Genomic DNA, 1,153,433 nt, shown 5'->3' with positions numbered 1-1,153,433 from the left:
GCACTACATATATGTGATCTCATTTGATTCTTATAACAAGCTTAGAAGGTAAGTACTACCATTATCTCCAATTTACAGGAAACTGAGGCTAGCAGAGGTTACCTGACTTGTCCAGGGTCACACAGCTGGGGAGTGTCTGAGGCTGGAGTTGAACTGAGGTCTTTGACTCCAGCACTTTATTCACTATGCCACCTGGCTTCTGAGATCACCTCATCCAACCCCCTAATTACAGATGAGGAAATTGAGGCTCAAATAGGTTCAATGACTTACTCAAAGTTACCCGGATAGAAAGTAGTAGAGCCAAGATTCATACCTAAGACCTCCGATTCCAACACAATAAATATTTAAGTGCAGAGCACCATGCAAGAGCATACATCCAAGTTGTATGGTACTTTAAAACCTTTTCCCAAAGTGTATTCCTGTACATGAACATACTTGATCCCCAGGACATCCCTATGAGGTAGGTAGGGTAGTTACCATCTTTATTCTCTAGACAAAGAAACTGAGGCAGTTAGGTGGTGCTGCAGTGATTAGAGCTTGGAGCCTGGCATCAAGAAGACCCGAGTTCAAATCCGGCCTCAGAGAATACTAGCTGTCTGGGCAAATCACTTGATCTCTCTCCGATTCTGTTTCCTCAACTGTCAAATGAGGATAATAATAGCACCTATCTCACAGGGTTGCTGTGTGAGAACCAAATGAGACAATATTTTTAAAGCACTTAGCACAATGCCTACCACATAGCAGCTATTGAAGAAACATGTTTCCTTTCTCTAAGAGCTCGGGTCTGTATCTCTGTGCCTCATCTGTAAGTGCTGGATAGTCGTTTGAATCAAAGCGATGGTATCTTTTTGAGAGGCTATCTCATCTAACCCCCTAGCTAACTAGGCATGCTCTCTCCCATATTCCTGATGTCTGACCTCCACCTTTGATTCCAAGAGTGTGGAAGATCTTTGGAAAGCATGGTTGGAGAAGGTCAGCATCAGCACCTCAACCTCTACTGGAAATCATGGAATTCAGGTTAGAAAAGGGATCCAGCCTTGGGACTGAAAGGGCACTTTTTACAGGGGCCTACTTTTCCTCAGGCTGTCGAAGGAGGTGGGCGTGGTTCTAGCCTTTCTACCATGAAGAGCCTGTGCGCATGAAATTGCTGGGAGACTCCAGTGAAGGGTTTTAAGGCTCTTGAAGGATTAGAGACAATAGGATTCAGCTGAACCTGGCATCCCAGTGATAGGTTGTCACGCCACTGGAATTTGCTTTAATCCCAATCACCTCTGCTGCTGACTGTGCTAATAGGTCTCCTCCCTTCTTCTCACAACGACCTAAAACCTGAAAATTTAGAAATTAAGCTTTAGTAATGAGGTTTGCTCCCCATCCGCTGGAGGTTGGATTCAAACCAGTGACCTCAAGGGGAAAAAATGTTTTTAATGACTTTTGCTGCTTCCTCCAGGCTTTCAGAAAGGAGCTTGGAACTATACTTTTCAATTCATTTCACACACCACAGATTTACATTTTTGAAAGTTGGAAAATGTCAACACCTCAGAAAAATCAAGGGTAGAATATGTTTGGACATCTGCTCACCTGGAACAGCAGGAATCACAGAGAAAATATTAGTCTTGTGGGAGAGGACATCATTAGACAGTGAGGCCCTGAACTTCCCATCACTTAGGGCTACCTTAAATGGACTTCATTTCAAGCAACATAAAAGCCTCAAAGGAAGATTTCTCTGAATTACTGCTGCTTTTGAAAACCAAAGAATGGGCCAACCCAACTATCAACAATGGCACACTTAGTTCTTTTTTGTTGTGGGGCAGTGAGGGTTAAGTGACTTGCCCAGGGTCACACAGCTAGTAAGTGTCAAATGTCTGAGGCTGGATTTGAACTCCTGAATCCAGGGCCATTACTCTATCCACTGTGCCACCAAGCTGCCCCCTGACACATTTAGTTCTTACTGGAATGAGAGTGTTTTTGAAGAGGTCCATTTCCCAAAATGCCCAAAAGCCTTGAATTAGACTTCTCCAACACTAGAATTATAGTTAGAGTAGAAAGGATGCGTATTATGTCTCATCTTGTCCAGCCTCCTCGTTTTGCCAGTGAACAGGCTTGAGTCTGGAGCCATAACTAAGGTGGTATGATCAGTCTGCCAACATTCTGGGCCATACTTCCCCAGCACTTCAAGGTTATCTTGGGGCCCTGTACCACCCTCCTCTCTGGTCCCACCACCGGATGCCCATTTTTACCTCTCCTATTCCTTCCTTCCTCTACCAGTGCAGATCAGCAACTCCTCTGCAATTGAGAGTTTTATAAAGTTGCCTGGACACTGAGAGGTTGGTTAGGTGTCTTGCTTAGAGTCACACAGCCAGTATGTGCTAAAGGTAAATCTCGAACTTAGGTCTTGATGACAGTGAGGCTGTGGTCCTTTCATCCTCTCTCTTGATTACAGTTTTAGAAAACCATAGACTTCAATTGTAACATAAGGAATTGAAGGTATCTGTAATGTGCACCTGAGTGTTAAACAGCTGAATTGGGAGTGGGGAAAATCTCCTTTTCTGAAAATCTTCTTGGCTTAGCTGGGATTCTGTCCGATGGCACTGGGATAGACCACCATAGGTGGTGCTCTTGGGTTTTTACTGACCTAGGCTCTGGTGAGACATGTCAAAGGGCTCCTGGAAAGTAATGGTGGTCAAGGCAACAATGCTTAATTTCTATCTACTCACCATCTGCTTCCTCCATTGCTGCTCATATACTGCTGAATGGAACTGGAGGAAGTTCCTGTGCATGTCTGGAGCTGACTGGGCCTACCACAGATTTGTTATTTAATATCAACTGGACTCTCATAACAGCAATTTTCTTCTTCTTAGATTGGTTCTCTGTTCCACTCCCACGTTAATTCAGACCCTCATTACCTCTTGTAATAGCCTCCTAATTAATTTCCTTGCCTGATGTCTTTCCCCTCTCCAATCCAACAACCTCCAAAGAGCTTCCTGACTGATTGTCCTTAAACTCAGGTCTGATCAGAACACTCTCTTGCTCACTTATGTCCAGTAGCTACCTATTGCCATTCTCTGTTTGCCTTTTAAAGATGTTGATAACCTAACTCCAATTTCCCTTTGCAAACTCATTATAAATTCTGTACCTTTATGATCTCTGGAGTCCAGGCAAATCAATATTCTTGCTGTTCCTAACACATGATCCTCCATTTCCCATCTTCCTGCCTTTGCATGGCTGTCTGTCCCCCATTGCCTGAGATTCACTCTCTCCTCATCTATACTTCTTAGAATCCCAGTTCAAGGACCACCTTCTGCATGAAACCTTTCCTGATTATTGCACTGCCCCCGGTTGCCAGTCCCTTCCCCCCCAAACTATTTTGTACTCATTTTGCATATAGTTGATATATGCTTATATAGCTTGTCTCAAAAATCTTAGTGCAGTTGAAAGCTTTAATAGCATTACTAGCTAGGACTTTTGGGATGCCCTATGCATGTATCTATTGTATGCTTTGATAGAATATAAGCTTTTTAAAGAGAAAAATGTTTTTATATTCCCCTTTGCCTAACATAATACATGGCAGAGAGAGTAGCACTTAATAAACATTTCTTGATTGATCACTAAAAAGAGATCTCTTCAATCTTCCCTGGTGTGTATATATAAATATATGCATATATATGGCATATTCACGAAATAATTACATAAAATTAGTGTGTAAAATATACTGGGTTTTTCATGTCTTTTGATTGAAATTTTTTTTGGTACTATCACTGTTCTCCGTTCCGTTAATTGTTATTGTCTTACTAAGAGCATAATTATAGGACATACTCAAATGTTATATGAGCCAGATTTGGGGGGAAAATGTGGCAATATGGTATGAAGCTTGAATCAGTTTATCTCAACTAATTTACTAAAAACCTATCTGTAAAATGTGTAACACTCAGTTAAGTAGTAGGATACAAAATAAACTCACAAAATCATTAGCATTTCTATAGAACAATAACAAAATCCAAGAGGAAATAATTGGGAAATGCTATTCAGAATGTCAGATATCTGGTAGGCAATCTACCAAGGCACTCTCAGGGCTTCTAGAAATATAATTAGAAAACACACTTTAAAGAAATAAAGAATTATGTAAATAATTGCAGGGGTATTTGTTGCTCATGTTTGGGTTGGGCTAATATAATCAGTGACAGTACCACCTAAATTAATTTACAGATTTAGCATTATGCCAGGCAAGCTGACAAGGGATTACATAAAGAGAATAGTGAGAAAACACACTTCCCTCTGTTCATTGCAGACGTGGAGAACTATGAGTGTGGGATGTTATAGCTACTATCAGACTTGGGGGATGTGTTACTGCTTTTGCTGAACTGTTTTTTTGAACTGTTTTTTTAATGCTTTATTACATGGGAAGCCTCACTGGATGTGAAGAGGGATATAATAATAAGACATGAATGTGATGGGAAAAAAGTCAATGATAAAAAAATGTAATGGCTTTCTTGCTTCTGGTACAGAGGAGGAAAGCCTTGGGGTGCCCCTCATTAAGCACACATTGTGTTAGCCAAGCTGATGGCCACCTATCATCGTAGACTGGGCCTCTTCCTTTACTACCAATTTGCTTAAGAAGACCAACAGGAGCCCATCCAGCCAAACCTCCTGCCCTTGAACACAAACAGATGGGGCAAACTCTTTGGGCTCCCCAGGAATGGAAGCCTCTGGATGTCACAGAAACTTCAACATGAGTATGAGAAGGGCTGGAAGACTGACTACCAGGAATGCAGGAGATTTCTCAATTTCTTAATGCTGTCTGGAAAGACAGGAAAGATGTTCCTTTTCCCCTTGAAGCTGTCCTGCCATTACTTTCCATTTTGCTCATCTAAAGTGGCTCTCAGAGCTGTCAAATTGTGTTGTATTATGTGATTTTACCTTATAATGCTCACGGCCTCTGGCCCTCTGATATCTTAAGTCTTTCTGGCATGGTCAAAGTAGACCTTTTTACTTCTCTAAAGTCTTCATCTGATGCCTCTTGGTGATATAAAAGCAACCCCGGGGGCTCAGAAGCTGTGCCAGTGGGATACTGAGAGTATGATGCACTGATAGGTCCTTTCAAGCAGGAAAGGAATATAGGATCCTAGATTTAAATCTGAAAGGGACCCCAGAGGCCATTGTACAAATGTGGAAACTGAGGCCCAGGGTCATTGTGACTTGCTCAAGGTCACACAAGTAGTAAGGATTTGAACCCAGGTGCTTTGATTCCAAGTTTAGTGCTTTTTCCTCAACTATGAGCTATATGTCTACTAAGTCAGAGAAGGCTTGTGATCTGCATTGATGGAGGGAGTACTCCCCAAATCTGTGAACTATCAAAGTATCTTTAAATTTTTAAAAAACTAAATGTGACTTTCTCTTGTGGCAAGAAGATTCTACATTGTATTCTGAGCCCTTTATGTACCCTTTGTGCATCCCAGTGGGCCACAGATATGTTTGGCATACAAACCTGCTGACTGGAATTGATTTGGCAGAGATCTCTGCAAACAGGTCATAAGATCCGTGCTTTTACTCACCAGCAGGTGAATTGGCCAGCTGGAAAGATGATAAGGATCTTAGTTGGAATGGTCATTATCCCTCCCCCCTATTAAAAGCTTGACAGTTGGGGCTAGGCCTAGTATTTCTAATACTAATAGCAAAATTCTGCAATATAAGGACTCTTCCCTGGAAGAAAGGAGTGTCCACAGAGTGCTAGTCCCTTGGGAAACTCTCTCCTATTTTCATTATTTAGAATAACCACACACCTTGTAAATCTGCCAGTCATCCCAAATCAACTGGTTTGCCTTGGGCCTTTATCATTTCCTGCATTTTAAAAATGAACTATTTGGCAAGCTGTAAGACAATGAAGGCAGAACCAAGCCCTTAAATCAAGACAGAAAATAAGTTTTTTCCCCTCTTAACAGATCATTTCTTTGCTACCTTCATGTTGCAACCCATTACAAAGATAGTGTCACATTTCTTTCAGTTTGGAGAATTCCAGTTGAATTTTCTCGTTTGGATTTGCCATCTGGTCTGCTGCTAACAGTCTCAGAGAGTAAGAGGCCATCTGTTAATACTTTTCCAGGAAGCTTTTTATAGAGCAGTGAAGTGGCAAATCTCAAAAACACATTGTAATGACTTACAAGATCTTGGCTATGTGTACAAAAAGACTGGTATTTTATTTCTACCAACAGTATTTTCTCCCAACTAGGAGGTATATGCGAGAGGTGGGGTGGGGAGAGAGAGGGAGAGAGAGAGAGAGAGAGAGGGAGAGAGGGAGAGAGAGGGAGAGAGAGGGAGTGAGAGGGAGTGAGAGGGAGGGAGGGAGGGAGGGAGAGAGAGAGAGAAGGAGGGAAATAGTTTATTCATGTGCAAAAATACTTATCTCTAAGTAATTATATGGTAGGACTGGAGAGTTAACAAATGAATGGCTTTATGGTATTTGAAATACTGTAAACCTTAGCTGTCTTTAATTTTCATAACTATTGAGGATACCAGTAAAATGGGTTTTCAAGTATTTGAAGGGATGTCACACCCAGGGACCAGAATGAAAACCAATGGGTAGAAGTAACAGGGAGGCAGATAATCAGCTCAGTGTAATGGAGAACCTCCTATCAATTAAACAATAAAATGGGCTACATTATCTGGTAGTGAGTTCCCCATCACTGGAAAGGTGTTTGCTGAGGCTATATCACTAATCCCTAATGATTTATACTTCACTAGTAGTGGATAGAGTACAGGATTTGGATTTAGGAAGATGTGGTTTAGATCTGGTTTAAGACACTTGCTTAAATAGCAGCTAGGTGGTACAGTAGATAAAGAGCTGAGCCTGGAGTCAAGAAGACCTGAGTTCAAATCCACCCTCCTCATTAATTTCCTGGTTGTGTAACTCTGGACAAGTCACTTAATTGCTGCCTGCCTCAGTTTCCTCACCTGTAAAATTGGGAAATAATGATATCACTTATATCACAGGATTATTGTGAGAACCAAAAAAGATAGTGGATGTAAGGTTTTGGTTTTTTTTTGACAAATCTTAAAGCAGTGCCTGATATATTATAAGCATTTGATAAATGCTTTTTGGTGGATTTAAACTATAACGAATTACTAAACATTAAAGACAAGCACAAATTCATTAAGTGGAGATTATAGACTCATTAGTTTAAAGCTGGAAGGGGCCTTAAAGGTTATCTAAAATGTTTTTATTTTATTTTTCTCAATTACATGTAATAATTTTTCGCATTCATTATCTTTTTTTCTTTTTTTTGGGGGGGGAATGAGGGTTAAGTGACTTGCCCAGGGTCACACAGCTAGTAAGTATCAAGTGTCTGAGGCCAGATTTGAACTCATGCATTCATTTTGTATAATTTTTCATTTCCAAATTCCTTTCCTCCCTTCTTTCCATCCTCCCTTCCTGAAAAGACAAGCATTTTGATATAGATTATACATGTGCAGTCATGCAAAACATTTCCATATTAGCCATGTTGGAAAAGAGCACACAGACTAAAAAAAAAGAAAAAGACAGTAAAAATATACTTCAATCTGCATTTAGATTCTATCAGTTATTTCTCTGGAGGTGGATAGCATTTTTCATCGTATGTCCTTCAGAATTGTCTTGGATCATTGCAATGCTGAGAGTAGCTAAGTCATTCACAGTTGATCACTGTACAGTACTGCTGTTAGCATGTACAAGATTCTCCTGGTTCTGTTCACTTCACCTTACATGAGTCTTCCCAGGTTTTTCTGAAACCTTCCTGCTCATCATTTCTTATAGCACAATCATATTCCATCTCAATCATAAACCACAATTTGTTCAGCTGTTCTGTAACTTTTGGGTATTTCTTTCATTTCCAATTCTTTACCACCACAAAAAGAGCTGCTATAAATCCTTTCGTATGCCACTGGGCCTTTTCCTTTGTCTTTTTTTTTTCTTTCAGGGCAATGAGGATTAAGTGACTTGCCCAGGATCACACGGCTAGTAAGTACCAAGTGTCTGAGGCCAGATTTGAACTCAGGTCCTCCTGAATCCAGGGCGGGGGCTTTAGCCACTGTATCACCTAGCTGCCCCTCCTTTGTCTTTGATCTCTTTGGGATACAGACCTAGTAGTGGTATTGCTGGGTGAAAGGGTATGCACAGTTTTATAGCCCTTTGGGTATAGCTCCAAATTTCTCTCCAAATAGTTGAATAGGTTCACAACTCTACCAATAGTGCATTAGTGTCACGGTATTTCTACATCCCATACTACATTTGTCATATTTCTTTTTTTTTGTCAAATCAGACAGTCTGATAGATATGAGGTGGTACCTCATGGTTGTTTTAATCTGCATTTTTCTAATCAGTAGTGATTTAGAGCATTTAAAAAATATGACTATAGATAGCTTTAATTTCTTCATCTGAACACTGCCTATTCATATAATTTGTCCATTAATTGGAGAATAACTCCTATTTTCATAAATTTGACTAATTTCAGTCATTTGACTCTCATATTTGAGAAATGAAGCCTTTATCAGAGAAACTTGCTATAAAATTCACCCCCCCCACCACCCTAGTTTCCTGCTTCCTTTCTAAACTTGGCTGCATTGGTTTTGCTTGTGCAAAACCTTTTTAATATAATCAAAATTATCCATTCTATATCCTATGATGCTCTCTATCTCATTTGGCCATAAATACTTCCCTTATCCATAGATATGACAGGTAAAGTATGCCATGCTCTCCCAATTTGCTTTTGATATCACCCTTTTATTTCTAAATCAGGCCCATTTTGACCATATCTTGGTATATGGTATGAGATGTTGGTCTATGCCTAGTTTCTGCCAAACTGCTTTCCAGTTTTCCCAGCAATTTTTGTCACATATTGAATTCTTTTCACCAAAGCATGGATCTTTGTGTTTGCCAAACATTAGATTACTGTGGTTATTTACTACTTTATATTGTGTACTTCATCTATTCCAATGGCCCACTGTTATATTTCTTAGTCAGTACTAGATTATTTTGATGATTACCATTTTGTAATACAATTTGAGATCTGGTACTGCTAGGCCACCTTCCTTCATATTTGTTTCATTGCCCCTCTTGACATTCTTGACCTTTTGTTCCATTTGAATTTTTTAATGTTTTTTTCTAGCTCTATAAAATATTTTTTTGGTCATTTTATTGGTAGGACACTAAATCAGTAAATTAACAAGTAGATTTGTCATTTTATTATATTGGCTTGTCCTACCCATGAGCAATTAATATTTTTCCAATTGTTTATATCTGACTTTATGTGAAAAGTGTTTTATAATTGTGTTCATATAATTCCCCAGTTTGTGTTAACAAATAAACTTTTAAGTATTTTATATTGTCCGATGTTATTTTGAAGTGGAATTTCTATTTCTATCTGTTGTTGCTGGACTTTGCTGTTAATATATAGAAATGGTGATGATTTATGTGGGTTTATTTTATATCCTGCAATTCTGCTGATGTTGCTAATTATTTCCACTAGTTTTTCAGTTGATTCTCTAAGATTCTCTAAGGATCACACCATATCTGCAAAGAGTGATAGTTTTGTTTCCTTGTTGACTGTTTGAGAACTTTCATTTTTTCTTCTTTTATTGCTATAGTTAACAGTTTTAGTAAAATATTGAATAGTAGTGGTGATAATGGGCATCCTTGCTTCACCCCTGATCTTATTGGGAAGGCTTCTAGCTTATCCTCATTATAGATGATGCTTGCTGATGGTTTTAGATAGATACTATTCTGCTTTTTAAGGCATTTTTCTTCTCAGTGGATTTTTGTGCCTCCTTTACCATTTGGACTATTCTTTTTTTTAAGTTGTTATTTTCTTCAGTGTTTTTTGTGCCTCTTTTACCAAGCTCTTGACTTCTTTTATGTTTTTCTTGCATCACTGTCATTTCTTTTCCCAATTTTTCCTCTACCTCTTTTATTTGATTTAAAAAAAAAAATCCCTTCCAGGAATTCTTTTTGGACCTGAGACCGATTGACTTTTTCTTTCAGGCTTTGCATGTAGATTTTGGGGAAATCATTGTTGTCAGCTTCTTTTTGCGTTTGTTCATTTTCCTAGCTTATTTCTTGACTTCTTAAAGGTGGGCTATGCTCTAGGAGTGGAGGGGACACTGTCCCAAGCTTCAGATTTTTCATGCTGATGTTTTAAGAGCTAGTTCTGGGGGTCTGAAAGTTTTTAGTTTTTCCAAGGTGGTATGATCTAAGGTGAGATTTGATCACTGTTTTCCTGGCCTTTGCTCTGAACTAGGAGCCTCCACAAGCATTCTATGCCCCTGGGGACTGCTCACCTGTGGCCATGAGAACTTTAGATTTTTCTGGCCCTGTAAGCAAGTGATAGTGCCCATCTTCACCCTGGACTTGAGACAAGGGCCCCAAGTCTCCCATGAGTGACTCCAAAGCACTTCTCTACACCCTGGAACTGTGACCAGGGCTCCAGTGCTCCTGCAGCAGGAAGTGCCAGTATGCTAATATTCCTTGGGACCATGATCCAAAACTATGTATGTATAAGGCAACAAGGTCTTACACCTAGTGCCAGCAAAATGTCCTCTGTGATCTCCTTCTGACCACTTGTCCAACCCCCTCCCACCTGTGTGATGAGACCTCTGAGAGCTCTCAGAGCTGTTTCCCTGCTGATGCAGTCTCCCCCAAAACTCAATGTGTGCTGCCTGAGCTGTGTTCCCAGGGCCCCCCACCACCCTGGTGAGACGGATCTTTCCTGCTGACCTCCTAAGTTGTTTTGGCTGGAAAATTGTTTTTGCTGATAGTTTTGCTGTTCCAGAATTTGATTTGAGGTGTTATTTTAAAGTTATTTGGAGGGGAATTTGGAAGAATTTAAGTGAGTTCCTGTTACTCTGCTATCTTGGATCTTAAAGGTTATCTAGATAAGCTTCCTCATTTTATAGATGGGGTAACTAATACTCAGAAAGGTTAAGGAATTTGCCCAAGTTCACACATATAGTGTGCAGTTGGGTTTTGAACCCAGGTGCCCTGACTCCAAATCTAGTGCTGAATTCACCATCTGTAACATTCTATTAACATTCCCTGCCCCTTCTCTGCCTTGAAGTCTTTGTTATTATACTGTAATAATCTCTATAAGCCAGAGGGACTGTGTCTTATCTAAACTTTGTATCTCCCTCAGCCCCTTACGTAGGTCTCTGTACATAGTAGGCAGGTTCTTGATAAGTGTTTATTGAATTGAATTTGTTTCTTAAGCATTTTCTAGTTTGCGATTTAGATGAACATACCTTCATATTGACTGGTCTATAACATATTTACATTGATTCCCCCCCTCCCCGAAGTCATTAATTATTTTAAAGTGATCAGGCAGATCATCTTTGAATAGCCCTAAACCAATTTCTCCTTTGAATCTGCATCCAATATATGTGATGAGCCACTTGGGAGACTATCTGAAAATCAACTCAGTATCACTTCTCTCAAAAGGAGTCTAACATAAGATGGTTTCAAATCATATAAATTATATTTTCTTTTTACATCACATCATTCCAAGATCTATTACTTTTTTTCAAATTTCTGCTCCTAGCAGGTCCCCAGTACATTCTAAAAATAATTTCTTGTTGAACTTGTGCTGTAAGCCAATACCTGATTTATTGATGTTTTACCATCAAGTTTAAAATAATACTTGATGAGCAATTTTGACAAGATGGTTGCTAAGGTTCCCCTTAGGAGCCATGGTGGGGCTCCCAGCTCTTGCTGATATTAAGTGCCAATCACTGATTGCTTCAGTCATCTGGCAAAAATGGTTTGATATGCACAGGAACTGAAAAGTCATTCTGCCCTTATAAAGCAGTACAGTCTTTGTAAGACTGAGTTCAGAATCAGCCATTTTCTAGTGGTTTGGGTCAAGCTTTTATTTGAAAGTAGCTTGGGAACAACCCTTGAGAGGTTTCTAGATTTCTAAGTAGACATTGGAACACATTTTTGGATGACTGTCTCTCAAAAGTGGGCTGTCAACATAGTGAACAGAATTAGGCTTCTTGAAATCTCTTAATTGATGTTTATTGAATTGAATTTGTTTCTTAAGAATTTTCTAATTTGAGGTTTGGATGAACTTCCCTAAACCATACCTCCTCATTGACACCAGATCTATAACAATGGAATTGAGGCAGAGTCCCCATCAAACTTACCAGCAAACATTAGAGGGGCCCCTTCTATGTAAAAGGCCCTGTATTAGGGGATGTGAGTACAGAGAATTGTAGGACATGACCTCTGCTTTCAGAGTTGATGGACAAGATGGAGAAACAGGACATGAACACAGAAATAGAAATGATATTGTAAGGTAACATATATAAGATGCCAAAGAATAGTATAGGCAGGAAGTGTTAGGACACTCAGGAAGACAGAGCAATTTCTGAAGGCTGTGGCTGTCAGTGAAGAAAACGAAACTTGGTTTGGGTCATCAAAAAAGGCTAGAACTTCTGATTAATAACCTGTTTGTATTTGTTAATGAACAAATATCAGTTGGTAAATGCCTTCAGATTCTCTATCGAGAACTGAGGGGAATATGGATTGTTTCATGAAAATGGACATTTTCATCTAGCCACTAATACCATAGATAATTGAATCCTTTGCCCTGCCTCTAAACGGGACCATACTTCAACTATCACAGGCATCGTTATTGACCTCACTCTTAAGGCTTCCCAGTGAATAATATTCCCTGTTTGCAACTGATAATTTTCCCACTATTCTTCTGAACAGTATATCAATACCTCTCGAGCTGTTCCTTAAGTCTGTTTCTTTTCATTCCATCTTCAGAGAATGTGGGGTAGTATTTGGTCATCTGTTTATTAAACTAGTAGTTCAGGCACTTAATTACAAAAAAGATCACTTTCTCTTCTCTTGGAAATGTATTCCTTTTTCTCTTTAGGGCATTTCTTTTAAAAGGTATAATTGTAACTCCACTGAATATAATGTTTGGATAGGGCCCTTTTCTGAAAGGAGGTTATTTTACAAGTCTCATAGCATCCTTGAGTACAATTTGGAGAGAAATCTAAAGGCTCCCAGAAAATCATAGGCCTGTGAGGGACTTCTGGAGATCAGCTAACCCACCCCCCACTTAATACTATGCAGAAGGGGCAAATAGATCCATCAAGGATGGAGCCACATACCTCTTTTGTATCCTCAGCTCCTCCCACAATTTCATGCATATAGTAGACACTCAGTAAATATTAAATGAACACTTTTTGTTATCTTCCATAATGCTGATCGCAGAATGGGCAGTGTGACATGGAAGAAATAGCTGGGTAAAATTTGCTGGTGTCTGAGGCTGTTTATAGTGGGAGCTTAGAGCAACAAAGAAGGAGAAAGTAACACCATGGAGGCTGGCACTAGGCAGGACTTCTAAGGATGGCAAACAAGCTCACCCTGTTTGTGTCTTGGTCAGGACACTATCTATAATCACTCAGTGTAAGGATCCAGCAGATGTTGGGCAACTCTGAGAGGACAAGGCAAGGCTCAGAAGGCCTTGTCAACCTGTTGTTTGTTACACAGAGTCATCATCACTCAGCCCTTTGTCACGTTATTTACCTATGGCCTTAAGCAGGAGAACATATGTCTTGGTCCAGATTTGAACTCAGGTCCTCCTGAATCCAGCGCCAGCACTTTATCCACTGCGCCACCTAGCTGCCCCTGGGTACCGTTTTAGGGGATTTTCTTCCTTCACTTTGGACCACATTTTAAATCCCAGTGCCACCATATTGCTTGAGTTGTTAAGGACAAATTTCTTTTTTTGTGACAAATTTCTTAATGTCTCAGGGGTCATGGATTCCCTCTCACTGGAGATCTTCATATAGAGGCTGGTTGACCCCTTCTTTGTGATGTTGGAGAGAGGATTCTGGCCCAGGTACCAGCTGGATTTGATGACCTCTAAGGTCCCTTCTGGTTGGGTATTCTGTTATTCTGTGACTGTGCTGACCTATTTCTCCAGATTCCCAATAGACCTTCTTCCTCTGTTCCCTACTCCATTAGTGTCTTGTGATAATGGACCCTTTTGTCGGATCCTGTACTGCTCTAGGGCCCCAACACAGAGGCCATCCAAAAGGGGGAGGGGTAAAGGAATAAGCATTTCTATATGCCAGGTACTGTGCTCCTTTCATTCTCCTAATAACCCTGGGAGGAAGGTGCTGTTATTATCTCCATTTTACAACTGAGGAAACTGAGGCAAACAGAGGTTCAGTGACTTGCCCAAGGTCATACTTATTAAGCATCTGAGTTCAGATTTGAACTCTGGGCTTCCTGACTTCCAACCCAGCACTCCATACACTGTGCCAACTAAATAGAGGCCTCTAAAAATAACAAGGGCCTAAATGATTACTAAGGTACTTCTGAAGCCTATGTCATGGGATCATATATGTAGAGCTGGAAGGGACCTCAGAGGCCATCTAGCCCATTTCTCTCATTTTACAGATGAGGAAACAGTGACTTGTCCAAGGCCATACAGACAAGTAAATGTCAAAGGTGGAATTTGAACCAAGACCTTCTGACACCAGTGCCTGTGTTCTTGCCTCTGCACCACACCTATATGAATAGATTCCTTAACTGGTGCCTCACGTGACATCTATGATTTGGAAATAATAGTCTATAAGTCGTGTTGTGATGTACCGGCTTTTATTCAATAGAAAGGACTGCCATCAAGCTCTGTGCTTTTCAAATGGAGAATTTCATGTAAATGCTATAAACATGATGGGTGCACACACAAAGAGAATGAGAGGATGAGGAAAGGAGCCTCTAAATTTGTACCATTCAGCTGTTATTCCCATTTGACATTTCAATTGCTTCTGTCGGGGCAGCCTGGCATGTCCAACCAGGCAGTTTTCAGCTGCTTGGAAAAAGTATGCACAGGCTTTTGTTCACCAGGGAAGAATTTTTCCCTTTCCATAGACAGTAATAGCCAAGGACTGGGCCAGTGACACATTCCAAAGACTGATTGTATTTCCTTGTGACCAACCTGCCACATAATGGGACTCTGCTCTGCTCTAGGGAATCTCTGTGCCCTAGAGCTGAAGGAAGGGTCATGATCACCAACAATAAGGCAATGGTTAATTCTTATGATCATTATTCATGATAGCAACTGACTCAAAGGTAAAAGAAAGAAGTAGATTTCTTTTCAGCAAGACAGCTGCCTTGTTCATTTTCCATGAAAGGGAAAAACCCAGAATATTAAGTAATGGTTTGAATAGAGAGTGCAGACTGCCAAGGCAATAACTGCCAGAGAGGAGTTATTAAAATATTATTGACATCTTTTGTTTTTACGTAACCTATATTTCCCAATATTGCCCTCTCCTTTCCCCTCTCTTAGAGCCCCTTAACACAAAGAAAAAAAAGAGGGGAAAAAACACCTCAGCAAAAGTTACAAATGTTTCCAGTAAGTCAAACATTGCATTCAGTATTCTACATCCATAGGCCCCCACCTTTGCAAAGAAGGAGGAAAGTTGCCTTCTCATATCTCTCCTTTAGGGCTAAGTTTCATCATTCTAATTTCACAGAATTCTGTCTGGATTTTGTTGTTCTATTGTACTGCTATCGTCATCATATACATTGTTTTCTCAGTTTTGCTTCACTTTGCATCATTTCATACATATACCTTCTCTTTTTTCTCTGTATTCTTCGTATTCAATATGTTTTATAGCACAGTAATATTTCATTCTATCCGTGTGGTATAATTTGTTTCCAGGATCTCTTAACTGTTGTTTTTCTGTGTTAAGGACACCTTTGGCATTCTGGTGAAGCTTATGGACTCCTTTTAGAATCATGTTTTGAATATATAAAATAAAATACCTCGGATTACAAAGGAAAGCATTATACTGAAATACAATTATCAAAATGTATCAAAATACATATATAACCCATATCAGATTACTCCCTGTCTTGGGGAAGGGGGGAGGGAAGGGAGGGAGGGAGAAAAATTTGAAACTAGAAGTCTTATAAAAACAAATGTTGAAAACTATCTCTACATGTAACTGGAAAATAATAAAATATTTATATGGAAACAAAAGAAAAATGTAAAAGGGTAAATAAACATGAGTTAATAAAAATGTATTAAAATAGGGAAGATTGTGGACCTCAGGTTTAAGAAGCCTCAACTTTGTTTCTAGTTCTTTGCTTCTAGAAAAAATGCTGCTACAAATATTGTGGAGTGAGTATATGGAACCTTTTTGTTATTTACCTCCTTGGGGTAAATGCCTAGCAGGAGGATCTCTGGATGAAGGAGTAAGGATATTTGAGCCACTTTCTTACATTATTCCAACTTGCTTTCCAAAAAGGCTGGAGTAAATCATAGCTTGACAAACTGCTCTAATGTGCTGGGATCTCCACAGCCTTTCTAACTAATCGTTTTCATCTTTTGTCATCTTCAGCATTTTGTTGGGAGCAAGGTTAAGTCTCAGGAGTGTTTTGATTTGCATTTCTGTCAATATTATTGATAGTGAGCCGTCATTCATATGGTTTTAATAGTTTATAAATCTTTTTTTAAGAGCTATTTGTTCATATCCTTTTACTACTTATCCATTGGGGAATGGTTTGGGGTCCTATATTTGTATTAGTTGCCTATATGTATCAATATCAGATTCTATTGGTAGCTATTTGATGGAAAGTTTCCCCCCACCCCCAATCTAGCACTTCAGAGAAGAGCTATTGAAAGATAGAAATGGTGTTTATAATGACCAAGGTTGGCCCCAGGAAAGAGTTGAGAAAATGCATTGGCTTTCCTTCATTGCAGAGATGAGAGTCTATGGCCATGGAATGTTAGATATGCAGTCAGGCATGTTGTTTTATTGTTGTTGTTGTTGTTTTAACTGCTTCCCTTCCCCCCATACTCTTTTATCTTTGTTATAAGGGATGACTTACTGGGTGGGTGAGAGATTTATTCCAGAAGGAATGTGATGCACAAACAAAAGGCATCAACAAAATTCAAAGGACAAAAAGGAGAGGTGGAGGAATAAAACCAATAGGAGTGAGTCAAGCCCAGGGACAAAGTGGGTCTAGTAGGGGTAAGTATCCTGGACCTAATTCTGGAAGAAAGAAAGAAGAGCCCAGAAATTATCTCTCACTCTTCTTTCCTAGAGGCAGTTCTCATAGAGGAAAAGCATACTGTTAAGATAATAATAATTGACATTTATTTAGTGTTTTAAAGTTTGCAAAAATATATTATCATTTTTGTTTTTTGTGGGGCAATGAGGGTTAAGTGACTTGCACAGGATCACACAGCTAGTAAGTGTCAAGTGTCTGAGGGCAGATTTGAACTCAGGTCCCCCTGAATCCAGGGCTGGTGCTTTATCCACTGCGCCACCTAGCTGTCCCCCAAAATATATTATCTTTTTCAAAATATATTATCATTTTTTGAGCTTTACAAATGCAGTGGAAACAGTACTGGTTTGGGATTTAAGAGAACTAGGTTCAAATACAACCTCTTTCAGGTACTGTCTATATAACCTTAGGAAAGTCACTTTCCATTTCTGGGCCTCATTTTCCACTAGATTTTCACCAAGGTTCCTTCCAGGTCTAGACTTATAAATCCTGTGATGTAGGTACTATTATTACTCTTTTACTGATGAGAAACCTGAGACTCAAAGCACTTCTGTGATTTGCCTGGGGTTGCACAGTTAACAGTGATCAGGAACAGAATTCAGACCTCTGTCTTGAATAACTACTTGATCAAAAATAATTTAGTCAAGGGGCAGCTAGGTGGCGCAGTGGATAGAGCACTGGCCCCGGATTCAGGAGGACCTGAGTTCAAATTTGGCCTGAGACACTTAACAATTACTAGCTGTGTGACCCTGTGTAAGTCACTTAACCCCAATTGCCTCACCAAAAAAAAAAAAGAATAATAATTTAGTCGAGTATGAAAAAGAAAATCAAAGCCAAGCAGGAAAGTAGCAGCCTTGAAATGGTCACTAAGTTTGAGGCTGTGTACTTTCAATTTTGAGGAGTTAGGTACAATGCCACCTGTGTGGGAGGGGTCACTGTGGGAGGAGGCACCAGAAGCAACCCACTCATAAAAATCATGATGTTGCAAATGAAGGAGACAGACTGGATGGGGCTGAGTGTTCCCTGAGTGTTTGTGGAGTTGAAGTGTGAACCAAAACCACTTGTGACAGGGACTGAACACCCCGCTGGCCAGCGACCGACCAGATGCTGGTGAGGGCCTCACACGTCATACATCCTCTCTGATGTTCCCTGCATGTTTCTGGAATGGACATGTGAACTGAAAACACATGACTGGGGAGAAAAACTAGGCAAAAATGGCCACCAGATGGGAGACAGGATGGCAGCCTTCCATTTTGTGTGATTGCCTCACGTGACCCAGGAGGACCTGAGAGACAAAATGGTCCCTGTGCATGTCACTGCGGGCGGAGGCACCAGAAATGATTCCCTGGAGAGAATCACGCTGCGGGTTAGGCTAGCGTGCTGAGGGGGAGGAGTGTTTAGAAAGCACAGACAAATTTCGAAACTGGGAGGCTTTTAGTTCCTTGAGACCAACAGGATGAGAGTGATCACCTCACGGATAATCTGTATTTGCGGAGTGGAAGTGAGAACCGAAAATACTTGTAGCTGAGGAGGAAACGAGAGACAAAATGGCCGCCATACTCGTGTGTGTGTGTGTGTGTGTGTGTGTGTGTGTGTGTGTGTGTGTGTGAGAGAGAGAGAGAGAGAGAGAGAGAGAGAGAGAGAGAGAGAGAGAGAGAGAGAGAGAGAGAGTGAGAGTGAGAGTGAGAGAGAGTGAGAGAGAGAGAGAGAGAGAGAGAGAGAGAGAGAGAGAGAGAGAGAGAGAGAGAGAGAGAGAGAGAGAGAGTGTGAGTGAGTGAGTGAGGCGGGGGTCACTGTTGAAGGAGGCACCGGAAGTGAGTCCTTCAGGAAAAAAAAAATCAGGCTGCCGGAAGTGAAGGGGCTGTGGGGGAGGAAGGTGAGGCTTCCTTTAAGGGAGTAGGAACCTTTAAGAAGCTTCCACACTAGGAGGCTTGTAGTTACTGGAGACAGACAGGATGAGACTGACTGCTTTGTGTGACTGAGGAGGAACCGAGAGAAAAAATGGTCCTATGTGAGTGTCAGTGAGTAACCATGGGAGAAGGAAACGGAAATGAGGTCCTCGGAAAAAATCATGCTGCCGGAAGTGAAGGGTTTGGTCCAGCCCTCTCTTGTTTCCCCCTTTCCCTCAGAATAGAACCCCCCCCCAAAAAAAAACCCTGAAACTAGAAGGCTTTTAGTTCCTAGAGACAAACAGCATGTGGGTGAGTGTCTCACACTTAATATGTTCTCTCTGTGGAGTTGAAACGAAAAAGGAAAAGACTCGTGACTGAGGAGGAAACGAGACAATATGGCCATGAGATACAAAATGACTGTGTGTGTGTGTGCGTGCGTGCGCTCGTGCAGTCACTGTGGCAGGAGGTGCCAGAAGTGACTCCTTTAGAAAAAACATGTCAGAAGCCAAGGGCTTAGTGCCCTTCCCCCATCCCCAGAAAAAGAGAATAGAAACTCCTGAAAAGCTTCAAAATTGGAGGCTTTTCCTTTCTGGGGACAGACGTGGTTGTGGCCAAGCGCCTCTCACATCTGTCCTCGTCTCCTGAATCCCATGGCTCTTTATTATTCTCTCTTTCTTCTGCCTTTTATAGCTAAAATCCTCGAAAAAGGCCATGCACAGTAGACGCCACCACTTTCTCTCCTCTCACTCTCTTCTTAACCCCTTACAATTTGGAGGCTGACTGACCTTATCATAGTACCGGAACTGCTCTCGCCAAAGTTAGCAGTGAGCTCAGTTGCCAAATACAGTGGCCGTTTTTCAGTCTTCATTTTCCTTGACCTCTGCAGCCTTTGACACTATTGATTATTCTCTTCTCCTTAATATTCTTCTCCCTAGGTTTTCAGGACACCCCCTCTCCCCTGGTTCTTTTCTTTTTGGGGGGTGAGGCAATTGGGGTTAAGTGACTTGCCCAGGGTCACACAGCTAGTAAGTGTCAAGTGTCTGAGGTCTGATTTGAACTCAGGTCCTCCTGAATCCAGGGCTGGTGCTTTATCCACTGTACCACCTAGCTGCCCCGTGCTCCCATAGATTTAATTGCCATGTCTATTGCTGATGATTCTCAGATTTGCCTATCCTGTCGTAATATCTCTGCTGACCTTCAATCTTGAATCTCCAACTGCCTTTTAGACATTTTGAACTGGATGTCCAGTAGATATCTTAAGCTGAATATTCAAAAGAGAACTCATCATCTTTCCCCCTAAACCTTACCCGCTCCTGTCTTTTCTATTATTGTAGAGGGTAACACCACCCTCCCAGTCCCATAGGCTCAACCTATGAGTCTTCTTGGACTCATTGTCTCTCCCCTTCCCCATATCCGAATTGTTGCCAAAGACTATTGGTTACAACTTTGCAACATTTCTCAAAAGCACCCTCTTCTCCCCTCTGACACTGCCCCTACTCTGGTGTAGACCTCATCACCCCATACCTTGATTATTATTACTTTTTGTTTGCGGGGCAATGAGGGTTAAGTGACTATCCCAGGGTCACACAGCTAGTAAGTGTCAAGTGTCTGAGGCTAGATTTGAACTCAGGTCCTCCTGAATCCAGGGCTGGTGCTTTACCACTGTGCCATCTAGCTGCCCCCTCCCCATACCTCGATTATTGCAACAGGCAGCTAGTGGGTTGGCCTGCCTCAAGTCTTTCTGCATTCCAATCCATCCTCCCTTCATCCACCAAAGTGATTTTGCTAAAATGCAAGTCTTATCATGCCACTCCTCCCCCCTCCCAATAAATCAATAAATTCCAGTGGCTTCCTGTTGCCTCCTGGAGCAAATGCAAAATGCTCTGTTTGGTCTTTAAAGCCCTTCATAAGCTAGCCTCCTGCCTTTCTAGTCTTCTTACACCTTACTCTTTGACATATACTCTTCTCTCCAGTGACATTGCTCTCCTGGCTGTTCCATGAACATGATACTCCACTTCTCAGCTCTGGGCATTCTTTCTGGCTGTCCCCCATGTCTTCTCTCCCTTCTCTACCCTGACTCCTGACCTCCCGGGCTTCCTTTAAGCCCCAACTAAAATCCTATCTCCTACAAGAAGCCTTCCCCAACCCCTCTTAATTCCAGTACCTTCCCTCTATTAATTAGTTCCTATTTATCTTGTATATAGTTTGCTTTATATATATTTGTTTGCATAACCCCATTAGATTGTAAGCCCTTTGAGGTCAGGGAGGGTCTTTTGCCTCTTTTTTTGTAGCTTCAGTGCTTAGCACAGTACCTGGCACATAGAAGGTACCCAATAAATGTTTATTAATGGATTGATAAGTGTATGCATTCATTCATTCATGTATATACAAAGCACACATACGCACAGATGTATACATATACATATACATATACACTTACACAATGCATATATGTATATACACACTCATTGTATATATGAACAGAATATATATGTGTGTGTATATGTATGTGTGTGTATACACACACACACACACACACACACACACACACATATATATCTGTATATGAAATTTTTACTGTGGGGGATGTATGTGACCAATCCTTGAGAATCAGGCTGTTGGAGGAGACGTGGGAGGTAAAAAGTCCTGAAAACCAATGAAGAGAATAGAGAATGGCATTGTGACTATAATGGAGAAAAAGAAGAAAATACTGGTGAAAGAGAGGAGAGGGAGGAGAGAAGGTAACTAGTGACAAAGCTTGGTTTTCTGTAGTCTGTGATAGGATGGTTTTGACTTGTTATTAAACACAACAAAAGGAATTGTAGGGACTCATTGAAAGGCAATTCTTTTAAGAGTGAATATGGGAAAATGGGAGTAGAACTTCTCCCCCGCCACTTAGAAATGCCTATTTCCTCCTAAGGTAATGCTACTCACAGCATGACAGGCTTGTTCAACTGAAGCTAATTCAAGGGAAACTAGAAAGTGAGGCTGACCTCATGCACTGGGACATGAAAACATGCCAGTGCCCGCAGGAAGCTAAATGCTGCAAATTGTCTTGCCATCTCTTCTGAACTCAAGTTTTCTCTGTCCTTGGAGTACTCAACCCTTCTGGCTGTCCTAAGACTACAACATTTTTGTTTACTGAGCTGAACTTTGGTGCCAGTTCCTACTTCTGATCTGAATGCTGCCTCCTGTTTCTGGACCATTGGCTCAGAAACCGGTATCCTTGGTAACTGAACCCATATTCTACATGACTGATTTGATGCTCCGGCCCCTCCCTGAGTGAAGACTGTAACGACATAACTTTTCAGCCTGTTACTCAGCTTGGGAAATCCTACCTGGTGCTATGGGGGACTCCCTGACCCCCCAGTATAGGCAGGTTCCATCCTTAGCCCCACCTAGGAACAGAGCTATGGAATGGAATACTTGTACATGTACACATGTTTAAAGAATTTTCTACCACACAGGAAAAATTTCTAATAAAATCTTTGGGAAAAAGGAGCTCGGATATTTAAATGTGCTTGGAGTTCTTAGATGGTAGATGAATTCCAGGTACTCTGTAATCATTTTCCCTACACCCCAGGCCTTCTTACCTTCCTCTCAAGTCTGACCCTGACAGATATCACTTTGTGTACATACACATACACACCTGACCCATTAGGGGAAGTCAGTTGCTGAGAGAGTACGCAGAGGGAGCCATCACATGATGATGTTGCTTACTCTCCCAGTAAAGGAGACTAATAAAGCCCCTGGCCTGCGTGGCATTCCTACTGAGAGATTAGTTGTTAGATTAGAGGTTAGTTGCTTTGCGTAGATCTGCTTTGGATCTCTCTCATCATATGAAAAACTGAGTTAAGTCTTTAGTCTTCCAATAGCATAACCATAATTACAGAACTAGAGATTGAGAAATTGCCAGGGATGATAATGGAGGCTTCTTATGTTTTTCCATTGGCAGAGGCAGTAGGGTGTACTAGAGGTCCTGAGTTCTGTGGTCCTAGTTGTGACTTTATTTTGCCTTCATATATCTTCATAATTTTGTATCACAGACCATGAAATGATCATGGACATGTAATGGGTCCTGGGGTGACAGTTTCTCTCATTTTCCCAAAAACTTTAGTCTTGTTGGAGTAGAAGTATTCTCCACCCCTACCCCCACCCCAGTAAAAAATACCCAGGATGTTCCATGTGTAGAATTCTTTCTAATTTTATGATTCTGTCCTCATCAGGGACATAGTTGGTCAAATTAATGTCATCTGGCTGTTGCTGAAATTGAAGCAGGGTACAAATTAAACCCAGTTGGAAGATTTCAGAGTTCCTGGAACCCAACATATTTATTTCACAGCTTCCCATTTTTTAACTCACAGATTCAATCTCAGTCTCTCTCTCTCTCTCTCTCTCTCTCTCTCTCTCTCTCTCTCTCTCTCTCTCTCTCTCTCTCTCTCTCTCTGTAAAATAGGAGTGTCTAATGGAGTTAGGTGAAGGACAGTGATAAATGTGTTTGCTACTAAACATGGATCTCCAAGACTCAACTCAATTCCCTTCCTCTTTGGGATTCTTACCAATTTTGCTTAGTCTTTTTCATGGAGCTCTGATCAAGCATGTGGTAAGAGACCCAAAGCATCCTGGGTATTTCTGACCTTTCAGGGGAATGCTTCTGCTTCAAGAAGGCTAAAGTTTCTGGGGGGAAATCATAGAAACTGTCACCCTAGGACCCATTACATGTCCAAGATCATGCTGTGACCCATGATCCAAAACCGTGAAGGTATATGAAAAATGACAGAGGGCTTCACATTCATATAGTTCACATAGTTAGTAGGTTACTTCTTTTTTTTTCCCTTTTTTTTGCAGGGCAGTGAGGGTTAAGTGACTTGCCCAGGGTCACACAGCTAGTTAAGTGTCAAGTGTCTGAAGCTGGATTTGAACTCAGGTCCTCCTGAATCCAAGGCCAGTGCTTTATCCACTGTGCCACTTAGCTGCCCCTCAGGTTAGTTCTTAGTGAGAAGCAAATTCCTTTTATTTTCACTTGTTCCAAGGGAATCCCAAAATGCATATGTCTAGAAGCATATGAAATTTGACCCTCAGGGGCAGCTAGGTGGCACAGTGGATAAAGCACTAGCCCTGGATTCAGGAAGACCTGAGTTCAGATCCAGCCTCAGACACTTAACACTTACTAGCTGTGACCCTAGGCAAGTCACTTAACGCTCATTGTCCGGCCCCCCCTTCCCAAATTGACCCTCAATCTTTAGAAACCTGCTAATTTCATGAAAAGACATGATTGGAATTGTCTTTTACATTAGAACATGCTGAGTTTTGGTTCTGAACTGACTTCATGCTCCTAAGACAGGAACATCTATTATATGATGCTGTTGCTCAGTCTTCTATATAAGTATGATGCTTTGAAAAGCCCCAGATGTCACGCTCGGCTTCTGGGCAAATGTGCCGATAGAGGTTTACAAAGCACATTTTATAAATGAGAACTAATTGTTGGCCACACATGATCATGGTCAAGACTCCTATTTCCTATGCCCTTAATAGGACTTTGCTGGCCCAGCCACCATTCATAGAATATTCATTGGTCATCGGATTTAATGCTGGAAGGGACCTTAAAGATGATTGAATTCAACTCTCTCACTTTACACATGGGGAAAAGATCCAGAAATATTAATCAGCTTGCTCAGTTACATCAGGTTAGTGAGAGACAGCATGATGTAGTGGAAAGAGCCCTGGATGAGGGCTCCATAGACCTGCGTTCTTAAGCCAGTTGTGTTTACTTTACTAGCTTTATGATGGCAGATCACTTCATCCTGTTCATTTAATCTTGCCTTTTCTTTTAAGGAACTGTTCAGTCTTCCTGATAGTGTGGGTGGTGTTGCTTCAGTCTTTTATCCTTCTTTAGGACTTGCATGAGGTTCCCCTGGTAACATGTAGCAAAGCCTCACCCGAATTTGAACCTAGGTCTTTTGACTTGTAATCAAGAGAGGACCCTGTTTAAATGCAAAGGCTCTTTACTATACTGAGGCACTTTTCTCCCTAAGTCCAAATTGTTGAAGTTTAGTTTCTTTGAAGCTCAGTAGGAAAGGAGAAGCTGCAATGATGACTCATTAATATAACTGGTTTGAGTGGCTTCAAATGCCTCTGAGTCAAGCATCCTGTCAATTAAAACTCTAAGGGAGAGCATGGATAGAATCTCAGAGTTGGATGTGACCTCAGAGGCTGTCTTGTTCACTACCTGTAGAGCATAATCAGACCTTTGGAAGAATGGGAAGGATGGTACAGGGAGAAGAGAAGATTTTATTGCTCAGAGATTCATTTTCTCTTTTATCAAAACCTTAATGTAGTAACAGATTCATTCACCTTTGCTCACTCTTCCTTTGGCTTTGAACGTTTGAGTGGAAAACCAGATATCTCTTAGTAGCTGGGATAGGCATCTCTCATTAGTCAATAAGGCAAATTTTATTTACTGCCTACTACATGTGAGGCAAGGTGCTATTGAAGTTTATAATTCTAGTTGAGGAGATGGGGCATAAACTCCGAAATCCTTACTAACAATAGGCATTTTCCCACAAGAATGTAAATTCCTTAAAAGCAGGAGCCATTTAAAAAGTAAGGCAATTGGGTTTAAGTGACTTGCCCAAGGTCACACAGCTAGTAAGCATCAAGTGTCTGAGGCCGGATTTGAACTTGGGTCCTCCTGACTCCAGGGCCGGTGCTCTATCCACTGTGATACCTAGCTGCCCCGGCCATTTGTGTTTTTTTTTGGAGGGGCAATGAGGGTTAAGTGACTTACCCAGGGTCACACAGCTAGTAAGTGTCAAGTGTCTGAGGTCAGATTTGAATTCAGGTCCTCCTGAATCCAGGGCCGCTGCTCTATCCACTGCGCCACCTAGCTGCCCCTCAGTGAGGCTCTTTACCAGAGGTTTGGCTACCAGGGCATGATTGGTTTTTGGACACTGCAAATCATGAAATCATCCACTAAGGTGAGCAGGGATAACAGTCTGTATGAGTAGAGTGATGAAATCAGATTCCTTAACCATGTGTATGTGCCCAAACCATTATATTCACTTTTGGTAGCAGTCAACTAGATTGGGTGATGACGATGATGCCCGATGATACCATTGTTTCCAGCCCTGGGTCTGTATCAGAGCTGGAGGGATTCTAGGTAAGTGAGCTTGGGACAGCTGCCAAATGCTAGAATTACCTTCAAAGAATATGGTCTCCCTTGCTCCTCGATACCTCCTCTCCCCTGATGGCACACACACCCTAAACCCTAGACCTATTTAAAGACAAAGACAGCTGAACTTTCAATCAGATTTTAATTTAATCAAGTTAAAAGAACAATGTGCATCGCTCCCAGTAGCTTCCAATATTGGGTGAAAGGGGTTTTTAAAAATAGCTCTTATTGTTTTTAGCTTTAACCCATCGTTAGAAAGAGGCTGGGAGTCATGGGAGTTGGATGTGATAAAACACCATCTCTACTGCCACTCCTGAATGTTTATTTCTTCCCATCACAGAGATAGCCTAAGCAATCTATAGTATAATTGTATTCTGCCACCAAGCTATCATGAATTCCAGAATGCAGAAAGAAGCTCCAAATGCTTAATGTAGTCATTAGCTGTGCAGTCTAGTAGAAATTCAGAGATATCACGGAGGGCTGGAGAGAAGCAATTTTTTAAAAAACAGAGACAAATAACAGAACATCTGTGGCAGTCCTCCAGGAGACCCTTTATGTTTTCTTCCAAAGAGAGCAGCTGAGAGATTAGTGTTGGATTGAACAGACAGCCACGAAAGGAGGCGGATTCAAAGGAAATGATCTAATAATCTTAGGGCAAAATGGCTGCAACTCCTCTGTCTTCGGTTGAAGGCCAGAAGGGACAGAGGTACTCCATTTCAAAAGAAAACTGGAGCCAAAAGGTGGAAGAAGCCCTTTGATATGCGGAGTGGGAACTGGAGCAGATGGGAACATATGATTTCAGATACAGCATGTTTACTGCCATTTAGATTCAAAGGGTAAAAAGGCTCCTAAGAAAGAGGAGAATCCCTTTTGGAGAAAGAAAGGGAAACCGAGTCTGAAACCAAAGACAGTAGTTTAAAAAAGATTCTCTTCTCGTGAACTTTAGGATATATGTTATTCTGGGGCAGCTTGACATAGTGGATCCAGCACTAGAGTTGGAGGCAGGAAGAATTGGGTTCAATTACTGCCTGGGCAAGACACATAACATCCCTACGACTCAGTTTCCTCATATGTAAAATGAGGTTAGATTCCAGGGTCTTCAAAGTCCCTTCCAGCCCTAAATCTATGATCCTCTGAGCAGAGGCGTGGGGCAATGGGAAGGGTGTTAGATCAGTCAGAAGGCTTGGGTTCAAATCTTTCCTCACTTGTTGTACATATCTGTGTGACTTTGGGTGAGTCATGTTCCTTTCCTGGGCCTCAGGTCCCACCTCTACACAGTAAAGAGGTTGGTGTAGATGATCTCCCAGTCTCTTAGATCTCTCACCTTAGTCATGATTTTATAATCAGTGAATGACTTCATTAGACTTAAAACAATGAAACCCATCTGAAAATAAAATAGGCTGCCTCAGGGAGGCAGTGGGTTGCTTTTCACTGGAGAGCAGAGTGGAGGCTGCTTAGCTGATTTCTGGGGACTAGGAGCTGTCTGAACTCACTTCCACTTCTGTGATTCTGGGAATTTGTGATAAGGGCAGGTTGGCCTCAAGTCCTAGGAATGCTACTGCCTGACATGTCGGGGAAAGAGGCCCCAGCAAGCAGGTGCTGGGCCACAGACAAGTGTTTCTCCTCAGAAATGATGAAATTGCCTTGGCCAGGCAGGAGGAAACAGGTGAAGGAGATTGTCATCATCAGCTGCCTCTTTCTCCATGCCTCTTAGGGGTTACAGTGATTCTCTCTCACCTTTGGCAAATAGTGTTCTTATAGTGGGGAGAGCACTGGGATGAGGGTCAGAATACCTGGCTTCAACTTTGGCATCTGCTCCCTGTGTGACTTTGGGTAAGTCTCCATGTTTCTGTGCCTCTGGACTAGGTGAGGTGTGAGACCCCTGCATGTTTTAAGCCCTGGGGTTCGGGCCTGTATTCTTTTATCCTGCTACCTCATCACGAGAAGGCTTTGGGGTGTCTTGGGCACCAGAGTGGTCAGTCCCGACTAGGGAGGGGCTAGCTTTAAGATCTGCCTCTTCATTGCGCAGAGGATGTCTCTCAGGGCTTCATTTCTTATTCAATTTCCCCAGCTCCCCTGGGATTCCCTTCTCTTGGCAAATAGGCTGCCCTTATTTTTGTGGCAAGGTTCCTTGGCTGCCAATGGAAATGTTTCCAAGAAGGGAAAGAGATGCCTTGGGGCAGTGGTGTCTGCGTGCACTTCCCTTTGCTGGAAGTTAATGAATTTCTTGGGACTATTTCTTGCACATTTTTGATACACCCCAAAGACATTACCAGACATACTTAGCAGTGCTAAGTCCAAGGAGTGGCATAGAATAGTGGATAAATTGCTGGATTTAGATTCAGGGACACATGGGTTCGCATCTCACTTCTAAGCTTACTAACTGTGAATCAGACCAAGTCACTTAAAGTGACTGAGCTTCAGGTGACTACCTAGGACTTCCCTGCTAAGCTACAGAGTGGTTATTTTCTTTGCTGATGGATGGCCTTCCTACACCAGAAATTCCACATTTGAATCCATTAACTGCCTTTTTTTGAGGAAAATATAAGAAAGAAAGGAGCAAGCTTTCACAGAGTATGTTCTATATTGGACCACATTTTCACAGTCACATAACAGGCTGAGGGAATATGAGAACCTAAGATCCAGTTATGTACATATTGTTTACTGAGTTCAAGAAAGCACCTTCCTTGATAGAAAAACAGGCAGTCTTAAAGATCCCCTCAAGCAACACTGGCCCCATGCATATATAGGCCATATGTGAACAGAAAATGTGATGAGATGAGATGAACCTGTCATAGCAAGGATGAGGCATGACAGTTGGTGTAGTGTGAGTGCAGACAGCTAGATTCACAAAATAATAATAAAAAAATCTCTAGATTTTGGGCACATTGGGTGGATCCTCTATAAAGGAATTCTGGAAAGACGTGGATATGAATGACACATCATGAGAGAGCATGGTGGGATTGTGCTCAGTACTTATAGTGGATACCTGGATGAGATCTTTCCTATTTACTGTTGGTTCCTGGAGCATTGCATATTTGTACTCTGTGCTCTCTTTGGGATGGCCAAAGACAGAATTTCTGCTTCTGAGGTATTCTGTAACCAGGTGAACAGGCTATCTTCACTAATGGCTCGTTAGTGGAAAGATAACTGCATAAAAGCACTGAAAAATTTTGTTTCATTTCCATTGTCACTGAGCTCATGCAGGCAGCTGTCCATCGTAGCCAGCCTGAGTCATAATGTTTTATTACTTTATTCCAAAGTCATTTTCTACCATCTCTTTCCTCCACGTTCTTTCTGTCTGGGATGTTAGTATTTTCTTCAAAGGAATAAATACAAATTTGTGCATAAAAAACTAGAAGAATCAATAGCTTAAAAAACCCATCAACCACTGGGGGACAGAGAGAGGATAGTTAAAGTGGAGCAACATTGGTTTTCTTTGGCTTCTTTTCTTTTGTTCCTCCAGAAAAATCTGCCTTTACTGAAAAAAGTGAGCAAGTGAAAACTCAGGGATCCTCCAAACACTTGGGTGCTTTCCTAGAACTAATGGGGGAGGGGAAAATTTCCTGGTAGATTAATTTGTGAGAGGCACTGTTGTATATTGAATGGAAGGCTCATTGCCAAATATGTTATTGAGCAAAACTCAATCTAAGAATCGAGTATTTTTTAAGTATCCATAATCACCTCTGCGGAAGTTAACAACGGCAAGGCAATTAATGTCAGTATTCCCATAAATAGTAATGCTAATAGAACCTTGTTAAACAGTATATTAGATATGGCAGCATTGGGACAATGGCAGTAAGAAGGCATTTCTTTACCCAGTTTCATAGACTTACAAAATGATAGCATCCTAGAGTTGGCAGGGACTTAGGAGGCCTAACAGGCCAACCTCAGCCTAAACAGGAATCTCCTTCACGACATACTGACAAGTGCTCATCTAAACCAGAGTACAGCACTCACTCCCCGGTGCCACCAACCAAATTGAAATGTAATTGGGAAATAGTTAACCAAATACATAAAAACGCAATAGAATATAAATAATGTTATGTGGGGGTTTAAATCAATATGTAACCTGAGAGGGAAACCACTATAGCCTGAGGCAGCCCATTCAGTTTTAGGGATTAGTCTAGATAGGATCTACAATTTCATCCACGGCTTCCGATTCTGCTCTATGGGGCTGACAAGTCTCGTCCCTTTTCCATTCCCACTTTCTTCCATGGCTTTTATTTTAGCATGGTCTTGCTATCTCTGTTCCAGAAACAAGACACTCCATGTCAGGGCTTGGAGCATTTTCTCCAGCTGTCCTCCATGCCTGGAATGCCTTCCTTCATCATCACTGCCTTTTGACCTCCCTGGCTTCCTTTAAGTGCCAATTACCATCCCACTTTGTACAGGAAACCTTCCCCAATTCCTCTTCATTCTAGTGCCTTCCCTCTCTTAATCATTTCCTATTTATCCTGTATGTAGCTTCTTTGTACATATTTGTGTGCATGTTGCTCTCCCATTAGATTGTACACTCCACAAAGGCAGGGCCTGACTTTTGCCTCTTTTTGTATCTTCAGCAAATAGTATAGTGCCTGATGTTTATTGATTGGCAAACCAAGACAAGAGAACCCTGTACAGACAGTAGCACTTGTCAATAACATCTGGTTTGTCTAGCCATTCTTCAGTGCCTGAGCCAACTGAACAACAGTGGCTGAGCATTCACTTTCTTCCAGTTTTTTGCTCTCATGAGGTTTATTCCTAATAGTGGTATCACTTGGTCACATGGTATGTTCAGTTTATTGACATTTTTCCAAATCGTTTTCCAGGATATTGGGACCAATTCTCAAGTCAATAAGCATTTATTAAGTGGCTGCTGGGGATATAAAGGAAGACTAAAAAACTCCCCACAAACCACCTCCCCCCAGTAGTACATTAGCATGCTTGTTTCTTATGTCTCCAGCATTATGTCTTATGTCATCTTTACCAATATGATGCTTATGAGGTAAAACTTCAGAGCTATTTAAGTTGGCATTTCCCTTATTATTTGGATTATTCTTTGTTAGCTTTCACTTCCTTTTTTGAAAACTTCCTGTTCACATCCTTTGATTACTTATCCATTAGTGGGTGACTCTTGATCTCGTATATTTATATAGATTCCCATCATAGCCTGGATATCAGACTTTTATCAGAGAAATTTGCTGCAAAGTTTTCCCCCCAATTAACAGCTCCTTTTCGAATTCTAGTTGCTCATTAGTTTATATCCAAACTTGCCAATTTCATGTAACCAAAATTGTTTATTTTATCCTCTGTGATTGATTGCTTCTATCTCTTGATATTTAAGAATTCTTTGAGGGGCAGCTAGGTGGCGCAGTGGATAGAGCACCGGCCCAGGAGTCAGGAGGATCCAAGTTCAAATCCGGCCTCAGACACTTGACACTTACTAGCTATGTGACCCTGGGCAAGTCACTTAACCCCAATTGCCTCATCAAAAAAAAAAAAAAAAGAATTCTTTGATTAGTCATCGTTGTATAAAATACCTGCTTATATTATCCTCTATTTCTTTTGAAGGATGTGATTTGATGCTGGATTTGAACTCAGGTCCTCCTGAATCCAGGGCCATTGCTTTATCCACTGTGCCATGTAGCTGCCCTGAATGATGTGATCTTTTATATTTAGTTCAAATATCTATTTGGAGTTTATTGTGGTCTATAATTTAAGATGTTGGTCTAAGTCAAAGATTCTTCAACCTTTTTGTCTCAGTCGGGTGAAGCCTATAGACATCTTATAATAATGTTTGCAAATACCTGAAGGAAATTCTAAATTTCAGTCAGAAATCAGTAAAAATAAAGATGTAATTTTCCCTGAGTCAAGTACATGGACCCCCTGAAATCTATCAACAGACTCCTTGGATCTCGGGTGAAGAACAGCTTTTCTAAGAGAATTTCTTTGAAACTGTGTTCAAGTTTTCCCAGTCCTTTTTGTCAAATAGGAAGTGCTTATTCCAATCATTGGTCTCCTTGGGCTTATAAAAACTTAGGATGCTATGTTTGATTGTTGCTGGATCTTGCTTACCTAGTTTATTCCATGGATCAATTTTTCTTTTTCTTTAACCAGTTATAGGTAGTTTTGATGATTACTTCTTTATAGTATAGTTTGAGATCTGGCATCCCCTTCATTCATGCTTTTGTCATTGTTTCCTTTGAAATTCCTGACTACTTGTTTCTTCATTTGAATTTCGTTATTCATTTATTTTGGTCTAATTCTATCAAGTAATCCTTTGGTAGTTTGGTGTAGCAGTAGATCTGTTGGAAAAAAAGTAGTATTTTTATTATGTCGGAGCAGTCAACCAAGAGAATTTAATATTTCTCCAATTATTTGTCTCCTTTCATTTCTGTTAAAATTATTCTGTAGTTGTTTTTATATAAACCCTAAATGTGTCTTGGTAGGTTGAATCCCACCTATTTTATGAATATCATAGTTACCTTGAATGGTATTTCTTTTCCTTCTAGGTTTTGTTAGTAATAGTCAGAAAAGATGATGAATTCTATGCACTTAATTTATTTCCTGCCTCTTAACTGAAGTTACTAATCATTTCAATTAGATTTTTTTGTGGAAACTTAAGCATTCTCTAAGTAAACCATTGTATCATCTGCAAATACATATATTTTTGCCTCCTCTTGACTTATGTTTTCTCAATTATTTTTTATAGCTATAGCTAGTATTTCTAGAGCTATATAAAGTAGTGCTAGAACAGTGCTGTCATTAGAAAAGTTTTTATTTTTTCATTATAGATAATACACTTATTTTTAGACAAATGCCATTTATCATAATAAGGAAAAGTCCTTTTATTTCTATATATTTTGTTGTTCAAAACATGAAGGCATGCTGCATTTTAACAAAGGTTTTTGCATTTATTCCCATCATATAATTTTTATTGTTTATGTTATTAATATGGTCTTCTATGTTTATAGTTTACCTAATATTGAACCTGTTTTATGTCCAATCTGGTCTTAATGAATAGTCTTTCAAATATATGTCTGTATAGACTCAATATTTTTGATATGAATATTATATAGTAATATTATTCTGTAGTTCCCCCCCCCACCCCCCTGCTTTCCTCTTGGTCTTGATATCAGGACATAACTGTTTTATGAAAGGAGTTTGGTCATGTGCCTTCCATCTCAAGTTTTGCAAATAACTTGTGACAGGGTAGTTAGCTATTCTTTGAGAAAATTTACTTGTCCATCTGGCCCTGAATTTTTCTGGCGGAAAAGGGAGGAAAGGAAGAGACCATTTATGCCTCATTCAGTTTCTCCTTCTGAGACCAGGTTGTTTGAAATCTATATTTCTTGTTCATCTTGTTATTTTATGTTTTTGTAAATATTCATTTGTTTTCAGTTTTGTTTACATGTAATTGGTCATGAGTTTAATGATTTTCTTTCCTCTTCATCTCTTGTGAATTCTTTTTTTTTAATGGTTTTTTTGTTTGTTTAGTTTTGGTGAGGCAGTTGGGGTTAAGTGACTTGCCCAGGGTCACACAGCTAGTAAGTGTTAAGTGTCTGAGGCCAGTTTTTGAACTCGGGTCCTCCTGACTCTAGGACTGGTGCTCTACCCACTGTGCCACCTAGCTGCCCCGTGAATTCTTTTTATATTTTGATATTTCAATTTTCATTTCTCTCTTGACTAGATTGCCTAATAGTTTATATAACTTATTAGTCTTTTTTTAAAGTTCCTAGTTTTATTTATTAGCACAATAAGGTTTTTTTGGTTTGTTCTTATCTATTCTTTAATTTCCAGAATTTCTTTTTTGTGTATTTGAGGGTTTTTTTTGTATTTTCTATTGTTTTTCTATATTCATCAATCTCCTTTTTTATTGGTGAAAGTGTTTAGAAATATACATTTTCCTCTATAATGACTATTTTGGCTATATCACAAAAGTTTGGGTATATTGTCTCATTGTTATCATTTTCTTGGGTGAGATTATGTATTTTTTCTTTGATCAGTTTTCTAATGCACTCATTCTTTAGGAATATATTATTTAGTTTCCATTTAAGTTTGATTGCCTTGATTGTAATTGTATTGTAATCTGTGAAGAATTTGTTTAAGTAATTGTTAAATTGCTTTTCTGCATTTGAGTTCTTTATGCCATAGCACATGGTTAGTGTTTTGTAGTTGTACCATGCAATTTTTTTTATTGAGGTAAGTAGTTTTATGTAGTTTATATATTAGTTACTATTTTTAAAGCATTTTATTATTTTCCAGTTACATGTAGAGATAGTTTTCAGCATTTGTTTATATAAGATTTCCAATTTCAAATTTTTCTCCCTCCCCCCCCCCCAGACAGCAGGAAATCTGTACCATGCAAAATTAAGAAATGTTTGCTTCTTGTGATTTTCATTCAGTAATCACCAGAGATCTAGCATATCTTTTTTTCCCCTAAAATTGTGTTCTGGTTCTTAACAGTATAATATAATAGAACAAATGTTGGGTTTGGTGTCAGAGGATCTGGGTACAAATCTTGGCTCTGCTGTTTATTACTAGTGTACCCTTGGGCATGTCACTTAATTTCTTTGGGCTTCAAGTTTCTTCAACTGCAAAATGGAAGTGAAGAGGGTAGACTAAATGATATTGAATGTCCCTTCCAGCTCTACAACTATAATACTATGATCTAATGGACTACTCTCTTTCTGATAGATTTATTTAGGTCTGAAAGGGTCCATTGAGGTATCTAACAATTATTGTTTTTCTATCAATTTCTCTTTGTATTTCGATTAACTTTTCATTTATACACTCAGATACTAAGCCAATCTGTGTGAATAAATTTCATGGGTTTTTTTTGGTGGGGCAATGAGGGTTAAGTGACTTGCCCAGGGTCACACAGCTAGTAAGTGTCAAGTGTCTGTGGCGGGATTTGAACTCGGGTCCTCTTGAATCCAGGGCAGTGCTTTATCCACTGTACCACGTAGCTGCCACCTAAATTTCATGTTGATATATTTGATTGTCTGTAGTGGTTTTAAAGCATATTGTTTCTTTGATTATTTCTTTTAGCCTTGTCTGTTTTTACTTTTGTCTTTTCTGAGGGTCATGATTTCCATCCTCTACTTTTTTAGTCAGCTGAGACATAATAGGTTCCACTCCATCTCCCCATTTTAACTCTGTGAATCTTTAGCTATATTCATTATAAACAACATACTATTGGATTTTGCTTTCTGATCCACTCACCTACTCTGTTTTGCATATTTATATTCATGGTTGTAATTAGGCATAAAAACAGCCTCTTATTTCATTCACAATGAAATCACTTTCCATGTGAGGAAACTCCCTCTACAAATGCTGGTTGGCACCTTCTCTTCAACTTTTTTAGTCTTAGCTGCCTAGGGCACTGAGAGGTTAAGTGACTTGTCCACAGTCTCACAGTCAGTATGTGTCAGAGGTGAAACTTGAATCCAGGCCTTCCTGGTTTTAAGGATGGCTCTATCACCCATATGCCAAGCTACCTGTCATGGTTATGATTAAGTTTCTTTTTCTCTCTATTGTACCCTATTATAATAAATATTTCTTCTTTTCCCTCCTACCCCCTTCCTTACAAAGAAAAAGGTGGTAGGGAAATGAAATCAATACTTGTATGTTGGAACTGTATGTACCCAATTTTCTTCTTTCCCCTTCTTCACCCAGCCCAGACCTGGACCACTAGGTCTTTTTCCCTCTTCCTCTCCTTTCTTCTCTTTCTTCTCACCTTTCCTCTGGACTTTTAATCCCTTCTATTTAATTAGCTCCATGTAATTGAAATTTTGTTTTCGTTGTCACTCTTTCCTCCCCAACTTTACTCTTTTTTTCTTAAAAACGCCTAGATCTTTGTCAGACAAATAATGTCAAACCATCCCTCCACCATCTTCTATTTGTAAAGGTGATTTTTTAAAAACCTAAGTGTAAGACTTAACATTTATCCCAATTTCATTTCATATGATTAGATTCAGCTCAATGTTCTCACCTGTCAAGATGTTTTTGATACTGACTCTGTCACCTACTGTGTTAGCTCTTCCTCCCAGTTGTATGTCATCTGAAAATTTGATAAGTGGCCTTCTATTCCTGTATTCAAATCATTGATTAAAATTGTTCAGTTTAAAGGAATTAATTCCCGAGAAGAGGAGACTTAGGGGAGAATATGATCGCTCTCTTTAGATATATGAGGAAGAGGAATTTGGCTGGTTGTGTGGTGTTCCAGACTGAGATCTAGGTGATGGATGTTATGGGGAGATCCATTTTCACTCAATATAAAGAAGAGAATTAGAATTATCTGACAGTAAAATAAGCTACTTGCTGAAATAATTGGCTCCCCACCACTGGAATTACTCATTCAGAGGCTTGCTGGCGTTCTCTGGGGAGAGTGTAGAGGAAGGGATTCTTTCTGCATCGGTTGGGCAGTAGCCATCCCAGAGGTCATGTGGTCTTTTCCAACTCTATACCTCGTTTGGGTGTCTAGTGCTATTAAATGAGGGAGAGATATCATGAACAGAGCAGGAGAAATTGCATTGTATTGTTAAATGAGAAGCCCTCAGTTTGAATTCTGGCTGTCATTTAGTGCATGTGAATCCTTGAGTAATAACCGGTCTAGGCCTTATTTCCTTATCTGTGAAACGAAGGAATGACATTGGATGAGCTCTTAGGTCCCTTTCTGCTTTATACCTATGATTCCATGAATGTGTCATAAGTCAACAACAACTGTTCCCATTTCTATATCATTTTAGGGTTTACAAAATGCTCTCTTAACAATAGCCCTGGGAAGTTTCTTTTTCTCCTCCTCCTCCTCCTCCTCCTCCTCCTCCTCCATCTCTTCCTCTTTCTCCTTCTCCTCCTCCTCCTTCTCCTCCTCCCCTTCTTCTTCTTCTTCTTCATCATCATTATTATTATTATTATTAAAAATCCTCCTTAGAACAATGGAGTTGAGACTTAGAGAGGGAAATGACTTCTCCAAGTAATAGGACTGGGAACCTGGGACTCTGACCCAGGTCTTCTGACTCCCAAATGCACTGTATAATTTTCTAGCGCTTGTGCAACAACCCACAAGTCTTGGGGTTTGTTTTAGTACCTTCTTCCAGGAAAGTCTCCCGTGGGCCAAATTAATAGTCAACCCTTGTCAACCTCTTTGAGACCTCTTGGTATTGATGGGATGGTTTTGAGAACCTTGGCAAAGCAATGAAGTGGAGCTAGAGCTAGAGCTTGGGATCCATGGTATTAGTTGGAGCTGCCCAATGTTGTCAGCCTACTTATTTTTCTACTATATAGCTCTTACACAGAACTTGATGTCCCCTACATTTTACTACATTTGGAAGAAATAGAAATATGTATTTTCATACTTAACATGGCCAGAATATTTTTGTTGATACTCTTTGTCGTCTTTTCCTTGGAAAATCTCAACGGCTGTCCCATTTGGCTATCCAAAGCTCTCATAGGTATCCCCAACACCATCTGTTATAACACATGTGATTAGTAATATCTGTCAGTGTTGCAGCTTTCTGTGGGGAGGAAAAGTGAGAGAACCACAGCTTCCATTGTAAGCCCAACATGCTAAGTAGCTTTTATGCTAATAAATTAAAGATTTGCTTTTGTGCTGCTATGGAGATGTGTATGGGAGGGATGGTTGTGTATGTGTGGGGGGGAGCAAAAAGGACTGTGAAGAAAACCTCTGACTTCCATCTCTTCTCTGCCTTGCCTCCGTTCTTTCTTCTGTAGCAATGAAAGGACTGGACAAAATCCAAAGGCTACTTCTGGCTCAGATATCTTATGGATATTATCTGATACATTTTCCAGAATCCTGCTTTCCTCAATTTGTACCCTGCTATTTGCAACCCAAGACACTTGCTTCACAAAGTTGTGAGGGCTGAACAGATGTGAAAGGAGGTGGTACAAAGTAACCAAATGAGAGAGGAGGAAAGTGTGGAGTGGGGATATGATATCATCTCACATATAGGTGGAGGATGTGAATAGAAAAGGTCTGTTAAACAATGGTGCATTAATCTGTTATATAAAATTCCTGCCTCCAGCTTGGTACTTGGTTGCTGAATCGCTATACCTGCTGCATTTGGTCTTCATGTCACTGTTGATAAGGCCAAAGTTAGGAATTTCACATCTGAATTAATAAGAGAAATCTTTATAATGCTTTAAAGTTTTTGGGGTGCTTTGCAAGCATCCTCTTATTTGATCCTCACGATATCTTGGTGAAGTAGTACTATAGGTATTATTATCTTCATTTTTACTAATAAGGAAACTGAAACTTACAGTTGTTGAGTGACTCTCATAGGATCACATAGCTAATAAGTGTCCAACTCCAGTACTCTATCTATAGTACCTACTGACACTTAGCTGTGTTTTCTATCTTAAGAGGGACTTGGATTGAGAGAGTATGTAGATTGTCAAAGCTCCTTGTTGCCCCCTACTCAAATAAGTGACTTGAAAGTGGGTTATCATCTTGACATTTTAAGGGCAATGCTTTTTCCTATGAATTTTTGAATCCCAAGAATAAGCAAAAGTGTGAATGATGTCTTCTAATCCACTACCACTTGGGTTTCCTCTGGCACCAATTAGGTTAGGTTTAAGGCTTAAGGATTTTAAGTCCCTAGCATGCCTTGTTATTTCACTAGTGACTCTACTAATTGGTAAAAAGTTTAGACTGTTCAGCTGGTAAGGACCTTGGACATCACCTTGTCCAACACGGTTAGTGGCCAAATTAGGACCAGAATCCAGATTTCTTGGCTCCCAGTCCTATGTTCTTTTTCACTTAATACAAGATTTGGAGGGAGGGGAGGCTGGCAATGAGACCAGCAGGGTATAAAAGGAACCACCAGCATGGTTTCTCCACCCTCCTCATTCTCTCCAGCCTGTTAGCAGTTGCTAACTTTTTTTTTTTTTTTTTTTTTTTTTTTTTTTTTTAGTGAGGCAATTGGGGTTAAGTGACTTGCCCAGGGTCACACAGCTATTAAGTGTTAAGTGTCTGAGGCTGGATTTGAACTCAGGTACTCCTGACTCCAGGGCCGGTGCTCTATCTACTGCGCCACCTAGCTGCCCCCAGTTGCTAACATTTTTTAAAGGAAAATATGGTGGGGAAGGCAGGGGTGAGAATGGAATGAGAACCAGAGGAAGGTTAGGGGGGAAACTTTGTAAGGATTGTTATCTGTTCAGGAATGAGCTGAAAAGCCAAGAAAAAGGGGAAATGTGTTCCCTTCCTGTTAAATTATTGGTTTCTCTTCACTAATTCCTTGTAACCTACTTGGATTAAGAAATATAGAGTTAATGTCCAATCTTGGGCTAATGACTTGTTTTTCCTGCATGAAAAAGTTTTCACATGGTTTCTCTTTTCTTTGGACATGGGTCAAACCCAGATTCACTGGATAATAGGCAATCATAACTGTACCAGCCACACATCTAATTTGTGGGTATTCATAGGATTGTGTATTTAGAATTAGAAGGCACCTAAGAGGTCATTGAGTCCAACTTGCTCATTTTACAAGTAGAGAAGCTGAGGCCTAAAGAAATTAGGTGATTTGCCGGATACTATACAGCTAATAAATATACGAGGGGAGAACTTAGGTCTTTCTGACTCCAAATTTAGTGCTCTGTTCACTACATTTTTTCCTCTCTCCTCTCATGGTTCATTGAAATATGACCCTTTGCAGCACTGATTTTTGCCATGAGTCATTTGGGAGGCTGAGATTTCTAGGTGTTTTGGTTGTTTAAGTGACTGTCAAGAGTGGCTGCCATTGGGATCCAAAACAAATCCATTGAGTTCTTTTTCTTTCTGATAATTTTCAATCTGTATCCTAGATTGACCCTCTTCTCTGCTTCCTGTGTGTTAGGGATATGATTTGTTGTCTGTGCTAGGGATTATGGGACCCAGTTTTACATATTATGATCATTGACCCCAAATGTGTTTCATGTGTAATGTGGCATGGACTGCCAATTAGGGGAGGGTTACAGTGGCAGAATTCTGTCTTGTGTGGCTGTGGTGGAAAAGAAGACCTGTGATCTGGGACAGCATTTACAAACCAGACAAAAACCTGAAATGGTGAAATCAATTCTCCATTCCCCTCTCCGAACATGTCTTGATTTACAAGCTCAGACTCTCAAGCTGATTGTACAAGTGCCTAAAATGATCTCTGGACTCTCTTAAGTAAGAAAGAAGATAGTGCCAATTGATGTAGGGTCATGGACTTAGAGCTGGATGGGATCTTACAGGCAATCTAGTCCAACCTTCTTGTTTTTCAAATGAGGAAACTGAGGCCCACATAGAAGAAATTTGCCCATGGTAATAAGTAGCAAAGCCAAGATGTGAACCCAGGTCTTGTGACACCAAATCTAGCTCTCTCTTGGTCATAGCCAAAGCCTCAGAATTCAATTCAACTAATATCAAGCAATTATTGGTAATCAAAAGATCATTTTATGCTTGTGTGGTGGTGTCAGGAATTGGGCACCTTCCACAGTCGAAGTAAAATATCCCTTTGGTCACCGTGCAGTTTTAAGGAAGAGTGGGACCTATACCCCCCTTCTTTGACCCATAAAGCACTGGTTACACCACCTTGAAAATGTTTGAGCCTACAGTGCATGCCTAGGAGGCACAGAGACTTGGGCTCTTCTGTGTATTTTGAAAGGAGGTGAGTTATGTTTTAGGGAATAAAGAGGGGACCAATAAGAAGGAAAGACACTTGGAAATTCACCCCTTTTTCTATCATTAACTGATTTTCCTTCTCACTTATTGGGAAAGCTCTAGGCTAAGCCACTTGTTGAGGGAGGAAGGCTGGTTCAGGGATGAGAGGTGATGATATCACTTTTGGAATAATACCCTCTTAATGAAAGGTCAGACCAAGGATTTCAGTACTTTTGTCAGTGCCTTCTGTAGCATGGCCCCAGAAGGCTGCTGCTCATACCCTCTTTACCTTGTTCTTCTCCATAAGTGATCTACCTGTCACATCAAGTATTTCATTGAAAGCAGTGGAAATTGTGAAGCATTCATGTTTTCCTGCCTACTTTGCCACATTAACACATCCTTCCCTTTTCAGAAGATGATAGTGCCAATCACTGTGATGAGCTGAAAGACACCATTCATTGTTAATTAATTATTACCTGTCAACTCAAAGACTTTATTGAACTAAGAACATTCAGTCAGGTTGTAGATTTCCCCCTTTTAAAAAAAATCAACAATGTCGTTTAGAGGATACTAGACACCTTTAATTATCAAAGTGCATGACATCTTTTCACTTCTGGAAGTGAGTATTTCTACTGATAATTAATATTGTAATTGAATGAATACACTAGAGGTGCTTAGTGCGTGCTATTTTCTCTCTTTAAGTGTTTGTTGAATGAATGAATGAATGAACGAATGAATGAGTAATGTCAGGGTAGAAGAAGAAGGAGATGCTCTTTGTCCTCAAGCTGTCTGAACATTTGAAAAGTAACAAACCTGAAAAAGAAAACCTGATGTTCTTTGGGTTCACTACAAGCTTCCAAACAGTGAAGTGTAACCTCTCAAAATGGGATGCAGTGACTAAAGTCTCAATCTTTCTAGTATTTTTTTTTGCTCACATGATACTTTAAAAAAATCCACTTGAAAATAAAGTGTCCCCCTTTTGACCACTAAAACCTCTTGAGAAAAGTATGCTTTGTGTAGGTGGATGTCATTTTATGTAACCACAGTGATTCTGAGAAGTTGTCTATGATATTAATATTTGTAAATTGTCATATTAGAAATACATTGAGAGGGGCAGCTAGGTGGCACAGTGGATAAAGCACTGGCCTTGGATTCAGGAGGACCTGAGTTCAAATCCAGCCTCAGACACTTGACACTGGCTGTGTGACCCTGGGCAAGTCACTTAACCCTCATTGCCCCATAAAAAAAACAAAAAACAAAAAAAAACCTCCAAACTTAAAAAAAAAAAAGGGGGGCAGCTAGATGGCATAGTGGATAGAGCACCGGCCCTGGATTCAGGAGTAAAAAAAAAAAGAAAAAAGAAATACATTGAGGAATTTCCTCGTCATAGTAATCTTATGGTGAGTAGAATCAAAGAAAAACGGGATTTAGAGCAGGAAAGGACCATGGAGACCACCTAGCCGAGCACTTTTATTTTTATGGTTTCTATGACGACCAGTAAAGTAGTAGGGGTCTCTGGAACTGAATCCTAGGCCAGATTACTATAGAATGGGCAAGGCATGCATGATCAGGAAAGTAAATATGTCTGGTTCTCTGCGGGTCGTCTTACTGTTCCACAAGCTTTCAGAGCCCTCCCTCACCTCTCCTTGCCCCTTCCATTGAACAGCTAGAAGGGTGATGGGAAACCAGCCTGGAATTGACTTTTTGGTCTGTTTTGATTGGATGTTGTCATAAGCACTGTTATAGACTTGCGTAAGACAGTGGTGAGAGGTTGGGTCACCTTTAAAATTTTTTTCAACTTTTAACCCTTTCTTAGTTGGTTCCATATAGTATGACTAAGCTACCTTTCCAGGCTTATCTCACTTTATTCCTCCATGACTCCATGTTCCATCTTAAACTAGAATCCTCACTTCCCCCTGAATGTCCTTTGGGCCTATCTTTGAAAGTATACTCGTGCCATTCCTCCTTCCCAGATTGCCGCTTATACTACCTACCCCCAGCTATGCAAATCTATACAGCATTTAAAGTCTCAGCTTGAGATGAAGAGTAAAGTGGGGTGAGTTTCAGTCCAGCTCTGCCATCAACTGGCTGTGTCACCTGATCATATTCTTTCTTCTCTCTGGACCTTAGCTTCCTCATTTATAAAAAAAGAAGGTTGAATGAGATCAGTGGTCCCCCAGCTCATGGATCATGGTTGCCTTGGACGGGAGTGGGAGGTGGGGTTGTGGAACATGGAACATGTGTCCTCAGTATTATCATATTGTTCTTTCTTTAGCAGCATGGGAGCATCTTCTGTATAGCCAACACTTGGCATAGAGCCTGCCGCATAGTAGGTATTTAGTAAGTGCTTATTGAATTGAATCAAGGCATTCGTTGATTTATGCAGTCCAGTTAATGTGTTCCTGAAAAGTGTTTTGTAAATGGCGTTTACATAAATTGAATTCTATGGACTGGGGAACCTTTTGGTGAATCCTTTAATAAACTGAATAATGGCTACTTATTGCTGGCTTGTAAGTTTGGAATTTCTGATACTGGATATTCATAGCAGGCTGCACCTTTATAGTCGGATGTTCCGATGGATTGTTTTGATATTATATAGATATAGCCTTCAGATTTCAGTCATGCATTACTCCCTATGCTCTGTGGTTCAGCCAAACTGGTCTCTCTGCTGTTACTCATATACACTACTTCATTGACTTGCTGTCACCTCTACCTGGAGTGTACTCCCACTTCACCCCCATCTCTTAAAATCCATCATTTCCATCCAAACTCTTCCAATACATAGAGACATTTTCTAAGTGATGTCTTTAGTGTCCCCCTGCCCCTCCATGCTGCTAATGTCTTTCCCCTCCAAATTACCTTTTTAAATTTTCTATATATTTTGTATATGTACATGTTGTCTCCTTTGATCAGATGTAAGCTCCCTGAGGGAAGGGATTATTTCACTTTTGTACCTTAGCACCTAGTGCCTCTAACATTGGAGGCAATTGAGAAATACTGATCGATTGGTCAAAGTTGGTATCCTCTCTGTGAACTCATTATTTTCCTCATTGTTATGTCCATGTTTGGATGAACTTTGAAGTTCTTTTCTGCTATTCCACGATGGAATGGAAGTGACCCTAGGTCTCATTTGCTCCAAGGACCAGCCTAGCTAAGTTTAGATGCTCATTACCAGGTTGGGGGAAATGATGCACTCTGCAGTTTTTCTTCATGATGGAAATGTTACTTTTTATTAGTGTTTCTTTTGCTACCATTGTTATTATTCAGATCCATGAAGACAACATTGAGCTCTATGGAATAATTTTGCAAGAGAAAGGAGGTCAATGAAAAGCTAGAGAATGTTGTAGGAAGCGGGTAGAGTTTGGAAACAAGGGAAACCAGAGGAAAAGAAGTAAAGCAGGGGCAGCTAGGTGGCTCAGTGGATAAAGCACCGGCCCTGGATTCAGGAGTACCTGAGTTCAAATCCGGCCTCAGACACTTGACACTTACTAGCTGTGTGACCCTGGGCAAGTCACTTAACCACCATTGCCCTGAAAAAAAAAAGAAGTAAAGCAGGAGTTGGTGGTATTAAGTAGAGTTCAGTTCTTCTGCACCTAATTCATATCATAAAATTTACTCTCAGCTCACAGCCATTCTGACATTAAATCTATTGATGGACCTTCAGGGAGAAAACAAGACCAGGTATCAAAAGACTTGAGCCTCTGCCTGATGCAGTGCCCACAATCATGGACAGATTGATCTATTGCAGAGACAAGGAGTCGGTCCACTTGGTGGCTTTCTAATGGACCACAGCTGCCCTGCTACATGGTGGATTTGATAAAAAGCATGCGTTTATTAACCATGTGGTCCACCATAGTGGCTTCTCTGTCTTTTCTTTTTTCTTATGAAGTTATATGAAACAAATATACACAAAAATTTCCACACTGGTTCTTTCTGAAACTGTATGTCTTATTCTTTACCTCGAGTTCATCCTCTTTCTGTCAAGAGATGAGCAGCCTGCCTCATTATCAGCCCTCTGGACTCATAATTGATCATTGCAGTCATCAGGGTTCTCAAGTCTTTCATAGTTGGTTTTTTTATAATGACAGTGATGCTTAATCATCAACAAACCCAAACATTTAAATATTCCAGAACAAAAAAAGATTGTATATGAAACAATGAGTTTTTAATGGACTATTTGTTTCAAGGTACATAGCCAATTTAACATAAGAATAGCAAAACTGTCTGGTCTGTGTCTCCTTTGGAATCTTTTTGTCTTCTTTAGAGCAACTCTTGGAGACCCTCTATGAGGGGGCAGCAAAGTTGCAAATTATGTCTGTGGAGGAAACGAGTGCAAACATGCTAAGAAATTAGTTTCTTGAAGTATTGATCAATTAAAGGGAGTCTGAATGAAGCTGAAAGGACTGGCTCAGTGAAAGCGTTTTTTAGATTTTGTAGAGTTTCCATTTTTGATCACATTACCAGCCATTCTATCAGCAAGAGCTGATTTCCCCCAGCCCTCTATTTAATTTACACATGCAACTTCCTCATTGCTTGTCCATGCTATCCTGAGTGATGTTTGGGCATGTCTGTATAAATCACAAACTTTGGCATTATCAATTGCCCATAAAATACAGGCTGCAACTTGCCTAGAAGTGGAGCCATGACAAATCTGAGTCAGTTTGGCCGTTTGCTATTTGCTGTGTTAAATTATTGGGAATGCCGACATGATGTCTGGGTGTCTGTAAGGTCATTCCTTACGAGGTAGAAAATCATTGTAGAAATCTGAAAGCACAGTGCAGAGATTGCTCATGTCCTTTGAGAAGGAACCATTTCTAGGAATAAATCATCTTTCCAACCTGGTTGGTGGTTGAGGGACTTTTTGCTGCCCATGGGTAGATGGAAAGTAGTGGAGAGAGAATAGGAGCCTTTCCCTCTCCTCCCACTCTTAGCCTGATGTTGACTTCATTGGTATATTTCCATACAGCTAGGGTTCACATCTCTGCTTTGACCACTGAAAGTTGAAAAAACATTGAAAAGACTTTGTCTTGTGTCTTGATATTGTGGAAAGGGCTCGGCGAATCCCTTACACAAAGGACTTACATTCTATTGGGGCTGGGTGAATGATGAAACATGTACATAAAAAATTTGGCATAAATCTATACAAAGTAAGTTTTGGGAGAAGGGTACCAGCGACTGGGAGGATAAAAAGAATTTTCTTGTAGAAGATAGTACTTGAGCTGAGCTCTGACGGAAGCTAGTGATTCTCTGAAGGGAAAGGAAGGAAGGGCATAAGCATTTCGATAGTGCCTACTTTGTGCCAAGCACTGTGCTAAGCACTTTTTACAAATACGATCTCATTTGAGATATGCCTCTATGACATGGTGGTGAGGAGAGAGAAGTGGGAGGGCATGGAGATCGGAGATCGGAGATGGGATGTTGTGGGAGAAGAACTGCAAGACCAGTTGGGCTTAAATGTAATGAGAGTCATCAATCCCATTTGGATATTAAGCTTGAAGAGGTAGTCTGGAGCCAGGTTCTGAAGGGCTTTAAAAGCTAAATATGGGCATCTGCATTTGATACTAGAAAAAAAGGCCATTTGTTATTATGGTTGCTTTTGTTATCGTTGTCACTGATTAGGTCTATGCAGACAACATTCAACTATGCAGAATTACTTTGCAAAAGATATCAACTCAATTAAAATCCAATTAAAATTTCATCTAGAGGCAAGAAGAGCCATTAGAGTTTATTAAAGAGTGACCTGGTCAGATCTATGCTTTAGAAATCTCCCCTTGACAGCTTTGTGGGTGATGTATTGGAGTGGAGAAAGACCAAAGGCAGGGAGACCAATTAGGAGGCTATTTCTATACCCCAGGTGAGAGGTGATAAAGGTCTGAACTGGGATGGAGGTCCCCCCCCCCCCCATGTGTGACTGAGAAAGAAGTTGTGGGAGGGAAATTTGCAAGACCTGGCAACTGATTGTTGTCTCCCCTATGAATGCAAGCTCCTCGAGGGCAGAGTATTTTTGCTCTTTTTTATATCCCTAGTGCCTAGCACTGTGCCTGCCACATAGTAAATAAATAATGCTTGGTATTATGTTGATTGGGTGAGGAGGAATGAGAGGAAGGGAGGGGCCAGAGTGGAAGGTGATTCTAAAAGTCGGAAACCTGGATGACAGGAAGCATGCTGAGGGCTTCACCAGAAATGGGTGAATTTGAAAGAGGAGAGAATTCTGGGGGAGAGATGATGAGTGTTGCCTATGTTGGGTTGGTAGTGTGGAACCTGGCGTGTGGGACAGACACAAATAGAATGCTTTGAAGGTGGCAGAATTCTTTATGCTCCCTCATGTGACCTAAGCATGAGGACCTGAGCAGCCCTGTGAGGTAGGTAGACTCATTTTGCATATGAGAAAACAGATACTAAAGGTGAAGTGACTCATCCACAATCATAGATCGAAGTGTCAGAGGTCGAGTTGAGCTCAGGTTTTCTTGGCTGCGAGTCCAGCATTTCAGCTAGTGTGTCAGGCTAACTCTCATAATGCTGTTTCGATATTGGAAGGAGAGTCCCTAGGAAGCCCCGAGGAACAGGAGGGGGTCACTTCTCCAATATTTTCGAGCTTCCCTTCTGTAATAAGCAGGTTGGGTTGTTATGGTCTAGAGGGAATGAGTCTGGTGCAAAATGAGCACAGGTTATGAGCAGTGGGTAATAAATTGCCTCTGAGGATTTGAGAGAAATGCAATAAGATCGAAAAAGGATGAAATATGAAGTGTGTATCGAGCTGCTTTCATTGACTTCTTGAGGCATGTCTGTCTTGGAGGAAAGCTTTCTACAGAGAAAATGGAGGCAGTGGTAAAGTCAGCTTTTGAGGGGAGCTACATGAAGCTTTCCATGAGACTTGAGGATTGAGCAGTCCACAGAAGCCCTATTTCACCAAAGCAGGCAGGTTGGTGTTAAGTCATTTTGAGCTGTTAGATTTGATTATTTTTCATAACTCATCCTCTTGAAGAAGGAGAACAAAGTACCTGCAGCCTGCCATTGTCATCTGTTCCTTGGTGAGGCATTGACTTTTTCCTCAGATGGTTTCTAGGGTCCTGTGAAAAGGATGTGAAAAAAATGAGATGCATCCATCCCTCCCCTCCACCTTCCCCATTTTCCCTGAATGATGGATGTGTTCTTGAAATGAGTCAGCAAGAGTTAGTTATGCTACCAGCGGAGAGTAGTGAATGACGGGTAGCCAGGGTTCCCGTTGACCTACAAAAATCGATTTATTATTGGGACTGCCTGTTGTTAAATCCTGTTTCAGTGTCTTCTCTGCAGCTCTGTATTTCAGGTCTGAGCAAGAGGGTGGCACGTAGAAATAATAATAAAGTATATTACTAATTAGCAAAGTCATCTAACCTATCTTATTGGAAAATCTGTCGCTTGAAGGCAGGGAAAGACATTTGGTCCAATGTCTAGGGTATCTGGCAAAGAACAAGTCCTAAAATTGAGTTTAGAATTTATTAAAGGAACTTAGGGAATAAAGATGTCATTCTCTGCAAGAAGAGTGGCCCATTGGTTAGAGTGCTGGGTTTGGGGTCAAGAAGACCCAAGTTCAAATTAGGCCTCAGACTTTAACTGGATAACTACTTAATTCCGTTCTTCTTCTGGTAAAATGATGATAATAATAGCACCTACCTTCCAGGGTTTTTGTGAGAATCAAACAAGATAGTATGTGTCAAGTACTTAGCACAGTGCCTGGCACAAAGTAGGTGCCTAATAAATGTTTCCATCCTTTCTAATGTGTTTGAGTGGCATCCCGGATGTCAGGAATCTCATTCCAGACAGACCAATGAATTGTAAATTCTGTACTTGCTGCCCTCCAATGAACAACTTGATTGTACAAACATTTATTGACCAACAACTTATGTTCTAGGCAGTGACAATACGAATAGAAAAGTGCCTTCAAGGAACGGCTTTCTGTTGGGTAGAGCAAGATTCCTGCTCTGCCCACTTGCCATAGGGAGGGGGACTGGGAAACGGAGTTCAAAGCTGAATAATTAAAATCTAGTTTTTGTGATTGTTTCATCTTTTTTTTTTTTTTGCGGGGCAATTGGGGTTAAGTGACTTGCCCAGGGTCACACAGCTAGTAAGTGTTAAGTGTCTGAGCCCGGATTTGAACTCAGGTACTCCTGAATCCAGGGCTGGTGCTCTATCCACTGCGCCATCTAGCTGCCCCTGTTTCATCTTTTTATATTACTTCCTGCTTTTTAATGTGATGTATTTCTGATAAGGTGTGCATTTTTTACAGGGTTAGTTAGATGCTGACAAAAGAAGAAAGGTGTCTGAGTTGCTTTGCTATTGCACTGATTCATGTCTTTCCCAGAATGAGTTTAGAAGGATGAATTTAGTGAAGAAGTTTTGGATTCCAATTGTATGCAGTGGAAGATAAGACAAAGATCAAAATACTGGGGACTGGAGCTGCTTACATCCTGAAGGCAGAGCTTACTTGTTCAAATGGCTCTTGCAGATTTCTTCTTCCTGGAGATGAAGGATAAAAAACCCATACCACCAGACATTCTTGCTTAACGATGTCATTGTCACTTTATAGTTGAATGGATTTGCTTATGACAGTATGGAAGCTATAGGAATTTATTCCAAAGCTTGGTGAGTAGGACAGAATTTTAAAGTCATTAGGCTAGTTGTCTCCTTCCCTAAGGAGAATTCTTCCCTTTTTGAACACTCATAGGAGGCAGTCGCTGCATTTTCCAGTCCTGGTTTCAAAAGAGGGGAAACAGGAAAGGAGAGAGACCTGGAAAATTGCTGATGGAAGACTGACTAAACTTTTCTATTGCTTTCAGGAAGATATTTTCAACTTTTTTCGCTATTAAATTTAACACATAAAACCAGGAAAAAGGAAATGAAAGGACCGTTAGTCTCCTGAGACAGATTATTACATTAAGACTAACTGTAAAAATTGGAATCAGTCCCTCCCTCCAAGAAAGAAAATATCTCCTCCAAAGCGAGCAAGCCTGAGGAATTCTACTTCGTCCCCACTGCTTAAAAGTCCCAGAAGGAGGGAAGAGGTGAATTGAAGTGGTGACCTCAAAGATGAGACTCTCTTAAGGAGACTAGCACTATCAAATGTCATCGAGATAAATAAGGACCCCAACTCCCAGTATCTTAAGTAGCCAGACTATTGATTAAAGAATCATGATGAATGAGTAGAGGGCTGTGAAAGAAATCAATACTGTGAAACTTCAAAGTCAATCTTTTGGCTGGACTATTGGAACAGGAACACCAGAAAACAGCACCCTAGAGAATGACTCATCTTGAGTCTGATGGATGCCTGGAAGACTTTTAGATTCTCTTAGAAGTCCTTTTGAGGAATATATATATATATATATATATATATATATATATTTTTTTTTTTTTTAAAAGCAGTACATCTGCATGTATAACCATTCTGAGTGGCTTGGGATGCCAAATGAGACAAGGATATATTCAATCGTGATCATCTAGCCAAATATTCAAATTGTAAATCACCATCTTGTCTCGGAATAGAATTAAGCAGGAATCTAGCATTTTCAGCAATCTTCAAATGACAATTACTATGAAGTGCAGCAGCAACTCCTAGGGGGAAAAGTGGAGAAAAGATGGGCTGCAAAGCAGTCAGGGAAGAGAGAAGATGAGGGGGAGAATGGAAAACTGAATATTGTGATGCCTCCTTTCCACTTCATAGTGATTTTCAAGAAATGGAGAATTGAAAGTCGAGTAAGTGGTAAAGATTCCATAGGTGAATGTTGTTGGTAAAGAGTCTAAAGAGAAAGAATATGCAGGAGTTTTTGATCAGTCATTTGTGAAATTATTGAAACTTCGCTATATTCCCCTTATCCTGGTTTTGCTATTTACTGTCCACAGCAGAGATTCTTAACCTGGGGACCACGTACCCCAAAGGGACCCCTGGATTGAAATTGGATGGGAAAAATTACATCTTTATTTTCCCTAACAATTGTAACTCTATGTATTTTATTCTGTGCATTTAAAAACATTCTGAGATGGGATTCATAGATTTAACTAGAGTGCCAAAGAGGGTCCATTACAAGAAAAAAAGTTTATGAGCCTCTGCTATTATAGGACTATAGGCAGGTCACTTAACTTATCTGGGTCTCAGTTTCCAAATCTGTAAAATGGTAGGTCTGGCCTAGATGCCATGTAAGGTCTCTTGCAGCTCTGGACCTGATCATTACTATTCTATTCTATAATACCAGATAGAGTTGACCTTTGAGCTCTATGAAATGGCAGCCACTATGATAATTGAAAACGATCTCTCCAATTGGGCTTTAGAAGGCATTAGGTGATTTTCTTAACAGGAATCTTACTTTCCTGGTTCCTGGTTTGCCTGCTCAGGCAAAATTTATAAATGTCAAATCTCCATGCTGAAATGGGGACTCCTCGTTTCTCAGGGATTAGTTAATTAGCTTGTAGGCTCCCAGCATCTGGAGGGGACGGATGACTGGGGAAAGAAGGAGAGGGGAGGGAAAACTTCCCACTTGCTGAGATGACCCCTTTTCCATAAGCAAACCCCTAAGGTCAGTAAGCCACAGGTTGATAGAGTTCGGGTTAGGTTGATAGCAGGGAGGGGAATGCCGCTCAAAGACTTGCTTGGCCTTGATGTGGTTCTCAGCTGTTTGTTATAATCTTCTTAAGAATATAACTTCTCGTGCAGCTAGGTGGCGCAGTGGATAAAGCACCGGCCCTGGATTCAGGAGGACCCGAGTTCAAATGTGACCTCAGACACTTGACACGTACTAGCTGTGTGACCTTGGGCAAGTCATTTAACCCTCATTGCTCCCCCCAAATAAAAAAAAGAATATAAATTTTAAAAGAGCATCTTTATATCTGGGTATGTTATATACACATTATAAAAACCCATTTGATCCTAGAGGGATTTAATGGTAACTTCAACTGATTTCTCTGTTTCCTAGAGCTGTAGAGCTGGAAAGGACCTTAGAACTCACCCAGTTCAAGGCTTTCATTTTATAAAGGAAATGGAACCTGAGGTATAGAGAGGTGAAATGACTTGCCCGAAGTCATACAGGGAGTAAGTGGGATTTGAACCTAGCTCTTAGACTCTTTCTGGTGTGTCCTGCTATGGCTGCAATTAACATAGTAAAATCGTCCCTTTTTATAAAATCCACACACATAGTATAGGAATGAGAGGAAGGCCCCTTGAGAGCACAGGATGGCTATGAGGATAGGTTTAAGTACATAGAAGCAGGCAGATCATTCAGCTCGAGTACACAAATAACTCCTACCTGCCTGTTGACTTAACTCAGCAGTGGTCAAATACATTGCAAAATGCAAACAATGCAGTGCTATCCTCTGAAGTAAGCAAAGGCCAAGTCTAGAATGTCCAGACTCCCCTCCCCTTGCCCGACTCCGTTTCCCATCCTCCTACTCCTATTTGTGTTATTTCCTGGCCCCTCATTCCTCTCCAACCCCTTCTTCCAAGGCTACAAGGAGCTAATCTGATAAAATGGTTGGCCTAATGGGGAACATACTTCTCTGGTTCTTTTGAGAAAAAAGACTTTGGAATTTGTGCTGAAAAGAATATATGTAACTTGATGATGTCTGTCTTAAGTGGATTCATTCTCTCACACTCCCTAACCTTAGCTGTACTATTAATTCATTTAATAAGATAGGACAGGGTGCAGGGGACATCCCATAGGGCAAGCTCAGAGTTGCCCTTCTTGGTTCCAGCTGACCACATGGGAGGGTATGGCTTCTAGTCATATGGTGGGTGGCCCAGTGCTGGAAGGACCAGGCAGGTTGGTATGATGGGGAACGCCCTGAGCGATCACTTTGTTCATTCCTTGCCCCATGACAACAGCAGGTGACAGAGTGCCTCATCAATAAAAGTAGAGACAGCTTCTTGGGGGGGGGGGCCCCCCCGCATTGCCTCAACTCTCCCACCTGACAGGATGTAATTGGACCTTGTCTCTGGGTTTCCGATGAAAGGATTTGAAGGGAGTAGAATGGGGAATGCTCCTTACTCAAACACTGCTATCCGAGTGGATGTGTTTAGACTTGGCTGTGACTTGATGAGTTTGAGAGGTCTGGGAATTTGGGTCCCATTCGGATGTAGTTGATTGGAGGCAGGAGGAACTTCTGTATTAGAGAGGATGGCCACTGGCAAGAATAGAGTTCAAGCCTTGCCATTTTACCAGCAGTTATGCCTCAGGACTTGTTTGGACAGTGAAGAGCTGAGGTGAAATGTAAAATGCCTAATTAACAATCTTGCAAACTGCTTTATGTTCTCTTAAGGTTTAAGTATTAGCTTCCCGACAGATTTTCACAGTCGTCATAAATTGTTACTGAATCCTGTTTTAAGTCATTCTATTAATGCACCCTGAGTCTTTTATGTTTCACATTTCTTTTGTGTATAAGGAATAAATGATGTGAGCCATAACCTAAGCTATATATAAAATCATCCCCAAGCTGCTGGGTGGGGACTTAATGAACCAACAGCGAGTAAGAGAACAGGGGACCTAGCCCCCCTCCCATTAGCAGGCAGAGGCCCCAGAACTGAACCTGGGCCAAACCACATGCCGGAGTACAGAATGGGGAGGTGCACAGGAAGAGTACTGAGAGGCTAAAGAGCCTCTGGGGGGTCAGCAGCAGTTCTTCAAGGTTAGAGTAAAAACATACTTGATAATTAGTGCAAAGGTAAACTTGCAACAATGCACCTCAGGGGGAAAAGCAAAGCTCTGCTGCATCTTTGCAAATTAAATTCTGTGAAAACGTTTCCATGCACTCAAAGGGAGAGGGAATGGGCCCTGGGCTCCACGGTGGCCTTCTCCAGAGGCCTTGTGGAGTGAAGTATTACTGCCTGCCCCAACATGATTGGCTTTCCCTATGCGTTTCTCTCTTCCAACCAATTGCAGTGTGGTTTGAGAAGGGAAGCCACTGTGATGTTACTATGGAAAGAGAGAGGAGGGGAAGCAAATGGAATGGTGGGAGAAGGAAGGCATCTGCACAGGAAGGCGCTCAGGCCCGGGTTGTGTTCCAGGAGCTTCCCTTTCCTTAGCCCCTCCTTAAAGGGTTACAGCTATAAAGCACTCTGCATAGTGCCTGGCTCATAGCAAGTGCTTCAGAGATGTCATCATCTTTATCCTCATCCCCATGGCAGAGGTGTGAGGTGACTCCTGTTTTCAGGCCTGCTACAAAGTTGTGCCGAGCTCAGAGGATGTTAGCAACGCCGACTGAGCTTTTCCCCAAATCTTGTAGTGTGTTTATAAAGAGCGAAAAGAAAAGGCAAAAAAAAAGTCACTCCATTAGAAGTGCTAAATGAGGATCATAATGAGATCTCCAAAGTCTTGCCAAGTGAATTTAATCACTTTCTGATCCCAACAGCCACACAATTCAACTTTCTTAGCATAATTAAGCAAGTGACAATGAGGATACTATTCTAAGACATGGTAATGAGATGCTGTGGGGCCAGAATTCAGCTGGAGGGGAATTCCTATTAAATATTTATTAGCTCTGCAGCTTTTCTAATAGCTAGAAAAAATAGAAAAGGAAATTTCGTTAAGTAAGGTCCTTTCCCTCAGAAATGAGACTGAGGCTCCCTCATGGTTGTGGCTGGAGGGCTTTGTTCAGCTGTAATAAAAATCATAGTTTAGTCTGAGCAAGGCCAGAGGTGCCCAGGTTAGGCAAGGAAATGAAAATGGAGGGAGAGTGAGACTTAACCAAGTGGCTGGGCAATGTTTTAGGAAATTCAGCTTCCTTAAATTGCCCACTTTTGTCAATTCTACCTCCAGAACATCCTCCCCATCCATCTCTTCCTCTTTAACTCATATGGCTACCACCCTAATTGAGGTACCCATCCCCTCTGACCTGGACTAATGCAGTGACATCCTACTGTTCCTCTGATTTCCAGGTTTTCTCCGCTCTCTTTCCACATAGCTGGCCAGTTGGTATTTGTAGGTCTGAGCATGTTATTCCCCTTGCTCGAGAAGCTGCAGTGGCTCACTGTCACCTCAAGGATAAAGTGCAAAGTCTTTGGTATAGAAAGCTCTTGACAAAGATGATCTTACTTGGTTGATAGAAACAGAGCCAACCTCTGTTTAAGGCAGTGTAAGGTGCCCGATCCCTCTTTGGTGGCTTTAATTCAGTGTGTCCCTTCACTTTGGAGAGCATATAATTAAGTTCTCATTTATTAAGTGTCCACTATGTGCGAGATACTAGGTGGTGGTAGTATGATACTATATTTGTCATCTCATGCACGTGGCTCCTCACCATGTCTAATCTAACTCCGGAGATGGTATGATTAAATTAATGTTTATTACGTGCCTACTATGTGTAAGATGTAGTTTGCCATCTATCCACAACCTCTTGTACCGACCACCTCTTATCCATGTTCTCCCTTTAATCCTCTGAAGGAAGTCTACCTGACATGTTGGGGACCTTCTAGTTCAGGGATTCTTAACATTTTTCCACTGGCAACCCCTTTATGCTTGAGAAATTTTTATGCAACCCTGGGGTATATAGGTATATAAAATAGGTATACATAACCTTTTGCTATTGCCAAATTTTTGTCACCCCCCCCATTTAGTTATATGACCCCATATGGGGTCCCAAACCCATAGTTTAAGAAGCTTTGTTGTAATGGACCTGACCTCAGGCAGCTTACGTTCTTTTCATTGTGAGATGTGACATAAATAGATAAATATAATACAAGGTGGGGTCCCTCCCTGTCTAGGTGTGACCTAGACAAAGTACTCTAGGAAAAATGGAGGAGGAAGAAAACAAGTTTAGCTGGAGGTGGGTAGAAATGGTTGTCTAAGAGCTGTGCCTAGAAGGAAAAGTTTTGGTAGGTGGAAATGAAGAGGGAGTGAATATTGTTGTTGTTTGTCCTTTATACTCAGAGGATCATGACATTGAAGTGATGTCATGAAGTGCAGTGAATTGGATTTAAGTGATGGAAGGCTGTGCAAAGTCACCAGCCTCACTCTTTCTTCCAGAGCCATCTGGGCCCAGTGGCAAGATATACATCAAGATGACTGGAGTTGGCCCCAGACATTTAAGGCAATTGGAGGTAAGTGACTTGCTGAGGATCACACAGCTAGTGTCTAAGGTGAGATTTGAAATCAGGTCTTCTTGATTCCAGAGCCAGTGCTCTATCCACTGTACCACCTAGCTGTCCAAGAAAAGGAAGTGAATGGGGAAGCTAGGTGGAAGTTTAAATCTGATCTCAGACACTTGACGCTTACTAGCTGTGTGACCCTGGGCAAGTCACTTAACCCTCATTGCCCTGCCCCCCCCCAAAGGAAGTGAATAAGAGACATAGCGGATGAACTGCATTGAAGTTAGGAGACTACATGTAGAATTTTGGGAACCGTCCAGTTTACTTGGATTCTAACAGGCATATGTGAGAAGAATTAAATCAGCATAGTAGATAGAGAGATGGTGCTAAAGTCAGGAAGACCTGGGTTCAAGTCCACCTCAGACATAGACTGGATCTGTGGTGAAGTGCTTAACTTCTCAGTGTTCCAGGCAACTCATGGAGAAGGTGCTAACGTGCCTTGGGAGAGGAATTTCCTCATACAGGAGTTCCCTGTAACAATCAAATCACAGTTCTAATAAAAAGAAATGAAACTGGCTAGATCAAGGCCAGATCAGTTGGGGCTCAATGCCAAGATGAAGAGGTTAGACATTATCCAAGATGCACTGGGATGCCAAACTTTATGAACGGAGGAATAATATTATTTGACCTGTGCCCACCTTATTTTGGCAGTTGTGCAAAGGATGATTGGAGATAGGAGAGACTGGAGGCAGGAAGACCAGAGAAGAGGCTTTTCTAATGATTCAAGTTGGGGGCAGCTAGGAGGCGCAGTGAATAAAGCACCGGCCCTGGATTCAGGAGGACCTGAGTTCAAATCCAGCCTCAGACACTTGACCCTTACTAGCCGTGTGACCCTGGGCAAGTCACTTAACTGTCATTGTCCCACACACAAAAAAAGATCAAATTCTAATGACTCAAGTAGAGAGGGTGGTGACAATGGGGAGTGGATAGCTATTCTTAAATGCCCTTCCTATTTTCCCTTTTCTTCCTGCTTGGCCCCTTCTCACTCAGTTTTTCTCTCCTGTATTCTTTCCTTGTTCTCTTCACCTTCATCCTACCCTCTCATTCATCCCTCACCTTCCCCCCAAATATTTGAAAGCCAAGGTGGGGAGGGGAAACCTGGAAAAATTAGTGTAATTTTTTTTCCCTTTTGGGAGCCTTTATATGTTTTTTCCCCCAGGAAAAATGTAACCTATTGGATCATTCTTTCATTTCTTTATTTTTTAAAAAGACTGTTGAATAAAATGTTTAGGAGACATCTTATTCTTTCCTTCTTCAAATGATTTCAGAGAACTATTTCTGAGGCAAGTTGCATTGCTGACTTAGGATATGGTTGATGGAACATGAGCCAGGCTTGGCATTCAAGAAACCTGAGTTTGAATTCTGCCTCTGACCTCCTGTTCATCACTGCCCTGTGCTTCAGTTACCTCACCAGTAAAATGGAGATGAATGTTTGAATGGAGTAGTTGAAAGGAGCATTGTGCAGAAAGGACTATCGAAATGCCAGCTCTTATTGTAACTAGGTAGTAGGAAGTTTGACATGAAAACCAATGTTTAGGACCAGTTCATCCTAGTTCTTGTATGTTGTGGAGAAGCAACAGAAGACAATTATGAAAAGAACGAAGAGAGAATTTCTGCTCTCAAAAGGGGCTGTGCAGTCTTAGTAAGGAGACGGAAAAAAGAAAGGCTCATGGCCTCGTTACTTGTGGCATCTTTGTTGCCTTTGGATTGGCATGTCTTCTCTTGATTAGGCCTCAAAGTCCTCCAAGTAGAGCAGTAGTGTCCCATTGGACACTGTAGAGATGAGGAAACTGGAGTCTGCCACCTCTTCCTTCTCTTTACACCAAATCAAGACATAAATTACTCCAAAAGGCAGAGAAGCTTATCTCAATTTGGGCACACCCCCCCCAAATTTTTGAAGTCCCAAAAGATCAGAGGAATGAAACATCAGAAGGGGGAATATTTGTTGACAGTAAAAATTCCTAAAAGGGGGGAGGGGACTAAGGAAAAGTAATATGTGGTAAAACATTATATTTCATTTATCTGGGATGCATCAATTTTCCTTTTTTTTCTCCAAGCTTCTTTTGTGGAAGTCGGGGCTTTCTGGGTAGGATTGACACAATAGAGGATATTAAGTTCAGAGAGCACACTAACTTTCTTTATTCCACTAAATTTTATTTTCTCCTTTTCTCAGACTGTTATTGCTTATAACTTGACAAGCATGAAGACAGTCCAGATTTTAAAAATTGTAGCTGATGTTTCCATGGAGAATAAAGGCTTACAATGCACTTTATCTGCATCATCTCCCTTGAGCCTCAAAACAGGCTGTGAAATAGGTACTTCAGGTATTTTTATCCCTATTTTGCAAATGAAGAAGCTGAGGCATAGAGAGGTTATGGGACCATCATAGAGTTAGATAGATCTGGACAAACCCATGTTTCTCTGGGCTCTGTGACCAATGCACTATTTTTGTTTGTTTGGTTTTGGTGAGGCAATTGGGGTTAAGTGACTTGCCCAAGGTCACACAGCTAGTAAGTGTCAAGTGTCCGAGGTCGGATTTGAACTCAGGTCCTCCAGACTCCAGGGCTGGTGCTCTATCCACTGTGCCACCTAGCTGCCCCCCAATACACTATTATATCCCTTAAAGCATAATAGCTTGTAGTTCCATTTATAACAAAAAGAAAACCTTTAAAAGTAAATTCAATTAGGAAATTTGTAATTGTTTTCTGAATGTTAGATATTTTAACATGCTAACAATGATTTTATTAGCAAACCCAATTATATAAAGTATATCTTATGTTTTTAACTACAAAAGTGACTTTAAATCTATCTTTAAGGAGGGGAGAGTGGGGTAAGTAGCAAGGGTACGACATTTAGAACCAGAGGAACTGTGACCTGTGTAATTCTGAGCAGGCCATTCTGTATGGGCTGCCAAAAAAGGGAATCAGGTTAGATGATTTTTAAGGGTTCTTCTAACTGTTTAATTTCATAGGATTTTTTTTTAGTGAGGCAATTGGGGTTAAGTGACGTGTCCAGGGTCACACGGCTGGTAAGTGTTAAGTGTCTGAGGTCGGATTTGAACTCAGGTACTCCTGACTCCAGGGCCGGTGCTCTAGTCACTGCACCACCTAGCTGCCCCAACTGTTTGATTTCAAGTAGTGTATATGTTTGTTTTTTCTCCAAATTGCAGTCTGTACCCTCTGCCTCCCTAAACAATAGTACCAACAAGACAATCTCCCATGAAGATGTTTTCCTGTGGCTTTAGCATTTTCGCAAAATTTTATGTCTTCTAGCAATCTTGATCTTGAGGACATGGTTGATGTGGGACATTTAGAGAGGGATATTTTAAAGTTATTGTTCTCCTCTTTCCACCGCCTGTCTAGCCTCCTCTCTTGTAATCTACAAGAATATAAAACATTGTTTGTCCAGAAAAAGTTCACAGGTGAAAATGGAAAAGAATTGAGGAGGGCGAATGTGATGAGAAGGAACACCTATAAATTTACCACAGCCCACTTATGACTTGGTAAAAGGACAGTGAAGCCCATAGGAAAGGGACAAAAAATACAAAGGACTTGTAGGATTATAAAGGGGCCTTATGGGTAATCCAGGCCAACATCCTGGCCTCTCTCTAGCGGTGAAGTAGGCAAAATGACTTACGCCAGGTTATACAGCTAGAAAGTAGCAGAGCCAGCATTCAAATGCAAGTCCCTGACTCTCTTCTTTCTATCATATAGATGCTATGATGAAACTCTTATGATCTATATTTATAAACCTTTTAAAATGTTTTCTTCTAGCAGTGATATAAAGTCTTTGAGAAATGATTTGTATTTATATTTCTACCAACAGTACATAAAAAGTTATTTAGGTAGAAGCATTTAAAAATATCAAAGCGGGAAAATATTCTCCTTGGATTTCTAATGACAGGCAGATAAACCCTCATCCACACTAGGAACTTGCCTTGTTTTCCTTTCCCATGAAGATTGGATGCATGATTGGAAAAAGGGGCAAGGTGAGATTTTCTCTGTATTGATACTGTCAGTCAATCACTTGAAAAACATTTATTAAGAGCCTACTGCGTGACAGATACCGTGCTAAGTATTTTCAGAGCTGGTATTTGAAGCTGATATAGGACACAACTGCTCCCAAGTTGGTAAAACTAGATGGCATTAAATTAGATTCATTTTAATTCACGAAAGGAGGAAGCTCGGCGGTACAGTGGGTGAAACACCAGACACTTATTAGCTAAGTGACCCTGGGCAAGCCACCTCACCCTGTTTGCCTCAGTTTCCTTATCTGTAAAATGAGCTGGAGAAGGAAATGGCAAACGACTCCAGTATCTTTGCCAAGAAAACCTCAAATGGGGTCATGAAGAGTCAGACGTGACTAAAACAACTGAAAAACAACTCACAACAGAGAGAATTCCAGTCTCTGAATAGTCCAAAAGACCTTACAGTAGCTTCATGTGGGAGTGGAGGTTGCTCTGTAATTGTTACCATCTGAAAGGAGAATGCCTGCAGTTGCCTGGGAGTTTTTGTTCGTAAGAGAATAGGATTTAGAGCAGTGATTTTGTAGTCTGACCCCCTTGTTTTACAGGTGAAGAAAGTGAGGCCAGGGAAGCTAAGTGATTTGTCCAAGGTCATGAAGGTGACAGAGCCAGAACCCCTGTTCTGTTTCCAAATGGATGCTCAAATTCAATCAGGTCCCTTGACCATTCTGAAGGCATGTTTAAAGAAATGATATCACTGAGTAGAGTTTGGATTACCAACAAAAAACTCATAGTGTGTGTTTTAAGGAGTAGGTGGGTGGGGAGAGAAAGGGATAAAGGAGGGAGTTATCTTTATAAGAGATCCATGTGTCCCTTGGTAGTGCCAGAGGGTCAGTGGAAGAGTTCATGGAGATCAGATTTCTGTTACTTAAAAATGAGCTCATGTCTAGGATCTCCCTCAAAGGAGGGAGGACTAGCCTCTGAGGTGCCTTCTAGCTTTAGAGGTAGGGTCCTATGAACTTAAAGAAGGAACAAGAATAATGTAGCTTCATAAGGCAGCTAGGGTGCACTGTAGTGGATAGAGTGCTGGCTCTGGACTCGGGAAGACCTGAGTTCAAATTTCACCCCAGATAAAGCGTGTGACCCTGGGGAAGTCACTTCACTCTGTTTGCCTTAATCCACTGGAGAAGGAAATGGCAAACCACTCCAGTATCTTTGCCAAGAAAATTTCATGGACAATACTGCTGTGCCCATGGGGTCATGAAGCATTGGATGTGACTGAACAACTGAACAACAACTATTATGTTCTCTTGGGAGGTTGATACTTAAGACATTAAGACATAATACAGAGGGAAATGACTGAAAAAATTGTGGTATATGATTGTGATTGAATACTATTGTGCTATAAGAAATGATGAGGGGGATGGTTTGAGAAAAATCTGGGAAGACCTATGTGAATTGATTCAGAGTGAAGTGAGCAGAACCAAGAGATTATTGTACACAATAATAGCAATATTGTAATAATGACCAATGGTGGAAGACATAGCTACTCTTATCAGTACAGTGATCGAAAATGATTCCAAAGGACTCATGATAAAAAATGATATTCACATCCATAGAGGCAGCTCATGAACTCTGAGTACTGAGATATATTTTTTTTCACTTTCTTGTGTTTTGGGGGCATTATGTCTAATGTGGAACTGTTTTGTATGATTTCATATATACATACACACTCGCATATATATAACTGATATATTATTTGCCTTCTCAATGAGTGGGGAAAGGGGTAGAGGGAGAGAGAGAATTTGGAATTCAAAATTTTTAAAAATGAATGTTAAAAGTAAATCATAAAAGTTTATAAATACAGGGGAAACGGCAATACAATTTGTGGGACTGGTAAAGAGGCATTTTACATTTTACCTTGGCTTTGTGCTGTCCAAACAATTTCCTCCCAGGCTCATGTCATCTGGCAAACTAGGCCAGGGTTTGAGCTCATATTATTGATAGTTGTCTCATTCTCCCAGAAGCTCTGCAGTAGATGTAGATAGGGAGAATGCTTCCTAGAGTGCCACTGACACTTGGTGAGGACCAAGTATCTCCAGACCTCTTGAATTCACAAGACTGCTTCCAAGGCTGAACATGTCTATCTTTGCAGTGCTGTTAAGTCACCTAAGATGAGGAAAGAAACACAAAGGAGAAAAGATGGCTAGAGCCCCAATGCCTAGGTTTGATTCACTTAGCTGAGTCTATGCTTTACCTGTCATGTATTGCTGGGGTGGAGCAAAGGGTTCCCTACCTTCCCTACCCCATCATTAGAAATCTAAAGAGGAGAGCTACATGGTAAAGGTGAGGGTCAAAGGAAGAGAGAGCTAGAGGGTGAGGCCACTTATTTTAAAGGCCCACCAGGTTGACAGTCTTCCTGCTTAATGGCTGATGAGTGTATTATTTCATCTTTTCAGAGCAACATGTCCTTCACAGGTGAGTTAATGTGTTTCTTTCTGTTTAAAAAATGTATTTATTTATTTTTTGAGGGGCAATGAGTGTTAAATGACTTGCCCAGGGTCACACAGCTAGTAAGTGTCAAGTGGCTGAGGCTGGATTTGAACTCAGGACCTCCTGAATCCAGTGCTGGTGCTTTATCCACTGCACCACCTAGCAGCCCCCAGTGCATGTGTTTCTGGAAGGATTCCCATTAGAATGACTACTCTTGTGATTTTTCAGGTAACATAAAAATGATCTCCAAGAACTTCCCCATTGATCTACTAGAACTGTCAAGGGATATTTCTTGGAACCAGTGAAAGGGTTAGGGGAGCAAAATATATGTATATACACATGCATACATATATACACAAATATGTGTTTGTGTATCTTAGATGGATCTATTATATACATATATACATATGTATGTATGTATGTACGTATATATATTTTAGATGGAACATTTACCCTGGATATTTGAGGTGAATGAAAGTTCAGCTGGATTTCAATGAGAACTTTTCTTTGTATTTTGTATGAATGATATTGGGGAAATTTAAAACTTCTGGATAAAATTTTTGGCCTCTTTTATAATAAGCTGAACAAAGTCTGGTGGTGTACCTGAATGATATAATGGGAAGGAATATTTGCCACCTGGTTGGGAGCATCAGGAAAGACAAAGGTACTGACAGAATAGAACACAAGAATGAATCTACTAAGATGACATTTAATAAGAACAAATGTTATGCTGTACATTTGGGCTAAAAAATTAACTTCACAAGTACAAGATGGAAGAGGCATGGTTGGATAGCCCTGAGAAAGAGCTTTGGCTTCTATTGGACTGCCCACTTAGTGAATGGGCAAAACATCATTCATTTCAATATTTAGATAAACTGACAATAACTGTGGTAAACAACAACAACTTAATAACATAACTCAAGTTCTCTCATCACCACTCCTTTGGGAGAGGTTACTTTACACAGTTATTTTTTTTTTCATTGTGCTTTTAATCCTTTCAAAGATGTTGCTCCCCTAGAGATTAAGACTCCAGGAACTATGTGGCATTTGGTCGTGGGAAAGATGCCAAACATGGGGCCATCACGATCTGAGCCATATTGACCCAGGAGCCTCTGAAATATCAGTTCAGGGGCTGTTCATAGGCTGCCCATTGACTTTCCTTTTGAAAAGGTGTATGCAGAGCAGATCAAAGTCTGAAGGGAAGTTAGTGATCACTTGATCTTACTTATTTTACAAATCAAGAAATCAAGACAGTGCAGGGAAAGGAATTGGCCAAAGTCAAATGGTTAGTTAGTGGTAGAGCTGAGACTAGAACTCACATATTCTGGCTCCCATCCTAGTGCTCTTTCTATTGGTGGGTATCTGAACTAACTAGATTGGTGGAGAGAGTACCCAAGTACTGTGTTAAGTCCATATCTTCACTGTTTCCAAACTGTGTGTGTATGTATGTATATAGGTTTGGGAGATTAATGCATACATAAGCAAAGCAACTTGAGAACAATTACAAAGTAATGAATGATTCATTCAGCATCTATACTCCACAGTTCTTTTTTTTCCTGGATTTGGAGATCCTCTTCTATCATGAGTTCCCTGGAACTCTTCTGCACCATTGCATTGGTGAGAAGAATACTATTTCTTTTGTTTTTGGTGCTGATGTTTTTCTGTTTTGAGGTTTTTTATCATCGCTCTGATTTTTCTCTTATAACATGACTAATGCAGAAATATGTTTAATGTTATTATGCATATATATACATATATACATATATACATATATACATATATACATATATATATATATACACACATACACACACACACACTCATATATAAACCTATATCAGATTACCTGCTGTCTAGGGGAGGGAGGGAGAAAAATCTGAAATTGGAAAGCTTGTATAAACAAAAGTTGAGAACTATCTTTACATGTAATGGGAAAAAAATAAAATACTTTATTAATTAAAAACAAAACAAAACAAAAAACCAAAGTAATGAATGAAAAGTGACAGTAGAGAATCATCTTCAGCTGGAATCCCAGGTAGGCCACTTACTAGTTAAGCAGCCTATCATTGACACTGGCCTCATTTTCCTCATCTTTAAAATGGGAATAATAATACCCACATTTTCTGCCTCACTGGGCTGTTGGAAGGAAAGTATTCCTTAAGTCTTAATGTACTAGAGTACTGTGAGGTTGTATTAAGTACCTCCTATGTGCTAGACACTGTTCTAGAAGCTAGAAAGTAATAGATTGGAGCATGGGGCAAATGAGAACAGAGAAAGAAGTTCTAGTTCTACATTGGGACAGTTGGCTTTGTTGCATTCCCTAGCCATGGCCTAAATGGGTACTATTGGAGTCCAAGAGGGGCTGCCCTTGTGGACTCTCAAAGTGCCTGTCTTATTGATGAAAAGTTAATAGTGTCTTTGGCTTTACATAGAAGATACCATGGGCTTACCCAGAGGAATGTACCCATACCTTCCAAGTGGCTGTGAATTGCCTTATGTTTAAATTTATATTCATTTTTGGATACAGTTTTGGTATATATTTTGAATCTGTATATATTATAAGTTCCTAGGTTAGGTTGGATTATATTTTGCCTCTAGTTTGTGGCTGATCAGTATGTGCTGAATAAAATAGCGAATCTCTAGGTTGAAAGGACTATCCTGCTATCATGTAGTGCAAGGGAATATTGCTCACTTGATCTCTCTTGATAGATTACCTCTTAGAGTTATTGGACTGCCAAAACAATGAGCTTTGCATAGGCCATTTTTGAAATCTTTCTTCCCTCTCTCCTAAATGAGCCTCCAGATGGACTGGCGGTCAGCCAGATCATTTAAGGACGGCAGATATTCTAAAACGTTTTTATTCACTTAAATGTTCCAAAGGTCCTTGCAAAAAAGAAATCTTGATGGTGTGTCTAGGATATAGACAATTTCCCAGCCCTTTCACCTACATTCTGCTATGCATACTCTATTAATTGAGCTTCACGATAGCAAAGTTAAATCTTGGTAGATAATTTCCTGAAAGATTTTAATTTTTCAGACTGTTCCATGATGACAGTGATGATTTAATGACAAAATCACCTTTATTTAGAATCCTACTGAAACGTGTGTGTGTGAGTGAGAGAGAGAGAGAGAATGAATGAGAATGAGAATGTCTCTGAATAACTGAGCCGATCATAGGCTTTTCCCAGTATTTCCCTGGAGACCATAGTAAAGCCTCACTAACTCACACTTACTCTAAGATGGAAACAATGACTTGTCTCTAAGACTCATGCAAAGCACCAACCTAAGAGATTCCCTGCTGAAAGTATTCCATGCCTCTCTTATGCACTTCCCATACTTTCCTGTGTTTTATATTTATTTATAGGCATATTTTATTTTCCTTTCTAGATTATAAATTCCTTGAGAGTAGAAACCCATGTCTTATTCATTTTTGTCTATCCAGTGCCTGGAACAGAGCCATGTACACAGTAGGCACTTGATAGATATTTGTAAGATGAATGAAATACAGCATTTATTCAAAAGTATGAATAAATGGTTACAAACAAAACAATTACCTGGTATAGCTTCTCTTAATTTTTTCACCAATATCCTTCCCCAAAACCTCATCTAACATCTATGTGACACTGGGTTCTTGAATACTATTTTCCAGAGGAGCTTTTATTCAGGGCCTGACAGTGAACTGTAGATCTGTCATAGGGTAAAAGGTTCATCACCAGATCATGCATGAGCCATGAAATGATGAAATTTTCAACTAGAGTAAGTTAAGAAGGCCATCTAGCAAGGCATGGAGGATCTTCATCATTGGACGGAGTGTTCATACCAATGAAATCATGGATCCCAGCAGTCCTGGGGTAAAGAAGTTGTCAAATCCTCAAGCAAAGTACCATAGGTGTGGTCAACAAACTTAAAAACAACATTTGTAACTAATAATGGCTAATACTAATTGCCAGTTAGTAAATTTTACCTGCTGATCTTTGAAAAGTGACTATTATGAAAGGTACTGAAGTCTCTAAGTTCCTTCCTATTCTCCAACTGTGAGCCCAGCAGAATTAACATTTGATTATTTGGCCTACACTTTTTTTCAGGCCTGTGGCCTTTGGAAATCCTGTTCACCGGCCGGAATCCTGGGAAATGGCCTTCTGGCACTTCAAGGGCAATTGCCCCATGGCCTGAAATAGCTGACATCACCTGTGAAACAAGAGTCATTGATTTTCTTTCCCTTCGTGGAATCAGCATTATTATTTTGAGCAATCAATGAACAAGCAGCTACTGATTACCATCCATGGCAACTGCTTATGTATTTAATATCCTCATTTTGTACCTTTAGGCAGCATGGCATAGTGGATTGAAGATTGGAATGGAACTAGGTTGACCTGAGTTCAAATCTTGTCTCTCAGTGGCCATGGACAGGTCAAACCTCTCTGAACCACAGGCAACTCTAGGACAATACATTAGAGATAGATGGTGACATGCTTAATGTTGGGTTTGACATATTGACATTATATATCCTCAATTCTCCTCACCCCCACTTCCCTTCCTTCTTCTCCTCATGCCTCACTCCCCTCAGTGGTGGTGGGAAATTATATTAACAACAGCTATTTGTAAAGAGTTTGGCTGACCTTGGAAGAAAGGTGTTGGATACATGGCGATATTATTACCGTATGTTGAAAAATGTCCAACTCCTTTTCTTTCATCCCTACCGCAGGCACAAATTGCATGTGGTGTGTTTTTGATTCCAAGCCCTGTTTGCATTTCTCAGTGGTTTTAGCTCATTAAATGGACCAGCCTATGAAAAAGACCAGGAGGAAAGAAATAGAACTCTGGGTAGTAGTCATACCAGGAAAGGCGCTAGAGGTCTGTGCAGCTTCCAAGAGCCCCTGGCTGCTAACACTTGTGTGGCAACACAGCTGAATACGTGGCTGAAATGAATCCCAGTATCCGAAGCCACTGTTCTTACTGTTATCTGAATATCTAGCTGTGTCCGATATACCTTTCCTATCTTGCTGCATGTGGTGAGATCCATTGAAACCCCTAGTGCCTTGGGACAGTTAGGACGACCTTTTCTATAATCCCTGTCAAATGTTGTATCATCTGCTCCTGTGGAAAAAGTAAAGGCTTGAAACTCTCTGTATATTTGTGTTAGAAGGAGTTGGTAAAGTTTGCCTCATTCCAAGGTTAGGGCAGAGATTGGGGTTTCCTTGAGGGGGAAACATCTACTCAGAGCAGGGAGAGAGCCCCATTCTTCTTCTTATTTTCTGAAATGCAGGGGTCTCTAATATGACAGCAGTGGTTCCACGACTCTGCTTTTAATGGAGTGAGCAGATTGCAGTAAGAATGTGATGCTGTTCAGTAAATGTAATGACTTTATGAAGATAAATGTTTCCCTTCTGAGGCCCCTTCTTGTCAGGATACATTTAATACCACCATCGCTTTGAGGACTAAATTCCTGTAGCACTTTGCAGCATATTAACATGTTTTCCTCACCACATGAAATTGCACGAAATAATAATGTTTCGGCATCCCCTTGTACATTTTTATTACTGCCAATGAATAGGAGGAAATTAACCATTATGGCCAACATTATTCACAGGGACAAATTCCTAACTCATTTCCCGGAGAATAATAAATAACAAAATGAATAAGATGCCTTTAATTTCACATGTGAATTATCAAAGATTCCTCCAAGCCACAGAAGAGAGCCAGTCATGTTTATCTGCAAAATACAAATATATGGAAAACATTCTCCATGGCTGCCTCAATAATACCCAGTCTACCCTGGCCTCCTGTGCTAAACAGCAACACGATACTTCTTTTGAATGTCCCAAGGGAATTGTAGTCTCATTGTGAGTTCCCTTAGGTAGGGCAGGGCTTCTTAAGCTTCTTTAGATCACAGACCCCCTTCTCAGAATCATGTTTTGAAATGAATAAAATAAAATGCATAGGATTATGAAGGAAGCCAATTATACTGAAATAGAGTTGTGTATATATCTATATATAATATAAAGAAAACAAACCAAAACCCCCCAAGAAGTTCTTGGATCCCAGGTTAAGAACCCTTGCTCTAGGCAAACCTGGCACACCCTCCAATTATAAACTTGAGGAGCTGTAATTAACTTTGACGCTTTAGCCAGAGTTTGGGGTTCTCATATTGACCTTTTTATTCTAGAGACTTCCTAGAGGCAAAAATTAAAACGGGTCAACTGTATAAAAATTAATTCTATTATATGAAAAATCCCCTGGTAATGACAACATTCTAAGCCTGGCCCAATAACTCACTTATTTTGAGCTTGCTCAAGTGCACCTAAATTCTAGGGTAGTGAATTAACATGAATACCCATTTATAGTTTATTATCATTAGATGTCTGACCTGGAAGGTATCTCAGTGATGATGTATTCCAATCTTGTCAATTTATAGAGGAGGAAACTGAGGCCCAGAGAGGGGAAGACGGTTCCTCAAAGATACGCAGTCAATAGGTGGCAGCATAGGGATTAAAACCCAGGATTTATGACTGAATCCAGTGCCCTTTCTAATACCTTAGAACCTCAAGCTATACTAGGAATTCGATTGAATTCAACAAGTACTTATTAAGGACCTACTATGTACATACTAGGCACTGGGAGTTCACAGAGAAAAGTCCTTACTCAAGGGGCTGATGTTTCACTGGCAAAGGATAATCAAAGATTGAAAACAGGATAAACAATTTCTGTATTTGGTGACCTTTTTGGGCATTGTCCTCAGCACTATTTAGTACCTGCTACATATAGGTGCTGGATGTTCAGAGAGGTGTAAGATGTACAGTTATCCCTCCCACATCGCAGGGGTTAGGAGTGCAGCACCACCACAATCCGGAAAATCTGCGTAAAATTGTTTGGCCCTCCCTTCATATTAGAGGAGCCTGAACTTTTTCTTTTATAGGTCGTTTACAGCATCTTATTGTAAAATTTGGGTTAAGCATTTGGGCATTGTTGTCTGCTGGCCTTTGAGTCTTATCTGTGGCTTCCACAAAACTCCCCCCACAACATTCCCAATTAATTTCTTATGCTGACCTAGGATATATTGTAAAACCATAATGGGGAAAGTCACAACGTGGAAGAGATAACCATAGTTCCTACTCTCAAAGAGCTTACAGTCAAACTGGGATGACAGGGTGGATAAGTAGAAGGATAAATGATTCTAAATAGCATATGTTAAGCCCTAGGAGTTCAGAAAAGGCAGCATTTGGCAAGGACTATAGTGGTGGGGGAAGAACTCAGACGGTATCATATAATGAAAACTGACATTTACATGGCAAACTTGAAAGTTTGAAAAGCTCTTTACAGATGTCATTTAACCCTCACAACAACCACATGAGATGATTACTGAAGGCATTATTATCTCCATTTCATATTATACAGATGCAGAAGTTAAGTGGTCCATGGTAAAAGTGCTAGTAAGTGACACTGGTGGGGAGTAGAAAGTCAGACAATCCGTGTACAAATACCAACTTTGCGACTTGCGTTCAACATTTATTTTATTTACCACATATATGATTTTTTTCAAGTTACCTGACATCTCGGGCCCTCAGTTTCTGCATCTGTAAAATGAGGAAGTTGGGCTAGATGATATCTAAAGTCCCTTCTAGCTTTAAGTCTATGATCCCATAATTGGAATTTGGTGAATGTTAAGACAAACACAAAATGGCAGGCTGGAGGAAAAGAAACCAAACAAAATAAAAAACCTGTCTTCGTCATATCAGTAATGGCATATAGATGAGGGGTAGGCAGTGTAATTTGGCCTGGCCCTTTCTCTTGGCATGGAAACTATGAAATGGAATTTAACACAATGCATATTATATGCAAAGGTCTTTAAGCTAAAGCTACTTTTTCACTTTCTTTTAAAAAATATAATTTATTATTTTAACATTCTTTTTTAAAAATTCTGAGTCCATGTTCTCTCTCTCCCTTCCACCCTTCTCCCACCCACTGAAAAGGTGAACAATATATCAGTTATATATGTGAAATCATACAAAACATATTTCCATATTAGCCATATTGCAAAAAAGTAATAAAAGTAAAGAGAAAATTTTACTTCAATTTGCACTCAGAGTTCATTAGATCTCTTTGTGGAGGTGTATAGAATTTTTTTCATCATGAGTACTTTGGACTTATCTTAGATCATTGTATTGATCAGAGTAGCCAAGTCTTTCATAGTTGATCATCATTACAACATTGCTGTTATTATTGTGCACAATGTTCTTCTGTTTTTTCCCATTCCAATTTGTATCAGTTTATATATCTTGTGATGGTTTTCTGAAAAAAAAGTCAACAAAACCCTTGTCATTTCTTGTATTCCTATATTCTATATACAGCTGAGTGTGTTCTTCCTTCTTTGAACCAATTCTTATGAGAGTGAGGTTCAAACATTGCGTGCCACTCCCCCCCCACCCTGTTTTCCCCTACAATATAAAAGCTCTTCTTGTGCACCTCTTTCATTTGAGAAAAATTTCCCCATTCTACCTCTTCCCCCTCTTCTCCAATGCATTCCTGTTTTCACTCCTTCATTTTTTGGGAGATTATTCTAACATAATCAACTCGTACCCTTGTCCTCTGTATATGTAAACTCCTTTGAACTGTCTTAGTAATGATAAAGTTCTTAGGAGTTACATTTATCATCTTCCCATTTAGGAATGTCAACAGTTTAACTTTGAGTCCTTTATGATTATTCTTTCATGTTTACCTTTCTATGTTTCTCTTGAGTCTTCTGTTTGATTGTCATATTTTTTATTCATCTCTGCTCTTTTCATCAGAAATGCTTGAAAGTCCTCTATTTCATGAAATATCCACTACTTCCCCTGAAGGATTTTACACTCAGTTTTGCTGAATGGGTGATTCTTGGTTGTCATCCTAGCTACTTTGCCTTCTGGAATAGTATATTGCAAGTCATCTTCTCCTTTATGTGGAAGCTGCTATATCTTGTGTGATCCTTGACTTTGGCTCCATGATATTTGAATTGTTTCTTTCTGGCTGCTTGTGATATTTTCTCCTTGACTTGAGAGCTATGGAATTTGGCTGTAATATTCCTGGGAGTTTTCATTTTAGGATATACTTAAGGAGGTGATTGGTGGATTCTTTAAATTTCTATTTTATCCTCTAGATCTAAGATATCAGGGCAGTTTTCCTTCATAACTTCTTGAAATATGATGTCTAGGCTCTTTTTGTGTGTGTGTGTTTATTTTAAAAAATTTTTATTTTTAAGTATTTTATCATTTTCCAGTTACGTATAAGGATAGTTTTCAACATTTGTTTTCACAGGATTCCTTGAGACTTTTTTAATAGGTGTTTTCACACTGTTGTTGTCTTCTGAGTTTATGAATTGGTCTTCCCTGCTCTGTAGCAGCTTTTTTATGGTTGAATTATTTTTTGTTGTTAGCTTATTTTTCCAACTTATTTCTTCACTTTGAACTTTATGTTAAAGTTGAGCTCTGCTTACTTGGGGGTGGGGAGGTACTGTCCCTAGCTTCAGACTTTTTTATGCTTCTGTTTTTAGGGCTAATTCTGGGGATCTTCAAGCTTTTTGTGCTATGTTGCTGTCACCAGATCCCTGGTGACCAATCACCAGCACTCCTCTTAGCCCTGGAACTATGACCCAGAATTGTGTATGGGAAATGAGTTGAAGCAATGTCAGTTGTACCCAGTGCCAGCAAAGGGTCCCCTATAATCTTTCTGACCAGTTGTCTGGCCTCCTTACCATCTCTGTGCTGAGAGTTGCCAAAGCTGCTGGTGCTGTGGCCACATGTGTGAACTTCAGGGAGGCCTTCACCTCCATGACAAAAACTTCTTCCTGACTTCTTAAGTTTTATCACCCTGACTTTTTGTTGGCTCTTGTTCCAAAATTTGACTTGAGGTGTTATTTTAATGTTGTTTGGAGGGGAATGTCGAAAGAATTCAGCTAGGTGGCTGCCCATAATACACCATCTTCTGCAGTCTGCCAAAACTACTTTTTAGAGATATTTAGTCACCCCTTCTCTGAGGGGGATGAGATTTGTTATTTAAGAATTTTAAAAATGGGGCAGCTAGGTAGCGCAGTGGATAAAGTACAGGACTTGGATTCAGGAGGACCTGAGTTCAAACCCAGCCTCTGACACTTGACACTTAATAGCTGTGTGACCCTGGGCAAGTCACTTAACACTCACTGCCCCCACACAAAAGAAAGAATGAAAGAATGAAAGAGCACACTAGACAAAATTACCTTTGCTAGTGAAACTTTTGGGACTTGCCAATGGATCCCATAATGACCCTAGAAAATCAAGTATATTATCCCCATTTTACAGATGATGAAACTGATGCTCAGGTTTGTTAAAGTGACTTACTCAGATTTGTACTGCTAGCAAATGTCAGAGCTGGGACTCTGGACACCTTTACACCTGCATTTTATGATAGGATGTACTCAAGGAACTTTATAATCTGAGACAACCATGGGCCCCAGACCATACTGTAGGTAGTTGAGAGGATGATCTGAGAGACATCATGAGATAACTGGCAGATTTCAGGATTTGGAGTCATTTATAACTGGGTTAAAATCCTGTCTTTGATAAAGCAGTGTGATCCTGGGAAAAGCACTTCATCTCTCTAAGCCTCAGTTTCCTTATATATAAAATGAAGGTAAGAATAGTAGAGGCTCATATATAGTGGTTATGAAGGGCAAATGGGCTAATGCATGTAAAGTACTTGGAGAGCCTTAAAGAGGCAGCTCTCTCCATTCATTGGAATCCATAGAAGACTTGAGCAGTGATTGAGATTAAGTGACTTGCTCAAGGTCACACAGCTAGTGTCTGAGACTGGATTTGAACTCAGGTCCTTCTGATTCCAGTGCTGGTGCTCCATCCACTATGCCACCTAGCTGCCCCATATGGAAGCGTTTTTGTACCAGTATTAGAAAGTAGGAGGACCTCCTCAGATGAGGAAGAGAAGCAGCATGGCGCAGTGGATAGAAAGCACACCTTGAAGCCAGTGAAAGCTGATGGAAGTCTTGCCTCTAACATACTCTGGTTTTTTCGGGTGAGAAGTCACAGAACCACATTGGAAGAGGAAGTTTCTTCGCCCAAGAATCCCCTATACAGATGCAAATCCCAGATGCGATCCCCATCCCCATTCTGTCAGGTGCCGGGGAAGGAGGCAGGATGAAAATTGACACCACGGGATAGTCTTAGTGTTCGATGTGAATGCCTGCTAATTCATGCCCACGTGTAAGGTCCAGAGTTCTTTGGGGCTCTAACTTATACAATAATGGTGAAGACAGGTAGCATTTTTGTGGCATTTTAGAGTATGCAAAGTGCTTTAAAATATTCCCATTTTACCCTCATTCCACTGGGAGGTAGACGTTATTAATATCTCCATTTTACATATGAGGAAATTGAGGTAAGCAGAGGTTAAGTGACTTGTATAGGGTCACATAGCTAGTTAAATTCTGAGGCTGGATTTGAACTTAGGTCCAATGCTCTATCAACTATGACACAGGGTCAGTGTAATATGAATAGAAGACTGCTCTTATATCTATAGGATCAGTAAAGTGAGGTTTTTTTCCTAAATTGCTTGATAAGAAGTAAGGAATATGGGGCAGGGATGTAGGGAACTTAACATTAATTGTGTCAATCGAGCAAGAGGCTTAAGGGGGAGGCATTAATGCCCAATCTCTGGATTTATTGGGCTTGGCATGCTTGCATCCTAGGGGGCTTGAGCTATACCAGTCAAACTAGTTTTCACTAGTTAACAGTGTGTGACCTTAGGCCAATCCCTCCCCACTAAGGTCCTGCATTTGTAAATTGAACTAGTTAGGTCTGATGTTGGTATTGTTGTGTCTGACTCTTCGTCACCCTATTTGGGGTTTTCTTGGCAAGGGTACTAGAGTGGTTGACTATTTCCTTCTATAGCTCATTTTACAGATGAGGAAAGTGAGACAACCAGGGTGAAGTGACTTGCCCAGTATCACACAGCAGGTAAATGTCTGAGGCCAGATTTGAACTCAGGAAGATGAGTCTTCCTAATTCCAAGCCTAGTGCTCTATTCTCTGCACCACCTAGTTTGATTAGGGGTTCTTTAAGGTTTCTTTATGTTCTCAAGTTCTCTTGACTATGAAAGGAAACAGACTTTTTCCGATCACTTCTAACATTGTGTGACACAGACATCAATTGGTCTAAGAAGAGCTTGGAATTAGAGAGCCATAACATTGTAATAATCAAATTGATTCTTGTTTCCCCAGTGCTGTTTTTTTTTTTTGGGGGGGGGGCGGGCCAGTGAGGGTTAAGTGACTTGCCCAGGGTCACGCAGCTAGTAAGTGCCAAGTGTCTGAGGCCGGATTTGAACTCAGGTCTTCCTGAATCCAGGGCCGGTGCTTTATCCACTGTGCCACCTAACTGCCCCCCCCCCCATGTTGTTTTTAATCATGTGAAATGCGTTATTTGGATTCTTATCCAATTTCTTTTTTCTTTTTTCTTTTTTTTTTTTTTTGCGGGGCAATGGGGGTTGTGACTTGCCCAGGGTCACACAGCTAGTAAGTGTCAAGTGTCTGAGGCCAGATTTGAACTCAGGAACTCCTGAATCCAGGGCCGGTGCTTTATCCACTGTGCCACCTAGCTGCCCCTCTTATCCAATTTCTTGCTGAAGACTGGGATGGCTATTTTTTAGGGAGCAAATATCTTTTCTTGTTTGAAGTGATAATACCATTTATTTTGAAGCTCCACACAATGTAGACTTATTCTGTTGACATTCCTAGCTCCTAACCTTATCATAGCTGAAATAGAATCAGAGGACAGCAGAGAGCTGGGAAACAGGGCTGGCCTCCAAGGTGGGTGGTGGCAGTGACTGCCTACTTGCTGTGTCTTCTGGGTGCTGGCTCAGGCCTCCCTTGACGCTCTCCTGCCACGTCTGTGAAACTCAAAATGCCCTGAACAGAATGCATTACTCCAGCCCCCCCCCCCCCATCCTTTCTCTGTACTTCCCTGTTTCTCTCAAGGATATCCCAAGGTCACCTAGGTTTTTAGCTTCAGTGTAGTTTTTCACTCCTTATTTTCTCTCAGCCCACATATCCACTCACTTATTAAATCTTGTCATTTCTCACTCTACAACATCTCTTGCATTTATCTTTCTCCTCTTCATTTGCATAACCACACATAACCTTTCTCCTGGCCTATGACAATTGTCTCCTACCTGGTCTCCTTGTAGCTGCCAAAGTGATTTTCCTTAGGCATAGGTCGAATCATGTCATTATTCTCTTAATAAATTTCAATGGCTCCATATTGCCTCTAGGATCAAATATAAATCCCTCCGCTTGGCTTTTAAATCCCTTCACGATTTGTTTCCAACCTACCTTTCCAGCATTATTATATGTTACTTCCCTTCCCACACTGAATAGTGTGGCCAAATTGGCCTTAATGCTGTTCCTCAAGCCCAATCCTCGATCTTCTGAGTCTTTGCTTTTACATTGGTCATCCCTCATACCTGGAAGTCCCTCTCTCGTTACATCTACCTCTTAGAATCTCTTCCTTCCAGAATCAGTTCACACACACCTAGGCTTACTTGATTTTCTACCTCCCCGACTTTTAGTGCCCCCTCCCTAAATTACTTTGTATTTATTCTGTATATACTTAAAGGATATACATATTGTCTTCCCAATAAAATACAAACTTTTCAAGAGCAAAGCCTGGTTCAGTTTTTTCCCTCATTCTTTCTTTTTTTGTGTGGGGCAGTGAGGATTAAGTGACTTGCCCAGGGTCACACAGCCAGTAAGTTTCAAGTGTCTGAGGGTGGATTTGAACTCAGGTCCTCCTGAATCCAGGGCTGGTGCTTTATCCACGGTGCCACCTAGCTGCCGCAGCCTGGTTCAATTTTTGCCTCTGTATCCCCAGACTCTAACAGAGTGGAGGAGCTTAATAAATGCTTGTCAATTAGTTGACTGTTCAATCATAGAGGGGAAAGGGACTTCTCCATATATCTTGGTGTGTGCCTACTACACAAATGCTAAGTTCCTAAGATCATAGAAGATTCCATGAAGGGTTTGATCACAGAGATCATTCTGTGCAACAAGTCTTAATGCATCAACATCAAGTGAGACCAAAATCAGGGAGATAAATTTTTTTTGAGCAGGGCAGTGAGGGTTAAGTGACTTGCCCAGGGTCACACAGCTAGTAAGTGTCAAGTGTCTGAGGCTGGATTTGAACTCAGGTCCTCCTGAATCCAGGGCCAGTGCTCTATCCACTGTGCCACCTAGCTGTCCCAGGGAGATATAGTTCACTCATGGATGTTCTGCCCAAAGTCCAATGAAAGAGATTCTCCATAGATGGTGAAGCCCTTCAGATGTTCCTGTTTGCCAAAAATGTTATGCTGACCTCATCAAGTCCCAGAACAACTAACAATATTCTTAGGTCTATTCTTTTCGTGAGGGTCATAGAGATGAGTCACAGTTTATTAGGTGGATGGAATTTTGTTGCCCTTCATCTGATTTTCTTGTGTTTCTATTCTCAACTAATCCCCAAGCATTTAAGTGTCTACTACCTGTTGTAAATTTAGAGGACACCAAGATAAAAAATGCAACTGGCCCTGCTCTTTCCAGGCAGATATGTACATGGATAATTAGTATGTATAAAATGCAAAATAACTACTAAAGGGTGGGCATCAGTAATTCTGGGGACAATACTCATGGGAGAGGTGATGTTGGAGCTGAGCTTTGAAGGAAGCTAGGGGTTCTGAGAGATGCAAGTGAGGAGAGAGTAAATTCCAGGCTTTTGCCTGCGCAGAGACAGGGAATTCAATGTTTTGTGATAGGGATAGCATGAAGGCTAATTTGGCTGAACTTTTGGGTGCACGAAGGGAAGTAATGTGTGATGAGCCTGATATACAGAGTGGTAACAGTTTGTGTAGGACTTCAAATGCCAGACAGAGGAGTTTGTATTTGATCCTATAGGTTATGGAGATTAACTGGGGTTTGAGTAGGGGAGTGACATGATCCCATTTGTGCTTTAGAAATATCAGTGTGACAGCTGTGTGAAGGCTATAGAGGCAGAAACACCAATAAGGACGCTCTAAGAGTCCGGGTGAGAGATGGTGAGGGTCTGAACCATCGAGTGGTGCCATCAACAAAAGTAGGTAACTTCACCATAGGAATGGATTTGGGCAGAAAGATTCCGTGTTCTGTCTTGGACATATTGAGTTTGAGATGCCTAGGGGACATGAAGTTGGAAATGTCCAATCAGGGGGGGTGGCTAGGTGGCGCAGTGGATAAAGCACTGGCCTTAGATTCAGGAGGACGTGAGTTCAAATCCAGCCTCAGACACTTGACACTTACTAGCTGTGTGACCTTGGGCAAGTCACTTAACCTTCATTGCCCTACCAAAAAAAAAAAAAAAAAAAGAAATGTCTAATCGGCAGCTGTTAATGTGGGAAACACATAAGGCCTTTGTCTGAATTCTAAACCAGTGCTCTAGCCAAGAGCCCACACAGGTTCTCCATGTGTGAAAAATGTTTATTCCTAAAGGAAGTATGGGGAAGTGCCCCCTAGCCTCAGGTATAGAACACAGCCCACAAAACTGGGTGTGCTAAGATAGGTGAGTGCCAGTTCTATTAAACACAAAGCATTGAACATTTATGGCTTGGCTTAAATCACCCAATTGTGCCAAATAAAAATGCAGTACTGGATTATGCATGCCCCGGAGACAAAACCTTGGTTTTGAAGGGGAAAGTAATGGGAAGAATAGCATTAACTCTGACTTTTCCTCTCAGAGCTGCTTGCTTTCTTAGCAACATACCATCATCCACAGGGTTCTCTTGGCTTCAACTCAACTCCTCATGAAGAACTCTGCTGAATTCATTCCTTGCCCATCCTTTAATGCTAAAGTAGAAGGTCAGATGCCAGGTTGAATTGATGTTGAACTTGTGAGTTGTTGGTCTCCGTACACTTTGGGTCTTCATATCTAGGGATGGCATTGGTCCTGAAGCCTGAAGTAGGGTGGAACTTAGAGCTGAATTATACATGACTCTGGTTAGGAAAGTTAGCGAGATGCAGAGGCAAGGAGCAGGCTAGATCATCTCACTACCTCACTGAAGCTTTTAAGGATGAGTAATACCAGTTCTTATTTCCGTACCACTTGTTCCGGTTTTCAGTTCTGAAAGTTGAAGACATAAGTGAATAGGTAAGGCTGGCTGGCTGTTTCAGCCTGGGCCTCATGTGGTGGTGTTATCACTATGCATTATCTGGACCTCTTATTTGTAGATTCAGAAACCAGATGATCACTGCACCCAAGGGCAATCCAATAAACATTTATTAAACACCAGCTGTGTGTGCACAAGGCACCATACTGGGTACTGAGTCATTAGGCCCTGATGCATTCATTCATGCTAACCAAACTTATAAGAGATTAAATCTTTAACCAGAACTTAATTTAATTAATTTACAATGAGAAATATAGCTGCCAAATGTACTCAAAGCATAACCTCATTTCATCTTGTATCCTCTGTGCCTAACACAGTTTTCCGCATACAGTAGACACTTAATAAATGTTGATTGATTGATCACCAGAACCTACCTGCATATAAAGCAGCCATGAGCTCTGTCCTCTGCTGATGGGGAAGTAAGAGTTCAGTCCCCTGTGGTGGTAAATAACAGCACCAAAACCATAAAAAGAGAAGTAGGATTAAAGGGCAAACAGGTGCGGCATGCTCTTGTTTATCGGGCTAGCTTAATTTAAAAGGAAATACACAAGTAGTGCTTTAAGAGGAAGCCAGGGTTGAATTTTCCAATTGAATAGCCACCAGTTCCATCAGAAAGTTTTTATATGAAACACCTTTTATCTATTAAAGCACTGTATGAATCACCAAGGCCTCTTATCTTGGAGGTCAAACCTTTACCATTAGATTGGTGAAGAACGTACATCCAGTGTTTAGATTTGGGGAGAAAAAATCCAGAATGGGGGGAAATTACATCAGAATATGCTTTGTCAGATGATAGCCAGTACCCAGCACACAAAACAATGCTTGTTGATTCCAGGATAGCACTTGATTTGGTTAGCAGAACTCACTCTTTCCAGGGATGTATGTGTTTGGCCCAGTTCTGCCACTGATTATTTGTGTGATCTTGGACAAATCACTTCGGGCCCTGGGGCCTGTTTCTTCATTTGTACAAAGAGGCAATTGAACCAAATGGTACCCAAGATCCCTTCCAGCTCTGCATCTATGATCCCAGGATTTCGGATTTCACAAAGACAACAGCTAAACTGCTGGCCCAAGTAGTTGTCTTCTCTTTGAAAAGCCATACTGCTATAGTAGCTTAGAGATGCTTAAGAGATAATGTATAAATCCAATTGATAATGACAGCCAGTTAAATCACTTTGGGAAAAGCAGCCATCACTATTGTTAAATCTTTCCAGGTCAGACAAAGATTACCCCAATTCCCTGCATATCTGTAGCTCCTCTCAAACCGACGGTAGCCTCAGCTGCTTTCCCATATCATTTTTTTCCTATTGACCTGGATTCTTGTAACCCAGGATTGATTGGATCTTTAGCTTCTGGCTACCTTATATTCATTGTTGCTTCTTATAACTCTTGTGCTCTTTCACCTCAGGCCTACATTGCAGGGTATGGAGGGCAGGATCCCATCGATTTTCTTAGTTCAAAGCTCTATATACACAGTAGGTGCTTGATAAATGGTGGCAGACTTGACTTCCAATATTCCCTAATTTTCTTGCCTAACCAAATGACTTTCTGAGGATTGAGGAAAGGGCCAGAAAGTCCTTTCTCCAAAGGACCCTATGATATGACTTTTTTCTACACTTTCACAGATGACATTTGTTTTTCAACAATGTGCCTTTGAAATCCACAAAATTTTATTAAGTACCTTTCATGAAAAGGCCCCATGCTCAGTGCTCTGAGGGCAGCAAAGATGAACAAGATTCAGTCTTTTTCCTTATGAAACTTCTAGTCTAGTGGGTGGATAAAGACAGGCATGTAAATGACTATGATACAAAAAAGGAAGGACTAGAAAGTAAAATCAAAGGTTGCAGTTTGCCAGCCAGGAATGCAAACAAGGAGATGGAGTTAGGGCCAAAGAATATGGTGATACTGTAGTTTTCATTGAAGGGAAAAAAGCTGCCTTCTCTCGCCCCCTTTTGAAAGTTTTCCAGGCTTTTAGAACCCAATGCCTTTTTTCTTTTTTGGAAAAAGCTGACTTTTCTTTCTTTGCCAATACATGACTGTGTATGTTTTCTGACTCTCATTTGCCCATGGCTACTTCCCTTTTCAGCTGACTGCTATTTCCATAAATACTGTGACATGTTTTCTTACAAAATGGTGAGATTTCAAAGCAGAGAAGACAGGACAGTGACAAATGAAAAAGATTGCTTTGATCAGTAGACCGTTGACATCAGTTCAATATCTGGCAACACTGTACAATTGGGCATTTCATTTTTGGTGCTGAGAGACCAGTTTTCTGATCTGGACTATGTGGTAATTGTTCAAAGTAGGGGTGGGGATATGGGCTTGTTCTGGTCTTGGTTAGAGTGACATCTACAGTTTATTTAGCTCATCATGGCTCTTAATTTATCTCCATTGATTTTGCTAGATTGCCTAGCGCTGGATTATAATTTCTATGGACGCATATCCTCATTCTTCCCCTTCTTCAAAGGTCTAGGCAAAGTCTTTCAATTTCTTGGACATCTACAAACCCTACTGCCTACATCCTGGCTTTCCTTTCCCTCCCACCAGGACTGGGAGTATATCCCCTGGGCCCCTGGGTTCTTAGAGATGAGCTTTTACTTTATCTTGCCACAGGAGTGCCCTCTTCCCCCTCTTCCATTCACCCTCTGCTTCCCTTTCAAAATTTTCTATGTTTTATCTAAGTTTCCTAAGGGAAGACTGTTCTGTTTTTGTATTTCTATTCCCAGTGCTTAGCATAGTACTTGGAATGTAGTATTTAATAATTTTCCTTCCTCCTTCCCTTTCCTCCTGTCTTCCCTCCTGCCTCTCTTCCTCCCTCTTTTTACTACTTTTTCTCCTTTTTATTCTTTTTCTTCTTTCCCTATATGCTTTGGTCTTCCTTCACTTCTCCCTTGCAAATAGCATTAATTATACATACAGAATACATGCATGTGCGTGCGCGCGCGCACTCACACACACACACACACTCTAAGTTTTTATCTTGGTCTGTGATTGTATCAGTGGTAGAGAATTTCTATAGTGGGACTTTACTTCCTAGATGCAATTCACCAAGTAGTCTGTCATAGTCTTAAAGAGTGGCCTGGAGCACCTCCTATGGTATGGTAAAAAAAAAAAAAGCACCTGGGTGAGAAGCCAGAAACCTGAATTCAAATGTGAGCTTTGCCATTTATTCCTTGTATGACCTTGGGTGTGTGTCATAACTTCTCTGCATTTTATGACTTCTAGTCCTTTCCTTCTGCATGCGTGTGTATCTGAATGACTTGGCCATGGTCCTATAGCAACTATGTGTCAGACAGAACCAGGTCTTTGAGACTCCAAGGTGACTGGCCCTCTTGCCACTGCACCGTTCTATTTCCCAGTAGTAATACTACCTCCTTATATTTGTATAGCACTTTACACGCAAAAATTCTCCCAAGGAATTTTCTAGAGAAATGAAAGGGAAAGGAGGCAAATATGCATTTATGTAGCACCTACTGTGTGCTAGGCACTGTGCTAAGGCCTTTGCAAATATTTTCTTATTTGATTTTTCCAACAATCCTGGGAGGTTGTTGTTGTTCAGTTGTTTTAGTCATGTCTAACTCTTGGCAAATAGAATGCTTGGCCATTCCCTTCTCCCGCTCATTGCACAGATGAGGAATCTGAGGCAAACAGGGTGAAGTGACTTGGCCAGGGTCACACATCCAGGACATGTCTGGGCACAAATTTGAACTCAGGAATGGAGTCTTTTTGACTCTGGGCCTGGCACTTTATCCATTGTAGCACCTGCTGCCCCTGCCATTGACCCCATTTTACAGCTGAAGAAATCGAGGCCACCATAGGTTAAGTTACTTGCCTACGGGCCCATAGCTAGTTTCTGGCTCAGAATTTGAATTCAGGTCTTCCCGACTCCAGGCTCAGCACTCTGTCCACTGAAGTGCCACCCAACTGCTCCTACAGAGGGATCCAGGCTTACTGAAAAGAACAGTGGCACTTCAGAGTTAAATTCAGACTCTGGCGCTCTCCCCATCCCTGTTTCCTAACTCTTATTTTCCTACTTTGCAAAATGTGGATCACCTGTCTCCCAGGAATGTTGTGTGAAAAGTGCTTTGCAATCCTTAAAGTCAAAATGACATGTAAAAAAGCAATGGAAGCTATCATCTTTAGGTTTTTCACACGTATTTGAAAACAAGGAATCCTCAATTGATTTATGAATATTTTGGCATGAGATCTTGCAGGAGGGATAGCCTTCCCAACCAGGCTGAATTACTGAAGTCTGTGTATAGTGCCCAAGGTGTCAGGAGCAGATGGCAAAGGAGGACCAGTCTCCTCCTCATTGCTGTCTGCTCTCACGCAAGCGTTTTAATCTGTTTCTATGAGGAAAGTCTTTGTTCCTGCATTGTATTTGATTTTTAAAAATTTTTGGTAATGTTTTCCCCTCCATAGAATTTGGTATTTGTCTTACACGGGTCATTAAGAACCCCCCCAACTTCCACCCCACCTGCCACACACACATTTTCACTCATAAGGAGCAAAAGACTTTTTACCATATTTACATTCCTTGATACATATTTTGAGCTCCCTTTCACCTTGTATCTTATTACAACAATGTGCCATTGTGTCTTATAGTGCAACTATAATCTTGGAATTAAATGTTAAGCAATTACATTTTTAGAAGGCATCAGGGAAACCTTTGATTTATCTTCTAAATACAGCTACCGTTTGAAGCAGGGTTCCCACAGTTCAGTGCTTTTGCTACTTCTCAAAACCTTTAATCCCAGAGAACCTTCCCCAAAGCTTTTTGTCAATGAAAACTCCATAGGATCTAGTTGAATAGTCAAGGGTTAACCATTCTCCCATTTGAAACTTCAGGACCTGCCTATTTCAATTTTTAAGAGGAGAAACATTTTCTTAATAGCTCTAAAGAAAAATAGATATTTCATACTAAGCGGAGTCCAGGCAGCAAAATCTGTCTGCCTGCCTCAAAATGACAAAAGCAGCCTCTTGTAAGCAAGACTCAATATAATATTTCCTCCGTCATCTCTGTGGTATATTATTTCTATTCAGCTTTGGTTAGTGTTGTAACTGCTGCCAGACATACATTTGGCATATAATAAGAGAGGCAAGAGGGCCTCACTAATGACTTCATGCTTGAAAAAAAAGGAAGGTAATTGCACAGGGCTCCAAAGATAGATTAAGAAAAGCTATTACAGTACAATCCTGAAGTGGGGACAGAGGTTCAGTGCTTTCTGATACCAAAGGACAAACAACCATAGTATTCAGACAAGAAAACAAGGTCCCAAGTGTCTGATGAACACGTGATAGCAGTCAGCATTGCCTTCCTGTTTGATTCTTCTGGGTTTTAGACATTATAGTTAAAATGGAGATCTGACGTGTGGAAGGCTTATCACATGGGAAGCTGAGAATTGCTTGCAATGGCTCTCTGATCCCAGTTACCTTTGGTTATTATCCAATGTTACCATGATATATTAAGGCATACACTGTCATTCCAAAAATGGAAACCAGTGTGGAATTAATGACTTCTCTCCCAAGGCTCCAGTATATACAGTCTGGTGACAAGCAGGTACTGGTAAAAGAATGACATGTGCTGTCAGACCCATCAAAGCATCATCTCCGACATCTGCATCTCTGGCTCCACTGGAAAGGCCATAGTCCCACCACCTGTGCTGGGACTAAAGCTGATCCTGAATTTTAATATATGGTCCTTATGATAATTTTTAGTAGGAAGCCTCCAGCCATAGGCCAATGTATTTTTCTTTTTAGTCAACATTTTCTCTTACTGATCTCTCTGCGTCTTCTAAATTATATAACCCTCCCATCAGTTGAGTTGTCTCCTTCTCTTAGCACAAGTAAGCTTTTAGGTGATGGGAAAAGAAGTGGAAAAAACAGAAGAGGGGGGGCGGCTAGATAGCACAGTGGATAAAGCACCGGCCCTGGATTCAGGAGTACCTGAGTTCAAATCTGGCCTCAGACACTTGACACTTACTAGCTGTGTGACCCTGGGCAAGTCACTTAGCCCACATTGCCCCACAAAAAACAAAACAAAACAAAACCAGAGGAAACTGAACAATAAGTGTACAGGCAACATTCATGAATATTGAAATCTCATAGTTGTATCAGAGCTTAAAAGGACCTGGGTAAGCCAATTCCCCCTCCTCCAGTTTTAGGTCAGAAACTGGAGACATAGGGAAGTAATTTGCCTAAGGTCACAAAATGGTAGAGTGAGAACTAGAACCCAGGTTCCTTGGGTGCCTGCAAGTGATACTCTTCTATGAATTGTAACAGTCTTCTCCCTTGAGTTTCATATCAAATCAAACCAGTGGGTGGGGTCGAAGAGTGATGAATACCCTAGAATTTTGCTATTAGGCTCCCCTTGAGGCACAAGCCCTGAGACTTCCTATAGGTAAAAGCTTCTTATAACAAATTCTTTTAGTATTTTAGAAGTCACCTCCCTCTCTTGGATGGGGGTGAATTAATTCTCTGTAGTGATTCTGTCATAGTGAAGTAATACTGTGGAATACTTAAATGGTAGGTGGAGGGAAGGCAGAACAAACAAGAAAGTATTTATACTTTCTGTGACATCCTGCACAAATGATGTTTTTATGTGAATAGGGATATTGAAACCTAGTTACTGAGTGACTGGTGTGGAACAAATTTATTGCAACACACAGCTATCTATTTAATTTTACGTTTACCATTTTTCTATAAAAGTTATAGTTACTGAGAATGAAAGCTCTGGAAAGAAAGAAAAATTCTCTAGCTAAATCTGTACACTTGGGAGAAGTTACAAACACTGTTGTGAGAAGTAACTGAGGTATGTTTTAAACACCTAAGGTTGCTTCTAGCTCTATGGGTTTGAGACTCTTCTCTTTTGGCTCTGGCCAAAAGAGTGCTGAGGTGAAATGAATCTCATTCCCAATCTCTCTCCTTCTCTTTTTTCTTTGTCTCATCTCTTTTCTCGCATCCCTTTTCCTTCCCCCTTCCTTTCCCTCGCTTCCTCCTTCCTTATCCTCCCTCTTTTTTGTCACACACGTCCACACAAGTCTTCCTAAGTTGAGAGCATTTTATGAGGATCCGTAAACTCATGGACTTGGGAGAAAGGTTATATAGCTCGATAAAAACATGTAAAACTATTGATAAGGGCCTCTCCATTAAGAATATGCATTTCAGGGGCAGCTAGGTGGATAGAGCAGTGGATAGAGCACCAGCTCTGGAGTCAGGAGTACCTGAGTTCAAATCTGACCTCAGACACTTAACACTTACCAGCTGTGTGACCCTGGGCAATTAACACCAATTGCCTCACTAAAAAAAAAGAATATGCATTTCAACACTATGTCTAAAAATATAGACCCAAACTCATGCAATTTCTGCAAAGAGAGTGGAATTGGCTTATGCTGCTTCCTTTCCCTGGCCTCCAAATGGGGGTTATTTGACCTGAGGTTCTCTTACTTAACAGTTCTGCACACTGCAGGTAACAGATTGAGTCAGATTATTGAAGATCATCCTAGCTAAGTGCAGAGGGGCCCTGGCCATAGGCTGGGCAAGTGGTCCTGAATGTGAGGAGAGAAATCTGAGGGGAAAAGAGAAGAGAGAGCAAAAACAGAAGAAAAGGAGAGAGTTGAATGCTACTGAAGTAGATGCCCAGTAGTGAAAGAGGCCATGGAATTTGTTATGGCCTCTGTCCTACCAGAGAGAATGTGAAAAGAAATCTTTTGTTCTTCTTTACTGTGGTTCCCACAGTTCCACCCTCTTTAGGTCAAGTGTAGGAGTCTAAGAAAATGACCTCTCCTTGTTAACATTTCTCTATCTTGCTTCTCAACAGCCCTTGAGATTTGGAGAACAAAACTATGCTTTCCATTTTGTAAGCTAAGTCTGATAATCAGAGTATCCGGTAGTGGGGTGACTATTCTTCCGGGACAGCCTCGTTTGGAATCAAAAGGGCCCTCCCCTTTTATCCTTCAGTTCAGTTGCATGGCCCATTTTCAATTGACACTTACAGAATTACTGATCACTGAGGCACTTGTAAGGAGATGAGACAGACATTGAAATCCTTACGCATGTGCTCTGCTTTCTAGGCAGTTTGCAGTGACTGTTTTTAGATAGGAAAGGAGGATCAATATGTATACATATACAGTCCTGAGTCTGCTTGAAACTCCAAATATCATAGTGCTATAGGATTTAGAGCAGAAATTCACCTTTGAGACCATTGTGGCATCGGTTTAGAGCTGGAAGGGACCTTAGTGGTTATTTAGGCCTGGTGTTCCAAGCCAAACCTTTTTTTGTTCAGAATCCCTTTGGTAGTCTGAAAAATCCCATGGCTTCCTTCTCGAAATAATGCTTTTAAATGCATAAAACACATAGGATTACCAAAGAAATCAGTTGTATTGAAATATGATTATCAAAACATTAAAAAATTTTATGGATAAAAAGTTTAAAACTCCTTCCTTTTACAGAAAAGGGAACTGAGGCCCAGAGAAGGAAGTGACTTGCCCAAGGTAATGGAGCCAGTAAATGGCAGAGGCAGAATTTGCACCTGTGAATCATCTAACTTTGGACCTTTCCATTATACAACACTGCTTCTTACTTGTAGAGCCATCCTTTGATTGCTTGTGTGGCCCTAGGTGTTGTGAAATAGTCAGAAAGATGTTTTGAGGAGGTAGTGACTTGTGTCCAAGGTCAGTTCCCACGAATCATGACTAATTGGCACTTCTGGGAAAAGGGCTTTTGGAGTGGTGATCCTAGAGACTGTTGGAGATGTGCCATATCAGATCCTGGATGGAGTTAAATAGGACACTGACCAAATACCAAACACCTGAGTTCTAGTCCTAGATACATCACTTAGTAACCATATGGTCCATCCCTTTCTTTGGACTTGGCCATAGATGATGGCTTATGTTTAGCTCTGAAGTTACTCTTTTGGTTTTCATTAAATTCATGAACTTCGTCAGAGTTGGAAGAGGCTTTTAGAGATTACCTCTTCGAAGAATCTCATTTTATAGAGGAGAAGACTAAAGCCCAGAGGGGTTTCTCAAGGTTACCTGGTGAATTACTATTGGAAAGGGATAGATAAAAAAATTTCTTTTAAGTGGCATAATAAGATCCATCACTGGGTGGGTTCCAGTCTTGCCAATTTGTCTGTTTGCATGATAAACAGTTGGGCAAATCATTACTGAGCAAACTGCAAGATAAACCCCCTTGACATTTGTTAATACTGTAAACACCATTTGTTGGCAAATGATAAGCTTTATTGATACCTCTAATGTGCGTATTTGTAAGAACAATGTTCCACAAAATATTCACATCTGTCAACCTAATGCAAACTGTTCTAAGTCACTGTCTTTTAACGCTGGAATTATGCGGTAACAAAAGAAAGGGATGAAAATTAATGTGTTACCAAAATTAGATATAAATAATAATTTTGCTCAGCAAACAAGCAAAACTTCTCTGCCAAAACCATACTCCCTAACCCACTACCGAACAAAGTCTGGGAATTGAGATTGGTTATTAAATCTGACCTTGATCAGGTTTTTATTAAGTCAGGAGAAAAAAGGGTGCTTAAAAGAGAGAGTTGTCATGGGATTAGAGTCCACCTACAGCAAGTTGTTTCCATGGCAACAAATCCGACACCATTTCCTCCAGCTCTGGTCTCCTACTTCAGAACTATGAACTTAGCATTGAATAATTATAGCAAAATGCAGTAATGTGGCATGAGAACCAAAAAAGAAGAGAAAAAGAAAATCAAGCTGGAGGCAGTGATTTATGTTAAAATGACAATTAACCCCCTCAACTTGGTTGTTTTACAGCCTGTTCTTGTGGTGACAGGTCCTGAGTAGGTATTTGATTTTACAAATTGAAAACATAATTCTTTTGGCACAAGGAAAAGTTGATCCATAATTCTATCCAAATGAATGAAGTCTGAAAGCTCTAGGTAATGGCTATAATAGAAATGCAGAGTTGTGTCAGAGTGTTCCAGAGGCAGGAACATATGATGCCCTACCTGAATTTTTCTCATGTTTGAAGGATCTGAAAACATACTTGATCCTGGTGCGTGGTTAGTGTCCCACAACCAATGAGCTATCTAAATTCATAGGCTTCAATGTCACACTACGAAAATCTTGGGAGAAAGTTAAACTGGTGAGCACCATACCACTTAGAACTTGGAGAATAACTTAGAGCTATTTACCTTATCTCTGGCCACACCATATTGCTGTCTAATTGCATTCCTACTGTATGATTCTTCTCCATTGCACTTAGCGCAAGAGTTCATCTGCTGGATGACAGGTGAATCATTCCTTTGTGGATGAGTCCAGCTTCTCTTGAAGACTTTGTTATCTTGAGGGGGAAAAAGACTAAGTAGACATCTGGAAGCCTCAGTCCCTATGAAAGCTTTTTGAGGGCAGGTGCTCTCTATTTACCTGTGTATCACCGGTGCCAAATATATAGCAAGTATTTAAGCATTTTTGGATTTGTGGCCTCCCTGTGATTTTAATTGCAAAGTAGCAATATATGGAAAGTCCTTCCTAAAAGGAGATGAGCAGACCTGGACACGATATTCCAAATGTGAGCTGGCTTGCACCAAGCAGCGTAGGTTTATCATTACCCTGGTCCTGGAGAATATGCCTTAATGCAGCTTGACTTCACCCTGTGAAGTACTTACATATGGTTGTGTATTGTTTTCTTCCTGTGTATGTGTCCATGTCTTATTTCTCTTCTTGGGAGCTGAGGCCCTGTATGATCCACCCGTTTTCCTCACAGAGCCTAAACAATGCTATGCACACTGTGGATGCTTTCAGGGATTCTTTGTGGATTGAACGGAATCATACTCCATTTCCATCAGTTTTGTGAGGTAGAAAAGTGTCTTTGGAGGTATAGCCAGAGACAGTAAGACATACACTAGGAGTGACCATTGCCTTGGAATTCCACTGTGATGCTGCCTTCAGGGTCTAGACCGTAAGAACACCTTGCGATGTTATCTTTTTATCATTTCAGCAACTAACACTCCCTTGGCAGGGACCCCAGTTTATATGAAATTCTGTTCTGAAAACTGAGTATGACTTTTGCAATCCAGACTGTATTGTTGTTAAACTATTCATATTCATATATGAGTATGACACATAGATATACATAAAGTATTCATGTACTTTAACTGAGACTGGTGTTTACATGGTATCAAAATAACTAGCTGAAAAGTGGGGAAGACCAGTTCAAATAGACTCTTTTTTAGTTTCTTTTGTGAATGGAACAAAAGCACCATTAATTTTGAGGGAAACTGGCTTATGATTTTTAATTAAACTTGATGAAGCTGGGCTGAGTCAATAAGACTTCGTCAACAAGACCATAGACACAGGCATGGATTCTGTGACTATCACTGAAATCTGTAATATTTAGTATGTCCTGCAGACACAGTGCTTCAGAAGACCCCGTGGCAGTCATTTAGTCCATCTTTTGATGTCTGTGTGGGAAAGCATGAAAACAAAATCGCAAATATTCTTGTCTTCTCCCTCTCCTCCCCTATCCTATGGCATTTTTTCGAATTGTACAAAATCTAATTGGAATAAAATGGCCAAATCTTGAAAGAGTCAGTTCCAGTTGGAACAAGTATGTAAGATACCATTTTGCCCCATCTCTATGAACAAGGACAATGTTTTATACTGGGGGAAGGAGCAGGCCCAGGAAAGAGCAATGAAAGAGCTGCCCAGAATGATTTCCTCATAAAATAAAAGAAAAATGATCCCTGCATTACCCTTAAAATGGTATTTATATGATTTGGGGTAATGAGAGCAATAATGATTATATTACTCCAATAATAAAAACAGAAAAGCACTGCACATCTGAGCTGACCATATGGGAGACATAAGGACTGTAAGTACATACACTTGGCGATGCCATTCCATTATGGACTCCTAGTTGCCAAACAGGTAAGAGATGTGAAAGTGGGCTTTCTTTGGGACTAGCTTCCCTCCTCCTCTTTTTTGGGGATTGAAGGAGTAAGTGCCTGAGGTGCCAGAAGTGGGGCTGGACTTTCATTGATATCAATATTCCCTCTTTGATGCAGATCCCATCCCATCTCTGCCTCCCCGTGACCCATGACCCCTGCATGACTCATGTCTTCTCCTAAGTCAGCCTGAGAGAGTCTACCCGACGTGATGGAGGCCCGCTTCAGCTCGCCTATTTTGGCTCAAGTACGCCCTGGCACACATTCCAGATCCAGGATTCAAGGGTACCCTGTGGTGAGTCTCTTTTCTGATGCCTCAGTAAGCCGAGGCTCCACCCCGCAGCTGTATTTCCCCCATTGTTGGGGACCAGTGGCTAGTGCTCCAGTTCCTTTTAACCACTTAGGATCAGTTAGTTTTTACAGTGAATATTTACTTCAAAGATGTAGCAAGAAAAAAAGTACATTCTATACCCTTCCCCCAAATATCATCAGGGGACACTTCATTTTCTACATAGCACTGGCCTTACTAAGTTAACATCTAAAGAGGCATGGATGACAAATGAGTCTTTGTCTCAGTTGTCACTGTTGTCCTGGATTTCAGAGTTCACTCCTGAAGGTCCTTCGTAATGTTGATACCTTGCTGGATGCAGACTTGAACACTGAAATGTTAGGATATGGGGGTGTCTTGACTTTTTTGAAACTTACAAGTTTGAAGGCTGTACTCCTATCACTTAGAACAGAAAAGAACACAGAGGCCAATGAAGGAGTCCCATTTCCCAGGACCACATGGTCTCATAGGAGAGAAAGTCCCAAGACATCCCCCCTTATAGCATGGTCTCTCACCCAAAGCTGTGAATGAAGAAGTTCAATAATGAGCAGAACATCCAGAAAAAAAAGGCAAGAATGATGGCCGAAGGCAACTAAAGCCTTTTGAATGCCTAGACAGTGAAAAAGCCTCCCATTCACATGGTGAGCTGGCTGGAACCAGGTACGGAGCATCTACATGTTTTCCATGGTCTCTCCAAGACATCGCTCTTAGATGTCACCATGGCTCTCCCCAAAGCAAGCTGCTCAACTTTTCCACATGGGGAAGTTGCATCAGCTGAATGAGCAGATTCACTCTGAGCAGTTTTTTGGTCATTAAAGGGATTTCAATGGATTGTCCATCGATTAGCCCTCTTTTTCCCTGTGTGGCTGACTCACCTTACCTGGCTTCCTTTAAGACTTGGCTCAGATGTCATCTTTTGCAGGAGACCTTTTCTGGACCCCTGCCTCCAGCTACTAGATTCTTCCCTTCAAGGGTTACTTTTCACTGAAACTCTATGCATATTGTATATCCCTAGTGGTTTGTGTATTCTCTCTCCCATTAGAATAGAAGCATCTTGAGGGCAGATGCTTTTCTTTGCCTTTCCTTGTATCCCCACCACTATCACAGTGCCTGGCACATAGCAAGTGCTTAATAAATAATTGTTGACTGAGTAACTGTTTTTTGGGGGCAGGGCAATGAGGGTTATGTGACTTGCCCAGGGTCACACAGCTAGTAAGTGTCAAGTGTCTGAGACCGGATTTGAACTCAGGTCCTCTTGAATCCAGGACCAGAGCTTTATCCACTGTGCTACCTAGCTGCCCCTGTTTTTGATGCTAACTTAGATAACATCCTTTACTTTGCTTCTCCTGCATGATTCCTTGTTTATAATGTTTTACTGCCTGCTTGTGCCTGTCATGTAGCTCTCCTTTGCTCAAGGTCATTTTTTTTTTGGTAGATTGTCATGTTCCGTGTCTTAAAATCATTGGATCATAGATTTTAGAACTGGAAGGAGCCTTAGGGATGCACACCATCACTGGAAAAAACATTAGTGTTAAATTAGCCCTTGTTTTGGGGAGCTTAGGGTTAGGAAAAGAGCTGTGCAATTTCTTAAAGGCAATCCATACCATAGTCCTCCTTCCATTTAGTTCCAGATCAGTTTATTGTCTCCACAGAGTGGCTGTCCATTTGTTACTACTCTCGTACATTATTTGCTTCCTTTTCCAAGAAGCTTTCCATGGTTTCTTCCTTCTCCTTCCAATATCAGTGTTCTCTCCTTCCTCATATCATCTTCTGTTGATTTAGCTGTGCACATGTTTTACACAAAATGAAAGCTTCTTAAGGGGAAGTTGTTACTAGGGAGGGGCAACACAGGATTTGAAATTTAGAGGCTGTATTAATGTGCTTGTTTTCCTGCAGCACTCTCCAACATTTGTCATTTTCCATTTCTGTCAACATGGTCATTCAGGAAAACATTCTAGAAGTATGCCTCCAAAGGTACTAAATTATGACCCTATGGCCCAGAGATGCATTCACCCCAAAGGATCAAAGAAACATGAAAAGGACTCCTATGTACACAAAAATTTAGCAGCTTTTTGTGGTGGTAGAGAACCGGAAATTGGGAGGAGTTTACCCATCAGTTCGGGAATGGCCGAACAAGTGACAGTATGTGGATGTGATGGAATAGTATTGAGCTGTGAGAAATGATGAGGGGGATGGTGTCAGAAAACCTGGAAAGATTTGAATGAAGTGATGTAGTGAGCAGAACATTGTCTATGTTAACAACCACATTGTAAAAATGAACAACTTGTTTGTAGACTGGAAAAGAAGTTTTTTCTTTCCTCAAACTCATACTTTTCTTTTTAATAAGCTTTCATTCCTCTCCCAGGTGAATAATTAAAAAAAGAAAAAGAAAATATAAATAAATAAAAACAAAACCTCTTAACAAATATACATAAGCAAAACAAATCCCCACATCATTTTCTCCATAACTTTGTCTTTTCTGCAATTTAAGTCAGGAGGTGGGCAACATTTGTCATCATCAGCCCTGTAGAATTGTGGTTGGTCTTGGCATTGATCAGAGTTCTAAAGGCTTTCAAAGTTATTTTTCTTTATGATGATGTTATCTCCGTCTAAATTGTTCTCCTGATTCTACTCACTTCGCTCTATAGCAGTTCAAAAAAGTCTTCCAGTTTAATTTAAATGAAAAAATGGCCAACTTTGAAAGACATGTTTCTAGTTAGTATTGTTCCTATCCACGATTGCAGAGACCAGATGACAAAGAATACAGGGGACTGCCCGAGCAAATATACAGACATTTTTTTGGATCATGGTTAATGAAGAAATTTGTTTTGCTTGATTATGCATATTTGTTACAAGGTTTTTTTATTTTGTTTTCATGGTAGGGGGAAACGAGGGGTAGAGAGAAAATGCTTTTTAAAAGAAAATATTTTAAAAAAGAAATGTAGAGGGCGCTGATAGCAATTGCAAGCCAACCGAACTTAGCACCAGTTAGTACTAATTAGATAGAATAGGAAAGATTTCTTTCTTAGGATACCAGTTCCCATTAATTAAGACCCACCCCAGGTTATTGCAAGGTCTGCTGGTAGAGACCGGTATCCTGGGGTACCCCTTAAACTAAATTTGTCCTAAAAAGTTAAAGGATTGTTCCCACAGTGTTTGGCTCCAGTGCATTCTGTGAAATTTGGTGCCAAAATTGCTAGTTACAGTTCTGTCAGTGACTCTCAGTTTTGGCTTTGTATTCCCATTCCCTAGCGTAGGGCCTCACGATCAATCATTCAAACTGCGTTTATTAAGTACAAAGTTAAAAACGAAACAGTCCCTGCATTCAAGGAGCTTATACTCTAGCAAGGGAGATATGTCCATAAATAAGTTAAACCATCATTTCCCATAAATGCAATTTTTGAAGGGATGACAGTAGAAGCTCAGGAATCAAGAAAGGCTTCATGTATAAGGTAATGTCTGAGCTAAATCTTGAAGGAACTGAGAGATTCTAAGAGATGAAAGTGAAGGATTATATCCTGTCCGGGCCGTGCAGAGACCTGTAATAGAGTGTTTTGTGTCAGGGACACCAAGAAGGCCAGGCTGGTTGGAGCCCAGAGTTTGAGGGAGGTTCAGCTTTCAAAATGTCAAACAAAGGAGTTTTTATTTGATTCCAGACACAATGGGGAGCCACAGGAGTTAGCTGAATAGAAGAGTGACGCAGTTCGATCTGGGCTTTCGGAAAATCACTCGGGCAGCTGTGTGGTGGGTGGATTAGAGCAGGGGTTCCTCACCTGGGGTCTGGGAACTTGTTTTAACAATATTTCAATAACTGTGTTTCAGTCAAATTGGTTTTCTTTGTAATCCTCTGTATTTACTTTTATACATTTACACGTATTAGCCTCAGAAGGGGGCCGGGGGCTTTACCAGTTTGCCAAAGGGGGCCACAACACACAAAAGGTTAAGAACCCCTGTATTAGAGTGTGCAGAGTCTTGATGCAAGGAGCCTAATTAGGAGGCAGGAACAGTGGTGGCTGTGCAAGGAGAGGAGTAGGTGCATTAAGAAAAGATGTTTATTGAATTGACTTGAATGTACCCCTTTCCTGGTCTTTGTATATAATGATGGAACTACCTCTCTATGAAAGGTACGCGATTTGAGGATTTTTTTCAGTACTGGCTTTCACTAAGCTTTCTACCTGCTAGAGGAGGCAGTCTCCTTTCATGGCTAGTGGCTTCTGTTTGCTTCTGTTGGGATGAGGTTAGGGGTGCTGTCTGAGTATGGAACAAAACAGAGTGTATATTCATTAGGGCCTGAACCTATGAATTTGGCTTCATTAGAATCATATTCAGATCTGCTGGGGTAACCAGCCACAGATGTGATATACATATGAAATGATGACAGTTACTGAGTGTATGGTATAATTTATGATTCAAAATCTTTTTATCAAAATTTGAAAAAGATGAAGCTGCCCTGCCCTTTGAGAGTCGTTAGTGGCATGGCTATAAATAACAGAGCAGATTGTGCCTTTGTCTGGCTATACAAATTGCTAATGCTGGTGGAAGTCTTGGGGAGGTGAGAGCAGAGATAGCAAATAATTGGTCAAGCGGCTGCAGTAGTACTACCTTTCTATCAGCAGATGGAGTTCCCCTCTTTCCATTTGCCAAGTAGCTTAACTTCTAGACAAAATTATTGTCTGAACACTAAGGTCCCCTAGGTTTCCCAAACTCCCATTTAAAGATCTAATCACCAATGTTACAGTACAAGAAGTACCCTGCAGGTTGCAAAGAATTATTTTCATTCTGAGGAAGATTTGCTGATATTCTGCAGATTGTCAGTAATGGTAAGCTACAGTACTAATCAAGGGTAGCAAGAGATTGTCAAATGTAAGTAATGGGGCCCTGAAACAGCTTTTGAAAAAAGCTTTGATGAAAAGTCTATTGTCTTAACATTCCACAGGGGAACAGAACAGCCTTAATGATTTTCTTCCGAAAGGAATACTACTAGGTGGTGTTAACCTGAAAATTAATGAAATAATCAATATAGGAGAAATAAGGTCTTTAATCTGGGCAGAGAAACTCGTGGTATCACAAAGCAAGATGCTAGGAATACCCAAAGAGGACTGAGGATAGGTTGATATGGGGTAACAGAATAGAGGGAGCTATGAGACTGCCCTTGGGAAAAGTAAGTTTCTTACAGACAGAAACTACTTAATATAAATGAACCTTTTTACATAATAACCTAAAGTTTAGGAAGTAAGCTTGGGAATCTTTGGGAGGGGAGATTTGTTTGGGGAATTGTTTGGGGGAGATCCATAAGACAATCAAGAGTCTGGAACTGACCGAGATTGGTTAGTCCCGGGCCATTCATTGGCCCGGGAATGGGGATTAGGTGGGGATCAGTTAGTTCTCAGTAAATTGTCTTTATCAATGGATATGTACATTTCCTTCCCATCCATTACCTTGACATATTAAATTCATCTTTAAATTTCCCAGGTATCTATGTATTTACCAACCTCATTCAATGCATTAAAGTTGAAACCACATGAATCATTACATTTGTTTGGCATTGTACTATCGTTTCCTAGACCTGATCACTAAATTGATCATAACCTAGTTTGGTATTTTCCTCTGTACTAACAACTGATTTCCCACAGTGGGACTGACCCTGTGGCACTGCTATACTCTGGTTCAATAGTACAGAGGCAGTTTAATTTCTTTGCTTTTATGGCTCTTCTCCTTAAATAACGAAGGGAGGGATGTGTCATGATGATGGAAGAAGTGCCTTTGTGACCGAAAAATCACAGCACAGAAAGTGGCATTTTTGTGAAGTATTAGGGGAAACTTTATTTTGGTGGCACTCCTACCTCTCAGCTCCAGGTATTTTCTCTGACTGTCCCCCATCCTTTCCTCATCACTTACTGATTTCTTTTAAGTCCCAAATAAACTCCCATCTTCTACAAGAAACCCCTCTAAATTCTTTTCATTCTAGTGCCTTCCCTCTCTTAATTATTTCCTATTTAACCTGAATTATAGCTTGTTTGGACATACGTTTGCTTGTTATCTCCCCCCTTTTTAGTTTGTAAATTCTTTCTCTTTGTGTCTCAAGCTCTTAGAATAATGCCTGGATTACATTTTTTGGTTTGGACCAGGGTTTTCAGGAGTTGTGAGCTGGACCATAGAATAGAGCAAAGAAGTAAAAATAAGCAGTTATGCTGTGTGTTACTTCTGGACTGTCCTCATAAACTGCATGAAGCATCATGTTGTGCTTCAGAAACTTTCAGTCTCTTTTTCCCTAATGGGGGTCAAGTATGCATAATACAGAAAGGGAAAACTGTCACGGGCTTACTTGAAAACCCAAATACTTCTCCATGTGTTGGCAAGTGCCAATCCTGGATGCTATGAAATCTTGGCTTTTATAGGATGGGAATAATTGGAGTTTCAGATGATATTCTTTCCTGCTAGGAGGGTACTACTTGCATGCCCATACAAGGACTGAGTCCCTATCTTCCTTTTGAACTCCCCACAGCTACTAGGATGGGGTTTTACACCCCAGGAACACCCAGTAGATATTGACTGACTGACTAAATTATGTTATCAATGTGGTTTAATGAATAATAATTACTTGTGAGAATTATAGATATGTACCTATGTCAACTACAAGGAAATTGAGGTGTCTGTTATCCTCAAACTATAATTAGATAGATTTCTTTTGCTGGTTTTCCCAAGATAAAATATGATTATGTTTTCTGTAGAGCATTGAACATTAGCACTGGAAGGGGATTTAAAGAATATAGAATTTGTCCCAGAAGGGGATATTGGACATAATTTAATCCAAACTACTCATTTGACAGATGAGGAAACAGACTCAGAGAGAGAAAGTCACATAGGTGGTGAGCAGCAGATCTGGAATTGAAAACAGATATTACTGCTTTAAATCTAATATTTTCCCAAACCATTGTTCTTTACACACACACACACACACACACACACACACACACACACACACACACACACACACACACACACACTGCAAACAAAAAAGCAAAGACATTAACTTCATAAGAATTCAACAAATGTTTATAAACAGCCTGTGTATAAGACAGGACACTAATGTCTAAGATAAACTTCTATTTTATTAATATGCTACCACACGTATATAGGTAAGAAAAACTTTGATCAAACAGCAAATGCGAACCTTGGAATTCTTGACTATTGGAGTTTTTAAGGGCCTTTAGAAGTCACCTATCCAGTCCAGAGTTTTCAAGAACTTTCAGAAGTCACCTATCCAGTCCAGTCCTCTTGACTTATAGATGAGCAAACTGGGGCCCCAAAAAACAGTTCATAATTTTGTCATAAAGGGAATGCAAAATGTTTTTGGAAACAGTTCAAACAATCCAGATGAACAAACACTTGAAGCCGACTTCTATTTGACTCTTCAGCTCCCCCCCCCCCTCCCGTACACACTGATCCTCTTCAACTTGCTTATGAGTCATTTGGAAGGCCAAACAGTTTCACAGTTCCCGCTTCCCGGCAAGCTTCTGGTTGACCTTTTTTGTCGTCACAGGCAAAAGCTAGCAGTGGAAATTTGGGGTGCCAGGCCACACTTAAAGTTCCAGACTGACACTGTATCTCCCAAATCTTGTCTCCTGTCTCCACTTCAGCAATATCAATGAGATGATCCTCAGATGCCGATGCGAGCATTTTCCCATCATGGCTGAAACTGAGGGTTGTTATTGGCCAGTCCAGCCGGGAGAGGCACCTCACACACACCAACTCGCTAAGATCCCAAAGACTCACCAGGGAATCAGCACTTCCGGTCGCGAAATACTTGCCGGTTGGATCAAACTTGATACAGATGCAGTTGGAAGTATGGGCATTGAGTGACTGCACAGGCTTTAAGTCCGGGTAACTCAGGATAGTGATGTAGCCATTGCCATTGGTGAGGAAGAACAAGGTATTTTCATTATTCCAGGATATCTCATTGACCTCATGCTTAAAGCGTTCCTCCGCCTTGGCCTGGTGGGTGCGGGCGTCAATGAACGTAACTACGTCCTTTCTGTTGCCCACTGCAATGGTACGGCCGTCGGGGCTCCAGCATATGTTCAGGTTCTCACCTTTGGTTCTGATGGTGCTCACACACTTGGTATTGCGCACGTCCCAGATGCGAATGCTTCTGTCCCCCGAGGCCGTGACGAACAGGTCAGGGTTGCTGGGGTGCCAACACAGCTGGTCAACACTGTCCGTGTGGCCTTGGTAGCTGTGCTCCCGCACCAGGCAATTATCTTCCAGCAGGAAGACGTTGGCCGTCTTATCAAGGGAGCCAGAAGCAAGGCGAGCCCCGTCACAGCTCCAGGCCACCGAGAATACCTTGGCGGTGTGTGCCCGGTACCCTTCCGTCCTGCCATAGCTACCGAACCGCTTCTGCATCTCAAACACAAAAGGGGAAGGAGGTTCCTCTCTCCCCCAACCTGCTGCTGCCATGATAGCAAAAAAAAAGTCCTTACTGTTGGGATAGGAGGAGGGTTTAGGCGCGGCCCAGATATGCGTGCTGCCCCTTGAGGTGGCGGGAGTTGGAAGGCTGGGGGTTTTGGGGAGGGGAGAAGTGGCATTTGCGCAGGCGCAGTTGGAGGGATGGGCGGCCATTAGGAACACGTGGACTGCTTGCGGCGGTGGGAGGGGGAGTTGAACAAACCCCGCCCAGCGGATGAGAAGAGCAGCTCAAAAATAATTGAAAGTTACTGGGTAGTTAGTCAAGGTGCCGGAAGTGACTTATTCTAATTCCCAGGTAGGACAGTTTCATATCCACATATTCCAAGCCCCTTCATTTTGCAGGGGGCAAAGGTCAGAGTATAACCTTCCGCAGTTCACACAGAGAGGAAGCAGCAGAGCTGACGTTTGAACCCAGAGAGCCTCTGACGCTTTCTGCGTACCCTCCAAAAGCACCCTCATAGACTACTTTTAAATGAGTCAAGTTGACCCGTAGAAAGCACCAATCTTTTTTCCCATATAAATATTTTATTATTTTCCAGTTATATTTAGAGATAATTTTCAACATTTGTTTTTGTAAGATTTCTAGTTTCAAATTTTTCTCCATCCCTCCCCTCCCTCTCCCCTCCCCAAGACAGCAAGTAATCAGATATAGGTTATATATGTACAATTAAATCACATTAAACATATTTCTGCATTAGTCATGTAATGAGAGAAGAATAAGAGCAAAAAGGAAAAACCTTAAAAAAGAAAAACAACAACAACAACAACAACAAAAACATTAGCAATAGTATATTTCAATCTGCATCCAGATTCAACAGTTATTTTTTTTCTGGATGTGGAGAGCATTTTCCATCATGAGTCCTTTGGAACTATCTTGGACCACTGTATTACTGAGAAGAATCAAGTCCATCACAGTTGATCAACATGCAATGTTGTTGTTACTGTGTACAATGTTCTCCTGGTTCTGCTCATCTCACTCATCAGTTCATGCAAGTCCTTCCAGGTTTCTCTGAACTCCTCCTGCTCCTCTTTTCTTAAAGCACAATAGTATTCCATTGCATTCATATACCACAACTGGTTCAGCCATTCACCAATTGATGGTCATCCCCTCAATTTCCAATTCCTTGCTACCACAAAAAGAGCAGCTATAAATATTTTTGTACTTGTGGGTCCTTTTCCCTTTTTTATGATCTCTTTGGGGAAAAGACCTAATAGTGGTATTGCTGGGTCAAAGAGTATGCAAAGCTTTATAGCCCTTTGGGCATAGTTTCAAACTGCTCTCCAGAATGTTTGGATCACTTCACAGCTCCACCAACAATGCATTCGTGTTCCAATTTTTCCACAGCTTCTCCAACATTTATTATTTTCCTTTTTTTAGTCATATTAGCCAATCTTATAGGTGTCAGGTTGTACCTCAGAGTTGTTTTAATTGGTATCTCTCTAATCAATAGTGATTTAGAGCATTTTTTTCCTATGGCAACAGATAGCTTTGATTTCTTCATCAGAAAACTGCCTGTTCATATCCTTTGACCATTTCTCAATTGGGGAATGACTTGGATTCTTATAAATTTGATTTAGTTTTCGATATATTTTAGAAATGAGGTCTTTATCAGAAGTACTGGCTATAAAAAATGTTTCCCAGTTTTCTGTCTCCCTTCTAATTTTGGATGCGTTGCTTCTGTTTGTACAAAAACTTTTAAATTTAATGTAATTAAAATAATCCATTTTGCATTTCATGTTCTTCTCTATCTCTTGTTTGGTCATAAACTGTTTTCCTTTCCAAAGATCTGAGAGGTAAACTACTCCTTCCTTTCCTAATTTGCCTATGGTATCACCTTTTATGTCTAAATCATGTACCCATTTCGACCTTATTTTAGTAAAAGGTGTAAGATGTTGGTCTGTGCCTAGTTTCTGCCATATTATCTTCCAGTTTTCTCAGCAGTTTTTGTCAAATACTGAGTTCCTATCCCAGAAGGTGGAATCTTTGGGTTTATCAAACAGTACATTATTAAAGTCATTTACTATTGTGTCTCCTGTGCCTAACCTATTCTATTGATCCTCCACTCTATTTCTTAGCCAGTACCAGATAGTTTTGATGACTGCTTCTTTATAGTAAAGCTTCAGATTTGGTACAGCTAGGCCTCCTTCCTGTGCATTTTTTTCATTATTTCCCTTGATATTCTTGACCTTTTGTTTTCCAGATGAATTTTGTTATTATTTTTTCTAGCTCTATAAAATAATTTTTAGGTAGTCTGATTGGTATGGCACTGAATAAGTAAATTAATTTAGGTAGAATGTCATTTTTATTATATTAGCTTGGCCTATCCATGAGCAATTGATATTTTTCCAATTATTTAGATCTTATTTGTGTGAAAAGTGTTTTGTAATTGCGTTCATAGAGTTCCTGGGTTTATCTTGGCAAGTAGACTCCCAAGTATTTTATATTGTCTACCATTACTTTAAATGGAATTTCTCTTTGTATCTCTTGCTGCTGGACTTTGTTGGTCATGTATAGAAATGCTGATGATTTATGTGGAGAAAGCTCCAATCTTAAGGCCCTTAAGAAATATGTGTTATGATTGGAAACTTAGTATGCATAAGTTGCAAATGATTATAGTTGCAAAAGACAGTGCAAAAAACAGAAATTGTTGCCTCCCTGCAGGATTTGCTATTGGCATTAGGAGAACTTTTGTCCTATAGATATGAGCTTTGCAGAAATCCTTAGGGGGATATACAAGGACCCAGGTACCATGTGCATTGAGATAAGTGAACATATAGATGAACATCCTGGTGTTCTTTTTTTTTGGTGGGGCAATGAGGGTTAAGTGACTTGCCCAGGGTCACACAGATAGTAAGTGTCAAGTGTCAGAGGCTGAATTTGAACTCAGGTCCTCCTGATTCCAGGGCCGGTGCTTTATCCACTGCGCCACCCAGTTGCCCTTGTTCATTTTCTTTTGCAGGAAATTAGCATGCTTTTATCTGGAAATAAATGCTTCTGCAATTAAATGCATTTGATTAGTAGAGACATTTAGTTCAGAAGTAGACAGCGACTGTATTACAAGCCTTTCTTGATTCCCTTAATGCTAGTGCTTTCCCTCTTTTGATTATTCCCAGTTTCTGATGTGTATATATTGTTTATCAATTAGGAAAATATTTGTAAAGAGCACTTGCACAGTGCTTGGCATGCGGTAGGTGCTGCATAAATACTTCTTCACTTCCCTTCCTTCTCCTTGTTTGTCCATGGGGCAGGGAGGTGGTACAGTGGATAGAAACCTGGGCCTGGAGTCAGGACAATGAGTTCTAATATGAAAGGCTAACTTGGCACAGGACCTGGCACAAAGTAAGCACTATAGAAATGTTAGCTATTTATTATTGTTCTTGTTGTCTCCCCCATTAGACTGGGATCTCCTTGAGATCAGGGACTAGTTGTTTTGCCTTTAAATTCCCAGGGCTTAGCATAGTGCTTGGCACATAGTAGGTAAATGCTTACCATTTGAGGTTGACAAATAGTTATGCAAACCCTACACAATATAAACTTAAGGTAAATGCAACTCTTTCAAATTATTCACCTGGGCAGGGCGGGGGGGTGGCGCAGCTGGGTGGCACAGTGCATAAAGCACTGGCCCTGGATTCAGGAGGACCTGAGTTCAAATCTGACCTTAGACACTTGGCACTAGCTGTATGACCCTGGGCAAGTCATTTAACCCTCATCCCCCCCCCAAACAAAACAAAACAAAACAAGCCAAATTATTCACCTGGAGGTAGATAGAACTTCATTTTTGAAAACCCATGTTTGAGTGCTACTTAACACATCAGGGCTGCTAGGTGGTGGTGCTGCAGTGGCCAGAGTGCTGGGCCTGGAATCAGGAAGACTCATTTTCCTCAGTTCAAATCTGGCCTCAGACACTTGCTAGCTGTGTGACCTTGGGAAGTCACTTAACCCTGTTTGCCTCAGTTTCATTATCTGTAAAATTAGCCGGAGAAGGAAATGGCAAACCATTCCAGTATCTGTACCAAGAAAACCTCAAATGGGGTCACAAAGAATCAGACACGATTGAAAAATGACAACAACATTAGGAAAGCTTTGTGCATTTTGGTGTGAGGTGAGTGCTACGTAGTGGTAAAGGTTGAAAGATATGCTTCAAAACCAAAATAATCATTTCCCCCTCCTTTATAATTTCTTTCTTCCTGCCCCTCTTAGTGATATCACTGTTCTTCCAAATACTGAGACTTTTTTCTTAGAGTCTTCTCTCTCCTTCATATCCATTATATATTTAGTTACCTGACCTTGTTAATTCTTTATTTGGAATCTCTAATATTTTGCTTTTTAAAAATGGATTTTTATTAATATCATCTATTTTTACATTCTCTAAATTTCTCTGTGAATCTAATACCTTCTAATCCCATTCCTTTAAAAGAATTTCTAAAAGAAAGGGAAAATGGGAAAAGAAAAAAATTAGCAAAACTAATCAATGCATTGAAAAATTGTTATCGCGTGCAGTGTTTCATACCCTAACCTGCCACCATGCAAAGGAGTGTATATCTCTTCTTTTTTCTTGGTCATTTTTGCATTATTCATTTTTGATTGTTTTGTGTTTGTCATTCTTTTCACTTGTGTTGGTATGTGATTTCTTTTTTATGATGTAAAAAGATGATTTTTTTCAGTTTTTAATACAAAGGGGTTAATGAGGACACTAGGCAGGCAAGTCCAGCCTGGGAATCTGCTCTCTAATGTAGCATTTCCAGAGGTCCCAATAGTGAGAGAACCATAAAGTATTTCCTTCTGTGTTTAAAGTAACAGATTTCCCTGAGTGAAGGTATTTGTTTCCATAAGACTGATATGCAATTCAGCAGGAGCAGCAGGGTGGCACTGGAACAGAGGCCCAGGAATGGGAGGACGGTTTGGACTGGGTTCCTAGCTGGACCTTTATCTTATACTAGATACAGCATCTGGGAATCCACCTCCAGGGAATGCCCCTAAATCCCTGGGCTAGGATGGTCACTCTTCCAGGAAAGGGACTTCTCTGATTTTGTCTTTAGAAGCAGTCCCTGACCTGGACAGTCTGCAATATCTTCAAAAGCTCTCTTCTTGCAGTAGCCCTGGCAGAGGTTAGAAACTCATTTTTTGGCCTTTGGGCTTCCACACTGGTCACATTTTGCATATTTCAGTTTCAAGGAAGGGCCAGAGTTTTTGCTTGTGTTCCTCAGATTCTTTTTCTGCTTGTTATAGGAGGGAAAAGTCTGATCTGCCATCCTTCTCCTTCAAGGCTTGCTTGCCTTGTCTGCTGTGATCAGTTCTGCCATTCTTTTTGCTCACCTCTCTAGACCCAGGTCAGCATATAGCTGACAGGGCCAATGGAAGAGTCTCCTGTTGGCCTTCTTCCTTCTGGCTGGCTACTTCCTCCTGATAACATAGCTTCAGCTCTCTGAACATTCTCTGAAGCAATCCCTTCCAAGGTCTTGGCTTTAGCGAGCTCTTCCTGAAACTGTTGACATATTTGTAGTGTCTGATGTATCAACCTGGATGTCGGACAGGGGATGGAGGTGCTGCTGCAGAATGTCTAGATCTTCCTCAGCCGTCTCCCACGCCTCTGGCTTTTGACCCTTCAGGCTGGGGTGTGTAGGTTACACTCTGCACTCATCACCCCGTGTAGCCCTGTTTCTTGGATGTACTTTTGCATGTCATTGAGGTATTGGATGTTTGTTTCCATTTGCAAATACAGGGATATTCACTGCCTTCCGCATGGCCTTTGTGTGCTCCCTGGACACAGTTCCAGATAGTGGACCCTTCTCTTCTTGGTCTTGTCCATGAATTGTTACTAACTGGCATCCAGCTTTCTTCAACAATTGAGCATATTTCATAGTCTTATTTATTTATTTATTTATTTTTCATATTTCATAGTCTTGCCAATTTCTGGGAAGACATGGCTTTTGCAAGTGACCCAGAGAGTTTCTCATTTCCAAAGGAATTGGATTCTGGAGTTGATCCCACTCTTCTTGTAAGAAGGATCCATAGTATCCTCTCTTGGTGATCATTCGAGGAGAGCCCCAGTTCAGATCTGGCACATTACAATAATCTTGAGCCAGGAGAGTAGCCTTGACAAATACCTCTGCCTCACTGGCACAACAAGGAGTTGATCCTCAGGGCACACAGCTCGATACAGATTCTCCTTTCAATAGTTGGGATCTTGAAGAAAAACTTGAACATGAAACACAGCTATGTAGCACAACGGAGATGGATCGTGACAGCTCAGTAGTCTCCAAGACAATTTACTTTGATCTACCATGGCAGGGGGGCTACATAATACACCCCTTGTTAAGTATGTCTCCAGAACTCAAATTTCTGCAGCTTTGGCGTCTTTTCTAGACTACCTCTCCCCTAGTGGCTCCAAGAGCTCTGTCAGGGCCTGTGGCCATCACCTCCAGGACTCATGGTCCCAGTTGCCCTTTGCTGGTTAGGCCTCGCACTCTGGTGACACCGTTAACTGCGGGGCCATACCTCTGCATGGAGGCAGCCAGAAGCATGTTTACTTTCTTTAAAAACTGTTTTCCCCATTAACAAGCATTTATTTTCTCTCCTTTGCACTTCCCTCTCTATTGGAAAAATAAAACAACAAATGCAAAAAAAGCCTGCAACAAATATGTAGTCAGCAAAAACATTGCCTTGTGGACAATGTCCAAAAAGTTGTTTCATAAATCATCTTGGAAATTGGAAATCAAAGGAATGTCCATCAATTGGGGAGTGGCTAAACAAGCTGTGGTATATGACAATGATGGAATATTATTGTGATATAAAAATGACAAAACAGGATGATTTCAGAAAGGCCTGGAAAGACTTGTATGAACTGATGTATAGTGAAGAGAGCAGAACCAAGAGAATGTTGTGCACAGAGACAGCAATATTGTCTGATGAAGAATTGTGAAATACTTAACTATTCTCAACAATACATTGATCCAAGACAATCCCAAAAGATTGTTGATGAAACATACTGTCCACCTCCAAAGAAAGAACTGATGTTGATGGAACACAGACTGAAGCATGCTATTTTTTACTTTCTTTCATTTTTTTCTTTTATTCAAGTTTTCTTATACAAAATGACTGATATGGTAATGTTTTACATAATTGTACATGTATAACCTGTATCTGATTGTTTACTGCCTCAGGGAGGGGGGAAGGGAGGGAGGGAAAGAGGGACAAAAATTGGCACCCAAAACTATTAGTAAAAATGTTCATTACTTCTAAGTAAATGAATGAATGAATAGATAGATAAATAGATTAATAAGTTTTAAAAAATAAGTAAAACAATGAAGTTGTATTGCACAGAAAAAAAATCATCTTGTATCCATCAGATATGTTAGGAAGTAAGTACCATGCATCATTATCATTCCCCTAGAATCCTAGCTGGTCATTGGATTGATCAGTGATTAAATATTTAGACCATGTTTGTCTTGACAATGTTGTTGTTATTGTATAAAAGTTATATTCTTGGTTCTTTTCACTGCACTCTACGTCAGTCCATACAAGGTTTCCCAGGTTTCTTTGAAACCTTGCTTTCCTCATTTTTTTACTACAAATAAAATTCCTTTACATTCACATACCATCATTTGTTCAGCCTTTTCCCAATTGATGGGAACCCACTTAATATCAAGTTCTTTTGTACTATGAAAAGAGGAAGAGAAATAATGAAAAAAGTGGGAAGTAAAGGGACCTAACAGTACCAAATCTCAAAGTCTGCTACAAAATGTGTATTATTTTATTACTTCTGCTTACTTCATTTTGTTGTTCAGTTTTGTCCAAATCTCTGTGACCCTGTGAACCATAGCATGCATTCCAATGCTGTCCCTGGGACTTTCAAGGCAAAAATGTTGGAGTGGTTTGCCATTTCCTTTTCCATTGGATTAAGGCATACAGAGGTTAAGTAATTTGTCCAGGACCACACAGCTAAGGCTAGAATTGAACTTCAGTCATCCTGACTTCAGGCCCAGCATTCTGTCCACTGAGCCACCTAGCTGCCTCCTTTGCTTCATTTTACATCATTTCATCTAAGTTTTTCCTTGCTTTTCTGTACTTCTCATATTCTTCATTTCTTACTTACAGTTCAGAAATATTCCATTACATTTATGTGCTGCAATTTATTTAGTCATTCCCCAAACAATAAACGCTTACTTTGTTTCTGTTTTTTGGTTAACAAAAATGCTGTGATAAATATAAATGTGGATCCTTCTTTTTTGTAAATTAACTTCTTGTGGTATATGCCTAGCAGTAGATTTCTGGATCAAAGACTGGATGTTTTAGCAACTAATTTGTATAATTCCAAATTAATTTCCAAAACGTTTATACAAATTCATAACTTCATCAACAAGACATTAGTATGCCTGTCCTTTTATGACCTTTTGAACATTTACTATTTCCATCCTGTGTCGTCTTTGCCAATTGGTTAGACATGAGTGATATCTTGGGTTTCTTTTGTATTTGTAATGATTGCTAATAGGTTGTAATTTCTTTTTTGAAAACTATTTAAATCATTTGATGACTGTTCATCCTTTCCTTTTTATTCCTTTATCACTGGTTATCCCTATGCCTGGAATTCTCTCCCTCCTCATCTCTGCTTTTTGGCTTCCTTCAAGTATCACCTAAAATCTTACCTTTCACAAGAAACCTTTCCAACCTCCCTTAATTCTAGTGCCTTTCCTCTGATGTTTAGCCATTTTTCTGCATATAGCTTGTTTGTATGTAGTTGTTTGCAAGTTCACAGTTCTGATACCTGGAACAAATTTCACTGGGGAGAGAGAGAGAGAGAGAGAGAGTGTGTGTGTGTGTGTGTGTGTGTGTGTGTGTGTGTGCATGCACGCGCATGCATGCGGGCAGGTACTCTTTACTTCCATGAGCTTTCAGTCCATGGAAGGAAGTGGCAGAAAGGGAGAGGTAGGTGGTAGGGTTGGAAATAGAGGAAGGTGAGCCTATGAAGACAGGTAAATTCCTTGGTGGTGACTTCATTTGATATGGAGAGGGCAGAGGACCATAAAGCATGAGGACAGTGGGCCAGAGGTCCATTCTGGGATTCAAATATACTCACTGGATGTTGAAATTCTTTGGCAAGGCTCTGGTTACCCTACCCTCGTTAAAACTTTGGACTGTGGCATAGATGATACATTCACTAAAAGATTTTATGTTTATTTGCGTATAGTGATTGGAACCCAACATTGACTATTGGTCATGACTGTGAAAATTCTTAGAGTGACTGTCATGGTGTGAGTCAGTTTGCTGCCATGACAAGACCATAATGTTAAGTGGTCTTTCGTCCAATATGAAATGAAAGCAGGAATTAGTTGGGAATAAATTATAATCTGTTGGGTGATTTCAGCCCACTAGTGCCTGCAAAAACCAAATATTCCCAGACGAACTTTCAGACAAAGGGTCCAAATGGAAGCCAAGCGATCAGATGTTCTGGCCTTTGGTGGGCAGGTAGTCGGGCCAGGTGCTGAGTTTGAAAGTGTAACCTTGGTATCGATTCTTGTCTCAGCCTCCCTTGATTCTCATCCTTTCATTTCCAGCCCTGAAGTAAAAGCTCTCTTGGAAAATGAAGCTTGAAGAGCTCATTTTAAAATAACCTGTGGAAGTTTTTTGAAGATATTACTGCCATAAGAGATAAAGGAAGTTCAATGGATATGTCATGCTTAGATTTTCAAAAAGGATTTGGCCAAGTTCTATATCAGAGATTGATGGCGAAGGCAAAGGGTAATGGGTTAGGTTAGGTTAGAAAGTGGGTTGAATTAAAAAGAGGTTTTGTTTTTCTAACACCTAACTTTGGACTCCTGGTATTAAATCTTCTCTGGTATGTTGTATTTCTTTCTGTGTTCCTAGAATTGATTCAGGATTGCAGCATGCGACAGTGAGTTTTGGTCACTGATCTCCTGATGGATTTCTCTGCATGTTTTGCTTCTTCATCCCTTTACCCTATGGTAACCATCAGGAGAGAATTTTGTCCCACTTACACTGGAGATTCCAATTTTCTTACAGCAAAACAGGAGAGCACTATTGCTTGGTACTCTATTTTAAATTATGATACACAAGCAACTGGTAAAAATATTTCTGCAGTTTAGTCTTTGCATCTGATACTGTATTTTCACTTCATTAAAGCACAGGAAAATCCAATGGTTTACCAGAGATTAAACTTCAGATTTCCATGTTGGTTTGGGATTCACAAAGCAGAATTTGTCAGGGTTATGAAAGTCCCACAACCATCTAGGTCTTTTCTTTTGTTCTTCCAGCATTATAATTTTGAACATAGAGACATAATGGAGCATTTTATCATGAAATTATAGGAAGACATTAGATGCAAAGGGGTGGGATCTACATTATGTCACTGAAACTTCCTTCAAGACAGTGAGTCAGTGCTAGTACTGTAGACTGGAACTCACCGAGAAGAGCAGTGCTAGGGTTTGTAGTAATGAAGTGAGATATTAGATCTGAAAAGGCCCCATGTGTTTTCAAGCTCACTTTTTACTGAACTCTCTACTTTTCTCTCAAACCATTTTTAGGGGATCTGCTTAGAATTTTGCCCTTCCCATCCAGAAAAATTATGCTATCATGTCTTCACAAGTTTGCTTTAATTATATCATAATCCTGACAAGTAGTCATCCAGTTTTTAAATTTCCCCTTTAACAAGCATTTATTAAATGCTATGCTTTATGCTGTGGGTACAAAGACAGAATGAAACAGTTCAAGGCCCACTAGGTGCTTATGTTCCAGTTAGCTTGTTCTCTAATGATTGGAAAGCCCCTAACTCCTAAAGGAACCCATACCATTTTTTGAAAATTGGAATTGGTAGGAAGTTTCTTTCACATCAAGCCTACATTTGCCCCTTTGCAACTTATTTGTTGTTGTTTGGTTGTATCCACCTCTTTGACCTCGTTTGGGGTTTTCTTGGCAAAGATACTGGAGTGGTTTACCATTTCCTTCTCCAGCTCATTTTGTAGATGAGGAAACTGAGAAATATGGGGGTAAATGACTCACCCAGGGTCACATAGCTAGGAAATGTCTAAGGCTAGATTTGGACTTAGGAAGATGAGTCTTTCTGATTACAGGTCCGGTGCTCTATCTACTGCAGTGCTACCTAGTTGCACTCTGCAATTTCTGCCCACTGTCTATTACTTCTTCCCCTGATATTTCTTAGGATACATGAAGACAGCACTCATGGCCCTTCTTCTCATGTAGATGCTGAGCTAACTTGTCTTTTTCACATCAAATGCCTCTGCTTTTCATGTTTCCTTTTTCTGTTTTTTTCTTCCACAAGGAAAACTTCAGAACCATCTCGAATTCTTAGTCCATATACCAGTCTCCTCTTAAGATACCTTTTTTTAGTTTCAGTTTGGAAGAATTTCCCTCATTCCTCTGATTCTCAGTAAACAACATGTATAATGATTTGATGCTATGTGAATCATTGCATTTATTTGTCTTTTTTGTATTTTTAAATGATTCTATATCATTTTCTGTTCAAAGATCACTTGTATTATCAGCCTTGCATATGATTCTGCATGGCACAAAAATATTGCTTCTTGAATCAGGGAGGAGATAATTGTTGCTCTAATGAGAAGACTCTTTGCCATTCTTATGTACTTCAAATATTGTTCTGTGGTTTATAGCCTGACAGTAAAGCTCCAAATAAGAAGAGTGTTCCCTGGATGTGACAAGGCAACCAAAAAAACTATTGTAATTTCAGGCTGTTTTTTAGGCCTGGATTTTTTTTCAATTTTTTTAATTCAAAGTTTTGAGTTCTAAATTCTATCCCTCCCTCCCTCTCTCCCCTTCCTCTTCCCTGAGATGGCAAGCAATCAGATATAGGTTATACATATGCAAGTATGTGAAACATTTCCATATTAGTAATTTTGTACAAAAAGACTTGAATATAAGAAAGTAAAAGAAATAAAACAAGTGAAGCATGCTTCAGTCTGTATTCAATTAATATCAGTTCTTTCTCTGTAGGCAGATAGCATGCTTCATCATTAATCCTTTGGGAATGTCTTGGATCATGGTATTGCTGAGAATAGCTAAGTCATTCACAGTTCTTCATAGAACAATATTGTTGTTACTGTGTACAATGTACTCCTGGTTCTATTCACTTCACTATGAGTCAGTTCATATAAGTCTTTCCAGGTTTTTCTGAAATTATCCTGTTTGCCATTTATCATAGCACAATAATATTCCCTTACAATCATATACCGCAGCTTGTTTAGATATTCCATAGTCAATATGCATCCTTTTGATTTTCAATTCTTAGCTACCACAAAAAGAGCTGCTGATGTAAATATTTTTTATTTTTATTTATTTTTTATTTTTTGTTGGGGCAATGAGGGTTAAGTGACTTGCCCAGGGTCACACAGCTAGAAAGTGTCAAGGGTCTGAGGCCGGATTTGAACTCAGGTCCTCCTGAATCCAGGGCCGGTGCTTTATCCATTGTGCCATCTAGCTGCCCCTTGTAAATATTTTTATACAAATAGGTTGAGGCTTTAAATTTTTTTTCATAAAAGTATTTTATTATTTTGAGTTACATGTAGAAATAGTTTTCAACACTTGTTTTTATAAGATTTCCTGTTTCAAATTTTTCTCCCTCCCTCCCATCCCTTCCCCCTCGCCAAGACAGCAAGCAACATGTGTGTGTGTGTGTGTGTGTGTGTATATATACAATATACATATATATATATGTACAATCACATCAAACATATTTCTGCATTAGTCATGTTGTGAAAGAAGAATCAGAGCAAAAAGGAAAAACCTCAAAAAATAAAAACAAAAAAATAGAAATAGTATGGTTCAATCTGCATCTAGATTCCATAGTTCTTTTTTTCTGGATTTGGAGAGCATTTTTCATCATGAGTCCTTTGGAGCTGTCTTGCACCATTGTCAAGCCTATCACAGTTGATCAACACACAATGTTGTTGATACTGTGTACAATGTTCTCCTGGTTCTGCTCATCTCACTCAGCATCAATTCATGTAAGACCCTCCAGGTTTCTCTGAAATCTGGGTTCAGGCTTTTAAAAGAGAGACACTGTGTCCATGAAAAGGAAGGGGTTAGTCTTGTGGTTTTCTGCCCTGGTTAGCCACTGCTGAGGTACCATGTTGAGTTTTTATTCCTAGATTGGAGAAAGGACATTAACAAATTGGAATATGTGTAGAAGAGGGTAACCAGGATGGTGAAGAGCCTAGAGAAAATCCCATCCAGGGATTTATTGAAGGAACTGCCAGTGCTCCGCTTGAAGTAGACAAAGCTTATGGGAGGCTTGGTACGTGGCTTCAAGGATTTGAAAAGATGTCATGGAGAGACTGCTTAGACTTGCTCTGCTTGACCCCAAAGGGCAGTACCAGGAACAATGACTAGAGGTTGTATGTGGACTCGTAGACTTGGCCTTGATATGAGGAAAAAAATGGTTTCTAAAAATTCAAGTTGTACAAAGTAGAAAGGGCTGCCTTAGGAAATAGTTTATTCTCCCTTGCTGGAGTACTTCAAGCTGAGACCTGATGATGACTCACCAGGGATATTATAGATAGAGGAGATTCTGACAGAGGTACAGGTCGCACTAGTTGCCAGCCGAGAGATGCATGTAGCTCTGTGCTATGAGAGGTTGGTCTCTAATGCTAAATAGCAGAAATGAAGCTGAAGGGGTGGTAGTGGTGTGGGGAAGTGATGGGCTTCTAGCCAGAGTCAGGACCAAGTGGGGTTCATGATCTCCTTTGGTGAAATGGTTTCTAAGTGAACTGCTTTTGTTTCTACTGATGTAACGCCTTTGGCTACATCGCCCATTTACTGTACCTTCAGGTCCTCTGAGCTGCTTCCTTAATTGCTGCATTGGCATTCACCAAACCAACTTTGGCTCAGGGCCGCTTATGCATACAGGCCAAATGGAGGAGGGAGGCAGGAGGATAAGCTAGGAGCACATTACTCAAATAGCTCTGTTCTTTTTTATGCATGAAAGGCTTTCATATCACGCAGAAAAAAAAAAACTGGCGTGGAAATCCATCATCTCCTGGCATTTAAGTAGAATTATAGGGAACATGTATATTTATCAGAAAACAAATGGGAGCGTAGCAGGTATCTGAACAGAATTTTTGTGTGTAATTGTTATTTTCCTCAAAAAGCTTGACAGGAAAGTCAGGGTTATATGAAAGACAGAGAGGCAAATTATTGCAATTCTAATCCCCTTTATTGCTTGAAATGTATGGCAGCTGTGGGGAAAAAAGGCAACCCATCGTCAGATGTAAAATTGTCCAGAATCAATAAGATGTGAACTGCAATCTGTCAGACTCTTGGATGTGGCCACCATCTACCACCACAGCTAAAGAGGAAAAGGAAGAAGAAAAATCTGTTTTATTCAATGCATCTTTGTGATAGCATTCTAACTGTTACTAGTGATGTAAATCATGGAGATTTCTCTGATGTTAATGCTGAAGAGGAAGGTCATTATCATGAATGGTGGGTAAAGGGTGAAGAGTGGGACAGGAAGTCAGAGAAGGCTTCCTGGAGGAGGTGGCATTTGAACTGGGTTTTTAAGGATGAACAGGAGTTCTCCTACTTTGCTAGAATATTTTTCTGGTTGTCTCTGCTACAGGTCAAAGGGGTCAAAGGATTACAGCAACCTTTTGCCTTGGAGGTGAATATATTCTGCGACTGAATAAAGATGGCAGGTCTCAGGAAGTCATAGAAAGGAGCACATTTAAATGAAATGCTGCCTTCTAGACCAACCACACTATATGCAATATGAGGAGCTAGTGAACAACAGTTTTCCCTGCTGTCGGTCTGTGTCTCTGTCTGTGTCTCTGTCTGTGTCTCTGTCTGTGTCTCTGTCTGTGTCTCTGTCTGTGTCTCTGTCTGTGTCTCTGTCTGTGTCTGTGTCTCTCTCTCTCTCTCTCTCTCTCTCTCTCTCTCTCTCACACACACACACACACACACACACACACACACACACACACACACGCGCACACACACACACACACACACACACACACACACACACACACACACACATCAGCCCAGGAAATGGGAAAATAACTTGAAATTCTTGCAAGACTCACTTGCTGAAATGAAAAAATTTTCAATATTGCTTTAGAAAAACCTAGTTTAATTATTTTCCAAGATGAATGACCTACAAGGTACCTTGACAGAATTAGGTATATTGACATTTGGAAACAGAGGAGATTGAATTTGGATGATGTCTTACACTTTTTTCAAAGGTTATGACATTCATTCTCTCATTTGATCTTCACAAGAGTCCCAAGAACTAGGAAAGGCAAATGGTGCTATTCTCATTTTTAAAAGAAGCTGCATGAGGAAATAGACACAGGTCTGAAGCCACTTGCGCAAGGTTGCACAGCTAGCTAGCAATCAAAACAAATTTATTAAGCACCTACCATGTGTCGGGCAATGTACTAAGCAGTGAGGTTACAGAGACCAAGGCAAATTAGGCCCTCCCCTTGTGGAACAAAGATGTGGATGTGTAGGGATATAGAAGGCATACATAAATCATATACAAGGTGACCTTGGAAGGGAAGGATCTAGCCCCTGGGGGCTGGGGGGACCAGGAAGGGCTTCATGTAGAAGCTTGCATCATTGGAGCTGAGTCTTGAAGGAAACCAGGGGTTTGAGAGAGAGGAGGGGAGCAGGGAGACCATGCTAGGCCTAGTGCTAAAACTGATTGTTGGGGCTGTAGAATGGGAAGTAACAGATGAAGACATTAGAGAAATAGGAAGGAGCATAATTGTGCAGAACTTTAAAATGCCCATCTACAATGTTGGCATTTGATCCTAGGCAGTAGGCAGTAGAGAGCCACGGGAGCTTATTGATGGGGGAGTTGGGGACAGGGTTAGAAGCTTCCAGAGAGTCACCTTTGCAACTATGTGGAGGCTGGATGACAGTAGGGAGGAGAGACTTGAGGTAGGGAGCCCAAAGAGTGTCATTGTAATAGTTGAGGCAAGAGGCATGAAGGCCTGAAGTAGGCTAGTGGCCATGTGGGAGTGGAGGCAAGGGGACAGATGTAGATGGATATATAGAGAAAAATAAGATTTGGCACCTGGTGGAATATTTGGGGAGGAGAATGAAGAGACAAAGATGGAGCCAAGGTAGTGAATCTGGGTTGCTGAAGGGATGGGGTGCCTTTATCATTAATAGGGAGGTTCAGAATAAGGATGAGTTGGAGGGGCATAGATAATGAGTTCTGATTTGAACCTGAGGTGATTGTGGGATATACAGTTAGAAATGTCTGATTGGCTGTTAGGAGTGTGCCTTGGGAGCTCAGGAGAGAGGCTAGGCATAGATATAGACATATGGATATATGAGAGAAAGAATAGGGAGACAGAGACAGAGAGAGGGGGAGGGAGAGAGGTGGAGTTGGAGGAGAAAGAGAAAATAGGGAGAAAGTGAGGGAGGTGTGGGGAGAGAGGGAGAGTGAAAGCGAGGGAGGTGGTGAGGAGGAGAGGGAAAGAGCTAGCATTCTCCTGGCCAATGTCTAGGTCTGGTTCTCTTTCTGCTATTTGTTATAGATAACATTTATATAACCCTTTAATGTTTAGAAAGTACTTTGCATACATTATCTCATAAAGAGACTGAGTTGGAGCTCGAGTTGGACCTGGAATTGGAGGGTGAGGCTTTCAGGGGTTGTGAGTTGCCTAAGGTCATACAATTAGGAAGGAGCATCTAGGCAGCTAGGTGGTACAGTGGTTAGAGTGCTGGGCCCGGAGTCAGGAAGACCTGATTTCTCAAGTGGCCTCACACACTCCCTAGCTGGGTGATTCTGGGCAAATTCCATGGCTCAGTTCCTCTGCTGTAAAAGGGAGATAATAGTAGCCCCTCCCTTGCAGAGTTGCTGTGTGAGGCTTAAATGAGGGAACATGTGTAAAGTGCTTAGCACAGCTCCTGGCACATTGTAGGCACTTAATGCTCGTTCCCTCTTCCTTCCCAAACCTGGCCTTCGCACCCAGGTATCTTCTGACTTCCTGCTTAGTTACCATGCTGTCCCTATCTCAAGTTAGAGTCTACTGTACTGGAACATCAATGCATACAACTGTATTTGCTTAGATACCGTTTACATTTCAGTTCATTTCAATGCATAAAATGTTAGACCAATTTTTTCAGATTTTCTTGAAGTCCCCTAGAGTATCCTTTGTTCACTCATTCACTTCACCTCATGATAGGGTTTAGTGGATAGTCTATCATTTTGTTTGTTCGCTTTGTGTTATTTCAGAAGAGGCTTTCCAGATTTCTTTATATGTCTTATGATTGTTCCTTTTAATCTGTTCTGTGGTAGCTATTTTCTTCCCGTCCACTTTGTCTGCTGCTATAGCCCCCGGACCACTCATCCTTGCCATCTGTCCTGCTGCCGAACCCTCCTGGGGCCTTAAGTTCTTCTGTGCTTGTACTCCCACTTTGGGGGGTCTCTTCTTTCCTAACTGATGGACATTCCATGATTGAAGTGCTCTTCGCCATTTTCTTCTCATCAGCCCTGCCTGTCACAGAACCCTCCAGACCAGTAGACTTGGCCTTCTGCCCTGTTTCACTGTGCTTACCCTCCTGGACACCCTTTTTCCACCCCTGGAAGTATAATCAAATCAGTAGTGCTATTGCCATTATGAAGGTGGTGTCAGGCAAACCTCCTGTAGGTACCTTCACCATCTCTAGTGTTTAAATACTTCTTCATTCATTACTTTATTCATATTTTATCTTGCAGCCATTTCTCTTGATTTTGAGGCTTTACTTGTAGATGTTTTTGAGTTGTTGTCCTCTGTGATTGAGTCTTGAGCTTCTCTATCACCATAATAGCTCTTTATCATTGGCCTCTTTTTTGTTTGCTCATTACTGCAGCTTACTTCTGGTCCTTGGACTTTGTTGGTGCTGGGCTGGGCTGGGCTGGGCTGCATTCTGGGTGAGATGTGTGGCCTTAGCTTCTATCCTTTTACCCATCCTTCTTCTGCTTTCACAGTTCCAACTGGGGGCCTGCAGGCTTTCAGTGGTCCCAGAATGGTCATCCAGGGGATGGTATATTCATTGCCCCACTGGTCTAAGTTCTGAAAGTTTCTGACTTTGGTCCTGTTGGCTTGTTTCTAGTTGGGAGGTTTTTTTTTTTTTTTGCGGGGCAGTGGGGGTTAAGTGACTTGCCCAGGGTCACACAGCTAGTAAGTGTCAAGTGTCTGAGGCTGGATTTGAACTCAGGTCCTCCTGAATCCAGGGCCGGTGCTTTATCCACTGCGCCACCAAGCCGCCCCCATCTAGTTGGGAGTTTTAAAAGATTGCTGCTGAACTATCTTACTGTTGGACCATTGGAAGGCTCTGTGGGTTCCAAGCATCTGAATTGCCTTTGGTCATTGATGCTGTGCTGTGCTCTGGGGATAGGAGTCACACAGCTACTATTCGCTTCCCAGAAGTTGTTCTTAGGGCCAACCTCATGATCACTCCTCTCCACTCTAGATCTTTGACCCAGCTCTGGCTGGTGGGTGATATATTTGGCATTTGGCACCCATTTCTTCACCCAGTATTTACTTATTGGTCCCCTGGGATCTCTCTCTGCTGCCTTGTCTTGGCCCTCTTTCCCTTCTTGGGTGCTGAAATTCTTTCCCACGGCTAGCCAGATTCCCCCACTCTAGTATATGGAGACCTCTCCTTCTCTTTCCCTAAGCTCACTCCCTGGGTGGAAAAATACTCATGGTGAGTCCTTGGGTTTTCCCATCAGAATTCTGTTGAGATATTCTCTAGAAGGAATCTAAGTATGTGAGACAGGGAGTCAGGAAGACTCATCTTCTTGAGTTCAAATCTGGCCTCAGACACTTGCTAGTTGGGTGACCCTGGGCAAGTCACTTCACCTTGTTTGCCTCATTTCCTCATCTGTAAAATGAGCTGGAGAAAGACAGGGAAAAACCACTCCAGTATTTTTGCCAAGACCCCAAATGGGGGGCAGCTAGGTGTTGCAGTGGATAAAGCACCGGCCCTGGATTCAGGAGGACCTGAGTTCAAATCCGGCTTCAGACACTTGATACTAGCTGTGTGACCCTGGGCAAGTAACTTAACCCTCATTGCCCCCCCCCCAGCAAAATATCTACCAAAAACCCAACCCCCAAAACAAAAAACAAACAAAAAAAGACCCCAAATGGGGTCACGGAGAGTTGGACATGGCTGAATAACAAATTCTCTAGATTTTTGTAGAAGGGGATGTGTGAGGGGACAGCTTAACTCTATTTTTTCCTTTCACTCCGCTATCTTGGCTCCACCTACTGTTTCTTCTGTTTTGTGTGTGTGTGTGTGTGTGTTTTTTTTTAAGTGAGGCAATTGGGGTTAAGTGACTTGCCCAGGGTCACACAGCTAATAAGTGTTAAGTGTCTGAGGCCGGATTTGAACTCAGGTACTCCTGACTCCAGGGCCCGTGCTCTATCCACTGCGCCACCTAGCTGCCCCTGTTTCTTCTGTTTTTAAAGTAGCTTTTATCGATTATTTTTGTTGTTTACATCAGGCCTTTCCTGAAGTTTCAAGCCAGTGGTATACTATACTAACCTCTCATTATTAGTATCTGTGATTTCCAGAAAGGCTTTTAACCAGTTGTAGGGGGCAAGGGACCCTCTTGTTCCCTTGGTCATACCCAAATTCCTGGGTTACCCCATTTTTTTGTATCTGCCTTCTAGGTAGTGCTAATATGATTGGTTCACTAAGGACATTGGGCCTCTTCTGCTGTGTAAGGGTCAGGGGCTTGTGTCAGGCTATCAAAGGGAGGGCTGTCAGAATGCCAGGTTGTGGGCGTTGAGTATATAGCTTCTCACCTCAGCAGCTTGCTCTGACTCAAAAGGGGGCGTTCATTGTTAATTTGAATCTTCATTGGGATGAGTCACTGTGATTAAAAGTACTGGAAAAAACCAATTTGGCTAAAAGCAGCAGGACTGGCATTCATTCACCTTGGCTGTCTCTGCAGAGAGAAGCAACCCTCTGCTTCCTCAGATAACTTGGGGAGGAATAATTTCTGAAATACCTAAATGAGAATTCACTTGAGTTCAGCTCAATATTGAGTCCTGACTATATGTGGTGCTTGGTACTGGGCATAGAGATGAGATGAGACAAGGTCCCTGCCTTCATGTAGCTGACAGTTTAATGAAGCATCGTGACATGTACAAGGTGGAGGGTGATAAGGATAGAGACCCAAATAAAATGTCTTCAAAAAATCAGGGAGAGAAGGATCATTTTCAGCTCCTCCCACGAAGAAGTAACAACAATAGTAGCTGATATCTCAGTGAAAAAGCGATGTCATTTTCTTTATGTAGTTGATATTCTTCATGTCTTGCATTTGCTATTCATTCACTCAAGAAAAAATTATTCAGTGCCTATGTGCAAGGTATTGTGCTAGAGATAGAGAAAAAGCCAATTTGCCAAGGAGTCTACAGTCTTTGGGGAGGATACCACATTAAACCAGAAAATCCAATATTATTTGAGGATGGAGAAAGGCTTTCTGTAGGAGGTAACACCAAAGCTAAGCTTTGAAGAAATCCTTGGATTCTAAGAAGAGGAGATGAGGAGGGAATGAATTCCAGGCATGGAATTTGTACACAGCCTGTGCAAAAGTATGGAAGTAGGAGATGGAATGCCAAGTTCAGTGAAGCGTTTAGGAGGCCAGTTTCACTAGAAAGTAGAATATGTGACGAGGAGTAGTGTGAAATCAATGTAAATATAGGTAGCCTTGTGTCAGATTGTTCAGGGTTTTAAATGACAAAATGAGGAGTTTGTGTTTTATCCTCCTGACAGTAGGGGACCACTGAAAGTTCTCCAGTAGAGAAGCAACATGATCAAACCTCAGATTCCAGAGTCAAGTGTAGACTTCATGTAATAGGAAATGAGGAGTCTCTGTAAGACTTTTTGCCAAGAGTACATGCTGATGAAAGTGGTATTTATGGAGCCTTAGTTTGGTATCCTTTGCTGAAGTTACCACAGAGGGAGGAGACTAGAGAGATATAGAGACCATTCTAAATGTTACTGGGATAGGGCAGATTCCTGACTCTGGTGGCCACTGCTTTTTCCACTGCTGCATGATACTTCATAAATTAAGAGCAATTAAGAACTTGATTAGGAGATTTTGTTTTGATATTGTCCTAAATTAGACTCCTGGACGTGTCTGTACATTAACACCAACCTGACCATATTGTCAGGATCTTAAAAGCCTATTTCCGTAGCAATCTGTTACCATTGTTGAAGGCCAAAGAATCTAAATTAACTGCATTGTGGCCCCATTGGATTTGGTATCCGTGAACTTGACTTGGGATGTACTATTATCCCAATTTGAAAGTAAACATTTCTTGGAGATTGTCTTTAACCAAAAAGAGGTTTGAATATAGAATCCATTCATTCAACAATATAAAAGAAATGAAAGAAAACTTTTTTGGGTTAGCTCTCTTGTACATGATCAATGGACTGGACCTCTCATTTAGAGCCGTTTCAGTTTATTATGTCAAGGCCTACTAAGGGATTATTGATACTAAACGACTACAAATCATGTCAAGATCTGCTTGGGGACCCTTTAATCCGTGGAATATTGACACCATAGACCATAATGGTTTCTTCAGAGGGAGACTGCAATAACCATGCTCTCTTACAGGAGCCCCACCACAATGGAGGTTGTAAACTTGACAATGTGAATTAGTTTTATTTATTTATTTTTATACAACAGATGTTGTTTGACCTAGAAGAAGGAATAATATTATAGAAATTGAGATCAGTCTGAGGGAAAAATAAAGATGTCTAAAAAGAAAATACAAATAACAGCTGCTGGAATTGTATTTCTAATATATCAGTGTTGACAGTTTTCTTATTCTCAATTGAGTTTGGCATTCATGGGGAAGTATTTGAATGGGAAGAATTATTATAGGAGGGCACAGACAGTGGGAAGGGAGACAACACAGATACATGGGAGGTGTTCCTCAGTACACTCAAATTGCCTATTTTTAGGGTGTCCTTGATATTCTGGCCTGAAACTCTGGCAGCAAACTCAGGACCTAGAGCAGATGTGCCCAGCAGCAGGTCTTAAAGGGCAAACTCATCTCCAGCAGTTTGCCATGTGGTTTCCTGGAAATTCAGGAGACCTCAGATCTGCTGATTTTTTTGTCGTATACATTGCCTCCTTTGTTTGAAAATTGCAAATCTCTCTTAGACTAGATATCAATAGATTGGCAGCAGATGCAGTTATAAAAACTTCCAGTGGTTCCATATAGAAAATTCAGGACAGAATTTAATGCCAAGTTGGATGGCATTAAGTATGGAAAAATACAAATAGCTCAAATGTGACTGACTTTTTGAGGAAGAACTATGTATGTCTCTGCATATATAGAGATCTCTGTTGATGTCCTCCTTGTGCCCTGGAGATGACCCTAGGCTCTTGGAAGCCCTGCCAACAGGTCATACTAAGTTTGAAAGCCTTCAAACATGGGTTTGGCTGAGAATATTGATCATCCAAGGACCAACATAGCCAAGTACAGAGAACTCATTTTCTGAAAAATGAGCACCAGGTGATGAAAATTTTCACCTGTAGCAACTCACAAAGACTATTTGCTAAATTATAGAGAGGCTAAATGTGTGCACACTGACATCACAAATCTTTGAAGTACTTCCTCCAACAACATGGAACACCTACCCCAGCCCTTAGTAGCTGATCTTTGTGAGCTTTCCTTCTCTGCCCTTAGCTAGGCTGGTCCTTTCTAGCTTGGTACTAGGCCTTACCTGAGCTTGGATTTCACTGGCATGGCCTTAAAGAACCTAGGTCCACCTCTGTGCTACAGCAAGGTATTTGACTAGGATTTGAGTGTTCAATGTATATATATACATACATACATATACCCATATGTTTTTCTTTGTCTTTCTATCTATTCACTCACCTTTAACAGTCTATAATATGGATGCACATGTATATTTATAGATGGCTAGAAACAGCACATATAGAAAAGAACTGTTTGATAAGCTGAAAACTCAATGTGATGATGAGACATTGGCCCAGCTATTTGGATAAAGATGGAAACTCTAAGCATAGGATTATTAGTTTTGGTGTTTAGTGGCTCAGCTTTTGAATCATGATGAGCAATAACAGGGTTGAATATGAATATCCAGTGTTGCCTTTAATGTCATTGCTTGTAAAACAAATACCTCTTCTTCTCTGCTGCCTGACTAGGCCTTGGGTACTAAGGCTTATCCTTTCCCTGAAGAAAGGCATCCATTTGTTGAAAATCATTTGTTCCATATGTTGTTGTTTCCATATTTTGTTGTCCTTTGTTCTCAAAGAGGACCCATGACATTGGGGTGATGTTATGACTTGCAGTGAATTGGATTTTGAGCGGGGCAGGGCTGTGCAAGGTCACAAACTTCACTCTCTCCCCCAGAGCCATTTAGATCCAATGGCATGATCATTGGGACAACTGGAGGTGGCCCCAGGATGTTTGAGGCAAGTGGGGTTAAATGATTTTCCCAGGGTCGCAGAGCTAGTAAGTGTCTGAGGTGAAATTTGGACTCAGGTTCTCCTTACTCCAGGGCAGCTCTATCCACCGCAGCACCTAGCTGCTCCTGAAAATAATTTACTCAGTTTGGGAATGACTTGTATGACTCTGATCTGTCTGGGGAAAGTGTAAAAGGCAACAGAAATCACGATAGTCTGATGAAGGATAATGTCTCCTGTAAGTTGTTTCTATTTTCTCTCTCCATAGATAGGTATCTATAGATAGATGCTACCCTTAAAGCTCATGCATTTCAGGTGGACTGGACTCCTGCTGATTTTGAAATTAACAAATGGTAAAGGAACCCTTTCTGAAGTTTTCCTGAAAAATTCCAATTATTTTTTGCTACGCTACTGACAGGTTTACTACTAAAGATTTGCAATTTGGGTGGATGTACAATATGTTTTTAAGTTCTCAGAGCTGCCTAAATCCATATTACTGGTAAGTGGATGAATTCCATCTTTAATTTTTATACAAATATGCTTAACTTCATTTTTCGTGGTGGTTCTGTTATGGAAGGGGAATTTATGATGTTCATTCGCCATTAATTGGACCCTGGCTCCCTTGATTTCCAAGGCAAGTATTGCCCTGAAGTTGATGGCACAGTTTCTTCCTAGGGCAGTATTGTCAAGTAATATCCCTAGATCTGTGGAGTCTATTGTTCTATTAAGCTAGAGAAACATTGCATTGATAAGGAGAGAGAATGATCATGAATGCCACGGTGGCTGAAAATAGAATTCTTCTTCAGTGCCGTGATCCTTCTGAATGGACCTTAGATTCTTTTGCCAGGATGGCCTGTATGTGGGGGATAAGAGTGTACCCCAAGGATGGATCTTCCTATGTTTTTCTACCAGACAGAGTTCAGTCTAGATCACTCATTAGATAAACACAGAACTGCTGATACGGTCTCTTTATAGGAGTGTCAAAGCCATCACTGTGGTCCTTGACAGCATGACAATCCACACTAATATAGTTAAATCCCTTCTCTAATGTAAATCCCACTTCAATTTTGGCTTATCTCCTCTAAGTTTGTCCCCCGGGGAAAGGAAAATGGGTGGCTCTCATGACCCAGCTCAGCCTGGGTACAACTTAACATGAAGTGTGGGAAGCCACATACCAAGGTGGGAAGCCAACATATTTGCTTTCTGTTTGGAATACGTGATATGCCAGCTGGCTGAAGAGCATGCCCTACGGGGTTTGTATGATGATACATTTTCTGAGCTCTTTTTTGGCATCCTGGAGTTGTTGGGGAGTTGTCTAAGAAGTGGAAACAGTGTTCTTTTTCCTGGTAGATGTCATCATTGCTGCAGGTGCCATTGCAGATGGGTTCATGGCAAGTCCCCCTCTACTTCTCAATGAAATTCAGTTGGCGCTCTGTGTTTGCACTTATTATGGAGCATAAGGGTTCTTTAACACCACCTCTGAGGCCTACCTAGGCACAATGTAGATGGAGTTCACCATTTCTATTCTTTTTCAGTCCTGCCTCTTCTGTCTTCTTTGCTTGCCTTCCTCATCATTTTCACTATGATGTATCGTTGTATAGTGGCTGCCCTGGGGTTTACATAAATTGTAGGTCTTCCCCTTTCCCAATTTTTGTTTGCCGCATTAGAAGTTAGCCTCAAGAAGTACCCAGAGCAGATATTTGGCTTGCTCTTGGTGATTTCTTCTTGTCTTTCCCCAGGTGCACAGCTCTCAGGTCCCCATTAACTCTTCTTTTTTCAAGGTTAAACATTTCCAGGTCCATCACCCTGTTCTCCTATGTCAGGGTCTTGAGGCCCTTCACCATTCTGTTTCCTCCTTTCTAGATGACATTCAACTCATCAGTGTCTTTCTGCAGATATGATGCCCAGAAATGAATATAATACTATGGATGAGATCTATCCATAGCAGAGTGCAACAAGACTGCCACTTTTCTCGTCCTGGAAGGCCTCTTAGGAGACTAGTGCAATCAATAATTCAGGCAGGTGATAATGAGGTCCTGTCCTAGGGTTGTGGCAGTGAGAATAGAGCTTGGATAGACAGAAGAGATGTTTCTGCAGTAGATAATGAGATCCTGTCCTAGGGTGGTGGCAGTGAGAATAGAGCTTGGATAGATGGGAGAGAGATTTATGCAGTAGAATTGACAACACCTGGTAAGTAATTGGATAGGAGAGATAAGGAGAGGGAATAAAAGAAAGTTAACACTGAAGTTTGGAACATAGAAGAATGGGTAAATAAGTAAGGTCATGGACAGAAAAAGTGAGACCAAGAGAAAGAGTAGGTTGGGACATGCTGAATTTTGTGAAGCTGATTTAGAGTTGAGAATGGAAGCTGAGTCTGGAATTAGAGTCTTGGGTGTCACTTTCATAGAAGTAGTAGTGAAGCCTTGGGAGTTAACGAATTTGAAGAGAATTAAGATTAGGGAGAGAAAAAGGAGGGCCAAGGACAGACTTGGGGAGCACCCACGTAACAGTGTTGGAAAGAGGATAAGCTAGTGAAGGAGAAAGGGAATGAAGAGTTAGAGAGGTAGAGGGAGATTGAAGAAAGTGTGATACCTCAGAATCCAGAGGAGAGAACAAGAAAATGGATATCAAAGTGACTTTAAATGTTACAAATGCAATGCATGTTAATTGTTCTTGGACAGATTTGGGGGTAAGAAAATGCCGGCTTATTGTAATTTAGAGAGAAAATTGTGTTGCCGTATCATTTTGTAGAGAATTGGAAGTGTTAGCCTTTGCTGACACTTGAAAGCCATGTAAAGGCTCAGTTAGTTGAGAGAGAAAAAATCCCTTCATCCAGTTCTTAGTCTGAAGTATAAACATGGAGAGAAATGGGCAACTGTCGAGAGATTTTTTTAGGGCATACACTGAATCATAGGTTCTTTTTTTCTGTGTATGCTTTATTTTTGGTGGGGTTTTTTTGCAGGGCAATGAGGGTTAAGTGACTTGCCCAGGGTCACACAGCTAGTAAGTGTCAAGTGTCTGAGTAGGATTTGAACTCAGGTCCTCCTGTATACAGGGCTGGTGATTTATCCCCCATAGGTTCTTTTTTGAAATTTACTTTTTTTTTGGTGAGGCACTTGGGGTTAAGTGACTTTTAAGTGACTTGCCCAGGGTCACAGAGCTATTAAGTGTTAAGTGTCTGAGGCCGAATTTGAACTCAGGTCCTGCTGACTCCAGGGTCAGCTCTCTATCCACTACACCACCTAGCTGTTCCTGAATCATAGGTTCTTAGTGTCAGGGTTAGAATGGACCTCTTAGAACATTTGAATCGGAGGTCCTGGGTTCAAATCCTAGCTCTACTAAATACTAGTTTGAGCAAATCACTTAAAATCTCTGCATGTCACCTGTAAAATGAAGTGGTTAGACAAGTTATTCTCGAAGAGTCCTTTCAGAAGTAGATCTAGTGAAATCTAAGCATTTTATAGAAAAAGACATTGAAGCTCAGAGAGGAAAAGTGAATTAGAATAATAAAATGTCAGATCTGGAAGATACCTTAGGGATGATCTAATCCAGTTTGTTGTTTGTAAGAGGAGGAGTTTGAGGGAAGGGACTTACTGTTATAGGATGTTAGTATTGGAAGGGAGCAAAGAGGTCCTTTAGTCCAGGGCTTCTTAAACTCTTTCCACTCATGATCCCTTTTTGCCTGAGAAATTTTTACATGACCCTGGGTTTATAGGTAGGTATGTATATAATATTTTACTCTTGCCAATTTTTTGCAACCCCCACATTCAGTTATGCGACCCCATATGGGGTCGTGACCCACAGTTTAAGAAGCTGGGGTTTAGTCTAACCCTGCCTCCTCACAGTCCCCTGCTCATTTTCCGGGTACTAAGGCCCAGAAAGAGGAAGTGACCTATTCAGTGTTATACATCAAATTAGTCTGTGCTGAACTAGGCCTAGAACCCAGGTTTCCTGACTGCACTGCAGCATGCTGCTTCTCATGTTGGCTTGTGGGTACATGTAGGTAGATGAACATGAGTTTTAGATCAGAGGTCAGTGGATGTTTACTTATGCTTTGTAATTACTGATATGGGATTCGGATTAAAATATGTGCTCTCAACTATGAAATGCCACTCATCCACCACCCCCTGACCCCCCTGCCCCGGGAATATTAACCTCTCAATATAATGGCTTATGTTTCATGATATAATTTCTGAAGGAGGAGGTGGGGAGAATATATTCAAGATGCCTTAATATTATGTATTTGATATTAAAATCAGGGAGAAACAGAATTAGAAAGCCAGCCTGGATGACAGAGACTATGTTCGAGAACCCTGGCTCTATAAATACTGCAAGTAGGTAAATTAACTGTCAGAGGGCCTCTGTTGAAATTCTGATAGCCGACTTGTAAAACTCAGTCCTTCCCCAAATGCCTTTTGGGATTCTGTTGCATGTGTCAGCTCAGAAGACTCTACTTATTAGCTAGCCCTTTGCTTTCATGAGTGACTCAAAACAAATGACAAACTCACAATTACTGCTTGGTTGCTGGCTTGGGGAGAAAAAGGAGGGAAGAGTTATTAAATTAATGGTTGAAAGATCCTTTTAGAGAGAAGAATTTTTACTACTTCAGGGTCACAAGATTAGCCATCTTAAATGGATTTAAATAGTGAATTATTCACAAAGTAGCTAAACAAATAACTGTCTACCTTGCTTGGAAATCATTGCAGGCCCATATAGATGATGCTATCTAGCCTTATCCTGTCTTTGGGAAGCAGGGACCAGGGATGTGTCCTTTATTGACTTGGAATTTTAGTCCCAATGGTGAGGGTCGATTCATTGGTATCGTTGGACAATACATTATCTTGTCCCCTTATGAGAAGTACAGTGCATTTGCCAGAGTATGGGGATATTGTTTGGGCAGAAAACCCAAGAATGTTAAATAATCACTAGTATGGCATGGTATGGTGTGTGTGTGTGTGTGTGTGCGCGCGCATGCACGTGTGCTCGCACATGCCATGTACATGGGGGAGAGAAGGAGAGAGAACTAGCATTTCTTAAATACCTACTATGTGCCATGCATTATGGAAAGTAGCTGTTATTGTTATTCTCATTTACACTTGAGGAAACTAAGGCACATAGAATTTAAGTTACTTGCTCAGGGTCAAATAGCTAGTAAGTGTCTGAGGGTGAAATTGAACTCAGATCTTCTTGACTCCAGGCCCAGTGCTCTAACTCCTATACTAACCATCTGCCTAAAGAGAAAGAAGAAAGAAAAATATCCATTTATGTATTGTGGCTAGGGACTGAACTTTGTTTTGTATCCACAGTAGGGAAAAACCAATTACCAGATTCATGAATTGTACTTCTATGTGCACTCCTATTCCCAAGGCTAATTATTTAAGAGTTTCTGCTCTGATTACTGTACTTTGTTAATGAAATCGTGTTTATATTTCACACTAGGGAGTAAGGTTCAGCAAATGTGTTCTTATGCTTCTGACTTGAATCATGTTTAGAGCCTAACAGAGAGTTACTGAAGAGCTGTGTTCTATGGTGGCAAGAGTTTGAACTTGGAGACAGAAGACCTGAACTAAAAATTGGACTAAAGCACCAACTTTGTGAGCCTGGGCAAGTCACTTAATGTCTTTGACCATCACTTTACTTGTCTGTAAGATGGGGATAATCATATTTGCCCTACTACCTCCCACAGGTCTTGCAGGGAAAATGGTGTATAAATAATAAATGGGTGAGAGAAATATTGTAAAATATTAACTAAAATTGGACTCCCTTTTGGCAAATTCAAAATATAAGCAATTGACACACGTCTTAAGTGCAAATTACTCTATCTCTTGCTTTCCAGATCATTTGTTTTCAAGAAGCAGATACCTTACCACTTCTTCCTTACTAGTTTTTCTGTCTTTTGACTTTGCTCTAATATTTCTTGTTGTGTTATTGAGTTATTGAGTTTTGTTTCTGCTAAACTTCCCTTCCCCCCTTAAACCTTGCTTTACTAAGTTTTTTTCAGCTTCTATTTTAAGTAATCCATCCCACGTCTCGTCAGTTCTTTTATTAGTCCTTTCATCCCTTCTTGGGGTTCTTGTGGCTAACTTACTCTCTTTCCTGAGATTCTGATTGTAATTATGGAAGAATTATTTCCTTATTTTGGGATTCTCTTGTTCTATATTATTTCTTCATTGTATTATACGTTTTTCTTTGCTTGTTCATTTACTCGGTATGTTTTGTTGCTGTTGTTGGTTCACCCCCCCCCCCGCCCCCTACAGTGTGCTTAATTTTTGAATCTCTCCAGATTGAAAAATGGAGAAATCTAGTTGAACAACTGCCAAGGTAGACTTGGTTAGACTAGGAGTAGCTTGGGAAGGCCTTTGGTATGGATATATACCTCTGCCTCTACCAAGGAGAGGGGTACATGGGCACACAAATCCTGGGACAATGATGGTTTTTAGTATTCTTTGGGTGATTTATCTGCTGTGAGTGTTTCTTCCCCCAGGAGGGATGGATAATCATGAGCTTCTCCAAACACAGTCTACCCCTGGACACTTAGGCTAAATTTTTTGTAGCTTGGTAGGATCTGTTGATGCTTATATTCTGTCAGTATAGCTTTGAGAATCCAGAGTCACTTCCATGCTAATATGAGGCGTAAGAGGATTATGATAGTGAAAGAGAGGTAGTCATGTCTTATAAGAGAGGTTCATGTTTGCCCAAGAGGATTGTTGGCTTTTTTCTAGAGAGAATCTATTTCTAGAAAGATACTGAACCTACAAACTCCAGAAAGTACTAGGTTTGAACCTAGTAATAGGGAAGTTCAAAGCCTCTACTGGTAAATAAAAATGGCGTACCTAGAGATTATTGAGCTCCAGAGAAGATTTCAGATCCTAAGGTATTTTTGAACATCCTTTGATGCTACAAAGTAATGCATTTTGCATATTATTTCTTTGAACATATTATTTATGTCTAGTGTCCCACTTCCTCCACCAGGGTAGCATTATTATACAATAAGGCTTTTCTATGCCACTTCTAGGGTTTGTAACATAGAACATTCCTCCAGATTTGAGACTCTAACTTAATTTCGATACTATTGAAAACATTACAAAGCATAAATCAGTTCAATTTTGAAAGTTCCTCTGTGATATTTTGAGAGCAGCCAGATTCCTCCCTTCATCTGGACTCTGTCCAAGGCCCTGCCACGGCTTGTGGCAATCTAAATAACTGTGGAGAAAAAGCAGATTTCCAGTGCAGCCTCAGATCATTCCGTCACCCTTCCCTCATGGCAGACAGGCCTCTGATGAACATGGGGAATGGGGACCAGAAAATGAGTTCATTACATTATGTCCTTATCACTTAGAAGCATCTAGGAGTTTGGCCCATCTGCTAGCTAGGACCAAGCCTTTGGCATGTTTCTGAGTTATAAAAACAATAACTGTTTCTTCACCCCCCTCCTCCAGGAATCAGCAGGAGGAGGTTGTTCAGATCCCTGATGCAAGTAGTCCCCCTGCAGTCTGATTATGTCCAAGTACAGGGATATTTCATTGTTTGATTCTGAAGGCTGGCTTTTTTCTTTTGTAGAACTCTGTCCTATATGAGAATGGCTATAACCATTTCTTTGTTGTTAATTGTGTGCAAAGCAGTGTTTGGTAGTAGATAGAGGGGAAGCCTTTGAATGAGGAAGATCATAGTTCAAGTTCTACCTCTGATACTTTGTTACCTCCCCAGGTGAAGTCACTTAAAAAACTCAATAGAACCATAATTAGGAAATTTTCCACCTGAAACAAAAATTGCTTTTGTTATTATTGATGATTTTGTACTGTTTCTTGGACCTTGCTCTTCTGGGGGCTTCAGGGGAAGCCAGGTACTGAAATGGGGGTACAATGACTTCCTAGAAATGATTATTCTTTGAGCCAGTATGGACCAGTGGAGAACTGTGAAGCAAGGTGTGCAGATGGTGGTTGCTATGGGAAGATGGCCCTACTCCGAGGGAGTTACTTCCTCAGTTGTCAATATCCTAAGGCAGTCCCATTTGCCCTATGCTAGTTATTGCTGTGGCTTTCAGTATATCAGACAACCTACCAAGACTGTGAGACTTTTCCACACTGGTGGTTCTCAACACCAATGAAACCACAGGTCCACTGACACTGCTCCCCCCAATTAATCATGTAACTAAAATCATAGAATCATATATTTATAGATGGAAGGGACTTTGGAGGTTATATAGTCCAACTATTTCATTTTATAAGAAAGAAAACTATGGCCCAAGGAGAGAAGCAGTTTATCCAAAGTCACACAAATAGATTAAGGATTCAGTCCCAGGTCCTTTGTCTCTAGCCTCTTTTCACTCTACCACATATGTTTTGTTATTATGATTTTTGGACATCATTTGGCTACTGTGGATACACTTGGAAATACCAGTCTTGCATCTTCCAGCTGACACCTCTAAATTTAGCATTTAGGCCATTGACTGTCACTTGCTTTGGGTAAAATGATGAATGGAAATTTTTTTAAAAAGCTTTATAACATCATTGTTGGTCTTCCAGTTTCAAAAAGGAAGAAGGGAGAAGCATTTTGATTGAAATTGAAATAAATGGATTCCTTTGGCTAGCTGGTATTTTCCATTATTGATGGAATCATTTGTACTGTTTACCCTGAAATGTCTATTGGGAATCCTAATTTAGTCTCTGACTGCCACTGCATGATAATTGCTGCTTTCAGAACTTGGGGGAGCTTGAGAAGTGGCAGTAAATAAATTTAATTCCACCAAGAGGAGGAATGCCTATAATTCCTGCCCTCCTGTGATAGTTTAATATCCAGACTACTTTTTTTTAATTTCCTCCCGGGTGCAAATGCAGGTAATTTATCCAATTAGACTTAGGCCATGTGCAGAGAGCAGAGCAGGACTACATGGTATAGATATAGCTGAGTTTGGAATTGCATTAAAATTTTGTTTCTGTCTTAAGAGCTGTGTGATCATGGACAAGTCACTCAGCATCTATCTACCTTAGTTGTAATTTCTGTAATATGGGGTTAATTATACTTGTTGTGAATGCCAGACAGGGTTTTTAGGGGACTTCACTGAGATAATACGATATGATATGCTAAACATTTATTAAGTGTCTATTATGTGCCAGGCACTGTGCTAAGAACTGGGGATACAAATAAAATAAAGGACAATCCCTGCCTTCAAGAAGCTTCATATTTAATATGTGGAAAATGCTTCAGAAACTATAGGTTATTATTAAATTGCCAGTACTTTTGGAGGACAGAGGATGGAACATGGTGGCCAAGTACTGTAATCAGTTAATTTTGAAAGAGCTAAACATGCTGCTCCACTTTGAAATCGGAAGAAATACAGCAATGTTAATGGATCTTAGGAATAGGTTAAAGAAGAGGCAGCTTCATACATGTTATGATTTGAAGGGCAACAGGAAGCACCTCTTAAGTACCCTACCACCAAACCCTATAAATAGCTCAGCAAATGACTCTACCAGTTTTCTCATTTTCCCAATGGAGATCCATTTCTTTAGGTCTTGAAGTCTTCTTGGTTTTTATAAGCTTCCTATTAAAATTCAGGTACTCGGGGGAGAATTAACAAATATCATAAGCCATAGTTAGCACAAAATCTCGTAATTGGAAGATATTTACTAGTCCTTTTAATCCAACCTCACTCCCCATGAAGGAGTACGAGAGTTGTTCCTGACAGGTTGTCAGTCACTCATCTTCTTGAGTAAGAGATCACTTACCTTGCACTGCCTAATAGGCAGCTCATTCCATTTTAGTATGGTTTCAGTTGTCAGAAAGTTCTTTAATTTGAACTGAAATCTACCTTCTTGTCGTGTTCTTGACAAATCTAGTGGCTGTTTCTCAGTTTTTATCCTTCTTGACCTCTCTGTAACAACTGACACTTTTTACCACCCTCTCTTGGATTCCCCTTTCTTCTCTGGATTTCTCCTCCTTATATTCTTCTTTGCTGGATCATTGATAACATACCCCGTAATGTTCTGCCTTAGTATCTCCTCTTCTTTCTCTGTGTCGTCACAATTGGTGACCTCATCAGCTCTTGTGGGTTTAAGGATCACTTTGAGATTCTTGATCTTTTGTTCCTCCAGATGAATTTTGTTATAATTTTTTCTGACTCTATCCAAGTAACCCTTTGATAGTTAAATTGGAGTGACATGGTATCTATAAATTAATTTAGTTGGTATTGTCAGCAACCTCTCATGGTTGGTTATGCCAATATAATACAAATGACAGTACTGTGTAAGTTATTTTACAGATTTATTACCATGCCATGAGGAAATAAAACCATCACTTTTTGCAGATGATATGATGGTTTAATTAAAGAACCCTAAAGAAACAATTGAAAAACTAGTCAAAACAAGTAACAACTTAAGCAAAGTTGCAGGCTATATAAAAATAAAAAACCCAAATCATCAGTATTTCTATATATTCCTAATAAAAACCCAACAGGAAGAGATAGGAGAAATTTTATTTAAAATAACTGCAGAAAGTATAAAAGACTTAGGAATCTGCTTGCCAAGACACACACAGGAGCTCTGTGAACACAATTACAAAGCACTTTTCACACAAAGACAGATCTAAATAGTTGGAGAAATAATAATTGCTCATGGTTAAGCCAAGCCAATATAATAAAATGAGAATACTACCTAAATTGATGTACTTATACAGTGCCATACCAAACTACCAAAGAATTACTTTATAGCTTTAGAAAAAATACTAATGAAATTCATTTGGAGAAATAAAAAGTTTAAGAATTTCAAGGGAATCAACGAAAAAAGGAAGGGGGAGTCTATAATAGTACCAGATCTCAAACAACATTACAAAATGGTAATCATCAAAATATTTTATAGTGGTAATCATCAAAACTGGATAAGACATAGAGTAGTTGATCAATGGAATAGAATAGGTACGTGATATACAGAAAAAATAAACACAATACCTTAGTGTTTGAAGATCCCACATATTGGGGCAAGAACTCACTATTCGACATAAATTGCTGGGAAAACTGGAAATCATTTTGGAATGAACTAAGTAAGCATAGACCAACATCTTACACCATATACCAAGATAAGATAGGTACATGATTTTGACTTAAAGAATTATATAAGTAAATTAGGGGAGCATGGAAAAAATTATCCAGGGGGCAGCTAGGTGGCGCAGTAGATAAAGCAATGGCCCTGGATTCAGGAGTAACTGAGTTCAAATCCGGCCTCAGACACTTGACACTTTCTAGCTGTGTGACCCTGGGCAAGTCACTTAACCCCCCATTGCCTCGCAAAAACAAAAACAAACAAAAAAAAATTATCCTTCAGATCTATGGATAAGAGAAGAATTCATGACCAAACAGGAGACAGAGAGGTTCACAAGAGGTAAAATGGATAATTTTGATTACATTAAATTAAAAAGGTTTTGCACAAATAAAACCAATGCAGCAAAAATCAGAAGGAAAGCAGGAAACTGGGAGAAAATTTACAGCAAGTTTCTTTGATAAAGGTCTCATTTCTCACTGAGCCAAATTTATAAAAATAAGTGTCATTTTCCATTTGATAAATGGTCAAAAGATATGAACAGGAAGTTTCTAAAAGAAATAAAGCTATCAATATTCATATGAAAAAATGCTCTAAATAATTAGAGAAAAGCAAATTAAACACTTCACACCGATGAGATTGGCTAACATGACAGAAAAGGAAAATGACAAATGATGGAAGGGATATGGGAAAATGGGTACACTAATGCACTTTAGGAGGCAGCTAGGTGGCTCAGTGGATAGAGTGCTGAGTTCCAATTTGGCCTTAGACACTCATTAGCTGTGTGAACATGAGCAAGTCTCTTAACTTCCGTTTGCCTAAATCCGCTGCAGAAGGAAATGACAAACTATTCCAGTATCTTTATCAAGAATACATCATACAGAGTCATGAAGGGTCAAAAATGACTGAACAACTCCACAAGAACAAATACAGGTGTTGCTGCAGCTGTAAACTAGTCCAGCTGTTCTGGAGAAAAATTTGGAACTGTTCCCAGAGGGCTAAAAAAAAATTGTACTTACCCTTTGACACAGTAATACCACTACTAGGTCTGTACTCCAATGAGATAACAAAGGAAAAGGACCCATATATACAAAAATATTTATAACAGGTCTTTTTGTGGGGGCAAAAAGTTGGAAACTAAGGGGATGCTCATCAATTGGGGAGTAGTTGAACCAGTTATGGTATGTGATTGTGATGGAATACTGTTGTGCTACAAAAATGATGAAGGGGATGGTTTCAGAAGAACCTGGGAAGACTTATATGAATGGATTCAAGTTTAAATGAGCAGAACCAAGAGAACAACGGACACAGTAACAGCAATATTGTAATGATAATTAACTGTAAAAAAAAACTTGGCAACTCTGATCAATACAATGCACCATGACAATTGCAAAGGAATCATGGTGAAAAAATGTTGCCTACCTCTAGGAAGAAAATTGATGAACTAACTCTGAATGCAGATAGAAGCATATTTTTTCACTTTATTTTTCTTCTTCCCCCCAACAACATGGTTAATGTGGAAATATATTTTGAGTAGCTTCCTATGTATAATAGGTATTGTATTTCTTACATTCTCAGTGCAGTTGGAACCGAAGATAAAAATAAATTCAGATTAATTGCCATGATGATCAAACTGACAAAAGGTTACTTGATAGAACTAGAAAAAATGATAAAATTCATGTGGAGGAAAAAGGGTCAAGAATCGCAAAGGAAATATTAAGAAAAAAAAGCAAGAAGGAAATGCCAGACCTCAAACTATACTATATAAAGCAGTAATCATAGAAACGATTTGGTATTGTTTTAAACAACTGACCAGAGGAAAAAATAGATACATGAGGTGCAGAAGCAAATGAACATAATGGCATAGTGTTCCTGGGGTAAGTACTCACTTTTGTTGTTGTTCAGTCATTTTTCAGTCTTCCTGCATCCAGGCCTGGCACTCTAACCACTATACCACCTAGCTGCCCCAAGTACTCACCATTCAACACAAAATGCTGGGAAAATTAGAATGTAGTATAGCTGAGATCTCAAACCATATATCACAATAATCTCTAAGTGGATACATGACTTAAAAGGTCACATCCTATATTAATATATAAAATTATATATACACATATATGTATGTAGTTATACAGTTGAAATGATATAGTTACATAAAGATCACATCATACATATATACATATACATGTATTTAAAATTATGTATGGTTATATAGTTATATATAGTAAAATACATATACACATATGTGTATAAATAAATACATCATATATAACTAGAATATATCTTTCACAATTGGGGATAGGAGAAGAGTTCATGATCAAATGAGGGATCTAGAGAATCACAAGAAATGAAATGAAGAATTTTTGCTACATAAAATTGATAAGTATTTTTTTTACATTAATACAATCAATGAATTTGAAATCAGAAGGGAAATAGTTAATTAGGAAAAAAATCTTTGCAGTCAGTTTCTCTGCTAATGAAAAAGAACTATTCCTCAGGAGATGTGTGATTGAAGGATATGGACAAGCCTCAAAAGAATAAAAACAGGCTATAAACAGCTGTATGAAAAATTCTCCAAATCACTAATAATTAGAGAAAAGCAAATTAAACAAATCTGAGGTTCCATGTCACACTCATTAGACTGCCAAAGATGACAAAAGAAAAACAATTGTTGGAGGGGCTGTGGGAAGAAAGACACAGTAACATTCACTGCTGGAGCTCTAAATTGATCCAGCCAGTTTGTTTTGTTTGATGATGCTGATTTGCTATAAGGGAGAGATCTTTTGTGTGTGTGCGTGCAAGAATTTTTAAGGGAGTGGGAGGTATAGTGATCATGAAAGGAGAAAAGGAAAAACATGAATGAAACCTTTAAAATACGTAGGAGAGGGGGCAGCTAGGTGGTGCAGTGGATAAAGCACTGGCTCTAGATTCAGGAGGACCTGCGTTCAAATCCGGCCTCAGACACTTGACACTAGCTGTGTGACCCTGGGCAAGTCACTTAACCCTCATTGCCCTGCAAAAAACAAAACAAAATAAAAAAACCCGCAAAATACATAGGAGAATAGAAGAAAGTTCAGAAGGAGAGAAGGGGACACATACAAGCAAGGCAGTGTTGGAATTACTCTGTTGTGTTAACTATATACTTCTTAAAATTTGAGATTTGGAGTGTCATATACATTACTATTTGTCTGGTTTTTGTGTGAGGAAATGTATGTTTTTGTTTATGATTGTCACATTAATATAAATAAAATGAATTTTATTTTAAGAGCTCAGTATCTAAATCAAAAGTGTGATCTGGCAGCCCAGAAAGCCAATGGGATCTTAGGTTGCATGAAGAGAGGCACAGGTTGTAATAGGACCACTGTACTCTCTTGGTACAACTGAAATTGACAACCAGGAACATGCCCAGAGGACGCTGGCTTCTATTTTTAGAGGACTAGCAGAGTTACCTTGAAGGAACTGAAGATGTCTAATCCCAAGAGGAGAAAAACTGTGGTGGACAAGATAGCTGTCTTGAAATATTTGATGGCTTATTATATGGAAAATGGATTGTCTCTGTTTTGCATGGTGTCAGAGGGTAGAACCAGGAACAGTGGATTGCAGTTGTAATGAAACAGATATTAGCTCAGTATGAGGATACATTTTTTAAAAAAATTAGAACTGTGGAACCATCAATATTGTAGAATGGGATACCTTAGCAGGTAGTGAATTCCTCATCATTAGAAGTGATCAAGCAGTGGCTTGAATTGGGGGTGTCGTAAGGAAGTAGTATGCTCAAGTATGAGTTAGACTTGGTGACCTCTAAGGTAGCTTCCAACTCTGGAGTTTGATGATTCTATGATCTCTTGATGGTTAGCATGGTATAGTGCAATGGGGTCAAACTTAAAAAGAAATAAGGGGACAGGAAACTCTATGCAGGGATCCCTGTGGACCACATGTTGACTTAGAAAACGATATGTTAATATTATCTATGTATTATTCCAGACTTCTGAAGGATTGGCCATATCCAATGCTTGTGAGCATACTTAAGTGGGAGTGGTATATTTAGTTCACATGTAGATTTTGTAGCATGCACAGACATTCTGGTTCTGGTCTGCTAACAATGAAGTAAAGAGAGAGACTTTTGTTTGGCTTCTGACCTGTAAATAGGTATGTTCAAAAGACACTAAGAGGCCAAAGTGAGCTTTTAAAAATTCTTGGCTGCCTGGCTATGCTGCAGAGAGACCTATTTGACCCAGCACAGATCAAAAGCAGTCAAGAGGGAGCTACAGTAATTGATCCATTGGCTATGCTGGATTTGTTAAGTAAGCTTGGTGTGGCAAATGCTGTGAGGAAACTCTTTTCAGTTTGAGCCCATTAAGCCCAGGTATTGAGGTGGTATAGGAGAGAGTATTCCCCTAGGTTTTGGAGGGAAATGCTTTATGACTTCTGTTCTTGCTGTGTCTACAAAGTAAATAACCTTTTTGTGAAAGGTAATTAATTTAATTAGTTGAATGAAATTGGGAAGCTAAACACCAGTGAACATTGTGGGGAACATACCATAATGAGTGTTGGAGCTTATAGCATTAGAGAAAGGCCCTCTGCCACAACCCTTATGGGCATCCCTGAGAGGGAAGATAAAGCCTTATTATTAGGGACTCCAGGTGGAAATTGGGATGAGGATCTTGAGAGTGTTATAGGGGCAGCTAGGTGGCACAGTACATAAAGCACCAGCTCTGGATTCAGAAAGACCTGAGTTGAAATCTGGCCTCAGATACTTGACACTTGCTAATGTGTGACCCTGGGCAAGTCACTTAACCCTCATTGCCCTGAAAAAAAAGAAAAAAAGAGAGTGTTATAAAGGCTACATGCGGAGGCTCATTTGGAGTATATTTGGGTGCCCTCTGTATTTTGGGGGTCCCAGAGAGATTCTCCGTCTAGGATTGTCCTTCTTGGATGCCCAAGTTGTATGAGAGGAAAATGTTTTTTTCTTTTATTCTATCCTATAATTGGGTAGCTTATTTTCTAGTATGTTTCCTTTTAAAACCAAACTAATTCCTTCTGATGTAACTTTTGCTTAATTGAATATTAATCTTAAAAATTATATATTTTTAATATTCTTTTAAATTTTTACTTCCAAATTTTCTCCCTCCCTCTAACACCTTCCCCTACCCACTGAGAAGGCAAGCAATATAATATCAATAATACATGTTCAATCACACAAAACACATTTCTTTATTAGCCATATAGCAAAAAAGCAAGAAAAATAAAGTGAGAAAATTATATTTCACTTTGCCCTCAGGGTTCATCAGTTCTCTCTCTGGAGGTGGATAGCATTTTTTGTCAAGTCTTTTGGATTGTTTTGGATCATTGTATTGATCAGAGTATCCAATTCTTTCACATTTTATCATCATTACAACATTTTTGCTGTGTACAATGATCTCATTGTTCTTTTCACTTCACTTTACATTAATTCATATGTGTTTTGCCATGTTTTTCTGAAACCACCCTTGTCATTTCTTATAGCACAATAGTATTCCATCACAATCATGCCACAACTTGTTCAGCCATTCTCCAGTTGATCTCCAATTCTTTGCCACCACAAAAAGAGATGCTATGAATATTTTTGGACATAAAGGTCCTTTTCTTTTGGTCTCTTTGGGATACAGATGTAACAGAGATATTGCTGTATCAAAGGGTACATACAGTCGCATATCCCTTTGAGAATGGTTCCAATTTGTTCTTCAGAATGGTTGGACCAGTTTACTACTCTACCAGTAGTTTATTAGTGTACTTATTTCCCCCTTTTCCCCTCCAGCATTTGTCATTTCTGATAAGTGTGAGATGGCAATCAGTTAATTTAATTTGTATTTTTCTAATCAATAGAGATTTAAAGTATTTTTTCATATTTGATTTATTTTTCTGAAAACAGCCTTTTATATACTTTGTCCATTTATCAGTTGGGAGATACCTCTAATTTTTATAAATTTAACCCAGTTCTATACTCAGTATATATCTGAGAAATGAGGTCTTTATCAGAGAAATTTGCTGTGTTAAGGGTTAAAATTCTAGCTAAACTGTCTAAAATATCTAATGAGTGGTCGCCAATAAATTATAAGCTTTAGCAAGAGTTAGACTTTTAAGCATTTATTAAGGAGAATAAGAATTTGGTAAAGAGAGAGAGAAAGGCCTAGATTTCTATCTATTAAAGGGAGAGCACATTTTTAGCTCCCTTCTCCGCCAGCGTCCTCAGGAAAGAGCGCGAGACTGAGCGCCAGTCTCTTCCTTCCTCCTCCCACTAGCCCGCGTCACTTCCTGACTCCTGGTCTTGACCTCAAAGACCTTCCCTTCATGGGCAGAACTCTTCTACAGTAAGTATCCAGCAGGTGGCGTCATTCCAATCGTTACAGTCCCCCCTGTTGTTCCTCAAGAAACAAAATGTTTCCTTGACGGAACAGTAAAAACAATATAATAACTATTGCTAACTAATAATATGTGAACAACAATATAGAAAAGGAAGAGAGGAAAGTTTTGTCCAGAGGGGCGATTTTTTGTCCTCATGAACTGACGCTTTGACATTAGTCTTGCAAAGGGAGGGCCTCTGCAGAGAATACATGTTACAGATGGTGTATATTATAACAGAAAGAGAAAAAAAAAACAACAAAAACAACAAATCAAAACTGTTCATTTAAAGTCTCTGAAAGTCTTTTCTCAGATGTCCTCTAGGTGTAGTCGTGGAATGGAAGTCTTTTCAGGGGTTGATGTGTGGATACTGGTAATCAGCCAGGAAATTTCCTACAAAATTGAGCTTAACACAACTTTAAAATAGCTTTGTCAATAATCAAATCAAACAATGAAAGTTCTCAAAAACATGTCTAAGGGAATACAGAATCTTAGTTGTTAACACGTGAAACATACAATAAAACAAAAATTGAACCATTCTTTAAAATTACATTATTATTATAGTCCCCCCTTATGGAGAGTAATTGAGAAGACAATTGCTGCGATATTAATTTTTAAAAATAATTTTTATCTTTGTTTCATCACTTTTTGCATCATCTGCCTAATTATCCTCATGCCATTATGAGAAATTAGAAAATCTAATATAATTGGTAACAGGTGTCAAGGCCAAATTCAACACTGTTATTTATCATGACACCTGAGATAATTATGGGGGTTACCATAAAAGAACAGAGAAATGATGGGATATGAGCATTCCCACACTTGAGCAATATGTACTGTCCATGCAGTATGCCAGGCTTAAAATAGGTGGATGGAATATATGTCCATGCCACCGAACATATTGGAGGAAACTGAGTCAGACTTAATCAGATGCATGGGATTGAGATGTCCATGGCATCAGGCATATAGGAGGGAGCATAGAAGCCAGGTGTAGAAGTGAGATGGGTGGGATGAATACTTCCAGCCATCTGTACAATATTGTGGGGAAAAATAAAATAAAATATTAAACCAAGAGAATCCAACCTCAACATTTGTCAAAAGCCGTTCCCTCGGCCATACCTTGACTTCATGCATGTCTCCCCTCATGTGACAGTTCAGTGTCTGCTCTTGCATGTATTCCTCTTGTGATTGGATGGCATCTTGGCCAACTGGCATCTGATAACTCAGAATAAAGGCAATTAATGTCTTAAATGATAAGTTCCCATAATCCAAGTCTCATATGGATTTAAAAATTGAGGATAATAAATGATTATAAAAAATGTGAATACATCTTGACTCAGAACACAATATATAATTATGCAACAATTTCAAATAATACCCCTTTTTTGTACTTAGTATACAATTACTTTTGTGAAAAATCAGAACATATTTAAATACAAGTTAAAGCACAACAGAATCTCAAAGAAAACTTTTTTTAAAAAAAGAAAACTTTTACAAATGTTCCCCTCTTTTTTTTTTTTTTTTGGAATATGCTTATCAAAAATAATACTTCTAGAATCAATTTACACTTGCCATGGCAACCAATTTGCCAGGGAAATGCTTTGAAGAGTTTGATCAAATAATCAGTTGAGAAAAAATAACAAAAACAAACAACTCAGAACATGGGAGCACAATACTCCTAGAATTAACATTGTATTATGAAATCAAAACCATCTTGCAATTTTTAAAAATTAGATAAATGTATAGAAGAAAATACACATGGAACAATAAAAGACAGTGAAATTCAAACTAAGGAAATCTAAATGAGCATGAACTTAATATTAATGAGTATTATGAAATATAAACTTGATCACATGACTATAAAAAACTTTTACAAATATTCTCCTTGTTTTAGAAACTAAGTATAAGACACAATCTCAAAAGCATTAAAATCTCTATGAAAATAAACCTATACCATTAATTCCAAAATGTATATGTAATAGCATAGAAATCCTATGTAACCTCTGAACTGACATTAATAATCTGAGTGAATTCAGAACACTCTTGATTCCGATATCTAAAATCCCCAATACTCATATCAATACCTTGCTGCTTACTTCTACATTTCTGTAAAATATATACCCTTCCATGGCAAAAGAAGCAGAGTCTTGAACTATGTTGACTGTCATTCTTATTCAGCTTAAGTTTTTCTTCTTTAACCCCTCTATATTGTCTGTCGGGCTTTTCACCATACAAATGCTTTATAAGATTACTAATTAAAGACAAAAGCAGGTTAGCAAAATTATGAACAAAACGAGCATATCTGGAATTTAAAGAGTTTTCTAAGATTGTCTCAAAAGCACAGCCAGGCCGGGGAAGGGCTGAGCCTGAAGCTGCAAATGCAGGTAGAAAAAGTTGAGCATGCGCACCAGATCTCTGGACTTCCCAGGCAGGGGAAGCTATGGGCTTGGCCATAGGAGGAGTAGAGGGTGGGGTCTGGAGAGGAGGGGAGGGACCAGAGCAATTTGAATCAGACTTGATTTTGAACTCAGGCCTGGATTCCTCTTCCCCCACTTTGCCTCCAGGTGCTAGGGGATTAAAAGCTTCTAGAGGGTGGGTCATTGCCTCCAGGCATGCAAAATTAAAGCAACAATTAGTGTTAGAACTGGGAAAAGCTGCGGGAATCTCTTCAGGTTTCTCTGAAAAAGCATGGTTGGGAGAGGGAGAGATATTTCCTTGTGTGAGTAAGTTGCTGGCTCTTTTAACAAAAATAAAAAGAAAAAAAGAAAATCCACAAAAACAAAGCATTAACATGATCTTATCTCCCATTTGTCTGGTTAAACAGACTAAAATCAAAAATAAGATAATTAGGGTGTTTCAAAGGTCCATTTGAAAAAATTTAAAGGGAAAACACAGCCAGTACACCAGTACTTAGCAATTTAAAGGGTAGGGGAAATTTCTTACCCAACCAGAAGATCAGAAGAAGACTGAGGTTTAGCTTTCCTCTTCGTGGTCAGCCATCTGTTAAGGGTTAAAATTCTAGCTAAACTGTCTAAAATATCTAATGAGTGGTCGCCAATAAATTATAAGCTTTAGCAAGAGTTAGACTTTTAAGCATTTATTAAGGAGAATAAGAATTTGGTAAAGAGAGAGAGAAAGGCCTAGATTTCTATCTATTAAAGGGAGAGCACATTTTTAGCTCCCTTCTCCGCCAGCGTCCTCAGGAAAGAGCGCGAGACTGAGCGCCAGTCTCTTCCTTCCTCCTCCCACTAGCCCGCGTCACTTCCTGACTCCTGGTCTTGACCTCAAAGACCTTCCCTTCATGGGCAGAACTCTTCTACAGTAAGTATCCAGCAGGTGGAGTCATTCCAATCGTTACAGCTGGAAAATTTTTTGACATTACTTCATTTTCTTTGGGTGTATTTTAGCAAAATGTAGTTTCCCCTAGGATTTCTTTTTTTTTCTTTTTTTTTTTCCTTTTTTTTTTTTTTTTTTTTGCGGGGCAATGGGGGTTAAGTGACTTGCCCGGGGTCACACAGCTAGTAAGTGTCAAGTGTCTGAGGCCGGATTTGAACTCAGGTATTCCTGAATCCAGGGCCGGTGCTTTATCCACTGCGCCACCTAGCTGCCCCCACCTATGATTTCTTTTAATTAGGTCTGCTTTTGTTTTAGTTTTGTCTGAGATAATGATTGCTACTCCTGCCTTTTTCACTTTATCTGAAGCATATTAAATTGAGCTCCAGCCCTTTGTTTTAACTATATGTCTTTCTGTTTCAAGTATGTCTCTTGTAAACAACATATTATTGGATTATTGTTTCTATTCTATTCTATTCTGCTTCTGTTTTATGGGTGAGCTCATCCCATTTACATTCAAAGGTATGACTACTGACTATATTTCCCTTCATCCCATTATATTCCGTTTCTTACTTTTGCTTTTTATCCTGTCTTTCCTCAAAAGTCTATTTTTCTTTAAACACTCTCTCCCTTAATCTGTCCTCCACTTTATCATTCTCTCCTTCTCTTCTTACTCTCCTATTTCCCTATTGAGTAGCTTATTTCTATACCCAATTGAGTGTGTGTATATATTTTTCCCTCTTTGAACCAATTCCCATGAGAGTGAGGTTGAAACGTTGCTCACCACCCCTCTGCCATTCCCCCCTCCATTGTAAAAGCTCTTCTTTGTATACCTCTTTATGTGAGAAAATTTCCCCATTCTACTCCCTTCTCTTCAGTGCTATCCCTCTTTCTTACCCCTTAATTTTTTTTGAGATCATTCCAACATAATTGGCCCACACCCTTGACCCCTGTCTATGTAAACTCTTTTTCACTGCCCTAATAATGATAATGTCCTTAGGAGTTACATTTAGGAATGTAAACAGTTTAACTTTGAGTCCCTTATGATTGCTCTTTCATGTTTATCTTTCTATGCTTCTCTTATGTCTTCTGTTTGATTGTCAAATTTTCTATTCATCTCTGGTCTTTTCATCAGGAATTCTTGAAATTTCTCTGTTTCATTAAGTGTCCATTTACCCTCTGAAGTACTATACTCAGTTTTTTTAGGTAACTTATCCTTAGTTGTGATCCTAGCTCCTTTTCCTTCTGGAATAGCATATTCCAAGTCCTCTGCTCCTTTATGTGGAAGCCACTAAATCTTGTGTGATCCTATCTGTGGCTCCATGACATTTTAATCATTTCTTCATGATTGCTTGAAGTATTTTCTCCTTAACTTGGGAGCTCTGGAATTTGACTATAATATTTCTGGGAGTTTTAATTTTGGGATTTCTTTCAGGAGATGATTTGTGGATTCTTTCAATTTCTATTTTACCTTCTGGTTTTAAGATATCAGGGCAGTTTTCCATGACAATTTATTTTTTTGTGGGGCAATGAGGGTTAAGTGACTTGCCCAGGGTCACACAACTAGTAAGTGTCAAGTGTCTAGGTGGGATTTGAATTCAGGTCCTCCTGAATCCAGTGTCGATGCTTTATCCACTGTGCCACCTAGCTGCCCTTAACAGTTTCTTAAAATATTATGTCTAGATGCTTTCTTTGATCATGGCTTTCAGGTAATGCAATCATTCTTTGATTTTTTCTTTTTTTTTTTTTCCCTTAGTGAGGCAACTGGGGTTAAGTGACTTGCCCAGGGTCACACAGCTAGTAAGTGTTAAGTGTCTGAGGCCGGATTTGAACTCAGGTACTCCTGACTCCAGGGCTGGTGCTCTATCCACTTGCACCACCTAGCTGCCCCATGCAATCATTCTTAAATTATCTCTCCTAGATCTATTTTCCAGGTCAGTTATTTTTCCAATGAGAAGTTTCACATTTTTATTTTTTCATTTTTTGAATATGATTTGATTGTCTCTTGGTGTCTCATGGAGTCATTAGCTTCCACTTGTCTAATTCTAATTTTTAAAGAATTGTTTTCTTCAGTGAGCTTTTGTACTTCTTCCATTTGGCCAGTTCTACTTTTCAAGAAGTTCTTTTCTTCAGTGAATTTTTGTATCTCTTTGTCAATTTGGCCAATTCTACTTTTGAAGGAGTTTTTATCTTCAGTGAATTTTTGTACCTCTCTTACCATTAGGCCAATTCTGTTTTTTAAGGTATCATTGTCTTTAGTAATTTTTTGTGCTTCTTTCAATAATTTACTTGCATCACTCTCTTTTCTTTTTTCAATTTTTCCTCTATGTCTCTTATCTCTTTAACTCTTTATGGATTCTTATTTGGCTTGGGTCCAATTTTTTTGGTAGCAGTTTTTACATTGTTGTCTTCTTCTGAGTCTATGTATTGGTGTTCCCTGCCCCTGCAGTAGCTTTTTATGGTCAAATGATTATTTTTTGTTGTTTTCTCATTTTTCCAACCTATTTCTTAACTTTGAATTTTATGTTAAAGTTGGGCTTTGCTCACTTCAGTGTGGTGAGGCACTATCCCAAGCTTCAGACTTTTTTGCTGCTTTTTTCATAACTAGTTTTGGGGGTCTGCAAGCTTTTGTTCCTTCAAGGTGGTGTGATCCAGGGAGAGGTGTGGTTACTGCTCTTTTGATCTATGCTCTGGTCTTAACCCAGGATGGGCCACCTGCAGCTGCACATACTACTGCTCTTCTCTGTTTTAGTGCTGTGATCAGGGCCCCTGCTTCCTTGTGACCTCCCACTAGTGCTCCTTTCCACCCTGGAAATGCAACTCAGACCTGGGTGTGGACAGTAGAATTGCTAGTAAGAGCCAGTTTTACCCATTGCCAGCAAGGGGTCTGCTGTAATTTCTTTCTGACTAGTTATCTGATCCCTTTAATGTCTGTGGGCTGAGAGCTCCTGAAGCTGCTGCTGCTATGGCCACTGTTGCTACTGCCATGTGTGTGAGCTTTCGACAAGCTTCCACCATAGTGTCACAGACTTCTCTTTCAGACATCAAGTTTTCTCACCCCAACCTTTTGTTCACTCTGCTACTCCAAAATTTGATTTGAAGTGTTATTTTAAAGTTGTTTGGAGGGGAGTGTTGAGAGGTAGTTGTGTGGCTACTGCTAATCCCCCATCTTGGCTCTGCTTCCTCCTTCATTGAATATTTTATACTGATAGACCTATTATATTGTGTATGTAACAAGTGTGAGAACTGATTTGAGTGAAATAGATATTGTATTCCTATAGCACTGTTGTGTAGCAATGAGACTACAGCTACACAAACATCTAGTTAGTGAAATACTACAGGACTTGGACAAGGATACTGAGAACATTTTTCAAGGTGCTATTAAAACTTTGGGGAGTTGTTAAATAGTCACTGAGGAAAATAATGCACTATCCTTTTTCTGTAAGTTATTTGAAGAGAATTTAAAAACTCATGATAAGATAGGAATTTTAGAAAGTTTGTTGGGGTGTATACCCCAACATGATTGTGCCAGTCTAAAGCTATTTACTTCCTCAGATATTATTGCTCCTCACTCTCTATTAGTCATTGTAACTGATTAAATTACAAAGTCAGAGGACCTTTCCCCTTCTTGCTGGAGCTTCGTGTTTATCTAATTGGTATTAAGGAGAAATAAAAGTGTCTAGAGTAGGATCAGTTGCCAGACACAGTAAGCCAATTTATGAAAGATTTCCAAGCTATAAAGAATAATATAACTTAGTAAAATTCTAATTAGTCTAGCTTCAGGGTATCTTTATATATCGGGACTATAGGAACCAGGCAGGAGTGACCACCTCTTATCACCCCCATTCAAAAGCAAGTGCCCACAGAAAACACGCTGAGAGAGGGAGCAGCAGAAAGTACTGTTACATTAAGAAAAGTTAGAGTCAAGAGGTCAAAGGTTGTAACTATTAAATTCAAGCACAACATCAGCAGAGAACAGGTTAATGGACAGAGCTATCCTCTGCTTCATTTATAGCATTGTTGGACTTTAGAGTGACACAAGAGAGGAAGGCTTAATTTGTATGGGAGAAGCTGAATTTCTGAAAATAGAGATGAGAGTAGAGTTGGAGTTTACTCCCAGGCCCCAGAGACTCTAAGCTTTACCTCAACACCAATTGCTTGTGGGTTCCATCCACCTGGATTCATATGACTTCATGCAGACGTGACAACAAATACTTTATATGTGAAATGCACTACTATACTGGACAGCACATTCCAGGTGACTATTGTGCTCCAGTCATTCTACAAAAGATACTTGAGAAAAATTCAGTGGCAGCCCCATAAAGGGTTAGAAATCTATCAACTAAGTGACAAGTACTATTCTACTTGGGCTACATTATTGTGAACCTGAATTTTGCTAAGGAAGTTATTAGTGTTGATAGGGAAGTGGATACTTTGGCTTTTATTATGTTCAAATCCAGAAAATACCGCTATGTCAGCCTTGATTGGGATTAACTCCAGTTTATTCAAGTTCCTGGCAGCATACTGTAAGTAGCATGCTGGGACTCAGAATCTGAATATTTTAACCATCTGTACAGTTTTTGCTAAAGCATAGAAAAATAGAAAGAAAATTGAAACAAGTGGTGACTGAGAGTACCATAAGAACCCTGATATTTGAAATTCTGTAATGTATCCAGAGAACTTTGACTTGGGTTACACCCCAGTGCTTGAAGAGTCAAAGGACCATTTGATGCAGCTGCTGAGTGAGAAGATGAAGTCATTCTCATTGCAAGAGTCAGATGTGAGGTGTGCCCGAGAAACAACTATCAGAGTCTATGAAGTAGACTAGATCTTTTTGAGAAAGATCAAGGAATATTCCCGTATCTGGGAAGAAAGATCTCTGAAACCATCTGAAAGAACAGCTCATAAGTGGTATTGTCACTGAATCTATCAGACTGTAGTGTCACCTGTCATGATAATTTGAAAGAAGATTGGGAAGATCCAGATGTTTGTGAATTACTAGACTTAGAACAAGTGGACTACTGCCTATGTGAGTCAATTGACCAAATATTTAAACACTTGACTTTTATACAGACATGAGCAAACCCTTATGTAACTGTAATCTGGGCTTGTCTAAACATACCTAGTTCAGGTAACAAGGGGGCATCTTTGAAGGGCCTTTAGAGTATGTTTGGATTGTTTCTGTTTCCCTTACCATATGGATAGGAGTAGCCTTTTGGGATTGGTTGTCTGCATCTTTCAAACTAGCAAGACTGAATTAGTCACTCTTTTCCATCACTCTTTTCTTCTGTTCTCTTTGCCATCAGTCCGCCTGCCACCTCTAGAGATGAAGATCACAGCTTACCCACCGTTTGGGTGCTGTGAACTGAAGTGGTGGGAGGGGAAGGACTTCCTTCCCTTGCTCCCTTTCTTTTACTAGGGCTCTGAGAAATGGTACTGGGGTTTTTTGTTTCTGTTCTGTATTGCTTGTCCTTCCCATTATCAGGTGCCAGAGGCGGTCCCCATAGGACACAGGAATTCAGTCATGGCAAGCTTGGAGCCAGGATTTCAGGCAAGGTGGTGCAGCCAGCCTACCCAGCATGGAAGCCCTGAAAAGCCAGAGTGCCTGGAACCTGAACATGAGCATTGAACAAGTTTTGCATTTGAAACTAGGGAACAGAGGACTACTACAATTTTGAGGAACACAGTTGATGGGGGTTCGAGCTAATGGCACAGTGCCTAGACCCCTTCAAACCTCCTTAAGTGTACCAGAAAACCCTGTGGGAGGGGTGAACTGTAGCATAACTGACCTTTAAGCAATAATTATGAAGAAATAATATACCCAAATCTCTGGAATGCAGTTAAAGTAGTCCTCAAGAGAAAGTTGTTATCCCTACCAAGGTACATCAATAAAATAGAAAAAGAGAGAATTGATGAGCTGAATGTGCATTTAAAAAATTAAAAAGCCAACAAATTTAACAAGCACAAAGAAGAGATATTAAAAATTAGAGGAAAAAAGATAAGTCGGAAATCAAAACTAACAGAAGACTAATTAGAGATCTTAAATAATCCAATCGCAGAAAAGATTTTAGAACTAGCTGTAAAAGAATTATCAAAGAAAAAGATACTCCTCTCCTTGATTGATATGTGTAGGAGAATGCTATCAAACTATAAAAGAACAATTAGTACCATTGCTACGCAAATTATTTTCAAAAATTGAGGAAAAAAGCACCCTATCAGATTTCCTTTGCGAGAAAAATATAGATCTTATACCTAAACCTTTGAAGTATAAAGCACAGAAGGAGAACTATAGGTAGATCAATATGATTAATGAATATCGATTCAAACATTTTTAAAGCAAGAAATCATTTATCATGACCAAGTTGGATTTATGTCAGGAATGGAAGGGAGGTTCAACATTAGTAAAACAATCACCACAATCATTAAGAACAAAAACATTCAAAACCACATGTTTATTTCAACAGATGTAGAAAAAGCATTTGACAAAGTACAACACTCAATTATACTAAAAACTCTACAAAGCATAGGCATAGAAGTGCTTTTATATCATAAAAAGCTGCTATATAAAACCAAAAGCAAGCATCATATGTAATGGGAATATACACTAGAACCTTTTCCAAAAAATAGAGTAAAGCAAGCACGCCCTCTTTCCCCACTATTAATTATTTGACATAGTTCCTGAAATGCTAGCAATAGCAATTAGGCATGAGAGAAAATAAAGACATAAAAATTCATAAAGAAGAGCCAAGATTATTCATATCCACTCATGATATAATGATTTATGTAGGAAATCCCAGGGAATCAGTAAAGATACTAATTGAGACAATAACTTCAAGAAAGTTGCATGCTACAAAATAAACCCACAAAGGGAAAATTGAAACACTATTTCACTGTTAGTGAAGTTATATACTGATTCATTCATCCTGCAGAGCAATTTGGAATGATGCCCTAAGGGCTATAAAACCATGCATACCCTTTGACCAGGTAATACCACTGCAAGATCTGTATCCTAAAGAGATCAAAGAAAGAGGAAAAGGACCTATATGTACAAAAATATTCATAGCATATATTTTAATGGTGGAAGGAATTGAAAATTGAGGGGATGGCATAAATTGGGGAATGGTTGAACAAGTTGTTATATGTGATTGTGATGGAATACTATTGTACTGTAAGAAATGATGAGCAGGATATGCTCAGAAAAACCTGGAAAGACTTACATGAATTGATGCAAAGTGAAATGAGCAGAACCACAATCTAAAGTAACAGCAATATTGTATGATGATCAACTGTGAATTACTATTCTCAGTGATAGCAGTGATCCAAGACAATTCTGAAGGATTTATGATGAAAAATGCTATCCATCTCCACAGAAAGAACTGATTGAGTCTGAATGTAAATCAAAGCATACTTTATTTTTCTTTTAAAAAATGTTTTCTTTCACAACATGATTAACATGGAAATATGTTTTGCAGGACTGCACATGTATAACCTATATCAAATTGCTTGCTTTCTCAATGAGGGGAGGAGGGGAAGGAGAGAATTTGAAACTCAAAAGTTTTAAAAATGAATGTTAAAAATTTTTTTACATGTAATTGGGGAAAATAAAATATTAAATTGAAAAACAAATGAAGGAAATCAAAAGCTTCAAGAGAAGGATTAATGTTTGCTACAAACATCACCAAAAAATTATCCAAATGAAAAAATAGACCTACAGAAATGAATAGTGTATCTATATAGTAACAAAATATAAAGGCAATAATAGAAAGGGAAATCCCATTCCAAATAACTTATGAAATGTAAATAATATTTGGGAGTCAGTCTACCAAAGTACCTTCAATACTTGTACTGATTCAATTACAAAGTGCCTTTTAAAGAATGCATAGCTGAAAAAATGTTCAATGTTCATGGCTGGGTCATGCCAGTATAATAAAAATGACAGTATAACCAATTAATTTACAGTTTTAATGTCATACCAATGAAAATATTAAAGGTATATTTTATGGAGATCAATGAAATAATAAAATAATTAATTTGGAAAAACAAAAGGTCTAGAATACTGAGGGAAATGATGAAAAGAGGTAGAGATTAAAGCAAAATAATACTTTCAGACCTCAAACTGTATTACAAAGCAGCAATACTATACAAGAGAGTACTAGAAAGAATAGAACTAAGTAACACAATGGTCTAAAAACCAGAAGACATTAATTATTTATGAAAAGCCTTCCTAATTGGTTAAAAACTGCTGGAAAACTAGTAGACAGTTTGGCAGAAATTAGGCTTAGATCAACACCTTATAACACCTCTGGCACAGTACACTTAAATAAAGGTGTGACCTTAATATTAAAGATCATACTATGAAAATATAAAAGATAAATAGATCATATACCTCTCACATCTCTGGGTAGGAGATGTATTCATAACCAAACAAGGGAGAGAGACAATTACAAAAGGCAAAATAGATAACTGATTACTTGAATCTGAAAATTTTCTACACAAACAAAATGAATGCACATAGGAAATGAAAGTGGTCAAATGGGGAAAAATCTTTGTGTCAAATTTATCTGATAAAAGCTTGTTATATTTAAGATATATAAAAATGAACAAATCTATATATATATTTGTGTTAGTGTATCTCTATTATATATGTGTGTATGTCAATAAACAAAAGCTGTTCACCAATAAATAAATGGTCAAATGATGTGGCCAAACAGTTCTCAAAAGAACAATTGCAAATTATTAGTGATCACACAAAAGAATTTTCCAAATCATTTCATACAAGAAATGCAATTCAAAATAATCCCGAGGTTTCATCTCACACTCTAAAAATTGGCAAGGATGACTAAAGATAGGAATTGTGGGAAGGGAGGGATTATGGGAAGATAGGCAAGCTAGTATATTTTTTTGTTGGAGCTGTGAAGCAACACAATAATTTTGGAAAACAATTTAAAAATATGGAAATCATGTGACTAAAATGTTCATGCAATTTGACTCCAGATATTAAATTTCTAGACTTATATACTGAGAAGACATTGATAAGAGGAAAGTCCCTATATATACCAAAATATTTATAGCAACACTTTTATTTTTGCAGGGTGATGAGGGTTAAGTGACTTGCCCAGGGTCACACAGCTAGTTAAGTGTCAAGTGTCTGAGGCTGGATTTGAACTCAGGTCCTCCTGAATCCAAGGCCAGTGCTTTATCCACTGCGCCACCTAGCTGCCCCCTAGCAGCACTTTTTTGTGATAGCAAAGAATTAGAAAAATATGTGGCTGTCCATTGATTGGGGAATGGCTAAATACAAATTGTGGTACATGAATATAATGGAATATTACTGTGTTGTAAAAATAATGAATATGATGAATACAGAGAAGGATGGAAAGATTTACATGAATTGATGTAGAGTGAAGTAAACAGAGCCAAGAAAACAATTTACACAATGACTATAGCAATGTCATAACCTCAAAAAGATTGAAAGCAAATGTGGCAAAATTATAATGAATAAACATGGCTTGAAAGAAGGGGTATGAGATAATACTTTACCCTACCCCTTGGCAGAGGTGGTTGGTCCTCAAGTGTTGTATGTTAACGGCACATATCTTCAGTCTGTGTCCATGTATCATTCAGTTATGTTATATTTTCCCCCTCTTTTTTGTCTTTAAAATAAAAAGAAAACTTAATTGCTCTATGGGATAGCTCTCTGGGAGGGAAAGAAAAGGGATACTGGAAGAGAATTATGGTAATGAAAAAAAATCCAGAAGAGATCAATAAAATTTGCAAAACACTTGTGACATTTATCTAGTGCTTTCAGTTTTGCAAGTGCCTTTCATGTGTTATCCAATTTGATCTGCACAATAACCCAGCAAGGCAGAACAGATATCTCCATTTTACAGATAAAGAAACTGAAACTTGACAAGGTGAGACTCAAGCTTAAGTCTTTGTGGAGTTCTAGTCCAGCACTCTTCTCGTCATGCAACACTACCTCCCCACAAGATTTAACCCAAAACAGTGAACAAAATGTCACCTTTCATCACATGTTGTTGGGTTGAATGGACCAAGAGAATCTTCTTTGGCACATTTTAGTATTTTTCTCTGAAACTGGAAGTGCAGGAAAGCCACACAAAGTGACCCTTTGGTTTTTCTAATAAATTTAAGTTTTAGTAGATGTGAGACAGTAGCCTTTGAGGAAATGTGGTGCTGTCTAGCATTATATATGAAATGATCTCATATTATCCTCTACAGCACAAATATAACATACTTTGCACTAAGTAAGTAGTCGGGCTTAAATATTTTTTGCTAAATAGATTTCTTTAAATATGTCTATTTTCTATAAAGAATGAATATGTTATCACTTGTTTCTTGCCTAACACTGTGTAGGAATAAAAGGACTATTACCCCCAGAATCCTTATTATTGTGAAAAATAACAAGGTGGAAGTAGAAGAATGATTTAGTGTATGTCCTATTTTGTTTTATTCCAATTCCATATCTCCCAGATTTGAAGAGTAAAGGAAGTCACATTCTGAGGGTGGGGGTGGAAGGGATGCAGTTGTTCATGGGAACTGAGCTCTGTTAGTTTACCACCTGGACATCGTTTTCAAATCATGGCAGAGGAATTACATTTTTTAATACTTCAGTTCACTATCTCCACCCCCCTTCTTGCCCCCCAATATCAATTCTCTTGTCTTCCCCCTGAAGTGAGCCCTGTGAAGCTGCTAGAACTCTACGAGCATGAAAGCAAATGCTGCAGCTTGGAGGTCAGCTTGGAGGTCACGCAGCAGGTTTGATGTGTCAGTGGATAAATGATGGGATCACATCTGGAACAGTTTGGTGAATAAATAAAATGGCAAAGCTCATATATCACTGCCCACCTTCCAATCTGTAAGGGAAGGAGAAAATAAATCCTCTAATAACCTTGTAAAGCACATAAAAGATACCGAAGAAACTCTTGAATTTTTGTGGCTAAAAGTGTCCATATTAAGCAACGAGCTTAAGAGCAACCAACTAGTTTGAAATATGGTATGAGTTGTGCTCATAAACTGTTGCTTTATTTTATGGGTTATTTATTAGTTCTTACTTGGATAGCTTTGAATAATATAATCTGGGGTCTAACTAGGTATTATAGAAACACTCTTCCTTTAGAGGTATTTTATATTTATACTTAGGGAAATGAGTTCTCCATTTTTCTTAGAGAGCTCTATATTATGGCTTTGTCCCTCCATGCTGCCACCTATAGCCAATAATAATTTATGCCTGTTTTCTGGTGCCATAAGCAGCAAGTCTTAGGGCCACAGATATAGGAAATCCTACTACAGAATCAAAAGCATCACCTCCTCTCCCCTGACCCTCAACAAGGCAGCATTATGTAGTGGAAAGAATCCTAGAATTGAATTTGATTCTGGCTTCTGTTGAAATCATAAGATGTTCAGATAAAAATGAAGTTGGAAGCAAGTGAAGAGATGTGAGTTTGTCTTGATTACCTCTCCTATCTAGTCATATGAACTTATATAACCATTACAACTCCCTGAACCTTACAGTTTCTTTCTCTGTGAAACAAGAATTATAATCCTTACTTTGCCACATTCTGATGATAGCAGGGATTAAATGAAACCGTGAATGTGAACGTACTTTGAAAACTGGGAAGAGTTGACTATATGAAGGCAAAATGGTAGCATTATGGTTGTCTGAACTGAACGTTGCACCAACACAGGTTTGGGTAAAATTCATGTCTTTAGTTGTTATTAGGTCTTTAGTTGATCAAAAATTGACAATTGGTAGGCTTTTAAAAATTAAATTATATTTTAAAAAGAAAATCCCCTTTTCTCTCTTCCCCTCCACCTCATGGAGAAATATGGTATAACAAGCAAAACAAAACCCTTGTTACAAAAAATATGTAGTTGAGCAAACCAGATTTCCACATTGCCCATGCCAATAAAAGGTGTGTCTCAATTACTATTCTGAGTCCATCACAATCTTTAATGGGAGGTGGATAGAATGTTTTGTCTTGAGTTCTCTGGAATTGTGTATTGATCATTACATTGGTCAGAGTTCCTAAGTCTTCTAAAATTCTTTGATTTTACATTATTTTTATTAAATCCGTTTTCTTCCAAGTTCCGCTTCAGTTTTCATCAGTTCTTCCAAGTCTCCCCACATTTCCCTGTACCCTTTCATAATTTATTACAGCACAATATTATTCCATTACATTGGTGTATCATAACTTGTTAATCCTTTCCCCAATTGATGAGCTCCCCACTCAATTCCTAAGTCTTTGTCAGTGTAAAGATATCTAGTAAATATATTTTTCTACATTCGGATCTTTCTCTTTTGTCTTGGATCTCTTTAGGATATTGACCTCACAATGTTAATGCTGGGTCAAAGGGTATATTCTATTTAAAAGCTTTTCCAACACAATTCCAAATTTCTTTCTATCATAGCAGGACCAATTCATATCTCCATTAATGTACCTGTTTTCTCATAGCCCCTACAGTATTTTTCATTTTTCCTTTTTATTAACTTTGTCAGTCTGATGAGTGTGAGGTAGAACCTCAGAATTGTTTTAATTTACATTTTTCTGGTTATTGGTGATTTAGAGCATTTTTATATGACTATGAATAGCTTGGATTTTCTCTTCTGAAAAATGCCTGTTCATATCCTTTGACCATTTAATATATGGGTCAGTCAGTAAATATATATTATATAGGTACTATGTGCCAGTCACTGTGCTAAGTAAGCCCTGGGAATACAAAGAAAGGAAAAAGACAGTCCCTGCTCTCAAGAGGGGAATTTAGTGGAGGAGACAACTTGGAAACTAGTATGTGCAGACAAGCTAAATACAGGATATAGTGGAGATAATCAACAGAGGGAAGGCACTAGAACTAGGAGAGAGAAGTAAATGTTTCCTGTAGAAGATGAGCTTTTAATTGGGGCTTGAAGAAAATCAGGTAAGTCAGAAAATGGAATTGAGAAGAGAGAACATTCCAGGCCAGGGGGAAGCCATGAAAATGCCTGAAGTTAGGTTATGGAGTATCTTATGTGAGGAACAACAAGGTGGGGAAGTGTTACTGGATCTCAGAGTATATAAGATTAGAGAGTGCAAGGATTAGAAGACTGGAAAGGTAAGAGGAATCCAGGTTATCAAGGGCTTTGAATGCCAAACAGAAGATTTGATATTTGAAATTGGAGGTGATAAGGTGCCACACTGCCAGACCTATACTTTAGGAAGATCACTTTGGCAGCTTAGTGGAGGATGGACTGAAGTGGGGAGAGACTTATAGCTGGAATACCTATCGGGAGGCTATTACAATAGTCCAGGAGTTAGGTGATGACCTCCACTAGGATAGCAGCAATGCCAGAGGAGAGAAGTGGTTGTATAGAGATGTTAGTAAGGCAAAATTGACAGACCTTGACAGCAGATTGACAGAATCATGTGATTTTTCAATAAATTACTCAATAAACATGAAGCACCTACTATGTGCCAGACATTAGGCTAAGTGCTAAAGATACAAAAAGAGACAAAAGACATCCCCTTCTTCCAAGGAGCTTACAATCTGATGGGGTAGACAATATGCAAACAAATATATATAAATGAAGTTATATAAAGGATAAATAGGAAAATTAACAGAGAGAAGGCAGTAGAATTAAGAAGAGTTTGGAAGGGTTTCCTGAAGGTGGAGTTTTTAGTTGGTACTTAAAGGAATCAAGAAGGTCAGTAGTTGTAGCAGAAGAGGGAGAACATTCCAGGCATGGGGGACAGCCAGAGAAAATTCCTGGAGCCAAGAGATGGAGTGTCTTGTTTGTGAACAGTCAGGATACCAGTTATTAGAATGGTCAATTATATTTATAGTTTTCCTAATATAGAATCAGACCTGTATTCCTGATATAAATCTAACCTGATCATGGTGTACAGTCTTTGTGATATGTTGCTTTAGTTTCCTTGCTAATATTTTCTTTAAAATATTTGATCAATATTCATTAGAGATATTTGCCTATAGTTTTCTTTCTCTGTGTTAGGAATCTAGAGAAGCTAGGTGGCATTGTGGAAACAGTACTGGGCTTGGAGTCAGGAAGACTCATCTTCATGAGTTCAAATTTGGCCTCAAACACTTACTAGCTCTGTGGTCCTGGGTGAGTCATGTAACCTTGTTTACCTTAGTTTCTTCACCTATAAAATGAACTGGAGGAAGAAATGGCATCTCTGCCAAGAAAATCCCAAATGGGGCCACAGAGAGCTGAATATCAACTTTGTTCAAGCTTGTTAATCTTATCTTTAATTTTTATTATTTTTATTAGAGATGACTGGGGAGGGGCTTAATTCATTGGTTTTCTCTTTTTAAAAAATCGCACGTTCAGTTTGTTGATGTCTTTCTTTTTTTAATGAAACTGTTTATGGATATAAATTTTCCCCCTGAGTATTGCTTTGTCTGTATCCCCAAAATTTTGGTGTTGTGTCTCATTGCTGTCATTATCTTTAGTGAAATTATTGTTTCCATGATTTGTTGATTCATCCACCCATTCTTTAGAATTAAATTATTTAGTCTCAATTAAGTTTCCTTCATAGAATATAACTTTTATCACATTGTGGCCTGTGAAAGACATATTTAATATTTCTGTTTTTCTCTGTGAGGGTTTTTTGCCCTAGTACATGGCCACTTTTGTAAAGGTGCCATGCACAACTGAGAAATGTGTATACTTCTTTCTATTCCCATTTGATTATTCCAAAGGTCTATCATAGCTAACTTTTCTAAAATTCTATTCGGGTCCTTCACTTATTCTTTTTTTTTTTAAATTACATACATCTAGGTCTGAAAGGGGCAAGTTGAAATCACTCACTATTTTAGTATTACTGTCTCTTTCTCCTTATAAGTCATTTCCCTGTTCCTTTATGTATTTATATGCTGTGTCATTTGAAGCATATATTTTGAGTATTGTTTTTAATTCATTGTTTATGATATCTTTCATGAAAATATATTTTCCTACTATCTCTTTTAATTAAGTCAATTTTTGTTTTTAATCTAAGATCATGATTGATACCCCTGCCTTTTGCATTTTTGAAGCCTAATAGATTTTGCTTCAGCCCCTTATTTTAACTGTGTGCTTCTTCTTTCTCTTTCTCTTTTTTGTTTTTTTGGTGAGGCAATTGGGGTCAAGTGACTTGCCCAAGGTCACACAGCTAGTAAGTGTCAAGTGTCTGAGGACGGATTTGAACTCAGGTCCTCCTGACTCCAGGGCTGGTGCACTATCCACTGAGCCACCTAGCTGCCCCCTTCTTTCTCTTTCCATTGTGTTTCTTGTACATAATATATTTTTGGATTCTGCTTTCTTTTTTTAAAAAATAAACGTTTTTATTTAAAGTTTTGAGTTCTAAATTTTATCCCTTCTTCTCTCCCTCCCCTCCCCTCTCCCTGAGGCAGTAAGCAATCAGATGTGGGTTATACACATGCAATTATGTAAAACATTACCATATTAGTATTTTTCTACAAGAAAATTTGAATAAAAGAAAAAATCAAAGAAAGTGAAAAATAGCATGCTTCAGTCTGTGTTAAATCAATATCAGTTCTTTCTTTGGAGTTGGATAGTATGCTTCATCATTAGTCCTTTGGGCTTGTGTTGGATCATTGTATTGCTGAGAATAGTTGTCATTCACAGTTCTTCATCAGACCATATTGCTGTCTCTGTGCACAATGTTCTCTTGGTTCTGCTCACTTCATTATACATCAGTTCATACAAGTCTTTCTAGGCCTTTCTGATATCATCCCGATTGTCATTTCTTAGAGCACAATAATATTCCATCAGCATCATATACCACAGCCTGTTTACCCATTCCCCAATTGATTTCCAATCCTTAGCCACCCCAAAAAGAGCTGCTATAACTGTTTTTGTCTTTTTCTCTCTTTTGGGATGTCTTTGGGATATAAACCTAGCAGTGGTATTGCTGGATCAAAGGGTATTCACAGTTCTATAGCCCTTTGGGCATAGTTCCAAATTGCTCTCCAGAATGGTTGGATCTTTTCACAACAACACTGTCAACAGTGGATTAGTGTCCCAGTTTTCCCACATCCTCTGCAACATCCAACATTTTCCTTTTTTGTTAAATCTGCCACTCTGATAGGTGTGAGGTGATACCTCAGAGTTGTTTTAATTTGCATTTCTCTGATCAATAGTGATACAGAGCATTTTTTCACATGATTGTAGATAGCTTTGATTTCTTTGTCTGAAAACTGCCTGTTCATATGCTTTGATCATTTATCAATTGGAGAATGACTTATATTTTTATAAATTTGATTAAGTTCTCTATATATTTGAGAAATAAGGCCTTTATCAGAGATATTTATTTCAAAAATTATTTCCCAGTTTTCTGCTTCCCTTGTAATCTTGGTTACATTAGTTTTCTTTGTGCAAAACCTTTTAAATTTTATATAATCAAAATTTATGTTTTACATTTTGTTTTGCTCTTTCTATCTTCTTTGGTCCTAAATTCTTTCTCTGTTCATAAATCTGACAGATAAATGATTCCATGTTCTTGATTCGCTTATGGTATCACCCTTTATCTGTAAATCATGTACCCATTTTGACCTTTTTTAGTATACGGTGTGAGATGTTGGTCTATACCTAGTTTGTTTTTTTAAGTATTTTATTTTTTTCCAGTTACATATAAGGATAGTTTTCAACATTTGTCTTCATAGGATTTTTAGTTCCAAATTTTTCTCCTACCATCCCTTCCGTCCCTCCTCCCCAAGATGGAAAGCAGTCTGATATAGGTTATCTATGTACATTAAACATATTTCTACATTAGTCATCTTGTGAAAGAAGAATCAGAATGCAAGGGAAAAGCCTCAAAAAAGAAGGAAAAAAAGTCCAAAAGTAGAAACAGTATGGTTCAATTGGCATTCATAATCCACAATTCTTTTTTCTGGATGTTGAGAACATTTTCTATCATGAGTTCTTTTAAACTGTTTTAGATCATTGCACTCCTGAGAAGAGCCAAGTCTATCCTCATTGTTCATCATATAATGTTGCTGTTACTTTGTACAACATTCTCCTGGTTCTGCTCCTTTAGGTCAGCATCAGTTCATGTAAGTCCTTCCAGGTTTCTCTCAACTCCACCTGCTCATCATTTCTTACAGCACAGTAGTAGTCCCTTACATTCATATACCACAACTTGTTTTGCCATTCCCCAATTGACGGACATTCCCTCAATTTCCAATTCTTTGCCACCACAAAGAGAGCTGCTATAAATATTTTTGTACATGTGGGTCCTTTTCCCTTTTCTATGGTCTCTCTGGGATACAGACCTAGCAGTGGTACCACTGGGTCAAAGGGTATGAACAGTCCCATAGCCCTTTGGGCATAGTTCCAAATTGCTCTCCAGAATGTTTGGATCAGTTCACAGCTCCACCAAGAATGCACTAGTGTTCCAATTTTTCCACAGCTTCTCCAACATTTATTATTTTCCTTTTTGTTATATTAGCCAATCTGATAGGTGTGAGGTGGTACCTCAGAGTTGTTTTAATTTGCATTTCTCTGATCAATAGTGATTTAGAGCATTTTTTCATATGGCAACAGATAGCTTTGGTTTCTTCATCAGAAAATGTCTTTTGACCATTTCTGAATTGGGGAATGACATTCTCATAAATTTGATTTAGTTCCCTATATGTTTTAGAAATGAGGCCTTTACAGATTTTAGAGAAACCTGGAAGGACTTACATGAATGGATGCTGAGTGAAGTGAACAGAACCAGGAGAACATTGTACAAAGTATCAACACCATTGTGTGTTGATCAACTGTGAAGGACTTGACTCTTCTCAGCAATGCAGTGGTCCAAGATAGTTCCAAAGAACTCATGGTGGAAAATCTTCTCCAAATCCAGAAAAAAAAGAATAACAACTATGGAATCTAGATGAAGATTGAACCATATGATATCTATTGTTTTTGTTTGTTTTTTGAGGTTTTTCCTTTTTGCTCTGATTCTTCTTGTACAGCATGATTAATGGAGAAATATGTTTGATGTGATTGTACATATATGACCTATATCTGGTTGCTAGCTGTCTTGGGGAGGGGGCCGGGAGGGGAGGGAGGGAGAAAAATTTAAAAGTAGAAATCTTATAAAAACAAATGTTGTGAACTATCTCTACAAGTAACTGGAAAATAATAAAATATTTTTATGGAAAAAAAGAAATGAGGCCTTTATCAGAAATACTGGCTATAAAAATTATTTCCCAGTTTTCTGTCTCCCTTCTAATTTTGGATTCATTGCTTCTGTTTGTACAAAACCTTTTTAATTTAATGTAGTCAAAGTCTTCCATCTTGCATTTCATAATATTCTCTACCTCTTGTTTGGACATAAATTGTTTTCCTTTCCATTGGTCTGAGAGGTAAACTATTCCTTCCTCTCCTAATTTATCTATGGTATCACCGTTTATATCTAAATCTTGAAACCACTTTGACCTTATTTTTGTATAAGGTGTAAGACGTTGGTCTATGCCTAGTTTCTGCCATACTCTCTTCCAGTTTTCCCAGCAGTTTTGTCAAATACTGAGTTCCTATCCCAGAAGCTGGAGTCTTTGGGTTTATCAAAATTATTAAGGTTATTTACTATTGTGTCTTCTGGCCTAACCTATTCCATTGATCCACCACTCTATTTCTTAGCCAGTACCAAATAGGTTTGATGACTGCCGCTTTATAGTATAGCTTTAAATGTGGTACAGCTAGCCCACCTTCCTGTGCATTTTTTTTATTAGTTCCCTTGATATTCTTGACCTTTTCTTTTTCCAGATGAATTTTGTTATTATTTTTTCTAGCTCTATAAAATAATTTTTAGGTAGTTTGATTGGTATGGCACTGAATAGGAAATTAATTTAGGTAGAATTTTAATTTTTATTATATCAGCCCATCCTATCCATGAGTAATTGATATTTTTCCAATCACATAGATCTTATTTTATTTGTGTGAAAAATGTTTTGTAATTATGTTCATAGAGTTCCTGGGTTTGTCTTGGCATGTAGACTCCCAACTATTTTATATTGTCTACTGTTACTTTAAATGGAATTTCTCTTTCTATCTCTTGCTGCTGAGCTTTGTTGGTCATGTATAGAAATGCTGATGATTTATGCGGTTTTATTTTATATCCTGCAACTTTGATAAAGTTGTTCATTGTTTCAAGCAGTTTTTTAGTTGATTCTTTAGGATTCTCTAAGTATACCATAATATCATCTGCAAAGAGTGAAAGTTTAGTTTCCTCCTTGCCTATTCTAATTCCTTTAATTCCTTTTTCTTCTCTTGTTGGTATAGCTAACATTCCTAGTACAATATTAAATAATAGAGGTGATAATGGACATCCCTGTTTCACCCTTGATCTTATTGGGAGGGCCTCTAACTTATCCCCATTACATATAATGTTTGCTCATGGTTTTAGGTAGATACTGCTTATTATTTTAAAGAAAGTTCCACTTATTCCTATGCTCTCTAGTGTTTTTAATAGGAATGAGTGTTGTATTTTGTCAAATGCTTTCTCTGCATCTATTGAGATAATCATATGATTTTGGTAAGTTTTGTTATTGATATGGTTGATTATCTTGATAGTTTTTCTAATGTTGAACCAGCCTTGCATTCACGGTATAAATCCCACCTGGTCATAGTGTATAATCCTGGTGATGAATTGCTGTAATCTCCTTGCTAATATTTTATTTAAGATTTTTGCATTGATATTCATTAGGGAAATTGGCCTATAATATTCTTTCTCTGTTTTGGCTCTGCCTGGTTTAGGTATGAACACCATATTTTTGTCATAAAATGAATTTGGTAGAACTCCTTCTTCACCCATTTTCCCAAATAGTTTGTATAGTATTGGAATTAATTGTTCTTTAAATGTTTGGTAGAATTCACTTGTAAACCCATCTGGCCCTGAAGATTTTTTCTTAGGGACTTCATTGATGGCTTGTTCAATTTATTTTTCTAAAATGTGCCTATTTAAGGATTTTATTTCCTCTTCACTTAACCTGGGCAATTTGTATTTTTCTAAATATTCATCCATTTCATTTAAATTATCAAATTTATTGGCATACCGTTGTGCAAAATAGCTCCTAATTATTGCTTTAATTTCCACTTCATTGGTGGTGAATTCACCCCTTTCATTTTTGATACTGGTAATTTGGTTTTCTTCTTTCTTTTTTTAATCAAATTAACCAAAGGTTTATCTATTTTATTGGTTTATACCTAGTTTCTGCTTTCTAATCCAGTCTGCCATCTTCCATTTTATGGGTAATTTCATCCCATTCACATTCACAGTTATGATTGTTTATTATATATTTCCCTCCATCCTATTAATTTATCCTCTTCTTACTCTATTTCCTACTTCTTCATAAAGATAAAGATGGTCATAGAGGAGTGAACTCAGATGCTCTGGGAGTGTTCTAGGTTTGATGCAATCTGCTTCTGCTCCCCTGCTGTGTACCCCACTTCTTTGTCACCTGGAGTCCAAAAACATATCCTTATCCTTTTTTTGTGAGGCATTTGGGGTTAAGTGACTTGCCCAGGGTCTCACAGCTAGCAATTGTTAAGTGTCTGAGGCTGGATTTCAACTCAGGTCCTTCTGAATCCAGGGCCAGTACTCTATCCAGTGCACCACTTAGCTGCCCCTATCCTTATCCTTTTAAAAAAATATACACTCTTTTAAATCTACCTTCTTTGGAATTTATTTTGCTTAAGGATAATCCCTCACTCAATTTACCTTCCTTCCCTTTTATTCTCTCTTTTCTTTCTTTCTTGAGTTAAATGTATTTCTGTTTTCAGCTACTTGTATTCTTTCTCCTTTTGACCAGTTCAGATAAGATTGATGTTCATATCAGCCACTCCCCCTACTTCTTCCTGCTTATTTGTATAGACTTATACTTGAGTTAATCTGTTATGTAATATAAATTTCCCCTTCCTTTTTCTCTCTCTCTCCCACCCTTCACCTTCCACCAATTTATACTTCATCTTTTCCTTTTCTATTCTTCTTTTGGTGTGGGACCCTTGCCTTGGTTATTCTGTAGGCTTTGGACTACATAGGAGGCTGGAACTGAGACCCTGTTTTACTATTAAGTGGGATTCCTAAATCATAGATCCTACCACGTTACTCCCCAACTCAGTAAGTTGCAATGGCTCCCTCTTGCCTCTAGGACTATATACAAACTCCTCTGTTTGGAATTTAAAGCCTTTTATAGCCTGCCTCCAACCTACCTTTGCAGGTTGATAATAACATAGTCCAAGCAAGATGGCTTACTTGTCCCTAAATCATGACATCCCATCTCTCATCTCTCTGCCCTTTCAAGGCTGTTTCCTATTCTTAGAATGTGGTCACTCCTCACCTTTGTTTACTAGGATCCGTGTCTTATTTCATAGGTCAGTTTAAGCACCATCTACTAAATAAGGCTTTTCCTGATTATCCCAGCTACTAGTGTCCCCATCTACCCCTTGAAATTGCCTTGTATTTATTTTGTATGTATTTAAATGAGTACACATTGTTTACCCTGATAAAATGTAAGTTTCTTGAGGGCAAAGAGCTGCTTCATTTGTGTTTTTGTACCTCCAGTGTCTGACACATAATAAGTACTTACTAAATACTTTTGGAATGATCAAATAGATCATAGGTATACATAACCTGAGACCTGTTTTATATATCTATATACCTGGGGCCACATAAAAATTTCTCAGGCAAAAATTTGTTGTGAGTGAAAAGGTTTAAGAAACCCTGAATTGGATCATTTCCCTTTTTGGGGTGTCAATTTCTTTTAATACAACCTGTACTTACTGATTGAACAAGCTAAGAAAAATCCTACTATGTGGGATTGTTACTCCTGGAAAGGACGCTTGGAATTCATGAAATCCATTTCCCTCGCTTTTTTTCCTTATTCAATGAATTTTAGATGTCAATCTTATTTTTTCATTATAAAAATATTTTATTATTTTTCAGTTACATGTAAAGATAGTTTTCAACATTTGTTTTCATAAGATTTTAATTCCAAATTTTTCCCTTCCCTTCCCTACCCCCTCTCCAAGATGGAAAGCAATCTGATATAGGTTATATATGTACAATCACATTAGAAATATTTCTACATTAGTGATATCGTGAAAGATGAATCAGAACACAAGGGAAAAACCTCAAAAATGAAAGGAAAAAAACAGCCAAAAAGTAGAAATAGTATGGTTCAATCTGCATTCAGAATCCACAATTCTTTTTTCTGGATATAGAGAACATTTTCTATCATGAGTTCTTTGGAATTGTCTTGATTCATTGCACTGCTGAGAAGAGCCAAGTCTATCACAGTTGATCATCACACAATGTTTCTGTTACTGTTTACAATGTTCTCCTGGTTCTGATCACTTTACTCAGCATCAGTCTACTTAAGTCTTTTCAGGTTTTTCTGAAATCAGCCTGCTCCTTATTGAATAACTTTTTTCCTTGTTCACCTTTTTATACTTCTCTTGATTCCTGTATTTGAAAATCAATTTTTTTGTTCAGTTGTGGTCTTTTCATCAGGAAAACTCGAAAGTTCCCTGTTTTGTAAAGAATTGTTATTTGTGGTTTTTATGACCCCATCTTTTGGCTAGAATTTTTTTAAAAAAACCTCGGTGTGCACACTGGCCTCTGGGGCTCTGCAAATGGCATGGTGCTCCACCCACTGGTTGTAGCCATCACCATGGTGCTGGCACCTCACATCATCACCGCTTGCCTACACCTACATGGGCCTGGCAAAATCATAATGATTGCAAGCCTAGTGAGGGCAGTCATGTGACTGTCAGAGAGGCCAGCCAACTGACTGGGGGCTGTGTGTGGTCAGACTGGGGTCTGCTGGGAAGGAGGGAGGAGATTCGCCATTCTAGCTGGAAGCTGGAAGATGACAGGATGCTGCTGTGTATTCTCAGCTGATTCCTGGGCGGTTGTGTTGTACAGGTTGTATAATTTCCATTTCCCCATTTTATTTCCTTTATGTTGATCCTACTGATCCTGTTTGTGTTTTTTTAAGTTCGTTCTTATTAAATAAATCCTACTCTGTTTTGAGGGAGGCTGCCGGTCTTCTTCCTTGCCCCAATATTGTGGTGAGCCACTTAGCTAATACTCCCCAATTAAAAATTGGCCCCCACAGTTTCAGCGAATGTCTATCTTTTCCCCTGAAAGATAATGCTCAATTTTTCTGGGTAGTTTATTCTTGGTTGCAATCCAAGCTCTGGAATATCATATTTCAAGCCTTCCAATCCTTTAAAGTTAATGCTGCCAGGTCCTGTGTAATCCTGACTGTGGCTCAATGATATTTAAATTGTTTTTTTCTTACTGCTTGTAGTATTTTCTTCTTCACCTAATAATTCTGAAATTTGGCTACAATATTCCTTGGAGTTTTCCTTTTGGGGTCTCTTTCAGGAGGTGATCAGTGGATTCTTTCAATGACTATTTTATCGTATGATTCTATAATATCAGGGTGGTGGTTCTCCTTGATAATTTCCTGTTATAGTTTCTAGACTCTTTTTTTGATCATGGCTTTCAGGTAGTCCAATAATTCTTAAATGATCTCTTCTGGATCTATTTTCTAGGTAAGTTGTCTTTCTGATGGGGTTTTTCGCATTTTCTTCTATTTTTTTCATTCTTTTGATTCTGTTGGACTGATTCTTAGTGTCTCATGGAGTCATTAGTTTCCATCTGCCTAATTCTAATTTTTGTCATTATTTTCTTCAGTAAGCTTTTGCACTCTTTTTCCATTTGGCTACCCCTCCCCCCAATTTGGCTAATTGTATTTTTAAGGAATTGTTTTCTTCCATCAGTTTTATGCTTCCTTTTCCAAGCTGTTGGCTATTTTTCGTAATTTTCTTGTGTAACTCTCATTTATCTCATTTCTTTTCCCAGTTTTTTTTCTAACCCTATCATTTTTTTTTTTTGCAGGGCAATGGGGGTAAAGTGACTTGCCCAGGGTCACACAGCTAGTAAGTGTCAAGTGTCTGAGATCGGATTTGAACTCGGGTACTCCTGAATCCAGGGCTGGTGCTTTATCCACTGCGCCACCTAGCTGCCCCTTATCATTTGATTTTTAAAATCCTTTTGAGCTCTTCTAAGAAGGCTTTTTGGTCTTGAGACCAATTCATCTTCCCCCTTGGAACTTCTCATGTAGGCATTTTGACAGTCCTAATCTGAGTTTGTATTTTGGTCTTCCCTGTCACCATAGAAGATCTTAATGGTAAGGGTCCTTTTCTTTTTCTTACTCATATTGTAGTCTATTTTTTTTTTTTTACTTTTAAAATTGAGGTCTGCTCCTGGGGCACAGGGGCCACTGTTGCAAGCTTCTTGTGCTGGGGGATAGGGACCTGGTCACTGACTTTCTGCGCTGAGGTCTCTGTGGCTTGCACATTCCTTACTGCCCTGGGCTTGCTCCCTGTGCTGGGATGACTTAGCTTAGTAGCGCTTGTCCTGTGGGTGGTTCTCTAGCTGGCAGTTTGCCCTCTAAGCTGGGGCTGGTGGGCACCATAACTAGCCTTCCATGCCACCAGCCTGCTGAGCCAGGACCAAGGGGCCTCAGCTGCTGATCTGTGCTGTGGCCAAGAGCCTCCTGCTGACTTGTCCAGACCCATTCTGTGCTGCGCTGAGGTGCGCTACACTCCCCTTTTGCCCAAGTGAGACCATCCTTTCCTGAAGTCTTCTAAATTATCTCAAGTTGGAAGATTGTGTCTCTCTGTCTTTTTGTAGGTTCTGTAGTTCCAGAATCCATTTAGAGGCTTGATTTAATGTTGTTCCTGAGGGAAACTCTGGAGAGTTCAGGCTACTTCCTGGCTTCTTTCCATCATCTTGGCTCCCACCGCCCTCATTTTATAGAAGATGAAACTGAGGTCTCTGAGGTCCCTTTAAGCTCTAATATATAGAACTGTGACTAAGATTGAGGGTGGGGGTGGGATGTAGGTGTAGGGGACAATCTAACCATTTCTATAGTAATGACAGGAACACAGCTTCCCTATCTCCCCAGAGTCCAGAAAATACCCCTATACAGTTGGGGAATAATATAAGCCCTAGGGAAAGGGGTGTTATTGTGGTGGGACTCTGGGCATCAGTATTGACTGGGTAAAGGAGCAGGCTCATACCATATAGTCTGTTGATTATTCAAATTTATCCCGTACATGGCTTATTTATACAGTTATTTGCTTACTGGTCTCCTTGAGAGAAGTGACTGTCTTTTGCCTTGCTTTGTATACCCCAGTGGTTAGCACAGTGCCTCACATATGGTAGTCACGTAATAAATATTTATTGACTGAATTTTTGACTAATTGAGACCAAGAGAAGTTCATGGCATGTGAAGGTAGCCGACTCACATGAGATCTCCAGCCCCCTAAATGTTAACATCCTTGGGCAACATTCTAGTTGCTCTGCTCTAGTTTTACCTCTTCTGCTGTCTGACCTCAGTTGTATTATTTTAAGAAAATTTTAATGTAAATATTTTTATATTTTATTTTTTCCAATTACATGTAAAATAATTTTAAACTTTCTTTTTTTTAAAAAAATTGAGTTATGAATTCTCTCCTCTCCCCTTCTCCCTCCTTGAGAAGGCACAAGCAATTTGATACAGATTTCTTGTATTATTAATAAAAATTAAGATTTGATCTAAATGATTGATAATAATAGACACAACTAATAGATATTTCAAAATTAAATTCTAATGGCATTACCTTTCAAGATAGCTTTTGTAACTCTTTCAGAAAAGAGATAATGCTTTAAGCCAACTCTTACAATTTTAAAGTCAGTCTTGCATTTTCTCTAGCCATTTATACATGTTGATTTCATCATATTCAGCAATTTTGAAAGCCAGGGCAATGAATTTAAAAAGAAAAATTCCAATTTCACATTTTTTCTTTTGATCAACTCCCATTATTGCTTTGTAAGTTCTAGTGCTAGGTCTAAGGGGCAGACAAATCTACCCTTTCCCCCTTGTAAATTAAGTGGGTCTGACTGATTGCTTTCTTCCTGAGTTAGAGCTCTTGAGACCCAATTTTCCTATGTACTTGAAGCACAAGATAATGTGAAAATGATGCCCTCCCCGTGGCCTTTTCCAAAGGGTCTCCTTTTTATGTTTTTAAAACATATCTGCTGATACTTAATTGAAGGTGTAATTAGACAGCTATTTCCCCTAATGACATATGACCTCCTAATGTCCGTAATTACACCACAATATTGAAAAGTTGACTCAGGCACCAAAAAATCACCCACTCTTGCGAGAACCAAAATGATTGGCAGACCCTTATAGAGTGAGTTCCTTGATTTGGGTTTTTCTCCTTTTTTCCTGTTTTTTTTTTTTTTGGTGAGGCAATTGGGGTTAAGTGACTTGCCCAGGGTCACACAGCTAGTAAGTGTTAAATGTCTGAGGCCGGATTTGAACTCAGGTCCTCCTGAATCCAGGGCCGGTGCTCTATCCACTGTGCAACCTAGCTGCCCCTTTTCCTATTTTTGAAATGAAGTCCTCTACCAAAATATTTTCTCTTCGTCTCACTGTGGTGTGCAAGGGATTCTGGGTTTCTTGAAGGCTAAACCAGTTAAAGCCCAAGTTCTGAAAGGTTTCACTAGACCCCAAAGGCTTCAGGCATAGGCCTAGTAGCACACTCATTTTGTTCTTTGTCTGGACTTGGAGAAACGCCTTTACTGAATGCAGATGGAATAATTTATAGGGTGTGGGGATGGGATGCTACCAGAAGATGAATTTTTTTGTCCACAAAACTTAGGAAGACCATATACTAAAGCTGTATGATCCCTTGTTGTTTTTATAGAGGTAATTCTTGGTCAGGTGTGGGCTGGTCCATGTGGTTTCTGAGACTCCTTGAGACTCTGATCCTGCCTATACTTGCAAAGCCTTTCTGATCACCCTGGCTGTTTGTGCTCTCTTCCCCCTCACATTATCTTTATTGTTGTTCAGTGCTATTCCATTCTGTGTGATCCCATTTGCCCATTTCCTTGGCAAAGATCCTGAAGTGCCTTGCCCACGGTCACACAGATAATAAGTATCTGAGGCTGAATTTGAACTAAGGTCTTCTGGACTCTAGGTCTGTGCTCTATCTACATGACTACCTACCTTCTATAATGTTGCTGATCAGTCTTTTCAGCCATGTCCAACTCTTCCTGACCCCATTTGGGGTTTTCTTGGCAGAGATATCAGAGCAGTTTGCCATTTCCTTCTCCAGTTCGTTTTGCAGATGAGGGAACTGAGGCAAACAGAATAAAGTGACTTGCTCAGGATCACACAGCTAGTAAGTGTCCTCTATCTACTGTGCCACCTAACTGTCCCACATCTTAAAATTTGTTTATCTGTGTACATGGCCTATCCTCCTATCCCCCAGTAGACTATGAGCTAGAGTCAGATAGGGATTGTTTCATTTTTATGAGTATCTCCAGTGTTTATTACAGTGTCATTCCTATAATATAATCCCTGGCTGATTTTTAAAAATGGAAAAAGGTACTGAGAGGTAGAGGTGAAGAGGAAATATGTTTGAGGCACAGAATAGGTATATAATGTACAAATGCAAAGAAGTGTGAGATAATGAATGTTCAGTTGGGTTGGAAGAGATCAAGCAAGAGGGGGAATAATGGGCAGTAAGGCTGGAAAGATGGGTAAGAATCAAATTCTCATGAGCCCAGAAAGCCAGGATGACGAATTGACTTTTTATCATAGAAGCAACAGAGACTCATTGATGATTATGGAGGAGGTAGAATAATGTGATGGGGAAATGTTGACTTGGGAATGTTGTTTTGGCAACTTTGTGTAGAAGGAGAGGAGGGAGTCAAAGTTGGACCTTAGGAAGGGGTAGCATTGTAATAAGACCCCTGATAGTCAGAAAAAGCACCTCTCACTTCGTCAAGTGTAGCATTCTGCATGGCTCCTTGTTCTTTCTCCTTCTGTGGTTTTGCCCCTTTTTTCCTGACCACCACTACCTCCAGGGAGCCAAGCAAGAAGGGGGAACAAAGAAAGCTGAAATTAATCACTGTAAAGAGTTAGAAACAAACAGTGGATTGGAACTCAGGATACCTGACTGGGTTCAAGTCCTAAGTCTCACATGAAATAGCTGTGTGACTTTGGGCAAGTCATTTCAATTCAGCATTTATTAAGCACCTACTGTGTGTAGTGGACTATAATAGGAGATACTATAGGACTTTTCTGTAGACAGGACAAAAAGGAAATGGCTTCTGCCCTTAAGGAGATTGCATCGCTTGGCCTCAGTTTTTTCATCTGTAAAAATGAATGTTTATCCTTGCTCTGCTTCTTTCATTGAGTTGTTTTTAGACTGAAATTAGGCAATGAGTGTGAAAGTTTTGTGAACTATAATGCTCCATATACATGAAAATTGTGGTTATGATTGGTTCCATCATCAAACTGAACTCTTAGAATACTTTTTGGTCTGGAAACCTGACATCTTTCATCTGAAAAGCCATTTTTGCTCATACATATACAGAACTCTGGGAGAAGCATGCTAAACTAAGGAGGCAATCAACAACTATTTGTAAAGGACAAACATGAGTACAGAATGTTTTTGTTGCAGCAGATGGTCAGTATTACCCATGTTTTTTGTTTTTTTTTTTCTATAGAGTAATGAGTATTTTTGACATCGTATCAGAAATAATTTCTGCAGATAGTGACTTCTAAACAGATGATGACTTAGTGGAGGAGAGGAAAGGTTGTGAAGTGCCTCTTGCTGCCCTATTTAGCCATCCAGACATCATCCCAGGGTTCACTGCTATCCTTTCTAGTGACTAGGACTGAAGAAGGGGGAAAGGATGTTACCAAATGATGTCTTAAGAAAGGAGTACTTGTTCCCTCTTTCTGTCTCCCTCTTGCAATGACTTTGCACGCACTTATTTACTTGTGTAGTATTGAATCTTCCCCAGTAGAATGTAAAGTCCTTGAGGACTGATTTTTGTTTGATTTTCGGTTTTGTATTCCTCATATTCTAGGACAATGTCTGGTACATAGGAACTTTAGTACCTAGGTGGCACTGTGAATAGGGTGCCAGACTTGGAGACAGGGAATAATGAGTTCAAATCCTGTTTCAGAAACTTACTAGCTAGGTGACTCTGTGTAAGTTACTTTATAACTTAAAAAACAATATTTTATTTCCCTTCAATTACATGTAAAATTTTTAAAAATATTATTTGAAAATTTCGAGTACCAAATTCTATCCCTCCTTCTGCCTCCCAGGGACAGCAATCTGATAGAGGTTATACACGTGTAATCATGTAAAACATATTTCCATATTAGTCATGTAAGATTCGAACCCCATTCCCCCCTCAAAAAAAAGAGAGAAAGAAAAATGAAAAATAGTATGCTTTGGTCTGTATTCAGACTCCATTAGTTCTTTCTCTGGAGGTGGATAGCATTTTTATTACGAGTCCTTCAGAATTGTCTTGGATCGGGGCAGCTAGGTGGCACAGTGGATAGAGCACCAGCCCTGGAATCAGGACTACCTGAGTTCAAATCTGGCCTTAGATATTTGACCATATATATATATATATATATATATATATATATATATATATATATAGCTGTGTGACCATGGGCAAGTTACTTAACCCTCATTGCCCTGCCTAAAAAAAAAATTTCTGATAAAAGTATTTTATTGTTTTTTCCAGTTACATGTAAAGATAGTTCTCAGCATTTGTTTACACAAGCTTTCCAATTTCAGATTTTTCTCCCTCCTTCCCTCCCCTCCCTCCCCCCTCCCCCCTCCCCCCTCCCCCAGACAGCAGGTAATCTGAAATAGGTATGTGTATATATATATATAACATTAAACATATTTCTGCATTAGTCATGTTATAGGAGAAGAATCAGAGCAATGAGGAAAAACCTCAAAATAGAAAAACAACAGCACCCAAACCAAAAGAAATAGTATGGTTCAATCAGCATCTATACCCCACAGTTCTTTAAAAAAAAATTAAGAATTGTCTTGGATCATTGTATTGCTGAGAGTAGCTAAGTCATTCACAGTTGTTCGCTGTACAATATTGCTGTTACTATGTAGACTGTTCTCCTGGTTCTGCTCACTTCACTCAGCATCAGTTCATGTAAGTCTTTCCAGGTTTTTCTGAAATTTCCCTGTTCATCATTTTTTATACCACAGCAATATTCCATTAGTCATGTACCACGACTTGTTCAGCCATTTCCCAATTGATGGACATACCCTCAATTTCTAATTCTTAGCCACCACAAAAAGAGCTGATATAAATACCCTTTTTACAAATATGTCCTTTTCCTTTTTTATCTCTTTGGAAGACAGACCTAGTAGTGGTATTGCTGGACCAAAGGGTTTGCTCTCCAGAATGATTGGATCAGGTCACAACTCCACCAACAGTGCATTAGTGTCACGGTTTTCCCACATCCCCTCCAACATTGATCATTTTACTTTTTTGTCTTATTAACTAATCTGATAGGTGTAAGGTGATACCTCAGAGTTGCTTTAATTTGCATTCCTCTAATCAATAGTGATTTAGAGCATTTTTTTCATATGGCAATAGATAGCTTTGATTTCTTCATCAGAAAACTGCCTGTTCATATCCTTTGACCATTTATTAATTGGGGAATGACTTGTATTGACAGAAATTTGACTCAATTCTCTATATATTACTTTATAACCTTTATGGCCTCATTTTCATCCTCTGAAAAAGGGGGATATTAATAGCTCTTACCTCATAAGGATGTGAGAATTAAGTGATAACAACATATATTTTGTAAACCTTGAAGTCATATATAAATACCAAGTATTAATATTATTTCTTTAATTTAATTCAGTTGAATGCTTACTCAGAAGCCATTCTATGTGATTATGAAAGGATTGACTGAATTTTCTTTTGGAAGTTTAAAAGTGGACTGACATTTCTTTATGGATCTATCACCATGATGACAATAACTTCTCTTGCTTTTATGGGGGGAATCCCCAAATTAAGTCTGAAGAGTTAAAGACTTGAGGAAAAGTGCTTCTGTCCAAAGGCCAGGGCATATGAGTTAGTCCCCAGTCAACACACGTCCATCTGATTCTTCTAGAATGTCCTGCTCCCATGAAGGTAACCAGCTTCCCTAAAAAACTTGAAGAGTTTCAGTTCTTTCCCTCTCTTCCCCTTTCTGAATCCATGGCCTTACCTACTATGGGGCATGTTGTGCAATCCATTGAGCCATAGCTGAAATCCAGACAATGGTCTTCTCTTAACCCAGCAGCAAACTTTGTACCTTTCCCTTAAGAGGTAGTTGTGGGGCAGCTAGGTGGCGCAGTGGATAGAGCACCTGCCCTGGAGTCAGGAGGACCTGAGTTCAGATCTGGTCTCAGACACTTAACACTTACTAGCTGTGTGACCCTGGGCAAGTCACTTAATCCCCATTGCCTCACTAAAAAAAAAGTAGTTGTATCAAGTATTACTTCCATAGTTTCAATAACCTGAGAGATGACCCCACATGAGATTGATCTCCACTTAGTGCTGACAGGGTTCAAGGATGTAGCAAGAAATGTGTGTTCTTTTTGTGGCATTGGGAATGTTAGGTTTTCCCTTGGGGTGCCCTCTAGGACCAAGGTATTCCTGGCCTCCTATTCAGTGCCTGGTGAGACCTGTGCTGGAAAACTGATAAATTGTAAAAAACTAAGAACCCGTTCTTTGTGCAAGGAGAAAAGGCCTGAACTCTTTTACTCACCAAAGTTCTCCCATTCTGCCCAATAAAAGAGGTTCTTACTTCTGAGGCTGTTGATATCATTGCATTTGCTCCCTGGCCTACTTGTTCCTCCATGAGCCATGCTTGGTAAGTGGAGTCAGGAGTTTACTGCTAATGCCCGTGTCCCATTGTTAATGGGCTGGGGAACAATGATTTGAACACTCTGCTCAGACTATGTCAGTCCTTTTTCGAGCTTTGAGGGTAGGAGGTATGGTCTTAAATACATAGGTTTGTAAATATATGGACAAACTTAGCTGACCAGAGTCATCACTAGCAAATTTTACATCCAGGGCAAGTGGCAAGAAACACATTTGGGACACACAGCATTAAATGTCCTCAAATCAAACCCCATAGGCAAGGACCTCTATATACCAGGAGGCCTCTTTTAGGGAAGCTGCTGGCCAGGGGGAAATTCACCTGTTGAGGGGCATCTGATTATTTTAAAATTATTATTATTAAAATTAAATTATTTTAACTAATTCCTACCAACTAGGAATTAGTTAAATCAGTTGTTTTCATCATGTGGGAATTGCAAGTGCTGTCAACACCCTCTAAATTTCATAACCTGGGACCAAATCCTAGGTTTCACCACCCTAATTATAGCTCTGGGAGCCAGTTATCATCCTTCAGCTACCCCCTCCCCCAGCAAGTCTTGAAACCAAGGATGCACATCGTGATTTCCCCTTCTCCTTTTGGGACCACTTAGACTCAGTACCTTACTAATCATTCCAAGGAGAATGGGGTCACTGACCTCAGAGCTCCATGTGTTTGATAACTCCTATCTGTCTCATATCTAGGCTTTGATTTTCATCCATAACAGTATCATGTTTCATTTTTTCTTTCTATTAGCTGCATATCATCATGTTTCACAGATAAAAGATGTCTTCTGGGGCACTATGTCTGTAGGCACTAGTGGTCCATATTTCATGTGCACTCATTTCTTGTTGCCACCAAGGGACAGGTAACATGACCAATCAGATAAAGCTGATTATACTCCCCACTGTCCCCCACCAAGTGGCCAGGGATGGCTCAACGTTATAATCATGAGTCTTTCCCATTATAGTCTGTTAGCAGTAGAGTAGGAACTCTGTTTTATTCAGGGTTCTGTTTCTGAAACATACCCAGATCTTTTCATTCTGAAAGCAAGAACACATTGGCAATCCCAAAGAAGCTACAAATCATAGGATCAGGCCAACAATCTCCAGAGGATTAGCACTGGCCCTGGATGGAGAATGATTGTGCATGCAGAATGTGAAAATATGAAAAACAAATGTGATACCCCCTTGATTGGAGTGATTTATTAAACCACAGCTCTGGGAAGAACTAAATTGTATTTGGGGATCAGATAATTTCATGTTTTAGTTGCTTATAAATAAGTAAGTCTCAGATAAGCGTACCCATCCAATGTAATGTGGGTTTTATTATTTGGAGACTTAAATGGCAGTCCTTTAAAATATTCAGGAGCCCCCCCCCCCCCCCGAGCCAAGTTTACTGTTGTTGTATATGCATCCATGCCTAGAGTGTCAGAGCCAGTTTTTATAGAACATGTGGTCTTGGAAATTACTGGTTTAATTTATTGCCAAAGAGGACCCATCTCGATATTTATCATCAGTCACCAGTGGTTCATTCTTGGAAAGAGATGCTTCTTGACTGGACAGCAGTTGTATAGGGTTGGTTGTTTCAAACATTTCTGTGGACAATGATAGTACTGGCTCAACACCAAGTTTAATGACCTGAAAAGTCACCGAAGGTTTTGACAGACATCTGGGGTCATAAATTGAAGCAGAGGAATAAGGTCTATCAGGATTGTTGCCATCTGTTAGGCAGCAAGCTCCTTGAGGGCTGGGACTGGGATTTTTTTTGTTTTCTTTCTATCTCCAGTGCTTAGCACAGTGCCTGACAAGTAGTGGGAATTTAAGAAATGCTTATTGACTAATTGATCTATCTCAGTAACAGCCAGTGAGTTTTGCTTAATGACAGGCATCTTTGGGAGGCTTCATGGCCCAGTGGAAAAAGCAATTGATATGGAATCAAAGAACCTTGATTCAAATCCCTACCCTGCCATTTAATACCTTTCTGACCTTGGGTAAGACATTTAACCTTTGTTAGCCTCAGTTTGCTCATCTCTAAAAAATGAGAAGGATTGGATTTGTGGATCTCTAAGGTTAGTTCCAATTTGAAATCTAGAATTCGATTGTTTCAAATCATTCTTTTAAACTTAAGAAATGTCAGAAGAAAGGTCATAATATCGGTCCATCTTTCCTAGTGTGCTCAGGCCCTACCTAAGGAATAATTTGCTGGGAAACCTGAGTTGCTCTTCATGGTGCCATGTGTAAAAGGTTAGGGGTACGAATGCCTTAGACATCATGGACTTGCCTTTAATAATCTAGATTGAATCTCTGATTAAAGATAATATCTAAACTCTTCTTGAACCCGTTTTTGTTTTCCGACTTTCTTTGGGGCAATAGTTTCCAAGTATTTACATGTCAAAAGTAGTTCCTCTTTTTATTGATCCTGAATTTATCCATTTTTGATCTTCAGAAGGTGCCCCTTGTCCTTGTTCCTGAGATGTGGCAGAGAAGTTCACATTCATCCTTCTATGCCATTTTTGATTTTCTAGATTTCAATCCAATTCTCTTATATCTTTTGTGTTTCTTCTTTAAAGTCTCAGTCCCTTTAGCATTTTCTCACATAATAGTTTCTCCATCCTCTTGATCATTTCTGTTGCTCTTCCTTGGATCTTTTCTTCTGACATCAAAATTTTTGTTAAGTGTGATGACCAGATTTGTACCCACTGGTCCAGGTTTGTGTGGCCTCATGTTGATTTTGGGCCAGGGTAGACATATGTTGGTTTCTTTCTGGTGACGCTGGCATTTACACTTCCTGTGTTTGTATGATGTTGAATACATCACTTAATATCCCTGGGCCTCAGTTTCCTTATTTGGAAAATAAGGAAGTTGAACTGGATGGCCCCTCAGGTCTCTTTGAACTTAGACATCCTGGAAGATTTTATGAGCCTGCTAATATCCGCCATTTTGTTTGGCTTTTGGTTTCTAATAGGAGTTTTTCGTGGCAACAGCATCCCATTTTTACTGTCCTGCTTTTCTTTTGTATTATCCTCATATTATGGGCTCCTTCCTATATTTCCCTTCTGTACCTTCTGCACTTGTGGCTTGTGGAATGGGAAGGGTGTCTGTTTTCACTTTCATCTCTCCCTGGCATGTTTGCTGACTTGGTCTTCAGTAAAGCATACCACCTGATTCTGAAGGCTTCTTTGGCTAGAACCATTCTGTTACTTCACCCTTTGTACAGGTCTGCCTTAAACTTTTTGCCAGTTTCTGGGATATCTGTTTAGGTAGATTTTAATTTTAAGCTTCTTGGGTGGGGCTTACCTGGTGGTGTTTTAAAGTTCTGTTTATATTAACATCTCTCTATTAAAAATAGCTTTTACTTACATGCATGACGGTTACTAAGGAAACATCAAAAAATCCTTGTCTGGGATCTTTTCCTTTTTCCAGAGAGGCATGAAGCCTTGTCTCTGGGTTCCCAAGGTGTTTTCTCTGTTGTTTAGATCTATTTTAAGGATCATTAAGTGCAGTATTTGGCTGGGTGCATTTGGCCATCAAGACTAGAAGGGGGGCATATATGCAGCCACTTTAAACCCCAAATTTCAAAGAAGGCATCTACTTGGAATTCAGTTGGACAAACATTTATGAAATACCTACTGTGTACCAGAGAAAGCATGACATAGTAGATAGGGAACCACCTTTGGAATCATCATGACCTGTGTTCAGGTCTCAGTTTTGACATATCTTGTCTGTAGGATCTTGAGTAAGTCACTTAGAGGGTCAGGGCCCCAGGCAAAAGGAGGTGTCAGTCTGCCTTGTTTGATTAGGTTGCCTCATTGGAAGTTGTCTATGCTAAGGATGTCCCAGGTGTGGTCATAACAAAAGAAAACAAAACAAAGTTCTACCAGGCCCTGGGGAAGAAAGATAGTCTCTGCCTTTGAGAAGCTTACATTCCATCTTGATGATATTCATTTTATTTTTGAAAACATTCATTTCCAAGTTTGTGTTAAAATTCAAAATGGTGTCACATATCCAAGTCTACGTGATGATTTTGCTTCTGTTCAGTACACTGTGAAGCCTACAGAGCATGACCTCCCCTAAAGTAGAGCTTTTCCATGCTTTCTGACCAGAAGACTGAATTTCTGGGAATGGAAAAGCCCTCTCTTTTCCTTTCCTCCAGATCTATGCACTAAAGATAGGCTCCCCCCAGTCTCTCTAAGAGCAGGGAATCAGTCTTCTGTTCCATTGGCTCCTGGGAATAGCCACAGCTGCTCATTGTGGGAGCAAGAAGAACTTCTGTGGATTTATCTCTAAGAGATCCCAAGAATACAGACAGGCCCCATGTGGGATGAGGCCTGAGTGGGAAACAGCCTCCAGAGCCCTCCCTGTGGGTTATTACCACAAACAAACAAGCACCTGGTAGGGCCAAGGCCATGTTTATTTCCTCTGATTCTGAAGTGGGCAGGATTCCATTTTCATTTCTTCATAGGTTTCTAGAATACCATTTTTCTTGTGTTACCTTCTGAGATAATGATTCTGTAAAAATCTTCTTGCTGCAGGAGTGTGTGATATTTATATTAGGAAACTGAAATTGGAGGGGGGTGGTTAGTGATAGTAGCAGCAGCTGTGGCCTCTTTGTAACTGCAGCCTTCAATCCCTGCAGTGTCATCCCTAGCTCTGAGCCCTCAAAGGCAGAGAAATTGCCTTCCTTGTGTGGGAGGCTTTCTAAGGGTATCTTCAAAACCCAAATGCTACATGGGTGATCTAGATCCTTCGAAGGAAAATCCTGGCACCTGGCCAAGGACAGGCTGGTGTGTGTGTGTGTGTGTGTGTGTGTGTGTGTGTGTGTGTGTGAGAGAGAGAGAGAGAGAGAGAGAGAGAGAGAGAGAGTGTCTGTGTCTGTGTGTATATGTACGTACAGTTTTAGTGTGGCCTTAAACCAGAAAAAAGTTAAGGGTTACATTTTCTGTCAGGCCATTTTAAACCAGCTCCCGATTACTACCTAAACAGGTGAAAGTCACTTGTTCAGTCTGGAGTGTACCCTGACCTCTCCCTCATCCATTACCCTCCCCTCCACCTCTTAATATACACACACAGTTGTTTTTTTTAGTCATTTCATAGAAAAGCATGTGTCTTACCCCTTGATTTTTTTACTGCCTGATTAATCTGGGCTTCCTTGCAGTAAGTAGCCCATCAAAACACCTGTTTAATCTGTTGTGGAGCGCTCCAATATACACAAAATTCCCCACACAGCTATATAGGAGGAGTCATATGGAAATCAGTGTTAGCACATGTTTGTTGTTTCTTTTTTCTCCTTACCAAATTGGTTTGAGCTAATCAGCTAAGCAGAACATATGCTGAAATTAATTAGTTAGTTTTGAAAAATGATTTGTGGGATTGTTGCTTTTAACTGGGTGGAACGGGGCTTCCCTAACATCCTTTTAAACCAACAAAATCATCTGGCAGGTCTGCTGAAAAGTAACTAACAAGTTCCTATGTTATCTTAGCACCCCGTCACCTTTCCTTCCCATTCAGCAACTCACCTGAGTTACTGATGTGGGCATGTGCAGTGGATAGATCAGCAGGACTTGAATCATTAAGACCTGAGTTCAAATCTAGCCTCAGCCACTTACTAGCTGCATGACCTTGAGCAAGTCTCTGAATCTCAGTTTCCTTGTTTGTAAAATGGGGACAATAATAGCACCTACCTCCCAAAGTTGTCATAATGAAGTGAGATAATAATTGTTAAGTGCTTAGCAGAGAGGCTGGCATTATGGAAAAGTTCACTATTATCATTAGGATAATTACATACACACTCTCAAAACACAGACTCTAACCCTCTCCTCTCCTCTTTCCTACACTTTCACTTTCTCTCACATCCAAGGATGACTTGCATACAATTCCAGTAGGATGCCTGAGGAGGTAATGGAAGACCTCTGACATCCTTTATAACTGAGTTTCTGTGATTCTGATATAGTTAAGTATCTAGAGGAGTGTTTATTCCTCTAGGCTAGATTTTCCAAGAAGATATGATTGGTTCATATCAGCAGGGCAATGGTCAGCCTCCCTGTTTGCAAATGGACCAAAATAATTGACTGATAGGAGATGAGAATTTCATTTGGAGTTGAGAATGTTGTTACAGTAGCTCTCACTGGTCTCTCTAATTGTTGATTGGGAGAGTAGGGTGAGACCAAAACCTTACAGTATCCCCATTTTTCTCCTTTTTTCCTAGTGTGGCCTTCTCAGGCCTGGTCATCCTATTTATTCTAGATAACTTTTAAAAATTATACATTCATTCATCTATTTATTTATTTATTTATTCATTTACTTATCTATTCATTTATTTATCTATTTGTTTATCTATTTATTCATTTACTTAAGTGACTTGCGCAGGGTTACACAGCTAGTAAGTGTCAAGTGTCTGAGGCTGGATTTGAACTGAGGTCCTCCTGAATCCAGGGCCAGTGCTTTATCCACTGCGCCACCAAGCTGCCCCCTCCAGATAACTTTTTGACTGAAGGCTTACTGGTTTAGTGTTCCCAATTTCCCAAGTCTTCTTTTCTTCCCTTTTCACTGTGCCAGCATCGTTGGCTTCAGTGATGGACAGTTCTGCTCCATTAATTTAATAAATCCAGGAGGAAGGAATATTTTCCTGGAACCATCCTAACAAGTCAGGCAGTAGACAAGCCTCAAAATAACGAGATTGTTGCTTTTGAAGCAGTTTTGTCTCAGCTGGAGGAAATTACAATAAAGAACAATGTGTAAGGAAGTCCCGGACAATGGCCAGCTTTGTGGGCCTTCTGCCTGAGTTTCATGGAAGGAAGTCACTAGGTGCTGACCCCGTTGTGAGCATTTGAGTCTAGGTTAGTTCACTTTGTTTAAACAGATGCTTCAGTGGGCTCTGCTTCCTTCTTTGGTTTTAGATACAAGTAACACAAGCAAGTCATTGCCATTTTCCACGCAGACTTATGTTGCAGCCCTCTACTAGTCAGCTTGGAAAAAAAATGTTCATCACATTCTACACCAATTATGTAATTCTGTCTGTGTGCCTTTGATTTATTGCCAGTCATATGATGATCTGAGCCTATGAAGTTTACCTGGACAATATATTTAATGATAGTCACCATGCTGGCCCCCAAATCCTCAAAGCCTGCTTTGGGACATTTTAAGCAGATTCAATTGCTCAACGGCAGAAAGGTTGGTCTAATGTACTGGTGTGATAGCTAATAGATTAGGAGTTCAAATCTATTTATCAGCTGATGGCTAATTAGCGTGACAGGAGTTTGCTGTGCTAAGTGTCAGATAATCATGAGCTGATGAAGTGGGCAGTGGTGAATTTCAGGTACTAAAAATGATCTTTCTGTTTCTGGGAGGTAAAGACCACTAACTCCAAATTCTATAGACTCCGCTTAGAACTAATATATCCCCGGTAACTTGAAATCTGTGAGCCCATGATTCCATTTAGAAAACTAAGACCAAGAAGAAAAGATTGATGACTCTGTTGTCTGGGTTATGTGAAGCATCAGAAATGAAAATGACAAATAGGGAAGGAAAGACAGTGTTGTTAGAGGTGATGGCTTAGAAAAAAGAATTGAGGGGTGGGGAGGAATGGAGGTAATGATAAAGATGAAGAAACAGAACTAGAATTTTTGTCAGGAAAGTTAAAATGATGCTGAGTAGGGAAAAGTGGAGTAGATTGATATGTACCATCTAGGAACAATGGTAGAGTTGATTTTACCATGGTTTATGGTTCCAGAATTGGAGAGTGAATCAGGGAGGAGGAAAGAGTTTCAGAAATAAAAGGGTTGAAACATTCAAGGTGTTGTCTCTGGTATGGGTGGCAAGGCAGTTGAGGGAGCTATGGAAGAAATAGTTGGAGAGGAGAGAATAAAATGAAGCATGTCTGTAGCTTTCCTGAAATAACATTTCTATCAAAGAAATTGAGGCCATAAAATAGCAAACCCTATTCTAGCAGACTTGAGAGGTATTTCTGTAATCACTGATCTATCTCTTCTTAATAGTAAGATGATGAGGCTGAACATGATTATAATCTTACTACCTTATAAATATTTGTTCATAAGTTCATATTAGTCCTTTTTGAATATATGTCAGCATATACATGCCAGGATCTCAGACCTTTTTGACTTTGTGTCTTCCAGTAGTATTTGAAGCTGCTTAAATTGCTATTCATATTATTCACCTCTGAGAGCCTTTCTCTTTTCCTGCCTAGAATTATGAAATAGCTGGCTTAATTTATCAGAATCTTTTAAAAATATTTGAAAGGCACATACATTGGGATGGGAGAAAAAAATCAATTGATCTGATTGATAATATATGTGAAAGTGGCATGTGCATTGTAAAATTCTTTACAAAAGCAAAGTGGAATTCAGGGCTTAGCTCAAATACTGTTTGCCATGAAGCCTTTCTGGAAGTAGAATACAGGAAGTGACCTCACACTTCTGTACTTCCATCAGATACCCTTCTTTTGGAACTTGTCAGTTTCTATGTGGTGAAGCAGAAGGAGCCAGTGGACCCAAGTTCAAATCCCATCTCTGCCACTTCAGGTCTGTGGAACCTTGCGTGACTTTCTGTCAACATATTTAACCTCTTTGTGCTTCACTTCTCTCATCTTTAAAAGTAGGGAGTTGAATTAGATGATCTCTAAGGTCCCTTTGAGGTCTAGGTCTGTGATTCTGCGAGTCTGTGAATTTGTATTCTAGTTATGTGTACATGATTTTATTACTTTAATAACTACCACTCTTGTTAGAAAGTTGGAGAGCCTTGGAGACAGAAGACCTGGGGATGAGTCTTGGTGCTGTAATTCACTCACCATGTAGTCTTGGGCAAGACACTTCAATTTAATTCAATTCAGTAAACATTTATTAAATGCCTATTTGTGCGGGGCACGGTGCTAAGTGCTGGCAGTACAACTAAAGAAAGACAGTAGCACCTTCAAGGAGCTTAACTTTGAATGGGGAAAGACAATACACAAAAAGAAGCTCAATGGTGGGGGCTGGTGCACCAGGGAGTGCTCAGCACAGGGGCATGATGTCCCATGGAGTAGAAACAAAGTAGAGTTGTTGATGGAAAATATAGTTACTTGGAGAGTTCCCAAAGTTCAGAGCCCAATGTGAAAGACTATTTTGGGAAGAGTTTATTGCTCTCCTCTCCAGGGAAAGACAGCTGAAGGATTGAGGTGTTGAGTCAGTCAACATGGTGAAGAGATTTCAGGTGATCATCTTCTCCTGGGGAGGCACAAGGTTCCATGGAGTTGAAACCAAGCAGAGTTGCTGATGGAAAACAGAGAGTTACCTAGTTATTACACCTCCTTGGTCTTCAGTTTCCTAATCTGTAAAATGGAAAACAATACTTGCATTGACTTTCTTAAATAGTTTATGTAGAGAAACTGTTTCGTGGGCTTCAAAGCCCCATCGAAGTGTGTTACTACTAATTTTGAGAGCTTGATCATGAACCTGTTCATTACTGTACCCCATACCGGGTTTTACTTTTAATAGGTGCTTGATAAATGTTAGCTGAATAGATTCTTTAATTCTTCTACATAGTTTAAGAATATACCCACTGGAGATATAGGGGATGACAGTTCTTTATCTGCTATTTCTTTATAAGAAAAGAATATTGTAGAAAGAATGCTGAATTTGAAGGCAGAATACTGGAGTTCAATGCTTGACTTTGGCACTTATTCCCTCTGTGACTATAGGCAATTCATTTAATTCTCTGGATCCTTCAGCTTTTGCACCTTTGAAATGAAAAAGTTGAACTAAATGACCTCCCCTCTTGCTCTAAGTTCTATGAGTTATTTTCCTGTGGGATTCATTTCTCCAAGTTGTGAAAATCCAGTCTACCCTCAAAAGAAGATTTGTTACCATTCAGGAGATTTTTACAGATGGTACCACAGCCTTTGAAGGCAGTCCCCAAAATAAATCTCAAAATTCTTTGGAAAATGGGAACCTTGTAAGAGTCACTGCTCAGGTAGGAATCACTGCTCAGGCTTCCAAAGTGACTTTTATGGATGGGAGAGTTCTGGACTGTTTTGTTCTATTATAGCATCTCTACGTTATGGGCCACTTTGTATGAATGATCTGCTAAATCAATCCATCAACAAGTGTTTATTAAGCACCTACAGTATGCCAAGGACTATGCTAGACACAGGCTATACAAGTACCCAGAATAAAACAATTTCTATTGACCTTGATTTTACATTCTAATGGGGGAGACAATTAGTACATATAAAAATATATATAGTATAAAGTTAATAAATATAAAGCTATACAAAATGGTTAAATACAAAGTAGTTTAAGAAGAGGAGAACTAGCAATTGAGGAGAATAAGGAATGACTTCCTGTAAAAGATGGTTCTTGAGGGGGCAGCTAGGTGGTGCAGTGGATAGAGCACTGGTCCTGGATTCAGGAGGACCTGAGTTCAAATCCAGCCTCAGACACTTGACACTTACCAGCTGTGTGATCATGGGCAAGTCACTTAACCCTCATTGCCCTGCAAAACAAACAAAGATGGTTCTTGAGCTGCATATTAAAGAAAGAATGGAGACAGGAAATGGAATCTTAAGAATCTTATGTTTTACAGAGAGAAGATCTGGTTGACTGGATCACAGAATGCAGGTGTAGGAGTCCAATGAGGCATATTTTCGGACATGGCCAATGTGGCAATTTCTGGTGCATTTCTGGTGTTTGTTTTTTAGTGAAGAGGGAAAGAGAGAGAAAATAAATGCTTATTAATTGATAAAATAAAATTTAATTAAGATAAAATTTAAAAATCTAAGCAAGAGGTGATTAGGACTTTAAAAAGGTGGTAGGTATGTTATTGGAAAAAAAGATCAAGATGTTATGAAGGTGGAAATAGCAACTGATTGGCAGAAGTTTGGGGAACACATTGTGGATGATGAGAAAAAGAGACTGAGAAGAAAGGCAGAAATAGTGAGCCTTATAGGTAGAAGGAAAACCAGAGGAGAGTACTGTCATGAAAACCATGAGGGGAGAGAGTACCCAGGAAGTAGTCAACAGTGTCAAATGTGGTTAAAAGGATTAGGACTGAGAAAAGATCATTAGATTCATCAATTAAGAGATCATTGGTGTGGGGTACACTTAGAAACTTTCCCAGTAAGAATAAGAGTAAAGTAAGGATGCTCACTCTCTATGCTTTTATGTGATATACTTCTAGAAATGCTAGCAGTAACAATAAGAAAGAAATTAGAGACAACCCCCCCCCAAACTTGTCTTTGTGTGCTGATAACATCACAGTTTACTTAGAATATCCTAGGCAAATACTGAAGAAACTGATTGAGACAAGTAATAGTTATTTTTTAAAAAATCAACATAGCAGCCTACAAAATAAATCCACAAAGAGAATTTCTATAAAATAGCAAAGGAAAGGGAAATCTCATTCAAAATAATTACAAAATATTTAAAATATGTTGGAGTCAACCTACCAAAGTAACATACTTGTATAGATTAAATTACAAGATATTCCTTAAAGAAATAAAAAATAACTTAAATGACTCGAAGAATACTTATGTTCATGGCTGGGTCACATTGATATAATAAAAATGACAATACTACCAAAGTGAATGGAGACAAAAATTGATTTTTGTTAATTGAAAACATATTTTTAAAAAGGATTTAAGCAAATGTAGCAGTACCTTACATTCTATTGTGGGGAAAAGTGTTTCATAAAATCTTCAAACACTATATAAACGTTAGCTATTATAACAAGAAGAATATGAGTTTACATAGAGCTTACAGTCTAGATGGGAGAAATTCTTAGCTATTTCTTTGAGTTTTTCGTGGGATACCTGAAGATGTTTCTGTTTCCTCTCAGGGATCTTCATTTGGGTTTCCACCCAAGTCTGGGAACTAGTACCTTATCGTGACAGGCTGCCTTTATGCCTTTCCTTGCAAGTGGATTCACTTCCCTGGCTCTTAGCTCTAGAGCAGGGCTTCTTAAACCTTTTCTACTCTCTATGCCTTTTTGCCCAATGTTTATGTGCGACCCCGGATAAATAGGGATAAATAGATCTACAGAACTTTTTACTGTTGCCAAATTTTTCATGATCTCCACATTGAATTTACTTGACCCCATATGGGGTTGTAACCTCCAGTTTAAGAAGCACCTTTGTTGAGCCTCATAATACAACAATCCAGTCATTAGAAGAGAGACAGAAAGAAAATTTTTGTTTAGTTCAGTCATATCTGACTCTTGGTTACCCCATTCGGAGTTTTCTTGGCAGAGATACAGGAGTGGTTTGCCATTTCCTTCTCCAGCTCATTTTCTAGATGAGGAAACTGAGGCAAACAGGATGAAGTGACTTGCCCAGGATCATATAGCTAATAAGTATCTGAGGCCAGGTTTGAAATCAGGGAGAAGAGTATTCCTAATTCTAAGCCCAGTGCTCTATCTACTGTACCAACTTCATATATCATATCACCAGGACAATTCACCAAGTCACATTTGACTTTAGCCCATGCTGTGGGCAACTAGGTGGCATAGTGAAAGAAGGGGAAATCCCAATAGTTAAGTCTTAAGATATGCTAGAGCTGAATTTCAGTTTACACCAACTCTTTCATAGACATTTAGTTAAACTATCAAAGTAGTGTAATTTCCCCCAACTTTTACTCCATTCAGGAATTCATTCAGTCATAAAGTACAAACAGCTCTCCACTTGGGGTTAGGGGACTAGAATTCTAATCTTGACTTATTATCCATGTTACCTTAGGGAAGATTGCTCAGCATGGCTCCTCAGTGTCTTTCTTTAACAGAAACTGGGATGTTCATAGTGTGCTCTGCTGTTACAGTCTCTGCCCTGTGGAAGAGGTTGGAGACCTGATTGCTGGGAGAGCTGTGATGGTGTGGAACCAAAGTGTCTCTGAAACATAGCGCAACCCACATAAACATTTTTTTAACTTGTTCCGTTCTGCTAACTACATGATTTGGAGAAGCCTTTTTCATATGTCTAGGTAGCCAAGCTTAGGGATGTCATCAAAAAAGCTTAAGTTAGCCTCTGCCTAGTCTTTTCTCTCCACTCTCTGTGGCCATGCTTTGTGGGTTTGACATTTTCACTGACAGTGTCTGGTAGGAGACAGTACTGTAAGGTGAGACCTGGGGACCTTCTCCCTGTTCAGGACAAGAGCTCCCCCCCCAAAAAATGGGCCTTAATCGTTGGCCTCTGCATTTGTTCTTTACTGTTCCCAGTGAAGGGATTGGAGCCTCTGATCTTGTGAGTTTCAAAAATGTCAAGAGAGTAAGTAACTGGAATTCCCAGAGTTGAAGTTTTGCAACCTATTCATCATTGTTGCCCAGAGGAGCAACTACCTTTGGGACCCAGCTCAGTGATAGCCAAGACAAGGACTAATTCAGCAGTCATGTTGTATCTGGTTGTGAACTTGGTGGGACCGTTGTTATATAGAACTGAATTAAGTTTGAGCCTGTTTTCCTTAGAGACCTAGATGGAATAGGGGAGAATATATTCCTTGATGTATTTGAGGAAGTATTTGTACTTTCTGTATCTTGAAAATAAATATCCCTGTGTCAAATGGAACTGGAATACTATTCACTGGTACCTGACAGTGGGGGAGCTCAGCCAATAGGGTCTCAAGCCAATGGCAGTAGAGAAGAAACACCCTCTGGAATTTTACAGACCTTCTGGGTTTGAGGAGGCGATATGACCTGACTACTGATAGTAAGTAGCTAGAGAATACTCGCTACCATCCTAATCCATGAAATTCCAAAGGTTGGACTATATGGTATCAAAGTCTCTTTCAGATCTGTGTATTCATTTCTCTCACAGTCTTTGCTTGAAGCCTTTCAGTGATGTGGAACTTGCTACCTCATGAGGCATCCTATTCTGTCTTTGGAAAGTTGAAACTATGAGGGAGTTCTTTGTTATATTGAGCTGAAATCTGTCTCCTTATGACTTCTACCCATTGATCTTCATTCTGTTCCCTGAGGCGCACGTCTACTAGTTCTGTGAGATCGTGCCTCAGATATTTGAAGACAGAGATTGTGCCCCACCTATGTCTTTTATCTAGACTAAACAGAACTCAAGAAGGCAAAATGGTCTCCAGGAATATGACTGTTTTCTAGGTGGGTGTCACAAACCGTTTTTGATGGATACATCTGTTCATGGATATGTGTAGATTCCAATTTTGGTGCCCTTTGATTCTTTTTCCTCTAACTGTCCCCCATAGACCACCCATACATTAAATTCCATAGAAAGCCCTCTTTCTACTCCCTCTTTTAAGGCCTCCTTGCTGAAGGTTTTGCAAGCTACAGTCTCTTGAGGAAATGCTGATAAATGGCCAACATAGTCTTTTTGGGGGCAGAACTCCTTAAAAAGGCCAAAAGCAAGGGCAAGATCTGGTCCAACACAGAAAAGGAGAAATATTTTTCTATATATAGCAAAAGTGGCTTACACAAGTTATTGTATAGATATGGTTGTAAATTTTAATAAAAATATGTAACGGATGGGAACAATTTCTGAACTTAAAGTTATTAGTAAGGAAATCGTCATTCTTAACCAATGCTGTCCTCCCCTTTAGAGATTGCTGTGACTGCCTCACTTGATAGATGAGCCACATTTGCACATGAAACTCTGTTTTAACTCTGTCACACACCTTGTGAAATGATTTAACCATGCTTGACATTTCTCTAGAGGAGCCTTGTCCTTCCTGCTGGCCAGACATATTGCCTCAAAATGGCTGTCAATGTTATAAACTGTAAAAGTTTCTCTCTTGTCCATGGTCTTCTTTTCATAGCGCTCTCTCTGCATGCCTTAAAACTAGTTATAAGGAGCAAAATGTAAAAATTATCAATAGACCATTGTACTATTTAGAATAACACCACCCCATCTTGTTCTGTTGCAATTAAGGTAGGAAATATAGATATACTTCAATAACACAATGACTATATGATTTCGTTGATGTGGGTTCTCCTTCAAGTGATACAGATGGCAACTCATCCATACTTGGCCATCCTGTGTGACTCTTATTCATGTCATCTTATAAGTGTACTGTAGTGGATCTATCTAGTATGCTAGATCAGCGCTTCTTATACTTTTTCTCCTTGTGACCCATTTTCTCCCTAGAAATTTTTTGAAGACCCATGGTATATAGGTATATAAAATAGGTATACATAACCTTATCTATCTATCTATCTATCTATCTATCTATCTATCTATCTATCTATCTATCTATCTATCTATTTATTTATTTAGTAAGGCAATTGACTTGCCTAGGGTCACACAGCTAGCAAGTGTTAAGTGTCTGAGGCCGGATTTGAACTGAGGTCCTCCTGACTTCAGGGCCGGTGCTCTATCCACTGTGCCACCAAGTTGCTCCTATACATAACCTTTTAATGATGGCAAGTGTTTCACAAACTCCCACATTGTTATATAACCCCATGTGGGGTTGTGACCCACAGTTTAAGAAGCTAGGTACTAGATTTGGTTGGTTGTTCCTTATCTATCTGTCAGCATGGAGAACTCCAGTAGGAAAACTCACTTGTGATTTATAGCCTTATAGAGTTGCCAGAGCACTGAGTGTTTAAATGGCTTATCTGTAGTCCCACAGTTAATATATGTCAGAGATTGGACTTGAAGCCAAGTCTTCATGATTCCAAGGCCTACCTGCCATTCATTTTGCCATATTATTTTTTACGTATCTATATGAAACATTTTTATTTCTTCCTTAGCTCTTGATTTCTAATTCATTTTTCTCTTGCCTTCTGTTAGGTCCCTGTGTGTCTGGATACTTTTAATTCTTGAGACTACATTGACTCTCATAGGAGGTAAGTATCCTAGGTAAGGTGGGGATGAGGGTATTTGACAATAAGGATGCCATGTTGGTAAAGGAACAGATAACTTAAAGGTTTAATAACCCTGGAAAGGGTGCTCCATCCCATCCTTGTTATTTATAGATTTAAAGCCAAGGAATGAACTGACCCTCACCTGGAAATGATTAAAATAGATTTGCAACCACAGAGATCTATCCAGGGACATTTTTCCCTCTGAGACTTGAATAAGTTAAAAAATATGCCCTTCACTTAGATGGATTGGGTCTAGGTTTTCCCTAAAAAGTTGTGTTGAAACTGGAGACCCCCACTCAGATGGGAGAAGTGTCTTCATATCAAGTTCTCTGTGTGTGGAATCAAGTTTCCCTGCTTTCAAACAGGATTGAACAGTAAATGTTTCTTGGTTTGAATGAATTGAACCAAAAATGAGAGGAATCTGTGATACCATTTCTCTTTACTCCCCTCCCACCCCCAAATTTGGAACCTAAGAATTTTGAAGTCTTGAACCTTAAATGGTACTAAAGCAAAACAAAACAAGACAGTGCAAACCAGCTCCAACTGTTTTTGTTTGAATCCATGTTGGCTTGAATCCCAACCAAATTGAAATATCTTTGGTTATAACTAACCTGAAATCTTTTTTTAAATGACCATTTTGACTCCTTGGGTGTGTATCTCTCATGTATACAGAACCACAGAAAAAATATCGATTTCCAAACCACAAGCAAACCCTTTCTGTGGTTTGGGGGAGAGCCACTGTGAATGCACCAATATATCTTTCAGGATGTCTGAGTCTCATTTGTTATGGTCAATCTTTTGTGGTCAAATACAAATAGATATGAAAAGACATAAGTGAAGAACCTTTCTTTTTGGTTGAAATTAATGATCCTGTGGATTTTTTCATCACCAGGGTAAAACACTGCAAGTCTCCACATTCGCTTCTGTAGTAGTAACTTGCTTCAAAACGTGGGTCCTCATTGTGGGATTCACATTTATAAGGGAAACTAGCTTTCTTGTGACAGATACTCTGCTGCCACCTGGTTTTGCAGCATCTGGAAAGCATGTGGCTAGTCCCCAGTGTGAGAGAAGCCTTGGTTATTTGACTAGACAAGGGAATTAATTCCGTGAGTTTGCCTGCAGTCACTCAGTGCCTGGAATTTTGAGGTAGAAATATATGCATCTGAAAAGCTAGAATATTGTATGAGATCTACATGGCTCCCAGTGACCTTGGTAGAATGTGAGCTCCTTAAGGGAAAGGACTGTTTTGTTTTGTTCTTGATTCCCTGGTATGGCGTTTAATAGATGCTTGTTGAACTGAAATGAATTGAGAAGCCATATTCTTCAGAACAGAAAACCTGGTTTGCTCTTGCTAACTCAAATTAAGAACTTGAATTTCTCTTAACAGGATATCTGAATCTTAACAAAAGATGTCAGAAAGGCAATGGCAAAAGCCCGCTTATTGGAAAAGTCATGGTTTCCAGAATAAAAGGCTGCAGCTTGCAAACGAACAGAAACGGAATCCCATTTGAAAGGAGAAGGCAACACTAGGTAGCAGCTGCCTGGTGAGTCTGCAGGGAATTTTGTTTTTCCAAGTTACAAATTAGAAGATATTCTTTGGTTTTAAAAAAAATTAGTTGGAGAGGTGAAGCAAAAACCCAAAATGCTATAAATCAGAGACCAACAGAAGTCTATCTGTGGAGTAATGAGAGACATTTGGAAACAATTCCTTGCGGCACAGTATTCCTCGTGGGGAGGTTGCTTGGCTTTAGGGAAATAATCATAGTTTGGAAAGAAGGCCCCTTGAACTTTTAGAATTGCATTCAGTTGCACTAAGTACATTTTTCAAGGTTAACAAGGCTGTCTGGTGAAATTTACGTACCTTTATGGGCATATATTATGTATGATAACCAGATTCTGGTTTTCCTGGGCCTCCCGTCACTGCTTCTTCCCTAGTGTTGAGTCATTACAGCCTCTCAGGTCACCGCAGCCGGTCTCCATACATCATTGGGACTGGAATCTATCACTTCTGACTGGCCCTTATTTCAAAGACTGTGAGCAGTGGTAGAGAGCTTAGCATCTGTTGACCTGTGCTGTAGGAATCTTAACAGAGCTGACTTGTTTGGCTTTTACTTACTTCGTGCTGATTAGACAGTATGGTTGATGTTCTTGGACGTTCATTTGAAAGCTATTTAAGTGTTCCTGTTTGAGAAGGTGTTAAGTGCCACAAATGGACAATCAACAGCTCTCAGACTTCTCTAGTCTTGCTGCCGGTGTGGGTGGTTGGTGACACGAGTCGAGTCGCCAACACACGTGGATTTGGAATCCTCAGTAGTTAATGTACTGAGTTGTTTTCAATCCAATTCATCAAACATTTATTGAATGTCTACTGTGTACCGGGCCCTGTGCTAGGGCTGGAGACACGAAGACAAAACCAAAGCCCACCCCCGACTGCTCCTCCTTCAAAGAGCTTTGACTTTAACTGGGGCCAATGCAAAATGGAAAACATAGAACTCCTTCAGAGAGTTCTGATTGTTTAAGAAGCCATTTATCCATTTGGTTAATCTTAGAACCTCATTTAATTTGCTTCTCTCAGCAGTGGTTCAGAGAAGCATATCAGAGGAAAGAAATCCTCTTTAACTATGAAGAAGCAAATTAAACCTAGAAGCCAGAAAATTCAGCACAGAGTGAGGGGCAGGAAGAAAAGGAGGAAAAAAGGCCTGTTTTATTTTCTAGAGGCTTGAGAAGCCCCTAATGTATCTATCGTCTATCTGTATTGAGTGGTTAACAGCCTTCAGCACGCTTTTGTGACAGCAGGGCCTGGAAATCAGAGTTTAAAATGAAAATGCCAATTGACCCCTTGACAAAGAGCAAGGGGAAACAATTCTAATTTGTAGAAACTGCCATGAGGACATATTCAAATGCATGTTAAAATAATGATCACTTTGCTGTGGTTCATCAGAAAAAATATTTTAATCCCTGGTTAATTACAGCTGAATTACTGTCACAGACGTTCTATAATCCTAATGAAATAATAAGGGCTAGGATCATCCAGCTAATGAGAACTTTGACTAATTAGGAAAATCCCACAAAAAGAATTTCCACTTAATGATGATGGACTTATTTTCACTTATCAAGAGATGGTGTTTTCAGGCAAGTTAATAGAGAAAGCCTGTTTTTAAATGACAGTGGGATTGATTTCTACTTAGTACCTTCTGCAGTCCTCAGGATAAATGATAATAAAAATGCAGTATCCCTTGCAGGAGAAGTGATAAGTTTCCTCACCAAACATACATACCTATATACCTATATATATATGTGTGTGTGTGTGTGTGTGTGTGTGTGTTTGTATACATAGATGTACAAATAAGTCAATATAAATATATGTGTATATAATATATATTATACATGTATATTTAATATATGGGATTGACTTCAGAGAAGAAACTGAAAAGCTCTTAACATGGAAAGGGAAATGTATACAGAAATCTAAGGATGTCCAAGACACATGTATATCTATGGTTGCTAAGTTTTGCTGAGACTCCCTCTTCCCAATACGTTTTATACTCCCTTTTCTTTATTTGAACAGCCACTATCCTAATTCAAGCGCTGATCCCTGCTTCCATTGATTGCTGGAATAGCCTCTTTGATCTTTCCATCTCTAACCTCTTTCCTTTCTAATACTTTATCATTTATGTGGCTGCCAAAGTCATCCTCCTCAGATACCCGCCTGACCATGCCACTCCCCTGCTCAAAATCATTTAGTGGTTCTCTATTGCTTCTTGGCTAAAATATAGACTCTTCATTCTGGCATTTAAGACCTTTCATAATCTGCCTTAACCTTACCTTTACAGACTCATTATACATTACTCCTCTTGATGCACTATGTATTCCAGATAAATTGGCCTATTTGCTATGTCCTAGACTTGGTCCATGCTTTCACACAGGCTGCTACCTACACCTGGAATATACCACTTCTTTGTCTGAATAATAATAATAATAATATTATTATTATTACTATTTCATTTTTGGCTTTATGTGCATTAAAGATTAGATAGCCGTGGGCCTAGAATAAATAACTCTCCTACTATTTTTCTTTTATGTTTAATGTTCATCAAACTATTGTGCAAGCATATGAAACATTTGCTTTTTATAATTTATGTGCTGAGATAAGAATTCATCTTCTCTATACTCCCAGAAAATACCTTTAGGGAAATGCCACTAGCAAAGACGATGATGAGAATGAGGTATATGCATATGCACATGTGCACACACACACACAACACACACACACACACACACACACTTGTATTTTCCTCATTTAAAATTTTTTCTGTATTTATATACTTTGAAAGCTCTCTGTTCCATATAGTATGGAGTTTATGAGTATTCAGTATGACATCTATTAAGAACATTGTTATTAAATTTTTGTGGGCATATGTTATATTCAGGTGATGATGAACAACATTTTTGTATGTAATTCCAATTCTAGGACAGTTTATTTTCTGATTTCTCAAAGACATTTGGAAATTTGAATTTCTATACTGGTTTTGCCATCTATTAGTTCATGAGGCAATTTAATTTTGTAGCGTATACCTCTGACTATGTGATCTTGTCTTTCTAGGTATTATGTAGGTGCTACATTTTTGCAACCTTCAGTGATGCACTATATGGTTTCTTGTGTTTCTTCACAAAGTCTGTATCAATCTATATGGGTTCAAGCTGCTAAAACAACTTTTTTTTTCAGGACAATGGGGGTTAAGTGACTTGCCCAGGGTCACACAGCTAGTAAGTGTCAAGTGTCTGAGGTCGGATTTGAACTCAGGTACTCCTGAATCCAGGGCCGGTGCTTTATCCATTGCACCACCTAGCTGCCCCTAAAACAACTTTCTTAAAGGTTCTATATGCATCAAAATATTTATTTCAGCATTGTGTGTTTGTGCACACGTGTGTGTGTGTGTGTGTGTGTGTGTGTGTGTGTATGTTAGCAAGGAACTGGAAACAAAATGGATGCCCACAATTTGGTGATTGGCTAAATAAGTTGTGACATATGGATGCAGTGCTGTATTACTATACTTTAAGAATTCACAAACATGATGAATGCAGAGAAGCTTGCAAAGACATATGAACTGGTGCAAAGTGAAGTAAGAAAATCTAAGAGAACAATCTATATAATGATGATTATTCTGTAAATGGAAACTGAATGTGATGAAATTATAAGGAACATGTTCATGTTTCCAAAGAAAAGATCTGGGAAGATGACTCATCTTACTCTAGATATTTTACTCTGTTTTTTAATGTTTTGTTCTAAGAGACAGCTCTCTGGGAGAAGAGAGGGGGAGGGACATTAGGGAACAGGTATAAGTAAAAATCTTTAAAAAAGGAAAACCTTTGTCATTTTTGGAAACAGTGACTAATCTTGTAGTGCTGTCATGAACCCCTTGGTTTCTCTTTAAAAATGCTTGACAAGACCATTTGTTTGATACTTTATCTATTGTTGGTTGAGCTCATGTGAATATTCCATTTTAGTTCATTTATCTTAACCATTTCATGGGTTTCATTCAGTTGCAAGACAGTATCATTTATTAGAACAAGTGGGACATGTCTGTCATTAACTTTGCTCTTCTTCTATGGAATATTGTCTGTTTAAAGAACACACTTTTAAAGGTTAGGAATCAAGATAGGGAATCTACCATTCCTCTTTCTCTGTTTTGAAAAAGGTGTGGTATTATTGTTGTTATTAATATGAAAATGAAAGCTGATATATTTATAGCACTTTACTTAAAAGTAGCAATGAGGGGCAGCTAGGTGGCGAAGTGGATAGAGCACTGGCCCTGGAGTCAGGAGTACCGGAGTTCAAATCCGGCCTCAGACACTTAACATTTACTAGCTGTGTGACCCTGGGCAAGTCACTTAACCCCAATTGCCTCCCTTTAAAAAAAAGTAGAAATGGTTTACTAAGGTACCACTCAAATTCTTTTTTTCAAAAAAGGCCGTATGAAGTCCTGAAGAACACCAATACCCACTGATGTCTTTTATACATAGCACATTGGGGAGCAGAGGCAAGATGGCAGATTAGGATCAGTCACTCAGCTGAACTCTCTCAATATTCCCTTCCAAATAACTTAAAAATAATGTCTCTAATCCAATTTTGGAACAGCAGAGTTAATAAGTCAGAATGAGATTTTTTTCTGGCCTAAGAAAACTGAAAAGGTAGGCAGGAGAAGTCTGTAACACTGAGGTAGAGGTATGATGGAAGTCTGTCCAGATCCCACACATATGGCAACAACAACAGTAGCCTCAGTAGCAGCAGCTTCAGGAATTTTCAGTCCAGAGACAGTGTGTGTGTGGGGGTGTCAGACAATTGCTCAATCAAGAAATTACAGAGCATAGCTGACATTGATTAGCAACTTTATTGCCCATACACAATTCTGGGTCACCATTCCAAAGCTAAAAGGAGTTCTGGTGGCCAGTCACAAGGGAGAAGGGGCCTTGGTAAAAGCACCATAGCAGAGAGGAGCACTAGCGTGCAACTGTAGGGACTATTCTTGGTAAAGACAGGAGCACAGACCAGGAGAACAGTGATGACATTTCTCCCAGGAACATGCCACCTTAGAAGCACAGAAAACTTGTATATCTCCAGAACTAGCTCTGAAAAAAGCAGCACAAAAAAGCCTGAAACTGAATACAGTGCCTGCCCAACCCCAACTGAGCTGAGCCCAAAATTTAATGTAAAATTCAGTTTAAAAAAATAGACTGGAAAAATAAGCAAACAACAAAAAGAGAACTTGACTAGAAAAAGCTACTATGGAAGCAGGCAAGACCAAGTCATAAACTTAGAAGACAGCAATGCAAAAATAGCTATCAAAAAACGCCTCAAAGAAAAATGCTAATTGGACCCAAGCCCAACAAGAATTCCTGGAAGAATATAAGAAAGAGATGAGGGGTAGAGAAAAAATTTGGAAAAGAAATGAGGGTGATAGAAGAAAGTTATGAAAAAAGAATTAATAGCTTGGAAAAAGAGGAATAAAAAGTACTGAAATAGATAACACCTTAAAACCCAGAATTGACCTAATGGTAGAAAAGAGAAAAATTCAATGAAGAAAGGAAATACTTAAAAACCAGAATTGGCCAAGAGGAAAAGGAGGCACAAAAATTTACTGAAGAAAATCATTCCTTAAAAATGCAAATTGGCCAAGTGAAAAAAAGACGTACAAAAACTCACTGAAGAAAATAATTCCTTAAAAATTAGATTTGGGCAAGTGGAAGCTAATTACTTTTTGAGACATCAAAAAACAAAGTCAAAAGAATGAAAAATAGAAGAAAATGTGAAATATCTCTTTGGAAAAATAACTGACCCGGAAAATAGATCAAGGAGAGAGAATTTAAGAATTATTGCACTACCTGAAAGCCATAATCAAAGAAAAAGCCTAGACATCATATTTCAATAAATTATAAAGGAAAATTTCCCCAGTACCTTAGATTCAGAGGGTAAAACAGAAATTGAAAGAATCTACTGATCACCTCCTGAAAGAAATCCCAAAATGAAAACTCCCAGGAATATTATAGTCAAATTCCAGAACTCCTTTGACAAAGGGAAAGTACTCCAAGCTACCAGGAAGAATTAATTAAAATATCATGGGACCACACAGGATTTAGCAGCTTCCACAGTAAAGGAGTAGAAAGCTTGGAATATGCTATTCAGTAAGGCAAAGAAGCTAGGATAGGATTGCAACCAAAAAATCACCTATCCAGCAAAACTGAGTATAATCTTTTAGGGGAAAATGGATGTTTAACGCAATGGAGGACTTTAAAATATTCCTGATGAAATACCAGAGAAGTAAATAGAAAATTTGACCTTCAAAGGAAGACTCAAGAAGCATAAAAAGGTAAATATAAAAGAGTAATCATACAGGACTCAGTAAAGTTAAACTGTTTACAATCCTATATGAGAAAATGATACATGTAACTCATAAGAACTTTATCATTATTAGAGCAGTTAAAAGGAGTTTACATAGACAGAGATCATGGGTATGAGTCAATTATGTTGCAATAATATAAAAAATGAAGGGGTAGGGAAGAGGGATGAACTGGAAGAAGAGGAAAAGGAGAAGAATAATGGGGAAAATTTTCTCACATAAAAATATACATAAGGAAGAGCTTTTACAATGGAGGAGAAAATGAGGTAGGCAGGAGAAGTTTGTAACATTGAGGTACTCTCATCAGAATTGGTTTGAAGAAGGAAGACTATATGCACACACACATACAATTTGTATAGAAATGTAGCTTACTCAATGAGAAATAGGAAGGTAAAAGGATTAAAGAAAGGGGTGGGGAATAATAAAGGGAAGGTCTAATTTGGGGAGGCAGTGGTTAGAAGCAAAATAGACTTTTGAGGAGGGACAGGATAAAATGAGAGAGAGGAGAAGAAACAGAAGAAAATGGGATGGATAGAAATGCAGTTAGTTATCATAACTGTGAATGTGAACTGGATGAGCTTACCCATAAAATAGAAGCATGAATTCGAAACCAAAATCTAACAATATCTTGTTTACAAGAGACACACTTAGAAAGACACTTAGAGACACACTTAGAAAGTCACAATAAAGGGCTGGAACAGAATCTAATATGCTTCAACTGAAGTAAAAAAGGAGATGGTAGAAATAATATCTCAAAGCAAAAGCAAAAATAGACCTCATTAAAAGAGATAATCAGGGAAATTACATTTTGCATAAAATTATCATAGACAATGGAATAATATAAAAAATTTCCAGTTAGTTTCTCTGAGAAAGACCTCATTTCTCAAATACACATTTAGTACAGAACTGAGTCAAATTTATGAAAATAAGAGCCATTTCCCAATTGATAAATGGTCAAAGGATATGAAGCTTTCAGGAGAAATCAAAGATATTAATAATAATTTGAAAAAATGCTCTATATCACTATTGGTGAGAGAAATTCAACTTAAAACAAATCTGAAGTACTGCCTTACACCTATCAGAAGTGACAAATGCTGGAGGAGATGAGGGGAAAATAGGCTTACTAATGAATTGTTGGTGGAGTTGTGAAGTGATCAACCATTCTGGAGAACAGTTTGGAACTATGCCCAAAGGGCTATAAAATTGTACATGTGCTTAGACCCAGTAATACCAAAAATAGGGCTGTATCCCAAAGAGATAAAAGAAAAGGGAAAAGGACATATGTATAGAAAAATATTTCTAGCAGCTCTTTTTTTTGTGGTGGTAGAGTTGGAAAGAGAATGGATGTATATCAATTGGGGAATGGTAGAACAAGTTGTGGCATATGATATTGGTAGAATACTATTATGCTATAAGAAATGAAGAGGTAAGTGGTTTCAGAAAAGAAAAACATTGGAAGAACTATATGAACTGATGCAAAGTGAAGTGAGAAGAACTAGGAGATCATTGTGCACAGTAGAAGCAGCATTGTAATGATGATCAACTGTGAAAGACTTGGCTACTCTGATCAATACAATGATCCAAATCAGTTACAAAGGACTCAGTTAAAAATAAGTTATCTACCTTCAGAGAGAGAGAGAGAACTGATGAACTATGAGTAAAAATTGAAGCATAATTTTCTTCCTTTGTTTTTCTTGCTTTTGGGGGGGAAATATGGCTTATATGGAAATATATTTTGCATGATTTCACATGTGTTATATCAAAATGCTTGCCTTGTCAGTAAGTGTGGGAAGAGGTGAGTAGGAGGCAGAAAGAGAATTTGGAACTCAAAATTTTAAAAGTATATTTAAATAAATAATTAAAAATAAAAGTAGCACATTAGAGTTAGAAAGAGAAGTAATGATCAGTTTGAGTACTACACTGGATTAGGCCTTTTGCATATGAAATGAAATTGAGCAGAACGAGGTTATGTTAGAAGAATGAATTTAAAGAAATGAATTCATTGTTATTTTTTTTCCTAGACTAGGAGATGTATCCTGGCAAATATCTGGCCTGCTTAGCTTTCTTTCCTTTGCTTCTCTATGGTATAAAATACTCTTTTAGTGTGCTTTTTTTGAGGACTCAGAGAAAAGGATCCTGGAAGTCATGATTATGAGATATAAATTTTAAAAATGGGTTTGAATCAATCCCATACCACTCCCTAAGTATTCTTTAAATCTGCCATCCAGGCATCTGGTTGCTTCTTGATGGAAACAGTGGTACATTTCTCATAAACATTGTAATAAATACCACAATAAAAACATAGCCATAAAAAAGTTCTCAGCAACCAGCATGAATGGTTTGAGTAGGTTGTTATGTCGCTGATACTCTCCTCATTTCTAACAGGTACAATGGTTCACTTAACTCAGCAACTCATCTATTTGAGGGCTTTGTCATTTATCTTTGCATTTCCTTCCTAATGTCGCTCTCCTCCACATGTTATTCACCCATTGTCAACTCTCCAAAATCCGAGGAGCTAAGGCTACAGAGATTATTTTTCTAAAGATGAATCTTTGCTATTTTCATCAAAAGGTGGGTCACAGTAGCTGTTGTAGGGTGAGGGTGGGGGTGGGGATGGAGAAGAGGGAAGAGGAGTGAAAATGGTTTACATTGCTACTTAGCTTTTAGGCATCCCCTTCTCTGATCCTGGATACAGAAGAGCAACCTTGCTGGTGATTACAGGGAGCACTAGGCTTTTCCTCCTACAGAAATCCTTATTGCTGCATATAAAGCCCAGGATCAAATTTCTATGGGCCCTCGGTGATTAAAACTGGGTTATGCTGACTTTTTATTTTTATTTATTTAATTTTTGAATATAGTTTAAAAAAATTTACTTTATGCTCACTTTTGAAAGACATCAGGGCTTGGCGTATTTACAGGGTTGAGTCATAATTTAATTGGATATATGAAGGGAGGTAAACATCAAGATATCAATGCTTCTAAGGTATGCAAGAAGGCTCTGGGTGATCTTACAATAGTAGTACCAGAAGTATGGGAATCAAACTAAATTAAACTGGCCTTATGTAAAGATTCACATGTACTAGACAAAATGATACAACCTGTTAAGAGACAGGTTATCGAGCATTAAGATCTCCAGAGATTAAATGGACATTCTTCTTTCAACCAAGAATCTTTCTAACATAGTTTTAAATAAATGTTTGATTGGGTTACTTAAAAATTATTGTTATATTTTATTTTCATATCACAGTTGTTTCTAACCATCTCCCACTCTCTTATAACAAATAAGAACACTTAAGACCCTTGATCCAGTGGCCCTGAAGGAAGGTACTTTCCTTACTACTTCTTCATTAGTAATGTGATCAATTGAACTACTTGTTAAGGTTTTTATGATTTATATTATTATCTTTGTGCTTATTTCCCTTTGGATTCTCTTCATTCTACCTTTCTTCAGTTTTTCAGAATTCTTGAGATAGCTTTTTTATTGAAGAAAATCCATCACCAAAAGAATTTAACTCAACCAATCTTCACTGAGTACCTACTCTGTGCTAGATACACTCTGTGGGGTATATATTGAGCCCATATCTCCCCATATCCTGAAAAACCCCATTTCTGCAGTCATCCTGCTTTTCTTTTGCACTTTGTGGGTAAAGTCCTGAGAAAGGCTGCCTATAATAGGTGCCTCCATTTTCTCTACCTCCTTCATCCTTCCCCTCTCCTTCCCCTCCCTCTCCTCTTCCAAATTTTAACATTTTATTTTCCCCAGTTACATGTAAAAATAAATTTTAACCTTCATTTTTTACAGTTTTGAGCTCCAGATTCTCTCCCATCCATCTGCCCCTCCCCCATCATTGAGAAGGCAGGCAATTTGATGAAGGTTTTACATGTCTCACTCTCCTCTTAATCCCCTACAATACAGCTTTTGACTTTGTCATTTAACCAAAAGTGCTTTCTCCAAAGTGACCTCTTAGCTGCCAAATCCTATGGCCTTTTTGCAATTATCATTCGACTCAACCTTTCTGCTGCCTTTGACAGTATTGATAACTCTGTCCACCTTGATTTTCTTTTTCTCTAAGTTTTTGGGACATCACTCTCTTTTGATTCTTCTCTCATCTCTCTGACTCCTTCTCTGTTTCTTTTGCTGGATCCTTTTCCATATAATGCCCTCTAAACATAGATATCTGTCAGGGACCTCTCCTGGGCCCTCTTCTTTTTTCCCTCTAGTCCAGGGCTTCTTAAACTTTTTTCACTCGGGACCTCTTTTTGACTGAGAAATTTTTACACAACCCTAGGTACATAGGCATATAAAATAGGTATACATAACCTTTTACTATTGCCAAATTTTTTCACGACATCCATATATAATACAACCCCATATGAGGTCACAACCCCCAGTTTAAGACGCCAGGCTATAGATTACTTCATTTGATGATCTCTTCAGGTCCCATGGATGTTTCTCAAATCTATCTCTCCTACCCTCATCTCTCCGTGGACTTCCAGTCTCTCATCTCCTAATGCCTCTCAGACATCTTGACCTGGATATCTAGTAGACATTTTAAATTCATCAGTTCAAAACAGAACTCATTATCTTGGCCCCTATAAACAGACCCTCCTTTTCCCAACTATATTTCCATCTGTTGACAAGACTTGCTGATTTCACCTCTGCAACCTCTCCCCTGTACTCCTACTTCTCTCCTCTGACACTGCCACCACTCTTGTGCAGGTTCTCATCAACTCACCTGGACTATTGCAAGAAATCATCTACTGTTGGGTCTGTCTGACTCAAATTTCTCTCCACTCCAATCCATCCTCCATTCAACTACAGTGATTTTCCTAAAACACAGGTTTGATCATGTCACCCTTCTACTCAATAAACTCCAGTGAATTCCTATAACCCCCAGGATCAAATACAAAATGCTTTAGTATTCAAAGCCCTTCTTAACTTAGCTCCATCCTACCTTTCCAGTCTTATTATACCTTAATCCCCAACATGTATTCTTTGACCTAGTGATACTGGCCACCCAGCTGTTCCACAAACAAGACACTCAATCCCTTGCCTCCAGGTATTCTTTCTGTCTTCTATGCCTCAAATGCTTTCCCTCCTCTTCTCTGATTACTGACCCCCTGCCTCTTCCTCCAGCTTCCTTTAAATCCCAACTAAAATCCCATCTTCTCTAGGAAGACTTCCCTAATCTATTTTAATTCTAGTGCCTTCCCTCTGTTAATTATTTTTTTTTATCCTATATGTAGCTTGCTTTGTATATATTTGTTTGCATGTTGTCCCCCCACCCCCGCCCCCGGCCCCATCGTAAGCTTCTTGTAAGCTGTCTTCTGCCTCTTTTTGTTTCCCTAGTGCTTGGCACAGTACCTAGCACAAAGTAGGCACTTAACAAATGTTTGTTGATTAAGTCCCCCCCTCCATGAGGTATGTATATACCTCATTGCTGCTGAGTGCAGCAGATTAATCCTCTTTTTTTCTTATTAGAAAATGATTTATGTCATGACCATCTTGATATCTTGGGCCTCAGTTTATTTGTAAATTAGGGAGTGGGACTATTGGACTTTGTGTGTATGTGTATGTTTATTTAGGTTGTAGCCCCTCAGAAGGCATATTGATAATCAAATAATGGGCCCTGAATTGATGATTTTTGCATGTCTAATTCTTCAGATTTTTCATCTTTAAGGCCAATTTAGACATCAGAGAAAGTGATGATATTTGAAATACTGATATCTGACAGTAATTGCATTATCTAAATTTCAGAATTTTCCAGAGAAAGCAATTAATTTAAAGTAGGAAAACTGGATTTGTCTATTATTAGTTGTGTACATATGGGCAAGTCACTTTATCTCTCTGAGTCTCAGTTTCCCCATGTACAAAAGGATAATACTTATACTGTTTTGTCTCCCAGGGTTATTGTGAAGAAAGTGCTTTGTAAACATTAAGGTGCGGGGGCGGCTAGGTGGCACAATGGATAAAGCACCAGCCCTGGATTCAGGAGTACCTGAGTTCAAATCCGGCTTCAGACCCTTGACACTTAACTAGCTGTGCGACCCTGGGCAAGTCACTCAACCCCCATTGCCCCGCAAAAACAACCCCCCCAAAAAACCCAAAAAACCCCCATTAAGGTGCTATAGGAATTTGTTACTATTATTTCTTTTTTTATTTAATTTTTTTTTGTTACTATTATTTCTAAGATGGCTGCCTGGATCAAAGGGCACATTCTGGTTCTGGACTAGAATTTTTCTTTTCTACATGACTAATTAGCCCACATGGGTGTCAAAGTCATGACATTGATCTCATTAGCACTATACATTAAATTACATTGAATAGCTGAGGTACGTTAGCCCATTCCAGTAGAATATATGCTCCTTGAGGACAAGGACTGTTTTGTTTTTGCTTTTGTATCCCTAGTACCTAGTCCCCTACTTGTTAGATACTAGGTACTTAATATGTTGGTTTTAAAAAAAATTTGTTAAATTTAATAAGCTTGTTGAATTGAAATGACACAAATATAATAAACTGATCTTTGGCATCTAGTAATTATATTTACTAAGAGAAATTATTCGCATTCCAGAGGTCTGAAGCATATCCATGAGAGAAAGGGGACAAACATTTATTAAGGGCTGGTTGTGTGACTCATGCAGTTCTAAAAATATATTCCTGAATCTTCACAACAATCCTGGGGTGTAGGTGCTGTTATTATTCCCATTTTACAGTTGAGGAACCTGAGGCAGGTGAATTTAGGGTTAGTGACTTGCCCAGAGTAACACAGTAAGTGTCTGAGATCAGATTTGGACTTAAGTCTTCCTGACTCCAGGCCCAGTGCTCTGTCCACTGCAGCACCATCTAGTGGTATGAATGTGATCTTATTTTTGAAAGCAAATTATAGTCAGGGGAGATAAATACCATATTGGTTGCAAAAAGCTAATATTGAAAGCCAAATCAGAGTTTACTACTGAGTATTTTTCCCCAGACAGCTATTGAAATTATCAGACCAGGTCTTGAACTGTTGGTTCACCATAGGCTTTTACTGAGACTATAGAAAATAATACAGAGGGAGAGAAGCTGATTATAGGCATTGGGGAACTCGACTTTTTTCTTTCACCTTCCTTGTGCTTACTGGAGGTAGGGAAGGATGCCTGCAGTGTTTTACGGAGCTTAGATGAGAGAAATGAGATCGATGCCTTGCAGTATTGGGCACAGAAACAAAGGGCTATGTTGTTCTCTGTGTGTGTGTGTGTGTGTGTGTGTGTGTGTGTGTGAAATCAGTTCAACAATTTTTTACTGGGTAAATTCAGATTTTCTTCTTATGAAATCATCTATTTGATGGAATTAATCTTATTCCTGCTTATTTACAAGCATAGTGGTAGCCAAAGCATCGACTGAGGGATTTTAAATGGGATTTGCAGTACTTCAGTGACCACAGCTTGGTGCTAGGGGTGGAGTATTCTTTATCTCTGTCCTCTTATTTGTCTTATGGGGAAGTTTAGTTATACCATTTGGTGTCAGATGTCTACAGAAATGATCTCCACGCTCACAGCCTACATTTCTACACACAAATGTGCAAAGTATACGTAGTAAGCAGGGAGAACTAGAGATCCTAACAAAAGGGGGGGGGATAGGCAATATCACTGAGAATGGGTAGATTAGGACCACGAACAAAATATCCCTCTGAAAGAGTGTATGTGATACAAAAGGAACAAGATAGGTAAAGGGATAGAAAATAGCTTCATTTTCAATGAAGAAGTTGCATTCTTGTGAGTTCAGGGAAACAAATTAGAAGTCTATTATGATGGAGTAGTGGTTGGGATCTTAAATGAGCTGTGTATCTGCTGAAGCTCCCTCAGGGGACCAAAGATTCAGATATTGATGTCACTTCCTGGTTGCCTGAGTACAAAGGAGGCACCAGGAACTCTGGGTGTTCTCTGAAGAAAACCAATGTTTTCAGTGCAGATCTTTGTTGCCCATCCTTCTCTATGCCTAAGTAAATCTCCTTTTGTTAACTGTTGAATGACATGCAAGGATCTCATTTCGTACCAATGTTGAGTATAAATTACCAAGGAACTGGCCAAGGCTCAGCCCTAAATCCACATCTATATCTGGGGACAGTGGACATCTGGAGGAAATGTAATTCTCTTAGGAACATCATTTTGTGTCCACGCAGTGGATGCCAGCATGTAAAAGATAGATCAGGCTTGAGTTTAATGATAAATGAAACCCGCTTCCGGTGAGGGATAACTTTTTGATGTTTATAATTAGTCATAATGAACTGTAAGATTTCCAAAGCACTTTGTCCATTCTCTGAAAAGACCAAAGATTTCAGGTTGAAAGGGGACTTTGAGATAATATTGTCAAACCTCACCACTTTATAGAGGAGAAAATGGAAGTTCAGAGAGATGGTTATTTCCCTAAAGTCATACAGGTAGAAGGTGTCAGGGCCGAGATTTGAACAACATCCCCTAATGCCACATGCAGCATTTATGCTACTACACCACAGCAATGTCCAAGTATAAGCTTCTTGAGGACGAGGGCTATTTTCTTTTTTGGTGAGGCAATTGGGGTTAAGTGACTTGCCCAGGGTCACACAGCTAGTAAGTGTTAAGTGTCTGAGGCCGGATTTGAACTCAGGTCCTCCTGACTTCAGGGTTGTTGCTCTATCCACTGCGCCACCTAGCTGCCCTGAGGGTGAGGACTTTTTGATTTTGGCCATTGTAGCTCCAGTGCCTACCTATCACAGTGCCCAACACCTGGTAAGCTCTTAAATGTCTTTTGATTGATTGAATATGTTGAAGCTCAGATAGAGGAAGCAAGTTACTCCAAAGCATATGAGTAGTAAGTATCCATCAGGATTAGCAGTCGGGTCCTTGGCTTCCAAATCTATCACACCACAAAAGCTTGAGCTGGTTGGGACTTTATAGTCAGTTATGTGTCTATTATATCCTTTGACTTTTACACCAACTTTGTTTGATAAGGAGCGAAGGATCAACATCTCAAATTTACATAAGAGGAAGCTGAGGCACAAGCTTAAGTAAACTCATCATATTAAGGGGACATAGTTTTATAGCTTCAGTATGTGTTAACGTGGCCATGGTTGGGGCTCCCACAGGGGAAATGACTTGCCAAAGGTTACATAGCTAGTAAGTACAGAAGCCAGGGCTACAATCCAAATTTTCCAACTCCTAGTTTAGAACAGAACCATGCTATAGTGGATTGAGGATTGGTTTTAGAGTCAGGAAGACTTGAGCTTTATTCCTGCCTCAGATACTTAATAGCTGTGTGCCCCTGGGTAAGTCACTTAATCTCTGTTTGCCCCAGTTTCCTCATTTGTAAATTGAGGGGGTTTGGACTCATTGTTCTCCAAGGTCCCTTTAAATTTTTGCTTTGCTTTGTTTTGTTTTTTTGTGGGGCAATTGGGGTTAAGCCAGTTGCCCAGGGTCACACAGATAGTAAGTGTCAAGTGTCTGAGGCTGGATTTGAACTCAGGTACTCCTGAATCCAGGGCTGGCGCTTTATCCACTGCACCACCTAGCCGCCCCCCTCCCCCCTTTAAATTTAAGACCCTACAATGCTTTACTGTTTACTTCGTAATACATTCCTTGTAATAATAGAATCCTAACCATGTCTGAGTAGATAGAGATTCAATAATATATTAGCACCTCTACAAAATGCATGGAAAATACTGTGATGAACACGATCCATACTGCTCTCTGGAGGTTAATATGCCATGAACATATTTCCATTTCTTGAAGAGAGTGTCTGCATTTGATCATACCTCCTTCCTTGTCTTTGTCTTGCTTTTAATATTAGAGGCCAGCCAAATGCTCTAAGAGAACTATGATTTATACATTAAAGATATTGTCAAGAATGGTTGGAAAAATTTATGAGGAAAAGGGACATTTGATTTTTCTTCTTATAACTATTTAAAACTGGTGAAGGTAGCAAGATGGCCGCATTCAATAAACCTTTGATAAAGCATTAGGAAGCTGACATGGTGTCTTTTAATGGGCCATTACTACCTGCTTTGGGTGCCAGGCACTTATATCCACTCTCAAAATGTATTAATGAGCCAGTAAAATGTAGCTCTGACATAATAGCATCACATAGGCCATGTTTTTTTCTTTTTCTTTGTTAAATGCCATATATTTCCCTTTTTTCTTTTGTACTTTAAAAGTTCATCTTGGCACAGAGGAGAGCAGGTAGCATGATGAAAATTAGGGGGAAACGTCCATTTCATATAGTTTTGCCGGATTTTTCAAAATGTGTACAAGGGTTGCTTATTTTGATGTTCTCTCTTGGGTAAAGGCTCCTTGGCTGTTTTCCCCCATTTGTCGTCATTTTCTCCAGTTCTTCCTTTTTGACTTTTTTTTTCAAAGGGCCAAACATCCAGCCCATTCCCAAATGTAACCATTGAATTTTTGTAATAGTGGCTCATAGGCCTGGCAGGGGCTATGGTTTTGCTTGTGGCACTGGAGGGACAGTGCAGTTTAGAAGTACTACTGAAACTCCTCCTGTTCACATAGCTTTGGAGGCAGATAGTATCACTTTTAACTCTTTGTTAAGCAGGGGGAAAAGGAAGTCAGGAACATTATTTAGATCTCAATTCACTAGGAGTTCAGACTGTCTTCTTCTGCATGGAAGCCTGTGTTAATACATAAAAATTGATTTATGACACTTCCAGTTAGGTGTTTGTGTTGAGATGAGACTAGATCCTGAGAGATGAAGGAAGGCTGTTAAAAAACATTCATGGGGGGAGGGCAACTAGGTGGCGCAGTGGATAGAGCACCGGCCTTGGAGTCAGGAGTACCTGAGTTCAAATCTGGCCTCAGACACTTAACACTTACTAGCTGTGTGACCCTGGGCAAGTCACTTAACCCCAATTGCCTCACTTAAAAAAAACCCCATTCATGGGAAGAAACTGCAACAGAATGATGCCAACCTGCTTCCCTTTCTTTTGGGGAAAGTTAAAACCAGGATTTGTGTGTTTTGTAAAAAATAGTGTTTGTGGAATAATCCTCTTAATGAGAGTCCTTAATCTATAGAATAATCAGTATGCTCTGAGTGGGAAAGATTGAAAAAGTATAGCCTTTTAGCTACAAATGTTTTTTACTAAGGGAAAACCTCTGCTTTTGATATCAAAATCTGTGAGAATATGGTAGTAAAGATGTGGGTGAGGGAAGGGTGTATAGATAAGAATGAAAAGAGAAAAATTAGTATAAATAGGATATTAAAGAGAAGCATTTATTTGTGATGAAGAGATGGACAACAGTTAAGAAAGAAAGGAAGTGTAAATAGAAATGAGGGGGACAGCCAGGCAGGAAACAATACTTCTGATAAAATCAACATGTAGGGAGAAAAACAAAGTGGATGAAACCTCTCCAAATGGAGTTATTATAGAAACAAAACATCTTGAAAGGAAGAAGACAGGAACACATAAATGATTGTTAAGTCATTATCCTCTTGGTTTGTGGAATGTGAGTCATTTAATAAGTAGTTGAAGCAGAGAGTGAACCCACTGGCAGCTGTAGAGAGAAGCATGGTGCTGTGGCAATGGGACACTCTTTGTTCCTTGCGTGGTACCAGGAACACAGAATAAGAAAAAAATATATCAAAGGAGTGTGTAACAGTGACATGCCAATCAAAAAGTTCCATAATATAAGGAGGAGTCAGGTTGGGGGAAAGAATTCCCTCCCACCCCCCATACCATATTACATAAAGTTGCATATGCCATGAAATGAAATGTCAACCATTAAAAAATATCATGTTACCTTTCTAGATATGTATGTAGATTGTAACTAATCTATACTCTTATGGGTCTTCCTAGGAAATCTACCATGTTGGGACTATACTCAACATTTTGGGGGTCTTTAGTTCTCTTGTCATTGTGTAGATATCAGTAGAATATGTATGCTGCCCACTGGTATCCCTCATTTTTGTTGCATGACTATCCTACCTGTTCTGGTCACATTTGTCTTATGACACCCTTTATGCCACTTCTCTTAAGCATTTCTTGGTTGGTGATATGTTACAGGGTATTCTTGCTCATCAGCATATTTCATTTGCCTTTTGGATAATGCCATAACTACAAATCTTTGGAGATTATGGTATTTTATGACTTCCAGCCATGCAACATTACTGGAAGAACATTGGTATTAAAAATATTGTTTGGTAGAAGGCATTGCGTGGGGTCATTAAAACATTGCAGTTTTATAAAGGCAATTCCATTCACTCTAATTCTCCTGTTCACTTGTGGGCCAAACTCATTGTTTTTTTTGTTGTTGTTGTTGTTTGTTTGTTTTTTTAGTGAGGCAGTTGGGGTTAAGTGACTTGCCCAGGGTCACACAGCTAGTAAGTGTTAAGTGTCTGAGGCCGGATTTGAACTCAGGTACTCCTGACTCCAGGGCCGGTGCTCTATCCACTGCGCCACCTAGCTGCCCCCTGAACTTATTGTTAATACACAGTGTTTGTACAAGATATGTATTCAGATGCCCAGCTTTATGTGTTGGAAATATAGATTAAAAATTTATTGAAAACTAAACAATCTAATCCTAAAAAATAAATGGGTCAAAGAACAAATGATATAAACACTTGATGATTTCATTAAAGAAAATGACAATGACTTACTAGCTGTGTGACCCTGGGCAAATCACTTAACCCTCATTGCCCCACAAAAAATGACGCTGAGATAACATACCAAAATTTATGGGACACAGTCAAAGTGGTACTTAGGGGAAAATTTATATCTCTAACTGCTTACATTAATAAAATAGAGATAGAGCACATCAATGAATTGGGCATGCACCTAAAATAAACTAGAAAAACAACAAATTAAGAACTGTGAGAAAATAATGGGCTTAGCCAATGCCCAAAGCCCCCAGATTGATTTAGACAGATTGGATTGACTGAGATTGATTGACTTCCCTGATTAACCCACTTAAAGTTAATTTGATTGAAGCCACACCTGCCTGACTAATGAATATTGATACAAAAATTTAAATAAAATATTAGGAAGTAGATTACAGTAATATAACTTAAGGATCAAACACTCATGACCATGTAGGGTTTATACCAGGTGTAATGATTGGAATCCAGCCCCCTGCTGGAGACTTACTGTAGAAAAGCTCTGCCATGAAGTGAAGGTCTTTGAGGGCAAGACAAGGAGTCTTTTTTTTTGGCGTCAGGAAGTGACGTTTGCTTGTGGGAGGAAGAATGGGGGAGCGGCAGCTCTGACTGGGACTTTTTTCCTGGGGACTCTGGCGGAGAGCGGAGCTAGAAATGCACTCTCCCTTTAATAGATAGATGAATGTAGGCCTTTCTCTCTCTCTTTACCAAATTCTTATTCTCCTTAATAAATGCTTAAAAGTCTAACTCTTGCTAAAGCTTATAATTTATTGGTGACCACTCATTGGATATTTTAGATAGTTTAGCTAGAATTTTAGCCCTTAACACAGGAATGTAGGACCAATTCAGTGTTAAGAAAATAATCAGCACAATTGGCCATATCAATAACAAAAACAACAAAAATCATATGATTTATCTCAATAGATGCAGAAAAAGCCTTTGACAAAATACAATACCCTGTGAGAAAATAATTATTAATAATGGATTTCTTGGGGGGACCCAGGGACCCAGTCTTAGTCAGCTTTCTCTTCACCCACACTCAAAAGTTTAGTTAAGGAACTTCAGATGGTCTCTTTCAGAGCCAGCCCAAAGGTACAATAGAGATAAGACTGACTAGCTCAGTGAAGTAAGGAAATTAAAACCACACCTATTTTAATGCGCCCTTGCTCCTAGGGGTTTGTCTTCCACTAGACCCTGCTTGTCATCATGTATAGTACAGCTCATTTTAATATGAACTACCCTCAAGTCACATCAATCAATGAAACTAAATGACTCTGACGAATTGCCTTTGATCAGTGTGTAAGGAATGGCCTCCATTGGAAGGAAGAAGAGAGACTAGATGGCAGGAGGCTTTCTCTATCTTCTTTCTGGGACTCTCTTGAGCTCTTCTCTCTCTCTTGGCCAAATACAGTGGGTATGTAAGTTTAGGCCTGTAAACCTGTGACTAGTGAAGAAGTTAGGGAAATGCTACATGGTTAATTGTTTACTAATATTTACTATACTTTAATAATAAATGCTTAGTACATAAACTGGTAAAATAGCTCTTAATTTAAAAGTAGTAATAATTAAGCTAAACCTAGCCTAGTTCCCCAATAATTTAATAAATACAACCTATTCCTATTAAACACAACAGATACCATAGGAATAAATGAAACTTATCTTAAAATGATACATAATATTTACCTAAAATCATAAGCAAGTATTACCTGTAATGGGGATGAGCTAGAAGTCTTCCAATACAATCAAGGGTGAAGCAAGGATGTCCATTATCACCTCTATTATTCAGTATTTTACTAGAAATGATAGTTATAGCAGTAAGAGAAGAAGAATAAATGAAAGGAATTAGAATAGTCAATGAGAAAACAAAATTATCACTCTTTGCAGATCATATGATATTATACTTAGAAAATCAAATAAAAAACTAGTGGAAATAATGAACAACTTTAGCAAAGTTGCAGGATACAAAATAAACCCACATAAATCATCAGCATTTATATATATTACCAACAAATCCCAGTAGCAACATATAGAAAGAGAAATTCTATTTAAAATAATATAATAAGATAATATAAAATACTTGGGAGTCTACCTGCTAAGATAAAACTAGGAACTTTATAAACACTATTATAAAACACTTTTCACATAAATAAAGTCAAATCTAAACACTTGGAAAAATCTTAATTGCTCATTGGTAGGCTGAACCTATATAATAAAAATGACAATTCTACCTAAATTAATCTATTTATTCAGTGCCATACCAATCAAACTATCAAAAATTATTTTATAGAGCTAACCCTCCCCCCAACAAAGTTCATCTGGAATAACAAAAGATCAACAATATCAAGGGAATCAATGAAAAAATGTGAAGGAACATGCCCAAGCCATATCAGATCTCAAATGGTATTATAAAGCAGTAATTATCAAAACAGTCTGGTGCTTGCTAAGAAAGAGAGTGGTAGATCAATGGAATAGGTTATGTATACAATACGTTAGTAAATGACTATAGTAATCTAGTATAAACTTTTGGAACAAAAACACGTTATTTGATGAAAACTGCTGGAAAAACTGGAAAACTGTTGGCAGAAGCTAGGTATAAATCAACATCTCACACTATAAACCAAGGTAAGGTCAAAATGGGTACCTGATTTATACAGGAGAGCATAGAATGATTTATCTCTCAGATATATGGATAAGGGAAGAATTTAGGATCAAATAAAATATAGAGAGCATTGCAAAATATAAAATAGATAATTTTGATGAATTGATACATTTTTTGATAAAATTGAAAAGTTTTTGCACAAACAAAACCAATGCAACCCAATTAAAAGGAAAGTAGAAAACAGGGGAAAATTTGTGACAAGTATGTATGATAAAGGCCTCATTTCTCAAATATGTAGAAAACTGAGTCAAATTTAAAAGAATGCAAATCATTCCTCAATTGATAAATGGTCAAAGGATATGAATAGGCAGTTTTCACAAGAAATCAAAGCTTATAGTCACATGAAAAATGCTCTAAATCATTATTAATTAGAGAAATACAAATTAAAATAACCCTGAGGTAGAACCTCACACCTGTCAGATTGGCTAATATGACAGAAAAGGAAAATTATAAATATTGGAGGGGATGTGGGAAAACTGGGGCACTAATGTATCGTTGATGGAGTTGTGAACTGATCCAACCATTTTGGAGAGCAATTTGTAACTGTGCCCAAAGGTTATAAAACTGTGCATATGTACCCTTTGATTCAGAAAAAACACTGCTAGGTCTATATTACAAAGAGATCAAAAAGGGGAAAGGGACCTATTTCCACAAAAATATTTATACCAGCTCTTTCTGTGATGGTTAGGAATTGGAAATTGAGGGGATTTCCATCAATTGGGAAATGGCTGAATAAGGTATGTTATATGATTGTGATGGAATATTATTGTATTATAAGAAATGATAAGTAGGATGATTTCAGAAAAACCTGGAAAGACTTACATGAACTGATGCAAAATGAAGTGAGCAGAACCAGGAGAATGTTGTACACAATAACAATAATATTGTATGATGAACTGTGAATGACTTAGCTATTCTCAGCAATGCAATGATCCAAAAAAAATCCCAAAGGACTCATGATGTAGCATGCTGTCTGCCTCCAGACAAGGAGCTTACACTGTCTGAATACAAACTGAAGCATGCTGTTTTATACTTTCGTTCTTTTTAAAAAATTTGTCGTCTTGTACAAAATGACTAATATGGTAATGTTTTACATAATTGTACAAGTCTAACCCATATTGGATTGTTTATCATCTCAGGGAGGAGGGGTGGGAGGGAAGAATAGAATTTGGAACTCAAAACTTAAACAAATGTTAAAAAATTGTTTTAACATTTAAATGAGGAAAAATAAGATGCAAAAGCCCCAAAATGAAAAAAGGAGATTTCATGATAAAAGGTCACATTTTAAATAGATTAGAGGAATAATCAAGAAGTTATCTTTTAGATATATGGATGGGAGAGTTCAAAGCCAAACAAGGAATAGAGAGGATCATAGGAGATGAAATGAACAATTCAAATTACGTAAAATTAAAATGATTTTTTGCATAAACAAATCCAGTGTGGGTAAGATTAAAAGGGAAAGAGTTAACTGGGGGAAAATATTTATAGCAAATTGATAAAAATTTCATTTCCAAGATGATATACAAGGATCTGATTGAAAATGATAAGAATAGTAGCCATTCAGCAATTGATAAATGGTCAAAGGAATGGTTGAATTGGGTTTTAAGGGAATAAAATCTGAGCTATCTGTAATCATATAAGAATTCTCCATTTCACTAATAATTAGAGAAATGCAAATTAAAGCAACTCTGAAGTTCTACCTCATAGACATCAGATTGACAAAGTTAACAGAAAAAGAAAATGACAAATGTTAGGGGAGCTGTGGGAAAATGGGCATATTGTTACATTCTTGGTGAAACTGTGAATTATGTCTCCAAAGTAACTGAATTTTGCATACCCTTTTACCCAGCAAGACCACATCTGGGGCTATACCCCAAGGATATCTAAGAAATAGGAAAAGATCGTATACATGCAGAAATATTTATAGAAGCTCTTTTTTTGTGACAAAGAACTGGAAACTAAAGGGTTATCTATCATTTGGGGAATGGCCAAACAAATGTTGATATATGAATGTAATGGAATGCTATTCTGTTATAAAGACTAACAAAAGAGACTGTTTTAAAGAAACTTGGGAAGGCTTATATGAATTGATATGTAGTAAAGGGAGCAGAGCCAGGAGAACAGTTTATACAGTAACTACATCACAAAGAAAAACAAGTGTGAAAGCCTTAAGAACTTTGATCTATGCAATGATCAAACATGATTTCAAGTGAATGACATTGAAAAATGCTACACATCTTCTAACTGAGAGATGATAAACTAATATTCTGAATGAGACTTGTGTTTGCTTGAATATGCTTATTTGTTGCACGAAAGTTTTTTCTTTCTTTCTTTGTTGTTTAGTGGTTGGCAAAATAGAAACTCCCCACTTGGCATTGAGGTCCAGTCCTCAGGGGATACACCATATAAAAGGAAAGGAGTCAGAAAACAATAGAGGAATATAAGGAAAAAAGAATAAAATTATCAAAGATCTCTGAGGAAGAAAACAGTTAAAAACTGTAAGAAAAAGCAGATAAATGGAAGGGAAGATAGCCTGCAACATCTCTAAATGAGTCCAAGAATCTCTTAATAAATATTAAAAGACAAAGGAAAATGAACTGGCCCCTGATGAGGCAGAGGACTTCGTGAATTCCCAAGAGGGCATGGAGCCAGAGCAGGATGTTTCTGAATGGTTTTAAGAGAGAAACAAGAATGTGAAAATAATATAATTTATGGCCTGAACAGCAGAAATGTTCAGAAGAACAGAAAAATTTGAATCCACAGCAGTGAGAAACAAAAAAGAGAACAAGTGATTGGGAATATGCACAGAAGCGAAGGACGATCCAGAAGAATAGAAACAAAAGCAATAAAGTTATAAGAACACATGGTCTTTATATCTTAATGACAGAATGGATAAAGACAACTGAAAGATCATAGGTCTTCCAGAAGAACAAAACATGAAAAATCAAAAAAGTTGATATCATAATTCAAGAAATTATTTTTTAAAAGAGTCCAGTCCTTCTGAACACATAAAACAAAGTGCATTTGAAAGAATCTACTGATTGCCTTCAGAAGAAGAAAGCCCTATGCTACCAGCTAACAGATTTGAATGATTTTGTAAAAAAAGATAAACAGATGTCAATAGATTATTTACTTTACAAAATTCCCAGACAACAGAAACACAAAGAAGGTAAATACAGCTACCAAGGAAAGTTCAAGTAACAAATTATCCCAGAAAAAAGGGAAAAAAAACTAGAAAGAAAAGGTACCTATGGGATTAACAACAAGAACAATAGCACAGAGGAACCATGAAGTGATTCCTTTTGAAAAATCCACAAAAAGATGAGGGGCAAAGCAGAGCTTCATTACAAGTGAGTAGAGGAACAGACCTAGAAAATTAAGATCATGGACAAGACCTTACAACACTCCACTTCCAAGGAAATCAGTGTGTAGGGGTGTGTGTGTGTGTGTGTGTGTGTGAGAGAGAGAGAGAGAGAGAGAGAGAGAGAGAGAGAGAGAGAGAGAGAGAGAGAGAGAGAGAGAGAGAGAGAACTTCAGAAAAGAGGAGCGAGAAGGAAAAAGAAGAGAATGTATGATGTACCCATATCAAGTCATTGGTTAATAATGAGGGAAAATAACTCCTGTAGTCTCATAGAAAGAAGACAGCATATAGGAGAATGGGTGAGAAGGGAAAGTGAAGAATTGAAACAGGGGAAAAGAAAGGGGAAATCTCACTTCAGTGGTGGTAATGGTAGGGGTCCCACTGAAGAATGTTTCCAAGGGAGGAGATATTGATTATGTAATGGATGGGAGGAGGGAATCTTATAATGAGTATAATCTGTAGGGATTTGATGCTTAGAGAGACCCATGCCTCTCAGAGAATGTTGTGACTCCATTAGACAACATCTTGTCTCAGAACAAGAGGAATTAGAACTCTTGGGGGCAACAAACATCCAGAAGGGTGGGAGGATCAGGACCCAGAGAGGAGATTTCATGACAGGTGGGAAAGAAAATAGCCATAGGGAGGCCAAGGGGTGAGATGGACTACACAATCAAGGACACAGGAAATTTTGTGCCATGGAGCAATACTTCTATACTCTCTATTTCTGTTGGTAATGGATATTTCTAAGAGTAAGGCATAACAGAAAATTGGAAGGGAGAAAGTTTTGGAAAGAAATAACATAGAAATTTCTAAGAAAAGGGAATTTTTAAAAGGTGCTTTAGAGCTTCTTAAACTGTGGGTTGTGATCTTATATGGGGCCACATAACTGAATGTGGGGCTTGCAAAAAATTTGACAACAGTAAAAGGTTATGTATAAATACTTTATATACTTATATCCCAGGAGTCATGTAAAAATTTCTCTGGTGAAAAGGGGTTGTGAGTAGAAAAAAGTTTAAGAAGCCCTGCTTTAGAAGCTTTAATTACATGAGGAAAACAGATGTTAATAAACAAGTATGATAATCATGAATCAAAGAATGAATTTTAAAATACACAGAAGGGGAGTAGAATGAGGGAATAAAAACTTTTTTAAGAAAAAGGTGCAGAAAATGAAAAACATCTAAGAAAAGGAATTGAAGGGGAAGGAGCAGCTTACTTAACTGAGAGGAAAAAGGAGAAGGATTAGATAATGGAATAAAAGGAAGAAAGAAAGAACTCATAATTTAAGTAAAATTCTAAAAGGAGGAAAGTGGTGACTAATAGGAGGGTATGGGGCTTTTGAGAGTCAGAGGGGAAAACTTGTAAGTATAGGGTTGTCTTAAAATAGGTAAAGCAATATCTTTAGAGAAGAAGAGAGAAAGGTCCTAATTCAGAAAAAAATTGGAGGCAAATGGAAAAAAAATATAAACTTACTGCTTATAACTCTAAATGTAATGTATTGAATTGCAACTAAAACAAAAGAGAATGGCATATTGGATAAGAAATAAAACCCCACAATCCATTGCTTACAAGAAAGACACTAAAATATCAAGAACATACACAGAATACAAATTAAGGACTTAAACAAAATTTACCATGCATCAGGTAAATCAAAAAAGTAGGACTTGTAATCATGCTATGAGACAAAATAAAAACAAAAATTCACAACATAGAAATAAACAAGGAATCCACATAATGTTGAAATGAACCATAGGAAGCAAACCAATATCAATATTAAAATTAAATGCTTCAAATGCCTTAGTATTTAATTCATGATGGAAAAATTAATTGAACTACCAGAAGAGGTGACGTGACACAATATATAAGAGCAGTATGCAATAATAGGTGGAGACTCTAATGTCCCTCTCAGTTTTGGACAAATCTTAACAAAGTTAAACAAAAGGGAAAATACAGAATTGAGTAATTTGCTGGAGAAGCTTGAACTAAAAGACTTATGACATTATCTAAATGGAATTCCTAGAGAATGTACAATTTTATAAAAATTTACTATGTATTAGGGAGTGGAGATAATGAAAATAAATGTAAAAAGGCAGAAATAGTAAACACATCCTTTACAGATCATAACAAAATAAAAATACCAATCAATTCAGGGAGCACAAACAAAAGATATGTACCTAAATGGAGCCTTAAAAATAAAATCTTAAATAAAGCATATGTAATAATTTTTAGATGATTCCATTACAATGTGCTTCTTAAAGAAGTAATAAGCATCTTAAATATCTGGAGGACTGTTTAGTACACCTGACTGAAACATACCAATGTAATGCAAACAAACAATACTACCAGGGTTAATTTACATTTTGATGCTATACCAATTACTCTATCAAATGGATGTTTCATAAAAATCAACAAAATAATAAAATTCATTTGCAGAAACAAATGATCTAGACTATCTTGGGAAATAATGAAAAAGATAGGGATAAAGGTAGCATAGCACCTTCCAACTTCAGATTGTATTTTAAAGCAGTAGCCATCAAAACCATTTGGTATTGGTTAAAAAATAGAGAGATATATAAATGGAATAGACTAGACAAGGGAAAATCAGAAACACTGGAACTCAGTTACAATCTTTGATAAGCTGGAAAACATAACTTAGGAGAGAATTTCCTATTTGAGAAGAATTGCATGGAAAATTAGAAAGCTGTCTGGCAGAAATTAGGCTTAGACCAACACCTTACACCATATTCCACAATACATTTTAAATGGGTATATGATCTTTTTTTTTTTTTTTTTTTTTTTAGTGAGGCAATTGGGGTTAAGTGACTTGCCCAAGGTCACACAGCTAGTAAGTGTTAAGTGTCTGAGGCCGGATTTGAACTCAGGTACTCCTGACTCCAGGGCCGGTGCTCTATCCACTGCGCCACCTAGCTGCCCCTGGGTATATGATCTTAATAGCAAAGATCATATTATAAAAAATAGAAGAGAAGCAGATCACAACCCATGGGTAGTAGATAGATTTTTTTTTTTTGCGGGGCAATGAGGGTTAAGAAACTTGCCCAGGGTCACATAGCTAGTAAGTGTCAAGTGTCTAAATTCAGATTTGAACTCAGATCCTCCTGAATCTAGAGCTTTATCCACTGAATCACCTAGCTGCCCCAGGAGATGGATTTTTAATCAAAGGATAGAGACAATTAGAAAAGATAAAATAGATAACTTTGAGTACATGAAACTGAAAATATTCTGAACAAATGAATGCATGTAGGTTAACAAAGGGAAGTTAACAAAGGCAAGTGGTTAAATGGGAAAATGTTTTCTATAAAATTTCTCAGATAAGGCTTTTGTATATAAGATATCTAAACAACTAATACATATGTGTATGTATATGTATGTATGTATGTATGTATGTATTTATGACTAGAAGCCATTCTCTGATAGATAAGTGGTCAAGGGGTATGAATAAATAAGCAGTTCTCAACATTCATTTTCATAAGATTTAGAGTTCCAAATTTTTCTCCCTCCCTCCCTCTCTTTCCTCCCCTCTCCACAAGACCGCAACCAGGTTATATATGTGCAATCCACAAATGTTCTTTTTATCAGTTCTTTCTATGGGGGTGGATAGTAAGCTTTGTCATTAGTCTCTTGGTATTGTCTTGGATCATTGCATTGCTGAGAGTAGTTAAGTCATTCACAGTTGCTCATTGAACAATACTGCTGTCACTATGCACAATGTGCTCCCAGCTCTTCACTATATATCACTTCATGAGTCTTTGCAGGTTTTTCTGGGATAATGTTGTTTGTCATTTCCTATAGCACAAGACCATTCCATCACAATCATATAGTACAGCTTCTTCCATCATTCCGCAGTTGATGGACATTCCCTTGATTCTCAATTCTTAGCTACCACAAAGAGTTGCTATAAATATTTTTGTACAATTTTCCCCTCTTTTCTCTTTTTCATGATTACTATTGTTAACTGTTTCCCTTCCATTCTATTCCCTTCCCCATGATATTTATTCTGTTATCCATCTTCTTTCATCCTATCCCTCTTCAAAAGGGATTTACTTCTGTCTGTCCCCTCCCCCAATCTGCCCTTCCTTCTTTTGCCCCTCTCTATCCCCTTTCCCTCCTATTTTTCTGCAGGATTAGAGAGATTACTCCACCCAGTTGAGTGTTTATGTTATTCCCTACTTGAGCCAATTCTGATGATATTGAGGTCTTTGAGCCAATTCTGATGAGTATTAGGCTCATTTACTGCCCAGATTAAATAGATTACTCCACCCAGTTGCCTTGAGGCAACTCTGATGAGTTTGAGGTCTTTGAGCCTTTTCTGATGAGTGTAAAATTCATTTACTGCCCTGCTCCTCTCCCATCTCTTCCCCCACTCCATAAGTCTTTTCCTGTTTCTTTCATGTAGGATTTCACCTCTGTCCTTCCCTCTCCCCCAGTGAATTCCCCTCACCCTTCAATTTAACCCTAAAGATGTCATCATGGGGCAGCTAGGTGACACAGTGGACAAAGCATCCACCCTTGACCCAAACCTGTCCTCAGACACAAGACAGTCACCCACTGCATGTCCCCAGGTATGTCCCTCAACTCCAGTTGTTTATGATTCCCTAGGGTCTTGTATTTGAAAGTCAAATTTGCCATTCAGTTTGGGTCTTTTTATCATGAATACCTGGAAGTTTTTTCCATTAAAGTCTCATTTTTTCCTCTGAAAGATTATGTACAGTTTTGCTGGGTAGGCAATTCTTGGTTGTAATCCCAATTCCTTTGCCCTCTGAAGTATCATATTCCATGCCCTCCGGTCCTTTAATGTAGAAGCTGCTAGATCTTGTGCTATCCTGACTGGGGCTCCATAGTACTTGAATTCTTTCTCTTTGGCAGCTTACAATATTTTCTCCTTGACGTGAGAGCTCTGGAACTTGGCTATAATATTCCTAGGAGTTTTCCTTTTGGGATCTCTTTCTGGAGGTGATTGGTGAATTCTTTCAATTTCTATTTTATCTTCTGCTTCTAGAATATCAGGGCAATTTTCCCTGACAGTTTCTTGAAAGATGATGTCTAAACTCTTTTCTTGATCATGGTTTTCAGGTAGACCAGTAATTTTCAAATGATCTCTCCTGGACCTATTTTCCAGGTCAGCAGTTTTTTCCAGAAGATATTTCACATTGCCCTCTATTTTTTTAAATTCATTTGGATTTGCTTTATTGTGTCTTGGTTTCTCATAAAGTCACTGGCTTCCATTTGTTCAATCCTTATTCTTAGGCAATTATTTTCACCAGAGAGCTTTTGTACCTCCTTTACCATTTGGCCAATTTGGCTTTTCAAGCTTTTGACTTTTTTCTCATGCCTTTCTGCAGCACCCTCATTTCTCTTTCCATTTTTTCCTCTACCTCTCTAACTTTATCTTCAAAGTCCTTTTTGAGCTCCTCTATGGCCTGAGACCAATTCATATTTTCCTTGGAAGCTTTAGATATAGGAGCCCTGATGTTGACATCTTCCTCTGAGGGTGCACCTCGATCTTCCTTGTCACTAAAGAAACTTTCTATGGTCCTCAACTTTCTCTGTCTTCTCATCTTGCCTTTCTTTTACTTGAGTTTTTGCTCCTTAAAGTGGGACACTGCTTCCAGGCTACAGTATCCCAAGCTTCAGAAGTCCCAGGTGGTATGATTTAAGGAGGATCAGATTCTTCACTGGCCTGGCCATAGACGACCCCAGACCAACTTGCTAATCAATCAGTTTTGTGTGTCGTGGTTGTCAGCTGCCATGAGCCTGTGTCCCTCCCCCACCTGGGCCACTGCTACTCAAGCCTACCTCCTGGTTCTCAGCAGGGGTGAAAAACCCAAGTTCTGCATCAGCACCAGCATAGATCCCTGTATTCTCCCCCGTGCCAAGGGCTCAGCCCTCTCACCAGACTGTGAGCTTAGTTCCAGATGACACTGGCACTTCAGCTGATTCAGAGGCTCTTAGGGTCTCCTTCTCTGGTGAGGCCTTCTTGGGACTGGATCTGTGTCAGAGTGACTGTGGGGTTGGGCTCGACTCCTGTATCAGCACAGCAGTTCCCTCTTTCTGACCTTCCAAGCCGTTCTTGGTTAGAAGATAATTTCAGCACATTATACTGTGGGTTTGGCTGCTCCAGGCATTGTCCTATGGCATTATTTGGATGTTTTTTGGAAAGGCTCACTGCCTTTGCTCCATGTCTTGGCTCTGTCCCTAGTTCTAGCAGTTCTCAAAATAAGAATGGCAAGCAGTGAAAACCATATAAAAATATGCAAATCGTTAATGATAAGAGAAACACTTCACACCCAGAATGTTGGCAAGGATGACAAAAGATACAAATAGTCAACATTGGAGTAGATGCCAAAATATACTAATGTATTGTTGTTAGTGCTGTTAATCAACATATCCATTTTGGAAAGCAGTTTGGAATTATGCAAATAAAGTAACTAAAGTGTTTATACCTTAAGCCCCCATATATATGAAAATATTTATAACAGCACTGTTAGTAGTAGCAAAGAACTGGAAACAAAGTAGTTGCCCATTGGGGAATGACCAAAGAAATAATGGCACATGTTTGCAATGGAACAAAATGTGATAAATACAGAAACTCATCTAAAGAATTACATGAACTGATGCAGAGTAAAGTAAGTAGAGCCAAGAAAATATTATAGACAATGACTGCAACAAAGTAAACACAAAGAACTGCAATCACAAAAAAAAAATCAAATGTGAATGTTGCAGAATTACAAAGAGCAAGCATAGCTCCACAAAAAGGCATATGAGAAGACAGGGATGAAACATTGAATACATTCTCAGACTTTTTCAATGTATTGATTGGTCTTGGTGAATTTCTCTTTTTCTTTTTCATTTCCTTAAAAATATTGTTTGTTATATGATATGAGTCTCTGAGAAAGGAAAGGAGTATCTAGACAGTATCAGACTTTCTTCCCAAAAGCTCAATCAGCATTTTGTTTGCACCTCTCTAATATAGTCATTTTTTTTTTTGGTTAGGCAATTGGGGTTAAGTGACTTGCCCAGGGTCACACAGCTAGTAAGTGTTAAGTGTCTGAGGCCGGATTTGAACTCAGGTACTCCTGACTCCAGGGCTGGTGCTCTATCTACTGCGCCACCTAGCTGCCCTCTAATATAGTCTTATATCATTGTTTATCATAATGATCTGTTTCTATGTGTCTTGTCCCCTCTCCCAGACTATAAGCTCCATGAGAGCAGGGATTCTTATTCAAACTTGGCATGTTGTCCAGCATCCAGCATAGTGTCAAGTACATAGAGTACTTAATATGTTGGATTTGAATTTATTCAGCTAACTTTTGCTGAGCACTTGGTATGCAGTGGTACCATACAAGAGAAATACAAATAAAACAGAATCTGGCCTTAAGGACTTTTTGATGGGGTATGGGGGACCTTAAGATATATCACAAACATAATTCAACAGAATATGTTGAGTATAAACAGGGTACACATAAGGTGCTATGGAAATTTATTTTAAAAAAGAGCTTGGAAAGTAGCATCAAGGAAGGCATCAATCATGGAAGAGGTAGCATTTAAGCTGGCTTTGAAATAAGGGGCTAGATTTTAACAAGCAGAAAATTTGAAGGTTCCAAAAAGGCAAGTCAGGAAGATGGAAGCATGCGATTTCTTCCTCTACTGGATTTGGGAGGGGGATGGACAAGATGAGTTCTGAGGTTCCTTCTGACTCTAACCTTCTGTATTTCCAGATACTGGTTTGAGGAGAGAGAATACTTGTACTATGGCTTTCTCTGTGTTAAAAGATACATTAAACTTTACTCTTATCAGGGAAGGTTGTACATAATTGGAAGCTGCAAAGCATCAAATTTAGACTTGATATCATGAAAACCTTTCTGATAATCAGAGCTCTCCCAGTGTGGAATGGGTTACCCTAGGAGGTAGTGGCTTCCCTCCTTTTTGGGGGGCTTTAAATAGAGGCTAGTTTGTTGGGTGTAGTATTGAGAGGATTTTTTTTTTACTTATGAATTGGACTAGATGGCGTCTAATGTCCTTTCCAGCTTTGAGAGTTTATGATTTCTTGACTTAGTTTTTCTATTCTGTTGTATTCCTAGTATTTTAGAAAGGATAATTTGTCACTCTCAAGACTATTGGCTTGCCACTGGTTATCCCCTGTTGAGAGCATGGTCTTAGACTCAGAACAGTGAAGCATTAGTGCCCCAAGGGTTTTCTCTCAGAGGGAGCAATGTTGAGGCTAATGGATTTGGCTCCTCATAGAGCAGATCTGTCAGATCTTGGCTGGGCATCTCTGGTGACTAGGCCACTGTGATCACACTCTCTGTGCTCATGGGATAAAGACCCCCCAACTCAAGCCATCTTGTAATTCATTCCAAACCTCCAGCACCATTGATACTGAGAAATAGCTTTACTAAATGACTCCCTTGGAATTGTCCTCTGAGTACACTTTGCTAATAGCACTTATACCTCAGAGGAGAAAAAAAGAAATCACTTACAACTCCCATTCAAGCAAATTAATGATATCAACAATAATAATTACTAATATGCATTCCAGCTCTTTTAAAGTCAAATTATATGTTACTCTAAGCCAGACCTAAAATATTACTTTCTCGCCTTGTGAAAGTCTTAATTAAAATGATGCATTTTAATATACTTTTGCTACATAATATAAATTATTTCTCAGTGACTCAATTTCCGTTTTCTTCTCAGTAATAATCTTGGCTGTGCAGTGCAAAGGAAGAAGAAAATTGGTGATTAATAAAAGAATGAACAGGTGGTTACATTGCTCCTAAAAAGATCAGCAGTGTAATAATTTCTTAATTATTATTATACCCTATAAGGGTTTTTAAATACATGATAATATATTTCCTTCTCCTACTGCTGGCACCCTATTGCTCCTGGCATTTGGTTTAATTCAGAATAATAATTAATGAGAACTGAGGTATCTCTATACATTTTCTTCCTTCTGTTTTAGTCTCTTAAGTAACCATCTTGTCACATTTATTATGCAAATGTTGCAGCCTGCATGTCATTTCAGCAATATGGGCGAATGCCTTGAAGTATTTGGGGGAAATTAACATTTTATTCCTGAAAGCAGTATTTTCCATATGTCTTTCAAAGAAGCAGATGAAAGCGGCATAATTGCTTGGTTTTTATCAAGGTGAAGGAACCAGGGAGAAACATTTAAAACATCAGATAAAGGGGAGAAGAAGAAATTTCCTTGCAAGATGGCCATGCTGAGCAAAAGGAGTCTAGCCTCAGTGACAGGGTACTTGCTGCATCCTTAGATTTGAAGGAACGGACGAATCTCTAGGACTCTCTCGTTGTCAAATAAGATTCCTGGAAGTCTAGATGAAACATTTATCTAATGAGAACAAAGATATCATGAAGGTGCTGGACCACAATGAGGCTGGAGCTCGTCCATTATGTAGGTGTACAGCTTGTATCTTTGGTCAGTAAACTTGGTTTGGCAAAATCACGGGACCCTTAGGAGTTCCCTCAATAGGTCCAACTGTTTCCTTCTGGCATCTCATAACTGTGTCACTGGACTTTGGAATTCCCTTTCCAGTTATTTCATGAGATTGATGGTGTTCTAAACATTTGCTTCAGTCCAGTTCAACTAATACTGATGAATGACAGTGGATGGATTTAGGATGCATTAGACTCAGTGTAATTTCCTTGAGGGCAAAGACTGCCATGCTATTTTGTTTGGGGGCCAATAGAGGACTTTACCAAAGAGTTCTACCATATGATAAAGACAGAATGGGTACCCCTCAAAGGAAAAGACATTCCTGAGTGATGGTGACAAAGGAATAGGCTGAAAGTGGGAGCAAGGAGCAAGGAGTAAGTGAACTGCTCCTTGTGACCTGGTGTGTTGGACATGAGAGGTTGGCCAGGGATGGAGTATCTTCTGAGTAGAGCCAGGTTTCTTTTTTCTAAAGAAGGTGGAAAGAATGTTAAGCGAAGATATCTAGGCTAAAGGGGAGTTTATTCAAAATATAATGTGGATTCTCAAGACATTTAAATAGAAAGGCAGAGGAGGAGGATGGACCACAGAGAGTTAAGGCTGAAGTGGGTAGGGATGAGGCGAAGGAGAGAGCCAGATAGAGGAGAGAACCTTTGTCTCGGCAGAGATCGACTTGTCAGTTAATAAGCAGGCTGTTGGTGATCCCAGACTAGAAGTTTAGCTCCCTGCATCTGGCTGGTAATGTCATGTGGAATTGATAGCCCACTTACCCCCAGCCCCACGGGAATCAAGGCTCTTAGCTCTGTACACTATTCCTAACTTTCTTATGTCATGTCCTCACATCCTGATCTGTCAGCAAATGGGTATTGCTCTAGCAGTATGAGTAGCCAGAGACTATTCAAGTGACTTTTTCAATGAGTTGCAAGATATATAGTCTCATTGGGTGCCCACAAGAGGGTAAGCTTTACCAGCAGTGATAAATCCATAAAGTTTGTGAAAGATCAGGGTTTGTGTGGGAAATACTCCTGGCTTCACATTGTTGGCCATTCATTCACCTACTAGTCTGGCTCCTGGTCACTCTTCCCTACTGATACTCTTCTATTTTCCATCTATATTACTTCACTTGGTGATCTCACCACCTTATGTAGATTTAATTACATCTCTCTGATGATTCCCAAATTGATGTATCATGCCCCAGACTCCCTGGTGACCTCCAATCTCACTTCTCCAAATGCTTTTCAGACATCTGGAACTAGGTATACAGTAGCCATCTTACTTAACATGTCTAAAACTGAATTCATTATCTTCTTCTCTAAACCTTCTCCCCTTCTCCCACCTTCCCTTTTACTGTAGAAGGCAACACCATCCTCCCAGTCTCTCAGGCTTGCAACCTAGGAATTATCCTGGATTCCTTACTACCTCTCCCCCTCCCCTCCCTATATTCAAGCTGTCACCAAGGCCTGTCAACTTCACCTTTGAAACATCTCTCAAATATATCCTCTTCTCTCCTCTGACATTGCAGTCACCCTGGTGCAGTCCCTCATCACCTCACACCAAGGCTACTGTAATACTCTGCTGGTGGGTCTGCCTGCCTCAGTCTGTCTCCACTCCAGTCCAGTCTTTGTTTAGCTGCTAAAGCGATTTTCCTAATGGACAGGTCTGATCATGTCCACTCAATAAACTTGTTGTTCTGTTGTTTTGAGTTGTATCTGACCCTTTATGACCCCATTTGGGGTTTTCCATTTCCTTCTCCAGAACATTTTATAGATGAGGCAAACTGGGTTAAGTGCCTTGCCCAGGGTCACACGGCTATTAAGTGTCTGAGGCCAGATTTGAGCTCAGGAAGAGGAGTCTTCTTGACTTCAGACTGGGTTAACTAGTCCCATCGAAAATCCCATCTTCTACAGGAAGCCTTTCCTAAGCCCTTTTAAGTCCAGTCCTTTCCTTCTTTTTAATTATTTCCTCTTTATCTCATGTATAGTTTGTTTGTACATATTTGTTTGCTTGTTTCTCTCCCATTAGATTGTGAGCTCCCTAAGGACAGAGATGGTCTTTTGCCTCTTTCCTGTATCCCTAATACTTAGCACAGTGCCTTGCATGTAGTAGGTACGTAAATAAATGTCCATTGACAGACTTATCACAGGTGCAGTCAGGGTTTGGGATTATTGATTATGCCTTGAAAAGAAAGGAATGCAAAACAAAACACTATCATAGCAAAGTGGGTGACAACACAGTGTACAGTCTGTTGGAAAAGATCTGAGTACAACCCATATTGATTGATCGAAAGAAAACAAAAATAATTTTAGGATCCAACAATGTTAGAGCTAAAAAGGGCCCTTTAGAAATTTTTGTTCAACCCACTTGTTCTGTAGAGAAAGAAATATTCCCAATGGAAGGAAGAGACTCACGGTCACACATCTAGTCAGTGACAGTTGGAATTTGAATCCAGATCTTTGAATTTCAGATCCAGGGCTCATTCCTCAATACTCTTTCAAGACTTGTCAGGAGAACTCTGGCTTCAGGTAGGAAATGTTTTAGAGATGGCTCCCTCTGACGTCCCAACCTGTGTACAGCTATGGCAATAGGATAGCAGAAAGATTCAGTGTACCTCATTTTTATTAATGCCTTTGATTTTTTTATATTATAGTCAATTCCAAAAATAATTTCCCTTGTGATAGAAAAAAACGTTAAGCAAAATCAAACAGTTCAACTACTGTGTCTTATACCTTGTTCTGCACCTGTGGTTTCTCACCTTTAATATTGCCTTGCCAAAATTGACTATTGCCTTTCATTTATTGTCTGTGAGATGCCATGATGTAGTGGCTAGAGGTCTTGGGGTCAGGATGACTATGATTGAAGTGTTCCCTCTGACAGATTCTATGTTACCATGATGAAGTCACTTAACTACTCTTTGCTCCCAGCCAACTCTTTAGGACTAAAAGTTGTAGACTGGTTGTTAATCTGCATTGGTAGAGGAACTTTCCACATTGGTTTATTCCCTACTTCAACTAAATCATAGATCTGGACTAAGACTCATCTTTGACAGATGGGTATGAGGTAAAACTTCAGGATTATTTTAATTTGCATTCCTCTTATTTGTATTTGGAACTTTTTTTTGCTGATAGTTTGTAACTCTTGAAACTTCTTGTTTATGTCATTGGAACTTTTACCTATTGGAGAAGGACTCTTGGTCTTGTATATTTGTATCAATTCTCTATATATTTTGGATATCAGGCTTTTATAAAAGATATTTGATGTATTATTACTCCCCCCAACCTTCACTATACACAGTTTGTTTTATTCTAGTTACCTTGAGAGTGAGTTTGTTTATGCAAAATCTTTTAAATTTTGTGAAATAGAAATTATTTATTTTATTTTATGTAATCCTGTCTATTACCACTTTTGGTTGAGTTTTAAAAGAATGGGGCAGCCAGGTGGTGCAGTGGATAGAGCACCAGCCCTGGATTCAGGAAGACCTGAGTTCAAATCTGGCCTCAGACACTAGACACTTCCTAGCTGTGTGATCCTGGGCAAGTCACTTAACCTTCATTGCCCCGCCCAAAAAGAGTTTAAAAGAATATGACCTTTTATATTTAAATTATGAATACAGTTGGAGGTTATTGCGGTATATGGTATAAGAGGTTGGCTTAAATCTTATTTCTTCCAAAAGCTTTTGAGGTTTCCCAGCAATTTCATCAATCAAGGCATACTTTCCTCCTGTGGTTTGTGTTTTGAGGTTTATTAAACAACCGAACTGCTCAATTGCTTCTGGTTCTTACTTAGGTAGTTTGTTACACTGCTCTACTTAACATTTTTTTGGTGCTTAAATAATCACTGTCACTTCCCATATCCCCCTAATAGAACTCACACTTGTAAAAAAAAAAAAAAGTAAAGTTAAATAAAACAGATATACCAACTATATCTAACAGTGAATGCTTCATTTCCCTCATATACACTTTGCCTACTTCTAGAACCTTTCCTTTTAATAAAAAAAAAACAATCAAGCTAAACTGACCAGTACAGAAATTTTATCTGTCCATATTTGCTACTTATTCTGTATCTGTAGTCCCCTTTCTCTCCAGCACCCTCCCAGGAGAAGGAGAAGTGTTTCCTCATCTGTTCTTTGAATTTAATTTGAATGCAGTTACCTTTTTGAGTTGTTTTCATTTAAATTGTTGTATATTGTTTTCTTAGTTCAGTCTTTCCTGTACATAAGGTTTTTTTGTTTGTTTGTTTGTTTTTTTTTTTTAGTGAGGCAATTGGGGTTAAGTGACTTGCCCAGGGTCACACGGCTAGTAAGTGTTAAGTGTCTGAGACCAGATTTGAACTCAGGTCCTCCTGACTCCAGGGCCAGTGCTCTATCCACTGCGCCACCTAGCTGCCCCATGTACATAAGTTTTTAAAAGTCTTTATTAGGTTTCTACCAATTCCTTGCATGTGTTGTTCCTTGAATCACTGTGTTTTGTTAAATGTTTAATTTAAAATCTCTGTTGATATCACTTTTATATCACCTTCATTTCCGAATATATCCCATTCTCCATCCTTCCCAGAGTCATTCTCTGTAACAAAGAATAAAAAGGATAAAGAGTAAAGAGAGCAGTTCAGGAAAACAAATGTATGGACCAAATCTAATAGTATATACATTGCTCTTTACTGATAATCTCTCCCCTCTGCAAAGAAGGAAAGGAAATGATTCACATATACCCAGCTTTGTTCAGTCATTTGTGTATAGCTTTTTGCTCTTACAAAAAAGTGCTGCTATGATTATTTTGTTATTTATGGAATTTTTTGTCTTAGACTTCCTTATGCATGCCTAGTAATGGCATCGCTGGGTCAAAGGGTATAAATAGTAATTTTAGTCCTATTATTCTGAATTGTTTTCCAGAATGGTTGAACCAATTTGCAATATGCCTGACTTTTCACAGCCAATCCAAGATTGACTGTTTCCTTCTTTTATCATCTTTTCCACTTTGAGGAATATGAAAATGAAACCTCAGAGTTTCTCTAAATTAAAATTTCTGTTTTTCACTTGACAAACACTAAGAAATATCAACATTTCTGTGTTCAGAGAACAGAAAAAAGGAAAATATATAAAACCATGTATTTCTTATTACACGTACCTCGTGTATGTGTGTATATATATATATACATATATATGTACATATATATATATATGTACATATAAAATTTAACATAATAACAACCTGGTTCTGCTTGTCTATGTCTCCTGAACTTCTGATCTCTTCTCTGTATTTTTACATGCTTCCTTGATGCTCTTTCCTTTCTTTCCTATCGCTACTAGTACATTTTCACTCCCTCCCTCCAAAATAAATGTACATTATAACAAATAAGTATATATATGTTGGCTTTATCTGAAAATGAATCCTGTTCTGTGCTTCAAATATATGACATCTATAATGTGATTGGTCATTAATTTGATCAGTATTCTTAAGATTACTTTTAAAATTTTATGTTATTTTCCAGTGAACAGAAATTTATTTTATTTCCCTTTCATCCCTCTACCCCATTGGAAAAAAGAAATAAAAACAAAAATCCTTGAAACAAATGTGCATAGTCAAGCAAAACAAATTCCCCCATTGGTCTCATCCAAAAATGTTTGTATAAGTTTCCATCTTAAATCCATCTACTCTCTGTCAGGAGGTAGGAAGCACAAATGAACATCAGTCCTCTGGCTGGTCTTAAGACTCTCAAAGTTGCTTTTCCTTACCATGTTGTTATTATATATATATTTGTTTGTATGTGTATGTATGTATGTATATAAAATTGCTCTCCCGATTCTATTCATTTCACTCCATATTATTCATACAAGTCTTGCAAGGTTTTTCTGAAACTGTATTTTCACAATTTCTTATGGTATAGTAGTATTCCATTATATTAACATACCATAGTTTATTCAGCTATTACCCAATTGGTGGATGGGCACTCCCTTAGGTACCAGTTATAGGCACTAAAATAACACTTTTATACATATTTTGTGTATGTGGACCATTTTCTCTATTTCATTTCTTTGGGAGTATAGGTTTAGTAGTGGCATCACTGAGTTAAAGGGTATTAATGGTTTAGTAACTTTTTGGGCAGAGTTCTAAACTGCTTTCCAGAATGGCTGTACCAATTCATAGCTTCACAAAGAGTGCCTAAGTGTATATGTTTTCTCACAGCCCCTACATTTGTCATTTTCTTTGTTTTTTTGTCATCCTTGCCAATCTGATGTTGTGTGAGGTTAGACCCCAGAATTGCTTGAATTTGTATTTCTCTAATTATTACTGATTTGCAGGATTTTTAATCAGGCCAAAGATATCTTGGTTTTCTTCCTTTGAAAACTACTTGTTCATATTCCTTGACCATTTATCTTTTGAGGAATGATTTTCTGTGCTTGTAAATTTGAATCAATTTCTTACATGTCTTTCTTACATGAAACCTTGATAGTAAATTTGCTGCAAAGATTTTTCCTAGCTGATTATTTTAGCTGCATTTATTTGCTTGGGCAAGAACTTAAAATTTTTTTGTAATAAAAATTGATGATTTTTGTTTTCTACGATCCTCTATATCCCTTGTTTGGTCTTGACCTCTTCTATCAATAGATCTGATATATCTCTTGCCTGTTCCTCTAATCTGTTTATCACGTGTCCTTTTATAGCTAAGTTTTGGTTCCATTTGGAGATAATCTTGGTATATGGTATGAAATGTTGCTCCATACCAAATTCTGACAGATTGCTTTCTTGTTTTTCTAGTAGATTTGTTGGAAAGTGAATTGTTATACTAGTAACTTGGGTCTTTGGGTTTATTATGCCATAAGCCACTAGGTTAATTAGATTCTATATATTATATACCTAATTGATTCCACTGCTCTACCTCTTAATTTCTTTGTTGTTACTGAGTTGTCCAACTCTTTATGACCCAATTTGGGGGTTTCTTGGCCCAGATACTGGAATGGTTTGTTATTTCCTTCTCGAGCTCATTTTATAGATGAGGAAACTGAGGCAAACAGAGTTAAGTGACTTGCCCAAGATCACACAGATGATAAATGTCTCAGGCCAGATTTAAAGTCAGGAAGATGAGTCTTTCTGACTTCAGTCCTGGCACTCTATCCTGTGCTACGTAACTACCCTTAATTTTTTTCATCAGTAGCAAATCATTTTCAGGATTACTGTTTTGTATAATTATTTGTGATCTAATACTGCTAAGTACCTCTCTCCCAACCCCTTTGGTGTTTAATTAGTTTTTTAATTGATTGGGACTTTATTATATACAAAATGGATTGAATTGTTCTCTTTTGTTTACAGACATGTTTAGAGATATACTTTATTCCTAAGGACTGTGTTGGCTAAATCACACAAAATTTGCCATACTATTTCAGACTTGTAATTTTCTTTGATGAAATTTTTTGATTCTCTGATTGTACTTTGACCCACAAATTCCGTTGGTTTAAGTCTCTAATTATTTTTAATCCTTTCTTCAGTGGCTCTTTATTGAATATAATTTAAATTGCTATGTGGTAAGTAATGGATATGCTTAATATTTCTTATTTTCTGCATTTATATGTGGTGCTATAATGTTCTAATATGAGGTTAATTTTTATAAATGTGTCAAGCAGTGCAGAGAAACACATCTGTTATTTTTTATTTCCTTTCGGTATTCACCAAAGATCTGTCATATTTAACTTTTCTAAAATTACATTTAGGTCCCTAAGTTCTTTCTCTTATATTTTTGTTAGATTTGTCTGGATCTGTAAGTAATACATTGTAACTATTTCTCTCTGATTCGTTTATCTTTTTCTTTAAGTATTTAGCATCTATGCCTTTTTATGCATATATGTTAAATATTGCTATTAATTCATTGTCTATTGTCTTTCACAATAGTAGTTTTCCCTATTTTTCTCTTTTGATCCATTTTATATTTGTTACTGACTTTCCTGAGATCATGGTGGCTACTCCTGCCTTTTTGAATTTAGCTGAAGCATAATAGATTTTAGCCCAGCTCTTTATTTTAATTCTCAGTATTTATGCCCCAATTGGGTTTTTTGTAAACATCATATTGTTGGATTCTGCTCTTTAATCCACTCTACTATCCTCTTCCATTCTCTTTCATCTTAAGGGAGAGTTCATTCCATTTATATTCCTATTTATAACAGTTGATTTTTGTACCTCCCTGTACCATATTCTCTTATACCTTTTTTTCTTTGTACTCTATGCCCCCTTTTCCATAAAAGAGTCTAGTGAGAAAGGAATGTACTCAGAACCAGTGTTTTATGCTTGATGCGGTCTACTTCTGTCCCTCTTCTCTTCCTCTCTCTGAGGTTAGAGTTTTTCTTATGAATAATCTCTTTTTCTTTTCTTCATCTAAGATAATGAAATACCACAAAACAACTCCTAGTGATGGTAGAGTATGGGCTGGGACCTAAGTGAACTCTCCCAACATTCCCTTCCAAACAACTTTAAAATAACACCTCAAATTAAATTTTGGATTTTCAGAGCCAATGAAAGGTCACGGGGCAGCTAGGTGGTGCAGTGGGATAGAGCACCAGCCCTGGATTCAGGAGGACCTGAGTTCAAATCCAGCCTTAGACACTTGACACTTACTAGCTGTGTGACCATGGGCAAGTCACTTAACCCCAATTGCCTCACAAAAAGAAAGAAAGGTGAGAGAGAGACATTTTCTAGCCTAAGATAACTTAAGAGGTCCACAGTAGAGGGCTCTAACACTGGGGTGGTCAGGCACAGGCCCAAAACACCAGCAGTGGACCTTGGAGATAGCATTTACAGCAGCAGTAGATGCTTCAAAAGCTCTCAGCTCAGAGAAGCTATAAGGCTCTAACAACTGCTGAGAGAGAGATTATAGGGGACCTCCACCAAGAGGTGAGCAAAGCCCTCCTTTAACATAAAGTTCAAAGTGAAGAAATAGGCTGGAAAATGAACAAACAATCAAAAGAAAACTTGACTATAAAAAGCTTTTACAGTGACAGGGAAGAACAAGACATAAACTTACAATGTGAAAATAGCTATAAAGCCTCAAAAAAGTGCTAATTGGACCCAAGGCTAGTAAGAATTCCTGGAATAGTGTAAGAAAGAGTTGAGTGGTAGAAGAAAAATAGGGAAAAGAAATGAATGTCACAATAATGTTATCAAAAGAGAATTAACAGCTTGATAAAAGAGGCACAAAAATACTGAAGAAAATATCACCTTAAAAACACAATTATATCCTAATGGTAAAAGAGGCACAAAAATTCACTGAAGAAAAGGAATGTTTCAGAGTGACAGGTATAGGCTGTTGTTTGATCCATACCCCTTGATCTTATTCACTTGCTCCTGAGCCATGCCTAAGATTCTGATCTGGTGGGATAAGAGTTGCTGGCCCACCCTTGTTCTTCAATTCATACCCTGAACACTTGACTTTGTACTAAATTATGTGATCTTTGACTGTAAAAATGACCTATTATGGTTTCTCCTTAGATTTCTTGATCATAACTTGCTTTGATGCTTTTCCTCTATATTTATTGAGGGTAATTTGGGAGACAACTGTGTTGTACTTCATCCTACTCTACCATCTTTGCACATCTCCAAACCCTGAAATTTTCAGTGAAAGATCTAATTAATATTATTGTAGTCTTTGTATAAGTTGCTCTACTGGTTTTGCTTACTTCACTCTGTGTCAGTTCATGCCTTTCAAGTTTCTTTGAATCAATCCCTTTTATCATATCTTATAGCCCAATAACATATTCTATTTATGTACAATAATTTATTCTGCCATTCCATAGTTGATGAGAACCCACTTAGTTTCTACTTCTGAGCCACAGCAAAAAGTATTGTAAATCTTTTCGTACATGTGGGATCATTCCCTCTGTCTTTGATTTCTTTGGAGTACGCCTGCAAGAGGTGTTACTGGGTCATAAAATATGCACAATTTGGTGACTTTCTGGATAAAGTTTAAAATTGTCTTCCTGAATAGTTTAATCACTTAATAGTTTCACCAGTAGTGCCTGTTGTCCTTCAGCCTTTGAAACAATTGTCATTTTCCAATTTATCTTTGCCAATGTGATAGTTGTGAGGTAGGAGCACAGAGTGTTTCTAATTTACATGCCTTTTATTTGTAATTTGGAAAGTGCCTCTTCATATCCTTTGGCCATTTATCTATTAGGGAATGGCTCTTAATATTATGTTTTTATTTATTCACATATGAACCTTGTGTATGAAATATTTATTTTTAAAAACTTAATCCAAATCCTCCCATTTATTTTTTTCCTTTTAACTGAATTGATTTTGTTCAAAAAAATTCTCTAATTTTCTGTAACCAGAATTATTCATTTTATATTTTGTCATTAACTCTATCCCCTCTTTGTCCAAGAACTCTCCCCCTGCAACATCAGTTTTATTTTTTTCTTAATGCTTATTTGGAGTACTTTTCCATATGGTTGCTTGTAGTTCATATTTCTCCTTTTGAAAACCATGCAAATTGCTTCCTTAACTATCGAGAATTTACTATTTCAATCTTTATGTCTGTTCCTAGCATGAAAAATCATACTTTTTCAAGATATGTTAGTTTCAAAGATTTTCTTAAAATTTTGATTTGAATTTTTTTCTTTTTCTTGTTGTCTTGATTTTGATCATTTAGAAGCTTTAAAATTTTCCGTAATTGAAATTGTTTGTTTCATCTTTTATAATCTCCTTTCCCTTGTTTAAGATATCTCTTTTCCTAGTTGTAGCTGTGAAAAGTACCTTCTTCCATTCTCCTTTATTTATTTTTATGTGACCTTTTATTTTTTGGTTTAGTGTCTATTTGGAGTTATTGTGGTAGATGTTGTGTATATGTTGGTCTAAACCTAATATCTGTAAAAGTGCTTTTCAGTTTTTCCTTGCAGGTCTTGTTAAATAAGTAGTCCTTCCTTGAGTAGTCAAGTGTTTTTAGATTTATTGAACGCGGGGCTACTATGTTTATTTGCATCTAGGTAGTTCCACTGATTCTCCTGTTTTATTTTTAGTCATTTTGCTAACTACGCCCTTACAATGTAATTTGAGGTCTGGTGATGCTAAACTCCCTTCTTTCTTCTTTGCATTTTCTTCATTATTTCCCATAACACTCTTGCCTGGTTTCTCTGAATAAATTTTATTTTGTTTAGTTCTATAATGTACCCTCTTTTCTGGTTTGTCATAGTACTAAATCTTTAATTTACAAAGTACTATTTTTTATTGTATTAGCATAACCTAGTCATGAAAAATGAATCACTTTCCAATTATTTCTTCATTTCTGTAAAGACTGGTCGTTGTAGGTGTATTTACATAAATCTTGAGTATATGTTGGTAGTTTAATTCCCAGGTATTTTATGCCTTCTGTAGTTACTTTGAATTGAATTTCTCTTTCTATCTCTTCTTTCTGCATTTTCCTGGGGATTTAAAGAGAAGCCAATTATATATCTGGCTTTATTTTGTATCTTCCTGCCTTAAGTGATGTCATTAATTAGTTTTCGTTTCTTTTTTAGTGTTTTGAAGTCAAATGATGTATTTTATTAATAACCATTTACATTTAAATTCAAATTCAAATGAGGGAATATTGGTAAAGCACTTAGCACAGTGCCTGGCACATAGGCACTTAATAAATGCATGTTCCCAATTAATTCCCAATCATAAAGTATTCCAATACTTTTTCATTATCTCCTTTTAAGTCTACATCAAAATTATGTGTTCTCTCATTCTCATTAACTTTTCCTCTTATGATCATTTAGCATGTGCTTCCTTCTTTTGGTTCTGCCTTTTCATTATGCTTCACATTATTCCATCAGGCTTTTTCTGCAGGTTTCTTTGTATTCCATGTACTCATCCATCTTAATTGCTCTTTATTATTCCATTCCATTAAGATTCCATAATGTATTTTAAAATGGACATTTACGTTGCTTCTAGTTTTGGGGGGAAAGGAAGATGGTTGCAATTGCAAATGATTCTGCTTTGAAAACCTTTGAATAGAATATTCTCTCTCTTTTAAAAAATAATGTTGACATTAAAAATAATGTCCTAACAAAGGAATTACTGACTCAAAAGATTCAGGCTGGTCCTGTGGTTCAGACTCTGGATTAAAATGAAATGAGAGGGGCAGCTAGGTGGTGCAGTAGATAAAACACTGGGCCTGGATTCAGGAGGACGTGAGTTCAAATGCGGCCTCAGACACTTGACACTTACTAGCTGTGTGACCCTGGGCAAGTCACTTAACCTTCATTGCCCCGCAAAAAAAAAAATGAAATGAGAAACACTTTGATCATTAAACATTAAATAAGTAATAATAAACTTGCTTAACAATAGCATGGAAAGGATATTCTGCAAGGATACAAGATGGATCCAGTTGAGTGCAGCTCCTCTACCTCTGTATTTGCCACTGTGATGAACCTAGGCAGCAGAATACTTCAAGCTTGAGGAGCCCTTGATTCCTATTAGAATGAGACCAGGAAGCTACTCCAGTGGTTCCAACCTTGGTCCCCTGAACTGATTAGGTTCTGAGAACAGTTTTATGAAATTTTTGTGAAAAACTATCCTAGCCTTAGTGGAGAAGATGTGGTCCCTACTGCAAAAAGGTTATGATTAGTGTTATAACATTGACTGCATACTGCCAGGTTATTCTCCAGAAAGATGCTATAATCAATCAATTAGCATTTGCTAAGTTGAGTAGCATTTATTGAGCTCCGACTATGTGCCAGCCACTGTGCTGAGGACCAGGGATACAAAGAAAGGTAAAAGACAAGCTCATAATCTATTTTCAGTTCCACCCATAATGAATGTGTATACCTGCTCGTCTGCAATGTTATCAACATCGTTTTGTTCTTTTCAATTATTTTTGCCAGTTTGACAAGTGTGATGTCGTAACTCAAAGTCATTTTCATTTTCATCTCTTTGATTATTAGTGAGATTGATCATTTTTCATGGGGTTATTAACAATTTGTGTTTCCTCATTTGAAAACTGACTGTTCAATAATTAATCCATAATTCCATAAAGGATAGTGCAGAAGCTAATTAATCCAGGAGCCTGAGGGCAGCCTAGTATTGGAAAGATGCTTTCTGTCATGCACTGATGCCATGTATTTTGTTATGCACAAGTTATTAATTCACATAAGGTGTCAGTTACATGCCTTTCAAGATGAACCTGTGTGTTTGACAGTTTGCATTATTCCTACCATAATGATAACTCAAAGAATATTAGGAGAAAGGTTTGGTTTTTGGTTTTGTGAAAAAAAGGAACCAATTGATTAATTAGTTCTGCTTTAAAAAATTATGAGTGGACATGATTAAGCAATAGGCTTGTTGTACCTGTTAACTCTTGGTTCACTCCTCTGTATCATCTTAAAATACCTAAGGAATTATCCTTTTGTTTTTAATGGTACATAAATAGAAGTAATGCTAGTTGGCAATATTTGGTTACAAGAAGTCAATAAAATGTTTTATAATGAGAAAAGAAAATTGGATTTCAAATTATTTGACTCTTTATTGTGGAATTTGATCAATGTGCCTGGGGGCTTTTAACGGTTGCTTATATTTTTGATATCAACTTTTTTTGGTTTTTTTTGATGAGGCAATTGGGGTTAAGTGACTTGCCCAGAGTCACACAGCCAGTAATTGTCAAGTGTCTGAGGCCGGATTTGAACTCAGGTCCCCCCGAATCCAGGGCTGGTGTTCTATCCACTGCGCAACCTAGCTGCCCCTGATATCAAGTTTTTATCTGTGATATTTGCTATGAATTTGTCCTAGTCTGTTGTTTTTCTTTTAATTATATTTTTTACTGTACAGAGGCTCTATTTTAATGTAATCTAGTACATCTATCTTGTCCCTAATTATTCTTTCCATTTGCTAAATGGAAAAAAATTCTCCTCCACAGTTATTTTTCTATAATGAATGTAACAAACAACAACAAACATGATTTTTCCATAAATATAGAAGAAAAGGCAATTGTGTATAAAATTATGATTTGTATTTCACATAGATTTTGTTTGTTCTTTTTTTAAAGTGTGGGCACATTCCAGGACTGCTTTCCCAAATCTCACTTGCATTGGCTATCCAAGGGTCACAGAGGATGGCTGGCTATTATTCCCTTCTTCATTATAGGAGTAACCCGAAAGGTTTGGGTTTTTCCTAATACTATTTATTGCTCATGAACCTTCACCAGTATTCTTTTCTTTGATTATCTAATTTATATTAGTTAGCTAGTCAAAACTAATTAGATTTTTAAAAGGGATACTTACTGACATGGTCTAACAAGAGCAATTAGTACAAAACAAATTTGTCCCAAATCTGGGACATACTCTCCAACAGATACTTACAGAATCCAGGGGAAAGGTGGGGCTCATGCTTAGAGAGCACATGTATGTAAGGTGTAATACAGCTTCTGATTCGATAGAAGTAACTTTTCCTTTTCTATAGAACTTTCTGCTGGGCTCCTAGACTCAGAGACCTGAAGCTGTATTTTTTCTGTTCCAAAGAGTTCACTCTTCCCTAAGCTATCTTTCCCCAGTTTGCCTATTTCATCCTCTCTTTGTTCCCAGTTTCATGCATTGCTTGTTACTCATCCATTTTCTATGATGACAGAGATAAATGGCATTTCTGTTGGGATCATTTCCAACCTCCCCCATTCCAATCTCTCTTCCTGTTCTCTGATTACAGGTACCAGGGTCTACTTTCTTTTAATATACCTGCGCCCAAAGGTGTGTTTCATTTTTTTCAACCAATCCCATACATTTCCTTATCCTATTCAACCCAGTTCCTGAAACACTTCATTTCTCATTGATGGATTGATTCAATAGAGGTATCTGGGAGTTGTTCATACCTAGTTGATGTTTTCACTAACTGTCTAACTTAATCAAAAGTGCTCTCACCTGATAAAGGTTTGTATGTGTATAGGGGTAGAATATTGATTAATTGGGGTTGTATGTGTGTGAAACATACTTTTTACAGAAGTATTCATTAAATTTAACACAGAATGATGAATGATGCCCTGTGTCCCCCTTCGAATTGTCTTCTGTTCTCTATGATTTCTAAATGCTTCATTGATGTTCTTTTTTATCTGTCATTCTGCCTCCACTCTCTCTTCCACCCTCCAAATAAAACTGTAGCTTGTAACAAATAAGTACAGTCAAGCAAAACAAATTGACACATCGACTGTGTCTGAAAATGTACGTCCTCATTCTTCACGTCTAGTTCATCACTTCTCTGCTGAGATGTGGGAAACTTGATTGATCATCAGTCTATGTCATAGTGATCATTCATTGCATTGATCATAGTTCTTAAGTCTTTCAAAGTTGTTTTCCTTTGCAGTGTTATAATCGTTGCTAAAATTGTTCTGGTTTTGCTCATTTTATTTGGTATTACTTAATATAATTCTTCCCAGGTTCCTTTGAAGCTATCATTTTCTTAATTTTTATGACCTGATATATTCCATCACATTTCCTCTTCTCAACTGAGATTAAATAGTCAATTTCATTTCTTCCATCTCCTTTAGAGGTCTTTTCTTTGCTTGTCACTAAACCAAATGGAATTCACCACCAAAGATGTGTATCAAAATTCCTTTCTCACCAAATTGGCAGCCACTTTTCCTATGTACATTTATTAAATAATGAGTCTTTTCCCTCAATTTTTTTCTTGCACCTCTGGAGGTTTCTAAGTCAGATTGTCATATGAGCTGTAATAGAGAGAATTTTGCCTCCTCTTTGCTTATGCTTGTTACCCTCGATTTCTTTTTCTAATTATATTGCTACAACTAGCATTTCTAGCATCATTTTAAACAATAGTGGAGGCACCGTATATCCTTACTTTCCAGTGTTGTTGGGAAAACTTTCAGTGCTTGACTGTTGCAAATAATGTGAAGTGCTAGTTTTAAATACTTTGTACATGTTAACTAGAATCTTGAATCGCTTTATTCCTATGCTTTTTAATTTTTAAAAAATGGTGCTCTATTTTGTCCTTTTCTGTGCCTGTTAATATAATTGTAAAATTTTTTATTTTTGTTATTAACATGTTTATTAAAGTTATAGTTTTCTGAATATTAAACCATCCTTATATTCCTGTAAAAATCCAGTCAGGTAATGTGAACAATTCTTTGGATATGTTACGGTAGCTTTTATGTTAATGTTATTCAATATTTTGTGTCAATATTCATTAATGATATTGGTCTGTATTTTTCTTTTTAAGTTCAAATTTTCCGATGTGGGTATTATGACCATATTTTTATCATATAAGAATGTTGGCAACCCGCTGATTTTCTTTTTTTTTCCCCTACAAACAGTTTGTGTACATAGGGGTTAATTGTTTTTGGAAGATTAATAAATTTCACTTGTAAATCCATTTGGTCCTGGGAGTTCTTTTCTTTGGAAGTTCCTTTATAGTTTGCTTAATTTCTTTCCCTGAAATTGTGTTGTTTAGATTTTCTCTTTCTTATTATCTTAATCTGGATTCTTCTTATTTTAAAAATATTCATCTATATAGAGTTTTCACTTCTTTAACATGCAGTCATGTATAATTATTTTTTATTACTTTAGTTCCTCTCCATTTTTTGTGCTTTCCTTTTTCTCATTTTTTTATTTTGGCATTCTGGTTTTTCTCATTTATAAAATAGGCTTCTGATTTATCTATTCATGTTTTCTTAAAAATCAGCTCATAGTTTTATTGATGACATGAAAACACTTATTTTCAAATTTCTTCCTCTCCTGCAATAATTTTATTTTTGTTAGTTTGAGATTATTAATTTCTTTTTTTCCTTTATTGCATACTTAATTTTCTTTTTTTCCCTTTAATATCTTTATATGAATGTCCACAGATAGTAATTTTCTTCAAAGTACTGCTTTAGCTTCATGCTACACATTTTAGTATGTCTCGTTATTGCTGTATTTGTATAGCTGTTGGTTCTATGAATTATTCTTTGACCTATTTATCCTTTATGATTACATCATCTCATCTCCATTATGTCTGTTTTTAGTTCATCTTTCCCTTATTCAGTTGATTTTTTGTTGTGCTAGTCCATTAAGGATGTATTCACTATTTTTGCCTTTCTATGTTGAATAATAAGTTCTTTATGCCCTGTACTAACACAGAGTAGTTTTTGTCAAAGTAAAAATAAGTATGCTCCCTGAGATTCCTGTTTAGTCATAACCACATAACCAAAGGTCAACAATATCTATTTTTTGGGGGGGGCAGGGCAATGGGGGTTAAGTGACTTGCCCAGGGTCACACAGCTAGTAAGTGTCAAATGTCTGAGGCCGGATTTGAACTCAGGTCCTCCTGAATCCAGGGCCGGTGCTCTATCCACTGCACCATCTAGCTGCCCCCCTACAATATCTATTTTTTCAAGATTCTGTTCATGTCTATAACTTTCTTATTTCTTCTTCATATAGATTTATCTAAGACTGGGAGGAGCATATTAAATTTCTCGATAATTATTGTTTTTATATTCCAAAATTCAATTACATTTTCATTTGAATACTTAAATGTTATCAGATACTTAATAGATGTGTGACATGGGACAAGTCACCTAACTTCTCTCAGCCTCAGTTTCCTCATCTTTACAATGGGGATGGTAATAATAACTGTCTCACAGGGTTTTTGTGAAGATCAAAAGGAAGAATATGTGTAAAGAGGTTTGTGAACCCTAAAATTCTTGATGTTCTTCTTTGGTGCACATATTCTTTTTTACTTTATTTCTTAATATTGTATGTTATTATTTAATATTTAATTTCCCCAATTCCTTGTAAAATAATTTTTAAACATTTTTTAAAATGTTAAGTTCCACATTCTCTCCCTCCCTTTCTTCCTCCCTCATTGAGAAGGTGAGCAGTTTGATACAGGTTATACATGTGCGGTCATGTATCTTAGTCATGTTGTGAAAGAAAATACAGAGCAAAAAGAAAAAAAATTAAATTTTTTATCATAAAAGTACTTTATTATTTTCCAATTACATGTTAAGATAGTTTTCAACTTTTTTCATAAGATTTTTAGTTCCAAATTTTTCTCCCTTTCCTCCTCCTTCACCAAGACAGAAAACAATTTGATATAGGTTATATATGTACAATCACATTAAACCTATTTCTGCATTAGTCATATTGTGAAAGAAGAATCAGAACACAAGGAAAAACCTCAAAAAAGTAGAAACAGTATGGTTCAATTTGCATTCAGAATCCACAGTTCTTTTTTCTGGATGTGGAGAACACTTTCTATCATGAGGTCTTTGCAATTTTCTTAGATCATTGCACTGCTCAGAAGAGCCAAGTCTATCACAGTTGATGATCACACAGTGTTGCTGGTAATGTGTACAATGTTCTCCTGTTTCTGCTCATTTCACTCAGCATCAGTGCACTTAAGTCTTTCCAGTTTTTTCTGAAATCTGCCTGCTCATCCTTTCTTATAGCACAATAGTATTCCATTACATTCATATACCCCAACTTGTTCAGCCATTCCCCAATTGATAGGCATTCTCTCAATTTCCAATTCTTTGCCACCACAAAGAGAGCTGCTATAAATGTTTTTGTACATGTGGGTCCTTTTCTCTGAAAAATATATATTTTTAAAAAAGCATTCTTCAGTCTGTATTCAGACTCCATCAGTTCTTTCTCTGGAGAGGAATACCATTCTTCATCACGAGTCCTTTGAATTTGTCTTGGATCATTGTATTGCTGAGAATAGATAAGTTATTCACAGTTGATCATTGTACAATATTGTTGTTTCTGTGTACAATGTTCTCCTGGTTCTGCTCATTTCACTTTCCTCCAGTTCATATAAGTATCTCCAGTTTTTTCTGAAAGCATCCTGTTCACCATTTCTTATAGCATAATAGTATTGCATCACATTCATATACCATAACTTGTTCAGTCATTCCCAATTGATGAGCATCACTTTAATTACCAATTCTCTGCCACCACAAAAAGCTGCTATAAATATTTTGTATATATAGTGCCTTTTCCTTTCAAATAAGTCTCTTTGGGATACACACCTAATAGTGGTTATTGCTGGGTCACTTTTATAGTCCTTTGGGCATAGATCTAAATTATTCTCTAGAATGGTTGAATCAGTTCACAACTCCACCAATAGCTCATTAGTGTCCCAATTTTTCCATATCCCTTCAACATTTGTCATTTTCCTTTTTTGTCATATTAGCCAATCTGATAGGTGTGGAGTGATACCTCATGGTTGTTTGAATTTGCATTTCTCTAATCACTAGTGTTTTATACTTTTTTTGTATGATTATATATATAGCTTTGATGACTATATTGGAAAACTGTTCATATTCTTTGACCATTTATCAATTAGGAAAGAGCTCTTATTTTTTATAAATTTCACTCAGTCCATTTGAAAAATGAAGCCTTCATCACAGAAATTTGCTGGAAAAATTTTCAGTTATGATTATTCACTATGTTTTTTCCTCCATCCTGTTTTCCCCCTCCTGTTTATCCTGCTCTCTCTTCCCTTTCACCCTGTCTGTCCTCAGAATTTTTTTGCTTCTGACTACTGCCTCCCTCAATCCAGTCTTCCTTCTATTAGCCTCCCCGTTCTCTTATTACTTTCCCCTCCTACTTTTCTGTAGCGTAAGATAGATTTCTGTCCCAATTGAGTATGTATATGATTCCTTCTTTGAGTCATTTCTGATGAGAGTAAGGTTTAAGCATTCTCCCTATCTCCCATTATCTCCCTCCACTATTAAAACTCTTTCATACTTCTTTTACATAATATAATTTAGCCCATTCAACCTTTCCCTTCCCCCTTCCTTTAGTGCATCCCTCTTTCTCACCCATTAATTTTATTTTTTAGATATCCTATCATATTCAACTTGTACCCCTGCCCTCTGTTTATGTATAATCCTTCTAACTACCTTAATAATAGTAAAGTTCTTAGGAGTTTTCCTAAATGGATTTTTGTTCCTCTTTTACCATTTGGCCTATTCTGGTTTTTAAGATGTTATTTTTTTCCAGTATTTTTGTACCTTCATTACTGAGCTGTTGACTCTTTTTTTCATGATTTTCTTGTATCACTTTCATTTCTTTTCCCAATTTTCCTCTACTTCTCTTATTTTACTTTTAAAATACTTTTTGAGCTCTTCCAAGAATTATTATTTGCCTAAAATCAATAGACATTTTTCTTTGAGGCTTTGAATTCAGCAGTTTTGACTTTATCTTCTTCTGAGTTTGTGTTTTGATCTTTTCTGTCACCAAAAAACCTTCTATGGTCAGGTCTTTTTGGTTGTTATTTGCTCATTTTTCCAGCCTACTTCTTTTTTTGCATAGCTGTTTTCAGAGCTAGTTCTGGGGGGGTCTATAAGTTTTCAGTTCTTCTAAGCTGGTATGATCTAAGGGGAGGCATGTTTACTTCTCAGAAGAGTAGTTTCTGTCCTCTGGTCTGTGAGCTACCGCAAACACTGGAACTGTGACCAGGGTCCCTGTTCCCCATGTGTCTGCAAGCTCTGGTGCGCTAGTGCTCCTCTTCTCCCTAGGACTACAATCCAGGACAATGGCCTGGTTCTGAATTTGGGCAATGCAAGAGTCCTGCACCCAATTTCAGCAAGGGGGCCCCTGTAATCTCCTTCTGAACAGTTATTCAACCATCTTACTGTCTGTGGGCTGAGACCTCTGGAAAGCCACTGCCGTTGCTGATTGAGTATCCTATGTTTCTCTGGGGCATAGTCTGTGTGGGCACAGCTTGTCTCACCCTTTTGCAACAGACCTTTCCTGTTGATATAAGTTGTCTTGGGCTGGAAAATTGTTTCACCCCATCCTTTTATGGGTTTTGCCACTCCAGAATTCATTTTGGGGCAGCATTTAAAGTTGTTTGGAGAGAAATTTGGGAGAGCTCAGATGAGTCCCTGCCTTTACTCTGCCATAAGATTGTCCTTTAGCTCCATTCCAATGTGCATATTGTTAACATTTTACTATTTCATTACCACTGAGGCATCTAGGTGTTAAAGTGGACAGACAGCTGGATATGGAGTCATGAAGACCTGAGTTCAGATTCTGTTTAAGTCACTCATGAGCTATGTGAACTTTGGCAATTCACTTATCTTCTGACTCATGAGCTATGTGAACTTTGGCAATTCACTTATCTTCTGACTTCTTTAGATTCCTCATCTGTAAAATGGGAATGCTAATAGCATCTGCCTCCCAGGGATGTTGTATGATACTACTTGTAAACTGCTTTATAAATCCAAACCTTAGAGTGCTATATAAATGATACCTATAATCATGATACCTTAAAGCATAATGTAAGTTCCTTCCTTAAGTTTTAACCATGTCTATTTTTATTGTTACCTTGTCTGAAATCAATATTGTTACTTTAGGTTTTTTTTTTAAATCCAGCTAAGGCACGATAGATTCTGCTCTATCCCTCATTTCAGCTTTGTGAATATTTGTTTTTTAAGTGTTTTGCTTTTAAACAACAAAACATTGTGTGTTGCTTTCTAATCCATTCTTCAAGCCTCTATTTTATGAACAGGTTCATCCCATTCACATTCACATTTACAGTCATGATGATTTTATTTCTTTTTTCTTCCATCATATATTACTATGATGTTTTTTTTCTTTACCCTGTCCCTCCACTTTCTTTTTTTCCCCTGAGTCCTCTGGACAGCTTTCTATTTTTTATTTTCTGTTTAGAATTTTATTTTCCAAAGTACATGTAAAAACAAATTGTGACATACTTTTTTTAAAACTTTGTGTTCCAACTTCTCTTCCTCCCTCCCCACCCCCAAAACTCAAGCAATTCAATATAAGTTATACATGATTAGTCATGTAAAACATTTTCACATTAGCCAGGTTGTGAAAGAAAATACACAAAACAAAACTTCAGATTTAGGAACTATCAAAAAATTATGCTTCATTCTGTTTTCAGATACCATCAGTTCTTCCTCTGTAGATGGATTCAATTTTCATAAGTCCTTCAGAATTATATTGGTTCATTGCATTGCTGAAAATAACCACATCCTTCACAGCAGATCATCTTATACTATTGCTGGTATTTTGTATACAGTACATTTCTCTCTGCTTCAGTTCATGTAGGTCTTTCCAGGTTTTTCTGATAGCATCCTGTTCATCATAACTTTTATATAGTACCTTAAACATGACAAAAATTTTTCTTCACAATAGCCCAGCACAGTGAGTACCATATGTTTTTTCCATTAAAATCAATCATCATAACTGTTTTGCTCCATCCTATTTCCTTCCCATGATATTTACTCTATTTTCTATCTTCTTTTACCCTATTCCTCCTCAAAAGTTTTTTGCTTCTGGGGTTTCTAGGTGGTGCAGTGGAGAAAGCACCAGCCCTGGATTCAGGAAGACCTGAATTCAAATCTGGCCTCAGACACTTGACACTTACTAGCTGTGTAACCCTAGGCAAGTCACTTAACCCTCGTTGCCCCACAAAAAACAACAAAAGAACAAAAAAGTGTTTTGCTTCTGACTGCTCTGCTCTGTCTTCCCTTCTTTCACCCTTTCCTCCTACTTTCTTGCAGGGTTAGATAGATGACTCCACCCAATTGGGTGTGTATATTATTCCCTCTTGGAGCCACCTCTGATGAGGTTAAGGTCTTTGAGCTAATTCTGATGTGTATAAGGCTCCTTCACTTCCCCACACCTTCCCCATCTCTCCCCCCACTCCATATGCCCTTTCCTTCTTCTTTCATGTGAGATTTCACCCCATTGTGCCACTCCCTATTGCCTCCTCCAGTGTATTCCTCTCTCCCCTCAATTTTACCCCCAAAGATTTCATCATGGGGCAGCTAGGTGACACAGTGGACAAAGCACCTGACCTGGACCCAAGAAGAATCGAGCTCAAATCTGGCCTCAGACACAAGACACTCATCAACCCTGACTGCCCCCCACCCAAAAAAAGAGAAACAAAAAAATAAATGCTTTGCAGGTATCATCCCTTCATAACCAATTCCCACCTATGCCCTCTGTCTAAATGTATTCCTATCATGTGCCCTAATACTCAGAAGGCTCTTATGATTTAGACATATCATCTTCCCATGTAGGAATGTAAACAGTTTAACCTTTTAACATCTCTCATGATTTCTTTTTCATTTTTACCTTTTTAAGCTTCTCTAGGGTCTTGTATTCGAAAGTCAAAATTTTTATTCAGTTCAGGTCTTTTCCCCATGAATACCTAAAAGTCCTTTTTTCATTGAAGTCCCATTTTTTCCCCTGAAAGATTATACACAGTTTTACTGGGTAGGTGATTTTTGGTTGTAAACCCAATTCCTTTGCCCTCTGGAATATCATATTCCATGCCCTCTGGTCCTTTAATGTAGATGCTGCTAGATCCTGTGCTATCCTTACCATGGCTCCACAGTATTTGAATTGCTTCTTTCTGGCTGTTTGCAATATTTTCTCCTTGACCTGGGAGCTCTGAAATTTGGCTATAATATTCCTAGAAGTTTTCCTTTTGGGATCTCTTTCTGGAGGTGATCGGTGGATTCTTTCAATTTCTCTTTTACCTTCTGCTTCTAGAATATCAGGACAATTTTCCCTGACAGTTTCTTGGAAGATGATGTCTGAGCTCTTTCCTTGATCATGGTTTTCAGGTAGTCCAATAATTTTCACATTACCTCTCCTGGATCTATTTTCCAGTTCAGCAGCTTTTCCAAGAAGATATTCCACATTGCCCTCTATTTTTAAATTTATTTGGATTTGCTTTATTGTGTCTTGGTTTCTCATAAAGTCACTGGCTTCCATTTGTTCAATCCTAATTCTTAGGCAATTATTTTCTTCAGAGAGCTTTTGTATCTCCTTTTCCATTTAGCTTTTCAAGCTGTTGACTCTTTTCTCATATCTTTCCTGCACCACCCTCATTTCTCTTTCCATTTTTTCTTCTACCTCTCTAACTTTATTTTCAAAGTCCTTTTTAAGCTCCTCTGTGGCCTGAGACCAATTCATTTTTTCTTGGAAGCTTTAGATGTAGGGGCCTTGGCATTGCTATCCTCTTCTGAGTATGCACCTCGATCTTTCTTATCACTAAAAAAGCTTTCTATGGTCCTCAACTTTCTCTTCCTGCTCATCCTTCTCATCTTTCACTTGACTCTTAGTGTGGGGTTCTGCTTCCAGGATATACTGTTCCAAGTTTCAGGGGGTCCCACATGTTATTATTTAGTGAGGGGGAGTTTCTTCACTTGCCTGCCCCTTTCTATGGTCCATAGATAACCCCGGCCAACTTGCCAATCAACCAGGCAGCAAAACTTTATGTGCTGTGGTTGCTAGCTCCAACAAGCCTGCACCCCTCCCCCACCTGTGCCGCCACTGCTCAAGAGTTCTTCCTGGTTTCCTGCTGGGGTATAACATCCAAATCCCCCTTTAGTTCCTGCATACACCCTTGCAGACCTCCCTGCCCCCAGGCCAGCCACTCAGCCGTCTTGACAGACTGCGAGCTCAGTTCCAGAAGACACCAATTCTGCAGCTGATTCTGAGGCTGGGAGTAAGTTTCTCTGGAGCAGCCTTCCTGGGGCTGTATCTGTGTTGGCGCTGGACTCCACTCCCAGCTTGGCTCCCCCTTCTGCTGAACTTCAAAGTTATCTTTGGTCGGAAAACAATCTTAGTCGTCTTTTCGTGGGTTCTGCTGTTCCAGGAGTTGTTTTCTGGCTGTATTTGGAGTTTTTTTGGAGTAATTGTGTTCAGGAAGTCTGAGTGTTTACTGCCTTTCCTCTACCATCTTGGCTCCACCCCCTCCACTTTCTTTTCTTTTCTTTTTTTTGGTAGGGCAATTGGGGTTAAGTGACTTGCCCAGGGTCACACAGCTAGTAAGTGTCAAGTATCTGAGGCCAGCTTTGAACTCAAGTCCTCCTGAATCCAGGGCCAGTGTTTTATCCACTGAACCACCTAGCTGCCCCTCCACTTTCTTTAAAAGAAAAAAAGAAAGGACTCAGCACTGTGTATCTGTAGTTTATGATGCTTAGGGCAATCTGATCCCAGCTTTCTTCCTCCCTCTCCTGTCTTTGCACAGACCCCAATCCATGAGTTGTGCCTTTCTTCTCTTTTTATCGTTTTATAATGCAGTCTCTGTATCACCCCACTTTCCCAATTCTACCTGCTGCCTCTCTGCCTCATCCCCATCCCCTGCTTACTTAATTTTCTACCATTCTAGTTTTTAAAAAATCTTTTTTGTCATTTAAAAATTTTCCCTTGCCTATCTCCAGTAAATGGGTATAATGAGATTTATATTTCCCCTTGTGCCCTTACTACAAATAAATTGTGGTACCCTAATTACAAGAAATGGCAACTTATTTCCTCTTCCATTCTTTTTCCTTAGATTTTTTTGTTTGTCTTTTCAGCCCCCAATTCAATATCTTGCATTTTTTTCTCTCACTAACTGAATCTTAGAGATGATGGAACTCTGAGGAGACAATAATGTCTACACTTTAGGGATAAGTTAGTCTCACCCCCTCACTTTGTAGAGGAAAGATTTGAAGCCTAGAGAAAGACAGGAATTTCACCAAGGTCACTCAGGTAGTAAGTAGTGAAGTTGGTAGGACTTCAAATTAATTCCTCTGGCTCAAAGTCCAGTGTGCTTCCCACTACCCAGTATTGTCTTAAGGATAGAGACACCAGGAGTCCTAAGAAGAAGCAATCCTTTCCTACATAACACAGCATCTGAGTTTTAAATTTTAGAATTACTGAAAACAATTGAAAGCATTTAAGATTGTTCTTTGGCAAACCCATGAAAAATGACACCATAACTCCTTGAGGCTAACCCATATTTTGTTTCTGCAACCCTTAATTGGGATGTGGGGTTGAAGAAGTTAAGGAAGCCTCCCACGTCCAAATTGCTGAGTGTCTCAAGTGTGCCTAGGAGTGTTGTGAAACTGAAATGAGATAATGGATGTAAAGCACCTTGCAAGCCTTAAAGCACTGTAGAAATGCCAGTTAATGTTGTTATTATTAGCCTCCAGTCTTGTGACTTGATTTTCTGAGTTTTATACTGCCTGCAGTCCTGTTGAGCTCAAGCAGTGTTTGTAGAGCAATGCAGAGGTGTGCTAGTAAGTGTTCAACAACCAGGCTCTATGCTGGGAAAATTAAGTTTAATCTTCATTATTCACACATTCTTAAGTTTTGAAAATTAACAAAACAAATCAAACCCTGATTTGTAGTGATTACTGATTTCCAATGTGTAAATGCTCATATGGAAAATTTAATAATAAGCTCTCTCAAGCCATTTGAGCTGGCTCTAGTTTATCGTGTGTGTGTATGTGCATGTATGCATGTGTGTCCAACTCTACTGACCAGCTGCTCCAGCCATATTTCACTTTCTTCCCCAGCCATGTGCATAACCTTTCCCTGCTACCCATCCTCAATCCCTTTCCATTTCTGGAACTGTAGAACAGTAGTACCATTGCCACTGGAAAGAATGTCCATATGTATCCCTGTTCATCAATGCAATAACTTTTTGAACTAAATTAGTGCTTCTTGCCCACTTCTCCCCTCCAGGGGCTGTCCTCTGCAATTACAATATAAGTTCCTTGAAAACAGAGACCATTTCACTTTTTCATTTTTCTCCCTAGTTCTTAGTGTAGCGTTTGATACATAGTAAGTGCTTAATCTGATGCTTTTTCATTCATTCAGTTGGTCAGTCAGTGTAATCTTGCTGGCCCAGCATAGCAAAAGAAATCTGTCCTCGCTGTGAGCTTGGCTTGGTCTAGCATTTACAAGTGTAGGCAGCTTGGCTCGTTGGAAAAATATTGGATGTAGAGACAGGGACCCTTGTTGCCATGCTGGCTCTGCCACTTAGCAGTTGGGTGACTTTGGGCAAATCACTTCTTCTGTCCAAGTCTCAGTTTCCTCATCTGTAAAACGAGAATATTAGCACTTACACTCATTACATGGCAGGATTGAAGTGCTAGGAGAGAAATGGAATCATGATAGCAGGGGCGAGCTTCTTGCTCCTTTTTATGTGTGATCCACTTCTGGGTTGATTTCACCAAAGTCCTATAATCCTTTGCAGGCTATTGACCAAAAAGGTAAGAAGCTGCTCAGATTCCTCTCTTGAAAGTTTCTGGGGACATTTTCAGATGAGCTTTTCACAACTTTCCCCACTGTTCTGCTATTTGCTTCCTGTGATATGGACTGTGCAGATTTGGCATCCTTAATTTAGGGACTAAGGCCCCAGGAAGGTGTGAATTTTGAATCCTGGTTCCAATAAACATCTTTTCTCTAATCTGTAGCTGTTTTTCAAATATTAATGCATGTTTTAAATGGAGTAACTCATCTCCCTGGTGTTTTTGTTCTCTAAATCATTGGAAGTGACAATACAAAGAATGATGATGATTGAACTCTCTGTGCAAAATAAATATAATGTTAAGTCTGCCCTCGGAGGCAAGCTGTCTCCTCTTGAAGTGCTGTCTCCTAGGAGGTGGCAGGCACTTCCACACACAGAACTCTGTTCTATTCTCGATTAGCTTTTAAGTTCTTGTTACATATTAGATCAGGGTCACTTTGCGAAAAGAGAGTGAATAGTCCAAACACCAGTGCTAACTACAAATGGATAGAGGCCCTAGCTTGTGGTTTTCAAAAAGCATACTTTATTGAGGTGGAATGGAAGAGTCTATTTCAATCCAGGTTCTAGGTAACTTCAGGAAACACAAACCTACTATATTAGGTGCTCTTGGGAATGCAGAGATCAAGAAGATCTTACTGTCTGAGCTCTGCTCCTAAGGACCCATGTGACTTGACTCACTTCCCATTTATAAGCCAAGGAGGAACAAGGTGAAGTAGGTGGTCACAGTGGAAGACCATTGGAGCTCCAGATTCATATTCCTTCTAGAGGTGGGACAGATGGTAACAAAACTAGGCAGCTTGGGAAATTTCCCTGACCGGTCTGGGTCAGTGCTCGCCTTGTTGAATGCTTTGGTCCTGTGACAAAATTGGGAACTTAATCATTTTTTTCTGTTTGAAGAGAATTTGTTTCTACTCTGATGGGCTTTTCAATTCTTATCATAAAATTATCTTTTTGGAGTCCTGTGCTGTTCACAGGTATATTAACCATGTGTATTTTTACATAAAAACCTTATTTTCTTCTGCCAAATTAACACATAATGTGTTTTTGCTGTCACCTGATAAACACCCTTTTCCATTTAAATGACTACTAAATAGCATGATAATTTGCACACACAATTTAGCTGTGATTCTGTAAGCACCTTGGAAGGCAAATTGCAAGGCATTCATGGAGTGGGGATTGTGTATCACTTACTGCCAATGTAGGTGGCTGATGCTGGAGCAAGAGCTGGATTGGGTTTCTCTACAAAGGCAAACGATGTGCTTATCCCCCAAAGGTTGTTAAGTAACAGTGGAGGCTTAATGTGCATAGATTGGAAAGAAGTTCAGTGGGGATGTGGACACTCCTATTGCCAAGGTCATAAGGCCCAGCCCAATTTGTAGGCAGTTGAGATGATAATCCAGATAGAAAAAAATAATAAATCCCCATTCCCTTCCATTCCTTGGTAAATAGAGACATGTTGACAATGTGATCTGCATAATGATTGTCCTGTAGGCTTATGACACCATGCACAGTATCATTAAAACCACCAGGAAAGTAAGAAATGTCAGGCAGTACAATGGTCACTTAGTGTATACTCAACAAGCAGTTAGTAGTGAAAGGATACTGTTTGGTTTTACAGACACAAAGCAAAATGAAAACCAGTCCTTCCCTCAAGGAGTTTATATTCTACTGTAGTCTGGCAAATAAGTGGTTTCACTCATTTCACACTCACACCCACACACATACATATACACATGCACACTCGGGCACATGAATGTGCATTTACCTCCCTTTCTGTTGCTTAGAATCAGACAAGAAAAAAACACACTTAGAATTGTCTGTTGAACCGTTTGTGCTGGCATCCCAGAGATACATAATCTGGTACAGTGCCTTCCACACAGCATGTACCCCATAAATGATACTGACTCCTGGAAGGAGTTGCGAGACCATCTAGATAAATAGATAAAGTATTTATTAAGTGCTTACTGTTTACCAGGCACTGTGCTAAATGCTGTGGATACAAATGCAGAGGTAGGCAAGGTGAGCCCTTCTCACAAGGACTTTCATTCTGGTGGTCCTTGTATAATGTATAAAGAAGAGCTAGAAAAGGAGGTGAGTAGAAGGGAAGGATACTTGCATGAGGTAGTACATGAGGAGGAGGAAAAAGGAGAGAAGTCTGGAAGGTTGTGTTGTGAGGGAAGTGAGGCATGGCTGGGGATCATCCTTAGACAGAAGTCACCAATTAAGAGAGTGGACCCTGAGGGCAAAGGTTTTTCTAGGACAGGAAGATGGTGGAACTGAAATCCAGTCTTTTTAATATTTGTTTTGCCCTTAGAATAGCACCTCGTAGTTGGCAGGTAGGAAGTTAGTGAGGAAGAGAAGAAGGCAGAGAAGACCTCCAGTCATCCATCTTTCCATGTGACAGATAAAGAGATGATGGTCTAGAAGTTTGTCTTGCCATTTTACCTTAAGTCTAGTGTTAGCAGAGTGCAAGTTTGAGAATGTCTGGGCATTAGAAAATATGCTGGGGTGCAGCGAGGTGGCACAGTGGATAAAGCACCAGCCCTGGATTCAGGAGGACCTCAGTTCAAATCCAACCTCAGACACTTGACACTTACTAGCTGTGTCACCCTGGGCAAGTCACTTAACCCTCATTGCCCCACAAAAAAAGAAAAGAAAAAGAAAATATGCTGGGACTACAGACTACAGGGGAAGAACTGAGTCATAGTGAAGTGGCCAAATGAAGAGATTGTCTCTGTAGAGGAAGGTCCATTGGGCTTTCTTTTTAAAATCTGTAAATTCTAAAAATTGATATCTGTTGTTTTTAATATTACCTTAATTCCCAAATTCTCTACCTACCACCACTTCCTGGCAAATAGAAGGAGAAGAAATGGAAGCAGTGTCAGATTATATATTCTTGGGCTCAAAGATCACTGCAGCCATGAAACTAAAAGACACTCGTTCTTTGGAAGGAAAGCTATGGCAAATATGAAAGAGCAGAGACATCCCCTTATTGACAAAGGCCCACATGGTGAAAGCTATGGTGACTTGCCCAGGGTCACACAGCTGAATGCTGAATTTCAACTCAGATCTTTCTGACTCCAGGCTCAGTAGTCTAACCACTGTGCCACCTAGATGCACTCTCTTGTACCTACCATGCTGCTAAAAGGGATCTCTCTCTTCTCACATTTTTCCTAGAATGTGTTGTCTTAGTCTTTCTTATGCTTCTGTCTCATTCTGCCCTATATAATACTTACTTCTGTACATATCATATTATCCCTACTAGACTTTAAGTGTCTCCTGCCCTACAAATCCTATAGAGGTTAGAAAGATAGCCCGGCAAGTTCTCCAGCTGATGAAAATCTGAGAGTTCACACGGTTATTTCCATGAAGGCAGCAAACATAGTGATGAGCACCATACTTGCCAAGGATTTTTAGCAAATTTAGAGGGTGGATTGGCTGGTACATGGATGGCCTTAGGACTTTTAGGTTCATTTGTCCTAACTGAATGTGACAGATGATGTTCACATGCCATCTTCCATGTCTGCAGATGTATTTTGTACCTTGAATATGTTCCTTTCTCACCAGAGGCATAATTAGGAGGGTTTTGTGCCCAGGGAAAGCCTCACTTGACTGGGTGATGGGATTCTTTGGTGCTCTCTCATTGTGTGTAGACACTTTATAACATGAATAAGGCAGGAGGGATAGAACAGAGCAGGATGGGCAGGGAGCTCACTCCCTTCAATGTACCTGATCACAATAGCTGCTGGCATTGCCTTATAGATGGAAGGCCTTCTAAATCTGGCACTTGGAGACAAAGCCCCAGTCATCCTGCCCTAGGTATAGCTCTTCTCTTAGAAACCTTCTCTTCCTTCAAGGAGAAGGTCAGACACCACCTTCTATAGGAACCTTTTGTCCCCCCACCCTCCAATTGTTATTGTTCTCTGTTTCCTGGAATTGCTGTTTCTTAAAATCTGTATATGTTGTGTCACCACAGTAGAATTTAAACTCCTTGAGGACAGGGACTTTCTTTCTTTGCCTTTGTATCCTCAGCATCTATTATGGTGCCTTGCTCTCCATAGTAGGCTCTTAATGAATTTGAAGTGTAGGATAGGGAAATTGTTCTATCTAATGCTGGGCCTTAGAGATAATTTAGTCCAACCCCATTTTACAGAAGGGGATACAGTCCCATAGGTAATAGATATTGGAGTCAACATTTGAAGTCAACTCCCGTGATTCTAGTCAGTCAGCAAGCATTTATAAAGCACTTACTAAGTGCCAGGGACTAGAAATACAAAGAAAGGGAAAACCACCTGCCTCTCAGCTGGATGGAGTATATTTAGACAGAGGGCACAGGTGTGAGTTGAATATGAAGGGGTGATATCTTTCAAAAAATAAAATTAAGGGGTGAGAGAGGAATGCACTGGAAGAAAGGGAAAGGAGAAGTGGAATGAGGTAAGTTATTTCACATAAAAGAAGCAAGAAAAGTTTATGCAGTGGAGGGAAAGATGGGGGAGGGGCAGGGGAGTGAGTGAACTTTAGTCTCATCACAATTGGTTCAAAGAGGGAATAACATACACGCTCAATTGGATATAGTAATCTATCTTACCCTACAGGAAAGTAGGAGGGAAATGGGATGGGGGTGATAGAAGGGAAGGCAGATTGGGGGGGGAGGGGACAGTCAGAAGCAAAACAGTTTTGAGCAGGGATAGGGTGAAAGGAGGTAGAGAATACAGTAAATGGAATGGGGAAGGAATAGGATGGAGGGAAATACAGTTAGTAATAGTAACTGAAAAATTTTGAAGCAAGTTTGTCTGATAAAGGTTTTATATCTCAAACACATAATGAACTAAGTCAAATTTATTAAAATAAGAACCATTTCCCAATTGATAAATGATCAAAAGATATGAACAGTTTTCAGCGGAAATAATCAAAGCTATCTATAATCATATAAAAAGAATGCTCTAACTCACTGTTGATTAGAAAGATGTAAGTCAAAACAATTCTGGGGTATTGCCTCATAACTATTGGATTGGATAATAGAACAGCAGAAGAAAATGACAAATGTAGGGGATATGAAGAAAATGAGACATTAATGTACTGTTGGTGGAGTTGCAAACTGATTCAAACATTTTGTAGAGCAATTTGGAACTATGGCCAAAGGACTATAAAACTAGCTCTTTGAGCTAGTAATACCACTACTAGGTCGGTATCCAAAAAGAAATAAAAACTAAAAAGTTAAGGGACCTATATGTACTAAAATATTTATGGTAGCCCTTTTCTGGTGCAAAGAATTCAAAATTGAGGAAATGTCCATCAATTGGGGAATGAATGAACAAATTGTGGTATGTGATTATGATGTAACACTATTGTGCTTTGAGTAATGATGAGAAGGATGCTCTCAGAAAAACCTGGAAAGACTTACATGACCTTATGTAAAGTGAAATGTACTTTATGCAAAGTAACAGCAATATTGTAAGATGATCAGCTGTGAATGACTTAGCTATTCTCAGCAGTACAGTGATCCAAGATAACTCTGAAGGACTTATGATGAAAAATGTGATCCATCTACACAGAAAGAAATAACAGAGAAAGATTGAAGCATAATTTTTAAAGTTTATTTTTCTAGAGGTTTTTTGTCTGTTTTCTTTCACAACCCAACTAATATGGAAATGTTTTGCATGACTGCATGTGTAAAAAAAAAAAGACCTGCCTCTAAATTGAATGTTCTCCATTACATATGTCACATGGAGGCCTCAGTTCTAAGTGTGACTGGTTCTGAGCCTATACTTGACTTGGCTTGCTCCAGACCCTTGTGAAAAGGTTAGTTCACCAAAGCTCTCTGGAGCCTGGAAGCATAAAATGTAGAAGGGGTCCTGGCAAGAGTTGCTCAGGCAAGTGTCTGAGGACCTCTGCTACTTTGGAACCATAGTACTACCCTGCCTGACCAGACCCTCCAGGTTTAAGTTCCTACTGTTCAGTAAGATTTCCTTACTATGGGTATGCTTTTGTTAGGGGTACTTCCCACAGGGGAATAAGGGACAGAATAGAGAAAAATGATAATTCCAGTCCCAGAGACCCCGTGATGGAGAAAGTGACTGGATCAGGTTCTGTATGTCAAAGCTTCTTAAATTGTGGGTTGCAATCCAACATGGGGGTCATGTAACTGTGGGGGTCATGAAAATTTGGCAATAAATGTTTGATTTGTACACCTATTTTATATACCTATATACCCTGGGGTCACGTAAACATTTCTTGGGCAAAAAGGGGTCACACTTCCCTCCCCTAACCCTCCACTAGCAAGCACAGGGTAAGGCACTCAATACCTTTTAATTAATTTGAGTGAAAGTTCACCACAAAAGGAAGTAAACAGTAGCATTTACCTTCCTCAGAGAAACAGTACCTAACAGCTGCCTAGAAACGTCGTTTTTGGAAAAGCAAGAGGAATTACATGTGGCACAGTTAATCCCAAATACCCTTTGGCAGGGCACCAGGGTAGAGCGGATTCCTTGGCTGGGAAAAGGTTTAGTTCTCTCACTTTGAACTTGGTGGGAAAATTCAGAGCCTTTTCTCAAATTCAGTGAGGACTGTCAATTCATCTTTTGTATTTATGCATCAGTATAATGGTCTACAATGTTGGGGAAATTAGGAGGCTCAATTGGTGTTTATTGCTTTTAGGAGGATAAGTGTGCTGCTTATTGAATCCAGAGACCATGAGACCACTGCTCACATTTTCTTCATATTAGACTATTAAGAGCTTTAGGATGTTAATAATTTTCTAATACTCTTTAAGGGGAAAAGCTCTCAGCAACACAAGAAAGGGCCAATTAGAATTCAGTCATCCCAGGTGCATTATGTAATTTCATTTCACACATACCATGTCTTGCTTCAAAATTCAAAATGGCACTTGGATGAACCAGGATTCATGAAGGATTAGCAGTCTTGTAGTTCTCATCTCAAAATGGCTGTTTTATTTTATTGGACTTGCTTTATAGCAACGGTTTTCTAAACCCTATCTTTGTTTTGCAGTATTTTTTTAGAAACCTGACATATAAAATAGAAATTTTCTTCTGAAGAACAAGGATGGGGGGATTGCAAGGTATATTAAACTGGTAGCTTGCTCATCTTGGCAGACTAACCTCTGGAAGATGTAGAAATTTATTTTGATTTGGGGATCCTACCTTTGGGCTGAGATTAGAAAGCCTTAGGCCCTCAGGGTCTCTTCTGTGTGGGAGGTGCTGGTGCCCCTCCCCCTCAGCTTCAGCTGAGCAAAAAAAACCCCCAAACCTGTGGGCTATATGAGACCCCAGGTCAAACAGCTGGGGGGAGAAATCCCCAGCTCCCTCCACCCTGAGTGGATCTATCTGAGAGATCCAGGGCTTGTTCAGGCCGGGCTCTGGTGTAGCCTGTGCTGAGGCATGTGATGCTCAAGCGTCCCCCCAGCCCCAGCTGCAGCCCTAGCTGGAGGATTAGCTTGGGGTCTATGGGGGTGCAAAAAAAGCCCCGAGATTTGAGTGGAGAAAAGGAAAATATATATATATAAGCCAGAAGGTTAAGAGGTTGGAGAGGAATGGACAGAAAGGGGCTACAAGGAGGTAACAGAGACTAGAGATGCTGGAAGGAGGCCAGAAGATTAAGAGGAAAGTTAGAAGAAAGTAGCTGAGCAGTGAAAGTGGAACATACCCTAAGGCAAGAGGTGGCAACTGCCCTAATTGTATTAAAAAAGTTCCAGGCCCAGCAGGTGGAAAGAGACCCAGAATGCAGTCAGGTTGTACATTTTATTTCCCTGTATTCTTAATTTTAAACAGTATCTCCCAAATAGACTCTGCGTTGATTATTTACTTAAGAGCCTTCTTAATCTTTTGCTTATCAATTTTGGGAGTGGAGCAGTGTGGTGGAACTTTATAAACAACCCACATTAAATTAATAGCAGTCAGATAGCCAATTAGTCAAAAGTCCCCAGATTAGTCCTCCAGTCAGTTTAGTCCCCCCAAATTAGGCAAGCAAGTCAAAATATTTCAACATTTGAATGGCGACCCAGATGGGACTTACGGCCCAATTATAATTTTTCTAAAGCTTATAATTTTTCACAAGTCCAATTATATATATTTTCAGATTAGATTAGCTAATAATGAATTTTTTTTATGAAGAGACTCAAGGAGTGGCTGGTTTACTGGTGGAGAGTTTTCTCAGTGGCCATGGAAACAGGGGTGGTTTGAATTAATTGTCTCCTCTGGTCCCTTGATTTTGTTCCTGGTGGTCATTCTTTTTGAAGCAGCCTGTTGATATTTCTAATTACTAGAATTGGAGCAGGGACCACTCTATGTGGTATGGGATGTCCCCAAAATGACCCAAAGCCATCAACAAGGATGTGAGAGGGAGGCAGGCTGTGTCAATCTAAAGCTAACATAACCAGTAGAAAAGTACAAAATCCAGTGAACTTTCTGCTCATTTATCTGATGCCCAGCAGCCTCTATTTCACCAATTTAATTTCCTGGCCAGTCTAAATTAACTAATTTGTCTAGTGGTTTGAACACTGGGTAGAGACATCATGAGTTTATTTAGATTTGTAAGCTAATGAGGTTCCCTTTGTTAGCTTGGCAAAGTAGCAAAAATGTTCTACTTGTAGTCACAAGAGACTTATGTTTGAATCTGGCTGCTGCCACTGACTAGCTCTGGGACCATAGATCAGTCTCTTTGCCTCTTTGAACCTTACAGAATCATAAAATTGTCAGGGACTTGAGTGACCATCTTGTCCAACCCATGCCCAAGAAAGAATACTATCACAACATATTGACAAGTGGTCATTCCAGCCTTTGCTTGAGGACCGATGAGAAAAAATACATTCTCTGCCAAAGTACCTCATTCTATTTTTGGATACCTCTGTTTTTTCCTCTGAAATGCTCTAATGTATCCCATCTATATTTGTATGTTCTCTTTCATAATGCAGATGACAACAAATCATGTTTTCTCACCCCTGTGCAACTCTCATCCATGTCTTCCCACAAGTTCTCTACAGGTAATCCACCTCACGTGCTGTAGGCTTTTCTTCTGTTCTCTGCAAGGGTACCAATCAAGCTGTCCATCAATTAACTCTTTTTTTGCTGGGCAGTGAGGGTTAAGTGACTTGCCCAGGGTCACACAGCTAGTAAGTGTCAAGTGTCTGAGGCCAGATTTGAACTCAGGTCCTCCTGAATCCAGGGCTGGTGCTCTATCCACTGCACCACCTACCTGTCCCCCATCAGTTAACTCTTGCCCTTGTTCCATGATCGGCCAATCATCTTTTTGATCGTGCATTTCTTTGACCTTCTTTACACCACTGGCTCCATGTAATTCTCTGTTTGTGAAGGGTTGCAGTCTGTTCACATCAGCTGTGTACCTCTCCATTGCCTTTCAGTTAAGTTTGAGCTTTGATTCTTTGGAGAATGTAGTTTTTCCCTGCAATTTTCCAATGGAAACAAAGCCTATCTTCTGCTCCTGTTCAGTTCTGGGTTCAGCTCATCCATTTGTAGTGTCTGTCTAACGTATATATAAACTTATGGAAGACCTCTGTAACTCTTCTGGAAAATGTGAATAATTTGTACTTCCTACCTTATTTTAAGGACAGTCATTTGTAAACCTTATGCAAATTGTGAATGTATTACCCATGTCTGTTATGTATGACCGCATGGGTCTGCCTAGAATTGCCTCAGAGGGCAGTATGAATATCTATCTCTAGAGTCCCTTCATTCTATCTGTCTCCAATGGACACTTTGATTCCTATCAGGAGGGAATCAGGAGATGGGTGTCACAAGGCTGGCCATTCTGTTCTCCTCAGAGAGGGAACACTCAGCTAGAATTACATCTGCTTGCACCCTAAATATTGATAATTTAGAGAAAAATGATTTTAGGTTCAAGTCACTTTCCTGATTTCCATTCCTTAAAGGGGAAGGAATACCCCCAAGCTATATAACAGAGGTCTCAACTCCCCCAACAAATGCCAGTTACACAAAGACAGAATGTAAAGCGAACAAACCCACTTATCCAAGTCAATATCTAATAGAAATGGGAAAGGTAATACAGGTTAGAATATGCCAGATAGTACGAAAGTTCATATACAAAAGGTCATCCATTGAAAAGGAAATATCTCAGCTCAACTATCAGGAAAAGATAGTACCCAATCTCACTCAAGGTAAAATCTCCCAATGTCTCTAGGTTGGTAGACTGGGTATAGGGGCATAATCAAGGTGCCACATTCTCTATCTTCTGGCTTCTTCTTGGAAACTTTCTCTCCCTCCAGAGGCCTCTTTCTGATGAGAACCTGAAAGCATATGTCCTTTCTCACAGCTGGAAGCCAGAAGGGCAAGCATCTCACTTTTCCCATCAAATCAACTCATGTAGATACCATGCTACTCAAGTGATTATTTTCCACCAGTGAAGAAAGTTTTATGCAAATGTCCATGAGCCCCAAGTTATACTTAAAAGGCCAGAGAAATCTGGGTTATGATGATTAGTTTTTAGCTCCTGCATCTTACAACTGAGGCAACTCAGGCCCAGAGAGAAAGAAATTACTTACACTGGATCTCACAGCTTAGGGCCAAAGCTGGTACTAGAATGCTCAAGTCACCAGATTCCCAGGATGTGACAATTCCTCAATCTGGAAAGGATGACTATGACGCAGAAATTACTGTCATCACCTTAACATTCTCGTCTGTTTCTTGCTAAGCACAAGGGAGCACGATTTAAGAAATGGATCTTGGTTAAGATATGCTTCTTTGAATCCTTTGGAGAGGATGGGATTGTCAGTTGTGTCTTGGCTTATTCCTTTTTCCCAGGGATTTCTTGGAAAAAGAGAAAGACGAGTAATTTATAGCCTAGTTGTGGATGGGTGTGTGACTTGGGACTATTATTAAGGTCTTACCGGGAAGTCTTAGTACCACATGCATTTGAAAAGAGTCTTTTGTGTTTTAAACATTCTTTTCTTTGGGGAATGTTTTTCTCCATTAAATATGAATTCTAGGTTATGTTATGGGGTAGGGTTTTGATGGTAATAATTTAGAACACTATTGATATGGTGACCCACAGCAATGGCCTTCATATATGTCCTATAGAAAGCCAAGCATTGAAGGGTAGGAGGCCTATGAAGGAGCAGCAGCAGCCGCACCAACAAAGACTATGAAAGCAAGAGCAGATCACCTTTTCACAAAGCTGGATAATTACCAAGAACAAAAAGCTGGAGACAAATGAAGCAGGTTCAGAGAGAGGCTTGGGAACATGCCAATGTTTTGTAGCTTTATCCAAAATAAACCTATAACTTTTCCTGATTCCTCTGCCAGCAAATAAAAAGAAATCAGTGGCCCACTTCTAATCCTAATGGGTCTTTCTCCAAAGAAACTGAGGGAGAGAGGGGCAGAAACCCTAAAGATGCCTCTTCTTAACAAGAGAAATGTTTTGTAAGAAATATCTGGAATAACTATAGAATGATGTCCACTTCATTTGGATTTGGTGTCAAAGGACCTGGGTTCAAATTCTTGCTCTGCCACTTATATGTGTGACTTCGCAAGTCCCTCCTTATTTGTAAATTGAAGTAAGCAAGCATCTATTTGTTGGAAAACATTTTATTATTATAAACTATAAAATCATCAACAAATATTTCCAAAAACAAAGAAGGCCAGAAAAAGAGAATTATATGTGAAACTTAAATATATATATATATATATATATATATACACACATATACACACACACACACACACACACACACACACACACATATATATATATATGTGTGTGTGTGTGTGTGTGTGTGTGTGTGTGTGTGTGTGTGTGTGTGTGTAAAATTCTATGTGGTAGTACCAACAATGCCCCTTCTGGATTCCTTTTTGCTTTCCTCTGGATTAAGTGTATCAGTGGAACTTCTGGTTCAAATGGTTTAGACATGTTAATCTTCTTATTCAGGTAATTCCAAATTGACTTCTACAATGACTGGACCAACTCAAAGATCCACCAACAGTGCCTGGTTTTCCCCAACCCTTCCAGCATTGCCCTGTCCTTTCTTTGCCAATTTGCTGGATAGGAGGTGACACTTCAGAGTTGTTTTGATGTAATTTCTTATATTAATAATGTACAACATTATAAAGAAAGGGTGAAGTCACAGAGATGATCAGTGGAGCCATAGGACAATCAAATGACACATACATGACGGGGATTTATTTGATGACTTTTCCCAGAAGCAGTAGAAAGGGGAAAGGGGGTGGGGCAGAGAGGGAGGAGGTGTACCCTTATGCAGCACAACATAAAGATGGTCTGTTAGCTAAATACATTGAGTACACTCTTACCCCATCAGCATAACTCCACAATAGGAACTGGACATCAAATTGAGAGGGCATAGTAACAGTGGTAGTGGACCTAATAACTGTGAGATCTTTACTCATCTGAATATTCAGGAAATAAACACTTTCCTCTGGATAAGTCAAATGTGATCTAAATTTTTAAGCTGTTTTATGTACATCATATAATACAATAATAACTATAGTACTTGCTTATTTATATTAATCTAAGGAATAGTGTTCCATAATATATTCCAGAGCAACACCTAGAATGGAAGAGAGATCTCCTTATTGAAAAGTATAATTGATATACTTGTCTTTTAGGAAAAAGTGCCTTTTCCTACTTTATAAGTATATTTAGCCCCTTTTAAAGGAAGTTGCTTTTATTCTTGCTCTCCTTTGACCTTCCTTTGTGATTCCAACCTAATTGGCTATGTCTATGAAGGAAACAGGGGCTTTAATGCAGGGATTCTAGATCTTTTATGTGTCATGAACCTTTCTAGGAGTCTGGTTAAGCCTATGAACCCCTTCTAAGAAGCATGTTTTTAAATGCATAAAATAAAACCCAAAGGATTACAGAGGAAACCAATTATATTGACATATAGTTATCAACATTAAAAAAAGCAAACAAAAATAAGTTAATGAACCCCAGGTTAAAAATCCTTGCTTTAATGGACATCAAGCTGAAAATTTTGTTTTCATTTATCCATTCTAGTAAATAAAAGGAACAGCTCCTTTAACAAAACACATCTTATAAGCATAAAGTAAGTAATCCTGTGTAATTTGCCTGCTTCCTCTGATCTCTTGTAGCATTTGGGTTATACCTCTCTTGTGTCACTTAGTGGATTTTGTCTTGGGTTATAGGTAGTTGTTTCTCTGTTTAATCCCTTTACTAGACAGCTCTCTCTTTTAGGATAGGAACTTTGAAATTCATATCTTTTTTTGTTTGTTTTTTTGGGTTTTTTGGCAGGGCAATGAGAGTTAAGTGACTTGCCCAGCGTCACACAGCTAGTAAGTGTCAAGTGTCTGAGGCCAGATTTGAACTAAATTCAGGGCCAGTCCTTTATCCACTGTGCCATCTAGCTGCCCCAAACTTCATTTCTTATCGACCTCTTTGTCTCCTTACCTTCACAGGCCTCCTAAAGGGCCACGCACTTACTGGACACTTGAGAAATGTTTGTATGTAGGAATGGATGGATGAATGAGTGCAGCACTAGAGAGAACATCAACCTTAGGAATTCTTTCAAGTTGCTCCCAGTTGGGTCACATCTGCTGTGTAACCTTGGACAAATCACTTAACCTCTCTGAGCTTCCATTTCCTCACTTATAAAATGGGGATAATAATAAGAATAATCTACCTGCAGGGGTGCTAACTCAAATTAGATAATTTTGAAAAATGCTTTGCAAACCTTAAGGTGCTCTATCAATATTGGTTGTTAGTGTTGTGGGCCTTTGGGGTGATTTTTCTTTCCCAGTGATATAGCAGGAATGAAGTACAGCATTCACTTTGTGGGAATGTGAAAGAAATTGGGTATCATATGGGCCATTATATGGCCTGGGCCATATAAGTTATCAGGTGCCACCCCCCCACAAATACTAGTAGAGGAATGGGAACAAGGTAAAGAAGATGATAAGATATTGAAAATACCTTACCTTGACTGTAGTTCTACCATGGTCCAGGGATAGGAGAAGAAACTCTTTATGACTTCATGAAGGAGTCAAAGAGTTCTATGTTGGGAATTTCATTCAACCAACATTTCATTCAGCAAAGAGCCAGTTTATTCCCCACAATGCAACCAATGGTACTCTTTGAAACAGTATGACATGGTAGCAAGAGTGGCTTAGAGTCATCATGCCTCTGACAGACTGAACTACAGTCAATCCATTTCAACACTTCAGAGCCTCAGTTGCCTCATCTGTAAAATGAAGACAAGAATGTCTCTAGCAGTCACCTCACAGAGTTGTAGTGAGGCCCAAGTATGCTCATGTTGGCAAAGTGCTACAAACATATTTAAAAAGCACTATACAAGTGCCAGTTGTTAGTAATATACTGCCCCCTCCCCATATGCTATTTTCCTTAGAACAGTCCTGTGAGGTGGGGAGGGAATGTGCAATATGGTCCACCCTATTTGACAGAAAAAGAAACTTGGGTTCTGAGAGGTTGGTTTTGGTTGAGATCTATCAGAATAAGACTGCTGAGAAAGAGGAGATCAATGAATTGGGCATGCAACTAAAAAAGCTATAAAAAGAACAATTTAAAAATTCCCAATTAAATACTAAATTAGAAATCCTGAAAATCAAAGGAGAGATTAATAAAATTAAAAGTAAGAAAACTATAGAATTAATCAATAAAACTAAGAGCTGGTTTTATGAAAAAATCAATAAAATAGATAAACCTTTGGTAAATTTGATTTAAAAAAAGAAAGAAGAAAACCAAATTACCAGTATCAAAAATGAAAGGGGTGAATTCACCACCAATGAAGTGGAAATTAAAGCAATAATTAGGAGCTATTTTAATCAACTGTATGCCAATAAATCTGTCAATCTAAATGGAATGAATGAGTATTTACAAAAATATAAACTGCCCAGATTAACAAAAGAGGAAATAAAATCCTTAATAAGCCCATTTTAGAAAAAGGAATTGAGCAAGCCATCAATGAACTCCCTAAGAAAAAATCTCTGGATCCAGGTGGGTTTACAAGTGAATTCTACCAAACATTTAAAGAACAATTAATTCCAGTACTATACAAATTATTTGGAAAAATAGGTGAAGAAGGAGTTTTACCAAATGCCTTTTATGACACAAGTATGGTGTTGATACCTAAACCAGGAAGAGCCAAAACAGAGAAAGAAAATTACAGAGTAATTTCCCTAATGAATATCAATGCAAAAATCTTAAATAAAATATTAGCAAAGAGATGAAAGCAATTCATCACCAGGATAATACACTATGACCCGGTGGGCTTTATAACAGGAATTCAGGGCTGGTTTAACATTAGGAAAACTATCAACATAATCAACCACATCAATAACAAAACTAACCAAAATCATATGAGTATCTCAATAGATGCAGAGAAAGCTTTTGACAAAATACAGCACTCATTCCTATTAAAAACACTAGAGAGCAGGAGCAGCTAGGTGGCGCAGTGGATAGAGCACTGGCCCTGGATTCAGGAGGACCTGAGTTCAAATCCGGCCTCAGACACTTGACACTTATTAGCTGTGTGACCCTGGGCAAGTCACTTAACCCTCATTGCCCTGCAAAAACCCAAAAACCCAAATAAACAAACAAAACCACTAAAGAGCATAGGAATAAGTGGAACTTTCCTTAAAATAATCAGTATCTACCTAAAACCAAAAGAATGAGACTGCCTCCATGGTCCCATTACTCTAAAATGAATGATCTTTCTACTACTCCCTGTTGCCCATCTCCTAATACATACTCCTCAATGTTATTCAAGCATGCCCCATTACATCAGAGGGCTCAGGATGAGGAAGCAAATAAGGAGTAGACTGAACTAGGAAGAAGGGCAGCCCAAATTCATTTTGCCAGTACTCATTTAGCGTCTACTGTGTGTATAGCCCCATCCTAGGCCTTGGGGGGAACATAGTGGGGAAGGAAGCACAAAGCAAGAAAGTTAGAAGCATGGGCTCAGCCTTTAAGGAATACGCAGTGTAGTGAAAGCCTTGATCGGTGCTGCAGATATTCCACCATCACTCCCATACCCCATGGCATGACTCAGTCGCTTGTTTTCCATGATTATCTTTGTTCCTCTATTGTGCCATGCTCTACTTGCCGTTAAGGACTCTGGGTTCTCAAAAGCTATCCTAATAGAACATGAGAGTTCTGGAAGGGTCAGCCATAACCCAGCCTAAACTTTGAGATGATGATGGAAATGAGGGATTTTTTTTTTAATCCACAACAACTCACGAAGACCATTTCCTAAGATTGTAGAGGAATTACAGTCTTTGTCAGTGAATGGTGTGCTCAAATTGGGGAAACTGGGAATTCTGAAGCATTGAAATATTCCTCTTGTTATTAATTAATCCATGGATAGCATCCAAAAAGCATTTAATAAGTGCCAAACAATATGCTAGGCCCAAAGAATACAAATAGCAAAAAACGGTCCCTACATTTGGATTATTCTCATGAGTTGATCATACTTTTGGTGACCTTCTAGGATTTGAGTAAGGCTAGTAATATTTCTTTCTTGGATGTGTTTCTGTATTAAGATAATTCAGAAGAAGCTATCCTTTACTTTGTTTTCTAAAATGTATTTTCAGTGGCAAAAATTTCACATTGAATACTTGGGGAGCTCCTGACTGCCATGTTCTCTCTATAGCTTTGTAGCAGTTCTTATAATTTCCCAATTTAATTTAGGATTCTTAATTATCTAAATTGCTTTTTTGCTATTACAAGTCGGCATCCTATAATTCTAGGAGCTCTGCACAGCATGTGTGCTTTCAGCCAGTAAACATGTCAATAAAATCCAAAAAGGTACTGTTACATTTCAGAAAAATCTGCTCCATGTGGAAATCTCCTGTTAATGTATTGTTGTTGAGTCATTTTAGTCTTGTCCAACTCTCTGTGACACCATTTGGGGTCTTTTCTTTGGCAAAGATATTGGAGTGGTTTGCCATTTCCTTCTCCAGTTCATTTTACAGATGAGGAAACAGGGTTAAGTGACTTGCCCAGGGTCACACAGCTAGGAAGCATCTGAGTGAGGCCATATTTGAACTCAGGAAGATGAATCTTCCTGACTCTAGGCCTGGCAACCTATCCACTGCATCACCTAAGCTTTACTGTACTAAACTTTAATCAGGAGATTTTCCTGTCTTACTTCTTGGTGGGGAATAAAGAGATAAAGAGAAAAATGGACTCTTTTGGATATGAGTTACTAGTATCTGAGTCAGTGTGATGAGGGAATTGAGGTATTTGGGACAGCAAGTGCTTAATTGTGGGAATTGAGTGACCCACACTGACTCCATCTTGTTACTCAGTTTTGGAGCTAGCTCAGTTCCCTTTCTATTCAGTTATGAGTCTAGTCTTATTTCTGTCTTGTGAGCAACCTTTTTTCAGTTATGCGAATTGGGAGAAAACCTTATTGCATTATTTTAACCTAGCTCTGCATGCCTGGGAAGCTGGACCACCTCTACCTGCTGCTTAAACACCATTAACTAAAGACATATGTTATGCTAACCAGAAGCTCAGATCCAGAGATCAGTGAACACAAGGATTTTTCTCACAATCGTATATCTTAAGCAACCTATATGTCTTATCTGAAAACTGGCCCCATCCTGATGAATCAGTTTTTGTTTCCATGTTCTTTTGATTGTTTATAGGCACTGGGGAGGGACACCTCTTTTTCTGAATTCAGGGAATTGTACCTGTTTGCTCTCCTCCTCCCAAATCTTTCATCCAGTTAGAAGTCAGATTATCTAGGGTTGCCTTGTTTTCTTTTAATTAATTGACCTTATTTGATGTTTTTAACGTATAAAATCTTTTCCCTCCTCTGTTTGGGATCTAGTGCCAAAGCTGATGAAGGAGCATGTTGCCAATTTGTTGGGCACTTGGTTAATAAATTGCTTAATAAATTGAAATGCTCAGAAACTTGAACTTTGTTTCCTCAGTTTCCACCACAGTGAACACACAGTCCTTGGAGGGGGCAGGGGAAGGAGGCGCCTTGAGCTGTAGGATACATTGATATAATGGAAGCAAAGATGGCATCTTTCATTGAGGCAGCTCTGGATTCTTTGCGCTGCTATAGCTTCTTTCCCAAAGCTCTCATTTAACCATCTTTCCTGACCTACAGAAACTCAGTTCATTTCAACAAAGTAATATTAACCATATTAAATACCTCCTATGTAGAAGGGTCTCTGTTGGTGCTGGAAAAGGTAAACACGAGGAAGACATGGGTCCTTCTCAGGAGACAGCAGTCCAGAGGGCAAAAGACCTCCACACAAATAGCTATAATAGAAAATGAAATAATGCACAAGAAAGGTACAAAATGTGGAAGTCCTTTAGATGGAGAGATTGTTCTCCACAATTGGGATTAGGGAAAGCTTTTTGGAAGTTGATAGAATTTGAGCTAGGCCCTGAAGAATGGATGGGGTTTCTCTTTCTCCTTCCCTCCCTCCTTCCTTTCCTTTCCTTCCCTTCCCTTCCCTTCCCCTTTTCCTTCTCCTTCCCCTTTTCCTTCTCCTTCTCCTTTTCCTTCTCCTTTTCCTTTTCCTTTTCCTTTCCCTTTCTTTCTACATTTATTGTTTTTATTTTGAGTTCTAAATTCTCTCCCTCTCTCTAGCTCCTCCCCCATCCATTGAGAAGGCAAGCAATATTATACCAATTATACATATGAAGTCAAGAAAAACATAAGAATTTCTTTCTTTAGACATTTTATTGAGGGAGGAAGATAAAAGGAGAAGCAATCGGCATTTATATAGCATCTACTGTGTGCCAGGCACTATGCTAAAGACTTTAAAAATCTTATAATCATAACCATAACCCTGGGAGGTTGGTGGCTTTATTATCATTTTACAGATGAGGAAACCAAGGCAAACAGAGGTTAATTGACTTGCCCAAAGTCATATAACTAGTCATATAAGTCATATAACTAGTAAGTGTCTGAGATGCGATTTGAACTCAAACTTTTTGATTCCAGGCCCAGTACTCTATCCAATTTCCTTCCAGAGAGTCACTCCTTATAACAAGGAATCTTTTTAAAAAAAGAAAGAAAAAAAGAGTGAAAAAATCAGCAAAACCAGTAAACACAGTGAAAAAATTGACATCCTATGTAATGTTCAACAACCATGTGCTCCAGCTTCTCCAAGGAGTAAGAGGGAGTATCTTCTCATATTTCTTTTTTGAGGTTGTTACTTTAGAGTTCATAACATTCAATCTAGATTGTTTTATGGTATCTGTTCTTTCCATTTATATATTTTTAGTCATTGTATATATATTCTTGCATCTGCCTATTTCACTTTTCATCAGTTCTTGATAGTCTCTCCATTTCTTCTCTTTGTTCACCAGGTTTGTGATTTCTTTTTTTTTTGGGTAAGGGGATTGGGGTTAAGTGACTTGCCCAAGGTCACACAGCTAGTTGTGTCAAGTGTCTGAGGCCGGATTTGAACTCAGGTCCTCCTGAATCCAAGACCGGTGCTCTATCCACTGTGTCACCTAGCTGCCTCAGGTTTGGTATTTCTTAAAGCAAAGTAATATTCCATTATAGTCATACCACAATTTGTTTAGCCATCCCTAAGTCAATGAGCATCTAGTTTGTTTCTAGTTCTTTGCAACCACAAAAGATGCTGCTGTAAGTATTTTGGTCCATCTGGAACCTTTCTTTTTGTCAATAACATCCTTGCAACATATGCCTAGTAGTTTCTATCTCTGGGTCAAAGAGTATGGGCATTTTATAACTTTATTTGCATAACTACAGAATGTAGGATATTGGGAATGATCCAAAACTAAGACTTAATAGGGAGTAATTGGAGACATGATAAAAGTTCTAGGGATTCAAGAGAGTAGGAAAGTGTAAAGTTGAACTGATTCACCAAGAAATCAAGATGAGGAAAAGAGGAGAGAGTGCTAGTGCAGGGAAGATGGCCTGAGAGAATTGGGAGGTCAAGGAATTGGAAATTATGGTGGAAACAAAGAATGAAGCTTTGAAAGGGAAGGCAGGGAGAGGTGAAAATCCAATAGTTTATGGTTAGATAAAGGCATTTTAGAATTTTTAAATGTGGTGGTACTACATTTGTGGGTGTGGCTGAGCTGGGGTGGAGAAGTAGGTCTTGAGAAATGTTTGTCCTTTGTTCTGGAAGAGGATTATGACATGGAGGGGGGTGATGTCATGACTTGTACTGAATTGGATTTTTAAGTGAAGTAGGGCTGTGCAAGGTTACCAGCCTCACTCTCCCCCAGAGCCATCTGGTTCCAGTGGCAAGATATGTATCAGGACAACTAGACGTGGCCCTGGCTGTTTAAGGCAATTCAGATTAAGTGACTTGCCAGGGTCACACAGCTAGTAAGTGTCTGAGGTTGAGATTTGAACTCAGGTCCTCCTGACTTCAGGTCCAGTTCTCTGTCCATTGCACCACCTACCTGCCCGCATGGGGAATGAGTAGATTGAGGAACTGATTGATTAGGGGATTTGAAGGGGAGTCAATATGTATATTAAAGCCCCCTACTAATGAGGGCAGGAATTGAGGAAAGAAAAATTGTGAGCCATGTATGGAGCTCATTGAGAAAAAGGGAGTGTTCTGGAGGTCTGTAGTCAACAGCTACCAGGATTTTAGACTCTTCTGCAACACTTGATTGCAAATTACCTTTTAGGTATAAGTAGGGAGTTTGGGCTTTCTTCTGTAAGCAATGGAAGGTATTAACTATGTTCAAACTTACACATTTAATGTTGATTTTTGATGGTGCTAAAGTAGTGCAAACTTCTTATTTCTTTTCAAAATTAAGATGAGCAAGCTACTGGCACAAAAAAATATTGCTCTACAGAATATCTGAAACAGTTCACAGTTCTACCAACAATGTATTAGTGAGCCCGTCTTTCTATAACCCTTCAAATACTATTACTGTATTTTGTAATATTGGCCAGTTTGTTAGGCATCAGTTAAAAATTTGTGTTATTTTGATTTGTATTATCTTATTAGTGATGTAGTTTGAAATTTTTTGAGAATTGTTTTTCCCTTTTCTTCAACCACTTCTTTATTGGGAAATGACTTTTGTTCTCATGTCATTTGTCTACATATTTGGATATCATTTGATACAAAATAATTTTTTTACAGTTGACCACTTCTGCAGCATTAATTTTGCTCGGGCAAAAACTTTTCAGTTTCATGTAATTAAAATTATCTATTTTATCTTTTGTAATTGCTTCTACCCTTTGTTGGTTAAGAATTCATCCCCTACCTATAGCTGTGAAAGGTTTTGCTTCTCTTCTTATTATAGTATGAACCTTAATATTATGGTTATGGATGTATTTTTAATTTATTGTGGAATATGGTGTAAGAAGTGCATCTAAGCTCTACTTTCTGCCAGCTGCTTTCTAGTTTTCCCAGTCATTCTTATTAAATAGTGAGTTCTTTCTTAGGTAATTTACATTTTCAGGTTAATTCAACACTGAGTTATTGAATTCATTTATTTATGATGCTTACTGATCTAGTACATTCCATGGATTTGTTCTTATATTTTCTAACCAGTATCAAATTACTTTGATAACTACTATTTTATAGTACAGTTTGAGGTCTGGAAGTTCAGCTCTCCCTTCATGTGTACTTTTTCACTTTGTTAGGTTCCTATTTTTCTATTTTGCTAACTTATGTCTTTAGGGATATAATTTGTTCTCTGAGAACTATTTTAGCTGTATCCCAGAAATTTTGGTATGGTATTATCATTGTTTTTCATAATTATTAGTTGTTTCAATGATTCGTTGTTTCACTAGTAAATGGTTTTTATTGAGGTCTATATCCTTTCTGCTCCATTAATTGATTACTATTTTATTGTATTATGGTTTATGAAGCATGTATGTAGTATTTTTTCTCTTTTATTTTCATTTATTTGCAAGTTCCCTGTTCCTTGATCCATGATTGATTTTTGTAAAAGTGACATAAGGTACTGAGTAATATGCATATTTCTCTTCAGAAGGCACCCTAAATTTTTTTAGTTTTAATTATTAGAACAATTTGTTTTACTCTCTGTTTTCCCTTCTGTTTATTTTTCTATTAGATTTCTATAACACAAAGAGAGGAACATTAAAATCACCTACTCTTATTGTTTTACTATGTATGCCTTTTTACAATTGAGTTAATTTCTCCTTTATGGATTTAGATGTGCTATTTGGAGCATGTTTAATATTAATATTGGCTTGTTGTCTGTGGTTCCTTAAGTATAATGTAATTTTCTTGTTTATCTCAGTTTATATTGTGAATTTTATCTTTATTTTGTTTAATAGTATGCATTCACTTGATAGGTCATAAATTTTGTTAGTCTTTGCTTTTTAGGTATGTTTCTTATAAACCACAAATGGTGGGATTTTGTTTTTATAACCAATTTATCACTCTCTTTTGTTATATTGGATTTCTTAATCCATTCACATTTAATATTATGAGAATGAGATTTATATTTTCATCAATCTATGTCTCTAGTATTGTTTACTTTTTAAATTAGGATTTCCCTTCTTTTAAATCAATATTTTGTTCCTATAATTAGTTTTGCTTATTCTATTTTAATGTAATCCTATTCCCTCAGACTGTTCTTTATTTCACCTCTCCTTTTCCCACAATTTGTCAACCCTTTACCTAGATTTGGAGTTGTACTTAAGTTTTTGGTTTTCTTTCCTTTCTTTACTGTATTTAGTTATTTAATTATTCCCTCTCCTTATTTTTGCTCTCTCAATTAGGTGATTAGTTTAAAATCCCCTCTCCAGCTTCTTTTGTTCATTAGATTTTTAAAAAGGATTTCTTTATCTTAAACTCTTCATTAATTCTATTTCCTTTCTCTTCTAAACTTTTATTCTTTGAATCATGGTCTTTATATTTTTATTCCTACTTTAATTTCTTTGAGTTCCTCCTGGAATTACAGCTTCTGAAGTTCCAAGTGTGAGCTCTCTCTTCTAACCAATTTCCATGTTACTGCCTTTGTAGAATTTGTTCCATCACCCTTTTTACTATCATGCCTCTCATTCTTAGAAGTATTAACTAATGAGGGAAGTAATGAATAGAGAAACTTGATTCATAGTAGAAATTATCCTGTCTCCTAAATGATGCAGTCAAATTCTACTCCCTGCCCTTCACATGATCATTTTCCTTCCAATTTTACACACAGATTCATCTTTGAGTCCGTATCTTCCTGTCTTTAAGCATGCCATTTGCCCACCAGAATCTCTGATTTCCCATTTCCTGAAGCAGGATATTGACCCTAGAGATACAACACTATGTCTGAGGAAATGGTCCCACTGCACACCATCTCTTTTCATATTAGATCAGTTTTAAATTCCACACCTTCTATTATAGACATCTCCCCCCACCTTAAAAAAACAACTTACCTCTTTCCAGTTTTCCTGTTACTGTTTAGAGTATCACAATTCTACCATCATCCAGGTTTATAACCTTAGTGCCATCTTCAACTCAGTCTTCCATCCCCTTTCTGACCATATACTAGTTCAGTTCAATCATTTTCAGTTGTGTTGAACTTTTTGTGACCACCATTTTGGATTTTCTTGGCAAAGATACTGGAATGGCTTGCTATTTCCTTCTTTAGCTCATTTTACAGATGAAGAAACTGAGACAAACAGTTAAGTGACTTTCCCAGGGTCACACTGATAGTGTCTGAGGCCACATTTGAGCTTGGGAAGATGAGTCTTCTTGACTCCAGACCCTATACACCATCTACTTCACCACCTAGCTGCCCCTGACCATATGTATACTAAGCACAAAATAAATATGTTACTTCAGGGGCGGGGTGGAATCAAGATGGTAGAGTGGAGCAAAAACTCAGCCAAACTCTCCCAACCTTCCCTTCCAAAAAACTCCAAACAAATACCTTAAGTTGAATTCTGGAGTGGCAGGGCCAACAAAGATCAGAGTGAGACATTCTTCCAGTCCAAGACAGAATAGGAGGTCAGAAAAAGAAATCTGTGACATATTGAGAAGGATACCCTGGAGCCCAGATGGATGAAACAGCAGTAGTGGGACTGAGTAGTGGCGATAGAAGCAGCAGCAGTTTCAGGATCTCTCAAGCCAGAGATGGTAAGAGGACTTAGAAACTGGCCAGAAAGAGATTACAGGAGATCCCTGTGTTAGCACTGGACATAAGACTAAAGATTGTCTGGCAATTCCACTCTCTATACCCACTGTTTGGTCATAGTTCAAGGGTAGAGAGAGGAGCACTTTCAGTCAAGAGGAGGTGGAAATCCTAAGAAGCAGTATAAAATCCATCATGAAGAGACCAGGCTCCTGAGGAACAGTATTATTTTTGATCCAAAGAGAACAGGGGCCCTGAGAAGCAATATTAATTGCAATCCCAAGGAATTAGGGACCCTTCCTGGATAAAAACCAGTGTGCAGACCAGGAGAGCAATTACAAATCTCCCCAGATCATACCACCTTGGAAGCATCCTAAAGCTTCCAAAGCCCCAGGACTAGCTCTAAAAACAGGAGTGTAAAAACTTGAATCTTATAAGACAGTGCCCTTCCCCCAAGCAAACTAGGAACAGAGCCCAACTTTTACAAAAAGTTTTGAATCCAAAAGTAGAGAGGAAAAATGAGCAAACAACAACAAGAACCTGACCAAGAAAGGCTACTATGGAAATAGGGAAAGATCAAGACACAAACTCAGAAGACAATGAAATCAAAATAGCTACAAGCAAAGCCTCAAAGAAAAAATGTGAATTGGACAGAGGCTTGACAAGAATTCCTGGAAGAGCTAAAAAATTATTTTCAAAATTTAATAACATAAGACTGGTGAAGGAAAAAATAGGTAAGGAAATGAAATCAAAGGAAGAAAATACAATAGCTTGATAAAAGGCAGAGAAATACTGAAGAAAACAGCTTAAAAATAGAATTGACAAAATGGAAAAAGAGGTACAAAAGCTCAATGGAGAAAATAATTCCTTAAAAATCAGAATTGGGCAAGTGGTAGTGAATTGATTATGTTGGAATGATATAAAAATGGATAGGAGAGAAAGAGGGATACTCTGGGAGAAAAGGTAAGGGAAAGGTAGAATGGGCTAGATTATCTGGTGTAAAAGAGGTGCACAAGGAAGAACTTTTATAATAAAGGGAAAATGGGGGGGCAGGCAATGCTTGAATCTTACATCTAAATAGGTTTAAAGAGAGAATATGCACACACACATTGGGGAAGTAGGAGAGGAAAGAGATAAGAGAAAGGGAGAATGTTAAAAATGGAGGTCAGATAAAAGAAAGCAGTGTTCAAAAGCAAAACAGATTTTAGAGGAGGGACAGTATAAACTTAGAAAGACACGAATAAACAGAAAAAAACAGGTTGGAGGGAAATGCACAAGTAGTGATCATAACTGTGAATGTGAATGGAATAAACTTACCCATAAAACAGAAGCAGATAGCAGAATGGATTAAAATCCAGAATTCAGCAATATGTTGTTTATCAGAAACATACTTGAAAGAGACACACACAGAGTTAAAATAAGAGGCTGGCTAACAAATAGAATGGTGGATCAGTGGAATAGATGAGGTACACAACACAGAGAAGTAAATAATTTGACCATAGTACTCTAGTGTTTGATAAACCCAAAGATCTAAGCTTTGGGAGTAAGAACTCAACATCTGACAAAAATTCCTGGGAAAGCTATAAAGCAGTTTGGTAAAAAGTGGGCATAGTTTTTTTGTGGTAGCAAAGAATTGGACATTGAGGGGATGCCCATTAATTGGGGAATGGCTAAACAAGTTGTGGCATATGAATGTAATGGAATAGTATTGTGCTGTAAGAAATGATGAGCAGATGGATTTCAGAAAAGCCTGGAAAGACTTACATGAATTGATGCTGAGTGAAATGAGAAGTACCAAGAGAACATTGTACACGATATCAACAACATTTTGTGATGATCAACTGTGATAGCCTTAGGTCTTCTCAACAATACAATGATCCCAAGACAATGCCAAAAGACTTATGGTGGAAAATGCTCTCCACATTCAGGAAAAAAACTATGGAGTCTGAATGCAGACTGAAGCATACTATTTTAACTTTTGTTGTTGCTTTTTTGTTATTGTTCTGATTTATTTTTTCTTGTGTTTTTCTTTTGTTCTGATTAATGTAGAAATATGTTTAAGGTGATTGTAATGTATAAGCTATATCAAATTGCTTGCTGGCCTTGGGAAGGGGGAGGGAAGGGAGGGTGGGAGAAAAATTTGGAACTCAAAAAATATCTTTACATTAAATTGAGAAAAATTAAAAATTTAAATTAAATTTTAAAAAAAGAAAGTGGGCATAGACTAACATCTCACACTGTATACCAAAATATGGTTCAAATGAATAAATAATTTAGACATAAATAGTGATATCATTAGTAAATTAGGGGAGCATGGAAAAATGTACCTGTCAGATCTATGGATAATGGAAGAGTTTATGACCAAAAACAAGAAAGAGAAGATCACAGGAAGTAAAACAGATAATTTTTAGAACATGACATTGAGAAGCTTTTGCAGACACAAGACTAATGCAGCCAAAATTAAAAGGAAAACAGGAAATTGGGAGAAAATTTTATAGCAAGTTTCTCTGATAAAGGCCTAATTTTTCCAATATATAGGTAACTAAGCCAAATTTTTTAAAAAAGCAATTTCCAAATGATAAATGATCAAAGTATATGAACAGGTAGTTTTTAGAAGAAAAAAAAGTCAAAGCTATCAAGAGTCACATGAAAAGAATGCTCTAAATCACTACTGATTAGAGAAATATAAATGAAAACTCCGAGATACCACCTTATGCCTATCATATTGGCTAAGATGACAGAACAGGAAAATGATAAATGATCGAGGGCATGTTGAAAAATTGGAATTTTTGGTGGAGTTGTGAACTAGCCCAACTGTTCTGGAGAACAATTTGGAACCACACCCAAAGGGCAATAAAACTCTGCTTACTCTTTGATCCAGCAATATCAACACTAGGTCTGTATTCCAAAGAGATCAAAGGAAAACGAAAAGGACCTATATGACAAAAATATTTATGGCAATTCTTTTTGTGGAAGCAAAGAATTGGAAAGTGAAGAGACACCTATTGATTAGAGGATGGCTCAACAAGTTGTGGTATGTGATATATATTGTATATGATATGTGATATATGATAGAATACGACTTTGCTATAAGAAATGATGAGCAGGAGGGTTTCAGAAAAAAACCTGGGAAGACTTCTATGAACTCACACAAAGTGAGGTGTGCAGAATCAGGAGAACATTGTAAAGGAACAGCAATTTTGTAAGAATGATCAACTGCGAAAGACTCTGGCTATTCTGATCAAGCCAATGAGTCAATATAATTCCAAAGGACCCATGATGAATAATGCTATCCACCTCCAGAGAAAAAAACTGCTGAACTCTGAAAGTCGACTGAAACCTATTTTTTTACTTTTTAAACTTTGTGTTTTCTTTTTCAACATGGTTAATAAGGAAATATACTTTGCATGACTTCGTGTATAATTGATATATAATTGCTTGCCTTCTCAAGGAAGGGGAAGAGGCAAGATGGAGGGAGAGAATTTAGAACTCATAATTTAACAAAAATAAGTGTTAAACATTTTTACATGTAATGGGGAAATATTTAACGAAATAAAAATAATTTTTAAAATAAATATTTGTTGAATTAATTCTTCTTACCAGAATATCAGAACAGCTACAAATCAGTTCTGACAATGGATAAACATTAGAAGCTTTCCATTTAAGTATAAAAGTAAAACAAAGATGCACTGGCTCTCCCCTATTATTTTTATGTAGCTATAGAAATGGATGGCAGTTGGTGCATGAGAGGTGCTTGAGTGTGTTAAGGATTAGTGTTCCCCAGTGTTAATTCATAAGACTGCAAATCTTTGTTGGAATTTCTGGCATATAAAATCAATCTCTCTCACTCTTTTGCACTCTTTCCTTCCTTCCTTCCTTCCCTGCCCCCTCTCCCATATTTCTCTAGTAATGACTTGAAAAAAGGTTTATATTTTGATCTTGTTGGCTGCATGACCCAGAAGTCTGTCCTTAATCACCTCTGACACTATGATGCATTTTCTAGCTATTTTGAATTGAATTTCTCTATCATTTCCCCTTGGTCTTTGTCAGGTTTTTAGAAAGATGGTGATAACTTGGGGGCAGGTTTCTTTTTCACTTTGCTTCTTTACTAAAGCTATTATTTATCTTGCTGAGATTCTTTACTGATTTCTTGGGGCTTTCTACGTAAGCCATCATGAAATCAGGAAAGAGATAGAATCTTGTCTTCGCTTTGACCATGCTTATGTTTAATTTCAGTTTCATCTTATGGCTACTTATGGCCTATCTATAAATGTATCAAAATTATTGTGGGGAGCCAGAGCATCCCTGTTTTACTTTTGTAATTAACAAGAAAACTTCCTGCTGCCAGAACTGATATACAGTTATTTTGATATTCCAGTAAGAGGAGTTAATTTATTTAACAAACATGGATTTTGTGTTTACTATATAGTCAGACACTGCGTTAGGCACTTGAGATCCAAAGAGAAAAATGAAACCATCCCTGCCTTTACTTACAATTTGTTGGAGGAAACTTCTTGTGCAGAGAAGTAAAAGCAAATATTTATAAAATAGATACAAAGGCATTTGGGAATGAATAGGAAGACTATACTAACAACTAGGGAAATCAGAAGAAAATGAAATCTATAGTTATAGGTCTTGGAGCTTGCATTAAATTTCTGGAATAGATCATTAAAAGCATAGCTAGTAAACATCTGGCAAGGGAAGTACTGACTACCCAGAGCCAGCATGACTTCATCAAAAACAGATCACGACAGACAAAGCGTATTTTCATTTTTATAGAGTTATTAAACTGGTAGATGAGAAGATGGTATAGATAGAATGTGTTTAGATTTCAGCAAAGCTTTAAACCAAAAATCATTTACTCTTCTTATTGATAAAGTGCAGAGATATGAACTGGAGATTAATCCAATTAGATGGATTTCCATCTGGTTCAATAGTCAGACTCAAAGTAGTGGTGCAATGTCAGCATGGCAGAAGGTCTCCAGTGTACTTGCCTCAGGGACTTGTGCGTGGCCATGTGTTATTTAACATTATTTTTCAGTGGCTTGGATAAAGGCATAATGGCATGTTCATCACATTCTCAGGGGACAAAGCTGGGAGAGTTAGTTAACACACTGGATAACAGAGTCAATATACAAAAAGATCTTGACAGCCCAGGGCATTGGGCTTTGTCTAAGATGATGGAATTAAGTAGGGATAAATGTCAGTTTTGCAATTGGGTTTTATAACAATCAACTTCACAAGTACAGGGTACAGGAGGCATGGTTAAATGGTCAATTTTTCTCATAAAGATCTGGGATTTTAGGTGACTACAAAATCACCCTGAGTCCATAGGCAGATGTAGGAGGAGCCAAAGAAATGAATAGAATCCTAGGTAGTCACTTCGAGGAATAAGGAAGTTTTATTCTGTCTGTACTCTGCCATTGTCATACCACATTTGACATATTGGGTTCAGTTCTAGGTCCCACTGTATGAGGACATATATAAATTGTGGCATATACAGAGGAAGATGGCCAGGATCATGAGGGGCCTTAAGTCCATGTCATAGGAGCAATATTTGAAGGAACTAGGGAGGGTTAACCTGAAGAAGAGAAGACTCAGGGAGGTTATGATGGCTGTCTAAAAACATCTGAAGGGGTATTGTGTGGGTTTTGTACTTAATGCCATAGATAGACCTCTTTATTTTTTAACCTGTACCAAGTAGTTTCAGTATGTTCTGCCTTATAGTATAGTTTGTGATTGTGGACTGATAGGTCCCCTTCTTTTGGACATTTCTTCATTATTTTCTTTGAGATTCTTGACTTTTTGTTTCTACAGAAAAATTTCATTATTATTTTTTCTGACCTTAGAAACTAATCTTTGGGTAGTTTGATTTGTTTGTCACTAAGTAAATTGGTTTATGTAAAATTAAAATTTTGGTTATTTGAGCAATTAATATTTCTCCAATTTATTTAGGTCCGTCTTTATAGAATATTTTGTAGGTGTAGTCATATACTTCCTGTGTGTATCTTGGTAGACAGACTCCCAAATAGTTTCTATATTTTGTGTATTGTGTTGTCATTTTGAAGGAACTTTTTCTTCCTGTTGGATTTGTTGATAATATACATAAGTGCTGCTCTTCTCTTTATCTTTTGTAATATTGTTATTGTATAAATTGTGCTGTTTCTATTCACTTCATGTCATATCAGTTGATATGTCTTCTTATGTTTCTAAGAAGTATATCTTTTTAACATACATCTTTAAAATTTTTAGTTCCAGGGGCAGCTAGGTGGCACAGTGGGTAGAGCACCGGCCCTGGATTCAGGAGGACCTGAGTTCAAATTCGGCCTCAGACACTTAACACTTACTAGCTGTGTGACCCTGGGCAAGTCACTTAACCCCAATTGCCTCACCAAAAAAACACAAAAAACAAAACAAAACAAAAAATTTTTTAGTTCCAAATTCTCTCCCTTCCATCACTGTTCCCCCCACCTATTCTCTTCTCTCTATCTTGTATTCCCTTCACATCATGCCCTATTCTCCCCTCCTTTACATCAGACTCTTTTGTGGAGGTGACTCTTCTCCTTAACACGACCACTTACCTATTCTACCAAGGGTACTTCCATCCTTCTGGTTACCCAAATTCCCAATTTGGAGGTCATTCTTGAGTCCTAACTAACTCTCCTTTACCCTCAATAATCCAACCAATTGGCAGATATTATCATCATATCTTGCTTTTGCTTTGGCCATTCCATTTTCCAAGAATTAATTCCCTCCTTCCCTCCCCTTCTTAGAATTTGTTACTCCCTTCAAGGCTCAACTAAAGCACGACCTTCTACACATGAAACCTTTTTTGAACCTCCATAGCTATCAGTACCTTCCCTCCAAAATCATCTTGTATCTATATTCTCTATATCTATCTATGCTCATGTTGTCTCTTTCTCTTTAGACTGTAAGCTTCTCAAGGGCAGGAGACTATTCCATTTACGTTTCTGTATCACTACATTGTACGGTGATATTATTAATTTGCACTCAAATGATAGTAAGATTCAATGCATACTGTGATGGTGGGCAAGTCACTTAAGCTTCCTATGCCTCAATTCCCTCATCTATAAAATGGGGGTGATAAGAGCACCTCCCTCACAGGGTTGTGGTGAGGATCAAATGAATAAACATATGTAAAGTGCTTTGTACATCTTTAATATTACCCATTGTTATCATGGAATGAAATTGACTTCATTGTGACTTTTATTTTCAAATATCTTAAATTGTATTGATCCTTTGTTGCTGTTGTTGAGGAGGAGGAGGAGCACAAGAAGCTTTTTCCTTAAATATTCAACTTAGTTTGGAGACTTAGTAATATTTATTTGGGTTATTTGTCTTTCATGCAAGTCATGTCATTATCTCTCATGGTAGGAGAGCATAGTTTCTTTTCATTAATCACTGAGCATATACCTTCCAATTTGGCAATTTCTAACTCAGTGTGTCTTTGCTGTGTTAATTCACCAGAATCCCACTGAAAGAGATTTCTATACATCAATGGACAGGCAAGTTCTAACAAGGGAAGAGTTCCTTGCAGTGGTTTGGTATTTGGATTTTTCTAAAAGAAATTTGGACGTTATTTATGTTATGCATGTATGCTCTGGAAGGACGTTTTCCAGTTGGCAGGGGTCGGAAAATGATTTACAAACCACTGTGCATTTCTCCTTGTTGATTTGGTGCTCAGGACATGTAGCAAATCACCTAGGCAAGTTGTAAATGGGTTTTGAAATAGGCAATTGCTTCTCTCTGGACCTCCCAGTTCAGCCCAAAGAAAATTCAGGCGGTGTTGGGACGTCACTCTGTTTCTGCCTGGCAGCTTTTAAAATTCAAAGTGCGTCCTGGAAGCAGTGATGGGAACTACTGGTGGCTTAAAAACACTGGATTGTAGCTCTGCATCTCAGGTCTACCACTATTGTACTCTCTAGAGCATTGCATTAACTCCCTAGAGAGTTGAGCTACTGACATCATTAAGAAAACACTTTATTAAGAAAAACACTCTGGTAATTTCTTATTTCAGTGGATGGGGTTCCTGTAACCAGCCTTCTAAAAGCATGGGGAAATAATATGGCCTCTGTCGCAATGACAAAAAACAGGGAAATCCTTAATGATACTTAGCAATGAAAAGGGGGAGAAAAGAAATATTTGCAAGATCTAGGGGACTACTAGATGTTACTGTTCTTTCCCATATGACCATCCTTCTTTGGAGACAATATATAAGATATCCAGTTATGTGTTAATTATTTCTATGTGAGAAATTTCTTCTAGAAGGCAACTTGGGTTCTCAACACTAGTTCTGTGACAGACAGACAGACAGCTTATAGGTCTCTTCCAATTCTAGAATTTTGTCTTTCTGGTCTAACTAAGCAATGGTTTCTGACACATACTAGTGATAGGACCCTGAGCAAGTCATCTAACCTCCCTATTCCTCAGTTTCCTATAAAGAAAATAGGGATAATAATGTCTCTGGAACCAAACTATTGCAAGGTTCAAATGGGATATAATATGCAAAAGGTGCTTTATTAGTCATAACGTGCTATATAATTCTTAGCAATTAGTGTTACTCTTCTGGCCAGTTCAGAAAACACAGCCATTACTTCCTGTGTGATGCAAAACAGATGGTCAGAGAAGTCAAATTGACCCTCTGGTTAGAGGTATCCCCTGAGGACCCTGCCAGACTCATGACCTCTGCTTGCCTGTCAATGAGTCCAGAGTAGACCACACTTTACCCTTAGTACCTCTTCCAGGTTGGTGATTGTCTAGAGGTGGGGAAGGGTTTTGGGGGTGGGGCAAGAAAAAGGACAGGCAAATGACACTGACCAGAAGCTGTGAATGTGAGGTGCCTCAAGGTGAGGCACTGACTATTCTGTAAGTTCCTTGATGGCAAAGGCCTTCATCAAAGTACCTTCATCTGTGGCTCCCCCAATTCTCTTCACATAAACCTTGCACAAAGTAGATTCTCTGAGGACTTGAATTGAACTCAGAAAAAAACATGGACTGCTAATCAGTTCTCAGCTTAGGAATTCAGTTCAACAACAAACTTTTATCTTGTGCTTATTATGTGTTGGGCACTGGTGATAAAAAGAAAAAAATCAACTATCTCTGCCCTAAAGAAGCTCAGATTATATTGGGGGAGTCAATACACACAAGTATGTAAATACAAAGTCCTCCCAAGATATTGAACAAAGAGGAAAAGGACTGGTATGTACACATGGATTTAGAGCAGCTCTTTTTGTGATGACAAGGAACTGGAAACTAAGACAAGGGGGAAATAGCTGAACAAATTGTGGTATATTAATGAGATAGAGTACTATTGTGCTGAAAGAAACGATGAAGAAATGATAGTTTCAGAGAAACCTGAGAAGATTTATATGAACTTAGACAGAATGAAGTGAGCAGAACCAAGAGAACAACTGATACGATAACAACATTGTAAAGAAAAACAACTTTAAAAGACTTGGGTGGCAGCTAGGTGGCGCATTGGATAGAGCACCGGCCCTGGAGTCAGGAGTACCTGAGTTCAAATCCGGCCTCAGACACTTAACACTTACTAGCTGTGTGACCCTGGGCAAGTCACTTAACCCCAATTGCCTCACTAAAAAAAAAAAAAAAAAAGACTTGGAAACTAATAAGTTCAATGACTAACCACAGTTTCAGAGGATTCTGGATGAAAGATGCTGCCCATCTCCTGTTAGAGAGATGATAGACTCAAGATGAAGAAGGAGCATACAGTTTTGGATTTGGACAATGTATTTTTTTGAGTTTTTTCCTCCAAAGGAGGGAAAGAAAATAGACCTGTTAATTAAACAATTAAATTTTATTTCAAAAAATCAAAGTAAATCTAAAGGAATAGAATCATTTCAGGAAGTAGAGAATAATAAGAAAGTGGGTGGGATGATCAGGAACAGCTTTTACTAGAACACATTTTGAAGGAAGCTACAGATTCTTTGAGACAGAGATGAGAAGGGATTATACTCCATCTAAGGAGGTCCACCTGGGCAAAGGGACAGAAATGAAAGGAGTAATGTTGTCTGTGAGAAGCAGCCATCAGACCCATTTGACTAGAACAGAGAGTGCATGAGGGGAAGTACTATGAAAAAATGTAGAGAAATTTAAATGGCAGATTGAGGATTTTGTATTGTGTTCTAGCAGTTCTAGCAGTTCTGGGCTAGGGGTGTGACTGTGTCAGAATATTATTTTTTAGGAATATCAATTTGGCAACTGTGTGAAGAATGAAATGGAAAAGGGAGAGAATGGAAGGTGGGAGACTATTGTGATGGTCTAAGTGAGAGAAAGTGGAAGTCACAGGAGGAGAAAGAAAGAGTTGAATGCAAGAGATATTGAAGAAGTAGACTCAGAAACTGATTAAATATGGAGGATGAGGGGAAAGAAAAAATCAAAGATGACTTCATGGTACTGAACCTGGGTGATTGGAAAGATAGTGGTACCCTCAACAGAAATAGGGAAAATTGTTGGAAGGGTGTATATGGGTAGGGGAAGGTAGCAAGTTTGGTTTTGGCCATGCTGAGTTTGAGGTGGCTATGGGACATTCAGATGGAGGAAGTTGGAAAAGAGATTTCAGAAGAAAGATGAGAGCTGAATATATAGAGAAGTTATTGCTGAAGTGATAGGCCTCTTTCCAATAACCCCCTCCATTTCTACATGAGGCCCCTCTTTCAAAAGTAGTTATGGCCTATCAGTGCCAGGAAAAAGAGACCTAACTCTTCATTATTTCTTGTTGCTAAAGAACTTAATATTGTAAGGGAAGGTTTGATGAGTGGTGGTGTTGGAGGTAGCTCTAGCTCTTTGATTTTCACCTCCTTCTCTCCTCAAAAAAGTCAGTGAGCAAAAAAGGGGGCAGCTAGGTGGCACAATGGATAAAGCACCAGCCCTGGATTCAGGAGGACCTGAATTCAAATGCGACCTCAGACATTTGACGCTAACTGTGTGACCCCGAGCAAGTCACTCAACCCCCAATTGCCCCACAAATAAATAAACAAGCAAACAAACAGATAGATATATAGATGGATGGATAAATAAATAGATTAATGGATGAATAAATAAATAAATTTTAAAAGAGTCAGTGAGCTTATTATTTCAGTTTTTCAATGAGATTTTGTCAAGACTGGAGACAATGGCTGATTATATCTTGATTAGACTTACTTGGTAAGAAGGCTGGCTGGCTGCCTTGTTCTGTGCCTGCATTTTCTACTGGTGTCAGTCAGCTTCTTTGATCTTCTGAGTGTTTTTACTGAGCATGTGTCCTTAGGGATTCACTGTTGCTTCCCTTGGTGCCACAGATGGATTAGCAGCTGCTTCTTGTAGAAGTGAGACTTACTTCATCATAGCCCATGCATCAGTGCGTAGTCTGTAGGACAGTGCTGATTTCTTTGTGTGTTACCTGAGGTGAGAGAATTGGTCTCATCATCATCATTGTTATCACCTGTATTTAGGTAATTCTTTACAATACTCACAATTTAGAAGTATAAAGTAGTGGGTGGAGTGACGGACTTGGAGTCTGGAGGACCTGGGTTCAAGGTCTGCCTCAGATACTAGCTGTATGAGTCTGGGCAAGTTACTTAAACTCTCTGTGCCTCCATTACCGAATCTCTCGAATAAGGAGATTGGACTTGATGGTCACTAAGATCCCTTCTGTTTCTTCATCAAGAATGCTTTTGAGATGGGCACGTATTATTTGCCACTTTGTAGATAGCATGTACAGCATTCTCTATTTGCTGCTGTTCCATGTGGAGGCTTAGTGAACCTCTTTCTGGAGAAACATGATTTCCAGTTTTCCTAGGAAACAGGTAGACGTGTAGAGGAGTGTATGCACCCACTTCCTGAGAATGTTCTTGTACTCTGGTCCTTAATATACTTTCTCAGTCCCTGAAGATATTGTACTCAAATTGAAAACGGTTGTTTCTATGTATGTTGTCTCCTCCATTAGATTGTAAGCTCCTTGAGGACAGGGACTGGCTTTTACCTCTTTCTGTATCCTCAGACATTAGCATAGTGCCTGGGAAGTAGTTAGTGCTTGAATAAATATTTGTTGATTGAGAAAATATTCCCAATCTTTCCTTATGAAAAAGTTACTTAATGGATCTAAGAATCCTTTTACTTCTTTGAGAAATCCCTCCTAATAATACATAATAACAATACATACTTCTATGTGTTATATAGCTAATAGTGGGGGCAGCTAGGTAGAGCAGTGGATGGAGCACTGGCCCTGGAGTCAGGAGGACCTGAGTTCAAATCTTGGCCTCAGAAACTTGACACTTATAACTGTGTGACTCTGAGCAAGTCACTTAACCCCCGATTGCCTCAAACATCAGTCATCCTGATGTATAGCTTGACACTGGACCCAAATAGCTCTGGAGGAGAGAGTGAGGCTGGTGACTTTGCACAGAAATGTCATGGTCCTCTTCAAGAACAAAGGACAAAACACCAACAAAATAGCTAGTAACATAGTTATTCCCTTGGCAGGACACAATGTTGCCTGGGTCCAGTGTTCCTGGATCAGTCCACTGAAGGGCTTTTTCAAGAAGGCCACTCCTCAGGACTGGATCATTCCTGGACTTGGCTACTGCTGCTACCAGCTCTGGTTGGTTGGGAACCACTGAGGGCTTTTCTGACTTTTTGAGGCTCACAAGTTTGTTCATTCCACCTCTGATAGTCATTCACTTAACATTAGGGAAGAGTGGACTCAAAGAGATAAAGGAAATAATGATGCCATGTATAGATAGGCAGCAGGCAAAGAATATTGTATGTGTCCTGAGGGCTTGGCACTCACTGGCTAGTCCTCATCATGCCTCATTACACATATACATGTATATACACATTTGTGCATGTATGTATACACACATACATATTTGTGTATCCATGTATATATGTATATAGAGATTATGTTCCTAAAGTCTTATGCAGTTTTAATTTTCAATACTTTTGTAAATATAAATACTATAAGCTTAAAAATATCATTTGACAGTTTGATTATTGAAATTTCTTTGACACTTATTTAGTTTTGTGAATTTAGGGTAACAGACTTTAAATTTTAACAGGATTGGCTACCCTCTCATTATGCATTTAGTGTAGAACAGTGGATGATACTTTCTCAGACCAGTAGATTAGTTATAAGAGGGCCACTTCTTTGGCCACTTGGGTCTCCTGATCCTTCTCCATTAGAAATTTTCTTGTAGAATCATATCAGAAGAATTGCATATACTTCAAAATCTCATTCTTTGGTTGACCTTAAGGCTAGGATTACAAATGCAGTACTTTCACTGAGCAGCAGTTGATGGAAGTTTGTAGAAGTTAAAAAATTGATGAGAGCAATGTATAGCACAAGTTGGTGGCTGGATTGAATTTTCCTAAGGATCAAATCAATATCTTAAAATTTGAAATAGTTAACCTTTCCAGTTTTTTGGTAAGTTTGTAGCATTTATACTTCTGAAGTTATAAAAACTTAAAAGTGCACTAAGACTTTTTGGACCCCAGCAGATTTTGATTTTCAGTTTTCACACCTCTCCAGGGGCAAGGATGGTTTGTAGATGGAATTCGAACTTGGCAAGCTCTTGAAATAGAAGAGAAAACAATCAAGAGAGGGAGAGGTGACTTCTCCTAGCAGGCAGAGCAGCAGTGTTGGAGTGGATGGAAAGCTAATGAGAATAGTGTTGTAAAAGCCTTGAGGTTGAGATAGAGCTTCCTCCCCCTCCTCCTCCCCCTCCCTCAAGTCCATTGGAAGAAAAAAATCAAAAGCCAAAGGGACAAGAAGAAAGGTGTGAGAATGCTTTTTATTGTGGTTTCTCACTAGGATGGATGGAATGCTGATAAAATCAGTTGTGTTATAGGAAAGCTGAAGGAGCTATAGGCCTTGGAAGGGAAACTGCTGCTCAGCTATGATGTTGTCCCTGGGTTTCAAAAATTGCTTTCAACTGCTTTTTATCCTCTCTGCTCCTGCTCTTGCCACTGTGGGAGGGATCCCCTCCTCTCTATCTGCCTCTCTCCCCCTCTCTCCCTCTCTCTTTGCCTCTGTTTCTGTCCTGGCACCCTCATCCCCAAACTCTCCGATACTTACTTGCCTCTAAAATGAACAAAACTCAAAATCCTAGAAATTCAGGCTGATTCTCTTTCTCCAGAGGAGGTATGATAAATTGAAAAGCTAAAACTCAAACTTACCTCTTCCGACTTGAGTTCAAGTCCAGTCCTCTCTTCCTGTCAAGAAATTCTACTATGGGAGTTCATTATGGGATGAATGTGGCCCCTGGGTTCTCAATATCTAGACTTGTAAAGTAACTATTATGCCAGGTTTTATCAAGCCAGAAAAGTTTTATGTGAAATTAGCTACAGACTGAATCTACTGTCTGTGGGACTAGTCTGGCTCAATAAGGGGGGTTATTCATAGATTAACCAGAAAGAGAATACTTTTTTGGCCTTTATAATCTATGAAACAAAGAAAAATGAAAAACGTCTTTTGGTATGGTGCTGTCACCTTTTGTTCCTGCAGTGATGGTGGTAGAAAAGGTGGCAGAAGGTGCTGAGGATCAAACAAGCTTTAGAGTATCTGCCAACATGAATTTATCTGTGTGTAATCTCTGTATTGGATCATTGTCCAATGACCATTGAATTGTCATACAATTGGAAGAACTGAGCTATATAAAAATTGTTATTTTTACAATAAATAAAACCAGAATCTAGTGGGAACTTATTGCAAAACCTAAAGATGGCTACAAAGTTCTCTTTAGAAAGACAAAAGAATTGGTGGCATTAGTTGCTTGTTGTGTCCACAAGCAACAGAAAATATAATTTCATGGAATATTTGGCCACGATCACAAGCAGAAACAAAAAGGCCTTAATGAAGAAAATTGTAGCTTCTCCAAACATGTCAGAGAGAACATAAAGAGGTAGAGAAATTCTCTGAAAAGTTTGGATGGCTTCTCCGAAGCCATTATCTACTTTGGTATTCAGTATTTTGGTTAAAGATGATGGTGAAAAGTATGTTGGAAATTATGGTTCGGGTTTGAGAAAGAGACCAAAGGCTCTTGCGCACACGTGCACACACACACACACACACACACACACACATGCACATACACATGCACATTCATTCACTGCATATCACATAAATATTTCCTTACAGAAAAGAGGCTCTGAAAAAAGAGGGGCTGAACAGTGCTACAAAAAAGAAACTGAAATTTATAGGAAGGAAATCGCGGTATACTGGTATAAGAATTTCTTTTTTATTTTAAAGTAAATTTCTTTGTTTTACTTTTTTACTTTTTTTGCTTTTTTGGTTTTTTTATTTTACTTTTTAACTTTGTTTTGTATCACCTACATTTCCCAATGTATCCCTCCCTCTTCCCCAGAGAGCCGTCCCATATAAGAAAGAATTTTTAAAAAGTAGTGTGGGAGGAGGGAAGACAGTTATTCAAAACTAGCTAACATATTGAAAAAGTCTTGCATTATATTCAGCGTTCCACACCCAAAGTTTCCCACTTATATGAGCATATAGGCTATCTTGTATCTTACTGGGGCCAAGCTTAGTTCTTGTAATTTGTAGCAAGCAGTTTCAGTTGTTATGCCCTTCCCATTTACAGTATTATAGTCATTGTGTAGATTGTTTTCTTGGCTCTACATCCTTCAGTTTGTATCAGTTCACCTATGTCTTTCTGGGCTGCTTCGTAGTCATGTTTATTGTTTGTTCTAGCATAGCAGTATTTCATCATATTCATGTATCATAACATGCTTAGCCATTCCCCTATTAATAAACATCTCCCTCCCCCACATTTCTTTGCTATTACAAAAATGTGTTGTTACAAATATTTTGTGTATAGTGGACCTTTCTGTCATTGACCAGTAGGAGTCATTTATAACCAGCTGTCTTCATATAGTCAGATCATCAACTACTTAGAGCAAAAGCCAGAAATCAACATCACATCAGGAAATAAGAAATATACACTGCATACAGGTTTTTTTAATTAATAAAGTATTTTATTTATTTTTTCCCGTTACATGTAAAGGTGGTTCTCAACTTTTGTTTATACAAGCTTTCCAATTTCAGATTTTTCTCCCTCCCTCCCCCCTCCCCTAAATAGCAGGTAATCTGATATAGGTTTTATATATATATATATATATATACACACACATATATACGTAATAACATTAAACATATTTCTGTATTAGTCCCATTATAAGAGAAAAATCAGAGCAATGACGAAAAACCTCAAAATAGAAAAACATCAGCACCAAAAACAAAAGAAATAGTATGGTTCATTCAACATCTATATGCCACAGTTCTTTTTTTTCCCCTGGATTTGGAGATCCTCTTCTATCATGAGTTCCCTGGAACTCTTCTGTGCCATTGCATTGGTGAGAAGAATATAGTCCATCACAGTAGATCAACACTCAATGTTGATGATACTGTGTACAACGTTCTTCTGGTTCTGCTCATCTCACTCATCATCAGTCCACACAAGACCCTCCAGGTTTCTTTGAACCCTCCTGCTCATCATTTCTTACAGCACAATAGTATTCCATTGTATTCATATACCACAACTTGTCCAGCCATTCCCCAGTTGATGGGCATCCCCTCAACTTCCAATTCCTTGCCACCACATAAAGAGCAGCTATAAATATTTTTGTACATGTGGGTCCCTTTCCCCTTTCCATGATTTCTTTGGGCAAAAGAACCAAAAGTGGAATTGCTGGGTCACAGGGTATGCACAGCTTTATCGCCCTTTGGGCATAATTCCAAATTGCTCTCCAGAATGGTTGGATCAGTTCACAGCTCCACCAACAATGCATTGGTGTTCCAATTTTTCCACAGCTTCTCCAACATTTATTATTTTCCTTTTTTGTCATTTTAGCCAATCTGATAGGTGTCAGGTGGTACCTCAGAGTTGTTTTTATTTGCATCTCTCTAATCATTAGAGATTTAGAGCATTTTTTCATATGGGAATAGATAGCTTTGGTTTCTTCTTCAGAAAACTGCCTGTTCATATCCTTTGACCATTTCTCAATTAGGGAATGACTTGGATTCTTATAAATTTGATTTAGTTCCCTATATATTCTAGAAATGAGGCCTTTATCAGAAGTACTGGCTGGGGCGGCTAGGTGGCGCAGTGGATAAAGCACCGGCCCTGGATTCAGGAGTACCTGAGTTCAAATCCGGCCTCAGACACTTAACACAAGTCACTTAACCCCACTTGCCTCACTTAAAAAAAAAAAAAAGAAGTAGTTCTGGCCATAAAAAATGTTTCCTAGCTTTCTGCCTCCCTTCTAATTTTGGATGCATTGCTTCTGTTTGTACAAAAAATTTTAATTTAATGTAATCAAAATCATCCATTTACACTGCATACAGTTTTAAGAGCATTAACTTAACCTGTTCAAATGAGCTTTTGATGGAGCATTCTTTCATGGTCTTATCAATAGTTTGACATTCTTCTTTTGAGAACTCATATCCCTTGACTACTTATCTTTTGGGAAATGGCTTTTGGTTTTACATATATCTGTCCAATTTTTCTGTGTCTTGTATACCAAGCTCTGATCAGATAAATTTGATACAAAGGTTTTTCCCCAGTTGATTAGTCCCCTTTTAACCCTAGGTACATTAATTTTCTTTGTGCAGAAGCTTTTCACCATCATGTAAGCAAAGTTATCTGTTTTATCTTTTGAAATTACTTCTGTACCTTGTTTGGTTAAGAACACATATCCTCAGAGCAGTGAGAGATAGATATCATCTGTTTCTCTTCCAATGGTTTTTAATATTAAGGTCTTTTATCCATTTAGAATATTTCATGGAATTTGATGTAGTTATACTTTTAAAACAAAGAAATGTTTGGTCACTTTTGCCTTGATTGAGGGTATATTTGCAGCTCACATTTATTCCTTCTCCAAACCCTTTGACTTCACCGAATATACTGTCACTGCAGGCTTGCAGCACATGCTACACATGATAGAACTAATGGAGAGTATAGTTCCCATCAGAGCTTTACTATATGGACAAATTCTCAATTCCTGGGAAATAAATGCCTAGTCTATAGGTGGTTTCTTGATGGGGTTCCAAGTGTTAGAACACTGTCCCAAACTCCCCTTCAGGCTGAACCTAGACAAGACTTGCATGAGATTCTTTGAATAATTCTTCATGTCCTGCATCTTTCTCAATCCCCAGTGGCTCACTAGAAGCAAGCCATGACAGCAGACAAGGAGAAAGGAGGCTTTGAGAGTTTCTTGGACATCATGATTTTTTATTAGAAGAATCCATTTTCCAAGTTAATGGATCCCATGGCCACACGAACCAAGGAAGAGCTCTCACATGTTTATTTTGGGGATGTCAAGACAGAGAGGTCTGGCTTGCCTTTTCTTATTAGAGAAGTGGAGGGATATGGGGGAAGAATGTTGTATACATTGTATATAATTGTATGTAATAGCCATTATATTAATCCATAGGCTCATATCTTTCATTATCCAAGTCACCAGATCATAGATTTATAAATAGAAGGGACCTTAAAGGTTACCTAGCCCAGCTTCCTTATTTTACAGATGGGGAGACTGAGGCATAGAGAGGTGACCTACATAAAATTAGGCAAGTAGGAAGTGTCAGCATTGGGATTTCAACTCAGGTCTTCTCCTTCCATATCCCTCACTGATTCCATCGAGTAGTTTTGTCTTTATTTCTTTTTCTTTGTTACAAAAGAAGATTAAATTTGGGGGTAGTTAGGTGAGGGGGGAAAAGCTATATCCAGCAATGACTGAAATAGGGAAAAAAGGGAACACTGAAAGTTACTTTAAAAAATAAAGGTTTGGTACATGTTTTTTTTTATCATTGATATGGAAAGGAATGATTTTGGCTACTCATTTGCAGCCTCCTCATCTTGGGTCATAACCTCTACTTGAAATTGGGGGGGGGGCTAGTTCAGATTCTACAAAGCTTATTCAAGCCCCCACTGAGAGTTTCTGAAATTTCAGTCCTAACCAGCTCATAGGCTCATGATATCGTAGGGTTTAGAGCTAGAAATGAGCATTAGAGATCTAATCCAATTTCATAATTTTATAGAGGAGTAAACTGAGGCCCAGAGAGGAAAAGTGACTTGTCCAAATTCACGCTGAGAGGATATGGCAGAATTGAGATTTAAAGCAAGGTCTTAGACTCTAAATGTATTACTTTTTCCATTAGGGAATTATAATTCTCCATTCAAGTGGAAAGATGCCATCCTTCCTTCCATAAGCATAAAGTAAGAAAGACTTGTAAGCTCCCTTTTCTCAAGGGCAACTCCTTCAGCATTGGTGGTGATAGTAGGGACAGAGATCCCCACACATTAAAGTCTCTCTTAATCCAATGGCCTATTTGGGTTTGCTTTAAGCTTCTCCTGGTATAAGGTCTCCCTTGGACAGCTTGCCCAAGACTCTCTTTCCTCCCTAAATAGCTGTAAATGTTTCAAATGGCTAGCCATTCCAGTAGAGTCTCCTACCTCCTCTAGTAACTTCTGAATCAACTCTTGTCTTCAGGTCCTTTAGGTGGTGAACAGAGCTCATAGCAAAGCAGAGAAAATCTAAGTGGTCTGTGCTTTAAGAAAATCCAATTTAGAAACATCCCAATTTATAAAACAAATGAATTAAGGCTTGATTCTTTACCTTGAGAAATGATTCTTGTCTCACAAATGGCAGTCCCTCTAGTCATTTAAATATTTGTGGAGAAATTGGGTAGGGGTGCAGGAGGGGAAAGAAACTTAAAGCTAAAACCTGAAGGAGGCACTGTCCATTGAAGATCTATCTGAAATGGAGATAAAGCATCTCTGAAAGTCTAATGTCAGTCAATAGGAAAATGCGAAATTCACTTTACATGTGACTTTTCAGGAATACATTAATTGTCTAGCCAGAGGCATATCTGGACTTTCATCCTCTCTTTCCATTGTAATACAACCTTCATTCAGGACATTTAGTTAACTCTATACCTAGTGAATTATAGAATGCTTGAGCTAGAAGGAACTTCAGAGATCATGTAGTCCAACCAACCCCCTCCTTTTGCAGAGGAGAAAACAGAGGCTCATGGAAGGGAAGGGACTTATCAAAGGGGGGTCCCTTGTAGTTACTGGTGGATGTGGGGATGAGACCACATCAGGAGGACTCTGTGTCATATTTTAGAAAGGATGTTGACAAGCTGGAGCATGTCCCAACAAAGGTTACGAGGCCATATCCTGTTCTTCCCACTCCATTTCAGGGGACCCAGGGATCTGCTGAGTGTCTTCCATGGTGCACGCTGTGGTTTCCTGAGTTGAGGAGCCAAAAAAGGCCTTGGCCAAAAGGTTCGCAGTCATGGAGGGGCCAGAAGTATCGAGTTGCTTATGCAGAGCCAAGGATCAATTACTGGAGATATGAGATGCTGAGCCAAGGGGCTGGAGACAGGAGGCAAGGAAGCAGTGGGTCATCCAAGATGAACAAAGCTGGGAGAGCAAATGAGGAGATATGCTTTAGGATGTCTCACCAAAGAGTACAAAAGCAGGATGACAGAGGGAGTTAGAATTCCACAAAGAACTCAGCTCATCTTCTTTTGTGCTTTGGTCCAGCCTACCCTCTAACTTTCCCAAGATTAACTGCAGTAAGGTAGCTCCTTACCACTCCTAGGAAAATTTATGTTTGGGGAAAGGAAATAACTGTCTATAGGAAGCAGTGGACAGGATGGCACAGGGACTGGAGAGGATTGGTAAAAGGAAATAGGGGTGTTTGGAGAGGAGCTGTCTTCAGGCATCTTAAAGGCCATCCTCTGCAAGAGGGTCTAGGTTTGTTCTGTCTTGTCTAAGAGGCAGTGGGTAGATATCAAGGAGAGGCAGAATTAGGCTTGATGTAAGAAAAACCCCAAATCTTCCTAATATTTAGAACTATGCATAATTGTAATAAAGGGAGAGAGGAGGCTTTGAGAGTTTCTTGAACATCATGATTTTTTTGTCAAAAGAATTATTTTCCAAGTTAATGGATTCCATAGATATGGTGAATTAGGAGTTCTCACATGTTTGTTTTGGGGTTGTCAAGACAGAGAAATCTGTCTTGCTCTCTCTCCTTAGAGATAGTAAGGGGCATAGGGACAGAATGTTGCATATATTGTATATAGCTGTGTGGCAAAGTGTATAGAGCACTGAACCTGGAGTCGGGAAAATAGAGTTCAAATCTGACCTTAGACTCTAGCTGTGTGGCCTTGGGTAAATCACTTAACCGTTTGCCTAAGTTTCCTTTTCTTTAAATGAGTTGGAGAAGGAAATGGTCAACGACTCTAAATAGAGTCACAGGGAATCTTGACATGACTGAAACAACTGGACAACAGCAAATATAATGAGTTCCCTGCCTGTGGAGGGCTTCAGTTGAGAGAGATCCTGGTATAGATGATTAAGTGATAGAATTGGAATCAAGGAGACCTGGGTTCAAATTCTGCCTTTGACTCTTACTGTGTGACCATGAACTGGTTGCTTCACTTCTTTGTATTTCAGTTTCCTTATTTATAAAATGAGGCTAATGATATTTGTAGTACCTATCTGACAGGCTTATTATGAGAACCAAATGAGATGATATATATAAAACATCTTGCATAACTTAAAAAGAAGTATTTAAATGTCACCCTTCCTTATTATTCATTCTCTCTCTCTCTCCCTCCCTCCCTCCCTCCCTCCTCTCCCACCATGCAAGCTTTTTGAGGGCAGGGACTATTACATTTTTTTCTTGTATCCTCTGTATCTAGCACACTGCCCTATGATAAATGCCCATTGAATGGATGAGCCTGGATGAACCACCATTCATACAGGGACATTGTTAGGTGGGATTCTTGTGTTGGATGGGGTTGGGATGAGATGACTTTTAAATTCTCTTCCAGCTCTGAGAGTCTGCCATCATCAAAGTCATCACCCTACCTTATACAGGGTCTTGCACATATTCAGGAGCTAAATACCTGTTTGTCACCTTGCCAAGTCTCAGACATTGCTCGCTTTTAGGAAGGCAATGAAGACATGGCCTTGGAATCATCTTGTGGGAAGGTAGGGTAGTGCCATGGAAAGAGCCCTGAATTTGGAATCAGAGGACATGCATTCAAATGTGCTCTGTGCTCTAGTTGTATGACCTTGGACAAATGACTTCTCCTCCCTAGGGTCAGTGCTGGATCAGTGTTGCACACTCCACTGCTGTATGCAACACGTCCCAGTGGGCCTGAACCAGATTCGAATGTTAAAGGGAAATAGTTAACAAAAGAAATAAAATACAATGGAAGATAGAGACTGGTGATACGTAGTTTCCTAAGTTATACCACCTTCAGGGATACTTATGTCCTGATTAGTGGCTCCCAATTCTTTGTGAGTTTGACACCATTAGAAGACAAGATAATCTCTAAGTCTATGCTTTTCTGTACAAGTCTCTTGGTTACTGGCCAAGAGACTAAAGTGGCCTGGAGGCCTGACATGAGGGAGGCGGCATATTCCCAAGCCATCTCAGGTCCATGAACCACTCATTAGAGGGGCCACAGCACAGCCGCACATCAGTAACCTTGATGTCTTCGATATTTTGAATAAGTTGGCTGGAGGGAATAGAAGATTCTGGGCTCTGTGTACTAGGCTTTCATCTGTATAGGAAATGAGAAAGAGTCTTTACAGCACTCCCCTCACTCCCCATATGCCAAACTATGACCCAGAAGAGAAAGTTCTAGGGAAGGCTTGAAACAATAGTATATGGTATGATAGATAATACCCTTGTCCCTGCGGAGAGGGGTTGGGAGAAAGGCATGGGGAAGGTTGAAAGCTCCAAGATTTTGTAGCTGTTTTGTCTGTGAGGGAACTTTATAGTAGTAAAAGCTTGGTACAATTGCTAATGAACTTTGGTTGCCTTTCATGATTATTCATCCAGCAAGCATTTCTTACGTGGTTACCATGTGCCAAGCCCTATGGTAGGTATTGGAGATTCAGAGACAAAAGTGAAATCCCTCCAGTCTTCAAGGAAACTACCTTCTACTACATGGATCCAACATGTCCACAGATGGGCAACTGTGAGCTGATGGACAGCAGGGCACAAACAGTTGGAGAAGTCAGAGAGTCAGATGAGTGCTAATACCAAGAGCTTTTTCTCTGCCTTAAGAGGCCTCATGCTTTTTATTCCTCTTTGGAAGGTGTGGAAAATAGGTCCAAATTCATAAGATCCTAACATCTAGACTTTGAAGGGACCTTCAAGTTGTTCTAGCCCAACCCATTTTACAGAAGGTTCCAGAAGGGGAGGAAATGACATATCCAAGGTTGCACAGGGATTTTGAACTCAGGTCTTCAAGCTTCAAACCCAGGGCTTGTTCTGTTTTCTAATAATTATCCATAATCATTTTATTTTTTGAAGAGGAGAAGGAAAATAACCCTCTGCTGTTTACTTTTCCTTAAGTTGCTTTTGCTTCTTGAATGATTTCCCTGAGAGCTTCCTTTGCCTTCAGGGAGGTGTTTGAAGGTAGGTAGGTAGGTCTCCAAGGAGTTACACTTCCTAGCTCTAAGATGGGATTTCACAGTCACGTTCTTTGTGTCTCCAGTCTGTACTCAGCCCAATGGCTGGTATGCCCCTTGGCTGATAGAAAAGGAGCCCTCCAGCACAGATGCTGCTTCATCTTTGGGAATTTGTGTCCTGTTAGCACACTGGGATAATCAACATGTTGAAATGTGAATCAGAGTGCATTCTGAAGTAATAATGGAGGAAACCTTCCTCCTTACCATTTTTCTTTGTTCACCTTTCAGTCAGTATCCCCTCTGTCTGCAAGGGGTTCTGGGAATGGCATTTTGGAAATGGCATCACAGCAGTAGAGCATATCATTTAGTTCTAATTTACCTTTGAAAAAAAAGTGATTGTTTTTTTTCTTTTTACATCACCTCCATTTCTCCCTGTATCTCTCCCCCTTCCCTTCCCTTCCCAGAAAGTAATCCCTTATAACATAAAATTAAAAGGAGAGGGAAAAAAGCAACAAAATGAATTGACACCAAAAACGTCTGATGTTTTATGCAGTGTCACGCACATTGGAGCCCTACCTTTACCATAGGATTGGGGGAGGTATGTTCTTCTATCTCTTCTTTGGGCCCAGCCCTGGTCACTATAATTTTACCACCTTCGTTTTCCATTTTTTAGTTTTTTCCTTTTGCATTAGGTAGTGCTGCAATGGACAGAGTGCTGGGCCTTAAGTCAGGAAGAATATCTTTTCCAGTCTTCTTACATCCTGACACATTCTCTTTGATTCAGTGATACTGGTCTCCTGGCAGTTCCATGAACAAGATATTCTATTTATGTCTCCCAGAACCAGGCATTTTCTCTGGTTGTAACCCATACCTGGAATGATTTTCCTCCTGAACTTACTGACCTCCTTGGTTTCCTTCAAGTTCTAACTAAAATCCTATTTTCTACAGGAAGTCTTCCCCTACCATTTTAAATTCTAATACCTTCCCCTTGTTAATCACTTTCTATTTGTCTTGTATATAGCTTGCTCTGTATATATTTATTTGCATGCTGTCTCTCCCATTAGATGGTCAACTCCTTGAGGGAAGGAACTGTCTTTTGCCTCTTTTGTATCCTCACATAGTAGATATTTGACAAATATTGATTGATTAAACTTTTCCATGTTATAGGCATCAGTCCATCCCTTTGGAGAGACAGCATGGATCTAGGCTTGGAATTGGAAAGGAAAGCCTTGAATCACAACCTCTGATACTTCTTCACAGTGTGATTGTGGACAAATAACCTTCTCTCAGCCTCAGTCTCCTCATCTATTAAAGAGGGAGGTTCAATCATTTTTCAGTTGTGTCCAACTCTCTGTGACCCCTTTTAGGGTTTTCTTGGCAAAGATACTGATTTATCATTTCCTTCTCCAGCTTATTTTACAGATGAGGAAACTAAGGTAAACAGGGTGAAATGACTCACCCAGGGTCATAGAGCTTGTAAGTGTCTGAAGCTGGATTTGAACTCAGAGAGAAGAGTGCTCCTGACTCCAGGCCTGGCACTCTGTCCACTGCATCACCTAGCTGCCCCTTCAGTAGGGATACTAATAGCTATAGTGCCTCTCTTGCAAAGTTATTATGAGGTGCAAATGAGACCATGTGGATAAAGCACTAGTAAAAAGATGATACGGATGGCAGTTGTAGTTGTTCTTTTGTCTCCCTTTTTACTGCACAGCTTCAAACACTGCCATTAGTTGGACCATTCTCTCTGCTTCCAACCATAGAATGTTGAGTTGAAGAACAAATCAGATGGCCATTCCATTTGTAGTGACTCCAACTTGATGGAAAGGTCCCAGGAGATTGGTAGCCAGAGTACTGGGCTTGGATTCAAGAAGACATGAGTTCATATCTCTTTTCTGCCATTAACCATAGCCAAGTGACTTCACCTTAGAATCTGTTTCCTCCTCTATGAAATGGAGATAAGAATAATACTTGCAGTGCCTGCCTCCCAGGCTCAAAGATGATGGTGGAAGCAGAGTATTATAAACTCTTATCAGCTGTTATTCTTCTAGTCCTGGTTCTGACACCAACTTGCTGGATGACATTGGGCGTGCATCTCTTCTGCTTTCTGGTCCTTACTTTGCTACTCTGTAAAATAAAGAGGCTGGACTAGATGGCCCAATTTTTTTTTAGAGGGGCAATGAGGGTTAAGTGACTTGGCCAGGGTCACACAGATAGTAAGTGTCCAGTGTCTGAGAACAGATTTGAACTCAGGCCCTCCTGAATTCAGGGCCAGTGCTCTATCCACTGTGCCACCTAGCTTCCCCCTAGATGACCCACTTCTAAGGTCAATCCTTTCTAGTTCTGACATCATGATTCTTTCAGTGACAGATGATTCTATGATCGTGCCACTGATGGCTCATTGTTCCCTGAGAGTGATGTCCTAGCTGAGTGTTTCTGACATGCTTAATGAGTACCTCATATATTTAGGCTCAAGCCTGGATGCTTGAGGCCTTTGGTTTTACTGAGGATGAGGATGAGGCCGACAAGGCCGAGCAATGGAATGAAATTGACTTGGGACAGAAATGAACAAAGATAACTTCATCTGGAAGTCTGTTTCACTCTCTATACCTGTGTGTGCCCTTCAGTAGCCTAATGAAGTGTCCTTACCTCTTCTTTGGTTTGGTTCCAGTAGGTTGAACCCAATATTCCCTTAATTTCTCTGCTTCCTACTTTTTCTGTTTCTGTTGGAAAAACTGGAGAAATTGCCTCTACCCAGAGAAATGTCTTTCCAAAGCTCCACAGCACACTCATTTCACAAATGAAAATTAGTGGCTGCTCCCCCCCCCAAAAAAAATCAAAAAACAAACAAAAATCACTCAAAATGATATGTGGAAGTTGTAAAAGATCCTCCCCTCTGAAGCCCTAGGCAAATGGAACTGCATGTGAATAGATAAAGGGCTGTTTGCTTATGTGTGTGTTCTTTTCTGAGAGGAGAGCAGTTGGGTATAGTTGGTGGAGAAAGAAAAGAACTCTTGAGCTTTTGGGGCTTCCATTTCCTCTTCAGTACAGTGATTTAGTAATCACTAAGTGGTAGTGAGGAAGGGTTTTTGTTCTTTCCTTACTCCTGTTTGTGGATTCTGACTGCCTTGCTAGGTAGGACACACATCCTTCACTCAAAGGAATCTAGTGAGTGATATGAGAGTAAGTGTACTAAACACAAAGTAGAGGACCAGGTAAAGCCTGTGAGTTATTTGGGGGAAAAGAGATCGATCACTTTTATCTGGGAGAAGGAACTATCAGGGAAGATTTCATAGTAGGTTAGGAAGTCAGGTGGAATTCTGGCAGACAGAGCCCAGGGCAGGGAGTCCATAGCATATCTGAGGGGCCATTGCGGGCAAATGCATTGGGATGAGGCCAGACAGGATGAAGATGGGGGCCAGCGAGGTAGTTTGGCTGAGACATAGGAGTAGCATAGGGTAGATCAACCTGGGAACATAGGAGGCTGGAAGCAGATTGTGGTCATCTTGAATTCCTTGAATATTCAGACATATACGTGTTGTTCACTGGGCAATGGGGAGCCAATGGAGTTTTTTGAGTAAATGAGTGATGTGATCTGAATGTTGCATTAGGAAGAGTAGGGCAACAGTGTGAATGATGTATTGCAGAGAAGATGAACTAGAGGTGAGGAGACCAGTTACTTAAGGGCTTGAACTAGAGCGGTAGCCACTGGCAGGAATGGAACAAACATTTATTAAGCATTTCTTGTTGTTGTTCAGTCATTTCAGTTGTGTCCAACTTTCCATGACCCTGTTGGGGGTTTCTTGGCAAAGATACTGGAGCGGTTTGCCAATCCCTTCTCTGGTTCATTATACAGACAGGAAACTGAGACAGACAGTGGGAAGTGACTTGACCAGGGTCACACAGCTAGCAAATGTCTGAGGCTAGATCTGAATGCGGATCTTCTTGACTCCAGGCCCAGCACTTTATCCACATAGCTGTGGATGTTCTGTGTGGGACTAGAGTCCAAGTCTCTTACCATGTGCTAAGTGCTTTACAATTATTTCATTTGATCCTAACGGAGTATCATAGAAACAGAAGAAAGGAGGGAGGGACAGAGAGAATGGGAAGGAAGGAATACACATTCTCTCTTTTCCTTTCAGTGATTGAAAGCTAATCCAGACTAGTACGAGTTTGTACAGTGTCACTCAGTTTATCAAATAAGTGGCAGAGACCTTTGTGATTGAAATCCTGTCATTTCACAAATGGGACCCAAGTTCCATCAAATCAAAAGCTGGAGAGACTGCCCGTTCTATTCTCATTCCTGCACATTCTTTCTAGAAGATTATTTCCAAATTAGTTTGAATGCAGGTTTTTTTATTATCCTGTGCACAGTAAAGGTTATAACTAATCTTAAATTCTTTCATATGAGAGTTCCCTTAATTTTCAGTCCTTCATTTTGCACCTAAAGCACCTTAAATGAGTTCTTATCAGTCCTTTCTAGGACAATGTTCTTTATTCCCATCCCTCCCTCTACCTTGCTGAACAGCTCCACCTGCCCCCAGTTGCTTATGGAGCAGTAAATAACTTTGCATGGTGTTGCCCTTATTGTGTTAGATATCGTGTCTGGATTCCTGGAGGTTTTGATGTGGAAGGCTGTGGGATCTGCTGTGCAAGCTTGGGCTAGCCTTCCTCAGATCCATAGGCATGTTACAGCCTGCAATCTTCCTACACTAAGAGGTCATTTTCAAAAAGTACCATGGATAGGAATGATTAGGTCTTTGTGTTATTTGCCAAGTTAGAAACTCCTGGCAAAGAGTTTTCTCCTTTGGAAAGAGAGGCTAATGCCCTGAGATGAAGTAACCTAGATCCCGGGTCCTGTGGAAAGGCAACCATAGCATGGGGATGGAGAAGTCATAGCCAATCAGGTGATCTCCAGCCCAGGCCCCACCCTACCCTGACTTCCCCCAACCAACCAACCAAACAACCACACAACCAATCAAGCAGCGTGTGGCAGCCACATGGTACAGTGCATAGAGCAGTGGGCCTGGTATTACTTGGAGCCTGAGGAAATATCATCAAGGAGCACTCAAGTACCTCATCTGACAAATAACAATGTGCCCATCCTAAAAGGCACTAAAATGGTCTAAATTCACTCAAAATGATATGTGGAAGTGCCTAGGGTTCTGCTCCCCATCACAGTCTCAAACTTTCATTCATACCTTTATAGTCCTAATTATCTATGTCATCTCAAACAAAAGGGCCCAGAAATAACAGCCTTTGAATTAACCAGGCCCAAATCATATTGAACAAAGCTGAGCATTGAGATAGACTCAGGATTTTTATAACTTGGAACCTGCATATGTCAGATTTGAGGAAGAGACCTCAGAAGGGGCCTAGGAAAGGGCCCATTCCAATGTCCTCATTTTTACAGAGGAAGAAACTGAGACTCACAGAGGGGAAGTGACTTGCCCAAGGTGCCACAGGTGGTTAAGTTGCTGAGCCAGAGTCTAAACCCAGCTCACTTTGTAACCACAAAATATGCTTCTTTTTGGGGGTTAGTGGTGTGGTTGGAGAGATTTAAGAATGTACTCAGGTCATCCATTTTATAGTTGTTAGTATCTCTTGTGACTCCTGGCAGGCAGGGCCGATGCCTCACTTATGTGCGTATTTCCCATGGTCCCAAGCACAGGGTTAGATACGCAATAGATCTGAAAGGAAAGAAGATGCAGAATACTATGTCAAGGAGTGCATGCTACCCACTAAATCTAATCCAGGCTCACTTAGCAAAGCCAGAACTTGTCCCACGGTGTGGTGGAATGGCCACTGGTTTGGGAGTCAGGAAACCTAGCATCCAACACCACCTTTGCTGTTTACTGCCTTGTGACCTGGAGCAGGTCACTTGGCATCCTCGGGCCTCAGGTTCCCCCTCTGTAAAGCTGGAGTGCTAGTGAAGAGATACCACCATGCTAAGTGCTGCTGGGTTTCTCTGGCCATCAGTCTGCAGCCCTGTTTCCCCTTCAGTTTTTTTCTTCCACTGGAGAGGTCAGGGCACACCGGATCAGAGGGAATCAGTTAAAGCCAAGCCATTTCCCCAGCCGTTTCCAGAGTTTATACCTGAGCTCAAAGAAAATGTTTTTGTCCAAACCGCAAATACACACAGCAGTACATGTTTGCTGGGTCATTGAAATACCAGCACATGAATCCTGCCAGCCAAGTAAAAAGAAGTATAGACAAAATCAGGAGAGATCAGAAAAGCTGGCACATTGTTCAAAGTTCCTTGCTGCCTCCAACTTGCAAGATGTTCCTGTTAACCTGGGAATTAATCCGAATTTTCCCGTTTCCCTCCCTTCGTTCTGAACTAGAATGAACACTTGAACTGTGTAAATAAAAAGATCTCAAGCAGCACAGTGTCACAAATGGTGATCATAGGCCTTGTGAGGCCTTCCTATTACCAAGCCACTCGCAGCTGGAAGCCAATGATTCTCTCTCACACTGTAAATAACCTCCCAGCCCACTCCTAATTAAACTGAAGCCGCACTTTCTCCTGGGCATGGAATATATGAACCAATTAAGGAAATATCATTTCTTTCCTGAAAGGGCTGTGTGGTCCTTCCCCCCCTCCCTTTTTTCTTAAACCAGAATTCCCAGCCAAATGCTCTTGTGTAGCCATAACGAGACATTTCTGCTTTAAGCAAATTGTGCACCTGTAACCTGCAGAAATATAGCCGTAGCCCTTGAAAAATTACTTCAGCGTTGCACAGTGCCAGGAAAATTTATCTTTGAGATGATTTTATTGCATGGTTACCCTAGGCAATTAAATCAATAAATCTTAACTGTCAGAAAGGTTGGCCTCATGCCAGAAATAAATGAAATGCACAGAATCAGTAAATAAAAGGGTCCTGACAACTCACTCCAGAAATTATTTAGCAGTTGGGGTTGTGAGGTTTTGGGGTTTTTTCCCATGTCTCGCCTGTTCAGGGGGTGTTTATTGACAACCTTTCTGAGGAATGATTATACTAACAAATACAATAGATCTAATAAAAAGAGAAAAAGATGTCAGGGCAGTAAGTAAATCACCATCTTTGAAAAGGGCCTTCCCTTATTGGGGCAACCCATCTGTAGAGGTGAGGGGGGTGCATGTGTGCATGTGTTGGGTTGGGTGAGGGGGTCAGTTTAGCCAGGCCTGGTTTAGTTTTGGTCTGTTGGTTCAACACTTCCTGGGGGACAGGTCCCAGCTCTCCGTTTGCACCTTGGTGCTAATGGAAAGTACCCAGGGATTCTGGATTAAATTTAGGGGACCATAGATTTAGAGTTGAAGGAAACCATTAGGATTATCCAGTTTAAATTCCTCATTTTACATATAAGGGAGCTGAGGTGCTAAGAGGCAAAGAACATAACCAAGATTGTATAGTTTGGGAGTGGCAGATTTGGGATTTAAACCCAGAATTAAAACCAGAATCCTCTGATTCCACATGCTCTTTCTATCACACAGGCTGAGCTACAGGCCCCCACCGAAATTTTGGAGAGGAAACCCTTGTCTTCTGAAATTTCTCTGATGGTTCAGCCACTCAGAATGAGTCAGTCAGTTAATAAACATTTTTAAAATACCTACTACATGTCAGGAACTATGTTAAGTATTGGGGATAAAAAAGGGCAAAAGACAGTCCTTTCTCTCAATAAGTTAACAGCCTGATGGATTTAGGCAAACCAGTATTTGCCTGGTTTGGGCTAAAAGGAAATATCTTGAAACCCCAAAAGGCTGGTGTTTGTCCAGTGCCCTCTGTTGCTAAGGTCGAAGTTGCAGGAATTCCTCAAGGAAATAGGCTTTTCCTCTGCTCTAGCATCTAATTAGATCTCCTCTTTAGACCATGTTTTGTGGGCTTGTATTCAACAATTCCCCTTGGTCTGTTTTAGACAATAGAAAAATTATGGGAAGGGGGCAGGAAAGGGCAGGGTGAAAGGGCACTTCCTGGCCAGGGGATTCATATTATATACTCCATATCTGCAGTGCCACCTAAGCAGTGCAGGTGGAGTGGGGGTGGTTGGACGGTCAAGGCTATTATCTGAGAAACTGGAGCCAAAAAGGTCCCTTGCCTGTGTCAAAAGGGCACCCTTGGTCAGAATTATTCAGATGATGGCCTCGAGGCTCCATAACCCCAGAGAGGGCAGACAGTTGCTTAGGGTTTAAATGTGGCTCTCATCACTTTGCTATTTAAAGAATACTGTGGTGGAGATGCATAACTTTCAGTACACACATGCACACACACACACCCCAGTAATCTTGGATTTAGGATAAGTGCTGGGAGAATCCATCAAAGCATTGAAATTCTATGCAGACATTTTTTTTAAATTCTTAACTGAAAGAAGTTTAAAATGCCCCCCCAAGCCCAGGGTTGGGGAGGTAGACACATTGGAACACTATTAGGAGCTGGCCCATTGATGCGTTCGGCTATGTGGCCCCAAGGTCTTGTCTCTGTTGGGCTTGGGCATGAACTGAGGAAGCTGGGCCTAGGAAGTACTAGCCCTGGCTCCTGAGAGCTAAATCAGGAAGGAGTCATGCTGAGTCTAGATCAAGCACTAAAGATGTTGACAGAGAGCTCAGACATTCCTGTGCCCTAGCCCACGTTTTAGCCTCAAGCCAGGGGTGTGCTGGAACCAGCTCTTAGCAGCTCACAAGAGCTGAATGGAAAATATTCAGTGTGAACATTTATACTTTGGAAATCAGCAGAAGCTTTTATTTATTATTTTGTTGATTGTCTAGATCAGAGGTGTCAGACACGTGCCCTGGCAAACAGCCTTACTGGCCCCCAACACTGCTGAGCCATGCCTGAATAATATTAAAATTTAATAGGGAAGGACAGCTAGGTGGCACAGTGGATAGAGCACTAGAGTCAGGAGAACCTGAGTTCAAATGTGACCTCAGACACTTAACACTTACTATCTGTGTGACCCTGGGCAAGTCACCTAACCCCAATTGCCTCACCAAAAATAAATAAATAAACAAACAAACAAATAAATAATAAAAATGTAATGGGGAAATATTTAACAAAATAAGTAAAAAAGTACAATAAACAGAGATAATATTAATATGTCATTTGCTAAGTCAATATCTGGCCTGCAGGGATCCATAAGTGTGGTTTAGAAGCCCCCATTTCTATTTGAGTTTGATACCACTGCCCTATAATTAAAGGAAGTAATGGACAAAATGTTAATAATGCAGATTAAAATGAAAAGTGTGTCCTGCATCTCTTCTCCCCCCTGCCCCCAAACCAGTTGTTAAACATTTACCAGCACCCCCAAGCCTAGAAACTCATCTGTCAGCTGCCTCCTTCCTGGTCCCCTTCTTACCACCCTTGTTTTCATTCTCTCATGAGCAGAGTTGGCTTCCCCAAAGATTATGGGATTGGGAGTAGAGGGTGATGTAGATCTGGAAGAGACCTTGGTCTAGATCATTTCCTGTTGCCATCCTCAGCCCAAGGACCCTTGTATAGTCTTGTAAAGGGCACATTGAAGTCACCCATGAGTCCAGTTTGTGAAGGTGGAAAGGGGAGATTTGATGGTACTGATGGTAATGGTGAGGGCAGGAGAAGCTTGGATGAGGTAGAGGAAATGACAAAAGAGGCTCAACAGAAGCCCCTCACCTGCATCCCAGGGCAGGAGGAAAGGCCTGGCATAGAAGCATAAAGTGATAAATGAGGGCTGCAAGATGCGCATTCAGCCCTAATGGCTGCTCAGGCTTAGAGAAAAAAGCAATACCTTTTTGCTTCTTTCTGCAGTTTAGTTGTACTTGACTCTTTGTGACCTCATTTGGGGTTCTCTAGATAAAGATACTGGAGTGGTTTGCCATTTCCTTCTCCAGCTCATTTGACAGATGAGGAAACTGGGGCAAACAGGGTAAAGTGACTTGCCCAGGGTCACACAGCTAGTAAGAATATGAAGCTGAATTTGAACTCAGGTCTTCCTGACTTCAGGGCCAGCACTCTATCCACTATGCCTCCTAGTTACTCCTTGATGGCTAGACCATAAATCACAGGAAGCAGGGAATGTGTGTGTCCTTTTCTGTCAATCAGTAGACATTTATTAAGCACCTACTATGTGCAGGGCACTGTGTTAAGTCCTTGGAATACAAAAAGGCAAAAGATATCCTTTGCCTTCAACTTGCTCACAATCTAATGGGGGAGATGCGATGTAAACAAATATGTCCAACCAAGCTCTGTACAGGATATATCGGTGATAATTAACAGAGGCAAGGCACTGGAAATAAGAGGGGTTGGGAAAGGCCTCTCATGGAAGGTAGGATTTTAGATGAGACTTGAAGGAAGCCTGGAAGCAGAGATGAGGAATGAGAACATTCCAGCAATGGGAGGCAGGCAGCAAGGATTCTGGGAGCATCTTTTGGGAGTGACAGGGAGCCATCTTAGTCTCTGCTGCTTGCTATGACCTGTGCTCAATGTGGCCTCCTGTCCTCAGGCCTGGGGCCTCTCTTCCTGCTCTGTTCTTGCCTCAGTGTAGATGCCCCTTCCTAAGAGGTTTTTCCTCACCCTCCCTGCTGTTAATGCCCCTCACCCTGCCCAAGTAGGTATATTTTGTGTTCCTCTTATTTGGGGAAAGGGACAACTTTGTTTCTGTTGTATTCTCAGAACTGGGCTAGCTTAGCGTAGTACCTGGCACATAGCAGGCACGAAATAACTATTTGTCGAATTGAATTGAATGGGGGGGGAGGGGGGAGAAATGGTTCGACTCCAAGCTGGGAGGATGGCCTTAGAGTGGCCTGCCAGAATCCCATTAGGAATGGAATGTGGCTTTTTTGCAAGGACTTTGCAGCCTGTCTGGAAAGCCTCTAAAGATCACTCTTGCCAGCTGTTTGACCTTTCCTGAAGCTTGACACGGAGAGGACACCATGTAGTCATTATCCACAAATGCGAAGTGGAGGAGATGGCCTTGGGAGAGGCCCTGCATTCAGCCACAAATGCTAGGCGAAGATGCAGCTAACTCAGACACTGCATTGATTTTTCTGGCACAGAGATGCACTTTCCTCTCCTCCATGCACCCCCTCACCCCACTATGATGAGACACATGCTTCTGTGTGCCTCCAGTGCCCACCAGCTACCATGCTGCATTAAATAGAGTGGTGAGGGGAAAGGGGGGCAGGGCCTAGTATCATTCCATTCCTGCCAGTCCATAACAGCAGCAAGAAGGGGAGGTCGAGGAGTGGGGAACCGTTTCCTCTTGTTTTCAGATAGAGTCCTGTGTCTGAACTTCAGTGAATGCAAATCTCTTTGGCTAATTCTTGCTGGCAAGTTCCCAGGGCAGTAATTCCCCATCCATGCATTGTGAGTACCAAGGTGGTTATTTTCCAATTAGTGGCTTTGAAGCATTGTTATTGAATTTTGGCTTGATCGATGGCAGGCACGCAGTTTCTAATAACCAAGTGCAAATTTTCCAGTGACAGCGGCAAGATTTCAAAATAATAATCTGCATTTCTTTAGTAACTTTCATCTAACTAGTGGGTTTATTACATTAATTATGCCCCACTAAGCACTGGAATAACCAGGGTGAATAAACTGAGGCAGTAAACAGTGACTTGTCTAGGAAGGGCCTTGTTACCAGATTTTGATTTGGTCCCATTCAATCCAGTGCTCTTGAATTCAATAAATATGGTTGTCTTAAGGGTGTTGTGCCTATGAAACTTAAACTGTGTACCGGAAAAAGTACACAGGTAGGATACAGTTCAGCTAAGACACAGTTCCTACTGTGAGATTAAAATTTGGATATTAGATCATAAATCTCCCCTACTTAACCTTTCCCTTAATTTATCTCCCAGACTAGTAAATGGAAGAAGCTTCTGGTTTTCTAGTTAGAGCTTTTATTGTATGGTAGTCACAAGGTGATGTTGATTAGAAGGATAGGAAAGTAGAAATACAATACAAATCGTCTTAAGTCTCGGCTTAGTCTATATTCCGTATAAAACTCACCAAAACCCAAGGCCACCTTTGGGGAAAGAGACCGAGTCAAGCGCGTGCTGTTAACCGAGAGCCGGGCCGAGTCAAACTCCAGTCCGCGTCTGTCTGTGTAGCGTAGCCAGCGGAGCAGGAAAAAAGGCCCACTTCCGTTCTCTCCTTGCCTTTTAAGCTCGCACCCCGGAAGTTGAATGCTCAGCAGGCAATCTGGTGTGCGTCGCAGGCGGACTGGTGTGCGTAGCTCATGCTGTTGGTCTCCTCCCCAAAAGGGTGGTCCTAAAAAAAAACCTGGTATCTCTCCATTATCTAACCGACTGTTAAAACTTTTTACCACATTCCCCCCTTTTGTTCCTCAAGAAACAAAATATTTCCTTGACGGAACAGTAAAAATAATATAATAACTATTGCTAACTAATAATATGTGAACAACAATAGAGAAAAGGAAGAGAGGAAAGTTTTGTCCAGAGGGGCGATTTTTTTTTTGTCCTCATGAACCGACGCTTTGACATTAGTCTTGCAAAGGGAGAGCCTCTGCAGAGAGTACATGTTACAGATAGTGTATATTATAACAGAAAGGAGATAGTAAAAACTAACAAAACATATAAAGTCTCTGAGTTCTCTTGTCTTCTCGAAGTAGTAAGATGTCATCAGGAGGAAACTGGATTCTGGTCTGGAAAACTGGATTCTGGACTCTGGTCTGGATTCTGGTCTGGAAAAACTGGATTCTGGACTCTGGTCTGGAAAGCTGGATTCTCTTCTTTAACTGTTTGAATTGCTGTATTTTTACTAAACCTTAGCATAGCATTTATATCCTTAGACTTCTAATAGAGGGTTGAAGTAGTTATGCAATCTGTAACACTTTTTACCACCATGTGTCTGGATCAAAGCCAAATTTAGTATGTGTTCATGACACCTGAAAATGTTATGGAAAGGTTATCATACCATATCTCATGGTTCCGAGACAGCCAGTGATTGTGCTAGGCCACAGGTGAGTTCAACTGAGTGAGATAAAAAGATAAATAAGTTCAGTTAAATTAGGTTAAATTAGGAGGGAGAGAGGATGAATACTGGACTGTGCCTAGTAATTGTGCTCTACATAGTCACCATCATAAGCAAACCATGGACTTACATATACCTGTCTCTCCTTTTGTTGCACATATATTCTCTCCAGGGCCTGCATCAGAGTTCACAGCAAGTTCGTCTCTGAAATGATAAGTTTCCATACTTCCAAAATCTCATATTAATTTCACCAAAGACAGTATGATGGTAAAAATGTGTGCTATGCTGCATAACTGAGAACATATTAGTGATATATACAATAATTCCAAACCATACCCAGAGTATAATGACATATAAATAATAAATGAATGTAAATAGCTGATTATATTAGACATTATTACATAATCTTCTTTTAGCAAGTAAACCACATCATCTTATACATGACTTCTCTAGTATAACAGTAGCAGATACTTAAAGTGGTGATTAATTCATCAAAAAGAAATAAGACTTCAATTAGCAAGATTCAATATTAAATGTTTTCAGTGAGGTATCAAGCAATAGGGTTCAATAACCCTTTCTGGTCTTTTTTAGTTAAACAGAACACAATAAAAGAGAAAAGAGAGAAAAAATAATAAAATAAAACTCATTAGAACTCATGGTTCTCTCAAAAAGAAAGAGTAAAAAAAAGAAGAATTCTGGTAGCTTCTGAGGCTGGATGGTCTCACCCACAGCATATACTTAAAATGCCTTTGAAAAGTCACTTAGTTTACAAAATCGGGTTTTTAAAGAAAAGCAAAAGAAACAAAAGTCAAAACAAAGCAAAACCAAAAACCAAAAATAAAAAGCAAAAGATTTGCTAAGCACCCTTTTGTGCTCTTAAAGAACTTAAAGGTGTGGTGAATTCCAGGTCTTTTCAGTGACTTTCAAAAGTCAAAACAAAACAAAAACAAAAACAAAAAGGATTAAAAAAAATAGGTATAGGGTAGGGAAAAGGGTGGGAGAAATTGAGGTGGGCCAGAAAACTAGGCCATGTACTTCAGTGCTTTTGCCTGTAGAAGGAAATGCTTGTTAAATTTTAAGGTATTTAAGCTGCTAGAGTTTGGGGTATGCCACATTGTTTTAACTGGTTCCCCAATTCTCTGCATGCCAAAGTGGCAGGGGTTTCTGAATTGTCATTGATCTTTCTAATGCTGTCATAATGTTCTTTATGGTAGAAAATGTGGAGTTCTCTAGCATCAGTTTTGTCTGTGCCACTGATTTTCAATAAAGGCTGATTTAACTGATGAACTACCACATTCAGCTGATGCTGCTTAGCAAATGCTACAATTGTATCATTTCCTCCCCACTTTCCAAATTTCTTTAATTCGTCAACATATTCCTCAAAAGGGGAGTCATTTACTCTAAAAGACTCAAACTCTTGTCTATGGTTAATCATATAAGAAGCAGCTTCTTGTCTATGTCTGAGATGATTTCTACAGTGACCTTCTAGCTGGTCTGCTAAAGCCCTAAAAAGGCAATTTCCGTCTCCTGATACTTTACGAAGACTGAGTCCCAAAGCATTTAACTGATCAGTGGGATTATCAAATGGGAACTGCCTATTTCCTCTGGACTCTCTTTGCTTTTTAACAGTTGCTATCATTAGGGTTTTTAGCTCTTTAGCGTCTACCTCAGGTCTATCTGAAATCTCTTCACCTATGAATGGTGCAGGCTTTACATGAGAGCAATGAATCCATGAGTCTTTTTCACCAATTTTAATGGCAGTAGGAGTTGTCAATAATACCTGAAAAGGTCCTTCCCAGGCAGGTTGGGTTCCACTGGTTCTCTGAAAATTCTTTACATATATTTTATCTCCTGGGTTGAGGCTGTGCAATGAAAAGTCTAATGGGCCTGCCTGGACCACAGCTCCTGCCTCATGGAGTTCACGTAGCCTGGTCTGTAATTCCTGTATATAGGAGGCAACAGAAGTATCACCTCCCACCAGTGATGTATAAACTGGGGGAAAAGTTTTAGCTTGGATTGGAGGGTGACCAAAAAGCATTTCATAAGGAGATATATGAAGTTCTCCTCTTGGTCTACTTCGTAGATAGAAGAATGCCAATGGTAGAACATCAGGCCATTTCAAATGGGTTTCAGTACATAATTTGCCAATCATACTCTTAAGATCTTTATTCATACGTTCAACTTGGCCTGAACTTTGTGGATGGTAGGGCGTGGGGAATTTTGGAGTCACTCCCAAGAAAGAGTAGATTTGGGATAAAATCGAATCAGTGAAATGTGTGCCTTTGTCAGAATCGATGCGGGCTAGTGGGCCAAAACGAGGTACTATCTCTTTAAGAAGAATTTTGGCAACAAAGGCAGCTGTGGCTCGGGGGCTGGGAAAGGCCTCCACCCACCGAGTGAGCTGATCAACTATAACAAGGCAAAATTTATAATGTCCTGCTTTTGGCATAGTAATATAATCAATTTGTATGTGCTCAAAAGGTATATATGCTAGGGGACGCCCTCCATAAGCTTTGGCCTTAAAAGCATACTGATTATAAGACTGACATGTGGAGCAGCCCAAGCAGATTCGAGATGCTGTATTAGTCACACCTGGTGCTATCCAGGTTCTCTTAATAGAGTCTACGATGCCTTGTGTACCAAAATGACCTTTTCTGTGAACAGAGAGGCATACCTGGTGGTAGAATTTCCGGGGAAGAAGTGGCTTACCTTCCGGAGACACCCAGGTGCTGTTGATCTGTTTCACCTTAAATTTCTTTTTCCACTTTTCTACTTCAGAATCTTCATAGTTTAGGTTGGAAGGAATATCCTCAGAAGGTGAAAGGTTAAATACATGTTCAGGAGCTTCTAATGCAGCAAGCTTGGCTGCCGAATCGGCTCGTGCATTTCCCTTTGAAACAGGATCACTATTCCCTGTGCGGGCAGGGCAGTGTACAATGGCTAGGGAAGAAGGCAGTTTCAGGGCATCTAAGAGGTCCTTGATAAGGTCCCCATTGGCAATAGCCTTGCCCGAGGATGTTAGGAAGCCTCGTTGACGCCAAATCATACCAATAAAGTGGCATATGCCAAAGCCATATTTTGAGTCAGTAAAAATAGTGGCACTCTTACCTTTGGCTATATTACAGGCCTGTGTAAGAGCCACAAGTTCAGCAGCCTGTGCACTAAAATGGGAAGGCAGAGAAGCTGCCCAGAGGGTGTCATAATCAGAAACTACAGCAGCTCCAGTAAAACGGGTTCCCTCTCTCATAAATGAGGAACCATCTATATAGAGGACAAGATCAGGATTTTCTAAAGGTGTATCAAAAAGATCATCACGGGTTTTTTCATCCATATCAACTAAAGAAGCACAGTCGTGCAATGGTTCTCCCGAGAATGGTAAGTTAGGGAGTAGCGTTGCTGGATTGAGAACTGTGCAGCGTTTTAAAGTGATATTCTCATTACCTAACAGGGTTATTTCATACTTAGCCAGCCTTTGATCTGAAAAGGCTTGTGTCCTGTGACATAGTAAGAGAGCCCCTACTTCGTGAGGGCATTGCACCGTTAGAGGGTTACCTAGGACCAAATCAGAGGCTTTTTCTACCAAAAGGGCTGTGGCCTCCACTGCCCTAAGGCAAGGTGGCATTCCAGTCGCTACAGGGTCCAGCTGAGTTGAATAGTAGGCTATAGGGCGTTGGTTAGGCCCCAGTGATTGAGTCAGAACTCCAGAAGCCATCCCCCTTTGATCATGCACAAAGAGAGTGAAAGGCTTACTATAATCTGGTAGTCCTAGGGCAGGTGCTGATAACAAGGCCCATTTTAATTCTTTTATGGCTGAAAGATGCTGGGGATCCAACTGTAAAATGTCTGGGACAGAACTTTTTGTTAGAGCTATGAGAGGTTTAGTAATTTCACCAAAAGAGGGTATCCATTGTCTACAGTACCCGGCTGCTCCCAGAATGGCTCTCAACTGCCTCTTAGTAGTGGGGGCAGAGAGTTGTTGAATGGCCTGGACTCGCTTAGAAGAGACAGAGCGAGTTCCAGCATCCAAAATAAATCCTAAATATTCTACCTGGGGCAAACACCATTGTACCTTTGACTTGGAAACCTTGTGTCCTCTCTTGTGTAGCTCCAGCAGTAAGTGACGGCTATCTTCCTGACAAATTTCAGCATTAGGAGAAGCCAAAAGTAAGTCATCAACATATTGTACTAGTGTGGAGCCTTTAAAGGCAATGGAGGCCAGATCCTGCTGTAAAATTTGGGAAAATAATGTGGGACTGTCTACAAATCCCTGTGGGAGTCTAGTCCAGGTCCACTGTCTATTTTTCCAGGTAAAAGCAAATAAATATTGGAAGTCCTCATGTACTGGTATGGAGAAAAAGGCAGAGCAGAGGTCTACCACTGTGAAACATGTAGCTTCATAGGGAATGGATGAAATTATCGTAGCCGGGTTTGGAACTATAGCATGTCTAGGAATAACATAATTATTAATCGCTCTAAGATCTTGCACAAAACGATAAACAGGTTTACCATCTGGATCAGGCTTGGGTTTTTTAACTGGCAAAATGGGAGTATTGCATGGAGAGTGATGACATGGAATAATAATACCCTGGCTTTTCAAAGCCTCAATTATAGGTGTGATCCCTTCTATTGCTTCCCTAGACAATGGATACTGTGGAATGGAGGGGGGTAGTCCCCCCTTAACTTTAAAGGTAACAGGCATGGCAGACTTAAGGAGCCCCACCTCATTAGGGGATGAGGCCCATAAAGACTCAGGAATGTCAGAGGGAATTTTGGATACTTCCCCTACTGTTCCTTGAGCTTCTGTAAGTAAAATTGGTAATAAATGAACAGTATCCTCTGGCAATTGTAGGGAGACAGCCCCATCTGGAGCACAAGATATGGTTGCTCTAAGCTTGCAAAGGAGATCACGACCTAATAGATTTACAGGGGCATCAGGCATGAGTAAAAATGAATGTTCTACTGTTAAGGGCCCCATAGATACCATGCGAGGATTCAATTTTGCCACTCTCTGGCTCTTTCCTGAGACTCCCACTACATTAAAAAATCCTACAGGTCTACACCCAGCATCTGGTTTGCTTACTAATACTGATTTAGAGGCTCCTGTGTCTAGCAGACAATTGTAATAAGTCTCCCCCACTTTTAGGGTGACATGTGGTTCATTACTCTGGGGAGGTGAATGGACTGGTACAAGTGTATTCTAAAAATCCGGATCTGGGAATATATGGCTTTCATTATCTATGTTCCATTCCTCCCCAAGACCCCGTCATTCCTGTGCCCTCCTCTGAGAGGGACCTTGGTTACCATTATTCTGGTACTGCCTTTCTGTATTCCTCCGAAAAGATCTATTTCTATTTTGATTTCGCCTGTAATTAGAATTAGAATTTCTTCTCCAAGTCCTACATTCTCTCAATTCATGCCCCTCCTTACAACAGTAACAACACACCTTAGTGTCCTTGTTCTGGTGTTCACATGGCTGACTAGGAATCGCCGGTGCCAGAATGCTCTGTTTAGGGTGATCTGGACCTTCCTCACGTGAGTCAAAGACATAATTTGCAAGTTCCTTAATCCTATCTACTGTGAGAGTTCTCCAGTCTGGACATTGTGTCAGAAAGTATCTGTGTATTTCTGGCAGTGAATTATAAACAAATGTGTTGAGAACGATATAGGAATCTCTTAAATCTACTGGATCCAATCTGGTGTACTGTCTAGCGGCCTCACAAAGTCTATCATAAAATCTGTTTGGTCTTTCATTAGCCTCCTGAGGTAGGCTTAAAAATTTCTGCCAGTTTTCCGGTTTTCTAGAGCAAGATTCCATTCCCTTCAGAAGTGTTTTTCTAGCATCTTTTAATCTTTAGAAATCCCTATCATTATTATAATTCCACTCTGGATCCTTTAGAGGCCATTCCACATCGGCCTTACCCTTTGCAACAAGGGCATTTCCTGCTGAGATAATATCTTAATCTCAGTTGGGGACAGTAAAGTTTCCATAAGGCAAGTAACATCAGCCCAAGTGGGTTGATATATATTAAATATAGTCCTTAACTGTGAAATTACAGTGTTTGGACTTTTCTCAAAACTAGGGATGATTGATTTCCATGCGCTCAAGTCACTTGGTTTAAAGGGGCTATATTTTCTGTCTTGAATTGGTGTTCCTTTTTTGGTATGTTCTATAGTTTCCTGCAGGGGGAGCAGTTTCTGCTGATCTGATTCTAAACTTGGATCATCTCTAGTAGAAAGAGCCATCTTGATGGCTCTCTCCATATGTGACAATTTCCCCCATATTATAACAATGATAATAGCAAAAATAAAATCCTTAGTCGTATGAACTATGGATGTGGTATTAAAAGGTATTTCAATTGCAGGCATAAAATTTCTACTTATATTAAACGTATTTTCCCAAAGATTCACACTTAGACTATTATACAAAAAACTTTTTGCTGCCTGAATGAAGAAAAAACCAATAATGTTATGAAGGACCATTGAGTAAACTATTCCTCTAAGTCAGGACATTATGCTGTCCCAATACATTCCGATGAGAAAAATCAAAGGGATAGTAGATTATTCGAGCATCTTGCCCTTTAAATGGGGCTGGCTTTTCTGTTTAAAGCAGGGCTTTTAGAGGCTTAAAGCAAGGGAGATTAGGCAAATGAGGCAAAGTCAGTGGGGGTATTTAAGAGAAAGTCCACTAAATTAGGTGGCTCATGGCCAAACTAGGGAGGGTGGGAGGGTCCTTAAGTTCCCTTCAGTGGTCGCCAAACTGTGAGATTAAAATTGGATATTAGATCATAAATCTCCCCTACTTAACCTTTCTCTTAATTTATCTCCCAGACTAGTAAATGGAAGAAGCTTCTGGTTTTCTAGTTAGAGCTTTTATTGTATGGTAGTCACAAGGTGATGTTGATTAGAAGGATAGGAAAGTAGAAATACAATACAAATCGTCTTAAGTCTCGGCTTAGTCTATATTCCGTATAAAACTCACCAAAACCCAAGGCCACCTTTGGGGAGAGAGACCGAGTCAAGCGCGTGCTGTTAACCGAGAGCCGGGCCGAGTCAAACTCCAGTCCGCATCTGTCTGTGTAGCGCAGCCAGCGGAGCAGGAAAAAAGGCCCACTTCCGTTCTCTCCTTGCCTTTTAAGCTCGCACCCCGGAAGTCGAGTGCTCAGCAGGCAATCTGGTGTGCGTCGCAGGCGGACTGGTGTGCATAGCTCATGCTGTTGGTCTCCTCCCCAAAAGGGTGGTCCTAAAAAAAAACCTGGTATCTCTCCATTATCTAACCGACTGTTAAAACTTTTTACCACACTACCCTACTGGAGCTCACAGACTACGGGGATAGGACACACAAAAATAGATAACAAATATAGTATCGGATTGGCTAAGGGCATCAGAGAGATGCAAACTAAGTACTTTCAGAAGTCCAGTGAGGAAAGATGATTCTATGAAATAGGAAAATAAGAAAAACTTCATAGATGAGGTGGCATGTAAGTTGTGTTGTAAGAGTCTGTAGGAATCAAATAGGCTGAGTGAAATTTCTTTCCTCATGCCTTTTTTAGCATCAAGTTTGGTCATCAAGTTATTCAGAATTCAGCATCTTTTCACTTACATTATAGTAGTCCTTGTGTATATTGTTCTTTTGGTACTGCCTACTCTACTCTGCATCTGTTCATTCACATCTTCCTGTGTTTTCTTTAAGTTCCTTACATTAGTTATTTCTTAGCAGTGCAATAACATTCCATATACCACAACTTGTACAGCTATTCCCCAATTGATGGGATACCCACTGTTTCTAATTTTCTGCTACCACAGAATGCTCACATGAATATTTTGATAAGCAATGACAATCTCTGGGCTACTTATCTTAACTACTTTATATATGTATGTGTGTGTGTGTGTGTGTATATATATATATATATATGTATGTATGTATGTATATGCGTGTATGTATATATACACAATACATACTTTATGTATGTGTGTATATGTATATACATACACACATATACATATATGAACTACTTCAGAGGCTTTTCTTATAGTATAATTCTTAATTATTTTTCACAGTGGTTGGATCAGTTCACAGCTCCATCAACAGTAGATTAGGATAGATCTCTTCCCATAGTTCCCTTCCACATTGACTATTTTCATTCTTTGGACAACTTTGTCAATTTGAATAGCTGTATGGTAAAATCTGGGCAGCTAGGTGCTGGTGAAGTGGATAGAGTGAACTCTTCTTGAATCCAAATCTGGCTTTGGACACTAGCTCTGTGATGCTGTCATATAACCCCATTTGCCTCAGTTTCCTCATCTGTCAAATGAGTTAGAGAAGGAAATGGCAGAACACTCCAGTATCTTTGTCAAGAAAACTCCAAATGGGGTTACAGAGAGTCAGATATGACTGAAAACAAAACCAAAAACCTTCAAGGCTTACCTTAACTGTCATTTCTCCATCAAACTTTCCCTGGTACCTACCTATCCCTAGTTGAATGTGTTTTCTTTTGCTGTCTCTCCCTTCAAATTTTCCTAGATCACTCTGTCTGAACCTCTCCTTTGTCTTTCATACACTAATTTTTGTATCTTGAGCCCCAACCCGCCTCCACTGCTACAATAGAAGAAATTCCCTGAGGACAAGAATGGGCTCATTTTTATGTTTGTATCTCTAGCATCTGGCAGAGCACAGTGCCTTAGATACACATAGGGTATGGAATCCTGGACTTGGACTCAAACTTACTTGCATTTCAGTTTCACCATAGACACTAACTGGACAACTATCAGCAAGTCACTTATTCTCTCTTAGCCTTAGTTTCCCCATCCATAAAATGGGGATAATAAGAACTAATACTTCACAGGATTTTTGTCTCAAAATAATTAATGAAAGTGCTTTTCAAACCTTGAAGTGCTATATAAATGTCAGGTTTTTAAAAATTATCCTACAAGATAATATATATTTGAGGATAAATCAATTAGAGAATAAATCAAGATCACTTTTACTTCCTTGCATTAATGTCTCTAATTCATTCTGTTTATCAGTGTTCCCTTGTGATTTGGGTGTGGCCATCTGAGTCCAATGATTTTATTGCGCTCGCTCTCTCGCTCTCTCTCTCTCTCTCTCTCTCTCTCTCTCTTCCCCCTAGCTTGTTAATTGTCTTCACTGTTGCTCTTTTTCTTCAGTCATAATTGGCTTGGTAGATATTTGTGAGCAGTTTTTCCCTTGTCTGCTCTCATTTGAGTTTAACATACTCTTGATCAGATTTATAAGCCTTTGGGCAAATGTATATTTTTACCAGCTCTCATTCATTCTATGCACTCCATCTCTGGCCAAGAGCCCATCGTTCTTATAACTGTTCTTGGTCCACTAATCCCAATCCCATTCACAAACACTCTTGTTAGCCAGATATGTGTTTACTCCTTAAATGCACCTATCCACCTTTCTGCTCTGAACTTCCTTCCTTTAGTTGATAGCAATGTTGAAAACCCAGCTGTAGTCCCAAGATCGTGTTTCTTGTCTAGAACTTCATAATCACCCTTCTGGAGACCAAGATGCATTTTATGTACACTTACCTGTGGCTTGGCCCAGTGAGTGATCCTCATTTGTGCTGTCAAACAAACCTTACCAGTTTGGCCCCTAAGTCATTCATAACAGTCGGCAACAAGAACAATAGAGCTGAGATAAAGGGGATTTTAAGGTGATCTATGAGATTGGGCTAGGTTTGACTTTACTGGTGCTCTGATTTTCTTATGCATTTCCCCTTTGCCATCAGCTGAAACTGGGAAGTTAGGAAGAGGATTTGGTGGGAATAACAAGTTTCCTTGTGGATGCCTTGAGTTCAAGACATTTCTGTGACATCCAGGCAGAAAATCTTGATAAAACAAGGATGATAAGGATGTCCTTAAGCCAGGACTGAACCAACACCAAAGGGGAAATGCATGTGAAAATCACACCACCAGTAAAGTCAAACTGGCTGGCTCCCTTTGGCTAGCTCTTGGCACACAAAGTGGGCCCTGAGTTTGGGGCCTGTTCTCTCACTCTTTCCCTTGGTGATCTTATTTCTCATAACTTCAACTCTGCTCTCTACATTGATGACTAAAAACCTATTGATATTTCTTTCAAAAAAATTGTTTTATCTTCCTGACTCCTCCACTCTCACCCAATAGAATTCTCTTGCGATAAAATGCAGTTAAGACAAAACAAATAAACAAAATACATTTGTCCTGACAACAAATGTTGGGTTGCATACCTGTAATTATCTCACCTTTCTGCATGTTTTTTTTCCTATCAGTCTCCAAAATTGGTCACTGCTTTGATGAAAGTTCTCAGAGTGATAGATGGAATTGTTTTACACTTGGGACCTCTAGGAGAAGACAGAGACCCTAAGACACCCTGAGGACACTAATGGGGAAGATACTCATCACTGCCCTTCCACTTTAAGGCTTATTCTAGCCTGCTGACCCATTTCATAGATGTAGGACTTCAATATATGAAGTGTGGAACAAAAGGACTTGAGCGAATGTTCACCTGTTATTATGTGTCTGTGCATGTGTATATGTGTGTATGTAAGGGGTCCCAAAAGTCTTAGTATAGTTTTAAGCTAGTTAAGCTTACATAGTTGATGGAATAATCTTTTGCAGAGCCCAAGTAGAGCCTCAGCAACAGACCCACACATCTGCGAGCATAGCCCCAATAAATTTTTCAAGTTGGCTAATGGGGTGAACCAGACTTCTCTCCCATTCCCCTCTTTTCTTCTTAGTTTCATCAACTCATTACAATGCTCAAAGATCCCAAAGCATAGAATTCAAAGGAGAAATAATACATAATATCTTGACTTTCCCTAGCGGTCACTGCCCTAAAACTATTGGGAAACAAGGAATACTGGTGTTACATAACTGATGTGCATCAGAGATGAATGATCTTTACTCTCCAGAAAGGGATAGCTGGGGAGTTTTTTGTTTGTTGCCAAATTTTGCCTCCTCCTCTCATTAAGATTTGTAGCATCCCCAGTCTACAGCCTTCTCTGAGCTATAAAGACTATTTTTCAATAAATCTCATTTGGTTACATGTGTTATACATTGGCTCCCTTTTTCCTTTATTAGCATGGATGTTTGTTTGCCCCCCAAATCATCACTCATTTAGAATTTAGAAAGGCATTTTCCATTAAATGTAGGAAATAAAGTGAGTAGGAGAAAATTGTCAATTATTTTCATTTTAAGAAAAAAAAATTGTACCTAGAAAACCACACTAATTTATTCCTTCCCTTGACTTGCCGTAACTTAAAGAAATCCTACCCACTTTAAGATTGGCTGGGAGACTTCCTTCCCTAGCTCTCTGTTGGTCACTGGGTTGCCTCCTCTCCCTGGTGGCAAGACATACTGTGAAGCTGCCTATGTCAGGCCACTTGGTGTCTACACTGAGGGGACTGGATTGCTGTACCAAGGTCATCAATCCCTTCCCACCTTTCTGCCAGTTTAGAGCTTAGGTCCAAACAGCCTTGGCCCAAGGAGTACCCTGAGACAGGCAAAAATATTCATTAAAGATAGTGGTTTATAGTTTTCTTTCTCTACTTTTTCTCTCCCTGGTATTGGTATCAGGGCCATATTGGTCTCAGAAGGAGTTTAGTAAGATACTTTTTATCTCTGCTCTTGTAAATAATTTATGTACTATAGGGGTTAATTGTTCTTTGAATGTTGAATAGAATTTTCCTGTAAGTTTATCTAATTCCTGCAGTTCCCCTCTTTTAAGAGTAAATTTATGACTTGTTCAGTTTCTGTTTCTAATATTTGGGATACTGAGATTTGCTACTTCTGATTTGTTAATATTTTTAGAAATATTCATCTATTTATTTTTGGTTTTGTAGGCATATAATTGATAATATAGTTTCTGACCATTTTTATATACCCCCATTTTCATTTTTGATTTTTGTAATTTCATTTTCTTCTGTTTCTTTTTGGGATAAAATTAACTGATTTGTTTATTTTTTGAGTCTTGTTTTTTTTTAAAAAAAGATTAATTTTATTTTTTTGTTTTCTGTTATGCTTTTCTTTGATTTTCAGAATTTCTATTGTGTTTGCTTGGAGGTCCACTTATTTATTTCCTAGACATCTCTTTTTCAGTTGCACACTCAATTTACTTATCTCTTCTTCCTCTTTTGTCAATGAAAATTTTTAGAGATGTGAATTTTCCCATAAGGATTGTTTTGGCTATAGACCTCATGTTTTGGTATATTATATCATTTTTATAATTATTTTGATGTAGTTATCTCATGGGTTGAAATGAAACCATGAATGAATTAAAATACTCATATATAAAGATCATTCAGGATTCCTTGGAAGATCCAACAACAGAGGTAATTCAAGTCTCTTAATATTTTTGTCAAAGGCAAATATCAGGCTTTTCAAAGAATGAATTTTAACCAACTTCAAAATGCCACTTGGGACTCCTGTTAGAGAAAAGACTTTGGAATTAACAGAGCTGAATCAAAGGCAGTATCATCATGGCATTAATCTGGGGTATTGACTAAGTGCAGAACAAAGGTAGATCAGGGAGAGGAAGGGTGCTGGAATAGTCATGGAGCATATAGTCTGACTGAGTGCACTAGTAACTTCCTTATGAAATTTGCAATGACTCTAAGTTGTGTTGGCAGCAGGAGGAGTGATTAGTGATCCTTGCCAAAGGCTTTGTTCATTCTTTAGTGAATTGAAATTATTCTTGGTATCTTGGCCACATGGGAGCCATGGCCTAGTAGAATATATGTTTCCTGAGGTCAGGGGACTGGTTTTCTCTATCCCTGGTGTCCCTACCACTTTCCTAATGGAAACTTAGTTATACTTCTCTTTTATGAGAGAAGGGCTCTTGGGAAGGGATGCTGGTTATTATCCCACTTTCTGTAGCCTGAAGCCAAGGTGCCAGGCCTGAGATACTCCTTGTCTTGTTCTGGTGATTATATTTCAGGCTGGTCTTATATCACATAAGAAGAACTGAGGCTGGGATTATTTGAGACAATCCAGAGGAAGAATGGTGCAGTGGAAAGAATGCCAAGCATTAGGTCTCTGCTCCTACCCTTCCTAACTGTGTGACTCTGGGCAAGTCACTTAATAGTTCTAAGCCTTGATTTTTCTCATCAGTAAAATGGGAATAAAATACTTGTAATACTTAGCTTTGAGGCCAAGAGAATTAAGACTGCTGCTCGAGACTTTAGTGGTAGGACAAGGGGACAACGTGTTGATGTGTGTGTGGGAACATGTTATATAGCTATATGTGAAATCTGAAAGTGTTTTGTCTTAAAATTTGGGGGTAGACATGCGTTGTATAATGGATGAAGTGCTTGCCTTGGAGTTGAAGAGACATGACTGACATATTAGCTGGGTAATTGTTCATTTATGTCAGTTGTGTCTGACTCTTGGTGATCCCATTTGGGGTTTTCTTGGCAGAGATACTGGAGTGGTTGGCCATTTCCTTCTCCAGATCATTTAACAGAGGAGGAAACTGAGGCAAACAGGGTGAAGGGACTTCCCCAGGGTCACACAGCTAGTAAGTGTCTGAGGCCAGATTTGAACTCAGGAAGATGAGTCTTCTTGACTCCAGGCCCAGTACTCTCTCTACTGTGCCACCTAGCTGCACACTAGCTGGATAACCTTGGGCAATTATTTAACCTCTCAGTGCTAAGGTAACTGAGACTATGAAGTGTAGACAAGTTGTCCATCTGCTTTGGTGGAGCACATTTCTACACCTAAGAGTTAACCAGGATTAGGTCCCCCAAACAAATAGAATTTACCTCCTAGGGATGTTTTGGGGCATCAGTGAGATATTTTTAGTCTGCCAAAATAACCCTCAATCTTCACTTCAGAGAGATACTGCTTATCATCTTAAAAAACAATCCTTTTATTCATTCCTGTGCTTTTTGGTGTTAAGATACAAGAGTAGAATCTCTTGTCAAACCCTTTTGTGGGAGCATCTGCTGATGTAATCACACAACTGCCGTGGTTTTCCTCATTGATATGAACTATTGAGTTGGTCAGTTTCCTTAGTGTTTAATTCTCCACACTCTTGCCCTCCTTCAAAACATCTGGATTTAGTGAAAATTGGAGAAGAATCATTTGCTTATGAAAAAGACTTGTTAAAGTCCTTTTGAAAATGTAAAAACCTTTTCGCTGTGGGCAGGCCTCCTGTTCTGTCCAACCTAATCCCTTGCTCTTTGCTGGTGAACCCATTGAGGCCCAAAGAGGGACAGACTCACTGGGACTGGAGCCCACAGGTCTTCTGGACTCTTGGGCTGAGGCTTTTCCTACTACATACATGTGCCATGTTTGGCCAGTGGTTGGGCCCAACAACTGTCTGGTCTCAGTGGAGGAGAAGGGATTTACTATTGGAACCACAACTGTTTGGACAGCAGTTGGAAGTAAAGAGCCGCAGGAGCTGCTGTCCCCAGGACCGGCACTTATTCTGAGCTCAGTTTCTTGCCTGCTGCTAAGACTCAGGCTGTTTTCTTGGCTGCCTGCCTAGATCGTGGCTGTCAGCCTGGGGAAACAGGACCTCTGCTAGACCCCCGGGGCCCACAGAACCCTTTGGCTGTTCACTTTCAGGCCCTCTCCCACCTTTTCCCCTGCCCTGCCCCAAACAAACCAGTGAACAGACTTCTTCCAGTATAGCATATGTTTATTTTTGAAAAGAAAGCAAATGGAAATGTATTTGGAGAATCTTAGAGGACCTCTTGAGGTAATCAGAAGCCCCCTGGAATGCTGCAGAAACTGGAATTAAAAACAACTGTCATAGAAAAGAATGCTATGACCTCTGGTTTATACTGGGCATTTTTCTCTGGAGAGGTCTAGGCCCTTATAGCTGTATTTTAGTAGTTCCCATATTTGTGCACGTACACACATATCCACACCACACACACACCCCCCCCCATATAGTTTCCTATACTCTCCCAAATACTATCCTAAAAGGGAGTGTGGGAAGGCAGAAGAGAGGACTACAGGGTGATATTGTTCTCACAGTATGCATTCAGACAGCTGCAAGTGAGGCTGTTTTCCCTTTAGGAAGTCTGTGTAGCTTTGGAAATCAGTAGACCTCTAGTTAATCTGCTTTGTAAAGGGGACCGGGACCCATGTAATGTAAAAGGATCCTACCAGAAATTAGGATGAGTAACAAGTTGTGTTAGAATCCTCTAGAGACTAGACCAGATTTGTATTCTGGATAGGGTTTAGACATTTGCCTTGATCCCACAGAAACAAAATGCCCACCATCTGTGTCCTATTGAAATGCAGCAAAACCACTTTTAGTGGCCCCTTCCCAAGACTTAAAATTCCATTAGGAAAGTCTGCTGACTGGTGCTCATCTCTAGTGACTATTGTGAAAATAGAGTGCTGTTCATTTCTTAAATCTTATGAAGCAGTGCACTAAAAGACTTCTTCCGGAAGCTGGAACCACCATGGAGATACTGGATGTTAATGATGTTGCTCTCCTTGTGCTATTGAAAGTACTCGGAATTGTCGACCATGGCTCTGAATGTCCTCAGAGAATGAAGGCTGTTGCTGAAGACTGTGCTGGGATGCCCAGGCTATATGTAGGGGGCAAGGACACAAGAGGAGGGAGACAGACATACTGTATCTTAAGTGCTTTGTCTTCAGGATTGGTGTATGAGCGTGGGGGGGGGCGGGTAATGAAATTTGTCCATTGCAGTGAAGTTGACAAATGTCTCCAATTTTTTAGAATGGAAAGGGGTATAAGAAAGGTTACATAACTTGCATAACCAGAAGCCAGCCTAGAATTCACGCATTTTGCCTGTTAGTGAAGACCTCTCTGCTAAAATAGTTTACCTTTCTCACTATGATTTGTGACATCTGCCTCTCCACTGTGCCACCAACATGTACATGGGCACTCATCTCCCCCTCTTCGTGTTGACTGTGGATCTAAGGTGAGGGAAGCTGGAGCTTACCTCCAATCCCAAATGCTCTTGTGCCTACCATATATAGGCAAGGAGGAGTGGGCAGCAGGAGGGAATAAAACATTGTAGACCATGTACAGTAACCCCAGTAATGTCACAGAGGAGGCCCTACCACGAAGAAAAGCGTAAGAATAGGAGCTTATGGTGAGAGTCTTCCCTTTCCCTCTCCCTTCCCTATCCTGGCCTGGGCTTGGATGGTAGGTACCAGGATGTTGGTGCCACTGCAGAAAGGAGGGGTCTGGCTCTGACCTCAACATAAGTCGGGGTGTGGGGAGGGCATTACAATTTAAAATAATCCAACCTGTGCAAACAGAATGCGGGACAGTTCCTCTGTAAGGAGAGCAAGTTACAGGTCTAATGCAAATGAAGCTTTAATAGAAATTTTATTTAACTTTATTTTTAAATAATCCAATGCATTAGCACTATAATCCCTCTAGGAGAGAAACCAATGCACTAGCTTAGCCAATATTATTTATACAGAGACGCTGTGTGGAAAAATCACAAAACTACATTGAAAATGTTTTTACACAGAGTATTACTGTATTCAGAACCAAATGGAAACAAAACGTGTAACTGGGCAACACATCGGAAACACAAAGCTGAAAAGAAAGACCCAAACCAAGCAGAACACGAACAATTCTATCCATAGGAAACAAAAGAAATCCAACCGGCATAACTCTACAACACTGTAGTCATTGCTTGGCATTAGAACAGTTACCCTGGCCTGTACAAAATGGTGCAACTTACTGAAGATTTTACAAGAATCACATGCTTGATAAGAACAAAGACACCTTGTGGATTGCTGTAAGGAGAGCTGCACAAAAACAGAAGGCAAATTGGCTTCAGTTGAAATGAGATTTCAAGCTCAAAGGGAACTTATGAAATGATCCTCTAATTTGAATGGTTACCCGGGGTGACATCATTGTGGAAATGGATCTTACTTTGGTCTGAGGACCTTTGAGACTTCATGAGGCTTTGTTTTGAGTAACCAGGCCAGGCGACATACAACACTCAGAGTATAGATTAGAGATGGTATAGTGGACACTGGTGGATCCCAGTTCCAACATCACAACATCAAATGAGACACTTTTCCACAGCCCGGGCCCCTTGCCATGCTCTACTAATGTCCTCTGCATTTCCTGGAAACTTTGTATGGAGTAATGATACTTCTCCAGCAAGGGCCAGCACCATCCCCCAGGGGACAGAAAGAATCACACTACCAGGCAAAGGGCACCCAAGGGAAAATCACTTCCATTTCCACTTTCGTGGTGATGTGTCCATAGCCTTCTGAGAAATGGGTTTGGGGAAAGAGAAAGTTCTATTAAAGCAACACATCCAGCCCAACAATAGCATAGAAATAGCAAGCTGAACACAAGTTGTTATTTGTTTGATATCCCACGGGAGTGATTTCCCAGTATCGTGCTTGTTTGTGAGTGTCCTCACCTCAGAGAGATGGTGAAAGATACGCTTCCCTTTGCATCCCTGGAGCTGAATGCGTACTTTCAGTGACACTCAATCATCTGAAAAATGCCTGGTTCCCAAAGTGTGCTAAGAAGTGAGAACAAGAGAATAGTGACAGTGCCCTGTCATCATTAAAGCACAATGAAATTAGCCTTCTGCTCCTTACACACAGGCTAGTGCTGACATTAGCAAATACTCTTGAGTGCAAGAGAGAAGCCGCTGTGTGCCTTGGAGTTACAAACGAAGCATCCGGACTGAGAAGCCGGGCAAGAGAGAGCCCCCAAATCTCTGGGGCTTGTCTGATTCTGAATCAAATGTCTCAGTCATGAGAAAATAACTTGTACTAGAGTTTGTAGAACAGCATGAGCACATAAAGTATGTTACGAAAACATACGGTCCAAAACAATTTCTAAGGATCCTTCCCTCTGATTGTGAATGCCTAAGCGTGGAAGGGCACAGTCAAAAGGACCCATCTGTCCTCTGGGAGGGAACACTAGACCTTGATCAGTGTCTGTCTGTATTTCACTGGTAGGCAGCAGCAGCCAGTATCACATAGCCTTACCAAGTACCCTAGATGACATCCTTTTCCAAAGGAATTCGGGGCTGGGGAATTAGTTTACAACTAAAATACTCTACCCAACAGGCAAAAAAACCACAACGAGGACAACAACAACAACAACAATGACAATGACGGCAACAACAGCAGCGGCAAGAACAACAAAACAGCAGATTTCCTGAACAGAATTTTCCCATTCAGATTTTGGTTGGTTACAAGAAACATCTAAGGAAATTGGCTACTGCTGGATGTCCGACTCAAGCTCATCAACAAATCCTGCCTTCTTGGCCAGCAGCCATGTCACTCACTCCAGATTAGTCACAACCGTAAGACACTGTGCCATGGAGCTCTAAAATGGGACAAATGAATGCAATGAAGTTGCATTTATGCTGTGATATCATGATGCAATTTTTAGGGAGCTGTGACTGGCATGTTTGAAATCAGGACACAACTACTGCTCATTCTCCTGTTACCCTTAGAAGCATGAACAAATACAACTCAGAGACTCAACATTTACCTAGGCATTTGTCCAAAAAGAAAAAGAAAGCAACAGTTCTTCTGAGATCTATCATCAGACGCTGGGGAAATGTCACGAAACAGCCCACGTCTGCCAAGTGAAAGGGGTTTATGTGCCCTTCGATCCCAGGGACCATTTCTCTTCATGGTATCTTGGCCAAATTCACTTGTGACATATTCATATTATCTGAGGAGGATGCTAAATCAAATAGTCTTTAAAAGCACTAATCCAATGAACACTGTCAAGAATAAAAGCAGCTAATGCAGAATCCAAAAATGTGAAGGATTTGGGCTGAAAGATTTCTCTTTTGGAAATATCCAGTGGGACAGAATTTTCTGGGAAGGAAAGGGGCTTAAAAAAGACTCTGGGGTTTGGATCTTTCCAAAGAGTTGCACTTGTAAGATTTAGAGGTGAAGATTGAGATTAAAGACTCATGTTTTGATACTGTCTTGCTTTGAAACACAAAAGATGGACTTGGTGGCCCTGTACACTTGTCACTTGCAGTGTCTATGCAAGCCAACCCATCTACTGCTGAGGGACTGATTTCATCTGCAAGGTACTACACCAACGACCAAAATCCAGGCACTGAAATACTTCATTAAGAAAAAGAGTTAGAGGAGAGTCCTTAGGAAATGGAGGACCCCAAAGTCTGGATTTCACACCATCCCCAGAATTAATTACTGATGGTGAGCTCCTCAATAGCAGAGGACTTAGCTAGCATACATTGTTGCTTTGTACATCACCGGTACTCTGCGTGTGTTTTAAAACTGACTGGATGAGAGGTAAGAATGAGGAAGAGATCATTCTCGATCAATGTTGAATACTAAAAGCAAAAGTCTTAGTTCTTTTGCTATAAGCTAGAAGAACAAATTATTTCTCATAACATTTTTGACTATGATTAATTTAAATTGACATAGGAAAGATTAGAGTTTGAATTCAGATGTAAGCTAACCAGTAGATAGTTCTTAATTTGGGGAATTTGAATACAGAAACTGAATTTCTAAATCAGTAAAGTAAAAGCATAATTAAATGAGAGGTCTGGGATGATAAGTACTGAATTTCCATGTTAATAGGAAAAAAGCACGATAAATATTAGCTTACACTCATGTCTAGTTAGAAATGACACTCTAGGTGTTAAAATAAAATAAACCACCAAACCCCAAACAACAAATACTACCCACCCACCTCCCCACTGACCCTGTTGTGATTTGGGCCTAGGTGACTTCAGAGCCTGTTACCACCACTTACTCTAGAAGCAGGAAACCACAGGTTTCCATCTCTGGGACTCAGCCTACTTTGTCTGCTAACAGAGGCTTTCTTCCATCTTACCATACTCTCTTTCCTCCTAGGGATCACATATCTGTGTTTTAGCCGCCTCACTAAACCAGAAAGCCAAAAATACTCCCATAGTTAGGAAAATATAAAAAAGTGAGTCATCTAAAAGGTAAAATGACAACAACTTCTGCTGGTCTATTCTCGTCTAAAACCAATCTCACAGTATGGACACTGATCCATATGCACGTGTGGGAAAATCACTGGCCTTGCTGATTGAGTTTGGGATAGAAAAGCATCTGTCAGGCAGGGAGAGAAGGAAGAATAATGTCAGCTTAGCTTGTTTCAGTGTTTCTTAGATGGTTACTTGATCAGAACTTGCTTCTCTTGTAGGCCCTTAGGTGGCCCTGGCATTGTAGAAGGGAATCCAGTTAACTGATTACTGAAAGAGGTGATGGGATTTGGCTGTTGGGTGAAGTGTTTCCTTAGCAAGCAAGAACTGGGATTTCTCCTATTCATAAGCCCAGTGGTTTAACTTAATAAAGAACCAAATAGGTAGGGAGCATCTAAGATTCTTATTAAGGCACCGAGTCTGGGGACTTTGTTCCCCCCTTACACCCTACCCGCTCCAGCTTAAACATGAATTGTTGAGGAAAGAGCACAAGTCCTGGCAGAGGATGAGAAATATGAAAGGGCTCCTAGTTTGAAAGCTTTCATTGGCCACTTTTCATAAGGGGTCACACTACCTCACTTGTACGTCAATGTCCTCCTTTCTTCCATCTTTTAGAGAGGGCTGGGGTTTTTAAAGGCCTCCTGATTGTACCACCCCCCCCTACCTTCCAGCTCCCATCTTAAGGTCAAGGAAAAATTCCAAAGCCAACTTTTCCACCAAGGCTGTGGGGGTAAGGTAAGGAGTACTACTCAATAGCCAACATGCATTTGGCATCTTAAATAACTTTTATCAAGCATTTGCTTTTCTACACTGCAAAGATGATAAAATGGAAAAGCTCCAATCTCTTAGAAGAATGATTATTTATAATGATTCTGACAATGCAGTTCAGTGTCCCCTGACTTTGCATGGGCCTCATTTGAAGGTTTCGATTATCCCTGCTTGTCAGGATCCAAATGGGGCAAATACTGCAGTCTGGCTCACAAAGGTTCCCCCCACCCCTGCCCATCCCTATAACTGCAATCTGGCTCAGAAAGATACCCCACCTCCCCCCTCCCCCCAATCTGGCTCAGAAGGGTTATTCCCCCTTCCCCCCAACTGCAATCTGGCTCAGAAGGGTTCCCCCCACCCCATTCCCCTCATATACACAAAATGCAATCTTCGGTTACTTGTCTGATTACTGAGAAAAACGGGATGGCATTTAACAGGGCTTCCATGTTCATGAGGTGGAAAACAGAAAGGGAGGTAGCTCTCTTTCTTTACCCTAAAATATCCAATGCTGCAACTAATCTTTGACGCTAGCTGATCTACTCACCTACCTCTTGTTGGATATCAAATATGCAGATGCTATTTCTACTGCTAATCCCAGCGAAAATGATTTGATTTGAAGTATGCAAATAAGGCTGTGTTAAGGTAGTATCAGTTGAAGTGCAAAAAGAAAAAAAACCAATCTATCATTCAGCCAGCTGTTTGGGCTGCCTTCCATCAAGCAACTGGGTTAACTTCATTGTAATTCAATGTAAGGGATTGTTTTGTGTGTATGTATAGGGTTGTGAATGGTAGGGACCTAGTGTTTGAATCAAAGGGTCATCAAATGCCAGCTCCTTCACCCAGAAACATGGAGGTAGGAGGGGCCCTAAAGAGAGAACCAAAAAGGGCAGACGACTGATCCAAGGTCATGCAGTCCCATGTGTCCGTTAAGAAGTTGGTTATTTGGTAACTAGGTCCCTGGGAACTCCACTCAGGATTTAAAAATTGCTTTCTAACACCACCTCCAGAAGGGGAATTTTACTAAAACATCAGAAGTTTGTGGCAGGAAAGATGATCAAAAATCTCTTCAAAGCAGCTAAGATGGGGTGAATGAATGGAATCTGTATGGTTCAGTGGTAGAATGTCCCAAAGTATAATCAAAACACTATTTTCACTACAAGCTCTAATCTAGCCACTTGCTTACTGATTGAGGATGTGCATCATTCTACTCTGATGGAAAAAGGGGACCTCAAGCTTGAATTTTTTCCCACTAGCAACAACTAATCTACCTTTGCAATGATGTCATCCAATCAAAAGAAAGACCACTGTTTTCTCAAATTGTTAAGTGATCAACAGTCTACATACAGGTTTGCTAGCAACATACATACTTAATGGCCAAATTCTATCCTTAGTATCAAACTAGTAAATTATTTTCAAAATAATCCTACCTACCACACTGAGACAGGAAAAGGACACCACCACAAACGAATTTTGTAGCTAATGAAAATTATATCCAAGTCGAAAGCCTGACAGAAACATTTTACACTGCCACTAGTGGTATTTGGGATTATCAAAGCGGGTATTGGACTATGACTGGGTGGTACTCAGAGAGAATAGGCTTGGGGTTTCTCTGTATTAGCACTGATGGAGCTTAGAAAGTACTTGGCAATCCTAAATGTGACTGGCAGTTGAAGTAAATTCCATGATTCTGCTCTGGAGACATTCCCTTGTTAAAGAAGCGACAGGAAAACAGAGCTAAGGAGATATGACTTCTCTCCACCATCACCATAAGGGATCCCAGGCTCTCTTCCCTCCTGAGCATTTGAGCTGTGGAAATGCACTTAACACATCAGCATGGGCAACCCTAGAATGTCTGCCTAACTAAGACGCATTCCAGACAACTCTAGTCACCACATTGCAAATGATAAACCAGTACGAATCCTTAACAACAGAACCAAAGGCATCATTCCCTCTGGATAAGAAAGTAGTTCACTGTCCATGTTTAGCTGATCGCTAAACTGTTTGTGAAACAGAACTGGTCAGGTATGGTTTGGCTGCTAAGTCTAAACTCGCCTTTCAGAATTTAGGATTCTGCTGCTGCTGCTGCTGTTGGCAGAGCCTTGACATTTAGCCATGGGAGGTGACAAAATCAGGTAGGAGATTTCTTTGCCTCCTACCTACTGTACGTCGAGAGATGAAAATATCCTGAAATCAGAGATGAATCTTTCTTCTACAAGTGTCAAGGGAAAGTTAATACATAAGTTTCCTTGAGAAACTGCCCCTGGCACTCTGATGTGGTGTTGTTGGAGATTACATTTTGCAAAGTCTCTATTCAGTAGTCCACAGTAGTCTTGGATTACAGTTGTCTGTATTGAATGTACAAGCCTAGACTTGGCCTTGCATTATGTAGAGCTGATGGATGGAAAACCTGAATCCTCTCAAAACCATCAGGCTGGTTTTCTTACAATGCAGACACTCATGTGTCCCTACCTCCAGAAAAATTACCATTCTGAATGTGCCTTCCTTAACTCTTCTCATCCCCAATATGTAAGATCAGATTTAAAATCACATTTTTTAAAAAATCCGGCTATAATCTAGTGAACAGCAGAAGAGAATATTCTGGGTTTTGCATTAGGAGGCAGTTATGATTAGCTAATGTTTGGATGATACCTCATAGGTGTGTGGTAAGATGGAGAGCATAATTTTCCACTGCAGTATTTTGGGACATAAATTCAATTTTAAGCATGGCAAAAAGGTATGGATGGTTAGTTGTAACTGATGGGGAAACGTGGCCAAATTGAGTGATGTGTTTGGTGATGAGATCTTCAGGATTTTCTTAAATGCACCACTATTTAAAGTATTACCATACAAACCATGTTTTTTTTTTCCTTCAAAGCAAAAAAAGGGCCCACAAATTCTTAGGTCATTGGTAATTTTCTTTGGGATTACCTCTGAATTGTTTCATGATGGCATAGACTTGAACAGAATCAACCCCAATTGATTGTATGACTGATCAGCAAAAATATCCATATAACAATGGGAACTTTGGGGAGCTGATAGGGCCAAGAACAGACATTCAGATCATAAATCATCAGACAGTATAGTCTTACTTTTAGGTAGTGAAAACTTGGATTTTGTCATCTATTTCATGAAAGAGTGCCAACCTGCCAACAGAGTATGAGGGATGGCTCCCATCTGTAGTAGCCATGTCTATAGCGTAGTATTAGATTTTGCACCTCTCATTGAGGCAGGCACACACACACACACACACACACGCGCGCGCGTGTGTGTGTGTGTGTGTGTGTGTGTGTGTGTGTATCAACCAAGCTCTATTATCAAGGAGAGCCCTTCTCCAAGGGAAGTCTAGGGAAAGATGAAAACTTGGTCAAGTCCCAGAATGGAAAGGGAATGTGCCAGTAGACTGCCCAAACCACTCAAAACAAATGCTGCCCCTCTCTCCCATCCTTTTTTTTTGTTCTTTACTATTATAATTTGACAGCAGAGAATTAGGACAGGTGATGAAAGCAAAACAACAAAACAAACCCTCTAAGAGCATACTGGTTAGCATCTTTAGAGTGGCATTGCTGTGTTGCTTTGTCTTCAAACACTGTTGGTTCTTAGATATTATTGGGACATCTCCCAGGAAGTTTCACAATGAAAATTGTCACTGAAGATCACATGTATGGAAAGCACAAAAGCTCAGCTGTGAATCCTGACCAGTAATGAAGCAGTGAAAGGCTTTTTTTTCTTTTTTTTTTTTCTGGCTCATATGAATATAGATTTGGGGGACAGCTATATGATTTATAAAATTGTAATCTCTGCAGGTTCTCTGTGTCTAAATTCTCTTCTTTTACATAGGTAAGACATTTATGCTTTACTTCTCAGGAATCCGTCATCTTCACAAAGTGCTTTCTTTCCATTTTTAGTTTTAGGCAGTGTGGACATGAAATAAGACTGCAGGGAATGTAGTATTCTGTAAAGCATAGAAGGGGTACACGGTTGGAAAGATGTAGCTAAAATGACCCAAAATAGCTAGATGACTTAACATATACTACTCTGGAGGTGTAGTGTCCACTTACATTGAGTGATTCCTGCTTCCCACAGATATCAAAAGAGGCATAAAAATGAACACGCAAATCAAAAAATATTTCCCAAATGAGTGAAGTTCCACCAGTGATCGTCAGTGCGCTGGTAGAGGTAGAACTATGGGATGATGAAGATGACGGTTCAGCCATTAGGACAGGTGGGCTTCTAGGCGAAGCCAGTACAGTCCTTGGCGGATGTAACGAACCAGGTTGGTCATTGTGCTGTGTTGCGTCAAAGGCCCCATCAGTGAATCTAAATCTGCAAAGAATTCTGGAAACAAGAATACAGATCAGTTAAGCTTATTCAATGACATTAGGCAGATTTGCTTTGGAGAGCCAAGCCAGGTTTGCATGGTACCTCCCCTTCTCCCTGCTCCCCAGCCCCTAAAATTTAAAGAGTGGAGAAATCGATTACTTGGCTCCTTACTTAGCCTATCTACCAAATTTAATTTATCAAACATTTCTTTATTTTCAATTTTATTGATATCATTTGTTTTTACATCACCTACATTTCCAAATATATCTTCTCTCCTACTCAGTAAGCTATCCCTTTGTAATAAAGAATAAAACAGAGGGGAAAAAACAATCCAGAAAAACTAAATTAAGTTTAGACTGAATTAGAAAGTCTCCAAATGTTGGCCCTTCTTCAAAGAAGGGAGGGAGGGAAGGAGGGCTGTTTTCTCATCCTTTCTTCAGGGCTAATCTTGGTCATTATAACTACATAGTGTTTAGTTATGGGTTTTTGGGGGTGTGGTGCATTCTTTCTATTTACATTGTCGCATTAAATTGTGGATATTGTTTTCCTTGGTTGAGCTTACTTTATTCTGCATCAGTTTATGTAAGTCTCCCCATGCTTTTCTGAGTTCTTCATATTCACTATTTCTTATGACATAAGGATATTCCATTATTTTCATCTATCTGCCACAATTTTTCTCTAGCCACTCCCCAATGGATGGGCATCTATTTGTTTCTGATTTTTTGCTACCATAGAAAAGTGTTGTTATAAATATTTTGCTGTATATGGGGTGAACTCCTTGGGGTACAGATTTTTAAGATTATAAGATTTCACACTTGGACTGGACTTAGTATCTAGTCCAACCTCTGAATTGTATTGAGAAGGCAACTGAGAGTCCATAAATGGCAGTGCTGGGCTATGAACCTATGCTATAAGGGTTTGGGGAGTAAAAGGTTAGTAGTAGGTTTACAAAGCACTTGATATACATTATCTCATTTGATAATCACAATAATCCTGTGAAGCAGGTGCTGAAATTGTCCCTCTTTTTACAGATGAGGAAAATGAAACTGGAAAAGGTACTTGGCCAGATTAAATGAGATAATATTTCTAAAGTGCTTAGTACAGTGCTTGGCACATAGAAGATGTTATATAAATGCTGATTTCTACCACCTTCTCCCTCCCCTCTACCAGGGTCACAAAGCTAGTAAGTCTCTCAGGCAGAGTTCAGACTCAGGACTTCTAAAGTCTTAAGTCCAGAGCTCTATCCATTATGCCACCTAGCTGCTTTAGACCAGTGTAGATTGGGAAAAATTTGCCCCTGATTGAAGACTTGTCTATGGGGACCCAATAGTGGTTGAAAGGTTCTTATCAAGGGTATGGGAAATGGATGAGTGACAGTCCTGGGGATAAAAGAAGAAGATGGGTCAAGGTGTACACTTCTTGTCAATGGATAAAAACAAAAGCCTAAGTGAGTATAACAAATGTGTAATAGGCAGGGTTTACGGGAGGTCAGAGCTGTTCTTCAGGGACAGAAGTTATTCATTTGAGTGAAGAAATTTGAAGCAGAAGTCCTTTACTTGAGAAGAGAAGGCAAAAGGAAGATAGGGTGTATAAAGAAAGTGAAAAGCAGAATAGTGACTAACTCAGATGTAAATTCAGATCCTGGAGAGAAGGGACTAGTTTGGTTTTTGTCTTTTGTGTCTGGCAGACAGACAGACAGACAGACAGACACAGACACACACACACACACACACACACACACAGTGGGCATTTCCTAAATGCTTGATTGCTTGCTGAATGAAGCAGGTCAAGCCACCTTTCCTTCTCAGGAAATATCTGAGACTTACAGCTTCTTGTAGAGATTTGTAAAATTTCTTGTCATTTGCCTTTTGGGGTTTTTATTTGAAACTCTTATCTGTTTTTCCTGGAGTGGCCAGTAGTCAAAAACCCTTGAGAAACCTAAAGAAAGTCTGTGTGATTATTTGAGAAATGTGAAAGTAAAGGGGAAGTTGCGAACCTGCGTCATGTCTGGCAGCAGATGCTAGCACAGACAATCTAGCAGGGGCAGAAATGCCAAAGAAGCAGGTGCCTAGGTCCTGGGAACCAGGGGGTTCATCTGTAAGAGAGCAGTGTCTGGGGGCCTTCATGCTGGCCAGAGGCCCTTCCTTTGCTTGCACTAAGGCTGTCTGTCAATGAGCTGAAGCCCTGGATAATTTTTCCAGTTGGAATGCTAATCATTCCAAATAAAAGCAGTAGCTTTGAAGAAGACCTGGGCTTGCCTCTCTCCTCTGCTCCTTGTGGCCTCGTGCAAGGTACTTCCATCTCCTCTCTGGATCTCAGCTTCCAAGCTCGAAATTTCCTGCCACCTCTAAAGCCTGTAAACCTATGATCTGACTGTATACTTCACTGCTGGCAGATGGAAAAGGCTGTGATGTAAAAATGACTTTCTGAGCATTTCAGCAGAAATGACTAAGAATGGAACCAGATGATGCCAAATTTGGTTCTCTTCCCTTTGAGCTTATTATAAGCTGACTAATATCTGCATTTTCAGCAGTACTGGCTAAAGGCCAGAGCTCTTTTCGGTCGACATCAAACAGCTCCTTGACCAATTGTGCTAATGATAAGATCAGCACCATCTCCCTCTAACAACAGAGAAGGCACCACCCATTGGTGTGGCCAAGTTTGTTTCAAAAAGAGGGCTTGATGCAATGAGTACAGTGTCAATTATCAATGGCATTTGGAGACTCTCGCTATCAAAAGGAATGGTTTTCGTTTGGTGGATCTTACCCAGGACATCTTCCACAACACTAGACAACACATTTAGGCCAATGTCTAGCTTTTCCTGTTAAATACCTTGCTTCATATCTATACTCAATGGGTCTGTTTGTGATGTTCCTGTAATGGCTCCTTACACCCTTTTCTGAAAGGTACTTTGTCTGAGGAGAGCTTTCAAGATTGCATCCTGATCAATCAAGTGAGAAGAGGCAGCTAGGTGGTACAGTGGATGGAATGCTAGAGTAGACTCAGGAAGACCTAAGTCCAAATTCAGTCTCAGACATTTACTGGCTGTGTGACTCTGGGTAATTCCTTTAACCTCTGTCTGCCTCCATCTCATCATCTATAAAACTGTCATAATAGTACCTACCTCCCAGGGCATATTGGGAGGATCAAATGAAATAATATATGAAAAAGGCTATATAAATGCTAGCTGTTATTAATAAGTTTTCCTGAAATTAAGAAACAGTAGAGACAGTTGGAATGGACTTAGGTCCAGCCACTCTTAACTTCATCACCTTAGGTGCCTTTTCCATTTCTTTACTATATGTGCGTGTCAGTCAATAAACACTCATTCAAGATCTGCTGCATGCCAGGCAATGTCCTAAGCTCTGACAATATAAGTATGAGCAAAGGATAGTAAATGCCCTCAAGGAACTTACAACCTAGTGGAGGAAGACAAGACGCAAAAGGAAGCTGCAAAGTGGGAGGTCAGCTGGAGGTACAGCCTGGGAAAGTGCCCAACTGGAGAAAAAGGGGCTGCTGGAAAAGTCAGAGGAGGGCCTAAGAGCCAGGTGATAAATGAAAAGTTCTGAGTTGGGCTCTCAGACCCTTGCTCACTTGCTCTCTTGCTCTCTCTGTCACTCCCTTGCTCACTTGCTCTCTCGCTCTCTCTGTCACTCCCTTGCTCACTTGCTCTCTCCATATGTTCATATATATATATATCGATACATATGTGTTGTCTTCCCCCAGCTAGAAGAGCACTAATTTTGTAGTTAGGAGCTGGATTCAGATTCTGCCTCTATGTCTCTTCTAGACCTATGATCCTGTGATTGCTGAACAAACCAGTGAGCAAGGAATAGTTTAATTTTGTTTTTGAATCACCAATGAGCAGCCTAGTGCCTGGAACACAGGAGGTCTATAGTAGGAAGCGCATGTGTAGGGTATGGGGTAGGGAAGGAAGACAAAGCTCAGAGAACTTGAGAGCTCATTTCCAGTATTTGAAGCTCTGTCATGTTGAAGAGGGATTCAGCTTGTATTGGGCAATAGAGGACAGAGCCAAGATAAAAAGACTTTAAGTTGCAAATGGGCCATTTTTGATTAGATGCCAGGAGAACCTTTGAAAGAATGAGAGCAGCCAAGGATGGATGCCCACTTGTCGACTTCAGTATAGCAGGGCTTCCTTTTGGGGAATGGCTCCAAGAAGAAATGTGCCAACCCCTAATCCATCTGCTCTAGAGCGTTTGGGGTCTTTTGAACTCTTACATTCTCAGATCCTGTACTTGGTGCTGTCCGTATCTTTTGGATCCAGTAACCTAGAGAAGTTCCTAAGGCTTGGTGGATAGAGTGCCAGACTTGGAGTCAGCAAGACCTGGCTTGACTCCCCCAACACTTAACTGGTTATGTGCACCCATTTAAGGCATTTAAGTTCACTATATCTGGGGGATAATAATAATATCACCTATAACATCATTGGGAGGACCAAAATCAGTGAATGTGTATACTTTGCAGATCTCAAGTTTAAATGGGAGCTGAATGATCATGTTAACTGAAGTAAATGATAGCAGAAATTGAGCTCCAGGTCTGTCTCAGAGAAGGTTCTCATGAGATATATAGCATAAGAGGAGTATTAACAGGCCAGAATTTTAGAAAATCCCCAAGTGCTTTGAGTTCCCCGGAATAACTGAGAGTGAAGTAAGTATGCAAATCAGAGTCAATTCTTAGCTAAACAAGATAAGTACTTACATCTGAATATCTGTGGCCATATGGCCCAAAAATCTTTTCTAAAAACCCTGGCTAAGCAGCAATACAAGTAAGTCATAAGTTGAGAACTTGGCCAGCTCATGCAGAAAGTGGAGATATGTACATCTGTGTACATGTGTGTGCCTGTGCCTGCCTAGAGGCATACACTACATAGTGCTGTGGTGACCAATGGTATTTGACCCTAAAGCTGCCAGCATACTCTTCACAAAGCCCCTGTCTCTGGCACACGGTTCATCCCTGCCCCTTTATCTGTGTGGCTAATTGCTCCCTCTGATGTCGTTTTCCTTCTCATTGTTTCTGTGAAACCGCTGACATGCAGTAGGTGGGGGTGCTTGTGCATGTGCTTCCCTGGTGCACGTATAACATCCAGGTGTGTCAGGAAGCTGTTCGCAAGGTTCCTAGCCAGGGAATTTGATTCTTCCAAACTCCTGTTACCCACTTGATGTGTCTGCAAACTTGAGAGCAGAGCAAGCCTCCTGAAAAAAGCCCAGATGCACTCAGATAGCAGATGTAGCTGCCAGGCCGAAGGCTGGCAGTGATATCGGGGCCATCTCCACATGCAGATGTCGCAAGGGTTGGGGTGAAAGGAGTTGTTCTTTTTGCCTGTGGATTTCCCATCAAAACTGAGCATTTCTTCTCCCCAGCCCCTCGAGTCAGGGAAGACAAATTCAGGGCTCAGGGTCATTTTGACCGGGGCATTATGAAAGCTGATGGATGGTTCCATTGGGAAGACCACTGTCATCAGCATGGAAACATTGATAGGAATGGAGTCCTTGCTCTGAAAAGCATGATGTCTTTTCATTACTGACAGACACTAATGACTACAAGGAAGGTAGAAACACCTTAGCTCAAATGAGAAAAAATAAGAACATTTTGTAGAGCCCTAATTAATTTGCTAATCATTCTGCCCTACTGCCCTTGTTCCTCTGTTTTAGTCTTTATTATAAAGCACATAATGGAGTGAGGTTCTACAGTAATTATGTGCACACATGTCCCTGTTAAGTTCACTGCAGTCTCCTCCTTTCCCCTCCCCCCAGATCCAAAGAGTTAAGGGGCCATCCACATCTCAGCCCTTGAGGCCTTCACCTCCTTGGAAACCTGAGTGAGTGGCTATTATCAAAGAGGTACTGAAGATCGAACACCATTCTGCCTTCCCCTCTCCTCCCCCACCAATACAACTCCTTAAAAACCCCATAATGGAGGGAGTGGTCAAATAGTCACCTCTGTTCTCTCTAGTCAGTCTGTCTGCCATGTCCCAGTGTTCATAGCCACGAAGCACGTTGTTAGTGATGTTGACGTGGCTGGCTGCCATGTGATGGATTCGGTGAGGAATGACAATAGGTCCCAATGATGGTAAAGCACTTGATGATGAAGGGCTGAGGGACAAAGGTGATGGTGCATCGGTGCTCCTAGGGAAAGGAAAAAGAGTCATTTTCATAGTCACATCGTCTCCCTTCTTTTGTCAAATATTACAGGAGTCTTTTTTTACTGTTTTTTTCAAATGGATAGAGATACTTTTTGACTAATAAAATATAAATTCATTTAAAAACAAAAAAGTTATGGTGATGTAAACACGAGAAAACAAAGATGACATCTTGGAGGCAGGATTTTCCTGTGGACTTTGGGACCTTACTAATGCCACTGTCTATTGTTCTCTCATGTCTGCATCACCATGATTTCCTCCAACCCCAAATTCAAGTGCAGTTTGGCTTCAGGAAGCTATATCTCAAGTTGGGTGTATTTGAGACAAGCCCCCTAACAGTTTTACACTGAGGCTCTATCATAGTATCTTCATCATGATGTCTAGGGAGGTTGGGATTTCACTAACCCCACCTGTGGTAGAGTTGAGGTGCAGAGCCTGAACTAGAGTTTGGTGTGCTGGGGACAAGCACCCTGAGCTTCAGGGTAGACAGTGGGCCTGGAACACCAACAAACATCTGGGGGAAGTCTACTACAAAAGAAGAGCTCATCCCAGTGCCCCAAAGGACTGGAAGTGCTAGAGCAGTGCTGTCAAACTTGAACAGAAACGGATCTGAGAAAACCACAACTGAATGCTATCTATGTCGTATTTTTTACTTGATTATTATTTTTCTTTATTTTGTTAACCATTTCCCAATTACATTTGAATCTGGTTTAGCCACTCCCGGGAGTTCAGTGCAGCACTTGCCTTATGGCCTATGAATCTGACACCTCTGCCCCACAGTAAAGGCCACTTGTCCAGCCTCAGGTACGTGATGGTTCCCCCTGGATTTTGAACATTCCAAAGTGAAATGCTCACCTTCTTCAACCACAGTGCCTGGCTATGTACACAGCACTGTTCTAGGTTGGCAAACTTCGTTTTGTGGCTCTCACTGACCCCCAAATGACGCTCTCCAAATATATACATAGACGCATGTGTACATGACTATAATGACGTTTAGGGAACAAATCTCATGGTCTTTCAGAGGAAGCAAATTTCTCCTGGTCATGGTTTTCCTATCTGCTACCAGAATCAGTGATTGGCAGTTAGCAAACACCTGATGGTCCATTATTGAAGTGTTTTGTGGAAACCACAATAACAGTTTGCTACAAATCCAGGCACCACAATAAGCAAAGTTCAACTCTTAAAAACCCCCTGTGGAGCCACATTAGAAACTTGAGGCCAAGTAGGCCCGTGAATGTCTCACTAGGGTTCTTGAAGCCCTGCTCTGGCCATCTGCTTTTAATTGCTGACAGTTCATCTGTGTGTTGCCTATATAAAGAGGAATGTTTTGAGTTATCCACTTAGTGTAGAACTAATGTCCCGATAGAGATTTTCTTTTAATTCTAACACTAGCAATTAGGAATCATCTGCTGTCTGCCCATGGTGTGGGGGGGTCTTCTGTGGCTATCTCTCCTCACGTGGTTTAGATTCATGTGGCTGAAAAATGACTTGGGGCCATTCTCTTTGGAAATGGCTTTCCAAATCCAGATAAAGGTTTGTAAATTCCTTAGCTTCTCATCTTCCTTCAAACTGCTTGCCCAGGCAAATATATTGGCACATCCCTGGAAAACCCACTTAGGAAACCAATGCGAGAGAAGAGAAATCCTTTGTTAGGAACACAGCATGCCTCTCTCTACCTTTTCTTTCTTTCTTTTTGTCTTTCAAAGGAAAATGTCACAAGAAATCCTGATGATTCATTCCCTCTTTATCAACTGTTGCTACATATAAGAAATGAGGGTGAGCGGGTCTGACACTCTCCTGCCAGGCAAGCCCCTTCACATCACTGACAGTGAATACTTCCTCCCTGAATGGCCATGTGTATACCCTAAATGGCAAAAATGCATGAATGAATGAATGAGGGGCTGACTCCTAATAATCTTCAGTCCCAGTAAAGCCAAATGTTTGTAGATGAGATCTGAGAGTGTGCTCCCCGCCTGTGGCTACATACAGCCCCTTCTGTTAACCATGTCTACACCTATGAGCTCCCTGTGACTTCAGCTGCTCTGTAGGGGAAAGTATAGAATGGCAATCAATAACTCTTCATGCCTCCATGTTGGGCTTCCACTTGTCTGGTATAAAATGATATGGGATTCTCCCTGCCATCTTAGTAACCAGTCACGAGAAGCCATGGTTTTAACATAAAGGCATGTTAGAAAGAAATGTTACATTCCTTGTCGATGGGAAAATACACAGTATCATTGGCTTCATCTGGGCAGTGGACACAAGTGGAGAGAGGATTCAACATAACTCCATTTGTTTGGTTTCCAACTGCCGTATAACAGAACTTTTCTATGGCATTAGCGTTAAGTAGGAGAACCAGGAGGGAAACGCCACTGAATTTGATTTGGAGCATTTTTGTTTTCACACTAGGCTATGAACTGACAGAGTATGGATGTCTGAACTCAGTATTTGTACCAGTGAAATGAAAGAATGAATAATCATCATGATCTAGAATTGTTATAGCCCCATGATGTCTGGGGAAAAAGGTGTCAGTAGATAGATTAGCTCCCTTTTGGAATTCCTCTGTTTGAGGTCAACACATCTGGAACCACTGATATTGTCAGAAACCCTTCCACTTCTCCCTAGAACTAACCATCTAGAATCATAGATGGTCAGTGTGTTGCTTAGGGTCACACAGCTCATGTCATCAATGGGACTGGAACTCAGGTCTTCCTGACTTCAGGACCCATTGATTCTCTGATTCTTTGATTCACCCCATTGTACATTGTATATGGTTGCTTTAGAGTTTGTCTTTTCAGGTCACAAATCCCTTTCTGCTGTGGCTGACCTGAGCAGCTAGAATGTTTCAGGGAGATGCTGTGGTAGATCCAAGTAAGGTTAAGAGCTTGTCCTTCTCTTCCAAGTCCAGCAGAAGAGAGAAATGTGGACAGAAGTAACTATAATACAAGGTGGGACGTGACAAAGCAAGGAGAAACAAAATGCTCTAGGGGCTTCAGAGGAGGGAGGCATCATCTCTGGCTTTCACAGCCGAGAGGATAACCCAACCTCTTTGTTTCTGAAAAAATGAATGAGGCCTGAGTTTCTTTTTCTTTTTTTTTTTTTTTTTTTTTTTTTTGCGGGACAATGGGGGTTAAGTGACTTGCCCAGGGTCACACAGCTAGTAAGTGTCAAGTGTCTGAGGCTCGATTTGAACTCAGGTACTCCTGACTCTAGGGCAGGCGCTTTATCCACTGTGCCACCTAGCCGCACCCCCCCCCCCCCGGCCCCGAGTTTCTTTATTCATGTGAATTCTTCCCTCCAGTTTCAGAGGGATTTCTTTTTGGTTGTACTAATGGCCAACTGTATCCCATTCCAGGCGTTTTCCTAAAGGCCTTTACTTTGCAACTTTGCTGGCAACATCTTCAAGTGCTGTTGTCTCTACTGCCTACAAGCATCCCCCCATATGTCATCAGACATGTACAGTTGCTTCTCTTACTTTTAAAAGCAGCCCAAACCAAACCCTGTCATGACAAGTGCCCTTGTAGCCTGCACATTTTTCTCCTTTGTTTCATATGGAATTTCACAAATGAGTAGTGTCTAACCATTACCTCTTTGCCTCCCGTTCTTATTTTGCCAATGAAATTGCTCCTTTAAAGATCAGGAGTCATTTCTTTCTTCCTTCCTTTCCTTCCCCTGCCTTACTTCCTGCTTTCTTCCTTCTCCCTGTTCATGCCATCTGACACTACCCTGTCTTGGTTCTCTAACTTCATTTCTAACAGTTCCTGTCTCTCCTCACTTTCTAACCGTGGGTGTTTGCCAAATTTCAGTTCTTTGATATTCTTGATGGACTTGGCCTCCAGGACCTATATAAGGAAAATCTCCCTGACTAGAAAGGTGGTAAAATGATGGAATTGCTGCTAAGGGATGCTGAAGTCCCTCTTTTTGGAGAGTCAAGCCCATCTGGCTAGAATGATTGAAATTCAGGCTTGCTTGGAGGCAAGGAGACTGCAATAATTGACCTACAGAGGTTATTTTTCATCTCATCATTCAAAAGCTTTAAGACATAAGTGAGTGGGCTTTCTTTATAAAGAAGTTGCTTTCTTAAAACAAAACAAAAGTGTTTGAAGGCCCTTTTAGCATTGGACTGACAGGCTCAAGTATGTATTTAAGCTCATTTTGGATTTAAAGAATGCTATTATTTCTTAAGAGCTACTTGTCTGACCCTGCTCAGTCTCTATTTGTGTGCAGAGAATAGGTTTCCCCGGGCTTTTCCATTTTTAATCTTCTGAACTCAAATGGGAATCTTTTCTCCACTCTATGTATCAATATCAGAGCAGACCCTAATTCAACCATTCTAATGTGATAACTTATTGCTCTTTTTTTTAAAGAAGGAAGCTTTTCCTTCATTATGAATATGGAAACGATGTTGAGGAAATTATGTCTGCACCTGTAGTAAGTATCTCGTCTGAGTATTTAGAGAAAGAGGATCAGTTATACTTGAGATAGGAAAGTGTGAAAAGCTACTGACAACAGGAGCTTGTATTTATAAGGGTACTTTAAAGTGTTTTCCACGTAATTTAATTTACTTTCACATCTGTGTGAGAGAGATGAAGGGCAGGTGGCATCATTTTTACTTGACTGTAGCAAACACTGATTAAACGCTTTGTGTGTGCCAGAAATTGGGGCCATGGAACCTGAAAATGAGCTTAACACCAGGCCTCAGGGAGCTCCCCCTTTGGTTTGCCATTAGCTGTGCCCTTCTCCTTTATCCTTCCTATCCATCCATTCTTATAGGGCACCTTGCCCTAATGCCCTTCTCTTCATTACCCCCTTCCCACTTTCTTCTCTCTTATTTTGTTCATGTTTTCTGAGACAACATTTTTTTCCTCTGAGGACACTTGAGCTGTATGTACTCCCTCCTCTTCTTATCTTTTCCTTGCACAGAATCTCCCATTATCTGTTTCCTTGTTCAGGATTCTGTTGGTTAGTTTCTATCTGTGGTTTATTTTTGTTTTTACTTGTGTTCCCCGTATGAATATTTTGATTGTATTACAGAACATGTTTAGCATTTTTGCTTTTTTACATTTGGGCACATAAAATTTTTTTTAAACACATATTTTAAATTTTAGTGTTGCTTCCCCTCCCCCTGAAATTCATGTGGTTTATACTATTTTGATCTCAGTCTTATGCCTTCAGCTCTCCATTTTTCTGCCCTGTTGCAAGCTTCTTGGATTTATTGAAATTATTCTGCTTACAGTTAATTTTCTCCTTTTTACTCTCTTCTCTCCCTGCCCAAATAAGAGTATTTGTTCGGAATACCATTTTTCCATCATTCCCTTCTTCTCCTTCTTTTCACTATTGCCTTTCTTTCCCTAGAACCCTCCTCAGGCGCTCTCTTTTCTTCCCTCTTTCTTTCTCTTTTCTCTCACTCAATTCCCTCCTTTTCTACTGATTTTTTCCTCATCTCCTAGAAACACGCCCAGGCTTATTGCATCCTGGTCCCTTCTAACTCCTAGAGTTATCTTCTAGAATCCTCTCAAATGCCCCTTCTTCAAATGCCTATGTCTTAGTGGCTCCACCTCTAGATTAAAACTTTGAGCTGATTTCATCTTTGACTCCTCATTTGTGCCTATGAATTGAAAAATCATCTCTCCGCAGAAAATTCCCAAGTTTCTCTATCCAGTCACATATTGTTGACTGCTTGCTCATATACATTATTCCTGGACGTCTGACAATCATCTCAAATTCAACATGTCCAAACCAGAACCATTATCTTGCCCCACTCCACAATTCTCTGCTTCTGTTGAGTGGGTCACATCATTCTCAGTCCATTTCCCAAGCTGGGAATCATCCTCAACTTTTTACTTTCCCATATTGTCCCCTCGGCCCCTGCTAAGACTCGTCCATTCTGGGTCCATAAGCTCTATCTGCCCTCTTCTCTTTCCTCATCCATCCAGCCCTTGGCTCCTATTGCCTGGTCTCCTTGCCTCCAGTCTCTCTCCTCTCCAATCCAGCTTCCACACAGTTGCCAACAAAATCTTTCTAGGGCGGTTCTTCCCTATGACCTCAAGGATAGCACTGAAAGACTTTCCCAGTCTGGCTCTGCTCTGTCTTTCTAGGCTGACTTGCTCCTTTGCAAGAACTCTAATTCTCAGCCAAACTGGCTACTCCTCTCCTCTTCCTATGTGAACAATCAATAAGCCTTTTATTGAGAGCTTCCAGCGACATGGCCCCTGCCCTCAAGAGTTTCCATTTTATTGGAAGGGCATAATAGGTTCACAGGCTCTAGACAGAAGAAAGACCCAGTCATTTGGGTGTTGTGGGGCACTAGGACCTAGGAGAAGTGCGCGCTTTTGAAGTGAGTGGCACCGGAACTGAGCCTTGCTTGGGAGCTAGGGATTCCAAGAGCCAAAAGTGAGGAGGGAAAGTATCCTGGGCCTCGAGGACAGCCTATGTGCAAAAGCATTGAGATGGGAGATGGAATGTCACATATGGGGCAAGTGGACCAATTTTGTTCATAGATGGAGAGAAATGTATGATCAGCTTGGAAAGCTAGGACAGGGCTTAAGGTGCAGAAGAGATAGTTTTGCATTTATCCTAGAGGTACTGGGGAGCCATGGAATCCTCTAGCTGTACATGGACACTGTCATTCCTGTGCTTTAGGAATAGTAATTTGGCAGCTGCGTAAAGGATGAAGAGGAAGGGAGGAGACTGGATGCAGAGAGACTAATTAGAGGAAGCTATTGTACTAGTCTAGGCCAGAGGAGATGGGGGCCAGAACTAGGCTGGTTGGAGACAAGTTGAGGAGACATGATTGACAAGACCTGGCAGCTAATGTCTTCCCTCAAGGTCCACTGCAGATGCCACCTCTTTGGTGAGGCCTTCCTTGTTAGTGTTTATTAATGCATAAGGAAGTACCTTGTGCATATTCAAAGTCTGAAGGGTCTATTGGGAAATTTTGATGTGGGGATGCCCTTAAGCCTACTTGCTGGTGACTTTGTAGATGAGTCCTCCAAACTGGCTGGCACACAGCCCACACAGTGTCAGAGGTGGAATCTGAACCCAGGGTCTGATGAATCATGCCATGTGCCTGGAATGAAGTAGGTACTTAACGAATGGGGTTTCTTGTTTTTAACTTAGTTGTTGTTACAAGTAATAAAGTCCAGAGATTTTAACTGAAATCCGTTAGTGCCATTAGCATATGGTCTCTCTGCGGTCTCTGAATTAGACTACGTGGCTTTCCAAGGGCTTCAGAGATTGTGTCCAACTTTGAAAATCTCCCTCTTAAAAGAATCCTTTCATAGAGGTAGAAAGGACCTTAAAAAGAACTAGTCCAGCTGCCTCCCAAGGCAAAGGAGGAAACTGAGGCACAAGGTGCTTAAATTGCTGGTCCATGAGCAACAGCTAGTCAGTGTTCTCTAGAAGTGGGACTGGAACCCAGGTTTCCTGATGCCCCCTCTAAGAATGAGGGCCCTTGAAATACTGATGCTCATCCAAGAAGGCCACACGAGTGATATGGTTTCACGGAGCCCCATATCATCATGACATGATATGATTTTATATTTGAGGTCAGGGTATTTTAGCATTAATATAAAAACTGTCATGATGGCTCAGATAATTGGTTGACTAAGTGCCTTTCCATTTTCACCACTATTCTGTCTTTAGTTTTATTAAACAGCACTTACCATATATCAATGAATATTTCATTGGTCTTTCATTACTGCGCAAATTATTGAAAAATTGTTGTATTGGCAGTTAGCTCTCCTTTAACTCCCTGAAATGGTGGTACTTGCCACTCAATTAGTGGCTCTTTTATGACCCTCATTTGGCTTAAAGATCAAAGGGACCCAGAATCTGGTATCAAATCAGCCTTCAACTCTTCAGTTCTGGCCTTTGCTGAAGCTTGGGCCTAGAGCTGTGGGATACATGGCAATCTCCCTTCATTAAAGAACTGACCTTCAATCCAGAGTTGTAAATGTAAAAGTATTTTTGGCCTAGAAAACCATTCCTTTTCATGAAGAAGCAAGGCATTTTTAGAAAATACTTACTTTCCACAGCTTCCCCATGGAGATGGTGTCTGGGCAGCCTTGGAAGAAGTCTGTTAAGAGAGAGAGAAAGTAAAAAAAAATGAGGAAATCTATTTTGTAATTTATTAATTCAGAAACAGATGGAAGTGTGATTTAAAGTACATTAATATTGATTACAGCATTCCTGGCTGCCTCCTGTTTCGTTAGCAGAAGCTGGAATGTATGTATGCAGCATGTCAGCACCCAATGCACGGTGCTTGATGAAAATAGCTGGTTAGGATAATTAGTGGGCCCCAATCAGGACCATGAAAGTCACTTGATGAAAGATATGAGCGACTAAAAGGCCCAGTGAAATCAGAATCACTTTTCTAAGAAGTGCTTAATGATCCTTATATGAAATTGAGTCTGCAAAACAGGTTCTTGGGAGTGTAAGAAGCTGCTCACCTTTAGTGGGAAGAAAAAACGATTCCCAGGTGGAAAGATGCCACCTGCAATGGGAGCAGGCCGCTTAAAGTGGGAGGGAGGAGACACTTTGAGATTCTGGAGGAGCAGGGGCATCTTTTCTGTGTCATTGGGCCACTTGGTTCACTTGAAAGTGAAACTGGTTTTCTACTTGCTGGTAGAACTGGGATGCCCTAAAGAACAGACTGTCTGTATAGTTGTGCACATGCATTCTTAGAGGAGAGAAGCAGTCTCATCCCGTTGGAGCTTAGTCAACTGTCATCTAGTTTGGGAAGCAAGTCCTTAGGGGAGGAGCTCACCAACCCTCCGCCCACCTCCTCCAGCCCCCAGCTCCACCCACTGTCACTGACCAGTGGCCACTGATAGGCAGGCAAGGCCAAGAGCCCTAGGAAGGGCAGCATCCCCCCAACCAGTGGCTCTGATTCCAGCCTGCCCCTCTCCCCCCCCCCCCATTTAAAATCCATGGAGGCAACTCTGGTGGAAATAGAACCTAGCAACTGCTTCTGAAAGGGCTAGAGCTCTCACCTCTTCAACAGCCATAGCTACTGAAAACCCAGAAAAAAACAGTCTGTACTGTCCAGGACCTTGGGACTGTCAAACAGTTGGACACCTGGAGCTTGTTGTTGTTCAGCTGTGTGTCTGACTCTTTGTGATCCCGTTTGGGGTTTTCTTGGCAGAGATACTAGAGTGATTTGCCATTTCCTTCTCTAGCTTATTTTATAGATGAGAGAACTGAAGTAAATGGGGTTAAGTGACTTTCCCAGGGTCACACAGCTACTAAATGTCTGAGGCTGGATTTGAATTCACAAAGAGGGGTCTTCCTGACTCTGGGCTCCTCTATCCACTGCAGTACAACCTAGCTGCCCTGACATCAGGATAACTGGCATTTATATGTCACTTTAAAATTGTCAAAGCTATCTCTCTCTCTCTCTCTCTCTCTCTCTCTCTCTCTCTCTCTCTCTCTATCTGTTTGATCCTCACAATAATTCTGTGAAGTACATGCTAGTATTTTTTCCATTTTATAAAACTGAGACAGGTAGAGCTTTAGTGACTTCCCTAAGGTCACACAACTAAGAAGTATCTGAGGTAAGATCTGACGATGGGTCTTGCCAACTCCCTGTCTGAGGCACTACCCACTTCTCCACCAGCTAATAGGGTTTTATTAATGGAAATGATTTTGCAGAAAATTCATTTCCATCTGAATTTCCATGCTACTGGAGCAGGAGTCCTTCTAATGGGCTTGTAGTTGAACCCTCCTTATATAGGTATCCATTCTCCTTATTATAGTGTGAACCCTTTGAGAGAAGGGTCCATCTTGCTTTTCACGTCCAGTAGTTAGCACAACGCTTTGCACATAGTATCAAGTTGGACAAAGGCATAAGAAATGTGATTTTTCAAATAACCTCGTTTTACTCTGTACATTATAACCAAGTAGCAGTCAATCCCTAAGGATGAGCCCAGCTCAGGCCCCAGATATTGCAGACAGATGGTAACTGTCTTCCCCCCAAAAGAGCCCTTTTCAGTAGCAGTTGCATTTCCATGAGAGGTGCTTCACACATATGAGTTAAGGTTTTGAATACTTTGGGCCCAACTCGTATGAGATTGAAGTCACTGTCCTACTTGGTAGTTCTAATTCTTCCAGTCACTGGAAGGAGGAAGACCAGGTACTGATTCCTCAGCTCCAGGTGCTAGCTTGAATTCCCTTCTCACTTTCCATAGGCCTCAAGAATTTTCTGTTGCTTTTCCTCAGTGAATACGGATCCCCTAGGTTTTGTCGTTGGGGAAGCCTATACAGACTTATCTAAAAGTTGTTCTCTCTCCTCAGAGCTTAAACCAGAAGGGATTCTGCTGAAGGAAAAAGCTACCTCTTCTTATCCATCTTTTCCGATATTGCTGGATTCTTTGGGTTTTGGTCCTTGGGTCCCTGTCCACTGCCCCCTCCCACCTCAGCATGTTGCCTTGGCCATTAGATATCCAATCCAAACAACCCCATCATAGCCTCAGATATCTCTGAAGAGTCTGATTTTCAGCTTCTTATAGTGAGATTTGGGGCTATGCAATAAGGTCTCTTAGCCATTCGTGCCATTTTTGTTATGAGACTTAAGATATTGTTTCTCCTAGAGTTGAGCTTCAAGCCAAGTCAGCAGCAGGCAAAATGATTAAGCACTTCTCATGGGCCAGGCAGGCCTAAGTACCCTAGCTGTTCTCCATGATGTTGCCGGTAAAACAAGTTTGGCCGAATACCTTTCCTGGGGAGTTGGGTGTAGCAGCAGGCACAGTTGTCTCTTCTAGCTTCCGCCAAACTCCCCTATGGAAGCTGAGGAGTGGGGGTGTCTCTGGAACCTCCTGGCCCTAGAGAAACAATATCATCTCTGGACCTGTACTTCAAGTACATACACAGTGGCAAAAGGAGCCAGGCTCCTGGCCCTCCCAACCACTTAGATCTGGTGGAACCACCCCAGTTGATACCATTCTCCTTCTTCTTCTCCTTCTCCTTCCGATGTGTTGTACACAATCCGCCAAATCACCTTGTTATTTTATAAACCATTTGGTTTAGCTTTGAAAGCCCCAACCCATCTTTTTAGCTTCAATAGACATTACTCCTCTTCCTGAACCCTGTAATCCAAGCAGAATGCTTTGCTCTTTGTTCCTCAAACACTATATATACACATATAAATGTAACACCCATACCCCACACCCCTCTTCCTAGCCACTTCCTATCTCCAAGCCTTTGCTGATCCCCCACCCTTCCTCTCCGACCCTCTGGACTGGTTCTCCTTATATCTGTCTACACAAACACATCTGTCTCTGTGGTCTCCCCGGCAGAACGGAAGTTCCCCACAGGCTCTCGTTCATTACATTTGTAGCCCCCGGCGCTTGGTACCAACTACCTCGTCACCCTGTAGCAGTGCTTGCCAAGGCCTAGTAAGCTGCCTCTGGGGAATTTGCATCATCAGTCTCCTGCCTCTACTCTCCAGTGCCCTCTCTTGGATTCCTCCTTAGAAGCTTCTGGGAGACAAGGAGGTGGCCGTTTCCTTTCTTGGTAGGGCCCAAATTGCTGCTCTAAGTGGTGTTGTTGAATGAACCTTTTGGTTTTAGGTTGAAGCCCAGAGACCCTCAGGTGACGGGACTTTTGGAAACCTGTCAGATTTTGTGTTTGAAGACTCCCCAGGGGGTTGTGTGGCCTACTGGGCAGACTACTGGCCTCTGATGAGGAGCCATGCCCCCACCACTTAATACTAGCTGGGAGAAAGCCTTGCTTTCCTTATTTGTGAAATGGATCCAGTAACACTTGTATCCCCTCCTTCATGGGATTTTGGGTGAGGATCCCAAGAGCTAATGGGGGAGAGAGGGCTTTGCTAGTATAAAGCATTCTACAAAGGTGCGCTGTAGTTAAACTGAGGGACCAAACTCTGGCTCCTACCCTGAGCTTTCAATAGCCTTTTGTGGGAAGGATTGATGATAAATCCTTGCCCTTTCTCTGCTAAGAGAGACAGTGGACCTTGTACCTGTTTAATGGTTATTGTCCCTATTCCCACACACTCACTGCTTTTCCCAAAGGGACTTCAGTGCAGAGAGGGACAGAAGGCATGCTCTGACTGTAAACATGACTTTCAAATATCACTGAAACTGCCAAAGGCCATTTTTGTCAATCAGGACAATATTGAGGTGACTGAACCGTTTTATTTTCTCTTCTGTGACCCAAATCAAATGTAAGCGTAGCACTGGGTCCCTAAGGAGGGGTGGGCAGGACCCTGCAGAAACGACAGAGGCAATGGCTTCCGCAGCCAGGGTAACCTTGCTGGCAAAAATCCTGTTCTTTCCAAATTGACATTGAATAACGTGCCTGTCAGCTCTCATTAGTCACTTCATTCAGCAGCTCTCTCCAAAAGATACAAAATAAGAATTACCTTAAAATATTCCATCAGAGATCTGGAATACTTCATGGCGTGGTCCCTCTTTAGTTTAAACATCCTCAAGTACAAGAGTGATAAGCATCGGTAGCTGTGGCAATTAGGGAAGAGTCATGTTACTGCCGGGGTTTGATGATACACTTTAACAAGCTATATACATATACACACACACACACACACACAAACATATATATATATATATACATATTATAGAATATCTAGTTTCTATATGAGAAATCTAAGAAAATAATGGGGAAAATGGAGGAGGGGAGGGAGAAGCATTAAAACCCCATCTTGCTAACAGTAGAAATGGGAAAGCTAAGAGCCCATCCATTAATTACCCTTTAATAGTGTAATAGAAAACAAGAAGAAAGGTATGGAATCAGCAGCTTATGGAATTCTGTACTTCTAAAGTCTTTTTTCCCCCAGGCTTCTAGTTGCTTCCTCCTGGTGTCCATGGGACTCACCATAAAATCGCAAGTCTTTTGTCCCATTCTGTGGCAGAAGAGCAGGTGAAATTCTTGAGCCTCAGGGCGTACCTTTGGAAACAAAGAAAACCAAATGTTAAGCACTCCTTGAGGGCAGCTGGGAGCTAGAGTCTGTAGACTCTTGGGTGCTGAAACATGAAGATAAGCACACAAGATGGAGGGAAGAGTAGTCAGAACAGTTTGCTAGGAGAGGGTTGATGTAATATCCTGAAACTAAATCAAGCACAGCTCTTTTCTGGGATAGCGGCAGAATGACCTTCTTAAAAACCTTGGGAACACGGGAATCCTCCCAAACTCTCTGGGAGCCAGGAGCTCCTCCATCAGGTTTCCCCTCTTGTGATGCTGATCATGGCCCAGCACAGGCCCCTTGCGGCTGTGCCCTCCCATAAGCTTACTGATGGCGTTCTGCAGATGGGAGGGGGGAGGCATGGCACCAATGGGGTTTGTGGGTTGTTCCCCATTCCCCGAGAAGCCCTCCATTTGTTTCTGGTAATGCCCTTCCTTCTCTGATGACATTCTTCCTATAATTCTGCATAGTTCTTTCTTTCTAATGCACTGCAGTCTGCTTGGATTCTCTAGTCAATATTTTTGCAGAGTCTTTTGTGGACATTCTCTCTTTTACATCCATGTATGCATGCTTCATACATACGACATCACATATTAGAAGCCCAAGTTCAAGTCCCTTTTTAAATGCCTGCTGACCCTGGGACCCTCGGCAGATCAGATGCCTTCTTTGTATCCCAGGCCTCTCTCTAAGGCAAGAAGTTGTGGAAGAGCAGCCAGGCTGGCTGTGGCAACTTCCTCTCCTAATGCAGAGTCCCTCCTCTGAGGAAGGCACTCGTCAGGCTGGCACCCTGAACTCCACCTCTCCACAAAACACCCATGTATACCTACACTTGTACTCATCTTTGTGAGATCCAATTCGATCTCAGACACTTCCTAGCTGAGTGACTGTGGGGAACTCACTGGACTGCTGTCTGTCTCAGTTTCCTCATCTGTAAAATGGGTATCATAATGATGCCTACCTCCCAGGGCTGTCATGAGGATCTGACGAGCACATAGTAGGTGCTCTATAAACATGAGCATTGCAGCTCCAGCTGGCTGGGTCTCTGAGATCACTTGTTACAGAGAAGTAAAGGAAAGCGATTGACTCCAGCTCACAGAGAGAATGTGGAGGGAAGTGAACCTATGACAACTGTATCTTGGGGGAACACTGGCGGTGCACTGCGCACGCGCTGATGGGCAGCTGCTAGGCCAAAAGGCAGGCGGGTAGTAATAAACCATATCTCTACTACCAGCACTATGGCTTTCATCTAACTAACCGCTCTGAATCGCTTCTGGAGTCTTTTCTATACAAAGCAAGCATTTCTAAAGGAGAGGGCAAATTCACCCCCAAGATCTGTGCCTCATTCACTTGGAGGGCTTCCTCCTCGTGGGTGCTGTTCTTGAAATTCCCTCCTCCTTCCTTATGAAACTGTTACTTTTTCCCCTTGGGGCGATGAAAGGGGGAGGCTGCCTCCTCCCCTCCCCGTCCCCCTCCCCCTCCCCCTCCCCCCTCCCCCTCTCCCTGTTCCCTTTTAACTAAGCACACTCCATTGGGGCATTGAGGCTCTTGAAAATCAATTCATCGCATAAAATCATTGTACTGAGCTTTAATGCAATTTCACAGGTACTTGTGCTAGAATAAGTAATAGGGTTCAGTGTTGCATAAGGAAGTTTAAAGGTATATGAAAGCTTTGATGAGTGCTCATTTACAAGGAGGTAATGGAGTGCAGGCAGGAGCTCAGTGCCATTGGAACCCTAACTTCCCTCACGTCCCCCCCCCCCCCAGTGGGATACTCTCTTGCTCTGTGACTGCTCTGGTCCTGGGGACCGCCCATTTTCAGATACAGGGACTTGATGCATGCGCCCCCCCCCAATGTAAAGCACAGTTTTATCATGCAATAAATCCCACTTCCTTTGGCAGCTGGAGCAGAGGCCTATCAAGGGCTCTGAAACATTTTAAGTGCCATCTAACTGTAAGGGGCTAGTGGCAATGAGGAATGAATTTTCCCTGGCGTTATTTTCCTAGTAAGGTCTAGAAAAAGCATATAGCTCGCAAAATAAACAGGTGGGGGAAGGCTTTACTAGAGTCTCAGTGCTCTTTCATGGAAATGGGACACACACCAAGGCAGTGGGAGATTTCTCGTTAATCCCCTTTTCTTTGGTGAAGTTGACCTGGCCCCTTAGTTTTATCTTGCTTAATTGAGACTGCTCTCCAATCATTAGTTACACTCTGTTTCCATCCTACATGCAGATACTTGCTGCCACTCTGTTAGCAGACGAGTGAGCATTATGAACTCAGAGACCATGGGGGTCTGATACAGGAAGGACTTTTCACGAGCTGGGGTGTCAAGGCCCATTTCTAAGTGAGTTGTTAGAGGTGCCACTGGAAAGGGTCCTTGGATTAGGAGGGAGGAGACCCGGACTGGAGTCCCAGTTCTCTCGTTTCCCAGATGATTTAAGCATGGGCAGTGCCGACTCCTCTCTGCACAAGGTGGGGGTCAGAAGGGACACTCTCTCAGGTCCCTTCTGGTTCTCAAAATAGGTGCTCTGCAAAGATCAGAGGGGATGCCTTTTCTTTTCTTTTTTCCCTTCTCTGTGTGCCTTAAATGACTTTTGTCTCCTGCACAACCTAGACCAATAGCCTGGAAAATTTCATTTTTTAAAAGTAAATGAAACCAGGAAACTTTGTAGTTTAATCTCTCCCCTCTCCTCTTCCCCCCTTTCACCTTCCTCTCCCTCAAATGCCAGTACAAATGGAAAAAATAAGTCTGTTCTCCATCTGTGACCTTAAATGCCAACTTGGAGCTCAGAACCATTTTTTATAATCAGGACAGAAAACAGGGTTTATAATGGAAATCCTGATAGCCCCACTTTAGGGTTTTGAATTATAAAACTACACCTTTTAAAAGACAAGTGTCGTTGCCAAACGGTGAAATGACTATACTTTATTTCCACCCACTACATTTCCATTTTAATTTTATGAATATTGCAAATTATAACACTCACATTATAACCTCTAAAGGGGCTAATTTATAAAAGCAGTGTCCATCAATTATAAATTTTCCATGACATTAATAAAATGGCAAGAACTAATTATGATGACTTCAGAAATGAAGATGCCTTGGACAAATCATTAATATGTTGAAATGATATTTTTTAAAACATAGCAGGTTCTAATTATGACTGAAATGAGATAATGAAAATGATCACAGTAAGGACATTAACCTGATGAGCTCCACGGTTTCAGAGTACATGGTGTATGGAGATTTAGCCTCCAATGGGTCCCGCTCCATTGCATTACCGCACTCGATGAAGGAGAGGGCTGCATCAGTATAATATACGGCTTTGCCAAACTTCTCTACCTGAAATAGACAAGTGGTTGTTCAGCTTTTTTCCTTCAAAAAGCGAGATCACGCAAAGAACGAGACACTTTTAAAAAGGTGTCCATTGCCCTCAAGGATAAATGGGCTGACTTTTGGAGGTGACTATATCACACAAAAGCTGAAAGAGATTTTTTTAAAAATTCAGTCCATCCACCCTTTCCGCTACTCCCCGGATGGGGGAGGGGAGAGAGGAGAGCAGAACAGAGCAAGAAGCAGGGTATATGCTGGACTGGAATTGTAGCCTAGAGTCCATTTTCCCCTTCGGCTTTGATTCACTGCTCATTGTGAGTGCCCTGCTACACAGGAGAGAAGTAACAGATTGGTGCCATTTGTCATGAAAATTGTGAAGTTGTGGTAGGGCTGTTGACAAAAATCTCATCCCTTTCATTGGATATGATGCCCTGCAAGAGCCTCCAAAAGCCCCAACTTCAGCATTCCAAAATCGTTTCTTTCAGGAGAATTTAATGGCAAAAAAGGGTTTATCCCTGATAATGGTCATCCTGAAACGGACTCAGGCATCCCAATGTCTTTTGATGTGTAATGAATATTGTATATGACATTTTCTAGGGAGGATTTGATAAGAGTATTTAACATTTTCGATTTCTGCTAGCTAGATGTGTGCACTTGCCACTAAGACGGTCTTTTATGTTAAACAACCAATATAATGCTCTTTGACAATTTCTCTGGATATCTCTTATCAAAATATTTTCTAGGCAACTGTAAGGGTTGGAGTTCTCCAAATGGCATAGTAGCTATCTGTAACAAAGGATTAAGTAACTACTGGAGACTGATTCGAGTTACAGATCCAGCTGAATGTGTGGGGACAATGGCTCTCTCTTCTTAAAATGAATGCATGTGCTTCAGCTTTTATGTACTGCGAAAAACCATAGCTTAATTTCTGTAAACTGTTGGGTAAATATTTATTTGCATGAAATTCAGCCTTTCAATCAAAGCTATTCTCGGAAAACCTGTGCATCCATGTGAGAGAGATTTCTATGTTATTGTTCTTGGTGGGTTTTTTCCTTTTCCCTCTCATCTCAAAAGGTAAATGCCTCTTAAGTCATTATCTCCCAGCCTCATGTCAGGCCATCCTTTGGGGTCTCTTATCCCCCAGTTGTGCACCTCTTTTCCCTGGAGCTGGCCAGTGCTCCTGCAGTTGCTACGGTGGCAGACAGACCCAGCCTTAGAAGGGTAAAGGCTAGCGATGCCTGGTCTTGATTTCTAAGTCTCGCTTATTTGAACTTTTGGGGAAATATGACTTCCCATAATCTCAGGGCTCCAGCTTGGCTGGGTCACAGCTGCTCACGTAAAGGAGATTTCATTTACTCGCTTGTTGGGGTTCTAGCTGGGCATGGAAGACCGGAGTCGTCCCTCACTTGTGCTAGCAATCCGACGACTTCTAAAGAGAACCCACCACATGCCTTTTAGTTCTGACTCAATGCTTGCCCATGTCCCATGCCTGGCCCTCCCAGCATCTTGAACAGAGCTGGCAATTTTGCATGTCTCCTCCTGTCAGTTCAGAGGCTCATGGACCAATTATTTCAGAGGAGATTCAGAGCAGCGGGATGTTAGTCCCAGACAGCAGCTGTATGACTTTATTTGACCAAAAGAGGAACAAAAATGACAGCTCGGGAGGCACATGCTGCTGGCTGGTTCTTGGGAATCAGTGGTTGGTTGCCAAGAACTCGTACGTGGCACAGCAATGGCTTGGTGCCCCATTAAGAGCTCTCTCAGGGTCAAGCTTCCTGTGGCAGAGAAGTTCTCCCTCTAAACCCTGCCCTGCTGTGTAGTGCCTTCTCGGGTTATTTCTGCTTGAACACCTCTCCTAATGGTGTCAGGCTCAGTCAAAGGTGAGGAAACAGAGCGCCACATGCCACTCTTAAAGAGACTCCAGAACAGAGGACAGAGGGCATGGCATTCCTCTTTGGTGCACTTGGCTGAATGGTAGCACAGGGCAACAGGTTCATGTTGAAATGAAGAGGGTCTCCCCTGAAGGGCTCATGTGTGGGTGGGGGGCCTCCTGGAGCTGTTGGTGTTACCTTAGTACACGTTCTTAGCCTGAACTCACCGTGGGACACCTACAAAAAGGCATCTCAGGAAATCGCGCTAGCTTGATGCCGATCAGAGCTTCTTGCTCCAATCTGCCAGTTTTGTGTGTGAGGGAAAGGGGCTGGTTTTCCTAAGGTCAGCGGAGAGGCCAAACAGATGTTATGGTTCTCTTGTTGCTCTTCCCACTACATCTGAATGGGGCCAGGTGTGGCTTCAGAGGCCTCCTGCTATCTCCTTGGGGGGAAGTACAAAATTCTCTTCCTAAGCCTCCAGGACTTTTTGGAAACTGATTTTCAGTTGAAAAAACAAAGCAACAACAGAGACCATTGGACAGGAGGAAGGAAGCAATTTGTGTATCCATCCCAAGTGGAGGATGTCAGGGCATGCCAAGCCTCCACAGGTTAGGAATGAGTCCACTGGGGAAGCGGCAGCCACCTTGCTCCTTTCTCAGCAGAGGCACTGCCAGGCAAAGGGAGCTTGGGGCAGGCTGCTGGAAATGTTGGTGGCGGGGCCGGTCCCCAGTGGGTTCTCTTCAGAAGCATACATTGTTCAGGGAAAAAGCAGAAAAAAAATCTCTGGGAACCTACCAGTGCATCAGCTTTGTGCTTCAGCTTCTTGGCCTCCTGCATGTAATAGTCGGCATTGTGAGGCCTAGACAAACACAATTCATTCTTTCAGCAGGCTTTGTCATCATTTGATTAAAAGACTGACTAGCCCAAATATTTCTGCTATGAATCCCCGTATAGTGCCCAGCAAAATGCAGACAAACACACCTATTTCCATTATGACCTACCTAGAAAGAAATGGGCAAAATGGCTACTAGATTGAAGAATGGCCCATTTGAACAAATTCTGCCCTCCCCCTTCCCGTCCTGAGTAGATGAAATAGATCAGAAATTCCTATTGGTCCCCCAGCAGACATCTCCACTGGAGGAAGCAAGCACAAAAGTGGGACAAAGCAAGCTAGAATTAAAGCTCCTTCATTGGAAACATAGAAATAGGAGCAGCACCATCAGAGTAGAGCATGTGGGGGAAATGACCAGGGTTGTCTGGGCCTCTGCCTGAGCCTGTCCTAAGGGCCTCGTTCTGATCAACAATTTTCCTTGATTTGATTTGCACACAGAGAAAAGGATGTGCCCTAAGCCAGGCAGGAGGCATTTGGAATGTCTCTGACAACATACATGTCATCAAAATGAATCCGAGGTCTTCTGGACTCAGAGCTCCCATTGGCCAGGGATGACATTGAAGACCAAGTAGCCATCTCCAGTTGGTTACTATCCAGAAGCCCAATGCTGGGCCCCCGATTGTAGGTATCTTCACCCTGTAAAAAATAACTTGTATTAATTCAGGTTTTCAGCAAAATCCCTCACCACAAATGCTTCGACCAAACAGAAGTGACATGTCAAAGTTAAAATGAAGACAGCTTTGGGTTTGGGGTTCTTTTGCCTCATGGATCACTGGGTCTGTTTCTCCTATAACACTCAACTCTCAACCAATAAGCTTCTGTAATTACATACCTCTGGCATCTCAGGAGTAGCCATTCCCAAAGGTTTAAAGTTAGCAGGGAGTCATTCAACAAATTGGTGAATGAAAAGGTGGCAGGATGAGAGAGCTTAGCATTGGGAATCCTTTCCCAAGCTCCTTGTAAAACACCCTCAATTTTGTAGCATTGTAAAGACCTTTAAACACCATATTTACCATCAGTTCATGAGCTGCCTCTGTGGATGAGCCTAACCTCTGCTGGCCTTCCTAGTGGCTATCTGCCTAGGGGACTCATACATGCACCCTATTTGCTCCTGAGGTGGACTGATATTTTCTTTTTTCTCAGCCTGGACCAGTGAGAGTCAGATAGCAGAGAAGAGACTGAGAAAGGAGTCAGGCAAAGAAAGACAAGCTCACTTGCCCATCAGTGTCCAGGTGGCCATTGGCTGAAAAGATTCAGGGACTAGTGAGACTCTAGTGCTTAGCCAAGGGTCATGCAGGGAGTAGGCACTTTAAAAAGAAAATGCCCAATGTGTGTCTTCAATGGAATGTGACAACCACAGATACCACCATGATTTTGTGTTGAATTCCAAAAGGCACACGCATTTTCTGGGGTCGAGAAGATGGTAGAGCCACTGTATTCTGTTCTGGCCCCTACAGTTTCAGAGTGGCATTGATAAAGGGAGAGTGTACAGGGGAGGGCCGTGAGTCTTTGTCATCAGAGGATGGCTTGGAGGAACTGGAACATTTTATAGCCCGAAGAAGAAAAGGTTCCGGGTGAAAGATGCAACAGCCAAATCACTTGTTCTCTGCGAAGTGAGAAGGGTTGGTCTGGGCAGTGGCCAGTCTTCCCTATCATTGGGCAGCGGTTGGTAAAGGCTGATGGATGGCTAGTTGTTGGGCATGTTGTAGAGGGAATTCTTTTCTGGGTATGGATCAGCCCAAATGGCTGCTGGAGGTCCCTCTCGTAACTCTGTTTTGTTTTTGTAGTTTTTTCTTGTGGGGTTTTGTGGGGTTTTTTTGTTTTCTTTTGTTTGGGATTTTTTTTGCAGGGCAATGAGGGTTAAGTGACTTGTCCAGTGTCACACAGCTAGTAAGTGTCAAGTGTCTGAGTCTGGATTTGAACTCAGGTCCTCCTGAATCCAGGGCCAGTGCTTTATCCACTGTGCCACCTAGCTGCCCCCCTCTTGTAACTCTGAAATTCTGTGATGTTGTCTGTGGAATTTGAGACTAATATGGATGAGGTCAATGTAGCGGGTAGCAGTACCTTCTTATTTGGGTCTCATCGCTTTTTTTTTTCCATCGCTTTTTAAGTGGATAAAAAGTGACAGTGCAGCCCTAGACTAAAGGAGGCCTCAAATCTCTCCTGCCCATGTGGAGGGGGCCAGCAGGCCCCAGAGCTCATGGATTATCATATTTGTGTTCTCATTTTGATGCAAAGTGAAAAAGTGAAAAAAATTGGGCAGGCACCATTACCTCCATTGGACAGATATGGAAACAGAAAACTGGAAAGAGTTCAATGACTTGCCCAAAGTCACATCAAATTTGTAACAGGCCAGAACAGAGCCCACATCTCTTGCCTCTGTTTAGTGAAAAACAAACAAATTATACCCACACTGCCTTACAGACGTCAAGCTTGGGTGCCTGGGAGAATTGTGGCACTATGAACAGAAATGGGATTCTTGTAGAATTGACATTATAAACATTAGCATGAAAAGTTTTATGGCTATTATATTAAAAAAGCTTTTATTAAGCACCTAATTAGCCTTGACAATAGACTCTTGCAGAGTAAAAAACAGAATTCCATAGATATATACTATGTGACTTTAGAAGGGCTTATCAAAGATAACCATAGAGGCAGTTTGTGATGTTAATTATAGTCATTGTACCAGACTGGGTGAATAGTAAGTACTGTTTCTGTTTAGAGCAAGTGGGTTTGACACAGCTGTGTGACTGGACAGGTCTTTTGGTCTTTCTGAGCCTCAGTTTCCTCATCTATAATGTGAGGACAAAGACACTGGCACTGTTCACCTCCCAGGGTGATTGTGAAGAAAAACCTGAGTGAAATGCTAAGTCAAAATGGGGTATTCTTACCTAGTCAACATCTCTGATTAGGGCTGACATTATTTATGTATCAATTCAGTATGAAGCATTATCTCTTCATTCTATCACAATTGCTGCTGTGAGTAACTTCAGGCCCTGAAAGCTCTGGGGCCCAATGGCCTTTTCTGCAGTGGACAAGGTCCTTGGGGCCCAGGCTCACTCCACATTGGCCACATTACCAAGAGAGAGCTGGGGCCTCCTTTTGTCTAGCTCAGCACTGTTGTTGATTGACATGATCAGACCTTAATAAACATGACACCTGGAGGTATGCGTGCCTTTCATTGTTGGCTTTTAGTAGATGGAACTTAAAATTTTCTGTCCTCTTCAATGGTCTATAGTAGTCACTTAGTAGCAGTGATAAGTCAAACCAGTGGAGAAGCCCATGTGTGGCTCTGACAGCGACAGGTTTTAGCAGGAAACGCCTCAACCAGGTTTTGATTTAAGTCAAAATGAAAGCTTCAGAGCTGGAAGGGACCTCACACAACATCTAGTACAATACCTCCATTTTACAGAGGAGGAGTAAACTGAGGCCCAGAGTATAGAAGTGACTTAGCCAAGGTCACACAGATAAGTAAGCAGCAGAGCTAGGATCTGAACCCAACTCCTCTAATTCCAAACCCAAGGATAATTCTATTCAACCACAAAGTTGAGCTTCTGTTTTTTCAACCTCCTTCACCAGGGAGTGGCTGACAGGCGTGTGTTAGGTGAGGGACAAGCTGACCTGGGATGAGAAATGCATCCCAGAGAATCCATCAAATGGGGGCACCTTTCACATACTCCTTCCCTTCTTTCTCCCCACCCCTGCCTCTAAATTTGAATCAGATGAGCTTTAGCTTATTTGTTTAGCCTTTGATGGAAGTCAGAATGAATCACAGGCACTGTGGGTTCTGCCCCAAACCTCCCTACTGAACTAGTTCCCTTGTCTTCTGAAACCATCTTGATGGTCCTGCCTGGGGTGGGTCTCCTCATAGAGGGAGGCCTGGGATCCCTTCCCTCCCACAGTCAACTCATTTGTAAGATGGGGGTGGCCATACGTCAAAGGGTGATGAAGAGGAAAGTCTTTTGCTGTTGGGTTTGTACTTGAACTGGAGGCAGCAACCCCACCTTCCTTGCAAATAACAGATGCTCAATACATGTTTGTCTGATGAGTGCTCAAGGCTCCTGGCTTTCCATTACCTCTGGTGCTCCCCTCTCCCCAGGGCCAATCAGTTGTCAAGGCCCCAGCATCTCTCACACTGGCCTCTTCTTGTCCTGCACACACGGTCACTACTCTAGATCAAGCCATTCTTACCTGGACTATTGCAAAAGCCTCCTTATTGTCCTCCCTGCCTCCCTCCCCTCTCTAATTCATCCTCTGTAGAGCTATCACTGAAGTGCTGCTCTGAACCTGGTGCTCCCCTGCCCAATAAACGCCACTAATTCCTTCCCTCCTACTTCGAAGAGCAAAACCAGGTAGGCTTCTGTTACCACCTGACATGTTTTCTGCACTTATATTCTTCAACAGCTGCCCAGGGTACCAGAGGTTAAGTGTAAGGTTAAGTGTACCAAGGTCACACAGCCAGTATGTGTGGGAGGCAGAACTCAAACTCAGGTTTCCCTGACTCCAAGGCCAGCCCTCTATCCATTATTCCATGCTGTCTCACTCTATATGTTCTTATACTGATACATATGCATAGAAATTATATGCTATAGGCTCCTTGAAGTTAGGAACTACTTTATTTTTGTCTATGTATCCCCAGTACTCAACATAGTGCCTTGCACATAGTAGGTGCTTTAAAAACACTTGTTGATTGACCAAGTATTGTGCATATAGTTATCTCTTACAAAGTCTAAGATAAAGTATCTCCTCTAAGAACCAGCAGGAAAGAAACTGAGGTTGCCTACTTCAAACTGCCCACTGTGCAAAAGCACTCTAATATCTTTGCCCAGAAAACCCCATATGGGGTCACTAAGAGGGGCAGCTAGGTGGGACAGTGGATAGACCTCTGGGCCTGGAGTCAGGAAGACCTGAGTTCAAACCCAGCTTAGCTGTTTGACCCTGGGCAAGTCAATTCACTCTGTTTATCTCAGTTTCCTCATGTGTAACATGAGCTGAAGAGGGAAATGGTGAATGATGATTTTGTGGGTGCTAGAAGATCTGTGAGAGTTATTGTACCCAAACACATTAATCACCCTGAAGTCAACCTGGTGAGGAGTTTCTCAGAATTGAGCTGGGATGGTCCACAGACCCCAGACCTATTTTGGTCTATATCACCGGGCACACTGTCACCAGCACATTTTCCTCTGATGGTTCATTACATTGGGAGGGTGGACCTGGTCTAAGGCTTTGCCAGCAGGTGGAAAATTCTAGAAGCCTTGATCATAAAGGACCTCTAGACTTCATTAAGTCAATCCTCTTGAGAAAGGTCTTTCTCTCAGAGTAAAACATCTCCAGAGAAAGAACCTCTCCAGTCTCCATTTCCCCCAAATCAATTCAAGGCAGGATGGGACATTCTAGAACTAGTGGAAAGGGGGTGGTGATGATCTATCTGTGTTGTTAGCCAATGGGAAGGTATAAAATCAAGGTGGAAGGAAACCAGTCTGCTGAGCTATGGCAGTTGACTCTGTCCAAATGTCTTTTGCTGTTCTAGTCAGTCTCTGACTAACCCAACTCCTGTCTCCTTTGACAGCCCAACCTCTCAGCTGCCCAGTAGCATGAGTTCTCAGGGCCCTCATGCTCCCCACCTGCTGCCTAGCAAAGGAATTTGCCCTACATATGAACATGCCCCCTTAAAGCTCTGCTCAGGATTGAATGTTGCCCCCCTCCAATACTCACACATATTCTGAAGTTTAAGTGGGTCTTGCTCTCATTCTTTCTGTGTCTGGCAAAGGAACAACTGGCAGCTGGAAAAGCAGTAGGCATGTGAGCTTCCTGACTGGAGGAACTGTTGCTGTCAGAACTGATGCGTCGATGTAGGGGTTCATCCGACAATGGGGACAGTGGAGGTGGGAATAGCTTGTCATCTCTCTTCTTAGTCACTTTTTTGGCTAGAATATTTCTGTTGGAGGAAAACAAAAATAGTTTTGTGTTCTAGGCCCTCTATTCTCCTCCTATTTCTTGTCATTTAGGGCAGCATTTGAGGTGATGATATATGCCACAGTACCTTACTGATGATAACTTCCAAAGTATACACGCAACCTCCGTTGGAAGCCCACGTTTGGGTCTTTGAAGGGTATATTTAATGGTATAACTTAGACCACAGTGTGATGTAGTCAAACTTTCAAGGCTAATTCAATTCATGCTAATTGGATTTTTAGGGGAAATGCAATGTATCCTTTAATCCCTCCTCCTTCTCCATTTAAAAGGAAGGTTTCTCCTTATTTTGAAGTAGAACTTGGCAGATGCACTCAATAAAAAATGGGATAATGATTTGAAAGAGCTCTTCTTAAGGTAGATGTGCTTGCACCTTCCCCACATACCTATGGGAAAAAATGGCAAATGAGAGTGAACAAAACTGGTCGCCTCAGCACCAAAAACATCATAAACACTTTGGTGCCTTTGGGTGCAACAGACTGACGGCCAAATCTGAGGCAGCCCATTTTCCAGAAGATGTCTCTTTTTGTCATAGGGAAACTATGCATCTTCAAATACAAGCACACCTTATTTTAGAACTTGTAGAAATGGGGCCGTCTGACAAAGAAGCAAGGCCCCCCCCCACCCAAAGCCTGACAAAGGAGCTCAGGCCCTGGAAGTTATTTACTACGGGAATGCAGGCATGGATTTTTTTTTTTACTTACTGTTCTAGTCTAATCAATGAGGATTACTTGAATTTTCCTTTTTTCTTGCACAACTAATATTGCACTGAATAGTCATTTACTTTCCATGATTATTGACAAAAATTTTCAGTAGCAAATTAAGTCAACAAGAATTATGTTTTCCTCTTGGTCAACTTCAGTCAGTGTCAGAAGATATAGATTTACAATAACTCATAGCAGCAAATCAAAGATGAACAAGCAGTGGAGCAGAATGATGTCTTGAACTGGTGGAAGTCAATATTGGCTCCATGTTCCAGTTCATTGGGGTTGCACAAATTTGCCAACTTGAATAATATCTGTCATTCTCTCTCTATCTCCTGTTCCATAATTGTGCCTCCCTCACCCCCAAAGTCAATTCCCACCATGCAGAAGAATTTTAAATCACTTTAGGTGTTTTTACCATTATTATAAGTGTCTAAAATTAATTTTTAAAAATTTGATGCTAGTTTTTTTTTCCAAATTGCTTTTCCCCGTAGAAGCAGTTTGAAAGCAGTCATACTGTGTGATTGAAATGATCTCTAACATAAGGTTTGCAAAAGCTCTCCAAAATCAAGGAGCAAGCCAAGCCCAAGGAATCCAGGGGTAGCTGAGCTTTAGAAATCCCCACATACAGCTATCAAGAATGGCTTCAGGGGGTGGCTAGGTGGCACAGTGGATAAAGCACTGGCCCTGGATTCAGGAGTACCTGAGTTTAAATCCGGCCTCAGACACTTGACACTTACTAGCTGTGTGACCCTGGGCAAGTCACTTAATCCCCATTGCCCCGCAAAACCCAAACTAAACCAAACCAAACCAAACCAAAACAAAAAGAATGGCTTCAGCCCGAAGTAGGTGATGGTCTGAAGCCTGAAGGTTTCTCTCAGCTTCTGGTGGTCTGGGTCATACCTCCCAGAGAGGCAGCGTGTGCGCGCGCACACACACACACACACACACACACACACACACACACACACACACACACTTGTCAACACAGCGCTCTACACGTCACATAGGTTATTGACAGTCCACTGGAGCACACCGTGGATGAGAGCCTTTCCTTCTCTACCCAAAGACCTGGCAACCTGGAGATTGGGGCATTTTACTTGGTAGAAGTCCTTGGATGATGGGCATGTCCTAGTGTTGTTGGCGGCATCAGAGATGATGCCCTAGAGCACTCTCACTTCTTACAGCCAAGGAGAGAAGGGGTGATGACAGGGAATAGGTCCTCTAGCAAGTGAATCTTTAGGGGCCAGCAAAGACCTAAGATCATATTCTAGAACCACGTGGAAGAGAGACCTTGGTCTTCCAGGGGCTTTCCAAGGCTGGCTTCTGATGTACAGAGAAGAGTGGTTGCAGGGAAAGCCTTCAGAGAGGGACATTGGTTTTGTTCATCCTGTTTGTACCCCTGATGTGTTATATTCTGATTGGTGGATTTAAAGTGACAAACTAGACTTATTTTCTTCTTCTGTCCCTTCTACCTTCCTCCTCATGGAAGTTTAGAGAGAGTAGAAATATCTTTAGGGAAATGAGATGTTTGCTCAGGGAAACCACCTCTGTTTTCTGGCTTAACACCCCGCCCCCTGCCATATGTAGCATAAAAAGAAATGCATACATGGTTTGCTCATGAAAAATAGATGGTTGTGGCATAGTGACGAGAGCAAAAACATCCCAGGACTTGCCACTAATATTGATTACCTACAGGAATTCTGCATGAGGAATTTCCTTTCTCACAACCTCATTATTCTGACTGGACTTAGAGATAGTCTAACGTATCCTATGTCCGTGACTGCTTTCTGCCAGCTGTCTTCTGGCCTCTAATCCTTTCCTTTCTCTGGAAGATGTCTTGGAATGGTTTGAGCCTGGCAGCTGAGGAATTTTTAAACATTAGGTATGATTTTGAGGGGGAGCTCCAGAATGCGCTTCCCTGTCCAGAGGCAGTCCACAGTCTCAGGGAGTGAAGGTCTAGCTACTTTTGTTCTGAGTATGAAGTGGGAGCTGGAGTAGTATGTTTCAGGAACCAGGAAGGTGTAAGCAGTGAGAGAGCTGAAGTGCACAGTGGTACATAAGATTTATGCCAACTCACTGCTACTAAACAACAAGGTGGGAAATCCATTGCTATCAGCATTTAGCTAGACTGGTGCTAGACTCAGGTACTGCCATTTGATGGAAGTCATCTTTACTTCTGAATGAATCTATGGCAATCATTATCCAGGGTGAATACTTTCAGCACCTGGCAGGACTGTTAGTTAACTTAGATTTAGAATTCAGGAAGAAATACGGTCAAAATATTGGGGAGGAACAGAGAGCTGGACTTTGTGCTAGAAAGTTTATGCAGTTGGAGGAAGAAGGGGAAGAGGTCCACTGGCAGACAACAAAAGGGTCACAGCCTAGAAACCTCCTGCCTTTTGAGGGTGGTCAAAAAGGTACAGAAAAGTCAGCACCATTTAAAGCAGCAGATTCCCCCCTTAATTTGTCCCCAGCCCTACCTGATGGCTTTTCATTAAGGCCTGAGAGGGCCATTGATTCTGTTGTTCTCATTAACTGTTCTCTCTTCCCTCCCCTTTCCCAGATTGTTTTAGACCTCAAGATGGGGGAACAGCAAGTTACTTTTTTAGTGATCTGCTTAATCAAAGTTGCCACTGGAGACTGTTGGTCAATTGGGTTGATGGGTAGAAGTGTTAGTGTTGGCCTGTGTCAGGTCACTTGTGCTTCTGCTCTACTTAGGGACAAATACCATTTGAGGCTTATTCGTGGGTCTATGTAATGGTACGTAGAACTGCTGCCAGGATAAATTTGGGGGTAATGCAATGATCTGCTGCTATACACACCAGCCCTTTAGGCTCATCAGTTGTGCTCTTACCTGAAGTTCTTCTGGGAAGGGGTTCTCGCAACTCTTCAGGCTCTTAAAGATCTTTAGAACACTTAAATAACAGAATGAAAGTACAAAGAGAAAAGCAAACTCACTCTTTAGTGCTTGGAAATCTGTGACTGCTAGGTATTGGTGAAATGCAAGGTGGAAGCAGGCAGGAAGGTGGGATATCTTCTAGCCGCTGCTTCTTGTTGTCAGCAAATAGGTCCAAATGGTCAGATGGCTTTAATAAAGAAGAAAACTTGAATAAAATAGAAGCTACTTATAGGGAACAGTAAGTTCTAAGATTAGGGCAGACTGCTTTTTATCGACAGGAATATGGGGCTTATGTAATTAAGGGTGCCTTTTATATGCCAAATCTACCTGAGCTGTCAGCCATCAGACAGTACAGACAGAGCTTACTTGTGGTCTGAATGCATGATTGGGGATGTGATGGAACGTTTGGCCTGCCTCTTGTCGCTCCCATGACGCTCCCCAAATGAACAGTATAGAACCAAAGTTGTAGCCACAGGTTCACATCTTTTCCAAGCAGATAGCTAGTACACTGGCAGTGATGGGGGAGGTGGGACTGGGAGGGTGCTAGGACCCTACTCCAGTTCCTCTGTGATCCACAAAAAGCATGGGCTCTCTTCTCTGGTCTTTTTCCTTGGGGGCCCATAATTTAAACCTAGGCTACTGGAGGTAGCCATTTTAACTAAGAATAGAGCTCCAGGTTCACCTATCCCAGAATTTCTGTCAATTGCAATGCAGTCACCAGGCTCTGAGATTTCACTCGGCTCACAGAGGTTGTTCTCCCACCCTTCAGCCAGTAGAGCAGGTCTGCTACTGACGGGATGCTTAGGAGAGAGGGAACGAGAGAGCCCTTCCTGCCTCCTAGGTGGTAGAGCATTACTGGGTACCTCCTCATTAGCTAAAAAGCCATGAGGTTAATTTGCCTTTTCTCTGAGAAATAACCTGAAGAGGTGGCACCAGGATGTGCTGATTTGATCAAGGAGAAAGACTGAAAAGCTTATTCTACTCTCCATCTTCAGGGGACTTATGGCCTATTGATGCTTTCTAGGCTATTCCTAAAAAAGCATCCTAAAAGATGCCTGGTGCTTGGAATTTTGTCTCTGCCTGGAATGAGGAGAACTGAAGTGAGTGTGCTGGGGTACGGGATCGCTCATCCAGAAAAGGTAGTTAGTTACGCTGCCCCTCTGTGGCACTACGGACACTAACGAAGGAAGAAGGGGGGGAGTCTGAAAAACTCTGGCCGTTTTGACAGTCTGTGGCTTCCGTGGTGGGGACAGCAGAGAACACATCTCAGGCTCTAAACCTCAGACTGGGGGAGGGGGGAGAAGCAACTCTCTCTGTCCATTTCTTTCCTTTGGCAGAAAACGCTGCTGCAATGCCTGACTAACCTGGAGAGTACAACTTGTCAGTAGGGCCAATGCCCCAGTCCTACTTGATTCCTTACAAAAGGCGTTTGGGGCTGTGCTTTAACAAGCTCACCACCTGGTTTCATAGTGTGACCCTGAACCGTGGCCAGGCCAACAGCAGAAGTGAAGTGACTTCCTCCTGTTCAGACCTACCTTGTACTTCCTCTTGTTCTTGGCAGGCACCTTTTCAGCAAATGAAGGGCCAGGTGACTCTCGGGACTGTGCTGGCTGTGTCTGTGGTGGTTTGGTATTATTCTCTCTGGGCTCGGTCTTGGTGGAAGTGGTTTCAGGCGGGTCTCGGCCAGGTACTCGAGACAGTAGGCCAAGATCTATTTTGACCCAAAGTGCTTTCGCGTCGTCGTAATCACGTATGGGGGACAGAAGTTCAGTTTGCACGATAGGCAGAGGTGAGAAAAGCTGCTCCTCCACCTCAGTGGTGGTGCCATCCATACAGAGGCTGCTGTTGCTGCTGCTGCTGCTACTTCCCGTTAAAGTGCTGACGTTTACGATGCCATTGCCTGGAGTCTCCTTAGGTTTGAGGGTGCTGGTCAAAGGGGGACCAGGAGGCAGCGATTTGACCTGTAAGGCTTCATCTTGGTCAGTGTTGGAGTCTGAAGTGGAGGAATCGGTTTCGACAAATTCTCGAGACTTGGGGACCATTTTCCCAGGGCCTCGGAACTTCTTCTTTTCAGCAATAAATGCTGCAGTAAGTTTGGGTTCTTTCCTTGGGGCCAGTTTTCCAACTGCAGCTCTATTCCGTGCTTTGGCCTGCTCTGGGTGTTCCTGGGTGTCTCTGTCTTTGGGAGCGTTGCTGGGATGAGGATTTGGTCTAGGCCAGGGGCATTCTTCTGTGCTGGGTGTCCTTTCGACCTTTGGCGGTGGCTTTTTGCCTATGGTCCTTGGGGGCGCTGCTTCAGTTTGAGCAGGCGACTTCTGCCTGGCGTTTTTGGCCTCAAGAGAAGGAGGGGGGGGGGAGGGGGAGGGGGAGGGGGGGGGAGGAGGAGGAGGAGGAGGTGGTTTCTGGATAAGCCGTTGGCGAGCTTTCTCCCGAAGAGGGCTCAGGAGGGGCCTCTCTTTGGGTTCAATCTGGAATAGGCCAGAAGTGACTTTTCCCTTATTCTGAACTTCAGTTTGGGGGGTGATGGAAAGTAGAGAACTGTTCTCACTGGAAGTTTCATTTTGGTTACTTATAATTGTCTTGTTATGAGGGTTTACTTTGTTCAGCCATTTGTCCAGCTGCCACTTGTTGGCTGAAGGGGGCTCTGGCTGTTGAAGGCAAAACAACAGAAAAGTAATTCGACACTGACTCAGTGGAAGCCAGCAGTGTACTCAGCATACTGACACTTGGCTAAAGAAAACAAAAGTACAGACTCACTTGCATGGTTTGTAGACACGGCATTACCTCCACTTACAAAACCTTCCTGGAGGCCTTGTGTACTATCTAGGCCATATTTTGGGTTATGGAACTCTTCTCAAAATAATGTTTTTAAACAATTAAAGGAAATGCCAAATTTCAGTTAGAGGTTGGTAAAAATAAAGATTGAAGGCTTTTTTCTATCTGAGTTCACAGACCCCTGGAAACCCAGGTCCTTTGTCTTAGAGAGCTAACCAGGACCTGAGAGATTCAAGGACTTGCCTGTGGGTCACATCGCTATTCTGAGGAATGACTTGAACCCAAGTCCTGCTGACTCCAAAGCCAGTCCTCTATCCACTAATCAAAAGAACTCACAATGATATAATTTCAGTTTTACAAAGCACACTCCTCAAAATGCTCCTTTGAGGTAGGTAGCACAAATATCATTAGTCCCATTTTACAGAAAAGGAAACTGAGGCTAATATTAGAGATGCCCTTAAAAGCAAATCTCCCTATGCCAAGAAGAATGACTTGAGTGGAAGAACAAAAGGAAAGGAGAAGCAGCATCTGGGGCAGGGAGTCAGTTACCTCTGGCGTGTTACTGCGGGATTCCTCGTTGCCCTCGCTGTCACTCGAGGTGCTCTCGCTGTCAGAATCAGACTCAGAACTGCTGTCGGATTCACTGGAGCTTTCTGACCCCCCACTGGAGGGGATGAGCACAGGCTCAGGGGCAGGTGGCACTGTCGGGCTGAAAGAGACAAGTGGCATTCTTGGCACTGGACATAGTGAACCATCATTCAGTGAGTATTGTCCGCGCCTCCCATTTGCTTGACTAGCAAAAGGAATATGAGCCACGCTCTGGGCCCTTTTGGGATTTATGTCATTGAGGACACAAGACACCCATATAGAAACAGTGACGTCACGGTGTGACTGACTCAGGAGGTAGCTGAAAGGGATGCCCAGTGGATAAGAGAGGTACAAGCAGGTCCACACCAGACCGTATTAATAGCATCTCTTTATGGACATTATTTGAAGTCCGATCTTTAGCGTGTGGCTAGGTGTCTGGGTATAGGACTTCATTCCTCACTTTTATGTTGGGAAAAATGCCTGTTAAGGAAGGAAGGAGGGAAAGGAGACAGACATTTGTCTAATGTCCTAATGTTTGCAAACCATCATAAAGACACTGCTTTTCATTTTGAGCCTCACCCGCTTCTCTGGTGAAGTGACTACAAGATATTCTTATTCCCATTTTACAGATGAGGAAATTAAGTCCTCCTCCCCCTCCCCTTTTCAAAGTAAAGTGATGGCAACAAAGTAGAAAAGGCAAGATTCAAACCTAGGTCTCTCCTGGCTCTAAGGCCATTATTCTTTCAATTAACTATGTCTTACCTACATTGCTTGGCAATACATAATACCCTAGATGACGTAATAAATCAAGGTGCATTCATTAGACTGAGAGCTTCTCAAAGGTAGGGTCTATCTTTTGTCTTTCTTTGTATCCCTAGAGCTTAGCATAGTGCTTGGCACATAGTAGGCACTTAAGAAACACTTACTGAATGACTGACTGCAAGACTCAACAGATCTTTAAACCTGATATTTTTAAACATTGCAAAAAGACGTTGTAATTAAAAGTGAATTTGCAGTAATGGTTCTAGTGGCATTGAAAAAGGAGGCAATACAAAGTTTACTGGTTGGTAATAAAAGAAAGGTCATTTTGAGTTACTTTACAAATCAGGTACAGCCTAAGGTGGTGAGTTACCAATCTGCTAATACTTGGGATATTAAAAAGATCCCATTATGATGTACCATGGTTTTTCCCATATCTCTTCAAAAGAAGTTCAGAATAGTTTTTTTTCCCAAGGAATTGATCACACCTGAAAGAAAATGGGCATTTCCACATACAGAACTTTAGAATAGAGAAAGAGTACTGCATGTGAAACAGTGAATCTCGGATTTCATTTGTATTTTTAAAGCCACCAATTCCTCTGAGGACATAGACCAGATTCAGTCTTTGTTTGGCACTTACATTTGTTTTCTATCTATTTCTTATAAATTCAGTGATCAACAAACACAGACATTTGGGCATACAAAGAACAAAAGAGGATCACCTAGGAAATCGTGAACATGTTCGTTTTTCAAGTGCCGAAATTGCCCTGTTTAGTTCCTTCTGAACTTTTCCATTTTATTATCTGCAGTTTTTGTTTTCTTGACCCTTCTTTCCCTTTTTTGGTATCTCGAGCAATCCCCATAACCAGCCCCTCTAATGCACTCTCTTTTAACAAAGGCATGGTCAGCTATACATGTTTTAACAGTTTTTCTTGCTTTCTCAACAAGGGTGAGAGAGGTCCATGGGAGAGAGAGGAGGCAGTTTATTTGAAAAAAAAATGGTTTAATTATAAAACAAAAACAAACAAAAATAAACTCTCCATCAGTTACTACTAGGGTGTAGGAAGCCTTTCTATTAACTGCTCCTTCTATTCCTTAAGAATTCTCCTTTAATCTTTCACAGTGGCATTTCCTTTTATATAGTCAAAGCCCTCTTTACAATACTACCTGCAAAAAAATACTATCTGCTAAACTCAAACTCTTCTGTAATCTGTACCAAAAGATCAAGAGGACTAAACAGAATAAGAAAGAGCCCTAAAACAATGCCTCATTGCATAAGTATTAACATTAGTATGTGCTTTTTTGGCCTCACTGACAGATTAATAAATGGGCATTAAATACAACCAGTAGTTTCTTAGATTACTTATTAAATACTGGTGGACACAGGAGATTAAACCAGTACAGAGACTATGAGAAATGAAGACATCTGGTTTCCATTTACCCTGCTAAATGTGTGAACCGCCATTTTCTGGGCTCTTTAGAAAGGTAACATCTCAGGAAGCAAGCTGAAAGCCAAGGAATAATCCAGATTGACTGGGATGAGCCTTCCATAAGTATCAGTATTGTCTATTTTCATCTAACTTTCTAAATCCAAATAATAGTGATGCTGAAAATTCCAATTGTCATTATTTCATATTTACGATTCGAATTAATATTACTTCAAACCTAGAAGTAACTTGCACTCAGTCTTGAAATGATTTCCCAATGATCTCCTAAAACTAAATCTCTCATCTTATTCTTAGCTAGGACCATATGCCAAATCAACTTCAAATACTGCCACACCAGCCAAACAAATGGATCATATTGCAGTGGCCATGAGTATAAGGAATTGGGATATGGACAGAAGTCAAATCAATAAGCATTTATTAAGCACTTACTGTGTTCTAAGCACTGTGGATTCAAGGAAAGACAAAGGTCTGTTCTCCAGGGAGATAACATGTGCTACCCACATCCCGAAGTCTGCAGATACATTGGAGTATTAACTGGGCTCAGTTTCTATGTGGATGGAGATTTGGAAGGATTTACATTCACGAAATTGGCAAAATGCACAATGAATTGACTCACTGTGGGTGCTGCCACTAACCTCCACGTGGTCTATAGGATACCAGTGAAGTCTATACTGCCTTACAACTGGCCTTTCCAAGGGGCAGTGTGCTTTGATGCTTCCATGATCTTTTCAATGTGGAAACTCCCTCCAAAGGGTCACAACCCAGCATTGATAGAACAAATAAGTTGTTTTGAAAGATCGAGGTGAGAGGAGGCCTGAAATGTTTTAAATCCTTTATGAAATAAATCCGTCTCCAGAGCAGTGGAATAAGCTGTGACTAGTCTTAAGCTGACATCAGTACATAACATGTGTAATGATAATTGTTCATAGCTCTAGACATCTCCCAGCAAGATGGGTGCACGGGGGGAAGGTGTATTTTGAAGCTTTCTAAGTCGTGTAGCAAAACATCCATAATACTTTGTTAGCAAAGAGCTCACAATGCATTTGATAGAAGAATTAAAACAGATGCTTAAAATGCATTTAATCCCTCTGTACTTTTGGCTTGAAAGGCAAGTGGAAGCCAGGATGAAAGAAAGACTTGACTCAGAGGGTAGTTAGTACCTCCTTCTGTGAGCCAAAGCCTGGGCGGAAGCAGACCCCAGGTGACAGACAGCTTTCCAAGGGAGTAGGAGGAAGTTGCTAGAAATCTAGAACAAGGCAGAGTCTTCCAATAAACAATCACATTAGGCTCAAAGCCTAGAGAGAACAGGACAGGTACAGCTGTTCCAATGACTTCGCCTCCCAGTGTTTCTACTCTGGAATCTCATTGCAGTTTATCTAACAGTTCTGATAAGAGACCTTGAGTGTTTACATATTCAAACATCTGAGGCAGATAATCTTATTGGGGAAAAATCAAGTAGAGGGAAGAAAGGACATTTTAGTAAGCCACGCTAAGGGGTTGATGTGGAAAAAGTGGAGTGGCGCCCCCTGCCAGATGTCTCCTTTCATGTTTCTGTTATAGACAAAACTGCAACTCTCTCTTTGTGACAAAGGAAAGTTGCCTGCCCCAGGCAAGATCAGGATTTGAGCACAAGTCCTCTCACTTCCCATTGCAGCATTCAGCACCTGAATGGGGATGTTCCACATTGGAGGACTCCATCAGAAGGGGACTTAGAGGTCATGCAGACCAACCCCTTCACTTCTGCCTCTAGTGACTTGCCTAAGGTCACACGAAGAGGGAACAGAGGTGCCAGGACTTGATCCCAGGCATTCTCACTTCAAAGTCAGGGCTTCTGCCTCTCACCAAAGAGTTAGCAGTAGCATATAAAGAAGTCCAAGAGGACTAAGACAAAGCCATTCGATTTGTTAATTAAGACATTGTCAGTGGCCTTTAAGAAACAATTTCCAACCTAAGGTAGAGAATCCAAATTGTAATGGGTTAAGGAGTGGTGGGTAAACAGAGCCAGTGACAGGGAGCTTCTGATTGCTCTCGACAGAACACAGCATGCCTATGCAGCTAATACCTCAATACCTTGGCCCCACCTACCTTCTTCCAAGAAAGACTACTGCCCAAGATTGCTATACTTTGTTGACACAGAAATCCATTATCCAGTAAAAAAGCATGTTGGGGTTCTGTACCTGCCAAAATTATCTCAGCATATTTATGGTTCAATCAGTCCCATAAGAGTCTTCACAGAGGTATCAGTAAATTGATTCACATGCCAAGAAATTGATTGTTGTGACTATTTGTCTTGGATCATTACTCTATAGGAAATCCTAGGGATCACTAATGGGGCCTCTGCCACATGCCTGCTTACCACGAAGCTTCCTTGCTTAAGAACCTACTACAAGAGATCATATCCTACCTCATGGTAAGTCTAAACTCTTGGGCAACAGGCCTTTTAAGGTCCTCTCTGACCTCCCCACCCTACTTAGCCCAGAATATCTTCCACCATCCCGGGCCCCTCATTCTCCCTCTAGATGTTACTTTCAATTCAACCTTCTGTGGAGATTACTCTGGAATGCCCTCTCCCTTTTCCTTTGCTTATCTCAACACTCCTCCATCTCTCAAGAGCTGTAGGACAGAATGAGATAATGTGAATAAAATACTTTGCAAACTGTAAAGCACTATCAAAATATTGGATAATATTAAAATGTAATGATACTTCCCTTTTCTGCAGGCCTGGTGTAGTACTAGGAAGGAAGGAAGGAGCTAAGTCAAATCCTGGCCTGTGTGTTAAGGTTCCACAGCTACAGTATAAGCTCCTAGGGGAAAAGAACCATATCTTGGAATTCAGTTGTATTTCCAAGAGTGCAGGCCCTCACTCTCCTGCTTCTCTTTCCTACCCTGATATCTTTTCAAGTGTCTCGTCCCCTTGGCCCTGATCTGCTGGTATTTGTTGTCAGGCCTGAGGCCTGAAAAGAACAACCTTCTGTTCTGCTTTCTAAATCCTGCCTCAGAGAAGGAAGGTACTCCTCTCTAGCTTTAGCAAGTCTCTTTCTGTGAAATAACAGCCCCAAGCCTAGCTGCATCACTCAGAACATTTCTCCTAAGCTTTCTTCTGGATCACTCATTGTTAGCCTCACCTTTAAGCCTCATCTTAAATCATTAGTGCATGTGTGAAAATCATCTCCCCCTCCACTCCTCTCTGAACCCATAGCCTTCTCTGGCCTCTCAAATCTTCACTCCATTGTTCAGATTCCCCTCTAACCTCAATCTCTTTCCCACTTCCTTTCACTCGAGAAACTAGGTCCTTCCCAGATGTTTCATGCCTGGCTACTCTCTCTACTTCTTACATCCACTTCCAGACTATCCCTTTGCCACCATCACCAAGTAAGCTTTGGGGTTCCTCCCCATCCATCTTCATCACATGGTGCAACTCTGTACTGTACTCATATACTGGCCTCCAGGTAAATCTCTTTCCTTCCTTAAAGAGTTTAGATTCACATGAGTCCTATTCACTCCAACTATTGCCCTAATTCTTGGGAGATTTCAACACACAGTCAATGTCCCCTCACATACCTGGTCTTCCAATTAATCAAATTCCTGCAGAGTCTAAAACTCATACATACACAGGAATGGTCATACTCAAGATCTGACCCTTACCCATTAACCACTCTGCCCCTAGGATTCAGATCTTTCTCTTCTCTCCTTCAAAACCTATTCTTCATCCTCACTGCAACCTCCATCCAGTCCCTTTGGCCCACCAACTTCTCTGTCCTTCACGCCTATCCTGGTATTACTAACCTTTCCTTCACAGCCTCGACAGGGCAGCTCAGTGGCACAGTGGATAGAGCAGTGGCCCTGAAGTTGGGAGGACCTGAGCTCAAATCTCACCTTAGACACTTACTAGCTGTGTGACTCTGGGTAAGTCACCTCCAGTTGTCCTGATATATATCTCACGACTGGACCCAGATGGCTCTGGAGGAGAGAGGTTGGTGACCTTGCACAGCCCTGCCTCACTTAAATCCAATTCACTGCAAGTCATGACATCACCTCTCCATGTCATGGTCCTCTTTGAGAAGGGAGGATAAACAACAATAATCACAGTCTTGACTGCATTTGACCAGTTTGACTTGAACCCTTGCCCTGTTGCCAGTTTTCTCCTACCTTTGCCAAATCCTAACCTTTTCCACCTCTTCCATTCCTTTCCATTGCTGTATGCTGCTGAATGCTCAGGAGGAAACTCACAGTGACTGTGCCAAATGGTTTTATTAGAATTTTCCATTATCTGATCTCTTATTATCTACCTAGCAATTCTTTTGTTAGTCCCTGACTCTCCACAGCAGGTGTCAGAAACGTTTTTCTTCTCTGCCACATTATATCCTCGACTGTTGGTCCCTTCTCAGCAAAGGATGCTACCTGAGGCCATCTGATTAAACTGCCTCTTTCTCTACTACTCCATACCTCACAAATACATCTTCATCATCCCCATCCTTTCCTCCATTATGCCAACTCTGTGACAAGATTTGGTCCTTTAGCATGCCAAGGCTGACCCTGGCACTTTTTTCTTAATCCCATCCTCTCCTGTCTCCTTTCAGAGTTTGCTCCTTTGATCCTGCCCCTTTCTCTCTTCCTCAATCTCTCATAGTTTCCTAGCTCCTCTCCAACCCTCTATACATTTCCTCAGAACTTTTCCATCCTAAAGATATCTCCACTTGACCTTGCCATTGCTTGAAGTTAGCATATTAACTTAGAAGATTTTCTCTCAAGGAAAAGGACCCACATTTACAAAAATATTTATAGCAGCTTTCTTTGTGGTGGCAAAGAATTGGAAACTGAGGGAATTTCCCATCAATAGGGGAATGGCTAAACTAATTGTGGTATATGAATGTAATGGAATACTATTGTGCTGTAAGAAATGATGAGCAGGAGGAGTTCAGAGAAACCTGGAAGGACTTACATGAACTGATGCTGACTGAGAGGAGCAGAACCAGGAGAACATTGTACACAGTAACAGCAACATTGTGTGATGAACAATGGGGACAGACTTGGTTCCTCAGCAGTGCAACGATCCAAGACAATTTCAAAGAACTCATGATAGATAGTGTTTTCAACATCCAGAAAAAAGAATTGTGAATTATGAATGCAGATTGAATCATACTGTTTGTACTTTTGTACTGTTTTTTCCTTTTTGTTTGAGGTTTTTCCTTTGTGCTCTCATTCTTCTTTCACAAGATGACTAATGTAGAAATATGTTTGATGTGACTGTACATATACAACCTATATCAGACTGCTTTCCATCTTGGGGAGGAGGGAGGGAAGAGAAGGGGGGGAAGAAAAGAAAAATCTGGAACTAAAAATCCACTGAAAACAAATGTTGAAAACTATCCTTATATGTAATATGTAACTGGAAAATAATAAAATAAAATAAAAAAGATTTTCTCTTTCATAGCCAAACTCCTAGAAAGGGCTGTCTATACTCATTGTCTCAATTTCCTAATCTCCCACTTACTTCTTGCTCCCTGGTCAATTGGCTTCTGCCTCTAGCACTGCCCTCTCCAAGGTTACCAACAATATTTTACCTGCTCAAGACACCAACTTTTTTATTCTGTTTTAACCTTTGTAGCCCGTGAAACTTATAACCTCCACTCCCTTCCCCAACACCTAGAAGTACAGTATGAAGCAGTAGAGCCCTAGCATCAAGAAGGCTTTTGTTCAGATGTCACCTCTGACACTTAAAAGCTGTGTGACCTTGAGCAAATCACTTAGGCTCTCTGTGACTCAGTCTCTTCATCTGAAAAACAAGAGGTTGGATTTGAAGGCCTTTAAAGTCCCTTCCAGGGGCAGCTAGGTGGCGCAGTGGATAGAGCACCGGCCCTGGAGTCAGGAGGACCTGAGTTCAAATGCGGCCTCAGACACTTGACACTTACTAGCTGTGTGACTCTGGGCAAGTCACTTAACTTCAATTACCTCACCAAAAAAAAAAAAAAGAGAGAGAACAAAATATAAAGTCCCTTCCAGCTCTAAATCTGCAATTGCATGGTATTATGAGATTTATCACACTTACTTTGGCTTCTGTAACACGATTTTCTCTCTGGGCCCTCCTCCTCATGTTGCTTGAATGCATCCTCCTCCTCTTACACTTGCACACACGCCCCTAGTGAACATCTTTAGGGTTTTACCCTAGTCCTGCTCTGCTCTCTCTCTCTCTCTCTCTCTCTCTCTCTCTCTCTCTCTCTCTCTCTCTCTCTCTCTCTCTCTCTCTCTCTCTCTCTCTCTCTCTCTCTCTCTCTCTCGGTGATCTCAGCACCTACCATGGATTCCATGAACTCTGGTGACTTCCTCAGCTATACCTCCAGCCCTTATTACTAACTGTTGTTGGCATAGTTCTACTGGTTGTCCCATGGGAATTGCAAACTGAGGTCCAAAACACAGAATTCATTATACCCCATCCCTCTTCCTAATGTTCCCACTTATGTTCCAGTCACTCAGTTTCACCTTAATCTGCAGGGAATTTTTTTTGTGCTTACTTATATCTAACTGGTTGTCTAGCAAAGGATTTTCCACTTTTCAACTAGTTGCTTTGCCACTGGGTCTCACAGTCTAACTATACTTCAATATATTTTTTTCTACTGAGTAAGCACCCAGCATGTGTGGTTTGATATTTTAAAAACCACATCAACATGTCCAGGGTTCACACAGCTTGCACACGTGAATGACTAGGAATAAGAAATGGTACAAAAGCCATGGTCAGGGTGAGTATATCATCAAATATCAGCACATCATCAAAATGATGATTTTCATTTGAATAGCAGGTGAAATTCTTGTCTCCTACTATTTTGATGCTTTCATCAACCCCCAATCTACTCTCTTGGGTTGATTATTATTCTGGTGCTGTAACTTATTGCCTGATGGAAGAAAAAATATTTCATCAATTTGGGATTAAATTCTAGTTTGGAAGACTTCTGTAAGGGCCAGTGCTATGTCACTAAGACTATGGGCATTGCTAATTATGACATACCCAAGCATCGAGCACATGAAGGTGTTCTCTTCCATGATAAATTGGTCTGAAAACTACACCCAACATTTTGCTATAAATCACAGACTACTAATAAAAAATCAGAAACAATAACAATTCCTACAAAGATTCTCTCCCATCTGTTGCCTGCGACGATCAGTGTCCTATTTAAACCCAATATCTTAAATCTTCTACATGTAGAAATCTCTTAAGTGCAAAAGCTCAGTTATTTTTCATCAGTGCTTCCTAGGCCTGTTATTTTGAAGGACAGCCAAGGAAATGCTGGATCCCTAATCCTGTAACCTTATCGGACTGAAAAATCTTGCCCTGCAGCTCATATTCTCCCTTCTCATCAACACTAAATTAAAGAGGGTCAAGTGTGAGTGAGAAGAGTTGAAGAGCCCCCACTCTGCGCACACGGAGGGAGCTAGTTTAATCCTAAACCCAACTCACCTTTGACTTCGTAATGAAAAGACTAATCACGACTACCAACCAGTAAGAAGGCAGCTGGAGTAGGGGGGGGCCTGCTCCATGCATTCCAGCCTGCTCTGTTCGAAGGACAGGATCACCTACATTTCCATCTAGATCAATAAGCAGAGGAATGCCAATGTCCAAGTTCAGAAAGAAAACAGAGCCACTTAAAATCTGACCCAGAAAGAAATGGAAACAAAGCCACAGTTTTTTCTGTGAGTTGGAAAAGCCTTTGATATGTGGGCTTGTAACTGTGAATACAGGGAAATTTTTGTCATTAAGCTAGGAAAGGAATTGGGCAATCTAACACTTTCAAATGAAGTCTGACTCCATAAATAGTACAAGAAAACAAAAGCTTTCTTCAGTTGCAAGCCCCAAACTATTTTTTTTCTTTTGGTATATACGTGTTTACCTCTTTCCCTGAAATAGCTATTCAGTCATCTTCTTTGGGGAATTATCGCATAGGTTTCTGATAGGATATTTTCTTTCTGTTATAAGAAAATCATAATTATACATATTTGCCATCTACTAGCTAGGCCAAACAAATGAATAATCACATGGCTTATGGCCTTTGCCTCTGCAGAGGTGTACAAGTCCCCTGGGACCTTCTGCCTAAAACACAAACAACAAGCAAAATACGTTTGTTCACAAACTTATTACTGTTTTTCAACTCGATAACTGTGCATTTATTGAGATGCAAATGTGTCTCTATCCTGACCAGGGTTGATCTCTCCAAATCCAGGTGGCTTTGCTACTTAACTGCCTGCCCAATGGAGCTTAGGCAGTTGTTGCTTGTTAATGACAAGACCAGTAGATCGCTTTGCTAGTGAAAAAACTTGAGAAATTAGTTTTTAAAAAAATAAACAAAAGTATTTCTATGTTTTAAAAAAGTTTCCACATTTAATATTTTTTTCTTTGAATAGATTTTGATTCAGGATGTATTTGATGCCTCTATGACCAAAGCATGTTCTCAATTTAGTCTTATAAATGCTTATGAGTCAAATCTAAGACATATTGTATACAAGCTAACTTCACTTAAGTTGATGTTGGTTAGGTAACGTTCATGTTAACTAAATTCAGATTTTAGCCATACATTACTAGCTGTGTGACCATGAGCAAGTTATTCAACTTCTCTGAGCCTCAGTTTCCTCATCTGTAAAATGGGGTCGTACTATTTGCACTACTCACTTCACTGGATTGTGAGGAAAGCACTTTGCAAACCTTAAAACACCATACAAACATGCAAGGCTGGTTGTTATTATTATTGCTGTTATGTTGTTGTTATATACACAGATAAGCATAGCTTAGGGTGAGCCAGAACTGATATTTCAAATGGTACCCCTACACTCTGGTTGCATACTTAAGGGTTAGTGAGTGAATGAAGAACACTTAAGTACTTACTGTAGGCCAGGCAATGTGCCAAGCACCAAGGATGCAAATACGAGAGCTAGCCTGTCCCTGCCCTCCATGAGCTTGTCTTGCAATGGGGGAGTGGTGACTAGGAAGGATAGTGTCATAGGATGGGTAAAAGGAGTCGAGGGGCAATGGTCTGACATGCTCTTCCCACCCAGAAGCAATGAGATTATGGATGTGGTGTGATCACCATTTCCAGAGCTGAGGTGGGGGGGGGCAAGGGGAGGGAACGGTGCTGAAGGAAAGACCTGGGAGCTGATGATGCCAGGGAGATTATAGGAAGGTCAAGGGCCCAAGAAAGTGAAAAGATGGTTCTTTTTATGTCTACAGACCCTGACTCATCTCATCAAACATTTAGAAGGACCACCTGAGGGGGAGCTCTTCAAAGACAAAGGCCACTGCCAGTTGGTGGCACACATCATCTCTGGCAGAGGAACTGGTCTTCATTTTGAAGTGAACTCAGCCTGGCTTGCAAGGCCTGCTTTCTTGGAGATCCTCAGTTCTTTCATTTTCACTGAAGGGAAGGATAAGCTTGAAGAGCTCTCATTTATCTCACTTTTTAAGGCTTGTTTTTCTGAGCCTGCTTCTAAAGGTCTCCTCCTTGACCATCTCTGGAGAACACCCATTTGGAAGCCAAGGAAACGATCAGTGATTTGGGGGGAGCTGGGCCATCCAGTGCCTTGTGACACACATCGAGTTTTAGTAATGCCTCCATTTCCCACAATTACCTTAGTTGCTTTGATAGGAGGCAAAGAAAGAAAACATAAACCAAACCTTCTAAGCATCTTGGACTCCACTCCACTACCAGAAAACAAAAGTAAATAAAATATTATGGGAACTCCTAGAATACTGTGTGTCCCAAAAGGCTGCATGCAGCTTTACTAAGTTAGACTTGCACTAAGACTTTTGGGATGTCCCGTATAGCTACATGAAAAACAGCCCAAACCATTTTTTTTCCACAGAAAAAAGTGGCAAGAGATGCGACTAACACCTTAGGGTTCACCTTGCACCGCATACATTTTGGTGTAATAGACTCAAAAGGGTAATGACACTATCCATGCCCTGCGAGGAAGAGATTTTTTCACTAGATTCTTTTCCTTGATGTATTTATTGTTGCTGCCATTAGTTGCACTGCTGAACGGTACGTAATAATGGAGCTGGGAGAGAAGACAAAATCAACTTGGATCCCATGGCTTGACTTTGCCTTAATACTATGGCTTCCCTATGGTGGTTTATTCATTTATTGGTCTGATGGTTTTTATGAGTTGTGATTCAACACAGGTCCTCTCCTAGTATTGAGTTTTATAAAGATATGGAGAATGTAATATAAGTCAGATACAATTATTTTTATGTGCCATGCTGGCAATACTGTAAATATGGGGACAGGAGGCAAAGCTGCTTAGCAAAATGATCTTAATATCCAAGGCAGTGTGAAAATGGAAAAGGAATCCATAAGGACGACCAAGATTAGCCATTTGCTCTCTAACCTTATTTACAGAAGCAATCAGAGGTATTCAGGTCGAGTTAATGACCCCATCTCCAATTAATTCAATTGTTTACAAACAACACTGATGCAGTGGCTGTCTCCCAGTCTGCCACCCAGGCTCAGAGGGAATACAGAAGACTCCATTAAAAGTGACAATAACAATGCATTTCTTACTGAACCACTATTGTATTATAAATAAATTCCTGATGTTAAATTATGCTCCACGCTTTAACAGAAATTCAATTACGGAAATAATAAAAAGACCGTGTATTTGCCAAGCGCTTGGACGGTAATTTGGCTGCTTAGTTACCAGGAGTTGGCTGTTTTGCAATTTCTTCTTTGCAGCGCATTTCTTTTGAATAAATGCCAGCCTTTTTCATACACATTTTATGAACAAGTTGCAAAATGAAATTTTGAGCTTTTGAATCCAATTATGAAAGACATAACTAAATCTATTATTGAAAAAAAAAGCGTCATAGAAGCCCTCACCACCGTTGTTCGGAACCGTAGGGTAATTGAGGTAAGCACAGGTGCTGCTCATTATGGGCCATTGTGCACCATCTGAATTCTGGGAACTGTAGAATTCAGATGGTTTCCACTCTGTTTGTGTGAATAACAAACAGGCATGATTCGGAGGTTGTTTGTACAAGCTTGTACACAGCTCATTTGGGACTCCTAAGACACCTGCTTACCCTTTGGAAGCCAAAACAGTATCATTTATGTGCTGGCTATCCTTGCTATGACAATTCTGGGGAAGCAACATATTTTATATGTTCCCTCCATCCTGTCCGCCCCCTGCCCAACCTCTCTATCACATCCCTTGCCTTTAGGCTGTTATCAATGAAAAAAAAAACAGGAGAAAAACAAATCAAAAATGGAACAATTATCTACTGCAGAGGGGTTCAGGGAGCTCTGAAACAGCTTTTGACTTGATAAGATTTTGACTATTTGGAGAAAACAAGGGCCACTTCTCCCTTATTGTCTTTAAATGTGTCATATGGAGGAGGAAAGAAAACAAATTTCCCTCCACCAAGACACTTGGGTCCTGCTGTCAGAACATAAATGAAAAGGGGGGGCTTCCTCTTCACATGGAGACCACTGGAGTACATAAGTGCTATGCCTGTGAGCATAATATACATTTCCTCTTTGTATTTCAACCCCTAGCATCTTCTCCCCTTTATTTCTAACTGATTCCATTTTGGTAACACATTTTGCAGCACAGGAAGATGTGGTTGCCTCTATTCTGCTATATGGCAAGCTAGTTCCATCAATAATGATACCACCTTGGGAATGATGGCAATTGGCACCAGGAATTCCCCCGGAACACAGAAAACTAAACCTGGGTTTCCCTTCTGCTTCTTTCTCAAATGGATTTCTCAAACTTAGGGGCAGTGTGTATATTCCAACTGGGCTTTCCTTTGGATGTGGGAGCCAATCAAAGAGAAGGGGAAGAATAACTAAAATCAACACAGGAAATTATATAGAAAGGCTGTGGGACTAGAAAAAGAGTCTATAAGGAAACAGTGTAATTCCCTCCCAGTATTTCTGTATCCTGGGATATCATTCTTGCAGTTTACCAAACTCTTGTACTGCAATGCCCAGAGCAGCCGGGGAAGCCTTGCATTAATGAAGAACAGTCAAAGACAAGGCCATTTGAATAAGTCTTATAGAATATTATGTGGAACAATCCAGACTGAATTTGTCCCACTGCTATTTACTTTCTAGATCACACAGGTATAGATGTGACAATGACAAAAACAAATCCAATAAAAACGTAGATCAGCCAAAGGAAGTCCTGGTATGGTAGGTATTAAACATGACTACTGTGGTTTGCCATCGCTCGAAAGGAAGGATATTGGAATCGCACCTCTCCACCTTCTCATTATCTCAGAAAGAGTAAGGTAAAGTTATGCAGGCATATAAATAATTTGGAAACCCTCACAGACAATATTCTAGCGTGTGTCTCATTTGCACTTAAAAAAGCTGCCCTTCAGACCTTATGTACTTTTAAGATTTATCTGAAAGATACATGAAGAAGACTTCCAGCCAAAAATGTACATATTTAATGGAATTAGATCTCTAGGCAAGGGAATGTCAGAAGAAAGGAGAAATAATAGAGAAAACGCAAGGTGCTCCTTTCTTGTGCTTTCTTGCTTTGATAAATATCTTCTGGGATGTCATTTACTAGAAAGTCATGATTTTAGGAAAAGAAAAACTAGAGGATAAAATATCATCTATTGCTGAAATAAGTTGCTATTTTCAGATTTCCCTTGGAATATTCTTTTTGTCAGCTGGGGGCCTTGATGTTTGTTGAAAACCTGGGAATTACTGTGAAATACCTAAATTCTAGACAAGTATCTGTGGCACGGTAGGGGGTGAAGGCCAGGGATCTCCCATCAAAGCCTAGGTCATGGTGGCCAGAATGATGCATGCAGAGTTGGCTTAATTAAAAGACCAGAACTGAGAGTACCGCTCTCGTCAGCCTTCCTTGTCTGTCCTTATGTATCAACTAGGATACATGTGATGTAACAGCATCCCTTTCTAGCCTTAGTGTCCAAATTCTAGGTGATTAGATGCCTCCTGCAAGGAGAAGCAACCACTGATATCTGAGTGTGTATTCTAACCCCTGCTAGAGCTTTGGCTGCCTGTCTTTCGATCTTGGAGGGGGAAACAAAGGTTAGTTTAACAGCGTGGGCCCTTCACACAGTGGGAACTTAATCAACACTGGCCACATTGATGTGAATTCCCAACTAGTTACTGTGTGTGTGTTAACATGGCAGCTAGATTTGGAGTCAGAAAAGTGGGCTTAAAGCCCAGCATTTCCGGTTTGCTACCTGGGTGACCCTGAACAAAGTGTTTCCTTTTCCTCAGCCTTGCCAGGACTAAATGATCTCTGCAATCTATAATCCTTTGGCTATCTAAAGACTTTCCAATGAGGTGATAAGAGATTTGCTCATTTGCAACTGCCAAAGAGAGATACTCTCTTCCTGAAGCTTCACATCGGGACTTGATTGTATCCAAGGGCTCTTCCACCTCTAAATTTCCCAACTCTCTGATCTTGGCTTAGGACCATTCCCTATACCTCCTTTTCTTCCTCTGGACCCTATCCATTTGCATTAACCCCCATGTGCTCCAGGTGGAAAATCGGCCCATCGATTGGGCCCAGACATGTGCATTTTCATATTGATATAGTGAGACCTGCCTCCACCTGAACAAAAACATCTAGCTGGGAAGCGAAAAGTTAAGCCAGGCATTGGAATATTATTCTATAGCCACACGATAGGTTCTAGAGACATGTGACAAGAAGCATCGAAATTTCAGGACTGATATCTCATGCAGACATCTGGACATTGGGAGCTACTGCCTCTCTCCAGGTCCCACAAAGACAAAAACATCTTGGATGGCATGCTCGATTTCCTTTCACTTCATTGGATAGGACTTGAACAGCAGTCTTTAAAATATGTAATTTCAGGGGCAGCTAGGTGGCGCAGTGGATAGAGCACTGGTCCTGGATTCAGGAGGACCTGAGTTAAAATCTGGCCTTAGACACTTACCACTTACTAGCTGTGTGACCCTGGGCAAGTCACTTAACCCCAATTGCCTCACCAAAAATTAAAAAAAAATATCTAATTTCATTGTTTCATTCTAGGATACTACCTTACACATAGTAGATGGCTTCAATGCTGGGATTCACCCCCCTCCCCTTTTGGGAGCTATGGTGTCATTGGTATCGAAGAAGCTTCTTCTGACCATGCTGACTGGCACCTCTTCAGAAGTTTGTGGTCTGACAGTGTTGCTTGGAGCAGGGAGAGAGAGCTGAGATTTCAACCCAATTCCTGGGACTGAGAATCTCACTGGCCACAATAGCCATCTGGGAATTCAGTTGAGGACTAACTCTTAAATTCATCCAAATTCATCCACTTGTATGATTTTTCAAATGTTATGCTTACAAACTCAGGGGCAGTGTGTGTGTGTGTGTGTGTGTGTGTGTGTGTGTGTGTGTGTGTGTGTGTTTTCCAACTCTGTTTTCCTATTGGATGTGGAAGCAAATCAAAGAGAAAGAAATAATACAGAAAGGGTTTGGGACAAGAAAAAAGTCTCTAAGGAAATATTGCTATTCACTCACAGTATTTCTGTATTCTGTACCAAACATTTAGCCTGCAAAGCCCAGAAGTCCTGGGGAAGCCTTGCATTAAGGAAGAGCATTTGGAAAAGTGTAATAGAATCAGTTTATGAATTCAAATGGTTCATTAATTGCAACTTCCTTGGTGAAGACCTCCTGGGGATTATTAAAGGGCAAGAGCTCGAGAGCTGGAAGGGACCTCCAGTCCAACCCCCTCATTTGACAGATGAAGGAACTGAGGACCACAGAGAGGTTCAGTGACTTGTCAAAGGCAGTAAGTAGCAGAACTAAGATTCAAATTCAGATCCTTTGGCTCTGAATTCAAGATCCTTCCACTGAACCATGCCAAAAGCCTTTTTTGTGACTGAATCAAATCACCCTATTTGTGTGTGTGTTTTTTTAAAAGGAAACCGTTATGCATATAAAGAAGCAGTCCAAAATGGGCTACATTTCAGGCACATACTAACAGGCTGAAGCTTTGGAGACATGCCAAAGTGACGAAGAGGAGAGGCGTGGGGAGGATGACACAAGTTAGTGTGACAATGAATGAAAAAGAATGGATTAAGTCCTTACTATGTGCAATCCTACTCTGTGTTAAGATCTAGGGACACAAAGAGACAAAGGGAGGCAGTTTTGGTTTGATGAGTCACATAGATGGTAAGTTGGCACATATGATACATTCTTGCCAGAAGTAATAGCACTCATGATTTAATTACAAGCTAGGTCCAGAGGCAGCTAGGTAACTCAATGGACAGAGCTCTGGACGTGGAGTCAAGAAGCCCTGAGTTCAAATCCAGCTTCACACACTCACTAGCTGTATGACCCTGGGCAAGTCACTTAACCTCTGTTTGCCTTAATCCACTGGAGGAGGAAATGGCAAATCATTCCAGTATCTTTGCCAAGAAAACCATACATGGGAACACGACTGAACAACCACCACAACAAGTCCCGACTAGTGTGAATGATGAATCCCCTGAATTCTGACTGCATGTTTCCAGTGGTCTGGAGCCAGTCACTATACCTTATAGAATTATAATTTTAACTAATACAAATTAGAATATGTAGCCACTTGAGGAGATTCATTATTCATTATTCTCACCAATCAAGATCTAGCCATACTGTGGCCAAAGTAAAAGGTAGAGAGGAAGGGGTTGTTGGCAGAATCTGATGAATGAAAGAACTTCCCCAGGAACTAGAATGGAAAATCCTTGAGGGCAGGGAATTTTTTAAATCTCCTACACAGGGCTAGGCACATACTAATTACTTAATAAGTGACCAAGAGATGGAAGGGATCTTGTAACTAATATAGCCCATCCCTCTCATTTTACAAATGAGCAAAGTGATCCCTAGAGAAGGTTCCAGTCCAGTGCTCTCTCCACAATATTGTAATGGAATAGGGATGAAGCTGGGCCAGACCAAGTAAACTATCATGAATGAATATTTAATGATCACCTAGTAGATGATAGGCTCTGTGGGGTAAATAATGATTGGTAAAGTCCTTTGGACTTGGTAGTACCAAGTGCTACCTATGAGGCAGGCAAGGGGTAGTGATTAGAGCTGGCCATGGAGCCAGGACGACCTGGGTTCAAGGCCTGCCTCTTACAAAGACTGTGAGATCTTAGGCAAGTGACTTAAACTCCCAGTGCTTTAGACAATTCTCTGTGAATTCTAAGATGCAGAAAAGGTGCTGCCCCGAAGTGGTAGAAGCATTTCCCTTTATCAGTAAAATTACGGTCCAGTCCCTATCCCTTCTTCCTAATAAGAGTAATTCCTGGCCCTATTGGTGTTCCACAATAGTCCTTTGACTCACAACCATTCAAAGTACAGGACTTCCTAATGTTTTCTTAGAATTAAATACCTAATTTCCCCCAACACTGAGGATGATATATTACCTAGAGCAGGGAAAATGCTTTTCAGTCTCCACCTCATTAACACTCACAAGGGAGAAAGAGATAATTTGCCTTTGTCTTTCTGAGTCATGTTAAGAAATGTATTCCAACAACATCAGTCATTATAGATGATAAAAATGGTCCAAAATGCAAATGAGAAGATGCTAGCTTGGCATGCTTTGTTTTTATATAATGACTAAGGTTACTAATTAATTGAGGAAGTGCTATTTATAATTGTCCCTCTCTGATAAATGGTTTAAACTTGTTATTAGATCTTCTCTCTCTTCCTCTTTATTCTAAGAATATAACTTTTATTTAAAATACCAATACAGAGCAATAGGCATATACTGTGAAATAACTTAGGAGTGAGAAAATCAACCAAGATCCTGGTCTTGCATACCAAATCAGAAATCCCCATAGTCACATGCAATATGTGATGTCTCTGACTAAACGGCTGTAGCCCATCACTCAGAAGTATTTGCAGTTTGCAAAGGTATCCTTCATCCCAAGCACCTGACCTTGAAATCCTATTGTGTGGAGCATTATGGTGAAATAGGACTGGCTTATCTCAGGGGTCTAACGGGATGAGGTGGGCAGCATTCTTTTACCCACTGCTCTCTTCTCTCCTCCCCATCTAACTTTTGGACTACACATAGGCAATTAATCAATCCACAAGAAAAAAGTTCAGTTTGGTAGGATTTCAAATACAATTTTCTTTGTGCTGTCCATGGTTTGGAACCTACAGAACTGGGCTGAGATGTGAAGATCAAAATGTCAATGGTCAACAGACTCTGAGGGCTGGAACTGAATCTATCTGACCTCGTTTCTTCATTGCTAAATGGAGAGAATTCCAGCAGCACTGGGATCACAGTGTTGCGAGTCTTAGGTGAAATAGTGTACACAGAAAACACTTTCTATAGCATACAGCTGAGGTCCGTTTAAGTCTCTTACTCTTTAAATCACAATTTCTGGGTAAATGGCTTCCACTCATTATCTCATTGTGAGCTACGACTGAGGCTCCTGGTTGCCAAAGTTTGTGCGACACTCACGATCTCTGGCATAACAAGGCTGTTATGACACATGCACATGCATACGTGCAGAGGCACAGGCTGATTTTGAGACCCAGAGACCCTTGGGTCTATCGGCCAATGTCCATGGCTGACAATGGAGTCACAGGACTGGCAAGTGACCTAGGGGAGTTGGCCCTTCCAACGGCACAGCTATCACTGGCAATACAATCGCATTCGGTCTTGCAGGAAATGTGAGATTCAGGGGGTTTTCCACTGCCCGGACAAGGTACAATGTGCTTAGAGATCAACTCTCCATTCAGTGTTTTCTTTTTTTTAAAACCAGTTTTATTTTTTTTTACTGTGGTATTAGAGAGCAACTGATGCAAGTCCTTTATTTGAGGCCCAGAGAAAGCAAGTGACAGAGCTGGAAATTGAAGCTTAAGGATTTTTACAAACTACAAGAATGACAACAGTCTCTCTACTCTACCCTTAATCCATGCCATGTTTTTCTCCTTTCAACCAATTCCAGTGACATCCCTGTCCCCACCCCCTCCAACACTCCCAGTAAATGGCTTAGCCTCCTTCACAGAGACTGGGGTAAAATCTCTGGATCCCTTGTCAAAAGCATGTTTTTAGATGCACAAAATAAAATTATGAAGGAGACACAATTATATTGAAATAGTTTAGCTGAATACCGAAAACCAAACCAGGTTGTTCATGGACCCTAGGTTGAGAACACCTAGTCTAAACAGATTCCCAGAAAGACCCTTGAACATTGCCTTTGGACTCAGTACATGCAATCTATATCTATCAATAACACATGTCTGGAAGGTTCCAAGCCAAGCAATCACACAACACTTGCAGCCCTGAGTTATTACTGGTCTTTCCTAGAGAAACTTCAGATTCTGCTTGACCTAGAAAAACTAAAGAATACAAGAGAAAGGCCATTGCAAGAGCAAAAGAAACAGTCACTCGTCCATCCTAGGTGCTGCTAACACTGAACACTGCTAATAATCGCCATACTTTGCTTACAACCACCCATTTTCTCTTGGTGTGTCCTTTTCTTTCTCTTTCGAGGCTACTAGAACCTAAAACGACTGAAGTCATGTTAGATTACCAGCTACTGACTGGGGCTGGCCAGAACCCCCTCTATAGCCACACCTACCTCTCAAGACTCCTTCTTGAGACAAGAGAACAAGACCTGGGGATTGCCCCCTGTTCCCCTGACTTGCTGCTTTTATGGGACAGGTGGGAAGAAGAGGTTTGCCCCTGTACCTCATGCCCCCCTACAACATAAACAGTAAAGGGAAGGACACTTACTGTACCTTACTCTGTTTTCTCAAATAAATTCTTCATATACAACTTCTCCTTGCTCATTTACCTCCTATAACAATAGCCCCTTGGAGGGGAGGACTGTTTTTCCATCGGAAGAAAGCTCCTTAGTATATCCTAAAAAACTTAGAAATATTGGGACTCCAGCCCCAGATAATGCAAACTGAAAGAGAATTCTGGGATGTCCATTTTTCTAATGATATTTTTTTATATCTAATGATATTTTTAAGTGACTATTATTTCTCATTGTTTGAGGTAATTTGATTGAGGAGATAGAATTTCATTTCACATTAAAATGATATTGCTCTTTATGGGAAAATGTTTGCTAAAGAGAAACCAGAAACTATTTTTATTGCTCAGCTAGGAATAAAAACCTAGGTAGATGAGCTCTACATTACCTTGTAATCAAAAGTGAATCATAAAGAGCCTTCTTAACAGGCTTGCAATTGTAATCTAATTAGATTTCTTATTGTTTGAGCAATTAATTTAGAGCCAGTCCATGGAATTTTCCAGGCTGTGAAATGAGAGCGCCTGTCTCCTCCCATGGAAAAAGTAAATGAGAGTTATTGATTTGTCAAGGGTGTGCAAGTCTATGATGACCTGTACTGAAGAATGGATGGGGCTCTGATATGTGCAGAGGAAGCAACTGTTGGACACCAGTCTAGAGGGAGTCTTGACAATCCTAAGTATAGCCAAAAAGGCTGGCAGGCTTTCTGACTTCTGCTCTCTCGTCAAGAGGCTTTGAAAAGTCTGGATTGTGGCGTCACAAATATAGCATGAAAAGTGACAAAAAACTGTCCTATGATAGATCCCACATGGCTACCAACTATCATCTTTGGCAGCTAGGTGGTTCAGTGGATAGGATACAAGGCCTGATGTTAGGACGACTGCTCTGGGTGAGTAAATCTGGCCTCAGACACTTACTAACTGTGTGACTCAGGCCAAATCACTTCACCCCGTTTGCCTCGGTTTCCTCGTCTGTAAAGGAAACATCAATCCACTGTGGTATCTTTGTCAAGAAAACTTCAAATGGGCTCAGAGAGAGTGACTGAAAATGACTGGACAACAACAACGAAATCATCTTTGGCGCCACCTTCCTCTTCTGGTAAAAACAGAAGCCACAGAACCACTAATTGGTTTGAAGTGAATAAAGACTTTATTGGCTTCAAATAATTGGTGTTTGGTTAGCTGCCAGGATGATTGTTATCACAAGCTCACTCAATAACCTAAGCTGGCAGAAGTTTCTACCTTTTACAAGTTTTAAATCCCCAAAGAATTGACAGAAAAAGCTATAACCACAAATTGGTTTGCAATTTTCCTCTTTCTTCTCAGCAAGTCCGGGATGGTTATATTATGAACCTTGCTTCAAACAAACTGCTTCTGACTTTTATGGTCCTTTTGTGATCTAAATGGTGAGCTCATAAGCTATTCCATGGCCGCTTCTGTTTTCAATTGCTTTTGCTGTGAAATGGCCTTCTGGAGATTTCTGGGGACCGTTTCACACTCTCACAGTATTGATTTGCTAAACCTGATGATAGGTTTCTATTTAAGATACAGGGTAGTATATGAACAAAGTGGGAAGCCTATGAAAAACTCGGCCAGTGCTTTCAATCCAGAAAGGCGAGGCAGCACCGCTGGGTTCAAAACGATGTGGGGAGCCCCTAAATCATCCTCGTGTTAATTTCATAGAGGAAGTGGTGGGAAGATGTTCAAGAAATGCCCTCTGAGAAAGGCCAATGTGGTTGACTTCATTCTTCCTCTACCAACATTTTAGCAATTTTTCATAAATGGTGAATATGTACAAACACTATAACCTGATTTGTCAGGGTGGCTACATGCAAGGGATTTTCATTCTGCCCAAGAAGTCCATATTAGGCTAGAATGGGAAAGGCAAGATTTTTCTGACTGGGAGAGGATCCTTGCTCAGTCCTCAAAATACTAACCTAGATATTTTAAAGCAGAGCAATAATGAGACAAAGCTAAGAAGAAATAGATTAGTTAGAGGCACCTTATTTCTATTCCTGATTCCAAATGGCTTTTATTTTTTAAATAAAGGGGTAAAGGGGTGAGGGGAGGGAGGGAGGGAGGGAGAGAGAGACAGAGACAGAGAGAGAGACAGAGAGAGACACAGAGAGAGAGAGAGAGAGAGAGAGAGAGAGAGAGAGAGAAGTGAGAAGTGAGAGGAGAACTATTTGTTCTATTTATTTAAATAAGAACATGATTCAGTTTTAAAACTTGCTGCTGTTTAGTTGTTGCTAACACATCTCCCCCCAGCATTTCTAGTGTCTGCCTTGCTCATGCTCCTTCCAAAGTAGTCTTTATCAGAAGCATTAGTAGTAGTATTAATAAATGACTATGTCCAAGGCCCCAATTCCTTTTCCTTCCAGAAACCTATTAGTTCTCTGGACAAATTGAAAAGTACAAGTCCCAGGTAGACTATAAAGAAAACAGCAGCATTACTCAAAGAGGTAGAGAAAAAGAAAATGGTGATTAGAATTTGGAAGGAAGCTTTTACCCAATCCAGAGGGAAAAGTGATGCTCCAAGGTGTGGGGATCTGGAATATAAACATAGCGGAGAAGAACTGCAGCTTCTGGGAGGTGAGCAGCAGAATGGGTTGAGCTGCTTTTAAGCATCTAGGAAGAATCTCTAAGCTGTGTTTTCTTAAGGACACTTGGGCTTTGAGTCGAAGAGGTCATCCAAATTGATTCCCCAATGAGCTTCTGTTTGAGGAACTGAAATCAATAGCTAGGTATTGAAATGGAGTGCCTGGTCAGTCTCTGGGAAAAGCAGGAAGAGGTCAGTGCGCCCTGGCAGTGCCCTGAGCTCTTCTCGAACATAGTCCTATTTCTTATAACTGAACACTCTGAATTCTGCTCTTTGTGCTCCGTACAGGATGCCTTTACCTAGAAATTGTGGCTTCCATTAATATGCCAATCTCTAATTGAAAATGAATGTGTATGGGCATTCAAGTCAACAGACATTTATCTGGCACCAACTGTTTGCAAAGCACTGTGTGAGCACTGTAGATACAAAGAGAAAAACTGCCTAGTGCCTGCTTCCAAGAAGACTGGGGGTGGGGAAGAAGATATGCCACATACACAGATGAGTGTGATGTAAGGCATAATGTGATAGTGGTGAGGGAAGAAGCTGCACTCCTCTGAACCAGAGCTATCAAGCACATGGCCCCACCACATTCCTCAATGTAGCTGAGCCAGATCCAAATTTAAATGGGAAATATTAAACAAATAAATAAAAATGCAACATAGATAATGTTATTTTGTGGTTTTCTAAACCATTATGTGGCTGGCAGGGATGCATTTGTCTTTGAGTTTGATCTCACTGCTCTAAATCCGCTCCAGCTGATCTAAGCCCTTTCTAAACCATGGGACCCAGAAAGGAAGGTGATGTCCCAGATGTGTTCTGACAGAGTGAATATTCCTTCAGAATTGGAAAAGGGAGCTCTTCAAAGAAGAAAAGGACCTCAACGGATGGAGGTATGGGGGAGCACATTTGTGGCTGGGCAAAGATGGGCAAGGACCATCAAGCACGATAGGTTGGCTGAACACAGTGCCTTGCACATTGCAGGGAGGGGGAAGCGGTTAAATAACGTTTCTGTCGAAATAAACATACAGTGAGTATGTGAGGAGAGACTGTATGAAATTAAGCTGGAAGGCTGGAATTGAAAAGCACAAGTCCCAGGCCCACCCTAAAGAAAAGAGCAACATTACTCAAAGAGGCTGAGAAAAGTAAAACGCTGATGAAAATTCACAAGGAGACTTAGGCACAATCCAGAGGAGAAAGTGAGACTGTATAATGGTTTTCTACCAGGGTATTTTCAACATCAGGTCTGTGTCTTTCTAGGGAAAAATTATTCCTTGATTTTCACTGACTTCTCTATACTAATGGCCACCACGCATCAACTCTATATGGCAAGAAGTTTAAATACTATTATCCCTGTTTTACAGAGGAGGAAACTGAGACTTCAGAACACTAAGGAACTTGTCCACGACCACACATCTAGTAAATGTCTGAACTCAGCTTTGCATCCCCCCAGTATAGAATTCCTCCTACTATACGTTCCTATTTATAGCTGGAAGTAGAGACAGTAAAAGAGGTTGGAACAATTCTACACAGTCCATATATACTTGAGTCCCATTTCTGCATCTCCTTTTAATAAAACAGGAAATAATACCAAGCCAGAAGGCTGTTTGCACATAGTCTACCTAGAAATCAGAAATGAACAAGTGGGGGCAGCTAGGTGGCACTGCAGTGGATAAAGCACCGGCCCTGGATCCAGGAGGACCTGAATTCAAATCCAGCCTCAGACATTTGACACTTACTAGCTGTGTGACCCTGGGCAAGTCACTTAACCCTCACTGTCCCGCAAAAAAAAAAAAAATGAACAAGTCACTTCCCCTCTTAGAAGTGGTCTTAGAGGGGCGGCTAGGTGGCGCAGTGGATAAAGCACCGGCCCTGGATTCAGAAGTACCTGAGTTCAAATCCAGCCTCAGACACTTAACACTTACTAGCTGTGTGACCCTGGGCAAGTTACTTAACCCCAATTGCCTCACTAAAAAAAAAAAAAAAAAGAAGTGGTCTTAGAGACCATGTCACTCAACCCCCTTATTTTACACATGAAGAAGTAACTTGCCCACGGTTCCACATAGGCTAAGGGGCAGACCACAATGCAAACCCTTCAGCTTCTTCATTGTAACAAATAAGAAGCAGAAGTGGTTCCACCTACCACCCCCCCAGGCCAATGAAGTAAAGTGCTATAGAAACGTGACATCATCACCCAGAAGGACATGAACAATTCAAAACACCATTGCCTTTTATTTTCCAAAATATATGTAAAAACAAATTTTAACATCAATTTTTTTAAAATTTGTGTTCCAACTTCTCTTTCTCCTCCATTCTCACCCCCACCAACTAGAACTCAAGCATTTCAAAATAAGACCATTGCCTTTTAAAAGATGTAAGTATTAATTGGAGAAGACTTGGGAATCTTGAAATATTGGCAGGTGATTTGTCTCTGTCTAGACCTAAGCTGTACTTCCTTCTTTGTCAATAGTACATTGTTCTCAGAGATTAATCAGCTTTCTAGGCAGTGAAGAGTATGCTGGCCTTGGAGTCTGGATGGATTCCAGTGCTGCCCCTTGCCTTGAAGGAACTCTGTGAGCACCTTCAGGTCACTCACCTGCTCAGTGACTCTCAATTACAGACAAGTTGCTGCTCCCTATCACTGAAGGGAATTTCCATATCAAAGAACTTCACATCTACCTGTGTAGATTGGTGCCTTCTCTTCAGTCTAAAGAGTTGCCAGGGATACTAAGAGCTTGTGACCTGCCTCAGGCCATCTAGCCAAAGTAAGACAGGGGTCAGACTTGTGCCAACTTTCTCTCCATCAAATAGCAAATATATACAGAATCAATATAAAGTAATTTTGTGGGAGCATAGTAAGGAAAGGCCATATGTAGGAGGTTGGTTAATAAACAAACATTGACTAGAGTATTAGACATGGGATCTGGAAGATCTGGGTTCAAACCTGGCATTTCACACTCAACTAGTTGTATAAGCCTGGTCAAGTAACTTACTCCTCTGTGCCTCAAGTAACTCCCTAGGATTCACGTACTAAGTCATGGATGATTGTGATCTGGGTGAGTGGCATGAGTTCGAATACCAGGCACTGTCTACCATGACAAAATTACAGATGTCTTAGAATGGTAAAGAACATTCTAATGGGGCAGCTAGGTGGTGCAGTGGATAGGGCACCGCCCTGGATTCAGGAGGACCTGAGTTCAAATCCAGCCTCAGACACTTGAAACTTACTAGCTGTGTGACCCTGGGCAAGTCACTTAACTCTCATCGCCTCACAAAAAAACAACAATAAATAACAAACAAAAAAAAAAACCCATTCTAATAATAAAGAATGATGAATGTATAGACAAGGTTCATTCATTCAATTGCACCTATGTGAGTAATTCAGAAATCATAAAGTTTACAAGGAAAAGCATGGCATACATCCATGGAAATTTCTTTCAACTATCTTTTCTTTTCTTTTTTCCAAGAGAGTTAAAGGGAGAGAGTAATATGAAATGAATGTGTAAAATACTCTGAAGGAAAAACCAAACTCCACATAGTCCAAATGCTGAAGGTGGGACCATATCATTCAGCTAGCCATAAACCAACACTTGAAAAACTTCATTTTCTCAAGCCATTGTTTTTAATAAATGGTGCTTGGCAAATATGGACACAGTTTCAGCGGTGCCAGATGGCTTTCCCAGACTTGTTCAGGTCTAACTGCCAGATACTGGGCCAACCAACACTGAAAAACTTAAGGAAATAACATCTTCACTCTCTGCTGTCTCTGGGGAATGTACAGACTATGCTTGCTAGTTCATGCCCAGCACGGTAATGCCATCAGTTTTCAAGAGAATAATTTATTCAACCTCCAAGCCAAAAGAAATGTACCAAGGGATAGAAAAAGCAGAAGGTAGCTGCAAAAAATTAAAATATGCTGAAAACCAGCAAAAGCATCAATGATAGGTTATCCGAGATTTTATGAGAAAGTGCTGGAATCCTTTGAGCCAACAGTGTTTACAGTTGCCGCAATGAAAATTCTAATTTTGTGCTCTAATGAACACAAAACGACCCATACTCAACCTTGGCAAAACTTATAATGACTGTGTAATTGAAGTGACTTTGTCATATTAAAGAGAGTTCAGAAAATGGGAGGTAGATGCTAAGAGGTAAGAATGTGGGTTGGGAATCCTGGAATACGTGATATGACAGTCAAGCTTCCCCTTGTTTTCTAAGTAGGGGGCCATATTCACAAAAATCAAGAAATACAATTAAAAGCCAAAGCTGCCTCCCTCAAAATGAATATACAAGATGTTCCATGCCTTGGAAAAGGTAGTTACAGTGCTTTTATTTTAAAAATCAAAACAGATCATGTTACAAATTGCTTTTGTTCTCAGTTTCTTTCAACATAATGCAGTTACTACTATCTGATTTCTCCTCACAACACTCTTGGGATGTAGGGAAGGGAAAAGAATCTAATTCCCAATTTAGATATGGGGTTACTTAGGCATAGAGAGTGTGTTACCTGTTCACTGTTAGAAAGCAATTCAGTGGCATAATCAAGATGAAATTTCAAGCCCCTGCCTCCTCTGCTTATATTAACCAAAACTATGCTGTTCTCTCTCTCTGAGCATGATGGGTAATAAGTTGTCTCTCCTCTCCTCATTCTACTGATTCTTTTTTGCAACTTCAAGCACTGCTCTCATTGGTGGCCCCTCCTCCTCCCTTCCTCCGCCTTTCTTCAGATCTCCAGTTTTGTCTAATACCATCATCTCCCCTCCCTTTTCCTGATGGGATCTCAATGAACATTTTCCATAGCACAAGAAACTCCTCTGAGCTCTCTCCCCGAGTGAGGAAATGGAGGCCCCTTGCAAAGTTTCTCCATCAGAGAAATTCATGAACGTGGATGCATGGATGATTTTGGTTAAAAAAAGCTTTAGTTGTCTTCTACCTCAGAGACTCCTTGAAGAGATTTTTTGAATGCCTGACCAAGCTCATCTAGATTGGTCCATTCTTTTTTATATAGGTAAGGGGCAAAGGGGAATTTCCTGCAGCTTGCTTTCTGACACTGCTTAAAAATTAAGCCACAGCATTCTGTGCCACCAGGAGTAGCAACACCTGTACAAGGGCAGCAAATTCAATCAACAAACCAACCAACAAACATTTAAGCACCTTTTATATGCCATGCATTGTGCTAAGCATTAGGGACAGGGTATGCAAATCCACCAATAGAAAAAAGACTAAGTGCAACAAATTGCAAAATTCCTTACTTTTGGAAGCTCAACATTGTTCAAGTCAACAAGCAGTTATTAAGCACTTACAATGGGCCAGGTACTATGCTAAGGACTAGGGATACAAATACAGGCAAAAAAAAAATAGCCCTGCCCCGAAGGAGTTTACATTCTAATGGGAGATGAAAATACATAAAAGGGAACTGAAAAGTGAGTGAGTTTGTGCTTGTGTGTGTCTGGTGGGGACAGGAGATGGCAGAAAAATCAGGAGCAAAGACATGAGAGGACTAAAATCTTAACTGGCCAGGGCACTGCTTCAAAATCAGGTTCTGAGAGAAACTCACGAAGGAGATGAAGGGGCAGGGCACAGGGGTACTTTGCCTATTTGCCATGGAAATGGTGATTTTTGCCCTTTGTAGACTCTGACAATTACTTCCAATTTATGACAGACAGACAGCATACAAACAATTACATACAAATAAGCTATCTCTGCCATGGGACTTTGTGTTCCAATTTTTTAGAATAGTGTCATCTAGGCCTTGAATATTTAATTAAAATCCTGCTTAGTGGATGGTGTATTTTCTTAAACTGGATTCCCTTGTTTTGGAAATTACCATGCATATATAAAGGAACTCTAAGAGCTCCATGCATTTCATATAAAGCCCTTCAATTCCTCACTGGGCCAAATAACAAAGAATAGACTATGATATTTCCTCAAATGCAGTACTTTGTTTTGGAAATTCATTTCATTTCATATTATATTCTAGATTCAGGTGATCTAGAAGTGTGACTTTTTTTGCTATGGTAAAAATTGTTTCAAAGAACAGATTACAGACGACTTTTTACAATGCTATTTCACCTGAAAGACAAATCCAATTGAGCACAAAGTTTCATTATGAAGAAGCTGTTACATGTGATGATACTAGTTATTGAAAATTGAAATGAAGTGAGAGGAAGCTAACACCATCTTGTATGAGATTCTGCTTTCTTTGAGTGACACAAAGAACTCAATATATCTCATCCTCTCACTTATGCCCACTGGGGACTGGGCTGCAGCTCAATTGCAAGAAGGTGGCTCAGCCATATAGATGATGTATGTATGGATGTGATACATGTCATACACGTGTGTGTGTGTGTGTGTATACTATTTATTTCTGTGGTTAAAACGTTTTGTATAACTGGTGTATACTGCAAATTATTTCTCTTGGTTAAAGTAAGTTAATGGTGATATATGGGGCAAAACATTTTGTTTCAAAAAGGAATTAATAATCAGAACAAAGCAAGCAGGCAGCACAGGCCTGTGTTTTCTCTCTTCCTTCCATAGCTAATTTGTTCTAAGCTCTTAAAGGCATTTGTATGTCCTTGTGGAGGGAAAAGGGTTTGAGGGCACTTCTTGGGAGAGAAGGGCCACAGCAGAGATTTCCCAAGGAGGCTGGACGGGAACCTTGTCCTCTGCTTGTCTGAGAAGCTTCAGGGCTGGATGTCATTGGTCACTTGATTAGAGTTGGTGCTCTTTTTCTCCTTTCATGCATAAACAAACCTCTTGATTTTACTCGCCAACTCACCTGTCTTCTTGAATCAAATCAGTTTTTAGTGCCTTTCCTCCAGCCTCTGCTGTCAGTGTCATTCCAAAGTCATCAGTGCCCACTGAGGTATGACTTCTCTAATGGTCTCTTCTTCCTCCATCCCAGAAGCTAAATATATTCTGTTTACAATATGCTCAGTTTCCACTTGACAGAGTCAGGAAGGCAGTGTATGTTTCTGAATTTGGGTTTTCTAGTTAGCTGGACTGCCCCATATTCCTTTTTTAATTAAAAAGGCCAACAAGCAGGAAACGTCTGCGGAATGAGCCAGGGCTTACATCTGTAACATGAGACTTTCATGACTTGGGTCTCAACATAGAAAAGGAAAAAAGAATTCTGCTGAGCCTTTCTACAGTCACCATAGCCCAACCTTCTCCCACAATTCTGGCTATTCCTGTAACATCATGCCAATATGTCTTATGGTAGGCACTAGAAGGAAAAGAAGGCTTACTCCTCTATCAGGATTATTGAAATATTTGATATTCATGGTGGAAAATACCATTTGATTATTGACTTGTTATCCAAAAAGGCCTCTAAAATATTCCAAATAAATTTCTCTAAGATGACTATGTTTTCTGTCCTGTCAGAAGGATTGCTAGTAAATTTGCTGCTTGAATGAACATACGAATTGGGCACTGGCCTGGCTTGGGCACTAGGACACTGCCATCCCAAACTGCTTTGTCCCTGTCTGAAGTTTCCTCTAGAGTAGATTTCTATTCTAGAGTTTATTTTCCAATAAAATCAGTCTCAATTATTGCAAGCACAGGAACAATCCCCAAGGGGGTCTATCAGGCAGGGAAATGTTGTACTAGGCAAAATTATAATTGTAGCAATGTTATTATTTCTAGAAACATTATCTCATTTTTTGTCTTTCTTTTGTATACATTGATCTTAAATGACCAGATTTTCATGGATGATATGCTTTTCTAGAAAAGTACCTGGAACAATATAGGGCTTTATTTCTCTCCTGTGTTCTTGCCTAAGTGCAAGGCCTGGTTTATGACACAGTGTGTACTCAGAAGTTACTACTGAATTGATAATAAAGTATATAGCAATTGGCCCCCTTAATTCTAAATTCAACTGGCAAGATTAACTGACAATGCAAAAACCAATTGAGGCACAACATATATTACAATGAAAACAGAAAAAGGCCACAATCCCAGAAGATACAGGCAAGAAAAAAAAACCTCCCAAACTCCTCCTCCTGAAAAGTTTAAGCAAAAACCCCCCATCTTTTGGAATTTCTTGGCACTGGATTTTGTGTTACCACCTTCATGCTCTTGGACCATAAGGAATCTACTATATTATAGTTTTATTATTATTTATTATTATAGTTTTAGAATTATTTATTATAGAAAACTGTATTATAGTTTTCTAGCTAGAATGGGCCTTAGAAGGTCATTTAGTCCAATATCCTCATTTCACAGATGTGGAACACGAGCTCAACAGAGGTGAAATTTGTCCCAAATCAATGAAAGATCTGACATTTGGACCCAGGTCTTTGGGCTCCCAAATCTAGTGAACTTTTTCACCAGGCAACCATACTTCTTGATCTTTTTTTGTAGAAGTAAGAGGCAGAGTCTTCTGAAAGTGTGAAAGGAGGTAGTGTTGTGAGAAGCTTGAAAAGGAATGAAAAGTTTTGGAAAGCTACTGTAGTAAAGGGGAGAATTAATGGATTAGCAAGATCTAAGGTTGCCTTGCTATAGTGAGGGGCCTGGTTAAGATTATAAAACATAACTTTACAGTGAGTCCAATCATATCCATGACCTTTTAAGCTCTGTTCAGCAGCCTGTGAATAAGAATGAAGACAGGTGATGGGGGGAGCAATCCAAGTTTGCGTTTTGGCAGGACAGAATTAGTGATAGGTAATAAGGGACCATAGTATAGAGTAGAGGCATCAAACATGCAGCCTTCATGCAGTCCATCCGACAAAAGCGTAGTCAAGAAATAATTAACAAAATAAAGACAAACGCAATAAAACACAGATTATATTAACATGTGGTTATCAAAGTCAATATGCAGCCTGAAGGGATCCATATGTACTGTTTAGTGGTCCCCATTTCTATTTGAGTTTGACACCATTGGTGTAGAGGATGAACTAATTCACCAAGGAGTTGAGATAGGGAAGTGGGGAGATTGGATTTAGTACACAGGATGATGGCTTAGGAATGAACTGCAAGGAACAGGGAGGAGAGGTCTAAGTGAAGACAAACAACAGGGTGAAGGGCTAAGATTGTGTAACCCATCCAGAAGATCTTGGAGGACTGGAGCATATGTGGACATTCTATGCTGGCCTGCCATATGATTGATAGTAGAGCCTTTTCCCATTAGTTTTATAGCTGATCTTTCAAATGGCCTGATTCAGCACCTGCATCTGAAGGTGAAGGACTTGGCTATGTCAATTTCTTGGTCAAGAGTTCATATATATTGTTTTCTAATACATCTTTAACTCGCAAAAATGAACATCTTCAACATTGTTTTTATTCTTATTTCACTGCTCTTTTAACTGAAATGTCCTTAAGTACCTGGTGTTCTACAGAGAAAGAGATTCCATATTTTAATAGAGGCTATTAGGGCATTGCATCAGTTTATTCCTTTGAAACTAGAGCAATTGCTTAAATTTTTTTCTGATGGATTGACTTTCTGGATTTCTTGGGATGGTTTTGAAATATTACAGTGAGCAGTTAAAATATTTCCTTTTAGTTCACGCCTGAGACTCCCTCCATTGATGCAAATCAGTAACTCATCTTTAACTTCTACTCTTAGTTGTCTGAGTCACTGAAGGGTTAAGTGACTTGCCCACAGTAACACAAAGAGGCCAGACTTTCATCTAGGTCTTCCTCACCCCAAGGCCAGTCCTTTCGGATTGGAAATATTTGAAGAAAATTGTGAGGAGTATGCTTGTTGCCTATTCACAAATATGCCAACTTTAGAGCCAAGATATCTTCTGTAAAGGGATTCAGAAGTCCCTTATAGGATTTAGCCTTAAACCCGTTACCTTACTGTGGTGGGGGAAAAAGTAACATTAAAAAGAGAAAAGGCCAACCAAAGGGTTATTCCCTGTACACAAATCAGTTTCCTTTCTTTATAATTATTTGATTTCATATTTCCTGAGAATGCTTCTGAAGAGACATCTTCCAATTAATGACATCATAGGCCTCGCTGCCTTCCCACAGTGCCATCAATGAAGAAATCTTTGTTTTCAACCTGCTGATTAGCAGGGCATTTCTTCAAAAGCAAAAAAAAATTAATGCATATCACAAGGAGTCTGCTTAACAGAGTATTGGGCAAATTAAACTATAGGATCCTTGTGAGTAGGAAATGTTTCATTCATTCTATTTGTGTCTCCATTGCCTTGTACTAAGTACCTGGCACATAGTGAGTAGGTGATTCATAAATACTTGTTGATTAATTAACTGATAAAAAAGCTGGCTTACTTTAAGTGTAAAAAGGGCTCGTTTAATCATGTGGCCTGAACTTAAGTGAGCTCAGTATAATTCGGTAGTGCAGTAGTAAATGAGAGTGAGAAAACTGTTTCTCAGTGAAGTTCTCTTCTCTTTGACTCCCTATGTGCTCAGCATCTTTGATGCTAGAGCCAGGATTGGAGGGGTAGGTGGCTTTATATATCATCCTTCTCCTCCTCTTCCTCTTCTTCCTCATCGTTATGATCCTCAGCCTCTTCATTAATAATAATGTATGTATATATATATATATCTATTATATCTCCTATATGATTAATAAAACATGATTTTAAAGTGGTGAACCTAGAGGCATTGAAAGTGATGAGGTGAAACAAATGAAATAACGCAATAAGCCTCGGGCCAGTGAGAAGCCCTATGCTTAACATCTGGCTGCAGAAGTGACCAAGTCACTTCATCTCTGGCTCTCTGGTTCCTAATCTACCAAATTAGTGAGTGGAACTGGATGAGTGTCATTCTCCTCTCTCCACCCCCCCCCCCACCTTCATCTCTATCATTCTATTAAGAAGGGGTTGCCTCCTGTAAAAATTAAAACTGTCCAGTGTTTTAGTTTCCAACAGTCATGGAAGTCACTACCCTGGATGACTTTTAATTTGGAGGAAAATCTTGTCTTGGCTTAGAAAAATATGACTGCCAACATTTTGGGTCAAGTATATGATGAAAGTCTCATTAGGGGTAGAAAAGACATTTCTAGGCAATTTGCTAGATTTTCATGAACAGTGGCAGAGGTGGCTGGAACCGTCTGCATCCAAGTATTAATTATCTTGACAACATTCTAATAGGTGCTATTTTTTATGAAGCCATTTGGAGAAAGTTTGCATTAATTTAAAAAGCCAGGCAGGGTGAGAGACTCTGGATTGTAGGGTCAATAAAAACAATTCTATGCCCTGATTTAGGGAGTTTTCTTGAATTATGCCCCCCACTCTAACTGTCCATTCTTTCTCCTTGAATTAGGGCTGAATGGGGTCTCCAAATCTAGAGCGACTGAATCTGCCAGGGAAGACATGGAAACATGGTAGTCATGTCTCATGGATAACCCCACCACACCTTGAATCTCCTCTTAGCAATTGAGACTATTTTGGAATATAATATAATATTAAAACCCAAACACATTATTATACCCTTTTCCCAGAGATGCAAGTTTTTTTAAAGACAATTTTCTAGTCTTAACAAAACATTTTTATGCAGAAAGGAGAGTCAATTGTTGTGGCACCACTACCTATACTAACTATGGGCTTTATAAATTCCCCTTTCTTGGTGCCTTGGTGCCTAGCACTGGTGCCTCTTTGTGGCCTTTTGGATCATTGGATTTCAAACTGGAAAGAATTCAGTTATAATACTCAGATAACATTCAGCAGTTCAATACTACTAACAATAAATGAGTAAACTGTGTCCAGAGAGGTGAGCTGATTTACCTAATTTGCTCAAAAGTAGCAGAGCTAGGTAGGATTTTCACTTGGTTCCTCTGACTACAAGTGTACTGCCTTAGTTATCCAATCAGATACTCATGAGCAGATCAGCAGCCTATGCTAATGAGCTTCCTGTACCCTAGTCATTTGATTGCAGTCTTCCACATGATTCTCATTAAGGTTATAATAGAATAATTGGGAAGGAGAGGAATAAAATAAAAAATGCACAATTCTATCTGTTCATTTGAAAGAATGTTAAATAGCCTCACTTTTTATGTTGGTTTAAACACAACTCCAAAGATGAGGCTAATCACCCATATAACTCAAATAAACCAGTCGCTCCCTAGACTGTAGAATCTCAGGGTTGAAAGGGGTCTTAGGGACCATGTAGCATAATGACTTCCCTTACTGGGGAGTGTTGGCTACAACGACCCCATTTTCCTGCATTGAGAAGTCATATGAAGGTTCTCTATGTGACATGGGAACCAATCATGATCTACATGAAGAGAAATGAAATACACTTTGAAGACTTTCTAGCACTCCTAAGTTCAGTCAGAGCATTGTATGTGAGCTAGTCACTGCTTCCAGAAGCAAGGGAGAGTTTTCAAAGTCTAATGGGTCCAGATGTGAGACTGGGAAAGATGTAGACCATGTCAAGTCAAGTATAAAGACAAGGGACAATTTCACACTCATGACAACTGAAGATATTTCTCTTTGTCGGGGTAACAGTTGTCAAGCTCACTTCAAGTCAACTCAACTTATTAGTGCAGGGCTTTTAGAGAAAAGCAAGTCACATTTGCAGGAGTGCACTAGCACATAGGGCTCAATAACAGGCTAGGTCGTATATGGCAGAAGAAATCACCAAACTTTTAGGCCTTGTTTTCAAAATGGAAGCTGCTGCTGCAGCTATGACTACGACTACTACTGCTACTAAAATCCAAGCAAGATTATCTTTGATGTTTTATGAGTCAGAGATACTGTCATATGAAAGTTGTGGCTAAATTCTGAGGCAAGTAAAATTCCTATGCATTTCCAAAGATTTTGTGAAGCAATTATACTTAAGGTTACATGCATATACTGTTTTGATTTTTACCACCCAAAGGAACATTAAATGTTTCAGGGTCAAATCCTTAGCACAGGTATATTCTGTGTTCACCTTTGTCAAGTGTAGACATGTGTATACTATTTTAAATAGAGTATATTTAACATGTTGAATGATCTCCTTAGGTTAAGGAGAGAAGCTGCAATCCTGAAGGTATTGAAGAGAGGGCAACAAGGAAGTGGGGGGAACAAGGCAGCCCTTCTTAGCATGGCAAGCACACACTGACAGACAGGGGGCAGAGTCTATGGGCAGCCATTGGGCTACCTTGAAATTAACCCTTGGTTAAATTTCAGGAAGTAATACTAACTTAAATGAATAAAACTCTTTGAAACGGATATATCGACACATAACTAGGATGACTAACGACTAACAGACAATATACATTCCTTATCAAGGATAATCCCATAGAGACTGCAATGTACTCTGGCTTCAGACCCCATCAAGAATCCTCAGTTGTTGGTTTATAAGATATGTCCTTCCTCCAACTATGTCAATAAAAATGTCTTTCATCAAGTAGGATTTCATGAGCACAATGCTGAGTGGTCAATAAATACTCATTGGTTGGTTTGCTGGTTTTTAATGGACACAAAGAGAATGGGCTAAGAAGGTAAGGCTGATATGGAGTAATTCAAATCTATGGCCTTTTCCTAATCTAATGATAGTACTTAATTCACGTACATATTTGTGATATTTACCAGTCTGCATTCCAATTTCCAATGGAGCCAATCTCTGCCTCTCCAGTGCCAGACACAGTCAACTTTGCATTCTCAAAGAAAGGGTACCCTGAAGATCTAGGAGGGAACCTTTGCTCTAGGAGTGAGCATTATATAGTGGTTAACTAGGAGCACACTCATTAATCTGAGGAGTGGGAAGGGAGAAGATGTATGAGTCTTTGGTCAGTCACCTGCTTCCTTCTCAGGTGGGAGGCCTTCACTGGGATATGCCCTCTCCAGTTGTGCTGGACTCAAATTAAGTTGAGCAGGATGGCTCTGTCACCCTTCTAAAACTGACAATGCCTTCTTCTGAGGGAAGTGTCAAATCTAGGTATAGTTGTAGGCCTCTGATAGACACACTTGGAGAGGGCCAAGGGAACTCTATAATTGCTGAGCTTGTTTCAGTGTAGTCTGTAACAGCACTCCTGCCACAGAAAGTAGAAGTGTTGCTCAATCTAGCCTCTAGATCTTTTCTTGCATAAGCATACTGAATACTCATCAGTGATACAGGACTTATTACCAAGAGACTAAGAGCCTCTCTTCATTCAATGCCAGAACAAGAATTTTCTCTGCTGTCACTTGGACTCAACCTTGATGTGTAGCTACAACTTCCAGGACTTAAGTCTATCATTTTCTGATGGAAAGGCCCAGATGGTGAGTTGGCAGCACAAACTCAGGTGCAAAAGAGTGCAAAGCCCCACTAAGCTCAATAGTTTTTTAAATTGGAGGACAATTCTAAATACCCAGAATTTGTTTGTGACTTGAGTCTATTACCAAGCAGATTTAAAAACACACTAAGGAACAACAACGACAAAAAGAAATCTCAAAAACTCCAAGTTATATCACTAATCCTTTGGGCAATTCTTATCTCATAGTGTGGCTCCCCCCACCCATCTGCTTTTTTTCCTCCTTGTTATAGTCATGAACTTGCTAGATACTATGGGATCTTCCCTATGAATACGCATAGTCATTAAAAAATACACTTATTGGGGGCAGCTAGGTGCCACTGCATTGGATAAAGCACTGGCTCTGGATTCAGAAAGACCTGAGTTCAAATCCAGCCTCAGACACTTGAGACTTACTAGCTGTGTGACCCTGGCCAAGTCACTTAACCCTCATTGCCCCTCCAAAAAAAATTACACTTATCTGTAGAAACCATTTCTATCAATAAGTGAAAGGAAAATTGCTGCCCCCTTCAGTGCAGTTTAGTGCCATTCTTCACAACGAAAATGGTCTGGCCTTCAGGCATGAAGATGATGCTACCCTGGGACCTACATTGGCTCTGGGCTCTGAAGGGGTTTCTATTGCAATGGGGATGGATTTCTCTCTGGCTCACACCCTCATGACCAAGGGTCCACATTTGGGAGATGGCTGTTAAGGGTTAATGGTACAGTGTGTGACTGTGGGAAAGCGGAACACTAATTAGCCCTCCCAGAGTTTAAACCCATGATTCATTATCGCCATGCTCCAAAACACTGAGCAAACTGACCACATGAATATGCAAATCCTGGGGACATGATATTCCTAGAGATGTAATAACATAGTAACTAGGCTGGTTCCTTCCTTTGGAAATGAAACAGCTTTCTGAACTTGTCCATGTTGGAACACTGAAATCAGATGCCACGTCAACCAAAATGACTAATGAACAAGCACCTCTTTAACTGATTTTTTTTTCTTCTGGAGATATAGACCAGATGTCTAGAAAGTACTATAATGAAAGGAGTGGTATGCTGTTTGCTTATGACTGAACAATATTCCAGAAAATGCCCTGGAAATTGGCTTCAGTTAGCTTGCCTTTCAGAAAGCAGCAGTAGGAAAAGAAAAATAGAATTTTCTGAACTTTTCATCACTTGAGAAGAGAGACCTAGGCACATAGGTACGTGCAAAACATTCCCACGTGGCTAGAAACCATTTGGCACACTTTCAGTGATTTCCCTCTCTGTCAGATCTTTCTAAGGCTTGCAATTAAAAATGTAATCTTTTTAGCATGTGCAAAGCCCGCAAGGCCAGAAGTACTATTTGTCTAAAATGATTATAATATTATTTGGCAGCTATTCATAGAACGCACATATTAATTTATGTAAACTGGGCACAACTTAGGGCATTTGCTCATCAGGGATATGGGGAAAACCAAAGCAGGCCCCTGCTGATTAAGAGAATTTTTTATGGCTACAATTCAGGATTAAATCAAATTCTAGAGCCTGCCTGCCTCCCCCCACCCTCTCTCTCTCCAATGCTAAATTATTTTTCTTTGCATGGAGATCATTACAGTTGAAATAGCCAACTGATATAAAAAGGAACTTACTTTGAAGGAATGTCCATGGGTTTGGCCTTTTCAGTGTCCTGTGAATGAAAGAGAAAAATGCAATTAAGCAACATTAATAGGCATAATCTTCCAACTGATTACCAAAATAATCTACAGTATCAGAATGTTTCACAGCACCATACTAAGGGAATCAAAGCAGGCTGCCTCCGGTAAGTAGAGCTGGAGACAAAAAACCAAATTCATCTCTTCAAGGGAACATTGTCACCTTTGCCAGGTCAGCTTCTAAACGCTGACATGACAGCACACGCTTGTGTCTTGGATTCAGCAGGAATCCCACAAGTGCACAGTGGAAAGGAATACTTGGACTAGAGTCTTTGTCATGTGTCTTTCTCCATTCTACTATCTGCGAATGCAAATTTTTAAGTGTGTGCGTGGGGGTGGGGAGGGGGTTGGAATCCTTGTTGCATTTTGAGACCAATGACATGTAACCACTCATCTGAACATCATCATAGATACCTCCTGAGAACACCAGCCACCATAGTATTCCTGTGGCTACTGGTCCAAGAGGCATTTGTTTCTAAATTGTTTTTTTATTAGCCACCACCACAAAAGGGCAAAGGATGACCAAAAGATCAGATCAATTTATACTTGTGAAGCCTTTGAGAAAACACAGCTAGAATCATCTAAATGAGTCAATCTCTGGGCCTCTTGGCCTGCACCAGCTTGGACATGGAGCCTGGGTTCCAGTTTATTGCTGAATCCATTGATCTGTGTACAGTCCATTTATCATTCATGAAAAGAGCTAGTGATCTTCACAGTATATTAGAAGAAACAACTCAGATCATCTGTCAACGGCCCTCTTATTTCTGTTTCCCTCTCCACAGGGATTTCATCTCCTTCGATTCTTCTTGAATTAAAATGTTGCTAAGCAACACAGCTGGGGGCACTGATGGTAGAATGGTTACAGTCTACCAAAGTGTTTAAACACCTGGAGGTTTTTAGGGATGATTTCCCCTCCCCCCCCATTTCTATAGCATAATTATGGCATCAGAAACAAACTCATAAATTTCTAGAATGCATTTAAACTAAATAAATCATATTAATAGAAAGGGTGTGGTTGAAAAAACAAGGATCATATAAAGCTATGCTACCCTTTACAGTTTCCAGGTAGTGGTATTAGTTTCATAAAGATTTTGCAGAAGGGGGAAGGGAGGAAAGGGAGGTAGGGAGGACCAGAGATATAGAGGAGAAGAAAGTAGATTTGTTAAAGGGAATGTATTGTATATACTAGAACATTAGAATTTGGAATCGTATTTTAGCATTCTTGTTCAATAACTTCATCTCTCTGAACCTAATTTCAATCCATTACATTTTGATTTTGGAATCCTACTTCTCCTGGTTTGATGAAATTTAGATTCTGTTGCTAAAGAAATACCCACTATTCTTGGACAGGGTCAGCGAGTCAAGAATTATAGGTCCATCATTTGTCCAAGTCTGAAATTTGGCAGATGCTAAAATGGCAAGAAGGCAAGTGGAAGATATAACAGGTTAAAATAAAGAAACAGGCAATCTCTTGTTGGCTTTTGTAACACTTGAAATTTAGTGACATGATCATGGTACAGAGAGAATCCCTAATTCAGAGTGTTTATCAAAGTGTGTATTTCTGCTAATGCAATTGATCTTTCCATGTTTGCCAAATGAGGTTAGCAAGGAAAGAGGAGGATGCTGGGCAAAATCGCCATCAGACTCTTTCTGCTTTAAGCTTTTCCACACATCCACAGGCCTCCTCTCGCCTGCTGATCCTGGCTACAAGGAAATTGTTTTGGGTAGCGGTCCAAAGAAAGATAATTCTGGGAACACTGAGACCAACCCTTTTCTAGCTCCTCAAACTGTGAAAGCTAGCTAGATTTTCCTCATTTTTTTCTTAGAATAATTCAGGTTACTAAAAGTCACTTGGCACTAGGTTCAAGTGTGTGTTCAATTTCTCTCAGAACAGAGAGGTTGCATCATTGTGAGCATGCCCAGTGACAGAAGGGGAGTAGAGAGAGAAATCAAAGTGGGGACAGTGAAGAACTGGAGCTTTGATTAAGAAACATATCATTTGAAAATGCTATCTTTGCATCAAGCCAGCCAATTTGAGTTAATTATTTCCCTATGATCAGGAGGAACGCAATTGTGTTTTGGGCAGGTCCCTTTGAAATGTAGTCTTTTATAAAACCATTACAGGAAAATACTTCCTTCAAATGACTTTTTTTTTCCTGGGTTGCTATTGACTCAGATTGTCTCCGTCGAGCCATTCCCTTTGCTTTAGTAATTAACTTTTCATCAGTTTGAAATTCACAGCTCTAGTAAGAAGTGTTCCTAGCTATCCTTCTTAAACCTCTCTCTCCCCATCCCTTTTATCCTCATGAAAGAGAATGACTGTACTGAGTCCATCCAGCATTCACTTAGTTTCTGTCCCTAAATCTTTTGTTGTTACATTGTTTAGACGACTCCCTGCATACCTCTCTCTCCCAGAAAGCAATCACTTATAACAAAGAATTTTTTTAAGGGAAAAATTTCTGTAAAACTAACACCAAATTGAAACACTTTGCTGTTATATGTCATGTTCCATACCCATGGACTTGCACCTCTGCAATGTAGTATGTGTGTGTGTGTGTGTGTGTTCTCATATGTGTTCTTTGGGCCCAAATTCATTAACTGTCATCTTTTGCAGTTTTCCTTTTGTTACCATTATTGTAGTAATTGTACATATTGTTTCGCTGGCTCTGTTTACTTGTGTTTTGATCAGTTCCTGTGTAAGTCTTTCCATGATTCTCTAGATTCAGCATGTTTTTTGTTTCTTATAGTATCATAATATTACATTAATTTCCCATATTAATTTCCTAATGGATGAACATCTATTTATCTTCAAGTTACTTTGTTATCACCCAAGTGCTGCTATAAATATTTTGGTGTTTATGGATGCTTTCTCTTTGTGACTTCCTCGATGTGTAAACCTAGCAGTGAAATCTCTGGGCCAAAGGATAGGGACATCTACATCACTTTCTTAGATAATTCCAAATTGCTTTGACAATAGTTGTACTAATTCACAGCTCCACCAATAATGCATCAGTATACCTGTATTTATATAACCCATCCAATACTGTTCTCATCTTTTGTCATTTTTGCCAATTTTCTGGGTGAGGGGAAAACCTTGGCATTGTTTGGATTTGCATTTTTCTTACTAGTAACTTGGAGCATTCCTTCATATGGTTGTTAGTAATTTGCATTTCTTTTGAGATGTTTCATATTTTTAAAGAGCATTAAGTGATTGCAAAGATGTGAATGAAAATATCTTTTTTAATATATTATCTTTTGGGGGGCAGCTAGGTGGTGCAGTGGATAAAGCACCGGCCCTGGATTCAGGAGGACCCGAGTTCATATCAGGCCTCAGACACGTGACACTTACTAGCTGTGTGACCTTGGGCAAGTCACTTAACCCTCACTGCCCCACAAAAGAAAAGAAAAGAAAAGAACATATGATGGAGAAGTTATGCATCACTTAGTGTCCTTATGGGTTTGATCATGTATATATTTATGATCAAATAATAATATACCAGAGTATTAAACATAACAACATACCACAGATCTGCAAAATGATATAGAATCTAAAGTAACTATTACTTCAGGAGGAAATGTAGGCATCTATCTTCCCCTTATACTCCATACCAATTTTGGCTTCACAAGCACCTTATCTCTGATAGCTGCTCCTTTTGGCGTGTATTCCTCTTACTTTACAACTAGGTGTTACAGTGTATAGATAAGAATGCCAGGTCTGGAGTTAGGAAGACCTGAGTTCAAATTCTGACATACACTAGGTGCTTAATAAATGCTTGTTTCCTTCCTTCCTACTACTCAGCTCAGAAGGGGGCAAATTCCACAACTCAAATGCACTTCCCTCTGCATGTCTGCCTAGGAAATTGTACTCTTTCCTTAAAACCCTGCTCAGGAGCTACCTCTTCCAGGAGGCCTTTACTAGTATTCTCAATTGAAAGTGATCTCTGCTTCTTCATTTTTTTCATGGGATTTTTGTCAGGATCCATCTTGGCCCTCATCAAATACTTATTTGTGCATGTGGCTTTATCCACCTCATTTGTAGTTTTGTAGTCCTCATAAACAGGGACTAGGTCATGTTTCATCCTGAGCACTTAGCACTGACTATGGTGTCTCACACAGCTTAGTTGTTTAATAAATGTGTATTGAAGTCTATAGAATTGAACATTCCTTAGTTCTCAGGCCTTTCTTATTATCCAGTGATCAGTGATCACTGGAAACGATGCCTTCTCATCAGTTCACTGCAAATGCCTGGGACACATAATTCACAGTTTCTGTGATGATCCTTACTAGCACAATACATTTATGGAGGATCTATTCACTGACAGAGGCAATCAATCAATCAATCAGTCAATCAATCAACAAATCTATTCTGTGCCAGGCATGAGGATACAAAGACAAAATTAAACAACCCTCCTCCCAGGAAGCTCACATTTTACCATGGGAGATTTAGGTGATAGATATAAAGTAAGTGCTAAGGTAACCTTAGAGAAGGTATGATGAGCACGTTGGCAAGGGAAACAGGAAATGCCTTCTATAGAAGGTATTGTTTGAGCCGAATCCTGAAAGAAATAAGGGATTCCAGAAGGTAGAGGAGAGAAAAGAGAGAGCCTTCCAGAAATTGGGGATGGGCAATGCAAAGACATGGAGATGGCATGTGTCGTGTAGGCAAGAACAAGAACAGTTTTGAGCTACACTTTAAACTGCATGAAGGGGAGTAATGCAAAGTTTGTGAAGGCCTTAAAAATTCCCGAGGAATTTCTATTTTATCACAAAGATAAGAGGAGACACTGAAGTTTACTAAGAAGGGGAATGATGAGGTCAGACATGGGCTTCAGGGATATTACTTTAGCAGTTGTGTGAAGGGAGAAGAGATAATACTATCAATATAGAAGCAACAACATTTCCCAGCCAGTGGTGTGTTGGGGGTGGGGTTGGTGAAGAAGGTTAAAAAGTCAAGGATGGCTCCCAGATTGCAAACTGGGATGGCTGGAAGGATGATAGAGTCCTTGATAGAAAAAGAGGGCTGGGGGTATGGATGAGTTCTGTTTTAAAGTGTTGAGTGTGAGGTGTCTATTGGATATCCAGTTGGAAATATCCAATAAACATTTGTGGATGTTGGGCTAAAGCTCAATGAAAAGAGTAGAACTGGATATATGGATCTGGGAAATATTTTCATAGAAATGATAACTGAAGCCATCCAAAATGATGAGATGACCAATTGAGAGGACAGAGGATAAAAAAAAGACAGCTCAGGATGGAGACTACTAAAACTGCTAAGGAACACAAGGCCATGAACAGATCTCTCCAGTATTAGACTAGAATCTTCCCTCCAAAGGAACCCATTAACAACTACTCTTTGGATCTAGTCACCCAATTCCAAATACAAAAGTACTAATCCATACCTCTACATCTTCTCCATTAGGATAGTGTTCTATCCTAATCCAGATTTTAAAATGTTAATAAAAAATCCATCTATGACAACTTCCTGATTGATCAGTCTATTTCCTGGGTCAAAGAAGGAAATGGAGGTAGACAGGCAGGGTCCACTAATGATGAATTACAGATTTGCTACTTATTACTTGTGTGATCATTTCCCTTCCTCTGTTTCTTCCTCTGTAAACTGAGAAGGCTAGAGTATATTATCTCTACCATCCTTTTCTCATTGCAATTCTATGATCCTGATGGGTATGGTCGGAAACAGAATAGGGATTGAGTCACACTTCATTACACTAACCATAAAACTGCCCAGCCTTCACAGACAAAACCAACATCCCCTGTCCAATGAATCTCATCGATAGCATGCACACAAAATTCTTCTAAGGAAAAACTCAAGAATCAAAGAACTTGAAAACTTATTAACTATAGGAATTTTATAAAGTTAATTTTAAGGTAGTCAAATCTACCTAATAATCCCCTGATTTCTTAAGTGTGATCATAATACATCAGATAGATGAACTCTATTAAGTTGTAAGAATGGTTTAGGATTTTAAGAATTAACCCTTGTTTATATCCAGATTTAACGAATCACCCATCTATCCCCTTCTGTGAGGTTTCATACAAAATAAATACAATTTCTTTCTTTTGCTAAATTACAAAAAGACTCAAAGGAGATTACTAGGGTTTCTTTGTGGTAAGATTATCAAGGTGAGTGCTGAGATGGCCTGGAGATATTCTAAACCCTAGACTCATTTCACAAGTCAGTTTGTTTGGGTATTGCTTTTTTTTCCCTAGCCACAATATTACTCCTGTCAGTCACACATAAAATGTGATTTTTATTATCATTGTTCTATATACATCCCTTACACTTTCTCTCTATAAATCTTTGACATCCTGCTACTTACATTACCTTATTAGACAAATGTACTGTTCTAGGCAGTGGCCAAAGTCCTTTAACAGATATCTCATAAGAATGTATGTGCACAAGCCATATCTAGACAACACTAAAACTAAGTGGATACAACAGGAAAGGGTTAGGCACCTAGATGCTTCGAAGTAGCTCAATTGTTCTCTTTCCACTTGACTGCTTTGGTGGTGCAGAGACACAACTGTGCTATAACCTCACAGGCTTTATTGGCAAATTACATTGATCTACCATTTCAGGAGAAAAACCTGAAACAAACTAATTCATTAGTAAATGACCTCATCATTGATGTATTTGGATGGACTGTAATCAATAACTATAGAATGGGTTAACCCATTTAGGCAGACACATACCTAGAATTAATGTTTTATTGTTTTACTGAGCATGAAGGAGGGAGCCAGCACAAAAGGGCTCTTCTGCTCTGTGATTTGACTGCTTCTGCCTTGCCACTTACAGGCTGTCTACACAAAGCCAGAGCAAGAGGATGAAATGGGATGAATTCACTCCATGCAAACATCTGGATGATCAAGTGTTTTCTTTCTTATTATACATAGATATTGGCTCATTTGGTAGGACAGCCACCATCTACACAAAGGTTTCAACTAATGTATTCAATTCCTTTCCTGCCTAAAAAGGAATCAGTGTCCTATGTTCTAACCTTGAGTCTGGATGAAGTGAAGAAGTAGCTTACCTCCATCTAGGAAGTCACTGGCAATGACTGCTTTCCAACCTGCGAAGTGGTAGGTTAGGGATACCCCTTAGCCCTTTGGCCAAGATCCAATCGCTACTTGGAATTGGGCCAGGACCATTCTTTTGGGTTGCAGTGACACTTAGTAGCAACTCAGAGCTTGGGGAGGGGAAGGATTTGCATAGATGAAGTCTCCTACCAACTTTCCACTGTCTCTGGCACCTTGCCATCTTTCCCAATGAAGGGACTGGGCTCATTGTCATCTTTAGGCTAGCTATCATAATAAAAAAGTATATAGATGTGAATAGAGACAATTTGGATTTCAGAACTTGTTTCTTTTATCTTCATGTGCATTTAAATAATAGAGGTCAGTAGGAATTTTTTAAGTAGCATGTCCAAAGCTAACATGACAACAGACAGTCATCTCAAGTGCTTGCATTTCATTAAGCACTATTTTCTCTATATAAACTGTTCTGCTGGAAATAAAATACCTTTAGAGAAACAGAATCAACTGACCATTTTCTTTAAGCTTAGAGTTTCTGCTTATAACTCACTGAAATATGTATGAATTGGCTTCTGGTAAGAAGCCTCATTTAGTCACAAGTTCTGTTACCACCAATAATCATAAGTGGAGTAAATATAAGGAGAGCAGGCAAAGCTGATGAGTTATTTACTTGGGGCATTTGGTCATTGTGTGCACCAGTCACTGAAAAACAGGCAACTCTCTGGGCTTGTGTGTTCAACATGTAGGCTTTAAATTATTCTTACTGTAACCACCTCTTTCCTGGTCCTAACTCAGCTCAGGGCCTGGCCCCACCTCTTGCTCACAGCTGCTGAGGAAGGCCGGCCTCTCCTTCTTCACTTAGAGAAAACAGGAGGCAAAGGATTTTAAAGCTAGGACAGTCGTGGGGGAAAAGAAGTTTGTATCCAGTCGAATCAGAAGAATTCAAAGTCTCAAGCAGGGGAGAGCCCAAGGGCCCAAGCTTCCCTCAAATTCCAAGAAGGGGACTCACAAGGTTGACTCCACAAGGTCAATTTTCTTCCTCAGACCAAAATTCACGTAAACAAGAGTCAGGGCCTACACAATTTAGTTATCTTAGCTCCAATTCTGGAAAATCTTCCAAAGAGTTAAAATACTTTCTTTTGCACACAATAAATAGACCTAGCAGTTTAACAATGAGCCACAGTCAGTTTTCTTTTGAGAAACAATTCTCAATGAGAGGGCATGAGCCTTTGCTTTTTGAAGGTTGCCTCATGCCCTTAATAGTGGATTGGGTACGTTTAAGGACTAGGCTAGAAACCCCAAATCCCCATCTCTTCACCTTAAAGAGCAAATTGCTAAAAGCCTATTTGTGCCAATATAGAACCTTCAGTCTCTTGAGTTTTCCAGTAGACAGTGGCACAGATTGTACAACTTTATTTTGTATATGTTCATATTTGTTTTATCAAGGCATAAGGGTTTCTTTAAACAGAGAGGATAACACACTACAATATTGGCTGAACTTGGCTCCCTGTTATGAAATGCAGACTTAAAATTTAAACGTGTTTGGGTAACACAGTCTCATTTATTGAAAGCCACTAATGACCTATATTTAAAGGAGACCATCTAAAACAGTGTTTCCCAAACTAATTTGGCCACAAATCACTTTTTGGCTTGAAACATAATGACATAAATACTAGTCCATGAGGACTTGATCTGTTTGCAGTCCTAGGGAGGGGGTGCTAGTAGCCTAGAACATGCTATATAAATAGCCTTTAGGTTAAAGAGCTGGGTTTTTTCCTTGGGTTTGTTTTTTTTTTTGGGTGGGGCAATGGGGGTTAAGTGACTTGCCCAGGGTCAGACAGCTAGTAAGTGTCAAGTATCTGATCCTGGATTTGAACTCAGGTCCTCCTGAATCCAGGGCCAGTGCTTTATCCACTACGCCACCTAGCTACCCCCAAAGCTGGGTTTTTTTGCATTACAATGTTCTTTGCTACATGTAAAAAGCATCAATTTATTTATTTATTTGTTTGTTTGTTTTTATCAATTTATTTTTAACTGGGTTCTTATTATTAGTCCCTTTAGGCTAAAACAAAGCTGTATCTCCGTCCCATCCAGGGGTTACAAAAATGACAACAACAACAACAACAAAAGAGCAACTATTTTAAGTTAAACATGCAAGAATTTGTTTCTGTAATTAAAGTATACACTGAAAATTAATTTGTACATTGGCTAACTGTTTCTTCCTTCTGTGGACATTAGCCAGCTGATGGTTTTTAGCTATGCCACCTTGAGCTGTGTTGCATGGTTATACATCTGTGTGTATTCATGGATAGTCTATTATATGCATATCATAAGTCAAAACATTTGGTACTAAAAATAGCAGATCTAATTACAATGGAAAAATTCAGCATGCAGGTTTCTAAACAGTGAAATAGTTGCCTGGAGCATATTAAAAATCACATCATACAAGCCCTAAGCATTTTCTTATTAATCTAGTCTCTATGTTAATAAAGCAGAATGGCATACCCAATCTGGGGAATATAAAGGCCAATGTTATTCTATTAACCTTATATGTTATCCTATTCACTTTCCTGTCATTAATGAATAAATTAAAATTTCCTCTCTTATTATCTAATTGCTGGATAATTTCAAAATTACAATGTGAGAGTTTTCTTCAGCCAGTCTTCAAATGCCCCCATTCTGCTGGGGATTTCAATGTGTGCCAATGACAGAGAAACTACCTACATTCAAAGGCTTTACCCAAGTTATTCGGCAATGAGCTTTATTCTAAGCCATGTGATTTTTCTATAGCTTTGACAAGCTGATCTCTCTCACTGTGTGTACTACTGATGCCTTTAGAAGAGTTGTGGGGATGATGACAAAGTTGGTGGACATTTAGAGAAACTTTGGGGAGGAACAAGTTGGACAGCAAAGAGAGGGATTACTGCGGCTACAAACTAAGAATAATTATACCTGAAAAGCCGATTTGTTATCAGAGTGAATGCGTGCAGTTACAGTAGATTAACTTTCAAACTGGAGGTTGGGATGATGGGTAAATGGGCTTACATCTTGGTCTTTTTTCCTAGACTTTGGGGTTAAGCTGTTAGGAAGTTATTATCTTAGACACAGTAGAGGTCACTGGAATACAACATATTCAATTCGTTGAAATATATTCTATCTTCTATCAGCGTCTCTAATTTGGGGATGATCTAACCGGCCTGTACAAGTAGAAGGTTGTTTCTCCTGCTCTTTCATTTACTTGGACCCCTTTTTGGTGCCCTTCATCCTCCCAGTGCCCTCAGGCCAACTTGTGGACATCCAGAGCCTTCCACCACAGGAGCCCAACCAGCCCTGTCCTCCTCTGGCAGCCTCTTCCCTGCCCCCACTGCCCATGTATTGGGTTGATCTTTTCTCTTTCCTCCCTACTGCCTTCCTTTCATTTGCCAACTTTAAAAATGTGAAATTCCTTTTAATCTTCCCTGACCAAATGCTTTGAAAATTCAGTGTGCAAGGCACAGGTGGAAGAATCACCCAAGGCTATCACAATTTTGTTGCTGCTGCTCCTCAGGAACTCACTTGGCATGCAATTATCTGGTGTTAATCTAGGCCTGAAAAAGAGACTAGGATTAAATATTTCTATTGATCAAAACCCAGGATTAAAATCAAACTGGTTTCTGTGTGTGAAATAATCAGGCCAACACATGGAAGAGAAAGTTAGGAAATAAAGGAGGAGAATACACAAGACAAATATTTTATGACATTTCCCCTTCTAAAGTGTGACAAATGTTAATGACACCAATGGCAAAGCTGTCATGCTTCCAAAGTCATTATATCACCAGGAAGGTGACCATCTCTGAGGGGAAGAAGCTCTCCCTTAGTTAGAAGAAGATCTCCCATTAAAGCCTAGGTCATGGTGGCCAGAATGATGCATGCAGACTTAGCTTAATTAAAAGACCAGAACTGAGAGTACCTGTTGGGTCCTGAGAGTCATAGACATGGGGTTAGTGGTGACATAGGAAGGCTGAATTATTGCATTGTAACATCTCGCCCCTTTGTCTTGCATAAATCAAGCTTAATGAACTCATGCAGTGAAACGTTCAGCAGATGTTTACCTGGTGCTGCGACTAGGTCACTGAAGGCTCTTGGGCCTGGCCCCCATGTGTCTGAAAGGCCTTTGGAATAGGTCAGGCTATGGATAGCTTAAAACTTTAAAGATAGCCATTTTAATAAACCTGTCAATACAATTTCTTTGTAAAAAACATTTGTGACTGATTAGGCTGCTTCTATTGAAAGAGAAGCACCAGGTCTGTCTCTTTAGATCTTTTATTGAACTGCATCAATAACTGCTCCTCAGTTGGAAAGGAAAATTGATTCCAGGTTTAACCCCTCCTTTTCAGGGTTCCTTTAATCCCACATAACTAGAAAGAAAACACAACAAAACCCAAAAGAGCAAAAGGGTCAGAGATCTGCCCCAGACATCTCAAACTCAACATGTCCAAAACACTCTTCATAAATTCCCTGGTACTGTCAAGGCACAAATGGCCTCCCAGTCACTCAAGCTCCCAAACTTTGTGCCATCCTTACCTCCTTACTCTCTCTCACCTCTCAGATCTAATCTGTTGCCAAAGCCTATCATTTCTCTGTTCACATTTCACATAGGCCCCCTTCTCTACTTTCCTGCTGCTACTGCTGCCACCACCACCGCTGCCCTCCTACAGACCCTCATCATCTCACAGCTGGACTATTGCAATAGCCTTTTGGCCCATCACAGCTCCTTCTTCCAACACCTTGACTTTTCACTGCCTATCCCCTGTGCCTGGAATGTCCTTCTTCTTCATCTTTGCTTCCCATCTTCCTTCAAGCCTCAGCTCAGATTTTACCTTCTGAAAGAGGCCTTTCATGCTCTCCCCCACCTTCTATATATCTTGTATATAAATCATTAAAATTTTGTCTTCCCCATTTTTGCCTTTCTTTGTAACCTCAGTGCTTAACACAGTGCCTAACATAGTAAAAATGCTTGTTGACTTGACTCAATCATCATGATATTCCAGAAATGCCAGCAGATCAGTTATGATCATAAATCTGAATCAGAAAGGAATCTTAGTGATCATGTAATCCAACTCTGTTCTTTTACTGAAAAGGAAACTGAGGGCCAGGTAGGAGAAGGAACTGGCCTAAGGTCACATTGGTAAAAGTGGTAGAACTAAGTTATCTGGCACCACATCTAACACTCTTTCCATTTTATCATGTTACCTCAACTTTTACCACTGGACTACCCAGCCTAGCCCACGGCTCACATGTGCATTCAAAGCACGGTAGCCAACTTAGGTTGTCTTGAAAATGAGTATTAAAGAAGTGTGAGGAATAAGGGGTGACCAATGAATTGGAAATCTGAGATTGTTTAAACATGATGCCCATTAATTGGCTGAAAAGTGAAAAAAATCCCATCAAAATGTTCTTTAGGAATTAGGACTGATCCTTAGGAAGTAGAACTAAGAGGTATAAGAGACGCTTACTAAATAGCGTAGAGAGTTCATCTAGTCCTGCAACCTAATTTTAGAAAGAAGGAAACTAAAGGCCAGACAGAGCACTTGACTTGCCCAAAGTCATACACTTAGTATGTGGCCAAGCTGGGGCTTGAACCCAAGTATCTTGCCTCCAAATCCAGTGATCGTCTATATTACCACACTTATTCATCATCACATTGCCCCCAATTCATTCATTCATTCTCATTCATTCTCTCTCTCTCTCTCTCTCTCTCTCTCTCTCTCTCTCTCTCTCTCTCTCTCTCTCTCTCATATCCCACATTTTCAATCAGTTGCCAAGGTTTGTAGATTCTCCATCTCCAAGTTCTCCTGCATCCATTCCCTTTACTCACGTGACTGCCATCTAATCTCTCCCCTTCCCAGTCCATTTTCCAAACAGCTGAACAAATCAATATTGCTAAAGCACAGGTCTGATCATGTCACTCCCTAGTCGAGAATTTTCAATGCTGCCCAATTGACTCCAAGATGAAATACAGACTCTTCTCTTTGTCATTTAAAGACCTTCACACTGTGTCTTCATTTCACATTACCCTCTCTTCGCTATTTCTTATACTCCACATTCCATCTCTCTTGCACCTGTACTTTTGCCTTCCTCCTGCCCCCCTCCCCCATTCCCCAATCCTTTCCCTTCTGACCATTTCCTCTTGGAATCCCTAGTTTCCTTCAAGGCTTGGCTCATATGCTATCTCCTACAGAGGGTCTTTCCCAATTCCTCCATTTATTAGGGTTTCTTACCTACCCTGAAATGATTTTGTTTTTATTTTACATTTTATTTCCCTCAGCAACATGTAAGCACCTCAAGGGTGGGGACTGCTTTATTTTTATCTGTGTATCCCCAGAACATAGCACACAGTAGGTACTTGGGAAATGCAGGGAATGTCCTGGTTGGTATTCATCTTTCTATCACCAATGCCTCTTACACAGTGGGCACCAATCAATGTGTACTGAATGGAACTGAAATTAAAAGAGCACTTGGAAAAAAGTATTCTGGAGAAACATGATTAATATTTTCCTAGGATACTGGTATAGAGGCATTGGCTGGCCTGTCATTTTAGCCTCTGATTGCTGGTTCAAAATTAGAACACAGCCACTAGGAGGCTCAAGTCAATTCTTAGCTGATCCTTACCGCAAGCCCCAAATTGGCTTCTGTAACCTGGGACTAGAGAAACTAAAACGCTTTCTGCACATCCCTAGGCATCACAGAACGAAGGCTTCAAAGTGAAGGTGAAGATGTTCTGGTTTGGAAAGAGCAGAATAGCAGGTTGTATATGTCTGCCAGCCTTCTGGCTCACCCAGTGAGGGCATAGTTCTCTAGGAGCCTAATTCTTTCAATGAAGCACTAACTGTAGCTTAAATTATTAAAAAGCACCTTCAACTAGGAGCTCAGGAATGATGCTAAAAGATCTTTTTTTTTCAGAAAAATTTTGGTAAAAATGTTTTTTAAAAACTGGATGCAGAACAGAGAAGATGTCTCCAAACTTGTAAATGTTTTCAAAGTGGAATTTTCTTGACAAGTAATAATATGCATATGTGACTTTGTCGATATGAACTGTGAAAGGCACATTTTCTATTAGAGAGGTATTTTATTCTATTTTGTTTGCAACCCCAAGCTCCAAAGCTGAACATTTGGTATCTTTAATTTGTATATGATAATGTTCCCCATTCCAGCCTCATGATCAGTTTGGATATTCGAGGGGATTTGACTTAGCATTTAAACGTATCCTAATTGCTTTGTTGATGTTTATGCAGATGACCTGTATGCCTGTTGAGCACGTTTAATATTGTTTTTGATGGGGAGGGGGAAGTGGCAAAAATCTAAAAGGCAGGGGACCAAAATGCCAAATTGGAAGCTTTCACATTTAGATTTTGGATTTATCTTTCAAACATGGACTTGAAACACTCTCTTGGGACCCTTGGTGCATAAAGCTATAACATTAAAAAGTATTTAGAAAAGGGAACATGTTAACAGAGTTGATATTAACTTGCTGGAAGTATGGTACAATAGAAAGTGTACTGCATTTGGAGTGAGAAGCCCTACGTTCCCATCCTGGCTATGCTACTTGGCTATCTGTGTGACCTTGGTGAAGTCACTCAACTTTTCTGGTATTCAAGTTTCTGCATCTGTAAAGTGACATAGTTGGTCTAGAACAGGTGTCAAAAACAGGGTATTGGCTACCTTGCAATATCCGCAGTGCTCCCAAACCAGATTCCAATGTAGTTGGGGAAATATTTAACAAAATAAATAAAGATACAATATAGATGATGTGGTTAGTATGCAGCCCACAGGGATCCTTAACACAGTTTAGTAGCTCTGGTTTCTTTTTGAGTTGAACACCACTGGTCTAGATGACATCTACAATCCCCTTTAGCCCTAAATGGATGACACTATGATCATGGATTCATGTACTAGAGTCCTTGTAGCCCATCCCTATCTAATATAAAACTAATAGCTTTTGTTTAAGGCTCAACTTGCAGTTACACAAATAGAAATATCAGACTTCCCTCAGAAACATTCTAACCATAATATTTAGACTAGCTATTGTTAGTTAACTAACTATAATCAGTGACAAATTTTGTCCAGTCACAATTTCTGAACTGTTATCAATTGCATGGTCAGGTAGCTAGAGAAACTTGGGATACTGACCTATAGCTACAACTTGACTATAACTGATAGGTCAAAGATAAAGGGAATGTACCAGTGGATATTTATCAGTAGCAGCAGCAGCAGCAGCAGCAGCAGCAGAATAAGAGCTAGCACTTACATTTTATCTACCATGTGCCAGGCACTGTGTTAAGTAGTTTATAAACATTCTCTCATTTGATCCTCAGAACATCCTTGGGAGGTACATGCTATCATGATTTTCATTTTACAGTTGAAGAAATGGAAGCAAGCAGACATTAAGTGACTTGCCCAAGGTCACACAGTTAGGAAGTGTCTAAGGCAAGATTTGAACTTGGGTCTTCCTGAGTTTCAGTCCAGTGCTCTATCAACTGTGCTACCTATCTGCACTAGATGAGGGCAGCAGTCTTTCATTATCTCCTGTTAGCAATCTGTCATCTGCCTCCATTACTTCGAATAGGCTTCTCTTCAAGCTTGGAATGCCCTCCTCATCTTTACTTCTACTGGCTCCTAGACTACAGGAAGCCTTTCTTGATCCTCCCAGCTCTCAATGCTTGGTCCTGATCCAAATCATCTGTGTACATATCATATTGTAAGCTACTTGAAGGTAGGGACAGTTTTTAGCTTTATCTTCATATCTACTAGCACATAGTAGGTGCTTAATAAATATGTTATATTGTATTAGATTGTCAAATGAATGTTAAGAAACAGACACAAAGTTGATCAGGGTCAAATGTTACCGTCAACCAAGGATGGCCTTGCCATTAGATTTCAGTTGATAAATACGTCTGACTTAGAGAAGATAGAAAGAGGGCACATTAAGAGAAGGTGAAGCTGTGCTACTCTGGATTTTTCTAAGGATGAACTCACAGTGACCCTGACAAGTTCACAAAGGCTGAGGGAGGGAAGGAGAGAGATGTGATAGGAGAGGAAAGGAAAGTTTGGAGCCCATGTGACTTGGTTCATTCTATTAGCTTGTGGAACTAACTGTACACTGGTGTGGCTGTTATGTGAATGAGAATGGATTCAACGTTTTTACTGGCCAATTTTCCTTGTATCTTCTCCACAAACTGCAAGAAATTAAGAGTTTGGGATTTGCTTACAACCTCTAAATACCTATGTAAGATTTCAAATTGAAAGTCTATTTTCAAGATTGTGGTTGTGGGCAGGTCTTCAGCTCACAACGAAAAATCACCTTTCCTTTTGTATGCCTTGCTATGCATTAAGATGTGTTATTCAGAAAGCAATTCCTTGTGAAAATGATAATAAAGTACAAAAATTATCATAATAAAACAAAGGGTGACTGATTTTACTCCTCTTCAAATCATTTTGGCCTTTGCAGAAGACTCTCAAATACCAAAAGCTCCAGTCTTTGGGTGAAAATGTCGGTTCCTTCCCTTGTATTTCTTGGTCATAATGGTACATTTTTATTATGCAAAATGTAAGAAAGGACAATGTCGTCAACAAGTCTTCAGCAAGAGAAATTTCCACTAAAGTGGCATATAAGAAATGAGAAAGATATATGATATTGATTCTGAGTTGAGGTGTCAAGTGATTCACATGGGAAATGGGAATTCATGGGTATAAGGTACTCAACCAAGAAAAAAGGCATGCCTCTCACATACTAAAGAAGCATGTAATTATAGCTCAACTGATTTTAAAAAGTCCCTGTTAAATAATGATAAACCAACCCCTGCCTTTACCCTTTTCTCTTTCCTCTGTAAAATGTGGGGTTTGGAGAGTTCTAACATTCTATAGTTCCAAAATTCTATGATTTCTCTCCCCCCCTTTTTTGCAGGGCAATGAGGGTTAAGTGACTTGCCCAGGGTCACACAACTAGTAAGTGTCAAGTGTCTGAGGCTGGCTTTGAACTCAGATCTTCCTGAATCCAGGGCTGGTGCTTTATCCACTGCGCCACCTAAATGCCCCTCTTTTTTCCCTCTTGAACTATTCCAGTACTGCTTACTCCCCCCTCCACTTTTCCCATCCATTTTCTTCTTGCTACACATTATAAAGACAAGTCCAAATGAGAACAATTTAATTGATATGAAGCACTCTACCTGCTCGTTTTCATCTTCGTCACTGCTGATTTTCAGGTCGTCTTCAAGCATTCTGCAAGAATCAAACAAACCAACCTCAGAGTTATAGTTTTAAATTCCTCTTCTAAATCGATAATTAAGTCATGAAACACATCCTTGAATCAGTCAATCAACAATCAATAAAATTATTAACCTAATCAGCAGAACACAAAAACAAATGAACAGATTCAAGAGATATCAGCTGCTTGGTTCTTTGATCTCTTGTTTAAAATGTGTGCACACTGTGTGCACACATTTTTTCCCTTCAAAACCTGGATCTAAGAGGGATGGATCAAATGGATTTAGGATCTCATCAATGTGGGCATTCTTTCCAAAAATGCAGACTGTGTTCCATACATGCCTACCTACTCAATCTGTCCCACTTTCATCACCGTGTTGGGAGTCTACTTTACTTTCTCTTGACAATTTGAGAATATCAGTGGAGCCTACAGAATTGATTGTTCCATTAAGAATTTTCCTTTACAAAAATAATATTTTATCATCTCCAGAGTTAGTCTGTGCTTGTTGGGCACAGAACCTTTTTCATGCATTCTGGACCAATACAATATCAAAGAAATGTAATGGGCTCATGTGGCAGACTGGCCCGCAGCTTAAAAGTACCAGGTTCTGGTAGTCTAGGTGTAGTCATCCTAAATGAAAGACAAAGCACCATGAGCTAAACAGAACAACCTGTTCAAAGCCCTCTTGGAACTGTCATAAAGAGAAACCACTGAGGGAACTTTAATTGGTTTCTAAACAATGTGTCTTGTGGCTGCCTTTGTTGTTGGACTGGGCACAAAAGATCTGGTCCTAAAACTATTAGTCATTAACCCCTGGATATATGACGGATGTCTTCCTGTACAATGTGATTTAGAGATGTAATCCTATGATATAGATATTCCTTCAAAGGCAAGGAAGTCATCTTGGGGAAATATGAATATTTCTAGTTTTGGTGATGTGGGGACCAATTTTTAATTGGGGAGTGCTAGCTAAGCGGCTCGCCGCAATATTGGGGCAAGGAAGGAGACAGGCAGCCTCCCTCAAAACAGAACAAGATTTATTTTAACAAGAACGAACTTAAAAAAAACAACACAAACAGGATCAGTAGGATCAAGGGAAAGGAAATAAAATGGGGAAAGGGAAATTATAATACCTGAAAAAATACCAGCGCCCAGGAATCAGCTGAAAATACGCGGCAGAACACCTGTCGCTTTCCAGCTTCTACCTAGAATGCCCAATTCTTCTCCCCCAAACCTAGAAACATCCCACACAGCCCCAGCCAATGGGATGGCCGCTCTGACAGTCACATGACTGCCCTCACTAGGCTTCCAATCATTATAATTTTGCCAGGCCCATGTAGGCGTCGGCGAGTGGTGATGATGTGAGGTGCCAGAGCCCTGGCAATGGGTACAACCGGTGGGTGGAGCACCATGCGGTTTGCGGAGCCCCAGGCCAATGCACACTGAGGCATAAAAACCTCAAATAATTAATTCTTTACAGTGATAAGATGACACTTTCAAAATACGTTTACAGATGCCTTTGCTTCTATGAGAGAATCACTTCAGGAGTCATCCACTACTGGAAAACAATCCTTGGTGATCTTTTTCCATAGTCCTTGGTCATGGCAAAAGGACAGACATACCACTGCGAAATGAATGCCATACTGGCCTCAAAGAAATGACCATATTATTATTGGCATGGTAATCAAGATGCCGAAAGACAGGAGGCAGTTCTTTTAGGCCTATCCCACACTGTTGAAATCACAGATTCTTCCCATATTTAGGTACAACTTAGACTAGGGAGGTCCTAGGTCGTGGTCCTTTCAATGACACTACTCTGCCTCCCTCAAATAAGAAAACTTTAAAATTGGCAATTTGAAAAAAATATATTAATGATTCCATTAAAATTAGGAAAATAACCAAGAAAATTGGTCATATTGTAAATCTATTAATAAAGTATCTGACATGACCACTTTCTGCCTTGAAAGGATGTGGCATGGGGGCAGCTAGATGGTGCAGTGGATAGAGCACCGGCCCTGGAGTCAGGAGTACCTGAGTTCAAATCCAGCCTCAGACACTTAACATTTACTAGCTGTGTGACCCTGGGCAAGTCACTTAACCCCAATTGCCCAGCAAAAAAAAAAAAGAAAAAGAAAGAAAGGATGTGGCATATTTACTGAGGTCTTAAATGATAAGATGGGCATAAAATATTATTGTTAGGAAGGGCAACTATTGGAGTTGGTTTCAGATAAACTAAATTTACAGGATTTATAAGTTCTCTTCAAAAGAATAACAGATGCACAGAAGACCCAAGAGAAGGGGAAAAATTGTCTTGCCATTTCTTTAGCAGTTGCAAATTTATCACTACATAGAATCCATTTCTGCATGCTATGACGAACAAGGATCATGTTGTTCATTTTAGCTAGAGAATTCAAATATTAAAAATTCAGATGCTTCATTAAGAGACTTCATTATTAATTTTGCAATGAACAGTTAAAAATTCAATTGGCAATACTTATGTAACATTGACTACATGTGAGATACTGTAGGTCAGCCTCCAGGGGGTCAGTCAAAAAGCATATATTATGTGCTTACTATATGCTAGACTCTATTCCAGACTTGGGTGTGGGTGGTGCGGGAGAGACACAGGTTTCACATTTGAATTGGTAAGACAATATACAGATATTTGTACAAGCAAAGATATATACAAATGGAAGGAAATCCTGAACGAGAAAAAATTTTGGTTCTTTCCTTAAGTTTCTAATCTAGTGTGAGGGACAAGACAAGTTTGTAAATAACCGAGTAGAAGGGAGAATGTGACCGATGCTGGAAGAATGGCATGGATCAAGTATAATGATGGCTTAGGAAAGGAAAGACAGTGAATGTGCTCTTGAGCAGACTGAGGAGGCAGTTTCACGAAAAGGGTGGCATTCAAATGAGGCTTTAAATGATAGGTATGATGTAAACCAGTGGACGGGTGTGGGGGTTGTATTTCTTAGGGAGGATCATGTCTGGTGCAAGGAGCAACATGAACAAAGGGACAGACATAGGGTTGTTTTTTTTTTTTTTTTTTTTTTTTTTTTTGCGGGGCAATGGGGGTTAAGTGACTTGCCTAGGGTCACACAGCTGGTAAGTGTCAAGTGTCTGAGGCCGGATTTGAACTCAGGTACTCCTGAATCCAGGGCTGGTGCTTTATCCACTGCGCCACCTAGCTGCCTCAGACATAGGTTTTTAGAGGCAGCTAGGTGGCGCTGCAGTGTATAGAGTGTTGTATCCGGAGTCAGGAGGACCCGAGTTCAGATCCAGTCTCAGACACTTACCAGCTGTGTGACCCTGGGCAAGTCACTTAGCTTCTTTTTTGCCTGAGTCTACTGGAGAAGGAAATGGCAAACTACTCCTGTATCTTTGCCAAGAAAACCCCATGAACAGTACGGTCCATAGGGTCACAAAGAGTCAAATACACTGAACAATAACAGCTTTTGGGGAAACAGTTTGGAAGGAAGTCCCCTAGAGTGTATACAGGGAGGTAGTCTTAAAGAAGTCTAGGTTGGAGGTCCTTAAATGTCACTGTAAGAAAATGTGCTCCCAGGGGCGGCTAGGCATCGCAGTGGATAAAGCACCAGCCCTGGATTCAGGAGTACCTGAGTTCAAATCCGGCCTCAGACACTTGACACTTACTAGCTCTGTGACCCTGGGCAAGTCACTTAACCCCCATTGCCCTGCAAAAACCAAAATAACAACAAAAAAACCCCCAAAAAAACAAACCAAAAAAAAAAAAAAGAAAATGTGCTCCCTTTGTACAATGTAGTTTTCGGTAGAGTTGGAGCGATGAGCATGGCAGGGAGACTGGGGTTCTGATATGGGCTAGCAACAGGTGAAACTTTCAGTCAATTTTTCCTTTGTCTTAAAGTCCTCTGCCAGTATGATCATGACATATTTATAGCATGATTTGGCCAACTCACTCAGCCCTGCACCGTGGCAGTGCACTCCCAGGGCCTACCTTCCTCCATCTATGCACCATACTGCTTTGCCCTAGGGCCGGTTTTAGCAAACTTTGGCAGTCCTAAAGGGGCATAAACTACTCTTTTTCTGGTCCTAGATGCAAGAATTTCTATTTATAGGTCAAGATTCGAAGAGGATGATACTTTGGCAATAGAGGCAATATGATACTGTGAACTGAGCATTTGGTTTAGAGTCAAGAACATAGGTTCAAAACCTGCCTCTGAGACTTACTACCTATGAGATCCTAGGCAAGTCACTTAGCCTCTGTGTACCTCTAGCAGCTCCCTAAGATTTACACACTAAATAAGACGGGTTGAAATTGCATTAGTAGAAGGAGCCACAACTAGTAAATATCTGAGGTGGGATCTGAACTTAGGTCTTCCTGACTCCAAGTCCCCTGCTTCATTATCAGGTATCTCAGGTAGGCTTAAGCACCAGACTGAGAAGCAGTAGCAATATTCCAAAACTGCAGGGAAATCTGTCCATCTACGTGACTGCAGAGGATTTTTAATAAAAGATAATAATTATCAAATATTCCCATAATCAAATAAACTCTGTCATTGCACCTGAACAGGATGCGTTCATCTACTCCCTTACTTGCCAAGCCTGTAACTTCCCAGTCCCCAATTTTCCCTCCCTGGCCACCTCTCTCCTATACTTGCTATTTCCCCCAGCAGAATGTGAGCCTCTTGAAGTCAGAGGTTGGCTTTGCTCTTGTACTTCTGTCCCTGGCACATGGGAATCATTTAATAATTTTTCATTCATTCTTTCATTTTGGAAAACACTAAAGAATAACTGTTTTTCATTTTTTAATTTTATGGAAATGACCAAATTAAGTTACCTTAGTTGCTTCATATACCTATATTTCCAATAATTTTTCAGCATCTGTTCAAATCTCTTTTTGTGCTAAAATCTTCCATATCATTGCTTATAAGGCCTGCAGTTCGTATAACACCAAGGGGATGAATAATATGGGGAAAAATCCCACGTACCGATGTCTTTCCCAGAAGACAGGATCATGTAGAGGTCCAGAGAATGGCTAAAGGCTCAGGATGGTATAATGAAAAGCAGGCAGGAGATCCAGGTTTTAGTTCTGGGGCTCTGTGACATTGGGCAAATAATGTCAACTCTCAGCCTCAAAGCTCATTTGATAGCCTTAAAAAGAAGGCAATGCAGCATGGAGTAGTACTTAGAGCACTTACTAGCTGTGTGAGCCTGGGCAAGACACTTTAACTCAATGTATCTCAGTTTCTTCATCTGTAAAACAAAGCAATTGGACTTGATGGCTTTAGGGTCCCTCTTATCCTTTGATCCTAGATTGTTACTTTCCTAAACCAAACACCCCCCATCTTTCTGCCATTGAAGATGCCCGAGGTTTCTACTTGGCTTGCCTTGAGGGCAGATAAAATATTCTAGAGAGGGTATAACAAGAGAGAAACTGAAAAGGATGGACGCCGACCTTTCAGGAAAAAAGAAAAATATCTGATGTTCTAGAACAAAGCAGAAAAGAAAATGATCCCTAGGAGGTCCTAAATGTAACAGGATAGAGGAAACTACTTCAAAGGGCACACAAGAGCTGTTTAAACTTGTAAATAAATACTTTCACTTTTTGTGTTTTTGAAAGAAAGCTATGTTAAAGAGCTGGAAGTACGTATGGATTTTATTTTTTATTTTTTAAAAATTTTTGGTGAGGCAGTTGGGGTTAAGTGACTTGCCCCAGGGTCACACAGCTAGTAAGTGTCAAGTGTCTAAGGCTGGATTTGAACTCAGGTCCTCCTGAATCCAGGGCCAGTGCTCTATCCACCACACCACCTAGCTGCCCGTACATATGGATTTTAGCTGCTCACATTAATTTTTTCTCAAAACAAAAGGCTACGGCAAATCCTGCCTGTACATGTAGGTTTTGTGCTTGTGTGTGTTATAGATTAAGTCATCAAGACCAAGGATCATAGATTTAGAGCAGAAAGGGACTATAGGAGTCATCGAGTTCAGTCCATTCCTTTTATAGATGGGGAACCTGAGGCCCTGAGAGATGAAGGGACTTGCTTAATGCTACACACGTTGTAAGCCAAAGAGGCAGGATTTGAACCCAGATCCTTTGCCTTTGCCTCCAAAGCACTGGTGGCCTGATGGCATTCTTGGCAGCCCAGTGACAATGAAATTCTGGACCTCCATTTCACAGTTTTCCACCATCATGCAAGAGGTAGTCTTTCAGGCAGGGATGATCTTGCTCATTGCCCTTATATACCAGGACTTTTTTTGAGTGGGAGAAGGTGGCAGTGGGGAGTCGGGAGAGATTTCTTATTTTAGCCAATCACCACATACAGTGTGAGAACATAAATAGCTGCTGTTTGTTGTGGGGGCAGCAAAAAACCCTTCTAGGACAAGACAGAGAAGTCAAACTATCACTGGGGTGTGATTAGTCAAATGAATCCAATGATACTCTCTCCATTCTGGGCAAGTCTGGAAGTGTGGGTAGGCTTGCATCGACTGAGCCTCAACCTAGCTATGTGACCATAGAGAATAGCTCTTTCCTTCTCTGGGCCTCAGCTTCCTCTTCTACAAGATGAGGTCAGACTCATCTAGGATCTCTCAGATCCCTCCTAGTGCTGATGTTCTAGGATTCTCTGAATCTCATTTCCTATTTCATTCTACTACCCCAATCCCACCATCTCTGACCCTCAAGGAAACCAGCAAATCCATCTGCTTTTGGAAATCCTTTTGATGACAATGAAGCAATTTCTTTATTCTAGAGTAGCTAGCCTCAGTCATGAAGCAAGGATTATTTCAGACCTCTAAGGTATCATATGTTGCTCAGTTCTTGGGGATGAAGTGAAGAGAGAGTTCAGAAGAATCAAGTCTCAGAAGACCTCCTGAAAGATGAACATTTTCCCCTAACATCTTTTTTTTTGGTGAGGCAATTGGGGTTAAGTGACTTGCCTAGGGTCACACAGCTAGTAAGTGTCAAGGATCTGAGGTCATATTTGAACTCAGGTCCTCCTGACTCCAGGGCCGGTGCTCTATTCACTGCACCACCTAGCTGCCCTCTTCCCTAACATCTTGTGAAACCTTCTACCCAGAATGAAGCATCAAGGAGGTGGCAACAAAGGTGCACCCCGGCTTCCAGCACCCCTTCCCACAGAATTGTGTCAGGAAATAAGCACAAACATCAAGCACATACAGCCTGGTTGGCTGTGGAAACTAACCTGTGCAGGTAATAAGATCATAGAGTCCAAGTGGTTGGTATTGATAACAAGTGTGTGAAATGGTTGGAAGCTCTGCAGTGCACTCCAGTCAAGAGATGAATGTGTATGTGTGTCAGTATGTGAGTGTGTGTCGCTGAGTATGTGTCAGTTAATATGAGTGTGTCAGTAAGTGTGTGTCAATGAGTGTGTGTGTGTGTGTGCATGAACATGTGCACATAGTAGGGGTGGGTGGGGCAGGAAACAGAGGAGACAGACATTTTCTAGAGGGATTTTAATACTTAGCACAGTTTGCTTTTGTATCAGTAGAATATTCTTAGAGCCATCATTTCCTATTTGATTTGTATTAATAAGCCTTAAATACCAAACAGGTAAAAGTCAAATCCTTGCCTCTTAAGGAATGAAAAGTAGTTTAGAGTGTCTTAGAAGAAGAGCCCTCATTAACTTAACTACCACAATTTATGGTGTGTCATTCGGAAGAGATCCCAGCATATGTCTCCCATATAGCTATATAGCAGCATTCATCTATATCTACCAGCATAAACGTATGAACATAAATGTAATAGCACAGGGATCCTTCTATCAAGATGCAATCTTTTCACCTTTGAACTGTTCCAGAATCAACCCCAGAAATTCCACATTATCCCAAGAGTTTTATTCTATAGACACTCTACTAAATTTGTTTTTCATTTTCTGGGTACATTTATATGCATTACAAAAGCCTTCTCAAAGTACAGTAAGTCCCGTTACCATGCTAATGTAGAGCAGAAAAAATGGGATCCCAGTGTATTTCCAGGATGTGTTACACATATTGAGGCACATTTTTATCTTTTATCAGGGTTTTCCTGTGTGAAAGTATCGAACATTGGATTTTCCCAGAGTTGTTCATAATACAGTGGACAAAAATACAGATAAACAAAAACAAATGATAGAATAATTTCAAACAAAAATAAGGATCTTTTCCATTAAAGCATCTACTGTATTAATCTGGGAATTCAACATTCATTCTTTTGTTGAAATACAGTCTATTTTTTAATGGAAATGACATTTAAAATATAACAAGAAAAACGAAAGAAGGAATATACTAATATAGGGTGGGTTAGAGTGGGTTAGAGCTCTATATGGGGGAAGGGGATGGCGGAACCAGAGTCTACAAAACCTCTTTCTCTCCAGTGCTTCATGGGTGTGGCCCTGGGTTCTCTTATCAACAGGTTTTGTCTGCTGTCCAAAGTCAGGAGTTAAGTGGCCACAAGGTAAGCAATTCTGTGGCAGTAGCAATGGTCTCATGGCTCTCTTTGTCACCTTAATGATGATTATGATTGTAGGTTACTATATGCCCTGAAGATTTATTAAAATCTCTCTTTTTTCCCCAAAAAGGCTCAGCCATTACTTCACATGTTACTTTAGTGAGAAGGAACTTGCATGGTTGGTTTGCTCTCAGGAGGCTATATAATACATCAGTTCTATCAGCCTCCCTAAATTCTACGGGTGGGATTCTACAAGACATCTTGTTAGGAAATGTTCCATTGTGAGACCTAACGCAGAACGCTAAGCCATCCATGAGTGCTAAGCATCACAAGTCTTCCCTGTGATCAAGGCCAATATTTGAACGATGGCTATCAAGGGTCAGAGGATATCTCCTGTGTCCATAGACCAGCAATTTCCCTTGGTTCAAATCCGTTTGACCTGTCTGTTGCCCTGACCTCCAATAGCCTCGATATTTGAACTGAGCTAATCATAGACTATGTTAGAAGAGAGCCTTGAGCAATGCATGCAAGAGTTCAAGGTAAAATTACAAAATCTAGTTGGGACTTTATCAAGCATACTCCCTTCCCCCACCCTGGGGAGGCAAGAACCACTGGCAGATCCATTGGGAAAGACTTTTGAAACTAGAATTCAGTTCCCAGAAGCCTAAATGTTTCCTCTTTAAAGCAATTTGTATTCTTGATGATTCACTGGGCAAGCGGGATGGAAAACAAACATGTTGGAAGAATTCAGTGACACCATTTGTTCTGATAATTACTCCAAGTTAAATAATTGTGAGAAGCTGCCAAGGCTTCCAAGTGCATTCCTTTCATATAGGTAAAGAACAAGATGAAATGGAGAAACATCAGTTTCTATTTCCCCATTTCATAAATTATTAATCCTTTAAAATACATCAGGGGCTTATTGATATTCATTTTGGCTGGCAAGCTTTACAAATGCAAAAAATGTCTTCGAACCTGATAGAGAATGTGATCCTATTGTTTTAACAAAATGAGAATTGTTTTCCAAGGGGCTCCTGGATGTCTGTGCACATATTTTCCCTAAGTAACAGTATAAGGCGGGTATTTCCCTGGAGAATGGAACATTTATATTGATATACTTGGCTACAGACCCCATCTTGCACTGGCAGTAATACAGACATTTTTTCCTTAGTATTTGGAGTAATGGGATTGAAATAATTTAACAGGACCTTCTGTGAATGTTAAACACGTTTGCTAATAAATTTAGTGTTTGCACAATAAATTACAGTACATGGTATACTCACAATAGTACTGAAACCCAGTCTGGTGAGTCATCTTATCTTCCTTTCAAAAACTTAACCTCCATTAAAGTGAGCTTCCTCTTGCTCATGGGCACACATGTAGACAGCTAATTTGCTTATAATTCCATTTATAAATATTAGAAATTAATACTGATGAGGTATGTGCATGCATGTACATTATAGATTCTTAACCATCAACATTCCCAATATACTATACAATGACCATGACTGATATTGAGGCATGGATAAGAAAGAATGGGTTTTCTGATTCTGAAATGCTAACAAAATTCATATGCATAATCCCAAAGACTGACCTTTTGGAGAAATCCAGCAAAATGATTTTTCTCAACATGCTCCTCAGAGGCCCTGATTCCCTAGGATCATAGAGAGCTAGAAGTAGCTTCAGAGGTAATTTAGTCAAGCCTTTTAATGGTGGGGAAACTGAGGCTGAGAGAGGTTAAATGATTTGCCCAAGCTCAGACATGTAGTAAATTTCAGAAGCAGAATATAGATTCAGTTGTTCTGACTCTAGCGCTCTTTCCACTAGATTTTAGTGTGTCCAAACAAAACCCATTCTTTCGTCCTATGACATCAAGCATTTAAGGGATAGCACAGTATAATGGTGAGTGCAGCAGGAACCACATGGGAGAGAATCCTGAGTTAAGTAAAGGAAAGTCCCCTTTGGGGAAGCTATCTTTCATCTTCTTTATTTTGTCATTTCTTAGTCTTTTCTTATTCCTTCTTTCCCATTTCTACAGTGTTTGGAGGTTGAGAAGACACATTCTTAACAACCTATTAAGGCTGGTAGTTCAATCACTATCATCACCATTTTGTACTAAAGGTAGGGGACAACAGGTGCAGAAAGTTGCATAAATTGTCAGGTATGATCACAGTGTCCATTCTGCTTAACTTTTTACTTATAAAATAAATGAAGGGGCAGCTAGGTAGTGCAGTGGATAAAGCACCGGCCCTGGATTCAGGAGGACCTGAGTTTAAATCCAACCTCAGACACTTGACACTTACTAGCTGGGTGACCCTGGGCAAGTCACTTAACCCTCATTGCCCCGCAGAAACAAACAAATAAATAAAGGTTCATTGGATACATACAGGAAAAACAACTGTAATGTATAATTACTTTAACTAATTAAAGAAGCAAATGACTACTTGGCCATTGGTCTAACTGGGAAAGGAGAGGCCAGTGAAGAATTCCTCTCTCTAATCCTACCTGGTGGCTTACATCCCAAACCCCATATATGACAAGGAGTCCTGAAGGCAGAGGTGACCTCTCAAAGGTAGGGTGGACTTTTCTTTCCACTCAAAGTATAGAACAAATGCTGAAAGCTCTGTGTGTGTGTGCGCGTGCACTTGTGTGCATGTGTGAATGGTGGAAGGAGGGGTCAGGGGAGAGAGAAGATGTTCTACTAATGGCTTTTATAGGGTAATTCATAAGATGAGGTGAAATGTGACTTCATCTATTTAGTCAGAACTATTTACATTTAGAGGAAAAAAATAGTCTTTATCTCAAGTCTAATATCCAGACGTTATCAGAACACAGACTGAATTTTCCTTGAGTGAGCACATATCGGTGCTGTTCATCTACTGGCTAATCTACTTTTCCCACTTTGACATGTGTGATTAGGTATTTGGCCTCCTATCAGGACAGAATCCTACTTTTCATTTCCTACGGTAATGCAAATGCTGTACCTCAAATCCAATTTAAATTGAGGTTCCCTTGAACTGAGAGATAATTTCTTTTTAATCCTCTTTTGGTTGTTTAGAGTCTAACCTTCAAAATCTGAAATATGACTCTGTAAAAACGGCCACATTCCTCCTTTTAATGCAGAACAATTACCTCCCCTCCCCACTTCTGCCTCCAACAGCTGCCTGTACTCGGAACTTTCTGGAACTTAAGCACCATTTTCCCTTCTCAATCTGCTCAATGGATACAGGTTTGGGTTTTCACCTTGGTATTCTAACCACCCAGTAATAGGGATTTCCCCTCCTTGCCTTTGGTTCTTTTTAATCGACCACCTATCAGGCCCAGATTGCCTTGTAACTCTCTCCTGAGCTTTCATTTGACAGAGATAGCTGCGATTGTTAATAGGAGCCTTCACTTCTGCCCATTTAACTTGCCTCAGTTTGACAGCTTCACAATAGCCACCTTCCATCTAAAGAAAACCGTGATTTAGTAGAAAGGGAATGTGGGCCAACAGCCTGCTCTGTCTCTCAGTCTCCAGTGAGTTCTTTTGGTATAAAGTTCCACCACAAAGCCAGAGAATGAAATACTACAGGCAAACAAGACGGTCACAAGAAAGGCTCAGTTTCTCTATATGCTGGGAAACTCGAAAGAACAGTGGTACTTAAAAATAATGGGCCCTGCTTCTCAGAAACACTTGGACTCAGCAGCAAGAGGAAATATTTGTATTCTTGTGACTATTTTCATATTTGATGGCTAAAACACTGTTTCTACAAGGATGATTTTCTTAATGTTTCCAGATGGCCAGTGATTCTATCCTTCTCTAAGTAGAAGTTGATTTGAGAAGGTATTGACAAAGTGAGATCCAGGTAAGATTGTCTTCTCTGTTAGATAATTAAATACCCTCCAACTACCACTGTCTAGACATAGAATAAAACTGCACCTCAGTTTTTATCATCTTCTGGCCAAGACTGGCACATAATAACCCTTTAATACATGTATCTATTTTCCAATCTATTACTATATGGAAAAGCAGCATGAGATAGTATTTTAGAGGGATGTCCCTGGAGTCAAGAAGCCCTGAGTTCAAATTCTGACCCTGACGAATATTAGTTACATAAGTTACTTGAACCCAGGCCTCTTTCTTCCTCTCCCACAGTGTCTCTTTTGGATACCAACAAGCATTAAACATCTCTGTGCAAATCAAACAAACAAGAGTCCCTACCCAAGGCATGTACATTCTCTTGGGGTGGGGCTAACTCCATGTAAACCAGATGCAGAATCTGCCAGTCAACCAAAGGCAGGCATTGTTTAAACAGTCACTGCCTTTTATTTTTAATTATTTTCGGGGGGAGGGGGAGACAATGAGGGTTAAGTGACTTGCCCAGGGTCACACAGCTAGTAAGTGTCAAGAGTCTGAGGCCAGATTTGAACTCAGGTCCTCCTGAATTCAGGGCTGGTGCTTTATCCACTGTGCCACCTAGCTGCCCCAGTCACTGCTTTTTATAATGACTGGAAATTTCATATTGTAGAGCCAGTTGTCCACCCAACTAATACTGTGTTTATGCTGGTATATGGTGAAGAAGGCTCATCCTGCACTGACGAGCTACAGTTCTCCTGAATTCCATGATATCTTGGAGGGCTCTGGTCTCAAGGGTTTCTTGGCTGTACTCTGCATAGCATTGCCACTCCATGCCTTATACCTGTGAGTATAATACTTTCATGTTTCTCCAACACCCAGGCAATGGGGCACTCATTTTCCAGTGATGTGAGACACTCCATCTTCTCTACCTTCTTTACCTAAAGCTGTCCATATGGCTTAAAACCATATTTAATATGCACCCAAATACTCCTAATTTGCCCCCACACACGCATTTATTTTTGTTGTTATTTAATAATTTTTCAGTCGCGTCTGACTCTTCATGGCCCCATTTGGCATTTTCTTGGCAAAGATACTAGAGTAATTTGCCATTTCCTTCCCCAGCTCATTTTACAGATGAGGAAACTGAGGCAAACAGGGTCAAGTGACTTTCCCAGGGTCTCACAGCTACTAAGTGTCTGAGGCTAGATTTGAACTCAAAAAGATGAGTCTTCCTGACTTCATGCCTAGTGCTCTACCACCTAGCTGCCCCTTCATATTTACTAATAAGAATGAGCATATTTGCTCATTCTTACATATCATTAGCTCAAAATGGGTACTTTATGTAAGCCTTCTTGATCATAGCACAATCCCAGGAAACTCATTCAGACTTCAAGCTAGGGTTGAATTTCCACACTGGGAGTTTCCTATATAGATGACATTATCTATAGGTCCAGACCCACACTCAGGTTTTGTGTGTATCCACATAATCCTCGAAGGAGTTCCCAAATATAAAGTACTCTGCAAACCTTAAAGTGCTGCATGAATAGTAATTATTATGATTAGAATTCTATGAGAGAAGGCAGTGGAACTAGAGCCAGGAAGACCTTCCTTTACAACTAAATAGCTCTGTGGCCATGGGCAGGCCTCAGGGCTTGAGTTCTAGAGGTTACAGCTAAGTTGTTGATCTGTCTCTGTGGAGAAAGTTTCCATATTTGTTTAGGCTTTTAACTTAATTAACAAAGCAAAACCCAGGACAAAGAGAATTAAAATGAGTTTATTATAAGTATATCAAAGTAGCAACAGGTCTATGGGCTGATCATGGAGACTGACTTCCAGGTGGGATCAGTTTTTACTGGGAACTTTTGTAATGAGATAACTACAATTCAGATGGATCCAGGTCAGCAAAAGACGATGGGCCTTTGCATCTCAGCTTCTCCCCAAGGTAGCAGGTATGTGACAGTTTGCCGGGCAGGGGTACAAACATCACAGATAGGACCAAAGAGCAGACTTGGTGTCACCATCCCCAACACAGATTGAGAAACAGGGCTGGGAACAATGGGTCACTGAGTCAACACAAATGTCAATACCTGCACTGTTGAAATCACACTTTGGGCCCCCCAAATACCTGTGTCTCCAAACATCTCCTGCAATGATCCCATATGAGTGCAAACAAATTGAGCAAAGCAGAGGATTTGGAATGTGACGATTTTAGGAAGATGAATTCAAAACATTTCCCAAGGAGTATTTATTTACTTCGGCTTCCAATTCCACAGAAATGCAGAGTTTAAAGAAAAATTGCATTTGCATCTAAACTAGCTCCTCATTTTTCCTGAATTTCTCTTACAACCCAACCAATTAGGATGTGAACGTCCTAGGAAAGAGATAGTAATGCATAACAGTTAATAGGTAGCTGCTACAAGGCTTCCAAACAAGGGGCCTTTAGGGAAACTAAGTTTCTAAGGTAGAAAATCACAACTAAAACAACTTGGTGTCCTTAGATAGGTTGAATTCCACGGTTACCCACCTCCTCCATTGCCATCTCTGTCCCCACCCCTCAGGCATAACCATTTCCCTTCCTTCCTGTCCAATTAGGATGGGATGTGCCTTAAGTGAAGAATTAAATTTCCTTTGAGCTCATCAACCTTGTTTGTTTCATTTTTATTGTTGTGAAATATGAAATGGAGGTTACACTGAGGGGTCTATTTTGCCCTCAGGTTTGTACAGCTGATGTTAAGGGGGCTTGTGAATCAGTAACTGGCAGATTGTAGCTGCTGAAAGATATTGCACCGTATGGCTGAAATACTCCCATGCCATTCGTGACTTTTTCCCCCACAGTGTTTCAAATGGCAGTGGTTAGAAATTATCTGATGCACAGGGCCAAGGAGCCTAGGCACCAAGACAGCAGCTTTTATGTGAGGGTCATTTCAGTATCAGTTTGACGAAGCAAAAGCATCTGACAGATTCTCCCCTAGTCAGTAAGCAGAAAGTCATAATTGTGACTATTTCTCTCTATAAATATATAATTTCCCTATATATGTACCATAAATAATATTTCTGTGCATACCTACATATCTCTCTGTATATCTCTATTTCTTTTTAGGGTTGCTATCTTATGCTGTGTTAACTGGAAGCTAGCATCTGCTTATGACAAAATGATTTCACTACAGGGATACCTCAACATGGGTCCACAGGGACTAGTGAATAATCAAAATGATTATCATGACTATTTTATAGTACCCATTCCGAATTCGATATTCGTTGCTATTAAAATGTATGTTCACCCACCACATTTGGAAAGTATAGAAAACAAAGGATGGATTTCCTATTCATTGCTCTCTAGAATCGTTAAAATGTGAGGTTACCATAAGAAACCTCACTTGACAATCAGACCCCAAAGGACATGAGGCACAAAAGCAAAAGTTCCTGAGGTTGTCTCTTACCAACATAGGGTGATCCAGGAGTTGTTCTATTCATTGACCTCATTGATAAAAATGTGGGGTGATCATGCAGATAGAAGCCTAAGGAGCCAAGAGTGATCACAATGGCTTGTAGCTGGATACTGTGCCTCTGCTTCAACAGGGTCACAGGACTCTAAGTATGAAATTGGAAGAGGAGCTAGGGCATCTTTAAATTACTGTTGGAATGCTAGGAATCATGTGTATATTTGTTCTTTCCATTGACATACTGTGGGACTCTTTCCTTATAAAGTTACATAGTACCAGTCTCTAGAGCCCTGTCTACGTTGTGTGTGATGAAATATGAACTCTGATTTGTATTTTCCCTATTTTTTTTGGTTTTAAAAAAATTGTCCACATTTGCAGCTTCTTCTGGTTAATCTCATTTAGCTGATACCCCTATCGCTTTGCTTAATTGATTCTAGAGAATAGCTTGTATATCACAAACATAAAGTGTTTTTAATTGAAAGAAAAGCTTAGTGTGGATGGATATTTTGGACTGAAGACATCCATTCTGCCAGTCGAATGTCAGTTTCATTTAGAAATGGAGAAAATTGGAAGCTTTGGGTTATCTATTTCCTCAGTCAAGAAACATATACACTTACTATATCTAGACACTGGATGCTAAGCAATGGGGATACAAAGAAAGGCAAAAAACACTGCCCCTGACCTGAAGGAGCTCACATTCTAATGGGCGAGAGACAACATACAAACAGCTATGTGTGTATATAAAAGATAAATCCAGGGTAAATGGAAATTCATCTTTGAGTAGTCCAGGGAGGACAGTTAGAGGTTAGCAGGAAGGTTTGACCTTAGTATTTAAGGGAAGCCAGGGTTTTATATTTAATCCTGGAGGTAAGAGAGAACCTCTGGAGATTTCTGAGGTGGGGGGGGTGCTATAGTGGGACATGGTCAGACCTATGCTTTAGGAAGATCATTTTGATAGCCTGGAGTGGGGAGAGAATTGAGCCAGAGAATGCAACCAAAATGCTCTTCCAATAGTCTAGGTATGAGATGAGGAGAACCTCATTGGAATGGTGGCTGTTAGAGTGGAGATAAGGGAAAATACATGAGAGATGTTGTGATGGTAAAAGTGACAACATATTGGATATGTGACCTGAGTGGGAGAGAGGAGTCAGGGAGGACAAAGGTTGTGATCCTGGCTTCCAGGGAATGTGGTGGTTCCCTTGATAGCAATAAGGAAGTTGGGAAGAAGGGAAAATTGGGGGTAAAGGATAATGAATTTCATTTGGTACATGTTGAATTTAAGATGCCTATGTGATAGCTAGTTCAAGATGTCTACAAGGCAATTGGTAATGCAAGACTAGAGCTCAGGAGAGAAGTTAGGGGGGATATACTGAGATATCTTCCTGGCTCTAGCAACTAATATATACATAAAGCAGGGACTAATGACTTCAGACTTCACCTCCCTTACCCTGAATCTTCATAGTCAACTCTCTATTTGACAAACATTTCTAAACAAAGTTGTATACCACTGTGCTGGGAACTCTTATGGGATAATTTATCAGTTTCCGAAATGGGAAAAAAAGATTGAAACTCCTGTAAAAAGTTCAGAAATATACATCATCTTGAGAGAACTTTCTATGGTTACTAAAATGTTTCATCTGTTGCTCCTTGAGTTATTTATTAGCATGAGATTAAATGTCAACGTGCACAATTCCCAACTATACAATTATGAAATAAGTAGCATTTCTAGGAACCCCAAACACAATCAGATATGGCTTTGCTTAACATTTATCACAATCTAGCCAGAGGTTACTTCTTTGTCATAGTCATTACAGTAAAGCCTTCCTCTAAAATCATGGAACACCTCCCGCTTCCAAGAAATTCAAGTCTTTGGCAGAGATCAAACATCTTGTATGGAACATAACATATTCCATGCTACACCCAACCATTTCAAAGAGGAAGACCAGTGTGAACAATCTTCATACAATGTACAAACATGGGAAAGAGTTACCACAGTTTGGATAAGAACTTGAGCCTCAATAATGCACCCATCCCTTAGCTTTGGACTCTAACAACTACAATGAGCTAAGATCAAAATAATAAAAAAGTTTGTCATTTCTCCCCGAAGTAGCAACTAACCAGCAAACACTTAAATTTCTATCAACATACGCTATTGATTCTTTGCTGCTTATTTATGCTTTTCATAATTGATGATAACAGCAATTCTGTATCCTAAAATTTGCATCTGCCTGAATTGATAACTCGGGAAAACTGAAGCTTCTCTTTGTTTGTAGCAGAAAGAGAAAGGGCAAGCTTTCCATATGCTACTGGAGCTGCTGTTGCCTTGTCCTAGAAGGACCAGCTCTGTGAATTGGCAAGGGTCGAGGAATATAAACGGCCTTTTCAATCCTTGCCAACAAGGGTGCTAATTAGCGGCAATTAGAATTGTAATATTTGTCTGTTGAATCTCTCTCCATAGACATTGGACTCAAACCACCAACTCCCTTCCCCGCCCCCACCCCTAAGGACCTAAATACTCGCTATAGCAGTACATCCTGGGAATAGCTACTGGTGGGCTGAATGTGAGCCTGGGGTAAGACCCATATCCCACTGCTACAAGGCAGGCTAAGAGAGAGAGACGCTTTGGGCACTGGTTCAGCTGATGATTCATCTTTTTCTGGTTTTGGACACTTGAAAACTCTACATCTTAGTTCAGCCTGGACTACTTGTTCCAGTGCAAGGATAAAACCGCCCAGGCATTCACTTTTCTTGCTTGCCCCAATATTCTGACACATACATTTGAGGGGGGGAAAGTGATGCATCAGTACTCCAAGAAAAAAAGTTTTGTTTTGCTTTGCTTTAAGTATGAGAGAGGTGCAGGGAAGGGAAAAATGCTTTTTTTGGATTGGATGTGCTCTAGGCACTCCCTGTGTCCCTCTGTAAAGGCACCTCAATCATTACTGTTTGACTGTTTGCTAATGCAAATGCAAGTGCCCCCTAATGTTTCTTTCTCCTATTATAACATGCCTTATTAGAACATCGCTGTTTGGGACAGACCAACACCCATGCGCCCTCCCTGCATCTTGTGATATTCTGGGTGGCCACAAGACAACACTCATTCTTTTCAGAGCCCTTAGAATGGGCGTGTTATCTCACACATAATCTGGGTTATTTTCTTCCTACGGAAAACCCCAGGTTTCTTGATTAAAAAGCTTTCCTCCATGCCATAGGTGCCTTTAGTTATTTCTTTGCCTTGACTCCTCTTGGAAGCCTTTGTTCATTTCTAAGGAAATAAGCATATTCACTGTTCCTTCCAGAGCTCTCCACCTTTGCTACAAAATGCATCATTTTCATATTACTTCTTCAGTCCTCTCAAATAAAGGTAGTTCAAATGATTCAATTTAGGACTCACTCATGTGTAGTGAAATGCATCTATTTATCTCTTCCAAGAGAGTTCATGCCATCCAAAATATGGGGAAAAAAAATCTTTAAAACAAAGCTGAGATCTGACTGCTAACATCTGAAATAACTCCATTTTAACTGCCTGAACTGTGTAGACTTTGAATACAAGGACATATTTCATTAAAGTTTCTGCAATTGTTCTATTCACTTTCCCCAATGTTTCACCTGTCAGCAGATGAGAGAACTTGTCAGGAAAAATTCTAGTTAATGGTAGTTAATGGTGGCAAAACTCAATGGACTTGTTTCTATTTTGCCTTCCTCTCAGTTGTCATCATGAAAGTGTTTCATGAAGAGCTCCTAGGTTGTTCACCAAAAAGCTTCCACTTCCAATGGAAGGTAACATAAAGCTTTATCTGATTTATAAAGCAATCTATATAAACCTACTTTTATGTTTTATTTGATTCTAGCCATTAGCCTGTGCTGGAAGGAATTCTAAAATATATGTCACAGTAGCAATTTGCTGTACTCTGCCAAATTAATCTACATAAATCTATACCTGTTTCCAGGGCATTGGGATGGCAAAACCAGAACATTGTACATTCATGGAAAAGAAAGAATGAGATTCAAACAATTCTTGGAAAATTTCAAGGCAATTCGGGCCTTTTGGAGCAACCAGAATGAGTACTGCTTATTTTCTCCACTGAAAAACCTCATACATATATTAACTACACCATCAACAAGATTTCCTATTTTCAATTTCAAAATAAGAAATTGCATAAAGTGAGAAGCTCTCTTTATCTGCAGATCTAAAGCCCCAGGACTGGATCATGAAAAAGCTGAAGTTGGAGTTTTCTTTTTAAAGTGGCATCAGTTAGAAAATTGGGGCCAAAAGAGTCGGAGCTTTAGTAGGAGACCAACGGGCAAAGTACAACTCAATCAGTATTCATATTTTTCTTTTAGTTGCCTATGACGCCATCCATCGCTGGTCATGCCCCAAATAGCACAGACTTAATTATACTACATGGGGCTATAGCATGAGCCCGAGAGTTGGAAATCAGTATATCTTTGATTCTCTGCTTAATATACCTTGATTTGTGTTTTTTTCTCCTGATTTTATACTAAATTTAAAGAGAAAAATGTTTTCTTAGCATCTTCTACAATGGGGAAAAATGAGCAAGGGTTGGCACAGAAGTTTTATCTCTGGGCATACTTGACATCTTGACTTCCATGAGTCTGATTTCTGCGTCTTTGTAGATGATACTATTCATCCATCACTTCTTCTCAGATTGCCTCCTCGAATTTTGTGAGTGGTTTCCACTGTACAGCACTGTTCTCACTACCCTCTGCTTCTTCCCCAGAAGCATAGAAAAGAAAGAGAAGCGAGAGAAGGCTCTCCTCCTCAAAGTAAGCAGACGCCATACGTATGTTACCCATGACCATAGCGGGCAAGTTGGACATGTTCCTTTACTCTCAGTATAGTCTCAAAGAAAAAAAACATGAACCCAAACTCAGAATTCCCTCTGGTAGTTTACCAGTGTTCCTTTTATTGCCCTTTAAAAAAAGCTACCCTGGTGTTTTGTTTGGGCTATATTTCAACCTGAGGTCACATGTGGGTAGTGAATAGTAAATGTATGTTCATAGATTTTTCCTAGACCATATAACTAAGAAAATGCCAACAATAGCCTATTTATGGATATATAGCTTAGGTGTATAATTGTCAGCAACCTTTCCATAGCAACCACCAGTAGGTTACTTCAGGGAACAGAAAAATCTTATAAACAATATTCATTCTTTCTTAACGATTTCATAGAATTCCATGTTTCTACCTTTTTAAAAAAATGTGTTACTTTCCTCTTGCTGAAATTTTTTATTCAACCCTGGGTGTGTATAGGGGAAAATGTGATTTTTTTCCCAAATAAATTATCTCAGAGGCACAAGTAAAAAAATAAGTGAAGATGACGATTAATTAAGGGGAAACATCTCAGAAAAAAGGGCAATGTGCCCAGAAAGAAAAATTTTCAGTATAATATTTCTCCACAATATGAAGTATGGTTCATAAATAGCTTTCAAGTAAATCATATTCACTGAACCATAATTTGCTCCAAGAAAAAACCCTGAAGACGGAATATTATGAAGGGTGTTTGCAATGTGAATAAATACAAAGAAAAATAAGTAATTATCCAAGGAAGAAATATCTATTTCATTTTAACACATCTATGACACCCATCAATATTTGGGGTGCTTTTATCCCCAATCACCCAATTATATACTATCAAGAGACAGATAATGAGAGCAAAATAAGATATAATGAAATTTCTAAACTGCGTGTATGTTTTATTTCATATTGTTAAATGTGACTGAAAGTGATGTTTAAGTAAATAAAGGAATTAAAAATTATAATTAAATGGTACACTGCATACACTGAAAGACATTTTTATTTTTAAAGTATGAACACTGTCAAACCTGGCATTGCAGCCCATGCCAATCTGGCTGCCTTGCCTAGGCAGGGAATGCTATTGATTACAGGAGACATACTAATGAGCAAGTTAATTTAATGAGAAAGACGAATTCTTGGCCTTGTTTAGAACACATTTTTTTCTTTACTTAGCCACATAATGCTCTTATTTCTAGTTTATTTACACTAATATGTTGGGGGGTGTCATCTAGTCACATCTATATCCAGAGATAACTGTATTCTATCTCAAGCTCCTCTCCTGAGCTCCAATTCTGCATTTTTCAGTTACCTGATGGATAGCTATACTCAGATGTCTCATTTGCACTTCAAACTCAACAACTCCAAAATCTAATATAGGAAACCAGGAAAACCCTAGCTCCTTGGGGTTGGAAGGCAAGTCGGAGGTCATGTAGTCTGAATTCTACCTAAAAAGCCAGAATCTCACCTAGAAAATGGCCAGAAAATAATGAAGATCTGCAATGGGGATTTGCTCTTCCAAAGGAATCCATTCCATGTGGGAACAACTCTAACTATTGGGAAGTTTTTCCTTCCATCAAGCTAATATCTTCCTCTTTGCAATTTCCATTTTCTGTTCCCAGTTCTGTCCTCTTGAGCTTAAGGGAACAAGTCTAATCCCTATTTCACATGATCACCCTTCAAATATTTAAGGGCAATGATCATGTCATCACAACATTTTTTCTCCAGCTTAAATTGCCCCAGTTTAACTCAACTGAACATTTTCAAGGATATTTTCAAGTCTTATTGCCATCTCAAACAAACTCCTCCAGAAGTCCAACAAGTTGGTAATACTTTCTCAGAATGTAGTTTATAGAGCTGGACATGATATTCCAGATCATGTGACCAGGGCAAAGCACAGTGGAATGATCACCTTTGTCATTCTGGACACTATGCTTTTATTAATGCAGCTTAAGATATTCTTTGCTATTTGGTTGTAATGTCACAGTGATGCCTCCTTTGGAGTTTGAAGTCCACTAAAAGCCACAGACTGTTTTTATATGACAAGATTTCTAGTTATATCTTTCCTCTCCTGCTCTTTTAAGGTTGATTTTTGAACCAAAGTACAAGACTTGACGACAATCCCTGTTAAATTTCATATTATTATTTTCAACCCTTTGTCCTGTCTGCAGAACTGCTTTAGGATCTAAAGACTCTCTTCCAATGTACTCATTATTCCTTCAAGTTTCATGGCACACAAATCTGCAAATTATTTTGATTATTGAATCCAAATGTTGATCAGAACAGGGGCATAGAAAGATCATTGGAGATCCTTCTCCAATAAATTTATTTTTGGGCTAACTTTAAAATAATTTTGTATTTCATGTGGGGGATGAGGGGGTGGGGCGGACAGGAGAGGGAATTTTGGATTAAACTTTTTTTTTTCCTCTAGAAGATCTACCCATGAAGGCTTGAGAGTTGATGTCATAGCTAAATTTTCGATAACTTGGGAGAGAAATAGGCTCTGAAAGTATATGAAGGATAAGACTCATGCTCTCTATCTTAGCAGTACTAAAAGTAAATAAAAAGATAAATAAATTAACTCCCCTATAAAGAAGGCTTTCTGGTCAATGCCTATGGATCTCAGAATATTGCACATACTTTCAGTACTGAAATATAGGAGACATCTACTTTCAACAAAACTGCTGGCAACCTTACAAATCTGCCCAAAGGAAAAAGTGTATTATAGATTTATGTTGAAGATAGAAGATGGATACTATGATAAAACAGCTAGAGGAAGGAGTGGGGGGGGTGGTAGTAGAGGGGTATGTCTAGACAAACCGTAATGTGCATATGCCTGCTAAACTCTAGTTACACATTAAGGTGGTCTCTACACATGTAATTAGAACTAGAGAACAAACTAAGGTATCTGGATAAGAGTTCCCCAAACCATCATGTCATCTGAAATGTTAACATAAATGAAGGAAAATGGTCTTGGTTTTGATTTAAAATTGTAATGCTCCTATGAGAGTTGCACAGGATAGACAAGTCTCCAGTGTCAAAGACATCATGGTTAGTGTGAGGGGAAAGTGGCTCATGTTATTATTTAGGATAACACTTCAGGATGACTGAAAACTGGCTCTCCAATGAGCACATAGAGAATGTTTTCTATATTAAAGGACTAAGGTCTATGAGGTTAACAATTATTCCCTAATACAGAGTTCATTCTTCCCTATTTCTGCCTAAGAGCTATAGATAAACATAGAAGTGAACTCTTTTTCATTTAAACAAAAGACTGGTTTGTTATAGAAAGTCACATTTGAAATACTTTTAATGTTGTTTAAAAACCTTCACATTAATTTAAAAAAAACCTGTCACATTTTTCAAAAGGAGTCAAGAAAACACAGATATGTACAGAATGTTTAGCCAACTTGTAGAAGCAGCTAGGTAGTACAACAGATAAGAGCGCTGAGCCTAAAGCCAGGAAGACTCATCTGCATGAGTTCAGCTCTGGCCTCAGACACTTCCTAGCCGTGTCACCCTGGGCAAGTCACTTCCTCTTGTTTGCGTCAGTTTCCACATCTGTCAAATGAGCTGGAGAAGGAAATGGAAAACCACTCCAGTGTCTTTGCCTAGAAAAAACCCCAAATGGAGTCACAAAGAGTTGGGGCACGACTGAAAAATGACTAAACAATAACAACCGCAAAAGAATCATTGGGGAAGGGGCTTAAAGAGACAGTCTCAAAGCCAGAATGACCTTGCTTCAAGTCTCTTCTTGACATATACTGGTTTTGTGACCCAGGGGGAGTCACTAAACCTCTTAGGGCTCTAGAAAGCTATTGCCACCCCTTCACTGACAGAGGGACTGGTGAAATTATAGGGCCATTTCTTATCCCTTAGTCATATTATTTGGTGGGGTACTGTTATAGGAGCTAGTGCTTTCATTCCCAGGGTATATATGTTCATGTTCTCATAAAAGATCCCTCCAAAGTATATAAAATTATATTTATCTTAATATTTAGCTGGATATTTGCAAAAATGGATTACCTGTATTATTAAAAATAGTATTCCTTATCTCATAGACAGGGATTCATTTAGTTCAACCCTCTTCGTTTTACAGAGGGGGAAACTGAAGCTCAGTGAGTGATGAAGTAACTTACCTAAATTCACATACCCAATTAGAGTCCCAGCTGGGATTAGAATGCCAGCATCTTGCTTCCTAAATCATGGATTTTTCTATCATATTACTTGGTGTGGAACTTTCAAAAAATACAAAGTAAGTAAATAGTACTTTTGAGCAGCTAAGCAAGTTAATAGTTTAGAAACCAAATGTCTCATTTCAAATACTAGACAAAGTATGTGGGGAGGGAGGGGTCAGTTTTCTGTATTGGGGCTTGATTAGACAGAACACAAATGTTCTCCATGTTCGTTACATGATTCATATTTGAGCCTCATTTCAATCTCCAAATGGTTATTGTAGTGCTTTCCCAAATGCTCTACAAGGGTGCCTTCAAAATGGGTACTCTTGGGCACCCCAAGTGCTGCGTTCCATGGGCAATCTTAGTCATTGCTGCTGTTTGAATATCGTAGCATGAAATCCACTGGTCTGTCAAGCAAACTGAAGGGACTTAAAGATTAGGTTTCCAGGAGAACAAGAACAAGGCCAAGTTTGATTGATTGCTGTTGAAATATAGCATTTTGCTAATTATGAATGAGCATTAGCTGAGCTACCTCAGAGGCAGCCTGTGGCATCCCTACCTCAAGTCATGTTAGTGGAAGCTGCTATGCTATAAATAATGAACATTAATGAGGAGGAAACTGTACACTTTGGATGCGATTTAAAAAACAAAAAAGAAATCTTTGTCCTTGTATTTTGTTCAAGTGAAGCTTTCTTTATGTGATAGGGGACTTTCTGGAAAGTTGTGTGCAAATTTATTGACTTATTGGTAAACCACAAAATAATCAAGCTTCAATAGCTCAAAACTGCATTAAAACTTCTGGGACATCCTGTATATTAAATATCAGGTAACCAAAGGGATCCTGTGGTGAGACTATGGGTGTCCCTCCCTCTCTCTGTGCCTTGTTCCTCTTCTGAACAAGGAACTGGTTGAACTAGATGGTTTATATGGTCCCCTTCTGCTCTGAAAACTGTTGACTCCATTTTAAAAGTATAAACGTGTATAAATTAGGTTTCCTTAAAGAAGCGGGAACCTTTATAAAAACACCACCTCACATTTGTACAGCGCCTGAAGGGGCACACAGTGTTTTATTCCTGACCAATCCGGTGGAAAAGGGTAGTATAAGCTTTATTATAGTAATGTTTTACAGATGAGAAAATTAAGCTTCTGGAAGGTGAAGTAATTTGCCCACGGTCACATGATCAGTGCCACCCCCCAACCCTAGATGGGCTGGGAATCTGGGCTGAGCCCTGGGCTCTTTCCCCTGCACCAGAGTGTATCTCGCACACCACTGTAATAAGCTGGCCATCTCCAATACATCTGTCACCTTTTCCTACATCAGCTAGTCTGTATTTGATCCGTTAAAAGCTCTCTCATTTTCATTTTTCTTTTTGGGCTTGCCAAACCGGTGTGATGCATTTGGCTTATTTATTTTGTTTCCTGAGATTCTATTTGTGCTGTAGTTTACAGGCACTGCTAGGATTCTATTCATAAGAACTGGCTTGCTAATTGGTAATCCCTTCCCCAATTACACTGACAGAATCAAGCCAAGATACCACTTTACACCACTGAATAAAAAGGTGCAAGTGTTTTAACAATACGTAACTGGAAACTCTTTGTCCAATGGATACAGCCCCTAACGCCCCAAGCCCCAAGTGGCTACCCTCCCAACCAGCAAATCCAATGAAACATGTATTTTCCTAGGATTAAAAAATAAAAGCCTGAAGGTAAGAAACATGATTTCAAGAATCAATTTGCTTTAGTTGAGATTGAAAAGTTTCTGTCAAAGCAATGCAGTGAAAAATCCTCAACCACATGGCCCAATAGCTACACTGACCACTCGTGCAGGATTTTATGGTTTGCTAAGTGCTTTACAAATATCATGGCATCTGATTCTCACCAAACCCACGAGAGGTAGGTGCTGTATTATCCCCATTTTACAGTTGAAGAAACTGAGGCAGACAGCAGTTAAGTGACTTGCCCAGGGTCACACAGCTAGTAAGGGTCTGAGGCTAGATTTGAACTCAGGACTTCCTGATGCCAAGCCCAGAACTCTATCCACTATGAACTGTGATACCTGGCTGCCTAGAGATCATTTAAGTGAAACCATTGGATGGACTGTTGGTTACTTATAGCATCAATCCATTTTAATAAAGGTCTCAGAGGAACTCATGACACGATTGCTCCAAAAACATTCAAATAATGCCATAGGACAATTCCTGGAGCAGTAAAACCCAGAGAAGAATGTGCTGAAATCATCTTCCAACCTAATGATGTCTTGGAAGGTCAGAAGGAGGGAGCTGCTGTGCTGATACAGGAGTGGAGCCCAACCCCACAGTCACCCTGATACAGATCCAGTCCCAGGAAGGCCTCATCAGAGAGGGAGACCCCCAGAGACCCTGAATCAGCTGCAGCGCCAATGTCATCTGGAACTAAGCTCACAGTCTGGTGAGAGGGCTGAGCCCTTGGCAGGGGGGAGAATACAGGGGTCCATGCTGGTGCTGAGGCAGAACTTAGGTTTTTCACTCCTGCTGAGAACCAGGAGGTAGGCTTGAGTAGCAGTGGCCCAGGTCGGGGAGGGACACAGGCTCATGGCAGCTGACAACCACAACACACAAAGCTGGTTGATTAGCAAGTTCGTCTGGGGTCATCTACAGACCAGGGAACAGGCCAGGCCAGTGAAGAACTTGATCCTCCTTAAATCATATCACCTGGGACTTCTGCAGCTTGGGATACTGCAGCCTGGTAACAGTGCCCCACTTTAAAGAGCTAAAAGTCAAGTAAAAGAAAGGCAAGATGACCAGACAGAGAAAGGTTAGGACCATATAAAGTTTCTTCTGTGACAAGGAAGATCGAGGTGCACCCTCAGAGGAAGATGTCAACATCAGTGCTCCTATATCTAAAGCTTCCAAGGAAAATATGAATTGGTCTCAGGCCATAGAGGAGCTCAAAAAGGACTTTGAAGATAAAGTTAGAGAGGTAGAGAAAAAAGGAAACAGAAATGAGGGTGATGCAGGAAAGACATGAGAAAAAAGTCAACAGCTTGAAAAGCCAAATTGGCCAAATGGCAAAGGAGGTACAAAAGCTCTCCGATGAATATAACTGCATAAGAATTAGGATTGAACAAATGGAAGCTAGTGACTTTATGAGAAACCAAGACACAATAAAGAAAATCCAAATGAATAAAAAATAGAGACAATGTGAAATATCTTTTTGGAAAAACTGCTGACCTGGAAAATAGGTCCAGGAGAGATGATTTGAAAATTATTGGTCTACCTGAAAACCATGATCAAGGAAAGAAATTAGACATCATCTTCCAAGACATTGTCAGGGAAAATTGCCCTGATATTCTAGAAGCAGAAGGTAAAATAGAAACTGAAAGAATCCACCGATCACCTCCAGAAAGAAATCCCAAAAGGAAAACTCCTAGGAATATTATAGCCAAATTCCAGAGCTCTCAGGTCAAGGAGAAAATACTATAAGCTGCCAAAAAGAAAGAATTAAAGTACTGTGGAGACCCAGTCAGGATAGCACAAGATCTAGCAGCTTCTATATTAAAGGACCAGAGGGCCAAGGAATTGGGATTACAACCAAGAATCACCTACCCAGCAAAACTGATCGTAATCTTTCAGAGGAAAAAAATGGGACTTTAATGAAAAAGAGGACTTTCAGATTTGGGGGAAGGGCAGAGGTAGCATGGGGTGAAATCCCACATGAAAGAAACAGGAAAGGGTTTATGGAGTTGGGGAAGATATGGGAGAGGAGCAGAGCAGTAAATGAATTTTACACTCATCAGAATAGGCTCAAAGACCTTAATCTCATCAGATTTGCCTCAAGGAGGGATTAACACACACAATTAGGTGGAGTAATCTATTTAATCTGGGCAGTGAATGAGCCTAACACTCATCAGAATTGGCTCAAAGACCTCAACCTCATCAGAATTGGCTCAAAGAGGGAAAAACATACACACTCAATTGGGTGAGGTAATTTATCTAACCCTGCAGGAAAATAGGAGGGGAAGGGGATAAAGAGAGAGGGGCAAAAGAAGGGAGAGTAGATTGGGGGAGGGGACAGATACAAGCAAATCCCTTTTGAAGAGGGATAGGATGAAAGAAGATAAATAATAGAGTAAATATCATGGGGAAGGGAATAGGATGGAGGGAAATAGTTAACAATAGTAATCAAGAAAAAGAGAAAAGGGGGGAAATTATACAAAAATATTTATAGCAACTCCTTGTGGTGGCTAAGAATTGGGAATCAAGGGAATGTCTATCAACTGAGGAATGACTGAAGAAGATGTGGTATATGATTGTAGTGGATTGGTATTGTGCTATAGGAAATGACAAACAGGATGATACCAGAAAAACCTGGAAAGACTCATATGAACTGATATATAGTGAAGTGAGCAGAACTGGGAGGACATTGTGCATAGTGACAGCAGTATTGTTTGATGAGCAATTGTGAATGACTTAACTACTCTCAGCAATACAATGATCCAAGACAATCCCAAGGGACTAATGACAAAGCATACTGTCCACCCCCATAGAAAGAAGTGATAAAAAAGGGCACTTGTGGATTGTACATATATAACCTGATTAATGTCTTGTGGAGGGGGGAGGAAAGGGAGGAAGGGAGAAAAATTTGGAACTCTAGATCTTATGAAAATGAATGTTGACAACTACAGAAAAAGAGAAAAATTTGAAATTTTTTAAAAAAAGGTCTCAGAGGCTGTTGGCCCTTCAAGCAGAAGGTGCAGGTTACATTATATTTTCCAGAGGTGGAAGGGATTCCAGAATCCACATGTGAAAAAGTCCTAGCAAGTGGTTGCCCAACCCTTGTTTGAAGATCAGCAGTGAGGATGCATTGGAGGCTGCCAGAGGCAGCCCATTTTACTTTTGGACTACTACAATCGTTAGAAAGGTTTTCCTTCACATAGTCAAAACCCATCCAAGAGAAGAGAGCCCAGGACAGAATGTTGGGGTAATGCAATGATATAGATGAAGAAACCACAAAGAAGACTGAAAGGGATCAGATAGGTACGAAGAGAACCAAGAGAGATTGGTATTATGAAAACCTAAAGAGAGAAGATACAGGAGTAACTACAGTACAATATATATACACACACATATACACACATAGATACATGCATACTGTCTATAATCATTAGAAAATAATATGGATATTTGGGTACTCATTTAAAATTATTTAAAATATTTCAAAGCCTTGATTTGACTTGAGCTAAATATTGTAAGTAAAATCAGGTTATGATACTCTGGATCAGTCACTAAGAATGAGGATCACCTTCTACAAAGAGTTTAGACTTTCATTTTGGACTTCTACACAATCGTGACTATATCTTCACTTAACATGCCTCTTTTTTCCCCCATATAAATATTTTATTATTTTCCCGTTACATTTAGAGATAATTTTCAACATTTGTTTTTATAAGATTTCTAGTTTCAAATTTTTCTCCATCCCTCCCCTCCCTCCCCGCTCCCCAAGAGAGCAAGTAATCTGATATAGGTCATATATGTACAATCACATTAAACATTTCTACATTAGTCATGTAATGAGAGAAGAATCAGAGCAAAAAGGAAAAACCTCAAAAAAGAAAAAACAACAACAAAAACAATAGAAATAGTATGGTTCACATATGCTCTATTTTTTTTTCTTTTTTTTTTCCTTTTTGCTCTGATTCTTCTATCATAGCATAACTAATGCAGAAATATGTTTAATGTGATTGTACATATATAACCTATATCAGCTTGCTTTCTGTCTTGGGGAGGGGTGGGAAGGAGAAAAATTCGAAACTAGAAATCTTATTAAAACAAATGTTGAGGGGCTAGCTAGGTGGCACAGCGGATAAAGCACTGGCCTTGGATTCAGGAGGACCTGAGTTCAAATTCGGCCTCAGACACTTGACACTTACTAGCTGTGTGACCCTGGGCAAGTCACTTAACCCACACTGCCCCACAAAAAAACCCAATTCCCCCCCCCCCAAATGTTGAAAACTATCTCTATGTGTAACTGGAAAATAATAAAATACTCTTATGAAAAAAAAATGAAATAGCATGGTTCGATCTGCATCCAGATTCAAAAGTTCTTTTTTTTTATTTTCTGGATTTAGAGAGCATTTTTCATCATGAGTCCTTTGGCACTATCTTGGACCACTGTATTGCTGAGAACAATCAAGTCTATCACAGTTGATCAACACATAATGTTGTTGATATTGTATACAATGTTCTAGTTCTGCTCATTTCACTCATCATCAGTTCATGCAAGTCTTTCCAGGTTTCTCTGAAATCCTCCTGCTCATCATTTCTTAAAGCACAATAGTATTCTATTATATTCATATACCACAACTGGTTCAGCTATTCCCCAATTGTTGGGCAACCCCTCTCTTTGCAATTCCTTGCCACCGCAAAAAGAGCAGCTATAAATATTTTTGTATATGTGGATCCTTTTCCCTTTTTTATGATCTCTCTGGGAAAAAGACCTAATAGTGGTATTGCTGGGTTAAGGTGTATGCAAAGCTTTATAACCCTTTGGGCATAGTTCCAAACCGCTCTCCAGAATGGTTGGATCAGTTCACAGCTCCACCAATAATGCATTAGTGTTCCAATTTTTCCACAATAGGGTTCCAATTTTTCCACAGCTTCTCCAACATTTATTATTTTCCTTTTTTGGTCATATTAGCTAATCTGATAGGTGTCAGTGGTACCTCAGAGTTGTTTTAATTTGCATCTCTCTAATCAGTAGTGATTTAGAGCATTTTTTCATATGGCAATAGATAGCTTTGATTTCTTCATCGGGAAAACTGCCTGGTCATTTCCTTTGACCATTTTTCAATGGGGGGATGACTTGGATTCATATAAATTTGATTTAGTTCTTGATATATTTTAGAAATGAGGCCTTTATCAGAAGTATTGGCTATAAAAATTGTTTCCCAGTTTTCTGTCTCCCTTCTAATTTTGGATGCACTGCTTCTGTTTGTACAAACCCTTTTTAATTTAATGTAATCAAAATCATCCATTTTGTATTTCATAATATTCTCTATCTCTTGTTTGGTCATAAACTGTTTTCCTTTCCAAAGATCTGAGAGGTAAACTATTCCTTCCTCTCCTAGTTTACCTATGCTATCACCTTTTATGTCTAAATCATGTACCCATTTTGATGTTATTTTAGTATAAGGTATAAGATGTTGGTCTATGCCTAATTTCTGCCATACTCTCTTCTAGCTTTCCCAGCAGTTTTTGTCAAATACTGAATTCCTAGTTCAGAAGCTGGGGTCTTTGGATTCATCAAACAGTATATTATTAAAGTCATTTACTACTGTGTCTCCTGTGCCTAACCTATTTCATTGATCCTCCACTCTATTTCTTAGCCAGTACCAAATAGTTTTGATGACTGCTGCTTTATAGTAAAGCTTCAGATTTGGTACAGCTAGCACACCTTCCTGTGCATTTTTTTTCATTATTTCCCTTGATATTCTTGACCTTTTGTTTTTCTAGATGAATTTTATTATTATTTTTTCTAGCTCTATAAAATAATTTTTAGGTAGTCTGATTGATATGGCACTGAATAAGTAAAATAATTTAGGTAGAATTGTCATTGTTATTATATTAGCTCAGCCTATCCATGAGCAATTGATATTTTTCCAATTATTTAGATCTGATTTGATTTATGTGAAAAGTGTTTTGGAATTGTGTTCATAAAATTCCTGGGGTTGTTTTGGCAGGTAGACTCCCAAGTATTTTATATTGTCTACCGTTACTTAAGATGGAATTTCTCTTTCTATCTCTTGCTGCTGGAATTTGTTGGTCATGTATAGAAATGCTGATGATTTATGTGGATTTATTTTATATCCTGCTACTTTGCTAAAGTTGTTAATTGTTTCAAGCAATTTTTGAGTTGATTCTCTAAGTATACCATTATATCATCTGCAAAGAGTGATAGTTTTGGTTCCTCCTTGCCTATTCTAATTCCTTTAATTCTTTTTACTTCTCTGATTGCTAAAGCTAACATCCCCTTTTCACCCCTGATCTTATTAGGAAGGCCTCTAATTTATCTCCATTACATATAATGCTTGCTGATGGTTTTAGGTAGATACTGCTTATTATTTCAAGGAAATCACCACCTATTCCTAAGCTCTCTATTGTTTTATTAGGAATGGGTGCTATACTTTATCAAAACTTTGCTCTGCATCTATTGAAATAATCATATCATTTTGGTTAGTTTTCTTAACATGCCTCTTAACTAAATTCCTCACAGTGCAATTTTCCAGCAAGGAAGTGGGGGAAAAGATGAGTCTGTTGGGCCTAAAAAGAAATAATCTAACAAAACAAATATTTTTTAGTGGCGCATATCTCTTTTATGGCAATAGTCTCTTAACTCAGTGCTTATGAGTTAGGGAAATGGCACCTTGGTGGATTATTTTTCATAGTTCACTATCAGTAATGTGTTTTCTAAGCCATTGTTAAAACTATGTGCTTATATATTTTGATATACAGTGTGTTCTACAACAGTGTGTCTTTGGAGATTTCATTCTGATTTTTAAAGCTATTTAAATGTTTCTTTACTTCCCCTCTAGGCAAAACCAAGCTCCTGACTCAAAGGGCTTCATAGTTAAGTTTGAACATAACTAAAGTCAAGCACTGAAGTGACTATTTAGGCACAGAAAATAGTAGTGAACATCCAGTATCAGAAATGGGTTTTGTAAGCAAATCATTACCATATTTATTTCACACAATGATGGTGGTCATTCTGCAAATTTTCAATCATATATCTTTTCATTCAACTGACTACCTTTGGATAAGAGAAGACTTAAGAAGGGTAAGCACACAAAAAAAGAATTTGGCCCTATTTATCTGAAAAGAGAACACCTACATGTCAGTCATTAGAATAATTCAATTGCTATTTCTCTGCATACTGAACCTAACTAGTATGCCTGGGCAAATACCGTGAATTTCATAGGAGACAGGAAGCTAGCTTTCAAGTTGGTAGAAGGGGATTTCTTCTTGCATACCATGCACTGATCTATGTTCTGTTGCCTCACTAGGTGTTGAGACTATCTTTGGGAAAGAAGGGACCAACTCTTAACTCAGGTTGTATCTTGGTGTGGAAGCTTCTTGGGGAGGAAGGAAAATTATGAGGACCCTTCCCCCCTCCCGGTCTGGGGGGTGGGGAAGCAATGCTCACTGCAGTCCAGGTTATATTCCTTGAGTAGGTCTGGAGACAAGGAATATATTCTTTATTCCCTTGCAATGAGTATCGTCTGAACATTTTGGCTCCAAACCAGGACTGAAAGCAGACCCTCTATGCTGCCTCAGTGTAATTCCACTCCAGAGTAGAATTCTTACTTTTGCCCTGCTCCTAGCCCTGCAGGGGTGGTACTTTGAAAGGGGGGAAGGTCATGTCTCATGGTATCCTAAAGATCTGGGGCTATAAACTAGGATGTAGTCCTGCAGGTGAGCAGTATCTACAGAGCAAGATCATTTGGGGCAAATATTTTCGCCTCTCGGAGCCTTAGCTTGCTGCTGTATTAGAGAAGGGGGCATAGTGCTTCTATGGTTGGCCTCTGATGGACTGGGAACAAGTCCTTTAACCTCTTGGTGCTCTAGGTAATTCTATAAGTCTCTAAGTTACATTGTTGTTTGTCCTTTGTTCTTGAGGACCATGATATCAGGAGGACATGCCGTGACTCACAATGAATTGATTTAAGTGAGGGAGGGATGTGCAAAGTCACCAGCCTTATTCTCTCCTTCAGAGCCATATGGGTCCAATGGCAAGATGTACATCAGGACAACTGGAGATTGGCTGGGATGCAATGAGAGACCTTGTCCTTTTTAAGCTAAGGTCTTTCCCAGTTCTCAGTCTGTTGGAGGCAACACCCATTCAGAGATTAAATCTAGGTGAGAAATGGTCTCTTTTACTTAACCAAAAAATCAGTCTAGGAGGGGAAGACCCTCAGGGTTTAGTTACCAACGTGTATCAGTCAAGTCCCTCTCCCCAAAGAAATCTTATCTATCAGGAGTTTTCTATGTTGTTCTTAACTCAATAGGATGAGTTCAGATACCATTTTTACATGTACTGTTGTATTGCAGAATCTTTAATTATTAAAAATAACAACACATATACAACACATTAGAGTTGACTTAACCAAAACCTTTGGTGCTGAAAGTATGATAATTCTTACCCCCATTTTACAAGTGAAGAAAATGAAAACACAAGTTGTGTCAAAACAAGCATTCAAGACCCTATCTCTTGATTCTGAGAGCAGCACTCTTCCTATTGCACCTAATTCCTAATCACTGTTGTCACAGGGGACTTGAAAAGTTTACAAAATCCCTTACATATGTAACACTGGACATGCAACGGTCCATGGTCTTTTCCAGTGCCCCAACAATGTAAGGTTCCTAAATGTTATAGTGGAGCCTAAATACTTCAGATATTGTGGAATATAAATACCCCCACTCTTTCTCTGAGCTTTGGCTTATTCCTCCAACCTGCTCTCATACCATGTCTAAGTTCTGAGAGACAGATCACCACATGGTTACATTCAAACTCTCCCATGGTCCTAAGGGTAAAACCCTGTTGAGGAGAAATACACTTTCCCTACTTGTCACTCTAGCTCTTAAGCCTCCATTCAATGAGCTTTCGATGTGTACATCTAGCCCTATATAATGAAGACACTTTGAAAACCTAAACAAAATCATTTATAAGGCAAAAGAAATATGATATATACTAATATCTTGAGCAAATATATAAATAATAAACAACATAACAACAAACATATAAACTCAAAACACACTTTCACCAATGCACCCAATAGCCCTGACGAAGAATAGACACTCCTTAGAAAACACTTGAGCTTATGGCAACTCACAACTCCAGTGTTACTGTTCCATTCAGAAATATCCATGCCACACAAATCTGCTTCTCTGCTTACTATTGATGACTTACTATATGACTATTGACCTTTCCTTATCTTCAACAGAGTCAATCTTCTCTGCTTGAACACACCCTTTAAAAGCTCCTTCAATTAGCCAACACTCTTAAAAAGGATATTCAGAAAATGTTAGCTCTTAATAGCAGTTTTTTTTCTTTTTATCCAAAACAACCACCAAGCCCATTACAGGCAATTACTCCATCACCTAGATACTGCATCGTCCAATCAAAACAAAGTTCACCGCACTATAGTTCCTTTCAGCTACCAAAACTACAAAGTCCCCTTTTCTTTTCCTTCCCAAACCAGAGATGCAGAACAGAAGCAATATTACCTGTATATAACTCTATCCAGCAATAAAAGGCATTAATCTACTCCTGAACCTCCTGGCCAATGGCATCACCTCTCTTGGTTTTCTTTGAGCAATCAGGAATCACCAAGCTCAAGTGTAGCACCCTCCATTGCCACAGTTTCAAAAGATCAGCTCCTTAGTCCCCTACTGGGTCTTCATTTCCCAGCTTCCTCTTGCCTCTCAATATGCTACAACCTCTTGCTACAGAAGTTCATTGGCTTCCAAGAGAACTTCCTCACTCTCAGCAACTCACCTTTTACTTTAAAAAGTCACAACTCTCCAAACTGCTCCTATCAAATCAAGATTCCCTTTTCAATCTTACCTCAGTCTCCAAATGTTTACAGGAATTCTCATTTTTCTAGTTTTACCCTTTTTATTCATAAAACAATTGTATGCAAATTGGCTGAAGCTTTGTAGCTCAAAGTTCTCAAAAGGGTAGTCTCTTTGGTGCTACTAAAAACTGATTCTTTACACTCACATTTCTCTATTTTGTAATAAGTAAATGATCTTTTTCTGCCTCTTTATAACATTAAACGGTTTCTACACAAGCAAGGCATCACCCCACAATGTGAACAAAGAGATCCAAGTCCTCAAACCTACCACCACAGATCTTTTTTCTCTAATACTGCCCCAAATCCTTTCTGAAAGCTGTTTTTTCATCTGTATACTTTAGCAATTTATATTAAAACAGAGTTGTTTTGATACTCATATTAGATGTTCATCTAGAACACGGGCAAAATCCCAGAGACCTTTCAAAAATTCATATAAACCTGTGGGCATTAAGTAGACTTGGTCCTTTACACTTTATTTTAAAGGGACTTACTAATGAGATCAGCAAGTTGCCCACTTATAACTGCAGTCATTTTAGTAATTCTAGCTATGGCAATAAGATGAGATAAAGAAATTGAGGAATAAGCATAGGCAAAGGAAAAACAAAATAACTGCCCTTTTTTGCTGATCACATAATGGTTTCTTTGTGAACCCTAGTGATTCAACTAAAGTGAAAATGAATAGCAACAATAAAAAACTTCAGTAAACTAAGCAAGCTATAAAAGAAACCTGTCAAATAATCAGTCATTCTGGATAACACCAAGAAAATCTAGCAGAAACAAAAAAGATTCCACTTAAATAGAAGTGTAGAAAATGTCCAAGAGTCTAGCTACCAAGACACACATGGAAATTTCATGTCCAATGACAAAATATTTTATATAGAAATAAAGGAAAATTTAATTAACCAGAGAGGAATTAAATGTACAGGACTTAGCAGTATAAACAAAATACAAATGGCAATACTACCTGAATGAGTAACTGATTCAGCATCATACCAATCAAACTACTCAAGGATTACTTTATAGAACTGGACAAAATAATAACAAAATTCATCTGTAAAAACAAAAGGTCAAAATTTCCCTAATGAATATTGATGCTAAAATCTTAAATAAGATATTAGCAAGGAGATTACAGCAAGTGATCACCAGGATAATACACTATGACCAGGTGGGATTTATACCAGGAATGCAGGGCTGGTTCAACATTAGGAAAACTATTAACATAACCACATCAATAAGAAAACCAACCAAAATCATATGATTATCTCAATAGATGCAGAGAAAGCTTTTGACAAAATACAACACCCATTCCTAATAAAAACACTGGAGAGTTTAGGAATAGGGGGAGCTTTCCTTAAAATAATAAATAGTATCTACCTAAAGCCATCAGCAAGTATTATATGCAATGGAGATAAATTAGAGGCCTTCCCAATAAGATCAGGGGTGAAACAGGGATGTCCATTATCACCCCTATTATTTAATATTGTCCTAGAAATGTTAGCTTTAGCAATAAGAGAAGAGAAAGGAATTAAAGGAATTAGAATAGGCAAGGAGGAAACAAAACTATCACTCTTTGCAGATGATATGATGGTATACTTAAGGAATCCTCGAGAATCAACTCAAAAATTACTTGAAACAATTAACAACTTTAGCAAAGTAGCAGGATATAAAATAAATCCACATAAATCATCAGCATTTCTATACATGACCAACAAAGTCCAGCAGCAAGAGATAGAAAGAGAAATTCCATTTAAAGTAACGGTAGATAATATAAAATACCTGGGAGTCTACTTGCCAAGACAAACCCAGGAACTCTATGAACACAACTACCAAACACTCTTCACACAAATCAAATCAGATCTAAATAATTGGAAAGATATCAACTGCTCATGGATAGGCAGAGCTAATATAGTAAAAATGACAATACTGCCTAAATTAATTTACTTATTCAGTGACATACCAATCAGACTACCTAAAAATTATTTTATACAGCTAGAAAAAATAATAACAAAATTCATCTGGAAAAACAAAAAATCAAGAACATCCAGGGAAATAATGAAAAAAAATTCACAGGAAGGTGGGTTAGCGGTACCAAACCTGGAGCTTTACTATAAAGCGGCAGTGATCAAAACTATCTGGTACTGGCTAAAAAATAGGGTGGTAGATCAATGGAATAGGCTAGGCTCAGGAAATGCAGTAGTAAATGACACTAGTAATGTAGTGTTTGATAAACCCAAAGACTCCAGCTTCTCGGATAGGAACTCAGTATTTGACAAAAACTGCTGGGAAAACTGGAAGATAGTATGGCAGAAATTAGGCATAGACCAACATCTTACACCTTATACTAAAATAAGGTCAAAATGGATACATGATTTAGACATAAGAGGTGATACCATAGGTAAATTAGGAGAGAAAGGAATAGTGTACCTATCAGATCTTTGGAAAGGAAAACAGTTTTTGACCAAACAAGAAATAGAGTATATTATAAAATGCAAAGTGGATGATTTTGATTACATTAAATTAAAAAATTTTTGTACAAACAGACGCAATGCATCCAAAATTAGAAGGGAGGCAGAAAGCTGGGAAACAATTTTTGAGGCCAGTACTTCTGATAAAGGCCTCATCTCTAAAATATATAGGGAACTAAATCAAATTTATAAGAACCCAAGTCATTCCCCAATTAAGAAATGGTCAAAGGATATGAACAGGCAGTTTTCTGATGAAGAAACCAAAGCTATCTATTCCCATATGGAAAAATGCTCTAAATCTCTAATGATTAGAGAGATGCAAATAAAAACAACTCTGAGGTACCACCTGACACCTATCAGATTGGCTAAAATGACAAAAAAGGAAAATAATAAATGTTGGAGAAGCTGTGGGAAAATTGAAACACTAATCCATTGTTGGTGGAGCTGTGAACTGATCCAACCATTCTGGAGAGCAATTTGGAATTATGCCCAAAGGGCGATAAAGCTGTGCATACCCTTTGGCCCAGCAATACCACTTTTGGGTCTTTTTCCCAAAGTGATCATGGAAAGGGGAAAGGGACCCACATGTACAAAAATATTTATAGCTGCTCTTTATGTGGTGGCAAGGAATTGGAAGTTGAGGGGGTGCCCATCCATTGGGGAATGGCTGGACAAGTTGTGGTATATGAATACAATGGAATACTATTGTGCTGTAAGAAATGATGAGCAGGAGGAGTTCAGAGAAACCTGGAGGGTCTTGCGTGAGCTGATGATCAGTGAGATGAGCAGAACCAGAAGAACTTTGTACACAGTATCATCAACATTGAGTGTTGATCTACTGTGATGGACTATATTCTTCTCACCAATGCAATGGCACAGAAGAGTTCCAGGGAAATTGTGATGGAAGAGGATCTCCAAATCCAAGAAAAAAAAAAAAAAGAACTGCGGAGTATAGATGCTGAATGAACCATACTATTTCTTTTGTTTTTGATGCTGTTGTTTTTTTCTATTTTGAGGTTTTTCATCATTGCTCTGATTTTTTCTCTTATAACATGACTAATGCAGAAATATGTTTAATATTATAATTATGTGTGTATATATACATACATATATACATATATACATATATATATATATATATATATATATATATATATATATAAAACCTATATCAGATGACCTACTGTCTAGGGAAGGGGGGAGGGAGAAAAATCTGAAATTGTAAAGCTTGTATAAACAAAACTTGAGAACTATCTTTACATGTAACAGAAAAAAATAAAATACTTTATTAATTAAAAAAACAAAAAACCCCAAAACAAAACAAAACAAAACAAAACAAAAAACAAAAGGTCAAGGATCTCAGGGAAAATAACGGTGGAAAAACTGCGAAGTAAGCCTAGCGGTATCAGAGAACTGGCATGTCAATGAAGTGTTGGTGAACCTGGGAAACAATTTGGAATTACACTTCAAAGCTGGCAAACTCTAGCTACTCTGTGATCCATGAATACCACTAGTAGGTTTATACCCTATAGAGAACAGAGGCAGAGATAAGAACCCATATGTCCAAGGAAGTGATGGACTCATTGGCACCCTAGCAATAGCATCTGTACCTGCAGCTGAGGACAAACTAGATCTACTGAAGAAGGGCTACTTCAGGACTCTACAAGGAGCCCAGCAGAAAACTCCCCCATGCTAAAAGTGAATACTATGAGGACTCAGGCCAAAGGACTTTTTAGGAGCTGTGAGTAAAACCCGAGGGGAAATTTAATAGTTTTCCTGGGAGGGGGGGAATAAGAGGAGGCATAGGAGGGGAGGTTGGGAGAGTTTCTCCAGGACTCATGCTCTGCTCTACATGTGAATAATTCCACAGAACAGAGAATGAAGTTCCAAAGGGCAGAGACAAGAAGGGTGGTATTGGTACTACCACATTAGAGTGCATGTATAGCGTTTTTTTTTTTTTTAAAAAAACAGAACTTGTTAGTATTTTGTTTTCTCCAATTACCTGTAAAACGATTTTAAAGATTTGTTTTAAAAACTTTGAATTCCAAATTCTCTTCTTTCCTCGCCTCCCTTGCCCCACACATATAACATTTTTAACCATACCAACTGTGCATGATGGACTTATGGTTTCATACACAATCCTTTTCTTCGATCTTTTTGTTCAGTCATGTTTGATGATGACTGCCAAGTATATTAGCACCATTACCTTGATAGTTTCCTAAGTTCTACAGACCAACTGAATGGAAATTCTCAGAGCCTCCCAGGTCACTGCCCAGGTCTCTCCTATGCACTTAACACATTTCAACTTGCATAACAGGAACTGGGGGAGTAGTAAAGAGAAAAGAAGCTTCTAGCTTTCTCTTTTGAAGTCATCTTGCTCCCAGGATTATTTTGCTTCTCTTTTTGGTCCTGACACTGTAGTGGAAAAAGGACTCTATCCAAGGGAGGGCAGAAGGAGTAAGGGACTGTGAGAAGAGGGGAGGGATCCCATAAATATCTAGTGTCAGTCATCTACTCTTAAGAAAAGTGAGAGGGGGAAGCTAGGTGGTGCAGTGGTTAGAGCACTAGCCCTGGATTCAGAAGGACCTGAGTTCAAATCTGGTCTCAGATACTTGACACTTACTAGCTGTGTGACCCTGGGCAAGTCACTTAACCCCAGTTGCCTCACCAAAAAAAAAAAAAAAAGAAAAAAGAAAGGTGAGAGGATGGATAACTTTTCATTTCATTTCATCAGAGAGGAGAAAAAAAACTAAAAGGAATGGAACTGGAGGCAGAGGATGTGAGTATTTTAATTCAGGCTCTGTACCTGTGTTACTTTAGGTTAATCACTTAACTTCTCTGGGCCTTAGGTTCTTCTTCTGTGAAATGAGGTTTGGACTTGATCTCTCATGGGTCCCTTCCAGTTCCAATTCTATGACCCTAAGATGCCCTATCCTCCTTTAGGTGATCCATCATTCTTTTTGACTAGAAGTGGCTCTTATGAGATTGGTGACACCAGCGATGTGCATCTCAATCTGTGTGTCTTCTGTCTGGGCCATTTATATGTCCCTCTCTGAGAAGAGTATCGTTTGGACACCAGGAATCAAGTAACTCATCGGCAAAGGTACCTTTTATCTTAGGTGTAATTGTAATCACATCCAACCTCGAATTTCAGAGTGGTCATATTTTGGCCCCTGGGCCCCCAATGGCTGGTCTGCTTTAGGCCTTCAGCAGTCCCTTTCCTAAGCTTGGCTAAATTTAGCAACTTGGCTCTCTGCTGCACTGACCATCACAGTCTCTTTGGAACATTATAAATTGCACCATAGCCAACTGGAATTCCAGGCAGTTAAATGCTTTGCTTGAAATCACAGATTTTCCAAGCCAAAAAATAATATAAGGGCCTCTGTATAGATGCAGTTGCACTGGTATAAAATATCATCGTTTTGCCTACGTCCTGTCATCTTAGTAGAGGCAAAGGGAGATTATTTCAATTCTGAGGCTGTTGTCAACCGTTATGAGTAGTCTTTTTTCCGAGTCCAGTGCAGCAGCCCACTGGCCTTCTGAATTTCTCAGGACTGCCATAAGGATCTAATTTTCAAGCCCTTGTTACCATGGGAGCAACTTGGAATTTTAATCCAGTGCTAAAGGTCAGGACAGGTCACCAGTTTCCGTTCTTCTTCAATCTCTGAATCAAAAGCACAAAAAAGGAGCTGAGCAAAAAGGTCAGCCGTAACCCCGAATTCCTTTCTCTTATACAGGGGCAGCTGGGAAAGATAGGGTTTGTGTGTGCTTTCACATTTCTCTGTAACCGTTTAAGTTGGGGCAAAAACCAAGGAAAAGCAATGTGCTTTCCAATCTCCTGGACCTCTTGGGATGGGGAATGTGCATAGTGTGTGGATAAGTTTGGGTGGCATGTGTGCCGGTGCCTGTGTTTGGAGTATTGAGTTAGTGTCCAGGACAGCTTGGGAATTCCCAACTAGGACAGAATGACCCTTTGAACTAAAACATTCACCAAGTCATCTTCTTCCTTGAAAGCTGTGAAAGTTAATCATTTGGCTCATCTCTCCCCAGGACACCATTTGGAGTATTGTTTCCACCCTGCTTTCTTCATTCTCAATAATACCATGAAAATGACATCATTTCCTTGTGTAATATACTTACTTGTAGCATGTATCATAGATTTCAGATTTGGTGGCCATTAAATTCAAATTCCTCATTTGACAGAGAAGGAACTGAGGCCCAGGCGGGAGGTAAAGCAGTTTGTTCAAATCCACCAAATTAGTAAGTGGCAGCTAGAATTTGAAGTCAAGTCCTCTCATTCCAAGTCCACTGCACTTTCCACTGTATTATGCTGGGATTCATTCCATCTTATTTTCTCTCCCATGAGTCAGATTATATCCTCTTATAAAATGGTGACAAGCCTTGGAACTGAGTATTCTACTTGCAGATATTAGACAAGAACAAAAAATCTCACAGCCCAGTGGCCGTTTCCTTTTCAACACTTCCTTAAAAGTCTGACCTAATCCTATATGGGCTTAAATAGGAAAATGTCTCTTTCTCAACATGAATGGCATTGTCCTGCAATGCAAATGAGCTAATTTTGGAAAAGAAAAGATGGGCTGGGCCCTCATCTAATAAGAACTCCTTGATGTCAGTTCTAGTTAATTCTGAATTTTTTTCACATGTGGATTAAGTCATAGCTAATGTCTACATCCGTCACTGGTTTAACCCCACCATGCAGCATGTGACTAGGTCCCCTCTTCTGTCAGCCTCTTTAGTTCATGCATGCACAAGGGACCCAAACCAATTTTAAAAGAACAAGAAAAACCTTGGCATGGTCCAATATGTCATAGTGGATAGTGGGTTAGTCTTGTAGTTGGGAAGATTTGGGATGAAGTCCTGACTCTTTTTACTTATTAGCTGTGTGACAGACAATTCTCTATAAATTAGAAGACTACAGAGGAATTGCTGAGCTGGACAAGTGGAGAGAATTTCCACACTGGGAGTTACTTCCCCCAATGAAAACAGTCTGAATTAAAGGAAAGAAAACCACAATCAGGGCTTAAAGTTTACACTGAAAACATGCACTACATCTTGAGATCAAAGCTTTGTGAATTTCTGGTTACCTTATGTTTTGGATACTATTGTTCTTCTTTATCATCCTCTCCATATCACAGATAATCTAGAGTTGCTTATACATACTATCAAAATCAACTATGTCTGCCTGGGGACCCCTTTATACTGTGAGAGCTACAGCATTTACATTTTCTACAGTTCTCTCATCTGGGGAATGTTTGCCTATCATGCGCACTATTGCCTTAAAAAAGCTCTAAAATAATGACAGTAGAGCCCTTGGGGGCTAATGTGGTGCTAAACTGGCTCTAAATCCATCAAAGCCTCCAACTTATGGAATCATAGATCATCAGGCAAGACAAGATCTCAAGAGGTCATCTGGTCCAGCCACCTGTCTTCATGTATTATAATTCTCTTTATGTGGATAATGTCCTCTGACCATTTCTTCTGATTGGTTTATCTCTAGCACAAACCACCATTTCCTCAGGTGCCCAGGCCACGCTCTCCTATATTTTCCACTTCCTCCCCAGCAGCCCAGACAATTGAATTAGTATACTTCCCCCATCTACTTTCCAGCTCTCTACTTTGTGTTTGTAATATGTTTTTTTTTTTGGGGGGGGGGATTATATCCTGCTACTTTACTGAAGTCAGTCATTTCAATTCATTTTAGCTGAATCTTTAAGTTTCTCTATGTAACCCATTGTATCATCTGCAAAAATCTATAATTTCATTTCTTATTGCTACAGCACTACTAGAATGATATCAGTTAACAGTGGTAACAATGGGCATCCTTGATGATCTTATTGGAAGGACAGCTAGCATTTTCCATTAAAGCTAATGTATTAGACTGACATTCTTGCCTAAGATACACACACACACAGCATCTATAAATCAATGAGGATAACAAAACAAAAACTACAACTGGCATCTGCCTATTACTTTCAAGTACTAGAACATGCTGATGGAATTTGGCGAGAGCAGACAGTGGTTGGAGGTTGGGCTTGCATGGCACGGGTGGCAGGAGAGACAACAGACTATTCCAGCTCAAAAGAATGTTGAAATCTCTCAGTTGGAAATAAGGCAGTTTGAAAACAATCTTTATTTCTATCTGGAATATTCAAAAACTATGTGTTACTCAAACCCAGGAGCAAAGAGATCTTGACTTTCCTTAAGCTAGCTGAGCACAAATGTCTGTATTTTTAACTGGTATAATTAAACTAGAAATCATAACCCGACATCGAGTGAGCCTTTTTATTTTTTGTTTTTAACTAACTATTCTTTTCAAGGGCTTTCTGACAGACCAACATTGCCCATATCTACGCCTCAGTGTAAAATCTACTGGATGTCTGATTACTCTTCATAAAGACCTCATGCTGATGCATCTCAAACTCTGAATTACCTTTAATTTTGTTTTCTGTGCTCCCAGGTGGCTATCTCTGACACAATGGAAAACTTCCAAAAAAGATATGAAATACTTGTAAAGAATTGGCAGAATTGGAGAAGCCGAGTATGTACGTGCAGGTCCTAGTCCAGGAGAATTCTTAGTGCACAAACTGGCATGATTTGAAGAAAAGCCACTGGCATTCCTGAGACACAGGGAGTTTGGATTTAAAGGACACCACACTGAACAGTAATGTTTCCCATTTCCTCCAGATTCCAAGTAGACTTATTTGGTTGCTACTGTATTGCATAGTCAAAGAAGCAGTGTAACACAGTAGAGAGAGAATGGGACTTGGAGCTCCAAAGACAGACTGAAGTTTTTCAGCTCCTTAACTGGCTGGCTGGCTCTCTGGGCAAGTCATGTCACCTGTCAAAGCCTCAGTTTCCTCATCTGTAAAGTATGGATAATAACAACACCTATTTCTTCGAGGTTGTTCAAAGGTTCATTTGTAAGCCACATTTGTAAAGCTCTTTGCAAATCTCAAAGAATCATATAAACATCAGCTATATTACTACATGTGAGCATCACTTCAGTCCTTATTCAACTTCTGATGAATAGATCAGACATCTACTTTCAGGGATGTTTTGAAGACGCTACAAACAAGAGAGCCCACTGTGTATGCTCTCTTTTCCATACATAAAAAACTCATTTCAAACTGTAAAACCTATGGCTTTCTGGTGGAAGGTTGATGTTTGTGGTACTCAATCTGGTTTATTTTTCCCTAGTACATGCATCATATTTTAAATCTATCCAAGGAAAACCATAAAGACATCCTTGTAGTTAGCATAACTACTTGAAAACGGTTTGATTTTTTTCTCTTCTGTATTACTGATGATCAACATGACTAGAAATAACTCAATTTTATTTACATACCAAACAATTTTAGCTGGCATTAAAGCTCTTTTACATAAAAGATGTGTACATGGGACCAAGAGAGGATCTGGGAATTTAAGAATTCTTGCTGCTAATCTTGCTGTCTGTATACAAGCAGCTGAATTGGATGGAGCCCAAAACAATGAATCTATTAGATTCTCTGAGGTTCAACTCTAAGCCGGGGTCCTGTGGTGCAATCTGAAAATAATAGGCCCTTGCTTACATGCTATTAAGATGACCCCAGGTAAAGTGAATGGAGCAAAGCTTTCATTCCCACATTCAATTCTTCTGAGCAATAGACTGCAACCCTGGGGAAGCAATTTATGCTATATCCTTCGCTACTGTCAACTGTAAAATGCAGCTAAACATGATGACCTTTACAAATGTATTAAAAATATAATCACATGAAATTTGTAAATATCAAATCATGATACTATTTAGCTAGAGATATTCTCTTGCAAGTTTTACTCTCTGTTAAAATTGTTCTCAGTCATAAAAATTACTACAACGAATTGGGTTTGGTTTTGTTGTCCATGTAGCAAACTCTACAAATTTCTAGGTCATATAAAATTAAAGTGAAATACTTTTAAATATTCTGTTTTAATTTAATGTTTGGGAATGAGTGAAGTTGTTTTGGGGGGGGTGGAGAGAGAGGGAAATGCTGGGATTGGGTATAGCAGGCTAACTATTCTTTGTAACTCTGATTGTCTCTCTTGCCTAAAAAGTGCTTTCTGGTGTCACGTCTACATTTTTAGTCCCTTAGTTAATATTTTGCCTTGATCTTTGAAAAGAACTGGCCTTCTGGTTAACTAACTTGACAGAAAACAATAAAAGTATCCCCAAGCATGACATTTCCATAGGAATGTGCTGCTATATATAAAATACTTGCCAGTTTGGTCAGAATTCCTGAGGGTTTTGTTATCCTGTTGTCAGTAACATTCCCTTAGCTCCATTTTCTACATTGATAACGTGTGGCTTCTTTGTGCCAGCTCCTACCAGAGAGAAAACCTGGTGGGCCGTGTATGGTTGGTGTTTCTAATGACACCTTTAAATCCACTACTAGGTCCTTTTAAACCCCAAATTTGCTCTGCTAAGTAAAGGAAATGGTTTTATTACCAGGAAAAAATATCAACATGACTACATCCTCCTGAGCTTTTACAGAAATGACCCAATCATTCTCTCCAGCAGGGGTTAGAATACAGGATATACTGTAAAAATAGTCTTGGGTCCCTTCCAGCTGGACAGTAGCCAGATGCTAACAACTGAATGGAACAGAAGACGTGCATGTTGGAGGCTGGCATGGTCTCACTGGGAATGACAGAACACAAATCTAAGTGAAGGCTTGACTGGATGCCCTCAGATTCCTGGATGTTGACAGAAAATCTTTCACAGTGAAACTGGTTGTGCCTTATCTGTTCCCACTTAGTGTGCCTCATAGCAAGCTAACAATTGAAACTTAAGCCATGCTAAAGTGCAATCTACAGGATCAGATCTCCAAACCCAACAACATGAACACACACGGCTCATTCCATGGCAAAGGCTAACAGTTGAACATTTGTATGACTATCATCTCATGGTAGTTTATGTGAGAAGTCTGAGGTTCTTGTTGGCCAAAAGAGAGCACCAAAATACTCACATCTCACTACTATTGAAGACTAGAGTTAATTTCTTGGTAAAGAACCCTGACTCACTCCTTAGCCAACCTTTTCTTCTAGTTCAAACTCATTGGCCACTAAAGCTAGAGAGGGTATTATGAGTAAGTGAAACTACAGAAGTTCTAATTTCAGCAATTATATGTAACAGAAAGTTTTGGCTTCCATTCAAACACAGGTGTCAAAAAGGAAAAACCTAATCTTGGCCTCAAGACACTATATTTCTTTTCTCTTAAATGGCAGTGGTAGCTTTGACTAAAGAACTTTGATCAGGGAAAGGCTCTAGCCAGTATGCAATAGCCCTCCAAGTAGCTGTAGCATGACCCCAAGGGGGTTATGATCAAACAATCTGAGATGGAGTATGGGTCATAAATTGCTCTCCTAGGATAGCCAATTGTGGGGTGGGTTTCCAGTAGGCCATACTTCTCTTTAGTCCTGACACTTCCTTACTCCATTCCTGCACTCTCAAATGCATGTTCTCAATCTCCTCCTTTCTGAGACCTGTGTTGGAATCTACAACAGAAAGCTGAACAGGTACCACTGTTTTTGTTGTTCTTGTTTGTCCTTAATTTTCTATGAAGACCATGGCATTGGGGTGATGTCACAACTTACAGTGAATTGGATTTAAGGGAGGGAGGGCTGTGCAAGGTCATCAGCTTCCCTCTCTCCTCCAGAGTCATCTGGGTCCAGTGATGAGATATACATCAGGATGATGAGATGACCTTGGATGTTTAAGGTAATTGGGGTCAAGTGACTTGTCCAGGGTCACAAGCTAGTAAGTGTCTGAATTGAGATTTGAACTCAGGTCCTCCAAACTTCAGGGCCAGTGCTCTATCCACTTCGACACCTAGCTGCTCCAATAAGTACCACTGGGAAACTGGGAAAGACCTGCTCCCTACAATAACCCTCTCCCCTCCTCAGTTGTTCCCTTTCTGGCTGTCAGGCACCTGTTAGAGAAAAGGCTCTTTCTATTCAAGAGCAGTGACTAGTAAGAGCCTTTTCCCTATGCTACACCCTCCCTTGAGTTTTGGATGAGCAGATGTGGGTAAGTTGTGAGCTACATCACAGATCTCTTTACATTATCTCCCCTGACCAATCTACCTCTCCTCCAAATATCTCTATTTCTGTTAAGGGTACCACCAACCTTGGCATCATTGTGGACATCTCTCTCCTCCAAGCCACATATGCAATTAGTTGCCAAATCTTGTTTCTTTTTCTAGAATGGACCTCTTGTACAGTTTTCTTGTCCTCCCAAATAGCCAGGCCCTTGGCACCTCTTGCCTGGATTAAGGCTATGTCACCCCCTTGTTGGTTTCCCAGCCTCAAAGATCTCCCCTCTCTAACAGATCTCATGTTTCACATAGCTGCCCAAATGATTTTCTGAAAATGCAGGCATGTTAAAAAACCAGTGACTCTTGACTAACTGTAGGATCACATATCACTTCACCTCTGTCTCATCCTTTTATATTTTTGATTAAATTTCATAATACACATAATCATCAGTGCAAGAGTACACATATGTGGTAATAATAAATTATACACATATTGCGGAGTAGATTTCCCAGTTTTTTACATGACCAAAAAAGTTCAGAGTAGAATGAATTGAGATGGACAGAGGGGCCCTGAAAGATGATCCCTGAAGAAAGCAGCATGGGGCACAGCAGAGAGATATGGGGTGGAGCCACAGAAGGATACTTCATCTTTTGAGACCAATAGAGCAGTGTGGCCACTGAGTAGCAGAAGACCTAAGCATTCACTGAAGAACATAAAGAAGCTCCAGGAGCTCCTTTGACACAGGATAGAGAGACAGACTTTGAAAACCTGAAGCCTCAGAAACAATCCCATTCAGAATGACAGATCTGCTTTCTGTCAAGTATTTGGAGCAAGCTACATTAAGGAAAACTTCTAGAGTCTCAGGAATTAAGGGATAATATTTAACAAGGTAATACATGATTCCCCTCTCTAAGGTACATGCTTCCTAGATTGTCTAGGGTCTCATGAGAAGCTCCTCTTGGAAGTGGGCTTATCTTGCTGCTGATGCTGCTACTGCTGCTTGGGGTACACCCGAGAGCAGGAAAGAGGGATGTTTAATGTGCCCTGGAGGACTGCCCCCTGGTACCTTGGAGGACTTGCCATCTACCCTACCAAAGGGGGTCTGGGAAGCTGCCTGTACAACTACCCTCTTGTAAAATGAGGGGAAAAATGCTAGGAATGGTTCAGCTGATGATAATTTGGGAGCTACAAATCAGAGTCACTTTATGGAGGCCAATCTGTCGTGTGGAAAATCCATTACCCCCCAAAAGAAGGCAGCTCCTTCTGGCCAAGATCTGATTGATAGCACCAGGACTTTAGATTTAGCCACCCAACCGAGAGCAAGTGCTTCATAAAATGTACTCAGTGTCTGCTCGTTTTATATCTGGCTTCCTATAGAGAGCTTTGGTCCCATTAACTGCACTATATACCACTGAGCTGTGGAGCGCTGTTCTTTGGAAATTCAGCTTATAACTATAAACCACGATTGACAAGTCTATTACTGCTGGTTACAAACTAGTGAAATATTGTATTTTATGATATGCCCACCAAAACATTTTTCACAGAGGAATCCAAATACACTTCCTTTCAGAATAAAATCATTTTAGGGTGTAATAACTTTTTTGATGTTTTTACCAGGGAAAGTACTTAATGTAAGCTTTGCATCAGTTAAAAGTTTGGAAACAAGGACATATTCCCAAACTTTTCAGAGACATATATATATATGGCTGAAGCTCATTTATTTCAGTACAGAGGGTGGTGGGGAAAGAGGAAAATATCCTCAAATCATATGTTTACAAGGCAAATAAATGGCAAGCAAGCAATCCATTTGGATACCAGAGAAGCTACATAACAGCAATGAGATGATGATTTACTTTCTAGGAGATGGGGATAAGTGTCTAAACCTCTGATTTCCCGGACAAGAGGAAACTCCCAGCGTGGAATCTCCTTGCAGCAATGGTGCAGCTCAGCAACTATGGGGAAGTCACTTAATTGCTTGGTGACTCTAAGCAACTGTCAAAGACTATCCAATGCAACAGGTGTGTGTGTGTGTGTGTGTGTGTGTGTGTGTGTGTGTGTTGGCTTTGGCATCTGGAAGAAGACCTGGATTCCAGTTCTTCTAGTTTAGTGTGTATACACATATACATATATAAATATGAAAACATACATATAACCAAGGACTGAATGTACACACACATATATGCACACACAGAAGGCATATGCAGACATATGTGTTTCTATGTATGTGTCTGCACAGACACACACACATGCACACATGTATGTGCATGCAACACTGCAAAACTTGAATCGAGGCCTTCCTGATACCAAAGCCGGCAGACTGTCCATCCAGTACTCTACTCAGTGACTTCCAAAGTTCCACGTGATCTAACCCTGATAAACTGGGAACATTTTTTTTTCCTTATATGAGAGGGAGGTCACCAGACATTACATGGGGCCCATTTTAAAGAAGATAATGGTATATTTCCTTTCGATGACAAGAATTCCAGAATTCAAAAGTAAATTGTGAGGAAGTCCAAGTTCAAATTCAAAAGAAAATTCTAACCCCCAAGACCGGCATTCCATTTCTCTGGGTATATTTGAAATCACAGTGTCGATTTAGAGCTGGAAGGGATTTATGTCAGAGGTCAAACAGTCCAGCCTCTTCCTTTTACAGATGAGGGGACAGATGCCCAGGGAGAACAAGTACCTTTTTCATGGTTACATAGAAAGAAAGTAGCAAAGCTGAGATTTGAATTTAGGTTCTCTGATTCCAAATCTAATGTCTCTTCCAATACCCTAGGCTGCCTCTCCTATTACCCTTCTGAAACTAATAAATGAAGGAGGAACTGGCCTAGTTAATGAGAACTGAAACTTTCCTACAGGGCTTGAGATTCCAATGCAAAGGCACAGTTTAGTTGAGAAAACCCAATTCAAGACTGGCCAAGACTTCTGGGCTTAGCATCTGGCCTGCAGGATGACCTTGGGAATGGTATTCCAGGGCTCAGGATCTTTGTCCCTTTGAAATTCATTTCCAATAATAATTTAGATCAAGCATAGCCTCTGGCATATATATACATACACACATACACACATATACATATGTATGTATACATGTGTGTATGTGTATGTATATACACATACACACACATGTATATGTATATATCATCAACTCGTTCTCTTTAGAAATGCTCATGCCTTTGCCACCAGCTTGCACCGAAAAAGGAACTTTACTCTTTTCTTTTTAGGCAAAGAGAACATCAGAAGAATACAACTCTTTGGTAGGGTTTGAGGAAAATGGATACCACTCCATAGATACTAAAGGGCTAATGCTTTTAAAATTTTTTCTCTACACCCCTTGGTCACGAATGAGAATATGAATGAGAAATGCAGGTAGCTTGACAAGAGCTACAGAGGCAGGGTTGTTGGACTCCAGTATGGTGTCACTTAATCTTTCATTCCATCATTCTCCATTTTTGTTTACCTTTAATATACAGTTGCTAAGAGAGTCCCAAACAGCAAGGGTGCTGGTCAACTACGTTAAGTTACCTATCTGCTAATATTTTATTTTTGAGCCCTGGTGTGAGCTGTAAAGCTTTCCCCCTCGGTAATCCAGACAAACATTTAATTAGCACTGACCATGCTGACCTCCATGTCTGGAAGCATGGAAAGTGGGTGGAGGAGGGGGAATCTTCTTTTCCATGGAGCGGCTTGGTCACTGTTTAGGTTTTCCTTTTTTCTTGCATGTTATCTGGGGTCAAGTTTCTGTCTACATCTACATTAGACCTGTACAAACTTGTAGCAGAACAGATAAGTTAGTGACACTGTTTCACAGAACTGCCACCAGCTGCTGTGGCATCCTAGGTAATGATCCAGCCTGTGAGTACTAAGGATTTCAATCACTCTGATTCCTAAACAGGAACAATGTTCCAATGAGCAGAATCACATACTTCCTCATCAACAAGGAGGGGAACAAGATGAGGTTGCAACTGCATGTCTGCAATTTTCTCCAAGAACAGTGTTCTAACATAACAAGCTTCAAAAGTAAGGGAACTTACGACTTCTGTGAAGCAGGTGGTTTGGTTGGTACTTTGATGTCTGTGTCACTCCACTCTGAAACACAGAACAGAAGAATGAGCATTTCATAATTTCACATGGCCAAAATCCAGCCAGGCCCCTAGCTTTCAGGCTACCCAATTCTGTTTAGCTCTATAGCATTCCTGATTAGAAAACATATAACAAAAAAGGAATTGATATGAGGTATCCCAGGAGGTTTAATTTCTCATCCCAGGACTGGGGAGGGGGGAGGACTAAGAAAAAGGAAGACCTACTTTGTGTACTGTATCCTGAGGTCGAAAGTTGGAGGTCCTACAACAAAGAATATAGAAAATACAAGCATTAATTAAACAATACAAAAAAGCAAGTGTGTTGGCATTGCTATTTAAGATAAGGTTTGACTGATGCTGTTAAAAAGGAAATCATTATTACCCACTCCATTAAGAAGAGTTCTGCTTATACTTCCATTGTGAAGGATAATAATTTGTTCATTAGAAGCTCCTCCGTGCCTCTATGACAATCAACAATCAGGACTGAATTGTAGTCCAAATCAATCTGAACCTGTAGAGTTGGCGTGATGGCTATCAGAATAATCTTACAGAAAGAACAGTTGGTAGCACAGTGGATAGGGTACCAGTCTTGGAGTCACAAATACCTGAGTTCAAATCCAACCACAGACACAAACACTGGAAAGTCATTTGTCCTTGCTCTGTGCCTCAGTTTTCTCGTTGGTAAAATAGGTATAATGATAGCACTTACCTCCCAGGATTATTATTAGGATCAAATGACATAATATTTGCAAAGTACTTTGCAACCCTTAAAGTAGTATAGAAATGCTAGTTATTATTGATAGTAGTCATCAGTCATCATGGTCATAGCTTCACCCTGATGAAAGCCACCATTTTTTTCATTCATTTTCATTTCATTCATTTTATTAAACATAGACAAGGCTCTTCCCTCCCTGGACCTCAATTTCTTCCTCTTTAAAATAAGGAAGTTGGACCACATGATCCATGAGGTCCCTTTGAGTACCATGTCTTTACTTTTGTCATGGCTGTAGACCAAGGATTTCAGATTTGCCAGCCCACAGAACTGGCAGAACTGACAAACTCAGGCTGATCTTTGAGCACTTTTTACACAATTCCATTTCAATAGTGCACATACTTGTAAATTCAGACACCGAGATTTGCACACAAGATCCACAAAACAGATGGCCCAGCTGAAAAGAGCACATGACAAGGAAGCAGCAGAGCCACTGCCACCACCTTCCAGTATGGGATTGACTTCCATTTCTTCCTCAATTTCCTTTAGTGATGAAGCTAATGAGCAGTGAGCTAAGCAAAAATCAGCAAGCAAAAGGCAAGGCCAGGAGACGGAGGACGTGGGTATACAGCAGTCGCCCCAAACCCAGAGAGAAACCTATGGCCTGTTCAGGCTGTACTTCTGCCTGCTCGAGTTTCAGGCCAGCCAATGCTCTCTGTTAAACTGTAACAAAAGTAATAGTTTTATTGCTCCTGATTCTAAATAAATCTGTCCCTCCTTTTAAATTCACTATCTCAGTGGAGATGGGAAGAGGGGGAATGCTACCATTCTTTCACCCTAAAGCTATCTTTTACTCTTCCCTCTCCTAATATAGGGCAGCTAAATGGTTGCTGGGCCCGGAGTCAGGAAGACCTACCTTCATGAATTAAAATCTGGCCTCAGATACTTATTGGCTATGTGACCCTGGGCAAGTCACTTAACTCTGTTTGTCTCGGTCTCCTCATCTGTAAAATGAGCTGGAGAAGGGAATGGCAAACTGCTCCAGTATCTTTGCCATGAAAACCCCAATGGAGTCACAAAGAGTTGGACGGGACTGAAAAATGACTGAACAACCCACCAAGGAGTTCTGATTAATTCTACTTTCACACCATTTCTAGCACCTGCCTCTGTCTCTCTGTTCCCATAGATGCCACCGGGTAAAAGCCCTGGACACCCAGACCAGTGAGCTAGACCCAGTAGAGGTCAAATGCTATCCACTCTCTCCCATCTCTAATCTGGCGTCAGTGGTGCTCTCAGAACAATCCTTCTTATATACAGTAATCTGTCTAGAAAGTCTCTAGTGGTTTCTAATGAAGGTCCTTTGAAATGCAGTGTTGGGGCAGCTAGGTGGCACAGTGGATAGAGCACCAGCCCTGGAGTCAGGAGGACCTGAGTTCAAATCCGGCCTCAGACACTTAACATTTACTAGCTGTGTGACCCTGGGCAAGTCACTTAACCCCAATTGCCTCACAAAAAAAAAAAAAAAGAAATGCATTAGTACAGGCTCCACATGAACTTGCTGCATTCTGTGCTCACACTGCTCCCATCTGGGATGCTGTCACCTCACCCCTCACCCCCTCAACTCTTACCCAGACTTTAAAAGCCATCTCAAGCGTCACCTCCTCCATGAAGCCTTTATGGATTCCTACTTTAGTCAGCACAGACCTTTCCCATCTTGGACCTCACAAAGTTCTTGGGTTTTTAAAATTGTCTAATGCACTTACCATGTAATTCTATGCATTATTGCTCTGTAGGGTCAGTAGCAGAGATCTTTGTGCTCAGTAAACACTCAAGAAATGTTTATTCAGTCAATGGAGATATACCTACATGACTTGACGAGAGGAGATGTGTAGGTGGTTTGGAAGGATGCCGGATCTGAATCAGAGTTTTTGCAAGTGGGTAGCAAGTATGAAATGAAAAACTGGTTCTTTTTGACTCTGGGCATGATGACTAAAAGGAGACACAGGTAGTAAAATGATCCAGGCTAATTCCTTCTAGCTGATTATTTCCATTTATGAGAAGCCACATGGGAGAGTAGAGAGAAAACCAGCCTTGAAGTCAGAAGACCTGGGCACAAGGCCTGTGTCTGACCCATTCTGGTTCTGTAGCCCCGGGCAAGTCACTTAACCTCCCATTACTTTAGGCAAAACTCTCTTAGGACTATAAATGTTGCAGAGACAGCTCAAATTCACTCTGCTAGAGGGAGTTTCCTCATTTGTCACAGAGAAATGAAATTATAAGGGTCAGTCCCCATTTCTATTCTTCACTGCTGCTACTATTCTTATTATCATCCCAAATGGACTAAATAAGAGGTGTCATATCCGTGGTCACAGGCTAATGTGTGTGTGTGAGTGTGGCCCTAATCAGATTAAAATGGAACTGAGAAAATAACAAAATAAATAAAAATAAATAAAACAAAGAATATTATATTTAAAAGCAAAGCCAATCTGTGGCCAGCAGGGATCCTTACGTATGGATTAGTGGTATCCATTTCTATTTGAATCAGATGCCACTGGACTAGGGAATCTAGTTTTCATGGAGTTATGAGAACAAATTAAATTCTAAAATTTAAAAATATAATGAGAAAGAAAAAAAATGAAAAGAATAACAAAACCACTGACCTTGCCTGAGTTGGGAAATTTAGTCTGTTCTGCTTTTCCTGGAGTTTGAATTCCAGTAAGAGGTGGAGGCCAGGTGTAAGTCATCTCCTAATGTGGGGGGAAAAAGCAATCGCAAGGTTCAGATCACACTCATAACCTCTCCCCCAAACACACACACATACACACACACACGAGCACACAAGCGCACATGCATACACACACACACACATGCACACACACACAACTTGCTGGGTCATGTTCTCCAGTCAGTAGATAGAGATAAAACGCTGAGCCTAGAAGTCAGGATGACCTGAGCTCAGATTTGGCCTCGGACACTTAGCAGTTGCATATCGCTGAGTAAATCACAAACTCTCTCTGCCTTAGTTTAATATTTGCAAAGCACTTTGCAAACGTTAAAACACTATATAAATGTTAGCAATTATTATTGTTCAGAAAAAAAGATGGCAACTGACACAGGAGGAAGAACTGCTTGGAAGTAAATGGAAGAGGCTGAACTGAACTTGGGAAATTGCACTATCTATGGCTCCAATCTTCTCCTTGAAATAAAAGTCCATGCTAGATAGAGAAGCACACTGGCAATGGTGGAATGCCATGTTTTACAAAGAATCAAAATGGTGGGGTCACCTAAAGGGCAATGGAGAGATGCACAGGAAGGCAGCAGCACATCTGCAAAGATGACTTAGCATAAGAAGTTCAAGAAAGAATATCCTCAAAGAGATTTATGACTGGTCAAAGGAGGTCATGGAGTGAGAGTGAGGAGTAACAGATGGACAGATCCAGTTCTGCACTGCTACTCACAGAGTGCTATGACTGAAAAGATGGCCTCCAGAATAGTGGGTGGAGCCTTCCTCTTGCCCCTGCCCTCACCTAATGGAAAATTTATGAGAGGATGTGCATAAGAGTCATACCAGATATGAAGGGATGCGTATTTACCCCTACCTCAGGGAGTATCCAAAATGATGAGATGGCACACCTGTTGATGAACTATAGTACAGAGCAGACTGTTGTTCCTTCTGCCCACCCAGCTACCACCTGTGTATATATCTGTGAATTCTAATCTCAAGGAAAACACATACATACACACATATCCCTCCTCTTTGGTGTTATTAATGATATCTTCCTGCAGCATCTAGGCAATGCAGTGGATTGAGCACTGGCCCTGAAGTTGGGAGGACCTGATTTCAAATCTCACCTCAGACACTTACTAGCCTTGTAACCTGGACAAGCCACTTAACCCCAATTGCCTTAAACATCCAGGGCCATCTCCAGTCATCCTGATGTAGATCTTGCTACTGGACCCAGATGGCTCTGGAGGAGAGAGTGAGGCTGATGACTTTGCACAACCCTCCCTCCCTTCAATTCAATTCAGTGCAAGTCATGACATCACCTCCCGATGTCATGGTCCTCTTGGAGAATGAAGGACAAACAACAACGACAATATCTCCCTTGATCTTTGAAGGACTCTTAGAAAGGAAGGTGCTTCACTCTTTCTCGAGTCTAAGAACACACAGCCATTTATGTGAACAACCCTGTATCCCTATAAACTAGACCTGCATCTTGGCATATATGAAGCCACATGTCCCACCAGGAACGTCCTTCCTTTGCTGGGGGGCATAACAATGATACTAATGTGTAATTTAAGATTCTAAATGTGGATTCTAATCTGTTCCCCCAGTTTTGGGGGAAACTGACTAAAATCACTGATAAAACAAGTTTAGGTTTTTAAGGGTTTATTGGAAAATAGAAAGAAAAAAGATTGAGAACAGAATTCCAACAGCCTGGCATTCCTATCTTTCCTCAAATTTCCTGTCATACCTACTCCTGTCATACAACAATAAGGAAAAGTCTCAACACTAGAGTATTAAAGATGTTCCCATCAGGGGTAAGCACATGCTAAGGAACCTGAGATCTCAAGGAGTGAAATGAATTGCCCATGAACACATGGCAAGTGTCAGAGACATGATTTGAGCTCACACAATGTGATCAAAAGAGAGAAAACAGAAATGTAAAGAAAGCATGAGGTTATATGCACACGTTTATTCAGGAGGTGCTTTGCTCTATAATCACCAGAAGCTGAAAATTCCCATGAGAAGGATAAAGAGAAGTTGCTTGTTTGTTTGGGGGGAGGGGGAGAAGGTAAGATTTGTGTGTGAAATGTTTACTTTCTGAATAACTGAAATTTCTGCAGAGCAAAATTAAGTACTTTCAGGTTGCATATCTATTATGTACTTTTCCTTATACAACTACAAATTTCAAATAATTCTTTAATACATGAAGAATTACAATGAAAAGAAATAAAACAAAACAGTTCACTGCAGCTCTACCAATTCAATATTTACAATCATTTAGATGGATTACCATGTACTCAATTTCACCTATGATGTTCCAACTTGGGGCAGCCAGGTGGTGCAGTGGATAGAATGCTGGGTCTGGAGTCAGGAAGACTCAATTATCCCAGTTCAAATCTGGCCTAAGACACTTATTATCTGTGTGACCCTGGGTAAGTCACTTAACCCTGTCTGCTTCAGTTTCCTCGTATGTAAAATGAGATGGAAAAGGAAAAGGCAAACCACTCTAGTTTCTTTGCCAAGAAAACCCCAAATGAGGTCATAAAGGGCCTGGAGTCAAGGAAGACTCATCTTCATGAGTTCAACTCTGGCCTGAGACACTTACTAGCTGTGTGACCCTGTTTGCATCAGTTCTTCATGCCCTACTAAAACATAAGCTTCTTGAAGGTAGGGACTGTTCCGTTTTTCATCTTTGCGTTCTCAGTGCCTGGCACACAGCAGGCATATGTGCCTAAATATATACATGTTTCCTGAAATGGAACAGTAAGTCATGAATGCAGATGGCATGTTTCTTCCTTGGGACCATGAGGATGCTATTAAAATAAATAATATTTCTCTAATATTTTCCACTTTTTTTAGATTCAGTAGAACCATAGTATGTTGAAAGAATTATGGGAATTCTGTCATTTATACAGTAGCAAAAACTGAAAACGTTGCATTACCACAGGATTGTGATGTTTTTTTAAGGCAAATTGTATGAGGAATACATTTTCAGCTTCATTTAAGGCTCTATATGTTGTTTTTTAATTTAACATCCTCAAAGGACAAGCCTAGACCCATGAGCCTAAGACAGAATCAGAAGGAGTGTAACATACTGGAAAGGATACTATTAGTGGAGAGTTTGTACAAATCCTTTCCTGTCCCCAAATGAATTCATTTTCTATCAATACATTGTATAATATGCCCAAGTACAGAAAGCTAATGATACATCCGCCACTTACAATTAAATTAATCTCAGCCTTGAAGTTTACAAATAACCATTCCAGCACCTATTGTATCCGGCCACCACAAGGTTCTGTGCATCTGTTGACTTTTTTTGGTCGTAGCCTCACTTGAATGTATGAATGTACTGCTGTTATAATCACCGAGGGCTAATGCTGGAACTAGGGTATATCTGTGAAGGTCCACCGTGTCTAAGTAGACAGACCATTAGGAGATAAATCCTTTGGATTTGGCCAAGAGTGGAGAAGAGGTATAAGACATAAGGGGCTGGGGAGGGGGTATAGATTAGTCTATACTTAGAGATTATGAATTTAAAAAAAGATTTTGATAACTGCATTTCAACCTAATTGCTTTCTTTTGTAATCCCATACATTTGATTTTATGTATTTACAAATGGACTGCTAGAGCACTCAGAGGGATCCCATCATGATGCAAATAAATGGAACAATCTCTAGTGGGCAGCAATCCTGCCACCTTTTGGTCTCAGTTTGCTGAAAACCGTCAGGTAGAAAGAAAGAAAGAAAGAAAGAAAGAAAGAAAGAACAGGTCCCAGCTGCCACACAGCGAAACTCCGTGAATCACCAGTGAGTGAATCTCGGAGAACCCACTATGGGAGGGGGAAAGAAAGAAAAGGCAACTAAAATTATTCTTTCCTCCATGAACTGGTAGGGTTCACTCTTGCACTTCTGTGAGTCTCAAAGGAAAGCCAAGACTTCAGGAAGCAATGCAAATTGAAGATATTCTTCCAGAGAAAGACATTTCTGGTTCTGAAAATGGGATAAAGAATGGAAAGGGAATGAGAAAAGAAGCTATATTGGGGGGCAGCTAGGTGGTGTAGTGGATAAAGCACCGGCCTTGGATTCAGGAAGACCTGAATTCAAATATGGCCTCAGACACTTGACACTTACTAGCTGTGTGACCCTGGGCAAGTCACTTAACCCCTGTTGCCCCACAAAAACAAACAAACAAAAAAGAAGCTATATAGGGCAGTGGACAGACACTGCGTTTCTGGGCCTCCCTCTGACACATACTGGCTATAGGAACTTGACAAATTTAAGCTTTGGGGAACTGGACAAATCTCTACAATTGGAAGTTGCAGAGAAAGTCCATATCTGAACTTTGAGAGGGTGTCCTCTTCTTGGAGTTCCCGATAGCAGTGAAATTCGAAGTCTAGTACTAGTACAGAGAGGTACTTCCTTTTGCTTGGCATAATTCAGAGCTCAATGCCAACAGTTTTAGTATTTAAACTTGGGGACACCTGTTGCCCAGGTACAGATTTTCATTTTATTGGTTTTCAGAGCATCTTGACACTCCAGAGCAGCTGGACAGTGGTGGTGGGATATCTTCTGGAAGTATGAGGAAGTAGAAATCCTCTTCTGGCTCTGCTCTGAAGAAGCATGGACCACAATTAAAGAAGAAAAACCAATCTCTGTGATAATAATTGGAGCCTTCAGTACTTTATTAGTCGTTTTTTACTATTTGGTTAGGAACAAGCTTCTCCAGCATCAAAGCACTTTACATAATTGGGAACGATAAGTGTAATAAGCAGGGAAACCTCCATTAATGTCATGTGACAACTGCAAAGTCAAACACACACACACACACACACACACACAAGGCAGAAAGGGCCATGTTGAAGGTTCCTCCAGCAATTATTGCTCGTGCAAATTACACATCCTATATTTCTGCAATTTGCGCTTTACCTCGTCCACACTGAAATCTCTCTGCTATGGCTGTCAATTAGCCTCACTTTGGGGAGGTTGGTGCACAGACTGTGCAACTCAACTGAGTAAGCATTAGACAGGGAGATGATCTGAATTCTGAGCTCTGCTCCTATGTCACTGTATGTATGACCTTAATTCCTGTAGACTTTGTAGATTACTAATCAAAAGTACAGATGATTTTTTATCAATTCTTATTTGATATTACAGATGAAAAACAACAAAGTCAGCAATGAAACAGATAAGAGTTGAATGGGACTTTGCAACAGAAAAGCAGGTTGCTTGTGAAGGTCCATAATCCTAACAGGCAGAGTCATGTATGTGTGTTTGTGTGTGTGTGTATGTGTATGTGTGTGTATGTGTGTCTTCTGAGGATAACAGGGTCAGAAGTGGGAAAAACAGTCCCACTGATGTCTTGTTGCTGGAGATGTGAATTTGTCTAGCCATTCTGGAAATCTGGGAGTACTCTTTGATTCAGCAATACCACCACTAGGCCTATCTACCAAAAGAAGAAAAGGACACAAATGTCTCATAAAATATTTATAGAAGCTTTTCGTGGTGGCCAAGAACTGAAAACAAAGGATGTTCTCATCAAGTAGAGAATGGCTGAAAAAAGGATGGTATAAAAATGTGATAGAATACTACTGTAGGAGAAGAAATGAAATGGATGATTTCAGAGAAACCTGGGAAGACTTGTATGAATCAATGCAGACTGAAGTTAGCAGAACCAGGAGCACCATTCATAATATAACAGCAATATTATTAAAAAAAGAGTCTAATGGCCAATCACATTTCAAAAGGACCAATAATGAAGAATGCTACTAATCTTCTTACAGAGAAGTGATAGGCTAAATATGCAGAATGAGACATACACTTTTGGACTTGGGTAATGTGGGAATTTGTTGACTACCCATAATTGTTACAAGGCTTCTGTTACTTTCTTTGCTTTTTCCAGTGGAGGAAGGAAGTTGAGAGAGAAAGAGAAAGAGAGAGAGAGAGAGAGAGAGAGAGAGAGAGAGACTGATAATAGTATCTTTACTATATGCCAGGCCCTGTGCTAAGTACTTTTGTGCGGTAGCAAAGAATTGGAAATAAAGTGGGTGCCCAACAACTGGGAAATACCCAAACTATGGTGTTTTTTTTAAAGTGAGGCAATGGGGGTTAAGTGACTTGCCCAGGGTCACACAGCTAGTAAGTGTCTGAGGCCGGATTTGAACTCAGGTACTCTTGACTCCAGGGCCGGTGCTCTATCCACTGCGCCACCTAGCTGCCCCCCAAACTATGTTTTCTATGAATGTCATCAAACATTACTGTGGGATAAGAGCCAATGAATATGAAAACTTTCTAGAAAGGTGGTTTGGAATGTTTTAAAATGACACAAAGTGAAGTAAGCAGACCCAAAACAACATATAAAATTTCAACAACAATGTAGATAGAAAGAATACAAAACCAAAGCTGAACTAGGAGCAATTGCAATTATCAACACTGGCCCCGGACACTCCTTTTGGTAGAGGGAGAGGTGGCTAGGTGTCTGAATGTTGCACACACTGCTATGCAATAGAGTATTATTTATTTGGGTTGGTTTGGCTTAAATGTTTTCCTTTGTTACAAAGGAAAAGGGTTCATTCACTTAATGGGAGGTGGGGGTGGGAATAGAATCAAGCCCCAAATGACTGGTGTAAATGCAAAGAGCATAAATAAAACTTAATGTTCTAAAAGAAAAATCTGTGGCTCATCTACCCACGGATTAATAGGGAGATGCCTACTGGGAGTTAGAAGAACTGTGCCTGCTGTCATTTAGGCTCTAAATGAACTAAGGTGCATTAGCCTGTCTGTGAATTAATTTCTCTCTTTAAGCATAAAGCTTTTCAAAGTGAGTAGAGCTAAGTTTCTCTGAAATTCTCAAGAGAAACAAGCTGTGGAAATCTAATGGCATTATTGATCACTCCAATTTCTATTTTTTAAAAATTCTATACTGGATTAATAAACAGATGATTTGTGACCTTCAAGAAAAGCCAAGCTCACCAGAGATAGAGGTTCGCTAACAATATGGCAGGCCTAACTAATTTCAGTGATATATCAGGAGAATGGTGTGGACAGAGAGTACTTGATTTCAGCATGGTGACTGACAGAGTCTCTCAGATTCTTCCTGTAGAAAAGATGGAAAGACCTGGCCTGGAAGACAGCAGGTGGGCCCAACACAGTTGAATCACTGTACCTCAAAGGTGTTTTACGGATAAATGTCAACTTGAAGGCCAATCTTTGTGTTACAATGTAAGTTTACATTTGTGGCCCTGTCTTGCTCCACATTTTTTGATGACTTGGAAGGAGAATACTCATTACATTTGCAGAAAAAAGAATATAGGAGAAGTGGCTGAGATGAGAGATAACATACCAAAGTTTCAACATGATCTCACCAGGTTGAAATACTCTGCTAAAACTAAGGTGAAAGTCCATAGGAATAAATTAGAGACCAGCATATAGATTCAAAAAATCAATTATACAAATACAGGATGGAGGACAATTGGCTTCCCAGGAGTTCACAGTGGATAAAGCACCGGCCCTGTATTCAGGAGGACCTGAGTTCAAATCCAGCCTCAGACACTTGACACACTTACTAGTTGTGTGACCCTGGGCAAGTCACTTAACCCTCATTGCCCTGCAAAAAAAACCCAACAAAACAAAAAACAAACAAACAAACAGAATGTAAGTTCCTTGAGGGTAGGAACTGCTTTTCTACTTGTACTTCTATTCTCTGTATTTGGCACAATGCCTGACACAGAGTAAGCATTTAATAAGTGCCAGCTGACTGTTAACTAGCATTGAAAAACTCTAATAGGCCTGGAGGCAAGGTCAAGATGGTTGAATAAAAGGAAGAAGTACATCTCAACTCCCCCACCACATCTCCTCCACAAAGATACAGGAAACACACCAGACCACATTCTGATCCTAAGGAATGGATGGGCCAAAGAACAAGTCATAGAAATTATCACTAATTTCGTTAAGGATAAAGACAACAGGGGGGCAGCTGGGTGGTGCAGTGGATTAGAGCACTGGCCCTGGAGTCAGGAGGACCTGAGTTCAAATCCAGCCTCAGACACTTGACACTAGCTGTGTGACCCTGGGCAAATCAGTTAACCCTCACTGCCCCACAAAAAAAGGATAAACACAACAATGAGGCAACATATCAAAATTTTGGGGATGTGGCCAAAACAGTACTTAGAGGAAACTTTATATCTCTAAATATATCCAACAATTAAAAAATGAGCAGATCGATGAACTGGGCATGTAACTTAAAAAAAACCTATACCAAGTTTACATCAGTATGATCAAATCAATCAGGAAGTACAATGTCTATGAGATAGAAAGGCATAGCAGATAGAAAGACCTGGGTTTCAATCTTGCCTCTAATATTTCACTTTTCTCAGCCTTAGTTTCTCCCTCTGTAAAATAGAGATAATATTTTCTATAGTGCCCACCTCACAGGGTCACTGAGGTTCAAATGATCTAAAGTGTGGAAATCACTTTGCAAACTTTAAAGCAATAAATAAATACCAGTGATAATGGTGGTGGTGGTGGTGGTGGTGGTGGTGGTGATGATGATGATGATGATGATGATGATGATGATGATGATGGTGGTTAAATTAACTGGGGATGTTAGGATTAAAGGGCTGTCAAGAGCAAGGGGTTGTAGATTTGTTCTGTTTTTGTCCAGAGGACAAAGCCAATGTCTCAGTTACAGGGAAATAGATTTAGATTATCTATGAAGGTGAGTCTCTTAACACAGTTGTCTACCAATGAATTTTAGCTACTTAATTTTTCATTTTTATTGATTATTATCATTTCTAAATATATCTCTCTTCCCCTTCCCTCTCCAGCAAAGTACTCCAGAAAAAAATGCATACAAAAAGGCAGCAATTACCTAGCAGTTTTCTCTTGATAATACCTAAGTGATGCTGGCCCTCTGGTGAACTGGATACATTTCCATATATTACCTTGCTAAGTGCCTTACTTCACATTTCCATACTGATATCCTAGGAAGGCCTGGCAGAATCATCAGCCTGGACAATGAGAAAGGAACAGAGGAATGGCTGGGCTTTGGTTTAGACACTAAAAGAGCAGGAGGTCTTAATCTTTTTTGTACCAGGGACTCTGCTGAAATCTATGGACAGAATGATGTTTTTAAATGCATAAAATGAAGTCCATTGGATTACAAAGGAAACCAATTATAGTGAAATTCAGTTAAAAAAGCATTAAAACACACAAGTTCATTTTGCCATGTTAAAGGCATACCATCTCTTAGAGACCTTTATTTTCCTAAGTAATGGGAATGATATTTCTAAGGAAACAGGGCTAAGATACACTTCAAAATCAAATATAAACTCCTCTTTCTGTCCTGTAAGTTCTTCCTCACCTATGCCCTTCCTACATTTCCAGACTTATACTTTTCTCGCCTTCACATACTCTATACTCCAGCCACGCTGCCATACCTCACACGCTGACACTCCATCTCCGATGTCAGTGACTTTTTACTGGCTATGTTGCATGTCTGGAATGCTGTGCCCCATCACCTTGGCATTCTAGTTTCCATGGCTTTCTTTAAGATTCTGATTCAGCAGGAAGCCTTTCCTGACACCTCGAACTGCTCACAAAACACCTCCTATCTACTCTGCGTATATCCTGTATGTGACTATTTTCATGTTGTCTCCTCCATCACAATGTGGGATCTTGAGGGCAAACAAAGCCTGTTTTGCCTTTCCTTGGACACTTCCCCCCCCCCCAGTGATCGTTGACAGAATGTGGTATGGAATGGTATGGTCACAAAGTAGCAGTGGGGAACAAGGATTATGCCCATCTCTATCCTCCTGCCCTTTGAGTCAGTGGATATATGAGAAGATGTCTTTCCCAGTGGAGAGTGTTGCAAAGAATATTATATCCTCAGGGGGAATTTGATTAGAAAATCTGAAGCTACTAGATTTTTAAAAATATATAATTGATCAGGATTCCCAAGGTCATAAAAGAATAAGCTATGAGATGGATGAACCAGATAGGTTTGGTCTTAAGAGGAAATGAGGCATTCCATTGAAGTTTATGCTAATTTCAGTGCTAAAGAAAGAAACCCATCTATGTCATATATCCACCAAAGGCCATAACAAAGTATCATCTCTCAAGTCTAGGGAGAGATAGTTTATAGTTCAAGTCCATGTTCAGGTTCTTATTCTAATCACTCAAGTCTGTAAACCTGGGTCAGAGTGCTCAAGAGCTAATAAGGCAATGAGGAGGCCCAGTGCTTGAGCAGTTGCCTCAAGGCAGGTTTTCTCTTCCAGTAACTTTACCCTTGATAGTCTTTAACTTCTCCAATCACTCTCTAGGGCGAGGAAGCCAGAAACACACAAATGAGAAAAAAAGCAGAAAGAAAAAAAATCCATTCCAATGATTTCCATCCTCTTTAGTTTCAGATAGGCTTGGTTCTTACTTTTTCAGGACTTTTTCTCCCTTCTCTAAATAAAATCTTGTCACAGGAGAGTTAGATGAGTATCTTCTTGGTGCCACTTTAATCTAGCAAATGGATCACTTTTGTGTAATTTTCTGGTTTTGTTACAACCTTTGTTGGGAGCCACTAATGGGGACAAGCAGAGATAGCATATCAGGCATTGAAAGTCAGTAATAACTCGCTCTGGAGAATATAATGAAGGGAAGAGAAGACATCTAAAAGAAACTCTTTTCTTATGACAAAGATGGTGTAAGCATGGGAAACAGACACAATTAGAACATTTCTATTCATGTGTATGATTGGGATCTTCTCATTCTCTCTGTTATAGTAAGTGACATACGGCCAAGCTTTCATCAGTCACTCACTGTCTTCTTTAAAATGAGCAAGCCAACTGACAACAATAATAGGAGTAATATTAAAGATGGACATTGTGGTGGTATTTAATAACATCCCCATAATTGTCAATGGGGAAAACTGGCATGCAAAATGGTGCTCAAACAATATTCAGAGAACTATACAATGAAGTAATTGTGATATTTTGCATTCCTAGAGCAAAGTACTCTCACCTAGATGGTCTACTTGAATACCCCTGCCTATCAAAATGATCTTTCCAAGGTCTCCTATGACACAGGTAAATTGCCTGCACTGATAGTAACAGAAAAAGCAAAGATGAAATGAGTGATGCCATTTACACAAATGGTCCTTGGAAAAGGTCCTCTGGTTGAGAAGCTGTAGCAGGGGCTGAGATGGATAGCCCTGGAAGCTCTTGCTCACATAATTTAGCCTGGTTCTTGCCAGTGGAGCTGTTATACAATCAGGAGAGCCCAGATTTCCAAAGCCTTGCCAAATAGTCCAGTCTGGGAGCTGAGCAGCATGATTGAGAGAGCAGCTTTTTTCAATGCTATCTCAACCACCTAGAAACTCAGCAGAACTTAAGACACATCAAAACCACAATTCCAATATTATGATAGCAACTCAATATAAGCTCAACAGCAGCCAAAGCACGCAAATGAACTTTCTAAAGGAGATTTCTGAAGTGTCTGATGATAACCCCCATTTCTGCAGTATTTAAAGTCACACAAAAGCACTTTCCATATAATATCCCTGTGAGTGAGGCAGGGAACATATTATTCTCCCCATTTTAGAGGTAAGGAAACTGAGGCTAAGTGAGATGAAGTCATTTGCCCAGGGTCCCACAGCTACCATAAGAGGGAGGATTTGAGCACAGGTCTCCCAGATTCCAAGTCAATCTCCGTAACCTTCTGCCTGTCTATTAATATAAGCTCTTTGTATAAAGCATACAAAAAGGATGGATTTTTTTCTTTTGACTTATTATGAACTTAACTATATCTTTTAGAAATGTTAAGATAATGGAATGTGATAGATAAGATTTGGCAGATACTCAGGAGCCCACCTGAGTGGATTACTGGCTGATTTGACTGGATTAATAGTTGACTAGATTCTAAACTCATCTGGCTGGTACTTAAGAGTACTTAAGAAAGCATGGTTCTCAGAAGCTAACAAACTTTGAACTTCCGGCCCAGTCAACCAACCAGCTTGAAGAACCTTCCATTTCTGGGAGGGGACTAGAAGGAGGTAGGAGAGCCTGCATAGAGAGCGCTGTTGCTTTTGGGTTCCTGACTTCACTATGGTGGCGGTGCTGAGACTCCTGAGGTCTTCACAGGAAAATTGGGGAAAGATAGGATTGCCAGGCTGTACGAATTCTGTTCTCAATCTTTCTCTTTCTACCTTTCAATAAACCCTTAAAAACCTAAACTCGTTTTATCAGTGATTTTAGTCAGTTTCCCCCCAAACTGGGGGAACAGATTAGAACCCACATTTATAATTTTAAATTACACAGAAAGGTCCTAATGTTTTACTTTTCTCTTCTTAAGGCATTACAGTGTACATTTCCACAAGTCAATAGAAACTAGGGCTTCATCTGGCTTTATAGCTCCAGACCCTTTCCTCATTCTAATTCAGTGGGAAGAGGGCTTTGATCTTCCCCCTGGTCACTGATGTAATTACATAAAGTAATGGGCAGATAATAGAAATAACCAGTTATTAATATGCTAACCAAGTGCAAAGATGCAGTGTCATCTCTATATTGAATTATGAGTTCCCTGAATGAATTAAAACAGTAGTTGGCCATTGAAGACTGCCCATGTCCCTGGAGGTCTTTAAAAAACTATAAGTGACAAGTTCTAGAGACAGGTGAATAATTTGAGAGTTCAAGAAGTTTGAGGCAGGCAGTAACTTTATAGAGATAACCAATGGAACTTTACCAGAGGGCAGTAGGAGAGAGAAATTTTTCTTTACACCTTCCACACACATTTACCATGGTGTCTTGCAGTATTTTCCAGTAAGAAACACTGCATCCAGTGGGGAGAAGTTTTGAGATGATCACTTGAAATACATCCATCAAGGAGCAAAGATACAAAATCTCTATGAAGACACAGACATATAGATGACTAGGATTCAAGAAAAGAAGCAGCCCTAAAGAACATGACCATGGGCAGCATAGAAGAGAGCCAACTATGGATTAAAGGGAGAACCAGCCCTCACAATCAAGCATTGATCTATAGAAAAAAAGCACATAAAATAAAATAAAAAGAAAGAAAGAAAAAAGCACAGAGCCAAGGTGAATGAGCGATTCAGCAGAGACACTGGGCCCGTGGTGGCATCCAAGGATTCTACAAAGAGAGAAAGGATGTTGGGAGACTGAAATACAGGAAGTATAAGTTGTGTATTGCTGTGAGAGTTTATGGACAGAATGTTTTATAAGCTCCTATTTTAGCTATGCTACCTTAGTAAATGCTTTGATACAGTGCTGACTGTTTCTACTATTAGGGATACCACTCAGAACTTCTGAAGTACAGTTTTCGAAGTGCATTCCTACAGATAACTCTTCGAAATCACATTTAGCAGTTGCGTTTGGGGGTGGGGAACAGTCAATGAGAAGTTCCGGGGGTGGGTGGGGCAGCTCTAAGAGAGGTCACTATACTGACTAGTATTACTGATTCACTGGGGTTACTGAATGGGCTGCTTTACAAGTGTGGCTAAAGAATGGAACAAAGCCTCAGAAGGATCTTGCTCCTAGCTTGTTCTTCTTCATTTCCAAAGCTAAATTAAAGTACTGAAGTAATTCACTTTTCCCCCCAATCATTTCTTAGTTATTTATATTTAAGTTGAACTGACAATGTAGCCATCTTCATCAACTATTAAGATAAAACAAATGCTCAATCACTGCAAGACTTTAGGCAAGTCCTGGCCCTTGGTTTTCCTCAAATCTCAAATAATGGAGTTATTGTACTAGATGATCTCTAAAGACCCTTCAGGTTTGAAAAACTTTCTTTTAAAGTGCTACAGAGATTGCAGTTGTTATTCTTAGGGCCAAATCTGGAAATGTGTATCAGAACATCATTTTCTTTTATAGGCCTATATCCCACCACAACCTTCCACTATCCACTTCGCTTTCTCCTGATAACCTGGTGTTGACTCTCTCTCTCTCTCTCTCTCTCTCTCTCTCTCTCTCTCTCTCTCTCTCTCTCTTTCTGTGTGTGTGTGTGTGTGTGTATGCACAAGGGGGAAATAGCCAGAGACCTTGTGCTACTTCCTTTTTTTCCCCACCACATTTTGTGTTCCACGAAAAATCAGTTGAAAATTATTATGACTTTCAAAGAAACCGTGTATGTCTTCCAGAAAGGTGGGACAGGTTTCAGCATTCTCTGTGCTCAATGTGCCGAAAACACGTATACAATTTTATATGTGGTTTACATTTGCAACCTCATTCGTTCAGTTCAATAGAAATAATAAATCACCATCTACACAGAAAATAGCAGGTTTATGAAAACCCTAGTTATTTTTATAGCACACCTAAGATGAATCCTAAGGGATTTACTCAGCTACTTAGAAGAGGCTACTCTCCCTCCTTCCAGGGGCTGCTAAATTCCTTTACTTTGACGTCATCTCCTCCCTGACTTGCTGCCACCTGTTCCTTGACATGCTCCCATGTTAGACGGGTTCACATGATTCACTGGGTCAGGAAGCTCATTGTTTCCTTTCAAATTCACTGTAAAGCCTCATATTCCACTGCTTTACAGGTCTTAAATTTGTCTTGAATTTCAATGAATAACTTCACCCATGTAACAGGGGACCACCTAATAAGGGCCCAGTTCTGGGAGCAAATGGATGTTTAGTGAACCTGCTTCCGGCATGTTCAATCGGGGCCTCTACACACCACTTCAGAGCATGAGCAATTGTTCTCTGGCTGCTGCAGAAGCCCTTACCACACAGGGAGGACAGCTTTTTTTATTATCTTTATGAGCTAGAACTAAGAATGCAGAGAAAAGCTTTCCACTGGCTCCGCCATATTCCAGTGAGTTGCCAAAATTATGAACACAAAAGGAAAAAGGAGAGGGACACGTTACATGTTTTCCAGGCCCTTTAGAAACCATGGTGTTGTCCCTTTGGCTACATAAACTTTTGGCGAATAAACAAGAAAGGTGATATTGTAGATATCAAGGGTATGGGCACAGTTCAGCAAGGAATGCCCCACAAATGTTACCATGGCAATACTGGACGGGTCTATAATGTTACTCAACATGCTGTAGGCATTGTTGTAAACAAACAGGTTAAGGACAAGATTCCAGCCAAGAGAATTAATGTGCGTATTGAACATATTAAGCATTCTAAGAACAGAGATAGTTTCCTGAAAAGGGTAAAAGAAAATGACCAGAAGAAGAATAAGGAAGCCAAAGAAAAAGGCATCTGGGTTCAACTGAAACGTCAGCCTGCTCCACACAGAGAAGCACACTTGGTGAGGACCAATGGCAGGGAACCTGACCTGTTGGAACCAATCCCCTATGACTTCATGGCATAAATGACTAAAAAACATAATTAAAAGATTCTTGGATTATAAAAAAAAAAAGAATGCAGAGAAAAGATTTCCCACAAAAGCAGCTAAGTCATCTTTCCTGCATCCGAGTGAGGAGTGAAGGACTACTGTAAATCCATGGACCAGGAAAGACAGTGAGCACCATATGTCTACTTTTCACACCAGGGTCAACATGAAACTATGAGCACATGGCCCTCCTGTGGTTCTGTACCTACTGTCTGGCCTTTAACATTCGAGTTGCAGTACTGGAGATGAAACATACTAGGCTTCGACCTTTTGGGCTTCAAAAGGTTGGTAGAGCAAGCCACGAGAGGTTCAATGGGGGGAAACCAGGCCAGAGTTTGTAGACAACCAATATCTGTGAGGGGAAAGGCCCAAGAAACCTGTTTGATCCAGCATAGCAGTAGATCAAGGCAGCTAAGAAGAGACCCCTCCCTCCATTGGTTGCACCACATGTTGCAGTGGGCTTGGTAGGGCCAACGTTTTGTAGAAACTGCTTTAAGTTTGGGGAAGTGTGCTCCCAGGAGTTGAGGGAGGGATGTTTGTATTTCTGTTCTTGCCACATCCTCTCAGGAAATAGCCCTTTGTAATAGCTAAGTGATGCCAATTGGTTAAATGAAACTGAAGCTGTGACATGGAGAAGAACAATGGGAAGTGAATGCAAACCAATGGCATTGAGGAGAACCTCAGAACTTTTCAGGGGCACCCCCTGGAATCTTTTTTTTAATTTGCAACAAACATTTATTTTTTTCCAGTTACATGTAAGGGTAGTTTTTAACATTCATCTTCATAAGATTTAGAGTTCCAAATTTTTTTCCCTCCCCCCTCCACAAGATCACAACCAGGTTATATATGTACAGTCCACAAGTGTTCCTTTTATCAGTTCTTTCTATGGGGGTGTATAGTAAGCTTCCTCATTAGTTCCTTGGGATTGTCTTGGATCATTGCACTGCTGAGAGTAGTTAAGTAATTCACAGTTGCTCATTGAACAATACTGCTGTCATTATGCACAATGTCCTCCCAGTTCTTCACTATATATCAGTTCATGAGTCTTTGCAGGTTTTTCTGGGATAATGCTGTTTGTCATTTCCTATAGCACAAGACCATTCCATCACAATCATATAGTACAGCTTCTTCCATCATTCTGCAGTTTATGGACATTCCCTTGATTCTCAATTCTTAGCCACCACAAAGAGTTGCTATAAATATTTTTGTACAATTTTTCCCTCTTTTCTTTTTTTCATGATTACTATTGTTAACTGTTTCCCTTCCATCCTATTCCCTTCCCCATGATATTTATTCTGTTATCCATCTTCTTTCATCTATCCCTCTTCAAAAGGGATTAACTTCTGTCTGTCCCCTCCCCCAATCTGCCCTTCCATCTTTTGCCTCTCTCTATCCCCTTCCCCTCCTATTTTCCTGCAGAGCTAGAGAGATTACTTCACCCAATTGAGTGTGTATGCTATTCCCTCCTTGAGCCAATGCTGATGAGATTGAGGTCTTTGAGCCAATTCTAATGAGTGTTAGGCTCATTTACTGCCCAGATTAAATAGATTTACTCCACCCAGTTGGATGTATGTCTGTTAATCCCTCCTTGAGGCAGCTCTGATGAGTTTAAGGTAACCCCCTGGAATCTTGAGGGAGTGATGTAACCAATAGCCTTCTGGGTACCTGACTTACTGGTGTAAGTGGCAGTAGGGATATGGACCTCCAGAGCTTAGAAAATTTATTCCTACATTTCCAGGACACAGTAATAGCCAGTATAATTAAATTTGGCATTTTTCTTTATGATAAATTTCTGTTTTAGAATAGACAAACCAATTACCAGGAAACAAATCATGGGCTAGTTCCCTTATGAGCTCATTGTGCTGCTTGGCATGCTCATCTCACATGTGGCTACTACATATTAAATCCATTAGTACTTTGAAAGAGTGTGAGAAGAAAGCAGGCAAAGGCAGTCTCACCTGCTGACAAATGTATAGTTTCCAGTGTCATTAGATAAGTGCTAGTCATCAGAATAACAGAGGGTATGGCAATTTAATTAGTTTATCCACATGACTCCAGCAGAGTTAACATTAATGATAATTAAAGATATATTTAGAATTATTCTCTTTCGGGGATCAAGTATTCTGTTACTGTTTCCAGCTAAGTTAACCCTACTCTTCAAAACTTCAAGGAGCTCTCATTTCATTAGTGTGGACCCTCCCTCCACAGGCACAAATCATGTTCCCTCAGTAATTTAGGAGATGATCTGCAAGGGTTGTCACAGCTAACAAATTCATCATCCTGCATCCAAGCTAGAGATGGGCTTCTCTGCACTAAGCTAGGCTAGTCCTCAAAAGGCCTTAATTTGAAGCTTTTCCAGTTAGGTAGGACATGCCAGAGCTTGTGATCCACAGGTATAGCCTTTTAGAGTCTAGGGTCACCATGTGGAGGCTCAAAATCCATATTAGATTAGTGAGCACCAGGAAGAAGAATCCAATTTAAATGAATTGCAGAGAACTTGATTTGTAATATTCCGATCACAGCCCTATTCATTTCTTTTTTCTGATTTAGGTGTCTGACTAACCTTGCTCTTTCATCCACACATCTTTTTTTTTTCTTTCCAAGTTTTTTATTTGTTTGCTTTTTAAAAGTGATGATAGTAAACAGAGTATGTGGCAGGTCTGGCATTACAGGGTAAACTCCTGCCATGTTTTAATAGCATAAATGAAAAGATAAAACTATTAGGTAGACTCGCTATCATTTAGGGTATTGTAAATATAGAAATATGATAACCAATAAGGGGGGGCAGCCATCTAGATATTTACCACTCTATTCCATATGGCAGAAGGAAATCTGTGAGCAGATACAGTTCATCAAATCATGTTTCCTAATCCTTAGTTAGCAGCTTCCTGTTTTCCCCATAAACAGTGAATTGCATGTACAGATGTTTCGTCATAAAATTATCAACTCCTGAAGGTGCTTTACTAGGAAACACAATCTGTTCCATAGCAAAAATAAGAGAAATGGAACTTCATTTATGTACCTGCAATTTTGACTGTGTAGGAGGTTGAAATGATAGTTGCTGTTATTTTTAAAGTAAATACTTCCTCAGGAGCAAGTAATGTTAGTATACCAACAACAGCCTCAGTGCTAGAGTTTCTCTTCTTCCTGTCTTAAGTCTTCTACAGAAGAGTAGCTCAGAATCCACAAAAACTCGGAAGACTCTTATGACACAGGGGCAGTGGAGGAGTGCTTTGATGTTCACATTGCCACCTCCACTGGAATCCTCCTCTAGTGCTCTCATCATGTCATCAAAGTGGACCTGAGTTCCTGAAGATTATTCCACCATAGAGCAGTGGGGAGCAAGCTCTTATTAACAGGCCTTATCCCAAGCTCAAAAGGGCTTCAAGTCCATGTCCATTGAGGGACTGTGTATCACTTGTTTTGGGGCCAGATTGGCTAAGTTTGGTGATGCTCATCACCCCTAAAGGAAGTCAGATTTGGGGGTGAGATTACCTCATGGTTTGGGATCTGTGCCAGTAGGACTACCCAGAATGATGGCATCACAGAAGCTTTTAAGTAAAAAAGGCTACTGTTGTTGTTTTTCCTTAGATCTTGAAGAGGACCATGACATCGAGGTAATGTCATGCTTTGCAATGAATTGGATTTAAGTGAGGGAGGGCTTTGCAAAGTCACCAACCTCACTCTCTCTTCCAGAGCTATCTGGGTCCAGTGGCAACATCTATGTTAGGATGACTGGAGATGGCCCCAGATGTTTAAGGCAATTGGGGTTAAGTGACTTGTCAAGGGCCACACAGCTAATAAGTGTCTGAGGTGAGATTTGAACTGAGGTCTTCCCAACTTCAGGGCCAGTGCTCTATCTACTATGCCATCTAGCTGCCCCGACAAAGGCTATAACTATGGCTAGAGTTATGTCATTATTATAATCTTCCTCTCCTTTTTCCTTGTCATCATTTCTTTTTGCATCTCAGAAACAACTGGCTTTCAATTAACCAATAAATTTTAATTAAGTACCTCCTACATGGAAGACAATGGAGGTACAATGGAGAAGAATCCAGTCTCCAATCTTGAGAAGCTTACAAAAGGACAGCTTATATATAGTAATAAGCAAGATGCAATGTTAGATGGGAAAAGGGGCATTGGAGAAATCCTTTCGCAGCTGTGGGGACCAGGGAAGGCTTTATGCAGGAGGTAGTACCCAAGCTGGGCCTTGAAGAAAGAGAACGATTTCAATAAAGGAGGACTGCATTAATCAATTAAGCAGCAAGAATCTATTAACCTGCTATTTGCTAGGTACTCATCTTGGTTCTGAGAATACTTTGAATATTTTGAGAATACAAAAGGGAGACAATTCCTCCCTCAAGAAGATTATAACCCAGCCAGGTGAGACAACAGGTTAACAGAGACATACACATTCTGTAAGTGTGTACTTATTTGCATTTATAGGAAAAAAGACAGAAGGCAATCAATCACAGGGTAGGGGAGAAGCAAGGCTCTAGTAGCTGGGGCCAGATAAGGCATCATGTTTGTAGAAAGTGGGGCTTGATCCTGATTGTCAGAGGTGAATCAATAACTGAGGGTTGATACTTCTTATTGGTCAATACCATCATATGGCTATTTTACTTTAAGAATGTGGGTCTGAGGTTATTAAATGAAAGTGAATTGAGTGAGCTTTTTGGAAGAACTGGCAGATGCCAAGTTTTCATTGGGGAGCCACATGGCATGGAGTCAGGGAACCTAGGCCCCAAACCTGGCTCTTCACTTTGCTACCTATGTGACATTGGGTAAATCATTCAACCACTCTGAGCCTTATGTGCAGAATGAAGGAATTGGATTAACTGGTCTTTCAGGTCCCTCCAAGCTCTAAGTCTTCTGAGATAAGAAAAGTAGAAGGTATGGCAGAGTTTAAGGAGTGACAAGCAAGAAGGGTTATTGCTCAATCCAGGTTCACTGAATTCCAAGATATTATCTAAATTACTTTGGTGAATGGGAATTCTGGATTTGTCTAAAAAATTATTTCAAATAAGCAGGCCACCACCAGAAGCACAATTTGGATCATGCCGATTTTTCTTGTCACAGTTTTTATTGCAATCGGATCAAACCTACAAAAGCTTGAATGGAAAAAAGAAAATAAAGAGGATGGAGATAAAATTGGCTAAAGCAGAGGAAGCAGTGAGGATGTTAAAAGGAAGTTAGATTGTAGTATGGCTTAAAAGAAAAACTATACAGTTGTAATTAATGTGCAGTACTAATTGATTAATTAACGTGCAGAAAAGTCATTGTTGTCAAAGAAAAAAAGAGATAATTGTGAATGTCATCACAGAGAGAATAAATAAATATCATTTTTATAATCCTTGACAGCTGCATGATACCTTACAGATATCAAAGCACTTGACTCTATTATCTCATCTGATCTTCATACAACCCTGGGAAGTAAACATGGCACTGTTTATCACACCCAGTTTAAAGATAAGAAAACTGAGGTTCTGATTAACTTGCTCATAAGCCTTTTGTTATTAAACAGGAAGCAGAACCCATGACATCTAAATTCTAGTCCTTTGCCCTTTTTAAGATACTATATGATACATCCTCCATCCAGAAAACAAGAAGTGGTTGAATGTCCACAAATGATGAGGTAGGGAGAGAAAATGAGGCCAGTCTCAAAACTCTTATCATTAGACATGGAGATGAGAAAGAAAAACAGAGGTGAGCAGAATCAGAAAGAGATACCTATCTTGATAGATCGCTGGTAATGCAATACTGGGAATATCAGGGCCTTTATCTGCCCAGACACTAAGTCATGGGGCAAAGAGGGTCAGGACGTATGTATCACTAGGAAATCTTGAGAAGTTAAGATGAACTAGACCACAAATCTAGACTGTAATAGTGGTGAGCTTATTGCAATTCTAAGCATGGGAAATAAATCTCCAACATCCAAGTTGTCAAAAAAGAGGGCACTGATTAGTGATGTTATAGGAATAAAGATTCCATACAATCTATAGTCTTTCTTTTTTGAACAAGTCCTTCCTATCAATTATCTTTCAAGGGGTGTGATCTCTTATGAACATATTAAGATGACTTATGCCTTTTCTGTGGGGTTATAAATGCCATTTTGCTTCTGGAAGTGGTTATTCCAATAGCTAGGATTCTGAAGCCCCACTGACAGGTGTTTCCCAAGCTCTCCAAGCTTCATGGCAATGCTGCCAAGTCCCTAGCTCTGGGCCCCTCTTAAAGAGAGGATGCCAATTAAGACAAATTGTGACATGCTTTGGGGATGCATCTAGAATGCCTTTAAGACTTAAGATGAGCCTGTGGAATTAATTTTGAGCTCAGAACCCTAGAGAAAACATAGGAGACTGAAGTAACTTTCTGAAGGCACTCTTTTTTTTCCAGCTCTACCTTTCATTAATAAAATTAATTAAATGCCTAATAAAGATTTGCTGCTGTTTAAATACCTTCACCCTATGGGAAGAAGGAAATGGATGAGTTCCCATGTGACATGCTTGGATACAGATTTTGGCCCTAGAGATATAGAGGAGAGCTGCGGCTGGCCCATCTGTAATCCACACACCTTAGGCCTGATCAAAGCTACATCTGCAAAGCTTGTATACAGAAGCAAGAGCTGCCTCTCCAACAACAGAACACCACATGGCAGTGGGGATGACGAGAACACCTAGCACAGTGTCTTAGACAGGGGAGCTGAAGTGTTTACTTGAACTCCTAGAGAGGAAGAATGTGATAATGGATGTAATGACAAGCAGCATGATAGAGAGGAGGAGTCACAAAGACCTGGGATCCGGGCTTATCTGACACATACTAGCTGTGTGTATGCCTGTACGTGCCTATGATTTATTTCCCAAGTCAAGTACATACTATGATTTGCATTGGTAGAAGGAAAGGCAGTCTTCTAGGCTTACAAAGTCACAGACTCTTCACACATCTCCACATATAGTTAATATATTTTGAACCTCACTAAAATTCTTCTATACTGCCTCACTGTGGCATGGAGGGGGACCTGGGTTCCTGAAGGCTTTTTCATTTTTTGTATTGGTATCTCTAGCCCCTAGTACAGTACTGACTGGTACACAACAGGCACTTAATATGTCAATGCTGACTGACTGAATATAGACTTGGAGCTATCTATGTTCTGAAGAGTCTAAGTCTGAAGGTTGTTCACAGTCAGATGAATTTTTTAGTCCCATTATAACCCACTATAACTACTAAGCCAAGAAGCGCTGTGATCTGTGTCAGTCAAGGGGATATGTCCCCACACTGATCAAAATCACATATCTTTGGAGTACTAAAGAAATATTTTTGGAATAAATGTAATGTTTATAAAAATCTAAGAATATAACAGAAAGAAAACTGTACCATGATCTACTCTCCAGCCTATCAGATTCTAGCACTGTGACTTTGTACAAGATAGGTAATCTCAAGTTGCAATTTTCTTGTCTGTGGAACAGGTCCAATGAAGTAAAAGGAGCTGGTATATATGGAAGAGCTTTGTAATGAACTGTCAAATGGTCTTTAAAAGTGACACTTTATAACATCGTGATGCCAACCACTCAGTAATATTTTAAGCCCCACTACAACATGCAGAACATCATTCAGGAAATGGGATTTCCCCACTATACAGAAGAAATAAACACAGATAAGTAACAGCCTCAGTCTAGGATGCAAGTGGCTTCTTGCTTCTTGATGCTGACTGGCCCAATTCAGTGGATTTGTTTAGAGCTAAGTGTTTTCCTTTCAATGTTATTCACTAGGGTACAGGCAGGATATCTTGTTCCCACATGGGGTTAGAACCCATCTTAACTGTATAATGCACACTAGCACTTAAGACAAGTAAAGATTCAGGGAAGAAATGGCTTTAAGACATCACAAAAACTTAAGGTCCTGATCAGAGAAAGCTTCCCAAAGTAGAGGTGTAAGACTGATCTCTGACCAGGAACTATAAGAAATGAGGAATGAGGTAGGAAATGAGTATTTGTTAGCAGATGGAAAAATAAAGCTTGATTAGAAGCTGTGATGTGATGGGAGAGAAGAACAAAGGAAATATGGAAAACAAGCCAAGCATAAGCATCCTCCATAAAGGAATTGGAGCTGGATGGGAGTTTCTGAGCATGACATTGCTGAAACAGCCCAGCAATTACTTTGAGCACTTTAACCAGATACAAATCTTCATTATTATTGATGTTATTTTGAAACAGGGTTTCCTAATCCCACTCAGACTGGAAGTGTAGCAGCCAGTCCCAGACCCAATCCCACCATGGATTGACATAGAAGCTTTGATCTGCTCTGTTTTCAACCTGGGCTGCCAGTTTGCCACGTCTTTAGCAGCCTGCTGGGCCCCCACTGATGGGGGCTCATTGAACTGGTGTCATACTTAGTAGGACATCCAAAAAGCTTTACCCCAATTGCAGCACCCAAGCTCAAGCTTTGGCCTCCTATTACTAGGCATTACAGGTGTGCATAATCATGATTGGGTAGACAGCTTCATTAATTACCAAAAAATCATAGGAATAAAAGTTTCAACTCACCCTCAAAATTTCTTCCACACAGCTGGGATCGCTAGAAAGGTTGATCTGAAACAAACAAAAAATAAAACCCAATTTAATTACTCTCACAAAACATCACCTAGATCTTCTTTAAGCTGTAGGAAAATGCTTGAAGAAAGTAAGGCTAGCCATCAGTGCTTCTCTGTGAAATACAAAATACTCATTTTCCTCTGATGCTCAATTGTGTTTTGATTTGCTATAAAACACCATGACTGTAGCAGAGCAGAAAGGGAGGCCGAAGACCTGGTTTCACACAGCAGATCTCAACGACCCCAGGCCCTACTTTCTATCTGGATGACCCTGAGCAAGTCTCTCCAGGGGCTCATTTTCTCATCTGAAAATGAAGGAGTCAGACTTGATTATCTCTCGAGTTCCCTTCTAGCTTTGACAGTCTATTATTTTGTGGTGTCAGGCCAGTCTTCTATTAAAACATTTTATGAACAACCCAGGCTCTCAATCATGCAAGTTTTAAAATCAATTTCCTAATATTAATATAAAGAACTCTGAGTCTAAATTGATCATTAGAAAGAAAATTGGAATTATATTGGGTCAAATCCCTGGTCCATCCAACTCAATCTTCATGTCTCTGACATCAATCGGTAAATATCTACTGAGTACTTACTCTGTTTAAGGTCTTGTGGTGGATTCAAAGATGAATAAGGTATATACTACACCTCACCCTGGAGGAGTTTGTAAGTAATGTGGGGAAAGCAACACAAACACACACAAAAGAAATAAATACAAAAGAGCTATGTAATTTGAAGTGGAGGCAGCATGGTGTCCTGAATATAATATTTAACTCAGAATCAGGAAAACCTGGATTCAAATCTCACCTCTGACACTTATTAGTTGTGTGACCTTGGGCTTGTGACACCCTCTCTATGCCTCAGTTCCCTTATCTGTAAAATGAGGGGTCTGGAGTCAGTGATCTCTAAGGTCCAATACAGTTTGACATCTTTGAGCTTATGATCTCTTCTACTTGAGTACTATAGCTCACTGGGGAATGGTTTATGGGAGAAGATATTCCTTTAGGGCATATTCACTATTAAGCAGTATCAACCAAATATCCTTATAAGAGATAGGGGGTAGCATGCGCCAGACAATTCAAACCACTAACACCACTTAGACCCAAGCTTCTTAAACTGTGGTTTATGGGGTTTATGGGGTCACATAACTAAATGTGGGGGGGGTCCACAAAATTTGGCAACAGTAAAAGGCTGGATATACTTATTTTATATACTTCTATACCCAGGGTCATCTAAAAGTTTCTCGGGCAAAAAGGGGTCGCCAGTGGAAAAAGTTTAAGAAGCCCTGCTCTAGACTATCATCTCCCCATAGCTCTTTTAAAACAAATTTTCCCCATAGCTTTTAAAAAAAAAATTTTTGTGAGGCAATGAGGGTTAAGTGACTTGCCCAGGGTCACACAGCTAGTAAGTGTCAAGTGTCTGAGGCCAGATTTGAACTCAGGTCCTCCTGAATCCAGAGCCAGGGCTCTAACCACTGCGCCACCTAGCTGCCCCCGATAGCTTTTAATAAAGAAAGCCCAGGACCCTAAATCCAAGAGCCCTGAGAGTAGCAGTGTTCCCTCGAACCACCAGATCTGCTTTCATGCCAGATCCCACAGACATCATTAAGAGCAGAAATGATTATAGAGAGGGGGAGGGCATCTTCCTCCTCATCACAAGCCGTAACTGCTGACCAACTGCCACCAACAGGCAGAGAGGCACAATAGCTCCTGGAAAGGTGGCAACCCCCAGGCAACAGTCTTGCTTCCAGCCTGACCGTCACAGCTATCATGTTGAGGAAGTAAGTGACTTCTGTGGATAAGGCACCAGCCATCCCCACAACTAGCACATAAATGGCAGCAGAGCACCTTGAGGGAGAGACAGGAAGCAGCATGTGTTCCCCCTGGACAGCCATCTCCCCATGAATGCTTTCCTCATTCATTTCTTCACTTATTCATTCCCTTTGTCCTTCATTGTACTTGGGAGGTAGGTGAGGTAGGAAAATACTACGTAGAATGGTACAGGAACAAGAACACAGGATTTGGAGTTAAAGGACCTATGTTTGAATCAGGACTTTCTCAGTTACTCTGGTGATCTTAGACAAATTACCTAACTTCAATTTGTTGTTGTTCAATCATTCAATCGTATCCAACTATTTGTGACCCTGTCAACCATAGCACACCAATACTGTCCATGTTTTTTTGTTTGTTTGTTTTGGTGGGGTTTTTTGGCAAGGCTACTTGAGTGGTTTGCTATTTCCTTCTCTAGTAAATTATGGCAAAGGTTAAGTGACTTGCCCAGGGTCCTACAACTAGTAAGTGTCTGAGACTGGATTTAAAATCAGGTCTACCTGAATCCAGGCCTAGCACTCTATCCAATGAACCACCTAGCTGCCTCAACCTCAGTTAATCCATCTATAAAATAAAGAAGTTGGACAAGATGGCCTCTAAAATCCTTTCCAAATCTCAATCTATGATCCTAATGACAAGGTCAAGAATATGGTCACAGTATATATTAGGACTTCAATTGGGTTGTTTCCTTGTATCAAGAAATACTCTTGGAGCAGCTAGGTGGCACAGTGGATAGAGCATTGGCCCTGAATTCAGGAGGACCTGAGTTCAAATCCAGCCTCAGACACTTGACACTTACTAGCTGTGTGACCCTGGGCAAATTACTTAACCTCAATTGCCTCACAAAAAGAAAGAAAGAAAGATTCTCCTAGTCAGAGCTGGATTGCCCACAAATCAGGACATGTACATATCTGATTGGGTGAGGGAAGCCATCCACTATGTGCAGTGGGGAGCACATATGTCACTAAGGCATAGGGTTGTGAAATAAACATCTAATGACATGTCATGCTCAATTCCCAACAGTTAGGCTCAAGCTACCCCACAATGATTTGAGACTTGACTCAACTCTCAAGGTATAGCAGCCCCCTGGATTCATTCCTGGCCTATTGAAAAGAAAGGAAAACAGAATTGGATTCTTCAAAAAGGGAGTACAGCTCAAAATCAGTACATTCATTTTTTATATAGTTTCTCCTTACCTCTCTTTTATTTGCATATCTATTCCCCCAACCCACTAGAAAACACTTTCATCCAGGACCTCGTTTTAATTTTGAAAAGAGGATATAGGAGTCTAGAATTAGTGATGAAGCTGGGATGAGAATCAGGTTTCCAATTTTGATTGCTCAACTCCCAGACTTCCATCTATTTGCCTTAAGAATCCTCTCTGATTTGGGGTAGGAGGAACTAGAATTCAACTTGTAGCTCTTGGACAAATTACTGCATCTTCCTAGGTCTTATTTTCTGGTCTATATAATAGGGAGGCTGGATTAAATGGCTTCTGAGGTGCTGTCCAAGGCTGAACTGCACTTAGCACAGAGCTTGGCACATAGCAGCTACTTAACAAATGCTTATCGATTGACTGATAGTTATCCAGAGAATTCCCAAACTGCCTAATAGTTCCATAGCATTAAGATCTTGATTCACTTGACTTTTATTGAAGAAATTGAAGAGATGTGAGTCACGCTTCTCCTAGCTTCACATTAGCATTCACAGCCAGGGGTGAACAATCCTAAGCAATGACCACCTGAGGCTCAGGGAATGTAAAAGTGGATGGAAGCACTAATTGTCATTCTTCTTCTGTACCTCAAAGTGTTCCCACCAACACCATTGGTTGGGAGCCAGACCACCCAAGGATAAGAGGTCTGATGATAAGTGTGCAGCTTGTCAAATAGTCAGGCCTCCCTGGTGATGGCAAGTGCCTTTCCATCCTCAAATATTCAATTAATAATAAAAGACCTGGATAGGATGCTTTAATCATTCGGTAATGAATCAGTTTGGACTATACTTCTTGGTGATTATGGTAATACAGGATTATCAAGGAGATGATGATTTTGGCAGTGAGACATAAGCAGCATATGATGTTAAATAGACAACATTTAGATTAATAAAAAACATTAAAAGAATAATTATTACAACATGGTTATTACGGAGGAGATCAATGTGAGTCCTTGAGCACATTGCTATTAATGAATTTCAAAGGGAGCAAGGCTATTTTTCAGAATCCATCCTGCAGTCACCTAACTTGGAGTTACTTGCAAAGCACAAAGAAAACGTAACCAATCTCATTTTCGAAAACAAAAACTTCTCAGAAGGAGGTCCAGAAATGGCATGATAGGATCATATTTTAGAGCTGGAAAGGAACTCTGAAATCATCTGGCCCAGTCCTCTCATTCTGGGAAACTAAGGTGAAACAGATAGTCTACGGTCCCAGATACTAAATGAGAGAGAAAGGATTTAAACCAGAGTCCTTAAACTCCAGATTCAACACTATTTCCTCTGTACTTTGATGTCTAACAGTTCAATCAAGGGGCCTAAGGGACACTGAGTAGCGTACTCTCAGGTCCAGTTCGACCATTTCCCTCAGCCAGTTTTTAGCTAGTTATTATGAACATTTTCCAGCATATATTTTCGTATTTATCCAGTAAGTGAATAGAAAGCCCCAAACCTATAGGCTATCGCATGACTAAGATAATGGAAAACCAAGTGATATTAGTACACTCTCAAATGCAGCTCCACTCAATATTTCAAGTGTTGTGAATGATAATTTGTAAAAGTAGAATCACATGTCAACTCTTAGTTCACATAAACTTTAGGATGTCCTAATCAACAAGAACATTTCAAGAACTGGCTTGCTAACAGGCTGCAAACTGAGTTCACACAAAGATATTTAAGTCTTGTTCCAATATTCCCTTCTACTGTCATCAACTTATTATTGAAGAGCAACTAATGTTATATATTTGTTTGTTTGTTTGTTTGCGGGGCAATGGAGGTTAAGTGACTTGCCCAGGGTCACACAACTAGTAAGTGTCAAGTGTCTGAGGCCGGATTTGAACTCAGGTACTCCTGAATTCAGGGCCAGTGCTTTATCCACTGCACCACCTAGCCACCCCCCCCAACTAATGCTATATAAAACAAAAATAAGGCAAAACCAAAATTTCACAATAGTTACATGATGTGGGAAAGTCTTTGTCCAGTTTTCTATTTATCCACAAAAGTCCTGGGCATCAGAAGAGGTGGTGTTAACTTTTCCATTCTGTATTTTTGCCAAACTTTTTAAAAAGGACAAATGGTTAATAGACTCCAATGAAAACTAGATAATAGTCATTCCATACTCACACACATGAATATTCATTACTTTAAGGATGTTGAACCAAGGAAGTGGGAATATATTATGTGGTAGAAGCAAAGGTGTGGTGGGTGAGATTTATATAGTGTCTACTGCGTACCAGGCACTGTACTAAGTGTTTTTTGTTTATTTGTTTGTTTGTTTGTTTGTTTTTTAAGTGGGGCAATTGGGGTTAAGTGACTTGCCCAGGGTCACACAGCTAGTAAGTGTTAAGTGTCTGAGGCCGAATTTGAACTCAGGTCCTCCTGACTCCAGGGCCGGTGCTCTATCCACTGCGCCACCTAGCTTCCCTGTACTAAGTGTTTTACAAATATCTCATTTATTTCTCTCAACAACCCTAAAAGGTACGGGTTATTACCCGTCACCATTTTCTAGTTCAGGAAGCTGAGATAAACAGCGCACAGCTAGTGTCTGAGGAAAGATTGGAATTCAGTTCTTCCTGACTCCAAGCCCAGTGCTCTACTACATCATCTAGCTGCCAGCATCTATCATGTAGACAATCACTATCTATCACATTGTAGAAACAATGACATGGAAAAGAGCCCAAATCACTCAGAGTGAAAGCGAAATATGAATCAAAACAATTTAAGTTTTATTTTGTACCCCAAAACTGCCAAAGAAGATCAAAGGGAATAGTCAATGTTGGAGCAGAAAGAGTCGTAAATTGGGCTGAGCATTTTTTTCAGTAACTGAGAATTATGCTAAGAAACATAAATTACTATTTCTTTTGAATTGGAGATACTACTGCTAGGCATCCATGGAATATAAAATAGAGGAGGCCAAGATGGGGGACGGAGTACCAAAAACCTCAGAAAGCACTTTTTGGAATGGTAAAGAACTGGAGAAAATGTGGATTCCCAATGATAGGGGAATCAGTGAGGTAACAAGTATATATTAAGTGCCTACTATGTGCCAGTTAGATGTTTCAATGAATAGAGTAAGAAAGACCTGAGTTAAAATCCAGTCACAGATACTTACTAGCTGTGTGACCCTGGGCAAGTCACTTAACCTCTGTTTGCTTTAATCCACAGGAGAAGGAAATGGCAAACCACTCCAGTAACTTTGCCAAAAATGTCCATGGATAGTTGTGGCATGCTATGAAGTGTTGGACAGAAATGACCATGTGCCACACACCGTGCTAAGTGCTTTACAAATATCTCATTTGATCGTCACAACAATCTAGGTGCTATTATTATAGGTATTGCTATTTGGGGGGGGGGAGCAGGACAATGAGGGTTAAGTGACTTGCCCAGGGTCACAGAGCTAGTAAGTGTCAAGTGTCTGAGTCTGGATTTGAGCTCAGGTCCTCCTGAATCCAGGGCCAGTGCTTTATTCACTGTGCCACCTAGCTGCCCCTGGTAGTGCTATTATTAATCCATATTTTGCAACTGAGGAAGTTAAGATAGGCAGCAGTTAAATAACTTGGCCAGAGTCACACAACTTAGCAAGTGCCTGAGTCCTGATTTGAACTCAGGTCTTATTGACTTTGGGACAAGTGCTCTATCCACTGAGTCACAAATGGTCAGTCAGTCAACAATCATACGCCAAACACTTAATAACTGCCAAGTTGTGGTGTGGTGTCGTGTGGTATGTGTGTGTGTCTATATATATATATATATATATATATGCATATATATGTATGCATATATATGTATGTGTATATATATATGTATGTGTGATGGAATAATGCTATATCATAAGAAACAATGAGTATAAAGAATACAGAAAAGAATGGGGAGACTTCTATAAAGATAATATGTACAATTGAATACAACAATTTAAATGGAAGGAAGCAAAAATTTGAACTGAATGTTGTATTTATAAGGTCGTGCTTGGCTCCATAGAAGAGATTAAAAAGGTACGTCTTTCCAGTCTTTGAAGAAGTAGAGGATTATGAGTATAAAGTATTGAATATGTACTGTCAGACTTGGTTGATATGTTGGTAAGTTTTGATGAACTCTCTTTTTTTATTTTGTTACAAGGGATAACCTCCCCGGATAGGGAGGGGGAAAGACCTATTTTGGATATGAAGGCAATATAAAAAGAAAATGTATCAATACAAATTTGTATTTGAAGGGGGAGACAGAGAAATCCAGCTGGAGCTGTGGTCTGCATATGAAATGTAGCCACTCTGGGACAGTGAGAAAATTTGTGTACAATGAGTACTGGAGAAGGGTGCTGGGATAAAGAGTATCAAACCAGGAGACAGAAGAGCCAGCAGCCACCCAAAGTCAATGTACTGTGCAGGGGCTTGGTTGCAGTGACTGGGCATGTTTCTCGTTTCCTCTCCTTCTTTTCTGTTAATACTGTGTGTAAAACCCAGAGGAGAAATGGTCAGAGGCCTGCCCTGTGTGGCTGTGTTCCCAAGGATAGCCCAGACAGAGTACATCAAGGAGGAAAGCATGTGTGTGTGTGTGTGTGAGAGAGAGAGAGAGAGAGAGAGAGAGAGAGAGAGAGAGAGAGATTGACATTGAGATCCATCTGGCTCTTAGCAACTGAACTCAATCTCTGGCCCCAAGAGAACGTGTGCTTGGTGGCAGGAACCAAGATGTACCACCCATCCTGTTGTAGCACAAGTCCCTACAATGACAGAAAGTTCCATTTAAGATCCAACTCTCCATTCCGCTAAATCTCAATCTTCCTGCCATTTCTATTAACTCCAAATGCCTGTCTCCTGCACTGGCCAGCTATCTCTTGTAGTGAAGGAGGACACTGTGAAAACAGTGATGCATAAGTTCCAGTCAAATCATTTAGCTTCTGAACGAGGCATATGACCTGCAGTAGCAAATGTACAAAATGGCATTTTAGGAAGGAGAACACATTTGCATTTTGTAATCCATCAGAAAATATTTTAGAAGTTTTCCATATGCATGATATTTTTTGCTAATCCAGCCAGATGATCACAGGATATCATAGCAATTAATGCCAAAAGAACGAACCAATTTCCTGATGACCTGAGCACCCTGTTTTTATTAATTGTCGATTCCTGGCTTCCCACACATGGTCTTTAATTTATCTGCCGGGAAGTTTTATGACCCTAAACACTGTCTCTTTGACCCAGTAATCTTCAACTTCACCTTCCCTTGTATCAATTGTCATGTCAGAGTGAATGCCAAATAAAGTCATCATCAGCTTGAATAACCATAATTAAAGTGGCTGGAAAAATCACATCACAGAAAAGCATCACATGCATGTTGTATGTGAGAGGTGTCGCCCAGGGGTCCTCCTTTACCTGCTCAGTGGCATGGGACCAAGTGAGATGATTTCTAGGATTCCACATTATTCACATGAAGAAAAGATTCCAAAACGAAGTCTAGACTATTTTGATACTTACTCCACTTTTCTCTTTCCATATCTTGCCCCATTAAGCAAAGAGTTAACTGGGTTGGAATGGTGAAGGAGAAGAGAAAGGAGAAGGGGAATAGAGACATGGAGAAAAGAGAAAAGAGGAGAGAAATGGAAGGAAGAGATAGTGGACAAGAAAGAAGATAGAGCTATAGAAAAATGCAGGGAAAGGGAGACAAGGATAGGAAGAGAGGAGAGGTCAGAGGGGAAGCGACTCAGTAGCTTTTGAAGTCAAGGGGTTCCATCCTCCTTTTCACCAGGACTGGGTGCCTGGGTTTCAGAGTGTCATCACCTGTTATCTACTGCCCTTTGAAATGTAGATTAACTAATTAGCCACACTTCACAGCTCTTCAACTGCTCTAATCCTTAAGAGGTTCCATTCGGAATTGTCTAACTAGAGCAGCCAGATAGTAAGGTAATTATCCCCAGGGATGCAGCAGCAGTGATTAGAGCAATATCACTTGGAGGGCGAAATCTGGCCCCAGGGCAGGAGGCTGCCCAATAGGGAGCTAAATGGACCCAATGAGGGTCTGTCTACAAGAGGATCTTGGAGTGCTAGATTTATCAATGAATCCTCTCAAAAGGCCAGCGATTTGAAAGTGCTTAAATGGGGTTTCCATTTATTATAAAGAATTTAAATATTTTGTATTCAGCAAGCGTCTCCAAGATTCTAAACCATGATTGCCAGCATGGAATGCTTAAAAATGTGATTATCTTTTAAAATACATCTTGACTTGTCAAATTCTTCAAGGCACTTCTGGTTTTCCCAAGGAATTCCTCATTAAACAGGTGGAGCAGCAGTTCAGTTTTTATAATCACTTCTGAAGACACAGTTACAGGGCCATGGTGGGGTCTTCAATTAATTGCTCTAAATGCATTCGCAAAACAATCATTTTAATATATAGCTTTGAATCATATTTTTAATCTGCCTTTTTGAAAAGGGCTTACATCAAAGGCCCCAGTCCTACCTACCAGACAACAGCATGTTCTTTGTAAAATGGCCATTTAATGATTCACATAGCCACAATGACAAACACAGATGTCTTTACTCTATCTGTGGTTGAAAGAAGCCATCAAGGGACCTGATTGGGAGGTTGGCTGGGGGGAGGTCAGAGAAACATCGTGTCAACTGATAGTTTCAGCTCCAAAAAAAATCTGCAGCTTAATTCAATATATCTAATAAAAATACCATCTGTATGTTTTACATATATATATTATTAAGCACATCCATGCACACATGCATGCACGCCCTGTTCAGACCACATCTGGAATTGCAGGTTCAATTCTGGCCATCACATTTTGATACCTAGGATGGTGCAGGGTCTAGAATTCATGTCATAAAAAGATGGGCCAAGGGAACTGGAAATGTAGAGCCCAAGAAGAGAAATTTATTTGGGGGTTGGGATGGTGGTGGCATGGTAGTAGACTTCAAGTATTTGGAGGCTCGTCACAGGGAAGAGGAGTCAAAGTTTTTCTCCTCAACCCCAGAGAGTAGAACAAAGAGTGAGGAATAGCAGTGACAAAGGCGCAGATTAAGGTGGAATACAGCGAAACACTTCTTACACCAGTCTGAGCTATCCAAAGGTTGCATGGGATGCTTTAGGAGATTGTGGTAGAGCTTTAAGGAAAGGGTAGATGACCACCTATTGGGCATGTAACAGAGGGGAATGGCCGATGAAATCCATTCCAATTCTGCTGTTGTGATTAATAAAATGTAAGTTGTTTAATTGTTACTGAATTTTAAAGAGCTTTTGTCATTATGAATTGTTTCAATCAGCAAAGTGGGTGCCTATCATTTGGGAAATAGCTGCAGAGACAGGGCATCATAAGACTTCAAAGCAATATTGCTGGACTATGAGAAAGCCACGACAGTGAAGAATTCATGGGAACCCAAGGGTGTCCAGGACAAGGGTGCTCAATGTGGCCCTAGAGGAGTGAGCCTTCCTAGCTGTAGGACCCTGGGCTTCCACCGGGGCCAGACCCACCGTCCCCTACATTCTCTTCCAATTTTCAATCTATAATCCTATAATTTGTATGAACTGATGGAGACTGAAATAAAAACATCAGGGAAAACCAATATACACAGTGACTCAGAGTAACAGAGAAATGGAAGCTGCGCACTGTAATTGCAATGACTTTTCTCGGCCCCCAAGAAAGAAAAAAGGAAATTCCCTTCCTTCCTTTTGGTTAGAGATACGGGTCCCTATAGGTGCAGCCTGCTATATACACTGTCATTATGGGAGCTGGCTTGGCTTAGTTGTTTTCGCTTGCTAAAAGGAAGGGCTTATTGAAAAGTCTCTATCTCTTCAGAAAGGTCTATGATATAAAAACAAAAAGCTTCAGGAAAATTTAGTGAAACAATGAGGACAACAAAAAAGCAAGGGAGGAGGAGTCCTCAGAATGGTTGGCAGCCTCTGCTCTAATCTAAAGAATTTAGTTTTCCCCTCCCTGCCCTCTCCAAACCCCAACCCAAAGCACTCACTCCAATGCCACTGGATGACAATGCTATTCACATAAATGGAATTAGAATTGCTTTTTACTCTGATAGGGAGAATTGTAAAGAGCAAACCAGCTGAATGGCAAGAGACTCCTCGCTATCTCCCCAATTAGTTTTTAACTCTAATTAAAATACTTTTATCTATTAATGCCAAGTAGCACTGCTCAATTTATCCTGGGAAGTTACCATTTTTTTCCTCCCTGAAATCTCTTCGATCTGCTCATGTGGCTTAACAGCTCCCTACTATGAAATGATAGAATAACTCACTTCCATTAGATTTATAAATCTCATTAATTAATTCCCCATCTCCAGCTAGTGTAGAGACCCAATTCTAATGCAATATCTAATTAAAGAAAAGGTTTTTTTTTAGAAAGGGAAGAAGAAAAAGAACAGAGATTGAAACACAGAAATAACTATTTAGTTTCAAATTAATGAGGCGATAGGCTAAGCAAGAATGTCTATAAATCCCTAATGAGGATTTTAAACACATTAAAACTTCCGGATACAAAATGTTTCCCTTCCCCTTTTATCCAATAACAAATAAGCCAATAATTTTCTGCCTCTAAATGGCACCATTCACTGGACAAACCCTCCCTTCAAATACTGGAAAACCAATTAATTTGCCTGCTGTGAAATGTGATTCTTGATAGCTTTTATGGGTTGTTTTTTCTTTCTCAAAGAAATGTAAATAGGAGGTCAGCAGAGGTGCCTGATTTGGCTTAAAAATATGCCCCACTAGGTAGAGATTTTCTAGTCCGTTTGCATTTCCAATGAAGTGAGATATAACCTCCATTTTCAGGTCATCAATCATCCAACAGCCTCCTGATAAGTAAACAGTTACAGAGTAATAGTTTTATTACAGTGAAGATGGTCCCATCTTTGAGATGTGATAGTTTGCAAAATTACCACTTTGTTCTCATATAAATAATGGCTGGGAGCAACAGGCTTCACTCTCTCCAGCTTTGTTAGCTACCTAGCCACTGCCTTATGTGGGATCTGGGCCCCATTCCCGGCGGAGTTGCTATTCTGGCTCCTGCCTCTATGCTTTTGTATAGGCTACCCCCATGCCTGGAATGCTCTTCCTTCCTGCTTTGTACCCTCTTGGAATTCTTTGCATCCTTTACCGGTCAGCTCAAGCCCTACTTCCTACAGGATGCATTTCCTTATCTCACCCCTCCTCCCCCTCCCCTATTGTTAAATGCTCTCTGACAAATTTCTTTGTATTTACTTTCTATGCATTTGCTTCTATGTCTGCTACTCCCTAGGAAAGACTTGTCTTCATCTTGCCATTTTTATCTCCAGTGCCTAGCATAGTGTCTGGCATATTGGAGGTGCTTAATAACTGTATCCGAAGCTGGTGAATTTCTTTGCCCCAGGAAAAATAGCTCTGGAAAAATTGGAAGGCTGACCTAAAACTTTTATTTGTGAATATTTCTGTCCACATAATTATATAAAGATGGAGGTTTAGAGAACCAGCTTCCATCAATGCATACGTATATTGAACAATACTGCCTCTCCTCCTCTAAGTAGAGGGTGGCAAACCAAGAGCAGGTAATTAGAACAGATTGGTTTATTTTGCTTAAATATACTGCTTTCCTATCAAGGATAGTTTGCGTGTGTGTGTGTGTGTGTGTGTGTGTGTGTGTGTGTGTGCGCGCGCGTGAGTGAGAGAGAGAGAGAGAGAGAGAGAGAGAGAGAGAGAGAGAGAGAGAGAGAGAAGGAAGGAGAGGGAGAGAGGGAGGAGAGGGGAGGGGAGAGGCGGCATCACATCTAAGCAAGGGACAGATCCTTTCTAGAACATCTCTGAAATGCATCTCCTTTTCCCTTACTCACAGTCTTTATTTTATTTCTCTTTTTAATACTGGCTTCTCATTACCTCCAAGATCAACTATGAACTCTTTCCCATCTAAAGCCATCCACAACCTGGCCCAACCTTCCTTTCTAGCCCTATTGCACATTTGCCAAACTGGCCTTCTTACTATCCCTTATCCACTCCACTCTATCCCCCACCTCCCAAGAACAGATTGCACTCCCTCTTCAGCTCTGCCCCTTAACAACAACTAATTTCCTCCAAGACTCACTCACTTCAAGTGCCATGTTATATATAAAGCATTTCCTGATTGTGGTGTCCTCCCTACACCCCATTATCTTTTTTGGATTGTGTGTGTGTGTGTGTGTGTGTGTGTGTGTGTGCGCGCGCATGCGCATGCATACATGTCTGCCTTCTCCTTTGGTTAGAGTGTAATCTCAAGGGCAGAAAGCATTTATTTCCTTTTGGCTTTGTATTTCTAGCGCCTAGCACAGTGCTTGGAACATAGGAAGTGCTTAACAAATGCTTGTTGATTGATTGGGAGGTAATAGCAAAATGATGTAAAGAAAATCAAGTACTTCAATATGATTTTTCAAAAGGAGACAGAGCACAGTGCTCCTCTGGAAAGTTAGATAGTACCACATAAACTCATGGCAGTGAATGTGCTAATAACATATTTTGATGGCATTAACTCAATGTCACATTTGAGGTATTTCTGGGCAATGTTGTCCTATGTCCTGAAGGGAAAAGAGGGACAACACATGGCACACCATACTTTATGATACCTGGATGTTAATTAATAGTTAAAACATATGCATGGAAACTTTATTCAGATCTTACTGTTATAGTAACACGGAGACCTGCCAAATGATTTCTGCACAACAAATCAAGAGCCCAGCAAGATGGTAAAATTCTCATTCTGATCATGAAAAAACAGTGATGTAAAAATCCACATTGGTCAACACTCTTGAAAAATAGCCAGGTGCCAACAGAGAATTAAGAAAACAGGTTCCCTCTCATGAAAATTAGTTCTCTTCATTAGCCAGACTTCTGGAGCCTTCTCCATCACAGCTCCAAAACACAATGGTTCCACAGAACCACAATAAAATCTGGCGGCTCCCTGTTTTATGAAGGTAGTAGTGTTATCTGCCAAGGCTACTTTACAGAAGTGTTTGTATCTCCTAATATATGAATGACTTTTTTGTCTGCTTCTCATGGTTTTTTGTCCTTTGTTTGCAGAGTTCTGTAACTCAGAAAACAAAACAGTGTAAAAAGGTAAGGTAATTTCAGAGATATTACTTGTGTTCTTTTGACTGATAACAAATCAGTGACTATCACCCAGTTGAAAATAAGAGCACTATGGCTTTTAGAAAAAGAATCTACACCAGTGGTGTCAAACTCAATTAGAAATGGGGACCCCTAAACTGTACATAAGGATCTCCAGGGGTCATGCAGTGACTTGGAAAAACACATACTAACATTATCTACCTTCTATTGTATTTTTATTTATTTAATTAAATATTTCCCAATTACATTTTGTTTTGTTTTGGTTTTTTTGTGTTTTGTTTTGTTTTGGCGGAGAAATGAAGGTTAAGTGACTTGCCCAAGGTCACACAGCTAGTAAGTGTCAAATGTCTGAGCTCACATTTGAACTCAGGTCCTCATGAATCCAGAGCTGGTGCTTTATCCACTATGCCCCCTAGCTGCCCCCTCCCAATTACATTTTAATCTGATTCTGAATTATTCAGAACTACTGAGCACCTGCTTCACTTATACTTCAGAGCAAAAAAAAGTCTACAATGGTAACCTTGACATCATCTTCAATGCCCAGAGTATTTGTCCAATGAACTGAAAAAGCATCATCATTTGTATTGAAACCTGATGATGTCTCAGTTTTTTGAAAAGATAAAAAAAAAGAATTGCACAATAGTTCCTAAATCTTTGCAGTAGCCCAGATTTGAGATTCGGCTAGGAACTGACATCAGTTCACCACTGACCTTTTCAACTGTCAGCCCAAACATATTTTTCTCTCCTACTAGCAACTTTAAGCCTCAGAGGTGCAGTGATTAGGCATTAATCCATTTCACTAGACAGTCATCGAAATTATCATTCAAAGTTCAGCTACCTTTTAGCATTTTCGGCTGTACTACGTTTGGCAGCCCAGGGCAGAAAGTTGAAACCTGGTTTCCAATGGTGACCATTTCCACGAGTTGCTAAATGTTGGCAGCAAGAACACCTTCTTGTCAAATAGCTCAGTAGACACTGGATTCCACTAATTGACTTTCTATGGCTTGCTGCTCACTTCAGGAAAGTCCTTCTTTACCAGTGAATGCTGACCTGCTGTTGGACCCCACAAGAAACAGGCAAGAAGAGACGTTGATATATTAGGAGAGGAAGACGCTTCAGGGAAATTCTGTCAAGTGGCCTTGGCAGATACTACCATCTTCAGTATAGGACTAGCGTTCCTAAAATGCTCCCAACTAAAGAGAAATGAACCTAGCAATACATGTATTGCACTATTAAGGATTACTCAAGGATTTCCTGAATCTGTTTTACAACCTTTCTCCATAAGAGGGGGGTGTTCAGAAAGAGAAGGGGGGCTTTTAAATACAAAATAACATCCTAATTAAAAAGAGCCGAATGGCTGTGCTAAGTGGGCATTTTTGGGGTGCCCTGAAGACTTCTGGCTGAGGGTAGAGCATAAATAAAGAGTGATTATAACATTAATATCTAAATGATGGAGCCAGATACTTAATATAAAATATGTTTCATTAAGCTTTAAACATTTTATAGTCCAGGCTTGAAAAGAAAATGACACCATATTCCAAACCCTACAAAGTTCTGAAAAAATGTCTACTACCTATTATGCAATGATATGCTTCTTTCTTAGCATTCTGGGATTGCCATTTTATGTGCCCTATAAATTAAGACACTTTTCCTATGTGAGTTCCCCTAAATCCTTAATGACAAGTTATTAGCCTCTCAGCTAATAAGAATGGCTTTATAAGGGTATATGACAACAGAAAGAAAATTTTAGGATAGGAGAATACAATACAGCCTAACAAACTCTTTTGGAAGTGCCTAGAATGAGAGGCCATATGATATAGGAGCTAAAGAACTGACCTCCAGCTCATTAAAACCTGAATTCTAGTTCTACCTGGGACAGATTTTGGCTGGGTACCCACGGGCTAGGCATTGAACATCGCAGGCTTCTCTAGGATACTTTCTAAGACTAGACATTGCAGAAAGGGGCCTACCTGTACTGGTACAGGGAATGAGGTATAACAGTGAAATCACAGCTCCAATCTCTATCTCTTTCATGCGCAAGGAACTCTGTTAGACCTCCAGGATATAAAAAAGAGGATGACAAAAGCTGCTGCCCTCAAAGCATACAATCTATGGAAGGGGGAAGGGAATGATGGGATGGGATGCAACATGTACATAGATAAGTACATACACCAACATTTACGGAAGGAAAGAACATGTACTATTAGAGGGGTTAGGGAAACCTTCCCACAGGAGGGGACCCATGAGTTTGAAGGGAGCTACAGACTTCTAAGAACAAGAGGCCAGGAGTCAGTTCATACTGAACATGAAGGAAAACTTGTACAAGGGCATAGAAGCAGGAGGCAGACTTGATCAGATCCAACAAGCATTTATTAAGCACTTACCGTGTGTCAGGAACTTTGCTAGGCACTGTGGATAGAAAGAATGAAAAAAATCCCTACTTGCAAAGAGTTTATGTCCTAATGGAAGAGATCACAAGTACGCATAAGTATTTGTGTTATAATACCATATTTTCATGTATTTCTATGAATTCACTTTATATTTATGCTGTGTCTATGTATACAGTATAAAGTGAATTAATAGTGATTTAATGATATTAATGCCATATATATGGCATAAGTATGAAGTAAATTCATAGAAATCTATACAAAATAGTTAAAGAGAAACTAGTTTGGGAAGGAAGGATCTAACAGTTTGGGTAAATCAGGAAAGACCATGCAGAAGATCGTAACTGAACTGCATCGAAAAGACCCCAGAATCTTGCAAGGAACCTGATACAGAAAGGCACTTTGTATGTCCAAGAATGAAGGGCCATTTGTCCTAGGTCTAGAGGCTGAACAGTGCTGACAAGTGCTAAAATGTTTGTAGAGTTATATGACAAAAAGACCTTTCATTCTTATAAATAACTTACAAACATTTAAAGCAAAAATGAGAATGGCTGAGTTTCATAAGTTGGTCACATGATTATTCTTCAGACTGTGCCTTAAAGACTCTCTCCTCTCCGCCCTGTCTAGCAGCCCTGATTTTGACTTGGTGGTAATGCGTCTAGGTTCATTGTCTATGAATACTCTCAAACAAATTCGTGATCTCAATGATCCAGATGTTCCCTCTAATGATACAGATAGGAACTGACTGAATCCAACGCATGGCTTTTGTCCATTTCTCTCCATAAGCTCCCATTAAGGAGCTATCCAACATACTGGTGTCAAGAAGAGAGCAATGAAGCATTTGGGCCATCTTCCTCTCATTCCTCATACTAGCCACATGGTGCTGCCACCTTTTCTTATCGCACATTGCCCCAAGATGTTACTTACTCTTGTTGCTCTTCCAAGTTCTTCACTGATTAGGTGTTTCAGTCTGCTCGCACCTACCATATACCTCTCCCATGTACTCTGAGTGATACTCAGATACTAATTTTCAATTCTTAAAAGACTTTTGTTTTCCATGTCCCATAATCATATAACAAGACCAGAAGAACACTACTTTTTTTTTTTTAGTGAGGCAATTGGGGTTAAGTGACTTGCCCAGGGTCACACAGCTAATAAGTGTTAAGTGTCTGAGGTCGGATTTGAACTCAGGTACTCCTGAATCCAGGGCCGGTGCTCTATCCACTGCGCCACCTAGCTGTCCCTAGAAGAACACTACTAATGAAAAGATGGGTCTTTGTTTCTAGGAGAAGCTCAGGATTATTTAAAGGACCTTGGTAAATTCCTGAAGGCAATTGGGCCTGCTCATCTCCTACTATTTAATCCTGGTCTCAACTCATAGTTCATCTGTATTGTTTGTGATACATGCGTACATATACACACATGTACATATGTGTATATATACATATATGTGATCTATCTATATATCAATATACACACTCATGGACTCTATACATTGGACATGTGACTAACTGTTATAATCTGGACAAGAAACATTTTTTCTCCACTCAATCTTTCCTGTGTGGTCAAGGTCAACACTTTTGTTCTGCAATGTTCTGGGGCTTGATGCAACTAGTACAATGTCATCCATAATCAAGAACATATAAAGGACCTCACTATCCACAGGGAATTTTTCTGCAGTTTGGACTCTGTGCTGGATCTCTCCATCACAGTTGAAAACAATTTTATGGAGCACATACTTCCTTGTTTAATGCATTATTTGATGCTTCTGATTCAAGGGTAGCTTAAGAGGGGCATTTCTGTTGTTATAGCTTTCAAGGAATCTTGAATGATGTTAATGTATATATGGGAGATACACTGCTGGAAGAGAATTTTAAAGGAGATTTTGTTCTGCCAAATAAAATGCATTTTCATAACCAACATACAATAAGCCCAAGGGGACCTTGGTCTCTATATCTTTAAGTCAATGACAAAATGGAAAAGATTTGGTCCACAGTAGAATACCACTTATAAAAGTGTTCTTGTTCCCTACTAATACCCTTATCAAGGATTTCCAAAGCTCATGTGTAGATGAGCTTGAAAAAATGTGTAGGGAGAAAAGTAAACATGCAGATTCATGCACTCTTGGTTGCCTTTTTTGGTATTAATAAGGCCTACAATAATTTCCACATGTTCATTATCTTCCCCTCTTTCAGCTACTCTGTGAACTTGTTCCTCAATGGTCTCACAATTATCTTGCCTCCAGCACAGACCTTGTCAAGAAATAATTAGGTGAATTTGGTCACTTTCAACATCTTTGTTCTCTTCACTGTCATTCCTCTGCCTGATAAGCACTTCCACAACTGTGATCAGCAAAGGGATGATCATGATCGTGCAAGGACTCAATGGCAGATATGGAAAAAAAAATCCAGATCCTGCCAGTTCAGATCTCTCTAGTATATTACATTCCTACTACACACTCAGTTCTCCCACTAAATCAGTAAAGATGCACACATATTCTTGTGGCTGAGAGTGCACAACCTGAACTACTAAAGAATGGGGTTTAAACCATATAGTGATCACAGAAGAAAGGGAAATTAACTGACTTCTACAGAAATCAGCCATAACTTTGGCTTGATTATCATTATCTTCAAGGAAACTGGGCTTAAGCCAAAACAGTTGTGTGTACATGTGTGGTGGTGGGGGGGGGGGAGAAGAGACAGTACTGTAAGAGCAAATTGGAGGTACTAAGAAGAAGAGGGATGGATGGACACATTTTGACAAATGAAGATTTAAAGGTGCAAGATAATAACACTTGTTAATTTATGGGCACTGAAATGTACCTAAGTGGTTATAAATGTCAATCTTCTGTCAGTGATCCAACTCTTCCTCCTTTCTAACAGTATCTCTTTCAGAAGTGGATTTCAGGTGATTTCTCTCTCAATTCTTGGTTTTCAGGGCTCATTTGATATTTCAGGTTATTTATCAGCATTTCATCGGACCAGCCACAAAGAAGACGATGCCTTTCAAGTGTGTCTCTCTAGAATTGCCCTGACTGCCCAGAGATGGAAGGGAATAAGAATTTCTCTATTGCCTACTATGTTCCAGGAATTGTGAGAAGTGTTTTGACAAATATCCTCTCATTTGATATCCAAGCAAAGACGTCTAAAGATATTCTCTAGGAAGCCCCTTATTACTTTAGTTGTCCTGGTTATACCTTTTTTGTAGTTGAAGGTCCACAAGGAGGAATACTGATGTCAGGGGACCACCTTCTTCAAAACCCACCTCTATAAGCATCCCTAATAAAACAAACTAACAAACAAAAGACGACAAGCCACTTTGATGCTAGGTCCCAAAGCTTGGTTAAAGGTGAGGCAGGGCCAATGAGAGCCAATTAATAGTAGTCTCAAGAGCATCCTCCATTTATTAATCTGTTATAGTATAGTGTTAGAATGGCTATTTACATAGCCAATTGTTTCCTTATTGAAAAGGAGCACAAAGTGCGTACACAGTCTAATTAAATGCAGTGAGGCTCATCACTAGGGGGCTGGCTACCAAGTGATGATTTCTTCTGGCTACAGATAAATTGTCTACTGAAATATATAATGGGGTTGTAATATGCATTGGTGGAAAGAGTAATCACACTGATAAAATAATAGCTCTCTTAAAGTCCAAGCATATACATTATCTTACAGCTACTGTTAAAAGTACTACTTGCTCATATTACTATTCTTACTTTGTGGGGTCCCTTGGATGTAGATTGGAAGGCAGTTGCCATGACAATGGAGGTTGACAGATGTGATTCACTGGGTCCAATTCTCCCATGTTTCTCAACGTATACAAGGTCACGTACCTGGGACTGTATGGGATAAAGTTGGTAAAAATGAGGAAATAAAGATAACTTGTTTTGAGTGTCCCCCATAATTCCTTAAAGTTGGACTTAGACACTATAAGAGACATATAATTTAGTCAATATGTGAGAGAATAAGATCTGACCAGAAAAAAACCAGAATCCTATTATTATTCTGCTGTCAGAAGACTAAAACCACTCACAAGAGCAGCAAAAGAACTAAGTTGTTTTGTGGATGACAAATAAAATAAAACCAAGAGGTAATAATAATTGAGGCCATCTCCTATTTGAGAGCCTGCCTAGTAAATTACAGAGATGCTTACCGAAAGCAGGCTGGATACTTGATAGTAAAGTATTTAGCCAACAACCCATGAACTAGTGAAAACCACAAAATTGTTCTCAGTACCACAGACCTCTTTCCCCAGCTCCACCCTGACATGCTTAATACAATTCTGCAGAGTAAAGGAGTGGTAGAAAAGGGATCAAAGGCTGAAGGGGCTAAGAATAACAGAGTTCATAGCAAGGATTTTTAACCTGGGCTCCATTAACTTTTTTACTAATAGATTTTGATGACAATGTAATCCTATGTTTTATGTATTTCAAAATATGATTCTAAGAAGGGGTTCACCAAGAGGATTCACCAGACTGACTCAGGATTCCAGGGAAAAAAGTAAAGGCTTAAGAAACCCTGATTCATTGAATCCCACATTTAGAGGTGGAAGGGGACCTCAAAAGTCATCTTCTCCAACCCCCTCCCCCATTTTACAGATGAGGAACCTGTGGTCAAGAGAGTTTAAAGATCTTTACCAACGCCACATAAGTAATGAGAGAATCAGGAATCAAAGTCAGGACCTTTGAAGTCAAAGTTATCTTTCTCTTTTAAGGCCGTATTTGTAAATGAATAAATTAAATTTCATTAAATTAAACCCGAACTAATGCTATCACGTTCTCAAAATGTAAGATCCTCATTCAAAGACCATGGAGTCATCACCACCACCATCCTAGTTATCTTGATCTTTCCAAAAATGGAATCAGAAGCAAAATAGTTTCAAGCTAAAAGGAAGAATAACTCATAGAGAGGTTCTTCTTACAGAGGAAAATTAAACATAATCAGTGAGAACTAATTTTTTAAAGGTTTAATTGTCCTGGAAATTCTTTGATTCAAACAGATGAAACATGTATTTCAAAAGAATACATAATGGTTTTTTGTGGGGTTTGTTGTTGTTGTTGTTGTTGTTTTTGCTGGGCAATGGGGGTTAAGTGGCTTGCCCAGGGTCACATAGCTAGTAAGTGTCAAGTGTCTGAGGCTGGATTTGAACTCAGGTCCTCCTGAATCCAGGGCTGGTGTTTTATCCACTGTGCCACCTAGCTGCCTCCAAAATACATGATGTTTAATAAATGAAAACATGATATTCAGATGAGCCCTGGCTAAAGGTTTTTGACAAATTTCTAAAAAAAAAATCTGCATTAGCTTCACAAGTTGGGGGGTGGGTAGGAAAGGAAGTGTAACTGTTTTTCCTACTAATCATCAGTTGAAGGGCCTACCTACTGACATTAACATTATTATTGGCCATTGTTGGGGAGGATTCACAGCCAGGATCGCACAAGTCTTAGTGGCTTCCACGTTAGAGGAGTGGAAGGCTTAGAATATAATATTCTAAAAGGAAAAGGAATTAGGGTTACAAGCAAGAATCACCTACCCAGTGAAATTGTACATAATCCTTCTTGGGAAAATGGACATTTAATGAAATAGAGAACTTTCAAGCATTCCCAATTGAAAGGCCAGAGCTGAATAGAAAATTTGACACTCAAACACAAGACTCAAGAGAACCATAAAAAGGTAAACATGAAAGAGTAATCATAAGGGACTCATTAAAGTTAAACTATTTACATAATTTAGGACTAAGTCCAAAGTGCTATAAAACTATATGTACCCTTTGATCCAGCAATGCCACTTCTAGGTCTGTATCCCAAACAAATAAAATGAAAAGGAAAAAGACCTATATGTACAAAAAAATATTTATAGCAGCTCTTCTTGTAGTGGAAAAGAATTGGAAACCGAGGGCATGCCCATCAATGGGGGAATGGCTGAATAAGTTGTTGCATATGATTGTGGTGGAATACTATTGTGCTATAAGAAATCACAAGGGAGGGGTGGTTTCAGAAAACATTGCAAGAACTATATGGACTGATGCAAAGCAAAGTGAAAAGAACCAGGACATCACTGCAACAGCAACATTGTAATGATAATCAACTGTGAAGACATGGCTACTCTGATCAATACAATGACCCAAGACCATTTCAAAGGACTCACAATGGAAAAATGCTATCTACCTCCAGGGAGAGAATATTCTCACTTTTAAAATTTGTCTGGCTTTTTTGGAAATATGTCTAAAATGAAAATATTTTGCATGATTTCACATGTATAATTGAGGAGAGAATTTGAAATTCAAAATTTGAAAAGAAAAGAACGTCAAATCAATAAATAATAAATTTACAATTTTATTGGCCTTTGTTCAAAGTTTTAGCTACTATGATCAGTTTAAACTAGCTCTAAACACTCACTTTAAAGTACTTGGTACTTACTTCAGGCACAGATAAGGGAACTGGCCTGGACTTTTGTTTTCCTCTAAGTATGGTATAGAAAAGGGCACTTGTCAGAAAACCCAGATTCTAGTCCTGGTTCTACCACTAACCAAGACTTTAGGCAAATCATATAATCACACTGGACCTCAGTTTTCTCATCTGTAAAATGGGATCACTCAAGTCATCCAAAGAATCTTATCATATATTCAAAGAAGTTCATCTGTATTCTGAAATCCCTCTTTGCACTAGTTCCTCCCCAACCACTTTCCAATCATAGCAATAAAGATTTGTCATTGCAAATATTAATGTAGCAGTGTAACTGATGATCACATTTACTGACACCAGAGATTTCATCAAACCTATTTTCATCACAAGCCATAATTTTTAATATCTTTCAGAAAAACTCACTGTTCTTTCTGGTCTGATCTCCAAGTCAGGGCTATACTTTTTTATACTTTACATGATGACCACAAAGCCCTTTATGCTTCCAAATGTCAATGATTTAGATATTCTCTCTCATCTTTTCTCTTGGTAGTTTGGCACAACTCAACAGAAAGCTTCAATTGAAGCGTTCTTAAATAGCACCTCCAAGAAACAATTTTCTTTGGAAATAATCTGCGAATATAGGCGCCTCAGACTCTGCTGGACAGAAAGAACTGGACCCTGATTGGCTAGGGGAAATAGAAATGATGCTATATTAAGACTCAATCCTGTCACCTTTATGATGGCATTGAACTCCCATTGATTTCCTGGAAGCTTGTTGTAGCCTATGTGAGGACTGTAAAACTAGACTCTTAATTGGCAGAAAGGCAAAAAAACACACCCCAACAACAAAAAACAAAAACAAAGCCCAACAACAGCAACAAAAAACCCTACCCTGTTATGTTCTGGATAGCTGACAGGGAGAAAAAGATTCTTTCTCAGGTGACAAAGCTATAAAGCTTAATTCCATATGTCAAAGCAAGATAGCAAGCACACGGTCCTGTGTTTTCTGATCATAGAAGACCTTTGTGGATGCAAACTTTTCCCTTCGCCTTTTTAGGATGCTGGTTTGCAAAATGTTTTCTTATGACTGACTTTAAAACAAAATGTTATTAGGTAGCAGCCTGGAGCTATCCATTCAGTAACATTCTTCGGGAGTTCTTCTAGAAGCATCAGTCACATGACTGAAATTCACAAACGACTCATCATACACCAGGAATGGCTTTTTCTTCTCTACGATATATCTAAGTGAATTCCCTTCATTTCATTTGGTCTTTCTCTTTTGTAAATACACAGTCCTCTGTGCACATAGGCACAAGGTCCAAGAGGCAAGCACATGCACCTGCCACACCAGCCTGGTATCTGAAATGATTCTCATGAATTGCTTTATTTGGAGTTTGTTTGAATGTTTTATTTTTTAAAGGGGAACCTGTGAGTTGGGGACAAATCAGCTGGAAACACCACTACTGCTACCACCATCACCAAATAACGGCCAAGTTGTTTATTCCTGGAAGACCTAGGCTACTCTAACATTATAGAGACTGCCTGCACACTGCGGGAAATGAAGGAAGCTTAGACAAAGAGGCCCTTATTACCATGCAAAGCACAACATCCTTCAGATGGGTTGAGAAATGTGACTGTATGAAAAACCAGTTGTGGGGAAATCTCTAAACATGACCACCCAAGCATAAAGAAGAGACTGGCGGAGAGCAGGGAGCAGTGATGGAAAGGTAGGCTGAGCTCACACAAAGAACATTCACTCAGGCCCTCTATAGAAATCCCAAGAAGGCCTTTTGGCCAATCGTTCCACAGTCTTTTATTACTAAGGAATCGCACAGGCACAATAGCGGAGATGTGATTCCCCGAAGGTTCTGATACCCAGACAACTCAGCAGTTTCATCTGGAAGCATGGAGGTAACACTTCCTTTTACCACTCGTGGTCCTCTGCCTCCCAGTTCCAGACTGGTTCTGGGGAAACAATTTCCCTTGTAAAGCCAAGGGTAGAAAAGAAAGCCATTAGGCTGGCACTACCATGAAGATGACACCACTTAGTTTCATATGGCCCTCCAGCTACTTATTGAAGAAGGGTGTAACAGAGGAAAGAGGGCGGGACCTGGAGACAAACAACCTTGCTCTGCTGCTTAGTTCCTTCCATTCCCCAGGCCTCAATTTCCTTCTCTGTAAAATGAAGGGACCGGCCTGGATGGCCTCTAAGGTTTCTTACCACCAGGGCAAAGTCGTATTTAAAACTATGGGCAAGGGGCAGCTAGGTGGTGCAGTGGATAAAGCACCAGCCCTGGATTCAGGAGGACCTGAGTTCAAATCCGGCCTCAGACACGTGACATTTACTAGCCATGTGACCCTGGGCAAGTCACTTAACCCTCACTGCTCCAGCAAAAAAAAAATAATAAAACGATGGGCAAACAAATTTCCATAGTTGAAACTCCTTTTTCGGCTGAAAAACGGTTACTCTATCTTTGGGGAGAGGGAGGGGGGAAGGGGGATGGATTCTTCTTACCTTGCTTTAAGGAAGGGTGAGAAAACCAAGACACAGTCTGCGCAAATTCCTCTGTGTGAATCAATACAATTCCCCAACTCCACAGTCTCTTAATTGATGACAGCCTCTGTCATTGTAATAATTAGAGTCTACATCTTATAATCACTTCCAACATGACAACTCCACGTATCTATAGCGTCGTGATTTCCAGCAATTGACATGGTGCACAAAGCGGGTGATTATGAGGATGGTTTTTTGGTGGTACTGATTTTCCCATCTATCTTCAACTAAATGGAAAATATTGCATATGTAAAGGGTTGCTGGAGCCAAGGAGACAAGCTGGCAGGAGAAAATCAGAGTCAGCATCTGACACTCCTGTTCTAATGAATGGCAAGAATGGGAAGGCAGGATGTCAGCCTGAAGTTCCCATTCCCTGTGCCTGTTCGAGCTGCAAGACGAGGTGGTGGTTGTTCATATTTCTTCTTGAACCACTTTACTGAAGAACATCACACAAAATGCAGTGATTCGGCAAGGAAATGGACCTATTCAGACTTGGGGTGAGAACGGCAACTGTGTTTGTGTGTCTGCAATTTAAATACAGAACACATCAAGATCGCAGACTGGCTTGTTCCAATTTCAGCACAATATGTCACTGGAATCTTGGCTCCAGGTTCCAAAAGTCAGTTGGGCTTCTCATTACGAAAGTACTTTTCTCTGTTTTGAACCACTCCCCAGTCTCCACTGCACATGGCAACAAAAGATGCCAAAATACTGAGATAACCCCCTCTCTCCCCCCCATACAGAGATGCTTTTAAAAAAAAGAAAGAAAACACCCAGCCCCCACTAGGAATTGTGGTTTTTTTAAATCAGGTGACAAGGCTGTAGAGCTTAATTCCATATGTCATTGAAGGAGAACAGTTTTTGACAACTTGTCAAGATTTCCATATGCCCTTCCCACACTTTTCTTTCATGTGTTCTTTCATTCATTCAACACATGCATATTGAGACTTGCCATGTGCAAATAAAATGAGGGAGGTAGACTAAATGGCTTCTAAGGTCTCTTCTCTCTCCATATATATCTTTGATCCTATGAGCTTGAGACACCATGCTAGGCACTGTGGGACAACAGAACACATCTGACACAACTGGAGCATGCTTACTTTCATGTGAGGTACACTACCGGCACGCTATCCTTCAGTTAGAGGAGTCTTTCACATTTATTAAGGTAGCTACATAAGGGCTCAAGGCAACTGTTGGTAGTGCTTTCCATTTTCCAATAAAACCTGTATAGCTGAAGAACAAGCGGGATGCTGAAAGGGCAAAATGATGATGCAGAATAATAGGAAGGAGTCTAGAAAGAAGTTAAAAGGTGAAACCTGGATGACAAAAATGAAAGACTCTACTAAGGAAGTAAGTTGTTGTTAATTTATGTCCAAATCTTTGTGACCCCATTTGGGGCACTGTCATGGTTTGCCATTTCCTTCTCCAGCTCATTTTACAGATGAAGAAACTGAGACAAACAGGCTTAAGCGACTTGCCCAGGGTCACACATATTTTAACTCAGGTATATGAGTCTTGATTCAAGATCCAGCATTTTATCCACTGTGCCACCTAACTGTTCAGAAGGTAGTACATAGGAGCAGAGATGCTATAAAAAAGTAAATAGGAAAGAAAACGAGTGAGAAAGGGAGGAATCATGAAATCAAAGATGGAAAAAAAGAAACCCCAGGAGTAGCTGCAGTGACAATGAGGGCATGATGTGGGATAGAAGGATGAAAGCAGTTAAAGAAATGATCATTTTCAATATGTATATATAGGCACAGAGTGAAAGAGAAGGCAGATGGACCAACACCAATGGCTGCTCCACCCTGCCCTGCCCTACTTTGTGTGCTACCCACTTATGACTCTCTCTAAAGGAGAGAGACCAAAAGGGGAAGAAAATGGGTTGCTGCAAAGAGGCTTCTGAAGATGTAATTAGTCATGATGCACCTGTACCTAACGGCATTGACAATTAACACAATTAGACCCACAATTGTGGAATTGCCCCTGCTATTGGAATAATTAGTCTGCTAACAACTTGATTTGCAGGTGCAATTGAGCAATTATGTATAGTTCCAAAGTTGAATATGCATACGAAAAGGCTGGAGGAGGCCTATTACAAAATCTTGTTCCAAATGGTCAAATCGATTTCTTTTCTTGAAAGAATACTACTCTTGGGCAGTGGAACCAGATCTTTAGATTCTGGAATATCTGTAACTAGTAACAGTTTCATTTCACAATGGTTTGGGTTTTCTGAAACCTGTAAGCAACTGAGCCAGAACTCAGAGCCCACCTCGAGCTTGCCACGTATAAAACTTTCCTTGACTCTCTTATTGTTTTCAACACTCTCTTCCCACCTTTCAAATTCTGTCTGGAATTTACATTCTTCCTAAGTCCACTTTGCTTGCCAGGCTGTGTTAGCCAAGATTACAGCTCAATCATATGAGGCAAGGACAAAGTCATGTAGAAGCACAAGATGCACCCCTGAAAGAAGGGATATGGAAATGAGGTGGGGCTGCAGGAGAGAACTTCACACATTCTGCCTCACCCCACTGAGTAGAACAGTAAGTGATGGGCACCATCATCTCCCTATCTGAACAGAGGTCAGCACTTCCTAGTATTACTTCATTATGGAAGCTTAAGTCTTTCCTAATATACAGTATTTTTTTTTTTGCGGGGCAATGAGGGTTAAGTGACTTGAACAGGGACACACAGCTAGTGTCAAGTGTCTGAGGCTGGATTTGAACTCAGGTCCTCCTGAATCCAGGGCCAGTGTTCTATCCACTGCGCCACCTAGCTGCCTCCCTGATGTACAGTATTTTAAACTTCCATATCACTCAGGGACAGACTGGCCTCCTTGGGGGGGAAGGGGAAGAACATCCATTCTGTCAACTGATCATGTTCAGCGTCAAACCTAAGCTTCTTGAAGAGAGGGGCTGTTGCATATTTTTTCTTCATAGTATTAATGAAAACTAGCCTTTTATATGGTGTTTTAAGGTTTGCAAAGCACTTTAGAAGTGCTCAGTTAATTCTCTCTTTTTTTCCTTTTTTTGTGGCGCAATGAGGGTTAGGTGACTTTCCCAGGGTCACACAGCTAGTATGTGTCAAGTGTCTGAGGCTGAATTTCAACTCAGGTCCTCCTGAATCCAGGGCTGGTGCTTTATCCATTGCACCACCTAACTGCCCCGTGTTCAGTTAATTCTCACATCAACCCTGTGATAGTTTCTATTATTACCCCCATTTCATAGATGAGGAAATCGAGGCCAAGAGAATCAAAGTGATATGTCCTGGATTACATTCTGTAAGTGGCTGAGGCATAATTTGTGTGGTCTTCCTGTCTCCAAGACCAGTGCTACACTCTATTGCTATCTACGATGCCACCTAGCTGGTGCTTAATAAATGCTTGTCATATTAGATATACCATTTATCTTACATAAAAATTTTACACTAATATTGGCCAAGAAACAATTTAAGTGGCTGTAAAAATGAAGTCAATGTGGAGGAAGAGGGGAGATGGTTTCCATTTGGAGACAGTACCCCTAAATACCCTGGTGGTTTTTTATCCCATCTTCTGGGGGCTTTTAAGTCATTTTGATAAGTAACTGTAAAAGCTGTCTTGTAGCTTCTTCGTCCCATGTCTATGGCTCAAGGAAACAAAAGGAGACTAGGGAAAAACAACCTGTGTGGTCTATTTCAAGTTAATAATGAAATCCCCAAAGACCAAGATAATGTCATATGAGTCCAGGAGCACATGTAGTATTGGTCAGTATGTTCCCTGCCACGATCCAATGACATTAGAACATTCATTATGCTAGGTATACATATTAGCATGTATAAATCTGATTTTCAAAGGACTTTGAAAGCACTAACTAGTTGCATTAGGAGAGCCCTAAAGGTATTAACTGACCCTGAAGAACACAAGAAGATAACAACAAAAGGACAGATATTCAGATCAAAGAAATAGTTACTTTTCATAGTATTTGTTTTGAGAAACAAAGAATGAGAGATGAAGGCTGGTGAAAGATCATTTTCCTGGATGCTACCTGTAGTTCACTTGGAGGCAACAATCTAGATAGCCTAATTTGTTTCTTGCCTGATTTTTGGAAAATGGGGCAAAATGGGTTTAAATTAAAAATAAATATTGAACAACTTTATAGAGAGAAAACTTGGAAAGAAATAAATAAAGCCAATACCTCTGAAAGGCTAAGGCAGGAAAATGATGACTTCAGAACAGAACACTATTATACTCTCCAGGCACCTCCATGACATCTTTACTGTGAAGCTACTTGAAAAACAAATCCCTAACCTGGTGGAATGGATTTCTTGACCCACTGATAGCTACATTAAATGGTGTAATTTACTGCAATCTAACTAAATTAGCACCAATTAGACAGGCTAAATTAAAGTGCATGTCACCAATACATTTTATGCTAAACATATTACTGATAATAAGCAGAATGAAATAAACTTGTCTTTTTAGCAGAAATCAGTCTAACCCTAAGTCCCCATGATTCACAGTAATCAACTGCACTGACATAGTCCAGCTTCATAATGGTAGTACCAGGTTGTTCTTTTTCTTAAGTAATAGAATGCAACTTCTGCTCTATGGGCCTTAGTTTCCCTGTCTCTAAAATTCAGGGGTTGGACTACAGGATCTGCAAGGTCTCTTCTATCTCTCTGATCAGAGATTTACAGGATCATCAATTTAGTGGGCCATCTAGTTCAACCACTTATTTTATGGATGAAGAAACTGAGGTCCAGAGAGGTGAAATGGCTTGTATAAGGTCACACAAGGAGGATGTGGCAGAACTGGGATCTGAACACAGGTCCTTTGACCTCAAATTCAGCACACCTTCTACTACGCCACTATCTCATACACTCTGCAGTAACTAACTGCCCGCAAGAAGAATGTGGAAATTATTTTGGCCTCATATCATGAATTTAAGCTTGAACAATTCTCCTGGTCTCAAAATTATTATTTCCTTGTAAAAAAGAAATACTTAATTATCATCAGCTATGACTAAGTGACATGCTTACTTAAGGAATATCCTTTGAATCTTCTCAAGAAAAGCATATTCCATTGACATGAAGGAAGACACCCCAAAGTCTAGTGAAGGCTCTGAACACAGCTTGATTTAATCAGACAGAAGAGGGGAATAACACAACTGATGAAAATGATCCAATGTTACCCTGAAATACCACTCTACATATATATAATATGTATAATTTATATCATAAATAACATATAAAGATAATAATCACATTTACATATATTTAAACAAATCTCCACCATTCCATGAAATAACTCCATGACTCTTCCACACTAAGATGCATTTGCTTTGAAAGATCATCCAGCAGTTTGAGAGGGAAATTTAAAAAGTTTAAGCTCTCAGTTGCTATGTAGTCCAATGCAAACAAGCAGTTAGGCGGGGCAGTCGTTAGAATGTGGAACTTGAAGTCAGAAAGACCTGAGTTCAAATCTTGTCTCAGATACTTATTGACTATGGGATCCTGGGCAAGTTACTTCACATCTTACTGCCTCAGTTTCCTTATCTGTAAAATGGAGATAATAGCACCTACCTCTCCCGGTTGTTGAGAGGATCAAATGAATTAAGATACAAACAATGCTTTACAAACCTTAAAGAGCTATAGAAATATTAGTTGTTTTTATTATACTTATTGGCATTATTGTTGTTGTTGTTGTTCCCTCTTACATTCCCTAAACTAAACTACAATTTGCCCAACATGAAAAGAATAACAACAACAAAAGCCACATAAGTCTTCTCAAGAAGTTGGTACTTCTTGAGGCAAAAGCCATCTCTGTAGCAAAATCCAAATAGTGAGAGTGGCTGGGGAGATGCAAGAAGATGCATGTGAATGAGGGTGTGACATCTGTGAACTTCTGAAGATGGGGAAAGGGAATATGTGTGAGTGTTCATAGTTATAATTCTTAATGTCTGGGGGGCGATATGAAAATTGTAGATCAAGGATAGAAAAAGGGAAGGACATTCACAATATTTCCAGACAATGTTCACAAGTTTGCTATTGTCTGTCTGCTTGTTTTCAGAAAAGCCTGGGCTCACATCAGCAAAGTAGGACGGCATAATGCTATTCTTATAGATAGTTTTATGTTAGAAATAGAAAATATGCAACTAGTCATCCAGTCCATCCTCTGGTGACAAGGTGTGATGCTCTCTCTGGTCTCTGTCTCCACTTGGTTTTTTGTGGGATTGAATGATGATATTAAGAGTAGGCAGTGGAAATCACACATGGAAACCTGTATTTTTTTTTCTTATCTCCTCAGGGTTATTGACAGTTGGAAGAAATCCAAAGGAGGCCTACCATTTTGCTCAAGTCAATATCTCACCGTGCTACGGAAAGGGTCCCTTTTGCTAGCGTTCTTCAGATCATCTCAGAATGATTTCTAAGTCAACTTTTAACTCCTAAAAATCTTTTTTCTCATCCTTTCCTTATGGATCAAAGATTTCGAGCATACATGCTGCTTTCATCTGCCCCAGTAAGACTTTTTTGAGGGGTGGGAGGGGTCGGACACACTGTGATGAACAAAATTTTAAAAATCAACATGGACAAACTGTGTTAAGGTATGAAATAGGATATTCAAAAGATAATTCGACTTCATTTCCAAAACAAAACATGAATGATTTATTCTCAAAAAATCAGTCTGGTTCATTAACCTATAACTGTACAAACGCAAGAGTCAATTCCACTGCCATATCCGATGTGTGTCGAGATAATTACCCTGAAAAGAAGATGTAATAAGGCTGTCGTCCATAAATGCAGTGAAATGTGACCTATTAAATCAAGCTGTATCCTCTATCATGGGTCAAAAAACACATTTGTAGGGCCAGAAATCTCTCGGCTTGGGACAATCTTGCATGAATTTGACAGGTGTCTTTTCCAAGTAAATTTCAAATCTGTCATTTCATTTAGAAATTTCAGCCTCTTTCCCTTATCTTCACTTATCACTGTTGATCTGTCAGGTAGGCATGTATTTAGTACACATGGATACTTACATGAAATTATGTTCTTTTGAGTTGGTTGGCCAAAATAAACAGATAGATAGTAATAGTGAGAGGGTTTGAAATCCCATGCCACACAATGATTGACTGAAGAATGATTAGCTCAGAGAAAGGACTGGGGGAGGGTGGTGAAATGGAGAAGTGGCAGTGAAGAGGAAAGGGAATGGGTAAGGGGCCAGGTCTCTTATCTTCAAGGATTCAATCAATCAATTAAGCAACAAACATTTTTTTTGTGCTTAAGATGTGGTCAGGGCTGGGGAAATAAAGATGAAAATTTAGTGTCTCAGTTCTCAAGGAGCTTACTTCTTTTAAGGAGTATCATGCAAAATGGGATTCAAATTGTTCTATTTGTCCCCAGAGGGCAGAATCTAGAGTTGCCAAAAGGCGTATTTCAGACATCTTTTCTTTTTCCTTTTATAAGGAAAAACTCCCTAACAATTAGACCTGTCTCAAAATAGAATGGGCAGGCTGTCTGCCTCCCAAAGTGGTAGTTTTCTCCTTCCTGGAGAACTTTGCACAGAAGATGAATGAAAGATGTTCAAGAGAGGGATTTCTTTCAGTCTGTAGGTGGGACTGGCTAGATGGTGGCTTCTGAGGCCCTTTCCAACTCTGGCATTTTGTGATAAGGACATATGACATAAATAATGGAATCGTTTACATCCGGTTGCCTTGTAATCACTGTTGTAAAACAGTGATAACAGTTTAAATTTATCTAGACTTAATGATTCCACAGAAATTTCATATCGCTTATCTCACTTTTCTAGCAAGCATTAATAATAACAACCAGCAGATTGGCAGTGTTTTAAAGTGTGGAAAGCGCTTTGAAAATATAATCTTGTTTTGTCCTTATGACAAAAGAGTGTGAAAATAAAAGGTTTTTTTTGTATTACAGATAATAAAATATTTTTAAATCTTTTTTTAAAAAGGTTCCCATTTTACAGATAAGGAAGCTGAGGCTCTGAGAAGTGAAGTTAGCTGCCTCTCCTATTTAAAAAGTGGCCCATCCATTTATTCACTGCATGTCCCCCAATCTGGAATGTCAACAATTGTTCCTTTGTTTCCTCATTATTCTTAATTATACCCATTCTTTAAGCCCCATTTCTTACAGAAAGCTTTCCCACAGCTTCCCAGAAAGCTATCCAGCTATACTCTCCTCTTCTGACTCACAGATCTTAATGTTTGGGCCACTCCTTTGGCACAAAACTTTGAAGTGACTTGGGGCATATATGTTACTGCTATTTCACTTTTCTTAGAGGTCTTTTAAAATGGATTGTAAGCTCTTTAAAGGGCAGATGCTCTATATTTTCCTTTCTTTTTCTATCACCAATGGTGCCCTGCTGTGGATTTTGCACAAAGTAGGCATAAGACTAACTTGTTGAGTAATTGATCCAATTATTCTCCTAACCCAGTAAGTGATGCCTTCTTGTCCTGCTGATAAAATGTCAGAGGAATAAGAAAGAGTGAAAATTGGTTTCTAAAAAGGCTTAAGGGGTTAGAAAAAGTCAAGAATCTCATCCCTAGAATCACTGACTCTTCTTTTGCTAGGCATATTCCAACAGGAATGGAAACCTAGTCACTTATGCAAATTTTTAACTTTGAACAATTTCTATACAATTCTTTTAGATTTATCTCTTCCCTTATTTTGAGACACAAGCACAGAAAGAACTTGGAGATGATATTATGCCTGAATAAAGCCAAGGTTAACTTGAAATGTTTTGTTTTTCTTTTGATAGGATCCATAGATCTAGAGCTGGAAAGAAGCTCAGAGATGACCTAAGTTCAACTCCTTCAAAAACTAAGGCTAGGGGGCAGCTAGGTGGCACAGTGGATAAAGCACTGGCCTTGGATTCAGGAGGACCTGAGTTCAAATCCAGTCTCAGACACTTGACACTTAACTAGCTGTGTGATCCTGGGCAAGTCACTTAACCCTCGTTGCCCTGCAAAAACAAAACAAAACAAACAAACAAACAAACAAAAAAACTAAGGCCAAGGAAATTGAATAACTAGCCCCAAGTCACATATATAATAAGCATCAGAGGCAGAATTTGAACCCAGGTCTGCAGGCTTGAGAGTCACTCAATTATTCCATGCTACTTTTCATGTAGTTCCCTGATGTGGTCAATTTTCCCAAGACTTGTCCTCAAATCTACCTTCTAACTTGGTGCTCAATGGAATTCAACAAAAATTACCAAGTGTCTGCTACTTCACATAAAGTAGCCTTGGGTGAAAGACTCTGGGGGTAGAATGGTGAAAAAAACCACAGTCCCTGCCTGCCCCCTCAAGAAGCTTACAAATATATTGAGAAGCTAAGACCTGTACAAAAATAAACATGATAAAAGTAGAATGGGATCATGGCCAAGTAGGGATCTGAATAAAATGTTGCCATAACAATTATGAGGAGAGCAAGCTCAAGTGAAGCCTTGTACAAATGCTTGGATGAGGGATGATAGAGTAGGAACCCAAAGAGCAAGGGAGTAGGATCACAGAATAAAGAGACAGCAGTTGCCTTGAATTGGAATCTCTTGACCTTGGGGATCTACTGATGAGTTTCCATTAGGGCAGGAACGCAGGCAGAGATGGGCAGTAGGTTTTTTGGTAATGGAGGAAAGGAAAAATCAGTGAGAAGAGCAATCACAGATGACTAGTCTCATTCAAAAGTGCTGAGGGCCTCAATGTGGTTGATGACCAGGTAAGAAGAAAGAGGAGACAGATGAGAGAGGTATAGAATTGTCGGGACTTGGTAACTAATTTCATATGGGGAAGTAAGGAAGAAGAAAGAGTCAAGCCTGATTCTAAGTTTTCTGTTGCTAGGTGGAAGCTAGAAAGAGGGACAGTGTTTAGAAAGGTAATGAATGTACTTTGGGATGTGTGGAATTGGAGGTGCTTGTTAGACACTTGAGTAGAGTTTTAACAACTGACATTTACACAGCCTCTGAAGGTTTGCAAAATGATTCATATAGAAGATATCTCACAAGCTCTTTGAGACAACCCAGTAAGAGAGGGACTACAAGAATTATTATCTACATTTTTCAGATGAGCAAAGTGAGGGTTAGCATGGTCAACTGACTGGTTCTTCATCATAGAGCTGGGAAGTGGCAGAGGTGAGATGCCAATGCTAGTAGCTCTTGGCTCCACTTTACCACCATGTCTACTATACTATAAAGTCTCTGGCTATCATCAACAACTTTGTTACTATAGTTAGGTGTGTATAGTATGCAAGTATGTAAGTAGATATGAGAGAAATACAGAAAGGAGCGGGAGAGAGATGGAGGAAAAATGTAATCTCCCCAACGCACGCTCTCCATGGTACTAAATACCCCCGAGGCTGCCATCGTGTTTGGATTTTCAGTTCTTTTCATGAGTCAGTGAATTTTGCCGCTTTCACTGGGCCACTTGGCACAAAAGATACCGGCTCCACATTGCTGGTTATATCCCCAGAGCCAAAGCTCAGGAGTGTCAGAATGGAGGTGCCGCATGGAGGTGCCACATCTGAAGGCTCCCTGCAGAGGCTCAGGCTTTTCATGATCAGAAGCTGATTTTGGAAAGGGCAATCAAGCTAACGCAGCTTGACATTTGGGATTTCTGTGTCTAGTGCTGGCAGAAGAGAAAGGGATGCTTTGTGCCCTTTTGCACTTACATACACAGTTGAAGAAATGCTTTTAGGATAAAACGTTCCATTTGGAAAAGTGGAAATTTGGAGAATTTTCCTAGATCCCTTTCCAAAGGTTAATCTTTGGCCAGGGTGAAAGGGCATGTTTTTGAAATCCATTCAGCTAATTCACTTAGAAATCTGAGGAAGACTATTTTCCACATTGCTCAAAGACAATTCTGGCTCTCCTCCAAAACCTTCAGAGACCCTGTCCTGTATTCCCACTGAGGCTGAGGCCACCAAAGGGGAGATGAGCCTAAAGGCAAAGAAAAGCCAAAACCTGTATAAGGCCTTCCCTCTGTTGTAGTCAGAGTCCCCACTATTAACACTTTCCACAGAGAGTGAAATGTTTACAATAGGCCTGTGTAGGGTATACGCAAAATCTCCTTCATACTCTATCAATTGGGAGTAAAGGAAATATCTCTATCAGCTTTGTCTCTAACACAGTCAAAAGCAATAAGGGCTTATGGATTTTTTTTAAAAGGTCATTCACTAAAAATCATCTTTAATTTCTTTTTGTAACTGTCACAGTATGACAAATTCCTGTTATCTAGTGTAGTAAAAACAGGCAAAACAAAAAACAGGAAATATGGGTGAATATTTCTCCCCTAAAACCAAGTGTATCACACTTGAAGTGATGAACCATTGATGTGGATTGCCGTATATTCTGTATCCTGTTAGTTCCATTCACTGTATGAGTATGTTTTGATGAACAGTTATCATTTAAAAAATAAGATTGAGGGTTGAGGAGAAGGTTGGAATATTTATCAGGAAGTCATATGAAACAACAACAAAAAAGCTAATACATTTTTTTAAAAAGTAAGATTAAAAAATGAAAATGAACTCAAATAGACTCACTCTTCAGAGTTCCACAAGGCTGTTATTTACAAGAGTTCAACGTTCCATGATAACCCCTACTTTTTTGTAAATATAAATATTACATAAATTTATTATAATTTCCTGAATTAAGGTATGCCAACATCATCCATTTGGAGCTGAAAGAGACCCAAGTGGCCAACTTTTCCAATGCTCCCACTTCATAGGTCAGGAAAAAGAGGCCCAGAGAGGTAAATAGCTTTCCAAGGGCTATATTAAAAGTAAATTTCAGAAGCAGCATTCGAACCCAGGTTCTAGGGTCAGAAATCTAGAGCTAGAAGGGACTTCACAGGGCATCTAGTACAAATTCTTCATTTTACAAATAAGGAAACTGTGGCAAACTATGGAGGCTAAGTTACCTGCTCAAAGCCACATAGGTAAAGTAGGAAGCATCAGTGACAGAATTTGTACCCAGGTCCTTGGACTCCCCAGCTCTTTCCATTGTCTAGAATCAAAATTCAGCACCCTTTACACTACTCACTTAGAACTTAATGAAATCATAAACTCTATGAAGTTACTAAGGTAAACTCGTACCTGAGCGTTTAACTGAGGCTAGATCCATATTCTGGTCTAAACACCCAAGAAATAAAACAGGAATAAAGATTTGTGTAAGATGAAGAAAGGTAGTAGAATGCAATCATATTACTGGGAATATTACTTGTCTACTATTGTTCTTTCTATGAAGGCCTGTCAAAAGCTGGAACAATTTTTAAGCACTGAACAGTGATAGAAAATCACCACATAGAGACAGACTGAACACTTCCTTTACAGGTTATACATTATTCCACATAGAAACCAAATACAATATAAGAATTAGATACTCAAACCCCTAAGAATTCCAGACTGTGACAACAATGCAAACAAAACTCTAGTAAATCTTGCATAACTGTGTGTGTGAGTGTGTTTATACTTGGTTAGGCAGAACACTGCCACAGTATGTATGGAAGTATATGCATTCTGCCTAGCAAAGTCATTATGGTTCATAAAATGAAAACATCATTGTTTATAACTTTCCTACTTTCTCATGGTACAGCTTGTAGCTTGCTTTCTGTATTTTTGGCTTGTTCTATCCTCCTCTCTGACTTAGAAGACCGTAATTTATTAATGTAATTGCTCCCTTGCACAATCTTCTGCCCATGTTGAGAAAAAAATAACAAGACTTTTATGAAAACTATCCATTTGATTCTTGAACTTCAGTATGCTTTTTTGAGTAATTAAGGAGACTCACAGAATCTCAAAAAAGGGAGGAATGTCATCATTCAGCTAGTCCAACCTAGAAAGATTTCTTCTAGCAGGTCATTGCTTGAAGACTTCCAGGGGCTGCTCACTCTACTTCTGGCTAGTTCTAACTGTTCAGAAGTTCTTCATTATATCAAGCCTAAGTTGACCTCTTTGAAACTGCCACCAATGCTCCTGGTTCAGCCTTCTGGAGCCAAGCACAACAAGTCATCCTTCTATGTCAGAGTTTTCCTGCCTTTTTCTAACAGTATATCCATAATATTAAAAATGTTAAGCCTGAAATGCTAATAGACATATATTTACTTATTTCTTGATTGTATACTGAATATTATTATACTATAATATAATAATATGAAATTATATATAAATTACATAATAATATAATATAATAATAATATACTGAATACTATTGTATGCTGAATACATTAGAACTAACTGTATACACAAACCCAACAATTTTTAAAGGATGAGATAAAGAAGAAATAACATTTGATCTTAGAAGCAATAGGGAGTCACGTGAAGTTCACCAAAGGCTTCTGAAATCTTTTTTAGACAAAATGTTAAGTGGCCACACCTCATGGATCCTACACTTTTGAAGACAATTTTTTGAACCTTGACATAATCATTAGCTCCTCACTCTCCCTCACTCCACATATTCATTCAGTTTCCAAATCTTGCCATTTCTATCTCTACAGTATTTCCTGCATTTGAACCTTTAAACCCAACTCACACAGCCACTCTCTTAGGTAACTTTCATCACCTCTCACCTACATTTTTATACCAACATCCTAATTGATCTCCTTGACTCAAGTGTCTCCTTGAGAAATCTTTTCATGCTCCAAAATCACTAATGATTAGATGCAAATTAAAGCTTCTCTGAGGTTCTAACTCACACCCATGAGATTGGCTAAGATGACAAAAAAGGAAAATGACAAATGCTCAAGGGAAGGTGGGGAAATTGGCGCAATAATTCCCAGCTGGTAGAGCTGTGAACTGGTCCTGACATTCTGAAAAGCAGTTCAGAACCATTCCCAAAAAGTCACTAAAGTGTGTATATTCTTTGACTCAGAAATACCATTACTAGGCCTATACCCCCAAAGAGATAAAAGAATGTGGAAAAGGATTTATGGTTACAAAAATCTTCATAACACTACTTTTTGGTGTAGCAAAGGACTGGAAACTATGGGGCTGCCCTTAAACTGAAAAACAGATGAACCATTTATGGTATATCAAGGAAATGGAACATTATGGCACCATAAGAAATGATGAAAAGAATGTATTCAGAAAAACCTGGGAAGATTTGCATGACCTCATGTAAAGTTAAGTGACCAGAACCAGAACATTTCATACAATAATAACAACACTATGAAGACAATTTAGAAATATTTAATAATTGTGATCACTGCAATGATCAAGCAGGATTTCAGAGGACCAATGATGAACCATGCTACTCACTTCCTTATATTCTAAGGTAGAATCAGCTAGTAGGTTCTTCACTCACTAGCAAAACACAGAGACAGCCTAGGAAAAGGCTAGTTTTCCAATTGAGGTAGAAAGAAATATTCTACAGATAGGCTATGGGACACTGGGGTAAAGTGCAGTGTTTTCACTTCTTTGCATTCCTATATTTTGCTCCTTTTGGGATCCTTGTGGTAAAGCATAGTATTCTCTAGGATGAATTTTTTGCCTGAAGTAACTTTGCAGTAATAAACATGGCCAACATAGGAATACCTGCTCAACCCTGATCTATTTGCTGACACAACACAACCCAGAACTTTAAAATGAACATTACACCCTTACAAATAGTCAGCTTAGAAAGCCATTCACATATTCCAATCATGAAGCCAGTACTTAGACTATTTCTGGAATTCCTTGGATGGTACTTAAGGATGGAGTTTTTGAATCCCTTTGGCAGCGGTACATTTTTATCCTTAGAGGGGCGGTTTGGATTTTCTTGCAAAAGCCTCAAGTTGGATGGAACCATGTCTAATGGAGGCGGTTGTCAAGCTTGGAGACGATATCTTTGGATCACAGACAATACAAATCCATAAAATAATGAAACATTATGATTCCTAATTGTGTATGCGGGCAAATCCCAAAATAAGGCAGGGTTTGAACATGTTGCATGTTACTTCATTTGGCTAGATCAGTTCTGATATGCTTATTTTAAAGAAAAGCAAATTTCATGATTAATATTAATGATAATATTAACAGGTAATATGCTCATAGGGTCCCGAGGTTTACCATGTACTCTAAATGTGTGATTTCATTGGAACCTCACAACAACCATATGAAGGAGATACTGCAAGATTATGCACACCTGACAAAGAAACTGAGGTTCAGAAAGATAAAAATGACATGTGCATGGTCACATATTGCCTTGTCATCAAATCATCTAACATAAGATAGCTTAGCAAATCAGAAAGTTATGTTTGGAGGTAGGAAGTGGGGAATTGAAATCCTGCCTCTCTGATATACAGGAGCTGCGTGACCCTGGGTAAATTTCTTCACCTCTCCGAGTCTCAGCTTCTTCATCTGTAAAGTGAGGATAATACTATGTATGCTCCCTCCTTCAAAGGCTGAAATGCGAGAGGGTGTGCAAAGTGCTTAGGGAATGCGAAGGTACTGCTTACATATGAGATAACACGATTATTATCAAAGACAGATCTTGCCTCATCTATAAAATGGGAGCACCAACACTGAGCCACTTCATACAAGGGCTGAAATCGAAAAGTAATATAATTGCAAAGATATTTGTCGATGTAAAATAATACTGCATGATGGAATAACATTGCTCATTTAAAAAAATCACTAAATTTATTTCACCTACATTTCAAGCCAAGTTAGAAAATAAAGTTGTCTGGTTTCATTTCGAATAACCAATCTGCCCAGTAATGCCAATAAATCACCTCCCATCTAGATGGCTGCAATGTATTTGTCAGCTCTTTTAAGTTCTTAGCAAATTGGTTTGTTTGGCATGTGAAATCATAGGCTTCTGAATTCTCCTCGCTCTCAAGGTTGATTTTTAAATTACTATGTATATATCTCCCTGAGAGACCCTACAGCTCACACATACCACTAAGGATGAAGACTTCATTTTTAAATGACTAAATTGGACACTGTCTTCTGAACTGATAATTACAAGTGTTTTCTCTGTGTGGGGCGGGGAGAGGGAGAGAGGGAGAAAGTAATAGAGGGAGGGAGGGAAGAAAGGGAGGAGAGGGGGAGAGAGAGACAGATCCATCTATCCTTCGGAGATTCACATTAATAATGACATCTGAATCTTTAAAACTGTGGTTGTTCTTTTCTCAAATAAATTTCCTTTTGTTTAAGACATTAACCACTTTCACAACTATATTTATTTTCATTTACTATACTCCCTTAACCTATTCCCTGAAACTATATTAATAATAGAAAACATTCCATAAACATCTCTTACCATATTATGAATTACCATAATTGTTTTTGGCATTGAAAATCCTTTCCATTCCCTCAAATGACTGTTCTTTTCAGTAGTGCATGATACATGAATCACTACAGTAATACAAGTTGGCAAAAATCAGTGCCCAGTACAGTACAATAACCTGACAGTTATATTTAGACAGCATCTCATGTATTTATAGCCCTGAAATCCATAGTATTAGCTCCCCCCCCTCTTTTTCCTCCCACTACAAGAAGCCTACAGACTAAAGAAGGCACTGCTCAGGTTTTAAGAAGAAGCCCATTGGGGCAGCTAGGTGGTGCACTGGATAAAGCACCAGCCCTGGATTCAGGAGGACCCGAGTTCAAATCTGACCTCAGACACTTGACACTTACTAGCTGTATGACCCTGGGAAAGTCACTTAACCCCCATTGCCCCACAAAAAAATAGAAGCCCATTAAAGCTCCATAGCAATACTTCAGATACTTAGAGTGGCACAATCTGAAGGCAGGAAGGCAGGCAGGCAGGCAGGCAGTACCATTCTACAGTCTTCCCTGACACAGGGAAAGTTACCCTGTTTTACCTTGAAAGAGCTCCTTGGGAGACAATTCCAGAACATCCCTTGGAATCTTCAATGTTAGGGCACTATTTTGCACACCAAACTGAAGCCCTTTCTACTGCATATGTTCTTGCATATTCTACCAGTTTGTGTTATAGTAGAACATAAGCTGCTTGAAGGCAGGGAGGCTTCTTTCCTTTTGTCATTTTATCTCCAGGGCCTAGCACATAGTAGACCCTTCATGAATGCATGTGAGTTATTCTATGCATGACATACATTAGCCAATTTGCTAATAGACCATTATTCTGTTGTGTGTATGTATAAATGACCACGCTGATCTACATAGCATCAAGAGGGAAGCAAGTTTCAAATTGGGTTGTTTGACTCATCAGTTCGTTACATTAGGGACAGCTGCTTGATTTCCTGAGCATCATTCACCATCTCACAGCACATTTTGCCTTCTCTCTTCTATTTTCTGATGAGACGGCTGCTTGGGGTTAGTGGGAAGGTCTGTTCTCTTGGAGTTGGACAAAAGTCAATGGAGGTTCGACTGAAGAGGCTGGCGTCATGAGCACATTTTTCCCAAATAAGTGGGTTTATTCAGCACACAGTCACCATGACCAATTTGTCAAAATTTCAGTTTGGGGTATGAAAAATGCCCGGAGAAGAATGCCACTGACGATGGCCAGCGGGTGTGGTTTGGGTTGGTAGGGGTTCAAGCAAGACAGTGGGGAAGAGTAGGAAAAGAGGAAGAATCTTAGGATCCTATATTAGAATGAGAAGGGACCTCAGAGCACATTTAGTTCAATTTCTTCCTTTTACATATGAGGAAACTGAAGCACATAGGGGTTAGATGACTTCTCCAAGGTCATACAGGGAATAAATAGAACTAAAATTTGAATTAGGATCCTAGAAAGGAAAAGGGAAAAAGGTGGATGGACAGAAAAAATAAAGAACTTTATATATGAAATCAATAAGCACTCATTAAGCACTTGCTATATGCTAGACATTCTGCTAGGCTGCGTAGGATACAAAGATAACGATGAAACAGCTCCTGACTTCAAAAAGCTTATATTCTAACAAGTAGGACAAAACGTCAAATATGTGAAGTATAAACAAAATAAATGCAAGGTCATTTTCGAGGACACTAGCAGCTAGGGGCATCAGAAAAGGTCCCTTGCAGGATGTGGTGTTTGAGTTGAACAATCCATAAGGTGGCAATAAGGAGAGAGCACATTACAGAAATGAGGGATAGTCTGTGCAAGGGAACAGAGACAGCAGATACAGTTACATCTCTGAGGAATGGTAAGAAGGCCAATTTGGCTGGACAGTAGGACACATGAAAGTTACCAATGTGTATAATAAGGCTGGAAAGGTAGCTTGGAGTCAGATTGTGAAGGAGGTGTTTGTACTGGATCTTTGAGGTAATTGGGAGCCATTGGAGTTTATTGCACAGAGCAGTAACGTGTTCAGACCTATGTTAGGAATATCAGATTGGCAGCATCAAGGAGAACGGATCAGTGAGGGGAAAGACTTGAGGAAGGAAGGCTATGGCAACAGTAATAGCCCAGGCAAGATGTGATAGTGCAGTGTCTGGACTAGTGGACAGAAGAGGATGGATGCGGGGCAGCTAGGTGGCGCAGTGGATAGAGCACCAGCCCTGTAGTCAGGAGGACCTGAGTTCAAATCCGGCCTCAGACACCTAACACTTACTAGCTGTGTGACCCTGGGCAAGTCACTTAACCCCAATTGCCTCACTTATAAAAAAAACAAAACAAAACAGAAGAGGATGGATGCAAGAGAGGCTGTTGAAGTAGAAAAGACAAGATATCTATTTTGGGAGTGACAACAAGAGGGACACCCACAAGTTTCCCTAGTGCTTATCATGGTGCTTATTGAGTGACAGCATTGAAATTGTATAGTTGTGAAATAGATTCCATCCGAGGAAGCTGAAATAGTCAAGATCCCATGTGCAGACACATGTCTTGAAAAGGGTTAGGGCAAGAGAATTTCATTTCTATTTGTCCTTCTGTGGGATGATTCAAGAACAGCAATTTTGAAATTGAGTTGAAATGACAGAAATGCAGCATAAAATTATTTTTAATCTGCATTTCTGAACTCACTGCAATACTCTTTTAAACATAAGGTTCAAAACCCATGGCTTGGGGAGTAAGGAGAAGAAATAGAAAAATATAATTTTGCTAAAAAAAAAAAACCCACAACAACCTAAAAGACTGAACCATGAAAGTTCAACTCTATAATTACAAAGATATGTACAGTAAGAGGTCTGGGATATAATAATATACTGTTGCCAAGTCCTTTAGTTCATTTATGTTACTGACTTTATTTAAGATGTATTTCTGCTTTTGATATTTTCATTAAAAAAACCTCATGTCCACTATGTAAGCATCTAGGCACTTTTTTTTTGGTAAAAACCAGAATTCATCAAAACTGGCATCCTTTAATGCTAATTCTAATTAGAACAAGCATTGTATTCTGTACGCTTTCCAATTATGCATGGGAAAAGTCAGCATAAGTGTCCTCTCTTATCATAATGATCTGTTTCTAATTTCAATTTTGGCTATGACTTTGCACTCAGTGATGTAAATGTAACTGTTCCTGTCAGATGAAGATTAATTTGATTTAAGCCCTCTTTGTTCTAATTATATATTCTATTTCTGCTCACTATGCAAGTTTCGTTCTCACTCACATCTGTATCTTATCACAACAATGGGGAATTTCTTTGGCATTTAGAAGGCGACCATAGGATTTCTTTTTGGCACCATTATGACAATTTTCATTAACCTTGTGCCAAAGGAATAACTATTTCAGCTGACTAATCAAGAGATTAATGTAATTATTATTGGAATATTAAAGCAGGAACTTTTCTGAAAGGAAGTCTCTCAACTTATTGCTCTAATTACTCCCTTTGCTCCCAAGAAAACATTGTCGTGGGTTTGTTTATTCCCAGAGCACAGTTCACTTATCGAGTGATGCCTTGTAGGGCTTGAAAATGGGGCCTCTGAAAAACAATGGGAGAAACAGAGAGCGATCTGCTTTTATCTGGACCGTGATTTTTGTGGGCCCACACCTGGCCGGTGTTCTCCTCTATTCATTCCCAGTTCTCACCAGGGCTCCTTGGAAGGAATGGAAAGAGCTCAAAAATAGCAAACTCCTTTTTCAGTCATCACATTTCTAGTTGGTGGAGCAATCTCCGTGTTACTTGACACATCAGATGTTCATGTTGAAGGGGAAAAATGTGCTGGGACCTAATAAAATTTGTATTTTCAGAGAAATGTGTCAGGTAAAAAATCTTCCAAATCTCAGGGTTGGTTGATTTGACTTTACTTGACTATGTTTGTCTGGGGAAATGAGTATAATATGACTGGGGACAATTTTAATATTAAAAAGTTGGATGGATACAAACTTTCTTGAAAGGAAGGTGAATTCCATCCCATTTAAATCATTATGGCCTGTATTTCTAACTCTGACCCCCGACACAGACATCTGGGAACAGACTGTGTAGGCGTCCCAAGCCCTTGGTTTCAAATGAAATGCTCATATTAAATCTTCATCTGTCTCGATCCCTCTGTAGCAATTGATGCTGCTAATTACCATCTTCTCCAAGATACTCTCTCAGCTCTTCTGATCACTCCTCATTGTCGTGTGCATATACATCACCCACATCACTTGCACTAACTGTGGGTCTGTCCTGTTCCCTTTTCTTTTTTCTCTCCACATACTCTTCCTTGGTGCCCTCATTGGCTTCCCTGGGTCCCAGATATATCTATTTAACTGTCTACCTGTCTACACACACACACACACACACACACACACACACACACACACACACATCCAGCCTTAGTTTCTCTGAGCTCCAGCCATGTATCACAAACTGCCTATTGGACATTTCTAGTTCGATATCCCACAGGCATCTAAAAACCTGACATGTCCAAAACAGAACTCATAACCACTTCCTGTGAACTCCCCCTTCTTCCTAGCTTCCCTATTATTATTCAGGGCCCTACTATCCATCCAGTCACTTGGGTTTGAAACCTCAGTGGCATCCTCCACTCTTCTATTGAATCTTCACATCATCTCTCACGGATGTCCTCCTCTACACACATACAGAAATATTCACCCTAGTTCAAGCCCTCATCACTACTTCCTTGGAGTGTTTACTACAACAGCCTCCAAATAGGTCTCCTTTATCAAAATCTGTCCCCACTCCAATCCACAAGCCACACAGCTATCAAAGTCATTATACTAAAACGCACGTTTGATCATGGCACCATGGAGGCAATATATTCTACTAGCTTCCTTCCTCTAGGATCCAATACAAACTCCTCTTCTTGGCATCTAAGTCTCTTCACAACCTGGGCCTTTCCTATCTTTCAAGTCTTCTTACATATTTCTCCCCTTCAAGCACTATGTGATCCAGCAACAGAGGCCTGATTTGTTGCTATACACATAGGACTCCCCACCTCCTATATCTCCTGTCTTTCATGCCTGAAATTCACTCCCTTTCCCCCTCTGCTGTGGGGGATCCCATACTTCACACAAAATGCAGCTCAAGGAATACTTTCTACATGGAATATCTCCTGATACCCCTTAATCCACTATGTATTTATTTCGTATATGTCTCTGTGTTGACTCATACATGTATATATGATCTCCAGCAGAATGTAAGCTTCTGACTCCTTTACTTCTACCTCTGAATCCCAAGTTCTTAGTGCAGTTCCTAATATATTTGTCATTTATTTCAGTGGTGCCCAACCCTTTGTGATCCTATTTGGGATTTTCTTGTCAAAGATAGTGGAGTGGTTTGCCACGTCGTTCTCCAGCTCTTTTTACAGATGAGGAAACTGAAGCAAACAAGGTGAATTGAGTTGCCCAGGGTCACACAGCTAGTGTCTGAGTCTGGATTTGAACTCATATCTTCCTGACTCCAGACCCAGTGCTCTATCCAATCAGTCACCTACCAGCCCCAACATATAGTATGCATTTAATAAAATCATGCCAAAGGATTCATATGAACCTACTGAGGGTGTGGATTCCCTCTCTACAATCCAAAACATCAATATGGAAACTAATTTTTTTCAATATGCAGAAGCTTCTAAATGTTTGGGATTGTATATTTGGTGTGGGCATAACTGTCCGGTAGGATGACACTATAGGAACCAAGAATGGTTGAGGCTAACGAACTAATAACTTCTAAAATTTGTAGTGCATAAATGAAGCAATAATTACACTTCAAGGTTTTCCATTTACTTTCATATCATTCGATATCTCCACCTATTCAATACACACATGTGATTTCCTCAGTTACCTCTTTTGCTGAGAGGCAGTCAATACACTTAGCTTTTAAATACATATTGACTACTAGCGAGCTGTGAGATCTGGGGGAAGTCATGTCACCTCTTTCATCTTTTCTTTCTTCATTTGCTGCCTCATATTTGTAGTGATTAGAAATCATTATCAGATCCCTGCCGGAGCCTAAAGTGACTTGGTGTCTAATGAGTCAGGGACAAGTATCCATGTTTAGATCTCACTATAACCCTTGTTACACACAGAGAGAAACACAAAAATAAGACTTAATAAACAGTAGGATAACACCTTAGAGAAGTAAAGGGCTTTGATATATTTTGCTTCGTTAGAGCTTCACAACAATCCCAGCAGGGCATGTATCATTATCCCCATTTTCAAAATCAGGAAACTGAGGCTTAGAGATATTGGGCAACTTGTCCACAATCACAGGGAAAATAAGCTTTGGCAAAGGGCACACAAGCCAGGCAATACTAGACCAAGGGGTGGGTGGTCTTCTGAAATAGAAGAACATTGGTTTGGGAGTCATAATGCTTGAGTTTCAATAGTAGCTCAGTAACTTACTACTTACATAAACTTGGGGAAGTCACTTCACTTCTCAGAGATTCATTTTGCCCTTGTTCTAAAATGTGGGGTCTAGACTCAGTGGCCTGTAAGTTTCCTTCTAGGTCTATATAGGCTTCTGGTTTGAGCCAAACTTTGGAGTTTTCATGTTGAAGCCTTTCTCTCAACCAAGAGAAGAATGAATGAGGCCCACATGGAAACAGCTTGGACTTTAAGCCTTTTAGGTTTGTAAGTATAGGGTTTTTATGTCACTCTTTTAAAAATAGTATTTTACCAGGCAGAAGTCAATCCAAAGATTCTGAATCACTGAAGACAACATAAACATTTTTTAAAGAAAGAAAAGATGAAAAGAGAAAGGAAAAATTTACACATTTCTATTCTAAAGAAATAATCTTACGCTTTTTTCTAAAGAAACTGTATAAATTTTCTTCCTAATATGGTGACAACCTGTCCACTAATTCCACTGTAAAGGCAGACTTGGGAAATTCTATAAAGGTTCTAGTAGATGAAGACTATAAACCGCAGGTGAATATCTCTTTCTTTGAGAACATTTTCCTACCACTTTATATACTGCAGACTTTCATTTGATCTTCAGCTACTGAGTGGCACCCACTCAATAATACTAACAACTTCCCCTTCAATTCTTTCTTACTCTGTGACTATAACTTCAAGTATGCAGTAAGCCTACTGCATAGATATCTTCTCCCCTCTAGATAGCTCACAGCCTGAAGGTCATCTTTCTTCCTGAAAAGACTAAAACACCACTGAAAGGCTACCATAAGTTTTCCTGAATGATGATTAACTAAAAGGCAAGAAATGTGACATCCCAAAGTAGGCTTCAAACTCCAAATCTCACTCTTTCCTGTAGTACAGTACTACCTGGAGCAAAGACTCTCCTTTGAAATGGAACCAAGTAGAAAATACCACTCTAGTTTCCAAAACAAATCCCTTCAAGTGGTTTGTAAAGAATTTAAAGCACTTCACACTATTTCCATTAGAAATTCCAGTTTTTAATACTATGGGTTGGCTATGAGTATTTTTTCTAACTTGAAAAAATTCTCAACCATATCATACTGAAACAAACCAAACAATTGTTTTGGTGTTCAAACTGGTTTTGTTGTCATTTTAATGTTTATATGTTATTTACCAGTATGAAAAGGTCCCATAGGGTCCATGCTTGCTGAGGGGTGATGGACAGTGGGTGGGGAGAAAAGGGTAGAAGTATGACATTCCTGGTGAATTTCAGTTTTGTGACCATGCTTAGAGAATATTTCCTGTAAGAGATGATTTTAAAACACCTCGATAAATACATACTGTTTCCCATTGATCATTAGTCAATTTCCCCTACACTGTTTTCATTACATATTAAGTGGTTGAGACGTTTGATTTTTTTAAAACCTCACACAATTCAGTTTGTGTGCTAATGATTTTTCCTCCAAGGATGTTTTTCAGCCACATTTCTAGCCCTGTCATTGTCACACAGAATGAAGTTCCTGCACATTAAGTGAAGTGAGACCCCAAATCCACCTCCTTGAAGCTACCATAATGTATTATGTGATGGATAATGACAAGAATCTGATACATTTCCATTAATAAAACGATGCCAGAGATGACACAATGATCTTACCATCCAGACCAAACATAAAGTACAAAATTCTTCACTCCTAATTGACCCCAGTGAGACTTGGAATCAATAGAGTGCATGGTTCCTGTGCCCTTTGTGCTTATAATGAGGGAGGTTTAGCTCTGTGTTAGAAAATGTAACTTTCAGAAGTGTTTTGTGTCTCTTAATTTCAGCTAGGTACTTCTTGTCTTATTGTACTCTCAGCTTCTTGTCTCTGGAGAAATTGTGGGGCTAACTTCACAGCATTTTTTCAAGGAGGGAAAAATACCTTTCATTCTTTCTGATCTGGGTATGAAGACTATTTTTAAAAGTTTAAAATAAATTCAATATTTCACAGAATCTTGGAAGTCATGCAAATAAGCCCAGCAACAATACTTTCCTGCAGCTTCTAAGATAGTTGGTCAATATGTCAATATCTCCAAGGACCATGAGAACCAAAGGAATATTTTTTTTCCAGAGAAACCAAGCCATCTTAGTGATTCTGATCACTTCTGCCTCACTTGCCCAGAAGCCAAGTCCTTGTCCCAGGTGATAATGAACAACAAGCAAATGGAAACTCATCAGAACAAAACAGCCCATTTGGTTGACTACAGGGTGTCCCAGACATTGTTTGCTTCCAGTCCTGTAAAAATGATGCCAGTTTATTGAAATAACTATTCTTCCCCATGTTTGCCCCACAAAGTCCTCCTGACTGGCAGGCAATCTGCTCCACACACAGTTTCATCCTGAGTAACTTCTCCAGCTCCCCGTGGGGACCCAGACAGAGAGGAGGAGGGGGAGGAGGAGGAGGAGGGCATTCTGCAGCATTCTGAACTACAAGTTTTAAAATGCTTGCCAAAGATTTTTCAAAAAATTATATATATATATATATACACATATATGTACACATACACATTTACATATACATATATGTATCTCTAATTCTTGAACAATCCATCTGTTTCTCTGCACCATGCTTTTTTACGGCAATTACAATTGTTACCTAAAAGATGCCACGCAGATTTCTGCATCAGAATTTCTCATTCTAAGCTTTCTTCTAAAGGCAATAGAACTCCATTTCCTGTCAATACACAGTCAACAAATTCTTCCACCATCCCAATTACCACAAGCTCCCCCCTTTACTGATTATTCAAGATCTTTTGAAAGTCATACAAGGAATGCAGAGTGGATCCTCAGTCATAGGTATTTTAAGTCCTTCAGTGTCTTTTCTACAATATCAGGCCAACCTCCAAAGGTGTTGTTCCCAAACCTCTTTGTGCCACTTGCTTGTTTTAGCTGAGTTGGCCTTCCTGGGAAACGGGCAGCCTCTCAATCTATGGGATCTTTGCTCTGCATTCCATCTTAGAGAGAAAAGTGCAGAGATATACGGAAGTTCACCAAAGGCCAATAGGGGGGAGGAGGAAGAGGGGGGAGAAGAAGCAGCAGCGAGGAGAGGGAGGGAAAGAAAAAAGTTCACAGCATCATACACTTAAGCCTGGAAAAATCTTTACATCTCAGCAGTTTCCTAACCTGTCATTATAAAGATGAAGAAAAAGAGCCATGAGAAGTGACATGACTTGCTCAGGGTCACACAGACAACAAATATCTGAGGTAGGATCCAAACTCAGATCCTCTGACTCCTTCTGCTGTGTTACTTATGTTGTCTCAAGCCTCTGAAAGGATCCATGTTCAATCCTAGTGTCAGGAAAAAGGTTGGTGTCAATCTGCTTTTACAAAAATGAACTGTTGGTTGATCATCCTCAGCTTTTGGTAACATAATCCTGGCAGTTCAAAAAGTAAAGAGAAAATATGGGGCCAGTATGTTTTTCTTATAGTACTATATTTTTTCCAATTAAAACACACACCTGAGACACTAACATCATCCATCAAGAAGAATCTGTTAAGTGTTTCCAGCATTCTAGGCACTGTGCTAAATACTGGGGAAACAAAGAAAAAAAAAAACAAAAACAAAAGTGCATGATAAAAGTGTAACATAGCTAAAGTATTTTATGGGAATGGGATGAATGCAAATATCAGTTAATCAGCGCTCAGAAGGTTAGTTTTGTTACCCCTTTATAATAGAAATGGGTTTTATATATTTTTCCTTAGATTTAGTAGAATATAGAATAATTAGTGAAATTAGCATCTTCTCTTAGGATTATAGGATCATAGATTTAGAGGAAGAAGGGCCTTTACAGCTCAACTTCTTTCATTTCAGAGAAGAAGAAACTGAGGCCTAAAGACTCATCTTCCAGAATTAAAATCTTGCCTCAGACACTTACTAGCTATGTGACCCTGGTTAAGTCACTTTACCCTCTTTGCCTCAGTTCGGCATAAAATGAGCTGTATCTTTGATAAGAAAATACTGAACAACAACAAAAGACCAAATCAAAGTGGCCACAGGGCAATAGACTATCATATCCTTTATAGAAATAACTTGAGTAGTGATTAAATCATTGTTCCCAAATTTAATACGGAGTGACTCATCTTTGACAAAAATGCTCACTTCTCAAAAGTAACAGAGATTTCAATGATATTGGTTTGTGAAAAAGGTTTTCTTCTGATACTTCTGACCTCCCTACCCACTTTCCAGGGGACAGTAATTCACCTAAACTACCTAATGACCTCAGAAAATGAGACTGCTATATGTAGCACTCCCCCACATTTTCTATCTCCCAACTTCATCGATCTGTGCCAACAGTTGCCTTCAACAATTGGCAACCACATGTCAAGCAAGCAAGCAAGCTGCTCCTTCAATTGTTCTCATCGGTCTGTGCCTGGAAAATGTTACCACCATGCCATCCACTTTGGAGACTGTGGAGATATTCACAGCTAAACACCTTTAATGCATTTTTAGAAATTCAAAAGTATTTTTTTGCCCAGTCATGTCTATATAGAGTTCCTATAAAATACAGATAGCACAGCTAAAGGCTCAAGACTATCAAAGGCCACAGCAGGGGAAGAACAAGTAGCAGATTCTCGAAATATCCTCTCTTTATGTGTCCAATGAACAAATCAATTGCTTTTTTTGTTCACTTTTCATATTGTCCCTTGATTTTAGGACACTTCATGAGTAAGTAAAATTTACAAGTCTAACATTTCACCACGGGGAAGTAAGTTCAGTCAGCACTTTCATATGGAAACACCTCTAATGAAAGAAGATATGACTTATATTGATCTTTAACATATGGAAAAGAAAAATAGCAAAGAGAAGGGCAATTTAACAATTCCCTGACTGTTCTTCCCAGCCACTAACAGTGACTAGCTTTGGTCTTTAATCAAGATATTTACATCTAGATCACAGAGCCTACATGCAGGAAATGTTTCATATGTAGTCAATAACAACATTATCCTTGCATGGTCAAATCCTACAATATCTGAACAAGGAGATCCATTCATTATTGGTATCATCCCTATCTATGATGATAATCATAATAAAAGCTCACATTTGCCGAGTGTTTAACAGTTTACAAAGCACTTTCCTCACAACCACCCTCTGTGAGGGAGATAAGGCAATTACAATCTATCCCCACTTTACAGATCTGGCTTGGGCTGGTCACACAGCAAGTAGACCTGCACATGTATTGTATGGAGAGAAAATTATAAGTATCAAATAAATCAACATTAAATATAAAATTAAAGCAAATGAATGTTACCAAGCTAATTATCTGCGGTTATTTTTCCTTAAACAGATGGGAGCAAGGAAAAGAGTATAAGCTTATTTGTCTCAATTTGAACTATTATTAAAGAAGTTAGAGACAGCTATATTTTAGGTATGGCCTAAAAGACAATCAGATGACAGACATATGTCTGTGTACATTTAAATGAATTTGACAGTGTCTAGAATTTGTTTTGGTGATTAGGAAATTCTCTGTATTTACTTTTCCACCAATTATGCTGTGATATCAACTCAGCACATCCAGACATATGTTGAAGTGATCACCTTTATCTAGTCTCTATAGGAGGTGGCCCCTAAAGACCCAGATCCAACAACATGTGATTCAAACTTGTTGCAGAATCTGTCATCTCTCCTCTCATCGGCCTAGGTCCAGGTGTAAGCTGAGCTGGGGTAGCTCGGTGAATTGGGGGAGGAACACATATGACATAACCCTGAGCCAGGAGGTCACTGGCTTACTTGAAGCTAATCTAAGACATCACACCAAAGAATCCAATGAAGGTAGTTTTAGTGAGATGGAAACACTGTCTTGTAACTGGATATCATAATTATGGACAGAGAAAGTATTCAACTAGATCCAGACAGACAAGGTTTTCAACAATAGAAGTTACACCAATAGATTTTGCCCTGACTCAGATCAAGTTAACTGCAAAGCATGGAAAAAGATGGATTTAACATGTGTACAGCTGGGTATAATAAAGTCCAGAAGGATAATACAGCACCATAATTTTGTAGACAGACATCTTCTCCATTTCATCTTTGAAAAATGTCTTATGCATAGAAGGTGCTCTACAGACTGGTGAAATGCTTGTTAGAATATATATATATATATATATATATATTTATATATATATATATATATATGTGTGTGTGTGTGTGTGTATACACACACACACACACACACACACACACACACACACACCTTCCTTCATCCAAAAACTCTATAATGCATATGACAAAGACTTAGAATGTAACTCTGGCCCTGACATTTAAAAATAAACAATACATAAATACCAGGAGTAGAAGAACTCCATATTATTCTGATGGTTCCTATGAGTGTCAGGCCCAAACAACAAAATGACCTCATCTCCATCAATTACCCCTTTCTTAACCAATAACAACATACAAATGATACTAGGTATTCTCTGGCCACATGGCCCTGTCATTATTTCAGAATATAAAAGCCGCAGACCAGTTCCAGGTGACCTCAACAGAGATAGCATTATCTTACATTACATGAAGCAACACTGTCCTTTTTTATTTTGCCAGACATAACAGTTTGATATGACAAATGACAATTTCCCAAATTATATCAACCCAGTAGACTTGAATTGCACTCTGAAATCCGATATCCTCAGACCGTCAGGACATTGCCTTCTAAGTCTATTTTACTGCCTCAAAAGGCTTCTCAAGTGATATATAATTGCATTTAAATTTTACCCCATGGTATATAATTGTCTGTAGAAAAACACACACTTAAGAAGAGCCAATGAATGAGGCAACTATCAAAACAGTTCTAATTTATATATTCTCCTCAAGAATCTCAACTGACATGAGCAACATTGGGGGAGGAGACAACTATTTTTGTAAAACAGGATACAAAGAACATTTTTCAGGACTTTTTGGGAAAAAAAGGAGATTATACATACTCTAAAAGCATGGGAACTGAGTGGATCTGGAATGCTTTATTTCATTTCATCCTATTTCCTCCTGAAATGCAGTCAAAACTTATCATAGCATGAGAAGCTGAAGAGGGACATACTGACAACCCCATGTCCCTACATGCACATAAGACATCCTGCCTGCCTCTGCCTTCATGTGCTAGGAACAAAGGACTTCTTCTTCCCTCAAAGATGCCTATTGGCTGGCAGTGGTGGGGGCAGGGGCTGATGGTACTTAGGGATTCCTGGGAAAAAGTGTGTTTTTTAATGCTGCTCAAAATGATGATTTTCAAAACTGTAGTAGGTGACTCAAAGTCTTCTATTCAATGGAAGAAATCATGGAGAAGTACTTGGTAGAATGTCAAACACTACATTTAAGAAGACAATTAAAACAATATAATCCAAAAACTATAATTAGAAATATATCTGGTGGAGTAGTATACTACTTATCAACCATGTAGTAAAAGAGAAACAAGAATTGCTTCCAGTGTTCATTAGTGTTTTTACCAGACAATTGTTCTGATAGAACTACCTAGTAACCAATTGGTAATGACCATTCATTTGAGTATATGAATCAATCCTACACAATTCAGGGAGAGGAGTACTGAATTTAGAATCTAGAGACCTAGTTTTAAAGCCTGGCTCTGCCACTTATGCCCTGTGTGACTTTAGGCAAGTCCCTTTCCTCTTCTCCTTTCTGGGGATCGATAGACCACAAGTTAAGAACCCCTTCTTTACAGCATTATTGGGGTATGGGGAGGAAATTCAAAGGGAAGGGCACAAAGTAGGTGCCTAATAAATGTTCATGAGCTCCCCTTCCCCTTCAGGGAGTCTGTGAACTTAGGGGAGATAGATAGATATAAATACACATACACATATATACATACATATATATGTATATACATATATATACATTTACATATTTTGTTTTCACCAACCTCTAGCTGAAATTTAGCTAATTTTCCCCCTTCAATGATTTAAAAACATTATTCTGAAAAGGAGTACCTAAGATTCATCAGACTGCTTCCCAAATGGTTCACAAGACACAAAAATGATGAAAATGCCCTGCTCTAGGGAGAAGGGAGGAACCATTGCCCTGATGACAGCAAGATCTATCCCCCATTGCCTCAAACGTCTGCTGCGAGTGTTGTAGTTATGACTAGCTTATGAAGCTTGTAGTGGAACCAGGAAGACACACATAGGGAATGCCACCCACCAAATTACATAAGAACAATAAAGTCAAAAACTTGAGATTTGGCCTTCCCTTCTGTACTAGAACACCATAATGGTGTGATCTGCTTAGCTCTTTGACATGAGTGGCAGAAGGTAGCTGTGAATCTTCCCTCAAAAATCCCATCGATAATCAGGAGGAAATGTCAAACTACCAAGTGCTTGTGATTTTGAATAAACCAAATCTATAATCTCATCCTAAAGTCATTGGGAAACAGGCAGATCTCCATCCGGGCCAGGGTCAGTAGCCTATGTTGTTTCCACTTGATAGAGAAAACATGTTCTGTTTACATGGTTTCTATTCTGGTAATCAGATCCTGGGAAAATTTAGAATTAGCATACACTGTCATCTCAAATAATGAATTCTTAATACATAGGACTAAAATAAAGCACTATAAAGGCTGGTCATCAAGGGAAGTTGGCAGTGAGCCACAACTGAAAGAGCACTGAATTTAGAGGCAGAGGACCTAGGCCCCAATTTGGACTTTCCTCCCTTTGATTTCTTTGACTTGGGTCATTCACTTGACCTCTGGGACTCAGTTTTCTCAACTGAAAATTGAAAGCCTTAAATTTAGAAATTTTCTTGTTTTTTTTTTTTGTTTGTTTTTTGAGGGGCAATTGGGGTTAAGTGACTTTCCCAGGGTCACACAGCTAGTAAGTGTTAAGTGTCTGAGGCTGGATTTGAACTCAGGTACTCCTGAGTCCAGGGCCAGTGCTCTATCCACTGCACCATCTAGCTGCCCTTATTTTCTTGTTTTTTTTTTGTTTGTTTTTTGAGGGGCAATTGGGGTTAAGTGACTTGCCCAGGGTCACACAGCTAGTAAGTGTTAAGTGTCTGAAGCTGGATTTGAGAAATTTTCTAAGGTTCTTTCTAGTCCTCAATTCTTTGATCCTTAAGGCTTCTGAATATATGCTTAAGATCACAGAAGTTCACAGGATCATAGATTCAGTGCTGGAAGAGACCTCAGAAGGGTATCTGGTCCAAACAAACTCTTCATTTGGCAGAGGGGGAAACAAAGCCAAAGAGGCCAGATACATGGGTAAATGGGTGGTAGGAGGTAGAGGTACCCTGACTACACCAGTGCTTGATCCTTCATTAAAAGCCATTTACCAACTACTTCCTGTCTAGCAGGTCCTAAAGGAAGTAGAGAGACAGAGATGCCCTAATCCTGAATGGAGATTGAAGCATACTATTTTCCCTTTTTTATTTTTTGTGGCTTTTCCCTTTTTGTCTTATTTCTTCTTTTACAACATGACTAATGTGGAAATGTTGACATCACTGCACATGTATGCAGGTTACCAAATCAGATTGCTGAGAGGGGGATGGAAGGGAGGGAGGGAGAAAAATTTGAAACTCAAAATCTCACAAAAATGAATGTTGAAAACTATCTTTCCATGTAATTGAAAAAAAATACTACTTACAAAAAAGAAGACCTAATTCCTGCCATCAATGTGTTTCTCTTCAAGTGGGAAATAAGCCACATACACGGACAAGAGTAGTACAAATGGTATGAAATGTGAGAAGTATGAAAGTTGCTGTCTAGCTAAAATGATAAGAGGAAACTTTACGTAAGAGAGAAAAGCTTAGGATATGAGAAACGTGGGGGAGGATTTTGAGAGGCAGGCAGAGGCAACGTGGGTAGAGCAAAACATTGCAGGTGGAGATAACAGCACCCCCGTAGAGTGGACAGTCTAAGGAATAGCCAATGGTCCAGTTTGACTTGAGCATAAAGTACATGTAGGCCAATAGCAAGAGATAAGAATGAGAACTTTAGGTTAGGGCTAGATGGTTCAGGGCCTTTGAAAGCTAAATAGATGAATTAAAAAGTTGTTACACCTGTAACACTAGAAGAAATGGGTACAGGCTGCAAAGAGACAAATTTAGGCTTGAGGTCAGGGACCAATCTAGTCAATAAGGCTCTTCCAAAGGCAGGAGCCAGGGAAGTGCCTCTTTTCTAAAGGTCACCAAGCAAAGGCTAGGTGAGTGAGCACTTATGGGGGATACTGGGGAAATGATTCTATGGCTATGACCAAATGCTCCTGAGATTCATCAGGGATTTAGAAACTGAAATAAGGGAGAGAGGCTAGGCCTGGAGGCAGTCATGCAGAAGTGTAAGTTAGCAGAAAGATTGGGATGTAAGAATAGCTTGAAGGATCGAGCTGCATTTTTTTTTAATCTGAGAGGCAGAAAAAAGATAGTAGGATGAAATTTTCATCTCAAAATAAAATGATAATATCCTTTTGTAATTATTTCTATTTAAAGCACAAAAGAAAATATTATAGTAAATCATAATAAAATTCTTTTAAACATTGCCTCAATTGATGTGCCTGGTCCTGCTAGTATTAAAGCCTTTCAAGCAGATGAAGGCCTTGGGGACTACAGAGTAAGAGAGGAAAAGAGGCCTAAGGTGAGAGTCTGAGAGTATGCTCCCATTTGGCAAGAGAAAGGAGAAGGAAGGGGAGACAGTGGAATACATTCCAAATAGAAAGGAATCACGCTACAAAATGCCACATGATCAAGTGTAAAGGTTGGGGTCAGGGTGAGAACCAAGAAAAGCCAATTAAATTTCGTAGTTAAGTAATAACCTTCCTGAGAGGTTTTTCCAATGGGGCTAAACTTGGGAATTCAAGATGACTGGGTCTGAATTTTGCTTCAGATATATGTGACCCTGAGCTAGATACCTAATCTTTCTGAGCCTAACTGTCCTCCTTTGCAAAATAGGGATAATAAAAGTGACCTCACAGCATTGTGAGGATCAAATGAACTAATTTCTGTAAAGTGCTTTATAAACCTCAAAGCAAATGCCAGCCATTAGTATGATTAGAATTGAGACAGTGTTGTGTAAATCATAGATGAAGGGTTAAAGAAGAGAAGCAGGTGGTGGCAGAAATGGAGGGAGCAAGTAGAGACCAGATTTTTCACATTAAAAAGAAGAGTCACAGGGAATATTGTGGGGTTTAGGGAAAGTGTTTGTAATACAGGGAAGTCCAGAAGAATATCTGGAGATGCTGGGGAACAAGTAACTAAAGGAGCGATTAAATAAGCAACCCTTCCGATTGATAGTTTCTTCTTTTTGGACCCAGAGAGGATTGCAAAGGGCATTCTGAGATGGTACAAAGTAAATGCTTTCAGCTAGAGAGAAAACAGAGAAACTTTCTAACTGGGCCATTAGTTTAAACTGATAAATTATGGAGGACTCAGAGCATGAAAGTAAACCGTCAAAATCCAAGTTATAGACTACCTGTATCAATATCAATAGACAGTTTAATTCTTAGAATAATCCTTAAACTAGAACTAATTCACATGGGGATAAATAACACGAATGCAACTGGGGGAAATGAAGAAAAGATGTAGTTATAATTGAAATATCCCCTAGAATTGCCCCCTTTTCAAGTCTATGAACCATATCCTTTATAGTTCCTCAGAAAATTAGAAGAGATGAGATAGGAACTTTTCCCAAGCTTAAAGGATATTATTCTTGGCAATGAGAAACCATGAGATTAATGTGCTGTCTGCTAAATGTGTACCATTAAAACGTACATAAGAAAAATCAGCTATTGCAAACCAAATTCTCTGGGAGTTGCCTGAGAATCTACAAAAGTTCCATTAACTCTTTTGGGCCACATGGGTACCATTTAGCCTAGTGCAATAGTAATAAATAAATGAGAAAATGAATAGTGATTTGCAGAACCAACGTTCCCTCATGACTTAAAAGAGTTAATACAGTTAGCCAAAAAGTATAACTTATTCCTAGAATATAAAATCCAATGAAAGTACCCAGGAGTGAGCACACTAATGTGTCATTTAGGAAAATGGCACCCCAGTACCTCAAAGTTAAAGGAGTTTCTACAGATGTCCATTTGCCTACACATCAATCAAGTTATGCAGACATCTCAGTCAACCACCACAGCCTATATCATCCATGTAATAACTAAAACCACATTATTGGTAACAGACTAAATGCTTTTATTAGAAAACATTCATGACAGTATTTATCTTGGTTGACATTCGTGGACGGTGAGGAAGGGCAGAGTGAGTATTTATTCCCCAGGAGTATTTAAGCCCAGTCACAATATCCATATGAGCACATGAACATGCAGTCTCACTTATGTATGCACAACTACCATCACACAGAATCTGGAAAGGTCAGCAGGCACTCCTTAACCTTGAAGGGAAAGGAAAAACCTCAGTATTTCCCCCAGCACTACTCAGGGCCTCTTGTAAATCATATTCATATGCTTAAGCATTAATTTACATACTTAATTTTTGACAGGCTAACAACTGCAGTCCTTCCATGCTCCTGCTGTAAAGTGAGGAGTCAATTGTTATTCAGGGTATCAGTTACAGTGGCAGTGGCACTAACTGTATTTTATATAATGTGCTATCTGCAGAAAGGCAGATAAGAATTTGATTTAACATCCAATTAAAAGCCGTCATTGAAAAATTACTTCAAATAAGCCTTTTATTTTCTTTAATCAGTCTTCAATTCAAGCCTTCCTTGGACCTACTGAACCAAGCATCAGGACTCATGAATTTTGATTAAAAAATTTGAGCCCATTTCTAACTTAAGCAGATTTTTTTTGTTGCACTGTTTGATAGAAATTTAATAAATCTATGAATCCTAGCCAGCATCATTTATCATCTTTTTTTTCCGCAAGACTGGCCTATTATACCTAGGCAGTAAATTATGGGGAAACCAGCAAACCAAAACTTTTCAGTCCAATACTGAAGAAGAGATATAATCACTTGCATTGAACCATATAATTATAGGAGAATATGAAGCTCTGAAACATTAGGTCCTGTTTTGAATATGTAATGCCTATGCTTTGAGAGCTTGCGAAGATGTCTGGCTGATCTAATATAGCTCAGTTTAGCATCCAAGGGAAGAATGTGTCATTAATGAAATGACAGCAAAAAACGATCAACAACAAACAGTCTCAGGCAACATTACTTGGGAAATGTCCCAGGATTTGGAAGGACAAGTCAGTCTCTCTCTCTCTCTCTCTCTCTCTCTCTCTCTCTCTCTCTCTCTCTCTCTCTCTCTCTCACACACACACACACACACACACACACACACACACACACACAGAGTCACTGTTTGATGCAGTGAGATAACTGCCCAAAGAATCCTCATTCCAAGATTTTGCCAGCACTTGGGCCCATGTCCCCAACTCCCCACCTGAAGGTGTAGGAATACTAAGGAAATATAAGTTCTGATTGACACTTCCTAATCAGTAAGGGGAGAAGAAAACCATGAGATACCTCTACTTTTGTGGACAAGTATGCCTTCTATCTGTCAGTTTCAGAGAATGCACAGCTCCACCAAGACTGATAAATGCCATGCATGGACCTACAAGTGTCAGTAGAAGAAGAGCTAATAGTAGAGAGAGGATTTTAGAACATGAAGGGCCGTTGGAGATCATCTGGTTGAATAGTGTCATTTTACAGATGGGCAAATTGAGGATCATTTGAAGGAGAGAGAGTACCAGACCTAAATACCTATGTGACCTTAAGTAAGTACCATGACCTATCTGGGCCTCAGTTTCCTCAGCTATAAAATGAGGATGTTGGACAAGTTAATCTCCAAGATCCCTTCCAGTTCTGTATCCATGATTTTGTGATCCAAGGTCTCATCAATATCTGCTGGTTTTCCAAAGTCATACAATGAGTTAGTGACAGACTCAAAAAAGGAATGACCTACTTTTGTTTTTGTTTGTTTGGTTTTTTGTGTGTGTGTGTGTGTGTGTGTGTGTGTGTGTGTGGTGGTAGTGTCGGCTGCAGAAATAATCAAAAGACTAATATTTCTCATGGTCTTAATATGAATTTGTATGTATGCCTTCTGGGTAATTTTCCCTATATGATACAGTGCCTAGCATTGTGTAGAGCAGGTAGGCATGTGTATATTGTGTGACTGAATGAGTGAATAGACTAGAGTGGACTTTCATTTTAATTTTTTTTAATTTTTTTAATTTTTTTTTGGTGGGGCAATGGGGGTTAAGTGACTTGCCCAAGGCCACACAGCCAGTAAGTGTCAAGTGTCTGAGGCCGGATCTGAACTCAGGTACTCCTGAATCCAGGGCTGGTGCCCTATCCACTGCGCCACCTAGCCGCCCCCTGGACTTTCACTTTAAAAGCCTAGCCACTGCTTTCTGGGAACATAGATAAACCCTTTACATGTCTTAATTGATATAACAGAAGAGAGAAATACAGTGTTCAGCTCAACTTTGTAGACTGTGCTACCTTATTCTAATTCATTGAAGTCACTGGGGCCCCTATTAAGATAATTATGAGGGATTCACTGAAGAAAATCTTTGAGAAAGAGATGGTTTGGTGGTAGCTGTGTGTTGTAAATAAGAAGCACTTTCAGAGAAGAAAACAGAATTTTTGAAGAGAAAGCTTGTCACATTGATTCCAGAATTTAAAATAGATCTCAAGTAAAAGAATATTCTCCCTGAGGGGCAATTGTACTATTAAGCTGGAGTTAAAAAGCAGCCATGTCTGCTGACACAGTTTCTCCCATATATGGCCAATGAGCTCTCTCTAGAGTTGACCAATTACATGACAATAACTTATGTTGGCTACCTAGGGGTCTGTCTTCAACACACAGAACCAGGAGACCATGCAGACTCCAGGGATTTATAGAAATGGGAAAAATAATAATAATGTTTCTATACAGGGACAGAAAATCTGAGTTAGGAAAACTGTTTCAAAGTATTTTTCAAACATTTGCCAAATATTTTAAAAATATATAAACCTATGTGCATTTCAGGGTAAAGCAAATCCATAGGTTTCTGATTAATTGACAATTAAGATGTCAAGATATTGTGAAAGAAGCGTTGAATGGGGTTGTATGTGTCTGTGATTATGTGTGGTGGAGAGGGGAGAGAAAAGGGATTAGCAAAAATGACTTTCCTCTTGGATATTTATGAAGGGGATAACCACTCTAGTCTCGGGGCAATGAGTTGCTCCATACTGAACCTGCTCTTTTCCTCAATTTTGCTCTGATGAAACTGTTAGCATGCTGACTTTGTCTCTTTTCTCTTTATACTCTCTTGATGATCTCATCAACTTCCATGGGTTCAAATACCATCTCTATACTTTGGAATTGAAGAGCTATATATCCAGCCTAGACTTCCTACTCTCCAGGAAACCAACGAGGCATTTAATGTTTGAGCTTTCCCAGAGGCAGGTCAAAATCAACACGTTCCAAACAACTCATTGTCAGTCCAAAAAAACCCACCTCTCTTTCTATCATAGCTTCTCTGTTATTTTAAAGGGTATCACCATCTGTCCAGTTACTCAGGTTTTAAACATCAGCATCATACTCCAATCCTCACTTTCACTCACTTCACATATCCAACAGGTGCATCGAGGTGGCACGGTGGATAGAGAACTGGCCCTGAAGTTAGGAGGCCCTGAGTTCAAATTTGACCTCAGACACTTATTAGATGTGTGACCCTGGGAAAGTCACTTCACCCCAATTGCCTTAAACATCTGGGGTCATCTCCAGCCATCCTGATATCTATCTTGCCAAATGGATGCCGATGGCTCTGGAGGAGAGAGTAAGGTTGGTGACCTTGAACATCCCTCCCTCACTTAAATCCAATTCACTGTAGTAAGTCAGGACATCACCTCCCAGCGTCATGGTCCTCTTCGAGAATGAAGGACAAACAACGACAAAAATATATCCAACCAGGTGCCAAATCTTGTTTTACCTTCACATTCTCTCTACTTTCATAGCCACTATGACAATGTTACTTCCTGTGCAGACTATGGCTATGATCTCCTAGTTGGTCTCCCTCCCTCATGCTTCTCTCCACTCTAATCTATCCTCCACATGCCACCTAAGATATTTTCCTAAAGAGCAAGTCTAAGTATGCACTCACCCCAACCAATGCAATAAGCCCCCAAGTCTTCCTCATTAGAATGTAAGGTTGTTGAAGACAGAGACATTTTGGCTTTTTCTTGATTGACCGAAGGAGAAAGGGATACACACAGAAGTGGTGGAGTTTTAAAATTATTTTCATCTGTGAAACATATTTACTTATTTAATCTTAGACCTGAACTTTTTCCTTCTTGAGTGTTTTGTTCCAATTACTTGAAACAGAAGCCTCAGACTTAAGTGTTTGCAACGACTAGAATCTCAATTCTGATTGCACTTGCCTGCCCTGACAGGAGCTGATCACATGAATTGTTTTAATCAACTCACACATGATATTCCCCAATTTCCTTACAAGAAATGGATGGAAAGAAAGTGGATCATTGGAACATCCCTAGTCCCAGAAAAAGAAATAGTGCTATTTATATGCATACAAACACTTCAACCATAAACACCAGTTAAAAGTGTGTCAAGCTGTTGCCAAATACAGTATGGAGTTAGGAATATGTTTTAATTCTATCACTTTTCTAGGACTATCACCCCACTAGTCTATGCTCATTAGATCCCAGAGAGCGTTAGGAAACGAAATCAAATGTGTTGCCTAACTTCAAGTGGGCAGGTTATAGCCAGGGCCTGGGTGTCCTCAAAGACCCCAGTGACCCCAGTGCTCAAGAGCTTTCTACTATCAGTCACATAACCTTACTGTGCACATTTTAAACTTACATACTTAAACTTATTTACACTAAGAGAGCTCAACGTCTATGTCAAAATCTCAATGAGTGGGAATAAAAGTACAGGGTGATTGCTAAAAGCAAATGAGAGAGACAGAGACAGAGAGGGGGGGGAGGGAGGGAGGAGAGAGAGGAGAGAGAAAGAGAGAGGGAGGGAGAAAGGGGAAGAGAAGGGGGAGGGAGGGAGAGAGAAAAGATCTGCATGGAAGATAATTGTGCATGGAATTTAGGTTCTATTTCTGTGATGGGGAGGTAACTTTTTCTTAACAAATGTACAGTTAATGCTACACCAAAAACGAAATCCCATGAAATGTTTTACAAAAGTCATTTGATTGGATTTATACCTTTATCAGGAACACAGCTTTAAATAAGAGTCAGTCAATAAGTGTTTCTTCAGTGCCCACTCTGTGCCAGGCATTGGGCTAAATGTGCCGTGCTAAATAACAATTCAGAGCTTTTTGACATGCTGTAAAAATTTGGTTTCTTTTTCTGGTTCTATCATGAAGATGCTAAGGGATCTTTGCTGCGTCATTCCTCCCTTGTGGGCCTAGTTTTCTCCTCTAAGTAGTGCTGATTCATTATATCTAGCTGGCCTCAGACAACTTACAGAGTTATAGATTTAGAACTACAAAGAACCGTAAAGGCCATTGAGCCAAATCTCCGAAATTTATAAATGAGGAAACTGAGGCTTAGTGAGGTGAAATGACTTGTCTTGGGTCCCATGGGTGGTAAACATCTGAGGTGAGACTTGAACTCAAATCTTCCTGATTCCAAGTCCAGAATCCTATTCACTGTGCCACCTATATGTCTGTTCTCACCCCATACCCAGCTACTGAAATCCTTGAAGATCCAGTATAAAGGTCATCCCTGATGAACCCAGCATAAAATATTTTCCTCTGTTGCAAATAATTCCAACAAAAAGAAATCTAAAATAAAAGTAGTAAGATGGAGTGACAGAGAGCTAGTATTGAAGTCATGAAGACCTGAGTTCAGGTACTGCTTCTCCTTCTTGGTGGTGCTGTCAACAGGGGGAAATCACTAACATGCTATATTATAAATGGAAGAAACGTGAGAGATCATCTCGTATCATCTTTTCCCTTCATAGAGGAGGTTAGAGACTTGCTTAAGGTCATACAGGTTGTAAACAGCAGAGGCAGAGCTCAAACCCAAATTTTCTGCCTCCAAATACAACTTACTTTCCATTGCACCATGCTGCTGCCATTCCAGTTTCCCTTATCAATGAAATCACAGGTAAGGACTAACAACAACTCCCCAAATACATAATACGGGATTTGAATATGGTAGATGTTGAAGTTCATATTTGTTGGTTCTATTAATTCAGATCCAGCATCAGCATCTGGCTTTTTTTTCTCTTAGATAAATCAATAAATATTAAGTGCCTACCAACTTCAAAGCACTGTCCCAAGTGTTGGGGATACAAAAAGAGGCAAAACACAGTCCCTGCCCTCAAGGAGCTCACAGTCTAACAAACAAATATATACAAAAAGCTACATACAGGATAAACAGGATTTAATGAAAAGAGGGAAGGAACTGCAAAGAAGCTGGACTGGGAAAGGCTTCCTGTAGAAGATGGGATTTTAGCTGTGACTTAAAGGAAGCCAGAGATGAGGAAGGAGCATTCCAGGTATGGGAGACAGCCAGAGAAAATGTCAAGACACCAAGGTTTCTCTGAACTGGGACCTCAACTCTGGCTTGAGACCTCTCAAGGAGATCCCCTTGGCTTCTTCACTGCTACTATGCCTAAAATGTTGGTTCATTTAGAGTAGTTTCCTAGCATTGCTAATAGCATGCTACCAACTCCAAATGTTCTGAAAACACAATTCTGTGTCAACATCATTGGAGGATCATTAATCTAGAAATGAAAGGATCCTTCAAAGTCGTCTGGTTCAGCACAGTATGGTGAGCAGAGTGTTAGAGATAGTCAGGAAGATATGAGTCGGAATTCTGTCTAAGCCACTTCCTAGGCATATTACCTGGGTCAAGTTGCAACTACTCCGGGTCTAAGTTGCCACATATATAAAATGAGAGCACTGGACTCAATGATTTGGAGTCCTTTTTAATTCTAACTGTATAATTCCCATAATTCTATGATCACCTCATTTTACAGCTAAGGAAACTGAACTACGGGAATCATGTTTCCTTAAAGACATGGTTTCTGGATGAAGATAGGAGAAATGCCCTCTTTTCACAATACTTCTGCTTACTTTGAATTTTCAATGTCTAATACCTTGGCCCACATTACTCTGATCTCTAAGTGCATTACTGAGAACCAGAGAAATCTCAATCATGATTATTTCATGTCAAGAATATGGCAGCACTAACGTGTATGCTTACTACATTCCTATGGGGTAATTACCATCGATTGCAAGAACCATTATTTCTTCTTTATAGCTGGTGAATATGATGCAAAGCTGTGCCAAGTAATTTGTGTATATTGTATAATGTGACCCAGGCACAGCAAAGTGAAGAGTTGAGGCAATTATCTGGGTGAGTCAGGCCAATGAAAACAATGATTTCAGGGCCTCTCTCTCCCATGCTTACAAACAGACTCCCTAGCCTTCAGATCAGCTCTTCACATCAATAATTGTCTAAATATAGCTTTCTTTTGTTTTGGTGTAGGTACAAGCAATGATGGGATGGCACTGGCAGCAGAGAAACATCAAATCAAGTCATATTCTTGATTGCCAGGATTCTCCTTAGCACCACACTCCAAGTTTTGGATTGCTTGGCAAATAAAAATAGTTCTCTTATGTCTGCCTTAGGTAAGTATATCTAATAAGCCCATTCTACAAACAATTGCTGAATGCCTGTAGAGTCCAAAGCCCTATGTCTGAAAGGCTCTGAGGGAGGAAACACAAGTGATGAAGAAAGGAAAGTGCAAAGATAAGTACAACTAAATAAAATGCAAAGCATGAAAGGAGGATGGGATCACTAATCAAAGCAGGTTATACTGGGGCAATTGTGTCCTAATTGGTTTTCCTGACTCCAGTCTCTCCCCTCTACAACCTAACCTCAACAGAGAGCTGCTAACCTTTTCAAAACAGAAATATAACTAAGTCAGTACCTCACTCAAAAACTTTCAGCAGGATAAAAATATTAAGGGTAAGAATTTGGGTTTTTGCTGGTGGAAAGGAGGTGGGAAATCGCTCAACATGTGTATATGTTTTTTAATACACAGGAAGATGCCTCAGAATAAGAACTGGCATAAAAGCTGTTTCAAATAATGTGCTTTTTTGTTACTGTTAAAAAGCAGCTCATCATTTTACACCACACAGCACAATGAACTCAAAGAGGATATGTAATCTAAATAACAAAGTTCATACTATAAAAACCAGAATCATATGATGTATATATTTCATAGCTATTAATATGGCAAGTGTTCCTAACCAAACAAGAGACTGAGATGATCACAAAATATAAAACGAATAATTTCCATCAGTTGAAATCGAGAAACTTTCATAGGAACAAAGTCTATGCAACTAGAATAAGGAAGGAAGCTTTCAGATAGGAAAAAATATTTTTGCATCAAATATTCTGAAAAAGATCTAGAAGCCAAGATATGTAGAGAACTAACACAAATACATAAACCAAGAGCCATTCCCCAGGAAATAAATGGACAAATGATATAAATAAACAGTTCGCAAATGAAGATTGTAAACAATTGACAACTGTATGGAAAGATTGCTTCAAGTCAGTCAGAAGAGAAATAAAAACCAAAGCAACCCTGAGGCTTCATTATACACTCAGCAAATTGGCAGAGATGATAAAAGATGGGAACAGTTCATGTTGGAGGGGTTATAAAAGATAGGAGTGCTAATTGGTGGAACTGTGAATCTGTTCAACCATTCTGGACAACTATCTCCAATTATACTAAGTGACTAAAATGTCCATACCCTTTGACCCAAAGATCCCACTGCTAAGCATATATCCCAAAGAGGTCAAACACAGAAACAATGGTCATATACATATCAAAATACTGATAACTGCACTTTTAGGAGTAGCAAAGAACTGGAAACGTGGTAGATGCTCACTTATAAGGGAGATGAATAAGCAAATTGTGGTAAATAAATGAAACAAAATATTATTAACACACTAAAATGATAAATGAGAATTAAGAGAAGCATGGGAACACTTTCATGAATGAATACAGAATAAAGTAAGCAAACTGGTGTTAGTGGAAAAAAATACAAGGAAAAACTAGAAAAAGAATACTTTTTCCATTATAATGAAAAAAAAGTGCTTTCAATGAGGAAGGCAGAAAATGTACCTCCTTCCCTTCTATTGTTGAGATAAAGGACTATGGATGTAGAGCATTGCAAGTAAAATGTCACAGTCAGTTAATATGTTGACTAGTTTTCTGAAGCACTTTCCCCTCCTCTTTCTTTGTTACAAGAGATAGCTCTCTGGAGAACGGAGATGGGAAGAACATATTTGGAAAATAAGGTGATAGAAAAATAAAACCTATCAACAAAAATTATAAAAATTTAAATAGTTCACAATAGGGTCTGTTTTTTTGGAGTTTGCTATCAACATATGCTCTAATATGATTAGGGCATTTTCAAACAGCTGTAATAAACATTTGAAAAAAATCATTTTCAATAACAGCTCTTTTCTTATTATTTGGGAAAAGTTCTCCAGTGACTCTCAAGAATCTTCCAAGTGAAAATAAACAATTTAAAACACTGTCTATACTGGCCAGAAGCCAAGTAGAATGAAACACAAATCAATTCTTTGCTAAGGGACATGTATGACTGGCAGCACTGAGGCAAAGTGGTTAAGGATCATCTCCTTGTGTTTCCTGTTCACCCTCCCTCACCCACTTCACCAAAAACAAGAAATGTGAGATCTGCGGACTGTGAATATGAACAATGTTATCCCATCTTCTTGTAGGCAGGAAATGAAAATGGGTTCAGAAGGCAGCTGAGACATTGCTTTACTAAGAAACCGGTGCCGAGAAGACTACCACCTTGAGATTTGATTTTAAGTGTCCTAATGCATACTCAGACAGACAGTGAACAAGATCATATTATAAGATCAGTTTATTTGGAAGAAGTATGGCCTACCAAATTTTAAAGCTTCTAATGCAGAATCTAAAGAATGCCAGAATGATTTGGTCGCACCAGTGCTTACACACTCTCAGTGTCTCAATCTAACAACTCTTGGATTTCTCAACTTTTTTTATGTCAGTGTAACAAACAAAAGGGTAATCTTGCCCTTCTTCATGGCAACTTCATTAGCTGTTTCTCAATCCAGATGGACATTAAAGAGTTATGCTTCCATATGCAACCAGCTCCTATTCATTCTGTAGCCCTTTCCCTTTTTATATATTGTAACTTTTTTCCCTCCCATGATCTGACTACCTTTTTATAGCTCTCATCTGCATGAAGTACCACTGCCAACAACGGCCAAAAAAAATACTCAATTTATAATAGAGCTAGTGAGTCTTTGGTCAGAGAAGTGAGCAGCATCTGCTACAAACACATTTTGCAATGAGGATTTATGAGAGTTATGAAAAGATGCTATCCAAATACCAAGCTCTTTTATACTGAGCTTGAAAGTAGTTCCACCCAGAAGAAAAGTGAGAGAAGCTAGAATGGGAAATTCAGATGATTCAGGATGGAATGAAGCCTTCCCCTTTATCACCATATATTTTCATTTCTAAATGCCCTCATGTTCAAAACCAACGAAACACCTCTCATTTAAAAGAACGTCATTTAGCACTCAGGCCCTGGCCGCTAGGAAAGCCAATTCTTACAAGTTATATGGGGGAAGTTTCATGTGGACAACTGGCACCCAAGGGCTTATCTAAAACCCCCAACCTCATTTTGCTCTTGAATGACTCCAGCCAGGTCCCTAAAGGACTTTGGCCCATTTTGCTTCACAGCTGCTGTAGGGGTTATTTTTATAGGGCAATTTGTCTCCTGATTTACTACTGTTGTTAAATGGATTCTAAAATTTGCTAAACATTTAGGTTTGAAGTTGAGGGCAAAATAGCTCTATTACTGTTAGGTTGGGTCTAATAAAATGGAAAATAATGTTTCCCCACCCCTCCTCCTGACCCTCTCGCTCCTCCCTCCCTGAACTTACTAGCTATTAGCAGCTAAGCATCCTAGGAAACTCATTCCAAGTACTGAGAAAGGGGGCAGATTTGTATGTCATGCTCCAGTGAGGCTAATTACCAAGCTATTGTTAATTTTAAAATAAATAAATAAAAATGGCTACCAAAGAGTCATCTCTTCTACCTTCTAGCATCAGGCTTTGCAGTGGCTACACACTGCCTTTGCTGGAGCCTGGCAACCAGTGGGTTCCAAAGGCACCATTTTGAGAGTTAAGCCATATTCATCCTCCAGCAAATGGCCACATTCTGAGTGAGCAGTGGCAGCCAGGGTCCTGGACAGCACCCTGAGAGGGCAGAAATGCTGCCTTACAACTAAGATACTCTGTTCTGAAGGTTTCAAGTGACATGAGTGAAATAACTTTGGCTTACTTAAGTTCTTACAGCTGATCCCTTTTGGGGAAAAAGCCAATTACAGATCACAGCTGTCTAACCTAATCCCTTTAAATATCACAGAGACAGGAAATAATGTGAACGTGCAATAAAGGACAATTTGAATTGAGTGGGGGGGGGGAACTCTGCAGGAAAGCAAAACAAGGAAAGTGAGAAATGTTTCCAAAGTCAAACAAAGCCTAATGTTACGTCAGGAAATTAAAATTCCAAAAACAGCAACCAGCTCATAGTGAGCCAGATTTTCCCAGCATCCACTACTCCCACTTGAAAATGAAAGATCACTTTAGAAGCTGAATTAACTCTCTAGTTCCTCCGAGTAACATGAGAAAGAAGAGGAGAAAGAAGAGGAGGAAGAAGAGTTGGGGGCTTCAGGATGACCCAGGCATGTTTCCTGAAAACCAGAGGAAATCTGGAGCCTTTCAGATCCATCCTTGAGGTCTGGGCCAGGTCTGATACAGGGTGAGGGAGCCACAGTAGTTATCAGAGACCATACCTAGGTTCTCTAGCATTGTCATGGACCTTCAGACATCAAGTTGTGTAGGTGGTGATTCCATGGCTCCTTCATGCTCAATTCTGTTTAAATTAAGGGTGTCTTAGGTGGCAACCATGTGAGGGTGTTGAGATATAATGTTCTCTCCTCGCCCAGAAGAAGACTGTCTTCCAGAGCCTGATAAAAACCTTTTCTCTGGCAGACTGGGGTCATAAATCTTATGCCCTAGGAATTGTCTAAAGCCATTCCAAGGCTCCTCCCTGACCATGATGTCATTTTGCATTTAGCAAATGACTATTTCAATGTCTAAGCAATATGTCTATGTCTAGAAACAGTAGTTGCCAGAGCAATCGAACTTAACAGCTAGGAATCTGCTGAGGAGAGCGTGGTTCGTTTTCTGGTGAATATGTGGGAAAATATCTTTATGTTAAATTTGTTGGCCCTTCTGAAAACAAAAAGATAGACCTGTAGTCTGTATTCCTTCCTTTTACTTCTATCTTTGTCACTATTTTTTCCTCCCATTTTCTCCTCTTGCTCCCTTTCTGGCTTTCTACCACTGAGCTGAATAATGATTTCTAGAATGGAATTTAATCTTCCAGTGAATGGCTTAAAACATCAGATGCAAGTCCCTTCTCTACTCTTCTCCTGAAGCCAAACAGAAGGCCATCGTGACCCAAGGGGTTAGCAAATTGTTTTCAGCCTCCCTCATCCCTAGACAGGGATATGTCAAGAACCACACCCTCAGAGGAGGGATATGTCACATAACAACACTGGTTTCTCTTCTCACAACCTGTGTCGGCAGGCCCACTGCTGATCCAGGGCCAGCCACTCAGACACAGCATTCCTGGAGAATCTATCCCTCCAGGGCACCTTTAGCATATGACTGATAAGAATTGACTATGTAGAGCTCAGCAAATGACTTTACAAATTATATTCCATATATGCAAAGTCTTATTTAAATCATGTGCATTTTGGATTCATTCACTGCTCTTTAGTTTTCCCTTCTGTATGATGTATGCAGCCAGGTTTCTGTTTTATAGGAACAGGGAGGTAGTCTGGGAAGAACTGGTCAATGATACTAGTACCTTGGTATGTCTTTACCATGTATGTGTCTGATGACAATTATCACCACTATATAATTAACATATGCATGCCCTCCCCCATTTTTTTAATTTAGAGCATGCATACAGTTTTGATTATGGAACAATGAAGGACAGGTGACAGGCCCAGCTGGAAAAAAGTACTTTTTCATTTTCCTATGGCCACAAATCAGACATCTTGGGCTCACAGCAGGACAGGCTCCGCTGGCAGTAATTGGCACCATCTGTAGCTGTCAGAGCCCTGGCTGGCACTCCAGCATTTCATCTTTCCAGTCAAGGCATTCATCACTGGTCCAAAACTCAGCCAGCTGACACTGAAAGATTAACTTGCATTGATTTGCTTGGATAAACTCGCCTGAGCTGCACTTGGTACTGAACATTTCTGTTTAATCGCCAGCCCCATCACAGGATGTTTACAAGTTGATTGCCGACTTAAGTCTTTTCACCACCATCCCCTTCTTGTGTCTAATGTGCTCTCTATAATTATAACTTAGGGGAGAATGAATTAAATGAGAGCAAAATGAGCACAGCATATAGTCCCAGCCCAACACAGCATACACGAAAGAGATTTCACCATTCTCTCTGCCATTTGTCTTAACCTACAACATTTTTTTTGGAGAAGACAAAGATTATTTTTTTAAAAGAGTGATCTTTTTCTATGTGTATCTTTGCAAGCATAAATATGAAGGATAAATCTTCTCAGGGTCAATTCAAAAATGATTTAGATCAACCTAGCAAATAGGATCCAAAGCGGTGATATCCTTGAAAACTTGTATAGATCTATGATTTTGTTGGTGTGAGGGCTCCCTCAATTCAATCCAAAAAGCATTTACTAATAGCTTACTGTGTGTGACCTACCCAGCGAAACTGATCGTAATCTTTCAGAGGAAAAAGTGGGAATTTAATGAAAAAGAGGACTTTCAGATATTTGTGATGAAAAGACCTGAACTGAATGGCAAATTTGACTTTCAAATACAATATTAATCATGAAAAAGAGAAAAGGGGGGAAAATTGTACAAAAACCATTTATAACAACTCTTTGTGGTGGCTAAGAATTGAGAACCAGGGGAATGTTCATCAATTGAGGAATGACTGAAGAAGCTGTGGTATATGACTGGGGTGAAATGGTTTTCTCTTATAGGAAATGACAATCAGGATGATCCCATAAAAACCTGGGAAGACTCACGAACAGATGTGTAGTGAAGTGAGCAGAGCTGGGAGGACATTGTGCATAGTGACAGCAGTATTGTTCAATGAGCAATTGTGAATGACTTAACTACTCTCAGCAATGCAATGATCTAAGACAATCCTGAAGGACTAATGACGAAGCTTACTACCCACCCCCACAGAAAGTACTGATAAAAAGAGCACTTGTGGATTGCACATATATAACCTGGTTGCTGTCTTGTGGAGCAGTAGGAAAGGGAGGAGGGAGAAAAATTTGGAACTCTAAATCTTATGAAAATGAATGTTGAAAACTACCCTTACATGTAATTGGAAAAAATAAAATAAATGTTTGTTGCTAAAATAAAAAGAAGAAATGAACAAAAATAGCCTACTGTGTGCCAAGAATTATGCTAGGCTCTGAAAATACAGAGAAAAAATGAGAAAGCCTCTGTACTTGAAAATTTAAAAAAACACCAATGCAGGCTAGAACCCCTCCAAACTTTGGTTAATGGTCTTCATTAACCCTTTAGTTGAGATTCTCCAAATTTGGCTTGGTTGATCCCATATGAAAATATTTTCTAATGCCTACAGAATTCTCCAAATGCTCCAGTCAGACTGAACTATCTGTGGTCCATCAAAATTACCTTATGCCTTACCACTTTTGAACCTTTGCACATACTATTTACATCTCTGGAAATGCTCTATTTATTTCTGCCCAAGAAAATCCTACCCATCCTTTAAGGCTCAACTTAAATCCCACAGCCTTTGAGAAACCGTCCTTGACCACCTCAGGCTGAGATAGTCAATCCCCTCCTCTGCCACTAGCAATTGTGGTCTGTATTATTCCTAGGACAGCAATCACTCATGCATTGAAGTAATCACAATAATAGATAGAGCTTGAGAAATTGTATTGTGCTGTCAGTGAACCCTAGTTGTACATGCCACAAAACCCCATCTTTGTAAACCAAACATTTCCTCAGTGATTCTGCAGGGATGTGAATCGTGGAATACTAAATTCTCTTAATAGTAAGAATTGCAGGAGACCCAAAGTTTGGCCAAGCATGTGGACAGAGGGGAATATGAGAAGCTGAGAGCCCAAATGATATTTTATTTGTGATGAATATTCTGAATCTAGAAGAAGGTTTTGGTGGATCATCTACAGAAGGGCACTGATAAGAATCACAGTAGATGAGAATATGTGGGTGAATTGTGTTTTGCAATGGAAAGGGAGAGAACACAAATAGTAGAAAGATTATCAGATATCAGAGAGAACACAAATAGTAGAAAGATTCCATATAAGTCAACAAAAGTTACCATTCCTTCTATAGATTACCATCAAAATCCAAGAGGAAGAGATAAGAAAGGAAAAGTGCATCTAATATAAGTACACTAAATACTAAGACTTAAGCTAGGAAACATTAGCAAGACATGTAAAAACAATAGTACAACAATTTTTGCAGAAATAAAAGAAGACTTAGGTAATTAGAGAGTTAATGCTCCTGTTTTGATCATGCCAATATAGTAAAAATGATACTACCTAAATTATTTACAGATGTAGTGCAGCACTAATAAAATTACCAAAGGATCATATTTTAGAATTAGACCAAATAATAAGAAAAGACATTTGGAATAACAAAAGGTCAAGTGTATGAAGGGAAATCCTGAAAAAGTAGAAAAGGGGGACTTGATGGTCCTTCCCAGTGTACTAAATTCACTAAGCATCAAATTATATTGTAATGAATAAAAACTTGAAAAGTAATACTATGAAATCAGTAAGATAAACCAGATCTTGAACAAATGTGCACAGGAGGACAGGGCCTGAAAAGGCCAAGAGCACAAACTATGGGGGAAGGGATTGATTTATTCAACAAGGACTGCTTAAAAAACTGGAAAGCAGTTCAGTGAAAGTAAGTCAAAATCATCATTCTTAATCTCCAAATGTAAAAATGATCTAAATATAAAAAGTCACACCATAAAAATTGAGAACAGATGGCTATATCTCTCACAATTATGGATAGGAGGAATTTCCTAGCCAGACACAATACAGAAGAAAACATGAAAGACAAAATAGAGATCTCTTATATAAAATTTAAAAGCTTTCACAAAAACAAAATCAATGCAGCTAGAACCTGAATAAAAGATATAGCTTCAGGGATGGGACAGAAAATTCGTCATCTTTTACTTTATAAATAATAGTGATTTTTCAATATATCATTCTTGCCAAATCTTTTTAGGTATTTGGGGTGTTAATTTTTGCAACCTACAGTGGCAATCGTTCCTAGTTTCTAGCATTTCCTTGCAAAGTCAACATATCAGTAGTAGTATTTTTCCCATTCTTCTCAGCTTTGTCAATATAGTACAGATAGAAATGGTCTTAGGACAAGTCATAACCTTGCTATTATTCCTTTATAATATTCAATGTTCTGGTAATTATACTACAAATGGAAAAAAATCACTGCTTTTAGTGACTGCCTACAAGCTCCGGGATAGAAACGTATCTTCTGTCAGTTTCCTGAAAGCATTTTCATGACAACTCCAGTAGGACAGAGGATAATGGGGGATATATATACATATATATACACATATATATACATATACATATACATATATATATATATATATCACCCTCTTTCCACCTGGCTTTGATTTCTTCTGCTAGATCTCTTATTAGATTATTAGATATTAGAAAGTTTTTCATTCCACGTAGCTTGAAGATTTAAAGTATCTAATATTTCAGCATCTATTAAAAACATTGCTCTTACCAAATGAACCTAATGATGTATCTATTTTCTGCCACTACTATTGATAGGTAATGTGATGACTACTTGTTCCAAAAGTGTGCTCTCAGAATATCTGAGACTCTTTTTGCTCTGTTTTGGTAATAAAGTATTAATCATTCTATAGCTTCATTAGGATGATAGGCCCTGTGTTTTGTTAATACTGTATATTTTTTTCTTAAGGTACTTTCAAAATCTGTCATGGTCGATTGATATTTTTGAAGAGTTTACTAATACTGGCAATGCATAGATATTAATTGTTTTAAATACACACACATATACACATACACATACATATACATATATTTTTTTCTCCCCTCACTGAGGTTTGATTTCAGGATGCTAAGAAGTCTCTTAACATATTATGCTACTCTCTTTACCTTGATAGCTTTATGCTCTATGTATCTTGCCTATAAAATACCAAGGCAATTATAACTGTCACCTTAAGGTAATAATTCACAGTCATATGCAAAAATGTTCTCGATCACTACTGATCAGAGAAATGCAAATTAAAGCTACTCTGAGGTACCATCTCACACCTATGCAATTAGCTAATATGACAAAAAAGGCAAATTATAAATGTTGGAGAATATGTGAAAAAAATGGAACAATAAAACACTGTTGGTGGAGGTGTGAACTGATCCAACCATTCTAGAGAGCAATTTGGAACCATGCCCAAAAGGCTATAAAACTGTGCATTCCCTTTGACCTAGAAAAACCACTACTAGGTCTATACCCCAAAGAGATCATAAAAAGGTAAAAGGACCCACATGTACAAAAATATTTATAGCAGCTCTCTTTGTGATGGCAAAGAATTGGAAATTGAGGGGATGCCTATCAATTGGGTTATGGATAAACAAGTTGTGGTATATGAATATAATGGAATACTACTGTGCTGTAAGAAATTATGAATAGACAGATTTCAGAAAAATCTGGAAAGACATGTGAATTGATGCTGAGTGAAATGAGCAGAAGCAGGAGAACATTGTACATAGTATCAACAGTATTGTGTGATGATCAACTGTGATAGACTTAGTTGTTCTCAGAAATACAATGATCCAAGAAAATACCAAAAGACTCATGATGGAAAACGCTCTCTACATCCAGAAAAAGAACTATGGAGTCTGAATGCAGACTGAAGCATACTATTTTTATGGGTTTTTTTAGTTGTTGTTGTTTCTTATTTCTTGTTTTTTTCCCTTTTGTTCTGATTCTTCTCTCACATCATGACTAATGTGGAAATATGTTTAACATGGTTATAATGCATAACCTATATCAGATTGCTTACTGGTTTTGGGAGGGGGGAGAGAAGGGAGGGTGGGAGAAAAATTTGGAACTCAAAATCTTACAAAAATAAATGTGGAAAACTATCTTTACATGTAACTGGAAAAAATAAAATACTATTAAAATATAATATCCCAATGTAACTTTTGGATTCAATCTCATAAACCCCAGGTGAAGAACCCCTGCTCTAGGTATTAACATAATTAGCTATATAGCCTGAGTCCAATCTGCCAGAATTGCAGGATTCCTGCTAATCTTTCACAATTATTATAATAGTTTCAGGGTATATACATTTCTCATCATATATCACTGTAGCTGATGTTCCCCTACTTGGTCACTGCACATCTCATCTCCCCACAAACCACCACCATGAGTAGAATAGACAATGGATTTGACTTTTATTATTACAATCAGCATCTTTATATTTCTATCTCTTTAAGCAGATTCAAAATAGAAATCATTCTATTATTATTCTGTTATATTTCCTCCCAAACCCAACCCTCTTCCTAATTTCTCCACTCTTGATGAGGGTACCACCATCTTTCGAACAAGAAATGTTCATAATCTATTATTCTACACTCCTCACACTATCTCACCAAATATATTAAATCAGATGCCATTTTCTCATCAATAGAGTGATACAAGACAATTACAAAGGGCTTATGATGGAAAATGTGATCCACCTCCAGATAAAGAACTGATGGACTTTGAATGCAGATTGAAGCATGCTATTTTCACTTACTTTATTTTTTTGTGTGTTTTTTCCCTTTTGGTCTGTTTCTTCTTTCACAGCTGTGACTAATATGGAAATGTTTTACATGATTGCACATATATAACGTATATAAAATTGCTTACCATTTTAGGAAGAGAGGGGAAGGAGGGAGAAAATTATGGAACTCAAAATCTCATAAAAATTAATGTTAAAACTATCTTTACATATAATTGGAAAAATACTATTAAAAATCAGATGCCAGATACACAGGGCCAAGATGGCGGAGAGGAAGCAGCAAGCTGCCTGAGCTCTCCTTCTGTTCCCTCAAAACGAACATTAAATCAAGCCTCTGGACGGATTCTGAAACTACAGAACCTGCAAAGAGACAGAGAGACACAGTCCTCCAACCAGAGATAATTTAGAAGACTTCAGGAAAAGGTCGGTCTGACTCCGGCAAAAGGGAGGCCCAGCGCAGGGCAACAACCCTGCGCCGAGGGGGTCAGGGCAAGTCAGCAGGAGCTGCGGGCCACAGCCGGACAACTGAGGCTCCTGGAACCTGGTTCAAAAATCTGGTGGCCAAGAAGGACAGTGGAAAAACCTACCTGCACTGGCCGGGAGGGAGACGAACGGGTCAGGCGAGATCAGACGCCGGGGTCTGGCGCCTGGCTGGCCGAGCGCAATCAGACAGGAAGTGCAGGGCAGGGGATCTCCACACACCATAAAGGCCTCAGAGTAAAAGCCCAGTCACACAGCACCTATACCCCTGCACAAGAAGCCCAAAACAGGGACCCTGGTGCCCCCAGAGCAGACCTCAACTTAAAGAATAAATAAATAAGCTGCAATAATGAGTAAGAAGCAAAAAAGAGCCCTCTCCATTGAGAGCTTCTGTATCAATAGGGAAGAAGCCAACACAAACTCAGATGAGGACAATAGCCTCAAATTGTCTACATCTGAAGCCTCACAAGGGAAGGTGAATTGGTCGCAAGAACAAAAAGCCTTCCTGGAAGAGCTCAAAAAGGATTTTAAAAATCAATTGCAAGAGGTAGAAGAAAATATGGGGAGAGAAATGAAAGCAAAACAAGAAAACTATGAAAAAAGAATCAGCAGCTTGGAAAAGGAAACTGAAGAAAACAAAGCCTTAAAAAATTCATTTGGCCAAATGGAAAAAAAAGCTGCATAATCTCACTGAAGAAAACAATACCTTAAAAAATTCACTCAGCCAAATGGAAAAAAAAGTGCATAATCTCACTGAAGAAAACAATGCCTTAAAAATTAAAGTGGGACAGTTGGAAGATAAGGAATCCATGAGACACCAGGAATCAGTCAAGCAGAATAAAAAAAATGAAAAAATAGAAGAAAATGTGAAATACCTCATTGGAAAGACAACTGATCTGGAAAACAGATCGAGGAGAGACAATTTGAGAATCATTGGACTGCCTGAAAGCCATGACCAGAAAAAGAATGTAGACACCATATTCCAGGAAATTATTAAGGAGAACTGCCCTGATATCATAGAATCAGAGGATAAAATCATCATTGAAAGAATCCACCGATCACTTCCTGAAAGAGACCCCAAAAGGAAAACTCCAAGGAATATTGTAGCCAAATTCCAGAATTATCAGGTGAAGGAGAAAATACTCCAAGCAGCCAGAAAGAAGCAATTTCAATATCATGGAGCCACAGTCAGGATTGCTCAGGACCTGGCAGCTTCAACATTAAAGGACTGCAAGACTTGGAATATGATATTCCGGAAGGCAAAGGAGCTTGGATTGCAGCCGAGAATCTATTACCCAGCAAAAATGTGCATTTTCTTTCAGGGGAAAAGATGGACATTTAATGACATTGGGGACTTTCAATCTTTCCTGGTGAAAAGACCAGAACTGAATAGAAAATTTGATCTCAACATACAAGACTCAAGAGAAGTTTAAAAAGGTAAACAGAGGGGAAAAAAAAGTTACCCTATTAGGTTAAACTATTTATATCCCTACACAGGAAGATAATACTCATAACTCTTAAGAACTGTAAATGTATTGGGGCAGAGAGAAGGACTTTATATAGAGAGTATAAATATAAATTGTCTTTGATATGATGATACAAAAGAATTAAGGGGTTAAAAAGGGAGTCTATGGGGAGGAGAGGAAAGGGGAGGTAGAATGGGATGAATTATATCATATGAAGAGGTGGAAAAAAACCTATTACAATAGAGGGAAAGAAAGGAGGAGGGAACATTGTTTCAACCCTATTCTCATTAGATTTGATTCAAAGAGGGAATAACATATACGTTCATTGGGAAAAAGAAACTTAACTCATTCTTTAGGGAAACAAAAGGGGAAGGGAAAGGGGGGGACTGATAGAAGGGAGGACAAAAGCAAGGGAGAAAAGGGTAAAGAAAAGAGAGGGGGGTGATAAAAAGGGAGGGCAGATGGGGGAGGCAGGGGTAAGAAGTAAAACGTCGGTGAGGAGGAATAGGGTGAAAGAAGGGGGGAAAAGTACAAAGGGGGTAAATGGAATGGAGGGGAATAGACAGTCAGTAATAATAACTGTGAATGTGAATGGGATGAACTCTGCTATAAAATGGAAGCGAATTGCTGAGTGGATTAAAAACCAGAACCCTACAATATGCTGTTTACAAGAAACACATTTGAAGCAGAGAGATACACACAGAGTAAAGGTAAAAGGCTGGAGCAGAATATATTATGCCTCAGCTAAAGTAAAAAAGGCAGGGGTAGCAATCCTTATCTCAGACAAAGTGCAGGCAAAAACAGATCTCATTAAAAGAGATAAGGAAGGAAATTACATCTTACTTAAAGGTACTATAGATAATGAAGTAATATCAATATTAAATATGTATGCACCAAGTGGTATAGCATCCAAGTTCTTAGAGGAGAAGTTAAATGAGTTACAAGAGGAATTAGACAGTAATACTATACTAGTGGGGGATCTGAATCTCCCCCTCTCAGAATTAGATAAATCTAGCCAAAAAATAAATAAGAAAGAAATGAATAGATTACTAGAACAGTTAGACATGATAGATGTCTGGAGAAAACTGAATGGAGATAGAAAGGAATATACCTTTTTCTCAGCAGTACATGGCACATTTTCAAAAATTGACCATGTTTTAGGGCACAAAAACATCATAGTCAAATGTAGAAAGGCAGAAATAGTAAATGCATCCTTCTCAGATCATGATGCAATAAAAATTACATGTAAGAAAGAGCCAGGGAAAAGTAGAATGAAAATCAATTGGAAACTAAATAATTTCATTCTGAAGAATGAATGGGCCAAACAAGAAATCATAGAAACAATCAATAATTTTATCCAAGAGAATGACAATAATGAGACAACATACCAAAATCTATGGGATGCAGCCAAAGCAGTGCTTAGGGGAAAATTTATAGCTCTAAATGCTTACATGAATAAGAAAGAGAAAGAGGAGATTAATGAATTGGGCATGCAACTTAAAAAGCTAGAAAAAGAACAAATTAGAAATCCCCAATTAGACACTAAATTAGAGATCCTGAAAATTAAAGGAGAAATTAATAAGATTGAAAGCAAAAAAAACCATAGAATTAATCAATAAAACTAAGAGCTGGTTTTATGAAAAAACCAATAAAATAGACAAAATATTGGTTAATTTGATTAAAAAAAGAAAGAAGAAAACCAAATTACCAGTATCAAAAATGAAAAGGGTAATGTTACCACCAATGAAGTGGAAATTAAATCAATAATTAGGAATTATTTTGCCCAACTGTATGCCAATAAATTTGACAATCTAAATGAAATGGATGAATATTTACAAAAATACAAACTGCCCAGGTTAACTGAAGAGGAAATAAAATCCTTAAATAAACCCATATTAGAAAAAGAAATTGAACAAGCTATTAATGAACTCCGTAAGAAAAAATCCCCAGGGCCAGATGGGTTTACGGGTGAATTTTACCAAACATTTAAAGAACAATTAATTCCAATATTATACAAATTATTTGGAAAAATAGGTGAAGAAGGAGTTCTACCAAATTCATTTTATGACACAAATATGGTGGTGATACCCAAACCAGGCAAAGCAAAAACAGAGAAAGAAAATTATAGACCAATTTCCCTAATGAATGTTGATGCTAAAATCTTAAATAAGATATTAGCAAGGAGATTACAGCAAGTGATCAGCAGGATAATACACTATGACCAGGTGGTATTTATACCAGGAATGCTGGGCTGGTTCAACATTAGGAAAACTATTAACATAATCAACCACATCAATAAGAAAACCAACCAAAATCATATGATTATCTCAATAGATGCAGAGAAAGCTTTTGACAAAGTACAGCACCCATTCCTAATAAAAACACTAGAGAGTTTAGGAATACGGGGAGCTTTCCTTAGAATAATAAACAGTATCTACCTAAAGCCATCAGCAAATATTATATGCAATGGAGATAAATTAGAGTCCTTCCCAATAAGATCAGGGGTGAAACAGGGATGTCCATTATCACCCCTATTATTTAATATTGTTCTAGAAATGCTAGCTTTAGCAATCAGAGAAGAGAAAGCAATTAAAGGAATTAGAATAGGCAAGGAGGAAACAAAACTATCACTCTTTGCAGATGATATGATGGTATACTTAAGGAATCCTCGAGAATCAAGTCAAAAATTACTTGAAACAATTAACAACTTTAGCAAAGTAGCAGGATATAAAATAAATCCACATAAATCATCAGCATTTCTATACATGACCAACAAAGTCCAGCAGCAAGAGATAGAAAGAGAAATTCCATTTAAAGTAACGGTAGATAATATAAAATACCTGGGAGTCTACTTGCCAAGACAAACCCAGGAACTCTATGAACACAACTACCAAACGCTCTTCACACAAATCAAATCAGATCTAAATAATTGGAAAGATATCAATTGCTCATGGATAGGCAGAGCTAATATAGTAAAAATGACAATACTGCCTAAATTAATTTACTTATTCAGTGCCATACCAATCAGACTACCTAAAAATTATTTTATACAGCTAGAAAAATTAATAACAAAATTCATCTGGAAAAACAAAAAATCAAGAATATCCAGGGAAATAATGAAAAAAAATTCACAGGAAGGTGGGTTAGCGGTACCAAACCTGGAGCTTTACTATAAAGTGGCAGTCATCAAAATTATCTGGTACTGGCTAAAAAATAGAGTGGTAGATCAATGGAATAGGGTAGGCTCAGGAAATGCAGTAGTAAATGACACTAGTAATGTAGTGTTTGATAAACCGAAAGACTCCAGCTTCTGGGATAGGAACTCAGTATTTGACAAAAACTGCTAGGAAAACTGGAAGATAGTATGGCAGAAATTAGGCATAGACCAACATCTTACACCTTATACTAAAATAAGGTCAAAATGGATACATGATTTAGACATAAGAGGTGAAACCATAGGTAAATTAGGAGAGAAAGGAATAGTGTACCTATCAGATCTTTGGAAAGGAGAACAGTTTTTGACCAAAAAAGAGATAGAGTATATTATAAAATGCAAAATGGATGATTTTGATTATATTAAATTAAAAAATTTTTGTACAAACAGAAGCAATGCATCCAAAATTGGAAGGGAGGCAGAAAACTGGGAAACAATTTTTGAGGCCAGTGCTTCTTATAAAGGCCTCATCTCTAAAATATATAGGGAATTAAATCAAATTTATAAGAATCCAAGTCATTCCCCAATTAAGAAATGGTCAAAGGATATGAACAGTCAGTTTTCTGATGAAGAAACCAAAGCTATCTATTCCCATATGAAAAAATGCTCTAAATCTCTAATGATTAGAGAGATGCAAATTAAAACAACTCTGAGGTACCACCTGACACCTATCAGATTGGCTAAAATGACAAAAAAGGAAGATGATAAATGTTGGAGAGGCTGTGGGAAAATTGGAACACTAATGCATTGTTGGTGGAGCTGTGAGCTGATCCAACCATTCTGGAGAGCAATTTGGAATTATGTCCAAAGGGCGATAAAGCTGTGCATACCCTTTGACCCAGCAATTCCACTTTTAGGTCTTTTGCCCAAAGAAATCATGGAAGGGGGAAAGGGACCCACATGTACAAAAATATTTATAGCTGCTCTCTATGTGGTAGCAAGGAATTGGAAGTTGAGGGGGTGCCCATCAATTGGGGAATGGCTGGACAAGTTGTGGTATATGAATACAATGGAATACTATTGTGCTGTAAGAAATGATGAGCAGGAAGAGTTCAGAGAAACCTGGAGGGTCTTACGTGAGCTGATGATGAGTGAGATGAGCAGAACCAGAAGAACATTGTACACAGTATCATCAACATTGAGTGTTGACCTACTGTGATGGACTATATTCTTCTCACCAATGCAATGGTACAGAAGAGTTCCAGGGAACTCATGATAGAAGAGGATCTCCAAATCCAAGAAAAAAAAAAGAAAGAAAGAACTGTAGAGTATAGATGCTGATTGAACCATATTATTTCTTTTGTTTTGGGTGCTGTTGTTTTTTTTTTCTATTTTGAGGTTTTGCATCACTGCTCTGATTCTTTCTCTTGTAACAGGATTAATGCAGAAATAGGATTAATGTTATTATGTGTATATATATGTGTGTGTATATATCTATATCTATATGTATAGAGATATATAGATATAACCTATATCAGTTTTCCTGCTGTCTAGGGGAGGGGGGAGGGAGGAGGGGGGAGGGAGGAGAGGGAGGGAGAAAAATCTGAAATTGTAAAGCTTGTATAAACAAAAGTTGAGAACTATCTTTACATGTAACGGAAAAAATAAAATACCTCATACATTAAAAATAAAAAAAAAAGAATAAAAAAAAAATCAGATGCCAAATAGTTTATTCCTCCACAACATTTCTTGAGTACCCTCAACATACTGTTCTATTCAGCTACCACCCCTGTTCAGGCCTTCACTACTTCTCACCTAGAGTCAGTCACATAGATACCAGGCATTGTGCTAAGCACTGGGGATATAAAGCTAAACACACAGTTCCTGATCTCAAGAAAGCTCACATTCTTATGGAAAAGACAAAGTGCAAATAACTATGTCCATACAGTTGCATTACCTTCAATTTCCATGGTGTATCTCTGTATATAGTCTAAATGGAAGTTAGGCCTATAGTAGAGATTCTTAATCTTTATTGTGTCATGGACCCCTTTGGCAGTCTGATGAAGCTTATGGACATTACCAGAATGTTTTGTCTGTTTTACCTGTATTTATGTTTTAGTTTTGGTTTTGTGGGACAGTAAGGGTTAAGTGACTTGCCCAGGGTCACACAGCTAGTAAGTGTCAAGTGTCTGAGGCCGAATTTGAACTCAGGTCCTCCTGAATCCAGGGCCGGTGCTCTATCCACTGCACCACCTAGCTGCCCTTTACCTATATTTATAATGGAAAAAATGCTGAATTACAGTTAGAGGTTAATGAAAATAAAGACATATTTTTCCCATTCAAACACATGGAGCCCTTGAAATCTACTTACCGACCCCTCAGGAATCTGTGGCCCCCAGAATAAGAAGTCCTGTCTTAGAGAAAAGTGACCAACATCTGGGGTTTGTGGGGCTTGGGAAGGGCTTCCTACAGAAGGAACATGGGCAGGTGTCAGTTATGCTTTCTGAAGATCACTTTGTAGCTGAGTGATGGATGGTCTGGAACTGGGGAAGACTTGAGGCAGGCAAACTCATAGGAAGCTAATGAAGAAGTCCATTTGAGAGGCAATAAGGGTCTGTGCCAGAGTGAAGAAGAGAGAAGAGGATATATAGGAAAAGATGTTATCAAGGCAGAAACAACAAGACTTAACAACAGATTGGATATGTGTGGCAAATGCAAATGAGGAGTCAGGGATAAAATTGACTGCAAGCCTTGGGGACTTGGAAAATTGTGGTCCCTGATAATAACAGAAAAGTTGGGAAGATGGGAGGGGTTAGGGGCAAAGACACTAAATTCTGTTTCAGACTTGTTAAGTTTGTGATGCCAAGACTACTGTAATAACTTAATTAGTCTCCTTGCCCCAGATCTCTTCACACTCTAATCCATTGCCCACTGGACTTCCAAAGTCATTATCCTAAAGTGCAAGTTTGACCAATCAACTGCAAAGGCTCCCTGTTATCTTTTGGTTAAAATAGGGGTTCTTAAAAAACAGGGGTTCTTAGCCAGGAGTTCACAAACTTTTCACAAAGTATTTTACTAACTGTATTTCACCATAATTGGTTTCCTCTTAATCTTATGCATTTTAAAATTCATTTAAAAACATTATTCTGAAGGAGTCTGAAGGTTAGGCTTCACCAAACTGCCCAAAAAAGCTAAGAGCACTTGCTCTATGATCACAGGAATAGAAACCCCTCTGTTTGGCAAGTAAAGCTTGATCCTTTCTGGTCTTTCCAATGGCATTCCACACGTCTCGCCTCTAGGCACTCTTTGGTATGGCCACACTGACCTGTTATTGCTAACACATAATGCTCCATAACCTATTTCTCTGCCTTTACACTGATCGCCCATCTTGCCTGGAATGTTCTTGCTCCTCAATTCTGCCCATCAGAATGTCTGGCTTCCTTGAAGACTCGTCTTAAATTTCACCTTTTGCAGTATGCCTTTCTCAATCCCTAGTGATGTTACTACCTTGTCTTTTAAGGTTACCCTGGACCTACTCTGTATGAATGAATGAGGCATTTATTAAGTGCTTTCCATTCCACCATTCCAGTTGTGGACTGACTATTTGTGACCCTATTTGGGGTTTTCTAAGCAAAGAGAATAGAGTGGTTTGCCATGTCCTTCAGCTCATTTAATAGATATGGAAGCTGAGGCAAATAGGGTAAAGTGACCTGCCCAGGGTCACACAGCTAGTAAGTGTCTAAGGCCAGACTGGAACTCAGAAAAATGAGTCCCACTGAATCCAGGCCCAGCACTCTAACCACTGCAGCACCACTTAGCTATTCTTACTAAGTGTTTACTGTATGCAAAGTATTGTGCTAAAGGCTAAGGATATAAAGAGAAAAGTAAGATGGCCCCTGGCCTGAAGCAGCTCACAGTCTAACGGAGGAGTCAAGACATAGTGCGTTTTTGCTACAATTCAGAGGGAAAAGTCCTATAGTCCTTAGGATACAAAAGCAAAGCAGGTGCTAATGTTTCTTCTTTTACATAATTTTCATTGAAAAAAATCAAAATTATATCTGTTTTAAATGCTGAATTATTTGATGATGCCAATGACATTGGTGTCAAGACTTTTCCTTTCTGGCTCTTCAGTAATGGTGGGTGTAGCACCTGCAGGAACAGTGGCCAGGCTTCATTCCCAGGATGATGGCTGAGGGCACTGGGCTAGCAGCATGGCTAGTCTCACTATTCTTGGGGTTCAAAGACCCAGGATGTCGCCATACCTTTCTTTATACATGTTATCTCTACCACATTAGAATGTAAACTCTTTGAAGTCATGGACTGATTTTGCTTTTTCTTTGTATCCCTGGTGCTTAGCACAATGCTTATTGTCTGATTTTATGGAATAAGGGCAGCTGAAAGGTAGACAGAACACTGGCCCTGGAGTCAGGAGGACCCGAGTTCAAATTCGGTCTCAGACACTTAGTAGCTGTGTGACCCTGGCCAAATAACTTAATCCCAATTGCCTTAAAATATCCAGGGCCATCTCTAGTCATCCTGCTAATATATCTTACCACGGGACTCAGATGGCTCTGGAGGAGAGAGTGATGTTGGTGCCTTGCCACAGTCCTCCCTCACTTAAATCCAATTCACTTAAAGTCATGACATCACCCCTTGATGTCATGGTCCTCTTCAAGAACTAAGGACAAACAACAACATTTTATGGACTACTGTACAAGTGGATAAAATAAATGATGTCTGGAGCTGAATAAAAGTGTTATTAGTATGTAAGCTTAACCAAATCATCCTCTGTACAACTCCAGAAAGAGAAAGGTAAGATACATGCCCTTATCTTGTTCCCACATGATTTTGATCTCCTCTGTTAGGTCTCTATAAAGTAAAAGCTTTTTGCTTCATGTAGTATAGACATTATACATATTTGGTATGGCAACATCTATTTAAAGTGTTATTTTTACATTTTTATAGGTCGATGTAATGTCTGGAAAATTATAGGCAAGGGTTCAGTCTGTAATAATGGTGCAGTTTCAATTCTGTATATTGGTTAAGTTCTCCAGGATATTTTGAGAGTTGTATTTTTACTATAGGGATTTATTTTCTCTCAGTGGCCAAGCCTTGGAAAGGATCAAGTTTCTAATGTATGACTCTAGTCAACAGGTCCATGTCTTGCTAGGTATTCAGTAGGTACTAATGTTTTGTAGGCTACACTTAGTTATAATGATGCATTTCATTCCTGTTTCTGTGCGTCATCTACATTGGTCACTTACTCAAGACCTCTTAAGGATAAATCTTTTACAATTTCTGGGGCCAATGACCAGGTCCTAAATATAAAACCCCTCTTCCCATGAACAAAACTGCATGAGTCAGCCTTTTTATTTGAAGCTGTCAATAAGTTCATGCTCAGGGAAGGCCTTTAGATCCCATTCTTTTATCTTAGCTGTTTCTTAGGCTCCATCTGGAAATAAGCCACTTTCACTTGCATTGGACAAGTCCACTGCATTAGAGCTGTTTGCAGTCCTTAATATTACTTGGTGGATTGCTAGCTGCTTTTTCTCCAAATATGTCTGGGAGTTGCTGACCAGTTAAACAAGTGAATTAAGAATATTTACAAATCCTCTACTTCATTTTGGCTGAATAAGTATTAATCTTTCTATAGCTGGAACTCTGGTGTCTCATCATGGTCTAGAGGGAACTTTCGATTTTCAAAGGCTATTATAGCAGAACATAGCCCACACCAGATTCCATCGTGCTGAAAAGGATGCAAATAAGGCCCCCAGTAACACACTGAATCTGTTCACTGAGGACTATCCTAGCTAACTATTGAGAGGTATATTACTAGGAAGCTGACCGCCTGGTGATGTTTTGGTTTGTTTTGGTTTTTGGTTTCTTTTTGACTATGTGACCTGATGATGATGAAGATGAGGAGGAGGATGGTGATAGTTATTGCCAGTCAGAGAAGGCTACAACTATCAGGATTGTTAGAACTACTGGGTGATGGCAAATAACAAGGTGAAGTACAGGGAAACCATTAGTTGCCTTCTCTCTGAGTTTATGAAAACAATACATGTCTATTTCAGTCACCAAATGCAACCACTAGGGCTTCCCCTGGAAAGCTAAGCTAGTGATAAATTGTAAGTCTCACTTAAATTGTCACCCTCTTACTTGACAATGTAAATAAAATGTTCTTCTGTGAATGAAGATGTGGGAGTAAAGATAACATGACAAATAGATGTTTCTACACTTATTATCCAAATATTACCAACAAATATATTTCAGCCATCTTTGGGAATAATTGATGGCAGCATTAATGCTTAATTTGGTACATGATATCTAATACGTTTCCGATGATCACATTTGCTATTATTCTTACAACCATAACACATGCTTATCAGGTATGTACATTGTGCTCATAAAGTCAAGACAGAAAAACCATGAAGGTATTGACAAGATATACAGCATTCAAGACAGGGAAAGCGTGAAGGAACTGACAAGAGTTAGAGGCTAAAAGATTAAATATACTCACGTAATATGACCGCTTATTTGGGTAGTAATCTTATTTAAAGCATTCAAGAAAGCCTGCTCTGTACCTCCTGCAATCATGTAGGAGCTCTCATTTTACAGATGAGGGAACTGAACCCCAAGAGATGAAAGGACATGTCACACACGTAGTGGGCAAACAATACTTTTGAATCCAAGTCCCAGGACTCCAAATGCAGCATTTTTTCCACAGTACCACACTCCCTTTCATACTTCAACACAGACTGCTTCCTGAATACTTCCATTCTTTTCCAGCCAAATTATGGCTCGGAAGGCATTTTGGTCTGGAGTTGGCCAATGAATGCTAATGGTATGGACCATCACCCTTACAGTCAACTAGGTTCAAAACCTCAGTGACATTTTCTTTTGTCTCAGTGACATCTACTACACTTCACTCTCCACTTCCCACATTAGATGGTGTGACACAATTTGTTGATTCACGTGTCACATATGTCCCTCTCTTTCCCTTCACTTGGCCATTGCTCTACTTAAGGCCCTTATCACCTGTGACCTAGATTGTAGCAATAACCTAATTGGTCTCTAGGCATCAAGGCTCATCTTCGATGCAGCTGCCAGTGATTTTCTTAAAGTACAAACCTAATCCTGTTACTATCCTGCCCAAGAAACTCCAGTGGCTTGGAGGATAAAATCAAATCCTTCCATTTCACATTTAAACCTCTTCATGATCTTGTTCCAGGATACCTTTCAAGCCTTGGGATACATTCATTACTCCCCTCCATTGACTTGATGGAATATGCATGTAAGCCTAATTGCTTTTCCTCCAAAAATATTCTACCAACTATCTCTCTGCATGAAATCATCTCTTCTCTCTCCTCCAATATCCTCCTCTTGGAGTCAAAAGCCTTGAGGACTCAGGTCCCTCTTCCTTAGAATGAGAGCTTTGGATTAGATGGTTCCCAAGGTCCATCCCAGCTCTAAATCCTATGAACTGATTTCTCTCTTTGAGCCTCACCTCTATCATCTGTAAAACAAAGGAGGCTAGACTAGAAGCAGTCTCTTTCATTGGGTATAGTGAAAAGAGTGGTCTTCCAGTCAGAAGATTCCAATTCTAATCCAGACTACTAGCCTTGGGGACACTTGCTAGCCCTGGGGGCTCACTTAGGTGAAGTGATTTGCTAAAAGTTCCATAGCATGTTTTATTATTATTTGTTATTTTTTTCTTTTTGTGGGGCAATGAGGGTTAAGTGACTTGCCCAAGGTCACACAGCTAGTAAGTGTCAAGTGTCTGAGGCCAGCTTTGAACTCAGGTCTTCCTGAATCCAGGGCCGGTGCTCTATCCACTGCACCACCTAGCTGCCCTATAGCATGTTAAAGGCAGAAGAAGAATCTACATGATGACTGCAAAAGTGTAAATTGAGAAAAAGTAAGAAACCTGTGAAAATTCTATGTAAAATTAGAGTGGCCAACCTTGGGCCTAAAGATGAGGTATGAGAAAGCTTGCTTCTTTCCAGAGGTAATGGACAGTGGATATAGAACAGTGAACATAATGTCAGATTTTTAGATAAGTTGGTTACTTTTACTAAACTGTTTTTTTCCTTCACTTATTCTTTATTTTTAGAGATATCTTACTGGGATGGGAAAGAAGCTATTTTGGGAAATATAGATGATGTCAAAACAAAAGAGCAAAATATGTTTTGAAAAATCTATGTTGGGGCAGCTAGGTGGCACAGTGGATAGAGCACTGGCCCTGGAGTACCTGAGTTCAAATCCGGCCTCAGACACTTAACACTTACTAGCTGTGTGACCCTGGGCAAGTCACTTAACCCCAATTGCCTCACTAAAAAAGAAAGAAAGGAAGGAAGGAAGGAAGGAAGGAAGGAAGGAAGGAAGGAAGGAAGGAAGGAAGGAAGGAAGGAAGGAAGGAAGGAAGAAAGAAAGAAAGAAAGAAAGAAAGAAAGAAAGAAAGAAAGAAAGAAAGAAAGAAAGAAAGAAAGAAAGAAAGAAAGAAAGAAAGAAAGAAAGAAAGAAAGATCTATGTTAATACAACACTTCTGTTAACATCATGGCATACGGACGACTGTCTACAGCTTTGTATATTGAGGCTTCTTCCCTTTCAGTATTGGAAGGTTAGCTGTGGGAGGAGGCAGAAGAATGCACATTCTTATTGTGTCTAAATATATACTATATGTTAAAGTTTAGAAAGTAATACCTCAAAGCTGCTTCCCATTTGTGTGGAGAATTGAGAATTGGCTGCATAGATGGAAATTTAATTTAATTCATCAAACATTTACTGGGCATAGAGTATGTGCTATACACTATGCTAGGTACACAAATATGAAAACAAAAATGGCATAGTGTGTGCCCTCAAGGAGCTTAAATTCTATTGGCTAACAACTAAAAGGAGCCATCTCTCAGTGATAAAAATTGCTTTTCATAAATATAGGGTGATAAAGAGCACTAATTAACAGACTCTGTAAAATGACCCATTTAGAATTCACTAAGAGCTAAATAATGGCATGGGATTGGTGTAAACAGGTTGAAACTCAAGACAAACACACATAAGATGAAGGATCTTATTAAGGAAATGTAAAAGCAAAAATTGGGGAGGGGAATGGGGTGATCATAGGGATACCTGATGGACAGTCTATATGTGCTCCTCTGACATCCTCACAATCTTCAAAATAAAATCCTCCTGCATATTGGCTGGAATCCTTTGGTGAACTTATGGAAAAACATGCACAAGAGTTTCCCAGAATGAACGGGATAAATGGGTTGTAAGTGGTATCCTTTGTGGAAGTAGGCATATTAATGACATTGAAAATCCACTGGAGTGTTTTGAATAAGTCACTATTTAGGTTTCCGAGTATTCCCCTCCTCCATACTCCCAATAGCTATAGGGGACACCTAAGCATAAATTTAGAAATAACAACAACAAAACTTGTTCCATGTTTGACTTTCCTAGTACTGTACCAATTAATTATGTTTACTTGCTTCTTAACACCAGGTAGAGCATGTCAACAAAACCAAAGTAGCACAGAAATGGAAAGGGTTTTCATGAGGTTTCATTAAGTCCAATGTGATTTACAGGACTTAAGGCACATGACTTGAGGATTTTGATATCACTGCAGTAAGTACTCCAGGGATGTCCTGACCCACTTGAAATTGTCTTGGCTGCACTATTACCTGGGTCACAACTGCTGGCAGCAGATATCAATTAGATTGCAGCAGTTTGCTCCTGTGTACTTGGTCATTCTAGGATTCCCACCTTGACAGTGGAGAATTGACTGCTTTACTTGGGTTTCTTGAAGGAGAGTAAATAACCAAGGAAACTCTAAAAATCTTTTTCCACTCGTGGGGATACACTGGGGATGATGCCATCACCTGGAATCTAGCATGCTAAGTACCAAGTGCCCTCAAAGTCACTGTGATGCTTTGACTTTAATCATTAGAATAAGAATCACTGGAGCCAGGGCAATGAAAATCCTTTTTAATTATTCAAAATCAGATCCACTATTACAACAGGACAAGCTCACCCACCACTTGAGGTGCTCCCTTAAGGAGACACATTTCACTGTGGGTTTATAGCCTCATATAATCCACATTACTGGCTTAGTTAAAGCTCCAGACAGTAAACATGGGTTCAGTCAGTATTCTGGAATTGCTCACTGGCATTTTGGTGTACCTGGAGTAGAATTATTAAGGTTCACAGAAATGGACATCCTGAGAGGTGGAGCCAAGATGGCAGATATGGGGCAGTTATCCAGCCTAACTCTCCCAACATTCATCTTCAAGCAACTTTAAAATAATGCCCCAGATCAAATTTTGAAGGGGCAGAGCTACCCTTTGCTAATGCTTGAGTAGAGCTGGTACTGAGTGGGAACTCTATTCCTTATCTATAGTTTGGGGTCACAGTTACAGGCTAGATAGAAGTGTTTGTGGTAAATCACAAGGAAGCAGGGGTCTTGGCCACAGCACCACAGCAGAGAGGATCAGTAGTCTGTATAGGTGTGGGAAATCAGGGGCCTTTGCTTGGTAAAGACCTGAGTACAGACCAGGAGAATAGTGACCATACCTCTCCTGGGATCACACTACCTTGGAAGCACCAAAAAATTGCTGATCTCCAAATTCGCTTTGAAAACAGCAGCACAAAAAAGCCTGAAGGTTGGGACGGTGCTTCCTCATTCATAGATGAGCAGAACCCAGGTTTAACATAAAGGTCAAAGTCAAGAAATGCGTTGGAAAAATAAACAACAAAAATTAATTTGGCCATAAAAAGATACTATGGTGGCAGAAGACAACAATGTGAAAATAGCTAAGAAAAAAGCCTCGAAGAAAAATGCTAATTGGACCCAAGCCAAAGAAGAATTCCTAGAAATGATTAAAGAAATAGATAAGAATGGTAGAGGAAAATTGGTAAAAGAAATGAGAGTGATGCAAGAAAGTTATGAAAAGAGAATTCATAACGTGGTAAAAGAGGCACAAAAATAATGATGAAAATAATAACTTAAAAAGCAGAACTGGCCTAATGGTAAAAGAGGCACAGAAGAAAAGAACTCCTTAAAAATTAGAATTGGGCAAGCGGAAGCCAATGACTCCAGGAAACATTAAAAAACAATAAAACAAAGTCAAAAGAATGAAAAAATAGAAGAAAATGTGAAACATCTCATGATACTATATGAACTGATGCAAAGTGAAATGAGAAGCACTGGGAAATCATTGTGCACAATAACAGTAATGATGTAATGATGACTACCTGTGAAAGACTTAGCTACTCTAATACAATGATAGAAGACAATTCCAAATTGAAAAAAAAAAAGCTATCTACCTCCAGGGAGAGAAGTGATAAACTCTGAATGCAAAATGAAGTATCATTTTCTCATTTTTTCTTGCTTTTTAAAAATAAATGGTTAATATGGAAATGTGTTGCATGATTTCACAAGTATAACTGACATTGCTTGCTTTCTCAGAGTGGGTGGGAGGGGTGGGAGAGAGGGAGGCAATCTGGACCTCAAAATTTAAAAAGAAAAGAATGATGTAGATTAACAAAAAGAAATGGATCTCCTGAGACCTTACAAAATTCTAAAGCCCTTTCAAAATTTTCAAGGAAAATATTTAGGCTATTGTGTTGAATTTTAGCCATATATACACACACATACATATATACATACATACATACACACATTATTTATTCTTCAACTTTTGGAAAATTTTATGACATGTAATTGATTCCACTCATTTAAATAGGAAATGTAATATTCTAAGCACACTGGGTACAAGAGGTAAATGTATGGCCTATTAAGAGAAGGGCTGCTTTTTATCCTTACTATTATCTGCAGTGTCTATCATAGCAACTTATGCAATGCAGGGACGGCATTACTTGCAGAGGGAATGAATGTGAATAAAGAGATAATAATAGGTCATCTTTAAAAGTAAGAATATTCTCTGGCTTATTAAATCTCTTCTTGAATTCTTGAGAGACTGAAATATTTACCCTGGAGTTTTGGTCAATGGGGGTGAAACTCTTGACTGTACAGCATAACTCAGCTTGCTCCTTTGTTTATCTTTCAGGAAAACCTTCAAACATATCTCCTGCAGGGAAGGCTAGAGACAGTATAATCTTTTCTAGTTCCTTAGATGTCTCCTCTCCAGGAAAACTTGTCCTTTCTACTGTCTTGAGAAACATGATCTCCAAGAGTATATGGACACAGTCCAAGTAGTGTTCTGGTATGTTTTTATGAGCCAAACTTGTTAAATTCAGCAAAAACAAAACAAACAAAGAATAGTTCAATTTTAAAAGCAATAAAAAGTCTTTAAACTATCTGCTTTGCTCCCACTGAATTTTATTTTTGAATGAATAAACAAGAATTCTATTTAGTCATCCTCCCAGTTATATGGGCTCCTGACCTCAAGGAGAATTTTAAGTTGCTTCATTTCCCTGTCCTATAAGGGGGTCTCTCTCAAATCTGAGGGTTTAGCAAATGCCAGGATAAAGATCTTGGTTGAGCCCACTGAGAACTAACTGTTTGAAGAAATAAATGGAAGAGAAGATCTTAAACTGGGTCAGAAGGAAATTCAGAAGCCATTATTTATATTCACTAAATTTTTTTGGCTGTGCTGGTTAGCACTTAGGAAATTTGTTACTACTCTGGGGGAAGTAGGTGGTTCAAGAGATAAAAAAGGGGACAGACTTGGGGGTTAAAACAGTCACAAAAGGGAATTGTTGAGGGGACAAGGACAGTTACAAAGAGCAAATGATAGAGTTGCCTCGAGTCTGTGCCATGCCAAACATCTGTATGACAACGTACAAATCATTGCTTTACAGTGAGATCACATAAGAAACGTCACAAAATGGGCTTGCCCAAAGCTCAAGAGAAATGATTAAGCCCTGACACTTAAGATTACTAATTGGACTAATGGTCCTAATTCTGCAAAATGGATAAGAATTCTCTCCCCACCATCCACCCCCAGGTATGAACAAAACATTCATTAACATGAAAGCTGCAACTAAACTTTTCAAGGGGAATGGGGGAATGGGGGAATGTGACCCAACCTCTCACAAATTTTCTGTGAAGTGCTAGCATACAGTCACTCTGATTATGCAGGAATCTCAGAATACATTTACTAGAAAAGTCATTATATGAAACATTTATCCCATGAATAAATTAGAGGCTGAAATCCAGAGCAATAAAACTTTCACTGCTAGAAGGATTTTTATGGGAGAAATAATGGGAAAATTAGTAACATCAAATATGATTCTCCTTAACCCAGAGTAGTACCACACACAATTATTTTGACATGGTCTGCCATATATCATAATGTAGATATTCACATATTACCACAGAACAGACTTGTACCAATTTGTATCAAAATTTAGAAATATAGGAGGAAGCATTGGCTATGGGAAAATGTAGCATTCCTTTTATAAAATGACTGTTGCCATTCCAAATGAGATTATAGATGACTTTCTCTTCCTGTAGTCGCTATTGGGTACCCATGGCCAATGGAAGAAATGGAGTAAATACAGTCTACTTATGATCCAGCCTTTTCTCCATCATTGCTTTATCTAGTCGCATGCAGCTCTGCTAAACAATTAGGCCACAAAATAAGCATGTAAACTGTTGACAATCACTGGGGCTGTTAAACTAAAATCAACCTGTGTATTGTTTCTTAAAGGAGTGACTCTTTTCCATGGAAAGAGATTTTTAAATTACACTCCTTACAAAACTGCTCTGGGTGAGAACAGGGAATGAGTTGGCATTGTTATTTTTGAAATACATAAGTGTAATAGCTTAACCAATTGACCTTAATCTTGGGACTCCTTCCATGGAACTGAAGGTTTCATGGCATGACAGAGTGCAAAATATGCCTCTAAAAGGGATCAGATTACATCCTGTGAGAGCAGATAAAACAACCTGTTGACTTTGAAAAACATACAAATTAAACTACTGAGAAAATCACCTGTAGGCAGAAAAATATTTTTTTATAAACTCCAATACAATTCTCCAGGGTTCTAAACTCAGTTCATTTACCTCTCAGGGAGCTCAACTATTCATAAGGTTATAAGAATCAAAATTTATCCATTTACCCAGGCAGAAAACTAGAGATGTCAGATGTAACTACCAGATACACATTTCCTTTATAATAAAGTAAAATGGCTTTTTGAGAAGAGGAAAAAAAAGAATCCATTTTTAGATTACCTATTTCCTCAGTGTCCATGTTTCAGGAGCATTGTTGGTGTATACCTCATTTTTTCTAATGTAGATGTTATTTCATGAACATAATTTGATCAATCTCATGATCGATCATCATTTAGAGTCCTGGGTTCTAGTTCCAGGCATGCCACAAGTTATAGGGCTGACTGGAGGCAAATCAATTCCTTTCTCTGGACCTCAGTTTCCCCATATGTGAAACAAAAAAGCTGACCTAGATAACCCATTAAGATCTCTTTTTATTCCAGCAGTCTTTAAAGGTTTTATCATCCCCATCAACAACTTGTCTTTATATACCTAGTGCCTGTAGGTGTTTGAGAAATGCTTGTTGATTAACTGAGCTAAGAGTTCAAATTTAAGTATACAGATTTCAGGCTTCTGTCCTTTTAGTTATTTTTGTTGTTTCCTCAAAGAAATCAGCTTTCAAAAAGCAGCTCACATCACATTTGCTAGAAGGCACTTAAGAAATTATTAGGACCAGTACTTTAAGATGTATATGGGATATATTAATATTTCCATTTGACATGAGTCAATTGAGGCACAGAAAGATGAAGTAGCTTCTGTGAGGTTTCAGAGAGTAGTACTGCCCATGCTCCAAACCAGCTGTCCTGATTTCTAGGACAGTCCTGCTGCTTCCTCATTCATCACTTATCTTTAATGTTAATGCCTATGTAATTTAAAATTCTAAATGTGGGTCCTAATCTGTTCCCCCCCCCCCGTTTTGGGGGAAACTGACTAAAATCACTGATAAGACAAGTTTAGGTTTTTAAGGGTTTATTTGAAAGACAGTAAAAGAAGAGAAAGATTGAAAACAGAATCCCTACAACCTGGCAATCCTATCTTTCCTCAACTCCTCTGTCTCGTCCTCTGTTGCCCCCACGGCAGAAATCAGGAACCCAAAGAGACAGCCCTCTCTGTGCAGGCTCTCCTTCCTCTTTCCTGTCCCCTACCAGAACTAGGAGGTTCTTCAAGCTGGTTGGTTGACTGGGCTGGAAGTTCAAAGTTTTTTTAGATTCTGAGAACTATGCTTTCTTAAGTACCAGCCAGATGTGCTTAGAATCTAGTCAACTACTAATCCAGTCAAATCAGCCAGTAATCCACTCAGGTGGGCTCCTGAGTATCTGCCAAATTTCATCTATCACATTCCATTATCCTGACATGCCAAAGGAGGCAGCAGCCCAGAAACCCATCCCACTCCTAGAGACTGGATACATGACTTCTCTGTTACGCTCAGAGCTTTGATCAGCAAAGAGTGTGCAAGGAAGTGAACTTTCAGAGAAATATTCATCAAACACAGCATCCTCCTGGAGTAATATATCTGTATTTCAGAATCTGGACCTGTAGATTGCATTTGTATGGGGACATCCTAGGGAGGAAACTCCTGATCTGAAGGCTGCTCAACAAGTGTTATATAATCTCTAGTCTCAGTGTTACTGGGAACATTGAGAGGTTATGTGACCCACCCAGGGTCGCAAAGTCAATGTGTGATAGAGAGAAGATTTGAATCCCAATCTTTCTGACTATAAGGCTGAACTCCTATGCACTACACTAAGCTACTTCTCACAGAACATACATAGGGGGCCCAAACTTAGAATTACCCTAAGACTTTAGGGTTAAACTGTATATTTCAATACTTCCATAGGCACCAATTGGCTCATTTATCTCTTCCAACAGGTTGGATCATAAACTACTCAAGTCTTCTCAGTCTGTGTGTTCCTTATGTATCCCCTGCCCCAAATCTGCCCAAGGGCTTCTTCCCAATAGGCTGGGGGGCTTCAGGCAGTTCTCCTAGAGTTGTACGGGTAATAGTGCAGGGCTCAGCACATTCATCTGTTATTCAGGGCCCATATGCCATGATGAGCCCAACTCCTTTTTCAAACATCCACTTCCTTGATGAGAATTTTATGCCATCCTCCACCATCAGAATGGTTCGAATTAATTTGTATTCTAAATCGATGCGGTCCTTGGCTTCTATATCTCTGTTTAACTGGGAGATTAAGTGTTTCCTAGCTGAGTGGGTTCCTGGGCTCTTTTGGCTTTTACAATGTGGTCACTATTTATTTATTTCTCTCTCTCTCTCTCTCTCTCTCTCTCTCTCTCTCTCTCTCTCTCTCTCTCTCTCTCTCTCACACACACACACACACACACACACACACACACATACACTTCCCTTCATCAATGCTCACATTATAGATATAAAAGGTATGTGAGGTAATCGTAACGATAATCAATTCGCTGACATTTTGGATTACTCACATTAAGCTTTTCAGCGATAGAAATCACATTATTGTGAAGAGAGCACATTTTAAACCCCAAGCACTAAAAGAATGGAATAATTTGTGGTTGTTAGTGCTCATTGCCCAGAATTTGCATACCAGGCCTCTGATGTTTGAACTGACTTCAATGGAAGAGAGAACTTTACAGAAAAGTGATGACTCCTAAAAACACTTCTTGATACTCTGTGTTCACTTTTAAACCAGTAGTAACTTTGGGCAACTATCTTCATATGTACCTCACATCGTTTGGCTTCCCTTTGGTTACACATGAAGGTGTCTGACACACTGTTACATGGTGGTAAAAAAACTGATTAGACTTTATTCCATCAAGAAGTAAGCATTTATTAAGTGCCTACTACATTATATGCTAAGTACCAAAGATATCAAATTTTACAGATGAAAAAAGGCATAAGGTAGGCTCATTTTAACATAACTGATCAATATATGAATGAATGGCTAATTCTATGGAGTCACCTGGCAATCCCAGGTATCCAATGAGGAGCATATCTGCTGATACTCTCTTTTACTTTATCATATCCTGCTGTCTCCCCACCCTCAACTCTGCAAGGCACCAGACAAGACAGTATACTGATCAGTATACAAGACAGGATACTGATCAATCTCGGACTGTGGGTACTTTGGTTCTCTCTATGTTTGGCCAAGTCAGTCAGTCAATAACATTTATTAAGTGCCTACTATGTGCCAGAAACTGCTGACCACTAGGTGACACAGAAAAGCAAAGGCCTGTTCCCGTTCTAAAAGAGCTCAGTATAATGTAAGAAAACTTGCAAGCAACTACGTACAAACTAATGACAGGATAAACTGGTGCTAAAGGAAAGGAAATCTTTGGATACCAACCTTCATCTGTCTCTGTTCCTATGGTTTGGCTGAAACCCCAAATTCTGACCTCAACTTTTCCCTATGGATTTACAGTGCCCACACGCCCCTAGCTTTCTTTATTAAATAATCTACTGAATACAAGGGTACTTCTTCTGTTTGTTCCCACTCTGCTTGCCACGCAGGCCTCAAAGCCTCACTGATCCTAACACAAACACCCTCATAGGCAGAGAACTCTGCCCTGACAGAGTCCCCTTGGCAGAGTACTTGATGGCAGAAGTGTTGTCCATCCCTTTTCTTCAAAGGTTTTGACCTATTTTCCCCCAACCATCAACTTCCAAAAACAAAGAATATCAATAATGATACTGCAATGGAGGAGGAAGAGTACTGGACTCGGAGTCAGAAGATTGGTTTTGAATCCTGGCTCTACCAGTTACTGGTTGTGTGACCCTACACAAATCACTTTACCCTTCTAATCTTCAGAGTCAAATGAGGATAATAATTGATGCATTACCTACCTCATAGGATTGTAAGAATCAAATGAGCGAATGCATGAAAAACACTTTGTAAATTATAAAGTGGCAGCAGTCAGGGACAGAAGGAAGGTCCGGATGCCCCTCAAAGAGCAAAAATATGATTAATCTCAAGTATTTTTATTACAAGTAGAGCTTCTTTCAATCTGTCTTTTTGAAAAAAACTATTTGTAAACCAGGATGGTTGGTGAGAACCTGAACAACCTGACAAGGCTGGAGGCAGAAATGAGAAAGCTCACAAACTTTCCCACCTATGGGAAAAGGATGATCTTTGATTTTCATGCAAACATCTGCAGATGGATTTGTGGGTATTTCCAGACTAAATTGGCTGAAGATTTCCTTCTCAACCAGTATTCAGAAATGAGCTCTTTCAAGTGGCCGTTTTCATTCATGAGCTGTGGAACAAAGCCTGGCTAATCAGCAAGAAAGCAGATCTGTGAACACATGAGGCCATCCTCTTTGCAAACAAGCTCTCCCTCCTTCGTCTTCTGATCCCTTCTAAAGAGAGCAGAGGGGCAGCTGGGCTGGGGCCGGGCTTCCTTACAGCACTAACACACTCCCTGGCTTTTGCCAAAATAGGCTCAGGGTGTTGAATGAGGAGACTACTGTCAATCTGTCGCCAAAGGGCGCTGTGGTTTTCTCTGCATAAAGTCTGGCATGATCGGGGCAGCACGGGTCTTGCTTCTTGTATCAGGAATGCACTAGGGTATGTGGGCATCCGCAGAGTTTTAATTGGATTAGTTTAGCACCCCAGGTAGCTTTTAGGATAAGAGTAATGCTGATTATTTCATCAACAGGGAGAGAGAGAGCCCTTCGCAGGAGGCTATCAACACTTCTTCCCCCTTGCCTTGAAGAGGGCAAGGCCCAACCGCAGAAAGAAATATGCAAATGTTAAACCAGATCATTTAAATGCCGGACAATGTCTAAATTGAACCTCCATCCCCTATGGTTTCTCTGGAAATCCCTAGCAGTGGGCCCACCCGTTGTCCTTACCTCTAAGAAATGAGATTGCACAGTTAACCAGAGGGGAGCCCATCAGAAAATATCAAAATACACCAAATCAATCAGGCCAGGGGGTCAAGAAGCCACATTTTCTGAGAATCACCCTCAGTGGCTTGTCTCTGGGCTGTTGGGGCGACTCTACATTTCAACAGATAACCAGATATCAGTGATTATGCAAGCAAAAGGCCTACTCTCCAATGCTGGATGTGTCATCCAGTTAAAAGACAGCCAGGTTGAGCTTTCCACTCTTTCTCATCTGTGATATGGGGATAATAACGCCTGTGATCCTTACCTGACAGGCGTGTTATGAGGCAAATGCTTCTTTGCAGACCTTCAATTATTAGTGAAGTCAGAGTTAATTTTATACCAAATCTGCTTACAGTTCTGCTACATGAAATAAACATTACTATAGATGAATATATTTGAGTAAGAAAATGGGATTTCACTTTCTGAGTGGAATTCTGTCCACCTTTTAAAAAATGATTTTATATGAACCAAATCATTTTCTAACGTTGTGTTGTTGTTGTTGTTTAGTCATTTTCCAGTCGTGTTTGACTCTTCATGACCGCATTTGGGGTTTTTGTGGCAAAGATACTGGAGAGGTTTGCCATTTCCTTCTCTAGCTCATTTTACAGATGAGGAAGTGAGGCCAACAGGGTAAAAAAACTTGCCCAGGGTCACACAACTAGTAAGTGAGGCCAGATTTGAACTCATGAAGATGAATCTTCCCGACTCCAGGCCTGGCGCTTTATCTACTTTGCCACCTAGATGCCCCCATGTGTCTGACATGACACAGGCAGAAATTTGGCATTGACTTGAGCACAAGAGGCCTTCCTACTATAAGATTTTTCATATACTATTTGTTACCGGTCTGAGATGACAGGAAAGTTGCATGGATTTGAAAAATATCATTCTTAATAGCAATAGGAAACACTGTCAGGTAAACTAAAGTCACATTTAAATACCCTGACACAGGTTATTTCAATTATTTTATGTCTTGCGTGGTCTGTCTCTCCCTGACTGATTAGACTGATTTTACTTTGTGCTAAAACAATTGATTTCAATATTTATATAAATATTGGCAGCTGCCAGCCCTGCTTCTCATCCTGACTCATCTAATAGCCCAGGAACTGCAGCAAGTTTGCCAGTGTTTCTGAGCAAGCCGAGAGGGGCTTATTTACCAGCGATAGCATCTGGAGCAAACAGTTCAATGTGGCTTTAGAAAGAGGAAAAATTATGACTGTCTGTTATTCTTTCTCCACAAACCTCAGCTCTGATGTAAACTAATGTCTGCCCTTTCCAGTATAATTTGATATAAAGTCACTTTTGTTTAAAATGTCCTATTAAGATTCATTGCTAATCTTATGGGACTGGACTGCTATACTAGGGAATGAAATGACTGCCCCGATTCTGCCATTCGGATTTCACCTGACTTACTTGTTTTTGAGGAGGGAAGTGGTCAGAGAGAGCAGTACAACACAATGTACCACCTTTGGAAAGGTAAAGTGCTCTCATTTGGAGATATCTGGGGGGACTAGCATGTAACAATCATGTTAATGGAAAACATTCATGGAAATTGGAGAAAGGGAATGCCAATGTAACCCTAGGAGGGCCATGGCACAGAAACTACAGAGAGGTCCTCATTAGTGAAATAATTACTCTCCCTGAAGTGGTCGCATTATTCAAATTCACAAAACGTATTTCCATTGGGTTAGAATCAATTACCATATTTTACACAATTATACTTCGAATAGAGCAAATTTAAATGCATATGGCCACTTCATGAAGATTCAGTAGCCACACAGATTGTGATCAAACACAGTTCTTGAAAAAACCCAATAGCTTGCAAGCATCTATATGGTACTTAAAGATTTGCATAGCATTTAACAAATAGCATCTCATTTTATCCTTACAACAACCCTGGGAGGTAGGTGCTATTAAAATGATGCAAACGGAGGTTAATTGACTTGACCAGGGTCACAAAGCTAGGAAGTGTCTGAAGGTAGATTTGAAGTCAGGTTCTTGACTCTGAGTTCAGCACACTCTTCACTATGCCATCTACTTAAGGTACTGTGCTAGCCACTGGTGATAGTGGTGATAATAATAATAGCAAGCATTTATATAGGGTCTACTATGTGCCAAGCACTTTATAAATATTACCTCATTTTTTCCTCACAACAACCCAGGAAGGTAAGTGGTATTATTAGCTCAACTTTACAGATGAGGAAACCTCACAGTAAGAAAGATTAAGTGACTTGCCCAGGGTCACACAGCTACTAAGCATCTGAAGCAAGATTTCAACTGGTTTTTCCTGACTCCATCATACCATCTAGCTTCCTCATTAAAAACAATGAAACAAACAAAAAATTGAGCCAAGTGATAGCTCCTGAGGCATTTAAAGGAAAAATTAGATGCTGCTATACATGCTTTGAGACATGTTTGGATATAATTTTATTTTACTGTTATCACATGCTCTGAATCTTGTTAGTTTTGCTCTGTATCAAATAAATACATGGAGACCAGAGGACATAAGCAAGGTGGACCAAAAATCTTTCCATATTTTCTGTGTTTGCCCTTTTAAATATAACAAATGTGTCAGGGTATTTAGAGTTTCAAAAAAATTAAGTCAGCTCTATTTATGTGCAAGAAGTAATACTGTGTTAAATAGCTGCAGTTGTTGTTTGTCCTTCATTCTCGAGGAGAACTATGACATTGGGAGGTGATGTCATAACCTGCACTGAATTGGATTTAAGTGAGGGAGGGCTATGCAAGGTCACCAGCCTCATTCTCTCCTCCAGAACCATCTGGGTCCAGTGGCAAAATATACATCACAGCGACTGGAGATGGTCCCGGATGTTTAAGGCAATTGGGGTTAAGTGACTTGCCCAAGATCACACAGCTAGTAAGTGCTGAAATGAGATTTGAACTCAGGTCCTCCCAACTTCAGGGTCAGTGCTTTATTCACTGTGCCACCTAGCTACCCATTGTATTAAAGTAGGACTCTGATGATTGTTGAACATGCAAAAGATATCCATATGGAGAACAAATCAATCCATTATGATAATGCTTTTCCAGCAGCAGCAAATGATTTCATAATGATACCACATTTAAAAGCCAATGAAACCCAAATATATCAGTGTCACCATCTCTGGACACAGTTTCTACTCATCATTTACTTTATCCTTATACCACAAACTACTTTTCAAAGTAGCTTACTTGGAAATCGAGTTTGATAATTATAAATGGAGTCACATGTAAATCAGAAAGACAGAGATGATCAATTTCATGGATTGGTCATGGCAAAAATGGAAAATTTCACAGTAAGCTGGAGAATAATAATCAGATCCACAATCACGAATAAAGCCAATTTTGCTGCTAAGTCAATTAGATTTCAGAGTTAACAATGAACGTTTCAGTTATCACAAGGTTTGGAAAAGCAGAGTCTGAACATCTTTCCTCCAAGCAAAGGAACAATGCTCCCTCCAGGCTTCCAATCATTACAAAGTTGTGTCGTTGATGGTTCTGAATTTTGAGACCGTAGAAAAATCAGCATTTGATCGATATGCTCTATTTGGGGAATTTCTTCGCCAAGATGCCACCAGTTACTTTTAAGCAACTTCATGGGCAACATATTTTATGGAAAATATTGCATCAAATCACGATTATAAATTATAGAAGCATGAACATATTTTTCTTATCTAACAGGCAGAGTGCCTCATAAGGTTTTTTTTTTAATCTAGTACAAACATGGCATTTTAAATGGTAAGACCTAGAAGAAGCCAGACTTGAGGGTAGAGAGAGCTGTAGAGAAATGTGCCTTCCACACATAAGCTCCCCTTCATCCAAATGTTTGCTAGGGCTTCTATTAAAGAGCAGTCTTGTCAGCCCATTCAAAAGCACTCCTTCCTGAAGCTAGACAGTCTTTAAATATTAAAAGCTCACTCTTTACCAAACTTTGCATAAAAAAAGTTTTTTTATAATTTAGAAAGAGAAAAGGTCACTAAGAAAAAACTGAAATGTTATAAGGGACATTCTGGTTAATTTAAGAATGGAGTACCATAACACAGACTCTGTGAGAGCTTGTAAGTTCTCCAGCCACAGGAAACATTGTGACAGGTCACTTGCTTGCCAATTAAATCCTCAAGAGAACAAGAATAGAATTGGGCTAATTACTGATATTATAATTTGAGCTATTGTTTACACAGCAGGAAATTAGGATCATGGAAAATTATTTCATCCATAGACAGTCTTTCTAAACAAAACAAAAAACCTGTATTTCTACAGTAATATTCCAAGAAAGAATTCATTAATTTTCAATTTCTGGCAAAGTCTGACAAGAGGCTTAGGAAAGAAAAGGTTCTGATCACCGACTGAGTGCTGGAAGTTCAGAATCAAGGCAAATTTCTGTGAGAAAAGAAGTGAGCATATCATCACTGCTATGTCATTCTAGTCTTTTACATAATAAGAGTGGAAAACAGACAATCACATAAGCAAAACACTTTGGACACAAGTATATTTAATACTGAAAAATAGAAGCTGTAACTGGAAAGACAGTCATTGTTCATGGTTGAGTCACACCAATATTTCAAAAATGTCTATGAGCTAAATTAATTTTCAGACTTATTGCTATACCAATCACATTACCAAGAGAATACTTTATAGAGCTAGACAAAATAGCTGCAAAACTGATTTGGAAGAACAAAAGTTCTAGACTCCCAAAGAAATAATGAGGAAAAAGTAAGAATGAACAGAAAAACATTTTCCAACTTCAAATTATATCATAAAGTAATAACCATCAAAACTTTTGGAACTGGTTTAAAAATGGAAAAGTAGATCAGTAGAACTGATGAGATAAGCAAGTATCAAAAATAATTGCATGGAATAACCCAGTATTAGATAAACCAGGAACATAAACTAGTTGAGTATGAACACCCTATCTAGCAAGAACTCATGGGAAAACTAGAAAGCAATTTGGCAGCAGTTAGGTTTAGACAAACATCTTACATCATATACCAAAATAAATTTGAAAAAGATAGGCAAACCCACCATGAGGTCACCTCATTTAAAAAATCACAAGTGAATGATGAGGATCACATTCATAAAATTAAAGCTTTGATTAAGGGAAGAGTTCTTAACAAAAAAGGGGGGATGAAATAACTAAATATAAAAAGGCAACTTCAATTACATGAAATTGATGATTTTTTGCACAATCAAAATAAATTCAACAAGGAGAAAAAAGAATGTGATAAAATAGAAAGTCAAAGTATTTGCATAAAATATCACTGATAATCAAGATTATAGGGAATTTATAAGTACTTAAGATGAAAAGCAATTGTTTAATTGATAGTTGGAAGATATGAAAAAGATATAAGAAGTATTGCAAACTATTGAGAATCATACAAAAGAATGTTCCACGTCACTAATAGGATAATAAATGCCAATAATACACATTAAAGCTAGAAAGGTAGGAAGAGACCAAGTTATAAAAGGTTTTAAATGCCAAACAGAGGAATTTCTGTTTGACCCTGAGGGTAAGAAGGATCCACTGGATTTACTTATTAGAGAACTGACAGAGACAAACAGATATACATACATACATACACACACATGCACATGCGCACACCACTTTAGGACAATCTCTTTGGTGGATGTGTGAAGGATGGATCGAAGAAGGTTGACATTTGAGAGCAAAAAGACCAATTAGGAGGAAAGGTTTTATATTTCTAGGTGAGAGATGAGGAAGGCCTGACTTTGGGCAGTGACTCCCTAAGTAGAGAGAGAAGGACAGATACAAGAGATTTTGCAAAGGCAGAAATGACAGTATTTGGCAACTGAAAAGATTATATAGGGTGAAAGTGAAGGGTGAAGGATAACACTGAGGCTGTGTGCCTGTGTGTCTGGGAAGATGGTGGTCCCAGGACCTTCTTCTGGAAATCAAAAGATTTAAGGTCCTCAAATGTACTATTAATTGTGTTTATCCATCATTTTAGAAGGCAGGAATCTGGAAATTTTCCAGCTGACATGATAGATAGAGCTGGCCAGTATAGACTGGAAGTTCCTTGTTGGATGGAAGTTCATTTTTGTATCCCAAGCATCTAACATAAGAGCTTGCTGTGCAAGATAGCAGCATGGTATTATGGAGGGAATAATAGATTTGGGGTCAGAAGGCATGTGCTCAAATCCTGGCTCTGCTATTAACGATCACCATAGGCAAGTCAATTTCTTCCACTGTAAAATTAGGGTTTTAGAATATATAGAGAATCTAAAATACCTATAATATAGAATAATAGGATCATAGATTTGGAACTGGAAGACTCATAAGAGGCCATATATGATAACCCTCTTATTTTAAAGGGGGAGGAAATAGAGGTCCAGTGAAATTAACAGTTATTCATGGACATACAGGGAGTGACAAAAGGAGCCTTTGAAACCAATGACTCCAAATTCAGTATTCTTTCCATTTTAATACATTTGTTATCTTTCAAAACTCTCTTCAACCCCAAAGCCTTATGTTATGCATTTCTTTGAACTGAAAGTGAATTTTTTTAGAGATGTCTGGATTTTCTAGTCCTGCCAACTCCCCTGAAGAAATATTGCAGATAATCTCACATCTCTCCTTCATGGTCTGCTTTAGCTTCACAACTCAAACACAACATTGGTTTTGGAGGGGCCCATCACTTAATTGGGGAGTTTTTCTGACTATAAAAATAGTACTAAAGGCCACCCATTTTGGCATCCCATTTTGAAAGCAACATGATCATATGCAACCTTAGGGTGGAATGCAGAAATGAGGAGTAGCTTTTAAAACTACAAAGAGGAAAACCTAACATTGACAGCCAATGCAAATTTTACCACTGAATTGATGAAATCATCCAGGAGGAAAATTTTGTCTTTATTCCACATTTACTTTTTCCTAGAGTCATCAATGTTTGATCATTGAGTAAGTTCTTGATTTGGGGGTTGTTTTTCCAGTCGTGTATGACTCTTTGTGACCCCACTTGGGGTTTTCTTGGCAAAGATACTGGAGTGGTTTGCCCTTTCCTTCTCCAGCTCATTTTACAGAGGAGGAAACTAGGCAAACAGGGTGAAGTGACTTGCCCAGGGTCACCTGGCTAGTAAGTGTCTGAAGCCAGATCTGAACTCAGGAAAATGAGTCTTCCTGATTCCAGGCCTGGCACTATCTGCTGTACCACCCTATTCACTAAGTAATTAAGGATTTTCTTACTTTTCAGAGAAAAAACCTGGCCTTCAGAAATGCTGACATATATATTCAGAGAGCTAGACTAAGGACAAATTGGCTTTAGGTAGACTATTTCAACAAGTAAAGCTTTTGGGGGTCCTTCTCCCCATATTTCCTAAAAAGAGACCAAATACACAGGTTCATCATTATCTACTAAGATCCCTTACTTCACCTGTCAGTCTAATGTTCTTTTAAAATTGTCATAGCTCTAAGTAGGTGGATTGCAAGCACTTTAAACTATCAGTGCCACTCAGAAGATGTTAGTGAAGCTTCTTTCAAATGCCAACCCTATGTTTTCCTTGACTATTCTATACATTGTTAGTCATCAAGGTGGCAGTTTACCCCAAACCAAGGGAGTCAAATGTTCCCAATATGAATGGCAGGGGTGTCATCAAACAATGCAGCATGTACCCACAGAAACAGATAATTGTTTTCTGACTCCCTCTGGGAACAAGAGGCATAATTTTCACATGATTAAACTGGGATTGATTACCATCAATTGAGACTACCATCCTACCATCCTACCATCCACCTCTGAACTGTCAATGTGTATCAGTCAGTAAATACCTGACATTTTCTATAAGTACTTTAGAACTATGCCCAGAGACATAGTGAGCTTTCAACGATGTAGACAGAGGTATCAAAACGTGCAAATCTTTAGCAGAGCATATGTTTCTCAAAGAGCCATATAGCAAACCCTCAGTTTTATTAACTGCTGAAAATTTAATTCATATCACTTATTTTACAATAAACTACAAGCTTCCATAAATATATCTAATTACACAGCTATTTAATAATCTTTAAGACTATACCTCTACTGTAGTACTCACATATGCAATTTGAAATCACTAATTGGCTTCCCAAGAGAGTTAGTGCTACTGTTGCAGCTGCACACTTCGGTTTACTTCTTTTCTAAGGGGGCTTAGGTGTGTGTATGGGGGGGCGGAACCACATCTGTAAACATTTTCAAAGTCTAGAGCAAAAGGCAAAGGCGCTAGTTACATTATTATCTATTCAGAGCACATGGCTTAACATTTGTTTATGCAAACCATATAATTGGAAACCCTGTCCATTTTCTGCTTGTGCTAAATATTCTGTGTATAAATACTTTTTCATAGTAGATAAAGAGGGTTTTTATTTAGGTCTTATCACCTTCATATTACATATTCATTGATTTCTAAACTGCCTTAAAGAACTCCAGAGCTGTGAAACATTATGAATTCCATTTTGGCACCTTGGTATTCAATTTGCATACCAGGTCACGCACTGCTTGACATACATGCAAAATAACACTGTGGCTATTTTATTACAAACCACAAAAGATATTTGGAAACTGCACACAGCATCAAAAATAAACGAAAATGGATAAAAGATCCAAGAGTAAGCCACATTGTTTTATTGTTTTGTGATGCCTAAAGCCATTTAGATGTTCTAGTCAATAAACAAAAGTTAGGCTAACAATTTTGAGACTTCTTGGTTTTATATTGTAATTATTCAAGGTTAGTACAATGCTTCTCTACCACACATGGAGTCAGGTTTGTCTTAGTCAGAAATTCAATCTTGACTCCTCCATGCTGGGTTGGCTAGGATTACAATGCCATGTGAAAGTTTGCTGTTTTCGTAATTACACTGGGGTTTTGTTGGGAAAGAGTCGACATTAGTTCATTGGAGATTTGGCATTCATTGATCATGCTTAAACATCCCTTTGCAAATCCCCTGTCATGGTGTTTTATGTTCAAGTACATATAAAATGTACTTCATGTCTAATGATATAACTTGTATTTCAAAACCAATGACAGTCACCTCCACTGCTCATTTCCAAATGTCTTTCAAGCATATCTATAATTGAGCGTCCTATGCTACAATTGGCTGTATTTCACAAACACATTCAGATATCTACCCAACTGATTTATTGAATGGCTTGAGCAATCCAGTTAAGGTAAGTGTCATGAAATTGGCTCATAAAATCATGTGTCTATAATGGCCAAGGCACCTGAGCTGTCTCCTTTTATATAAAGGGAGGGAGTCAGCCTTCTCAACTATGAGAAGGCTCCACTGTGACTAGGCCATGCCAAAATCATGGCTTAGTTCAAATATGTCAAGCTACATCTACAAAGAAGACCGTTGGGATCGTTTATATTTTAAAAATAAGTTTCCTCAAGATTTTGTTGTTATGAAAGAATGACAATTTTTTAAAAAATCTTTGCGGGGCAATGGGGGTTAAGTGACTTGCGCAGGGTCAAAGATCTAGTAAGTGTCAAGTGTCTGAGGCTGGATTTGAACTCAGGCACTCCTGAATCCAGGGCCAGTGCTTTATCCACTGCGCCACCTACCTGCCCCCAAGAATGACTTAATTTTAAAAAAACAAAAAAAAACTTCCACAATTTTAACAATAGGTAAAAATTGTTAGCCTTTAAGAAATTTGATAGTTCAGTTAAAATATCAAAAGATATATTGGTCATCACGAAGAATCATTAATTCTCCTAAAAAAATAAAGACCCTCTGGCCTGGGTGGTTTTTAAAGTATTCTGACTATTGAATAAAGGCTGTGCCGACAATGTTTTCTAGGCTACTGAAGAAAAGTTACGTCTAACTCCTATCATTCCTACCTATTTTGTGGAAGAGAAGAGGTAGGGACCACAGAAAATTGGTATGTGCTTCAAAATTGCATCTGGTCAGTAAGCTAGGACCAGCACTAGCCCTAAAAATTAACTCCACCATTAGGCAGGCAGTATCAAACAGCCTATTCCCTCCTTTCAGATCCTTGTAGGAATACCTTTATATTCACAGATGTGTACATTTTTTAAAAAAAGTTATTTTATAAAATAGGCAGACTGGAAAAGAAGAATAGCATATTCGGGGCAGCTAGGTGGTACAGTGGATAAAGCACCAGTCCTGGATTCAGAAGGACCTGAGTTCAAATCCAAACTCAGACACTTAACACTTACTAGCTGTGTGACCCTGGGCAAGTCACTTAACCCCAATTGCGTCACTAAAAAAAAATAGCATATTCTTAGAGTGCAAGTCATTTTGAACACTCTTTCATTAAACAATATTTAGTCTTTATTGTGCGTATGTTGTCAGGCACTGTCCCAGGTACTTTATGGAGACACAAGTATCTATGATACAGCTTTTGACCTACAATCCAGTTTGGGAGAGAAGACATACAAAGGTGTAAAAGAGCTGTTGAAGAAACAAAAAGCTGTTGAAACTCCCTTGCCCTCCTTCTCTAAGACTACATCTCCCAGTGGGCTCTGAGGATGGGCCCTAGAGATTTTCCCAGGATAGCATGCCCTATGTAGAACCATGAGCTCCTGATAGCTTGCTTCTTATAGATATAGCCTCCCTCATGCACTTTGCCCTGGGTACCTATGTTCTCAACATGTGCCCTTTCTCCACACAAGTTTCCTGGCCAGTCATTGTTCTGCTTCCACACATATTTCTTCTCCCACTGGTAGTAAGATAACTGTATCCTTGTGTGTATGGAGAGAATCTTCCTTGTGATTTTTGTATAGTATAACATATTACATTGTAATGAACTGAGTAGTAGCTTTTCAGACTACAAAGGGGAAAATATAATACAATATTGAAGATCAATACCAATTGAAATGATGAAATCATCTAGGAGGAGAATTTTGTCCTTATTCCAACATTTACCTTCTCCTAGAGTGATCGATGTTTGATCATTGCCTAAGTTCATGGTTGTTCAATCGTTTTTCAGTGTCTGACCCTTCGTAACCCCATTTGGGGTTTTCTTGGCAAAGATACTGAAGTGGTTCACCTCTTTCTTCTCCAGCTCATTTTACATTTTTATTAATAACAAAGATGGCAAAATTTCACATGGCAATGTAATCTTAGCCAACTTAGCACAGAGGAATAAAGATTAAGCTTCTGACTAAGACAAAACTGACTCCATTTGTGGTAGAGAAGCATTGTGCTAACCTTGATTAATTACAATATAAGAACAAAAAGCCTCAAAATCGTTAGGCTAACTTTTGTTTATTGACTAGCTCATCCAAATGGCTTTAGGCATTACAAATTATGTATCAGTCTTATATTTCATAACCAACAAAAATTGGTATGAGTAGGCATATCAGTCTACTCATTTCATTACAAATCATGTTAAGTCACTTATTTCATAATTTAAATTTGTTTTGAACTAGTAGGACCTCAGGCTGGTCTGATAAAAGACACAGGTGGGGCCTTATGGGGAATTATGGTTTTAAGTGGATGCTGAGCCTGGATCCTCACGGAGTTTTCCAGGATCCTGCACTGAGAGGCCTGGGATACATTAATTAGGGCAGTGATTCTGAAGCTTTTTAGATTTATGCCATTAAACATTAGCAGTTTGATTTCATATCACACCCCCTACCTAAAGCTGCCATTTCATACAGATTTATGCTATCTAAATGAAAGTGAATTAATTTAATTGAGAAGTTTTGTGATACCACTTGAAATAACTAGGGACATGGGATGGGCAGCAGAGAGGAAGTACCCCCAAAGCAGGGCCAGAAAGCTAGTTTTTTTTATCATCTCACCCCATCACATTGTAACTTTCTACAACACAGCCCCTCTGGGGCTCTGGAAGAAATCAGCATTGTAGTACACAGAAGAGAATGCAGGCCCAATCCTCTTAAAAGGCACCACTAAAAACAAAATACTGGAAAGCTTCCAACAACTGTCCAGTTCTTCGTGGGCAATATTCAAAACATCAAAATTCTGGTGTATGAAAGATATTTTCCTGGTCTATGGGAGTTGACTATAATGAGATTTGACCTAAAGTTCAGCACTGATGTAGGCCTGACTAGTTCAAAGCAGCCTCACACTTCTAGGAAACAAAAAGTCTTTACAGAGCAAGTCTATTTCCTAATCTAATTGACTACTGACAATTGAATCAGCATGCTTTCCTTTTATAAACAATATCCTGATTATTATCATCTTTGAAAGCAATCACCCAAGTTCAGTACTTACTCCTCACCAGAACTGCTTTCTCTAGAGCAGGCTTACAAAAAAATATATAGAACAAATTGGATGAAAGCTTTATCGGGGACCACCATGCTAAATTCCCACATTCTTAGCAGTTTGTAAAAATGTTTAATTTATGTTTATGTAGTCTTATTCAAAATGTTCGTTAACAGCCTGTAGGGACCTGGTAATAGGAGCTTTTTGTCTTTTTTATGTTTATTAGCTACATTAATGACTGTTTCTGCAATTCCACTACAAAGACTTGCGTTAATGAACGGCAATTAATTCTGAAATGATTTTAAACAAAGGGTGATGAGAATAACCAATCAACCATGACAGTGTAAAGAGCACGCAAGCTGTTGTGACCTAAATTTTCTGCATTGATTATATGCTGTCAGATAGCATTGGTATTCAGCAGGCCTACCTCTTGATTTTATATACAGTTTGCAATATTTCCCACCCAAAGGGATCTTATTCATTTTGGGCTATGATAAATCATCCCCTTTCTGGACAGATGGAAGCAATACATCTGCATCTCCTCTATACCTGTATGGGTCCAAAGATGGGCCATGGTATTCAAACCAGCCTTGAGTCAGAGTTATGGTCAAGATGACATAGAAGGTGAGATTTGGGAGGCAACTAATTGTGGGGTGGCAATGTGCTACAGCTACACCTGACATATAAAGCTTCACAGGGGATAGCAGGGTCCAGCCTGAGAAAGCTAATGTCAAAGGGCTTCCCCTTTCTGGGATGAAGAGGAAGAGGATGGTTATTTCTCTCTTCCTCAGACCCTCCAGGTAGCATTATGTAATGCCAGAACTTCCTATGAGGGATGGAAGGAGAGATGGTTTTGCTCCCACTCAGCAGAAACAGTAATCTGCCAAGCACCAAGAATTGAAGCATATGCCCTTTCTAGGCAAGCTATAACCCAGGATTGGGGCTGTCTCTTTTGTGTTTGGTCTTTCATGATCTGAGATGAATGAGCATCCCAAGAGCACCACGTCTAAATATGGAGGCTATCTTATGGATTTAAGAGGTTCAGAAGTGCTGGGCTCACAAGATGGAGGTGGTTGGTCACAGGAGAAGTTTCTGCTTTGGAAAAATTACAACAGTGAGGAGAAGTTAAGTGCCTGCATCAGAGAAGATATCACTAAGAGGAGACGGAATATATCCCCTAGTCTAGCTCACCGTAAGATATGACTTTGGAGGAAGTCACAGTAGGGCTGAGGTGAAAGGTCAAATGCCTAATCAGCATTCCAGGTTTAGATGGTCTTAAGCTTCAATCTCTCAGCAGAATAGGACCAGAACTAGCACTCCAGCTTGTTTATGGCAATTCAGTGTTTTGTGTTCTCTACTCCATTCATACTCTACACTGAATGTCATTTTACCTTCTCCTCTCTCCCCTCCCCTGGTCCTCCTGTGGAGACACTGATATGTGCCAGAACTTAAGCCTTGAGGAATTTTCCCCAGGGTGACCATGTAGGGAGCCAAACAAAAGTATGAGAGAAAGACTAACTCCTCTCATTAGAGACTAGACTAACCCAAGGACTGAGCCCAGTCTGGAAAACATTTGTGGGTCCAGAGGAGAGGAAAATGGAGTTGATGCAGGGTCCCAACTCCAGTGGCTGGCAGCAGTGATTGTTAGATGTGTATCACATATGAATGAAACAGTGATAGAGGGAAAGGGAAATAACTTAATTCAAAAGAATAGTAAGGTCATAGAGGAATGTCAAGTAGGCTCAGATTCAGTGTGTGCAAAATTGTGATAAATGGAAAGGTAATAAAAAGGCTTTCATGTTGGGATCAAGCAGGAAGATAAAAACAAAACAAAACAAAACAGCTAGGACTTTATCACTTGGAGTGGATGAGAAGATAATGGAAGACTGAGGAAACACAAAACTTTGCAACTCTTACTGGCTTCTATTTTTCTCCATTATTAGGAAGAGTGTGTAACAAAAAATGGTTAACAGGGAGTTGAGAAACCCCAGGTGATTAAGGACATATAGCTGTCTTCAGTGAACCCTGAGTCACTGAATCTGTACTCTAAGCTTTACTGAATCACTTACAAGTGTGCTTGCTCTCATGCTCTTGGTTAACCCTGAAGGGATGCCAGTCGCTGCAAAAGGTGCCATACACAGCACCAGACCTGCCTTAATTTTCAAATAGGCAAGAAAGCACACTTTTCGAACTCCAGTCCATAGAGCTCGATGTCAATTCCCAGAAAAAAAATTCTAGGAGACATTATTAAAATAATGATTTTGAGCACTCATAGAAGAGGCAATTATGAGGAGTAATCATTAATGAATCACCAGATAAATTTCCCTTCCATTTGTGACAGGTTCACTTGAGTGATAGATCATGTGAAGGCAATAGACATAGTATATATAGATTTCAGAAAAGAATTTCTTAAGATCTCTCACAATTTCCTTTTGAACAAGATAGAGTAAGGTGGATTGCATGATAGTAAAGTTAGGTAGGTTTGGACCTTGAAAGACTAACAGTATTGAGGCAGCTGGGTGGAGCAGTGGATAGAGCACCGGTCCTGGAGTCAATAGGACCTGAGTTCAAATCTGGCCTCAGAGACTTGACACTTATTAGCTGTGTGACCCTGGGCAGGTCACTTAACCCCAATTGCCTCACCAAAAAAAAAGAAAGAAAACTAACAGTATCACAAGAATATAAATTAATCAGTGGTTTAGGCAACCTTAACTCAAATAGAAATGAGGGCCACTAAACTACACAATCTCTCTCCCATCTGTGTCCTGCTCACCTGGATTACTTCAATAGCTATCTGATATACCTGTCACTGCTTTCTCCCTTCTCTGATCCAACCGTGATACAGCTTCCAAAAGAAATTTTCCTGATGAAAAGGTCTGACCATGTGTTGTTCAGTTGTGTCCAAACTCTTGATGACCCCATGGATTGTACTGTCCATGGTGTTTTCTCAGCAAAGATACTGGAGTGGTTTGCCATTTCCTTTTCCAGTGGATTAAGGCAAACAGAGGTGAAGTGACTTGCCCTGGGTCACACAGCTAGCATCAGAGGCCAGATGTGAATTTACGTTTTCCCGGACTCCAGGCTTCGCATTCTAGCTGCCCCCGATCATGTCATTACCTTGATCCAAAACCTTAGTAGCTCCCTATTACCCCTAGTAGCAAATACTAATTACTCAGCTTGGTATTTAAGTACTTTTACAAATTGCTTCCAACCTAATTTATCAGGCTTACTTCCTGTGACTCTCTCATTCATTCTGCATTTTAGCCAAATCGGACTTCAAGCTTAGCTCCAATCTTGTCCTACTGTCTCCCATCTCTAAATGAATGCTGGCTGGCAATGACTGGAAAAAAAACTCCCTCCTCACTTCTGCTTGGTGAAATCCCTGATTGTTTTTTCTGGGCAATGAAAGGTGAGCCCCACTTATGACATATTTCTGCGTTCCCTAAATCCCTGCTCATCCTCCTCAAGGTCTAGTTCTGGAACTTCCTCCTCTAATTTTCCCTTATGAATGAAACTTAGACTTCATTGTGTACACATCACACTCTTCCCTTTGGATCACAAGCTCCGTGAGGACGTGGAATAAATTGCTTTTCATCTCTGGATCTCCATCACCCAGCACGACGACTTGCACAGAAGAATGGAATGGAATCTATCCCATTATTCCATCAGCACTTCTAGCACGGTAGGTACCAACATTGTATACTGCTTTAGAATGTTTCCTTTGAAAAGGCCTTAGTGAGGCACAAAGCTAATAACTCATTTACTTTTAGTCACTAGTCACTGTTCTTCGATGTTCTTCTCCCACTGAAGCACTTTCCATGGTCTGATTTAAGCAGCAATCTAGCAGAACACTTTTTATTCTCCACGCCTCTTGTAAAGGGATAAGTGACTCAGATCAGACTTGATTCTAATTAGAGTTTTAGCACAGTTCATTTGAACTTAAGCACCTAGACAAGCATGGTTCTGAAAAGGCTTCTGGGCTCCTCTGAGTTATTCTACTTAAAGCACAATATCAAAGCCCACCCCCCCTTTTCACTACTTTTGCTTTCCCATGGATATCTTCTCCCACTTAAGAGTTGGGATGTCAACACTGAGACCATCCACCAACCACAGATAATATACAGACTGCCTGAAGAAGAGTAGACTGCAACCATGATGAGCTAAAAAGAGTTCAAACATTCAACAAAATGAAGACTTTTCCCCATTGAGCTTATCATAAAACAATATTCATTTTCAATGACCTGATTTTTTCTTCACCAAATCAGTGTGAGCACATTTTTCAATTTAGCTACTGGCGTTCTGATGTTGTAAATTGATACTTGCTCACTGAGGCTCATTTTCCAATTTAGATGCTCAGCTCTTACAGAGGGAAGCTTGGGCGAGTGGGTAGGTAGCCAGCCCTGGACCCATTTGAGTTCAGTGTTTATTTGGAGCAGCTACAAGGAGCCATGTGCCTATGGGGGGTGGGACAACTGGCCCTGGGTCAATTTTCACCTCATCAATATGACCTCATCAAAGGAATGTAGAAACACTTCCACAAGTTTCAAAGGCTAACAAATGTCAGTTATCCAAAAAGGGGGCCTTAAGACAGGCACAAAGCCCCCTACTAGTCTTCACAGTTCCTCTGCAAGGATAGAAGACAAATTTAACAACAAAGGGATAAAGCATGTGTTGCCATTACTTGGTGAACAGTCCTCTCTCTCCTTTTTCCTCTTCCCCTCTCTCCTCCCTCTCCTGTGGTGGAAGGGAAAGAGTTTGAAAGTCTGTGAACAAAGGTGACAACTTGTAAAAATACAAGGGTGACATAAGTAATGGTAACCGAGGCTAGGCTATATATCAACAGACCATCCCACCTCTGCCAATTCACAGAAAGCAGCAGAAAGCCAAGATTCCCTCCACTCCAACTCTGCCTTTCATCTACAATGAGCAAAGAAGGTCAAAGGAAAATACAAGAGTTTGGGCAGGGTTTTGAGTTTGAATATACCCAAAGGGAGTAGACCCTTAAGCAACTTTTCTCTTAGAGTAGGCATTCCCTTCTCTCCCCAACCTGAAAAATTCAATTTCCTCAGAGAGGCAATTTGATAAGACAGAAAGGGAATTGGCTTTGAACTCAGAGGTCACCTATGTGACCTTGAGCAAGGCCACTCACCTCTCTGGGCCTCAGTTTCCTCTTCAGTCCCTCTCAAGACTGGGTTGGACTAAATGGCCTCTGAGGTGTCTTCCTACCCTCAATATGGGATCCCATTTATGACCTAAACTAAACAAAGCTAGAGGCACCGTGCATGTTGCAATGAGGAAAAGGGCCGGAGCACGGATGAGAACATTTCTGGGCTTCTAACTCCTGCTTTGCCTCTTACCAATCATGAGCCCTCTGTTCCCCAAATTCTTCAAATTCTTCATCTGTAAAATGTTCTGAATACATCACGGAGGTTGGGAGGGTGAAAAGTGATGATATATGCAAAAATCTTTGGCAAATTTACAAATGAAATGGAACGTCAGACATGGAAAAGAAGTTTTTATTGTACTTCTTCCCTGTGTCTTCAGTAACAAGATATAGGAACATTGGTCCAGTCCTTGAAGCCAGTTTCTTGCTGGACAACAGTTGTCTGATTGGCCATTCTGAAACCCTGTAGCCCCAGGCTTTCCACCATGGAGTCCCTGGCATCTCCAGCTCCTACACAGCACATCCCCACTCTTTTCAACAGCCCATAGGCATCGTGGTACAGTCAAAAGGAGGCTTAGATTTCTGCTCAGAGAAGCTGGGCGCTCATCCTGCCACAGGCACTGACTAGCTAGCTACGTGACCTTGGGCAAATGACTGCCCTTCTCTGGGCCCCAGCTTCTTCAGCTATTAAAATGAAGGGGTTGGACCAAGGTTCCAGCCAGCTGTACATAACACCTGCTGTGTCTGTGCCCCAGAGGCTTTTAAAACCCCAGGCACTTTTCTTTCACTAGGTGGGGTCCCCAGCAGGTGTTGTCTCTCATTTCTCAGCTTGTGGTTCCTCCGAGAGGCTGGAGAGAATGAAAGAGCACTTAGCCAGAATACAAGAGACACATTTATTAAGTGCTAGCTAGGTGTTAGGAAAATAGAAAGTTTAGCTAAAGAGTGGTCCCTACCCTCAAGAGGCTAGTTGTTCAGGCATTTTCCAGTCGTGTCTGACTCTTCATGACCGCATTTAAGGTTCTTTGGCAGGGATACTGGAGTGGTTGGCCATTTCCTTCTCCAACTCATCTTACAGATGAGGAGACTGAGGCAAATAGGGTGAAGTGACTTGCCCAGGGCCACACGGCTAATAAATGTCTTGAGGCCAGATTTGAACTTAGGAAGATTAGTCTTTCTAACTCCAGGCCTGGCAGTCTATCCATGGCAGAGCCACCTAGCTGCCAGCTAATAGCTTGCTATAAGATGCCAAAATATGCGCCTGTTGTACACAACATAACATGACAATTATGAGAAGACACAGCTCTCGTTGGCTCTTCTCTCACCTGTCTGAGTACTCTTCAATCTCACCAGAAGCCTACTGGACATCACCATCTGTATGTCCTCTAGGCATCTCAAACTCATCATGCCCAAAATGGACCTCATTAAACCCGGCCCCAACTCCACAACTTTCTATTTCTGTCGAGTATATCACCATGCTCTGACAGTCCATTTAACGTTGGGGCTTGAGAGTCATCCTCAACTCCTCTCTCCCTCATCCTCTGTAATCAATTAGTTGCCATGTCCAGTCAATTTGCCCTCCACTACATTTCATACATCTGTCCCTTCTCTCTACTGTGGTCTCTACTCTAGGTCAGGCATTTGAAAAAGGTATCTGAACTTCTCACCCTGCCTCTAGTCACTTCATGTTCTAACCCATCTTCCATACAGCTGCCAAAAATAAACTGATTGTGTCATTTTCTGCTGAGGAAGGTTCAAACCTTCTAGTCCTAGGCTAAAACACAAACTCTTCAGCTTGGCATTTAAAGACCTTTATAGTCTATCTCCAGTCTATCTTTATTTTTAGGCTGATTTCACATTATTCTCTTCAAAACATATCACATTCTGGACAAATTAGGCTGTCATTCCTTGAATTCAGTCTTCCATCTCTAACCTCAATGCTTTTGAACAGGTTCTGCTACACGCCTGGAATGTGGTCCTTTTTCACCCTAGCTCCTGATAATTTACTTTCTTCAAGACTCAGCTCAGGTGCCATTTTCTAGGGAAATCCTTTCCTGATCACACCATCTTCTAGGCACCAGGAGCTGGGCCTGGAGTCAAGAAGACCCGAATTCAAATTCAGCCTCCCACACTGGCTAGCCATGTGACCCTGGGCAGGTCATTTCACCACTTCTTGCCTCAGTTTCCTCAACTGTAAAATGGGGATAATAACAGCTTTTGCCTCACAGGATTGTTGTGAGGATGCGATATTTGGAAAGCACTTGGTGCAGTGTGTGGCACATAATAGGTACTTAACAAATGCTTTTCCCCTCTTCTCTTCAAATTATCTGGGCTTAATGATCTAGGTCAAATTGGCAAGCCAGAGTAGAATGTAAATTCCTTGAAAACAGGGACTCCTTTTCCTTGGATATTTGGATCCTCAGCATCTAGCATAGTGCTTTGCAAAGAGTAGGCACTTAAAATGCTCGCTGAGTTGAAAGACTCAATTTAATAATCACAAGAAGGGGCAGCTAGGTGGCACAGTGGATAGAGCACCGGCCCTGGATTCAGGAGGACCTGAGTTCAAATCCGGCCTCAGGCACTTAACAATTACTAGCTGTGTGACCCTGGGCAAGTCACTTAACCCCAATTGCCTCACCAAAAAAAATAATAATAATCACAAGAAACCCTGTAAGGTACATGGGGCAGTTGATGAAACTGAGGGTCCCAGAAAGTCCAGTAATTTGTCAGGGTTCTTACAGCCAATGAATCAGGGGGAGGTCTGGGCCTCTGGGAGAGCATCTTTCTTACAAGTCCAGGGCTCTTTTCCTAGACCATGCTGATTTCTTGTCCTGTGCTGAGAAGGGAGAATGGAGATCAACTCCTGATGACAGCATATCCAGAGAAGCTAAGGAACCAGTGAAATGATGCTCAAGGTCACTGAAATGGAAGTTTTCTTAAGAGTAATTGAGAAGGAACAGACACAAACTACATTCACGAGATTCAAGATGGGATCACCACAAATTCATAATTCTTTAAAGTAATTTCTTACCAAAAAAAAAATTACCATCTATCCTGAACACTAAAGTCACCAGAGACAAATGGGCTTGCCTGTCTTCTTATTCTTGCTATGTTTTCAAACTAACAGTTTTCTTATGGTCAAAGAAAGGCAAGACCCACTTATCATCTCTGCCTATGTGTCATAATAAAAGAGAGTCTCTTCCCCCTAAGAAGAGCTGTGTCCAAAGGCCATGATGATCAGGAGAAATGTTTTCCTAGTTTTGATCATGAAATCACTCAGGGGGACAGTCCCCACTCTCTTGTACCTTCAAATGCCCTTCTCTCTGATTATCAATTGGTAATTCATAAGGCAATAAAGAGAAGTTATTTGTATGTTTGAATATATGTGTGTGTATAATCTCATTTGATCCTCACAATAATCCTCTGAGGTAGGTCCTATATAGTACTCTGAAAACTTTAAAGCACCATAAAAATGCTAGGCATTATGCTTTTATTTTTATCTAGGCACATAATACATTCAGTAGGTACTCAATAAATGACTAGGAAATGTCTTAAATTATTAATTAATGCTGCCATTATGTATACATCTCGCTTTTAGACTTAAAAAAAGATAAAGGACAGTTAAATTTTATTGTTCCTGTCCCTATGGATAGTGATTTTGTTGAGCCTGGGATCGTGCAAATTATTGTATTCATGAAGTCTATAAGACCCTAATTTCTAATCATGTACTTATTTCAGAAGTGTCCTCCCCATGCATATTTAAAGGAAAATTCTGCACCAGTGGCATTAAGAATTTACTAACAGTTAAAGCAAACCCTCCATTATACTTGTCTGGTGAATTTGCAAGCCAAAGCTGGTAGTACAATGAATCACGACTCTGAGATTTTACCCAGGGAAAAGGGTCAAGGCACAGGGAAAATAATATGAAATCACTTCAAGGGCACAATGTGTAAGAACAAACATGTGCTGTTTGAATGGAAATATATTTAGATCGCCAACATTAATGGGCATCAGTGTCTATTATTATATGAGCCTTGACTTCCTAGGTCTCTTGGATGTTTTACCCACCCAACTGAGAAACCAAGTCCATTGATCTAGAAAGCAATTCGTTCTGTGGTTTTCATTTTTTTTTGCAAGATTCTTTTGCAAATAACTACTTAAATGAATAATTAAGAAGGCCATTCAAAATAAATATTAGTATTCTCCTAAACCCTCTTCTCAAGTAATTTTTATGCCTTTAAATTTTAAAGGTAATGATGATCTCAGCCACTGCCAAGAAAACGAACACTAATTCTTGGGATACATAAAGCTATAAAGATTCCTATGCACTATGTAGACAAAAATGCATCAGGCCTTCAACAAAACAGGAGGTATAGCGTATTTCTAATTCAAACTCTTGAACGATCTTAATGTACAAAGGCTGACCTTGGGAAGCAGGAATACCTGGTTTGAACTCCTACCTCAGAATTCTCTCAATCATGATGATACTAGCCTTTAAAAGATGGTTGTGAGGATTCAATTAGCAAATGTGCTCAGGTCATTTGCAAACCCTAAAGTGCTATACAAATGTGAATGAGTATTACTATTATTACTGGTATCACCAATACTATCACCACAGAGCAGTCATTTGAAACTGACCATCATTACAGAAATTTTTCTTTTCTTAAAGTGACTATATGATCAGATTGTCAATTTCAATTTTTTAAAAAATCAAGGGACACCAAATCCAGAGTGATCACTTATTTGAGGTTGGTTTCAGCCCACCATTTTGTGTGCAATACTGTTGCAGAGTTGGGAAAGAATGAAGGCATTTGTGCCTACCTACTTAAACACAGAATATGTTCCATTGCAATTAGATCCCACTAAGGAAAACTGAGGCTTCTGCACTTATTTATTACCAAATCAATATGTATTTTAATGTTCCAAAGCATTACCAATTTACACACAGAAAAGTCTACCCTGGATTTTGATTAATCCCACTGAACAGTCAAAGCAGTGCTGAATCATATGTAGTATAATGTTCCCTGCTTTCTTCTGAAAGATTGGCACTAACTCTTTGAATCTTCTAAAGCTCCAAATGCTAATTTCAGGAATATCCAAAACATATTGTAGTTACAGTTTCTTTCTTTTCTTCCCAGAAGGTAAAATGAACATATTTATGTAGGAGGAATTCCTTTTTCTCATAAAGTCAAAATACAGAACCCTTTTAAACCCTTTTTAAAAGGGTTCTTTGGGGGTAAATCCAGGGTAATATGCTTGCTGTCATCTACTAATCAAAGAGTTTTTAACCTAAAGTGTATACAAGGGAAGATACCAAGCCATATATTCAACTTCCCACCATTTTATTAATAGGTTTTTTTAAAAAAGCATTTCCAAATGAAAACATCACTGGTAGCCTTCAAGTACATTTCCAGTTTTGAAAGGACAATTTATTTCTATGAAGTCATACCAAAAAATGCAGGAGAATTAAAAAAACACACAGAAGATCCTTAGGGCAGAGACCATAAGGTGTTAAGGACTGTGACTCTCACTGGTGAAAGGGGTACTCCCATCATGAGATAACAGAGCCAAATATACAGTGCACCAACTACTTGAAGAGGAAGTATGCCAAAGGCTTGGCTTTAGTCCCCAGATGCACCACTGACTAGCTACGAGACCTTGGGCAAATATACTCTGAAATTCAGTTTTCTCAAATGCAAAATGGAGATGAGAAGCTCTAATGAGATATGTATAAAGATCTGGTGTAAAAATTCTACCTGACAGTTGAAAGTTATTACAAATGCCAGAACTTTTCTTCATGTCTAAGGAAAATTATTATTGCACTCTACTCTTCTAAGTGGCTTAACACGTAAAGCGCTTTTCAAACCTTAAAACACTACATAAATATTAGCTATTATTGGGAAAAAATCTCCCTTTTTCATCCCACTTATCCTCCTTTTCTGGGAAGGTGCTAAGAGAGAGATCGGGTCTTACTTCCTAGTGAAAGACTGAGCATTGGCTCCTTAACCCAAGTGAAATGAGGTAAAGAATATCAGTTTGGGGGAACATAGTCAATGTCGATAATTCAATCTCTGTTCTACCAAATCCAGAAGAACCATTTTTCCTCCATGTCAGTTCAAGGACCTGGAGCATATGCATTATCGTCTTGGCTCTCCAAGGCTTAGTTTGGTTGAAAACTATCCCAAAGACTCCTCCAGGTGTGTAGCTTTGGGGAAATGATTCACTTGGACTTCAAAAGGCTACAGAAATGACGATGAAATCCATAATTTAGAGAAATTGAAACTTTCAGTTCTGTTTTCTTTTCAGAAGCTACTCAATTTATGGCTTATTCTCTCTAAAGTTCCTAAGTTACTTTCCAAGATATTTATTTTTAAATAGCAACACAAAAGAGGCAATTTATGTGGCAAATCCCTCAAGCAATCAGAAAATAATTCCCATTTTTATCTAGACAAGTATTATCAACAAGCGGCACTTCATTTATATTAATCAATTTCCCACCATCTCTGTACAGTATCAAGATGTACGTTTTACAATATGCGAAAAGGCACAGAGAAGAGCAGGAAAGGCCACCGATTGTCAAAGCTGGGAGGAGACGCAGTGGGCATCGCTAAAGTGCCCTCTGCCCAGGTGCCTCTTTCCTAAAGGACAGAGAAACATCTTCACCTTTAGAACACCACAAGACAACAGTATGGACTGGGAAGCAAAATCATAAAGCATTTAAAATAAGACCCCAGACAACTTAACTGCATGGTACTTTGCAAACCCTAAAGAGCTATGGAAATGTCAGCTGCTGTCATTCCCTTCATTGGGAGGGAGTCATCCCTCACCCAAAGTTTTCTTTATCTAGAGTATCTGAGAAGTTTGCTGTTAGATAAATTGAGCGTTGAAAATGAAAGGACTTAGAGTGTGATCTATTGATATTTCTCAAACCAATGGAGATCAAGGCAAGTAAGAGCTTACCAAAGGCCCGAGGGCAGAGTGTGATCCAAAAGAATACCGTACAACTCCACCTGTTAGTTTTCTTGGAGGCACTTCCCCTAGAGAAGAAAAGTGAGTAGGTGCAGAGATTCCTCAACAGCTGCAGGCATCCATCCGTCTTTGGAAGTTATGCCCCAGGTTTCCAGGCCCGAGCCCAGCCCTCTCTCTCCAGCTGGCGCTGGGCCCGTTACTCAGGTGCACGTAGTCACAGGTGCAGGAAATCTGTGACACAACACACAATTCAACTCAACAGACATTTATGGAGCACCTACTAGATACTAGGCACAAAGCCAGACCCTAGGGAGGCAAAGAATAGTCCCTAATCTCTTGGAGATCACACGGAGATCAAAGACAGTCAGAGGCAGATGTCATACTGCATAACTTGGGGCATATGTGGAAGGAATGAGTGTGGGGGCAGCAAAATAATCCATCTTCCTACCCTCTGGAATCAAAAGAATGTGCCCTCTAATCCCCATGCTGATCGGTGGTCGGACTCCCTCTATTGGCTACCTCATCAGATTCTTCCAACAAACACCGGAGGTGCATTGGAGGCACGTGTCCAAACTTGAGCTACCTGGCATCATTTCATTCTTCAGCATGGTTTGGCAGCTTCTGCCCAACCAGACTGTTTACTGTCTCCGCCAAATCTTAGGCCATTCTTTCTTGGCACACCTCCTCCACACATCATTCCTTCACTCTATCCATGAATTCAACCTGATCTCTTCTCCCCTTCAAGACAACTCAGCTCAAACCTCACTTTCTCCCATGGCTCTCAGACTGCAGGTACCCTGAGCTGTCTTTTATTCCATAGCCTCCTTAGAGCGCATACGGATTTCATTGGTGCTAAGTACTTATTGGGCATTTCTGTGCAACATTTCTCAATCACTTTGGCTCAGGAAAAATTCCAATGTGAAGTTTGAGGAAATCAATTCTAAAGTCCTGAAGGACATGGAAAAGCTATTTCTTTCTCTGTGAACTTCCTCTGGACTACATATCACCGGAATACGGGTTTAGAACAGGAAAAGATGCTAGCTAATTTTACATATGATGAAACTCAGTCCCTGTCCAAGATCACTAAGGTAGTAAGTGGCAAATGTGGAATTTGAATCCAAGTCTGCTGACCGAAAGTCCATCACACTTTCTATTTCAACACACTGTTTCTTTCAAACAGCTGGGTACCAGAGTGGAGAGCAGGCTGGTGAGGAGTCACAAAGACCTAGGTTCACATCCAGCCTCTAACACTTTGGTGTGTTAACCTTAACCTTGGTCTGCCTCAGTTTCCGCATCTGTAAGATGAAGATAAACTTGACAACTACCTCTTAATGTTATTGTGAGGAAAAAATTATATTTTTGTAAACTGTTTTACAAATCTTAAGGCTCTATATAAACGTTAGCTATTATTATGCTCATTTGCCACATAACCAAATGATTTGAAACTGAATGTCACTGTTTTATTCAAATTAAAATGATGGTCATTGACATTTGTGAATGAAATGATTGTATAGTGAGCCCTCAGGCTGAGACCACAGTAAAATCAGAGTCAAAGTCAATGCATTTAAGCATGACAGCCATCAGACATTTCTGTTAAGCATTGACTATGTGCCACGTGCACGGAGGATTCTGAGAAAGGCACAAAAGTCCACATGGGGCAAATCTGCAGAATTGGGTCTGGATTTCATTATCTGTAAAATGACTTTATTATCTAACATCTCTTCCAATTCTACATCTATGTACCTAAGATACTTGATCTAGAGAAAGTACGGAGGGATAACTTTCCCCATGCTCTTCAGCAACTGAGAATGGTTTTTCTCAAAAGCACACATAACATCACCCGCTATCAACATGATATTAGAACATTCGAAAAAGGCTTACCTAAATTGACACTGCTCTTGAACAAAACCGGCATGACACCTTTTCATGCAAACCACCATTAAAAAGCAAACTGTCTGGAATGGAGAACTCTGGTTCCCTACACTGTTTCCTCTTTTTCTGTTCTTTGTGTAGAAAGAAATGTTCGTGTTTATTAGTAATTTTTAAGAGAAAAACTTCATTGAATTATATATCCTACTACCCTTTGCAATCATGGTATCATGCATGTAGAAGGACATTAATAAATATCTGTTCAAAGAATTCACTGAGGAACACTTATGTATGCTGCAGTGGAAAGAGGGCTGAATTCAGAGGCAGAGAATGTTTATTTTGATACCGACTCTGCTGCTGAGTACTTGGGTAAAGGTGCCAAATGACTTCATAATCTCCCTGGGCCTTAGCTTCTCATTCAGTAAAATGGGACTGATTGAGTTGAATGAAGTGATCTCTAAGGCTCCTTCCAGGTCCAAACAAATGATCTCTGTGGAGTATTACCCATACTCTAACGGCAGCACTTAAAAAAAATTGAAAGCATCTTTAATTTTCAGAAAGTTGAGTAACTTCCCGTAGGCGATCTCACAGGCTCAGTTCCCCTCTCTGCTTGGCACCAGTCAGTACCCTTCCGTACCTTCTCATGATGTGCAGTGACTGCCAATGTCTTTGAGAAAAACTAGGATGGGGTAATAGTTAGTAAAAATGCTATTGACGGAGTACATTTCTGCCACCCTGAACCGTTTTCAAATGGGTTTTAGCAACAGGATCCCATTTCGGACCCCAGAAGGCAGATAAGGCAGAAATGAGCCCCATTTCAGAGGCCTGGTGATGCTCAGTGACTCGCCTACTGTAACCCAGGTCTCCCACTCACCCATGGTTACTGTTCATGATACTGGGCAATTCTAGTGAAGTTCATTGGGTGAGGGGGAAGATACTTGGGAAAGTTGCTAGTCCTTCAGTACCGATTACTTTCACTCTTGCTTTGATCACTTCCATCCCCATATGTTCTATTTATCTTTGTGAAGGTCACTTGATTTAGTTCCCAAAAGCCTGTTCCTACTCAGGTTGTTTCAGTGAAAGACTCTTGCTACTGGAGTCCCAACAAGACAGAACCTAGGAAATTTTATGAGCCAATGGCAGGCTGGTCAGAAAGGTCTGCAGAGTTGGGTCATGAGGGACACATTTCAAATATCACAAGAAAATGACTCCTGACCATATCTGTCAATGAAACATACATTATTGTGAACTTTAATATCACAAGAAAAAATTGTTCTTTTGTTTTGAACCATCCATGTTTGCAATATAAACCCCAAAAGGAAATGTCTACTTAGACTAGATTCAGCTCATTCCTCTCACATCCCAAAACTGCCAAGGAAGAAAATTTGCTCATAGAAACAAAGGCATACCATAGGCTACAGTCTGGAGACCGGTATTCAGATCTGGGCTCTGCTAAGTGGCCATATGACCTCAGGGACGTTATTTGATCTCTAGGGCTTAGTTACCCACTCTCTAAAACTTGGATAACAAGTCCTGCCCTGACTAATTTTTAGGGCCATTGTAAGGATCAAAAGAGAGAGAGCTTGCTGTTTAGGAGAGAATGCTAAGCTCTGAGTTAAGAAGATCAGGGTTTAAACCCAACCTCAAACACTTACCAGCACTGTGAAAATTAACCTCTCTGAGCCTCAATTTTCTCATCTGTAAAGTGGAGATAACAGCAGCATTGACTTCAATGAGGATCAAATGATGTGCAAAACTTTTGAGTAATGCATGTGAACTATTATTAATGTTAAGTGAGATGACAGATATTACGAGATTGGCGAATACTATGGAAATATAAAGTCTGGTTGTTATTAGATATTATTATGGTAACCAAAGTGGTACATATAAAAAAATCACAACAAACAACTGAAGATTGAGTGACTTCCATTCAATTAAAAATAACATATGAAACCGATTTTTAAAGTTTATAACCAAAAAAAGAAAATTTATAAATAGAGAAATCTTCTCCAAAGCAACTTGCATTTACTAGTTTGACTCAAATTAATATGGTTCTCTATCTACCTGCCCATTTTCCACACTCTTTAATGCCGAAAGAGAGCAGGCTTTTTTATGACTGGCTCAGACAGTCCTGAGCTAATCAATATTCCAGGGATAATGGCAAGATGGGGAACATACATGACCAAAACTTAGCACTTGCCTGCATCCTGAATCCGTCCAAATATTTCCCTAGAAGAAAGAAGCAAATAGAAGCTTTCCATCTTTTAATGGGTGGGGACCAAATGATTTTGAAGAAACTTCCCGTCTTTCTAGCAAGGTCCTTTCTGGTAAAATGTAGCCTACAACTAACTGTCATCCACTAGTCTGAGTCAAAATGTTAGACCGCTGGTTTCATGTTCAAGGTGGCAAAGAAGTGAAAACTGTTGGTGGCCCCTATTTACCCATCTTCCCAAGGAGTCCACAAACTTCTAGGAAAGGTTATATATTTTTTCTTTCATGGTGAGCTGCCTCTATACCTGCTTTGTAGAAAATGTTGTTGATGGGTGGGGAGGCCTCCTTGTCTGGGTCACTAAACTAATAATAATAGCAAAGCTTTCTAGAGAGTTTTAAGGTTCACAAAGCACTTCATATACTGGGCATTCATTAATTCACTTGAGCCTCACAGTAATCATGTAAAGGAGATGCTATTATTCTCATCATTTCACAGAAAAGAAAACTGGCCCAGGAGACATGAAATGACTTACTAGCATTTGGTCATAAAGCTAGCAAGTGTTTGAGGCATGACTGACTTATAGGGCCTTCTGACTCAAGTCCTGCACTCTAACCATCATACACCACACTGCTTCTCAATGTCTGGTTGAGCTCCACAGGAACTACACAAACTAGTTACCAGCTATTTTATGTGAAATCAGGCTATTTGAATAATGAGCCTTATAATAGATGAAGGCACTTACACACACACACACACACACACACACACACACACACACACACACACACACGAGTGCATCAAAAATCGGCTGAGGATTTCAGGACCCAGATACCATCAGGTGTTAAACTAAGCCAGCGATGACAAGAGTCAAACAGCAAGCATGAGGTATAGAGTGCTCAAGCTCTGTGTGTGCTTCTCACACACCCCGCTATTATCCAAAGTGACATGTAAGCTCAGAAATTAATCCCTCTACCTGAGAAAGCAGATGCCAAAGTTAAAGAGGAAGCAAAAATGCAGAAAATTCAGGCACTTCAAGATCTATTTGATTCATTCATAATGAGCACATTGGGACATAAGCTATAATAGTAGTGTGCATTTAGAAACTACCAATCAGAAAAAGCCAGAGTGTACCGTTGTTGCTGATGTTGGGGGCTGAGATGAAAATATAAGCCCTTACTGGGAGAATCAATATAGTTCAGGAACAACTAGCTGGGTAATACCTTAGAAAGTCCCTTCAGGAAGCATTCTGAGGAGGAACAGATGTCTGTTACTGACCCTTTCTTGCCCATATAAAGCAAAGTAAGGATCTCACAGTGATGCCTTAAACTGGCAGCAACAATCTCCCAATAGATTTCATTGTCTGGATCTACCTACCTAGAGAAAGGCCCCTCCCACTTTCCCTGAAAGCCCTCTTCTTCCCCTCTTCACTTGCTGACTACATTCTTCCCATCCTTCAAGGCTCATCTTACATCTTACATTGTCCATGAAGCCTTTCCTCATCATCCCACAGAGAGAGGCTGCCTTCCAGTGCCATTAGCTCTGTTTTTCTGTACTGCTCATCTAGCTTCTCCTTTCTGGAGGGTCATTTCATGTGCATTTTCTCCTTCCCAATTAGATTGTAGCAGGCCTCAGAGCTGAGGGCTTAGCACATAGCCTTGCAGCTGAGGATAGAATTCTGCTCCATTTCACTACTTCACCCTGTCCTAGATGACAGAGAGGCCCAAGGAAAAAATCACCCAGTTCTGGTCCAAATTCCTAAGACATTAGGGATACCCAGCAGAGAGTAAATGTCTTGGATAAAAGTGTCAACTGGAACACTTCACTTCTTGGTTCTGGTATCTCATCAAGCCAATGTGCAATAAATCAGCCTATGACTCCTCCTCCTTCTCCCCCTCTCCCACCTCCTCCTTGGGAAACCAGAAGCAACCTGGGGCCTCTGGCCAGACACTTGTTCATGTTTGACATTCTGAGCATTTCAATCTGGTAACTCTAAGTCAACTCCCCATGCTGGACTCTACCCTAAAAAGACTGCTCCCAAAGAAAGAGATGGTTATTTAGCTTCCATGAATAAGTTCGGCTTTTCTAATGGTATCTACTTCCCTGTACTTGGAAGATGCCTTCCAGCTATGCAAGGCATAGGATCTGGGATCCAAATATCATCTTTCAAGTTTCAAGGGATACTAGGTACCTTGGGACTAAGTTCCTGCTTGTTCTTTTATTGTTTACCACAAGGACACAGTTTCTAGTATGAGACATCTAGTATACAGGCACAGTACAATCCCTCTGGTTTTGGAATCAAAGGCCTAGGTTCTGCTCCATGTGAGGCCTTAGAGAAGTCCTTGGCCCCTTAGTTTCCTCTTCTGTAATATGAAGGCATTAGACCAGTCAGTCTCTAAGGTCTCTTATAGTCGTATATCCTGTTAGAGGCCGTAAAGTTGCTTCACTGCCAAACATCCACAGAAACAAATGTGACAAGAGAGTCAATGTCTATAATCAGAGTGAAGGAGTCATGAGTGGCACTGGCATGCAGTCATTACTGATTAAGCTGAAATTAAACCAGTTAGCTATAGCCTTGAATTGAGTGATGTTTTCCCTCTAAATGTACTGTAAATAAAATTCACAATGCACTCCGACAGAGAACTTCTGACTGTACATTCTGTTTGTGAATGGAAAGACATCCTTTCATTGGGCAGAACCCCATGCATCATCTCTGTGGAGCTCCCTGGGCACATCCATAATCCACAAAGCCATTTAATGACATTACAGGCAGACCCTGGTAAAAGGACTAGAGTTTACTATTTACTTCCTAATAAATAAAGTTAATTACACTCACATGATTCATGACTTGGAATAGAAAGCAAAGCAGCTACAGCCACAAATGGGAATCCTCATTTTTCATCGGGGTGACAAAACTAGTCATGAAAAAGCCCAAGCCAAATCCCTGTGTTCACATCCATTTCATTTAAATGATAAGAGCAGGAAGCGATTTTGAAGGAAATGAAGAAGCCAATCCCAAGGCAAATGAACTTTGAGGAGAGGGCGTGCCATATTAGTGTTGCACTTTAGAGAGCTCACTAACCTGACCATTACTTTAATAGATGGGGCAACTCAAGCCGTGAATCTGCCTTTCTATCGCTGGTGCTTGTGAGCATGCAATTATTTACTTGCCAAACAATCCTAGTGACAGATTGGACAAAAGTATATAAGCTGTCTACACCAGCAGATTTTTATCCTAAGGTAAAAATAAACAGAAACATCTGTAATGTAATCACGTACAAAGCTACATTTATTAACAAATGCATTTTCTAATAAAACACCATCTGCAAGCAACCCTCTACTTCCACTTGATATAAATAGGTCTTTTACTGTTTTCAGATGCAGTTCCCAGAAAATTATTCCAAGCCCAACTGCAAAACACATCAGTCTTTGTTGCTGTCTGGAATGGTAATAAATACGGTAACATCGAGTTTTAAAATAGTCCACCAAATGACTGGTTCAAAGAAAATACTCTAATTGAAAAGTTGACCTTTCACAACAAAATAGGCTAGAACTCATTCTTATTCCTAATCTGAGAATTCAAAGAAGCTATGGAATGTTCTGGAAACAGCAGACACCTGTAACTGCTCTCCCACTCCATCATCTTTCAATGATAGTTTGGGATTTTTTGACTTGGATACCTGCTTATCTAGAGATTTTCTAATAGACTTTGCTGAAAAGGGATTCAGAACCCCCCAAAAAAGCATGCTAATGGAAGCATATACCAGGCTCCTGTTACTAGAGTTTGGCATTTTCCAGCAAGGGGAAAAATTGGAGTGTTTCATCAAGAAATGCTTCTGCACAATCCCTCAAAAGAACACTCCACTTTTATCATGGAACTGGAGACTGCTAGACTAACCAGTCCCAATGCTTGGAACTCTTGGCGCCAGGACCCAGTACTGAATTTAAGAGCTATTGAAAAATGCATCAAGATTTAATGAGGTGAATTTTCAGAGTCTTGGTTAGAGTTTTAGCCACATAAATTCCATTAGGCACAAGACTGCATAAAACTCCGCCCTCTATATTTATGCACTTCCACCTACACAATTTTGAGCTCTTCCTTTGGTCACCTTACATCTCATTTCTTTTCCTTTTCATCACGGGTTTGGTTGACACTATTCTTGCAAACCTACAAACTCCTCCATTTCAAAGTACTAAAGTTTTCTTTGTTCCCTCCCTTCTAAAACCTTACTTACCTAGCATGTCCAACTACTCCCCCTCAAAAATCAAGATTTTGTCTTTCACTGATCTCTTATTAAGCCTTTATTCCACATGAGCCATTTTCTACAAGAGTATGTTCTAGAGACAATATCCATCGCTCAGATATGGGCCTTTTTTCTTACATATTTTACCTCATAGCCATACTCTGCTACTTGGCTAACCATCATGAAAGTTGACTTTACTCACTAAGCACTGCTTTAAAAGCAGACCTCACATTGGTAGCAATTCAGTTCCTCACATTGATAGCCTCCAGCCAAAGTATGAAGGAATTTTCAAATATAGGTCAGGCCTAGTGTTATTAAGGTTTGCTTTATTTTTGTTGCTTTTGGAAATACTATTAAAGGGAGGTGATTCAATTCCATTCAGTTGTTGAAATAGGCCTAAGACCAAATGCCTAGTTTGGTTCCTGGGTTCTACAGGAGAACCCTTTTGTGGCCATGCCATTTCCTGACTGGTCCTGAGTGGCTGTCATGAATATAAGAAGGTGGTAACAACTGCTACCAAAGGAAAGGGAGAGGAAAAGAGTTGAATTTACATCCCAACCTGCTACAAACTGCTCCTCTTCAAAGTGATACCTTTAAAAGAAAATTTCCAGGACTAAAATCCCATAAAATAGTGTACATTATGCATTGCAATTTATCTACAAACATACAAAATTCTATAGGATACCATACTGATTCATCAGATTTACAGTCAAATTATGGGGAAAATAGTTAAAGTTGAATTTATTTTTTGAAAAATTCATTTCACTGTATGATACAGATAATACAAACAAGTATCTATGCAAAACTGTTACAAAAAGTATCAGGTCTTCAGAAAGGTAAATATATGAAAAACAAACATTTAGAATACATAATCAAGAGCCCAGTCCTCCCTTCTTGTGGATCTATCCTGTGAAATCACCATTATCTTCTGGGTAGGACTCAAAAAGAGTTGAAATGTAGAACCAGAGAAATCTTTAAGGTTTTCGTCAGCTTGGTTGTAAGGGAGAATGATACTTAGAGATCATCCAAGCTTAACACCATCATTTTCCTGATGGGGAAGCCGAGGACCAGAGAGAGCCAATAACTTGTCCTAGGGCACTATGCTAGATAGTGGCAGAGCAGGAACAAGGGCCTTGTCTATTACCAAACTGCCTATGAGACCCCAGGAATTCTGACAATTCCAACACCTCATATGTGGTTCTTATTCTGGGGAAAAAATAATGGTGACGTCATGTCTGATGACTCCTGTTGCTTCCAATCAAACACTTAGAAATGACCGTACAGACAAGTATACAAGGCAATCTCTTGCATGGTATAAAGACCACTCTGCCACAAAAAGAAGTCCTCTCCTGAACCCCAGGTGCCACAGCACCAGAAATCCCACCATTAGCTAGTCGTTCCTTCTCCAGGCTTGTCTTTCAGCATGCAATGTTTCCCAGAGTAGGTAACTCATGGAGTCCCTAGCATTTCAGGCTTTATTCATTTATCAGCTCATTTTCTTTTCTGCTAGGATAAGCCAGCATGCCTTGAGAGGACAGGGCTGTCTCAATAAATGTCACCAGTTTGTCTAGAAAGAACCCAGCAAGCATTGAGGAAATTAAGGATTCTTAAAATATGCTTTCACCTTCTGGCTCCAGTAATTCATTCTTTCACATGACGGCATCTTTATGTTTAGGCTACATTCTTATCTAGCCAAGGCCTGTTGTCAATTAACTAAGCCATGACCTTTCTATCGTTCATGTATAAACTAAGATTACTAATTGGCATTGTACTTAAAAATACTAAAACTATATTTCTCGTGGGAAAAAATGTGTCATGCAGACTTTTCATCCTTTCAGACTGGCCTTCCCTCCTGTGATTGATTCCAACATAGCGACACTGCACTCTATCTGGTGACCAGTGATTAGTGAGGAACAATATAGCTCAGTGTGGCAACTTGAACACTGGCCTTAGAGTCAGGGGGCCCTGAGTTCTAGTTCCGCCTCTTCCACAAACTAGCTGTGTGAGCCTGGGCAAGTCATTAAATCTCTCAGGCACCCAGACAAATTCCCTAAGATTGTATGTTACAGACAAGCTGATGATCTGCATTGGTGGAGGGAGTTTGCGCAGCAGGAGCTCCCTACGCCCATGAAATCACATTGTACAGACCAAAAAAAAAATCGGTCATGAACTTTAACCCTTTCATTAAAGAAGTTTAAGCCTTCCACTGAAGAGAAAGGGTTAAACTAGACCGATGAAGTGTCTCGTGTATCTTTTGCTCAATGAGTTAAATGAGAATTGACTGTAAACACAGTCAACTAAAAAAATGCAGAATTGTAAAAAAAATACTTACTTCACTTGGCTGAGGGATGGTGAGCTTTGGGAGTTTAGCCTTTGAAGTAGTTGCACTAGGTTTTCCCTCCAGCAGTGTCCCAAATGTTTGACTTGAATATCCACTCTCAATTTCGAGCATCGGCTTCAGTGTGGGGGAGAAGTCTGGGAGTTGCTCCTGACCATCCATGGGTCTCACGTAAGCAGTAGGCTTCTGCTGAACCATACTTGTTTTGCAGTAAAGACCTTGTGGGAAATTTTGAATTGCAAGACTACTGGCTGCAGAGAGTAAAGATGTGGAAGGGAGTGGAGAAATAGGCCCATTTGCTAAAAATTCAAAATCTATTGGGGACGGATATTGAATGCTCTCTTTATAAGAAGGCTCTCCACCACTGGACTTTGAATGGCTAAGTCTTCTTGAATGAGATGATGTTGTTGCTGTGTTGGCATCCTCCATTCCTCCATTTTGGGGTTGTTCACTTGGACAACTGAAAAGGTCTTCATATCTGCCTTGAGGCTGATCATGGGAAGAGTTTTGTTTCATTCGATTTGGCTGACCAGTGGACTGGCTTGCCTGGGTAATGGTGGAGCTGTGGCCAGCCCGTGGCCAATCGGTTCTTGCTTTTCTGATGTTCTGGTGACTATGTAATACACTTGAACTCGAGGTCCCTGAAGTCGGAGGAGGCACTGATGTTGCTGAGTGGCTACCGCCCTGATGAGGTGCAATCATCCGGTTCCTTTGTTCAGGAAAAAAGTTTGGTTCATTTTTTTCAGTGGGAGTCTGGGGTACAGAATTCTTGGGAATTCCCACTAGTTGGCTCTGATTGGAATGATTGGTTAATAAGTCCTTCATTTCATCATAGTTTCCCAGTGTGTTCTGGACGCGGCTGGCAAGTGCATCACCTTTGTTTGTCTAAAGTAACAAAAAGATGGGGGTGAGAAAGGAGAGAAAGAATCAATAGGTTTGTGCTTAATAATGTTAATGATTCAAACAGATGCCCCCAAACGACTAGCAATTAGGGTATGTTCAAATGGTCACAGGTAAGAAAAGAAACAAGTATTCAAAATGGCAGAATTAATATTTGTGTACTTCAAACATTTGAGATGAGAGCTAACTTTACATTATGCCACTTCTCTGATTTTTATGCGAAAATCATTGAGTTTTATGTCAATGAGCATGAGCAGAGTTGTGACATTTGGTATCAGGATCGAAAGTAATAACCTAACTCTAACCAATCAATTAAATGAATGGGAATGGAATGTTTTTCTTCTCTATGTTTTAACATATCACCTCAATGTATACTTTAGCCCACTAAAAAAAAGAAAGTGGTACTTCTACTGTAATAGAGTAGGTGAGGATGCAAGGGTTTAAAAAAATCGTGTGCTAATAAAATGCTGAGTCAACTAAAGATTAAAGAGGAATCCATTTTTTTCAATGAAAAGAAACAAAAATGTACAGGCTCAGCTGTTAGGTTCTGGGGGTGTCAATGTTTTCAGAATGGTGATTCTCATTTACTTGCTCTGAAATGGCAGTAATTATTTGGCAAACAGTGCCTCAAACAACACTGTTGTCTTTTCAATATCTTGTAGCAAAATGTTATCAACTAAATTTTTTGTTAAAAAAAGGAAAGGCAAAGATTATGTTCTTCAAAGTCCTTCTCCATTAAATTCTTTTGGAAGTAGTTGTAATGTATTAACATTGCTCTATCTGGACTTTGACATCTCTTTTTTTTCATCTTCAGTCTCTCCTTATTTAATGGCTTCTTGTATACCACCTAACACAACAAGCTTCCTCTCACTTGACCATACCATTCCCTTAAGCCATTGAACTCCATTTATCTTCCCTTTCACAGCCAAACTCCTAAAAAAAAGAGTCTCGATTACACTTACTATCTATATCTCCTCACCTCCCAAACCCTTAGAACCTTGTTTCTAACCCCTCCCCTCCGGGCCAGGAACTGAAATGGTTCTCTCCAAGGTGATCCATAATCAATTCCCTTCTGAGTCCAATGCCTTTTTTCCAGTCTACTTGACCTCTCTGCCATTTTTGTCACTGTTAACCATCAACTCCTCCCGAATTCTCCCTTCTCCCTTAGCTTCCAGGGTACTACTTTCTTGGTCTTCTTCCTACCTGTATGACCATTCTTTGAGTCTCCCTTACCCATCAATTACTGACATCCCCCAAGACTGTGGGGTGGGCTCCATTTCTTTCTACGCTATCTCTAGGAGATAAACTCCCAAGGATTCAATCATCTCTAAGCAGACGACTTCCATACCTATGTATCAAGCACTGAACCTTCTAATGTACTGAATTCTCACATTACTCTTTCTGTCATGGATACCTTCATCTACATGTGCTATGGGTATCTCACTATATTTGCTCTTCTACACTTTCCTGTTTCTAGGCACTACTTCCTGTTCGAAGGCACTACTATAATTCTAGTCACACAGCTTAACAATCTCGGTGTCATCCCTGACTTTTTTCCTTTCCCTCCCCCACATATGACCAAGTTTTATTTATTCTACCTCCACAACATCCTTTGCATCTTCCCCCTGCCTTCACTCCACTCCCATGGCCTCTATCTCAGTTCAGGACCTTATCATAACTCATCTGGATTATTTCAATATTACCCTCTGCAATCCATCATTCAGAGAACTGCCAAATCGATATATCAAAAAACCTATATCTTATCATGTCATTTCACCTTATCTACCCCTAACCCTACAAAAGAACATATGGTTACAGTGTAAACATCCACTTTTCAGCCTTGTTCAACATGACCCCCATCTACCTTTATAGTCTTATTTCATCTTACTCCTATTCACATACTCTATGTTCCTAAGTTTCTAGCTGACCTTGTACACAACATTCAATCTCCCACCTCTGTGGCTTTGCAAGGCTCTCCCCATGCCTGGAAGATATTCCCTTCCTCATCTCCACTTACAGAATCCCTGGCATCCTTCAAAGCATATTTCAGGTGTCACCTTCTACTGGAGACCTTTTTTGAGCCTCTTCATTGTTAACATTCTCTCCTTCCTGACAGGATTTCAGATTATTTTGTATACTTAATATTTACTTACTTGTTTGCCTGCTGTATCCCCCCAGGATTACGCAAACTCCTTGAAGCTAGGGATTGTTTCATTTTGGTCTTTGTCTCGCCAGGGCCTACCACAGGGCCTGGCACAAAGTGGACACTTGATAATTGGCTGTTGAATTGAATTGGGTCCAATCTGTGAATGATGGCATGTATGAATGAGATCATTGACAGGAGGGGTAGGGAAAAGGCAGATGGCCATGGAAAATAGGCCAAACTAAGTATCTCACAAGGGAATTAAAAAAAATGCCTTAGTAGACATTTTGATACTGGATTTTAAGTCAGAGGATCTGGGTTTGAATCCCAGTTCTACTATTAACTAGCTGTGTAACCTTGGGTAAATCACAAACTCTCTGAGCCTTTGGTTGAAAGAATGATATGATAAAGAATGGCAAAAATATTTCTATGGCCTATATCAGAAGCTTGGTGTGAGTATCAAATGAGATAATTATGATAAAGTATGATGTATTGAACTACTAATAGTAATAACTATGACTACTAAATGCTACCTTCATAGGTTAAAAGGATTAATATATTTCCAGAGGATTATCTGAAGTATCAAAAGAAATGCTTCAGTTATATCAAGTATGCAAAATAACTAAATTTATATGCTTATATTTTAAATTTAAGCAAAATGCTTTTTTACTCTCCTTTTTTAATATGACATATATTACAGGTGAATTTTAAAATTCTAGCTTGATTCTGTTTTGATTAAAATTTGTGATTCTGTCAGTGTAGGGAACTCCCAGTGTGAAAACTCCCTTCACTGATACAGACAGGTATCTTACCTAAGAGAGTTAGCTGCCTCAAAAAGTGAGAAGTTAAATGACTTGTCTATGACCACACAGACAATATGCATCAGAGGCAGGACCCAAGTTCAATTTTTCCTGATTTTAAGGTTACCCTCTCTATCTATTATACCCCATTGGTACCCTATCTTGCTTATCAGAAGAAATGTCTCTTCTATAACATTTGTATGAAAGGTTACGATTAAAAAGTTAACTCTCAGGGTTTTCCTGAACAAAATAATTGCTACTTCTATGGGGCTTTGCATGATATATTTAGGAGGTAGAGTTAACTAGAAATCACTTTTATTCATTGAGAGTCCTTAGTATGGTAATTTCTTTTTCTGTAGCAGAAATGATATTATCTTTGAGCCAAGAACAAACAAGAGTTACACAATGAAGCCCCTGGATGGGAGCCAAAGCCAAACTCTAGTCAACACCAAACTGAAAACAAGGAGACTTCATAGTGCTAAGGGCAAGAAGGATGATGCAAGTGTTAAACTCTTGAATGGTTGTTGGTTTTGTCCCTTTGTCAGATGTATAAAAGTGATCACCATGTAGAAATATCCATGCTGACGGGGGACACCACAACATTTTCATTTTGCATTTCATGAGTTTTCATTTTGCTATTTGGCTTGCTCTATAAGTCTTCCCACACAGGCAGTAGAATGTGGGAAAGTCTTCCCTTCTTGCTAGCTCTTATAATTATGGCTTTGAACTAACAAAGGGGACACTTTTTGTTTGTAATTAGCCTAGTTCTAATTTTAGTTTCTGTTGGAGAGGATATGAAAATGGGACCTGTTTACTATTCCTGCTTTGCTTCTGGGTCCATTTCTCAATTTTGTTTGCTTTTAACATAATTAGGTTTTTAGATGTATATGGGATTTAAAAAAAACTTTCTAAGATTAAATATATTTTTTCTGTATGGAAAAACATCCAAATGATTTTCAATTTTAAAAGATACTTTTTGGGGGGCAGCTAGGTGGAGCAGTCCATAAAGCACTGGCCCTGGATTCAGGAGGACGTGAGTTCAAATCCAGCCTCTGACACTTGACACTTACTAGTTGTGTGACCTTGGGCAAGTCACTTAACCCTCACTGCCCTGCCTAAAAATTTTTTAAAAGATACTTTTTTTATACTCATCTCTCCTTCCTCAGAACTCTCATAGAACACTGTTTCCATTCATTTTAATTCAATTCAAATATTTATTAAATGATTCCTACAGACAAGGAACAGTGCTAGACACTGAGAAAACAAAGACAAAAATGAAAAAAGTCTCTTCCTTCAAGAACTTTACATTTACTTAAAGGGTTCTACACAAACAAAATCAATGCAGTTAAAATGAGAAAGGAATCAGTTAAATGGGGGGGGAAATTTTGCAATGAATTTCTCTGAGAAAGGTCTAATATCCAAGATATATAAGGAATACATACATACAAATATATCATGTATGTGTATATGTATATGTATATATACATGCATATATACATATACACATATACACATATACACACACACATATAAAAGAACAAGAGCCATTGCCCCGATAAATGGTCAAAGGATATGAATATACAGTTTTCAAAAGGAGAAATGCTAGCTATCAATAACTATGTTAACATTCCAAATCATCAATAAGAGAAACACAAAATAAAATAACTCTGAGGTCTTCTTTAAATCCATCAGATTAGCAAATATGGCAAAAGAAGAGGATAACAATCACTGGAAGGGCTGAGATAGGGGACGGGCATGGTAATGTACTGCTGATGAAGCTGCAAAAAAGCCTAGCCATTCTGATAAATAGTTTGGAACTAGACTCATAAAGTCTCTAAGCTGTGCATACCCTTTGACCCAGTAATGCCATATATCCCAAAGAGGTCAAAGACAGAGGAAAAGCACCTATATGCACAAAGCATGTATAGCAGCATGTGTTTTTAATGCAGGAAGGAATTAAGAAGTAATCACCCATCAAGTTTTAAGTGGAACAAATTATGGCATATGAGTGTAATGAAATATCACTGCACCACAAGATATGACAAAAGGGATGCTTTCAGAAAAAGCTGGGAAGACTCTATGAACCAATGCAGAGAAAAGTGAGTAGAACCAGGATAACAATTTATACAGTGAACTACAATAATGTAAAGAAAAACAACTAAATGGTTTAAGAAATAAGATCAACTTAATGAACAATCATAACTTGCAGAAGACTTGATGATAATACATGCTTCCAACCTCTTGATAGAGATGGACTAGACCAAGAGAATGAAACAGATGTTTTCAGATTCAACCACTGTGTGAATTTGTTTTGCTTGACTATACTCATTTGTTACAAGGGAGAGCTTTTCTATTTCTTCATAGAGTAGAAGAGCTGTGAGGTGAATGGAAAGAGACTGCTAGTGAAGCAAAACAAAGGAAGAAAAAGAAAGGAAAAGAGCACCAATTAAACATTTAAAAACACACAGATATCACCTGAAGGAGACACAGACAAGCTGGTACTATCAAGATAAATTTATTACATACTTTAAAAAAAACAAGCTGTATGTAAGAGAGATTCATTGATTTCATGTATAATCTTTTTTTCCTGTTCTTTGCATATGGAATTGTGTTTGTTGATGTTTGTTAAGTTGATAATAAAAAAAGAACGTTTTAACAAGAAGCTTGTGTTCTATTGGGAGGTTACAAAATGGACATAAATAAATATGATACAAGATAAGCAGTTAGCAAAGAAGGCAGAGAAGAAATAAGACAATGTACTATAGACATATCTGAGGAGGGAGAAAACAGTAACAACCAAGGTGATGAACAAAAGGCTTCAGGGAGAGGCTGACACTTGGCTGAGCCTTGAGGAGAAACAATCTACAAGGCAGTAATAATGAAGGGAATGTTTGCCAGCTATGGGGTATGACAGGGTTGAACTGGAGACTTCATGAAGAGAATGATGTGAAATAAAGCTGGGAAAATAGGTTAGCACCTTCAATGCCAGACTAAGGGAGTTTCTATTTTTCCCAAGAGGCCCTGGGAGCCACTGAAGCTGTTCGAGTATGAGGAAGACAAGGTCTGTCCTGCCTTATAAGGAAGATTATGGTGGCAGCTCTGTAAAGGATGGATGAAAACGTGGTTCTGAAAAAAGGGGGATTAGAGAGAGGGCTAGTCCAGTAATCTAGGTCAACAATGATGAGGGCCTGGATAAGGTAGGGGGCAGTGCAGATTGAGTACAGAGAAGGGTACCGATGGTTGGAACACTTAACTAAGGTCATTTTGTGTTACAATTATCTGTATACGTGACTTATTTCTCTTTCTTGACTGTCACTTCCTTAAGAACCAAGAGTTGCCTTATTTTGCATCGTATCATCCTCAGTACCTAGCCCAGGATTTGGCACACAGGAAGCATTGATTTTATTTTTATTAACTTTTCTGTGTGGTCAGAGTAAAAAATAAAATTACAAGAACATTGAAACCCAACATTCTCAGAAGCCATTCTGAAACTAACCAGAATCAGACTGGGTCTATAGAAATAAACTAAGAGATTTGAGAATTGTTGGGATAATTCTGTGAAAACAGCCTCTTTCTATGCAGGTTGCCCAACTAGTAGCAACTGCAATTGTTACTCATAAAAAGAATACTTGTAAATCTGATTTTAATCACCAACAGATGCAAAAAGTAGAAATATAGGCTGAAGTAGAAATGTGGTGGAGAAAGCCCATAGTAACCACAGCTCCCAAATGCCACAATCATGCCAATCATTCGGCCTTCCCCCAAAATGCCCACATTAACTACAGGCAGAAGTGCCAGGGTAAACTTTCTCCCTTCTCACCACTAGAGTGGAATAGCTTTCAATCTGTTTTGAGAAATTTGAAAATATGATATGAGATCACTTGGATATAAAACCCAATGGAGCCTGAAATACATTTATATACACCTACACAATATGCACTCATTATACAGTATAGCAACCTCTGAATCTGACTAAATGTTCTTTTTTCCCTCAAGGGTCTTAGTAATCCTATTAAAGAGCAAGGTATTATTGGCAGCTTTACTTGAATACTTATAAACAGGGTAAAAATGAAATTTAGCTATTTCAATCAATTACAGGTTTCCTTCAAATTGTACAGTTCTTAACTTGCTGTTCTAGATAATTGGTAGATTTCTTAAAGATAACCTTTACAATCCTTATTTTCTGAGTAAACTGGATCATAATTTCTCTATCATCAAGGAAATGCATTTTCCAAGCATTTTGGGACATAAATTATGCTTCTGGTTTGTGACTCAAGACTTACAGCACTCAATTTAAGTTCTTTGACTCTCTTTACTCCAGGAAATGCAAATTTCCCTCCTTTTGGCTCTAATGCTTTCCTTTAAAAAGGGGGTGGGGGGGGAGAGAGAGTATCATTCTATTACAAGATTAATTTACTATGTATTATTGTTTTGCTTAAGAAAAACAGCTAAAGAATTTACATTTAGAGGGCTAAGTTTTATGTTTGCTGATAACACAAAGAAAGTTTGTGATTTAGAAGTGTATTTTTTGTTCATTACTTTATTTAATATTTCCCACTCTGGCATTAACTTGAACTAGGAAACAGCAAATTTGTAACATTCTTTTAAAGTAATTCTTGTCAAAGAAATATCATAAAGTATCATGTGGTTACTTACAGATTGGGTGGAAAGAGGAGGGAAAAATTCTTGCTCACATAAACTGTATGAAATTTAGCCTTAATTCGGGGAGGGGGGAGCAAGAAGGTACCAAATCATGATAGGAAAATCCTGATGTACAAACTCCCCCTACCAATGCAAATCAGAAACTCATACATCACTTGGAGTCTTAGAGAGCTACCTGTGGCATTGTGTGGTGAAGCAGCCCATGGCCACACAACTAGCATGCATCAGAGACAGGATTTGAATCAGATCTTCCTGACTTTTAAGAACAGCCATTAAGTTCTACTGATTCTCATAGATTATCATACATGTGTTGCAGTTAAAAGGGAAGAAAGAAAAGATGAGACAGGTAGAGAAAGAGATGATGAGGACAGAGAGAGATAGGGCGGATGCTGCATAGGGCAAACTATATGAGGAACTTGCATCTTAGAGGGGCTATCATTTTCCATAATGTCTAATCCTAAGCTTTGCTATTTCAGAACTTTGATTTTTATCCATTTCTCTAGGATATAAATATTCACAGATTCTTAGCCCTTGCCTCTCCATTTTTAGATTTTTTATGTTGACCTTCAATCTTCTGCCAGGACATTACTTCAGATATGTTACAATTAACTAGATCACAGTTTATCTGACATTAGTAACTTTGGTGAAATGTGATTGATGTTTCTATCTTTTAACCAATATCAAATAGTTTTGATGATTAATGCTTTTAAGTACATTTTAAGATCTGGTACTACTAAATCTCAAACTATACTAAAAGCCAGCAGTTATCAAAACAATTGGTATTTATTAAAAAAATAGAAGAGTCAATCAGATTACATACAAAACATACAGAAGCAAAGGGACATAGCAGTAGGAGGTTTGATAAACCCAAAGACCCCATCTACTAGGGTAAGGACTCACTATTTGACAAGAAGCACTGGTAAAGCTGGAAAGCAGTCTGGGAGAAACTAGGTTCAGACCAACATCTCACACCACATATAACAATAAGATCCAAATGTATATATGACCTAGATATAAAAGGTCACATCATAAACAAATTAGAAGAGCAAAGAAATACTTTTCACAAGGACAAATACGTGAAAAGTTCTTGACCAAACAAGAGATAGAGAAGATCACAGAAAATGGACATTTTAAATCAACTTAAAATAGACATTTCTTTTGCAAAAACCAAATCCATGCAGTTAAAATTAGAAGGGAAACAGTTGGGAGAAAATCTTTACAGCATATTTATATAATAAAGGTCTTAGACAAGATATTTGGAACTAATTCAAATATATAAGAACAAAAGCCATTCCCCAGTTGATAAATGGTCAAAGGATATGAACAGGAAGTTTTCAAAGGAAGAAATTGAAGCTATCAATAGGCATATAAAAATGTTCCAAATCACTGATAAACAGAGAAATGCAAACTAAAATAACTCTTAGGTTCTAATTTGCACCTATAAAATTGGCATAGTAGACAAAAAAGAAAAATGGCAATTGGTAGAGGGACTATAGGAAGAAAGAACACTATACCCACAAAGTCACTAAACTGTTCATACCCTTTGACCCATGGATAACACTATTATACCCATAACCCACAGAGAACAAAGAAAGAGGAAAAGGATCCATACATACAATGCACTTTTCTCAGCACCCCTTGTTTCAGTAACATGCTAGAATCAATTGGGGAATGGCTGAACAAATTATGGTATATGAATATAATATTATTGTACCATAAGAAATAATGAGAGGGACAGTTTCAGAGAAACCTTGGAAGACTTGTATGAATCAATTCACAATGAAGGGAGCAGAAGTAGAAGAACAATTAATACAATAACAACAACATTGCAAGATAAAACAATTTTGAAAGATTTAAGAACTCAACTCAATGCAATGACTAACCATTACTCCAGGAGATCAATAGTGGCGCAACCTACCTACCTCCTGACAAATCAGTGATGGACTTAGGGTGCAAAATGAGTTGAAATGCAAAATGTATTGAAAAATATATTTTCAGACATGGCCAATGTATGCATTTGTTTTGCTTGACCATGCATACTTGTTTGAAGGGATTTGTCTTTCTTTTTCTTTTACCAATGGTGGGAGTGGTGGTAATAAGGAAAGGTGGGGGAAAGGGATAACTAGCAATAAGATAGAAATAATTACTGAACCCATTATTTCATTGTCATGGGGAACCCTGGCATTAGGAAACTCCCTCTACCAATGCCAGTGAGCATTTTCTCCGCAACCTTATCAGCCTAGAGCAATGAGAGATGAAGTGACTCACTCACCATTACACAGCTAGTATGTGTCAAGGCAGAACTTGAATCCAGGTCTTCCTGGCTTCGAGCCTGGCTCTCTATTCAGTACACCATAGCTGACTCACAATGCTTCAGCCCAAAAAAATCATGAAGCATTTCAAAGAAAATGCACAGAAGAGAACAGAAAGAATTTCAGAAAGAAACACAGACAACCAGAACAGCTTTTAAAGTAACAAGTCGAATTTGTTATACACTTTTTAAAAAAGCAAATTGTATGTAATAGACATTTTTGTGTTACATACAAACATCTTTTCTCTGTTCAACTTTGCATACGGAAATGCTCATTTTAGGTGTATGTTTAAATACAGAATAAAATTATATACATTATATAAAATTTTATTCTGTGTATAAGTGTATATGTATGCATATTATATGTGTGTATGTGTAGATATACATACATACATGTATTTAACATGGTTGGCAACCTACTGCCTTCCCCAAACCATAGTATTGTAGGGAAGTATCATAGTCTCACCTGACATGCATCTTTTAGGACAGCTTATTTCTGCAAGCTAAGGACATCCATTTTCTGTCATGTTAACTTAGTGTGAATTTCAGAGAGTATTATTCTATGACTTTGTCCCTGCAATCTGGAGGTATGCTCTATATGAATCCACCAGCCTCCAACACACACATATGCGTATATATACACATACAGCATACACACATGCATTACAGAATATATATAACATATATTATATACAACATATAACATATATTATATATATATATATAACACATATACATATACATATCTATCTAAAACCTTCTACAGTCATTAGCACTTTTTGGAACCAAGTTGGAACAAAGTTCTAAGCCTTAGTGGTTATAAACGTTTCGTGCTAGAATAAATTTGGCAGGACAGGAAAGCACAAAAGAGACAAGGGAGCCTGTACAATCTCCTTTTAGCAGAGATATTTAGAGAGAACAGATTTCTACATGCCTGGACCTTTTAGGATATTTGAAGATATACAAGTGGATGAAGTGAATTCCGAGACTTTAGGAAAGTAAACAATTTCATCCATTGATAATATTCTATTTGAGTCACATCAAAGGATTTTATCTACATATTGATGTACCTGCCATCTCTCTTGGCTAGATGTTCAGCTCCATGAGAGCAGGAACTACTTCACTTTTTTTCTTTGCATCCCCAGAGCTCGCATATAGGTGCAGAGTAGGCACTGATATTCTTGCTGTTTAACTGAGTTCATATTTTACATATATATGTGTATATGTATATGTGTGTATATACACATACACACATATGTACTGTAGTAAAATATTAAATATAGTGCTAGTGTATCTTATGATCAGTTTTTTAGAAAATTTGTAGAAGTATGGAGTGCATGGAGGAGAAAAATGTGGACACATATGTAAAGGATGATCATTTGTTTTTGAAATTTAGTCAGAAAGTAGGCTATAAAGAAAGTGAAATACAAAGGATCCTTCTCTACATTAAGGTACTACAGAGATAGGAACTAGACCTGTGATCTCCCTGGTACAGGGAATTCCTGGGTGAAGAAATTCTCTCAACCATTGCAGGCCTACACATCCTCTGCAAGCGATAGTCTCAGAGACTTGTCTGGAGCATTGAGAAGTTAAGTACCTTGCCCATATGGGTCTGAGGCAGGACTGGAATTCAGTGCTTCTGGGTTCTGAGGCTGCCCCTTGATCTATCATCAAATGAAATCATACTTGTAAAAAACAGTGCTTGGCACAGTGCTCATGCTATAGAAATGCTTATTCCCTTTTTCCTTATGCCCCACTGCCTCTCAACTAATGGTATTATAAATATTTCATAGATAGGCTCGTAAGATCACATTTCTTCCCTAAAATGAGAGATTTAGGCAGTAATTCAGAGAATTAAATGTGTAAAGAATAAACCTACCAACCTATGGAACTGAATTCCTAAAACCTCTGTTAAGCAAGGAGCATCCAAGTATAATGAAATAAAAAGAGAAAAATAGTGGCTTCTAAATTGCTGAAAGGCCTGTGTCCCATACACTCTAGTCTACATATATTCTTGCTCTTTCCCTTCCTTTCTTCTTTCCCACTGCCAGTAGGAACTTTCAACCATTCAGCTATAACCAACATCATAATATTCCTGACTATCAAGAGAATAACAACCAGGATGGGGAAGGGCCTCAAAGCCAGACCATGTGAGGATTGCATGAAGAAGGTAGGGGTGTTTACTCTGGAAAAGAGATGATTTAGGAAAGACAAGTATCTGAAAGGTTGTCATGTACAAGAGCGAAGAGACTTATTCTGTTTGGTCTTAGAGGGCAGAAACAGGTGGAAGTTACAACAAAGAAGTAAGTTTAGGCTTTATGCAATGAAAAACCTAGTAATAATGAGTGTTGTCCAAAGTGAAGTGGGGGCTTTGAGCAGAGGTGAGCTCTACCTGACTTCTCACTGGAGGTCTTCAAGAAAATGTTAGATGCCCATTTGCTGGGTTTGCCATCACAGAGATTCCTGATCACAAATGGGCTGTCTCTTCCAACTCTTGAGATTCTGTGACTGGTTCTGAGCTTTGAAAGAAATACTGAACACATGTGCATGCACACGTGCAAACATGCACACACATACACACACTAGCCCCTACAAAACAAGTCTGGGAAGAGCTCCTCCATCTCCTGCTTGATTGTAGAGAATAGTGGAACTTCCCCTTAAAGAAAAGTCAGCCAATACTGGGAAAGATCACAAACGAAATATTCTAAGAGGAAAGGAGCGCTGAATGAAAATAATTCTGTGGTCTTTGGCTTAACACTAAAAAGGTAAGTTTATAAACTGTAGGTACTACTGATCAAATATTCAGGCCACACGGGCTGGTGGAGATTTTCAGATCCGTAGATAGTAAGGGGCTTTCTGAAAGGTTCTGAGGGTCTTATTTGAAAAATACCTTATTGTCTGTGAAAAAGACAATCCTGGGAGTGAAATATGATGGTTCTGACCTTCCTCCAAGCATGTTGCAACCACTTGTTACCTGCTTCTGATATTACTCATTTGAACAAGACACAAGTGACTGAATTTCAAGACATCATCTTTTCTTCCAAATCCTGGGTTAGGAAAAAGGGTCTTTTCCCACCCGGGATTATGTCACTGCCACCATTACTAGTTACCAAGTTGTCTATATCATGTTAGAAGTCATAGTATCATGGGCTTAGAGATTGAGTAAAGGACCTTAGAGATGACATCATCCGACTCAATCATTTTACATCCAAGGAAACCAGGCCTAGAACAGCAGTGACTTGTCTATGACTCCACACCTCATATATGCTCCCAAGGGCATGCCTGCCTGGTTCATTATTTTAGTATCACGGCTTTAAAAACATTGACAATATTGGTAAGAGACAATGAACTTAAAGGCACACACCCATATATTTTCTATGAACTAAGATTTTCTTAGAAATTCAGAAGACCCAAAGCTTCCTCCATCATCCCCATACCTACTCCCAAATTTTGCAAGTATTTCTTTTTTTATTACATCTTATTGTTTTTTTTCAACAAAGTCATTTAAAGACGGCACATAACAACCAGTTGATCTGTGAACACAGCTGTTGTATTTTCTCCAAATAGATGTTGTGATACATCTATATACACACACATATATACATACACAAATATACACAACAGCACACATATATCCTCTGCAAGTAGAAAAGGGGGGAAATTGTGAAAGGATTCCACCATTAACATATTAAAACCATCTAAGTTAGCTGAACTTGAGTCTTCATCCAGTTTTACAGAGAATTTTAAGTCTAAATCAAGTATTGCTTACAACTTTAGACATAGCCAGTAAAACTTTAACAAGTCTTCTCCACCAAAATAACAACTAGCTATCTGACCCCAAAATAGGGTCTGAACCTTCACTCTCATTTCAAACTTGTTTTGCCCCAAAGTCGCCATTGCTCATAACCCCAAGGGTTGAGGAGTTCAGAGGATCGAGCCCAGGAAATCAGGAACCTTACATACAACCTAGCCCAAGCCTCTCATTTTTCAAAGGAAAAATAAACTGAAGTCCAGAAAGGGGAAAGGACTTGCTAATCACACAGCAGCCTAAGAGGCAGATTTCAGTCTCCAATTCCATGTCTCTTTTCACTGCCCCAAATTAGCAAAGTTTTTTTTTTCCATCGAAACACTAAACGATTTTCCACAAACATATTTTCTTCCTTCATTTCAGAAAATGCCATTTAGACAAAGGCTCCTATACACACCCACATACACATCCCCAATCCCACCCCCCCCAAACAAAAAGGGTTGGAAAACCCTAAAGTAGGTCAGGATAAAAAACCAAAGTCAATTCTGTGGGTTGTAATAATATCAATGGAATAATGGTTAGAAACACCTATTTACCAGAATAAAACCAAACATGAAATCCACCTGTCTACAGCAGTCCATCTGCTTAAGGCTATCTCCTAACCAAAGTAATTATTAACCACCACAAGAACTGATTGGCTCTCTCTTCCTTGACTAGTGATTTTCAAAGAGCCTTCCATTCTCCCAACAGTCGCTAACACACCACGAGCTGGAAAGTGAAAAGGGTCATCTCTCTATGGACTTCACTGATTGGGAGGAGAAACAGACCTAGCCATTTCCATTTTTATACAGTCTTCACAGGCTACCTCCCTAAAAAATCAAAGCAGCAGAAATTGTAAAGGAAGGACAACCCCTTGGTGATGGAGAGCTCAGGCAGCAAACAGTACCTCTGAGACAATAAGTCTCACAAGTTACTTTCAAAACCTTGGTATTTTCCCCAAAGAATAAGAAAATTTCTCCTGAAGGCGGCTTCAGAAACTCACATGCCCCAAAATACAGTTTCAATATTTATTTCATTTGTGAAATAGATTTCTCCTGGCAATGATTTAGTTGCTTTAAAAATAGATTAAACGTTGATTAGCCATAAAAACATGTAACAAGCAATCCATTTGTGGAAAAAAGTAAATCGCATGCATATTCAGCTACCTTGTAGGGTTCCCCAAAAAGACTGAAACCTGAGGCAAAGAGATCTTCGTCTTGCTGGACTTCTTGGCTTCTCCGTTCCCACTCTTTTCTTTTAAGTGCATTCCGGTCCTGTTCATAGTGACTGGAAAGAAAAGAAAACAACAAAAGAAAGACTCATTACTAATGGAAGTCATTTTCTACCTAGTTATCACTGAAAACACACACACACACACACACACACGTGAAGCCAGGCTCCCACAAATGAATACTGCAGAGAGTATAACCCTTGTATTCCCCACCCACCCACCCCTGCCTGCTTTATTTAGGGTCTTAGGCATTCTTCAAAATAAAAAAAAGAAACAGAATCTTGCATACAAGAACTTGGCCTAATGATTTAAATATGGTTGTGGTCTCTCCTTTGCCCTGCGGCATTACACTGAAAAGGAAGATGCTGTCTATATTTCTGCTCCATCATAGCCCTACTGTTCTTTTACAGATTCAAACTGTAGTGGAAGTGAAGCTTGTTTTTTTTTTGGGGGGGGGTTAGGGGGAGGTTGAGATGGCGGGAGAATTAAACAAAAATAAACTGCTTTAATATCAGCACCTTCATTTTTCCCCCTCCCAAGCTTTTATTCAGACTACCCTAAAAGTCTTTTGGGGACTTTCTGAATAAAGCCATGGGTCTGGCTTAGAAGTAACAACTATTAATATGGAAGATGATATTTCTATTATTTAAAAGACTCAAATGCTCTTAAGGGACAAAAGCTTTGTAAAGCCTGAATGTTTCTTGGACCCTCCTTGCATTTTGGGATTTCCTACTGGAAGAAGAACAAAAACGCTAGAAGCCTTTGAAGATAAATTTAAGTGTTCTCGTTATATAGGTAGAGAAAGCTTTACCTAGTTAAAAATATAACTGCTACTCTATTTTTATTATTTTTCTTTCAGTGAGAAAGTTCATTTCAACTAGATCAAATTATTTGAACTCCTTAAGCTAGTTATCAAGTAAGGGTGTTTTTAAGATGGTGACCAGAGGGTTTGGCTTTGAGTTTTAACATTAGCACAAACAACAGAGGAGGAAGGGTCATTGAGAATGGAAAAAGAAACATACTTTCCTGATCCCAAGAGTGAGAGGAGGGGCCCCAAGCTAAGGAGGACTAACTAACCCAGGTTCTCTGCTTTCCCCTGAAACTGCTTGCTATTTATCTTGCATGTGTTTATGTAGGTACATGTTGTTTTCTCCTGGAGGGAAGAACAGGATCATTATTCGATGGTCTAATGCCGGGCTCCTTGTACGAATGTAAAAAATCCCCAGTGAATTTAATGGAATTGAATTGATGTGCAATGTCATAGTCTATAAGTGGTTACTATGTCAAGTGGTTCTGCTTACGTTTCTGAAGCTTTTGTTATAAGGAATGTTCAATGATGTGGGGATGTCTCTAAGGAACTATTTTTGCTCCAGATATTTTCACCTCAGTGGTATTCTGTAATCATGATATTTGAACAGCAGGGTGTCTTTTCTTCTCACCTTTTCTTGATTTGTCATGTTAGTGAAACAATTTCTCAACTCTCAGTCTTTTGAAGACTGGTTTCATACATAGTTGTATATACACGTAGAGCGAGTCTAAATAATGATATTTACTAGCTGTGTGACCATTAGTCAAGTCACTTCATCTCTTTGACTCTGTTTCCTCATCTGTAAAATGGGAACAGTACTAGGATCTACCTTACAAGTTGGATTGGAACGATCAAAAGAGATAAAATACATCAAGTGCTCTGCCAACTACTATTATTATCAATAATATTATAATTGTCAGTTACTACTCCCTGACCCTGTGGGGCTTTCACTGTCTTTCCTTATCCATTCCCTTGTATTTTTATGTATATATTTTCCTTTTATATGGTCATATAAAAATGATTTGAAAAGCCTCATCTTCTGAATAAATAAGTCTTTATGTTGTCCTTAGGGGGGAAAACAGCAAGGCTTAATGTGACTTCAAACAAACAAGCACAAGGAGATTTCATGGTATGAATGATACCAGAGACAGGTGGAGCTACCTATAAATATGCTACAAAAGGTAGCCTTCTAAAGGCCTTCTACCCTACCCAAGGCCAAGCCCCCTTTCAATGCATGCCTCCAGGTGGGAAGGAGCCCTAAGTAAGACTGTCAGTAAAACCTCAAGTCTAGGTACTGGAGCCTGTTGACCTACTTAGAAGCAAGTCCATCCCATGGGGGCTTGATCATTATCATCAGGTACAGTTTCCAAACCTCTGAGAGGGAAAACCAAGCTCCAGAGGCTCAGTTTCGGGGCATTTTACTATACACTTCTACCTACAGAAGGGGCAGGTGGGGAACCACTAAGGTAGAGTAATATCATCAGCTTGTGCAAGTGTGCAATACTCATGAACTTCCTTCAACAATATTCTTCAAAATTATTTCTACCCACAGACTTGGGGGTTAAAGGAAAGCAGACTAAAAAGCAATTCCCAACAACAGAAATAACTGACATTTACTTAGAGGTTTGAGAACTATATAGCCACGTGATTACAAAGAAACTGAGGCTCAGAAGTGGTCACAGGATTTATGGTCACATAGATTTAGAGCTTGAAAGGAGCTTAGAAAGTCACCTCTCATTTTACAGATGAGAAAACTGAGTGCCCAAGATCACGTGACTAATCAATGTCAAAGTAAGATGGGTTGCCCAAACTTATGGGTTTCCTTACTCTAAAAGCCTAGCAGCCTATTCCTGATTCTATCCTTTGGAAGAAATGCTTTTTCAGAGGATCAGCACCTCTAGAGTAGAATAGCATCACCTTCTGAAACAACAAGAAAAAGGTACACTGCTCCTGAGTAATGAGCACAAGATGTCACTTTTCGAGCTGTCTGTTCATTTTGTGTACCGGACAGGCACTGGTGATATGCTGATAGATCACATTAAATTCTCTCATGAAAAAGAGTGAAGCACTTTGGTCTTTTGGTGTACAACCCCCTTCCTTTCCCTCAGAGGGAAGAGAGATAATTAAAACCTCGAAGGAAAGAAAGGGCAAAAAGAAGACTCTGTACCTGGTCTAGCATGGATGACCCTTGCTGAGGGAAGCAAAGAGGACCATGGCTGTGCTGTCCGCCCACATTTGATTGGTTCAGAGACTGTGGGCTACATTTTGCATCTGTTAATTAACTACCAAATTCCAGATGACGATCAGAAGAGCAGACTGGAGCCCATGCACATGGATGTTATCTGGTGCAGGCAAAATTGACTGCGACATTTTTTCCCCTTCTCCATATAACAAAGGGCAGTTAATTCTCATATCTCTGGTGAGAATGAATTGAATCTCCATAGAGTTCTGCTGCTCTTGGAAGATAACCAAACATCTACAACTTTTTTTCCTCTTTTTTGCCCAGCATGAGGCTGTAATGAAAGCTTCACATGGTGAGCTATAATGAGGCCTGAACTGCACAGTGAGGAGGCTTTTCCAGGGGAGAAAGTCACTGATTTCTGACTGAAGCCACAATTCCGAATTTGAAGCACCAGCTAATTAAAACCACAGCTATGTATTTAGCCTCTTGTTATACCTACTGCAGTTTATAATTAGGAGGACCTCTTTATCTACTCAATTAAAGTGCCTACAATCCGGCGGCAGGCTGGGTTTGAACCTGTATGTGCTGCCGAAACCACAGGGAAGCATGTGTGTGTCCCATGATGATCTGACATGGCATGCTTAGTTTCAAAAGGAAAAAAAAGAAAGGCCTTAGAAGCACAAAGGAATGTTCAGATCAGATATGAGAGTTAATAATCAGATTATCAGGATGACAAGAATAGGATCTGGGACTGAATAGTATGACAAACTTGAGAGGTTGAGCAAACAAGCTCATTGGGCTTTTCCTGGCTTGAGAAAAGGATCTGGTGATCACTTGCAACAGCTTGGGATACACAGAACTTTTCTTTAGGCTCTTTCATGGTAATGAGGAGCCCAGATTATGAAAGCCAAGTCAACTCTCACTTAAGCAGAGGTCCTTGGCTTCTCATTTCTGGTAATCCTTTTTAGAGCTAGTGCTTTTTGTGGATACACATAGGAGAGAAAGGCAACAGGAATGCATAGATCTCCGAGGTGGTTTTTTCCACGAATTTATTATTTTGATAAAAGGCTTGAATTGGAATTTCATCATCTGAGATCTAGAGTCTGAGAGAGCAGGAAGGGGCCTTAGTCATAAACTAGTCAAGACCTCTCACTATAAAAATAGGGAAAGGAAGGCCCAGAGTGGGGATCAGCTAATACCCATTAGAACCAGAAAAAGAACCTGATACTAAGCCAGTCCAAAATTAAGTTGACTTATCAATGACGTAGTTAATTTCTGGTGTTCTTTCTTTCATACTTTACCCAGATCACAATGACTCTGCCCTCTTATCCTCCACCTTATGTTACAGATAGATAGCCCTCATTTTCATTATCAGAAGTCATATGGGGAGGAGAGGAAAGGGGAGGTAGAATGGGATGAATTATATCATATGAAGAGGTGAAAAAAAATACCTACTACAACAGAGGGAAAGAAAGGAGGGGTGAACATTGTTTCAACCCTATTCTCATTAGATTTGATTCAAAGAGGGAATAACATATACGTTCATTGGGATAAAGAAACTTAACTCATTCTTTAGGGAAGCAAAAGGGGAAGGGAAAGGGGGAGGGACTGATAGAAGGGAGGACAAAAGCAAGGGAGAAAAGGGTAAAGAAAAGAGAGGGGGGTGATAAAAAGGGAGGGCAGATTGGGGGAGGCAGGGGTAAGAAGTAAAACGTCAGTGAGGAGGAATAGGGTGAAAGAAGGGGGGAAAGTACAAAGGGGGTAAATAGAATGGAGGGGAATAGACAGTCAGTAATAATAACTGTGAATGTGAATGGGATGAACTCTGCTATAAAACGGAAGTGAATTGCAGAGTGGATTAAAAAACAGAATCCTACAATATGCTGTTTACAAGAAACACATTTGAAGCAGAGAGATACACACAGAGTAAAGGTAAAAGGCTGGAGCAGAATATATTATGCCTCAGCTAAAGTAAAAAAGGCAGGGGTAGCAATCCTTATCTCAGACAAAGTGCAGGCAAAAATACATCTCATTAAAAGAGATAAGGAAGGAAATTACCTCTTGCTTAAAGGTACTATAGATAATGAAGTAATATCAATATTAAATATATATTCACCAAGTGGTATAGCATCCAAGTTCTTAGAGGAGAAGTTAAATGAGTTACAAGAGAAATTAGATAGTAATACTATACTAGTGGGGGATCTGAATCTCCCCCTCTCAGAATTAGATAAATCTAGCTAAAAATAAATAAGAAAGAAGTGAAAGAGGTGAATAGATTACTAGAAAAGTTAGACATGACAGATGTCTGGAGAAAACTGAATGGGGAGAGAAAGGAATATACCTTCTTCTCAGCAGTACATGGCACATTTTCAAAAATTGACCATGTATTAGGGCACAAAAACATCATAGTCAAATGTAGAAAGGCAGAAATAGTAAATGCATAATTTCAGATCATGATGCAATAAAAATTACATGTAAGAAAGAGCCAGGGAAAAGTAGAATGAAAATCAATTGGAAACTAAATAATTTCATTCTAAAGAATGAATGGGCCAAACAACAAATCATAGAAACAATCAATAACTATATCCAAGAGAATGACAATAACGAGACAATATACCAAAATCTATGGGATGCAGCCAAAGCAGTGCTTAGGGGAAAATTTATAGCTCTAAATGCTTACATGAATAAAAAAGAGAAAGAGGAGATTAATGACTTGGGCATGCAACTTAAAAAACTAGAAAAAGAACAAATTAGAAATCCCCGATTAGATATTAAATTAGAGATCCTGAAAATCAAAGGAGAAATTAATAAGATTGAAAGCAAAAAAGCTATAGAATTAATCAATAAAACTAAGAGCTGGTTTTATGAAAAAACCAATAAAATATATAAAATATTTGTTAATTTGATTAAAAAAAGAAAGAAGAAAACCAAATTACCAGTATCAAAAATGAAAAAGGTGATGTTACCACCAACGAAGTCAAAATTAAATCAATAATTAGGAATTATTTTGCCCAATTGTATGCCAATAAATTTGACAATCTAAATGAAATGGATGAATATTTACAAAAACACAAACTGCCCAAGTTAACTGAAGAGGAAATAAAATCCTTAAATAAACCCATATTAGAAAAAGAAATTGAACAAGCCATTAATGAACTCCCTAAGAAAAATCCCCAAGGCCAGATGGGTTTACGGGTGAATTTTACCAAACATTTAAAGAACAGTTAATTCCAATATTATACAAATTATTTGGAAAAATAGGTGAAGAAGGAGTTCTACCAAATTCGTTTTATGACACAAATATGGTGGTGATACCAAAACCAGGCAAAGCAAAAACAGAGAAAGAAAATTTTAGACCAATTTCCCTAATGAATATTGATGCTAAAATCTTAAATAAAATATTAGCAAGGAGATTACAGCAAGTGATCACCAGGATTATACACTATGACCAGGTGGGATTTATACCAGGAATGCAGGGCTGGTTCAACATTAGGAAAACTATTAACATAATCAACCACATCAATAAGAAAACCAACCAAAATCATATGATTATCTCAATAGATGCAGAGAAAGCTTTTGACAAAATACAACACCCATTCCTAATAAAAGCACTGGAGAGTTTAGGAATAGGGGGAGCTTTCCTTAAAATAATAAATAGTATCTACCTAAAGCCATCAGCAAGTATTATGTGCAATGGAGATAAATTAGAGGCCTTCCCAATAAGATCAGGGGTGAAACAGGGATGTCCATTATCACCCCATTATTTAATATTGTCCTAGAAATGTTAGCTTTAGCAATCAGAGAAGAGAAAGGAATTAAAGGAATTAGAATAGGCAAGGAGGAAACAAAACTATCACTCTTTGCAGATGATATGATGGTATACTTAAAGAATCCTCGAGAATCAACTCAAAAATTACTTGAAACAATTAACAACTTTAGCAAAGTAGCAGGATATAAAATAAATCCACATAAATCATCAGCATTTCTATACATGACCAACAAAGTCCAGCAGCAAGAGATAGAAAGAGAAATTCCATTTAAAGTAACAGTAGATAATATAAAATACTTGGGAGTCTACTTGCCAAGACAAACCCAGGAACTCTATGAACACAACTACCAAACACTCTTCTCACAAATCAAATCAGATCTAAATAACTGGAAAGATATCAATTGCTCATGGATAGGCAGAGCTAATATAGTAAAAATGACAATACTGCCTAAATTAATTTACTTATTCAGTGCCATACCAATCAGACTACCTAAAAATTATTTTATAGAGCTAGAAAAAATAATAACAAAATTCATCTGGAAAAACAAAACATCAAGAATATCCAGGGAAATAATGAAAAAAAAATTCACAGGAAGGTGGGTTAGCGGTACCAAACCTGGAGCTCTACTATAAAGCGGCAGTCATCAAAACTATCTGGTACTGGCTAAAAAATAGAGTGGTAGATCAATGGAATAGGGTAGGCTCAGGAAATGAAGTAGTAAATGACACTAGTAATGTAGTGTTTGATAAACCCAAAGACTCCAGCTTCTGGGATAGGAACTCGGTATTTGACAAAAACTTCTGGGAAAACTGGAAGATAATATGGCAGAAATTAGGCATAGACCAACATCTTATAGTAAAATAAGGTCAAAATGGATACATGATTTAGACATAAGAGGTGATACCATAGGTAAATTAGGAGAAAAAGGAATAGTGTACCTATCAGATCTTTGGAAAGGAAAACAGTTTATGACCAAACAAGAGATAGAGTATATTATAAAATGCAAAATGGATGATTTTGGTTATATTAAATTAAAAAAAATTTGTACAAACAGAAGCAATGCATCCAAAATTAGAAGGGAGGCAGAAAGCTGGGAAACAATTTTTGTGGCCAGTACTTCTGATAAAGGCCTCATCTCTAAAATATATAGGGAACTAAATCAAATTTATAAGAATCCAAGTCATTCCCCAATTGAGAAATGGTCAAAGGATATGAACAGTCAGTTTTCTGATGAAGAAACCAAAGCTATCTATTCCCATATGAAAAAATGCTCTAAATCTCTAATGATTAGAGAGATGCAAATTAAAACAACTCTGAGGTACCACCTGACACCTATCAGATTGGCTAAAAAGACAAAAAAGGAAGATGATAAATGTTGGAGAAGCTGTGGGAAAATTGGAACACTAATTCATTGTTGGTGGAGCTGTGAACTGATCCAACCATTCTGGAGAGCAATTTGGAATTATGCCCAAAGGGCGATAAAGCTGTGCATACCCTTTGACCCAGCAATACCACTTTTAGGACTTTTTCCCAAAGAAATCATGGAAGGGGGAAAGGGACCCACATGTACAAAAATATTTATAGCTGCTCTTTACGTGGTAGCAAGGAATTGGAAGTTGAGGGGGTACCCATTCATTGGGGAATGGCTGGACAAGTTGTGGTATATGAATACAATGGAATACTATTGTGCTGTAAGAAATGATGAGCAGGAGGAGTTCAGAGAAACCTGGAGGGTCTTGCGTGAGCTGATGAAGAGTGAGATGAGCAGAACCAGAAGAACGCTGTACACAGTATCATCAACATTGAGTGTTGATCTACTGTGATGGACTATATTCTTCTCACCAATGCAATGGTACAGAAGAGTTCCAGGGAACTCATGATAGAAGAGGATCTCCAAATCCAAGAAAAAAAAAGAACTGTGGAGTATAGATGCTGAATGAACCATACTATTTCTTTTGTTTACGGTGCTGTTGTTTTTTTTTTTCTATTTTGAGGTTTTTCATCATTGCTCTGATTTTTTTTCTCTTATAACAGGACTAATGCAGAAATAGGATTAATGTTATTATGTGTATATATATATATGTGTGTGTGTGTATAGATATCTATATATCTATGTATCTATATGTCTATGTATATAGATATATAGATATAACCTATATCAGATTACCTGCTGTCTAGGGGAGGGGGGAGGGAGGGGAGGGAGGGAGAAAAATCTGAAATTGTAAAGCTTGTATAAACAAAAGTTGAGAACTATCTTTACATGTAACGGAAAAAATAAATTACCTTATATGTTAAAAAGAAGTCATATGAGTATTAGCACTACAGTAAAACCAAGCAAACATTTATTGAGCTATGTTAAATTGAATTATCTTCTCATTACTTCACCTTGGTAGCTCACCTAAAACTGCTGGTTGATCAGTAAGTTGGATATTTAAAGTCACTGGCTGTCAGAGCCCAAAGAAATATTTGGGATGGTCAAGTCCAGATCCTTTAAAGAAGTTTATACCTTCACTTAAAACATGAGTCAAAGGAAGGTAACAGCAAAGTCAAGACCAGGACTCAGGTCTCCTGTCTGTCTCTTTCCTTCTCACCAATGCCTTCTGGAATCCTTAGTTTCCTTCCAAACTCAACTCAAGCATCACCTTCTAAAGGATGTATTCTGTCTTGCTCAAGCGAGAATGTGTCTCTCAAAATGCACTATAGGGGTCAACTAGGCAAAGGATTGTATTTTATTAGAAAAATGCCAATAGGGAAAAGCATTGGAAGCCTAATATATATTTTAGTGCAAAGACCATTACTTTCCTTATGCAAAATGAGCAGAACCCTCAAGAGACTGTTACACCACATTATATCTGGGGAGGGAGGATGTCTGCATTGTATACTTTATGAATTTTCATGATCATTTTTTTGCTCCACTTAATGCTAGTTATGTTACAAAGCTACTTATAGAAACATTAAAAAAGCTACTTATAATTTAAAATGGCATGCTTGCTTAAAACCCTTTTAACTAATATAGTAATTATGATATTATCAATATAGAACAAGGTAAATAATTCAGGGCTTTTTTTAATGTTGGTGGCACTAAAACACCTGTATGTCAGCTACCATCTCTGTGAAAACATCAAAATACATATTTAATTCTCCCAGGAGACAAAGAGAACATAGTCACTCACTCCGTGCGGTTTGGTTGAAGTTTACAAACTACTCAATCTACACTAGTAGAGTTTAGGGCTTTTCCAGAGCTATGAATAAACTGATGCCTTCTATACAATTGGCAAGTATTTATCTTTCCTCCATGTTCCAGAGCTCCAACTCATATTTTTTTCCTAATTTAAAATCACCACTTCAATGTCCCCCTAGTTCTACTCTCTAAATTGCCCTCGGGCTATAACACAGGGAATCATCTGGTGCTAAAAGAACCTCAGAGGCAGTGGGAACATATGGCCAAAAGGGGTGAATGTGAATTGTAAGGTGCTGGACAGAGGGCACGAGGCCCTAAGAGGCAGAGTGCTGCAGTGTGATGAACCCTGCATGTGAAGCCAGAAGACAACATGGGGAAAAATCCCAAGCCTGCTACATACAATACTGCCTCACTAACCTTTCTGGGCCTTCCTTTCTCCAACTGAGAAGTAGCTGATCTCTAAGGCCTCTCTTAGCTCTAAAGCTAAGTTCTTTTCAACAAATAAAAAGGACATCCAAAAATATACTGGATACTCCAAAAATGTCTGGGGGTATAAAAACAAAAGGCATCAAACTTTTTTTAAAGAATAAAAGAGCTATGGCTTAATTTCCTGACCTTTTTTTAAAAACCTTCCTCCAACCCAAGATTGCTTGGGTGTAGGGAGAAAGGGACCTTTCTTCACCACTGCAGATCACCAACCCTTTATTCAACGTGTATTCGACTTGCATAAGGCACTAATTTTCCCCAGAAGCACATAAAGTGTATGAGAATCAGCACTTGGATTCAGGTAGTCATGTCTCTGAGGCTGTGACCACCCAAGATATCTTGCTCTACGATATTCTATGAAATAGTGTGCAAAATGATGTAGGAAATCCTGCCCAAGCCAGCCTTCCACATTGGCTCATCTGTGCATTCATCACTTCCTGTCATAAATGCTTATCATGAAAGTTTGATTTTACCTGTTTCTCCCATTAGGACCACATCTTATGCTGCCCTTTGTAATTCTACTCTTGGAGCAGAGTCAGTACATGTGAATGAGTGAAGCCTCAACAGAAACGGTGACAATTTAAAGAATCTCAGAAAAATGATCAGAAATGATTTGGTATTTGCCGTTGTTTGGCACCACAGGCTTAGAGGAAAACAACCCTCAGTCTAACCCACAAACCTACCACGATTTCTTCCGAGGTGAGCCTTTTTCATATTTAAATGACAAGATGAAATAAAATATCAGAATGATAAAATATAGTTTACAAATCAAAGAGATAAGCAACAGTGAGAAATTCACCCAAGAACAAAAATGAGCCCTTTAATTAATTCTTACAGCAAGAGAAACAGAAACAGAATCTCTGACCAGGAAATGCCCTTCTGAGAGGTTGCCTCATCTAATCTATGCCAGAATGACAATGCCCTCACTAGCTTGCCTTCACCAAGAAGGGTCCCAGTGCCTCCAGGAGCAAACCCTTCCACTTGTAGATAGCTCTAAATGATGACATCAAACCTAAATTTAGGATTCTGCAACTTAGAATTTCTACTCTTAGTTATTGTTCCTTCTAAAGGATAACCCTTCCTATACTTGTCATCATAGCTAGCACATTTCCCAAATCTTTTCTCCTCCAATTTTTTTTTTGCAGGGCAATGAGGGTTAAGTGACTTGCCCAGGGTCACACAACTAGTTAAGTGTCAAGTGTTTGAGGCTGGATTTGAACTTAGATCCTCCTGAATCCAAGGCCATTGCTTTATCCAGTGCACCACCTAGCTTCCCTCTTCTTCTCCAATTTAAACAAACTGAACTTTCTGTTTGTGTTCCTTGAAGTAATTTTCATTTGGCACAGCCTCCAATCCTCTCATCATCCTACCTACTCATCTATCTGTGAACACATACTTCTTTGTCAACACTCTTCCTAAAAATGCGGCTCTTAACACTGAACACATTTTAGATATGGCTTAACCAGGGCAGAGGACGGAAGTATCATCACCCCAACATGCCAATTTAGAATTTAATATTATATGGCGTCAACACACTTAATTAAATAAGGCCCCAAATCGTACTTCAAACAAGAATGGACTAAAAACATAACAATGTAGTGAAGATCAGCTCAGGTTATAACCAATTCTAATAATACTTTATAGTGGAGATGGGGTGGTGATAAGAAAGTGAGGAAGGTCTATGCTTGATCGTTTCCTTAGATACTAACTAGTTGAGAGACCTAACTTCTGTGAACCTCAGTTTCCTCAAGTGTAAAAAAAAAAACAGCCAAAAAAGAAAGGCACTGACCTCACAAGGTTGTAAGATGCCAGGGAGTTAATGAATGCAAAGTACTTTGTAAACTTCTCCAGGATCCCTGTTGGCTATCATCATGTAGAGGGAAGGGGTTTCAAATCTGCCTTATTTGATTCCAACTACAATTTTATGAGGAGTCATGATTGTTACTAATATGCTCATTTGATAGATGAAGAAACCCGAGGATAACAAACATATTTAAGTCACAGAACAAGTGAGAGGAAAAACAGAATTAAGCATGCTTACCCAATTCAGTATTCTTTCCAATATAAAACCCTAATTCCCCTAGACCTACACATACCAATGACAGGTATACAATTTCAAACATCTTGTATCTTTAGATAAATGAGCCATTAATATTATGTGTATAGCTTATTAGGTCGGCAGGAGAAATATCAACAATCTCAGAAATACAGATGATACTACTCTGATGACAGAAAGTGGAGAGGAATTAAGAAACCTCTTGATGAGGGTGAAAAAGGACAGTGTAAAAGCTGGCTTGAAGTTTAACATCAAAAACCAATATTGGGGCGGCTAGGTGGCGCAGTGGATAGAGCACCGGCCCTGGAGTCAGGAGTACCTGAGTTCAAATCCAGCCTCAGACACTTGACACTTACTAGCTGTGTGACCCTGGGCAAGTCACTTAACCCCAATTGCCTCGCTAAAAACAAAAACAAAAACAAACAAACAAAAACCCCCCAATATCATAGGGGCAGCTAGGTGGTGCAGAGGATAAAGCATCTGCCATGGATTGAGGAGGACCTGAGTTCAAATCCAACCTCAGACACTTGACACTTACTAGCTGTGTGACCCTGGGCAAGTCAACTTAACCCTTGTTGCCCTGCAAATATAGATAGATAGATAGATGATAGATAGAAAGATTGATAGATAGATAGGTAGATATAGACAGATAAAAATAAACAATAAACATTCAAATATAAATGCTAAAAATTAAAGATTAAGGAAATTAAAACCAAAAAACTAATATCATGGCAACTGGTTCCATCACTTCCTGGCAAATAGAGGGAGAAAAAAATGGAAGCAGTGTTAGATTGTATATTCCTGGGCTCAAAGATCACTGTGGACAGCAACTGCAGCCGTGAAATTAAAACTTTCTTGCTCCTTGGAGGGACAACTGTGGCAAATATGGACAAAGTACTAAAAAGCAGAGACCTTACTGACAAAGGCCTCTATAATCAAAGCTATGGTTTTTAGAAACAATGTATGGCTGCAAGAGTTGTGCTATAAGGAAAGCTGAGCACAGCAGAATCTATACTTTCAAACTGTAGTGCTGGAGAAGTCTTTTGAGAGTCCCTTGGACAGTAAGGAGATCAAATCAATAAGTACTTAAAACTATTATGTCAGGCTATTCACTGGAAGGTCAAACACTGAAGCTAAAGCTTAAATACTTTGGCCACATACTGAGAAGGTGGGACTCACTGGAAAAGACCCTGATGTTAGGAAAGATTGACAGCAAAAGGAAAGGGAGAGAGCAGAGGATGAAACGGAGAGATAGCATCATAGAAGCAATGAACATGACCTTGGACAGACTTCAGGAGCTAGTGGCCGTTGGGGTCACAAAGAGTCAAACATAACTGAACTACTGAGCAACAACAACAAAGGTACCTTATGGATCACTGTCTTCAGTTTCCGGAAGAAGTTCTTGAAGCAGCCCCATCCCACTTTGTGACAGATTCAAGTGCCACAATTCAATCCTTCCATGCTGCCTGCCCTGCATGCCTTCATAGAAATAGTATTTTGAAGAACATGTTTTGCATTGCACTTAATTCAAAACAACGCAATTGGAAACAAGCAATGCATTAGAACCACTTCCTATGAAAAAACTTTCACTTCTCCAAAGTTCAAAATGGGAGAGCAGAAAAAGAAAGAAATAAAGCCTAGGACAACAGAGATAAAGAGGCTACTTCCTCTACTCCAGTTCACAAAAAGCTTTGTATTCAACAACTTTTCCCTCTGGGCAAAAGTTTCTAGCCTAGAGGCAGGAAGATTCACTCTCCCCTTTACTCACCTTCAAACAAAGGTCTGCTTGATAGAAAGTAATCTCACTGGGTACAGGCACTGCCTCACTCTCATCTTTGTATTCCCATGGCTTTACATAGCACCCAACATACAGGAGATTAATACAGCCCTCCTGGTTAATTCATTGGAATCTCCTTCTCAATATTCAGAGAAGAGAGAAGTTCTCTCCATTCAATTTTCAGGCACAGTAGATTGAGAGTAACCTCAGAGTTAAGACTTGGGTTTGAGTCTTGCCTCTCATTCATACTAGCTGGTTGACTGTGAGCTAATCACTTTACTTCTCAATGTCCCCAGCTTTTCTCTAAGACTATAAAACACACCAGGAACTCCCAACACAGGTGAAAACCCAGGTCTGGACCCATCACCAAGAAAAGGAAAGGAGAAAAAAGTATTGGATGCTATGCTATGCTATGCTATGCTATGCTATGCTATGCTATGCTATGCTATGCTATGCTATGCTAAGTGTTACAGGAATACATTTAACAAAAAGAGTCTCTTGCTTTCAAAGAAACTATATTCTATAGGAGAAATATAAAACAAATATATGGAGAAATAAACACAGTAATTTAAGGAAGAAGAAAGTCCTAATAATTTGGGGGTAGGGTGAGAAACGCATAAGAGGGGAACAAGGGCAGCTGAGCTGAACCTTGGAGCCACTGGTGGCAACTCAGTTTCTTGACCTGGATTCTAGGGTGCCTATTTCTCGAAATATCCCCCCAACCCCACCAGCAGCCCCATGGCCCCAGGCTCCTCCTTTCTGTTGTTGGTGATATTGAGCTGCCAGACTGTGTCTGAGGGGGACCTCCTGCCGTGTCTCCTCCCAGTTAGCCCAGTACCCTTGCCACCCCCAGCCCATGATGATAATGTCATTACCATGTCTTCCAAACTATTTCATTTTTCATTTCTATTCGGCTTTGTCCTTGTTTCCTGGATTGTACAGATGCAAAAGACTCCTCTTTCCTGAGCCATTTGCTCCAGTATACAGAACCAGTTGCTTGTTTTCTCCATGACGCTTGTATTTTGTAGCCTAATGTTTTAGTTCTAATAGTCTTTGGTTTCTTTTCCTTACTAATACTTTGACTCTTTCGTTCCTCTTCCTCCCTACCCTTTTTCTTATCCATTTCTGCCTCTGCTCCTCTCCCGAGGAGAAGGGAAAAGTGAACCTTCCGTAGGATTATGACAACAAGGGAAAGTCACCATGGCGCATTTAGGCAAATCCTATTGGTCGAAGTGAAATGATGTCAGAATGGAGCAAAAGAACTCTGGCATAGAATGAACTAAATAGTTACCTGTTGCCATAACAGAGTAACTGACTACTTGTCATCAGACCTTCTTATGTGGGGGGCAAAGCACTCTGATGACTGGTTCTGGAAATGTGAAACATGAGCCTACTTATCCCACCTTCCTTGTATCATATATGTTCCAAATTGTTAATTACCTTGTTGAATGGGCTGTGTAGGTGTGTGCAATCTAGAGATCACGGGGTATTATGAAGTACTTGTTAGCTAGCATCTTCTGATAAGGGAACATGAACTTTTCAAAATTAGAGATACCCTGACTTATTCACATGATTTTTAATGGAAAAGCAGGCCAGAAAACCAAAGAGGGAAAAGATCACTATAGTGCCCACATCCTTATGCAAAGCCCCATCAGCCTTACAATCCCTATAAACTCAGCATTGATTTCCATGTAAGGAGGTGGGAGGCAGACAGGAAGAAGTTAGGTCTGGACTTAGCATTTCATCAGAACAGGGAACTTCTGCTATGGAAAATCCTCCATCCATTTAGATCAGTAACTCAACTATGAGTTCTTGCCTCAGTTGACTGGGAACAAGGAGAAGTTAAGTGATTTATCCATAGTCATACAACTAGTGTCAGAGGCGGGATCTGAATGAAAAACTTACTTGATTGGGAGGAAGGACCTTTCTCCATTACCCCATACTGCTCCCTCCACATATTTATGACTGACTTTTTAGGAAGGTGGAAATCGTTTTCCTTAAGAAGCTTAGACAAATTTTTAAATGTCTGCAAATTCACAAATGCTAATGCCAACCTCATGTTCCTTTTCTGCTAAATAGGACGTTCTCATTCTTTCCCTAATCAAAAGGCGGTATCACAGAGCACTAAATCCAAGCAGTGACTTAAAACTAGAAAGGGCCATGGGGATGATCCAACCCAGGTCTTTTGGCTCTCAGTCTGTGGTTTGTTCTACCGTAGTCCATTGCTGCCTCCAACATGCACAATAGCAGATTAAGGAACAAAACCAAACATACAATTACAGACCTTTTAAAATTCAGACAGCTCACTTGAGCCATCCTGTAGGGGACATGTTTGGTCTGAGTTATCATCATCATCACTGATAGCCATATACGCAGTTACTGAATTATTCAACTATCTGTGTGTTCCTTTCTGTCCCTTAGTCTACAGCCTTATTATTCCTTGTTTAAGGGCATTATTTTAGCCTGAGCTCAGTGACATATGCTGGAAAAGATTATATATTCGACACTCAAGCTAGTTCAAGATGGTCACTGAGCAACAGCTACTTAATAGGATTCAGTGTAACAAGTTTGGTATCAAATGAAAGAGAAGTCTCACCAATTGCTTCAGGGAATTAAGGCCCTGGGGACGGGGAGAGGCAGGGATAGTATCTTCTCAGATCTTGTACTCTCTTTCCAGGGGCTTAAACATTTTTCAGTTTAGGATTTGTAAAGAAGAACAAGTGATGGAATAACTTCCATTACTCAGACATTATCACTGTAGAAGAACAAGGCCCCTTACAACTCAAAATGGAGGGCCTAGATAATTCTAGGGACAGTAAGTACATAGAGATGAGGCGATGCGAGGGCAACTAGGTGGCACAGTGGATAGAGCACCGGCCCTGGATTCAGGAGGACCTGAGTTCAAATCCAGCCTCAGACACTTAACACTTACTAGCTATGTGACCTTGGGCAAGTCACTTAACCCCAATTGCCTCGCAAAAAAAAAAAAGAGAGAGAGAGAGAGAGAGATGAGGTGATGCTTCAGAGTTGAGCACCTGCTGTCTCTTCTTTCGCTACACACTGTCTCTCAATCTGCTCACTTAGCTTACTGATCAAAACTGGGTCTCAAAGAATGCACTTTAGTCAGCTCCACTTCAGCGATGTCAGCAAGAAGAGCATAAGGAACTCCGCCCAGGTAGATAACAGATGTGTAACTCAGAGCTTAATCATTCAATAATAAAAATGGTCCCACTGAAAAGCTGCTTGGAAAACATGACTACACAAAAGCAACAACAAAAAAATCAAAAAAGCTAAGACATATTTATTAACAATATTATAATGAAATGTATTATATTGTTAATATTATGATTAAACATAATAAGCAGCAGTTCAGGCCATTTGCTCATGAGCAGAAAGTCCCACTATCAGAAAGACTTGTGAGTAGGTTATAACTGATACATTCAGATAGTCTCATTCACTATGAAATGAATGAGGGTCCTGTCATGACTGTTTAAGAACCAAAGTAAAAGATCAAATTTTGTGAATTTGTTCAACTTTTCTGGAAAGCAATTTGGGAAAATGCTAAAATACTGATTAAAACGTCCAAATCTTTTCACCTAGAGATCCCATGAAAAAGCATCAACATGAACCAAAGAGAGCCCCCAAATTAAACTGGAAACAAAGTGGATATTAATGGGCTGGAGCCTGCCTAAAGAAATTGATACCTGGACATCACTGGGCTATAAGAAACAGTGAGTATGATAAAGACAGAGAAGCATGGGAAACCTTAGACAACCCAATGAAAAGTAAAGCAGGCAAAATCAGAAAACAATGTAGAAACAAAAATGTGAATGGAAAGCACAACCACCCAAATGGAAATTGAATGCTATGTGATTGCAGTGACCCAGTTTGGTCCCAGAAAGGGGATGGGAAAATTATAACAGCAACATGTACAGTTGTTAAAGCATTTGTGGGAGCTCTTTCTGTCTATGCCATCCTCTTAGATCTTTTCCTTCTCCTCAACCTCCATTGCCAAGCCCTATGGCTAACAGCTATGCCTTCCACTGCCCCAAAATCTTGAAATCTGTCCCCTTTAAATCTAAAGGGGACAGATTTCAAGCCACCTAAAGCCACCACCCTCATTTAGGCTCCTATCACCTTTTGCCTATAGGCCTGACAAAGCCTCCTGATTAGTCTGGATCTCCCCACTCTGAGACATTTTCCACAGAAGTGCAAAAATATTCTCCCCATTTCATGAGTCTGGCCATTTTATTCCCCTGTTCCAAGTCCTTCTGGTACTTAGATAAAAGACAAACTCTTCAGCTTGGCCTTTAAATCCTCTACAATCTGCCTCCAGTCTACCTTGCCAGCCTTTTGGCCACAGTACATTTCCCCTTCCCCTCAATCTAGGGTTCCAGGAAAACTGAAGCTTATTCCTCATACTTATCCTGTACTTACTCTTCTGCCTCCAGACATTTGCAAAGGCTGCTCCATAGTTCTGCATGTCTGGGAATGCACACATTCCTCATCTTTTCTGAAATGCTCTTTTTTCCTTCTGTGTTCAGGTAGGTGTCACCTCCCCATGACTTCTTCCCTGATTCCTCCAGCTTCAAGACATTCCTCTGTCCTTGAGCTTTCCCAGAGTACTTCATATGCCTCCTTTCCCATCATCACTCTCCATTTTGCATTATATTTATTTGTGTGTGTGTGTGCACATCCCTGTCTTTGCCCCAATGTATTTCAGTCTTCTTAAAGGCCGTGACAAAATCATTCAATCTTTCTATCCCTAACTCTTATCATAATACCTTGTACCTACTTTAATATTCTTGGTCACATGGTCAGATTAAGTATTTATTCTCCCAACACAGATTTTAACCCAAGGCCACAAAGACAGTCTTTGCAAGTGGCTAGAGTGTCAAATTTTGTACCTCTGCAACCAGCCCACTGAAGAGTCAACCTTTTCACACCTTGTTAGTCTGGTCCTGCCATCACAAGATCCATGGAGCATATTCAGTTTAGTAGGACCAGGCAATAAGTAGTGCAAGTTGAATTTTAGCCCAGCTCTTACTGACTTCAAAGTCAGCACTATAGGCTTTGAGCTACTGTCTCTCCAGGAGTCCCCAACCCAAAGATCTACCAGATGAGCTTTCAAGATATACCCACAGATCACGATCTTATAGTTGGGGACCCCGGACAGACTGGATCATGGGGACTTCTTTATTTTACAATAAATAAGAGGACCACATGGACTTACAGTATGAGCCTCATAATATGATTATGAGCAGACCTAGGGGCATCTGAAAGGGCTAAAGAGTGACATTAATGAACACAGGGTGGTCTTTAAAGATGACATTCATTACATTGTGATTTCAACACAAACACCTTCAATGAGTGCTTCCAAAAGATTTCAAAATGCCTGAACCATTTTATAAATGTATTTCAGTATTATAGTATAAGTTCAGTTGAAATATATGTGTGTGTTTCAAATGTTATGTAGCTGAAAGCACATGACTAACTGCTCAGTGGCTCTAATTCTTAAATTTAGTCTCATTGGGACAGAGCTACAGAAATAACACATTAGAGAACTGAATGAAAAGCAGTTTCTGCAAAAGATTACCTTCAGGGGAGAGGAAAGAAGTGAAAAAGAGATTTCCACTGAGAGTCGGATACCCATACCAAAGCAAGAGCAGTTTGAGTTAAGGCCTTCATGCTAGGCATGGAAGTGGTATTCAGGAAATACTGGAGACCTTGCGTACTTGAAAGCTAACTTGATCCCCCAAATGACATTTACCTTATGCCATGGTTGAGAGTCATTGAATCAATATAACCACATGTACTTATTTGTATAATGCATCATAGAAAACCAAAACATACTAATGAATTTCACATGTATTCTAATGAAGTTTACACATAGAAGTATGTTTGTCAGAGATCACTAGTTCAATACCATTAGTCTAGTTGGATACTGGGTTTGGGGTCTTTTTCACTGAATCTAAGAAAAGTTGACTTTTTTTTAGAATTTATATCAACAGGAATATTTATGTGTGTGTGTGTGTGTGTGTGTGTGTGTGTGTGTGTGTGTGTGTGTGAGAGAGAGAGAGAGAGAGAGAGAGAGAGAGAGAGAGAGAGAGAGAGAGAGAGAGAGATCTTCCAGTCAAGACTCATAAAGCTATCAAGAAGGCTATGGAGCTCAAGACAATGAAGGACTTGCTAGCATCCTGAAATCAAAACTGAATGGGAAGTACATGCTTCAAACGGTTCACACCCAATTAGTATCAGGTTTAACTTCCTCTTTCACAAGTAAAAATGGGCTGCACCAGATTTGACATATGCCTTATCAAAAACATAAAATATTAATAAAATTTGGTCTAGGGAAGCAATAGAAAGATGAACACTTCCATGCTTAAAAAACAAAGTAAGACTGATAAACATACATAAAGTATGAGAGCAATAGGTCAAAAACCTATAAAAATAATTTTCTAGTAAGGAGACATCACTTCATCAAGCAATAATAACAGCTGAAAACCTGTCTATGCCATTTGGTTTGCTGAATGCAAATAAAGGTGATTTCCCTCTAAATGAAGGATTATATAATAACTGAGATTGAAGTATAGAATCAAGAGGCCCTCTGGGTGACATCTTCATGACCTGAAACAACCATATGCTGACAAAAGAAACATCAAATAAATGAATAAGCTATGCAGACACCTTTCTAGAACAGAGAGGTTTATGATAGCAATTCAAAAAAGGGACTGTGTCACCAATAATTACAGGAGGGGTGTCCTTAAGGAGCCTGGGTTTAGTGATCAAAACAGATCACACAAGGAAATGGTGGACACAGCACAACACATCACAGAAGGCTGTCAAAATGTAGCAACTAGAGAATATCAAGTAAGATATGATCTGATAGCTAGAATTATATATCAGAAACTATATCCTTCATGGACTGAGAACAAATCCCTATGTTACAAATACAGATCTCAAAATAAACTGAAGAACTCAACCGATAAATTCTACTGCACTCAGATTATTATCACATACATAAGTGTTGCCAATGATTGCCCAGACATTACAGTGATTCATAAAAACTTAGGATTTGTTTTAATAGGTCCCAAATACTCATACTCTCTAATCTACATAGAATGAAATGCTTTCAAAGTATAGAGACACAGTAGAGGAGATTAAAAATATGCAGGAATAAGGGCAGTCAGTCAACCAATAGGCATTTATATTCAGTACCTACTATGTGTCAGGCATTGTGGTAAATTCTGGGGATTACAAAGAAAGGCAAAAGATAACCCCTGCCCTCAAGGAGCTCACAATCTAATAATGAGAGACAACAAGAAAACAAATATGTACAAACAAGCTATGTACAGGATAAAGAGGAAATAATTTAAAAGAGGGAAAGCACTAGAATGAAGATGATTGGGAAAAGCTTCCTGAAGAAGGTGGGGTCTTTAATTGGGATTGGTGGGGAGCCAGGGAAGCCAACAGTGAGAAAAGAGGAGGGAGAACATTCCAGGCATGTCAGCAGCCAAAGAAAATGCCTGAAGCTGAGAGACAAAGTTTCTTATTCCCAGAAGATCAATGAGGCTGATGTCACATGATAGAAGAGAATGTGGAGGGTTATAAGGCATAAGAACAGTGGAAAGGTTTATGGGTTGGGGAGAGGTAGGTTATGAAGTATTTTGAACACTATTGGATTTAGTATTTGATCCTAGAAGTGACAGGGAACACTGCAGTCTTCTGAGTAGAGGGGGTGGGACATGATTGGACCTGCACTTGAGGAAAATCACTCTGGTTGCTGAATGGAGAATGGACTATAGTAGTGGGTGAGAAACTCAATGCAGGACCCACCTACAGGCTATTACAATAGTCCAGAGGGGCAGCAGTATCAGAAGAGAGAAGGGAGTATATTCAAGAGATGTTGCAGACAGGAAACAGGCCTTGGCAACACCCTAGATATGCAGGATGAAAGATAGTCAGGAATCAAGAATGTCACAGAGGGTGTAAGCCAGAGCAACTGGGGGAAGGTGGCGTCCTTAAGAGTAAAAGTAAAGGGTAAAAGAGAAGAGCATTTTTCTTATCCTGGCTGTTCCCAGAACTCTACTAAGGATGCTTGTAGTGAGCCCAATGAGGATGAATTTACATCCTAATATAAATTTTGTTCAATTACAAAAAGAAGTTAATTATTTTATCCACCAGAGTGATAGTTTGTATAACACTGAATCCAAAGGACTAACAACAGAATAGTGACTTATCCCAGTCCCTTCTATTTGAGAAAAAGATATAGATATTTGAGAAAATATAGAGAATAAAATGATAATACCTAAATTTATAGACATTTAAGGTTTGGAAAACACTTCCCACATATTGTCTAGTTTTATCATTACAACAATCTTGTAAGGCAGATGCAATTACTCCTTCGAAGGGAATGAAACTGAGGGAGACAGAGGTTAAGTGACTTGCCCAGGATCACACAGCTACTAAGCATTTGGGGGCAGGATTCAAATGCAGGGCTTACTGACTCCAAATCTAGTCTCCATGATATCATCCATCTGTCTCTAGTGGTGGTAGCGGTGGTGGTGGTGATGATGACTGACATTAATATAGCATTTAAGCTTTGCTCCCAGCTTTATATATTTTTCTCATCTGACCCCCACAATAGTCCTGAGAATGCCTATCCCTATTACAGAGATGAGGCTACTGAGGCTCCCAAAGGCAGAATGATAGAACTAAGAATAAGAATCATGTAAGAACACCCTAAGAGAATACAAGACTATCTGCAGAGTCAATATACTCAAATATATCTCACTATTCAGTTATTATTACATTAAGAACCAAATAAAAGCTCCTGCAGGTCAAATCCAAATGCAATAAAAGTTCTCCAATGGCAATATTCCCCAACCCTTATTTCAAGTGATACTGGACTTGGAGCTAGGAAGAGCTGGGTTTGAATCCTGCTTCAGATACTCACCAGCTAAGTGACCCAAGCAATGTTACTTAACCTCAGGCTCACTTTCCCTCATTTGTAGAATGTGAATAATAAAAGCATCTACCTTTTGAGGAACAAATCGGATAAGATATTAAGTGTGCTGCATACTTCAGCGTATCATATAAATGCTAGCTATGATCAAGGACAATAGTATAACTCCTTCGAGATTAACAAACCATAGATTCAGAGCAGGAAAGTATATTAGAGGCGGTCGAGTCAAATATCTTCATTTAAAAAATGAGGAAACCAAGGTTGTGACATACTGTTGTATGTCTTTGTATTGAGCTTGGATATAGCTGTTCCCTTTTCATGATGACTACTGTCTGAGGTTCATTCATTCCACCAGGATTGCTTTTGACCATGGGCACAACATATTTCTTCATTCTTGTGGCACTATAATGTATGTGCAGCTGCTGAGTAATAAGATAGGTGTGTGTGGTCTAGTGGCTAGAGAACCAGCTTGAGAGTCAGGAAGATGGGTTCAAATCCTGCCTCTGACACATTCTGGCTGTGTGACCCTGGGCAAGTCACAACTCCTGTAAGGCCAAGAAGTTGCAGCCCTAGGGCCAATCTCTGTTAATAAGAGTCTGTGATATGTTGTGCTTAATATGTTTGTTTTCTTTTTATGGGGCAATGGGGGTTAAGTGACTTGCCCAGGGTCACACAGCTAGTAAGTGTCAAGTATCTGAGGCTGGATCTGAAATCAGGTCATCCTGAAGCCATGGCCGGTGCTTTATCCACTGCGCCACCTAGATGTCCCACTGTTGTGCCTAATACATAATACACTACTAAAACATTTGCCAGATGGAACCATCACACAATATCCTCTTACTGTATTATTTTTAAAAAAACAACCCCAATTGAGTCTCACTGATGCATAGCAATCACTCAACTTATATTTTTTTAAAAACCCAACAACCCACACCCAGTACTGTTCTTATATTGTGGGAGTTAAGGGCTTAAAAAAATGAACATCAAAACTGACTTTTGTTATGTTTATCTGAATGAGCAAAAAGGGAAAAAGCTTAGCCACTATTCCTACGGAAAGAGGAAATGTGTTGTGTTGTGTTTTGTTTTAGAAATGGAAGATGATATGACAACCAATAAAAACAACCAGGAAGAAGACAAAAGGATAGGGACTAGACATTATTTGAAATAATGAATAAGCATTGGAAATGGCACTTGAATTTCTTGGTTACAAAAGAAACTCCCAGGTGTGAGGAAACCCCCCCCTCTACCAATTCAAGTTGGTACCTTTTCTGTGCCCTGTAGTATAAGAAGCGTCTGGAGTCCTGAGAAGTGACCATACGTGGCCAGGAGCAAAGTACTGCACCCTTGCACAGCCAGAATGTGAGAACTGACAGTACTTAGACCTATGTTTTCCTGGCTACAAGGCCCATTCTCTAGTCACCTTGCCATGCTGCCTCTCTGAAATAGAGAGGTGGGGAAAAAAAAGCAGGACCAGGAAATCAAAGGACAAAGTCAATATAACCCTATGGATGGGAAATGTATTCATGAATACAAGTGAACAAAGAACAAGAAAGGAACACAGGCTCACTGAAGAATTGATAAACTGTCACCACCACCACCATTATCACTTTTATGAATATATCACTTTAAGACTTGCCAAAATCTTTGATTACTTTATCTCATCTGATCCTCCCAATGAGGATCTGTGAGGTAAGCATTATCATTATCTTCACTTTTTGAGAGGGCATTGGGGGGGGGAACAGGCCTGTTGTTGAACTGTTTCAACTGTGTCCAACTCTTCATGACCCATTTGGGTCAAATACTGGAGTTGTTTTATCATTTCCTTCTCCAGCTCATTTTATATAGGAGGAAACAGAGACAAGCAGGATTAAGTGACTTGTCCAGGGTCAGAGGGCTGGGATCTGCAGATGGATTTGAATTCAGGTCCTCCTGACTCCAGGGCCAGCACTCTATCTACAGCACCACCTACCTGCCTGAACATAACTTTAATTTCATTCAAATCAGGAATTTCTGATAAGAAAACTACCTTTACAAATGTAGCCAAGTATTCATTCTCTCTACATCTTGGCCTTTTCAAGGAGCATTAAGAAGTTTAGCCAGAGTCACAAAGTCTGATTAGGTCAGAGGCAAAACATGAAGCCAGGTCTTCTGGATGCCAAATCTTGCTTTCTCTTTCCACTACCCCATGCTATTTCTCATTCTCAGAGCCCCATTTTGAAGATGAGGAAACGAAGATTCAGAGAGGATAAGTGACTTGCGCCCTGGGTTACATAGCTAAGTAACTGAGGCAGTATATGAAAAAATGTCTTCCTGACTCACTCCACTATTCACTATGAAACAATGCCTCTATAACTATATGATAACAAATATATCTGTATAAAGTCTTGATAAGATAAAATATAATTTAAAAATCAAAATAATATAAAATATAATTTCATAATTATAATTTTACATTTAAAATAGAAAATAAGCTTAAATACGCTAATTTCCTTGATAAGAAAAATATGAAAGTTGTTAAGCCACAATCTTAAGCCTCATCATGATTCAGAAATGACTTTGGGGTTCTGAAGTCAATGGACCACCGATTTTGGCAGGTTTTCTTTGTAATGACTTTCCTGTGTCCAAATTTTACTTTACCCCGCCCCCTTCCCCCATAAATGTAAGCTATTTGAAGGCAGGGATTATGGAATTTTTGTCTTTGCATGCCTAGCACAAATTAGATGTTTAATAAGTTTTTCAGAATTAAAAAGCTAAAGACTTTAAGGTATAAAACCTTTTTTAAAAAATTGGTATGTAATGAACAATAACTATCTCATTAAATCTAAACTTTGTGCAATTTTAGAATCTTTTATGCTATCCTAACTACTAGGAGAGAGCTGTGATTAACAAAATTACTTTTTTCTGTTTTTTATATTTTTCACATGCTTGTTTTAGCATTCTTTTTCTGTTTATTGATATTTTCTTGGAAGAATGCCAACTAATCTGTAGTAAACATTAAGCTGTGCATTTTAACATATAAGATAATTATTCATGAACACATCCCATTGGAGTCAAATGAATCAGCAGGCTCCACCAATGAACTATTTCATCACAGTAACATAGAATTCTGTTGCTCTCATAAATATGTTCATTTCCTGATAAAGAAAGCGACTCATAAGAGCACAATCTCATACTTTGTAATACTTCACATACTTATTCCTTAGCATATACTGTTCTCAATAACAAGAACGGAGTCAAATCAACAATTAACAATAAGATTAGTCTGAATTTCATTGTTAATTACAGATTCAACAAGAATTGAATACTGTAGTTTTTTGAAGTGTCAGTTACTCATTGATCCATGGCCCCTCAACTGCGTACTCCTAATACAGGTAGCCTAATATAATTTATTGTAATTTAGAGCACTGATCAGCTACAGGAATTATTCTCAAATACATGATTGCAGTCTTGTTGAAACTTCCTCTAATTGCTTCCATTCATTGAAAAAGATAATGTACCACAAAGTGCACAAAAAGGGATGATCAATTTCAAGCTTCAATGAATCCCAGAATCCCAGTGTAGCGCTCCCTTGAGGTCTACTTCTTCAATACCTACTGCACCCCAGAAGGAGATGGGATTTTGAGTACTGCAGCTCAAAAGTCCCTACCAAGTGTGCTCCCCAATGCTTATCAGACAGATTTGTTTAGCTTTTATAAAGAGTATTTACTTAGCAAGTATAGCAAAGATGTCTGATAAAGAAGAATTTCCCAAATGGGGGCACACTCCCCCTTGCAAACATCAAGCCTCTATAAAGAAAGGGTTCAAACATAAAATACACATGATCAAAGGTAAACTCACAGCTCCTGCTTATTGGAGATCCTTTTCTCCCTTTGTGGAAACTTCATGAATTTCCCTCAAGTGTAGCTGTCTTCTAGGCTCTCAAGGTTAGTGCCCTTTTCAATGGCTTGAAGCTGCCTTTCTATCGGGTATATTTCTTAGCTCCTGATTCAGAGAGTTCCATCAGCTACTGCTTCTGAATAGGCACTGCTTTGGGCTCTAGTGGACACTGCTACCAACGTGGTTGGGAATTCTGTCTGCCAACCTTTCTAAGTTGACAAGGTAATCACCTGGTCAATGGGGAGGTGGGGAAGGAAAAGGAAAAATACTCTTGTGTATCTCTCCATCCAAGGGCAATTCCCTCTCAGGAGTGCTTCCCTGGACTTGATTACCACTTGACTGACTGGCTTCACATTAGATTAATATTTTATACATAGCCCCAAGGGGCATTACCCTTCAACCAATCATAAGATATTTGCTGTGTGATGCCATGTGCTTCAATATAATGACCCAAAGCCCTTATGAACCTTTCAAATTGATTAAGGAAACATTAGCACCTAGGTTACCTTGACAGAGTCAATTGAGATGTCAGGGTCTTCTGTGATTAACTGGGGTTGCTATGGATACTCCTCCCTTACAACAGGATCAGAAATTTAAAGATGAAAGAGATTTTAACTCGTGACAATTTTATTCTCCACATTTTGCAAATGAGGAAACTGAGGAAGAGTAAGTATGTGAACTAGAATTTGTATTAACATCTTCCTGACTTCCTGACAATCTGGTGTTCTATTCACTATACCACACTGCTTCTCAGAGAAAAGTCAACGGTTAGGTTTCAATAGTTAGCTTTTGAAAAAGTTATACATACATATTTTTGGCACTTTGAAAAAACTATGATTTTATTGGAATGGGCATTCCTTTCTTTTGACAGGGAGGCAACTTCTTCATATCTCATGGGTTGTTTAGACCAACATATTCAACATCTGGGGCCAAATTCATGGTGAAGAATGTTTTCATAGGCTTTGGGAACCAAAGTAGTAAGATAATATTTTACTCTGAATAGCGAAGCATGTGTGTGCACAGACATGGATATACAACATGGATGTGTGCACACACAGCTCCACATGACTTTGGTAACAGAACACTACACAGAAACTCCTGAACACCAGTTATTAAGAGAGAGAAGAGCTCTGATTTGTGTTGATGGAGGAAGTAACCTTATCAACAAAACTAGAGATGCCTAATAATAAAACATGGGAGCTGGGGGAGGTTTCAAAGGTAACGTTGTTCAACCCTTACTTCAACGAAAATGTCCTCTGACAAAAAACAGAATTTCAGAATTTAAGGAAGCCTCAAAAGTAATAAAGTCCAATGTGAACCAGAATGGGGATCCCTTCATCCTGATGACTATTCAAGGGCTTTTAGAGAGGGTGCATCTACCACATCTCAGGGAATCCTGTTACACTTTAGGTACCTCTCATTGTTACAGAAGTTTTTCCTGCTATAAAGTTCAAGTCTTCTATTTAGCTTCCTCAAACTCCTTCCAATTTGGATCCATTGAGCCAATTAGAACAAGTTTCAAATACCATCTTCCACACATGATCCAAATAGAATAGTTTTAATTCTTTCTTTCACACATGATCCAAATAGAAAAGTTCTAATGCCTGCTTCCACATATGGCCCAATTAGAACACTTCTAATAAATCACTCCACGTACGGTCCAAATAGAACTGTTCTTATTCATGTTTCCACACATGATCTGATTAGAACAGTTCAAATGCTTTCTTCCATATCTGCTTTAAGTGAAACACTTTTAATACCTTCTTCCAAACATAATCCAATTTGAACATTTCTAATACTTTTTTCCACACATGGTCCAACTAGAATAGTTCTAATATCTTTTTTTCCAAACATGGTCAAAATAGAGCAATTCTAATACCTTCATGGTAAAATTGAACCATGCTCTAATTAGAAGAGTACTAAAATATTTTTCTACACATGGTGCAAAAAGAAAAATTCTAATCCCTTCTTCCATACAGGGTCTAAATAGAACAATTCTAGTACCTTCTACCACATATAGACCAAACTGATCACTTCTGATCCTGCTTTATGGTTCAAAGAGATGAATTCTCTTACTTTCTTCCATACATGGACCAATTTGAAAAGTCCTCATTTTTGATGCCACATTTCTTGCTAAAAGAACAGTTCTAACACCTTCTTCTTCATATGGCCCAATTGGGACAATTCTGACATGTTCCTCAACACATGGTCCAATCAGAACAATTGCAAAACCTTCTTTCTCACATGATCAAATTAGAACACTTCTTATAGTTAATTCCACACTTGTTGCAAAAAGAATAGTTCTAATACATGCTTCCATGTATGATCCAATTGGAAGAGTTATAATGGCATCTATGCATGACTCAAATGAAAGAGTTCTAATATTTGTTTCTACCCCTGACACAAAAGGAACATTTCTAATACCTCCTTCCCCACATGGTCCCAATTGAACAGTTCTTATACTTTTGTCCATACATGTTACAAATGCAACTGTTCTAATAAGTTCTTCCACAAAAGGCCCAACTAGAATAGTTCTAATTCCAATCAGAGCAGTTCTAATACCTGTTTTCACATATTGCCCAACAGGAACACGTGTAATATCTTGTTCTACACCTGGAAAAATTAGAACAATTATAATTGCTTCCACACAGGGACCAGATGGAAGCATTCTAATAAGTTTCCTCACATGTCCCAACAGAAATTCTTCTAATAACTGCTTCTACCCTCGTACAATGGGAACAGTTCTAAGACCTGCTTCCCAACATGGCCCAACTGGAATATTTCTAATACATACTTTCCCACATCACCTAAATGGAGCATTTTCAGTGGGTTCTTCCACAATTGGCCCATTTAGAAGAGTTTTCATTTCTCATTCCACATATGGCACCAGGGAAATATATGCTTACACATCTGGACAAATTAGAGTAGTTCTAATATCTGCTTCCACAATTTACCCAACTGGAGTCATCCTAATACTGGCTTACAAAGACAGTACAATGTAACAGTTCTAATATCTTTGTATACACATGGTCGAAAAAGAAATTTTCTAATACCTGATTCCAAACTTGGCAAAATGGATCTATTCTAACACATTCGTCTACATGTGTTCCAATTAGAAAAGTTCTAATATCTGTTTCCACACATAGCCCAATTACAATAGTACTAGCACATTCTTCAACTCATGATCAAATCAGAACAGTTCTAAAACCTGCTTCTTCAAATGATCTAATTAGAACAGTTTTAATATTTGATTTCCCACTTGTTGAAAAAGAACAGTTCTAATACTTGGTTCCACATATGGCTCAATTAGAAGAGTTCTAACATGTTCCTCAACTTGTGGACCAATTAGAACAGTTCTAAAATCTACTTTCACACATGGAACAGTTCTAATATTAGAGTCTACACATGTTGCAAAAGAACATGTCTAATACATGCTTTTACACATAACCCAAATAGAACACTTGTAACAACTGCTTTGACACACAGCCCTAATGGGATAGCTGTAATACCTATTTCCTCACTTGTCCAATTGGAACATTTTTAAGAGGTTCTTCCACAGAAAGCACAATTGAAACAGTTGTGATTTCTGTTTCCACACATGTCCCTAATGGAAAAGTTCTAATACCTTCTTCCACACATGGTCCAATTTCACCAGTTCTAATATGTGCTTCCTCTCATGGGCCTATTGGAATACTTCTAATACCTGTTTCCCCATATGGCCGAATTGGATCAATTCTAATACCTACTTGCACTCGTGGCCCAAACAGAACAGTTTTAACACTCTTCCACATGTGGTCCAATCCTAACAGTTCTTTATCATCATCATCGTTATTATTGGCTGGGCAATGAGGGTTAAGTGACCTCCCCAGGGTCAACCAGCTAGTAAGTGTCGAGTGTCTGAGGCCAGATTTGAACTCAGGTCCTCTTGAATCCAAGGCCAGTACTTTATCCACTGCACCACCTAGCTGCCCCCCAATCCTAACAGTTCTAATACCTTCTTCCATACATGGCTGACCCAATTGTTGTAGTATGTTGTAATACTGGCTTCCGTACATGTCCCAACTATAATAATTCTATTATCTGCCTCCACATAGGGTCCAACTGGAACAGTTCTACTACCTGTTACCAAACAGGGCTCAACTGAAACAGTTTTAATACCTACTTCCCCACCTCTCCCAGTTGGAACAGTTGCATTATCTGCTCCAACACCTGACTCCATTAGGACAGTTACAATAACCTGCCACACATGGTCCAATTAGAACAATTCTACTACCTTTTCCTATAAAACAGCTCCTCAAATACTTGGAGTCTACTATCATATCCCTTAAGCCTTCTCTTTAATAGGTTAACTAGTCATAGTTCCTTCAGTCATATATGATGTAATCACAAGTCCTTTGACTATCTAGTTCACGCTCTCCTTGATGAGAGCAAGCAGAATAGAAATGCAAGACTCACATATAAGCAGCATGGCTCAATGGAGCATACACTGGATTTGGACACAGCCCACCCAAACCTGAATCCAGGTTTGGCTCCTTCCACCCTGTGTGGCAGTATGTAAGTTACTATTTCTCTGGGCTTCAGTTTCTTCTCTCTAACATCAGGGGGGTAATTTGAGATGACCTCTAAAGTCCCTTCTAGCACTAAATTGTTATTCTTATGATCTTATAACATGCTTTACAATTATCTCTATTTCAAATACTTTGGGATGTATTCATTTCTCAGCATTAGTTGACCCCAAGTGCTTTGGGTTGAATACATATCATACTGTAAATTCAAGGGATAATATGCCCTATTTTAAAGCCTACACAAATAATCTGTTGTCAAATGAAAATAATCTGCTATGTAACATAGAAATATTAAAATTTAACTTTAAAAAGTCCAATCACATTCATTGGCATTCAAACAAGTCTAACATTTTTTCATTATTTTCAAAAGAAATACCAATTTAAGAAATGCAAACCAGTTCCAACTCCACTTCAAGATATGGCTCTATATCAGAGGAATTTTAATATAATTTTGCTTAAGTAATGAACACTACAGTATTCATTTGATGAATATGTAAGTTATTAGAGACAAACAGAAACTAGTTTGAGGGCTGAGTCCAAGACTGCCTAACTATAAGATAAAAATGAAAATGATAATGGAAAGAGAATCACTAATTCCACAGAAGAAAGTCCTCTAAACAACAAGAAGCATGTATGAGTGCTAATAAGAAAGGATGTAGGCAAAACAATGCTAGACCTGGAATCAGAAAACCTGGGGTTTAAGTCCTGCTCATTGGATCATATTTTGAGAGTTGGAAAGGCCCTAAGAGGCCATCAAGTTCTACCTCTTCTTTTTACAGAAGAGGAAACTGAGGCATGCGGAGGTTAAGTTACTTGCACATGGTCTACAGAACTGAGTGGACTTGGAAAATTAGTGACTTCAATGGTATGAGTCCTCTTTCCACTCTTTCAGCTCCCAAGCCCTCTCCAGGATAGCTAGGTTGGTCCTTAAACAACAGGCACATTTTCACATTTCAGGGGGCCATGCCAGATGCCTTTCTGGTTTTGTAGGAGAGGCAAATTTTGGCTTTAATGAATTATATACAAATTCATTACAACTCCATTCAGGTGGTAATGGGGTGCCTCTAGAGGGAATGGGTTCTACCCTCACCAGAATTCTTTAAGTCACAGCTAGATGATCATTATTAGGTATGGTCATAGCTGGGTAGGACTAGATGGACTTGAGAGAGGCTCTATAAGTCTGAGATGGTGTCATCTTCAAGAATTTGTTCTCCCATTGGCAGAACTCTCATTCCTCATGGGTCACTTTGACACTATGATGAAGCAACCAAATGGGACTGTAGTCTTCTATTCACTTCTCTGTGGGCATATGGTATCCCTCCCAGACCCCAAATAGAGTATAAATACTTTGAAGGCAGGGGTTATTTCATTTGGTCTCAGTGCCTAACATAATACCTTACATATAGTCGCTGCATAAAAAGTATTGTTCATTTATAATTACATATTATCATACATTAATATTTTAAAACATAACACTTGTTTTGTCCCTGTGAACACTTTTTTTACATGTTTAAAGTTTGGTGTAGAGAACAGCATCACTGGGGAGCATTAATTCAGCTGTAAATCTTGGCCCCAAAAAGGAGGAGAAAGCCAAGAAACAGGGCTCTGCCCAACCCTGGACAGCTCCCTACTCCCTGATTATTTGCATGGGACACCTTTCTCTAGCTTCTCCATCCTTGAAAACTCACTGTCGACTCTCACATTTTCTATACTTTTACTCATGCTGTTTTTGTCTTAACAAACAGGGTTTTCAGTAAATAATCAACTTTCAAATGTCCATCTTACCAAAGAGAACTCTACTGTATTCCTAATTTAGTTTTCACTCCACTTAATATGCATGACAACTAATGGTATATATCACACCTCCCTAACAGATTATAAATTCCCTGATAGCTTTGTATCTCCCCCAAGACCTGGCATTATTCTCTGAACACAGTAGGCGCTTTATAAATGTTTCCTGAATTCAACTGAACAGTTTACTTTTAACAACAGCTTAATGGTATGCTTAACGCAGCACAGGGGGGAAATGTGATAAAATAATGGGACTTGGCAGATGCCCAGGAGCCCCACTTAAAGATTGATTTGGAATTGATTGAATTGGGTGAGACTGAGAGAATGAGAACCTAGTTAAGGATGATTAAATTGGGACCACACCTGGCCAACCCTGAGTAGGGTGGTGTTCTCAGAAGTTGAACCTACTTAAGGTTTGTTAAATTGAGACCACACATGGCCAACCCTGAATAGAGTGTGTTCTCAGACAGTGACATCAACAGGAGACCACTCTCACCCAATAAACTTGAAGCAGTATGTAAGGACTACCTCTGCTCTGGACCTATAAAAAGCTTCCACACTCAGGTTGAGGGCAGTTCGTGATTGAAGCAGGCTCCTGGTGGAGGACTTGAGGAAGAACCAGACCAGGCTGGAACTCTAGGCTAGATATACCTTTTCTTAACTCCACGTGTTTTTTTCTAATACCTAGTATGCTTTAATAAATGCTTAATGCCCAAAGACTGATGCTAAAGCTTCTCATTTAAGGCGACCACACATTTAGATTTTAAACATCATAGTACAATTAACCAAATATGTGTGCTTTTCTATCAATTTCAGTTCATTATCACAAACTAACAATTTTCTACTTGAAAGCATATTATAAAGCAATTTATGAGACAAAAGAAACTTGAGTACTGCTTTTGAGAAACATTCTTTTAATATTTTTATCTTAGAATTATATACAACATACAACTCAGCTCTCCTTATTCTCAGCTATTACACTCTTCCTTCTTGATATTAACCTAAAAAGTCTATCTGTAAGATTTTATATGTTGGCGTGTTAAAGCATTAAGGGGGAAACACTATAAATGGAAGATTCTGAATATTAACAACCAAAGAAAGCTCTAAAACCAACTATGTGAGTCAGTAGCACTTCAGAGTAAATTGTAGGATACTGTCCTCTCCATCTCAACCTTCCACATATAGTCTCTTAAGGTTATTCTGACTGTAGTGGTTTAGCAGTTTCCCAGAGGCAGATAATTTTCAGAAAAATCAACATATAAATAGAGAGAATGCTCACTTTGATATAACAAAAATGAATGCAATAATTATCAAAAAATAACTGGGTTTTTAAAAAATTTATGGCACTGCATAAATCATTAGAAAATGATGCAATGGAATTGTTATCTTGGTCTAACCAGAGGTACTTGCCCATAATAGTCCACCACAGTTGATTTGCCAAGAAGAAATTTCACTTTTCAGTACATTGTAGTTGTGCTACCATCCAGTTAAAGTGTCAACAGTTATAGAGAAACTGCAGGGGTCTTGTGACAATTTACATACTATTAACTCCCAGCTATGGGCCTGCACAGCTCCCATCCACTTTGCTAGCTTTCTCTCCTTGGGTGGCTTAAATATTTTAATCACCACTTGGGTTATGACGAGGTAATGGAGTCACAACCCTGGGAATCATCTTAGAAGGCCAAGCCAAGATACTAAACACTCAAACAGAAGGTTTTTTATTTCACTTTAGATGTGCCTGGAGAATGTAGACTCAAGCAACACCTACTGGTTTTTCTAACTGTGTCTGGCTCAAACAAATGGTAAAGCAAATTTCTGTTCCCTGAGTCCACACCAACCAGGCATCAGAAGAGAAGTGACATGGGAGCAAAGAAGGGGGAATCTGGCCTGCCACTAAAACCTAACCTGTGAATAGAGTGTGGTAAATAGAGCACCGGCCCTGGAGTCAGGAGGACCTGAGTTCAAATCCGACCTCAGACACTTGACACTAGCTGTGTGACCCTGGGCAAGTCACTTAACCCCAATTGTCTCACAAAACCCCCCAAAAACCTAGCCCCAGTTTGTAGTAAAATAGCTGAGCACTGATTGTTGGACTTAACATAGCGGCAGGCAACTGTACAGAAGTCTTTGTCAAGGTCTGCAATGATAAAAATGAATAGAGTACGGGCAAGACAATCAGCCACACTGGTCAGGCTCAGCCACTGATATCCACTTCTCCTATCCTATTTCTTCCCTAACCTTTAAAAGAGAAACCTTCATTTTTGGAAAACACAGATGCATGTGATTCATTTTTGGGCTAGACTCACAACAAAACAACTGAAGTTCATTAAAGTAATTCATGTACATATGTGTAGGGTTTGTCCCCCAGATTATAACAACACTATTGACTCCAAGAACAGAGGACATCATAGAGGATTAATGTTCCCTTGGTTTTGCTATGGGTCATCAACTCCTGTGAATCTGTCATTAATCCCCATAACACACCCTACTTAAACAGGTCACTGGTGATAAAGGTTGGTGGCATTTAGACTGAACTAATACATTTTACCATCTCCTTCTGAGTAGCTAAAGGAGCATCTTTAAGAACAAAGACATTTTTCTAATGGGGTGGGAAAGAAGGAAGTGATTTTATGATTGGATATTTTTAAGACCAGAGAAACAGAAAAACTCACATGGTCTGAATATCAAAATGACCAAAGAAAACACTATATCACTTGAAGAAAAATTACTCAATTACTAAACTTGGATTTATTACCAAGGAAAGCTACCCTATGCTGTGTCCACTTGGAAACTTATCTTTGGCCCTGTGACTTTGGTGGGGGGCAGAGGTCACCATCACCACTGAGCTTATCTGTCACTGCCTAAATAGTAATGCCATGAGTCACTTTAATCTCAAGATATGCCACTGCCTAAGCAAGCAACAGACACATCAATCTGACAAACCTTGAAGATCATATAGGCAAAAATACCTGAAGGTTAGTATTCACAATTCATGGTAATCCTTGCTTTCTTTAAAGCCCTTATGCCCCAAGTTACTCCTCCCTTCTTTAGAGCAGCTTAAACCCCACTTTTCCTTCCCTTTCCCCGCCTTCTCCCATTCCCTCCCACACACATACCCCTATACAAGTAAAGTATGCAGGGGAAACAGACTCTCAGGACTTAGCCAGTGCAGAATGATTGGTTCCCCCTGGACCTGGGAAAACTGAACAGAAGCCTGTAGAGATGGCTCCATCAACAAGAGACACTCCCCTTGATGAGCAGGCAGGAGAGTAAAAATAAGGAAAAGAATGTAGCTCAGTAGCAGAGACTGAAAGTGAAGAGAAGTCAGACATTTGTAGCCTTTTTATCAGTTAAGCAAAAAATAAATTCACAATACTCTCAGGGAGTTGTTATAACTTCATCCCGAGGCTGGGTCTGTGCAATACCAAACATCTAGATTCCAATTTTAAAATGCAATTTTTAAAACATGCAGATGTTCAGCACCATGGAAGGAAAAACTCAGTTTTTCAGAGCAGTTTTCGTTTGGATGCTCAGTACCATGTACTTGAGTAGTCTCTGGCTAGGAGGGACTCTTTCCTAGTGATAATGACACAGAGCATTTCTATATTATACTTTCCCTTATGAGATATGAGGGAAAAAAGAAAGGTACTGAGAAATCACTGTTAGTTAACAAAGAAAGTAATTGAAAGATTTCGAACCCCTCAGTGTTGTTACCTCTGAACAATATCTTTCTCAATAACTATTTTAAAGCCATAAATCCCATCTAGAAAAGCTTTATTCCAAGGAGGGAAAAAATTCAATCCCATCATTATATTCTAAGTAAATAAAATTGAATCTGACCTAGTACTGTAAAAAACAATACCATCACAATTGGTGAAATAGCAATAGGAATTTTTTTTTCATTTGTTCAAATATGGGACTACTACAGATGCTTCCTTCCTAGCACTCCCTGAAAAAGAAACAAAAAAAACTAAAACACAGTGCAAGTCTTCCCTGATTTCGTGCTCTCTTCCTCCTGAAATGACTTTGTATTATTCTGCACATCCGTTTATTTGCTAATCTGTGTAGCCCAGAGGCAACATTGCATAGGGGCTGGACAGGCTACACCTGGGCATACTCTGCTGTTCATAAGGCTGACTGGTTGAGTGACCTTAAACTATTTTCCTGGCGACATCCCAGGAAATGCCCTCAAACTATAAAATGCCAATGAGCTGCCAGGCTGCTTCTGTTGAGGAACATCAGAGAAGTGTTTGGGCTATGTTGGTGGAGAAAGAATTTACAATGGCAGTTCTTTATGGGGATGAACTCACAGGCCCAGAGCAAAATCAGAAAAATCTAGATGTCTGTTGTTTTCCCTGAAAGTAGAATGCAGGATCCTTGAGGAGAAGAATTGGTATTTTTCCCTTTTGTCTATGGATCCCTAGCATAGTGTTCCTTTTTGGGTTTTTTGTTTGTTTTTTTGCGGGGCAATGGGGGTTAAGTGACTTGCCCAGGGTCACACAGCTAGTAAGTGTCAAGCGTCTGAGGCCAGATTTGAACTCAGGTACTCCTGAATCCAGGGCTGGTGCTTTATCCACCGCGCCACCTAGCTGCCCCCCATAGTGTTCCTTTTTTAAAAAAAACATGGGTCTTGAACCTGTGATTCTATCAGTGTGGAGTGATTTCATCACTCCATTCACCAATGCAGCTGGTCAGTAGAGCAGAAAAAAAACCAATGGATTTGGAGTTGAAAGACCTTGGTTCAAATTACACCTCCATCACTTACTACTTGTGTGACTGACTGAGCAAGTCACTAAGCCCCTTGGGACCTCAGTTTCCTCATCTGTAAAATGAAAACATTTAACTAGCTGACTGCTGAGGTCCCTTCTGGTTTTCAATCTTTTCTCCTGTGAGCTATGACCTTGTGATCTATAATTCAGAGTTTAAGAGAGTGGCTTAGGACACTGAGAAAGAAGTCAAGGACCTTGTCCACGATCCCAAAACCAGAATGGAGCAAGCACAGCCCATGGATCCATGTTTTCTTGCTTCCAAAGTCACCCCTCTGTCTACCATGCCATACTGCCCTTGTCTGGGCATATAATGGGTGCTTAATAAATGTTTGTTGAATGCAACTAGAAACAAATAAATCTAAGGATTAGATTATTGTAGGTAGATATAGATACTCATATCTCTATACATATATACATACACACATTATATAATATGACATATGCATGTGTGTATGTATGTATGTCTCAAGCACAAGTGTCAGAAGAGGGAAAATGGTTCCAAGGCAAAGAATAGAGGCCCAAAGCAGGGAAATCCTTAGGGGAAAATCAGCAACTCCAGGATGCTGACTCCCAGAAGCCATGTTCTAGGTCTTAATCTAACACTGCTCTTAAAAATTATGATATACTTTTGATCACAAAGATATTTTGTTTGACCAACACCTGAAAAGAGGAATGAAAGGCACAGTGCATCCACAGTTTCAATACTCTGCCAGCACACTCTTGCACTCCCTTCTGAAGGGGCTGAAGGTGCTAATGCTGATGGATGGCTGACACCATAAGTTCAAGCAGATACAGGGTGTTCAAAGGAGATGGGAAAGGAAAGAGAGAGACTCACCAGTAGAATAGGGGATCTGCTGGCCCCCTCCTAGCCTAATACAACAATGTGAAAGGAAAAACAAAGGTCTATTATGACCTATTCTGATGCAAGAGAAAATGCTTCCCACAAGTCCCCATAAAAAAATGTTACTTCTTTCTACAGTCTAATTTTTGCATCTAAATTAACTATGATAAAGCAGTAATAGTATTAAATAAGACTCTAAATGGAAAACCAGCTATTCTGACAAGGTTCTGGAAGAGAAATCTGAGGACAAGGGTTAGAGCCCAGGTTCACCTAAGTAATTTTGGGCTGGTCATTTAACCCCTCTGGGTCTCATGTGGACTGCATGACCTCCAAGGCTCCTTCTAGCTCTCACATTTATGACACTATGATCTTTCTTCATTTTTCTGAAGTCACCAGCAATATATAAGAAAATCACCAATTCCTTCAAATGCTCCAACAAGAAGGTATAGAAAAATAATTTTTTACAGGCTGCTTTCCTTGGGACTTTTTTCAGTATGGGAAAAAATCTTGAAGGATCTATCTACTTTTTGTCTCTTCTAGAGCCCCAGGAAGCACCACGTTCAGTCAAACCCAAACTATCAGACTACACTTCCAGTCCATACTTTTTCTGGCCATCAGTCTCTTATATAACCCCAGGAGCTTAACCCATTTACTGGTGGAATTCTTGCCCTGTCAAGATTGGTGATCCAATGAGCCAAACTTACATCGGCCCAGTATATCTAGTTGGACCTAGACATATTTCACTTTCTTTTCCCTTTCAGCCATCTTCTTGCTATTCATTTGTCATCATCACTTTCCTGCTACACACACACACATGCACACACATGCACATATGCACACCTACATTCTCATTCTTGGAACTGTAATTAAATCAATACTACCATTTCTTCTGGAAAGGACAAGCCACTTATCTCCTTTATGGCTCCCTTCACCATGCCTATGACTTCTCATTCCAAAATATCCTTACCTAGCCACCACTACCTTATACATGCTATTTCCTCCTAATAGAATTTAAGATCCTGGAGGTAGAAAGCTGGAAAACAATTTTTACAGTCAGTATTTCTGATAAAGGCCTCACTTCTAAAATATATAGGGAACTAAATCAAATTTATAAGAATCCAAGTCATTCCCCAATTGAGAAATGGTCAAAGGATATGAACAGGCAGTTTTCTGATGAATAAATCAAAGCTTTCTATTGCCATATGAAAAAATGCTCTAAATCACTATTGATTAGAGAAATGCAAGTTAAACAACTCTGAGGTACCACCTCACACCTATCAGATTGGCTAATATGACAAAAAAAGGAAAACAATAATTGTTGGAGAAGCTGTGGAAAATTGGAACACTAATGCATTGTTGGTGGAGCTGTGAACTGATCTAACCATTCTGGAGAGCAATTTGGAACTATGCCCAAAGGGCTATAAAACTGTGCATACCCTTTGACCCAGTGGTACAACTGCTATGTCTATATCCCAAAGAGACCATAGAAGAGGGAAAAGGACCCACATGTACAAAAATATTAATAGCAACTCTCTTTGTGGTGGAAAAGAATTGGAAATCGAGGGAATACCCATTAATTAGGGAATGGCTGAACAAATTGTAGTATATGAATATAATGGAATACTGTTGTGCTGTAAGAAATGATGAGCAGGAGGAGTTCAGAGAAACCTGGAAGGACTTACATGTACTGATGCTGACTGAGAGGAACAGAACCAGGAGAACACAGTAACAGCAACATTATGTGATGAACAATGGCGATAGACTTGCCTCTTCGCAGCAGTGCAATGATCCAAGGCAATTTCTTTTTTTTTTTTTAATGTATAAGGTATTTTATTTTTTCCGTTACATGTAAAGATAGTGATCCAAGGCAATTTCAAAGAATTCATGATAGAAAATTTTCTCAACATCCAGAAAAAAGAACTGTGGATTATGAATGCAGATTGAACCATATTGTTTCTATTTTGGGGCTGTTTTCTTTCCTTCTTTTTTGAGGTTTTTCCCTTGTGCTCTGATTCTCCTTTCACAAGATGACTAATGAAGAAATATGTTCAATGTGATTGTACATATATAACCTATATCAGACTGCTTTCCATCTTGGGGAGTGGGGAGGGAAGGGAGGGTAGGAGAAAAATTTGGAACTAAAACATCCTATGAAAACAAATGTTGAAAACTATCCTTATATGTAATGGGAAAATAATAAAATACTTTAAAAAAACTGCCATATGTAAAAAAAAAAAGAATTTAAGATCCTTAAGGGCAGAGACTATCTCCTTGTATTTATATCCTTGACCATTAGCCTGGTGCTTAGAACACTTATGACATATTTTTCTTTTATTCCTTCATTATCAGTGCAATGAGAAGGAAACTAAAGGCATGATTTGCATGGCTAGAAGGGACTTCAAAGCCATGCCAGAGGGCAGCTAGGTGGTGCAATGGATAAAGTGCTGACCCTGGATTCAGGAGGACCTGAGTTCAAATCCAGCCTCAGACACTTGACACTTATTAGCTGTGTGACCCTGGGCAAGTCACTTAACTCTCATAGCCCCGCACCCCCACAAAAAGACATGCCAAATCTCTTCATTTTATACAAGGGGGAAATTGAGGCCAAGGGAAGGAATATGTCTGAGCCAGGATTCAAATCCAAGTCTCCTGTTTCCTAGTATAGGATCCTTCCCATTATATGTCTTAACTTCTAAGAGAAAAAACATCCATTTATGGGTCTTAAGACATACTATTTTCAATAGTCACCCTCCTCCATTTGCCCAATACCATCTCCCACAACCATTCATATCAGTGGATATAAGTACAATTGTCCTCCCACTTGTATCCCATTCCTCCCCGGGTTGCAAATGAACATTTAGAAATTTTAAAGTACAGCATGAAACGCAAAAAAATGGCAGGGGGGATTGGTTGGAAAGCACAGAAGAAGAGATGAAAGCAATGAACAGAAGAAATACTTAGTTTTTAAGGAAAAAAAGATCCTTTTTGAATGGCCTTAAGAATTTTGAATACCAAAAAATATCACCTTTTATTTCTTTCTTTTTTTTTTTTCTGGAGGGCAATGAGGGTTAAGTGACTTGCCCAGGGTCACACAGCTAGTAACTGTCAAGTGTCTGAGGCTGGATTTGAACTCAAGTACTCCTGAATCCAAGGCCAGTGCTTTATCCACTGCGCCATCTAGCTGCCCCCCCACATTTTATTTCTAAGCAAGCATCTTTATCACTCATTTCATTGGTCACTGACATTACAGGATGTCAAGCTGGTCTGAAAAAAAAAATAGAATATTGTTGCCAGAGACAATTTGTGAACGGGCAGCTGGTACAGGCTGTGCTTACGGAAGGATAAAAAGCCTGCTCAATGCACAGGCCTTGGAGAACAAGGCCCACTTGTTTAATGTTTTCTTATCATCTTTGGGTTCGAAGCACAAACATATTTCACCAAACAAAATAACACCTCAAATCAGATCATACTCACTGCTGCAAAGTTCTAGAACGTCAGTTCATGTAGAGACCTCAGCAACATTTCATTTCAACCCTATCATTTTATAGAAGAAGAAAACTAAAGTCCAGAGAAGGGCAATAGGAATTGAGGGGGAGTAGAGACATCACGGTCCAATGGAAAGCACACTAAGTTTGGAGACACTGGACCCAGATTTGAATCATAGTTCTGTTGCTACTTGTGTGAAAAGAACCACTTTGGGGCGGCTAGGTTGCACAGTGGATAGAGCACCGGCCCTGGAGTCAGGAGTACCTGAGTTCAAATCTGGCCTCAGACACTTGACACTTACTAGCTGTGTGACCCTGGGCAAGTCACTTAACCCCCATTGCCTCACTAAAAAACAAAAACAAAACAAAACAAAACAAAAAAAAGAACCACTTCTCTCCTGGCTTTACTCTGCCCCTCCAATCCAATGTAGGTGTTAGACTCAATGATTTTTAAGGTGGTGACTGTCCAAAGATAAAGTTACTGGGAGAGCTAAAACTAGAATCAATGTCCCCTTATGCCAAGTCCACCATTCTTCCTGCTTAAGAGAGATGAGAAAATCTGAAAACAAACTTCCATTTGCATCATCCTAACAGGGATTTCCCCTACTCTCTCAGTCTAGACCAGTCACTCTCAAACCACAGTAGCCAAGCAAAACAGCCCCTCAAACTGCCTTTCTACTCTGCTCCCACTTGATGGGAAGCCTGGTGCTATTTTGGATGAAACACCAGCCAGAAGCAGATGTGTCAACATTGTGGTATTCAACACTGCTTTTAGAATTGTTGCTGAGGGCTAGTCAATCCTCCAAAGAAGAAAGGTGTAAGAGATTGGGCAGGAGAGCATTCAGGGTGAAGTCACATCCATTTATCCTCATTCAATTCTTCATCCTCTCAGGACCTTCCTCAAACTCCTTTCCTACAACCTGAGTCCCCATTTTCTATTATTTCTGTACTAGAAATGTCAGCATTAGCAATCAGAGAAGAAAAAGGAATTAAAGGAATTAGAATAGGCAAGGAGGAAACAAAACTATCACTCTTTGCAGATGATATGATGGTATACTTAGAAAATCCTAGAGAATCAACTCAAAAATTACTTGAAACAATTAACAACTTTAGCACAGTTGCAGGACATAAAATAAATCCACATAAATCATCAACATTTCTATATATGACCAACAAAGTCCAGCAGCAAGAGACAGAAAGAGAACTTCCATTTAAAGCAACAGTTGACAATATGAAATACTTGGGAGTCTACTTGCCAAGACTAATCCAGAAACTCTATGAACACAATTACAAAACATTTTTTACACAAATCAAATCAGATCTAAATAATTGGAAAAATATTAATTGCTCATGGATAGGCCAAGCTAATATAATAAAAATGACAATTCTACCAAAATTTACTTATTTAGTGCCATACCAATCAGACTACCTAATAATTATTTTATAGAGCTAGAAAAAATAATAGCAAAATTCATCTGGAAAAACAAAAGGTCAAGAATATCTAGGAAACTAAGGAAAAAAATGCAATGGAAGGTGGGCTAGCTATACCAAATCTGAAGCTTTACTATAAAACTATTTGGTACTGGCTAAGAAATAGAGTGGAGGATCAATGGAATAGGTTAGGCACAGGAGACACAGTAGTAAATGACTTTAGTACCATTTGATAAACCCAAACATTCCACCTTCTGGGATAGGAACTCAGTATTTGACAAAAACTTCTGGGAAAACTGGAAGATAGTATGGCAGAAACTAGGCACAGACCAACATCTTACACCTTATAATAAAATAAGGTCAAAATGGGTACATGATTTAGACATAAAAGGTGATACCATAGGTAAATTAGGAGAGGAAGGAATAGTTTACCTCTCAGATCTTTGGAAAGGAGAACAATTTATGACCAACCAAGAGGTAGAAAATAGTATGAAATGCAAAATGGATGATTTTGATTAAATTTAAAAGTTTTTGTACAAATAGAAGCAATGCATCCAAAATTAGAAGGGAGACAGAAAGCTGAGAAACAATTATTATAGCCAGTATTTCTGATAAAGGCCTCATTTCTAAGATATATAGGGAACTAAATCAAATTTATAAGAATCCAAGTCATTCCCCAATTGAGAAATGGTCAAAGGATATAAACAGGCAGTTTTCCATTGAAGAAATCAAAGCTATCTATTGCCATATGAAAAAATGCTCTAAATTACTAGTGATTAGATAAATGCAAGTTAAAACAACTCCGAGGTACCACCTGACACCTATCAGATTGGCTAATATGACAAAAAAAGGAATGTCATAGGCAAAATTCAGAGCTTCCACGTTAAAAAATAAAATTTTCAATTCTCCAGAAAGAAACAGTTCAAGTACCAAGGATCCACAGTTGAGATCACACAAGACCTAGCAGCTTTTACTAAAATCCAGAAGAGATCTTGGAATATAACAACTCAAACTGCAAAAGATAGGTTTATAAACAAGAATAGCTTATCCTGCAAAGCAAATATAATCTTACAGGTGAAAAAGTAGACCTTTAAATGAATATAGGACTCATGAGCATTTTTGATGAGAAGTCCAAAGTTGAGTAGGAACTTCGGAATATAAACAGGAGAAATACTTAGAAAGGTAAATATAGTTGAGCAACTGGAAGGAGATGTAGAATTACATAGAGCTCATATTATAATGGGAGGAAAGAAACAAGGGTCCCTTCAGAACTCTAATGTCTTCAAAAGTTATTGAGGTCCTGAGGGCAGATTCACTCGGCTCATGTTTTGAAGAGAGGAAAGAGAAAAGGTAAAAATGGGAATACATAGGACAAAAAGGAAGAAGGTGGTAGAATTTATCATTACTCATAATTAAGGTGTATGAGGAGAAAAATATACAAACATGAAAGAAAATGTACGGGCAGGGTACATTCATCTCATGCTTATCTGAAATGGACAAAAGAAGGTTGAACAAACACACACTGTGGTACAGAAATACATCAAACTCGACAAGGGAACAAGCAGGGGGATGGGGATAAGGTTAAGAGGGAGGATAACACGGTGAGAGAATAGTCACAAACAAAACAAATGTCTTGTTCCTGAAGGACAGATTTGAAAGGGGGGAGGGGAGTAAGAAATAAATTTAAAAAAAAAAAACTAGAATCTAAGGCAGGGTCCCACAAATTATGGCAGAAGGGATAAATCCTGCCAGCAACCTGTTTTTGTACTTTGAATGGTCTACAAGTTAAGAATGATTTTAAAATTTTTAAATAAGGTTTAAAAATGTAAAAACCATTCTTAGCTTCTTTGGAACTCCTGAAAGCAGATGTCTCTTAGACAACTAAGGAGTCTCTGAACAAACTGTGGCATATAATGTAATGGAATGTTATTGTACCCTAAGAAATGACAAAAGAGATTGTTAACCTGGAAATAAATGAAACAATCAATATAGGATAAATATAGTCTTTAATTGGGGCAGAGGAGCTATAACTCGGAGTATTGCAAAGCAAGATGCTAGGAATACCCAAAGATGAGGACTGAGTACAGGGTTTATATGGGGTAATAGAACAGAGGGAACGATGAGACAGCCCTTGGGAAAAGTAAGTTTCTCGGGGCAGCTAGGTGGCGCAGTGGATAAAGCATGGGCCCTGGATTTAGGAGGACCTGAGTTCAGATCCGGCCTCAGACACTTGCTGTGTGACCCTGGGCAAGTCACTTAACCCCATTGCCCCACAAAAAAAAAAGTAAGTTTCTCATAGACAGAAACTACCTAATGTAAATGAACCTTTTTACATAACCTAAAGTCCAGGAAGTAAGCTTGGGAATGTTTGGGAGGGGATAGTTTGGGGGAGATCCATAAGTCAATCAAGAGCCTGGAATTGACAAAGATTGGTTGGCCCCAGGCAATTCATTGGCCAGGGAATGGGGAGGAGGTCAGTTCTCAGTCTTTATCAAGATGATGTCAGAGAATCCTGAGTAATATGAACTGATGAAGAGTAAAGTGAGCAGAACCAGTGAAACTTATATAAGGAAAGAAACATTTCAAAGAATAACAATTTTGAAAGGCTTAAGTATGTTGATTGATGCAATGAGGCATCCTGCCACCAGAGAATAATGAGCCTCCTGACAAACAGACTCAAAGTATAGAGATAGACATTTTCAGATATAGTTACTATGTGGATTGCTTGACTATATTTTTTATTAAGGGTTTTTTCTCTTTCATTCTCTGTAAATTTGGAAGGGGAACAATAGTGATTACCAAAAAAATTAGTCTAAACCCAAAAGATAACAAGCAGGACAGTTTTGACAGTAATATACATAATGTGCATATACATGTATATATGTATACATATACGTATACAGTATTATGAAATAAAATTTCACAGTTTCATATAGAATACTTTTTGTGTTCTGCTATGTGTATATAAACACTTTTTTGGTATTTAATTTCAGAATTTAAAAAATTAAAATTAAAAAAGATGTATAGGGAAAAGAGAAAATAGAGAAGTCCAAAAGAAATCAAAGGATCACAGGTTAAAGCTGGAAGGAAATAGATAGGTCATCTTATACACCCACCTTATTTTACTGAAGAGGAAACTGAGGTCTAGCAAGGGAAAGTGACTTGCCCCCAAACCATATAGGTAATAAGGAGCAAAGGCCAGATTTGAAATCCAATGTTCTTTTGACTGCTCTATGATGCTTTACCCTCTCTTTTCACCTCACCTTCCTCATTTGTAAAACTAACTCTGCATCTAGGATCCTATTATCCACTCTCAGAGGTATTTGCACTTTAATAGACTTGTGTATTATAGGCATCCTGTGGTACTTTCCCAGCGACCCATTAGGTGGCTACTTACATGAAATAATTTTAGGGGTGCTAGACAGAGCCCACTACACAAAACTATCCCCTCACACACCTGAAAAGCCACCATTTGACATCCATTCCTTGGGGTCCACATGACTTTTTGGCCATCCAGAGCTCCCCATTGGAATGTAAATCTCTCTTGAAAGGGTAACACCTTGGCTTATTATCAAGTGACATTTCAGGGGAAATAAACTGCTCTGTAATTAAAAACAACCTCCTCAGGCCACCCCATGCCCCTACCTTTGATAGTACATCAGATTTGGAGAGGACAGTTCTGAGCAGGTAAAAAGGCCAAAGAAACCCAAGATCCAACTTTGCTCAGGACTGGCTCCAGCTATGGAGAAAGCCCACCTTCTCAGTTGCCATGGAGATCCTCCTTGGGAACTATATATGCTTCAGAGGGATGTGAGGAAGGGCTTTACTAAATCTCCTGACACACTCAACTTGCACATTAAGAAATTGAACACGGGGGCAGCTAGGTGGCGCAGTGAATAAGGCACTAGCCTTGGATTCAGAAGGACCTGAGTTCAAATCCAGCCTCAGGCACTTGACACTTACTAGCTGTGTGACCCTGGGCAAGTCACTTAACCCTCATTACCCTGCAAAAAAAAAAGACTAAAAAAAAAAAAGAAACTGAACACGAGGGAAAAAACCCTACATTTCTTGCCCAAGAGCTTCAGTTTGTCTCCTTCACTCTTTCCAACTTGACTCCTACTAACTCCTTTGTCCTCTTCCTAGAGGACCCAGATCTGCAATAAACAGCACATAAATTACCTGACACAAAGTAGAAACTTGTGGTGTTCAAAAGTTTAAGTTAAGAGAAGATGACAAAAACCACCACCACCAACAACAACAACAGTGGGGCACAATGAAGTGGGTAATTCACTTGGTGAACTATATATTCATCCTTGGACCACTTTTCTCCATGGAAAATTTGTACAAACAATACTTCTGTACATAGATTCATTCTCTCTCTCACTCACACACACACACACACACACAGAGAGAGAGAGAGAGAGAGAGAGAGAGAGAGAGAGAGAAAGCTTCCTCTTTTCTTCTAACTTTAAAAGGACATTGGGTGGTTGACCTTATTTGTAATGTATACCACAAAATAAGTAACAGACCTATTGCATTAATATTTGTTTTCTGTAGTCTGGTTTCCTAACTTGTCTCCCATTGTGATTTTTTGTCATATACAATATTCTTTTTTCTTTTTTTTTTATTGGGGGAATCTCATATTGGCCGATTAGTGGATTTAGTTTTGAACAGTTCACTCTTAAAAGTTTCTTCTCATCATTAACAAAATATAACTATGGCTTGTACAACAAAAAATTTGGGTTTTTTTTTAAGAGCTAATGTATTTCTTTACTGTTCCAACTGCATTTCTTACTGATGCATTAAAAAAAGACATTGGGGAGCAAGGACCTCTCCCATGATGATACCCAGTCATAGAGGAAGGAGGAAGAAATACCATGAGGAAATAAAGGGGATGTGGCTGGTTAGGGTGGGGAGACATGTTACACATGCCCAACATGGCACTGAATAATAATGGACATTTAGCTAACATTTTAAGGTTTGCAAGGTGCTTCACTTCTGTGTTCTCAGTTAAGACACAGTCACCTGGTGAGAGGACTACAATAGGAAATATCCCCACTTTACAGATGAGGAAAATAAATAACAGAAAGGCTGAGTGCCTTGCCCATAGTCACACAGGTAACAAGTACAGGAAACAGGGAACTGAACTCAGGTCTTCCTGACTCTGGGTCCAGAATTCTAGCCACTACACTTAGCTGCCTCACTAATGAATTCTGAGACCTAAACAAGAGCTTGAAGAAATTGCCCAAGACTATTCTGAGTCAGTAAAAGAGCAGACAAAGGGATGGCCCTGAATGCAACTGGAGGCTGACCAAGAACCCAGCAAGAGCCCTAAAGGCAGCACTAGAAAGAGTAATGTACTGGTGGGAAGGAAGCTAAGCAATTTCGGATTTCTCCCTATACTAACATTGCTTGCTGGGAGCTATTTCCGTTTACAACTCACAGAAGTCCATCTTGAAAGTATATCCTCTGATCAAAAGATACCGGACTGTCTTCCTGGCTCACTGTGTGCCCTTGTGGTGGTTCCTAAACTTTTCATTGCCTGAGTTCCCATAACCAAAACATGGATGGAATATGTTTTCCACACTATGGACAAGGAATTATTTTTAGAAATAATCAGTGAGGTGGCAGAATAGATAACAAGACAGATTTAGAGTCAGAAAGATATGGGTTCAGATCCTAAATCTTGACACTCACTGGTTGTGTGACCCTGGAAAAGTCACTTCATCTCTCTCTGAACCTTGGTTTCTTCATCTCTAAAATGGGAATAATGTTACCTGTGGTACCAATCTCAGACAGCTGGAGTGAGGCAGAAATGAGATCATCTCTGTGGGGGTGTTTTGCACACTTTACAACTCTCTATAAATGTCAGCTCTAATGATTATAATGAATGCTTATATAACGTTTTGAGATTATCCATCATTCCTCCTCTGTAGAAACATCATTCTGTCCGTGTGTCTATGACAATGGCATTAAATGGGGATTTTTTAGAATCTAAACGGGAATTCCCTGGAATCTCAAGACTAGCATCACAGCCTCACGCTCCAGCTGCCCACATTCCAGCTTTAGAGTTTAAGACTCAGGCACCAATCCCTAAACCTCTAGCCTAACAATAATAATAACTCACATTTTCATAATGCTTTAAGGTTTACAAAGCTTTCCCCTCACATATGAACTTCAGGAAGGAGAAACTCTAGCTATTATTTTTTTCATTTGGCAGCTGAGGAAATTGAGGCTCAGAAACGTGATGTAGCTAGCTCTGGGTCCCACTGACCCCCAAACACAAAGCTCTGTCCTTTGCACCATGCTGTCTCCCTCACTAACCCCCAGAATCCTCAAGTGAGCTCTTTAGAGATTTCCCAGAGGTCCCATTCACCCCCAACTCATAGAACACCATGCCAACAGGAATCCAAAAAGGTAAAAACAAAATAAAACAAAAACCTGAAGCATCCCCTTTAGGAGGTGGGTGACTGGAGACTGGGAAGGGGTTCTTGGCCAAGTCAAAGAAACCTGCATCTCAAACCCTTCTTTCTGTCTTTATTCAGCTCCTTTCCCCACCTTAGCTGGCCACCTCACAGTGTGAATTGCCTAAAAACATGTCAACAGACTTGCCTGTGGAGAACCCCTCCCCCACCCCCTAATTTATACAACCCTATTTGCACAAGGTGCTTGTTCTGCTTCCAAAACAGATGTCCTTGGACTCCCCATGAAATGACTGTTATGACTGCTATGTGGAATTTCAGTTGTGTGGAGGGTTTTTTTTAAAGAATATTAAAAAGTATGTGGTTAGCTTGAAGCCTCTGTAACTAAACACAAAAGGATATGCATGGTTATGACAATTACTATCACTCTGATAAAGCATTTATTTCTAAGCACTACAACTAAAACACTCTGTGACTCTTACTAATAGAGTTTGGGTAAATTTCAAGAATCCAATCCCAAACTCAGAAACTACATAACCGAGAGTGAACACAGAGGGTTCTAAAAGTGGTACTAGGGGCTGGGAAAATCACAGAGAAAAGGTGGGGGGAGGGAGGAGGTGAGATGTGACAGTTTAGATATGGATTTATTTGCCCCTTCATTGAATTCTCTACAGAGCACAGGCTTTGGTGGGTTCTGATATAGTAAGACAGTTTTCTCAGGCAGCTGCTTACACTTTGGGAAGTCACATCCATATGTATAATAAAGACTTTCAATTACTCACTGGTTTATTATCTGCCCACCTTTTAGATAGTTCAGTCTTTGTTTCTTCCCTCCCCCCCCCCTTTCCTTGTTCCCATAGTGTTTGGTCACACTACTTGTGTTCAGTATCAACACCAGAAGAATGACATTAGAAATTAGAAAATAACACACACACACACACACACACACACACACACACACGCATCTTCTACTTGTGCTATTTGATAACAGTTTAGTATAAAGCGTGGTCCCAGGGGGCACTGACATGACCTCCCGAAATGCACCTAAGGCATACCTTGAGATTTCAGTCCCCCTGCCCCAAGCACTGTTTCTGATGGTGCCGCCACCACCCTCTCCCTCCCCATGCAGACAGCAGACACCACACACACACACACACACACACACACACACACACACAGAGACGCGGGCGCACACATTCCCTCCAGTACTCACCTGTCATCTATTTCATTTGCTGCACTCAGCAACTCAAACATCTTAGGGAAACTCAGGTGTCCTGGGTAGGCTGTGGAACAGCCAGGGACGCCTTCCAAACCCTGAGAGATTTTAGACAGGTCTACTAAGAGATCTCCTCCAAAGCTATAGTGGAGTAGATGGAGGAAAGGAAACTGCCTTCCTTCCTCTGAGTAGTCTGCGGACATTCCTGACGGAAAGTCCTCAGCCCCAGGGGTCTGGAGAAGTCTGTAACTACACTAGGCTATATTTATACTGGGGGGAATTCCTGCATGCTGTCAATCAGCCACCTCCAGCACAGCTAGCTGACCAATGAGGAGCTAGGGAGGAGGGGGCAAGCTAGGGCCAAGGCTTACACTGAGGCTTTGATTTCAGCACAGAACCCCTCCTGGCTGGAAACCTCATCTGTCCCGGATGGCCCAGAGCGGTCCCCAAAGCGGGAGTCAGGCTTTGGGGACGAATCTAATACTCAGGACCAAAGGAATTACCTATAAAGAAAATCAGCCTCCATCTAGTATCTACTCAAGGCTCTTTTTTTCTTTTGATAAATGAATGAAATAAAAGGCAAATACAATTTTCAAAATTAAACTTACTGGCTCTAGAAGACTAAGTTGTCTGATGAGAAAGTAGAACCTGTCACTGTCCTAAGACTATATATTATTCAATTAAGAATAATCACAATAACTCAAAGATGTATATAACACTTAAATATGCTTTCTCATGTGAGTTTTTAGAATACTGAAAACTGAATAGAAAGTATACAGTTCAATTCTGCATAAGAGATACTAAAAAGCGGAACAGAATTCCTCTTTAAAATAATGAATTTTGCCTTTTCGTAGGATTTGCCATGTAATATAGCTAAATGGTAGTGAACACTGGGGAAAAAACATACACCCTCAATACTGTTTATGTCTCACTGTGTTTCATTTCTGTTAAAAATGCCCTATGTGATCATTCTGTCATGATAAGCCGCAATTTTAAATGGAAAGCCTTGTAATGTCATTCAGGGCAAACTTGCTGTATCTATTCTATCTTCTAATAACTGTTATGGCATCTTGGGGGGTTGCTAGTTTGCACAGACAATGGACAATGCCAATTTTATCTTCCAGAGGTGCACAATAAACATTTTATACAGAGTGAGCACAGGATAGGAGTGAATTAAACTCAAATTCCCTGGTACAGTATTTGAAAATGGTTTCCCCTTTCTCTTGAATTTCCTAAAGCAGTGTCCTTGTTAATTTTATTCCTCATTTCACTATAGAAGGGACAAGTAAATGGCAAACTCTCCAAAATAATACAAAAAGGAATAGGGACCAGGGAGACACTACTGAATACAAAAGTGAAATTCCATGGAGTTTCCTAAGCACATACTAGAAGTTTAGTTAAGCATAATTACTGTTAGGAAGTACAAAGCAGTTTCTTTTCTTTTTTTTTGTTTTGTTTTTAATCTTGAAGAAAAATGTCAATATTTCAAACCCTTCTCTTGGAGTATACCTTGACAACTGTGAATGAATCATCACTTGAAGAGAAAAAGAATACTCTTAAGTTAGACATACAGTGCCTAAAATCTGGATGAAAATGGAAAACGTTTGTCAAACAAACTGATATTTCCAGACACTTTGATCTGAATATGGGCCAGTGGGAAGATACCTCCTTGTACCTGTTCTAAGGCCAAAATAAAAACTCCATTATTAAGTGTGAATATTGCAGGGAGGGAGTGAATGGTATGTTCAGTATGCAAGAGGCATTCAAAGACATTTGCTGCAATGGATATTTTTAAACTCTTTCTAGCCATACATAGAATGCAGAAATTAACAAAAGAATGTCTTAATTGGGCCTATTTTATATACAAAGGAATAATGGGCTAAATGGGTTGGAATGAATGCCATATTTATCCTTCATGGGAGGAAAGACATCATGATTCACAGACAGTGAAGCCAAGAGCATCTAACGCTTTACTCATGAGTGGAATAAATATATCTCTTTTCATAATATTATGCTTTTTATTCCTTACAGGCTCTTAACAGCACAAATAGAAAAGAGCTGGAAAAAAGTGAACTGATCCTGCCTCACACAGTCATTCTCTTTTCAAAAATATGAAAAAAAGCCGAGATCATAGTTGGACACCTCAGACTCAACTTGTAACCTTCCAAAACGCCTATCAATGGGTGGCAATTCCTGATTCTTTAAAAAAAAAACACATTCATTTCACTAAGTACTTATTGCCCATCTACTACATTCAAAGTGCTTGTCGGGATTGATAACCTGAGATTTCAAAATAAGAAAAACAAGTATTTGGCTTTGAGCGTCAATCATGCAGACTATCTACCTTCCTGCCTGCCCCACACCCACCCCCAGCTCTTTTTTTTTTTTTTTTGATTAGGTGAAATCTACAATTGAGTTTGCCTTCTTCCTGAGGCTTGTGTGTGCCAAGTGTTGGTGGAGAGAGGCAGCTCAGAGATGCACCGGGTGGCAAAGGCAAGCCACTGCTCTGATTAAACATTTTCTGCAGATAATCAAGAAATGACTATGGAGCATTTGGAACTGTTCAAAAGAAGTGTCAAACACAGAGATAGCTATCCAATTAAACCAGTGTAAAGAAAGGGACTTGTGTCTGGGGAATAAAGGAAGGGGACGCCGGCAGGGGCGGGGGTGTGGGGAGAAAATCACTCATAAGAATAAAGAAGGGCACATCTTCCCTCTATCGTATGCAGGATCTTTAGTTCAGGGAAACTGATTTGTGTTTTAGTGTGTTTGCCTGAGAGAGGAGTAAGGGCAACAAAGGATGTGAGTAAAAACAGAAGGTAGCTGTGTGAGAGAAGGCTGCTGGAGTCATCTGATTGTGCAGAGCCTGCAAGCTGAGGTTTCCAAGTCCTGCCAGCTAGGTTGGATTTGGAAATCTGATGAAAGAAACTAAGCGAGTCTTCTCAGTAGTCATTCTGCCAAGCTGAGAATCACTTCAGGGTCTGGGAGCAAACTTGAGCTTGTTTCATTCATTTGCCTCCTACCACTGGCTTCATCTATAGCATTAAGACACTGCTCCTGCTGAAAAGAGGAGTTGGGTTTCCTCTCTGCCTCTACGTGAGCTATAATGGAAGAAAGAAATTTACAGATGGAAGCCCCTCCCCCTCCCCAAATTCCAGTTGAGGTTCATGCTGCTTTATGCAACAGCTGTGTTCCTATAAAGTTGCACACAGATCAATTTTCCCCCCTAAATCGAATCCTGCTTGTCCATTGACCTACAGGATTTTATTATTTATTATTGTCCATTTCATTATCTAGAAAATGGGGATAATAAATTTGCGGTCCCTACCTCCCCGAGTTGTGAGCAGAGCTCTCTGTAAACCATCATGCTATAGAAACATGAGCTGTTAATGGTTATTTCAGAGATAGGTTATCTTCAATTCAAAATAATCTTCCACTGGAGGTTCCAAACATTTTAGACCCTAGATTTTCTACTTAAAGGAACCGAGAAATTAAAAATCCACTTTAAAGAAATAAGTTCTAGCTTTCGTGTAATAGTTTCTCTGAGTGTCAGGGCCATGGATCTACTGTCATTTATCCTTCTTGGGCAGATGGTGAAGCTTTCCTCCACTTGTACATCTCTCCATCCCCACTGCCCATTGTGTTTTTCTATAGTAAAAAGCCTAGGGCAGAGGGGTCTCTTTCGCCTTGTCAAATAAGGTCAAGCCTTAGGCATTCAATTTAATATTCATTTTCTCCAGATCAGGCAATTCTTTGCTAGAAGAGCATCTGTTTCCATTTGAATTTATTTTATATTCTTTACACATATCTCCTCACAAATCCTGCATCACTGTCTGCAACAAGGGATCCATTTTTTAAAACGCTTCCCACCAAGGCCTCCCTTTGGGTGCCTGCAAGATTCTGCACCTGCAATTGGCTAATGGCCGGCACAAAAGGCCACTTGAGCCTTCCAAATGAAGGACTGAACGATAGATAAGTGGGGGACTGCGATGATAAGTGCAAGGCTGAATTCACACTTCGGTTTTCCGTGTACTAATATACGGGGGAGGCAAAATGTGGACAGGCCTTAATGGAGGCAAAAATGCTTCTTCAGCAGTAACACTGAGCAGCTTGCTAAGTGCCTCTCCAATTTAGCAACCAGAGTGAAAGACATTCTTCAAACCTGGGATGTGGTCATTGTTGGGCCTTCCAAAGGCGGCTTTGTCACATCTACAGTGGTTCTTTAGTAACCTCTGAGGAAGACACCCCCTGTTCCCGCCCTCCCTTTCCATGCTAGCTGTTTTCAAGGGCTGATCTCAAAGCAGGACCACAAATGGTCTTCCTTACCAAGGCCAGGGTTTTTCCAAGGGATCTCCACTGGCCTTAGAATTTATATAGATGCATTTTTTTCTTTTATCAATCAGAAACTCAGCTGGCCAGGATGCTGATGTGTATGCACCCTTTCCTGCCTTAACTCAAATGATGCTTGTGCCTAGAGAATAATTTATGTGCAAATAAAATTTCAAGTAAGATGATAGCTTTAGATACAATATCACTCTTTGGGTTTGTTTGTTTATGGTAGGGGTTTTTCCCCCAGTTTCTTTTTATACAGTAAATATACAATTCTTCTAGATTCCATCTTCTTTGTTAACATTGTGTCTATTTGACATTTTCTGTGGAAACAGACCTAACAAGGCTTCCTGTTCCTTTTTCTTTTATCAACATGACCAACAATGTAGGGGGGTTTGGGGGGTGTACTCTGCTCAAAAACTAGCCCTTGTTCATTTGCCTCAGGAAAGAAGGCTCTCCCACGATATTTGAAGCAAGCTATGTAAAGCATTGCAAAAGCTTTCCCTAGAAATATATTCTTTCCCAATAAAAGCACGGTCTTCTTTTTTGTTTGCTTTTTAAAATTAAAAAACCTTATTCTGAACTTGACAAACATCAACATTTATGAGCATTTGCACTTAAAATATCAGAAAAGGAGGATTTTACATGAAACTGTAACTCTCCACTCAACATAGCTTGATTTTTTTATTATGCTCTTTTCTTTTTGCTTAGTTAATATCATCCCTCTACATCCTACCAAATCATTCAATTCTCCCTGACACACCTGAAATTAAAACCCACTCATAATAAATTAGCAAAATCAAGTAAAACAAATCCATGTATTGTTCATGTCTGAAAATATCTAGCTCATTCTGCACCTCTAGTCTAAAGCTTCTTAAACTGGGTCACAAAAAATTTGGCAACAGTAAAAGGTTATGTATACCTATTTTATACACCTATATACCAGTGGTTGTGTAAAAATTTCTCGGGTGAAAAAGGATTGCAAATGGAAAAAGTTTAAGATGCCCTGCTCTAGTCTACAACCTCTCTGTCAAGAGGAGGGAAACAAGGGGCAGCTAGGTGGCACACTGGATAGAGCACCGGGCCTGGAGTCAGGAGGACCTGAGTTCAAATTTGGCCTCAGACACTTAACACTTATTAGCTGTGTGACTCTAGGCAAGACACTTAACCCCAATTGCCTCACCAAAAAAAAAAAAGAAGAAGAGGAGGGAAACAGTCCTCCGTTTCTCTAGAGTCCCAGTTGCCCACAGCTCAAAGTGATTCTTATATGTCTCTGGGGCATAAGCTTGGCAATGGTTTCACTGGATCAAAGGGTATACAGAGCTTAGTGACTTTTGGGCACAGTTCAAAATTGCTTATCAAAATGGTCAGATCATTTCAAAGCAACACCAACAAATCATTAGTTTTTCTCTTCTCCCAAAATTCTTCTAACAATTGTAATTTTCTGTTCTTGTTATCTTTGCTAGGCTGACCAGTATAAGGTAGAAACTTGGAATTATTTACTTTGCATTTCTTTTCTCATTAATGACCTGGAGAATTTTTTTCACATCCATGTTGATTGTTGTTTCCTTTAGAGAATTGTCTCTTCATACCCTTTAACCACTTCTCTACTGGGGAGATATTGTGGATAACAAACCCTTATCAGAGAAACATGTTTAAAAGATTTTTTCCCAATTAACTATTCCCCTTCTCATTTTAAAAGAAATGATTTCAATTGGTACAAATACTTCAATTTTCTATGATGAAAATTGACCATATTATTTTCTATGATTCTTCCAATCACTTTTCTGATCAATAACTCTTTATCAACAGTTATGAAAATATCTCTTCTCCTGCTCCTCTGATATGTTCATGATATGAAATTGTATAGCTAATTAATGTATACATGTAGAGATTATAATGGTGTATTGTGTAGGATGCTGATCTAAACATTTTTTGCTACACTGCTTTCTGATTTTTCCAATGATGTTTATTAAACAGTTCTTCCTCCAGTAATTGTGCTTGTTGGGTTTATCAAACATATGCTATCTTGCTGACTTGTTTTGTGTTACTAATGTAACCAAATGATAAACTTTCCTCTTTCTTACACAGTTCTAAATAGTTTTTTTTTAATGATTACTGTTTTATATTATAGTTTGAAATCTAGTATTGCTAGGCCTGTATCCTGCCCACTTTTTTCATTATTTCTCTTGAAATTCTTAGTCACATGTTCCCCAAGATGAATTTTGTTATTGTTTTTTTCTAGCTCTATAAATTAACCCTTTGGTAGTATGATAACACGCTGAATACATAAATTCATTTTAGTTATATTTTAATTTTTATTATATTGCTATTGTCCAACCACGAATAATTAACATTGCTCTAATTATTTAGGCCTTCCTTTAGTTACATAAAGAACATTTTGTAGTTGTATGCATGTAAGTCTTGCATGTACCTTGGTAAGTGTACAAAAAAATTCTTTATACATTCTGTAGTTACTCTGCTGGATTTTCTCTTGCTTTATCGTCCTGCTGTATTTCATTGATAACACACAGGAAGGGTGATGATCAGTGGGAGTTGGTTTTAAAACTTGATACTTTTCTAAAGTTATTGTTTAATTCATTTTAGCTGAAACTCTAGGGTTCTCTAAGTAGGTTATCACAGCATGTGTAAAAAGTGATAATTTCATTTCCTCTTTGCCTGTGATTATTCCCTCAACTTCTTTTATTCTCTTATAGTTATGAAAAGCTTTTCTACAAATATATCAAATAATAGTGTTGATAATGGACATTCTTGCTTTATAACTGATTTTACTGCCAAGTCCTCTAGCAATTTTCCACTACAGATAATTTTGGCTCTTGCTTTTAATTATTATTTATTATATTAATAGTCAATTTATTCCTATGCTTTGTTTTTGTTTTATGGGGCAATGAGGGTTAAGTGACTTGCCCAGGGTCACACAGCTAGCAGGTGTCAAGTGTCTGAGGCCGGATTTGAACTCAGGTCCTCCTGAATCCAGGGCTGGTGCTCCATCCACTGCGCCACCTAGCTGCCCCCTACGCCTATGTTTTTTTTGGGGTTTTTTTGTTTTTTTAGTGAGGCAATTGGGGTTGAGTGACTTGCCCAGGGTCACACAGCTAGTAAGTGTTAAGTGTCTGAGGCCGGATTTGAACTCAGGTCCTCCTGAATCCAGGGCCTGTGCTCTATCCACTGCGCCACCTAGCCGCCCCACGCCTATGTTTTTTAATATTTTCAACAGAAATTGATGCTGTATTTTGTCAAAGCTTTTTTTTTCTTTGTCAACTGATAAAAAGCTTATAATTTTATCTTGATATTAATATGGTTTATAATTTTTTAATATTGAACTAATCCTTCATTCCTGGTATAAATATAATCGAGTTATACTATATAATCTTTTTGACACGTTGCCTCTTTTAGCCTCTATACTAATATTGTAATCGAAATTTATGGCATTAATATTAAAGACTTAGGGGTCAAGAGAATAGTTATCTGACTATAATAGGGAATCATAAAAAGAGTTTTGTATGATCTCATATTTTTCTTTTTTCTATTTTTGCAAATAGTTTACACAATAATGGAATGGTTCTTTGAAAGTTTAATATAATCCATTTTGTCCTGAGGTTTTTCTTTTCATTAAAAGTTCATTTATGACTTCATAAATTTTGTTTTTTAAGGTTTTCTAAAGTTAAATTTTTTAGACTTCTTTATTTCTTTTACTATTTGAGTATTTTATATTTTATTTATTGTTAAGTCATTAATTTTGTTGGCATGGTTAGAGTTTATGAAAATTCTCTTTATTCTCAATTTGTTGTGAATTCTTTTTCATCTCTATACTGTTAAATTAATTCTTTACAAAAAATTAGATTAGCTAATACCTTATCCATTTTATTAATTTTCTTTAAAAAAATCCTAATTTGGGCAGCTAGGTGGCGCAGTGGATAGAGCACCGGCTCTGGAGTCAGGAGTACCTGAGTTCAAATCTGGCCTCAGATACTTAACACTAGCTGTGTGACCCAATTGCCTCACTAAAAACAAAAACAAAAACAAAAAAAAAACAAAAAAAAATCCTAGTTTGATCAATTTAGTTTTTTAATTTTCGATTTTGTTAATATATTCTTTGCTGTTAACAATCAATACTTTTCTGTTTAGTTGGGATTTTAAAACATATTGCTCTTCTAGTTTTCTTAGTTGCATGCCCTATTCATTGATCTGTTCTTGCTCTCTTTTATTTATGAAAGTGCTTAGAGATAAAAATTTTCTCCTGAGGAATACTTGCCTGCATCACAAACTTTGTGGTATGTGATGTTGTTGTTGTTTTCTTCACCAAAATTATCTATTGTTTTTATGATTTTGCTTTAACTTACCAATTCTTTTGTATTAAATAATTTTGTTTCAAATTAACTTTCATGCTTTCTTTCAAAACTCTTTACTAATTCTAATTTGTATTGCACTGTGGTAAGGAAAGTTTGCATTTAATATTTCTGCTTTTCTGCATTTATTTAGGTAGATTTTGTGGCCTAGGACACAGCTAATTTTTACAAAGTTACTATGTAAAGCTGGATATACACATACATATACACAGAGACACATGCAGGATTGAGTGAGCATGTGCATACACACATACACATTCATACTCCTCTCCTTCCCATTCATTAATCACCAAAGAGCTTAACTTCCTTCTGGTTAAGTACCAGACAGGTTCTTAACTTCATTCTTGTTTATCTTTTCTTTATAATTACCTAAGTTTGAAAGGGGCGTAATGAAGTCTCCAACTATTATGGGCTTAATGTCTGTTTCTCCTTGAAATTTAGTGAATTTAGGAGGCAGCTAGCTGGCTCAGTGGATAGAGCACCAACCCTGGATTCAGGAGGACCTGAGTTCAAAGCTGGCCTCAGACACTTGACACTTACTAGCTGTGTGACCCTGGGCAAGTCACTTAACCCTCATTGCCCTGACAAAGGAAATTTTTTTTTGCAGGCAATGGGGGTTAAGTGACTTGCCCAGGGTCACACAGCTAGTGAGTGTCAAGTGTCTGAAGCCACATTTGAACTCAGGTACTCCTGAATTCAGGGCCGGTGCTTTAACCACTGCGCCATCTAGCTGTTCCCCCAAAGGAAATTTAATGAACTTAAATACTTAATTCAAATACTTGGATTTTTATACCATTCTATGCATATAGAATAAATGTCAATATAATTTCATTGTTTAGGTGCCTTTAAGCATAATGTAATTTTTTTGTTTCTTTTAACTGTCATATATTTTTTACTATTGTCTTGTCAGAGATTAAGATTGCAGGCTCTGCTTTTCTTGAGTTCAACAGAATCTGCTCCAGTTCTTCATTTAAACTCTGAATCCTTATGTTTCAATTTTGTTTCTTGTAAATAAGATACTATTGCATTCTGGTGTCTAATACACTTTGCTATATTCTATTTCATGAGCAAGTTCATCACATTCATGTTTCTGGTTATAAATAATTGTTTATTTCCCTAGTGACATCATCTTATATTTATCTCCTTTCCCTATTTTTTCCCTTTCTTTGCTCTCTACCCCCTAACATTTGCAGAGACGGTGGTGAAAGAGAAATGTGGTCAACATTAGCAATCTAAATAAATAAAAGGTATCTGATTCCACTCCATTAACCTTTCTCTCTTCCACTAGCCCGAAACCAAATCACTGGTTCTGACTTTCTCTTTCCTTTTAATCCCCCATTTACAATCCATCCTCTGAAGTAGAGGTTTGGTTTGCTCATTACTATTCCCTCTTCCATGCCTCCCTTCCTCTGTACTTGTATGTGTTGAACCCCTCTTTGTGCAGTATGAATAAGGCTGCCATGATATCTACTCCCCTCAACACCCTCCTTCCATTTTTGTATCCCCTTCTCCTTATACATGCCTTATAATAAATGTTAAGTTTCATGAATTCCCTGCCATAGTTGATGGCTCACCCCTTTCCTTTTTATTCCCTCTCCTAAGACTATAAAAACAGAAGAAATCTGGTCAAGTTGGCAGTGACTAGCTCCGTGGCCAAAGAGAGTATTGCTCTAAACTCAAGTGGGTGTCAGAACTGGGCTTTATGAAGTAGAAGGAAAGGAAGACCAAGGACAATAGCAAAGTCATGGAGCAAATCTTCTTAAAACAAGCAAGAAGCATGAAGAGAAAAGGGACTAGACAGGTAGAAGCTAGCACACATCATCTATGAGAAAATGCAGACCAGGCAAATGGAAAGAATATTGAATAAAGCTGGACTTCAACAGATATCTAAATGATCTCATTAAACATTATGATATCCCCAAAGTCAGCTGGATGAAATGGACTCCCACATCCCTGAAAGAGGTGGCCCTGTGGAAGAGGAGTTGCATTTATTTGTTCTGGATTACTGTGACATGTTTGGTAAATTGATTTTTTTCTTTTTTTATGTGTCCTGGTAAGACTATTTTAAAAAGATAAATCAAGTAAGTAACTTGATATACTTTATTAAAATAAAACTCACATGGTTAGTGAAAAGAGAAAAAGAACAAAGTCACCTCCATTCCCTCTGTCTATTAATTCCATCTGTGACCCTTGGATTCATTAGGATTCTGAAGGGACACTTGTTTCTTCTCTCCCTATAAGAATGTAAGCACTCCATCACTATTTAGCTCATTTCAAAGTGCATTTACTTTTCTATGTTTCTACAGATTTCAGTGTTTGTAATACAAAATTTCTACTCAGTTCTTAGCTTTTCATCAGTAATGCTTAAAAATCTTCTATTCCACTAAAAGTCAACTCACCACCCCCATAGGAATATATTCAATCTGTGAGGGTAAATCATTCTTAGGCAAAAGCCTTTTGGAGTATGATATTCAAAGAGTTTTCTTATTTAGGTTAGTCCAATATTGGTTTCTTAGTACTTGAACTTTTTCTTTGTTGCTTCAGTATTTTTTTCATTGACCTGAAAACTCTGGATTTTACCTATGATGCCCATTGTAATTTTGATTTGGGGATTTCTTTTAGGAATAGATTCTATCATCATTTTGCCTTCTAATAAATATGAGCAATTTTCAATCATGATTTCTTCAAATAAAGTATCCAAGGCTAAATTTTGGAGTCATGATTTTCAGAGAGAACAAATGAATTTAAATGTTTCTCTATTTCCCAGGTCTGTTGTTTATAATATAAGATAGGTTATGTTTTCTTCTATTTTCGCATCTTGGTATTTCATCCTAATATTTGTAGTGGTCTCATGAGAACACCGATTTCTATTTGATCTATTCTAATATTCATGGGAAAAACTATGCTTTCCTAACTCCAAAAATGACCCTCCCCTATTCCATTATGCCATGTTACTTCTCATCCCCACTTTACACAAAAAGAAACTGAGACTCATAAAGATCAAGTGACTTTTTCAGACCTCAGGGCTCCCTAACTGCAAAGTAGGCCCTCTATCCACCATGTCCTACTCCCTCTGTCCTAAATACAAGTACAAAGAATTGTTATATTAAGGCCGAAATTATCCCTAATCCCTATATACTTAAATATTATAATCAACCCACGAACATTTTGCTAAACATCTCTAACATGGTAAAAACTGTAGGCCATACAACAAAGTACAAGTACTGATTCTCAAAGAAAAGAAAATTTAAAAACTTACATATACATAGATAGGCTAAGTACCCAGTGAGGGTTATAAATAGTAAGTGCCAAGGAGTTCCTAAAAAGACAAGATTCATGTTCACCGGGGTCAGGAAGCACTTTATGGGAGAGGAGAAACTTAAAGAAGAGCACTGAGGGATTCCTAGAGGAAGGGGAAGTGAGAGGACACTGTAAGCTAGGGCAATGGCATTGCAAAGTTGCAAATAGTTAAACTGTTATAGGGTATGGTTAGTAGGTCAATGTGGCTGAAGCACAGGGTATGCATAGGAAATCAGTGAAAAATGAGGCAAGAAAGGCTGAAGTCAGAATGTCGATGGCCCTGAATGCCAGGAGATAGTGTTTAGAATAGCTTTCGCTGCTCAGAAGTTACTGAATGGTTTGGATCAAGGGAGTGATGTGATCCAAGCAATATTTTGTAAAGATCAGTCTGACAGTGACGGATCAGATGGAGGGTAGAGAAGAAGGGCTAGTGAGGAGGCTATTCCACTGAATCTGGGCATGAAGTGATAAGGGCCTATATTATGGAATAAGCAACTGGGAAGGATAGAAAGGAATAGCTACGACAGGACCAAAGAATTCTTTGATATCTACCATCTCATGAAATCCATATCTGAAATATGCATTTCGTCTACAACATTCATAACCAAAAATCATTCATCCTCCACTATGAAGCATGTAGTAATGCTTCTTCAGAAAGCCCATTGCACTTCAGGAAAGCTCTAACTGTTAAGAAATTTTGCTTCCATCAAGCCCCAGTTTTCCAGACCAGTATTACATAGTTAATGATACAATTCTTGTTTCATATAATACCTGACCCCCACTAAGGAGTCTAAAGTAATTTATGGAAAAGAGTTCACAAATTCCAATGGCATATAAAAAGTGGAGGTGAAAGAGATTATTAGAATTGTTTTATAAGTGGAAAAAACAGATACAAAGAGGTTACCTAATCCATTTCTTTTCTCTTTGAAAAGCTTTTCCAATTCCAAGACCACACCACCAACATCTATTGCTTTAACAAAACTGCAGACATGTCTGAAAGGCACTGAGAACAATATAGAATAAACAGGGACCAGGTCAGTCACAGTCAGGCCAAAGACCAAAAACATATGCACAGATCTAAATGCAGTAATGCATGTATTGCCTTTCAACGAATGACCTTTATCAAATCACAACACTCTTATGGTAATAGTTGACTAGCTGGAGGTTTTCATGTTTCAAGAACGCATCATGGCAAATAGCAAATGCCTTAAAGCCCAAGCTATGCTTGAAAAATGCCAAGAGGACTGACCAACTCTTATTGGTTTGGGTGTTTGCTCTTTCTGCAGATTGGATTTTCTCTGTAGAAAGCAAACCTCAGCTTTGATTACCAAGTACACAAACCAAGAATAACTAACACACTTATAGGGTTTATTTCTGTAGCAGGAAATGTGACAGTGGGAAAAGAACCCTAGAGTTAGAGTCAGAAGACCTAAATTTAGACCCCAGATCTTCCACTACCTACCTGTATGACTGTGGGCAAGTCACATCCCCTCCTGGTTTCATATTCCTCCTTGAAAAATGAGGGCGGTTGGACCAGATGATCCCATCCAACTACAACTTCTATGATTTCCTATAGTTTATTCCAAATAAGGAAATGTTTTAGTCTAGACTGCCAAATGTCACCAACAGAAAAGCCTGTATTGGGATGAAAGCCACAAGACCTGAGAACAAGAGTAAGTTGGGCTGAAAAACATGCATATGGGGGTTGAAAAAAGGGAAAGTATATACCCAAAGTATGTTCATTCAGAACGTTGAATAATCCCTAGAAAAAGGCTTCCTTAAAGGCAGAGGGGCTCTTCTGGACCCCAAGGCAAAGGCACCAGTAGAGAAAACCACCAACCACAAGCCACTTGAGGCAGCAGGGCAAGCTGAAAGGGCACAGGAGTAGGAATCAAGAAGGTCTAGATAAGAATACTGCCTGTATGGCTTACTTACTAGCTATGTGATGCTGGGCAAGTCATTTGACCACTCAGGCCCTCGGTTTCCTCATCTGTAAAATGAATATTATAATAGCACCTACCCCAAAGATCTATGTAAAGGGCTTGACCAACTTGAAAGCACTAGATCAATGTGAGCTACTGTTATAGTTATTCCCTATTCTTCCTTGTTCTGATTATTACGGCCCGATGTTAATTTGTTACCATGAGAAAACTATGAGAAATCTATATAATCTTGACTGATTTTAGGTAAATAACAGGAAATACAGACAATATTTTCAACAACTTTCCACTTAGGTTCTCCAGCATAATTTATTCAGAGCTTCTATTTTCTTCTTTAGACATCTTCCTGTTAATTTTTTAGTATTTCAACCTTTTAAGTAGGGTATTTGGTATTATAATGAGAAATTATGAAAAACATATGAATATCATTTATTCATCTGACTTAGTGAAAGTTGGGCCTACAATGGTGGTGTTATAACCACACTGATTATGATAAGCACAGTGAATGACTGGAAGAAGGAGGGGAAAGCTGCACTTTCCTCTGTGCAGTTCAAACTGCATTTGTGATACTGTAGATACAACCTGTAGACAGTTCAAGGACCTTCACTCGAAAGGATCAGATTTGTTCTGTTGGGCCCCACAGGCACAAACTAAGAGCAAGAAGAGAAGACACTCAGAAGTAGATTTAGGATGCTTGAAATGATTAACAATAAGAAAAATGCGCATTAGCACCACCCTGAAATTTGACCTCACACTCAATGGTTTGACCAAGATGACAAAAAGAACAAAATCGTCAGTGTTGGAAAGGCTGTGTAGGAAGACTGGTCCACTGACACCATATTGGTGGAGTGATCAGCTGCTCCAACTCTTCTAGAAATCAGCTTAAAATCATGAAGAGAAAAGTGACTAAACTGTTTGTGGATTTGGATCCAACTATATCACTTCTCAGTGTATACCTCCGAAAATAAAAACTCCTTTGGGGACGAAAGATTCCTCCCCCTATACTTTGTCTTGGTCGCACACTATATCTGTGGTATATTTTGTTCTGGAGGCCACAATTTTGAAAGGACCATGATAAGCTGGAGAATGCCCTGAGGAGAGCACCCAGGATGGTGAAGAGCCTGGGGGGGGGCATGCTTTACGAAGAGAAGTTTGAGGAACTGTGCATGTTTACCCTGGACAAGAGGGACATGGAAGCTATTTTCAAGTATTTGAAGTACCATCACCTGGAAGATGGATTCTGTTTGTTCTGTTTGGCCCAGAGGGCAGAATTGGAGAAAATGTTAACTTTCACCCCTACAAGAGAAGAAAGCATACAGAGCTATGAACATTCCAGTACTTTAACTCTCTCAACAAGGGGGATGATTCTGGTAACTCTAAGATTTAGGGCAATATTGTTATTGAGCATCACCCTTCTTTCAATATAATTATTTTGGTATTTCTGAGACATGCAAAGTTTCCTTCACAAAGAACCAGAAAAAAGTAATTAATGATGAGCAGATCTCTAAGGCTAACTCAATCTATCAAAGATGCGCCAAACTTTGGTTTTGTACCTTGTTGTTTAGTCAATTAATCATGTTCAACTCTTCAGGACCCCTGGGTTATATTTTTTCACCAAATCAAATGAATTCAAAATTATTTTCCTCCAATAATATTTAATTATTTTCAACAGTCCCTAGAGATAATCACAGATAGCATGGGTCATGGGAATTACTGTAGCAAACCTTGGTGTTACATAAAATCTAATAGTGAAATACAGAAATGCTGTCAACTTTTCAATTAGATCTTAGAGAATAATCTAAGACTTAGGTGTATGCTTCTCATGGGTCTCTTACTACTCGACCTCCACAGAGGACCTTGTCTTGACATTGGGGATATGCAACACAATTTCTTATTCCACTGGTGGCTTAAATATACCCTATAGATGCAGTTATGAGCCTGATAAAAATTAACAATTTTTTCCTTGTTTATTAAGCTTGCTCTGCTTGGTCCTTGAGGACACAATTTGGGGCAATAAACAGACTGTAAATTCCTGGAGAGATGGTCCAATGTCTATCCCTGTTACCTTGCATAGCTCTTTGGATTTTGCAGGCATATGATAGATGTTTATTCAATGGATGAATTAATGAAATTTCAGAGAAGCAGACTGCAGATTGATATAAGGCAAAAGCTTAACAATCAGAGGTGTTCAAAGGTAGAATGAATGGATCACCTCAGGGGGTAGTCATTTCTAGCCTAACCCTGGAGGTCTTCAAGCACAGGCTCTATGACTATAGTCATACCGCCTATATGGGTGGATGCATCCCAGTGAAATCTCTTGTTCGGGTTAGGCTCCAATGTTTGGCCTTTGAACTCTCCAATTCAGAAATTCCATTAGACCCTACTGAAAGTTGCACGAACCAATGAAGGAGTTGATGTAGATTCTCAATCTACCTCACTTACCAAACCCAGGAGCAGCTGAGATCTACCCACCCAATTTGGCTTATTAACAAAAGTATCTGATGCACCTCTAGCACAACAGAGAGGACTGGACTTGTAGTCAGAAAGACCAGGGTTGGAATCCCAGCAGCAACACAAGGGCTGCTATGCACTCACTTACCCTTTCTGAGTCTACTTTTGCAGATGAGTTTCCTCATCTACACAATGGGGGTGGGGGTAGATAATAGCACCTACCTCATAGGGTCAAATGTGAGGATCAAATGCAATTATGTTTATAAAATGTTTTGCAAATATCTTAAAGGGCTTCATAAATGTCAGCTTTTAGTAGTAGTAAAAGCAGCAGCAGCAACGGTGGCGGCAGCAGCAGGAGGAGGAGGAGGAGGTGAAGGAGATGGTGAAAACTCGTCTAACAACTTCTTTCTATTAGGCACTGTCTAGATATCGAATTTTAAATGATCAAAAGCACTGTAAGTGCAAGTCTTTGGTTTACTAGCCAGGCATCTTCTTTGATTCCCCATCAGACTGGCCACTGTGAAGCATCTCCAGGAGTCGTACTTGAAGAGACAGCTGTCTCCCAACTAGCAAAAAAGGTAAAGTCAGTTGTCAATGAACATTTCCTCCACCTGATATCTTGAGTATGAGGACCTGTGCTTTTAATAAAAGCAGCAGCTGCCAGGGCCAAGCAATTAATCAATCCTTGGAAGCTGACATCCTAAGAACTTGCTGAAGTAAAGCTTTTCTTTCCAGCATTTACTCACTATTTGACTAAAGTCTGTCTACTTGACCGGAAAATATCAGAGTCCTATTTAAATGACATTTGCAGAGAATGAGATTTTATCCTTACTACTGCTCCTTATCGCTAATAATAACATCAGATTAGTGGATTCAGGCCAGCTGAGTAGCAATGCCTTTTTCTGAGCCCTTCTTAAACCAGCTCTTCCCATCTGTCCAGTCAAGCCTTGCTCTGCTTTTATGAGCCAATGATAAGTTCAGAAATGGATCATCAAACAACGACACCAAATGTGCTATCACTACAGGGTGCCATGATGTCCCCAGAACACTATGGAAGACTTTATGACGGCTGATGGGCAAGGCAAGGCAAGACAGGGCAGCAAAACAGACAGAGCCCTGGACACTGACAGGCACAAAGACTCCTGTGTGCTACCTCTGACTGACACTCACCAACGATAGAAAACAATAGCAAAGAAGCAGTTTTGCAAAAAGCAGGATTCTGACTTTCATTCTCCACCCTGACTTTTCATCATTTTAATTCATTAGGTTGAGAGAAATTTTAATCAATGCTTCGGAAAAACAACAACAAAACAACCAAAAACCAACCCAAGATGGCAACAGAAATGCTACTGACAGTGAAGAATGTTTTTATTCCTCATTTTAAAGGAACAGGTCAAGTCTGAACCCTGAACATGATTTCAGCATGAAATGTCAGGTCTCAACATTTTAAAACAGCTACCTTGCATCTCCATTCCTCCCTATTTGACATTTTAAAAGCCAGTTTACATCTCCACCCAAAGTATGCTACTTAAGTTAAATAACCACTATTTCCCGTTCTTAACACATAGTATAAAGGTTTTCTACTTCTAGGAACTCAAGGTAAATTGTGAGAACAGTAATGTTGCAAAATACTACACACTGCCTATCTCTTGTACTTATTTTGTTTCTAAACTAAATCTTACTTGTTCCTAACCTTGACCAAAAAGTGTTTCCACATGGCCTAGAAGCACATGCCAAGTATACCTACGTCAAACCAAGTTGCCTGATTTAATCAGGAATGAATGCTGAGCAAGGTCAGGGTGAGATTGTTCTTAGAAAAAAAAAACAGTGCTTGCTGACAGTTGAAGGAATATCCCTGAGTCCAGCATCTAATATTTATTGCAAAGAATCTTCACAATTTGTCACCCTGTTATCAAAGCTATGTTAAAAAACACAGGCTAAGAAAGATGCTTTTATGCAAACGGCTACTCTCAGTTGTAAATTGATGCATGTCATAAAGTCAGTAATGTAGCATGCATGCCACAATTCATCTTCATTTTGCAGGGTCATGATAAGTACAGAGCCACATTTCCTTCAGAAAGCCCATGACATGGAAAACCTCGAAGAAGAGGACTTTCCAAAGCAAACCTGGGCAAAATGGGTTGATAAGCAGAAAATAGAAAACACAAAACTGGCTTATATCTCTTTTAAACCTGTAATTTACAAAGAAAAATCAATAATAAAACACTGTGGCGGGTGTTGGATTTTTTTTCCTTGACAAAATGCATGACCAAGTTATATGGTCATCTTGAACCTCGTAAGAAACTCCATTTAGGGACCTAAACTGTTCCCCATCATTTCTGTTCGTGGAAGAACTACAGCATATCTGGGTTGTTATCACTAATTGTTACTGTCACTCCTACTCATAACAGCTGATGTGTTTGCAGCACTTATAAGGTTGCAAAGCACTTTATATGCATTAATTCTTTTGATCTTCTCAACAACCACCTAAGGTAGGTGCTATTATACATTTGAAAAAACAGGGAACATAAGGATCAGAAAAGTGATGTGACTGTGTCACCGTGGAATGGCTAGTTAAAACAATAGGGGCAGCTAGGTGACGCAGTGGATAAAGCACCGGCCCTGGAGTCAGGAGGACCTGAGGTCAAATCCGGCCTCAGACACTTAACACTTACTAGCTGTGTGACCCTGGGCAAGTCACTTAACCCCAATTGCCTCACTAAAAAACAAACAAACCAACAAAACACAACAGGCACCACTGGAACCCAGGTCTTCCTGCCTCCCACTCTAAGATTCTAGCCATTATGCAACACTCACTAACTTTGAAACCTCCCACCCTAAACAAAAGGTTAGTATCTGTCTCTTCCAACTTTACCATTTAGAAGTTGCTACTTCTGGTATGAAAACTGAGGGGGGGGGGGAGGGTGGGAGGGGCAGGTGATGGTGTTTCTTCGGAGATGGAAGAGAAGGTTGAAGAGCTATATCACTTCAAAGCTATGCGGTGCCTCAGAGAGTCTTCCCTAGATGATCGCATGTTTCTGCTCAGGAGGATTGGATTTATTTTATATCTTAAATTAATAGCATCATTCATTCATTTAACAAGCATGTATTAAACAACTATTATGTTCCAGGCACTAAGAGTATGAAGACAAACCTAAGTGGAATATTTTGGAAAATAGGTCATCATCAATTACCGGAAAACTTACTGAATATACATTAGACATTTCCACACACTCTGCATTCACACAATTGCCAAAGGCTTAACGAATTGCAAAATACAACACCACCTATGTAAATACACTGAAAGGAGACCCCCACCGTAGCTATTTAAATTCGTAAAGAACATATTAATTTTGTCATTTTCAAGGTTTGAAATATTTATACGGTACTGAGCCATTCCCGAGGATCAAAGCCATTTTTTTTGGTCTTAATTTAAAACTGAAAGGGTTTCCCTGATTAGCAATAAGGCAACTGTGGAATATGTGGTTATCCTAAGCTAATCAAGCGCCGGAGGGATCAGAGGTACTCCACTGTACTTTTTGTTTTGTAACTCCTCAGGGGGGTGATTATCTCATGATGGGCATATACCCCCTCACCCCACTGGGCCTTATTGCTTAATTAGGTACTACAGGAAATGGAGTTCTGTTTGCATCAACTTTCTGTCTACAGTAATTGCCTAGAGTTCCAGTTGCAAGAAGAGGGGGAGAAATGGATCAAATAACTACATATATGTTGTTTGATTAATCGTGAAAAATCATTAAGGGATTAAAGTGAAGCCATTTTACTCCCGCTGATCATGTTCAGCAATTTGAAATTATTTTATGATCCTGATCAATGTAATTAATGAGAATGGCTCTTAATTAGTTACACTAGCAGGCAGCCATGAAAAAAATGTATTCACCTAATAATACGACAGAATAACATGCAATTGCATGAGCTCCTGAGCTTCCTTTACCTGGTAAGAAGAGACAGGATTCCTGGCTGGCTAGTGAGGGCTCTGCACATTGACATTCTTTGAGGACAGAGGAATTTCATCTTTTCTAAAGTGGCACAGAACCAGAAAAGGATTTGGGGGGGGGTTTAGTTTACAATTTTCCTCTTTGTCCCAGATCCACACAGGGAAGAAACCAGGGTAACATTCCTAGAAGTCCTATCCATTTCCAGTGAGCTGGGGGAGTGAGGGGGGAATCGGGAGTGCTGGAAATCACTAGATTATTCCCCTCATCTGCCCCAGTCTAAAGTTACCAAACCTCCCCCTCTCAAGTCAGAGCAGTTTTGTAACCCCCTTGCTTTCTAACTAAGCCCAGATAGAGCAAATGCTAACAAGACACCATCAATGGAGCTCATGGCGGGGGGGGGGGGGGGGGGGGGGGGGGGGGGGGGGGAGAAAGGTGAGAATGGAAAAGGAGGATTGGCATTAGGCATAGTCAATCGCTGGAAGAAGCAGGAATTAAGGACACTCATCTCTACTCTCACTGCAGAAATGTAAAAAGTTGGTTTAACTGTTTAGCAAAGAATATTCACTATTGTCTTCCTTAAACCATTCCTGTGGATCTGTTCTCTGCAGAGGCAGCTCACAGTCTGATGGAGAGACAACAGGCAAACAACTGGATACAGACAAGATACAGATGCATGAATTGGTGATCTTCAAAGGAAGAAAGGTTCTAGCATTAAGGGAGATGGGGAAAGGCTTTTTGCAGAAGGTGAGACTTGAGCTGAGATTTAAAGGGAGCCAGCAAAGGTTGGAAGCAGCTAATGAACAAATTTGTAGTCTACCGACATGGAAATCAGCAGACCCTACAAATAAGAATTTGATGTATTGTTCTGTTGATTGTCTAGACTTAAGAAAGTGAAGGGAAAAATAAAGATTAAACTATAAAGTGTGTCATAGGTATTTTTCATAGAACTCATTATTAAACTTTTAGCCTGGGTTGGGGAAGAGGGTGTAAACTTGTGGTTATTCAGTGTCACCTGAAAATCCAGCAGAGGGAACTGAGAAGGATCAGTTAGATGGGTAGGAGGAGAGCCAGGAGGGTCACAAAAACCTAGAAAGAAGAGAGTATCCAGAGGAGGTTGATCGCCAGTGTCAAAAGCTGTAGAGAGGTCAAGAAAGATGAGGACTGAGAAAAGATCATTAGATGTGGCAATTAAGAGATCATTCAGTGATGATGATATGGTTTGAATCCCAACTGCAGAGTTAAGAAATGAGAGAAAGGAAAGGAAGTAGAGGGGATTGATTTGAGATAGTCTGCTCACACAGTATAGCCACAAAAGGTAGAAGAGATAGAGGACAGTTAGCAAGGATGGATGGATCAAGTGAGGTTTTTTTTGAGGATGACCAAAGACAGAACCATGTCTGTAAGTGGTGGAAAAGCACGCAGACAGGGAGAGATGGAAGATAAGTGGAAGGGTGAGGATATTAGAAGATGAAATCTGCTGGAGAAGATGGGATGGAAGGGGATCACTTGACCACGTAGAGTGGTTTGCCCTGGCCAAGAGAAGTGATTTCTCTTCATGTAAGACAGGGGTTAAAGAGAAGAAAACAGCCCAAAGTATCTGAGAGGCCTGGGGCACTAAGGAGCTTGGAGACTTTCTGGTGGTCACACAACGAGTATATGTCATAGGCAGGATATATGTCAAAAGCAGGGCTTGAACCCAGGGCTCCCTGGCTTCAACAAAGACTGACTCTATTCATTACACCATATTGCTTTTCATACCTATCATACATATAATGGCATTTTTCTATAAGGAATAGTTAAAGGAATTGAGGGTGACTAGCCTGATAATGAGAAGACTTAGAGGCAATACAATTACTGCCCTCAAATAGCTGAAGCAGCATTCTGTGGTTTCGGGGGACAAAGGTATGACTAATGTATAGAAATCACAGGAAGGCAGTATGCAGTGTGTCCCAGAAGCCTTAGTGTAGTTTTAAACTTACAACTGCACTATGTTTTTTAGGATATCTTGATATGATGAATACAAGCAAGAAGTTCCTCAAAATTGTAGAGATGCCAAAGTGAATTGGTTATCTAGTCAGAGAATCAGAGGACCTGGGTTCAAATCCTGATTCTGCCACTTACAGACGCTGAGACTTTGCCCAAGTCACCTCACTTCTGTTGGTATCAGTTTATTTACCCAAACAATGAGGAGGTTGGACCAGAAAGCCTAGAAAGTTCCTTCTAGACTTAAAACCTGTGATCTTATCAACCTGGATATTGGGGAAGGGATACAAGCATTAGAGAAGAAATAGCTGACCAATGATGTTTTTTCCGATTGTTAAGCTTTTGCGATTCTTCATATTGCAACCCACTGCTGAAGGTGAAGCACCATTAGGCAAAAAACCCTGCAGAGGAGGAATATTCATGGTCACCTTTTTGTGGTAGCCAAGAAGTAAGAGCCAGATGGGTACCTGCTGTGGTAAGAATGACTAAAGAAATCGGGGTGTGGGAATGGAATGGGATATCATCACACAATTCAAAATGACAGATGTGATCATTTCAGAGAAACATGAGCTGATGAAGAGTAAAGCAAAGCAAACCAAAAACGAATGTATACAATGACCACATTGTCAAGGAAAAGAGATCTCGGCTCAATTCAGTGAACACTCATGACTTCACATGGCGACGAAGGCCCTACTTACTGGTGGCAGTGATAGATTAAAGGTGCAGAAGGAGACAGATGTTATCAGACATGGCCAATGGATCAATTCATTTTGTTTAACCGTATTTCTGTGTTATAATGGACATTTTTTATGCTTGGGGGGGGTAATAGGAATGAGAAAATAATGTTTTTAAAAAGACCATCAATAAAACTATACTAAAAATTACAGTTAAAAAGCACTGTCATGACTTACTAATACAAGAATACATTGGCCAGACTTTTCCTATATTTGCTATCTACTCTGCCAACTCTAGCTACAAAAAATTCTCATTAACGGGCATATTTGGGGGGCTCTTCATTCAGCATGTAGAAATACCATTATAATAAAAACCATGAAATGTGTACACAAAATGTCCCAGCCACTTGTTTTTACTGCAGGAACTTGCTGGTCTGGAGGATTAACAGAGTTATTCGATACGACTGCAATAGAGTATATAAAATGCCATCTGCCCCTTCAGCACGTTTTCCTAAATATGTGGCGATGTCACTCATTGTGCTGTCTATTTGACCTCTCCTGCTGAGACTGTCTAGGGACCAATTTCAAACACTATAGCACAACATGAAGTTCCAAACTACAACGTTTGAAAAAAACAACTGTTTTGGCTTCTCAATGATACAAGTGGGGGGTTTTTGTTTGTTTTGGGGGAGGATTATGGGGGGAGGATAAGGAAGAGAAAAGAAAATTTAACTTACTTCTGGTGAATGAAAAGACCAAAGGGAGAGGGAAATGGCTTCTATCCCAAGGCTTGTCAAAGAGCTGTCATTATTTAGGATCTCAGTTGGTGGCATAAGGTATGAGTGAGGCCCAGGTCACAGACCTAGCAGCAGATGAGCATTGGGCTATTGAAAAACCTAACAATATGCCTCTTAAACTCAAGCCAGACACTCAGTAAATGTAGCCTACTGGCCTAACGGAAGATAGTGCAAGCCAATGGGAATGTTTCAGCACTAAGCCATTATTGCTATTTAACAAAACAAATCCTTAATGTCAGCATTCTTCTTTACCTCTAAGAAACATCTGATATTGTTACCCAACCCCTCCTCCTGGATACTCTCTCTCCTCTGGGTTTTGGTGACTCTACTCCTCTCTTGATTCTCTTAGTTATGCTACAACCTATCCATTCACTCCTTTTCAGTCTTCTGTGATGGATCTTCATCTATCTCAAACTCTCTAATTGTGGGGCTATACCCCAAGTCTGCTTCTATTTTCTCTCTACACTCTTACTTGGTAACTTCAACAGTTCCCATGGGTTCAATTACTATCTCTATGCTAATGAGCGTCAGATGTATAAATCTAACCCTAGTCTCTCTCTAGTCCTATATCACCAATTACTTACTGGACATTTCCAACTGGATGTCCCACAGGCACCTAAAACTCAATATGACCATAACAAGATTCATTAAACGTCCTCTTTGTCCAAACTTTCCTATTTCTTTCAAGTACACTATCCTGATCAGGATTATTCTCAGTTTCTCATTTTCCCTTACCTCCCCCCCACACACACGTATATAATCTGTATAATACATAATGTTTATATGTATGTGTGTATAAGATATATCATATAATATATAAATATATGTATATACACACAGTAGAATCAGTCACCAAATCCTGCCAGTTTTACCTCCTCCTTATCTCTTACAACTGTGTCTTTGTCACTCCTCATATAAGCACCATCTTAGTTCAGTCTCTTATCACCTCTTGCCTAGATTACTGTAATAGCTTTCTAATTGGTCTTTTCTCTTTCAAATCCATCCTCCCTAGAGCTGCCAAAGTCATTTTCCCAAAGCACAGATATGACCATATCACTCTCTAGTCAATAAAGCCCAGTGACTTCATGCTGCCTAAACTACAAATTCCTTTGTTTACCTTTTAAAGCCATTTACAACTGGTAAAATAATGGGCCAGGTGTGGCCCATCCCAATCAGTCTGCCAAATTCTGTCATCCAATTAACTCTCTCCATATTAAATTTGGCCCCTAGACGACCCATCCCAGATGCACCTTTGCAACCTTAGTAGGGATCTGGCCCTTTCCCACATTCTGCAATCCAAGTAAACCAGCCTTCTCATTCCTCATATACAGCAAACACTCTGTCTACAACCTCCCGTGCCTTTTCAGTGGCTATCACCCATACCTAGAATACACTCCCTCCCTTTCCCCACCAGCTTTCAGAATCCTTTACTTCCTTCAGTACCTCAAACACCATCTTCAATGTGTCTTTTCTCATTTCTTCCTCCCATGCTCTCCTTGGCTTTTGCCACTGCTATTTCTTCCCTACACTTCTTTTTGCTGTTTTGTATTTATTCTGCATATACTTGTACATACACAGGTGGCATCCCAAGGTAAAACAAAAGCTCTCTCAAAGTACAGGCTATTTCAACTTTGTTTTTGTATCTTCAGTCTCTTTATCTGCACTTAATAAGTGCTAGGTGATTCATTCAAGTGAAAATAGTACATTTTGATGACTTCTATCATAGCAGATTTTGTCCTTCATTAGAGGCCTTCTGTAGATCTCAAGGACAGTTAGTCCGACTTTGATTATGACAGAGATCCAAGAACAAAATAATGAAAAGAACCAAAATAGCAATTGAAAATAGGACCTTGTTTAGTCATTGTCCAATGACTAAAATTACAACCTCAGTGGGAAGAAGCTTGAGGAAGGAGCCCTTAGAACTGGATTTAAGACCAAGTTCACATATTTGGCTTTGGGCAAAGTTTTTCTCCATTCTAGGACTCAGTTTCCCTAGGTATAAAACATTAGCAGTTCTCTTTGTAGACACTGGCTTTTCTTTTGCTAATTCTCACTACTCCTTCCATCACAAACCAAAGGTTACATGAATGGCCCATATTCAGTTCCTGAAGGACTAGGTTTGATATCACCTATAGGTTCCTATACTAAATATTCCTTTACAGAACTGTCGGCTTGAGACAGTTTATATTGGCCTCTTCAGATGAAAGAAAATTGGTGTCGGCAGGCTCCTGAGCACATTTTAATAATCAGCCTGATCATGGGTGCATGGCAGCTGCTCGATTGATGGTGTTAGACAGCGAATAAAGAGAGATGCCAGCAGTGTCCTCAGATCTGACATAACGAGGGAAACATCAGTCATTTGGCTAAAAGGCCCATAAAGGCTCCATCAGCTGTGACACAGGAGTCTGTCTTATGCGAAACTAATGAGGAAATGTGGCAGTGTTAGCATTCTCCTTAGACAGTAACAAGTTGTGAGTGAGCTGCATTTTAGATGGGGGAAAAAGACCCATGTCTTCTTGCTCTACACAGAAATTATATGTCTATGCTTCCAAAGAATTGTCTGAAATGAAAGGAGGTATAAAGAAAAAACTGTTCTACTTCATTTACAAAATGTTTGAGCTACATGAAATTAAGTTCTGAGAAGTGGTCACATATAAGGAAGGCATATAACAAAACCTAATCATTCCCCTCATAAGAAAGGGAATTTCTTTTTTTTTTTTTGATGTAATAAGTGAAGTTCAATCCTTCTGAAAGAATTGACCAAGGAGCCCATGGGTCAGGACTCATGAAATAGACTTGTATTTTACAAATACATTTGACTCTGGAACCCTTTGACATCAGAGATATATTCAAATGCACGAATGTTTATCAAGGAGGATTGAGATTATGGGATGCTCCTGGAATGCAATGGAATTAGAGATATTTATTTTGGTTGGGTTTTTTTTTTTTTTTGGTGAGGCAATTGGAGTTAAGTGACTTGCCCAGGGTCACACAGCTAGTAAGGGTCAAGTGTCTGAGGCTGGATTTGAACTCAGGTCCTCCTGACTCCAGGGCCAGTGCTCTATCCACTGCGCCACCTAGCTGCCCCGAAATTAGAGACATTTTAGAGCATGATATTCTATTTTCGTGTTAGAAAAATGTCATCTGTGGTATGTTTGTTTTCAAAGCAAATAATAACGATTATGAAAAGTTTCTCTTGGAACTCCAATTCCCATTGTGAGCTCAAGAACTTTATGCAACACATTTAAGAAAAACTGCAATAATAAATTCAGAGAAGAAGTAAAAAGAATGAGAGTACAAAGGTTGGGACTCACAGGTAGATTTCAACATGGGGTCTAATGATTTTCTAATTTAAGTACAAGAACATTCATGCTTCATGATGATGATGAAAAGGATCCTTCTCTATAGTTTCATATGAAAGTCTATGATTTTCTCTGTGGATGGACTTGGGGTTTAGTGTTTCATCTCTTGGTGGCATGACACACCTTATAGAGGATGGCGGGAGATGAGGAAAAACTGGACCAAGGGAAAATTAGAGAGAAATATAACTGCATACATCTCAGTGAATTAAGGTTCAGTTTACAATCAGAAGGAAATGTGGACTCCCAGATAACAAAACGATACCACAATTTTTTGGAGGAAAATAAGGGACAAAGAACATAGGGGGGAAATTGAAGAACATGCTTTGCTTTTGGGGTTTTATTTGAATGTGAAAAGGGCTTTTTGAAACAGTCTCCAACTAGCCCAAATAAAAAAAAATCTTACTGATCTCATAACTTTGCTCTTCTAGAAATATCCTGCATTGTTTTCCACATACCAAACCTCAAGGATGATAGCAACTCATCATAGTTGCAGCACTGTACTTGACAAACCCAAGGACACCAACTACTGAGAGAAAGGCTCACTATTCAACAAAATTTGCTGGGAAAATGGAAAGCAGTTTGGCAAAAATTAGGGTCAGACTAATATTTCTAACCAGGTACCATAACTCCAAATGGATACATAACCTACATATAACAGATTGAATCATAGATAAATTAGTGGAGAATGAAAGGACAATTTTCTAAGCCAGTACTCCTTTCCCTAAACAACTCTGAGGGGAGAGGACTGGACCCAGATGGGTTTCCAGTCCCTAGTCTTAATTTTTTAAAAAAATTCTTTTTTCATTATGATATTAACTAGTATCCTCAAACATTAATATTTTACTATACAAAGAACATAAGAGTATTATATATGAACCTATAATTCTACTATATACCACTTGTTTTTGAAATGTGTGTTAAATTTAACACAGTAGAAACAATACTGAGCTCTTTTCATGTCACCTGAACTTTCCTCTCTTTAACATACATTTTTAATATTTACTTGATGCCATTTTAGGGCAGGTAGATGGCACAGTGGATAGAGGGCCAGGCCTGGAGTCAGAAGGACATGAGTTCAAGTACAGTCTCAGACACCTACTAGCTGTGTGACCCCCAGAAAATCACTTGATTCTATTTGCCTCAGTTTCCTCATCTGTAAAATGATCTGGAGAAGGGAAAGGCAGACCACTCCAGTATCTTTGGCAAGAACACCCCAAACGGGGTCACAAAGAGTCAGATGTGACTGGAAAAATGACTAAACATTGACCGATGCTATTTTTCTTTCTTTCGCATCATCATCACTACATATCTTCTGTCAACATTTCCCTCTTCTTCCCCAAATAAAAGTTCTTGCTTGTAATGAATAAGTACAATAAGCTAAAATTAATACTTTAGATGTATGAAAATGTATACATTCACAATTTGAGGAGGCTGAACCAACCCAGCAGTCCAACCTCAGGAGTCTGTGCACAGGAGATGAAAGAAGAACTGAATAGTAAGGACAATACTCAAAGAAGAGTTACTCATTGGAAATAAAAGGAAAAAAATGAAACACCAAAAGAGCAAAAGATGAAATTTGAATAAACACTCAATTCGCAAGATAAACCAACAGAGAAGATGAAAGAGATAAAAATGAATAAGCAAAACCTTAAGAAAAAGAAACCAAAGGGATTTGAACAGATATTTTAATAGGGAGGTAAATGAGACAATATTATTTGAAGACAGATGGAATACAGAGAACTCCCAAGAGATCATGGAATGAGAGCCAGAAATTCAATAATGGTTCCAAAGAGAACTAAACTTTTTGAAAGAAAAATTAGGAATGAATTTAAGACACAAATCAGAGGTCTAAATACAGAATATTAAAAGCATAAATAGAAGAGTAGGAAAAACAAAATATGCGATAGATAGTATTTCCAAAGAAATGGGAGCTCTTAGTAAAAGAATAATGGATTTAGAGCACAAAAATATTGAAGGGAAGGACATTTGGGCAGATTAGATACTAAAAGAATACATGAATTCAATATTAGTCAAAGTAAATGATCCTGAAGAGAGAAAGAGGATGTGCAGAGACTGAAAAACAATGAAAGGAAGTAACAGAATGGATAAGAAAACAAAATCCAAAAATCTGTCACACACAAAAATCACATCTAAAAATAAAGATAGAATGAATGTGAGAGGTTCAAACAAAAATTTACTATGCATCAGGTGACTCTGAAATGATAGGAATTACAATCATGATATTGGAGAAAGTACAAATATCAACACTGAACATATATGTACCAAAATGACCTAGCATCTAAATTCATTAAAAATTTGATTGAACTGCAAAAGGGCCAATACAATAGCACAATAATTGTAAACAATTTTAACATTCTTCTTTCATGACTGGACAAAAGTCACAGGAGGATAATAAAATATGAAAATAGAGCTAAACAATTTTTTTTAGAAAACCTAAAGCTAAAATACCTATGGAGTCTTCTGAATGGGAACATTAAAGAATATACTTATTGCTTAGGACCTCATAGTACCAGAGTCAAATAGGCCATATGCAAGAAGAGGGGAAAATAATAAATATTAAAAGAAGAAATATCAAACACATTATTTATGGACTACAATATAAAATAATAATTACTACAAGGAATACAAACAAAAGATAAGCCTTTACTAGAACTAATGAAATAATGAATGAGTCAAAGAAAATATCGAAGAAACAAAAGCTATGTTGAAAGAAAATGATGATTACACAGTATACCAAAACTTTTGAAGTACACCTAAAGCAGTCCTCAGAAAGGATATTATATCCCTGAAAAATATACATTAACAAGATAGGAAAAAAAACTAAATAAAAATCACCCAACCTACAAAATCCACCAAAAGATAAAATCTTGGGGCAGTTATGTGGCGCAATAGATAGAGCACCAGCCCTGTAGTCAGGAGGACCTGAGTTCAAATGCGGCCTTAGACACTTGACACTTAGTAGCTGTGTGACCCTAGGCAAGTCACTTAACCCTCATTGCCTCACCAAAAAAATAATAAAAAGGTAAAGTCTTGAAAATATTCAAAGATAAAGATAAAATAGAAAACAAAAAAACTAAAGAATTGCTAGGCAAAACTAAAATCTGGTTCCAAAAGAGACTGATAAAATTGAAAACTTTTTCTTAGCCTAGTCAAAGAGGGCAAAAATTAAATTACCAAAAATAAAAAATGAAGAAGGGAAAACTACAATAAAGAAGAGAAATGACCCAAACCTACTAAACACAATTATGTGCCAAAAACCCTGAAAATTTAAAAGATGCAGAATATAATCTACAAAGAAATAAAATACTCAAATTAACAGAACATGAAATAGAGACCTTAAAGTATCTAATTTCAAAAAATGAAATTGACCTATACAATAACTTAAAAACAAAAAGCCTCTGGTGCAAATGCAATTTAAGGAGAATTTTATCAAATATTTAAGTCATAGTAAATATTTAAGATACATTAATCTGAAAATTTTAAGAGAAAAATACTCTCCCAAAATCCTTTTATGAAACAACCATAGTCCTGATATTTAAATTGTGGGATGAGAGAGTATATAAAGAAAATAACAGACCAGGGATTCTCAACCTTGAGTCTGTGAACTTGTTTTCTTTTTAAATATGTCAATATGATTTGTTTCCTTTATAAGCCAATGGATTTTATCTTATGCATTTAAAAATGTCATTCTAAGAAGAGGTTCATAGACTTTATAAGACTGCCAAAGAGGCCCATGTCACACTAAAAGGTTAAAAACTTAGACAAATATCACTAACGAATATCAACATAATTTTAGAAATAATGAAATAATTTAAAAAATTAAATCTGAGCAAAAAGACAACAATAAGTACAAAACTTTATCAATGCTGATCAAGATGTATTTATATCAAGGATACAAGGAATGGCTCAACATTCTGAAAATAATATAATTAATTATTTTTTAAAAATCAAACCAAGTAATTCTATCAATAGATGCAAAAAAATCACAGGCAAAGCACAACATTCGTATTTATTTTAAAAACTTGCAAATATAGGTAAAGAAGGGCCATTTTCATATGGTTAAAAGATATATGCATTTATGTGTATGTGTATGTATACATATGCATGTGTGTATGCATGTACATGTAACAAAAATCTGGCATGATTTGCAATGGAGAAATAATAGAAACTTCTCCAATAAATCCAAGAGTAGAAGAAAATCACCTTTCTCAACTGCTATTTTACATAATTATAAAACTGCTACTGACAGGAACAACAAAAGCATGGGAAGACAAATTAAATGATGCAAAGTGAAGCAAGAACCAGGAAAACAATACACACAATATCTACAATAAATTAAGTTGAAAAGAAAACAATAATAATAGTACTAATAATTTCTTTTTTTTTTTTTTGGTGAGGCAATTGGGGTTAAGTGACTTGCCCAGGGTCACACAGCTAGTAAGTGTTAAGTGTCTGAGGCTGGATTTGAACTCAGGTCCTCCTGACTCCAGGGCCGGTGCTCTATCCACTGCGCCACCTAGCTGCCCCAGTACTAATAATTTCAATGTAGTTCTAATAACCCAGGCTGGCCACAAAGAAGAAAACAGGAAATACAGAGGTATGGAAAGTGGGATGTGGGACATTGGTGATATAGTCAGGCAAGGTTGATGAATTAGTTAGCTTTTTAGATTTGGGTTTTTTTTTTTCCTTTTCTAAAAATTCTTATTAAGAGAGATGACTTGCTGGATAAGTGACAGAAATGGATATATTTGGATATGAAGGTGGTAGAAAAACAAGAGAGCTGTAAAAATATTTTTTTAAAAAGATACCTGCTTGACTCTTTATAACCCACTATTAGGTGCTTAGGGAGTGGCAGCTAGGTGGCGCAGTGGATAGAGCACCGGCCCTGGAGTCAGGAGGACCTGAGTTCAAATCCGAATTCAGACACTTGACACTAGCTGGGTGACCCTGGGCAAGTTACTTAACCCCGATTGCCTCAGAAAAAAAAAGGTGCTTAAGGAAAAACATTAACTCTTTTTGGCCATTAGGGTACAATTCTGGTCCCTGAGGCACTAAATGGCAAAAATATCCCTGTCCTAAATAATACCCTGGTGATTTGATAGATGCAATGCCTTTTACTGGACCTAACTTACCGTGAGGATGTCTAAAGGCTTGTGTAGTAGCAAGAATAATGCAAAAAGTGCCAACAAGATTCTAGGGGCCTGGGGATGATAAAGCCCCACAGAGAAATCAGGCAGGTGCAGGAAAGGGATATAAAGAATGAAAAAGGGGGCAGCTAGGTAGCGCAGTGGATAAAGCACTGACCCTGCATTCAGGAGGACCTGAGTTCAAATCTGGCCTCAGACACTTGACACTTACTAGCTGTGTGACCCTGGGCAAGTTACTTAACCCTCATTTCCCCACCAAAAAAAGAACAAAAAATGATAGGAACACTATTGGTTGCATCATATAGAAGCATATAACCTTAGGACTGTAAGGGAGTTTTGAGATTATGTCATTGAAGCCCCTTCATTTTGCAAATAAAGAACCTGCATCAGAGAGAATAAATGGTTTGGAAGCAGCAAAGTAGTAGAAGATCTAAAACTGGAATGCATTGCCCCTAAGCATCATAGAGTCAAAAATGGGAGGGATCTCACAGGTCATGCAGTTCAGCTTCCTCACTTAAAAATGGGCAAATAAAGAGCTTCAGGTACTTGCCCACGTTCATACTAGTAGTGAGCAACAGGGCCAACACTTTAATACAACAACTCAGACTCCAAATTCAGAAATATTTTCCCATTGTATCCCCTACCACTACCTTCAGTTAAAATAAAATAACCAAGGCAGAGGATACTTCAGTCTTTTACATTTTATGCTCCTCTGAGAAATCTGTCGTCTTTAACCAGAATTCTACATTTTTACTCTTTTGTTCTAGTCACAGATTGGCTACCCCTATTATCTGACAGCAAGCAAAGCAAAAAAAAGCCTGTGTTGGCACTGCCAACTCTGTTTTCTATGGAAAGGATCAATGCCCATGAATTGTTTTCTCCTTGTTGTATGCTAATGATTATCATGTGAGCCCCACAGTAGAGCTCTGGAACAGGGTCTTAATATCTGAAAGTTACTCTGGGACTGGACTAAGTACCTAATCCTCTTCACAATAGAACTGAAGTTCTTCTGAAAGTTAATGTTCCAGCAGTATTTCAGTGTGTTACCTGGCTCCATTTCCAAGTAGATTTGTTCAGTAAAGTGGCTTTTTGAGGTTACAAAAATATAAATTAAACACTAGCATATGAGAGGCCTTTTGCCATGGATGCTTTACAGCTGCACCATTTGTGTTAAGATTTGTTCACAGTTTACTTTTGGGAATGTATTTGGCATAATGAGAATGCTATTTAGTGCTTAGAAGCATTGAATTTCGAACAAACTGGTGACATTTTCTTAAGGAATTAATGTGCTCCAGGGGTGTTCCAGGGCCACCCCAACTGGTAGCCAATGGCAGTGCAGTTCTTCTAAGATGCAACATGTCAGCAGCTGTTGCCTGGGTCACTAGAGGGAAACACAGAGCCTCCTGTAGCTGCCAGGACATCGAAGGTATTTTAAACCATCATTTGAAGCCTGTAACATGCCCATATGACAAATGTCACTAGACAGGTGATTGCCAGGCATTCCTTGCATCATCCCCCTGCAGCTATAACAGTGGCAGTCGACCTCCTTTAAATTCGTCTTCTCCAGTATCCTGCAGGGACTCTGGGAGTTTCTGATTCACATACAAAAAGCTGCATGGAGTAGCCCTTTGGGGCTGTATATTAATGAAGAAATTTTCTCATGCCAGAACTAGCTCTTGATTGGCATGCAAAGGGTCCAGTCTGTTCTGAGTGGCTTTTTAATTCCTTACAATTAATCCTGACAAAATTCACATCAGTGGCATCACTGATAGCAAATTAAAGAAGTCAAGATGAGAGAGTTATCATCTTATGCCTCAGTTTTCTTCTTATATCTGAAGGAGAGAGTTCTCAAAAGTCTATCAAGATGACTGCCTTGTCCCTGAACTGAGATGGGGGAATCTCATCATCATCATCAGGACTGTGGGTTTCCCTGCCACTAATACCAATGAATTTGAGCTCTTCACTTGCCACATGCTATGGAGATTGGCTGAAAAGAGCCACAATTTTGATGGGTTTTTTTTTCACTCTGAGAAATATAATGATTCCCCTGGTGGCTGCTGCGAGTTGATGGAACAAAAATCAAAGTGTGCCAGTGCATCCCTACCTGGTGCCAGGACTGACAGGACATCAACTGATATGTCAATGGTACCTGAATATACTTTAATCTAGCTTCATATCAGTTTGCTTTACCAATCAAGGACAGAAGAAGAAAGTCCTCTGACTGAACAGAGAGGTGCACAAATAAATATGATTTCCCTAGGTTCAGCCAGCATAAATTGTACAATGTTTTGATTTTTCTGTTGTCACTTGAAAGGCAACTTTTCCCAGAAAGAGGGAAGTGGATTGTTGGATATTCAGGTGTTTTTGTTTTTGAACAGGAAAGAACTGGTCTTCAAAGAAATTTGACATGAGAATTTCTGAAGGTTGACTCACCCCTATTCAACTTCACCAGCTAAATGTAATCTTTATTGGTATCCAGGATTAGGGTATATAAATAGTTTTTTCCCTTTGTTTCATCTGTTGGTAAAAAATTAGCAAATTGAAAACTTGAAAGAGCTAACAAAGCAGTAACCTGATAATACAAAAACTATTCAAAACACACTGCCTACTGTATATTGTCATTTGGTCACCAATGCTGAAAGTAGAAGCCTTAAAGAAACAACCCAGCTGCCGTGAATCACATCACAGCTAATTATTACTTTCAGAGACTCTCCGTTTATACACATATGAACAAATATTACTCTTTTGAAATTAGCACTGAAATTTCATCAACATGTAAAGCTGTTATGTACTTAACCCCCACAAGCACAGTACTGTACATAGACACAGGCATGGATCAAGTCATCTTCCCACCTTGTTTTTGTTTTATTTTTTAATCTGCCAGACAAAGGACAAGCTTACCTCACCCCAATCACATTCCCGCTCACCAAGGAAGGCCTTGTATTACTGATATTGAGGGAGAAGTATCCAAAAGCTCATACAAAATCTGTCACGTCAACAAACGTTCACCCAGAGCTTATTCTATTTGAGGCCATGTGCTGCGGGACTGAGAGCCAATAAAATTGCATAAAATAAAAACAAATCAGAATGGATTGATTTCAAATAAGGCCGTGAATTCCAAACATAAATATGCATAGAGCCACTAAAATAAATAATGTTCATAAAATCAATGCAAAAGCTTCTTCAGTAGAAATTGGCTATAACTCAGGGCTCACTAGACACCACTGTCAGAGTTATTTGGAATTAAGTGAACCATACTCATATGATCTATTAAATAATCACCTCTTTCACTAGGCAACTAGGCAAGGAAATAAAGGTGAAATACTGCGATGTTTCTTTTTAAGGGTATCTCATCGTACATTCAGATTTCTGCCTTCTCACAGAATCTGCCTGCTTTGTTGTTTTCCTAGTCGAGGAGGGAGGAAGAGAGGGTAGTCTGGGGAACTCCTGGTATGAGAACTCCCTCTGCTGATATAGATAAGTCACTAGGCAGCTTCTAATCTCAGAAAAGAAGAGGGTGGGCTACTATGTTAAGTGATTTGCTTATTCACAGATAAAATATGTATGGAGCAAAGGAAGGACCAACCAAGGTCTTCCCAATTCCAGGGCTAATTTCTTTCCACTTGACCCCACTGCTTTTTACCTACTATTTCCTACATGCTTCTATGCCTGTAAAGCCATTCAGATTGTGTTTCAAATGTGTTATTCTCTCTCACAGCTTCTTGGGATCAACTCTCTATCATCAATTTTTTCTACTCCACTAATCATGCTTCTTAATTCTGAATTTTAAGCTCTAATTTCTGCATTGAGATTTCTAATTTCTGACCTACGTTCATTTCTAATTTTTTCTTTTATCAATTTTATTTCTCTTCTGACCCATTATAGAATGTCTTGATGTTATTCCATGATCTCTGGGAAGTCCAAAGATTCTACCTTTCATCAGGCAATATTAGTTCATTTTCCTTTATGTTAAAATTTTTCAAATGTCTGTTGGCTTCTCTCTGAGGTCTCACTCCTCCTTTCTCTTTTTACAACTGTCTTTGTTCCAAAGCTAGGTTTCACTGGAGATTTATTGTGATATTCAGTGTTCTAATCCTTTTCTTGCACTAACTCTTTGGCTCTTCCCCTCCACTGGTACAAAGACCCCTGAGGCCAAGTTGCAGGGATGCTTCAGCCTCCTGACACAGGCTTATGGTGGGGGGGGGGGGGGAGGGGAAGGTAGGGAGGTCAACACTTCACCTTGTTTTGTTGCATATTTCTAACCTGGATCAATTTCTCCTTCCCCCTCCTCCCCTCCTTCTTTCCTTTACTTGGTTGGTCAAAATCAGTGTCTGCCTCTTCTTTGAGTGGGAGTGGTTAAAGGGATGGTTCAGGCAGCATCACTGCAAGCTGCATAGGGATCCCTATAGCCAAGACTCCAGGAAAAGCTTGCCCTAGGCAAGTGAAGTCTAGTGGGGGAGGATTGCTAAATCAGAATATATTAACATTCTCCAATATTAATTCGTGAGTTTTTTTTTAATTGACCTGGCAGTTCTGTCTGATCTTGTGGAATCGGCTGCAAATTACTTTATATTTGGTGGACAATTCATTTCTCTTGGGTTATGGGGTTGAAAAGATTAGCAAAAAGCTACATCCACCACCTTGCTCACCAAAGCTTATTTCAACCTTAAATTTGTAATCATCTCAACATACTTTTTTCTTTTTAAAATTTATTGCATTTTCACTCAAAGCACCATATTAATTATAATGTTACATGAAAAATAAATTCTAAAGCCCTTCACAGATGTGGTCCTCAATAAGACAGATATTTATACACTTAAAAATACACCCACTAAACCCTGTACTACAAAGCAGTTTGATTTGCCTAATCTTTGACCCCATCTGAACACAGGAACAAAAGCAAAGAGCAGTTGTCTAAACCATTTAACACATTTCAGTGCCAAATCCATTGCTATGTCTCTTTTTATATCTTCATCCTGTCTCTCCAAATAGCTGATAAATTCCTTGAGAGCAGGAAACATGTGTTAGGCCTCTCTCCACTTCTAGGCCTACTCAACAATGCTGAATATAAAACAAGCACTCAAGAAATGTTTGTTGCTGTTTACTGGTGTTAATGCAACAATATAGGGTTTTTTTTCTTCTTTTCCTTTAAAAATTTTGATTAATATCTTTGGTTTTTATATCACTTCTATTTCCCAATACATACCTCCCCTACCCAGGGGGTCATCCCTGATACAAAAAAAGAGGGGAAAAACAGTTCAGAAAAATTAATTAAACCACAAAGCCCAATACTATATACTAGGTTTGTCTTCCATAGTCCCCCATCGCTACAGAGAGGGTATGTTTTCATCTATCTCCTTCAGTGAAGGAAGAATTTGTTCATTATCATTGCATTGCATTCATTTTTTTGTTCTGAGAGCTCTTTCCATTGATATTGTAGTTACTGTCAGTATGATTTTCCCAGTTCTGCTTGCTTCCCTTTGCATCAGCTAACATACATCTTCCCTTGTTTCCCTGTATTCTTCATATTCATCATTCATTCCAAAAAAGTAATATTCCATTATATTCTTGTTTAGTCATTCTCTAATTAACAGGCCTATGAATTGTTTCTAATATATCAATAGGCCTCTGAATTGTTTTTGGTATATATGGGGACTTCCTTGGAGTATATGTCTCGCAGGACATATACTCCAAAGGATATAGACGTTTTAATCCCCTTTTTTAAAAAAAATAAACATTTTTACTTAGTTTTGAGTTTCCAATTTTATCCCTCCTTTTCTCCCTTCACTCCCCACTCCCTGAGGTGGTAAGCAATCAGATATGGGTTACACATGTGCAAGTTAGTGTAGTCCCAAACTGCTTTCCAGAATGGTTGTTGTACCAATTCATAGCTCCACTGACATCTTGATACACCTACTTTCTACTATTCCTCCATTTTCAACTCCTCACTTTCCATCAGTTGCCCCCACCTCCAAGGCTAAACCTATCACCTGAAACCTCAGCGCCACAGAGATGAATTCAATTTTGATATCCAATCCCCTCTGAGTGCAGGGTTGGAAAGTGAAGCAGCAAACTCCTCTCCAAGCTTCTCTTGATAAAGAGGGCTCAGCATTTCCAGCTAACTCTTCATTTTCCATCAGCTGTTCTGCTTGCTTTCAACGTCAGGAATCCACTGGGGGCTCTCTGGTGGCCCCCTACCCACTTTTTAACTTCCTTTTGTATATTGTCTTTCTCCAGTGCATTGCAAGCACCTTGAGGTCAGAGGCTGTTTTCCCTTTTCTTATCTATATCGCTATCACCTAATAGAAGCCGGCACATAGTAGGTGCTTAATAAATGTTTGACTCTGGATCATCACAGAGGCAGCTACATGGCACAGTGGATACAGTGCTGGGTCTGAAATCAGGAAGACTCATCTTCCTGAGTTCAAATCTGGCCTCAGACACTTGACCCTGGGCAAGTCACTTCACCCTGTCTGCCTCGATTTCTTCATCTGCAAAATGAGCTGGAGAAGGAAATGGCAAACCACCCCACTGTCTCTGCCAAGAAAACCCCAAATGGGGTCACGAAGAGTAGAACATACAATTGAAAGATGACTGAACAACATTAATCATTATTCCTTTTGTCATATTTGCCAATGTGGCTGACAGAAAGTGAAACCTCAGAGTTTTTTTTAATTGATTTTTCTCTTATTATTACTGATTTGTATCCATCTTTCATACAGTTGTTAATAGATTGTAATTACTGCTTTGACAAGTACTTGTTGATACTCTATGACTACTTATCTATTGGGTAATGTCTCTTACTCTTATGTACTTGTATTAGTTCCCTATAGACCTTGGTTCTTGGGCGCTTATCAGAGATATTTGATGCAAAGATCTTTTCCCCCATAATTGAGGGTTTCCCCTCTTACTCTAGCCATGTTAATTTTGTTAGTGAAAAAGTCTGGCAATTTCAAGTAACAGAAATTCTATATGTTATCTTTTTTATCACTTTTTCTCCTGAATATACGGATCCCAACCCTGGGATGCTCAGGACTGGATACTGTGGTAAAAAGTTTTAACAGTCGGTTAGATAATGGAGAGACGCCAGTTTTTTTTAGGACCACCGTTTTGGGGAGGAGACCAACAGCATGAGCTACACACACCAGTCCGCCTGCGACGCACGCCAGATTGCCTGCTGAGCACTCGACTTCCGGGGTGCGAGCTTAAAAGGCAAGGAGAGAACGGAAGTGGGGCCTTTTTTCCTGCTCCGCTGGTCTCCTGGCTGCGCTGCACAGACAGACGCAGACTGGAGTTTGACTCGGCCCGGCTCTCGGTTAACAGCACGCGCTTGACTCGGTCTCTCTCCCCAAAGGTGGCCTTCAGCTTTTGGTGAGTTTTATACAGAATATATACTAAGCCTAGACTTAAGACGATTTGTATTGTATTTCTACTTTCCTATCCTTCTAATCAACATCACCTTGTGACTACCATACAATAAAAGCTCTATCTAGAAAACCAGAAGCTTCTTCCATTTACTAGTCTGGGAGATAAATTAAGGGAAAGGTTAAGTTATGATCTAATATCCAATTTTAATCTCACAATACTTTGAAGAGATTCCTCTGAAAGATAGTATATCTAGGTGCATGCGGATGGTTTGAAGAAAATTCTGGGAGGAAGGAAGAAGAAAGAGGCGTAAGAAGCTTGAGACAAAGAGACAGGTTTGGCATCTTGGAGAGGGACATGGGACACAGCTTCAGTAGCTTCAACTTTCCTCAATTTCCTCATCTGTGAAATGGGGATAGGCAGACCAAGTGCTACACCAGCAGAGTTCAGATACTAATAGAACAACAGGAAGGACTCCAACATGTTGAGTAACTCTTTTATGAAGAATCCCTAGAAAAACAAGGTCAGGAATGAAATAGGATGAGATAGCTGAGAGGAGCTGGGATTTGCCATAGTAGAGGGCTTGACTGCACAGATAAAATAGCAGATCCAGCAAAGGAAGGCAACCCTCATAGAGATCCCACCAGAAGAGACTTTACAGGCCCCCTTTGACTACCAAATACCCTGAGTCCTGGCACAGCAAAGTGCTTGAAGTCAAAGAGGCAGGCGGAAATGGTGATTGCAATGCATTTCTTCTTAGACACCACATTCCTTGCTATTTCTACTGTAACACACTTGAGGAGGAAATGACATCAGCAGCTACTCTACATACAGAAGGGATGGTACATCCCTACTATCAGTGAAGTTTATGGTTCATGCTTCCCATTTGAAAACATGTCCCCTAGAAGTTTTTCTCTTGATAGAATTCTAATCAAATCAGTTCTCAAATGTCAAACAGTAATGGAAGTATATAATATAGCCTAAAGAAATTTAGAGATTGCTGATTTGGCTTAGATTTGCACTGTGTGGTATATTGTTTTGTTATTAGATGGCTAGCTTGTGCAGTAGAATTTTGACAGATGATCTGTTGGCAAAAACAAAAAACTTTGCATCAAATATCTCTCACAAAGGCCCCAAGAATCAAGCTCTATAGGGACTTTATACAAGAGCAAAAGACCAAGAGATATTCCCCAACAGAAAAGTGACCAAAGGATAAGAACAAACAGTTTTCAAAGGGAGAATTTCAAACTATAAACAACCATATGAAAGACTGCTGCCATACATTGCTGAAGGAACTAGGAAGTGCTCCAATCATTCTGGAAAGTAATTTGGAATTGGGCTAAGAGAGTGATTTCAATGCCCCTAGCCTTAGACATAGAGATGCCACTGCTAAGCATACACACATACACACACACACACACACACACACACACACACACACACACACGCACACACACACGGAGGTCAAAGGCATAAAGAAACATCCCATATGTACTAAAATATTGATAGCAGCACTTTGATACTGATAGTAGTGAAGAACTGAAAATAACAAACAAATAAATAACTGTTGACTGGGGGAATGGCTAAACTAATTTACAACACATGAATGTAATAGAATACTACTGGATCATTCAAAAGGATGAATAGAAAGACTGTAAAGGAAGAATTATGTGAGCTGACTTAGTGAAGTAAGGAGAACCAGGGAAACAACATACACAAAGATGTTTGAGAGAACAAAAAAAGGAAACTAAAAGGGAACTGGAAACTGTCTAATTTATGACAGAGTTTGGCCTTAAAGAAGAGATGAGAAAATGGACCTCACTCCCTTCTTACAGTGTGAGAGACTGTGTGCAATACTGTCTATATGAATGTCCAGGAGTTGGTTACTTTTGCTGAACTGGTTTTTCCCTCCTTTTTTTCTTCTTTGTTACAGAGGATGGCCTTCTGGGTATGCAAAGAGGGAAGAATGTATTTAGATATGAAGGAAATGTGAAAAATAAAATATATCACTAGTTTTAAAAGTGGGGTACAGCAAGCACTCTGGTTATTTACGTCTTTCCTGCTCAAAAATATTGCTTGAATTCCTGTTGCCTTCCAAATCAAGTCCAGACTCCTTCACCCAGAAGCTGAGACCTTTCACACTCTAATGTGACTCCACTGCCTTGCCTTTCTGCTTTGTCTCCTATTCCTGATCTACCTTGAGCCAAGTGAGGCTGATTTGTTCATCTTACCACTCACATGGATGACTTTGCCTTCAGTCCTCACTAGCTAGACAGATCCTACTCATTTTTCTAGACCCACTACAACTTGCTCTATCATCATATAGAGACCTAAGATCTCTTTGATGGGAACAAACACAACTGCAATTTTTGTATATACCGTCCATCTGGGCAATAAACATGGGCTACTTTGTAACATCCCTCACAAGGAACTTCAAACTTGCGCTAGCAATATGCTTTCCTCCTACTATGACTATCAGTGACATTTGACCCTGGCCTTTGCCAGTGGACACTGCTCTCCTGGGAAGCCTAGCACTTTCCCCTTCTCAAAGGACAATGGTGTGGTGGATTAGCCACAGCTGAAATAAATTAGCATATTTCTAGATACAGAGAGAAGGGTTTGCTAGTCTCCAGGGGCATAAAGGATTCCTGAGGGCCAAGAATCCAAAATCTATTTTGCCACCTATTAAATAACTGCTAAGGAACATCATACAAGAAATAATGAGGACTATATTTTGGGAATGGGATTGGGATTGGAATTCATAAAACAGCATGCTAGGATATAAAGACAAATGAAAAACAGTCCTTAATATCAAGAAGTTTACATTCAATTGAAGGGAAACAGCATATACATGGAGAAATATATATACGCACACACATACATTATATATGTATAGGTATATAGGTATGTATATATATATACACACAACATACATACACACGTGTGTATATGTGTGTGCATTCATGCTCTAGTAAAGAGATATTTTATTGCTTTCAGTTCATTGTCTTGGCTTTTCCATTTAAAATACTTTTATTTAAATTTTTAAAAAATTAATTTGTGGGATTTTTTAAAAATCTCAATAATATTATCATTGAGGGTGGACTGGAAATGGCCAATAGAACCACCAGAATCAATCCTTAGCGACTACTCCTTGTTTTGTTTTGGGTTTGGGTTTTTTTTTTGCCTCACCAGGACCTTAGCCCACAACAATCATCTTTAATTTTCAAAATGTTTGTAACTCTGATAGAGATGCTTCTGCTAAAAGTCTGTTATTTGCTAAACTAAATTGTGCCTGGCCTCTCACTGAACTCCATGAAAATTGTACACATGGGCATCTTGGGCAGAATTTAACACTTAAAACTATATTTAGCTCCATATAGATACATGTACAATTCCAATGTTATTTACAGACAAAATATACCAGGACATATTTGGTAATGAATACCAAGGCTAAATTAAGATGACTGGAGGAAGCATACTTAGAATTTGAATTCATGCTACAGAAACGGACAATGGCATTTCAATGCCACGACAAAAATCTTTTGCTTGCAAGGTCTATTTCAATTACTCCTGGGTCTGAAGAATCTAATGGCTTTTGCCATTTTCCTTGATAGCTAATATTTTATATTCTATGGCACTGAAAAGTTAAGTTTCTAAAATGATTTTCTCTCATAGTGCCCTATATATGATTAAAGTGTTGAAGGTTCAGGGGCCAAAAGCCAGTTATGTGTGTGCAGTTAAGTTAGAGGTTCAAAAAACAAATAGTACCAGTCAAGGAACTCTTTCTCTAATGAGGGGTGGTAGTGGTAGAGGGAGTATAGAAATATGGTCCTACCCCAATGAGCTTTTTTGTTCATTTTCAAATTCCCAAAGGGCAAGGGACTCCTTTGTTGCAGGTGAATGAGTGCTATACTTGGGAGTCAGAAGACTGGTTTTGAATCCTGCTTCAATCAGGCCTCAGGTCCTTCATCTATAAAAGGTTGTACTAGATGATGGCTAAGAACAGCTCTTGGGCTCAAATGCCTATGATCTTTCCTGGGAGCTCAGAATTTGCTCAATGAATGTGTTTCATGTATCTCATTCTAAGGTATCTTATTCCATTGGATTAGTAAATACTGACTAATTCAAATACATCTAAGTACATTCATGCTTAATTTCAACATTTCAGTTTCTTTACAAATATGAGTCCTCAGAGATTTCCATGATGAGCTAGCAACTCCCATATCTCAGGATAGCTATTTCCTTTTATGATAACAACTTCTAGTGAAAATAATCCAGACTAAAAAAAGAACCATCCTGAGAACCATCATTGAGAGTCCAATAGTGATCCAACTGGCTTGGCTGCAGCCATGAGAAAGAGAGAAGGTGCAAAAGAGTAAATAGCATTTAAGAAACCATCCCCTGGGCTTGGGGCATGGGGCATGGGAAGTGGATTCTAAAATACTTTGTCAGCATTAAAGTGAAGAGCTCACAACCAAGATTCTATTTGCCCAATGCAGTAGGAACTACTTATTTTCCCAATGGAAATGTGGCACCAAAGGGAGGTGAGGAAGAACAGGTAAGGTAAACGATAACACTTCAAAATTAGGGCTAGTCAGGGGCAGCTAGGTGGCGCAGTGGATAGAGCACCGGCCCTGGAGTCAGTAGGACCTGAGTTCAAATCCAGCCTCAGACACTTAACACTTACTAGTTGTGTGACCCTGGGCAAGTCACTTAACCCCAATTGCCTCACTTAAAAAAAAAAAATTAGGGCTAGTCAATAGGAGCTTGTGGAGAATTCTAGCTTTGTCCTACAGAAAACAATTAATGAAAACAATGGGAGGATGTATCAGAAGAATAGAATTATGAAAGACAGAGAGATCTGAGGTCAAGCCAATGGAAAACACCCAATTTCCGAAAGCTTGCCCAAGACTTGAGCTATCGCATAGAGCTTCAATCATCTAGGCAGGACTGCTGATGCACAGGCTTGGAGTTAGCCAGTACTGACCCCACTAGCCCAGATAATGAAGACAACACCTGTAACTTCTCTGACTTAATCCATTCAGGGAAAGAACTCAACATCATTGGGAAAAAGTAAAATAGTTCAGTCAAAAGCAATGATCCCAGGAAGGGAAGTAGGCAATGTGTGTGTGTATGTACATATTATGTCCATGTGTGCATGTGTGTGTACATGTGTGTGTTGTGTCTGTGTGAAGCCTTTGGGGAGCCATTAGTACAGTGTCTGGCTGTGAAAATTAAGGAAAGTGAAAAAAATCAAAGGTACTGCAGCATCACCAGATGGACAGGAAGCTAGGTCCTAGGAAGAGCTGCTAGTGACACTGGCAGCAGCCTAATTAAAGACAACTTCACTCAAATTAATTCATCACTTCAGCTCAGGAGCCTAAGATTCTCAGAGTGTAACAAGTAGATCCAATTTAAAGCCAACATGAAAGTGGAGGTTTGATAACACTTATCAAGAAGGAGAGGCCCCAGTAGCTAAGCTCCCCCCAAGTGCCTCTGGGGCAGTCAAGCTCGCCAGAAGGCAATGACCTTGTTGTAGGTTCTAGTTTGTACTAGAAGAGAAACTAAAATACCACACAGTGAAAAGAACTAATTAAGCAAGGTGATTTCAAACACTAGGAAGGGGCATAAAGCTACCAAAATGCAACACAGACAAGACTAGAGTCTATGTTTGCCTTAATCAAGACCACTTAGCCATGACTGAAAAAGAGGCAGAGCCAAGATGAAGTGAGGTAAAGTAAGAGGGTTGTGACATCTTTTATCTTTTGTCTTGAATTCTCTGCTTGTACCATTATTAATTCCTGATTTTCAGAGACCTAAGAGAATTGATACTTTGAAATTTTAGAAACATGGGTGATTGTAGAAAAGTGCCAAATGGTTTATGTAAGTAGAGGGTTTATACTCTACAAATAATGTCCATTTCTTATTTATTCTTTCTTTACAGGTCAACATTACTGAAGACTAGATGATGGCTTTTTGCTACTGTCTGGTTGACTTCTTCCACATATATACCCCAAATAATAACAACATTGATTCTGAAGAGACATTTTGTGGAAATAGATTTTTTAAAAGCCATATGGCTGGCCTAAGAGAACAGGCTGAGAAGCTCAAGTGGTAAAGCTTTTAGTCTTTTAAGTGAATACCAATTGACTAACACTTGAAAACCCTACATTCTAATATCATCAGAGATTTGAAACAGCAGTAGAAAATAATAAAATGTCTTAGAGGTACTCAAAGACAGTAAGCGGCCTAGGGTATAGGATTATAAATTAAGAAAGAAATTTTCTCTTCAATAAAAAAGAAAGCCCATACACCCATAGCCTTGAGGAGCAATAAGCAAAGCAGGAAAAACAAGTTTAGTGTATGAAAACATCTTAATTTTAAAAAGAGTCCAGCCATAAAGCAAAGGAAAACAATTAGGCAGTTTGAAAGATGAAAATGCTTTAAAGGACTTGGCTACAGAGGCTTGATGAGCCTCACAGCTAAGTGTTTCATTTTACTGTGCTAAGAGGATTGGGAAATATTTCTGTCTTTGGGGGATGGCCACCTCGCTTGGTTAAATGTAAAATTCAAAATCTGCCTAATTCTCATAATCCAAATAAGTGACACTGTTTTGGTTTCCATGACGACTGTTCTGAAAACCATATTAATTATTCAAGAGGTCCATGCCATTCTCCCAACATGCCTGAAAGAATGCTGGGAAATACAACATGCCTTTTGGAAAGGAAGTCTGGACTGCAAGTCCAGATAGAAATGCTAAAGCCATTCACTTGCAGTACCAAGAGCCTAGAGAGGATGCTAATAAATATTATGTAAACTTTTCAGCAAAAAAAATAAGTGAATGAGATGGCTGTATATTGTGTCTTATATCTCAGCCATCCTGATGAGATCTTAAAGTCTTATTTTATAAAAAGTTTTTCATCTTTTTAACTAAATCAGTCAGCTTACTATACACCACAGGGATAACATTGGGGCACTTTTCTTAAGACATATGACACAGGAAATCTGGAGAAATTACAGCCAATCAAATGATCAAAGTATTAGGACAAATTGGCACTAAGCAAGTATTTGTCACTGAATGCTTCACTAAGCACAGTGTGTGTAGCCTGTGATCAAGCATTCATCATAAATATTATTATAAAGATACAGAAGAGGAGGTATGTTCAGACACCAACACCCTTGCCTTCTTGTCATAGCAAAACCATTGCTGTCAATCACAGACAAAAGTCATGAGGATGGAATGCTGGGCTAATTACTTAAAGACGGAAAGAAAACACTGGTGACTGTCTTCACAATGTATCCTAGAGTTGCATCTCTGCAATAACTCTTCAACATTGGCATCTGTTCTCTTTTCAAAGACATAACAATATTGTGATAGGGCAGAATCTTAAGTACTAGTTCAAAGTCCTGCAGGCTCTGTTTTGACATTAACTAAGGTTTATTACCTTACAAGGGCTGCTAAACAAGCACAGGAAGCCAAAGAAATTGTGGGAGTTCAGGGTGATTGGAATACCTATACCATGATCAGAGTTCCATCAAGGTAGTCCAAACATTCAAATTAATTTCAAAAGCAAATTGTATACATGCATGCATGTATACATATGTGTGTATGCCATGTGACTTTAATAATTTACCATCAATAACAAAGTAATCTGATCCAATAATATGTAAAAATTCATATATAAGTTCCCAGTACTAATGCAAAATAGTCTATACTGGAAGTAGAGTAATGAGGGTGGAGTGAGAGTCAGCAATTTTGCACAACTCATCCAATACATTTCCTCTACAACAACCTAAAAATGTGCTATACCAACTTCTAATAGAGAAAGCTAAGAAAAAAGTCACAGTGAGTCATTTGTCTAGCCCAGGACAGCTCAGGAATATATACATACATATGCACATACACACATACATTCATACACACACGCATATACATATATATGTGTGTATGTGTGTGTGTGTATATATATATATATATATATATATATATATATATATATATATATATATATATACATAGAGAGACAGAGACAGAGAGACAGAGAAGACACAGAGAGAGATGTACAGACAGACAGTGGGGTGGGGATGTCCAGAAACTAGGACAGTATCAGCAAAGGCAGCACAGACAGCAGTGGAAAGGACATTTATAAGGAGCAGTCTAGCACCCAGGGTAACTACAAAGACCATGACTGATATTACCAAGGCTGGAAGCAATGGGACAGAAAGAGATCGAGGGGAACCCTGAACCTGTATTAGGAGCAGGAATGGGTGCCACCTCTTAGCCCTGTCACAGTTCCACAATGGAGACGAGTAATTATGGTTATATGAGAGAGATGCCCTCTCCATGTACTGAGTAAGGAACAAGTTCCAAAAACTTAGTTGTGTGGCTCTGAGCCCAAGAGCAGAGGAGGAACTCAGTTCTAATCTTTAGCCCCACATATAAGGCTTCAGTGGAATAACCAGGGCAGAAAACCAACACCAAAGGGGAGTCAAACAGTTCAGTTACACTGAACCTACACAGTAAATGAGTCCAATGTATTCTATAAAAACTCTGTAACACACAAGCCAACAGATACAAATCCAGGTCAAGAACTTACAGAGCTCATACCCCAAGAGAAGTTTATACTTCCCTCTCCAAATCACCCTACTTTAGAAGCAATGAAAACTTGTAGGCCTCCAAAACTGAGCTCTGAAAATAGCAGATCATTAAAAAGACAGATGCTCAGGACAGAAACCCTCCCCAGAAATGAGCAGAGCCAAACAGTAACATTAAGTCAAAAGTTCAAGAAACAGACTGGAAGAATGAGCAGACAAAAAAGAGAACCTGACCATAAAGAGTTACTATGGGGGGCAGCTAGATGGCGCAGTGGATAAAGCACTGGCCCTGGATTCAGGAGTACCTGAGTTCAAATCCGGTCTCAGACACTTGACACTTACTAGCTGTGAGACCTTGGGCAAGTCACTTAACCCCCATTGCCCCGCCGAAAAAAAAAGAGTTACTATGGTGATAGGAAAATTCAAAACACAAACACAGGAGAAGAAAACAATTTGAAAACATCTAAAAGCAAGAACTCAAAGAAAAATGCAGATTGGCAATAAGCCCAAATAAAATTCTAAGAAGACAAAAAAAATGAAAAGAGCAAGATATAGATATAAGGATGGATGGAAGATAGATATACACACAAATATATGTATATATGTATTTATGTATACATATATATGTTATATATATGTATACATATATATAATCAATTAAAAGTGATAGAGGGAAAATGGGAAGAGTTATACAAGAAAGTTATGAAAAGAGAACAGCTATAAACTAGGTATATAACATTGTTGAAGAAAAAAACTTCTTAAAAATTCAAATTGACCAAATGAAAGGTAATGATACCACAAAACATCAAGAAATAAAATAACAAAGGCAAAAAAACTAAAACAATAGAAGAAATAAATGAAATATCTCAAAGTAAAAACAATTGACCTGGAAAATAGATCCAAGAGAGACAACGAGATCATTGGACTATTTGAAAGTTATGAAAAAGGACTCCAGATATCACATTTCAAGAAATGTGAAAGGAAAACTGCTCAGATCTTAGAACTAGAGGGCAAAGTAGAATTGAAAGAATTCCCTAGTCACCTCCTAGAAGGAAACTCCAAATGAAAACTCTCAGAAATATTATAGCCAAGGGGGCAGCTAGGTTGCCCAGTGTAAAAACACCAGCCCTTGATTCAAGACGACCTGAGTTCAAATCTGGGCTCAGACACTTGACACTTACTAGCTGTGTGACCCTGGGCAAGTCTCTTAACCCTCACTGTCCAGCACAAAAAAGAAAAGAAAAGAAATATTATAGCCAAAATCCAGAAGTATAAGGTCAAGGAAAAACTATTGCAAGAAGTCAGAAATAACTCAAATACCAAATAGCTACAATCAGGATCACAAAATATTTAGCAGCTATAACTATAAAGAAGTGGAAGGCTTGGAATATGATATTCCAGAGGGTAAGTGATCTAGGCTTAAAGCCAGGAATAATCTACCCAGAAAAAAATGAATATAATTCTACAGTGAAAACATAGGTATTTAATGAAATAGAAGATGTTCAAGCATTCCTGAATTGAAAGACCTGAGCTGAAAAGCAAATGTGACATTCAAACATATGACTGAAGAGAAGCATAAAAATGTAAACATGAGGTTGAAATCTTAAGGGACTAAACAAGGTTTAACTGTTTATATTCTCCTATGGGGAGAGGATATATGTAACCCCTTAGAACTTTATCATTACTAGGACTCTTAGAGGAAGTCTAATTGGAGAGAGAGTCTAGATGTGATTCTATTCTGTTGAGATGGCTGCAAAAGAAGAATGGAAGGGTGAGAAAGAGGAATGTACTGAGAGAGGAGAAGGGAGAAGAATAGAGAAAAATATAAATGGGGTATGCAAAGGAAGAACTTATACAATCAAAGAGACAATAGGGCGAGGGAGTGGGCAACACTTGAATCTTACATATGAGAAGGACAAAAGAATAAACATACACACACAGTTCAATACAGAAATTCATCTTACTCAACAGGGAAGCAGGAGGGAAAGTAGTTAAGAGAAAATGAGAAGGATAAGAGAGAGGATATATTAAGCTAGTGGTCAGAAGCAAAACAGACTCTTCAGGAAAATATGGGGTAAAAAAAGAGAAGAATAAAGGGAAATATTCATTTTATTAACGTGATGAACTCACCCATAAAACAAAAAAGAACAGCAAAATGAATTTTAAAACAGAGTCCAAAAAAAAAAAACAACCAAACAACAAACCCCAGTCCAAAAATATATTGTTTACAATAAAGAACACTTGAAACAGAAAGATATACATACAGTGAAAATAAGGGGCTAGAGAAGAATCTATTCTGCTTCACCTAAAATAAAAAAGGCAGAGCTGAAAATCATGATCTCAGACAAAACAAAAACAAAAATAAATCTCAATATCAGTGAGACTATATTTTGCTAAAATCTATCACAGACAATTAATTAATACCAATACTAAACATATATATACAAATAACATAGCATCCAGATTCTTAAAGAAAAAATTAAATGAGTTACAAAATAAAATAGGCAATAAAACTATATGAGTGAGGGATGTCAATTTACCCCTTGTAGACCTAGATAAATCTAACCATATAATAAATTAGAAAAAGTAAAGGAGCTAAAGAGAATTTGAGAAAACTTAGATATAAAAAATATTAACTCTGAAAAATAATGAATGGGAATAGAAAGAAGTATACCTATTTCTCAGCTGTGCTGATGATACCATTACAAAAAATGATCATGTATTAGAGCATAAAAACCTCATAAACAAATGCAGGAAAGCAGTAATATTAAATGCAGCCCGTACTTACAATAATGAAATGAAATTACATTCAATAAAGGGCTTTGAAGAATAGATTAAAATTAATAGGAAACTAAATAACATAATCCTAAAAATTTAGTAGGTCAAAGAATAAATCATAGAAACAATTAACAATTACATTAAAGATAATGACAATAATAATACAACATACCAAAATTTGTGGGAAGCAACCAAAGCCCTACCTAGGGGAAATTTTGTATCTCTAAATACTTACACTAGTAAACAAAAAAAGTCTACTGGCATGCAACTAAAAAAAAATCTAGAAAAAGAATCAGTTAAAACTCCCCAATTAAACACTAAAATAGAAATCCTGGAAAAATCAAATGAATAAAGCTGAAAGTTTAAAATTTTTTAACTAATATAATGAAACTGGGAGTTGTTTTGGAGGAAAAAAAACAAGAAAATAGACCAACCATAGGCTAATTCGATTCTGAAAAAAAGAAGAAAACCAAATTGCCAAAATCAAAAGTGAAAAAGGTGAATATACAACCAATGAAGAGAAAATAAAAGTAATTGGCAGCTATTTTGTTTAACTATATGCCAATAAAACTGACAATCTAAATGAAATGGATAAATATTTTTTTAAATATGAAATGCCCAGATTAACAAAACAGGAAACAGAATAATACTTAAATAGAAAATAGATATGAATGACTTAACTACTCTTATATATACAATGATCTAAGACAATTCCCAAAGGACTCTCAGTGAAAAATGCTATAAACTTCAGGGAAAGAACTGATGAACTCTGAGTGCAGATTGAAGTATATTGATTTTCACTTGCTTTTTCTTGCTTTTTCCCCAATATAGCTAATATAGAAACCTGTTTTGCATGATTTCACATGTATAGTGGGTATCATACTGATCACCTTTTCAATGAGTGGGAGATGAGATGAAAAAAAGGAGAGAATTTGGAACTCATTTTTTTTTAAATAAATGTTTTTAAAAAGACACTACCAAAAAAGTAAAAATCAAAAAACATAGGGAACTGAGTCAAATTTACAAGAGCCATTCACCAACTAATAAATTACAAAAACATATGGATAGGTAATTTTCAGAGGAAGAAATGAAAGCTATCAATAGTCATGTTAAAATTCTCTCAGTCACTAATAATTAGAGAAATGCAAATTAAAACAATTCTAAGGGGCAGCTAGGTGACACAGTGGATAGAGCACCGGCCCTGGAGTCAGGAGTACCTGAGTTCAAATCGGGCCATAGACACTTAACACTTACTAGCTGTGTGACCCTGGGCAAGTCACTTAACCCCAATTGCCTCACTTAAAAAAACAAACAAACAAAAACAAAAAAACCAACCAAACAAAAAAAAATTCTAATGTACTACCTCACACTCATCAGATTGGTTAAAATGACAAAAAAGGGAACATGACAAATGCTGGAGGGGATGTGGAGAACTGGGCATTGTTGTGGAACTAGACTAACCATTCTGGAAAGCAATTTGAAACTATGACCAAAAGTCTATATTAAACTGTGCATTCAGCAATACTGCTACTAGTGCTATACCTCAAGGAGATCAAAGAAAAGAGGAAAAAGATCCGTATGTACAATGGTATTTATAGCAGCTCTTTTCATGCTGGCAAAGTATTGGAAATCAAAGGGATGCCCATCAACTGGGGAATGGCTGAACAAGTTATGGTTATACGAATGTGATGGAAATGATGAAGGGGATGGTTTCAGAAAAACCTGGAGAGACCTGTGTTAATTCACTGAAGTCAATCACAGTAATAATAGCAATAGTGTAAAGATAATGAAGTTTGAAAGACTGTCCTTCCATCAGGAGTATTACAGTCTAATTAGGGAAACAAGAGATAAACATGAAGAAAGAATAAGAGAATAAAATTATACAAAACCTTATATCCACAGAGTTCCAATTTCTACCATGTAGTATGTATCTCATATGTAGTATGAGCTTAATTAACATTAGTTCAATTAAAAGGAATTCTAGAGCTCTGTGCAAACTCTTCCTTGAAAATATATAGTCAATTTATCTATTATGGTGAAGGGAAAAAGAAGAGAGGTGAAAACTGAATTCCATGGGAAACTCAGAAATATTAATTGGACTCATAACATCTATTCCTTCTCTAGTCTGCATTTCCTGTGGGCTGTCCCCCCAAAACAAGATTGACTGACTAGCTTATTTCTAGGTTCAGGGGTCTTCATTACTCAGCTTCTAGACGAGATATGAGTGGGGTGACAGGAAAGGAGGAAGGGTTGTGTGAAAAGCAGGCTTCTTCAGAGAATAGAAAAAGGACAATTGGGGAAATAAATCAAAAGGGACACAGATGGGGGCAGCTAGGTGGCGCAGTGGATAAAGCACTGGCCCTGGATTCAGGAGTACCTGAGTTCAAATTCGGCCTCAGACACTTGACACTTACTACCTGTGTGACCCTGGGCAAGTCACTTAACCCCCATTGCCCCGCAAAAAAAGGGACACAGAACAGAAGCCCATCTATTTTCTATTGCATGTACATCTTGGACTTGAAGCGTAGATGGCTCTTATGGCACTCAAATATTTAACTGAAACAAATGCTAAGGTAGCAAGGAAGTAATTTCTTCCCCTTGATGACCCCACACTGCTACTTAATTAGATCTGACTGGAATAAACACTTTATCAGATGTCCATATGTCGATCTGCTGCCATGAGAAAAACTGAAACAGCACAGAAAGCTTATAGAAACTCTTGAAAATGAGCACGCTGCTTGGGGGCTGCCTATCTTTGATCCAGGGATGTCATAACCAAATGTAGGTGGTTTTTCAAGGATTTCTTCACTGTAATTATTTAGATAGGAGGATCAATTTATTAAGATAGGAGGATAGGCAGTTTTGTCCCAGGATTGATGGGCTAAAAAACTTTGAGCATTGCTCCCAAAATTCACCCTTTCTTCAAGAAGATATTTTTACTACCTTGAAAATTTTGCTACCTTCTTTAAAATCTATTCAGAAGGTGCAGATTTTCAAGATTTCTTTTAAATACAGTCAAAATTCACCAAGTGGGACTACTCTGTTATGGGGTGGGAGAAGGGTTTATGAGCGAAAATGATGGCCAGCCTTAAGTGGGGACCAGTCTGAATTAGAAATTTTTTAAAGAAAGCTGAAGTATGACAATCACAGGAGGCAGAGAAGGTCAAGGAACAGGATGCACTGAAGCATGACCTAAAGCAATGTGGTTTAATTGTGGGCAGCTAAGAAAGGACTGAAGCTGACAGGCCTGCCTGATATGCAGCTTGCACAAATCAAGTACTACCCTCCCTCCTTCCCTGTGTCCTTCCCAGCTCCTTCATGTTTGGTATTTAGCTGGTTGCAAGGCTTTTGACAGGACAGCTACAGGTGCTAATCTAGGGAGGAGCTTTGCATGGCCCCAGAACAAAGGCTTTTCAGTCTGGCATGGACTGAATTTTAGTCATACCTACTCACAGATGCTATTCGTGGTCAGGAGCCCCATCTTTTTTTTTTCTAACATATAAGGTATTTTATTTTTTCCGTTACATGTAAAGATAGTTCTCAACTTTTGTTTATACAAGCTTTCCAATTTCAGATTTTTCTCCCTCCCTCCCCCCTCCCCTAGACAGCAGGTAATCTGATATAGGTTATATCTATATATCTATATACATATACATATACATATACATATACATATATACACACACACACACATATATATATATATATATCCATAATAACATTAATTCTATTTCTGCATTAATCCTGTTATAAGAGAAAAAATCAGGGCAGTAAAGGAGCCCCATCTTTTAAAATGGAAGAAAATGTGATGGTAAACACTTCTCTACTCCTTCTCTTAGGGTGCCCATTTCCTTTATACTAATTACTTGTCTACTTTCTTCTGATCTCGTCTCATATCTTCAACTGCCTTTTAGACAACTTGAAATGGATGTCCTGTAGATATTTTAAACTCAACATGCCCAAAACTGAACTCATCATCTCTCCCCCCTAAACCCTTTCCACTTCCTAAGTTCCCTATGACTCACCATCCTCCTAGGACCCCAGGCTCCCAACCTAGGTGTCATCCTCGACTTTTCACTCTCTCTCACTCCCCATATCTATAATCTGTTGTCAAGGCCTGCTGATTTCACCTTTGTACCGTCTCTTGAGTATATCCCCTTCTCTCCTCTGCTACTGTCACCAGCAGGCAGTACAGGCTCTCACCTCCTCATTCCTGGCCTACTACAAGAGCCTGCTGATGGATCTGCCTGCCATTCCCCATTCAAGTCTATCCTCCACTCAGCCGCCAAAAGATTTTTGCTAAAGCAGAAGTCCAATCATTTCACCTCCATCACCACCCCCTCCCGGCACTCAATAAAATCCATTGACTTCCTATAACCTCCAGGATCAAATGCAAAATCTTCTATTTGCCACTCAAATTCCTTCATTGCTTAACCCCCACCCCTTCCTAGTGGGACATTTCCCATATTCTTACACCTTACACTGCCCCATGTACTCTTTCATCTAATGATACCAGCCTCAAAAAATATGGACTGGCCCCATGTCTGGAATGCTCTCTCTCCTCCCTCATTTCTGCCTCCAAGCTTCCTCCAAGTCCTAGCTTAAATACTAATTTCGGAGAATCCTTTTCCAACCGCACTTAATTCTAGTGTCTCGCTTCTCTCATTTCCTATTCAAGGGCACCTAGGTGGTGCAGTGGATAGAGAACACCAGCCCTGAAGGTGGGAGGAACTGAGTTTAAATCTAGGTTCAATAACTTAACACTACTAGCTGTGTGACCCTGGGCAACTTACTTAACCCCAATTACTTTAAACATCCAGGGCCATCTCCAATCATCATGATATATATATATATCTCCAGAGCCATCTGGGTCCATTGGTGAAATATATACATATTTATATGGATCCATATACATATACATATTTATATATTTATATGGACCCATATACATATACATATATTATATATTTATACATATACATATACATATTTATATGGACCCATATACATATACATATTTATATATTTATATGGACCCATATACATATACATATATATATTTATATTTATATGGACCCATATACATATACATATTTATATATTTCACCAATGGACCCAGATGGCTCTGGAGGAGAGAGTTAGGTTGGTGACCTTACACAGCCCTCCCTCACTTGCATCCAATTCACTGTAAGTCATAACATCACCCCAATATGATGGTCCTCTTCAAGAATGACAAACAACAACAATATCTCCTATTTATCAGTTCCCAGTATCTAGTGGGCATTTAACAAATGTTGACTGACTAACAGTTAGTGTGGGATTTTAGTTCCTGATATCTTAGTGAAATCAGAAGACATAATTAGGAAGGTCTTGCTGAAGAGCAAAGTACCACATTGAAATATTTTAGTAAAAATAAAACATCTTACTTTGGGGCAATATATGTCCAGTATTATTTAAGAATTGAAGAAGCAAAGGCTAGGTAAAGAGAAGCAAAAGCCTAACAGCAAATCCTCTGGATACTAAGCAGCTATAGACAATTCCTTTTTCCAGGGTCAAGGTCATTCTATGACTCAAGCATTTGAAAACTTTCAAAACTGTTATTTGAGTCAAGTGGACAAGGATGTCAGCTAGATAAGGCAGGAAAACAGTATTGCAGAAACATCCTCCACGTTCCCAACAAGAAGTGATACATCACTTTGTGATAGTAAATTGCACGTTGCTTTAAGGCAAGGTCAGGGTCTCCCAAAACCATGTGAATCCTAGAGGCTTCAGAAAGCCAGAAATCTTTTAAAGGTAATAGTCATGATTGTGCCAGGCTGATGAACAGTGACCTCCACAGGTGGCTAACAAATATTAGTGGAAAGGAAATCTCCCCCTGAACCTGTGCAAAGCCATTAGTGCTATTCTTGGGGTTGGGAAGATGCCTGTCAAAATACAGCAGCAAAACAAAACCAATACAAACAAACAAAAACTTGAGGAGGCTTTGTTGGCAATGATCATGGTAACTCCCAAAACCACTTTCCTCAAAACATCCTGTGGGGACAGCTGGGTGGCGCAGTAGATAAAGCACCAGGCCTGGATTCAGGAGTACCTGAGTTCAAATCTGGCCTCATATACTTGACATTTACGAGCTGTGTGGCGCTAGGCAAGTCATTTAACCCTCATTGCCCCACCAAAAAAAGGGGAAAAAAAAACATCCTGTGGACTGAGTGATTGAAATACTATTTATCTCCATTTTGACAAATGGGGAAAACTGAGGCTCAGAGAGGCTTAGTGATATGCCAGGAGTCACAGGGCATGGCAGATCTATGGGAGGACATGAACCTGAATTTCCCAGGCTGAGAGGCATAGATGGGTTACAATATGTCACACTGGAGGGAGTGCCCAAACTCAAAAGCATATACCCCCATCAATGTTTAAAGAAACAAGATCAGAAGTTCCTTTCATTTGGTTAAACCCTGCCCAGAATTTCCAGATCTCTGTTCAATACCTGAGAAAGAAGGAGTTTTTCACTGAAAGGTATAAATTTCCAAGGAGTCTTAAGATGACTATTTGGGGTCAGAAGGAAGTATACTTGCTACCAATCCTGTGTCCCTTTACACACACACAGATTTCCTGTTAGGTCAGAGGATACCCTTCTGCATCCCCACAGAGTCCAGTTAAAGATCTTAGGTATGTCTATGTTTCACAGGACCCATGGCTAAGAACCTTGAATCCATGCCATATGAGGCGCAATGGAAAAAACTGGGAATGCTTGGCTCGAAGAAGGAAAGACTTAGAAGTGGAAAAAACGATAGCTGTCTTTCTTTATTGGGGAGGGGGATAGGTTGAGAAAGGATTAGATTTATTCTACTTGGTTTCAGGGGGCAGAATTAGGAGCAGAGGGATGAGTTGAGGAACAGAGCTGAAAAGAAGCTCATTTATATCTAACAGGGAGAAAACTAATGAGAGCAATCCAAAAGGGGAATAGGATGCTGCAGAAGCCAGTGGCTTCCCAGATCGGATGACCACTGGCTAGCGCTGGTATACAGGAGGTTACTGGGCAGAGGTGGGTGTGGAGCTAAGCAAGAGAGATTTCATCCTATACTGAGATTCTGTGATTCTACTCAAACAGCAATCTTTGGCACAAGTTTCGTCAGTCACCAAAATTTTCATAGGCATGATAGGCCCTGCACAGACTAACGGTACAGATTGGGAAATTCAACTCAGACCACCATGGCTTTTACATCTCTTTTGGAGCAAACCAGCATTGGGTCATCACCTGGTAATAGCAAGAACTTCCCAAAGTTGAGCTAAATTCCAGGACTACACCTCTAAAGTATAAAAAGAATAAAAAGCCACCTTCATGGCTAATTTTCATGTGTGTGTCTTTCTCTCCAAGAGACTCAGAAAAACTGTCCTTGAGTCATCACAACTCTTGTTTACCACAACAATTAATATTAGTTCATAGGTGCTTCAAAAATCAATGTTATGTTAATAACTAATGACTCATATTCACTCTATTCACCATAAAATACTGCTTCACTTCTAGGTAACTATGTGAAATTGCTATTTAATGATGTTAAATTTTTTCCCTCGTAAACCACACACACACACACAAGGGTGAGTAAAATCTATTTTTTAATGTGTGAAAATTTGAAACCTGGATTTTTCCTGAATTTCCTGTCTTACATCCTCCCTAAGCAGTACTTGGCAAAACTTTAGTTCCCATTTGATGGCAAAAAGAGACAGTAAAAAACCTAGCACAAAAAATAGGAAGTAATCATCTGATAACTTTTAGAATGACAGACAGGTTTCACAATATATATTGTTCAGGGGACTTAACACAGCTTTGGACACTGCTTGCTTAACTGCTCCCTAACTGTGGTTGTAAGTAGGTCTAGTATAGTGTTTCATTAATGACAATCTACGGTATTTACAGCACATACACTATGAAATATGGTCCTTTCATTTTATAACTCTTTTCCCTTATGAGTTGTGCTTTTCTTTGATATTTCTTATGTTGGAGGAAGTTTATATTTCAAAATGATTCATTTTGATCCGTCTAATGCAGAGAAAGATGACTGTAAATGTTACTTTTGGCTGATTGTAACCATGTATTTGCAAACAGAAAGAAATACTAATGAGTTCACACCGTAGTTTCATCACATATGCTTTCGTGCCAAGAGACTAGATTGTTTACAGATATGATAAATGTCAGACAAAGGTAAAACTCCTTTGTCAGTTATGAGATCATCCTCTGCACCTTTGGGGATATGTAATATGGAAACAAAGTATGACTATGCCGTCCTGACATTATAGTTGATCTAAAGTTCATTTCAAAGACTAGAGAAACCATTTTAAAGCTACACTATTGATTAGGATCAAGAAGCAGAAGTCCCTTGAAGCCTGACTTCCAATTCTAACACTCATTTGTCAAGAGGATCACAGCTTCAGAGAAGAAGCTAACTAGAAACCACTTAAAACAGAAATTCATGATGTGACAATAAGGAAGAGGCCTACTCTGTAGGTCAGAGAGTAGCAGGGACACAATTCCAATAATAATTGGCCCTGGCCAAGTCTGGGACTTCCCTGACTGGGTCACAATGGCAGATAGATTACTGTTCTTTTGCAAACCTGTGCATGTGATTCAGACAAGGTCTCATTCCAGTAGAATCTATGGTCAATGCTATTTAGGGACTCAGGAACTCATCCCCTTTGCGGAGAGGAGGCAGACTCCCACAGAGAGAGGCCCCATCCCCAAATATATGGGGAACAGCTACATTACAGGTGCGAAAGGGCATAAACAGTCCTCCAATGTACCAAGTGGCTAAGTTGGCCTTACTAAAATGGGCATTTGAAAGAAATCCTCTCTTCCTGATCACTACTGGTTTCTATAGAAACAAGGAAGAATCTTTGTTCTTTTTCTAAAATTTCTTTGAAAGCTTTTTCTACCCAAGATTGCATAAAACATTTCTTTTCTTTTATTATTTTTTTTCCTGAGAGCTCTCCACTTACGGTTCCCGTTAAAGTTCCAACTAAAAGGCAAGAGCCTGGGTAAAGATGGGCAGGGGCCAGTTTCATTCTAAGTAACCAAACCCTCAGTGTATTGGGCATCTGCAGGGGCACTTCCTCTCTCTGGGTCATTTCATGACTCAAGTATTTTAACACAAATACTTGAAACGATGGCCTAGCAGAAGAGTTCAGTGTGGTCAGGCAGGATATTTACTTAAGCGCTAGCTGATTCCTTAACTTAGGGATCCTTCGGCAGTTACAGGATCGAAATAAAGTCTGTCTCATCAGTGTCACCAGAAATTTCCCTTGAAAACTCCTGGGCTCCTGACCACAGTGGGAGTTCAGGCCCTGGGGCCCTGGGTGGCTTGGTTTTGAGATAACAGCGAAGGATGTTTCTCTGCTCTGTTATTGTGTGTTCTCCAGAGACTACAATTACACAAGAGTTGCTAAGGCTTAGAAATATTTTATCTATCTGTCTTGTAATCACGAAGCAAACAGACTTGCTCTCTATCACAATGAACCCCCAAACCTGTTAAGCTGTGTGCCAGCCAGTTTCTTAAATCCTTCATTTCATTACCAACAGCTCCGGTTTTCCTACTAATTTAAGGGTTACAAAGTATTTTCCTCACAAAAAACCACCCACAATGCCATAGTAGAGTGTAACTATTGCTATCCTGATGTTACAAAGAAACAAAAGCTCAAAGGGATAAGACCCTAGCTCAAGGGCACAAGACTAGTAAATCTCAGGGGAGGAGTTGCAGCCCAGAATGGTTTCGAATTCCTAAACCCACTGGTTTTTTCCACTAAACAGCATGGGAACCTTGCTTTAACATTATTTGTTTAAGAGTGGTTGCTGCCTGTGGAGTCCCTGGACTTTGACCAGGTTTCAACCCACTAGGCCACACAATCATCTCTTCCTGTCTTGAAGATGACAGTTATAAAACCACTTTGGCTAGACTGAGAATCCCATGCTGGTGTTGAGATGCCCTGGCACTGAAACGGCCATTCCTCCAGTCTAGATGCCCCCAAAGGATGGCACTAAGATGATTCACCTTCAAGGTAGTCCTACAGCATGGATCTTGGGGATGGTGTAGAAAAGAGAGAAATCCAGTATGTGTCCATTGGTTTCTGTGGCATGGGGAATCTTTTATTGGAATAAAATTGCTCAGAAGCTCTATTTGAATCATAGAAGTAACCCATCATTATCTCTGTCACTATTTGTGCACATTTACTGAGGCCAATGATGTAAAGGGCCTCTTTTTAGATGTTTGGCATATGGGAACAGAGACCTGGTTTCTCCCTTTTAAATGGGGGAGAAAGGCCAGGAACAGAACAGAATCACAACCATCACAAGGTGGGCATTATTAAGTGACAAGTAGGCAGTATGAAGAGTAGGCAGTTCCAAGGTATAACCTTGGGGAAAAGCTCCTGAGCTCCCAAATATCATTGATAGAAGATTCTCCTGGAATAGGATATTGACTGAATAACATGCACAAGAAGAAGATGAACATCCAAATAGCCTTGGTCTCATAGAGCAACAGAGCAGTAATCTATCTGCCCTCGTGACCCAGTCAGGGAAGTCCCAGACTTGGCCAGTCCCAGTTATCATTGGAAGTGTGTTCCTGCTACTCTCTGACCTACCAAGTAGGCCTCTTCCATAATGTCATGTCAAGAATTTCTGTTTTAAGTGGTTTCTAGTTAGCTTCTCTAAAGCCGTGATCCTCTTAACAAATGAGAGCTAGAATATGAAGTCAAACTTCAAGGCACATCTCTTTTTGGAGCCAAATCAGTAGTGTAGCTTTAAAATGGTTTCTCCAGTCTCTGAAATGAACTTCAAGTCAAATGTAATGCTCACTGAGGCTAGGGGCAATGGTAGAAGATACTCTACATTTTAGCCAAACTCTCCCTAATACAACATGTCATCTCCAAGTTCCATGTCTTTTACACAGTCCCCCAGGACTAGGATGCATTGCCTCCGTATCCTCACCTCTTAGACTCCTTAGCTTACTTCAAAGGACCCTCAGGGGGCACAGGTTATCTCCTACATGAGGCTTTCCTTGATATCTCAAGTTCCTACTGTCCTAGCCCTCAAAATTATTTTCTATTTATTTGCCTTACTAGGTAAATCTGTCCTAATACAAGATGATAGGAGCATTTTGTGACTTGCGGCTTAAGACTGAGCCAAAGTACAGATATATTTTTCCACTAGGGAATGTGTGTGTGTGTGTGTGTGTGTGTGTGTGTGTGTGTGTGTGAGGGGGGGGAAGACAGAGACAGAGAGAATATGTATGTGTGAAAGACAGAGATTATTTCACCAGTCCATGTATTATTATTATTATTCCACTAGCCTGAATAAACATCAGATTACCCAAGTAAAATGTAAGTTATTTGGTTACAGTTAACTGTTTTGTGTTTGTGTTCCCAGTTCCTAGTAGTACCTGTAATACAACTGATAATTAATAAATGAAGAACTGAATCATAGAGGATAAATATGCAGGTGGTTTATGCTTGGTTCATTTCCCTTCTCTTCTCAAGGCAGATACAGAGTCCTGTTACATTCCAACAGAGCATCTCTTTATCATTGTGAAAATTACTTTTGCTGCCTGATCTTGATTGCGACCCCCACCTCCCTTCCATCACTGCAGAAAAATAAGTTGTAAGCTGAATTCTAGGAAGCATAAATGAAAAGAATCCCACTACACACACACACACACACATATGCACATATGTCTGGCTCACTCCATAGATCTTTCCTATACATGGAACAATGTGGCCAGTGAGAAACATCGAGAGATTAAAATGCTGAGAAGTCTGAAATTTATTTCTACTACTATGAACTAAAGGTAGAGTTTGACTAAAGGGGCAGTAGCTTGAATAAGAACATATTCAAAATGACAAGAAAGTGATGGCAATTAGGGCTAATGACCTTAAAACATTTCCTAGCTTGGTTGTCTATGAAGAAAAACAACAGACCAGCTGTGACAAAAACGTGTTTTTACAATGATACAGTTTCATCATGCTGGTACCTTTGGAGAATATGGCACGAAGTCTATACTTGGGTTGTTTTTGCAATATGGAGAACTTAAAAATATACAAAATTTGCCTTTAATTTAAAAAAACTCCTTGGGCTAGTGGAATAATCTCTCCTCTCTCCGTTCCCTCCCTCCCTCCCTCCCCCCCTCTCTTGCGCGCGCACGCACACACACACACACACACACACACACACACACACACACACTTACTCACAACTGAAAAATAAATCCAGATTTTGACTCAACCTAAAGTTGCAAGTCACAAACCACTCCTAACTTATTTTGTTAGGACAGTTACCTATAATTGATCTCACCCCCTCCCATTATGCTACTGATATTATTCATTCACCTTCCTCTCCCATGCTGAAAGTTATTAACTTTATCCTAAGGTACACTGGAGAACTGTCAGTCATGTAGGCTAGTCAATACAACATATATAAATCTTGGTAGTAGATGAAAGGTCAAAGGAAAAGTAATTGCAAGGATAATTTGATTTTCAAAATAGCCCTGTCATCTTCACTGCATTAAATAAAATGACAAGCCCCTCTGTAACTAAACAGATTTTTCAGAATTCCTTCTTTCTAATAATTCCTTGATTAGTTATTCAGTCATAACCAAATTAAAATATCTTGATTTTCTCGAGCTTCTTTTCCACAAATGGGATACATATTTCCAGTTTATCTGGGATAATCACTTAAGATGATCAACTCCTACTTTGCTACTCACTACCTGTGTGACCTTCGGGAAATTACAACTTATTTGTCAATGTTCTATCAAAGCCTTTTCTTTTCACATCACAGTCATTTGCAGGTTTATTGTCCTCATGATCCCTTTGTAATGAAATAAAAATAGATCAGAAGAAAAAGTTTATAGCAGGGGTCTGCCTGTTAATGCAAAATTTGGCATGCATGGATCCCTCCACCACTCTACACATGCACAAAAAAAAACCAATGTATTTTTCCATCTGCTATTCAGGACCAATATCTTCCCAAGCTTTTCTGAATTCTTCATATTCGATTTTTGCTATAGCCAAAAGACCAAAAGGGTCCATTAAATGTCTTAGCCAGCAAACATCTGACCTACTTGCCAAATGGAAAGCTTGTTGCCAAAAGCCACACCAGATTAGAATATAAACTCTTTTGTAAAATCTTACTGAGAAGGATGGGTGATTATGAGCTGTATCATCCAACTAAGGAGTCAAGGACATTTGAGGATTCTAACGGGAGGAGTACAAATAGGAGATGATTAATGTAAATGACTGACACTATTATTTATTATTACATAATTTTCATCAATGCATTACTCGTCAAGTGTTGGTACTGGTTTTACGTGGGAGCAATGAATCCAAGAGTCCTGCTCTCTGATTTTGATGGCAGTTAGAGTTGTCAGTAATACCTGGAAAGGACCTGCCCAAGCTGGCTAGGTCCCACTAGTCCGCTGAAAATTTTTGATATCTACACTGTCTCCTGGTTTCAAAACATGTAAGGAGAAGTCCAAGGGGCCAGCCTCTACTGCTGCTCCTGCCTCATGGAGTTCACATAGCCTGGCTTGTAACTCCTGTACGTAGGAAACAATAGAGGTACCCCCCCCAACTAATGATGTATATACCAGGGAAAAAGATTTTGCTTGAATAGGGGGGTGGACAAAAAGTATCTCAAAAGGTGATATATGTAGTTCTCTTGGCCTGCTGCGCAGATAGAACAGTGCCAAAGGTAGAACATCAGGCCACTTCAAATGGGTTTCAGTGCACAATTTGCCAATAATTATATGAGAAGACAGATATAAAGTACTTTGTAAAACTTATGGTCCTATGTAAATTATTATTATTATTATTATTGTTGTTGTTGTTGTTGTTGTTGTTGTTGTTACTATTATTATTATTTTATTCTTGGTCCTTTCCACACACTTTTTTGGGCATTTTTTCTCAATAATGCCCTTTTTATCTCCTCCATAAGAACCTCTTGGACTGTGATGCACAGGTATGGTAGTTCCACTTTCTTTGATGGAGAAAAACATTTACTGTAAAGGTTTTTTGCAAAACTTGTCCAGGTTGAAACGGAGGGGAGTGGGTGGGAAATTGCCAAACTCCTTTAATGACCCCAAGCTTCCCATGAAAGCAAAGGCTGATCTTTTCAAGAGTAACATTCTAGCAGTGTCATTATAAAGCAACAAGAGATATAACAGCACAGCCTCTAAATAATTAAAAATGATTATCACCCCCCAAAGACCATACATGGCAGGGGAACCAATGAAGAACTCCAAAGGAGAAATGGGAATAAAAGATGTCATCCCAGAATTGTAGAAGACAAGAAGATGGGATGGTCAAGTGATAAAAACAAGAAATGATAAGTAGACAGTCAGTGCTCAAATGTTACCCTTGCAATGTCAGGAGAAAGCAAGGAAGACCACTAGCACAGTGGGTAGGCAATCTATGGCAAACTTATGAGAGTATATAAATGGACAAGAATTTCCCCAGATTAGCAGGCAGGATTGTGAGCAACCTACATCACAGGAAGAAGCCTCTGAATTTATGAGATCGTAGGGGCGCTTGAGTATTTGAATATAAACTCACTGTGTCTCTCAGTAGAATTACAACTTCACTGTACAATTGGAATAGCACTGAACTTGGAGTCCTGGAACCCAAGTCCCAATCAGAGCCTGATGACCTATGTGACCACCAGCAAATAATTTCAGCACTCTTGGGCCTCATTTGTTTTCCTTTCTAAGCTGAAGGGCTTGTACAGGATGGCCTCTGTTCAAAATCTAGCATCCTATAGCTATTTATTTGCCTCGTCGCTGGACCCCTAGTGCCAAGCACACATCTTGGCACCTGTTCAATAAATAACTGAACTAAAATGAACTTAATTGGAACAGATGTTGCGGGGAATGATATAAGGGGTGAAGGATTCTGGAGCAGATCTAAATGCCAGCTGAGTTTATGGAGCAGGAATTTGAAGGAGGTGAAATCAGCTATGATTTCGTTGTAACAACCTTGGCAGATAAATTCAGACTGATGCAATAAAATAAGCACAAGTAAGTTAAACAATATGTTCTATGCCTCGGAACAAAGATTAGAAGACCTTAGACCCTGACTTCTAATCTTAGAGGCTGCAAAATTTGAAATAACAATGCACGAAGGCCATCATGTTGCCAAAGGAAGAGCACTCACTTGCCCTTGAAGTCTTGTGTAGGGGGAATATCATCATACCTCAGGTAAGAAGCCTCAGGTTTGCTTCTACCTGTGGATCTTACTGCTTCTGTAATCCTGGGAAGCCAGGATTCTACAGTTCTCTACAGTACAGTCTCCTCGGCTGATAAAGGGTGGTGATTATACACAATTATCTAACTCCCAGGGTGGCTGTGAGGAGCAAACAAGATAATCAAATGGCTGGGGGACCTCGTGGCTTTGGATGGTCCCTCTAATAAGCTAGACTGCAGCCCATCTGGTTTGCCTCTTGTCTATTTCATTCCATACATATTTTCACCAAGGTCTTCCACCCAATCTCAGAAGCCTTCCACACTTCCTTCTGGCATTGCAGGGATGCCAATGGCATTTTCTGACTGTCTGCCTAGTATCCCTTCCACATGATGAGCCATCATCAATATACTGCCCTGATAACTCATTTTATACCTGTTCTTCTTTGAAGCTCTTTATTTAATACATTTTGTAGCCTGTTTACAAAACCATGGGTTTCTTCATTGCCCTCTGTACGATACTCATGATCAATTGTTCACAAACTGTTGTGTTCCCTGTCTCACAGACATATACACATCACCAGTAGAATATTGTGCAGAGCAAATAAGATAGCATATATCAAATATTTTGAGATTTTATATATATGAAATGCATGTATTATATGTGTGCATATATACATATATATATATTCTATAAACAGACACACACATATATATATTCTTTGTAAGTATAAGGTGCTAGAGGAGTAGATTAGTGCTTTGTAATACAAGATTTGGAGTGAAATAATCTGGGTTCAAATTCAAACTTTGCCTGTCACACCTGTGTGACTTCGGACAAGTCATTTTACCTATATGAGTATCAGTATAAGTATCTATCAAAGCGTTGTAGACCAAATGGTCTCTGAGGTCCCTTCCATGTATGATTCCAACAATATATAATTATGAGGTAATTGCAAGTGATTGATAAGTTTAGGTTGGTTGGTTGGTTTTACAAAAAAAAATGTTCCATGTTGAAACAATTTATCAACCACAGCCCTACCCACCCAAGACAGTCTTTTGGATAATCTTAATAAAGCTCATCTACTGGAGATCAGAGGGATTGCTTCGCAAACATTAGTGATATAACTCGCCAAATGTATGGGTGAACGCCATCAGCCCCTTCTGAGACCAGGGAATCTTGACCTTCAAAAGCTGGACAAGATGCATAATTCCATAGAAATAAACAAACTTATGGCCCCAAAAAGGGCCCTCATGGGGGGGGCAGGGAGAGAAGCATCTCCTTTTCAAAAACCTGAAATGCGAACAAGGTTATTTATGTGCTTTTTGTTTGGTTTGGGGAGGTTGTGGTCACATGATGAAATTCACATGTTGCTAACTATTTTTGGACAATGGGATTCACTCATCTAATACCTATCTTTGCTTTGATGCTAAAAATCCTTAAATTTGAAGAAAATCTTTCTATGTCCTTGCAGATCAGATAGTTCCCAGGGCTGAAATTTAATAATCAGAAGAGAAGAAGTGGAATGAAGTCAAGAAAGAATATATATTTCATTGGGAGTCCTCAGTCCAGAAAAGAACACGAAGAGGTAGTGACATACTCTGACACTACTCACTCTCTCTTTCCTTCTCTTGATCGTCTTTATTTGATTCAAGGAGATAATTTACCTATACTGCCTGTCTCACTCCACACCTGTGTGCTATATCCTACCACCATGTGACAACTCACTATTTTTACCAAGAGTGTTCTTCTTTAGCCTACCTAAACAACATATCTTCTGTCCAGAAACCTCTTTAGTCCCACCACCACATATGATGAAAATGATAAATACCATTTTATCCATCCAATAGATTATAAAAGACCAACCCTGGCTCCTGAAATAATTTTTCCTACATTTTCTAACAAAAGGATAGGTTTGACATTTGTATCCTTACAGTATAGATATCAGACGAGAGCCCAAGTTGCTTCACTTAAATACAAGCAGTTATTCAATTCAACAAATGTTTACTAAGCATCTATTATGGATCTAGGCACTGTGCTGTGTGCCTTGGATGACATCGAAAATGAAATATTCTTTGCCCTCAAGGACCTCACATTCTATTACAAGTAATCAGAGTAAAGTGGCAAATATAACAAAAAAGTAAAATATTGGAAGCTGGATGGGATGTGGGAAATCTGGGACATTAATCCACTGTTGGTGGAGTTGTGAAAAGATCCAACCATTCTGGAGAACAGTTTGGAACTATGTCCAAAGGGCTATACAACCCTTTGATCCAACAACACTGCTGCTAGGTTTATATCCCAAAGATATCCCCCAAAACAGAAAAAGACCTATTTGTACAAAAATATTTATAGCAGTTCTTTTTATGGTGGCTAAGAATTGGAAATCAAAGGTATGCCCATCAGTTGGGGAAATGACTAAACAAGCTGTGGTATATGATGATGATGGAATATTATTTTGCTATAAGAAATGACAAGCGGAATGATTTCAGAAAGGCCTGGAAAGATCTATATGAACTGATGTATAGTGAAGTGAGTAGAACCAGGAGAACTTTGTGCACAGAGACAGTAATATCATTTGCTGAAGAACTATGAATGACTTAACTATTCTCAGCAATACAATGGTCCAAGACAATCCCAAAGGACTATTGATCAAACATACTATCCACTTCCAAAGAACTGATAATGAATGATTGAACACAGACTGAAGTGTGCTATTTTTCACTTTATTTTTCTATTATTCAAGTTTTCTTATACAAAAGACTGATATGGAAATGTTTTACATAACTGCTTACCACCTCAGGGAAGGGAAAGGAGAGAGACAGAAGGAGAGAAATAATTTGGAACTCAAAACTTTAAATAAAAATGTTTATTAAAAACAAATTTAGGGGCAGCTAGGTAGCACAGTGGATAAAGCACTGGCCCTGGATTCAGGAGGACCTGAGTTCAAGTCCTGCCTCACACAGTTGACACTTACTAGCTGTGTGACGCTGGGAAAGTCACTTAACCCTAATTGCCCTGAAAAAAAAAGAGCATATCATATAAAAAAACAAATTTTAAGTTGTGATGGGATACAAAGATGTAATGATAGTCCTCAACCCCAGAGCTTAAAATCTAAAGTGGTCTAAAGAGCTAGTTGAGAGGCACCTTGTACAAACACCTTGAATTGTCAGGCTAATAGATGGTCTACAAAAGATACCTACTTTATAATGACTGAAAAGTCTAAATTTATAGCTTAGTCTTTTCCTGATATTAAATTAAATGATTTAGCAATAATATGACAATTTCTTCATATGAGTAAAAGCAATGGCCTCATACTGTTCAATGAGATATATGTATGCATGCGTGCACTGGAATAAGAGAAGAGGTAATTTTTGAGACTTCTAGTATAAAATGTTTGTTTTGTATCATGAAGGGTTGTTGAGTTTTACATATTTTTTTGGTTCTTTTCTCCTGTGTTTGGAACATGGTATACCTGGCTATGACATACCTAGCTATTAATGCTACCTCCTGTGTTTGAAAATGTCATTTGAGGCAGGAGATGGTAATTGAGAATTCAGATCTGTAACATAGCAGCTAGAGAAATTTCAGTCAAAGAGATGTTGGGAAATCATTTCCCAACCCACCCTGAACCAAGTCTCTGGCTCTTGGTTTTAAAGGGGTAGTATGTTAAGCAGCAAAAACACTTAGGGCCCCACAATTGCATCTTACACTTATAGCCCAGAACAGCATTAATTTTAGTCCTGATTTATGGTATCCGTTATGCCTGATACAAGCCATTCACATCACTCCTCAGAAAAGGTAAAAATATAATCTATCAGAAATCAGGACCAACTAGAAAGAGAATAAGAGAAATAAAACCAAAGTGAAAATTTGAAAACTTCACTGGTTTTGTCCAGATTCTTTGGTTCATTTAAGAAAAGCCTGTTATGGAAGCCAAAGATAAATTCTCCATTTTCTTCTCAATCCTGGGGAGCTGATAGCACTCTAATGCATAGCCAGTTGCATGGTTTTATTCAAGTGATTATAATGGTGATATATTAAAGATATTTCTAACATAGCAGTTCCCTAATTAAATAATGATTCCTAAGGGGAGGGGAAGGGCATTCCAATTTGGGGGTGAAAAGACATTTTTATAAAGCTACAACTGACTATTATATATAGACTTAGAACTTCTTTCAAATCCTTTTTCTCAAGTGAGATCAAATGATAAATGATTTTGTAATAAATAGACCAGACCTCAAGATCATATTTTTTAACTGAAAGAGCCTTTTGAAGTCATTTGGCCAGACTCTCTCATTTCACAGAAGAGAAAGCTGAGGTTTTGAGAAGTGAGAAGTGAAGCTAGGAATTACGTAGCAAAGCTGGGGCTAGAACTTTGGATTATAGTCCTGGGAGCTTCCCACTACACATCACTGCCAAATCCAATAAGTAGAATCCCCTTCAAAGCAGTCACTGGCTAGGGAAGAGGTCACAATCATTCAAACCATTTCTAGAACTTCAGGGCCAATTAATAAAACTACAAGGAAAAGCAGTCTGATTACTTTAAAATCCTTTCACTGTCTATGTCTGTGTGTGTGTTTGTGTCTCTGTCTCTCTCAATCATAAGCAGTGTCCCCAATTTGAATAGTGCCTTCTCACATTGTACAACAGATGTAATTCTGAATAATGTTGGGTTTCCTCTACTTCCTCTCTTCTTACTCAATTTGCAATCTGTAATCTGGCTTCTTACCTCGTCACTTAACTGAAATTGCTCTCCTCAAAGTCACCAAGTGATCTCTTAATTATTAAATTTGATCATCTTTTCTCAGTCCTTCTCCATCTTGTCATTTGTGCACCATTTAATACTTTTACCCTTTCCTTTGTACTTTAATACATCTAACTCTTCCTGTATATTTTCCATTTCCAGGATTTTTCTTCAACCCCATTTTCCCCAGCAGTTTCTCCCTCTATCATTCCCACTCAATCACTAATCTTCAGTTTCTTCCTATTTACTCACTGCTTCCGTGCTGCCTACAAACATGCTTGTGTCATTCTATAGCCTTAAAATTCCCTTACTTGCTTGGACCATCTCCAGTAGCTATTGGCCTACATCTTTCCATCTCTTTTCATCTAAGCTCCCGGAGAATGCTGTTTAAAATCAGTGGACCCACTTCTCCTCTTGATCTTCTAAACAGTCTAGTCTAGCTTCTAACCATGTTACTCAACCCCAAGTGCTCTCTCCAGTGTTAGTGTTGCCGAATCAAACAGCCTTTGCTCAGTCCTCATCCTTCCTGACCTCTCAGCAGCCTTTGACACTAGGGATCACCTCTTTGATAGATATTCTCTTCTCTCGAGGGTTTTGGGACACTTGCTCTCTCCTGGTTCTCCTCCTAATTATATGGCAGCTTCTCAGCTGTCTTTGCTAAATCTTCACACCCATTAAAACCTGGGTGTTCCTCAGGGCTCTGTCCTGGCTTCTCTTCTCTTCCCCCTCTGTACTATTTTGGCTCCTATGGATTCTATTTATTATCTCCATGTGAATGATTCTCAGATCTACTTCTCTGGCTCTAACCTTTCTCCTGACTTTAAGTCTCACATCTTCAACTACTAATTGGCCATCTCAAATGGGATGTCCTATAAACAACCTAAACTCAGCATGCCTAAAACTGAACTCATCTCTCCCCCTAACCCTCCCTCATCTGCTGAATTCACCTATTCCTAAGGAAGGGACCACCCATGTTGACAACCTCAGATTCATCTCTGCCTCAGCACTTTCACCCCTCCCCTTGAATCCAATCTGTTGCCATGTCTTATTGATTCTACTCAACATCTCTCAAATAGAGCCCCTTTGCTCCTTTGCCACTGCCACCCCCTGGGGCAGGCCCTTATCGCCTCCCACATGAATTACTGCCTACCCTTCTGATTGGCTGCCTGCCTCAAGTCTCTCCCCACTCAAGTGCATCCTCCGCTCAGTTGCCAAAACAATCTTTTAAATCCTAAGTCTGACAATGTCACCCTGCTACTTACAAAGCTCCAGTGGCTTCCTGTGACCTCCAAAATCACCTACAAAGTCCTCTTTAAATGGACAAGCCCTTTGTAACCTGGCTCTAATCTGCCTTCGCATCCTCTACAGTGAGAACAAACAATCTCTTATGCACAATAGGCTACCTCCTGTCTCTGATTCTTTGCAAAACTGGAGTACACTCTCTTTACCTCCAGCCCTTACTATTACTAGCTTTCTTCAAACCTTGGCTCACATGCCAATTTCTTCATGATGTCTGATGTCTTTCCTGATTCCCCCCCCAAGGTATTAGTGCCTCAACCCCTAAATTACCTTCTACTGAGGTTGTCAAGATTTTCACATACTTTTATGTATAGAAATTATCTCCCCTAGGAGAATTTAAGTTTCTTAAGGAGGACTTTCATTCTTGTCTATGAATCCCTAGAACCTAGTATTATACCTGGCATGGAGGAGACATTAAATAAATATTTGTTGAATGCGGAAAGCACTCACAATGAATGACAGGGTGCCACCACAGAGGAGGTTCAGAGTAACTGTCTAAGAGGAGTTCCTCCAGTGCTCTAAATGGTGACAGCATGGGAAAGATACATGTATAGCCTCCCAAGGAAACTTTTTCTGAAGGGAACATTATGCATTTGGAAGTACAAGTCTTGCTCTCTTTATTAAAAAAATCAATTACATTATATAGTAGTTAGTCACAACTAGGGGTAGAATAAATTCTAGGCAAAGCTGTTATTAAATGAATCGTGCAATTTCGTTTCCTAAACAAGCATTCAACTTGACCATTTCTAACTGTGAACCTTCATTTTGGTCACCTGGAGGTCAATGCCTCCAATGCATGACCAGAACAATAGATGGGCCAGTCACTAAGAACAAAGGACAAGAGATACTCAAAGGAGATTCCACAAACTCCAGCAGAATCCATGAAATATCAGGGGAATGAAAGGAAGGTCCCAAGCATGTTGGGTACACATGGAAAGACCTGTATGAGGATTGTGCAGGACAGGCAGGCATGGATGGATTACAATCTACATCATTAGAGGTAACACCCTCCTTAATGAGAACATAGATCCACTCAGGTAACTTTCCTTCTCTTGGCCTCAGTTTCCTCAAGTATAAAATGAGTGAATTGGTCTATATCTTTACTGAGCTTTCCTTTAGCTCTGGACGACTTCTGATGTTACTAAAGGTCAGGACAGGAAAGTTTTCTTTTTCCTTGTCAAAAAGAATGGTCTTTTTGAGTTTGGGTCTTTTAAAAATCATCCCCAAATAGGAAGAAAATTCAATTTGTGTCAGGAATAAGACGTAGAATGCAAACTCATTCCAGAGGGAAACTGCCCAGTCAAATCATAAACTCGTCTCGCACAGGGTTAACAACAAAAATGCTGACACAACCTAAAGTATGGCAGTGCCGGCAACCAGCCCTATAATTAATCTCAATGGACTATAATTACACTAAATGTGGCTTCTGTTGAAGACTTCCAAATCATAAGACTTTTTTTCTCCTTAGATAACATGTAGTTTATTTCCAATCACGGATGTAGCCATGGTTTGCTAAAGGAACATTAAGACTAGAAGCAATATCTTAATCAAATCAGAATCTCTCCTTTATAGCAAAGCTTTGGCTTTTGGAAAATTAGCAACATCTGATGCCTTAGGAAAAGAGATGTGAAAGTGTGAGCTGAAATGTGGCCTGCTGGAGAACATCTTCTGTTGGCCTGTTTCTAGTCATTTAAGTACATCTATGTAATCTCCTACCTAGCCACCTCTGCTTTAAATGGTTATATCCCACCAAAGAAAAGTGGAAATTATACACTGAAAAGTTTAGATCTGAACAAGGGGGTACAAACATTCACCTCACATGGCCTGTACATTTTCTATACTCCATTTCCTTGTAGAATAAAGTCATTTAAACACAATCTAATAGCTATCAAGCCCATATCAAGTATTACTTATAGGTATATGATCAGATACAAACCAATTCACAGGATTATCTGCCAGGACTAAACAACCAGACTATAACAGACGTGGACTGACCACCTCTTCACACAATACCAAAATGAAAACATTGCATTTGGAAACCTACAAATGTTAAATGGCATCACTCTTTCCAGTTTACTCCTCACAAGGGACTGGGACTTCTCAATAAAGCAAATAAAAACAAAAGCCAACTACCACAGAGACATATGCATCAAGTTATCAACAGCTACTCCTACAACTGAGCAAGGGAAATGAATTGTAAAAGTTGTTGCTAGGGAATCCCTTAGTGGGTGTAACATCGTGTCCCATAAAGCAGGGACTGCATGTGATCGTTCTGAAATAATGGGCCCCATGAAAGCTAGTTCTTCCTTTTCTGCCTGTATATTAAGGGCCACACTCCCCATGGCTCAAGTGAAGGAAGAGTTCACAGAGGACCAGGCAATGAAACACAGGGACCAAAAGAAACTGCCAGTTTCTCTGCTCCTTCCCTGACCCTTGTCAAAATTTGTAATAGAACACAAAATACGAATGATGTGAAACACATTCACCCTAATACATTTCAATAAGCACAATATTTCAATGTCATGAGCTCACTTCTCTAAACTGCCATTAGGAGGGCAGGTATCCATGCAGGGGAATGGATGGAGCCACATAACCACTTTCCCTTTGAGGGAAAGAGAGAATGGCTGATCCTGCACTAATGTGCATTCAGTGATAAAATCCAGAAGGAGCCAGCCCTATGCTAGACACAGTCGGGCATACAGAGAAGAGTAACCTAAATGTTTTCATGGCCCCTGTCCTCTCTGGGCTTACAATCACTTCACGGTGATAAGACAATATACATGTGAAACAAAAATTGCTCTCAATTTGTGAACTGCCATAATTATATTGGAATATCTGTCCGCTGTTAATTATCCATTAGGAAATTTTACAGACTTGTCAACTACTTACCATTTTCCCAAAATGCCTTTGAGGCTTCTGTTCACCCTGTTCCCTCTATCTCTGACTCTACTTCAAATACCAGCTCTTCCCAGAAGCCTTTCTTCACTCTTCCCAAGAGGACCAATTTTTCCCTCCTCAGAATTAATAGAATTTTGTTTGTGCCCTTATTGTATGCCCTGTTATAGCTCTCTAAACTCTCTCAGCTTCTTTCCTTATCTGCAAAATGGGAATAATAAGAGCATCTACCTGTGGTATTGTTAGGATCAATGAGGTAAAGTAAATGAAGTGCTTTGCAAACATTCAAGTGTTATTATTCATAAAACTTGGTTGATTTTATGAATTATCAATAATTTCTAGTTCCATTATTCACTCCTTTATCATAGTCCCACACTAGACTGTAAACACCTTGTGGGAAGGCCCTTAAGCTGCTTATACAATGCAAGTTACTATTATTATTTTTCATTTTAATAGTCCCTCCAGGTCCTGAGACAGAGCAGGAGCTCAGTAAATGTTTGAATCAATCATTGTTAGCTTAAGGATCTTAGAGATTCAGAGGGTTTTTTTTAATATAAATTTTTGGACGGAGGCGGGGTAAAGGGAGAGAAATTGCAGTAACAAAGTAACAGATGTTAACACTGGCTGGTGGCAGCTCAGTAGGGTTCTGATCCTTAGAACAGATTCCAAATGATAAGGGCCTGTCTGCCTGCCCTATTGTTTTTGCTGGTGGCTTTAATGAGCTATCCTCACAGCAGGTGCCCAAGGAGGTAGGGGCAAAGAGGGGAAGCTATTAGGGTTTGACAGAGGGTGAATGCGTGGAAGCAGCTCTTACACCTGACCCTTTTCTATGCCATTTTCAGAATGTAAGAATACTCAAGAAGAGAACATAGGAGGGAATGGATGAAACAGTCTGTTCCTTGGCACAGAGGAGAAAAAACCCACAATGTATTTTCAAAGTACCTAGTAAATGTCAGCACTTAGATGCAATTTTCTGCCTCTGTATCAGGGAAAAACCAGTGGTGGTCCAAGCCCACTGTTTCAGTCACTACTCCTTTCCTATTGTTTTCCATTATCTCACCCCAACAGCAACCAATCCTCTGAACGGGATGGGAACCCTGGCAGATTTAGGAGCTGCCCTAAAGAAGCAATAAGGAAAGGATGTTCCTAATTTCCATAGCTAGAGATAAACATGCTTTGAACAAAACATGTCAGGGAAAAACCAAAAGCCATAAGGCCTTCAATTCTCCCAGATTTGACTTTTTCATTCATCCAAAGGCATCTGTGCTGTGAAGCCAAGACATGCTTTGTAATAGTCAATTTAGTCCCTGCACTGGAATAAGGATGCTAATTTTTTTTTAAAAAAATAGAAAACAGAAAAGAAATTGCTTCATATAGGCAGCGCAGACAGACAGCTTAGGAGCTCCTCGTTTCACTGTTCAGGAAAAAGAAAGAAAAGAAGAAAAAGAAATAAAGGAAGCAAAAGGAGGGAGGGAGGGAGAGAGGGAGGGAGAGAGGGAGGAAGGAAGGAGGGAGGGAGGGAGGGGAGGAAGGGAGGGAGGGAAGGAGAGACAATGGTTCTCCTTTGTCTCCCTGCCTAAAGTAGACAGATGTCTGACTCTCTGGGTGCTAATGAGACAAACTAAAATAAGGCAGTGTTCCCTCTTCAACCTCTTTGGGCTCCCTGGGGAAAAAAGTCACAAAGAACAAATTAAGACAGTCTATGAAAGAGTGAAGGCCCCTTTCCTTTTCATGGGATTCCCTACAATCCAGGGGTTACTTGGGCAGTATGCAAGCACATTTTTCTCAAGGGAAATGTCATAGCTATCCCTGACATATGCAAGATGCTTTATACCTTACAATTCTCCATCCCTTAATTCTTTTTATCTTAGTAATGTCCTTGAACAGTAGGGAGGACATATATTATTATCTCCATTTCAAAGAGGAGGAAACTGAGACTCAAAAACAGGAATTGACTTGTCAAAGTTCACAGAGCTAGTAGGTGGTGGAAGAAAGATGTGAAATCTCAGCTCCTTCCTCCCAGTCCAATGAATGCTCTTTCCACTATGTGATGCTATGTCATATGTGTATGTAGAACAGAAACATATGTGTGTATATACCTTATATACACCTCTCTCTTTTCCTTCAGCAGCTCTTGGTTTCCACTCCATGGGAACATCATAGCTCCCCCAGAATATGATGATCACCTGAAATCGCCCCAGAAAGCAACTCAGTTTTTACTAGTGAGTGCCTTCTCAACTCCCTCATGTGCCAATCCCCCCTGATTGGAAGGCCTCAAGTTTGCAGGCAATCCTTCATTTTCCATCAGAGGCTCTGTGTGATGTCCACCCCATGGAATATCAAACTTTCAGCTTCTTTTGTGAGTTGTCTTCCTCCATTAGATTGTAAGCACCTTGAGGGCAGGGAATGTCTTTCTTTCTCTTATGTTTATCCCCAGTGCTAAGCACATAGTAGGTGCTTAATTTATGTTTACGGAATTGAAATAAATTTAATATATACCTCTGCGGTGGTGTTGCTGTCATCAAAAGATGGGATTTCGGGGCAGCTAGGTAGCGCAGTGGATAGAGCACTGGCCTTGGAGTCGGGAGTACCTGAGTTCAAATCCAGCCTCAGACACTTGACACTTACTAGCTGTGTGACCCTGGGCAAGTCACTTAACCCCAATTGCCTCACTAAAAAAAAAAAAAAAAGAAAGATGGGATTTCAAATCCAGCCTCAGACACTAGTTGTGTGACCCTGGACAAGTCACTTACCCTCTGTCTGCTTCAGTTTCTTCAACTGTAAAATGGGCATAATAACAGCACCTATCTTCCAGGATTGGTGTAAGAATCAAATGACTTCAGGGGCAGCTAGGAGGCACAGAGGATAAAGCACTGGATTCAGGAGGACCTGAGTTCATAACTGGCCTCAGGCACTTGACACTTACTATCTATATGACCTTGGGCAAGTCACTTAACTCCCATTGTTCCCCCCCCAAAAAAAAACACAAAAAAGAATCAAATGACATAGTTTTATAAAGTGTTAGTATGGTGCCTGGCACATAGTAGGCACTTAATAAAAGTTTGTTTCCTTCCTTGCTTCCTTGCTTCTGGTAGCATACTTGATGAAATATACTCAAATGGCCCTTCAAAATACCAAACTCTTCTACGTAAATATTTCATGGTTAATGTATTTGAATCTCACTTAAGATCTGGATTGGGCTATGATGTGGGCTATAGGAGTTATGCTCATTAATACTTTGGTAAAAGTCACATAAGAAGTATCTATCTCTACCTTGTTATCCTGGAACTCATTTCTCCAACAACAAGAGATAAATGGATGAAGCAATTAACTACTATCTGAAAAATCACGGAAACTCCATGACAATGCCCAGATCAGATAAAAACAAGTGAATGCTCAGGAAATGGGCATGGAGCAGATAAGATTATCCTTAGAATTGTTCAACTTAAAAAAATAAAATAAAATAAAAATAAAAATAACTGTTCAACTTTTTCCATATTCCAATCCCCCTTCCCCCTATCTTGGAATCTTATCTCCTCTTCTCTCAGCTACAAAGCTACTTCTTTGACTTGATGCATATGAACATTTAAATCCAGTTTTAGGTCCCCATGATAAGCAGTTGTAACTTGCAGAATACATAACAGACTCCTTGGAACTGCAATAATAACATCATATGTGTGTTTCTCTGCTGAACATCCATGTGTTCTCCAACTTCGCCATTTTTCTGGGTCTCCATATTTTAGTGGATGAAATCTGAATCCTGTCAACTCTGGTCCAGACCAAAATCAAGTCCTGAACATAATGTACAATACCTGGAGCGACTAAACAAAATCAAATCATTGTTTCCTGGCTGAAGGATGATATTTGAGCCATAAGACCTCTGCGGGGGAGGGGTGTCTATTTAATTCTACTTGAAAATGCAGGCTGGGACAGCTAGGTGGCATAGTGGATAGAGCACTGGCCCTGAAGTCAGGAGGACCTGAGTTCAAATCTGACCTCAGACACTTAACACTTACTAGCTGTGTGACCCTAGACAAGTCACTTAACCCTAATTGCCTCACCAAAAAAAAGAAAGAAAGAAAAAAAGAAAATGCAGGCTATGGGATGAAGTTTACTGTTTGAAATTTGGGATTATAAGCAAGGGCCTGTTTTTTAATCTAATGGCAACTTGATGAATCTTGCAAAAACAAATTGGTTGAGCAAAAGGCAAAAAGTGGCCATACAAGATTCTAAAGCCAAGGTTTTAGAAAACCACCCAGACCCAACAAGAAGTCTATTGTCTTTCAATTTTCTTCAATGGATAAGGAAGTCTGGGACTGGCATCAGATTGTTTAAGATCCAAATCAGCCACCAATCCCTCCACACGGTCCACTTTGGCAGAGCCTTCCTAGGGTGGTATAACCAGTTCTGGATTTCACAAATGAAAACAACAACAACAACAAACTTCCTGAAGAACTTGGGAAGAAAGTAGCAATGATTGTATATCATTCATCGCCCTTCAGAAGGGATACTAGCTGCTTAGACTTCTTGCCTACATTAACATATTGATCTTTACCATCTCCATTCAATATCTGGAGAGCATATATATATATATATATATATATATATATATATAGAGAGAGAGAGAGAGAGAGAGAGAGAGAGAGAGAGAGAGAGAGCGCCTTAAGGTTCTACCTGTTCTAAGACAGTTTTAATCAGGTAATCAATCCAAGAGGGTCAGGACCTTATATACCCATCTACAGTTTTTACCATGGTCATTTAGCCATTTCTAGATTATACTCATCATGAGCTCAGAATATGCCAGCACATTTTAAGTCAGATCTGCTATTTTAGTCATTAAAGAACTAGGACCCCAAAGTCATTCCCCAATTGAGAAATGGTCAAAGGATATGAACAGGCAGTTTTCTGATGAAGAAACCAAAGCTATCTATTCCCATATGAAAAAATGCTCTAAATCTCTAATGATTAGAGAGATGCAAATTAAAACAACTCTGAGGTACCACCTGACACCTATCAGATTGGCTAAAATGACAAAAAAGGAAGATAATAAATGTTGGAGAGGCTGTGGGAAAATTGGAACACTGATGCATTGTTGGTGGAGCTGTGAGCTGATCCAACCATTCTGGAGAGCAATTTGGAATTATTCCCAAAGGACAATAAAGCTGTGCATACCCTTTGACCCAGCAATTCCACTTTTAGGTCTTTTGCCCAAAGAAATCATGGAAGGGGGAAAGGGACCCACATGTACAAAAATATTTATAGCTGCTCTCTATGTGGTAGCAAGGAATTGGAAGTTGAAGGGGTGCCCATCAATTGGGGAATGGCTGGACAAGTTGTGGTATATGAATACAATGGAATACTATTGTGCTGTAAGAAATGATGAGCAGGAAGAGTTCAGAGAAACCTGGAGGGTCTTACGTGAGCTGATGATGAGTGAGATGAACAGAACCAGAAGAACATTGTACACAGTATCATCAACATTGAGTGTTGACCTACTGTGATGGACTATATTCTTCTCACCAATGCAATGGCACAGAAGAGTTCCAGGGAACTCATGATAGAAGAGGATCTCCAAATCCAAGAAAAAAAAAAGAAAAAAAGAACTGTGGAGTATAGATGCTGATTGAACCATATTATTTCTTTTGTTTTGGGTGCTGTTGTTTTTTTTTTTTCTATTTTGAGGTTTTGCATCACTGCTCTGATTTTTTGTCTTGTAACAGGATTAATGAAGAAATAGGATTAATGTTATTATGTGTATATATGTGTGTGTACATATCTATATCTATATGTATATGTATAGAGATATATAGACATAACCTATATCAGATTACCTGCTGTCTAGGGGAGGGGGGAGGGAGGGGAGGGAGGGAGAAAAATCTGAAATTGTAAAGCCTGTATAAACAAAAGTTGAGAACTATCTTTACATGTAACGGAAAAAATAAAATACCTTACACATTTAAAAAAAAAAAAAAGAACTAGGACCCCAGACATCACTGGACGTTGTTTCTCAAACTTTAATTTCAGCCTCTGAAAAACTATTTTTCATCTGCCATCTTACAAAGTCATCATTTTTTTTTTGTTACACTTTTAAAGCCTTTCAAAAAAGAAGCAATTAATTTGGTAGCCAGCAAGTCTGTGTCCCACAAAGGTTCTATATCAGTGAATAAGCTGAAACAACGACCTTATAAAATCTTTCTCTTCTGAGTCTCAGGTGCAAAAAAACTGGAAGCCATGAAACATGGCCACCTTCTCTTCTCTTTTTCCTCCAGTACCCCTATGCCAAAAGTCCAGGGGCCCTCAAGGGTGGGGCACAGGGCCAGTTGGGAATGAAGGGAAGGAGCCAGAGCTTGCCACCACATCTGCCTCAGTCTGACATTCACACACCATCCAACATAGCAGATAAGATGGGGTGCATTCCATACCCTGCTTCCCTGCTCCTTACCTGCTTCCTTTGAACAAAGCAAGGTCCCATACCACACCTTTTTAGTGACCTGAAGTTTGTACAAATTCATCCCAAATGATTTAACACACAAACTAAAATACATAGAATCACAAAATCACAGGACTTTGGGGAAAAAATATGTGACATAAATATATCTAGCCCAAACATATTGGCATCATTCGTGTGCTGCTTAATGAAACCACTATTCATCTCCTGATTGCATAGACCAATTGGTCAAAATATATTTTCACTATTAAATCCATTTCCAACTTATGGGTATATCTACACTAGAATAATAGAAAAGCTACTTTAAGCAGAAAACATCTGTTTTATTTGGCTGCATCCTCAGAGACCAAATGGACACTTCAGTTGCAGACAGGTCCAAAATGCACAATAACATTAGTTATTGTGACAAAACATCTGCTTGTTTTTTTTTTTTTTTGGGAGGGGGAGGTAGGGATGTCAAACATTTCAGTGAACATCCCACGAACATTTGCTCTAAAACCTATAAAGTAGTTCCTTGTTATGATTTTTTTTACTCTTCTTATATGCAATGGATGATAAAGTTTAATTGAATTTGATTCAAAAGATGTTGAAAAATGTACTGTGTGCAAATTACTGAGTGCAGAACTTAGGGAAAGAGACAGTAAATAATGGAAGGCTCTTCTGCTCATAGTGCTCACAGAGGGATAAACAACACCAAAGAACCAACATGTATAATACAAGTGTCAAGGACTTTTTATCTTCTTAGCCATAATGGTCTGAGTTTCTCTCCTGGTGATCTCTCTACTTAAATGATGATTGAATCCCCCAAACCAGCCACCATCTTTCTCCTGTGTTCCAGTCCCACTCCTCTATCTGCCTCATGGACATCTACATTTGAATACCTCAAAGTCCCTATGTTCCTAAAAGAAATCAACATCCTTCCCCTTAAAAGAAAGTTTAACTTTCTCTTCTTGCTAACTTTGCTATATCTACCAAGGGTGCCTGCCCTGATTCTAGCTTCCCAGGGGCACAACCTCTAAGTCACACCCCCAATTATCCAATCAGTTGCTAAGTCTTATTGATTCTACCTCCTCCGCATACCCCCATTCACAACACAAGGGTCCCATCTTTCAAATTTTATTGCACAAGAATATGAAGAGAGCAGAGATTTTCCTCAAGATCTCAGGACCACAGAGCTATCCAGGGCCTAGAACTTGGTTGTTACAGAACATAAATTATTCTTTTTTCCTAAGAATCCCCATGTTCCTATTCTTAGCCCCTATGAGCTATTGTCAGACAGCATATGAAAAAGGCTTATATATTTACAGACCTGTTCCATTTGTAAGCTGAAAAAGTTGCTCTTCCTTAAATATCCAAAACTGAAAATAGCTGAAAAATTTGGAGTACCATAGTATCACAGAGACAGATTTTAAGCAAATACACAGATTCTCACTACAGATTATTTTAACAAGATCTACTCTTTCTGTTATCAGAAAAACATGTTTGAATCGAAAATTCCACAAACAGGGCAAGGGTGTGTGGGGGGCCTATGTATGACCACTCACTAGGGCATGTTCCAGTTTGTTTTTTAACTGAGGCCAGATCAATACTAGATCAATAGTTCACTTCTGGACTCCTTAATTTATTGAGTTGGCATTGTTATCTCTACAGCCAATGTGTGTTTCTCATTAGTAAGGATAAAGCAATATAGCATATGAAAACATGACTGACAAAAACCATTTTCACTGACACACAATCAAAGGCTTACATAAAAAGACTAGCCACACCAAACTGCATACGACAAAAGTATTCTGAACTTTGAATACAGGAGGGAAGCCAAGTTATGCTTATAATCTTATCAGAATAGTAAAATACTAATTATATGACAGAAAGATAACAAATTGGGAAAAGGGCAAGATATGAAGAAGGGCTCAAATACTTATTGATTTATTTAGGACCTTTTGAGCAATCCATTATTTTTCTGTGAAAAGTGCAGATAAAATCAACACATGGACATTAAACTAGAATCTGAGTTACATAATCAGTGACTCCCTGAATATAGCAGAATGAAAGCCTAAGGAATGAGTTCTGCATGATCTTAAGTACATATCTTATTGCTTGCTGCTGTTGTTGCTGTTGCTCTGTGTGTGTGTGTGTGTTTCTGTCTAGTGAGTTGCCCATCCCAATGTGCACACATCTGAATTATTCTTCAGCATAACAGAACACATAAACATGCAAAGCAGCAGCTTAAATCCCTCATCATAACATAGTTTCAGTGAAACTACGGGTCAACCTTTACACTGAAAAGGCTCTGTGATCTTATCAATTTGGGCCCTTCCTCTGCAAGGTAAATCACAACTCATCTCTGCTCTTTCATCCTGTAGGACTGTGGTTCAAGTCCTTCTACAAGTTCTCCAAGAAATGCCTCCCCTCCACCTTTTTTATCTTTTGTTCTCACTATATGACCACCCTGCTTAATTTTTCAAGGAGAATTTAATGAATAAGTTCTTGGGTGTGAACCATTGTTATATGCAACTGCTAACTTACAACCATGCACCATTTTTATTGTCCATTACATTAGCTCCAAGTGTGAGTCTTCTCAGATTGCTCTCCTCCAAGATTTCTACCTATGTAGCATTGTATGAGAGAATAGCAGTGTTGAAAAGATGGCTTCTGGTAGCAGAAAATAGCTTGGGACCAATGAAGGCACTGTTCAATTTGTCCACTTACAATCACCATCTAACATAAGGTGGTATCCACCCAAATGCCTTTTATGATCTAGGAGATATTCATTCTACATCCACTTGGTTTTTCCTGTATAGATAGTCTCCATTTAAACAAATATTTATGATGCATCTACTCCACGCAAGACACTGGGCAAAGATCATCATCCAGTCCTTGCAGTCAAGGAGCTCACATTGCCTTCTGGCTCTCTAACAAGTCCAGGAAACAAGATCATCAAAAAGCTTTTATTAAGCCATTACTATGTTTCAGGCCCCAAGCTAAGGGCTGGGGATATAAACATAAGCCAAGAAAGCCCCTTCCATTGAGTAACTTACATTCTAATGGGGGAAGCTGAAAAGTATATGGGAGGGTGCCTACATGGGGGCACAGTGGTGAAGTAGAAAATGAAGCATGGCTGATACGGGTCTTTTCTGCTTGCTGTTCAAAGCCCTTCATAATCTACCACCCCCCCACCACTATCACCTTTCCAATTCTCTTATACCTTACACAACTGCACATACTTTTCTTTTTGTGTGTGTGTGAGGCAATTGGGGTTAAGTGACTTGCCCAGGGTCACACAGCTAGTAAGTGTTAAGTGTCTGAGGCCGGATTTGACCTCAGGTCCTCCTGACTCCAGGGCCGGTGCTCTATCCACTGCGCCACCTAGCGGCCCCTGCACATACTTTTCAATCCAGTGACAGCCTCCTTGCTGCACCTCTAAAAAAAAGGACTTCCTCTCTTGATTCTGGGCATTTTCACTGGCTATCTCCCATTCCTTGAATGCTTTCCCTCTGCATCTCCGCAGATTGGCTTCTCTGACTTCCTTCCAGCATGAGCCCAAATCTCACCTTCCACATGAAGCCTTTTCCAAACCCCCCCAACCTAGTGCCTTTCCTCTGTTGATGATTTAGCATTTCCCCATATAGAGCTGGTCTGTACAGAGTTTTTTGCAAGTTGTCTCCCACATTAGACTGTGAGCTCCTTGAGAAAATGGGCTCTTTTGCCTTTCTTTGTAAGCCCAGTGCTCAGCACATTTCCTGGAGCAAAAAAAAATCTGCTTAAGAAATCTGTATAAAGTGACTGACTGGAGGTTCCAGGAGTAACTCATCAATGTATATAACTTGTAGAAAGAAGCATAAATACAAAATCATTTGAGGAGGAAGAGAACATCAACACCTGTGGGAGTTAGGGAAGACTTTATAGTTGATTTTCTCATTATCCACAGAAAGCTAATTATGAAGGAACTCCTATGTCAGTTCATTTGGGGTGGTATCATTTGTTGCTTAATATGCCCACCAACTTTCTAAAAGAGTACTGATCCAGGTGGGATGCTCCTGAGTAAAGTGAAAACCTTCTGTATGGTTTGGTTGTTTAATTTGGAATGATATTTTCCAAAATATTATTTTCTGTCTTTCTCTGTGCTGATCTCCACATCACAGTCATCTAGTATCAAGAAATAGGGGGCGGCTAGGTGGCACAGTAGATAAAGCACCAGCCCTGGAGTCAGGAGGACCTGAGTTCAAATCCAGCCTCAGACACTTGACACTTACTAGTTGGGTGACCCTGGGCAAGTCACTTAATCCTCATTGCCCAGCAAAAAAAAAATCCTGTTAGTATCAAGGAGTAACCTGAACTTGGTGAGGCAGATCTTTTCAAGTTCTTTGCAGAATTTCTTCACCCTTCATAACAGAAGTAGGCACAAAAGTCGCACCTATCTTCTTGGCACTCCTTGGGCCTGAAATCATCATAAGCACTGCAAAGCAAGATGAGCATGTGTCCTATGAATGAAAAGGCATTTCTTAGGGAGCACAGCAGTAGCTGGTTTCAAACTATTCTACACTCCAGTAATAAAGCCATTTGGTAGTGGTTAAAAAATAAAGAGGTCTATCAGTGGTACTCACTATTTGACAAAAACTCTGTAGTGTGGCAGAAACTGGGTATAGCCCAACATTTCTCTCTATACACCAAGATAAGCTCTAAATGGATACATAACTTAGATATAAAAGGGCACATAAACAAATTAAAGGAGCAAGGAAGAAAAAACCCTTTTACAACTATGGATAAGGGAAGTGTTCATCACCAAACCTTTGATCTTTCCGAGCCCAAGTTCTGGAGGGATGGAGAAGGCCAGAGCATAGGTGATATGGTTTATAGATGTCTAAGAAGTGGTATGGTAGGCAGGTTTAGGGCAAAATAACGTGGAAACTCAACTCTGAGAGCCCGGGGTACCAGAGGTACCAGAGTCAGAGCTCCAATGGCAGGAAAAGGGACAAAGTGTCAGTGGCATGGTTTTCTTCTTAGGAAGAGCTTATTAACTCATAATTCCATTTTGCTGCATTTTTTGTATTTTCTGGTTTCATTTAAAGGAAGAATGCCAATATGTGTATGGTTATGTTCCTCCACATGTGTATTATATTGCTCATTGTTGGACATGAATGTCATATTTAGATTACGAGGAACTAGGTTAATTCTTACAGTTATTCTAAAAACTGTATAATTCTTAAGCTCTTCCCTCTTTCTCATCAGTCGCCTACAATCATTGTAGAGGGAGAAGGGGGCTTCAAAGAAGAGAGGGCCACTTTGTATTGGTATTTGTTTCATGCATAGCCATGGCCAAAGAATTCTTCACCAAGTGTCCTAATTGCTGCAGTCTCTCTGCAAATAGTCCATTGACCATTAAACGGCAAACACGATCTTTCTGTAGAACCATACTAACAATATCCCAGAACTTATATTCTACTAAGACACCCTTCATTCTTCAAGTCTCTGAGAACATAACAGCTTCTTACAACATAGTCCTCATCAAAATATGAACCCTAATCCAACAGTAAAATGAAAATGGACTTCTTCTGTCTGTCTCTTCACAAGATTTCCCTAGCTTTATAGCTACTATTTAAATCAGAAGGTGCCACCAAAGTTGGCACCATTGGGATTATTAATTATAGGCAATACTATGAATGTTGCTTTTAATTTAACTAGTGTGATTATTAACACTGTGTTGCCTATGTGTCACTCCTTCCCTATAAACATAATTTGCTATATAATTAAAGCAAACTTTTAAAAAAATTCATTCCGGCACAGCATGCCAAGATATAACAAACCAAATGCTATTTATAAATGTCATAATAGTTACCAAGAAGAAGTTGTAATTTTTGTTCTCAGTGAACAGACTTCATACCTAAGAAGGATAATGTTTTCACTGTATGTATCCAAGCCCTTAAGTAAAAATCCCTTACATGCTTTTCTGGTTTTAACACCCCTACCCTTCTTTCTTTGCATCTTTAACTCCGCAAAGAGTCTGCATGGAGGATGTTAAGTGACTAGTCAAATATGACTCTATTTTAACATGACTCTAACGTGGTTTGATCTCATGCCAAACCTGACTGTAAAACCTGTTGAAGCATCTCTTTCCAAAAATCAGGCTGAAAAGAGGATACCATGGCTAAAGCATCTGGCAGAACACTATTTTAAATAGCATTAAGTGTGTGAACAAACTTCCAGGATGTGGGCAATGAGGTGTTCAATAAGAGCTTCAAAACCAATTTTCAAGCCTACCTGAGGACAGGGTTTGAAAGGTAAACACTTATCTGACAAAGACATTTGATAGCGCATTCACTTCATGGGCTATGATTGTTGCTTACTTTTAAAGATACCGAAACCTTCTTTTTGAAGGGAAAACCTCAATTTAATGGAATATCCTAAGATTTGTTATGCTGGTCAGTGTAATTTTCTGTTAGAGTTAACTAGAGATTCATTTCAACCCAATTCAATATAGTACACATATTAAGCACCTACTATGTGCTGGGCCCACTGCCAGGAGACAAATACACATTCAAAACTGTTCCCTCACCATAATCGGTCTATATTCTACAGTGATGCTACAAATTGTATTTTGTTTCAACCCTTCATTGAAAATTATTCTAAACTACATAATATTCTTCCACACACCATAGTAAATAGAATATAGTGACCATTGTGCTATTTTTCTTTGTTTACTAAGGAGCTTACATGGCCTCCAAATTGTCTTTTTGGACATTAATTCTCATTTTAAGGTGCTGTACATGAAGAAGGTGGAGGTGATTTGACTCAATCTGCCCTAATCAAAAAATTCAATTCCTTTTCTCTCATAAAAGGAGAGTATAGAAAAAAATGTGGCTAATTGAGAACCCCAGCCAGGAGAGCTGTCATTAATCAAGATACTACTGTACACTCCAATTATAGCAATAAAGGAACAGGAAGATCATTCAAAAATACAATTACACCTCCCAGTAATGACTTCCTAGGGCTCCACACTGTGCAACCACATCCCTACGCAAGAGGACCTTATGATCATATGTTTGTATTCCTTCACTAAATGATCTATGAGCCAGGGAAAGGCATTCCCCATCTCTCAGTCTCAGGCAATGCAACTGTCTCTAAAGTCCCATCTAAGACTGTTATGACTTTCGAATACACTTGTCACCCATGACTGTAGATTATAGCACTGTCTTTAGGAGTCCCATTCCCCTACTAAACTCAAAGTTTCCTGAGGGCAGGGACTGGGTCTTATTCATTTTCTTTCACCTTAGTGCATGCACAGAGAATATGATTAGTAAATGTTTGCTTAGTACAAGTGAAAATTTAATTAAATCTTATGCAAGAGAATGTAAAAGTTTGATTCTATAGTAGTAAAAACAATGATCATAGTTAGCATTTATATAGCATTTTAAGGTCTACAAAATGCTTACTTAACATACATTAGCTTACTTGCTTTTCACAGCAATCCTGAAGATAAGTAATCTAATTATTATTATTATCCCCATTTTACAGGTGAGGAAACTGAGGCTGGCAAAGATCAGGCTGTCTTGCTCAGGGTCACATAGTTAATAAGTGTCAGAGGCAGGATTTGAACATAGATCTTCTTTACTCCCTAGGAAGTCCATACCAGGTGGGAAAAAATAATTAAAGAAATTAGAAAAGTAAGGCCAAATAATGTTAAAATCCTTACTTGAGGTTATAAGGTGACCTTCACAACACAAAGAATCAAATTCAAGAGCTCTGAATCCAAGGCCAGCACAATTTCCACTTCCAGTATTTTTGGCTGGAATAGAAATATTTAGCTTTGTGTACAGGAAAGCTTGGTACAGCATTACAAAAACCACTGAACTAGGAATTAGGAGCCTGGGGCGGGGGATAGGGGGTCTAACTACGACTCTGCCACTACTAGCTAAATGTGTATCCTTGAGGAACTGACTTCAATTCAATCCAGCAAACATTTATTAGCCACCTACTGTGTACAAGGCATACTGGGCTTGGGATGGAGATAGGATAAAACAACATATGACTGCACAAAGGCCAGTGGTGAGCAGACCAACAGCATCCAAAGTCTAAAGAAGTACTCTAGAAATTTCTGAAGAAGGAGAAAACACCATTTTTGTCTGGGGGGGGGCAATGAGGGTTAAATGACTTGCCTAGGGTCACACAGCTAGTAAGTGTCAAGTGTCAGAGGTCAAATTTGAACTCAGGTCCTTCTGAATCCAGGGCTGGTGCTTTATCTACTGCGCCACCTAGCTGCCCCTGAGAAAGCACTTTCGGGTTGGGTGTGGGGAAAGAAGATCAGCAAAGGTTTCACAGAGAAGACAGTAATTTTGAAGGAAGATAAAGTTTCTTAAAGACAGAAATCGGGAGAAGACATACCCCAGGAACATGAACATAACCTGCAAAAAGGGCACAAGTTGTGAGATGGCACACTGGGCTTACAGAACAGTGAGGAAACCATTTTGACTGGAACACAGGAAGGGGAGACATGTGAAATAAATAACACTGGAAAGGTGGGACAGCACCAAATTGTGAACGGCCTTCAATACGAAACCAAGGGCTTTCTTCTATCCTAGAGATAACCAGAGCAAGTAATGCTTTTGGAATATGGTAATGACAAGGTCAGCTTATGATTTTGACATCTCTTTGAAGGAGAAATGAGAAAAAGGAAAAGACCTGAGGCCCTTCCACTTTCTCAGCCTCACTTTCCCTATATGTAAATCTCCCACTTCTCTTTTTAGCACAGGTGTGTATCCTCCTGTTTCATCTGCAGATATAGGGCCATTATCTTTTTTTATCCAGTCCTGCTCATTTTCAGGCCGCTCTAGGTTTTAGATTTTTAAAATTTTATTGTTTTAATCAATGAAATTCTGCCTTCTCTCCATGCCACCTTCCCCTCTCCCTCCCACACACATTGCAAAAGCAAGAAAAACAAAACCCCTGATACAAACATGTGTAGTTGAACAAAACAAATTCCTGCCTAGGTCAAAAAATGTCTCAATCTGCACTCTGAGTTGCTATCCAGGGGCCTGTCTTTTTGGAGGTAGTATCATGTTTCATTATGAGTCCTAAGTAATTATGGTAGATCAGTACCTTGAACAGAGCTGATAAGCCTTTCCGTTGTTTGTTTCTATAATACTGTTGTTATCATATGAACTGTTCTCTTGGTTCTCCTCACTTCCCTCAACATCAATTCATATACATCTTCCCAAGATTCTCTGAAATGATACCGTTTGTCATTTCTTAAAGTACAATAGTATACCATCACATACCAAATCTTGTTCAGCCATTACCCAAGTAATGAGCACTGACTCAGTTGCCAATTCTTTGCCATCATAAAAAGAGCTGCCCACAAATATTTTTGAACACATGGGTCCTTTTCCTCTTTCTTTGATCTTTTTAGGGTGAAGAGCTCAAAGCAATATCACTGGGCCAAAAGGGATGCATGATTTGATAGGATGTCAGGCATTTGAAATGTTTGCCAGAATGACTGGACCAATTTACAGCTCCACCAACAGTATATTACTGTACCTATTTGTCCACAGAGACAACAACATTTGATATTTTCCTTTTTTGGTTAACTTTTTGGACTTTTAAAAAATCTGATGGATATGAAGTGAAGCCTCACAGTTGTTTGAATTTGTATTTCTCTAATTAATAGTGATTGAGAACATTTTTATATGATTATTGGTAGCTTATATCATTTCAACTGGAAACTGCCTTATCAACTTATCAAACTTATCAACTGTGAAGTGACTTTTATTCTTATAAATTTGAAACTGTTTTCTATGTCCTAGAAATGAGGCCTTTATGAGAGAAACTTGCTGCAAAGATGTCTACCTATTTCCCTCCTAATTTTAGCTGCAATGGTTTTGTTTGTGCAAAACTTTTATAATTTTATGTAATTAAAACCATCCAATTTGCGTTCTGTGACTCTCTATCTCTTGGCTGGTCATACACTCTTCCCCTGTCTATAGATCTAACAAGTAATTTCTTCCCCTTGTGTCTCTAATTTGTTTATTTTATCACTATACATGACCAACTTATCTTGTCTTTCCAATCATCTATGTCTCTAATAACATAAGACAATACTAATTTCATTAATAGAGAAATATTTTAGAGATTCTAACTGCTGTGGTACTGCTCTAGCTACCCCTAGTCCCCAAGGTTGATAGTACAGAAGCAATAGAAAAAGTTAGATTCTTATCTATTCTCTCAAGATACCAAAATTTCTTGTTTCTGGAAACTAATTTTTAAGAAATGGAAATAGTCATGAAACATGGAAAAGAGCAATGATGTGGGATATTCAAAGTTCTAATCCCAAAATCGTTTGTATCTGAAAAAAGTAACATTTTGTGTATTTATTCACATTTAAATGTATTCTGGGAATATTAAACAAACTAAAGAAACAAGCAAGGATGCAAAACATTAGACTTGTCTCACCCAGGAAGACATCCCTCCTCTGATGGCCTGATCATGATACATGCTTAAAATTGACGATAAAACCTCAGATCCTATTTGAAGTGAAGCTGCCCTTTCTTTAGGACTGCCATCTTCCTGTTTACATGGCAGTGAGACAGCAGTGGAAATGAAATGTTCTGGTGAAAAGCCAATCAACTAATTAAGTGTGCTGGTTTAAAAGGTTTCTTCCAGACGGCATGGGGGAAATGAAAATAGAAGCATGGTATCAAGAAGAGACTTCAAAGTGACAGTGTCAAAAGAAATGAAAAGCAAGATTCACAGATAACTGAGAAATAGAATCAAGAGCATCATGTTGAAAGCATCCTATTCTTACTTTTAATCACCCTATCAGACACATTCACCAGAAGTCTCATAATCATTTCACCAGTCCAGCCTCTCCCACATGCTCCCTTTTTTTTTGTTTTGTTTTGTATTTGTTTTTTGCAGGCAATGGGGGTTAAGTGACTTGCCCAGGGTCACACAGCTAGTAAGTGTCAAGTGTCTGAGGCCGGATTTGAACTCAGGTACTCCTGAATTCAGGGCCGGTGCTTTAACCACTGCGCCATCTAGCTGCCCCTCCTACATGCTCTCTTGCACACCACAGTCAGATATATACAAATGGATCTAGGACCTCATTGATGTGACTACTTCCTCCGCAGGTGCAGATTGCCACCCATTACCACCTTTTCATCCTGTATAATTAGCAGTCATGATGTTCCAAAGATCAACAATAAAGGATTTGCAAAGCAGAACAGAGGTCTTTCTCAGTTTTGAATTATATAAAATATTTTATAGGGCAGAACAAAGACTATCCATAACTGTCATTCACATGACCAGCCCATTTCCTTTTCTAAATATAATGTTTTCTGGATGTCTCTGATGGAACACCTCCCTTTTATTTTTATTTTTATTTATGGTTTTTATTTTTTTGCGGGGCAATGAGGGTTAAGTGACTTGCCCAGGGTCACACACCTAGTAAGTGTGAAGTGCCTGAGGCTGCATTTGAACTCAGGTCCTCCTGAATCCAGGATTGGTGCTCTATCTACTGTGCCGCCTAGATGTCCCTAAATCTCCCTTTTAAGTCATGGTTGGTAACATGCCCTTTGGGTCACCTGCCACTGTGACTCTTCTGAGATGGTGGCACTCCATAATTCATAACCATATAGCACCATTAGGTGAATACTCATGCAATGGTGTACTCGGAATCAAGCACCCACTCGGCATCTTGGACCCACTGAAAACACTGTACAATTTCCCAAATGCGATTCAGTCCAATCTTCTCCTCCTATTAAATTCTGGGCTCAGATCATTGTCCATCTGCCAGTGTGTGAATGGTTCAACTCCACAGTTGCATGTCCAACTATATGTCATCATCTGGGCAATATTCATTTTTCATCTACTTGCTTTGTTTTTCCAGTGTGAAAGTCTAGGTTGTTTTCACTGAAGATTCCCTGTAGTTTTCCGGGGCTTGATGCAATCATTTAAGCCTTGCCAACCCTGCTATTGCTTCTATTGCTCTAATAGCACATGTCTGAAGTGAAAGTGAATCATTAGCTCAGTAGATCCCCAAAGTGCACTTACCTTCTGGGGGAAGTTTAACGAGTCTAATGAGCTATTTGATTGATTTATGTTTCCAGATTTCTTCAGGGGCTCCTGAGAGTCCTTTGCATCTTATATGTTTTCTGTGGTGAGTGGAATTAAAGTTCTGTCATGGTCAATACTCATATTGTATCATATGTGTCTGTGCCAGAGTTAGAAACCCTGTTACCTACATTTGAGAAACTTAGACATGAGTCATATCTGAGATTGAGTTTGGAAATTTCCTCAAAGTAAAACTCTAGGGTGTGAGTATGAGCTAAAGAGAAATAATGATTCTTTGGGTCACTTCCCCCTCCCCCAATCAAAATGAGTCTATTTGAGCCCAGATCCTTAGATAGGGGATAGGGGGCTATCCCAAGGTAACATAATACAAACATGGCAGATAAGAAATAGACAAAACCACAGAACATGGAAGAATTTGGAAGTGAAATAAGAGAAATGCAAATAAAATACTATGGGAATTCAAAAGAAAAGTGATTCCTTTTTTAGATGGGGAAAGTGATCCAAAAAGGTTCTTGAAGGAAGTAGAATTTGATCTGAGCCATGAAGGATAGATGTAGAGGTTGTTCCTTTTGTGGGAAATACCATTCTTCCTCCTCACCATATATTGAAACCCCTCACCCCCAGGACAGCTCAGCCTGACTGCCATCTCCAGCAGGAGGCCTTTCTTGATCCCCCTAGTCGTTACTGCCTCACCTAATATTGGGGGATTTCCGGTACAAGATACATACAGATTTGTATTCTGGATAGGATGCTGACAGAATAAATACACAGTAATAGGGAGGTGGGGCAATGATAATTCCCCCACATGACCTTATAGGTCCCTGAATATTTCTAGCTCCACCTCATTCTAGCTTCTCTTTCCATACCCCTGCCTGTAAAATAGCTGACCTTTATAATCACTTTCAAGTTATCAAAGTGATTTCCATGCATTATTTCTTTTGAACCTCACAAATCCATGAAGTCAACAATCCAAGTATTATTATTATGCCTATTTTCCAGAGGAGAAAACTGAGACTCAAACAGGCAAAGTGATTTCCACAAGGCAATGCCATTGGGAAATGCTCCCCTCTCCTTACCTCTACTCTTCAAAGACCTACTCTGTGCCTCATTCACAGGCCAGCCCAAATACCATCTCTTTCATGAAACCTTTCATGACTATTCAAGTCAATGCTAAACACCTCCTTTTCTGAACTCCTGGAACAATGAATATCTTTGCCAATTATATGGCACTAATCATATGTTGCCTTTAATCATAATTAATCTTTTGTTTATTCATTCTCTATCCCTAAATACTGGAAGCTGAATGAGGGCAGGGGCAACTTCCTATACTTCTTGGTATCACCAGCACCCAGCATGGGGTTCCGAAAGCATTGGTGCTAACCAAGATTCTACTGAATTCTAAAGCCTAGGTAATTGAGAGCCCATAAGCTTCCATCTAGAGCTGAAAGGAACCTCAGAGGTCATCTAGTTCAAGCCCTTCATTTTAAAGATGAGGAAACTGAGGCTCAGAGGGGAAGTCTCTTCCTGGAGATGAACAACTTGCTGATGGCAGGGTCAAGTCTGGAATGCAGGCTTTTTGAGTCCAAGCCCAGAGCCCTGACTACTACTCCATGATATCCCAATGGGTGTTATACCATGCTCCCATAGAACTAATACAAAGGGAGCATCTTAATGGAAGCTTGGACAGCTGGGACTTATGAAATGGCAAAATAATCACTTGCTGAAATAGTTGAGTTTAGTGGACCAGGTATAGATTTGAGAGGAATCAGAAATTGAGATTTAATGGCAGCTCTTCTGATAACTTGAAAGAGTAAATCTCCATTTTGCTATCAGCTCACTTTTACATAAGGTAAGTGTGTAACTGTCCTGCACTTCATGCCTATTGTGCAACTAAAATTCCTCTGAAGTGGTGAATAAATTCTTAGTAATAGCCTTCTTTTCATACCTCACCTCTCAATTTATTCCAACGAAAGAAACTCATCAAAAATATGGATTGAAATGATTATTCTTTGTTTCAAATGCCTTCAGACTCACTTCCTCCATGTAACTGTACTCATTCTCAGGATTTTTTTTCCTGATAAGGTTCTTAATAGCATTTTACCCTGGGTGTAAATGTATGTGCGGTCAAATCAAGCCAAGTTAACAAGCATTTATTAAGAGCCTACTATGTGCTAGGCACTGTTCTTGAAGATACAAAAAAAAGGCAAAAACAAGTTCTGCTTTCAAGGCGCTTGAAGTCTAAGGGGAGAGGCATCCTGCAAACAGCTCGACACTAATATGACAGATTCAGAATAAACTACAGATAATCAAAGAGGGGAGGCATCAGCAGTAAGGGGAATCAGGAAAGGCTGCTTTGAGAGTTGGAATTTTAGCTGTGGATTCAGGAGATAGCAATTTGACTGTGAGCATTGCAGGCATGAGGACAGCCAATGAAAATTAATGGAGTTGGGAAGATGAGAATATCTTGCTTGAGGGAGGGCAAACTGTCACGAGTTGCAGAGTACCTGGAGGGAAGTCATGTGTAAGAAAGCTGGAAAGGGAGAAAGGAGCCAGGTTAGAGAGGGATTTAAAAGGGACAGGGAAGGAGAAGAAGCCTTTGTATACTGTTTATTATGTGTCAAGCCCTATGCTAAGAGCTTTTTACGAATCTCATTTGGTCCTCACAAGAACCCTGAGAGATAGGTGGTGCTGTTGTGCCCATTTTAGAGTTAAAGAAACTAAGGAAAACAGAGGTTAAGTGATTAGTCCAGGGTCACACAACTGGTAAATGTCTCAGGTTGGATTTGAACTCAGGTATGCCTAACTCCGGGGCCAGCGCTCTATTAATTATGCTACCTAGCTGTTTCTGGTGCCAAATAGAAGGATTTAAATTTGTTCTGGAGGTAATAAAGAGCCAAAGGAGTTAAGTGAAATGTGGGAGGAAATGGGGTGTGCCAAAGTCAGAACTGCACTTCTGGAAGATCACTTTGACAGCTGAGTGAAGGATGGACTGGAGTAGGAGAGACCTGAGGCAAGAGGATTAACCAGCAGCCTACTACAATAGTCCAGTGGGGTAATGAGGCCCTGCACCAGGGGGCTGGCAGCATCACTTAAGGAGACAATGAGAAGACAGCAGAGAACAGAGAAGACAAGGGGGCATAAAATGAGAGATGTGTGAACAGAGAATCAACAGGGCTTGGAAACACATCAGATGGATATAAGGAATGAGAGAGCAAGAAGGTGAAAAATAAACCATGGTTACTATAAACCTAGGTGGCACAGTGGATGATAGAGTGTTAGGCCTGGAGTCAGGAAGACCTAAGTTCAAATTTAGTCTCAGACACTTACAAGCTGTGTGACCTTGGGCAAATAACTTTAACCCCTTTGCCTCAATTTCCTCATATGTAAAATGAGCTGGAGAAGGAAATGGCAAACCACTCCAGGATCTTTGCAAAGAAAACCCTAAATGGGGTCACAATGAGTAGAACAAGACTGAACAACAATTATAAACCCAGGTGACTGGGAGGGTGGAAACACTTAATACAATGTGCTATCAAAGTGTTACAAAGGAATTAAAAGCTAAACTTTCTCCTAGTAGAATTAGGAAACAAGAGCTTCAATTACAGGGTTACAATACTTCTTTTTTGACCACTGCCTCAGGTTTCCGGAGTGGTATTCTAAATGCAAATAACCAGCATGCATCTCTCTGAAAATACAACCTGGGGAGGCTAGGTGGCACAGTGGATAAAGCACTGGCCCTGGAGTCAGGAGTACCTGAGTTCAAATCCGGCCTCCGACACTTAACACTTACTAGCTGTGTGACCCTGGGCAAGTCACTTAAACCCAATTGCCTCACTAAAAAAAATACATCCCACACATGCCAAACTCAGCTGTAGACTATGTCAAACACAGACTCATCATCTCCCATTTTCTCCACAATAACCTTTAACTCTGAACAGGACTGTAACCTCAATCTTTAAGATCCTTCTGCCTTGCAGCATGGTGCAGTAGAATGTGTACTTGGTTTATTTGCAGAAGATTTGGCCCTGGGGGCAGCTAGGTGGCGCAGTAGATAGAACACCAGCCTTGGATTCAGGAGTGCCTGAGTTCAAATTTGGCCTCAGACACTTAACACTTACTAGCTGTGTGACCCTGGGCAAGTCACTTAACCCCAATTGCCTCACTAAAAAAAAAAAAAAAAAAAAAAAAGAATATTTGGCCTTGAGTTAGATGGTGCCATTTGACCAGAAGCAAGTCACTTTTGGCAGATAGGTGGCATTGTAGTGGATAGAGCTCCAGACCTGGAGTCATGAAGATTAATTTTCCCGAGGTCAAATCTGGCCTCAGACACCTGTTAGCTGAGTGACCTTGGGCAAGTCACTTCACCCTGTTTACTTCAGTTTCTCCATTTGTAAAATGAATTAGAGAAGGAAATGACAAACTACTCCAGGATCTTTGCCAGGAAAATCCCAAAAGGGGTCACAAAGAGTCAGACAGGACTGAAAAATGATTCAACAACAACAAAAAGTCACTTTCAGTCTTGGAGTCTCAGTTTGCTCATTTGTAAAGTGGGGATGATCACACCGGTTCTACTGACCCCACCCAGGGTATTGCTGGGAGGCTCAAAAGAGATAATGAAAATAAAGTGCTTCTTATTCATTTAGTATCATGTAAAAGACAACTATTGCCAAAGAGACCAGATAATTTTCCCTAGATAGACCTTGGGAGCTAGGTTTAAAAAAATCATTTAGAGTTGTTACTGCCTCCCATTCACCATGGTGTTGTAAGCTTTTATCTGCCTCACCAGTCTGTAAACTCCTGGCTGGCTGGAGCTTCCAATCTGTAAGGGGGTTTTACAAGAATCCCCCAGGTTCGTTAAGCCCCATGTGGGCCAATCTGTAAGGGCCTGCCCCCTCCCCAACTGCTTCCTCCAGACCAACAAGAAACAAAATTTAAAAGCCTCCTTTCAATTAAAGCAAAAAACAGGGTTTATCGATAAGAATAAACTTAGAACTAAGGACAAAGAAAAGCAAAATATATGACCTGTGAACTTGATACACAGACTCTGTATCTCCCTGGGCCTCTAACCTGTGGGTGTGGCTGGCCGATGCCACCTCCTGCACTTCCTCTCTACTGGTTGCTCCCCTCTCCTCTACTGTCCTGTCTCCCATCTCCTTTCTCTGTAGCGTTCCCGTCTGTCCCTCGCTCCCTTACCATCCTCCCTTCTACCGACCCCCCTTTCTCGGTCGCTCCTTCTCTACCGGTCTCTCTGCTCTATGTCCCCTTCACTCTAGCTTCCCTGCTGCTCTACATCTCGTCTCCCTCTCCTGTCGCTCTATTGCTCCCCTCTCACTACCCTTGCTTCTGCATCTCCTTCACTCAGTCGTGCACCACCCCCCCACGTCTTCTCCTGAAAAAACCCTTCTCTCCCAGGAAACCCAGGCTGACCACCCACACCCCCCAAGCTAATTTCCTGGCACCCCCAGGGGACGTGCCCAAAGCCAGCTATGGCGTGAGAACTCCATGTGCACCCTCGTTTGGCAGAGCGAGTCGACGCTCAGATTTTCTGTGCATACTGGGGCATGCCCGAGGCTTGCGTGCCCAGGGCAGAGGGAGCCTGGCAGGGAGCTCCTGAGGTTTTTAAATTTTAGCCAAAGATGGGGGGTCCCCAAATCAACTCTTACAGTGTACACAGTGTACAATGAGACATCCCTTAAAAAACACTGAGAGAGGGGCAGCTAGGTGGTGCAGTGGATAAAGCACCGGTCATGGATTCAGGAGGACCTGAGTTCAATTCTGGCCTCAGACACTTGATACTTACTAGTTGTGTGACCCTGGGCAAGTCACTTAACCTTCATTGCCCTGCCCCCCCCCAAAAAAAAAACCCCACAACAACAACACTGAGAGAACGGGGATGTGATTGCAACAACATGCTACAGAACAAAGGGCATGCATGGCATCTGGAATCAGAGACCTCTGACTTTGAATTCCAGCTCTGGCACTTATGGCCTGGGTGACCTTGGACAAGTCATTTGCTTTCTGTGGGCCTCAGTATCCTAGTCTGTCAAATGAGATGGGCTGGACTTGACTTCTAAGATCCTTTCCAGCTCTAAATTCTATGGAAAGACATAAAAGATATTTTAAAAACTGAATCAAGTGGGGTTGTAGGGTTCAGTAGAGAGCAATGGTGGTCATGGACTAGATGACTTCCAAAGTCAAGTATGATACCAAAAAAAGTGATGACCTGTCATCATGTAATAAATTGTTAAAAGCTCTGTTTGGATATAAATGAATAATAGAAAGAACTACTTTAAATGCTTATAACATTTACTTTGAAAACAATAGAAAAAGACTGCTTTCCAAAGATGAATGATAGTAAGATGCTACTTTCTCTTTCTGAATAAAGACTATAATTGTAGTCTGGAGGATATAAATCATGAAAAGAGAGTCTTCAGTGTTTTAGGCTTTATAATATGCAACAGAACCTTATTTTCTATAATGTAGTTGATTTAACCTTAAGCTGGAGTGGTCCAACTACGACTACATTTTCATTCAAAATGTTAATAATCTGATATACTACACTGATTAAAATTTCAATTGTGCTCTTTCCCCACCCCATTTTGTTAGAAAGTTAATGAATGAATGAATCTCTAAAGGACAGTCTGGGAAGACTGGGAAAGAAAAGATGTCTTCTGGAATAAGGAGAGAAATTGGTGGATTACAACTTAATGGTTTCAAAATAATGGTGATTTCCTTCCTCTCTTCTTCACTTGCCTTCACTCAGCTAATGGTTTCATTAATAGCCACACTTTTCTGAGAATAAGAAAGGAGGACTATGTTACATCTTTCATAGTCACATCATGATCAAACAAGTTCAATTTAATATCACTGCTTGGTTTCTGCTGCCACTCACTGTTGGGAGGCCAGAGGGAAATCCTCCACATCACAGGCCCTTTTTACAAGTAGCATCATTGGTGGTATTGCAACTTCTGGAGTGATTTGATAACTCCAATAACAATCCCAAAATTCTGGTCAAATTAATTGTTCCTTAGTGGAACATATATTGGTTTCACAAAGTCTACATGATTGGTGGAGGAAAGGCAGTGAGCTCTCAAACTCATGACATGATTTCTCAAAAAAACAGTGAAATAATGCCATAGGACAATTCCTGGAGCACCAAAACCCACAGAATAATGTGTTGAAATCATCTTCTAAACATTGTCATCTGGAACCAAGCTCACAGTCTGGTGAGAGGGCTGAGCCCTTGACAGGGGGGAGACTACAGGGGTCTATGCTGGTGCTGAGGCAGAACTTGGGTTTTTCACCCCTGCTGGGAACCAAGAAGTAGGCTTGAGTAGCAGTGGCCCAGGCTAATCGGAGCGGACAACCACAACACACAAAGCTGGTTGATTAGCAAGTTGGTCTGGGGTCATCTATGGCCAGGCCAGTAAAGAACCTGATCCTCCTTAAATCATACCACCTGGGACTTCTGAACCTTGGGATACTGCAGCCTGGAAACAGTGCCCCAATTTAAGGAACTAAAAGTCAAGTAAAAGAAGGGCAAGATGAGCAGACAGAGAAAGGTGAGGACAATAGAAAGTTTCTTTAGTGACAAGGAAGATCAAGATGCACCCTCAGAAGAAGATGTCAATGTCAGGGCTCCTATATCTAAAGCTTCCAAGGAAAATATGAATTGGTCTCAGGCCATAGAGGTGATCAAAAAGGACTTTGAAGATAATGTTAGAGAGGTAGAGGAAAAAATGGAAACAGAAATGAGGGTGATGCAGGAAAGACATGAGAAAAAAGTCAACAGCTTGAAAAGCCAAATTGGCCAAATAGAAAAGGAGGTACAAAAGCTCTCTGACAAATATAATTGCCTAAGAATTAGAATTGATCACATGGAAGCTAGTGACTTTATGAGAAACCAAGACACAATAAAGCAAATCCAAATGAATAGAAAAATAGAGGGCAATATGAAATATCTTCTGGGAAAAACTGCTGACGTGGAAAATAGGTCCAGGAGAGATATTTTGAAAATTATTGGTCTACCTGAAAGCCAGGATCAAGGAAAGAGCTTAGAAATCATCTTCCAAGAAATTGTCAGGGAAAATTGCCCTGATATTCTAGAAGCAGAAGTTAAAATAGAAATTGAAAGAATCTACCAATCACCTCCAGAAAGAGATCCCAAAAGGAAAACTCCTAGGAATATTATAGCCAAATTCCAGAGCTCTCAGGTCAAGGAGAAAATATTGCAAGCTGCCAAAAAGAAAGAATTCAAGTACTATGGCACCCCAGTCAGGATAGCACAAGATCTAGCAGTTTTTACATTAAAGGACAGGAAGGCATGAAATATGATATTCCAGAGGGCAAAGGAATTGGGATTACAACCAAGAATCACCTACCCAGCAACAATAGTAATCATGAAAAAGAGAAAAGGGGGGAAATTGTACAAAAAATATCTATAGCAACTCTTTGTGGTGGCTAAGAATTGAGAATTAAGGGAATGTCCATCACTTGAGGAATGATGGAAGAAGCTGTGCTATATGATTGTGGTAGAATGGTCTTGTGCAATAGGAAATGACAAACAGGATGATCCCAGAAAAACCTGGAAAGATTCATGAAGTGATGTATAGTGAAGTGAGCAGAGCTGGGAGGACATTGTGCATAGTGACAGCAGTATTGTTCAATGAGCAATTGTGAATGACTTAACTACTCTCAGCAATGCAATGATCTAAGACAATCCTGAGGGACTAATGACAAAGCTTACTACCCACCCCCACAGAAAGAACTGATAAAAAGAGCACTTGTGGATTGCACATATATAACCTGGTTGCTGTCTTGTGGAGCAGGAGGAAAGGGAGGGAGGGAAAAAAAATTGGAACTCTAAATCTTATGAAAATGAATGTTGAAAACTACCCTTACACGTAACTGGAAAAAATTTTAAAAAATAAATGTTTGTTGTACAAAGCCTACGTGATTAAAGTCACACATTTCCTGACAATTAATGAAATCTTCTCGCATCAGCAATGTCATCTCATAATCTACGATGTTGCTTCATTGGAACAGAATTGCTTGGTAACCTCAAAGGAAGCTGGTTAAGTGAGAAAGGACCACCTCAAGAAGCTTCTTCTCCATGAAGTCTTCTGGGACTCTGGATCACTGATAATCACCACCTCTATGACTAACATCAAGCATTGCCTGGGTCACTTTCCTAGAGCTGAGCATAGGCTGCCCTTTCATTGTTAATTATCTTTCCTTACCAACTATGGAAAATGGTTGGAGTGAATGGACTGTGTTTTAGACCCCTTGGAATCCTCAGGGCTTGGCATAGATTAATGTTCCTTGGTTATCAGAGAACAGAGAAAGTACAAGACGGTAGCAATGATTCAGCCAATAACTGCAAAGGTTTTGACTAATCAAGGGACCTGGTCATTTTGCATGTATTAAGAAGCCAAGTGGACCAGAATGTATTAAGCACCTAATGTGTGTGTGTCAGACATTGTGTTCAGCCCAGAGACCAAAGAGCCCCTGCTTTTAGGGAACTCAAAGTCCCGCAGAGTAAATAATATGCAGACAAACAGCTATGTACAAGTAAGGAAGATACAGGATCAATTGGAGATAGTCAACAGTGGGAAGGCAGTAGCATGAAGGGGGAGTTGGGAAGAGCTGGCAAAGGCCTGAAAAATAGCAAAGAAGCCAAGGGCAAAGATGAGGAGGGGCAGAAAGTGCAACGGCACAGTTAGGAAAGGGAATGTTTTGTTCAAAGAACAGCAAAGAGGCCAGTGTCACTGGATGGCAAAGTATGTCGAGGGAAAGAAGGTATAAGAACACTGGAAAGATAGGAAGGGCCTAGACTGTGAAGGGCTTTAAAAGCCAAAAAGAGGATTTGTGATGTAATCCTTGAGGTAACAGGGAGCTATTGTAGTTTACTGAACAGGGGAGTGACTAGATGCAGGAAGTTTTAGTGACAGGTCATTGTATAAATTTTGCCTGTCCTACAACCAAATCCTCCTAGTGCACAAAGCATTCCTCAAAGTAAGTCAGGAACTTTCAGAAGCGGAATTCGATCCTGGGACCACCAGGGAATCACTGAGGGATCTGAAGTAACTGACCAAATGGTTCCCTCCTGATTTCTGCAAATGGAGGCTCCACAAAGGTGTAATTTATTCTCAAGGTGGCATTTATGATTCCAGAGAAGTTAGATCAAGAGGAATATTGCAAAAGGACAATTTCTGAGCAGGTCAATGTACAAGTAGTATGTATTCGCATACATACACACACATGCACACTTGTTTGGGCCTTAGATGGTCAGCAGCCACAGGCACATTTCAAACTCAAGTGCAGTCAAGCAAACGGTGCTGTTTTTATGGCTAGAAAGAATCTGGGTATTTTCAGCTCTTTATTAGTAATATTATTGGTCCTCTTTGAATATGCAGTCTAAAGGGATTCGTTTTCAGAAATAAAAACAACAACCATCACAAGGGGAGGGGGTGTCAATCTTTATCTGACCCAGGACATTCTTTGTCAGGGCTGATGCTTCTCCCTCCCCACCTTTCTTCCCCTTAGCATTCAGCTCCTTTCAGATAACAACTTATCCCTTCAATTTAAAAAAATATATAAGGTGTTGTGCATTTGCAATGCTCCCTTAGTCTCTCCTTCTGGCAACATAAATTTGAACCAGCTGGAAGTGGTGGGGTTGGAGGTATTTCATTTTTGTCTTTTTTGTCTTGAAATACTGTTTGCATTTAACATTTCTCTCTGCTAGCAAATGTAATGTATAAACTATTTTGCTGTTCTCTCGGGTAACCCAGGATTAACTAAAGTGCACATATTTTCAGCAGATGCCCTACAGTTATTTTTGATTAAAACAAGCTGGTAGTAACAGCCAGGGGAAAAAAAAAGTTTTACACCTAGCAACTTGGATCCTGTTCTTCCAAATCAAGGGTTCCAACATCCAGGAATACTCTTCTCCCAGGGACATGCTGCATTGGTCTTTAATAGGGACAGCATGGCATACCATTTTGAAAGTGGTAGGGCAAAATTGGAGACAGAAGTTTATAGGTATGCAATCTGTAGCCACAGTATTATATATTTCACCCTTATGGCATGTTGATATACTGTTGTGTGGGCAGCTAGGATGCAAAGTAGAGCAATGTACTTGGAGTCAGAAGGACTTGATTTCAAATCTAGCCTCAGACACTTAACACTACTAGCTGTGTGACCCTGGGCAAGTCACTTAACCCCAATCGCCTTAAACATCTGAGGTCATCTCCAGTCATTGTGATAATATATCTAGCCACTGAACCCAGATGGCTCTGGAGGAGAGAGTAAGGTTGGTGACCTTGAACAGGCCTCCCTCACTTAAATCCAATTCACTTCAATTCAATTCAATCCAAGTCATGACATCATCTCTTCCAGAATGATGGACAAACAACAATAACAATATACTATTGTGTGATCATTTCTTTACACTAGCTTCAGTTTTTGCCTAGTACCCATAAAAGATGCTTTTCTTTACACCATTCATTCATAGAACAAACATTTATTAAGCCCTAGCTATATAGAAAGCTATATAGAAGGCACAATGCTAAAGACAATTTACCAGAACTGACTGATCCCCACCTAATTTCCATTGCCAGGCCAATGAATTGCCTGGGGATAACCAGTCTTTGTCAATTGCAGACTCTTGATTGACTTATGGGTCTCCCCCAAACAATTCCGCAAACAAATCTCCCCTCCCAAAGATTCCCAAGCTTACTTCCTGGACTTTAGGTTATTATGTAAAAAGGTTCATTTATATTAAGTAATTTCTGTCTGTGAGAAGCTTACTTTTCCCAAGGGCAGTCTCATAGCTCCCTCTGTTCCATTACCCCATATCAACCCTGTCCTCAGTCCCCATCTTTGGGTGTTCCTAGCATCTTGCTTTGCAATACTCCAAGTTATAGCTCCTCTGCCCCGATTAAAGACCTTATTTCTCCTATATTGATTGTTTCATTAATTTTCAAATTAACATAGGAATACAGAGACTAAAAAGGCCCACATAGTTCTTCTCTCAATGATTCTATTCTCCCAAGTGGCACACAAAATTCAAAGGCTTTAAGTGGAGAGTAAAGAAAAAACTACCTTACCTCTCTAAGCCCATAATGCCATAGAAAATATTTGACCAGCCATTCACATATTGGTTTGTTAATAGTTCCATTCAATGAGTCTTTCTAAACCATACATGCTAATGGTATATTGAAGGACAGTTGTGTTTCTTTGGGAGGGTAGAAGAGAGGCTGTCTATATATACTGCAATTTACTTCATTACAAACTATGCTTAAGCCCTAATATAGTTGAACTCCATACCTAGAGTTGTGTGTAACACAACGGGTGATGTAGTAGCAATAGATGTACAAATATCAGTTTGTTTTATAATAAGCAATGGGCAAGACATCCTATCTTGATCCTCTTGTTTCTGCCATGTGGGAGCCTCTTAAAGCTACTGCCTTTTATTCCTCTGCTGTCAGGACAGAAAGAAGGGTCCTTCTGGGGTGAGGACATTGTTTGGACAGCCTAAAATGAAACAGAGCCATTCCTAAACCCAGGAAACAACCAGTGGAGCAGATGGTTCGACTCATACTCCTGACTGCTGTAAGGCCACGGGCTTTGGCCAAGTGAAAGGAACTCAGTAGTTAAATAAGATCCCATAGCCCATACAGTATTTATCTTATGTGCAACTAAAGGAAGTAAGTGGCTCCAATCATAAACAGAGGGGCAGGCGTTATTATACTAGGCATGGCTAATATATGACAAAGTCTTCAGCCAAGTGTCCTATTCCTTTCCAGCCCTTCATGACAGTATGGTAAAACTTCTAGAGTCACCAAATTCCTCTTGCCCTCTCCCAGTAAGCTAGCCTAAACTTGTATGCATGTAAACAAAAACCAATAAAAGGACTCCTATGGCTCCCCACTGCCCCAGGATACAAACTTGGCATTCAAAGCCCTGAACAATCTGACCTCTACAATTTATCTTGCTGGCAACAGTGCTCTGTAAAAGTGCTTAACAAAGAGAAAGTGGTAGTATGATTCCTTGTACATATCATATGTATTTCTGCCTCTGGTCTGTGTTTGGATTCTTCCCTCTTCCTGGAATGCCCTGCCCTTCTTCTATACTGGTCTAAATCTTATCATCTCTTCAAATATCACTTCCTTCAAGAAGCCTTTCCTGACCATCATCAGTAGCCTACAGCACTGGCTGGCTGTATCACACATATGACATCCAGTTTATGCTGCCTCATATTTAGGTTATCTCCAGGCAGCTAGAGGGCTAGAAGACTGGACCTTGAGTCAAGAAGATCTGATTTCAAATCTAGCCTCAGACACTTACCAGCTCTGTGACCTCTGGGCAAGTCACTTAATTTTTATCTACCTCAGATTCCTCACCTGTAAAATGGGGATATTAATAGCACCTACCTCTCAGGGTTGTTGTAAGGATCAAATGAGATAATAAATCACTTTTGTGAGGAAATGGGGATTGGTCTCCTCTCAAGAATATAATATCCACCATTCAAATTATACTCCCCTGGACCTGTTTGAGGAAAAAGGTCTCCTTCTCCCCCCCCCCCCCCAACAAAATCACATGATTCAATGAAACCCTGGGCTGGTTGCAATTAGGTCTGCTCCTGAGCTGTGTCCATATAAGGGAGGAATGAAAGAACTGTAATTGTCCCTGTATCACCTTCCCCATTGGCTAAGAAATACTGCATTCTGATTAGCTAGTTTTTGGAGATTGTAACCCTTGGATAATTGAAATAATGGTGGAAAAGGGGAGGGGCCATTTCTTGGTAGGGATGAGAGGAGATAAAAACTGGTCTGTGAGCCTCCATTTTTTGTCACCCACCAGGTGGACACGGGGTAGCCCATTCTTGGGAGAACGACAATAAATGAGCCTTTGACACATCACCAACGCTGAGTTCCAGAAGTTACTGGAGTGATATTTCTCACACTTTGCAAATCTTAAAGAGCTGGATATTATCATTAGCTATCTATTATTTTTCTGCATGGCCTTTATCTCCTCAACTAGACTCATCAGGTACCTGCTGGGGTGAGGGCCATGTCCTGGTCTCTGTATACCATAACTCAACATAAAGGAGATAGGATTTAAAAATGGCTCTCATAAGGCAGTTTTCATTGCAACTTTCAGACCTGAAACTTAACTCACAGTTACCAAGCCTCTTTCTTGATGTCTGTCCTCATTTTTGTGGATTTGTAAATCCAATGCAAGGGCATCTTTTAGAGGGTTAGATGTGAGGGTGGTATGAAGGGATAATCAAACACTGCTCACAAATGGGGAGAAAAGAATTTTTAAGGTACCTGAATCTAGGTAACACAAGCAATCAGAGGAGTATAAGTGGAACTACCCTCTAGGCAAATAAGCTTTATCCCATTAAGAGTCCTGCAGTTCCTTTGGTTTCAAAGTTGTCCATTATCCTGAGGCCTCAACTCTCATTGGAATCAAGATCATTCCTCTCCTCATGATCACCTCAGGAAATCCTCTCCCTCTTTATCTCTCTATTACTGGGGTAGCTCAACTCACCACTAGCATGACAACACTTCAAAATGCAAGCCTCCCTCTCAAATTCCAAACGAGGGCCCCAAAGGCAGCTGGGAGCTGTTTTCAAATAAGTTTGCCAGAAGAGACCCAGATGCCATTTTGCTATTTAAATGGCACAAAACCCAGCCTTGCAGGAGCACACATCCCCTCAGAATAGGCTCCTTAACATGCAAGTGCACTGTCTGCCTAAACTCTGCTTTTCTGATTAAAGTTTGGTATTTAATTAAATTTTTCTTTAATTAAAATGCAAATATTCTAGGACTTTCACAATAAATTGTTTACACCAGACTGAGTAACAGCCCTCAAAGGCTTTGGGGAAAATGGCTTCAATTGCAAGCTATAGATTCAGATTTCACTGCTCACTGAAAATGGGTAGAGATCTATTTTTCTATTGGCTTAATCTGCTGGCAACACAAAGTGCAGATATACTCATTTGTATCTGGAATTCATGTACGGAGAATACAATTCCCCAAGTTCTCAGCTGTTAAGCAAATAATTAGGCCAGTTCAGATTCGGGCTCTTTTTTGGGTTTTGAAACAATTCTCTTACGGGCTTTTCGGCAGAAAGTAATATTACAAAGGACTGACATTATCAAGGATTTAAGTTAAGATGTTTCTGTTCTTTCAAATTTGTCAATACAAGCCACTAAAGACCACTTTCTGGCCAAAGTAACTTTTGGAACCATCAGCTAAGGCAAGGAAAGGGTTGTGATTTACTTTGTACTTACTTTCAATATATTTTACATTTACTTATCTCTGTGTGTGTGTGTGTGTGTGTGTGTGTGTGTGTGTGTGTGTGTATCCCCTAAAAGGAGACTATAAACTCCTTGATGGCAGGACCTGCTTCCTCTTTATATGTCCAGGGTCACACATAATAGGCACTTAATAAACATCTGAGTTGGAATGAACTGAACTGTGATCTCTGTATATGAGACAGATAAAACTACAGATTTTTCAAAAACTGAAGCAGTAAATGAAGACTGCTACTAAGATGTGATCAACTCAGCTCCTAGTGATGTAGGCCCAAGATTAATTTTACCTTTGTATCCTGAGTGCCTAGTATAATGCCTAGCATATAAGGTGATGAATAAATGTTTGTTGAGTGGAAATTATTTTCTTCTTTCCTAGAAAATGACAAGCAGGAGTTCTAAGAAGATTTCTCAATTAACACCAATTCAAAGGTGGGCCTCCATACATATTCAATTCCATTCAATCCTATTTTTTTGCATTCCATTTAATCCTATCTCAACACAGTCAAAGATATACTACAGGTTTTGACTTACATCACAATTTATTAATTCCCATATGTAAGAGAAGATAGATGACCATTTGAAATACTGATGAGTGATTTAGAAAATAATGATATTTACAATCAGTCTGTAGATATTAGAGGGGAGGAGGGACTGGAACTGACTTTGATATATATTTTCAAAAAACAGATCTCCCTTTCAAACCTCAGGGAAATAGAAAATGTGACATCATCAACAACCCTGTACCACTTACAAGAAAACCTCAATGATGTAGCTTTCATTAGCAGAAAATGAAGCAACAATGAAATGCATCATTTAATCATTTCCTGTTCAAATATTTAAGCATGTTGATCTACATCAAACCAAGAAGCAATGTAAAAAATGATTCTGAGGTTAAACAGAACACATTTCTAAAAACCATTAAAAGAATCAATTCCTGACTTTTTGTTTATTATTTAACAGAAATTATTTTGAGAATAATGGCATAAATATGATCCCAGTGGGAGTATTAAAACAAATTTTCTTTATTTTGGTGCAACTCTCAGGAAGAAGATACAAAACTGAATTTCCAATGTTCATTGTTGACCTGAGAAAATACTGTGAAATAAATCACTAAGGCTTGACACGATCTCCTTAATCACAGAAATTCCCAATTTCTGGCCTAAAACCATTACTGAAATTTCCCATTATCATTTACATGCTTCTTTTTCTCCCCATAATCATTTTAGGCCTGAGGAAAGATTCATCTTCTTTCACTGTATTGATGTGCCAGTATGTTTAACTAGCACATCTGAAAAACCAAATCTAGAAGCCAGAGCCAGATGGATGCTCCCCACAATCACAGTTGTGATCTACAATAATGCTATTGATGTCATTGTTCCAGAGCAAAGAGAAGAGATGATCTTGAACAGAGTTGGGCTTCTGTGAAATAGAACTGAAAAAAGGCAGGGGTGCTCTGAAAAGTGACATGACTATCTGAGTTAATATGTGAGCTGGTATTAAGAAAGCTTTCTACCCACTATTACAAAGCATCCATCTTAAGGCAATTATGTATTAGTAAGAGCTGTCTAGTCCCATGTGATTTAGGAATTTTTAGCAAAAGTCGGTAGCATGGAATGGACCAAGTAACTTGGACATTTTTCATATTAGGGGTGAGAGGGAATCCTCCCTCCTTTTAAGGAAGGAAAAAATGAGATACTCTAGATTTTAAAAATCCATTAAACCAAGTGGTACTATCTTCCTGGATAGATATTTCCTCCTTATCTTTTATATACCTGTGTGTATACACATGCATACATGCATAAGATTTTCTCCATGTTCTTGACCCTTTCCAAGACTTTTCTCTAGACTTGATCATGCAGGCATGTTTCCTATCCATATTCTCTCCTATACAGGTGTGTATTTTCATTACTTTCTCTATCATCGGGTGTCTCTACTTTCTATATTCTTTACTACACAGTTGTGTGTTCCCTCTATATTCTCTAGCACAGGAATAGTATTATATTTTCAGTTATGTGGGTATGTATATTCTCTCTATATTTATTCCTCTGGTGCATTTGCTCGGGTTGACTCTGTTAATCGACAGGCACAATTTTCCCTGAATGAAATGCCATAATAGTCTATGTTATTCCTTGACCTTTTTTCCCCTTGCAGTGCATATGGTTAAATAAATCTTCAGGAAATGCACAATAGTGTCATCTACAACCAATTACCATCAGCAATTGCTTTGTAAACACTCAACAATAAAACAATTTATTTTAGTGAACAGAGTCTATGTCAGTCCAACATTAAAGTTAAAAAATAGCATGGAATCCACCTCAGCCACAGTAGTGCTTAATTGCTACTCAATTTGCATAATTTATACAAATTAATGTAGACTCAATAATTAGCATTTTCATATGGTTTAGTGGAATCTAAAAGGCATAACAGTATGGTCTGTTAGCAATCGGAACATGTTTAAACAATATGTTTTGCGAGTCACTGGCATCCCAAGTTAGCTTAGTACAAAATGGGACTCAGAGACAACACAGGCCTGCATCAACTTGTGAAGTCTGCCTTTGTTGTGCTAGGAAACTTTAAGTTATTGAACTTAAAGTTCTTTGAGGGGGACAAGGATCCATCATTAAGACCCCTGAGTTCTGATTAACAACCACAATCTACAAACTGAGGACCTACTCATGGGTGAAGCACTCTGCTAAGCCCTACAGATACAAAGAGAGGCCAAACAGCCCCAGCCCTCAATGAATACAGAGACAACATATACATAAATAAGTATGAAAATAAAAATAATACAGACAAAATAAACAGAAGGGTAGTTTTGAGAGGGAGGGCACTGGTATCTGGGGCAACTATGAAAGGCTTTATGTGGAAGGTGGTACGCCAACTGAGTCTTAAAGAAATCTAAAGACTCCAAGGCATGGAATTAAGGATGGAAATCATTCCAGGTATGGGGGACATCAAATACAAAGTATTGTGAGAATTGGAATGACATTCCCTGCTGGGAGGGACATTGTGAGCTCTGGCCTGAAAAGAAACCATGTGACTTCGGCATCCAGAAGTGATGCCTGCTTTCCGTGGGTCCTGTCAATTAGCATTACCAGCCAATTAGCTTGGAGCTCTGTGTGTGAACGGTCCTGTTCCTGTTTCATAGGATGCTTCTGGGAGAAGCCAAGGAGGAGTGAGCCCCTTGCAGTTCTGGATGATGGCTTGGCAGGAGGTCGGAGGCTGGCTCTCTTAGATAGTTAGATGAAGTTTGATTTTTACCCCTCCCCCTCCCCTTCACTAACTTCTAATGCACTTTAATAAATTCTTAAAAGTCTAAACTCTTGCCAAAGTTTCTAATTTAAGGCAACCACTCATTAGATTTTAGACATCACAGCTAGAATTTTAGGCCATTACAGTATGGAGATGAAACACTATGAATGAGGGACAATAAGTAGGCTGGTTTGGCTGAGCCAGAAGGGAGAACAGTGTGCAAAGACTGGAAAAGTAGAACAAGCCTGGCTTGTCAAGAGTTCCAAATGCCAAATAAAGTAGTTTCTATCTAATTCTAGTTGTAATAGGAAAGTACTGGCCCTGGATTCAGGAGGATCTCAGTTCAAATGTGGCCTGAGACACTTAACACTTACTAGCTTTGTGACCCTGGGCAAGTCACTTAACCCTAATTGCCCCCCCCAAATAGATGTAATAGGGAGCCACTAGAATTTATATTCCTTTCAGCCTAGCTAAAGTAGCAGTGCAAGGGCCAGACCAGAAGCAGCATGGGGCAGGAAAGTAAAACAACACCCACTTTGACCAGCATCTCTCCTTGGACTCAGAGAGACCCCAGGACCCTGAGCCCAAGAGCTTTGGGTAGGGCAGTGTTCCCCAAATCACTAGACCTGCTCCTCCCCTAGCCTCCCACAGCTATCCTTGAGAGGAAAAATAATTTTATGGAAGGCACCCACCTTCCTCATCACCCCTGCAACAGATGCTGGCCAACTGTGACCAATAGGCAGATAGGCACAACAGCCCTGGGGGTAAAAGCACCCCTCAGGCCACTGATCCTTCTTCCACCTAGCCCTCACAGCCATCATCCAGGAAGGAGGCTCCTGCCTAGAAAAGGTCAGACACCCCTACCAACTGCCACCCAACTACTGGACACAGGGCAGGCAAGATAACCTAGCTGAAGCATCCCTGGGGGAGTTACAGGAGATGGCACGTGCCAAAGAGGGCAAAGCCACCGTCACTTTTAGCACGATCTCCCCTCAGACCCTGGTACGCTGAACCCAAGAGCTTCCAGAGAAGGGCCCCTGGAGATCATTGTGGGAAGAATCCATGTGGAGATCCAGCCTGGCAGCTACCCCTGCCAGGGCTCCAGCCACAGCTACTAAAGACCCAGAAAAGAAGTCTTTGTCACTGACAAATGGGTCAACCTCAGAAACAGATAGGAATGTATCAGGAGAAATGACATCAAAGAAGAGGCACTAGCATATGGTCTGCTGCTGTAACCCAGAGGACATCTCCTTCTGAATGGCAGCTGAAACCTTCCATGACTTTTCTCCTCCATTAGAATGTAAGCTCCTTGAAAGTAGGGACTATCTTACTAGCTAAGAAGGAAAGAACAGGGCTTTGCACAAAGTAAACACTTAATAATTGGATTCACTCATAGGGTAGGATAGCCATATGTTAAGATCCATGCTTTGGGGAAATCACTTTAGCAGCTGTGTGACAGAGAGCTCAAATCCAGAAGAGGGAGGGTGGTGAAGACATGAACTAGCATGGTGCTTATGAGAACTGCAAGAAAAGGAAATATGAGAGAGATGGTGGAGATGGAAACATGGGGATTCGTTAAATCACTGGGTGTGAGAGAGGCAGCATTCAAGGATGATATCACAGCTTCAAACCTCCACAATCAGATAAAAAAAAATCTGCTTGGCACATAAAGCTCTTCCTACCCCCCAAAAATATAATAATAATAAAATAAATAAAGCTCTTCCTACAAAAATCAATAAATGAATGAATGGGTAGATAGATATATGAATTAATGAGTGAATGAATAAATAAATCGATCAAGCAATCAAGCAAGCAAGCAAGCTCTTCCTATCTTGGCGCACTGCTGCCATGACAGTCTTTTGATATCTTATTCCCATCCAAGCAGCCCCTGATCCAGCTATCCCAGCCTACTTGTTGTGTCGAGAACATGCCATGCCGTCACTCATCTCCATGCCTTTGCCATGAGTATCCCCCATGTCCAGAAAGCTCTCCCTCCTTACCTGTTGTTCTTAGCTTCTATGACTTCCTTCTGTCTCAGCTCAAATCCTACCTTCTGAAGGAGGCCCTTCCTAGTCATCCCAAGTACCAGTACCTTCTTCCCCTGGAAGATTATCACTAACTGCACATAGAGTGCATGTACCTAGTGATTACAGAACATACAATCCTTGAGGACAAGGGAATATTTTTGCCTTTCTTTGCATCCTGGAGCTTAGCAGTATCTGGTATAGAATAAACACTTAATAAATGATTTTTGATTTGATTTCATTTGGTTTCCTCAACAGAAAAAAAGGTGAATTATGAATTGGTGGGAAAGTAAAATGAGTTCTATTTTGGACATGTTGAGTTTCAGCTGGCTTACCTCAGATATCTGGAAATATTAATTTTCCATTTTATCTTTCATTAACAAGGTTAATCAAGAATTTACTATAAAAAGGATCTTTAGGTTCTGTTAACATGTGAAAAAATTGTTTTGACTGTCTCTGTGACAATGAAATCTGGGTATATCATGCCTTTGTTCTTAAATTAAGGGGGCATTTTGGAATAAGGGACAGGTCTGGAATCAGGAAGACCTAGGTTCGAATTCTGCTTGTGACACATAAATTTGTTCATTTGTAAAAGAAGGATAATATTAATTTACAATGCAATTGTGAACCTAAAATAAGATATTATCTATAATATTTTTAAAACTTTAAAGTATATACTAAAAAATGTCTTTTGTTATTATTGCTATCTTGATAGGTCAATGGAGTCCTGACATAAAGGGTACTGGCACAGTCTACTATTCCAAAATTATTGTTGCATAGATGAATTAACTTTAATTTTTTTTGGTAACGAAAAGCAATGGTTCATAAGCTTATCTTACACAGGATCACTAGGAAAAAAAATCACACATTTCCAGACTCCCAGCATAAAATTTGCAAAGCACTTCATGCTCATTAATTCATTTGGGCCCTACAATAACCCTTTTAAGGTAGGTATTAAAGGCAGTATTATTCCCTATTGGAAGTTAAAGAAAGGCCCAGAATGTTTAGCGACTTGCCCAGGATCATGTAACTAGTTGTTGTCGCAGGTAGGATTTGAGGCCAAATCTTCTTGACAATAAATCCAGCTATCCATCCTCAAAGTCTTCGAAATTTCAGTATCTCAAGGGGTTGACTTGCCCAAGTATAATTGTCCCACTAACTGATGAAAAGGATGGTTTAAAAGATAGGCAATAACAACAATCTCTATCTCACAGAGTTGTGTGGATCAATTGGGATAATTCTGTACCATAAAGTGTCCACTTTGCAAACTTTCAATTTAACTGTGTAAGCTATTATTTTTATTACTGTGTATGTGGGAAGGGAAGATCAGGCAACCCTTGATCATTACCTTTCCTAGGCCACTTGATGAAATGAAAGGACCCCCCCCCCTCCCCTTTCAGACGTCATTGCTGATGGGGGGAAGTGGAGAAGGGGAGAGAGAAACCCCTTCCCCCACTTTGCTAAATTCTACAAGAGGTTCAAGTCAATCCTCAAGAGCTCGGGTCTTTCCTGGTAGCTGACTCTACAGCTCACTTGACTGGACAGGCAGAGATCAGTACCACAGTTTTAAAATAGGCAGTCTTTCCTGTTTACTCACATAAAAGAGTGGGAGGAGAAGCAACCCATGGCCAGGGGGCAAGTCCATTGTTTCTGCCAAGTGCTTAACCTGCTTCTTGGTCCTTTCATATGCCAATATGGCTACTCAGAGTCTTAAAGTGCTTTTTACTAAGTACCCTTATAAATCCTGAATATGGCCACTCAAAGTCTAAAAAGTGCTACCTTTTCCTTTCATCAGGCCGGGCTGGCTACAGCATCATCCTTATTGTCCTTTCCTCAGGCTTTTCAATGGAGTTCAAAAGGAAATGGTCCTGAGACAAGTAATTATCCTTCTATAATTCTTTTATATTTAACATCCTGTGAACTATGGCGCAGATGGATAAAATAATTGATTTTTGTAGCTGAATAAGGGTGTTGGGATTTTAGTTCATCTGCTATTGGTTCACTGAAAGCATATTCAGATACTTGCAGATGACAATGCCACTTGTAGTTCATCTGGTTCTTACATAGCTTGGATATCTTGTTAGGTCACCACATTTTTAAAGCTCTTCATCCTATGTATAAGGTGGGCCAAAAGTTACCATGTTTTAATAACTTTTTGAAAATTTTTTCCTATTTATGAGATTTGATTTTTCACATGTAATGTAAATTCATTTCCTACATATACCATTGATGATGCTATGGCATTGTAAATGAAAACAAAAAATAAAGGAATTATTGAATATAGAACAATTGTGACTTTTAGTCCACCCTGTACCACCTACCTGTCTCTATACAGAGAAAATAATTGGTTTTAATATGAAAATAGCTATATTGGAGTGTTACTTTATCCTCTGTAGGCATGCTGAAAGCAGCCCTCAATACAACTCTCAAAGTACAAAGGACAATAGGAATGATAAGAACCTCATCTTATTTCCATATGATTTTGATCTTTTCTTACTAGGCCTCTACACTGTGAAATCTTTTCATTTTTTGTAGCTTGGAGATTATGAGGACTACACAGATAGAGTAACATCTATTAAAAATTGTTCTCAAGGGTTTTTTTTCTTTTTTTAATAAATCAATATCATATCTGGGCCTGTGTTAATGTTCAAGTTCCAGTATAAGTTACTGATTGAGTTGTCCAAAATATTTTGAGGTCTGTATTTGGAGTATGGCGATCTGTTTTCCCTGAAAAATAGCAAACTTCTGATTTATAATTCTAGCCACCAAATGATTGATGTCTTACTATGTATTTGTGGCTGCTAAATTTTTACAGTTTACAGTGACATGCTGCAAACTGTAAATGGTAGTTTCTACTAATTCCTTGCATAATATACATTGATTCCTAAATCCAAGATCCTTATGGATAACAATTTTATAATTCCTAGGGGCAATGACCTCATCTTGAATTACCATTTTAAACACACCATTCCCATAAACAGTTACCAAGTCACTAAGCATTTATTAAGTACTTACTACATGCTGGGCACAGTGCTAAAGCACTGGGGATATAAAAAGAAGCAAAAAGAAAGCTCCTTGCCTCAAAGAAAACATTCTAAAGGGAGAAGACAGCACAAAAAAGGAAGCTGGAAAGTTGGGAGTAGAAGTAAGGTGCCCACATGGGAGGAGGACAGTACTGAAGAGTAGAGAGGCAGAAGCAGAGCCAGGAAAAGAATAAAGGATGAGTGGTCTTTAAAATGAGGGACCTGGGAAGAACTCACCTTGGACCAGAGGGATGAAGGGATAGCCTAGGATGAAAAGGCCACAGTGAAAAAGGGATGCTCCTGGGTGAGAAGACCACAGGCAATGAGGGAGCTTCCAGGTGAGATGGCAGGTGAGGCATGGTAATGAAGTCCAGAGAGTCAGAACCAAAGCCTAGAGAGGAATGACAGACCTGGGCCCTTCCTCAAAATGGAGGTTCCCGGGGGCAGCTAGGTGGCACAGTGGATAGAGCACTGGCCCTGGAGTCAGGAGTACCTGAGTTCAAATCCAGCCTCGGACACTTAACACTTACTAGCTGTGTGACCCTGGGCAAGTCACTTAACCCCAATTGCCTCACTTAAAAAAATAATAATTTTTAAAAATGGAGGTTCCTGGAGGAACTTACCAATGGGAGAACAGGGCTGCAGAGATGAAGGAATGTTCTAGGATGAGAATGCAGGTAATGCATGGTGGTCTATTCATATGACTCAGTCATTCTTTCATTGTTTCTTTGGTAACAGAGCCTTGGCTGAGTTCATACAAATGTCACCCAAGCAGAGCCTCTTAATTCCATTTCGCAGCCATAACTATTCATATACTCTATATGGATACAAACTATATTGCATTACATGCCACGCATCCAACGGTGTGTACCTGTTACATGCCTTTATTATGCTTGAAGTCATTTTTGCTTGTTTCAAAAGTATTTTTGTAGGTTTCTGACCTCTTCATTACAAGCTGTAAGAAGGTTTACCTATCTTCTTTCTCATTTCTGACAAGGAATCATTTCTTTCTATAACAGTCTTAGGGTGATAGGTCTTGCACTTTATTAGTGTAGTACACGTTTGGGGAGGATAATTTCCAAATCTATCATAATATATTTTATAGTTCCAAAAATGTACATTAAGACTAGTATTTCATAGGTGTTCACTGCTTTAAATGTTCTTCCCATTCAACTTTGATTTCAGGATGCCAGCAACTCTCTTAATATAGTCATTCTTCTTTTTTGATATCTTTATGCCAGTTCTGACTAGTATGGAGGAAAATTCATTTACATACACACATCTACACATAGATCTATATATATTTTCTATAAAATTGGTTACTGGCACATATATTCACATGTATGCACATATATTTACATATACATAATACACATACATATATAAAACACCTTCATCCACTGGATTCAATATGAACTCCAGACTCAAACTCAAAGCCTTCATTGTATATCTTTCTTCTACTATCAGTAAGTATTCTATGTCTAAGGTCAAATAACATTTTGATATTACTGGAAAAATAGTCCATGAGATGAATAAGCTATTTTGTGGACTTTTCAGTGAAGCCATAGTTTGATTTTATCCATATACCTCAGTATTATTATATTACTATTTTTTCCTACAGTTCCTTGATTATAAGGATCAATTATGGGTCCTAGTCAGCTTTTTATTTTAAAGTCTGAATTTCCTCTTTTTCTTTAAAATTATTTACTCTTTCACTTTTATGAATAATCACAATCTCTTCCTCTTGCTATTCCATTAAACTTTGTTTTTAAATAAAAAATAATACCAAATAAGACATTTGCATAGCTCAAGCAAAACAAATCCCCACATTAACCATACCCACAAATGTAAGTCTCAATCCACATTTTAAGTCCATTACTTTTCTGGCAAGAGCTATAGATAGCATGTTCCATCTTCAAATCTCTGGACTTGTATTAGTGCCTTCACTTCACAAATTTTAGGCAACTCTGATCATCTAAGAAACCAGGGAGGCAGAGAAGTGAAGACAACTGAAGAGTTTTCAAAAGCATATTATTCCTTATTTTGACGCCCCTGGCTTTAGGCCTAGAGAGTTATTTCAATCAAGGGGAATTATTTGTGGACATTCCGATTTTATAATACCTGTTTTTCTTACGTATTAAATCATCATGGTAATGATTGCTTTGCTTTATGCCTGAGTGACAGAGCTTCAGAGACTGGCACTACAAGATAGAATCAGACACTCAACGGCCAGGCAGTTGGGAGATAGAACGGCACATGAGAATGTGTGATAGATTTGGAGTCATAGGATTTAAAGACAAACCAGACTGAGGAGGTTAGAGATCCCTTGCAACTCTAACATTCTATGAACCTACATATTCTGTTTAACTAAATAACTATGTACAACATCTAAGCAAATTGGTCATAATAAAAAATGATTAAGCAAAAGTAAGTAAAATAGGAGAGTTTTACATGAACCCTAACATTCCCTCTAGCTTTAAATCCTATGTTGCAGAAAGAGCCCTGGATTAGAAGTCATCCGACCTTGGTTTTGCACTTACTATCTATGTGACCTCAGACAAGTTACATCAACATCATTGGCCTCAATTTGAGCCAGATGACCTCTAGGGTTCCTTCCTAGCTTTAAATCTATGATCCTATGAATGGTCATACTGGATAACACCCATGTTAGCTGGTGGCACCTACTGGTGAAATCTAAAATTGGAAATTAAAAATATTAGACACTGTAAATCCTCAAACCAAATAAAGAGCACTAAAGTCTGTGAAGGGCTAACCTGACATAAAATGGCCTTGAATTCTGTACCAGACACACACTAGTTGTATGACCATGGACATATCATTTAACATCTCATTTCTACCAGCAACTCTCTAAGATAAGCATCCATCGACTTCAGTGGAAGGGATTACCACAATGGTAGTTCCCTACTCTGATGAAATCTGAGCTTCTATAGCAAAAAAAAATGTAAAACAATAATATGTGAGCAATTAGTATTGATTTGTATGGTTCTCTAGGTGAAAAAATATGCAAATGGTATAAAAAGGACATGGCAGCCGCAGAAAGGAGATTTCAAGGTCCTTAAAGTGCATCAAAAGCACCCTGATACAAACCTTAGCATGCCACTGGCTACCATCTCCCTTGTAAAACATTAATCTCACTATGATGGGAGATTTGTTCCCCTCTCTTTGAAAATACATATCCAATTTCAGAAAGTCAATGGAAAACAAGGATTTATTTTACATAAAACATTTAAATGATTTTGTTGCTGTATATCTGAAAGTATGGTATTAGTATAGTACCATGGGAGAAGAATGTATAAAATGTATTCTTTGCTGAACAAAGGAAAGTAGAATCTGTTGTCTTTAATTCTTTAACATTTAGAGTTGTTAACAGGAATTTCAAGTCAAACAATTTCATAGCTTCATAGTCAAAAAGTCAAAGACCTCATATCCCATTATTAATCCTGTGGTCAGCTGGTAATAATTTACAAACCCTTAAGTAGGTCTGGGTAAGTGGATCTTACACTGCACGAAGGCAATGAAATGGAAGTAAAGTTCCTTATAGCTTACAAAGTACTTTACAAATATCGTCTCATTTGATCCTCACAAAAATCCTGGAAAGGAGGTGCCACTGCTGTCCCCAGTTTACAGATGAAGAAAATGAGGTAGAAGTTAACTGACATGTTCAGGGTAACATATAAGTATTCCTAAGTGCCTGAGGCAGGATTTGAACTGTCTGTTTCTGACTCTGGGTCGAGCACTCTGCACTGCACCACCTAGCTGAAGTCCAGTGCTATCCACCATGCCTCCTAGCTGACAGCATTTGCACTTAATACCTAGTTAGTAAAAAGTACTTAGTTAAAAATAAGAAGCTACAAGATGACAGCCTTTTCCTTTACCTCCCTAAGCAACAGCAAGTCACCCTTTTCACAGGGAATTGTGACCTGAGGTCTAAAGTCTCTCCTATCCCCTCCATAAGTAAATTTGTTTCAGCAAGTTAATTTGAGGGGGCCTTCATACTAATTTCCCCAGACCCCAGAATTGCTAGCCACTGCTCTGACAATCTGGAAAGGATCAGCACTTTGGTATATGCTCAAAATAACTCATAATTCTATTTGGAAACTTGGTTACTTGGATGAAAAGTTTTTTGAGGAAAGATTAGACTCTTTTATCAACGTTCCATGCATGTCTTAGCCGAATGTCAACCAAAAAGAACACACCTGCACTGCCATTTCTGTCCTCAATCTAACTGGCTTATTAGGATTTCTTATCAGAACTCATTAGCCACTTGGCACATCAAAAGGCCCTTTTTTACAATCATTTCACATCTGGTACCAAAAAAGGAAGCACACAAGTTATGGTTTTGCCAGGCTCCAGTGTAGTTTGGCTATGTTAACATACTATCACTTACACATACTGTTCAGTTCAGAACATAAATGTTAATAAGGCACTCTCTACTAGTTTGCTAATTGGTGGTGGCTATTTCCAATTGAGTAATCTCTATGTGTCTATTTCTATGTGATTATCTATACATTTATATAGAACACACACACACACACACACACACACACACACACACACACACACACTGGTCATAATCTATGATTTCATTGGTATGGGAAATTCTTGGTATAGAAGTTCTTCCACTAATGCACATAGCCAACTCCTCCACAACTTTGCAAGATGACTTGGACACACAAAGGTTAAATGTCTTGCCCAAAGATGCAACTTACACTCAGCTCTTCCTAACACTATATCCACTAAATTTTTCGTAGACAGGATTTTGCCTGTCATAGAGGTCTATGGATGGCTACAGGCTCAATTTTTTCATTTTAATATTTTTAAGGATTGTTTAGAAGAGCAGGCATCCTGATTTAGTGGAAAGAACACTGAATTTGGAACCCTAGGACTTACATTAGGATCCCAACTTGGTCGCTGGCTTTATGACCTCGGGCAAGTCACCTCTGCTTTCTACTTGGTCTTTTCTTTGCAACTCGGTAGGGTAAAATATAGCTATATATGGACCTGTATAGTATATTAGCTTTTTGTTTAACAAGTATTTGCTGCCTTAATCTGAAATCACCTGAAACAATGGTCAGTGATGGGATTTTGAGTTAGAAGGGCTCTTGGAGATCACGCAGCCTAATACTTTCATTTTAAAAAGAGCAAACTTGCGATCAGAAAGGGGGAAGGAATTTGCCCAAGATCATATAGATAGTGAGTGAGTTGGGATTCGACTCCCAAACAAACAGTAATCTACAATCAGAAGCATTTCATATGTGTATGGACCATTTTGACTCTACCTCATTCTGTATTCTGGGATCTGGAAGTTTAACTGAGAGCCCTCACTTTGGTGAGCTCAGAACCCCAAAGTAATTCTCTAACAACCATAGTCATAGCCAAAGATGCATAGTTCATGGAATATAGAGACAACTGGCCCTTTACAGATGAATTGCCTACAAGCTTCCTTTAAATAGGGAACTCCTGTGAACACACTGAAAATGTATTTCCAGAAGACAGGTGGCATATAGCTTTTCAGAAGGACACCTGTTCTGTAAGGAAGGCCTGCAAGTACAAACCACTAATGAGACTGCTCAAGTTTTTATGGAAACATTGGTTTTGCTCTGTGGGAAGGTAGATAGGGAGCATAAAAAGCTCTTGATTATTCTCCTCACATCAAATGTCATTTGCCTCGGGCACTTGGGGGTATAGTAAGTTAAAGTCTGAGAAATTACAAGCTCCCCTATCTCCTATGGTTGAGAATAGGAAATAGTTCTTTCATCCCTTTGCCAGGGCATCTGGAGAGCATTGGGATCAGGGAACCAGCAGGGGGCATGATGTGTCTCAGTTGCACCTCAGCTACACTGGAGGATCTTTCCAGAACAAAGGGGTGAGACGAGGCCCAGCACCAGGACAGAAATGCCTGTTTAGCAGACCCAGCCCGATGAAGTCATGTGCAGCTAGCTCTCTGCCCATTCCTTGTCAGGCTTTGAGAAGCCCAGGAACAAGGAGTAGATTCAATTACTTTTCAAGAAAATGACAAGTTTAATGATTAAAGGAAGAAACAACTTAAAACCAAACCTTTTATTCCTCTCTGTATTTCCTATTTTGTTTTCAGCCCAAGTTTCCTTCCTTGAAGCATTATTTCCCAAGATGATAGTATCACAAAGTTAAAGGGGGAAGGAACCTTAAATTTCATCTAATCTAGTCTACCTCCTCTATCTTGTTGATGGAAAACTGATGCTCACAGAGTGGAAAGGGCTCCTCTTGACCCTCATCCTAACTATGGTACTGATTTTTATTGAAAAAGCTGGAAAATTGGCCCACTTCAAAGTTCTGTCAAAGGGCCTAGTAACTGTAACTGGGAATGATGTGTCCCAGTGTGAAACTGAACTTTGCAGGCCAAATCTTAATGATGACTTTATGGAAAGTGATCTTAAAGCCAACACCAGGATTGCTGCTGTCACGTTTCTTATCCTTTGTTTCAATCAAATTAGGTTCCTGCCCCAGGGTATAGGAATATGCTATGCAGGGATTAAAAGTGCAAATGCTCTCCCTACCACCACCACCCCCCCTCCAGCAGTCATTTCCAAAATTTCTCAGCTGTCTTTCCTGGCAGTGTTCAGGTTGAAAATGATCAATTCCCTAACACTTCACAATAGTACAAAGGCTGTTCAAAAGTAGTTGCCTCCTAATGATACCATAAAATAAAGTAGAATCTTACTCCTTCTTCTAAATTAGGGATTACAGTAGCCATAATATTGACCTTCCAGGGTTGGAAAGCTTAGTCAGCATAATGAAGGTAAAATACTTTCTGATGTGACAGAGTGGAGGGAGCCTACAACAAAGAAGGTGTGGGTTCAAATTCCACCTCAGATGCTAGTAATTATGTAATTATCCAATAGCCTCTTTAAAGTTCAGTTTCCTTATCTGTCAAATCAAGGATACTTAGCACCAACTTCGATAGGTTTTTCTCAAGATTAAATGAGTAAAGGTTATAAAGTGGTCTTGAATTTTTAAGTGACATAAAAACAATACAGAAAGGCCAATTACTGTTATTATTACCTAATAACTTACTATGATGAGAACTTTGTGGAGAATACATTGTTGACATCTAGGGGTTTGCTAGCAAATGTTTAACAGTCGCCTTTCCGATGTACAAATGATAAACTGCAAAATTTAATCGGCATCATTACCATTTTCTCCATCATTTTCTTAAGTCTAAGCAATCAACAAGACAAGGAATCAAGCCCATCTTTTTAGCATTTGCTGATTTCTGAATGCTCACCCTGAAAATTTAATAATCTACTCACACAGTTTGAGCTGGCTCCAATATACCGCTGCTTATATTTATCGAGGGTCAATTGCAGTTATGAATGTCCTATTTTGAATTTTTAAGTACCCTGCTCACAGGTGCCAAAACCACTGTATGTTGACCTAATAGGAACCACTAGGAAGTACCAACAAAGGCAGAATCATTAGGGTGGGAAGTAATCTGGGCAGGTGACAGGGTGAATCTTCTTGCCCTGCCTCAAGTCTTTCCCCACTCCAATCCATTCTCTCCATTCAGCCACTAAAGTGATCTTCCTAAAACACAGGACCTATTACTCCCTTATTCAATAAACTCCAGTGACTTCCTATTGCCTCCAGGAGCATTTATAAATTGTTCTGTTTGGCCTTCAAAGCCCTTCCATATCCCAGTCCCCCCCTACCCTTCCAGTCTTCTTACACCTTACTCTTCAATCCAGTGACACTGGCCTCCTGGCTGTTTCATGTACAAAATACATCTCTCAGCTGTGATCAAATTCTTTGGCTGTCCCCCATTCCTGGAACATTCTCCCTCCTCTGCTCCAACTACAGACCTCTAAGTCCCAACTAAAATCCCATTTTCTATAGGAAGCCTTCCTTAACCCTTCTGAATTCCAGTACCTTTCCACTTTTAATTATTTCCTATTTATCCTGCATAGAGCCTACGTTGTATATTTATTAGTATGTTGTCTCTCCCATTGGAATGTAAGCTCTTTGAGCACAGGGACTTTCCTTTGCCTCTTATTCCTCCATAAATAAAGTCATGGATCCACTGAAGAGTTCTGAGAGGAGATCATTGGCCTTCTATATGTTGCTGCTAAGGCCTAAAATTCTAGCTAAACTGTCTAAAATATCTAATGAGTGGTCACCAATAAATTATAAGCTTTAGCAAGAATTAGACTTTTAAGCATTTATTAAGGAGAATAAGAATTTGGTAAAGAGAGAAGAAAAGGCCTAGATTCCTATTGTTAAAGGCTAAAATTCTAGCTATTCTATCTAAAATCTCTAATGAGTGGTCACCAAGAGTGCATTTCTAGATCCCTTATCCACCAGCGTCCCCAGGAAAAGAGAGAGAGGCAGAGCGCCCGGCTCCCCCTTCCTCCTCCCACCAGCAAACGTCACTTCCTGACACCAAAGAAAAGACGCATGGTCCTGCCCTCAAAGACCTTCCTTCATGGCGGAGCTTTTCTACAGTAAGTCTCCAGCAGGTGGCATCATTCCAATCATTACATTGCCCAGGCCAGACCACATCTGAAAGCCTGTATTCTGGGTAATACAGTGTAGAACTGATATTCATAAATTGGAAAGGGTTCAAAGAAAGGCAAATAGAATCATGATAAGAATGGGATTAGTTTAAGGAATTGGGGGTGCTTAAACTAGAGAACAGAAGACTTGGGGAGGTATTGGGGGGGGGTGAGATATAATACTTTTATTTGGAAGAGAAATGAGTTTTGTGATTGGTCCCAGAAAGCATAACAAGGAACAACAGGAAGAAATTGCAGAATGGCATCTGTGAAAAGCCAACAGATGGCGAAGAAGATAATGTTGGACTATGGGAGACCTACCTCTGAACCAGAGTTTAAGATGCAGAATCAGTTGGCTAAAGATGAAATACCTCTGGGGCAGCTAGGTGGCACAGTGGATAAAGCACCGGTCCTGGATTCAGGAGGACCTGAGTTCAAATTCAGACTCAGACACTTGACACTTACTAGCTGTGTGACCCTGGGCAAGTCACTTAACTCTCATTGCCCTCCAAAAACAAACAAAAAACAAACAAACAAAAAACAAACAAACAACAAAAAAGATGAAATACCTCTGAGAGCAAATAAAAAATATTTTGCTTGGAGACTTTGGAACCGACCAATCAAACTTTAACTTAAAATGGAGAAAAACAGAAAAAACTCTAAATCTCTCTCTCTCTCCCCACATATATATGTGCATATACATATGTATATACACACATATATACTAAGCCAAATATCTCAGAGAATAGCACACATGAAATAGTAATAATAGTATTAAGTGAGAGGCCCAGGAGTTTACATATGACAGCACCCAAGAATAGTAGTATTAATACTCATGGTCAAAGCTATACAGATAACATATAACATAGAGAATTAATTGGACTAGATATATTAATAAAACAAACTAATTCAAGTTTGTAGGTATCATTAAATCTTAGGATATGACTCTTGAATAGATTATGTAAGTAGAAGAGTATACCTTACTTAAAATGAACAGATTAGATACAAAGAGTAGTGTTAACTATCAAGAAGATAGACTATCATCAGTGAAAAGCATTTGGGTAAGGGTCAGTGAAAACCATAATTTCTATCGTGGGGGGAGAATTCTGAAGGCTGCCAAGGCAGAAGGAAGAAAGGGATATTGAACTCTGGAAGCAGATCACAAAGCTGTAAAGGAAGAATGAAAAGAGAATTGATGGGAAACTTCAAATGCCTAGATATATTCTGGAAATCTCTACAAACAAATGGATAGCTTTGGATATTCCTGTCAATGCTAAGAATTCTAAAGAAAGAATATAAGGCAGTGGTGATGTAGTGAAATGAACAGTGGATTAGGAGTCAAGAGACCAAGGTTCTACTCTGCTGACACAGTGTGGCCTTTCACAAGTGGTATCTTTCCTGAAATCCTCAGATCAGCCTATGAACTTCTATAAAGCTGAATATTAATAGCAACTAAAGTCTAACCCTTAGCTGCGTAATATTAACATTAGCTGGTAATATGTGGCTAATGTTAAATCTTCCAAAAATTCACTACCGATGGTTTGCTTAGTCACTGAGAATTTGATATGAAAATGTTTGTAACTTTTGTTCCTTTCCAGCACACATTTAGTGGCACCAATGCTGTGAATCATTGCTTGTTCTTCAGATATCTAACATTAGCCAAAACTTTTACAAGGACTTTTAAAAAATCATTATTAGCTACTGTTGTTGACTGATGTTCAGATTTTCAGCTTTTATAAAGCAAACTTCATAAATTCTTGGCTTGATTACAGACATGAAGAACAAGAAAATACTTATAGTTTGAAGGGAAAGAACCTATTGGTTTTACCCTCTTCAGAACAGACATAAAATTGTGCAATTGGTTTTTCTTCCTTGCAGAGTTATATGGCTCATCCTATCAGGATACTATTACAAGAACTAATTTTCCCTTAAAGAATTCTGACTGTTCTTCACTTTCAGAAAAAAATAACTACAATGGGTTAGCTTTTTTGTGTGGTTACTTCACATTCCCCAAATCCCAAGTCATTCTGCTGCCCCAATTTCTCCAAACCTATTCCTTTAAATACTTAAAAGGGAGAGCTGCCCACAATAGCTGTCAACAGAGTAGATGGGGCACTTTATAAATCTTGACTCCAAATGGTGATGTGGCAGTTACAACTTTGAATAGAGGAAGGCTAGGTGAAGGCTCACAGGCCCCAGAAACTCTCCCCAGTTACTATGAATGGAAGGGCCCTGGTAACTCTGGAGATAGATGCTAATGGTGCAGCAACTACAAGACACTCAGGCCTTAGCCCCATAGGACTGAATTAGTGAGTAAATCCAGATGATCTCTCCTCTGTCTTTGAACAGAGGAGATTCCACAACATCCTGCATGTTGAAATATCAACTGAAATTATATATTTGGGTGTTTCCTTGGTGTCTTGTCTCTTGAATTTGGAATGGTAGGAGGCCAGGGCTGGGGAGAAAGAAAATAGGAGGACCCAAATCTACAGTAAAACTCAAGAGTAACATGTTTCATTTGCTACTTATACAACTATTTTCTCTGGAATCTCCAAAGAAAATCAATTTCTAATGTCACCTTTTCATACTAAGTGTGTGGGGAAAGGGTTTAAATGAAAGGCTATGAAGAAACATAGAGAATGTGATGAGCCCTTCTGAAGCAGTATCTAAGCTAACTTAAAAGAAAATACTGAAATATATTCATCTGTCATTTCTATTTCATGGGAGGCCACATGGTATAGCAGACAGTAAGTGGTATGGGCTGGTGAGGGGTGAGGGTGGTGATATGCAGAGTTTTGGCTTCTAGTCTCTACTCTGCTGCTAACCTGCTGGGGGACCTTGTGCAAAACCCTTGTCTTCTCTGGGCCTCATCATCTTCATATGTAAAACTAATGGATCCAACCTGATTGTCTTTGAGTTCCTTTCTAGCAATAAGATTATATGAAATTATATAAGCATGTTATGATTCTTGTTGAAATGATGCAAGTGAGCCTCCCCAATCCCGATGGATTTACAGTAAATTATGTAATTTATTCAGGCCACAGCAGCCCAGCTCAAACAGCAGAATCAACTTTTCTTTTGCCCTGTCACATAACTTGCAGAGAAATCTGAGCACACCCCTTCGGAAACTTCAGAAGAGGGCATTTATGCAAGCATAGATGCAAAACCGAGTGTCCTTTCCCTCCTCTGGGTAGGAGTGTGAAGCATACTTTTATGGCTTTGCCACAACAGTTAGGAAGACACAGAGGAGCAAATATTTTTCTAGAATAATTTAACTAGAAATCAAAAAACAGGGCTGGAATGAGCTATTATGAATTAGGGGGGAAAGTAAAGAAAAATACCAATCACTACCATTTAAATGAGCAGAATTTTAAATAGTCATAGGCTCAAGAGGTCAAAGGACCTGGCTTAAAAATCCCAGCTACCAATATGACCCTAGGCAAGGCATTTTCCTTGTCTGGGCCTCAGTTTCCTTACCTATAAAATGAGGGGAGTACTTTCCACCTCAAAATCTAGGCTCTTATGACTTATTTTTAGAGTGAAAGATGCAACTTTTAAAATCATGGTCTGATATGCTCTTATTCATCCTAACAATTCATTCATAGTCCAGATTACTGCTAATTAAAATAGAGTAACCAACTTGTACAAGTCGTTTTTTCAGTCGTGTCTGACTCTCCATGACCCCATTTGGAGTTTTCTTGGCAAAGATGCTGTAGTGGTTTACCATTTCTTTCTCCAGCTTATTTTGCAAATGAGGAAACTGAGGTAAACAGGGTGAAGTGACTTACCCAAGGTCACACAGTTGTAAGTGTCTGAGTCTAGATTTGAACTCAGAAGGTTGAGTCTTCCTGACTCCAGGCGCAAGGCTCTCTATCCACTGCAGCACCACCTAGCTGCCTTTGTGCAAGTTTACAGGCTTCCAAATCACTTCATCTTCTAAGTCACTTACTTCATCCTCCGGACTTTTAGTTTTTGAGACTTTATAACAATCTGTTTGTTTAATGGGTTTGAAGACATGGGTGTGGACATGTTATAGAACAGAATCAATTCTGGCAAGTGACTTAATATTTTCACATAGGAAGCAACTAAATCATTATAATGTATTCAAGACAACACTTATTTATATCCCTTCTCATATTAACTTACAAAGGGATATATGATCTTTATATTAAATGTCATACCATAAAAAATTGAAGAGAAGCAGATCATGTGCCTCTCACAGCTACGGGTAGGAGATGGATTCTTAACCAAACAAGAGATAGAGACAATTACAAAAGAGAAAATAGATAACTTTGATTAATTGAAACTGAAAAGCATTTGCACAGACAACATTAATGCATCTAGGATAAGAAGGGAAGTGGTCAAATTGGGGAAAAATCTTTGTATCAACTTTCTCTGATAAGGGCAAGCCCTTAAGCATGCAAGATGTATAAACAACTAAAACACACACATTCATATATCTATATACAACACATATATGTATATACATACAAACATGTGTGAAATATATTGTATATATATACATATATATATATACACAATCAAAAGCTATTCCCCAATACATAAGTGATCAAAGATCCTGAACAAACAGTTCTCAAAATGCTTCAAATCACTAATAATAAAAGAAATGAAAATCAAAACAACCCTGAGGTTTTACCTCATACCCATCAAATTGGCAAAGATGACAAAAGATAGGAATACTCAATTTTGGAGGGATTGTGAAATGCACTGTTGGTGGTATTATAAATCAGTACAATTATTTTGAAAGGAATGTGAACTGTATAAATAAAAGGATTAAAATGTCTATACACTTTGACCCAAAGATTCCACTACTAGGTTAATACCCCAGAACAAGGTCATTGAAATAAATGAAGTTCCCATATTTAAAGAAGTACTTTTTATGACAGCAAAGAAACAGACACAAAGGAGATGCTAATTGATTGGGAAACCACCTAACAAATTATGGTACATGAATGTATCGGAATATTACTGTGTTATAAGGAACAATAAATATGATGAATACAGAGACAAATGGAAAGATTTACAGGATCTGATGTAGAGTGAAGTAAGAAGAGCCAAGAAAACAATAAACACAATCACTACAACAATGTAAATGGAAAGAACAACCACAACATAACCAAATGTGAGTGCTCCAAAATTACAAAGAATAAGTATGGCTCCAAAGCAGAGATTTCAGAAGACACCCACAGGTGAGAAGTCCACTGATATGACATATTACAAATATTTTCACATTTTTTTAATGTATTGATCAGTTATGCTGACATTTTTCCCTTTTCTTTTTCTTCTTAAGTATTTGTTATGTGGGATAGCACTCCAAGAAGGAGGGGGAGGAAAGATACTGGGGAAAAAATCTGGTGATATAAAAAAGATGGATAAAACTTATAAAAAGAAGTATGTGTACATTAAATTGCCATTAAAATGATTCCCCTTTCTTTTTAATTATGATTCATAGATATATAAATTCCCCTTGAACCCCAGAGAGATTTCTTGGACAAAATGAGGTACTGGACAGTTTCTGAAGTTGGCTTCTAGAAGCAATTCAAAGTTTTAATCTCATCCCTGACAAAATGTAACCTCAGGAAGGTCACATAGCTTCTCCAGACATGCCTTAGCAAAGGTCCTGAAAGAAATTACAAAAAAAGGCTAGTTCCCAGCCTTGACACAACAATAAATGCTGTCAAGATGCTCCATGCTAATATGTGAACAAGATACATTTCTGTCAAGGTCCTTGTTTTTGTTTCCTTTTGCAGAAACCCAACCAGGGTTATTGATAACTGATCTTTCTAAGCCTGAACAAGACTTGATACACAAGCATTATAAGATGTAAAGCAGCAACTATACACCAAATGCCTTTTGGATGTACATTTTAAGTCTGACCCCCCCCCCCAATGGAGGTAGTTCTAGAACACACCATCAAATTGTACACTGCACAAAACAAAAGGCCCTGGAGTCTGTTCCCCAAACAGGAAGCTATGGCAGTTTTTCCTCAAAGCCCTTCTCAACCCTACAAATACAATGTGGGGCAGTTTCAATAAAATCTCATCCCTTACTATGAAATGGTCAGCAACTGCTCTAAACAGACAGCCAAGAAGACACACACACACAGTTCTGTACCAAATGCAAATAAGTTCACTAACACTCTCAACAGTTTTCTTTGATGGATCCAGATTTGAAAACAGTTTGTAATGCACCTGCAATCAATGGAGAAGCAGCTAGGGTTTCACGTCCAACATAGGCGACCAATGTTTCCTCTTGTTAGAGAGACAGGTGGCCAGCAAATAACAGTCACAGTTGGGCTACTTTGCATGGGGTGCTTTTTTTGGAGCGCGTATTAAAAGAACAATGGGGGAGGCTGTGACAGCCTCCAGCCTGGCTCCATCTCATCTGGAGCTAGAAGAAGCCAGCAGAGCATGCTGTTTTCAAACACCAGTAGCAATGGGCCAGGTACTGGCTCACAAAGGCGATTTTGAAAAAAAAACGAGAGGGTGAAAAACCTCTGGCAGGGGGATGATATTGAAATCCCCCCCAACAATTTATCATGACATGACATTAGCATAAGCTTAATAGGAGAGCTGATGCAACTGCTAAGAAAGGTGACATTCACAGAGAGCATGATGCATCTTGTTGCTATACAGTGAAGGTTTCACTGATATGATGGCTTACCAACTTCAGGCCCCAAAAAGAAAATCATCTTTCTGTCCCACCTGTCATACTCTGTCCTTTTAAAATGTCTATTGTTGGAAATTAAAGCCATTTTAAAAGTTATCTATCTAGAAAGGATAGTGACACCTTCCATTCATTTTTTTCTTAGTACTAACTGCTCATCCTCTCATTCCACACACAAAAGGGTCATTTACATATAAGCCCAAATCTGCTTTAAGATGATTGTAGACAATTCTGATTTGTTTCAATTAAAAACTCTATCAGATCATTTAGTTCTTCTTCCCTCATTTGGAGAATCGTTCAAAATTTTAGGAAGTACATGATCTTGCTTTATGTAATTTTAATAAGTCACTCCTTGATTTAAAAATAAAATAAAATGTAATGGGATTTCAGTGTCTGTAAATTTCTATTGATGAAAGGGGATAAAAAGTATTTTGAATAATCCAAACAATTCCCATCACAAATTGATTCAGGTCATATGAATTATTCAAAATTTTTGATGAAAGTAGCAGGCTTCTGTTCAATTATGAAGCCATTTTGTGTTTAAGCAAAAGTGCCTAGAGTTTACTATTTAAATGTTTATCTATTGGTGGATTTCTCTATAGATCTATTGATCTCTCTATCTGTAGGCCTCATTCAGGCATAATCAGTCCCTCTCATGAAGGAAAAGTCTGACCATGTGCTTCTTGCAGCTCTAGCTGCTGAGGCTTCTCTTTGCTGTCCCCTAGTCATTGACCCCCACTACTACCCAGGGATCCCCTTTTCTCCTAAGCTGGCCAAATGAATGTGGGAGAGGAACATTTTGGAAAGTTCCGATGCAAATATGACTTCAAATGCTTGACAGGCCATGCACTGAGATAACTGCTATTCTGACCAGCTTTACCAATTTCTGCTGTATTTTTCTACCTCTATATTCTTCCATCAAAACAAAAACATCTCTACAAGGGCGTTACTTCAGTGATCATTGGACAAAATGGTCAGAGTTGCTTTGAAATCTTAATGACAAATAAATTATTTGGGTTGGGTGATGGGGTGTGTTGGGGATGCACCTGCTATAGGGCAGCTAAAATCAACCCAAAGGAAAATCCCACTAATACCTCTTATGATGGAGAAGTGGAAAAGGAGATAGGCCAATTGGAAAGGAAGATTCGGAGAGGCTTCATTTCTAAAGTTACTGTCCAACTGTGTGACAATAGTTTATTTCCATTCCAAGATCCTCTCCTCCACTTCCTATTCAGCTCAGGATGAAGATGACAAGTCTATAAATGCATTCCACCTTTGTAGAAGCAGATTGACAAATATAATAAATGAGGGAATTGCTCAACTGAAAAAGGAGGCAAGTTCCTAGGTCAGAGCAACCCACCCAATCCCACCAAAGAAGCAGTGGAGGGCCCAGGGCAGCCAAGTAGTGCTCAGAGGGGCTGGGCATCAACTTGAAGTGGTCTGCCTTGCATTCTGTAGAGAAGTCATTAAGAACTGAACCCAAACTAGCCGGGCATTGGGGTTTGTTTACTCCTAGCAATGCAGGGCTTTCAGATTTAAGGAGAAGAGAAGGGTTTAAGGGGTTTACTTTTTAAAAGGCACAAAAAGCTTCTCAAACATCAAATGGCCCTTACTAGACAACATTTTGATGGGTTAAGTGTAAATGAATCAAAAACAGATGGATTACGTTCCACTCCAAATACCGAGGGGTCTCCAAATTAAAGGGAGAAAAGTGCTTTAGGGCAATATGCATTTGGGGTTTTCCTGAATCCAAAACTTTTAAAAGAAAAGTTCTTGTAGCCCTGAAGCAACCCCAGAATGCAGCTGGATTTATCCATCCGGAATGTGAATGAATTTTATGTTTTGTAAATGTTGTGGAGTTAATATCCTCTCTTTGAAGGTTCAGATGCAAACTGGGTTTATAGTTTTTTTTCTTTAAAAACACATGCATAAGGGGGCAGCTGGCATTAATTTTTTTCTTTCTAAAGGAGAAGGGGGACATGAAATACAAATCACTGGTATCCTTGACAAAACAGCCCCAAAGAAGCAAAAAATAGCAGGCAATGAATCCAGGATACATGTACATGTGTTAGGATGGGTAGGGGGCCACTATCCCAAGCTACCAGGGCTGTATCCTTTAGAATCATGGAGAAACAGCAGCCAAAAATAGCAGTAAGTTTTCTTATACAATCAGATGGACATTATGCCCACCTTTGCTCATCATGGTTGCATACTGTAAAGGTCTAGCGCCATTAAATGATGCTTGAGTGCACATAGCCCAGATTTCGGGCATGACAAGTGGTATTAACATCAGTTCTTGGGATTTTAAGCATCCTCCCTGTTTTTTCTAACTTGCTTTCCTTTTTGGACTTGCTATATAGCTTTTTTGTTTGTTTTTTTTTCTGTGGGACAATGAGGGTTAAGTGACTTGAACAGGGACACACAGCTAGTAAGTGTCAAGTGTCTGAGGCTGGATTTGAACTCAGGTCCTCCTGAATCCAGGGCCTGTGCTTTATCCACTGTGCCACCTAGCTGCCCCTGTTATATAGCTTTTTATTTTTTCCAGAGCTATCTAAGTCAAGTGAGGAAGTTTGCTGCAAACCAAGTAGAAATTGTTGCAAGACACTTCTCTAAAAGGGTGTATAAAAACTATAATATTTATTGTTTTGAGGTTCAGAAGCCAGAACACCAAGGCACTTGGTTTTTATTTACAAAACACACAAAAAGCCAAGTTGGCAGAAGAAAGATGCATTCGTATCCTCCACTGGGAGAACCTGAATGTTTCATCTCAGATCTGGTCAGCCAACAGGCATTTATTAAGCACTCACTGTGTGCAAGACACTGTTACACAGAGAAGAGTTATGAGTGACTTCTGCAACAAGAATGTAAAAAACAAAAGCAGGTCCTTGCACTAACCCAAGAATATGAGAACTGGGGCTACATGAAGGAGAGTTGTGATCAGCAAATATTAAAGGGCACATGTCAATTACTATTATCTTAGAGAAGCCACCACTTCCAAGTCAGAAGTGTCAGTATGCATCCAAATATCACCTATCACCCTGCAGGAAAGAGAGAAGTTATCCTCCAGGACAAAGAGCAAACATTCCCCTTTCACATCACAAGTCAATGAAACATTAGCCCCTGCTTGAAAGAGTCTAGAAAACATGGACATTCATTCATTCATGGCTATGAATATGAATAATTTCAATCAACAAGTATTTATTAAGCACTTACTGTGTGCCTGGGCAGCTTGCTAATCGATAAGAATACAAAGAAATACAAAAAAACAGTCATTGTCCTGAAGCAGACAAGTGGCCCATTAAGTGCCTACTAGATGTCAGGCATTATGCTAAGCACTTGACAAACATTATCTCATTTGATCCTCTATCTGCCTCCTAAGAAAGGGTTCTGAATCTATTTGTTGAGATCAAATGGGATAGTGTATTTAATAAGATTTTGTGATCTATGAAGTGTTATATCGGTGCAAGCAACCATTATCAGATCCCACATGAACAACTGATTTAATAACAGGAGTCAAGTGAATATCCTTCAACATGATTAAATACACTTTGGTGTTGACTCCAAGGAGCTACCCTAATTCTTTCCTGGCTGGAGCACAGACAAATAATTGTCTATCATTGACTGATGTTAACTATGGATGGGAACTTTGTGGTAGTGTACATTATATTGTAACAGAATAGTCAGGAGCCAGATTTTGACTACACTTCCACCCATGCAAGAGGAGGAAATAATGAGTAACAGATGCTTTTAAAAATTAGGTCAGGGTCAGCTCAACCTAGCTTCCTGCCAGTCATTCAAAAAGGCAGATGCCCAATACCATGCCTGCAGCCTCTGGCTGGGAACCCAAGCTCCTGCGGGGCACTGGCATTGCAAATGGCATGTTATGGCCATTTACTGAGGTTTCCTTGGTGCCGATCTCGACTCCTCTGAGCTATGGCAACATAAACATGATGGAGCAGATCTAATTTTACCCTCTCAATGATTCAGAGTATGACTGCAAATCCAATTCAACATTTGCCATTAGTATCCATAGTGAATGAACACCCTACCTGAGCCTTTGTTTCAGTTCACCAGTCACTGCCACTTTGGTAAAGAAAAAGGGCTTTGTGATTGTGAAGAACAACTTGTGTTTGCAAAAAGATTAACTAATGTTGTGGGAGAGTCAGCACCAATCTTACTGAATAAGAAGTGTCTGGATAGTACCTAAAGGCTAACACTCCATGCTAGCACCTGTCAAGAATCCTATTACCTTGATAAGTAGGATGACTCTGTAGGCATGGGTCCTTGAACTCATAATTCCTTAGCCCAATGCACTATGAGGGTTGGAGGAATACTTTAGTCCTTTCCCTCCCCCAGTCCATCCAATGGTCCAGATTTTCACTGTTGCCAAGTCAAATCAGCTTAACTACCATCATTTCTCACACAGACTACAGGAGGTTTTGGCTATCAGAGAATAAACCCATACACACATTCTGTACCCTGATTTGGTATGCCGGGCTAAGGTATGGAAAGGCACACATAAAATCTTATTCTCCAAAATTCAGGATGGTTATAACTTGGAAGGAGGCCTATGGGGCAGTCCTCAGATACAGGATGTGTTTGTCCCTGTGCTGTTTAACTTTTTCTCAATGACTAAGATAAAAGAAGATATGTCATACTTATCAAATTTGGAGATGATGCAGATTTGGAAGGGATAGACAACACACAACAAGAAATTCAGTATTCAAAAAGGTCATGACTAGCTAAAATTTGAGGTCAAATCTAAGAAAATCAACTTTAGTGTGAAGTCTTAGTCCTGGATTTTAAAAAGTACAAGTTGGAGGAGGCATGGCTAGATTCTGGTTTATCTGAAAAAAACCATTAGGGATGTTTTAGTGTTGTGAAAGCTCACTCTGAGTTAAAAGTTTTAGGAGACATTAAAAAGAAGTATCGGGGCAGCTAGGTGGCACAATGGATAGAGCACTAGTCCTGGAGTCAGGAGTACCTGAGTTCAAATCTGGCCTCAGACACTTAACACTTACTAGCTGTGTGACCCTGGGCAAGTCACTTAACCCTCATTGCCCCCGCAAATAAATAAATAAATGAATGAATGAATGAATGAATAAATAAATGAATAAATAACAGTTCTGACCACATCACTCCCCTCCTCAAAAAAAGAGAAGTATCATATCCTATTGTAGTCGTTGTTGCTATTTTTCCTTCATTTTCAAAGAGGACCAATGACATCACCAAGTGATGTCTTGACTCGTGCACGAATTGGGTTTAAATGAGGCAGAGTTGCACAAATCCATCAAACCTTGCTCTCTCTTTCAAAGTCATTGAAGTCCAGTGGAAAGACAAAAGTCAAGATGGCTTGCAATGGCCTGGGATAAAGTGGATGATCTTCCATATCTGACCAAGCTCTGTGGCACCTACTTCAGTCACCTTCTTAGTCACTGGAACAAATTGTTCCCATCTACCCATTACACTGGAAAATATCTTTGCATGCTGAGGGCAGATACCCCGCCTTATTGACCAATGAATTTGAGGCCTATTAGTTGGCTAAGCACTACAGTACTCCCTAGTCAGACCACATCTGGAGTCCTGTGTTCAGTTCTAGATGCATTTTAGGAAGGACATCGATAAACCAGAGAGGAGCCAAAGAAATGAAAGCAGTATTGTTCATAAGATCATAAGTTTATAAGTTTATGCTATATGAAGATTAATAAAAGGATATGGGGGATCCAGAGAAGACACAGGGAATGCATGATACCTGCCTTCAAATATGTGAAAGAAAGTATTTAACCTAGAGTCAGAAAGACCTGAGATCTGTACAAACCTCAACAAGTCATTTAACTTCTGTCTGCCTCAGTTTCCTCACCTGTAAAATGGAAAGAATAGAAGCACCTACCTCCAAGGGTTGTTGTGAGGATAATATGACATGTAGCTATTATGATTCACCCATTAGATTGAGCTCTTTTGAGAGCAGGCACTGGGTTTTTGTCTTTCTTTGTACCTCTAGCATTTAGCCTAGTGCCTGCCAGAGTACATAATAAATTCTAGTTGACTGCATGACTTCTTGTAACATGGAGGAGGGACCACACTTGGCTCTGCTTGGTTCCCCAAAGGCAGGTCCAGGAAGAGTGGGTAGAAATGGCAGAGAAGATCATTTGGTTGGGGTGGGAGTGACATGAAACACTTCATAATAATTGAAGCTGTCTCAAAGTATAATGATTGCCTCTGGAACCGAGGAGAGGGGAAAGTCTTCATTAGAAGTCTTCAAACAAAAGTCAGGTGACCATTTGTCAGAGAGAGAAGAGAGGGGATTGTTATTCAAACATAAGTTGGACTATATGGCCCTTGAGTTTCCTTACAACTCTGATTTTGTAAGACTGAGCTCATCTGGAAATCTGGAGAGGGCCTACACAGCGGAGGGGAAATGCCTGTCCCATTCCTTTACTCTCTCTCAATATGGGTGGATATCCCTGGCCATTTTATTTTTTCTCTTAATTACTACTGCCCCTTTTATCCTTTCCTCTCAAGATCCAAATAATAGTGTGGGTTCAGCATCTACCACCCAAGCTGCCCACCCCCAATCCACCTTCTTAACCTGAGTAGCATTCATCTGTGGCACCCTTTTCCAAAAAGTATTAATTTACTTCATCCTTCATCCTCTTCATTTATATCTCCAGCTAGGCTTTTCTGAATTTTGGTCTCTCATCAAAAGGCTTTATGTTTACATGTTCCTTCTTTAATCTATGTCCCTCATGAAATATAGAGCTTCTGGAGGTCCCTGATCTTTCCATCTGTACATTTGTAGATCTCTTCTTATTTTAATTTGTTTATTTGGACTTTTTTGTTTTATGTTTTTGTCTTTTTTCTGTTCTGCCTCACTCTTGCCTATATCAATTAATGAAGGTGGCAATGTGTTCTGGTGGGGGAATCACTCCCTATTCCAGTCATAAGGTCTGGTCCTAATCCCAGCCCTTAATCATTACCATGTATCCATCCTGAAGGCCAGTGGATCCTACATCTGGAAACAAGTCCATGTCTCTTTTCTGAGGCTTCCTCCAGGAAGCAATTACTTGCTACAGTATACTCAGAGTGGTATCAGAAAGTATGAGGACCCAGAATTAAGTGGGCTGCAAGATCCTGGAGAGTGATTACTGCACAGTATAGTTGAAGTTCCAGGAAAGGCTGTATGAGAGGGATGGGGAAAGTTCTTCTGACCCTGCACATCTCACTACACCTAAAGAACAAGAATTACCTGGCACAAAGGAAATAAGTAAGTAATACATGCAATTATCATATTGTCTTCACATCATTAAAAGAGATTCCAACTGATTTGGGGGAAAATGATTATTTATTTTTATGTTTTTACAGGCTTTTCTAATTTTACATTTCAATTTTAATGAGATGTAATCATCCTGAAAAAAGTGGCTCACTGAAAGCTTTAATTCTGTTCATTTCTGATCTAGAGGAAAGAGTACCAATAATACAAGTTCTAAAGGTTTTATCATCCATTATCTATTTATGAAAATGTGGAAGTCCATGACCAAATACATTTTTGTGAAACATAAACAAGTGTATCACTATATGCCAACACAAAGCAGCTAGTACTTGCAGGTTTCTTAAATTTAGCTGAAAATTAAGTTTCTATTAATTCAACAATTTAAACACATACTGTTCCCTTGAGTTTTTCAAAATTAATATGTCATAAAATCCACATGAACTACAAAAACTGTGGAACCAGATTTTGGAACACAGAGAAACAGTTTGCAAGATGTTAAATAATATGGCCCATGAAAAACTTTTTTCTGTATCAGGGAAGAAAGAAAGCAATTTGTTGTTTACCTTTATAGGATCATAAGAGCTAGAGTTAGATGAGACCCCAGAGAGCATTTCATTCAAACCCTTAATTTTCCATGAGAAAAAACTGAGGCCCAGAGACAAGAAGGAATTCAACTGATATCACACAGCTAGTAAGTTGCAGAGACATGATTTAGACAGAGGTTCTAAATCCAATGCTCCTTTGCTTTTACTGAACTACCTCATATCAATTCATACATGCAAAAAAGATTAAAACAATAACAACAACAAATCTTTGACACTTTAAGAACAAAGAACAGATCAAAGATCTACAGCTGGAAGGGACCTCAAAGGCCATCTAGTCCAACCCTCTCATTTTACAGAAAAGGAAACTGAAGTCCAGAGAAGGAAAATCACTTGGCCAAGATCACAGGACCAATCTGTCAAAGAAAAGACTTGGTCCTAGGGTTTCTGCTCTTTCCACTACACCACACTGTCATGTGGCCAGTGGTGAGAATGTTCTCCTATCATTCAGATGTATCTTTCATTTGCTGTAGGGGTATAAGTTTTAGGAGCAATAAATTAAATGGATACTCAGAATCCATTTTCCCATTGAAAATGGCTGAAGCACTATTCCCAAGTAATTAATTTAGGGGTAGAAAAAAATCAATTGTGGTAAAGGTAAGTCAACAAAAGGACATAGGTTGGTATATATCGTTACCCAAAAGTTTTCCCCAATAAAGGAAGATATCTACACAGGGAGGCAACTAAATAGCTGGTAAAGTGCTTATAAAGAATCAAAAAGGTAGCCAAAGACAAGAGAGGATGATGCAGATGCCCAGTTACTACTAAATTGAAATGTTGAGAATTTAAACTTGATAGATTAAGGCAGGGAATGTTTTGTTTTTCTCTTTGCATCTCCAGAACCTAACACAGAATGGTGCACATTGTGGTTATTGTTCAGTCCTATCTGACTCTCCATGACCCCATTTGGGGTTTTACTTCATCCGTCCATCCATCCATCCATCCATCTATTTATTTATTTATTTGCGGGGCAATGAGGGTTAAGTGACTTACCCAGGGTCACACAGTAGTGTCAAGTATCTGAGGTCGGATTTGAACTCAGGTCCTCCTGAATCCAGGGATGGTGCTTTATCCACTGTGCCACCTAGCTGCCCCCCCCCATTTGGGGTTTTATTGTCAGAGATACTAGAGCAGTTTGCCATGTCCTTCTCCAGCTCATTTTACAGATGAGGACACCGAGGCAAACAGGGTTTATTGACTTGGCCAAGGTCACACAGCTAGTAAATGCATGAGACCAGATTTGAACTCAGGAAGAGTCTTCCTGACTCCAGAGTCAGTACTCTATCCACTATGCCACCTGGCTGCACATAGTAGGCACTTAATAAATACTTGTTAAATTAAACTGAATTGAGACCCACACCAAGAAAGGTAGGAAGAGTTTCCCCAAGATGGTTGAGTCAAGATTCTTTTGAGGTAGTGGTGCTACAGATCAATTCCCTATCACAATGCCATTGGATGGAAGAATTCTTTGGAGTACTCCATAAAAGATTATAGTACTGTTATAGACAGACAGCCTTTACTATTTGTGCAGACAAACACCTATTTATAGCATCACCATATTCTCCCTGTATTTTCTTTTTTGTTTTGTTTTGGTTTTTGGCAAGGCAATTGGGGTTAAGTGACTTGCCTAGGGTCACACAGCTAGTAAGTCTCCCTGTATTTTCAAGCAGAAATTAAATTCCTGAGTGAGATCTAGGGCAAAACTCTATAGCAAAGGAGTTTGGAAAGTATACAGTAGAAAAATGAAGGAAAGAATGAAGATCCTTAATTTGGAAATTCAGCTTTTGTTATTTTCCATGTCAATTAGCCACCTTCAGTGTTGTTATTTACAAACTGATGGGTTTTCCATTAAGAAAAAAAAACACCTCTCCTGTTACATTAACACATGAATCCATGAATCCATGAATCCATGAATCCATGAAGCTCTCTCTGCAGATTAGTCCCATAAGTGTTCTCATTTTCTAGCTCTAATAAGTAGAAAAATTGAAGTTAACAGCTCCACGAGGACCTAAGCATGGTACCTCTTCCTAGCTTCTACCCTTTAAGTTGGGTGGAGACAGATTGCCTTGAAACCTTTTGGAGAAATTCCATTAGCAGTGACGTTACTGCCTAGTGTATCCTTTATGATCCCCCTAGGGAGAAGGCCTTGCCTAAGACAGCCAAGTCTTCAGCACCCTCATAAGGTTCTCATTAAAAATAGGAATGTGCCAGGCCAGATGCAATGGGGGTTGTCAAGCTTTGGAAACCCTCCCCCAAAAAACCTCATAAATTTTATAAAATGTATGACTTTTTCCTTGATTTTTTATAATGCAATTTAAGGAAATTTAATAAAATAAAGACCATACTTTATCATTTGCCTCATTTTAAAAGAGTTTTTGATGTTCAACAGGGCTTGTGACCATTTCGTAATCACATTTTTCTTTCTTAAATGTGTAAAATCACACATTAGCAGCCATCCCCGAACAGAAAGCCAAATTTGGAATGTAACTCTAAAACTACAGATTCCAAAGAATTTCTCAGTTGAGCAACACAAGTTTTTTCATTATCCATTAAAACAATGAAGAGATAAGGATGAAGCAACTCTGCAAGTTCTGCAATTTTTGACACTTGTAAATGTATCTATGTGACCTTGTTGTCTTTTGTGGAGTGGGAGGAGAGAAGTCCCAACCTGTGATCTCATTTGTATAGGGAATTCTCAGCACAGAAATTCTCTCCGATGATGCAGATGGACAACTACAGATACAGATGCTCTCACAAAATGGCAATCATAGCCTGCAGTCTTAGAAAAAAGGTAAGTGACTTTCCTATGACTACAAGACAAGCTGGATCAGGGGAAAGACTTGGGCCTTGAAACCAGTTCTCAGGGACTTCAAAGCCAATTTTCTCTCTATCCACTATGCCATGTTATGTCTCAGTATTGTACTATTCATATAACTATAACTAATAACCAAACAGAATCTGTAGTACTTGGGGGATAAGGAAAGAGTCCACCTCCACCATGGAGATATGCAAAATTATTTCCAGAGCTATTTTCCATCTTTGTATGCAGTGCCAAACACAGGAGGAACATGATAAAAAAATTTTAAATGTATGTTGAATGGTGGCCTTGGAGGGGGAAGGAACAGCCTTAGCAAAATTCTGTTTGGTGCCTCGAAATTTAAAGTTACACTATATATGACTATTCACTTCTTTTACTGTTATACTTAAAAATAGTAGGGGCTTACTAAGTGATCAGAGGGCCTACAAAGTAACTTTAGGGATCAAGTGGTCCAACCCTCTCCTTTTAGATATATAAATGAATGACTCACCAAGCAGTTATGATGTGCAAAGGACTGGGGATACAAATAGAAAAGACAGTTCCTGCTCCCAAGGAGATTACATTCTAATAAGGGAGATAACTCATAGGAAAGGTTTAAGATGGAAGTCAGATGGAAAAGTCCCATACTCCTGGAGGTAAAGCTCCAGAGTAGAAGGTCACACATCTTATTGAATGTAACTTCACTGAGAAAAGCATAACAGTTTCTGATGTTAAACCATGTGATAATACCAAGAACTTTCCTATCTGGGTCTTCAGTAGGTGCAGCCATCCCACTTGCAGGAATAGTTGCCAGGTTGCATCTCTACAGGGATTGCTGCCCAGGATGATGCCTGTAGGCATTGGGGTAGAAGCATTATCTTTCTCAAGGCTCTTAGGTTCCGGGTTCTGGGCTGTTTCCATGAGGGTCTGAGGGAAAAGGTAATCAAGGTAATGGTGGTGATTAGATCTGTGCGGCACATACTTCCTCCCATCTTCCCTTCAGGGGGCCTTGCTGCTTCAGCGAGGCTGGCAGGCTTTCTTTGTATGCGGAAGACAGATGTCAGTTGGTAGAGATGGCTGGCCCCTTCCCTATAGGAGCCAGCTTCCCAGATGATGGCTGAGGACTAGACTGGAAAAGCAAGAGGGGTCTGGGAAGCAGTGTGTGGCAGAATTAGTATCTGAACCCAGCTCTTCTGACTCCAAATTCAGTACTATGTCCACACTACCTCTGAACATAGTACAGTGATTGCTTTAGTAAACTGAAAATGAAGTCTGCTAATTCTCATGCACTGAAATGTGATAGCTCAGAGTAGAAACTCACATCATGAAAAAGACTTCAACCTCACAGGAGATGCAACACGACACAGTTCACAAACAGACAAATGTGAAAACAAGAAGCTCTTTGTGTACTCCAGAAACATTAAGGGGAATAAAACAGACTAGGAGAAAATGAGGGACTTTATGATACTGTCTCTTCTAATGAGCTAGGAAGCAAGAGATGTAAAGATTTCATTCAACCAACTACCTCTTACTGTATGAATAAACTACTAGAACTGATTTAATTCTTTACAAAATGAGATTATGAAAAAGAAAAAAAAATCCCGACTTTATTCAATATGCCATTTTATCCAGTGTGACTAATGCATTATTTGTACAGAGTTAAAATGGAGCTTTGGAAAACTATGAAATCTATCAAATGCTTCACTTTATGTCATTTTAAAAGACAGATCCCATTACCATTATACTATGCATAGCTGTTGGTTATAATTATTGACCACTATCTTTATACATTAATTGGCTGAGATAATGCTGGCTCAACAAGCATTGCTTGCTCCTCATCTCCACTTAGCATTCACTTTAGCTTTTCCAAAATTCTGGAAGATGTTCTCCTCTTCTGTATTCTTGGCTGAAGAATCACAACTAAGAGCCATTTGCTCACAAATCCTGGCAACCTGGAAGTGTGTAACTTGATTCATTGGTATTTCACTGTCATTTTTTGAGACGATATAAATTGTCATTCAATAAATGTTAGGTTTTGGTTAAGAACTTGGGTCACCTGCTACTTGGCTACCATCACAACCAATGGAGTTTACATAAGTAGGTCTTTATGCAACTTCAAAACCAGTTGGTGAACACATTTGAATATAGGCTCATGGTCCCTTGGGGATTGAAAAACATCCATAATTTCTGGTCATTAATATCAGTCAATCCATTTTCTGATTTCTGCAAACTACATGTTCACATACAACTCGAGCTGTAACTTACACTAACAGATTTTAACAAATGAGTAAGAGGCCTCCTGCTCTTGAATCCATGTCTGCCCTCTTTCTTTTAATATGTTTATTTTTTCAACCAAGATATTTTTAAAAAAACTTTTTTAAAACATTGTTTTTTTCATGCTCTTTAACCCTTCAGACTTGTTCATACAACAAAGGCACAGTGCCAGTTGCTCTCCTGGTTTTTTTTTTTTTTTTTTTTCGTGAGGCAATGGGGGCCAAGTGACTTGCCCAGGGTCACACAGCTATTAAGTGTTAAATGTCTGAGGCCGGATTTGAACTCAGGTACTCCTGACTCCAGGGCCGGTGCTCTATCCACTGCGCCACCTAGCTGCCCCCGCCAGTTGCTCTCCTGATATCGACACTTGATGGCAGAGTTTTCTCATAAATAATGTAATTAGCATAAAACTGTTGAAATTGTAAATTCAGTGTATAATAAGGGAGGTTTTTTCCCCTGCAGATCCTCACTATGACACAAAGCAATCTGAATCCTCCAGAGATATAAATAGAAAATATGTTCTGTCTAAAAATATATGTTAGGAAAACCCAAGTCTTAGGTTAGCCACCAAAAGCAACAGACTGTTCAAAACAAAAGCATCTGGCTCAAAAGAAACAATGTCATAAAGCTAGGGAGAAACACACTCAGAAAATGTTGAAAGACTCAGCTTTCAGGTCCTGTAACACCCCAAAACCTTGGTATGCAACTAGGTATAAGATCAAAGAAGAATGTAGTTTAGAAAAATTCAATTCAAATATTTGTTGAGCATCCAACTCACTTATGTAAAGCTTTGTGGTAGGCACTAAAAGGCATGGAAATAAAGGGCCCCTAACGTACTCTCAGGATGTTATAGATCCGAGGATGAAAAATCCTAAATTCGGACATACTTTGCTTTGAGAAAAATTGAAGTACAAAAAAAACAGAAGGAAAAATATAAATTAGGTTTGAAGGAGAGAGTTTGGACTATATGCATTACAAAATAATTCACTAAGAAAAGCAAATACCCTAAGACATTTAAAGAACAAATTTACAAAAATATCAACATAAATGCAATTTATGACATGCATATGTTACATAAGGTGAGCTATCTGTACGTATACCTGTGCATATGGTTTTTCTCTATCTCTTAGACCTTTTCCTTGACGCTCTGATCGCTTTTCAGTCAAGGCATTGAAAACAGTTATTTATTATTTACAAATGTGAAGAACCATTTTTACCCCACATTAAATATCAACTATTTCAGGTTTATATAAAAGCTTTATCTATGTGACTCTAGGATATCTCTACATTTAAAAAAGATGAAAAAAGAGCCAATTATCTGAATTTCCAGTCTACATAGACTGAGGAGCCAAGTGGTTGACTACATCTTTCACTTTGCCTTTATGTGCTATGGACCCCCCGGATGATAATCTCTTTCTAGTATCAAAATGCCTAGGATGCCTGAGGCTATCTCAGAGCAAAACTCCAAGCCATGCATATCATAGCCATACTGAGACACAAAACACCACTGTCATTCAAGACTTTGGCTTGAGTTTAAATTCAATTCCCACTCATTTACCAGGTATCTAGCAAAGAATCAAGGAGGAATAGCCCTGACCTACTTTAGAAACAACAATGGCTCCTGGTAACTCACAGAGATTATTATATTTGCTCATAATAACAAAGTCCAAGTTCACAACTCAAGCTCATCCTCTCCACACCAAACATTCAACTGAGCTCACCTCAGATTGAATGGCCAGTCATTCACTACCCAAGGTGTGATGCAAAATATGTTGAACTGAATTAGGTTGTTCCTTAAAATTCTTCAGAGAAAAGAGAACTAAGAAGAGGATTATTGTAAGTGACTGAGGATACTAATCACCTTAATGACCAATTCAGACTGCTGGGTCATACTTGCTTTGACAGTCACACTCTGATTCTAACACATGGTAAACACATTGTAAAATACAACTATATACTGAATGTGCCAGGGTCAAATCACCAAATTATGTTCTCTTAATGTCAAGGTTAAAAAAGGGATGAATTATAAGTGAAGGAACGAAAAAAGATACACCAATGTTGGGAAACTTTACCATTCAAAAACTCTGCTCCAAAAAAGAAGCATTTTATTTGAGATGATCTCAACAGCCCAAATGTATGTTTCTGTTGAAAAAGTCTATTTTGCCAGCAAATGTTGCCAATTTGCAAACATGTGTTTCAATTGTTTCAGGAAAAACAAACTTTCATTTACAATTTCTCTGAAAGGAAAGTGATGCTTGTTTAAAATATTTGCATATACAGTATACACACAAATATACAAATTCATGTATACACTTGTGTGTGTGTGTGTGTGTGTTGTTGAGACCATTAATATATTTAACAAGAATCATGTGGATATTTCCCCCAAAACGGTGGCCAATCTAGTCAAGTCTACTATACCTACAGAGGAAAAGAAAAGTGAACCTGGCAATCAGTATGATTCTGAGCTGTGTACATAGCCAGATCAGATAAGTTAGGCCCCCAAGTAGATCTGAGTTTATCTCCAATGACCCTGTTGGCCCTCCTGACAGGCCCAATTGCCAACTTTCCACTTTACTTTGTATTATATTAACTGTGCTCAAAATTGTTTCCCTATCATTGACCATATTTTCTTCCACAGCTGCACCCATCTTACACCTCTCTGACTTCTCCTAATTCATTCTGGATAATTCCAATCTCCCAAACTTGATGGTAAGCTTCTTGAGGTCTGGACACATTTCTCCTACCTCTTTTGTATATCTCCCAGTGCGGTGAGGTTGAATAAATATTTGATAAAGTAGAAAGAGTGCTAAACTCAGAGGCCAAAAGCCTGACTGCACAGCAAAGGGGCTAAGTGGATGATCTCTAAGGTATCTTCGAGCTCTAAAATTTTCCCTGAGTGTCTAATTGAATTGATGTTTATGTGATACAATAAAAAAGTCACACCATGAACCCTGCTACAGGGTTCAATAAAAGGCTTGTTAACAGATGAGCTGATTATCAGTGAAGTATGTTTTACTGATTCTGCAGTACCTGGGGGAGTGCAGTGCTACAGAAGAGAATCTGATTTGAAGTCTGAGGGTGTGGGTTCAAATCCTAACTCTGTCACTTGCTACCTGTATTATCTTGGCATCACTTATACTCTCTGGTCCCCAATTCACGTACCTATAAACTGAGGGAGCTGTCCCAATAGATTTCACAGGTCCCCTCTAGCTCTAAATCTATGATCCTATGCAATAATTCAATTTACTCACAATGGCTGAATCTATACAGCATGAAAAACAATCCATTTAATCAGTGAAAAGTCAAATTTTCTATCTGCTATCATGAAAACAAAACACCTGATCAATTGACAGAATTTCCTCCAGGTCAACTGGTTATTTTGATCAAACTTGGATAAAAAACAGCCAGCTGGAGACTACATAATACACACCCATAAAAACCACTCTTCTCCCAGTAATTGTTAAGGTAGAAACTATAATTTTAACATCAATTCATGGTGAGTTAAAAAGTATTTTTTCTGGTTTTATTTCTATTGACATAAAAATAATCCACCTCATTGCTACTCCCAAGAGATATTTTGCCTGGAAAACATAAAATCTGACTCCAAATACATGATTTAGGAAAGGCCAACAAGACCAGTATCTGTATCTGTTTTTCACTACAGAGGGCATCTCCCTCAGCATCTCCCTCAGCATCTCCCAGTGGAGTGCTTTCTCAAACCCATGCAGTGGGCACTCAAAAGAAATTTATTGAGTTCAACTAGATGGAATGCAGAGGACTATTATTTTGAAAACAAAAAACAAACTATTCTACATAACATGGAAATAGCATGTTGGAGGTCACTTTATTTTGCTTAGAGCAGAGACTTAAAAAAAATAAATGAAGGAGAGAATGAGGGATGTTCAGTGTCTAGCAAAAACAAAATATATGTTTCCTTAACCTATTTTCCCATGTGTAGCTTGGGTAATCTTAACCCCTTACAAAACACACAGAAAAAAATCTCTGGGCACTATCACACATTTCTCCCACTGCACAGGGACTACTGAAAACTCAAACCAGAGTTTACTTTAAATCATTAGTTGTTTGAGGTTTTCATATGAAGCAAAACACATGCACTATCCCTAAGAGATATCATTACATATACTAGGCTACCCCTAATCAAAATCAGATTTCACAGGAAGGGCTATTGTCAACTCAGCTTAGAGCTCATCATTCAACTCCAAGTCCCAGATCATTTTTCTCAGCTCAGTAGGTTGGGAGACGTTCACAGCTAAGGTCATAGATGAGATTTACTTTAAAGTAAATTCAACAATTCTGAGTATCACCTACCCTCTCCACCATGTAAACTTCAACAGGCTTTGAACATGCAGATAAAATGCCATTCAAGTGAAAGCACAAAAATTTGATAGACGAGCAACCTAGCATTGGACCTCCGTTTAACAGCTGGAGTAATTTATGGTGTGGATGTATGCGATACTTAAGTCAAACAAAACAAAACACAAACAAGCTTTCATGATGAAATACAAAGAGGGATGGCTGAAAACTCAAGGCAAGCAGAAGATAGGAAAACGGACTGACCTTCTGCCTTTGGAACAGCCTTGTCCTACATTTGCCTTCTAGCCTACTGACACACTGAGTTTATAAATACAGACAACTCTTTCTTACCCAGGCATCCAGGGTGAGCAAACAGAGCACTGGATTGGGAATCAGGAAGATGTGGATTTGAATCCTACCTCAGACACTAACTATGGAACCTGGACAAGTCGCTTCACCGGAGCCTGACTTACACCTACCAAATGGAGATAGTAACAGCACAACAGTGAGGGGAAGGGTGAGGATGAAATGAAATACTACATATAAAGGGCATTGCTGACCTTAAGGCACCATGTAAATGTGAACTATTATTATGGGGGAAATTTTTTTTCTTCCCTTTTTCTTTTTTCTACATATCCTTTAAAGTTCCCAGAAATAGGATTCAAATAGTTCTCTCCCTCTTTGGAGCCCCTGATTTTCTTCCCTTTTAATTGCCCTCTTATGCCAGCATTCTTTTTCTGGGAAAGAGGTCAAGCTGGCCTCTTGGCCCAATTGGAGAATGAGTACTCAAACAATAAGTACATTATAAAAGCTGTGGAGGAGCAGCAGAGAGGACAGTAGTTATTAGGCACCTATATTTATAAGGCCCATAGATTTACCTGGGATAATAATAATAGGTGATCATTTATATAGTGTGTTAGGGTTTACAAAGTGCTTTATATACATGATCTCATTTGATCTTCACAATGATCCCAGGAGGCATTATTATTCCTATTTTAGAGATTTGCTATAGGAGAAAAAACCATGGATTTGGGGTTGGGGTCCTGGGCTCCAGTCTACCACCTACTAGCTATATGACTTTGGAAAAGTGAATTAACCACTGTAAGGCCTCAGTTTTCTCATTTGTAAGTTGAGGAGAATCGACTAGATGATCTTTAAATAGATGATTTCATCTATGGGGTTCAAGAAAGGCAAAACAACTTGCCTATATTCACAAAGCCATGAAGTATCAGAGGATGGATTTGAATCCAGGTTTTCAGGACAAATCTAGCCCTACCTTTACTATGCTGTGTTGATTCTCCATAGCCACTGAATGAAGTAGAGCTTTATTATCAGTACATCGGCATATTTCTCAAACACTGAGCAAGGGACTGGGGGTTATACAAGATACTGTTCCCTAGGGGTCAGTATTGTGGCTTTAAAAATCAGTAAAACATTCCCCTGTAAAACCCCGACTGCTTCAGCTTGACTCACAAAATTACTCACTGCTCATATTCTTATTTAAATAAAGAAAAAATTTTCAAAATTTGGGAATCTACTTTTGGAAGAATAGTTGTCCAAGATTTTAACCAGGTTTCTCCTCATACGCTTTTTCATTCATCAACTCCCATCAAAAGCCTCTTAAAATTTTAAAGTATTGTGAGTCTATAGCATGGTATAATCATTATATTATTTTAAAATACATTTTGGTCTGTCAAATCCGTTGTAAAACACAATTATTATGTTTACCTATGCACACAACAGTTCTATCAAGTTTCAGTGGGGCCTACTTGCATAAAAATTATATGTTCTGGCCCACATGGGGCAATAAGCAACCAGTTCCTTAGGCATAATTTACAAAGAGCATAAAATGAAACTGGAAATTCATTTTGTGAGTCCCCAAAAGGTCCCAATTTTAGAGGTGGTATTATTTGCAATTGTCTTATTTCTGTCAGTTCTTCTGGTAACAATTATGGAAATAGAGAGAAATTAAGACAGAAGAGAAGTAGAAAGGGGTGGGGGGAAGTTAGAGATCAGCCAGTCCAACTCCTTCATTTTACAGGTGGAAGGAAACTGGAGCCGAGAAAGGGCAAATGGCTGATCCTTGGTTACCCAACCAGTCAGTGGCAGAACCAGTACCCGTCCTCTTCCCAATTTCCCAGGCTGCCTGAAGCAGTCTGGTCCCTCACTTGGACTCTGATTTCTTCCTTTTCCCACCCCCAAGACGTTGCAGCTCTCTCCAGGCTGTACAAAGCAAGAAGGAGAGATGCTGTTTGCAATACACTGGGATTTCAGCTATCAATGGACAGATATTTTAAATCTTTTTAGCTCAGTCTCCACAACACCAGAACAGCAAGTTGAAAAGTAAAAAAGTTATTCAATGCACCCCACTGCTTTGTCTTCATGCCACTAATCAAGCAGCCTGACTGACTTTGGTCACTGAATCCAATGACCTGACTGGGTGGTCTGGCATCCTGGAGACATAAGCTAAGTCTGTTAACCAAGGGCATGGTCTCCCGAGATCTGAAGGCCACAAAGGCCAGCGCTTCTCTATTGTTCCACGGACGACCTTTTTTTTGAGATTTTTAGGCAAATGTGAACAATTCAAATTATTTTAGATATCTTTAAATTTCATGTGGAAAAAAATCATCTTAGAGAATAAAAGACATGAAACAAGGCTTAATTCCATTAAAACTGTTTTGAGTCCACAAAAAGCAGCATGTTTCAAAACAATGTGATTTTCTGCCCTGCACAGAATGCTTAAATGGTGTGGGTCTTATCTGTGTAATGACTGATTTATTACTGAGATAGTCATTTTCCAACTTGATTTGTATATTTTTTAGTTGTTAAAGGATTGACTGCATCATTAACAAAACAATTCATGTATCATTAAACTGATTTCTCACACAGGGATCCTTTTCTTCCCTGACCAGTGGATGAGCTTTCAAAATCTACAGACACTGATTGTTTTTGTTTTTTTCCCTAGGGGGAGCAGGGGACCTTCTTTACTACTTGATCAGACACTGGTCCATCCTTCCTAACCATCTACCTCAAACTCTAACAAATGCTCTTAAAAAATGGCTAACATAATTGGCAAACACTTGAGAATGTATAGTAAATTAAATATAATTATTCTTCCTTTGAATGGATGACAAATATATACAGACAGGGAAGGTGCGTGGGTTGGGGAGAGAAATCATCCAAAGCTAAGGATATTAGTTAGAACCAGCTGTCTCTTTCTCTCTTCTGTCTCTCTCTCTGTGTCTGTCTCTGTCTCCCTCCATCCCCCCTGCCCCCTAAAGCACCAGAAAATATCCAGGTTTGCAAGAGATATCATGTTTCCATGCCACACACCTTTCTCTCCGAAAGAGCCCTTTTCTAATATTAAGAATTGTAGTTAACAAGGCCTCTGAAGACCTCTGCGCAAAGAAGGCAGCCAGACAGTGCTGTCGTGCTGCTGCAGTGTACAGAGGAAAAGTCAGGCTGAAGCTGGAACAGTCCACCTTTGTGTGGAGAGCAGGGTCACCAGCTCCAGGCTCCGGGAACATGGTGAAGGGGCGCGCTGCTCTCTGGCGGGCAGCGTGCTTCTGCCTTCACACAGAGGAGAAAACTGGCCAGCACATGGCCTCTTCTCAGCTTTGACAACCACACACAGACCTTTGAACTTTCTATTTATATAACAGTGGAGTGAGTTGAAGTCTCTTCCTGTCTAAGTGCCAGTTGACTAGCTTGTCTCTAATTAGGCTACTTGGGAAAAATCATATAAAAAGTAAAAACAATTGATTCGGGTCTCTGAGAGGGGAGGGGGGAGGAGAGGGGAAGAGATAGAGGGAGAGAGAAAACGAGCAAGCAGGCTGCCACTGACAAGATCACTCAGCTGCAATTTGTACTGTGCCTAAAGCTTTTCTTTTAGAAGAGTTAGGTTGGGCCATTAAGGATGGGTTCCCCGCCTTTTTTCTTTGCCAAAACACCTTTTTTATGCTGCCATTTCAAAATATAAAGGAGAAACACTCCCTTCTTCTGCTACTCTACCCCCCCTACCCCCCCCCAAAAAAAAAGCTCAAGCTGGGACAAAATAGCAGCGCACTTCTTTACCACCCATGGGCCTGAATGGCTTCATATTTGAGTTGCTTTTCTGAGCTTTTTTTTTTCCTTAGTAGGTGATAAAAGGTCTCACCACTTCCCAGAGAGAGGTCCGAATCCAGCCACAGGGGCCGGGTACTTCAAAATGCCATTACCTTGGTGACCACTGACAAGCCTACAGAATGATTTAAAAGAAAAAAAAGCGTCTATATCTTTTTTTCAAAGACCATGGGGTCTCAGGCACTGAAGGTTTTCATTCTCTTTTCTCATTCCCTTCACAGACCAGGTTTATATTGAAAAATCTAACTCAGGTAAATGTTACTTATTCATGCAGAAATCTTCCAGAACTTGAGACATGGCCCTTTAATCCAGCCCAGGGCTGGATAGATCCATTAAAGGAGTTCTGCAGTTTTTAAAAGCCAGTAAAGTGAATTCTAAAGGGGGGGGGGTCCCGTGGACATCATTTTCACCCCATTTTTCCCTATTTCTTCATACATAGGACTCTGAACATATATGGGGCATGCTTTTTATACACAGAGAAACAGAAGCAACAGAAGCTCAAGAAATAAAGGTATAGGCCTTTCATGGCAGAGAGTGAAGCTAACGAACCCGTCCAGAGGAAAAGAAGCTTTCTAATGTTGACAGTATCATGAGTAAGGCTGACACATGAAGCTAGCTACTACTGAGTGGGAATAAATATAACAGGCAAATTCTGGGCCGTCTGGACACTTGGAATATGATTTGATGTCAGGGCTGTTTTCAGGGTTAGAATTCCTTTCCCTGCCCTCGAACATGTATTACCAGTCCCCTGAATAGCAAGCTCTCATTGCATTTACCAGGGTCATATCTATGCTTATTTTCTGGATGGGGGTGTCTTACACAACTGCACACCAGATGTTTATGAAGACAAGCACATAAGCAAGCACAGTGAACAGAGAGGAAAAAAAGTAAATGGGAGACCAAAAGAGTGTGTGTTTCATACAATGAGTATAGGCAAACTAAATACTTATCTACATATACTCTACTAAGTGACTGGGCAGGTCACATGTGAGGAGGGGCTAAGAGGCATATGTGCTTCTTAAGACACATGGGCCTAAACATGGATTAGTTGGAAGTACTGAGAAACAAGGCTATTCCATTTTCCCCTAAGAAAATAAAAGAGAATCCCCCAAACAAGAGAAAAAGAATTTTCATCCACTGCATAAAAGAAATCAAAGCAATGTGAATTTCCCTTTTGGAGAGACAGAAGAGGGGGAAGGAGGGAGGGAGAGGGAGAGGGAGAGGGAGAGGGAGAGGGAGAGGTAAAATTCAAATACTTTATTAGACATCCTTAAAAAAAAAACATACCTGCTGGCTGTTTAACATTTTTGAACTACACCCACATCTTCAGTTGTAACAGTGTCTATTAAATTGATGATGTTACCCATACCGTATATTAGGCAAATTGTATGCAAATAGCAAGACAGTACTTTTCAGCTGCCTTCGAAATGAATTAGTGCAGCTGAGTACCGATACTGTGCAGAAGCATAATATTTAATTGAGGAGTGATTTTATTGTGATTATTACTGTTAAATAACAACAGCATGACTATTAAACATTGTAGTCTAATGTTTTATATGTAGCTGATAAAACCCTGCATGAGTTCAAAAATGCCTTCCAGATGAATATTGATACTGTGTAATTGGTATTTTCAAGGATTTACATGGCAGGGCTGGAAAATAAAAGATGACAGATATTTAAATCCTGGTTAGCTTAGATTTGCAACTGAAGCAGTGTGGATCAGAAAAATATAACTACTGCCTAAGTGTTTGACCTTTTCTCCAAAAATTGAGTAAAAATATTAGAGTAGCAAGGTGACTATGGAAACACACAGCCTTTAGGGCCAAGATGTGACAGCATTTTTACATTAAAAAGATCTTTTACTCTCATTTCTGGCTGGGCCATTAACTGATTCCAATTCAAGTGAAAAGCCAGTAACCAACCTTGGAATTCTAAATTACCCCAAATATCTAATTTACTAGAATGAAAAAGATAAATTACATGATAGCTTAAATTGCTTGGGCAGATAAAAAAAAAGGTAACATTTCTTCCTAGAGAGTGAAATAGAAATAAATAAATAGACAGATATAAATAAACAGAAGTTGATTCGCCTTTGCCCAACCCTTAGGCAATGGGTATACAACATTTTCCACAATATACACAAACCTTCCCGTCTGAGCTATCTGCACAAAGCGGAAAAACCTGAGGATGTTTGGGGGAGGGGGAAGAGAGGGCAGTGTCAAATCAGTAATTACTTGTGTACACTTATATTAGACTACCCCCACTTCAGGGCTAACTTCAATCACATCTGCCCTGTAATCAGTACAATATAGGGCTCCAAATTAGCAAATATAGTTTGTACAAGAAGTCACTGTTAGTATAGTAGTAAAGAGAACTTACAGAAAGCAAAGTGGAAAGAAAGGTCTCTGTGTGTGTGTGTGTGTGTGTGTGTGTGTGTGTGTGTGTGTGCGTTCTCTCGCGCGCTCGCGTCTGTCTCTATCTGCCTGTCCAGGGATGATGCTTGCTCATGGATTGGGGGGGGGGGGGAAGGCAGGGAGGTGCGTGCCTGCCTCTTTTAAATCCCTTAAAAAAAAAAAAACCCTACCAAGATATACAAGCACCCTTAAAGTTAAGCCATCTATTGAAGGAAGAACTAGGTGTCTGCCAGCCGAAGGCACGCAGAGCCGGTGAGGAACAAAACCCGAAAAGGGGGAGGGGGGAAGAAGAGATGGCTCAACACCTTCAGCATCATTAAATTGCATTTTCTAATACAAGTCTCATAACTTGAAGAAACACACACACACACACCCCAACCACGCAATCTGCCCCTGTAACCCTCCTCTTCCTATCCTTCCCCCAATCTAAGGTGGCTTGAAGCAAGTAGCAAACACTTGGGGGCTTCCCCGTCACTCATCCCCATCTCTTCACCCCCTTAACAAAGAAGCCCCGAAAAGAGGGAAAGGATGAGGCAAAAAGCCTGGCAAAATGAAAGGGGGAAACGAAACCCCCAAACAACAACCCCCCCCAAACCTACCACTGTTGTTCCAAGTCCCAGTCCCTGAAAAAGTCGAATAGATCCATAGCGGCGGGCTGACGAGCCTCTCCAGAATTGCTGGCAGCTGCCCCCGGGCTCGGCAGCCGGCTCCTTGCCCCGGCTCCGAGTGAGCGGCCAGCCTAGGCGAGCGGCAGTAATTGCCTAAGGTGACTCGCCTGCCCAGCGTTCTGCCCGCAGTCTGAGGAAGTGTCCGTCCGCCTGCCAGGCTGCCCCCTCGCCCAGCCTCCCTCCGGAGTGGAGTGCGGCGGCAGCGGCGGCCGGTGGCGCGAGACGCCCGGGGCTGCGCGAGGCGCGCCGAGCCGCGCCGAGCCGCTCGGGGAGCCGCTCGGGCGCTTGCCCTCTCTGGCTGCCTGGCTCGAGCTCTCCCTCCCAGAGCCACAATGCTACGTCCGGCTCAGGCTGCTGCTAGCGCCGCGGCGGCTGCTGATGCTGCTGTGACCGCTGCTCTGCTAGTGCTGCTACTGCTGCTGCTGCGGCTGCGGCTGTTGCCGCCTCAGCCGCAAGCTCAGCCGGCCGGCTCACTGCCTGCGAGAAAGAGGCAGGAGCGGCAGCAGCACCGGCGGCGGAGGTGGCGGCGGCAGCATCACATACACACACTCACGCAGACACGCGCGCGCGCGCGCGCACACATACACACAGACACACATAAACGGGGGGGGGGGAATAAAAGAGGGGGGGGTGGAGCCTGTTCAGCCAGAAGCTGCGATGTGGAGCCCACACATTATCATCTAGATCTGCCCAGGGGCCCCCAACCCTTAGCCGGTCCTAAAAGGGCCTCTGGCTCCACCTCTGTCAAAATCAGCTGTTGGGGGGAGGAGGAAGAGGTACGATGGGGAATAGGGCACAGGGTCTGCTGAAGCCCTGCTGCTCGTCACCTGGCCCTCAACAAACCCTCTCCCCCCCCCAATCCTTCCCCAATCCCCCCGAGGTCCAGGGCCATTCTGATGGGAAGAACAGGGGAAGAGGATGTAAACTGTCACTGACAGCAGCAATGACAATTCCCCACACTGCAGAGAAGAGAAAAGCCTGGGCACTTATTCCTGAGGAAAGGGGGGACTGAGGGCGCACAAGTCATGCACCAGCCCCCAAGCGCCCGCACAAAGTTCGAGCAGAGCTCGGCAGCGGCCTGCACTCGCTGTGCCGTACACAAGGTGATCGATCAACAAGCATTTCTTTAGCGTCTGTGTGCAGGCAATGTTCAGAGACCTTGTTGGAGATACAAACCCAAGAGTCAAAACGACCCTTGCCCTCCAAGAGATATTTCAGTTTAGGGAAGGGAGAACAGTACAAACAGACACAAGGTGACCGGGGGGGGGGGGCGGCGTATCGGGAAGAGAGATTACACAAGGCTTGCTATGGAAAATGGCTCTCAAGGTGACGTTTGAAGAAAACTAGGGGTTCTAAGGGGCTGAGATGAGGACAGAGCACCTTATGAACAAGAGGTACAGCCAGGGGGAGAGGCAGACAGACAGGAAATGAAGGGGTGTGTGGGATCAAAAGAGAGAGAGAGGACAGCTGGCATGAAGGGAAAATGTGTAATAAGTCTGGAAAGGGAGGTTGAGGTAGGTTGATGAGAAAGGCACAACTGAGAAGTTTATATTTATTTGATCCTAGAGATAATAAGGAGCTAGTGGAGTGACTCTCCTGCCCCACACCAGAGGATGTCCAGCGCTTAGACAAAGGGCTGGCAAGCAGTAATTCCTCTATCTCCCGGAAAGCACTGGACTGGGAAGTGCAATACCTAAGTTTGGGAGGCAGGTGCCACCCAGAAGTCACCAGGTGCCTTAAGAAAAAGCTCTCACATTCACTGGCTTCTTCTGTAAAATGGACTCCAGGCTTGCATCAAAGGGACTTGCTTTAGCCTCTATTCAGCTGTCTTTCTGGTTTGTTTGGTTTTGTTGTTGTTGTTGTTGCAGGTTTTATTTTTAAACCATACAACTCACAGTCTGCTCCACCCCACCCACCCTCCCAGGTTCAAATAGCTTCCCTTTCCTTCTTTCCACTAGTCTAAGGCACAGAGGGGGAAAATCACTCTGAGCAAGAGTCGCAAATCTCCTTCCTACTGCAAAAAAGAGACAGGTCAGAGTAGAATACATTTTGGAATATCAGAGGTTCAAACAAGGAAGCGCCCAAAAGGTGTATGTCAGATGGGAGACTCATAGCCTTTTGCCTCTGAATTCTCAGATATTTACTCTATACCATAGTGCTAAGAAATGGAGAATGAGGCCCATCTCCTACCTTCAGGGCCAATGTCAACCCACTGTGCTGCTGTATCTGTCCCTTGGAGATAATATTTTTTTATGCACTGACAGATACCAATAAAGTTTTAAAATAATAATGAGAGATTCCATATAATCACAGAAGCTCAGATTTCAAAGGGACATTCCAGGCGCCTGAGTCCAATCTGTACCTGATCTGGTGCACAGCCCATTAGAGTGGTCACCCAACTTAAATCTGAAGACACCCAGTGATAGAATACTTACTCACTCCTGAGTCAGCCCACTCCACTTTTAGAGAGATGGAATTATTAGGTTCTTCCTGACACTGAGCAGAGATCTGTTGCTTCTGATGACTCCTAGTCAAAAAGGAAGGAAGGAAAAATGCATTTATTAACCACCCACTATATTCCAGGTGGTTTACAAATATTACCTCATTTGATCCTCTCAGTATTCCTGAGAGGTAGGTATAATTCTTATTCCCATTCTACAGGTGAGGAAACTAAGGCAGATGGAGGTTAAATGACTGGTTCAGGGTTACAGAAATAGCACTTAACTGAGTCAGAATTTGAACTCAGATCTTCCAGTGCTTAGCACAGTGCCTGGCACATAGTAGGCACTTATAAATGTTTACTAATAGATTTTTTTGACTCATCAGGCCCAGCACTCCATGCCACTTAGAACAAATCTGGCCACGTTTCTATATCACATGATGTCAAGTAATTAGTTACTTAGATAGTTCTTGTATCTTCCCTAAACTTTTTCTCTCTTTTTTTTCTGGGCATTGGGGGTTAAGTGACTTGCCCAGGGTCACACAGCTAGTAAATGTCAAGTGTCTGAGGCCAGATTTGAACTCAGGTACTCCTGAATCTTTATCCACTGTGCCACCTAGCTGCCCCCCAACATTCTCCTTTCTAAAGGCTAAATATTCCCAATTTATCTCCCTTGTGGCATGGTTATAGTTCCCTCATCATCATGATGACTAAAGTACTTTCACTCTTATCTCATTCAATTTTCTGAACCATACAAATACTGCTCTTTTAAAAAACAAAAACTGAAGTACAGAGAGTGGGTTTTTTTTGGGGGGGGAGTTAGTTTTCGTTTAGAAATTAAAAGATTATTGGGGCAGCTAGGTGGCACAGTAGATAAAGCACCAGCCCTAGATTCAGAAGGACCTGAGTTCAAATCTGGCCTCAAACACTTGACACTAGCTGTATGACCCTGGGCAAGTCACTTAACTTTCATTGTCCCGCAAAAAAAAAAGATCAAAAAAGAAATTACAAGATTATTGATGTAGTGATGAAAAGGACCTACTAGGACATCTAGACCAAGCCCCTCTCTTTTACAGATAAGTAAACTGAGGCCCAGGGAGTTTAATAGGTTTTCCTAAGCATACACAAAGTGGTGGAGCCTGAACTCTGGCTTAGGTCTCCTCTTCCTAGGAGTCCAAGTTCCACCAGGCTGATTTTCATCTGTTCTGAATACAGATAGGCTTTTAAGGAATGGAGCACATCTCCTTAAAAAGCACAATACTGGCTAATTGTAGGTGCTTAATAATAGTTGAGAGTAAGAATTTGTAGGGTGAGCCAGCAGTTATTACCAGAAGAAAATCCTGGCATATACCATCCTATTGCAAAGGATGATTCTGGACATGTTTTCTCTAGCTTTCTTGCTTTAAGAGAGTGTAGCTATCAAGGAAAAGGAGAAAAATAATGTGTTGGGCACCACTCTCATAGAAGATCCTTATGTCTCCATGACCTTTGCACTTTCTTTTTTATTGGTGGGAAGAAGGAACAGAAACAGGAAAATAAATCTGACAGTCTTATTCAACAAGCATTTATTAAGTGCTTACTATGTACCTGAAGCTGGGGATACAAAAAAATGGCCCAAACCAGTCCTTATCAGGGAGGCCAGCGTATTGTACTGAAATTTACCATACACAGAAGACAGGAAAGTATGAGAAGGTTAGAAAGGTAGGAAGGGGGAAGCTTATAAAGAGCTTTAAATGGTAAACAGAGAAGTTTATATTTGCTCCTTGAGATCATAAGGAACCAATGGAGCTCATTGAGAGCATGTGTGACAAGGTTATATTACAATTTAGGGAAATCACTTTGGCAGCTGAGTAGAAGACAGATTGAAATGGGGAGAGACTTGAGGCAAGGAGACAACTAGAAGGCTATTAACACAGTCCAGGTGAGAAGCAATGAAGGCCTCTGCTGGGGAAGTGAACTTGTGACTGGAGAGATGTCTTGAGAGGAGAAACAATCAGATTTGACAACAGATTGGATATTTGGGGTGAGGAGTCAAAGATGACACCAAGGTTCAGGACTGAATGGATGGGAAATGGTGTTGCCCTACACAACAGTAGGAAACTTGGGAAGATGGGAAGTACTTGGGGAGAAAGATAATGAGTTTGCTTAAGGTTGTGATACTGTACTAAGGAGACATCCATTTCCAGATGTCCAAAAGTCAGTTGGGAATGTGAAAGCAGAGCTCAGGAGACCCACCAAGAGACAGCACTTACTACAACTACTACCACTACTACTACCACCATCACCACCATTTAATGGTTAGAAAAGCACTTTACATATATATCATTTGATATTATTTGTAAAGCAAAGTGCCTGGAGAACTGAGAGAAGAGACAAGCGGACCTGGAGAGTGACCTGGAAGAGATCAGGAGTGAAAGTGACCTTGGGGAAGAGAAGAAAGTACATTCTCATCATGGCTCAGTATTACCTCAGCAAAGTCTTAGTCATACAGTGGAAAGAGAAGTCAAATAACCTTCATTATAACATAGGCTTTTCCCACTTACTAGATGTGTACCATTAACACGCAATCACTTAAGTGTTTGGCCCTCATTTTCCTCATCTGCAGAATGAGGGGGTTGGACCAGGTGACTTCTGACATGCCATCTCTAGTCCTATGATCTTTTGGTTCTGGGATAGCATCCAGAAAAACTGAAAATGAAGAATAACCTCTCCTTTGAGTCCCCAGATGCACAATCAACTTTCACCAAGTACCTACAGGCCCAGAGTGCAGATAACAAGAAAAATAAAGAAACCTTCCCCCTGCCCTCAAGGGGCTTACATTCCACCCACAGGGTAAGGCATGTTAACATGCCAACTCATACATGGGGGAGTGGAATGGATATAAGATGGAATTCCAACACAAGAGAATAGTTATAAGCATACTTGTGCCATCAAAGGGCTAACAGGTTTTACTTCTCTTCACCCAGTGTTTTGTCTGGCAAGGAAAACTGAGTATTCCAGCCATAAATCTGCTATTCTAGCTCTTTGTCTTATTGCCCCTCCCCCAACCAGCACTTCCCCTAAGAGAAGGCACTGGCTCGGACTATCACATATTGTTCACTGGAAAGGGAAGACCTCTGGTGTCAGGGTGAGGGTGAGAGAACATCAGGTCAGTTTCTCTCTCAACTCAAGAGTTAGCAGTAGAAGTAAAGCAGGTACTAATAAGCAAAGCAGAAAAAAGGAAGGAGAAATTCTGTTTTTAGTCATAGAGTCTTGGTTCCTTCTCTCTGACCACATCTGTTACTTATAGTCAGAAGATTTAAAGCTGGCAGGAACCTTAGTGTTGATATAGTCCCACCTCTCATTTTACAGAACAGAAAACTGAGGCTGGAAAGGTAAATGACTTACCCAAGATCAAAAAGCTCCTGAGTGCCCAACTCAGGATTTGAATCTGAATGCTGATGATCTTTCTCCAAATCTACTCTTTTCTTTCATGCCATGGGGTTCTATCTGTTAACAAGTGAAAAAGTGGCTTCCCTTGATACTCCACTATCTGTGGCCCTTTGGTCAAGGGTGAAAGTAGATTATCTCTTTTGGAAGGCAAAGTAACTTCTTCTAGAAAGTCTGTAATATGTAGTAAATAGAATGGAGGACTTGGGAATCAGTAAGACCTAGGTTGAAACCCTGCGTCTGATATTAGCTGGATGACCATGGGCATTTTACTTCCATGAGAATCATTCTGTTCATCTGTAAAATGGGGATGATAATGCTTGTAGTACCTGCCTCACAGAGTTCTTATGAGGTTCAAATGACATAATGAACTTAACATGTTTTACAAATGCTAAAGTGCTAATGAAATGTCAACATTTCTCATCAGCATCTTCATCAAAATGGGAAATTCTTGATAGGAACCACAAAGACCTGGCATCTTTTTGTTAGTCCTGGATGGAGAATCATGAAGCAGCTATGATCTTTTTTTTTTCAGAAGAATATCAGAGTCTCTCCTCAATTACAAGGCACCTAGATTCAGCACTCTCAGGCCAACTTCACACCTTAGGAGAAAGAGTCTCAGCCTCCCTTTCTTTTTCCTTTCCTTATCTCCTCATGTTAACAATCATCTAAGAAATCTCTCATTAAGGACTAGTTGGTCATAAGATAGCCAACTTTTGACGGGGAAATAGCAGCACAGCAATATTGGGGGTCAATTAATATAAAAGAAAAGAAAAATAATTTTAAATCTCACAGGCTGAAGATAAGCAAAGATGGTAGAGAAGGAGGAAGCAGTACTAACCAGTCCTCCCTCACAATAATGCCAAAAAAATATCTAGAAAGAGCATGAGACCAAATCAAGATTAGGATATCTAAGGAAAAAAGTCACAGTGAGTAATTGTTCTAGTCCAGGTCAGTGTAGAGAGAGAGAAGTCTGTAGGCAATGGGGACAAAACCTAGACATGAAGGTGGCAACATGGTCCACATTAACAGAGAAAGCAGCAAGAGAACCCTAGAGAATATAAAACAGGACCGAGCAAGGTCCAGACATTTTCTCTAGTTTGGCTCAGAGCCTGGCCCTAATATAAAGTAATCATGCAGGAAGTAAGGCTGCAATCCTGGATAAACAAAAAAAATTCTCACCATAAAGAACTATTGTGGTAATAGTGATGCCCAAGGCACAAACCCACAAGAAGACAATGAATTCAAAACATCTAAAAGAAAAGCCTCAAAGAAAAGAAAAGCTTGGGCACAAATTCAACTAGAATTCCTGGAATAATTGAAATGAGTTTTTAAAAATGATTTTGTAATAAAATGAAAGCATGTGAGTAAAAAAATGTTTTAAAAATGACAGCTACAGAAGAAATCATTGAAAGAGGATTAATGACTTAGCACAAGTAGGAATAGAAATACCTTGGGTAGAAAAACTTACCCAAGGAAAATTCTCCTTGAAAACTGGAATACAACAAATAGAAGCCAATGATTCTATGAGACAATAAGAAATATTAAAACAAAGTCAAAAGACTGAAAAATGATAGAAAGAAATGTAAGTTATTTCTTATCACAATCATTAATCTGGGGGGAAATCAAAGGGAGATAATTAATGAATCACAGAACTAAAAGCCACAACTTAAAAAAAAATAATAGACACCATATTTCAATAAAATGAAAGAAAACTGCCCATTACTTTTAAAACCAGAGAGCAAAGGGAAAATTGAAAGAATCCACCAGTCACTGTCAGAAAGAAACCCCAAAATGAAAATTCTCAGAAACCTCATAGCTAAAATCTAGAAGTTTCAGGTCAAAGAAAAAAATACTGCAAGTAGCCAGGAAGACAGAGTTCAAGAACTAAGGAGCCACCATCAAGATCACAAATCATTTAACAGCTATTTCTGTGAAGGAGTAAAGAGTTGAGAATACAATATTCCAAAAGGCAAAAGATAGAAGCTTAACGCCAAGAATAATATGCCTAGAAAAACTAAGCATTATGCTATAGGGGATAAATGGACCTTTAATGAAATATGAAACTTCAAAGCAGTCCTAATTTTTAAAAAATAGAGCTAAAAGAAATTTTGAAATATAAACACTGGAGTTAAGAGAAACACAAAATGTGAGTGAGCAATCAAAAGGGATTTTTAAAAAAGGATTGTCTTTACACTCTAATAGAGGGAGATGATTCAAATGTTCCTCAGAATCTTAAAGTCATCAGGAGTCATAGCGAGAGTTAAGACAGATCTTGCTTATCTTTTTTTTTGGTGAAGCATTTAGGGTGTAATGATTGGAATGACGCCACCTGCTGGAGACTGACTGTAGAAAAGCTGCACCATGAAGTGAAGGTCTTTGAGGACAAGACCAGGAGTCTTTTCTTTGGCGTCAGGAAGTGGCATTTGCTGGTGGGGGGAAGAAGGAAGAGCCTGGCGCTCTGACTAGGGCTCTTTTTCCTGAGGACACTGGTGGAGATGGGAGCTAGAAATGCGATCTCCCTTTTAATAGATAGGAATCTAGGCCTTTCTCTCTCTCTTTACCAAATTCTTATTCTCCTTAATAAATGCTTAAAAGTCTAACTCTTGGGGCAGCTAGATGGTGCAGTGGAAAGAGCACCGGCCCTGGAGTCAGGAGTACCTGAGTTCAAATCTGGCCTCAGACACTTAACACATACTAGCTGTGTGACCCTGGGCAAGTCAGTTAACCCCAAATGCCTCACTTAAAAAAAAAAGTCTAACTCTTACTAAAGTTTTAATTTATTGGCGACCACTCATTAGATATTTTAGATAGTTTAGCTAGAATTTTAGCCCTTAACAGGGGTTAAGTGACTTGCCCAGGGTCACACAGCTAGTAAGTGTCAAGTATCTGAGGCTAGATTTGAAATCAGGTCCTCCTGACTCCAGGACTGGTGCTCTATCCACTGTGCTACCTAGCTGCCCCTTGCTTATCTTAAAAGAAGGTGGGACAGCAGAGTAAAGAAATCTATTGGGGAAGATTTAGGCTTCCATAAGTTTTTTGTTTTTGTTTTGCTTTTCAATTCCTTTATTAGAAAGATCTAAAGTTGATTACAATTCCAAACATAGTTTTACAAAATTTGTTATCACTATGCAGGTTTCAATCACATGCTTCTTAAATAAAGGGGCAATATGACAACACATATAAAACGGGCTTGCAGAAAGTAAAATTCTGACAATCCCTTAGGTCCTACACAGAAGTTACTGCTTAATAGTACCTTGCCTTGGATTAGATTTGAGTTACTTATAGAAGCCTAAAGATATAAGGTGAGAGTATGTCTGAGGTCCCTTCTATTCCAGCCCTCTCCCTCTCTCATTTTACTTATGAGGGGAAAAAAAAAGCAAAAGTGGCATTTTTCTGCAAGACTCCTTCCACAAAGGAGGGCAAGTGTGATTATTGCATATAATTAGAATGCACATGTTGAAGACTACACACAAGGAGGGAGGGAGTTGGGGAGTGGGTGGCATTTGACCTTCACTTTCATCTGACCTTGTTAAAGGAAAGGAGAACACATGTTTGAGTACAGAAATACATTTAACTCTACAGGGAAACAGAAGAGAGCCAGAAACAGGGAGACAGAAGAATAAGAATGAGAGTAGAGTCAGCAAGGAATTAGTCATAAGCAAAACAAACTCTAACTTCTTCATTCACTGCTTTCACTCCTACACATGTGATGCTGAATGAAAGTGGAGAAAATCATTCAGTCATTCTGACTGGGTCCATTAAAAACTTATGTTACACAACCTCATGTGGGCCTTCAATGCTGCTAGGCAATCATTCCACATTTTCTTTATCAACTCACCACCCTCCCCAGCAGCTCTTCCAAACCTTTTCATCTCTCCTCAAATCTTTCACGGCCTCCTCAGCCCCTTATCTGAGAACCTTGACTCATATTTATAGAAAAAACTAAAGTCATTGTCCTTCATCTCCTCTCTTCTTCATCTCATATCACTCACATGCCTTCTGCCACTATCTCCTCCTTGAGAGGAGACTCCTGTCATATGAAGAGGCCTCACTCCTTACCAAGGCTAATTGCTTTACTTGTTCAAGTGATGCCATTCCATTTCTTCTCCTCCAACAGATTGCCTCCTCTGGCATCCCCACTCTTTTGTCTATTTTCAGTCAATCTCTCTGTTTCTGTCTCTCTGTCTCTCTGTCTCTCTCCCTCCCTCCTACCCCCCACTCCTAGCTCATTTCCTACTTCCTATAAAACAGGCTCACGTCTCCCTCACCCTGAAAAAACCCTTACTACATCTTTCCATTACTTCCTATCATCTTCTATCTCTTCTTCTCTTTGTAATTAAACTCCTTGAAAAGGCCATCTACAATAGATGCTTCATTTTCTCTTCTCTCCCTCTACTCACCCTTAATAATCTGGCTTCAAACTTTTTCATTCCACTGAAATTGCTCTTTCCAAAGTTACCAATGATTTCTTCACTGACAAACCCAATGGCCTTTTCTCAATCCCCATTCTCCTTGACCTCTCTGCAGCCTTTGACTCTATTAATCATTGTCTCCTCCTTCATACTCTTTTTCTCTAGGCTTTTGGGATACTATTCTCTCCTGGTTCTCCCCCTACCTTTTCTGTCTCTTTTGCTATATATTCTTCTAGATCATGCAGCTTAACCATAGCTGTCCCTCAGGGTCTGTCCTGGGACCTCTTCTCCATCAGTTCCCATAGATTTAATTACCATATCTACGATAATTGTTGAGGCCCACCAATTGGGGGAATGGCTGAACAAGTTGTGGTATATGATTGTGATGAAATACTATTATGCTATCAGAAATGATGAGCAGGAAGCTTTCAGAAAAACCCGGAAAGGTGTACATGAACTGATGCAAAGTGAAATGAGCAGAACCAGGCGAATGTTGTATACAGTAACAACATTATTGTAATGACAGCTGTCAGAGACTTAGCAACTATGATCAATACAATGATCCAGGACAATTCCAAAGGATTCCTAATGAAAATACTATCCATCTCCAAAGTGAGAACTGAGGGACACTGAATGTAGATTGAAGCATATTTTTTTCACTTTTTTCTTAGTTTTATTTTTTAAATTCAGTTGGAAATTAAAATAAAATTTAAAAAGTAAAATTATACAAAATTAAAAAATATAAATTAAAAACCAACACTTAAGTTTTCTGGATCAATGTCACTGGCAGGCACCTACGGGCAACATTTGAGTCTGCAATGATGTTCTGGCTCCAGTAGAATCTATTCAAATTACCAGGGGGATTTTGGATTTTCTCCTTTTTAGCACAGGGAATTGTCATCTCTTTCTTTATATAGAACAGACAAATGCTAGTATAGAATTTTACCCATCAGATCATAACATTAAGAACTCTCTAAAGATCACATTTTTGTAACTCATAGTGGCAACTACCTGATCCTGACTTACTGTCATAAACTCCTCCATTCCTAAAAACCAGGGGTCCTTAATCACTAGTCCATTAACTTGCCTTTTTTCAAAAATATTTTCATAAGTGTATTTCAATGTAATTGGTTTCTTTTGTAATCCTATGTATTTTATTTTATGTATTTTGTTTTGTCAAACATTTAGCTGTACCAAAAGTATACATTAAGACTGCCTAGAGGCAGCTAGGTGGCACAGTGGATAAAGCACCAGCCCTGGATTCAGGAGGACTCGAGTTCAAATCCGGCCTCAGACACTTGACACTTACTAGATGTGTGACCCTGGGGAAGTCACTTAACCCTCAGCGCCCCACAGGAAAAAAAAGGCCAAAAAAAAAGACTGCATAGGCCTTAATTGCTCTAAATGTGTTCTTAGTCTTAATCTTTGACTTCTGGCTGGCGGTCTCTTAAACATACAAAGCCTCTAGTTTCTTCCTGGCTACCTCATGTTCAATGTAGTTTGCTCAGAGTAGAAATTCCAAAGTGTTGCCTTGATTTACTGGTTCAATCCACTGCCAACTTGAGGTCAAAACCTTTAATATCTATCCTTGATGGAATCCACTAAAGATGTTACACTTATCAAGTACAAATAATATTGTGATATCATTGAGAAAAGCTTCATAGGCTTAGAGACTGAGAGCCAAAAGGAACTTCTGATTTTTCAGATGAGAACCCTGAAGTTGAAGAAGGTTAAATGACTTGCCCAAAGTCACAAAGACATTAAGTATCAGAGGTAGGATTTGGTCCTAGGGCCTATTACTCCAGAGTCAGCCCTCCTGCCATTGTGCCATGCTCTTGACCACAAGATAAAATACCTATTTAATGTGTTTTTCAGTGGAACCTTCTAAATTGAAGTTCTCGCTGTATATCAAGTGATTAAAATAATATTTTGATGACTCTGACTTAAAGGCCGTGCTAAGTTCCATTAATGGATGATAATGGATTTAAAGCTAGGCAGAAGCACAAAGGGTTTAAACTGCCTCCCTGAAAGGTAGCTTGTTATATCAATTGATCTTAACACTACTGTATTTATGGTGTGTTTAAAACAGAAACCTCAAATACTATAGCATTTTCACTATTATTTATTTCATATATTTGCTTGACTTGCATGACTAAGCCATGAACAATCAAGCCTTAACATTCACATGTTCAATTTTCCCGACTTCAAGCTTTCAAGTGATTTTAATAGTAGCTTCATTTTCACTTTCGAGCTGGCAACCATGCATATTCATAGTTATGTGCAGTAGAGAAAAAATGAGAGGCTGTTTGTGGAGTGACTGGTATACTACTAGGCACTTCACTGGTCTTGTTCATCCTACCACCATAAAGAGCTCCTGCTATAGTTGTTGCATATTTTCATTGTTTGCCTTTAAAACTCAAGTTCTGTGTTGTAAATATGCTCCCAAAGCCAAGTACAAGACCTTTGGATTCTAAGCCCAAGCACAGTCAGTGTTACCATTTAGTGATAAAATAAAGGTATTAGATAAACTTCTTGCCAGAATGTCTGTAGCCACTGTCAGCCTTGTGATTCATTATATCCTCTAGAAGAAATAAAGTATTTATGGTAGTACAGATTTCATGTGTTAGGAAAAGTGAATATTGTCTGAAATCAATATTTTTTAATTGAGATGTTAGACAAAAAGGTCACAGAATTCTAGGGAATTATTAGCAAGAAAAATGTTTTGTATGCTACCAATTTTGTTTACTGAGTTTCATGGGTTAGCTCATGGTTACTGTATTAGGAAAAGTGCATATTATCAGAATTGATATTTTATTATAAAATTGTATGCAGAAAAATGTATTTATAGCAATCTCTAGTGAAAGATTACAGTTTCTGGTGGTCTCAGGAATCTAACCTCCCATTACCCACGGGTTCAGTGTATCAACCTTCATGTTTTTGACTTACATGATGTTTTCAAAGAACTTTATCCTTGCAAAGGTTGATAAATGATTGTAGATGGGAGTAAGTGGAAGTCTTTGCAATAATTAATAAAGGCAGGCAGGGTAAATGTTACAATGTTTTCAGGTGGCTTGTTCAAGAAGCACCAAATCAAGAATAAGTGCTTTAAAATATTTTCCCCAGTTACATGTAAAAACAATTTTTACATTCATTTTAAAAAATTTTGAGTTCCAAATTCTCTCCCTCCCTCTCTCCTCTGCCCCATCACTGTTGATATTGGTTATTCATGTAGAGTCATGCAAAGCATTTCCATATTAATTATGTGCGAGGTTTTATAGCTCTTTGGACATATTTCCAAATTGCTCTCCAGAATGATTGTATCAGTTTACAACTCCATCAACAGTACTTTAGTGTCCCATTTTTCCCACATCCTCTCCAATATTTGTCATTTTCCCTTTCTGTCATATTAGCCAATCTGATTAGTGTGGGATGGTGTCTCAGAGTTGTTTTAATTTATATTTTTCTACTTGATAGTGATTTAGAGAATTTTTCATATGACTACAGATATCTTTGATTTCTTCATCTGAAACTTAGTTGTTTGGCCATTTATCAATTTGGGAATTACTTGTATTCTTAAAAATTTTCATTCAGTTCTCTATAATCTGAGAAATGAGGCCTTTATCAGAAATATTTACTGTAAACATTTTTCTACAGTTATGATTACTAACTGTATATTTCCCTCTATCTTATTTTCCCCATTTATCCTTTTTTCTTTCTCCTTTCGCCCTGTCCTTCCTCAAAAGTATTTTGCTTCTGACCCAATGCTTCCCCCATTCCACCCTCTCTTCTATCAGCACCACCCCCTTCTCTTATTCCCTTCCTCTCCTACTTTCCTGGAGGGTAAGATACATTTCCAAACCCAAAACAATATATATGCTATTTCCTCTTTGAGCCAATTCCAATGAGAGTAAGGTTCAAATATTGTCCACCTACCCCATCTTACCCCCTACTTTAAAAGTTCTCTCATGCCTCTTTTATATGAAATAATTTACCTCATTCTATCTCTTTCTTCCCCCTTCTCCCTCTTTTTCATAATTTTATTTTTGAGATATCATGGTCAACTCACACCCATGCCCTCTGTCTATATATACTGCTTCTAACTTTCTTAATAATGATAAAGTTTTTAGGAGTGACACATATCAACTTCCCATACAGGGACATAAACAGTTTAACCTTATTGAGTCCCTTATGATTTCTCTTTCCTGTTTGCCTTTTTATGCTTCCCTGGAGTCTTGTATTTGAAAGTCAACTTTTCTGTTCACCTTTGGTCTCTTCATCAGGAATGCTTGAAAGTCCTCTATTTTGTTCAATATCCATTTTTTCCCCTTCATAGTTTAACACTCAATTTTACTGTGTAGATGATTCTTGGTTGCAATCCTAGCTCCCCTGCCTTCCAGAATATCATATTCCAAGCCCTCTAATCCTTTATTACAAAAGCTGCTAAAGCTTGTATTATTCTGACTATGGCTCCATGATATTTGAATTCTTTCTGGCTGCTTGCAATATTTTCTCCTTGATTCTCCTTGGAATTTGGCTATAATATTCCTGACAATTTTGGGACCACTTTCAGGAGGGGATCAGTGGATTTTTCAGTTTATATTTTAGACTTTGGTTCTATGACAGCAAGACAATTTTCCTTAATAATTTATTTTTTTCTTGATAATTCTTTGAAAGATGATGTCGTAGCTTTTGTTTTCATCATGGCTTTCAGATCATGCAATAATTCTTAAATATCTCACCTCAATTTATTTTCCAGGTCAGTTGTTTTTCCCATGAGATATTTCACATTGGGGGCAGCTAGGTGGCACAGTGGATAGAGCATCGGCCCTGGATTCAGGAGGACCCGAGTTCAAATTCGGCCTCAGACACTTGAGACTTACTAGCTATGTGACCCTGGGCAAGTCACTTAACCCTCATTGCCCAGCCCCACCCCCCAAAAAAGAGAGATATTTCACATTGTCTTCTATTTTTTCATTCTTTTGTCTTTGATGGTTTCTTGATTAGCTTCCACTTGCCCAATTCTAATTTTTAAGGAAACATCTTCAGTGAGTTTTTGTACCTCCTTTATCCATTTGGCCAATTCTACTCTTTAAGTAATTCTTTTCTTCACTGAATTTCTGTGCCTCTCTTACCATTTGGCCTATTTAAGTTGCTTTAAAATGGTTTTTAATATGTTATTTTCTTCAGTATTTTTGTGTCTCCTTTACAAAGCTCTTGTCTCTTTTTTCATGATTTTCTTGCATTACTCTCATTTCCCCCCCCCCAATTTCTTCTGTACCTCACCTCTTCTTTCTTTCTTTTTTTTTTTTGGTGAGGCAATTGGGATTAAGTGACTTGCCCAGGGTCACACAGCTAGTAAGTGTTAAGTGTCTGAGGCTGGATTTGAACTCAGGTCCTCCTGATTCCAGAGCCAGTGCTCTATCCACTGTGCCACCTAGCTGCCCCTCATCTTATTTCTAAAATCCTTTTTAAGCTCTCCTAGGAATTCCTTTTGGGCCTGAGACCAATTCTCCTTTATCTTTGAGGCTTTGGATATAGCTGTTTTTGGATGTAGCTGTGTTTCACTATTCCCTGTCACCATAGTAACTTTCTTTCAATGGTCAGGGCTTATTGTTATTGTTGTTGTTGTTTTCTCAGTTTTCTAGACTTTTTATTGACTTTTAAGTTTATGTTAAAGTTGGGCTCTGCTCTAAAGGTAGAGGGGACACTGTCCCAAGTTTCAGATTTTTTGTGCTGCTTTTGTCAGAGCTAGTTCTGTGGGTCTGTAAGTTTTCAGTTCTTCCAAGGTGGTACGACTTAAGGAGATGTATGGTCACTGTTCTCCTGGCCTATGCTCTCCTGATCTATGAGAGACCACAAGTACTCTTCTCTACCTTGGAACTGTGACCAGGGTTCCAGTACCCCCACAGCCCCACACTCTAATGTGTTAGTGTTTCTCCTCCTTGCCCTAGGATTGCAACCCAGAACCTCATATGAGCAATGAATCCTGAAATGAGTACCAGCAAATGGTTCTCTGTCATCTCTTTCTCACCAGTTATCCAACCCCTTTACAATCTGTGGGCTGAGAATTCCCAAATCAGTTATGGATAATTCAATGCCCCCTGCCAATTTAGTGACCCCCCAAGGCCTGCTGCTGGCTTACTGGGATGTGGCCTGCACTGGTGCTATATGCATTGGACTGTCCTCCACTCTCACCCCAGTGAGATAGACCTTTTTTGCCAACCTTCTAAATTGTCCTTGGGTTGGAAAATCGTTCCACCCCATCCTTTTGTTGTTTCTGTCAGTCGATATTTAATTTTGAAGCATTACTTTAAAGTTGTCTGGAGAGGAATTTCAAACAGCTCAGGTAAATTCCCACATTTACTATGCCATCTTGGAACTGCCGTAAGTGGGTTGTTGTTTTTTTTTTTAACACTAGTGGGACTTCTTGGCACACCCTTTTTGCTTGTAAGCCAAAATATTGTAATTTTTTTGTACATGATTATAGATGTTTTGACTAATACAATATGTGAATGCTTTGTATGAAGTATATAAATATGACATATAATGTCAAATGATGTGCCTGGTCCTTCTAATGTTAACCTTTATTTGGAATGAACAATGGTGCTCTTTTCTTTTTGTAATAAATATATGATGCTTTTTAGTTAAGAAAGAGAGGACCAAGATTGTCATAAAGTGTTTTGTAAACATAGATTGCCTATTTATGGAACAGAGAGACTTGGGATAGGAATTGACCTTTAGTCTCTGGCTTACCCTACTCTTCCTTCTGAAAAGAAGGAACTGTGGGAAGAGAAGACAAAAGAGCTAGGGGAAATAGGACTAAGTGACTAGAGAGATATGTGTGGAAGTGGGAAGAATGCTGAGGTGTAAACTGTAACAGCTCATCTAGACCCATCCAGGATTGTGTCACAAAGCAGAACACCTGAGCCTGAGGTCTACAACCCCGGAGTATTTAGAGCCAGCCCAAGATTATGGGATCAAACCTCCAGACCTCTTCTACTTTCTGGCAAAGATGCTTGCCCTCTTCCAGTTAGCTGGATATGCTATCCTGTTTGTTCATTATCTGCTGCTTTCAATTTAGATCTCATTTACCTACTAAGCTATGAATGTTATTTAAGGCTTAAGGGGATAAGGAAGACAGAGTATTCCTTATTGTAAAGAGATGAAAGTTTTGATCAGCTCTTATATGGGGGCTGGAGTTGTTAGGACAAAGTGGGAGATATGTATTAGGCTATATAAGCCTGGCTTTTGAATTCAGAATTCAGCTAATCCTAGAAACAATGAACTGGTGAGAAAGCAGATTATGAGCAGCATAGTGTGGGTAAGTGCACTTTCATTTTCAAACCATCAGCATCATTCTTGCTAGGCTGTGTTTGAAAGGAAAGCCACTCTTGAAGAAGGAGGAGGGAGCTAAAAGTCACAACTTCCTTATGACTAGCAACTCAGCTGGTCTTGCTCACTAGCACCACCTGCAGGCTATATGAATAATTCATGCACCATTGTAAAGAGCTTGAGTTAATACCTAAGGATCCTATTGGCCCTGCCACTTTCCATTGTTGAAAAGAAGATTGTCTTACATAATCCTTTTGTCATTCATTTTGTTAACAACAAACAAGCTTTCTGTTTCATATTTGATCTTACTTAATCTTTGTTTGTGCCGAAGTTCTTTTGAATACATAGACCAGAAATTTTCTACAACCTTCTTCCAAGGACATTCTCCTCCTAAAATTGCCTCTGAAAGCACTACAGTATAGTTTTCCCCCTGATTCATTCATTCATTAATTCATTAATTCATTTTTGTTCCTCTGTCTCCTTGTATTACCTTAAAATATTGGTTTTTTAACTTTCAATTGCTGATTCATTATATAAATTTTTTCTGATCTACCTTTATTATCTAGATTCCATTCTTGAATGTCTTTAGCTGAGTAATACAAATATATGTATTGGCTAGATGTTCGTGTAATATTTGAGAGTCTTTTCACAGGTCTTAACTGTTTTTTCAAGGTATTTTTGCTATGGTGGTATCTAATGCCTGTCCTTAGGAATATTGATAAATAGCTCTACCTTTCCTCCAATGGTCCTTAATATGCCAATGTTTATAGCATATACTGTTGTGTGCAGGTACTGAAATGTTTTTAAGCTCTCTGTCAAATATGGGAAAATTCATGATGGTTATAGAATATAACTTTCTGAAATGACTGTTTTAGTATAGTTGGTTTATTAATTGGATTCATGCAATCAAGAAAAAAGGAATTTTTCTAAATTCCATTCTAAGTATGCCCATCTCCTTTGTAAAAACAATTCAGAATATTGACATTTTTGCTATACATTTCCTTTTTAGGTAGCATTTCTAGGGTTTGTCCTAAGTGTAGATTTTTCAATGCCCTAAGGTTCTTTTTTCTTGTTGTTGTTGTGTTGTTGTTTTTTTGTAGGGCAATGGGGGTTAAGTGATTTGCCCAGGGTCACAAAGGTAGTAAGTGTCAAGTTTCTGAGGCCGGATTTGAACTCAGGTTCTCCTGAATCCAGGGCTGGTGCTTTATCCACTGTGCTACCCAGCTGTCCCTGCCCTAAGGTTCTTAAGCTTTTCCTTCTTCAGGTTTAAGGAATTGCTCGATTTTCCCTCTTATTCCATCTTACATGGGCTTAGAAATAAAACTATTTCTCATAATTTCCTTGTAATGGTATGCAAAATCTTACCATGTAACATGGAACTGAGGATACCACTGACAAAAAGTAGCATCAAGGTTTTGCCTATGACTGGTAAGATATGTTTGTAGTACCAGTGCATAATAAAAGTGTTTATAACTTTGGTCCATTTCATGCAAACTTGTGGCTTGCTCACCATGCTGATCAGCAGTAGGTGGAATACTGACATTTCTGATTTGTTCTGATCTATCCTGGGTTCTTATGTTAAGAGGACAAAAAGAAATGCCATTTGTTCTACTCCTTCATATCAAGCTGATCCTCACAACATTTCTATGTAAGGCTAGCCTGAAACCCTATGCTACTCTTTCTAGTTATTAGATTTCATAGGAGCAGTTTCATCACATCAGCTGTGTAGCTAACCCAATCAGTGATATCAATGGAGACCAATTAGACAGTATTTCAGGGTTTGTGAGGGTCTTCATTGAAATCATTATCTTTTCTCTAAACCCTTTCATCTTCCAAAGTTCCCTATTACAATCAAGGGGACCACCACCTTCCCAGTGTAACGATTGGAATGACGTCACCTGCTGGAGACCTACTGTAGAAGAGTTCCACCCATGAAGCGAAGGTTTTTGAGGGCAAGACCAGGAGTCTTTTCTTTGGCATCAGGAAGTGACGCGGGCGAGTGGGAGGAGGAAGGAAGAGACTGGCGCTCGGTCTCAGGCGCTTTCCTTGGGACTCTGGTGGAGAGTGGAGCTAGAAATGTGCTCTCCCTTTAATAGATAGGATTCTAGGCCTTTCTCTCTCTTTACCAAATTCTTATTCTCCTTAATAAATGCTTAAAAGTCTAACTCTTGCTAAAGCTTATAATTTATTGGCGACCACTCATTGGATATTTTAGACAGACTAGCTAGAACTTTAGCCCTTAACACCAGTCACTCAGGTTCATAACCTTGGGGTCATCCTCAACTCTTCACTCCATCTAAACTCCCCCTCCTCCCACAATATCCAATCAGTTGCCAAGTCCTGTCATTCCTACCTTCACCACATCTCTTATATATGCCACTTTCTTTCCTCTGATGTGGTTACTATACTAGTGAAATCTCTTATCGCTTCATGTCTGGACTATTACAGAAGTATGCTTTTTAGTCTCCCTACCTCAAGTCTCTAACCACTTCAGTTCATCCTCCTTTCAGAGAGAGAGAGAGAGAGAGAGAGAGAGAGAGAGAGAGAGAGAGCACAAACTTTTTTTGTGGTAGCAAAGAATTGGAAATTGAGGGGATGCCCATTAATTAGGGAATGGCTGAAGAAGTTGTGTTATATGATTGTGATGGAATACTATTGTACTATAAAAATGACAAGCAGAATGGTTTCAGAAAAAACTGGGAAAATCTATAAAATGATGCAAAATGAAGTGAGCAGAAGCAGGAGGATACATACACAGTAAGAGCAATACTGTATGATGAACAACTATGAATGACTTAGATATTCTTTTTCTTTTTTCAGGGCAATGAGGGTTAAGTGACTTGCCCAGGGTCACACAGCTAGTAAGTGTCAAGTGTCTGAGGCCGGATTTGAACTCGGGTCCTCCTGAATCCAGGACCAGTGCTTTATCCACTGTGCCACTTAGCTGCCTACAGAAAAGAATGTTTTAAATAAATAAGTAAATGATATTTTTTAAAAGTTTTGGGAAAGTTTGACAGCAGTCCAGCAGAAATGAGGGCATTATTCACCCAGATATAATCCAATGGCATATATGACAGATATAAAATGTCACATCACAAACAAATTAGAGAAGCAATAAAGAAATTACCTTTTGGATGTATAAAAAGAGGAAAAAACCATGATAAAACAAGTGATAGACAGAATCACAGGGTAAGATAAACAATTCTGATCATATAAAATTTAAAACATAACACAAATCTGATGTAGTAAAATTTTGAAAGAAAACAGTTCACTAGGAAAAAATATTTGCAAAAATTTCTCTAAGGTCTAATATCCAAGATTTATAAGAAATTGGCTAAAATTTAAAAGATTAAGAGCCATACACCAACAGATAGTCAAAGGATATGATCAAGACATACAATATTTTCTACAAAATATTTTCAAAGGAAGAAAGTCAAGGTATCAATAATCATATGAAAAATGCTGTAAACTACTAATAATGAGAGATATGCCCATTAAAGCAACTAATATTATACTTCACATGTGTATGAATGACAAAGATAACATAAAAGAAAAAAGACAAATGCTGGATGGGCTGCAGAAAAACAGGTACACTAATCTACTTTTGGCATACTTATGAATTGGTCTAGCTATTTTGGAAAACAATTTGAAACTATACACAGAATATGCATACCCTTTGACCCAGCTATACTGCTATTAGACCTATATTCCCAAAGAAATCAAAGAATGAAGAAAAGGACCTATGTGAAAAAATCTATATAGCAGCTTTTTTCATGGCCCAGAAAATCAGAAACTTGGGGGATGTGTTCATTTATACTATGGTATGTGAATTTTACTGTGTCATAAGAAATAATTAAACAGACAGTTGAGAAAATTGGGAAAAGCTTTATGAACTGAAGCAGAGTAGAGTGAGAATAACTAGAAGAACAATTTATATAGTAACAATATACTAAAGACATGTAACTTTGGAAGACTTTAGAACTCTGATCAATGCAATGATAAATCATGAGTCCAAAAGAAGAGAAAACTTTCCATATACCTCCTTACAGAGAGGTAATGAACTTCTAATATAGAAAGAAATATTTTTAGAAATATCTAATATGTAACTTTGTTTTGCTGGACTGTGTAACTATATATGGAAAGTTTTATTTCCTCAATTTCCTGTACACAGTAATTGTTTCATTTTTGTCTTCTTAAACCTCACATATAATATAGTACCCAGTGCACATTAGGTACTTTGAAAATGTTAGCTGAATAAATCAATTTACCCTGGCTATGTACCTAGTGTTTAGTAATCTTTTCCTCCTGTCCTGTTCTAATTAGTATTTTTACTTCTAGACTTAGCAGTTGAAAATAGATGTGGGAAAACGTAAGAAGTTTAGAAAATTGAACCTGTTTATTTATAAGATCAGATGTTGAATCATCCTTGATAGTCATGTTTTATCAGTACCCTCTCCCTCTCTGATTGGATCCTCTAATTGGATAGCCACAAATTCTGAAACTTCCATTTAAAGAGAGAGTGTAGCATGGACTTCTTCCCATTTCCCACCAGCTACACTGCTTTTGGACTTATTTGGACTTCTCCATCATGCCCCCAAGATGGGTTTATTCTTCCTTCCAAATTGTCAACCTCATTTTGCGTGTTATCTTCCCCCATTAGATTTTTTGTTTGTTTGTTTGTTTGTTTTTTGCAGGGCAATGGGGGTTAAGTGACTTGCCCAGGGTCACACAGCTAGTATCAAGTGTCTGAGGCCGGATTTGAACTCAGCTACTCCTGAATCCAGGGCCGGTGCTTTATCCACTGCGCCACCTAGCTGCCCCCCCCCCATTAGATTTTAAGCTCATTCAGGACAGGGACTGTCTTTTAAAACATTTATATTTTTAACCCCAGTGCTTAGTGCCTGGAACATAGTGGTCACTTAATAAATGATTATTGACTATTATTAAACTTGGAGAAGATTGTCCACTGATTTAAATATATTTCCTGGGATTGGAAGGTGGCTTAAAAAGGAAAATAAAAGATTAAACTTAAGGTTTATTTTCCAATGTAGATCTTATCCATACTGCTTTTTTACATGTATCTTAGAATTACCACTATCAGGTGAAAATACAAGATAAAGGCATAGTATGGACGGGGGAGACCAACACCTGCACCAGTTCAGATGTCAGGTAGCAACTAGATATCTAATGAAAACAGTAGCTCCTAAACAAGTTTCCAAAGACTGCTAAGGTAAGTGAAGGAGCAGAAGACTCAGTACTTTATAAGAAATGGGAAGGGAGAAGAGGAGGTCGGTCTGGCAGAAATAAGGTTTATACCAACATTTTATACTCCATTCCATAAATTAAAAATGTATACATGACCTGAATATCAAAGTTGATACCACAAAAAAATTAGAAGAAAAACAGAACATAGTTTTTTTCACAGCTATAAGAGATGAATTCTTAACCAAATAAGGGATAGAAGTAATTTTTTTAATTAATAAAGTATTTTATGATAGAAGTAATTTAAAAAAGATAAAACAGACTATTTTGATTAAGTGAAACTGAAAAGGTTTTTCAGGAACAAAATTCATGCAAATAAGAAGGGAATGAACTGATTAGTAGAAATATTTTATCAAACATTTATAAAAAGAGTTGAATTTCCAAGACATATAGTTAATTAATTATTTGTAAGATCAAAAGTTATTCCTCACATTTAGAGAAGTGGTCAGAGGATATAAAGAAATGATTCTCAAAGATGAAGTGATAAACATTAACAACCATGTGAAAGAATGCTCCAAATGACTAATAATTAAAGAAATACAAACAAAAACAATTCTCAGGTTTCATTTCACACCCAGAAAATTGCCAAAGATGAAAAAATTGGGAAAGAATAAAAGGGTTGTAATAAGGTGAAATTTAGATTAATTGTTAGAAGAACAGTGAATTGGTCCAATCATTTTGTAGATCAATCTAGAATTATGAAAAGAGAGTAAAATGTCAATTCCCTTTGACCCGGAGATTTTACTGCAAAGTATATACTATGAGGGGGTGAATAAGAAAAAGGTCCAATTTATACTAAACTATTTATAGCGCCCCCCCTTTAAATAGTAAAAACCAGAAACAAAGTAGATATATCTGGATTGGGAAATGACTAAATAAATTGTGGTACATAAATGTTATGGGGTATTTACTTTGTTATAAAATAATGAACAAGACTACAAGGAAACATGGAAAATTTGGTATGAAATAATGCAAAGTGAAGAAAGCAGAACCAGGAACACAATATAAACAAGTACAATTCAAAAATTTTTTTTTTACAGGGCAATGGGGGTTAAGTGACTTGCCCAGGGTCACACGGCTAGTAAGTGTCAAGTGTCTGAGGCCAGATTTCAACTCAGGTACTCCTGAATCCAGGGCCGGTGCTTTATCCACTGCGCCACCTACCTGCCCCACAATTCAATCTTAACAGTATTATTTTTCAGTTACGTGCAAAGATAGCTTTCAACATTCGTTTTTATAAGATTTTGAGTTCCAAATTTTTCTTCCTCACTCCTTTCCCTCCCCCCTCCACAAGATAGCAACCTAACTGATATAGCTTATATATGTATAATCATGTTAAACACATTTCCACATTATTCATGTTGTGATAGAAAAATCAGAACAAAAGGGGAAAACCCCAAGAAATAAAAAATAACAACAAAGAAGTGAAAGTAGTTTGGTTCAATCTGCATTCAGATTCCACAGTTCCTCCTCTGGATATGGAGAACATTTTTCATCATGAGACCTTTGCAATTGAAGGACAATAATTTAAATGGAAGCAACAAAAACAATATGATAGAAACAGAGTGTTGAAATATTATTAAGCTCAGACCCTCAAAGGAGATATGAGGCAGTATCTTCCCTTCCTTTTCTCTAGAGGTAAAGGACCATGGGTGTGAATCATTATATAATATCAGGCTTTTTTACATGCTGGGGAGTTTAGTGGATTCCTTCCTTCCTTCTATCCTTCCTTCCTTGATTTTTTATAATTCTTTACTATAAGTGATAGTTCTCTGGGTAAGATGGGGGAAGGAATGCAGTAGACAATGTAAATAATGTAAAAACAAAATATATCAATAAAATTATTTATTAAACAAGAGAAAGGTAGTCATAACAATGATGATGATGATAACAAGAATTTTAGAGCATTTTACAGTTTGCAAAGCAATCCATAAATATTATCTCATTACCTCCTTGAATCCATTGTACAAGTTTGAGTCCGAAATCAGCTAATTCTAGTATGACCAAGAAAGTGAAAAAGTAGAAGTATCCTACATTAATGTACCTTGTTCAATGTAGGATTTTCAAAAGTTCAGTAAAATAGCAGGGGACTAGATTAAGCACAGAGGCAATGGAATATTGAGTAGGTTGCCATGTACATTATCAGACACAATTACTGTTAACAATTGTTTTTGCTTAACTACTTTTCTTTCTTACAAATGAGGGTTTGATTCCTGGATAGTAGAAGCAGTAAATCCAGAAATGAGATCAATATAAAACCAAAAGCCATCTGGGTCATGGGACCAATAAAATGGCACACTAGACATTTTTTCCAGTTCCCACTAACTTTTTAAAAAATCAAAACAAAAAAGAATTATGCGCCAAATGTAGAGAAATTAAAGCTGAATGCACAGGACAAGAAAATAGGAAGCCAAACAATGTAGCATCTTTATGAATTAATGCTAGAGAATGCTATTCCTTAATGAGCTCATTCGGGACCTCTACTCCATAAGCATCCATGCTCTGGCAGGGAACACATGCTTTGGGATATAGGAAGATTCTCCTCGTACAGAGAAGCTGCTGGGAAAACCTACCTCTGTCCAACCTCCCCTCCACTGTAACAAGAAGATAATGACTTCATCCAGCCTTATGAGGAGTGGAACTAAAAGAAGTGGTGGGATGAAATGGTAGAATCAAGCTTCCTTATTCCTGAGATTGCTCCTAGATTAGAGAACCAACAGAATGTAGAAATTGCATGAAACATGGACCCTGTCTTTTCATGACCCTGAAAAGAGAAGCAAAAACTGATTCAACCCATCCAGAGAAGGAACTAACAAAATTGGGGCAGTGGGCTACATGGTGGCTACACTAGGCCTGAAGGAAAAGGGACTGAAATCTACCTGGGGCCAGACCTGTTACCTATAGAAGCTGCTTGGGTAGGAGCCAAAGGCAGTGAAAACTAAATTTCCCAGCATGGGAGGAAGCTGTGTCTACTTATTCATCATCAAATAGGGAGGAGTCAAAGAGTAATGGACAAAGGGAAAAAGTCTTAAGTCACTAAAAATCTAGAGAAGAAAATTCAAATAAAAATCTAGATCATATATAGACAAATCAACAGAGAGAATGTAGAAATGTGAAATGTGAAAAAGGTTACACACTTCTCTAAATAATACCAAAAAAAGGAAATTTAAACAAATACCTGATCAAACAAGGAACTCTGTGGAACCCTGAGAGGGAATGGAACCATACGAATATGTTCCAGAATGCTTCACAAGAGAAAACTATATGAGAAGCCAGAAGATAACACGTATCAAAAGGTATGGCTAACACAACAGAAATAATTACAGAGTAGAAAAATTTGAATCCACAGTGGCAAATTTCTTCAAGTAAACTCTAGTGGCTCCCTGTTACCTTCAGCATCAAATACAAAAATTCAAAGACCTTCATAACCTAGCCCTATCTTACCCTTCTACTCTTCTTACACCTTACTCCCTGACACTTACTCTTTGAACCCTTTGCTGGCTACTTCACAAATAAGACACTCTGGGTATTTTTCTTTTCCATGCACAAACCTAGATTCCCTCTCTCCTCCTCTCCAACTATTAACTACACTGGCCTCCTTTAAGTCCCAATTAACATTCTAATTCCACAAAAAGTTTATGAATGAACAAGAGGTCAAGAGGATCATGGGAAGTAAAATGGATAATTTTAATTACATTCAATTAAAACGTTTTTGCACAAACAAAACCAAAGCAACCATAATTAGAAAGAAAAATATTACAGAAAGTTTCTCTGCTAAAGGCCTCATTTTTTAAATATATAGGGAGCCAAGGTACATTTATACAAGTAAGAGCCATTCCTAAACTGATAAGAAGAGGCAGTTTTCAGAAGAAGAAATCAAAGCTATCAATGGTCACATGAAAAAATGCTCTAAATTATTATTGTGTAGAGAAATGCAAATTAAAACAACTCTGAGGTACCAACTCACACCTATTAGATTGGCTAACATGACAGAAAAGGAAAATAAGTTATGGAGGGGTGTGTGGAAAGATAGAGACACTAATGCACTGTTGGTGGATCTGTGAATGAGTTCAATCATTCTGGAGAACAATCTGGACCAATGCCTAAAGGACTATAAAACCATGCATACACTTTGAACCACTAATATCACTACTAGGTCTGTATCCTAGAGATCAAAGAAAAGGGGAAAGGACCTATATGTACAAAAATATTTATAGCAGCTCTTTTTGTGGTGACAAAGAATTGGAAATTGAGGCAGGTTTGAAAAAAACCTGGAAAAGAATTACGTGAACTGATACAAAGCGAAGTGAGCAGAACCAGGAGAACATTGTACATAGTAATAGTAATATTATGATGATGATCAATTGGGAAAGACTTAGGTACTCTGATCAACAAACAACCCAGGATGAAAAATGCTATCTATCTACCTCTAGAGAGAGAACTAATGAATTCTGAGAACAGATTGAAGCATACTTTTTTCACTTTATTTTTCTTACTTTTTTTTTTTTTACAGAATGGCTAATATGGAAATCTGTTTTACATGACTTTACATGTATAACTGATATATCGTTTGCCATTTCATTGGGTGGGGGAGGGGTGAAAGGAATTATTTGGAACTTAAACATTTTTAAATAAATGTTAAAAAATATGTAAATTTTTAAAAGCCTTCCCTAGGGGGCAGCTAGGTAGTACAGTGGATAGAGCACTGGCCCTGGAGTTAAGAGTACCTGAGTTCAAATCCAGACTCAAACACTTAACACTTACTAGCTGTGTGACCCTGGGCAAGTCACTTAACCCCAATTGCCTCACTAAAAAATTTTTTTAAAAAAGCCTTCCCCAAACACTTTTAATTCTAGTGCCTCCCATGTGTTCATTATTTCCTATTTATCTTATTTATCATGATATCCTATTCATCTTTCCTTTGTTTAAAATTTGTTTGCATGTTGCCTTCCCCATCAGATTGTAAGTTCCTTGAGGACAGGGAAGGTGTCTTGCCTTTTTTGTATCCCTACTGTTTAGCACAGTGCTTCACATATAAATATTTGATAAATATTTTTTATTGATTGATTGATTATATGAGACTAAATTATAGAATGGGGGACTTCCTAAATGGAGAGAGAAGTAGAAGATAGAGAGGACTATGTGATATGCCCATAGGAAGTCAATAGTAAACAAGAAGGGAAGATAATTCCTGTAGTCTCTTAGCAAGAAGGCTACAATATTAGGTAAACTATCAACATAACTGACCACATCAATAGCAAAACCAATCGAAATTTTATGATTATTTCAATAGATGCAGAAAAAGCTTTTGAGAAAACACAACACCCATTCCTATAAAAAACACTAGAGAGCATAGGAATAAATGGAGCTTTCCTTAAAATGATAAGCAGCATCTATCTAAAACCATCAGCAAGCAATATAAATAATGGAGATATTAGAAGCAATCCCGATAAGATCAGGGGTGAAACAAGGATCCCCATTGTCACCACTATTATTTAATATTGTACTGAAATGTTAGCTTTAGCAATAAGAGAAGAGAAAGAAATTGAATGAATAAGAATAGGCTCTTTGCCAATGATGTGATGATAAACTTAAGAGAAATCCTAGGCAATCAACTAAAAAACTACTTGAAACAATGAACAACTTTAGCAAAGTTGCAGGATATAAAATAAACCCACATAAATCATCAACATTTTTTATTATTATCAATAAAGCCCAGCAGCAAGAGATAGAAAGTGAAATACCATTTACAATAAATGTAGAGAATATAAAATATGTGGGAGTCTACCCGCCAAGACAAACTCAGAAACTATATGAACACAATTACAAAACACTTTTCACACAAACAAAATCAGATCTAAACAATTTGAAAAATCAAGCTAATATAATAAGCTAATATAATGACAATTCTACCTAAATTAATTAACATATTCAGTGCCATACCAATCAAACTACCAAAAATTATTTTTCTTTTTTTGTGTGTGGAGCAATGAGGGTTAAGTGACTTGCACAGGGTCACAAAGCTAGTAAGTGTCAAGTGTCTGAGACCAGATTTGAACTCAGGTCCTCCTGAATACAGGGCTGGTGCTTTATCCACTGTGCCAACTAGCTGCCCTCAAAAATTATTTTATAGAACTAGGGAAAATAATAACAAAATTCATCTGGAAGAACAAAAGGTCAAGAGTATCAAGGGAATTAATGAAAAAATTCAAAACAAAGTGGCCTAGGTGTACAAGATCTAAAATTATATTATAAAGCAACAATACTCAAAAATATTTGGTGCTGGCTAATAAATAAACTGGTGGATCAGTGGAATAGGTTAGGCACAAAGGACAAGGTAGTAAATGACTATAGTAACCTACTATTTTATAAACCCAAACATTCCTCCTTCTGGGATAAGAACTCAATATTTGACAAAAAGTGCTGGGAAAACTGGAAGACAATATGGCAGAAACTAGGCATAGACCAACATCTTACACCATATACCAAAATAAGGTAAAAATGGCTACATGATTTAGACATAAAAGGTAATACCATAGGTAAATTAGGAGAGGAAGGAATAGTTTACCTCTCAGATCCATGTAGAAGAGAAGAATTTATGACCAAACAAGAGATAGAGAATATCATGAAATGCAAAATGGATCATTTTAATTATATTAAATTTAAATGTTTTTACATTAACAAAACCAATGTAACCAAGATTACAAGCAAAGTAGAAAGCTAGGAAACATATTTTACAGTCTATTTCTGATAAAGACCTCATTTCTCAAATATATAGAGAAGTGAATCAAATTTATAAGAATACAAGTCATTCCCCAATTTAGAGATGGTCAAAGGATATGAACAGGCAGTTTTCAGATGAAGAAATTAAAGCTATCTATAGTCATATAAAAAATGTTCTCAATCACTATTGATTAGAGAAATGCAAATTAAAACAACTATGAGATACCACCTCATACCTATCAGATTGGCTAATGTGACAAAAAAAGGAAAATGATAAATGTTGGAGAAGATGTGGAGAAAATTGGAACACTAATGCATTGTTGGTGGAGTTGTGAACTGATCCAACTGTTCTGGAGAGCAATTTGGAACTATGCCCAGAGGGGTATAAAACTGTGCATTCCCTTTGACCCAGCAATGTCTCTACTAGATTTATATCCCAAAGAGATCATAAAAAGGGGAAAACACCAACATGTGCAAAAATATTTACAGCAGCTTTTCGTGGTGGCAAAGAACTGGAAATTGAGGGGATGCCTGGGGAATGGCTAAACAAGTTGTGGCATATGAATATAATGAAATACTATTGTGCTATAAGAAATGAGCAGGAAGGAGGTTTCAGAAAAACCCCAAAAGACTAATAATGGAAAATACTCTCCACATCCAGAAAAAGAACTATGGAGTCTGAATGTAGATCGAAGCATACTGTTTTCACATTATCTGTTAGGTTTTTTTGTTGCTTTTTTCTTTCTTGTGGTTTTTCCCTTTTGTTCCGATTCTTCTTTTACAACATGACTAATTTGGAAATATGTTTAACATGATTGTACTGTATACCCTATATCAGATTGCTTGCTGTCTTAGGGAGGGTTGAGGGAAGGGAGGAAGGGAGAAAAATGGAACTCCAAATCTTACAAAAATGAATGTTGAAAACTATCTTTACAAGTTATTGGGGAAAAAATAAAATACTATTAAGATAAAAGGAAGATGGAATAGTAAAAAAAGAAGGCTACAGGAGAATGGAAGAGCAAAATGGAGCAACTGAAGCAGGAGAAATAAAAGCATGAGATCTTAATGCAATGGGGAGGGGGTCCCAATGAAGAGTACTCCCCTGGGAAGGGAGGTATATGCCTATAACTGGAAATGGATCTAATGTATAGGAAATTAGTGTACAGGGAAAACATTTTCTCTGAGAGAGCAATATTCATCCATGGACAACATTCTGTCTTAGGAGAAGACAAATTAGAGTTCCTCCAGCCAAATAACATACAGAAGAGTGAGAGGTCACAGACCTACAGAAGAGACTGGATGGGAAATGGGAAAGAAAATTATCTTGGAGTGGGTAAAAGGTAGAATATGACTACATGATTTGAGTAACAGGATAATTTCCACCATGAGCAATGCGTCTATCCTCATAACTTCCCTCATAAATGAGCGAGTCTTAAAAAGGGGCAAAATTTACAAACATTGTAGATGTAACAAGTAATTGGTTAGAAGAGGGAGCTAAAATTTTGTTCTTTAAAACTTTAATTCCAGGGGATATAGGCCAAGATGATGGAGAGGAAGCAGCAAGCTGCCTGAGCTCTCCTTCTGTTCCCTCAAAAAGAACATTAAATCAAGCCTCTGGATGGATTCTGAAACTACAGAACCTGCAAAGGGACAGAGAGACACAGTCCTCCAACCAGAGATAATGTAGAAGACTTCAGGAAAAGGTCGGTCTGACTCCGGCAAAAGGGAGGCCCAGCGCAGGGCAGCAACCCAGCGCTAAGGGGGTCAGGGCAAGTCAGCAGGAGCTGCGGGCCACAGCCGAACAACTGAGGCCCCTGGAACCTGGTTCAAAAATCTTGTGGCCAAGAAGGACAGTGGAAAAACCTACCTGCACCGGCCGGGAGGGCGACGAACAGGTCAGGCGGGAACAGACGCCAGGAGCGGGCGCCTGGCTGGCCGAGCGCACCCAGACAGGAAGTGCAGTACCTATACCCCTGCACAAGAAGCCCAAAACAGGGACCCTGGTTCCCCCAGAGCAGACCTCAACTTAAAAAATAAATAAATAAGCTGCAATAATGAGTAAGAAGCAAAAAAGAGCCCTCTCCATTGAGAGCTTCTGTATCAATAGGGAAGGAGCCAACGCAAACTCAGATGAGGACAATACCCTGAAATTGCCTACATGTGAAGCTTCACGAGGGAAGGTGAATTGGTCTCAGGAACAAAAAGCCTTCCTAGAGGAGCTCAAAAAGGATTTTAAAAATCAATTTAGAGAGGTAGAAGAAAAAATGGGGAGAGAAATGAAAGCAAAACAAGAAAACTATGAAAAAAGAATCAGCAGCTTGAAAAAGGAAGCACAAAGATTGACTGGCCAAATGGAAAAAAAAGTGCATAATCTCATTGAAGAAAACAATGCCTTAAAAAATTCATCTGGCCAAATGGAAAAAAAGGTGCATAATCACATTGAAGAAAACAGTGCCTTAAAAAATTCAGTTGGCCAAATGGAAAAAAAGGTGCATAATCTTACAGAAGAAAACAATGCTTTAAAAATTAAAATTGGACAGTTGAAAGATAAGGAATCCATGAGACACCAGTAATCAGTCAAGCAAAATCAAAAGAATGAAAAAATAGAAGAAAATGTGAAATACCTCATTGGAAAGACAACTGATCTGGAAAACAGATCTAGGAGAGACAATTTGAGAATCATTGGACTGCCTGAAAGCCATGACCAGAAAAAGAATCTAGATACCATATTCCAGGAAATTATTAAGGAGAACTGCCCTGAAATCATAGAATCAGAGGATAAAATCATCATTGAAAGAATCCACCGATCACTTCCTGAAAGAGACCCCAAAAGGAAAACTCCAAGGAATATTGTAGCCAAATTCCAGAATTATCAGGTGAAGGAGAAAATACTCCAAGCAGCCAGAAAGAAGCAATTTCAATATCATGGAGCCACAGTCAGGATTGCTCAGGACCTGGCAGCTTCAACATTAAAGGACCGCAAGGCTTGGAATATGATATTCCGGAAGGCAAAGGAGCTTGGATTGCAGCTAAGAATCTATTACCCAGAAAAAATGTGCATTTTCTTTCAGGGGAAAAGATGGACATTTAATGACATTGGGGACTTTCAATCTTTCCTGGTGAAAAGACCAGAACTGAATAGAAAATTCGATCTCAACATACAAGACTCAAGAGAAGTTTAAAAAGGTAAACAGAGGGGAAAAAAAAGTTACCCTATTAGGTTAAACTATTTATATCCCTACACAGGAAGATAATACTCATAACTCTTAAGAACTGTAAATGTATTGGGGCAGAGAGAAGGACTTTATATAGAGGGTATAAATATAAATTGTCTTTGATGTGATGATACAAAAAAAATTTTAAGGGGTTAAAAAGGGAGTCTATGGGGAGGAGAGGAAAGGGGAGGTGGAAGGGGATGAATTATATCATATGAAGAGGCAAAAAAAAACCTATTACAATAGAGGGAAAGAAAGGAGGGGTGAACATTGTTTCAACCCTATTCTCAATAGATTTGATTCAAAGAGGGAATAACATATACGTTCATTGGGATAAAGAAACTTAACTCATTCTTTAGGGAATCAAAAGGGGAAGGGAAAGGGGGGGACTGATAGAAGGGAGGACAAAAGCAAGGGAGAAAAGGGTAAAGAAAAGAGAGGGGGGTGATAAAAAGGGAGGGCAGATTGGGGGAGGCAGGGGTAAGAAGTAAAACGTCGGTGAGGAGGAATAGGGTGAAAGAAGGGGGGAAAGTACAAAGGGGGAATGGAGGGGAATAGACAGTCAGTAATAATAACTGTGAATGTGAATGGGATGAACTCTGCTATAAAACAGAAGCAAATTGCAGAGTGGATTAAAAACCAGAATCCGACAACATGCTGTTTACAAGAAACACATTTGAAGCAGAGAGATACACACAGAGTAAAGGTAAACAGCTGGAGTAGAATATATTATGCTTCATCTAAAGTAAGAAAAGCAGGGGTAGCAATCCTTATCTCAGACAAAGTGCAGGCAAAAATAGATCTCATTAAAAGAGATAAGAAAGGAAATTACATCTTGCTTAAAGGTACTATAGATAATGAAGTAATATCAATATTGAATATGTATGCGCCAAGTGGTATAGCATCCAAGTTCTTAAAGGTAAAGTTAAATGAGTTACGAGAGGAATTAGACAGTAATACTATACTAGTGGGGGATCTGAATCTCCCCCTCTCAGAATTAGATAAATCTAGCCAAAAAATAAATAAGAAAGAAGTGAAAGAGGTGAATAGATTACTAGAAAAGTTAGACATGATAGATGTCTGGAGAAAACTGAATGGGGAGAGAAAGGAATATACCTTTTTCTCAGCAGTACATGGCACATTTTCAAAAATTGACCATGTATTAGGGCACAAAAACATCATAGTTAAATGTAGAAAGGCAGAAATAGTAAATGCATCCTTTTCAGATCATGATGCAATAAAAATTACATGTAAGAAAGAGCCAGGGAAAAGTAGAATGAAAATCAATTGGAAACTAAATAAATTTCATTCTAAAGAATGAATGGGCCAAACAAGAAATCATAGAAACAATCAGTAACTATATCCAAGAGAATGACAATAATGAGACAACATACCAAAATCTATGGGATGCAGCCAAATCAGTGCTTAGGGGAAAATTTATAGCTCTAAATGCTTACATGAATAAAAAAGAGAAAGAGGAGATTAATGAATTGGGCATGCAACTTAAAAAGCTAGAAAAAGAACAAATTAGAAATCCCCAATTAGATACTAAATTAGAGATCCTGAAAATCAAAGGAGAAATTAATAAGATTGAAAGCAAAATAACTATAGAATTAATCAATAAAACTAAGAGCTAGTTTTATGAAAAAACCAATAAAAGAGATGAAATATTGGTTAATTTGATTTAAAAAAAGAAAGAAGAAAACCAAATTACCAGTATCAAAAACCAAAAAGGGGATGTTACCACCAATAAAGTGGAAACTAAATCAATAATTAGGAATTATTTTGCCCAACTGTATGCCAATAAATTTGACAATCTAAATGAAATGGATGAATATTTACAAAAACACAAACTGCCCAAGTTAACTGAAGAAGAAATAAAATCCTTAAATAAACCCATATTAGAAAAAAGAAATTGAACAAGCCATTAATGAACCTCCCTAAGAAAAAATCCCCAGGGCCAGATGGGTTTACGGGTGAATTTTACCAAACATTTAAAGAACAATTAATTCCAATATTATACAAATAATTTGGAAAAATAGGTGAAGGAGTTCTGCCAAATTCGTTTTATGACACAAATATGGTGGTAATACCAAAAACAGGCAAAGCAAAAACAGAGAAAGAAAATTTTAGACCAATTTCCCTAATGAATATTGATGCTAAAATCTTAAATAAGATAGTAGAAAGGAGATTACAGCAAGTGATCACCAGGATAATACACTATGACCAGGTGGGATTTATACCAGGAATGCAGGGCTGGTTCAACATTAGGAAAACCATTAACATAATCAACCACATCAATAAGAAAACTAACCAAAATCATATGATTATCTCAATAGATGCAGAGAAAGCTTTTGACAAAGTACAGCACCCATTCCTAATAAAAACACGAGAGAGTTTAGGAATAGGGGGAGCTTTCCTTAGAATAATAAACAGTATCTACCTACAGCCATCAGCAAGTATTATATGCAATGGAGATAAATTAGAGGCCTTCCCAATAAGATCAGGGGTGAAACAGGGATGTCCATTATCACCCCTATTATTTAATATTGTCCTAGAAATGTTAGCTTTAGCAATCAGAGAAGAGAAAGGAATTAAAGGAATTAGAATAGGCAAGGAGGAAACAAAACTATCACTCTTTGCAGATGATATGATGGTATACTTAAGGAATCCTCGAGAATCAACTCAAAAATTACTTGAAACAATTAACAACTTTAGCAAAGTAGCAGGATATAAAATAAATCCACATAAATCATCAGCATTTCTATACATGACCAATAAAGTCTAGCAGCAAGAGATAGAAAGAGAAATTCCATTTAAAGTAACAGTAGATAATATAAAATACTTGGGAGTCTACTTGCCAAGACAAACCCAGGAACTCTATGAACACAACTACCAAACACGCTTCAGACAAATCAAATCAGATCTAAATAATTGGAAAGATATCAATTGCTCATGGATGGGCAGAGCTAATATAGTAAAAATGACAATACTGCCTAAATTAATTTACTTATTCAGTGCCATACCAATCAGACTACCTAAAAATTATTTTATAGAGCTAGAAAGAATAATAACAAAATTCATCTGGAAAAACAAAAAATCAAGAATATCCAGGGAAATAATGAAAAAAAAAATTCACAGGAAGGTGGGTTAGCGGTACCAAACCTGGAGCTCTACTATAAAGCGGCAGTCATCAAAACTATCTGGTACTGGCTAAAAAATAGAGTGGTAGATCAATGGAATAGGGTAGGCTCAGGAAATGCAGTAGTAAATAATACTAGTAATGTAGTGTTTGATAAACCCAAAGACTCCAGCTTCTGGGATAGGAACTCAGTATTTGACAAAAACTGCTGGGAAAACTGGAAGATCATATGGCAGAAATTAGGCATAGACCAACATCTTACACCTTATACTAAAATAAGGTCAAAATGGATACACGATTTAGACATAAGAGGTGATACCACAGGTAAATTAGGAGAGAAAGGAATAATCTACCTATCAGACCTTTGGAAAGGAAAATAGTTTTTGACCAAACAAGAGATAGTGATATATAGTGAGTATATTATAAAATGCAAAGTGGATGATTTTGATTACATTAAATTAAAACATTTTTGTACAAACAGAAGCAATGCATCCAAAATTAGAAGGGAGGCAGAAAGCTGGGAAACAATTTTTGAGGCCAGTACTTCTGATAAAGGCCTCATCTCTAAAATATATAGGGAACTAAATCAAATTTATAAGAACCCAAGTCATTCCCCAATTGAGAAATGGTCAAAGGACATGAACAGGCAGTTTTCTGATGAAGAAACCAAAGCTATTTATTCCCATATGAAAAAATGCTCTAAATCTCTAATGATTAGAGAGATGCAAATAAAAACAACTCTGAGGTACCACCTGACACCTATCAGATTGGCTAAAATGACAAAAAAGGAAAATAATAAATGTTGGAGAAGCTGTGGGAAAATTGGAACACTAATCCATTGTTGGTGGAGCTGTGAACTGATCCAACCATTCTGGAGAGCAATTTGGAATTATGCCCAAAGGGAGATAAAGCTGTGCATACCCTTTGACCCAGCAATACCACTTTTGGGTCTTTTTCCCAAAGAGATCATGGAAGGGGGAAAGGGACCCACATGTACAAAAATGTTTATAGCTGTTCTTTATGTGGTGGCAAAGAATTGGAAGTTGAGGGGGTGCCCATCAATTGGGGAATGGCTGGACAAGATGTGGTATATGAATACAATGGAATACTATTGTGCTATAAGAAATGATAAGCAGGAGGAATTCAGAGAAACCTGGAGGGTCTTGCGTGGGCTGATGATGAGTGAGATGAGCAGAACTAGAAGAACATTGTACACAGTAACATCAACATTGAATGTTGATCTACTGTGATGGACTATATTCTTCTCACCAATGCAATGGTACAGAAGAGTTCCAGGGAACCCGTGATGGAAGAGGATCTCCAAATCCAGGAAAATAAAAAAAAAAAGAACTGCAGAGTATAGATGCTAAATGAACCATACTATTTCTTTTGTTTTGGGTGCTGTTGGTTTTTTTTTTCTATTTTGAGGTTTTGCATCACTGCTCTGATTTTTTCTCTTATAACATGACTAATGCAGAAATAGGATTAATGTTATCATGTGTGTGTGTATATATATATATATATATATAACCTATATCAGATTACCTGCTGTCTAGGGGAGGGGGGAGGGAGGGGAGGGAGGGAGAAAAATCTGAAATTGTAAAGCTTGTGTAAACAAAGGTTGAGAACTATCTTTACATGTAACGGAAAAAAATAAAATACTTTATTAATTTCTTAAAAAAGCGCATAGGATTTCCTAATGCAGGGTGATAGTGGTGGTATGATTCATTGGAACTAGACTTGGACAAGGTCCATGAGCTCAGGAATCTGAGTCAATGAGTGTGGTCAAATTCATCCCATAACCTTGAAATACATTCATTTTCTTTGTTAAAAATCTAAATTGGGGTATCTAGGTGGTGCAGTGGATAAAGAACTGGCCCTAGATTTAGGGTAAGTTAGTGAGAGTGAAGGGTTGAGGTTATGAGTCTGGATGACTGAGAAGATGGTGGTGTCCTTGCCTGAAATATAGAAATCTGGAAGAAGGGAGGGTTTGGGAAGAAAGATAATGAGTTCTATATTAAAAATATGTAATTGTTTAAAAATTAAAGACTTGTCTATTTCACATTTGACACTTACTAGCTATGTGACCCTGGGCAAGTCATGTAACTCTCATTGCCCTGAAAACAAACAAACAAACAAATGGATGAATGAATGAATAAACAAACAAATAAATGAGTAAATAAACAAATGAATAAACAAACAAATAAATAATCTAAATCTTAAAAATAAGGAAAATAAACTGCATGTACTAATTTAAAAAAAAACTTTAATTCCACAAGAAACATAAAGAGGATAAAGAAGGAATAAAGCAATATACATACAATTAATCAAATAACAAATGCTCAGAACACAGAAAGGCAAGAGAATTAATAAAGAGAACCATGTTCAGAAATACTTCTAAGGAAAGGCAAAAAATTTGATAAAAAACAAAGGACATCTATATAAAGACAGAGGAAGAGAATGAAATTGAGACAGAAAAACAGAAAGATAGAGAAAGGGCACACCTAGCTGGGAGTTAGGACATTTAGGTTCTAATTCTACTTTTCTTATTAATTGGGTATATGAACTTAGGAAAGTAATTTCTTCTCCATCTCTCTGGGCCTCATTTTCCCCATATATAAAATTAAGGGATTGGATTATTTTCTTTTTTATTGATATCTGGTTTTTTGTTTTGTTTTGTTTTGTGGGGCAACGAGGTTTAAGTGACTTGCCCAGTGTCACACAGCTAAGTGTCAAGTGTCTGAGGTCAGATTTGAAGTCAGGTCCTCCTGAATCCAGGGCTGCTGCTTTATCCACTGCACCACCTAGCTGCTCCCTGGATTATTTTCTAAGGTCCTTTCAGACCTTATAGTTCTCTGAGTCTATGATATGGACCCTAGTATTACTACCAGAAAAAAAAAGTTTCTCAATACCAAAAATAAATATAATTCTTTAGTGCTAGTTATATGATCTGAATCAGAATCAAAAGTATTTACCAACCTGTGTGGGTATATGAAAAGCCTTTTGAATTCAAGGGAGATATTAAGAATTTACACATATCAATAAGGCTCAGCCTTTAGTCTTTTGTCGTTCAGTTGTTTTTCAGTCATGTCCGACTCTTTCTGACCCTGTTTAAGGTTTTCAAGGCAAATATATTGGAGGGTTTGATATTTATTTCTCCAGATCATTTTACAGATGAACTGAAGCAAGCAGGGTGAAGTGATCTGCCCAGGGTCATACAGCTACTAAGTGTCTGAGGCCAGATTTGAACAAAGAAAGGTGAGTCTTCATTAACTCCAGGCCAAGCTCTCTATCCACTGTACCACCAAAATGCCCCTCCAACCTTAGCTCCTCACAGAAGTATTCTCTCATAGCTGTTCTCTGCTGCTAATTTCAGAGCTGTCAGTGGCACTGACAGATTATGAAACATTAAGATTTAGGGTAAAGTCTATTGTGATACTCTGTCACTATTGGGGGAAAATGGCTCCCTTTGCATATGCCCTTCTGACAAAGTCCATGTCCAGCCACAAATCTAAAAGATACTAGATTTTAGAGGTCACTAATGGCTTATAGGCTTCCATGTCAATGTGACTCTGTTGCTGGAAGTGGATATAATCAAATAGCAGTTAAAACCACAGAGTAGTAACTTTTCATAAAAACCTAAATGAAAAATGTAAGGCTAAAACCAATTCAAGCATAACATTAATATGTAATATGCAAAATCTTCCCACTACTTCTAATATGATCCATCTTTCTACTTATCTGTTTTGACTATCAGGTATGCTCTTGCCAGCTGACCTCCTGGTGGAATAAAAACATTCTATAACTAGTAAACAACAACGATCTTTATACTCCACATGACAGGAAGGCAAGCAATGAACATTTCCTTTATTCCCTTGGTCTTATGGCAACATCTAAAAGAATAATAGCAAAGACAATGTATCAGCCACAGCAGCAGGATTGCTTTACTTCACCTGAATTTTACAAAGAAAACTTTGGTCATCACAAATTTAAAGTCCAGGAAGGCAGAGTCAGCTCCCCCACAAACTCTTCCACAACCTAACCTAGACAAAATGTCAGACCATATAAGATCAGGGGAAAGGCCAGGTTGTCCATTATCACCAATTGTTGCTGTTCAGTTGTTTTAGTCATGTCTGACTTTTCATGACTCCATTTGGGGTTTTCTTGATAGAGATACTAGAGTGGTTAGCCATTTCCTTCTCCAGCTCGTTTTTCAGATGAGGAAACTGAGGAAAATGGGGTAAAGTGACTTGCCCAGGGTCACACAACTAGTTAAGTGTCTGAGTCTGAATTTGAACTCAGGTGTTCCTGACTCAAGGCCCAAGGCTCTATATACTACAATAGCACCTAGCTGCCATTATCATCATTACTATTCAATATTGTACTAGAAATGCAATAATATAGCAATAAGACAAGGAAAAAATGGAAGGAATAAGCACAGACAAGGAAACAAAGCGATTTCTTTTTGCCAGTGAGACTTAGAGAATCCAGAAAACCCTAGAGAATTAACTAAAAAACTAATTGAAATAATTAACAACTTCAGCAAAGTTATAACATAAACCCACATAAATCATCAACATTTCTATATATTACCAGAATAATAAAGCAGAAAGAGTTACAATGAGATATTCCATTTAAAATAACTACAGACAGTATAAAATACTTGTAAGCCTACTTGCCAAGACACACATAGGAACTATATGAACACAATTACAAAACACTTTTGACATAAGTAAAAACAAATGAAAACAATTGGAAAAATTTTAATTGCTCATGAGTAGACTGATCCAATATAATAAAAGTGATAGTACTATCTAAATTAATTTACTTATTCTGTTCTATACCAAACTAAAAAACCAAATATTTATGGAGCTAGAAAAAATAATAAAATTCCTCTGGAGGAATAAAAAGCTTCAAATATCAAAGGACCGAATGAAAAAAGATATGAAAGAAGATAGGCTAAGAGTATCAGATCTTAAACAACACTACAAAGCTGTAATAATCAAAGCAATTTGGTACTGGATAAGAAATAGAGAGATTGATTAGTGGAACAGATTAGGCACACAATATACAGAAGTAAATGAGCACAATAATTTACTGTTTGATAAACCCAAAGATTCTAGCTACTGGGGCAAGAACTTAGTATTTGACAAAAATTGTTGGGACAATTGGAAAGTGGTCTGGCAAAAGCTATACAAAGACCAACATCTTACACAATATAACAAGATAAGCTCAAAATGGGTATATTATTCAGACATAATCATAAGCAAATCAATGAAATAGTGAAAAACCCAAATCTATGAATAGGAGGAAGAATACATGATAAAAAAAAGAGATAGAAAGAATCAGGGGAGGTAAAATGAATAATTTTTATTACAAAAGCAAGTTTTTGCACAGAAAAAACAATGCAGCAAAAATTAAGAGAAAAGTAAAAAATAAAAATCTTTGGAGCAAGTTTCTCTGATAATGGTCTCAAATCTAAAATGTATAAGGAAATAAGTCAAATTTATAAGAATAAGAGCCATTCCCTAATTGGTAAATGGTCAAAGGATATAAATAGGCAGTTTATAGAGGAAGAAATTGATGTTATTAAGAGCTCTGAAAAAAGTCTTAAATTCCTAATAATTTGAGAAAATCAAATTAAAACAATTCTGAGGTATCACCTCACACTTATCAGATTGGCTAATATGATGATTTTTTTAAATGACAAATGCTAGAGGGGATTTGGAAAAACAGGTATGCTAATGCACTGCTGGTGAAGCTGTGAACTAGTCCAAACATTCTGGAAAGCAATTTGGAACTATATGCAAAAATACCCAGCAGTACTATTACAGAGATCAAAGAAAGCAGTAAAGGATATCTATCTATCTATCTATCATCTATCTAACGGTATATCAGCTCTTTTTGTGGTAGCAAAGAATTAGAAAGTGAAGAGATGCCCATCAATGGGGCTGATCAAGCTATGGCATATGAATGCAATGAGTATAAGACATGATAAAGAGAATAGTTTCTGAAAAAATCTGGAAATAAATGTATGAACTGATAATCATCTAGGTTAAGTGAAAAAACAGAACAATCTAAACAATAAAAATAAAATTATAAAGATAACCAACTTGGAAAATATTAGTAACTGATCAAAACAAAAAGCAAAAGAAAACTGATGAATTTAAAAGTGCAGAAAGGAACATTTTTTATCCTTTCCTTTTCTTTCTTAGTCAATTACTAAAGCAGAAATTTGACTTTCATGACTACACAAATTTGTAATTTTTTTCTTGCCTTCTCAATGGGTGCTGGAAAGGCTAGAAGGAGAGAGAGAATTTGGAACTGGAAAAAATAAGACCCTATGCCATATATATATATATATATAAAATTTGGAAGAAATAAACTAAAACTAAAACTAGTTCTGAAGTTTAGTTCACAGAATCATGGTCACACAATTTAAAAAATCATGGTAGTACAGGTTTAGAAGAGCACCCTAAAGGAGGTCATTAAATTTCTTTCTTTTTTTTTGTGGGGCAATGAGGGTTAAGTGACTTGCCCAGGGTCACACAGCTACTAAGTGTCAAGTGTCTGAGTCCAGATTTGAATTCAGGTCCTCCTGAATCCAGGGCTGGTGCTTTATCCACTGCTCTACTTAGCTGCCCCTGAGGTCATTGAATTTTAACACCTGTTTTTCACTAGACCTATCACTAACCTAACCACATGTCAATCCCAGGTCTGGTTTCGTTTCTATTCCAACACCTTTAGGATCATCTCTACTGTGACTGAATGCAGCCACTTAATAACCACTTGCATGGCAGTGTGGTATTACATTGGAAAGCCTAGTTATGATCTCTGGTTCCAGCATATACTGGCCAAGAGATTGCAAAATCAATTCACTAAGCCTCATTTTACTAAAATGAGCATAATAATTCTTGTGACAGGGCAATCTCCATAGGATTCTAGATTTTGTTAGAAAAAATTTCAGTGGAAATCCTGAAAATCAAAGGAGAGATTAATAAAACTGAAAGTAAGAAAACCATTGAACTAATAAACAAAACTAGGAGGTGGTTTTAAGGGGGAAAACCTGAATATAATAAATGATTGGTTAATTTGATTTTAAAAACAAAGAAAACCAAATTGCCAGTATCAAAAATTATGAGGGTAAATTTACCATCAAGGAAGATGAAATTAAAACAATTATTAGGAACTATTTTGCCAAATTTTATGCCAAGAAATCTAACAATCTAAGTTAAATAGATGAATATTAACAAAATGTAAATTGCCCAAATTAGCAGAAGAGGAAATAGAATACTTTAATAACCCTATCATAAAAAAGAAATTGAATAAGCCATCAGTGAACTCCCTAAGAAAAAATCCTCAGCACCAGATGGATTCACAAGTGAATTTTACCCAATATTTTTTCTAATTCCTATGTTATTTTATTTTTCCAAATTACATATAAAGACAACTTTTAACATTCATTTAAAAAATTGAGTTCCAACTTTTTCCCTCCCTCCCTCCTCTCCCCTCCTTAAAATGGTAAACAGTTTGATATAGGTTATATATGTGCAATCATGTAAAACAGTTTCATATTTGTCATGTTGTGAAAGAAGAAACAGACCAAAAGAAAAAAAACATGAAAAAATAGATAAAGTGAAAAATAGCATGCTTTTGATCTTCATTAAGACTCCATCAGTTCTTTCTCTGAATGTGAATAGCATTTTTTTTCATTACAACTCCTTTGGAATTCTCTTGGAATATTGCTGAGAATAGCTAAGTCATTCATAGTTGATCATATAATATTGCTATTACTGTGTACAGTGGTCTCACTTCAATCTACATCAGTTCACATAAGTTGTTCCAGGTTTTTCTGAAACCTGCCTGTTCATCATTTCTTATAGCACAATATGATTATATTATATTCACATACCACAACTTGTTTAGTCATTCCTAAGTTAATGAACAGCCCCATGATTTCCAAAACTTCAACACCACAAAAACAGCTGCTATAAATATTTCCATGTCTATTTTACTCTCTGGATCTAGGGTATCAGGGTAATTTTTCTTGATACTTACTATGAACTCAAGGTTCTTTTTTTGATTATGGCTATCGGGTACTCTAATAATTTTAAAATTATCTCTCCTGGATCTATTTTCCATGTCAGTTGTTTTTCCAATGAGATATTTCCTATTTTCTTCTTTTTTCATTCTTTTGATTTTGTTTGATCCTTGATGTCTCACAGAGTCATTAGCTTCCACTTATCTTATTTTTAAGGAGTTGTTTTCTTCAATTGACTTATTTCCCATTTCCATTTGGCCAATTCTGCTCCTTACAGAGCTGTTTTATTCATTGGGGATTTTTATGTAAGTATTTTATTTCCTCTTCTGTTAATCTAGGCAATTTATATTTTTGTAAATATTCACTGATTTAACTTAGATGATCAGATTTATTGGTATATAAATGGGGAAAATAGTTCCTAATAATAATAATTCCTTTAGTTTCCTCTACATTCAGTGGTGAATTCACCCTTTCCATTTTTGATACTGGTAATTTGGTTTTATTTCTTTTTAAAAATAAAATTAACCAATGGCTTATCTATATTATTGTGGGTGGGTTTTTTTTTTCATAAAACCAGCTCCTGGTTTTACTTATTAGTTCAATAGTTTTCTCACTTTCAATTTTGTTAATCTCTCCCTTTGGTTTTCAGGATTTCCAATTTGGTGTTTAATTGGGGATTTAAAATTTGTTCTTTTTCTATTTTTTTTTAGTTGTACACCCAACTCATTGATCTGCTTTTTATTTATTTTAATGATATAAGAGTTTAGGGACATAAATTTTCCTCTAAGTACTGCTTTGGCTGCAGTCCATAAATTTTGGTATATTGTCTCATTGCTGACATTCTCTTTAGTGAAGTTATTGGTTGTTTCTATGATTTGCTCTTTGAGCCACTCATTCTTTTATATTATATTTCTTAGTTTCCAATTAGTTTTTAATCCATCATTCCACTGCCCTTTATTTAATGTAATTTTTATTGCATTATGATCCCAAAAGGATGCATTTAATAATTCTGCCATTCTACATTTGACTGTGAGATTTTTATGCCCTGGTCAATTTTTGTTTAGGTGCCATGTACCACTGAGAAAAGAATATATTCTTTTTTATCCTCATTCAATTTTCTCCAGAAGTCTGTCATCTGTCTGTTTCCAAAATTCTATTTACCTCAACTTCTTTCTTGTTTATTTTGTGGTAAGATTTATCGGGTTCTGAGAGAGGAAAGCTGAGTTCCCCCACCAGTACAGTTTTTTCTATTTCCTCCTGTAATTAATTTAATTGTTCTTTTAAGAATTTGGATGCTATATCATTTGGTGTATGTATGTTTAGTATTTATATTATTTCATTGTCTGTGGTACCTTTTAGGAAGATGCAGTTTCCCTTATTTCTTTTAATTAGATATATGTTTGTTTTTGCATTGTCTGAGATCATGATTTCTACCCCCACTTTTTTTTTTTACTTCAGCTGAAGCATAATAGATTCTGTTCCAACCCTTTATTCTGTGTGTCTCTCTCTTTTGAGTGTTTTTCTTGTAAACAACATATTGTAGGATTTCTTAAATCCACTCTATCTGCTTCCATTTTATAGGTGAGTTCATCCCATTCACATTCACAGTTAGGATTACTGTTTATTTCCTTCAATCATATTTCCCTCCTTTTCCCTGTCCCTTTGCTTCTAACTACTATCTCCCTCATTTGCCCTCCCTTCTGTCAGCTCCTCCCTCTTTCTTCACCCCCTCCTATCCTATTTCCCTATAGGTTAAGATATATTTCTATACCCAACTTATTGTCTATGTTTTTCCCTCTCTGAGTCAATTGCAATCAGAGTAAGGTTCAAATGATGCCCACCACCATCCTCCATCATTCCTTTTACTGTAATATGTCTTTTCATACTGTTTCACGTGAGATAATTTACCCCATTCTACCTCTCTCTTCTCTCTGCTCCCAGGGTAACTTTAATTCCTGCTTTCCCAATTTTTTGCCTTTGGATATCATACCATCAAAGACACCTCATACCCACAACCTCAGTCTATGTATACTCCTAACTGTCCTAATAGTGATATGGCTCTTAAGAGTTACCAGTAAAGCAAGGATGCCCAATATTGCCATTATTATTCAATATGGTACCAAAAATGCTAGGTATAGCAATAAGAGAAGAAAAAGAAATCGAAGGAATTAGAACAGTAAATGAAAAAAACAAAACCATCACTCTTTGTAGATGATATGATAGGTTACTTGGAAAATTCTAGAGAATCAACTAAACAAACTAGTCAAAATAATTAACAACTTCAGTAAAGTTGTAGGATATAAAATAAACCCACCTAAATCATCAGCATTTTTATATAATACCAACAAAGTCCAGCAGCAATTGATAGAGAAATTCCATTTAAAACAACTGCAGACAATATAAACTATTTAACAGTCTACCTGTTAAGACAAACCCAGGAACTATATGAACACAATTACAAAACACTTTTCAAACAAATGAAGTCAGATTTAAACTACTGAAGAAATATTATTTGCTCATGAGTAGGTCAAGCTAATATATTAAAATTGGCCATTCTACCTGAATTAATTTATTTATTCAATGCCATACCAAAAACTACCAAAATTATTTTATACAGCTAGAAAAATTAACAACAAAATTCATCTGGAAGAACAGGTGGTCAAGAATTTCAAGGGAATCAAATGAAAGAAAAACGTGAAGGAAGGTAGCTTCATAATGCCAGATCTAAAACTCTATTACAAAGTGATAATCATCAAAACAATCTAGTACTGGCTAAGAAATAGGATGGTAGAATAGATTATACAAGACAGCAGCAAATGACCATAATAATCCAGTGTCTGTTAAACACAAAGGTCCAAACTTTTGGGACAAGAACTCATTATTTGACAAAACTGTTGGGAAAACTGGAATATAGTTTGGTAGAAACTAAGTATAGACCAACATCTCACACAGTATATCAAGATAAATGCTAAACAGATATGTGATTTAGACATAAAGGGTGATACCATAAGCAAATTAGGGGAGCGCAGAATGATTAACCTGCCAGATCTATGGATAAGGGAAAAAATTATGAGCAAACAAGAGATAGAAAGCATTATGGGATGTACAATGGATAATTTTGATTACATTACATAAAGAAGTATTTGTACAAACAAAACCAATCAAGCAAAGACTGGAAGAAAAACAGGAAACTGGGGAAAATATTTTATAGCAAGTTTCTCAGATATTGACCTCATTTCTCAAATATATAGAGAAGTGAGATAAGCATATAAGAATACAAAGCATTCCCCAATTAATAAATGATAAAAGGATATGAACAGGCAGTTTTCAGATAAAGAAATCAGAGATATCTGTAGTCCTATGAAAAAATTCTCTAAGTCATTATTGAGTTAAATAGTACCTTATACCTATCAGATTGACTAATATGACAGAAAAATAAAACAATAAATGTTGAAGAGGATGTGGGAAAATTGGGACACTAATGTACTGTAGGTGGCACTGTGAATGGATCCAACCATTCTGGAGAACAATCTGGAACTATACCTCAAATGGCTATAAAACTATTCATACTCTTTTGCCCAGCAATATCACTACTAGGTCTGTATCCCAAAGAGACAAAAGAAAAAGGAAAAGGACCTATATGTAAAAAAATATTTATAGAAGCTCTTTTTGTGGTGGCAAAGAATTGGATATTGAGGGGATACAAGTTGTGGTATATGATTGTGATGGTATGCTATTGTGTTATGAGAAATGATAAGCAGGATGGTTTCAGAAAAACCTGGGAAGACTTACATGAACTGATGCAAAGTGAAGTGAGCAGAATCAGGAGAACATAGTACACAGTAACAGCAATGCTGTACCATGATCAACTATGAATGACTTAACTATTCTCAATAATTCAATGATCCAAGACAATTCTGAAGGATTTATGATGAAAAATACTATCCACCTCCAGAGAAAGAACTTGTTTGAATCTGAATGCAGTTCAAAGTATACTTTTAAAAAATCTTCCTTTATCTTTCTTTTTTGTCTATATTTCCTTTTATAACATGACTAATGTGGAAATATGTTTTGCATGACTGCACATGTAAAATCTATATTGAATTTCTTGTCTTCTCTAAAGGAAGGAGGGAGAGAATTTGGAACTCAAAATTTTAAAGAATAAATGTATAAAAATTTTATATGTAAATGAAAAAATAAAATATTTGAAAAAAAATTTTTTAAAGGATTTCAGTAGCTATCTTGTATTCTGACTTCCTCAATTTACAGAAGATGAAATTGAGCCTAGTAAGCTATAGAAGTGGATTTTGAAATGAGATCCTTTGGCTCCAAATACAATTTTTTCCCCTAAATGATGGATGACTTTGGTGCTGAAAGGATTCATGGAGATCATAAATTCCAACCCATTTACTGTGTTTTATTGTGTAATAATGTTTTTAGAATTAGCATAAATCTTCCTGAGATGGTTTACTTGAAATACATAGAATAATAGAAGCTAAAGGGGAACTTAGAGTTCCTTCAGTGTAGCCCCCTCAACTTAGAGATGAGGAAACTGAAATCCAGGGAGCTCATATGTTGCCCAAGGTCTCCCAAGTTTCCAGAACTTGGACCCATATTTTCACACTCCAAAGCCAGGAAGACTCTTCCACTCAACAATGCTGATGTGGAAAAGGTAAAGAAATTTAAAGGTGAATTGTCTATACTATTGGGAGTAGTAATACTTTATGAGAAAAAAAGGTCAACCGATTGTTTTGAAACAAAAACGATGTCAAGCAAAGCTATTTCAGTTAACAACCTACCTAAATGCATAGGAAACAAACTGGAAAAACTCTTGAGATCTTTTTGTCTTCCTTAGTCTAGTGATATAAAAAGGCTAAATGTGCTTCCTGGAAGATGCTTTTATAAACTTGTTAAAGCAAGAAAGATCAAGACCAAGACCAAAGCCCAAGAAGAATTCGTTTCTACAGAGTATAGAAGTGATTGGAATCTATAAGAATTTCAAGAATGAATGAACTTCATCTGGTTAGAATATGTGCATATGGGTTTTAGTGGGGGAAGGGTGGTGTCTTCAATTTTTAAAGTATGATTTTTTCTATTTTAAAGAGTGTTACAAAAATGAAAAAAAAACCCACTGAAAGGATCCAAAAGCTTCTTGGATTTAACCACATTCAATATACTATTTGTCTCAAACAGAGATTTGGTTTTTCAAGAAAGAATAACAGAAAGAACAAAGAATTTTGAGACTTTCAAAGATATGTGAAAAACAAAATGAACCACAAACTTTCTGGGACCACAACCACCCATTCTAGAAAAAAGAGAAAATTTTATGTGAATATGATGACATTGCCTCTTGTCTTGGATTTTTTTTTTTTTACCAGATCTTTGAATCTAAAGGGCCTTTTTTATTTGAAAGAGGAAATCAGAATAAGGACTGGCATCAGAGAAAAAAAGAAAAAGAAAGGGAGAGGTCAACTTTTCTATCATCTGGTATTTGATCTCCATGTTATTTTCCCTGCTCCAGCAAGATTACTCTGTTATTTTCCATTGTTTCAGCTTCAACTAGGTGATTTTTGTCGTTGTCTTTGACAGTTCCCCATGGCAAAGAGACATGTTTCTTTCCTTAATTATGTCTCATATTTGCATGGTTCACAAACAACTTAAAATTAGAGTCACCTGTGAATTATAGTTCAGATAATCCACAAGAGCAGATCATTTCAAGAGTCATTCTCCAGAACACAAGATGCTATTTCTCTATCCGGCAACAGGATTTATCCCCTGAGTCTGGTTTATTTGGGGGGGGGGAGGGTTAACTGAACTTATAAAATCCTTTTGATTTTATATCAGCAACCCCAATGTAATTTTTAGCCTTAGCTACCTTAGGGCACTGACAAGTTAAATGATTTCATTGGACACAGAACTCTTACTGTATGTATCAAGTAATGGGCACCAAAATGCACACACAGGTGCCATGAGATTATTAGGCAGATGCAGCCTCACTACCAGGAGGATTTCAGGAGAATCATGTATAAGGAAAGTGCTTTGAAGAGACTGTGGACATTCTGAAACTAGTACCCTGAGGGGTTGGAATGTCTCTTTCCATGAGCCTCTAGCAGTGTTCCTTCCATTATTAGGACACCCCCCAGTTCCATTAACCAAAGAACATCAATTAGATTTTATTTTTGGAAGGTATAGAAAAAACCCAAAGCACAAAACATTACCCTTATGAACTAGGGAGCATAATTGCCCCTATATCACCTCAATGTGGAGGTGGGGGAGGAGGTCAAAGGCTGGGGAAGGTAGTAGATCAGGTTCATAATGTAATTTAGTTCCTAAATAGCAGTGGTCCCCCCCAAATTAATATTCAGATGTGGCATGACTGCTAGGTAATTTCTCCCACTGGACTGAAGTCCCAAATGCTCAAGGTCAGAGGCGCCTTTCCCTTTGCCTAGAATGGAAAAGAACCCAAAGGCCAAGGACCAAGGTCTCTTTCTTACAGCCATATGATCTCAGAGAGGAGAAGACCCTAAGAAGTCTGATGCTATGAACAAATGAGTCAACAAATGAAGTCAAATGACTGAATGATGCTAAGAGAACATAGCTGATCTGGATAGGTCGTTTTTTGGTAATAAACATTTTAATTTAAAGTTTTGAGTTCAAAATTCTATTCCTCCTTCCCTCCCTTCCTTCCCCATTCCCTGAGGTGATAACAATCAGATATAGGTTATACATATGCAATTATGTAAAACATTGCCATATTAATCATTTTGTACAAGAAAACTTGAATAAAAGAAAAAATGAAAGACAGTGAAAAATAGCATGCATTAGTCTGTGTTCAATCACTATCACTTTTTTCTTTGGAGGTAGATAGCATACTTCATCATTAGTCCTTTGGGATTGTCTTGGATCCTTGTATTGCTGAGAACAATTAGGTCATTTGCAGTTCTTCATTGAACAATATTGCTGTCATTGTACACAATATTCTCCTGGTTCTGCTCACTTCACTATACATTCAGTTTATATAAGTCTTTCCAGGCTTTTCTGAAATTGTCCTGCTTATAGCACAATGATATTCCATCACAATCATACCACAGTTTGTTTAGCCATTCCCCAATTGATGGGCATTCCTTTGATTTCCAATTCTTAGCCACCACGAAAAGAGCTGCTATAAATATTTTTTGTACAAATAGGTCTTTTTCTCTTTTGGGGGGATGTTTTTGGGATATAAACCTCGCAGTGGCATTGCTGGATCATGTGAGAACCAGGGTGCTACCCCCTGCTGAGAAAGACATGATGAGAACCAGGGTGCCACCCCCTGATGAGAAGCATGTGACTAGCATCCCGGAAGTTGCCTGGTGTCCAGAAGTTGCCTCTATTCATAGAACTGCCTATAAGTCATGTCAATCAATGTTACCAGCTAACTAGCTTGGAGCTGTGTGTGGGGACCATACCTCTTCTGGTCCAGCAGGAAGCTTCCACTGGAATGGACTGAGAAACTGTCTCTTTGGTTCGGAAAGGAGTTTGTGGTGGCAGAAGGAGGAGGAGGGTAGCCAGGTTTCCTAACTTCCAGAAACTCTCTCTCTTGGATAGCTAGGTGAAGGTAGCTTTCTCTTTCTCTATCTCTCTCTCTCTCTCTCTCTCTCTCTCTCTCTGCTAACCCTTAATATACCTTAACAAATGCTTAAAAGCCTAAACTCTTGCTGAATTTATAAGTAAACTTTAGCTAATTCTCCCCCCATACTGTGGGGGTGGGGCTGGTAAGGACACACACATTAGATTTTAAACATCACAATCAAAAGGTATACATAGTTTGATAACCCTTTAGGCATATTCCAAATTGCTCTCCCGAATGGTTGGATCCATTCACAACTCTACCCATGGGAGCAATTGCCAGACTGCATCTCCACAAGGATTATTTCCCAGGATGATGACTATGGACAATGGACTACAAACATTCTGATTCTCAAGGCTCTTGGGTTCAGGATCCTGCAGTGATATTTCCATCAGAATTGGAGGAGAGATGATGGTCAAGGTGGTAGTGGTAGTTTGATTTGCCTAGCACATGCTGCCTCCTGTCTCTCCCTCAGGAGGCCTTGCTGCTTCAGCTAGGCTGACTTGCCTGCCCTTTGTGTGGCAGATGGCTGGCAGTTGGTAGGAATGACTGGCCCCTTTACCACAGAAGTTACTTCCCTAGATGATGGCTGTGAGGCCTGGGCTGAAAGCAAAGCTGGTGATCTGGGAAGTATGCCATACTGACTTAGTTGGATTAATTATAAAATTAGTTTAGATTTCCAGTGAATGCAAATTATATTCAACTATTTGGAGAGCTAGACTCAGAGAATGTTGAATGGGTACTAAAAAAATTCAATGTAGCTACATCATAGAGAACATTTCTCTGTAACGTTGGGCAGTGTTTCCCTTCCACAGCCTCAGTTTCCTCTTTAGTAAAATGTAAGGGACAGATAATATATCTAAGCTCTTTTAGATCTAAATCTTATTAACCTATGTGATCATTAAGAAGTTGAGGGTATTATAATGGTACCAAGAGATAAAGAATTTTATTGGATGAACATTGTGCTACCAAAGACAAGATTTCCATAGGGTTGGGGATAGCCAAAATCATCAGTTGAGGGCATAAGATGAATTACATAATTAAAAATCATAGGGGCAGCTAGATGGTGCCCTGGCCCTGGATTTAGGAGTACCTGAGTTCAAATCTGGCCTCCGACACTTGACACTTACTAGCTGTGTGACCCTGAGCAAGTCATTTAATCCCCATTGCCCCGCAAAAAAACCAAACAAAAAACCAAAAACAAACAAAAAATCATAGAAATCTTTAAAACTAAACAATAATGTTTGCACACAGCTGTAACTAGCACGGAGTACACAGAACTTTGTCCCAGGGTACTGATATCTGGGAAGAGCTTCTTTCCTTCTATGCAATGGAGCATTTCTGTAGTATATAGCCACACCCCAAGCATCCCATGGCAGTGGTGTCTGTCCCTTTCACAGGGCTTACCTCCTCCCCCAGCCCTCACAGTCACAACAAACTTCTTATAACTAAATGTGGAGGGTTGTGAAAAGTTTGGCAACAGTAAAAGGTTATGTATACCTATTTTCTGTGCCTATATACCCATAATTGCATAAAAATTTCTGCGGCGAAAAGGGGTCAAGGGTAGAAAAAGTTTAAGAAGCTCAGTTCTACACCATCACTTTCCACTGCATCATTCTCCACTCTCCCTCTCTCCCCACCCACCCTCACCCCACCAAAAGGGAGGGGAACCTTTCCCTAGGTTATAGGGCAGTGTTCTTTGGAAGTAGATACTTTGAATTTTTAAATTCCCATTCAACACTCTCTGAGACTATTTCCCCAAGTTGTGTGTATTTATACTAATATATGTAGGTCAAGTGTATACATATGTGTGTGCGGGTGTGATTACAAACCCACACCTATTACAAGGCAACATAGTGTCCTAGAAAGAATACTTGAATAGGATTCAGAGAAACTGGATTGCAATCTTGTCTTTGACTGATAAAACCGAGTAGGTCATTCTCTCCTTCTCTGGGCCTCAGTTTCTGTATCTATAAAAAATCAATATTGGACTAAATTCCTTCCAGCTCCCACATCTAGCAAAAACACAGTGAAACCCCAAGTATCAAGTCTACCACAGTCCCTTACACTGGGGTTAGGGGCTCAGAAATCAAAGCGTTATCTTGAGGGAATGAAGGCACTGCAGACAATGAAAATTTAAATATGTCCTCTCCAGAAAGGGTGCAGTGGAAATACCCCTGAATTTGGAGTCATGGTGCCTGGAGTCAAAACCTGGCTCTGCTACTTTCTTCCTATGTGACTGGGGAAGTCATTTCCCTTCTTGGGCCTTCAGCTTCTTCATTTATCAAATGAGGGGGCTGGATTAGTTGACCTTTAAGGCCCCTTCTAGCTCTAAATCTACAACCCTAAATTTAAAGGAAGAATACAATCCTATATTTTCTGCATGTGACAGATATTGCTAAATAAATCAATATAACAATAGTTAGAAGCATATGCATTTTTGAAGGTCTGAAAGTTCACTTTTTGGACAGCTCTGTAACTAGTCTGTTAGGAATGTGGTAAAATATTTTATTTGGAGGGTACTGAGTTCTTCACTGACTAAACTCTGGCTCCTTTATCAACAAAGAAAAACTGGTTTTAGCATCTACTTTGCAAGAATAATCAGTCAAAACAGAAAATCCCAAAGGCTTTACTTTTTCCCTATCCAGCACCATAACCTAGCGGAGAACCTAACAACCTACCATCATCATGCTTCCTTCCCCTTCATCTTCAGCAGTGAACTTTTCTTCCTTTACTCAATTTGCCTTAAAAGATGAATTTAGGGGCAGCTAGGTGGCGCAGTGGATAGAGCACCGGCCCTGGAGTCAGGAGTACCTGAGTTCAAATCCGACCTCAGACACTTAACACTTACTAGCTGTGTGACCCTGGGCAAGTCACTTAAACCCCATTGCCTCACCAAAAAAAAAAAAAAAAAAAGATGAATTTGAAGGTACCTTTTCTGCTGCTTGTGCCAGGATTGTTTTGTGAAGCTTGCAACAAGCACCAAAATTACTCATTATCGCTCTGTAAAAGACTTTATGGATGTCCATACCAGTTATTCCTGGCCACTCTAATGTCAAAGAACTAAGAGGCAGATGCATTCTTATTCCAGAATTCAACATTTGGTTATTCCCAAAAGCCACTCAGTCCTGCCTTCCCCTAAGGGTTTGAATGTTCTCTGACTTCATCTGCAGTATTTCGGGCTCCTAGTCTTCCTTCTAGGCTTCACCTTGCTGCAGGGATCTGGATTCTCATTTTGTCATGATGCATGATAAAGTGGAATGATAGAAGATATATGTTTCCTGAATATAGTATTAGCACATCATAGGTAGAAGGAACAAAATAGTCCCGGGAGAATGTAAGGTCCCTTAAGGGAAGAGACTAGTTTTTGTCTGTCTCTTTCTCTTCAGTGTAATGCCTTGCACATAGTATGAGGCTTAATTAAATTCTTTTGAGCAAATGGTCTTGGAGTCAGGAAAGACTTGAATAGAAGTTGCACCTCTGCTACTTACAAACTTTGTAACCCTAGGCAAGACATTTAGTATCTCTAGGCCTCAGTTTCTTTCTCTCTGAAATGGTGATAGGAATACTTATATTACCTCCATCAGAGGGTTAAGAAAAATGTTTTATAAAATTTACATTCTTGTTTTTTATTTAGAATTTTATTTTTCCCCAATTACCTGTAAAAACAATTTTTACCATTCATTTAAAAAACTTTGTGTTCCAAATTCTCTTCCTTCCTTCTTTTCCCCTCCCCCTTTAAGTGTAAAATATTATTGTCTCAAAATTTCCCAGGGGAAATTTTGGAATCAATTAAAATGTTTTTGATTATTTAGTTTTATATACTTTTTATAGTATCATAGACATAGAACTAAAAGGACCATAAAGGTTATCTAATCCACCTTCATCACTTTACAGATTGAGGAAGCTGGGGCCCAGAGAGGTTACATGACTTGTCCAAAATCAAGTGGGTCTTAAATATAAGATTGCAGATGTGAGATGTGATCATTCTTGTGACAAGACCCATCATATAAAGTATATCCTTCAGCTCAACATCGAGGAATTAATCAGTGAAAGTGAATGGTCCTTCTGAGTCAAAAGAAGGCAGAGACCAAATGGTTGCAAGTATAAGATGTCATAGAAGTTTGTATTCAAGTAACATCTGAAGCTTTGGATTAAAGCTTTCAAATGCTGCATTTAAGATGTTCTTGGTGATTTTTCATCACTGACAGTCTGACTGCCCGATATATTTATTTCATAGGGTAAGAAGTAACACCATGTGAAAATAGCTGGAATGAGTGTTATCCAGCCCCTTTCCTGGCAACAAAATGACTGTGCCTTGCTTGTTCTGGGAAGCCTGCCAGATGAGCTCTGAAAGGCTAGCAAGACAGAGATGACTGTACTGACTGAAGATTCACTCCAACACACTAAATGGAGCAGATCAAGTCTGGGGGGAGAAGCAAGCCAAGCATGAAGAAAAGGGCATGCTCTGACAGGATATGACATCAGAAAAGATATCCTACCACCCTTTCAAGAACCTGGCCTTTGGGCAGCACTTTTCAGGGCTTTAGGGGCTTTTCAAAGGGTTTTTTGATATGTTATCTTATCTTTCCCTTACTGTGGTAGAGGCAGAGAGGCGAAATATCTAGAATATTAACTAGTGTTTGAGATAGAAAGACCTGGGTTCAAATCCCAGTGTCAACACCCACTAGCTGAGACCCGGTAAAGCCCTCTGATTTATATAATGTTCATGTAGCTCCCTAGGGTCAGTGTGGTGTAGGAGAAAACCAACTGTATTTAAAAGACAAGGACATAAGTGCAAATCCCAGCTTTCTCACATGCTTCCTTTGTGACCCTGGACTATGTACATCATATCTCCAGGGGCAATTTCCTTAATTGTGAAAACCAGAGTGTTGGACCAGAAGAACTGTGAAGTGCCTTTGAGCTCCAAAGCTATAATGTAACCCTGAATCATCTGCAACCATCGAGGAAAATGCCTCCAACTTCCACCTTGCCCTTCCTCCTACAAGCAGCTAACAGAACCCATACATAGCCTTACAGCCTCATGAAATGTTATGCCCTTTTTGCCCACGGGGAAAAAAAACCACACCAAGACCAGAAGAGATGGGTCACCAGTACAGAGGCGGTTATCGACAGGATATAGGAAACTGGCCACAATATCATATCGGCCCTCTCTTGCCAATCTCATGCATATTTACACTTGTCGTTTAATGAAATGTGGAAGAAGTGGACTCCCTTCTTTTAGTCCCTCCCAACTCCTGAACACATTGTAGGTACTGACATTACAGGAGGCTCTCAAATACTGGGTAGTTATTGATGCAGGGGTGACAAGGGAAGCCAGGAGATGAGGAGTCTACTTCCTCTTCTGCCAATAACTCTTTGAGAGACCTTGGGAAGGTTATTTATCTTTCCTGAGTTTCAGCTGTAACTGCATGGATTTTCAGCTCCCTTCTTCTAGACCTAACATTCTATGCTTCTATGATGATGACTTCTCTAATTCTGCAATGACAGAAAAGGAGGGTAAATGAAGAATCTATACATGATGTCTAACTCCCTATTTCTCTTTATAAAATGCTTCAGTAGAACTAGTAACAAAAGCATATGTTTATAAAGCATTTTAAGGTTTACAAAGATTTTTTTTCTCATTTCAATTCCAGTTAGGCACTATAATTCCCATATTTCTAGATGAAGACAATGAGTAAAGCTCTTGTTCCTGGTCACACAGAAAAGAGAAATCAGAGTCAAGACTCCAAATCAGGGCTTCTACATTCAAGCCCAGTTCTCTCTCCACCATGCCAAGCTCTCTTTCCTTGGTAACCTCCAGATGTCCTGTCCTATTATTCTATGACAAAGACATTGATTAGTCTTCATTTGTAACAGGAATGGGGGGAGGGAGATGGAAAGAATGGAAAAGGAAAAATAATATGTGAAATAAGTATCTTTCTTTTTTTGTATTGTCATTTTGTACTACCTGTTAATATTGTGACTGTGCCATTGGGAAACTCCAATCCTACTTAGGAAGCAAGACTGTGGAAGTCACCACAAAATTTTTAATGCCTAACATATGTACAAGCAGGCATTTAGTAAATGGACTTCTATGATGACAAACAGCTGCTCTACATTAAGTATATTAAGATGAAGATGTTGGCCCCCTATTGTATATCCATGCACCTTCATTATATTACTTAGTAGTATGGTAGCATCATAAAATGCCAACTCCAGAAGGGCTGTAAGGTATCACCTTGTCCATTTCCCTCTTTTTACAAATGGGGAAACTGATTCTCAGGATAAAGAAAGAACTTGACCAAGAACTTATGAGCCATGTGATTAAATTCCAGTTTTCATCACTTTTGGACCAGATTTTTCTACAATATTTAGGCAATAACTTGTCTTGCGCCCTAGCTAAGAGAGTGAAGATGAAAGGCCATTACCTCAGAGGATGTGTCCAGTTTTTATAACTTAGATAAAACCAATGACTTAGGGATTTTCCAAAAGAAATAGAATGTTACAGGCAGCTAAAAATGCATATAGTACCATATATGAAGGATCCAACCCGTTTGTCTGGAGTCATTTCCAAGAGATTTAAAGCAGTGCCAAATTGTGTCAGGCAGCTGACACCATGCTTTTCTGATGTGGACAAACCTTTACAAAAGTAATCCTCCTGTGCTTCATCATGTCATGGAACTGACGTTAAAGGGATCTTCAAGGTTTTGCAACAGAGTTTTGAAAACATTGGTAAGACCTACCAAACTGTGAAGGCTAGTGTGTTGCCCCAAGGCTAGTCTAGGTAAGTACAGAGAGGCCTACCACCCCCACCAGCAGGCTGGACACTAGATGATGAATTCCTTGACCGGAGTCACAGAGAGAAATGAAAGAGGGCTTTCAAACCTTTATGGACCCTTTTCTCTCCAATAGAAGAAAAGATTAAGATGAAAAGAAATTTGTATGTTGTTATAATAGTTCCAATCTGACCTATTTAACTGAGTCGCTGACTCTGAAAAATGAGAAATGGATAAAATTAAAGAAGTTGACTCATTACATCTATTTTAAGAGAAGCTTAATTGATATAAAAGCTGGAATTCAAAGACAATATAACACCCCTCTCTGGGATCACTCTCTTAAGGCACAGGTTGGGTTCCCAAAGTGGCAGTTTCTACTGTTTTCAGGGTGCTAGGGATAGCTCTGTGGCTGGCTATTCTTCTAACACAAGCTCATAAGCCACCAAAACCTCCCCCTTCCTAACTTTACTATTAACTTGGAGGGTAACACCATATTTCCAGGCACCAGACACACACTCTAGTTCTCTAGCTGTCATCCTTGACTCCTCACTCTGGCTCACCACCAACCCCTCCCATATCCAATGTGTTGGCAAGTCCTGTTGATTCTCCCTTCACTCCACTTCTTCTAAGACTGCTACCAACCTAGTGCACACCCTCATCACCTCAAGCCTCCATTACTGCAACAGCCTTTTGCTTGGTCTCTCTGTCTCAAGTTTCTCCTCACTCTAGCCCATCATCCACTTGGCAGTCAAAGGGATCTTCCTAAAACACAGACCTGACCATCTCCTGTTCAATAAATGCCAATGCCTGCCTAATACTCTAGAATCAAATTTTAAATCCTCTTTTTCAATTTAAAGCTCTCATTAAACTGGCCCCTTCCTGTCCTTCCTGTCTTTTTACACTCACATACTCTCTAATACAATGATACTGGTTTTCTTACTCTTCCTTACACAAGACAGTCTTATCCCCTGACTCCAAGCATTTTCACTGGCTGTCCTCCATTCCTGCAACATTTTCCCTCCTCATCTCTCCTGCTTTGCTTCTCTGGCTTCCTTAGAGTCTCAACTAAAGACCCCCCTTTGAAAAGAAGCCTTTACCAGGCCTCTTTAATTTTATTGCTTTTCCTCTGCCCTTACCTCCAGTTTTTCCAGTATATATCTTATTTGCATATATTTTATATCGTCTCCCCCACTGGATTATGAATTTCTTGACAGGCTTTCTTTGTATTCCAGTGTTTAGCACCATGTCTAGCACATAATAGGTGCTTAATGAATGCTTCTTGACTTGTTGATTTCTCTTTAACAATCTAGAATTAGATTCAGATATTTTTTCTTTACAATCTTTACTTATGTCTTAGTGAGGTAAATAAGTACAGGAAAAAACCCCAAAATTAAATCATTTAGAAAACCCACATGATGATTTCACCCCAATTTCCAACACAAATTATTATAATATCACATAATTTTAATACCAAAAATATGTGTGCACATAATACTTAGAAATACCTAAAATTTAATTTGGTCCATTATGGGGAGCAATTTTGGAGATAGACTATTTAGATATAAGATACACCTATCTAAGATTCCTCTTTTTATACTACTCAAACTTTTCAATGTCACGACTGAACAATTAAAGAATGACTGAATTTCGTACAGCACCAGAATTGATCATCTTCCTTATCTCACCTTTCCTTCATATTTATTATTACGATTGAGAACAAAATAGTAACCTGGTAGAAGAAAATCTTCCCTAGTCTTCTGGAAGGCCACAATGCAGGAACCTAGAAATAGAGTTACCAAACCCCATTTCAAGGTTATTCACAATATTTCCCTGTGAATAATAATTCACCTTTATTATGGCATTTTAAGGTTTCTTAAGAACTTTCTCCCACCTCAGCTCTGTGAAGAAAGAAGGAAAGTACTGGTAGAATTTTACAAATGAAGGATTTTGCTGTGAATTAATCCTAAGGTTTAGATCATGACTGTCAAAGGTGCTGGAGAAACTCCAAGTCCACAGGATCCAGTTGGAAGACCCTCCCTGCAAACTACTTAGCTCCGAGCTGTACACACAGGGGCCATAAGGTCAAAACTTGTTGGATGAAAAACAAGATTCAAAGAGTTCTTCTCTTTGCCTTAGAAAAGTTGGAGACTGTGATCCTAGTTTTCAAACAAATATAAACACAGATAAAATTATGGGAAAAATACATAGGAATATAGAGAGCAGATTACATAAGTCCCAGAATTGATAAAAATCCCTTCCCAAGTTAGGCCTGGAATAAACGGCTAACTTGCAACACTAAGCAACTGCAACTTTATCTAACAAAATGTTCATACACCACACATGGGTAAAGCCTTCCTTTTTCAAAGAATCTCCATTTAATCTTGATGTTCAGGCATCTTTCTTCCAAAGTTCAAGTACACCCAGTTCTAGCAAAGCTCACCATGGCTTTTGCAGTCATTTGCATAAGAAGACTTTTGGTTCCTAGTTGGTACAACTTGTTCTTTTTCCTCTTTTGTTCTCAGTCAAGATAGACTAGTTTCATTTTTATCTTCAATAGGAAACATTTGTATGATAAACTACATTGGCACCTTCCTATGTACAAAGCATGTTAATTTTGGGAAATACTAAAACAGATATCCATAGGTACATGGCCTCGTTTAATCATGTCAACTTTAGTTCAATTTAGTAGGTTGTTGGTTTGTCCCCAAAGAAATCTGTTCTGAAACTTAAAAGTCAGCAACATTTTGAATGGAAGAAACATGTAGAAAGGCAATATGGCACAAAGGCATGAATCAGAAGGAAAGAGATCAGTATTCAAGGCTCTCCTTCTGCACTTAGGGCAAGTTCCCTCAACATCTGGGCCTGTCTTCTATCTGTAAAATGAGAAGGTTCAACTAAATTATGTCTAAGGTCTAAATTCTAAAATTCTAAGTTTCTAAGTATTGTGAATTACAGTCTATTCCATATGATTTTCCTTGGCCTCTGCATTTCACTTAAGCAATGTTCAAAACTTTGTAAGTTATGTATGTATATCTCAAGTGGTATCATCGAGAGTGTATATCAAGGAGGAATTGTGTCCCTATGTAGCATAACATAAACTTCAGTCCAAAAAATCCAGTTTAACAAAATCCAAACTACAAATTTAATCAATGACACATATTTGTGAAGCAACAAGTTTATAAAACATAAGATTTTATGCCATTTTGAGCAGTTTCTAAAAAATGAAACTTTCATTATTAATCAAAACTAATTGGAAACTGTGATTATATAAAGGTAAATGGCAAATAAATACATTCTGATGTCAAGGATTTATTTTAAAAATATGTTTCTTGGGATCAGAATACACTCACCGTAATTTCTTTTATCTTCTCCTTCTATAGTAGTATCACAATAACGGATGTTCAGAAGCTCCTGGAAGATCCTGAATCATCAAAGAAAGTTTGAATTATATTTGATCTGTTATATTGACTAAAAGAAGAAAACGGACTTGTGCTTTTTAGAAATAAACAACAAGGGTTAAAGCCCCAGTCATTAATGCTAATGGCTAGACAAGACCAGTAGTTCAAAGTGTTTCCCCCAACATCTGGGGTGCAGTCTGCCCTGAATAGACAGACTACTTATCCTTTGAGATTACCTCCAAGGATCATGTCTACATTTGGAATGTAAATAACTATTTGCATGTTGTCTTTTCCAGTAGAAAGAAAGTTCCTTGAGGACAGGGTTCACACAGTGTAACAGATGTTAAGCACTTAATAAGTGCTTGGGAACTCAATAACAGACTTTGAGTGAATGACCTTAGGCCTAGGATTCTCAAACACTTCTCCTCTTGGGCTCTCTCTCAAAGGAACTTCTTGAAGTTTGTCACTTCCAGGAAGGAAGAGGGAGAGGTCTAGCCTCTCCTGTTCAACAGTCCTTTCTGGGTGAAAACCAGTTTACCTCCGGAAGATAACTGGCCTTAGTTTATTGTGATCAGTCTCTATTCAATCACTTATACTTCCCTGAATTCTTTTAGGGTCTTATTCAGATGAGAGGCTTGGGACCTAGGTAAGAGTGGGGCCTGTTCCCTAGAGGCAAGTGAATTGTTTTCCAACTGAGCTGACACTTTCTTGGGTACATATTGTTTATCTTGCATTTGAAAACCTTCCCTTTACATTTCAATGTCTCAGTCCTTTCACCCTGAAGACCTTCAGATTTTGGAGAAGCCTCACTGGGGCATCCTATTATTACCACTACAAAAAGTTCTAATATGCACCTCCAAAATTCATAGCAGCACTTTTTGTAGTAGGGAAGAACTGGAAACAAAGTAGAAGCCCACCAACTGGGGGCTAGCTAAACAAAATACAGTGTATGGTTGTAGTGGAATAGTTCTGCTACATGATGGACATGAAAATTCAGAAATTCATTGGAAGACTTTTATGAGGGATGTAAACAGAGGCAAGAAAACAACAGACACAATGATGACAATATATAAGGAAAGAACAGCCACTACAACATGATGAAATTGAATATTATGTAATTATAATGACCAAGTTTGGCCCCCAAAGAGATACGAAAATGTTCCTCCCTTCCTTCTTTGCAGAAGTGGGGCACCATGGGCATGAAACATTGTATAAATTGTATGGCTCGGTGCATTGATTGGTTCTCTTGAACTGCCTTTTTTATTTTTTTCTTTTTCTTTCCTTCCTTCCTTTTTCCCCCAGTAACAGCTCTTGGGGTGAGGGAAGGGAAGGAATATATTTAGAAATGAGAGGTATGTAAAAATAAAAGATATAAATAAAAAATAAATACGTTTACATTTAAAATGAAATGAAATAAAGACATCTTGGAATCAATTGCCAATATATGTCAGAGGGGAATATTCCAAAAGAGGCGGAAATATCACAGATGGTATTATTTACCACAAAATCAGAACTGAGAAAACATAGGCAACTGCCGAACTGAATGATTATCTTCTTTCCCAAATATTCAGTGGATATGTGATATCAAATCCTTCCCACCAGGGTCTTGGAATCTGCCCCTGGATCCCCTAACACTGAAGGTGGTTGACTAGGGGTGTCACATGGTGGAATCTGTACATAAGAAAAACTACTCTGGCAAAAGTGTGTAAGATGAACCAGAGTAGAGAGGGACTTGAAGAAGTGAACCCAATTAGCAGGCCACTGCAATAATCTGGGTGAAGGGTGACAAGGACCTGTATTAAGCTGGGAGCTATGTGAATGGAGAGAAGGGATAGGAAGCTAGAGATATTATAAAGGTAGAAGCAGCATGATTTGGCAAATGATTAGATATGTGGGGTGACAAATAGTGAGACATCCAGGATTAAAAACCTGGGAAACTAGAAGAATTGTCCTAGCTTTGAGAGCATTAGGGAAATTTAGAAGAAAGGTACCTTTAGAGGGAAAGATAAAGAGTTCAGTTTTAGATATGTTCAGTTTAAGTTATCTCTGGAACATTCAGTGTGATATGTCCAAGAGACAACTGGTGAAGCAGCACTGAGGCTGAGGGCAAAGACTGAGACACAATATAAAGATCTGGGAATCGTGTTCACAGAAAAGGTCAAACCCATGGGAATTGCTGAAATTACCAAGAAAAAGAGTGTAGGCAGAAAAGAGAAGATTTAGGACAATTGGATGAGCACGTACAGTTAGAGGACATGATATGGATCAAGGGTTACCAAACTCTTTCCCATGGGCCAAATGTGGCCCTCTGCCTGTGTTTTTATAGTCTGAGAACAAGGTGTACACAGATAGGCAGAAGGCTGAGTTTGGCCATTGGGCTGTAGTTTCCAGACCTCTGAATTAACAATGATGAATCAGCAAAGGAGAAAGATTAGTCTCTCATCAAGTGCCTAAACTAGGAGAAGTATCATGAAAACTCAGAAAAAAGAGTATTAATGGCTAATATAATAGCTGACATTTCTATAGTCCTTTAATGTTTGCAAAGCACTTTAAAATATTATCTCATTTGATCCTCATAACAACTCTGTTAGGTAGATGCTATTATTATCCCCATTTTACAGATGAGGAAATGGAGGCAGACAAAAGCGAAGGGATTTGCCCACAATCACACAGCTACTAACTGTCCGAGCCCTAAATTTTAACTCAGATCTTCCTGACTCTACCTAGCCCAGTGTCAGATGTGGCAGAGAAATCAGGAGGATAAATAATTAGAAAAAAAACTAATTGGATTTGGCAATTGAGAGATCATTACTAACTATGCTGCCACAGGGAAAAATTGGCTCCATGTCTGAAGTAATGGATCTAAGAGAAGTGCTTCAGTATGTTTATAATAACAAAATGAAAAGACTGTAGACATATATCTCCAGCTCTCACCAACCTGGCCTACCCCTCAAGAAGGACAGGGCACTTATTCACTAAGAGAGACTCCTATACCATTGGGTTTTGGGACAAGAGTTACAGTGTTATAGGGTATATGGGGTGTTCAGGGAGGGCCAGTTCCTCTGGTGAGAGTGCTTGCAAAGCCCTTTTAGGGCTGCTCAGCCGCCTCTGGTGCCCACCTGTCACCCAACTCTCACCTGTGGTTCCAAGACATGTGCAACAGGCACACCTCAGTAAAATCATGGTAGATGGACCAAACCAAGTTGAGAGTAGCCAACAAGTTTCAAACCTATCTGTGCATTAAAAGGATGTCTACCCAACCATGTTAAGACTTCTGGTGGAATGGGTGAATTAGAACAATTTTGTTCTAATCGCCATGAAGGTAGCTGAAGCAGACAGTATGGAATTCTTAGAATTCAGTTAGACATCAAAAACACCAAGGCCCTCCACTGCATCACAGTACACCAGCTGTCTTGACTTCTGTCTTGCCAATGGACTTCAATGACTCAGATAGAGGGAGTGAGGTTGATGACTGCATAACTCTGCCTCACTTAAATCCAATTCACACAGAAGTCAAGATATCATCAAGACTCATCACCCACTACATCCACCTTGAAGTCCTGTGGCAATGGGCAAATGATGAATCAACAGATGTGAATATACTGAGAGCTATAGTGACAGCCCTGCATACAGGTGGCCCAGGGCTCAGGGTCATTTTCTCACTGCACCAAAGCAACAGTGGGATTTGGCAGCCCCATGGTGTCTGAGCAACCTTTTGAAGAATAGCATGGCTCATTTCCTGGTGGGATGAAGGGGCTAAGAAAGGTCCTCTAGAACAAATTGTTTGCTTCCTCCAAACCCTGGCCTGCTTACCAGTCAATATGGTTGAAACACACACACACACACAATTGTGAAGATGATTTTGTTGGCATATAGAATGTGCATACACTTATGTACAAATGAAATCAAGTACACCTGGGAGACCAACAGCTCTTGTTGTGAGAGAACTCAGCAGGTATCATATTGAATTAGCAGCCCTGAGTGAAACAAGGCTGGCAAATAAAGGCCAGCTTATTGAAGTTGTTTTTCTGGAGTGGCCACCATGGTGTCATGAAGAAGATATGGGTTTCACACTCAGATCCAATCTGGATCTTGCTCATCAACAAGATTTTATGCTTCCCAAAAGGATAGAACAACAGGCTCAAGAGCAAATGTTACTTGCAGAAAAGCACTGTACTACCGCCATCAGGGCATATGCCTATGATGAACTCTGATGAGATCAAAGGAAAATTCTACAAAGACTTAGAGACTCTCATCATCAGTGTGCTGAAAGAGGACAAGTTTGTAATTCTGGGTGACTTTAATGCCAGAGCAGGCAAAGATTATCAGACATGACAGGGAGTTGCTGGGAGGAATGGGGTTGGAAACAGCAATAGCAATGGTCACTTATTACTGAAGACTTGTGCATCCCATGACCTACATATCACTAATACTGTCTTCAGTCTACCTAACTGCAATAAAATATTATGGATTCATCTTGGTAGGAAAACACTGACATTTAATAGACTATGTCATTATTAGGAGATGAGACAGGCAGGATATGAGAGTGATGAAGGTGATGTGTGGTGCACAGTGTTGGACCAATCACAGATTCATCCCTTCCAAGCTAAACATTCACGTTCAGCAAAAGTGATGGCCTCAAGGCAAGATGAATGTCCGGAGACACAATGTTAAGAGGTTAGAAAGTTTCTCTATGCGCAAACAATTTATTGCTGACCTGGAGGGAAAGCTTAGTTAGCACACAGTCGGCAAAAGTGGAGCAGAAGAGGAGTGGACAGCTTTCAGAGACTTGGTATACAGCACTTCATTTGCTTGTCTGGGATAGAACACCTGTAAACATCAAGACTGGTTCAACAAAAATTATGGGGAAATTCAGAAGCTGCTAAATGAGAAATGAGAACTCCAAAAAGTATATCAACAGGATAGCTCATCAGGTCTCCACCATCAAAAGCAAAATGTAAGTAAAACTTAGAGAGATGCAGGATTCTTGGCCTAGCAAGAAAGTAGACGAGAGATTCAGTTTTATGCTGACAGCAACAATCCAGAGCACTTCTCTTATGCCCTGAAGACTATTTATGGGACAAAGATCTCTGGTGCATCTCAACTACTCAGCAATGATGAAGCAGCACTGATCAGCAACAAAGACTTGAGCCTGGAGAGATGGGCCAAACATTTGCATAGTGTTCTTAACAGACTGTCATCAATCATTGCTGAAACCATTGATTGTATGCCTCAGGTTGTAATCAGTTCCTCTCTAGCCAAACTTCCCACTGAAGAAGAGCCCTGTATTTCCAGTAGACTCTAAATTCCTTGAAAGCAGGAGCTGTTTTCTTTCTATCTTTGTACACCCATTACCTAGCACATTGTCTGGCACATAGTAAGCATTTAATAAATGTTTGCTGAATTCAACTCAATTCAGTTTACAATCCAACTGGAGTCCTACTTGCTTAATATAGTCTTCTTTGACTGTTGTGGCCCTTAGTGACAATTCCCTCTTTTAATCTTCTCAAGCATTCACTACTTATGTGGTACAGTGATTTAGAAACAGAGGGTCTACGTTCAAATCCTGGTTCTGCCACTTACTGCCTGCATAATAATGTGCAAATTTCATAACGTTTTTGAGGCTCAGTTTTCCCATCTGTAAAATGAGGACTAAATGATGGCTCGGCTTTCTTCTAGCTTTAAACTTCTGATCCCATAATAATTTAGCAATTAAATGTACTGTCTACTCAATTAGAATATAAACCCCTAGAGGGCAAGGACCACAGGGCTTTGCACACAGTAGACACTTAAGAAATGTTTGTTGATTAATATGGAAATACATTTTGCATGACTTAACATGTATTATTGCTTGACTTCAATGAGTCAGAAAAAACTTCAGGGAGGAAGAGAATTTGGAACTTGAAATTTTAAAAATTAATGTTAAAAGACAAATAACCATAATTTAAAAAAAATAAATATTTGTTAAATGGAATTTAATCCTTGCTATCTTCAGGGTCTAGAATAGTGCTCTACATAGAGGAATAGAGGAGGTAATCAATAAACCTTTGGTGTCAATGGGATGCTTCTGTCAAGTTGGATGACTCGCCACTGTCCTAAAGTTTGTCACCCCTTCCTATACCCCTGCCTTAGCCCATGCAATTCACTTTGCCTTAGAATGCCCTCTCTGTGTACCTATTCCTCAAGGCTCAGTTTGTAGGCTACCTTCTCTATCAGCCTTTAAAGGATTACTCCAATACAAGGAGATATTTCCCTATTCCATATTCCTACTGCACTTTGCTTTATACCTCTCTCATTTCACTTATCTGAGATAATCTAGAATTAGTTATTTGGAGTATATTCTCCTTTCAAAGACACTGTCATATCCTCAATGGGAAGAAACATATTTCATATTTCCTCTAGAAGAAAAGACAAACTCCTTTGCTTGGCACGTAAAGCCCTTCATAGTCTAGCTCCAATTTATCTTTCAAAGGCAGTTTCATGTTACTTACTTTCAGTCAGTCAACAAACATTTATTAAGCTCTCACTGTGCACCAGACATTGTGGTAAGTCCTTGGAATATAAAGAAAGGCAAAAAAATTGCCCCTGCCCACAAGGAGCTGACATTCAATGGGGGAGAAAATATGTCAATAATTAGATATACAGAATACATGTAAATCCACACACATACACACACACATCTATACATATAAACATACACAGAATAAATGAAGGTGGCATTAGTAGCTAATGGCAGGGGAGGGCCTTGGAAAGCCCTCCTACAGAAGAGGCGATACTTCTTATACATTCTACAGACTCCTTGCTTTTCCATGTGCTGGACATCCGTCTCTTGTCTCCTCCTTGTCTATTCACAGGCAGTCATGTTTGTAAAGAATGCTCTCCTTCATTATCATCTTTCTCTTGGAATATTGAGTTGTCTTCTTGGCTAAGCTCCCATCCAACATCCTATATGAGATCCCTTCTGATTCCCCCAATTATTGCTACTCTCTCCCCACAACCAAAATTACTGTGTATACATTCTTGCTGTCTTATCTGTGTTATTATAGCTTGCCTTCAGTGGATAATAAGGCCCTTCAGGCCAAGGACTGTTAATTTGTACATTTTTGTATCCCAGTATTTAGCACAAGGCCTAGCAAATAGTAACTAAGACATGCTGATTAAAGTGAATCACAATGATTTATATGCCTTGGTACTGAATTGTTCTCCACACCACCCCCACTGCCTACCACAATGCCTTGCACATAGTAGGCACTTCAAAAATTTCTGATGAAACAAGGACTAACTATATTGTTTATTTCAAAAGAAATATCAGTTGAAGTAGGGAATGACTTGGAAAAAGGAAGATATCATTGACCATGGGTCATGCTGTTCATAATTCCAATGTTTTTATTTTTCCAGCCAAATATTAATTATCTAAAGCTTGTCATGCTGTTTCTTGATGACTTTTAAACCTGTACCCCCATGAATCACAAGACTGCTCGCAATTTTACCAGGCCCCAAGTAGTCCCTAATTAAACATCAAGCTACTGAATTTATACAGCCTGTCAATCGGCAGCTCTCTGCCAGTCTCTTAGATTTGGGCCCTTCTGAAGGAAGCAGCCCAAACTCTGACAAATTCAAGACTTGGGAAATATGCAGCAGTCCAGTATCTGTCACCCCATTAACAACTTGGAAGACAGGCTGGTTTGGTAAAGGAGACTGAGTCAGCAAGCCCTCGATTGAATCAATAGACTGATTAGTCAGCTCTATGGATTCCAAAAAGCCTCATGAGAGCTTACTTCCAACTTTATGACATATGTCTTTGGCTCTCAATAGACCTGCATCAGAGGAAATCAAGAGAGGGACAAAACTGAGTTAACTTTATCCATTCCTCTAGCAATACAAGAGGGGAGAGAGAGAGAGAGAGAGAGAGAGAGAGAGAGAGAGAGAGAGGGAGAAACACCTTCAGATTCTTTGAAATAGAGTGTTTCAACTACTTTTTTGGAGGCTCAGCAAGTGAAAATTCATTTTCACAGTGAAAAATGATCCAAAGCAGCCATGAGATAGAGCTGGATACTTAACAAGAATCTCTGCATTAGGCACACAAGACCCTACAAAGTGTCATTTAGAAATCAGTCATGTTAAGGGAGGGGGGAACATTGTTTCAACCTTACTCTCACTAGATTTGATTCAAAGAGGGAATAACATATACATTCATTTGGATAAAGAAACAGCATATTCTTTAGGGAAGTAAAAGGGAAAGGGGAAAAGGGAGGGCTAATAGAAGGGAGGGCAGAAGCAGGGGAGAAAAGGGTAAAGAAAAGGGAGGGGGGCTGATAAAAGGGAGGGCACATTGGGGGAGGTAGGGGTATGAAACAAAACATTGGTGAGGAGGAGTAGGGTGAAAGAAGGGGGGAAAGTACAAAGGGGGTAAATAGAATGGAGGGAAAGAGACAGCTAGTAATAACTGTGAATGTGAATGGAATGACCTCTGCCATAAAATGGAAGCGAATAGCAGAGTGGAATAAAAACCATAATCCTACAATATGTTGTTTACGAGAAACACATTTGAAGCAGAGAGATACACACAGAGTAAAGGTAAAAGGTTGGAGCAGAATAAATTACGCTTTAGCTGAAGTAAAAAAAAAAAAAAAGCAAGGGTAGAAATCCTTATCTCAGGGGGCGGCTAGGTGGCACAGTGGATAAAGCACCGGCCCTGGATTCAGGAGTACCTGAGTTCAAATCCGGCCTCAGACACTTGACACTCACTAGCCATGTGACCCTGGGCAAGTCACTTAACCCCTGTTGCCCCGCAAACAAAACAAAAACAAAAAACAAACAAAAAAAGAAATCCTTATCTCAGACAAAGCAAAGGCAAAAATAGATCTAATTAAAAGAGATAAGGAACAAAACTACATCTTGCTAAAAGGTACTATAGAAAGTGAAGAAATATCAATACTAAACATGTATGCGCCAAGTGGTATAGCATCCAAATTCTTAGAGAAGAAGTTAAATTACTAACAAGAGGAAATAGACAACAAAACTATACTAGTGGAGGATCTGAATCTTCCCCTCTCCGAATTAGATAAATCTAGCTACAAAATAAATAAGAAAGAAGTTAAAGAGGTGAATAGAATGTTAGAAAAGTTAGATATGATAGATATCTGGAGAAAACTGAATGGGGATAGAAAGGAATATACCTTTTTCTCAGCATTACATGACACATATTAAAAAAACTGACCATGTATTAGGGCACAAAAACCTCATAGTCAAATGTAGAAAGGCAGAAATAGTAAATGCATCCTTCTCAGTTCATGATGCAATAAAAATTATATGTAATAAAGAGCCATGGAAAGGTAGACTGAAAATTAATTGGAAACTAAATAATTTCATTCTAAAGAATGAGTGGGTCAAACAACAAATCATAGAAACAATCAATAGCTTCATCCAAGACAATGACAATAATGAGACAACATACCAAAATCTATGGGATGCAGCCAAAGGAGTGCTTAGGGGAAATTTTAGATCTCTAAATGCTTACATCAATACATGTGCCTCCTAGCAGCTTATATAGTATAAATGTAAAATGCTTTGTAAACCTTAAAGTGTTACCTAAATGTTAGCTATTAATATTATTTCTCTGGTGTGGATACTCCCTCCAATGATAAAGATTACATTCCATCTATGGCTGCATATTCTTTGCAACTCTCATCTATATCCTAGCTTCTTAAACTGTGGATCATGACCCCATATAAGGTTGCATAACTGAATGTGAGTTTCACAAAATATTTGGCAACAGCAAAAAGTTATGCATACCTGTTTAATATACCTATATACCTGGGATAGTGTAAAAATTTCTTGGGCCAAAAGGGAATGAGAATGAAAAAGTTTAAGCCCTTATCTATATCCTTTCCATAATTTGCCTTAGAAGAGCTGTCCAATGTACTGGGAGCCTTCCTTGAATTCTCTTGACATCTCAAGGAAGCCACTGAAATATTCAGGTTAACCATTACTGGTTTTTTTCCTCTGATCATGTGACCAGCCCAGCTTTTTTGAATTTACATAGAGTTATCCCTTTCATATCTTGGGGGTTAGGGGCATGGCACCCCCATGATCTGGAAAATCTGTGTAAAATTTTTTGGTCCTCCTTTGATACTAGGTAAGAAGTCTGAATGTTTTTTTTCTTTTATGGAGTGTTAAGGTGGGTTCCTTATTGTAAAATTTGGGTTAAGTATTTGGTCATAGGCTTTGTGTTGTCTGATGGTCTTTGCATGTCATCTGTGGCTTCCATAGGAACCCCCCCCCAATTCCCTTTTAATTTCTTATGCTGACCTGTGATATAGCAAAACTGCAATGGGGAAAGTTGAAAAGTTGAAAGAATAACTATAATTATAACTATATATATGTATATGTATATATTTGATTATAATGACAACTTGACAAAAGAGGGGACTTGGAAGGAAGATACCAATTCTAACAATTTCATAAAGTTAAACGAATGTAAATCAATTGACATGACATGGAAACCCAGAATTCCTAAAAAATGCCTTGATGAATAAAAAAAATAAATGAAGTAGCTCAATTAGACCCACTGCCCAACATTATTTGAAGGATATTATTAATAATAATAACAGCTTTCATAATCATCATCATTCTTATTCACACTAGGAATGACTCAAGAAGAAAAAAAAGCAACCAGAATGATTGGGTAGCCAACATAAAAGGTGAATGTTAGTTCCCAGAACTTCAGAGTTGGAAAGAAGTTTACCCTAATCCTAACCCAATTCTTAAATGAGAATTTCTCTATATCATCTTGTAGCAAGGCTCCAAAGTAATAAGATTCCTAGTTGTCTCTTAAAGAATTTCCTTTCCTGTTCAGTCATTTTGCTCTAGGGGAGAGAAAGGCCAGAGTTCTTGGCTTTGCCATTTAATTTATTTCTGGGAAATATACAGACTGGGAAATGAGATTGGGAAAGATCAACCTTGCTGCAAGATCCTGAAAGTCCATCTTACTGGGGATATTATGAGTCCAAGCTATAGGAACAATTTCTTCAATATATAATCTTTTGAATCACATAATATTGCTAGGTTGACAGTTTACCTGTAGGCCACATAAATTTTAAATGCCCAAGATATGATTTTCTGAGTTTCCAATGGTATTATGGTTTTCATAATTATAACTCCTTTCTTAGAAACAAATAAAATACTAGAATGTTGTACATAGCAGAGTTATTGAGTTTACCCTTTTTCCTCCTGAACTTGGAGGACATATGACCACAATTTGATTTACCATATCTTGCCACAGTCTTGAAGGCTGCTGCATTGGTTGGCGAGGTGGGAAAGTGGCCCTCTGTTGAAGACAAAAAGAAAGTCTAAGTGTAGACTCAAAGAAAGAAAATCATAGAAGGAGAAAGGGAGAGATATATTGTGAAATGAAGATTGTAAGAAAATAATGGGCTTTGCCAATGCTCAAAGGCCCCAGCTTGAGGAGACTGATTTGGACTGATTAGATTGACTAAGATTGATTGACTTAGCTAGTTAATTCACTTAAAGTTAATTCAATTGAAGCCACACTTGCCTGGCCCTCAAGAGGGTGTGCTCTCAGAGACTGTGGACTCTGACCTCAACACCAGACCACCCTCAAGTCCACTGAACCAATGGATTTGGGTGATGTTAGCCAATTAGTTTGAAGCAGTGTGGAAGGACCACCTTTCCTTGGGATACAGAGAAAGCTTCCAGGCTCAGTTCATCTCTCGAATAGGCTAGTGGTGGAGAAACTGAGGAAGAACCAGGTGACACTGGAATTCTAGGCTAGATAGGCATTTTCTTAACTTTCTGACCCAGGTGTTCTCTTTTTTTCCAATAAATGCTTAATGCCCCAAAACTGGTGCTAAAGCTTCTAATTTATAAGTAAACCCTAGCTAGCTTTCCCTACACTTGGGGCAGGAATAAGGTGAATACACATTTAATTTTAAATGTCACAAGGTTATATAAAGAAAATCATAGAATAATAAAACAGGAAAGGACCTTAGAGATGACCTAATCCAATCCTATCTATTTGATAGGGAAAATGATAAATATATAAGAGGAAGGAGATTATTCTAATTCACATAGCTTTGACTTAATTAAAAAGGGGTGGGAAAATATATATACAGTCATTTTCATAAGCAAAAGATATATGCCAATAGACAACAATGATATTTTATTTCCTAGTGTTAGAAATAAATAGCATGTACATAGTGCTTTAGGATTTTTTTCTCTGGTGAGGCAACTGGGGTTAAGTGACTAGCCCAGGGTCGCACAGCTAGTAAGTGTCAAGTGTCAAGTGTCTGAGGCCAGATTTGAACTCAGGTACACCTGACTCGAGGGTTGGTGCTCTATCCAATGTGCCTCCTAGCTGCCCCAGGATTTAGCACTTATTTTTTACCCTCACAAAGACCCTGGAAGGTAAGTCCTTATTTGACAAATGAGGAAACTGAGGCAAGCAGAAGCTAAGAAACTTGTCTAGTGTCACCCAGCTGGTAAGTATCTGAGGCTAGATATGAACTCAAGTTTTCCTGACTTAAAGTTTAGCTCTCTATGAAGTGCACCACCTAGATACCTAAATATGATAATATGGCTAGACCAGGAATTATAGACTTCCTTTTTCTGGGAGAAAAATGGTTGAAGTGAAAGGAAATTCTGTAAGTGACAAGTTAGAATTTCACTATGAAAGATGGCTTAAGAGTGAGTATAAATAGCAATTGTTTCTGTTTTGGCTAGAAATTCTGAAGGTCTTCCCCTCCCAGAATTATTCTTTTGTGAAGGCAAACTATACTATCTTTTGCCTCAATTCCTACCTAGCCTTTAATCACTGAATGAGTGTTGCCTCTCTGAGATCTGGGAAAGACCTTAGCTCAAAAAGGCCAAGGTCCCCCACTGCACTGGGGCCCTTGCCAGTCTTTCTGACCTAAGTCTTGCCACTGGACTTCAATGATTCTGGAGGACAGAGTGAGGCTGATGATTCTGCCTAGCTCTGCCTCACTTAAACCCAATTCACTCGCAAGTCCAGACATCACCCTCCTGATGTCATTGGTCCTCTCTGAGAAAGAAGGACGAACAACAACTCATAAGTCATCTCAATTCAACAAGTCTTTATCGAGCACCTACTACATGAAACCACTGTGCTAAGCACTGGAAAACAAAGCTATATCAGTTATATGATTTGGATAAACCATCTGGTGAGCTCCCACCAAAAACAAAACTGAAGTGAAACTTTTGTCTGTCTCTGACAAAGTTTCAAAACCATCTTTGGAGTATTTTGTTTTCACACTTCACATTTTCTTACTTCTATGGAAAGCAGATATGCCAAAATATTTTAATGTAACCACTTATCCGGCTACTTCAAGTCCAGGTACAAAAAAACAATACTGAGGGGCAGCTAGGTGGCGCAGTGGATAGAGCACTGGCCCTGGATTCAGGAGGACCCAAGTTCAAAGCCAGCCTCAGACACTTAACACTTACTAGCTGTGTGACCCTGGGCAAGTCACTTAACCCCCATTGTCTCTCAAAAAAAAAAACCCAAGAAAAAAACCCCAATACTGTAGGAAGAAGACCAGTGCTCACAACAAAGTGAAGTGTATTGTCAGATCTATAGTAGAAACAATGAACCAACTCCCCATCTTTGGTCTGTCCAAGCAGATCAACTCTTGGTGTCAAAACACTCTGCTGACAATGAAACAGAATAATTTGAAATTTACATAAAGAAAGAGAAACAGAAACACAGAGAAATTTCTAGGTCATAAAGCAAATATGTGACTAAGCTGTGACTGAAATCCAGATGTCTCACATTAAGTTTTGGTCCCTCATTAACTCAAGTTACAAGTGAGAGTTTTGTTTTTCTTAACAAGCTCATTGATAGGTCTTTTGCCTGGAAATGGAATTACAGCACTTTTTTCATGTGTCCAAATCTTACTCCATGTTAAATTTATTTAAAAAGAAACTTAGCTGAGATAGGACCTGTAAGGGTCTGGAGTTGTACAAAAGCTCTACAGTAAGTTATAAATTATTATTACGGATAATGCTAATGGAACCCATCAATCCCATCAAATGCATATGGATTTGCGGTGAAATTGTGAAGATCTTTAATAGTAAACAACCTGATCCAGCTTTCTTTGCCTTCATTCAGCTGGGAAAAGGGTATTACTAATTAACTTAGGTCTTAATAGTCAATGATTTTTCATCATATCAGAAGATACAGGTAAAGAAAAGCATTGAAAAAAAAAGAAAAGCATTGAAACAGCAAAACATTTAATTAGGACAGAGCTTAGAAATAAAGCAGCAGAGAAACAATGCCAAACACATTCAGAAATTATAAATCTCATTCTCCTTCCTCCTTGAGTAATTTTGGAACCAAATCACTCCAAACTCACTATGTCAAAAGAAAAGGCAAGTGAAAAGTTCCGTCTTCAGATCAAATGAGGGATGGGAACTTAACCCAAACAGCACCTTTGACTACCCTTAGAATCAGCAATGCTAGTACCCATTGCTCCAACATAGTTGTAATATCTCGCCTCTGGGCCACTTTAAGAACCCTGGGCTCCTGGATGACACCACTGTCTTCTCAGCCCTCAAACATCTCCTTATGGTTATTAGACCCAGCAAAAACGTTCATCAAAACTCTCTGGGCTCAGGCATATATCAGTCTCATGCAGATTTGCCTTGTACACTAATAATACTTGGCCCAAATCTGGCAGTATGTAAATTCAAAGGTTAGGTAATATTAATCCACATAGGGAACTTTTTTGGAAGGCTGTATATCAAGGGATTTTCCCAACTTTCTTGCTACTGCAGTGGAAATGTGATACCTCACTATGAAGAGTAAGTAGCCAGTGAGGAGTTTGGTTATTTTAGTTTGTTAGTTTCATTTTCGGTTTTGTGTTTTGCATTGTTGAGATGTGAAACTGAGAGGAAGGAACCTTAGATTGCTCTACCTTTTTTTCCAAAAAGCACATTTCTTCCCCATTTATCCTCACAGCATCTCTGTAATGCATATCCTTATTTTATAAATTAAGAAACTGAGGCAAAGAGAAGCCAAATGCTTACCCAAGGCCATTGGGTTAGCTAGTGACAAAGATGAACTAAAATAATAATCAAAATAATTCTTTTAAAGTAAAATAATTCTTCAAATCCTTTATCAAGCATTGAATTCTCCAGACTATATTGGATTCTGTTCACTTTTCTTCATTAAATTTTATTTTATTTTGTGAGCAGCATTCTAATTCATCGGCCCATTTAATATTTTATATAGCTTTTCCAATGTTTATTTATTTTTAAAATTTTAATTAAATTTATTTATTCCACAGAATCTGAAGGACCACTTCCTTGGGAATAATTGGACCCAAGAGCTGTCAGTGTACACTTGAGAAAAATTAGCAAAGGGCTGGGTTAATATAAGTCTGTATACACAAATATGTGCACACACAATATATACATATATATGTATATGTATACAAATATATGGGGCAGCTAGGTGGTACAGTGGATAGAATTCTAGGCCTGGAGGTAGGAATGCTTCAGTTCAAATGTACCCTCAGACACTGACTAGCTTTGTGACCCTGGGAAAGTCACTTCACTCTGTTTGCCTCAGTTTCCTGATCTGTAAAATGAGCTAGAGAAGGAAATGACAAACCACTCTAGTATCTCTGCCAAGAAAACCTCATGTGGGGCCAAAGAGCCAGACACAACTGAACAACAAATACATATATGAATACACACACACACATAGGTATACACAATGGAACATTAAACACATATGTATCTGTGTACATACATGTATATATACATATACATATGTGTCCATATTTATATACATATATATGTTCACACACTGTCAGAGCACACATTATAGCCTCAGGCATAGCATTCAAGAACATACAATAGAAGGAGAATTTCTTCTAAACACTGAAACTTTCTAAACCCAACACATGGTAGGAGTCATTCTCATAGAGGGAAGAGTGGATATTGTATCATACAGATTCTAAAGCCATGTCCTTTCATCGAGAAGACTTTTCTAACATTATATAAGTATAATTGTCTTAAATCAATAAATACTGACCACATTCTATGTTCTGAGTTGAACATCACAGAACTGCAGAAGGTCTTAGAGTCTAATCAGTACCTGAAGAGGAATCCCATTAAAAATATCCCTAGTAAGTGGGCATCCACACTTTTCTCAAAATCTCGATTAATGAGGAACTCCTCTACCTTCTAAAAGTAGCCCATAATGCTAGGTTTAGGTAGGGTACAAAATGCATGATATGCTCTAAGAAGTTGATTGGCACTGGTTGGGTCATCATAAAACTTGTAATTGATTGGTATGTAAGTGGAATATGTCTTTACATTGTGAGGCAGATTTTAAGAGTGTCATCTTTTCCCTGGGTGGTTTCTTAATGTTTCAACTTCCTGGTATACTCAGTTTAAATAAATACATAGTTCATCTGCAAGGTGAAATAGCTCTTCGGGCAAGGCTGAACTAACTGCCTCCAAGGAGGCATATCTCTAAACCCCCAGGAGTCCTATTTCTTTCAAGTTGAGAAGAGTTATCTTTTCTTAATGAAGGACAGGGCATGGAATAGATTTGCTCTGAGAGCAGGGCCTATGCTTTGGAAACTATCACATTTCTGGTGGCCACTGCAGTTCCTGCATTTTTTTCTCATGAAGAAGTGTAGTCACTTTACCACACTGGTGGTCCATCTCTACCCCTCTGTATTCTGGGATCTGAATATGATTTGATTTTGACTGGCCAATTCCAACATACCAAAAGCTTTTCACCTTGGAGACCTGTTGCTCATGTGAATATGGCCCTCCATGACATTTATACTCTGTCCCTTGTATTTGCACATGAACTTGATAGAACCAAAGCTATACTGGAACTGAGAGAAGTTATGAGCCTAATTTCTGCCAGTGACTTGAAGTGATGAAGGGGAGATTTTACCCCTAAGGTACTGTAAAAATATCCATATGTTTATTAATGCTATATTTTTAAAGTAAATATCTCTTTGAAAATGCTTATTGATGGTTAAACAGAACCGGGGGTGCTAGTCACTGACTGTCTAGACTAACCAACTGGGGAGAAAACAGTTGGTGGAGGCTAGAGCCAATAGCAGAGAAAAGAGGCATCCATAAATCATGGTATTCAAGAACCTTGTGGAAAGATACAGGATGCCTTCCCCTAAGAGACCAGGGGCCATAGTCAGTATTAAATTTGGCCCCTTCAATTTGCAGAGACCTTTGGAAGAAAGAAAGAGAATAAACATTTATTAAATGCCAACCATGTGCTAGGCACTATGGTAACTGCTTGACAAATATCTTCTGTTTTGATCTTCACAGCATATCTGCAAGATAATTGCTATTATTACCCTCATTTTACAGTTGAAGCAGATGGAGGTTATATTATTGAAATTACCCAGGATCACACAGCTAGTAAATATCTGAGACTACATTTGAATTCAGGTCTTCTTGACTCCAGGCCCAGCACTCTTCCCAGAGGGCAACCTAGCTGTCTCAAGAGAGATTCTTAATGTGAGATGTATGTTTTTGGCTTTGTCAATTTGCAGAATCCAAGAGAAATCGACAAACAAAATTACAATCAGTTTTTCCAGTGTGTATTTCTTCTCAAGTCAATTTCATTTGAGATAATTTTATAAACTTTGCATTTGTTGTATCCTTAACTAAATACCAAGACCTGTCATATTACTGAATCCTATTTAAGTATTGATATTAAGTCTAATATTAGAAATATAGAGTTTTCCTCATTTTAATACTGGTACCTAGTTGAGAAATGTTCTCATTTCTTCCCACTATGCATTTTAACAGATCTGGATTGCTTACCTTATCATGAGATTTATGTGCCTTCCAATTTCATAGAGCAAAGTTTTCTTGTTTGCCTGGAAATCCCAAGTAAATAAAGTGTAGTGCTTCATTGCTTTCCTTGGGAACCTCACCTATCTCGGGGTTTATTTGACCTTGTTTTGCTATTTTTCTAACTGAGCCTACTTGTTCTGTTGGGTGAGTTTATAGTTTCATGTGGTTTACTCTTGTAGTGGCAGGGATCCATTGGGGGAAATTTTAAAGTGCCCTTTGGAATAAGAATTCAGAGCAAATTTTCCTGGACCTCAAAGGGGATTAACTATGGTAGAGGAAACCCTAGAGAAATATTGTTGTGCCCTGTGTAGAAAAAGAAATACAGAAACTTCTGTGCAGACCCTATTTGGATAGTTATACGTGCTGGGGGAATCACATAGAGTTTCCACTCAGGAGATTTGTTTTCTCATCTAAGCATGAGGATTCTAGTCAATCATGGGTCCTAAATGTCTGTGGAAAGAGTATAACATGGTCAGGGAAGCTCTGCATGGACAATGTTTCTTTATATGACAGAAAGCTAATTTTCTTTGCATTTGATTTTAAGGTTCTGAATGATAATCCCTTGAGAGTACCTAGATTCAACAGATATCCCCATATATCCTGGGAAAAAAAGCAAAAGGCACAACCACTCAATATGTTGTACACTTGGGAACAATTTTTTCTCCACAAATTAAGTGAAAGTTGTTTCTTTTAATAGAAGGCATAAACTTAGTGGGGTGGCTAGAAAGGAATGAGGACTCTAAAATAGGAAAAGGAAGCTTTCTTCTGTCAGTCAAAGGTAAAGATGGCATCTACCATCAAGGACACATAGCCCCTAGAGACACTAAATAAGGAGCCTAACTTAGAATAATGAATGAAAAGATGAAGGAAGGATGAAAGGAAGGAAGGAGGGAAGGGGGAAAAAAGAATGAATGAGTTAAACAATGAGTGGATTCAGGTCAAGATGGCTGAGTAGAGGCAGAAACCTAAACATAATCTCCTAATGTTCCCCTCCAAACAATTTTATACCTAAAATTGAATTCTGGAGCAGCAGAGCCAACAAAAGGTCAGGTTGAGACATTTTTCCAGCCTAAGACAACTTAGGAGGTAGGAAGAAGAGGTCTGTGATATAAGAGGTGGGGTACTAGAGGAAGTGGGGGAAACTGGCCCAGAGTACTAGCTGTGGGTCTTGGAGATGGCTGTGACAAAAGCAGTAGCTGTGAGAGCTCTCAGGCTAGAAATGGTAAGGGAGCCTGACAATTAGTCAAAGAGACATTGCAAGGCACCCTTTCCTGGCATTAGGTGCAGGGCTTGGTGCTGTTCGGTAACTCTATTGCCCATACACAATTCTGAGACACAGTTCTGAGGAAGAGAGAAATGTCTGTGGTCAGTTGCAAGGGAGCAGGGGCCCTGGTCACAGTTCTAAGGTAGAGAAAGCATTAACACTTGCAGATGCAGGTAAGCAGGGGAACTGGTCACAGTTTTGCAGCCAACAGGAATGCTAGTATTTGTGACTGAAGGCAAGCAAGGACCCACAGACCAGGAGAGCAATGACCACACATCTCCCTGACTACCCCACCATGAAAGAATAAAAATCTTGCATATCCCTAGACTTAGCTCTGAAAAAGCCTGAAGCTTGGGACAGTGCCTCCCTATCCTCAGATGAACAGAGCCCAACTTTAACATAAAGTTCAAAGTCAAGAAATAGGCTGGAAAAATGAGCAAACAATAAAAAAGAGCTATTATAGGGGCAGGAAAGATCAAGACGAACTCAGAAGAAGGAAATTACATGAAAACAGTTGCAAGCAAAGTCTCAAAGAAAAATGCTAATTGGACACAAGCCCAACAAAAATTCCTGGAAGAGCTAAAGAAAGAGATAAGAGTAGTAGAGGAAAAATTTGAAGAATAAATGAGAGTGATGAAAGAAAATTACAAAATAATAGATTTTGGTAAAAGAGGCTCAAAAACATAGTGAAGAAAATAACATCTGAAAAAACAGAATTGGCCAAATTGTAAAATAGGTGCAAAAAGTCATCGTGGGAGACAACTAGGTGGTGCAGTGGATAAAGCACCGGCCCTGGACCCAAGAGGCTCCAAGCCCAAATCCAGCCCCAGACATAAGAAACCCCACCCTGTTTGCCTCACAAAGAACAAAAAATAAATACTTTACAGATATCATCCCTTCATATTCAGTTCGGACTTGTGTCTTCTGTGAATTCCTTAATGAGAAAGTTCTTATGAGTTTGAAGTATTATCTTCCCACGTAGGAATGTAAAAAATTTGATCTTTTAATATCCCTCATAAAGTCTTTTTCCTGTTTACCTTTTTATGCTTCGCCAGGGTTTTGTATTTGAAAGTCAAATTTTCTATTCAGTTCAGGTCTTTTCATCATGAATAACCCAAAGTCCTCTTTTTCATTGAAGTCCCATTTTTCCTCTGAAAGAGTATACACAGTTTTGCTGGGTACATGATTCTAGGCTGTAGTCCCAGTTCCTTTGCCCTTTAGAATATCATATTCCATGCCCTCCAGTTCTTTAATGTAGATACCGCTAGATCTTGTTTTATCCTTATTGTAGCTCCACAGTATTTTAATTCCTTTTTTCTAACTGCTTGCAATATTTTCTCCTTGACCTGGGAGCTCTGGAATTTGGCTATAATATTCCTGGAGGTTTTCCTTTTGGGATCTCTTCCAGGAGGTGATCAGTGGATTCTTTCAATTTCTATTTTGCCTTCTGCTTCTAGAATATCAGGGCAATTTTCCCTGACAATCACTTGAAGGATGGTTTCTAAGCTCTTATTTTGGTCATGGTTTTCAGGTAGTCCAATGATTTTCAAATGATCTCTCCTGAATCTGTTTTCCAGGTCAGTTGTTTTTCCAAGCAGATATTTCATATCACCCTCTATTTTTTTATTCAGTTGGATTTGCTTTACTGTGTCTTAGGTTCTCACAAAGTCACTAGCTTCTATTTGTTCAATCCTAATTCTTAGGCAATTATTTTCTTAAAAGAGCTTTTCTATTTCTTTTCCCATTTGGCGTTTCAAACTGTTGACTTTTTCTCATGCCTTTCCTGCATTGCACTCATTTCTCTTTCCATTCTTTCTTCCATCTCTCTAAATCTTCCTTCTATCTCTCCTACTTTCTCTTCAAAGTTGCTTTTGAGTGCTTCCATGGCCTGACACCAATTCATCCTGTTCTTGGAAGATTTGATTCTTGGATCTTTGACCCTATTATTATCTTCTTCTTCTGAGGGTGTATTGTGGTCTACCTTTCCCCCAAAGAAGTTTTCGATAGTCCTGCTGCTTTCTCTGCCTATTCATCTTGGCCACCTATTTCTTAGCTTTTAACTCCCTTTTCAAGTGTAGCACTGCTTCCAGGACACACGGTTTGAGCTACAGCATGGCCCAGGGGGTGATTGAGCTTCTTCTCAGCCTGCCTCGCCTGAGAGTAACCACAGCTGCTTTCTCTTTCACCCGGAAACAGAAGTCTGATTGAACTCTGATTCTCTATGGTCAGAAGCTTGGCATGCGTGTGTCCCTCCCCCACTGGGCCACCACCAATTAATTCAGCCCACTGGTTCAGAACCACGGCACTTAGCCCCAACTCCAGCAGAGACTGTCTCCACTTCACCCCGGCCTACTGTTGAACCCCATCACCAGTCCACAATTGGAGCCTCAAAAGCTGCTGGCGCTTAAAACCGTGAGGCACTCTGAAAGCACTGTCTGTTCCTGGCTGGGTGTGGACTGCATGCTGAGCTGTTCAGCCTGATCAGTAGGTGATCGCAATTTCCCTCTTTTGCTGAAAAATAGTCTCACTCTGTTCTTATGTGCATTAGGTTGCTCTGGTTTGTTTGTTTGTTTGTTTGTTTTTACTGCCTGGCCTGACACTTCTTACATAGGCCTGAGGGTATAACTACAAATGTAGCCCACTGTAGCCTATTGCTAATATCATTTACAATCACTGAATATATGAGCTGCTTACTGTTTTTTGCTGTTATTAATAATACTGCTATGACTATTCTGTACAGATAGGTCATTTCCCCATTTTAGCAACAGAATTAAGTTACAGGTCTAGCACTGGTATTATTGGGTCAGAGAAGAACAGCTTTATAACTCTTATTATGTTTTAATATTGCTTTCTAAAAATTATAGCTACTCACAGCAGCACTAGCACTATAAAACCACGACTTTCTGCACATTTCCACCCACATTTAATTTTATTGGTTTTTAAGAACTCTCTCAATGTAATGAGTATAGGGTAGCATTTTAGACTTTCAATCATTTCTATTTCTTCTTTATCAGAGAGGCTGGAAGCTTTTTTTAAGCTGGTAGATAATTTTTTGTTTTCCTGAGGAACTACTTCTCCCCTATTCTTTCCAGGAACACTTCCTTCGCTGCCTTCCTTCAGTCCTTTCACCTCATCAAGCACGAAGAGCAACACACACTTGTTACTTTGACACTGAAAAAGTGATCACTAATGAACAGGATACTTGCTCTATCTTCCAAACTTGTGGAAACTGAGATTCTCTTTTTTCTGCCATTCTTGATGCTAAGTGGCACTACCTGTTTACTGCACCAGGGGCTACTTCTGAGAAGGCTCCAGAATAATGCTTTTATGAACAATGAGTTTTCTATTTTTCCACAGGTCACAGATCATAGTGGTTAGATCACAGATTTAGAAAGTACCTCAGATGTTAAGGAATCCAAACTTTTAATTTTGGAGATTAAGCAAAATGAAGCTCGTGCTTAAGGCCTTCTTCAGTAGTTTTTCAGTTGTCTTCTACTCTCCTTGATCCCATTTGGGATCTTCTTGGCAAAGATACTGGAATGGTTTGCTGTTTCCTTCTTCAGATCATTTTACAGATGAGAAAACGGAAGCAAACAGGGTGAAGTGACTTGCCCAGGGTCACAAAGCTAATAAGTGCCTGAGGCCAGATTTGAACTCAGGTCCTTTTGACTCCAGGCCAGGCATTCTGTCCACTGTACTACCTAGCTGCCCTACTTAAAATTACATAGTTATTATTATTATTATTAATAGTTATTAATCCCAACTTAGTCAGAATGTGAACCTAGTTCTTCTGGCTCTACATCCAGTGCTCATTCCACTACTCCACACTTTCTTTGCTGGGTTTTCAAGCCTTTTGCAAATTACCTGTGTGCTAAAACTGACAGGTTCCATTTCATGCCCTAATGAACACTGAGCTTTTATGTACAAGGACTTCTGAAGAAATGGAACTTCAAGTCACTCCTAGCCTCTTCTCTTACCATCAGACATCTGGTACAATCATCTTCTCTATAATTTTAAGTGAAAAAATTAGGCTCTGCAATCTCTCAAATGATCTAAGGCTCAAATATAACTCAAGAAAAGCCAATCAATGCTTTAGCCATGTTATTTGCTCAGAACTTAATTCTTCAACATTCTATTTCCTCTTTACATATCATGATCACTTGGAAGTTAACTGGAACACTGCTATTACAGAATTGCTAGTGCTCTCTCCTTTATCCAATTATATTTGTAATGGGTAAGAACTGAGCCACACAGGCCCCTGGAAGATGCCAGAGGAGCTCTAGCTCCAGCTCCATAGTATGGCTGCCACAGGCTCATCCTCCTACATCCTCCATGCAGTACCAGCTCTCCTATATATTGGATTTATTCTACTTTGTACACCCCCAACTCAGAGTTCAAGCTCCTTGAAGGTGGAGACCATTTCATTTTTGTCTCTGTATCCCCAGAAACAAGCACCATAGTAAGCATTTCATAACTGCCCGTTGAATTATTAAGCATGTGGGACAATTGCCCAGGAATTTGTAAAGAATTAATAAGTGATTTTTCCTTGCCCTGTTTTAGCATTCTTCATTGTTATAGGAATTTTATTTCTATGCTAATCAATCAGCAAGCATTTATTAAGCACCTACTATGTGCCAATTTCATTAGGAATACACATCCCCAAAAAAGAATACACATTCAAACATATCAGCAGCATTTAAAAAACATGACCCCAAACTTGAAGCTAATCATGAGCTTTGCACCATTTCTGTTGCACTAATATGTAGTGTTTCCATTACTTCAAGGCCAAACTTAGAATTATGGAGGCTTTCTGAAAACTAACTATAGTGTGAGAGTCAGCTCCAACCAATTTCAATATGAGGAATGTATTATTTATTCCTACAGGAATGAAAGTTCCAATTCTTCTTCTGTCCCCATTCTTGCCTATAAAATCAAAACAAAAACTCTATTGGATTGCTCTAATTGCCTTCTGTGTTGTCACTTGAAGAGGTTAATTTATAAAGTATCTTCTTTCCTGACCACAGAGGACAGCTCCATCAATAATAAAGCCTCACTATCTCTTTGTACATTTCTACATGTTGCTCTACTCCTGAAAGCCAAGACATTGCTCCACAGAGCATCCTGTGTTACAAGGGTCCTGCTGTAATGGGGCCAATCAGAATTTCACTAGTGGCCTCACTTTCATTAGCTGATTACCTTTAATCATTTGCCATTCTGGTATACCATCCAAAAACCACATTATTGACTATAATATTAACTGGAGTCGACAAGCATTTAGAGAGCATGTTCTGGGTGAAGAACATTCTATTAGGTGCTAAGAACAACTATAGAGGAGAAGCCACCTAGAATCATACAACAGAAGAGCTAAAAGGAGTCTTACAGGGCTACCTCATCCAGAACTCATCAGAAGCAATGAGGGGAAGAGAAACCCCAAACTCTCTGGTTCTTTATATTACATTACCTTTTCGACTTTTAAGTCGGGAGTGGTTTATCTAGAACATATTTCTGATGAGAGGCTCAGCACATTTTCAAGAGGCCAATAGTTCTGGAAAATTCATAATGCAGCAATGTCTTCCTGCTTTTCAGTTGAGTGCAGTTAGCAGAACAGCAGCAATCTATGGGAAAAGATTAACTAGCTTCCTGCATATGTACACTGTCTCTTCCCTAAGGTTAACAAGTGAATATTTCTCCGTGACTCATCATACTACAAGTAGTTCACATGTCCTAAAATTCTTTGTGAGGCATTATGATAGCAGAGTGTAACACTTCTCTCTCTCTCTTTTTTTTTTTGGTGTCATAGAAAAACTGAGTGGATCCATCCTGACTATTCCTTAAAGCATAACTCTGAAGGGTAGACTTCCTTCTTATAGGAACCAACTATTTATTCATACAGAATGATCCACCAGCACAAATGTTCATGGGGGACTTATTTTCTCAAGCCTGTATCCTGCTTGAAGGCATAGTTAACTACATATGGAATTTAAGCTGCCTCAATTAATCATGAGAACTAAATTAGGGCTGCTCCTAATCATAGACTTGGAAAATACCTTATAGAAATTGATGCCATTCAAATAAATTTTTCCAGTTTAGGAGCAATAACCCATACTGACCTACAATGATGGATGTGAAAAAACAACTACCTTCCCTCTCAACAAGACACATAGAATGGTGGTCAAAGTGTGGATGCACAAAAGAAATTGGCAAAAGGCTGATGCTAGGTTGGTTAGTAATCCTAAAATTAAGACAGATTGAGTTTAACTGTTTAATCAACTTATCCCTTCCATTATCATATTTAATTAAGTATCCAGTATTTTAAGATCATAAGATTTAGGACTGGAAGGGCCCTTACTGATCAGCTGTTACAACTCCTTCATTTGACAGAGAGGAACATTGAGGTCCAGAGGGGTGAAGTAACCTTGGTCAAGTTACAACAAAAGATTAGTAGTTGGAGAGGTGAGGTCCAAATGTCAGGCTGTGGATCCATATAATATCTTACCATGGTGCATGTTTCAGTATCCCCTGGGAATGGAAAATGAAAGTACTCTATTAAACTGGTCCACAGCTTCCCCTCTGCAAGGACTTAATTCATGCCCTTATTCAACAAGCATTTATTGAGCCCTACTAGGGGGTAGGCCAAAGAACAAGAAGGTGTCAGTTATTTTTGAGACCAGAGCTGAAACTAAGAATACTGGCACCTAGAAAGCAATATAAATTTGGACAAGGAAGTGAGGAATGTCTCAGATATAAAGATTCAACTTGAAAAAGAACTCACAGGAGATGAGGATACTGATGACCTGTGATGTCAGAGAGTTCAAAGGAGAAAGGGATAAGAATAGAGAATATCACTATGTCAGCTCTTTTACTTAAAAGATAATCGCAACAAGAGATGTAGAAAAGGTGATACTTAGACCAGTACTTGGAACATACTAAGCACTTAATAAGTATCTGTTGATTGATTGGTGGGTGGATCAAATTTTAAAGGAGAAGTGATGATGGCAGAGAAAAGATCTGAAAGAGGTGATTGGGAACAAACAGCAAGCCATTGCCTCCTCACAGTTCTGTGTGTCACCAAGGAGTATGAAAGGAACAAGAGCAAGCCTTGGAGAAAGTACTGAGAGATATGTCAACTTGATGAAGAATGGAAGGACTCTTGGAGAAGGGATTGAAAATTATAGGATCAATATATTTAGAGCTAGAAATTACCATAGAGATCCTCTAGTCTACCTCTCTCACCTTTTTAGATATGAGAAAATAGGTCAGGAAAGGTAAAAGAACTTGTCTATGGTAAAACAACTAGGAAGAAATTCAAACCCAAGTCTTCTGTGATCTATTTTACCATAAAATAAAATGGTTCCATGAACACAATGGAAATGGAGGGCAGAAAGAGACAGAGCATAAATGACAGCTGGAGGAGCCAGGAAGGGCTGCCCTTCGGAATGATTTCCTCCCCTGCCTGCCCCTAGATGATCTCAAGCTGACCATGGGCAGGTGCCCAGGCCTAGAGATAGTGAGTACACTTCCACCCCTCTGCCTAGATGAGAGAAAATCATGGTAGCCAGAGGACTCTAGGGGCCAAGCTAGAGAGCTGGGGAGGAAGCAGGCACATCAGACAGCTAAGTATCAGGATGAGAAATGAGTCTTCTTGGGAAAAATCATACCCACTGGGCTGTTACCATTTGAAGAAAAGTGGGTACAGTGAGACAATGAAAACTGATTCAGACATAAAAAAGATTCTCTGTGTATGTATATATGCATATGTATACACACATATATAAATATTCACACATATAAACACATGCATATATAAATATCATTGGCAGCACTTTTTGTGGTAGTAAAAACTTGAACAAATTATAATATGTAAATGTAATCAAATATTAATGGCATTATAAAAATGATGAATATGAAGAATTTAGAGAAGCAGAAGAAGATTGCATGAACTTATACAGAGAAAAAGAAATCAGACTCAGAATAATATACCATTACAATAACTTAACTGAAAAGAACATTAAAATAAAGCCCAACATGGTCATTTTAATTGCCAATATAAGACCTAATAAACAGATAAGAAAATGTACTTCTCTTCTTTTAGAGGGGTATGGATCAACACAGGAGACATGCTGCAAACATTCTCAGATTAATTCAGTGCCTTCATTTAGTGGGGAAAAGGGAACATACAGAAATGACTATAATGAAAAAGTAAAAGACAATAGTAAAACATTTAAAAAATAAAGTCAACAATTAATTGGAGTGTTATTTGTTGCTAATGAATAAGACTTTGTTAAAATGATAAAAACACTGAGTAAAACTATTGACCATATGTTTTCCATGAAAGTAAACATTCATCTTTGTAATGTTAACCTTTTACTGGTGTTATATGAGAGTGATCTATAGAACATGAATGCTTGTGAAGAGCTAAAGATGAGTATCAAAGGGCAATGGAAAGAAGAATGGAGGGTGTAAGCAGACTGAAAACTATAACCAAAGAGAAATTCTGAAAAATGGGAGTAGAGAAAGATATCAAGGACTTGTGTGACAGGAAAAGAAGATGGGCTGGTCATTTGGCAAGTACAAGAGATAACAGATAGAGCATTCCCACTGGCATCCCTGTAATGTCAGGAAAAAGAAAGGAAATCCTCAAGAGGATGTAGGTAGATCCTCTTTGTTGAACTTTTGGCAGAGCATGAACAAGAATTGCACAGGACAGGTAGGCATGGATAGAGAACAATCTGCATCATTTGAGGGAATTTCTGAATCATTGAAATTACAGATCCATTTTTGTATTCGAATACTATCTAAATTAATTAATAGATTTGGCATTAAACAAAATCAAACCACCTGAAGGTTACTTTCTCAAGACACTCCACTCCCCCCCAATTTTGTCTGGAGAAACAAAAGGTGTGAACAGGAAAGTTAAACAATGAAAAAAATGGGAATGAAAAGGAGCACTTCTAGACCTCAAATTAAACTTTAAAGCTATAACCATTAAAGCCATTTGTTATTGATTGAAAAACAGAAAAGTAAACCAATGGAACAGAGTAAATAAGGAAAAGTAAGAAACAAGTGAACTCATTAGCTTAGTGTTTGATAAAACCCAAGAACATAAATTACTTGGAGAATTCCCTGCTTCACAAGAGCTCCTAGAAAAACTGGAAAGCAGTATGGCAGAAATTAGGTTTACACTAACATCTTCTACCACAGACCACAAAAGGTCAAAATGGCTACACGAGCTGAAAATTGTAGGTCATGTATTAAAAATGAAGAGAATCATATTAAGTATCTTTCATTGCTATGGTTAGGGAGAGATTTCTTAGCTAAATAAGGGACAAAGTGGCTACCAAAAAATAGACGATTTTTATCACATGAAATTGAAAAGCTTTGCACAAAATCAATGCAGCTAAGTTAACATCTTTATATCATATATCTCTGATAAAGATCTTATTTCTATAATACATAAAGGAACTAACACAAATATATAAGAGCTCTTCTCCAATGGTCAAAAAATAAGAACTTTTAAAAGAAGAATGGAAAAAAGCATTATGAAAGATTATTCCAAATTACTAATAATGTATTCAAGTCATTTTTCAGTCCTGCTCAACTCTTTGTGTCCCTATTCTGGAGTTTTCTTGGCAAAGATATTGGAGTGGTTTGTCATTTCCTTCTCCAGCTCATTTTTACAGATGAGGAAACTGAGGCGAACAGGGTTAAGTAACTTGTCCAGGATTACACAACTAGTAAGTTTCTGAGGCCAGATTTGATGTCAGGTCGTCCTGGCAGAAGGCCCAGCGCTTTATCCACTGAGCAACCTGGCTGCCTTTATTCCACCATTAATAAAATCTATTGGCTTTAATTTTCTGCTTAGGTAACAACATAAGTCCATAATTTACCAGAAAATACTGAAGCAAAGGCCATGATGTTACAGAAGTTTTCATAAATTTCCCTGACTACAGCCCAGCACAGATGGGAATGCTTGGAGCTATAAAGATGTATGACACATAACTAGGGATGGAGCTTGGAATCTCTGTGTATTGCTATCCCACCATGGAGAACCAGATATCTTGAAGCAACATTTTACTGTCTCATTCACATCATGCCAAGACAACCTTTTCACTTTAATCTGTTTTAGACCAGAGTTTCACATCCTCTATTATTTACACTAACAATGAATGTAAAATACGGGTGCAAGAAGAATTCTGTTATTAACTCACTCCACTCAGGAATAACCCAGTGCTTACCATAAGAAAGAATGTAGTAAGGATTTGTATAGGAAGGTCCATGGAGTTCCCCAGGGCTGAATTTCAATACCCTCCAAAGTAGAGGAAAAATTACACCCAACTACTCATTTTATTTTCACAGTACAGCAAAAGTTCTTTCAAATATTCACAAACACTGATGAATGTTTCCATACCTTTATCCACATTCTATACAGAAGTAACTAGGATATTTGGCACCTGGGGTAATTCACTTAGAGGAATGGAGGGCCAGGAGGGGAGAGTTCTAAGGCACTCAAACACCTTTGGGAATTTGAAGTAGATTGGAGACAGAGTAGTTATGGAGTTAAGGAGTTTAAGGAACTGGGTTGGGCTATTTGAAGTAGGGAGAGATTTGGACAGGGAAGACTGTGACCCATACACTGAACTTATGGGGTGGGGGAGGAGCATGAAGAGTGACACAGAGAGCTATAGAGGATGGCAGCAAAGCTATCAACAAGTCAGAGAGAACTTTAAAGTAGTTTGCTGTGTGATGGTGGTGGAGAGGCAGGATCTGAAAACAGCACTGGGGAAGGCAAAATTTGTGCCAAGCCCTGCTGCTGTCCCTGTATGGCCAGAGGTGTGAGAAAAATAGCCACTAGTCTTAAAAAAGATGCTAAGAGCTGAAGTTATCTTCAGGAAAAATCTGGGTTGCAAGAGTGCCAGAAGTTGGAAAGATTCCAAAAGTAAGATCTTGAAGAGAAGCCATCTGGGCCAGCCTTTAATTTTAAAGATGAGCTAACCAAGGCCCAGAGAGGTCAAGTAACTTGTCCAAAGTCACAGAGCCAGCATTGAGACATAAGTCTGTGACTCCAAAGCCAGGATTATTTCTACTACACTCCATAGAGAAGGGCTTCAGGGAGTGTACTAGAAAGAAATGGAAGAAGATGGAGGATCTGAGGAAGAGTTGGTTTGAGTTTATGATGGAGGGAGGAGGAGGAAGGAAGAGATAACAGAGAGTCATAGGGGTGAATTTCCTTCACTTCTGAGTACTCTCCCACCTTCCAGCTAATCCCGCTTGACCTAAACCTAGTTCTTCCCACCAGCACTCATTCCTAGGCCAGGAGGCTCATTCTGGAGTTAAACAGTCTGTTTGGCCTCGACAGTGGCTTGCTAGGCTACAAAACTTTAGGTTTCTAGAAACCAGGCTTGGCAAAGGTATGGGCTGGTGGGATGGTTGGCGCTGGGAAGGGAGGGTGTAGAAAATTCACTTCCTAGATTGCTGGACTTTTCCCCTTCCTCACCCATTCTTGATACCAGAAAAAGTATTTATTAAATGAAATCTTTCCCTTCCTTCAAGGCAGGAGACACTTCTACCACTGATCTTTTTCTGGACTTTATCCTCCATTCCAAACAGTAGGGATTAGGGCATCCTGTCCCAAATGTCTTAGAACACTTCATCTATGCCTGTCCTGTGGACTTTTGTGACCTAATGTTTCACAGTTGTGTTCCTATCTTCTGTCCCCATCTAAACTCCAAGTATTAATGTAGGTTGGCTTCCTTTGTGGCATTCTGGAACATTTGTCATCCTTCTGTGGGAGACTTAGGAGCAGAGAACAGGCTAGGATGCTAAGAAAACTCACTTCATCAAAGCAATTGAAGAGTTCTTGGTATACTTTAGGGTAGCCGGGTTCACCCAATTAGTACATGTCAGAGACAGAAACTGAAGTGAATCTTCCTCCCTCTAAGGCTAGCCCTTTCCCCACTATAGTTTTCTTTAATTCCATCTTTTCAATTGGCTCCACATCCATTTTCTATTATTTCCAGGTACTGTGGATGATGCACACAATTCCTCTAATGGTCACATGGTGTAGACAACATGGCCACGTCCAAATTCCTGAGACAATATGTACTAGAGAAGAAAAAAAGCCATTTGGAGAAGAGTCACTGATATCACACAATGCAGCACTTCCTTCAGATCTCATGTGATCCTCACAACCACCCCGTGTGCTTATGTGCTATCCCCATTTTCCAGATGAGATAATAGTCTTTGAGAAGTGGAGCATCTTCCTCAATTGAGTGGCAGAACTGGGTCTCTGTTTTCCTCTCCATTTGGCATTCTTTCTGCAATAGCAGGATCACAGATTTGGAACTGGCAAGGACTGTATGGGGCAATAGTCCAAAGTCTTTACTTGAAAGCTGAGAAGACCGAGGCCTAAAGATACGACATAACTAATAAACTGGCAGAGACATGCTTTGAGCCCAAGACTCCTGCTCTTCTCCACTGGACCACTCCTTAATCAACACCTGCACCCTTTTCTTTTCAGTTTGAATACTGAAATGCATGATGTTAACATTTACGAACCTGATTCTAGCATAGAGAATATAAAAAAAGTTGTCTCATCTTGCTAAGAAGATAGAACAGTTCTCCCATGTCTCTGGGTCACTCTTGGGTCACTCCAAACTTTTAAATGTGACTCAGGAGCTTTGGTCACTTGAAAATGAATATTTTAAATACTGCATTGGCCTGGGAAATGCAGCAAGCAGAGCAGCTCCAGCTTTCTTCTTTTTTTCTTTTCTGTTTTTTTTTAATAGAATTTTATTTTCCAAAATATATGTAAAAACAAATTTTAACATCAACTTTTAAAAAAAAAATTGTTCCAACTTCTCTTCCTCCTCTATTCCCACCCCCCACCCACTAGAACTCAAGCATTTCAAAATAAATTATACATGAGTAGTCATGGAAAACATTCCCACATTAGCTAGGTTGTGAGAAAAAACAGTCAAAAAACTCCTAAAACTTCAGACTGAGGAATTGTCAAAGAGAAAAAACATTTTTTAAAAAAATGTGTTTCCAGGGGCAGCTAGGTGGCGCAGCGGACAGAGCACTGGCCCTGGAACCAGGAGCACCCGAGCCCAAATTCGGCCCCAGACACCCAATACCCACCAGCCGCATGACCCCGGGCAAGCCACCCAACCCCAATTGCCTCACCAAAAAAGAAAAAAAAAAGAAAAGAAAACAAATGTGTTTCCATCTATTTTCAGATACTTCCAGCTTTCTTCTTACAGCATGGGAACACTTATCAAATTACTCTAAGGTATGTCTGTTCTTCTACTAGAGGTGAGAAATACCGTGCACCTTTCTCCCCAGCATAGTTCAGTAGAAAGAGCACTGACTTAGGGATTGCCATTCAAACTTCATTATTGCCACTTATAGGTTTACAAGTAACACCTCTCTGGTCCTCAGTTTCTTTACTTGTAATAATGAAGGGTTTGGATTCAAAAGCCTCTGAGGTCCTTTTCAATTCTAATTCCATGATTTTGCATTGGTGTGAAGATGAGAGGGACATAGTGGCAGTCGTGAAAGAGGCAAAGCAGTGATCCGTGGTGTTTTTCATTCTTCTTCGAATTCCGAACAAGAGGCATCCTTGGTCAATTTGAGTCATTTCTGCATTGCTCAGAAAACACATGTCCAAATGAACATCTGTCTGAGTTCCAGTTTAGAATAACACGAAAAAAGTGAGAAGTGAGTCATGTTTGAGTAAAAGTGACCCTTAGCTACTCCAAAAGTAGAAGGCTGAAAATATTTTTTTGTGATGACAAAGAGGAAAGAGATTAAAAAAAAAAACCAGAATGAGTCAGAGGGAAACTCCTTCTACATAGGTTTTATGTTTCGATAACAAGTGCTTCAGGACCTGGAGTCAATTGTCTATTTTCCTGTGATGCTTGGAGAGAATTAGCTGGACAACTATGTAATTGCTTGCAATTCAAGTCATCCCTCTGGGTCTTCTTAGTTCCACTGACAATTCCTTGCGTATGGTTGAGGCCAAGGAACATTTCGAGTCTTTATCTATACAACATGCTGCCCATTACTAACAATCACGACCAGATGCCATAACTAAGACCAGGCAATAGTTTTAGATTCCATTGCACAAGGCAATTCAACATTTAATCCAAGAATGAGCATAATGGGCCAAGGCCTCTACACCTACACAGAGAAGCCACTCAAGAAAGAAATGTAATGGCACTAATCCAAAAAACAAATAAGTGATTCCAGCAGGGTCCTCACTTAAGTGAAATAGTGCAGTGGAAGATGTGAGTAGAATAGACTCCTAATGGCTATTTCTACAACAACGACTCAAGAGAAAAACAGCAATTAATCACCTACTATGTACCAGGCAGTGTATCAGGTACTAGGATAAAAAGGAAAATCCCTGCCCTCAACAAGTTAATCTATTGCTGGATTAATTATCTTATTCAATACCAGAGAGGGACACTGTTTTCTACAAGTACTACATGGCAGATGAGCACAGCATAAAAACTTTCTAATTTGTGTCATCAACAGATGATAAAGTACAAAGTCAGCTTTGGAGCAGGAAATGGTTAATACATCACTATGGAGCAGTTGGTCCGCTGGGCTCAGGCCCCAGGCATTACCATAGGAGAGAACACGTTTTGTTTGAATTAAAGTACCAGGCAAAACCCTCAGATAGACAATCACAAAATAATACATGGTGACAAAAGATGAATTAATCAGTAGGAGAAATCTTGAGAGCTTTCTGAAGCCCTTTCTCATTATTAGACTGAAACAACTGCCAAACCACCAAAATACACATAAAACCTTCTGGGAGAAAGCGGTCAAGACTGGTGGTGGTGCGGTTGGGGGAGGCAGAAGCAAAAAAGGGAAATAAGGTAAATAGAGGACTACCTAAGGATAGGTATTGTAAGGTTGAGATTCAGAGTAAATGACATAAAAAGTTGTATTCATATCCCCAAATTGGTCCTTAGCATATATTTTGTGTAAGGAGAGAACTTGTAAATTTAGACCATTAAAGTTACATGAAATGAACTCTTGCTGCAACTACTCATGCTTGGTATTTGTTGTCACCATAGATTAGGGAAGTGTTGACAAAAGTAGTTTAAGCCATTACCTCTAGAATGTACCATCAAGACAGGAGAGAGAAGTGCAACGGAAATTAAGTAACAATGGCCAATCAAAATGTTTGTCAACTTACAGTGCCATGCAAGTCCCAGGTCCTCTCAAGGAATCTAGGCTCACATACAAAAGGGGCTAGGTCACAGGGAACTGACTCAGACAAGGCCAGGATCTCTTTTTGGCTCATACCTTCCCTCTAGACTTATACACCAATACAAATCAACAAAATACAGCTTGGAAATGATTATGTCTAATGTAAGTAATGGAGTCTCTGAGTCCCACACATGCACTCAATATCCAATACAGATATCAGGTATGAGGCAGTATTTACTTTATTTTTTTTTGTTTTGTGGGGCAATGAGGGTTAAGTGACTTGCCCAGGGTCACACAACTAGTAAGTGTCAAGTGTCTGAGGTCACATTTGAACTCAGGTCCTCCTGAATCCAGGGCCGGTGCTTTATGTACTGTGTCACCTAGCTGCCCCTGCATTTCTTTTACCTACCACAGAAAATATATATAAGACACAGGACTCATTAACAGTCTAGGAACATATACAGACCATAAAATCATAAAACATGAAAATATTTCATTAGACTTTCTATAGAAAGAGAATTTAAGAATGGCTGTGAAAGTACTTCCTATTCTTCTTGGATCTGCACAGTCTGAATGACTCATGGAGGTCTGCATGAAGGGTTGATAAGGTTGAGATCTTCTTGTCCCCCATAGTATACCTCCAGTTTTCCAGCTTCATGGGCCACATAGGCAGTCTTCTTCGTTGTTCAAGGAGTAGTCCCACTAGGAGGTCCAGAGCCCAAACACTTGAACTCCGGAACTTTTGAACTTGGGAACCCAAACTCAGGATTGCCATAAGGAAATGCCCCAAATTAATGAAGGCATCCTCAGGATCTCTATTCTCAGATTGGATGCAAGCACATGTCTCTCTCCCTGTTATGTGCTTCATCAATCCCATGGTTGTTGCCATAGCTTGGCCAGAGAAAATCTTTACTGTCTAACTGTGTCTCAGAAAAGGAAACAAAATGGCAAAAAGAGGAATTCCCTTCTTTTTTAAAAAAAAGTTTTGGGGGTTTTTTGTTTTGTTTTATTTAGAATTTATTTTCCCAAATTACATGTAAAATACAAATTTTGACATCATTTTTTTTAAAACTTGGTTTTCCAAATTCTCTTCCTCCCTCCCTCTCCCCACCCCAAGAATTCAAGCAATTCAATATAAGCTATACATGAACATTCATGCAAAACATTTCTACATTAGCCAAGTTGTAAATGAAAACAGACAAAAACAAAACTTCAAATAAAGGAACTAACAAAAAATTATGTTTCAATCTGTATTCAGATACCATCAGTTCTCTCTCTGTAGATAGACTGCATTTTTCAAAAGACCTTCAGAGTTGTCTTGGATGATTTCATTGCTGAAGATAACCAAGTCATTCACAGCAGATCATCTCACAATATTGCTGTTATTTTGTATATAGTACATTTCACTTTGCATCAGCTCATGCAGGTCCTTCCAGGTCTTTCTGCTAGCATCCTGCTCATCATTTTTATATTAAACTATGTTTACATGGTACTTTAAAGAGATATTTCCTTACAATAAACCCATGAGGTTGACTAATGCAACAACAGTAATATATAACATTTTTATAGTACCTTATACCTGACAAAGAATTTTCTTCACAATAGCCCAGCAAAGTACCATACATTTTGTCATCACCATCAATCAACCCTCATCCATCAATCATCACCATCCTCAATCAATCCTCCTCCCTCCTCAATCAATCCTCATCTTCATCATTATCATCAATCATTCCTCATCAATTAATCCTCATCTTCCTCTAATCATCATCAATTCATAAATTCTTCATCATCATGTTTAAAAGGTTTTTTTAAAATAATAAACATGTTTATAGTTTTGGGTTCCAATTTTCATCCCTCTTTGCCTTCCTCCCCTCCCCCCTCCCTGAGGCAGCAAACAATCATATATGGGTTATACATGTATGATTATATAAAATATTATCATATCTGTCATTTTGTACAAGAAAACCTGATTAAGAGAAAAAATGAAAGAAAGTGAAAAATAGCATGCTTCAGTCTGTTCTATTAATATCACTTCTTTCTCTGGAGGTGAATAGTATGTTTCATCAATAGTTCTTTGGGATTGTCTTGGATCACTGTATTGTTGAGAATAGTCAAGTCATTGACAATTCTTCATCAAACAATACTGCTCTCTCTGTGTACAATGTTCTCTTGGTTCTGCTCATTTCATAATACATCATTTCAAACATGTCTTTCCAGGTCTTTCTGAAGTTATCCTGCTTGTCATTTCTTATAACACAATAATATTCCATCATCATATACCACAGTTTGTTTGGCCATTCCCCAATTGTTGGGCATTCCTTTGATTTCCAATTCTTAGTCACCACAAAAAGAGATGTTATAAATATTTTTGTACAAATAGGTCTTTTGGGGGGCAGCTAGGGGGCACAGTGGATGAAGCATGGGCCCTGGATTCAAGAGGACCTGAATTCAAATCCAGCCTCAGATACATGACACTTACTAGCTGTGTGACCCTGGGTAAGTCACTTAACCCTTATTGCCCTGCAAAAAAAGAGACAAATAGGTCTTTTTCTCTTTTGGGGGATGTCTTTGGGATATAAACCCAGCAGTGGTATTGCTGGATCAAAGGGTATACACAGTTCTATAGCCATTTAGGCATAGTTCCAAATTGCTTTCCAGAATGGTTGGATCTTTTCACAACAAGGAATTCCCTTCTTAGTCTCTTTGTGTGGGTTTTTTTTAAAGTGCCATTACTAATGGGTAGGAGACGGGGAGTAAAGGAGAAATATTCCTTCCCTTCCCATATTTAACTTTTAAAGTCAGAGTAAACACACATACACACACACACACACACACACACACACACACACACACACACACACACACCCTTCAATGAAGGTGTCTCAGCTAACTTCTATCATGAGAAAAGAGTGTTTATTCTAACAAGAGTTTTTCCTCCCTGACTTTCAGCTACTGAAGGTCTTATAGACAGCCCCAGTCATTAAGAACCAATCAGAGGAGTTCTCTCCATCCTCTCAGCAAGCTGGTATGGCATGTGCCTACCACCATGAGAGGTGCACTTCAGATAAAAATCCATATCCTATAATCTCATAAAGTTGAATGACGAAGTCATAAAATGAATTAGTAATTTTGCTGATCAGCATCCCATTTTTCCTGCACACATGTATTTGAGGAAACTGGGATTTCCTTCAGTAGACTCATGGTAATTCCACAAATCTTGACCTTTAGGCCACACTGGACTCAATGGCAAAGGTATGGGTGACAAGGTGATATACTAGAACAATACAAGATTCAAGATGTTCTGTGTAGGAACAAAAGGAGAAAATGACAAGTAGATCCTAGAAGTACACAGCTGTAAGAGACATGTATTTTCTCATAAAATCTCTGGGGAAACAAAGCTCAACAAAGAGGTGCATTTGAAAAACTTAACACCTGTTTAATCACCTTTCCAGAATCTTGAAAGGTCTTCAGATATTTCAATATGCCTTTGCTTTAATTCCAAGAAATTGAAGCAATGATTTCTTTTGGGGAGAATATTGGCATGCGTAACCAAACAAGAAATGATTACAGTAATTCAGTGGTAAGTGCAGTGTAGACAAGTGATTCAGATGCTTTGGTGTTTGAGACACTTTTTCCTTTTAACATATTATTTTCTCCTTTAAGATGACTCAAATAAAAAAAGAAAAAAAGATGAGCCAAATAGACCTCCCTGAGCATACCTTCATTCATTCTAAGAGTCACTCAATAAATATTTGGTTTGGTGGAAAAAGCAATGGATTTGGAACCAGAGAATGTCATCGATTAGATGCTTGTTCAGCTTTCAACTTATGGTCCTATGACTGGTGCAATGCAAAGGTCTTTTTGAGCTCTAAATTTATGATCATGGTCCTTTGCAGTATATGAAGCATATTTAAAGGATCTCATTTGATTCTCCTAACATCCTTAACACTTGTGTTATTCCATGACAATGATTGCCGCTATTTGACAGATAAAGATACTGAGACTCACTAAGGTAAAGTGAGTTGCCCAAGGTCACATGGTTTGGAAGCAGCAGAACCTAAATTCTTTCCATTTTACTACCATATTCCTTCTACTGAGTCACTTCCCTTGCTGTACAAGGAATCAGCTCCTTATCTGCCTGAAAAAGAGGTAAGAATCCCCACTGTAAATCTTTGACAGCTGGTCATCTACCTCTGCTTGATTATTCCCATAGAGCTAAGGCTTCCTGTGAGAAAAGAATATTTTTCATTTAACAGTTGCATCCTTAGGACTTTGCATCCACTAGGTTATTCATAAATGCTTGTTGGAGAATTCACTTTTTCACACCATACTGTTGGATGTGGATGTTACTCATCCTGACCAAAGTTTTTCTTTAAAGTAAGTTGAGGAGCAGCTAAGTGGTGCAGTGGATAGAGTACAGGCCATGGAGTCAGGAGGACCTGATTTCAAATCAGGCCTCAGACACTTGAAACTTACTAGCTGTGTGACTCTGGGCAAGTCATTTAACCCTCACTGCCCCGAAAAAATATATATTTTAAAAATAAGTTGAAATCTACTTTTTTGTAAATTTTACCTGAAAATCGAATTTCTTCCATTAGAGCCTCATGGGTAGGTAAGGGTGGGAGAAACTGAAAAATTCCAGGAAAAGAATAATGGCTTTTGTGTACATTGATATTGGATTTATAAAAAAGTAGACATTTTATTTGCTTGCAATAGTAATAGTAATTTAAAGAAAGCAGTCTTAAGCTCTTGACAGAAGTCCTATTTAGATTCCATATACTGACATGGAGGTAACTCTAGTTTCATGAAAACTATGACAGCAGAGTACTAATTCTGGCTTTTAATATGACACTGGGAACAGATTGTGTCTGTTTTCCAAGGGCCAGCCTAGCTCAATAGAGAGGGGGCACATCTCCAGTAGACTGAAAACAGTGTGATGAATCTTTTCAGTCATGGCAAGCCATGCAATGGAGAAAAATAAAGCCTAACCTTGGTTTAGGTTGCCTTTTTCTCCCATTTCTGCAGTGATGATGGCATAGGTGTTGGAGAAGGGCCAGAAAGTCCTAGGGGGCACAGAGTTTTTAGACTGTCAACCAACTTTAATTTAACTTGTATTCCTTTTAATATTTACTCCTTGTTCAATTGATGAATAGATCAATATATTTCTGCAGGAACTGAACCATATCCATTGTAATATTCTTGATATAAATGAAATAAGAGGAAAGATGGAAGCTTTGGTTAAATGTAAGGATTGCTCAAAGAGGTAAAGAAAGGACTTGGAAGAGTGGGCTTTATTAAAATCCCAAAACTGTAAGAAATATTATTTCATGGGACATTTGGTCACCTTGTGGTGTATTGCAATTAGTTTTGCACCATTGATGATTAGTATCTGCAAAAACATCACCATGAAAATAATTGTGCCAACATCAGTTGAAGTGACAGAAAAATAAAGAGCTTAAGAAGATACACTCATCATACACTCTGATGCTAGTGACTTCAATACAAAAAGTAGGAAAAGGCATAGATAAAGAGAAATATATGTTAAAGTATGGTTGAGGAAAAAGAAATGAGAAAGGCCAAAGACCTTCATTTATACAGAAACCTCTATATGATGAATAATTTCAAAAAAGAAAGGTAGGTGCTGGGACATGACAAGTGACACACAATATCACAAAGAATTAAATTGACTATATTTTAATAGATAGGGAAAGACATTAGATTCAGCAGATTGTGAGCTCCTGGAGGGCAGGAACTGTCTTTGAGTGCCTGGCACATACTTAGTGCTTAATAAATGCTTACTGACAACATAAGATAGACATGGGAGTTATTCCTGAGACAAAGGTCTAGACACAGTAAGACCACCACCTTAACAGAGGTGAGATCAGAATATATATCTATATATATATATACACACAAACATGAAGAATAAAAATTAAATATATATGTATATATATGTCATACAATTAAGAAGATTTAATGATGAATCATGTAAAGAAACTATTGAAAAATTCTTAAAGGAGAAATGGACAACAGAAATGATATGACATGGACTACATTAATTTCAGCTAGAAGTTAGACCAATTAATTGCTATAAGGAGGAGACCAAAAGAAGCTCCAAAGTGCCTTATTAAACAAACATTTTTACTTGCCAAATAGATAAAGGTGGCTGCCAAAGGTAATACCAGATTAGAATATCAACTTGTTTGTAAAACTGCAGGAAAAAGGATAGACAATTCTAAGTAGTATCATCCCATAAAGTAGTGAGAAGTAGAGGAGGATAAAACCAGGCCAAACAAAGCTTGGCAAGACATCCGACTTAATGAATTCATGCCAAGGGTATTCAAGGATGAAAACAGAAAGAGAGCTACAAATAAAAGGAAAATGGAATATATTCATAAAATTATTGAAACAAACATTTTTTCATCAAGGAGAGTGAAACCACTACACTTGGACCCTAGCATCATAGTCTCTGAGGTGCTTACAAAGGAAATAGCACTTTATTAGGGTGTTTATGGAGATTATGGGCACCTCTACATTATAACATGCAGCTGTCTTCTCACTATTCTCCCCAGCAAAATGATTCTAATGGTAAAGTGCCAAAAACAACAACAACAACAACAATCCCATAAACAAACAAAAACAAAAAACAAAAAGCTGAAAGGAACAATGATAAAGAAAGACAAAAAGAAATGGTTTTAAAGCTCCACCATCCAGTCAAGGACTATACAAGAAAATGGCCCGAAACCTGCAAAGGCAAACGAGGGTATACAGAACATACACTGTGCAAACTACCTGGATCAACAGAAGGAATCGGGGTAGACAGCCTCCACAATTGAACATAGACAATTTGGACCTGAGCCACAACAAAAGACATACCCTAGCTGTCACATGGCAACCTGGGCTAAACCCAGAACCCAGGCAGCCTTTATTCAACATAGAGCCCCAGAAGCCTCTACCCTAAGTATGGATCATAGCAGGAAACAAGGACAGTCCAGTGGCCAGGCAGCCAACACCTAATGCACAATGGAAACTACAGCAGGACCAAGGGTCAGCATAACATCTGGGCAGTAAAACACCTGAGATCTTACAGGAAGCCTGCAATCAACAACATTTTACTGGGGCTTGTTAGGCTTAGAACAAGGGACAAAGTTAACTCTGGGTTTGAGACTGTACAAAGAGAAGGAAAGAGAGAAGAGGCCTAGGCCAAAACCTAAGTCAAGGAACCATGATAAAGCCACCATGGCAAAAAGCCAGAAATTCCTGCAAAGTGCAGGACTTTCTCTTAGCTACCGCATCTAGGACCAAATAAGGCCAACCCACCCCATCACCACATCTAAAAGACAGAGATTCAATCCAGAAACTAAGGCTGAAGATAAGAGTAAACAGAAGAAAATTCTAAACATGATGAAGAAAATCCCCAAAATTAAACCCCTCAAAAGAAAATAAAACAATAAAATACTATTAATATTAAAATAAATATCAATATACTAAGTCCAAATAGAACTTCAGAGAAAAGAAGGACTTGACCACAAATAAGAAATAAAACAAAAGATTCAAAATATAATGTTAAATGAGAGTGGGTGTAGAAATAACAGGACAGAAAATTAACAGCTTAAGAAGGTAATAAACCTGAATCAAGAACTAGAATATTTGAAAATCAGAGCAGACTAAACAGAAACCAAAGACTCCATGACACAGTGAGAAATATGGGGTGTTCCTGAAGCTTAAAACTAAAAACTAGCCCTAATTTAACCTTAGAACTTAAACACTAAGGTTTTTGGAATTCCCCAGTATTTCCTGCTGTCTCATGGAGTCTTTGATTTTTGTTAGCTCTTTTCTATTTGAAGCTTAAATTTTAAGATTAAAACTTCAAAGTGCATTAAGGCTTTTGGAGAACTCATCATTAAAATAACAGAGAATGAAAAACCTGTATGTATGCTACCAAAGACAACTGACCTGTAAAATATAAATAAGAATTATCTGAAAGCTATAACTCCACCCTCTACCTACCCCTCCTGCCCAGCACTTGAACAAAAGCCTGGATACCATATTTCAAGGAATCATAAATAAAAATTGCCCAGATATATGAGAACCAAAAGCCAAAATGAAAATAGAATCTACCTCCTGAAAGAAACTTCAAAATGAAAACTCCTTAGAACATTATAATGAAAATCTAGAGTTTCTCATTTTTAAAAATACTGTAGCAGCCAGAAGGAAAGAGTTCAAGTTTCAAGGAACCAAAGTCAGGATGATGCAGACTTGGCTACTACCAATATAAAGAAAAGGAGATCTTGGAATATGATATTTCCAAAGTAAAAAGATAAAGGTGTATAACCAAGAATAATTTATTAAGAGAAACCAAGTATAATTCTACAAAAAAAAAGACCCATTGCAATTTCACAACTGAGTGAAGATACAAATAATGTTTATTTAATTATTTTTAAAAAACCATTCAACTCAATAGAATAAAATGCCTCTTTATAGACTCTTTTACAAGGAGTCTCCTGTTCATAAATCAAGATCATTCAATCTTACTTAGATGATACAACAAAAGAAATAACTCTATTCAATGACACTCGGAAAGTATATATTGGTTGAGGCAAAGAACAGTGAGATGAATGTTCACCAAAAGTATTTGCTACTGTGTTTAAGGAGATCCAGCAATGAGTCCAGATCAAAGAAGTATTCCTTGTGAACAATGAGGTTGTCCAGAAGTTCCTGTTTGTGGATGACATTGTATTGACTTAAGGAAGCCCTTGAGACACTGCAGAACTTCCTGGTAGGGATCTGTAATCACTCAAAGGTTTTTGGTCTATATATCCACACAAGAAAGACCAAATTAAGAATATCAATGCTGGGGGCAGCTAGGTGGCGCAGTGGATAAAGCACCGGCCCTGGATTCAGGAGTACCTGAGTTCAAATCTGGCCTCAGACACTTGATACTTACTAGCTGTGTGACCCTGGGCAAGTCACTTAATCCCCATTGCTCCGCAAAAAAAAAACCAAAAAAAAAAAAAAAAAAGAATATCAATGCTCAGATTTCAATATGCACCCAGCAGAGCTCGTATGTATATTTGACAGTCAGCACAAATAAACAGTGAGATGGGTCAAGGGTTGAAAAAAAGGAGGACAACCTACTAGATTGCTTTTCAGGAAATCACAAAGCTCTCTTACTGACCTCAAATTCTTCTAACAGCCAACATCCATCTTTTCAATACAAAATGTTTATTTTTTATTTTTTCTTTATGTTTTTAAATTTTTTTGCAACAAACATTTTATTTTTAACAGTTAAATGTAAAGGTAGTTTTCAACATTCATTTTCATAAAATTTAGAGTTCCAATTTTTTTCTCCCTCCCTCCCTTTCCTCCCCCCTCCACAAGACAGCAACCAATCTGATATAGGTTATATATGTATAATCCACAAGTGCTCATTTTTTTTTAGTCTGTGTTTAATCAATATCAGTTCTTTCTCTGGGAGTGAATAGTATGCTTCATCATTAGTCCCTTGGGATTGTCTTGGATCATTGTATTGCTGAGAGTAAAGTCATTCACGATTGCTCATAGAACAATACTGCTGTCACTGCGCACAATGTCCTCCCAGTTCTGCTTACTTCACTATACATAAGTTAATATGAGTCTTTCCAGGTTTTTCTGGAATCATCCTGCTTGTCATTTCTTATAGCACAATACTATTCCATTTCAATCATATACCACAGCTTCTTCAGTCATTCCCCAATTGATAGATATTCCTTTGATTTCTAATTCTTAGCCACCACAAAGAGTTGCTATAAATATTTCTGTATAATTTCCCCCCTTTTCTATTTTTCATGATTACTATTGCTAATTGTTTCCCTCCCTCCTATTCCCTTCCCCATGATATTTACTGTATTATCTATTTTCTTTCACCCTATCCCTCTTCAAAGGGGATTTGCTTCTGACTGCCCCCTCCCCCAACCCGTCCTCCCTTCTTTTGCCCCCCCCTTACCCCCTTCCCCTCCTATTTTCCTGCAGGGTTAGATAGAATACTCCACCCAACTGAGTGTGTCAATACAAAATGTTACTGGTATTGCTGTACGGCAATGGGACCTGGAACATCATCACCTCTTAAGAATTAAAGATGAGTATCCTACAGAGGGCAATGAAAAGGTGCTCTAGAGCTATGAGCAGGCTGCAATACATAACCCCAGAAGTCTAAAGAAGAAGAGGGGTTAAAGCATATTAGCAAAGTAAGAGCAAGAGCAAAAATAAGAGTGAGCAAGCAAAGGAGGGAAGGAGACAGGGAGACAGACAGACAGACAGACAGGTGGGCTTGTCATGTGACAAGCGTGAGGGATACAATAACAAGAAAACTATAAAGAAAAATAATTCTGAAAACCTTAAGAACTCTGATCAGTGCAGTGACCAACCACAAACTCAGAGTACTAATGAGAAAGAATGATACCCATATTCTGACAGAAGGGGAATATATTCTAGATACTGTGGACATTTTGATGGCCAGAGTTTTCCACTGGCGTCCTCACAATGGTTGAAGACAGTAAGGGAAGCTTCCAATACAATGGATGAACCTCCTGGCTGGACAGGCACCAGAATAACAAAGAATGGGCAAGCAAGGAAGAGTTGAGATCTTGATCAAAGAAGAGATTTACAGAATGCATGTGATCACAGATTTATTCAAGTATGTGGGAGACTTAAGTAGCCAGAACTATTATCAAATTTCATTAAGAAATTATAGAATGGATGTCTCTCACAGTTTTTAAATGACATAAGCTATTCTTTTAAAAATATAAACCAGACAATCAAATGTGTTTCCTATTGAGAGGACAGAAATTTGCCAATTAATTTGACTTAATTAACTCTTTTTTTCTTGACTCTTAAAAGTTCTGAACTTTCAATGCCTTCAATATTATATTTTAGGTTTATTTAAATTATCTTTACTTATAAGACAAATAAACTTGTCTGTATTCAAATTTATGTCAGGAAAATAGTGGCACAAAGAAAAAAAAGGGAAAACTTTGTGGAGACAATTGAAATTTAAGTCAGAAACCCTGGTAATTAATCTTTGTTTTCTAATAAGAGTAGAAAAATGATAAGATTAAGAGTAATAACTGACATTTATGTACTTTTTATTGCTTATAAAGCACTTTCCTCACGACAGTGCTATGAGGTATGTGTGCTAAGTATTAGCATCCCTATGAGAGATAATAGGGCATAATATGGATAGAGAAACTACCTCAGAGCCAGGAAGACATGGGTTCAAGTTCCACCTGATAAATACAACTCTCTAAGATGACAAGTTGTAGAGCAGGTACAGACACTTGCTTTTTTATAAGGGAATTCCGGGGGCAGCTAGGTGGTGCAGTGGATAGAGCACCGGCCCTGGATTCAGGAGGACCTGAATTCAAATCCAGCCTCAGACACTTGACACTTACTAGCTGTGTGACCCTGGGCAAGTCACTTAATCCTCATTGCCCCACAAAAAAGGGAGGGAATTCCTCACCCAGGAAGCCCCTATGTCAATTAAATCACAGTTCCATTTCAGGTCTCAGGTCTCTCTCAGACTCTGCCCCTATATAATTTTGTAAATGAGGGAAAATCCTTTATTATTACCATTTTGGAGTTATTTGAGCTGCCTAGATTGACATAAATACAGAATCTTTTATTGAAAGGGGAACTCAGAGGTCATCCAGTCAACCTAAGCCTAAATGACAATGATCTCTACAATCCGCCCAACAAAATTTTGCTTAAAGATTTCTACTGAGCAGAAGCCCATTATATCCCAATTTTACATCATAATTTTCATCCTCCAAATGAATTGTGAAGCATTACCTGGATTTAGAAAATTTGTGCATCAAAACAGGACTTTCTATAAAGGGAATAAAAAGATATCTGAACCCTGACTTCACTTAGGAAGATACTAATTATAGAATAATTTATTAGGAGGTGAGTTGATCCAGCTATTATCACATTTATAAGAGTTTATTGGAAAGAGTAACTATGCTATATCATCTTTTCAAGATAACACAAAAGAAGCCCAGAGCACCTCTTTCTGGTCTTTCAAAAAGCATTGATTAAGTCCTCACTATACCCCAGGCACTGTGCTAAGAGCTGGGAATACAAAGAAAGGCAAAGGATAGTTCCTACTCTCTAGGAGCTCATAGCCTAATACGTGAGACAACCTGGAAACATATACAGACAAGCTATATACACAAAATAATGGAGATAATTAACAGACAGAAGTTGCTAAGATTAAGAGAGATTGGGAAAGGCTTTCTGTAAAAAGTGGCATTGTAGCTGGGACCTGAAAAAAAAAGCGAGGGAAGCCAAGAAGCAGAGATGAGGAGGGAGAGCATTCAGGCATAGGGAACAGACAGGGAAAATGCTTGGAGATGGAGGGTCTTGTGCAAGGAACAGCAAAGAGGCCATTGTCAGTGGATTACGGAGTAAGTGGAGGGATAGTAAGATGTAAGAAAATTGGCAACAAGTTATTAAAGACTCTAAAATCCAAATAGGATTTCATATTTAATCCCCCAGGTGATAGGGTAGATCCAGTGGAATGCTTTAGAAAGATCAATTTGTTAGCTGAATGGAAGATGATGTGGAATGGGAAGAGACTTGAGGCAGGGAGATCAACTAACGGGCTATTATAATAGTCAAGGTATGAGATAACACCAGGACTTGACACCTTGATTAGATATGGGGGATGAGAAATATAGAGGAGTCCAGGATGCTACCTAGATTGTGAGCATGAGTCACTGGGAGTCTAAGGAAGTTAGGAAGAGGGGAGTGTTTGGGGGAAGAGATACTAATGCAGAAGTGGTACAAGATACAAATATAACATAAAAAGGCTTTGTCAGTGTGTAAAAGAAATTGGTGGAACTGTGGAAAGTACATGAAATGTACTCAAATATGAAAGAATTTAGAGAAATATGGAAAGGTGTATGGGAACTCAGGCAAAGAAAAGTAAGCATAACTATTGGGACAATACATACAATGACTCCAAGAATGTAAATTAAGACAACGCTAAAAGACAGCTGAACCTTGCTTAGGGGGAATGCCTGATCTCAATACTAGAGAACAGATAATGGAACATACCTTCCTCATCACAGGAGAGAGAGGTGGAGGACAACTAGGGATTTTATATATTGCATATCATGCTAGATGTGGTTGCTTGGTAGAAGAGCTTCCTTGATTATCCCCATAATACTTATAAAGGAAAATGGTTAGGTAAAAATATAGCAAATACATATTATAACACTAGAGCACTATTATAGCATCTTTCATGTCTATGTACCAGACTCTAGAGATCTGGAGTCAATGAGAGATCTAAGTGACACATAAAGAGATGCTCCCTGAAACTATTATGACCATTCTCAGAGAAGGCGACTACCATTGGGAAGATGGTTTCTATGGGGGGAGGAGCAGTGCATGGAGGTATGGACTTAAGGGGAAATCACAGATATGAAAGCAAAAGGCATCCACCAATAAAACTTGTATGAAATTTGCTGGCATCAACAGTAACAATGAATGGTGTTTTTTATCCACAAAAACTTGCCTATAACTATACTTGTTATCAGTAGGGCTTAAGGGGGAAGGGGAGCCAGGGGGAAGTACAATGATATTAACAAAGAGCATATCAATAAAATATTTTTTTTAAAAAAAGAGTGATGTGTAACAGAGAACTCTAGTGCTGTGCGCTCAGCAGTGAAATGTTGAAAGACATAAAGGAAGGCCTTCAGGGCACTGGGTAGATCCTTTATGGAGGATTTATGGGAGGACGTGAACTCCTCCTGTATATGCCATACAGAATGACAAGTGGCTAATGTGATCTGAATGTGAGCTTCCTCAAGGCATGGGAAACTTGCTTAAGGAACATTGAAGTTGAAGATCAGTCACTCTGTTTTTGATAGCCAAGTTTTCCTCTGAGGTACCAAGAGCTGGCCTAAAACTTTAGAAGATCTGAGTTCCAGCCTCTTCTGCTGATATATTTTAGTTTTATGAATCCTGACAAGTCACATAACCTCTCAGTGCACCCAGTAACTCTCTGAGATTTTAAACTTTCCCGTTTATACATCATTCAAATTTATAAGTTTATCTGAAAGAGTAACTATGCATTGTCCCCTTTCAAGATAATGTAAAAAGAGCCCAGATTTCAGAGAATCTCATTAGGCAAAAAACAGTTGGTAAGCACCTACTATGTGTCAAGAACTATGCCAAAGGCTGGAGATAGAAAGAAAGACAAAAACATGGTCCCTGCCCTCAAGGAGTTCACAGACAATGGGCAAACAATTCTAGACAAACAAGGTAGAAACAGGATGAGGTTGGAGGAGCCTCAAAGGGAAGACACGACCATTAAGGGGGGCTGTGAAAAGCTTCTTTAGCTGAGACTTGAAGTAAGTGAGGAGAGAGAGAGTTCTAGGCATACAGGACAGCCAGGAAAAATGCCTTTTTGTCTTTGTGTGCTCAGGTCCTCCCATGGTAAGTATGCCATAAATGTTTGCTCTATGAATGAATGGATGGATGACACACACAGATAAAATCACGAATCTATTTACGTAGTACAGCACAAATCATAATAAATGTTTCCTCACCAGGAAACTTCCATCCTGATAAAAGCACAGGTCTGGGCCAAACCAAACTAAACCAAATACTCTGGTCCTCTGGACTCCTCAGGAAAAGCACAAAAAGCAATGGGAAGAGAGCTGGTATATATTCAAGGGAGACAGCCCCTGGTGGCTCCTGCCTATTCTTTCTTCATGCCCCCTTAGCTCCACTGGTCACTGCATTGAGGGAAGCAACTGACACAGGGTAAATAGAACCTTTCTTACTTTTTTGGCTGGGGGCTCCAAATTTCAAGCCATACCACATATTCACTCCAATATGTAAATGGAAGGTTTCTTTTGGGTGGTATAATTTGTTGGATTATATTTCTCAAGCAAATATTGGGGTTTACATAGTTCCACACATGCTCAATGATTCACCAAAAGTCTTCTACGTGGAGCTCTTTTCTACATGGGGATTTATGGGAGTTTGGAGTGGAAGGGACCTTCCATCTCTCGATCCAATAAGCATGGGTTGAGCTATTCCTGGTGGTGGTGGGTGGGAGCACAGGGCACTGCACTAGATGTTGAGGATACTAGGATAAGAATAAGCTAGTCCCTGCCCTCAAACAGTATATTTTCAGGGGGTACACCACATGTGTGTAAATATGTGTAACACAAACATTTGTTAACAGTCCTAGCAAGCCTCAGACTGGCAGCCGTGGAAGGGAGGCCAACTTTCTAAGGACCGCAGGAATTGTCTGGGAAAAGAGGAAACTAACATGGGAGAGAACTGGAGGGCAGAGTATGGGGCCAGAGTGGGAAAAAAGGAGAGCCCACAAATAAAAGGGAAGAAAAATGGAGAGCTTGTGAGCAGAACAGTGGGGCCAACAACAGCTGCTGGTGCTGTCAGCTTCTCTTTTCCAACCTATGACTCTGAAAATGGTCAAGAAGCAAGGTGTAACATTGTTTGATTGTGGATATTCAGTAAAGTGGCTGGAACACTGAGGGGAAAAAGAGATGCAGAAGATCTAGGCGTCCTTATCTCCTTCCCCGGCCTTACTTCGATGGGAGGGAAACTTGCACCCATATATCAGTGTGTCCCTTTATTTTGTTAAGAAGTGAATCAGACATGTAATGTATGCATATATAATATATATACATAAGTATATATATTTGATGGAGATAGAGACTAGATAGATAAAGACAGTCAAAGAGATAGAGATGAAGATAGAGAAGAGAGATGTATCTTTGGATGAACCTGTTCTGTGCATTTCCTTTTGCCCCCTTTTTCATCACATTAAGGTGTGAGATAACTCTGGGAGTCAAACAGGAGAGAAGGATCTTTCCCAGCAAATGGCTGGAATTCCAACCCCAGCTTCTTACAGAGTTTTCTTTCTTTAACTGAGCCATCATCATGAGCATGCAGATCACAAGCCTAAACCTGATTTGACTCTTTTTGTTTGTTTTGGTGGGGCAATGAGGGTTAAGTGACTTGCCCAGGGTCACACAGCTAGTAAATGTCAAGTGTCTGAAGTCACATTTGAACTTAGGTCCTCCTGAATCCAAGGCTGGTGCTCTATCCACTGCGCCACCTAGCTTTGACTCTTAGTGGTTGCAAAAGCAAAAAATGAGGAAGAAAACACCACCGAGTAGGGGAAGGGGAGGTTGGGGATCAAGAAAGACCTACATCAAACTTCAAAGGAAGACAAGGATATAAGAGGTGGAAATCATTGGGTACATGATAAAACTGAGGCTCAGAGAGACTGGGTGACTTATCTAGGGTCACACAAGTCAAAGGAGGGGAGCTGGTATCAGAAGGGAAGAAGAAAAGAGACCAAGCACATATTAAACATCGACTATATCCTAGGCATTGTGCTAAGGGCTATAAAGATTTTATTTCATTTGAGAAATGAAAAAGCCCTGGCTGTATAGCCCAATGAGCTACATGTATGAACTTAGGCAGATCATTCAACTTTTCCAGACCTCAGGCCTTTTGGCTCCACACTGAGCCTTCTTCGTTCCCAAGATTCTTAAAAAAAGTCATATTGATGGATTTTACCTTTAAATGGCAGTAATTCTGCCCTTCAGAATGAACTATCTCTTGTGACAAAGAAAAACAATTAAACAAAAACATCTGATAATGATACCATGTCTAAAAATATGGCTATAACAACTGTCTTCATAGTCTCCACTTTTCTGCTGTGAGGGAAGAAGTATGTGGCATTATCTCTTCATTGATTTTCCCATTATTTATAGTTCAACTTCCTTTTAGAGAGCTTTCCATTTACCTTCAAGTAGTCATCATGTTTATTGTTCTCTTGTTTCTCCTTAAACCATTCAGCTTCAATTCATATAAATATTTTCACATATCCCTGAATCCTCATAGTCATCATTTTGTTAGTGTATAATAATATTTCATTACATTCTATTCCATAGCCTTTTTAGTCATTGGCCAATTAATGGACACTTCCTAAGCTGACAGTCCTTCACTGCCAGAGAAAGGACTGCTATGAATATTTTGTTACATTGCATCTTTGTTCCTGGGGCAGATAGGTGGTACAGTTGATAATGTGCAGGGCCTAGAGTCAGGAAGACTCATCTTCCTGAGTTCAAATCTGGCCTTAGACACTTACTAGCTGTGTGACACTGGCAAATCACTCAACCCTGTTTGACTCAGTTTCTTCATTTGTAAAGTGAGCCAGAGAAGGACATGGCCACTCCAATATCTCTCTGCCAAGAAAACCCCACAAAGAGTTGGACAGAACCAAACAACAACTACCACCTTTGTTTCTGTCTTTGACTTTATTGGGAAACATAGCAGTGGAGTCAAACTCAAATAGAAAGGGGGAGGGGAGAAACTAAACTGTATCTGGGCAGCTAGGTGGCACAGTGGATAGAGTGCCAGAATTGAACGCAGGAAGACTATCTTCATGAGTTCAAATCTGGCTTCAGACACTAGTTATGTGACCTTGAACAAGGCATTTAACACTGTTTACATCAATTCGCTCATCTGTAAGAAGAGCTAGAGAAGGAAATGACAAGCCACTCCAGTATCTCTGCCAAGAAAATCCCAAATGGAGTCACAAAGAGTCAGACATGACTTAAAAATGACTGAAAAACGGGGGCAACTAGATGGCGCAGTGGTTAAAGCACCGGCCCTGAATTCAGGAGTACCTGAGTTCAAATCCGGCCTCAGACACTTGACACTTACTAGCTGTGTGACCCTGGGCAAGTCACTTAACCCCCATTGCCTGCAAAAAACCAAAAAAAAAAAAAATGACTGAAAAACAAAAACTGTACATGAGGATCCCTGCAGGCTGTATATTCACTAGAAAACCACATATTAACATTATCTATGTTCTACTGCGTTTTTATTTTCTTAAATATTTCCCAATTACATTTTAATTTGGTTCTGCCATATTAGGGAATATTACAGGGAGGGTATTTGACATCTTTAGTATATAGTATAATCTGCAGTGGAATTGTTCAGTCAAAGCGATGCCTTGATTCACTTTTCTTTCAAAATTTCAAATTGAAAACCAGAGTGGATCAAATAACTTGGTAACTATCAATAATGAACCAGTATTCCTATCTTCCCATGTTGACTGTTCCCATCTTTTGATGTCTTGTCCAATTTATATTGTGTGAAGTAAAACTTCAAAGTTGTTTTAATTTGAATTTTTCTTGTTATGAGTGAAAGGTTTAATCTGGGGGAACTTTACACATTGGGATGCCAACATCTCAGAGAAAGTGTTATGCCTTCAGAGGTAGTATATTTCCCTAAAAAGGGGATACCTAAATTCTTAGGAGCAATTATGACTCAGACTAACAAGTGAGACACAGTGTTTGAGATAGAATGGCATGGTGTTAGGGGAAGAGCAGAGTAAGTGCAAGGAGTAAGGTCAAGTCTCATAATTTGGAACATAATTACTCTCACTCATGAAATGATATTACTGAAACAAAGAAGGAAACTGGTTAAACGAAGGAGCCCAAACCTGGGACCCATGGGAACCAAGAGGGACACAGAGAATAAAGAAGCAAGAAGTAAATCTATCATTCAGAAAATAAAATTCATAATAGATTGGAAGATGAGAGAAATAACTAGGAGAACAAAGCAAAGGAAACCTTGGAAAAAAGGTAAAGTAAAAGAAAATGATTAGACAGAGCTTGGAGAGGAAGAAGAAGGGAATATTTTGAAAAAGTACAGACAAAAGAAAAGAAGAAATGAATAGTTAAATACAAGAAAGAGAAATTAACGATTTAAATAAATTTAAATGATTTGGGATAGGGTAGATAATGGGAGGAGAAGATGGGGCTGAGTGAGAGCCTCTGGGAGTAGACCAACATAAAAACAGTATAAGCAAAATTAATCACAAGGACAAAACACTGTGACTTAAAAAGATGAAGGGGACAAAAGATACAAAAGAAATAAAGAGAGGAAAATCAAGTCTGAGAATAAAAAACTTTAAATATTACTAAGTTTTTAAATCCACTAAAATGATAGAGAATGATAAGAAAAAACCGCAATAATGCATTGTACACAAAAATACATTTCAAAAATATGGAAAGATACAGAATGAAAACATGAGCAGGGAACAAAATTTCTTACACATCAGGTAAACTTTTAAAAGCAGAAAATGTAATCCTGCTACCAGATGAAGCAAATATAGAAATTCACAATATCAAGAGAAAAATAGGGTAACTATATTATGTAGAAAAGTAACCATAGGTGAGAAACCAGTATCAGTACTAAATACAAATACACTAAATGGCGAAGCATCTAAATAATAAAAAAATTAGTGGAATTTTTAAAAGGCATAGATAACTGCATGAGGCTGAAATATTTCTGTCCTTAAACTGCACAGAACAGAAAAATTAACAAAAATGAAAATAGAGAACTAATCAAATTGTTAGAGGTTTTAGATCTGAAAGACTTATGGTATATTTGGAAAGGGAATGATACAAAATTTATACATATTTTTCAGCACCACGTGGCACCTTTACAAAAATATGCCACTTACTAGGGCAAAGAGAAATGATAATACATGAAAAACCCCAAAATATGAACCACATCTTTGAGAGAATAAGAATAAGAAGAGTAATTAATACAGGGAATATAAGTAAAAGGTATAGACCCAAGTGGATATTTAATAATGACATCCTGGATAATGAGTCAAAAAACAAATCATAGAAACAATTAATAACTATGTGAAAGGGTAAGATTATGATGAAATAACATAACAAAGCTGCTGGTACACCACTCAAGTACTCTTCAGAGGTAAACTGATCTCTTAGAATATGCATTAGCAAAAATGCAGAAAGAGATTATTGAATTAAATGTGCATTTAAAAATAGAAAATCAACAAACTCAAAATAATCACAAAAGAGGGAATGCTGAAAAGCAGAGGGGAAACAAATAGACAAATTACAAACAAAGAAGACTACAGAAATAAAAAACAGAACCAAAAGTTGACCTGTTGGAAAGACTAACAAAATCAGTAAACCTTTAGCTAACATGGCCAAAAAAGAAGAGAAAGGAAAATCAAATTGCCAAACGTGAACCAGGTAAAATCAAATTGGGGGAATTAAAAAAATATATATATATCCTATATAATTACAAGCTAGCAAAATTTAGAATTTAAAAGGAATAAAGAATTATCTAAGAAAATATGAAATTTCCACTTCTAAAAAAAATGTGAAGTTGAGAGCTCACACAATTCAATTTTTAACAATGAAGTTATAGTGACTATAAAGGAACTACCAAAAAAATAAGATGAAGCATATGGAATCACAAGTGAATTTTAGTAACAGTTTAAGAAATAAATAATCTATCTCAAAGTTTCTCAAAAATACCAAAATCTTTTATAAAGCAAAGGCAGTTCTGATACCTTTAAGCTAGGGAGCGATAAAGCAAAGAAAGGGAACTAAAAACCATTATCACTAATGAATATTAATTCCTATATTTTAAATAAAGCCCCAAGAAAAAGATTTTAGTATTATATATTTTTAAAAGTTCTTCACTATGACCAAATCAAATTTATACCAAAGATGAAAGGATCACTTAACATTAGGAAAACAATTAACATAATTAATCATATTACACTTCAAATCATGTGATTATATCAATAAATGCAGAAAATGCTTTTAACAGAGTATGATATGTTATAAACAATACCAAGAATTTGCATCCAAGAACAATTTTTATATAAGTAAATATCCTAAAACTAAATGCTAAAACAATTTGCAATGAGGTAACACTAGAAGCCTTCCAATTAAATACAAGAATAAATAAAAGATACATCCTTTTCCCTACTGTTCTTTTACTTCTAGGTATGCAAGGGATAGCAATAAAACAAGAGAAAGCAATTAAAGACAAAAATAAAGAAAAAACACAACTATCCATGTTTATTGATGACATGATGATTTACTTGGAAAACCCTAAAGATTCAGCAATCTGAGACAATTATTTCAGTAAAGTGACATGATACAAACACAAAATCAAGAGCATTTCTATCTAGCAATAACAAAGGCCTTGAGGAAATATTTGAAAGGGAAGGTGCATTCACAGTAACTATGATATATTTTATATATGTGTCTATAATATTTGGAATTCAATCTATCAAGGTACACTAAAGATTTATATAAATACAATAACAAAACACTTCTGAAAGCAATAAACAACTTAAATAATTAGACTGATATTCATTGTTTATGGGTTTTTGTTCTTCAGTTGTTTTTTTCAGTCATGCCTGATTCTTCATGACCCCATTTGGGGGTTTCTTGGCAAAGATACTGCAGTGGTTTGCCATTTCCTTCTCTGGCTCATTTTACAGATGAAAAAAACTGAGGCAAACAGGATTAACTAACTTGTCCAGGGTCACAGAGCTAGTAAGTGTCTGCGGCCAGATCTGAATTAAAAAAGATGAGCCTTCCTGACTCTAGGCACAGCACTCTATCCACTGTGTCACCTAGCTGCCCTGTAGCTCATTGAGTGATGCTAAAAAGTGAAAACATTATCTAAATTAACATACAAATTTAGTGCTTTACCAATCAAATTACTATGGGGATATTTTATAGAGTGATATAAAATTATAACAAAATTCATTTGGAGGAACAAAAGGGAGAGGAAATAATGGGGTAAGGCGAGTAAGAATGAGATGGAAATAGCGCCTCAAGACCTAATATTATATAAGTTCCTAAATATGAAACTCACTTGAACTAGTTAAAAACCAGAAAAGATCAATGAAAGATGGAAGAATCAAAACCAAATGAAGTAATAACCCAGTGTACTATAAACTAGATAACATAAGTTACTTAGGAAGAAAAAAAACCTTTCTATTTGAGGACTGCTCGAAAAACTGGAAAAGAATTTCATAGAACCTACAGTCTGATCATGAGCAAGTCACTGAATTTCTCATGGACCCAGAAAACTCTAATACCATAAACTTCAGAGAATGTGCCAATCTATACTCTATACTGGTAGAGAAATAACTTTATTGGGAGTTCCCTATATTCATAAATTCAAGATCTCGTTTAAAAATAGGAGAGAAACATCTAATTGTTATGTTTTATGAGAACATAATTTTATATTTAATTTATTGATTAAAGTTTTCTCTGTTGCCATAGGCTATATTTTTAATGAAGCCAAATATTTTAATGATAGCTAATTTTATTATTTGGTTTCTTCTATGAGAATTCTATTTGGTTTATTCCCTGAGATTTTCTCCACTAGTTCCCTTCTTGAGTTTTAGATTGCATTCTATTCTTTCTTGGTTGAGTGACTATAATTCTCAGGGTAGCTATTTAGTTTGTGATTTTTAATTTGTAGGTAGATGGCCTGAAATGGTACAGTTCTTTTTCCCTGTTTTTCAGAGTTTGAGAATCACTTTAAGATTAAGAGCACATTCGGGGTTAAATCTTCAGAATATTCTTTCATTCTACAAGTATTCATTAAACATCTATTATAAATAAGGCATTGTTAGGAGTTGAGGAATAGAAGCAGGACAGGACAATTATTTCAGTAATATATGAACAGTATAAAAATTCCTATTGTGGAATCTCTCTTCATCAATACAAATGGAAACTTCTGCTCTAATTTCTAGTCTTAGAGAGGCTGAGTCTACTGGCTACTTTTTAATGGGAAACACAGCAGTAGATGCCTTTGATGAGGGAAATGGTTTGCTAGCATTAGGATAAATGGCTCATAAGAGCCCATTGTTAAATTTTCAGTGCAAGAATTTATACCTCCAAAATCAGAAAAAGCCACAGACTAGGGATTATTTTATTGTTTTGCTGACTGTCTAGATTTAAGAAAGTGATGGAAGAAATGTTAATGATATAGGTTAAATTTAAAAGTATTAGGATACATTTCTCCTCCCCGTGCCCCTACCCGCGAGCTGGATGTTAAACATTTTCCAGCATACCCCTGGCTGTAGAATTAGGAAAGCAAATCCACAGTTACCTATAAACCTAAGAGTAGCAGTTACTCCTCCAGGGATCAAGCCCATGAGTACAATTTGGAGAGTAAGTACACTAGAACTGCCTGCAATGTACCCTCGTGCTATGGGAGCTTCATCAGGGAAGTATTTGAGTACTACTCAAGGGATACACTGGAGAGATTTGCAATCTGGGATTCCCCTTTTGAGAGAAACAAAATTAACCCCTTTTCTTTTAGAGGTAATTGGGCAGTCAATTTTTGGTACATTTCTTTTTTTTTTTCCTTTTTCTTTTTGGTGAGGCAATTGGGGTTAAGTGACTTGCCCAGGGTCATACAGCTAGTAAGTGTTAAGTGTTAAGTGTCTAAGGCCAAATTTGAACTCAGTTCCTTCTGAATTCAGGTTCGGTGCTCTATCCACTGCACCACCTAACTGCCCCTGCACATTTCTTTCACAAGCCAGAATTGCTTCTTTGAGGTAAATTTTGTTCACTTGAATCTTTACATATTGGTATTTGCTTTATTTTTTTGTTTGCATATTAAGAGTACTGCAATTAAAATGTGCAGTATAGCTAATGTGCCTACAGTAGTTGCGACTTTGAATTTTCCCCAGCATACACTTACAGGAATTCATCAGCTTTCATTTTGTTAAACTTTTGAGCAGATCTAGACTGTTTGCTCTACAGTGACCTATGTCCAGACAGTTCACATGAGACCTTTAGGGACTACAGGTCAACATGCTAAATTGTGCCTCATGGCCTAGAAACCTCAGTAAAGAACCCCTAGTGATTAGTCCTTTTTGCAGGGGCTTTTCTGAGGGATTTTGTTTTCCTTTTTAAGTTAGCTTTCTTGTTCTACTGAAGGGTGTTTGGACATCCAGCTGTATTTCCAACATGAATCAAGGTTCCCTGAAGAAACTTCAGCTGTCTTATGCTTTTCAAGGATTCAGATGAATTTTTACCCTCTCCCTAAGCTTAAATCTGGTCTGTACATATGGGTCTATAGAAAAGGGACTCCTTAAAAGGGAGAGAAGATGAATACACTAGACTTACCCCTTCTCTTTGGTGTAGCCCATCTTTGTTGTTACACACACACCAAGACAAGATGGCCTGTTTTCTCACCTGAAGGGAGAAAGGGTAACACCCAGTCAATCCCAGATCCCTAATCCTTGGAAACAGAACTGCATGCAATGCTCTAAGGACATCACACTTTTCTTCTGAAAAAGGCTTGGTTTTCTTTTCTTTACTGTCTTCATGTTGGGGAAGGTCTCTATAAACACGAAGACAGGTGGTAATGCAGGAGAATTTTGTAAAATGATGTCTCTGGTTGAAAATGGTGTAACCATGAATTTGGAAGGAAGTGGACAGTAATCCCCAGTCCCAATCAACTATGGTAGCCATGGATCCTTGTAGAAAAATGGTCATTTCTACACTATTTGAAAATTGGCCCAAGTGGACTTTTCTGACGCTCTTTAATACAAGGCACTAGAGAAAGCAGCGTAAAAGTAGGGGTGGCAGAACCAAATTAAAATGTCACTGGGAAATATTTAACAAAATAAATCAAAGTGAAATAAAGCAGAGATAACATTACATTTTAAAACTAAGGTCAACATGCCATTGGCAGTGATTCTTATGTATGAATTAGTGGTCCTATTTTCTATTTCAATACGATATCAGTGATGTAGAAGGCAATTCACGAGCCTTCCTGAATTACTGGACAGCTATCCAGAATTTAGATCCATGGACTCTGCCAAAGAATACCTCAATTGATTTTCTAGGGGCAGTAAATGTTTAAGTGTAGGAAGAATGTAATGGAGGAGCTCACTGCTTCATTGGCTGATAGTCACAGAAGACCCTGAATGTAATCACAATGTATTAATGAAGTGTTTAACTTCAAAGAAGAATTTATTCCCTGATTTCTTTATGAGATGCAAACACCTCTCTGTTGAGTCAAGAAGGGAACAACAACCTCCATCAACCACATCGTTTTTATGCCAAACAGTAGGAGACACTCGAACCTGTTGGTGAGTTAGGGGCTAGCTTCTTAAACGGTGGGTAGCAAACCCATATGGGGTTGTGCAACTGAATGTAGGGGTTGCGAAAAATTTGGCAACAGGAAAAGGTTATGGATACTTATTATATACCTGTATACCCGGGGTTGTGTAAAAATTTCTTTGACAAAAAGGGGTCTCAAGTGGAAAAAGTTTAAGAAGCCCTAAGTTAGGGGATTGTCTATGCCAAACATGTGAAGACTTCTCCTAGTGGAATGGTCAGACGAGAACAATTTGTTCCAATGGCCATGAAGGCAACTGAAGCAGGTGTGGAGCACTAAGAGCTTGGTCAGACATGAAAAACACTAAGGTCATCCGCTGCATCCCAGATATATGAATGTAATGTAATCTTTGATTGTGAGCTCATTGATGGCTGGGACTGTCTTTTGCCTCCTTTTGTATCCCTACTGGTTAGCACAGTGTCTAGCACATAATAGGTACTTAATAAATGTTGAGTGATGGACCATGGATATTATTGTTGTGCTATAAGAAATGATGACAATGGACTATTTCAGAGAAAACTGGGACCAGCCATATGAAGCAAGGCAGAACCAGGAATGACTTTTACAATCACAACATTATTTTTAAAATACTTTAAGACACCTGACAAGTCTGATCAATGTAATTATTGCAGAGCACTGAAGATGAATCCTCCTATCCACCTCTTGCCAGAGAGTGATAGACTCCAAATGTAGAATGACACACACATCTGTGGAAATGGGCAGCATGGAAATTTTCTTCACTTGACTATGCATATTTGTTGGAAGGGTCTTTTTTCCCCTTTGTAAAATGGGGAACTGGGGAGGAAGAAGAGACAAATTAATGCTTATTTATGGGTGGGGAAATGAAAGTTGGGCAGACTCCCTTGCACCTGCCTATCCTAGAAAAGGCTACAGCCTTTTTTTTTTTTTTTTGGTTTTATGAGATATTTTATTTTTTCCGTTACATGTAAAGATAGTTCTCAACTTTTGTTTATACATGCTTTACAATTTCAGATTTTTCTCCCTCCCTCCCCTCCCTCCCCCCTCCCCTAGACAGCAGGTAATCTGATATAGGTTATATCTATATATCTCTATACATATACATATATATATATACACACACATATATATACACATAATAACATTAATCCTATTTCTGCATTAATCCTGTTACAAGAGAAAGAATCAGAGCAGTGATGCAAAACCTCAAAATAGAAAAAAAAAACAACAGCACCCAAAACAAAAGAAATAATATGGTTCAATCAGCATCTATACTCCACAGTTCTTTCTTTCTTTTTTTTTCTTGGATTTGGAGATCCTCTTCTATCATGAGTTCCCTGGAACTCTTCTGTACCATTGCATTGGTGAGAAGAATATAGTCCATCACAGTAGGTCAACACTCAATGTTGATGATACTGTGTACAATGTTCTTCTGGTTCTGCTCATCTCACTCATCATCAGCTCACGTAAGACCCTCCAGGTTTCTCTGAACTCTTCCTGCTCATCATTTCTTACAGCACAATAGTATTCCATTGTATTCATATACCACAACTTGTCCAGCCATTCCCCAATTGATGGGCACCCCCTCAACTTCCAATTCCTTGCTACCACGTAAAGAGCAGCTATAAATATTTTTGTACACGTGGGTCCCTTTCCCCCTTCCATGATTTCTTTGGGCAAAAGACCTAAAAGTGGGATTGCTGGGTCAAAGGGTATGCACAGCTTTATCGCCCTTTGGGCATAATTCCAAATTGCTCTCCAGAATGGTTGGATCAGCTCACAGCTCCACCAACAATGCATTAGTGTTCCAATTTTCCCACAGCCTCTCCAACATTTATTATCTTCCTTTTTTGTCATTTTAGCCAATCTGATAGGTGTCAGGTGGTACCTCAGAGTTGTTTTAATTTGCATCTCTCTAATCATTAGAGATTTAGAGCATTTTTTCATATGGGAATAGATAGCTTTGGTTTCTTCATCAGAAAACTGCCTGTTCATATCCTTTGACCATTTCTCAATTGGGGAATGACTTGGATTCTTATAAATTTGATTTAATTCCCTATATATTTTAGAGATGAGGCCTTTATCAGAAGCACTGGCCTCAAAAATTGTTTCCCAGCTTTCTGCCTCCCTTCTAATTTTGGATGCATTGCTTCTGTTTGTACAAAAATTTTTTAATTTAATATAATCAAAATCATCCACTTTGCATTTTATAATATACTCTATCTCATGTTTGGTCAAAAACTGTTCTCCTTTCCAAAGATCTGATAGGTACACTATTCCTTTCTCTCCTAATTTACCTATGGTATCACCTCTTATGTCTAAATCATGTATCCATTTTGACCTTATTTTAGTATAAGGTGTAAGATGTTGGTCTAAGCCTAATTTCTGCCATACTATCTTCCAGTTTTCCCAGCAGTTTTTGTCAAATACTGAGTTCCTATCCCAGAAGCTGGAGTCTTTGGGTTTATCAAACACTACATTACTAGTGTCATTTACTACTGCATTTCCTGAGCCTAGCCTATTCCATTGATCTACCACTCTATTTTTTAGCCAGTACCAGATAGTTTTGATGACTGCCGCTTTATAGTAAAGCTCCAGGTTTGGTACCGCTAACCCACCTTCCTGTGAATTTTTTTTCATTATTTCCCTGGATATTCTTGATTTTTTGTTTTTCCAGATGAATTTTGTTATTATTTTTTCTAGCTGTATAAAATAATTTTTAGGTAGCCTGATTGGTATGGCACTGAATAAGTAAATTAATTTAGGCAGTATTGTCATTTTTACTATATTAGCTCTGCCTATCCATGAGCAATTGATATCTTTCCAATTATTTAGATCTGATTTGATTTGTGTGAAGAGTGTTTGGTAGTTGTGTTCATAGAGTTCCTGGGTTTGTCTTGGCAAGTAGACTCCCAAGTATTTTATATTACCTACCGTTACTTTAAATGGAATTTCTCTTTCTATCTCTTGCTGCTGGACTTTGTTGGTCATGTATAGAAATGCTGATGATTTATGTGGATTTATTTTATATCCTGCTACTTTGCTAAAGTTGTTAATTGTTTCAAGTAATTTTTGACTTGATTCTCGAGGATTCCTTAAGTATACCATCATATCATCTGCAAAGAGTGATAGTTTTGTTTCCTCCTTGCCTATTCTAATTCCTTTAATTCCTTTCTCTTCTCTGATTGCTAAAGCTAACATTTCTAGGACAATATTAAATAATAGGGGTGATAATGGACATCCCTGTTTCACCCCTGATCTTATTGGGAAGGCCTCTAATTTATCTCCATTGCATATAATACTTGCTGATGGCTTTAGGTAGATACTGTTTATTATTCTAAGGAAAGCTCCCCCTATTCCTAAACTCTCTCGTGTTTTTATTAGGAATGGGTGTTGTACTTTGTCAAAAGCTTTCTCTGCATCTATTGAGATAATCATATGATTTTGGTTGGTTTTCTTATTGATGTGGTTGATTATGTTAAGAGTTTTCCTAATGTTGAACCAGCCCTGCATTCCTGGTATAAATCCCACCTGGTCATAGTGTATTATCCTGGTGATCACTTGCTGTAATCTCCTTGCTAATATCTTATTTAAGATTTTAGCATCAATATTCATTAGGGAAATTGGTCTATAATTTTCTTTCTCTGTTTTTGCTTTGCCTGGTTTTGGTATCACCACCATATTTGTGTCATAAAACGAATTTGGTAGAACTCCTTCTTCACCTATTTTTCCAAATAATTTGTATAATATTGGAATTAATTGTTCTTTAAATGTTTGGTAAAATTCACCCATAAACCCATCTGGCCCTGGGGATTTTTTCTTAGGGAGTTCATTAATAGCTTGTTCAATTTCTTTTTCTAATATGGGTTTATTTAAGGATTTTATTTCCTCTTCAGTTAACCTGGGCAGTTTGTATTTTTGTAAATATTCATCCATTTCATTTAGATTGTCAAATTTATTGGCATACAGTTGGGCAAAATATTTCCTAATTATTGCTTTAATTTCCACTTCATTGGTGGTAACATCACCCTTTTCATTTTTGATACTGGTAATTTGGTTTTCTTCTTTCTTTTTTTTAATCAAATTAACCAGTATTTTATCTATTTTATTGGTTTTTCATAAAACCAGCTCTTAGTTTTATTGATTAAATCTATAGTTTTTTTGCTTTCAATCTTATTGATTTCTCCTTTAATTTTCAGGATCTCTAATTTAGTGTCTAATTGGGGATTTCTAATTTGTTCTTTTTCTAGCTTTTTAAGTTGCATGCCCAATTCATTAATCTCCTCTTTCTCTTTCTTATTCATGTAAGCATTTAGAGCTATAAATTTTCCCCTAAGCACTGCTTTGGCTGCATCCCATAGATTTTGGTATGTTGTCTCATTATTGTCATTCTCTTGGATAAAGTTATTGATTGTTTCTATGATTTCTTGTTTGGCCCATTCATTCTTTAGAATGAAATTATTTAGTTTCCAATTGATTTTCATTCTACTTTTCCCTGGCTCTTTCTTACATGTAATTTTTATTGCATCATGATCTGAGAAGGATGCATTTACTATTTCTGCCTTTCTACATTTGACTATGATGTTTTTGTGCCCTAATACATGGTCAATTTTTGAAAATGTGCCATGTACTGCTGAGAAAAAGGTATATTCCTTTCTATCCCCATTCAATTTTCTCCAGACATCTATCATGTCTAACTTTTCTAGTAATCTATTCACCTCTTTCACTTCTTTCTTATTTATTTTTTGGCTAGATTTATCTAATTCTGAGAGGGGGAGATTCAGATCCCCCACTAGTATAGTATTACTATCTAATTCCTCTTGTAACTCATTTAACTTCTCCTCTAAGAACTTGGATGCTATACCACTTGGCGCATACATATTCAATATTGATATTACTTCATTATCTATAGTACCTTTAAGTAAGATGTAATTTCCTTCCTTATCTCTTTTAATGAGATTTATTTTTGCCTGCACTTTGTCTGAGATAAGGATTGCTACCCCTGCCTTTTTTACTTTAGCTGAGGCATAATATATTCTGCTCCAGCCTTTTACCTTTACTCTGTGTGTATCTCTCTGCTTCAAATGTGTTTCTTGTAAACAGCATATTGTAGGGTTCTGGTTTTTAATCCACTCTGCAATTCGCTTCCGTTTTATAGCAGAGTTCATCCCATTCACATTCACAGTTATTATTACTGACTGTCTATTCCCCTCCATTCTATTTACCCCCTTTGTACTTTTCCCCCCTTCTTTCACCCTATTCCTCCTCACCGACGTTTTACTTCTTACCCCTGCCTCCCCCAATCTGCCCTCCCTTTTTATCACCCCCCTCTCTTTTCTTTACCCTTTTCTCCCTTGCTTTTGTCCTCCCTTCTCAGTCCCCCCTTTCCCTTCCCCTTTTGTTTCCCTAAAGAATGAGTTAAGTTTCTTTATCCCAATGAACGTATATGTTATTCCCTCTTTGAGTCAAATCTAATGAGAATAGGGTTGAAACCATGTTCCCCCCTCCTTTCTTTCCCTCTATTATAATAGGTTTTTTTTCCACCTCTTCATATGATATAATTCATCCCATTCCACCTCCCCTTTCCTCTCCTCCCCATAGACTCCCTTTTTATCCCCTTAATTCTTTTGTATCATCACATCAAAGACAATTTATATTTATACCCTCTATATAAAGTCCTTCTCTCTGCCCAAATACATTTACAGTTCTTAAGAGTTATGAGTATTATCTTCCTGTGTAGGGATATAAACAGTTTAACCTAATAGGGTAACTTTTTTCCCCCTCTGTTTACCTTTTTAAACTTCTCTTGAGTCTTGTATGTTGAGATCAAATTTTCTATTCAGTTCTGGTCTTTTCACCAGGAAAGATTGAAAGTCCCCAATGTCATTAAATGTCCATCTTTTCCCCTGAAAGAAAATGCACATTTTTGCTGGGTAATAGATTCTCGGCTGCAATCCAAGCTCCTTTGCCTTCCGGAATATCATATTCCAAGCCTTGCGGTCCTTTAATGTTGAAGCTGCCAGGTCCTGAGCAATCCTGACTGTGGCTCCATGATATTGAAATTGCTTCTTTCTGGCTGCTTGGAGTATTTTCTCCTTCACCTGATAATTCTGGAATTTGGCTACAATATTCCTTGGAGTTTTCCTTTTGGGGTCTCTTTCAGGAGGTGATCGGTGGATTCTTTCAATGATGATTTTATCCTCTGATTCTATGATATCAGGGCAGTTCTCCTTAATAATTTCCTGGAATATGGTGTCTAGATTCTTTTTCTGGTCATGGCTTTCAGGCAGTCCAATGATTCTCAAATTGTCTCTCCTCGATCTGTTTTCCAGATCAGTTGTCTTTCCAATGAGGTATTTCACATTTTCTTCTATTTTTTCATTTTTTTTATTCTGCTTGACTGATTCTTGGTGTCTCATGGATTCCTTTTCTTCCAACTGTCCCACTTTAATTTTTAAGGCATTGTTTTCTTCAGTGAGATTATGCACCTTTTTTTCCATTTGGCTAAGTGAATTTTTTAAGGTATTGTTTTCTTCAGTGAGATTATGTACCTTTTTTTCCGTTTGGCTAAGTGAATTTTTAAGGCATTGTTTTCTTCAGTGAGATTATGCACCTTTTTTTCCATTTGGCCAAATGAATTTTTTAAGGCTTTGTTTTCTTCAGCTTCCTTTTCCAAGCTGCTGATTCTTTTTTCATAGTTTTTTTGTTTTGCTTTCATTTCTCTCCCCATTTTTTCTTCTACCTCTTGCAATTGATTTTTAAAATCCTTTTTGAGCTCTTCCAGGAAGGCTTTTTGTTCTTGCGACCAATTCACCTTCCCTTGTGAGGCTTCAGATGTAGACAATTTGAGGCTATTGTCCTCATCTGAGTTTGTGTTGGCTTCTTCCCTATTGATACAGAAGCTCTCAATGGAGAGGGCTCTTTTTTGCTTCTTACTCATTATTGCAGCTTATTTATTTATTCTTTAAGTTGAGGTCTGCTCTGGGGGCACCAGGGTCCCTGTTTTGGGCTTCTTGTGCAGGTGTATAGGTGCTGTGTGACCGGGCTTTTACTCTGAGGCCTTTATGGTGTGTGGAGATGCCCCGCCCTGCACTTCCTGTATGATTGTGCTCGGCCAGCCAGGCGCCAGACCCCTGCGTCTGATCCCGCCGTTCGTGGCCCTCTCGGCCGGTGCAGGTAAGTTTTTCCACTGTCCTTCTTGGCCACCAGATTTTTGAACCAGGTTCCGGGAGCCTCAGTTGTTCGGCTGTGGCCCGCAGCTCCTGCTGATTTGCCCCCACCCCCTCGGCGCTGGGTTGCTGCTCTGCGCTGGGCCTCCCTTTTGCCCGAGTCAGACCGACCTTTTCCTGAAGTCTTCTAAATTATCTCTGGTTGGAGGACTGTGTCTCTCTGTCTCTTTGCAGGTTCTGTAGTTTCAGAATCCGTCCAGAGGCTTGATTTAATGTTCGTTTTGAGGGAACAGAAGGAGAGCTCAGGCAGCTTACTGCTTCCTCTCCGCCATCTTGGCTCCGCTGCTCGGCTACAGCCTTTTTAGTTCACTTGTCCAGGTAAAGCTATTTCTCACCAGTTGTTTCTTTCTCTATTTCATCCAAATAACAAGGAATTTAAGAAGTGTGGAAGGCCAACTTTAATTAACATATTAGAGAATTATTTTACCAATTGGAAAGAAGGAACTAAGTCTTAAGTTAATAAAGCATCTGTACAGAACAAAAAGTCACTCCCCTGGTTTAGGCTACAAAGACATTGGTACCTGTATTAAAAGACCAGGTAATGAGATGGCACTGCAATGGATAGAGTGTTGGGACTGGACTCAGGAAGACTCATTTTCTTGAGTTTAAATCTGGCTTCAGACACTTAGTAGATCTGTGATGTTGGGCAAATCACTTAACCTTGTTTACTTCAGTTTCCTCATCTATAAAATGAGCTGAAGAAAGAAATGTCAAAGCACTCCAGTATTGTCAAGAAAACCTCAAATGTGGTCATGAAGAGTTGGATACAACTGAAAAATGACTGACCAACCAAAAGACCACTGTTCACAAAAGAGATATGTTCAGAGGAAAGAAATGGAGATGATGTTTAGAGAGTCGTTTTTAGCCTTCTCCTATTACTTTACACTGGGTGGACATTCTATTCTAGTCATCTCATAAAAGTATATCAGGATGAATACATTTACCATATAAAAAATTATTACCTTGGAAAACAGAAGGAACTTTTCCCTGATTGGAAGAAATACGAATGGAAGAATGTCAATGAGAGTAGGACAAAAGCAATCAGTCACATGATCAGAACTGCATTTAAGAATATCATGTTTGGCAGCTGAGTGGAAGGTGATTACAGAAGGGAGAGAGTGGGATTCAGAGACAGGTGATCAGAACCTGGACTATAGTGGTTGTGGTGTGAGTGGAGAGAAGGTAGGGAGAGGAGATATGTTGAGAAGATAGAATCAACAAGCCACGGAAAGTGACTGGATATCAAGGTTAAGCGGTGTAAAGAGTCAAGCATAACTCCATTGCAAAACTGGGTAAGACTAAAAGTGGTGGTACTTTCCATGGAAAGAGTCAAGTTAGGTGGATGCACATATTTAGGCCAATAAGTTCTAGTTGGCTGGTGACAGCTTGGTGAGCCAAAAAAGAAAAGTCAGGGGGGTAGCTAGGTGGCGCAGTGGATAGAGCACTGGCCCTGGATTCAGAAGGACCTGAGTTCAAATCCAGCCTCAGACACTTAACACTTACTAGCTGTGTGACCCTGGGCGAGTCACTTAACCCCAATTGCCTCATTAAAAAAAAAGGAAAGTCAGGTCCAGGGGGGAGGTGAGAGGAAAAGCAGGGACATGTGGACAGGGGATCAGAAGGTCAAGTGCTTCAACAAGACAGACTGGTTTTAATGAGGGTCAGTCATGCCCACCTGACTGAGCAATCAGAACGTGCAGTTACACGCCATTTTAGATTTTAAAAATAACAAAAACAAAACATTCCTTCTGACATTTATCATTTATTTTGAACACCTCTTTTAAAATCCAACATTTCCTACAAATATTTGAAGCCTCCAAGAATGTATTCCTTGTCAATGATCTTGGCAATTTCAGCAGCCTCTATTTTTATTTCATTCACTGATCCCTCTCCACTGTTATCCAACTTTCCATTTCTTATATCCAATTACGGCTATAAGCCAGCAAAATCCATATGCCATTATTTAAGGAGGCTTTTATTAGGTTAGAAGCTGCCTTCTGGATAATTCCTTGAGAAGACTACTGACAAGGAATGACTACAGTCTGTTTTATGGCCACAAAGACAAAATGATGCTACTTGGTTTAAAATGCATTTTCTGAGAAGTTAACCATCACAATACAATTCTGAGACTTCATAATCAAGTCCATGCCATTTGCCACAGCATATAGCAAAGAACAACCTAATCAAATCAAAGCTCATCAGGTTTGACATTAAAATGTTGATTTAATTTTCAAATCTCTCTTGATGATGCCAAGACTGGTACACCTTTGCCTACCCAGGACTTGTGGTGGGGTACAGGGAGGAGAAAGTCCCTCCAAAAACTGTTTCCCATCTGTTTAATTAGAGCAGGCCCTATGACAAGCATTTCTGAATTTGGACATCAAGAACCAAAGGCGTAATTTGGGATCTCCTCTCATCTGTTGAGGATCAGCAATGAAGCTAATAAAAAAATGTGTTCCTATTTGCAGCTAAAAATAACTTGGGACAGTTCAAATTTTTGTTTTATCAAGGAATGACAATGTGCACTAAACTGTCCAGTTCTTACCTACTCCTATGAAGCAAAGGCATCTATATGCTAAGAAGCCCCTTGAGACATTACTGCTATCCTGCGAGCCAAACCAAGAAGATGGCTCAGGAAGCATCCTGGGCTTCCCACACACTGCTGCTTCCACCTTAGCTGTTTTCAACAGAATACAAATTAGGTTTTAACACTTGTAATTAGATATTTGATTCATGCTGTTGTATAGTATTTTTCTCTTCCAAATATGACATCCTCATTATAACTTTAATACTTCTTTAAGGCCTGCTGCCCACATTTAAATAGCATGAGTTTGTAGCTTTCTACAGCCCTAGAGAATCAAGCAGGAAATACTTATTCATTGTCTACTATGTGAAAAGGATGGTGTGAAGGTGCTAAGAGGACAGAGACTTGGTCTGCTTATCACGCCACATCCTGATAAGACTCTAAACAGATGTAACCCATGACACCCAGGGGTTACTTAGAAAGGGAAAATAATTTTCAGTAGCATCAACACAATCTCCTTCACTACTGTGGCATGTACACTAGGGTCATTCTCCCAATCCCTACTCTGAGCATGGCTGCTATGTACCCCTTTAGTGTTATATAGCAGAGGTGTCAGACATGGGGCCCATACAACACTCCTTAGTGCAGCTGGAACCAGATTAAAATGCAGTTTGGAAATGTAATAAAACACAGAAAATATTAATATGTGGTTTTCTAAGTCAATATGTCACCTTCAAGGAATTTTACATACAGTTTAGTGGGCCCAGTTTCTATCTGAGTTGGACACATCTGCTTTATTGGACCCTGAGGGGCTAGTGTGTGCTTGTGCAACTTTTAAGCCCCCACCAATGTGCTTCCACCTGTAATTCTTAGTTGATATCAATATGCCAGGCAGACTTAAGTAGCTTTTAGAAACCAGTATTCACTACAGTGGTAGAGTAGGCACAAAACAATTCCCCCAAATTCTACCACTAGTACATATAGAATCTAGGGGAAAGTAGGTTCAAACTGAGATCACATGTGGCAAAGGGGTAACTCATAATTCATGGTTGTTCAAAGTCCTTTTCTTCCTTTTTTGAATTAGTCATTAAATTTCCATTTGGCCCAGTCTAGCTTCTCTGCTGGGCTCCTTGTCACCAAGCCTTGAAGCTACCTTTCTTCTTTGCATCTTGGCTGTCCTGGATGCTGATGAAAAGCCTAAAATTCTCCAGACCTTCAGAAGTTCACAGACTTCTCCTCAGGGCAAGGGAGAGTGGGAAAGAAGACTGAGGCCAAGACAAAAGATAGGTCTCTTCTCTTCACTCCCCCCACACCCCCAATACAAGTGACTCTTCAGGGGCTTACTTGGAGTCTTCTGGGCTCCATATTATAGATGATTCATAAGACATCTGCTCAACAAAACAGATCATACTTCCTCTGTGTTGCTGTTGTTGTTGTCCAGTCGTTCACTCATGTCCGACCATTTGGGACTTTGTGGGCCCTTCTATCCTCTACTATTTCCTGAAGTCTGTCCAAGCTCATGTTGGTTGCTTCCATGATACTATCCATTTCATCCTTTGTGGTCCCCTTCTCCTTTTGCCTTCAATTTTTCCCAACATGAGGGTCTCTTCCAGTGAGTCCTGTCTTCTAATTATGTGGCCAAAGTACTGAAACTTCAGCTTGACCTTCCAGTGAATAGCTGGAATTAATTTCTGTAGGTACTGATGGATTTGATCTCCTTTCTGTCCAAAGGACTCTCAAAAGTCTTCTCCAGCACCACAATTTAAAAGCGTTGACTCTGTAGCATTCAGCTTTCCTTATAGTTCAACTCTCACAGCCAGACATTGGCACTGGAGAAACCATAGCTTGAACTATATGGACCTTTGTCAGCAAAGGAATGTCTCTGTTTCCTGTGTCACATGCCTCTACTCCATCCAGTGACTTTAAAGGATGTCTAAATTAATCAATCTAGAATTACCAATTTAATTAGTTGATTAGTCAATCAACTTAGTCTAAAGTTTATTATTTACTAATTCCAGTGAGATTTCTTCTCAACTGGGCCATCAGGGAACAGCATTTTATTATTTAATTTAAATGTGGTGGCAGGGAGGGTGGGAGAAGGGAATTTCATTTTGACAACCTCTGCCCTTAAATTTTTTATTTTTCAATTTTTTTTCAATTTTTAAAAAGTGAGGCAATTGGGGTTAAGTGACTTGCCCAAGGTCACACAGCTAGTAAGTGTCAAGTGTCTGAGGCTGGATTTGAACTCAGGTCCTCCTGACTCCAGGGCCAGTTCTCTATCCACTGCACCACCTAACTGCCCCTGCCCTTAAATTTTAACACCATGATAATCATAACATACACTAATACAACATGGGCAACTCATCTTAAGAGACCTCCGCAATGCAAACAGGGCAAATTCCAATGATGTTTTAGACAGAAATTTTGTACCACACCTGCCTCCCTGACTAAGCAACCTCTTAGAAAAGTACCCATCAAGATTCTCTTACAATTCACAAGGCAAATTGCAGTTTCTCTGGCACTAGAGTGGCCCAACCCTGCTTCCAAGAATTCCAAGAACTATAATCCCCAAAGCTTTACCCACATTGCTATATAGGATGACAGATGTGGAAAGGACCTTAGAGATGATCTACTCCAAGCCCTCCATTTTACAGAGGAGGAAACGGAGGTACACAGAGGTTAAGTGCCTTGCCCAGTGCCACAAATGTGGCAATTGCCAGGATTCAAAGCCAGATGCTTTCTTTCCGGTCCCAGTGTTCTTTCCACTGTGAAAACTACTGGTACCTATTAGCGTTCTCCAACTTAGTCCTCCTCTAGGTACAAATCTACTCAGTCTCTGACAAAGATAATGCACAAAGCCTGAGACTAAACTAATTGTTAGAAACTTATCCTTTCTTATCTGCTCAGATAGCAGACTTTTTACCAACTATTTACCTGTAGCTTAGCTAGCTGGATTTCTAACGTACTGCCTACTTTAACCTCTGGTAACTGCAGAAACCATACTATTGCTGGGTTTTCTAACTGTGGCCTCTGCTGGGGAGTTCCCAGAAACACTGCTGCCCACAGTCTCTAAGTGACAGCCACACTGGATAGAAGTATAGATTGACATCTTGGGGACAAAGTTTTCGTGACAATAAAGCTTAAGCTACTGTGACACTGACACTGCAGCTGATGTGACCAAACCAGTTTGTGAATGAGCTGAGGCCAAAATCAAGGTCTGCTAGGATCTGGCCTACTACTCTATCCATGAGAACACTAACTTTTATTTATTTGTTTGTTCGTTCGTTTGTTTGTTTATTTATTTATTTTTGGTGAGGCAATTGGGGTTAAGTGACTTGCCCAGGGTCACAAAGCTAGTAAGTGTTAAGTGTTAAGTGTCTGCGGTTTGAACTCAGGTCCTCCCGAATCCAGGGCCGGTATTCTATCCACTGTACTACCTAGCTGCCCCAACACACTAACTTTTAACAAATACAGGGTGTTGTAAAAGTTTTAAGCCATTAAAGCCTGAAGCAAAAATGGAATTTGTGTTCCCCATTATCTAGGACTTGCAAATGAACAGCTATGATCATCATATTACCTTCTTATGCATTCACAGCACCAAGTTTCCCTTATGGGATAATTCTTCAATAGGTAAAGATTCTGTGATTTTTGTCAGTATGGGGATCCCCTCCACCAACACATATAGCTCTGTAACTTAAAAGATTGTCTTTGAAAGGTGCTATGGCCAAAAAAAAAGTTTGACTGTGCAAGTGACTTGGTGATAAGCCAAACTAGAAACTTAGCTAGAGGATAGTTAGGTAGACCAGTGGATAGAGCCCAGAGCCAGCAGTAAGGAAGACCTGAGTTCAAGTTCGGCCTTAGAACCTTCCTATTGTGTGACCCCTGAGCAAGTCACTTGACCACCATTTGCCTCAGTTTCCTCATCTGTAAAATAGGGACACTACTAGCATCCACCTCCCAGGATTGTTGAGAGGATAAATGAGATAATTGTTAAGCACTTAGCACAGTGCCTGGCACAGTGTAAATGCTATAAAAATGTTAGCTAGCATCAGTAGGTATGATAGTATTCTTTGTATCCCCAGTACCAAACATAGTACCTGCACGTAGTAGGTGATACATAAATACTTGTCTATTGATTGTTTTAATATCATTCAAGGTTTTAAAATAAAAATTGCACATTTCTTCCAACATCTGTGAAGTATGTGCTTCGTGGAGGAGGAAACCCAGGAATTGTAAAGTAAAGAAACTTACCTAAAAGTTTTTTTTAATCATAGAGGGGACCCCCCTAGGCTCTAGATTTCTAGTCTCTAGTTCTAAAAAACTCAAATTTCCATTAATATCAAGTGCAAAAAGCTAAATGTTAAGGGCCAAATTCTTCCTTTGAAAGTCCTAATGCACATTACTAAAACAAGAGGTCGTGAAGACTTAGAAAGAGAAACAGTGATCGGTATGCGTTTTCATAGGTTCATCGAGAATAAGCTGTGCCAGGCCAATCTCATTACCTTTTGTATACTACTAGAGTCATAGATCAGGTCTCTACTGTAGATCTAGTATGGCTGGATATCTTCTAAGCATTAGATACATCCTTTGATGAGAAATATCCTTTTGTATATGTTGGAGACACAAGTTAAATAAAAGTACAGTTAAATAAATTTCACAGGAGTTTAATGCCCATATTAAAAGGTATTGGTAAATGGATATCTATTGACTTAAGGGAGATAGATACTCTAACGTCACAGGACTCTATCCTTGGCCTGTCCCAGTCAACATTTTGATAATGATTTAAATGGGGGCATAGATGGTGTGGTAGAAGCAAGAGTCTATTCCCCACTTCCATGCAAATTAAGCTAGTTTTTCCTTCAAAGGTACTGAAACTGTCCCTAAGCTTTGATTAGCTCCAAGAACCACAGTTTAGGCCACAGTTGCTTGAATACAAAACAACTGTGAAGAGTCCCAGTGTTCTTTTTGAGGCTTTGTTGGTTGACCATGATGGGCAACATAGAGGCAAGGGAACTTCTCCTTGCTAAATTAACTTGTAGTTCTTTCACTATATATGCTTGCTGACTGTTTTTCTCCTGCTCTGGCTAAGTACATCTGCTTTTGTTAACTGCTGAATGACCCATGAGTCTCGAGTCATTCTAATATGAAACCTAAACCACATGAATTAGTCTTAGCCCAGAACAATTGGCATACTTGGCAGGACTGCAATGGAAATAATCTTACTGAAGTGGGGAATGAATAATGCAGATGAAGATGTGTCTATTAGCCTCCATGCTTCTGGTGATGGTGGTTTCTTACTGTGATATTCTCCTCACCCTGGAGAAATGAGAGAATAGCCTGTGGCTGGTCAGAAAGGAGAGACTGATACAAATATGCTGTGTCATTAAAAACTATGCCTGGAAGAAAACTGCAGCAAATTGTTGGTGGTTGGATTTGTGTAATTTCTTGTATGTTGTATATTTCTTGGTTGATCAAAGTGTCCAAACTTACCAGTGGGTAGGCCTTTGTGTAAGTCTGGGCCTATGCCACAGCCCACTTCCCCCACCACCCAGACTGTAATTTTGAGATAACATGAAAAACTGCTTGACAGAAGTGCTTGGGACTTTTTATATGACATTTCAAAGGCCATTAGAAGCTGTACCACATGGACTCTGATGAGAGGTGCTTGAAAAGAAATTGCTTGACTCTCCCCAGGAGCCTAGAGACCTTCAAGGAATTAAGGATATGGACAAATGGGCCAATTGCACCCCAGTTGATTTGCTGAGGACAGAAGGTACTCACTCAGTTTAAGAGGTTTAAAAAACAGAGAGAGCTTCTGCTCTCCCTCCAGAACTCAGAACTGTTAATTGTAACATTCTCTCTCTGAGACTTCCAGGAAGGGGCCCTGTGGAAATGAGACCCCAGGACTCCTCCCCCAGCACTGGCAGAGATAACTGCTACTTGAACATGGCACATAGAACACATATATTAGCCTAGAGAAGTCTAGTTCTGTGTGTGTTTCTTTGTTTTGTTTTCCCTTTGTAGCTGTGCCCCAAAATAAGAAGTGGAAGTGCAGGACTGTGGTAACATTCTGCTTTGGCATGGATGAGCAGAATCAGATCCTGGCCTGGGGTAGGGGTGTCAGTGTGGTAACACTGATCCAAAACAATGTTCTTTTATGACACAGAAAAACAGAGTCATATGACAACAATGGCAGCACCTATAACAGCAGTCAGGCCCCTATACAGTAGGGTAGTAGTTGACCTTGGGTAAGTGGGTCCCAGGGATAATGGCAGCCCAACAGCCAGCAGCAGAGTGGGCAGCAAGGGAATTGGTAACAGCAAGGACAGGTTCACTGTAGCACAGTGATTACTATATTTAGAATTGATTAGCATCTCCCCATTGCTGTGAGTACAACCCCCAGTGCTTACCAGATAATTCCTCTCCAGGAAGGGGTTAGAGAATGAAGGGGTGACATTGTTGGGAGGTAGCTTGCTTTCTGGCAACAAAAGCTAGGTGAAAGTGTCTGTTCCTCAGAAGCCTTTAGTAGAGGCAGATTTGGTATTCCCCACTTCCTTCTCTGAGGACTTTGTAGGGATGGAGGCTATTCTGACTGGCAGACCAGGGAAACCTCAGTGGTCTATGGTTCAGGGCAATTCTTCCTGATCTGTTGTGAGGATTGATTACTAAGTAGTTAGCATCATCATCTTACTTTTAACTCTGATGCTTCTGTTGCTTCTCCTGCTCTTGCTCACCACTTCACATCAAAAGAGCCATTGTAAACTGTGACAATTAGACATCGTGTACCACACAGACCAGATGGTTTAGATCCAGGACTCATTCTCTGAGTAAGGGTAGGTCTGAACCTTGGGGTTTCTGGTCTCTCTTCTCCCATATTTAGCACCTTCTCTGGGAAGCTATTCGGCTATTTTGTTCTATTGTTGATTATTTCAGCTTTTCTTTTCCTCCTTCAGAGCTGCCTGTATCCAGTTTCTTGAATACCAGAGGTCAAAGGTGACTAGTACCAATCCTAAAATCATTTGAGTAGTAGAAGGTTAACTAGAAGATCTTAATTACCAAAGGGTGGAGTCTGTTGGGAACATATCCCAACCTCTTCCTCTTATGCAAGTTAGTCTAGTTTTTCCTTAGAAATGACTGAAATCATCCTCATGACTTGCCTGGCTCAGGGAGTAGAGGCTCAGCTGGTCACATCATATCCTGGTTGCTTGAGTACGAAAGAAACTCGGGGACCTCCAGCCTCTCTTTGAAGTTTTACTGGACAACCACAATGGGAAATTCCCAGGTGGCAGAGCTTCACTTTGTTCAATCACCTAATGGTGTCCTCAATATATATCCTTATTCGATATCCTTCTCCTGCAATAAGTGCACGCGCGCACGCGCGCGCACACACACACACACACACACACACACCTTCTTTTGTTGAATGTTGAATAACCTATGAGTGTCTTGTTTCAATCCAATATCAAAACTCAACTACCATGAGACTGATGAGTCAGGCTCTGCCCAGAACAGATGGCATGTTTGTCAAATTTTCAAATGACGAAAAGATGGGAGGGAAAGTTAACATTCTGAATGACTGATCTGAAATTCCAAAACAATTCCTCAGGCTGGAATGGGTGGTCTAAATCAATTAAAGTGAAATTTAATGGGGACAAATATAAAGTTCTATGTTTATGGTTTTTAAAAATTAACTTTAGAACTACAAGACAGGTGAGTCAGGGATAGAAAGCAGGTCACAAACAACCCATGCAGTTTAGAGAGACTGAAAGCTTAGTGAGAGACAATAGGCTGACAAGGCAGTGAGAAAAGACAGACCAGCAGTGGAATGGGAGTTTGGCTCTGCATGGGGGATGCTAAGGACTTGTTGCCATAAGAATTGTGAGTATGTGTAATTAAAGTACCTTGGAGAGACTAGAGTGTACGTGGCATTCTAGAACTGGTTCTGGCTGGTGAACTTTGCGTACAGTTGAGGCTCTATGATTGGCTGCAGAAGCATCCAAAAAGGTCTGTCAACTTCAACTTCTGTTTCTTTGCCCCTCCACTCTTGAGGAAGCTCAGCAGTTTGTTAAGGGAGTGGAGACTATGACCTTGGGAATTTGAAAATTTTAGAAGGCTCCTTAATAGCCTGTATTTCCAGAGTTTGGTTTTGCAGCCAATACCACACTGATGTCCTAATATATGAAGTGAGTGGAGTTTCCCTCAGTAGCCTGTCATTCCAGAATCCAGGTTTTGCAACCAGTGCTGCATGGATGCCCTGAGAAGCAGAAACAACCATTGAGAGGACCCCAGATCAGCAATGGTTGAAATGCAGGCTCATCTGGCAGTCATGCCACAGCTGGATAGGAATGAGGTAAGACCAATGCAATGGAGGATCTGAACTAATTTTTGAGCCTAATACCCCCAAGACTGAGATGGTGAAGCGGAGAATATGAACCTGAGATATTGGCAGGGACAAATGTTTTTATGTTTGTTCTTGTCATAATTTTGAAGTAAATACTTTTGTGTAAAAGCTACTTGATATTAAATGATTAAACAAAACTGAGGATGCTATTTAGTGGCCCCTAAAAATGTTGAGGAGAGCAAAGCTGGTGAGGGCTCAAGTTAATGAACAAAGAGAGAGATCCAGATCCCAGACAGAAGATGGAACTAGCCTGGCCCTGAGAGGGTGAGGCCAGGCCATTCATGTTAGAGAAGTACAATGTCCAGAATGATGGAGATAATGGTTGTACTATACTCTGCCTGGTTGGACAAGAGGTAGCTCCAAGTGAATATTTTTTTATTTTCATTCATTCATTCATTCACTCATTCATTCATTCATGCATCCATCTATTTATCTATCTATGCTGGGCAATGAGGGTCAAGTGACTTGCCCAGGGTCACACAGCTAGTTAAGTGTCAAGTGTCTGAGACCGGATTTGAACTCAGGTCCTCCTGAATCCAGGGCCAGTGCTCTACCCACTGCGCCACCTGGCTGCCCCCCCAAGTACTGCCTTTTAAAAAGGAAATAAAAAAGCAAAAGCACATCAAGAGAGGAGTGACCAGGATGGTGAGGGCAGTTGAGACCTTTCCATTGAGGGATTAGCTGAAGGAACTAACAGTGTTTAGACCAGAAAAGAGATGGCTTAGAAGAAACATTGCTCTCTCAGTCATCCAAAGCACTATCATGGAGAACACCTGTTCTACTTGGCCTTAAAGGGCAGAACTTAAAGGGAGCAGTGGGTGAGTGCTAAGTGAGAAGAGGGAGGTTTCTTTTGTTTTAGTTTTTTTGTAGGCCAATGAAGGTTAAGTGACTTGCCCAGGGTCACACAGCTAGTAAGTGTCAAGTGTCTGAGGTAACATGAAGAGGGAGGTTTCAGGGGGCAGCTAGGTGGCATAGTGGATAAAGCACCGGCCCTGGAGTCAGGAGGCCCTAGTTCAAATCTGGCCTCAGACACTTAACACTTACTAGCTGTGTGACCCTGGGCAAGTCACTTAACCCCAATTGCCTCACTAAAAAAAGAAAAAAAGAGGGAGGTTTCTGCTTGCTGTGAGAAAGTACTTTCTAATACTTAGTGGTCTCAGCTCAGAATGGGCTGCTTGAGGAAGCAATAGGGTCCCCAATATCCCCCCCCCACATACACACACTGGAGGTCTTCCAATAGGGGATGGATGAACAATACTTGTTTGAGGTGACAGAGATATGGTTTGTTTCTTTTCAGGCACAGAGGGAAGAACATGTCATCTCTGAGGTGCCTTTCTATTTTGAGATTTTATAATTCAAAAGAGAGATGGGGGCAGCTAGATGGTGCTGCAGTGGATAAAGCACCGGGTCATTAATGCCAGGCACTGTACTAAGCACTGGGGAAACAAACACAGGCAAGAAAGATACTTCCTGATCTGAAGGAACTTACATTCTGATGACGGAAGACATCACCCAAAGGGGTGTAAGAAAGCAGGGGGAGGAGATAAGAGGAGGAAGGGCCATGATGAGGAGACAGCTGGGCTCTGGGCCTAGCAAGACAAGAATGACTCCTTCTTTTTAGAGGCAAGTGGCCAAGATCAGGGATGGTAAAGAGGTAGCTAGGAGGATTTGGGGAGAAGTGTGCACCTCCCAGATGCAGCAGAAGCTCACCTACTGGAGCTGGGGGTACAGGGGTGAGAAGGCAGCCAAAAGCAATATCAACTCTTGAATTTACAGTGTAAATGTTCCATTTAACCTCTCTGTGACAGAGCATTCTCACCTATGACATCTAATAATGAAATAATAAGAATTTATAAAGTACATAATTTAATAAATATCTGAAAATCAATGTTCCAGAGTTTTCCATTGAAGGGCACAAGCCATTTGGTACAAGTCCTGTGCTTGAATGTGGGCTGGACAATAGCACACTTAAGTAGATTCAAGACTGGATGAATGTTCCCAAGGGGTGGTGATTCCACCTAAAGGACAGAAGAAATGACCTGGGAGAAATGGGTAGCAGTTACACGGAGACATATTTTAGCTCCATGTAAAGAAGACTTGCCCCAAATCACATAGCAAGTTAGCAATGACCCAGTGTTTCCCTCCTGGCCACATAATGTCATGCTGTCTCTTATTCTAATACATCAGACTCAAAAACAAAGCAACCCATTCCAACAGAAATGTACTGAGGTAAGCCAAATTGGATTTACTTGCCTTCAGATTCTTGACAGCCCTTTAGCATATCTGTGCTCAGTAGCTGAGGAGAATTTGCTTGCATTTCTAAGTCCTATATTTCATAGCTGCCTAGCCACAAGGGCTTCAGAAGCTGAGGCACTGGCCCTTCTTTTTGGATCTGTTCCCAGAATTCCTCCTGTTCTGCCCGATCCCAATTCTGCATGGTTTCTGAGCTGTATTGTTACTTGAGCCTCCTCTCAGCTAGTTAAGGACTTTGGAAAGTGCTGTTTCTGCTTGGACACCGTTGCTATGCTTGGGATTTCTACCCCCAATGGACCATGGCTTCCTGATGCTCCAATCTCTTTTTATTGAGCATTTGAGGAAAGTATAGCCTGTGACAATAAGTTGAATTGGAGCTAATATTTATGCACTTGGATGAAGGAATGGGAGGCAAATGAATGGTTTGGGTCCTTTTATTCATGTCGCTAGGACTGTCAGTTACCCTCCAAAGCATAATGATATAAATGACAAAAGTCTTGCAAGCTAGATTGTTACTGTAGAGAAAGGTCTAACCAATGAGCCAAACAGCTCCGGATTCTATCTCTCATAGGGGTGCTAAGTCATTGTTTGTGGGGGAAAGTAGACTGTGTCCTCCTTGAGGTTCATCTCAATAGGCTAGGACATCGAATGCCCTTGATGATGAGTTTATCTTCATGAATTTATCTATACTCTGCTTGAATCTGTTTCATTTTGTAAAATTAGTCTTTCCAACCTCTCAAGGTAACATATTCCACATTTTGTATAAAGTAATACTGACTCTCTTTTCCTGAAGATTCTGGGGAGCATGGTAGGGCCAGGGGCAGGAAGCTATTCTGATAGTCAACAATCTAGTGAATATGTCCATGACCGCCTTTAGCTGTACTCTTCATGAGTTCACTGGGCTCCTTCACTACTATTCTTTCTTGGCCTTTGTTCTTCTAGGCCACTTTTTCCACTCACAAACCCTTTTTACCCAAGAAATTTTTACATGACCTCAGGTATATAGGTATATAAAATAGGTATATATACATAGCCTTTTACTGTTGCCAAATTTTTCTCAATCCCCACATTCAGTTACATGACCCCATATGGGGTCAAGACCTACAGTTTAAGAAGCTTTCTTCTAGGCTGCAGGTCCTAATCTCTTTAATCTGTCTGTTAAGTGAAAGGTATAATCTGGTACCACCCCCATATTTCATTTTATGTGATGGTATATGACTATACTCCTTGCTGCTGGGGAGGAGGAAGCTGGTTAAAGCCTTGAGTTCCAGAGCTCTGAACTGCAGTAGGACTAAAGTCAATATGCTGACTGCACCCAATCTGGCACCAAAACCATGAGCCCAAAAAGCTGCCTAAGGGGAGGCAAATTGGCCCAGGTCACAAAAATAGAGGAATCAGTACAGGGAATGGGTCCATGACTGGCCACTATAATTATATCCTGAGTCTTCCAGTTGTGTGTGTGTGTGTGTGTGTGTGTGTGTGAGAGAGAGAGAGAGAGAGAGAGAGAGAGAGAGAGAGAATATGAATGAGAGAAAGACAGAGAGGGAAACAGAGACATACACACACACACATAGAGACATATAGATAGAAACAGAGAGAGACAGAGACAGAGAGAAGGGAGAAGGAGATATCAGATTAGAGTAAAGTACTAGATAGAAGACTGGCCTTGGAACCAGGAAGACCTGAATTCAAGTCTTACCTCTGACACATATTTGCTATGTGACTTTGGGGATGTCATTTAACTTTTCAATACTTTGGCAATGTTCTAATATTGTAAAAATTGTCAGATCAGGTGCCAGCCTACATTAGTATAGTTTCCTCATGTGCAAGTTCCATGTACTAATAAAACACAGGCTCAGCTCCATCTCTCTGGTGCCACATGCACTTCTAGCCCTGGGTTATCAATTCTTTTTTTAAAAAATATGAAGTTAGCAAACATCAAGAAATAAAAATGCATTTCATATATATAAAACCAAAAACAGCAGATGACATATGAAACTGTAAATCTCCATTATGTGCAGCTTATTTTTTAAAGTACACATTTAATTTAACTCAAGTAATACTAACACGGCCCTGCTTGTCTCTACTGCCTTATGAATTTCCTTCCCTCTTTGGGGTATTTTAAGTGTTTCCTTAACACTCTTCTTGCCTTCATTTTTTAATAGAATGCCAATTCTAAATGTCAATTGTAGCTTACCAGAGGACAACATTATGACAAAGGAACATGGTGTCACGCAAAGAGAACTGACTGGAATCACTTAGCGAGCAATGTGACTTTGGGCAACTGATTTCATTTTTCTGAACCTGTTTTCTCCAGAGTAAAATGGGAGGATGAAATGGAAAAGTGCTTTGTAATCACCGAGTAGTAACTAAATGTAATCTATTAGGACTGTAACAAACTTTATCAGTGTCTTCTCTTATACATGCAAACTACAAAGTGCTATACACATTTGAAATGCATTATCAAATAGTCAATGAATCAATTATTATTTAGTATGCATAATTAATCATCAGCCCTTCAGAATTCCGTTTGATTTGGGTTTTATGCAAAGGTCAGATTCCCTATCATTCATTCATTCATTCATTCATTCATTCATTCATTCATTCTACATCCAGCAAACATTGATTGTATACCTACCACGTGCCCAAAAGTGTAAGAAATTTTGTCTTGTCTTACTTTCCCCTATTTCCCTCAGCCACCACCAAAAAAACCCCTTCTATCTGGCCAAATTCATTTCTGGTTACTTGGGTGTTAATAATGTGAGCGTGTAACTGCCTGTCATTATCACCTTCCATGTTTCCTGTAAGATTCAGTGTGTTAAAGGACCTGTTATAACAGTTCTGCTCTGATAACCTCATTGTCACCTCCTTAGGTGGTGCTGGGGAAATGCTTCATTTCACTTTAGAAGAGCAACAATTATTCTATATTACATAGGCTGCATGGTAATTAAACATGTGGGGTAAGTTCTGATCCGGCAATGGGAAGCCCTGAGGGGTACTTTCTTTTCAAAGCAGAATTCATGTTACCTACTTTTCAAGCAAATTAACTTAAACATGCACCTGAAATTTGGATGGCATCTACTATCATCTTCACTCCTTTATTTCTCCTCTCCCTCCAATGGTAAATCCAATCATTTGGGAAAGTCTGGGGCCATTCTTCATTGTTACCTTCCAAAGGCAGTTTAATGAAGCTGGAAGCATGTTTTTAAAACAAATGTCATCGAGAACACCAAGCAGTGTTCAGTAACCTTGTTAAAACATAGAAAAGTCTGTCCTCCCTTTTATATGGCTCCTGATTTATATCAAGCAAAAGTAAATGATAACACAAAGTTATTTCATCTCTCCCTGCCATAAATATAAGGCACATAAGTACTCAGATTTAAGACTGTCAAATACAGCTGACAGGGAGGAGTTGGAAAAGATTGGAACCCACTTTCAAATACAACCCAAAGACAACCAGGTACTGTTGAATGATAATGGATTTTCCATTTCATTATTCATTCAGCCCAAGGCAAGTAGAAAGTAAGCCCTAAATAGTAGTTGTCAAAGGTTGGCTCATTTTAAACAAGCTGTGGCTAAGTGTTAGAAAACTTTAGAAAATATAAGTAGTAATTAGAACATTCATAATGACACAATTAATAATACTTTACACAACCTAACCCTTCTAATCTATGGATATAAAAATTTTTCTAAGCATCAATTACTTCTTTCAATTCCCTGTGAGACTTAAAGGCTTTATTTCCATCAGCATTTATTAACTAGTGCTTTACAAATTTATTCTATTTTGGTCTTAAATTACATGTTGACCAAAAAGGCTCTTTGTGAATAGAATAATACTTTGTGTTTACATAATACTTTTCTTTCTAAGGAGATGATCAAGTTTCTCAGATATAATTTAAGTCACTGACAAGACATTCTTTTTCTTTTTTTTTGACAAGACATTCTTGTGGAAGTAGATGGGTGGACAACATCATTATTAATCCTTCTTGATTGCCCTAGTCATTAGCATTATCTCCCTCTCAAAATCATGTTATATTACTTCATAAACCTTTTTGCATTTATTAATTGGTGAACAAGTCTTACTCCTTCAGGAGAAAGCAAGTTCCTTAAGGGCAAGGACTTTTTTGTTGTTGTTGTTGTTGTCTCTGCAGTCCTACCACCAAGTTCATAGTACCTGGAACATAGTATACCCTTAAGAAAGGTCTGATAAGTTGTTGAGGTGAATGGCATAGACTAACAGTGGCACTAAGGAAGTTTCAGAGCAGAAAGTCATACTTTTTGACTTGGTGTCAAAGCCAAGGATTTAACTCAAGTTGTTTTTTGTTTGTTTGTTTGTTTTTTGTTTTGCAGGTCAATGAGGGTTAAGTGACTTGCCCAGGGTCATACAGCTAGTAAGTGTCAAGTGTCTGAGGCCGGATTTGAACTCAGGTCCTCCTGAATCCAGAGCTGATGCTTTATCCACTGTGCCACTTAGCTGCCCCAACGAAAGGTTTCTTATACTGGAGAAGTTGTTCCTGTAAGAACCAAGTTTTCCTCTCCATGAGCTCAGTGAAAGAACTGCTCAGTTGTATCTTGATCTAAAAAGGTCACAGAAACACCATGACTTTTTTTTCTTTTTCCATTTCATTATTCATTCAGAAAGAATTTATTAGATGCCCATGGCAGTCCAGGCATGGTGCTAAGTTCTGCAGAAGTTACAAAACTGAAATGAACATGGCCCCTGAACTCAGGGAATTTATACTACCGATATCACTAACTACAAGCAAGGACCATTCACTTTTCACATGTTTTGTTGGGCCAAACAAGGTTAAAATGTAATTGGGAAATACTTAACAAAATAAATAAAAATACAATAAAAGAGAGCAAATGTTAATATGTGGTTTTCTAAGTCAGTATTCTGCTCTCAGGAATCCTAATGTACAGTTTAGGGTCTCCCATTTCTATTTGAGTTTGAAACCATTGCTTTACATTATTCTGCAACCTAGATTAGCCTAAAAACTCTCTCCAGTACAAACTGTAATCCTCTCACTGATTAGGAAACAAATGAGAGGTTACAGTTTCTTCCCAGTCATGACCCCCGTCCTCCAGGAAAATATAACTTCTTAAAGTCACTTCCTATGCTAAATACACTAACAATAGCCTTACAGATTTAGAACAATTCTTCTGTGTCCTTAGGCAAGCCATTAAGATCCTCTGCCTCTGTTTCCATATCTGTTAAATGAGAATAATCACCTCTAAGGCCTTCTTTGAGGGCCAGGGAATATTTGCAAAACACTTTGAAGATAATCAATCTCCACAGTCTTACAGTGAAGGCTTTGGCACAATGCCTTGTACAGAGATGAAAATCCCTACTCTATTTCTTAACCTTTATTCCTCAGAATATCTCTGGGTCATTTGAGTTAAAAACTAAAATTTTAACTTGTGTCAACAACTAATCTTCCACCATCTCTTTTGAAATAAAGTCACTGAACAATTTCTGGACAGGGAAGTATTTCTCATAAAGACCTAAGCTAAAATTGATTCTTTATCTGTACTGAAAAAATCGTAAAATGGAACATCTTGTATGAATCTGAAGATTCTTAACTTGATGAAAAGACAAGATGTTTTTTTTCACGTAACCTATGGCCTAGCTTCTTGACCACTGAGGCCAAATGACGGCATTTCCTCTAAACAACTCTGTCATGAAAATGTCATTGATGTGAAACACCAAAGGAGGTTGGCTAGCTTTATTTTTTTTTCAGTTGGCAACTCTCCATTTGGTTTATCTGATCAAAGAATCTAGAAGGAACCTTAGAAACAATCTCATTCATCACATATCTGAAGAAAAATTCCCTCTTCAACATCCCTGAAAAATGGTCTTCAAACCTTAACTTGAAGACTTTTGTAGAACCTACTGTCTCTGGAAGCAGTCCATTAAACATATAGATGTCTCTGCTTGTTTCTCCTGACATCTATCCTGAATGTGACTCTCTTTAACTTTTATCCATTGATTCCAATCCTATCCTTGAAAGGTCAAACAGAATGGGTCTAGTGGATCTTTCACATGACCATCCCTGCCATTCAAACATTTTCTAATAGACCAGTAAACAAGCTGGCCTCATCTTATGAGAAAAGGTAGCAAGGCTGCTGTAAATAAATAAAGCCTGCCTCAGGGGCCCCCAGGGAACAGAAGAGTCACAAAGAATAAGATGTTTATACAGGACTGAGCCACAACAGCTATGAACAAAAACAACATAGGATAAAAGCCTGAGGACTCAGAATCTGGTTTCTAGAAAATAAGAAGAGCAAGGAGATTGCTGTGGTAGTCTACATGGAGTGTATGATGTCAAAATCCAAGCAGGTCTCTCTTCTAGAAGAGAAGATAATACAGCTAGAGGAAAACCTAGTACTGTCAATCAAATAATCTACAGGCTAACTACAAAGTAGAGGTATCCTCATGAGTTACTCAGGAAATATGAAAAAAGATGAGCATAGACTCTGGGTTTTGGCAGAAGATTTCAAAGTTCACAGACAAACAATAGGTAGAATTCTGTATAATGAAATTCTCCAATTGAAATAGGTGGAGACCAAATACAAAGCTCTCAAGAATCAAGTTCCAAAGGGAAGCAAATATTATTCCAATGAAGAGCAAACTGGAGAGTTAGATAGCAAAGGAGACTGATGTACTTGGAAATTAACAATTTCCATTTGAAAAACATGAAAAGAAGTGGGTAGTAATGGATGATGAAGATGAAAGTATGGTAGGGTCCAACAAGGGTGGATCGGGACTGCTAAAATTCAGAATGAGCTGTGGCTGGAGAGTGCTAAGGACAATCAAAAAGGCAGTTTTGTTAGTTTTCAGCAAAGACCACTGGTCAACGTCTATGGGACTGAGATAATAAGTGATGATGGTATGAGGGAAGAGCTACTTGACTTTCATTTTGTGCTTGTTTTCTCTGTCCAGGAGGATGGTCTTTAGACTGGAAAGAATAGAACAAAAATAACTAGCAGAAAAGTTGAGACCTAAATAAGGGGAAAGTATTTAAAAAAAAATCTAGCTATCCTTTAAGGGGTAAAAATCACCCGGCCCAGGGGGCAGCTAGGTGATGAAGTGGATAAAGCACTGGCCCTGGATTCAGGAGGACCTGAGTTCAAATCCAGCTTCAGATACTTGACACTTACTAGCTGTGTGAACCTGGGCAAGTCACTTAACCTTCACTGCCCCACCAAAAAAAAAATCATGTGGCCCAGATGATCTACATTCTAAGGTACTAGAAAAGCTGAAGGATGTAGCTAATTAGTTACTGTCATGGATCTCTTAAAATTCATTAAGAATGAGGAAGGTGCTATAGGGCTATAAAAGGGCAAGTGTCTTAATTTTCCAAATAAGAGAAGAGAGTGGAATATGAAAATTGTAGTGAGGTGAACTTGATTTTGATTCCTGGTAAAATTATTAAATGTTAGTGAAATATTAATATTAAATATGTTACTCAAGACATGGGCATCTAGAAAAAGAAGCTGTGATCAAAAAGACCCAGAATGGTTTCATCAAGAACAAGTGATAGTAGACTAAACTCATTTCTCTTTTTTACAAGGTTACTAGAATAAAAGACAAGGTTACATATAGTTAACCCAGAACTGAGTACACCCATTTCATAGAGACTCTCATACCAGCTTCATGGACAAAACGAGTGGTTTCAGAAATGATTGAAGGATGAGATCCAAAGTCTAGTCAGTAACAGTTGGATCCCCTTTAGGAGAGTAGAGGAAGGTCTCTTTTTTGAGGGACCCAAGCCTCAGAGCTTACTTAACCTTGTGCTGCTCAACATCTTTTATCAATGACTTGGTAATGGAGTAACTGGTTGGTGTAACAAATTTGCATATGACACAAAATTGGGCTGCTTACCTAACATGTTGGATGATGGAGTCAGTATCCAAACAGATCTCAGTGGGTTTCAATGCTAGGCCAATGCTCATAAAATGGAACTGAATAGCCTTAAATGTCAACTCCCACAGTTCAATACAAAAGTCAACTTCACAAGTACAAGAGAAGAGAGGTAGGGTTAAATTACAGTTTGTCTGAAAAACATCTAGGGCTTTTGTTGGTATACAACTTCAATAAAAGTCAACAGCCCCCAAAAAAGCCAACATAATCTTATGCTACATTAATGGAAGTGGGTACCGAGGCCAAGCTTTGCAAAAGGCCTGTTGCACTCTGCACATGTAAAGAACCATGAGAAGAGAAAAGAACATCTGGAGGAGGGCAACAAGAATGAGTCAAGTCATAGCAGGATGGATCAGCTAAAGCAGTCCCCAGGGAAGATGGTGCTTTAGTTTGGAGGAGGACTCTGAGTTTTCTTCAATTGCAGCATTACTTAACACTGTAGTAACAGAAGAAATGTCTTTGTTCTGCTTGGCCCCTTAAGACACAAACAGGAGCAGTTAGTGCCCAGTTTGAGGTAAGGAAAAACAATTAGAGCTACTTCAAGGTACCTTCCTCACTTGAGGTCTCAAGTAAAGAATGAATGACTGCTTGAGGATATTATAAATGGAACTCTGGTTGTGATTCAGGTCAGATAATGGCCACTGATAACCCTGGGAAATCTTGGATACTGGGATTCTCTGATGCTTGAAGATAGCTTTTGCATGCTCCCCCCCAAATCTTCTTTTCTCTAGGAACTCTTGGTTTCTTCAAGTGACCCTTTTAGAGAATGGTCTCTAGTCGTCTTGTCACCTTGACTGTTCTTGGAATACACTCCAACTTGGCAATGTCTTTAAAATGTTGCTCTTGGTACTAAATTAATTCTCTACATGTGATTTGACCAGAACAGAGCAGGCTGGGTGCATAATTTCATATGTGCTGGGGCTTAGGTTCTAAAGGCTTTCTTGGTTGCTGTGCCTCACACTGAGCACACAGTCCATGAAAATTCTCAAGTCTTTTCCACGTGAACAGCTGTCTAGCCACACCTCCCCCATTTAAGGAAGAAACATCAAAAAGACAGAAAAGAGGCCAGGTAAAAGATGAATAGAAAAACATGGTATCATCCTTGAAAAACTCCATCAGGAACACTACAGCTAAGAGGGAACTGAAGTGGGTGAGAAACACATAGAACACCCAAATGGGACTGGAATGTTTTGTTTTGTTTTTGAGGGGGATGTTTTGTTGATTTTTGTTGCCTTGTTTTTTAGTTATACTAGGAGAAGTAGGAGGAGCCAAGAAAGGACAGGACCTTTGCTTGCACTAGATTGAATGATGATCCCTGACAACAAAGAGAAGACAAAACACTTCATTCTTCTTCTACCTCTCCTTTCTCTGCTGCTAAAAATGACTTTTGCACTAGAAATTATCAAACAAAAATGGGAGTTGATATCCAAGATAAATGAGGAAAGGAGCATCTATCTGACCTTGATAAATTCAACTCTCCCAGCTCAAATGAATTCTAACCCCAAGTAATTAAAGAACTCACCAAAGGAACTGTGCACTGTCAGTAATATTGGAAAAGTCATGAGAAAAGAAGCACAAGATTAGAGAAAGGCAAATGTCCCAATTTTTAAAAAAAGGAAAGGAAAGAGAACAGTCTGTCAACTATACATCAGTGACCAATTCCTTGAGAAAACCTCAAATTTATTGTTTACTATATTTTGGGTGGATATCTAAATAGGAAGTAGTGAGAAAATGACTAAATTATCTCTTTCGCCACTAAGGACACTGAAGATGTTCTTCTGACCCAGAACCATGGTCTCTTGATACATTTGCCTCAATTCATAGAATCAATTTCCTTGGATCTCCAAGCATTATACTGTGCTGTCCTCACATAAGCAGTGGACAATGCATTTCCACCTTCTTTCCTTGTGACATGAGAGGTTGAGCTAGATAACACCTATTGCTGGCACTTTATCATTTACATAACTTAGCTCATCCGATTCCCCAAACAATTATGTTGTGAGATGGTTGGTGAACACCTAGAAAGAGAAGCAGTGATTTGTGGCATTGTCAACAAGTCACACCAGACTAACTAATTTCCTTATTTTTTTTTTTTGACAGAATTACTACACTGGCAGATAAGGGGAATACTGTGGATGTAGTTTATCCGGAAAATCTAGAATCCTTTTGATAAAGCTTCGAAAACTTACTAGTTGTGTGACCTTGGGTAAGTCACTTAATCTCTCAGCCTCAGTTTCCTCATCTGTAAAATAGGGGAGTTGTTCCTATGATCTTAAATAAAGTGAAATTCTGGATAGAATTTCCTGAATTTTAGTAAAGCTAAGTGATACCTATGTTCAGGTAGCTTTTATCCCCATGTTACAGATGAAGAAATGGAGGCCCAGAAGAGGGAAGTGACTTGCCCAAGGCTACACAGCTAGTAAGTGGTAAAGCTTGAACTCAAGTCTAGGTCGCTGTTCTTTCCACCTCATCACAGTTGCCAAGGTGGTCTCTAACATCTTTTCCAGCTCTAATGTTCTGTGATTCTATATGATGTACCACATGACAATGAGTCTTCCTGATTCCAGACCCTGGATCTATTCACTGTAGCGCTACCTCACTGCCCAAGGCCAAATGGCTCTGCCACCTGCTTGATTGGTTAGTTGGTTGTCTTTAAGCTAAAACTGAGACTTCATTGGGCGTATGTATGGCCTCTAAGTAAGAAACTTCCCCTCCCTCCCTCCATAATGCAGAAGGAGTTCTTTCTCTGGAACTTTCTGGTTTTAGCATGTTGCCTGAAGTGTCACTTGCTCCTTCAAGACTCCAGAGTAAGTCAGAGGCATGGCTTCAGCCCAGCTCTTCCTGGTTATGAGGGTAGTTCTCAATCTTAAAGGATAATGCCTCATACATTTTAGGTGTTTAATAAACACTTGACAAATTAGAATGAGTTATGCACATAGGCACATATGTGAGGTTGTATATTGTATTTGAGGACAACTCTAAACTTGGTTTGTGTGTGCTAAATATTTATGATTTATGGCTTCTAAAGCACAAGTATCTGCCTATACTACCAATTCTAATAATAAGCCAATGATCTGAAAACATGAAAGGGGGAGATGTGTGTGTGTGTGTGTGTTTATATCTGAGCTTGCTAAGCAGATATAAGAGGAGTACATTCAAACAACAAACATTTATTACATGCCTACTGTGTGCACAGTTAGGTCACTGTGCTAGATGGGGGGGGGAATATAAAGAATAGTTAAGATACTGTCCCTGCCCCCACAGATCTTAGAGTTTAGTAGGGAAATAAGACATACAGAATCACCAAATTGGAGAACTGGAAGAGACTTCAGTGGCCATCTAGTTTAACCCATACATGAAATTAATTCCCACTAGACCATGACTAAGGAGTGGTCAGCCAGCCTCTACTAATAGACCTCCAAGGAGGGGAGAACCCACCAACTCTACTATGGGACAGTTCCCACTGGATGACAACTTTGACCCATATCTTCTAGTTCTGTCCTCTGGAACAAAAGAGAACAAGAAATCCCTTTTCCTTGTCTTAGTGGGGTGCCTGAGGCTCTGAGAGTGAAGTGATTTTCTCAAAGTTTCATAGGTAGCCCTATGGCAGGACCTGAACCCAGCTCTTCCTGATCTCTCCACATTTTTCTGATTTCGGATTTCTCTTTTAGTCACTTTCCTGCTGATCTATTGCTTCTCCCAGAAGAATGGAAGGTCCTTGAGATCAGGGACTATTCCATTTGTTTCTTTGTCTCTTCAGTCCTTAGCCATTTTTTTTGGTGAGGCAATTGGGGTTAAGTGACTTGCCTAGGGTCACACAGCTAGTGAGTGTTAAGTGTCTGAGGCCGGATTTGAACTCAGGTCCTCCTGAATCAAGGGCCAGTGCTCTATCCACTATGCCACCTAGCTGCCCCCCTTAGCCATTTTTTTGCACATACATAAGGCCTTTAATAAGCGCTTGTCAAACAGGATTTAATTGAATTGGGGGCATTTCAGGCATAGAGTACTATTTGCACTGAAATACCTTTTTATGGAAGTGGGCCTTAACATTTTCATGGCAAATATTCCATTTTCATACCACTTTGGAGGACATTATCTATTACAGAAAGTGAACTGCATTTATTACTACCTTGGGCCTGAGGAAGCTCAGGGCCCTATACTTCCACTTCAGGGGTCTGATACTATTCCCTTGAGAATGGATTATTGGGATATCATCCTGCTATAAAGCCATCCTGTTTCTGCAGCTCTTTCCCTCCCTCCTTCCCTCTCTCCCTTAGACTGGAGCCTGAAAGCTCCCTAATGAAAGCTCCCAGCACTGACAAGGTGCGAATTATAGTCCATTAATTCATGCCCGCTGCCTGGTTCAAGACACAGTCAAAGGGCAAGGGCTGTCCATACCACTGGGTGAGGATCAATTCATAGGAGTCCCAGGAGGGAACAAACTTGTAATTATACAATTCATTCTAAAGTGTTATTTGAAATAAATGTTTTTATTGTTAATTAAGACAGCAGGTATATAAATCAGGGGCACTGACCATGGAATGAAGCAACTACATACTCAGAATTCTGATTAAGCTATCAGGTCAGAAGTTCAGCCCTCCTGCCTCTTTATAATGATCCAAAGCATAGGAAAGGCTCTGGCAAGGGTTGTTCTCCTTTGCAGCCTTTGACAATTGAAGGGAAGAAATCCTTTTCCTTGCATGTGAAACTGAGACACAGCTATATAGTCAGCCTAAAGGCTTCTACAGGCATTCTGGTTGGGGAAGAAGAGAGCATGCATGGCCAACCTCCTTGAAAGGATAGAAACTCAGAGTCAAGAACTGAAAGTCACCTTCCGAATCTAGAGTTCCTTACCTCTCCCAACAGAGCCTTTGCAATGAACCTCACCCAACTTTGCTATTGTTGTTACTCAGTCATTTTTTTGAGTGGTCTGATTCTTTGTGACCCCATTTGAGGTTTTCTTGGCAAAGATACTGGAGTGGTTTAGACCACTTAGCTTATGGACCCCCTCCTACATAAGACACTTCCTGATCCATTCAAATCAATAAACATTTACTAAGTATCTACTATATGCCAGGCATTGTGCTAAGCACTGATGATACAAATAAGAAAAAGAAAGACAGTTCCTGCCTTCAAGGAGCTTATAATTAAATGAAGCTGAAATTGAAATGGAAAGACACCAGGAAGTACCCAGTATGGGGGCATCTTGTTCCATGGAGTTGAAACCAAGTAGAGCTAAAAATAGAAAGTGGAGTGAACTAACAATGATGTCTCCAGAAGATTCTAGAGAAACCTACTAGATTTGTCCTTCTATTGTCCTTAGGAATGTCTGATTATGTACATATCAGCCAGGTTCAATCTCTCTTACCATAAGGGACCTTTGATTTGTTAGGCTAAATTTTCATACAATTCCTCTGGAAAAATAAGGTAATTTTACCAAATAATCATCATTTTCATTTTGTTTCATTTTGGGGGTTTTTTTGAGTGGCACTTACTGGCTAGGTGTCCTGAGGGGTGGCTGCTACTATTTTCACCTTTCTAGGGGTAAGTAACCCTGTGGGTGGTTATGCTCCCAACAGTAATCCCAAAACCTCCATCAGTATCTTTTGCCTTATCAATCATCCAGTAATCTCAGTTCTTTTTTGTTCCTTTTTCCCCCAGGGCAATGAGGGTTAAGTGACTTGTTCAGGGTCACATAGCTAGTAAGTGTCAAGTGTCTGAGGCTGGATTTGAACTCAGGTCCTCCTGAATCCAGGACCGGTGCTTTATCTACTATGCCGCCTAGCTGCCCCCTAGTCAAGCTTATTCTTTATAATTTTGCAACATGTACTTTTTAATTGTACTTTTATTAATTTTGTCAAATAATTTCCAATTTCACTTAATTTTTAACATTCATCTTTTAAAATTTTGAGTTCCAAATTATCTTTCTCCTTCCTGCCCCTCCTCTATCCACTGAAAAGGCAAACAATATGATATCAATCAAACATGTGAGGTCATGCAAAATATGTTTCCATTTTAGTCATCTAACCTATGATTTAATCAGTATAGGGAACTCCAAGTGGGGCAACTCCTTCTGATGATGGAGATAGGAAACTTATTTATGACCTTGGAATCATAGAGATTTTCCTTGATCACTCAGTCAACCAGCACATATTAAGTGCCAAGTATGTTTTGCAAGGTACTGTCCCATGCATTGGGTATACCAAAAGGCCAATAAATGGTTTCTGCCTTTAAGGAGCTCACATTCTAATAGGGGAGACATTATGTAAATAACTAGGTCCAAACAAGATATATACAGAGTAGCTGGGAAGTAACTGCAGAAGAAGGAGACAGGAAGCTATGAAAGGTCTTATAAAGAAGGTGTGATTTGAACTGTATACTAAAGGAAGTCAGGGAACCAAAGAGAAGAAAAAATGGCAGAGCATTCCAGATATGAGAAGCAGTCAGTGGGATCAACACCAAGAATATAAGAGTCTTATTCTTCATCAGAGACACGGTATGTGTCAGAAGACATGAATTCTGATTCCAAGTCTGGCCCTCCAACTACTACATCACAAAGCCTCTCAAATTTATTTTATATGCTATACAAATTGCATCACTCTACTATACTTTTTCTGATTTTCTATATATTTCTCCCCACACACGTTGAATATAAGACCTAGAAAATGTGTTCTACTTGTCTAAGGATCATAGATTTAGAGCTAGAGGTCACCATTTAGTCAAATTCCCTTATTTTACAAATGACAAAACTGAGGCCCAGAAAGGTTAACTTAGACCAAGGTAACAAAGATAGTAAGAGGCTGAGAACTCAGGTCTTCCAAACTCCAAATCTAGTGTTCTTTTCTCTGTATCATGAAAGCAAAACTCTCTGGGTCATTCCTGAGAAGAGTGCTTAGTCTCTTCTACCTTCCTTACCAAGCAATTTGTTTTCTAACATATGATACTGTTCTTAATCATTTTTCCAAACCTAAGGCGACTATTCTAAGTCACAGATGCAAGTTAGTCAGTATCTGCCACTCCTCCTTCAACAACATTTAAACAATTTGAATCAATAGTTACAAGACACAGAAGTACATTTTATCAAGATAGTATAATATTTTCTATGGCTCTAATTCTCCTTTTTAAAAAAGAAACTAGAGCTTTCCTGTAGTCCCATGAGAAACTGGAAGGCCACTGTAGTTTCTAATATCTGCTCCCTTTTCTTTTGATGCCCACAAACTCACCATTTCAGAACCTCCAGGCCTAATAGTTTAATTGTGTTGGAACAAATAAGGATGATTAAAATATGGTTAAACAGTCACCAGTGCAAATGTCCACAAAGACATAATAAGTACTTTTGCAAAGAAAGATCAGTACCTCCCTTGTCACCCAGCTTTTATCTGTTGAAACTAGATGAAAGAAAATCTATCATTGACATTTACTTTTAGAATCCTCAGTACTGAATCATATAGTAGAAGAACAATAAAATTAAATAATTTCTAACAATTCTAATAATTATGATCTATTTTAAACAACCTTGAAAATAAGTGTGCAAATTTGTTAATCCATCTCTCTGGGAGGTCCAAAGAAACATAGAAGGTGAGATCAATATGCATTACCACTTTCCTAACATCAATTATAACACTCTTTTTTGCATCAAAAGCAAGGAAGGGGAGGGGAGGGGAACCTGAGGGGATGGTCGGTAGAATGTGGTTCTCATCCTAGGTCATCTACTCACAAACTATGTGACTCAGTTTTTTTTCTCTAAGGTCTTTTCAAGTTTTTATAATAATGAAAGCATTGAATTTGGAGTTAGAAGCTTTGATTTCAAATCCTGGTTCTCTTCTTTACTATCTTAAAAAATTTGGGGAAATTAATTTCTTTGGTCCTGAGTTCCCTGATTTGTAAAAAGGGACAGCTGAACTGGTAGATCTCTAAGGTAATTTTCAGCTCCTAAACCTATGAGTGTAATATTTTCAATCAATCTATCACCATTGCTTAGTACATGCCAAGTATACAGTAGGCATCTAATAAATGTTTATTGATTAAGAGAAGAATTAACAAGTGTGTGAATTGTCACTCTGTTTATACTTTTAGTCTAAAAGGTCATTGAGAACATATATTCTATCTTGACTATGGGCCATCAGTGACTTAAACATGGATTTCACACTTTATATTTTCTAACTAGGAAACCAGGCTCAGCTAATTTTTTAAATATCAACATTTTCAATTGCAACATAAAGTAATCCTTGAACCATTGTTCTGCCACTAAAGCATTGTGTAATCTTGGGAAAATCATTTGACCTCTCTCAGTCTCCATTTCCTGTTCTGTAAAAGAAGAAAACTGGGTCAGATAATTTTTAAAAGGGCCTTACAGTTCTCTAAGTCTATACTCTACTGACTTGCCTAGAGTCATAAAGTGAATCAGCATCAGAACAGGAAGTAGAATTTTCCTCAAGAGTCTTCCTGTCTCAAGTCTCTCCCTACTCCAATCAACAACATATTCAGCTACAAAAGTTATTTTTGTTTGTTTGTTTTTTGCGGGGCAATGAGGGTTAAGTGACTTGCCCAGGGTCACACAGCTAGCAAGTGTCAAGTGTCTGAGGCTGGATTTGAACTCAGGTCCTCCTGAATCCAGGGCCAGTGCTTTATCCACTGTACCACCTAGCTGCACCCCGTAAAAGTTATTTTAAAAATTTTTTAACATTAAAATTTTTTTGAGTTCCAAATTCTCTCTCTCTCTCCAGCCCTTCCCCCCATCCTTGAGAAAACAAGCAAAATGATATCGATTATACAGGGGAAATCATACAAAATATATTTCATTATTATCATGACATCAAAAAAACCCAAAATAAAGAAAGTTAAAAAGTATACTTCATTTTGCACTCAGATTTCATTAATTCTCTCTCTGTACATGGATAACATTTTTCATCATGACTCTTGGAATTATCTTGGAGGATTACATCGATCAAAGTAGCTGAGTCTTTTATAGTTGATCATCATTACAATACTGCCATTACTGTATATAATGATGTCTTCATTCTGCTTACTTAACTCTGCATCGATTCATATATGGCTTCCCAGGATTTTTAAAAAATATCTCCCTTATCATTTCTTGTAGCACAATAGTATTCTGTCACCATCATCTACCACAACTTGTTCCCACTTGAAGGGTATCACCTCATTTTCCAATTCTTTGCCACCACAAAAAGGGCTGCTATAAATATTTTTGTACATATGAGCCTTTTTCCTTTTTCTTTGATCTCTTTGAGATACAAATCTACCAGTGGTATTGCTGGGTCAAAGGAGATGCATAGTTTTATAACCCTTTGACTATAGTTCCAAATTGTTCTCCAGAATGGTTGCACCAGTTCACAACTGGACCAACAGTGCATTAGTATCCCTATTTTGCCACATCCCCTCCAGGATTTCTCATTTTCCTTTCTGTCATGTTAGTCAATCTGATAGGTGTGAAGTGGTACCTCAGAGTTGTTTTAATATGTATTTCTCTAATCAGTAGTGAGCTATAGCATTTCTTCATATGTCTGACCATTTGTCAGCTTGGGGAATGCTTGATATTTTTATAAATGTTTATAAATATTTTTTATAAATTTGCCTCAGTTCCCTATGTATTTGAGAAATGATGCCTTTATCAGGCCTAAAACAAAAGAGTAAATACCAAGGCAGGCAGAGAGTTGAGGTCTGTGTTTATAGACTGCATGACAGCCCTGGAGGGAGAGAGACCAAGACCTCTTCCCTCATAGCACTGTCTCTCATCAAACAGCATCGGTAAAGTTGTCAAAGCAAGAGAAAGAAGCTGAAGACAATGACTGAGGCTTAGCTTGGCTAGTATCTTTTGAAGGTACTCTCAATTCTGGCTATGAAACTAATCAAAGATACTTCCCTTCACCCTATAGTCAGAAAACCAGAACCAGTTAGAGAATGTCTATATATGTGCTCTAAAAGTCTCTGCAAAGCATTTCAATTATAGACCATTATGACTCTCCTAGAAACAAGCTACCCTGCCTCGTAAACATGGGAAATGTACATTAGTACATGTAATCGTCCCTTGTTATTCATACTATTTAGCTGTATTACCATTCCCTACATTTGAGACCCTGCTCTATTGCATTAACCTTTCTCTGATGTTTGTCAGCAAAGCTGACCTAATACTTAGCAATACTCTTAGCCACAGTACACCATTCTTCCAAAGCAATGATTTAAACTGTCAATATTTCAAAGTTGCCTTATAAAAGTAGGGCTTCCCTGACACCACCACCTTTCCTTACATGTGTACTCTGTACAAAACTTGTATATACATATTTGTTCATATATCGCCTCTACCGTTAGATTGAAAGCTCCTTGAGGGCAGGGACCATATTTTTTTCCTTTCTTTGTATCCCCAGTGCTTATCATACTGCTTGGCACAAAGCACTTAAACACTTGACTGACTAAATTATCTGACTACATGTGCCTTTAAAGTCCCAGATTTCTCCCCTATCTTACCAGTCCATTTAACAACTGAAGAAGATGCTTGATTTTTTAAAAGTAAAAATAAAGAACTATTTTAAAAAATTCATAGATAGAAGATAAATAACCCAAGGGCATAGCTGTTTATTTTTCCCCCTTTCCTTTGTGTCCCCCACAGACCTAACAATCAACATGGGAAAAATAAGGTGGAAAGCAAATGTCTATTGTCCAGATTATAAGTAGTTAGATGCACAACCTATAGAGATTATACATCAGTGTATAAATTTTGGTCAGACTACAAATAGACAATGATTTAGACCAAGAATTTAACAAGGAGAGGAATGCAGGCTAGATTATCTTTGGGAAGTTGCAAAATTCTTTTAATGACTTTAAACTGAAACCAAAAGCTGTCATTTTGGTAACAATATTCTACCAGTATTATTATATGGATGTAAGTCATGGAATACCATAGTTTCAAAAAACTCCAAGTTTCTCACAGAGGGCAATGTAGATACGCATGATAGACTTGAGGAGGCTATAACACATTACCAACAAATAATTACAAAGGAGAAACCAAGTAAAGGATATCATAAAAGAAACATTCAAGCAAAACAAATGGACTGATCATATGGCAAAAGCAAGCGATAGCTGGGAAACAGCCTCTATAATCAAGTTGTATCCCTACAATGTCACAAGAACTCTAGGAATGCCACCAGCATGTTGGGTGAACCTCCTATAACTCACTCCTGGGTGGACATGAACAAGTCAGTCCAGATGAGAAGACGTGGATAGGTTGTGATCTGCATCAGTGAAGAGAATATCTACAGTGATGAAAACAGAGCCATTTGAATTTATAACCCTAATACTCAGAACAGAGTCATATACATAAGAGATGCTTAATAAATGCTTACCGAACTGAATTGGATTAGATCTGTTGGAGCTTTTTTTACAGATAATAAATGTCAATTATTTTTAATATTACAAAACCCCAGTACCCTGACTCTCTGAGCAACAGCACTTAAATGTATATACTACTACTCTTTTGGTTGAGAGGAGGGGAGGGGTGTACCACAGTCTCCTAGCCCACAAGATGAAGCTCTATAGATGGGATGTGGCCTATCTCAGAACCAGAGACCAACAGAAATAACTGCCTTTCAGGCCAAGATGTCATACTGAGATTTCAGATCAAAGTATAGGCCAGGAAGTGGCTTCTGAAGCAAGAGAAAGCCTGTGAAGACATTTTGCAGCTTTTCCTGTGTGTGTGTGTGTGTGTGTGTGTGTGTGTGTGTGTGTGTGTGTGTGTGTAGGGACAAGAGGGGATAAATTAGTAATAATGTAATTTAGAAAAGGGGACTTAGTTGATTTACATAACCTAAGAAGGAGATGTAGTTGGGAAATCTTTTTACCACTCAGGTTAATTTCCAAGACTATTATACTGAATTCAATCTTTTAAAAAATGATGGTAGGCACTCCATCCTCTGAGCTGAGCAAACTGCACTTCCGTTATGTAGTGTGAACATGAAGCAGTGACTGTATCAGTTTAGCCAAGCGAGCCTTGAAGAAGGAAGTGGGAATAGCAGAGACATCCCTGGTTAAAAATATGGAAAACAGCAATGGCTCTACTTCTGACCCCATGAGCTCCAAAAGATATGAGCAGACATTTTGTGCTTTTGGAAGCCTCTGCTTTCTCCTGGGTTCAATGAAGAGGTTGCATGAAATGATTATGAAAGATTAATTTCCAACTATGATATAATCCCATGGAGAAAACAATAGGTAGACTGATTCAGTGGCTATAGAGCAGACTTTCAGTGGACTATCTGTATTTGGTCCATTCTTATGGACATTTTGGTGTGGGAGAGGACTCCTAATGCTAAGGCCACAAGCTGCCCTACAGTGAAATTGGAAGAATGAAAATTCTAGGAGGGAAACTAGAAAGCAGCTTGCTGACCCATCCATGTGTAGCTGGTCAGGTTAGAATGTGAGCTACAAGTGAGCTTGTTTGGATTTATAGGATCGAAAGATCACAAATGGAAAGGGGGAAGTGTATTTAGCCCTCAGAGACTCCAAACCCTTTATTTTGGGGAAAAGGAAACAGAGGCTTAGACAGGTGAAGTGAATTGCCAGGATCACACAAGAAGAAAGAGGCAAAAGTGGGATTTGAGCCCAAGGCCTCTGATTCCAAATCACTTTCCATTGCATGACAGAAAGTCTGTGTTGTCCACTAAAACCAAATGCCACTCCAATTTCCTGTGCTTAAGGCATTTGTCTTTATAATGTAATTTCTATAGTACCCTGGGCCATATGTATATAGCTATGGAATAGTTAGTCATCAAGACATGAGCGATTAGCCCCAAAGTTGACATTGATTTTAATTTTTACTTTAATTATGATCCTTGTCCCTGGGTCCTTGAGATAGAATCAGGGACAGTTTCCAATTAAATTCTTCCTTTTCACCCTAAATATTATAAAGCTGATATGACATTCCAATATTATTATGAATTAAATGGAATCTATAGTTAGGCAAAGAACCAGGGACATGAGCTACATTCACTTTCAGAATCATAAAATAAAGTGATGAACCAAATGTGAAACTGGCATCTTAGAAAAAATCATGCAAATATTAAGAGAATCACTAAGGGAGGAAGTCAACCTAGCCCGGGGATATCTTCTGCTATACTAGAGTTAAATGGCACTAGTGAAAATGAAAGCAAACAAACAATATCAACACTATGGGACCCATTCTTCACTCCTACTTTGAAATCAACAAAAGTAGGCAGTTATCATATAAAATGTCACCAAGGAAAAGCTTTTCTTCTGTTACTGAGACTAAACTACTCTGTGTTATTCCTTAGATCAAAACCTTATTGCCTCTCAGTTGTTTTTTTTTTTTATTTTCTCACCTGGCCACCCAATCCCAGCCTATGTAACTATGTACATAAAACCTTCAAAATGCTACCTGTCCATCCCTCTCTCTAAAATTATAGGATACATTTCTTATTGCTTCCATGGCTGTCCATTAGTGTGGTCTCATTTCTATAACCTTTCATTTCTTGATTCCTTTGTTTTAGTTGCATGGCTGTTCTTAATCTCTCTTTATCACCTTCTTCCATGTTCCTTATACTCTTCCCTTTGGAATACTCACTCTGATGACATGGCCCAGAATCCTTCCTTCTGGCTTTCTAGGCCCTCTTTAAATTTTGCTCTTGCCCCTTAGAAGAGCATGGTCCACTATAAAAGCCCTGCATTTGGAGTCATAAGACCCCAGTTCAAATTCTAGATGTACCACTCTACGCTACAGGTAGTAAGCTGTTTGACCTTTGCAAGTCACATCCCCTCTCTGGGTCCAGTAACTCCTTTGTAAAATGGAAGGTTGGACTAGATGATTTCCTTCCAGTTTTAAATATATAATCTTAAGATCCTTAAACCTCTCTCTCAAGAGGAAGTTTACAATTCCCTGAGTAATAAAGATAAGCATAAAAACTAACTACCTTCCAATATCAAGCTCCTCACCAATTGCAGAACAATGTTAAAAGACAAGAAGCATAATAAAAGATCAGGTAATGTGATAAAAATATATGTACATGTGTTTGGAGGTACAGGCAGACCCTAATTTATTTATTTATTTTTGAGATTTCTATTTTCAAATACATTTTTTAAAATTTTAACACTTTAAAAAAAAAGAGTTCTAAATTATCTCCCTCTGTCCTCTCCCCTCCTCCTTGAGCTGACCCAAACAAGAAAATTCAATTCAAGACCTAAGACTCAAAATATGAGTAAACAGGGGAAAACTGAAAGCGCAATAAAGAAATATTATGGGCTAAGAAGAACCCAAGAGGTAAACCCAAAAGATGAGAGTAGCCCTATAACAACTACAAATGAAAAACAGTCTTAAACACAAGGATAAAAGGAAGGAATCAAAAAAATAAAAAGGGATGCAAGAGATAAAAAATTTAATTGCAAATGCAATTAGAGTTCAATTATAAAAAGGAGACTAAATTGATTAGAACAGAAGGTAGTAAATCTTATCTAAGAATGAAGCAATTATAACTCAATGATTCCACTGGAGAATAAGAACTATGGGAACAAGAGATAGCAGGAGTATAATAGATGAGGACTTTAATGTACCCTTTCTTAGGTCTAAAAAATCTAACAAAAATTAAATAAGAAAGAGATTAAGGACCTAAACATAATTTTAGAAAAGTTCAATATGGTAGATTTCTGATAAATACTGAATTTGGAATACATTCACATATATACACATATTTCTCAGCTATTCTATGAAAAATGCAACATGTTGCCTGAGGCATAAAAATCTCATAAACAAATGCAGAAAAACACAAATATTAGATACATATTTTACTGATACAAATATAATACAGTTATAAATGAATGGCCTTTGAAGAAAGTATTCAAACTTAAGTAAAGACTAAGCAATTTAATAATCAAGAATAGGAGGGCCAAAGAACAAATCACAGAAACAATAAATAATTTCATTAAAGAAAACAATAATCATTAGACAGTATACTGAAAATTTTTGAATATACACAAAATAGACCTTAGTGGAAAATGCAGATCTATTAAAACTTATACCAAGAGAAAAGAAAAAGAACAAATTAATTGGGCATGTAACTAAAAAAATTAGAAAAGCAAAACATTTTTAGAAAACCTAAATACTAAATTAGATAATCTAAAAAACCAAAGAACCAATAAACAAAAATGAAGAGCAAAAAACACTGAAAAGACAAATAAAACAAGATGTGTTCTAAGAAAAACAGGAGAGAAAACTTTCACTGGTATGATTTCTAAAAAATAGAAATGAAAACAAAATTGAAAATGTCAAAAAAGGAGAATAATAAGGGGCAGCTAGGTGGCACAGTGGATAGAGCACTGGCCCTGGATTCAGGAGGACCTGAGTTCAAATCCAGCCTCAGACACTTGACACTTACTAGCTGTGTGACCCTGGGCAAGTCACTTAACCCCAATTGCCTCACTAAAAAAAAAAAGGAGAATAATACACAACAAATGAGGAAAAGGAATTTATTGCAAATCATTTTACCCAATTACATACTAATAAAACTGACAACATAAATGAAGCAAATTAATATCTACAAAAATATAAAATACCTAGATTTCTAGAACAAGAAGCAGAGAATTAAAATAACTGAAATCTCAGGAAAAGAAATTGAACCAGTCATAAATGAAATCCAAAAGGAAATAAACCCAGGACCAGATAATTTTAAAAGGGAATTTTATATGAAACATCCAAAGAACAATTAATTCCAAAATTATATCAACTGTGTTCAAGAAGAGGGCAAAAAAAGATCCTATCACACTCCTTCTATGAGACAAACATGGTTCTGATACTTAATCCATGGAGATTAAGCAGAGCAAGCAAAACACTGAGTAATATATCTAATGAATATTAATGCAAAAATATTGACTAAAGTATTAGCAAAGAAGATACAAAAAAACAGTATTTTAAAGTTTATATGTGAACACCGGGTGGATTTATACCAGGACAGCAGAGTAGGTTTAAGATAAGGAAAACTATAAACATAACAGATATTAGTAATAAAAATAATAGAATTACATAATTACATCAACAGATATAGAAAAGGTTTTTGATAAGACACGATATTCCTTTGAGTTAAAAAGAATGAAAAAGCATAATAATAAAGGGACCATTCCTTAATGTGGTAAATAGTATCCTTAAAATGAACAGCTACCATTATCTGAAATGAAAGAACACTAAAGACCATTCCAATTTAATCTGGTATAAAACAAGGATGTTCTTTGTCACCACTATTTTGTGATATAGTTCTGGGAATGCTATCTGTAACTATAAGATAAGAACAAGAAATTGAGGGAATAAGCACAGGCAAGGAAGAAATAGAATTATCGTTTTTTTCAGATAAGATGATGTTTTACTTAGGGAACCCCGGAGAGTCAACTAATATTAACTAAAAATATTAATAACTTCAGGAAAATAGAAAGATATAAAATAAATCCACAAAAATCATCAGACTTTGGGTATATTATTAATAAAACCTAACATGAAGAGATAGAAAAAGAAAATTCATTCAGTATAACTATAAAATCTAGAAAATATTTAGTGATCCAGCTACCAAGATACCTATAAGAATTAAATGAATATAACAAAATTTTTTTTACAAAAATAAAGGCAAACCTAAAGCATTGGAAAGCTATTAATTGCTCATGGTTGGACCATGCCAATTTAATAAAAGCTATAATAACACCTCAATTAATTTATAGACTCAGTGCCATATGGTACTACTAAAAAGTTATTTCATAGAACTAGAAAAAAATAATTCATTTGGAGAAACAAACGTTCAAGAATCTCAAGGGAAACAGTGGGAAAAAAGATGAGCAGGAAAGGGGCCTAACAGTATCAGATTTCATAGTATGCTACAAAGAAATAATCATCAGACTATCTGGCAAAGGTAAATATATATATACAAAGTTCGATCCATGAAACATATTAAGTACACAAAATCCAAAAGCAATTAAACAGATTAGCTTAATATTTGATAAACTCAAGGATTCTAGCTACTGGGTAAAAGACTTGATATCTGACAAAAAATTGTGAAAAAGTCTGGCAGAAATTAAGTTTATATAAAAACTTCACACCATATACTATAATAAACTATAAATGGATATATGACCTCAATATAAAAGATCATTTAAATAAAATAGAAGAACAGAGGAGATAACTTTTACAACCATGGATAGGAAGAAAGTTCTTGAGCAAACAAGGAATAAAGAGGATCATAGGAGATAAGATAGACAATCTGAGCTAAATAAAATTGAAAAAGGTTTTTTTTTGTGGACAAAATCAATGCAAGTAGAAATAGAAAGGAAACAGTTAACTGGTAACAATATTTCTCTAAAATATCTGATAACCATTTTATGTAAGTAATTAACAAATATATATGAGCACAAAAGCTATTCCCCAACATATAAATAAGCAAAAATTATGAAAAGATGGTTCTTGAAATAAGGTAATTTATCAACAAACATATGAAAACAAACTCCAACTTTTTTTTCAAGAAGTCACTAATATTTAAATAAATACAAATTAAAACAACTCTGATGTTCTACCTTACCTCCATTAAATTAGCAAGTATAACCAAAAAAAAAAAAAGGAAAATAGCACTTGTTGGAGGAGTTGCAGGATAGGCACCCTAATAAGCTGTTGGTACAGAATATGCCATATTAAAATATAATCAAAACATATGAAGAAGACCAAAAGCTAGAATTATCTGCATTGAGAAACACTAAAAATTTTTCCCAATACAGAAGTAAATCAAGTATGCTCTCTCTTCGCAGTTATTTGACAAAGTTCTCATAACGCTAGCAATAACAATAAAAGAATGAAATTAAAAACATAAACTTTGGCAAAGAAGGGACAAAATTATTTGTATTTGCTAACATGATGCTTTCTTTAGAAAATGCCAAAGCATAAGCACAGAAACTGATACAATAGCTTTGATAAACTAGCAGCACAAAAATAATTTCATAAAAAATATAAATTTCTATATGGTGATAATAATATCCAGGAAGAAATCATAGGAAGGGAAATCCTAGTCCAAAAAGCTACAAAATACATATAATATCTAGCACATTCAAGATATAAAAATATAATTATGAAATAATCTTTAAAGAAATAAAGTGACAAGTAACTGCAAGGATAAGTCTGGGCCATGCCAATAAAATTAAAAGGACATAATAAAGTTTATATAAATACACACACACAAACACACACACATACACCAATCAGACTAAGGGGATATTTTATAGACTGCGATGAAATAATAAAAAATCTTTTGATGGGGCAAAAGTTCTAGAAGGGAAAGGAAAATAATGAAGGTATCAATGAAGAAGGTGGTATTTCCAGGCCTAATTTATATTAGAATGAAGTAAAATTCATAAAAAAGTACATCAGTGGAACTAAATATGCAAGAATCATAAACAATTACACTCAAACTTGTGTTTGATAAACAGAAGAACAAAAATTATGGGGGGAAGTTGGGGACAAATTCCCTATCCAATAAGAACTTTTGGGGGAAATGGAAGGCAGTTTAGCAGAAAATAGGGTTAGACTAACCTTCAGTAAGTCAGTCAACAAGCATCTATTAAGTACCTACTATATTTCAGCACTATGCTAAGTGCTAGGAATACAAAGTCCCTACTCCCAAAGAGCTCAGTCTAAGGGGAGAGAATATATAAGCAACTACGTACAAACAAACTGTATACACAAGCATAAATTGGAAATCATCAACAGAGGGAAGGAACTAGAATTAAGAGCAGTTGGAAAAGGCTTCCTTGAAAGAAGCCAGGAACGCAAGGAAGTGGAGATGAGGAAGGAGAGCATGCTGGGAATGGGGGATAATCAGGGAAAATGCCTGGTGCTAAGATATGGAGTGTCTTATTCAAGAACCAGCCAGGAGGCCAGTGTCACTGGATCACAGAATATGTAAGGGTGAGTAAAGTATAAAAAGGGAAGAGGAAGTGAAGGGAATCAGTGTTTATATAGCACTTACTAGGTGCCAGGCACTGTGCTAAGAACTTTGCAAAGAACCCCGAGAAGTAGAAGAAAGTGAGGCATTTTTTGTATGTGTTTTTTTTCCTTTGGGGTCTGTGTCTTCTTTCAGAACATGACTAATATGGTAATATGTTTTGCATGATTGAACACGTAAAATGTATATCAAATTGCTTACTGTCTTAAGGAGGGGGGGAGGTGAGAGAGGGAGAGAAAATTGGGAACTAAAAATATTTTAAATAAATATTAAAAATTGCCTTTACATGTAACTGGGGGAAAATAAAATATTATTTTAAAAAAGAACATTGTGTGTCCCCAGTTTTCCATCTGTCCAAATGTGTATGCCCACTGCATGCATACACATACACACAAAAACTTACTGAATCATAATGTGTACCTTAATGAAAAGTAGAAAGATAGGATTGCAAAAGCCCTAGAAGAGTGACATCCCCAAAATGTCCTTTGTTAGGCAAGTGCTTAGGTGTTCATTCATTCATTCATTCATTTAACAAACATTTATTAAGCACTTATTATAGCTGAGGTACTGTGTTAAGGAACTGGGGATACAGAAACTACAAGTATCTACCCTTATACATCTTACATTCTATTGGGAGGAAAGTACATCTGCTATAAGTAAATGTCAAATGTATTCAAAGTAAACTCCAATTTTCTCAGGTGGCCTTGAAGAAACATGGGGATTCCAAGAGGATGAGGTAAGCATAGGAAAGAACCTGGGAAAAGACCCTGTCTCCTACAAAAAACAAGAGTAAATAGGCCATGATGGGTAAGAAAGAATGATACAATGATCAATCTAGAAAAGTCGGCTGGAACCAGATGGCCAAATAGGAAAGTTGTATTTTATCCTGGGGTGACCTTGGTGAACCAGGGAGGGACATAGTCAGAAGATCAATTTCGCAGCTGTGAGGAGGATGGAATGGAGAGAGGAGAAACTTGGGGCAGAGACCAATTAGGAGTGTTCACCATGTACTTTCTAAGGCTTGGGGTTTTGTAGGTAGGGGAAGGACCTAGAACAACACTCCCTTCACCTCAAATCATCACTTAAGCTGTGCCACATAGGCATACACCTTTTGCTTCTCTAATTTCTGATCTCTAATGAGCTCTTTAGTTGTTTTGCCCAAGCTTAATCAAGATTCATGCTGGCCCTTATCTCAAAACTAAAGCTGCCAGGAACAAATTATAGTCAATGAAAGGCAAATAAGCATAGCAAGTTCAACTAGGAGACCATGTTATAAGCTGCCTGATAAAATGTGCATCCAGTTCATTGCCTCCTTTTTCTTTGTCACTTTCAGTGACAGCCCTGAGTCCAATACTGACATTATCTTCAAGGCAAGAGTCAGTGAGATGACACACAGGCTTCTTTGCCTGCAACGTCTGCCTCATTCATCTCCTTCTTTTCTATTCTCAGTGCCCCCACCCTAAGTTAGATCATTACTTACTGAGTAACACTTCCAACTACTTTGGATGGCACCCAAGGGCCTCCACTATCTGGCATCATCCAATCCTTCCATCCTTCTCTCATATTCTTTGTTTCCACCCAAACTGGACCCCTGAGCATTCTCTACACCTGCTGATCACCCCATTTCCCCTTCTTTTCCTCCTTGCCTCACACTGAGATGATATCTAGAGTGGTCCTCCCTCTCATTTTTTCTTCTCAGTTCCTACTTGGTCTGCAAATAGTTTAAAAGCCACCTCCTCCAGAAACCCTCTCCTGATCTAACACTCTCCCTCCAAGTCAGTACCAACCCTTCTCACCAGGACCTTATATAATGCTTTGTTTTCATCTCTCTAATGTATTTTCAATTAAATCCAACACGTATTTATTAAATGCTCTATGCCAGACACTGAGGAGATAAACACAAGGCAAAATGGAACACCTGCCATGAAGGAACTTGCATTTTACAACACGCACAAAGGTAAGTATGTACATTTTAATTTGAGTTGGAGAGACAGAATATTGATCACAATGGACATAAATAATTACTTCTTGGAAGGAAATAACACATAAGCCTTGAAAGAAAATCATAGGAGCAAAAAGTGAATATAAAAAGGAGCCTTAGAAACACCTTATTTCACCCTCTTATTTTATAGATGAGAAGATCAAGGGCAATAAAGGTGAACTGATATGCACACAGGTAGTAAGAGATAAAGGTCATTTGGGATTGACCTCATATCCAGTAAAGAACAACTCTTAAGTGCTGCAAAATAAAAATGAAAACAATTCCTGCTTTCAAAGAGCTTACATTTTACATGACTTCTCTTTCTGCTCCACTAGATGAGTCTAATGTATGACCCATGGGTCACAGATGCACAGATGGCCCACAACACTCCCAAGTGCATTCCGAGCCAGATTAAAAAGTAATTGGGGAAATTTTAACAAAATAAAATAAAAATACAATAAAACATGGATAATTTTACATTTTAAAACTAAATCAATATGCTGCCAGTGAGGATCCTTAAGTATGTATTAGTGGCCCCCAATTCTATCTGAATTTGACCCACTGGACTGGAACATGTTTTATGTAGACACCACAGCAGTCATTGACATGACCAATCCAGAAAAATGTTCTATTTAGAATATGGCTGTTTTAAATTATATTTCAAATAAACAGATGCAAATTATCATACCCATTTATGGTAAAAAAAAATCATAAAGCAGAGGCATGGAAGGATTTTTTAAAAATACGATAACACGTATCCATATAAAACCAAAAGCTCCAAAGTATATGCAATGGAGAAAATACTAGAAGTTTCACCAGTAAAGTAGAGTAACAAAGCTGTCATTTACCATAGTTGTAGAAATTCTAGAAAAAGCAATGAGAAAAAACCAAAAGTCATAAAAACAGGCAAATAAGAGACAAAAACTAACCATATTTGCTGACAGAATATGGATTTACTTAGAAAAATATAAGGAATCAGCAAAGAAACTGATTAAAATAATTGATAATTTCATGTAAGTGGCAGGTTACAAAGTAAAATCAAGAGAGAAACAGAAAACCCCAAAGTACATGAAAGAAAGGGATATCTATGCTGAATAGATAAAACATCTGGAGAATTATCCTACCAAAGAACAGTGGAGTACCTATACAGATAGAATTATTAACTTCTCCTTAAGGAAATAAAGAACAACTTAAATAACTGGAGAGAAATTCAGTGTTCTTGGGTGGGTCATATCAATATGATAAAAATGAAAATCCTATTCAAATGAAGATACAGATTTAGTGCTACACCAAACTACCAAAGATATAGATATATATAGATATATATATATATATATATATATATATATATATATATATATATATATTACATTGCTACATATAATATTGAAATTCATTTGTAGAAATAAAAGATATAGAATATTAAGAGCAATAATGAAAGAAGATAGGAGTAAGAGGGGGAATAGAATCTCCAGATTTCAAACTAATATAAAGCTATAATCATCAAAACTATTTGATACCAGTTACAAAAATAAAAAAGGAAATCAATGGACTAGACTAGATAAGAAAGAATCAGAAATAACTGAACTCAATAACCCAGTGTAGCACCTGGAAATATAAATTGCCTAGAAAAGAACTCTCTATTTGACAAAAATCACTAGGAAAACAGGAAAGTAGTCTAGCAGAAATTAAGTTAAGACCAACATCATACAACATACCATATTCAACAATAATTTCAAAATGGATATGACCTGAATATTAATCAAAAGCATTAAAAATCATGTATTTTTTCATAGTTATAGCTAGGAGGTAAACTCTTATCCAAACAAAGGGTAGAGACAATTACAGAACACCAATTAGATCATTTCAATTACATAAAATTAAAAATCTTTTGCATGAATGAAATTAATTCCACTAGGATAAGACAGGAAGCAGTCCACTGGGGAAGAAAAAACTCTTTATATCAAGTATGTCTGAAAAAGAGACAAAAACAAATATCTTGATAGCTAATAATATACATAAATACACATATGTACTTACATCATGTCTATGTGTATATATGTATATTATATTAATATACAATACAGAATTAATATATATTAGCAAATTGCTTATATATTAATATAATATATACTTAATAATATGTATATATGAAACCGAGTCATAACAAATATTCAAAGGATATGAAGTTATTAAAAGAATTGTAAAGTATTAAAAATTATGTGTAAGATTGCTCCAAATCGCTAATAATAAGAGAAATGAAGATCAAAACAACTCTGAGGTCTCAATTCATGCCCAGCAAATTGTAAAGATGACAAAAGATTGGAAAAACAATACCAGAAGGGCTGTGGAAAGACACCCATACTAATGCATTTTTGGTGAGCTATAATTTAGCGCAACAATTCTGAAAAGCAACTGACAACTATGTTAAAAAGTGACCAAAATGTTCATATCCTTTAGGTATACACCCCAAATAGCTTGCAAGTTGAAAGAAAAATTCCAAATGCATAAAAACATTCATAGCAGCATTTGTTGTATTTGAGGAATTGCTAAATAAACACATTGTGGTACATAAATGTAATAAAATGTTACTGTGTCATGAGAAATGATGAATATGATGAATACAGAGAAGCCTGGGAAGACTTCTATGAATGGAAGCAACTTGAAGCAGAACCAGGAAAACAATATAAATGTGACTATACTAATATAAATGGAAATAAAAATTACAAAATAATTTAAATCGAATGCTGAGAAATTATAATGCCGAAGTTTGACTCCAAAGATATGCTATGAGAAGGCATACCCTCTATGCTTCTTTACAGAGGTAAGAAACTGGGTGTCGAGCTCTGCATAGAATGTCAGATTTTTTTTTGGACAAAAACCAAATGGGTTAGTTGGTTAGTTCTGCTGCACTTTGTTTGCCCCTCTTATTCTTTGTTATGATGGATGGCTATTTATGTGAGCAAGGCCAGGGGAGTACTTTGGAAAATGTAGGTGATTTCTGGAAAAAAATATGAATAATATTTGATCTTTTAAAAATGTGTTTAACCGTTTTTCTATAGGACATACCAGCACCCTATTAAGCCAGATTCTTTCTGGTCAAGTATTGGTTCAACTTGTCCAGAGAAGAAGCTCTTCATTTAGTCAGAAGAGATCTACTTTGGCACCTTCATAATTTTACAAAATACCAACCCCATTTTCACCTCCAAAAACACCCATTAGAAGTCATGGGACAACTGCCATTATTTATTCTAAGAATCCACTGGAGGGATCTCCTAGTATCAAGAAATTAGTTACTGAGGTCAGAAATAAAGTAGAAATGCTGCATTTAATAAATATTAATAGCACAAGACCAGCCCATTATACATCTTGAAGGAATCTCATAAATATGAGAGGAACACGTCATGGTGGGTATAACACAGGGTTTACACCAAGGAAGATGGATTCAAATCCTGCCTCTGATGCTCTCTAGCTGTGGGACTAAGGATATATTTTGCCCTCTTCACTTCTCACTCTATAGAAATGTCTGTTCCCATTACCAAACAGTAATGAGCCACATACATTTCGTGGAGCAAATCACTGCCCTAATCTTAAGAAAGATGCTTGGGTTGCATGCATGCCCCAGGAGTGCTGCCTCATTTCTTTTCTTCTTCCCTCCAATTCAATTCAGGAGATTCCAGTTTTCCCAATGGTTTGTCCAAGTTGATTGGACTTTTTCTTCACCTACCTCAGCTAACTATGATAAAGACTATCTTTCAGTGACATTGGCACTCATCAGCAAAAGAAATGAAGTTCACTGTGACCATTTTAGGTCCCACGACAGGAGAAGATGGTAGCATGAACCAGCCTGAGCTGGTGGGGAAGAATTACCATGATTCCTGAGGGTAAATCAAGGTCACAGAATCAGACAATCTCAGGGTTGAGAGGAACTCTCAGGAGCTGACCAGTGTAATCCCTTACTGAACAAGAATCCTGAAACACTGCCATCAAGTTCTTCCATTAAGATCGCCTTTTTTTTTTCGGGGCAATGGGGGTTAAGTGACTTGCCCAGGGTCACACAGCTAGTAAGTATCAAGTGTCTGAGGCCGGATTTGAACTCAGGTACTCCTGAATCCAGGGCCGGTGCTTTATCCACTGCGCCACCTAGCCACCCCCTAAGATCACCTTTGACAGGGAAATTACTACTTTTAAAGGCAATCATATTATTGTGAAATTTTGTTTTTTTCCCATGATTTCAAGTTCATATTTGTTGCTGTACAATTTCTAATCATTGCTCTTAATTCTGCACTCTAGAACCAAAGAGAACAATTACAATCCTTTTTCCATATGACAGTTCTTCACCTAATTCTACGTCATGATCGCAAGGCCCTTCACCATGCTGTTCACTCTCTTCTTGACACTCTCCAACTTGTCAATGTCTTTCTTAAAATATAGTTCCTTAAACAAAAGTTGAGAACTATCTTTACATGTAACGGAAAAAATAAAATATCTCAAAAAAAAAACAAAAAAAAAACAACAAAAAAAACAACAACAACAACAAAAAAATATAGTTCCTTCTCAGCAATACAATGGTCCAAGATAGTTCCAAAGGACTCATGATGGAAAATGTTCTCCAAATCCAGAAAAAAACCTATGGAATCTAGATGCAGATTGAACCATACTATTTCTATTTTTTGTTTTTCTTTTTTGAGGTTTTTCCTTTTTGTTCTGATTATTCTTTCACAGCATGACTAACACAGAAATATGTTTAATGTGATTGTACATATATAACCTGTATCATATTGCTTGCTGTCTTGGGGAGAGGGGAGGGAGGGAGAAAAATTTGAAACTATAAATCTTATAAAAACAAATGTTAAAAATTATCTCTACATGTAACTGGAAAATAATAAAATACTTTTATGAAAAAATATACTTCCTAGAAGTAAAAAACAGTACTGCAGACATAGTCTAAATAGGGCTTAGAATGAAAGGCCCAGAGTGCCTGATACTTCCCTAGTCTTGTATACTGTGCCTCCCTTCATGAAGCCTCAGGATAAATTAGCTTAGTTTGGTTGTCCTATTATACTCTTTTTTTTTTGTCCTATTATACTCTTGACTCATGTTGGACTTTAAGCTCACTAAAATACACAGATTTTTTTTTCAGGAAAACTGCTTCTGAGACATGTTTCTCCTATCTTGCCATTGTGAAGCTGATTTCTAAAACCAAAAATAAGCCTTCACATTTATGCCAATTAAATTTCACTTCATTAGAATTGGTCCAGTGTCTTACATCAAGACTGGAGGTGTTTGAGAACATACACACAAGTGCAGACATACCAGAATTCAAATAGGTGGGTTGGGGGCTGACCTGCAGAGGCACAGTGAGGGTGTGGAGGAAGGTAGGGGTCAGTGGGAGCTGAAGAAGGTAACACAAGTAAGAGTGTGAGCCAAGTGCAGAAGGCCAGGTTAGGTTTCACAGTTCAAATTGAGCCTTAACAGCTGGGTGGATCCAAATTCTAGAAGAAGTGAGATCTGGCTTTGGCTTTGTGCTCAGACTACCTTGGGGGGAAGGGATGGATAGACTCTGAAAAGGGTAGGCTTTTCCCCAGAGAGAGAGCAGATTTCTTTTTTTTTTTTTTTAGTGAGGCAATTGGGGTTAAGTGACTTGCCCAGGGTCACGCAGCTAGTAAGTGTTAAGTGTCTGAGGCCGGATTTGAACTCAGGTACTCCTGACTCCAGGGCCAGTGCTCTATCCACTGTGCCACCTAGCTGCCCCTAGAGCAGATTTCTTAAGGTGCTAGTGACTGCAAGATCAGATTAGGTCTTCTGGGAAGCCCTATTTATTTATTTTTAATATTTGTTTTTTAAAACTTTAAGTTCCAAATCCTCTCCCTCCCTTCCAATCCTTCCCCTCCTATTGAGAAGACAAGCAATATGATATAAGTTGTACATGTGAAGTCATGCAAAACATATTTCCATATTAGCCATGCTGCAAAAACAAGAAAAATGCAAGAAAAATAAAGAAAGTGAAAAGGTATATTGCAATCTATAGTGAGAATTCATCAGTTCTCTCTCTGGAGGAAGATAGAAGTTTTAATCATGGGTCCTTTGGAATTGTCTTGGATTATTGTCTTGATCAGAGGGGCCAAGTCTTTCACAGTTGATATTCATTACAATATTGCTGTAATTGTGTACAATGATCTGGCTCTGCTCACTTCACTCTGCATCAATTCATGTAGGTCTTTGCTGGTTTTTCTAAAACTATTCCTCTCATCATTTCTTATAACAGTATTTTATCACAAGCATATAACACAACTTGTTCAGCCACTTCCAAATTGATGGACATCCCCTTCAATTGCCAATTCTTTGCTACTACAAAAGAGCTGCTATAAATATTTTTGTACACATAGGTCTTTTTCCTTTTTCATTGAAATATTTGGGATACAGAACTAATGGTGGAATTGGTGGGTCAAATGGGTATGCATAGTTTTAGAGTCCTTTGGCCACAATTCCAAATTGTTCTCTAGAATGGTTGGACTAGTTCACAACTGGGCCAACAATGCATTAGTGTCCCTTTTTTCCACATCCCCTCCAGCATTTGCCATTTTTCTTTCCTGTCATGTGAACCAATCTGATAGGTATAAGATGATACCTCAGTTATTTTAATTCGCATTTCTCTAATCAGTTGTGATTTAGAGCATTTTTTCCATATGACTAGAGATAGCTTTGATTTCTTCTTCTGAAAACTGCCTGTTCATGTCCTTTCACCATTTGTCATTTGGGGAAATGGCTCCTATTTTTATAAATTTGCCTCAGGTTACTATATATTTGAGAAATGAGGCCTTTATCAGAGAAACTCGCTATAAAAATTTAGATATTACTTCATTGTCTCTGCTGCATTTTAGTAAGATGTAGTTTCCCTGATGATCTTTAATTAGGTCTATTTTTTCTTTTGCTTTGTCTGAGATCATGATTGCTACCCCTGCCATTTTTACCTCAGCTGAACCATGGTAGGTTCTACTCCAGCCCCTTATTCGAATGTGTATTTGAACATTTGAACTTCCTGTTTCAAATATATTTCTTGTAACAACATATTGTTGGATTCTGGTTTCTAATCCATTCTGCTATATGCTTCTGTTTTATGGATGAGTTTATCCCATTCACGTTCATGGTTATAATTACTGGGTATTTCCCTCCATCCCATTTTCTTCTGTTTATCCCTGCCCCCCTTTTTACCCTATCCCTCCTCAAAAATCTGTTTTGCTAATATTTATAGCTGCTCTTTATGTGGTGGCAAGGAATTGGAAGTTGAGGGGATGCCCATCAATTGGGGAATGGCTGGACAAGTTGTGGTATATGAATACAATGGAATACTATTGTGCTGTAAGAAACGATGAGCAGGAGGAGTTCAGAGAAACCTGGAGGGTCTTGCATGGGCTGATGATGAGTGTGATGAGCAGAACCAGAAGAACGTTGTACACAGTATTATCAACATTGAGTGTTGATCTACTGTGATGGACTATATTCTTCTCACCAATGCAATGGTAGAGAAGAGTTCCAGGGAACTCATGATAGAAGAGGATCTCCAAATCCAAGAAAAAAAAAAGAACTGTAGAGTATAGATGCTGAATGAACCATACTATTTCTTTTGTTTTTGGTGCTGTTGTTTTTCTATTTTGAGGTTTTTCATCATTGCTCTGATTTTTGCTCTTATAACATGACTAATGCAGAAATAGGATTAATGTTATTATGTATATATACATATAAAACCCATATCAGATTACCTGCTGTCTAGGGGAGGGGGGAGGGAGGGAGGGAGAAAAATCTGAAATTGGAAAGCTCGTATAAACAAAAGTTGAGAACTATCTTTACATGTAACGGAAAAAATAAAATACTTTATTAATTTAAAAAAATCTGTTTTGCTTTTGACCACTTCTTCATTTACTCTACTCTCCATTTTATCATCACCCCCCTACACTTCTTCCTCTCCTACTTTCCTATTGGATAAGATAAATTCCTATACCCAACTGAGTGTGTGTGTGTGTGTGTGTGTGTGTTATCTCTCTGAACCAATTCAGACAAAAATGAGGTTCAAACATTGCCGCCGATTTTCTCCTCTACTTTAAAAGTTCTTCCTTGCATGCCTCTTTTTTTGTGAGATGATCTTCCCTGCTCTTCATTTCCCTTCCCTCTTTTCCCAGTGATTCCCTCTTTTTCATCAAATTTCTTTTTTTTCAGATCATCCCAAATCACTCCTGCACCTTCTGTCTATATAGACTTTTTCTAACTGCCCTAGTAATTATGATATTCTTAGGAATTACATGTATTTTCTTCCCATATAGGAATGTAAAGAGTTTAACCTTATTGAGTTTCTTTTGATTTATCCTTCATGTTTATCTTGAGTTTTCTGTTTGAATGTCAGATTTTCTATTCAGCTTTGATCTTGTCATCAAGAATCCTTGAAAGTCCTCTATTTTATTAAATATTCATTTCCCCTCTTGAAGGATTATACTCAGTTTTGGTGGGTAGGTTATTCTTGGTTATAATCATAGCTCCTTGGCCCTCTGGAATATCACATTCCAACCTCTCCACTTCTTTAATGTGGATCCATACTGTGGTTCCATGATACTTGAAAATTTTCTTTCTGGCAATTACCAGTATTTTCTCCTAGATCTGGGAGCTCTGTAATCTGCCTATAATATTATTGGGAGTTTTCATTTTGGGGATCTCTTTCAAGAGATGACTCATAGATTCTTCTAAGTTCCACTTTATCTTCTGGATCTAAGATATTGGGGTACTTTTCCTGTATAATTTCTTGAAATATGATGTCCAGCCTCTTTTTTTCTAATGACTTCCAGGTAGTCCAATTATTCTTAAATTATTTCTCTTCTATTTTCTAGGCCAGTTGTGTTTTTTTCTAATGAGATATTTCACATTTTCTTCTATTTTTCATTCTTTGATTTGATTTTATTTTTTCTTCATATTTCATGAAGTTCTTAGCTTCCACCTGTCCAATTCTATTTTTTTTTAGTAATTATTTTCTTCAATGAGCTTTTGTATCTCTTTTTCCATTTGGCTAATTCTGCTTTTTAAGGAGTTCTTTTCTTCAGGGACTCTTTGTACCTCTTTTACCAAGCTGTTAATTCCCTTTTTATAATTTTCTTGCATTACTCTCATTTCTTTTCTCAATTTTCCCACCACCATTATGATTGCTTTCTTTAACTCTTCCATGAATTCTTGTTGGGCTTGTTTCCAATTTGCACTCTCCGCCCCCCCACCCCACCCCTGCCCCAGTGAGGCTTGTCTTGTAGCTGTTTTCACATTGTTTTCTTCTTCTGAGCTTGTGTTTTGTTCTTCTCTGCCATCATATAAACTTTTATAGTCAGGTTCTGGTTTTGTTATTTGCTCATTTCCCAGCTTATTTATTGACTGACTTTGAACATTACGTTAAAGTTGGGCTCTGCTCATCTAGGGATGAGGAAGCACTGTCCCAAGCTTCAGATTTTTTTATGCTGCTGTTTTCAGGGCTAGTTCTGGAATCTTCAGGTTTGTAGTATTTCTGAGGTGGTTTGATTTGGGGAGAAGTGTGTTTGCTGCTTTCCTGATCTGTGCTCGGGACTTTACCCAAGAAGGACCCCTACTTCCCTGAAGCTGCAAGTGCTAGTGCTACTCTATGCCCTGGAGCTGAAAAAAGGCTCCTGCTCCCTTTTAAGTGACCACAGGTGCTCCTCTCCACCCTGAAACCATGGCCCAGAACTGTGTATAAGTAATGGAATTAACAGACAGTGCCTGGTCCTACACCCAGTGTTAGCTCAGGGTCCCCTGTAATTTCTTTCTTTTTTTACATTTAAAAAAATTTCTGCATTAGTCATGTTGAGAAAGAAGAATCAGAACAAAAGGGAAAAACCTAAGAGAAAAAAAGTAGAAACAGTATGGTTCAATCTGCCTTCAGATTCCACAGTTCTTTATTCTGGATGTGGAGAGAATTTTCAATCATAAGTGCTTTGGAATTATTTTGGATCATTGCACTGCTGAGAAGAGCCATGTCTATCACAGTTGATCATCACACAATGTTGCTGCTACTGTGTAGAACGTTCTCCTGGTTCAGCTCACTTCACTCTGTATCAGTCCACTTAAATCTTTTCAGGTTTTTCTGAACTTTGCCTGCTCATCATTTCTTACAGCACAATAGTATTCCATTACATTCCTATATCACAACTTGTTCAGCCATTCCCCAAATCATAGGCACTCCCTCAATTTCTAATTCTTTGCCACCACAAAGAGAGCTGCTATAAATATTTTTGTATATGTGGGTCCTTTCCCCTTTTCTATGATCTCTTTGGGATACAGATCTAGTAGTGGTATTGCTGGGTCAAAAGGTATACATAGTCCCATAGCCCTCTGGGCATAGTTCCAAATTGCTCTCCAGAATGGTTAGATCAGTTCACAACTCCACCAACAATGCACGAGTGTTCCACTTTTTCCACAGCTTCTCCAACATTTATTATTTTCCTTTTTTGTCACATTAGCCAATCTGATATGTGTGAAGTGGTACCTCAGAGTTGTTCTGATTTGAATCAATAGCGATTTAGAGCAATTTTCATACGGCAATAGATGGCTTTGATTTCTTCACCTGAAGACTGTCTGTTCATATACTTTGACCATTTCAAGGTGGGGGGGCAAGGCAATGAGGGTTAAGTTACTTTCCCAGGGTCACACAACTAGTAAGTGTTGTGTCTGAGGCCGGATTTGAACTCAGGTCCTCCCAAATCCAGGGCTGGTGCTCTATCCACTGTGTCACCTAGCTGCCCCCTTTGGCCATTTCTTAATTGGGGAATGACTTGAATTCTTAAAAATTTGATTTAGTTCCCTATATATTTTAGAAATGAGTCCTGCATTCCTGGTATAAATCCCACCTGGTCATAGTGTATTATCCTGGTGATGAATTGTTGTAATCTCCTTGCTAATATTTTATTTAAGATTTTTGCACCGATATTCATTAGAGAAATTGGTCTATAATTTTCTTTCTCTGCCTGGTTTAGGTATTAATACCATATTTGTGTCATAAAAGGAATTTGGTAGAATTCCCTCTTCAGCTATTTTACAAAAAACATTATATATTTTTGGAATTAATTGTTCTTTAAATGCTTGGTGGAATTTGCTTGTAAACTCATCTGGACCTGGGGATTTTTTCTTAGGGAGTTCAATGATGGCCTTTTCAATTTCCTTTTCTAAAATGGGGTTATTCAGGTCTTTTATTTCCTCTTCTGTTAATCTGGGCAATTCATATTTTTGTAAATATTCATCCATTTCATTTAGATTGTCAAATTTATTGGCATACAGTTGGGCAAAATAGCTCCTAGTTATTTCTTTAATTTCTACTTCATTGGTGGTGAATTCATCCGTTTCATTTTTGTTTTGTTTTGTTGTTGGGTTTCTTTTTTGTGGGGCAATGAGGGTTAATTGACTTGCCCAGGGTCACATAGCTAGTAAGTATCAAGTGTCTGAGGCCAGATTTGAACTCAGGTCATCCTGAATCCAGGGCCGATGCTTTAACCACTGTACCACCTAGCTGTCCCACCTTTTTCATTTTTGATACTGGTAATTTGGTTTTCTTCTTTCTTTTTGAAATAAAATTAACCAAAGGTTTATCTATTTTATTGATTTTTTCATAAAATCAGCTCTTAGTTTTATTAATTCTATAGTTTTCTTACTTTCAATTTTATTAATCTATTCTTTGATTCAAAATTTCTAATTTAGTGTTTAATTGGGGATTTTAAATTTCTTCTTGTTCAAGCTTTTTAAATTGCATGCCCAATTTATTGATCTATTCTTTCTCTATTTCATTCATGTAAGAATTTAGAGAGAGAAAATTTCCCCTAAGAACTCCTTTGGCTGCATCCCATAAGTTTGGTATGCTGTCTCATTGCTGTCATTCTCTTGGATGAAGTTACTGATTGTTTCTATGATTTGTTGTTTGACCCACTCATTCTTTAGGATTAGATTATTTAGTTTCCAATTAATTTTTTGTCTATTATTTTTCCATGGCTTTTTATTGCATGTAATTTTTATTATAACATGATCTGAAAAGGATGCATTTACTCTTTCTGTCTTTCTACATTTGACTATGAGGTTTTTGTGCCCTAATACATGGTCAATTTTTGTGTATGTGACATGTACCACTGAGAAAAAGTATATTCCTTTCTATCCCCAATTCAATTTTATCCAGAGGTCTATCACATCTAACTTCTCTAAAATTCTGTTCACCTCTTTAACTTCTTTCTTTTTAATTTTATGGTTAGATTCATCTAGTTCTGAGAGGGGAAGGTTAAGATCCCCCACTAGTATAGTTTTGCTTTCTATTTCCTCTTGTAACTCATTTAACTTTTCGTCTAAGAATTTGGATGCTATACCCCTTGGTGTGTGTGTGCGCACACACACACACACACACACACATATATATATATACATACATATATATACACACACATATATATTTAGTATTGATATTACTTCATTATCTATGATACTTTTAGCAAGATGTAGTTTCCTTCCTTATGTCTTTTAATTAGATCTACTTTTGCTTTTGTCTGAGATAAGAATTGCTACCCCTGATTTTTTTACTTCAGCTGAAACATAATATATTCTACTCCAATCTTTTACCTTTACTCTTTGTGTATTTCTGCTTCAAATGTGTTTCTTGTAAACAACATATTGTAGGATTCTGGTTTTTAATCCACTCTGCTATTCACTCCCGTTTTATGGGAGAGTTCATCCCATTCACATTCACAGTTATGATTACTGTATATTTTCCTTCATCCTATTTCTCCCTTTATTTGTACTTTTTTCTTCTTTCACCCTATTTCCTTCTCATCAGTGTTTTCCTTCTAACCCCTGCCTCCCTCAATTTGTCCTCCCTTTTATAAGCCCTCCTCCCTTTTCTTTCCCTTTTTCTCCCTTGCTTCTGCCCTCTCTTCTCTAAGTACCCCACCTTTCCCCTTATCTTTTTACTTCCCTAAAGGGTAAGCTAACTTTCTTTATACAAATGGGTGTATATGTTATTCCCTCTTTGAACTAAATATGATGAGAGTAAGGTTGATACAATGCTCACCCCTCCCTTCTTTCCCTCTATTGTAATAGAATTTTAGTGCCTCTTCATATGATGTCATTAACCCCATTCCACCTCTCCTTTCCTCTCCTCCTCATATTCTCCCCTTTTTGCCCCTTAAGTTTCTTTATATCATCACATCAAAGTCAATTTATACATATATCCTCTATGTATACTCCTTCTATCTGCCCAGAGATATAGATCTCAAGAGTTATAAGTATTATCTTCCCATGTAGGAATGTAAACAGTTTAACTGGAATATTCTTAATTGGGTTCAGTAGCCAGCTGCAGCCTTCTCTCCAACTGTAACTTCTTAGAATGATAATGATATGAGTTTTAATTTCAGGAGGAAAGACAGAAAGAAAACCTCAAATTGAATTAAATATTCCCCAAGGGCAGACCACATCATTTTCTTTTACAGTGATACTTATGGTCATGTATAAGATGGGCCAAAAGTCATGATACTTTGATAAGTTTTTGAAAATTATTTTTCTTTATTTTTCTCCATTTACAAGATTTAATTTTCCCCACATAATGTAAATTCATCTCCTTTATATACTGTATATGATGTTATGGTATTATAAATTAAAAACAAAAAAGAAAGGAGTTTTATTTATTTAATATTATTTAATAAATACTGAAACCCCTTTGTAACTTTTGGCCCACCCCGTATCTGCCTTCTTGTTTTCTGGACAGATATTTGGTTTTCTGTTTGTTCAAACCAGTTTACATTTTGAAATGCAGCTGCTGTGAATGGACTTCTATCAAATGGGGTACAAGACTTTAGCCAAATAAGTAGGCAGAAGTGCAAATAATAACCAAAACTACATGATAATAATAATTGACATTTTTAAGGACTTTCACCTTATTTTCTCCTTTGGAACAACATAAAGAAGACACCAGTTTGGAGTCTTTCTCAGCCCATGCTGTTTACAATGCCAAGGAAACTGTTAGCAATTTAATTCACTGAGTAGTTACTAAGCACCTATCACAGACCTAGCAGTAGACTAAGTAGGCAGTGAATACACAGAGTGAAAAACTGTAAAAACTGTTCCAATACCCCCAAATCCTTCATTCCACTGTGGAGATACAGCATGTGCATACATAAGGAAGATCAAGCAATTCCAAAAAGGGCAAGAACACTAATAATTGGGTAGTTCATATGTCATCATAGGCTTTCTATGGGAGGTGGCACTTGAGCTAAGCCTTGAATAACGCACTTTCCTGATGTCATGGTCCTCTTCTAGAACTAAGGACAAACAATGACCCAACAAATAAAGCTAGGGATTCTAAGAGGTGGTGTTAAGTATGGAAGAAATTCCAGACAGGGGAAATCAGTGCAAAGATGTGATAATGAAATGTGGCATGCTGAGTTTGGGGAAGAGAAAGTACAATAGTCCCATTTAGCTAGAACACAAGAGAGCTATAACCTTACATCACTCATGAACATCGAAAAGTAGTAGTCAAAAATCACCTGGTATAGTACCTTTTATGAGACTGGAATTTCCCAGATTACTGGATCATAGAATTTTGAAATCCAATTCATATCCAGAAAAATAATCCCAACTACAACATATGTGGGAAATCACTACTTCCCAAGGCAGCCTACACCTCTCTCCTATATGTGCTATGGGGTATATGGAATATTCAAGGAGGACTCTTTGGTGTGAGGGCTTGTTGAGTCCTGTTCATCTACTTTTGGTGTATACCTGTCATCCAGATCTTACCTGTGACTCCAGAAGCAGTGGCCATACCCAGGTAAAACTATCTTGGCAGATGGGATAAACCAGGTTGAGGCTAACTGACAAGCTTCACTTGGTGAATGTGAGTTAGGGGGATGTCTACCCCAAGGATGACTTCCTCTGGTAGAATGGGCAGATGAGAATAATTTCTTTTAATGACCATGAAGACAGCTGAAGGAGGTGCTGTGGATCGTGTAGAGCTTGGTCAGACATCAAAGATGCCAAGATCATCCAGTGCATCCCAGGCCATCTCCAGTCATCTTGACTTTTGTCCTGCCAGTGGACTTCGATGACCCTGGAAGAGAGAGCAAGACTGATGACTTTGTGCAACTCTGTCTCATATTCAAAGTAGACAGAGAGCTGGGCTGAGAACCATGAAGACTCTTCTTCCTGAGTTCAAATCTACCCTCAGTGACCCTGGGCAAATCACTTCACCCTGTTTGCCTAAATTCCTCATCTATAAAATGACCTGGAGAAGGAAATGTCAAACCACTCCAGAATCTTTGCCAAGAAAATTCCAAAGAAGGTCATGAAGAGTTGGAAACAGCTGAAACAACTGGACAAGCAAGCAAGGCTCACTTAAATACAATTCACACACAAGTCAAGACATCATCCTGTGCTGTTATTGGTCCTCTTTGAAAACAAGGATGAACAACAACAACAACAGATTCTATATTTCCCTATTAAAATGTAACTGCCTCAAGAGCAGAGACTGTCTTATTTTTTTTTGCATTTGCATGCCCAGCACTTATCACAGAGCCTGACATATAGTAAGCATTTAATAAATACTCCTTCTTCCCTTCCTCCCTCCCTTCTTTCTTTTTCTTTCTTTCTTTCTCTCTCTCTTCCTTCCTTCATTTCTATTACCTCTTCTACACTTTCCAGCTTATCTATGGTTTTCCTAAATGGCAGCACATAGAACTGAACATAAAATTCTGTATGCATCTTGAGCAGAGCAGAATAAAATCAAAGTATCCCCTCCTTATTCTAGGAAACTACATTATGTCTTTTTTTAATGCAGCTGAGATTGCATGAGCTGTTAAAGTTGCTATGCCATACGGAGGATTCAAAAGACAGAGTGAATGAAATGGAGTAACATGAAATAGATATGGAAAGGTAGACTGGAAGCAGATAAGAAGGAGGGTTTTTTTTTAAATTAAATTTTATTTTACTTTCAGTTCTGGATTATCTCCCTCCTTCCTCTCTTTCCTACATACCAAGAAAACAAGAAAAACAAACCCCATTACAAATATACATACTCATGGAAAACAAATGTCCACATTAGCTATTTCCAAGGAAAAGAAAGAGAAAAACACTGCTTCAATTTGTATTCTGAGTCTATTGGCTCTCTCTCTAGAGGTGGCAGCACGTTTTATCATGAGTCCTTTGGACTTGCAGTTGGTCACTGGGTTGATAAGAGTTGCTAAGTCTTTCATGGTTGATTATCCTTATAATATTGCTATGAATGAATATATTAATATAACAAGAGATTTTAAATGCCATACTGAAGAATTTGTATTTTATCCTAAAGGGAGTTGAGCATCATCTAAGATTCTTGATCAAGATCTGACCTGTGTTTAAGAAGATTATTTTATAGTAGTTTAGAAGGATTAGACAGGTAAGAGGCTAGAGGTAGGAAAACCAATTAAGAGTTCGGTTAACTGGGGCAGAGAGGAAACACTTTATCAAATTTCTTTTATGAAACAAATAATCTTAGTAACTAAATCATGAAAGACTAAAACAAGAGAGCTATAACCTTACATCACTCATGAACATTGACTCAATTCTTTTTCAAAACTATAGTAATATATCTAAAATGTATTTTTCTATGGTCAAGTTGTATATATACCATTGATACAAGGATATTTCAACAATAAGAAAACAATGAACATAACTGATCATATCAGAAACAAATATTCCTACAAATATGATTATATCATTAGATTGAGAAAAAATCTGATAAATACCACACTAATTTGTGCTAAAAATACTAGAAGGAATAGGCAAAGAAGAGCCATTTTAATATGATAGGAAGTACACATCTAAAACCAAAAGGTATTATCATTTTGCATAGGAAAACACTAGATTTCCAAATAAATATTGGAATGAACTGAGGATATTCCTTTATCGCACAGTAATTTGAGATCATTCTCAAAGCACTAATAATAGTGATAAGATAAAAAATGAAATTAGAGGCATATGTATAAACAATGATGAGACAAATAAAATTGAAGCTGCAAAAGTGTAGAAGCCCCAATATATTCCTTGATTCCTGGTGTTTGCAACACTAAACACTGCAAAGAACAGATTCCCTCTGGTAAGATCATTTTCTCTGTGGTTGAGCTAAGATTTTTATCTTGCTCCCTAGCTAAAGAGCTCATTTATTTTGATGTGTTATATTGTCTAACCTAATGTAGTTTCTGTTTACTTATTCTCCAATAAAGAGGTTTATTAGCTATTCACTATTATCTTTTGTGTAACCAGTATTTGGTGGGAGGGAGCTAAATTGACAGAAGTAAACTAAATACTACACTCTCTTGAGGGTTATCAAGGAAGATTCTTTTTATTCTGAACCTAATGTACCCCATAACTACCAATAATACCAACATTTTCGATGTAGAAGATAGATCTAATTCTAGACCAATACTCCTTTTAGATCTAGACAACAAAAGAAGCAAGCACTAAGCCATAGTCTCCCTCCTAATCTCCACAAAGGGCAAAATCATAATTTCCTTTGGAGATGGGTGAGGCAAATTCCAGATCAATTATTTTTCCATGCCATATAGAAGTCAAACCATCTTTATTCATAGATAGCAACTACTCCCACCTCTCTCTCCCTCTCTCTGTCTCTCTCTCTCTCTCCCTCCCCCCCCCACTTCTTATATGAAAATGGACATTACTCCAGGGAAACGTACACAAATGGTAGCTCTTAAAGGGAATATTTCAATAACTCTTTGTGATATTGTAGCAACTGCTGGTGTAGGGAAGCCAAACACTTGAAAGATAACTTCAAGGCCACAATGAAACAGGATTACTTCCACAAAAGCGCAAAAAAAAAGTACAGTCAGAAATGAAAAATACCACCCCAAACTTAAAAACCATTGCAGCAAAACAGCCTAATTAATGATTTTTGGGGGGCCATGGGGGCAGGGAGGGTGTAGGGGGAAATCAGAGGAAAGCAGACACTCAGAGAACTAGCAGCTGGAAGGATTGTTACTTATTTTGCTGCATTTCAGCATAGGATTCAATAAAGTTAGAAAAATGAAAAGATCAGCTTTGAAAAAGCTGCTAATTATTTCTTTGAAAAAATACTTCTCTTGGGCAAGACTCTATACAAATTCTGAAGTAATGAAGATGAGAAAAAGGACTTTTTAAAACTGAAAACTATTTCTTTCAAGGCTATGAAAAATCTATTGTCAGAAAAATCCTTATAATTCACATATCATTCAAAGTCCTTCATAACCTGCCCCCCCCCAATCTTTCCATTCTTCTTATACCTCAACAACTCTTCCCCCTACATACTCTGTATTCTAGTGACACTGGACCCCTTGAAGTTCCTTGTACAAGATGTTCCATCTCCCAACTCTGGGCATTTTCACCAGTTTCCTTTTCTTGAAACTCTTTACCTCCTGATCTCTGTCTCCTAATTTCCCTGGCTTTCCTTCAAATCTTAGCTAAAATCTTACCTTCCATAAGAAGCCTTTCCTGATCATCCTCAATTCCAAAGTCTTCTCTTTGTTGGTTATCTCTGGTTTGTTCTGTATATATCTTGTTTGTCCACAATTGTTTGCATATTGTTTCCCACATGAGAGTGTGAGGTCCTTGAGAGCAGGAACTGTCTTTTGCCTTTGTAACAACCATGCTTAGCACAGTTCCTGACACAAAGTAGGCAGTTAATACATGTTTGCTAATTTGACTTGTTATATCCTGCTAGATCCAGGACCAGACTGCTACATCAATGAATTATATATTTAGGGTGCTAAAGGGAGATGCTGAGCTATAAACATTGCTTAAATGGCTTTAAAGATAGACATTTGGAAAAGTACCCAAATATTTTAGTTACCTTATTATGGTAAAGGAAAAAACCCCATAACTCATTTTACAGCCCTAATATCGAATAAAGTAGCAGGACATCAGTAAAAATCCAGTCAACTGAATAGGTAAGCCAGTAGCAAGCCAAGAGCAGCTAATACGTGCTTGGGATCAGATTTCAGATAACACTAGGCATTACACTTTACTCCTTCACAAATAATAAGTACATTGTTAAGGCCTCTATGAAAATTCTCTCCCCAGTTATTCATTCTAAGGATAAGTGCTGCAATAGAAAGATTACTGAATTCCAAGATGCCCTGGATTCAAATGCTGGTGCTGTCACTTAATACCTGAATGACCTTCAGAATGTCCCTTCTTCTTTTGGGGCCTCCATTCCCCATGCAACATGAGGCAGTTGGACTAGACAACCTCAAAGTCTCCTTCCAATTAAAAATCTTCTGCTAGTTGCCCATGTCTTCATTCAAGTAGCACTTATTAAGTGACAGGAGCCAGGCAAAGGTAGGAGAGTATAACATGTACATACTTAACTAAATGAAAAGTATATACAAAGTTTAAAAAACAGGTAGATGGAAAAGCAAGCAAGCATGTCTGACTGAAATGGAAAAGTATGTGAAAGAAGTCAAATGAAATAAGTCCAGAAAAGTAGGTGGGATCCAGGTTGTACAAGGGTCTTAAATGCCAGGGTTAAATATTTTTCCCTGAGGTGAAAAAGAGCCATTGCAGATTTTTGAGTAACAGAGGCATGGTCAGATCTGTGTTTTAAGACCATTAATGAGGAAGCTATGCAGAAGATAGGTTGGAGAGGACTTGTTCTTCAGAATATACTTTGGCCTCGCTCTCTGGGGTCAAAGGTGACAGAAAGAGAAGAGCCTTTTCCTGATTATCTCTGTGTAAAGAAAGACAAGAGAGTATTCTACAAAGCAAAATTCAGTTTTGATCAGGAACTATTTTTTTTCCACTTAAATAGCCTTCTAGGAGTATTGATAGTGCAGGAGTTCAGCAACAGCAGCCATCAATAGTGAGAAGAATCAATCTAAAATTTGAAAAAGCACAACGTAATGGGAGCTCTAACCATTATACGGGTTCCAATGTTTCAATCTTAATTAAATCCAATTAGAGGCAATCAGAGTGGATGATCTTAAACTAATTTGTGGATAGGAATGATTGCAATTTTAAATGGCTCCATAAAGAACTAATAAAAAAAATCATTTCTTTCAATTATTTGGAGCACTAACCAATACCTAAAGGTCAATAGAAAATGGCCAGGATGGCTATTTCAGCAGTCTGCTGGAAACTCAGCTGAACTAGGGGAGGGAGCCTCAGGTCTGGAGTGAACACTACCTCAGAGAGGACTAAGCTTAAATGTGTCTGTCATGCTACACTGAATGATCACAGAGCTCAGTAATGGCGGGAGGGATTACCTTCCTCTCTACATAAATGCAATGTGACCTTTCAGAACTGAAGCACATAGCTACTCTCCTATGAGTACATCTACCTTTTGTGTTTAATATAGTCTTGTAAATATGTCTATAATATCCCTTATAAACTTCAGGGAAAACTGTCTTAATGATTAGGCTAAATTTCTTTCTTTTTTTCCTTTTTCCTTCCTTCTTTCCTTTCTCTCTTTCTTTCTTTCTTTCTTTCTTTCTTTCTTTCTTTCTTTCTTTCTTTCTTTCTTTCTTTCTTTTTCTTTCTTTCTTCCAAGTGAAAGCCACCAAGGCCTAGACAAAATCTTCTTGACCTTCTACTTTGGAATCACTTTATATCATCAAAGGAAAGAATACAGGTTTACTATTATTTTTAATTATTTTGAAAACTTGCCACTAATAAAGAGAAAAAAAGTGAGTGCTCACTGACAGAATGAACCAGGAAATATGATGTCCTGGAATATTAATGTACTATGTACCATAAGAAATGATACATATGAGATATGATAGATTCAGTATCTTTTATAATTCTCCACCCCATCTAGTTCTTTTAATAAAAGGCAATGAAGCTATGCCCAAGACTTGACTGGATCAGGAGGCTAAAGCTTAAAATACCCAACAATTAATGCAAATCCTTAATGTGGCCGCAAGGCAGCTTTCAGGGCATTTTGTAGGCAGAAAAAAGCCCACTCAAGCTGAGTTCAAGCACTTAAGATCTGACAATGTCCCCAAACTATGTGGGATACCACAGCCTGTTCTGTTGACTACATGTGTCTCTATGTGTGGAGGAGGTGTCTAATGATGAAGCTCCTCACTGGTACCCTGAAGGTCAAGGGTCCTTGGATTGGAGGACTGAAGAAGAGAATTCCTCTCAAAGCCTCCATTTAAAAAGAGCTCAGAAGCTGAGTCCTCTTGATTTTCTACCAGCTGCACTGTGGGTTCGACTCCACCATTATCAGTGTCCCCCAGAGAGCCAGGTACCTTCTTCTCCCATCTGCCCTGCTCTTTTCATCTTCCTTTTGTGTGCTGTCTTCCCCCGTTAAACTGCAAGTGCTGTGAGGGCAGGGGTCATCTTTCTTTTTCTTATACGTATCCCAGTACTTTGTATAGTACCTGGCACACAGTAAGTGCTTAATAAATGTTTATTGTAGAGTATCTATTTGAGACAAGTTCAAAATCCTTGTTGAATGTTTTTTTCTGCTGTAGCCAAGTAATCTTCCTTTCACTGACTGTTCAATAACCTAAATGGATCTCATTACAGTTCAATATGAGACCTAAGTAACAAGGGGACTAGTCTAAGGCAGGCTCAGTTCACTATGATGAACATAGTAATTGGAATAAGACATTATCATGGCTCACATAGTGCTTGGAATAGGGGAAGGATGATGCAAATACAGAACAGTGTGATTAAATCGCAAGCTATGGCGATATGGATTGCTGTGGCAAGGGGTGGAACAGAGGAAACACCTCCCACTGATATGAAGTGATTAGCTTGGTGGGTGTTCAAGACTGGCGACAGGAAGAGTAAAGAAAGTGCCTGGTTGTTGTCAACCATTATGGAACATATAAATTGCTAGCATAAGAAAACTCAATGTAACCTGGCCGAGTACATCCAGCAACTAATCAAAGAAAGCAGAGAGGCAAGTGAAAAGGGTGACCCTTATGGAGGAAATACCAAGAAACCTCATCCAGGAATTGAGGAGCTGAAGGTGGGAAGTATAGTCTCTAATCTAGAGGTTTCACTGGAAAATGATGCATTCCTGCTGAAATCAGGGCCATAAGTCTGAGTGAGGTGAGGAAGATGGGACTTGGAAAATGATAGTTAAAAAAAGCTATGGTTTTTTCCCCTTCTGTAATCCAGAGTACAACTTTTTCCACAGATAGAGTAAAGGATTAGCCAAGCTTTGACTACAAAGGAACTGGGGGGGGGGGGTTGCAAGAGAAGTTTCAACAGCTACCTGTTGAGATACAAAAATGAAAGTCCCCAAGGGCATGGTCTAATGGAGATACCCTTTCAGAAACAGAGTTCCATCTGCTTGGGGAGCTCACTCACATGGAAATTACTCTTTGAGCCTTTTTAAGTGGCTAAGATGGGAAGGTGTATGTACTTGGCTCCATTAGGAAAAAAATCCTGAAGCAGAATATAAAATTTCTAAAGGAAATGATCTATGTTTCCCCTTCCCATCATGGCCTGGCATATCCAAGCATGCATTCTTCCAATTGCATTCTTACCAAGCAATTACGTTCTTCCCTTCTGGATAGAGTCCAAGCCAAATGGTATCAGGCCTTAGTTATGGGTCTCTTTTACTACACAACTATATAATCATGGACAGGTCAAGTGTTAATATTTGAACAGGAGATTTTGATTGTGGCTCTGGCAGATACTGCCATTAATGTGAATAGGCATTCTGGGAATAGGCAAAAGAAACATATCACCCTCTGCCTTGCTATTCAAGTAAAAATGATGACACCCTCTCCGTGAGGGAGCTTTGAGTATGGCTCCTGAAATAAGGGGTTACAATGCTAGCCTTTGGGGATGCTAGTAAAACTATGATATACAGCACCAAGGAAATAGAGGGCCATTGGCCCCATTCAAGATTGAATAAAGCACCCACTAAGGGGGACTCCCATTTGGAAATAAAGGGCTGCTGAATATAGGCAACCAGGATCCTATCATTCCAGGGGATACCCTATGGGCCAATAAAAAAAACAGTTTCCACAGGGGGATTAAAAAGAGTAGACTACCAAGGGAAGGGATATCAAGAGCTCTTGGGAGTCACTCTATGTACAGGCCTTTACAGCAATCTATATTTGCATTATTGTGGATAGGACCATATGAAAACCCTTGGAGAAGCCCAAATCATCCTGTATAGTAAACACCAAGCAATACTGGCTACCCAGAGGGGATATTTCCACTTTATTGGTAAAAATAAAGAGGGCCAGAGTACTTTGCTTTACCAGTTCCCCATACAACAATCAATCAATAAACATTTATTAAGCTCCTACTATGTGCTAGGTACTGTGCTGAGCACTGGGGATATAAAACGAGTCAAAAGACAGTCCTTTGTCCTCAAGGAGAACAGATCTAGCATCCTACAGTGGGCTATAAGTAGCTAAACAAAGTTGTTACTCTCAGCATTATAGCTATTTCAGACCTCATCACTATAATAGACCAGGTACCACAGGTTCAAAGGTAGTGGTATGGGATTACTGACATTGCCAACCTTCATTCTCTATTCCTGTGGCTAAGACTAGTTAGGAGCAATTCACTTGCACCCGTGAAGGGGTACAAAATAATATGATTTTTCTTGCCTAGGACTACCTGAATTCTTTCCTCAGATTTCCACATTCTAGAGGAGAGAGATCTGAAAACTTAGGCTTAGACCAACATAGTATACCATATCCTACAATATATTCTAAATGGATATATTATAATATTAAAGAACACACTATAAAAAATAAGAAGAGAATCAGACCATATACTTCTTTTAGCTATAGGTAGGAAATTCATTTTTAACTTAAAAAAGAGAGAAGAAATTACAGAGACAAAATAGATAATTTTTATTCATAAAACTGAAAAGCTTCTGCACAACCAAAATTAATATGCCTAGCATAAGATGAGGAATAACTGAATGGAAATAAATCTTGGTACCAAATTTCTCTATTAAGGGTTTGATATCTAAGATACATAAACAATCAGAAGATACACATATCCCCAAGAGATAATTGAGCAAAGTATCTAAACAAACATGTCAAAAAATGACAATCCAAATGAAATGGTTGCACATTTAGAAAAAAAAAATTGTTCAGATTAATAGAATAAGATAAAGATGATTAAATAGCCCAATCTTAGAAAAAGAAATTATTAAGCCAAAAATAAGCTCCCAAAGGAAAATAAAAACACAAAACCCAGGACCACATGGATTTATAAGTGAATTCTATATAAAAATTCAAAGAAAAATTAATTTTAATATATACAAAGTATTTAAAAATAAGTAAAGAACCCTACTAAACTCTTCTATGATATAATTATGTCCTTGCTACCCAATACCAAGATAATCAAAAAAGAAAGAAAACTATAGCTAAATATCCCTAATGACCATTGATGGAAACATTGTAAACAAAATGTTTGCAAGTCAGCCAACAAGCATTTGTTAAACCTTGGGAACATTAATACAAATGAAAAGAAAGATAATTTCTGACCTTAAGGAGCTTACATTCTACATGGGGGAAGACACCACCTAAAAGGAAGCAGAGAAGGGGTGGTGGGGAGAAAAGAATCTAGTGGAGAAATTCTGATTGTAGCCTAGTGAGAAATGATGACACGGCCAGTCTGAATGCCATCTTTACATGTAGCAACATATCCCAAAGAACATACATTATGATTGGGTTGGGGCAGGTAGGTGGCACAGTGGATAAAACACCGGCCCTGGATTCAGAAGCACCTGAGTTCAAATCTGGTCTCAGACACTTGACACTTATTAGCTGTGTGACCCTGGGCAAGTCACTTAACCCTCATTGCCCCGCAAAAACAAAATAACAAAAAACATTATGATTGAGTTGGGTTTATATTAGGAATGCAGGGTTTATTCAATATAGGAAAAACTATAAACAAAATCAGCTGCAATAATAAGAAAAATAAAATGTATAATTGTTATAATACATGCAAGAAAGATTTTGACAAAATATAACACCTGTTCCTAATTTTTAAAAATCACTAAAACATAGCATATAAAGAAAACATAGTATATAAATAGCAATACTGATATTTCCTTAATATGCTATGTAGTGTCTATCTAAAACCAAGAGGCAGTCCTATATGTAATATAATACGGATAGAGGCCTATGCAATAAAATCAGGGGTAAAACAAATATGTCCATTATCACCACTACTATATGATATAGTCACATCAAGTCAACAATCATTTATTAAGTGTTTATTATATGTTAGGCAATGTGCTAAGCACTGGGGGATACTAAGAAAGGAAAAAACAAATCAGTCCCTGAAATGCTAGCTATAACACAAGGATGAGGAAAATAAATTAAGGGAATAAGAAAGAAGAAATACATATTACCACTTTTTGTAGATGCCAAGAAAGTTTACTTAAAGAATCCTAGAGAATCAACTGAAATAAATTGGGAAAAAAATCAGCAAAGGTGCAGGACATGAAACAAATCCACAGAAATTATATGCATTTTTTATATTACCAACAAAATCCAGCAGGAAGAAAGAGGAAGATAAATTTCATTTAAAATAGCTATAGAGGGCAGCTAGGTGATGCAGTGGATAGAGCACCGGCCCTGGATTCAGGAGGATCTGAGTTCAAATCCGGCCTCAGACACTTGACACTTACTAGCTGTGTAACCCTGGGCAAGTCACTTAACCCCAACTGCCTCACCAAAAAAAACAAAAAACAAATAAAATAGCTATAGAATATATAAATACTTTGGTGTCTGCCAGGACACATAAAGGAATTATATGAATATAATTACAAAACACTCTCATGGATAGGTGGAACAAAAAGTGACTAAACTATATATGTCCTTTGATCCAACACTATTAGGCTAGTAGCCAAAAAATAAAGAAAGGGGAAAATTGTTCATATGTACAAAATTATTGTAGTAGCAAAGAACTAAATACAAAGGGGTTTCCCATTAACTGGGAACTAATTATGGTAAATGAATTTAATGAAATATTATTGTGTGGTAAGAAATAATGAGACAGCTTCAGAAAAAAACTATGAAGACCTATATGAATTAATACAAAGTAAAGTGAGCAGAGCCAGGAGAAAAATCTATATAATATCAACAAAAACAACTTTGAAAGATTTGAGAGTTTTGATCAATGTAAATACCTACTATGATTCTAGAGGAAGAATAATGAAGCATAGAGCTCACCTCTCAGCAGATAGGTGATGGACTCAAGGAACAGAATAAGACACTTTCAGATACTGGTACAACTCTGTACTCTGGTAAAGATACCCACTAATTCATTTTGCTTATGTGCATATTTGAAAAAAACAACAAGATACTGGTACAGAATCTGAACAGAACCAGGAGAATGTTGTACATAGTAACAGCAATACTGTGTGATGAGGAAGTGTGAATGACTTAGTTATTCTCAGCAATACAATGATCCAAACAATTCTAAAGGACTAATGTTGAAGTATACTATCCACCTCTAGAGAAAGAACTGAATTTGACTGAATATAGACTAAAGCATATTTTGCACTTTCTTTTTTTTATTCGTCTTCTAATACAAAATAACCACTATGGAAATGTTTTACATAATTGCACATGTATAACCTATATCTGATTCCTTACTGCCTCAGAGAGGGGAAAGGGGAGGGAAGGAGGGACAAAATTTGGGACCCAAAACTTTTAAAATGTTTAAATTCTGTTAAATCTTCCTCAGTTTAATAAGATATTCCACATTTCTTCTGTTTTTTCATTGTTTTTACTTTGTTTTATTATTTTCTGATGTCTCATGGAGTCATTAACGTCCGCTTGCCCAACTGTAATTTTTTTTTGGTGAGGCAATTGGGGTTAAGTGACTTGTTCAGGGTCACAAATCAACTGTAATTTTAAAGGAATTATTTTCTTTAGTGAGCTCTTATGCCTCTTTTACCATTTGGTCAACTCTGCTTTTTAAGGAGTTCTTTTCTTTGTTTTTGGTTTTTGTTGGTGGGTCAATGAAGGTCAAGTGACTTGCCCAGGGTCATACAGCTAGTAAGTGTCTGAGATCAGATTTGAACTCAGGTCCTCCTGAATCTAGGGCCAGTGCTTTATTCACTGCGCCACCTAGCTGCCCCCAGAAGTTATTTTCTTCAGTGAGGTTTTATACCTCTTTGACCATTTCAACCAATTTTATTTTGTTTTTGTTTTGTTTTGTAGGGCAATGAGGGTTAAGTGACTTGCCCACAGTCACACAGCTAGTAAGTGTCAAATGTCTGAAGCTTAATTTGAACTCAGGTCCTCCTGAATCCAAGGCTGGTACTTTATCCACTGCATCAACTAGCTGCCCCATATGTTATTGTTTGTTTGGTTTTTTTGTGGGGCAATAAGGGTTAAGTGACTTGCCCAGGGTCACAATTTTAAGATGTTATTTTTCGGTATTTTTATGCCTCTTCTGCCTGTGTTAATTGTCTGCATAATTTTCTTATATTGCTTTCACTTATTTTCCCGATTTTCCCTCTACCACTCATTTGGTTTAAAATATTTTTTGCTCTTAAAAAACCCCTCTGTCTTCCACGAATTCTTGTTGGGTTTGTGTCCAATATGCATTTTTCTGTTAGGCTTTGCATGTAGATGTTTTCATGTCATTGTCTTCTAAGTTTGTGTAAGAAGTTTCTCTGTCACTGTAGTAGCTTTTTCCAGTCAGGTTCTTTTTTGTTGCTATTGTTTAATCATTTTTCAGCTTATTTCTTGACTTTGGACTTTATTTTATAGTTGGACTCTGTTTACCTAGGAATGGAGTCACTGTCCGAAGTTTTAGGCTTTTTTACTCTGCTGTTCTGGGGGGTCAGTAATTTTTGCTGATTCCAAGCTTATGTGATGTGAGAAAGGTGTGGTCACTGCTCTCCTGGTCTGTGTTCTGGTCCTTACCCAGGTAGAGGCCCTGCTACCTTGAAATCACAAGTGCTAGTGCTCCTCTCTGCTCTGTAGCTGTACCCTGGAACTGGGTAATGACAACAAAGATGCCAAATAGCACATGCTCCTGTACTTAATGCCACCAGAGGGGTTTCCTGTAATCTTTCTGACCAGTTATCCAATCCCCTTAACATTTCTGTGCTGAAAGCTCCCAAAACTGCTGCTTTTACTGCTACTATAACAACAGCCTTCAAGGCCTATAGTTGGTATTGCCACCACATTGTTCTCCTAGCCAGCCCCCATCCCAGTGTCACAGACCTTTCCTTCCAACTTTCTAACATGTCTTAGGCTAGAAAAAAACATTTCACCCAAACTTTTGTTGGCTATGTTGCTCCTGAATTCAATTTGATGTAAAGTTATTTGGAGGGGAATATTGGGAGAGTTTGGCTTGAATGCTTCCTCTACTCTTCCATTTTGGCTCTGCCTTCCCCATTTCCTCTTTCCAGTGCCATGGAGATATAGACTCCAGGCTGCATAAATTTACTAGGACTTTAGGACTTTAGTGGCCAGCAATCCAGAAACATTCTGTGCTATAATTCAATCCACTCAACATTTATGAAGTACCTTGCATATGCCAGATACTGTGCTAAGTGCTAGGGGTACAATTAATAAAAAAGGAAAGATATCACTGCCCTCAAAGGAGTTTACAATCTAATAGAAGGAGAAAATACATAAAGGAGGCAGGAAAGGGGTGGGGATAGAATAGAATACCAAGGGTGTGTTAAAATGTTATCTTGTCAACATCCCTATGAACACTCCACCTTTTAGTCAGTGTTATAAATAAGTTTATAAGTAGCCAGTAAAATATGGCAATAGCATGAAGATAAAATTACAAAGAGAAACCTGGAAGTCATATAAAGGTCCCAAAGGTCAAAGGAACATAATTTCATAATTTATAAATTATATCAAATACTAACCAAAATTCACATCCTGGTAGTATGTATCATGTAGATGTTAACATCAGGGCCTTTTGGTCCTATGATATATAAATCTCAGAAGAATTTCAGACAGACCAACAGAATACCAAAGATACTGATAATTTTGAAATTATGTGGAAATATTAACTTTAAAGTTTTGCCAATAACTTTGAGATGATTTGGTTATTTTAATGAACTAGCCCCAAGGTGGCATAGATAAGAGTCCATTTCCCCCCAAACCCTATAAAAATGAGACCCCTAACTTCTGTCCCCCGCCCCAGCCCTCTTCCATCTCTATCAGGTTTGTGCTGTCTAGCTCTCCCAGCTCCGATTCATGGTTAAGTGAATGATACTCTCTGCCTCTCTCCCTCCCCATTATTGTTTCCTTCACTGCTTGTTCTCCTGGCATAACCACCCCATCCTATGTCCCCATACCACCTGCCCCTGTACCATTTTTGATGTGCCCCCTTTGCTGCTTGTTTGTACCCCATTTGCTACTTGTCTCTGTATTTTCTGTTTTTTGCTTCCACATCCTTTGAGGTTATTAAAATGTGATTGCTGCCCCACTAAGAGTTGTGTTTTCAGAGAGCACTCAAAGAACCAAGTATGCCTTTCCTCATTTAATAATTTCATAAATTATCAATTTAAGGAGGTACACAATATATTAAAAAAACAGTATGGGGACATCCTGTTCTATGAAGCTGAAACCAAGCAGAGCAGCAGATTTAGAGCAGAGTTAGTAAAAAAAAGTCCAGTTTCTGCCCTCTATAATGGAAGACGTTGTAAGGAGTTTGGTACTCCACCTTGCTCTGTGGAGTTGAAACCAGGTAGAGCAGCAGATATAGAGTAGAGTGCTGCAAAAGAGCTCTGCAGAAAAGTGAATGAATAGAGGGATAGGTACAAGAAATATGTCTGAACTTGAAATAGAGCTCAACCCCATACCCTGACACCACCCCTATCCCAGAACCTTAGGGATCCAAACTCCAAAGGACAAAACTCAAATTCTAGCTGCAACAGTACCAATAATGGGGAGGCAATAGTCAATATTAGAGGGGTTGTCAAATGATATGCATGCCATTATTGGAAGGGTTACGAATTAGTACAATTATTTTGGATAGCCATTTGGAATTATTCAAATAAGGTGAATAGAATGTCTATACCCTTTGAAACAATAACTCCATTACTGGGTTTACCTTTCCTAGAAAGTTATTGATAAGAAGTAAGTTTCCATATCCACCAAAACATTTATAGTAGTATATTTTGTGAGAGCAAAATTGGAAATAACATAGATACCCATCAGTTGGGGAATGGCTAAACCAATTGTGGTATAGAAATACAACAATATTAACTGTGTTGTAAGAATGATGTATGCGATAAATACAGAGAAGAATGGAAAGTTCTACATGAACTGATACAGAGTAAAGTAGGCAGAACCAAGAAAACAATAAACATGACTACAACAATATAAAGAACTACACGCAAAAAAAAAAATTTTAATGAATGTCAGACAATGACAAAGACCAAGCATGAGGGGATACCCCTAACCCACCCCTTTATGGAGGTGTGAAGTCCATAGGTGCTACACATTGTACATGTTTCTGGACTTTTTCAATGTGTTGATCAATTATGATTTTTTCCTTCTTTGTGGTTTTGGTATTTAAAAATAATATTTTCATATGGGATGGGTTTCTGGGAGGAGGAATAGGAGAAATGATGGAGATAGCTATGATAATTTAAAAAACAGAAGGTCAATACAAACTTCTTTTAAAAAAGATGAAGGGGATTTTATTACTAAGAGGTCATTATCTACCAATAATGACTCATTTTCTCATTCTGGCTTTTAAATTCCTCTACAATCTGAGGACAACTTTCTCATGTAAGTCACTTAGTTTCTTTGAGCCTCAGTTTCCTCACCTGCTATCTGGGAATGATAATAGTGACTATCTCAGAGATTGTGGTGAGTCTCAGTAGAAAATTTGCAAAATGCTATGATAAAATGCGAGCTTTTATTATTGTCACAATCATCAGAAGCAACCCAGGTTCTTAAAGATAAGAGGTACTTGGTACATTTGTTTGAATGGAACTAATTATTGAGAGTTCTGCCAGGTCTACCTAATTCTGCCTTCATTCTCCCATATTTTCCTTCTGTTCTGGTTAATATCTCAGTGGGAAAGCCTGAATCCAGCCCAAAGACAGGTGTATGGTGCCACACGCTCTAAGACTCTATCAGGCTTGTCATTATTGAAAGAAAATATGGACCAAAGTAAGGTAATCTCTACCACCTGACAAAATACAGGGGATGGATAACTTGTGAATGCAAAAGTCCCAAGCCAACCAGAACTTTGTCGATTCTAAGTCAAATGCCATAAGAAACTCCAAAAGGTTTTTTCTATTTCTTTGTTTTTCTGAGATATTGTTTCCTAAGAACATCTCTTAGAATAAGTAAAGTAAGAACTACTAGCAAATCTTTTAGTTAGAGATCTTCATACTAATGAGATTTATTTGTCATTAGGAGGTTTGCCCAGCGAAGGTTGGAGGAACAGAAATAATAATCATAGTAAAAGTAATACTAATCATGGCTGGCATATTGTATAGTGTTTTTAATTTTGCAGACATAAATGTACAAAATGAGTCTCCTTTGAGCCTCACAACCTTGTGAGATAGTAACTATTATTGTTCCCATTTATAGATGAGAAAAGTGAGTCTCACCATGATAAAGTGCTTTGCCCAGAGTTGCCTAGTTATTAAGTATCTGCAGTAGGATTTGGACCCAGATATCCAGTATTCCAAGTCCATACTGCCTCTTTAAGCCTCTGTCCAGCCAGCAGTCTCGGACTGCTAGTGCGGAAATACAATTTCTTGCTCAGATTAGATCACTGTGGGTGTCCATCCTTTTCTCTGGCCTTGGTTTTCTCTTCTATAAAGCAAGGTGGCCAAACAAGATAGTTCCTATAATGTAATCCAACATATGATGAACCTAAGGCTATGCCTTACATGAGAAAGAATGTAACAGGACCTAAAATGAATTCTATGGATTACCCCTCATATATTTCCATGGGTTCCTATTGCTGTATTACGTTTGAAAACAAACAAAAAAAACAAAAACAAAGAGTTTCCTTGAATTCCTGCCCCCCCCCAAAGAAGGTGAAATAACATATACTATGGGATGGGCCTCCTTCAAATCAAAGCAGCAAGGTCTCTGTGCCAGCTGAGGCTTCCCAGAGATCTCCAGGGGACAGCCCCAAGAAGTTCAGGTCAGGAGGTTAGAAAATGTCTTGGTTCAGGGTCCTGAGGTCAGCTTCAGGGAAAAAAAAAGCAACACACACAAAAAAAAGTTGTTGGCCCATACACAAAAGAGACTGACATTTGGAAACACATCTGTTCCTGTAGAGTTCAGCACAAAATGGGGCTCAAAGCCTGCTGCCCGTCAAATGTGAGCTCTGGAAATCCCAAGGCACTCCCAGAGGTCTAGTGATTTTCCTAACCTGGTCCTTTCTATTTCAAAGAACTCACGGGTTTTGGGTTGTGTGTGCTTTGGTTTTTGAGTGCTAAGACTTCTTTCTGGCACTGGGATAGATGGAAGAGGCATATTTTCATTTGTATCTTTCCCTGTGACCAGGTCTCTTAACCTCCCAGGCTTCAGTTTTCTGCCAAAGGAGAGATTCCACTTGATAGCCTCAGGTCACCTCCAGCTGCAGAGCTATGGGCCCAGGATCCTACCAACAGTCCTTACTTCATTCACCTCCAGTCGTCTTTGCAGTGTTCCATCTCTTTTTCCTCAGTGGTAGATTTCAACACCAAGGATCTAACCCTCATAGTTTGAGTTCTACTTTTGCTGAGTTGATCCATGCCCTTCTAATACATACAGAGTGTCAAATGTCCTTTGTTTTGATTTGCCTTTCTTTAGAAATTCTCAGACCCTGACCACACGCTCCCCTGTACTTGTTCAGGAGGACACAGTGAATCTATCCCTGGGACATGACTGCAAAGTCAGATCCCATGAATAGTTCTCAAGCAAAATAATATACTGGGTTTTTTTTCTCAGCTATGAGAGAAGGAAGAACAAAGAGGAGAGGGTGAAAGAACAAAAGAGAGAGGAAGGAGGAAGAAAAGTAAGCATGCTGTTCCCAAGCTTCATGTTGACCTTTTGCCATCCAATTTTCTAAAGGTCAAGCTGTGAAGCTGAGAGCCTGGGGGAATGCCAGGCACACTGACTCCTAGAATTAGTTTAGTTACATTAAACATTTAAATTTTGTTATTAATTTTCTTGGACATGTGTTAAAGATCTAAGGTGCCTCTTTATCAGGGAAACTGACTCAGAAAGTCAAGTGAGCAATGTAACATCTGGCATGAGCTTTCCCTTGAGGTAGTAGGTACCTGCCTATAATCTTCCTTTTTCCCAAGGCTGCTTAAAATATCCAGGAGAAGAGAGAAGTCTATGAAAATGTCACAGTAAGAAGTTTGAAATAATTCCAGTTTCAGAGTAAGACTGCTGGATAAGTGCACGCGCTCTGACTTATACTAGACAATCTGGATGTGGAGGCCTATCCTCCTCAACGTGGAGAGTTCTAGTTCACCTTTGGAACTTTTTTCCAACTATTCTTGCTCTATCAGATGACCAAACCTGGCCACAGGCACTTACTAGCTGTGTAACCTTGGGCAAGTCACTTAACTTGGTTTGCCTCAGTTTCCTCATCTATAAAATGAGCTGGAGAAAGAAATTGCAAAGCACTCCAGGATCTTTGCCAAGGAACCCCCAAATAGGGTCATGAAGAGTCAAATGTACAACAACAAAACTCAACTGGCCCCCAGATCCAATGCAGGCTTCCCTGGCTCTAGGCCCTTTGATATACGCCTAGAATACTTCTCTCCTGTATCTCCACCTACTGAAATCTTACCCATTCTTCATGGTCCATCTCAAAATTACTGACAACATAGAAACTTTAGGGTAAAAAGAAGAACCTGACATGCCAGGGAACTGGGGAGAGGGGAGAGTAGAGGTCAACAGAGACAGAGAGGAGAGAAAGAGAGCACCAGCCAGCTTTTAGCCAGCATATCTCTGTTCTCTATTTTTAATCACATCTTAAAAGCCAGGCCACAGATTCATTCGAACAATTTTCTAGCCTCTTCATTAAGGGTTTTGGGTCCCCCAGAAACAGATGGTCCACCATATTTACTACATGACCCACCCAGCATCTCTTCATCTCCAATACATCTGCCATCCTGAATTTCTACAGCATTCTGCATTCATCACAATGTGCCCCACCCCAACCCCCTAACCCTGGCAGGATAACTGCACCATTCCTTCCAGTTCATGTTGGGGGAAAGCAAATTTCTGCTCTTCCCTCTTCCTTATGGTACCTAAATCTATAATTCTATGAAAGAATTGTTCTATAGTATCCTAGAACGTTGGTGCTAAAAGAGACCTTGTATATCATTGGTCTATCTTAGGGTCCAGACATTTACAAAGCACATACTTCTAATTTCTAACATACTATTTGGTCCCATTAGTTCTCATTATATTATAAATTCTTTGAGGGCAGGTCCCATCTTTATTAAATACTATTCTAAATATTAAATAATATATTAAATAATGGAGATACAAAGACAAACAAATCAAACAGTCCCTTATCTCTAGCCAGACTGGTTTATTTGCTATTTCCTAGAGAGGGCATTTCTATCTCTCAAATCTATGCTGGTACAGAGTCTGTCCCTCATGCTTGGAATACACTCCCTCTTTACCTCTGCATTTTAGACTTCTTTTTAGCTTCCTTCGAAGCTCAAATACCAGTCTTTCCAGATGTTAGTACTCTCTGCCCCCTATCCCTACAATATTACTTTGTATTGATTTAACCAATCCCCACCTCAGGGATGACTTGACTGCACTAATGCTGATGTGTTGGATCCCCAAAGAGGTGCTGCTATGACTTTCAGAGTTCAAGGTATAAACCTGTGGGTCTTCCCGCAACTACCTCGCAAACCCCCACTGATGTGCTCCCCTTACAAATCAGTCAGTAGAATCAGTTTTTACCAAAGGCATTTACTTAGTTATTTTACAACAGGATTCACTCTCCTACAAACACAGAGTCTGTGTCAGGGGAAGACTGGGCACAAACTTAAGTACAAAGGTATTGGGATATACACACAAGGCAATTTACAATATGACCTCACAACTCTGGAACTGCAGGGCTTTGATGTTCTTTCTCTTTCTGGAAGGTCCTCAAGGCATTCACTATGGGTGGTAGCATTGGTGATGGATGAGTCATTCCACTGTTCAACTAGGTTGGCTCTTCAAAGAACACAATGTCTCAGAGGGACAGATAATTCAGGTGGTCTTGCTCCATATAGAACAGAGTTTCTTGGCTAGATGGCATAATCTGTTCCTGGGCTGAGTGGAATAAGTAACTTAGTAGCTGGGCTTGGCTCCTGACCAGGCTCAGCTGTTGCTAGACTATGCTAAGCACTCTTTTCTGTAGGTGAACAGTACTTGCTAGGTGGTGCCTGGCAGGCCATGCTGTTATTGGATAGTGACTACCAGACTAAGCTGTATAGATTGTTTGGTTAATGGATAACTAATGTCAGGCTGGGCCAGGTAGGTTGCTCAGTCACTAGGCTCTTCTCAGAGTATGGAATCTCTGCTGGATGGGCCAATTTCCTGGACTCCCTGGATTCCTCTCTTTGATGAACAGTTGCTTTCTTTCCTATCTTTAGCCACCAGCTTTGCTGGGTGGTATTGCCCTCTCTTTAGTTGGAGTATGTTATAGTGTTCTCTTCATTTAGAGTGCCATAGTACTTTTTCAGCTAGGGAAACCACCCTTAGCTTAGGATCCATAGATGCCTTTTTCCTTTGACTCTGTCAGAGCTTCAGCTCTCAGGTCGTCACCTCCAAGCAGGAGTTGAGAAAGTTCACGGCTCTCCCGATTTAACAATCCTTCCTTGCTCAAAAGCCCCGTTCCTCAGCAAGCCTTTGCCACTATGAGATCAGTTTGAATTTACTCAGTTTACCTCCTACACTCCTTTGGGAATTTTGTATGGATAAGTGGCTAGTAACAAAAGCATAAGCTGCAGTATGTACCCAGGAAACAAGTTTATTGTCTTCTTTATATACAACTGAGATATTCAAACCCCAGACTCTTCTTAGGGTGTGGGAAAATATATGTGTATGTACACATGTATCTATGTATGTATATTGTATCTGAAGGCCTCCTGCTTCACATATCTCTGTCCCTCAAGGCTTCTAGAACTTTATAATTCATTGAAGCTTTACTGGGGCACCCTTTCTTATATTTAATTTGTATATATTTTCACACTGTGCACATATTGTTCCTCCCCTTACTCCAACCCCTTGTTAACAAAAAGAACTCTGATATCTCATTCTTCTTTCCCACTTCCCATCACTCTCATCCCATATGTCCTTTTCTGGTGTCTTTTTTTCAATCTCCTACTTTCCAGTCCCATCCCACACCCATCACCATATATACCATATCTTGGGTCATATTCTCTTTATTTTCTCTAGTTACTCAAATGGAAAAAGAAGAAAGAGAGTCTATCTCAAAAATGGACAGATATGGGGGGTGGGGTTCTGTGGTTCAACATCCACTTAAAATAATTTCTCATCATTCCCTACCATTGTGTATACTTTTACCAGCCAACCAGAAGACACGAATATTTTACAGCTGTAGAATCTAAGCACATGCTGACTGAACTATAATTCAATAGGACAGCAAAAAAATGGACAAAAATATCCCCACACACATAGTGTACAGTTTCCCACAGATTACCACACCTCCAGATAGGGAGAATCCACTCTCAGAGAAGGTGTGTGACTAGGAAATACTCATGGAGGGCATTCTTGTAGCACATTTGTATGGCTAGGAAACAAGAATCCAGGAACCCATGTGGTAGAGGCATAGGCATGGCTAGAATAATTCATGCAACTCCAACCCAGAGCAGTCTACTGACCTTTGGTGATGCCACTGAGTTGTTTTCTATTGGGTATCCTCTTTCTACTTTTTTTTTGAGCATCATATCTCTCCTCTCTGCTAGTGTTACCTTGTCTCTCTCATGGTGATCGAGATTCTCTCAGGAATCCTCTTCTGTGCTTCAGTTCTTCAGGGGATTTATCTTCTAGGCTTTGGGCCTCCATCTCCTAACATGCAATTTACTAGAAAGCTTCTCCCTGACACCATCAAGAAAATGGCTCGTTTAGTTTGTAAGTAAGGAAAGTCAGCAAATGCTAGCCAGAGCACCTCCAGTTAAGAATGAGTCCATTTTTAACTCCTGTGTAATATCTTATAAAGATCATATGACTAATAAAGCCATTTTGGGGGCTCTACTCAAAAAAATGTCCACACAAGAACTGGGTTTGGGTTGGGGTGAGGCCAATAAAATCCATATCACTCCCCAAAACCCTCCCCTCCCTCAGAGCATGTAAATGAAGCTTAACAAGAACAAAAGCTAAGCAAAGGCTATGATGCCATTGCTTTCTACTCTCCTGTTCTACATATATGCCTTTATTTTGTATGTATACACACATATGTATTTCTATCCATATGGAAATATATGTGTGTATTCTAGCAACAAAGCCCTTAACTTCTACTCTATTTTCACAAAAGCAAAACTTTGCTATTCCCCTGCAATTATTTAACTAACAATGTACATGAATTCACTTATAACCAACCACCAAAAAGATATCCCTCATGTCTCCCAGCCCTTTTGGTGGCAATGACACTTCTTTCAGTATCCAAGGTAAGTAGGGAATGATCTTTGACTAGGAGTCAAAGGGGCAAGGTAGACAATCCTGGGCACTAGCAATGTGTCAATGTTCCACATCTTCCTCAGAGATGACACCTGTCTATATCAATCATTTCCTAAATGGGTCTAAAATACAGATTTCAACCCACTTCAACAAGCATGTATTAAGTACCTACAATGTACTGGTTACTGAGCTAGGTGGTAAGGATACAAAGGCAGAAATGACACAGTTCCTATCTTTCAGGAGCTTACATTCTACAGGAAAGCATATCACGTAACCCAAGATAAGAAACAGGTTATACAAAGTAATGCAAAATAATTGCAAGAGGCAAAGAGGAGAAAATGGAGGTCTGAGGAAAAGCCTTGTCAAAGGGGCACCTGAGCTGGGCTCTGAAGCAAGCTAGGCATTCCCCATAGTAGGGGTGAGAAGAGAGTACATTCCAGACAAGGGAGATCGCTTGTTCAAGCACAAGGAATTTGGTGAATGAAATGTGGCTTGTTGGGGGAACGGCTCCCAATAAGACAAAATAAGTCTGTAGCAAAAAGCAGTTACCAACAGGGGGAGAACTGTAGGTTGAAGCAGATTCCCCCTTGTCTTCTGTATGTACAGGTGATTCCTAAGTGTTTGCACTGAGCATGGTGCTCAGAGTGTTTGACTATAAATACAAATAAGTATACACAAACACAGCGTCCTCAGAACACATGCATCACATGGCTGAGCAAGACATCTATAGCAATTTTCCTGGTTTGAAAGAATAGTAAATATACTGGGGAAAAGTTACTGTTATCTAGCGCCTTTGAAATTTCATTATAGCTTAATTATTTTTTTCTATGAGATAAGCTGAGAAGGCCTTTGTTTCAAATATTATTTCTAATTATTCATGGCTCACGAATGTAATCAAAAATAAGGGTAAGAAGGTGGGTTTATTGCTTAATCAACTGTATGAAAATTCTACTGTATTATCCAAATCATCCAATAATTAAACCACTAATAAAATAATGAGCTCTGGTTGAATACATCTAGCTCTCCTATTGGAAAAATACTTAAAGTATAAAACATCTATCTGTAAGGGTCGTAATACAAGTGTGATATAACATCTATTTATTATGAAAGTCAAGCATCTTACTTAACCACCCAATCCCATGCAAAAATCCTCTCTACAACATTTCAGATAGGTAAATGGTCACCCATTTGCTTGAAGACCTCCAGCAACATTCAGTCAACTAATCTCATTCCATTGTTCAGCTGCTCTGTTAGGAAGTCCTTCTTTACCTTGAGCTAAAATCTACTGCCTTACAAGTTCTACCTTTGTTACTTCTACCCATTGCTCCTAGTTCTACCCTCTATCTACTTTACCATATGACAATTCTTTCAAATATTTGAAGACAGTCATCAAGTCTTCTCTTTTCCAGGAATAGAAGCAACAGTATATAATGGAAAGAGATCTATATTTGGGATCAGAGGACTTCTGTTCAAGTCCTTGGCTCTGTTACTTGCTAGATGACCTTTCCTAAGTCATATAACTGATCTGAACCTCGGTTTCCAAACTAAAAATGAAGAAGTTGTACTAGATGAACTCCAAGGGCCTTTTCACTCAAAATCTATGATCCTGTGATACTTCGACCTCTCCTCAAATGGCATTACTTCAGCTGATCAGAGAAAGATGATCATTCTGTTTGTTCAACCAATTACCTATCTAACTATACTCTCAAGCCCATACATCTCTCCCTCTTTTCCACAAAGATATTAGAAATTTTGTCCAGTGCCTTGCTAAAATCAACACATTGTTTATAGCATTCTCTTGATTTATCAGTGTAATAACTACTGAAAGAAAGATTGCTTTGGCATGACTTGTTATTTCGTTGGTATGATTTCATCAGTATCAGAAGTTCCTTCTAAAGCTTGGTTTATGATACATAGTGTTAGGTTCCTAGAGGCACTAAGAAAATAAATCACTTGCCCATGATTATAAAGCTGGTATGGACTCTGAGGCCAGGCCTCTACCCCCTAAGACAAGTCACCCCTAATTCTTAGTCAATATAAAATGTGCATAGTAGATAAAGGGCCAGTCTTGGAATCAGAAAGATGTGGGGTTCAAGTCCTGCCTCTCACAAATACTGGATATGTGACCCTGGGAAAGCTAATTAACTTTTAAGTGTACTACACAACTCTTTAAGACTATTAGTTATAGAGGGGTTGCTGACTTGCACTGATGGAGGAACTGATGGAAGGAATTTCCTAATCCAGAGCTCTCTGTACTAATGCAATCACAGTTCCAGTCCCTATCCCCACTATATCAATTCAATACAACTAACATTTATCCATAAGCAAAGTCTCCCAGTGAAGTTCTTCATGAAACTCTCACTCTTCTCCAATCTTTCTCCAATGCCTCATCACCACATGAAGGAAAACCTAAGCTCTTTAATTAAGAAAAATAAATTTTGATACTCTTATATGAGTATATCACTCTCACTTCCCAATGACTCAATCAGTCAACAAGCATTTATTAAGCGCTCACATAGGAAAGTTACCAAGAGTGGGCCTGAAGCTCTGTCACTTTGACTCTGAAGCAGGATGGTGGGTTCATCCCATTGACAAGACCAGGCAGAGGCCTGTAGCTCTTCCACTCTGACCCTGATGCAGAATCTTCAATTTTGCTCAGGGAAAAGTCACTAGGTAAAGCACTATGGAGTAGGAATGACTCTTTCACTCAAAACCTACAGAGACTTCCAGCTAGCTAATAGCTGAACTGGGACTAGCAACTGCTTACTGGAGTTTCATCCAGGGGTAAGCCTGCAATTGTGTTGCCCAGACACAGACTGAAATTCAGAATCTTCAAAGCTCAAACCAAGAGGACAGTGATCAGAACGTGCCCTAGATAATACCACTTAGGGCTCACTAAAAGTTTGCAGATCCCTACCCCAAGATTCATTCAACAAAATGGAGCCACGCAGGAAATTTGCATGCCTCATCTCCAAATATTCTTATAATTTGAGGAGGTGTCATTTCTAGGGAGCCTAAGAACAACTTAACTACCCTTGATGAATTCAAGTCACCTGGACAGAAAGAATTTATGGATGTGATTGGCTGAACAGCTCTCAGGGATATTTAAAACATTGTAGAGAACAAGACAGGTGGTACAGGACTGAAAAAGAGTATATATTTTCCTGAATTTTCAAAAAGGCAAGAGAATACAATCTGCAATCTATGGATTAATGAGCTTTACTTCAATTCCTGGGGATCTTATTGTATTTATTATTGAAGAAATGCGTAATAAACATATAGAAAAAAGAAGTGGGGATCACAAAGAACCAACATAACTTCATCAAGAACAGATCATGTAAAAAAAGAACAGATCATGTTAGACAAACCTTCTTTACTTTTTTTGACAGGATTACTAATCCTATGAATATGCTGTACCTAGAGTTCAGTGAAGCATTCAATAAAGCAGTTCATACTGTACTTTCAGGAAAATGGAAAAATGGAGCTAGATCAGAGATGACAAACATGTGACCCACAGGCCTCATGCAGCCCCAACACTTTCAAGTGTAGTCCAAATCAGATTAAAAAGTAACTGAGAAATATTTAACAAAATAAATAAAAATACAATAAAACATAGATAATACTACATTTTAAAACTGTCAACATTTACCCTACAGGGATCCTTTCATATGGTTCAATGGCCCTGTTTCTATCTGAGTTTGACTCCACTGAGCTAGATGACGGTACAATTAGTTGGATTTGGAACTGAGTTAATGACCTTATTCAAGGAGTTTCATATCAACATGGAAGGAGTGTTCCAGTGGTATGCAACAAGATGGACTATATTTAGAACACTGTGTTCAGTGCTGGGCTTCACATTTTATAAAGGAGGTGGAGATCATGCAATGGAGTACAACAAGGATGCTAAATGGCCTTAAGTTCATGCTCTATGAAAATGACCTGAAGGAACTGGGGATATTAGCTGGGAGAAGAAAAGACTTAGGCAGACTTGATAACTGTTCAAGTATGTGAATGCCTAGGCTGCTTAGACCTATGCTGTTTAACGTCACTATCAGTGACTAGGATAAAGGGATACATGGCAGTCTTATCAAATTTGCAGATGATACACAACTGAGAGAGATAGCTAATGCATGGCTGACAGTCACCATCTAAACATACCGTGACAGGCTGGAAAAGTGGGTTGAATATAAAAGATGACATTTAACAGGGATAAATGCAAAAGTGTAACAGTTGTTTTCAGTAAATCATTTTTACAAATACAAGCTGGGGGGAGGCATGACTAGACAGAAGTTCACTCGAAAAGAATATAGGGGTTTTAACAAACTACAATTTTACTGTGAGGCACCAATGTGACAGGGCAACCAAAAAGCCAATGATATTTAGGTGTACATGATTTTGGGTAGCCATAAAGAGATTAGCAGCTGTACACTGCTCAGGTCAGATCACATCTGGAGTATTGTGCTTAATTCTAGGGTAAACTTTTGGAAAAGAGCCCAAGGACACCCAGAGGAGGCCAACCAGAATGTTGAAGAGCTTCAAGTCCATGACCTATAACCATCAACTGAAGGAACAGGAGATATTTAGCCAGGAGAATAGAAGGCTCTGCAGGAAATGATAGTTGTATTCAAGTATATAAAGGGACTTCATGTGGAATAAGGTTTAGACTTATTCCTCTGGCTCCAGAGGGCAAAGCTATGATGGAAGCTTCAAAGAAACAGAATTAAGACTGATGTCAGAAAAAGCTTCCTAACACTGAGACCCATCCCAAAGTTAAGTATCCCTAGTTGAGGCAGATGAAAAAACCAGACCAGCATCCATAATGGTAATTCAAGAGTCCAATCCATGACGGGAGAAAGGGACAGACCTTTTTTTGTCTTTGATACACAAGTCGAAGCAAAATAGGGCAAGCAGCTAGAAAATTCTGAAGTACAAAAGAACCACAGTCAGAATCACACGAAACTTGACAACTGTCACAATAAAGGTGAGTAAAACTTGGAATGTCATTCTAAAAAAAAAAAAAAGATAAAGACTTACAAATAATAACAAACTATCAGATAAAACTGAATATAACAGGGAAGGAATGGACCTTTAATTAAATAGAAAACTTCTAAGAATTCCTAATGAAAAGGCCAGAATTGAGCAGATTAAAAATGGAAACAGAAGGAGAAAAAGAAAAATAGAAAGGTAACACATTTGATCAATTGAATGAGACTATAGAAACTCAGGAAGCCAAGTGGCACAGTGACTAGAGCTCTGGGCCTGGAGTCAGGAAGACTCATCTTCCTGAGCTCAAATCTGGCCTCAGAAACTTACTAGCTCTGTGACTCCCAGTCAAGTCACTTCACTCTGTTTGCCTCAGTTTCCTCATCTAAAAAAAATGATCTGGAAAAGGAAATGGCAAACTACTCCAGTATCTTTGCCAAGAAAATCCTAAATGGGTTCATGAAGAGTTAGATATGACTGAAATAACCAAACAACAACATGTAAGAATAAATTGTTAACATGCTAATGAAGAAGTAACAAAAAATGACCTCACAGAACAAAAACTGATTGTATTAGAAAACAAAACCTTACCAAAAGCACATATATTAAACATATTCTTTATTGACCAACATTCAATAAAATTTCTATTCAATAAGGACTTTTTAAAATAATTAAAAATTAATTTTTAACTAAAGTTTAAAAACTTAAAAAAGAAATCCACTGAACTTAACAAAGAAATAAGTGAGAACATAGTAAAGGAAGAAGGAAGAGGGGACATAAAAAGGAGAAAAGGAGAGGAGAGGAGAGGAAGTAGTCAAAAGTAAAACAATGTATGTATACCATGGAGACTAAATAAATACATGGAGACTAAATAATTTTCTCTAAAGAATAAGTGGGTCAAAGGACAAATCACTGAAACAATAGAAAATTTCATTAAAGAAAATAACAACAGTGAGACAAAACATTAAAACTCATGTGGATGCAGTCAAAAGAGATCTTAGGGCAACTTTTTTTCTCTCTCATATTTCTCATCAACAAAAAAAGAGAGAATAAATTAGTAAATTGGTCATTCAACTAAAAATACTGGAAATGCAACAAATCACAAACATCTGACTAAATATCAAAGGAGACATTCTGAAAATTAAAGAAGATATTATCAAAATTGAAACAAAATCTCACTAAAATAACTAAATTTAGGAGCTAGTTATTTTAACCTAATAAGACAGTTAACATAATTTATATGATTAATTAAAAGAGAAAAAATTATTGGTATAAAAAAAGAAATTCACAATGTTTACACATGAAATAATGGCTATTATCAAAAACAATTTTACCAAATTATACGTGAAAAAATAGGTTAGGTGAAATAGAAAAATACTTACAAAAACATAAAATACCCAGCTTAACAGAAGAATAAATAGAATATTTAAATAACCCAATATTAGAAAAAAATTTGAACAAGGGGTAAACAGTCTCAAAGGGAATAAACCCCTCCAGCATCTGATGGATTTACAATTGAATTCTAATAAATATTCAAAAATTCCAATATTAAAAAAACTGTTTACAAATATCATAAAAGAATGGACCTTTCCAAACTCTTTTATATAACTATGCTCCTGACACCTAAATAAGGGAGAGACAAAGGAAGAAAATTATAGACCAATACCCCTAATGAATATTGATGCAAAAATCAAATTAAATATTAGCAATTAGGCTACAGTGACATATTAAAATGGATTATTCGGGGCAGCTAGGTGGCACAATGGAAAGAGCACCAGCCCTGGAGTCAGGAGTACCTGAGTTCAAATCTGGCCTCAGACACATAACACTTACTAGCTGTGTGACCCTGGGCAAGTCACTTAACTGCAATTGCCTCACTAAAAAAAAAATAGATTATTCACTATGAGCAAGTTGGATTCATATGAAGAATGTAAGGTTGGTTCAAGATAAAAATAGGCTAAACAAACCATATTAATAAAAATATTAGAACCACATTATTATATCAATAGATGCTGAAAAGGCTTTTGAAAAAACAGTACTCATTTCTATTTAACATGGGAATAAATGAACTTTTCCTTAACATGGTAAGAAATATATATGTAAAACCAAGAACAAATATATAATAGAGAAAAATTGGAAGCTTTCCACAAAGATCATGGGTAAAACAAGAACGCCCATTATCACCATTAATGTTTAAAGTGCTAGAAATTTTGACTATGCCACTATGTAAAAAGAAATCTAGCAAATAAACATAGGCAAAGAAAAAACAAAATGATAACATTTTGCAAATAACATGATGGTCTATCTAGAGAACATTAAAGAGTCAACATAACATCAATTGAAACAATAAATTTTGCAAAGTTGCAGTATACAACTTAAGTCCTGTAATTCATGATAATTTCTTTATGACTAACAATTCCCAGTTTTAAAAAAAGTAGAAGATAAATTCTATTTGAAATAACTAAAGATTGTACAAAAACATGGAAGTCTATCTACTAAGACAAAGCCAGGAACTATAGGAATGCAACCACAAAATATTCTTTATATAAAGATTTGTTGTTGTTGTTGTTCAGTTGTTTCTCAGTCATGTTCAACTCTTCATGACCCCATTTGAGCTTTTCTTGGCAACAATACTGGAGTGCTTGCCATTTCCTTCTCCAGCTCATTTTTTACAGATAAGGAAAGTGAGGTAAAGAAGGTTAAGTGACTTGCCTCAGGTCACACTGCTAGTAGGTGTCTTGTGCCAGATTTGAACTCAGGAAGATAACATTTTGCAAATAACATGATGGTCTATCTAGAGAACATTAAAGAGTCAACATAACATCAATTGAAACAATAAATTTTACAAAGTTGCAGTATACAGCAACTCTGGAAAAGACTTTGGAATAATGTCCACCAGGTCTCTAAATCATCCATACCTTTTGACCCAGTAGTGCCTCTATCAGACCTAAATATCAATATAACCCTAAAGAAATCAAGGAAAGAGAAAAATTATCCATATGGACAAAATTATTTGTAGTGTCGAATAAGTAAAATCTAAAGGGGTACCCATCGATTGAGAACTTATGAAGTTAAATTATGATATGTGAATAAAATGGAATAATATTGTGCTGTAAGAAATAATAAAACAGACAGTATCAGAGATACCTGTAAAGCCCAACATAAAGTGATGGAAAGTAAAGTGAGCAGAACAAAAACAATTTCCAAAATAATATTATAAAGAAAAACAACTATGAAATACTCATGAAGTGGGCAGCTAGGTGGCACAGTAGATAAAGCACTGACCCTGGATTCAGGACAACCTGAGCTCAAATCTGGCCTCAGACACTTGACACTTACTAGCAGTGTGACCCTGGGCAAGTCACTTAACTCGAATTGCCCCACAAAACACACACACACACACACACACACACACACACACACAATGAAATACATATGACAGAAGGAAGGAGCACTGAGCTATCATTTTTTTAATATGCAGAGAAAACAGAAGAAAGGTCAGAAAGAAGCAAATAATTAGGATAGCTTTGAAAGCTACAGGTTGAACTTTTAAAACCACAAGTTGAACTATTTAAAAAGAAAGTTAAGTTGTAAATAACAGAGATTTGCAATTTTACGTACAAACATTTTCTTTTCTACTATGCAGTTTAAATCTCCTTTTTTTGTTGTTTGCTAAGTTCAGAATTTATATATTTGTATAAAAGTAATATAAGTATTTGGTATATCTGTTATTATTAGTAGTATCATGACTATTCCAGGTAATAATTGTTTTTAGTTTGCAAGCTCCTTGAAAGGAGAATCTACATCAAACTTGTCTTCACACCCTGGGTGCATGGAACAATGTTTTGCACATGGCAGATCTATAATAAACATTTGTTGAATTAAACGTAAAAACTGAGTTGACAAAAAAGAATACATCTCTGGATTGAGACTCTGAATGCTACCCTGCCCTTAATGATCATTGCAGAATACAAAACAAGATATCCCATAAAAGGCAGTGTTCCTGACAAACCCTATCATTTACAGACTAAATGTTTCATGACGTTCACTTTCACCTTGCCTCTGTTGTTCCATATCAGTGGACAAAAGCACACACAGATCCTACAAGTCAATAAGAGAACCAAGAGTCTCCATAACAGGGAAAGTTGTTCTGACCTTATCCAACCATTCTTATTGCAAAGTGCCCTGCACAGCAATGAGATATGCAATTAATGGAGGCATTCTGGTATAGGAGAAGGGAAATGGATTCAAACTGAGGAAGACTCAAGTTCTAAAACCATTTCAGATATTTGCTAGCTGTATGACCTTGGGAAAGTCACATAATTTCTCTCTTTCTCAGTGTAGCAAAATTAAGTTATATTATCTTAATGAGACAAAAGGAATAAGTTGACTTAACATGATCAACTCCATTTTGTTTGTTTTTTTGCAGGGCAATGAGGGTTAAGTGACTTGCCCAGGGTCACACAGCTAGTTAAGTGTCAAGTGTCTGAGGCTGGTTTTGAAATCAGGTGCTCCTGAATCTAAGGCCAGTGCTTTATCCACTGTGCCACCTAGCTGCCCCTTCCATTTTGTTTTAAGCCTATATATTGTGATTGAATTATTTTCTGTAAGTTGTTTTTCTAGAAGTTGCTTTTCAATAATAAGATAAGCATTTGTATGGTATGATGTAGTATATAACATGTGCGTGGTCATAAACAACTGACAAACATACATTGGCCCTCTTATAGGAAAGACCAGCAATGAAAAAAATATTATGAACAACATTATCAATACCTTTGATCAAATGCCTTAACAAATTAAGAAAATCCAAAGCTGAAATTCTAAGAAACCCACAGGAAACCCTAGCCATGAAGGCTGCTTCTAGGTACAACCAGGACAGGCTCCTGTATTCCCTGCACTTGGGACCATGTTTTCTTTTTCTTTAAATCATAAAAGGATTTTATTATTTTCTAGTTCCATGTAGAGATAGTTTTCAACATTTGTTCTTAGAAGATTTCTAGTTCCCAATTATTCTCTCTCCCTCCCCCTGCAGCCCATGTTTTCTTAAGGGCAATGCTGATTGGTGCAGATTTGCCAGATAAGTACCTCATCCTCTTTCTGGGCAGAGATGAAACCTCATCCTGAGCACCAGGACCCCTAGAAAGCAAAGTAGTTGTTTGTTCTTAGATTAATCTTTGTATTATTTGTGCTGTTGTTGCTTAGTCATTTTCAGTCATGTCTGACTCTTCATGATCCTATTTCGGGTTTTCTTGGCAAAGATGCTTCCAGTTTGCTACTTCCTTATCCAATTCATTTCACAGATTAGGAAACTGAGGTAATCAAGGTTAAGTGACTTGCCCAGGGTCATACAGCTACTAAGTGTTTGAGGCTAGATTTGAACTTAGGTCTTCCTGACTCCAGGGCCCGTGCTCTATCCACTATAGGACCACCTAGCTACCCACTGTATTGTCTGCACAAATGGATGAATATGGCATGAATGCATGCACTGGGAAATGTAAGTCTAATTGGTATTTCCTCATCCTGGTTAGTATATTTAAATAATAAATCCGCTAGAAGCACTGTAAAATGAGTAGGTTGGACTCAATGGCATCTAAGATCCCTTCCAGTTATAAGTCGTAATATGGCCTATGACCTGTGATATTCCAAATAGAAACCAGGCCAGGTCCCTGACTGTTAGCCTGCCTGATTAATCATTCCCCTTCTCCATAAAGTGTAAGGCAGCAAAAGTCTCTCTCCCACTCTGGCTCCTCCTTACTCAGCACCCCAAGGCTACTCAAAAGGAGAAAGCAAAAAAAAAATCAATTCCAAAGGCCAAGAAGTCAAAGATACAATTTTGTTTCGTTAAAACAGCTGTTTTGTGTTGACCTAGCGCTAACTACTGTCCATATGCCCAAAGCAATGGAACATCAAAATTCTGTTTCCTTACCTCTAACTGGAAAAATGCTTGAATAGATTCCCAAAATACGGAATGCCAAGCACATTGATGGGCTCTGCCTGCCCCTGAGCCACATCACCTAAAATCAGAGTCCACTAGTGAGCAAAGAACCCAAAGTCTCATTTTGCAAATCAGGTAATCCCCTGAAAGGGAATTCAATTTCATTGTATAAACAAAGCCTTTACAAGAGACTCAAGCACAAGCCCTTTGAAAACCTGGCCCCTGAAGAAAAAAAAGTACTCAAAAGCTAAAGAAGGAAACTTCTTTTTCAAAATTAAACAAACTTGGAAAAAGAAATGAGAAAACTTTTGGGGGAAGGGAGAATTTCTCCCTAATCATCTTGTAAGGAGTATTCTAGTTGTAACTGAAAATCTCTGTTTAGCTTGTCTTCAACTGCTCAGTACTACTTTTGCATTCGTATCATTTGAGTCCTTTTCATTGCCAAAAGCAACAGGTCTTAACAGATTCAGTGTGTAACCTATTGTTTAGAACTGGCACTGGCTGCTCATCCTCCCCTATCCATGAACAGTGGGGAAGTTTTCCAGGTAGGTAGGAGGCAGACTGCTCAGAGTCATTAGGAGGCTTGTTCCCGGCATGATCTCCTTCATTAAATAATCTTTTAATGCAACATTAATAGTAATTACAAGATTGCAGTTCACAATATTTGATAACATCACACTATGTGGCTGAAATGTTACCATTCTTTTCTCTAAAGGAGTCAGTGGGAGGGAAGACTACCAATCCAGCCCAGAGCTTTAAAGAGATGTGAACCATTTGCTAGTCCTCTGGAACAGCGTACCCGATTCCATCTGAAGCTGTAGGAAGTAGAATGGAAGCAGTGGAGCAAAGATGATGAATTTCCTTTTCTGTTTTTAAGGAGCAGACTTGAGGACAGATACAATCATTATCCCACTCTCATTCTTCCCATCCCCTCAGCCAGCACTAAAGCCACAGCAAGATGAGCAAATCAAGACGCACAAATACACTGTTGGTGGAGCTGGACTGACCCAGATGTTCTGGTTTAAAAAAAAAGAAATTATATGAGAAAAAGCCACTTTACTGTTCATATTCTTTGATTCAGCAATCCCACTAATAGGTACATCCATCCAAAGAAAAATCAAAGAAAGATCCCATAAATAACAAAATATTCCTAGAACTTTTTCAAAATTCCCCCAAAAGAAAAGAAACAAAGTAGGTGCCCAAGGATTAGGGAATGGATGAACAAATGATGATATGTGAATGTAACAGAATATTAGCACACTGTAAGAAACACCAAATATGAGGAACTCAGAAAAAAAACAAAACATGGGAAGCCTTTAATGAAATAATGCAGAGTAAAGAAAGCAGAACTATGAAAACAATAAAAATGTCTACTATAACATAAACAAAGACAACACTAAAAGGCAGGTTACCTCATATTAATTGCAATGAAACGAGTGTACAATTTTGCAAAAAATTGTAAATATGATCGCCATGTCAGTCGATTTTGCTTAACTATTTTTCCTTGTAAGAAAGGGGGAGCAGTATATTGGGAAATAACTAATGTAAAAGAAACCAAAAGGTATATTTTATCTTTAAGGAAAAAATGTAGCTAAGACACGGTGGACTTAGATTTTAAACAATCATTTCACATACATGCACATTTTTCTTTCAAGTCATTGTATATTTCAGGAAATTAACATCATTCAAAACTTATCTATTATGCCCTTACACTTTCTGAGCCTTTTGCTCATACACAGGGAAAAAATGAATCAGCAACTGATTTTCTGAATTCTACTGAAGATAAACTCAAGTTGAGAGAGCTGCAAAATACTACCTGGTGAGTTAATTCATTCCACTTTTCTCGCCAGACACTGGTGCCCTCAAAGCCCCAGGGCTGGGGATCCAATCTTGCCAGGTCCCTGCAATTGCCAGCTGCCTCTTTTGTCAATGCCAGGCTCTTTCCTTCCTGCATGGAAATGCTCCTCCCCCGTCTTAATATCTAGATTTTGAAGCCTGACAATAAATCCTTTTGTCCTTTCTTGGCATCTAATGCCATCCCTCTCGTCGATGCCTTTCTGTGCTCTGGGACTTGCTGGAACACTGGACTATGAGGCTCACGAAACTAGAACTTTAGCTTTTTCTTGGGCAACAAATGAATGGAAATATGGTGGGCCCAGGCCACATTCAAGCATCAGCAAAGTCTAAAAATTGGCAAATCATAACAGTGCAATGCTGCAGAAAAGTGATGAGGGAGCTGCAACTCAGGAGGGATTTCCTCTGGCAGCTCCATGCAGGAAGCATAGACCCCATGCCAACTTCCATTTGGCGGGCTCTTGCAAGCACCATTAGTGCCTCACTTTTCAGATTGATCCAACTCCATGAGAAGAACTCCAACCAAACATTTCCTTGGACTCTGTATGTGATCTATGCAACTTTCCCTGTGAGAGGGCAAGGCCCTCATTTCACACAGTCACCACAAGCCACACACGGCTCAAGGATGGCTGAACTCTGTCACTTCATACTGTTTCCCAGATGCAATACTCCTAGCAAACCTGAAATCAGGCCAAGCACAATTAATCAAAAGGAGCATGTTAATGCACTCTTGGTTTCTTAAGGCTTCTGACAAGTGAAGATACAATTTCCGAAGTTAGGGTGCTTTTTAAGGAAGAGTCCAAAACTGAAAAGCAATAACTCTTAAGTCTACTCACTTTAACAAACTTGTTTTCCTGAGAAGCAGGATGTTGAGCTAGCTCTTCATTCTGTTTTTCATTTCATTTACCCAAGGTGGTTCCCTAGATTGGTCTGGATTTTACATCAGATTATATCAATGGAAAGAAATGCTGTTTTGTGACTTGTCAAAGCCTAAAAAACCACAACTTGCCCCTACAGCCAAACAATAGCCATAACTTCTTTGATAAGGTACTTGACATAATTAACTTCAATATTTTACAAAATCCCAGAATCCACAAGTTGGATTAGATTGTTAGCTGGCTTTAAGTGTGGGACCTTTGGTAATGGAAAATTGTTTTCCACATAAATCTTTTATTTAGAAGCTAAACTTAGGTATTTGACTTCTAAATGAGGCTATCAGAAAAAACCCAGAGCCAAATAGGCTGGAAATGTATCTGAAAATCCTGTTTTTCTAGACCAGAAGTAGGCACTGCCACCAAGGTATGGTATCAGAAGCAATTTGGTGCTACTTCACTATTCCCCTTCTACTCACTTTTATCCCAACTCCCTCTCTTTTCTTCATGTATTTTTTCAACTCCCATGACGATTATTTAACTTTACTAAAGAGGTTGGGGAGTTGGGGTCTACATGGAAAAGTCAGTGAAAGGAGAATAAGGCCAAGGCTTTATTAGCAGAAATGCACTTGTCAAGATCTCCAAGCAACAGGGTTTTTTTCTCCCTCAAGACTTTGGGTTTAGGTTAGGGATCTTTGTTCAGCCAACCACAAGGTGACATATACCCAAGAATCAGCATACACAGGTGCTAGACCACTATTAGCCACACAGCTGGTGAGATTTGGAAGTTCTTGGGCATGAGTCATAATTCTCAGTAAGAGGCAGAGGTTGGGGGTGGGGGGAAATCCAGATACAGCACACAATATCTGTATTTGTACCCAAACATGAAAAAACCAAACCATGACCAAGTCCCCACCTTCACCCCAATGGAGGAAAAAGAGAAACATGAAGTAGGTTTTTATGCTGATTTTATCAAAACAGGTACAAGGCACAAGTGGTCCCCCATGCTTATGATGCACTTCCTTCTCACCTCTTCCTCACATAATCTCTACTTTGCTCAAAGAATCTCTAAGCTACCACCTACCACAGACTTTTCTGAGCCTTCCCCAGCTCTACCTCCACATACACAGTAATTAGCACTCTCTTCATCTTCAACAATTTCTTATAAACTTTGTACTTCGTTTAGTTGTGTACATTTTATATCCACCATGCTCCCCCACCCTTCAGTAGAATATAACCTTCTTGAGAGTAGGACTACTTTTATTTATCATTTTATCTAGAGGACCTAGAACAGTACCTGGCATATATGAGCACATTAGTAAATGCTTGTTGGATTGAAGTGAACAGAGTCCTGGCAGATTTCTTGCTGTTAGCTCCTCCCAACATGTATTCTATTCTTATAGGCATTGGGACGATCTGCAATAACTGGACTGTTCCATGGACTGGAACAGCACATAATATTGTCTGAATATCTATTCAGAACCTCCCACCCCCTAAGTAGAATGAACAAAAGGGGAACTGGAGAAAAGAAAGCATTTCAAATCAAAGAACTCCAGCTGCTTAGATCCCAGAGAGATCAAAATGATGGTGTTTCCGACAGGAAGCAGTAGTTAGAAAATTGTTTTAATGAACAATTTATTTGTTGTATACATACCACTGAGGATGAGGAATTTTTTTTGTATGAAAAGTCAGCAAGTGGCAACTCATTAAAAAGGTCCTAGGCTTAATCTACCTTGGAACAGATGAAAAAGAAAAGAATCATAGGAAGCTCACCAGCCAGGGGGATTTAATCTCAAAGCTTTGGAGTATAATGAATGAAGTAGGGCAAGTGATTAACAACAAAGGAGGTATCACTTATTATAAAAACAGAAATATTGAATTTAGAATAATACATTTATTGTTTATGACAGGATTGTGTTGTGCTTTTTTAACACTTGAAGATTCTGTGTGTCTCCAGGTAGAAGAGACAAGAAATAAGAAAAACTCTGAGAACAATGTTATAAGGAATTCCAAAACCTTTTGAAGTAACTCCCCATTACTATTTTATTCCACATCCTAAATCAAGTCCCCCCAAAGCATTACATGTTTTTTTCATAACCTATAGAGCTCATCCATCAGAATGTGTACCTTGGGAAGACACTGAAAATCAATCAGTAAGTCAATAAACATTTATTAAGCATCTACTATGTGACAGAAACAGGACCAAGACCTAAGAGGAAAAAGAAAGTCTTTGCCCTCAAGGAGCTCAACATCTCATAGGGGAGAGAAGAATGCAAACAACTATGTATAAACAAGCTCCATACAGGATAAATTAGAGATATAATCAAATGAGAAAAGGCACTAAAAGTAAGGAGCATCAGGAAAGGTTTCCTGAAGGTGGGATTTGAGCTGGGGCCTGAAGGAGCCAGGAAAGTTAGGAAGCAAAGGTGAAGAGGGAGAACATTCCAGGCATGAAGGTCAGCCAGCGAGAATGCCTGAAGTCAGGAGATAGAGAGCCTTGTTCAAGAAACAGCAGGGAGGTCAGTGTTGTTGGATTACAGAGTACTTAGAAGGGCGTAAGGTATATGAAGTCTAGAAAAATTGTGGGTGGGGAAGGTTGTGAGGGGCTTTGGATGCCAAAGAGAAGATTTTCTATTTTCTCCTAGAGGGAGCTAATGGAGTTTACTGACTAAGAAAGATGGGTTTGTGGTCAGACCTGTATTTTAGGAAGATCATTTTGATAGCAGAGTAGAGGATGAACTGAAAATAGGGAATGATATGGGTAGGGAGGGCATCCAGCACACTATTGCAATAGTCCAGGTATGAGGTAATGAAGGCCTGTAGCATGGTGCTGGAAGTGTCAGAGAAGAGAGAGATGTTACAAAGGTAAAAGCAATAGGCCTTAGCAACAAATTGGATATAGGAGGGAGGTGAAGAAGAATGAGGAGTCAAGGATGACATTTGGGTTGTAAGGCTACATAACTGAAAGGATGGTGATCGTCTCAAGAGTAATAGGAAAGAGGGAAGTTAGGAAGGCAAAGGGCTTTGGGAGGAAGGATAATGAGTTCAGTTTGGGACATATTTAAGTTAGAATGTCTACAGGATTTAGGGAACTGGAGTTCAAGATGGCCAATAGGCAGTTGGAGATGAAAGACTAAAGGTCAGTATAAAGGTTAGTACTGGGTAAGTAGATGTAAGATTCATCTCCAGAGGGATAATAATTGAATCTATGGGAGATGATGAGATCACCAAGTGGAATGTTGAGGAAGAAGAAAAGAAGACCCAGGACAGAGTCCTATCAACCACACCTATGGTTAATGGACAAGATCTAAATGAAGAGCCAGCAAGGAGACTGAAAAATAGACTGTTATGAGTCAGAGAATTAAGGGGGAGGGGGGGGAGGGGGGAGGGAGGGAGGGAGGGAGGGGGAGAGAGAGAGAGAGAGAGAGAGAGAGAGAGAAGGAAGTAAAGTCACATTTTCCAGACAGCCTTCTCAAGGAATTTAGCCACAAAAGGTAGATGACATATGTAATGATAGCTAGTAGAGACCAATCACGTGAAGGTTTTTTGAGAATGGAAGAGACATGGGCATGTTTTTAGGCAGTAGGGAAGCAGCCAGCAGACAGGACAAATTTGAAAACAAGTGAGAGAGTAGGGATGATAGAAAGGGCAACCTGCTGGAGAAGTTGTGATGGAATGAGATCACTTGTGCATGAGAAGAGTTTGATTTGGTAAGGACAAGGGCCTCCTCCTTATATGTGACAGGAATGAAAAAGGAGGAAGTAAGATGCCTAGGAAATAGAAGTCATATGGGAAATGTGAGATGAGGAAGAAGGGAGAAGGGAGAGATCTCAGTGTTGGCCTCAATGTTTTACAGTTAAATATGAGGCAAGGTTCTCAATTGAGAGGGTAGGGGAAAGGAAATAATGGGAAATAAGAGAAGGGATGAAAAGGTTTGAATGAGCCTCCATTATAGGTATGATAGTGAGTTAATTAGGAAGGTATAAAAGGATTGCCAACTCAATTATATAGTTGACATTATATAATATAGATTTGTAGTGGATCCAGTCAGCATGCTTTCAGAATTTTCTCCAGCTTCCTTCAGCAGCATGTATGTAGCAGTGAAAGACAGTAGATGGTAGGCATGAACCAAATCAACAAGGTGCATACAGAAATTAACATGAGCAAATGAATAGGGTGGATTGCTTTTGGGAAATATCAAAGTCCTCCATTTTTTTTTTTGCAGGGCAATGGGGATTAAGTGACTTGCCCACGGTCACACAGCTAGTAAGTGTCAAGTGTCTGAGGCCGGATTTGAACACAGGTATTCCTGAATCCAGGGCCAGTGCTTTATCCACTGTGCCACCTAGCCGCCCCCTCATTTTTTTTAAAAAAAGCTCATCTTGCTAAACCTAATAATCTTCCAGGGATGATGTAGTACTACCATTCCGCTGAACTAACCTAGGCCTCAATTTTTTCATCTGTAAAATGGACTAGATGATTTCTAAGGCCTTTATATCTCTAAATCTATGATTCTGGGTCATGGAACACTACAAAATCAGAAGAAAAATGTTGAGCATCACCCAAAAAGAAATAGAGAGGTGAATAGTAAGTATGAATGGGTTGTAGTATATTACAAGAAATTATCAAGGAGAAACAGCTTAAAAGATGTTATAAAATTAATGTATGATTGAAAAAGATGGGCTAGTCACATAACCAGATCAAGGGATAATAAAAAGTAAATATGCTGCATTAGTATCCTTAAAATGTCAAAAGAATCCAAGGAGGGCCCCTAATTTATTAGGTGGACCTTCTGTGGCTAATGGGTGGACAAGAGTCACACAGGATAAATAGACATGAATGAGTTGGGATTTACATTATATGTAAGGAATATAAATATCTGTGAAATCACAAATTCATTATAATAAAGTGAACTAAAATTGTTTCAAAAAATTCTCAAAGATGTCATAACACCATGTAAAGTCACTGAAGACATTATGAGGTGTTGAAAAACGAGTCCAAAAAAGCCTTACTCTAAAACATAGTTAAGAAATGACTCCTTCAAAAAAAATTCCAGTAAAGTTAAATTTTTCTGTCATTATTATGCAAAATATATCAGTGACATGAAAAAAAATCAACCAAACTAAATGCATGGTTCTGCATTGTTCAATTCAACCATATTGAACAAGTGCCTATAGAGAAAGAACAAAGTAGGCTTTCGGTGAGCTTAGAATTTAGTAGTAGAAATGAAATATGTATATAAACAAACAGAATAAAGTAAAATATGATTAAGTATATAAGTGTGTATTCAGAGATTTAAGGAGAGAGGGAGCAGAGAAGGTTTCATGAACTTCACAAAATACTTTTGCCTAAGTTGATTCTTTAAGGAAAAGCATGATCCTACCAGGTAGGGCTCCATTCAAAGCATGGGGAATGGAATGTAGAAAGGTGATAGAAGGCAAGGATAGGCAGACAGCCATATTAGCAATCCATTTTGACTATAACAGAGTACACAAAAGAAGGTACTATGAAAAAAAATCTGGAAAGATAGGTAGAAACAAAACTGTGGAGGGCCCTGAATGCCATGTTAATTAGTTTGTATTTTATTTTATAGGGTATCAGTGGATATGTTTAATAGATACAGACATTAGTCCTGTGCATTAAAAAGCTGACTTTGATAGTTCCATGAAAGATGAATTAGAAAGGGGAAGAGTCTAGAGGCAAAGAGACTATAGTTTTAGCAACAGTTTAGACAAAATATGATGAACAAGGGTGATGGTCATTTAGTATAAAGGAGAGCATGAAGGAAAGAGAAATTATAGAGGTGGAATTAACAGAAGTCGGCAACTCGTGGGATATGGAGGATAAGGGAAAGGGAAGAGTCATAAATGACTGAGCTTTCAAATTTTGGTCATCAGGAGGATGACAGTAACATGAAATAAAAATGAGGACAACTGGGGAAAGGGACAATTTTAGAGAATAAGGTTGTTCTACATCATGAGACCAAGTCTTGCAACTACCCTCCTTAGCCCCAAGTTGATCAATTCTGGGGTAAGTAGCAAGCTTATGCAATGGTAAATCCAGCAACTTCTAAGATAAAGTTCAGGAAAGGGATAGTTTGCTCATCCTTATTTTTAAAACATTCTCCTTCTAGTCTAACTAAAAGAAAAAATTACCTGAGATGAGGATCTCATCAGCTAGTACACATTATTCATTGCAGTGATGATGAATTAGACTTCAAGAACACCATAAGACTTACCTATATTAGATTTCTGTTCAGCATGTATATCAACCCCTAGACCAATTGTAGTGGGTTTCTCTCTTCATTTCTCTGAAAAGATAACTGGTCAATATATAAATTATTAGGTTACACAAAATAGGGTATAAGTATACACACATATGTGCATATATGTGTGTGTTCTTTCAGTCTCCCAACACTGACTAGTTCCATCTTTTGTCATCTTTGTAATTTTGCTGGGTGTGAGATGAAACCTCAGAGGCGTTTTGATTTGATTTCTCCTATTAGTGGATTGGATAAGTCTCTAATACAGTTAGTGACAGTTTGCAGTTCTTTTAAGAATGCTGCCATGACCCTTATCAGAGATATTTGATGCACAGATTTTTCTTCTCAATTGCCAGCTTCCTTTCTTATTTTAGTTGAACTAATTTTGTTAGTATAATATTTTGCTATTTCAGGTACTCAAAATTATCTGTTCTCTTATTTTTGATTTGGCTCTGTCTCTTGTTAGGTTAAGAACTCTTCCCACTAGCTTCTTCTAATTTTTCATAATATGTATTTTAATGTCCAGGTCACATAACCATTTGAAGTTTATCATGGTATCAACTGGAAGCTGTTGGTATAAAACTGCTTTCCTGTTTTCCCATTAGTTCTTGTCAAATAATGATTTCTTCAAGTCATCTATATTTTCATGTTCATCGAACAGTGAGTTGTGTTCAATATTTTTCCCTATTCTTTTTTTTTTTTTTTTTGCGGGGCAATGGGGGTTAAGTGACTTGCCCAGGGTCACACAGCTAGTAAGTGTCAAGTGTCTGAAGCCGGATTTGAACTCAGGTACTCCTGACTCCAGAGCCGGTGCTTTATCCACTGTGCCACCTAGCCGCCCCCCCTATTCTTTCTTAACTTGATTTTTCCACTTATATACTTTCCTTTTTCTTACTAGCAAATAGCTTTGATGAATACTGCCTTGTAGTATAATTTGAGTTCTGTAAACACCTTTCCCTCTTTCTAATTTCTTTTTCATATTATTTCTCTTTTCCTCCTAGACTTTTTGTTCCTCCAAATGAATTTGGAAATTCGACTCAGACTATCACCTTGGTAGGTTAACTGGCATATCACTAAAATGCTATAAAATAATATTAATAACAATGTCATTTCTGTAACATGAGTGCATCCCAACTTTCATTAAAAAGCCTTCTAGGTAAGTCTTTATCTGTTAAAGCACTGTTTTGTTTTTGTATTTATATAAGTTTTGAGTGTCCTTTGGTTGACTCCAGAATATTTTATGCAGTTTTTGAGTGGGATTTCCCTTTGTGTTTTTTCTCCTGGATTTTGTTATTCTTGTACAGAAATACTATTGATTTTTGTGGATTTATTTTATATTCTTTACTGAAGCTAAAAACTATCTCAGTTTATTTTTAGATTCTCTGAGTTTTCAGAAAAGCAATAAATAACAGTGGAAAGAGGACATCCTTACTTTACTCCTGTATTTACTGGTAAATCATCTAATGTTCTTCCACTGTAAATAGTGCTAGCTTTTTGGGGGAGGGGGGATGGAGGGAGGGAAGAGTTTTAGCATAGAAGAGTGTTATACTAAGTCAAAGTGTTTTCTTGAATCTTTTAACCTAATTATATGATCTCAGGTATCTCACTAATATTATTATGCTAATTATCTTAATTCTTGACCATCTTGGAATTCCTTGTAAAGATGTGACTTATTCATAATTAATAATTTCTGGAATATATATATTGCTATAGTCTTTTGCCAAAATTTACTCAAAATCTTAGAATTAATATTCATTAGTGATATTGATCTTTCAGTTACCTTTCTTTGCTTCCTTTGTTTAGGACTATACGGCATCTGGCTCATTAAAGGAATTTGTAGAACTTAAAAAAATTTAAAACAATTTATATAGCATATGTAGCATAATAATGTACTTAGCAGGAAGGATCTGTCTTGTTCTTTTCAGATAACAGGAAGAAAGCTTCATTCTACAGGGCCTTATTCCTTTAGGGTGACTTGGAGAACCTTGTTTTGGTAGTACCACAAATGGGATTTTTTTATACTTTGGGAGTCATCTAACAATCCCCATCTTTAAAAACTTAATGAATTTGTCAAATCCGGCCTCAGACACTTAACACTTACTAGCTGTGTGACCCTGGGCAAGTCACTTAACCCCAATTGCCTCACTAAAAAAAAAAAAAAACCTTAATGAATTTGTCATATTTCCCTATTGATACAGTAAATTCCTCAAGGGCAAGGATTTCCATTGTTTTATTAAGGGTAGAGATTGGATACTCTTGTCCAGAATCTATCCTATACTTGATACAGTATTCATATATGATGCATTTAATGACTTGAGTAATTGAACACTGAGCCTCAAAGACTTAAAGTTCGGTTCTAAGTTTAGTTCCTCTACAAGCTGGCTGTGTAACTCTGAGCAAATTAGTTTTTCCTTTTTGAACCTAACTTCTATCACTGGAAAATGGATAATGCTGCCAACCCTACCTACCTCAACATGTCTTTCATTTTCTCCTTAGATAGTTCCACTTTTCCTTCTTTCCCTTCCATTCCCATTACCCAGATCTCTTACCTACAACACCCCATCTCTAAGCTACCTCCACATCTTTCCTACATCCTGCCATTCTTGGACCTAATTTTGGTCATGTTACTTTTACTGCCCTGATAATAATTAAAGAATTTGAGGAGAGGAAAAGATTTGAAAAGTAAGCTTAAAATGACTATTCAGACAGGGTATCTAGGTGTTGCAGTAGAGAGAGCACTGGGCTTGGAATCATGAAGACTCATATTCATGAGTTCAAAACTGACCTCAAAAACTTACTAGCTGTATGACTCTGGGCAAGTCACTTAACCCTGTTTGCCTCAGTTTCTTCATCTGTAAAATGAGCTAGAGAAGGAAATGATAAACCACTCCAGTATCTTTGCCACAAAAACACTAAAATGATGTCATAAAGTCAGACATAACTGAAACAACTGAACAATAACAAATGCAGACTACTCAGAATTTAGACTCATTAATTAGTACATGAAAAAAATGCCACATTGGATTTTAACAGTTTTGTCAAACTCAAATAGAAACAGGCCATTAAACCATACATAAAAATCCCTATGGGCCACATAATGATTTTTTAAAATGTAATGCTATTTATGTTTTACTGAATTTTTCTTTATTTTGTTAAAGATTTCCCAATTATATTATTATCTAGTCTGAACTGGACTCAGGAGTGTTACAGACCACAGGTGGCCTGTCATATGTTTGGCACCTCTGGATTAGACCAGTGGTCCACCAAGGACAGATTTTCATCTTTGTACTTGTAGAAGAGACTGATAATTACAATATCCTACATATATTCTTTTTTTTTTTTTTGGTGGCGCATGAGGGTTAAGTGACTTGCCCAGGGTCACACAGCTAGAAAGTGTCAAGGGTCTGAGGTCAGATTTGAACTCAGGTCCTTCTGAATCCAGGGCCGGTGCTTTATCCACTATGCCATCTAGCTGCCCCATACATATATTCTTAACTTTCATTTAATTACTTATTACAGAACTCTCCTTCATTGAATAGAATAGAGTGTTGTAGGATCAGAGAGGGTGAAAGAACTTTAGGGATAATCTTATAAATGCTTCTATGCCTTTCAATAAATTTAGACTATGGCCATCTCTTGGACTTAAAAGAAACTGAGGAGGCACCCTCAATGACAAGTCTAAAAATCACTGAATTAGAAATTCTACTGAACATAAGAAACAAATTCTATCACCTCTCATCCTCTATTTCCTCTTTCCATGTTTGCTTTTCAATCCTCATTTACCTTCCCTATAGAGAAGACCCACCTGCATTTCTCTATGATTTCATGTACTCAACCTGGAATCAGCTAGTCAATAAACATTTATTAAATGTTTACTGAGTGCCAGGCATTATGCTAAGCTTTGAGGAAAGAAAGCATGGCAAAAACATGATCCCTGCCCTTAAGAAGCTCCCATTCTAATAGGGTGGGGAGAGATAGTATAGAAACAACTATGCACATATATGATATGTTATACATGGTGAACTGGAGATAATATCAGAAGAAAGGAAATAATAATGTGGGGCACTGGAAAAGGGATCTTGGAGAGCAATGGTATCGAACTCAAATAGAAAAAAACAGGTCTCTGCAGTTTCCTACTGACTCAAAAAACTACATTATATAAGTTATGCTGTATTTTTTATTTTGTTAAAAATGTTTGAATTACATTTTATTTAGAATTTTATTTTCCCAAATTACATGTAAAAACAAATTTTAACATCAATTTTTAAAAATTTTGTGTTCCAAACTCTCTTTTGAATTGCATTTTAACCTGTTCTAGGTTAGGGATATATGTTATATATTTCTTTCCTCAAAGCTTAGCATAATGGCTGGCACACACATATATACATATGTGTTTGCATAATATACATGTATAATATGTATATATGTATGTATGTATATGTGTGTATGTATATATATGTGTGTGTATGTATATATATATATATATATATATATATATATATATATAATTGACCCTACAAGATTTTAATTTCCCTGAGAATCTATCCCTATTCAATATATGTACGTTGAACAACCAACGTTGTTGCTGGCTGTAATGGTCACCCAAAATACTTTTTAATAATGGAGAGTTTTGTTATGCTTTATCATGTATCTGGCAGTCATGAAATAATGCCAGTGCCATAGAATGCACAGAATAGTATGATATTATTTAAGGCCCCAAACTATTATATTATTTAAGAAATGTTGATTCCCGCACCCCTGCCAAGGACTGTGCATCTGGGTAATTAAAATAAACATGATTACTTTGCCTTTTCTTATTTTTTCTATCTTCTGAGCCATGAGTCAGAATGTATAAAGAAAAAGAGGAAGAGAGCCTTAATTGCCAGTATAATGCCCAGAAGCATCAACAGATGTGATCCCTTGTAATGAAGCATGTGGGTCTAATTTGGCATTGCTAGCCACTCAGAGGATCTCTGTACTATGTTCTGCAGGCTATTCTCCTAAACCTATGTTTGGTTGGCACCTGTGCCCTATGGAAACTGGCATACCACCCTATGAGTGGGCATAATGCCACCCTAACAGATGGGCATGAGAGTCAGCATGCCAGGGAACTATTGTTTCTAGCAAGTTTATTTTGATGAAGATTGGCATCTCACTAAGAAATAACAAAATGGCAGCCTCATTTCTATGGTTCAAAAATTGAGACCTTAAAGGATGACCAAAGAGTTGTTTTCTACAAACTTCTTCAACCTCCAAACCTCAAAAGAAAGGAATTGTGTGTCATATATAGAGTAATTAGAGTTGTGTCTATAAGATTTATAAAGAAAAAATATATAATGCAGCGCTGCAAATCACTGTCTCTAATCCCAACTGACTCGACACAACTACAACAGCAAATATAAGCAAACTTGAAGGCTTCTAATTCAGAGTTCACCTAGCGTGATGTTCCAGGACATTGATTCTGTACAACCTTTCCCTTCCCTCACCCCTCAAGTTACAACACACACTGATTATATCCATTCATTGAAAAAAATGGAAGGAGGAGGACAGGAAGACTTGGAAAAAAGATGTATTACACATAGCACTTAAGGCCACATGCTAGAGGAGAACAGAGTATTACTTCTGTGGTAAATGAGCCTAGACTCATCTCAGAAGCAACTCAGGGCAGAGACCCTAACTCGCCAATCCCTCTAGAACCCAATGTGAAAAGACTATGACCTACCATTATCAACCCAGCTGCAGAGGTGGAAGAGGGGGAAAGTCTGTGCTGTAGTGGCTGAAAGAGGAGTCGAAGAATGGGGAATATCACTAAAGGCAAATGATAGGGAATAAAAACTGAAATACCAGAAAATGGAGAGATAATCTATATAAAAACCCAGTCCCAAAGCAAATAAATCAACAAAAAGATCATCGAGAAAGAAGGAATAATAAGAAATTCCCCCTCCAAAAAAAACCCAAGATAACAAAGCTCTTTGAAAAAAAATTATAAAATGAAGGAAAATTAATATTACCCAAAGAGAGTATCCTGTGGACTCCTCAGAGATCATGGGACATCAGCAAGAAATCCCAGAAAGATTAGAAACAAAAACAAAATGCTTAAAAGAAGAAATTAAGAATTAATTTATGACAATCAGCATTCTCAATGCAGAATTCTAAAATGAAAATGGAAATTTTGTAGTTGTTATTGTTTGTGGCAAGATAATGGAATGTGGTAGATAAGAGGATTTAGCAGATACTCAAAGGCCCACCTGGAGATTAATCTAAACTGATTGAATTAAGTGAGAGTGATTGACTGCTGATTAGCCTACTTCCAGTTAACTAGATTGTAAGCACATTTGGCTGGCCCTTAAGAGGGTATTGTTCTCAGAAGCTAAAAACTTTGAACTTTATATGGAGACTACCTTCGGGTCCAGTGAACCAATGAATTTGAATGACGCTAGCCAATCAGCTTGAAGAACCTCCCATTTCTGGGAGGAGAACATGAAGGAGGAAGTTGACTTCTTGCTCTTTGGGTTTGGTGGCAGGACTACAAGAGGGAGGTTTAGGAAGGCTAGGATTTCCATGCTATAAGAAATCTGTTCCCAATCTTTCTCTCTCTCTACTATCTTATATCTTTTAATAAATCCTTAAAAAGCCTAAATTCATTTATCAGTGATTTTAGCCATCTTACCACAAAAACTGGGGGGGGGGCAGATTAGAACCCACATTTAAAATTTTAAAATACACATGTTGTTCAGTCATTTCAGTTGTGTTTGACTTTTCATGACCATATTTGGGGTTTTCTTGGCAAAGATACTGGAGTGGTTTACCATTTCATTTTCCAGATCATTTTATGGATGAAGAAACTAAAGCTAACAGGGTTAAATAACCTGTCCAGGGTCCCATAGCTACTAAATGTCTGAGCATGGATTTGAACTCATGAAGATGATTCTTCCTGATTCCAAGGCCAGCACTTTATCTACTGCACCACCTAGCTGCCACTCTGCAAACAGAAGGTAGGAAAAAATTAAATACAAAATGGACAATCTCTACAAATAGAAGCCCTTGGAGGATATAATAGACTTAGGAAATAAAAACACTAAAATGGAGAAAAATTTGGCAGAAGAGAAACAAAAAAAAAGAAAAATGTTTTTAAATACATGAACTGTATACAAGACAAACTGACTAACCTAGAGAACAGGATACAGAGAGACAACTTAAGGTTAGGATCAAAAGAGTCCCAAAAGCTAGATAGATGTAAGACTACGCTTTTTCTCAGATTCTCACAACCTCTCAAACCTCCGAAATAGGAATAATGCATAAGAGATAAAGCAATTTCGACTGTCTCCCAGTCTAAGACACCAAGAAAAAAACCACAGAGAATACTAGTCCCTAAAATAAAATTTTCACTCAATATTGTCTCCTTCTACCATCCACCACTCTTGGGCCAACCTGCACAAACCACTCTACAATTTCCTTCCCAGTGCTTATGAATGCAGATGCATTCTCTGGTTAGGATACCAGCATAGCATCATTCTGCTACAACAGAGCTCAGCCAGAGAAATGAAGAATAAAGGGAATGGAACAAGAAACATGTCTATGGCTGTGCAGCACTTCAGTAAGCCCAAGGCAAAGAGCCTAGCTTTCATCTGGGGCCAGTACTCTCCCCCAAGAGGTCACCTGGGTGAGAAACTGGCAAAACATAAACTGCCCAGCATGGAAGGAGGATGACTTTGAGGACCAATCTTCCGGGAAACCACACTTAAAGATGAAAGAGTAAGAAAGTGAGCAAAAAGGGCTTGTAAGAAAAGAAAAAAAATCAGAGCAAGGAGATAGTTTATAGAACTCAATCAAATAATAAAAAAATTCATTTGGAAAAATAAAAGACCTAGAATATCAAGGGAAATGAAAAATTATAGGGATGAAGAGGGATTAGCAATACCAAACATATATATATATATATATATATATATATATATATATATATAAACTATATGCAGTTATCAAAAGCATCTGGTATTGGTTTTAAAAAAAATAGAGAGATAGGTCAAGAGAACAGACTAAATGAAGGAGAATTAGAAACAATGGAACTCAATACCCCAGATTAGATAAGTAGGAAAGTATAAATTATTTAAAAATGAACTTCCTATTTGATAAAATCTGCTGGGAAACCTGAAAAGCCGTCTGGCAGAAATTAGGCTTAGACCCACACCTCACACCACATTCCACAATGGATTCTAAATGGCTATATGGCCTTAATATTAAAGATCATACTATTAAAAAAATAAAAGAGAAACAGATCATAAGCCTCTCACAGGTATGGGTAGGAGATATATTCTTTTTTTTAAGGAAAATGTATTAAATTTTATTAACTATATGTTTTTGTTTAATTCAAATATAAGTACAACAAGATGGTATGGAAGTATTTACATAGTAATACATCATTGTTTTAGGAGTGTCACAAAAATATCTGATTCAACACAACTCTTCCTCTACCTGTCACACTCTCTCAATCTAACTCATTCTGAAATAGGGTAGAATTTAATTTCTTTTTACTTACAGAATTTTTAAAAAATTGATTAAGATTATGACTTCTGAATGTTGCCAGTTTCCTTTTTGAGGTTTGATAAAGCATTTTTTATTTACCATCAAGTTCTTTATTAACACTTAATTTTTAAAAAGTACTAAAGAGCTTTCTCTGTGCAAGGTACTGAAAATAACAAAAAATGAAAAAAAATCATTTCTGCCTTCAAGGAGTTTATATTCCATTGGAGGACCCAATATTTAAAAGATGTATAAACACAACTATTTGAGGTCACTAACAGCAAGGATGATGAAGAAAGGATTCCCTTAGAAGGTGGCACATGGGATAAGTTTTAAATGAGGCTAAAGTTTTCCAGAGATGAAGGGTAGGTAGGAGGGGAATTAATTCCAAGCTCGGGGTGAGGGTTGGGGGGGGGAGGTGGCATTCAGCCTGTGGAAGGGCATAAAGGAAGGAGAGATGGAATGTTGTGTTCAACAAGCTTAGATGGAACAGATATTCATGAAAGGAAATAATTTGAAAGTCTGGAATGGAAATGGATGTAGACTGGAGTCAGAAATAAATGGCTTTAAATGTCATGATGAAGAATATGTGTTTTATAGAAGAGGCAATACAGAGTTTAGAGGCAGAGGAACCAGCTCGTCAGATTGTACATGAAATGATCTTTTTATACACGATTAGTGCAGTATTAGGTATTTAGGTTTGTAGGATACTTTAGGAGATATATTCTTTTTTTAGGAGATATATTCTTAACCAAACAAGAGATAAAGCAATTACAGAAGATAAAATAGGCAACTTGGATCATATGACCCAAAAAACTTCTGCACAAATAAAATTAATGCAACTAGGATAAGAAGGGAAGCAATCAAATATGAATAAATCTTTGTTTCTCTGATGACGGTTTGGTATCCATGGTATAAAAACAATTATATTATATAGTTATATAAACATATAAAACAAAATTATGTGTAATTATTATATACATATATCTATATATGAAAAGTCACTCCCTATTAAGTTGTCAAAGAACACGAACAGTTCTCAAAAGAATTATAAACTATTAAGAACTATTATGAAATAATACTCCTAATCATTAATAAGAGAAAAGCAAATCAAAATTACCCTGAGGTTTCTCCTTACACCCTATAAACTGGCAAACATGAAAAAGATACTAATAATCAGTGCTGATAGGATTTGTAGGAAGACGGGTAGACTGATGCATTGTTGGTAAAGCTGTAAATTGGTAAAAATCCACTGTGGAAAAAAAATTTGGAATTTTGCAAATAAAAAGATTAAAATTCTCATATCTTTTGATGCAGAGATTACATTACTAGACATATCCCAAAGATGTCACTGTTAAGAAGAATGTCCCCTTATGCACCAAAACATTTATAGTAATATTTATTGTGTTGGCAAAGAATTTGAAACAAAGTATATGCCTATCAACTGGTAATGACTAAACAAATGTGGTACATGTATATAGTAAATAACACTATGCTTTAAAAATGATGTTTGATGAATTCAGAGAAGCATGGAATGATGGAAAGATCTACAAGAACTGATGCAGACTGAAGTGATCAGAACCAAGAAAACGACATTCATAATGACTAGAACAATGTAAATGACCAGAACAATCATAAAAAATCAAATTAAATGGTATAAAATTATAAAGAAAAAGAGCTCTGGCTCTAAAGAGGAGATATGAGAAAATATCCTACCCCACCCTATGTAAAGGTGTGAGGTCTACAAGTATTGTACATTGACATATTTTCAGTCTTTCTTTTTCAGTATACTGATCAATTATTCTGTTTCTTTCCTCCTCATTTTATCTTGTGTTTAAATCATATTATTTGTTATTTGAGGTGGTTTTCTAGAAAAGAGAGGGGGAAGAATACTGAGGAAAATCATGATTATATAAAACAATCACTAAAACTCCCTTTGAAATGTCAGAAATTTAGAACCATGCCCAAAGGGCTATAAATTGTGCATACCCTTCAATACAGCAATACCACTACTAGGTCTGTATTGCAAAGGGAAAAGGACCCATTTATACAAAAAAATTATAGCAGCTCTTTTTGTAGTGGCAAAGAATTGGAAATTGAGGGGATGCCCATCAATTGGGGGAATGTCTGAACAAATTGTGGTATATGATTGTAATGGAATACTACTGTGCTATAAGAAATGACAAGGAGCAAAACTTTAAATAAAAATGTTTAAAATTATGAAATGGAAATTTCATGGTTTTATATTGAATCCTCTTTTTATGTTGTGCTGTGTACAAGGAAATGTTCTTTTTTGTCTTTTTGTATTCATGTTCAAAATAAATTTTTAAAAAAGAAATATAAAAAAGAAATGACAAACAGGATGGTTTCAGAAAAACCTGGTAAGACTTACATGAAATGATGCAAAATGAAGTAAGCAGAACCAGGTAAACATTCTACACAGTACCAGCAATATTGTGCAATGATCAAGTGAAGATCCAAATGACTTGTCTATTCTCAACAATACAATGACTAAGACAATTCCAAAGGTAACTCATGGTGAAAACTGCTGTCCACTTTCTTTTTTGTTTTGTTTTGGTTTTTTGCTGTCCACTTTCAAAGAAAGAACCAATGGAATTTGAATGCAGACCAAAGCATACTATTTTTAATGTGTGTGTGTGTGTGTGTGTGTGTGTGTGTGTTTCCATTTGGGTCTGTGTCTTCTTTCGGAACATGGCTAATATGGAAATAAGCTTTGCATGATTGTGCATGTATGACCTATATCAAATTGGTTACTGTCTCAGGGAGAGGGGAGGTGAGGGACGCAGAGAGAAAATATAGGACTCAAAATATAAAAATTATGAATGTTAAAAATTGTATTTACATGTAATTGGGGAAAATAAAATATTACTTAAAAAGAAAATGAAAAGTCTCTCAGAAGAACATGTAAAAATTTTAAAACATGGGTCACATCCCTACCTCCTCAACTTATTTTCACTAGAAAAGGTTGAGTTTCCAGGGGAAAACTACTATTCTCTCAGGGTTCTGGGGATAACCCTGAGGGGCTGGTGTTTCAAGTTGTAAACCTCAATAGATTGCTGCAAGGGGGAAAAAAGCTGAGTTTTAAACTCAAAAATACATAATGTTCCAAGCATGTGAACAGTGACCAAAAGAAGAATTGTAAATTATTAAAAATCATATGAAAGATTGTTTTAAAATAAATTTATTTTACATGCATTTATAATCTGTATGTCCCACTATACCCTTATTGAAAAATGACAAAAATACCTGAAAAACAAGTCTCATAAACATGCATATTTAAACAAAGAAACTCCCATCATGAGTATGCCAAAAATCATATATATATATCTCAACATTTTGAGTTTATCACCTCTCTGCCAATGAAAGATTGCTTATTTCAGTAATAATAGAAATGCCAATCAAAAGAACTCTGCGGTTTCAGTGTAAGAAAAAATGACAATATGAAAATTAATTTTCACAATTTTGATACTATACCAGTTGAATTACCAAGGGGAAATTGGATAGAGTTGGAAAAATAATAAAATTCATTTGAAGAAAATGTTTAGATGAGAAAAGAAAATAATGGGAGGTAAAGTAGGAATGAAGAGAGAGGATACCTGAGAAAATGAATTAGTTGGAGAACTCCTTATTTTACGAGAACTCTGAGGAAAACTGGAAAGCGGTTCAGCAGAAATTAAGTTGATCATTTCTTGCACCATATACTATTATAAAATCTAAATGGATATGTTGCCTAGATATTAAAGACCATAGCACCAAGTTTAAAAAAAAACAGGAGACAGACCAGTTACATCTCACAGCTCTAGACGGGGGAGAATTACTCATCTAACAAGGGATAGAACCAATCAAAAAAGATATAATATATAAGTTCAAGTCCATGAAATCAAAAAGGTTTTATATTAATAAAATCAGTGCACCTAAGGATTTGCTATCCAATATGTAGAAAGAACTAACATAAATACATAAATATATAACCTATTGTGCAATAGACAAGTGGCCAAAGAATATAGAGTTCACAAAAGAAGAATGATAAAAACTTAATGGCCATATGAAAGACTGCTCCAATTAACTAATAGGAGAAATTAAATCAAAACCACTCTGAAATTTTATCTCACACCTAGCAAAAAACAAAAATGACAAAAGATAGAAAGGGTCAATGTTGAGGAGCTGTAGGAAGACAGGCACACTAATAAACTGAGTCAAGTAGTGAATTGATCCAGCCATTCTGGGAAGCAATTTGAAACTATGCTAAGAGATTGAGTAAAATATTCATGCCCCATGCCCCCAGAGAGTCGATTGCTAAGCATATAACCCAAAGAGGTCAAAGAAAGAAAGGTTCCATATACAGCAAAGTATTCCAAGAGGTACTTGTTATAGTAAAAGAGGTGGCAAGCAAGAAGCTATCCATGCATTGGGAAATGCCTGAACAAATGTGGTGCTTGAGTCTTTTTTTTTTGCTGCTGTTCAGTCATTTTCAGTTGTGTCTGACTCTTTGTGACTCCAGTGGTTTGCCATTTCCTTCTCCAGCTTATTTTATAGATGACGAAACCAAGGCAAACAGTAGGAAGTGGCATGCCCAAGATCACACAGCTAGTCATTGTCTGAGGCTGGATTTGACCTCATGAAAATGAGTCTTCCTGACTGCAGGACCAGCACTCTATCCACTGCGCCATCTAGATTTGAGTCTAATAAACCTTATGATGAATATGCAGAAGAAGCACAGAAAGGCTGATATGAACTGATGCTCAGTAAAGTAAGCAGAACCAGGAATGCAATTTATACAATGTCTACAATAATATAAATGGAAAGAATGACCACTACTCCAAACAAACAAACTATGCAGGCTAAGCAGTTATAGTGACCAAGATTGAACCTTAAGAAGTTACAAGAAAAATTACTTCTTTGCAGAGGTGAAGAGTTCTGAGTATTGAATATTGTACATACTGTCAGTTGATATGTTTGTTAGTTTTGATGAAATGTTTTTCTCCTTTTTTTGTTCCTTGTTAGAAGGAACATACCTCAAGGAAAAGCACAGTAGAGGAATTTAATAGGAAATAAAGGTGATGTAAGCACAAAACAAAATATTAAAATTTATGTTTTTACTGTAAAATCAAAATAAAAACCATGGCCTCACAAGCTTGCATTTCTTATAGCAGCTGTTTTTCAGCCATTACGCATTAGAACTTCAAAGGGAAATGATGTAATTATCATTTCACCAGAGTATGTCCAAAGGAGAAACATCTATTACCAAATTCCAAAGGCAATACAACTTCTGATTCTACCAAGCACTAACGCAGACCAAACAGCATTACAAATAAGATTTTCAAAATTCTCCCAAGAAGGGATGCTCTCTTTAATGACAAGAGACCTGCACACATTAGCAAAAGACAGGCTCCAGTGAAATAGAAAATCATATGGGAAAACTGAAGTTAAAATTCAACAAACCGAATCCAGAGCTGGGACAGAATTGGATATATATTTGTTAATTTAGAAAATAATGAAGACTAACAAAAATACTATTGTATGCGGATGATAGGCATAACTAGTGCCCCTGACATGACTTAGGGTTGGAGGAGGTGAACACAGAGGCTCTATATCAAAAGAATATTAGATTTGAAATCCAGAAGGTAGCTTCTAATCCCTTCTCTTTGTATTACATGTGGGACTAAGTAAATCACTTCATATCTCCTGATGCCTGTTTCCTCAACTCTAACATGAGAGAAATGGACTAGATGATCTCCAAATGATGATCTCCCTTTTCTGAACCTGGGAGGTGGGTGGAATGGAGAACTGGATACTCAGACCAATAAAATGGCCCACACGTTTCCTGTGTATATTCAAAGTGATTCCTGGGAAGGGAAGTGAGTTCCCTTAAGATGATAGAGGCCTTTTCTCTTCCCAGAAAGAGAAAAATTCTACCAGCCTTGCCATTACCATGCTTATGTTTGTGGAACTGAAATCTATATTACTGGTTTAAGGATAACCCCTTATGTTAAAACAAGTTTTTGTAAATTCCAAACATTTCAAAATTAAACCACCCTCCCTTCCACTACTCCCCTTCTCACTGAGCCAATATTAAAAAACAAAACGGAAAAATAAAGCTCTTTGTTTATAGCTACATAGTCTGAAAAATAAAATTTCATATTAGCTATGTCTGAAAAATTAATGTCTCTGCGTTCTAAATTCATCACCTCTCTTTCAGGAGGTGAGCAGTATATTTTATCATCATTCTTCTGGATGCATGACATAACACTGCACTGATCATAGCTCCAAAGTATTTTATAATTGTTTTTCCTCTATAATGTTGGTATTACTGTATGGATTGTCCTCCTGGTTCTGTTCACTTAACTCTGTATACGTTTATAGAAGCTATGCAAGTTTTCTCCAAAATTGTATGTTTTATCATTTCTTAAGGTACAATGATATTCTAATTCATTTAATATACCACAATTTGGTTGGGCATTTCCAATAAAAGGACACCTCCCTTAGTTCCCAATTTGGGGATATCATGAAAAGAGCTCCTATAAAACATTTTCTATGTCTTTTCTATGTCCTTCCCTTTTTCTTTGGGAGTAGAGGCCTAATAGTGGTAGAGCTGGGGCAGAGAATATGCACTGTTTGGCAACTTTCTTGACACTTCCAAACTGCTTTCCAGAATGGCTGGACCTATTTACAGCTCTACCAACAGTAGTACACCAGTATTCTCATTTTCTCACCAGCCTCTCCAATATTTGTAATTTTCCTCTTTTGTCATCCTTGCCAGTCTCAGAAAATACCATTAGTATTAAACAAAAGTTTCTTTAATTTGTATTTCTCTAATTATTAATGATTTAGAGAATTTTTTCATATATTGTTGTTAGTTGAAAACTATCTGTTCATATTGGAATCAGTTCCTTATACAATATATCTTGGAGATAAGACTTCTATCAGAGAAACTTATTATGACTTTTTGCCTCAGTTACTTGTTTCCCTTCTAATTTTTACTATGTATATTTGTAGCACCTTACTTTTTTGAGGACTCTTCTGTAAAGACAATATATAGCTGTCAAACTTTATAACAAAAATGGCAATGTTACTTCTTTCATTTGAATAATTAAATAGAATTATGCCATTAAAAAGAAATCGAGAAGTAACATTAATCCATAATCAAGGTATGTTGGACTTATTGCTGGGAGTCCTATGTTCCAAATCTACCTAAGAAACTGAGTAGTAAGGTGACCCTAAGCAAGTCACTTAACCTCTTTCAGAGCCTCAGGTTTCTCATCTATAAATTAAGAATAGTGATACTTGTACTACTAGGCAGCTAAGTGGGAAGAGGCAGCTAGGTGGTGCTGCAGTGGATAGAGTACTGGGCCTGGAATCAGGAAGACCTGAGTTCAAATTCAACCTTAGATACTAGCTATTTGACCCTGAGCAAGTCACTTAACACCTGTTTGCTTCAGTTTTCCCATCTGTAAAATGGGGATAATCACAGCACTTACCAACCAGGGTTGTTGTTGTGAGATTAAATACAATAGTAATTATAAAGCACTTAGCACAGTGGCTGGCACATAGTAATATAAATGTTAGCTATTATTATTGTTAGATACCTGTCTTACTCATGGGGAAACTGTTACAAACCTTAGAGCAGTATAAGAATGGACATTAATTAATATTAACCAGAACTTATTTTTAGTTCCAAAGCCATTTATTAAAATTAAGTAAAAAGAGATGTATAGTTCTCCCCTCGCCCCCACCCCACCTAAAAAGAACTTAGCTCTTTGAGCATCAGCGTAACAGTTCTGTGAAACTCCAAACTGGGAATTTTCCCAGGACAAGGTGAGATATCGGAGTTATGGTTATTCTTTTTCTAGTCACTCTGTCCTCAGCAGAGTAAACAACCCTCCAGGCCCCCTAAGGCATACACAGCTTTTTTTGTCCCACATGCCCCCAGGTCAGCTCAGCAGAAGGCAGGCTGAGTTGACCTTTAGACTATCATAGCTTCCAGTGTGCTGATGCCTAGCTGGAAGCAACAATCTCCATGGAAGTAAGGCTTGCTCAATTCTACTTTGCCACACCAGATTGCACTTAATGCAAAAGGTAAAAGGGAGCTCAATATCTAATTTAATGAGCATCATTTTGGAATTAGAGAACTTTTATTCTACAATTCCTGCTAGATATTCTCATTGAAATGTGGTTTTTAAAAACTGCAAGCAGGCAAAATATGTTCCCAAGGACTACCTTTAGAGACCCTAGATGAAAGGCTAGGCAGAGTCTTGTTGTGTATGGATGAATTTCCCCAGATATGTAAGTAATCTTTTTATTGTGCTCAAATTGTAGTCTTTTGTTCAACTTACCCTACTGAAGTAGCAGGCCCTGGCTCACATGGTATCTGTTTTGTTTAAGTTGAAAATACCATTAGTATCTTTGGTCCAAACCTATAGAATAAGTAATTCTTCTGGACACATTCATAAAATGCCATTAACAGACCAAGGCTGGCAAGAATGGAACAAAAGTAATAGGCCAGAAAAATATCAAGTGTGAGCTGATCTGACAGTGTGTCATTTTTATCAGTTTAGGCACTTTTCTATACTTTCATTAGGCATTCTAAATTCTACCCTATCTTAAAAATTTAAGAAGCCATTTACTAGACCCTTTGTTGTTGAGTCATTTCGGTTGTGTTTGACTCTTCATGACCCCGTGTAGGGTTTCCTTGGCAGAGATAATGGAGTGGTTTGCCATTTCCTTCTTCATCTCATTTTACAGATGGGGAAATGGAGGCAAACAGGGTGAAATGACTCATCCAGGGTCACACAGCTGGTCAGTGTCTGAGGTCACATTGGAACTCAGTTCTTCCTGACTCCAGGCCCCACACTTTATCCACTGCAGTACCACTTAGCTGTCTCTCACTTGACCCTATGATGTCCCTAAGCTATCAGCTTCTCTCTTCCCCTGCCAAACTCCTTGAAAAAGTTGTCTTGCATATTTGATACCTCTCACTTTCTCTTTAATTCTCTACAATCTGGTTTTGCCCTCATCATTCAATTAAAATTGCTCTTTCAGAAGTTAGCAATGTTCTCTTAATTATTCAATCTGATGATCTTTTCTCAGTCTTCCTCTTTCTTGACCTATCTGCTATATTTTACACTATTAATCATTGTCTTTTCTTGAATATTTTGTCCTCGTTGGGTTTTCATGCCACTACTCTCTCCTGGTTCACCAACTACTTGACTGATTGCCACTTCTCAGTCTCCTTTCCTGGTTGGTTCATCATTTACACCATGCCCCCTAACTCCGAGTTTTTTAATGAATGTTCTTTCCTGAACCCTCTCCTTCCTCCTCCTCCTCTCTTTCTATTCTCTTGTTAATAATCTGATCAGTTTCCATAGGTTTAACCACCATCTCTATGCAGATCTCTTTCATATCTCTATGTCCATCCCCAATAACCCCCCTGAGCTTGAGATTCTAGTCACAAATTACCTATTACACATTTCAACCTCTATGTACTGAAGACATCTTAAACTTAACATGTCCAAAACTGAACTCATACTATTTTCCTTAAAACGTTTCCCTCTTCCAAACTTCTTATTTCTTTATTTCCATCTTTTATTGTGGCCAAAGGCACCACCATTCTTCTAGTTTCCCAGGTTCATAACTTTGGCATTATCCTTGACTCTGTATCCTCCCTCACCCTACATATCAAATCACTTGTCAAATTGGACCATTTTTACCTCTACAACATCTCTCACATCCAACCCCATCTATCTTAAACAGCTACCATCTTATTTAAGACCTGCATCAATTTTCAGCTAGATTACTGCAAGTCTTCCAACTGGTTTCCCTGATTCCCTAATAGTAGTAACTTCTTATTGCATCTAAGACCAAATATAAACTCCTCTTTTTAAAGCTCTTCGCAACCTGACTCTTGAGTCATTGGCCCTCACTCCATCTCCTATACTCTGTGATATACACTTCTGTCTGGTGACTCTCCACAGGCCATCCCCTATGCCTGGAAGGTATTCCTCCCACCTTACTTCCGCCTAACAGAGTGCCCTTCTTCCTTTATGACAGCCCAAGCACCAACTTATGCATGAAGCCTTTTCTAATCTCTCCAACTGATAGATAGTGCCTTCCTTCACTTCCTAACAACCTCATATTTAACTATTTTGTGTATATTTGTATTAACTTTATACTTATGCAGTATATAAATTTTGAGAGGCAGCTATGTGGTTCAGCGGATAGAGTACTGGGCCTGGAGTCAGGAAGGTCTAAATTCAAATCCAGCCTCAGACACTTACTAGCTGTGTAACCCTGGACAAGTCACTTAAACTATTTGCCTTAATGCAGTGGAGAAGGAAATGGCAAACCACTCCAGTATCTTTTCCAAGAAAACCCCATGGACAGTATGGTCCTCAGGGTCATGAAGAATCAGATAAAACTGAATAACAACAACATAAATCTTAAAGGTACCTGTGGCTAAGCATATTTGAATATAAAACTGATGCCAAGTACTGATTGTTTCATTCTTTGTACTTATATTCTGAGCACATAGCACAATGCCTGGAACATAGTAGGTGTTTAATCATGTATTTTATTGTTTCTTTTGGTCTGAAGCTGTGATTTAATTGTTGTAGGGAACTAGGTTCAGAATCACAGTTGTCCCATAGCTTAGTGTTTTAAAAAGCTGCCGAGTTCAATGAGAGATGAACTGACTTTCCCAGAGGCACACAGCCAGTGTGTGTTAGAGGCAAGACTTGATTCCAGGTCTTCTTGACTCGAAGACTGGCTTTTTCTCCTCTATACCACACTGGTTCTCTTAATAATGAATATTCAATTACTGTCAGTAACTAAATCTGACTGCCAACTTCAAATTCCCACTGAGCTCTGCTAGCAATTCAATCTTCAATCCTGTCTCACAGTGATCATTATTGTATCTCATTCAGCTGATGGGTGGGGATTCCTTGGAGCCAGTGAAGTTGCTTTGAGAGAACTAACAGTTCTGGTTAAGTCATGGACTTTTTCCAGTTTTTTCCTTTTGCTGAGCTGTTTCTCTTGGAATACACTCCTGCTGGCCATGATGTGAATTATGGAATTTCTTTCAACCTGAAATTTAATTTGTTTTCAATTTGTCCATTTGCCAAGCCAGCTTCAGTCTTGCAGGAACAATACTTCAGAGCCTGATTTTACATTTATGCACAATATTTAGTTACTTAGAATTGAAATGAGGCTGGAGTTGTCCTTCTTTCTGTGTCATCTGCCCATCTTATTCATCTTTATGTGAAATAAAATGCAAAGACTTGAGCATTTACCCTGATCAAATATACATTAAAGGGAATGTGCCCTCTCCCCACCTTGGATGCAATATCACTCACAATTTGTCCTCTGTGGCCTTTATTTGAATTAGTCTATTTTCCTTACTTAAATAGGAAAGGGCATTGTAAAGGACAGAGACTAGGGAAAAGATCTCCTAAGAGCACAAATAGTCTGGGTAGTCATGAAAAAATCTTTTCATTTCATTGAACTAGGTTACCTTTTGGGCTGTGATATGCAGGAACGCACAAAATGTAAATAGCTTTCAAGGTCTTTTGATTAGCAGAAGAGCTAATCAGCACATATGCAACAGAAAAGAAATACTGATCATTTATACTTCACCTGGACCTCACCATAATCTCATCTGGGTGGATATTCTCTCCAATGCTACACATTCCATCAATTCAAACATTTAGAAAGTACCTGTTATATGCAAAGTATTATGCTAGGTGCTGGGGATTGTAATGATTGGAATGATGCCACCTACTGGAGACTTGCTGTGGGAAAGCTCCACCATGAGGAAAATGCCTCAGAGGCATTGTGGCTTTTCCTTGGCGTCAGGAAATGACGTTTGCTCATGGGTGCTGTCTATCAAGGCTACCAGCCAATCAACTTGAGGAGCCTCCTATGGTCTGGGAGGAGACAGGAAGGAGGAAAGGGAGCCTGCGCAGAGAGCGCTGGGGCTTTTTGGACTTCCTGACTTGATGGTGGTGGCGGCAGAGGACTTCACAGGAAATTTGAGGAAAGATAGGAATGCCAGGCTGTTAGAATTCTGTTCTCAATCTTTTTCTTTCTATTTTCCAATAAACCCTTAAAAACCTAAACTCATTTTATCAGTGATTTTTAGTCAGTTTCCCCCAAAACTGGGGGAACAGATTAGAATCCACATTTAGAATCTTAAATTACACAGTTTCCAAAAAGCCCCAGCGCTCTCTGCGCAGGCTCCCTTTCCTCCTTCCTGTCTCCTCCCAGACCATAGGAGGCTCCTCAAGTTGATTGGCTGGTAGCCTTGATAGACAGCACCCATGAGGAAACATCATTTCCTGACGCCAAGGAAAAGCCACAATGCCTCTGAGGCATTTTCCTCATGGTGGAGCTTTCCCACAGCAAGTCTCCAGTAGGTGGCATCATTCCAATCATTACAGGATACAAAAGTAAAAACAAGTCCTGACCTCTAAGGGCTTACATTCTACTGGGGGAAAGTCTCATATACACAGATAAGCAGGATCCTACAATCAGAGACTTAGAGGTGGAACGGACCTTAAAAGCCATCTAGCACAAAACCTTCATTTTACAGGCAAGGAAAAAGAGGCCCAGGGAGGGGAGGAAGTGACTTACCCAAGGTCACACAGAAAGTAAGTGGCACAATTGTCATTTGAACCCAGGTCCTTTGATTCCAAATCCAAATTCAGTAGTCTTTCCTTCCACTATACCACCCTGTAAAAATAATATTAATGGGAGTAGGACCTAATAAGTGAAGTATGGGGAGCAGCAGAATAAGACAGCAAATGAACTGATTCATGAAGGCAGCTAGAGCTTCTAAGAGGTTGACATGAAGAAAAGATACAAAGAGAGAAAATGGCATGTAACATCCATATGTTATCTCCCAGGCAGGAGATAACAATGAAACTGTGAGGATAAAAATCCAGGATGTGTGCTATCCTCCTATTATCAATCTTGCCACATCTCTGGCCCAACTTCTTCTCACATATAGCTCTTCATGGTTACATCTTTTGAATCAGTTTGACTTTGCTAATTTCTTCTTTGTACTGTGTTGCAGCCTGGTTTCAACCACCCTGTGCAGTTCCATTGTCTTTGTGGTGATCTTCAGTTTCAGTTCTTCAGTTAACTACAATCATTCATAATCCACTTCACTTTGTTAAGTGTTTTATGGGCCCAGTTCTCATTAATTTGGGAATTTATGTTTATTCTGGACAGAGAACATGCTGAAGTTTACCTTTGCTCAGTAAAGCCTTTTTTTCACAGCATAAATTAAAAATGTAAACAAGATTGCAGGGAAACGGCTTAATTCCCTAACCTTATTTTCTAGCACCCTCAAGACCTTTAAAAATAATCGTTCATAAATAATTATGATGCTAATTATAAGACATTCATATTTTTATTAAACCAAGTCCTATATATCTACTAGGCATCACTTAATTTCTTTATATTTTAGTTTAACCTGAATTCATAAAATTTTTAAGGTGGTAAAAATGATAACTCTTAGGAGGTCATCAATGAAATTTATGAATGAAAAAGAAAAGCAACTGGAATCTAGTGAGAACAAGGGATAACCTAGTGAAGAAGTGTCCAATACTCTCATGATGGCTTATTGTAACACTCCTAAGCCCATCAAGAACCAGATTAAAATGTAACTGGGGGGCAGCTAGGTGGCGCAGTGGATAGAGCACCAGCCCTGGATTCAAGAGGACCTGAGTTCAAATCCGGCCTCAGACACTTTACACACTCACTAGCTGTGTGACCCTAGGCAAGTCACTTAACCCCAATTGTCTCACAAAAAAATGTAACTGGGAAGTATTTGAGAAAATAAATAAAAATACAATAGAATATAGATAATGTTAAAATGTGGTTTTCTAAGTCTACATGCATCCCTCAGAGATCTTTATACAGGGTTTAGTGGCCCATGTTTCTATTTGAACTTGACACAACTGACTGTAATGGATAGGCTCCACTGATATCCTCACGATGTCAAAGGAAAGCAAGGAAGATTCCTATTACATTGGGTGATCCACAGGGTGAACATAAGATGAGGAATGGATGAGATTGACACAACACAAACAGGGATAGAGAGGTCAAGATTTGCACTGCTGGCTAAGTATCCAAAGAGTTGAGATCACAGATCCATGAAAGTATCAGATTACTGACAATAACTGACAAGATATATGCATCACCAATGGTGGTATTTCTAAATGAGGAAGTGACACTATTTTTGGTTCTCAGCCCCCTGAATATGAATAAGCATTCACAACCAAGAAGCTATTGGGCTGATGCAATAAATATGGAGACAAAATCTCAATATTCTTTACTTTTATGCACTTTAAAGCTTTTTATCATAACAAGAGACATCAGAGAATAAGGCTCTAGGCTAGAAATATGAGGCTCAGTGGAAGACCTGGAATTAAGAAGCTTTGTCATTGAACTCTGTGGCCTAACCTCTCTGGGTCCTCAGTTTCCTCATATGTAAACTAAAGGAACTTTAAAATCCCTGCTTGATTTAAGTCTATGCTCTGGTTATATCATATCCACAAAACCCAAAGTAATTTGAGATAGGGCGGGAGCAAGTCAAATAGGACTTGACCATTTAATTGGATTCAGCTCCTCTACAATATAATGCAAATATTCCTGGGAAATAGTTGAAAATTTCCCAGATACCATACATCTTGGGCAGCACGGTTTTTCTTTGCTGACTCTTAGCAATGACTCAGTACTTTTTGTTTTGTTTTGTTTTGTTTGAGAGGCAATTGGGGTTAAGTGACTTGCCCAGGATCACACAGCTAGTAAGTGTTAAGTGTCTGAGGCCGGATTTGAACTCAGGTACTCCTGAATCCAGGGCCGGTGCTCTATCCACTGTGCCACCTAGCTGCCCCGACTCAGTACTTTTTTAAAAAGCAACTGGGGCGCAACGAATAAAGATCTGGCTTTGAAGACAGAAAGACCTCAATTCAAGTCGAGCCTCTGATACATACTCCCTGTGTGATCTCTCATATGTCTAGGAAGCTCTCGAAGACTCTATGGAGCATAGAAGAAGTTAGCCTGCACTGGTAGATTTTCCTTATCTTGAAGTTGATCATACAAATGAAATCACAGGCTCAGTACCTAATCCTATGCCTATTTTTGAAAAACTCTGACATCAAATATGGAAATATGTTTTGCATGACTATACATGCATAACTTATATCAAATTGCTTGCCTTCTCAATGAGGGGGCTGAGAAGAGAGGGAGAGAAATTATAACTCAGAGTTTTAAAAATTAATGTTAAAAACTGTTTTTACATGTAATTGATGGGGGGAATAAAAATAGTAAATAATGTGGGAAAAGGCTCTGAAATCAGTACTCCTGGAATCAATAAGCAAAGAAGAAAAATCATGGAGTTGGGGTGGGAAGTAAATATGAGTAAAAAAAAAAAGCTAGCACTGAGCATTCAGGTGAAGTGAAGGGAAACACATGAGTCAGATTTGCAACAAGTTATTTCTCTACTCCTAGCTTGGAAGCACAGGTTTTTATTATGCACACAAATTTATTTTATAACATTCATGCATCTTGAAATCCTAGCATTTCCAATTCCATTAGAGGCCTTCAAAAAATAGTGGGTTGGTATTGGATTTTTGAAATGCAGCTAAGGACAGAACAGATCCAATTAATATAATGAGTAGAGGCAACAACTAAGAGGTATGTTCCACTTCTATGCCCCTTCCCCAAACAGGACATTGGCCAAAATAACTGGTACAGTAGAAAGAAAATTGGATCTGTAGTAAGAGAACCTGGGTTCAAAATCTGGTTCTACCATTTATTTTCTGTGTGATCTTGGTCAAGGTCATCTGCTCTAGGCCTCAGTATCCTCAGTTCTACCTGTAACAAGAATCTATGATTATGTGAATTTCAGCATCAAACTTCTCTTAGTTGAGAATACGGGTATGCACAAATAAGAACAAGGCACGCAGGTATGAACTTCATCCATTTAATTTGGAAATAAAATGCTTCAAGGACTCATTGAGATGTCTGTAAAGGCAGTTGGTAAACTGACTATGCCACAAAACTCAGAAGTATAGCACCAGAGTATCCCGAACAATAGAAAAGGTGCCCAGAGAGGACTAGACTATCTTCTCTGCAAAGGTGAACTTGTACCATTTTGCCTATCACATGCAAGCTTGTATTTATCAACATCAGTCTAAAATCACTTTCTCTAGAGAAGGCATTGCTGTTGCTATGATGAGACTTGGGAGAAACTTGTCCTTCCTTCTGCAGTCCATAGTAATTGTCCTTCATAGAATGCTCATGTAGTATCACCTAAGATGCAGGAAGCTGCTTTCCAAAAGAATTCTTGTCTGCATGATGCCAAACAGGCAGGGAGTAGTTTTTTCCACACTGGAACACATTAACTTGGCTTAGGGATTAAAATGCATCCTAAATGCATAAAATGGGCAAGGACTTTTTAAAAAGGCCTTGAATCATTGTGACTGCAAAAACAAATTAATTTTATGGTAGAACTAGCAATACAAACCTAGAGAAGGATGCCAATGATAGGAATGCATATCTGTAATTTGCTTTTTTCCTTTCACAATCATGGCTCCTGAAGACACACACATTCTCTGTCTCTCTCCATATGTGTGTATGTGTGTGTGTGTGTATATATATATATGTATATGTGTGCATGTTTGTACATACATATACATATATGTGTTTACATGTGTGGGTACATGTACAAATATACTGTGAATGGAAGAAGGTAAAATTTTCCTCATCTCCAGAATCAAACTTAATCAAATATGATCCTTTGTACCCATCTTCCATTCTGACTCAGCTTAGAGGGTCACGCAGCAGGGAGGGTCATGCATACATATCTACATACCTATACTTATATATGCAATATATCGAGGGATATATGGATTAACTTCTCATAGGAATATAGGTATCTATATTGCTATATAATATATGGTAATAAATGGAGGGATACGTTATTATATATTATATGTGTGTGTATTGCCCTCCTTTAACAATGTATAATGTGTATATTATATATAGTTATACTATATATACACGTCTACATATATTACTACATTATATCATCTATATCTATATCAATCTATCTACTGTTCTATCTCCCTCCCAACATATAAGCTGAGTCAGAATGGAAGATGGGTACAAAGGAGTATGTCTGACAAAGTTGGACTCTGGAGATGAGACAATGCATCTTCTGCCCTTAAGAGTAGAGATACACAGTAAACGTGTTTGTCAGTTCTGCTTTACTGTTCCCACCCCCTTTCTTTTTTCATCTTTGTCATAAGAGATGGCTCAAGGAGGAGGAGGATGGGGGAGGAATATATTTGGAAATGAACATGACATAACAATATAAAGGCATCAATAAAAATGCAACAATTCAAAAAATAACTATTGGGAATTTTGCTCTTATTTGTCAATTAAGAAGAAGAGAAAATAAATAAAAGGCACTGAATTTTTTTCATGACCTACAATGAAAAACACTAAATTCCAAAGATCACCACCTGCCTCATTAGTGTATGAGTTCATCCCATAGCCACAGGTAAGAGAGGCCCCTTTATAGCACTAAGATGTGTGTGGTCGCTGCCCGCAAAGCAACCTCCTGGGACAGACCTTCTTGAAACACACCATTCTACTATATAATCCAAGTAACCTCGGGTTTGTCATTCCTTGCCACAACTTAGCATGGTGAGCAAGGAAAAAAAGAAATAAGAGCAACATTTTCCCCAAATAAGTAGTTAAGAAGCAAGATCAAGTGGGGAAAACCATCATTCAGTTACAAACTTTCCTATCTCGTTGTTTTCTGTAAAGTACAAATTTATAATGAATATGGAGCACCCTAAGCTGTGCCAGGTAGGCCTATTCTCTACAAAATCCCTCCTAGGCAGTAATAAACATCAAGGCCGAACCCTAGGACATCTGCTCCAGCATTGTTATCCAATGCAACGATTTCTGTCACAAATCTCGAGTCACTTCAACTTTTTGTTGAAATATGAGTTTGTCGGTAGCACAGCCAATTTGGCACACGAGGCTTGACAGATGCTCCAGTTTTACCTCATCTTCAACTTACATGGCTCCTCATTATCTGAGCTGCAGTGAGGCACAATATTCCTCTGTTCTGGAAGCCAGACAAAATGCCATCTGGCACGGGATGGTTATCAAAACTAATAGTGCAGTGTGAAGAATCCAGGCTCCAAAGTGATGTGGGGACACAGCACAGCAAGGGGTAAAACCCCCTCTGAATCATATAAGTAAAAACGCTAGCAGGTGCCCATGGGCTACTTCCCTATTTATTGCAACATGGGCATATGTGCAACAAGAAAGTACTGCTCACCCACCAGAGCTATGCTTTTTGCTCATACAAGTTTACACAGTATGAAACAAATCATTGACTGTGAAGGTCAAGAGGAAAAGAGCCATCGCCCTTTCCCCCAACACTAGACTCCAAGGTCACCCCACAGCAGAAGACAGCAGAGACTCTGGTAGGAAAATGAGGCTGGATTCCAAGGTGGTGAAAATATGAGACAAGCTCATTCAACTGACCACCTCCTACATAGGGCTTTTACTGTTCCTCACTCTCCCCTCACAAAGCTATAAGCACTCTATCTTCAAATTATTTTGTGTTGCTTTGACTATCTTCACTAATTACTTGCTCATATGGATGGCAACCCCCCTACCCCAAGAAATTTATTTTTATCCCCCTGAGAGTAGAATATACTACCTTTCAAGGACAGGGCCTTTTTGGTTTTCTATTCCTAGCACCTAGCACAAGACCTGGCACATAAAATTCTCTTAATATATATTTATTGACTTGAATCAAGAAGTAAAAGGCAGGAAAGACAAGAGGAAGCATCCATAGATGCTCATCTGCAGAAAGAAGAGAATAAGTTAACATCTCTCTAGGAGTTGCTACAATGACCTGGTGCGTTATTTGTAAGTCCTATATTTAGGAGAGGAAAAAAGTAGCAACCACAAATTACACACCAGAGAAAGGTATCATAAATCTTCAAAAAAGGCCCTAATGGTTTGGACAACACTAAAAGACCTGGTTGGTAAATGACTACAAGCACAAAATAAAGGCAAGCTGTCAAATATGTGTCTTCCAATCCAAGGTGAAATGTAGAACTTTATCTTTTTGAGAAAAATGCAATTTAACTTTTGTTTCTAGACAAGCCTAGATGAGATGTCCAAAGAGAAAAGCCCTTTCCATGTGCTGAGAAATTTCCTATGAAGAAAGTCATAGGGTTCTATAAAGCTAGAACTTTGTGCACTAGAGGGCACAAAAGACTAAGATCCATTGTGTTGGGGATCCCAACATGCTACACCATGATATAGCAGATATGTTACACATAATAGTAAATATTAAGAGCTTCAGACATGTTGTGTATTGGGAAGTTGTCTATTCTCTATGTGAAACCAAAATGTAGTAAAGCCCTCCATGGAACCCTTAGTATAGTCCCTTCTTCTGTTGAAACCCAGGTATCCTTTGCAAAAGTATGAAAGATCATAAATCACAACAAATGCCAACTATTATTCCAACACCACATTAGAAAGCATCTCCCATGGAGTATTTCTATAGCAAAATACAAAGAGCCAACACAGTTAAACTAAACATTGTCCCCTACTCTGAAAACAGGGAGACTGATGGGCTGGAGTCAGGGTCCCCTGTTCTCCCATGGTCCAACATCCTTTTCCAGCTAATGATAAATGGGATCTTCCAAGCCTTATATAAGAGTCACAGGGTCAAGAGTTGGGATCAAATACCCTGAACATTTACTATCTGTGTGACCACGTCACCACACTCAGTCTGATTTTCTTCATCTATAAAATAAAGATAGCAACAATAGGTTTCTTGTGAAAATCAAATAAGATAATATATGTAAGGTGTTAGCTACTATTATTTCCTCTGTGTTGGTCATCTCAGTACTACTGGGTTTTCAAATGGTGCTTGAATCTCTTTCAAGCCCCAGTCCTGTATCTCCAACTGTTGATGGGCTATCTCCCAAAGGATGTCCCACAGGCATCTTACTCAACCTGATAACAACACAATTTTACATTCTCCCTAAACCCTCTCTTCCTCTAAATATACTGATTTCTGTCAAAAGCCCACCATCCTTTTAGTAACTTAGGTTTTAACTGAGAAGACAAATTGCCAGCCTAGTGACCAGGCAAAAAAGGCAAGGCTAGGCCAGGACAAGCTAGCACAGAAGGCAAGCTGTGAGCCCAAGAAGCCATGGCAGAGAAAGCCAGTGAACAGGCCCCTGGTCCACAGTGCAAGAAGCTTGGGACAATACACCCTGTACCCCAGGAGCAGAGCTCAATTTTAACAGTCACAAAATAGGCTTTAAAATGATCAGAAAAAAACAACAGAAAAAAACCTGACCATACAAAGTTGCAATGGTGACAGAGAAAATCACAACATCGACTCAGAGAAGAGTTCGAGGCTAACTTTAAAATGATAAGTAATATATATCTAAAACCATAAGCAAAGCTTATCTCTAATGGGGATAAACTAGAAGCCTTCCCAATACAATTGGGATGAAGCAAAGATGACCATTATCACTTCTATTATTTAATATTGTAATAGAAATGTTAGCTATAGAAATAAGAGAAGAAAAATAAATTAAAGGAATTAGAATAGGTAATGAGGAAACAAAACTATCACTCTTTGCAGATAATATGATATTATACTTAGAAAATCCTAGAAAATCAACTAAAACCTACTTGAAATTATTAACAACTTTGGCAAAATTACAGGATACAAAATAAATCCACATAAAACATCAGCATTTCTATATATTAACAACAAAGTCCAGCAGCAACAGATAGAGAAATTCCATTTAAAATAACTGTGGACAATATAAAATACTTGGGAGTCTACCATCAAGACAAACCCAGGAACTATATGACCAGAACTATAAAACACTTTTTACACAAATAAAGTCAAATATAAATAATCAGAAAAATATTAATTGTTAATGGGTAGGCAGAGCCAATATAATAAAATGATAATCCTACCTGTTAATTTGTCTATTTAGTGCTATACAAATCAAACTATCAAAAATATTTATAGATCTAGAAAAAATAACAACAAAATTCATCTGGAAGAACAAAACAAGGATATCAAGGGAATCAATGAAAAAAAATGTGAAAGAAGGTGGCTAGCAGTACCAGATCTCAAACTGTATTATAAAGTGGTAATTATCAAAACAATCTGGTACTGGCTAAGAATTAGAGAGGTGGATCAGTGGAATAGAATAGGTACAAGTTACAGTATACTAAATGACTATAGTAATCTGGTATATGAAAAACCCAAAGATCCAAGCTTTTGGAACAAAAACTTATTATTTGACAAAAACTGCTAGGAAAAGTAGAAGATGGTATGGCAGCAATTAGGCAAAGACCAACATCTCACACCATATACCAAAATAAGGCCAAAATGGGTGCATAAAGAGTGATACCATAAGCAAATTAAGAGAGTCTGGAATCATTTATCTGTCATCTTTATGGGCAGAGGAAGAATTTAGGACCAAAGAAGATATAGAGAGTAAAATAAAATGTAAAATAGATACTTTTGATTATATAAAATTAAAAAGCTTTTGCACAAAACTAATATAACCAAGATTACAAAAGAAGTAGAAAACTGGGAAAGAATTTTTGAAACAAATATCTCTGATAAAGGCCTCATTTCTCAAATATATAGAAAACTGAGTCAGTTTTATAAAAAATCAAGTCATTCCCTAATTTATAAGTGGTCAAAAGATATGAACAGGCAGTTTTCAGAGAAAGAAATAAAAGCTATCTATAATCATATGAAAACATACTCTACATCACTATTGATCAAAGAAATGCAAATTAAAACAACTCTGAAGTATCACAAAAATGAAAAATACTGGATGTTGCAGGGGATGTGGGAAAGCTGAGATGCTAATCCACTGTTGGTGGAGTTGTGAAAAGATCCAACCATTCTGGGGAGCAATTTGAAACTATGCCCAAAGGGCTATAGAACTGTGCATACCCTTTTATCCAGCAATACCTCTGCTAGGTTTATATCCCAAAGACTGCCCCCCAAAAAGGAAAAGACCGATTTGTACAAAAATATTTCTAGCACCTCTTTTTGTGGTGGCTAAGAATTGGAAACCAAAGGAATGCCCGTCAATTGGGGAATGGCTAAACAAGCTATGGTATATGATTGTAATGGAATATGATTGTGCTATAAGCAATGAAAAGCAGGATGACTTCAGAAAGGCCTGGAAAGACATGTAGGAAATGATGTATAGTGAAGTGAGCAGAACCAAGAAACAGAGACAGCAATATTGTTTGATGAAGAACTGTGAATGACTTGACTATTCTCAACAATACAATGATGCAAGGCAATCCCAAAGGACTATCGATGAAACATACTATCTACCTCCAAAGAAAGAACTGATATTGATGGAATAGACTGAAGCATGCCATTTTTAATTCCTTCCTTTTTTTCTTTTAATCAAGTTTTCTTGTACAAAATGACAAACATAGTAATGTTTTACATAATCATACATGTATAACCCATATCTGATTGTTTTCTGCTTCAGAGGGGGGGGGGGAAGAAAAAGAAATTGAACAAGCCATCAATGAACTCCCTAGGAAAAAAATCTCCGGTGCCAGATGGATTTACAAGTGAATTCTACCAAACATTTAAAGAACAATGAATTCCATTACTATATAAACTACCTGGAAACATAGGCCAAGAAAGATTCCTACCAAATTCCTTTAATAAGACAAATATGGTGCTGATACATAAACCAGGAAGAGCCAAAACAGAAAGAAAATTACAGATAAATTTCCCCACTGAATATTAATGCAAAACTTTAAAATAAAATATTAGCAAAGAGATTACAGCAATTCATCACCAGGATAATACACTATGACCAAGTGGGATTTATACCAGGAATGCAAGGCTGGTTCAATTTGAGAAAAACTATCAGCATAATTGACCACATCAATAACAAAACTAATTGAAATCATATCACATCAATAACAAAACTAACAAAAATCATATAATTATCTCAAGAGATGCAGAGAAACCTTTCGACAAAAAACTGTAGCCATTCCTATTAAAAATACTAGAGAGTGTAGAAATAAATGGAACTTTCCTTAAAATGATAAGGAGTATCTATCTAAAACCATCATCAAGCATGTCATGTGGATAAGTTTAGGAGCATTCCCAATAAAATGAGGGGTGAAGCAAGAATGTCCACTATTATTCAATATGTACTAGAAATGTTAGCTTTAGCAATAATAGAAAAGAAAGAAATTGAAGGAATAAGAATAGTTTGGATGAAACAAAACTATCGCTCCTTGACAACAATATGATGGTATACTTAGAGAATCCTAGTGACTCAACTAAAAAACTACTTGAAACAACAACTTCAGCAAAGTTGCAGGATATAAAATAAACCCACATAAATAATCAGCATTTTTATATATTACCAACAAAGCCCAGCAGCAACAGAAAGAAAGAGAAATGCCATTCAAAATAAATGGAGACAATTAAAAATATTTGGTAGTCTACCTGCCAATACAAACCCAAGAACTATATGAACACAATTACAAAACACTTTTCACACAAATAAAATCAGATCTAAACAACTGGAAAAATATCAATTACTCCTGGGTATGCCGAGCTAATATAAAAAAATGACAATTTTACCTAAATTAATTTACTTATTCAACTCCCGAAAATTATTTCATAGACCTAGAAAAAATAATAACAAAATTCATCTGGAAGAACAAAAGGTCAAGAATATCAAGGGAATTAATGAAAAAAATTCAAAAGAAATTGGCCTAGGCATGCAAGATATAAAACCATATTATAAAGCAGCAATCATCAAAACTAATTGGTACTGGCTAAGAAATAGAATGGTGGATCAGTGGAATAGGATAGGCACAGGAGACATAGTAGTAAATGACTATAGCAATCCATTTGATAAAGCCAAAGATTCCAGCTGCTAGGATAAGAACTCACTACTTGACAATAACTTCTGGGGAAAATGGAAAACTGTATGGCAGAAACTAGGCATAGCCCAACATCTTAAAACCTATACCAAAATAAGACCAAAATGGGTACGATATTTACAAAGGGTGATACCATGGGCAAATTAAGAGAACAAGGAAGAGCTTACCTGTCAGATCTATGGAGAGGGGAAGAATTTATAACCAAACAGGAGATAGAGAACATTATGAAATACAAAATGAATAATATTTATTACATTAAAGTAAGAAGTTTTTCACAAACATAACCAATGCCACCAAGATTAGAAAGAAAGCAGAAAGCTGGGAAACTATTTTACAGCCATTTTTTCTGATAAAGCCCTCACTTCTCAAATATATAGAGAACTGAGTTAAATTTATAAGAATACAAATAATTCCCAATTGAGAAATGGTCAAAGTATATGGACAGGTAGTTTTCAGGTAAAGAAATTAAAGCTATCTATAGTCATATGAAAAAATGCTCTAAATCACTATTGATTAGAGAAATGCAAATCAAAACAACTCTGAGGTGCCACCTCACACCTATCAGATTGCCTTATATGACAGAAAAGGAAAATGATAAATGTTGGAGAAGGTGTGGGAAAATTGGAACACTAATGTATTGTTGGTAGAGTTGTTAACTGATTCAACCATTCTGGAGAGCAATTTGGAACCATGCCCAAAGGGTTATAAAACTCTGCATAGCCTTTGACCCTGCAATAACACTACTAGGTATATAACCCAAAGAGATCATTAAAAAGGGAAAAGGACCCACATGTACGAAGATATTTATAGCAACTCTTTTTGTGGTGGCAAAGAATTGGAAATTGAGGGAACGTCCATCAATTGGGGAATGGTTAAACAAGTGTGGTATACAAATGTAATGGAATACTATTGTGTTCTAAGAAATGATAAGCAGGTAGATTTCAGAAAAACCTGGAAATACTTACATGAACTGATTCTGAGTGAAGTGAGCCGAACCAGGAGAACACTGTACACAATAATAGCAACATTGTACACTGATCAACTATGATGAACTTAGCTTTTCTCAGCAATGCAATGATCCAAGACAATCCAAAACACAGATCAAAGCAAACTATTTTCAGTTTTTTTTCTTTCTGATGGTTTTTCCCTTTTGTTATGATTCTTCCTTCATAACATGACCAATGTGGAAATATCTTTAACATGATTATACTATATAACCTATATCAGATTGCTTGTTGTCTTAGGGAGGGAGAAAAATTTAGAACTTAAAATCTTACAAAAATGAATCTTGACAACTATCTTTTTATGCGATTGTAAAAAAAAAAACAATTAAAATGGGGGAGGAAAAAGAAATCTTCCTTGTTAAAAGCTGAAACCAGTTGAGGATAGCTTGTAAAAACAAATGGTTTGATATCCTGGATTAAGGTCCATGCCATGAAAATAATGCCATTACAAAATAAGAGTGAAGAATGAAACATGTTCTATCTTCAGCAGCATTTCCTAAGTTATAATCAACAGTATGAGCATCAAGGACCGAATGCAAATCATAAAAAATAAATTATGCCTCTTCCCTGCCTCACTCCACCAATATCACCACCACAAAGAATATATTTTCCAGGAAAACTCTGCAAGAGTTTTGAGAAACTATAGGGCATCCCTAAATGCAGTTTTGGAATTATTGTTATTTTTTGCCTGGGGGGTGTTGGGGGGGGCACCACACACAATGATTTTCCTCAGGAAAGAGCCAAGATAATTCAAGACCTAATTGTAGGCTTATTATCTACCGCTTTTTAGCACAAGTGCCCAGAAATGGAGCTGAACTAGGAAACCAAGTCCAGTTACATCTCTGGGATACATCTGACCTAGCTAACAGGGAGGCAGAGAGAACAACAGAATCCATTAAGCACTCAGGAAACACAGAGGAATAAGAATGCCCAGTAATTCCTTAGTACTGCTTGTTACACTCACTGAAAACAGACTGGGTATTATTGAAAGACAGTCAGAGGAGACACGTGGGCACATTCCTTCCTGAGGCTTTTCAGTAACATCTCCCAACACATGCCTCCAAGATTCTTCCTCTTCTTTCTTTTCTTGAATGACTTGAAACCACAGTGCCTGGCACGAGCCAAATGCTTAATTCTGGCTTGTTGACTAATAACCTCACATTTTGAAGACATGCAAATTTTCAAGGGTCAGAGGGCATAGCTTGACTATGGGGTCTCCTGGTCTTCACTTCAATGTGCCTACCATGAGCTAGATACAGGGGATCTGATGAAAAAAAAATCTCCTGCCTTCAAGGAGCTTACATTCTCCCAGGAGTAAACAACATTTACACAGAGACATAAATAAAAATACATACTAAATAAACATGGGAATTTTAGGGAGAGGATACATCCTTCCAGGGGAAATAACTACCTCGTTTGGTATATCAGGAAAGGCAACTTTCATATAGGAGGTGGGACTTGCTCCTACAAAAGTTTGTTAGACTTTGCCATAAATATTCCCAAATACACACTGAATCCATGAGCAATTTCCACTTCACTCAGACTTTCTCATCTGGTATTTATGTGTTTGGGTCTCTGTAGTCCTTGATCTTTCAGTAAATGCCGGGTGCTACTTCTGAATGATTTCTTCCTGTTTATTCAATCTGCTTGCCCTCCCTCTACCAATAGCCAATTGATTTTCTCACACTTACAGAGGAACACAAGCATGAGTAAAAGGACCACAATATAGCTTACTGAATACATCAGCTTTCATACAGCTGAACAGTCATAGCTCACACAATCACCCACACATGCTAACTCCTTATGGCAAGAGGCATATGAACTCTCACAGAGCTGTAATAGGCCCTTATTCAGCTGTAGATTGTCAGGCATGCATTACTCATCCCAAACTAGGTGTCTGTATATACCTTTACATATCTTACGCTACTTGGGGGAGGAAGTAAAACTGGTTAAAACAACAACAACAACAACATAATAGTTGGGGATTGACACACCTCAGATTTTCACCATTTTTTGTTTGGTGGAATTTTATTTTAAGTATCAAAGAGGTAGGATGTCTTTACTATTGTGTTAAACTTGCAAGATCGCAGAATAAAAGAACTTTAGTGTAAGAAGGGACCTCAGTAGTCATTTAATTCAACCTGCTCCTGAAAAAGTATCCCTGATAAAAGGTGCTGCTGCCAAGTGGTCAGTCAGCTTCAGCTTGAAGACTTCCAAAGGTGGAGGGAGGGACAGGCAAACCTGACAGCTCTAGTACCAACCTATTCCACCTTCTTTTATTATTAGGAGGTTATTCCTGAAATCAAGCCTTCTCCTTCTCTTCTCTTTTCAATTTTTATGCCTTGCACCTAGTTTTACCTTCTGTGACCAAATAGGACAAGTGTTGTCTATTTTTCCCAAGAAAGTCTTTCAAGTACTTGAAGAGTGCTACCATGTTCCTCATCCTAAGCCCTTTCTTCTCTAGGCTAAATGTTCCCAGTTTCTTCAACAAATTCTTATATGGTATGGACATAAGACACTTCACCAGTCTGGTCACCTAGATTTTTATAGAGTGGTCCTCAGGGGACAGTATTATAGCTAGCACTATTGGAATAGCACAATTTCTGATTATTGTTATATAGTCCAACCCTCATTTTACAAACTTATAAACTGAGGCTCAGAGATGGTAAATGACTCGACTATTATCATACCACTAGATAGTAGCAGAGCCAAGACTATTACCAAGATTCTTTGACTTGAAGACCAATACTGCTCTTAGTGTAACTAGTACATTATATCAGTATACTATCATGCATTCCTCTAGTTTTCTTCCTGTCTCTCTGACCACCCCTTCTCTTGTTCCCTAGTGTGAGTATTGTCCACGTTTCTGTCCTTGGTACTTTACTTCTTTCTCTCCGAGGTCTTTCCTACTTACAGAACTACAAATGATTATCTGTAACTAGACTTATTACTTCTTTGGGGATAACTCTCCAAATTATCCTAGTATTTCACCCAAGTTTTAATAACTGGAATAGTGGGAACTTTTCATTTATATATCGAGTCAACACTTCAAATTCAATATTAAAAAAACAAACCTTTCCTGTTTGCTTGCCTTTTTACCTATGCAAATCCTAACCAGACATCAAAGCCTACTGCAAATCCCATCTCTTGTGTGAAAGCTTCCTGGATGACATTACCTTGGAATCATCCCTTCCTTTCTGGAACTATTCATACCTGTACCATTCATCTGGCATTTATCACAAACTGCCTTCTATTTTATAACAAGATTATACATTCTTCAATTCAATCCAATAAACATTTATAAAATGCCCACTTGATGCCAGGAACCATATTAAATTCTGAGGATACAATTTCTAATACAGACCCCCCAAAAAGTCTTTGTCTTCAAGGAATGTAAATTTTGCTAACACATTTCTATGCCTTGTATGTCTTCCTCTCCCCTTATTATAGCACCTAACAAAAATATTCATTTAGTATCTACTACGGAGTAATCTTCAAAGACAAACAAGTGAAAATTGTAGAATTCCAGGTCATGGGACCAAGAAAATGGACAAGCAGACATTGGAGGGGAAGTAGAGGGAGGAAAAGGACTGGATGGAGAAGGACAAGAAGTATAGGAAGGAGAAAGAAGGATTAGGTAGGGAGAGAGAGGAAAGTGGAATGAAGGGGGAGGGGAGGGAGATGAGGAGGGAAAGGACAACAAGGAGGAGAATCCTGCATCACAAGTAGAGTAATGGGGGCACCTAGGGGGCACAGTGGATAGAGTATCGGCCCTGGAGTCAGGAGGACCTAAGTTCAAATCCGGCCTCAGACACTTAACACTTACTAGCTGTGTGACCCTGGGTGAGTCACTTAACCCCAATTGCCACATACACACACACACACACACACACACACACAAAACAACAACAAGTAGAGTAATGACAGCTATTTTCACAGGATTAAAAAAAGTAGCCAAACAAGGTCACAACATTTTTGAATGAACATTGGAGAATTCTAATTCTTAACATGTTTATTTAGCACACTGCTACTGGCTTCCATGTTCTGGCAGGGTAGTCATACAAACCAAGCAAAGGGCTCCAGAACACAAGCCCACATCTGCAGACTCTCTACCAATCTGCCCTGGTCCATCCCTTTCCCTGTCCCATTCCCTAGTAATAGAAGAACTCAACTCTGACCAGTCACTGGCAAAGGAATGGCATATATAGGTAGGGAGAAACCATGTTTTCCTTCTCTGGGTTGGCTACTAGATTAGGGAATTGCAAGGCTGCAGATGTGGTGCTCGAAATATGCATCTAGCCTTCTCCCAAGGCTACAAAAAGCACCAGTTACTGACTCAGTCAAGCCAGAGAACTAAAGAATAGAGAGAATGGTGTTAGAAAGTAAGCATGCAGTGTAACAGGTCTGAAGAAAAAGGGATTGTAAATGACTAGTCCTGTTCCCCCAAACTCCAGAGGCTACTTGAGTCCATGACTGAGATTAATGAAAAGAAAATACACCAACATGAGAGAAAGCTTAGAGAGATTTGCAGTGCAGCCCCAGGGGTAAACTCACCCTCAAAATGGCATGAATAAAAAAAAAGAGCACCAGGAGAAGATAAGGAATAAAGACTAAAACCGGAAAAGATTTCAAAAGGAAGAAAAAGCAGTTAAAAACCTAGAAAAAAAAAGCAACAAAGGAAATACTAACATTAAAAAGGGAAGTACATACTATCTAAGAGCTGACAAACCTCTCTAGATAACTATTTCAAGACAAAAGAAATTGAACATCTGATGAAACATAGAATCCTATGGATTCCCAAGACATCATGAACCTGCAGCATGATATTCCTAATGGTTCAAGAGGGAAATCAAAATCTTGAGGGAAGATATTAAAAGTGAACAAATGACAGAGGCACATGGCCTGTATAACAGAAATAATTAGCAGAACAGAAAATCTGAATTTATGGTGGAGAGCCTCTTCAAAGAAATGAAAGAAAGAACAATAGATGGGGGCATAAAAATATATTGAAATGAAGGACAATCTAAAAGAAGATGAGCAAAAAGCATTTAAACACATGATCTCTATACAAGCAAAACACATTGATCTTGAAAAGAGGGTGCATATGCAACTAAAAAAGCTACAAAAAGAACAAATTAAAAATTGTCAATTAAATACTAAATTAGAAATCCTGAAAATCAAAGGAGAGATTAATAAAATTGAAAGTAAGAAAACTATAGAATTAATTAATAAAACTAAGAGCTGGTTTTATGAAAAGATCAATGAAATAGATAAACCTTTGGCTGATTTGATTTGATTTAAAAAAAGAAAGAAAAACAAATTACCAGTATCAGAAATGAAAGGGGCGAATTCACCACCAATGAAGTGGAAATTAAATCAATAATTAGGAGCTATTTTACTCGACTGTATGCCAATAAATTTGAGAATCTAAATGAAATGGATGAATATTTACAAAAATATAAACTGCCCAGATTAACAGAAAAGGAAATAAAATCCTCAAATAAGACCATCTTAGAAAAAGAAATTGAACATGCCATTAATGAACTCCCTAAGAAAAAAATTTCCAGGGCCAGATGGATTTTCAAGTGAATTCTACCAAACATTTAAAGAACAATTCCAATCCTATACAAATTACTTGGAAAAATAGGTTCATAAGGAGTTCTATCAAATTCTTTTTATGATATAAATATGGTGTTGATACCTAAATGAGGCAGAGCCAAAACAGAGAAAGAAAATTATAGACCAATTTCCCTAATGAATATCGATGCAAAAATCTTAAATATAATATTAGCAAGGAAATTACAACAATTCATCACCAGGATAATACACTATGACCAGGTGGGATTTATATCAGAAATGCAGGGCTGGTTAAATATTGGGAAAACTATCAATATAATCAACCACATCAATAACAAAACTAACCACAATCATATGATTATCTCAATAGATGCAGAGAAAGCTTTTGACAAAATATAACACTCATTCCTATTAACACACTGGAGAGCATAGGAATAGGTGGGGCTTTCCCCAACATAATAAACAGTATCTACCTAAAACCATCAGCAAACATTATATGTAATGGGGATAACTTAGAGGCATTCCCAATAAGATCAGGGGTGAAACAGGAATGCACATTATCACCTCTATTATTTAATATTGTACTAGAAATGTTAACAATAAGAGAAGAAAAAGGAATCAAAGGAATTAGAATAGGCAAAGAAGAAAAAACTATCACCCTGCAGATAATATGGTGGTATACTTAGAGAATCCTAGAGAATCAACTCAAAAATTACTAGAAACAGTTAACAACTTTAGCAAAGTAGCAGGATATAAAATAAATCCACATAAATCATCAGCATTTCTATACATAACCAACAAAGCTCAGTAGCAAGAGACAGAAAGAGTAATTCCATTTAAAGTAACTGTAGACAATATAAAATACTTGGGAGTCTACTTGCAAGACAAACCCAGGAACTCTACACAAAACACTTTTCACACAAATAAAATCAGATCTAAGAAATTGGAAAAATATCAATTGCTCGTGGGTAGGCCATACTAATATAATAAAATGACAATTCTAGCTAAATTAATTCACTTATTCAGTGCCATACCAATCAGACTACCTAAAATTATTTTATAGAGCTAGAAAAAATAATAATAAAATTAATCTGGAAGAACAAAAGGTCAAGAATATCAAAGGAACTAATGAAAAAATGCACAGGAAGGTGGGCTAGCCATACCAAATCTGAAGCTATACTATAAAGCAGCAGTCATCAAAACTATTTGGTACTGGCTAAGAAATAGATCAGTGAACTAGGTTAGGCCCAGGAGATACAGTAGCAAATGACTATAGTAATCTACTGTTTGATAAACCCAAAGACTCCAGCTTCTGGGATAGGAACTCAGTATTTGACAAAAACTGCTGGGAAAACAGGAAGACAGTATGGTGGAAACCAGGCATAGACCAACATCTTACACTGTATGCTAAAATAAGGTCAAAATGGGTACATGATTTAGAAATAAAAGGTGATACCACAGGTAAATTAGGAGAGGAAGGATTAGTTTACCTCTCGTATCTATGGAGAGGAGAAGAATTTATGACCAAACAGGAGATAGAGAATATTATGAAATGCAAAATGGATCATTTTGATTACATTAAATTTAAAAGGTTTTGTATAAACAGAAGCAATGCAGCCAAAATTAGAAGGAAGCAGAAAGCTGGGAAACAAATTTTATGGCCATTGTTTCTGATAAAGCCCTCATTTCTAAAATATATAGGGAACTAAATTAAATTTATAAGAATGCAAGTCATTCCCCAATTGAGAAATGATCAAAGGATATGAACAGGCGGTTTTCAGGTGAGGAAATCAAAGCTATCTATTGCCATATGAAAAAATGCTCTAAATCACTACTGATTAGAGAAATGCAAATTAAAACAACTCTCAGGTACCACCTCACACCTATCAGATTGGTTAATATGACAAAAAAAGGAAAATAATAAATGTTGGAGAAGCTGTGGAAAAAGTAGAACACTCATGTATTGTTGGTGGAATTGTGAACTGATCTACCCATTCTGGAAAGCAATTTGGAGCTGTGCCCAGGGGTCTGTGGGGCTGTGCATGCCCTTTGACCCAGTAGTGCCACTGCTTAGTCTGTATCCCAGAGAGATCATAGAAAGGGGAAGGAGACCCACACGTACAAAAATATTGATAGCAGCTCTCTTTGTGGTGGCAAGGAGTTGGAAGTCGAGGGAATGCCCATGATTTGGGAAATGGCTGAGCAGGTTGTGGTATGTGAATGTAGTGGAATACTGTTGTGCTGTAGGAGATGATTAGCAGGCAGGTTTCAAAAAAGACTGGAAGGACTTAAGTGGACTGATGCTGGGTAAGGTGAGTGGAGCCAGGAGAACATTGTACACAGTAACAGCAACATTGTGTGATGATCACCTATGATAGACTTGGCTCTTCTCAGTGGTGCAATGATCTAGGACTGTTCCAGAGAACTCATGATGGAGGGGGTTCTCCACATCCAGAAAAAGTAACTGTGGGTTCTGAATGTGGGTTCAACCATACTGTTTCTACTTTTTATTGTTGTTTTTCTTTTTTGAAGTTTTCCCCTTGTGTTCTGGTTCTCCTTTCACAACATTACTAGTGCAGAAATATGTTTAATGTAATTGTACATATATAGCCTACATCAAATTGCTTTCTGTCTTGGGGAGGAGGAGAGAGGAGGAAGGGAGAGAAAGTTTGTAACTGGAAATCTTATGAAATGGATTTTGAGAACTATCTTTGCATATAGCTGGAGAATAATGAAATGCTTTTATGATTAAAACATTTTAAATGAAAAAGAATAAAAAAGAAAAGATGGTTCATAGAAACAGCTAAAGGATCATAGAAAACCAGAAGAACAAGAAAAACACTTAAACAAGATTATGCAAGAAATAATACAATAAAATTGCATCAAACTTCTGAATACAGAAAAAGCAGCAATCAAAAGAATATATAGATTTCCTCCAAAAAATAAAATTTAAAAATGTACTTCAAACTCCAAGACATGTAATAGATAAATATAACAATTCCAATAACAAATTCTGCATACAAGAAGGGGAAATACCTCCAAAGAGAAAGGAAAGGAAATTTGAAGAACAGAAGACTAGTCTATAACCCTTAGAAATAGAAGGGAATGGAATAATATATTCCTAAAAACAAAGGACAACCAACCCAAAATTATATACTCTGCAAATATGAGTCTAATCATTAAAAAGGTAGGCATTAAATAAAAGAGAGGCGTTTGATGCATTCCTGTATAAGGATGGAGTAATTGAATAAATCAACCAAGTAACCCCCATCACAAATAAAGTAATATGTGCAATTAATGAAAGTCTCAAACATAGAATTCAAACTAAGTATAGAAAGCCTTTGAAAGTCACTGAAGTGAAATAATACTAGTTGGGTAGTCTGTTCCAACTGCCTGAGGGATTTCTTCATATCGCCTGGGTCATGTATAAAAGCATCCAGTTAGCTGTAATTGGAGATTTCCAGGAGCAAGTGAGCCAGAAGAGGGAGAATTACAGTAAACTTCTGAGGAAGAATTACCTGGGGAGGGTGACAAGGAGAAGTCTTGGTTTGGGTCACTACTTAGGTCTCCTCCCACCTCTTTGTTGGAAGAGGACCGTCTGGAGGATGTTGACTTTCCCCTGCCATTGATGTTATAGCACTGTCCCTGGTTTGGCTGACAGTACCTGTCTCAGACTCTTCTGACTTTTGATTAAAGAGCTAGAAAGTAAAGTACCAAATTCTTCAAAGTACCTTCCTTTATAGAGGGCAGAAACTGGACGTTGGGGCTCACTCCACTCTGCAGCTTCTGTCCTGCCTGGTTTTTTTTAACTCCATTGGAACAAGATGTCCCACACCAAATAATCCCTAGTAACACTCCCCATTTTCCCACCTACTTTTGTGTGTTGTCTTCACCCATTAAATTGTCAGCTCCTTGAGAGCAGAGGCTTTCTTTTTGTAAATTGTATCCCCAGATCTCAGTACAGTGCCTGGGACATAGTAGAAACTTAATGTTTCCTGGATTAGATTGGCAGCCAAGAACAGATTGGACATGTCTTCACAGGTCCACAAGAAACTACAAGTGTCTAATAGACAATTTCTCGAATATCCGCAAACCGGAGAAAAGGACTTCCAGCAAGCAAGAGCAGTGAGTTGTTTCTTTGCCCAATGTGCTCTCTAAGCTGGAGCCCACTTTACCCTGGATTCTCTATGTACTTGTGGAATTATGGAAATAAAATGTCAATAATATCTGTATCCTTCTATCCAGAGATTCCACTGCTAGGAATATACCTCCAATGAGGTCACTGACAAAAACAAAGGCTCCATAAACACCCAAATATTTATAGCAGGATTTTTACAATGATAAAGAACTAGAATTGTGGCATAAGAATGTAATAAAATCTGCTGTAAGAAAAGATGAACATGATGAACACGGAAATAAATAGTTACATGAACTGATGCAAATGAAGTACCCAGAGCTAGGAAACAATATACACAATGGCTACAACAACTGTATTATTAACAATTAACAATGTTAGCATAAATAATAACCACAAAACAATAAAAAATGAATGTTGCAAAATTACATGGAACAAACTTGGTCGAAAAGAACCAACTTGAAGACGTCTCCTACTCTGACTCCTCTGCAGAGGTGGGAGTGTGAAGATTTAAATATGGAAAATAATTCCAGATTTTTTTATATACTGATCACTCTGTTGAAATTTTCTCTTTTATATTTTTTAAATTAAATTTTCTTTTGTTATATGATCCTTCTTCTCTACCACATTTAATCCTCTAGAGTGAGAAAGCAAGGAAAACAACTCCCCTGTTAAAAATGTGAAAAGTCAAATAAGTTTCTATATTTGTCATGTCCAAAAAAAAGTCTCAATCTCTAGCCTAAGTCCATATTCTCTATCAAGAAATGGATAGCATGTTTCTTCTTGAATCCTCTAGAATTGTAGTTGGTCAATGTGTTGATCAGAGTTTCTATGTATTTTAAGATTGTCATTACAATATTGCTGTTACCGTACACATTGTTCTCCTGATTGTGCTCACTTTACTCTGTATCAGTTCATATGTCTACCCACATTTCCATGAAACCATCCGCTTTGTCAACAGTTATATCATGATAGAATTCCATTACATACACATACCATAACTTGTCCAGCCATTCTCTAACTTAAAGGACACTTTCTCAATTTCCAAGTCTTCATGACCACAAATACATATGCTATACATGTATTTGTTCATAGGTGTCTTTTCTTTCTTTCTTTGATCCTTTTGGTGCACAGACCTGATAGCAATATCACTGAGTCAAAAGGTACAGAGTTTAATAGCTTTGGGGAAATAGTTACAAATTGCTTTCCAGCCATGCATTAATGGGCCTGTTTTCCCACAATTCCAATAGCACTTGTAATTTTCCTCTTTTTTGGTCAACTTTGCTAATCTGATGGGTATGAGATGGAACTTCTAAGTTGTTTTAATTTTCATTTCTCTAATTCTTAGTGATTAGGAACTTTTTTTCACATAGCCATTGATAGGTTATATTTCTTTCTCTGAAAACTGCCTATTCACACCATTTGATAATTTGTCAACTGGGGAATGGTTCTGAATATTGTACATTTGAACGAGTACCCTATATATCTTAGAAATGAGACTTTTTATCAGAGAATCATGCAGCAAATATTTTTTGAACATTTAACTGCATCTCTTCTCATTTTAGCTGTGCTGGTTTAGTTTGTGCAAAACTTTTATAACTTTATAAAAGAAAAATTGTCAACTTTATCTTCTGTAATCTTCTATCCCCTTTTGGCCACAAACTATTTCCCTAATCACACACCTGACAGATTTCTTCCTTATTCCTTTCTTTAATAATGTCATCCTTTTTGTTTCAGTTATGTACCAGTTTGGAGCTTCTCTTGAAAAGCTTGGTCTACTACTGTTGTTTGTCCTTCATTCTTGAAGAGGACCATGACATGGGGAGGTGAGGCAGAGCTGTGCAAGGTCACCAGCCTCACTCTCTCCTCCAGTCATCTGGGTCCAGTGGCCAGTCATCCTGGTGTACTACTACTATGGTGGTGGCAGTAGTGGTGGTGGCGGTGGTGGCAGTGGTCACAATGGCTGCTACTGCTGCTCCTACTCCTATCAATACTATTATCTCATTTGATCCTCCCAATAACCTTCTGAGGTAGGTGCTATTATTAGCATGTCCATTTTACAAATGAGGAAACTGAGTCAAATAGGAGTTAAAGTAACTTGCCACTGTACCACCTAGGTATCCCTCAATGACTACCATATTGATTTAATAATTACATTTCTATATCCGTTTCAGTTCTGGTACTGCTGGACCCCTTTCCTTCTGATTTCTTTTTCTTTTTCTTCAAATTCTTAATCTTTTGTTCCTCCAGATGAATTCTATTGCTTTTTCTACTTCTATACAATAATCCTTTGGTAGTTTAATATGACACTGAATAAGTAAATTAATTTAGGTAATTTTGTAATATTTAGTGTATTGGCTTGCCTACCCATGAGCAATTAATATTTCTCCAGTAATTGAGATCTGCTTCTGTTTGTATAAAAAGTTTATGTAACTATTTCCATATAGTTCACATAGGTAGATTCCCAAGTATTCTATGTACTTCCTATAGTGATTCAAAATGAAATTTCTATCTCTTTCTGCTGGATTTTTATTGGTAATTTAAAAGAATGTTATTTTTGTGTAGATTTTTGCTGAAGTTGTTAATTGTTTCAATTAGATTTTAGTTGACTCTCTAGGGTTTTCTTCTGTTTATTCTTTATCTATGCTTATTTCTTTGATTTATTTTTCTTGTGTTATTGATATAGCTAGTATTTCTAGCACTGTATTGAACTACTATGGTGATAATAGGTACTCTTGTTTGGTCCCCATCTTAGTGGAAAGACCTCTAATTAGTTGCCATCACAGATAATACTGGTTCTTAGCTTTAGATGTAATTTTAAATTATAATTTATTTTAATAAAATAATTATATTATTATTGTATTATTAAATATTATACTATCGACATGTTATTAGATTGTGTTGTTATAATATTATATACTTATTTAATATTTCATACAATTTCCTTCGATATAAGAATTATATTAAGGAAAGATTCACTTATTCCTATGCATTTTAGTATTTTTAAAAGGAAGAGGTGGGGGCAGCTAGGTGGTGCAGTGGATAGAGCACCAGCCCTGGAGTCAGGAGGACCTGAGCTCAAATCCGGCCTCAGACACTTGACACTTACTAGCTGTGTGACCCTGGGCAAGTCACTTAACCCCAATTGCCTCACCCCCCTCCAAAAAAAGGAATAGGTGTTACAGTTTCTCAAAAGTTTTTTATGCATCTATGAAAATAATTGTATGATTTTTTGTGGTCCTTGCTTTTAATGGAGTCAATTATGCATATAGTTTTGTCAATATTAAACTAGCCTTGCATTCCTAGCATATATACAGTCTGCTCACAGTATATAATCTTTCTGTGATTCTGTTGTAGCCACCTTGCTAATATTTTACTTTAAATTTTTGCATCAATATTCATTAGGGATATTGGTCTTTAGCAGTCTTTCTCTGTTGTTACTCTCCCTGGTTTGGCTAGCAAGACAATATTTGCATCAAAGAAGGAATTTGACAGTACATCTTCTTTTCCTATCATTTTCAAACAAGTTATTTATAATCGGGATATATTGTTCTTAAACGTTTAATATAATTTACTTGTAAATTTGTCTAAAACTGGGTATTCTTTTCTTTGGGAGTTCATTTATGGCTTATGCATTTTCTTTCTAATACTGAGTTAAGTCCTCTATATCCTGTTCTGTTACTTTGGGCAATTTATCTTTTTGTAAATATTCGTCCATTTTATTTGGTTTGCCAGTTTTACTGTTGGATAATTGGGCAAAATAGTACCTAATAATTTATTTTATTTCTTCTTTATTTATTGTAAATTCATTCTTTTCATTTTTGATACTGGCAATCTTGTTTATTTCTTCCTTTGGAAAAATCATGTTAGCTAATGATTTATCTATTTCATTGGTTTTTTTTACTCAAAAATAGCTTGTAGGCTTATCTATTAATTTATGTTTTTTAAAAATATTTTGTTTAATATATTCTTTGATTTGGGGGATTTCTCTTTGGGAATGAAATGGAAAGTTTTTAATTTGTTGGTTTCTAGGGTGATTTTTAGTTGAATACTCAGTTTTTTGATTTACTCTTTCTCCTTTTTGTAAAAGAAAGTATTTAGAGATATGTTTACCCTAAGCTCTCTTTTGGCTACATCCCACAAAATTTAACTGTCTCATTGTTTTCATTATCTTTAATGAAATTATTGATTGTTTCTATGATTTATTCTTTTACCAATTCATTCTTTAGGACTATTATTTGGTCTCAAATTATTTTTAATCTTTGCTTCAAAGACCCCATATTAAAAAGAGTTATATTGCATTGTGGTCCATAATGATGTTCTAATATTTCTGATTTGCTCCTGGTAATTTTATCAAGTTTCCATGCACAGCTAAATCTCTCTGTTCCTTTTTTTCTCAGAGGTCTATCATATCTAACTTTTCTAAAATTCAATTCCAGTGCTTGGTTTCTTTTTTATTTCTGTTAGATTCGTATAGGTCTGAGGGGATAAATTGAAATTCCTCCAAGGCTGCAGTTTTACTGTCTATTTCTCTTCATGATTCATTTAACTTTCTCCTTAAGTATTTAGATGATGCTAAGCCATTTGGTACATATATATATTTAGTACTGATATTAATTTATTGTCTATGGGACCTCTTAGCAAAATGTAGTTAATTTTGTCTATTTTTTGCTGTAGCTTTGTCTGAACCCTAACTTTTTACTTCAGCTAAAGCAAAACTGATTTTGCTCTAGCCACTTTTTTTTAACTGTGTTCATCTTACAGTTTTGAGACTGTTTCCTGCAAATAAAATATTGGATTCTGCTTTCTACTCCATTCTTCAATTTTATGGGTTAATTCATTCCATTCACAGTCATGACTTTTAATTGTGTGTTTTCCTCTACCTTATTCTCTTATACTTTTCCTTCTTTGTTTCCTTCCCCATCTTTGAGTTTGTTTTGCTTAAAATTAATCTCTCCCTTAACCTGTCTCCCTTTTTCCTCCTGTTTATTGAGGGAAATGTATTGCTGTAGGCAACTCTTTGTGTATGTGTGTGTGTTTATTCTTTTGAATGGTTCAGAAAAAAATGAGGTTTAAATGTCTCCTTATTCCACCTACACTCCTTACTCACTGTTTATATAAAATTCTACTTGCATACTTCAATTATGTAAGATATTCTCTCCTTTCCTCTTCCTTCCCTCT

General features: G+C 39.0%; 2 protein-coding genes and 1 pseudogene across 4 annotated transcripts; all 3 read right to left on the bottom strand.

Moving 5' to 3' along the window:
- Positions 1 to 98,211: 98,211 nt before the first annotated feature.
- Positions 98,212 to 99,210, bottom strand: LOC122733966 (THO complex subunit 3-like). Its single transcript, XM_043974660.1, has one exon. It carries the CDS (start codon positions 99,208 to 99,210, stop codon positions 98,212 to 98,214), a length of 999 nt encoding a protein of 332 aa, XP_043830595.1.
- A 4,986-nt stretch (positions 99,211 to 104,196) lies between these two features.
- On the bottom strand, positions 104,197 to 105,744 carry LOC122733965 (annotated as a pseudogene).
- A 233,116-nt stretch (positions 105,745 to 338,860) lies between these two features.
- AFF2 (AF4/FMR2 family member 2) lies at positions 338,861 to 877,097 on the bottom strand. 3 transcript variants are annotated; one of them, XR_006353941.1, is made up of 22 exons: positions 876,909 to 877,097; positions 668,229 to 668,349; positions 652,454 to 653,344; positions 514,513 to 514,557; positions 490,565 to 490,651; positions 487,418 to 487,454; positions 487,145 to 487,199; positions 434,226 to 434,277; positions 416,908 to 416,945; positions 377,535 to 377,694; positions 375,746 to 376,858; positions 374,270 to 374,397; positions 370,347 to 370,569; positions 365,128 to 365,267; positions 364,535 to 364,598; positions 361,741 to 361,877; positions 358,450 to 358,521; positions 357,980 to 358,073; positions 353,628 to 353,677; positions 345,399 to 345,586; positions 339,179 to 339,455; positions 338,861 to 339,072 (listed from the first exon to the last, which is right to left on the bottom strand). XR_006353941.1 is itself a non-coding variant. In XM_043974303.1 (21 exons), exons 1-21 carry the CDS (start codon positions 876,953 to 876,955, stop codon positions 339,334 to 339,336), a joined length of 3,864 nt encoding a protein of 1,287 aa, XP_043830238.1. In that variant the 5' UTR covers positions 876,956 to 877,097; the 3' UTR covers positions 338,861 to 339,333. The 3 variants fall into 3 exon arrangements, 2 of the variants coding, with proteins under 2 accessions (XP_043830238.1, XP_043830239.1); XM_043974303.1 differs by having other exon boundaries at positions 338,861 to 339,455; XM_043974304.1 differs by lacking the exon at positions 490,565 to 490,651 and having other exon boundaries at positions 338,861 to 339,455.
- Positions 877,098 to 1,153,433: the final 276,336 nt, after the last annotated feature.

This window comes from Dromiciops gliroides, chromosome X, assembly GCF_019393635.1.
Source record: "Dromiciops gliroides isolate mDroGli1 chromosome X, mDroGli1.pri, whole genome shotgun sequence".
Taxonomy (NCBI): domain Eukaryota; kingdom Metazoa; phylum Chordata; class Mammalia; order Microbiotheria; family Microbiotheriidae; genus Dromiciops; species Dromiciops gliroides.
Note: the sequence above shows the minus strand (reverse complement) of the source record. Positions and strands in the feature narration are given on the sequence as shown.

Bases quoted from the DNA above. Each gene is read 5' to 3' on its own strand.
- LOC122733966 (XM_043974660.1), bottom strand. From the start codon at position 99,210: ATGGCAGCAGCAGGTTGGGGGAGAGAGGAACCTCCTTCCCCTTTTGTG.
- AFF2 (XM_043974303.1), bottom strand. From the start codon at position 876,955: ATGGATCTATTCGACTTTTTCAGGGACTGGGACTTGGAACAACAGTG. The intron at 668,350-876,908 runs GTAGGTTTGGGG...TTTTCTTTCCAG, and splicing joins TGGGACTTGGAACAACAGTG to TCACTATGAACAGGACCGGA. The intron at 514,558-652,453 runs GTAAGTATTTTT...TGTTTGTTTCAG, and splicing joins CCATCCCTCAGCCAAGTGAA to ATCAACCTTTCTAGCGATCC.